Genomic DNA, 1,153,433 nt, shown 5'->3' with positions numbered 1-1,153,433 from the left:
ACACTGGCACTTAATCAGTATTACTGCATATGACTGAAGGAAGGGAGTTATGGAAGTGTCTTGGGTGACAGTCCTCCTCCGACCTACAAAACTCCTGGCAAAGGAACTAATAGGCATCCTATAAACAGGCAGAGTTGAGCTCTTAAAAACCGCATACTATTCATAGGGTTTAAATTTCTCAGCCAACATGGAAAAACTAGGTTGAAAAAGTAGCATCTAATTTATTCTTAAGTATAGTTGGAAGATTTGATTTCATTTTTGCTCCCATGAAAGTTAATTATTGCTGCTTCCATCCTAGTAAATAGAGGTATTTAAGTTTCAAAGAGTGCCCCCCAAACTTTGTTGTACATGTAAACACCTGAGAAGCTTTTATAATACCTGGTACCCAGGCTACACCCAGCACTAATTGAATTGGAATGCCTGGGGATGTCTGTCAGGCATCAGTGATTTTTTTTTTTTTAATGATTTAACAGTCTCTTTATTTATTTATTTTTATTTATTTTACTTTGTTTTACTTTACAATACTGTATTGGTTTTGCCATACATAAACATGAATCCACCATGGGTGTACAAGTGTTCCCAATCCTGAAACCCCCTCACACCTCCCTCCCCATACCATCTCTCTGGGTCATCCCAGTGCACCAGCCCCAAGCATCCTGTATCCTTCATCAAACCTAGACTGGTGATTCGTTTCTTATATGATATTATACATGTTTCAATGCCATTCTCCCAAATCATCCCACCCTCTCCCTCTCCCACAGAATCCAAAAGACTGTTCTATACATCTGTGTCTCTTATGCTGTCTCGCATACAGGGTTATTGTTACCATCTTTCTAAATTCCATATATATGTGTTAGTATACTGTATTGGCAATTGGCACTATATTGATTCTTCCGATCCATGAACATGGTATATTTCTCCATCTATTAGTGTCCTCTTTGATTTCTTTCACCAGTGTTTTATAGTTTTCTATACATAGGTCTTTAGTTTCTTTAGGTAGATATATTCCTAAGTATTTTATTCTTTTCGTTGAGTGGTAAATGGAATTGTTTCCTTAATTTCTTTTTCTCCTTTCTCATTATTAGTGTATAGGAATGCAAGGGATTTCTGTGTGTTGATTTTATATCCTGCAACTTTACTATATTCCTTGATTAGCTCTAGTAAATTTCCGGTGGAGTCTTTAGGGTTTTCTATGTAGATGATCATGTCATCTGCCAACAGTGAGAGTTTTACTTCTTCTTTTCCAATTTGGATTCCTTTTATTTCTTTTTCTGCTCTGATTGCTGTGGCCAAAATTTCCAGAACTATGTTGAATAGTAGTGGTGAAAGTGGGCACCCTTGTCTTGTTCCTGACTTTAGGGGAAATGCTTTCAATTTGTCACCATTGAGGATAATGTTTGCTGTGGGTTTGTCATATATAGCTTTTATTATGTTGAGGTATGTTCCTTCTATTCCTGCTTTCTGGAGAGTTTTTATCATAAATGGAGGCATCAGTGATTTTTAAAGATCCCCAGGGAGAAGGCAATATACAGTAAAGTTTGGGAACCTGAGTTGAAACAGATACACTCCCTACCTGCTCTTCAGCTTTTCTCCCTTGCTTCTTTATCTCAATAGTTCTCAATCTGACTCCTTATTAGAATTAGGAGGCATCTTAAAATATTCCATTCTGATCCATTTGGTCTAGGGCTGTGTGTAAGCATCAGAAATGCTTTCCTGTTCCCCAGCTGACTCTAACGTACAGTCATGGTGAAAAAACCACTGGGCTAGCCATAAGGTGGGTCCTTTAGCCTTTTTCTTGCAGTAAGAACTTTATGCATATTAAAATTCCTATCCACTTGCCTTGTTGAATGAATTTTCTTCTTCAGTTCACCAGGTTCTAAAGTTCCAACCATTTTCCTAAATCCATTGGTAATAGATTACCTGATGAAATACAGAACAGCCAGTTACATTTTATTTCAGCTAATCAATAAATGCTGTCTTCTGAAATGTAAATTTAACTAGTGTCCTATATTGACTACGTCTACCAACACTAACTGGTGGGAGAGCATGGCTCATTCTTAGAAAAATTAGCAGCTGAATTTCAGGAAAGTCCCATCCTTTGAATCTTCAAGGTTTAGCCTTTTAGTTCTTATCCTTTCTAGCTGCAGAAGTGGTAGATGAAAGGCATAAGTGATTTGGGAATTAAAAACTACTTAAGATCTCCCAGTGAGCCAGGAGGACCCACATTTCCCTTTTACTTAGAGTGTCATTGGCTGACCAGCAGGTGAGGAGTATAGGAGAGGCTGGGTGTCATTGTGCAAGAAGATAGAGCATAGAAAGAGGTGAAGACTTGAATATATGCTTTAGTTGCAGGAACCCTGCTTCTGCACTCTCAAAAGGGTTGCCATTTTGAGCTTTTTCTATGACTTTCAAGTACTTCAGACTTGACTTTTTCTTAATTTTATTTCTTTTTAATCTATCTGAATATTAGATATTTGACTGGAGTTGAGATAGTTTCCAGGTGAAACTGTTCTCATAGCATACTGAGTCTGTACTAATGGAAGGTTTAGGAGTCCCTAGCGATCTTGTAAGAACCCTCTAATCTCAAGAGGCTTCCAAAGCAGTCTGGATGCCTTTCAGCTTCATCCTCTGGGACTGTTCACCACTAGCTGATTCATGAAATTTCTTTCCTCCTCACCATCCCCAAATAGGCCTTGAACTGTAAATAAGTTGCAGGTAGGTGCATTTCTTGACCAATAGAAGGCTCTGTACAAAGAGAAAAGGAGTGAGATTTCACAAGAATTCCCAGAAAGCAGGTGTTATAATGACTTTACCAAATTTGAGTCTGACATTTTGATGAACAACTCTTGAGCACCCCTCATAATATCCTCCATGGAAGAGATAGGCCAACAGGTAGTATGTCAAATCCCCCTTTGCTGGTCCAAGTTTACTAATGGAAGGAGGTGAAACAGGTGAAGCACATTAACTTTTAACCTGTTAACAATGGGTTTTTTCACTAAGCATTAGATGTTTAAAAGGGAAATGCACACTGGCAGAAAGGAGGCAAGACAAAGGGTGATAGGAAGGGGCTGAAAGCTGCATCATGGAACATATTTGCATGCCAGCTGGGCCCACTTTGTGCAGATGTTTTTATAGGAACAAGACGGAAGGGCAGGTGTTCTGATGTTAAGCACATCAGCAAAGCAGCCGACTATTTCTCTGCATAAGGCCCCTTTCTCCTGGCTCAAGAGAGGGGAGGGGGTGGGGCTCAGAGGCTTTGGAATAATTTTATTGTTCAAACTGAATTCAAGTATATTGCATATTTTGATGGTAAGTTTTTTTTCCAAGTTCATTTAAAAGGGATTAAAAATCATCTTAGGACTCTGAAAACCAAAGAGCTGTATGTTCATCCACCTGTGAGCAATCCAGTTATCATCTGCTATTTTATTCATAGGTGAGAAAACATGTAGCTGTTTGGAGAAAATGCTTCCAAAATGGATCTCCTTGGTTTATATGTTGAACTTCTTTAAGCTTTAAGGCAGTGTAGATAGGTGAAGCTCTCTCTTCCACAGATGGTTGGCTTGGCCTTCCACTTTTTGCCTGACTGCTTCTGTGCCATGTCTATGCAGTGTACATTCCAGAATATGCAGGGAATCAGATTTTTTATACAGGTTGGAGGTTTGCAAATTGGTGGCCTACAGTTTTACTGTTTGACCTACACAGTGCAGGGGAGAAAACAAAAAGCAAATTTGAGCCATAATTATAAACTTGGGATTTTACACACAGACACATCTGGATTGCCAGCTTCCCTTGAAAAATCAAAAGGTTTGATTATGCTTGCTCACATTCCTCCTGCCAGTAATCTGGTAGATCTTTGTCTTTTTCTGGACACGCTTTTTCCAGTTTGCTACAGCCCCTGTCACTCTGTCATTGGGTTTATTCATTCAGTGAAATGATACAGGTATAAGGAGACATTTATATTACCTGTTTATATGGTTCCTATATGCATTTGAGTTTGTGATCCATGGTATAAGGCAAGACTAGATTATGTTGTTGCTCAAGTGTGTTTCAAGCTTCTTTGGTGGATTTTCTGTTTTGTGCGAATGGAATTCTTAATATTGTTATAGATTATCTGAAACTTTGCTTGAGGAAAGAACTTGACTATACTTCTGCAGTTCTAAAAGTTGTTTCTGCCCTATTTCAGTTTAGTCTTAGAACGCAAATGAATTTGTAACTAAAGAGTAACTCAAGTTGATTTTCTTTTTTTTGGCAGTGTTTTCATTGATGGAGAATTAAAGTGATCATCTGGATGAACTCATCTATAAGTAGAAAACAGAAAGTAGTAATTTGATTATCAGAGGTGGTTGCCTGTACAGGTCAAATCTAGCAAACACATGCTCAACTGTTAATGTTAATCACCTATTAATATCAAAAAACCTTAACACAAGAAAGGACTTTAGGGATTAAAATTTGACCTCTTCATTTCACAGATGAAAAGAACTTCAGAATGGTTAAGCAATCTATTCTTTTTGCTGGGAGGAGGAGCCTGTTTATTGTCCAGAGTCTTGAATCACTGCTTCCCACTCCCCTCTACCTGGTGCATCTGAAACTAACATCTGTCAACATGTGATCCTCAGAGTGTGCGTGAGAACAAAGAGGTACACTTCTTTGTGTCCTGTGTACCTACCTCTTTCTTGCTTTTCCATTTAGCTAAGGCCTTGCCGGCGTTCTTGAGACAAATCTGCTGTGAGCCTTTTTCTCAAAGAGCCCCTTTGGTGCACTGGGTGCTCACCTTCCTATATGTAGGGAAGAAGAGTAAGGTGACCTTTCACATCACCATCACAGAATCTCAGCTGGGCAATTAGAGGAAACATTCAGAATTCCCAAGCAGAGTTGTCACAGGTTTGGCTTAAAGCAACCTATTCTTAATTACACTACAGGTTAGTATCCCAGCTGAGACCTAAACCCATTTCTTTTGACTTTAACCAGGGCCTATGTTATTTATATTATCCTTGGTGGTGTTTTATTCACTAAGTCATGTCCGACTCTTGTGACACCATAAACTGAAGCCTGCCAGGCTCCTCTGTCCATGGGATTCCCCAGGCAAGAATACTGGAGTGGGTTGCCATTTCCTTCTCCAGGGGATCTCCTTGACCCAGGGATCGAACCCAAGTTTCCTGTATTGCAGGCAGCTTCTTTAACGACTGAGCCACCAAGCCCTATATTATCCTTATTGCTTCTAAAATTATATAGATAGTTTCAAGTTTATTTCTCAGCTCTCATTGTTGCTTATTGTTTATTGCGATAGCATTATTTATAGCAAAAATTGTATTAACGTTGCCATAGCTACACATTTATAATTATCAGAATCATGTATAATGAAACTGTAACTCATTTCATAGATACATTTTTTTAAAATGTGAAGATGACCCTTAGTAATGAAAAATTTATAATTCATATTTTAATAAAAAGGCTTCTGAACAACAGGAAATGTTACCAGTAGTTGTCTTTGCATGACTTTAGATGGCTTCTCTCGCTTTTTTCTTTTTCTTGTCTGTGTTCTGAATTTTCCATGAGTCTATATCACTTTTATAATCGCTAGAATTTTTAAACCATTATATATTAAAAAAAGCAAATCCACTGATAAAGACATGAAGCATTTATGTGAAATTAGAATGTTCTCACACCTCATTCATTCCTAAGAATGGAATGTAAAGACCATTTCCTGTGACTCAAATATGCACACAAAGAGAAAGGATTTGACACTTTCCCACAGTGAAAGAAAAATGCCTGGTGGCTGTGATTGTAAGGGACATGCGCAGAGGGCTGAGACCTAGGATGCATTCCGGGCTGAATAACACCAATGTTAAAATTAAAAATCCAGCAGTTGTAGCTTCCTCGGTGATGATCCCCTCACAGTATCTAACTAATCGACTTAGGCCAGTCTTCTGGGGTGAACTTTTGTTTTCTTAGAAATTCTGAAAGCTGAGAAGAATTCAAATTTTGATTTACCTTTGTCTAGTGTTGGGGAGCTTAAAGAAAGGGAAGCAACCGACCCCTCTCCCAAAGGCTACTGCAACAGCTGTGCAGTTACCAGGGGAAGAGTTTACTTGGATGGAGAGAGAAAATACTTCTTTATAAATAATCTGCTTTTACTACTTCTGTTTCTGGGAAACTTGATCCATACAATGCACCTATGAGTGAGGTCAGGTTCCAACTGTTTTTATTAAATATTTGACTGTTTTATGTGTTTGTAATTGAGTTTGATATCCACGTAATTAAGGAGCCTGGTGTCAGGAGCTTGCCTCTCTGTCTCTCTTCTCTGTCCCACTCTCTATTTTGAAAACATTAAGTGTTTAAGTATGGCTTATGCTGCTTTCTCGTGTTCCTTAATCTCAATATTTCAATTTCTTTAGTATTTCTTTCTTTAGAAGCATCACAGAACATTGCATAGCTCAGTGCTGATCAATCCTCAGTCCTTTGACATCCTCTCTGCAAAGCTGGGGTGCAGTACAGGGAATGCAGTGGACAAGCAGATCCATGTTTTGTGTCCGTGAGTCAGGCACTGTTTTGCTTACTTTCCCTCCATTCCCTTTCGGGAGGGACTCTACCCACTCCAGTGTTCTGGCCTGGAGAATTCCATGGACTAGTCCATGGGGTCACAAAGAGTCGGACACGACTGAGCCACCCTCACTCACTCACAAGCCTGTTTACAAAAGGATATTTTAGGACCTCAGAGAAACAAGTTAAATTGAAATCAATAAAATATTTGCATCAACTTTTTGCATCAGCAGTTAACTCTTAGAGGACTGCTCCCTTTTAAAAAGTTTGCTATGTTTCTAGATGAGTCATGACCTCTTTTAACTTCTAATCAGCATGAACACACACACACACACACACACACCCCACCCCCCCACCCTCCCTCTCCTTAATCCCCATCTATAAACATTCCTGTTACAGTTGGGATGTGGTACTCCTGCTGCTGATGGAGCTGGAGGATCCTTTCAGACAAGGGTTAGTGATACTGTTGCAGGAAGAGGGACCCCTTCCAGGGCCCGAAACGGGGCTCTTGTCTGACACTCGGAAATGAATTGTCCAAGGAGACACATGTGCTGACTAAGCAAGAGATTTTATTGGGAAAGGGCACCCAGGTGAAGAGCAGTATGGTAAGGAAACCCAGGAGAACTGCTTTGCTGTGTGGCTTGCAACATCAGGTTTTATGGTGATGGGATTAGTTTCCGGGTGGTCTTTGGCCAGTCATTCTAATTCAAGAGTCTTTCCTGGTGGCGCACGCATCGCTCAGCCAAGATGGATGCTAGCGAGAGGGATTCTGGGAAGTGGACTGACACGTGGTGTGTCCTTTTGACCTTTCCCAAACTCTTCAGGTTGGTGGTGGCTTATTAGTTCCGTATTCCTCATCAGGTTCTCCTGTCATAAAACAACTCATGCAAATGGTTACTATGGTACCTGGCCAGGGTGAGTGGTTTCAGTCAGTGTGCTTCCCCCAACAACACTTCAATACTTCACATGGCCTAGGTATAAAATCCCCCCTGCTGTTTGTCACTAAGTATTTTGGTAAATTATACTTTCTCACTTCCTCTGAGTCAGGAGTAATAAGCCATGCCTTCAGATTGAGTAGCTGAGGCTCTGACTTAAAAAAAGGGGAGTGCTTAGAAGTGACAAAGAGCACCTCTGTTTAGAAGGGAGAGTAATTGAAAACTCCCAAGCAGCTCCCTGTACTTCTTCTCAGGTCATTCCTGGAAACAAACTTTCATAGTCAAAATCCCTCCTCACTCATGAGTCTTTTTGCTCCTCACCCTGAAATAGTGCAGGTGTACACTAAAGGACATTTCCAGTTGAGGAAGTTAGGAAAATTCCAAAGCGGAACTTTATTTTACCACAAGTTTTGGCTTCTTTTGAAAATAACGTTACAAATGGTTGTCGGTTTAAAATGCTAGTTGGTGAATGAGTGAAATTGTCCTTTTTATAGTTTAAAGCACTTAGGGTACATTATATTTCACAGTAGAAGAGACGGAAAACCTAAACTATGCAGCTTAGTCATATCCCTGGTAGAGTGTGGCATATTGTCAATACAATGTATAAATTTGGGAGAAAAAAATTTGGACAGGCAAAGGACTGAAAGATGATGACCAGGGAACCACCCAGCTCCCAGAGTCCCAGGCTGCCACTGTGGTGTGGGTAAGTCCTGCCAGTGGAGAAAGACAAACTTTGGTTCTAATCTCAGCTTTACTTCTTTGTTAGGCAGTGGCCTAAGAGTGGAGTCGTTGGAGCCGCACGCTTTGGGTCTGTATTCTACTTTCTCTGCTTATTCTGTGACCCTGGGCAACCCTCTGGTGTTTCTCATCTCAGAATGGAGATTATAATACCACCTGGTGCATAGTGTTTGATGATTAAGGGGAAATGTGTTATGCAATGTAATTGGAAAGGTGCTGGCACATTGTATGTCTTTAGTAAATATTAGCCATTATTACTAAATGTGTCACCTTAGCAAAGGCCAATGACTGGTCCCTCTCTCAGTGTCCCCATATATGAGTGGAAAAGCAAATTATATGGATTAATTTAGAGCATGGGTTTTGTTAATTTAATTTTAACCTTTTTATTTGAAAAATTGCAAACACACACCAAAGTAGAGACTACTGTGATTTCAGTTTCCAGTTGCAAATGTAAGGCGCTTACAAGTTGTACTCTATCCTAACAGCAAATGACAAGTCTAACAAACTGAAAAATTAACAGCTCATCTTGGATCTGTAACAGAAGGGAGGACACACGACAAACTGTTGCCCTCAAGATTGGAGAGACAGAAGGTGAATACAGAGAGGCATGGCTTCCTAGAGCAGAAACTTTCAGGCAGGTCTATAACTGCTGAATTGCTGGAGGCTCAGTGGGGACAAGTCTCAGAGCTCAAAACTCCAGGGGTACCCTGGCTTGGGAGAGGGGACAATATTGTGAGATTTATCTCCAGGAACTCAAGCAGGTTCCCATAGTAAATACCAAGGAAAAATCTCCTCATGCTTCCATCGGGGGAGGAGGAAGAAACATATTATGAAATGTGCCAGAGCACTTTTCTTCTTTAACAAGCCCTGTTCTCAGGAGAAACTAATTAACCAGAGCCTCACCTGTTGGGGTATTATCAGAGCCTAACTCACCTGGGGCTGGGAAATACTCAACTGCAGCCTACTATGGCCACTTGGTCCCACCTAAGTGGGGAGAAAAACCTGCAGTCAACTTTCCAGTCCAGAGACATAGGCTCACGAAAGACTGAGACCTGATCTTAGGTCTGTCGTGCACTTCCCCTCCTCCCACCACCGTGTGACTGAAGGCCTGTTTACAGTGGTGTCTTTTACCTGGTATATCGTGTCTGGTTATCAGGAAAAATCTACAAGGCATACTAAAAGTAAAACAAAACAAAACACAGACCTCAGAATTTGAAGAGACAGAGCAAGCATCAGAACCAGACATGGTAGAGAGGTTGAAATTATCAGACTGGGAATTTAAAACAACTGGTTAATATGCTAAGGGCTTTCATGGGCAAAGTTAGATGGCATGTAAAAACAGATGGGCAATGTAAGGAGAGAGATGGAAATCCAAAGAAAGAACCGAAAAGAAATTTTAGAGAGACTAGTGTAAATACGATGAGCCCTTGAACAACATGAGTCTGTAAGGGTTCACTGACACATGGAATTTTTAATATAAATACATAGAATAGTGTTATGTCATCTGAGGTTAGTTGAATCCAAGGATGTGGAACCATGGATACAGAAGGCTGACTGTGAATTTTTACAGAGATTTTTAACTGCACTGGGGGTCGGTGCATTAAGAACTGACTATTTCAAGGGTAAACTGTAATCCTGGATGCCCGGCATCAAGTTTTAGTGATGACCATTTTTTTTTTTCCGCCATTTTTGTTTCAACTATTGTCCCATCAGTTTTTTTTTCTGAGACTTTTTGAAATTAAAAAAATGATATTATCTTAACCATAAATTCTTCAGCATGTATGTGCAGTAGATTGTTTGTAAGATGACTGCAATAATTCTGTGTGCAACTTCTTTGTAACATGCCTTTGTGGCTCCTCCCATTAGGAGGTGGTCTTGTAACATGCTGTGACTGATGAATGTGCAAAAGTGATGATGTAGGATTCTAAACCTATGTCTTGTAATTTCTAGATAAAGGAATTGTTCAGCTAAGTCCAGTCCAAGTTGCTGACCTTACGGAATTGTGAATAAACAGCACTGTTAAGTTTGGGGCAGTTTATTATGCAGCAGTAGCTAACCTAACACAATGATGTGTTTTTTAAAGTGCCTAATGTTGGAGAAGACTCTTGAGAGTCCCTTGGACTGCAAGGAGATCCAACCAGTCCATTCTAAAGGAGATCAGTCCTGGGTGTTCATTGGAAGGACTGATACTAAAGCTGAAACTCCAATACTTTGGCCACCTCATGCAAAGTTGACTCATTGGAAAAGACCCTGATGCTGGGAGGGATTAGAGGCAGGAGGAGAAGGGGATGAGATGGCTGGATGGCATCACCGACTCGACGGACATGAGTTTAAGTAAACTCCGGGAGTTGGTGATGGACAGGGAGGCCTGGTGTGTTGCGATTCATGGGGTTGCAAAGAGTCAGACACGACTGAGTGACTGAACTGAACTGTGAACGCAGGTCTTCATACATAACAAACATGTTGCTTTTACCATCCTGACCAGGGGACTGAACTTACAGGGCAGGAGACATTTTAAAACTCTGAAGGAGAGTGTCAGCACGTTAAGGTCAGGGTGGAAATAGTATTCCAAGATATTCATTCAAACTGTGAGCCTTCTATGGCCGAATTGGCTATTCCAACTTAAGGCTCAAGGAATGTTGATACTTGAACAAGCTATATTGGGCCATGGTCTCTTTTGAGTAACTGATAGAACATTTTCATAGGAAAAAAAACGCATGGGTATACAGCCCTCTTGTTACACACACACACACACACACACACAAATAAGAGTTTGTTTACATCATAGGGCTCATGAATCAGTTAATGTGTGGGTGCATGTGTTAGTTGCTCAGTCGTGTCTGACACCAGGCTTCTCTATCCATGAAATTCTCCAGGCAAGAATACTGGAGTGGGTAGCCATACCCTTCCTTCTCCAGGGGATAATGTGTAGATACAGTTAAAGAACTCTGACCTTGAGTGAGCAGACCCCTTACTTGAATCCCAGGGCTGATAATCAGCTCTAAATGCTGAAGAGTCTGTGTATGACAATTTGCCAAGTATCATTTCAATTTCTGTTCTGTTGCAGCTACTGATGAATGAGGAGGAATTGTTGGTATGAGTTTCTGGCTTGATTTCAGGTTTAAAGTATGAAAGCTTCTTAACCAGTGCTTAGTTTAACCAGATTTGTTTCAAAGCCTTTCAAAGCTTTAAGCACATTCTTCCCCCTCCCAGTCCTGATCTTCCTTTAGCCTGAGTTCTGTGCAATGGAATGTTCCAGAACTTGCCAGCTCCTCAGCAGACCCTCAGCAGCTGCACCTTAGCTTGCTACTGGCACTGTCCAATGTGCTGGATGCTTCTACAGGGCTTGGCAGTGCTTTTCTTAAAGATTGTAGTTGATAATTTATTAGGCTTGTGCAGACTATAAATATTTGCCTTGGTTCTTATTTTACCACCACCTGATTATTGTCTTTGCTGTTTATCACACACGAGTTTGCTCATTATCTTATCATAGAAATGGCCAGTCCTTTGGCCATTGAGTCTTTCCCTTACTGATACTCTATAAGGCCCAGCCTTCTCCAGGAATAGGCAAAGATGGAAGAAAGCAAGGAGATGCTGAATGATAGAGAGTCAGCCCCAAACTGAGGAGAACTGAGAAATTGGAAGTCCTCTCAAACTGATATTAAAATAATTTTATTGATTATAAGAGAGATAAATAAAAGGAGTTTATTATTAATAAAAAGAAAGTAGTACCCACTCTATATCACTCATCACCCTCTTTTTTCCTTACTTTGTAATAGCACTTACCACCTTGCCTAATGATACATATTTGTTTATTATTTGCCTGCCTCTGTTTTAATGTAAACTCCATTAGAACATGTAATTTGCTATATCACTAGGCCAGTGGCTGGTACATAGTAGGTGCTCAGTAGCTATTTTAATTATTTCTTAATGAATAGCTGAGCAATTGAATGGAGTAATCTTAATAAACTGACATCTTCTGAAGTTTTTCAAACATTGATATTTTTAAGAATCCCCTCAGAAGACCTTTTAAAAGAGTCAACTATTCAGTCTATATCTTTAGAGACTCTTATCATTAGCATGGAAATTGAACTCCAGAATCAAGTATTTAAGCTTTCCAAGTGATGCCAAGAAAAGGGTTTTGGAAAAAGCTGCCTTGTGTGACCTATATTCCCTCTAAAGATGTACAACAGGAACACTTAGTAAAACAGTGGAGTTCCATCCTTTGTCCCTGACAATTTGGGACAAATCAAAATATAATCAAAATTTTAAAAATAATAAAATAGGTAATTCAATAACTCATTCTCATTTCAAATAATTTCTTCCTGGTTTTTTTCTCATCTTTTCACTGTGTCCCTTCTTATAGGTTCTTCTGAGATATACATCTCAGAAAAGCTGAAAATTTCTCTTGAGCAGATATTTCTTCCAAATTGAGAAAAATTTGGTAGCAGGCATTGAGAATGTAAGAAGAAATGTTTGGAGAATCGGCAGACTCATTTTTGCCACTTGAGTCCTCAATTTCAAGAGCATATAGGGCAATCAATACCTACAAAAAAATCAGTTAAGCCTTGAAGGATGTAATCAAGTAATTCATTAAACAAACAAAAGGAACATAAATGGTTAAAAATATTTTTAAGTTTTAAACTTTTTTTTAACTGATCAAAGAAATGCAAATTTAAGGAGTAATAAGATTTTTCCCTGACCAGTTTGGCAAAAGCTAACATCCAGTGTTAGAGATGGTGTGGAGAAACGAGCACTTTTGTACACAGAAATAAGCACTTCTGCTGGGCCAGGAGCAAGGTTTCTTAAGAGAATCTTGGAAATAAGCATAAACAATTTAAATTTGGATAGCATCAGGCCCAACAATTCTATTTGATAGAATGTATCCTTAGAAAATCACTGGACATGTGTCCAAAGATGTACTTCAAGGATATTAATGGATGGGCCATTTATAAAATAAAATATTTTAAAACAACTTATTCACCAATTCAGAATGATGAAATTAGTTGACACATTTCCATACACTAAAAATAACTGACATTTACTGAGCACTTACTATTACATATTGTATGTAATATAATTATAACATATAAGAATATGTAATAATTATTATACTTACAATTACTATTACTCTACTATTACTATTACTATATTACATATAATAATATATAATAATTATTATACTTACAATTACTATTACTATTACAATTACTATTATACTATACTTACTATTACATGGTAAGTACATTATACATAGCACTTACTATGTAATATTACATATTACATAGCCTGATGCTATGCTAAGTTTATTATAGGGGTTAACTCTTAATTTTCACAATGATCCTCTGTGTAGATAGTACTATTTTGTCTCATTTTAGTCGAGGAAAGTGAGACACAAAAGCATTGAATTAGTTGCATGAGGCTGTGCAGCTGGTAAATAGTAGAGTTGGGAATGACACCCAGGCATTCTGGCCTGAGTCTGTACTCTTAACCCCTATGTGTGGAATGTAACTCAACAACTATGTGGAAAGGGGACAAGATATATTCAGTAGAGAAAAGTAGATTTCAGAAGAAGCTGGCTTAGTTACAGAAAGAACAGAGTGAGGAAAGAAGAATATGTGTAGAATGCTTAGAAAAAACATTTGAAGGGGTGAATACTAAATTTATTATATCAGGGTTACTTTCAGGTGACTTTCATTTTCTCCTTTACAATTCCTTACAATCTAAGATTCTTGTTCAATAAGCTTATATTTCTTTTACAGTCAGAAAAGATATTTTTAAAAAATTGGCCAACTTTAACCATAATTAGTTTTTATACATGTTGAGGCATTCCTGTTTGACTCAAATGGTGTTGGTTTTCTACAAGCCAGTTCCTTCCTAAATTTCATTTATTCAATAGTTTAATATTTGTTTCATATCTATATTTTAGTGGAGCCATTGATAGAACTATCCTGAGAGCTATCATTAAGGAGATGCATAGGGAAATTAAGTTGTTAAATTGTAATAGACATGGGCACTTGGCTGGGCCAAGAGTCATTGAAGAGGTCTCCACCCTGCAGGCTGGAGATGCTGGATCCTCACTTGGCAGTCACTGTTGTACCTAGAGTTGGCCATGTGATCCATGAGACCAAAGGTACTGGATGCAACATGAAATTCTGTCAAATTCTTTAATTTCCTGGTAGAAAGATCCAATCTAACTGGCGATGCTCTCTTCTCACTTAAGCTGTTCAGCCATTTGTGAGGATATGAGTTTTGCAGTTGTAGCAGCTGTTTTGCAAAGTTGAGGATAAAGTGAGGGAAAGATCAAGGAGAGTTTGACCCTGATAGGTGGTGCTGCTGAACCAAATTCAGCTGAAGCCTACCTCCATACTTCTTGTTTTGCTGGAAAGAGAATACCTTATTTGTTCAAGCCACTGTTGACTCTTGTTCTAGTTGCACCAAGTGTATTTCCAGAGGACACAGTGCTCAAAATGCTCAGGTATTCTTTCTTGCATTTAAATATGTTTTCTATCTTGCCTTGCATAGAAGTATTTGTGTCATTTTCGTGGAATCCTAAAAAGACAAATTAGAACTAAAATTAGAATTTATTTAGGATTAGAGTTCATCTGGTTAAATTTTTTTCTTTTTACATACAAAAAGTTAATATTTATGGGAGGTAAATGATTAGCACAAGGTTATGTATGTGTGTGTGCTCAGTTGTGTCCGACTCTTTGAGACCCCATGGGCTGTCCATTGGATTCTCCAGGCAAGAACACTGGAGTGGGTTGCCATTTCCTCCTCCGGGGGATCTTCCTGACCCAGGGATCAAACCTGAGTCTCCTGTGTCTCCTGCATTAGCACGTTAGCAGGTGGATTCTTTTCTACTGAGCCACGTGGGAAGCCCCTTAAGGTTATGTGACTAGTGGTTAACTTTTTAGATCATTTTTAGAAATTTGCATGGTAGCACTTACAGTTGGCTATTTCTGTTGCCTATGTCATAAGTCGTAAGGAATATTAAGTCCTAGATGATAGACTATTAACACCCTACAGCATCTCAGTAGATACACTGCCTGACAAGAACTATGTCTGCTTTTTACCCTGAGCATGAGAACTGCTGGTTGATGAATTTGCAGAAGAAACGAATGGAAGAATGCTTGCCTGGGTGTGTTAGTAGCTGTTCTTCATCATAGACACTTAAAGAGTCATTTGGATGATTTTGGTCACTGATACAGGCTGAGATGTGCAAGCCTATGGCAGCCAGCACAGAGTGAACTCATTGTTTTTGTCTGAAAGGCCAGCGTAGCCTTGGCGGGAACATCTTTTTGGGATTTCTGTGTCACTCACAGCTAATGGGTCTGGACTTGCCACTTATATTTCCAAAGTGGATTCCAGTGGTATAATATCACTTTAGAATGAAGCTTAAAAAGGAAGAAGATGGACATCAAGGTCATAATATAGAACTCTATCCATAAGATGTTTATTCTAATAACTGCATTTGAATGTGTACCAAGGATATCTTTTTCTCCTGGCCAAGTCATAAAATGACCCTAAAAACTGAAGACAGAGCCATATCCTAAACACTTGTAAACCAGCTCTCAGCTCTAAAGTTACCCCAAGGAAACATTCCCTGATCCCTCAACTGAGGCAGACCCACAGCCTCCCTAAGGTATCTCACTCCATTTTAACTTCTTTCAGGCACTTATCAACATCTGACCATTATTTCATTAACTTTTCTCCTTGTTCGATCTCTCTCTCCCTTTTCTATCTAGGATGTTGGATTAGAGGCAGCAGGACCCACTCTCTCTTACTCGCTGTGGCATACTCAGCCAAGATGCCAGGTCCTAGAGTAGGAGTTCAATAAATATTGGTTGAATGAATGATGCTCTGATTATCAATACTTTAGCTACTTAGTCAATTCAATAAATTGTCTTTTAAGGATGAGATGGTAGATAGATTCTTTCTTTTCAGTGTGGTGATGGTGTTGATTTATGTGTTAGCCAAGCGTGTGTGCACCTCAGCCCCAAGAGTTACAATGTAAAGACGTGGAAACAGTGTTGGAGCAGTTAGAACTAGCACATGCATCAGTCACAGTAAAACGCGTATTTGTGTGTGTGTGTGTGTGTGTGTGTGTGTGTGTGCACATATAGGTCAGGCTTGTATAGCTTGGCTTTGCCTAAGTAGCCAATGATCTGGGTTAGCGAGGGAAAGGTAAATGTTTTTTACATTGTGCCAGGATCATACAGATGTTGTCACATTTCATGACCTAGCATGTTATTTTCACAGCCTTCAGTTGATCCTGTGCTCTCGGCATATGTACACGTTGTTCTGAGGCCCCAGTATAAGAAGCACTGAAACCACACCAGCACTACCCTTGCTCAGGAGACCTGCAGGGAGCTAGACTGAAAGGAAACCTAGGCATCTGCAAGCACTACATAACAAGAACAAGAACTGGAAACTGTGTCCAAGAGAGAAGAGCCTGTGGAGTGCCCCGGAGCACCCCACCCACCCTCGGGAGGGAAAGCGTGTGGGATGTGGTGTAGCAGGGGCATTATTCACCTTCTAAGAGCAGCTAAGCTGCCAGCAAACTGAATTTTCAGAGTAAGATAAATGTTAATTACAGATGTCAAGATTAGAGTTTGCTTTTTCTGCAAATTCCATGGGGTCTCTAAGCAACTTGATCTTTGAATTCCCAAGGTACTAAAAATCTGCACAGAAGAGACTATTATCTTAATATTGCAAGAATCCTCACCTTGAGGGCTGCCAAGTAAAAATCTAGCTTAATGACATAGACTACAGGGAATATTCCTGGGTATTTTTTAGAGGGCTGACATTTAAAACACAGTTTAAGCAGATAATTGTAACTATAAACTCTTCCAAAATTCTAGAAGTATATAAGGTGCCATGCCTGAACTTAGAGAAACAACTGTGTGATCACTAAAATTGGATTTTGATTTTAGAAAGCTTTCCCACATGCTCTGTTTAAAAGGTATTTGTCACTTTAAAAGTGTCATTTTAACAGCGAAGCACTTCCCAGACATTTTGCTGACAAAAGGTCTGTATAGTCAAAGCTATGGTTTTTCCAGTAGTCATGTACAGATATGAGAGTTGGACCATAAATAATGCTGAGTACTGAAGAATACATGCTTTAGAACTGTGGTGCTGGAGAAGAACTCTTGAGAGTCCCTGGACTGCAAGGAGATCAAACCAGTCAATCCTAAAGGAAATCAACCCTGACTGATTCATTGGAAGGACTGTTCCTGAAGCTGAAGCTCCAGTACTTTGACTACTTGATGCCAACCCAATTAGCTGGCTTACTGGAAGAGACCCTGATGCTGGGAAAGTTTGAGGGCAGGAGGAGAAGGGGGTGACAGAGGATGAGATGGTTGGATGGCATCACCGACTCAATGGACATGAGTTTGAGCAAACTCTGGGAGATAGTGAAGAACAGAGAAGCCTGACATGCTGCAGTCCATGGGGTCACAAAGAGCTGAACATGACTTAACAGCTGAACAACAACAATGACTTCCCAGATAAGGAATTTGGCGGCTGGAAGGCAAAAAGCTGAGTCCTCATATTTGATATTCATAAACGTGAAGTCACCTTCTCCTCCCTTTTTGCCCCAGTCAATTAATACTGATGGCAAAGGATTCTTGGGAACAGGATCCAGATTAAATTACAACTGTCCAAGGTTTGAAATGTTATGAATATCCAGGCAATATCTGTTTGTTATGTTGCTGTTCTGGTATATAGAATCTCAGGCCACAGAAACACAGGTGTAAAAGAAATGTAACACTTAAAAAAAAAAAAAACACTGATAACTCATCTCAGTGTTACATCCCTATTCTATTTCTGTTGAGCAACATAAAATATAAAATTAGTCATTTGTGGGTAAACTCAGCTTTTCCGAGTTTAAAATCAGTAAGTTGAGTTTCTTTCTCCATCCTTCTTCCTGGAGTAGCAGACCACATCGTGGCATCAGGGAGATGAGCCCACTGCTGGCTGTTTACAAATCCCCCTGAAGTACTGGCAATGACACGGACATAGCTGCTTTGCTCTGCCATGGGTAACGTGATTAGCTTTGTCATATCCTCTTGGCCCTCAACACTCCACACAGCCCTCTTTACCTTATTCCTCCAGGCAAGGCTACTGCCTCCCGTAATCCAGGTGCAAAGAGGGGTACAGATCCCCTGTGTTGCCACATCTGAGTATTATATCTTTTGGCCTTTTGCAACAAACACCCCTTTGGTAAAAACCTTTGATCAGCACCTCACTATTTTGCTCTCCTTTCTGATTCTGTCTCTCTTCTCCTGTTTCAGAAAAGTGTGTTAATTTTGAAAACCTCAACCTTCAGGAAAGTTGTTAAGATTAATGTAATGAATATCTGTCCACGTTTTTATCTAGACACATCAACGGTTACCTTTCTGTCTCACGTTATCTGTCTACACTCACACTCACACACACACATACTTTATCTCTCTGTTTACACACACACACGTACTCCCCCTACCTGAATCAGTGAAGAGTTAGTTGCCTACATCATGCCATTTAACCCTGAAATACCATGTATCTCTCAAGAACAAGGCGTTCAATCTTATCACATTTGGAAATTTAATATTGTCACATACTTTTACTAGTATTTCTATTTTCTGTGTCCAAAAATTTCCAGTCATCCCCTCAATGTCCTGTACAAATGTTTTTCCCTTGCTAATCCAGGGTCCAATTCAGGATCACTAACTGCATTTAGTCATCAAGGATCTTTACTCGCCTTTGATTGAGATTATCAGCTCAGAGAATTGTTACCTTGTTCAAGTACATGGAGAGAGAGGAGGTGAAAGTAGAGAAAAACTCACTTTGCTCTTTAGCTTAGCCCTTGGTTTTTAAAGTTAAAAAGCCAAGAGATCATTTCTTTCATCACTCTTTGCATTTTTGCTTGTAGATACCTATCCTGTGTGCAATGAGTGCCAGCAAAGGAAGGCTGAAGAAAGGATAAACCATACTTGTTAATATTACACTTCACATTATTATCTTGCCTTAGTATTATTACAAACATACGAGTTTCTGTCTTCCATTAAAGTGTATTTTCTCCTTGAGAATTTTTGGCCATTCCTCCAGTGTCATCTTGTTCTTCCTTATGGAACTCAGTCTTAGAGAATGATGTTCTTCCCTTTTGTCTCTCTCTCTCTCTCTCTTGCTCTCCTGATTCCTTTTTCAGTTCAGTTCAGTTGCTCAGTCATGTCTGACTCTTTGCGACCCCATGGACTGCAGCACACCAGGCCTCCCTGTCCATCACCAACTCCCAGAGTTTACTCATGTCAATGTTTACTCATTGAGTTGATGATTCCATCCAATCATCTCAGCCTCTGTCATCCCCTTCTTCTCCCACCATCAGTCTTTCCCAGCATCAGGGTCTTTTCCAGTGAGTCAACTCTTTGCATGAGGTGGCCGAAGTATTGGAGTTTCAGCTTCAGCATCAGTCCTTCCAATGAACACCCCAAACTGATATCCTTTAGGATGGACTGGTTGGATCTCCTTGCAGCCCAAGGTACTCTCAAGACTCTTCTCCAACGCCACAGTTCAAAAGCATCAATTCTTAAGTGCTCAGCTTTCTTTATAGTCCAACTCTCACATCCATACATGACTACTGGAAAAACCATAGCCTTAACTAGATGGACCTTTGTTGGCAAAATAATGTCTCTGCTTTTTAATATGCTGTCTAGGTTGGTCATAACTTTTCTTCCAAGGAGCAATCGTCTTTTAATTTCATGGCAGAAGTCACCATCTGCAATGATTTTGGAGCCCCCCAAAATAAAGACTGTCACTGTTTTCGCTATTTCCCCGTCTATTTGCCATGAAGTGATGGGACCGGATGCCATGAATCAGTTTTCTGAACATTGAGTTTTAAGCCAACATTTTCACTCTCCTGTTTCAGTTTCTGCCATAAGGCTGATGTCATCTGCATATCTCAGGTTATTGATATTTCTCCGGGCAATCTTGATTCCAGCTTGTTCTTCATTCAGCCCAGCATTTCACATGATGTACTCTGCATATAAGTTAAATAGGCAGAGTGACCACATACAGCCTTGATGTACTCCTCTCCCAATCTGGAACCAGTCTGTTGTTCAATGTACAGTTCTAACCATTGCTTCCTGACCTGCATACAGATTTCTCAGGGGGCAGATCTGGTGGTCTGTTATTCCCATGTCTTTAAGAATTTTCCACAGTTTGTTGTGATCCACACAGTCAAAGGCTTTGGCATAGTCAATAAAGCAGAAGTAGATGTTTTTCTGGAACTCTCTTCCTTATTTGATGATCCAACGGATGTTGGCAATTTGATCTCTGGTTCATCTGCCTTTTGTAAATCCAGGTTGAACATCTGGAAGTTCACGGTTCACATACTGTTGAAGCCTGCCTTGGAGAATTTTGAGCATTGCTTTTTACTGTTGTGTTATTGCAATTGATGCCACAGAGAAAATATGTTTAGTTGGTGTCTTGAAGGTACATTTTGGACACTGATTCACTTTAGAAGGACAGTTGGTGGATCAGGTATGAAGTCACTGATGGAGATGAAATTCTGAAGGATGCTGTACCAAAGGAAATTGCTAGCTAAAAGCATCAGGAGCAACCTCAGTTTAGTGTAGCAAGTTAGGACAGCCTTTTCATTCTGATAGTCTGAGGCTGTCTTTTGGAGGATGAGCTCAGTTTATTCATTAGAGCTGATAACTTGTGAACTTTAAATCAGTTGCAGATTTTGAACATGACAACCTTGCTTCTTTTGAGAGGGTGACATCATAAAGCCAAGAATTTTATGACAGTGAACTCAGGGCCTTTTGTGCTGTTCTAGGCAGTATTTTACTTGACATTAGGGAGATGTTGTGTAAATACTTCAGTGATAGAAATGCAGAAGAGTAATTATTCTTGTTCAAATAATAGCATAAACAATTGAGCTCAGATTCTGGGATTTACTCAACTAACCCTCAAAACATGCTTTGCTGTTGCTGGGAAGTGTGTGGAAGTTGCTCAGTCATGTCCAACTCTTTGCAACCCCATAGACTATAGCCTGCCAGGCTCCTTTGTCCATGAAATTCTCCAGGCAGTAATACTGGAGTGAGTAGCTGTTCCCTTCTCCAGGGGATCTTCCCAACCCAGAGATTGAACCCAGGTCTCCTGCATTGCAGGTGAATTCTTTTCCAGCTGAACTACCTGGGAAGCTGGGATGTATAGAAAAAAGAAAAAAAATCTTATTTTTTTTTGAAAGACAAGTCACAGACTGGGAAAAAAATTATTTACTATGCATCTATATGATAAAGAAGTTGTATCAGACTATATAAAGAACTCTAACAGTTCAATAATAAGGCAATAAAGAAGTTATATCAGAATATATAAAGAACTCTAACAGTTCAATAATAAGAAGGCAAACAATCCAATTAAAAATGAGTAAAAGATGCAAGCAGACACTTTGGTTAATGCAGACAAAAGGTACTCAATAACACCAGTCACTAGTGAAATAAAATGAGATACTACTTCAGAACCACTAGAATGAATAAAGTTTAAAAGACTGCCAGCACCAAGTGTGAGCAACCCAAATGTCTATCAACATGGGAATACATTTGTATGTCTGTATATGGAATACTACTTAGAAAAAAAACAGAAAGTAATGAAGCAACAACATAGGTAAATCTCAAAATAACTATACTGAGTGAAAAAGCCAGGCAAAGAAGAATGTACGTATTGTATGATTCCTTTCATATAAAATTTTAGAAATTGCAAAGACAGAAAGCCATAATAGTAGGTGCCTGAAGATGGGACTGTATTGCAGGAGAGTGACATGAAGGAACTTTGAGAGATGATGTATTTGTTCGGTATCTTGATTGTGGTGATGGTTTCACAGGTGTATGCTGCTGCTGCTAAGTCGCTTCAGTCGTGTCCGACTCTGTGCGGCCCCATAGACGGCAGCTCACCCGGCTCCCCCGACCCTGGGATTCTCCAGGCAAGAACACTGGAGTGGGTTGCCATTGCCTTCTCCAATGCATGAGAGTGAAAAGTGAAATCAAAAGTCATCAAATTGTACATATTCAGTATGTGCAGTTTATTGTATGTCAGGTATACCTCAATAAAGCTGTTTTATCAAAAAGAAACATAGATTGGGAGAAAATATTTGCAATATATAAAGCTAAAAATGGATTAATATCCACAGTGTTAAAATAAAAGTTTCCACAGATCAATAGGAAAAAAATTAACTCTATAGGAAAGTGGGCAAATATTGCTAATGGGGTATGTATGTAAAACCACAGTAGCAGGAATGTAAGAAAGCAGGAAGAAAGTAAATCATTTTACCATATTCTGACATCCTTGAGTTTCTTGGGAAGTGGAAAAGTACTCGTTATATTAGATTTAAACTCAGTAAGAATGAATATTTGTAATTTCCAGGAAAATAACTATAGTATTAAAATGTATGAGTGAAAAGAGAAAAGTGAAATGTAATAAATACCTTAAAAAAAATGCTTCCCATCCCAAAGCTCTGAGGTTAAATCTTTCCTGCTCACTGTTCAAAACAAGACCAATTTGTGGGCTGTTCAGGTCTCTTACGGTTCGGTGTTTTTTTGTTTTTTTGTTTTTTCTTTTTGCTAGTTTGTGGTGAGAGTTGTGTGTATATGTAAATATAGCATTTGTTTTTTTATTTTTGCTGCTGATATTTATTACTACTGCTGTTGTTATTACTGTGACGTTATTTTCCCTGTGCTAGAGAGAAAATAGTTTAGGAAAATTTAATTTGCTGCTTACCCAAAACCAATGTAAAATGCTTAGCTGAGGAATTTGAGCTCGTAATTTAAATGTACAGTGCATGTCTCCTGTGCTTTATCTGTGCTGTCATGGTGTCCTTTGCAAGTAGATAACTGAGAGTTTGCTTTTAGATTTTTTACAGGCACAAAGACAGATTCCTATGCCACTTAGATGTCTTAACTGCTTAATGCAGGCTCCTGCCCTCTAGCCTCACGCTCATTAGTCTACCTTGTCCTCTGACTGCGCAGTCGAGCCAAGGGACTGCCAGAGAGCCAGGTGAGAGGCCTACGTTTGCCGGCTTAAATGTGCAGTGTCTCCACAAAGTAAATTATTACTATTCTATCAAGTTAATATTTATTCACATATTTGCTTCTGCTGTTTTTAAATATTACTTCTTGGCTCTCTGGTGCTTCAGTCTGACATCACTTTCCTTCCACTTTTGAGTAACTTACTTTATTTTTTCTTTTATGATGAGTCTGCTGCTGACAAATTCCCTCAGTATTTATTTATAGAAAATGTCTTTATTTTGCCTTCATTTTAAAAGGATATTTTTGTTGGGAATTGAATTATTAGTGATAAATGAACAGTTATTTCCCTTCAGTGTTTTCCAGAGATACTTTCGTTGTCTTCTCACTTCCATCATTTATGTTGCCAGTATCATTTTTGTCTCTTTTGTTACTAATGCATCTTGTTTCTTTGTCTACTTTTCATTTTGAAAAAATTTAAAACAATAGAAAACATGAAAAAATAGTGTAATGAAAACCTATATTTTACCAATAGAGACCAATTTTTAACATTTTCCGCATTTATCTTCTCTCTCTGCCCATATATTTGCAGGGAGAGAAGAAAAAAAACACACATATACACTTATATGTATATGTATGTGTGTTTATATTAGATCTTTAGTAATATATTGCAGATGACGTCATTGTCGAAATTTGGTTTTGTAGGCTGGATTTCCTGGTAAACTGACTCTGAAGACTCTGAGACAGAATTTGTTATGCAGGATGTTTACTATAGGGTTCCTTTGTAATCAAGACCTGTGAAAGAGGAAAAAGAAGTAGGGCTGGAAGAACAGTGCCCTGAAACACACTGTTTTGCCAACACTGGAAAGTGCAAATCAAGCACCTCGAGGCTAGGGATTCTATCATAACCATCAGCAAGGAGTCTTTATTTTCTAAGTGTCCCTTGCCTTACAGAGTTGCTTACGGAAGTAAAAATCAAGTCTTCAATATAATATTCAGTAATGAGAAGACCATATTTATCATCAGTCAAAAATCTGTTCTTAACAGTAGAATCTGTGTATCCTAATCTATCTTACCAACTACTCTGTCCTTTTTTTTTTACCGTTCTGTCAGGTTTTTTGGATTGAGAGATTCTAATGCTAGGCAGGAGTCTTATCAGAGGTCTTTACTCAGGTTCTCCTGAGTTTGAAATTACAGTTTTAGCTGAGACTGTGACCTCATGAGACTTGGAGTCTTCTTTCAAACTTATTTGTTGTTGGCAGGATTCAATGTCTTGTGATTATAGACTATTATCCCCATTTATATAATCCCTATGGTATAGTCCCTTCTTTCATGCTTGTTGTCAGCAGAGACAGCTCTCAGCTCCTAGAGGCTACCCTCAGGAGTTTGTCACATGTCCTGGCCTTAGGCAGTTCACATGTGGCTGCTTGCTTCTTCAAGGCCAGCAGGAGAATCTCACTCCTGTCTGCTGTGATAGAGTCTCATACAATATAGCCTAACTGCAAGAGTGACTATCCCGTCAGAGTTACAGCCCCCATCCACACTCACAAGGAGGGAGTTATATAGCACATGTTCATGAGCAGACAAGAATCTTGGGTGCTGTCTTAGAGTTCTGTCTACCGCAGCAAGATTTAATGACAGTGATGAAAATGATGTTTGAAGAACTGCTTGATTCCCAGATCATATGATTGAGTAAACTACTTAACAAATGAAAAAAACAAAAAAACAGATAAAGATGGTAGTATTTCAGAAGGGAATGATTTAGCTATCAGGGAATTAAGAAATGCCTTTGGAAAAAATTGTTAAATACCCTAGGTATATATATATTTTTAAAGAAGTTCAGGTAATTAGCCTTGAAATAAGTTTCCCCGGTGACTCAAACAGTAACAGATCTGCCTGCAATGCGGGTAACCCAGGTTCATTCCCTGGATCAGGAAGATCCCCTGGAGAAAGAAATGGCTACCCACTCCAGTATTCTTGCCTGGAGAATGCCATGGACAGAGGATCCTGATGGGCTACAGTCCATGGGGTCACAAAGAGTCAGACACGACTGAGTGACTTTTATTTTCCACTTTCCAAAGGATATTATATTATGCTCCCATAAAATTTGTTAAAGAAATTTTGTGTCTCTAAACATAATGAAAAGGCGATTCGTTCTTTATCCTAATAATTAGAAGATAGATATAACTTAAATTTTGTAAGTTATAGAAATGAAAATGGAGGCAAATTCATTTTAAAAATTTAATTTTGTAAAGTAAATCCCCCAATCACATTTAGCCCTCGCTATTTACTATGAAATTTTGGTCACGATTTTTAATTGATTTACTTTATGTGGGGTTTTTCTGAGCTCAATTTCCCTTGGGTAGTGAAGGCCTGCACTTGAAAAAAACATCACGGCTGGGGAGATGATCGGATTTGGTGTGTGACACTCAGAGACTATTGCCATCTAATGGTTAGCTCTCTTTCAAAGATACTGTGCAGTTATGGGACTAAGCTATCATTTTAAATGTCTAGATATTAGCTCAGCTGCTTAGACTGCTCATGAAAGTATTTGTTGAGCCATAGTCTTAGTTTTTCCCAGGGAGATATTCAGAATTATTTACAATCAAGAAGGTATGGGTGCTGAGGATTCAGAATGAATGTTTTCTGTAAACAAATGGTAGAGCCATAGTGGGGCATTTTATGCAGATAAACAAATATCACCATGATTTGGATATTTCATTTCACCCTGGTTCAGTTGTCATACTGCACTTCTAATCTCAGCTTACTGTATACATGACTATGCTAATATCACACTAGCCAAAGGAAGAGGGTAAATTCCCATCAAACTGTTTGAGGGTCGAAAGTTTAGTACTCAAGCATTTAAAAAGACTCATGAAAACTCTTTTCTTCCCCCTCACAAACAGTCTCTCCTTTTGTGTTGTTTTTTGTTTTGTTTTGATCAGGCCAACATTCCCAAAGAGAAGAGTGGCAGCTAGGACAAGAGTGGGACTTCAGTTTGGTCTGCATTCTGGGAGACTGCACCTAGGATGCATTAGACTTAAATTCCAGGTGGAAAAAATCGATGGTTTAAAATCAATTAAGTTATTACTATTTTTTTTCTTTAAAATGGGAATTAAGAGAGAAAAAAGTCTATATTACGTAGTCCGAGAAACTGGCTTTGTATAGTATTGGCTGCTAAGGAGCAGGCCCTGTGATGATGTTTTCAATGTAATGTTAGAACAAGGCCAGGCCTAAGGATTGTGCAAGTCGTAGCCTTGAAAGTGAATACCTCCTTCAGTTTTTTGCACTAGCCACCTACTTGTCTTATCTTCGTCTTGTCCTGTGCTAGATCACTTCCCTTTTCCTTGGAAACTCAGATTGTTAAAACACTGCCAACATTCACTTGTTCAAAGTCGTTTTCACTGTTCTTGTTGCTCCTTTACTTGCCTACTTATTATATTTTCAAAAGTATGTATTTTAAAAGTACATAAGTAACACGTAATTTTGTGTTTGTAAAACAGCTCGTCAGCTGCAGACTATAGAGGAAGAAAGTGAAGATCTCCTTTCAGGTCCTTTTTCCATCCAACCCTGTTCCTTCTCTAGAGATAGTTTTTGTTGTTGTCTGGTCCTTTAATGCCGTCTTCTGTGCGTTTACGTATACCCAGATGTGTGTTTGCCTGTATACACTAAAAATTAAGGATCACCCTTTACATGCTGTTCTACAACTTTTTTTTTCATCTCACAGTTTACTTTGCAGAGTTTTCTAAGGCAGGAATTAAAGCTGTATTCTATTCTTTTTATTTCTTTTTTTTTACTATTATTTTTTATTATATAAATTTCAAGTGTACACCATTATAGCTCAACATACGGAGTAATCAGCACCAGAAGCCTAGTTACCATCCATCACCATATAGGTGACCCCTTTCACGCATTTCACCCACCCCCACGTCCCCCTTCCCTTCTGGTAACCACTAATTTGCTCTCTGTATCTATGTTTGTTTTTATTTTATGAGTTTGTTGTTTGGTTTTGTGGTTGTTGTTGAGGCATTTTTTAGATTCCACATACGAATAAAATTATATGGTATTTGTATTTCTCCTTCTGACTTATTTCACTTAGCATAATACCCTTCACAGGTGGTAGGATTTTATTCATTTTATGGCCGAGTAGTATTCCATTGTGTATGTATACTACATCTTTATCCATTCAAGCACTGATGGACACTTAGGTTTTTTTCCGTATCTTGGCTATTATAAGTAATGCTGTAGTGAACACAGGGGTGCATATATTTTCTTGGCTTGGCATTTTTGTGTTCTATGGGTAAATGCCCAGAAGTGGAATAGCTAGGCCATGTGATAGTGCTAATCTTGATTTTTGAGGAATCTCTATAGTATCGTCCATAATATATACCAGTTTACAGTCCCACTAAGAGTGTTAGGAGGGTTCCCTTTTCTCCATATCCTTCTCAACATTTGTTATTCCTTATTTTTTCTATAATAGTCATTCTAACAGGTATAAGATTATAGCCCATTGAAGTTTTGATTTGCTTTTCCCTAAAGAGCCTCTTGATGAAAGTGAAAGAAGAGAGTGAAAAAGTTGGCTTAAAGCTCAATATTCAGAAAACTAAGATCATGGCATCTGGTCCCATCACATCATGGGAAATAGATGGGGAAACAGTGGAAACAGTGTCAGACTTTATTTTTGGGGACTTCAAAATCACTGCAGATGGTGATTGCAGCCATGAAATTAAAAGACACTTACTCCTTGGAAGGAAAGTTATGATCAACCTAGATAGTGTATTCAAAAGCAGAGACATTTACTTTGCCAACAAAGATCCGTCTGGTCAAGGCTATGGTTTTTCCAGTGGTCATGTATGGATGTGAAAGTTGGACTGTGAAGACGGCTGAGTGCCGAAGAATTGATGCTTTTGAACTGTGGTATTGGAGAAGACTCTTGAGAGTCCCTTGGACTGCAAGGAGATCCAACCAGTCCATTCTAAAGGATATCAGTTTTGGGTGTTCTTTGGAAGGAATGATGCGAAAGCCGAAACTCCAGTACTTTGGCCACCTCATGCGAAGAGCTGACTCATTGGAAAAGACCCTGATGCTGGAATGGATTGGGGGCAGGAGGAGAAGGGGATGACAGAGGATGAAATGGCTGGATGGCATCACCAACTCGATGGACGTGAGTCTGAGTGAACTCCAGGAGTTGGTGATGGACAGGGAGGCTTGGTGTGGTGCGATTCATGGGGTTGCAAAGAGTCGGACACGACTGAGCAACTGAACTGAACTGAAAAGTGATGTTGGATATCTTTTCATATGCCTATTGGCCATCGGTATGTCTTCTTTGGAAAAATTTTTATTCAGATCATCTGCCTATTTTCAAATTGTTTTTTTTTTTCAGTTGTATGTATTTTTTCTGTATTTTAAGTATTAAATGTAGCTCTTTATTGGGTATGTGACATGCAAATACCTCCCTCCCAGTGCCTTTTCATTTTTACTTAGACTATAATTGCTTTGTGATGCTGTGTTGGTTCTTGTTGTGCAGCAGTGTGAATCAGCCGTATGTGCACGTTTCCTCTCTCTTGAGCCTTCCTCCCACGCTCCCCATCTCACCCATCTAGGTCATAGCAGAGCGCCGAACTGAGCTCCCTGTGGTACACAGCAGGTCCCCACTGTCTGTTTACTGGTGAGAGTGTATGAATGTCAATGCTACTGTCTCAATTCGTTCCACCCTCTCCTTCCCCTGTTATCTCCACAAGTCCATTTATTCTGTCTGTGCCTCTATTCCTGTCCTGCAGTTAGGTTCATCTATACCACTTTTCTAGGTTCCATATATATGATATTTGTTTTTCTCTTTAGAAAACCAGGGTATGTGATACTGCCAGCCTTGTTCTTATGGATCCCATTCTTTTTAAATGCTGTATAATCATGTGTTCAAAATAAGAATCAGGCTAACAAGAATTGAATACCTGGTATGTGTCACACAATGTTCTGGCTTTTTGGAGTGGTATCACAGTTAATTCTAACAATAGCTCTACAAAAATGGAAATGTTCATCTTCTTTTTACCATTAGGGGAAACAGTCACTGAGCAGCTAAGAAATTTGACCAAAGTCACATAGCTGGGAAGCAACAGAGCTATGATCCCAAGTAGTCTGGGTTTGGAGATCATGTTCCAATCATTACACTTTGTTCCTAGTATAGGTATATCATACTTTATTATGATTGCTGCTGCTGCTGCTGCTAAGTCGCTTCAGTCGTGTCCGACTCTGTGTGACCCCACAGATGGCAGCCCACCAGGCTCCGCCGTCCCTGGGATTCTCCAGGCAAGAACACTGGAGTGGGTTGCCATTTCCTTCTCCAATGCATGAAAGTGAAAAGTGAAAGTGAAGTCGCTCAGTTGTGTCTGACTCCTAGCCACCCTATGGACTGCAGCCTACCAGGCTCCTCCGTCCATGGGATTTTCCAGGCAAGAGTACTGGAGTGGGGGCCATTGTGCATTGCCCTATTCATGGACATTTAGGTTACTCCAATATTAGATTATTTTACGTGACATTGCAGCAGCATTCAAAAACCCCAGTTTAGGTGTCTTTGTGTGCCTGTGCAAATATGTCTGCAGATAGAGTCCCAAAAAGACATTTAAAGGTATGATAGTTCACATTTTAAAGTGTGATAGTTCAAGTAAGAGGAGACCAATGTATTTGGTTTGTTATTGACCCTGAACATGATCAAATTCAGAGCAAGATATGACCGGTAAATCTTCAAGATTTGACAAATGTCTGAGATCTCAAGCTATTCATCCTTTTATACCATGATCTCATCCTTTGCTTCGTAGGCCCTCCAAAACTCCTCCCCTTATCTGTCTCATGGAGAGGTTGCCTAGTCCACATTGTTACTCTGCCTCAAATTCCAATTTATTTCATTTGCATTTGACTTGTCTCACAATAATGCCGTCAGCATGCAGAGGAAGTCCAGTTGCCTAGGGGACTGTAGTAGGGAGCACACTTCCATGTCATTGGGATCTCCTTGGGTCATTTTTGTTGTTTGGATGCTTAACAGAGCTCTTGGATTATGCTTGTTCTTATGCTCACAAAAATATAAATATCTCTGCCTTTTAAATTATAAAGGTCTCATCTACCTATATTCCTTTTTTCTATAAATTTTCTAGTTCACTTTTTGCTTTTATTCACTAATCTTGTCACCTGTCTCTGCTCCCCTATGACAGATTCACTTTCTGAACAATATTGAACACTCAACAGAAATGTCATTTTTTCAAGGTCCTATGTTTATGTTAAGTGTCTCATTTAGATGGGTGCCCTAGCTGAGTGCAGAGAGGGGAATTTCTAAGTAGTCAGGTATCTTTGCCTTGATTTACAGACCTGGAAATGGAAGCAGGGGGTCACTTCTGAGTGCCCTTGAACACAGAGTAAGCTGAGGATATGATACAGAGAGGACAGGATCATATTTAACATGAAACTTCTTTTTCTGGGAACTGCATGAGAGGTCCACACCAGTATGAGCAGAAGACATTTTTACAAGGACTCTTCTCTGATAATTTTCCGAGAAGCCAGAATTTGAGCTTGTAGGTCGTGTTTATTGGTAGAATTATATTCTGCTTCCTGGACAAATACTCTTTCTGTTTATACCTCAACACAGTCTATGCTCCATTAGGCTTTTAATAAATAGTAAATATTGCATTTTATTCCTTGTACCTCTGGTAAACTAATGGTGCATGCCTGCATGTTAAGTTGCTTCAGTTGTGTCTGACTCTATGCCACCCTATGGACTGTAGTCCACCAGGCTCCTCTGTCCATGAAATTCTCCAGGCAAGAATACTGGAGTGGGTTGCCATGCCTTCCTTCAGGGGATCTTCCTAATCCAGGAATCAAACCTGTGTCTCTTATATCTCCTGCAGTGGATTCTTTACTGTCTGAGCCACCTGGGAAGCCCAAACTGATGGTAGAAAATCTAAGTCAAGTGTTTAAGAGAAATTCAGTTATGAGCCTCCTTTTATTTTTATGTTCACTATACAACTTCCTCAGTCAGATACACACTTTTTTTTTCATTTTATCTCTCCATTAATGGCCTGTTTAAATCATGACCTTTCTCATTCTCCATGAAGACAGACATTGATACAAAAGTCTTATCGCTGAGTTAAAGTCAATTCCTGAAAGATAGCTTTGACCTCTTTCTAGATTCTTGTGAGACTCTCTCTTGAAATACTTCCTCATGCATGTGAGCTGGGGGACCAGGAGGGCAAGTCTCCCCCACTGAAGGGAGAATCTGCTTGTGAGCTGTGTAGTAAAGTAAACTGCAGTCACACGTGAGCCTCCGTAGCGATGGAGCTTATAGAATTGAAGGGTCTCCTGAAAACGATGCCTTCTGTTATCACCAGCTCTGCCAAAGCAGAGTAAGCTGCAGACGCATTCAGTTCCGGAGCATTTCCCAGAGTTACTCCATCTCCTGTGTGTGTGTGTGTGTTTCTTTTGATAAGCGAATGCCCACGGTTAAGTAAACAAAAATGCAAAAGCAGGCTTGCTATGGACAATAAACTAGAGAAGGTAATTGACATTTTTGCATTTATTGATTATTAGATTTGAGACATGCAATGTTTCCTATTAAAATAGCATTCTTTTGAGAAAAAACTAGACAAAACACTAAGATATATGTTTCTATCTTCACTGAAATATCTACCTTCTACTCTTGGCCAATCAGTCATTGTTAGGCCAGATTAATTGAAAAAGGTGAAAGATGTACATCTCCTAGTTTCCTATTAAGTTTCAGACTTGGCCCTTTTCTCTGATAATTAAAACACTATCATTAAGAGGCTGGTCTTGAAATTATTTCCATTTGATTGCTGAGAGCTCCCATTTTTCAAAGGAATGAAAAAGAATCCTGATAAAAGGTAAGATCATCATTATCATCATCCTCTTTGTCATCATGACAGTGCATTTTCACTGAGAAAAAGACCATTTTGAGGTTGTAAGCATCTATGAATTTCTATAGTTCTGCCTTTCAGTTTCCATATATATGTATTTAGAAAGGCATAGGAAGTCTCCATAGGAGAGGCTAACTCTGCTTATCTTTTTGATGTGAGAGGTAAGCTGACTTTGTGGGAACCAATTTCTTTTATACTCCATAATCATAAAAATATCATATCTCCATTTCCCTGTGGGATACGATTATATAGAAGGAAGCCACAGCAAATCTCTTACCATATGTTGATGTTATGAGCTATACTAATCATTTTCACGACTCGCTATTAGTATCCTGCTCCCAAGTCAGGCTGAATCAAAGAAGTGTCTGAATTAATTCTAACTACTGCCACCACCGAGATTTCCTTTGAACTCACTGCTATATATTTATGAGTAAATACATTTTTTTGTTGCCTCTGGAAAATATTTTTTAATAGGGAAGGAGCTTGTCTGAGCCAAATTCCTTCAGGCCTGAGAACATATTCAATCACTGTGAATTCTGAATTGGTAGTATTTTTCAGGCTAAAATCCATCTAAACAGATGAAAAGATTTCTGTTTCTATTTTATTTGAGTGTGAGATTTTATGATGGAGTTATTGGTTTCTTTAACCATTCCATTGAAAGAAATAGAATTTAAAGCATATGTGGAGTTTCTGTTTTGTTTTTGTTTTTAAGATCGTCTATCCTAGAATGAGGTTGACTTCACAAACCACAAATAGAAATCACCTTCAGCTTCCTGCAGCATGTCACTGAGAATGGAGCTCCATTCTGATCTTGAGGAAGTTCAGTTGCTGCCCTGGCATTTTGCTGATCCCAGGCTCCCTAAAGCAACTGCAAGCTGGGACTCCTCCTTAAGTAGGCTGATCCCCTGGGCCCCCAACTGGAGAGCCTGCCCAACTCTGAAATATTGCATCTGCCTGGAGCCCTGTGCAGACAGGCTTTACTACCCTCCTTGATACCTTTACATATTAACCTAGATCTAGGCTGAATTTTCCATACCCTTTGGAGCCCCAAATAATGAACTTCTGGCTTTGGGAGTCAGATCTAGAACTGCTCAATATTTGATAAATCCTGTCCCAGTCTGTTTTGTTCCCAGTTTCCTTCCCGGCCCATCAGCTCATGCCATTAGCAGTTAGCACCAGAATTGTGGCCTGAGGAAAGGAAAATTGCAAACAACCTTAAATATGGAATCTCAACAACTAGATAAGCAAGTCTACTTCTGTAATCTTCAAAGTATTAACAAATGTAATGGTTCATTTTCTGTTTACAGTTTTATGTGTTTTATATATTATGCACCTTTCTGTTTATATTGATAATTGAGAACTGATTAGACTCCCGGATGCATTATAATATGTGATTAAATTATAAGCCACTGGGTGTCACCCTTAAACTGTGCAAATGTGGCTTCAGCAGTGACTTTTCAATAGTGAATTGGAAATGGACAGTTAGAGATATAGCCAGGGATAGAAACCATTTGAACTGTTTGGGTAGGTACATTTGCAATGTCAGTGAACTGTGGCAGAGTTTGCCCTTAGGTTCCTATATATTTTCTCTGACTCATTTTTCAGTGGCAGTTAAACCGGACTAGCTGGAAAAAATCCCTTCAGCATTAAAAAGACAAAAAGGCTTTCATTAATCCATTCAACATATGTATTAATCACACACTACAAGTAGGATATTAGACTAATGAACTCTGAGATTATAAGAAAAAGTTTTGCATCATGCATGAAAGTGAAAGTGGCTCAGTCGTGTCTGACCCCATGGACTGTCCATGGAATTCTCCAGGCCAGAATACTGGAGTGGGTAGCTATTCCCTTCTCCAAGGGATCTTCCCAGCCCAGGGATCGAACTCAGGTCTCCCACATTGCAGTCACATTCTTTACCAGCTGAGCCACGAGGAAAGCCCAAGAGGCCTGGAGAGGGTAGCCTGTTCCTTCTCTAGCAGATCTTCTTGACCCAGGAATCTAACCGGGGTCTTCTGCAATGCAGGCTGATTCTTAACTTACTGGAATGCAACCCAGATAGAAGAAAATTCTTCCTGTTATTCCTCTCAATGAATCTGTGCCTCAGGTTAATTTTCCTACTGCCCATCAACCTTAGGCCCAAGCTTTTACATTCTGCTCTGTGACACTGGATATGGCACTATGCAAGCTACTATGCAAGCTATTCCACAGACTTCTCTGATGGCTGGCTTCTGGTTAGGATCTGCCCACTAGAGGCATTGGCTGGAGGTTATAAGTTGATAAGAAAGCAGAAGGAATATTCTTGTTTTCAGTTGTAGTCAATCTCCCTTCATTTGTTGCATTCATAAAAGGTTCCAGCCTCCACCTAATCTCAGGATTTCTAGCATCAGTTCTACTGTGACTCCTTTAGCACTGCCGTACTTCCTCTTAGAACTCCTATCAGAGGACAGGTAGCAGTCATGTGTTGTCTTCCTCAGACCAGCTGAGTAGTTGTACCTTGGGGGTCTGAGCATCTGCTCTGTGGAAACACTCCCCACAAGCCCCCAGGTTTTGGTAGACCATTTCTGCTCTTTTACACTTCCAGCCCCAAGAGTGGTAGCACTGCTTCCCAAGCTACTAATACCAGGGTTATCTTAGAAACCTTTCCCCCTCTTTCAGCCTTCTAATCCTATGTAACTGTTCCCCTGTATTCAATCATCTCTCTCTGAAACACTTAGCTTGGCTTCTGACAGAGTTCAGACTACAGTGAGCATGAGATGAGACATACAAATGTTCTCTTTCTTCATCCACTGTCAGATCGTGTGTGCTTCTCATGGTTGAGAAATATCTTGTAATACTGAGAGTCTAGTGTTCACTATTAATAATGTGGTTTTCAGTCAATGTGGATCCTCATTACAAGCCAAATGGTCAACCAAAAAAAAGTAGAAAAAAAGGCTTTACACAAATTAAGGATGTAATGACTGTTCCAACACCAGGGGAAACCTGGCCATGTTGGACTTAATGAAAGATGATCTCCAAATTGCCCCTTTCTAGGAGATTTCCCAGGATGACTTGACCATATAATAGTTTTACCTCTCATGTTGACTTTAAAAACGAAACTTCTCATAACACGTCTCCATAGTATATAATCTTGCTAAGTTGAGTAGGACAATTGTTGTTGCCTTAAGGAAGTTACAAACTAGTAGAAGAAACAGGCATGTAAAAACAGAGAAAACCATAATGTGCACTGTAGTGTTCATCGCAGCATTTACAGTAGCCAGGACGTGAAAGCAACCTAAAAGTCCATCAGCAGAAGAATGGCTAAAGAAGTTGTGGTACACATGTACAATGCAGTGCTACTCAGCCATAAAAAATGAATGAAATAATGCAGTTTGCACCAACATGGATGGATCTAGAGATTGTCATACTGAGTGAAGTAGACAGAGAAAGACAAATATCATATGATATTGCCTATATGTGTGGAGAAGGAAGTGGCAACCCACTCCAGTTTTCTTGGCTGAAAAATCCCATGGGTGGAGGAGCCTGGTGGGCTACAGCCCAAGGAGTTGCAAAAGAGTTGGACAGAGCAACTAACTTACATGCAATATCTTTGTTAAAGAGTCCAAATAATCTTATCTGTAAGACAGAAATTGGGTTACAGATGTAGCAAACAAACTGGTGAGGTTAAGGAGGGGTGGATAAATTGGGAGATTGGGATCAACATGTACACACTACTGTATGTCAAGTAGATAGCTAATGAGGACCTACTGTAGGGCACAGGGAACTCTGCTCAGTACTCTGTAATGGCCTACGTGGGAAGAGGACCTATACAAGAGTGAATGCATGTATGGATAGAACTGACTCACCTGAAGCTAGCAACACGGTAGATCAAGTATAGTTCAATACAGTTTTTAAAAACCAGAGAGACAAAACATGGCAGTGTTTGATAGCAGCAGTATATAGAACAAACCCATTTGTCACCTGTTAGTAGTGAGACTTCATGGAGCAGGTTGAAAGGTAGAGGGGAGAACAGGGAACATGATGCACAGATTCTGCTAGAAATTTCATTCACTCCCCTGTTTAGAGCAAGAAATTATTATGATTATTGTTAGTACGATTACTTCCAATAGCTTTAAAGACCTATGGAAGAAGCGTCTTACCCAGTCATGGAGTTTTGCTTAGTATGTAATGTTTTCTTCTCTTCCTGTAATTCAGTGTTATTTTATTTTATTGTTCTCAGTGACAGTGGAGAACATCTGATTCCTTCTTTAAGGCCCCTCAGTAATACCCTCTTTAAAGGAGTAACAGACTAGTGTTAATTCTTTATTTTACGCTGTCAGAGTTTCTTTTTCAGTTTGTTTGATTCGCCCCCACCCCTGGAAAACACGTGATTATATTCCCTGGTTCCAATTTCTATTGGCCCTCATCCTTCATGTCTCACTTCTTGAGCTGATGAAATAATCATTGTCCTTTCAGCACAGAACACAGAGCTTAGTAAGACAGGAAAAGAAATCTCCCAGCTATAGTGCTGGGATCATCAATCCATGGGAGCTTTGAACCCCGGTACGTCTCATCCTCTTACCAGGTCATTTATCTTTGAAGGTGGTGACATACTAGGGTGAGAGATGACCTAATGATGAGGGACATCTTCACAAGTTATTATTTGAAGAAGTGGTTTTTGAAGAATAAGGAGGAGATGTGGGAGGGGGTCTAGCAATGAACTCTTCAACTAGTAAATCTTTTGGGATTCAGCACTGTTTCAAAATATATTTGCCTAAAATTCTTGAGGGATTCATTTAAAGGAGAGGAGCAAGAGGAAAAGAGAGGGGTTTGAAGCTGAGGAGAGAATATTTGTTGCTTTTTTTTTCTCATGATCTGAGCTTATTTGAACAGTATTTTCCCTGCAAGTGACTTAGTTTGAGGGCTCTTCTCCTGGTTTTGAATAGTGATGGGAGTGTAGAACTAATTTTCCCCTGAAAATGCCCCTGGTGTTACTTTGAGCTATATCAAAGCACACTCCATGCATAATTCTTTGCATTTATTTCCTCTTTTTATGGCACCTCATTCCAGATGAATGCGACAACCTGAGCGGTACTAAGACAATGGAAGTAATAAACTTATTTAAAAAGAATTTTTCTTAACCTTATAACAAAATATCTGTGTAACTATAGCTTGCCGAGTAGAATGTAAACCTTTTTACAAATGAAGGCTCTAATGAGATACTGATAGGTTTTGAAAATTGGCCCGGGAGATTGTTGGAAGGACTTGGCAGCCTTACGCCCTTACGGTATAGACAAACTTCCGCATGGAGTAACAGTTCACATACACCTTAATGGGAACCTCCTGGCTCTGACTCATAGCAAGACATGAAGCCAGACACTCTAGTCTGTAGTACTTGTTCAAGTTCCTGGATGTAAATCTGGAGTCATATTTACTTTGTATGTATTTTCTGAAGTGAATGATGTCAGAGTGGCCAGGATTTCAGGTAAGAAACACTAATGGATAGTTAAGAGACAGTTAACTTTCAAAAAAATCAATGTCAAAGATACTCAGAAGGTAAGCCAGAAGAGACTTTATTCTCAAACAAAAAAACAAATAGGTAAGAGCCCACAGAAAGAAAGCCAGTGGAGGAATTTAGCTTTATCTAGAAGTCATCCAAACAGGTGTGTGAAGAGAAATAAAGCTAGGTTCTAGACAAGGAAAAAATAATTAAGGGAGCTAAATCTTAGTCTGTACCTGGATCATAAGGGTATTTTAAAGAATTTCAAAATTGCAGTTAATTAATTAAATAAAAATATCAAACCAACTATTACTGTTATTATAATTTGGGTTAGACAGCTGATTGATTGACTAGTTATTTTGCTATCTTATGAAATGAAATTGAGAATCAGTATAATATTAGTCATATCTGTGTAACATGATTAAATTACTTCAGCACAATCAAATTAATATGTTTTACTATCCCCACAACTGATTGTTTTAAAGGTAATTTGATCCACAGTGATGTGGCAAAATCTACTTTTGAGATGGGCTTCCAAGGCTGGTTCAAGTATGATTATTTTAGTTGTGAAAACAGTCTCAGTCTCCATGACCTAAGCAATACAGGTGGTTGGGGCAATTTTCCAAGTACTCTAATTCAGCGAAAACATTGGCTCTTCTGGAAATTACCTGGGTCATTTGACACGTGTTTTGCTTGAGCTAGTTCAATAATTTTCCCAATTGTCTACTTTGGTTTTGCCGGAGAGAGAGACAATCTTATGATGTCTGGACACAAATATAAGCTGGAGATGGAGAATTTTCTTTGCTATTGGGCTTAAAGGATTTTTCTGAGTTGGCAAGTGCGGTCTCATCTAAAATTAGGGGAAAATTGTGGGCCTAGGTCTGTGCCCTGGAAATGTGTGGAGTGAAATAACAGAGATCTGTAGATGTTCAAGGTTAGGAGCTAGAATGCCACAACACTTAGCTTTACAATCAGACTTACAGATACAGGATTTTCCATACTGGTGTTCCTCAAAATTTTTATTAATCATTCTTTCTGATCATCAGTATTCCACTAACCTAGAAAAAGTCTGTATTCTGAAGAAAGAAGTTTGTAAGATTATAGTAGGAAATTATAAACTTAAAATGCTAGGACCAGACGTCATTTAAATGCCAGAGTGTGAGATGATATGGAATGGTGGAGACTGGCAAGGTGGAACATTCATGCTCCTTCTACAGGTGGCATCCATTACTCAACTTCAGACAATGCATGCAGTGTGCAAACATGGTCCCAGACTTGCCAGGTCTTCCATTTTTCAACCAAAGTCAGAAGCCTAGATCTTTATATTAAATTCCCCAATGTTTATATGTTAGCAACCTCTTGAACTTCGTTGGACCCAGTTAATAGCACCTTTTCTCATCTCCTCTTGATTTCATTACCAATAGAGAAATGACACAGAAATGAGACAGCTGGAGATCAAGATGCCAACATTATTACTGACAAAGTTGATGGAAGAACAAGGCTGAAATGTATTTTCTAATTACCACTCTTCTCAGAAGAAACCTTGGGTATGCAGAAGTGTTTGGTGAAGAGAGAAAGGATGGAAAAAAGAGGAATGACAGGGCTCTCAGAATGTTAATAGAGTAACTCTATCCAATTAAGAAATGAGGACCAATGAATATCAGATCTAAGCTCCTACCCATCAGGATGAGAGATCAGAGAACGAGAATGGAAGTCCCCACTGCTGTCACTGTCACATGCACATTAGAATATAAGGTAGGAAGAAGGCCAGGGAAGGGAGGTCCTACCATCTGCTGTGCTGTGCTTAATTGCTCAGGTGTCCAACTCTTTGCAGCCCCAAGAGCTGCAGCCCACCAGGCTGCTCTGTCCATGGGATTCTCCAGGCAAGAATACGGGAGTGGGTTGCCATGCCCTCCTCCAGGGGATCTTCCCAACCCAGGGAAGTCCACCATAGTAACGAGTCATTCATTTTATAAAATGTTGTGCAAGGCAAACACAACTTTACTCAGCCTGCAGATACCCAGTTTGCAACTTCTGGTTTGCACTTACTCTGTTTTTAAATTTGTCAGTTAGTTATTCCTTTTAGGACTAAAAATTTGCAGTGATATTACTGTAGGCATAAGTATTAAAAATAAAAATTTCTCTACTTTTATAGAAATTCAGCATATCAGTTAGAATACTTTTGATGGTTTTATGCAATAATTTAATAGTCGCATCTTCTTCCATAGATTAGATTTTCCTGCAAATGTGTGTTGGTAAATAAATTTCAGTTGATGTCCATTCCTGCACTCTTTTCTAACTTCCAGGTGGTGCTGGTGGTAAAGAACTAGCCTGCCCATGCAGAAGGCATGAGATGGGGGTTGGATCCCTGGATCTGGAAGATCCCCTGGACGAGGGCATGGCATCCCACTCCAGTGTTCTTGCTTGGAGAATCCCATGGACAGAGGAATCTAGCGGGCTACAGTCTATAGGGTCACAAAGAGTCAGACACAGCCGAAGCACCTTGGCAGGCATGCAGGCACGCCTGTACTCTTTTTATCTATGTGACCCCACAAAGAAAGCCAGTATTTAAGGTTCACAGCCCCAGTTCTGACTTCACATTTCTCTTTCACTTACGCTTTGGTTTCATATCTGCTAACACTGTTACTTACTTTCATTTTCTGTCCTTGCCTCATCCTTCTGTTGATATTTTAACATCTGAGGTTGTTTTCCTGGTGACTGTTTTGACTTCTCTAGGATTCTGGTTCCTCCTCCCCTGCCCATTTCCAGCCATGCTCCCTCAAGTTGCTTTGAGTAAACACTCCTCTAGTTCCAGCACCAGAGATCCCCCACACTGTATGGTTCTCCCATTAGGCTTGCTTAAGACCCTTCAACAGGAAATAGCATTCATAGTTTTTCCATTCTTGGTGGTTCTGGAAATGTTTATTAAATACATTTTGCAGTGAGTGGACCATTGGCTGGGCAATGATATTTGTCATAACAGGATTGGTCTTGTTCTAATGGTTTGGCATTGTAAATGGGTTTCTAATTCAGCAGAGAAAGAAAACAAAGTCATCCTTGATGAAAATATCTTAAGAAAAAATATTTCCTCTCTGGTGTGACTGAATCTCAAGAAGTAGTTTTAAAATATAGCTTCATTTTTGTAAAATTCCCTTCTTAGAATCATAACTGACTAAAAATGTTTTTAATTTCATTGTAGCAATGGTCTGGGTGTTTTGGATATGTAAACCTAATTTACTGCTTACACTTTAGTGTGTTTTTGATTATTCAAGAACTTTTTTTTTTTTTCCTGGCAAATGACATCCACATATCAAAATGATGACCCTTTCCTTGCATAGTATCCTGAGAATTTCCTCCTCTGGAGCTTTCTCCCACCCATGTTCAAGGGAGGTCTGGGGGGGTCAGAGTGCTTTGAAGTGGGTACTAAACAGGATACAGGAATCCATGCCTGGTATTGTCCCTTTCTGTTCTAAGATGACCCTGCTGGATAGATTTACTTTCTATCTGTGAGGGAATGGGGGAAAATCTTAGCTCTGGCTTCTCAACCTGTTCAGCTATGGGCCTTGAACCTCTGCTCCTGCCAGCACAATCCAGTAGGGAAGTTAGTCTGTACCAAGGCAGGCAAAAGGCCAGAAGACTTGGCCCTGCCAGCCATGATCTATGCAGAGTCAGGCTGGAAGCCACAGGTTCTAACTAGGGTGAACCCTAGGCATGCAGCATCCATAAAATCTTGGCCACCCCATGATTTCCATTTATTGAGTGCTTGCAATGGCTTTGTATCTGTACTCTTTTTCATATATTACTTCTTTTCATTTAATCCTTGTAATATCCACGAGATAGGGATCCTCATGGATGAAGCAACTCAGGCTCAGAGTGGTTAAAAACATGCACAAGGTCACATAGCTAGTTAGTGGCAGAGCTACGATTCTGAGCTGGGTATCTGATCCATTGCTCGTCAAACGTGGCCCGTTGGTCTGTCACTACTGTTTTGCTTTTACCTAGGCATTCTGTTCAGCATTCCAGTTCTCCATCTGGCTGGGAACATGGCGTTTCCCCAGCTTTTAATAAACTCTACCCAGGTGGATATAAAGCTGCTATGCAGAGGGTGTTCGAATATATCTTTTACCATGAACTCTCAGAGGCTTAGTTTGCTAGAGTTGTCATAACGAAATACCATAGACTCGGTGACTTGAAAAACAGAAATTTATTTTTCTCATGGTTCTGGAGACTAGAAGTCCAAGATCAAGGTGCTGCAGGTTTGGTTTCTTCTAAGGCCTCTTTCTTGACTTTGCAGATGGCTGTCTTCTTGCTGTGTCCTCTCACTTGGTCCTCTTTCTCTGTGTGTGTCTCCTTGGTGTCTGTTTGTCCTAATCTCTTCTGATTAGGACACTAATCAGATTGGACTCAAGTCCACTCTAACAGCTTTAACTTAACCGTTTTAAAGGTCCTGTCTCCAAATACAGTCCTTTTCTGAAGTACTGGAGGTTAGGGCTTCAATACATAAATTTAGAGGGTGACACAATTTATCCCATAACAGGGATCAAGAGCTATCACCTCTGCCCCTGCCAGAACACACAGCCATAGGAGGCGACCCCTGAGAATTGTCAAGCCAACTGGAAATTGAAACCATAGTTTTTGTACTCCATCGCTCCATATCCTGATTTCTGCCCATTCCTCACTGGTCATTCCACAGAGAGAGACAGAGAAAGACTGACTTCAAAACACCTGTTTCTGTGCCCATGACTGAAAAGACTAGTGTTTAAGGCCATTCTCTTAATATGGAAATTGCTCCTTGGGCTCCAATCTTATTGAAGATTAAATACATGTATATCTTTACTTGAGGGTCTTGCAAGGAGATCCAACCAGTCCATTCTGAAGGAGATCAGCCCTGGGATTTCTTTGGAGGGAATGATGCTGAAGCTGAAACTCCAGTACTTTGGCCACCTCATGTGAAGAGTTGACTCATTGGAAAAGACTCCGATCCTAGGAGGGATTGGGGGCAGGAGGAGAAGGGGATGGGAGAGGATGAGATGGCTGGATGGCATCACTGACTCGATGGATGCGAGTCAGAGTGAACTCTGGGAGTTGGTGATGGACAGAGAGGCCTGGTGTGCTGCAATTCATGGGGTCGCAAAGAGTCGGACACAACTGAGCGACTGAACTGAACTGATATTCATCTTAAGGCCACTTTTTGATTGTTACATCATAAAATGATCCTCATCTCTCAAGTAAACACCTTAATAGGTGATGAGCATTGAAAGTATCTTTTTGGGAGGTCCTAGCAGTAGAACATAGTAGTTATGTATACAAGCTCTGGGTTCTGATTGCCTGGGTTAGTGTTTGAGCTCCATCTTTCCTTCATTGTGTCACATTTTCCATATGTAAAGGGGAAAAATATTAGCATTCACTTATTGGAATTTTTGTTAGAATTAAATGAGTTAAACATAGAATGAAGTTACAATAATGTCTGGGCTACATTAAGTACTCACACATTTTAGATCTAAATTTTATTATTAGTGTGTGAATTTATAGAAGTATCTTTATCCTCTAGTGTTATTTTATCTTGGGTAATGTTTATGAAATGCACATATGTGTATCATTTATGGCATTTTTTAAGTCTACAAAAGATAAAAATTCAACCCAAATTGTCTTACACATGGCAAATAATTTATTGGCTCTTGCAAATCAAGTAATTCAAAGACATACCAGCTTCAGATATGACTTGATCCAAGACTCAAAAGTTGTCTCCAGAACTTACTTTTTCTCTACACATTTCTCAGCTGTGTTGCCTTGGTGTTATCTCCATTCTTGTTGGCTCTCTTTTTCCTGCTTGAATGGTGACTGTTGTTAGCTCTTGGAGCTGCATGCTTCTGTGTTGAAATCAAGCAGAAAAAAAGTGAGCATCTTTATACCAGGATTTCCAAGGAATAGTCAGGGGTCAACTCTGATTGGACTGGGTAAGCCCATGTGCTCATCTTTGATTGGATTACTGATGCCATCAGGATGCAGGACTTTGGCCAGGTCTGGGTCATTCATCCCATTCTTGAGTTAAAGTTAGAGTCAATTTCACTAGAAGCACATAGGTTGAAAGTGGAGGAAATTAGTATATAGCTACTAGAAAAAAGATACAAAGATTATAGACAGCACAATAATGAATGCTTTTAAATGTATTTGGAGGACTTTGAGTATAACTATGAGGACTCTGAGGTTGTTGGTATTTCTCCCAGCAATCTTTATTCCAGTTTGTGATTCAACAAACCTGAGAAATATCAACCTCAGATATGCGGATGATACCACTCTAATGACAGAAAATGAAGAGGAACTAAAGAGCCTCTTGATGAGGGTGAAAGAGGAGAGTGAAAAAGCTGGCTTAAAACTCAACATTCAAGAAATGAAGATCATGGCATATGGTCCCATCACGTCATGGCAAGTAGAAGGGGAAAAACTGGAAACAGTGACAGATTTTATTTTCTTGGGCTCCAAAGTCACTGCAGATGGTGACTACAGCCATGAAATTAACAGACACTTGCTCCTTGGAAGAAAAGTTATGACCAACCTAGACAGCATATTAAAAAGCAGAGACATCACTTTGCCAACAAAGGTCCAATTAGTCAAAGCTATGGCTTTTCCAGTAGTCATGTATAGATGTGAGAGGTGGACCGGAAAGAAGGCTAAGCACCTAAGGATTGATGCTTTTGAACTATGGAGTTAGAGCAGAGTCCCTTGGACAGCAAGGAAAGCAAACCAGTCAATCCGAAAAGAAATTAGTCCTAAATATTCACTGGAAGGACTTATGCTGAAGCTGAAGCTCCAATACTTTGGCCACCTGATGAGAAGACCCAACTCATTGGAAAAGACCCTGATGCTGGGAAAGATTGAGGGCAGGAGGAAAACAGGGTTACAGAGGATGAGATGTGTAGGAAGAGAATGGTGTGACAGAGGATGAGATGGTTGAATGGCATCATTGACTCAATGGACATGAGTTTGGGCAAACTCCAGGAGACAGTGAAATACAGGAAGGCTGGTGTGTGGCAATCCATGGGGTCACAAAGAGTTGGACATGACTTAGCGACTTGACAACATTGAGGACTCTAGTACATACCGAAATTCAGACCAAGCTCATTATGTTGGATGACTAATTATGTCTACTGCTGCTGCTGCTGCTGCTGCTGCTAAGTTGCTTCAGTCGTGTCCGACTCTATGCGATCCCACAGATGGCAGCCCACCAGGCTCCGCCGTCCGTGGGATTCTCCAGGCAAGAACACTGGAGTGGGTTGCCATTTCCTTCTCCAGTGTATGAAAGTGAAAAGTGAAAGTGAAGTCACTCAGTAACCAGGCTCCTCCGTCCATGGGATTTTCCAGGCAAGAGTACTAGCATTATATAAAAGACAACACTAATGCTAGAGGGAATTTCCTATGTGAGTCAAGTCTATATGTCTGTATGTTAAAATACACAATGCTCTGGCATAAAAATTTTTCACATTTTGTTTTCTAAAAATGGAGAAGGGGTTTTTGACTCCTCGTTTTCATTATAGCCACTTCCCTCCACCTGCAAAAAGGGAGCACTTTGGGTGGATCACTACATGATTTAAGAATTCATCTTTTCACCCTTGGGGTGATATTCTGACCTGGTCCCACTACACTGGGGGAAAATCTAGCCATCTCTCTTTTGATGCTGCTTCATCACCAGATCCTAAGAATTCCAGTTCAGGCGTAGGCACTGAAAACTTTGCAGAGAGAAGCACTCAAATTTGCCAGGCTTTGTTGAGACAGAATAGCCTTTCTACTTGCTTCTAGTCCATTCAAACCTGTCTCACTTGGCTTCAGGAGCTCTCTATGGATTTGAGCCCGGCATGCTTGAATTCTGCTTTGGCATTTAGGGTCAAAGCCCCTGTGCTTTGCTTCCTTTGTTTAATATCTCCCTTGAAACATCGTAAAAGAAGTAGTGGTGTCCCAAGGCAAGAGTTCAGGTAGTGCTAGGGCCCCTGACTGAGGTGCCATCAGAGTGTCTTTATGCCAGTACTCAAGTGCACCTAATTGTGCACTGCAAACAAAACTTTTGAGAACATTTAGATGTAATATTATTGTCTGAACTCCAGAACTAAAGTTCCAAAGAATGAATAAAAGAGGAATCAAGGACTCATTATATGGCTCACATGCTCGAAGAATATAGATCAGTAGTCTGAACTGGGCTGTCATAACCCCTCATTAAGAACAAAGGAATCTGGCTCAGAGAACCAAACTTGAGTAAAACATCTTAATGGAACCAACTGTTTACTAATATGATTTCCATGGGAGGAATCTGGCCCTAACTCAAAATTTTTTTTAATACAAATTAATCTACTAAGGGGATTTGTTTTGTTAACCCGAAGCCTGAAAATCATTTTTGTGAAGTACACCACTGTATACAGGGTGACTGTTTGTGCATTCCTCCTTGTTAGGAAAAAGAATGGAAAACATCAAATCTTGTCAAATGAAGCAAAGGAAAAAATTAAACTTTCATTTGTAGGAGAGAAAATAACACTATGGAGACTCAAATGCCTGCTTTGTATTACGAGGCAGTCTCTGAGCCCTCCTTCAAAAATCCAACTTCACAACTTATTTCTTAGAAATTCCCTCTAATTTAAATTGCTCAACAGTTTAGCATCTGAGAATGTCCCCTTCTGAGCTGGAAGGACTAATGATCAAAAAGAAACATGTGAGATATAAAGATACTTAATTTCTCTCAGGCGAGTTCAGTGATTTAGAAGAGATTGATATGCCAGTTTTTCCTTATTTTAATGACCTTTCCCGCATGTGGCTTCCCTGATTCCCGTAATAGCACTTTGTTTATTCAGATAATTTTCTCTCCAGCAGGAGCTCTTACATGCTTTAATAACCTTTTCTCATAAATCAGCTCAGTATACTGTGAAGTTTGATGAGGTACAGAGGCTAGGAAGGGTTCCCTCAAGACTACCAACTGGGCCTCTGATTGCTCCACTGCCCCCTCCTGCACCTCCAAGTGGGCTGATGTTGGGGTAGGGACTTGGAGGTAGGACTTGACTAGGTGGGGAGGTCACCCCATCGTAGCAAAGGAGTGAGTGCAAACTCTGAAAAACAGCAGGGAAGACGTTCCCATGTGAAGGGTTACTAAGAGTCGGACATGATTTAGCGACTGAACAACAGCAGCATGTGAAGAAACAAAAACCTGAATTTTATAAAAGAATTTATTTTTATTGATTGATTGATTTTGGAGAAGGAAATGGCAACCCACTCCAGTATTCTTGCCTGGGAAATGCCATGGATAGAGCAGCCTGGCTGGCTACAGACCATGGGATCTCAAAGAGTCCTGCACAACTGAATACACACACAATTGTTTGTTTCTTCCTGACCTGCATACAGATTTCTCAAGAGGCAGGTAAGGTGGTCTGGTATTCCCATCTCTCTAAGAGTTTTCCAGTTTGTTGTGATGCACACAGTCAAAGGCTTTGGCATAGTCAATGAAGCAGAAATAGATGTTTTTCTGGAACTCTCTTGCTTTTTCTATGATCCAGCGGATGTTGGCACTCTGATCTCTGGTTCGTCTGCCTTTTCTAAATCCAGCTTGAACATCTGGAAGTTCATGGTTCGCGTACTGTTGATGCCTGGCTTGGAGAGCTTTGAGCATTACTTTACTAGCATGTGAGATGAGTGCAATTGTGCAGTTGTTTGAATATTCTATGGCATTGCCTTTCTTTGGGATTGGAATGAAAACTGACCTTTTCCAGTCCTGTGGCCACTGCTGAGTTTTCCAAATTTGCCAGCATATTGAGTGTAGCACTTTACCAGCATCATTTTTTAGATTTGAAATAGCTCAGCTGGAATTCCATCACCTCCACTAGCTTTGTTCCTAGTGATGCTTCCTAAGGCCCACTTGACTTCGAATTCCAGCATGTCTGGTTCTAGGTGTGACCATATCATCGTGATTATCTGGGTCATGAAGATCTTTATTGTATAGTTCTTCTGTGTATTCTTGCCATCTCTTCTTAATATCTTCTGCTTCTGTTAGGTCCATACCATTTCTGTCCTTTATTGTGCCCATCTTTGCATGAAATGTTCCCTTTGTATCTCTAATTTTCTTGAAGAGATCTCTAGTCTTTCCCATTCTGTTGTTTCCCTCTATTTCTTTGCACTGATCACTGAGGGAGGCTTTCTTATCTCTCCTTATTATTCTTTGGAACTCTGCATTCAAATGGGTATATCTTTCCTTTTCTCTTTTGCTTTTTATTTCTCTTCTTTTCTCAGCTATTTTTAAGGCCTCCTCAGACAACCATTTTGCTTTTTTGCATTTCTTTTTCTTGGGGATAGTCTTGATCCCTGTCTCCTGTACAAGGTCCTGTCCTCAGGCACTCTGTCTCTCAGATATAATCCCTTGAATCTATTTTTTACTTCCACTGTATAATCATAAGGGATTTGATTTAGGTCATACCTGAATGGTCTAGTGGTTTTCCCTACTTTCTTCAATTTAAGTCTGAATTTGGCAATAAGGAGTTCGTGATCTGAGCCAGTCAGCTCCTGCTCTTGTTTTTGCTTGCTGTATAGAGCTGAAAGATGAACTCCCCAGGTCAGTAGGTACCCAATATGCTACTGGAGATCAGTAGAGAAATAACTCCAGAAAAATGAAGAGATGGAGCCAAAACAAAAACAACACCCAGTTGTGGATGTGACTGGAGATAGAAGCAAAGTCCAGTGCTGTAAAGAGCAATATTGCATAGGAACCTGGAATGTTAGGTTCATGAATCAAGGCAAATTGGAAGTGTTCAAACAGGAAATGGCAAGAGTAAAGGTCGACATTTTAGGAATCAGCGAACTAAAATGGACTGGAATGGGTGAATTTAACTCTGATGACCATAATATCTACTACTGTGGGCCAGAACCCCTTAGAAGAAATGGAGTAGCCATTGTAGTCAACAAAAGAGTCTGAAACACAGTACTTGGATGCACTCTCAAAAACAGCAGAATGATCTCTGTTCGTTTCCAAGACAAACCATTCAATATCCCAGTAATCCAAGTGTATGCCCCAACCAGTAATGCTGAAGAAGCTGAAGTTGAACGGTTCTATGAAGATCTACAAGACCTTCTAGAACTAACACCAAAAAAAGATGTCCTTTTCATTATAGGGGACTGGAATGCAAAAGTAGGAAGTCAAGAAACACCTGGAGTAACAGGCAAATTTGGCCTTGAAGTACAGACTGAAGCAGGGCAAAGGCTAATAGAGTTTTGCCAAGAGAATGCACTGGTTATAGCAGATGCCCTCTTCCAGCAACACAAAAAGACTCTTCACATGGTTTCTTCTAAGTTTTGACAATTATGAATAAAACTGCTGTAAATGTCTGTGTGTAAGTTTTTACATGGACTTAAGTTTTCACCTCCTTTGGGTAAATACCAAGGAGTGCCAAAAGCATTTTTTTTTTAACACATGGAGATATCCAGAGGCTAGCTTTTCCTGTTGGTTAATTCAGTGGCTCAGGACCATAGTATCATGACTGGCCCACAAGCATTTTCTGCCCACTTGGTGAATTGATAATGTGAGCCATCATGACCATGGAATATCTTTAATGATTCCAGAGGTCACAGGAAGAAATGAGGTTATGCAATGAGGAAAAGTGAGATGATTCCTCCTGCATACCTTTAATTAGGGAGTAAAATCTTCATAGAATCCCAGCAGATCCTGCTTAGGTCTTATGGACCAGAATTAGGGCACACAAAAATGCTCTAGCTGGGAGAGAGGTTGAAAGTGAGCACCTGTTGTTTGTAACCTCTTACAGAAACAGCAGTCATTACCAGCTGTCTTCACCTGACAGACCTTCTCAGTCTGAGCCTGTTTCCTCGTCTGTTTCCTCCCTGTTAAGTAGGGATAGTAGCAAGTATTCTTGCAGAGGTTTTGCAACAGCTAAATGAGATAGGGGATAGAAGATGCCCAGCATGACGTGAGGCACTTACTGCACGTTCTCTGAAAGCAGGCTTGCCTTCCTGTTGTCTGGCTGGCTGTTTAAGGTGACTGCCTCCTTGACGCAACAGGATGCTGCTCTTGGTTCACTGAGATGTATCTGGGACGTCAGAACTCAAAACTCCTGCTCTAGCTCATGGATGATCCATTTACATGGCCCCCTTTTTGGAGCAATATCACTGATGTTATATTATTTAGTCACAAAAACTGTGAGGAAGTCATTTCCACCTTCTTCTGAATGTGGGAATTGAAGCACTGAGAATGAGAGTCGGGACCCCAGTCTTCAAGGCGTTTATCAACATGGGCTGTAAGTCTAGAGCTGTGGGAACCATTGCTTCTTTGAGAATGAATCTACATCCACAGAGATCTTGCCAGGAATAACATAGACACCCATTCTGTGGGAAAAGCTTCCTTGCTCAAGTCTCAACCAGTGAATTTTTCTTGACGGTTCCTGGAAGAAATGTTTCTGCAGACAGTTGCAAATGTACTTCTCTGTAGCCCGAGAACATCATTATTTCCATCTCTGCCTTTTGGTATCCACGCCCAGCCTTTTCCCTCCACTCGAAGGACCAGCTTTGAATCCCTTTTGCTTCTGGTTAATTCACTAGCATGCTGGAAGCACTGAGGAGAAAAGGAGGCAATGCGTAACGCAGGACATGTGCTGAGATACAGCCCAGAGCAGCCCCCAGGACAGGCTCCTCAGCTTATTTTGAGAGCCATCTGTGGGTATGGTGCTACAGCCTGGTGGGGGTATTGAGAGAATTTCTCTTCTGAAGAACTGGGGTAGCAGCCTTCTCTTTCCTTGATTTTGCCCCATGTGTGATGCACACATTCCTCCTGGAATGGGTTGTTAAGTTCACATGCTTCTTTACCCGTAGTGTATCAGAATGCAATGAATATTCACATTGGTTAAGTGAGAGGTAAATTATCAATTTGCCTTGACTTCAAAGCATCACTCTGAATTTTGCAGGAGTTCCCTAAGGTACAGTCTCCTCTTCCTGCCTTTCCCATGATAGTGTAGCTTCGCCTTTTGGGAAATGTTGTCTTTCTCTTTCAACCACAGAAACTGTTGGAATGCAGCGTTTTCTCAAACCTGAGTAAAGGTATTAACATTTTGAAGAACTGTTTAGGTGCAGTCTGTGAGCGTGTGTGTGTGTGTGTGTGTGTGAGAGAGAGAGAGAGAGAGAGAGAGAGAGAGATGAGTTAGAGGGAAGGCAGTAAATATCTTTTCTCTAGGACAATGAGAATTTCTCATTTATTTGCAAAAAGCTGAAGTCTTCAGAGTGAGCAGAAGCATTCTCTTGCCACTTTGTATGAAGCCCCCCAAGTGCCTCTCCACAGTTGGTACTTAGAAGCCTGCTGCACGTCTCTGGCTGTGCTTGGATGGGGACAAAGAGGGCAGGAGGTGGAGGGGCCCAAGTTCGTGAAAAGCTTCCCATGTCCACTCTGTGGAACTTGGAACCTAGCCAGCTGCTTACAGAATCTGCAGGAAGTGCTATCAGGAAGGAAGTTACTGACAGGTGAACATCTAACTGGTATTAAGACTGGTAATTGGCATTCTTGTACAGGCCTGGTGGCATTATTGGGTGAGCTGTTGTGCTCCTCTTTCCATTTGATTAAAATGCGAACAGTATCACCCAAGAAGTCAAATCAAGGAGGGGTCTCAAAGCATTTTTATGAACAGTGGAGACAAAACAACAAATACAAACAAAGCGTTTCCCATTCATAGAACTATATGTGAAAACTTCCAGAAAAGCAGGAAACATCCTGATTAGGTGCAGAGATTTTCCTCAGAACTGGGTTCTTGTCATTACCCTGATGCTCACCCAAAGATCATGAGCAGGTCACTTAACCTCTGACACTTAACAGGGTTAACTCTTCTGGTGGAATTATAGGATTGACCACAGGGACTTCTTGTGCATGCTGGGGCAAGCTGGGATTGAGGAAGGATGGGAGCTAAGTGTTCACTAATGACTGAGCTTTTTATTTTGCTTTGTAAATTGGAAGATCTTTTCGAGTCTGAGTGAACTCCAGGAATTGGTGATGGACAGGGAGGCCTGGCGTGCTGCGATTCATGGGGTCGCAAAGAGTCGGACACGACTGAGAGACTGAACTGAGCTGAACTTTCTACTGTTAACACTTGATACATTTGTACATGTATTTTTCTCTATGTTGCATTTTAACCACAGAGTAGTCACTGAGGAAACAGCTGATTTTGGAATTCTGGGCTTATGTGGCTCATTTTAGAGTCTGAACAGAAAACCTGTGTGTGTGTGGGGGGAAGAGTCTGTAAAGAATTATTCTTCTTTACAAAATAATCATTTCTGGAGGGAAAGGTCAAATCTCAAATTTCTTTTGGTTGTTCTTCCAAGGAAGAAATCCTTCAAAGTTGAACATGATTTCAGTATTTCTATGCTTTTAAATAGGTAATAATTGCCAAAATTTTAATCTAATTGTTTCTCAGACTCAACAAACATGGTTCTCTGCAGAGGAGATAAACTTTGATGCTCAATAGATGGAAGCAGGTGGGGTTGGGTGTGGGCGATGATCAGGGTGATGAAAAGCTGTGCATTTCCCCTCTATCTGCCTCTAGCATCACTTCTCCCACCCCTTCCAACCTATTACAAAAGAATGCAGAGACCTTGCTATGACTTTATGATGACATCAACCCCATTGACTTCTAAGAGTTAGAAATTGGCTTTTTAAAAGTGTTTAGCCTAAATATATGATACAATCACAAAGGCTATACTTTAGCCTAGAACAAATCCAAATTACTTTGCTATTAATGACAGATAAAATTTCATCTCTTTTATACAACAAATAATATGTTGCCTAGTTCAGAATTACAGTGTATGAATAATCCCCAAGATCAAAAATACTTCACCTCGAGTATTTGCTATTAAGAGCATGCTCTATAAACACTTTAGCATTTACCTGTGTCTTCTGGCACGAGTGTGTGATGGGTTGGTGCATGTAGTATGTGCATTTGTTCAGGATTACAAAAGAGCATCCAGTTGTTTTCCAAAGTGTTTATACTGCTACAAACAGTTCAGGTTGCTCCAGATCCTCACGGTTACTTGTATTATCAAACCGATCAGTCTTTGTCAAATAGCTGTTTACATATTGAAGCAATAATGTGGTGAAAAAACTCACCGAAGATAACATCAGGTATACATTTATATAAAGTTCATAAAAAAGGCAAAATGAAGCAACATATTGTTTCGGAACACATACATAAAACATTTTCTATACAGTGAATGATCAGTCTAAAACCCATAATGGATACTTTGGGGAGGCCTGTTCTTCCTACCCTGTAGAGGCAACTAATATCACATTTAGGGGATCATCTTGCTCCTTTATCATCTGACACCTTTATCACACTTGATATGCTATAGACAATATGCAGGTTGTATCCTTTGCTTTTAATCAACATAAATTGCATCATTTGTACATATTTTTCTGAAATTTCCTTTTCACAATTTTATCTTTTAAATCTGTCTATGTTGATGCATGTAGGGATAGATAATGCATTACCATTGTAGCATAACAGGAATTCTACAATGTAAATATTCCATAATACAACTATACAATGTTTTATTTATCCATTTTCCTACCAGTGGATATTTAGATATTTTTAATTTTTCACAAGTATAAACAAGGCTGTAATGAACATCCTCACAAAGGGTATTCTTAGCATGTTCTATATGTAGAGTACTTCTATGGAGAATACATCATGTGACATGCCGAGTTGAATGAAGTACAAGGTGGCATCAGGATTGCCAGGAGAAATATCAATAACCTCAGATATGCAGCTGACACCACCCTTCTGGCAGAAAGCGAAGAGGAACTAAAGAGCCTCTTGATGAAAGAGAAAGAAGAGAGTGAAAAAGCTGGCTTAAAACACAACCTTCAAAAAACAAAGATCACGGCATCCGGTTCCATCACTTCATGGCAAATAAATGGGGAAACAATGGAAACAGTGATAGACTTTACTTTCTTGGGCCCCCAAATCACGGCAGATGGTGACTGCAGCCATGAAATTAAAAGACTCTTGCTCCTTGGAAGAAAAACTATGACCAACCTAGACAGCATATTAAAAAGCAGAGACAACACTTTGCCAACAAAGGTCTGTTTAGTCAAAGCTATGTTTTTTCCAGTAGTCATGTATGGATGTGAGAGCTGGATCATAAAGAAAGCAGAGTGCCAAAGAATTGACGCTTTTGAACTGTGGAGTTGGAGAAGACTCTTGAGAGTCTCTTGGACTGCGAGGAGCTCCAACAAGACAATCTAAACAACCTCGATGTCCATCAGCAGATGAATGGATAAGAAAGCTGTGGTACATATACACAATGGAGTATTACTCAGCTGTTAAAAAGAATACATTTGAATCAGTTCTGGAGATGAGATGGATGAAACTGGAGCCGATTATACAGAGTGAAGTAAGCCAGAAAGAAAACCACCAATACAGTATACTAACACATATATATGGAATTTAGAAAGGTGGCAATGATGACCCTGTATACAAGACAAGAAAAAAGACACAGATGTGTATAGCAGACTTTTGGACTCAGAGGGAGAGGGGGAGGGTGGGATGATTTGGGAGAATGGGATTGAAACATGTATACTATCATTTAAGAATTGAATCACCAGTCTATGTCCGATGCAGGATACAGCATGCTTGGGGCTGGTGCACGGGGATGACCCAGAGGGATGTTGTGGGGAGGGAGGTGGGAGGGGGGTTCATGTTTGCGATCGCATGTCCACCCTTGGTGGATTCATGTCAATGTATGGCAAAACCAATACAGTATTGTAAAGTAAAATAAAGTAAAAATAAAAAATAAAAAATAAAAAAAAATAAAAGGAAATCAGTCCTGAATATTCATCGGAAGGACTGATGCTGAAGCTGAAACTCTGATACTTTGTCCACCTGATGCAAAGAACTGACTCATTGGAAAAGACCCTGAAGTTGGGAAAGATTGAACGTGGGAGAAGGGGACAATAGAGGATGAGATGGTTGGATGACATCACTGGCTCAAAGGATATGAGTTTGAGCAAGCTCTGGGAGTTGGTGATGGACAGGGAAGCCTGGTGTACTGCAGTCCATGGGGTCGCGAAGAGTCCGACATGACTGAGTGACTGAACCGAACTGAACTAGTGTGTTCTGCTGGTTAGACTTGTTACTTTACAGGAGTACATGGGTCATTGTGGCATCAACTTTAACATCATGGGCAACCAGCTACTTCTGTGATCACACTGTAGTGTGCTGGGTCCAGCTTCTTTTATTTTGCAAAAGGAAGTTGTTAAAGTTTCATGAATTTTAAAAAGCAATCCTTATAAAAAGAAAAAATTCCATAAACTTACGATAAAATAAAATTACCTTTTAATATAATAAATTCTCAAAACTCACCCCTCCCTAATTATTTTACTGCACTTTCTGATTCTCAGTGCTACTGAGATAATCTATGTTTATTATTTCTGTGTGGTGGAAATATTGTATGATGGTGCCGGACTGTACGTCTCCTCTCAACTTTGCATTGTACTGTTAGCTTGAGATCAGCCACAGAGGGAATATTTGCACTATAGAAATCAGCAGTGCCACCAAATCAAGGCATAATTTCTCTTGTTGATTATAGAGACCAAGAGTTGGCACACTCTTTCTGTGAAGACACAGATAATAAATATTTCAGGCTTTGTTACTGTTGCTTCTCTTCTTCCTTCTGCCCTTTCTCCCTGTCCTCCGCTTCATAACTTCCTCCTCCTCTTCTCCCTCCTCTTTCTTCTCTTCTCCCTCTTTCTCCTCCTCTGTCTTCCTTACAGTCCTTAAAAAATGGGGTGGGCAGGGGGAGGAAAGAGCTAATGGACCTTATAAAAATAGGAGCCCATGGACTGCAGTTGGCTAATCCCTGCTCTAGTTGTAACAAAATGACAGAGAAAAGTCAGTAATGCAGGGTTAACTTGGGTGTTGCTTATGCGGTCTTCTGCACTGTGAATAGCTGAAGAAAACTGATGAAATGTTCTTCCAGTGCTTGGAAACTATCATCTGATTTAACAAAGAAGTTACGCATCCTTTACAGACAAATGAAGTTTTGACATATGTTCTTATTATTTATTTCAGTTTCATCTTACTCATTAATGTAAGTGAGAATATCAAACAACATTCATCAGAGACTACACCTGGAAATCTCATTGTTAAACATTAGTCAACACCACTGGATCATACTCATTGAATTATGAAGAAAAGAAATACTCATTCATCTAATTCAGATCCCTTATTACACTTAATTTCATCTTCTCTCTTGCTTACACATATACACCCTATTCGTATAGTTGATACACTCTTTTCTTATGTATGGTTTTCCAATTTTCACTTAAACGTATATTTGAATTATCAGTATTATTAGTATTATGAATATTATCATCACCACTTTACATTTTGACTCCCCACCAGTCTGTGAACTACTCTAGGACAGGGACCCTGTTTCACTTATTCTTTCTGTGCTTCAGTGTTCTTGTTTGAGAAATAAGCTTAGTAATAACCACCTCCTAGTGATGCAGTGAGGATTAAATGAGATAATATATGTAAAATGCTTAAAGTGGTGCTTGACCTGTAATAAAAACTTAATAACTCTTAGCTATGATAACTATTGTTCATAGTGGTATTATTAGTTTTATCCTCATTATCCTCAAAATCATGGCAGCTTCGAACCCCAGAATAGTTCCCAGCCTAAAGCTGAAACTCCAGTACTTTGGCCACCTCATGTGAAGAGTTGACTCATTGGAAAAGACTTTGATGCTGAGAGGGATTGGGGGCAGGAGGAGAAGGGGACGACAGAGGATGAGATGGCTGGATGGCATCACAGACTCGATGGACAAGAGTTTGGGTGAACTCCGGGAGTTGGTGATGGACAGGGAGGCCTGGCGTGCTGCAATTCATGGGGTCGCAAAGAGTCGGACATGACTGAGCCACTGAACTGAACTGAACTGATGGCAGGAACACTGCAAATGTAAAATTCATGAATGTGACCTCTTTTTAGAAATCAAAAAATTCAAACTATTAAATTTGTTTCTAATGTATTTAGGACAAGATGCTAGATGCTATGATAATATTAAGATATGTAAGACATAAATGTAATTCCCTTCTTTAAAAAGTTGATAATCTAATTGGGAAGACTGACCACCCTAAACAGTACATGGAAAGTGCCAATAAAATGGAACAGGCTGAGTCCCATGAGGATAAGAGGTCAGGGAATCCACTACTTTCTGCAATAATCAGGCAAGGCTTGAGGGTGAAGTGGGTCATGGACTGAGCTGTTTCAGAGAGGTAGAATTTCCTTTTTTGTGGGCTCCTTAATGCCACAAATTAATGCAAATCCTTTAAAAAAGAATATCCCTGCCTCTGTTTTAAAAATCACTTTCTTCTCTCTGTGAAATATCCTCAGTTTCTCTCTTATGTCTCTAAAGGAGCATTTCACATCTGGAACAATGAAAGCAAACTCTTCCGTACGAACAGCTCTCTGCATCTTTGCAGACACGGATGGTATCCATACCTAAAAGCATTTGTAAATTCCTAACCACCAAAAACAGTATTCCCACATCCCATGAATTGCTGCAGCAAGCCACTGCAGGAACATTTCTCTTTTGTGTTAAAATTCTCAGACTCTGACAGGACATCTGCTGTGAGAGGGCCTGACCTCCATCTTAATGGGGGTCTCATCATATAAAGCCATCCTATGGCGAGCCAGGCTTCCTCTGAAATGACCTCACCCAGCTCCACAGGCCTTTTCTCTCCATGCCTGTTATGTTTCTGATCTACTAGGTGTTGTAGGGCTCTTATTGTAAGCTTAGAAAGAGTCTGAAGAGGAAGCATGATGCCAAGAGTGATCTTGGAACATTTGTTAGCCTGCCAAAAAAGACTGCATGTTCTGCCAGCTAGGATTCTAGTACTGCACAGTCAAACTGGTATCATGCAATATCTTTGTCTTTTCATATTAGGTTTTCTGAGGGGGTAATCAAATTCACTGTTTTCCCCTCTGAGTCATAAGTCTTTCAAGAAATAGATATCCAAGTTATATAGGGCTCAAAATGTCCAAATCATAATTGGTGAAAATGTAGAATGATGTGACCTGACAGTGTCTAGTGAGTGTTCTATTTTTTTACCCCCAAGTCTAGACCTTGGGATGAACTTGAAGAAAGCGGATCTGCCCAGCAGACACTCCACCAGCCAGTCATGTGGATGGACACAGCCATCCTCACATCCTGCTGAGGTCAGGGGACCAAAAGAGAAGCATGGAGAATGAGCCCAAGCAAAGACTTCAAATCAGTACCCTGCACCATAGCAACTGGTAGACACTTGATGCTAGAGTCTGATCATCTCATCAAACGGATAAATGACTCCTCCTCACAGGGGAGAACCAGGAAAGACATAGAGAGGACGGCAAAAGTCTCCCACTCCTCCCCCACAGCCAGTGCTTCTAAGAAGGGGATATTCCTATTTGAGAAGCAAGGTTTGGGAAGAGGAAAAGGTAGCTTCACTATATGACACACAGAGAGGAGAGCCTCACTCACCAAATCAACTGGTGATCAGTCATGTGCAACTACATATTATGGCGAATTGTCAGTGGCTTAGAGCACTCTCTTTGCCCCTCCCTTCCTCTTCCACCTCCACTTTTTCTTTCTTTTCTCTTTCCTCCCCTTGCTTTATCATTTTCCCCCTTGCATTTTTCCTTTCTATTTTTCTTTCAAGAAGTATTTATTGAGTGCTTAGTGTATGGTAGTGATAGAATGATGAATAAGACCAATATAACCCTTACTTTCAAGGAACTTACATTCCTTGAATGTAATCAAGACTGTTAAAATAATAAGTGCTTAAGCAAATAGTAATTATAAGTCATAGTAAATGATATAAAGGAATCAAATAAATATTTGATATAGAATAATGGGAGGCATTTACACATTTATTTAGATCTCTTACTAGGTGTCTATGGAAAGGTGTTCTTGGAGACATGCATTTCAACTGAGTCCTGAAGGGTAAGAAAACGTGGGAGAAAAGGGTGGTGAAGACCTTTTCCTATTACTTTATAGGACTGGCCCTTGTGGAGGCCAGAGAAAGCACCCTGAACCAAAGAGCTGGGCTGTGGTTTTCCTCTCTGTAGTTGACAGTGGCTTCCTGGAGTGTTGTGTTGGCAAGGATTTTAGGATTCTTAAGGGCTCAGGAGTAAGGAGACCCATGGAAAACTGGTTGTGTCTATCAAAGGAGTGGGAGGGGCCCCTGGGCCCCATTTATTCCTATTCTAGGGGATTTTTCTTATGATCTAATGTCTAGGACATGAGCTGGGAAGACTATGGGATGATGTACTTCCCCATCACTTCCCATAAAATCAACTTACTCCACTCCAAGCCTTTCACAGCAGAAGTTTCAATAATTCATTCATAAACCATATAGCCAGTGAGCTGCAGGGTGGAAGGCACCTGACCCCACCTTAATTCATCTTTTCAAAATTATTCCGCAGCGCTCCTATGTGTCACTTGCAGCAGTCAAATTCCTAGAGAGAAGAAAGATGAGGAGTTGACTCTTTGATCCTGTTTTCCCATTTTAGAATTTTCTTGGAATTTTACCATACAGAAAATTAGATGGACTGTTTCTGTGAGGCTGGAAGATACCGAGAATTGATTTGGAGTGGCAGAACTATTGCCTCTTAAATGAGATTTGTGTTATTTAATAAATACCCACAAAACCTCGACTCACATGGAATATATGCAAACCCACTCACAGCCATTTGGATTTGTGTTGCTTCAAGTATGATATGCCTGCCAGTGGTGGTATGTGAGCAAATGTTAAGTGCTATGCATGCATGTGTGCTTAATCACTGAGTTGTGTCCAACTCTGTGACCTCATGGACTGAAGCCACCAGGCAGGGTGGTATGAGGACTTTTTAATCATGATAATAGTTTTAATGTATAGTAGAGAAGCATTGGTTTATTATTTATATAAGAGATCAAGTTACGTTTTACAATAAATCTATTTTGCTAAGCCAGGTTGATTTTTAACTATTAAGGGGTTAATTGTATAGATGGTATATGAATATAGCAAAGGTATGTGATGATACATACACAAATAGTCAAAATTTGGGAAACACTGATTCAGAGTTTGTTATTGGTTCAGTTGTGTTCCCCCTTGAATTTACGCTGAAGTCTTAACCCCTAGTACCTCAGAATGTGACCCTATTTGGAGGTAGGGTCTTTTACTAAGTGTAGCTTCTAATCCAGTATGACTGATGTCCTTATAAAATGGGACCATTTGGACAAAGAGACATGCATGCATGGTGGGAAGATGATGTGAATAGACATTGAAGACAACCATCTACTTATAAGAGGAGAGGCCTGAAACAGATCCTTCCCTCACAGGCCCCAGAAAGAATCAGCCTTACCCAGATAATAGCTGGAACTTCTAGCCTGCAGAACTATGAGATACTAACTTGTACTGGTTAAGCCATACAGTCTGTGATACTTTGTTGCGGTAGCCCTCACTAACTAATACAGAATTTATTTTCATACTGTTGTTGTTCTGTCCCTAATTCATGTTTGACTCTTTCTGACCCCATGGACTGCAGCAGGCCAGGCTCCTCTGTCCTGCACTATCTCTTGGAGTTGGCTCAAATTCATGTCCATTGAGTGGATGATGCTATCTAACCATCTTATCCTCTGTTGTCCCCTTCTCCTTTTGCCTTCAGTCTTTCCCAGCATTATTATTTTCATATGCTTGAAGCTAACTGCCTCCTGGACAGTTGTTGACATTTTAAAAATATGTGCTTCTAAAGGGTAGAAACCTGTAAGTGTCTGTAATGCCCACTGGCAGATGCAGAAGTGGATTATTAAATTCTGTTTTCACAGACTTTGTTAAGTGTGAAGAAAAGGTAAGATATTTATCAATATTCATGTCATTTAGTGGAAACAGCACTGGTCTTAGTGTCCACAGACCGAGGCTCGAGGTTGTATTCAGCCGCAGGCTGAGGGGTTTGAAACAAATTCCTTCACTAGTGGAACCCTACGGTCCTCATTCACTTTCCCATTTCCTCACTTCAAGACTCATGTTTAGAAAGTGTATGTCTCTAAAAGGTCCAAAATGTCAATCATCCCCACAGCTGGAGCCAGGGAGAGTCAGGGCAGGGCTCTTGGGACATGTGAAGAAGTTTGACTAGCTGTCTAGACAGACAACCTCAATGTTTAAACTTGACTGAACATCTGTTAATCATCCAAGATGCTCCTGATGCTACGCCAGCCTGGAGGTGGTCACCTGGGTCCTGGCCACCAAAGTCTTTGTGTGATCATGGCAACTCAGGGACTCTAAGATAGTGAATTAGTGTGAACAGTAAAGAGTTTGTATGTCGCCTACCTAGAATCCAGGTCCTAAATGGTACTGGGAATTTAATCAGGGTACTAGCTCTGTTCTACCACAAATAACACTAAATTTTCCTTCTAATTGGCAGGAGTCCAGAACCAAAACCCCTCATCGCCAACTGTTTAGTCTGGATATAAGAAAGTGGATAAATTTTCTTCTCAAAAAGTAAGTTATCTAAATTGGAAAAAGCATTTCTTCTTTTAGTCTTTATTCCAATAGAGGCCTCTTCTCCAGCCCCTCTCAACCAAGTGAATGCACTTATTCTAATACTAAAGTTTGTCTCCTAGGATGTGGCTGTTCTCTCTCCCTTGCATTTTGGGGAACTTGGAGTTAAAACAAGAAAGGAATTTGAAAATCAATCAAATGGAATACAATTAATCAAATCAAATCATATCAACCAAATAAGGGCAGTGTGTAGTATGCTGCCTTGCTGGCCCCATCTTGGGGAATAAGAGTCAGACCGAGACTTCGGCTGGGTTAGTTTAGGTTAGCTTCCATTTTCCTATACAGTGATGATTCCTGAAGTAGCAGGGGAAATTCATTGCTGTCCCTCTGCTAAGTATTTAGCTTGCTTCAAATGAGGGGAAAAGTGATCTGGGGAGGATGAAGAGGGTACTAATGTTTCTTCCAGTCTCTCCTCCAATACCATAGTGTCAGCACCAACAGTAAATATTCTCTGAGACACTATTAGGCTTTGGGGATCCACCATTTAGCAAATGCAGTTATGGCTCCTGGCCTCTTGGAACCTACCATCTGGTGATAGGAGGGGACCATGATGTTTTCAGAGCACTAGGTGTGCTAGTAATTTACATGGATTATCTCATTAAATGCTCCCAACAACCCTGTTGTTGCTATTATGATAGCTGTTCTGCTCTTTGAAAACCTAAGGGCGTATATGGTTTAGCTTTGTCTACGGTCTGGTGATGGTGGCATTTGATTTCAGGCCCTAGGGTGTATAGGCACCTGTCCATCCTGTTCTCCCACTTCCCAGCACAGCCCCATAAACAAAGTTATGGCTCTTACCCCTAGTCTGTTTACTTGTGTACTGGTGCTCTGGGAACCAGAACACATCCCTGGCTGGTCTTTGGTTTACTGACCCATATCTCGGTCTCTCCTGAGACCCCGAAGTTCAGTTTGGCATTCTTATTTTTAATTTAGCTCTCTTTCTCCCAGAGCTTAATTGCAGAATGTTGCTTCAGTTCCGCCATCCACTTTTCTCCCATCTCTCTTCTGATCCCTTCATTCTCTCATTTTCACACTAACCGTTTGATGAGGAGGTTATGCCTGATCCTGGGCTGGTTTTTCTTCCAGATTTTGGTTCTGTATTTGAGATTTGGGGATGCAAATTAACCTTTTTTTTTTTTTTCAAGCAGTAGCAAACATATACAAGGAACTTGAGGAAGATCAAATTCCAGGATCAGCTTATGAACCCCCAGTTTGGCCCCACTGAAACTGCTGGAATATACAGACTGATCTTGATGTTATAATGGGGCATCATGCTCCTTGCTCTTCCCCACACCCCAGGTTTAAACTCTGGGGTCTGTTTAGCCAGCCCGTTACCTGGAGGGCTGTAGATGATAACTGGCAGACAGAACGTCTGTGTCTCTAGGCTTTCCTTTGGAGGCAGAGCTGCAGCCTGACCTGATATGCTTTCTGCCTGAGAGCAGGAGCACAAGGTGCAGCCCTGCCTACTTGCTGGCAGGTGGGCTACAGTGAGAGTTGGTGGCGCCTGCCTGCCACCTTTATAGCAGAGTATTTCCATGCACTAGACCCAGGATATGGCCTTTCTGGGAACTCGCTAGACAGGGAGGGAGGTGATGATGACAGGAGTCGGTGGAGAGAAGAACAGAATTGTTGGTGGAAGGTCCCCCCTTTTCTGAAAGAGTGAAGGTAAGAGGAATAAGCACTTCCTTCAGATGTCTGACATATGATTTCTCCAGGCAGTGGACTGTGGAACTCTTCTTTCTGGGTAGAAAGAAAGAGCCAGAGAAACAGTGCTGGAAGAGTCAAATCCTTTCACGTTGCATATGATAGAACTGGGCACCTGGGTGACTTGCCCAGGGGTACACATCTGCTCAGGAGCTGTATTAGGGAACCCAGAGTCCTGACTCGCAGCCTAGCATCCTTCTGTTAATTGACTGAGGCTGGAATTTGGAAGCTTCTCCTTGAGAACACCTACATGCTTGCAAACAGTTTTCAGCTTACTCTCAACAGCTTCATATAATAGTTGAGGTCTCTTTGTTCAAGAGCTTTGATCAAGTGGCCTTAGGCAGTACATGGCTTATCCCATTCCCAACTCAATTGGCTTTGTCTGTTGACTGTCACCCTCTTGCCAACAGCAACTGTTCTATACCAGGAACCCTAAGGGCAAGCTTAGAAAATCAAAGAATGATTCTAGTAGGTGCCCTATCTCTCTAGATCAGTTGGGACCAGGGAGAGATGTGTCCTAACCTGTCTTCCTTGTCCTCACAACCATTGGGAATTTTTAATTTGAATTTATACTTATACAAATAATAATATGAGAACTATAAAGAAAGGATGTTCTTTCATCCAGAGAGGAATATGGGTAGAGCACAGGCTTTGGAGTGGAGGAGGCCTGGATACAGATTCTAGCTCTGGCACTATTGGCTTGGCACTAAACTACTTACTTAGTAACTCTTACCCACCATCCCCCAGCTATGTGCTGTGCTCTGCTTAGTCAGTCATTTTTGTCCCACTCTTTGCGACCCCATGGACTGAAGCCCGTCAGGCTCTTCTGTCCCTGGGGATTCTCCAGGCAAGAATACTGGAGTGGGTTGCCATGCCCTCCTCCAGGGGATCTTCCCAACCCTGGGATTGAACACAGGTCTCCCACATTGCAGGTGTATTCTTTACTCACTGAGCCACCAGGGAAGCCCCAAAATACTGGAGTGGGCAGCCTGTCCCTTCTCCAGGGGAACTTCGTGACTCAGGAATTGAACTGGGGAGTTTGATTACAGGAGGATTCTTTACCAGGTGAGCTAGCAGGGAAGCTCTTCCCCATCTATAGATGGGAATAATAAAGGCTTCCTGTGTGTTTGTTAAAATAATAATATAGATAACGTCCTGCATATGTAAGTTTAATAAATTTTAGTTCTCTTCCACTCTCCTTCCTCAGTATAACCATTTTTAATTTGTTGTGTTTCTTTCAAGTTCTTACCCGAATGCAGGTATATTTTCACATACTCTAGATGTAATTTTGTATGTGTGCTTAGTCACTCAGTCATGTCTGACTCTTTGCAACCCTTTGGATTGTAGCCTACCAAGTTCCCCTCTCCATGGGATTTTCCGGGCAAGAATACTGGAGTGGACTGCCATTTCCTCCTCCGGGGATTTTCCCCACCCAGGGATCGAACCTGCATCTCCTGAGTTTCCTGCATTGCGGGCAGATTTCACATCTGCTGAGCCGCCTGGGCTTTATACATTTTTTAGCTGGTATACCGTTATCTGTCCTTCTCTGTTAGTCTTAGCTTGGATCATGTGAAAGTGCTGATATTTAACTATTTTGAGTTGGATAGAGCAATTTCACATATCCCATGTAATACGGAGTTTTCAGAATCATCATTGTGAAAGAATGAAGAATACTCTATTGAGTCAATATGCCGTGATTTACATAAGGATACCCACTGTTGACTCTTTGATTATTTTTCATATTTTCCTATTAAAAACAGTTTTACAAGACTTCCCTGGTGGCACCTTCCAGTGCAGGGGACACAAGTTCGATCACTGATCCAGGCAGATTCCACATGTAACCCATGGGGCAACAAAGCTCATGCACCACTGCTGCTGAGCCAGCATGCTGCAGCTCCCGTGCCCATGTGCTGCAGTTACTGAAGCCCGCTCCACAGTAAGAGCGGCCACCACAGTAAGAAGCCCATGCACCCCAACAAGGAGTAGCCCCTACTCACTGCCGCTAGAGAAGGCCTGCGCAAAGCAACAAAGACCCAGTGCAACCAAAAATAAGTAAATAAATCTTAAAAACAGTTTTATAATGAAAATCTTCATGTGTATAGATGACTTTTCTTTTTTGAAGTATTTTCTTGGGATAAATTTCTGGAGGTAACTCCAATTTTATTTTGAGGCCCAGTGAAATGTATTAATTTTGCCCATAGTCATCACTTCTATAATCTGTTCCTTAGGTCTGGCTAGGATTGAAAACTGTTGGCAGAACCAACTCAGAAAACAATGAGAATTCTTGAAACCAGCACCTGGTATTTGTCAGGACTGAGGGAGAAGGGCAAAGAACAAAGATATAGCAGGAATTCTTCTCTGGAGGCCTGGTCAATCTCAGCAAGAAATTAAAAAAAAAAAGACCTTTCATTCATTTTGAGCTGTCAAGGAAATCAGGGAAAAAAATGCACAAAAAGGAGAACCTTGAAAACTACTTCAGTGTCCATCAGTATAAGGACAAATAAATCAATTGTAACATGATTCTTAGATGAACTATCATAAGCAGTTAAAAATGAACTAAATCTGTATAAAGTGATATGAAAAATTCTCAAAAAGAGTTAATGAAGAAGAGCAAAGTGCAATATAGTATACCATTTATGTCAACGTGAAAATCATGCATGACAGTGTTTTGCACTTTCATGAATACTAACATATGCATTTAAAATTATTAAAAATGAGCTGGAAAGATGCACATTAAAAACCATGATTTTGACTATGGAAAGTAGCAAAAGAGATCATTTTAATTATACCTATAACTTTTTTAAATTTAAAAAAACAGAGAAGAAAATATAGCAAAAAAGTTAACAATAGTGAATTTTGGGATGCAGACACCTAAATGTTTGTTTCATTATTCTTGTTTTTTTTTTTCTGTATTTGTTAAATTTCTCATATCACCATCATTATCATCAATAACAAAAGATGTAAATATGAGAAGTGGCAGTGTCAGGGGTGATGGATTGGAGGAAGGGCCACCCAAGTGAAAACCGTCAGCTCTTCGAGGTGGTCATGGATCAGCAGATTAGTGCAGACTGTCTCCTTGTTTCCCTTTGCTAAGCCAGTTTTTCTCACACAAGTGCTTCCTTGTTGGCTTTGTGATATTTCCAAGTGTTTGGTCAGCTGCTGTTTCTGGGAAGGGCTAAAACTTCAGGCTGTCCTATCAGTTTCAGCTAGAATAGACCCAGTGAAAGCTCATCTAGAGAGGCCCTTCACTTGAGAGTCTAGAAAACATCTGATGGAATAGTTACTTATTAATTCCAAAGCGAATGCTGATGATTTGGACGCTGATTAGTTGCCTGGCCAGTAAATGAACAGTTTGGGATTGTTTCTTTGTGATAAGTGGAAGAAGAAACTGCCAGAAAGAGAGGACTTATTAAGGACTCGATTTTTGATCTACAGATGAACATAGTCAGTCAGGTCAGGCATGTAGGAAATACTAGCCATTGAACAGAATAATCCCAGGCAGAGCTGAGTGGCAGGCACAGAGGTGGAAATGAGAAGGCCAGCACCTCATGCTATCATCTTACCCAACACAGTGGCAAATACTGTGGTAAACCACCAGGCTCTGCCTTTAGGACCAAGCCAAGGAGTGTTGGCTCCTGACAGCTCACAGCTGCATCCCTCCCCAGGAATTGCCAAGAACAGCCTTGCTCAAAGTTATTACCTTCCCTCGGGTCCAGTACACATTCAAAGAGTGGTCTAAGTGGATGTACCAAGACTTGGCCCTTTTGCTTCAGTGGCCATCCCAGTCCAGAGCTCCTCATGAACTTGACCAGAGATCCTCTTACCAGGTACAGCACAGTTCAACCTCTCACTTTTTTCTCTGCCCAGTCATCCTTCACCCTCGTTCCTCATGTCCCAGGGGTGTTGAGCCCAAGAGTAGTAACTTCCTGAGTACAAGTTTCAGAACAAAAGCAACGACAACAATAAAACAAAACACCAGCAATAAAATCCTCGGCATCTCATGGCATATTTTCCAGGGAACCTTATCTATAACCTACCAATCTTGAACTCTTATCTTTTTCCTTATGCTTTTCTTGTCCTCATTTGTGTAGTTTAATAAATTAGTCTTGTAAATTGGCCTTCCAGGTTCTTGTCATCTCTAGTAGTTAATCAACTACTGTGCTTGCAAGAAGAGTTAGATACAAGTTGTGATTTGAAGGAACCTACTACCCAGATTGGAAGCTAAGACCTCAATTTAAAAATTAGCTAACCTCCCTCTGACTGAAATGTTGTTGCTCAGTAAAACTACATTGTGTCCAACTCTTTGGAGCCCCATGGACTGCAGCAAACTGGTTCCAAATCGGGAAAGGAGTATGTCAAGGCTGCATATTGTCACCCTACAAGGCTGTATATTGTCACCTTACTTATTTAACTTATATGCAGAGTACATCATGCACTCTGCATGATGTACCAGACTGGATGAAGCACAAGCTGGAATCAAGATTGCCGGGAGAACCTCAGATATGCAGATGACATCACCCTTATGGCAGAAAGTTAAGAGGAACTAAAGAGCCTCTTGATGAAAGTGAAAGAGGAGAGTGAAAACATTGGCTTAAAAACTCAGCATTCAGAAAACTAAGATCATGGCATCTGGTCCCATCACTTCATGGCAGATAGATGGGAAAATAATGGAAACAGTGAGAAACTTTATTTTTTTGGACTCCAGAATCACTGCAGATGGTGACTGCAGCCATGAAATTAAAAGATGCTTGCTCCTTGGAAGAAAAGTTATGACCAACCTAGACAGTGTTTTAAAAAGCAGAGACATTACTTTGCCAACAAAAGTCCATCTATTCAAAGCTATGGTTTTTCCTGTGGTCATGTATGGATGTGAGAGTTGGACTATAAAGAAAGCTGAGCGCCGAAGAATTGATGCTTTTGAACTGTGGTGTTGGGGGAGACTCCTGAGAGTCCCTTGGACTGCGAGGAGATGCAACCAGTCCATTCTGAAGGAGATCAGTCCTTAATATTCATTGGAAGGACTGATACTGAAGCTGAAACTCCAATATTTTGGCCACCTGATGTAAAGAACTGACTCATTGGAAAAGACCCTGATGCTGGGAAGGATTGAAGGTGGGAGGAGAGGGGGTTGACAGAGGATGAGATGTTTGGATGGCATCACCACATCAATGGACATGAGTTTGAGTAAGTCCCTGGAGTTGGTGATGGACAGGCAAACCTGGTGTGCTGCAGTCCATGGGGTTGCAAAGAGTCAGACACAACTGAGTGACTGACCTGAACTGAACTGGACTGCAGCATGCCAGGCTTCCCTGTCTTTCACTGTCTCCTGGAGTTTGCTCAGACTTATGTCCATTGAGTCCATTGAGTCAGTGATGCTATCTCAGTTGGTAAAGAATCCACTTGCAATGTAGGAGACCACCTGCAGTGCAGGAGACCCGGGTTCGACCCCTGGGTTGGAAAGATCCCTGCATCAGGAAGATCCCCTGGAGAAGGAAATGGCAACCCACTCCAGTATCCTTGCCTGGGAAATCTAATGGACAGAGGAGCCTGGTGGGCTATAGTCCATAGGGTCACAAGAGTTGGACACAACTTAGTGACTAACCCACCAACCCACCAATTTAACCCACCAATGTAAATAATAATATAAAATTCTAGCTGAAAGAATACTGCAAATTTGCTTGCTTGGTAAATGGAACAGATGTGTTCTGTGAGCATGAGAGAGAGAGAAAATGTGGTGGTTAAGGCAGTTAGTGAAGAGATTGGAAAGTCAGCAAAAAATTTAACTGAATTAGAAAATTGGCAAAGATCCAGAAAGTTCACAAATTATGCACAGATATAGTAATTACAAGATGGTTAGGAAGAGAATGGAGGTAAATTCATATCAGAATTTGACAGAAGCGTGAAAGAAAGACTAGATGGAAGAACTGTGAGAAAAAGAAGGGGCAAGGTATATAGCTGGCCCTTGAAAAACTCTAGGCTTAGGGGGAAACAGCCATCTCTGTGTAGTCAGAAATCTGCATATGACTTATAGTTGGCCCTCTATATATGCACTTCCTCTGTATCCATAGTTCTGCATTCTCAGATGCAACCAACCTGAGATTGTGTAGTACTATAGTATTTACTCTTGAAAAAATCCACATATTAAATGGACCTACGGAGTTCACACTATACTGGGAGACGCAACCAAAGGCAATTTAGAGTCAGATTGTAAAGGGCATTGAGTGGACTAAAAAATTTGGTTTTACCCAGAAAAGAGTGGGGATATAGTTGAAATTGAGATGGACACTGATGGTTAGGAAAAGGGTAGAGACAAAGAGGCAGCGGTGTTGAAAGCAGGCTCAGTTGGGGTAGATTGTATAAGATCTACTGGAAAGGAGAAACTCAGAGGCAGCCTGGACCTTGTGCCGAGTTCTGCCTTTAAGCTGTAAGGCAGAGCATGAGGATAATGGCAAGTCGTCTTAGACTGACTGATAGAAAATAATACAGTGCAGCCTGGGTCACGGTGGTGCCCACTTCTCTGGTTTTAATGCTGTTGCCTCAGTAAACTCCTTCTCTATCTGCTCATCCATATCCTGCTTATTCAGCATGGCTCAGGAAAAGCCATGCCTCCTCCATGAAATCCTTTCTGGCCCCTTCAGTCCATAGTGACCTCTCTTTTCTTTGGATTAGTACCATCCTTCAAACCAAACTGTTTCATTATTTGTTCTGTGTTTTACCTAAGTTAGTGCTATCGTGCAAGTTACTGTTGAAGCTTATTATAGTTATATTAATATCTAGACAAGTCCTAGAAATAAACTATGTACCACTGTGTTTTCTTATTTCTTAGATAAAGTAGTTGGTGAATTTCTCTTCTTTGCCGTCATCCTTACAAAATTATTTTCACCTATCTTTTCCTCTTTTGATTAAAGAGTGCTATTTTGCACTTAAAATAGTGATAATTAAAATTCATTACTATATGCTGAATGCTATCCTAAGTGTTTTGCAACTATAACTGTCTAACCCTCACAGCAATCCTGAGAGATAAGACTTGTCAGTATCCCTGTTTTACACATAGGAAAATTGAGGCACAAGAGGCTAAATAACTTGCTCAGATTCACATAGCTAGTGAAAAGTAATGATTCACGGAGTTTTAAACTAGGGTGGATAGTGGAATCGTTATTTGTTCTAAATTTTGTCTAAGTAAAAACTCCACTTAGTTTTTCCTCCACTACCCACTCACTTAACCCCTATCGTATTCAGTAAGACACCCAAGTAAAGGGTTGATGAATGTATGATTGAATGAGGACTGGATTGGACAAATTGTATATTCATGTAACACAGTTAAAGATTCGGTCCTTAGGGAAGGTATTCTCTGAATATTTCCAAGAGAAGAAACTTTTATACTGATCTCAGGAATTCTCACAGTGAATTTAATATATGTGTATAGGATGATCCTGACTTCTGAGGTCATGCCCAGTTCTTAAAGATTAAGAGACTGTAAAACCTTCTTTCACAAAGTATATTTAGACTTTAGGAATTTCTGCAAAGCATCTTTGATGGACTTTGATTGACTTAAATATATTTAAAATTAAGGCACTAAACAAGTCATAAACCCTTTAAAGTATTATTCATTTGTAGCTTCAAATGCTCATAAACCTCTCCAGATACCAGACAGATCTGTAGGGTTTGGGATTCCTCTGAAGTTCAGTTAACTGTAAAAGACCGAGGAAAACGTATGGCCAAGGGTGTTTATCATTAACGCTCATCATTGTTTCCCACTTTCCTCTTTCTTATCAGAAGTCAAAGGCAACAGGGAAGATAATGTGGCTATCAGGGTTATCACTTGTTGCCAAGTGAAAAAGCACAGCTGAGTTGGATTTAGCTTGATGGCCCTCTGTTGAAATTCAGGATCTCTTATCTTTGCTTCCACTTCTCCTGTCTAGACACTTAACAATGATTTGCAGGAAATTAAGGCACTTAGCCCTGCAGAGAAGTCAGGGCTAAAACATTTCTAAATATAAAGTGTGTGTGTGTGTGCGCGTGCAGTGTAAGTTAATGTTAATTCAAAAGGAAAACCTCAATGTTTTTTCTGTCTCTGAAAATGGGATTAGCTGACCCTTAGGGACAGCTATGCGATTTTGCTTATTTTCGTTTTCTAGGCTTCTCCTTGTTATTTAGCCCACAAAACACAAGCCTCTTTTTCTCTGACACAGGGAAATTGGAGTATCTTGTATTCAGCTACATTTTCTTTCTTTTATTTGCTTTCTTTTTATTTTTTTTTATGAGCAAAGACAGGAAAATAATCTTATTATCTCAACAGCTGGTATCAGAACTGCTTATAATGAAACATTGGCTTTTTTGAGAAAATGCACTGATAAATTCACTTTGGAGTCTCAGGGCCTTGGTATTATCATCCGGCATCCAGGTTTTCAGAGGAAGAGAGAAAAGTTTTGCTGCTAAGTAAGGAAGAGGGAATTGGGGATTTGGCTTTTCTGGGGGCATCCAGAGTAGGTGAACCGTCAGCATGAATGGTGTTTAGGGAAGCAAAAGAGAGATGACTTCCAAAACTGTCAATCTTTAGAAAAGATGTGAGGGAGAATAGAAAGGTTAAAAGAAAGTTTTCATATATTCTTTGCAGAATAATTAAACTAGTTTTTACCTCACCTCTCATCTCTCCAGTGAAATCTTCTAATTTCTTTGTGGGAGGAGGAGGTAAGTTTTACGTCCTTGTTGGTGACCAAAATGTTTTCATAGATTCAAGAGTCAGAGTTTAGGAGGAAAGATATTGTCTGGGTCACATACTGTGGAAAGTGAAGTGGCTCAGTCGGGTCCAACTCTTTGCGACCCCATGGACTGTAGCCCACCAGGCTCCTCCATCCATGGGATTCTCCAGGCAAGAATACTGGAGTGGGTTGCCATTTCCTTCTCCAGGGGATCTTCCCGACCCAGGGATCGAACCCAGGTCTCCTGCAGTGCAGGCAGACACTTTAACCTCTGAGCCACCAGGGAAGCCCGGGCTGTTTAAAATACTAGTTTTTGCACAACACTCCCAATTGGCTGCAGAGTTGATCTGATTCAGTTAAAATAGCTAAACCACTCAACTACATTATCTTTCATTCTGCAATATATTTAGGAGGAAAGATGTAAGGAAGAACCAGTCGTTTGTAAAAAGCCAACATTCCATACATGATGTGTTTTGTATAAGCTTATATCTTGTACAAACTGGTAGGTGTGTTAGTTTGCTAGGGCTGCCCTCACAAATATCACAGACTAAATGGCTTAAGCAGTAGAAACTTATTTTCTCACAGTTCTGTAGGCTAGTCTAATCTCAAGATGTTGGCAAGGGTGCTTTCGTTATGAGGTTTCTCTCGTTGGCCTGTGGATGGATGTCTACTCCTGCTTGTTCACAAGGTCTTTCCTCAGTCATAGTTTCTGTGTTCCGTTCTCCTCCTCTTGTAAGAAGTCTGGCCTCATTTTATCCTAATGACCTCTTTAGAGGCCTATCTGTAGATAGAATTGCATTCTGAGGTACGGGGTGTTAGTGTTTGAACATACAAATTTTGAGGGGATACGATTCAGTCAACAGTAAGGCGCCTGCAGTTTTGGGGAAATTTCTACACGCATTTACCCACATACCCGCTATCTCTGAAGATGCACATATTTTTAGCTGCTACACAAAAACATATATACATCTTAGTGCAGATTGAGGGAGTTCTGCCACTGCTGGAGGCATGGTGGCAGAGATAGGCAGTAAACCTACCTAATAGAGCATGATGTCGCCCACCAGGAACGGTTCCTGTTCTGCTGCACTCTTTACAGTCACACTAGGCCTTCTTTCCTCACCTCTGTAAACTCAAATGGTATTACTTCAAGTCATGCTGTACTTGTGAAACTCAGACCTTGACTTGTCTCCTGGAAGAGCTCGTACTTTTTTGTTAAAACTCAGATCCTGGCTTGCTTTATTTATTTTATTATTTATTTATTTATTTTTAAATTTTACTTTACAATACTGTATTGGTTTTGCCATACATTGACATAAATCTGCCACGGGTGTACATGAGTTCCCAATCCTGAACCCCCCGCCCACCTCTCTCCCCATATCATCTCTCTGGGTCATCCCAGTGCACCAGCCCCAAGCATCCTGTATCCTGTATCGAACCTAGACTGGCGATTCGTTCTTTAGAACTTCTACAATTGCTCAAGCAGAATACTTCCAGTGTTTACCAAGGAACAGGACCTCTAAATATATCCAGTGTGCCCATCTTTTACGAGAAACCTGTCAGCTTTGAAGGTGTCTAAGGATGTTTCCTCTCCAGGTGGGGATGAAGAAGATGGTTGTAGCATCTGAGTCCAGCTTTCATTTGGGTGTCACCTCCCTTGGTGGCCATGTGCTTGAAGAAGTGGGGTGCAGGGTGGCCTCCACTCCAGAGGAACTTATGTGAGTTATGATTTGTTCAAGATAATTGTGATAATTTCCATTCCTCTTGCTGGTGATTAGTTTGAGCATGGAACCTCGGAGAAAGTCTGCTCAGTGGCTTCTGGAAAGAAGAGCATATGGGAGACAGCATCCTTCTTTATTCCTGGTTGTCATTTTGTCCACTTTGCTATTTGGCATTGTTGCAGCTATCGTATGTCCATAAAGGGCCTTTATCTATTTCAAAACAGTGGTATCTTATAGGAGTGCTGAGAGAATCAACTGAGTTGAAATGCTTGTATAACATTTAGAACTGTCTAGGACATGATAGGAGTTCAACAAGTATTATTATTATAAATGTGATAAGCATATTATCAACCATGCTGAAGATTGCAGAGCCCCTGCCATGATGATGTTGCTGAGATGCTGAAGTAACTCTAACCCCAACTCTGTAGTTATCTACCATTGGACATCTTATTTTGTGAGGTAGTCCATACCCTCCTTATTATTGAGGATACTTTAAGTTGGGACTTACATTACTTGCAACAAAAATCATCCTTACTGATGTATATCAATAGGCTTTTCTGAGTGGAGACATGGCACACATCACCAGAAATTTCCACTGTTTTCCAGTACTACTAAATGTGCTCGGAAAATTAGTCATTTGTTAAAGGGTTAACTATGCTTTATAGTCAAAGGCAGTATTTTTCGTCTTCCAAGTCAGTCATGCCAGGTACTCAGGTATTTCAAAAACAATAGACCTTGTATTTCTTGGAGGCAGGAATTTTGTAATAAAAAGGGCTTAGACTTTGTAGTTTCAAATAGTTGGACTTGAAAGCACTAATATGTCACTTACTGGTTCTGTGACCCTGGGCAGTTTGCTTAATATGTATGTGTCTGAGTTTATCTGTAAGGTGGAAATAATCTTCATGTTCCATGGTTATAAAAAGGATTGAATAAAATTACACATGCAGTAATAATATTGACGTTTTCCTCTGTGCCACCATGTACTATATTAAAACTAATATGTTTTCTCCCATTCATGAATCTACCTAAAAATGTATTAAACAATTCATCAAAGCAGAGTTGCACTTTTCCCACAGCTGCTTAAACTACCCTGAATGAAGATCTTGACAGTAGGGCCCTTGAGCACTGGAGTGATTCTAGTTATGGATGAGCCTATTCATAGTTATTGCCATTTGTGAAGCATTTGAAAATGGACATTTGATTTTCAATAATGTGCTGAGAGAAATGATGAAAATTTCCTCTGACTTGACACAAAAGCCTTAAAATGTTTTCTGTCATTTCACAGAAAAGCACTTACTTGATTTCAGTGTCCTTGAGAATATTCCCAACCAAAAGGCCATGGATCAGAATGATTTGCATTGAACAGAACCCTAAACAGGCTAAAGGAATGCTTGCCAAACACAACTCACCTGGGGAAAATGTGTGTCAAGGCGGGCTGTCTGTTGGAGGCCCAAGTGACTGGCGTGCTTTGCATTCAGATGAAGTGAGTGAAGATGTTTCCACTATGTTGGTCTTTATTCCTCAAGATACTTATAAAAGGAGTCCTGATTTCATGCTCTTCTTTTTAGGGAGAGAACAGTATGCTTCTTTTATATGGTCATAATGATGTTTACTTTTTATAACTCAACTGCCAGATATCCCAGAGTAAAAATTTTGTGTTTAATAGCAGTAAGTATCTTTAGGCAAGTGTTCTGGTCAAATTATAGTCCCCTTCTCCACCATTACAAGGCTGTTGATCCAGTGTCCTTCTTCAAATGTTCAGCATATACTTTATAGTGAGCCACCTCAAATCTTTTTCTGAAAGTAGATATAGTCTGTTCATTGACTTATTCACACAATGATGTAACAGATATTTATGGGTATTCATTATATACATGACCCTGTGCTGTTTGCAGAGAAACCAGAGGCAAATAAGCCCCTCTACCTCTGTTCTCATGATTCTCATAACCCATTGGGAATGATAGTTATTAAATATCTTTACCAGTGATTTTTTTAAATTACCAAAAAGGAGAAACAAATGGTCTTATGAGAACATGAAATAGAAAGTGCAGGAATAATGATCCTCACATGCATATTCTGTAGAAAGCCTTCCTAACACTCAATGAATCTAAATTGCAGATCTCACAAACTTTTTGGCTGATTTGTATAGACAGACTGAAAGAGATGCTTTAGATTTAAATAACTGGGTCATCATTATTATTTGTCATTTAAAAAATTTTATCCATATTTAGCTCATGATTATCATCAATAAATAATAATCTTCAAAATCACCAAACCATAATATATACTCTAAAAAATTTACTTGGCATACATTTTTTCAACATCTGGGTTCTCTTGTCATTACTGCCTTTCCCTCTATCTCTGCTGATAACAGAGAGTGAATTGTAAGTTCCCAGAGGAAGGTTCTACATTTTTCTATATTGTTTTGCAACATATAATGCAGCCAATATGCATGCCTGTTTTAAATAGACATTTTGATTATTTTATTTTGAGATAATTTTTCTTGACCACTAAATCTTTGGAAACTTTGTGGGCAGAATTCACAGCCAAGTGTGTATGTTGACAGGTTCATATGGGAAATGGTCCAAGAATTTAGAAATGTAAAATATTGGAACTGAAAGGACTGAAGACATTTTCAAGGCCTACTCCTTCATTTGCAGATGGGGAAAATAGTGACCAGATAGCAAAAGGGATATCTCTAAATGCTGTATCCCTCAAGATACTCCTTATATATTTTATTTTTGCTAGGTTCATCATCACTTGTGATAAGTTTTGCTCTAATTGCTGAACCGACAAAGGGGCAGCTACAAGTGGGGAAATGGAATGAGGGGCAAAGGCATTCAACTAATATCAGGCTATCTAAGAAAGCTGCATTTGAATGCAGTATGTAACTTCTTTTCAGAGCAGTTTCTTCCTCTTTATCCATATAGAAACCAGCATGCAATAGATTGAGTACAAGTGTAAAAGACGGAGGTTTGTACCAAGAAATATATATCTAGGGAAAGTCCAGGAAATCACTTTATTCATGTTTTGGCTTCATCTGGATGCACATGGTTAAAGCACAATTTATGTGGAGAAAATAAAAGGTGACATTGTTCGTTTTGAGGAAGGATGTGCCCTCCAAATCCAAGGCAGTGAACTGATTATTCTTTTTCAAACAAAACCTATTTAGTGCAGCTGAGGAACCTGCTGTTTCTCCCTACCCTTTGTAAAATTGCTGTTTAAATGTAACCTAATGGAAAATTGTTTTGTTTTGCATCAAGAACTTCTGCGGCCTTTTCACTAACAGGAAGTCAAGGTCATGAAATGTTTGTATCTTCCAGAAATACTAGAAGATTCTGAAATACTACTCTGAAATAACTTAAACTTTTGAAGCACAGTGGCTCTCAAGATGTCCATCTAGGTAGTTTTGTTATTTTTTAGTTGCAAGGGAAAAAAAAAAATTAGGCCACCATGATATAAAATTTGCTCCAGGAAGTTTGTTTTGATAGATGCCTTAGAGCAATGGTTCTCAGTGCTGGCTGAATATTCGAATAACCAAGGCAGACTTTAAAATAATATAAGTCTACAGACATTCTGATTTTCTTAGTCATAAGTAGGGTTAGGAGGCTCAGATGGTAAAGAATCTGCCTGCGGTGCAGGAGACGTGGGTTTGATCCCCTGGATGGGCATAGCAACCCACTCCAGTATTCTTGCCTGGAGAATTCCGTGGACAGAGGAGCCTGGCAGGCTGTAGTTCATAGGTTGTAATTCTGTGTAGTTCATAGAATTACAGTGGGCAGAAGCTTTTATGTACCATCTTAGTTTTTCTTAATCTCCTTCAACTTTCGAAGGCCCTTGCCCCTCCGACCTTGTTCTACCACTTTTATCTTTGATAGATCCTTGTGGAACACCCCGTCCACACCACCTTCATCTCTTCAACTCCCACCTCCCCTGACCTGGCTGGCACTCAAGATGAAATCCCAAGAGGCAAGAATCTCATGACCCATATGCTGAGTTCCAGCTGTTGCAAGTTTCTTCTCTTTTTATGCAAATTTGGATAAAATGCCAAACCTCAGGGCGTGGGATATGACTTCTTGAAGTAGCCATGGGCTGGATGGTAGTTGTTGTTCAGTCACTCAGTCATGCCGACTCTGCGAACCCATGGACTACAGCATGCCAGTCTTCCTTATTATTCATCACCTCACATAGCTTGCTCAAATTCATATCCATGGAATCAGTGATGCCATCCAGCTATCTCATTGTCTGTCATCCCCTTCTCCTCCTGCCTTCAATCTTTCCCAGCATTAAGGTCTTTTCTAATGAGTTGGCTCTTCGCATCAGGTGGCCAAACTATTGGAGCTTCGGCTTTGGCCATCAGTCCTTCCAGTGAATATTGAGGACTGATTTCTTTTAGGATTGACTGGTTTGATCTCCTTGCAGTCCAAGGCACTCTCAAAAGTCTTCTCCAACACCGGAGTTCAAGAGCATCAATTCTTCAGTGCTAAGCTTTCTTTATGGTCCAACTCTCACATCCATACATGTCTAGTGAAAAAACCATAGCTTTGACTAGATGGACCTTTGTTGGCAAAGTGATGTCTGTTTTTTAATATGCTGTCTGGGCTTGTCATAGCTTTTCTTCCAAGGAGCGAGTGTCTTTTAATTTTGTGGCTGCAGTCACCATCTGCAGTGATTTTGGAGCCCAAGAAAATAAAGTCTGTCACAGTTTCCATTATTTCCCCATCTATTTGCCATGAAGTAATGGGACTGAATGCCATGATCTTCATTTTTTGAATGTTGTTTTAAGCCAGCTTTTTCACTCTCTTCTTTCACCTTCATCAAGACGCTCTTTATTTTTTTTTCACTTTCTGCAATAAGGGTAGTATCATCTGCATATCTGAGTATCTGAGGTTATTGATATATCTCCCAGAAATCTTGGGCTTGATGGTAAGGGGAGGCAGCTAACCATGAGGCAAATCTTGGCTAGTGGAGGGGTCTGGGTTCCCCCTCCTTCTCTCTTCTGTCGACTGTTCTGAGGTGTAGCTGCTTCTTACATATCTGGAGAAGTCCTGTTGAGCAACTGCTCTATATTGTCAGTACTTTTTGTGAAGTGTGAGCATCAAAAAGAAATACTGTATAACATTATTTTGTATCTCTGTGCCCACTTTTCTTACCTCTTCACCGTCACTGTCCTGTGATTGTACTACCTAAGTAAAGTCTCAGCGTTCTACTTCCTACAGAGACTGAGTTGAGACAATTTTTTTTTTTAATTCCTCAAGTAATTCTACCACATAGTCAGACTAGAAAAACACTTCCTCTGAGAAAAATCTGAACTCTCATCACTTCCAGAGATGATGTATATAGACATGGAGTTTTCATTAATGTTCCTTTTTATTAAATTTTAAAGCAACTATAGAATAAAATTTAAAATTCTCTTTGTCCTTTTCTCACTGTTCCCTATTCACTCACTTTCTTGGAGTCGCAGCATTAATATTGTGAATAGTTTGATGTGCTGCCTTGTAGAAGTGTATTTTGTATACAGACATAGAGTTCCAAGGTTCTTTTACTTTTTGCATGAATGTGATCATCTAGCCATATTATCTTGTAATGGTTTTTGTTATTTAACAGCATTTCCCAGAAAATGTCATAATACAGAGAGACTCTTTATTCTTTTGAGTTGTGGTAAAGTATTTCATAATGTGGATATATGGAATAATTTTCCCTTATTCTTACTAATGAGGATTTAGATTATAACTTTTAAATATTAAAAAATTAGGCTGAATTTTTGTATATGGAATTTAGAAAGATGGTAATGATAACACTATATGCAAGACAGCAAAAGAGACACAGATATAAAGAACAGACTTTTGGACTCTGTGGAGAAGGCGAGGGTGGGATGATTTGAGAGAATAGCATTGATACGTTTATATTACTATATGTGAAATAGATGACCAGTCCAAGTTCAATGCATGAAACAGGGCACTCAGAGCCAGTGCACTGGGACAACCCTGAGGGATGGGATGGGGAGGGAGGTGGGGGGGGGGTGTTCAGGATGGGGGATACATGTACACCCATGCCTGATTCATATCATTGTATGGCAAAAACCATACAGTTTTGTAAAGTGATTAGCCTCCAATTAAAATAAATAAATTTTTTTTAAAAAGGAAAAAATTATGCTGAATTGAGCATCCTTGAGTGTGTATCTTTGTATACGTGAGAATGTAATTCTCAAGAACAGATAATTGAAACTGGAGTTGCTGAGTTGAAAAGTAGAGTTACAGTAAATTTTGATAGATACTTCCAAAATGCCCTTTAAAATTTTATACCAAAAGTATAGGAGAATTACTGTTTTTTTTTCATACTTTTGCCAATAACTGGCTATTATCAGTTTAAAAAAATTGTTAATTTAGGCAAGTAATGATATCCCATGTTTGTTTTAGTTTACTAAACATCATTTTTTAATCTTTATTTTAAACCTCTTGGCTTTCCACCTTTAGTTTGGAAATTTTTATTAAACTTTACTAGAACAGAATGTGATTAAGTGTGGTTGCTGAGAATTTGGACTGTTCTTTATAACAATAGTTTTCTAAGGCAGGTCTAATTATTTTACACTCTCTGTAACATTGGGTCTTAGAATTTGGAGGGCTGAGCCATCCCAGCCTCTTCTCTGAGAGGAACCAGACATAGGAACCAGACATGGGCACCAGACAAAATGATTGAAAAGATTGTCTATTCTTTGGATGGCTGGAAGAGGCCCTCACACCTGCCTGGCCTACTCTTCAAATCTCTTGTTAACTTTAACTCCACCCAGCCAGTTTGTACAGAGGCAGAACATGCTGAGAACTTTCCCTAAAGACAGAAAAACATGCCACGAAGTCTGCATCCAGAAAAGCTGTGCCAGGATTTCCCTGGAAAACAAGCTTTAGGCAAGCTGAATTTGTTTTGCCAAAGCCCAGCTTCTCAGTATGATTGGACCATGGCTATAGCATGGATAGGGAATGTGTGAAAATGAGGTTTACAACCAGATGTGGACTTCAGACCCCAAAGTAATCCTGTATCTCTACTTTTTGTTATAGATAAACAATATTTTTATGCATTATCCTTCTCCTAGGGGAAAATAGAGTCATGGTCCTTATTATTGAGATGCATTTATTATGATAAAGAGGCATGGTCCTTGTTCTTAAAGTCTCTCAAAGTTACTGGGGAAATAAGTGTTATTATGTCTAGTTGAAATTTATAATATGATTGGTGAGAAGAAACATCTTCACATAAAGTGACTCAAGAACACTTTAAAAAGCAATGTATAATGAATTTGATATATTCAGCACAGAAGGGAGCAATATGAGTAGTTAACTTGGACACAGTTCTAAGAGGCAATGTTTAGCATTTTGGAGCCTAGGAAGTTGGCTTCCTTCCATTCTTTCCTCTTAATTTTCCATCCTTGCTTATCCCAGTTATCTCCTTCACAGTTAACAGAGATGGAAAGTCAGCCAGCACCCCAGACTGGCTCTGCTTCCCAATCCATTGTTTCAGAGAGAAGGGCCAGACCCTGTTTAGTGTGATAGATTTTAGCTTAGACTATTTGTCTTTACTGCCTTTGACAGATCCCCTTATCTGTGGGATTCAATTTAATTCAGCATATTTATTGAGAAGCTTTTTAGTGTCAAGGAGCTGTATGATGAATGCTACAGGGAGATTTAAATAAGAGTTGATAGGAGTATGTAGGAGGGGGCTATTTATTTTGTATATGTTGAGCTCATGCAACTTATGGGACATCTAGAAAAAGATAACCAGTATGCCATTGGGTAGTTAGATCTAGAAATTAGGAGAATGGACTGAGGTGATTACAGAAAATTTAGGATTCATTAATGTCTATTTACTTGAAACTTTGGGATGAGATTCCCCCAGAGGAAGAAGGATGAGGATACAAATATTCAGTTTTAAAGAGAGAATAAAGCAAAGCTAGTGGAAAACCAAGGAAGTCTTATCAAAATGTTATAATTGGGGACTTCTATGTTTACTTAATGTAGAGTAAAAGGGACCAGATTCACCCTTCTGCCTGAAAATAAATAAATAAATAAAATAGAAAAATATTGTAAAACAACAATTTTCAAGATAATGGACATTAAGCAGAAAACAACAGTGATGCACATAGGATAGGGAAAATTGAGATAAGCCCTAAAATTGCCCCAGCTACGGCCTTGAGGGAGTTTCTAGGCTGCAGCACAGAGCCAGCCCTGCCAGTGCCTGGTGGACTCCATGAGCTGAAGAGATGAATTGGAGAGTAGAGCCCAAGGTAGCTAGTGTTCATAGGACAGAATACTGGAGAGAGAACTGCACAGAAAGAGAACTTAGAAATCTGAAGATGACATCTTCAATAATAGTAGACAAAGATATTAAAACATTATTATGACTGTATTCCATATACTCACAAATTTAGAGGAAAGATTGAACATATGATCAGAGTCATTAAAAAAGAGCCAATTCAAATTTTTAGAAATGAAAAGTGCAGTGTTTGAGATGAAACTACACTGGATGGGATTAATACCAGATTAGATATTGCAAAAGAAAATACTGGTGAAGTTGAATATATAGAAATGCTCCAAAATGAAACACAGCAAAAAAAAAAAAAAAAGAATATCAGTGAGTTATAGGAAAAGTACAATTAACCTAACATACAAGTACTTTAAGTCCTCAAGAGGTGGAGGGAATATTTTTTAAAATAATTAATGTCTGAAAAATTTCCAATTTTGATAAAAACCCACATATCACAAACCTTCATGAACCCCAAGCACAAAAAATATTCAGGAAACTACATTATGGCATACCATAATAAAATTGCTCCAAACTAATGATGAAATATCAAAAGTAGGTAGAGAAAAGCACATTCTGTACAAAGAAACAAAGATATGGATGACAGCAGATTTCTCACTGGAAATAATTTAATCGTAAAGGCAGTGGAACAATCTAAGTACTAAAAGGGAAAAATAAGTAACCTATAAAGCCAGAACTGTATGCGCAGTGAAAATACTTTTGAAACTAAAGATGAGTAAAGACAGTTTCACATGTGAAAAAAAAAAAAAAAACAGCAAGAAAAGAACTCATCACCAGAACACTTGTGCCACAAAAAAGTTAGCTTACTGTTAAAGGAAATTCTTTAGACAGAATGAAAATGCTTCTAAATGGAAATTTCTACACAAAGGCATGAAAAGCACCAGATATGATACTATATGGTTACATGTATAGCTTTTTTCTTATAAAGTAAATGTTTCTAAAAGAAAAATTCTTTAACAATGGTAATATTAATGTGTCCTGGGCTTTATTTCATAGGTGTAGGTAAAAATATATGACAAAAATGGCAAAAGTCCTGAAAGGACAGAAGTGAAGTATAGTATTTCAAGGTCTTACACATAAAGTGTTATAAAAGTTACTTGAAGCTAGAGTTTAATAAATTACAGATGTATATTACAAACCTAAAGCAACCAGTAAAATGAAAAGAGAGCTAATAAGCCAGTAAAAAGATGAAATAATAAAAGTTATTAATTCAAAATAACACAGAAAAAGAGGTAAAAGAGAATGAAGAACAAAGGAGACTAATATGAAACAAGTAGCAAGATGATAGACTTAAGCCTGGCCATGTCAGTAATCACACTAGTTGTAAATGGTCTAAAAACCCCATTTGAAAGTCACAGATTTTCAGGTTCAATTAAAAAAAAACCAACTAGATGTTGTCTACAAAAAAACACAGTTTAAATATATCGATGCATGAGACAGGGTGCTCAGAGGGATGGGATGGGAAGGGAGGGGGGAGGGGGGATTCAAGATGGGGAACACATGTAAACCCAAGGCTGATTCATGTCAATGTATGGCAGAAACCGCTATAATATTGTAAAGTAATTAGCCTCCAATTAAAATAAATAAAAGCTAAAAAAAGACTAAATAAATATAAAGGCAAAAACAGATTACAGGTAAAAAGTTGGGGAAAATATGCTGACTCTAATCAAAAGCTAATCACAGGACTTCTCTGGTGGTTTAGTGGTGAAGAATCTACCTTGCAATGCAGGGGACACAGGTTTGATCCCTGATCAGGGAATGATCAAACCTGATTATTACCAGATCCTACATGCCGTGGAGCAACTAAGCCCATTTGCCACAACTAGAAAGCCTGCATGCTGCAATTATTGAGCCTGTGTGCTCTGGAGACCTTGCGCCAAAACCAGAATCTGCATGCTATAACAAAAGTTCCCACATGATGCAATGAAGATCCCATGTTCTGCAACTAAGACCTGAGACAGCCAAATAAATAAATATTTTTTTTTAAAAAGCTAACTGAGTGACTATATTAACTTCAGGCAAAGAAGCTTTTAGAGAAAATAGCTCTACCAGAGATAAAATGGTCATTTCCTGGTGATAAAGCGTCCACTTTTTATTAAGAGGACATAACAACCCTAGATAAATGAAGCCCCTAATAAGAGGGCTTTATAATACATGAAGAAAAACTGATAGAACTAAGAAGAGAAATAGAAAGAAAAACAATTATACTGAGAGAAATAAGTGAATCTCAATGAGCAGACAGAAAGTCAGCAACGATGTAGTAGACTTGGGCAGTCCTACTAACGAACTTGTCCTGACATTTGTAAAATACTCTACCCACTCCACCACCCCTGCAACAGTAAAATGCACATGCTTCTCAAGTGTCTCCAGCACATTTATCGAGATATACCATATTGTAAGTCTTAAAACAAGTTGCAGTAAATTTAAAAGGATTAAAGTCATGCAAAGTATGTTTTTTAACTACAGTGAAATTAAATTATAAATCCAGCCTGGAAAGATGTGTAGAAAGCCTCCAAATATTTAGAAACTAAATAATACTCTTCTGAATAAAAAGAGAAATTAGAAAGTATTTTGAACAGTGTGAAAATCAAAACACACCATATCAACATTTGTGGAATGATGCTAGAGAGATACTTAGGAGAAATATAGCGAGAGATCACTGTTTTAAAAAAGAAAAAGGTCTCAAATCAATGCATTCACTTTTTCCATAAGAAATGTGAAAAAGAAGAGCAAATTAAAAGCAAACTCAGTATAGAAAGGAAGTAATAAAGACTAAAGCAAAAATCAATGAGATATAAAACCAAAAAATGGAGAAAACCAATGAAATAAGAGCTAGTTCTTTTCGATAATTAAAGTTGATTAAGTATATCCAAACCACTGAGCACAAAAAGCGAGAACACACACATTACCAAAATCAGGAACCATTGAGATAATACCATTACAGATTCTACAGATATTAAAAGAATAATAAGGGAGAGATTATGAACAACTTTATTCCTATAAATTGAACAACTTAAAATTTTCTTGAAAGATACAAACTACCAAAGCTCATTCAAGAAGAAATAGATAAGCTGAATAGCTTGTCTATTTTAGAAATTGAATTTGTAATTAAAAGTTTATCCACAAAGAAGCCATCAAGACCCAGATGGTTTCACTGGTGAATTTCACCTAATATTTGAGGAGAAAATAATGCCAATTCTATATAAACTCTTCTAGAAAAATGAGGAGGAAGTACTTTCCTACTCATTCTTTGGTGCCAACATAACCCTAATTCCAAACCATGACAAAGACATTATAAAAAAAGAAAGCTGCTACTTGATAAATTTGACTTTATCAACGTTAAAAAAACTTCTGTGTTTTGAAATATACTAAGAAAATGAAAACAAGTTACAAACTTGTAGAAAATATTTGCAAAGCATATATTTGATAAGCTATATGTATTCAGAGTATATAAAGAGTTCTAGCTTAGTTATGAGAAAAAAGATTTGAAATTATATTTCATCAAAAAAAGCACTGAAATCATAAGTATATGAAAATTTGTTCAATATTATTAGTAATTAAAGAAATGAAAATTAAATTCATAAGTATTATTAGAATGACTGAAATTAGTAAGAGTAACTTTACCCTTTGCTGGTGAGGATGTGGAGGAATTAGAATTCTCACATGCTCCTGTTGGGTGCATAAAATGGTACTGTCCCTTGAGAAAAGAGATGTGGCATGTTGTTGGTACATTAGATGGTACTTTAGAAAAGCCCTAACATGTTATCCAGTCATTCAATTCTTAGTTTTTACCCAAGAGAGAAGAAAGTATATGCCCATATGAAGTTTTGTAAATGAATGTTCGTAACTGCTTTATTTGTAATAGTCCCAAACTGGAAGTAACCCAAAAGTTCATCAGTAGCTTACTGGATCAACAAATTGTGATGTATGCATATAGTGGAATACTGCTTGGCAATAAATGGGAATAAACAAGTGATGCCAGCAACAATATGGATATAATTCAGAAAAATTATGCCAAGTAAAAGAAGCCAAATCAAAACTGAAGTAGTTTGTATGTTTCCATTTATATAAAATTGCTGAAAATGCAAACTAACCTGTAGTGATAGAAAACAGATCAGTGGCCACTGGGGTTGGGGAGTGGGAGCAGGAGGCAAGAAAGCAGAATGACAGTGGAGCATGAAGAAATATTTGGGGGTAATGGGTATGTGTGTGATAGTCATTCAGTCATGTCCAGTTCTTTGCAGCCCTATGGACTGTAGCCCATCAGACTTCTCTGTCCATGGGATTATCCCGGCAAGAATACTGGAGTGGGTTGCCCTTTCCTCTCCAGGGGATCTTCCCAACCCAGGGATCGAACCAAAGTCTCCTGCACGTCCTGCTTTGGCAGGTGGATTCTTTATCACTGTGATAAGATTCTTTATTACCTTGCGATAAGAGTTTCATGGGTGAAAACTTATCAAATTGTAAGTGTGTAGTTTATTAATTATGTTTATTTAGTTTTTAAATATGGATTTATTTATTTTAATTGGAGGCTAATTACTTTACAATATTGTATTGGTTTTGCCATACTCAACATGAATCCACCACAGGTAAACATGTGTTCCCCATCTTGAACCCCCCACCTCCTCCCTCCCCATACCATCCCTCTGGGTCGTCTCAGTGCACCAGCCCCAAGCATCCAGTATCATGCATTGAACCTGGACTGGCGATTCATTTCCTATATGATATTATACTTGTTTCAATGCCATTCTCCCAAATCATCCTACCCTCTCCCACAGAGTCCAAAGACTGTTGTATAAATCTGTGTCTCTTTTGCTGTCTTGCATACAGGGTTATCATTACCATCTTTCTAAATTCCATATATATGCATTAGTATACTGTATTGAGTTTCTTGTATGTCAGTTAAACCTCAACAAAGCAGTTTTCAAATATCCGGTAATCATTTTCTGTATTATTGTAGATGAAATTCTTGTCCCATGTGTAATGAAGAAACCGTTAAGGGGCATTACAGTTCTACATACCTGTTGTCTCACCATGTTCACAAACCGAATACCCAAGTCATCTTGACTGTAATATCTAAAATATCTTTAAGAGGTAAAAAGCCATTACACCAACTTACATAAGGCTTACAGTATCCAGGGGTAATTTGTGATCTGCATCAGGTCTGATTCATGAAGTGTGCCTCTTTTCTATGTGTGGTAGACGTAACTTGAACACAAAATAGTGAGTAAGGTGGTACACTGCAAAGAGATCTCCATCTTTGCCATTAACTAGCTATGTGACTTTGGAGAAGGCAATGGCAACCTGCTTTAGTACTTTTGCCTGGAAAATCCCATGGACAGAGGAGCCTTGTGGGCTGCAGTCCATGGGGTTGCTAAGAGTCTGACACAACTGAGTGACTTCACTTTCACTTTTCACTTTTATGCAATGGAGAAGGAAATGGCAACCCACTCCAGTATTCTTGCCTGGAGAATCCCAGGGACAGGGGAGCCTGGTGGGCTGCAGTCTATGGGGTTGCACAGAGTCGGACACAACTGAAGCGACTTAGCAGCAGCAGCAGCAGCAGCAGCAGCTATGTGACTTAAGACAAATCACTTGCCCTTTCTGTTCCTTTATTCAGCTTCAAAATAAAGTTGTGCTTACTAGATGGCATCTTGGGCTCTCTCTGGCTCCCTGATTAGGTGTACCTAATCATGCTCTATCATCATACAGATTTTTATTTTTTTATTTTGTCTCTGTCAAGTCTTAGTTGTAACACAGAGGATCTTCATCGAGGCATGCAGGATCTTTCTCTGAGGGATGTGGGCTTCTCTCTAATTGTGGCATGGGGGCTTATTTGCTCCAAGGCATGTGGAATCTTATTTCCTTGATCAGGTATTGAACCCTTTTCTCCTCTTTGCAAGTGGATTTTTAACCACTGGATCACTAGGGAAGTCCCATATGGAAATGTTTTGATGCTGTTTTCCAACACATCCATTGGATTTTATCCAACTAGTTTTATCAGTTATCTTTCACTAACATGATTCAACATTTAGGTGGATTAGCTGCTTATGACAGCCACCGCCTGGAGCATGGTAATGCACACGATAGCACATTGTGCTCATTATAGCATTAAGGGCTGTGGGGTGTCCTGCAGAGGGAAAACAAAAAGAATTTTGTTTTGTTTTTGTCCTGTTTTCCTATGTTTTGACCACTGAGTGATATGTTTCGCTGCACACTTGATAGATGTCTCATGATATGGGGAGTGCTGATGTCACACATTGTCTTCTGGAGCAAGAATTAATGGATGGGGGATGCTCTTAAAGAAGCAGTGTTCTAACCCTCTGAGACGAGGAAATGGAGCAGTTGAAAGTGGTGTGTGTGAGAGTGACCCAGGGTATGGAAAGAGACAGCTGGAGGGTGATGAAAATGAGCAGACGTTTTGCAGTGGGCCGAAGGGGAAGGAGGGGCAAGTGGCTTCCTTTGAGATGTATGTTCTAAGACCCTCAGAGTTGCCTTCATACTCTTCCTACCACCCCCTGCTCCTGTGGAGCCACTGAAAGTTGGTTTCTGCACACCCATCAGTCTGCACATTCTGCTTGGCTTTGGATCACTCTGATTGGGTTATTACAATACCAGATGGGAGTCCTACGATTGCCTTGGCTCAGTATCTCCTATTGTGTACAGAAGAAGGAGGTTTGATAGGGGAGCTTCAATGGTTACAAAGTTCCTCTGAGGCTGGATCTCCCCATCCAGGGCCCAGCTCTGTGGTATTTGAGGGAGTTCAGATCATTTTGACCATTTTCACCAAGGAAACTAGCTTTTTTGCTTTTTTCTGTACACAAATTTACAAATATTTAAATGATAAGACACTACTTAAAATTTGAGGAAAAAAAGAAAGAGAACTGACTTTTACTGCCTGAGATAACTGCTGTCATCTTGATGACCACCTACCATTTGTTGTCTTATATATATATCTATATTTGCATAAATGGAATCATAATTTGTGGTAGGTAGAGCCCTCAAAGATGTCCACATCCTAATCTCCAAAACCTGTGAAGTGTTAGGTTACATGACAAATGGGAATGAAAGAAGCAGATAGAACTAAGGTTATTAATCAGCTGACCTTAAAACAGGAAGATAATTTTAAATTATGCAGGTGGGCCCAGTGTAGTCACCAGCATCCTTCAATGTGTCAGTGAAGGATGAGCAGCGGAAGGGTGAGGACGTGCAGCAGAAGAGTCAGTGTCAAAGTGATCTGATGTGAAAAAGACTCTGCGGAGTCATTGCTGGCTTTGGAGACAGAGAAGGGGGACACTAGCCAAGGAATGTGGGTAGCCCCTAAAAATTGGAAAAGCATATAAGTAAAAGTTATTATGCAAAAACTTTATTATACAAAAAGCAAAAGTTGTTATGAAAGATACTTGCCTCCCTTCTTTGTCTCTACTTCCTCACCCCACATAAACAATTTTAATGATCTGATATGTATTTTTTCATGCACTTTCACGCTTATTCAGTCACACACACACAAATGATTTTTAAATTATTTTCTAAAAATGGAAACACAATTCCCATTTAAGGGCATCACACTTCTCAAATTTTTTTTACAATTAAACGTGGCTTCAGGTGACACAATTGGGACAGGAATAAATACATTATAGACAAAATTGACAGGTGATAGAGGAATCTGAATCCAAAAAAGTAAATCAGAGAGCTTTCAGATTTTCAGAGTCTTTCCCCCTTGAGTTTCTGAGGTTTCTTGCTGAAATAGGAGTGAAATTTAGGACAGTGAGGTACTTATGATGCACTATTAAGAGAGGAAAAACAGATGCAGACAAGTAACATGAATTGCTTGATTTGTCTCATACATTTAACTTTTAACAGAAGTTGAGGCCAGGAACTTATGCTAAAGACCCTTTTGCCCCATGGCATACTCACTGATAGGCTAGTAATCTTCAGAGGCTGCAGGCCCACCTTTGGGCAGAAATGCCCTGCAGGTGCTCATGTTCTTCCTGTTCTACTGGGATGGTGGTTCTGGCTGTTATCTTTTTTGTCCCTTCCTGCTGGACAAGTCTTAGTCCTCCCCTGGCATAAGACTGGATGGCATTTTGAGTCAAACTGTCTCTTGGAAGCTTAAGCTGTTATGAGAGACTGGGGGTGGGTGTGGGAGTGGTTCAGTTGGCATTCAGCTAAGTGGGAAAATGAGGAACAGCTTGCCAGCTGCAAGGAGACTGTTTGCGAAGTATATGAAAGTTAAAAGAAAAATTGTGAAAAAGCGTGTGTGTGTTTGTATAACTATGTCCATATAGCCTTCAGTTTATTTATTTAAAATGTTTTGTTCTTTAATAATCAGACTCTTCTGTCTTCTGAATGTTTCTAAAACCCATGCTCCCTTCCTTGAGATCATCCTCCTACCCAAGCCTAGAGAAGAGACAAGGCCGTGGACCCCCAAACCTTCCACGGATGAGGTGGGACCCTGTGTGTGCTAGGAGGTGGAACAGGTGACCTCTTTCTCTCTGAGGCCTCCATCAGGTAATTTAAAACCTGTCAATGTTTACATTACCTCTGTGCCCATGAAGGATTCCTTGACGTTTTCCCATTTATGCACCTTAGGTGGGTAATTTAAGCTATTGTGTAGGTTGGTCCCAGTGACTTGCTCATTTCACACTCACCTCAACTACCAGTCCTAATGATGAAACAGACACTGTTTATTGAGCTCTTATTATGTCTTAGACTGTGGAATCAGACTCCTTGACTTAAAATACTAGCCCTTCCACCTCCTAACTTGGAGGTGTCCCTTAAGTGCTTTGAGCTTCAGATTTCTCACCTGGAGAATGGGGCTAAAAAGTAGTACCCGATCCCGTAGGGATGTTCAGAGCAGTTGATGGAGATAGTAAATGGAAAGAGCATGAAATAGCACCTAGCATGCAGCAAGCACTCACCACATGTTGGCTATTGCTATTAATCCTCTTAACCTTCTTGGGAAGAGGGTGTATTACCTGCAGTATTTAGAAATGAAGAAACAGTTTCAGGGAATAAGGTAATAACTGGTTCTGGATCACACAGAGCCTGAGAAGTGGAACCAGAATTCATACTCGTCCCTTCTAATGGCAAAGCTGGATCATGTTAAAGGGACACTTCCTTACAAAGTTCATGAGTATTTGGGAAGGCAAATTCTTGCCTGTACGACTGAACAAATGCCTCAGAACCTATTTCCTCATTCATGTGAAGTGGATAGAAGTGGATGATAGTATTCTTGTGTAACAGTTGTTATGGTTAGATAAGATAATGTAGTGGAAGCAGTAAGTGTACATTTTTTTAGCCTCCTCTCTTACGTTTCATTGGAAGCAGAACACAGCATAATGGAAGAGGCAGATTTCCTACCTGAGAGCATGTTCTTAAATGAAAAATTCTTCTTGATTATTTCATGTTGTAGATCATCTGCATTCCCATGATGCTGGAGAATCAGTGGCTGATCATTCAGTATTTTCTTTACCCAAACTATCTCCTTCCTTGTTTGGAAGGACATGAGGTGTGTGTACAGCAGTGGATGGTACAGGGTGGTGATGAGCATTGGAGAAGGATTCAGAACGCTGACACCCTAGCCTGGCTGTGCTGTCACCCACTGTGTGTGTGACTTTGTCAATCACTGAATGTCACAGGGATCCCATTTCCTCATTTTAAAATGTAGGCAGCAATGTGTTATCTGATGTCCTCACATGGTTATCGTTAAGGACACACGAGCAATGAAGGAAAAGTAGAATCAAGCTGAGTAATGTGCTTATAAAAACCCAGAGATTTTTATTGATGTCAGACTCAACTTGATTGCTCTTTTTGGGTACTTCCCTGCTTGTCACTGGAGAAGGCAATGGCACCCCACTCCAGTACTCTTGCTTGGAAAATACCATGGACGGAGGAGCCTGGTGGGCTGCAGTCCATGGGGTCGCTAAGAGTCAGACATGACTGAGCGACTTCACTTTCACTTTTCACTTTCATGCATTTGAGAAGGAAATGGCAACCCACTCCAGTGTTCTTGCCTGGAGAATCCCAGGGATGGGGGAGCCTGGTGGGGTGCCGTCTATGGGGTCGCACCGAGTCGGACATGACTGAAGCGACTTAGCAGCAGCAGCAGCTGCTTGTCACGAAGAAGGCACCATGGAGGGCTGGACTTGGCATCTACACACCACAGTTCAAAACTTAGCTCTAGGACCTTTGCATGTCCCATCAGGTCTCTGGATTTATATCTCCTTTTGTGTGAAACTGGAACCATTACCCCTGTCCTGCCTACTGAAAGATTTGTCATGATGATCAGGTGAGATCATGGATGTGAAAGCATTTTACAAACTGTGGAATATCATGTGAACTGTCCAGCACCCTGAACAGGGAATCATTGTATGCATTTATGTTATTTGAACTAGAAAGCCTCTGGTTTTTCTTCTTGCCCTGAGAACTTTACAGAACCATTTCCATTTCCTGCTCTCTCAGTTTCTTAATGACTTCCATCCCCACCTTCAAGATGGCACACCATTCGTCTGGCTTTGTTTGTCTTGAGCAGATGGCCAAAGGCACGTTGACTGGTGACATCCAAATTGACCAGGTTACTGGTGGTCTCAGACCATTGGATGCTAAGCCAGGAACAGTCAAAGGTGAACAAAGCAAGGAAAACTTAAGATAATAGCAGCCTGATTCCAAGGCTGCAGGATAGGTATTTCCATCCAGAAATGATAGTTAAAATATTTAACAAACTGTAGGCAGGAAGAATCTTCCCTGGTGACTTAGACGGTAAGGAATTCACCTGCAGTGGAGGAGACATGGGTTCTGTCCCTGGGTTGGGAAGATCCCCTGGAGAAGGGATTGCTACCCATTCTAGTATTCTTGCCTGGAGAATTTCATGGACAGAGGAGCTGGTGGGCTAAGTTCATGGGGTCACAAAGAGTCAGACACAACTTTGCGACTAACACTAATAGGCAGGAAGATCGGGCAGTGCCACCTCAGTAATGGAGCAGGTCCCAAGAGCCCTCTGCAGGATCAAGTTTGCCCTTTGGTTGCTAGGTGGTGTGGAGGTCTTCATCATAGGAAGTGGGACGGTGGAGCGCTCAGGAGGCTGGGAGCAATGGATATTAACCAACTGGTTTGTAAGTCTTTCAGTAATTTCAGTGTAATGTGAATATTTCAGCACTGCCTTAACTGAGACTATCAGCTTCTTCCCCAAGTATAACAAACATGAACTTTATATTTAGAATCTCTAAAGAGCTGGGTGATATGTCTGGAACTGCTTCCTTCTTTTCCTCCTCCTTCACTTTTCTCCCTCTCCCCTCCTATTCATCTCCATCTCCTCCTCTACCTTTCTCCTCCCTCCCCTTCTTCATAGCTACTTTTAATATAGTATGAAAGAAAAACCAAAACATATGGAAAAAAGATGAACACATTCCTGCACATTTGGAATCCCAGACAGACTTTAGCCCTCTCCCTTCTAAGTCATTACATTGAATCAATTTAACTCTCCTTAGCCTTAGAAAAAACACCCCAACAAACTGTTTATAATTCAGCCACAGGGTTAAGTAAACAATTGATTCAAACAGGAACAGGACCCCTCCTTTTCTCTCCTGGCTTTCCTCTTAGGGCAGGACTTGAAGGTTTTCTGTCTAGAAAGGGATTGTAGCTGCCACAAAGAATAAGGGGACCCAAAGAGATGATTAATTAGGTCTAGAGTCTAGGCCAGGATGCAATCAAGAACAGTCGTGGAGAAATTCAAACACATTTACATGAAAAAAGTTGCATTTAAAACTACTTTTGTTAACACAAGCTGTCTGTTGTTGTTTTTTTCTAGAGGAAAGTATCTGAGAGTTAAAAGGCCACCTAAAGAAATTCCAGAGGGTGTGGCAGCTGAGCTGGTCTGCTTGGACCCCTGCTCTGCCAGTTAACTAGCTTTGTGAACTTGGCAAATAGCTTAACCCCTGTTTCTCAGTCTTCTCGTGTGTAAAATGCGAAAGAGAAAATAGTTTCTATCTCCAGTTGGGTGTGAAGATTATTTCTGTTTTTTTTTGTTTGTTTGTTTGTTTTGGCTGCACCTCACAGCATGCGGAATCTTAGTTCTCCAACCAGGGATTGAACACAAGTCCCTGTGTTGAAAGTGTGTAGTCTTCACCACTGGACCGCCAGGGAAGTCCCTGGTATGAAGATTAAATGAGATCATTCGTGTTTAGAGCATTGGATTTACATTTAGTAATTGCTCAATATATACTTGTATTAGTAAGATTCTCCAGGTAAATAGAACAGAGAGAATGTGTGCGTGTGCATGTGCGTGTGCACGCGTGTGTGTGTGTGTGTAGTGAGAGAGGGAGAAAGATGATGGAGACTGAGAAGTCCCATAAGCTGCCATCTCAGGCTGGAGACCCAGAAAACCAGAAGCGTAATTCCAATCTGAGCCTGAAGCCCTAAGAACCAGGGGAGCTGCTGGTGTAAATCCCAGTCCAAGGACAAGACAAGGCTAATATCACAGCTCAGTCACATGGTGTCACTTCCATTGCATTATATTCATCAAATTAGCCATAATGTCTTGCTCAACTCAAGGGGAGGGAAAATAGATTCCACTTCTTGATGGGGAGTGGCAAGGTTCTGGAAGAACACGTGGGACCTGAGATTGCTGAGGCCATGTTTGGAACTCATGACCTTCCATGGTTTATAAGCTCTGAAGTTCCTGGGATGGGAGAGACCATCACATACTTAACCACTTCTAGATAAACTACGAATTGAAGAGACTCTGGGGGCTGTTGGGTTGGTGGTTCGAGTGTGGCCCTGTTCTTTTACTGTTTCTCCCAGTTGTTTTTCTCTGGCAAGAAAGTGAAGACCTATAGCAGAGAATCTTTTCTTATGTTCCCTATCTTGCTCCAGGCTACAAACTTTCCACAATAAATTCTGACTTAAAAGTTAAAGGATTCAACTGAGCACATCTGCCTTTCCCAACATTAGGCTCCCAAGGTCCTGCCAAGTTGCTGACATGGAGCAACTTGTTTCCTCAGGACTTCTTACAGGGAAGGAGCTCATACTTGGAACCTAAACTAATATCCCAAGTTCAAAAGCAGTTTACCTTCTTGCAGGAGAGTTGCATATAAGAAATATTCATCTCTACCCATTTATGTGCTCAGGTCTCTATCCAGAGACATTCTATATAAATATTTTAACCTATGACGATGAAGACACATTCTGTTTTTCTTTGCCACAATAATAAAAGATTCTGTCATAGGGGTCAGTTCATGGATGTATTTTACTAACTTTGGTAACTAGATAGATTAGATTGGAAACTAAAAATTATTTTAAGTGTATTTTAATGAGATATTTCAAGCCTCTTGATGAAAGTGAAAGTGGAGAGTGAAAAAGTTGGCCTAAAGCTCAACATTCAGAAAACAAAGATCATGGCCTCCAGTCCCATCACTTCATGGCAAATAGATGGGGAAACAGTGTCAGACTTTATTTTGGGGGGCTCCAAAATCACTGCAGATGGTGATTGCAGCCATGAGATTAAAAGACGCTTACTCCTCGGAAGAAAAGTTATGACCAACCTAGATAGTATATTCAAAAGCAGAGACATTACTTTGCTGACTAAGGTCCATCTAGTCAAGGCTATGGTTTTTCCAGTGGTCATGTATGGATGTGAGAGTTGGACTGTGAAGAAGGCTGAGTGGCGAAGAATTGATGCTTTTGAACTGTGGTGTTGGAGAAGACTCTTGAGAGTCCCTTGGACTGCAAGGAGATCCAGCCAGTCCATTCTGAAGGAGATCAGCCCTGGGATTTCTTTGGAAGGAATGATGCCAAAGCTGAAGCTCCAGTACTTTGGCCACCTCATGCAAAGAGTTGACTCATTGGAAAAGACTCTGATGCTGGGAGGAATTAGGGGCAGGAGGAGAAGGGGACGACCGAGGATGAGATGGCTGGATGGCATCACTGACTCAATGGACGTGAGTCTGAGTGAACTCTGGGAGTTGGTGATGAACAGGGAGGCCTGGTGTGCTGCGATTCATGGGGTCGCAAAGAGTCGGACACGACTGAGTGACTGAACTGAACTGAATGAGATATTTCACTCTTTCTTTCTTGTTCTTTAATTGCTTTCCTCTGGGTTCACTCCGTCTTTAGAGAAGTCAGGAAATGTAATGTAGTCATGGCTGTGGTTGTGGTGGCAGATCATGTTTTGAGTAGGGGTGGAGAGAATGCTTTCCCCTTCTCGGGGTTGTACATCTTGTCTAGAATATTGGACTGTGGCTTCCTGTCTTCAGTCCATTGTTATTGCCACTGATGTGCTCACTGTCCAGGCTGAAGGGGGAAAGCTCTTCCCAAGGCAAGAGCTGGAGTGTAAGAGATTGAGTGGAAACCTAAGAGCCCTCTTAAGGCCTTAGACCAGAGCTTTCACTGTCACTTTCACTAAATTCTTTTATTTAAGCACTTCTCAATGCCAAACTTAGATTCAAGGGCAAAGAGGTGCTCTCTTCCCACAGTAAGGCGTGGCTAGGGTGTGAATGTAAAAAGGGGTGAATAACAGAGGCCAAGAATTCAATAGTCACAGTTTCCCTTCCCTCTTTTTTTCTCTTGCTATAATTTATTTGTTGAAGAAGCCAAATAATTTGTCCTGTGGAATTTCCCACATCCTGGTTTTTTCTGATTGCATGCCCATAGGAGCGTTTGACATGTTTCTCTGTTCTTTGCATTTCCTTAAATTGGTATTTAGTTCTAGAAGTTTGATCTCGTGTGACTTTCTACAAGGATCTTTTACAGGTAGTGATATTTCATTTTATCAGGAGGAATAAACATCCCTTTGTCTCTCTTTTTATTGTTGCATATGTGCATGCCTAGTCGTGTCTTGACTCTTTGCAACCCCAGGAACTCTAGCTTGGCTTCTCTGTCCATGGGATTTTCCAGCCAAGAATACTGGAGTGGGTTGCCACATCCTACTCTAGGGGACCCTCCCAACTCAGGGACTGAACCCACGTCTCTTTTGTCTCCTGCATTGCCAGGAGCCGTTTGTGTCACCGGTGACCACCACTGAGCACTGTCTGGATTCAGTTAGTTAGGGATTTGCAAAAAGGTATTCTTTCTTCTTCATTTACTACTGGGAATCTTTCCATAAAGAAAAACTTTTCTTCATCAACTCTGCTATATGAGGTACAGGTCCTATAGGAAATCCAGCTAACTGCTTGATTCTATTTATTTAGTAGTTTCCAGAGTATATTGTATTTCTCCAGCAAGCTCCAAAGAAGACACTGAGTATTGTTTTTAGTATCTTACAAGCTCATGAAATTTAATACTTTGAAGTGTTTAATTCTTTGGTATAATATTATTCATGTCAAATTGCCTCATTTTAGCCAATAGGGCAATGGCAACCCACTCCAGTACTCATGCCTGGAAAATCCCATGGACCGAGGAGCCTGGTAGGCTGCAGTCCATGGGGTCACGAAGCGTCGGACGTGACTGAAGCGACTTAGCAGCAGCAGCAGTAGCCTCTTTGAGCTGACTCTTGACCTCCTGACTTGACTCTCATAGTCTTTGACAGTGCCCTTGGTTTCAGGCATGATAAGATATTCTAGGGTCGTCTTAAATATTTTATGCCTATATTTTGTAGTTGTTATTCTGTAAGTTCCCAAGTAACTCCACTGCATTTGGGTGCTAAATTGAAGATAGGTCTCAGATTGTTTGGAATAGTGCTTACACTAATCTGCTGAGAGGTAGGCAGAGGGTAATGAGGAAATGGGCGTTTGATGGATAAGATTGTGTTTGTTGACTGGGCTCTCATGAAGAAAGTTGGAGGTCCGTATTGAGAATAGTCTGTGGATTTCAAGCCTCTGAGATTCCTGTTTTCCCCTTTATTGGTCTAATTCCCCACAGATCTATGACCCAGTGTTCCCTGGGAGCCTTTGGTCAGGCCATTAAGTTTGCATTAACAGTAATTAATAAGCATAATGGATTCATCTAGGACAAGGCTTTCTCTGGAAAACAAAACACAGCCTTTCGGACCTGGGGCACAGCTTCATGTTTTAGCTGTCTGCCTGCTTATTCAGATAACTATTTACAGATCAGTCCCTCAGTCTTGGGTTTTGAACAGCTGGTAGCAATTTTCCTGCACTAAATGGCTGCTAATTATCCTATACACCACACTTAATTCATGCCTTGTTGGCTGAGTTGTGAGTTCACCTACTCATTGTAATTACTCCTTACCCTCATCCTTTTTTTTATACCATTCCCTTCTCTCTTCCCTGCATTGCACTTCCAGCACCACAGTACAGAGAGAGAGAGCCTGTTGAATAGAAGTTTCATAATACTACAAGTTTCAGTTGATCAGGTAATGAACTCTGGTTCTCCGCAGCAGGCTACCAAATGTTGAGAAAATGAAAGCTCTCAGGAGGAATTGTCATCCTAGCATTATGTTGAGCTAAAAAGTATCACAACCAGGAGGCTGACACCCTGACATCTAGTAGCGATTCTTTTGCTGTCAGACCATGTGCCTTTGATTATATCATTTAATTTAATGTCTCAGTTTTTTCACCTCTAAAATAGGGATAGTAGTTCTTTCCCTGGCCACATCACAGTCTAAACTGGAGTTTGTGTGTTAGTGGTGGTGGTGGTTTAGTCACTACGTCATGTCCAACTCTTGTGACCCCATGGACTGTGGCCCACCAGGATCCTCTGTCCATGGGATTTCCCAGGTAAGAATACTGGAGTGGATTGCCATTTCCTACTCTAGGGGATCTTCCTGACCCAGGGATCAAACCCATGTCTCCTGCATTGCAGGTTGTCTCCTGCAGTGCAGGTGAGCATACTGGTGATGACCTATGAAGTATTAAAGCTGACAGTTTAAGTTTCATGTAATATTACTGCATCCTCACAGTAAATACTAAGGGGAAGAAACTCTTCCAGGTATGTGAATAATAATTTGTAATTTTAAAGACTTTTCCCATGCATTATCCTACTGAGTCCTCATAACAAATGCTGAGATGGATTAGATGACATGAATTATCCCTGTAATCAGTTGAATTGTGTCCCTGCAGAAGATATGTTGAAGTCCTAACCAGCAGCACCTCAGAGTGTGAACTTCTTTGGAAATAGGATTGTTGCAGATGTAATTAATTAAGATGAGCTCATACCATAGTGGGTGGATCCTTAATCCATGAATGGTGTCCTTACAAAAAGAGGAAAAAGAAAACACAGAGATAATGCCATGTAAAAACAGAGCCAGAGATTGGAGTGATGCAGCTATCAGCCAAGCCAAGAAATAGCCAGATCTGACAGCCACCACCAGAAGCTAGGAAGAGGCAAGGACGAATTCTCCCCTGCAGACTTCAGTGAGAACATGGACATACTGTCATCCTAGTATTGGACTTCTCTCTTCCAGAACTGAGAGAGAATACATTTCTGTCATTGTGAACCACCTAGTTTGTTGTGCTTTGTTATGGAAACCTTGGAAAACTAGTATAGCCCCATATTGCTGATTAGTACTCTGAGATTCAAAAAAAATCTAAACAGCATGTATCTGCCAAGTGCCTACTAAGTACCAGGTAATCTTTTAGGCCCTGGTTGTATAGTTCTAAACAAAACAAAGTTAAAATTATACTGTAGGATGCATAGCTTGTCAAAGGTAAATACTATGATGAGACCCAAGTTTCCAGGCTTCCAGATTGGTGTTTCTCTCTTGGTTTGTTTCAATTATATTCTCCAAAGTAAAGAGTGACTATAATACTGGCAATGCTTATACTGCCCGTGAATGTGCCTGGGCACTTTACTTATTCTCTAGGGACCTTAAGGTTGCCTCTTTACTAGCAAACCTATACTTCCTAAGAACACATCACATGTATTACTGCAATCCTTTCTAGCCCTGAGGCTGGATACTTTTCTTTTTTACTTGGCTCTGAATTTGAAAATAATCTGATGAAAGAATAGCTGCTTATGATTGAGTATTTCTGAAGAGAGGAGGGAAAGGGGAATTCCAGATTACCACAACATTTCTAGTTGTGGAACTGGGTTTTTAAAACTCTGTGAATGGTTGAGAGTCACTGGTTAAAGGACTTGTGAAGAAAAGTTGCTCTGGGGCACCTGAACTCCATATTTACGTATAGGGAGGAACAGAAGGAAACAGATTGGACCTGACTATAGCCCTGCTGCACAGAGAACAAAATCTTCAGCTCCTCAGCTCCCTGGTGATAGGGCTAAGGGACTTGGTGCTTTCATCACTTAAGGGAAAGAAAAGGTAAAATAAGTGTGTATGGGAACCTTACTCTTTAAATAAAACCAACCATGGCAATAGCCTTGAAAGACTCTTTTCAAGACCTTGTTTCCCTCCCACCTTGACATTTTAATGGGGTCGGCAGCTTGAGCTTCATTGTAATGGAAACCAGAAGACAGTCTCCAAAAGTATGAAAGGCTACAGTGGAGGCCCAGCAGCCTTTGTGTCTAAAAGTATCAGCTCCATCCTCAGCAAATGACAATGTTGCCTGACAGGCAATTACTGCTGTTCCTAATTGCTTCCATCAAACCCGGCTGTTCAAAATACCTAGAGCCCCATACCAAGTCATGCCTCAGCCAACACTGTTTTTTTGGCTTTGGTTAATGCTTTATTTTTGGCATGCTGGTTTCTGTTTGGCAATCAAGTTCATTCTGACCTGTTAAACTTTCCAAAGACCCTCTCTGATCAAAGCCAGGAGACAATTAGGTTCTGTCTTAAGTTGAAGGCTGGCAAAGCAAAGTGTCTCCTGTTCAACTTGTCAGTACAAGGGGAAGAAGATGAAAATTCGACTTAGAACTCTGCCCACAGATACACAGTTCATGGTAGACCTGCCTGATGGTGGCATTTTGTTGAACATGTAGAAATCAATATTTGTGTGGGAAACTCTGAGCACCCATGAGAAAGGATGAATAAGTTTACATTTTGAAGTGTGTTAGTTCTGATAGCTTGCTATATAGGAAGCATAATTCTTCTTAACCTAAAAGGTTTCCAACATGATGAAGTTAGAATTCTTGATAGTCCCCTCCACCTAAGAAAGTGTAGTAACTTACTTGGTAAGTAAGTAACATCCCCAGCTAAGTAAAGGCCACAACCACACAGAGAACTCAGCATTCTCTTTTGAGGTTTCCATGTTCCTCATCCCTTTTTACTTTGAGTCTTTTCTCCATCCCATTCCTGAACATTTAGCAGGTGAAAACTCAAATTCAGAAAGATACCGGTACGTGTGTGTTTGTGTGTGTGTGTATGCGCGCGCGTGCACTCAGTTGCTTTAGTCATGTCCGACTCTTTGCAACCCTATAGACTGGAGCCCACCAGGCTCTTCTGTCCATGGGATTCTCCAGGCAAGAATACTGGAGTAGGTTGCCAAGACCTCCTCCAGGGGATATTCCTGACCCAGGGACTGAACCCTTGTCTCCTGCGTCTCCTGCATTGCATGCAGATTCTGTACCACTGAGCCACTGGGGAAGCCTCTCTCTCTCCCTCTCTCTCTCTCTCTCTCTCTATATATATATATATACACACACACACACACACACACACACATACACACACATACACACATATATATGTTTGTCTGAATCACTTTGCTGTACACCTGAAACTAACACAACTTTGTGTATCAACTATACTTCAACAAAAAACAAAGGGAATGGATTTTATTGTATGTGACTATATCACAGTAAACCTGAATGTTTTAAAAATGTCCCCCAAAATATAAGAAATGCTCCAGTCTTAGTGATTATATTTATCTGATGCAGAGTTCTGCTTTCTATGAGCAACTCTATCCCTAGGGAATTTGTCAAAAATGGCAATTGTTTGAAATCACAGCTACGTGTGGTAGCACTATCAGTTGAAGCTAACAGGAGACTGACGGCCAAAAATCTTTAAAGAAAAACTGTGAAGGGAGATGTCAAAGGGGAATTTTAAAATCTATGACTTATTCCTGGGAATCTGGAAGGCCATACATATATATAGAAAAATGTACATGCCCAGGAAAGGCATAAGGAGATCCCAGTAACACCTTTGTCTCACCTTGATGATCTGAACACAATCAGTAAGTGAAGGCTAAGGTAGAGCTGTCAACTGCCTGTTGGAGTGTTAACAGAAAGCCCCCACAAACACACAGAACCTCTGATGAAGGCTGAGAGACATTGTTTTAATGCATTTAAGGAAATCTCTGTCCATTCATTAGTTGAATACTAAGCCAATCAAGCAGAGACTTCAGCAGTCCTGCACAATAAAGAATACAGACTTCACACAATTAGTTGTGAAATGTTACTAAATGAACAGCAACAATACAAACTCAGGGAGGAGAGTAGGATCTGATTTTCAGCGTTATATATTATTTTAAATGTTCAGTTTTCCACAAAGTCATAATATTGCAAAGAAATGGGAAAGTGCAGCTCAAGCACAAGAGAAAAAAGAAGTCAATACAAACTATCCCCAAGAAATCTCAGACATTAGGCTTATTAAATCAGCTCTTGTAAAAAGTTCAAATAAATAAAGGGACTCATGTAAAAAGTATGAAAATGATATTTCCAAAATTATTAGCAATATAAAGGCAGAAATTAATATAAAAATAAAAATTCCAGAATTTAAAAATACAATAATGAAAGGAAAAATTCACTAAAGGAACTCAGTAGCATATTTCAATTAGCAAAAGAAAGAATCAGCAAATTTGAAGGTAGATCGATTAACTATTTTGAGGAACAGAAAGGAAAAAGAATTTAAAAAATGAGCAGAGCCTCAGAAACTTGTAGGAAACATCAAGTCTACCAATATACACATAATGGGAACCCTAACAGGAAAGGAGAAAGAACTAATCATGTTAATTAAAGGGTACAGATTGGCAAATGGATTTTAAAAAACATTGTCCAATTGTATTCTGTGTAAAGAGACACATTTAACTTCAAATACATAAACAGATTGCAAAAATGATATAAAAAGAGATATCATGGAAAGAATAACCGAAGATAACGGGGTGTGGATAGCTATACTAAAATCAGGCAAAATAGACTTTAAAACAAAAAAGTGCCATAGATACAAAGAGATTTTGTAATGACAAAAGTATCAATCCATAAGGAAGAAGACATAAAAATTATAAAGGGATCACTAAATAACAGAGCTGCAAACACATGAAGCAAAAACTGACAGAAGTGGAAGGAGAAATACACAATTAAACAGCAATAATTGGACACTTCAATATCCTACATTCAATAATATAACTACTACATAGAAAATCCAACCAGTCCATCCTAAAGATCAGTCCTGGGTATTCACTGGAAGGACTGATGTTAAAGCTGAAACTCCAACACTTTGGTCACCTGATGCAAAGAGCTGAGGTCTTTTCATTGGAAAAGACCCTGATGCTGGGAAAGATTGAGGGCAGGAGGAGAAGGGGATGACAGAGGATGAGGTGGTTGGATGGCATCACTGACACAATGGACACGGGTTTGGGTAGACTCTGGCAGTTGGTGATGGACAGGGAGGCCTGACGTGCTGTGGTTCATGGGGTCACAAAGAGTCGGACACAACTGAGCAACTGAACTGAACTGAATATAGAAACTCAAAGGAAATAAAACATTTGAATAATACTGAAAACTAATGAGATGTAACAAATATCTCTAGAGCACTCAACAACTGTAAAATAGACATTCTTCTCAAGCACACATGAAGCATCTTCTAGGATAAACCATACTTTAAGCCACAAAACAAGCCACAAAAGGTTAGAAGGATTCAAAACATGCAAAGTATGTTCTCAGACTATGACAGAATAAAGTTAGAAATCATTAACAGAAAGAAATTTGGAGAATTCACAAATATGTGGAAATAACAAATGGGTCAGAGAAGAAATCACAAGAGAAATAAGAAAAGACTTTGAGATTAATGAAAATGAAAACTAAGCATTCTAAAATTTATGGGATAAAGTGAAAGGGCTTAGATAGAAATTTACCTGTAACCTCTTATATTAAAAAAGATTTATTAAATCAGTATCCTAAACTGCCATTCAAAATTCTGCAAGCTAGGCTTCAACAGTACATGAACCAAGAACTTCCAGATGTTCAAGCTGGATTTAGAAAAGATAAGATGACCCAGAGATCAAATTGCCAACATCTATTGGATCATAGAAAAAGCAAGAGAGTTCTTGGAAAACATCTACTTCTGCTTTATTGACTATGCCAAAGCCTTTGACTGTGTAGATCACAACAAACTGTGGAAAATTCTTCAAGAGATGGGAATAGCAGACCATCTTACCTGCCTCCTGAGAAATCTGTATGCAGGTCAAGAAGCAATAGTTAGAACTGGACATGGAACAACAGACTGTTTCCAGATTGGGAAAGGAGCACCTCAAGGCTGTATATTGTCACCCTACTTTTTTAACTTATATTCAGAGTACATCATGAGAAATGCTGGACTGGATGAAGCACAAGCTGGAATCAAGATTGCTGGGAGAAATATCAATAATCTCAGATATGCAGATGACATTGCTTTCTGATGGCAGAAAGTGAAGAGGAACTAGAGAGCCTCTTGATGAAAGTAAAAGAAGAGAATTGAAAAAGCTAGCTTGACACTCAGTATTAAAAAACTGAAGATCTTGGCATCCGATCTGATCACTTCAGGGCAAATAGATGGGGAAACAATGGAAGCAGTGACAGTCTTTATTTTCTTGGGCTCCCAAATCACCGTGGATGGTGACTACAGCCATGGAATTAAAAGACGCTTGCTCCTTGGAAGGAAAGCTATGACAAACCTAGGCAGCATATTAAAAAGCAGAGACATTACTTTGCTGACTGAGGGCTCTCTAGTCAAAGCTATGGTTTTTCTGGTAGTCATGTATGGCTGTGAGAGTTGGGCCATAAAGAAGGCTGAGTGCCAAATAAATTGATGCTTTTGAACTGTGGCATTGGAGAAGACTCTTGAGAGTCCCTTGGACTGCAAGGAGATAAAACCAGTCCATCCAAAAGGAAATCAGTCCTGAATATTCATTGGAAGGACTGATGCTGAAGCTGAAGCTCCAATACTCTGGCCACCTGATGTGAAGAGCCAACTCATTGGAAAAGACCCTGATGCTGGGAAAAATTGAAGGCAGGAGGAGAAGGGAATGACAGAGGATGAGATGGTTAGATGGCATCACTGACTCAATGGACATGAGTTTGAGGAAGCTTCAGGAGATGGTGAAGGGCAAGGAAGCCTGGTGTGTTGCAGTCCATGAGGTTGCAAAGAGTTGGACATGACTAAGAGACTAAACAACAAAAACTGCCACTTCGGGCAACTACAAAAAGAATAGCAAACTAAATCCAAAGTTAGAAGAAGAAAGAAAATAATTCAGATAAATGTGGAAGATAATGAAAAAATTAAAAACAGAGAAAACTTTCTGAAACCAAAAGTTTATTCTCAAAGATCAATAAAATTGACAAACTTTCAGCCAGACCAAACAAGAAAAAAAAAGACTCAAATTACTCAATACAGGAGAAAAAGAAAGGATATCACTACTGAAATTACAGAAATAAAAAAGCATTGTAAGCCAACAGTGTGAACTGCTGTATGCTTAGAAATTAAATAACATAAGAAAAATGGACAAATTCCTTAAAGACACAAGCTACCAAAACTGACTCAAAAAGAAATAGACAATCTGAACAGACCTATAATAAGTAAATAGAATGAATTAGTAATATAAAAACAATCTTGCCACAAAGAGAAGTTCAGGCCCTGATGGCTTCACTGTTGAAACCTACCAGATGTCTAAAAAAGAACAATAATCCTTTGCAAAAACTCTTCTAAGAAAACAGAAGAGGGAACACTGCCTAATATATTCTATGAAACCAGTATTACTCTGATACCAAAATCAAAGGCATCACAAGAAAACCATAGACCAATATCCCTTATGAATATAAATGCAAAGATCCTTAACAAACTGCTAGCACACTGAATGTAGCAACATATTTAAAGGATTATACTCCATGACCAAGTGGGACTTGTCCCAAGAATGCAAAAACAAAGTTGAATCAACATATTAAAGTCAATCAATGTGATACATCATATTAATGGAATAAATGACAAAAACACATATGGTAATACTATTGACTCCAAAAAGCCATTGAGAAAACACTATATCCTTTCATGATAAAAATAACCGACAAAGTAGGAATTGAAGTTAACTCCTTCAGCCTGATAAAGGACGTCTGTAAAACACGTACCTCTAAATCATACCTAATAGTGAGAGACTTAAAACTTTACCCCTAAGGTCATGCACAAGAGAAATAGGTCTGCTCTTTTCACTCCTGTTGAGCACTGTTATAGAGACGCTAACCAAGGCAGTTAGAAGAACAAAAGGGGAGGGCCCACACACATGCTACCAGAACTAATAAATGAGTCCAGTAAGGTTGTAGGTATGAGGTCAATAAATGACAGTCAGTCATGTTTCTGTACGCTGATGAACAATCCAAAATGAAATGTTTAAAGTTCCATTTGCAACAGCATCAAAAAGAACAAAACACAATACTTTAGAATAACCTTAACAAAAGAATTGCAAGATGTGCATACTGAAAAACACAAAACATTGTTGAAAGAAATTAAAGAAGACATAGAAAAATGGGAAAGCATCCTATTTTCTTGGTTTAAAAGACTTATGATGAGACTGTTCCACAAATTAATCTTCAGATTCAACACTATTTCTACTAAAATTCTGGTTGTCTTCTTTTCAGAAATTGAAAAGCTGATCCTAAAATTCTTGTGGAAACATAAGAGAACAAGGATAGCCAAAATTATCTTGGAAAGGAGGAACAAAAGTGGGGGACTCACATTTCTCAATTTCAAAACTTACTGCAAGTCTACAGTAATCTAGACCATGTGGTACTGGCATAAGATTGACATAGGGAAACAATTGAAAATCCATAAATAAACCCTCACATTTATCGTCAACTAATTCTTGACAATGGTGCCAAAACCATTCAATGGGAAAACAATAATCTTTTCAACCAATGGTGTCGACAAGTAGCTATCTATATGCAAAAGATGAGGTGGTGCCCCCTTTCTCACATCACGTACAAAAATTAATTTAAGTGGATCATAAGCCTAAATGTAAGAGCTAGAACAATGAAACTCTTGGAAGAAAATATAGGAGTAAATATTTATGACCTTGGGTTAGACAAAGCCTTAATAGATATAACAGCAAAAGCACAAGGGACAAAAGAAAAATAGGTAAATAGATTTCATCAAAATTTAAAACATTTGTGCTTCAAAGGATACCATCAAGAAAGTGAAAAGGCAGCTTCAATGATGAGGAAAAATACTTGCAAATTATATATCCAGTAAAGGATTTGTATCTACAAAATATAAAGAACCCTTCTAACTCAAAAAAAAAAAAAAAAAAAAAACAGAAACAGAAAACCCAATTACAAATGGGCAAAGTATTTGAATGGACATTTTTCTCAAAGAGGATATAAAAATGGCCAATAAATACATGGAATGATGCTCAAATCATTAGTCATTATGAAATGCAAATCAAAATCACAATGTCCTTTATCCCACTCAAATGGCTAAAAAAAAAAGACAACAATGACAGGTGTTGGCGTGGATGTGGAAGCAAACCATATATTGCTGGTGGGATTGAAAAATTGTTTAGCCATTTTGGAAAAATGCAAAAGATGAAGTGGAATCATAGGCAATTTCTTAAAAAGTTGAACATAGAGTTACCATAGGAGTCAGTAATTCCATTCTTAGTTATATGTTCAAGAGAACAGACAGTTATATCCACACAAAAACTTATATGAAGGTTTACAGTAGCATTTTTCATAATAACAAAAAGGTTAAACAACCCGAATATCCATCAACAGATGAATGGATAAGTAAAAGTAGTATATCCATAGAATGCATTATTATTCAGCCGTAAAAAAAATAACAAAGTCCTGATACTTCCCTGGGTGGTCCAGTGGTTAAGAATATGCCTTCCGATGCAGGGGATGCACTTTTGATCTGTGGTCAGGGAGCTAAGATCCCACATACTGGGGGGCAAATAAGCCACGACTTTCTCTGCAACAAGAGAATCCCACACACTGGAACTAGAGAGAAGCCCTCGTGTTCCGCAACTAAGACTCAGCACAGCCAAATAAATAAAATAAGTCTAAAAAACTTTTCGAAAAGGAATGAAGTACTGATACATGTCATAACCTGAATGAACTCTGAAAACTGTATGCTAAGTGAAAGAAACCAACACAAAAGGCCACATATTGTGTTTTCATTTACATGAAATATACAGAATAAGCAAATCCAGAGACAGTAGATCAGTAGTTGTCAGGGTCTGGGGGTAAGAGAGAATGGGGAGTGGGGTTTCTTTTAGGTAATGAACATGTTCTAAAATCAGATAGTGGTGGTGATTGCACAGCTCTGTGAGCATACTGAAAACTGCTAAACTGTACATTTTAAAAAGAATGAATTTTACAGTATGTGGATTATATCTCAGTAAAGCTATTTTTTTAATGTAAATTATATAATTTCATGTCTATTTTTAAGCTCTTCAGTACCTTCTCATTTTAAGAATAAAGTCCAAAACTTGGCCATAGCCTCCACTCTGCCCATGCTTCTGAACTGCCTTGTTCCTCATGTCCCTTTCAATATGCTCCCCTAACCCTGATCTGCAATCTATTGTTTGAGTACATCTGGCTTGTTTCTATTGCAGAGTCCTGGCATTTGCTCTTTCTTCCACCTGGAATTCCCTTTTCTCTTCTGCTCATGACTTTATCACATTGTTCTCTGTCTAAAAGTAATTGCTTCCCCCCTGTACTCTTTATCATATCATGTTATTTATTTTCTTTATATATTTCTAATTCCAAGTTGAGATTATCGTGTTTTTCTGTGTATTTATTTGTTGATAGTACACAACAAATGTGCTGTTGATTGCTGGGATCTTAGTTCCCCAACCAGGGATCCAGCCCGCAGCCCCTGCAGTGTAAACTCAGAGTCTTAACCTCTGGATCGCCAGAGAAGTCCCTATTTATGTATTTATTTATTGACCCTCCAGGCACATCCCCCTACCATTAGGATATAGCTTTTTCAGAGAAGAACTTTTTTGGCTTGTTCTTCACATATCTCAAATTTTGAGAATAATGTTTGTCAAATGGTTGGTGCTCAGTATGTTTCTTGAACAAATGAGTAAATTCTCAATTATAATGGTAGGCCTGACTCCACGCTTCTTCTCACAAACAGTACATTCGACACAAGGGCCTTCTAATAGGCCAACTTCAGAACAGGTTCCTGAGCAATCAGACCAGCAGTCACACTTTTCTTTTTAATGGAATCAGGGAACTTGGAGGTTCTTGCCTCTTGCTTTTACTTGGTATTTCATCATTGAGCCCCACATTCAGACATTTTTTGGATAGTAGGAATACAAAGGTGTGAAGGTTGCCCTGAGGAGCTTACATTCTACAGAAGGAAAGAGACCCAAACAATTGTAAAATAATGCAGTAAATGCTTCCAGATAGCCACAGAGTACTAGGGAAATACAGAGTTGAAGGTGTTGCTTTTGGGTTATAGGAACATAGCATTATGGGAAGGCTTCACTGAAAAGGTTGAATTTGTATTTGGTCCCACTGAGATAAGGGCTCTAGACCAGAGATTTTAAATCAGGGGTGAGGGTGGGATGGTAGGGAAGGTGATTTTGCCCCGCAGGGCACATTTGGCAGTGTCTTTGTTACCACTGGAGGCAGAAGAGATGCTAGTAGGCAGGGACTGGGGATGCTGCTGTCCATCCTACAATGCACAGGACAGCCCCAACCAAGAATTATCCTGCCTGAAGTGCCGCTAGTGCTGAGGGGAGAAACCTCGATTAGGATAATAGATATCAGTTCAGTTCAGTTCAGTCGCTCAGTCGTGTCCAACTCTGCGACCCCATGAATCGCAGCACGCCAGGCCTCCCTGTCCATCACCATCTCCCGGAGTTCACTCAGACTCACGTCCATTGAGTCCGTGATGCCATCCAGCCATCTCATCCTCGGTCATCCCCTTCTCCTCCTGCCCCCAAACCCTCCCAGCATCAGAGTCTTTTCCAATAAGTCAACTCTTCTCATGAGGTGGCCAAAGTACTGGAGTTTCAGCTTCAGCAGCATTCTCTCCAAAGAAATCCCAGGGCTGATCTCCTTTAGAATGGACTGGTTGGATCTCCTGGCAGTCCAAGGGACTCTCAAGAGCCTTCTCCAACACCACAGTTCAAAAGCATCAATTCTTTGGCGCTCAGCCTTCTTCACAGTCCAACTCTCACATCCATACATGACCGCTGGAAAAACCATAGCCTTGACTAGATGGACCTTTGTTGGCAAAGTAATGTCTCTGCTTTTGAATATGCTATCTAGGTTGGTCATAACTTTTCTTCTAAGGAGTAAGCGTCTTTTAATTTCATGGCTACAGTCACCATCTGCAGTGATTTTGGAGCCCCCCAAACTAAAATCTGACACTGTTTCCACTGTTTCTCCATCTATTTCCCATGAAGTGATGGGACCAGATGCCATGATCTTCGTTTTCTGAATGTTGAGCTTTAAGCCAACTTTTTCACTCTCCGCTTTGACTTTCATCAAGAGGCTCTTTAGTTCCTCTTCACTTTCTGCCATAAGGGTGGTGTCATCTGCATATCTGAGGTTATTGGTATTTCTCCCAGCAATCTTAATTCCAGCTTGTGCTTCTTCCAGTCCAGCGTTTCTTATGATGTACTCTGCATATAAGTTAAATAAGCAGGGTGACAATATACAGTCTTGATGTACTCCTTTTCCTATTTAGAACCAGTCTGTTGTTCCATGTCCAGTTCTAACTGTTGCTTCCTGACCTGCATACAGATTTCTCAAGAGGCAGGTTAGGTAGTCTGGTATTCCCATCTCTTTCAGAATTTTCCACAGTTTATTGTGATCCACACAGTCAAAGGCTTTGGCATAGCTATCAATTGCTGCTAAAACTGTTAGGGGAGGGGCTGATAGGCAGTTTTAGAATGGATGGATCAGGCCAACTATACTGATCAATTTTACCACAAACAACGAGGTAACCAGTCTTTCTCTGTACCTTGTTGTAGTATATGGAATATTCTCACTGAAAGAGCAAATCTGAACTTGACCAACTCTCTAGCACAACATTGACTATGTGCAATTTGTAAGCCACATACATAATTAAATTTTCTCTCATTGGCACATTAATAAGAAGGAACAGGTAGAAATCAATTTTAATAATATATTTTATTCAGGCCTAATATAAACAAATGCTGTGGTTTCAACATATAAACATTATTAATGAAATATTTTACCTTTTCTGTACTGTCTTGAAATCTGGTGCATATTTTACACTTAGAGAACCTCTCCATTCAGACTACTACATTTCAGGTACTCAACAGGCACATGAAGGGTGGCTGCTGTTTCAGACAGAACAGCTGTGGAGTTAAACACCAATTTGTGGAACAATTGGAGGACAGAGAAATATGTTACACACAGTCCAAGGATGCAATCAGAAAAGATCCAGAATGTGAGAAATTCTTTAGGACAATGATCTGGTTTCTTTCACTGGAAAAAAGTTGCAAAAAAAAAAAAAAGGCTAGAGGAAGTAAGGTGGGGGGAAGTGTTATTGATTTTAAATGACTTATGAACTATACCAGTTGGATTGTGTAGATCTTGTTTGGATCCTGATTTGAACAAAACAACTATGCAAAATTATGTTTTCAACACTAGCCGTTTATTTGATATTTAAGTAATTGTTAATTTTGCTGTATAATTACTAATATTGTGATTATAGTCAAAACCGGACTCCTTTTAAAGGCACATACTGAAATATTTTCAAATAAAGTAAAATTTTTTCTTTTAGAAAAGGCAGAGGAACCAGAGATTAAATTGCCATCATATGTGGGATCATAGAAAAAGCAAAGGAATTCCAGGAAAACATCTACTTCTGCTTCGTTGACTATGCTAAAAGCCTTTGACTGTGTGGATCACAACCAACTATGGAATATTCTTAAAGAGATGGGAGTACCAGACCACCTTACTTGCCTCCTAAGAAACCTGTACGCCAGACCAGAAGCAACAGTCAGAAACAGACTTGGAATCTCCACAGTTCTCCATAGTGGCTGTACTGGTTTGCATTCCCACCAACAGTGTAAGAGGGTTCCCTTTTCTCCACAACCTCTTCAGCATTTATTGCTTGTAGACTTGGATCTCAGCCATTCTGACTGGTGTGAAATCGTACCTCACTGTGGTACCTCAATGGTACCTCACTGCTGGGCATACACACGGAGGAAACCAGAATTGAAAGAGACATGTGTACCCCAATGTTCATCGCAGCACTGTTTATAATAGCCAGGACATGGAAACAACCTAGATATCCATCAGCAGATGAATAGATAAGAAAGCTGTGGTACATATACACAATGGAGTATTACTCAGCCATTAAAAAGAATACATTTGAATCAGTTCTAATGAGGTGGATGAAACTGGAGCCGATTATACAGAGTGAAGTAAGCCAGAAAGAAAAGCACCAATACAGTATACTAATGCATATATATGGAATTTAGAAAGATGGTAATGATAACCCTGTATGCGAGACAGCAAAAGAGACACAGATGTAAAGAACAGACTTTTGGACTCTGTGGGAGAGGGAGAGGGTGGGATGATTTGGGAGAATGGCATTGTAACATGTATACTATCATGTAAGAAATGAATTGCCAGTCTGTGTTCGATGCAGGATACAGGATGCTTGGGGCTGGTGCACGGGGATGATCCAGAGAGATGATATGGGGTGGGAGGTGGGAGGGGGGTTCAGGATTGAGAACTCATGTACACCCGTGGCAGATTCATGTCAATGCATGGCAAAACCAATACAGTATTGTAAAGCAAAATTAAGTAAAAATAAATTTAAAAAGAAAAGAAACAGACTTGGAACAACGGACTGGTTCAAAATTAGGAAAGGAGTACATCAAGGCTGTATACTGTCACCCTGCTTATTTTACTGTCACTCTGCTTATTTAACTTATATGCAGAGTACATCATGTGAAACACCAGACTAGATGAATCACAAGCTGGAATCAAGATTGCAGGGAGAAATATCAGCAACCTCAGATATGCAGATGATGCCACTTTAATGGCAGAAAGTGAAGAGAAAATAAAGGACCTCTTGATGAAGGTGAAAGAGGAGAGTGAAAAAGCTGGCTTAAAACTCAGTATTCAAAAAACTAAGATTGTGGGATGTGGTCCTATCACTTCTGGCAAATAGATGGGGAAAATGTGGGAACAGTGTCAAGTTTCATTTTCTTAAGCTCCAAAATCAATGTAGATGGTGACTATGACCATGAAATTAAAAGATGCTTGCTCCTTGGAGGAATAACTATGTCAAACCTAGACAGTGTTTTAAAAAGCAGAGATGTCACTTTGCCAACAAAGGTCTGTCTAGTCAAAGCTACGGTTTTCCTGGTAGTCATGTATGGATGTGAGAGTTGTACCATGAAAAATGGTGAACATGGAAAAATTGATGCTTTTGAACTGTGGTGCTGGAGAAGACTCTTGAAGAATCCCTTGGGCAGCAAGGAGATCAAACCAGTCAATCCTAAAGGAAATCAATCCTGAATATTCGTTGGAAGGACTGATGCTGAAGCTGAAACTCCAATACTTTGGCCACCTGATGTCAACAGCTGACTCATTGGAAAAGACCCTGATAAAGGGGAAAATTGAGGGCGAGAGGAGAAGGGGGTGACAGAAAATGAGATGGTTGGATGGTATCACTGACTCAATGGACATGAATTTGAGCAAACTCTGGGAGATAGTGATGGACAGAGAAGCCTGGTGCACTGCAGTCCATAAAGTCTCAAAGAGTTGGACACAATTTAGCAGCTGAACAACAGAAACAAAAGTAAAACAGTGTCTGTGACTTGCCTCACCATAATTCACTGGAGAGGAAACAATATGAGTATAGGGTGTGAGTAAAGAGGAAACAAGGTTGGCCATGAATTGATTCTTGATGGGTGATGGGTGCAGGAGTGGTCACTATATTATTTTCTTTACTTATGTAAATATTTTTAAAGTAAAGATTTAAGTAAAGAATTTTAAAATGTGCTTGGTTTTGGCAAATATCGCCTGTGGGTGTGTTTTGCTGTCTTGGGTCCATGGCACGCCTGTGCCTCTGCCACTTGAAAGGGGCTTCCTGGAGGGGATTGCTGTCTTCCTCCCGTTCTACTTTCCAAGAGAGTTGAAAAGAGCTGATGGTCGTAGTACTCGTTGTCATCTAGGAATCCCAAGCTTTTCAGAAATAAGACATTCTGGAGATTTTGTGTATTCCACCGCTGAGAACAGGCCAGCAGCTGGAAGCTGGCATAAATGTTCGTGTCAGGAACAAAAATAAAAGATAGAAACAGAAAGGGAATGCTTATATCACTAACCTAAGACTGCATGCCCTTATTGGGTACAGAAAATGGGTGTTTTTTACTAAAACTTTAACCCATAGGGTATGATTTTAGATGGTACAAAAGTCAGAACTTTTAAACTTTAAAAATGAAATTATTTTATGTGTAATAAAATAAAAAACTAGCTAGCATATCAAACTTGTAATTTTATGGATGTTATCAGTTAGAGCAGGAGGAGAAAGTATAGAGTAGTAAGTCAGTTTAAGCAAGATTATTAAATAGAAAATAGTAAAGATGGGACACAGATATAGCATGAGTTCCAAAGATGATTCACAAATTGGCGGATTTTGAGAAATGTAGAAATGGAGATTTTCTTCTCAAAAAAAAAAAAAAAAAGCATGTGAAGAAACACGCACATAAAACAACTCAGGCTGAGAATTCATTTTTACCAAGAGTGATTTTCATTATGAGGATGACTTATTTATTCCTGGATTAATCTCTCTGTCTTGTGCCAAGACACATTTTCCCGTATCTTGTGACTCCTAGAGCACATATCTTGTGGGAAAATATGAGAGAAAGGATGGTGGCTTTTGTTTTAGGGACAGCATGTGTTGGGTAAAGAAGTTCTGAATGGGGTGGGCAGATCTGTACTCTCTGACGGACATGCAGCCGGTCCCTTTACTCCTGGTACTCGTCATCCCTAGAGCCCCACACAGCCTGGTCCCTGCTCCTCTCTGAGCTTCCCTGGTGAGTTCTGTAGCATGGCCAGCTTTCTGTTCTGCAACACACAGAACCTGTTCTCTCCCAGAGACTCTGCTTTTGCACTTTCCTCTGCCTTCCCAAAGACCTTTGCTTGACCAGTTTCTTAACACTTAATCTCAGCTCCGATATTGTCTCCTTTCCAGCTCTGCCTGTTGAAAGGACCACTTCTTTAATCACTCTTTATTGCATTATCCTGTTTTTGTCTTCTTCATAGAAACTAAGACTCCCAGCAATTAGGCTATTTGTTTGCTTGCTCCATGAAAGAGGAGCCTTGTCTGCTTTGTTCACAGTGTTTCCCGATCAAGTTGAATGGTGCTTGGCATGTGGAAGGAGCTTGGCAAATACTTGTTGAATGAATACATGAATTAGATAAGCTGGGATTTGGACTAGATCATCTCTGAGGGTCTCCTTCCAGCTATGAAGTACTATGATTTTCAAAATCCATCACAAAAAGCATTTATCTTTCCAATGGAGAGCTTTTCTCCACAAATCAGCCAAGATGAGATTTCCCAGGGCTTAACTGAAATGGTGGGTAAGCAAGCCGAGTGAAACAGATGCCTTTGGGTGCCGACATGTCTTCCTCTGAGTTTAGTAACAGAGCAAAGAGCAATCATCATAATCAGTGCAGAGGTGGATGAGAGAGTAACCTCGTCCTTTGCCAAATTGCCTTTGTGGATGTCAGAGCCAGCTTCTCTGAAAACAGCCCTTTATTTAGAACATTACTCCAAGCAGAGCTTGCCCCCCACCCCCCCACCCCCTGCCTTTTCTCTTACTCGGGCTCTCCAATTTGTCACATATGTGTTCAATTGCTCTCTTAATATCAGTTTGGGTAACCCTGATGCTAGGGAGATGTGAGAGTCAGCCATTAGGTGTGTGAAGGTCTGATGAAAGTAACTTTAACACATCACCATTTACTTTGGCAGGGGCTCGGGCCAAGAGCAAAAGTCCTCTTGATGTGTCAAATTATAGATAAACACAAGTTTCAAAAACATTTGTGATATAACTGCAAATAAATGCTGGTAACTGGCAGGGTGCTCCGTTTACAAATAGTTCCTGTCAACCAAACAGTAAGAGGATAAACTTGAATACAACTGACTTCCCAAACATTTGAAAGCACTTTAATAGCAAGGCTCTGAGGCTGCAAGTATAAAACAGAATAATAATTAAGGCTTAAAATACCACCCAGCCAACAGCAAAGCTGTGCAGGCTGTGCCTTGGGATCTGGGGTTTATCATGATGACTCAGCATGAGATTCCTTGGGCCCCAACCATCTTTTGAAGACTCTCTGAATTTTCTACACCCCTGCTTTGGGTTTGGGTTGCTCATCCTCTTCAGGTCCCAAATCTGAGAAGCATGACCCTGGCAACTGACTAGAATGGTTGATACTTAAGAAGAAGGGGTGGTGTATTTCTTCCAAAAGTAGGGAGCCTCAGGCCTTGATAAAGTATTAATAGTTGCATCTGGCAGATTCTTTCGAAAGGGGCAAAGTCAGCAGGGCCACTTGCCTGTGTGTGAGGCTGTTTGGTGACGGCAGTAGTGATAGGAGGAGAAATAGTGTGTACCTCCTCCTCGTTGGCCACTATGAGCTTTCATCCATCCATCTGTCCACGACTTAAGATGTATGTATTGAATTCTTCTGAACACATTGGGAAGAACATCAGAACACATTGGGAAGAAAAGCTCTGTGCTGGACTCTGATCTCTGTGATAGAGTAAAACCCTGAAAGGGGAAGCCAGAGGTTCAAATTCAGGTCTGTGTTGAAGCACACTGTTGTTTGTGTGCTCTAGGAGCTACAGATACAGCACTTGATCAGGTAGTAAATGGACAAAGCAGGCGGGGAATTTCATGTCACTCTGGAGATTTCTTGCCCCGTGCACAAGAGTGGTGAGCCCCACCTATGGGTGAAGTGTTGTTCTGCTAAAAGATAGCACAGTTTCCCAGATTTTCAAGACAAGCAGGAAATCCTGCCCTGCCTATAAGTTGCAAAATTTCCTGCTTGTTTTGAAAATCTGAAAAGCTGTGCTGTCTTCCACCAGAACAAGACAAAATCCTAACCTGTAAGATGCAAAATCATTGGAGAAGGGAACAGCAAACCACTTCAGCATTTTTGCCTTGAGAACCCCATGAACAGTGTGAAAAGGCAAAAAGATATGACACTGAAGGATGAACTCACCAGGTCAGTAGGTGCCCAATATGCTACTGGAGAAGAGCAGAGAAATAGATCCAAAAGAAATGAAGAGGCTGAGCCAAAGCAGAAACTCCCAGTTGTGGATATGTCCGGTGGTGAAAGTAAAGTCCAATGCTGTAATGAACAATATTGCATAGAAATCTGTAATGTTAGGTCTGTGAATCAAGGTAAATTGAAATGAACATCAACATTTTAGGAATCAGTGAACTAAAATGGATGGGAATGGGAGAATTTAATTCAGATGACCATTATATCTACTACTGTGGACAAGAGTTCCTTAGAAGAAATGGAGTAGCCCTCCATCATAGTCAACGAAAGAGTCTGAAATGCAGTTCTTGGGTGCAGTCTCAAAAATGACAGAATGATCTCAATTTGTTTACAAGGCAAACCATTCAGTAATCCAAGTCTATGCCCCAACCAATAAGGCTGAAGAAGTTGAAGTTGAACAGTTTTATGAAAACCTACAAGACCTTCTAGAAATAACAACAAAAAAGATGTCCTTTTCATTATAGGGGACTGGGATGCAAAAGTAGGAAGTCAAGAGATGCCTTGCCTGGAGTATCAGGCAAGTATGGCCTTGTAGTACAAAATGAAACGGAGCAAACGCTAACAGAGTTTTGCCAAGAGAACACACTGATCATAGCAAGCACCCTCTCCCAACAACACTAGAGACAACACTACACATGGACATCACCAGATGGTCAGTACTTACCAAAATCAGACTGATTACAGTCTCTGCAGCCAGAATACAGGGGGATTAGATCTGATAGAGTGACTGAAGAACTATGAATGGAGGTGCATAACATTGTGCAGGAAGCGGTGATCAAAACCATCTGCAGGAAAAAGAAATGCAAAAGACAAAATGGCTGTCTGAGGAGGCCTTACAAATAGCTGAGAAAAGAAGAGGACTGAAAGGCAAAGGAGAAAAGGAAAGATATCCATGTGAATGTAGAGTTCCAAAGAATAGTGAGGAGAGATAAGAAAACCTTCCTAAGTGAACAATGCAAAGAAATACAGGAAAACAATAGAAAGGGAAAGACTGGAGATCTCTTCAGGAAATTAGAGATACCAAGGGAACATTTCATGACAAGATGGACACAATAAAGGACAGAAATGATATGGACCTAACAGAAACAGAAGATAGTAAGAAGAGGTGACAAGAATACACAGAAGAACTGTACAAAAAGGTCTTAATGACCTGGATAACCACAGTGTGATCACTCACCTAGAGCCAGACATCCTGGAATGTGAAGTCAAGTGGGCCTTAGGCAGCATCATTACGAACAAAGCTAGTGAAGGTATGAATTCCAGCTGAGCTATTTCAGATCCTAAAAGATAATGCAGTTAAAGTGCTGCACTCAATATGCCAGCAAATTTGGAAAACTCAGCAGTGGCCACAGGACTGGAAAAGGTCAGTTTTCATTCCAATCCCAAAGAAAGACAATGCCAGAGAAGGTTCAAACTACCACACAATTACCCTCATTTCACATGCTAGCAAGGTAATTCTCAAAATCCTTCAAGCTAGGCTTCAATAGTATGTGAACCAAGAGCTTCCAGATGTACAGGCTGGATTTAGAAAAGGCAGATGAACCAGAGATCAAATAGCCAACATCTGTTGGGTCATGGAAAAAGCAAGATAATTCCAGAAAAACATCTACTTCTACTTCATTGAATACACTAACACCTTTAACTGTGTGGATCACAAGAAACTGTGGAAAATTCTTCAAGAAATGGGAATACCAGACCACCTTACCTGCCTCCTGAGAAACCTGTATGCAGGTGAAGAAGCAACAGTTAGAAACAGACATTGAACAGTGGACTGGTTCCAAATTGGGAAAGGAATACATCAAGGCTGTATATTGTTACCCTGCTTTTTTAACTTATATGCAGAGTACATCATGCAAAATGCCAGACTAGATGAAGCACAGCTGGAATGAAGATTGCTGGGAGAAATATCAATAAATTCTGATATGCAGATGATACCACCCTTATGCCCAAAAGCAAAGAGGAACTAAGGAGTCTCTTGATGAAAGTGAAAGAGGAGAGTGAAAACCTGGCTTAAAACTCAACATTCAAAATATGACGATCATGGTATCTGGTCACATAACTTCATGGCAAATAGATGGGGGAAACGATGGAAACAGTGACAGACTTTCTTTTCTTGGGCTCCAAAATCACTGCAGATGGTGACTACAGCCATGAAATTAAAAGACACTTGTTCCTTGGAAGAAAAACTATGATCAACCTAGAAAGTATATTAAAAAGCAGAGACATTACTTTGCTGACAAATGTCTATATTGTCAAAGCTATGATATTTCTGGTAGTCATGTACGGATGTGAGTGTTGGACCATAAGGGTGGCTAAGTGCCGAAGAATTGATGCTTTCGAACTGACGTGTTGGAGAAGACTCTTGAGAGTCTCTTGGACCATAAGGAGATCCAGCCAGTCCATCCTAAAGGAAATCAGTCCTGAATATTTATTGGAAGGACTGATGCTGAAGCTGAAGCTCCATTACTTTGGCCACTTGTTGCGAAGAGCCGACTCACTGGAAAAGACCCTGATGCTGGGAAAGATTGAAGGCTGGAAGAGAAGGGGGTGACAAGAGGATGAGATGGATGGATAGCATCACTGACTAAATGGACATGAATTTGAGGAAACTCTGGGAGATAGTGAAGGACAGGGAAACCTGGTGTGCTGCAGTCCGTGGAGTCACAAGGAGTCAGACATGACTGAGAGGCTGAACAACAACAAATGCAGAGTCCTCCCATTTTATTCATTGTCACTTTTTAAATTTTGTCTGTGCGAGGCCTCCACTGTGCTGCACAGGCTCCTTTTGTTGTTGAGTCTGGCTCTAGAGCACGAGGGCTCTGTAGTTGTGGTAATGCAGGCTCTAGAACTGGGTCTCTAGTTGTGGTGCACAAGCTTAGTTGCCCTGTGGCATGTGGGATCTTTTTCCCCTTATCTGGGGTTGAACCCGTGTCCCTGGCATTGGAAGGTAGAATCTTAAGCCCTGGACCACTAAGGAAGTTCCCAAATCTCTCCATTTTAAATACTGTGACTTGGTTTTAAAAAAAACCTGTCAGGGCAGAATTAATCAGAATCCAGTCCCCAGTCTCTTAGAGTGCAGGGTTCTTCTCAGTTTGTTCATCAGTGAGAGAGAAGTTCTAAGTCTGTGGAGTCTGACGGTTTGTGTGATGACCTCCCGGCTGCTGATGGAGCAAGAGGGAGGCCATCCTGGCAGGGCACTGCCCCTGCCCCCAGCCAGTTTCAGCCCGTGGAGTGCTGTTTCTACTGATAGTCCCAGACGCCATTTGCATGTTCCTTGTCCTCTTAGATCAGGCTAGATTGCCTAAAATCCACCAGTTCCAAAGTACAGAACCCTGCCCAAGCTTTGTTGAATTCCAGGAGGTGGGAATCTTCTGCATCACCCCTTGAAATTACACTGTGCCCAATTATGGAACTTGATTTTTTCTTTGAATTCCATCAGAAGCTAACTCAGTCACCCAAAATATGTGTAGACTTTACAGTAGACACTTTTGGTAGGGGCTGGGATGGGGTTCAGGAAACTGAAAAAGTTTTATTTTGCAGGAAGGAAAATTAACTTCATGTGGAATAGCTGACATGTTTATTTTTAAGATGCCATTTCACCTACTCCCTGCCTGCTCCATATTTACTAGTTATAGCATCTGAGGAAGTTATGTACACTTTCTGTGCCTAGTTTCTCATATTTAAAATGAGGACTATAAGAATATCTACTTACAATATTGATTTGGGGATGAAAAAAGTTAATATAACTAACATGATTAGAACGTGGGCAGATACTATAGATAGATGAAGGAAAGAAAGAAAAAGAAGGAAGGACGGAAAGAAAGAGAAAGAAAGAAACAAAAGAAAATTAGGCTGTTGTTATTTTAATTTCCGCTTCCTCTCATTTCCTTCTCCATTCCTTTTGCTCCTCATAACCTGTCCTCCTCCCATTCAGGAACAAAAACAAAAATTTGCTCATGAGTCCTGTCTGTTCTCACCCAGAATAGTTTGTCTTCTTTTTCCTCTGAGGTCTTGGCTTCTGCTGAAGTCATATCCCAAGTATGTCGTATCATGCTGATGTCACAGCCCAAGTCATTTACCAAGGTATTTTCCAAACAATGATAGTTTCCTCCCTAAGAGATATTAAGATGCCAAATGTCAAGACAATATTTTTTCAGCTTGTTATGTTTATATATATAACACAAAGGGTTCTGTAGCTTAAAAATAAATATTAAAAAGACTTACTTGGTCTTCAACGTGTTTTCAGCCTCTTAAATTCTGTGATTCTGGGGAAATAAATGTTCCTGGCAGTGTGAGATGCCTTAGTCTATGTCTTCCAGTGATAGCTTAGGGGAGAGTACACATTGGAACACCCAGCCTAGCCAGGCCTCCTCCAGGCACATTCCCAGGAGCTTGGAGATACTATTGGCCCTTTTCTAAGTAGCCAAGTGGTGTTGGAGAAGACTCTTGAGAGTCCCTTGGACTACAAGGAGATCCAACCAGTCCATTCTGAAGGAGATCGGCCCTGGGATTTCTTTGGAGGGAATAATGCTGAAGCTGAAACTCCAGTACTTTGGCCACCTCATGTGAAGAGTTGACTCATTGGAAAAGACTTTGATGCTGGGAGGGATTGGGGGCAGGAGGAGAAGGGGATGACAGAGGATGAGATGGCTGGATGGCATCACGGACTCAACGGACGTGAGTCTGAGTGAACTCTGGGAGTTGGTGATGGACAGGGAGGCCTGGCGTGCTGCGATTCATGGGGTCGCAAGGAGTCGGACACGACTGAGCGACTGAACTGAATTGAACTGAACTGAAGGGGGCTGCAGTGCCAGAAGGCTAGAACCTAGCACAATATTCAGATAACATGTTTCTCTCCCCCGCAAAAAAAATTTATTCTGTAACTCTCAGAATATTTCTAGTCTCTTCACCCCACTCCACCTGGGAAAAATTCAGTCACACAGATGATGTAGAAGGAGGAAACCTTTCTTTCTCTCATTGAAGAGAAAGTATTGTTATAGGGCTTCTTAATCTTACTTTAAGAAATACAAAATCCCCCAAATCTATTATCCTTCTCATCCTCCAATAAAGTCAATAATCATATCTATGTATGCATATATATATATGTATATATATGCTTTATACTTTTCACAAACCATATTTCTATTAGAATGTTCATAAAAGATAGCAACACTATAAAGTAAAAGCCTCCAAATTCTATCATGGTTTCAAATCTGCCCAATGAGTCCTTCCTTCCTTGCTACTCTGGCCTAGATAAGAGACTGGGAGTCTGATTTTTAAGCTCTTGGTTGCTGTCCTTGGCATTTGTCAGAGTGAGAGTTTGATTTTGGAAGTGTTATAATAGAAACGGTCTATGGTAGATTTGGGAAATAGATACTGACAAAATTAGAGGAACAGGAAAGGCATGTTCTGCAATCCATTTCACACAGGTATGTCATGGAAAGAACACAGCAGATGTGGCTTTGAGTTTCAACTCTGATACTCACTAGCTTTGTGATCTTGGGCAAATAAAATTAACCTGTCTGAGCCTAGATTCTTCCTTTGTAATATGGAGTGATAATATGGGGACTCTGAGCCACAGATGTGATTATGAATGGCAGCCTGGCCACATTTGTACCCACAGGCTAGTGAGAATATCTGAAATACCAGTTATGGATGTAACTACTTAACCTACAGTAGGTTTCTAAGACATTTGAAATCCCTTCATCTTTTTCCCGTTTGTTTTGGAGCCAGAGACCATATGTCTTACTTAGAGCTAATCATTTTTGCTTTGATGATTGAATTTTATTGAAATTTTCTTAGAATTTAATAGTTGAAAGAGACTTTAAATGATCAGGTGACCTAACTCTTCCAGTGGGATTACAGAAGCTTGCAGTTTCAATCAGTATAAAATAAAACATTTAAGGGAGCAAGAAAACTTGGAATATCAGAGGGACTCAAAAGGAGTTGATGTCTTTAGGCACCTGATCAGGGATAATTATAACAATTGGGTAATACATTTTTGGCAAGAGCTTCCTGGCAGTGAAGGCAAAGTGAAAACATGTTGGGTTGCTTAGTTTTGGTTTTCTGACAATGGAAAACATACACATTTTTCTGTAGAGACAAACTTTTTCCTGGAACCAAGCTTGAGCATTTATCACATGACTCATTGTATAAAGGACACTGTGGGACAGAATGGACAGTGTATCCCTCCATGACTTATAGAATGTGTACTTTTTCATCTGGATGTTCTCATCTTGAAGTAAACATTCTATAGTAACTCAGAACCCTCTTTCCAATACACTGAGAGAATCTGAAATAAACCAAGAAAGGGAATCACTTATGCTGCCCTCCTCACCACTAATCTCTGGAGAAAAACTTTGGAGGCATTTAGATATCTTCTGAAGGCAATCATCATCATCATTGTCATGATTATAACTACTTTTTGTCAAGCACAAGTGCATTTTATAAGTATAAGCAGGTTAACCAAGGCTTAGTATTAATAAGATTAAATAACTCTTCCAAGATCACACAGATCATCCTGGTTTCTAACTACCTTTGGTTGACTGTGGTTCCTCAGCATTGAGCTGAGGAGGACCCTGAGGCCACATTGGATAACAGTAGGCACAAGCCCCATGACCAGCTCGTGATGCTTGTGTATGAGAGAGCAGTGAGACCCTGTGGCCATGCCTTTGACATCTTTGTGTGTTTACATTTTCTTACTATGTGTAAGTACGTGTTAGCCGCTCAGTCATGTCTGACTTTGCAACCCTATGGATTATATAGCCTGCCAGGCTTCTCTGTCCATAAAATTATCCAGGCAAAAATATTGGGGTGGGTTGCCATTTCCTTCTCCAAGAGATCTTCCTGACCCGGGGATTGAACCCCAGTCTTCTGCATTGCAGGAAGATTCTTTGCCATCTCAGTCACCAGGGAAGCCCAAAGCAAATTTCATGATAGTAATTAGCAGATAAAGATGTTGCCTATAATTCCTCCACACTTCTTAGTGGAAATATCCCAGGATGTATAGTAGTTGACTATTTTTTATTATGAGACTATATTTTATTATACCAATTGGAGCTTCAGGAGTCCCAGAAACCTGATATAAGCCAAAGGCCTTAATGCAATGTGAATTGAATGCTTGCATAAGTCAATTTACAAATATAATAACTTTTAAATCTTACTCAGTTGATGACTAGATTTTGCTGTTGCTGAAGAAAAGTTAAAGTCCCTCTGTCACGTCCAACTCTTTGTGACCCCAGGAACTATACAGTGCATGGAATTCTCCAGGCCTGAATACTGGAGCAGGTAGCCATTCCCTTCTCCAGGGGATCTTCCCAACCCAGGGATCAAACCCAGGTCTCCCTCATTGCAAGTAGGCTCTTTACTGTCTGAGCCACAAGGGAAGTTGTTGCATTCAATTAAATAATATAACCCATCAAGAGCTGCAAATTTTGAGTGTCTCTGTGTGACACTGCAAAGCAATTCAACACTTGCAGATGGAATGCCACAGTTGTAATGCAGTGAGTCTGTATCCTGAAGGGCTATGGTCCCTCAATATCGAAACCTTTATTCCAAGGATGTATGATACAGTGAGCAGATAACCTCAGTATGGGCTGCTGCTGCTTTTTCCTCGTGAAAAAAATCATCTCTTCTTCCATCCTGAGAGCACAAGATTCTGGTAGAGCTGACTCCACCTCCTGTGGTAGGTATGTACCCACTCTGGCACCATATTCCCCCAACCAGTGATGGATGCAGAGTTAGATACATGTTACCAGGTCAGACCAATTAAGATCTCCTTAGGACTGGGCAGGACCTCGAAGGTAAATGTACTCGCTGTTGTTGAGTTGCTAGGTTAGTAGAACAAACACCAATTGCTGCTGGTAGACATACTCCCTCAGAATGAATCCAGCTCCCAAGAAAGTAGTGGTGAATGGAGAAAGAGGGATTCGAAATTTGGAGTATGTACACAGACTTGTGCATCCATCACCGTGGTCAATTTTAGAACATTTTTATTACCTAAAAAAGACATTACTTTACCAGCAAAGGTCTGTCTAGTCAAAGCTATGGTTTTTCCTGTGGTCATGTATGGGTGTGAGAGTTGGACTGTGAAGAAAGCTGAGCACCGAAAAAGTGATGCTTCTGAACTGTGGTGTTGGAGAAGACTCTTGAGAGTCCCTTGGACTGCAAGCAGATCCTAAAGGAAATCCACCAGTCCATCCTAAAGGAAATCAGTCCTGAAGGACAGATGCTGAAGCTGAAACTCCAATCTTTGGCCACCTGATGCAAAGAACTGGCTCGTTTGAAAATACCCTGATGCTGGGAAAGATTGAAGGCAGGAGGAGAAGGGGACGACAGAGGATGAGATGGTTGGATGGCATCACCGACTCAATGGACATGAGTTTGAGCAGCCTCCACGAGTTGGTGATGGACAGGGAAGCCTGGTGTGCTGCATTGCATGGGGTCTCAAAGAGTTGGGCACGACTGAGCAAGTGAACTGAACTGAACTGAAAAAAGACATCCCACTCCACTTAAGCATCATGCTGTGCCCCTTCAGGCACCCTCTGTCAAGCCTGGGCAGCCACTAGTGTGCTTTTCCCACCCTCTGTCCAGATTTGCCTGCTTTGGACATTCCATGTATATGGTTCTCAGCTCTTCTTTAATTAACCTTAATAAAGCCCTTTACTCCTGGCAGCCCTTATTAGAATTAAAATTTTTCATATGTGTAATCATGTGTTTAATACCTATCTCTCCATTAGACTGTACATTTCACCAGGACATGGAATTCATGTATTTTTTTCACCATTGTACCCCCAGTGCCTACCGCAATGCCTGTGTACCACAGGACAGACACTTGATGATATTTACTCAGTGAATAAAGGAATGATTGGATGGTTGAGTGAATAAGTTAGATACCCACCCTGCTGTTCCCACCAAAGTAGATTCAGAAATACCAATCCACTTAATATACTGAAAGAAGTTGATCAGGTTAACTTACTTTAATACTGGTTCCCCATGTTGGGCAGAAAGAGAAATAAATATCTATTTAGCGAGATAGACTGCGGTTATATATGCAGATATGTAATATTTGTAAATGAGAAGTGGATTGTTTGTGTATAGGAGTGGAGGAGGGAGAGACTGGATAAGCTGGAGCTAAGTTAAAGTAAACTATTTATTGCACTAACTAAGCCACAATGTGGCCACTGCCAACTGGTCAACTGCTGTTTCTTTTTTTCCTTAAAGGCCTTCCCCTCTAAAAGATACACTCTGAGTAATAGGAAAGAAAGAATCCTAATGCTCAGAACTTGCTCATGGCACCCTTGACTGTTTGGGGCCTTATTCCATGAGTGTTTAGGTCTGGTTGTTTCCTGTCTGTGCCTGTAATGACACAGGGAAGAATGGGTGGGTAGTCAGATGCATGTCTTGTCACTTGAGCGCAAGCAGCTTATGGAGTGGGAAACACACATCCCCACTTGGATGGCTTCTATACTCTGGGGCTTGGCAAAGCTGTTGCTGAAAACATTGAACAAAATAAACTACAGAAGATAGAAGGAATGCAGGAAAAGTCATGCAAAAACAAATTGGTGATTCATAGAGATTACAGTCTAATGGCTACAAGATTTTCCTTGCTTTGATTTGGACTTTTTCAAGAAATCAGTTGCAGTAGAGGCTCCCTTGGTGGTTTAAACATGAGAGGGGATTTTCTAGAAATAATGAGTTTCTGTTTGGAGTGTTTGTTTTATTTTTAATAAAGCAAATATTGTTTTCATTCCCTTACATCTCCACTGAAGAAATAAAATCTTTAAGTAATCCCTGTTTCTGGATGCAGGCGGCATAAAGGATACACACAAACAGAAAGATTATTTCAGAGATGGTTTTTTTTTTTTTGTCATTCATGAGCATTTCAAAAATTATGTTAAGGATTGATAATGCTAAATGTGGCATCAGCTAGTACAGAAATGTGTGTGTGTGTGTGTGTGTGTGTGTGTGTGTGTGTGTGTGTGTGTGTGTATTTCTGACCCCTCTCTTGTGCCCGGAAAGAATGAGTATTTATTATGATCTAACATTATAATTGATTTTTTGAAAAAAGACTCAAGATTCAAATAAAGTGCTAATCAGAGCTGTCTGTGTGTATGTGTGTGTTTAGTCGTTAAGTTTTGTCTGTCTCTTTCGCAACCCCATGTACTACAGCCTGCCAGGCTCCTCTGTCCATGGGATTTCCCAGGCAAGAATACTGGAGTGGTTTGCCATTTCCTTCTCCAGGGAATCTTCCCACCCCAGGGATCGAACCCACATCTCCATATGCAGGTAGGTTCTTTACTACTGAACAACTAGGAAAGCCTCTAAATTTTGACCAGTAGGATATTTAACAATATATTTTTTGGAGTGTGTTGCCCAGCAAAGGAACATACACACACCTATATAGTGTGATAAGTAGAAGGATCCTTGCAGTGTTTCACTTCACCAGCTAGCCCCCAACCAAATATCTCCCACTTATCTAACTTTCACTGTTAAATTCACCATTCATTTCTTGTTTTTTTAGACAATTCAGTACCTTCCAAATTCCTATGATGGTAAAAATAACCTAAGATGCTTGTTAAAATCATAGATTCTAGGTCCCGCCCAAAATGGAACCAACTGAGACAAACTTCTCTTTCTAATAAATGCCCTAAGTGATGCTTATGGCCAGAGAAATTTAGGGAAAATTAGGCTAATGATCATTTTTCGGAATCATTTTTTGATAACACTTTCATGAAACCCCTTCATATGACCTTACCATGAGTCTGTGACAAAAATATTATTATTCTCATTTTACATAAAAGGAAACTGAGCCTCTAAAAGGTAAAGTAGACAGATTAAAGCCACTTGGGGGAAAGACCTTTACTCCACGTCACATAGCTTTTAATCCAGATCCTCACCACTAAGCCCTACTGCCTTCAGGAGCTCGTGGTAATGATAATAAGACTCTAACCAAGACAGTCTTCTCTGAACAAAATATGGACAGTCTGCCTGCAATACGGGAGACCTGGGTTCAATTCCTGGACTGGGAAGATCCCCTGGAGAAGGAAATGGCAACCCACTCCAGTATTCTTGCCTGGAAAATCTGAGGGTGGAAGAACCTGGTGGGCTACAGTCCATGGGATCGCAAAGAAGCAGACATGACTGAGTGACCGTCACTCACTCACTCACTCACTCACTCACTCTGAAAGCACCCAGAGGGCCTTGAGGAAGAGAAGTCCTTTACTAGCTGAGGAGGGGAGAAGAGAGTAGGTGAGTAAAGTAATGGAAATTTATCAGCTGATTAATAAGAAGCTATTGAAAAATGTTAGGAGCCTAAGAGCTTTGTAGAGTCTCCACCATGGAACCCTGGTTCTGTAAGATATTCCATGAAAAGGGGCGTTCTTGACTCAAATTGTAAAATGTGGTGAACTTTACTCCAGTGAACAGATTCCCGAAGGACATCTGCATATTAAAAGGCTCTGAGAAGTTCTGCTGCAAAGAAATTTAATTAAAACTTTAAACTTGCAATAGCCAAACTTATTTGACCATGGAATTCTCCCCTCATTTTTCCATAAACATCTGTCTGAACACACTTTGGGAAATTCTGGCCTAGGACATAGATTTAGATTTGAGAATGTATCCATGGAAGTTTATAATACTGCAGTTACACCAAGTTAAAGAGTCTGTTCTTTTTCTTTTCTTCCTATTGTTTCCTTGCTTATTCTGAAGAGGGAGAAACAGATACTATCCATAAAATAAGCAACCGAGTATTCCTCTCAGTGAAGTTTGTTGATTCTTCCTTGTTACTAACACAAAGCAAGTGTGTGGCAAGAGAACCAAGCAGGAGCTGAGCTAAGCCTTGGGATGTGGAAACCCGGTCTGTCTGGAGTCCCTGGCTCTTTCCAGGCATCTGGACTGGAGGCCAGCTTGTCTTCTTTCCTGCCCTTGCCTATCTGCCTTTCTGGGGATGAGACAGTCTAAGGGTGTTGCCTCACTGGCATGCTTCTTGTTTTTGTGTATTTAGCCAGGTTGATTCAGAAGGACTCTTCATTCCAGGGCTATCTTGGGCCCCATGACTGTCCAAAACAAGGTCCAGGTAGCTTCCAGTCAGAGAGAATAGCAGCAAAAACACAATTAAGCAGGCTTGCATCAGTCTTCACAAGATGAACACCACTCTGGCACGAATGGGAATGCTATCTGCTTATGGTTATGAGTCCTGTTTGTTGGGGCCTAATGGCACCCAGAGATGCCTCCTCAGCTTGAATGGGTAGTTGGGTGGAGATGGGCGTGGTGCACAGTAGTCCAGATGGTTGGATGAAGCTCAAAAAGAGGGTGTGGGGTTAGGGAGGAATGATCTTACTTCTTTGTTCTTTTTAACTTAGCCTTTAAGCAGTGAGATTATTTCAGTTGTTTGCGTTTAGCTGTTTTGGAGAGGATTTTTTTCTTAATAGTGTTAACTTTGCTGTTATTGTTCAAATGGGTTCTGACCTTGATGGGTCCTAGGTCTAATACAGCAAAATGGCAGCTGGAGGAGTGTAGGGTGAAGATGTTTTGTTTGGAAAGACAGTTTTAAAAAGTGAATTTGCATGCATTATCAATGAATGGTTTATCCCCATCTCAGTGTCTCCAGTGGTTTGCTGATGAATGTTTAATGACCAGCTCTCCAAAAATTAATAAGGTGTGCATATATGTGTGTATATGCACACATAAATTTATTCTAAATTGATATAAAGGATGCATAACATAAATTTATAAATAATAAAATATATACAATATTCTTTCTTATCAATTTCATATAGCCGATTAATTCTCGCAGGATTATTTCATCAAACTGTTTTATCTATAGCTAACCTATGGGTTACAGCTAACAAGTTTTTCCCCAACATCAATATTTGTTGATATTTTGTTCTATTTTAACATGTAAGATGAAAGTGAAACAATGAAGATATATGTTTAGAGTTGCCAGATTTAACAAATAGAAACACAGAAGGCTCAGTTAAATTTGAATTTTAGATAAACAAATACACTTTTAGTATAAGTATGTTCTGAACAATATTTACGATTCAGTTCAGTTCAGTTGCTCAGTCATGTCCAACTCTTTGTGACCCCATGAATCGCAGCACGCAAGGCCTCGCTGTTCATCACCATCTCCCGGAGTTCACTCAGACTCACATTTATTGAGTCAGTGATGCCATCCAGCCATCTCATCCTCTGTCGTCCCCTTCTCCTCCTGCCCCCAGTCCTTCCCAGCATCAGAGTCTTTTCGAATGAGTCAACTCTTCACATCAGGTGGCCAGAGTATTGGAGTTTCAGCTTTAGCATCATTCCTTCCAAAGAAATCCCAGGGTTGATCTCCTTCAGAATGGACTGGTTGGATCTCCTTGCAGTCCAAGGGACTCCCAAGAGTCTTCTCCAACACCACAGTTCAAAAGCATCAATTCTTCGGCGCTCAGCCTTCTTCACAGTCCAACTCTCACATCCATACATGACCACTGGAAAAACCATAGCCTTGACTAGATGGACCTTAGTTGGCAAAGTAATGTCTCTACTTTTGAATATGCTATCTAGGTTGGTCATAACTTTTCTTCCAGGGAGTAAGCGTCTTTTAATTTCATGGCTGCAGTCACCATCTGCAGTGATTTTGGGGCCCCAAAAAATAAAGTCTGACACTGTTTCCACTGTTTCCGCATCTATTTCCCATGAAGTGATGGGGCCAGATGCCATGATCTTTGATTACTTAGGCTTTCTGTCGATTTGAAAGTCAAGTTTAACTGGGCATCTTGGTTTTTTTTTTTGTCTAGCACGGAAAAAGCCCACTTGTTCATCAATGACATGAGTGACTGTTTGCTGAATCACATGTAGGTTTTGAATAATAGAAGACTATTTCCTCATTTTTTGTGCTGTTTGATGTGTAACAACAGTAATCATATCACAATTTTAAGTTTTATCATCATGAATGACATTTTTGCCATCATTTTCTTCAGTCTAGAAAATCAACAAAACAATAAAACAAGCCCTGGACTTCCCTAGTGGTCCAGTGGTAAAGAATCTACCTGCCAGTACAAGAGACATGGGCTCAATCCCTGATCTGGGAAGATCCCACAGGCCGCAGAGCAACCATGTCCATGCGCCCCAACGATTGAGCCTGTCCTCTAGGGCCCGGGAGCCACAACTACTGAGCCTACATGCTGCAATTACTGAAGCCCATGCACCCTTGAGCCCGTGCTCTTCAACAAGAGAAGCCACTGCAGTGAGAAGACCGTGCACTGCAACTAAAGAGCAGCTCCTACTTGCTGCAGCTAGAGGAAGCCCACGCTCAGCAGTGAAGACTGAGTACAGCCAAAAATAAACAATAAATAAAATTATTACGAAAAAAAGAATCTGCCTGCCAATGCAGGAGACATGGTTCCCGTTCCTGGTCTGGGAAGATTCCACGTGCTGTGGGGCAAGTAAGCCCACGCACCACAACTACGGAAGCCTGCCCGACTAGAGCCTGTGCTCTGTAACAAGAGCGGCCACTGCATGAGAAGCCCAAGCACCACTACGAAGAATAGCCTCCATTCCCCCCAACTAGAGAAAACCCTCGTGCAGCAACAAAGACCCAGCACAGCCAAAAATAGTTAATTCTAAAAAGAATTAAAAAAAAAAAACCCACAATAAACTGAGTCCTGATTTGTACCGTTTGGTAATTTCTGTACAAATAGCTGTGAAAAGAAGAGAAGCGAAAAGCAAAGGAGAAAAGGAAAGATATAAGCATCTGAATGCAGAGTTCCAAAGAACAGCAAGAAGAGATAAGAAAGCCTTCTTCAGCGATCAATGCAAAGAAACAGAGGAAAACAACAGAATGGAAAAGACTAGAGATCTCTTCAAGAAAATTAGAGATGCCAAGGGAACATTTCATGCAAAGATGGGCTCGATAAAGGACAGAAATGGTATGGACCTAACAGAAGCAGAAGATATTAAGAGGTGGCAAGAATACACAGAAGAATTGTACAAAACAGATCTTCATGACCCAGATAATCACGATGGTGTGATCACTCATCCAGAGCCAGACATCCTGGAATGTGAAGTCAAGTGGGCCTTAGGAAGCATCACTACGAACAAAGCTAGTGGAGGTGATGGAATTCCAGTTGAGCTATTTCAAATCCTGAAAGATGATACAGTGAAAGTGCTGCACTCAATATGCCAGCAAATTTGGAAAACTCAGTAGTGGCCACAGCACTGGAAAAGGTCAGTTTTCATTCCAGTCCCAAAGAAAGGCAATGCCAAAGAATGCTCAAACTACCGCACAATTGCACTCATCTCACATGCTAGTCAAGTAATGCTCAAAATTCTCCAAGCCAGGCTAGAGCAATATGTGAACCGTGAACTTCCTGATGTTCAAGCTGGTTTTAGAAAAGGCAGAGGAACCAGAGATTAAATTGCCAACATCTGCTGGATCATGGGAAAAGCAAGAGAGTTCAAGAAAAAGATCTATTTCTGCTTTATTGACTATGCCAAAGCCTTTGACTGTGGGGGTCAAAATAAACTGTGGAAAATTCTGAAAGAGATGGGAATACCAGACCACCTGACCTGCCTCTCGAGAAACCTTTATGCAGGTCAAGAAGCAACAGTTAGAACTGGACATGGAACAACAGACTGGTTCCAAATAGGAAAGGAGTATGTCAAGGCTGTATATTGTCACCCTGCTTATTTAACTTCTCTGCAGAGTACATCATGAGAAACGCTGGACTGGAGGAAACACAAGCTGGAATCAAGATTGCTGGGAGAAATGTCAATAACCTCAGATATGCAGACGACACCACCCTTATGGCAGAAAGCGAAGAAGAACTAAAAAGCCTCTTGATGAAAGTGAAAGAGGAGAGTGAAAAAGTTGGCTTAAAGCTCAACATTCAGAAAACTAAGATCATGGCATCTGGTCCCATCACTTCATGGGAAATAGATGGGGAAATAGCAGAAACAGTGTCAGACTTTATTTTTTTGGGCTGCCAAATCACTGCAGATGGTGACTGCAGCCATGAATTAAAAGACACTTACTCCTTGGAAGAAAAGTTATGACCAACCTAGATATAATATTGAAAAGCAGAGACATTACTTTGCTGATTAAGGTCCGTCTAGTCAAGGCTATGGTTTTTCCAGTGGTCATGTATGGATGTGAGAGTTGGACTGTGAAGAAGGCTGAGTGCCGAAGAAATTGATGCTTTTGAACTGTGGTGTTGGAGAAGACTCTTGAGAGTCCCTTGGACTGCAAGGAGAGCCAACCAGTCCATTCTGAAGGAGATCAACCCTGGAATTTCTTTGGAGGGAATGATGCAAAGCTGGAACTCCAGTACTTTGGCCACCTCATGTGAAGAGTTGACTCATTGGAAAAGACTGATGCTGGGAGGGATTGAGGGCAGGAGGAGAAGGGGATGACAGAGGATGAGCTGGCTGGATGGCATCACTGACTTGATGGATGTGAGTCTAAGTGAACTCTGGGAGTTGGTGATGTACAGGGAGGCCTGGCATGCTGCGATTCATGGGGTTGCAAAGAGATGGACACGACTGAGCAACTGAACTGAACTGAACTGAACTGTACTGTCTAAACTCCCCCCATAGCCAATTTCAACTTAACATCACTAAACAAGGAATTGGGAAGAGATATGCAAGGACACACAGTGTAACATTTCCACAAACTGTTATCGAGTCCAAGCTTGCTCTGCTTGCTGCATGACAAGCCAATGAATCCGAACGATGATGGGTTGAGGCCAGGAGGAGACTTTTTCAGGCACCTGGCTGACTGAGAAGATGGCAGGCTAGCACCTGAAAATAACCATCTTATTGGGGTCTGATACTAGGTTCTTTCATAGGTCAGAGAGAGGGGTATGTGAGGAAGCAGCCTGGCATGCTGCAGTCCCTGGGGTTGCAGAGTCCGACATGACTGAGTGCCTGAACTGAAGTGAACTGAGGAAGCAAAGTGAAAAGGCCATTAATCTTGCATGCATCTCCTAGAATGGCAAGCCTCAGGCAGGGCTTCCTTTCTTCCTTCCTGCCATCTGCAGGTAGACAGGGTTCTGAGCAAAGGCACTTTAACAGAAAGGCAGAGGGGCAGGATTCTCTGAGGCTGGCCATTCTGTATGATTATAATAACAAAATCTACTAAAAGCAAGTCTAAGAAACAGTTCCAACATGGAGTCAGAATTGGCTTTCTTCTCTGTAACAAAACCACCTCAAGAGCGTAGGTAAAAGCACTTTTTAGTAAAATAATTAGCAAGTGGTGAATTTTGAGTGTGTATTCCCTTTGTTTTTAATGTAATTTAATTGCATGTTTAGTTGATGAAAGCTTTGTTTAACCAGGCTTGCAAAAGTCCTAACAATAAAACAGTTGGCTCTAGCATGTTGGCAATTCCACTCCAGCATGTTATAAAATTTGTCCATATCATCCTACACCCAGCTTATTTTGTTCATTTACAAAATCTGCTTGACTCCTAGAAGACCTTTGTTAGGTTGTTGGGAGAGAGAGAAACAAAAAAGGAAAACAAGTCAAAAATAATACAGTCCTTCTCTCAGGAATGTTAAGCTGCTCAAAGGGAGTGCCTGTGTGCATGCTAAGTTGCTTCAGTCATGTTCGACTGTGCGGCCCTATGGACTGTAGCCCACCAGGCTCCTCGGTCCATGGGAGTCTCCAGGCAAGAATACCAGAGTGGGTTGCCATGCCGTACTCAAAAGGAATAATGAACATTTATTGAGCATCTTCTCTATTTTAGACACTGCTCTTTACCACAGATTTTAAATTACAAATTTATAAGCTCCTATGCTATGTAAAAGCCAGAAAAGTAGAGAGGACAAGCACTCTAAACTTTCTGTAAGGCAGAAAGTTAAGAGATGAAATAAAAATTCCTACCACGCTTGCAATATTGCTGATTATCTATACCCATAATTAAGGATTGGAAGGGATTGTGTATAAATAATTGCTCCTTTAGGGCAGCGATCTTAAGGGGTGATGCATTTCCTTCTATATTGTCTTTTGATGTTTTGGTGAAGATGTTTGGTGAAGATTTTTTGGCAGATAAGCGTTAAAGTCTGCAATTCAGACAACAAATGCATTAAATTCATCAAAGGGGAATTCCTCTGTGCTTGGACAGGTTTTATGGAGCACATGGAGCCTAAGCTAGGCCTTGAAGAATGGGAGGGATTTAGATAAATAGGAAAGTATTCCAGGCAGGGCATAAGTAAAGGGTTAGAGATAGGTATTTTGAAGGAACAATAAATAAGTCTGGCTGGAGAAGATTCAGATTTATATGTGTATGTGAAAGCTGTATAAAACCAGGGTCCCACAAAGTCTGCTCTTGGCATGGAATCAAATTCAAAGAACTAATAGTTGGGGAGATTGAAACTAACTTAAATCTTTGCTACAGCTTCTTAGGAAACACAAAAAAGCTGGAGGACTTCCACCCCTTGTCACCAATTTTTCCCTTCCCTTAGGTTCTCGTCTCTTGTGGAAAATTATTCTCTACTTTTTTCAGCATTTCTCTACTCCACTGATTGCCTCAATCGTCCCATGAAGTCTCAGGACAGGTTTGAATGGCAACCAGAATTTTCCTTAGCAGGTGGGAGAGAGGAATAGGGTGTACACTAATACAAAGGTATTTTTTGTCTGACACGTCTAACAATAATATGGAAATAAACCTAAACATAATAATTGCATCTATAAGTAATTTACTTACACTTCCTCTTCTTTTCAACTGTATAATATTAAATTGTGCTCCTTTCTTGATTTCTGTGTGTTCTCCCTTATGTTAAACCTTTGCGCTTGATTGTTTATCTTCATGTAATATTTATTTCCTCTTTTACCTACCCAGTTTTTGTTCATCCTGAAGGCTTCGGCTTAGAAGTGACTTTACTCAGAAGCCTTCCTCAACCACACAAACTGGACTAGTTGTGTCTCCCCCCAACCATTGTCCTGGTTGCATTGTCTTAAAATGACCTATTTTGCCTGTCTTGTCTGAATTGGACTGGGAAAAATTTGTAGGTCTTATGTAGTGTGTAGTACATATGTTGGAGAAGGCAATGGCACCCCACTCCAGTACTCTTGCCTGGAAAATCCCATGGACAGAGGAGCCTGGTAGGCTGCAGTCCATGGAGTTGCGAAGAGTCGGACACGACTGAGCGACTTCATTTTGACTTTTCACTTTCCTGCATTGGAGAAGGCAATGGCACCCCACTCCAGTACTCTGGCCTGAAAAATCCCATGGATGGAGGAGCCTGGTGGGCTGCCATCTATGGGGTCGCACAGAGTCGGACACGACTGAAGCGACTTAGCAGCAGCAGCAGCAGTACATATGTTTATATATGTGTATTTGTATATACATAGTTACATGTTTATATATGTATTCAAGATGTTTTATATGATATATTTAATATCGATAAACATTTTTATGTGTGTCTATTCAAACATATTTATTCTCTTTTTATATATTTTGGATAAATTAATCCATTTACTGACAACTTCTATGTGACAAGTACTGTTTTAAGCGATTTGCAGATGTCTCTCTTTTCCTGCTCTGACCAACCATATAAAGTAGGAGTTACCTTTAATTCTTGAATAAGAAATCTAGGATTCTAAGAGGTGTACTGGTTACCCAAGGACATACCACTAGGAAATGGTAGTAACCAAATTTGGACCCAACCCTGTGTATGACATAGACCTGTGTGTATGCCAGGCATTAAAAAAAATCCATTAGGGAATCTGCTTTTATTGGGGTGAGGGGAGAAGACATGTCACCAGACAGGAAGGTGGAGACCATTTGGGATTGTCAGCCAGGTCCTTGGTTGGCCATAGGGAGAGGAGTCTCTGCCAGCTAGCTGCTGCTGATGGAAATAAATAATGAGAAGAAGTGAGTGGAGAAGGGATACAGGCCTGTAGTTAAGAGACAGGCTTACTTTTATTTGCTCCCCTCTTTAAAGACATTTGAATATTAACAGCATTTATTTTCAGTAAAGATCTCCTGCCCCACTTTAGAGGACCATGAATGAGCCTGTGTGGTGGTCTTCTTAGGTGACAAGCACATGCTGTCTTCTAAAACTTCGAACAATCGTATAAACTTGTCTGAGTTTCCTATAGCTGCTGTAGCAAAGTACCATAAATGTACTGGGTTACAAAAACACAAATTGATCTTTAAATTTTGTAGATCAAAAGTCCAACAGGATCTCAAGAACTGAAATCAAGGAGTCGATAGGGATGCACTCTTTTCTGGAGGCTCCGGGAGAGAATATTGTTACATAGTCTTTTCCTTTCCAGAGACAGCCTACATTCTTTGGTTTATAGCCCCTTACTCCATTTTCAGAGCCCTCAATAGTAGTTCAGGTCCTCATGCTGTTATCTCTGGAATGCTTCCGTTGCTACACTCTGTCTCAGACAATAGCCAAGAAAATTTCTCTACTTTTAAGGATGCATATGATTAGATTGACCCTCCCCTTCCAATTATTACCCCACCCTCCATAATGATAATTCAGGCTAATCTCTTCCTCTCAAGATTCTTAACCTTAATCACATCTGCAAAGTCCCTTTTGTCATGTAAGGTGACATATCACAGACACTGGGGTCATATTTGGGGATCATTAAAATGCTTACTACAAAGGTGTATACAAGTCAGTCAGTTAGTTCAGTTACTCAGCCCTGTCCGGCTCTGTGATCCCATGGACTGCAGCACGCCAGGCCTCCCTGTCCAACACCAACTCCTGGAGTTTACTCAAACTCATGTCCATTGAGTCAATTATGCCATCCAACCATCTCATCCTCTGTTGTCCCCTTCTCCTCCTGCCTTCAATCTTTCCCAGCATCAGGCTCCTTTCAAATGAGTCAGTTCTTCACGTCAGGTGGCCAAAGTATTGGAGTTTCAGCCTCAGCATCAGTCCTTCCAATGAATATTCAGGACCAATTTCATTTAGGGTGGACTGATTGGATCTCCTTGCTGTCCTTGGGACTTTCAAGAGTCTTCTCCAACACCACAGTTCAAAAGCATCAGTTCTTCGGTGCTCAGCCTTCTTCATAGTCCTGGAAAAACCATAGCTTTGACTAGATGGAACTTTGTTGGCAAAATAATGTCTTTGCTTTTAAATATGCTGTCTAGATTGGTCATAACTTTTCTTCCAAGGAGTAAGTGTCTTTTAATTTCATGGCTGCAGTCACCATCTGCAGTGATTTTGGAGCCCCCCAAAATAAAGTCTGTCACTGTTTCCACTGTTTCCCTATCTATTTGCATGAAGTGATGGGACCAGATGCCATGATCTTCGTTTTCTGAATGTTGAGCTTTAAGCCAACTTTTTCACTCTCTTCTTTCACTTTCATCAAGAGGCTTTTTAGTTCTTCTTCACTTTCTGCCATAAGGGTGGTGTCATCTGCATATCTGAGGTTATTGATATTTCTCCTAGCAATCCTGATTCCAGCTTGTGTTTCTTCCAGTCCAGCATTTCTCATGATGTACTTTGCATAGAAGTTAAATAAGCAGGGTGACAATATACAGCCTTGACGTACTTCTTTTCCTATTTGGAACCAGTCTGTTGTTCCATGTCCAGTTCTAACTGTTGCTTCCTGATCTGCATAAAGGTTTCTCAAGAGGCAGGTCAGGTAGTCTGGTATTCCCATCTCTTGAAGAATTTTCCAGTTTATTGTGATCCCCACAGTCAAAGGCTTTGGCATAGTCAATCAAGCAGAAATAGATGTTTTTCTCGAACTCTCTTGCTTTTCCCATGATCAAGCACATGTTGGTAATTTGATCTCTGTTTCCTCTGGGTTTTCTAAATTCAGCTTGAACCTCTGAAAGTTCAGGGTTCATGTACTGTTGAAGCCTGGCTTGAAGAATTTTGAGCATTACTTGACTAGCATGTGAGATGAGTGCAATTGTGCGGTAGTTTGAGCATTCTTTGGCATTGCCTATCTTTGGGACCTTTTCCAGTGCTGTGGCCACTGCTGAGTTTTCCAAATTTGCTGGCATATTGAGTGCAGCACTTTCACAGCATCATCTTTCAGGATTTGAAATAGCTCAACTGGAATTCCATCACCTCCACTAGCTTTGTTTGTAGTGATGCTTCCTAAGGCCCACTTGACTTTGCATTCCAGGATGTCTGGCTCTAGGTGAGTGATCACACCATCGTGATTATCTGGGTCATGAAGATCTTTTTGATACAGTTCTTCCATGTATTCTTGCTACCTCTTAATATCTTCTGCCTCTGTTAAGTCCATACAAGTAACCCCATTCTAGACATGAGGAAACTAAGACTAAGAGAAATAAAGTGACTTTCCCAAGACCCAGATCTAGTAAGTGACAGGTCTGAGATTTAGACTGGAGTCTGTCTGCCTCCAAAGTGCTCACTGTTTCTCAGACAACAAGAAGCTGCCTTCTCACACATTTTTGTGCTGGTCACAGAACTGGGCCACAGTGTTCAAAAGGTGGCAATTTGTGGAACTCATGAATAGATGGCGTTTCAACTTGGAGCTGGAAAGTATCCTTGAAATACGAGAAAATGGAGATCCCTTAATGATCAACATGATATTCTTGCATTTTTATCCCAGGCGTCTTTTTATACTTTCCCAGCACAATTTACCCTGGATGTAATCACTACCACACGCAGCTGGTGGGTTGTGGCACGTGCATTAGTCTACTCAGGCTGCCATAACAAGATGTCACAGACTGAGGGCATAATCATAAGATTTATTTTCTCATATTTTTGGAGGCTTAATGTTTAAGATCAAGGTGTTGCAAGGATTGTTTTCTGGTGAGGCCTGTCTTCATGGCTTGTAGATGGCTTCCTTCTGGCTGACACTCAAGTGGCCTTTCCTCTGTGTGTGCAGAGAGAAAGAGCATGCTCTGGGGTCTCTTCCTCTTCTTTTAAGAACACCAGTCCTGTCAGATTACGGCTCTACCCTTGTGACCTCGTTTAACCTGATTACCTCCTTAATGGGCCTGTTTGCAAATATAGTCACACTGAAGTTAGAGCATCAACATATAAATTTAGGTGAGGACAACACAATTCAGTCCATAACAGCATGTAACAGGCATTCAGTAAATATTAGCTAAATGAATGATTGAATTAATGAATGCCTGAATCCTTTTTGTTGAACACTTGATATGCCAGATATTTACTAGGACTTAATGTATGCCATTCTTTAGTCCTTATAACAATTCTGTGGTATAAGTATTATTGGTATATTGATAGTAATCCAATATACTCTTAGTTTCCATTCAACTTTAAGAGTTTGTGAAAGTGAAGTTGCTCATTTGTGTCTGACTCTTTGCTACCCCATGGACTGTAGCCTACCAGGCTCCTCAGTCCATGGAATTTTCCAGGCAAGAGTCTGAGCTTATGATCCTATTAATGGGCTGCTGAGGGCTGTTCAAGGCCCTTTTCCTCTGATACCTCGGACCAGCGGTCATTACTGTCAAGGGTCTTGGCTTCTATTAAACAAGCCTTGTAGGTTTTTTCCCTTAATCCTGTGTGTAGAGAAGCCTTCTGTGAGAGGTGTAACAATAGTCCCCAAGTAACCATTTTCACTGGTTTAAAGGTCGGAAGAAGGGCTGGGAACGTTCCTCAGGATCACATTACCCACAGAGGTCATGATGGAGGAGGCCTGTGTGAGCAGAGAAGAGCCCATGTGTGCCCCCACAGAGCACCAGCCCACCCAATGCTTGCTCTTCACTGACTCCATCAGTTTATTCAGCATCTATTACGTGCTGGATGCCAGAGCTATGGAGATTGCCCTTAAGGTGTTTTCAGTCCAGCCAGGTAGACATACATGTACATCGGCAAGTACAATCCAGTATGCCAAATCATATATGTATTTGAGCAAAGGGCAAGGGCTATAGGAGAAAAAAAATTGGGGGGTTGCACCTAAAGGATGGGAGAGCAGGAGGCTTCCTGGGGGAGGTGAGGCTTGGGCTTTGGGCTGAGTATGCAAAGATGAGAAATATTCAGGCAAAGCAAGAAAGTAGTGGAAGGAAGAAACGGTGCTTGAATTATAGCTGTGCCGTTCCTGTGCATGTACTTTCACAGCAAGAAAGAAGGCACTATGTATGAAGGTCTTTAAAAATTAGCATAACTCTTCATCCAACAATTCCACTTCTCGGAATTTATCCTAAGGAAGTTACCAGACATGCACATAAAGATTTATGTATACAGATGCTCATTGTTGCATGATTTCTAATAATAAAAGAATTAGAAACAACCCAAATATTTATAGTGAGTTGAATAAATGAATCCATATGATGGAATATAATGTAGCCATTAAAAGCCATATTTAATGAGGGGAAAGTACTCAAACTGTATTAAGTGGGGGAAAAGAAGTTTAAAATATGATCCTGTATTTTATTTATTTATTGTATATTTTATTGTTAAAATTGCTTATAGAGAGGATAGAATACATTTTAGGTTTATAAGTTCTGCAGGAAGAAAAAGATTAGAATGAAATACATCAAAATGGTCAGTGGATAGTAGAAATATTGATTTAATTTTTTTTTGTTTGTATTCTTCCAGATTTCTATAGAAGCATTCATTATACTTACAATTTTAATGCAAATTTAACCCTTCAAGAGTGCCAAGTGTTGTTTCTGCTGCTCACATTCTTTAGCACCCTGTCAATGCTATATCATCCTTGTACTGGGGCCTGTGTTTCTGTGTCTCTACCTGACTCAGTGTACCCATCTTCAAGAGATATTAGGAGTACAGTTTCAAGATGACATTTGGATTTCGGTGCCTTAAGTTTTCTTTTCCCACCCTCTTCTCTGTCACTTTTCCACAGCAGGGTCGCATTCTGCCTAAGTGCCCCTCCTGATCAAACCTTACTCCTAGGGAGTAAAATAAGTACATTTGTTGAACACTATGTGGCAGGCACTGTTTTGAGCACTTTACAAGGATTGACCTGATATATATATACTCTGTGAGGTAGATATTACTACATAAGTTTCCATTTTACTTATGGGGACACTGAGGCTGTACAAGGGAAGTTCAAGAATAGGCCGAGTTCACGTAAGTAGTAAGTGCTGGAACCTGGATTTGAGTGCAGGAAGTCTCTGTACAGACCACAGACTTCCTGAGAAAAGCTGGTTCCCAACCAGGAGCAGAACCTTTGTGCCATTAGTAGGAGATGTGCATTTTAGTAGGAAACCACCTTCTCAACTGACTTAAGCCAATGAAATGAAACTGGGATGGAGAGGTTAATGTTTAGGGGGTGTTGGGCCTCCTACTCCAGTGAGATTCTCAGGGTATTCAGTAGACCTGTTGACAAGTAAATCTTTATGTTCCTATTTTTTTGAAGTTTACTCTGGGCAAAAAGCCTAGAAACGTGAAGAATTGGGCTCCTGCATGAAGTTGAGGAGGTGTGCCTATAGAAAGGGCAGAGAGAGCTGAGGAGCATGATTCTGCAATTTCATGAGCCTCCTTTTATTGTTTTTACTCATATCAGGAGGGGAAAACAAAATATGTAAATAGTTATATGCCAAAAAAAAAAAAAACAAAACACATTAGCTTGCAAAAGGGCCTCAGTTCAGTTCAGTCGCTCAATCATGTCTGACTCTTCGCGACCCCATGAATCGCAGCACGCAAGGCCTCCCTGTCCATCACCAACTCCCGGAGTTCACTCAAACTCACGTCCATCGAGTCAGTGATGCCATCCAGCCATCTCATCCTCTGTCGTCCCCTTCTCCTCCTGCCCCCAATCCCTCCAAGCATCAGAGTCTTTTCTAGTGAGTCAACTCTTCTCATGAGGTGGCAAAAGTACTGGAGTTTCAGCCTTAGCATCATTCCTTCCAAAGAAATCCCAGGGTTGATCTCCTTCAGAATGGACTGGTTGGATCTCCTTGCAGTCCAAGGGACTCCCAAGAGTCTTCTCCAACACCACAGTTCAAAAGCATCAATTCTTCGGCGTTCAGCTTTCTTCACAGTCTAACTCTCACATCCATACATGACCACTGGAAAAACCATAGCCTTGACTAGAGAGACCTTTGTTGGCAAAGTAATGTCTCTGCTTTTCAAAATGCTATCTAAGTTGGTCATAACTTTCCTTCCAAGGAGTAAGCATCTTTTAATTTCATGGCTGCAGTCACCATCTGCAGTGATTTTGGAGCCCCCAAAAATAAAGTCTGACACTGTTTCCACTGTTTCCCCATCTATTTCCCATGAAGTGATGGGACCAGATGCCATGATCTTCGTTTTCTGAATGTTGAGCTTTAAGCCAACTTTTTCACTCTCCTCTTTCACTTTCATCAAGAGGCTTTTTAGTTCCTCTTCACTTTCTGCCATAAGGGTGGTGTCGTCTGCACATCTGAGGTTATTGATATTTCTCCAAGCAATCTTAATTCCAGCTTGTGCTTCTTCCAGCCCAGCGTTTCTCATGATGTACTCTGCATAGAAGTTAAATAAGCAGGGTGACAATATACAGCCTTGACATACTCCTTTTCCTATTTGGAACCAGTCTGTTGTTCCATGTCCAGTTCTAACTGTTGCTTCTTGACCTGCATAAAGGTTTCTCGAGAGGCAGGTTAGGTGGTCTGGTATTCCCATCTCTTGAAGAATTTTCCACAGTTTATTTTGACCCCCACAGTCAAAGGCTTTGGCATAATCAATCAAGCAGAAATAGATGTTTTTCTCGAACTCTCTTGCTTTTCCCATGATCCAGCAGATGTTGGCAATTTGATCTCTGGTTCCTCTGCCTTTTCTAAAACCAGCTTGAACATCAGAAAGTTCATGGTTCACATATTGCTCTAGCCTGGCTTGAAGAATTTTGAGCATTACTTGACTAGCGTGAGATGAGTGCAATTGTGTGGTAGTTTGAGCATTCTTTGGCATTGCCTTTCTTTGGGATTGGAGTGAAAACTGACCTTTTCCAGTGCTGTGGCCACTGCTGAGTTTTCCAAATTTGCTGGCATATTGAGTGCAGCACTTTCACAGCATCATCTTTCAGGATTTGAAATAGCTCAACTGGAATTCCATCACCTCTACTAGCTTTGTTCATAGTGATGCTTTCTAAGGCCCACTTGACTTCACATTCCAGGATGTCTGACTCTAGATGAGTGATCATACCATCATGATTATCTTGGTTGTGAAGATCTTTTTTGTACAATTCTTCTGTGTATTCTTGCCACCTCTTCTTAATATCTTCTGCTTCTGTTAGGTCCATACCATTTCTGTCCTTTATCGAGCCCATCTTTGCATGAAATGTTCCTTTGGTCTCTCTAATTTTCTTGAAGAGATCTCTAGTCTTTCGCATTCTGTTGTTTTCCTCTATTTCTTTGTATTGATCGCTGAGGAAGGCGATCAAGGCAAAATGGCCTAGCCAGAGCTTTTAGCAGATTGAAAACCATGGATGAACAGGTTCCCATGTGAACGATTCTGAAGGGATCGCTCAGTGAGACAAACCCTTTCAATTCAAATCAGCATGGGCTGCAGAGGCAGAGGCTTGAGCCTGATGGCAAGGTTAACTCTCTGACATGCATAAGCTAAGGTTTCAGGGAGCTCCAGCACATTGGCATTCATCATCTTGGCTCGGTCCATGGTGACCTTTTTGTGTTCGTGGTATTGTGTTCCATCTGGCCTGAAGTGCCTGGTGGTTTATGCAGCCCTTTAAGGAAATTCTTTGGCCTGCCTGAAAAGGAAATCAATTATCAGTGGGCCAGGCTTCTGGCCAGGAGATTTCTTTTAAGTTTTAATATAGGTAGACTAAAGCTGAGATAATAGCTGCAGGAATATTAATAACACCCACTTCACTTTCACGTGCATTCACCCAGAGGCAAAAGAAGACACATTTTAAAGCCTGCATTGACCTGTTGTCTTTGACTCAGGGACACATTGCTTTATCAGTCATCTTGATGTCCTCTCCACGTTTGCTCTGCCCCTGGAACCAACAGGACAGGATGAACATGACCCAGAAGCCCTGTCCCCCTCCACCCTGTTCCTGACAGATGGCATGAGTCATCCACTACAGAACCAAGAAACAGAGGCCACAAACCCATTTCAATAGTTCTCAAAAGGAGAAGCAGAGGGACAACTGCAGTGGATGGTTATGGATTGTTTTCCCACCTGTGACTAGATAAAGGGCAGTTAGGCTGAGGAAAAAGGAATGAGACCCAGCCGTGTGAGACTGATGAGCACGGCAGCTGCGTTCACCAGAGGATGCGAACGATATCTGAGAGCACCCACGTGTCTTTGTCACTGCCAACCCCTGGGGATGACCACCCATTAGCAGATGGGCCCTAAAAATCAAGTAACAGTTGTGTGTTTTTAAGACTTTGTTCAGCCCCCAACCAATCACCCCATGCAGACAGCCCTCATTTAAATTCACATGCATCCTTGAGTGAACTCTGCACTCCTAGAGGCCGTGGATTGGCATGAAAGGGAAGCCCCTGTATCTCAGCAAGGTGGAACTAGCTGGGACCAAACCTAGAACTCTTTTCTTTCTAGTTTTATTGAGAAATAATTGATGCGTATGACTGTATAAGTTTAAGGTATACAATATGATGGTTTGGTTACATGTATTGTGAAATGATTAAAACAATAGGTTTAGTTACCATCCATCATCTTATATAGATATAATAAAAAGAAAAGAAAAAAATTTCTCCTTGTGATGAGAATTCTTAGAATCTACTTGCTTTATACCTTTCCTATGTGTATATATATAACATATAGCAATGTTACCTATAGTCTTCATGTTGTACATTGTATCCCTAGTACTTATTCATCCTAAAACTTGGATTTTCCAACTTTTGACCACCTTCCTCCAATTCCTCCTCCCTCTACTCCCCATGTTTGTTAACCATAAATCTTATTTTTTTCTATAATTTTGGTGTTTTTTTTAATTCCACATGTGAGTGAGATTATACAGTGTTTGTCTTTATCTGTCTGACTTATTTCTTTTAGTATAATGTCCTTAAGATCCATCCATGTTGTTGCAAATGGTAGGATTTCCTCATTTGTTTATGGCTGAATAATATTCTATTGTGTGTATATATATATACATATATATTATATTCAATATTCTCTCTATATACAGTATCTAGTGTGTGTGTGTGTGTGTGTGTGTGTGTGCACGCGTGTGTGTGTGTATCACCACTTCTTTACCCATTTATTTACCCACTGATGTATACTTAGGTTGTTTCCATGTCTGGCTATTGTAAATAATTCTGCCATGAACGTGGAAGTGCAGATATATTTTTGAGTTAGTGTTTTTGTTTTCTTTGGTTATGTTCCCAAAAGTAGAGTTGCTGGATATTATGGTAGTTCTACTGTTAATTTTTTGTGGAACTCCCATACTATTTTCCACAGTAACTGTACCAATTTACAGTTCCACCAACAGTGCACAAATGTTCTCTTTTCTCCACATTCATGCCAAAATTTATCATCTCTCTTCTTTTCAATGAGGCTTCCCAGGTGGCGCTAGTGGTAAAGAACCTGCTTGCCAGTGCAGTAGGTTTTAGAGACATGGGTTCAATCCCTGGGTTGGGAAGATCCGCTGGAGGAGGGCATGACAACCCACTCCAGAATTCTTGCCTGGAGAATGCCATGGACAGTCTGGCAGGCTACAGTCCCTAGGGTCACAAAAAGCTGGACAAAACCGAAGTGACTTACCGTGCACACACATCTGGATGATGGACATTCTAATGGGCATGAAGTGATATCTTGTTGTGGTTCTTAATTTGTATTTCCTTAATGTCTAGGGATGTTGAGCATCTTTTCATGTACCTGTTGACTATTCATATATCTTCTTTAGAAAAGTCTCTTTTCCAAACTTGTGATTCTTACTGAATCTGGGGCAGAAAAGAAACTCACCATCAGGTATGGGTGTGTGTGTGTGTGTGTGCGCACGTGCCTGCGCACATGTGGACATGCACACACCCTCTGTTATCTTTCCTTTCTCAGTGACAAGGAGTAGTTGGAAGAGATCCAAGCAGGGTACAGAGGCCTCAGATTGGGTACTGACTTAGCAGGAGCCAACCTGTGCCTTGAAGTAAGTTTTTCCAGTGCCCTTTCTGCGTGGTAGTTGCTTCAAGTAAAAATATCAGACCAAGTGGTCTGCAGTTGATTTAAATCACCTGCTATTATACTTCCTAACTCTGTGTGACCCCATGGATGGCAGCCCACCAGGCTCCTCTGTCCCTGGGATTCTCCAGGCAAATGCTAGAGTGGGTTGCCATTTCCTTCTTCTTCCTAGCATATGGCCTTGGGCAAACTGTCTTTAAATGTCAGTTCTTCATCTATACAATGCAGATTGAAATACTTAAGAGGATAAAATAAGACATATATGGAACAGTCATTTTAAACCCTGGCTGCATATTGAAATCAGGGAGCTTTGTTGTTGTTCAGTCACTCAGTCCTGTCAGATTCTGTGCGACCCCATGGACTGCAGCATGCCAGCCATCCCTGTCCTTCACTGTCTCCTGGAGGTTACTCAAACTCATGTCCATTGAATTGGTGATGCCATCCAACCGTCTCATCCTCTGCCATCCCCTTGTCTTCATGCTTTCAATCTTTCCCAGCATCAGGGTCTATTCTAATGAAAAGAACAGCTCTTTTCCAGCTCTTCACATCAGGTGGCCAAAGTATTAGAGCTTCAGCTTCCAATGAATGTTCAGGACTGATTTCCTTTAGGAGTGGCTGGTTTTATCTTCTTGCTGACCAAGGGACTCTCAAGAGTCTTCTCCAGCACTACATTTTAAAAGCATCAGTTTCTTGGTGTTCAGCCTTCTTTATGGTCCAGCTCTCACATCTGTTCATGACTATTGGAAAAACCAAAGCTTTGACTATATAAACCTTTCTTGGCAAAGTGATGTCTCTGCTTTTTAATATGCTATCTAGGTTTTTCATAGCTTTTCTTCCAAGGAACAAATGTCTTTTAATTTCATGGCTGCAGTCACCATCTGCTGTGACTTTGGAGCCCAAGAAAATAGTCTCTCACTGTTTCCATTGCTTCCCCATCTATTTGCCATGAAGTGATGAGACTGGATGCCATGATCTTAGTTTCCTGAATGTTGAGCTTTAAGCCAGCTTTTTCACTCTCCTCTTTCAGCTTCATCAAGAAGCTCTGTAGTGCTGCTATGCTTTCTGCCATAACATGGAGTCATCTGCATATTTAAGGTTATTGGTATTTCTCATGGCAATCTTGATTCCAACTTGTGCTTCATCCAGTCTGGCATTTCCCATGATGTACTCTACAGAAAAGTTAAATAGGCAGGGTAACAATATACAGCTTTGACATACTCCTTCCCAATTTGGAAAAAGTCTGTTGTTCTGTGTCTGGTTCTAACTGTTGCTTCTTGACCTGCATACAGATTTCTCAGGAGGCAGGTAAGGTGGTCTGGTATTCTCATCTCTTGAAGAATTTTCCACAGTATGTTGTGATCCACACAGTCAGAGGCTTTAGTGTGGTCCATGACCAAAAATAGATGTTTTTCTGGAACTCTCTTTCTTTTTCGATGATCCAACAGTGTTGGCAATTTGATGTCTGGTTCATCTGCCTTTTCTAAATCCAGCTTATACATCTGGAATTTCTCAGTTCACATACTACTGATGCCTTGCTTAAAGGATTTTGAGCATTACCTTGCTAGCATGTGAAATGAGTGTAATTGTGTGGTAGTTTGAACATTCTTTGGCATTGCCTTTCTTTGGGATTGGATGAAAACTGACATTTTCCAGTCCTGTGGTCACTGCTGATTCTTCCAAATTTGCTGGCATATTGAGTGCAGCACTTTCACTGTATCATCTTTTAGGATTTGAAATAGCTCAACTGGAATTCCATCACCTCCACTAGCTTTGTTCATAGTGATACTTCCTAAGGCCCACTTGACTTCACATTCCAGGATGTCTGGGGCTCTAGATGAGTGATCACACCATCATGGTTATCCAGGTCATTAAGACTTTTTTTGTATAGTTCTGTGTATTCTTGCCACCTCTTCTTAATATCTTCTGCTTCTGTTAGGTCCATACCATTTCTGTCCTTTATTGTGCCCGTCTTTGCTTGAAGCATTCTCTTGGTATCTCTAATTTTCTTAAAGAGATCTCTAGTCTTGCTCATTCTGTTGTTTTCTATTTCTTTGCATTGTTCACTGAAGGAGGTTTTCTTATCTCTCCTTGCTATTCATTGGAACTCTACATTCAAATGGGTATATCTTTCCTTTTCCCCTTTGCCTTTAGCTTCTCTTCTTAACTGTTTATAAGGCCTCCTCAGACAACCAGTTTGCCTTTTTGCATTTCTTTTTCTTGGAGATGGTTTTGATCACCACCTCCTGTGCAGTGTTACAAACCTCCATCCATAGTTCTTCTGGCACTCTATCAGATCTAATCCTTTGAATCTATTTGCCACTGTATAATTATAAAATATTTGATTTAGGTCATATCTGAATTGCCTAGTGGTTTTCTCTACTGTCTTCAATTTAAGTCTGACTTTTGCAATAAAGAATTCATGATTTGAGCCACAGTCAGCTCCTGGTCTTGCTTTTTCTGACTGTATAGAGCTTCTCCATCTTCAGTTGCAAAGAATATAGTCAATCTGATTTCTGTATTGACCATCTAGTGATGTCCATGTGTAGAGTTGTCTCTTGTGTTGTTGGAAGAGGGTTTTTTCTATGTTCAATGAATTCTCTTGGCAAACCTCTGTTAGCCTTTGACCTGCTTTATTTTGTACTCCAAGGCCAAACTCCCTGAGGGGCTTTAAAAAATACTCATACCTCAGTCCCACCTCCAAAAATATAATTTATCTGGTCTGCAGGTTGTGCTAACATGCTGCTACAACTGAGAACACCTAATATAAAAGTACATACTTTTTCCAAACCCCAAATACGTATTCGATAGGTGGGAGTTCTTAGATATACCTCCTCAAGAAGGTTGCTGATGGTAGAGATTTTAGGCTGGCTGAAAAAATTTCTGTTTTTTTAGCAGCTAAGTATCTCAGGGCAAATGTAGCCAAATTTGTCCCTGAAGGAGGGGCTCAGGTATGATTGTATATGCTTGAATCCTTAAAAAGTAAGCAATAATTTTTTTCATTGTAGAAAATTTGGAAACCACAGAAACTTACCAAGAATTCCATCATGGAGGACCAATAGCTGTAAATGATATGTTCTCTCTAGTTGTTTTCCCATCATGCTTAAATTCAATGTTTAATGTAATCAACAGGTATTTATTACTATTTATTACATATCCACTATGCACCAAACACTGTTTGGGGTGCTAAACTAGTTTATGACAGTGATCAAGACAAACTAGAATGTAATGTTGTATTCTTTACCCGTAAGACATTTTGTTTGGAGTGTATTTCCTCATCTTATTAAATATTATTCATTTTTAGAAATGGATATTACCAGTTTTTAGAAACTGGATCATAATCCATGTAGTGTTCACAGCATGCTATATCTGCTGTTGGATATTTATACTATTTCTGTGATTATTCTGTTATTATTATGACTATTCAGATCTTGAATATAAGTTTTGAGACTTTTAAGTGCAGAAATTTAAAACCATTATTCCTGCATCTCAGCGGGCTGTCTGCTTGTCTTCTGCTGAAGCAGAGGTAAAGTCTAGCCACTTCCCTCGGAGCATGCTCTCCCCGGTGTCCACATGGCTCCCTCCCTGCTGCTTTCAGTCTCCACTCAAGCTCCACCCTGGGGATGAGGCCTCCCTCTGGCACTCCCCATTCATATCTCTGCTTTATTTAACTCTCTAGTGCTTGTGTCATACTGAATTTATTTTTTGGATTTTGATTATTATTGGTGCTTGAACACTTGAATGTAAACTCCACAGGAGCAGAAATCATTCTTCAGTTCTGTTTACCTGGACTGGAGATTTGCTACCTAAGCAGCATTTATCAGACAGTTCCCAGCAGAGATGGGGAGGAGGGAACATATGCTGCTGGAGGTACTGGGAGAAGAAGGTCTGTGTGGCAGAAGCCTAGAGAACTGTAGTATCCAATTCCAGAATAAGGTTTAAGAGACATCTAACTGTCCTCTCACCACACTTGTCCTGGGACATAGAATTAGAAAAAGCCATTCTCTAATACCTTGTTCTGGGGAGCTGAAAACTAAATTCTCTACATGAGCACTGGAGACTCTCTTCAGAACGTTTAACCCTGAGATTGTCCACAGTGATTGGTCCAGCTCAGTATCCATGGTTATAAGTAACTCCCAAGAATTGAATAGCCTTGGGCAGATACAAAGTTTTGGGCTCAAGATGTCAGCTGTTTGCAGGAAATGTTCACTATCAGCCATGTAAGGCCTTTGTGTTTCTAGTAGACGGGTCCCTGGGAAGAGTGCCAGATGTCTATAACCCATGTGAAAGGATCACGTGTTCCCTGTGCCTGAGTCAGCCCTCCTTGGGGAGCACTCTGTTATTCATGCTCAGAATGGCAGAAAGATCAATGAAATCCATTCTCAATTCCTAAGCCTTGTTAAGCTGTAGCTGTGGCCCAACCTAGGACTGAGGCATTGAGGGAAATTGTCTAAGGACAGAAAAAAGGCAGGGAAGGTAACAGTAGTTATGATGTGTCTGCAGGAGCCAGGATCTGATTTATTTGTTTATTATTTGTTTGTAAAACAACTCAAGATAAATAATGGACTGACATGGTTTTAAAAAATCGAATAATGTAAAAGACTTAGAGTTGGAAGTTTCCCTTCCGTGGTTATAAATCAGCATTCCAGTCTCCTAGCTTTCCCCACCCAGAGGCAACCACTCTTACCAGTTTTACTGTGCATTCTTTTCAGAAATGTGTATGTGTGTGTGCATATTTATACAACTGCAGTGTACCGTATCTAATATTCTGTACCTTGCTTCTTTTCTCAATGTATATTAGCAAATGTTCCATAACAGATCAAATATATCTTAATTTTTAAGTGTGTCATCATCTATTATTTGACAGAACTGTAACTCATTGAACCAGCTCTCTATTGATGGAGTTTAGATGTTTTCAATTTCTAGTATTGTAGAAATTGTCATGATTATATATGTTAACAATCTTTTTTCCTGATTACTAAAAAATATTTGCATATTTATATAGAGAACTAAAGAAATAAAGAAAAACAAAGAAGACAATGGCATTCACCTAGAGAGAGACAACATTAATACTTCCGTGTGCTTCCTTTGTCTTTCTTCTTTGTACTTTACTTTTATATTAATTTGTAAAGTACAATTTTTTATCATTCACCTAACTTTTACTTAATATGCTCCTATTCTCATGTCATTAAACACTCTTCAAAAGCAAGTTTGAAACATTAGAGCATTAACCGTCATATGGCTGTACTTTGATTTATTTAACTATTACGTGCTGATGGACAATCCACTTGTTTGGGTTTTGTTTGTTTGTATGCACAGTGGGTGCTTTAACATACCCTTGTGTTCATAATCTTTGTTTATTTTTCTACTTCCCAAGAGAAGAGTCCATGAAGGAGAGAATGAACTTCCCTTCAGAACTTTAGCGCACATCTTCACAATTGGCTTTCCAGGAAATCCATGTTGATCTGCACTGCTGCCAGGATGCCTGTGAGTGTCCATCTCACCTAACTCTTGCCAGCGCTGTGTGGTAGTTACTAGGCCTGCTCACAAATAGGTCCATTCTTTTCCTTCCAGGCATAATGTCAGATTTCACTTCCCTACTGCCTTAAAGTCAGAAGGGACTGTGTGACTTGCTTTGGTCATTGACATGCAAGTAGAATTGACGTGTGCCACTTCCAGAGGCACACTTATGAGACAGTGTGAAATCACTGTTTTCCCCCCTGCCTTTGCCATATTCTGGATGGTGGAGGCTCAGCTATCTGTCTGTGTCTCTGAGAGGGGAGATGTGGAGCGAAGCTCCTAGCCAGCCCTCCCAGTGGATAAATCACATGAATGGGAAACAAACCTTTGTTTCTAAAAAGCACTAAAATTTGGTGATTGTTTCTATGGGATTCATCAGGAGAGCCAAGACTAAGTAATCTAAGGAATCTAGTGTATGTGATGAATGAGCTTGTCTCCTAGTACATCTACCTCTTGTCTCTTCAGTGCATCTAAATAGTACTAATTATGTACCTTCCAAGAGAGAGCTGAGAACATTGTCACTCCATCAGAGTAATATCACCCACCCTTGTTGCTATAGAAATTGTTTCTGGCAGCCTATCTGTAAGCCAGTCATCATGTGGTATTTTCATGGACATAAGAATTGATTCAAGAATGGGCAAATGACTTAGTTTGGGCTCTTGAAGTGTGACGTTTGCCAGGTCCATCTGGAAAAGACCACTCTCTTCTGGCTGAGATACCAGAAGTCGATTCTTCTTCCTCCTAAATACCGTCATGTCTGGATGTGAGTCCTGAGACTGCTGTAGTTTTCCCTGCCAGACAATCATGTGAAAGAAGGCAGGACCCAGAACCACAGATCTGCCCAAACCTCACTTGATCACTGCCATACCTCTGGGCTTGTTCGGTTGTACTAGTCAGCTTTCAGTTACTTGCAGTCTAACATGTGCTAAGCGATATTTTTTACAGCATCACTTCGGGTGTTGCTTCTCCCAATCCTCCCTTTTCCTACTTAGCCACCCACTTCCTGCCCAAGGTGGCGGTAAGAGCAAGGTAGACTGCCTTCCCCACCTTCCTCTCCTCACTTATTCCATCCTCTGTTGGCACGTCTATCCCAGTGGCTTGTATAGAAAAGGGGACATGGTTAATGGTTTAGACCAACTGTGAATTTAGCTCTACACACAGCCCATGGGGCAACCCAGTGTAGATGCACTAGCCTTTTCTAGAAAATTGCTTTTTGGGTATTTCTTCTTGGTTTACTTGACAAGTTCAGAGTCGTGAGCATTTTCAGTTAGAGAGAAGAGAGCTCCACTAGAATATTTGCCAGTAAACTGTAGCGATTGAAAAAAATGGGCCAGTACACCTCAGTGGGAAGTAAAGAACAACCGTGTGTTCTTCCAGATCCACTGATTCATGCTCTGCTCTTTTCTACCCTTGCCTGTGCCTGGGGACTGAGCCCTGCAGACTGCACCTTCTTACCTTCTGGCTTAAGGTTGTTTTGGCCAATGAGAGGCAAGGGAATTGAGGAGAGACTATGAGGTGGTTATTCTTCTCTCTGGGTGCTTTATCAGACCTTATGCATTTTTCCCTAAACCATGTCTATGCGTCCATAAATGTAATAATTAAACGCCTTCAGCTGAAACATTTGAACGTGCTTCTGTGTCCTGTCATGACCCTGACAGTTACAGTAATTAACATTTATTGTGCTCTTATATGTACCAGGCATGGGTGCTACACACCTATCATTTATTGCTTAGTGTAACCTTTCCATGGTTTTATTCATATTCTACATATGGTAAAATTGAGACTCAAGGAGTCTAAGTAACCTGACTTTAAAAAGTAACCCTGCAACACCAGCAGTAAATGGTGAGGTCTGGGTCGTTCTGACTCCAAGTTTTAATTAGTCTACTCCACTCCTGAATTTTCACACAGAATCTGACAGATGACTTTAATTTTATTTTTTCCAGGTTTTAAAAATTGGAGAATTTCACAGAAAGCTAGACCTTTGCCTTCTGCTGACAAGGCAGGTCTGGAAGCAGTGGGATTGTGTTGTTGCTTGTAAACAGTTGTCTGAAAGCAGATGCCAGCTTCTTCCTTTAGATAGTGTATGAGACTCTAGTCTCCAGAGTCCCCGGCACTCCCTGTTGTCTTCCAGCTACATCACTCTGCTCATGTCTGTTACCCTTCCAAGCTCTAGAGGAACTGGGTTTGTGAATCCTGGTCTTGAATCTCAATATGGTATTGTGCTTTAGCCAAACAAAGAATGCCTCACTAGAATATAAACTCAAAGGCAGGAATTACTGTCTTTTTTCTTAACTGTTATCTCTAGGATTTAGAACAGTGCCTAGAGATTTCTAGACTTGCAATCGATATTTGTGAATGAATGATGTCTTTGGGTGGCTCAGGTGTTTTGAAGCTGGTGGCTTGTTGAAAATATCTGGTGAGTCTGCAATCCAGTAGGGGGCTCTCAGGAGCAATTACAGCCAGGAAAATTCCTCTGAGTGGTAAATATATGCGGAGTCATCTCATACTGAAGCTCTTTCTTTGTCTAGCTTCATAGAGGTTCCAGCTCTTCCCCTTGCTGAACTTGGGCTAAGGTACAGATGTCCTAAATGTTACTGACTTCTCTTGTCTTCCATTTCCTGCCCACTGGAACATTCTGCCCCATCACCCTGAGGCCCCTGTGAGTTTGAAGCCCATAAGGGGTCTGGATCAGAAACAATTTTCAGTGTCTCTTTAGAGCTCTTTCTTCTTACCCCCAAAGTGAGATTCTACCACCCAGGATACCTGATTTACATTCCAAGCTCCGGATGCTTTATGGTGGGCTCTTGACAAAGAAAGGACATTTGGGCCTAGGTGAAGGGTGTTAGGAATAACTGGGCTTGAAAAGCACTGGGCTGCTGCACTAGTGGGGATAGGATTTGTTGGATCCAGAGAATGGGACAGAGGGCTTGGAGGCTTTGTCCTCCTCTACTTGGATCCGTGTGGAGCCCAGAAAGGTGAATGTCATCTTGCTGGCTCTGCTGTGAATCCACCGTGGGGAAGGGGGAGTCAGATGCATTGGAGCAGTGGATCCTCTTTCGCAGCATGACTTGCACAGAACATTTTCCTTGACTAAAGTGCAGATGCTCATTACTCAGCATCTGCTGGTGGAAGAAAGTTTTGCTATAATATAAATGAAAACTTTCTGTCAATAACACAGAGCCTTGCACGGAAGGAAGGAGTCCCAGTCACTGGAGATTGTCAGAACTGCATAGTGATGAATGGAGTCAGCATTTGCTAAGAAAACAGCAACTCTCCACAAGCACATGCCACCTATCTGTTCTCTGTTTTTATCCTGACTCCTTTATAAAGAAGCTGAGGCTCAGAGAGTTTCAATGACTTCCAAAATCCCTTGCCCTTGGTGACAGGATTTGCTGTAGAGAAGGTGGAAAGGTCCTCTGGGGACAGAAGCTGTGTGCTGAAGACATTGCTCACGACCAAGGCCTGAGAGGACGGAGCACTGAGACAAGTGGGGAGGTTCAGCCGGAGACTGCGCTGTGAATGGCACTGGTGCGCCTGTCATGGGGAGAGGGGACAGCTTTTAATTTTAGACAACTTTTACTGTATTTTTAGAAATATGAGGGAAAAATACATAAGCTGTTCTTGGGTGTTGCAAGGAAAAAAAAAGCTGAAAGATTTTAAGATCTAGACAATGAATAAGGAGCTTGCGTTCACTTAACATTTTCACCACTTAATCCTTAAATCTTCCCTTGCCTGCCCACACTCTGCAGCCAGAGCCAAAGAGGCCTTGGCTCCTCTTAGCCAGAAACTCGAGCCACTTCTGTGGTGAGCCACAGCTCCCCGGAGCCTGGCCCCTGATGAGGGTTAGTGACGTCATCTTCAGCAGGCATTTCAGATGGAGAATTCCCCAAAGACTTCACAATCAATATGGCTTTTGCCCCTGTCTCCTTCCCAGCTAGGAAATATATCCATAAGCTGCTCTATTAGTTCAGCTTGCCACCAAGCTTGATATCCCTTCTTATTTTCATCTACCCGTCCCCTCTACCCTGCCCATTTCATCAAAGCTCAGCTCAAGTATAGTGAACTTCAGATCATTTCAGCAGCAGAAATGCCCAGAATTGAAACAGTCATTTTCCACTTGTCCGCTGTGGAAAGATGGGGGCTCCAGAGTAAACCGCTCGCCCTACTTTTTTTTTAAGAATGGCATATGCTCTTTTGTTTGTTTTAGATTTTGAGCTTCTGCATGTGAATATTTTTGAACTGGGACTGAAAGAATTCAAAACCTACCTCCTTATAGAATGAATACCTCCCCAGAGGTGGTAGTGGTGCTTGGGAAACTGTCTGATTGTACCACATTTTTCAGTCTTCATTTCTCTCCTGTTCTTCCTTTTCTGGGCAAAGCGATATGAGACCCATCTGGCAGGGCAAATGGGAGCCATAATGTGAGCTCATGGAAGGAGCACGAATAATTGTCACTTCTCAACCCCACTTTCATTCCTGAAAGGGTGGGTGGAGGAAAATTATCCTGCATATCATTAAATCAATATTTTATTTCCTCCCTGCCCCCAGCTACCTTCCCAACTTTGATCTCACAAAGCTGGACAGGTGACTTTCACGATGCAAATCAAGATCACCTGGCTGTCTGCCCAAGCTTTGATCTCCTACCTGAGCAGGAGGCTGGTAGGGAATGCCATGGCCCTGATCCCTGCTCACCCTGCTCCTCTGTTACCTCGGGAGAGGTGGAGTCTGTGGAAGGACTTCCCTTTTCTGTGTATAGAAAAGTAACATGACTTGGAGCAATGATCATTAAACTACCTGAATTACAATCTGCTCCATATACAATGTTAGAGGGCTAGGGAGGAAAAGGCATCTTATTGAAAAGATTGTGTCCTTTTTTTTTTTTTTTAACTTAATATCGGTTTAGAAGCTGAGTTAAAGCAAGACCAAGACATTGAGAAACAATAGATTGTCCCACCTATTTTATATTGAGGGCTTCCTTTACTGAATCTGACAGAAGGTGTGCACCCTCCCACATTCCCTAAATGTTTGTACTTCTGATGGCCCCCTCATAGTTCCTGCTGTTGCTCCTTAGTCCTGAGTCTGGGATAGGGAAGAAGGACAGGACGCAGAGGAGGTGGGAGGCCTAGAACCACCTTTCCCTAAGAGGAGTGCAGGTTGATCAAGAAGGGAAGGTAAAGCAATTCCCAGCCTTTTCAGTCCTGGGACTTGTGGGGAAAAACAGACCTTGGGAGGAGAGTGAAATGCAAGATATGGATTTTGCCATCTCTTGATGATAGGAAAAGGAGTACGTCAAGGCTGTATATTGTCACCCTGCTTATTTAACTTATATGCAGAGTACATCATGAGAAACGCTGGGCTGGAAGAAGCTAGAATCAAGATTGCCAGGAGAAATATCAGTAACCTCAGATATGCAGATGACACCACCCTTATGGCAGAAAGTGAAGAGGAACTAAAAAGCCTCCTGATGAAAGTGAAAGAGGAGAGTGAAGAATTTAGCTTAAAGCTCAACATTCAATAAACTAAGATCATGGCATCTGGTCCCATCACTTCATGGGAAATAGATAGGGAAACAGTGGAAACAGTGTCAGACTTTATTTTTTGGGCTCCAAAATCACTGCAGATGGTGACTGCAGCCATGAAATTAAAAGACGCTTACTCCTTGGAAGGAAAGTTATGACCAACCTAGATAGCATATTCAAAAGCAGAGACATTACTTTGCCAACAAAGGTCTGTCTAGTCAAAGCTATGGTTTTTCCAGTGGTCATGTATGGATGTGAGAGTTGAACTGTGAAGAAAGCTGAGTGCCAAAGAATTGATGCTTTTGAACTGTGGTGTTGGAGAAGACTCTTGAGAGTCCTTGGACTGCAAGGAGATCCAACCAGTCCATTCTAAAGGAGATCAGTCCTGGGATTTCTTTGGAAGGACTGATGCTAAAGCTGAAACTCCAGTACTTTGGCCACCTCATGAGAAGCGTTGACTCGCTGGAAGAGACTCTGATGCTGGGAGGGATTGGAGGCAGGAGGAAAAGGGGACGACAGAAGATGAGATGGCTGGATGGCATCACCAACTCGATGGACAAGAGTTTGGGTGAACTCTGGGAGTTGGTGATGGACAGGGAGGCCTGATATGCTGCAATTCATGGGGTCGCAAAGAGTCGGACACGACTGAGCAACTGAACTGAACTGAGCTGAACTGATGATGAAGAATTTGATGATTAATGTTTGGGTGGTGGGGATTTGATTCTATCCTACTTTACATTTCAGATTCTATGAATAGATCTATTTCCCTTTATTAACTTGAATAAATTTAGGTTAGTGAAGAAAAACTACATTGTCTTTATCTTTCTCATTTTATTGTAGGTCTGTGAAAACCTTGTTAGCACAAGTATTTATTCATGAACTAGCTTCTGGAAACCTCTGTTCTAAACTATCACTAGGAATCTATTTTAGTCTTTCCAGTTGGATTTTAAGTTTGTTTGTTGGATTGTATTATGAGGAAAACAGATTTCATGTTGCTTCAGATAAAAGAATGCTATTTTGAAGATAAATGTGGCTCTGCTGAAGATTTGAAGTCTTAGACACTAAGGCAGCTCTGGGAGCCAATACCTCTCTTGGAGACTACTTCCATTTGCCCATCTGTCTCTTCCCTATGGGCCTGCTCTGGTTATCTATTGGTATACAACAAAGCACTCTAAAACTTAGTGGCTCTAAACAACAGTTATCATCATGTGTCATAGTTCTATGAGTTGACCATACTCTACAGTTGTCACCAGAGATGTTTCGTGCAGTCTCAGTCAGATAACACCTGGAGCTAGAGTGACCTAAATGCTCAACTGGGCTGAGTTTCGAAAGTGGCTCACTCACATGGATGGTGCTTGATGCTGGCTGTTGACACTAGCAGTTCAGCTGAGGCTGTTGACTAGAGTAAACTCTGTGTGGCCTCCCCCATGTGCCTTGGATTTCTTCTTGCATGGCATCTGTGTTTCCTAATAGCACCTCAAGAGTCAGCATTCCGAGAGACTCAGGTAGAAGCTGCAAGACTTCAAATGGCCTATTCTTAGAAACCACACTCTGTCGTTTCTGCCATATTTGACTGGTTACAGGGTCAGGCTGTATTCAAGTCAAGTATAAAAATGAATACCAAGATGACTGGTTGACTGAGAGGGCCATATGTGGAGACCAGGTACTCTAGGACCATTCATTAGCTTACCCATAGTGTATGTTTCCTCATAATTTTAGTTTGCTTATGATCTGTCCTGACTGCTGCTTCTGGTGTTTTGAGAGTTTTTTCCATGATGATTTTTAAGTTTCTGTGAATTAATCATCCATTTCACAAATTTCAGATTCTTGATGGAGCACTCTGTTTGGTCTATAGCTCTACTGGACAGTGTGTGAATTGCTTGTTCAGCTCCTGTACTATTAGTTAAGGCAAGATTCAACTGGATCCCAGTGGCACTAAACATAGCAACCCAGGCTTGTCTTCTCTTTAGGGTTATGCCTGTGACTTTAGAAGACATAACTTGTACTTTCCTTGTTTTTGCCTTGCCTTTCCCCATGGGACTTAATAATTAAGTAGCACCACTATAAAAGGACCAAAAGTCTGGAGAGGTCAGTTCCATATCCTTTGTCTTATGTTTCACGTCCAGATTGGAGCTCTTAAATTTGTCACATAGTTCTATTAGGACAGCCTCTGTGAACCTGAGGCATTTAATCTTGGCCTTTGTTGTCTGTGACTCATTGAATACACACCTGTGCCTTAGCACTTAAAAAGAGCATGTGGCTCTCACTAATTCAATGGATTGGTCATTTAGACAAAAACTCAATAAGGAAAGACTGGTCTTAAATGACACATTACTCCAATGGACTTAATATATATGGAGCATTCCATCCAAAAGCAGCAGAATACACATTCTTCTCAAGTGCATATGGAACATTTCTAGGATAGATTATACGCTAAGCCACAAGTCTCAATAAATTGAAGAAGATTGAAATCATGTCAAGCAACGTTTCCAACCACAATGATATGAAGCGAGAAAGAAAACTGGAAAATAACATATATATGGACATTAAACAACATGCTCCTGAACAACCAGTGAGCTAATGAAGAAATCAAAAGAGATTTTAAAATAGGAAGTACAACATACCAAAATCTGTAGGATGCAACAGAAGCAGTTTTAAGAGGGAAATTTATAGATATACAGGCCTACCTCAATAAACCAGAAAAATCTCAAATAAACAATCTAACTTTACACCCAAAGGAACTAGAAAGAAGAGAGCAAATGAGATCCAAAGCTAGTTGAAGGAAGGAAATTATAAAGATCAAAGTGAAAATAAATGAAAAAAAGACAATACAAAGACAATACAAAAGACAATACAAAAGACAATACAAAAGACAAAAGACAATACAAAAGATCAATGAAAATACTAGCTGGTTATTTGAAAAGTTAAAAAAAATGATAACCCTTTAGCTAGATTCACTAAGAATAAAAAAAAATGAAGGGCTCAAATAAAATAAAAAATGAGAAATTACAACTGATAGAAATAAATAAAAAGGATCATAAAAGATTGTTATGAATAATTATATACCAACTAATCAGACAGCCTAGAAGAAATGGATAAATTTCTAGAAATGTGCAATCTTATAAGACGAAATCAGTGAAGAAATAGAAACAAAATAGGTTGATCATTAGTAAGGATATTAAATCCTTAATAAAAGGATTATTAATAATAAAAAAGATTAGTAATAATAATAAAAAGAAACCTCTCAACAAAGAAACGTCCAGACCAGATGACTTTACTAGTAAACAATGTTTTAATACCTTTCCTTCTCAAACCCTTCCAAGTAATTGAAGAGGAGGGAACATTCCCAAACTCATTTTTGTGATCCCAGCATTACCATCATGTCAAAACCAGACAAGGACACCACAAAAAAAGAAAATTACAGACCAATGTCTCTAATAAACACAAATGCAAAAATTCCAACAAAATATTAACAGACTGAATTCAACAGTGCATTAAATGGATCATACGCTGGGATCAAGTAGAATTTATTCCAGAGATGGAAGGATGGTTCAATATCTGCAAATTAATCAACATGATATACCATATTAACAAAATGAAGAATATACATTATATGATCATTTCAATAAATGCAGAAAAAGTTTTTGACAAAATTAACACACTTATGATAAAATTCTTAATAAAATTGGAATAGATGGAAAGTACATTAATATAATAAAGGCCATGTATGACAAGCCTACAGCTAACATCATACTCTGGTGAAAAGCTTACAGCATTTCTCTTAAGATCAGGAACAAAAAAAGAATGCCCAATCTTGCCACTTAAATCAACAAGTACTAGAAGTCCTAGTCAGAACAACTAGTCAGGAAAAGGGAATAAAAAACATCTGAATTGTAAAGGAGTAAATCTGTCACAGTTTGCAGTTGACATGATTTTTGTATGTAGAAAACTCTGAACACCCCACCAAAAAACTGACAGAACTAATAAAAAGGATTCAGTAAAGTTGAAAGATAAAAAAATCAGCATATAAAAATCTGTTGCATTTTTTAACACTAACAATGAACTGTCAGAAAGAAAAAAAGTAAAGATAATATCATTTATAATTTCATTAAAAGAATAAAATCCCTAGGTATAAATTTAATAAAGGACATGAAAAAGCTATATACCAAAAATGATAAGGCATTGATGAAAGAAATTAAAGACACACGTGAATGGAAAGAATGCAATGCCCATTAATTGAAAGAAATAATATTGTAAAAATATCTATACTCAAAACAATCTAGAGATTCATTGCAATCTCTATCAAAATTCCAGTGGCATTTTTCACAGAGATAGAGCAAACAATTCTAGTTTGTGTGGTACAACAAAGAATCTTGAATACCAAAGTAGTATTGAGAAAGAAGAACAAAGTTAGAAGTACTATGTACCCAGATTTAAAACTATATTACAAAGCTAGAATAATCAAAATGGTATGGTACTGGCACAAAAACAGACACATAGATCAATAGAACAGAGTAGAGAGCCCAGAAAAAGCCCACACATGTGTTACTAATTAACTTACAACAAACGAGGCAAGAATATGCAATGGGTAAAGGACAGTCACTTCAGTAAATGGTATTTGGGAAACTAGTCAGCAGCTATGTGCAAAAGAATGAAACTGGACTACTATCTTATACCATACACAAAAATTAACTCAAAATGAATGAAAGGGTTGAATGTAAGATTTGGAACTATAAAACTTCAAGAAGAAACCATGGGCAATAAGCTTGTCTCATTTGACAGTATTTTTTGGATCTGATTCCAAAAGCAGCAATATATAGCACTGTGCTGTGCTCAGTCACTTCAGCCATGTCTGACTCTTTGTGACCCTACGGACTGTAGCTCACCAGGCTCCTCTGTCCGTGAGATTCCCCAGGCAAGAATACTGGAATGGGTTGCCATGCCCTCCTCCAGGGGATCTTTCCCACCCAGGGATTGAACCAGCATCTCCTGTGGCTCTTGCATTGCAGGCAGATTCTTTACCACTGAGCTGCTACATCAAACTAAAAAGATTTTGCACAGCAAAGGAAACCACCAACAAAGTTTAAAAGGATTCTATAGAATGAGAGAAGATATTTCCAAATCATCTATCTGATAAAGGATTAACATACAAAAAATAGAAAGCACACACATAGTTCAATAACAACAACAATGATTTGGGAGAATGGCATTCTATCATGTATACTATCATGTAAGAATTGAATCGCCAGTCTATGTCTGACGCAGGATACAGCATGCTTGGGGCTGGTGCATGGGGATGACCCACAGAGATGTTATGGGGAGGGAGGTGGGAGGGGGGTTCATGTTTGGGAACACATGTAAGAATTAAAGATTTTAAAATAAGAAAAATAATAAAAATAAAAATTAAAAAAAAATAAAATAAAAATGGGCAGGGACCTGAACAGACATTTTTCCAAAGAAAACATACTGATGGCTAACAGGCACAGGCACATGAAAAGACGTTCAGGCTCACTAATCATAAGAAGATGCAAATCAAAACCACAGTGAGATATCACCTCACACCTGTGAGAGTGGCTATTCTCAAAAGGACAAGGAATAACAAATGTTGGCAAGGATTTGGAGAAAAAGGAACCCTTGTGTACTGTTGGTAGGACCGTGAATTGGTACAAACACTATGAAAAACAGTATGGAGATAAAAAATTTTTAAAAAAGAACTACCATGTGATAAAGCAATTCTACTTCTGAATTTATCTGAAGAAATTCTAAATATTTGAAAAAAATGAAAATGATAATTTGAAAAGAAATATGAACCCCTATGTTCACTGCAGCATTATTTACAACATCCAAGATATGGAAACAACCTAAGTGTCCATCAAGAGATAAATGGATAAAGAAAATGTTGTATATGTATATACAATGGAATACTATTCAGCCATAAAAAAGAAATCTTGCCATTTGTAATAACAGGGATAGATTTTGAGTATATAAAGCAAAGTGAGATAAGTCAGAGAAAGACAGATACCATATGATTTCACTTATATACAGAATCTAAAAAATAAATGAACAAGCCAAATAAAACTCATGGATATGGAGAACAGATTGGTGGTTGCTAGAGGGAGAGGGTTTGAGGGGTAGGCAAAATGGGTGAAGAAATTCAAGAGGTACAAATCCATTATAAAATTAATAACTCATTGGGATGTAATATGCAGCCCGGTAACTATAGTGATAGTAGTGAAAGTCACTCAGTCGTGTCTGACTCTTTGCAACCCCATAGACTATACAGTCCATGGAATTCTCCAGGCCAGAATACTGGAGTGGGTAGCCTTTCCCTTCTCCAGGAGATCTTCCCAACCCAGGGATCGAACCCAGGTCTCCCACGGTGCTGGCGAATTCTTTGCCAGCTGAGCCACAGGGAAGCCCAAGAATACTGGAGTGGGTAGCCTATCCTTTCTCCAGCAGATCTTCCCAACTCAGGAATCAAACTGGGGTCTCCTGCATTGCAGGTGGATGCTTTACCAACTGAGTTATCAGGGAAGCCAATAGCTCAACTATGAGCTATCACAGTCAGTAATATTGTAGTTCAAAATTTGCAAGTTGCTCTCATCACATGAAAAAAATTATGTGACTTCATATGGTGACAGATGGTAACTAGACTCATTGTGATGATCACTTTGCAATGTATACAAATTTTAAATCATTATGCTGTGCACCTGAAACTGATGGGATGTTGTATGTCAATCATACTTCAATTTAAAAAAAAGAAACAGAGCATGTGGTCATGAATTCAGAACTTCTCATTTTGGAGATAAGGAAATTAAGACTTCCAAGTTTTGGAAGTTTTCTACTTGTTTTGATTAAAAGCAAGTACATAAAAGCAGAGACAGATGAAACTCACTTCCCAGGATTCCAAATTCAGCATTCGCCACTGCACCATGATGCTTCCCTGGGAGGAAAAGCCAACTCAGAGACCAGCGAAAGTGGACACACAGAACACAAAAGATAACAGGAGGGACCATTTTGACACCACCAAGGGGCTTTGCTGCTGGCTCAGCAGTGAAGAATCCACCTGCAATGCAGAAGATGTGGGTTCTGTCCCTGGGTCGAGAAGATCCCCTGGAGAAGGAAATGCAATCCACTCCAGTATTCTTGCCTAGGAAATCTCACGGACAGAGGAGTCTGGTGGGCTTCAGTGCATAGGGTTGCAAAGAGTTATATAGAACTTAGCAACTAGACAACACCTTGTGCTTTGTTGGTGTTATAGGAGTGAACATAGCTGCCTTCCAAACAGTTCACCCGGGTTTTGTTTCTGGGCCAAAGCAGCAACCCGACCTTTGGGCTTCCCAGGTAGCTCTCAGTTCAGTTCAGTTCAGTCGTTCAGTCATGTCCGACTCTTTGCGACCCCGTGAATTGCAGCATGCCAGGCCTCCCTGTCCATCACCAACTCCCGGAGTTCACTCAGATTCACGTCCGTTGAGTCAGTGATGCCATCCAGCCATCTCATCCTCTGTCATCCTCTTCTCCTCCTGCCCCCAATCCCTCCCAGCATCAGAGTCTTTTCCAATGAGTCAACTCTTCGCATGAGGTGGCCAAAGTATTGGAGTTTCAGCTTCAGCATCATTCCTTCCAAAGAAATCCCAGGACTGATCTTCAGAACGGACTGGTTGGATCTCCTTGCAGTCCAAGGGACTCTCAAGAGTCTTCTCCAACACCACAGTTCAAACGCATCAATTCTTTGGTGCTCAGCCTTCTTCACAGTCCAACTCTCACATCCATACATGACTACTAGAAGAACCATAGCCTTAACTAGACGGACCTTAGTCGGCAAAGTAATGTCTCTGCTTTTGAATATGCTATCTAGGTTGGTCAGAACTTTCCTTCCAAGGAGTAAGCGTCTTTTAATTTCATGGCTACAGTCACCATCTGCAGTGATTTTGGAGCCCCCCAAAATAAAGTCTGACACTGTTTCCGGTAAAGAATCCAACTGCCAGTGCAGGAGATGCAAGAGTCAAGGGTGTGATCCCTGGGTCAGGAAGATCCCCAGGAATAGGAAATGGCAACCCACTCCAGTATTCTTGCCCGAAAAATTCCATGGACAGAGGAGCCTGGAGGGCTTACAGTCCGTGGGATCGCAGAGAGTCAGGTACAACTGAGTAACTGAGCACACACACACACAGGTGGCAGTGCCATTCAGACAAAAAACACTGCTGACCTTCACACAATTCAGCAACTATGTTTCCGTTCCTTGGTTAGCTGCTGGCATTTGCAGGTTCAGCTAACCTTCACTCTAAATTGGGTATGCTGGTTTTGTTCAGTCCAGCTCTCTTCCCATCCCAATGACCAGCTCAAAATCTCCCATTCCCGCCCTTGTTTCTCCAAGGGAAGAGGTCGACATCTTGGCACATCTCTTTAAAGTCATTTTCACACGCTGCTGTGGTGTCTCTGGGGAGCTTGATAATATTCTGGGCTCAGTGACTTCAGCCCATATAAACTCATGAAGTATTTACTTATATGGGATTTTTCAACCCCATTTTCCAGTCTAGGCTGACGAATTAGGCAGAATGCCTTGAGTTTATCCTGGGAGTCATAAAATGGATTCTGCAGATTGGCATTGGTTAAAAACACTTCTCTATATGGAAAGTAGAGAGCTGCTGGAGAGCCACCATCCTTGGAAGTTTTTAAGATAAAACAATTCTTTTGGTTTAAGGATAAATTGGGTGACAGGAGGAACAAGATTTCTCAAGGTTCTTTGGAAGTCTAGCTCTTAGGATATAGGAAGATACCGTATTTCCCAATTTGGGACTTTTTAATGTCCTTGATGTAGAGCTGCGGCATTGAAGTGCTCTGCTTCAGAGTCTACTTAGACAAAATTGTAAATTCAACTAACTCTAATCTACTCCATCATTCCTTTAAGCACATTTTCATTCCCATTAAGGAAACCCTTTTCTCACCCTTTGAGTGGAATACCATCCCTTCACTCTGTTATCAAAACCTACTAAACGTCAGGCATAACCTAATGTGTACTGAGTGATGTTCATTGTCTGAGATGGTAATTAACCTAAGGGAGAGTCTTCTCTGGGATTTCCAGAGTTATTATTATGGGCAGAAAGTCTCCCCCTCCACTTTGTACATTGACCCAGGAATAGTGTTATGGAAATAGGACAGTGTTTGGAGTGAGACAGATCCTGGGTGACCTTGAGCAGTTATCGCTTCTTGAGCCTTGATTTTATTTCATAAAACAGTCGCTATTAAAACTGTGAAATTGTCATTTTCGTATCTCTAATAATATCTCTCAGGGTAGTCATGAGTTTTGAATGAGGTGATGTGTGCAAAGTGTGTGGCACATGGGTGGCCGTGTGTCAGATGCTCCTCCAGTAATTACTTTCTTCCTCTTGCTGATTTTGTCTGTTTCAATGCCACGACAATGGCATTACTCTTTCTAAAAATGAAAAACAGGTCCCACCTATTTACCATGGGAAATCCTTTTATCTTTCACTTCTGTTTGTGGTTATATGTTGAAACATCACTCAGCTAAGTAACAGAGAGCTACTGGGCTGATAGGATTTCCTTGTACCCAGAACTTTCTTATAGAAACTCATAATGATTTCTTCTACTAGCACTGCCCCCCCCACCTTAAATGTATTTTTCCTCCAAAATATGCTCTGCCCCAGAAACAGTCTATTTCCACTACGTATGTTCCAGAAATCCCTTGTAATGAACCATACAAATCTATTTGTCCTGCTGCTACTATAATTGCCTATATCTTATTATAACTTAATATGTAACAGATTTTTTTGGCGAGGCCAGAAGCAACTGAGCATTCACGAAAACGCAGATGCTGAAGGTTGTTGAGGAGCCAGTGAACCCACTAATTGGATAACGGAGTGGGGGTAGTGTGGGAATTTAATTAAACTGGCATTTGCTCTAGCTGCTGAAAATATTAATTAGAAAAAGAATTACACACAAGAAGTAAAAGGCTGGGGGAGAGGGGTGTCCTGAAAACTGTCATCGATGCCATTCTTTCTGGCATTGGTGAGAAAGTGATTCTTTTTTTTTTTTCTACAAGATGTGGGTTATTTGTCCAGTGAGTTCTGCCTACAGCTTATTTGGGCAGAGATCACAAAGAAAGGCACTTGGAAAGCTGTCAGTTGGGAGGAGGAGTGTGAGATTCTTGATTTGGGGACCAGATGCATCTCTTGGCAGTTCTTGATACAAACATAAAGATAAAATATGTGTCTGAAAAAAAGAGAAAGAAGAAAAAAACCCAATTCTCCCCCTTCTCCTAAAGAAACAGTCCCCCCAGTAAGAAAAGGGCTGAACATCTGTATCCCTTCTATCAATAATGGTTAAAGAGTTGTCAAATTTGAGAGAGGTGGGTGAGGGTTTTGAACCAGGCATTTAAATACATTCTGTAACCCAGGAGCCATTGGGAAGGCATTGCCCTCGCCAGGCCCACAAACAGCAGTGCAGGAGGGCAAACGCAGATGGGGGCTCTTGTAGTTGGTTTAAGAACCTCTCTCATAGCTTTATCTAACTGCTTTGAGTGGCCTAGACAGTTGTTCCCCTAGAGACCATTGCCCCATCGCCAGTGGGGACAGCTGTCTTGCAGGAAACTCTGGTTTAATAGACTTAGCTGAAGAGCCTGGAAGGCAGAGAAATCTAAGTCTTTACTTGGAAGGCCAAAGGCCTCGGAGTTCTCCTCAGTCTTGGCCATTTGGGTTTTGGCTTCCAGAAGAGCCTTTCTGGTCAATGGGATGCTTCAGTCCAAGGATAACTTTGCATTAAGAAAACCTGTTACAGGATGATGAGAACACATGAATGGGCAACATTCTTGCTACTTTGTCAAGGTTGTTTTTTAGTATTTTTTATTGGTTGTGAAAACTCTGATGACCAATGTTCATCTGTGACAAAATGTGCTGTCCCCACACAAGCAACTGCTGAATGGGGCATGCTTTCCTACAGCCTGTGATGTTTTGGTCTTTGGTATCCTCCCTTGATCTTTCCTTACACACGTAGAAAGAAAGCAGAGCCCGGAACTGGAGGAGAGGAACTGTAAAGTGGCAGCTTGAAACAATAGAAATTTATTGTCTCACACAGTTCTTGAGACCAAAAGTCCAGAATTAAAGTGTTGACAGGACCATGCTTCCTCTGAAACTTCTGGAGAAACACCCTTGCTTTCCTCTTCCTAGCTTCTGGTGGCTCCTAGCAATCCCTGGCGTCCTTTGACTTGCCTCCATCCTCACATGGCCATCTTCCCTCTGTATTTTTCTCTGTGTCTCTGTGCTGCTCTCCCTTCTCTTATAAAGATACGAATCGCTGGACTAGGGAGCACCCTAATCCAGTATGACCTCATGTTAACTTGATTACATCTGCAAAACTATTTCCAATTAAGTTTATATTCACAGGTACTGGGAGTTGAGATTTCAGCATATCTCCGTGGGGAATACAATTCAACCTTCCACAGTCTTTATTGAAAGGAATGGTATTACTAGGTATATTGTTTCCATTTGGGCCCATATACCTCTGTCAGGGCTTCCCTGGTGGCTCAGTGCTAAAGAATCAATGTAGGAGACACAGGTTCAGTCCCTGAGTTGGGAAGATCCCCTGGAGAAGGAAAGGGCAACACACTCCAGTATTCTTGCCTGGAGAATCCCATGGACAGAGGAGCCTGGCAGGCTATAGTCCCTAGGGTTGCAAAGAGCTGGACACAACTGAGGGACTAACACTTTCTCACTTTCTGTCTTTCTGCCTTTATCAAGCTGGATTTTAGACAACATCTATGATAAAAGCAAAAATTGAATGAGCTCTACTTTGTGTCCCACAGGTGAATATATATCCCTAAGGTATATTCCTAACTTGACCACACCTGTACCAAAATTAATTACATGCAAAATAACATCACAGATTAAAATATATCATATAATTTTTCAGCACTTAAGAGAGTTTAAAATCTATTTAAAAATCAGTGCACTATGGCCAACTGTTTCTTAATTCAGTGTAAGATTATAGCTTTCTTACATTTTGGTGTTCAAAATGTACCTCCTATTATGAAGTAATGATGATTCTATATGATATTTATTTTAAATTTTTAAATAATATCTAACTTGGCACACTACAATGTTGATGATCCTATCAATACCTAAAATATTCTAGACTGTTCCAGAAATATGGGAATCACTATAACAGGAGAGTCCTGTTTTCACCCCTTATGCCTAAAGGTTTCCTTTATGAAAATAATCTCTTAAATGGAGGCCATCACTAGTTCCATGAAATTTGGGGTTTTATTCTTATTGTCCATAAAATTTACTATCCATCTAAGGATGGGGTGGGAATTTGGAGATAAACCCAAGACTGACCACAATAAATCAGAAACTGAGGATTTCTAAAATGTGGTTGACAATACATATGGAAAGTTAATTCTGGTTTGCAAGAATTCTTACATTCCTGACTTTTCAGAGGCCCATCTCCTGTATCAAACACACTATGTCATTTTCAAACAGTGATGCTGATGCCTGAAGGCATGGCAGTGATTCAGTATTTGTCTGCAAAAATCCAATGTTACAAGGGTCCATTGAAGTGACTGGAAGGAACATACTGGTCACGGGTTTGCAAGGCCCAACTTGGTGATAATCTGAGTCATTCAACAAGTTAGCAGGCCACACATAGGATAACAGAGTGAATGATTCATCTAAAATATGGATTTCTAGATATTTTTTTATGTGAGAAACTAGTCCAGACATACACATTTAAGCAGAGACAGCAGCTTCTCTTAATGTGAAGGAGGCAAGCATTCAGTTCAGTTCAGTCTCTCAGTCGTGTCTGACTCTTTGAGACCCCATGAATTGCAGCTTGCCAGGCATCCCTGTCCATCACCAACTCCCAGAGCTTGCTCAAACTCGTGTCTATCAAGTCGGTGATGCCATCCGGCCATCTCAACCTCTGTCATCCCCTTCTCCTCCTGCCTTCAATCTTTTCCAGCATCAAGGTCTTTCACAGTGAGTCAGTTCTTCCCATCAGGTAGCTGAAGTATTGGAGTTTCAGCTTTAGCATCAGCCCTTCCATTTAATATTGAGGACTGATTTCCTTTTGGATTGACTGGTTGGATCTCCTTGCAGTCCAAGGGACTCTCAAGAGTCGTCTCCAATATACAGATCAAAAGCATCAATTCATTGGTGCTCAGCTTTCTTTTTGGTCCAGCTCTCACATCCATACATAACTACTGGAAAAACCATAGCTTTGACAAGACAGACCTTTGTCAACAATGTAAGGTCTCTGATTTTTATATTCTGTCTAGGTTGGTCATAACTTCTCTTCCAGGGAGCAAGCATCTTTTAATTTCATGGCTGTAGTCACTGTCTGCAGTGATTTTGGAGCCCAAGAAAATAAAGACTATCACTGTTTCCATTGTTTCCCCATCTATTTGCCCTGAAGTGATGGGACTGGATGCCATGATCTTCATTTTTTGAATATTGAGTTTTAAGCCAGCTTTTTTACTCTTCTCCTTCACTTTCATCGAGAGGCTTTTCAGTTCCTCTTCACTTTCTGCCATAGGGTAGTGTTGTCTACGTTTCTGAGGTTATTGATATTTCTCCTGGCAATCTTGATTCCAGCTTGTGCTTCATCCAGCCAGGCATTTTGCATGATGTACTCCACATATAAGTTAAATAAGCAGAGTAACAATATACAGCCTTGACATACTCCTTTCCCTATTTGAACTAGTCTGTTTTTCCTTGTCTGATTCTAACTGTTGTTTCTTGACCTGCATGTAGGTTCCTCAGGAGGTGGGTAAGGTGGTCTGGTATTCCCATCTCTTTAAGAATTTTCCACAGTTTGTTGTGATCTACCCAGTCAAAGGCTTTGGCATAATCAATAAAGCAGAAGTAGATGCTTTTCTGGAATTCTCTTGCTTTTTCTATGATCCAGCTGGTGGGCTGCCGTCTATGGGGTTGCACAGAGTTGGACACAACTGAAGCGGCTTAGCAGCAGCAGCAGTACATAGTAAAAGACTTTGGCATAGTCAATAAAGCAGATGTCTTTCAGGAACTCTCTTGCTTTTTGTATGATCCAATGGATGTTGGCAATTTGGTCTCTGGTTCCTCTGCCTTTTCTAAATGCAGCCTGAACATCTGGAAGTTCACAGTTCACATACTGTTGAAGCCTGGCTTGGAGAATTTTGAGCATTACTTTGCTAGCATGTGAGATGAGTGCAATTGTGTGATAGTTTGAACATTCTTTGGCCTTGCCCTTCTTTGGAATTGGAATGAAAAAAATGGAAATGAAAAAAGTCCAGTGAAAAATTGGACTTTTCCAGTCCTGTGGCCACTGCTGATTTTTCCAAATTTGCTGGTATATTGAATGCAGCACTTTCATAGTATCATCTTTTAGGATTAGAAATAGCTCAACTGGAATTCTGTCACCTCCACTAGCTTTGTTCGTAGTGATGATTCCTAAGGCCCACTTGACTTCTCATTCCAGGATGTCTGGCTCTGGGAGTGATCACACCATCGTGGTTATCTGGGTCATGAAGATCTTTTCTATACAGTTCTTCTGTGTGTTCTTGTCACCTCTTCTTAATATCTTCTGCTTCTGTTAGGTCTATACCATTTCTGTCCTTTATTGTGTCCGTCTTTGCATGAAATGTTCCCTTGGTATCTCTAATTTTCTTGAAGAGATCTCTAGTCTTTCCCTTTCTGTTTTTTCCCTCTATTTCTTTGCAAGCATTGGACCTGAAGTTAGACAGAAATGTGTCCGAAATCAAAGGTGGTGAATGACTTAATGAAGTTTGTCCTAGGGCCTGTGGAGAGGGAATGGGTTCCCATTGACACGGGGAACAGCTGGAAGAACTTCCTGTCAGGAGCTTGGGGAAGAAGTTTTCAAGTGAAACTGTGATGTCGTTTCTCCAGAGATCTTTTACATACAGATTAAGTGACGCATGTCTGAGCGGGGTAGGCAGGTTCTCTCCTGAAGTGACAGGGGAGGATATCCAGGCTGTATCCTGTTGTAATGACAGGCTCAGAGTTCCTCTTTCTTTCTTCTTCCCTCATCCCATTTAGTGTTTCTGTGAGTACAAGGAATGAGGACTTGTCTTTCTCTACCAGAATTCTCTCTCTCAGGCTATGTCCATAGACAGAGTATGTACACTTATGTAAATACATCCTTCCTCTCCTATACACAACCCAGTCAGTCACTTTTAACTTTGGTGAATTATTCTTTCTGGAATAGGTCATTCTCAAATAGAGTAGGATTGTTTGGGGCATCCCAGACTGAGGAAAGGCTCTTATATGGGGCAGGAAATTTCACTCCTTTCCTTTCACAATTCTGCTTAAGTCCAGAGGGGAAGAGACTGGATCTCTCTCCCAGTCTCCACATACACACTATATCCTCCCCAAGACAGCGCTGCTAACTCAGTTGGTGGAACAAAGAATATCCACTGGGCCACCTACTAATGAGTGAGTTACCTATATCAGGCCCTTGGTATGGTCTTTCTTCTCTTTCTGCCTCCTTATGCTACTCTCAGAGTACTTTGCTCTTTTCAGGCAAACTGGTCATCCCTGGTCACACAGATTGTGTAATTAATAAGTTCAGGGTCTGCTCTGCAGACCTTGCCATATCCATTGAAGGAGGAAGTAGACTCAGCCACATTTTCTGGCATCATTTACCAGATTTGTCCCAAATCTAAGGAGAGAAAGGGAATGAAAGGAGAGGAGGAGATGACTTGGGAATACTCCCCTATACGCCACCCACAGCTTTGCCCTTAGTTCTTTCCTAAAGAAATCTTCAATGAGTGTGCCCCTGGGGCCCTGACTGATACATTAACGCTTGTATAAAACTCAGCATTAGAAGAAGACTAAATTTTGTACTTTATATTACTGATTACTTTTAGAAGGAGATCTACCTTGAAATTTGACTCTTCTTACATTAGTAGCTCCAGAATTCTTCACCTTTCTCCCCAGGCATCTCCCCTGGATTTTGAATGGTGAACACATTAGTTCCTTGAGTGGGAATGTTGGTGTTTTAGAGAAGCCATTCTTCAGTCTCCCCCCTTGACTTTGGAACCACTTGGGAAGTAGATACAGAGGGCAAAGAACAATCAAGACTCCAACTGTATGGCCTATTGAGAATGGGCTTCCTCCTTTCCACCTAAAACTAGACTTATGTGCCCACCAATATGCAAGGAGGTGAGCATGATCAAGTGAGTCTACCTTTCACAGGACCTCAGGTGGTGCAGAGAACACTCCTTCTCTGTGGGCAGGTCCCAGACAATAAACCCGTCAGGGTCCTAGCCTTACAAGTTCTATTCTGACTTCCAGCTCGTGAATCAAAGCATTCCTTCCTCCTTGGCAAGGGATGGAGAGGGACCTAACAGGGAGGGAAGCTGTTGTCTCAAATATTTTGGAAAGGGAGATGTTTATATTTTACAGAAAAGGGAAAGATTTACAAAGAAGATTTCTTCTATATAGAAACAATCTTCTAGAATCAAAACCTTCATCTAGGTTGACTGTAGATTGGCAGTTGTGACTTTTCTGGCATTTTAAAATGAAAGCTTTCTCCCCAGGCCAGTCCCCACATGGTGGGGGAGAGAAGGAAGATATGTCCTGTCCTGGGTTGCTGTCACATTTCTATTCTTTGTACATTTCTTGAATAAATTTAGTATTGTTAGCTTTCACTAAGAATAAGTGAATGAATGAAGTCCCCTTTAATTCAACAAACTTTATTGAGGCAAACTTTATTAAGCAGCTTATCCAAGGCAACATAGTAAATAACACAGCTAGGACTTGAGCTCAAACAGTTTGACTAATGGCTTGAGCTGCTGATTGATACAAATTTGCTATAATAGAGGTAAGCAGAGGTGAGGCTGATATGCAGAAGAAGAATTCCCAACCAAGGTCACGGAAGTTCAAGAGATTCTTTAAGGAGCTCAGAGGTCATAATCTATTTCTACAATCTTTGGAGTCAGCAAGAGAATGTTGCCACTGAGAGCAGAGCTTCCCATTCATCTCAGTGCAAGGTTCTGGGAAGTTGGAGTCTTCTCTGCGACCCATTTGGCCTTGTCTCCACTCCCTTCACTTCTGGAGATGGGCCCAGGGACAGAACCAGAGGAACCAAGCTCCTCTTCCTTCCAAACATTCCCAGAGGTTAAGTCAGTGTGCCTCAGTTAGGAGTCTACAAAGGGGTTCTCTTTTTGTCAATCTTTGTCACAAAGAATAGTTTCATAAGTAATTCCAGCTGCTCCCTGCCTAATGACAAACTTGTGAGCATCTCCCTACTGTAGTCAAGTATGGGCTTTGTCTGATTAGGTCAGCTCATAGCCTTGTAAGATTCCAGGCATGCAGAGCACTCTAAAGAGTCTCCCATTGTTCCAAGATGCTTTGGAAATGGGTTGGGAATCCTATGAGGAATTTCATTCAAATTCCTCCATGGATTGTGGAGTAAATGCTCTCGGTGCTGACACCCACAAAGCAACAGATGCAGGGCATCTGTGTAAGGTCTCTGTTGGCTCCCAGCTCAGCTTCCTGGAATCCCTGTGGGGCAAGGCTATTGACAAGGACACACTTTCTGTTCTCATGGTTTTCCTTAACACTGAGGTGAAAAGAGTAAGATTCAAAGTCTAGGAGTGTAGAACTTGAGCTCTCTTGTCTCTACTTGCAGTGACTGTGGGAGCTTGTAAAACAACCCATAGGATTGGTGGAAAGGTCAGTTCAGTTCAGTCACTCAGTCATGTCCGACTCTTTGTGACCCTATGGACTGCAGTATGCCAGGTGTCCCTATCCATCACCAACTCCTGGAGCTTGCTCAAGCTCATGTCCATCGAGTCCATGATGCCATCTAATCATCTCATCCTCTGTCGTCCCCTTCTCTTCCTGCCTTCAATCTTTTCCAGTGAGTCAGTTCTTCACATCAGATGGCCAAAGTATTGGAGCTTCAGCTTCAGCATAAGTCCTTCCAATAAATATTCAGGACTGATTTCCTTAGGATTGACTGGTTTGGTCTCCTTACAGTCCAAGGGACTGTCGAGAGTCTCCTCCAGCACCACAGTTCGAAAGCATCAATGAGCCACCTTTGGGCTCCTTGCTGTGGGCCATGGCAACACGCGGCAGTCTTTGGAGTCAGTGTGCAGGGGCTGGGAAAGACCCGACTGGTGGGTCTCTGGCATCCCAGCAGCGTTGGAACACTGAGTGGAGGGTCACAGAGGACCTTGGGTCATCCAGAGGACCCAAGACACGGTGGCTAGTAATCAACTCTTTCAACAGTCCTTCTTCATAAATGTGTACTCCTGCTAGGGCAACGAGCATGACAGCTCCTCTTGAAGTTGATCTAGCAGTTGTCACCATTAGCCCCACCATAGAGCTGCAGAGCAGATGACCCTACAAACTGCAGAACAATTATACCAAAGAAATTCTCACACTGTTAAAAAGTTCTAAGACCTCACACACAGTACCCAACCTGGGGATCTGGCAAAGGGACTGAGAACCCCCTTTGACTTTGGAAGCTAGTGGGATTTGATTAAAGAACTTAAATAGGACTGGGGAAACAGACTCTTGGAGGGCACAAACAAAACCTTGTGCACACCAGGAGCCAGGAGAAAGGAACAGTGTCCCCACAAGAGACTGAGCCAGACTTACCTGTGAGTGTCCAGCAGTCTCCAGAGGAGGTGTGAGTCGACAGTGGCTTGCTGCAGGGTCACAGGCACTGAATACAACAGTGCGTGCACAAGTCCTTTTGAAGGATTATCTACATTACCCCTGTACAACAGGGAGGGAACACAAGCCCGCCCATCAACAGAAAATTGGATTAAAGATTTACTGAACATGGCCCCACCCATCAGAACAAGACCCAGTTTCCCCCAAAGTCAGTCTCTCCCATCAGGAAGCTTCCATAAGCCTCTCATCCTTATCCGTTAGAGGGCAGACAGAATGAAAACCATAATCACCGAAAACTAACCAAACTGATCACGTGGACCACAGCTTTGTCTAACTCAGTGAAACTATGAGCCATGCCATGTAGGGCCACCCAAGGCAGACAGGTCATGGTAGAGAGATCTGACAAAATGTGGTCCACTGGAGAAGGGAATGGCAAACCACTTTAGTATTCTTGCCTTGAGAACCCCATGAACAGTATGAAAAGGCAAAAACATATGACATTGAAAGATGAACTCCAGCCAGGTCAGTAGGTGCCCAATATGCTACTGGAGAAGAGTGGAGAAATAGCTCCAGAAAGAAAGAAGATATGGAAAGGTCAGTCAATGAGCTAAGGCAGGCCTTCCTCGGTATACTGTTGGCTCCCAAAAAGCAATGGGTACTACTGTCACAGCATCATCTTTCAGGATTTGAAACAGCTCAACTGGAATTCCATCACCTCCACTAGCTTTGTTTGTAGTGATGCTTTCCAAGGCTCACTTGACTTCACATTCCAGGATGTCTGGCTCTAGATGAGTGATCACACCATCGTGATTATCTGGGTCGTGAAGATCTTTTTTGTACAGTTCTTCTTGTGTATTCTTGCCACCTCTTCTTAATATCTTCTGCTTCTGTTAGGTCTATACCATTTCTGTCCTTTATTGAGCCCATCTTTGCATGAAATGTTCCCTTGGTATCTCTAATTTTCTTGAAGAGATCTCTATTCTTTCCCATTCTGTTGTTTTCCTCTATTTCTTTGCATTGATAGCTGAAGAAGGCTTTCTTATCTCTTCTTGCTATTCTTTGGAACTCTGCATTCAGATGCTTATATCTTTCCTTTTCTCCTTGGCTTTTCGCTTCTCTTCTTTTCACAGCTATTTGTAAGGCCTCCCCAAACAGCCATTTTGCTTTTTTGCACTTCTTTTCCATGGGGATGGTCTTGATCCCTGTCTCCTGTACAATGTCACAAACCTCATTCCATAGTTCATCAGGCACTCTATCTATCAGATCTAGGCCCTTAAATCTATTTCTCACTTCCACTGTATAATCATAAGGGATTTGATTTAGGTCATACCTGAATGGTCTAGCAGTTTTCCCTACTTTTCTTTCAGTAAATTTGGAAAACTCAACAGTGGCCACAGGACTGGAAAAGGTCAGTTTTCATTCCAGTCCCAAAGAAAGGCAATGCCAAAGAATGCTCAAACTACCACACAATTGCACTCATCTCACACACTAGTAAAGTTATGCTCAAAATTCTCCAAGCCAGGCTTCAGCAATACGTGAACTGTGAACTTCCTGATGTTCAAGCTGGTTTTAGAAAAAGCAGAGGAAGCAGAGATCAAATTGCCAACATCTTCTGGATCATGGAAAAAGCAAGAGAGTTCCAGAAAAACATCTATTTCTGCTTGATTGACTATGCCAAAGCCTTTGACTGTGTGGATCACAATAAACTGGAAAATTCTTCAAGAGATAGGAATACCAGACCACCTGACCTGCCTCCTGAGAAATCTGTATGCAGGTCAGGAAGCAACAGTTAGAACTGGACATGGAACAACAGACTGGTTCCAAATAGGAAAAGGAGTCTGTCAAGGCTGTATATTGTTACCCTGCTTCTTTAACTTATAAGCAGAGTACATCATGAGAAACGCTGGACTGGAAGAAGCACAAGCTGGAATCAGGATTGCTGGGAGAAATATCAATAACCTCAGATATACAGATGACACAACCCTTATGGCAGAAAGTGAAGAGGAACTAAAAAGCCTCTTGATGAAAGTGAAAGTGGAGAGTGAAAAAGTTGGCTTAAGGCTCAACATTCAGAAAACTAAGATCATGGCATCTGGTCCCATCACTTCATGGGAAATAGATGGGGAAACAGTGGAAACAGTGGTTGACTTTATTTATTTATTTATTTATTTTGGCTCCATAATCACTGCAGATGGTGACTGCAGCCATGAAATTAAAAGACGCTTACTCAATACAGCATGCTTGGGGCTGGTGCATGGGGATGACCCACAGAGATGTTATGGGGAGGGAGGTGGGAGGGGGGTTCATGTTTGGGAACGCATGTAAGAATTAAAGATTTTAAAATTAAAAAAAAAAAAAGATGCTTATTCATTGGCAGGGAAGTTATGACCAACCTAGATAGCATATTCAAAAGCAGAGACATTACTTTGCTGACTAAGGTCCATCTAGTCAAGGCTGTGGTTTTTCCAGTAGTCATGTATGGATGTGAGAGTTGGACTGTGAAGAAGACTGAGTGCTGAAGAATTGATGGTGTTGAACTGTGGTGTTGGAGAAGACTCTTGAGAGTCCTTGGACTGCAAGGAGATCCAACCAGTCCATTCTGAAGGAGATCAGCCCTGGGATTTCTTTGGAAGGAATGATGCTAAAGCTGAAACTCCAATACTTTAGCCACCTCATGCGAAGAGTTGACTCATTGGAAAAGACTCTGATGCTGGGAGGGATTGGGGGCAGGAGGAGAAGGGGACAACCGAGGATGAGATGGCTAGATGGGATCACTGACTCGAAGGACGTGAGTCTGAGTGAACTCTGGGAGTTGGTGATGTACAGGGAGGCCTAGCGTGCTGCGATTCATGGGGTCGCAAAGAGTCAGACATGACTGAGCAGTTTAACTGAACTGAACTACTATCACTCTTGCTGTTAATGGCTATTAATAAGAGAATGTGTATAAATACCCTGAATTGATGAGACAGCCTTATTTTATGGAATTCTCTGAAGTATGCCTTACCCACTCTCATTCCTTCATGGCTGTAGAACATGCTTGTATGTTTTATGGGTATCTTTGGAGTTAGCTCTACTAAGTCATTTGGTGTGGCTGCTATTTCTAGGTATATTCAAAAGCTAAAGAAGATTCCTCTCTGCTTTGTAAAGCAATTCAGCTGGTACTGATCTGACCCCTTGAGGTCTAGTTTTCTTGGATTGCATATACCTATCTCTATTCATTTTATTCATGCCCAGCATGATTTTACACACCTGTCTTTGGTTCATTTCTACAAGGAAGAATTGCTTAACAAGCACAGATTTCCATTTAAAGAGCCATTCACACATTTCTATTGTCTCTGGTGTCCCATGAGAAACCGAAAGACTCTACAAGTCAGATTACTTCTATTTTCAGTTAGAATGCCTACCTCCCAAAGAACAGTGTAACCTAATAGCCAGATGTGTGCTTCACTATCCAGGTTTTCTCAAATACCAGCAGTATGAAGTCTCCAACCACAGGCTATTATCTGTGAATGGGAATGATAATAATAATTGATACTTTGTAGGGTTTTATAGGATTTAAATGAAGCAATTACAGTAAAAAGCTTGGTGCAACACCTAAGTCATAGTAATCCTCAATAAATGGAATATCAGTATTAGGCTTAACACTTGGAATTCAGACGAGAATTGGAATGGCTATTAATATTAGTACTCCATGTCTTTGCATGTTCTGTACTTCTGTCTGATTGGCCCTTCCCCCTTTGTAGATACCAAATCATTCTTCAAAATCCAGTTCAAATACCATCTCTTCTAGGATACAGCCCCTGGTCTACTAAGTAGAATTTATCCATCCCCCTAGTATCTTTTAATCTCTCTCCATTGTCATCCTGATCCATCTAAGTGGCCTTCATGTATTAAAGTCACCGTCTCTCCTGCTAGACTGCTTCCCAAGAAGTGGGTGCCAGTTCCGGATCATGTCTGCACCACCTGTCAGGTTTGCAGAACTCGATAGAGCTGACCATTCTTAAATGCTCCATAATTTGACAAGAGGTTCAGAGACTGTTTAAAAGACCAGCAGATCCAGAAGTGCCCAGGGATCTGATGACAAAAGAAATTTGAAATGTGACCCTCCAATCCAGCTGCACTGTGTGACTTCTAGCCAGTGTTTCCTTTCACAGGAGGCAGGCCCAAGTGTACTCAGTTCAGGGCACATTGAGGATGTTTCTTAAAATTGCACCATATCTTTGCCTGCCCAGAAAGACGGAACCCAGTGAGTGACTCTGGCTTGTCTTGCTGTCAGATGCAGTGAAGACACTGCCGCGTGTAACAGGGAGTGTGGAAAGGAGGGATGGCACTTTTAGGTTGTTGGCACTGCTTTACTTATTCACTTCATAGATAGGAGAGTTGAGTGCTTCATGCCATTCCTGCTTTTGTTCCTACCCTTTTATTCATGAAGGGCTCCTTTCTTCTTGGTATTTATTGCTGTGAGTCACTTCTCTGTGCACCAGATGGAAGTTGTTGAAGAAGCTTCTGGCTTCTGTGAAGAAACGTGGTTTAGGATGGAAGATCACACTGAGAATGGGGCAGGGGAAGGAAGCTGGGCTGGGAAAGTGTAGATTTGTTTTCAGATGGAATTAAGCTCCTAGACTCCGGTCCCACAAGGTTTGATCAGTTCTCTAGAGATACTTCTCATGTGTTTTCCCTCTTGCTTTTGAGCCCATCTGCACGTTTGTAGGAGAAATTTAATCTGTACGGGCTCATTCATTAAACTCATTAAGCTGTTGTTTAATGAGAACGATTTTGTAACTGTGAATCCTTTAAAGTTTACTCCTGGCAGCTATGATTTCCTGTTTGTGAACCTGGGCACTTGGGTCTGAGATAGTTCTTCAGGCCTCTTGTTCTAAACTGTGACTTCACTTTATTTCAAAAAGGGTCAAAGAGCCCATGTCTCGTGATCATAGTGCAGCATTGGCACCATGTCTGTCCTTCTAGGTCAGGGTGACCACATCCCTCTAGGCCTGGAGCTTTTAGAACCCTCAAAGCCTTGATCTTTTAGACTTAGTACATGGCTTCCCTTGTAGCTCAGTCAGTACAGAATCTGCCTGCAGTGCAGGGGACCCGGGTTCGATCCCTGGATTGGGAAGATCCCCTGGAGAAGGAAATGGCAACCCACTCCAGTATCCTTGCCTGGAAAATCTCATGGACAGAGGAGCCTGGTGGGCTGCAGTCCTTGGGGTCACAAAGAGTCGCGCATGACTAAGCGACTAACACTTACTTACTTACAGTTTATGTCACTTCCATGAAACTTGTTCTAATAGCTGGACTGGACATATCTTCCTCCATTTGGTTCTCTTTCTCTCTTCTATCACTGTTTATTTCCTTTTTGTATTACAGATATACCTGATGTCCTTTGCTTGATGATGACTAACTTGTAGATGGTGCTTATGAGCCTAAGTTTTGGAATCAGGGACACCAGGGCTGTCTTGAGTTGATGGGCATTCCACCTTGGAAAACTCAAAATCTCTGTGCCTTGATTTCCTGTCTTCATTTAAAACTGAATGTTGTGAAACAGAACATATATAAATCATAAATATACAGTTTAATGAATTCCTATAAAGTGGATGCTCCCAGGTCATACCAATCAGTGCACAATATAGTCTTTAGAAGCCCTCTCTGTGGCCTTTTGTCATCACACTTTGTTCCTCTCCCCTAAATATAACTATAGTCATAGGGTGATGTAGTGATTAATCATATGATGAATTATATGACGATAACTTGGGCCTGGTGTGCTGCAGTTCATGGGGTCACAAACAGTCGGACACGACTGAGCGACTGAACTGAGCTGAACTGAACTGTTTTTACATTTCTTTAGATTTGCCATGTGAATATTGTGGCTTGAGTGTTAAAATGGAAATCTGTAGTCTGTATTATTTTGTGCATGGTTTCTCTTCCTCACTATGACGTTTTTGTGACTCAGTCACCTTGTTGTATGTAGCTGTAATTCACTCATGTTTTTTGTTGCCTAGTATTCCAATATACTACAGTTTAAATAGCCACTCTACTTGTGATGGACATTTGGGATATTCCCAGTTTGGGGCCATGACTGTACCGTTGCTACAAACTTTTTTATCCATGTCTTGTGCAGTGTATGTTTATGAGTTTCAGAATTGCCGGGTCACAGGCATGTATTATCTTTAAATTTTGTAGATAATGCAGAAGTGTTCCCAAGGTGTGTCACTTCACACTTTCCGTCTTTACAAACACTTGATAGTGTCCATCTTTTTATTTTTAGATATTTGGATAGGTAAGTTGTAATATTTCACCTTGGTTTTAACTTGCCTTTTTTTGATGATAGATAGGTTGTATACCTTTCCTTATGTTTATGGATTATTTGAATATTCTCTTTTGCAAAGGACTTGTTACAATCTCCTCTATTTTCCTTTGCTTTCTTTGCCAGTTTTTCTGCTGGATTGCCTGTCTTATTTTTATCCATTTGTTAGAATTCTTTATGTGACCTGGATATGAGTCCTTTGTGAGTTATGTGTTTTGCTAATATGTGTTCACACTCTGTGTGAAAATGCCTTTTTACTTGCTTAATGGTACATTTTGAGGAAATAAAGTTCTTAATATTAATGTGGTCAAAGTTATCATCCTAGTGTTTATTATGTCACATTTAAGAATTTCTGTCTCAAACCAGTCATAAAGATAATATTATGTTATAATATTATAATCTAAAATGTTATTGTTCACTTTTCATATTTAGTCTATAATCCACCTAGAATTATTTTTAATTTTTTGATTGAGTCAAATCTAGTTTTCCCATATGCATACTGAATTATCTCAGCAATATTTATTGAAAAGACCATCCTTCCCCTACTTCTCTGAAATTTGTAGCATAAATCAAATTCCCATTTATTGCGTAGATCTGCTTTTATTATGAGTCATCAGTCTATTTGTCTAACTTGATACAACTAGACATTACTTTAATTATAGTAACTTTATAATAAATCTTAATATCCAATAGAGCAAGTCTTTCCACCTTGTTTTCCTTCTTTAAGTTGTCTTTGCTATTTTTGTACGTTTGCATTTCTATTTATATTTTTAAATCAGATTGAAAACTTCATCAGAAAAGGTTTTGGGATTTACTTTAAAAGGAAAAAATCAAGCTGGAGAATTGAATACTTATGTGATAATGAGTGTTCCAATTAACAATCAATGTATCTCCATTTATTTTGTACTTGAAATCTTTTTTCATTATATTTTGCGTATTCTATGAAAAGGTCTTACAGATTTTGTTAGATTCATTCTTAGGAATTTGAGGTTTTGGATCTAATATAAAATAGATAAAATTTATTTTTCAACTGCCACTTGCATTTGGAAATGCAATTTTTTAAATATATCAATCTTGCTAATTTTAGTTTGCTTAGTCATTTCATTTAGATTATTTCCTGTATATCCTTGGAAGAAAAGTTATGACCAACCTAGATAGCATATTCAAAAGCAGAGACATTACTTTGCCAACACAGATCCATCTAGTCAAGGCTATGGTTTTTCCAGTAGTCATGTATGGATGTGAGAGTTGGACTGTGAAGAGAGCTGAGTGCCGAAGAATTGATGCTTTTGAAGTGTGGTGTTGGAGAAGACTCTTGAGAGTCCCTGGGACTGCAAGGAGATCCAACCAGTCCATTCTGAAGGAGATCAGCCCCGGGATTTCTTTGGAAGAAATGATGCTAAGGCTGAAACTCCAGTACTTTGGCCACCTCATGCGAAGAGTTGACTCATTCGAAAAGACTCTGCTGCTGGGAGCGATTGAGGGCAGGAGGAGAAGGGGACGACCAAGGATGAGATGGCTAGATGGCATCACGGACTCAATGGATGCGAGTCTGAGTGAACTCTGGGAGATGGTGATGGACAGGGAGGCCTGGCGTGCTGCAGTTCATGGGGTCGCAGAGAGTCGGACATGACTGAGTGACTGAACTGAACTGAACTGACTGACCATTTTAATTTTTCTTTGTTTCTTCGCAGACCTCATTTTTCTTCTGTCTGAAGAACATCCTCTACTGTGTTCTTTAGTGCAGGTCCGCTGGCAGCAAAGTCTATTAGTTTTTTCTTGGTGTGAAAATGACTGTATTTAATCTTAAAAAAAAATTTTTTTCCAGTTTGTTAGTTTGAATCAGGATCCCAATAAAGTCAATACATGGTAATTACTTAATAAGATTTTAAATTACTGAAACCTAAAGTTACACTCAGCAGTGGCCACAGGACTGGAAAAGGTTAGTTTTCATTCCAATCCCAAAGAAAAGCAATGCCGAAGAATGTTCAAACTACCACACAATTGTACTCATCTCACACGCTAGCAAAGTAAATCTCAAAATTCTCCAAGCCAGGCTTCAATAGTACATGAACCATGAAATTCCAGATGTTCAAGCTGGATTTAGAAAAGGCAGAGGAACCAGAGATCAAATTGCCAACATCCATTGGATTATAGAAAAAAAAAAAAAAGACAGTTCCAGAAAAACATCTGCTTTATTGACTATGCCAGTCTTTGACTGTGTAGATCACAACAAACTGTGGAAAATTCTTATAGATATGGGAATACCAGAACACCTTACCTGCCTCCTAACAAATCTGTATGCAGGTCAAGAAGCAACAAGTAGAACCGAACATGGAACAACGGACTGGTTCCAAATAGGACAAGGAGTACATCAAGGCTGTATATTGTCACCCTGTTTATTTAGCTTATATGCAGAGTACATCATGCAAAATGCCTGGCTGGATGAAGCACAAGCTGGAATCAAGATTGCTGGGAGAAATATCAATAACCTCAGACATGTAGATGATATCACCCTTATGGCAGAAAGTGAAGAGGAACTGAAGAGCCTCTTGATGAAAGTGAAAGAGGAGAGTGAAAACACTGGCTTAAAGCTCAGCATTCAGAAAACTAAGATCATGGCATCAGTCCTATCACTTCATGGCAGATAGATGGGGAAACAATGGAAACTAAGATCATGGCATCGATCCCATCACTTCATGGCAGATAGATGGGGAAACAATGGAAACAGTGAAAGACTTTAAGGGTTCCAAAATTACTACAGATGTTGACTTCTGCCATGAAATTAAATGACTATTGCTCCTTGGAAGAAAAGCTATAACCAAACTAGACAGCATATTAAAAAGCAGAGACGTTACTTTGCCAACGAAGGTCTGTCTAGTCAAAGCTATGGTTTTTCCAGTAGTCCTGTATGGATGTGAGGGTTGGACCATAAAGAAAGCTAAGTGCTGAAGAATTGATGGTTTTGAACTGTGGTGTTGGAGAATACTCATGACAGTCCCTTGGACTACAAGGAAATCCAACCAGATCCAATTGATTTCCAGTCCTAAAGGAAATTAGTCCTGAATATTCATTAGAAGGACTGATGCTGAAATTGAAGCTCCAATACTTTGGCCACCTTATGTGAAGAACTGACTGATTGGAAAAGACCCTGATGCTGGGAAGGATTGATGGCAGGAAGAGAAGGGGATGACACAGGATGAGATGGTTGGATGCGATCACCGACGCGATGGACATGAATTTGAACAAGCCCCAGGAGTTAGCCTGGTGTACTGCAGTCCATGGGGTTGCAAAAAATCGGACAGATCTGAGAGACTGAACTGAACCTATAGTTACAGGTGCTATGGAGAACCTATAGTTCTGTCCATCTTTCTTTTTCTTACAACTTAACGTTTTGAAAGTGGCATCATTTTTCTGATAGAGTTTCCCCATAAATGTAGTTTTACTGATAGCATCTGTGAAGTTTCACTTAACACATTCCTCCTTCCTTATATTTTTCATGAATTGGTAGTTAAGGGACTTATTTTCTATTGAACTGCAGATTCAGTTATTTGATATTGAGCCCTTACTATTCAGACATGGTATGGAGCCCTTTCATCAAGAGGCACAAAATAACTATTTGCCTCTTTTTTTTCCTGATGACAGAAGTTATTGATCGATTCGAATTGTATTGTCAATAACATATACTACCTCAGACAACTTATTTTGGTTGTGTGAAGCCTCTCATCTAGTACTTTCTGTAAAAAGTACTAAAGAGGATAATATTCTTACATGTTTATGGTTTGTGCTTTTATCTTTGAAGGGTAGTTTGATTAGATAAATAATCAACTCATAGTACCCTCCAGGGAATTTAAAATGTATCACAGAATTGTCTTCTGACATAAAGTATAGCTCTTGCAAAGTCAAATGATATATATATATTTTTTTTTTTCTGTAAATGATTTGGTGATTTTTTTCTAGATAGCCAATGTAGAATTTTTGTACCTTGGTAAAGTTTTATTGTTTTTCTAGAGTATATTTGGTATTGGTTATTCTGGTTTAATTTATCAAGCTAAGCTGTGTGTCCTATCAATATGTACTTTAATCTAATTTTTTTTTAATTTCCACAAAGGTTTCTTGAATTATGGTTAAACATTTTTCTATTGCTTTGATTTACTTTTCTAAATAAGAAATTATACATATACATTCATGGAAATTTGCCTGCAAGTGTGCTCAGTCGCTTCAGTTCAGTTCAGTTCAGTTGCACTGTCGTGTCTGACTTTTGCGACCCCATGAATCACAGCACGCCAGGCCTCCCTGTCCATCACCAACTCCCAGAGTTCACTCAGACTCGCGTCCATCGAGTCAGTGATGCCATCCAGCCATCTCATCCTCTGTCGTCCCCTTCTTCTCCTGCCCCCAATCCCTCCCAGCATCAGAGTCTTTTCGAATGAGTCAACTCTTCGCATGAGGTGGCCAAAGTACTGGAGTTTCAGCCTTAGCATCATTCCTTCCAAAGAAATCCCAGGGCTGATCTCCTTCAGAATGGACTGGTTGGATCTCCTTGCAGTCCAAGGGACTCTCAAGAGTCTTCTCCAACACCACAGTTCAACACCATCAATTTTTTGGTGCTCAGCCTTCTTCACAGTCCAACTCTCACATCCATACATGACTACTGGAAAAACCATAGCCTTGGCTAGATGGACTTTAGTCAGCAAAGTAATGTCTCTGCTTTTGAATATGCTATCTAGGTTGCTCATATCCTTTCTTCCAAGAAGTAAGTGTCTTTTAATTTCATGGCTGCAATCAGCATCTGCAGTGATTATGGAGCCCCCCCCAAAAAAAGTCTGCCACTGTTTCCACTGTTTCCCCATCTATTTCCCATGGAGTGATGGGACCAGATGCCATGATCTTCGTTTTCTGAATGTTGAGCTTTAAGCCATCTTTTTCACTCTCCTTTTTTTACTTTCATCAAGAGGCTTTTTAGTTCCTCCTCACTTTCTGCCAGAAGGGTGATGTCATCTGCATAACTGAGGTTATTGATATTTCTCCCAGCAATCTGAATTCCAGCTTGTGCTTCTTCCAGTCCAGTGTTTCTCATGATGTACTCTGCATATAAGTTAAATAAGCAGGGTGACAATATACAGCCTTGACGTACTGCTTTTCCTATTTGGAACCAGTCTGTTGTTCCATGTCCAGTTCTAACTGTTGCTTCCTGACCTGCGTACAGATTTTTCAAGAGGCAGGTCAGGTGGTCTGGTATTCCCATCTCTTGAAGAACTTTCCACAGTTTATTGTGATCCACACAGTCAAAGGCTTTGGTATAGTCAATAAAGCAGAAATAGATGTTTTTCTGGAACTCTCACTTTTTACATGATCCAGCGGGTGTTGGAAATTTGATCTCTGGTTCCTCTGCCTTTTCTAAAACCAGCTTGAACATCAGGAAGTTCACAGTTCACGTATTGCTGAAGCCTGGCTCGCAGAATTTTGAGCATTACTTTACTAGCGTGTGAGATGAGTGCAATTATGTGGTAGTTTTAGCATTCTTTGACATTGCCTTTCTTTGGGATTGGAATGAAAACCAACCTTTCCAGTCCTGTGGCCACTGCTGAGTTTTCCAAATTTCCTGGCATATTGAGTGCACCACTTTCACAGCATCATCTTTCAGGATTTGAAATAGCTCCACTGGAATCCCATTACCTCCACTAGCTTTGTTCATAGTGATACTTTCTAAGGCCCACTTGACTTCACATTCCAGGATGTCTGGCTCTAGATGAGTGATCACACCATCGTGATTATCCAGCTCGTGAAGATCCTTTTTGTACAGTTCATCTGTGTCTTCTTGTTATCTCTTCTTAATATCTTCTGTTTCTGTTAGGTCCATACTATTTCTGTCCTTTATCGAGCCCATCTTTGCATGAAATGTTCCCTTGGTATCTCTAATTTTCTTGAGATCTCTATTCTTTCCTATTCTGTTGTTTTCCTCTATTTCTTTGCATTGATAGCTGAAGAAGGCTTTCTTATCTTTTCTTGCTATTCTTTAGAACTCCACATTCAGATGCTTATATTTTTCCTTTTCTCCTTGGCTTTGCGCTTCTCTTCTTTTCACAGCTATTTGTAAGGCTTCCCCAGACAGCCATTTTGCTTTTTTGCATTTCTTTTCCATGGGGATGATCTTGATCCCTGTCTCCTGTACAATGTCATGAACCTCATTCCATAGTTCATCAGGCACTCTATCTATCAGATCTAGGCCCTTAAATCTATTTCTCACTTCCACTGTATAATCATAAGGGATTTGATTGAGGTCATACCTGAATGGTCTAGCGATTTTCCCTGTTTTCTTCAATTTCAGTCTGAATTTGGTAATAAGGAGTTCATGATCTGAGCCACAGTCAGCTCCTGGTCTTGTTTTTGTTGACTGTATAGAGCTTCTCCATCTTTGGCTGCAGAGAATATAATCAATCTGATATTGGTGTTGACCATCTGGTGATGTCCATGTGTAGAGTCTTCTCTTGTGTTGTTGGAAGAGGATGTTTGCTATGACCAGTGCATTTTCTTGGCAAAACTCTATTAGTCTTTGCCCTGCTTCATTCTGCATTCCAAGGCCAAATTTGCCTGTTACTCCAGGTGTTTCTTGACTTCCTACTTTTGCATTCTAGTCCCCTATAATGAAAAGGACATCTTTTTTGTGTGTTAGTTCTAAAAGGTCTTGTAGGTCTTCATAGAACCGTTCAAGTACAGCTTCTTCAGTGTTACTGGTTGGGGCATAGACTTGGATTACTGTGATATTGAATGGTTTGCCTTGGAGATGAACAGAGATCATTCTGTCATTTTTGAGATTCCATCCAAGTACTGCATTTCGGACTCTTCTGTTGACCATGATGGCTACTCCATTTCTTCTAAGGGATTCCTGCCCGCAGTAGTAGATATAATCTGAGTTAAATCTTAGTTAAATTCACCCATTCAAGTCCATTTTAGTTCACTGATTCCTAGAATGTCGACGTTCACTCTTGCCATCTCTTGTTTGACCACTTCCAATTTGCCTTGATTCATGGACCTGACATTCCAGGTTCCTATGCAATATTGCTCTTTACAGCATTGGACCTTGATTCTATCACCAGTCACATCCACAGCTCGGTATTGATTTTGCTTTGGCTCCAACCCTTCATTCTTTCTGGAGTTATTTCTCCACTGACCTCCAGTAGCATATTAGGCACCTACTGACCTGGGGAATACCTCTTTCAGATCCTATCATTTTGCCTTTTCATACTGTTCATGAGGTTCTCAAGGCAAGAATACTGAAGTGGTTTGCCATTCCCTTCTCCAGTCGACCACAATCTATCAGACCTCTCCACCATGACCCACGCATCTTGGTTTGCCCCATGGGCATGGCTTAGTTTCATTGAGTTAGACAAGGCTGTGGTCCTAGTGTGATTAGATTGACTAGATTTCTGTGAGTATGGTTTCAGTGTGTCTGCCCTCTGATGCCCTCTTGCAACACCTACCATCTTACTTGAATTTCTCTTACCTTGGGCATGGGGTATCTCTTCAAGGCTGCTCTAGCAAAGCACAGCCACTGCTCCTTACCTTGGATGAGGGGTATCTCCTCCCGCCACCCTTCCTGACCTTCAACGTGTGATGGCTCCTCTAGGCCCTCCTCTCGCCCTCACATCTGAGGCCAGGGGCAGTGCCCAAGAGGAGCCACCCCACACCTGAGGCCAGGGCAGCGACCGGGAGCAGCAACCCCACACCCCAGGCTAGGCGTGGCAGCCGAGAGGGGCAACCCCAGGTCCAAGGAGTGGTGGCAGTGCAGGCGCAGGAGGGCCATTGTTCCATGTTTGGTTCTAATTGTTGCTTCTTGACCTGCATACAGATTTGTCAGGAGGCAGGTAACATGATCTGGTATTCCCACCTCTATAAGAATTTTTCACAGTTTGTTGTGATCTACACAGTCAAAGCAGAGAAGGCAATGGCACCCCACTCCAGTACTCTTGCCTGGAAAATCCCATGGATGGAGGAGCCTGATGGGCTGCAGTCCAGGGGGTTGCTATGAGTCGGACATGACTGAGTGACTTCACTTTCAATTTTCACTTTCATGCATTGGAGGGGGAAATGGCAACCCACTCCAGTATTCTTGCCTGGAGAATCCCAGGGATGGTGGGCTGCCGTCTATGGAGTTGCACAGAGTTGGACACGACTGAAGTGACTTAGCAGCAGGAGCAGCACACAGTAAAAGACTTTGGCATAGTCAATAAAGCAGATGTCTTTCAGGAACTCTCTTGCTTTTTGTGTGATCCAACGGATGTTGGCAATTTGATCTCTGGTTCCTCTGCCTTTTGCAAATCCAGCTTGAACATCTGGAAGTTCATGGTTCATGTACTGTTAAAGCCTGGCTTGGAGGATTTTGAGCATAACTTTGATAGCATGTGAGATGGGTGTAATTGTGCGATTGTTTGAGGATTCTTTGACATTGCCTTTCTTTGGGATTGGAATGAAAACTGACCTTTTCCAGTCCTGTGGCCACTGCTGAGTTTTCCAAAGTTGCTGGCATGTTGAGTGCACCACTTTACCAGCATCATCTCTTAGGATTTTAAATAGCTCAACTGGAATTCTATCACCTCCACTAGCTTTGTTCATAGTAATGCTGTCTAAGGCCCACTTGACTTCGCATTTCAGGGTGTCTGGCTTTAGGTGAGTGACCTGGGTGGTTATTTGGGTCATGAAGGTCTTTTTTGTACACTTCTTCTGTGTATTCTTGCCACCTCCTCTTAATATCTTCTGCTTCTGTTAGGTCCATACCATTTCTGTCCTTTATTGTGCCCATCTTTGCATGAAATTTTCCCTTGGTATCTCTGATTTTCTTGAAGAGATATCTAGTCTTTCCCATTCTATTGTTTTCCTCTATTTCTTTGCACTGATCACTGAGCAATGCTATGTTATCTCTCATTACTATTCTTTGGAACTCTGCACTCAAATGGGTATATCTTTCCTTTTCTTATTGCCTTTAGCTTCTCTTCTTTTCTCAGCTATTTGTAAGGCCTCCTCAGACAACCATTCTGCCTTTTTGCATTTCTTTTTCTTGGGGATGGTCTTGATCACTGCCTCTTATACAATGTGATGAACCTCTGTCCATAGTTCTTCAGGCACTCTCTCTATCAGATCTAATCCCTTGTGTCTATTTGTCACTTCCAGTGTATAATTATAAGGGATTTGAGTTAGGTCATACCTGAATGCTCTAGTGGTTTTCCCTGCTTTCTTCAATTTAAGTCTCAATTTGGCAATAAGGAGTTCATGATCTGAGCCACAGCCAGTCCCAGTCTTGTTTTTGCTGACTGTATAGAGCTTCTCCATCTTTGACTGCAAAAAACATAATAATCTGATTTCGGTATTGACCATCTGATGATGTCCATGTATAGAGTCTTCTCTTGTGTTATTGAAAGAGGGTGTTGTGACCAGTGTGTTCTCTTGACAAAACTGTGTTAGCCTTTGCCCTGCTTCATTTTGTACTCCAAGGCCAAATTTGCTGTTACTCCCAGTATCTCTCGACTTCCTACTTTTGCATTCCAGTCCCTTATAATGAAAAGGACATCTTTTTTGGGTGTTAGTTCTAGAAGGTTTTGTAGGTCTTCATAGAACCATTCAACTTCAGCTTCTTTAGAATTACTGGTTGGGGCATAGATTTGGATTACTGTGAAGTTGTGATGCATATATATATATAGGAATATTACTCAGCCATAAAAAAGAACAAATTTGAGTCAATTCTAGTGAGGTAGATGAACCTAGATCCTATTAAACAGAGTGAAGTAAGAAAGAAAAGCAAATATCATATATTAACCCATATATATGAAATCTAGGGAATCTGCTTCCCTGACAGCTCAGCTATAAAGAATTTTCCTGCCAGTGCAGGAGCACAGGAGACACAAATTCACTCTTTGCATCAGGAAGATCCCCTGGAGAAGGAAATAACAACCAGCTCTAGTATCCTTGCCTGAAAAATTCTGTAACCAGAGGAGCCTGGCAGGCTACAGTCCTTGGGATTGCAAAGAATCAGACACAGCTGAGCATGCACATGGAATTGAGCAAAATGCTACTGGTGAACCTATTTGCAGGGCAGGAATGAAAAACAGAGGTGTAGACCCAGCAGGGGAAGGAAAAGGTTTGACAAATTGAGAGAGTAGCATTGAAACATATACAGTACCATATGTAAAACAGATAGTGAGTGGAAAGTTGCTGTATGACACAAGAAGCTTAACTTGGTGCTCTAGAAGATGACCTAGCAGGGTGTAGGTGATGTGTGGGGTGAAAGGGAGGTTCAAGAGGGAGGGGACATGTGTATACTTATGGCTGATTCATGTTGATATATGGCAGAAACCAACACAACATTGTAAAGCAATTATCCTCTAATTAAAAATTTTAAAAAATAAAGTAAAAAGAAAAGATATGCCCCTGTATTTTATGAGACCTTCTGACTTTCCCCCCATTCCACATTTATACAGCTCTTCTCTGTTTTTATTGCTCTTACTGATTCTATCCTACTCAATTTAAATTTTATTTCCAAGCATTACACTCCATTGTGGTGTTTCATCCTGGAAGGAAACTTGAGATGATTAATTTTGAGAATTTGTAGGGTCCTAACTGCTCCATTCATTCAAGCTTTACCACAGATCCTCATTTATAAATTGTAGTATGAAAAAATCCTCCTGGGATTTCCCTGGTGGTTCAGTGGTTAAGAGTCTGCCCTGCAATGCAGGGGACACTGGCTTGATCCCTGGTCCTAAAAGATCAGACAAGCCATGGATCAACTAAACTCATGCACCACAACTACTGAGCCCACACCCTGGAGCTCATGAGCCACAGCTACTGAAGCCCGCATGCCTAGAGTCCATGCTCCACAACAAGAGAAGAACCACAGTGAGAAGCCCAGAGGGCACATCTGGAGAGCTGCCCCCACTCACCACAACTAGAGAAAGCCTGCATACAGCACCATAGACCTGGCACAGCAAAAGATAAACAATAAATCAATAAAAACTTCCGAAAAGAAGTTTAAAAAATCCCTCCCAATTTCAGCTCCCCAGATTTAAATTGGACTCACACTTCTTAGAGAATAACCATTGAGTATTTTGTGTTTCTCATTTTGGAACAATCAAATGCCCTGTTGCTTCCCTCTGTTCTTTTTCACATACTTGCTGACATCATATGGGCCTAGTAGTTGTTCTTCTGAATCATTTGTATTTGAGTAGATTAGGATATTTTAATCTCTATTTCTTATTGTAGATATGGTTTTTGGTATCTTAGTTGTTCTGTGTTTTTCATGGGGCGATTTAGAGAGATTGAAAAACAACCATTGCCACAACAACAGCTATCTTTTCAGAATTCCTGTCTCACTTTCATTCTTGCAGAATATTCTTGCTTGGTATAATATCTATGATGGTGATTATTTTTATAAAGCAAGTGAAAGGCTGCCATTCCACTCTCTGCTGGCTTCTGTTATCGATACTGAACATTCTCTGTCACTCTTCTTTCTTCTTTGGCTGTGTTGGGTCTTCATTGCTTCTCAGTCTTGTCTAGTTGCAGAGGGTGGTGTCTGCTCTTTAGCTGCAGTGTGTAGACGTCTCACTGCAGTGACTTTTCTTGCTGCAGAGCATAAGCTTGAGGGCACACAGACTTCAGTAGTTGCAGCTTCTGGTCTCGAGAGTATAGGCTCAGTAGTTATGACGCATGAGCTTGGTTGCTTCACAGCATGTGGGATCTTCCCAGATCAGAGATTGAACCCGTGTCTCCTGCATTGGCAGGTAGACTCTTCACTACGAAGCCACCAAGGAAGCCACCATCTGTCTCACTTACTGTTACTCCTTTGAAGGTTATCTGTATTCTCCTTTGGATACTTTATGGAATGTTTCCTTATTAAAAACGTCAGTATGATATTTAGGTATGGATTTATTTTTATATTATGCTTGGGATTCATTAGGTTATCTCAAATCTGTGGATCAATGTTTTCATCAATTTTGGGCCACTCAATTATTATACCTTCTTTCCTGTTTGTTTCTTTTCTCCTTCTAGTGCCTCTGCCTCTTCAGTTACAGATTACACTTCCTTGTTGTATCCTGCTGTCCTACTTACTCTGCTTTGTATGCATTTTCCTCCCCATGAAGCTTCCCAGGTGGTGCTGGTGGTAAAGAATCCACCCGCCAATGCAGGACAGGGTTCGATCCCTGGGTTGGGAAGATCCCCTCGAGAAGGAAATAGCAACCCACTCCAGTATTCTTGCCTGGAAAATCCCATGGACCGAGGAGCCTCGTGGGCTATAGTCCATGGGGTCACATAAAGTCAGACACAACTGAGCAACTAAAACTTCTCCCCATGACATTTTCTGAATAGCTTCTTCTGACCTTTCTTTCAGTTTACCCATCTTCTCTTCAACTCTGTTAATAAACTGTTGAACCCAACCAGATAGTACCTTTTTAAATTCTAGAATTTCTAGTTATTTTCTAAATCTTCTCAGTTAGCTTTAATAATTTCTGGTTCTTTGCTAAAAATATCAAGGTCAATTTTTATATTTATAAAAATAGTAAGCTAATTGTTTTCACAATCTGTGGTCAGAATTTCCATTATTTAGAGCACCTGTGGTCTGTTTAAGTTATTCATGGGCTTCCCTGATTGTTCAGTTGGTAAAGAATCTGCCTGCAATGCAGGAAACCCCAGTTCGATTCCTGGGTTGGGAAGATCCCCTGGAGAAGGGAAAGGCTACCCTCTCCAGTATTCTGGCCTAGAGAATAAGTAGGATAGCAGGACACAACCAGGAAGTCTAATGTACCTGTAACTAAAGAGGGAGAGGTAACTAGAAGGAGAAAAGAAAAAAAAATAGGAAAGAAGGTATAATAATTGAGAATGGCCCCAAATTGATGAAAATATTGATCCACAAAAAGTCGGACATGACTGAGCAACTTTTGCGTTATTTATACTGATTTTCTTTTATGTTGTCATATCTCCTCTTGTCCTAGTTATTGTTGACTGTGTGCTGGCTATTGTATATGAAGATTAATTTCCAAAAATAATATGATGACTATTATACATGCATTCTCAGTTGCTCAATTATCTCCAACTCTTTGCAGCCCCATGGACTATAGCCTGCCAGACTCCTCTGTCCATGGAATTTTTCAGGCAAAATTACTGGAGTTGGTTGTGATTTCCTCCTCTAGGGGATCGTCCTGATCTAAGGATCGAACTCCCATCTCCTGTGTCTCCTGCATTGGTAAGTGGATTCTTTACCACTGTACCATCTGGGAAGTCCAGTGACTATCATACTGTTATCTTTATCCAGAGAGGATTCATATTTCCTTTTCCCAGGTGTCTGGGAGTACTAGCAACATAGGATTATCTGAATCTAATTTTCGGGCTTGCAATTTTTCTGGGCCACACAGATGAATTAAAACTATTCCATGTGAATGTGATTTCATCATGGTTTCTGGAATCTAGTCCTCTCAGGTTACAATCCTTAGTGTAAGATGTTTTCTTAGAAGCCCTAAGTTTAGCAAGCCTGAACTTTTGTCTCCCTAAACCTGTATCATGCTATGAAAAGTGCTGCTTAGATTCTCTTCCACTTCTGTTCCATGAGTAAGTGTCGTCTGGGGGAACCACACACAGACTCACTTTTCTGTATAACTACTTTCTCTCAGATTTTTACCTAGTAATTCCACTCTGACTTGATTATTGTGTGATGTTTTTAGGGGAATATACTTTACATATTTCTAACATTTTGCAGATTGTCCTCAGCAGGAAGATCAGCCTGAACTACCTAATCTACCATTACCCAAGACTTTATTGCTTCACCTACAGGGTCCATAAACAATGATCATGTGTTATGGTTTTGAGACCCAAAGTGAAAGTGAAAGTTGCTCAATTGTGTCTGACTCTTTGTGACCCTGTGGTCTATATAATCCATGGAATACTTTAGGCCAGAACACTGGAGTGGGTAGCTTTTCCCTTCTCCAGGGGATCTTCCCAACTCAGGAATCGAACTGAGGTCTCCTGCATTGCAGGCAGATTCTTTACCAATTGAGCTGTCAGGGAAGCCCCTTTTGAGATCCAGATGATATGTAAATAAACTATCTCGCAAAACATATGGCATGTAATGACCTCTCAATTAAAATAGCTATTATTTGCATTATGTTATTGATAAGGACTATGTCTTATTAATTGTTCCACCTGTGCAGCAGCTATTAAATGCTTCTGGCAGGAAGGAAAAGAATCATGTAACGAGCATGCTGATGAGAACTTCAAAGTATGTAGAGAAAAGGAAAATATTTTTACAGTCAAGACTTACCTCTGTTGTTGCTGCTGCTGCTGCTATGTCACGTCAGTCTTATCCGACTCTGTGTGACCCCATAGATGGAAGCCCAGCAGGCTCCCCTGTCCCTGGGATTCTCCAGGCAAGAACACTGGAGTGGGATGCCATTTCCTTATCCAATGCATGAAAGTGAAGAGTGAAAGTGAAGTCGCTCAGTCGTGCCTGACTTGTAGTGACCCCATGGACTGCAGCCCACCAGGCTCCTCCATCCATGGGATTTCCCGGGCAAGAGTACTGGAGTGGGGTGCCATTGCCTTCTCCGACCTCTCTTACTAATATAATCAGAAAATGGTGGACAGAAACCATTAAAAGAATAATTAAAACCCATTTCTGCTTCTTAAACAGTTCAAGCAATTATCCATTTGTTATGGAAGGAATATTGGTTAGTATTTTTTATCTTGTTTATGGATCAGCTCCCATATCTTACTGGAATATGAACCCCATTGGTCTTTCTAGTCTTTACTTAATGCTCTCTAAGATTATTTGGTCTGTATGAGAGGTAAGCCAGTGTATCAATATCATAAAATACGGAATGGACAAAAGTTCATTGCATCTATGGAGTAATTTAATTTCCTCCTCTGGAAATCTTTTTGCTGGAACTTCTGGATATCTTTTTGCTGAGAATTCCCTATTGGCAGGAGTGACTGTCAAGTTTACTGACATTTGAAATGAGATGATACCAGTTTGGAGATTCAGTTACCTGTTCTCCCATATCCTATGGCTCGAATGGCTTTTATTTTCCTGTTTAAGAGAAATAAAGGGCATCAAGCTCCCTTCACTGCTCACCTTGCCCCGTTCTATGTGAGGCCAAGGCATTTTGAAAGTAGCAGACCTGTATTCCACTTTCACGTCCACTACTGACAGCCGTGCAGTAATGACAGGAATAAGATTGTTGTTACATTCACTGACTTGAATTACTAAGCACTTTAACTCATTAATGATCACCACAAGAACTCTAAGCACTGAATGTTATTACTATGCTCATGAAGAATGGATGCAAGAAGAGTTTAATTAATCACTTATGATCATATATTAAGTTCTTACTAACCTTTCTGACTATGCTTTAAACCTGCAAAATGGTAAATAGTAATTAGCCTTGATGGAATGATTTGATAAGGTAATTATGAAATATGCCTGGTATATGGAAGGCACTCAATATTGTTAGCTGCTTATATAAGCAGACACATTTCCTAGAATTGTAGAATCCATTGAATTGTTTTTTTCCTTGAGTGGGTTATTTTGATCATAATTGTATTAAGTACCTAACACAAAGCCAGGTACAGTATCAGCACCCAGTAAGTATTGTTAAAATGTAAGTGTGTAAATCTCAGAGTAAAAAAGGACTTTAGAAGTCATCTAATTCAGCTGGACTCATTAAAGGAATCCTTTTATTAGGGTACCTCCAAAGAGGGACGACAACTAATTCACCATTTTCACAAGATTATCTACTCTATTGTTGAAAAACTCTCATACTTAGGAATTTTTTCCTTTGTATTAAGGCCAATGATCCATAAATTTAGGGCAGTAACTCTGATTCTGCCTTCTGGAAGTGCATGCAATATGTTTTTGCTTTTCATTTTGTCTTATTTTGCTTGAGCCTTCTTGCAGATGTTGCACTACAGCTCAGAGACCTGCTTGGTACCTCTCATTTCAAGCCAGATATGCCCAGTAACTTCCAATGTTCCTCATATAAACCAGATGTCAATTCAGGACAATCTGTCCTTTGAGATTTAAATAAAATTGGTTAGAGCCTCCCATCCCACATCCTGTGGGAAATCCAAGGCCCAACCCAAGGTTTCTGTAGAATTCCTGGGGATTTATGTTCTTAAGGTGACCTCTGGCTTTGAGCTCTTAATTCCACAGACCTCTGTCTCATTTATGTTCCTTTGCCTTGGATTTCCTCATTTTTCTACCTAACCATGATCTTGGCATGAACTCATCGTCTTGAATCCTTAACCTAACTCACATGTTGCATTTGGGTGCATGACAGAGTTTATCGATGGTGACAAGAGAGGCAATTTTCACTGCTGAACATAAACAATTTGAAAATAAATATTTGACAATCTGTTTCCTCTAATCTCTTACCCATTATGCCGCTGGGAATTTATTATATGCTCCCCCTCTTCCTTGGACTCTGTTTTCTAGTATAGCTCCCTAACTCCCCTCTCTTCCTTACTCTACCCACTTCCTACTCTTTTTCTCTAACGATATTTAAATTCCTGCTCATTACTTATACAGAGCTCTCTCCTTCCAAGTTATGCCCAAAGGGTCTTATCTTCCACACCAAAGCTATTTATCAAAAAGTGTTTCTAAACAACACAATTATCTTCCTAAAAGGGCCCCTGCTACATACTTACAACACATTTTCAACTCTTCTTCTGTCTTCTAGATATCCTCATTAAACAAGCTTTACTTGTTAATGTCTCTCCTGGAATAGCGCTCCCAGACGGAACATGGTGAGGTCTGAGAAAATAACTTTAGTAATGTGAGTACTGTACCTGATAGAATTTCCAAAAGGTGCCTAGATAGGGCCTGCATGTAGTATAAATGCCAGACATGCATAACATGGTGTCTGTTATTTCTTCTCCCTCAAGGTGTTTCAGCCAGCTAGAGATTTAATTTACATATGTATGCACCAGTGACTTCTCTGGTGGCTCAGACGGTAAAGCATCTGCCTACAATGTGGGAGACCCGGCTTTGATCCCTGGGTTGGGAAGATCCTCTGGAGAAGGAAATGGCAACCTATTCCAGAACTCTTGCCTGGAAAATCCCATGGATGAAGGAGCGTGGTAGGCCACAGCCCATGGGGTCACAAAGAGTCTGACATGACAGCGGCTTCACTTTCACTTTTCATGCACCAGTAGAATCTTTAGTTGTTGCTCCAGCAGATATTCTGCACCAGGGATGGGATGCAGACACCCTGGTGTGTGACTTTCGTTTTGAATGATGAACGTGTTTTTTTTAATCTGCATGTACCTGGCGATAGTTCTATTAATGTCTCATGCATACTCTTTAATCTACATTTGATTGCTTATGGATATCAGGATGTGATTTGGACTTTTTAAAGCATAAAAAAGCAATCAGAATCATCCAGAGTGATAATAACAACTTGGGAAAGCCCCAGTTTTGGTCCACCAGTCGTCATTACTGTAGACAGTTTAGGAGTTCCCTAGAATGCTAAATTGAAGTTGCATTTATAATCTATGGCTTGAAGGATCAAGAAAACAAATTCTTTCAGTTATGCTAATGTGTATTTCCTACATACGTACTTTGGGCCAGGTACTGCGCTTTGTATCTATTATCTTTTTTTTTTTTTTTAATCAGTCTTGTTATTTTCTCTTTTTAAAATTTTATTTGTTTATTTATTTTTGGCTACACATGGGCTTCCTCTAGCTGTGGCAAGCCAGGGCTTCTTTCCATGGCAGTGCGTGGGCTTGTCATTGCTGTAGAGCACGGGTTCTAGGGCCCATGGGCTTCAGTAGTTGTGGCCTATGGGCTCAGTAGTGGCAGGTTGTGGGCTCCAGGGCATAGGCTCAGGAGTTGTGGTGCATAGGCTTAGCTGCCCCGTGGCATGTAGGATCTTCCTGGACCAGGGGTTGAGCCTGTGTCCCCTGCATTTGCAGGCTTAACCACTGGACTACCAGATACATATTATCTCATTTCTAACTCTCTAAAACCCTAGACTATAGGTGACTATATTCTCCCTCAGTTTGTTGATGAGGATACCAAGGTGCAGAGAGCTGAAGCAGTGTCCTCAAGGAGACGCAACGAAGGAGCAGGAGAGAGAGCTGCCAACTCAGGTTGGCTGGAAAACCCGTGCACGTCACAACGGCACTCTTCTCCCAGCCCTCTCACACAGAGAAGTAGGGGAAAAGAGACCAGCTGGAACACTTCTCTGTTTAATTTTTGTTTTGTTTTTGCAGGGTGCCTCAGTAGACTCCTTTTGGGTCTTTAACATGCTCTTATTGGCAAATCTAAACCAGGTGTCTGGTCAGTTTTTTTCAAGGGAGCCTAGAAGAGAAACTGGTTCTTTTTCCTTTGTGGGAGCCAGAGATGCACAGGAAGTAATGGGAGCGTTCACTGAATTTTAAAGAGGAGAGAGGCAATGGCTCAGAGGGGGCATGAGGAGGTGACCAGGGAGATGCAGGGGGTGACAGCTCTCAGAGACGAGCTGGCCCCGTCGTGGGCTCTGTGGAAATGTCAGTCCCTTTCAGAGAGGATTATTTTGCATCTTGATTAAAGTGTCTCAGGAGATGAACCTCATTAAATAGAACCAATAGGTTGAAAGCATGTAATTAAACTAAACCATTTTTGTTCTTTTTAATGCCTTAAATACCTGTTTATGTGGAGGCCTGAACATCAAATAACTTCCTCAGGGAAAAACCAGTGGGAGCCATGCAGTTACAGTAGTAAGAATTCTCTGGACGATTAAGAGCCCTCATGTTTCCTCAGGGGCTGAGTTTGCCTTCCAGAACTTTCTACTGCTACTTCATGGAAAACATACACAGATTCTAGAACATCAGAACTGAGGCACTTCTTGGGACATCACCTCTTTCACTAATTCACTGAATGATCAATAGATTCATCCAGCATTCAGTAAGTGCCTACTGTGTGTCACACAGCAGCCAGAGTGGTCTTCTCAAAGTATAAATAGGACTATCCCTCTTCAGCATAAATTAGCATAATGATCACAGTAATTAAAATGTTCTACATGGTTTCTCAGTTGTAGTCACTTCCTACCCCCAACCTCTTCTTAGAAATCTCATCTCCTACAGACCTGGTTTGGCTTAATATTAGGTTGCCATGGGGTAAAATAAGCATGAGGTTCTAAGGTCTTCATATGGCTTCCCTGGTGGTCCAGAGGCTAAGACTGCACTCCCAATGCAGGAAGCCTGGGTTGGATCCCTGGTCAGGGAACCAATCTCTTTCTGGAGATTAAAGATCCCATCTGCTGCAAAAGTCCTTATAATAATAGCTCCCATGTGCCTAGTCCTACACTAAATAGTTTAGTTAGAGAATTTATAATCTCAAAAACACTCCATTGCAAGAGAGGCATTAATATACTCATTTTACAGATGAAGAGATCTAGATGCAAGGTCACATAGCTAATGACTGGAAGAGCTTGGACTCAACCCTAGCTTCTTTGACTTCAAGTTAGATTCTGTGTCTAATTTCTTTCTGTTGTGCTCCTTGCACTCAACAAACATAGTGCCTTAAATTGGACAGTATTAGTAACTATTTGAATCAGAATTTGGACCCAGAACGCCAAAGTCTAGGTTGTTTTCTTTGTACTGGGATGGCACTTCTAGCAGGAAGCCTTCTAATGAGACCAGGGAGCCTAGAGAACAGTCCTGGCTGTGTAGAAGGAAATTGTGAACCCCTATTTCAGCAACAGTCAACCTAGGCATCATGAAAAAAGCACATGGAGTGCTTTCATAAAAGAATGATGTGCAGACCTTCCTCTCTAGCAGTCTGATTGAGTTTGACTGTAGTACAACCTGGGCTCTAGGCATATTTTAAAAGATGCTTCAAGTGATTCTAACTTGCAACCAGGACTGAGAAATTCATAGGTTGGTTGAAAGGAGGCTCACTTGTTTAAGCTGAGATGATCTTCCTGGGCTGTTTCTCCGTTCGTAAGCCCACTGATCAGGCCAGGCAAGGCAACTTCAGTACCGTGTTGACTGGAACCTAACAGGTGGTCCATAGCACTCCCTGGGTGGTGTTTTTGGACAAGAGAATGCTTTGAGAGGCAAACATAATAAAGAGGGTTTCTGGTGGCTGTTTGGTTACAGGGGATCATGTGAACAATACTGTCAGATCTCGTCCAAGAATTCATTTCATGCTAAGCAACCCCTAAGGAAATGTAATCCACATCTCTCTTCTGCAGTCCTGTAGAAGTTTATTTTCAAGTAGGAGATGAATGGTTCCTGAAGCTTGAGGCTCCATCCATCTCGAGGTGCTTCAGTGGCAGCAACTTTGCAAGCCTGCTTAAGTTCTGCAAGGAGTTTGGGGAGGGGTGAAGCATTAAAACTGGGGATTGGGCAGGGGAAGGACATATTCATAAGCTCTCTGGCTTTCGTCTTACTTTCCTGTTTACTGACCCTTGTGCAGACTTCAGACAATCCTTTAGGAGGTTAAACTGGAAGTTAAAACACAATACTTTTCTTAAAAAAAAATTATAGTCATTGTTTACAGTCTGCTAGTCTTAACATGTAGTATAAAGATTACTTTGACAAATGGGCACCTTGCTCCTCCTCATCGTCATTACATCATCATTGAGTTATCAGCATCAAAATAATTTTATCCCAGATTTACTCTCTTAATAATGGCAGAGCTGTATGATTAGGAGGCTGAACTCTGGAGTTTGATACTCTGACTCCTGAGAGTCTGCCCCTTATTGATGAAATAGTTTAGGCAAATTACTTTTCCTCAGTTTCTTTATCTATGAAATGGGTATAATTCATTTGATTCATCTCATTCTAATTTATTGGGATTACAAGAAAAATATGTGTGAATTGCATTAATTCCTGACACTTAATAAATATTTTTATATGTTTTAAAATATAAAATATAGACCACAACCAAGGAGATTAACTGCCAGCCTGTCAAACTCCCAGGAGATGTACAGAATGTTCAGTATGAATTTGGTGGTATTTCCTATCTTATACACATTCTGTTATGAAGCAGAGAGTAGAAAAGACCTCTCTGTGCTATTCTCTCCTTCTTTAGGTTCACTGAGGCCTGCCTGGGGTGCTCGCTATAGAATCCTGGGGTGCTCCATGTAGCATCCCCCATTGTCAGCAGAGATACTTCACGTCCCTTCATGGAAGCTGATCTATCTCTCTGCTCTCAAACATTCTTTATCCTTTCAGATCCTTTGTTTTCTCTGTACTCCACTCCTTAACCCCCTCTAAGGCTCTACCTAATCATTTGCTCAGACCAGCACAATTTATCATTTATACAACCCCTTTGCGTCCAATGCTGCTTAAAGGTAGGTTAGATCTCAAGAATGGTGATAGGAAGGTAGGAAGATGTTCCCATTGTTGTTTGGCCACATAATGAGTCTCTAAATGAGAATCAGACCTTTCATTCTATCAATGTTAAATCCCTGCTTGTAAATTTTATTATTTGGCATTATGATAAAAGTCCTTATCATTTATTTTCTAGGCTTATTATGTGCCAGCTTCCATGGAGGTATCTCTGTCTCACTACAAAATTATAACTAATAGCTGCTATTTGTGGAGCAATAATGATACCATGTGCCATATACTAGCTATATTGACACTGTATATACTAAGACCCCTCAAAAGTAGACAGGTGTTTTCATTACAGTTTAGAGTCAAAGATACTAGGGATGGAGGGACTCCTTTCTCCTTTCTCCAGTGCTTTTCAAAACATTAAAAGGTGAGTCACTTCAAAAACCACAGGCACCAAAATGATTAAAGACTGCTTTAACCAAATGTTTACACTTATTCATTGAAACATCACCATGAAGCATTTATTATCTTTCCTATTTTGCAAATAGGGAAAACAAATTTCAGAGGATTTAAAGGGCATGCCCTCGGTGACACAGCTAGTACAAAACTAGGACCAAAAGCCAAGGTTCCTGACTTGAACACCACATCCTGCCCACGGTACCAGTTGTTGTCATTACTTGGTTGCTTTTCTTAGTACAAAATTGGAGTCAGCCTGCTGTAGGTGGTCATCGTATACTTGAATGACGATGGAAAAGTGAAGGCTGTCTTTTGTCCTTTCTGCCTCTCTTTTCTATGCACCCTCTAGACGCCCACTCTTGCCTGATGCTCAGAAATTTCCTACCCTGAAGCCCCCAGGTAGTTTTCTGTTCCCCAAGTCCATAAAACCTTAGCCATCTTTTATTTCATTATCTCTACGTTATTAAGAATATAGCTTATAAACTCAGCCAACTTGTATTCAGTATACCAGCATTTACTAAGTATATACTATGGCTACCCACTCTAGTATCCTTGGGGCTTCCCTGGTGGCTCAGGAATCTGCCTGCAATGTAGCAAACCTGGGTTTGATCCCTTACTAGCAAAGATCCCCTGGTCGTGAAGGTCCCCTGGACAAGGGAATGGTTACCCTCTCCAGTATTCTTGCCTGGAGAATTCCATGGACAGAGGAACCTGGTGGGCTTATAGTCAATGGGACCGCAAAGAGTCAGACAAAACTGAGTGACTAACACTTTCACTTCACTTCATGCATTAGGTACTTAATTGTCATATTAAACACTTTTAACACACTGAAGGGTTTGGGATTATTATCTCCATTTACAGAAGAGAAGAAACAGGACCTTTTATTGCATGATTTACAGAACTGCAAAGTGTGGGATCTGGTGTTCTTTCCCAGATTTATCTGACTCCTAAAGTTGAAGGTCACACTTGCTGAACTCTACTGCGTCCACACAGTGCTGGCAGTGACTGCCAAGAGTATTTTTTCTACCCATCCCTCCCAGGTGATGGTTGTATTTTAATAAGGTCTTTTGATGCTTCAGCCCAACAAAGTAAAGTACATGGGCCTTTGGGGTCTCTAAGAACCTTTCAGAAGATCCTCAAAGTCAAACTATGTTCATAAATAATACTAAGATATTATCTGCAGTGCAAGTTCACATTTGCACTGATCGTACAAAATCAACTGTGGACATAACTGCTGGCCCTTTAGAACAAATTGGGGCAGTGATGTCCAACTGTCACTGCCTTCTTCCACACCACACACTCACAGGAAAAAAGGCAGTTTCTTAAGAATATTTATGATGAAGCAGTGAGTATTGTTACTTTTATTAAAATCTCAATCCTTGAGTATACACATTCTTAATATTTCCTGCAACAAGATGAGAAGCACAGATAAAACACTTTTGCTGCATACCAAATTCTCAAGGCTAAGCATGCATGGGATTGTTTGAGCTGTGAACTGAACTAGCTACTTTTTCCATGGAAAACCATTTATTCCTGAAAAAAATGATTGACAGATGAACTGGTTATTCAGACTTGAGTATTTGGCAGGCATTTTCTCAAAAAATGAACAAAGTGAGTCTGTCACTTCAAGGGAAACAACTGACAGTATCTGATGTCAATGATAACATTTGACCTTTCAAGTGAAAATTAGAATTTTGAAAAATTTTTATCTGCCATCATGAGCTTCACAAGTTCCCAGTATTTCAAGATTTTTCTGGTAAGATCAGTGGGGATATTAATAGATGTGAGATTTTTAAAATACTGTTGAATGTAATGTATCAGTATTTGGAAGATCTACATAACTCACTGAATCAGTGTTTTTCAAATGATTAATATATGATATTTCCAAACCATGTATGGGTAAAAGAGGTATTCAAAGTGCGTGGATTTTAATGTAACAGAGTATGAAAAGCTCACTGATATGAACTCAGGTTCCACTCTGCAACTGATCTGTTTTGGTGTGGTTTAAAAAAAAAAAAGAATCACTATAGTTATCTAAAAGGGTTATTGAAATACTCCTCTCTTTCCCAAGTACAGACTCTGTGAGGTGGGATTTTCTTTATAACCTTCAACCCAAACAAAATATCACAACAGATTGAAAGCAGAAGCAGATCTTAAAATACAGCTGCTTTCTATTAAGCCAGACATTAAAGAGATTTTAAAAAATATAAAGTAGTGACATTCTTCTCACAAAATAGTTTTAGGCGAAAATTTTTAAGGAAAAAAATTGTATTGCCCTATAATGGTTTATTATTATTTTGAAGGGATTAATGAATTATTATTTTAAAAATTTCTCAGTTAATTTCACTATGATAAGTATTGACAGGTATAAATCACATAAACAAAGCTCTTTGAGACCCTAAATTATTTTTAAGAGTGTAAGTGGGACTTGACACCAAAATGTTTGAGAACCTCTGCTTTAGCCTCAGTTCAATTCAGTTCAGTCGCTCAGTCATGTCTGACTCTTTGTGACCCCATGAATTGCAGCATGCCAGGCCTCCTCCCTGTCCATCACCAATTCCCGGAGTTCACTCAGACTCACGTCCATCGAGTCAGTGATGCCATCCAGCCATCTCATCCTCTGTCGTCCCCTTCTCCTCCTGCCTCCAATCCCTCCCAGAATCAGGGTCTTTTCCAATGAGTCAGCTCTTCGCATGAGGCGGCCAAAGTATTGGAGTTTCAGCTTCAGCATCAGTCCTTCCAATGAACACCCAAGACTGATATCCTTTAGGATAGACTGGTTGGATCTCCCAAGGTACTCTCAAGAGTCTTCTCCAACACCACAGTTCAAAAGCATCAATTCTTCGGCACTCAGCTTTCTTCACAGTCCAACTCTCACATCCATACATGACCACTGGAAAAACCATAGCCTTGAGTAGATGGACCTTTGTTGGCAAAGTAATGTGTCAGCTTTTCAATATGCTATCTAGGTTGGTCATTACTTTTCTTCCAAGGAGTAAGCGTCTTTTAATTTCATGGCTGCAATCACCATCTGCAGTGATTTTGGAGCCCCCAAAAATAAAGTCTGTCACTGTTTCCACTGTTTCCCCATCTATTTCCCATGAAGTGATGGGACCAGGTGCCAGCCATGATATTTGTTTTCTGAGTGTTGAGCTTTAAGCCAACTTTTTCACTCTCCACTTTCACTTTCATCAAGAGGCTTTTTAGTTCCTCTTCACTTTCTGCCATAATGGTGGTGTCATCTGCATATCTGAGGTTATTGATATTTCTCCCGGCAATCTGAATTCCAGCTTGTGCTTCTTCCAGCTCAGCCTTTCTCATGATGTACTCTGCTTATAAGTTTAAATAAGCAGGGTGACAATATACAGCCTTGATGTACTCCTTTCCCTATTTGGAACCAGTCTGTTGTTCCATGTCCAGTTCTAACTGTTGCTTCCTGACCTGCTTATAGGTTTCTTAAGAGGCAGGTCTGGTGGTCTGGTATTCCCGTCTCTTTCAGAATTTTCCACAGTTTATTGTGATCCGCACACTCAAAGGCTTTGACATAGCCAGTAAAGCAGAAATAGATGTTTTTCTGGAACTCTCTTGCTTTTTCCATGATCCAGCAGATGTTGGCAATTTGATCTCTGGTTCCTCTGCCTTTTCTAAAACCAGCTTGTACATCTGGAAGTTCATGGTTCATGTATTGCTGAAGCCTGGCTTGGAGAATTTTAAGCGTTACTTTACTAGCGTGTGAGATAAGTGCAATTGTGCAGTAGTTTTAGCATTCTTTGGCATTGCGTTTCTTTGGGATTGGATTGAAAAGTGACTTTTTCCAATCCTGTGGCCACTGCTGAGTTTTCCAAATTTGCTGGCATATTGAGTTGCAGCACTTTCACAGCATCATCTTTCAGGATTTGAAATAGTTCAACTGGAATTCCATCACCTCCACTAGCTTTGTTTGTAGTGATGCTTTCTAAGGCCCACTTCACATCACATTCCAGGATGTCTAGGGAAGGGTTATTTCTTTTTATTTTTCCAAGTTCACTTTCTTTTTTTCTTTTTTAAAAATTTATTTATTTTACTTGGAAACTAATTACTTTACAATATTGTAGTGGTTTTTGCCATACATTGACATGAATCAGCCATGGGTGTACATGTATTCCCCATCCTGAGCCCTCCTCCCACCTCCCTCCCCATCCTGTCTCTCAGGGTCATCCCAGTGTACCATCCCTGAGCACCCTGTCTTATGCATTGAACCTGGACTGGCAATCTATTTCACATATGATAATATACATGTTTAAATGCCAGTCTCTCAAATCATCCCATCCTCACCTTCTCCCACAGAGTCTGAAAGTCTGTTCTTTACATCTGTGTCTCTTTTGCTGTCTTGCATATAGGGTCATCGTTCAGTTCAGTTCAGTTCAGTTCAGTCGTTCAGTCATGTCTGACTCTTTGAGACCCCATGAATTGCTGCACGCCAGGCCTCCCTGTCCATCATCAACTCCCAGAGTTCACTCAAAGGGTCATCATTACCATCTTTCTAAATTCCATATATATTCATTAATATACTGTATTGGTGTTTATCTTTCTTACTTACTTCACTCTGTATAATAGGCTCCAGTTTCATCCATCTCATTAGAACTGATTCAAATGCATTCTTTTTAATAGCTTGAGTAATATTCCATAGTGTATGTGTACCACAGCTTTCTTATCCATTCATCTACCAATGGACATCTAGGTTGCTTCCATGTCCTGGCTATTGTAAACAGTGCTATGATGAACATTGGGGTACACATGGCTCTTTCAATTCTCGTTTCCTCGGTGTGTATGCCCAGCAGTGGGATTACTGGGTCATATGGCAGATCTATTTCCAATATTTTAAGGAATCTCCACACTGTTCTCCATAGTGGCTGTACTAGTTTGCTTTCCCACCAACAGTGTAAGAGGGTTCCCTTTTCTCCACACCCTCTCCAGCATTTATTGTTAGACTTTTGGATCACAGCCATTCTGACCAGCGTGAGATGGCACCTCCTGGTGGTTTTGATTTGCATTTCTCTGGTAATGAGTGATGTTGAGCATCTTTTCTTTTTTTTTTTATTTTTACTTTATTTTACTTTATAGTACTGTATTGGTTTTGCCATACATTGACATGAATCCACCACGGGTGTACATTCTCTCCCAAACATGAACCCCCCTCCCACATCCCTCCCCATAACATTTCTCCGGGTTATCACCGTGCACCAGCCCCAGGCATGCTGTATCCTGTACTGGACATAGACTGGTGATTCGATTCTTACATGATAGTATACATGTTACAATGCCATTCTCCCAAATCATCCCACCCTTTCCCTCTCCCTCTGAGTCCAAAAGTCTGTTATACACATCTGTGTCTTTTTTGCTGTCTTGCATACAGGGTCGTCATTGCCATCTTTCTAAATTCCATATATATGTGTTAGTATACTGTATTGGTGTTTTTCTTCTGGCTTACTTCACTCTGTATAATCGGCTCCAGTTTCATCCATCTCATCAGAACTGATTCAAATGTATTCTTTTTAATGGCTGAGTCATACTCCATTGTGTATATGTACCACAGCTTTCTTATCCATTCATCTGCTGATGGACATCTAGGTTGTTTCCATGTCCTGGCTATTATAAACAGTGCTGTGATGAACATTGGGGTACATGTGTCTCTTTCAATCTGGTTTCCTCAGTGTGTATGCCCAGCAGTGGGATTGCTGGGTCATAAGGCAGTTCTATTTGCAATTTTTTAAGGAATCTCCACACTGTTCTCCATAGTGGCTGTACTAGTTTGCATTCCCACCAACAGTGTAGGAGGGTTCCCTTTTCTCCACACCCTCTCCAGCATATATTGCTTGCAGATTTTTGGATCGCAGACATTCTGACTGGTGTGAAATGGTACCTCATTGTGGTTTTGATTTGCATTTCTCTAATAATGAGTGATGTTGAGCATCTTTTCATGTGTGTGTTAGTCATCTGTATGTCTTCTTTGGAGAAATGTCTGTTTAGTTCTTTGGCCCATTTTTTGATTGGGTCGTTTATTTTTCTGGAATTGAGCTGCATAAGTTGCTTGTATATTTTTGAGATTAGTTGTTTGTCAGTTGCTTCATTTGCTATTATTTTCTCCCATTCAGAAGGCTGTCTTTTCACCTTGCTTATATTTTCCTTTGTGGTGCAGAAGCTTTTAATTTTAATTAGATCCCATTTGTTTATTTTTGCTTTTATTTCCAGAATTCTGGGAGGTGGATCATAGAGGATCCTGCTGTGATTTATGTCTGAGAGTGTTTTGCCTATGTTCTCCTCTAGGAGTTTAATAGTTCCTGGTCTTACATTTAGATCTTTAATCCATTTTGAGTTTATGTTTGTGTGCGGTGTTAGAAAGTGATCTAGTTTCATTCTTTTACAAGTGGTTGACCAGTTTTCCCAGCACCACTTGTTAAAGAGATTGTCTTTACTCCATTGTATATTCTTGCCTCCTTTGTCAAAGATAAGGTGTCCATATGTGTGTGGATTTATCTCTGGGCTTTCTATTTTGTTCCATTGATCAATATTTCTGTCTTTGTGCCAGTACCATACTGTTTTGATGACTGTGGCTTTGTGGTAGAGCCTGAAGTCAGGCAAATTGATTCCTCCAGTTCCATTCTTCTTTCTCAAGATTGCTTTGGCTATTCGAGGTTTTTTGTATTTCCATACAAATCTTGAAATTATTTGTTCTAGTTCTGTGAAAAATGTGGCTGGTAGCTTGATAGGGATTGCATTGAATTTGTAAATTGCTTTGGGTAGTATACTCATTTTCACTATATTGATTCTTCTGATCCATGAACATGGTATATTTCTCCATCTATTAGTGTCCTGTTTGATTTCTTTCATCAGTGTCTTATAGTTTTCTATATATAGGTCTTTTGTTTCTTTAGGTAGATATATTCCTAAGTATTTTATTCTTTTCGTTGCAATGGTGAATGGAATTGTTTCCTTAATTTCTTTTTCTACTTTCTCATTATTAGTGTATAGGAATGCAAGGGATTTCTGAGTGTTGATTTTATATCCTGCAACTTTACTATATTCATTGATTAGCTCTAGTAATTTTCTGGTGGAGTCTTTAGGGTTTTCCATGTAGAGGATCATGTCATCTGCAAACAGTGAGAGGTTTACTTCTTCTTTTCCAATCTGGATTCCTTTTATTTCTTTTTCTGCTCTGATTGCTGTGGCCAAAACTTTCAGAACTATGTTGAATAGTCGCGGTGAGAGTGGGCACCCTTGTCTTGTTCCTGACTTTAGGGGAAATGCTTTCAATTTCTAACCATTGAGGATAATGTTTGCTGTGGGTTTGTCATATATAGCTTTTATTATGTTGAGGTATGTTCCTTCTGTTCCTGCTTTCTGGAGAGTTTTTATCATAAATGGATGTTGAATTTTGTCAAAGGCCTTCTCTGCATCTATAGAGATAATCATATGGCTTTTATTTTTCAATTTGTTAATGTGGTATATTACATTGATTGATTTGCAGATATTAAAGAATCCTTGCATCCCTGGGATAAAGCCCACTTGGTCATGGTGTATGATCTTTTTAATGTGTTGTTGGATTCTGATTGCTAGAATTTTGTTGAGGATTTTTGCATCTATGTTCATCAGTGATATTGGCCTGTAGTTTTCTTTTTTTGTGACATCTTTGTCAGGTTTTGGTATTAGGATGATGGTGGCCTCATAGAATGAGTTTGGAAGTTTACCTTCCTCTGCAATTTTCTGGAAGAGTTTGAGTAGGATGGGTGTTAGCTCTTCTCGAAATTTTTTGTAGAATTCAGCTGTGAAGCCGTCTGGACCTGGGCTTTTGTTTGCTGAAATATTTCTGATTACAGTTTCAATTTCCGTGCTTGTGATGGGTCTGTTAAGATTTTCTGTTTCTTCCTGGTTCAGTTTTGGAAAATTGTACTTTTCTAAGAATTTGTCCATTTCTTCCACGTTGTCCATTTTATTGGCATATAATTGCTGATAGTAGTCTCTTATGAGCCTTTGTATTTCTGTGTTGTCTGTTGTGATCTCTCCATTTTCATTTCTAATTTTATTGATTTGATTTTTCTTTCTTTGCTTCTTGATGAGTCTTGCTAATGGTTTGTCAATTTTATTTATCCTTTCAAAGAACCAGCTTTTGGCTTTGTTGATTTTTGCTATGGTCTCTTTTGTTTCTTTTGCATTTATTTCTGCCCTAATTTTTAAGATTTCTTTCCTTCTACTAACTCTGGAGTTCTCCAACTCTTCCTTTTCTAGTTGCTTTAGGTGTAGAGTTAGGTTATTTATTTGACTTTTTTCTTGTTTCTTGAGGTATGCCTGTATTGCTATGAACTTTCCTCTTAGCACTGCTTTTATAGTATCCCACAGGTTTTGGGTTGTTGTGTTTTCATTTTCATTAGTTTCTATGCATATTTTGATTTCTTTTTTGATTTCCTCTGTGATTTGTTGGTTATTCAGAAGTGTATTGTTCAACCTCCATATGTTGGAATTTTTAATAGTTTTTCTCTTGTAATTGAGATCTAATCTTAATGCATTATGGTCAGAAAAGATGCATGGAATGATTTTGATTTTTTTTAATTTATCAAGTTTAGATTTATGGCCCAGGATGTGATCTATCCTGGAGAAGGTTCCATGAGCACTTGAGAAAAAGGTGAAATTCATTGTTTTGCAGTGAAATGTCCTATAGAAATCAATTAAGTCTAACTGGTTTAATGTATCATTTAAAGTTTGCGTTTCTTTGTTAATTTTCTGTTTAGTTGATCTGTCCATAGGTGTGAGTGGGGTATTAAAGTCTCCCACTATTATTGTGTTATTGTTGATTTCCCCTTTCATACTTGTTAGCATTTGTCTTACATATTGCGGTACTCCTATATTGGGTGCATATATATTTATAATTATTATATCTTCTTCTTGGATTGATCCTTTGATTATTATGTAGTGGCCTTCTCTGTCTCTTTTCACAGCCTCTGTTTTAAAGTCTATTTTATTGGATATGAGTATTGCCACTCCTGCTTTCTTTTGGTCTCTATTTGCATGGAATATCTTTTTCCAGCCCTTCACTTTCAGTCTGTATGTGTCCCTTGTTTTGAGGTGGGTCTCTTGTAAGCAGCATATAGAGGGGTCTTGTGTTTGTATCCATTCGGCCAGTCTTTGCCTTTTGGTTGGGGCATTCAACCCATTTATGTTTAAGGTAATTATTGATAAGTATGATCCCGTTACAATTTACTTTATTGTTTTGGGTTCGGGTGTATACACCCTTTCTGTGTTTCCTGTCTAGAGAATATCTTTTAGAATTTGTTGGAGAGCTGGGTTGGTGGTGCTGAATTCTCTCAGCTTTTGCTTGTCTGTAAAGCTTTCGACTTCTCCTTCATATTTGAATGAGATCCTTGCTGGGTACAGTAATCTGGGCTGTAGGTTATTGTCTTTCATCACTTTAAGTATGTCTTGCCATTCCCTCCTGGCCTGAAGACTTTCTACTTAAAGATCAGCTGTTATCCTTATGGGAATCCCCTTGTGTGTTATTTGTTGTTTTTCCCTTGCTGCTTTTAATATTTGTTCTTTGTGTTTGATCTTTGTTAATTTGATTAATATGTGTCTTGGGGTGTTTCGCCTTGGGTTTATCCTATTTGGAACTCTCTGTGTTTCTTGGACTTGGGTGATTATTTCCTTCCCCATTTTAGGGAAGTTTTCAACTATTATCTCCTCAAGGATCTTCTCATGGTCTTTCTTTTTGTCTTCTTCTTCTGGGACTCCTATAATTCGAATGTTGGAGCGTTTCATATTGTCGTGAAGGTCTCTGAGATTGTCCTCATTTCTTTTAATTCGTTTTTCTTGTTTCCTCTCTGATTCATTTATTTCTACCATTCTATCTTCTATTTCGCTAATGCTATCTTCTGCCTCCGTTATTCTACTATTTGTTGCCTCCAGAGTGTTCCTGATCTCATTTATTGCATTATTTATTATATATTGACTCTTTTTTATTTCTTCTAGGTCCTTGTTAAACCTTTCTTGCATCTTCTCAATCCTTGTCTCTAGGCTATTTATCTGTGATTGCATTTTTATTTCAAGATTTTGGATCATTTTCACTATCAATATTCAAAATTCTTTCTCAGGTAGATTCCCTATCTCTTCCTCTTTTGTTTGGTTTGGTGGGCAACTCTCCTGTTCCTTTACCTGCTGAGTATTCCTCTGTCTCTTCATCTTGGTTATATTGCTGCGTTTGGGGTGGTCTTTTTATATTCTGGTAATTTGTGGAGTTCTCTTTATTATGGAGCTTCCTCACTGTGGGTGGGGTTTTATCAGTGGCTTGTCAAGGTTTTCTGGTTAGGAAGGCTTGTGTTGGAGTTCTGGTGGGTGGAGCTGGGTTTCTTCTCTCTGGAGTGCAGTGGAGTGACCAGTAATGGGTTATGAGATGTCAAAAGTTTTGGAGTAACTTTGAGCTGCCTGTATATTGAAGCTCAGGGGTGTGTTCCTGTGTTGCTGGAGAATTTGCATGGTATGTCTTGCTCTGGAACTTGTTGGCCCTTGGGTGGAGCTTGGTTTCAGTGTAGGTATGGAGGCGTTTGATGACCTCCTATTGCTTAATGTTCCCTGAATTCAGGAGTTCTCTGATGTTTTCAGGCTTTGGACTTAAGCCTCCTGCTTCTGGTTTTCAGTTTTAATTTTACAGTAGCCTCTAGACTTCTCCATCTATACAGCACTGATGATAAAACATCTAGGTTAAAGATGAAAAGTTTCTCCACATTGAGGGACACCCAGAGAGGTTCACTGAGTTACAAGGAGAAGAGAAGAGGGAGGGGGTAGTTAGAGGTGACTTGAATGAGATGCGATGAAATCAAAAGAGGAGAGAGCAAGCTAGCCAGTAGTCACTTCCTTATGTGTGCTCCGTAGTCTGGAGCACTCAGAGGTATTTACGGAGTTATATAGGGAAGAGGAGAGGGAGGAAGTAGACAGAGGTCGCCAGGAGGATAAGAGAGAGGAATGAAAAGGAGAGAGACAAATCCTACCAGTAACCAGTTCCTTAGGTGTTCTCCACCGTCTGGAACACACAGAGATTCACAGAGTTGGATAGAGAAGAGATGGGGGAGGAAAGAGACAGAGGCCACCTGGTGGAGAAAAAGGAGAGTCCAAAGGAGGAGAGAGTGGTCAAGCCAGTAATGTCGCTCTCAGGTAAAATTGGATAGTGAAGTTTGGGTTTTTTAAATGTACAAAATTGACAACAAAAACCAACAAGCAAAGATTAAAAATCTAGAGTAGAGGTTGGATTTTCAAAAATACAATATTAAAGAAAAGAAGTAGAAGGAAAAAAGAAAAAAGAAAAAGCCACAAGAATTATTAAAAAACACCACCAACAACCACCCAAAGACTATATATGGTGTTTGCCTAAAAAAAAAAAAAAAAAGAGTCTTTTTTTTGAAAAGTAATAGTAGGTTATAGAAATAAAAATTAGAGGAGAAATAGAAGACTTAACAATTTAAAAAAAAGTTAGAGAAAAAAAAGGAATGATTGTAAACATAGTAAAAATATATCTGGCCCTTCTCTGATGTTGTTGGCAGTGTGGGGTCACTTCCAAGGCAGTTCCCTCTGTTTAACTTCTTCTGTTTGCTGTTTTTTTAGGCTCACTAGTTCAGTCGTGCTGTGGGGAGGAGGGGATGCTGCAAACAAATAGCACTGTCGTGTGCACACAGTGTCTCAGCCCCGCTGGACCTGTCCCTTCTTGCGGCGCACAAACCGCTCTGGCTCTACGATGCTCAGCCGGGAACCGTCTGAGGCCGGCCTTAGGCTGCGTGCACCTCCCGGGTCTAAGCCGCTCAGGTTTGTCGCTCAGGTAGCCCTCAGAGGCACAGATTTGGTTGGGACTGCGTTTTGTGGCCGTCCCGGGTCCGAGTAGCTCAGGAGTTTGGCGAGCGTGGTCGCTGCGACTTGTCGCCTTTTCTGTTTCTGCTGCTCAGTTTTCTGGGTGTACCACTGGCGCCCCTTATGAGGCAGATGGTGACTGTCCAGCACCCCTAGAAGTCTTAGCAAAGAACCCTGCTTGCAGTTTGGTAGGTAAAGTCTCTCCAGGGCTCCAATTGCCCCTTTCCAGCCCTTACGATTCTGGCTGCCTGTCCCCGGCGGGGGATGGTCTGCAGCCGGCTTTTTCCGTTCCGTCCTTTGTTCTGTGCGCGGTCCTGGCGGTGTCTTATGTTCGAGCTTTTCGCGTGGTAGCTATCCCACAGTCTGGTTTGCTGTTTTTGAAGACAATGGTCTGCTTTTCTGGTTGCCTGCTGTCCTCTGCCAGCCTTCAAAAGTTGTTTTGTGGAGTTTGCTCAGCGTTGAAATGTTCTTTTGAGGAATTTGTGAGGGAGAAAGTGGTCTTCCTGTCCTATTCCTCCGCTATCTTAGGACCGCCCCCTGAGCATCTTTTATTGTGTTTGTTAGCCATCTGTATATCTTCTTTGGAGAAATGTTTGTGTAGTTCTTTGGCCCATTTTTTGATTGGGTCATTTATTTTTCTGGAATTGAGCTGCAGGAGCTGCTTGTATATTTTTGAGATTAATTCTTTGTCAGTTGCTTCATTTGCTATTACTTTCTCCCATACTGAAGGCTGTCTTTTCACTTTGGTTATAGTTTCCTTCATTGTGCAAAAGCTTTTAAGTTTAATCAGATCCCATTTGTTTATTTTTGCTTTTATTTATATTACTCTGGGAGGTGGGTCATAGAGGATCCTGCTGTGATTTATGTCAGAGAGTGTTTTGCCTATGTTTTCCTCTAGGAGTTTAATAGTTTCTGGTCTTACATTTAGATCTTTAATCCATTTTGAGTTTATTTTTGTGTATGGTGTTAGAAAGTGTTCTAGTTTCATTCTTTTACAAGTGGTTGACCAGTTTTCCCAGCACCACTTGTTAAAGAGATTGTCTTTTCTCCATTGTATATTCTTTCCTCCTTTGTCAAAGATAAGGTGTCCATATGTGTGTGGATTTATCTCTAGGCTTTCTATTTTGTTCTATTGATCTATTTTTCTGTCTTTGTGCCAGTACCATACTGTCTTCATGACTGTAGCTTTGTAGTATAGTCTGAAGTCAAGCAGATTGATTCCTCCAGTTCCATTCTTCTTTCTCAAGATTGCTTTGGGTATTCGAGGCTTTTTGTATTTCCATACAAAATGTGAAATTATTTGTTCTAGTTCTCTGAAAAATACCATTGGTAGCTTGATAGGGATTGCATTGAATCTATTATTTGTTTTGGGTAGTATACTCATTTTCACTATATTGATTCTTCTGATCCATGAACATGGTATATTTCTCCATCTATTTATGTCATCTTTGATTTCTTTCATCAGTGTTTTATAGTTTTCTATATATAGGTCTTTTGTTTCTTTAGATAGATATATTCCTAAGTATTTTATTCTTTTCGTTGCAATGGTGAATGGAATTGTTTCCTTAATTTCTCTTTCTGTACTCTCATTGTTAGTGCATAGGAATGCAAGGGATTTTGGTGTGTTAATTTTATATCCTGCAACTTTACTATATTCATTGATTAGCTCTAGTAATTTTCTGGTGGAGTCTTTAGGGTTTTCTATGTAGAGGATCATGTCATCTGCAAACAGTGAGAGTTTTACTTCTTCTTTTCCAATCTGGATTCCTTTTATTTCTTTTTCTTCTCTGATTGCTGTGGCTAAAATTCCCAACACTATGCTGAATAGTTATGGTGAGAGTGGGCACCCTTGTCTTGTTCCTGACTTTAGGGGAAATGCTTTCAATTTTTCGCCATTAAGGATAATGTTTGCTGTGGGTTTGTCATATGTAGCTTTTATTATGTTGAGGTATGTTCCTTCTATGCCTGCTTTCTGGAGGGTTTTTATCATAAATGGATGTCAAATTTTGTCAAAGGCCTTCTCTGCATCTATTGCAATAATCATATGGTTTTTATCTTTCAATTTGTTAATGTGGTGTGTTACATTGATTGATTTGTGAATGTTGAAGAATTCTTGCATCCCTGGGATAAAGCCCACTTGGTCATGATGTATGATGTTTTTAATATGTTGTTGGATTCCGTTTGCTAGAATTTTGTTAAGGATTTTTACATCTATGTTCATCAGTGATATTGGCCTATAGTTTTCTTTTTTTGTGGCATCTTTGTCAGGTTTTGGTATTAGGATGATGGTGGCCTCATAGAATGAGTTTGGAAGTTTACCTTCCTCTGCAGTTTTCTGGAAGAGTTTGAGTAGGATAGGTGTTAGCTTATCTCTAAATTTTGGGTAGAATTCAGCTGTGAAGCCGTCTGGACCTGGGCTTTTGTTTGTTGGAAGATTTCTAATTACAGTTTCGATTTTCATGCTTGTGATGAGTCTGTTAAGATTTTCTATTTCTTCCTGATTCACTTTTGGAAAGTTATACTTTTCTAAGAATTTGTCCATTTCTTCCACGTTGTCCATTTTATTGGCATATAGTTGCTGATAGTAGTCTCTTATGAGCCTTTGTATTTTTGTGTTGTCTGTTGTGATTTCTCCATTTTCAGTACTAATTTTTTGGATTTGACTCTTCTCCCTTTTTCTCTTGATGAGTCTGGCTAATGGTTTGTCAATTTTATTTATCCTTTCAAAGAACCAGCTTTTAGCTTTGTTGATTTTTGCTATGGTCTCTTTTGTTTATTTGCATTTATTTCTGCCCTAATTTTTATGATTTCTTTCCTTCTACTAACCCTGGGGTTCTTCATTTCTTCTTTTTATAGTTGCTTTAGGTATAGAGTTAGGTTATTTATTTGATTTTTCTGTTGTTTCTTGAGGTAAGCTTGTATTTCTATGAACCTTCCCCTTAACACTGCTTTTACTGAGTCCCATAGGTTTTGGGTTGTTGTGTTTCCATTTTCATTCATTTCTATGCCTATTTTGATTTATTCTATGATTTGTTGGTTATTCCGAAGCATGTTGTTTGACCTCCATATGTTTGTATTTCTAATAGTTTTTTTTTTTTTCCTTCTGTAGTTGACATCTAATTTTACCACATTGTGATCAAAAAAGATGCTTGGAATGATTTCTTTTTTTTTGAATTTACCAAGGCTAGATTTATGGCCCAGGATGTGATCTATCCTTGAGAAAGTTCCGTGTGAACTTGAGAAAAAGGTGAAATTCATTGTTTTGGGGTGAAATGTCTTATAGATATCAATTAGGTCTAACTGGTCCATTGTATCATTTTGAGTTTGTGTTTCCTTGCTAATTTTCTGCTGAGTTGATCTATCCATAGGTGTGAGTGGGGTATTAAAATCTCCTACTATTATTGTGTTACTGTTAATTTCCCCTGTTAGCTTTGCCTTACATATTGCGGTGCTCCTGTGTTGGGTGCATATGTATTTATAAATGTTATATCTTCTTCTTGGATTGATCCTTTGATCATTGTGTGGTGTACCTTCTTTGTCTCTCTTCTTGGCCTTTATTTCAAAGTCTGTTTCATCTGATATGAGTATTGCTACTCCTGCTTTCTTTTGGTCTCCATTTGTGTGGCATATCTTTTTCCAGCCCTTCACTTTCAGTCAGTATATGTCCCTAGGTTCGAGGTGAGTCTCTTGTAGACAGCATAGGAGTCTTGTAGGGGTCTTGTGTTTGTATCCATTCAGCCAGTCTTTGTCTTTTGGTTGGGACATCCAACCCATTTACATTTAAGGTAATTATTGATAAGTATGATCCCATTGCCATTTACTTTATTGTTTTGGGTTCGAGTTTATACACCCTTTCTGTGTTTCCTGTCTAGAGAAGATCCTCTAGCATTTGTTGAAGAGCTGGTTTGGTGGTGCTGAATTCTCTCAGCTCTTGCTTGTCTGTAAAGCTTTTGATTGCTCCTGTCATATGTGAATGAGCTCCTTGCTGGGTACAGTAGTCTGGGTTGTAGATTTTTCTCTTTCATCACTTTAAGTATGTCCTGCCATTCCCTCTGGCCTGAAGAGTTTCTATTGAAAGATCAGCTGGTATCCTTATGGGAATCCCCTTGTGTGTTATTTATGTTTTTCCTTTGCTGCTTTTAATATTTGCTCTTTTTGTCTGATCTTCATTAATTTGATTAATATGTGTCTTGGGGTGTTTTGCCTTGGGTTTATTCTGTTTGGGACTCTCTTGGTTTCTTGGATTTGGGTGACTATTTCCTTCCCCACTTTAGGGCAGTTTTTAACTATTATCTCCTCAAGTATTTTCTCATGGCCTTTCTTTTTTGTCTTCTTCTTCTGGAACTCCTATGATTCGAATGTTGGGCCATTTGACATTGTCCCAGAGGTCTCTGAGGTTGTCTTCATTTCTTTTAATTCTTTTTTCCTCTCTGCTTCATTTATTTCCACCATTCTGTCTTCCACCTCACTTATCCTATCTTCTGCCTTAGTTATCCTACCGTTGGTTCCCTCCAGAGTGTTTTTGTTCTCAGTTATTGCATTATGCATTATTGATTGACTCTTTTTTGTTTCTTCTAGGTCCTTGTTAAACATTTGTTGCATCTTCTCAATCCTTGTCTCCAGACTATTTATCTGTAACCCCATTTTGTTTTCAAGATTTTGGATCATTTTTACTATCATTATTCTGAATTCTTCTTCAGGAAGACTCCCTATCTCCTCCTCTTTTGCTAAGTTTGGTGGGCACTTATCATGTTCCTTTACCTGCTGAATATTTCTCTGCCTTTTCATCTTGTTTAGATTGCTGTGTTTGGGGTGGCCTTTCTGTATGCTGGTAGTTTGTGGTTCCTCTTTATTGTGGAGGTTCCTCCCTGTGGGTAGGGTTGGATGAGTGGCTTGTCAAGGTTTCCTAGTTAGGGAAGCTTGTGCTGGTGTTCTGGTTCGTGGAGCTGGATCTCCTCTCTCTTGAGTGCAGTGAAGTGTCCAGTAGTGAGTTTTGAGGGGTCTATGGGTCTGGTGTGACTTTTGGTCACCTGTATTTTAATGCTCAGGGTTATGTTCCTGCGTTGTTGGAGAATTAGCTTGGTATGTCTTGCTCTGAAAGTTGTTGGCTCTTGGGTGGAGCTTGGTTTCAGTGTAGATATGGAGGCTTTTGGATGAGCTCTTGTTGATTAATGTTCCCTGAAGTCAGGAGTTTTCTGGAGTTCTCAAGTTTTGGATTTAAGCCTCCTGCCTCTGGCTTTCAGTCTTATTCTTACAGTAGTCTCAAGACTTCTCCATCCATACAGCACCAATGATAAAACATCTAGGTTAATAGTGAAAAGATTCTCCACAGTGAGGGACACCCAGAGAGCTTCACAGAGTTATATGGAAAAGAGAAGAGGGAGGAGGGAGATAGAGGTGACCAGAAGGAAAAGAGGGGGAATCAAAAGGGGAGAGAGCAATCTATCCAGTAATTAATTCCCTATGTGCTCTCCATGGTCTGGAACATTCAGACAGGCTCAGGGAGTTACATAGAGAAGAGAAGAGGGAGGAAGGAGATAGAGGTGACCAGGAGGGGAAGAGGAGGAATCAAAAGGAGAGAGACAGATCTATCCAGTAATCAGTTCCCTAAGTGTTCTCCACAGCTCAGAACATGCAAAAAAGATCCATATAGTTGGCTAGAGGAGAGAAGGGGGAGGGAGGAGATAAGAGGTCACCTGGGGAGAAAAAGGAGAGTCAAAAGGGGGAGAGAGCAATCAAGCCAGTAATCATACTCCTAAGTAAAAAAATGGGTACTGAAGATTCGATTCTTAAAGGTACAAAATTGATAACAAAAATCGAAAAGCAAAGATTAAAAATCTAGAGTAGAGGTTAGACTTTCAAAAATACAGTGTTAAAAAAGCAAAACAAAATAAAAAAATTATGAAAAATATATATATGAAATTTGCTTTAAAAATAGAGTCTTTTTTGCAAGGTAGTAGTAGGTTATAAAAATGAAAATTAAAGGAGTAATGAACTGAAAAATAAGAAAAATATTAAAAATGATAATAATGAAATATATCTAGAAATTTCTCTGGAGCTGTTGAGGCCAGTGTCAGATCAGTTCAGTTTCAGATAGTTCCTTGTTCCAGCTTATACTTCTTCTTACAGTCTATAGGCCCCTTCCAATGTAGTCAGTGGTAAGTATAGGGTTTTAATCTGTTGCACCTGTCACGTCCAGAGCAGTTCCCTCTTCTTTGTTTATTTTGGCTTCCTCTGTTTGCAAGTCTCTTCAGTGTCTAATTTCTGCCCTGACACAAGGGGGCGAAGGTGGTCACATATTTAGGCTAACTTGTTCAGTTATGCTCTGAGGTGTGAGGAATACTGCAAACAAATATCACTGGCATGTGTGGGGAGTGCTCACAGTGTCTGAGCCACACTGGGTTTGCCCCTGCTCATAGTGTGTGTGCTTTCCCAGTCTACACTGCTCAAGCTCCAGGTTGCTCTGCAGGGGAACTGTCTAAAGTGGGCCCTGGGTTGTGTACACTTCCCAGGTCTAAGCCACTCAGGTTCAGGTTCTTGGGTACTCCACAAAAACACAAACTTGGTTGGGCCTGTGTTTTGTGCCCTTCCCAGGTCTGAGCAGCTCAGGTGACCAGGTGCTTGGTGAGCTCACTCTCCCAGCTGGGCGGTGTGTCTTATCACCTCCCTGGTCCCAGCCCCTTGGTTTCCTGGGTGCGCCACGAGAGCACCACCTCAGATGTGCCATGTGTCTCCTCTGCAGAGCTAATCTTTGCTACCCTTCTGGTAGATGTCAACTGTCCAGGATCCCAGGAAGACTTGGTTAGTAACTGGGAGCCTGCTCACAGTTTGGTGGAGGATGCCATCTCTGGGGCCGAGATTGCCCCTCGCCTTCTGGCTCTGGCTGTTGCCCACCTGCCTCTCTGGTGGGGGGAGGGGCTGGTCCACAGCCGGCTAGCTCTCCTCTGGTATTCGCTCAATCCTTTGTTCTGTGAGTGGGCCTAGCTATGCCTCAGAGCACGGCTAAGTGTGTAATCTGTGGGGTTTTTTTCCCTCCCGGTTATGTTGCCCTCCAAGATTCCAAAACTCCCCACATACCCGCAGGTGAGAGGGGTTCCTGGTGTTTAGAAGCTTCTCCTCCTTCACGACTCCCTCCCCAGGATGGGTCTTCATCCCTAACTCTTTTGTCTCTCTTCATCTTTTATATTCTGCCCTACCTCCTTTTGAAGAGAGTGGGCTGCCTTTCTGGCTGCCTGGTGTCCTCCGTCAGCATTCAGAAGTTGTTTTGTGGAATTTGCTCCACGTTCAAATGACCTTTCGATGAATTTGTGGGGGAGATAGTGGTCTCGTCCTATTCCTCTGCCATCTTCAGGTTATTTCTAATTAACTAGTGGGGTGGCCATTGAGCAAGAGGACTTTTTATCTTCCATCAAAAGCCAAGCAGGTAACCTGTGTACCTTTTTCTGAGAACATTTGGTCCCAGGGAACCTCCCTCTCCCCAGTCAAAACTTGGGTTACATATTCTCCCTACAATACCATTTTACAGCTCCAGTTAAATCTGTGCTCAGACATATGCTCAGTGCACATGCACTCAGTTCATAATTTTTCACGGATCATGACCTTTATACTATATAAGTGGCAAGAGAAGGGAATTTCTGTGAAGTACCACCAGGAGGGTATCTTTCACTCCCAAAGTGAATCTTAGCCCAAGAATACTTCTTGACTGGATCTGAGTCTGTCTCTAGTTAATCACCTCTTCAGACACTAGAGTGGACAGCCCTTGAGGCAGGAAGGGCGAGGCCTGGGAGGCAGAGCAGAACAATCATCTTAATCCAAATTGAGACTGAGGCCAGCTGTCCAGCCTGTTCTTGTGGCCACAGCTTCAGGGCTGGCGCCCATGGCTGCCCCCACATTATTGCGCTGTCCCCTTGAAGGTGCCTCCTTCCTTCTTCTTCCCATGCAAGCATCCAGTCCAGTGCATGAATTTGTGGGTTGGGCTGTAATTGCTAGCTATGCTTGGAAGCCTGCCTCCCTCTAATTCAGCCTTGACACAAATAGCTAGAGAGTTCACTTGCAAAGCCTCAACTCCCACAGCAAGGCACTAAGGGGTCCCCTTCCTGAGAGTGGACTCTGTTCCATGCAAGTCAACAACTTCTTACCGAGCATCTACTTGGTGTTTAGCACACTCTGTGAAGAATTAATCTCAAAAGCAAGTTTGATAGAGTTATAAAACCTTGGATTACCCAGGCATCTCAGTCTACGGATCTGTCCTCACATAGGGACCATCAGCCTCTACTTGGACCACTTCACTGACTGACTCTTGAAGAATTTTTGTTAGAAAATTCTTCCTGCTTCTCTGAGAGAGGCAGCATAGTGCAGTGGTTAACTCCCATAGACCTGAGTTCTAATCTCATCTCTGTGGCTTATGATCTTGAGCAAGTCACTATATCTATGCCTCCATTTCCTTATCTAATATGGGAATAATGATAACCATTGCAAAAACCATTATTGTATGAAAATTAATTGTGCTTATAAAATATATTGCCCAGGGACTTCCCTGGTAGCTTAGTGGTTAAGAATCCACCTTGCAATGCAGGGAATGTGGGTTTGACCACTGGTCAGGAACTAGAATCCCACATACTGAGGAGCAACTAAGTCCACACATGGCAACTAGAGAGTCTGTGTGTCACATTGCAAAAAAAGATCCTACACGAGGCAACAAAGATCTTGCATGTCACAACTAAGACCCACTGCAGCAAAATTAAAAACAAAACAAAACAAAAACACAAAAACTGTGAAGGCAAACAGCTGCTTTCTAAAAAAAAAAAAATTAAAAGTGTATTGCCCAGTTCCAGCACAAACTAGATGCTTATTAAGCCAGTTCCAGTATGTAGTCACCTTTGGCCTTTAGTAAATTTGGTAACTTCAGGTTCTCTTGTAACTGAAATAATACCTACAGTATAGGGTTATGAAGATATAATCCTGCATAAGAACTTACTAATTTATTTTAGGACCTTGGATGAGTTATTTGAATTTTTCTAAACTTGAATTTTTTAGATCCATACAATAGAAATAGTAGTGCTTGCTATTCAACACTCAAAGGGCTTTCCTGAGAAATAAAGTATATAGGATACATATTAGCTCTATGCTTGGTAAATAGTACACTTCATTATCATTCACTCTCATTCATTTGCCTTAAAAGATGTCTGCTTTTCAAGGTCTTTGGTTCACTTTTTGGATCTACGCAGACTAAGTCAAATCTTTCTTCTTGTATCTTTCATTATAGTGTCTCCCACAGGTTTTCTTTCCACCAGTGTAGACAGTTTCCAGTGTCTCCACAGCATTTCTTGAAATAAGGGATTAAACAACTTTCAACATCCTTGGAATATTTTCCAGCTTGCCTTTAGTTGGTCAAGGTGTTTTTCAAAATATGCTGTGAAAATTTAAATGTGCAACTCCAGGAACAAATTGACCATCCCCAAACACTTTGAGAACATCATCTTCATTATGTGTGATAAGTTTATTTGAAAGCAACAAAAAGATTAAGTGGTAGACTTGCCATATTGTTGATTCATATCAAGCTTCTAACAGCTCAAATCATGAAGTTGTTTTTACATTTGCTGCTGTTAAGCCATGTCTCTCTAATTCCATACTGATGAAGTTTAATTTTTATGATCATGCATATAAGATTTTTCTCTTGGTCTCTGGTGAAATTAGTCTCATTATTTTGACCATTTAAAAAAATTTTTTAAATTAATTATATTTGTAGTGCTTTTTGCCATACATTGACATGAATCAGCTTTGGGTGTACATGTGTGCCCCATACTGAACCCTCCTCCCACCTCTCTCCCCATCCCATCCCTCAGGGTCATCCCAGTGCACCAGCCCTGAGCACCCTGTCTCATGCATCAAACCTGGACTGGCGATCTATTTCACATATGATAATATACATGTTTCAATGTAAATCTCTCAAATCATCCCACCCTCACCTTCTCCCACAGAGTCCAAAAGTTTGTGACCAGTTTTTATGTATTTCCTTTACAATAAATCTCAATTAATATACTTGCATATTAACTATTTATTGCAGTAATTACTGACTTAATCAGAATGCACTTTATTTGCTTAAATTAAATTGTTAAAGAGGATAGGTCAAGCTAGAGCTCTGTGAGGTGAAAGACAGCCCATGTCCATCCAGGTAGATTTTGATCAATATTATGGAGATCTGACTGATCTAACAGCTATAAGCTCTCCATGCTCTAATGCCACCTAACTCTTAGTTTTTTGCCATTTCACATACACTGCGTGCAAAATGAGGAAATTAGAAGGTTATCTCACTGCCCCAAGCCATATAGAAGAAAGAGGATAGCAAAGAACAGGGATCAAATCTTTGTCTTTGACACACTTGTTGGGTGTCTTGTAGGAAATTACTCAAACTTACTTTTGATATTCTCATTTGCAGAAAACAATTCTAGTATATTCCTTGGTGCTTACGGAGAGAATTAAGAATGGTGATAACCAGAATAAATTCTCCATAAAATGCAGATATTGTTGTATTTCAGTACCTGGACTTAGAACATAGATTATCTTTCATTCTTGTGTGTGTGTGTGTGTGTATTTTTTTTAATTCTGTGCTAAGTCACTTCAGTCATGTCTGACTCTTTGCGACCTTATAGAATATAGCCTCCTGCCAGGCTCCTCCATGCATGGGATTCTCCAGGTAAGAATACTGGAGTGGGTTGCCATACTCTACTTCAGGGGATCTTCCTGACCCAGGGATGGAACCCACATCTCCTGTGGCTCCGGCATTACAACTGGATTCTTACTTTCTGGTTGCATTGGGTCTTCATTGCTGCCCATGGGCCTTCTCTAGTTGCAGCGAGCAGGGGCTACTCCTTGTTGCAATGTATGGGCTTCTCATTGAGGTGGCTTCTCTTGTTGCAGAGTGCAGGCTCTAGATGCACAGGCTCCAGTAGTTGCAGCACCTGGGCTCAGTAGTTGTGGTGCATGGGCTTAGTTGCTTCATGGCATGTGGAATCTTTCCAGCCCAGGGATCAAACCCGTGCCCCTTGCACTGGCAGGTGGATTCCCATCCACTGTACCACCAGGGAGGTCCTATTGTATATATTTGAAAGATACTACACAGATGGAGAAAAAACGCTCAGAGAAGCAGCACCAAGATTCAAGCTCATATTTGTTGCGCTAAAAAAATCCATCATCTTTCCTTAATTCTGTGGCACTCCACTGAGATGACATGTGAGAAGTGTTTTGTATTATAAAACTCTGCTTTGAATTGTTATATAATTTTGTTTACCAATTAGAAATTCTACTGGGAAAACAGTAGGTTCATTTGGCATAATTTGTCCTCAGTGAACTCAAGTGGCCTCTAGGTGATTACAGATTCACCTTTTTATGTATACAGTACTCACAAATCACCTTTGAACTTTTCTTTTTGCTAGTTTCTTAAATTTTAGGGGCAATAAGTTCATAAGTTCTAGAATCATCCCTTCTTTCTTAAAGACATCAAGACACATATCCTTTTCCAGGTTTTTGGCACTTCTCCCTCTGAGAAACTTCATGGATGTCCTGTTCTTTTGTGTGTGAGGCTTTTTTATTCTGCCCTAAATGCTACATGAAACTCAAAGCAACTAGGCAATAGGTAACAAATTACACAAAGTGTAGTCAGGTAATTAAAATAAATGACAGAAACAGAGAAATGTCCTAGGTGATCAAAAAGTGATTAGTGTGGGCTACAGGTAATCAGCAAAGGCCTCATTCCTGGTAAAGATGTAACCCTTTAAATTCCAAAATACTGGTATTTGATTTTGGAATTTTTCATAATCAAACAAGGGGACCTTCATTGTGCTACTTGAAGATTCCCAGAGTCTTCTCACTCTCCAGTGCCTGCCTGGTCTCCTTATGCATGCACTGGTACCCAGGAGCAGTGTTGACTCTCAGAGCTCTCTGGCTCATGCCTGCTGAGCTGTGGTCCATGCACTGAGATACACTGAACCAAGAGAATCCATCAGAGGAGGCTGCAGGGACTCCTATGGCAACTAAGGTGCAGGGAAATAGTCATTGCCCAGAATGTCTGAAAAATGAAGCTGCTGTTAAGCTCAGGCACTTTTGCCCAAAGGCTTACCTACAGTTTTTCAATTTAATTATATTACAAATGTGTTTAAATACTTCCTCTATGCTGGGCACTCAGCTAAAGTGCTGCTGATGAAAAGTCTAGCTAAACACGTACCCAAAGATGTTTCTCATGAAAGATGAAAAGTCAACTTCTTAGTTGAGTCTTGAAGAGCCGCTAACTATTAGTTGGATGAAAAGGTGAAAGGACACCAGATAGTGGAAATAGCTGAGGAAAAGCAAGAAGAGAAGCATGAAATAACTTGTCAAATTTGGGAAACTGCAAATACTTCCAGATGACTAGACAGTATTTTTACTGTGAGGGAGTGATGGGGTGGGGGCGGGGGGGGGGGCGGAGCAAAGCTGGAGAAGTAGTCAGAAGCCAGATGCTGACCAATTTTGGTTGCTAAGATAGGGAGTTTGAATTCTTTACCCTGTAAGCTACAGTGGCCTATTGATAGAATTTGATCAGCAAAGTGAAATGATTAAAGCTGTGTTTTAGGAAAATGGATATTATGAGAGTGTGGAAGACAAATGAGGAAAGAGCCACCTGAAAAACAGAGAACCCTGTTAAGAACGAAAGCAATAATCAAGGTTAGAAGCAAGGGATAGTGACTAAAGCAGTGACCATTAGTAAAGAAGACTGAATTAGAGTCCTTGGTGACTAGGTGAATAAGATGGAAAGAAAGGATTATGGGGAAAAGTGTAGCGAGATTCTCACATATTTTTTTACATGATTCACTTCATTGATTATGGTTCCTTTCATGAAGGTAGGGCATAAAGAGGAAGGATCAAGTTTGTGGAGATAAGATGATGAGTTCAGATATGTTAAAATCTGGGATTTCTAAGGGGATATTTTAGTTGGTAAATTTATATTAGAGTCTGAAGTTCATTTGATGGGAGCGGAGAAGGAGATTCGCCAATATATAAAAATGGTGGCTTGAAGTCATGGGTAGACATGAGACCAGGAGATACCAGTGACCAATATTTTTGAATATACATGCATGCACTTCATCTCTAAGAACCATGCTTTTACTGTCCAAATGATCATAGCTGATTGGCCCAGTCTGGACTAATCAGAAGATTTATTGTTGTTCAATCACTGAGTCATGTCCGACTCTGCCACCCCATGGACTGCAGCATGCCTCACATACCAGCCAGGAAATCTGACATTGAAATAATATCTCTGTAAACTGTAGAAATATAGTTAGGAACCATATTTGGTTATGAAAAAGCTAAATAAATTAAGTGAAGAGGAATGGGTCAATCCTGAGGAGAGAGATGAGAGAGAGAAGCTCCATATTGCCTGATAGACTCCAAGACTGTGGTAGTCCTTCATGAAGCCTCGGTTCCTAGAAACACCTCTAGAGTTCCTTCTAATAAATCTCATCATCTTTCAGGATTTGAAATAGCTCAACTGACTTTTCCAATAAAGGTCCGTCTAGTCAAGGTTATGGTTTTTCCAGTGGTCATGTATGGATGTGAGAGTTGGACTGTGAAGAAAGCTGAGCGCCGAAGAATTGATGCTTTTGAACTGTGGTGTTGGAGAAGACTCTTGAGAGTCCCTTGGACTGCAAGGAGATCCAACCAGTCCATTCTGAAGGAGATCAGCCCTGGGATTTCTTTGGAAGGAATGATGCTGAAGCTGAAACTCCAGTACTTTGGCCACCTCATGTGAAGAGTTGACTCGTTGGAAAAGACTCTGATGCTGGGAGGGATTGGGGGCAGGAGGAGAAGGGGACGACCGAGGATGAGATGGCTGGATGGCATCACTGACTCGATGGACGTGAGTCTGAGTGAACTCCGGGAGATGGTGATGGACAGGGAGGCCTGGCGTGCTGCGATTCATGGGGTCGCAAAGCGTCGGACACGACTGAGCGACTGAACTGAACTGAACTGAATAAGTTTCATTCCACCCCATCAAACACCCTTATTTTCTTCCTTAATTTTGAAGGAAATGAAAATGTTACTTAGAATCAGAGGAAGAATTGGAATACTATTTTTAAACTCTTAATGAAATTACAAACTAAATAATAATAACTACTGACATAACAAAAATTGAGGCAATCAGGTTTATGTCTCCTACCTGAAACCCACAGCATTACCTGTGATCTATTACTGCCATAAAATCAAACTTGAGTATGATCAAGTCTCTAAATCTAACTGGAAATTTATGGGAAATAAATACAAGGTACAGAGGAACATGTGAAATTATGCCATGGGTATGAAATTGATGATATCCAGACTGTGGCAGCATTATCAGATAAATTATATAATTTCTTCATGCAAAACATAGATGGGGGGAGATGGAGGGGTGATCCATTAAGTTAAATGAGATTTAAGGGATACATGAATTGATTTAAAAATACAGACTGTTTTTTTGTCATGAGTCTTGAGTATTTTAAAAGATAATGAGATAACTAGAGAGATTTGTTCACTAACTGGATATTTTATGATATTAAAGAACTATTTCTTTTAAATATGATATATTGACTGCCTTTTTTGAAATCTTACACTTTTGAGGTAAATACATTAACAGTAACAGATGAAAAATATAACTGCTGAGATTTCCTTCAAAATTGATAAAATGTGACAAAGTGAAGTAAGGAATAGAGATGAACCAAACTGGCTCTGGAGTTGATAATAAAGTCGAGGACCCAGTATATTATTGTCTCCACTTTTTACATGTTTAAAATTTTTTATGATAACAAGTTTTGTTTTGTTATTTTTTAGTAAGGGCCTCAATATACTCAAGAATGTGAAGCTAGTTTAACCTCTGAATGTCAGTGTAGCACACCATATCACAATAAGTAATAAAACTCACATAGTTATTCCAAAAGATGCAGAAAAATCATTTGACAAAATCCAATACCCCTTCTAAAGCGCTCAACAAAATAGAAAAAGAAAGGGACTTTATCAATTTGATAGATACCATCTGTGAAAAACACGTAGTTAATTTGATATTAATACAACAATGCTTAAGCTATCTCTATTTGCAAATGGTATAGAATTCACTAAAAGCCTATTAGAATAATAAATGAATTCAGTAAGTATGTAGGATGCATGATCAGTATATAAAAATAAATTGTTTTTCTATACACTAGTAATAAACAATCTGAAAATGAAATTAAGAAAACAATCCACTGATACTGTTGTTTTTCAGTCGCTCAGTTATGTCTGACTCTTTGCAACCCCATGGACTGCAGCATGCCAGGCCTCCCTCTCCTTCGCCGTCTCCTAGACCTTGCTCAAACTCATGTCCATTGAGTTACTGATGTCATCCAACCAACTCATCCTCTGTCATCCCCTTCTCCTCCTGCCTTCAATCATTCTCAGCATCAGAGTCTTTTCTATTGAGTTGGCCCTTCTTATCAGGTGGGCAAAATATTGGAGCTTCAGCATCAGTAGTTCCAATAAATATTCAGGGCTGATTTCCTTTTGGATTGACTTGTTTGACCTCCTTGCAGTCCAAAGGGCTCTCAAAAGACTTCTCCAATACTGCTATTCAAAAGCATTAATTCTTGGTCCTCAGCCTTCTTTATGGCTCAACTCTTACATCCATACATGACTATTGGAAAAACCATAGCCTTGACTATATAGACCTTCATTGGCAAAGTAATGTCTCTGCTTTTTAATATACTGTCTAGGTTGGTCATAGCTTTTCTTCCAAGGAGCAAGTGTCTTTTAATTTCATGGCTGCAGTCAACATCTGGAGTGATTTTGGAGTCCAAGAAAATAAAGTTTGCTACTATTTCCATTGTTTCCTCATTTACGTGCCATGAAGTGATGGGACTGATGCCATGATCTTAGTTTTTTGAATGCTGAGTTTTAAGCCAGTTTTTTGACTCCCCTCTTTCTCTTTCATCAAGAGGTTCCTTAGTTCCCCTTCACTTTCTGCCTTAAGGGTGGTGTCATCTACATATCTGAAGTCATTGATATTTTTCCCAGCAATCTTGATTCCAGCTTGTGCTTCATCCAGCCTGGCATTTCACATGATGTACTCTGCATATAAGTTAAATAAGCAGGGTGACAACATACAGTCTTGACGTACTCTTTTCCCAATTTGGGACAAGTCTGTTGTTCCATGCCCCATTCAAACTGTTGATTCTTGACCTGCATACAAATTTGTCGGGACACAGGTCAGGTGGTCTGGTATTCCCATCTCTTGAAGAATTTTCCACAGTCTCTTGTGATTCATATAGTCAAAGGCTTGATGTAGTCAATAAAGCAGAAATAGATGTTTTTCTGGAACTCTCTTGCTTTTTCTGCAACCCTCTTGCTTTTTCTGCAATCCAACAGATGTTGGCAATTTGATCTTTGGTTTGTCTGCCTTTTCTAATCCAGCTTAAACATCTGTAAGTTCTCGGTTCACATACTACTGAAACCTGGCTTAGAGAATTTTGAGCATTACTTTGTTAGTATGTGAGAAGAGTGCAATTGTGTGGTAGTTTGAATATTCTATGGCATTGCCTTTCTTTGGGATTGGAATGAAAACTGACCGTTTCCAGTCATGTAGCCACTGCTGATTTTTCCAAATTTGCTGACATATTGAGTGCAGCACTTTCACAGCATCATCTTTCAATATTTGAAATAGCTCAACTGAAATACCATCACCTCCACTAGCTTTGTTCATAGTGATGCTTCCTAAGGCCCACTTGACTTTGCATTCCAGGATGTCTGGCTCTAGGTGAGTGATCATACCATTGTGATTATCTGGGTCATGAAGATCTTTTTTGTACAGTTCTGTGTATTCTTGCCACCTCTTCTTAATATCTTCTGCTTCTGTTAGTTCCATACCATTTTTGTCCTTTATTGTGCCCATCTTTTCATGAAATGTTCCCTTGGTATTTTCTTGAAGAGAAAATGTTCTCTTCTAATTTTCTTGAAGAGATCAATATAGTCTTTCCCATTCTATTGTTTTCCTCTATTTCCTTGCACTGATCACTTAGGAGTGCTTTCTCATCTCTCCTTGCTATTCTTTGGAACTCTGCGTTCAGATGGTATATCTTTCCTTTTCTCCTTTACCTTTGCATTGTTATTGGCATCAAAAAGAATAAAAAATAAGATACTTAAGAATTAATTTAACCAAAACTGTAAAACCTATAGTCTGAAACTATGAAAGATTGATGGAAGAAATCAAAGAATTAAATGGAAAGAGATACCATGTTCATGAATCAGAAAGTTTACTTAATAATTTTTACAATAGCAATATGCCCCAACTTGACTGATAGATTCAGTGCAATCACTATTAAAATCCCAGTTTGCATCTTTTCAGAAATTGACACGCTTATCTAAAATTCATATGGAAGTGCAAGAGAATAAGAATAGCTAGAACAATCTTGAAAAAGAATCTTAGTGGACTCACATTTTCTAATTAAATACTTAGTACAAAACTAAAAGATATCTTGATCAACAAGATATTGAGGTACCACATAAGGAGAGACATATAACTATGTGGAATAGAATTGAGAGTCACAAAATAAAACTGTCATATTAATGGTTAATTGATTTTCAACAAGGGCTTTGGAATTTCAATCTAAAGAAAAATCTTTACCTCCTGATTGCACTACACAAAACTGAAACAATGGAGCAGCTTCTGATTTTGTATTGCTTTTCTTGGACAAGGAGGATGGTGAAAATATGTAAGATGAAGCTGATGGGGGCCAAGTGGCCCTGTTTAATTTTCATGACTTTAATATAGCCTGTTCTGGAAAAGACCTAAAGTCTTGCCCACATGTAAAATAGTCTGTGAAAATTACAGCATGTCAAAAGAAGGGAAAGAGGAAAGAAGATACTAACTACAACTACAATGATAATAGCAACAGCCAACTTTTATAAAATATTTATTAAATGCCAGGAGTATTTCTAAATTTTTTAAATTTATTAATTCATATAATACTCATAAAAATCACAGTATCATTATTATTCTCTTTAAATAGATGGGAAAACTGAAGTACCAAGAGTTTATATAAACCCACAATCAGTGAGTATTAAGACAGAGGTTCTCAGTTCTGATTGCACTTAAGAATTATCTCAGGGCTTATAAAATATTCAGTGCACAGCCCATCCATAAAACCAATTAAATCAGACTCTGTGGTGGGTTTTTAAATCTCTGCAGGTGATTCCAGTGTTCAGTCAAGGATAAGAACCGTCATGGTGGTGGTGGTTTAGTCACTTAGTCATGTCCAACTCTTTGTGACCACATGGACTGTATCCCACCAGGCTCCTCTGTCCATGGGATTTCCCAGGCAAAACTACTGTAGTGGGTTGCCATTTCCTTTTCCAGAGGCTCTTCCTGACTCAGGGATTGAACCTGCATCTCCTGCATTGAAGAGGGATTCTTTACTGCTGAGCCACCAGGGAAGTCCTAAGAACCATCATATTAGTGTGTAGTTCTTACTCAATGACCACAGTAAGACACCCGCTTACCTAATCAAGCAGCATCTTCTGAGTTTAAAGAAGTGATTTTTCCCCAGAAACATCAAATGAGAAGTTAAAAATGAAAATTCTCAGGCCCGGTTTCAGACCTTGGATCAAACAGAAACCTTTGGATGAGACCCAGCCATCTGTGTTTTAACTACCCTACAAGATAATGCTGATGCGTGCGTGGGTTTGAAAACACTAATACAAGGATTAGGACATGTTTCTCTTCTTCCCTTGTGCCATGGCTTAAGAGTCTGGACATCTGGATTTAGTGCAAAGCTTTGTAAATGTTTATCTGTTGGCAAGTATTTTTGCCCATGAAATCCGCAGATTCTTTATTTGTTAAGTGAGGGAAAGACAAGAAAATCTCTAAGGTGTCTTCAAATGTTAAAACTGCATTTTCATAATTCTATCCTAATTTTCAGAACTAATTCAAGTTCCATGATGGAAGGTTTTCCTAAACCATAAACAAAGGCATTTTCATTTCCAGTCATGAGAAGTCAATATAGCAAAATGATTAAAAACATGGACTCCTGGCTGTATCTAAGTTTGATTCCCACTTCTATCTCTTCCTGTATGATTTTAGAAAAGTTTTTTTTTAATCTATGTGGGCCTCAGTCTTCATTTTAAAATTAGTTTCATGTTCATACCTACTTGATAGGCTTATGTGCATGCATACTAAGTTGTTTCAGTCATGTCCAACTCTGAGACCCCATGAACCATAGCTGGCCAGGCTCCTCTGTTCATGGGATTCTCCAGGCAGAAATATTGGAGTGGGTTGCCATTTTCTTCTCCAGGGGATCTTCCCAACACAGGGATAGGAAGGGTTAAAAAAAAGTGCTTATGAAACAAATCATCAACTCAGGCATACAGTGAGCTCTCAAGAAGTGAAAACTTTAAATAATAATTATTAGTACCACTCTTCTACACTGCTGCTGCTGCTAAGTCGATTCACTCATGTCCGACTCTGTGTGACCCCATAGATGGCAGCCCACCAGGCTCCCCTGTCCCTGGGGTTCTCCAGGCAAGAACACTGGAGTGGGTTGCCATTTCCCTCTCCAATGCATGAAAGTGAAAAGTGAAAGTGAAGTCGCTCAATTGTGTCCAACTCTTAGCGACCCCATGGACTGCAGCCTACCAGGCTCTTCCATCCATGGGATTTTCCAGGCAAGAGTACTGGAGTGGGGTGCCATTGCCTTCTACACTAGATATTGCAATAAATTTGAATTTCAGTCTCGTTCCCATTTCTAGGCACAGTTTAAGGGCAGATATGAAAAGAGAAAGCTTGGGAAAGTTGAGGAGAAAATGGCTGTAAAGGACAAGGGGCTATGAGTGAAGATTACGTAAGAAGAATGAAGTTCTAGCATCACTACATCTTAGAGCTAGTAGGGACAAGGATCTTAACCATCTTCCAGGTCAACCTTCTATCCCTGTAGAGCTGGGGACAGGGGCCAGTTTGGAGCAGAGTCTTGGGGGCAGCCATTTATTAAGCATTAATGGATAGGGTTCTGTAAATGGTTGGGACTGGGGTTGGGTTCAACCTAGAAGGCTTCAACTTACAAAGAGACTATTGATTCCGAATGTAGGAGGGTGGATTTTGAATGGAGGAAATCTGATCATCTCAACCATCAAAACCAAATGTTACATGTCCTCTCAGCTCACCAGAATGGCTCCTGAAAGTAATGTCTTCCACACTGACAGGTATTTTACCTATTAGAAATTTATATGTCAACACCCACAAGATTCATCACCTCTGCTACAAAATCCCTCATCCCTTTCTTGTGCCAAATGCTAAATTTTAAAACACATATGAGATGAAGGCAAATGAGAGAGCAGGCTGTAGAATGGAATTCAGGTTGAGAGAGTAATATTCATAGGGCTTCAGAGGTATTTTTGGCTATGAGAAGGCAGGATGAGGTGTTGGTACCTGAGGGCCGGAGGAGTTGTCTGGTGTGGAAGGCAGAAATGGGAGCATGTTGAGAAGAGTTTGCTCTTTTAAGAATTTCACATGTTGCTGCCCCCTGGTCTGTGATCATCTACCACCCTCTCAGAAGTAGAGGAGGATAGGAAATGAAAGACCCTGCATCACTGCAGTAATACAATCCTATAGTAGTTTTCTAGGGCTGCTGAAACAAAATCTGGGGACCGGAAATAGAAAATCAAGGTGTCAGCAGAGCTGGCACCTTTCGAGGGCTGTTTCGTATCTCCCCTGGCTTCTGGCAGCCTCAGGTGTTCCTTGGCTTGGAGATGATATTCCTCACCTGACTTCATATTGCTTCCCTTTGCACATGTGTGTCTCTATGTCCAAGTATCTCTTTTTTGTAAGGACTCAGTCATATCGGATTAGGGGACCCAGCCTGATAACGTCATCTCAACTCAATCATCTGCACAGACCTTATTTCCAAGTAAGGGCCCATCAGCAGATACTGGAGGTTAGGACTTTATGTTTGGGTGGGTTCAGGGTAATACAATCCAATCCATGACACAATCAATAATTTGCTCCCACCTCTGGTTAACATGAGACCCACAGAAAGTTTCCTTGATCACTGGGCATCTCCAGCCTTCAGGTTTCTGTCTCTAATCAGAGTTCTGTGGCTTCTAGGCACATTCCCTGCCACTTTCCACATCGAGAGGTGTAGGGGATCCTACAGCTCACTGCCAGGCCCTCTTTCAAGCAGAGGAAAGCTCTAAGTCACCTTCCCAGGGCTGTTGACAGGCAGTTGTTGCACAGAGAAGATGTGAGTCTGGGAGGAACCTCAGGGATCACACAGTCATTTTATAGAGGAACGTCGCTCAGTCGTGTCTGACTTTTTGCGAGGAGTGGGCAAAAAATCCTTCTTGTTCAGATACATGGCAGAAACAGTTGCAAACTCAGATTCCTCACTTGAAGTCTAGCACTCGGCCCACTCCACTTATGACAGTCCTGTACGAGGCACTATGAGAGAGTCAAAGGAAGTACAATATTTCGTCAAGTTAAAGATGCACATTTTCTTCCACATTTTCACATCTTTGGAACAGAGATGCTGTTTTTAATTACTGGCATGTTTAGTTGGTCATGTTTTTTCTTTTTTAGTGGAGTGCACTGATAAACATACATCTTGAATGTCTTAAATCCATTAAATATGGTTTAAGAAATGACCCCAACCTTCCGGATATCTCCCTTCTAGCTGGGGAGATGATATTTTATTATTTATGTTACAGAAAGCAGTATAAGGCAGAATATAATTGAGACGTTCACACTAACAGCTTTGGCTACAGAAGATGGGGAGGGAGGAGGGAGTGGGGTTCAGGATGGGGAACACGTGTATACCTGTGGCGGATTCATGTTGATGTATGGCAAAACCAACACACTATTGTAAAGTAATTAACCTCCAATTAAAATAAATAAATTTATATTTAAAAAAAGAAAAAAATGAATTGATTGAAAATTCAAAACTCATCATGTTCCTATCACTCCCTTTCTAAACTCTTCCAATGACTTTCTCCTGTTTTTAGGATAAAGGTAAAACTACTTTCACAGGCCCTAAAATTCAGCATGTCCTGGACCTTCCTAAGTTTCCGTCCTTATCTTGTACCTCACTGCTTCACTGTCCCCACCGTGGCCCTCTTTTGATGGACCATATTGTCATGCCTCTTCCCAGCACAGTGTTTTCCCCATGCTGTTTCCTCTTCTTGGAGTGCCTTCCTTCCATTCTTCAACCAGATAACTCAGTCCCTCTTCGGACCTGCTTAAAGGGTGACTTTGGAGAAACCCTCCTAATTTCCTTATCAGGTCAAATTGTTTCCTTATATACTCTCAAAGCAACAAGTATATTTTCCCTATAGCCTTGCCATAGACATGGAAACATCTCCATTAATTTCAATATTTGAGTAATACCAGTTTTCCCCGTTAAACTTGAAGCTCCTTAAAGATGGATTCCTGTCTGTTTTTCTCATCATTGTGTCCCAGGACCTAGCATAGATCCTGGTACAAAGATGATGCTAATAATTATTTGTTGATGAGCAAATGAATGAACAAATGATGAATCTGTACATGTTTATAGAAGATGTACTTAATAGTGGCTTTATAATTTGACCTTCATCTTGAAAAATGGTGGGCAGTAAGCTTAGAAAATAGCACAGTCTTTGGGTGATACAAACATAAAATCCCAGTTCTACCTTCAACGAAATTATTGGGATCATTAAATGAAATAATATATAAAGTACTTGTACAGTGTCTGGAATGCAGATAACACTTAATAAAGCGTAGTCATTATTGTTGGTTTTGCACGCTCATCTCTGGTGGGGTGCCTGGGGTGAGGGCCATGCCTGATTCGCTATTGTTGTGCACTGTCAGTGCCTTCTGCCTGCCGTGTGTCCGTAACTGTCCATTGACTGAATGCACAGCATTACGGGTAAAGAAATGTTTCCAAGGGCAAGTATCAGTTCAATTCAGTCCAGTCGCTCAGTCGTGTCCGACGCTTTGTGACCCCGTGAATCGCAGCATGCCAGGCCTCCCTGTCCATCACCATCTCCTGGAGTTCACTCAAACTCACGTCCATCGAGTCAGTGATGCCATCCAGCCATCTCATCCTGGGTCGTCCCCTTCTCCTCCTGCCCCCAATCCCTCCCAGCATCAGAGTCTTTTCCAATGAGTCAACTCTTCTCATGAGGTGTCCAAAGTACAGGAGCTTCAGCTTTAGCATCATTCCTTCCAAAGAAATCCCAGGGTTGATCTCCTTCAGAATGGACTGGTTGGATCTCCTTGCAGTCCAAGGGACCTTCAAGAGTCTTCTCCAACACCACAGTTCAAAAGCATCAATTCTTCGGCGCTCAGCCTTCTTCACAGTCCAACTCTCACATCCATTCATGACCACTGGAAAAACCATGGCCTTGACTAGGCGGACCTTAGTCGGCAAAGTAATATCTCTGCTTTTGAATATGCTGTCTAGGTTGGTCATAACTTTACTTCCAAGGAGTAAGTGTCTTTTAATTTCATGGCTGCAGTCACCATCTGCAGTGATTTTGGAGCCCAAAAAAATAAAGTCTGACACTGTTTCTACTGTTTCTCCATCTATTTCCCATGAAGTGATGGGACCAGATGCCATGATCTTCATTTTCTGAATGTTGAGTTTTAAGCCAACTTTTTCACACTCCTCTTTCACTTTCATCAAGAGGCTTTTTAGCTCCTCTTCACTTTCTGCCATAAGGGTGGTATCATCTGCATATCTGAGATTATTGATATTTCTCCCACCAATCTTGATTCCAGCCTGTGCTTCTTCCAGTCCAGCGTTTCTCATGATGTACTCTGCATATACGTTAAATAAGCAGGGTGACAATATACAGCCTTGATGGACTCCTTTTCCTATTTGGAACCAGTCTGTTGTTCCATGTCCATGTCTAAATGCTGCTTCCTGACCTGCATACAGATTTCTCAAGAGGCAGGTTAGGTGGTCTGGTATTCCCATCTCTTTCAGAATTTTCCACAGTTTATTGTGATCCACACAGTCAAAGGCTTTGGCATAGTCAGTAAAGCAGAAATAGATGTTTTTCTGGAACTCTCTTGCTTTTTCCATGATCCAGCAGATGTTGGCAATTTGATCTCTGGTTCCTCTGCCTTTTCTAAAACCAGCTTGAACATCAGGGAGTTCACAGTTCACGTATTGCTGAAGTCTGGCTTGGAGAATTTTGAGCATTACTTTACTAGCGTGTGAGATGAGTGCAATTGTGCAGTAGTTTGAGCATTCTTTGGCAGTGCCTTTCTTTGGAATTGGAACGAAAACTGACCTTTTCCAGTCCTGTGGCCACTGCTGAGTTTTCCAAACTTGCTGGCATATTGAGTGCAGCACTTTCACAGCATCATCTTTCAGGATTTGAAACAGCTCAACTGGAATGCCATCACCTCCACTAACTTTGTTCTTAGTGATGCTTTTTAAGGCCCACTTGCCTTCACATTCCAAGATGTCTGGCTCTAGATTAGTGATCACATCATCATGCTTATCTGGGTCGTGAAGATCTTTTTTGTACAGTTCTTCCATGTATTCTTCCCACCTCTTCTTAATATCTTCTGCTGCTGTTAGGTCCATACCATTTCTGTCCTTTATCGAGCCCATCTTTGCATGAAATGTTCCCTTGGTATCTCTAATTTTCTTGAAGAGATCTCTATTCTTTCCCATTCTGTTGTTTTCCTCTATTTCTTTGCATTGATCACTGAAGAAGGCTTTCTTTCTCTTCTTGCTATTCTTTGGAACTTCACATTCAGATGCTTATATCTTACCTTTCCTCCTTTGCTTTTTGCTTCTCTTCTTTTCACAGCTATTTGTAAGGCCTCCCCAGACAGCCATTTTGATTTTTTGCATTTCTTTTCCATGGGGATGGTTTTGATCCCTGTCTCCTGTACAATGTCACGAACCTCATTCCAAACTTCATCAGGCACTCTATCTATCAGATCTAGGCCCTTAAATCTATTTCTCACTTCCACTATATAATCATACGGGATTTGATTGAGGTCATACCTGAATGGTCTAGCGGTTTTCCCTACTTTCTTCAATTTAAGTCTGAATTTGGTAATAAGGAGTTCATGATCTGAGCCACAGTCAGCTCCCGGTCTTGTTTTTGTTGACTGTATAGAGCTTCTCTATCTTTGGCTGCAAAGAATATAATCAATCTGATTTTGGTGTTGACCATCTGTTGATGTCCATGTGTAGAGTCTTCTCTTGTGTTGTTGGAAGAGGGTGTTTGCTATGACCAGTGCATTTTCTTGGCAAAACTCTGTTAGTCTTTGCCCTGCTTCATTCCACATTCCAAGACCAAATTTGCCTGTTACTCCAGGTGTTTCTTGACTTCCTACTTTTGCATTCCAGTCCCCTATAATGAAAAGGACATCTTTTTTGGGTGTTAGTTCTAAAAGATCTTGTAGGTCTTCATAAAACCGTTCAACTTCAGTTTCTTCAGCGTTACTGGTTGGGGCATAGACTTGGATAACTGTGATATTGAATGGTTTGCCTTGGAGACGAACAGAGATCATTCTGTCATTTTTGAGATTGCATCCAAGGACTGCATTTCGGACTCTTTTGTTGACCATGATAGCTACTCCATTTCTTCTGAGGGATTCCTGCCTGCAGTAGAAGATGTAATGGTCATCTGAATTAAATTCACCCATTCCAGTCCATTTTAGTTCGCTGATTCCTAGAATGTCGACGTTCACCCTTGCCATCTCTTGTTTGACCACTTCCAATTTGCCTTGATTCATGGACCTGACATTCCAGGTTCCTATGCAATATTGTTCTTTACAGCATCGGATCTTGCTTCTATCACCAGTCACATCCACAGCTGGGTATTGTTTTTGCTTTGGCTCCAACCCTTCATTCTTTCTGGAGTTATTTTTCCACTAATCTCCAGTAGCATATTAGGCACCTAATGACCTGGGGAGTTCCTCTTTTGGTATCCTATCATTTTGCCTTTTCATACTGTTCATGGGGTTCTCAAGGCAAGAATACTGAAGTGGCTTGCCATTCCCTTCTCCAGTGGACCACATTCTGTCAGGCCTCTCCACCATGACCCGCCCATCTTGGGTTGCCCTGCAGGCATGGCTTGGTTTCATTGAATTAGACAAGGCTGTGGTCCTAGTGTGATTAGATTGACTAGTTTTCTGTGAGTATGGTTTCAGTGTGTCTGCCCTCTGATGCCCTCTTGCAACACTTACCATCTTACTTGGGTTTCTCTTCCCTTGGCGTGGGGTATCTCTTCACGGCTGCTCCAGCGAAGCGCAGCCGCTGCTCCTTACCTTGGACGAGAGGGCAAGTATAGGGACCATTAAGTCTGATTTGTACCTAGATCTGCATCTAAATAGTAACCGTGAAAGTTGTCCTCTTGTCTTTCAAAAAATTGCTTGTGAATGGTAGGGCGTCATTCAGGATGGTAGGGAATGTTAATCCTCCTCTCAGTGCAGGTGCTCCTCCCAATGCAGGTGCTCCTCCACAGCATGTGTGATTCAGCAATGTTTCCAGGTTAGTCACCAGTCCATGGCTTTCAGGTGCAGTGGAATCCCCAAATAAGTCACCAGGACAGCAGCTCATCAACACCCCTCTCCTGTGAGCTTGCTCTATTGTCCAAGGGCCGTTTACAAGCTCGTGATTCCTAGCTACTTCATCTGGCTTTCATTTTCAGCTGCAATTATAATGTGGGGAGTTTGACACATGTTTAAGAATCAGTCTCCTTTCTTTCATTATGTCTAGATTTTGGTGAGTCTTTTAAATCTGTGAAAATTGACAATTTTTTCAGCATAAAACATTTTAATCTGTTTTTACTTTGATCCTTGCACCTAGTTCTATTTTATAACACTATTTGTCTGTTTATATATTCTCTTGTCTCTAATTCCCCTTTTACGTCTTTATAGCTTTGATCTTTTCTTTGAATTAACTTTTATATTGAGATCATTGTAGGTTCACATGCAATTGTAAGAAATAATACAGAGAGATCTCATGTACTTTTTATTCAGTTTTCTCCCATGATAATATCTTATAAAAATATAATATAACAGTATAAACAGAATATTGACACTTATACAACTCACCAATCTTATTCAGATAGCCCCAATTTTAGTTGTACCCACTTGTGGATGTCTTTGTGTACATGTGGGTGTGGGTGTACTTAATTTTATGTAATCTTATTAAATGTGTTGGTCTATTTTCCACTATCACAGTCAAAAGACAAAATCAGTTCATCACCACAAAGATCCCTCATGTTGCCCTTTCTGTCTCACTTCTTACTTTGGTTTTTTTTTCTCAGCATTAATTTTATGTTTGTCTATTGCATTACTGATTTGATTTCCCTTAATATCAATCCTGCTCTTTACTGCTGCTGGCATAACTGGTAATTCAACATTTATACTTCGTTTCCTCACAATCCACTTTTAAAAATCTTATTCGTATCTCTTGCTTTGTTATACTCTTTTTCTCCTCATAGGGCTTACCATTTTCACCTGAACGTAAAATTGTGTAGGAGCCTAGAGAATCATCTAATCCAGGGAAGCAAATTCTTGGCCATACTGACACACACTTCTCTCCAAAGGCATACATGCGTATGCGACTGCTAAGTCACTTTAGTTGTGTCTGACTCTTCGCAGCCGTATGGACTGTAGCCTTCCAGGCTTCTCTGTCATCGGGATTCTCCAGGCAAGAACACTAGAATGGATTGCCATTTCCTTCTCCAGGGGATCTTCCTGAACCAGGCATTGAACCTGCATCTGTTATGTCTCCTGCATTGGCAGGCAGATGCTTTACCACTAGTGCTATTGCAGGAAGGGGGACCCCTTCCAGGGCCTGCAACTGGGCTCTTGTCTAACACTCGGAAATGAATTGTCCCAGGAGACACATGTGCTGACCAAGCAAGAGACTTTATTGGGAAAGGGCACCCGGGTGGAGAGCAGTAGGGTAAGGGAACCCAGGAGAACAGCTCTGCCACGTGGCTCGCAGTTTCGGGTTTTATGGTGATGGGCTTAGTTTCCGGGTTGTCTTTAGCCAATCATTCTGACTCAGAGTCCTTCCTGGTGGTGCACACCTTGTTCAGCCAAGATAGATGCCAGAAAGAAGGATTCTGGGAGGTGGTCGGACATGTGGTGTCTCCTTTTGAACTTTCCCAAACTCTTCTGGTTGGTGGATGCTTGTTAGTTCCATGTTCTTACCAAGACCTCCTGTCAAAAAACAGCTCTTGCAAATGGTTACTATGGTGCCTGGCCAGGGTGACAGTTTCAATCAGTGTGCTTCCCCTAACAGTGCCACCTGGGAAGCCCCCAAAGGCAGACAGTGCTGGTCAAATACCACTAATGGCTTATAATACTGCAGGGAAGAACAACGAATCAATTGGATATGGCCTACAGAAGCAAATCTGTTTGCCATTTTCCAACCCTTCATTTTACAGATGGAAAAACCAAATCTATCAAGTTGTACAAGTAAGATAGTGATAGAACTCGGAATGGATCCATATCCAAAAACAGTGAAAGGAAAACCAATGCCATTTCCATACTGATAGTTCCAAGTTTTTTCTTGGTCTCAGGGGCAATTTGCATCTATGCTGGCTGTTTGCTTCTTCTAGAAGGCAAAAAGCTTTTAGGGGGATCTACTGATGAGCTATTTTTCAAAAGATTTCTCTACCTGAAGATTTTCTTGCCTAAAGAAAGAAGATAAAGATCCCACCTCTCCAGTTTTGCTAATGTTATTTGAGATTCTTCCATCCACATTTCTCTTCAGCTAGTCAAATCATGATTTGAAAGCTGGTAGGATTCAATCTGGCTGCAAATGACTAAAAATATCTAAATTAAGAGAGACAAAATAAAGTACATCATGAGAAACGCTGGACTGGAAGAAACACAAGCTGGAATCAAGATTGCCGGGAGAAATATCAATAACCTCAGATATGCAGATGACATCACCCTTATGGCAGAAAGTGAAGAGGAGCTAAAAAGCCTCTTGATGAAAGTGAAAGAGGAGAGTGAAAAAGTTGGCTTAAAACTCAACATTCAGAAAACGAAGATCATGGCATCTGGTCCCATCACTTCATGGGAAATAGATGGGGAAATAGCAGAAACAGTGTCAGACTTTATTTTTTTGGGTTCCAAAATCACTGCAGATGGTGACTGCAGCCATGAAATTAAAGGATGCTTACTCCTTGGAAGAAAAGTTATAACCAACCTAGATAGTATATTGAAAAGCAGAGACATTACTTTGCCGACTAAGGTCCATCTAGCCAAGGCTATGGTTTTTCCTGTGGTCATGTATGGATGTGAGAGTTGAACTGTGAAGAAGGCTGAGTGCCGAAGAATTGATGCTTTTGAACTGTGGTGTTGGAGAAGACTCTTGAAGGTCCCTTGGACTGCAAGGAGATCCAACCAGTCCATTCTGAAGGAGATCAGCCCTGGGATTTCTTTGGAAGGAATGATGCTAAAGCTGAAGCTCCAGTACTTTGGCCACCTCATGAGAAGAGTTGACTCATTGGAAAAGACTCTGATGGTGGGAGGGATTGGGGGCAGGAGGAGAAGGGGACTACTCAGGATGAGATGGCTGGATGGCATCACGGACTCGATGAACGTGAGTCTGAGTGAACTCCGGGAGATGGTGATGGACAGGGAGGCCTGGTGTGCTGCGATTCATGGGGTCGCAAAGCGTCGGACAAGACTGAGCGACTGAACTGAACTGAAGAATAGATGATGGAGGACAATTTACAGTCTTGAACACAAAGGACTCTACTGTATATCATAGACCTCACTTCAGAAGGAAGGCAGTGTAACATAGTGGTTAGGGCCGTAGATGCTGGGTTTAGGGCCATGGATTCTGAGATTTGAAGCTTATCTTCAGCACTTGTTAGCCAGGTGACCTTGAGCAAGTTACTTAACCTATTTGTGCTTGAGCTTCTTAATCTGTAAAATGGGGTTTATATGAGTGCCTACTTTATATTAGCAGCAATGTCACTTCAGTTCAGTTCAGCTCAGTCGCTCAGTCGAGTCTGACTCTTTGCGACCCCATGAATTGCAGCACGCCAGGCCTCCCTGTCCATCACCAACCCCTGGAGTTCAAACTCATGTCCATCGAGTCAGTGATGCCATCCAGCCATCTCATCCCCTGTCGTCCCCTTTTCCTCCTGCCCCCATTCCCTCCCAGCATCAGAGTCTTTTCCAATGAGTCAACTCTTCGCATGAGGTGGCCAAAGTACTGGAGTTTCAGCTTCAGCATCATTCCTTCCAAAGAAATCCCAGGGCTGACCTCCTTCAGAATGGACTGGTTGGATCTCCTTGCAGCCCAAGGGACTCTCAAGAGTCTTCTCCAACACCACAGTTCAAAAGCATCAATTCTTTGGCACTCAGCTTTCTTCACAGTCCAACTCTCACATCCATACATGACCACTGGAAAAACCATAGCCTTGACTAGACGGACCTTTGTTGGCAAAATAATGTCTCTGCTTTTCAATATGCTAAAAGGAGTAAGTGTCTTTTAATTTCATGGCTGCAGTCACCATCTGCAGTGATTTTGGAGCCCCCCCAAAATAAATCTGACACTGTTTCTACTGTTTCCCCATCTATTTCCCATGAAGTGATTGGCGTGATGATTAAATAAATCAACATATACAAAGCACTTGGAAAAGTTCCTGGCATATAGTTAGTTTTAGTTACTTAGTTGTGTCCAACTCTTTGTGACCCAGTGGACTGTAGCCCACCAGGCTCCTCTGTCCATGGAATTTTCTAGGCAAAAATACAGGAGTGTGTAACCATTCCCTTCTCCAGAGGATCTTCCCAACTCAGGGATTAAATCCTGGTTTCCTGCATTGCAGGGGAATTCTTTACTGTCTAAGCCACCAGGGAAATCCTTCTGGCATAGAGCAATTGATATATAAGTATGTGCAATTGTTATTTTCACCCTGTCCAGACATAGTGTACATAGTGATCTTAAGAAGTGGATATTCTTTTTTTCCATGAAGGAAACAAAAGCTCGGTTACATAACACAAATAAGTACTGGACTTACCATGTGGTGCAGGGGTAAAGAATTCCCCTGCAGGAGGTAAAAGAGACATGGGTTTGATCCCTGGGTCAGGAAGATCCTCTGTAGAAGGAAACGGCAACTCACTCCAGTATCCTTGCCTGGAAAATTCCATGGACAGAGGTGTCTGGCAGGCTACAGTCTATGGGGTCTCAAAGAGTTGGACACAACTGAGCATGCGCAGCGAAAGTATTGAGCCTGCGCTCTACTGCTTTAAGTTGCAGCCACTGAAGCCTGAGCGCTGAGCTCATGAAGCACACGTGCCCTAGAGCCTGTGCTCCAGAACAGGAGAAGCCATCCAGTGAGAAGCCCTTGCAACGCAACTACACAGTCGCCTCTGCTCACTGCGACTAGAGAAAGGCCCGAGAAGCAGCCAAGACCCAACACAGCCCAAATAAGTAAATAAATGAAAAATTTTAAAATAAGTAAGCACTAATTTTGAATAGAGAGTAGAAAAACTAATGTTCCTTCGGTCATCATGGAATGCTTCTTGAAAGAGCAGGCAGATGAATATGGATGGAAGGAAGGAGAGCATTGAAACATAAATAGATGGGAGAAAGGGCAAAAGATGCCATATCCTGGGTGTCAGGTTTCCTGGGGGAGGATACCAGACACACAAGACCTAGAGCAATAATGCTGTTGGATTCCTTACTTGTCTCTTGGGCACAAGTTAAATACAAACAATGATGTAATTATGTTGAGAAACAATAAGACAATAAAAATACATAATCCCAGCCTCAAATTTGAATACCATGAATCTGCTAGGAGAGAAGTGCAAGGCAGAGATTGGTCATCTTCATGCCCTGTTATTGTATTATTTTCTGAAAATTCCTGAGCCTTGAACAGGTGAAATTTTCCAGTGTTAATATTTTGAGTTCCATTCCTCTGTTACCAAAAATGTCATGAGAGTTTGTCCTCTCGGTGATGGCTTCAGAAGAGGGGTTGCAAACTGAAATGTCCAGAGGGTCTAAAAAGCTTCAGTAAACCAGTTTACTGAAGCATTCTGGGTATGAGCACAGGAGCACCAGAATGTAAACATTAGGGTGAGGACCATGAAACCTGAGGAGCACACAGTCCATATAAAGGGCACCCACCCTTCATGTGCAGTGTGTTACTGTAGGTCTTTCAAAAACCATTGAGAGAATCCAGAAATCTAGAATTTAATGTTCAGTCTCCTTATTTGTAAACATTGCATCAAATATTATAAACAAAATGTAGTATACCAAACAAAACATGTTTGAGTGTCATTTTTTGGCTCTTGGGAAATGGTTGGATCTCAAGGAATGACATGCAGCAGGTACTGTTGTCTTTGCAGCTCTTTGAGAGCACCCAAAGTCCCTGCGTACCCCTGCTCTAGCCCCTCTCTTCCCCTGGCTCCTCACACAAGCTGGACAACATGAACCAAGAGTCTTATTGCCAAGATATTGTTGCTGAGGTTTTCAAGTTTCAAGTCCTTGGTTTGAAGTGAGTCATCTCAAATTCAATTAGTGGAGAGTTCCTCTGGGCTCTGCCACGATTGGCAGAGGGGGAAATGACTCAGACAGCGGAGCATGCAGTGCCTAATGGGTCCAGCATGTGGGAGCTTTTGAGATTGCTGGGTATGGCACTCCTGGTGCCCAAGGGGAGCACGAAGGAGGGCTGGAGGTTGCAACACGTGCTCAGCTAAATTCACTGCTGACTCTTTTGGACTATAATCAATTTGAGATATTTGCATCTGACCTCAAATGTAAAGAAGGGCCAGCACCTTAAAGAGACATATTATTACAAACTCCTGACTCCTTCCCCAGCCTGTTTCCTCTTCCTGCCCAAACTGTGCACCTGGAACTTCAGCATCACCAAACTATTTGCAGTCTCTCCAATTCCCTTTCTTGTTTCTTTACCTTTGTACATGGCATTTTGCCTCCCTGGAATGCCTTTTGCCTTGATGTACCTCAGGCAAAATCCTAGTTGTGCCTTAAAACCCAAATCAGACATCATTTATTTTAAATTCTTACTAATTCTCCTCATATGGAGTTAAACTGTCGCTTTTTCTTTGTATGTCTATAACCTGAACTTACAAGGGCTATGGCACTTTCCATATTGTATGAAAATTACTAGCTTACCTACTTGTCTGTCTGATTAAGGAGAGGCTTTTCAGGTCAGGAACTTATATTCCCTGTTATATTTCACAGTGTCTTGTACATGGACAGGCAGTTAATAAGGGTTTACAGTACTATATTGAATTGAAATACTATACATCTCTGAAGTGACCCCAACATGACCTATCTCAATTCTGTGGCCCAGATCTAAAGCATTATTAACTCAGCCTCTGCCATTTGAGCCCTTCTGAGTTATCTGTGGGCATGAATGGAGAGGTTAGGGCAGGAAGAATAGTAGCACACAGGTAATTGAAAAGTCAGTGATTTCATGCTAGCACTATCATTCACTAAAAGTTCATTGAGTAAATACTCTGTCAAGCACTTGGGATGTAGCAATCAGTAAGAAGAACTTGTTTCCTGCTCTTCTGTAGCTTGTATGTGGTGTGTGCGTTGTGTGTTAGTCGCTCAGTCGTGTCCGACTCTTTGCAACCCCACAGACTGTAGCCCAACAGGCTCCTCTGTCCATGGGATTCTTTAGGAAAGAATACTGAAGTGGCTTGCCATTCCCTCCTTCAGAGGATCTTCCCGACCCAGGGATCGAACCCTGGTCTCCTGCATTGCAGGCAGATTCTTTACTGTTTGAGCTACAGGGGCAGCAAATATAAACAAGAGAATACTGGGTAACATGAAGTACAGAGAAGAAAATCACATAGGATAATGTGATAGAAATGAATGAAGGGTGTGAGATTTCAGAGAGAGTGGCAGGATTGGTCCTTCTAGCAAAAGAGTATTCATGCTCAATGATGAGGAGTCAGCAATGATACGATATAAGGAAGGAACAGTTCTCACAGAGGCAACAATGACGGGAAATGCCTGGAGCTGGAAATGAGCTTGGTGTGTTTCAGAAAGAAAGAAGACCAGAGTGGCTTGAGCAGAAAGGGCAAGAAATGAGGGGCCTTGAAGAATGCAATAAGGAATCAGAATTTTTTAAATTTTGATAGGAAAGTGATAGAGAGTTTTATCTGACTTTTATGCTGGGGATGGATTGTCCTGTGAAAAAAGGGAGAGAAACAATAGAATGGAGTAACTGAGGCTGAGATTGAGCACTGGATGGTCCTTCATTTAAGGACCCAACTTCAGATGGAAAGCCCTTTTAGTAACGTTGAGGTTAAGGCCTTGGTAGTCCACAGGGTCACAGAGTCGGACACAATTGAAGCAACTTAGCACACACACAGTGCTATTAGGATCTTAGAGACTCGATGAAGTGCAGTGTTGTTGAACATATTAAACAACCTCAATGGGAAATGTCCTTTCTGATGAATAAAGGGATCTTTGTGGGACTACATACCTCTTTTGCCTGTAAAATCTCATAGAACATTGCTTCTCAGATTTTAACATGCATTTGGAACACCTCTGAATTACATTAAGGGTTTTGATTTGGTAGATTCAAAATTTCCCATATTTCCAATAATAATTCCAATAATCTCCCAGGTAACACAGAAGCATCATGTATTCAGACCCTATAGCCTAAAGGCTACATTTTGAGAAGCCAGAACTAAAACCCTTTTGGCCAGGATGTAGCTAAATTCCTTCAGCTGTCTTCAGCTCACCTGTTCAGATTCAATCCCCTTGATTCCAGGGCTGGCGTGACCTTGTATAAAGAGAGAGACAAGATGAAAAGGGACAGGAAACAATCTGACCCCTACCTAGGCTCGTGGAACCCTGAAATGAGCGGTGACACCGGATGGACCATGTCAGTCGAAGTTCTATATATGTTAAGCAGTCACTACAGATGCCTCCCTGAGGCCACCAGGGCTAATATTCCAGAATCTCCTGGAAGACAGAAGACATTTTGAAATCAAACCTGAGCCCTGAGTATTTGGGGCTGGCCAGTGGGGCCAGTTGACCCTGAGAGAATGGTACCCCATTTCTGTCTCTTAGACACACCAGCCTGCTCCTTTAAGAAAGGCTCTCTCTTTGCCTTGCTTCAAAGTCTTACACAGGATATTAGCCACTTCCTTCTCTACAATTCATCCTTCCACTTTGCCATCTGGAATATTTCTCTTTTACAAGTGCCTAAGTTGTTGCAGTTTGAGGCAGTTGAATCCTAAATTTGCCATTTGGAGTAATTTATTGTTTTTAATGCTTTCTTCCCAAAATTCAGATTTTGTGGTTTGAAACAGACTCTAACCAGGATTTCTGCTTCCTAGTTGGACATCTAGTAGTTTACCCTTTCGAGGTCTTCTCTGGGTTTATTTTTCAGTCTTCCGTAAGTGACTGTCAGAGACCTTCTTCAGATCACTCTGTCCGCCAGGTTCATTAGTTTTCCTCATCATATCACTGACCTGAATGCCTTGGTAGGACCTCTCATGACAGGACTAAGATGGAGTAAGTGGAGACCAGTAGGCTGTAACCTCTGCAACACAAAGTTTTGCTGTTCCTAAAACATCTTCCTACTAATACCTCAAATCCTACCTTTGGGTTGCTGGTCACATCGGCACTAGAGGTGGAAGTAAGCGCAGGTGAACAGTGGAACCGAGGGGGAAGGGACTTCACAATTGTTTGTCTAGCCTGTGCTTGTGCTCCGTCGCTCAGTTCTGTCCAATTCTTTATGACCCCATGGACTGTAGCCATCAGGCTCCTCCATCCATGGGATTTCTCAGGTAAGAATATTGGAGTGGGTTGCCATTTCCTCCTCCAGGGGATCTTCCCAGCCAGGGATCGAATCTGCGCCTCTTGTATTGGCAGGCGGATTCTTTACCACTGAGCCATCAGGGAAGTGAAAAGTGAAAGTGAAGTCGCTCAGTCGTGTCTGACTCTTTGCGACCCCATGGATTATGGCCCGCCAGACTCCTCTGTCCATGGGATTCTCCAGGCAAGAATACTGGAGTGCGTTGCCATTTCCTTCTCCACGGGATCTTCCCAACCCAGGGATTGAACCCAGGTCTCCTGCATTGCAGGCAGATGCTTTACCTCTGAGCCATCAGGGAAGTACTATGTGTCAAACCCTAAACTGAGAAAGTAGGTGATGTCCTCCCTACTCTATAGATGAGGAGATGAAGAAATCAAGACTCAGGATATCTTTCTCAAGGTATCCTGAAAAACAGTGTGGTGGGGTCAAGACTTGAATAAGATCTGACTCTCAGTCCCTGAGCTTGTCACTGTTTGATCCTGGTGGACGGGGAGCAGGACACCAGATGGAGGATGAAAACCAGCTTCTGGGGGTTTTCATGGGAGGGATAATTGATCACAATGAAGCCAGGGAGCACAGAATTTCCAGAACAGGGCACCAGCTACTAGATAGAAGCTCCATATTAAACTAACCTTGGCATTAATGCAAGATTTTATGAGCTTATTTATGGCAAGAGCCCACTTCCCATTTGGCAAGCTTGAAGTTTGCAAGTAAAACTGAGTGGCAGTGACCTACTTTATGAAATCTTTGAGTAGGAATGAAGCAAGATTAGTTCATCCCTGGAATCTCTTCCATGATTCTCTTTGAAGAAGTGTTTCTAGGTAACAATACCCTGGTGGTTTTCAACCTGTGGGAGCTTTGGAGTAGTCAGTCTACCTGGGCCCTGTCCAAGACCAACTGAGTTGGGTTTCTAGCTGTGGGGCCCTGACATCTATGCTCCCCAAAGCTATCCAGGGTTGATGAGCAGCCAGGGTTGAAACCACAGCCCCAGGATACATGAGCTTACTATTTTTCCATGCCCTGAGAAGGAGAACAGAATTAAAACCCTGCACAGTCCCAGAGGGCAGAGGAAAATGGGAAAAGGTTTCTGGTGCTAAGTTTGGAAAACTGAATTTTTCTCATTTGTAAGGAGAAAAAGACAAGTTTTAATCACTTCACAGTTTGCCAGAGGGCCAATGACCCAGAGGTTCCCTTTAGCCCATGCTCTAGTGAATCTAACTTCCAGTGTCTAACCTTCATGGAGTCAAGGTCAGGATTAACTTTTGTAGTATCTGACACCCGCCTTAAAAACTCAGTTTTAAAACTCACTGCATTGCAGGGTCTGCTTTTGTCTAAAGTACTGGCATTCAGGGAAAACAGTGCTTTGTTGATTTTAGACTAGAGAATCAAAGAGATAGGGTGGTTATTTGTCCTTCCCAAGGTTGCTTTCTAAGTCATTAGGGGGTCAGAGCTGTCTTCTTTAACTGGAGCAGCATTTAAGGTGCTTCTGGAATGTTATGGGAAACATAGTCATCCCTATGAAATTAACATCAGGGTTGGTCAAGGCTATGGTTTTTCCAGTGGTCATGTATGGATGTGAGAGTTGGACTGTGAAGAAAGCTGAGCTCCAAAGAATTGATGCTTTTGAACTGTGGTGTTGGAGAAGACTCTTGAGAGTCCCTTGGACTGCAAGGAGATCCAACCAGTCCATTCTGAAGGAGATCAGCCCTGGGATTGCTTTGGAAGGAATGATGCTAAAGCTGAAACTCCAATACTTTGGCCACCTCACGCAAAGAGTTGACTCATTGGAAAAGACTCTGATGCTGGGAGGGATTGGGGGCAGGAGGAGAAGGGGATGACAGAGGATGAGATGGCTGGATGGCATCACTGACTCGATGGACATAAGTTTGAGTGAACTCTGGGAGTTGGTGATGGACAGGGAGGCCTGGCATGCTGCGATTCATGGGGTCGCAAAGAGTTGGACACGATTGAGTGACTGAACTGAACTGAACTGAACTGAACTGTATGTTGAAGGGGGACAGTGTGTGCACAGCTCAATCCAGCCTCATACTGGCTGCCAGAGGATCCATAGGGCATCATGGTTACCATTCCAACTTTTTAATAAGTATCTCTCTGTCTGGAATTGCTGCATGACATACAAGCTCTTTGTCTAAGAGAAGGTATAGCCATGAGAGAAAACTTAAAAGCCTCCTAGAGTTGAGCCAGGCTTTAAGAAAGAGTTTGGGCAGGAAATGAAAATATCTTTCCCATCTAACCTGAGTATATCTGATTGGTAGGATGTAATCCTAAAGTAGAACCTGAGCTGCAAGGAAGTCTGGGAAGTATAGTTATTGTTCCCAGTCTTTCTTAAGAGAAAGATAGTGGAAAGAAGATTTAGAGAACCAAAGCATTGACCACAACCAGAATTTTTCAATGTGTATACCATAGAATAGCAAGATGTAGCTAAACGTTGCTTTTTTAAAGATTTTGTTCTCAAATGAATTGAAGTCATGCTTGGTAAAACAAAGTTAAACATGATTCTTTTAAGAAATATTTATTTATTTGGCTGCATGGGGTCTTAACTGTGGCACGTTAAGATGTACAGGGTCTTTCTTTGCAGAGTGCAGAATCTCTGGTTGTGACATGCAGACCCCCAGTTGCAGTGTGCAGACTTGGTTGCTCTATGTCTTCTGCATTGCAAGGCAGACTCTTAACCACTGGACCATCAGGAAAGTCCCCTAAATATGATTCTTCGTTGCAATATATTTCAGTGTTGTTAACATCCAAACATGTACCCTAGTTCTTCATATTTGGAGAAACATGAGCTGGGTAAACACTTATCTAAGCTCATTTTGCAGAAGAAGAAACTGGGGTCCAGAGGGATTAAATAAGATGCCTGATGTTAAATAGCCAGTTATTAACAAAGTATGAAACCAAAATCCATGCTTCTTGGGTAGTCAGGCGTGTTCTTACACTTAGAGGGAATGAAAAGTGGATAGTGGAGGCAGGCAGGCAAAAAAGTGGAAAGATGAGACTGACAGGCAGGTGAGAAAGGTTGGAACTCTAGAGGAAGGCTAGGCATCAATGTCTCCCCCAGTTATTGAGAGTGGAACGTTCAAAAACACTCTGCACATGTCCTGACCCGGAGCCAGAATGAGTTCATTAAAGAGGTCAAAACCCTGAACCCATATCTCAATCCCTTTCCACATGTGTCTGGAATATGTTGGTTCTTTGGCCTCGATTAGTCACAGGGAAAACTGGTTCTGTGGAACATGTCATCTTATAAATAGAACCAGAATCCAGTGGTTTCTAAACAGTCAGGAGACAGTCTGTCTTCTGGTGTCAGCTATTTATTTGTATTTCTGTTTCATGAAACACATCTTCTCCAGTTCTAGGCTTTGCCTCATTATGTGTCTGCCCCAGACGTGTTGCACAGATTTCTTGACCTCTTGACTCAAACCCCAGGGAGTGGGGGCAGTGGGCACTTTCTCCTCTGGTTCCTGCCAAGGTTGGCGCTGTGGTAAGGATGTTTGTGTTTGTTAAGGAGCTAGAAGGACTTTAGACTTTGATAATAATCCCTCTCTTAGATGGTGCATGTAGGGACAAGAGGAAAAAGAGAAATACCTTTCTCAGCTGCCATGTCTCAGTGGCTACATCATTTTCTCTGAACCCACCTGCACACTTGTTAATTCTTTTTAACAAAATTTTTGATGTGTCTGTTCTCTCTTATTTAGGTCAGTCTTGTCACTCACCAAAAATGGAGAAAATAAATAGTCATCAAGTGATCCTTTCAGTTAAACATATCAAGCCTTTATGAAAAGCCTGCTGAGCAATCTGATTGATAGTATGGTGCAGATTCTCGGTGTCCACTCCTGCGTTTCTTTTGTTTGCACGCATTCTCTGCTTCAGGGAACAGACACAAATTTCAATCAGCAAGACTAAATGTGGCTTAGGGGTCACTAATAATAAAGCATTTCCTGTTCTGATAGACTTACCTTGATTTTCTTCATGAACCATTTTGGAAATGAGGAACTCAACCCTTTTTGAAGCAACTCATACTATGGATGTTGTTTGTCTCTGTTAGTCAAGGCACATTTGGTTGCAAGTTATAAGCCTAGAGAAGGGTGAATGGAATAAATATGTGTACTTCTTGAGTCTTGAAACAATGAAAAAAAAAAAGAAAAGACAACTCAAACTGGTTTAAACCGGCCTCACCTCCTCTCAGAAACGTTAGTTTAGTGATTACCCAAAGATCAGAAAAGGATAGACCCACTTACTGTATTTCTGGACCCAGGAGGTAAAACAATGTCATCAGGATTCAATTTCTCAGTCCTTCTTCCTCTATGCAACTTCATTCTCCAGGATATTTCTCTCAACCAAGATGCCCCAGAGTCCCCAGACTGACATTCTTACAGGTCAGCAGAGAGATTCTGTCCTCCCACTGCTCAACCGAGTCTTACGATGAGGCTCTCAGGACCAAGTTCAATTGTGTCCACACTCCTGAACCATTCACTGGCCAGAACCTGTTCATTAATTGCCAAGGCCTGGGCCATGGATCCCTTTCTGGAGTGAGGAGTGAGATGATGCTACCAGAATGAAGGGCAGTAGATGCTGATCAGGACAAAGTGTTCTCAGTTACATTCTGTTTATGCATCTTCATTTATTCATTCATTCATTTTGCATAGAGGAACTGTTGTGTGCTGGCAACAAGGGATAAAATCCTGGACAAGTTATCCTTGTCTTCCATTCTGTGATGAATTCCTTCACCCCCATTGCCTCAGCAGAGTTGGATATTCCCTCCTGATGCTTCTGCTCTTCTCAGTAAATACCTCAACAACAGCATACACCATTCAAGGCTGTATTGATGTCTCCTCATCTTTTCCCTAATTTTCTTTGAGCTCCTGGAGGACACATATCGTGTCTTACTTATCTTGGCCTCCCCAGATACCAGCAGCAGGTGCAGACAAGGTACTCAGAAAGCCTTTGTTGAATAAATATGTGAGTGATGAGTGATGAATAAACATATGAGTGATTAAAATTTTTTTAATTAGTGAATTAACACACACGTTCCCAGTCCTTGGGGATTTTGTAAACTACCGGGGGGAAATAAATCCATAAATAACTCATTGGAATACAACATGATTCATGGGACAACAGCCATGTGAGCAAAAGATTGGGAAACACAGCAGAATGTGATATGTAGCAGAATTATTGCAAATGTTTTAGATATTTAGATATTTAAATATATTTAGATATTTCAAATCTAAATCTAACTCCCTGTGGTTTATACCTGCATATTTGTAGTTCTTCATTCTTGAACAGCTCCAAATATGTCTACTTAATTGTTCTAACCTCTGGAACAATTTCTAGCAACACATAGGTACTCAATTAGTATTTTTTTCTTTTTTAAATGTTTTCAGGGAGGAAACCAGGCAGGGAGGAGACTTTCCTTTTTTTTTTTATATTTATATCTTTGTTGTCATCTCTTAGTTGTGTCATGTACACAACAGCATGGTCTTAGTTGTGGCATGCGGCATGCAGGTTCCAGAGTGCACAGTGGTGCATGGGTTTGGCTGCCTAATGGCAGATGGAATCTTAGCTCCTGGATCAGGCATCAAACCCACGGCTCCTGTATTGGAGCTAGATTCGTAACTGTTGGACCACCAGGGAAGTCCCTCAATCAGTAATGCTGAAAAAAAATTAATTGCATTGTCTCAGCTATATCACAGTATCAGTTGTAGAAGGGTAGGAATCCTTTCCAGCTCTTAGATTTCCCTGCTGATGGTTACATCATCATCAGTTCAGTTCAGTTCAGTCGCTCAGTCATGTCCAACTCTTTGAGACCCCATGGACTGCAGCACACCAGGCTTCCTTGTCAAACACCAACTCCAGTGGTTTACCCAAACTCATATCCATTGAGTCAGTGATACCATCCAACCATCTCATCCTCTGTCATCTCCTTCTTCTTCTGCCTTCAATCTTTCCCAACATTAGGGTCTTTTCAAATGAGTCAGCTCTTTGCATCAGGTGGCCAAAGTATTGGAATTTCAACTTCAACATCAATCCTTCCAATGATTACTCAGGACTGATCTCCTTTAGGATAGACTGGTTGGATCTCCTTTCAGTCCAAGGGACTCTCAAGAGTCTTCACCAACACCACAGTTCTAAAGCATCAATTCTTCTGTGCTCAGCTTTCTTTATAGACCAACTCTCATATCCATACATGACTACTGGAAAAACCATAGCCTTGACGAGACGGACCTTTTTTGGCAAGGTAGTGTCTCTGCTTTTTAATATGCTGCCTAGGTTGGTCATAACTTTCCTTCCAAGGAGTAAGCATCTTTTAATTTCATGGCTGCAGTCATCATCTGCAGTGATTTTAGAGGTGAAGAAAATAAAGTCAGCCACTGTTTCCACTGTTTCTCCATCTATTTCCCATGAAGTAATGGGACCGAATGTCATGATCTTAATTTTCTGAATGTTGAGGTTTAAGCCAACTTTTTCACACTCCTCTTTCACTTTCATCAAGATACTCTAGTTCTTCTTCACTTTCTGCCATAAGGGTGGTGTCATCTGCATATCTGAGGTTATTGATATTTCTCCCAGCAATCTTGATGACACCACCCTCACATGACTGGGTAACTGAACTGAACTGGATTGAATCTTGATTCCAGCTTGTGCTTCATAATGAGGTACTCTGCATATAAGTTAAATAAGCAGGGTGACAATATACAGCCTTGAGGTACTCCTTTTCCTATTTTGAACCAGTCTGTTGTTCCATGTCCATTTCTAACTGTGGCTTCCTGACCTGCATACAGATTTCTCAAGAGGCAGGTCAGGTGGTCTGGTATTCCCATCTTTTTCAGAATTTTCCACAGTTTATTGTGATCCACACAGTCAAAGGCGTTGGCATAGTCAATAAAGCAGAAATAGATGTTTTCTGGAACTCTCGTGTTTTTTGATAATCCAGCAGATGTTAGCAATTTGATCTCTGGTTCCTCTGCCTTTTCCAAAATCAGCTCGAATATCTAGAAGTTCATGGTTCATGTATTGCTGAAGCCTGGCTTGAAGAATTTTGAGCATTACTCTAGTAGCATGTGAGATGAGTGCAATTATGTGGTAGTTTGAGCATTCTTTGGCATTGCCCTTCTTTGGGATTGGAATGAAAACTTTCCTGTGGCCGCTGCTGAGTTTTCCAAATTTGCTGACATATTGAGTGCAGCACTTTCACAGTATCATCTTTTAGGATTTGAAACAGCTCAACTGGAATACCATCACCTCCACTAGCCTTGTTCATAGTGATGCTTCCTAAGGCCCACTTGACTTCACATTCCAGAATGTCTGGCTCTAGGTGAATGATCACACCATCATGATTATCTGAGTCATGAAGATCTTTTTTGTACAGTTCTTCTGTGTATTTTTGCCACCTCTTCTTAATATCTTCTGCTTCTGTTAGGTCCATACCATTTCTGTCCTTTATTGTGCCCATCTTTGCATGAAATGTTCCCTTTGTATCTCTAATTTTCTTGAAGAGATCTCTAGTCCTTCCCATTCTATTGTTTTCCTCTATTTCTTTGCACTGATCACTGAGGGAGGCTTTCTTTTCTCTCCTAGCTATTCTTTGGAATATACTCATTCAAATGAGTATATCTTTCCTTTTCTCCTTTGCTTTTTTTTTTTTTTCCTTTGCTTTTTGTTTCTCTTCGTTTCTTAGCTATTTGTAAGGCCTCCTCAGGCAGCCATTTTGCTTTTTTGCATTTCTTTTTCTTGGGGATGGTCTTGAAAACTGTCCCCTGTACAGTGTCATGAACCTCTGTCCATAGTTCATCAGGCACTCTGTCTATCAGATCTAGTCCCTTAAATCTATTTCTCATTTCCACTGTATAACTGTAAGGGATTTGATTTAGCTCATACCTGAATGGTCTAGTGGTTTTCCCTACTTTCTTCAATTTCAGTCTGAATTTGGCAATAAGGAGGTCATGATCTGAGCCACAGTCAGCTCCCCTTCTTGTTTTTGCTGACTGTATAGAGCTTCTCCATCTTTGGTTGCAAAGAATATAATCAATCTGATTTCAGTGTTGGCCATCTGGTGATGTCCATGTGTAAAGTCTTCTCTTGTATTGTTGGAAGAGGATGTTTGTTATGACCAGTGTGTTCTCTTGGCAAAACTATGTTAGCCTTTGCCATGCTTCATTCTGTACTCCAAGGCCAAATTTGCCTGTTACTCCAGGTGTTTCTTGACTTCCTACTTTTGCATTCCAGTCCCCTGTGAGGAAAAGGACATCCTTTTTTGGTATTACTTCTAAAAAGTCTTGTAGGTCTTCAGAGAACCATTCAGCTTCATCTTCTTCAGCATTACTGGTTGGGGCATAGACTTGGATTACCGTGATATTGAATGGTTTGCCCTGGAAATGAACAGAGATCATTCTGTTGTTTCTGAGATTGCATCCAAGTACTGCATTTCAGACTCTTTTGTTGACTATGATGGCTACTCCATTTCTTCTAAAGGATTCTTGCCCAGAGTAGTAGATATAAAGATCATCTGAGTTAAATTCATTCATTCCAGTTCATTTTAGTTCGTTGATTCCTAGAATGTCGATGTTCACTCTTGCCATCTCCTTTTTGACCACTTTCAATTTGCCTTGATTCACAGACCTAACATTCCATGTTCCTATGCAGTATTGCTCTTTACAGCATCAGGCCTTGCTTCTATCACCAGTCACATCCACAGCTGGGTGTTGTTTTTGCTTTGGCTCCATCTCTTCATTCTTTCTGGTGTTATTTCTCCACTGATCCCCAGTAGCCTATTGGGCACCTACTGACCTGGGGAGTTCATCTGTCAGCGCTGGAGTGGCAAGTGGCCAAGAGGAGATAGCCCATGTCCGAGGTTAGTAGTGGCAGCCATGAGGTGATACACCACATCCAAGGTCAGAGAAACCCCAGTAAAATGGTAGGCGCTGAGACAGGGCATCAGAGGGCAGACAGACTGAAACCACAATCACCGAAAACTAACCAGTCTGATCACATGACCACAGCCTTGTATGACTCAGTGAAACTACGAGCCATGCCGTGCAGGGCCAATGAAGAGGGCAGGTCATGGTGGAGAGTTCTGACAAAACGTGGTCCACTGGAGAAGGCAGTCGCAGCCACTTCCAAATTCGTGCCTTGAGATCCCCGTGAACGGTATGAAAAGGCCAAAGGATAGGACACTGAAAGATGAACTCCCCAGGTCAGTAGGTGCCCAATATGCTACATCATCATAGGAGAGAAAATGCTTTCTTGTTGACAATCCCCTGCGTTGTCATGCCTGGATCTCTGAACTCTAATTGAAAGGTGGTTGTTTGGAACCTGAATGGTGCTTGCTTTCAAGTCTAGCATGCTCTAGCTGACCTGATGGGCATTGTGCTGGCCTGGGACTCAGAAGCTCAGAAGCCTGGAAATAGCCCCAGTGCTCATTTGAGGTATGAGTTGGGCACTGGGTAGAACTGGGTTCAATTGGGCGTTGGTCTCTCTTCCTTGCTAATATCCCTCTTCCTTCCTCTCTCTTTTCTTCTCTAAGCTTCTACTTAACTGAGCTTCCATGGCTGCAGTGGCCTTGAAAATGCACCATTCAGAACTTGTGCTTTGCCACAGGGACCATAAATGATAGACAGACCCAGATACTATGTTCCAAATCCACCATGTCATCTACTGAGGCTTTGCTTCCCTTGAGCTGATCTCAGTCACTGATTGAACACAAGCGTAATGCTAAAGCAGGACCATTCCTGCAAGATATTGGATAAGTTGACTCTTGCACTCCCATCAGCCTGGCTGAAATTATCCCAGCAGTGTGCTGCAGTCTGAGACTCTGCCCACCCAGCTCCCTCCCTTCCCTCTGTCCTTCCCCGGATCAGACCTGTGCTGGGCTCTGATGGCTCCCCTTACCTCCTAGGATTCCTCCTCTGTTCCTCCTGCAGACATTTCCCCAGCAAGTCTTTTACACGTCTAATCCCATCCTGGCCTCTACTTCTTACAGGACCAGGAGTAACACATGCGACTGCGCACAGGCCACCAGCAGCAAGGAGTCTTCTCCAACCCAACAACTGGTGAGTGCTTTCTTGCTTCAGGTGCAGAAGAGGGTAGCTGACCAGTGAATCCAGGAAGAGTCAGTTGGAGCAGGAGGAGATGGACCTACCTGATGGAGCTAAAAAGACTAGCACTTAGTCCTTCTCAAAACCTCAGGGTCAAATAGAAGATGATTGGTTCCTCCTCATTTCCTGACTTATATTTCAGAGGGTTTCTTGTTTTGTTTTTACTTTATTTTCAAATCAAAGTAATTTTGAGGATTTATATAGATCTGATTTTACATGGAAATAAATGGGAGTACCATTATTGTCAAAAATTTTCCAGCATAATTTCTCAGGGTTTCTGCTTCTTCACCTTCCATCCACACACTGGTTAGACAGAGACATGAACACGCCAGGTGAGTAATTTGGGAGCCTTTTAACGCTACCTGTTTTTACATGTCTGTTCAACATTTAGTAGGAATGAAAAAATAAAAATAAATGCTTTTTATGTTGAAAATAAAGATTTATATTCCATGTACATATTGCATGGGATTTTCTGAACTAGACAGTTTCTTGAGAGGCATATTGAACTTTTAAAATGAAGTTATTCTCAGCCATTAAAAAGAATACATTTGAATCAATTCTAATGAGGTGGATGAAACTGGAGCCTATTATACAGAGTGAAGTAAGCCAGAAAGAAAAACACCAATACAGTATATTAACACGTATATATGGAATTTAGAAAGATGGTAACGATAACCCTGTATGCGAGACATCAAAAGAGACACAGATGTAAAGAACAGGCTTTTGGACTCTGAGGGAGAGGGAGAGGGTGGGATGATTTGGGAGAATGACATTGAAACATGTATACTATCATGTAAGAAACGAATCACTAGTCTAGGTTCGATACAGGATACAGGATGCTTGGGGCTGGTGCACTGGGATGACCCAGAGAGATGATATGGGAAGGGTGGTGGGAGGAGGGTTCAGGGTTGGGAACTCATGTACACCTGTGGTGGATTCATGTCAATGTATGGCAAAACCAATACAGTATTGTAAAGTAAAAAAAAAATAAAATTAAAAAAAATTAAAAGAAGATGATCTAAAATAAAATAAAATGAAGTTATTCTGGTTTGCATTCCCACCAACAGTGTAGGAGGGTTCCCTTTTCTCCACACCCTCTCCAGCATTTATTGCTTGTAGACTTTTGGATAGTAGCCATTCTGACTGGCGTGAAATGGGACCTCACTGTGGTTTTGATTTGCATTTCTCTGATAATGAGTGATGTTGAGCATCTTTTCATGTGTTTGTTAGCCATCTGTATGTCTTTTTTGGAGAAATGTCTGTTTAGTTCTTTGGCCCACTTTTTGACTGGGTCGTTTATTTTTCTGGAAGTGAGCTGCAGGAGTTGCTTGTATATTTTTGAAATTAATTCTTTGTCAGTTGCTTCATTTGCTATTATTTTCTCCCATTCTGAAGGCTGTCTTTTCACCTTGCTTATACTTTCCTTTGTTGTGCAGAAGCTTTTAATTTTAATTAGGTCCCATTTGTTTATTTTTGCTTTTATTTCCAGTATTCTGGAAGGTGGGTCATAGAGGATCCTGCTGTGATTTATGTCAGAGAGTGTTTTGCCTATGTTCTCCTCTAAGAGTTTAATAGTTTCTGGTCTTACGTTTAGATCTTTAATCCATTTTGAGTTTATTTTTGTGTGCGGTGTTAGAAAGTGTTCTAGTTTCATTCCTTTACAAGTGGTTGACCAGTTTTCCCAGCACCACGTGTTAAAGAGATTGTCTTTTCTCTTTTGTATATTCTTGCCTCCTTTGTCGAAGATAAGGTGTCCATAGGTGCGTGGATTTATCTCTGGGCTTTCTATTTTGTTCCATTGATCTATTTTTCTGTCTTTGTGCCAATACAGCCACTATGGAGAACAGTGTGGAGATTCCTTAAAAAACTGGAGATAGAACTGCCATATGACCCAGCAATCCCACTGCTGGGCATACACACTGAGGAAACCAGAACTGAAAGAGACACGTGTACCCCATGTTCATTGCCACACTGTTTATAATAGCCAGGACATGGAAGCAACCTAGATGTCCATCAGCAGATGAATGGATAAGAAAGCTGTGGTACATATACACTATGGAGTATTATTCAGCCATTAAAAAGAATACATTTGAATCAGTTCTAATAAGGTGGATGAAACTGGAGCCTATTATACAGAGTGAAGTAAGCCAGAAAGAAAAACACCAATACAGTATACTAACGCATATATATGGAATTTAGAAAGATAGTAGTGATAACCCTGTATGCAAGACAGCAAAAGAGACACAGATGTATAGAACAGTCTTTTGGACTCTGTGGGAGAGGGCGAGGGTGGGATGATTTGGGAGAATGGCATTGAAACATATATACTATCATATGTGAAACGAATCACCAGTCCAGGTTTGATACATGAGACAGGGTGCTCAGGGCTGGTACACTGGGATGGCCCAGAGGGCTGGTACAGGGAGAGAGGTGGGAGGGGGGGTTCAGGATGGGGAACATGTGTGCACCCATGGCGGATTCATGTCAATGTATCACAAAACCAAAACAATATTGTAAAGTAATTAGCCTCCAATTAAAATAAATAAATTTATATTAAAAAATACAAAAAAATGAAGTTATTCTAATAAATCATCTCCAGGAAACAGTACATGCAGTATCGTGAATTTTTTGGTTTCAGAATTTCAGTAGCCTGGATTGTTAAAGGGAACTTTCGGGGGGCCATTCTCAAAGTTAGTGGTGAGGCCTTGTCCATGTAAATTGCGTGTACTTGCCACAAAAATATCAGCAGAGATAGACTAGCAACAGTACCCAGTGTTTAATTGCAACCAGACTAATTTAGGTCTCACCAGTTTTGTCAGCTGGAGAAGGAAATGGCAGTCCACTCCAGTGTTCTTGCCTGGAGAATCCCAGGGACGGGGGAGCCTGGTGGGCAGCCGTCTATGGGGTCGCAGAGACTCGGACACGACTGAAGTGACTTAGCAGTAGCAGTTTTGTCAGCAGTCATGTGTGGAGAGCTGAGTTAACCAGCTCCCTTCTGTAGTTTTATCCCAGTGACATTTCAGTATCCCCTATTAACTGGTGCACTGGACAGCTGCCTCGTGGCTTAGGGTTGTATCCTTAGCCTGGAGTATGGGATGGACTCAGCCTGCAGTACCACAGCATGTCTATAAGATGCCCGCCATAGAGCTTGAGGGCCATGTGGCCGGGGTAGGGGGGAAGACCAGGGAGTGGGGAGCCTGGGGGAGACAGATGAGGGGGCGCTGCAATGATCAGGCACCTGGCAGGGTGAAGGACAGCTGTGGCTGTCATGGGGTTTTCTCAGATCCAAGAGGAAAAACTCATCAGAGAAGGAAGGGAGGAGCAGTGGTTTTCAATCAGGAACAGTTTTGCCATTTCCCACCACTCCTACCCGCAAGACATGTGGCAATGTCTAGAGACATTTTTGGTTGTCACAACTTCGGGGAGGGGTCGAATAGTACCAGCATCTGGTTGGTAGAGGCCAGTGTGCATACCTGCTAAGTTGTTTCAGTTGTGTCTGATTCTTTGCAACCCTATGGACTGCAGCCCACCAGGCTCCTCTGTCTGTGAAATTCTCCAGGCAAGAATACTGGAGTGGGTTGCCATGTCCTCCTCCAGGGGATCTTCCCAGTCCAGGAATCGAACCTGCATTTCTATGTCTCCTGCATTGGTGTTCTTTATCACTGCCACCACCTGGGAAGCCCATGGAGGTCAGAGATGCTGTTAAACATCCTAGAATGCACATAACAGCTCCCACAACAAAGAATTACCTAGTTCAAAATGTCAGTAACGCTGAAACTGAGAAAACTTGCTAGAACCTGACTTAAATCTAGTCCTGGGTAAAAATAATTTACGGATTTTTTTTTTTCTTTTCTAGGATGAAGACTTTCCTGCAAGGCCCCCCCTGTCTTCCACTTCACCTGTGGTTTACCTCCTTCTCGTCTGAGTCCTGTGGCTCCTAGCATCTGTTCCACCTCCACACTTCATTCATATTGGTGGAGAATCTGTATGGCCATAAGCTGGGAGGGAGTGGAAGACAGAGGACTGTGAGCCAAGACACACCCCATATTGCCCTGCTGGGTCTCTTACTGCACACCGAGGCATTCCCAGGCAGGGAAACCCCTGCAGACTAAGAGGGAGGCTGGGCTCAAGAACCAGAGGGTCCAAATTTTGGCAGAGAAGGGAAAGCTTCCAGGAAAGAGGTGGGGGGTGCTCCTCATTAACAGCTCCGTGGGAGAGGGAATGCGTGTGGTATGCTTATGTTCCATTTGTCTAAATATTATTTTCATGAGGTCAGAGACCTTACCCTTTGTTCTAACTATCCATGAATACATAATAAACCACCCCTAAATTAAGTGGCTTCATGCACTTTATTAATATAGTGCATGAGTTTTATCTCATAGTTCTTGAGCATACCTGGGTGGTAGTTTTTGCTTGGATTTCTCATGGGTGGATATAGTAAGATGGTGTGTCAGGCTACAGTCATCTGAAGACTCAGCTGGTCTTGATATCTAAGCACACTCACCTGGGTTGCATTTATTTTTGGCTTTCTGCTTAGAGCTCAGCTGAGGCTGCACCTGAAGTGTCTACATGTGGCCTCTCCATGTGGCTTGGACTTCTTAAAGCATGGCAACAGGCTCCTAAGAGGGAGCATCTGAAGAGAAAACTGGAAGACTGTGATATGGCCACAGAAACTCCAGATTTCAGCTGGTTAAAACAAGTGCACTGAGCCCAGCCCAAATTCAAGGTGAGGGAAATTGGATGACTCCTCTTGATGTGAAGAATAGCATGTACACACAGGATTGAGGGCTGCCGTATGACTGTTTCCCAGTTCCTGCTCTTTGATGCCTTGAAATCTATCTATCAACCCCAATACCATAAACAAGAGAGCCTAGTAGAGAAGTGTGCCAGGTAGGTGAGAGGTAAATTCTTAAGACCCTAGATGCCTAGAGGCAGGGAGACCTGGCTTTGAATCTGGGTTTTTTCCAGCTACCAGCTGTGGATCTTGGGTAAGTTGTTTAATCTGTGTGAGCCTCAGTTGGCTCATTTGTAAGAGAATGATAATATATACATCTCCATGTATGGTTGTGGGATTTAAATGTTGCCCAGCATAGAGTAAGCATTCAGTAATTGTTTGCTGTTAGAAATAAAGGTGAAAAAAAGCTGTGCTTTGCTTCTCTAGCACCCCTTGTTTACTCTGATCCAGCATCAAGGTGAACTCAGCTCTACAGCAGCACTAATGTTCAGGTCTCCCCAACAAGGAGAACATGGAGTTGAGAAACTGCAGTCAGGTAGGTAAAGTCAAGGTTCTCAGAATGGATATTGCCACAGTGACCCTCAGGGGCCCTAAAGAGGATGGAATTTGTCCTGGAGATTAAAAGTGAAGGATCGGGGTCTGATCCAAGCAGGGTATGTTGATGGGGCAGGGTGGTGGAGGGGATGGGAAGACTCTGCCTCTGGCTCATGTTCCTGCTACTAATATTTTTAGAGCCTCAGCTCTCTTACTACAATGGACGGGTGTGATCTGAGGGCTGCAGAAGTTCCTTCTAGTCATGGCCAAGCTCTTCCAGGTTAGGAATCTCCAAATGTGCCCACTCCTACCCATCTGTTTGGTCAGCACTCTGGCTTGGGTCACTGTTGTTGTTATTCTCTTAATTACTGCTGATGCCTCTTTATGGGTCCTCTTGCTCTTAATCTGTGCCCATTGGTCCTTTGCAGGGCAATCAGAATAATCTATTTTGTAACACAAATCTAATTATGTACTCACAGGCTAAAAGCCTTCAGGGCTTGTTATTCTCCACTTTCCCCTCTCTCTGCCTTTCTTTGTACCTAGTTTCAGAGGGTTGCTAATCTCAATGGATTTCTTTGACTTTCTGTATCCTACTGGGGTTCAGCCAGTGAAGGACCCAGCAGGGGACTGGAGAGCAAGAGCTGGGGGCATTTGAAGTGTGCATTCCCCCGGAGTGCCGCAGTTCCTGCTGTTTCCTGTGACTTTCCACGTCGTCCTGCATGGTCACTCTCCTTCCTGGCTCTGCCTCTCATGACTTCCCTCCCCTACCTCCTCGGACCTGGAGGTGATCGTGGCTTCTCTATGTTGCTTTGCTTGAGTACCTCAACACCCTTCCTTGGTTCCTTTAACTCCACCAAACCCATTAAAGTATTTCTTCTGTAATTACACCATGCAAAATACCAGGCTGGATGAGTCACAAGGTGGAATTAAGATTGCTGGGAAAAATATAAACAACCTCAGATATGCAGATGATACCACTCTAATGGAAGAAAGTAAAGATGAACCAAAGAGCCTCTTGATGAGAGTGAAAAAGAAGAGTAAAAATCTTGCTTAAAACTCAACATTCAGAAAACTAATATCAAGGCATCAAGTCCCATCACTTCATGGCAAATAGATGAGGGAAAAGTGGAAACAGTGACAGATTTTATTTTCTTGGTCTCCAAAATTACTGCAGCCACAAAATTAAAAGACTCTTGCTCCTTGGAAAAAAACTGTGACAAACCTAGACAGCATATTAAAATGCAGAGACTTTTCTTTGCTAACAAAGGTCCGTAAAGTCAAAGCTATGGTTTTTCCAGCAGTCATGTACAGATGTGAGAGTTGGACCATAAAGAAGGCTGAGTGCCAAAGAATTGATGTTTCTAATTGTGGTGCTAGAAAAGACTCTTGAGAGTCTCTTGGACAGCAAGGAGATCAAACCAAACAATCTTAAAGGAAGTCAAGCCTGAATATTTATTGGAAGGGCTGGTGCTGGAGCTAAAGCTCCAGTACTTTACACCTGATGCAAAGAGATGATTCATTAGAAATGACCCTGATACTGGGAAAGTTTGAGGGCAGGAGGAGAATGGAGGAAGAGGCTGAGATGATTGGTTGGCATCACTGATTCAATGGACATGAAAGTGAAAGTGAAAGCCGCTCAGTTGTGTCTGACTCTGCGACCTCATGGACTGTATAGTCCAAGGAATTCTCCCGGCCAGAATACTGAAGTGGGTAAGTCAGTCTCTTCTCCAGGGGATCTTTCCAACCCAGGGATTGAACCCAGGTCTCCCTCATTGCAGGCAGATTCTTTACCTGCTGAGCCACAAGGGAAGCCCAAGAATACTGGCGTGGGTAACCCATCCATTTCCCAGGAGATCTATCATTTCCCAGGGTATCTTCCTGACCCAGGAATCGAACAAGGGTCTTCTGCATTGCAGACAGATTCTTTATCAATTGAGCTATCAGGGAAGCCCCAATTTGAGCTGATGGTAAACTGGGGTCAACTCTGCTAGGGAAGGGAGGGAATGAGGATGAGATTTCCAGGAAGACATAAAGACACATTAAAGTGAGGAGGTAGGATGAGCATTAAAAGAACTGAATTAAGGCCTGGGCACCTGATACAGAGAGGGAGACAAACAGCCCAGTGTGACTGAGAGGGGGCAGGGGTCAAGTCCAGCAAGACTGTGAGGGCCTTGTGAAGAGGAGCTTGGGCTCCATCCTGAGACCAGTAGGAAGCCATTGGAAGCTACAGCTATTAGGGCCTCAGGAGGAAACTGCTGGTTCCTGTGAACCATACTTAAGCAAAGTATTGATGATAACTTTGTTCAGTCACTAAGTTTGCAAACTCTGGGAGACAGTGAAGGACAGGAAAGGCTGGCATGCTGCAGTCTGTGGGGCTGAAAAGAGTCAGAAACAACTTAGTGATTACAGCTGTAATTTCCAATGGCTTCCTACTGGTCTCAGATGGATCCCAAGCTCCTCTTCACAAGGCCCTCACAGTCTTGCTGGACTTGAGCCCTGCCCCCTCTCAGTCGCACTGGGCTGTTTGCCTCCCTCTCTGTATCGGGTGCCCAGGCCTTAATTTAGTTCTTTCAGTGTTCATCCTACCTCCTTGCCTTTCCTGTGCCTTTATATTTTCCTGTCTTAAAGCTCAACATTCAGAAAACTAAGATCATGGCCTCCGGTCCCATCACTTCATGGGAAATAGATGGAGAAACAGTGGAAACAGTGGCTGACTTTATTTTTGTGGGCTCTAAAATCACTGCAGATGGTGACTGCAGCCATGAAATAAAAAGACACTCCTTGGAAGAAAAGTTATGACCAACCTAGACAGCATATTAAAAAGCAGAGACATTACTTTGCCAACAAAGGTCCATCTAGTCAAGGTTATGGTTTTTCCAGTGGTCATGTATGGATGTGAGAGTTGGACTGTGAAGAAAGCTGAGCACTGAAGAATTGATGCTTTTGAACTGTGGTGTTGGAGAAGACTCTTGAGAGTCCCTTGGACTGCACAGAGATCCAACCAGTCCATCCTAAAGGAAATTAGTCCTGAATATTCACTGGAAGGACTGATGCTGAAGCTGAAACTCCAATACTTTGGCCACCGCATGCGAAGAGCTGACTCATTTGTAAAGACCCTGAGGCTGGGAACGATTGAAGGCAGGAGGAGAGGGGACGACAGAGGATGAGATGGTTGGATGGCATCACCGACTCAATGGACATGAATGTGAGTAAACTCCGGGAGTTGGTGATGGTCAGGGAGGCTGGCGTGCTGCAGTCCATGGGGTTGCAGAGTCGGACACGACTGAGCGACTGAGCTGAGCTGAGCTAATGTCTTCTGGAAATCTCATCCTCATTCCCTCCCTTCCCTGGCAGAGTTGGCTCTACTTTACCATCAACTCAAGCACTGCTTTCTTAGAAGAATTGCCATGAATCACTAGATTCAGCATTTTTCTAGTTCTTTAAATTTCCTTCATAACTCGGATCACAATTCATACAGTAATTTGATAGTCTCTCTCCCCTACTAGGCTATAAGAGGAATGGGATTGACCTAGAAAGTTGAAAGTGGTTTTCAGAAGGTGGTGGAGGAAACTGAGTTGGTAAAAGGGTACAAACTTTTAGCTATAAGATGAATAAAGTCTGAAGAGCTAACGCATCACATGGTGACTCTAGTTGATAACACCGTTTGATATAGTGGAAATTTGCTAAGGGAGTAGAACTGAACGTTCTCATCCCCTTCAAAAGGGTGGGGGATAAATATGTGAGGTGATGGATGTGTTAATTAACGTGATGGGGGAAACCCTTTCACAAGGTATATGTATTGGGTTGGCCCAAAAATTCCTTCAGTTTTTAAGTAAAAATAAAAGACCTGCTTTTCATTTTCACCAAGAACTTTATTGAATAACGTATTCACCATTTTGTTCCACTACCTTCTGCCATTTTTCAGGCAACTTCATAATTCCACCTTCCCAAAACTTTTTATCTTTTTGAGCAAAAACTGTTCCAGGTGCTTTCCAGGGAACTGGAATTTTTTCCATTAAGAGAATTTTGCTAAGACTGAAGTAAATAGACATCTGATTGTGCAATGTCTGGTGAAGATGGCGGGTGAATCAGAACTTCCAAGCGAAGCTGTAACAGTTTTTGCCTGGTCATCAAAGAAACATGCAGTCCTGTCATCCTGATGGAAGATTAAGCATTTTCTGTTGCCTAATTCTGGATGCTTTTCATAGAGTGCTGCTTTAAGTTGGTCTAATTGGGAGCAGTACTTGTTGGAATGAATTGTTTGGTTTTCCGGAAGGCTCATAATAGAGGACTCCCTTCCAATCCCACCATCTATACAGCATCACCCTCTTTGGATGAAGAGACTTTGGTGTGGTTGGTGGTTGTTCATTTCATTTACCCCACTATCTCTTCCATTCCACATTATTGTACAGTATCCCCTTTTCAATGCCCATCACAGTTTGTTTTAAAAGTAGAACATTTTCATTACATTTAAGTAGAGAATCGCATGCAGAAATATCGTCAAGAAGGTTTCTTTCACTTAACTTATGTGGAACCCAAACATCAAAGTGATTAAAATAACCAAGCTGGTACAAATGATTTTCAGCACTTCATTTGGATATTTTGAGTATGTCAGCTATCTCCCATTTGGTATAACATTGAGCTTTCTCAATTAATGTCTTGATTTGATCGCCATCAACTTCAGCTGGTCTCCCTGACCATGGAACATCATCCAGCATGATAGTTTGCACCACTCTGGACACGTTCAGTGTGTCACAGCACCTTCTCCATGCATTGCACAAATTCTTTTTGCATTTCAGTTATGTTTTTACCTTTCTTGAAATAATAAAGCATAATATGCTAAAAATGCTTTTTTTCTTCCATTTTCAGTATTAAAATGGTTACACAAAAATTCACCAATTTTGATGTGTTTTGTTTTTAGATGCATAGTGGTATGACAGCTGTCACAGTACAATCTAACAAAATTATTTAGAGCCATCTTATGGAAAAAACAAAACTTTTGGCCAACCCAATATAGCGAATCACCACATTATAGTCTTTAAATTTCTTACTTTATTCGTTCACTGTACCTCAGTAAAGCTAGGGGCAGAGGAAGAGGCAGGGGATCAGGCACCATGCCAACTTTGGTTCACAGTTGTATCTTCAATATCTAGCATGATGCCCTGGTACATTGCAGACCCTCCACAAAGAATCTTTGAATCAATAGGTATAATCTAAAACCCCAAATCTTATTGCTGGAGGTTAGGAAAAATGGGTTGGTGCTTCCAAGATCATTTTAAGAAATTAGAGGCTGTAATAAGGGTTTGAGTCATCAGATTTCGTACAACTTAAATTGCCCCTCTGCACCTTCAATTCCTTACGGATATTTTTAGAAACTCTGTGCCCAAACAGAGCTCTGCAAGGAAAATTCATGCCCACCCCCAATACTACCACATGTGTGGTATGCCACAGAGCAGAAAAACAATCAGAAATGCACTTGGTGAAGAGAAAACAGCCGAACATGAGTCCCTGGGCAGAGCATCTTGGAGAGGCCAGCCCAGCAGCTGTTTGCATTAAAAATGATTGCCTTGTATTTATGGCAGAAGGGCAACAATAAGCAGTTTATAGCCTATAATCTAACACAAATGACTTGGGGAAATATTCTTAATAGATAGTTCATCTGAGTGTCCCAGGGTGTAAGGAAACCCAGCAGGGAACACTCAGAATTGGCCTTCACTGATCTGACAAACCCTCGCTGACTGGTTGCATGTTAAAGCATTTCTCTGCACAATTTTACATTCTTTGACTTAAGGAGATTCTGTGAAAGACTGACCAGACTCTGAGGGCACAGACTCCACCAGATGCTCAGCCTCCAGAGTTCACACTGGCTTCATAGAAATGAAGCTGCACCCAGCCAGGGAAAATGAAGCGTGACCTTGTAAAATATCAGTTTCTGGCTTTCCCCCCACTAATTGTGGGGATGTTATCATGAAGGAAGAAAAATATCGCTTTCCACACTCTATTCTGGAAAACGATATCCATCTGTGGGAATGCTGAGCAGGCATGATTGCTGTGGCCAGGCGTGGTATGAGACTGACAGGCTGGGCGAGAGTTTGGTTTCTGTGAGGGGTCAACTAGAAGAAAGGAAATAGGTTCTCTGGGAATTTATGTTCTCAGTGCTCTTTCCTCTGCCCTCCTCCCAATGCCTAGGGCCTTCTTGCCACTCAGCAATGCCCATTTGAGCCTGAAACATCATCCTATATTGTTAGATTTATTTTTTTCTTCACGTGTCCCTAACTGGACCGCATGCTTCTCAAGATCAAGTCTGAGCCTCAGACCTCTCTGTCTCTCCTGGACTTCATTAGGACAATTCTAGCAGAAATCACCTACTTTCTGCTCGAAAGTACTAGTTTCTTCTACTAGAAAGCACACTGCCTCCCACTCCTGAACCCAGGTGATGTCTTGTATCGCTACTTTCACCAATCACCCCAAACCATGTTAAACTGTTCTGACCTTTGTTTCCATTCTTTCTCCCCTTAATAGTCAAGAACTTAAAGTTCACCATCAGGGAGTTCATAGGGATGCTTCCTAAAAGCACAAGCTGGAATCAAGATTTCTAAGAGAAACAACAACTTCAGATACGCAGATGACACCACCCTTATGGCAGAAAGTGAAGGACTAAAGAGCCTCTTGCTGAAAATGAAAGAGGAGAATGAAAAAGTTGGCTTAAAACTCAACATTCAGAAAACTAAGTTCATGGCATCTGGTCCCATCACTTCTTGGCAAATAGATGGGGAAACAATGGAAACAATGGGAGACTTTAATTTTGGGGGCTCCAAAATCACTGCAGATGGTGACTGTAGCCATGAAATTAAGACACTTGCTCCTTGGAAGGAAAGCTATGATCAACCTAGACAGCATATTAAAAAGCAGAGACATTACTTTGTCAACAAAGATCCATCTAGTCAAAGCTACGGTTTTTGCATTAGTCATGTATGGATGTGAGAGTTGGACTATAAAGAAAGCTGAGCACAGAAGAATTGATGTTTTTGAACTGTGGTGTTGGAGAAGACTCTTGAGAGTCCCTTGGACTGCAAGGAGATCCAACCAGTCCATCCTAAAGGAAATCAGTCCTGAATATTCATTGGAAGGACTGATGCTGAAACTCCAATACTTTGGCCACCTGATGTGAAGAACTGACTCACTGGAAAAGACCCTGATGCTGGGAAAGATTGAAGGCAGCAGAGATGACAGAGGGTGAGATGGTTGGATGGCATCACCAACTCAATAGACATGAGTTTGAGCAAGCTCTGGGGTTTGGTGACAGACAGGGAAGCCTGGTGTGATGCAGTCCATGGGGTTGCAAACAGTAGGTCACTACTGAGCAACTGAACTGAACTGAACTGATCAAGGAGTTAGGGACCAGCATTCTAGCTCTCTCGAGCGATGTGAAATTTGGCGAGTTATTTAACCTCTACAAGCCTCAGTTTTCCTATATACAGAATGTGGGTATCAGTGATACCTATCAGTACTTCAGAGCAGTATGGTAAAGATTGAGTGTATAGTGTTTGTGTTTGCCTGGTGCATATAGTCAGCCCTCACTGTTAGCTTCTTGGAGTGTTGGCATCCCCTCAAGATTCTGCTGAAGTCCTGGTGCCCAATGTGTAGTATTAGTAGGTGGGGCCTTTCGGAGGACCTTATCATGGCTGGGATTAATGCTGCTATCACGGGGTTTTCGCAGAGTTTCCTTGCCCTGTTCATCCTGTGAGGACATGGCGAGAAAGGGACAGCTATCAACCAGGAAGAGGGCCTTGACCAGAGCGTAACCATGCTGATGCCTTGAACATAGACATCTTAGCCTCCAGAACTGTGAGAAAAAAAAAGCCTTCTGTTTGTGTGTGTGTTTGTATGTTACCCAGTCTGTGGTACTTTGTTCCAGCAGGAGAATGGACTGAGACCTATTCCTCCTCCCCTCTGCCTCCTTTTTCTTATTTTTATGAGGATGATTTCATCTTTGTCTACAAACATTCACAGAATGTAAAATCTTAGATGCTTTCTACTAGAAAATGTAGTTCTAATGAGGTCTAAGAGAGATGGAGAGTTCTGAGACATAGACTGACCTTGAGGAAAGTGCAGTCCAGTTAGGGTAAATGTGTTCAATTGAGGAACCAACAGTAAAAGACGGTGAGCTCTGAGGTCAAGTTCCATGGGCTTGAGAAACCTTATCCAAGAGTCAGAGCCTTCTAGTTCTCAGAAAAATTAGCAGAAGGAGGATAAAGTATGCTAAATTGCAAAGTGACTTGACATAAGTAAAGATCTTTAGGCAAGAAATAGAATGGCAAGTTCAAAGCACAACAAAGAGACCATGTGACTGAAGTCTTCTGTTATGTGTTTGAAGAGTAGTAGAACATATGGCTAGAAGGAACCTTTGCTGCAGGAAGCACAAGCTGCATGGGTGTTTTTACAAATGAACTAGGTGCTATTCAATGTCACAACATAAACATCTCTTCCTAGAGCTTCAACTTACTTGAAAATTAAATTTCAAATGCATCATTTTGTTTATTAAAATAAATTCACATATAACATGAAGTATACTGAAAAAAAATCACATGGAAAATTATGATAAGGAATGAGAATTTGCATTTTAGGTGGCTATTTGGAGCTGTGATGCAGACATTGTGGAAACCTTTCCATTATAGCACTGAGTGGCCAAAGTTTGAGATTCACAGCTAAACCAGAGGAGTATTCCTGGTGATAGAAATTGCATGGGACCAAGCTAGTCAGAAGAAAATGATAAAATGTTAGATACCAAATCCCTTTTTCTAATTATGTCTATAGAGACAATGAGTCTTCGAGAGAAGGTAACACTTGCCTGGGGTTACACAGCTAAGCCTCTCCAGCATTCTTTTTTTCCTTCACTTTTAAAAAACTATGTGTTTGTTTATTTATTTATTTATGATTGGCTGTGCTGGATCTTTGTTGCTGCGAGCAGGCTTTCTCCAGTCGCGGCAGGTGGGGGCTGCTCTTTGTGGTGCGCAGTCCTCTCACTGCAGCGGCTTCCTGGTTGCACAGCTCGGATTCTAGGCCTGTGGGCTCAGCAGTCGCAGCTCACTGGCTCTAGAGCTCAGGCTCAGTAGTTGTGGTGCAGGGGCTTAGTTGTTCCTCAGCATGTGAGATCTTCCCAGACCAGGGATCAAACCCATGTCCCCTGCACTGGCAGGCAATTCTTAACCACTGGGCCACCAGGGAAGTCCCTCCAGTGTTCTTTAAATAACAAACAAGAGATAGCTGGTCGGGAAGATCTTCCGGAGTAGGAGATGGCAACCTGCTCCAGTATTCTTGCCTGGAAAATTCCACGGACAAGAGGAGCCTAGTGGGCTAGAGTCCATGGGGTCACAAAGAGTTGGACATGATTGAGTGACTGAGCTTACACACACAAGAGATAGCTCACATGTGGGGTAGCTGTAACACAAATTGTTCCCCTGCTTCTGTGACACTCTCTCTAAGTTAAACATTACAAGCTGTAGCAGAAACCTTGTGCCATGGTTCTGATAGCTTATACGATTTTCAGGTCAGATTAAAAGCTTCCTCTTCAGTGATCCTGACTGTCAGCATCACTTCTTGTCTATTGAAGGCTTATAGGAAGTCTTTTCCTGACTGCTAGCAAATCATTGCCCAGATTATGATTTCTTTAGGTCACTAGTCTTTTAAGCTCTCACTCTGGTGGCATCAGGTGAAATGGCTCCAGGAGTTTACAGTGACCAGTCTAGGGTGACCTGAGTCCTACTGGCAGCCAAGAGTCCCACAAACACAAGGCGATGAGAAAAAATCAATTCAGCTCAAGAGCAGTGTCTACTGTCCAAGGAACATGGAAATATCACCTACTCATATGGTGTCCATGACACACTGCAGTAAGGTGAGAAAGCATGAATAAGACATTTGAACATACAGACTCCAGACATCTCAACTGAGTAAAGTTTTCTTAGGACTCTAAGGAAGATTTCCAAGCCACAGACTGGAAGAAAACAGAGCTTAAAATTCACAGAGCTGACAAAGGATTACATCCAGAAAATATAAAACTTCCTTATAAATCAACAGAGGACAGATTAAATCATAGTAGAAAATGGAATACTTCACACAAGAAACCTGAAAAGCTGGTAATTATGAAATAAAGGTCAACCACATGATAATCTTCTAACAGCAAATTAAAACTGCAATGAGATAACATTTTCTATCTGTCATATGGAAAAAAGTAAAAGATCTAACAAAATCAAATTTTGACTTAAATACTGAAAAGCCAACATCATATTTTCTATCAAAATGCTTATGACTTTAAATTGGCGTAACCATTTAGGAGAGCAATTTATTAGTACTTAATAAAGATAGCCAGATCCTATGACCCAATAATTCCATATCAAATATGTAGCCCAGGTACACGTCCATGAAAATGAACAAAGAATATTCATGCAACAATAATTGAATTGGAAACAACCTTAATTTTTTTCATTAATAGAACAATGGAAAAGTGTTGAATTTTTGAAATTTTATTTAAAGTAGATTACTATACAGCAATTAAAACAAAAAACTTGATCTTTATCAGCAACTTTAAAATCTTTCAATTTAATTTTTAATTTTATTTGTCTATTTATTTTTGGCAGTCTCAGGTCTTCATTGCTGGGTGGGCTTTTCTCTGGTATGGCAACAGGGGTCTAGTCTAGTTGCATACAGGCTTCTCATTGCAGTGGCTCCTCTTGTTGCGGAGCACAGACTCGAGGGCACACGGGCTTCAGTAGCGGTGCCTCCCAGACTCTAGATCACAGGCTCAGTAGTTGTGGTGCATGGGCTTAGTTGCTTTGCAGCATGTGGGATCCTCCCAGACCAGAGATCAAACCTGTCTTCTGCATTGGTGGAGGTCTCCCCAACTGAGCCACCAGCGAAGCCCTTATCAGCATATTTAAATCTTGAAAATATGTTTACTGAGAGAAAAAGAAGTTGCAGTGAATAACTACAATATGATGCCATTATTATAAATTTTAAACTACAGATCAATACTATTGACTATTTTTAGACACACAGTAAAAGTATAAATGGCTCCCCTGATGTCTCAGTGGTAAAGTATCTGCCTGCCATTGCAGGAGACACAGGTTCTATCCCTGGGTCAGGAAGATCTGCTGAAGAAGAAAATGGCAACCCACTGCAGTATTCTTGGCTGGGAAATCTGAGGAACAGAGGAGCCTGGTGGACTACAATCCACAGGGTTGCAAAAGAGTTGGGCATAACTTAGTGATTAAACAACAAGAACAAAAGTATAAATACATGAATGAGAAGGATACAAACCATTTTCAGAATACCAGTTACCTCTGAGGAAGAGAGTTGGGAAATAATCTTGGGAAGGGGACAAGAAAGGCTTCAACTAAATGCTTTGTAGTTCAGAGCAGTCAGAAATTTTTCATGAAAAATCCCCAGACCTGTGCTTGGGTGAGCATGAGTCTAAGTTTATACTAATTTCATGATAAAACTCCAACTGAGAAAGTTTTTAAAAAAGCAGTCCTGGACTGAGTAATCCCCTGAGGCACTTGGCAGAAACACTTTCATAACTTGGGGTACACATGACTGACTGCCACACTCATAAATCCCTACTGCTGATCAGTTCACAGACAAAAATTACAAAGCACAGTAGAAAGTAGTCCATCCTGACAGAGAGTCAGCAGACACCATTAACTAGAAACTGAGGCTTCCAAGAACTGGATACTACAGAACATTCCTAAGGATACAAAACAATAAGTTCCCGTTCTCACTGAAGTGGACCCTCACAACACTTACACGTGCCATTTCAGACCATTGGCTGCTGAACCCCTCCCCACCCCTTCCTGAATGAAGGCATTCACTTATCCTGCTGCTGTTCTACCATTGTTAGAAAAGGAGAGGATATTATCTCTTTGGTTCACAGACCTCAAGACAAAGAGGAACCATGTCTGCATCTGACGGGGTTTGAACTGGATGAAATGACTGAATGGGCCTTTCGAGTTGTTACCCTTGGTTATTTAAAAGCAGAGGCTTTTATTGCTCACCAGCTATTTGTGTGCTCCCTTATAATTTGCAGGCCACTTGCAGTTAGTTAGGACCAACGGATTATTTCTAGGCAGTTCCACTAAGTGGAAGTGACACAGGTCACCTCTGAACTGAAAGATGGACGAGAAGGCATAAGGTCTCTTGCTCTTCATCTTTGTTTCTTGGTGACAGTGGCAGCTGCATCTTGAGATAGTTTCGCCACTAGATGGAAACAGCTGGATTGCTGGATCACACTGCTTGGAAGGCAGCTGCAGAGTTTGCGTGAGAAGAAAAATAAGCTTTTATGTGTTAAGCCAAAACTCATGTTGTGTGTCTCTTATATACAAATACAGACATAGACAGCTCATTGAAAAGAAGTTCTCATACAAAAATTAAAACTACACAGGGAGGTAGCCCACTGTGAGGGAAACAGCAGAAATAACTCAAGAATTAATGGTCCTAAAGTCAGAAATAATGGAACTATATGTTAGAGAGAATATTAAAAGTGCATTTTGAATATTTAAAGTATCATTTATAGAAATAAAGGGTCAGTTCAGTTCAGTTCAGTCGCTCAGTCGTGTCTGACTCTTTGCGACCCCATGAATCACAGCACACCAGGCCTCCCTGTCCATCACCAACTCCCAGAGTTCAATCAGACTCACGTCCATCGAGTCAGTGATGCCATCCAGCCATCTCATCCTCTGTCGTCCCCTTTTCCTCCTGCCTCCAATCCCTCCCAGCATCAGAGTCTTTTCCAATAAGCCAACTCTTCACATGAGGTGGCCAAAGTATTGGAGTTTCAGCTTCAGCATCATTCCTTCCAAAGAAATCCCAGGGCTGATCTCCTTCAGAACAGACTGGTTGGATCTCCTTCCAGTCCAAGGGATTCTCAAGACTCTTCTCCCAACACCACAGTTCAAAAGCGCCAATTCTTTGGCACTCAGCTTTCTTCACAGTCCAACTCTCACATCCATACATGACCACTGGAAAAACCATAGCCTTGACTAGACAGACCTTTGTTGGCAAAGTAATGTCTCTGCTTTTCAATATGCTATCTAGGTTGGTCATAACTTTTCTTCCAAGGAGTAAGTGTCTTTTAATTTCATGGCTGCAGTCACCATCTGCAGTGATTTTGGAGCCCCCAAAAATAAAGTCTGACACTGTTTCCACTGTTTCCCCATCTATTTCCCATGAAGTGATGGGACCGGATGCCATGATCTTCGTTTTCTGAATGTTGAGCTTTAAGCCATCTTTTTCACTCTCCTCTTTCACTTTCATCAAGAGGCTCTTTAGTTCCTCTTCACTTTCTGCCATAAGGGTGGTGTCATCTCATATCTGAGGTTATTGATATTTCTCCTGGCAATCTTGATTCCAGCTTGTGCTTCCTCCAACCCAGCGTTTCTCATGATGTACTCTGCATATAAGTTAAATAAGCAGGGTGACAATATACAGCCTTGACGTACTCCTTTTCCTATTTGGAACCAGTCTGTTGTTCCATGTCCAGTTCTAACTGTTGCTTCCTGACCTGCATAAAGGTTTCTCAAGAGGCAGGTCAGGTGGTCTGGTATTCCCATCTTTTTCAGAATTTTCCACAGTTTATTGTGATCCACACAGTCAAAGGCGTTGGCATAGTCAATCAAGCAGAAATAGATGTTTTTCCGTAATTCTCTTGCTTTCTCGATCATCCAGCAGATGTTGGCAGTTTGATCTGTGGTTCCTCTGCCTTTTCTAAAACCAATAGAAATAGGTTTAAGGGATTAGATCTGATAGATAGAGTGCCTGATGAACTATGGACAGAGGTTTTTGTCATTGTATAGGAGACAGAAATCAAGACCATCCCCATGGAAAAGAAATGCAAAAAAGCAAAATGGCTGTCTGAGGAGTCCTGACAAATAGCTGTGAGAAGAAGAGAAGTGAAAAGCAAAGGAGAAAAGGAAAGATATAAGCATCTGAATGCAGAGTTCCAAAGAATAGCAAGAAGAGATAAGAAATAAAGGGTACCACTGGGAAATTTTTTTTTAACTTTTTGAAAAATATATGAGCAAATCTTCTTAAAATGAGAATTGCATTTCAAATTGAAAAATCAGTAAAAGACACACAGACCTCACATATATTTACTCATTTTTTGACAAAGGTGAAACTGAATTGCAATAGGAAGTGAAATCTTTTTAATAAATTAATTTTTATCAATTGGATATCCATATGAGAAAATTGAAATTTTATTTATACCTCACATTATAGAAAAATTCCAGATATAAATAAGTATGAAAATAAAGTTTATAAATAAGAACACTGAAGAATATTTTCAAGCCAAATTTCTTATATGGAATAACCATAAAATAATAACAATATAAATTGTTGGACTATGTTAGAATTAGGAAGTTCTGTTTGTCAAAAGATACCACTATGAAAGTGATAAGACAAGCCATAGAATGAGAAATAGAATAGAATAGACAAGCCATAGAATGAGAAAAGTTATTTATAGTATATATAGCTGACAAAGGATTGCCAGTATTCTTGCTGGGAGAATCACATGGACAGAGGAGCCTGGCAGTCTGTAATCTATGGGATCACAAAGAGTCGGATACAACTGAGCATCTGAGTACATAGCACATCCATAATACCAAAACATCCATAATACCTAAGGAAGTCTATTGCTAGAACTTTATTCATAGACAGATTAGCAATAAAGATGTAATCCCAATAAAAATATGAGCAAAAGACTCAAATACGAACTTCAGAAAAGAAGCTTTCCAAAGGCCAGTTACCACTGAAAAAGATGCTCAACATCTTAAGCCATTGGGGAAATACAAATTAAAACTTAAGTGTGATACCAGTACAATGAATATTCACCAAAATGAATAAAATAAAAAATAATGTGTTTGCAAATATATCAAACAACTAGAACTTTCCTCCACTGCTGTGGGAGTGTAAGTTAATAGCTTCTTTAAAAAATGTATTACATAGTAAAATAAAACTGAACATATGCATACCCTATGTGGCAGGCAAAATATGGCTCCCCAAAAATGTCCATGTCTTACTCTCAAGGACCTGTGAATATGTTAGGTTATATGGCAAAGAGAAATTAAGTTTGTAGACAGAATTAAGGTTACAAATCACCCGACCTTAAAATAGGGAGACTATCTGGGCGTTCCCAATGTAATCACAAGGTTACTTAAAAGTGGAAGAGGAAATCATGAGAGAGAACCAAATGAAAGAGTGAGAAGGATTTGAATCAAAGTTACTGTTGGAGGCACGTGAGCCAAAGAGAGCAGGTGGTCTCTAGAAGTTGGGAAAGACAAGGAAATGGATTATTTCCCAGAGCCTCCAGAAAGAGAGACAGCCCTGCTAATCCATTGCCTTCTAAAGTTAAACCTTCATCTTAGCTCAGTGAGATTCATGTTAGCTTTCTGATATAAACTGTACGTTATTAAATTTGTTGTCTTAAGCCATTGTTTGTGGCAATTTGTCACAGCATCAAGAGGAGACTTATCTATGCTATGACAGTAATTCTACTCCTACATGTATACTCAACAGAAAGGCAGAAATACGTACAAGAATGTACATACAGTCTTATTCATAACTGACTCAACTAGGAAACTACCCACATGTACATAAATAGATTACATGTAATGTCTTAGGACAACTGATACTAAACCACAGTGAGAAATGAATGCTACACACAACAATATGATGACCCTCACAAACATAATGTTGAATAAAAGAAGCCAAGAGATTTCAGATTGAAAATTCCATTTATAATTAAGTTAAAGATGAGTAAAACTAATCTATGGTATTAAAATTGTGGTAGCCTTGGCTGAGGATCTGGTGGCTGAGAAGCAATGTGAAGGGGTCTTTGGGGTGCTAGCAATACTTGATTTCTTGTTCTGGGAGGTGGTTTCACAGCGGTTTGTGAAAATTATTTGAGTTGACATTTATGATTTATGCATAATTGTGTGTGTATGTTATATTACAATAAACTTTATTAAAATTTTTTAAATTTATTTATTTATTTTACTTTACAATATTGTATTGGTTTTGCCATATATTGACATGAATCCACCACGGGTGTACATGTGTTCCCCATCCTGAACCCCCCTTCCACCTCCCTCCCCATCCCATCCCTCTGGGTCATCCCGGTGCACCAGTCGCAAGCACCCTATATCATGCATCAAACCTGGACTGGTGATTCATTTCACATATGATATTTTACATGTTTCAATGCCGTTCTCCCTTATCATTCTGCCCTCGCCCTCTCCCACAGAGTCCAAAAGACTGTTCTATACATCTGTGTCTCTTTTGCTGTCTCGCATACAGGGTTATTGTTCCCTTCTTTCTAAATTCCATATATATGTGTTAGTATACTGTATTGGTGTTTTCTTTCTGGCTTACTTCACTCTGTATAATAGGCTCCAGTTTCATCCACCTCATTAGAACTGATTCAGATGTATTCTTTTTAATGGCTGAGTAATACTCCATTGTGTGTATGTACCACAGCTTTCTTCTCCATTCATCTGCTGATGGACATCTAGGTTGCTTCCATGTCCTGGCTATTATAAACAGTGCTGTGATGAACATTGTGGTACACGTGTCTCTTTCAATTCTGGTTTCCTCGGTGTGTATGCCCAGCAGTGGAATTGCTGGGTCATATGGCAGTTCTATTTGCAATTTTTAAAGGAATCTCCACACTGTTCTCCATAGTGGCTGTACTAGTTTGCATTCCCACCAACAAGTGTAAGAGGGTTCCCTTTTCTCCACACCCTCTCCAGCATTTATTGCTTGTAGACTTTTGGATAGCAGCCATTCTGACTGGCATGAAATGGGACCTCATTGTGGTTTTGGTTTGCATTTCTCTGATAATGAGTGATGTTGAGCATCTTTTCATGTGTTTGTTAGCCATCCGTATGTCTTTTTTGGAGAAATGTCTGTTTAGTTTTTGGCCCACTTTTTGACTGGGTCGTTTATTTTTCTGGAAGTGAGCTGCAGGAGCTGCTTGTATATTTTTGAGATTAATTCTTTGTCAGTTGCTTTGTTTGCTATTATTTTCTCCCATTCTGAAGGCTGTCTTTTCACCTTGCTTATACTTTCCTTTGTTGTGCAGAAGCTTTTAATTTTAATTAGGTCCCATTTGTTTATTTTTGCTTTTATTTCCAGTATTCTGGGAGGTGGGTCATAGAGGATCCTGCTGTGGTTTATGTCGGAGAGGGTTTGCCTTTGTTTTCCTCTAGGAGTTTAATAGTTTCTGGTCTTACGTTTAGATCTTTAATCCATTTTGAGTTTATTTTTGTGTATGGTGTTAGAAAGCGTTCTAGTTTCATTCTTTTTCAAGTAGTTGACCAGTTTTCCCAGCACCACCTGTTAAAGAGATCTTTTCTCTTTTGTATATTCTTGCCTCCTTTGTCAAAGATAAGGTGACCATAGGTGCGTGGATTTATCTCTGGGCTTTCTATTTTGTTCCATTGATCTATATTTCTGTCTTTGTGCCAGTACCATACTGTCTTGATGACTGTGGCTTTGTAGTAGAGCCTGAAGTCAAGCAGGTTGATTCCTCCAGTTCCATTCTTCTTTCTCAAGATTGGTTTGGCTATTCAAGGTTTTTTGTATTTCCATACAAACTGTGAAATTATTTGTTCTAGTTCTCTGAAAAATACTGTTGGTAGCTTGATAGGGATTGCATTGAATCTATAGATTGCTTTGGGTAGTATATTCATTTTCACTATAGATTTTTCCGATCCATGAATACAGTATATTTCTCCATCTATTTGTGTCCTCTTTGATTTCTTTCACCAGCATTTTATAGTTTTCTATATATAGGTCTTTTGTTTCTTTAGGTAGATATATTCCTAAGTATTTTATTCTTTTTGTTGCAATGCTGATGGAATTGTTTCCTTAATTTCTCTTTCTGTTTTCTCATTGTTAGGGTATAGGAATCCAAGGGATTTCTTTGTGTTAATTTTATATCCTGCAACTTTACTATATTCACTGATTAGCTCTAGTAATTTTCTGGTGGAGTCTTTAGGGTTTTCTATGTAGAGGATCCTGTCATCTGCAAACAGTGAGAGTTTTACTTCTCTTTTCCAATCTGGATTTCTTTTATTTCTTTTTCTGCTCTGATTGCTGTGGCCCAAACTTCCAAAACTATGTTGAATAGTAGTGATGAGAGTGGGCACCCGTGTCTTGTTCCTAAGAAGGCAATGGATTGGTTACAAAAATTGCAGATCAGACAAAACTGAGATGAGAATTGAAAGTTGAGAAATAAATCTGAAGAACTTCTCCAGAATGCCATTGGAGGATAATAAGATGAAAAAATATTAATAAAAAAGAATGTAAGAATTAAAAGGGTCAAATTTATCTATAATAGATACTACATAAAGAGAGAGTATAGAGCATAGGAGATAAAACATTCAAAGAGATAATACTTAAAAATTTCCAGACTTAATAAAAGATGTAACTTCTCAGATTTAGAAAGCAATGGGTAAACAGAAATGAAAATAAACACATCTCTTGATATATTGTAGTTAAGCCAAAAGATACTATTTATCATAACAACAACAAAGGATGAAAGGCAGTTAAATCATAATTTCAACGTGCTGAAGAAAGAACAACAGTCAATCTAGATTTTTCCTTTTTTAGTCAGGTATATTAAGTATAGTTTACACTGAGCAAAATTCTTTACGGTTCTATGAGATTTGACAGGTGTATACAGTCAAACAATCTCTACTACAGTCAAAATATAGAATGATTCCGACACAAAAAAATTCCCTCATTCCCCTTCGTGGTTAACCCTGCTTCCACCCCAGTCTATGGAAACCACTAATATGTCTTCCATCTCTGTATTTTTTATTTTCCAGAATATTATATAAATGGAATTATACAGAATATAGCTTTTTCTAACTTTTCTCAATATAAAATGTATTTTGAGATTCATCTAAGCTGTTGTATGTAAGTATAGTTCATTTATTTTTGCTGAGTAGTATTCCATTGAATAAATGCAATACTTCTTATTTTCCTAACTACCGGTTGAAAGGCGTTTGGGTTGTTTTCAGTGTTTGGCATTTATGAACAAAGTTGTTATAAACATCTGCATACAAAGTTTTGTATCAATACATGCTTTCATTTCTTTAGGGTAATGGGACTGCTGGATCATATATGGTGAGTGTATATTTAACTATATGAGTTAATGGACGGTTTTCTAAAGTGGTTGTACAATTTTGCATTAATATTAGCAATGTGTGAGAGTTCTAGTTGCTCCACACCCTCAGCAGCACTTCGTACTATCCCCCATTTCCCTTCTAATCTGTGTGTAATGCTATTTTGTTATCATTTTAATTTGTATCCATTGGTATAGGTTCTGTTCTTAGCACTGGGACATATCACTAAGCAAAATAAAGGGACCATTCTTTAAGACACTCACATTCTGGCACAGGAGATAGTCAATAAATAATAAACAAGAAAAGCAAATGACTTATATGATACAAAAATAGATAAATGCTCAGCAAAAGGGGGAAAATAAAGCAGGGTAAGGAGGAGCTAGTGTTGGGGATGGAGGTGGAGACTGCTATATTCAGTAACATGGTCACTGATTAGTCATATGTAAGAAAGACTTGAAGGAGATGAGAGTGTGACACAAGTAGATACCTAAGGGGAGTTTGCCCCAGGTTGAGGGAAAATCTGGAGAAAGTCAAGGCAGAAGCGTGCCTAGCATATTCAATGAACAGAACAGAAGTCAGTAGGGCTGGAGTGGAATAAGTGAAGGAGACAATAATAAGGAAGGAGGTCTGGATGTCATGGGGTGCCTGCAGACCACGTAAAGCTTAAGCCATTGTAAGGACTTTGGCTTTGAGTGGAATAGGGTGTCACTGGAATGGTGTAGGAAGGAACAATAGGAACAGCCCAGTTAAGGGATGCTTGCAGGAGTCAAAGACAAGTATCTTCATGACTTGGAGAAAGGTTGTGGAGTGGTGAGACGTGGCCAAAACCTGAAGGTATTCTGAAAACATAACTAACAGGATTTCCTGACGTACTGAATGTGGGGGGTAGAAAGGAAAGGGGCCGGGGATGATTCCAAAGTTTGGGGGCTGAGAGACTTCGAGAATGCAGTTTCCATCTGCTGAGATGAGCAAAGCAGCAAACAGAAAGTTTTAGGGGAAAGACAAGGAATTCAGTTTTGAATGTGTTAAGTTTGAGATTTCCATTAAACAGCCAAGTGGAAATGTAGGATAGGCAATCATATGTACAAATCTCGAGTCTGGCATAAAGATATAAATTTAAGAGCCATCAGTATGCAGATGGTGTTTAAAGTCTTGAAACCAGATAAGATCACTGAAAAATTAGTAAAAATAAAGAAGGGAAGAGCTCCAAATACGGAGTTCTGAAACATTTAAACATAAAGAGACTGGGGAGAATAGGAATAAGGAAAGAACACTGAAGCAGTTTATTCGTCTAGGAAGGAAGAAAAGCAACAGAGTGTAGTGGAAGACAGTATTAAAAGAGAGTGAGCAGCTGTGTGAAACAGATCAAGACAAGGACTTAGAATTGACCACTGATTCAGCAACACATCGATGTCATTGTCAACCTTGGTCAGGGTATTTTAGTGGAGTGGTGGATGGGGAGCGCTGGTGACTGCCTATAGAGAAAACTTCTGTTCAAAGTGGAGCAAGATTGGTGATGGATGCGGAAGTGAGATCAAGAAGAATGTTCTCTTTTTAATGGGAGAGAATACAGCACATGTTTATGATGGAAAGAAAGCCCAGTAGAGAAATTTATTTACATAGAAGAGAGAGGAGGGGTTGCTAGAATGATCATGGAAGAGGGGAGTGAGATCTGGTGCACTGATGGAAGAGTTTTGCTTTAGATGGGAACATGGATGGTTCACACAAGTGAGAAGGCAAAGAGAAGTCTATGGATGAAAATGGTAGCAGGTGGCTAGCTGTGGTGATAGCGTCTAGGGAAGGAGAAGAGTTCTTGTGATTGCTTCAGTTTTCTCAGTGATCTGGGAGCCCAGTTCAGAGACAGACTCGGGGAGAAGGGGAGGAGGAGAAGGAGCAGGAAGAAAGGGAGTGGGAGAGAGAGAAGGAGAGAGTCTCTTTTTGTGGTTTGAGGAGAAAGAGGATGTGAAAGTCACATATATCTTTGAGCCTCAGTTATATTGGAGACAAGAATTGATGAATTGCACAGATTTTAAAAGGGTTGGCCATATTGAATCAAAAGCCAATGTTCAAAAGCTCGTAGTTGCCATCATCAGATCTACACATCAGCGTGTGTATCTACTTCTAAGATTCTGACAATAGGAATCATGTGGTGCCTTTTTCTTTGTAATCTACCTAAGAAAGTGTGAACTCACTTTGATATCTTAACTTTTTTAATCATAAGAAATTAGGAAAAAGTTGCAAATAGAGAAGGGAAGTAAATCACTCATCATTCTACCATTCTCCTCGTTTTGCTTTTTACGCTGACTTTTGCTCCAGTCTCCTCATAATTAGATATCACATATACAACCAGTATTACATTCTGTTTTTTTTTCATTTAACATTATATATTAAGTATTTTCCATAAGGTTAATCTTCAAAAACCATTATTTCAGTGGGTGAATATTTTTTCATGTGCCCACTCATGTAAATTAAACTATTATATTTTACACAACAGTTTTAATTGGATATTTTAATTGCTTCAACTGTGTTATTAAAATTTATTATTTTGAATGTCTTTGAGTGTATTTGAACATAATTGATGAGCTTATAAATCTATCATTTAATGACTGATTACTAAGTACCAGTTATAAAGCTCCATGCTAATGATTTTTCATACATTTCATTGGGTGATCTTAAGAGCAGAAAGAATAATTTTATTATTTTTAAATTAATTTTTATTGGAGTATAGTTAATTTACAATATTGTGTTAGTTTCTGCTGAACAGCAAAGTGAATAAGTTATACATATACATATCACTTTTAGATTCCTTTCCCATATAGGTCCTTACAGAGTATTGAACAGAGTTCCCTTGCTACGCTAGGTTCTTATTAGTTATCTGTTTTATACATAGGAGTATGTATATGTCAATCTCAATCTTCCAGTTTATCCCTCGTCCCTTGTCCCCTGGTAACTGTAAGTGTGTTTTCTGTATCTGTGACTCTATTTCTGTCTTGTAAGTAGGCGCATTTGTACCATTTTTTAAAGGTTCTACGTATGAACAATATCATATATTTGTCTTTCTCTGTCCGACTTACTTGGTCTCACTATCTCCAGGTCCATCCATGCCACTTCAGATGGCATTACTGTTCATTCATGGCTGAGTAATATTTCATTTCTTATATGTATCACATCTTCTTTATTCTTTCCTCCATTGATGGACACGTAGGTTGCTTCCATGTCCTGTTTTTTGTAGACAGTGCTGCGATGAACACTGGAATACATGCATCTTTTCAAATTATGATTTTCTCTGAATATATGCCCAGGAGTGGGATTGCTGGATCATGCATGCATGGGTACTCAGCTGCTTCAGTCATGTGTGGCTCTACGGGCTGTAAGCCTCCAGTCTCCTCTGTCCATGAGATTCTCAAGGCAAGAATACTGGAGTGAGCTGCTGTGCCCTCCTCCGGGGAATCATCCTGCCCCAGGTACCGAACCCCCATCTCTTATGTCTCTTGCATTGGCAGATGGGTTCTTTACCATTGGCACCACCTGGAAAGCCCTGATGGGTCATATGGTAGCTCTAATTTTAGTTTTTTTAAGAAACCTCTGTACTGTTCTCCATAGTGACTCTACCAATTTACATTCCTACAAACAGCGTAGGATAGTTCCCTTTTCTCCACTTCCTCTCCAATATTTATTGTAGATTTTTTGATGATGGCCATTTCTGACTGGTGTGTGGTAATACCTCATTGTAGTTTTGATTTGCATTTCTCTAATAATTAGTGATGTTGAGCATCTTTTCATGTGCCTCTTGGCCATCTGTATGTTTTCTTTGGAGAAATGTCTATTTAGGTCTTAATTTTTATATTTACATACTTAGGCATACATAAAAGTTTAAAAATGATACAAAGCACTCTGTTAAAATTAATTTTATTTGGAATGTAGTTGCTTTACAAAGTTGTTTACAAAACACTCTTGAACTGACTCTTCACCTTTGCTAGTTCTTAATATTTAGCCATATTTGTTTTAAAACTGTGTTTGGGAACACATGTAAGAATTAAAGATTTTAAAATTAAAAAAAAAATAAAAAATAAAATAAAATATTAAAAAAAAAAAAAAGAAATAATATATTACAGATAGAGTTGAAGTGCCTTATCCCATTGCCCTCTCTTATTCTCCATAGGTGACTACTATCCAGAATTTAGTGTTTACATAAATATTGATTTTCTAATTAATTTTTCACATGAATATATCCATAAGAAACATGTGACATTTGAGCTGCAGTATTGAATTTGCTTGTTTCAAGTTTTATACAAATGATATAATACTTCATGTGTTTTGTACTTCATTTTCCACTTGTGTTTTAGTAGGGTATTTTTGTTGATACATACACAATGCTTTCATTGACTTAGTTGCATCTTTTGCACTGTATGTATAATCACAATTTATTATCAATTATTTTGGTAGGCCTTTAGGTTTGCCCAATAATTTGCACTTTTAAGCAATGCTCTAATTGGTATCTTTTCCCATGTATGCTCTTAGATCTGGAACCGCTCAGTTCTTTAGCATATGTGTCTAGATGTGAAATTAATTAATCTAAAATAGTGTTTGGGAATCTGTATCATTTAAAAGCTCCCTGGGGCTTTTTGGTGTGTAGTTGGGGCTAAGAACCACTGCTCTAGATTTTATCCTTTTCAGGGATGATTAAATTATTGCCCACTTCTTCACCTTATAAATGTTGAACCAGATATATAAAAATCCTGATTGCTGAGGTTGCTGCCTCGGTGTTCTAGGGCTGACGGATCTTAAGAGCAGCTGTAGGTATCTATGAATATGACCTCTCAGGAGGGATACTTAAAGGCAGACTTGTTGCTAGATGATATCTTTGCAATTCATCTGTCACCGTATATGTGTTTTTACTGGTGGAAGGGAAGAATCAACACACATGCTGAACAAGCTCAGCCAGGACTGGGAAGGCAAATGATTCTTAACTTACCTATCACTGGTAATCAGTTGCTAGAATCCTTTTCATTGCTCTCAGCAGAACAATGAGAAGGATTGTGAAGACACCTAAGGCCTCTGTGGTGGAGATTGCTATGACTGATCAGTGATGTATGCCATGCGTCAGATATAAGTAAGCGGTCAGATAGGTGAGGTGCGTAATCACCAACCTGCCACCAGGATTTGCCTATCAGCAGTCATCCAAAAAAAGCAGATGTTTGGTGAGTGGCCCTGTTGTAATTAAAGAGAATATCTAAATGTTGCCAGTGGCCTGATTAAGAGGAAAATTTTGACGAACATTTTTTGGAAAACTTATTTCTTTCACTCTTTCCAAAAACTTGACCTACAATTATTTTCTGTGCCAATATGTCCTGGCTGATAGGCAAGGTGAGCTCTTGGGGCTTCTTAACTGGGGGAGAAAATGTAGGTTTTGGAGTCAAACCTGTGCTGGAGTTCAGATCTGCCATTCATAGGCTTTAGTTCAGTTCAGTTCAGTTGCTCAGTTGTGTCTGACTCTTTGCGACCCCATGAATCGCAGCACGTCAGGCCTCCCTGTCCATCACCAACTCCCGGAGTTCACTCAGACGCATGTCCATCGAGTCAGTGGTGCCATCCACCCATCTCATCCTCTGTCGTCCTCTTCTCCTCCTGCCCCCAATCCCTCCCAGCATCAGAGTCTTTTCCAATGAGTCAACTCTTCCCATGAGGTGGCCAAAGTACTGGAGGTTCAGCTTTAGCATCATTCCTTCCAAAGAAATCCCAGGGCTGATCTCCTTCAGAATGGACTCGTTGGATCTCCTTGCAGTCCAAGGGACTCTCAAGAATCTTCTCCAGCACCACAGTTCAAAAGCATCAATTCTTCTGCGCTCAGCCTTCTTCACAGTCCAACTCTCACATCCATACATGACCACTGGAAAAACCACAGCCTTGACTAAACGGACCTTAGTCGGCAAAGTAATGTCTCTGCTTTTGAATATGCTATCTAGGTTGGTCATAACTTTTCTTCCAAGGAGTAAGCATCTTTTAATTTCATGGCTGCAGTCACCATCTGCAGTGATTTTGGAGCCGCAAAAAATAAAGTCTGATACTTTCCACTGTTTGCCCATCTATTTCCCATGAAGTGATGGGACCGGATGCCATGATCTTCGTTTTCTGAATGTTGAGCTTTAAGCCACTTTTTTCACCCTCCTCTTTCACTTTCATCAAGAGGCTTTTTAGTTCCTCTTCACTTTCTGCCATAAGGGTGGTAAGCCACTGAGAGGCTTGGGTCCTAATTCTTCACTGTAAAATGATGGCCAAGCCTGTGTTACTGAAAGTCGTGAGGATTGTTTTAAGTATTTAGCACTGTCTTAGGCCCAATTGCCAATTAATGGTAATGTTGCTACATTATCATCATTATTATTACTGTCATGATTATTATTAAAAAGCAGAATAATGATAACAGTGCTACAGTTTACAGATGGGTCTGGTTTAGAAAATTCAGCTCTAGGTAGGTTTAGAGAATATATCTCCAGTTGAAATAACAGACTAGCAACTGATCCATCAGGACAATTGAAGATGTCTGTGAAGGCAGTAGACACTAAGGGTAAGCAACAAGAATCCCTGTTAGAGTTGTAACAGGAGGTAAACTGCAGGCTGAGTTCTGAGGCCAAGTGAAGGAGTAACCCCACTTCCATGGAAAACAAAAGGGAAGAAACACAAAATGGATGCAGTTACTCGGGGTGTAATTATGGCAGCTATGAAAATACAAGTCCCACTGCTTTATGTCAGAACCCTGGTACCTCCTGTGTGTGTGTGTGTGCGCGCGTGCATGCACGTGCACGTGCACACAGCCTCAGTCATGTCCGACTCTGCAATCTCATGGACTGTAGCCTGCCAGCGTCTGCAAAATGCTTCTGTGTGTCTTTTTGTAGTTAATCAACTCCTCCCACAGCCAGTCCCTAGCAACCAATGATCAATCTGTTTTTAGATATGTTTTTTTGCCTTTTTATGTCATATAAATGTAATTATAGAGTATGTATGTTTTATACTTTCTTTCACTAATGCTTCTAAAATTCATCTTTGTTGCTTATATTGATGCTTTATTTTTATACTAAGTTGTATTCCATTACATTTGTTATTGTTCAGTCACTCAGTCATGTCTGACTCTTTGTGACCCCATGGACTGCAGCGCATCAATCTTCCCTGTCCTTCACCATCTCCCAGAGCTTGCTCAAACACATGTCCATGGATTCAGTGATGCCATCCAACCGTCTTGTCCTCTGTCATCCACTTTCCTCCTGCCTTCAATCTTTCCCGGCTTTGGTTATCCATTCAGCAGTTGCTTTTATTATATGATTATTATAAATAAAACTTTTACAAACATCTGTAAACAGGCTTTTTGTGGACATGGGTTAACAATTTTCTTGGTTAAAATAACTAGAAGTGGGGGTTCTGGGTCACATAGTAAGTGAATTGATAACATTACTGCTGTTGCTTCTGCTAAGTCGCTTCAGTTGTGTCCAACTCTGTGCGACCCCTTAGACGGCAGCCCACCAGGCTCCCCCGTCCCTGGGATTCTCCAGGCAAGAACACTGGAGTGGGTTGCCATTTCCTTCTCCAATGCATGAAAGTGAAAAGTGAAAGTGAAGTCGCTCAGTCGTGTCTGACTCTTAGCGACCCCATGGACTGCAGCCCACCAGGCTCCTCGATCCATGGGATTTTCCAGGCAAGAGTACTGGAGTGGGGTGCCATTGCCTTCTCCAGATAACATTACTAGAAACTGCCAAAGACTTTAACCTTTCACATCCCCATCACTAATGTGTCTGAGTCCTCCAGGTGCCCTACATTGTCAATGGCACTTTTTAATTTTAGTCAGTGAGTATGTAGTGGTTTCTCATTATGATTTTAATTGCAGTTTCTCTGATGACTAGTGATGTTTAGTTTCTTTTCAAATGTTTATTTACCATCTATATGTCTTCTTTGGTAAAGGGTCTGTTCAAGCTTTTACCAATTTTTTATTAGTTTCCTTGTCTTACTGAATTTTGAGAGGTTTCTTAATATTCTGAACACAAGCCATTATCAGATATATGTCACTTATCTTTAATTTTCTTAATATCTTTCAAAGAAGAGATGACTTTTCACATAGTTCCGTTATCAATTCTCTTTTGTTATGGTTTGTGCTCTCTGTAGCTTATTTAAGAAATCTTTGCCTAACTCAAAATCAAAAAGATTTTCTCCTACATCTTCTAGAAGTTTTTATATGTGTAACGCTGACATTTAGATACAGACCATTTCAAGTTAATTTTACACATGGTGCAAAAAAAGGTCGAGGTTATTTACTTATCTAGCATATAAATGGCCAATGGTTCCAGCACCCATTGTTGAAAAGATTATCTTTTACATATTGACTTACTCTGGCACTTTGGTTGAAAATCAATAACCATATATATGCATGGTCTATTTCTGAACTCTTGATTTTATTCCCTTGATCTATGTCTCTCTTTTAGTCAATACTACACCATCTTGATTACTCTATCTTTAGAGTAAGTCTTCAAGTGGGTAATGTGACTACTTCAACTATATTCTTCTTATTCAGAATTACCTGTTTCAATGATTTTAGTTCCTTTGCTTTTCGATAGAAATTTTAGAAATTCCCTGTCAATTTCTACACACAAAAATTGTGCTAGGATATTGATTGGGATTGCATTGAATGTGTAAATCAATTTGAGATAAATTGATATCTAAAATTTCCAACCCATGAACACAGTTGTATCTGTCCATTTATAAGATTTCTCTCACCAACATTTTGTCATCGTGAGCATTTCAGTCTAATGCTATTACACTAAAGAGTCTGAAATGCAGTTCAGTTCAGTGCACTCGCTCAGTCATGTCCGACTTTTTGCGACCCCATGAATCGCAGCACGCCAGGCCTCCCTGTCCATCACCAACTTCCGGAGTTCACCCAAACTCATGTGCATCAAGTCAGTGATGCCATCCAGCCATATCATCCTCTGTCATCCCCTTTTCCTCCTGCCCCCAATCCCTCCCAGAATCAGGGTCTTTTCCAATGAGTCAACTCTTCAGATGAGGTGGCCAAAGTATTGGAGTTTCAGCTTCAGCATCAGTCCTTCCAATGAACACCCAGGACTGATCTCATTTAGGATGGACTGGTTGGATCTCCTTGTAGTCCAAGGGACTCTCAAGAGTCTTCTCCAACACCACAGTTCAAAAGCATCAATTCTTTGGTGCTCAGCTTTCTTCACAGTTCAACTCTCACATCCATACATGACCACTGGAAAAACCATAGCCTTGACTAGACAGAACTTAGTTGGCAAAGTAATGTCTCTGTTTTTCAATATGCTATCTAGGTTGGTCATAACTTCCTTCCAAGGAGTAAGCATCTTTTAATTTCATGGCTGCAGTCACCATCTGCAGTGATTTTGGAGCCCCAAAAAATAAAGTCTGACACTGTTTCCACTGTTTCCCCAATTTCCCATGAAGTGATGGGACCAGATGCCATGATCTTTGTTTTCTGAATGTTGAGCTTTAAGCCAACTTTTTCACTCTCCTCTTTCACTTTCATCAAGAGGCTCTTTAGTTCCTCTTCACTTTCTGCCATAAGGGTGGTGTCATCTCATATCTGAGGTTATTGAGATTCCTCCTGGCTATCTTGATTCTAGCTTGTGCTTCTTCCAGCCCAGCATTTCTCATGATGTACTCTGCATATAAGTTAAATAAGCAGGGTGACAATAGACAGCCTTGATGCACTCCTTTTCCTATTTGGAACCAGTCTGTTGTTCCATGTCCAGTTCTAACTGTTGCTTCCTGACCTGCATAAAGGTTTCTCAAGAGGCAGGTCAGGTGGTCTGGAACTGCCATCTCTGTCAAAATTTTCCACAGTTTATTGTGATCCACACAGTGAAAGGCTTTGGCATAGTCAATAAAGCAGAAATAGATGTTTTTCTGGAACTCTCTTGCCTTTTTGATGATCCAGCAGATGTTGGCAATTTGATCTCTGGCTCCTCTGCCTTTTCTAAAACCAGCTTGAACATCTGGAAGTTCATGGTTCATGTATTGCTGAAGCAGTACTTGGGTACAATCTCAAAAGTGATAGAATGATCTCAATTCATTTCCAGGGCAAACCACTGAACATCACAGTAATCCAAGTCTATGCCCCAACCACTGATGGCAAAGAAGCTAAAGTTTACTGGTTCTGTGAAGACCTACAGCACCATCTAGAACTAACATCAAAAAAAGATGTCCTTTTCATCATAGGGGATTAGAATGCAAAAGTAGGAAGTCAAGAGATACCTAGAATAACAGGCAAGTTTGGCCCTGGAGTACAGAATGAAGCAGGACAAAGGCTAACAGTTTTGTCTAGAGAACTCACTGGTCATGGACAACACCCATTTCCAACAACCCAAGAGATGACTTTATACATGGTATAAATATAGATGATATATATAGAAATCATATTGATTATATTCTTTGCAGCCAAAGATGGAGAAGTATATAGTCAGCAAAAACAAGACCTGGAGCTGACTGTTGCTCAGATCATGAGCTCCTTATTGCAAAATTCAGGCTTAAATTGAAGAAAGTAGGAAAAATCACTCAGCCATTCAGGTTTGACCTAAATCAAATCCCTTATGTGTTTTTGAGTTTCATATGTATGATTGCATATATCAGGAATTTGTTTTAATTTATTTTAATCAGTGAGTAGCATTCCATTGTATGAATATATTATTTTTAGTTTTTTTATCCAGTCATCAACAGGTAGATATACACATAGTTTCAATTTTTGGCTGTTATGAATGATATCACTACACAGGTTTTCTTATAGATATATCTTTTTCTTGGGCAAGCACTTAGAAGTAAAATTACTGAGTCCTATATATGATAAGTATATGTTTAGTTTTAAAAAAACTGCCAAACTGTTTTCCAAAGCATATATACCATTTTTATCCCTACTAGCAATGAACAGGGGTCCAGTTTGTCTAAATCCTCATCAAACCTTAGTAATTTCATACTTTTTGGTTTGGGCCATTCTAGTGGCTGTATAGTGGTAGCTTTAGATTTAAACTGGCATTTATTTATGACTAATGCAAGGAGATCCAACCAATCTATTCTGAAGGAGATCAGTCCTGGGATTTCTTTGGAAGGAATGATGCTAAAGCTGAAACTCTAGTACTTTGGCCACCTCATGTGAAGAGTTGACTCATTGGAAAAGACTCTGATGCTGGGAGGGATTGGGGGCAGGAGGAAAACGACAGAGGATGAGATGGCTGGATGGCATCACTGACTCGATGGACGTGAGTCTGAGTGAACTCCAGGAGTTGGTGATGGACAGGGAGGCCTGGCGTGCTGCGATTCATGGGGTTGCAAAGAGTCGGACACGACTGAGTGACTGAATTGAACTGAATGATTTTTTGCATCTTTCCATGTGTCTGCTTATTATTTGTATCTCTTTCTATATCTTCTTTGATGAAGTATCTCTTAAGGTCTTTTGCTTATCTTTAATTTGGCTGTTAGTCTTTTAATTGTGAAGTGGTACAATTAAAAAAAAAATCCTGGATACAAGTTCTTTTTCTGGATTTTACCTGTTGTTAATCCCTCCAATGCCTTTCATTTTAGATATTGTATTTTCTAGCCCTAGAAGTTCCATTTGATTCTCTCTGTATCTTCATTTTTTTCTACCTCTTTTAAATTTCAAATATGTTTATAATAGCTATTTTAACATCATTGTCTGTTAATTTTATCATCTCTACCATTTCTGGGTCTGTTTCTATTGATTTTACTTTTTTCTATTTTATAAATCATATTTTCAGGCTTTTTTGTGTTCCTGATGACTTTTTATTAGATGACAATCATTCTGAAGGGGTTCCTAGGTGGCACAGTGGTAAAAAAAAAAAAAAAAAATCTGCCTGCAATGCGGGAGACTCAAGTTCAATTCCTGGGTCAGGAAGATCCCCTGGAAGAGAAAATGGCAATCCACTCTAGTATTCTTACCTGGACAATCCCACAGATAGAGGAGCCTGGTGGGCTACGGTCCATGGGGCCACGAAGAGTCAGACACAACAGAGCACGCACACACAATGCCAGTCTTGTGAAACTGACACTGTCGAGTGCTCAGGTTGTAGATTTTTCTTCAAGAGTATGAACTTTGTCCTATCTCACAGTTAAGGTACATGAACTCAGTTGAATTCTTTTGAGATTTGTTTCAAGCTTTGCTTAGGTACACCCTCTTTGTAGTGTTGTTAGCTCTATTGTAAAACCAACGCTCTTCTGAGGTTTTTACCCAGTGGCCTGTGTATTGTGAGGGACTTTCACCATGGCCAGTGGAAACACTGAACTCCAGTGTGAACTCTAGGAATTAGGGCTATTCTACTGCTCTCTGGTGGTTCTTCCCTCAGCCTCCTATAGTCCTCTCTTACAAACTCTCAGCCAGAAACTCAGAGGAGCCTCTCTGTAGATTCTTAGAATCAGAAACTCTCTTCTTTCAGCAGCTACTTGTCAAGTGTACAGTCTCACAACTTGAGACTCACTGGCCTCTCTAATCTTCGTCTCTTCAGCTTAGAGAGAATGCTTAGTTCTCCTCCCTGTTCTTCAGCTTGGAAAATGTCTCTAGGCAGTAAGAGCAAACTTGTACAGCTCATCTCATTTGTTTCTCATTTCAGGGAGCACAGTCACGCACTTCCAGTTTTCCAGGGTTTAAAATCCATCTTTTTCATACATTGTGCCCAGTTTTCTATGTGTTTAAGAAGGGAGAGATCTTTGCTAGAAGCTTTGGATGAGAAGAGGGATATGATCTTACACGTATTTTAACATTATGAGACTGATGGGTTAGAAGTTGTTTATAGAAAGCAGAGAATGATGGAAGCTAGGATGTAGGAGGCTATTACTATAATCCAGGCCAGACGTGACAGTCACTTGTGGGAACAGTAGACATGAAGCAAAATGGTAGAATTCTGGACTTGAAGAAACAATAAACAGGATTTGCTGATTGTTTGGATGTTGAGCATAAAAAGGAAGAGAGCAGTGAAGAATAATTTAGGCTTAAGTAACTAGAAGAATGGGGTGGTCAGTTTCAGTAGAATGTTGGGAAGAAATTCTGAAAGAGATGGATTGAAGAAAGAATGGTAAAGAGGATTCAGACACACCACTGAGGATACATAACTCTCTCGGAGTTTAGTCAGTCACGTTCCATCTCTCAAGGAACTCACAGTCTAACTGGGGATGAAGGGAGAAGTGTAAAGAGAAAATTACATTAGAGTAAGGTGTACAGTAATAGAAATTTCTATAGCCAGAGATCAAATGAAGAAGTCTCTAATATTTGCTATTGTTGTTCAGTCACTAAATCATGTCCGACTCTTTGTGACTGCATGGATTGCAGCACACCAGGCTTCCTTGTCGTTCACTATCTCCCAGAGTTTGTTCTAACTCATGTCCATTGAGTCGGTGATGCCATCCAACCATCTCATCCTCTGCAGCCCCCTTCTCCTCCTGCCAGTATACAATATTTCACAGAGGTGGTGAGGCTTGAGTTGCATGAAGAAGGACCAGTAAAATTTCACCAGAGGGAAGAGGTGGGCAAGGGCATTGCAGAAAGAAGGAAGAGCATGAGATAAGATGACAAATGGCAAACACTTCAGTGCATTCAGGGGACATTAATTTTCTGTGCCTCAGCCTAAGGTGGGAATGGGGATTTGTGAAGGAAGGCAATGCCAAAGAATGTTCAGACTACAGCACAATTGCACTCATCTCACAGGCTAGCAAAGTAATGCTCAAAATTCTCCAAGCAAGGCTTCAACAGTACATGAACTGTGAACTCCCAGATGTTCAAGCTAGATTTGGAAAAGGCAGACAAACCAGAGATCAAATTGCCAATATCCGTTGGATCATAGAAAAAGCAAGAGAGTTCCAGAAAAACATCTACTTCTGCTTTATTGACTATGCCAAAGCCTTTGACTGTGTGGATCACAATAAACTATGGAAAATTCTTCAAGAGATAGGAATACCAGACCACCTTACCTGCCTCCTGAGAAATCTATACGCAGGTCACGAAGCAACAGTTAGAACTGGACATGGAACAACAGACTGGTTCCAGATTGGGAAAGGAGTACATCAAGGCTGTATATTGTCACCCTGCTTATTTAATTTATATGCAGAGTACATCATGAGAAATGCCGGGCTGGATGAAACACAAGCTGGAATCAAGATTGCAGGGAGAAATATCAATAACCTCAGATATGCAGATGACACCACGCTTATGGCAGAAAGTGAAGAAGAACTAAAGAACCTCTTGATGAAAGGGAAAGAGGAAAGTGAAAAAGTTAGCTTAAAATTCAACATGCAGAAAACTTAAGTTCATGGCATCCAGTCTCATCACTTCATGGCAAATTGATGGAGAAACAATGGAAACAGTGAGAGGCTTTATTTTCTTGGGCTCCCAAATCACTGCAAATGGTGACTGCAGCCATGAAATTAAAAGACGATTGCTCCTTGGAAGAAAAGCTATGACCAAACTAGACAGCATATTAAAAAGCAGAGACATTACTTTGCCAGCAAAGGTCTAGTCAAAGCTGTGGTTTCTCCAGTAATCATGTATGGATGTGAGAGTTGGACTATAAAGAAAGCTGAGCACAGAAGAACTGATGCTTTTGAACTGTGTTGGAGAAGACTCTTGAGAGTCCCTTGGGCTGCAAGGAGATCCAACCAGTCCATCCTAAAGGAAATCCATCCTGAATATTCATTGTAAGGACTGATGCTGAAACTCCAATATTTTGGCCAGGTGATGCAAAGAACTGACTAATTGGAAAAGACCCTGATGCTGGGAAAGATTGAAGGCAGGAGGAGAAGGGGACGACAGAGGATGAGATGGCTGGATGGCATCACCGACTCGATGGGCATGAGTTTGAGCAAGCTCTGGGGGTTGGTGATGGACAGGGAAAAGCCTGGCATGCTGCAGTCCATCGGGTCACAAAGAGTCAGTCATGACTGTGTGACTGAACTGAAGCAAGATAAAAAGGCAGTGAAAAGGTTTGTTGATAAAGACCCTTCTTTACCATGTATATACCTTAGACTTTAGTCTCTAAGTAATGGAAATGCCTCTAAGCTCTGCGATGTGACTGGAGGAATTGAATAGGAGAGCTGGTTAAAGGGCCTGAGTAAGAAACCACTGAGGCTTGAACGAAGCCAAGGAGATAGTGTTGGGGGTAGGACCTCACCAAGACTTTAGTTGAGGAATTGAGAGGTTTGGGTGAGCTGATGGATGGAGTGAATTAAGAGGGAAAGAGGAAGGAGTTGAAGATGACATTTAGGGTTTTGGCCTCGCCATTTAAGGAGATGACGGTGCTACTAGCTAAACTTGGGAAAACAGATATTTGTACAATAGAATATTTTACATGCCTTCCCCAGGAGTGAGAATTCAGTCAATGATTAGAAGGGCTTTAATCTCCTGCGCTGGTGGTCTTCATCATGTCTCCTCCCTGCCTACCAGCAGCATCAAAAAACCTAAAGGCTGTGGGAAAATATGATGTTGCCTGTACAGATAGCTTTAATACAGTTCCCTTAACTAGTTTGCCTTTTATCAGCCCCTGGGGCTTCCCTGGTGGTTCAGACAGTAAAAAAATATGCCTGCAATGCAGACCAGGGTTCAATCCCTGGATGAGGAAGATCCCCTGGAGAAGGAAATGGCAACCTACTCCAGTATTCTTGCCTGGAGAATTCCATGGACAGAGGAGCCTGGTGGGCTACAGTCTATGGGGTCGCAAAGAGTCAGACAGAACTGAGTGACTAACAGTTGTATATAAGCACCCCTGGAACTGCAATAGATTCTGTATCGGATCAGGTTAATCTAAGAGCTTACGTTTCTCATCATACACACAAGTGACAGAGGTAGGATCACTCATTGTTGTACTTTGCATAGACTGGTGTCAACGCAACAGTGAGGGAGAAGTAACTCTGATCTTCCCAGAACAGGTCTCCCCTGTGCTCTAGGATCTAACCATAGTGCCCTTTTTGTTCCTCCAACCAGTCATGCCATACTGCAGGGCCTTTAGGTGTTCTATTTTGTCTCTTGGGATAGTGACCTGCCCTGCTCCATAACTTACTATATCATAGCAAGACTCTTCTTGTCTTTTGAGTCTCTTTCCCTAACCACTTTTTGGAACATCTGTTAACTTCAATTGGTCTTTATCATGTCACATTATTACTTTTCTTCCTAACATCTTATAATCTGTAGTTATCTACTTTCTTGTTTAATTGATTATTTTACATCTGTTGCCCATACAAGACTTTATATTTACTTTGTCTTCACTATAAGATGATTAATATTACCTGTACCTTGAGCGTAGTCAGTAAAGATGTTATATGAATAAGAAGGAAAATGCAGATAATGAGGGTGCTTATTAAAAAGCATTTTATCTATGAGCTAACAGAAGAAAATATGATTTCAGGATGGGAGGAATTCCCTGTTGTTTTTGAAACTGTAGCACACACAGGTAATAGCTTTCCCTAAGATTGGTCCTGTGTGATTGTGCAAACAAAGTTGCCAAGATTACACTGGTGTTTCAGCCTGGTTAATTAATGCTAACGGATGAAATAAACAACCCCAAGATCTCAGTAAGAGTGTAGGTTTTTCTCATGTTACAGAGTGTTTGATCACTGTTTTCTATGTGGTAATTTAGTGTCTCCAGCGTCTTCTTTTTTGTGGCTCTACTACTCTTTCAGTGATACTTTGGCATCCTTCATTGAATCCCCTCTATTATACCCAGCTAACAGCCAGAAGGAAGTCTTACATGGTTATATAAGAGATTCCAAAGACCAGCTGTGCAAGTGGTATGCATCACTTTTGCACACATTCTATTTGGTCAGAATGAGGCACATGGCCCCCATGTGACTGCAAAGGAAACTGGGAAATGTAGTCTTCCTGTGTGTCCAGGAAAAAGAAACTGGATCTGTGAGCATGGAGCCAGCCTCTGCTACAGCAGGGGACTTCAGCTGGTTACCATGAAGATTATATAGTTAATAGATGCAAAATACTCAGAATAGTACCCAGTGCATTAGGGACATCCATGATTCCAGGTAAGTTGCAAGAAGAGTTTCTCTGTTTGTACTAATTACTGTTTGCTAAACAAAGCTAGTATTCTCAAAGTTTCTGCAAACCCAACAGCTGGCTAGAGAATTTCGTGAGCCCCAGTGCCCAAGGAGGCCAGCCAGAGATGCAGATGTCACCGCCAAGTCCGTGCGGCACATCCTCGTGCTTTGTTTAATTTGGTTCCCTGGGTGGGATAAGTTTTACGAGCAGGTGTTCTGGTTAATTAGGTGATTAATACTCCTCAAATTGGAGAGCCATTTCCCCAGTGACAGTTCTTGCTCTGCTCAAATATGAGATAAATCTTCATTGATAGTTTGAAGAGGAAACTGACTGAGCTCACCAACCTGCTAGGCCTCTCAGGGCATCTCCCTGGCCGACCCCAACAGCTGGCTGAGTCACCATCTAAATGCACCAATTCAGGGAGACGAAAGCGCCCTGGATCATCTGGCCTCCTCTCAGACCAGGGCAAAGTGGGCCTGGAGCCACAGTAAAGGTTCCCTTCTGGGGATTCCAGTCTGTATCATCGCTCAAAGTCAGAGTCATTGTCTCTACACAGAGTCCTCCAACTTCTCTGGCAAGGTTACCAAGCCCCTCCAAAGGCAAATCAGGCATCCAAGTTCTTTCTCTCAAATTTTGTCTCAGATCAATAGAAATATGACTCCAAATCCTCATACACCACGTTCCCAGAGCCCTCTCACCGACCCCACACACCATTCTATTTCTGCCTTCTTGTCTTTGCTTCCCTCAGTGCAAAGACTCTTTTCCCTCTCATTGATTTCATCAAATGTATGCACCCCTCAAAAGCCAAATGGTATCCCTCAGCCCTCCTGATTCAGCTTGCAGTGCTTTTTTCCTCTTTAGAATTTTCATAGCAATTACTATATGACCATGCCAATTAGCATTTAATTATATGCCCTATCTTTTCTTTCACATATCTTAATTTTGTCTTCCTAATTGGATTGTTGGCAGCTGTGGTCTATGTCTTCTCTTAGGCATGTAGGAAGGTCCCAATAATTGGTTGTTTGATTGCGTAAATTAAGCTAGATGCCATTCGCCCTTCTAGAAAATGGTTCCGATCCATTCCGTTATACCAGCTTGAGCCACACGGCTGAAAGCATGAGCACTTACTCATGTTCATCATGTGTTCCAGCTTTGTAATCACAGAGGGACTAGGTCTCTTTCTCCAGTTCTAGTTACAAAAATCCTAGGAAACACTCTGATTTGCTCATTTCAGTCATTTGCTGAACCCCTAAAAAAATCTGTCTTGAGGGAAATAAGATTATGTAAGAACAAGAAAGTTCTGAGCCACAGGCACAATAGTTGGAGTAAGAGTAACAGTTGTCCACTATAGGTATACCTGGACTTTGGAAGATTCTGTTTATCTTCTTCTCCAAAATATATTATTTTAAAATTAGGTATTCATCATTAAGTATTTATCTTATCAGAATGGATCCTGCTTCTTGGGGAGACAATAGATTAACTGTCAATAAGCCCTTACTGTTCGTGCTTTCTCAGAGAAGAGAGAAAGACGACTTTGCATTGAAAGAAAAGGTAACAGAATTGGGTGGCAGTGGGCAGAGAATGATGCCGACAATCCATTAGACAGTGGCCAGCATAATGTTAAGTTTTAATGGAGTAGGAGAAAATGTATCAGAATGAGAGAGAATATATATAGTTAGCAAAGAAACCTCCCAGGAATTCTAGAAGAATGTAACCTCTTCCTCCCCCAAAGATCAAGCAGTGTTCATTAAAATAAGTAAAACTATGACAGGAGAATAGGAAGATTGGAAAGATCATTCATTCATGGATCCATTCATTTATTCATTCATCAGTCATCAAAGATTTATTTGTATCTCTAGGCATCAAGCATGCAAAAATGGATTAGCCGTCTCTGAATGTTTGAAAATTTTTATAATAAAATGTTGGAACAAATGGATTATATATGGTGACTGCCCTAGAGAATCTAATAGTCTGGCTCAGCAAGATCTCCTAGAGAAATCAACAGTTAAACCGACTCTGGGAGACTCAGCTAGGGAAGAGCAGGGTAGGATGTTCCAGGAGGGGTGTCGGGAGGGTGTGGGGGAGTGGTGAGAGGTGAGGTGGCAAAGACAGAAGTCTGTTTCCAAGTCCAAGACTGCACTGTCAGATTTGCTAGAAAGGTCCCTTGATCGTCAGAGCAAAAGACGGATTGGGAGTGGGAGGGACAAGCAAAATTAGAGAGCTGATGTGGGGGCCAGTGTGAGCAATTGAAAGCTGGTTTCCATAACCGGGAACAATGACAGGAGCACCGAAGATGAAGAGGGGACAGATTCAGAAAATAATCATGGGGAGAATCAACAGGGCTCAGGAACTGAATGGCTGTGGTGTGAGGCAGAGACAAGCTGCTTTGGTTCTGTTTTGCCTTCCCCTACATGTTTAGCCGACAGCTCCCTGAGTCTCCTTCGGCTGCACCACTTCCACCTGCCTAGCTGAGTGTAGTTTGCAAAGAACCTTCACGCATGGGCTCTTGTCTTCTTTGACCAAGGGGGTGATCATGTGAAGTCAGTAGGCCAACCAATCTCTTCCTCCTGGCTGACTGGAAATCTTAGGTGCTTGGCACCTAGTTCTTGCCCTGGTTCTTGTCTTTTTTGAAACCCCCCCCTCTTTAATTTGTTCCTTGTATTTTTACATTACCCCAAAACCTTAAAAATTCATTTCTTTACTTCAGTTAGTTATTGCTGCAAGCAGAAGACCTGCTGTGATTAAAATGGCCTTACACTGAGACAGAAAACGGATTAGAAGAGAAAGGCTGAGGTGGGTTTCCTGGGGGAATGGGTGGGTAGTTTGCTTTTGAGAAGGCGATGGAAAAAGTAAAGGGAACATTTTTTTGATTTGAAAGAAGATCCAAAAATCCCCAGAGACTTGTGTAGCAGTCTGAAAATCATTCCACAGAGTATAAAAGTCAGCTCTGGAACTTAGACATAAAGTCCTACCCAATAGCCTGACCTCATAAGGACTGAGACTTCTTTACACAGAGTAATTCTTCCATGGGGAGGCTGACACATTCTGCAGATTCCTTGGAATCAGTGGAGCAGGGGAGTGGGTGGAGCCCCATACTGGGCATGGGGAGCGTGGGATCTGGCTCTGGCTGGCTTATTGATGTACTGCGTGACCTTGTACTGGTGCCTTTCCCTCTCTGAGACTTAATTTCCATGTTATTAGATATAAGGGTTGAATTTTATTGGGGGTTCTCCAAAAATTTCAAAAGAATATCAAGTTTACACACAAAAAGGCCAGTGATACTGGGAAACTGAATTTAACACTACTTAAACAATATCTATTTATATTTATTTGGCTGTGCCAGGCCTGAGTTGCATCACGTGGGCTCGTTTTCACTGTGGCATGCAGACTGTTAGTTGTGGCATGCAGGATCTATTTCCCTGACCAGGGATTGAACCTGTGCCCCTGTTTTCGGAGGACAGAGTCTTAGCCGCTGAATCATTAGAGAAGCCCCTTGAATTGAATAAGCTTTAAACCATTTTATTTTAGGACTCTTAAATACTCTTTAACACACCTATCTGTGATGCCATCACCAGGAGAGGTGAAAGTGAGCAGCATTCCTTCCTTTATTTTTGCCCAAGGAAACTTCCACCCATGAAAAAACATGTGGAAGCAGCAATCATCAGAACACCCTGCAGAGATGGTGGATTAGGTGATGTCTAAGGTTGTTCCAGCCTGCACACCCCGTGGTTCTGGGTAGCCATTGTCCTGTGCACCTCCTGTTTCTCCCACTTCCCCTTTCTTGGGTTTGACTGACTCTGGGCTCTGTTCTAAGGTGGCTCTCCCAGGGAAGAGCAAACTTGAATGCCTATAAAGTCACTTAAAGATCTAGTCAGGCTCATGAACTCCCCTCCCAGCAGCTTCAATGGAAAACACCCCACCCACCCCAACACACACACACACACACACTCACACACACATACACTGTGCTTAGAGCCCAGCCTGAAGGGATTGCAAAACATGCTCTAGTATGCATTTGAGAAAACAAAGAAAACCCTACTCCTTTCTGTTCCAGACAGTCTGAGACACTTGTGTGCCCTTGGGCCTTTGCCCAGTTCTCTCATCTGCCTCAGTCCTGGTACTAAATTGGTTCAAGGTTTGGGAGGAAAGCTTCAGAGGAAAGGATGTTTAGAGTTCTTAAATGCTGAAGTCACCCGTCGACCCTCTATGGCCACCAGAGGGCGATGACAACAGCATCTGTGCTGAAAGCTGCTCCCAAGAATAACAGCAGTAAATTGCACCTAATGTGTTTATGAATGATGGAGGGGCTGAAGTGTGTGCGTGAGTGCATGTGTGTGTACATGTACATACAATTGGGTGCCTGGGGCTAAAACTTTGAAAACCTGCTAAATACAATAAAATAAAATCTGCACCTCTCCTATATATTCACAGGATATAGTCCAAGCAGTTGAAAGTTCCCTTGAAGGAAAGCGCAGTAGAAGGAGTCAGAGTAGCGTTTATGTGAAAGAAAATGGAAGAACTGTCAGGAGCGTAGTTGTTGTTGTTGGCACAGTGTGTGTAGGAACATGCATGCACACGTGTTATATGACTGAGTGTGAATGTGTATGAGAGTATGTGGAAGCATGTTTGTATACAAGTGGGTGTGTGTGATGATATGTGTGATGGTGCGTGTAGGCATTGGTTTATCTGTAGGTATGGGTGTGTGTGGGTGTGTATGAATGTGTATATATGCAAAGGCTCATTCAGATGTTTTCACTGTGAGCAGACCTCAAGTTTGGGCAATACTTCCTCCAGTTCCTGCCCTCTCCCTCCAAACAAACAAACAAAATCATTCCTACAAGTATTTATGGAGCCCCTAACACATGCCCTCCCCAGGGCATCTGGAAAAGCTCAGGCCTGGCCAATTTAGAGCGGGCACTGGGAGAGGAAGGCACTAGAGGCCGAAGGGATGCCTTGCATGTCATGAGTGTTCTGAAAACCACACTTGTCCTTCTTTGATGCTCCAGACAACCCAGGGAGGCGGGCCCAGACAGTGATGTGGCCTCCTTGCTTTGAGGAAACCAAGGTTCAGGTGACACGACTGACCCAAAGTCACCTGGTCAGGAAGCAGCTCAAGGCCTAGAAACCCAGCACTGTCAACCCAGGGGTCCACGGCCCAGCCATCACTACTCTCAGCAGCACAGCCAGTGTTGGGGCTGGGCAAAGAAGCAATGGTTCCAAGTAGGGCTTACCGACAGTGACCTGAACAACTCAGGTGGCCGTTGTCTGACACTTGTGATCGTGGAGGGCAGCCGTGTCCGTGCAACAGGTCCTTCAGGAAGAAGTGGATCTTGGCCAAGATCAGGCAGGACCTTTGAGGATCTTTGTAGATGAGGCAGGGCCGCAGCTTTGATGGACTGTGAAGTAAAACATGGTGAAAGAGAGGGCCGCGGTTTGGGGTCCCCCGGGGCTGGGTGACTTCAGGTAAGTCACTTCACTTCTCTGAGCTCTGAGTTTTTAATCTGTAGAATAGGGGTCCACAAATGCCCCCTTGCGGGACGATGTTGGGACAGAAGGTGGAACTGTAAGCAGCATGCCTAGCTCAGTGCCGGAATAAAGAAAATGTATCACCAGCCTGGTCAGTCCTTGGCTCCCTAGAGTGAAAAAGCCTCAATTCTGGGGCCCTGCTGGTCGAGCGAGTCCCTCTTCCCGCCCGTTCCTTCTCCCTCCTCTGTGGCCTCCTCCCTTCGTGCTCCCGGGTCGCTCCAGCAAAGTTCCCAACTTAGTCGACATGACGCGCGGCGCAGCCAATGGGAGGCGGAGCTGGCGTTTTTGGGGGGGCGGGAGGGGTGGGCCCCGAGTCTCCGGTGTCTGCCCAGCTCAGTGAATGGAGAGAGCGAGCGCCGGCCAGCTCACCCAGCCGCCCCGTGCCCCGGCCGCCGCCGCCGCCGCGCTCCTGAGCCCGGCCCCAAGCCGGACCGCTCCGGACGCCGCGCCCCACTGCGCTCTCCCCAGGCTTCCTACCCGGCCCGCGCCCCGGGCCGCGGTCCGGTGGGGCCAGGGGGCGCTCGGCACCTGGGCACTCCGAGCGATGCGCAGCGGGGCAGCGCCGGCCCCGCCGATGGAGCTGCTGCCGCCGCCGCCGCCCGGCGCGCCCCGCTCCGCCCGCGCCCCGTGCGCCTGAGCGCCGAGCTCGCTCCTCCTCCGCGCTAACTCCGCTGCCCGCTCCCCAGGCCGTCCGTGCTCTTCGCTCATCTCCGCGGGCTCCACGCGTCTTGCCCTGCCGAGGCAGCCTCCTCCGGCCGCGGGCCCTTGCACACTATGGCCCCCGGGCGGACGGGGGCCGGCGCCGCCGTGCGCGCCCGCCTGATGCTGGCCTTGGCGTTGGCGAGTGTTCTGAGCGGGCCCCCCGCTGCCGCCTGCCCCACCAAGTGTACCTGCTCCGCCGCCAGCGTGGACTGCCATGGGCTGGGCCTCCGTGCAGTTCCCCGGGGCATCCCCCGCAACGCCGAGCGCCTGTAAGTACCCCCGCCCCGCCCTGCCCCACCCGGGCCACCCACCTGGATCCCGCAGAAGGGCCCCCCAGGCGCGCCAGACCCTTCCTTTCCCCTTGGTCGCCTTGGTGGCAGTCTGCCTTCCCCATCTCCTGGATCGGATCCTCCACCCTCTGAGTTGGGGGTCCGTGGCTTTGGACAGGTCTAGGGAGAGAGGGCTTGAGGCCCCCTGTGATGAGCGAAGAGCGGTGCCTCTTCAGGGGCGAAGGGTTCCAGACGCAGGGCCAGCTGACAGTTTCCAAGGAGAGTGCTGGCGCAAGGCGAGGGAGGAGATGACACTGCAGCCGGGGAGGTCTTACGGGGAGGTCTTAGGGTGAGAGGAAGGGGCCCGCGCTATTAGAAGAGCGAGGGAAGAAGAAAGCGGACGGGTGATGGGGCTGCAAGGGCACGGGGACGAGGAGGGCGGGCTCCAGAGACTGTGACCAGCTCGGAGATCAGCATGGGCCAGCCGCTCTCCGGCTGCCCTTGCGAGGAAAGTTGAGAGTGTGTCTGAAGGTCTAACTTCTTAGGAACCAAACCATTTCAGAGTGGGTGCTTGCAAAACCCGCCCTGCCTGGAGCGCAGCCTCCGAGAAGCCAAGTTGCAGCCTGGGTGAATTTTTTATGGCTCGGTTATAAATGCCTCTCCGAAAGGGGCCGGGGAATGGAAATGCTGACAGCCCTTTAAATGAGAGCGAGCGCTATAATCTTACAAACCGCACTCAACCTCGGATCCTGGGCTTGGCAGCAAGAGGAGAGGCGCTTGGAGAGTGGGGTGGATTGACCCTCGTTTTAACCCCAATTGTGCAACCAAATATTTACTTTTCATATGTCAACGTTTTGGAAACATTTATCATTTTGATCCTCGGACCAATTTCAAAACTTGGACTGAGGTGGGCTCTTTCTAGCCTGCAGTCGGGAGTGAAGAAGGAGGGAGAAATGGTGGAGGGGGGTTGGAAGGGACTGGGAACACAGCCCAGAAGTGGGTGAGGGTTTGCTCTGGCTGGGAGCTTCCTGCGGGCCTTGGTTCTCCCGCTGCCCCTTCCTCACACGTCTTAGAGTAGGCGCAGGGGTCTCTGAGATTCTGCCTTCGCGCGCTGTAGTCTGGAGGAGAGTGGCAAGGGACTAAGATGGATTGTCTTAGAGTGTGTTATTCCTGTTAATCACCTCCTGCCACTTCATTCTCTGCTGCCTACTCTTCCTATGTCCCCGAGCTCAGTAGAATTGCCTTCCTTTTTCCTGCTCTCCTTTGGCTCAAAGCATTTTTTTATCCAAGTGCAGTGATTATTCTGTGGGGGGTGAACCATATAGTTCTAGAGGAGGGTAGAGCCGAACCTTCATGCATGCAGGTGGAAAATGTAGCTTGGAAATGTGAAATGACTCACCTAAGGCCACACAGCATGTTGGTGGCAGTAAAAGGGCCAGAATCCAGGCTTCCACAACTGAATTCAGATATTATATTCTACCATGCCAGTGAAAAACTTGTTTTAGTGGTGTTTTTGGAAACCTATAACTGAGACACTTAAATTCCCCTCCCTCTTCACACCAGGGCCAACCACATGAGTGAGTGAAATAATAACTGTAGCTAATGTTTAATGAATGCTTTGTGTGCTTCAGTTTGTTTACATGTGTTATCTTACTGAATCTCTACAACCGTCTTATTAGTTACTAAGGTAATGCTTATTATTCCACTTAACTGTTAAGCCTTTTTGTCATTGGCTCAAGGTCATGTAGTATCTAGTTAAGTGATTGAGTATATCTGGCTCCCAAGTGTACACCCTTTACTCCTCTGCTGGACATCCTTGGAACAAGGGTCGACTTGGACCAAGATCTGTAAATAGATGGTCCTGGGAGGGCTCTCCTTGGGCCGGGGTCTTAGAATAGGCAACTGTTACTGCTGCTTCAGGTGCACTCTGCAAACATTCACTTGCCTTGACATTAGCGCTCCTGTTTGGGGTCTCTTTGATATTTAAAATCATGTGGCATGTTTGAGGCTACAAGGAGAGTAGGCCCCTCTACTTCTGGCATGTAGGAAGTCCTCAAAAGCTGCAGGCACAGCTCTGCAGCCAGCATGGCACTGCACTGCCTCCCCCAGGAGACCCAGGCAACTGGGGGCTGCCCATCTGCTCTGTAATTGAAGAAACTGGGTAGAAACTGGAGTCCTGGGCATTCCCATGGGCCTCTGCCATCATGGCCACCAGCAGGCATTGGCAGAGTAGGAGGTGCTTTGGAATGTGTGAATCTCATCTCTGTTGGTTCTGGCCATTGATGTCTTGTTTGCTGGGCTTGCATTAGGGTGAGGTGGTTGCCAAGGCTGGCTTTTCATCTAGTCTCTTTCCTCCTCGGGGTGGGGGTTGGGGGCAGGTTTTACAAGCAGGCTGGGTCAGAGTTACTGCAAGGATTAGGCACAGCCTCCCAACAGTTCCAATAGTCCTTCATCATCCCACACCCTCTCTGTCAGCTCACATGTAACATTTCAATTCTGCATAGTCTTGGGGGGAGGAGGTGGAATTTCTGAGTTATGCTAAGGATTTCTTTAGGGAGGAATTTTTCATTCATTCTTCCCTTCATTCATTCAACAAACGTAACTTGAGCGTCCACGGCATTCCAGTAACTGTATATAAAATCATGGCATATACAGAGGAAAACCAGTAATCCAACTTCAAGAATGTAATCAAAGGATGGAAGAAGGAACTTTCCTTTAGTGAGCGCTTTCAACTTCTCAAGGCTCATTTTTTCATGTGGCTAAGTTTTATCAGCGGGGCTCCTCAGTGGCTCAGTGGTAAAAAATATGACTGGGATTTGATTCCTGAGTCCGGAAGATCCCCTGGAGAAGGAGATGGCAATCCACTCCAACATTCTTGCCTGGAAAATCCCATGGACAGAGGAGCCTGATGGGCTGCAGTCCACAGGATCGCGAAGAGTCAAACACGACAGAACGACTTAACAGGAACAACAGCAACTTTTGTCGGCGCTGCCTTTAGGTGCTCGGGACCTTCCTAAAAGCCATTTTCTGATCTCAAATGTTTACGTTGCATTTTATAACAAAGAGGAAGCATTTTCTCCCTTCTGCATTCCTGCTATTCTGTCTCCCAAAGAGCCTTTTATGAAGGGGTGTGTGTGTGTGTGTGTGTGTGTGTGTGTGTGTGTGTGGTTGTTGCTCTGGTGGTGTTGTGACCGTGTCCACCCATGGCATGCCTTTAAGGGAAACGTACATGAGGGTAATATAGTCACCAATTGGACTTTGCTTCAGGCCTGGAATGGGGCCTGTTAAATTGTTCATAATTAAGCTGGTGTCTGTGAGCCTAGGGGTCTGTGTTCTAGCATATTCTCCATAATGCCAGCACATCACACGGAGAAACTCTCTGCCGTTTATAAACTACTGACAAAATTTTTTTTTCCCTTCAGTGGGGAGGTGACACTCACAAGAAAGCAAAATAAACGCAGAGGAGAATTCAGTGTAATTTATTATCCACGGAGCAGAGATAGAGAACAAGGGGAGAGGAAGCGAATGGGGGCGCCTGAAAGAAAACATTCACCATGGAGCACAGAGTAAACAGATGCTGCACTGACCCTTCTGAGTACAAAAGGAGCCCACAGATGTAATTCTTCTCCAGCCACAACCTCGGCCCAGAAAGGAGGAGACAGATGAGCGCGAGCTCTCATGCAGGGCCCCTGCGCCCCGTCCTGCCTAGGCAGGCGGAGGCCTGCTCCTCACCCACGGTGAGGTGGTGGCCTGGACAGTGGAGTGGGGCAAGAGTGGACATCTTTGGTTTTTCACTTGGCTCTGGAACATGCTGGAGACTGCTGTATTTAAATAAACATTTCCTGTTTGCGAAAGAATACGGGCTAAAGGCTGAAACGTGAGAATGTGGTAACTTAATTTTCTCCATCACTCCAGATGACGGCAAGCTTCGCCGGTGGTTGGGTCCAATAAAAACCGACACCGTGTCATAGGCTTTCCCTTACTTGACCACAGAGGTCCTGAGGTCAAGTGGGAGACCTTCCAAGATACTCAACAGCCAGGCCCTGCATCCTGGTACTCCCAGCCCTCCAGGCCAGCTCAGAGGACCAAGAGGCAAACTGGTGGATCCTGGGGCCTCTCTGGACCATCATGGGAATGTGGCCTCTTCAGGGGAGCAGGGTTTTCCTGCTGAGTCTATTGGGTGGGACATAAGCAGCTGAAAATATCCTGTAGGGTGCTGTGCAACTTAGAATGGATTGCTTTTCTTCTCTGGGCCTCATTTTCCTAAAAGCAGGTTTCTAGTCCAGCCCATGTTTTTCGTGTATAGCCTATAGCTCACTGGTGAACTGTCAAGGGCCTCTTTCCCACAGCATAGAACAGAGTCTGGCACATAGTAAGTTTTCAGCAAGTATGTATTAAATAAATTAATGATGAATCTCAGAAGTACACGTCTTTCTTTGGTTCATACAAGTGAAGGCTGAGTGGTTATAGATGTGCATTTTTATGTATGGCTGCAGGCTACTTACTAGTAACCTATTATATGAGTTATTAGGATTTCTAAAATTTAGATTTCATGAGCTAAAATTATTGCTTTACTAGAGTTACCAAGGAGTGATCCATTCTGGAGTCTGGTTGCCAGGCGTTGCTAAGCAATCTTGCAAAACTCCTACTGTGCACATGCCCATGAAAAGAGCTAGAAATCCCGATCACTTAAACGGTAGGACTTTTTAATCAGAAGCTCATCAGCATTATCGTCCACTCTGTGGTTTTTGATTGCTACTCTGCTTGTATTAATCCATGTGTTTGTAGGTTCGCTGTGAAGTTTTGCTTTTGCACAGGAGCTGGGCCTTGTTGACTTCTGCATATTTGCTACTTTGTTTCTCTGCAGTTGGCTTTGCTGTCACTGAGCTGTTTCTCCCCTGGAAAGCGAGAGCAACAGGTCTGAGAGCTGGGGGGCCTTTGGTACCAAGTGGGTGATGCAAGCTGACTTCAGAGCCCCATGCCTCCTGGCTCAGGCCTGGTCTCTGGAGACAGACAGCTCTGTTCTGGCTCTGCTCCATCTTTGCTGTTGCACTTGGGTCAGGTCACCCTAGTCCTCTGGGCTGCCATCTGTTTCATCCCTTTGTACCATATTTCCACACCTGTATACAGGGATGGCACTCACACTGGCCCCTGTTGGAATGCTATGCATGTGGCCCAAGGCATCCATGTGAAGCACTCAGCACAGTGCCCAGCATGTTGCTTTTCCAGTTACCATTGCTTATCTGTACAGGGCATCGAGTCAGTGTTCCTTTGGGGGACAATTAAATGAAATAATGTACCGGAAGTGCTTAACACAGTACCTGGCACATAGGCCTCTACAAACTCTTAATGATTGTGACCACAGCGGTTATTTCCATTTCTCCATCTCGGGCCTCATCCAGCTGGAAGTTTTGAGATGCCCACTCGAAGTGTGCCCGTCGGGGCAAGCTCCCTGCCTGCACGTAGGCCGTGCCCAATCCCTCCGTGCCCAATCCCTCCGTGCCCAGTTCCCTCCCTCTCCTCCCCAGCTAAGCCCAGGTTGGCCTCTGTTTCATAAAAATGAGATTATGGTTGAAGTGGTTCATATCTTTTCCATGGGCGTGCTGCCCTGTGAAATATTTAAATAAGGAATGCATTTTATTTATTTATTTTGAGGGGGTTGGATTTACATGTGGAATTTTTGGCCCTGACTTTATTTTTTCAATGCTTATTCCTTCTGTCTTTGCCTAAATGCCTACTTTTACTGACTTCCCTTGTCTGCCTCTGTTACCGCTTTTACTTGAAACAGCTGTATTTACTAGCATGCTCCACCCTTGTTATGTAAGGTGGTCTTAACCCTTTTTATAACTGCTGGAAAAACAACAAACAAACAAAAACAAGGCATGTTTTTTTTTTTCCTGAGAGATTTTCTGAAGCACTGCTAATTCTGGATAGAGTAGATCCGAGGGTGCCCTGCTGTGGTTTGTGGTGTTGAGTTTTTCGAGGCTCCCGATTATTCATTATTCTCCAGACTTAAATTTAAACCTGTCTTACTCAGATGGGGAGAACTCTGCTGGGAGACCTAGACTGTATTTTGAAACTATTGCTTGCTCCGGTCTGCCGAAGGCTCCGCTTTCCTTCCCACCCTTTGTGGTCTTCGTGGCTGTTACTGGCCCCCGTGCGTGGTCCAGCCATTCCCCCAGAAACAGTGTCTAGTGTGTGTGATGAAAGATCCTCAACACTGAGCAGATTGGGAGTGGGAAAGGAATACTTTTGTGAGCAGAGATGTGGATTTCAGAGCCAGATGGGGCTCCAGTCCTGGTTCACTGTTTAACTAGCTGGGTCACCTCAGTGTCTTCGTTATAAAATGAGAATCATCCCCTTAAATGGGACGCTGTGTCAGGTGTATAGATTGCATGGATCCCAGTGCATCCTCCATAAATACACCTATTATCATGCTTATCACAATTCTTATGGACGGTGGTCTTCATTCTGGAGCACACTCAAGATAAAGCCTGTTTGGAAAAATATAGATTGTCGCGGTCGAAAGAGGGCCTCTTGCCCGAGTTTCGCCCATTGCAGATTGCTCTTCCACCAGTGTAATTGGGGGGAAAGTGGTCATTCTGCTTTGTTTGATTACATTTAGTGGTGAGGCCCTCAGTTCTTCCTAAGGCGATTTATTCCATTTTAAAAAGCAGTTCTAAGAAAACATTTTTCTCTGTTTGGGGGTTGGACTTATCTCCCATTACTTGTTATTACACAGAGCAAGCAGGATCCTTTTCCCAAATGATAGGATTTCAGACATCTTACTGCTGTTATGTTTCTCACCACCCGCTTACCCAAGCCTTCTCTTTTCTTCCATAAACTTTTATAATTACCTCAGCTATTCTGTGCGTGTCAGCCTTTGAGACAAGCACTCTCTCCTTTCATAGTTTTCTTCCTTGAACTAGACCCCAGTCCTCTTTGCCTTGCGTTGGTTTGAATGAGGCCTTCCAGTCCCTCGCTGTCTCGCCTCCTGGCAGGGCCTGCTGCAGGGCCTCTTCACTTGGCTCAGCCCCGCCCCTGGGTCGGCTCGTTCGGACCCTGCTGGTCACTGTCTCCCCAGGGCCTCCCCGGTCCTCCGTGCTGTTCACCTCACTTTCTCCCATCCTCGATTTGTGCCCTTGACTTTTGGCATCTAAGTGCAACACTTTGCACTTATCCTAATTAAATTTTGGCGAATAGTTTCACTTCATCAGCCTTTCAGGAACGTTTCTCTGTTGAATTTCCTTCCGGCACATTAGCCACTCCTCTCCTCATCCCCTCTGCAGTTTTAGTGAGTTTGCGCTATAGATCTTTATCCAGGTTGTCAATACACTCAGCAGCGTTCTCTTGTTTTTTCCCACATCTTTCTATGGTCTGGGCTGTAGATTACACAAGTCCATTGTCCTGTTCTTCCTGGCTGGGGTAGGTACAAACCTTGAGGTCTTACTGGCCTGTAGCACCTTCTTTCCCTGGAGTTCCATTGTTCGTATTTTCTAGGGAATGATTTCCTATCAGTGTTTAATTTCCCCCGTGTGTTGAATTTTCTCTGTACTCTTGGTTTCTTGTAGCCTTTTCCTTCATGACTTTTGCTTCATCCTTTTTCTGTCAAGTTTGGTGCCAGAAGCCCCATCAGCCTACGATGTGGGGTGTGTGCATGTGTGTGTAGGTGTGTTATTCTCTCCTGTGAAATATTCTAGCCTGAGAAATCAGGCCCTTCTTTTCAGCCGCATGGCCCATCTGAGAACCTCCGTTTCTCAAAGTGATTTCTCTGACTGTCTGGTGCCCCCTGGTACGGAGCCCATTTGCTTGGAGAGTGAACGAACGTGGTGCAGGACGCGGCGCAGAGGACTGCAGTGTCCAGGTGCTCCTGAGGCCTCTGTAGACACCGATGGCAGTGGCGGTGGTGCTCTCCCCCTCCGCCACCGTGCCTGTTCATGGGGCCCTTGTTTGGGCCTGGTGCTGGTCTCCCTCTTGACATGCATAGACTCAGTCTTCAAACCGTCATGCCAAACAGGAAATCCTTGTGTCCCTGTTTTACAGATAAGGAAACAGAGTCAGAGAGGTCCCTTCCCCAGGTGGTAGGTGTGGAGCCAGGGTTTGTCCAGGCAGGCTGGTCTCCAGTCTGCGTTCTCACCACTGGTCACTTATCCCTTCCCCAAGTTAAGTTAGCACACCCTTGTCCATTCTTCCAAACCTGGTTCTCAAAGAATGACCAGAAGGGAGACAAGCAAGATCCTATTGAATCAGTGAGAGCCTATTGATGCAGGGTATCCTGAGAGGGGTTCTGATGTTATGTTTTGGCCACCTGGCCAAAGAGCTAGCCTGTCCAGCTTGGGGACGTATTAATAGGTGACATTTGAATTGGAGAAGTGAGTTCCCATGGCTAGAAACAGGAATGTAGTTTAGGTTTACAGAGTTCACAATTATAAGAAACCTAAGAGGGCCTGAGCCCCATTTAACATGATAGGGGCTGCTCTTAAGAAAGTTTTATCTAATGGGGGCATTTAGGGTGTTTAGGACTAAACCCAGTCTTAGGGAAAATATCACCATGGTTATGTGGCTAATTACTATGATTTTTTATTTTAGATTTGAGGGGAATAACCCTCCAAGAACATTCTAATGTGGCTTCATTTTTTTTTTTTTAATGTGGGTCATTTTTTTTAAAAAGTCTTTATTGAATTTCTTACAATATTGCTTCTGCTTTTTTTATTTGTTTGTCTTGTTTCAGATTTTTGGCTGCAAGGCATGTGAGCTATTAGCTCTCTGACCAGGGTCTGAACCTGTACCCCCGCAGTGGAAGGCGAAGTCTTAACTAACTGCTGGACCACCAGGGGAGGCCCCGATGAGCCTTCTTGGCGGGCGTTTTCCCCCATGAGTATCTGCCTAGCTCTTGCCAGGGATTGTCTTTCCTTCTAGCTGGTGGTACCACTCGCCTTCTTTCAGCCGTGACCTCTGGACTTCTGCCACCCTGAGGTTGGGTCCTGCTGGTACAGGATGTGTATAAGGTGCAGGCTCGCTGGAATGAACGCGACTTCACTTTTCATGGTTTTATCACTGCTTGTGTGGGCTCAGGTTCCTCTTCTCTTGTCCGAAATGCCAGTCTGAGTTCCTGACCCCTGATTCATTCTGCACTTTGGCAACAGCGTGGAGTGTGGTTCCTGAAAGTCTGCCAGCACATTGAACCACCCACCTTGACTCCCTCTTGCATTTCTCAGCCTCCCTAGTTTCCGTCTGCTCCCGGCGTCCCCCCTCCTTGCTCCCCTGCCCTCAGTTAGTAGATACCGTGGCTCAGGTCCGTCTGCATAGTGTGTCTGTGGTCTCTTCTAATCTGAGGTTTGTGGGCTTGACCATGGGTGTGTGCATCTTGTGTGTCTCTCCTGGCCCCCACCTTGACCCTTCCAAGCTTGGCTTCTTACCCAGTCTTGCCCTCCAGGTAGCTCTCCATTGCCTAGTACCGAATTTGGACTTTGACCGTCTAAACCTCAGTTCCTGAGATTGTCTTTCAGGAGGATCTTTGTGGCTGGGACCTTAGTTGGAGACTGGAGACTGCCAGTCTGTGGCTGTGTCCTGAAGACAGCCTGAGACTTTGTCTTCAGGGCCACCCGGAGTCTTCCATAATGCCCAGGGTGGTGGGGGGAGGTCCTCTTGGGCTGACCCCTGTGAATGATGACCACAACATGCTCCTAAACTCCATGCAACCCAAGCAGAGAATAGAGTGGCTTCTTCTGTGCTGGAAAACTCAGCAGTGATGATTTCATTGGCGAGCTGTCCTGCTCAGAAATGTGTTATGAAAGTTTCTGGATCATCTAGTGCTTTCTGGTATTCTGCTGCTCCCCTGCACCTCTGCCAAGCTCTGTAATGTAGGTAGAAAGTGTTTTATATATGAGGTTGCGAAGAGGTGTTAATGTGAAACCAATGGAGAGTACAGTTTGATATAACCTTTAATGAGGAAAAAGACCTAGGGAGAAACCTGGTTTCCATCCATTTTTTAACTGCAGACACTTACAGGAGTATCTTTTGGAGTCTTAATTGTCTCATCTGTAACCTTTAGAATGGTGGGAGCAACACTTCTCTCGTGGCACTGATGCAGAGTTTGAATGAGATCAAATGTCTGCAAATGTCTGCTAAATCTAGTGCCGTGGCAATGACTTACTGACGCCGCCCACAGGAGCTTTATCAGCTAAATCCTGCATCTAAAAGATGATCAGGGTTCGTCTTAGCATCTTATATTTATAGGTGAGGAAACAGCAAATTCAAAGGACTTGCTCAGGGTCACCCATGTTTTTGAATTTTGACTGGGCTTTTCCTGTTCGTTTATCAAGATGCATCTTTTACGAATGCAAATAGAGCCTCATACCAATACCAGTAACCCAGCCAGGTGGAGTTGAGAGAACTTTTCATCTGAGTAATTACTAACCAGCAGTCTCAAGAAAGTAGAACCACGTAAGGGGCTCCTTGAAAGATGGAGTCATTTAAGGGAGCTATTTATTGAGTGCTGATGCTGGGAAAGATTGAAGGTGGGAGGAGAAGGGGATGACAGAGGTTGAGATGGTTGGATGGCATCACCAACTCAATGGACATGAGTTTGAGTCAACTCCAGGAGTTGGTGCTGGACAGGGAGGCCTGGTGTGCTGCAGTCCATGGGGTCGCAAAGAGTCAGACATGACTGAGTGACTGAACTGAACTGAATAATGATGACTGGGGCTTCCCAGGTGGTAAGATGGTAAAAGAATCTGCCTGCGATGCTGGAGATGCAAGAGGTGTGGGTTCGATCCCTGCGTTGGAAAGATCCTCTGGAGAAGGAAATGGCAACCCATTCCAGTACTCTTGCCTGGAGAATCCCATGGAGCCTGGCAGGCTGCAGTCCAGGGGGTCACGAAGAGTTGGGCATGGCAGAGCACAACACAGCTCAGCAGCACAGAATGACGGCTAAAGCAAGTGAAACATCCTCATAACCGGAACAGCTCAAAGTAATATGGAACTCAGTCTGGGCTGAACTTTCCCACCAGATGACTGACAAGGTGAAAGCCACGATGCTAGGTTCAGAGAAGAAATTTATGGGGTGATGGGGAAAATGAAGGATGAGACATCGAGCCTTCAGGAACCACTGGTGAAAGCAACCGCACTCATCCCTGTTAGTGGCTACAATATGTAGGAAAACTCACACATCATAAAAAAAAAATGTACAAGTAGAATTTGAAAAAAAAAAAACACGCATGGGGAAAATATTAATATGAGAACAATTGTATCCGAGAAAGAATTCAAGTATGCCTCCACAGCTAGCTGGCAAACAGCACAACTTCTGCATTTTATTAGAGTCCTGACTCTGCGTGGAACACTGACCTTATTTGAGAAGCATTTCATAAACACTGACACACAGCACAGCAGCGTTTGAGGCCATGAGGAGACACAGGGCCTCCTTTCGGAGACCAGCTTCCTCTCCTGGGGCGCCCCGGCTGTAACTAGACCACTGGACGTGGCCTCCCTGGTGCTGATTCCCCCAGTCTTCTCTCTGAGGCGTGACAAAGCAGGCAGGAGCTTCCCCAGGGGAGAGTGAGGACGCGGGCTTTGGACCACAGGTTGATCTTTGGACAGTTTTGCCTGGGAGTCGGGTAGTTGATGGGGAAGACAGCTTTGAGGGGAAGGGTCTGAGAACTTCCATTTGGGCCAGTTTCTCTTTTGGAGAACTCAGTTTGTGCCTGTACTTGTGGCTGACTGTGGTTCCTGGGCGCCGCTGAGCTGATCCTTTGGAAGGGAAGACGTGGGGCTTGCAGTAGCCCTGAGAAATGTATGCAGTACATCTCCTGCTAGAAACTGGCACTTTCCTCTCTGTCTGCTGCCAGCTTACAAGTCCTGAATTTCTGCCATGGAACTGGGTTCTGTCCCTCCCCCTCATTCCCTTCTCTAGCCAGGAGATTTTCAAGCTTTGCAAGTAGCTCTGGAGATCATCTGGTCTACCCGCTTGCCACTGATCTCAACCCAGCCGGACAGATACGTGTCTCAGAACTGTCATCAGAGGGGACCCAAGCTTTGCGGTGTGAGCTGCCCTCATGAGAAGCCTGTCCTGCTTTCATTTCAGCCTCAGTCACAGCATTTGGTCCTCAATAATGATCACTCAGAGCTGTAGGAAGCCTCTGCCAATCTGGGAAACCAGGGGGACAGAAGAAGGGACCAAATCTAGTCATAAACAAGTAAATATGGAATATTGTGGAACCCAAGGGATGAGGCACCAAAGGAGCTTGATGAAGGTATAGAAAGGGAAGATCCCAGGCAAACAAACAAACAGCTGGGAACCAGGACTAGAGAAAAAATCCAAAATGGGAAGGCCAGTTACTTCATGGGCGGATTTAATGTCTAAGGCTCCCCCCGCCCCCTTCTAATTACTTCATGCCACGAGATGGTAACCAGTCGGCTTTGTTTACTCTGTTCAGGCGCACATTTTAACACCGAGACACTTTCCTTACGCTTCTTTCTGCCATGTGCCTTCCTTATATGTTCTAGAAATTTTGCAAAGACCGGAATCTCCTCTAGGTTTTTTCCCTAACTGGAGCTGCATGCTGATTCGAGCCATATTCAGCCAGGAAGCCCTCTTCCCGTCTTTAAAACAAGAGCCATCTCCTCTGAGAAGACTGCGCTACAGTTCCTTTGTCTGTGTTGCTAACGAACAAGGAGGCCCCATTGCAAAACGGCGTTTCATGAGCAGAGTGGGGCTGATAGCACCCCTTGCCAAATGTGACTGTGTGTAGTTGTGTGGGGGTGTGGGGGGAAACAGCTTTGTCAAGCGGAGGGCTGAGGGAGGCGGCTCTGGGGAATTTTTAGCAACTGCAGCATGGTGTGGTGGAAAGAATGTTTGCCTGGGAATTTGGAGACCTGGCTGTACCTCTGACATACTGTGTGACCTTGGACAAGTCACTTGACCTCTCTGGGCCTCAGTTTCCTCATCTTTTAAGGGGACCAAAGGAGGAGGCTGGCAGATCTCCAAGGATCATTTCAACCCTATACATCTTCACTTCTCCGGCTGGGATTTGGAGTTTAGACCTGAGCCAGCAAGTAACCAACCCCAGGGACTTTCTAGAGGCAATCGAGAGGCCAGAACAGCTGCTTCAGGGAGTGGCTGGTCCTTGATTAAGGCTCAAATAATTAGCTCAGTTCCCCAGTAAGCCTTCTGAAATTAAGAAAGAAAAAGATGTTTAGTGTCAAAAAAAGCAGTTGGTGTTTCTGAAAACTGATTGGCTCTGGGCTCTGTAGACTCTCTGCACAGGCAGAATGTCCCTCCGTCTGTAGCAGAGCAGGTCACAACACTGACGCTGGAGTTAGTGTGGCCGGGGCTTGAACTAGCTAAGCAGTCTTGGGCATGTTCTGCAACAGTCACCTGTGTCCTTGGGCTGCGGGAGGATCAAATACGGTGTTACGTGTCAAGCTTAGAGGACATGCCTGGTCTTAAATAACCACTTTAAAAGCCATTATTCAGATTACTTATGGCTGATTCGAACTTCCCTGGAGGCTCGGAAGGTAAAGAATCTGCCTGCTCTGCAGGAGGCTGAGGTTTGATCACTGGGTCGGGAAGATCCCCTGTAGAAGGGAATGGCAACCCACTCCAGTATTCCTGCCTGGAGAATCTCACAGACAGAGGAGCCTGGTGGGCCTCAGTGCACGGGGTCCCAGAGTCGGACACGACTGAGCAACTAAGCATGCATGCATGGTTGATTTACAACCCACTGTCAAAACTTAGTGTTGTAAAACCATGGCCAGTTTATTATGGTCCATGATTCTTTGGGTCAGGGTGTGGGACCTGGTTCTGTACGATGGCTCGTCTCTGCTTCCAGATGTGTGACATGTCATGGAGAGAAGGGAATCACTATGGGAGACTTGAATGGGTGGATACTAAAATCATCTTCAGGCTGTTCACCCACATGTCTGGCACCCAGATGGTTTAACTTGAAGACGGCTCTGTGGGGATTGTTGACCAAAGTGCCGGTGTGTAACCCCCTCGATGTGGCTTGAGCTTCCCTGAAGCATGAGGGCCTTAGAGTGATCTAACTTCTTACATGGAGGCTCAGAACGCTAAGAACCCTTGGGTCAGTAAATAACCCAGGAGCTACATGACTTTCTATAAACTAGCCTTAGAAGTAACATAGTATCCCTTTGGTATATTCTATTGCTGTAAACAACTGCATACTAGCCCAGGTTAAAGAGGAGGAACCTTCCTTCTGGAAGGAAGAAGTCCCAAAGAACTTGTGGCCATGTTTAATAGTCATATAGTTATCATGGTTATTTTCCATACCTTGTAAATAATATCCTGACAAGATTAAAAGCTTCTTGAGGGCAGGGGCTGTGTTTCTCTATGGGTTAAGTACAATGCTCGTGAAAATAAAACCAAGTCAATGCATTTTAAAAAATCAAATTGAATTAAATAGGCAGGAGGTTTGGTTGAAAGTCCCTCAGCTTTTAAAGCCAAAGAGATTTGGATTTTAAAAAAACCTGGGCTAAAAATGTGCCCTTTGTCAAATTATCAATAATGGTCTTTCTAGACTCAGTTTTCTTATCAAAAAAGACAATAATACCTATTTCAAGGACTGTTAAAAAAATTAGCTAAATGCCCAACATGTAGTTGATGCTAATGGGCATTGTGAAGCATCCTGGCACTGTGGCAAGCACACAGATGCTCAAGCTGGCAGCTCTGGCTCCAAGCCTGCTGCTTATTGTCCTGCAGCAATAGACAAGTCCTTCTATTATGTGGAGTCCTAAGAGCCTCATCTGTAAAATGGGTATAATGGTAAATACCTTTTAGGGTTATTGTGAGGATGAGAAATTCATCAGCTAAAGCTTTTAGCTCAGTCCCTGACACTTAGTAGAGACTTAATACATAGTACCTATAAATTGGGCAGCTGCAGCTAACAATTGCAGTTCTCTTGTTTGTATATTGAATCATCCACGAATTTACGCATTGAACAGTTATATATTTAATTACACAATAGCCTCGTTTTCCAAGTCCCTGCATTCTAGGATCTTTTGATGTCTAGATCTGGGGGGATACGCTTATGGGATAGAAAGCTGGTTCTGTTTTGGTAAGGAGCCAGCTAGGGACAGTGCCAGCCAGGAGGAGGAGAAGGAGATGACAGAGGATGAGATGGTTGGATGGCATCACTGACGTGATGGACATGACTTTAAGTAGGCTCTGGGAGTTGGTGATGGACAGGGAAGCCTGGCGTACTGCAGTCCATGGGGTCGTGAAGAGTTGGACACAACTGAGCAGCTGAACTGAACTGAACTGAGGGACAGTGCTCTGTTTGAATACTTCTGCAACTGACCTTTTCCTTTTGACCCCAGAGTGCCCCCTAGCTTCCTCCAATGATAACCATTTTTCTGGAATAACCATATAGTTCTTTCTCCTTTTGGATCTATAGTCTTTCTTACAGTTGTGTAGAATAGTAGTGTCAGTCACTCAGTCATGTCTGACTCCTGAGACCCCATGGACTCCAGGACCAGGCTCCTCTGTCCATGGAATTCTCCAGGAAAGAATACTGGAATGGATGGCCATTTCCTTCTCTGGGGATCTTTCCAACCCAAGGATCAAACCCAGGTCTCCCACATTGCAGGTAGATTCTTTACTGTCTGAGCACCAGGGAAGCCCACTGGTGTGTAACTATGGGCAAACATGCTGGCTCTTACCTGTGTCTGTCTTTGTTGTTGCATTTTTTAAAAAGCACTGTTTTCCTGGCTCAAGATTGGTGGATTCTGCCAGCCCTTTCTTGGGTGGTGCCAAGCAAGGACATCAGGCTTAATTTTTCCAGGTAGTTTCTGGGATCTGAGCTCAGTTAGGAGTTTCTCCTTTTCTTCCCTAAGGTCTCCTAAAAGCCTTTTAAAAATAATTCTAGATAATCTAATCAAATAAATTGACCTTGTTCTTAGAAAAATGCACAGACTCACAATATTTTGCAAATGATTTTGAAGCCATTCACAGTCATTTTTCTGGGTGGCAATTTTATTCTGAATGACCCTATCTGTTTCAACGATTACATGGACTTCTGGGTTTTTGCTGCGTTCTAGTTGAGGTTCATGGACTTTGCAGGTGGCTCAGTGGTAAAGAATCTGCCTGCCAATGCAGCAGGCGTGGATTGGATCCCTGGGTCAGGAAGATCCCCTGGAGGAGGAAATGGTAAACCATTCCAATATTCTCGCCTGGAGAATCCCATGGACAGAGGAGCCTGGCAGGCTATAGTCCATGGGGTCACAAAGAGTCAGACTCGACTGGGTGACTGAGCATGCCCACACGCATGCTCTTAAGGTTCGTAGTGTACCTGTGAGATGGTCTTCTGTCTTCATACTTTTGTAAGTCCCTCCATCCGCTCAATCAGAGACTTGTGTGTTGTGGCTGCCGAGGATTCAGCCTCGCTTCCTAGAAGAATATTGTCTTTTGCCCCCATGGGATACAGTCTGGTGGATTCGTAATCAGAGACCTTCCCTTCTCCAAGTCAAGGGATCGGCTCATAGCCCAGGTCAGGTCTGTCTGGGACTTCCTCCTGGAATTGGAATCTGAACCAGAGGGACGAAGAAGTTGGACCAGATGTCTTGCCAAATCATCTAAGTACTTGTGCAGGGACCAAACATCCCTGCTTTCCCTTCCCCAGACCTGATTTTAAGATTCCCATTGGCTCCAGAAGACCCTTATGCCTTCCAGTGAATTCCCCTCTGCTGAAGATTACAAACTTACAACCAAATAACTCTAACTGAGAACGCCACAGGCAGCAAACTTCAGGGAGAAAGTGGCATAATGAGAAAGATTATGCCTGGCATTTGGAGAAAGGCAGACTCTGGTTTGAATCACAGTATTACCATTCACCAGCTGGGTGCCCTTAGGCAAGTTCACTTTGCTCTTAGGATGTCAGCATCATTGTAAAATAACGGTAATGAGTCTTGAAATTCAGATTCTCAAACTTGGTTGTGTGTTGGAATCACCTGGGGAGATTTAAAAATTACCGATCCTTGGATTCCATCTCTAGTGATTCTGTTTTAATGATTTTGAGGTGCTTCCTGGATGTTGTGATTTTTGTAAAGTTCCCAGGTAGTTCTGATGTACAGCAGTGTTTCGGAAAACTGACCTAAAGAAAAGTTCCCAATTATAGAGAATACTAAATGAGATAAGTTATGTAAAACAGCTAGCATTATGTTCCTGTTATTCAGTCGCTAAGTTTGTGTCTGACTGTTTGCAACCTCATGGACTGCGGCGTGCCAGTCTCCCCTGTCCTTCACTATCTCCCCAAGTTAGGTAGCTTTATCTAGGGACTGATAAAAGTCACTCTCCTTTCCTTTTCCTTCTTAAGGTGAGCTCAAATCACTTGCTTTTGCTTCTAGCACAGTTTTCTTTGTTTGGAGTCGTCATAGCAATGCCTGACAACCACGGTGCAATATAACCCTGATTATTTATACCACTTGAGGTGAAGGCCAATTGTCAGTGTAGCCAGAATTATAGAATATACAAAAATGTGATTACTTTCACATCCATGGAATAACTAGGGCGAGTTCAACAATGCTTTCTGAGAACATTCTATGGACTAACTGCTTTAATGGATAGATGAAATTGATTTATAATTACTATGGCAACAGCAGAATGGAATGATGTCTTCCCAAGGGACCTGGATTAAGACCCATGAGGATTCTTTCCCAGGTCTGCCCTGCAACCTGCAGCGTGACTTGCCTCAAGCAGTTTAGCTCTCAAGTTCTCGGTTTCCCTGGATCCTATTATCTAGCTGGTGCAGCTTCAACAGTATCTTTTAAGGAAATATGTCGATGTGACTTATTCAGACAAGGATGAGAAGAATCTGTAGGAAGCCGAGTGAAAGCAGGGCCTTGAAACTCTTAGAGGAGATACTGTCTATGTATCTGTGTGCTGTTTCTCCCATCTGCTACCCGCTTAGCTCCTACCCCACAGCCCCTCCCACATCTTGCCTTCTAGAAACTTACCCAAACCTCTGTCTTTATAAGGGGCTTCTCTGGTGACTCAGATGATAGAAGAATCTGCTTGCAATGCAGGAGACCCAGGTTTGATCCCTGGGTCAGGAAGATCCCCTGGAGAAGGGAATGGCTACTCACTCCAGTATTCTTGCCTGGAGAATTCCACAGACAGAGAAGCCTGGCAGGCAACAACAGTCCAGGGGGGCGCAAAGAGTGGGACATGACTGAGCGATTAGCACTTTTGCTACATTTATGAAGTCTTTTCTGCAAAGAAGATGCAAAGGGAAAACGTCCATCTACCCAGGGCTTTTCTACCTCAGTGCTGTGGACATTTTGAATGGGATATCTTCTTGTCATTGTGGACTGTCCTGTTCATTTTATAGTATTGAGTATCATCCCTGACCTCTAGTGCTGGACTGCAGAAGCACCCCTCCCTAGTCTGACAACCAAAAAGTGTCTCCAGACATTGCCGGATGTCGCCTGGGGGACTGGATCCCCTGGTGGAGAGCCACTGGCCTTCCCATCTCAGTGACGTGTGTCTCCGCTCAGGAAGCATTGGTGTGTGTGCACGGTGGTCCACCTCCGCAGCCTGCTCGGGGATGTGCTCAGACGGCCGAGGGCCTTGAGTGTCCCTGTCAGGAGCGGGGTCTGAGTTGCAGAGAAGTCAGTGTAACAGTAACAGCGCCCAGGCCTGCCCTTTACTGAGGGTGTGTTCTGTGTCATGTGCACAGCTAAGCGCTTGACGTGTTACATTGTCTCCTTAAAGCTTCACATTGACAGGATTCGCAAGCCAATGGCCAGTGGACCAGAACCCGCCCTCCAGAGTGCCGCGCTGGGTTCACGTGACATGGCTCATATATTGGTGTTCTTTGGTGTCGGTCTGTTTTCTTTTTTTAAGATTTGTTTATTTATCAGGCCTCTTGCTCCAGTGGCTCCCTTGTTGCAGAGCACGGGATCTAGGCACGTGGGCTCAGTAGCTGCGGTACATGGGCTTAGTTGCTCCATGACGTGCTTGCTCTTCCTGGACCAGGGATTGAACCCATGTCTCCTGCACTGGCAGGCTAATTCTTTTCCCCTGAGCCCCACCAATTGACACTGCTGCTGCTGCTGAGTCGCGTCAAGTCGTGTCCGACTCTGTGTGACCCCGTAGACGGCACCCACCAGGCTCCCCCGTGCCTGGGATTCTCCAGGCAAGAACACTGGAGTGGGTTGCCATTTCCTTCTCCAATGCATGAAAGTGAAAAGTGAAAGTGAAGTCGCTCAGTCGTGTCCGACTCTTAGCGATCCCATGGACTGCAGCCCACCAGGCTCCTCCATGGGATTTTCCAGGCAAGAGTCCTGGAGTGGGGTGCCATTGCCTTCTCCACCAACTGACACTAGAGAAGCCCTAATGTCAATTGCTTACCAACATTTCAAGATTGAGTGAATTCATATAAAAATCTATTTCTGTCTTTCTTTAAAAAAATTGGAAATGTTTGTCGCACGGGGTCAGCTTGGCTCTAGGGCAGTGGTTGACTAGCATTTAGATGAGGCATGTCTGGCTTTCACCACAGTCTCACCACTCCCTATTGTGACCCCAGTGCTGAGACTGTGTCAGCTGTCATTTGGCATCATTACTTTTCTCTTGCTCAGCCCAGCTTCCTTCATTGGTGTCATCTGCCAGGCTCCTCTAGGCTGTCATATCTGTGGGTCCTTCCTTACACTACACAGAGTTGGCATATATCACTGTTTTCATTTTAAAGATGGGAAAGCTAAGGCACACCCAAAGGAAAGCTCCTGGCCAGATGCACACAACAGATAAGCAGCAAAGCTGGGAGTGGAGCCTCAGCCTTCCTCCTCGCCAGCATCGCCCTGCCTGGCACCACTAAGCAGCCGCCGGCAGTCTCCCTGCATCCCGGGATGCTCCAGCCGGGTCTTCTGCACCTCGGGGTTTCCTTGGAGGACCACATCTCAGTGTCTGTTGGCTCACCAGGAAACCCGCGTGCCCCTGACATGGGAAGAGTGTCCTCTGAGTGTAGCTTCCAAGCTGCATCTTTCCTGTGTGTGTGCCACTCTTTGGGCGGTGTCCAGAAGCTGCTCGCACACTCCCACGTAGCTGTGGGGCCAGCTGGTGTGTGTGCTTCTGCCTGAGACGAGGCCGCTTGCCTGCGGGGAGGATGTGATTGCTTTAGGAAATTAAGTGGGAGTGATTAATTAGGAAATGTACTGAGGACTAAGGAAAGAAATAGAAAAAACGGGGAAAAAATGGAACCCTAAATAGAGAAAGCTTCTGGCCACATGGCTAAGGATACTGATTTTGGTGGAATTGAAAGTATATGATCCTGGAGTTTTTTTTTTTTTCCCTGCTGTTACTTTGATATATAAGGATGCTGGAAAAAAATCATAAAATCAGCTGATCTAACCTCTCCTTTCACCAAATGAAGGCTCAGAGAGACTACCAGGAGAAGCTGGCAGCTTTACAAGAATAGCAGGGCTTGGGACTCAGAAGAAAGACCTGAGTTTGAATTGTAGGTACATTCTTACAGGATGTGTAATCCCAGAAGTGTCTGAGTCTTGGTTTTCTCCGTGTGAAATCAAGGTGGCATTGCCTGTTGTCAAAGGCTGTAGAAAGGCATTAGCGAACAGAAGCAGGCGCAATGACTGCTAGAGAGTAGTGAGTGCCAGGCACCGTTCTAGCGCTGACTCGTGTTTTCTTACTTTTCACAACAGTCCTATCGTTAGCTCAGTTTGTAGGTGAAGAACAAAGGCACTGAGAGGATGCATTGTTTAGTCTAGGTCCCTAAGCTAGCATGTGGTGGAGGCGGGTTTCCCATGAAGCCTGAGCCAACAGTCCAGGTACTCAGCCACTAAGCACTCTGTCTTATGCATCTGATGTAATGTGTAGATGACATTATATAATCAGTAAATAAAAGAGGACATTCATGTATGATATGATTAATATACAAATTGTATATAATATAATAATTAGACATATATACATATAATGGAATGCAAGGAGCTCAAACCAGTCAGTCCTAAAGGAAATCAGTCCTAAACATTCATTGGAAGGACTGATGCTGAAGCAAAAGCTCCAATACTCTGGATACCTGATGCAAAGAGCTACTGATTAGAAAAGACCGTGATGCTGGGAAAGATTGAAGGCAGGAGGAGAAGGGGGCAACAGAGGGTGAGATGGTCGGATGGCATCACAGACTCAATGGACGTGAATTTGAGCAAGCTCTGGGTGATGGAGAAGGACAGGGAAGCCTGGTGTGCTGCAGTTCATGGGGCTGCAAAGAGTTGGGCACAACTGAGCTACTGAACAACAAGAACATAAATATATTCTAGGTCAAACCCTATGGAGCTGGTATTTTTGTTCTAGGGAAGGTTGAATAGTAGTAATTTTATAGAATCATCCTAATATATGCTACACCAGTCACAGAAATTTCCCCTTCTCTCAGCTTCCTCAGGAAGTTCCTAGCTGTGAACCACAAAATGGACGGAGGAGGAAAGGGTGCCCTTCCCTCCTCACGGCGGTGCTGCCGCAGCCAGTGCCCACCACGCACCCGTATGGAAAGCATCCAGCAGTGCTCAGCGAGTCATATCCATTTATTGCCTGGTGACGGACCTGCCAGCCCTCCTGTCTCACTCCTTCCACCCCACCCCCAGGGGACTTGGCTTTTGACTTGAGAGTGTTCATACACAATAAAACTTTTAGGATACAGGTGAGGTTTTGGACCCAGGAGCTATATTTTATTCCATGGGACTTTGATATTTTCAGTATGCTTCAGTGTAGTGCAGAGCCTGCTGTCAAGCCAGGCTGAGTGCCGGGGCCTTTCAGACACGTGAGCGTTATGGGGTTGCCGGCATGCATACCACCGCGCCCAGCCTCGTAGTTTTTTCTCTCTGTTTGCTCTTGGGTCCTCATGGAACAACCCCCTTGCTGTTCTTACTGAATTTCGGCTTGTCAGTCAGCCTTGTCTTTGGAAACTCTGCCCAACTCCAGTCCTAACTGTGGGTTTTAATGCAAGGAGTGTGCTTTCTGACCTCTTGAGCTGTGGGTTCTAGGTCTCTGCAGGAGCGCTGTGCTCATGGCCCTGCTCTCTCGCCAAAGGAGCTCAGGGGAGTCGGTGGCCCGAGCAGAGAAGACGCAGGCGGAACCCCTCGTCTCCATTCCTGGCAGTGCCTCTGGGTGGGAGCTGGCTGTCCTTCCAGGCTGGGTCCCTGGGCCGGGAAAACCCCCTGGAAAAGGGAACGGCAGCCCAGTGCAGCATTCTTGCCTGACTCTGTGGAGTCAGACACGACCGAGCAACTAACACTTTCACTTTTCAGGCAGCCTGGAGAATCCTGAGGAGACTAAGTTGGCCCTCATCCTGGGGAAGCCCTTCTGTCTCCCCAGAGATCCTGGGGATCGGAGGAAGTGCCAGAAGGGGGTGGGGTTTTGGGGGGGTCTGTGCACTGATACTGGGCTTCACAGTGACGATAAAAGCTGACCTTTGTTGAGACCTCATGTGCGTCAGGCCCTGTGCACAGTGTTTCTTTTCTTTTTAAAAAATTGATTATTTTAATTGGAGGCTAATTACTTTACAGTATTGTGGTGGTGTTTGCCATACATTGACATGAATCAGCCATGGGTGTACATGTGTCCTCCCCGTCCCGAAAGCCCCTCCCACCTCCCTCCCCATCACATCCCTCTGGGTTGTCCCAGTGCACCAGCTTTGAGTCCCGTTTCATACATCGATTTCTTATTCACTTAATCCTTACAAGACTAGGATTAGGTCCGCGCTGAGGCACAGAGGGTAAATAGTTTGCCATGTTAACGTGTGTAAATGGTAGAGCTGTAATTCAGGCCAGTCAGTTTGACTCATAGTTTTGATTTCTTAGCCACCCTTCTCTACAGCCTATAGACGTCTTACTTTTGAGTTTCCACTTAGTAGGTTTCCCCGATTCTAAAGCGGCAGGTTTTACTGATTCCTAGATGTGAAAAGAAATTGCAGAAAGATGGTTCAGGTGGTCCCTGAATGAAAGCCCTGAGATAGTTGTGGTCTCGGTTGTTGCTTGGATCTCCTTTGTGAAGCTGTACTTCTTTGTGCTGGTCCCAAATTCCATCACTGGGAGAGTTGTCCCGGACATTAGGTCCGAGGGAATGAGATGGTGCTATCACCAGGAGAGCCTGTCATTCATTCATCCAGCTCAGCTACACTGCGTGTACCCGTGTGCCCCTGTGCACCCTGCTGAACAAACCATTGCTTATCTCACCAGCCTTCTCTTACCAAAAAGTGACCCACTATAGTGGCTGTAGTCAAACTGAACAAAAACCAAGAACTCAGAAAATCACAAGTACTGGCAAGGATGTGAAGAAACGAGAATACAATGCACAATGATACGCCTTCTGTGTAAAGCAATATGGCAGTTCCTCAGAAAGTGAAACACAGATTTGCCATGTGATCTGGCCTACTTTGAGTAGTTTACACAAAAGAGGGCGTCCCTGGTGACTCAGCAGTAAAGAATCCGCTTGCAATGCAGGAGACCCCAGTTTGATTCCTGGGTCAAGAAGTTTCCCCTGGAGAAGGGATAGGCTATCCATTCCAGTGTTCTTGGCCTTCCCTTGTGGCTCAGGGGTAAAGAATCCACCTGCGGTGCAGAAGCGGCAGGAGATGTGGGTTTGATCCTTGGGTCAGGAAGATCCTCTGGAGGAGGGCATGGCAGCCCACTTCAGTATTCTAGCCTGGAGAATCCCATGGACAGAGCAGTCCGCTAGACTACAGTCCACAGGGTTACAAAGAGGCAGACATGACTGAAGAGTTGGCATGCGTGCATGCATGCTCAGAAGAAATGAAAGCAGGGACTGAGACAGGCTCTTGTATGTCAGTATTGCAGCGTTAGTCACAGTATCCAAAAGGTGGAACTAACTTGTGTTCATCCACAGAGGAGATACATACATACAATGACCCACAGAGATGTTATGGGGAGGGAGGTGGGAGGGGGGTTCATGTTTGGGAACACATGTAAGAATTAAAGATTTTAAAATTAAAGAAAAAAAAAAAAGAAAGTTATTCATCCTTAAAAAGGAATGGAGTTCTGATACATGCTACGACCAGGATGAACCTTGAAAACATGTTAAGCAAAATTAATCAGACACAAAAAGACAAATATCATGTGATTCCACTTATATGAAATGTCCAGAATAGGCAAATTTATAGACAGCAAGTAGATTAGAGGTTATTAGAGGCTCATGGGAGTGGAGAATAGAAATTAGCGCTTAATGTGTACAGAGCGTCTGTTTGGGTTGATGAAAAATTGTTGGAAATAGTGGTGATAAGGTAGTTGTATGGCATTGTTAAGTGTACTCATGCTACTGAATGGTTAAAGTGGGAAGTTTTATATATTCTTTACTGCAGTGTAGTGAAAATGGTCTCATCACAAGAGAAAGAAAAAGTCTGCTTTGTAAAGGAACGACATCTTCCAGAAACCCCTTTCTCATTCCCCTCAGCACCCAGGCCTTTTGCCTAGCACAGGGCCTGGCACATAGTAGATGCAGGTTTCTTTCTCTTTCTCTTTTCTAAACCAAACTGGGAACAGACTAATTCCGTTTGCAGTCGGAAATGGCGCGGCGGCTGCTGAGTGTCTGTTTCACTGCCATGGCAACTGTGGAACACGGAGACGATACAGATGAAAATACAGCGGTACTTTGGGCAGGTGAGGTCAGCTGCAGGTAACGTGGCCCATGGCAGGTAAACAGGAGGTCTGAGGGAGCGTGAATTATTTGTTACAAAAGCTCAGAATCCTCACCAGCCTGTGCCCTGTTTGTTCTGGTTGAGAGCATCCAGGGTGCTCTTTGGACCAGTTGAACCACAAGGAGTGAGAGGATGAAGCTGGTATTGAACTCGAGGAATCTCGGCTAGATGCTCTCACGGGAAGACAAGAGGCCATCCACACTCCCCTCCATTCACTCATGACACAGTTCGCATCCTCAGGAAGGGCGGTTGTGAGTCTAAGGATCTCCTTGACAGCTGGTATCTGGGAGAAAGAAGAAAGAAGATCACAGTTTGGCATTTAAAGAAATAGACCTGGGAGGAGATAAAAGAGATTCGTCTGGCTGTGTTGTTTCGTGGGCCAAAATGCTTCTTTTAAAAGAGAATGATTTCTAAACGCTGACATGAATTGTGCACTGCATCAGTTGTTCCCCCTCTGTTTTCAGGCTTAGGTAACCCTTTCTGGACGGGGAAGGAAAGTCTCCTGCCTCCCCTCCCCTCTGACAGCTCTCCCCCCACCAATACACAAGTAGACACAGACGTGCAATGCACCCGCTGAATCATTAGTAAGTGAGGAGCGGTCTGGGAATCCAGAAGCCTGATCTCCCGCAGGGAGATCCTCCTGTGGCGAGCCTGTCTCCAGCCCACCTGTGACTTCCCTCTTGCAGACTCAGAGATCTCAGCCCCATCCCCGCTGATATGCAGTGTGACACAGTGGTGCCGTGAAGGAGCCTGGTGCACTTCCTCTGCCACTGCCACTGGCAGAACCCCATTTGGAAGGGTCTTCCCCCACAGGCTGCCTCTGGAGGAAATCTGGGGGTTATTTCTCGGTAACATGATGACCAGGCGATTGGAATTAGGGCTAAATTTGAACCCAGGCTTTGACACTCGATAGTTGTTTCACTTTGGTGAGTCACTCAACATCAGTCCCCCAATCTGCAGAATGGGCACAGTGATTGACACCTCTGCCCCAGGGTTCCCGCGTCGGGCACCTATACATGAGGAGCATTTGCACACATCCTGCAGGTAGGCAGCTGCCCACTCCGTGGCAGCTCTTGCCCTGATGAAGAGACCAGCAGCCACTTTGTGTCATGTGGGTCTGGTGCTGGAGCGTGCCGCTGCTGGTCTGCTTGACCAGTCCCCGACAGCCTTAATTTATCAGGGGTCACGGCAGCACCCAGCTCCGTGCCGTGATACGGAGAGCTAATGTGTAGAGATCAGTTGCTGTATTTAGGCACCAAGCTGCTTTACAAGTATGATCATGTTCAAGTCTCATCCCAACTCTGATGTTGACATTATACCCATTTTTAGAAGAGAAAACTGAGACTTGTGTGCATGTGTGTGCTCAGCCGTGTCCTTCAGTATCATCTGTCCATGGGAATCTCCAGGCAAGAATATTGGAGTGGGTTGCCATTTCCTCCTCCAGGGAGTCTTCCTGACCCAGGAATCGAACCTGGGTCTCTTTCGCCTCCTTCATTAGCAGGTGGATTCTTTACCATGTGCCACATATATGCAAACTGAGGCTTGTGTGTGTGTGTGCCCAGTTGTGTCTGACTCTTTGCATTCCCCTTGGACTGCAGCCAGCCAGGCTTCTCTGTCCATGGAGTTTTCCAGGCAAGAATACTGAAGTGGGTTGCCACTTCCTTCTCCAGGGGATCTTCCCCACCCAGGGATCAAACCCATGTCTCTTGCATCTCCTAGGGGTGAATTCTTTACCACTGCACTGCCTGGGAAGCCCAAACTGAGGCTTACTGATGTTAAATGACACACCCAGGACCACTCACCTAGTAAGTACTGGAACCCAGACATCTGATGCCAGAGCTCACATGCTGTTGTAAAACACCCCTTCCTTGGGGTCATGTTGGAGGCTGAGCCAGGGGATGGCTGTCTCAAGATCTGCCATGTGTTCTGCCCACTCAGTCTCAGAAGCCGTTGTCCTGTCTTGGACGTCCCTGCATTTGCCCAGTGAGTGGAGTCCCCACGCTGTTGCTTTTCTAGGTTTGCCAGGCTCATTCCCCATCAGTCATTCTGTAATTTGTTCATCCTTCCATTCGTTCCATCCACATTCATTTTGCTGACCAGCTGCTTTGTATCATGACTACTAGGGCTGGAGATCATTTATTGAGTAGTTATTAGGCCCCAGGCACGTCCTGGTGACATTTACACATTGTCCAGTGTCCTCTTCATACAGCTCTGTATGGTAGACCTCATTACCACTTGCTTATTACTGCTTCACAGTTGATGAAACAAAGGCCCTAAGGAGGTTAAAGCTGTTGCTTAAGGTGTCCAGATTATGCCAGACCCTGGATTCAAATCCTTCAAGCACTTCACCAATTCTAGACCCAAGAAGATGTCTTTCCTTTTCCAACTCATATAACATTAATTAGTCTTCTAGGTGAATATGCATCAGAATCACCTAGAAGCCTTGTTAAAACACAGGTTAATTGGCCTCACCTCAAAGTTGGTGATTCAGTAGGTTGGGATGAAGCCCAAGATCATGCATTTCTAACAAATACCCAGGTGAGGCTGATGCTCCCAACTGGGGGACCCCATTTTGGGAACCACTGCTCTAGGCCAAGTCCTTTCGGGACAGGGATTCTGTCTTTGTTGACAGAACAAATTGTCCTCTATAATTACACAGTGCCTGACACAAAGTCATTGCTAGGTGTGTATTTGTTATATTAAATTGTTCAATCGCACAGTCATTTTTCCTTTGTATACCTTGTTCTGTTTTTATTTCTAAATGTACAAATTATTAGGCTTTGCCATTTAGGGTTTAAACTCACAGGGATTAGGAATCTCACCTTATACTTCTTAGCACCTTTTGCAGAACCTTGCATACATGGGGTGTAAGGTAAATATTAGCTGGTTGGTTAGTGATTCAGAGACCAACATTATAAGACTCAAACTCCAAGACAGTTGATCTGGGAGTATAACTCTTGAAACAATCTCTAGATCCCAAGAGGAGGGACTGGTATATAGTTGATGCTGACTAGTGTTTGTTGAATGAATATCGCTAGTCTCTATGGCTTTATGGCCAACAGCCTGAGGGTCTGCCTGATATCTTGGGCCCAGTTCCATTGTGGAAGCTCAGCCTCAAAGCATAGCTTGGTGGACTGAATTTTCCAGAGCTTTCAGTACACCAGCAGCAATGATTCTCAATCCTGGCTGCAGAATGGAATCAGTGGGGGTGCTCTAAGATGATGTGTATGCCTGATACCTATCCCTGGAGATTCTGATTTCATTGCTCTGAAGCATGGCCTGGGCGGCAGGACTTGTAACGCTCCCCAGGTGATTCTAATGTTCTGCCGAGCCGTTGGCTGTGCGCTTTTCTCTGGGGCCATTCAGAGCGCCGTGCACCCTCCTCACCTGTGTGCTTCTGGGCTCATACTTCTGCGGTGAAGGGCAGGGCTAGGCAGGCCTCAGTGAGTGGCACCGGGTGTGCATCTCTGACTCCAGGGTTGGAAGTCAAGCCTCGGGTGAAAGCTTGGCCATGCCAGGGGGCCCGTGAGAGCCCCTAGCAGCGGGCCTGCCCCCCTTTCCGGGCCACCTTCGGTCGACTGCTGGTCGCCGTGCTCCGTGGCGAGGGGGCTCTGTTTCAAGGCTGAGTGCAGGTGGTGTGGCTGTTGCAAGGCCCTTTTGTTCCCCTAGGTGTAGAAGGGGCCATCCACCCAGGGCCTAGGTGTGCGGCTTAGCGTTTGGCATCGTGCACCCCAGCGCTGAGTTTGTTCTTGGGTTTCCTGACTGAGGTGCGCACAGCGGCCTGAGCCCTAGGCACTGGCCGAGAGCAACGGGAAAGACTGTGCCTGAGCCCCACCCCGCAGGCTGCTTGACTCGCACACCCCTGGTGTAATCAGGCATGACAGGAAGGGAGAGGGGAAAGGGCTGGGGCTTACTGGTGTGCACTCAGCCTGGGCCCCTGGGGACCAGGGGATTCAGAAATGCCAGCTGGTCTCAATTTTACTGGAGCCAAGGCTTGGCTCACCTACAGACATTTGCATCGATTTGTCCCTGTGCGCTTCAGCAGACCAGCAGGATCCTGTCTCCCAGAGAGATGGTTGGGTGAGTGATTCTCATTCCCTTCCTTTTTCTCTTCTCATGTGGCCTCAGAAACTGTGTGTTGGAGACGCCATCACGTCCCTGCGTTCGGCTCACCCGCTGTTGTTTGAGAGGTAGCGCTGGGTGGTACCCTGTGCTGGACACCAGAGCAAGGCCAGGGACGCTGGGCTTGGGAGCTTTTACATCAGGGAGGAAAGCATTTAGTCATTCTGGAGTCTGGAATCAAATCCAGTGTACTGCTTGGGCCAGGGAGGTCCTGGAAATGGGTGAGTTGGGCTGCCTGTAAAGCCGTGGGGAGTGAAGCGGGCTGATAGGGGCCTCATACCCAGCCAAAGGCGCTTTTAAAACACTTTGCCAAGCAAAGGGAGCAGGGTCTGTGCGATGGGACTCCGCTGGGCAGCCAATGTCACAGCCTCCTTCAGCCCCTGGAGGCGGCGAGCACTTAGCTGAGGGGCCACGGGCTGTGTGAGGGGTCTGGAAGCCCAGAGCCCAGGACAGGCTCATGGTTCTGGGGAGGCCCTCTTGAGGAGCAGCTTCCCCTGCACATGCTGCACGAAGAGGCCACGTGCACGGAGCGTCTGGAGGACCTGCAGAGTGCAACCGACAGAACTGGGGCTTGACCCGGACCGGCGGGGTGGTGTGGGGGCGTCTGACGAGGCTGTCGGTGGGACCAGGGATGCGGCGCTGCGGCTCTGCCCTCCGGGTGTGGCTGGAAGGCGCCTCTGTCCCTGTAGGAACAGGAGGGGCAGGGAGCAGAGTCCGGGTCCCGATCGCTCTCGTCTCTGCTTCCTCCATCTTAGATAATGCTGACTTGGACAGCTTGGTGGGCTTCTGTCCTGCCCCCGCCCAATCTCCTGCAGGTCGCCCTCTGTCCTCACCTGCCCGCTTTCTCCAGCACTGTGCTCCTCTGCACACACCGCTAGACTGGGACCCAGGCCCACTGGGGCCGGCTGGGGTGGCCCTGGCGGCTTCGCCTGTGCTCCCAGCCTCCCCAGCTGTGCCCCCTGTGGCACTGAGTCTGTTAAGGTGTCTAGACTGAGAGGCCTGTATCAGGCTCAGGGGTCTTTCCTACAAGAGGTGACGAGGAAACACACAGACTTGAGCTCGTGGTTTTAGAGCGGCAGATCCCCTTCTCCGGGATCCGAAGGCCTACCTAGCTTCCAAGGCTTCACTTCTTCTTATGGAGTGCTGTTTTTAGCGTCCTTACACAGTTTGATAGGACTCCTTCATTGTTGTTTTTCTTTGTCCATTCATGTGCCCGTGTTTTCCATGGAGACTGCATTGCACTGAGTGGTTCTCGTGAAGTCCCTTGCCTCCTTCCTAGAACAATTTACCCCCTTGCAGTGCCTCCACGGCCCCAAGCCACGTCAGGGAACAAACCACAGACTGGAATTGCAGCCGTTCAGGAGAGAGGAGTCTTTAATTTGGGCTTAAAATAGCCCACAGCCTGAGAGCTTGAGGGACTGGGAGCAAGGTGTAGGCGCAGGAGTGGACACTGGGGATCTGCCCCAGGATGACGGAGCAGGGACTGTGGGCTGGGAGAGAGACAAGCCCAGAGCTCGGGGCTCCGGGCTGGAGGCCCCACTGCTTACTCAACTTTACCTTCTTGGGTCTCTTTCAAGATGGAAGAGTGAATGATGTGCCAGCCTGCCCACTCCATCCGGAATGGAGTGTCTGCTCCCCTCCCTTCCTCAAAACTCTGTTCAGGCGTCATTGCAGTATTGGCTATAATCAGGGCCATCCTGTTGCTGAACTCGGGTCATTATATGTCTCGGGGGTGCATTTCTCACTGTATACTCCAGGACAGTGCCCCCTGCTGTGTGAGTCACGGAACTGGTCATAGTGAGAGCGAGGAGATGTTGAGCACTTCCGGACATGGTTCTGTCTTCTTGATGTGAATAAACTTGCTTAATTCCCAACCCAATCCAAGAAGGAGGACACAGATTATCCCCATTTTACAGACAGGAAAGTGGAGGCACAGACGGTTGAAGTAAATTCTCCAGAGTTATATTGCTAGGTCAGTGTACCAAGTACAGAGTAAGCGTCAATACAGCCCCAGTGCCCACACTTAACCATTATGCATCACCTTCCATGTTAATGTTGTATGGTTTCTGTTCTTCTTGTTATTGTGATTACTGTCTGTTAGGTCAGGCTGCTGTAGCAAAACACCAGACTGGGTGGTTTAAACAGCATTTCTTTCTCATAGTTGTAGAGGCTAGAAACCCAAGATGCTGGTGACGGCGTGGTTGCATTATGGCGAGGGCTCTCTCCCCGGGCTGCAGCTGGCCACCTTCTCTCTGTGTCCTGCCGTGGTGGACAGCGTGCTCTGCTGTCTCTTTGTCTTCTTCTAAGGGCACATGTCCCATCATGGGGGCTCCACCCACGTGACCTCTTCTAAGCCAAGTTGCCCTCCAAATGCCCCACCTCCAAGTACCATCACATAAGGGTTGGGCTTCAGCATATGAATTTTTTTGAAGGGCACAAACATTCTGTCGTAACACTCCATTTCCTTGTTTTCAACCCTTTCTTTGTTGTTGTTGTTTAGTTGCTAAGCTGTGTCTGACTCTTTGCAACCGCATGGACAGTGCCCACCAGGCTCCTCTGTCCATGGGATTTCCCTGGCAAGAATACTGGAGTGGGCTGCCGTTTCCTTCTCCAGGGGATCTGCCCGACCCAGGGACCAACCCCGCCCCCAGGGAAGCCCTTTTCTGCAGAGGACCACCTAGTGAGCATCTAGGCTCTGGGGACGGTATAGTCCTGCTTGCAACTGTTAACTGCCCTTATGGCGTGGGAGCTGCCATGACCACCTATAAATAGATGAGCGTGGCTCTGTTCCAAGAAAACTGTCTTTATGGGTTCTGAAATTTGAATTTCATGTATATTTTTATGTGTCGTGAAATATTACTCTTCTTTTGAATTTTTCCAACTATTTAAAAACGTAAAAGCCATTCTTAGCTCATGAGCCATACAAAAATAAGTTGAGGGTTCGCTGAGTCCTGTGGGATGTGCGTCCTAGAGGGCAGGGCTGTGGGGAGTTACAGACTGACTTTTAATCTGTGCCCCTTCAGGGTCACTGTCAGTCCTAGCTCTGTCTCCATCCACGAATGCTAATTGAGTGACGCCAAGGTAAGCTCTCCCAGGTACGATGGATGACTCAGGGACACTGCTGGTTTTCAGAGCAAGAGTAAAATGTTTCCTTTTCTGAAAGCAGGGGATGGAAATGTAGTCATTGTCACAAGGGCTCCCTTCCCAAACGTCTGTAGGAGAGTGAAGAGAGAATTTTTTTTTTTGACATAAAGTGGAGGGATTTATTCTTCGCAAATAGACCTACAGAACGTGATTTGTAATAGGAAACAGATTTCCCCCGAAGATAAATGGAATGTCCCCACCTCCCTAACAGAGAAGAGAATTGTTTCCTCTTTACAAAGGAAACAAATTGGATTCTCAAAGGAATAATCAGAGAAGTTTTAAAAATTGTCATAATAAGCAAGATATGGTTTCATGAATGATGAAAGGGAGGTTTGCCTCCCTTGGGTCTGGATGTGCAGGGCCCTTCTCTCTCCCTCTTGGCACTTTATCAGCACCAGATGGGGGAGAGTGGCTCCTGCCCGAACAAGATTGCGGGGCCGATCCTGGGCCCAGTGTCTCACTATGAAGACACCCTCTTCCTTCCAGCTCCTCTTCCATGTGCGCTTCCCAGCCCAGCTTCCAGCAGCCGTGGTTCATTCTGGCCCGTGGGAGAGAGGATTATGGATGGGAGGCCTCCCTGAGCAAAGGCACGGTGCTAGGAATGTGCCTGGTGGGCACGGGGGAGCACCATGGGTGAACTGGCTGTTGGGGCTACAGTTCCAGGCAGCCAGCAGTAAGGCTGAGGCCCCTCATCTTGGTGGAGGTGGAGAACCTCGATGGACTGAGGGACGTGTGCCACATGTCTGGATGAAAACTCAGCTGTGTGTTTGGCCATATGCTGCTGGGTATGGGCGCTGGGAGTTGGTGTCTACACAAAATTGGGCTTCCCAGGTGGTGCTGGTGGTGAAGAATTTGCTTGCCTGCCAAAGCAGGCAGCAAAGATGTAAGAGGTGCAGGTTCGAAACCTGGGTCAGGAAGATCCCCTGGAGGAGGAAATGGCAACCGATTCCAGTATTCTTACCTGGAGAATCCCCTGGACAAAAGAGCCTGGTGGTCTATAGTCCATAGGGTCGCAAAAAGTCAGACATGACCGAAGTGACTTGGCACAGGATTCGCTGGGAGAGGGAGAGATTGCATCATTTGATTGAAAAGCCTTAACTCCCTAGTTCTTTGCTGGATTCTGGAGACGTGGATGGGACTGCCACCCAGCCTTTGCCCTTTTGCTTATAATAAAGTAAACAGATTCAGTCCCTCCAGTTTTTCACGAGATTCGGAAACAAGGAGCATGGAGCCTCAACAATCCACTCCATCCTCCAGTTTTCTTGCCCTGTAGATAATGCTTGTGTCTGTGTGTACCCAGTCTCTCAGTCCTGTCTGACTCTTTGCAACTCCATGGACTGTAGACTGCCAGGCTCCTCTGTCCATGGAATTCTCCAGGCAAAAATACTAGAGTGGTTGCATTTCCTTCTTCAGGGGATCTTCCCTGCCCAGGGAAGATGTGGATTGAACCCACGTCTCCTGCATTGGTAGGCAGGTTATTAACCACTGCGCCACCTGGAGATCCAGTAGCTAGTATTTAGGAGATGTGAATGGGGGCAAGTTACTCAGCCTCTCAGGACCTCAGTTCCCTGTAAAATGCGGATGATGAAAGTGTCTACCTCATTGCTGTGAGGACTTAGAGGAGATGGACAGTGCCTGATACATCATGAGAACTCAATGAATGACAGACCTGCATTTATTATTATTGTTATTATTTCCCAGCAATAATTTCCTACATTAGTACAACTTTTAAATTTACAAAGCCCTTTCTCTTACAATGGGCTTCCCAAGTGGCTCAGTGGTAAAGAATCCATCTGTCAATGCAGGAGATGTGGGTTTGATCCCTGGGTCAGGAAGATGCCCTGGATCAGGGGAATGGGAACCCACTCCAGTATTCTTGCTGGAGAATCGCATGGACAGCGGAGACTGGTGGGCTTCAGTCCATAGGGTTGCAAGAAGAGTTGGATGACTGAGGGACTGAAACCAACATGTCTCTCTTACAATACATCATTTAATCATCTTGAAAGCCTCTGAGGTTGAGCAAGTGCTATTAACCCATTTAGCAGATGAGAAGAGTGTCTTGCCCAGACTGTACCATCAGTCATTATGCAACCAGGTTATGAGCCCCAGGGCTGCAGCTCCGGGCCTGGTTGTTATCAATGACTATTCTGTCTTCACACAGGGGTGCTGTCAGCCCTGTGGGTGGTGCCCAGATGTGGAGCAAGTGTTCTGTGCTCTTAAGGAACTGAGAGTCTAGTTGAAATTTGAAGAGCCTTGTCTTGGCGATGGGGAGTCCACAGGCAAGTGGGAAGTCACTTGTCTCCAGCAAGAAAGGGTAGGCCAGAAATCCATGAGCTAGGCATCTGATATGGTCTTATATGGCACAATTCTCTTGTGCTGACCCTGCAAAGGCCTGTCTCTGATTTCCTGTGTGTCACTCAGCAGATTCCCTCCATGTGTGAAGTGAGCAATGGGGCCAGCTCTCTGGTGGATGGCGTTAGCTCCAGGTTGCATCACAGTCCCTCCCACTCCTCCTTCGCAACAGACCTTAACATTATTCTATGATTACTTCGCATCATCCTTCCCAAATGTGCATCAAATTAAAGAGTTATTAGGGCATGGCAGGACATGTTTATGGGGAAGAATTTCCTTTAAAGTCACAGCTCAGCCTGAACTCACTTTATTAGTGTTTATACAAAGTATGTCGTCTGTTCCAGGGCAATCCGTGTTTATATTCGTGGAGCAATCATCGCATGCCTTGGGTTGACCCTTCCTGTTTTCTTAAAGCGATTATTGCACCTCTTTTAGAAGTGAATCGTGTGTGTATTCTGTGGCTGATCAGGCTTGGAGAGGTGGATCGTTCAGAGAATGACACTTAACTGCATCTTGCCAATGGCATAGATTCTGAAGGGTGTGGTGGCCCACGTGGACGGGAAGTGGGCTCCTTTAGAGCAGAAACACGTGGGCAGCCAGGCCCCCTTATGAGCACTTCCTTGTCTTTCACTTCTGTCATGGGCAGTTTTTGGCTCTAGCAAGTACAAGTGCTGTGTTGATTGCTCAGGATTGTCCCACCTCTTTTTCATGTTTTATTGATATTAATGGCATCCCCATTGACTCACAGAAGGACTCAAGTTTGGGTGATAAACTACGTGGTCATTCTAACTCATGTCTGCATTCACTGCTATAAATGAAATATGGACATCCACTTTCAATCTCAAGCCGTTGTCAACGAAGGGCAAATGCAGCTCAATTAAAACTGCCGATAAAGAGCTTAAGTTCTGATCATTCAGTCATTCAGCAGATGTCTATCTGTGCCTTTTATCTGCCAGACATTGTACTGAACCCTGGGGATTCAGACACAAGTAAAATATGACCCTGATTCTCATGGAGTTGGAGTTTATTGGTTTAGTTAAAATGAAGGGTTTCATTATGAAAATTCTCTGACAAGATCGTTTTGTCTTCTGCTCTGCAGGACACACAGAATTTGTTTATTGTAAACAGATTGCTAACTTCTCAGACACTGACACCTGACTACCTGTATGTAAATATCCATTTGGTGTTTGGTATTTATCAGCTTGTGACCATAGATGAGGGTTTCAGTATTCCTGTCCCTCCATTTGTCCATCCATAAGATGGGACTAATAATGACATTGATTTTGTAGGCTGGTTATGAGGATTACAAAAGGCACTGAATATGAAGGCTTGGCATGTGCTGAACATCCAATACATGCTGGCTCTTGCGTAATAATTACTCAAGCTTCAGATATTTATTTAGACTCTAATAGGGGCTGGCTACAGCTTTTGTACTTCTGTTGCCTGGAACTTAGGCCACCTTTTTTAAAAAGAAAAAAATAAGAAAAGCGTATTTAAGGTAATATGTGTTAATGAAGTTCAAAGCCTGTGAAAATTATCCTGGGGGCTAATTCAGGGTCTGTGAGAGTCTGACCCTGGGGAGATCAACCAGTTTATTTACCCCCTTTTAAAACTTAAAACTCAAGATTCAAAAAACTAAGATCATGGCATCCATTGCTTCATGGCAGATAGATGGGGAAACAATGGAAACAGAGACAGAGTTTATTTTCTTGGATTCCAAAGTCACTGCAGACAGTGACTGCAGCCATAAAATTAAAAGGTGATTGCTCCTTGGAATAAAAGCTATGACCAACCTAGACAGCGTATTAAAAAGCAGAGACATTACTTTGCGGACAAAGGTCTGTATAATCAAAGCTGTGATTTTTCCAGTAGTCATGTATAGATGTGAGAGTTGGACCATAAAGAAGGCTGAGCACGGAAGAATTGATGCTTTCAAACTGTGGTGTTGGAGAAGACTCTTGAGAGTCCCTTAGACTGCAAGGAGATCCAACCAGTCAATCCTAAAGGAAATCAATGAATATTCATTGGAAGGACTGACGCCGAAGCTCTAATACTTTGGCCACCTGATGTGAAAAGCCAACTCATTAGAAAAGACTGTGATGCTGGGAAACATTGAGGGCAGAAGGAGAAGGGGACAACAGAGGATCAGATGGTTAGATGGCGGCATCAACTCAATGGACAGGAGTTTGAACAAAATTCAGGAGACAGTGTAGGATGGGGAAGCCTGGTATGCTGCAGTCCATAGCATTACAAAGAGTTGGACAGGACTGAGTGGCTGAACAACAAAAACATAATTGGAGGAAGTAGCTTTTCTTTACTCAGAGTTAGAAACAGAGCATGGAAGCAGGTCTTAGATGCTTAGCTTCTAGACATCCCTTCCCGCTCTACCATATCACCATTTCAGCCCGCACAGACAAGGCTGTGCTGCAGGAACAAAGAGTCCAGATATATCAGTGGTAAAACGTAAGAAAATGCATCACTTCTTCATATCTGGGGAGTGGCTGGGTGGCCTGTATTCCAGTCACTTAGGAGCCTGGGCTCCTTCCGTCTTGGAACACCAGCATTTTGACATGTGGCTTACACATGTCAGGAAGACATGAGTGTGATGTTGTGCAGAATGTTTTACAGACTTGCCCACAGTTGGCGTCTGTCACGTCCATCCACATTCCTTTAATCAGAAATCAGTCACGTGGTCCCCACATAATACAGAGGGTGCTGGGAAATTTCATCCTGTGTTTCCCTAGGAAGAAAATGAAATTATTTCATTAACACATAACACTGTCCCTGACATCCTATGTACCCACCATTTTCTGCCACATTTTCCAAGGCTGACCTCGGTCTCTTCTGAGATGTCTGTTTCTCCCAGGGAGTTGCAGAGTCATTTTTTTTTTTCATATGCTCTGCTATACAGTGTGGGAAAGGGTTTTGAGAACAGATCTTCTGGGAAGAGTTTGAGAATTCTGGGCATGATAAAGTGGGACATATGTAACCCTTTGGGTTGATAGTCAACTCCTGGAGGTTACTGCTCAGATCAAGTTGCCTTAAGTCATCACGGGAATAACTCAGGAAGGATTTACTTTTTGAGAGTGAGGTTTGGAGTGTCTGGGTGTGTGTTGTGGATGGAGAGATATTTCTGTGGATGCTTTGTGGAAGGGTGATGTGTCTAGGTGGACTAGGAAAGCCAGGGGAAGGGGTATGGATTAGATCAAGTGCCTCTTTGAGGTTAATTAAGCCGCAGGTCCCACCCCCTTCCCTTTCAGCATCTTACTTGTGCTCACATTTTACATGAGTAATAACCATCAAGTTGACGGTGATGGTTACTTATTGAGTGCTTACTATTTGACAAATCCTATGCTAGCATCACTTTATCATCTCATTAAATCCTTACAATGTCCTTGGAGCTGGGTACTGTTGTTATACCCACTTTAGAGACGAGGCAGCAGCAGCTGAGGAGTGGGTTCAGTAGCTTGCCTGAAATCACATTGCTCTCTGGTAAGATGTAAGCCCAGACTGATGCCAGGGCCTGCTTTCTTAAGCAATAGCCTGTGGAGCACGGATCTCAAACTCACGTGCCGGTAGGGACCAGGCAGGTGACATAGACAAGGGAAGCAGATGAACGGGACTGAAGAGTATCGGAGCACTTGTCCTTGTCCAGAACGGGCAGTTAGTTGTCTTTTAGCTCCGGTTTCCAGGGGCCACGGAAGCCCAGGCTGTCACATCATCTGAGTTGGGGGAGACAAGCCAGAATTCCAGATCTGTGTATGAAATGACCTCCAGTTGGTGTTTCAGTGACAAATGTTAAGTCCTATTGAGAACCAGACTAAACATGTCTATGGGCCAGTTAGGCCCGTGGGCTACCTGTTGGCAGCTTCTACTTGACTACCTCCAACAAAGAGCTGGCGATGCCCCAGGTATGCCTCTTCCTGCTGGAGGTGAAGCTGAGCAGAGCAAACAGGGGTGGCAGGGAGCCCTCCTGCTGCAGGGAGAGGACAGTGGAGCCCCTGTGCTCCCTCCCTCTCCCCACAGACCGTCACCACCACTGCAGCTGCCACCGTGTCCTCCACCACATCTGAGCATCCAGGCTGCCCCTCTGTCTGGCCCGCTCTCCTCCCTGCAGGTAGCTGTCTGCACGGCGCTGGCTGCAAACTTCTGCAGGTGTAAAATTATATATGCGAGAGTGTTGCCAAGCCAGACATTTAGCCCAGGGAGGCTTAGTTCCCAAACAACTGAGGTAGCATGAAGCCAGTTTTCTAAATGAGATTCAGCCATTTCTCTCCTGAATGTGTGTATGTGTTTTTAAACTTGTATGTGGTTATAGCTGATCTGAATGTAGTGCAAAAAGTCGGAGAATAATTGAATGATGCCTCCTGTTGTGGGAGTCGGGAGAGGTAAGGCAGGAGGTAGGAGCTCTGTGATGAGTGTTCTGGGGGGGAACACGGCTGTCTGTGGCCTGGTGGGATGGTAATTTGACAGTTCTGGAACACATGCTGTTTTTTCTCTTCCATTGTTGAAGATGGATGGATGGCATTAGGTCCTTTAGACTGGGAGAGAAAGCAAAGAAAGAGAGACACTCATTAAGGCAGGGCAGTCTGAGCAGCTCCCAAGAGCTGCCCTTGGGGTTTTCAAGGAACGTTTGCCTTTGGCCAGTTTTCCAGAGTCTCGAACAGCTGTAGCTTTACTGAGGGTCTGCCGGCGATGCAGGAGACCCAGGTTCCATTCCTGGTTCAAAAAAAATCCCCTAGAGAAGAGGACGGCTACCCACTCCAGTACTCTTGCCTGGAGAATTCCATGGACAGAGGAGCCTGGCGGGCTACAATCCACGGGCTTGCAAAGAGTCAGACACAACTGAGCAACTAACATGAACTGGTCTCTTTAGCTATGGGGAGAGTCTTATTTCAACTGGGTCAATGCAATTTTTTTTTGAGGGAAGAGAGGGTATATTAGTAATACATATTTACTGTGGAAAACATTGACAATACTAATGAGCAAAGTGTGAAATGTTTAAAAAACTCTTCACCCCAGGATCCAAGGAAAACTAGCGTACATTTCTCTGAACGTTTCCCAGAGGCCTCACTTCACTCGAGGGGTCTGGGAAGAAGGTGGTGGGAGGGTAGAGTCTGTGGTCTTGGCTCCCACAGAACTTCACACTCCTTTGGGAGAAGAGGCAAACACACAGGAATCAGCCAGCAGCACACGAGGTGGGAGGGAGTGTGATGAAAGCCCAAAATGAGCAGGGGCTGAGTGATGCAGAAGCCCAGAGCAAGGACAGGTCAGCATGGGATGGAGGGGCTGGGAGCCCTGCAGGGAGCAGGGTTGGGAGGCTTCGCCAAGCCTGCAGTGAGGGTGTTTGGGGCTCCTGGAGCTGCTGTAACTGAATGCCACAGACTGGGTGGCTTCACAGAGCAGAAGTACACACTGTCGTGGTCGCGCGGGCCAGCCTGAAATCGCGGGGCCGGGAGGGCTGTGCTTGCTCTGCAGTCTGTAGGGAGAGTCCTTTGTCGCCCTCGTGTCTGTGCAGGGTCCTCCCTTGCCCCTCCCGGCTCTAGGGGTGGCTGGCGCTCCTTGGTGGTCCTTGCCTTGCAGCTGCGCTACTCCAGCCTCTGCCTCTGTCATCACACGTCCTCCCTGTGGGTCTCTGTCTCGTCCTCTTATAAGGACTCCAGTCGTACTGGGTGAGGTCCCACCCTCACGGCCTCTTATTACATCAACCAAAACCCGATTTCCAAATAAAACCACGTTCACGAGTGCCGGGAGATAGGACTTCAGTGCATCTCATGGGGACCACAGTTCAACCCGTAACTGAAGAATAGGGTCTGGACAGGGAGCGGGCTTTCGAGGCCAGCAAATGACACGACGTAGGTGTCGATGGAGCCGCTGGCGTGGCTCCTGATCTGGTGGGAGCTCGATCGGCGTCTGTGGGCTGGAAGAAGGAACAGACCTACAGTCACCAGGTGGACATGGGAGGTAAGGGGAGGGGTAAACGGGGAGACTGGGATCGACACCGCACATCATTATATATATCAATAAAATGGAGATGGAAATGGCACCCTACTCCAGTGTTTCTTGCCTGGGAAATTCGATGGACAGGGGGGCCTGGTGGGCTACGTTCCATGGCGTCACCATGGAGTCAGACACGACCTAGCGACTAAACCACCACCACATGCATAAAATAGATAGTTAACAAGGACCTACTTATAGCACAGGGAACTCTTCCAAATACTCCTCATTGCAGAGGGGGACTTCCCTGTGGCCCAGTGGCTAAGACTCCATACTCCCAATACAGAGGGGCCTGGGTTCGATATCTCGTCAGGGAAGTAGATCCCACATGCTGCAGCTGAGACTTTGAGTGCTGCAGCTGAGACCGCCACAGTCAAATAAATAAATTAAAAAAGAGAATTCTCTGTAATGGCTGATATGGGAAAAGAATCTAAAAGAGAGTGGGTAAGGGTACATGTGTAACCGATTCACTTCGCTGTGTAGCAGAAACTAACACAACATTGTAGATCAACTACACTCCAATAAAATGTTTAAAAGAGAAAAAGAATTAAGTGAGGTAGGCTGAAAGGGTGATGAGACCCACCTGGCTGCCACGCTCTTGCTTCAGGAAAGAAGCTGGAATCTGGCGGAGACTAACTGGCTGCAGGAGCAGGTTTGGTGTCAGGGAGAGGATGCGCGCTGTTACGTCAGATCATTTCCCTGCCTGACCCCCTGTGGTTCTGACTGCCGAGGGCCTGAAGCCTGCCCCGGGGATGTTCCGCTGTCTAGATGACCCCACCTCGATATCCCACTGGGGCCTCCTGCTCCGGTTACCTGCACCTCCTTCGCCACCTAGACTCTTCAGATGCTTTCTGCAGTCACAGTGTGCTGTGCGTCTGTCCCTCCTCGGAAATCTTGCCTTTAGCCTGTGCCGTCATCTGGCTGCTGCTTTTTGCTTTTCTTGGACCAAATCTCTCCACGTAAGAGAGACCCCTCCTGGTCACCTTAGCGGGTGGCCCTGCTTCCTCGCACCTCCCTTCTCTCCACCTTACCCTGGCGTGATTTCCTGGTTATTTCCCCATAGCCTCGAGTTCTGTTGTTTATTTGTGGTTGCCTGTGTTGCACTGTGTTAGTTTTCTAATACTGCACAAATTTGCAGCTTTAACAGCTCCCATTTATTACCTTGCATTAGCTGGGGGTCTCTGCTTCAGGGTCTCACAAAGCTGCAATTCAGCTGTTGGTTGGGGTTGTCGTCTCATCTGAAGGCTCAGCTGGGGACAGACCCACTTCCAGACTCTTGATGCTGTTGGCGAACTCAGTCCCCTGCATCCTGTTAGGCTCTCCGAGCTCTTGCTGGCTGTTCTCAGGTCCTCACTGGATGCTGTAGGGGCTGCCTCTGTCCCTCACCTGATTGACTGCCGTAACATGCTGCCTGCTTCATCACAGGCGCTGAGAGAATGGGTCCCCTAGCAACGCAGGCACTACAGCATACGTAAGGTCATCGCAGTGGTGACCTCCTGTCGCTTTTGCAGTGCTCTATTGGTGAGAAGCAAGCCATCAGGTCCTGTCCATGCTCACCAAGAGGGGATTACACAAAGTTGCTAACGCCAAGGGGCACTGACCGAGGAGGTGCCCTGGAAGCTGTCTGCCACCCTCTCCAAGAGGAGAAGAATGACAGCAGGAGTCAGGCAGGAATTGAAACAGGAGGAGGGAGCAGGGCACAGACTTTCAGAAGAACGACGTAGCCCAGGGACGCAGCATAGACTGTTGTTGTTGTTAGTCCCTCGATCGCACCTGACTCTTTGTGACTCCACACACCATAGCCTGCCAGGCTCCTCTGTCTGTGGGATTTCCCAGGCAAGAGTGTTGGAGTAGGTTGCCGTTTCCTTCTCCAGGGGGATCTTCCCAACCCAGGGGTCAGACCCGCATCTCCTGCATGGGCAAGTGGATTCTTTACCACTGAGCCATGGGGGAAGCCCATGTGACATAAACGGATTAAAACCAAGCAGGTCCAAGATGGTAGACAGGATGGTCCGTCGGCGTCCACCAGACCTTGAGCCTCAGTGTATGTTCATCGTAGTACACCAGCCCACTAAATGATACACCCACCAGCACCAGCACCGTTCCAAGGCGAACCAGTAAAGACCAAAAAGTGGGCAATTCCTAACAGTCCCCACCCTGTTCCCCTAAACAGTTGCCATAATCCTCGCACTCATTAGCCTATGAAATTACCCAGTCCACAAAAATTAACCATCCCCTATCTTGGCACTGCTGTCTCTGAAGGGGGTGGCACAGAATGAGGTGGCTGGATGGCATCACTGAATCAATGGACATGAGTCTGAGCAAACTCCGAGAGATAGTGAAGGACAGGGAAGCCCGGTGTGCTGCAGTCCATGCAGTCGCAGAGTCGGACACGATTTAGCGACTAAACAATGGTAATAATGACAATACTCTGAAGATTGTGTTTCTCTCTAAATAAATTCACTTCTTACCTATCTATCTCCCACTGAATTATTTCTGGGGTGAGAATCAAAAACCTGAGCTTCACTGCATCCTGAGACCAGGTGTGTGATCCCAGTTGGAAGGCTGTGGGTTTTGGCTGGGTTCTCATCTTGTCCATGTGGGTTCAAGTCCCAGTCTGAGACACAGTTTCCGAATCACAGAGCTCCTGAAAGGAACTTCTTTGTTGTTGTTCAATGCTCTATGCCTAGCCACAAGCACAGAGCCAGGTTCAGAGTAGGTGTTTAATAAAGGCATACTGGAGGGAGAAGGGAAGGAGAAGGAGAAAGACAGAGGGAGGAAGCAAGTAACGAAGGAATGAGGGAAAAGGAGGAATGTCTGCTTCCCCTGCAACATGCCAAAAGTAACAGCTAAGCAGATCTGCTTGCGGTTATCCTGAGGCCGTGCCTTGGGGTTTTTATATGCTGTTTCTTTTATTGGAGTCCTCTTTTCTCCCTCTGACATATTCCTATCCCAACCAAACTGGCCATGACCAAGTCATTCTTGAGGTCTCAATTAAAATGTTACTTTTTCATGGAAACCTCTCTTGACCCTGAAAACCTGATTACTCAGTTCTCCTTCCTCTATGCTCTCCCATGAGCCTTTACTTACACCTCTGGCACCGTCTGGAGCAGGAGTCTGTACACTGCAACCTCTAGGCCAAATCCAGACTTCACCCTGTTTTCTAAATAAAGTTTTATTGGAGCACAGCCACACCCGTTAGTTTGTGTATTTTACAGCGCTTTCATGTTAGGAAACAAAGTTGAATTGTTGCCATAAAAAATATGGCCAGCAGAATCACATTGATTTATTATCTCACCTTTTAAAGAAAATGTTTGTGAATCCCTTGGGCTTTCCTGGTGGCTCAGATGGTAAAGAATCCGCCTGCAATGCGGGAGACCTGGGTTCAGTCCCTGGGTTGGGAAGATCCCCTGGAGAAGGGAATGGCTACCCACTCCAGTGATCTAGCCTGGAGAATTCCATGGACCCAGTCTATGGAGTTGCAAAGAGTCGGACTTTCACTTTCACTTTTCAGTGTAGAATGCTTACCACAGCCTGTGGTATTTGACCCTATATTTGTCTCTTCCCCGTTAACCCCTAACTGCTTAAGGATGGGGATCATGCCAGTTTAACCATTTCCCAGCATTTAGTCCAGGATCTGAAACTTAATGGTCAGGACATGTTTGTTGAATGAATGAGTGAAGTGTCTGTCAGAAACAGGAAACTGGCGGAAACACTCAAAATTAGGATTGCCTGAGGAGGGCTGATTTGCTGTTGTTATTCAGCCGCTGAGTCATTTCCAGCTCTTTGTGACCCCATGGACTGTATGTAGCACGCCAGGCTCCCCTGTCCTCCACTGTCTCCTGCAGTTTGCTCAGCTTCCTGTCCACGGAGTTGGTGATGCCATCTAATCATCTCACATCGGCTGCCCCCTCTCCATTTGCCTCTCCCAGCATCAGGGTCTTTTTGAGTGAGCCAGCTCTTCGCATCAGGAAGCCAAAGTATTGAGGCTTCAGCTTCAACATCAGTCCTTCTAATGAATATTCAGGACTGATTTCCTTTAGGATTGACTGGTTTGATCTCTTTATAGTCCAAATTATTCTCAAGAGTCTTCTCCAGAACCACAGTTCGAAAGCATCACAAGCGACTGTTTCAGAGGGGTGGCTGTGGCTCAGGGAAGCAAGACTAGAGGTGATGGAGCCTCTCAGAGAAGAGGAGAGAAGGCAGCATGTTCTGGGGCAGGAAGTGGTCAGTCAGGAGGAGGAGCTGTGACCTTTGGTGGTGATGCTAGCTAACCTGCATGACCTCTCAGGGTGCCCACCAGGAGGATGAATGCCCTCCTTCCCTCTGCTCTCTTTCTCTCAGCTCCTACTTAACTTAACTCAAAGAGAGGCAAGAGCCCAGGGGCCAGCCCTGCAGTGTGCTCCATTCAGGTCAGCCTCCCGGTGCAGAGAGAGGCGAATCACAAAGTGAAGCCAAAGCTCCCTTGCCAGCTTCTTCTGGCTTTCTTAGGCCCTCTTCTTTGCTGGTTGTAAACAGGGGTTCAGACTAGGTAAGGGACATCTAAGTCTAGCTCCTCGTACCCTGTCCTGAGCAGGAGTCCCCCGATCGGGCTATGGGATCTTTTTCTTTTTAATTTTGGCTGACCTGGGTCTTCGCTGTTACACACAGGCTTTCTCTGGTTGCAGTGTGCGGCCTTCTCACTGCGGGGACTTCTCTTGTTGCAGAGCATGTGCTCTAGAGCCAGTGGGCCTCAGTAGTTGTGGCACCTGGCATAGCTGTGCCACGGCGTGTGGGGTTTTCCTGGACCAGGGGTGGAACCCGTACCCCTAGCATCGGCAGGCACATTTCGCTGGCATAGCTGTGCCACGGCATGTGGGGTTTTCCTGGACCAGGGGTGGAACCCGTGTCCCTAGCATTGGCAAGTGGATTTCGCTGGCATAGCTGTGCCACGGCGTGTGGGGTTTTCTGGACCAGGGGTGGAACCCGTGTCCCTACCATCGGCAGGCGCATTTTGCTGGCATAGCTGTGCCATGGCATGTGGGGTTTTCCTGAACCAGGGGTGGAACCTGTGCCCCTAGCATCGGCAGGCGCATTTCGCTGGCATAGCTGTGCCATGGCGTGTGGGGTTTTCCTGGACCAGGGTTGGAACCCGTGCCCTTAGCATCGGCAGGTAGCTTTCACTGGCATAGCTGTGCCATGGCATGTGGGGTTTTCCTGGACCAGGGGTGGAACCCGTGTCCCTACCATCGGCAGGCACATTTTGCTGGCATAGCTGTGCCACGGCGTGTGGGACTTTCCTGGACCAGGGGTGGAACCCGTGTCCCTAGCATCAGCAGGTGCGTTTCACTGGCATAGCTGTGCCATGGCATGTGGGGTTTTCCTGGACCAGGGGTGGAACCCGTGCCCTTAGCATCGGCAGGCGCATCTCGCTGGCATAGCTGTGCCACGGCGTGTGGGGTTTTCCTGGACCAGGGGTGGAGCCTGTGTCCCTAGCATCGGCAGGTGGCTTTCGCTGGCATAGCTGTGCCACGGTGTGTGGGTCTTTCCTGGACCAGGGGTGGAACCCGTGTCCCTAGCATCGGCAGGCGCATTTCGCTGGCATAGCTGTGTCACGGCGTGTGGGGTTTTCCTGGACCAGGGGTGGAACCCGTGTCCCTAGCATCAGCAGGTGGCTTTCACTGGCATAGCTGTGCCATGGCATGTGGGGTTTTCCTGGACCGGGGTGGAACCCGTGTCCCTAGCATCGGCAGGCGCATTTCGCTGGCATAGCTGTGCCACGGCGTGTGGGGTTTTCCTGGACCAGGGGTGGAGCCTGTGTCCCTAGCATCGGCAGGTGGCTTTCACTGGCATAGCTGTGCCATGGCATGTGGGGTTTTCCTGGACCGGGGTGGAACCCGTGTCCCTAGCATCGGCAGGCGCATTTCGCTGGCATAGCTGTGCCACGGCGTGTGGGGTTTTCCTGGACCGGGGTGGAACCCGTGTCCCTAGCATCGGCAGGCACATTTCGCTGGCATAGCTGTGCCACAGCGTTTGGGACTTTCCTGGGCCAGGGGTGGAACCCCTGTCCCTAGCATCTGCAGGTGGCTTTTCAGCCACTGGAGCACCAGGGAAGTCTGGGCTTGATGTGAGTGCATCACCCATCTGAAGGCCTGTGAGCCTGCGGGCCCTCTCCGGCCTCAGACCTTCCGCTTCTCTGTGGCCCCTGTCACGGCCCTGCTGTGACCACGAGCCCCCACCCCCAACACACTGGGTCCCCGTCTGCTCCAGGGGCCTTCTCTCTGAGTTCCTGCTCTAACAGTTCCCTCAGGTCTCTGACTGCCCACTCCCCACAGAACCTATCACTAGATTACATCTCTTACCATTTAGTTTTTCACACTCCTACATCATTCTCTGTGTATCTAGTAAGTCTTAGTCCATCTCCTAAGCTAGACTGCAAGCTCTCTAATGACAAGGACCAAGGCATAACTTCTAAGCCCACTTGGTTCTGGACCCCCAAATAGAATTATAGGTCTCCAAGTTGTCAGGGCATTCTAGATCTTGAGTCTTGCTTCCTACCCATCCCAGATGCCCTCTAGGCATCATGTCCAACACGAGTCAACAACCAGTCTCCGCTTGTGTGCCCCTGTAATAAGGAGCCACTCTGTTGTAGGGTGGTGCTTACATGTTTGCCCTGTGTTGAGACCTTCTCTCCTGACACGGAGAAGGCGGCACTGTGTGTGTCCTGATCACATGGGCGGCGTGCTCACGTGTGTGTGTGCTCTGTCCCTCAGCTGCGTCTAGCTCTTTGTGACCCCATGAACTGTCGCCTGCCAAGCTTCTCTGTCCACGGGATGTCCTGGGCAAGAATCCTGGGTGGGTTGCCATTTTTTCCTCCAGGGGATCTTTCCAACCCAGGGAAGGAGCCACATCTCTGGCATCGTCAGGCAAGTTCGTTACCGCTGAGCCACCTGGGAAGCCCGCACGGAGGGCTGTTGGTCTCAGAGTCTGATCTGAACGGATGGCGCATTCTCTGGCTCTGTATGTTTCCCCATCACAGATGAACGTCTTTGGTGGAGCCGGTCCTGACCTACGGCTCTGCATCCTCCCCCGCCCCGTCGATGGTGTGGATGAAAACAGCCATTCCAAATGCCGCACAGAAAGCACTTCCTCACACACTTCATCTCCTGAATCTCATAGTAATCCTGTCGAGCTGGCACTTTTTGGCTCAGACTTTATAAAAGTCTCAACAACAGTACCAACAACTGAGGCCCAGTAAAGTTAAGTGACTTTCTCAAAGTCACATAGCCCAGAAGTGAGAAGGCGAGGACTCAAACGCTCATCTCCCGAATTTACAGCTGAAGCCCTGTTTCTCCACCCCTGTGCTGGGTTGGGTTTTGCTCCTTTCTTCATCCCCCGAATGACAAAAAGAAAATGTTGCAAGAATGCCACAGAGGTAATCAAAAGAAGGATGAATATACACGTGCCAAGATAAGGACAGTGGTCTGCCCTAGAACGTTTCTGCTTCATTTTTTCCAGTGTTGTTCCGAGTTACACTTCCTCTCCACCCCACCCAAGGTGTCGAACAGATGTGAGAAAAGCACAGAGCTCCAAGTCACAGCCCTGCTTCATGAGTCACTGACGGGGATGGGGAACAGCAGTGCAGGGTTACCGTGGTGATGCCTAATCGTGGAAGCACATGGCGGGTGATGAGGAATGTGGTAGAAACCAGATGGGCAAGAACAGCAAGAGCGCATTTCCCCCTGTAGTTTGCAAGGGGGCTCAGCACTCCCACCGGCTCAGGTCTCGTGGGAAGATGGGATAAAAACTGTGCACCGTCTTGGCTGGAGTGGGGAGCAGCAAAGCCACCAGGATTATCCCTCCACTTTCCTCAAGACATATGATGATAAATTCTGCTCTCTTCTGTTTATTTAGTCATTAGTTTTCCTTGGTGGTGCAATTGGTAAAGAATCCACCTGCCAACGCAGCAGATGCAAGAGACGCAGGTTCAATCTCTGGGTCAGGAAGATCCCCTGGAGAAGGAAATGGCAGCCCACTCCAGTATTCTTGCTGAGAGAATCCCATGGACAGAGGAGCCTGGAGGACTACAGTCCATAGGGTTTCAAAGAGTTGGATGCGACTGAACACACACACACCCTGATGAAGTAGAAAATGTTTAGATCCTAGTTGGGGTTGAGCAGCATGATGTGATGGTTAAAAACATGATCTCTGCGTTCAAGGAGCCTGGGTTCAAATCCCAGCCTTGCCACTTACTGCTTGTTTGACCTTGTGGCAAGTTGATTTATGGATAAAATCTTCTAAGCTAGGGTGCTTTATCATGTGAAAAGTGGGATAATAAATGTACCTACTACATATGATTGCTGACTGGATTTAAGTGAAGTGAAGTCGCTGAGTTGTGTCCGACTTTTTGTGACCCCATGGACTGTAGTCTACAAAGCTTCTCAGTCCATGGGATTTTCCAGGCAAGAGTACTGGAGTGGGTTGCCATTTCCTTCTCCAGGGGATCTTCCCGAGCCAGGGATTGAACCTGGGTCTCCCGCATTGTAGGCAGACGCTTTACCCTCTGAGGCACCAGGGAAGCTTGGTGCATTGTTTGGCTCAACAAATATCGGCTCTTTTTAAAGCTAATCTTTAGTATTTTATCTACTGAAGGAAGGTAGTAGTTCATGCCTTCCAGGACTGTTGCAGAGAAAAGGAAACAGAAAGAATACAGAGCTCCTGACTCTAAGATACTGCATTCTTCAGTGTCGAGTGCTGTATCAAACAGTCCCCAAGTTTCAGGCACTTAAGAGTTATTTCTTGAACATGTCTGAATCTAATGTGGGTAAACGGCGGGATGGGAGAAAAGTCTGTGTTCCGCAGTTTTTCAGGGTCTTGGGCTTTTTCCTTCTGCCATACTTGCAGTTCTCCACTGGAACAATTGAATCTAGTCCAAGATGAGGAAAAATAAAGAATGTGGAGGTGGGAAGTTTTATGGATCAGGCCTAAAAGTGGCATGTATTACTTCTGTTCATGTGAAGTAGAGAATTCCTACTTGCCTGGAGAATTCCATGGACTGGAGCCTGGTGGGCTATAGTCCATGGGGTCACAAAGAGTCAGACACAACTGAGCAATTAACACTTCCACTCATGTAATGGTGATGAAATTGCAGTCACGTGGTTACACCTACCCGCACAGGAAGCTGGGAAATGAGGCCTGTCTGTACGCATCAGTAGGAAAATGGATTGCTAATATAATACCATGATGATTCCCATGGCATCCAAAGCCCCACTTAGAGAGATGGGCAACCCTAATCATGCAGCCTTTACTTCTCAGAGCCTGAGAGAAGGGCCAGTTCTTACCTTATCCCTAGAATGACACATGCCTTTGGCCCTTCTAAGCCATCACTGGCCACGATGGCAGGACCAAGGGTCTCAAGAATGCAGGCAAGTCTCCAAAAGGACATGCTGTTGACAGTCATGTAAATAGAGTTCCATTTTTTATGGTCAATTAAATATTCATACATTAAATATTTCTCTTCCGTCTCTCTATTGTTGCAAAATGAGTCACTCTAAAACTTAATGGCTTAAGATACACACTTGCTTTAGTATTGTCTCTGATGGTTTCTCTGACTAGGAGATTAGGAATGGTTCAGCTGGGTGATCTGAGTTTCTCATAAGTTACAGTTAGGTGGTAGCTGGGCTAGAATCTCAGAGGTGTCTGCCCTTAACACATCTGACCTTTAGGCAGGAAAGACTCAAAACAGCCAGGGCTGGACCACCCAGGGCTCCACAGAGGTCTCTCTGTCTCTCTGGCCCCCTCACGTGATCTCACCAGTGGGGACTCCAGGTCTTCTGATCTTCTCGCACGGCATCTCAGGCTCTAAGGCAAGTGCCCAAAGAAGGAGCCAGTCGGTCACTTACTGCCTCTTCTGATCTAGCTCAGAAGTTCTGCAGCATCGCTCCTGCCATAGTCCTGTTTGCCTACACAGTCACAAAGTCCTGCTCAGGTTCAAGGGAAGGGGGCATAGACTTCACCTCTTGAAGGCAAGTGTATCAAAGAAACTCTTTGTAGACATGTTTTGAGAAGGCCCCACTTTTCCGTCTCCCATCTAGACACTGAAATGGCGTCTCTGTCTAGCATCATCCCAGGTGGGATCATTCATCCTGCACATGGTCCAGAACTCATACTGGGCTAAAGTAGACTGATTTCCTCAAAGAACAAAGCTGAAGGCTGAGACATATGGCTGAAGATCCACAGGAGCCCGGCCTGGGATGACGAGGCCGAGGATAGAACGTGGGATGACCAGGCCGAGGATGGAGCAAGCATGTGAGGCGGGGCAGCCTTTTCTCAGCATCACTTTCCTTCATTCCATTTTCAGCCAAGAAGCTGGTAGTCCAGGCTCTGTCCTCCTCACAGTTTCGAGATCTTCAGGTAGGAGCATGCTTGTGTGCTAAGTTGCTTTAGTCGTGTCCAGCTCTTTGTGAGCCCACAGACTGTAGCCCTCTCAGGCTCCACTGTCTGTGGGTTTCTCCAGGCAAGAATACTGGAGTGAGTTGCCATGCCCTCCTCCAAGGGATCTTCCCTACCCAGGGATTGAATCCGTGTCTCCTGAGGCTCCTGTGTTACAGGTGGATTCTATACCACTGAGCCCCTGGGGAAGTTGCAGGTAGGAGAGGGTTGCATAAAGCGTGGAGGCTCAGAGAGTTTAAGTAAGGTACTCAAACTCATACAGCTCGGGGCGGGGAGTGGTAGAGAGACTCGAACCCTGACCTGTGCCTCCTTAAGCCTGTGTGCTGTCTGACCTGTGGAAGTGGGTAGAGCGTTGGGGGCAGATGAACAACTCAGCTCTATCCCTACCCTCTGTCTGCAGCCAGATACCAGAGAATTAGATGTCATAGACAGGCTGCAAGGGAGCGGCAGCTGGAGGGGACCACTCTGGGTGCTGTCATTCTATTAATATTTATTAGCCACAAAAATGCACCCCACTTTTCTCCTATAGGAAAAGAGCATACCGGCAGAGTCCCTTGGGCAATCCCAGGATTCATCTCTAAAGCACATAATTTGGGCTGGGACGGTCCTCTGCTCTTGGTATGCTGAAATTTCAGAGTGGAAGTTTGTCGGGGGAGGCTGAGAGGATGGGAGGGTTGGGGGATGTAATTCAACTAATTATAGTACCAATAGGTTTCAGGATTGAGTATTTAACCAGTGCCTCATAAGCACTGTGTATGCATCATCTCATTTAACCCTCATGAAAACTCTTGAGGTTGAGACTGTCCCCCTCATTTTGTTGATGGAGAAACTGAGCCTTGGAGATGACATGAACTGCCTATAAGTCACTTAGTACATGGCACTACAGGCGTTGAAACTCGTGGTTGCTTCCCTCCGAAGCTCAGCCTCCCAGACACTGACTCTGTGCCTGAGCCAACCCCACAATCCCCACCTGAACTCTTGCCCCCAAGTCCTCGGTGTTTCAGCCACACGCTCTGTGCCCCTTCATAAATAAATGTTGATTGGAAATACCAGTGCCGAGCCAGTAACGCAGGCTGCTGAGGTGCCGTGCTGTGTCCTGGTGATTACAGCCTTGGTTGTATTGTCACATTCACAGTGGTCACGGTCCCCAGGCACCCATTCCAGTCGAGACGGGAGGGAAGAAGCCACTCGGGGTGAGGATGTGCCTGTGTATGTGCAAGTGTCCAGTCCCTTGCAGGAACAACTATTCTGTATTTCCCTGTGAAACTCTTGCTCTTCCTTGACGAGCCTCAGCTTAGTCTGAAAAGTCTAAATACAGCCTTTCTCCATCACAAGCTATTTAAGAACAAACTTTGTTACTTTACTTTTCTCAGAGGAGGGGCTGGAATTAACATAGACACATTACTGTGTTTAAAATTTGTTGTCGTTCAGTCGTGTCTGACTCATGGCGACCCCATGAACTGCAGCACACCAGGCTTTCCTGTCCTTCACTATCCCCCAGAGTTTGCTCAAACTTCTGTCCATTGAGTTGGTGATGCCACCCAACCATCTCATCCTCTGCCATCCCCTTCTCCTCCCTCCTTCAGTCATTCCCAGCATCAGGGTCTTTCCCAGTGAGTCTGCTCTTCGCCTCAGGTGGCCAAAGTATCGGTACTTCAGCTTCAGCGTCAGTCCTTCCAAGGAATATTCAGGATATTTAAACCAGTCAGTCATAAAGTAAATCAATCCTGACTGTTCCTTGGAAGGACTGATCCTGAAGCTGAAGCTCCAATACTTTGGCTACCTGATGCAAAGAACTGACTCATGGAAAAGACCCTGATGCTGGAAACGATTGAAGGCAGGAGAAGGGGATTGCAGAGGAGGAGATGGTTGGATGGCATCACCGACTCAATGGACATGGGTTTGAGCAGGCTCCGGGAGTTGGTGATGGACAGGGAGGCCTGGCATGCTGCAGTCCTTGGAGTTGCAAAGAGTCGGACACGACTGAGTGACTGAACTGAACTGAAAATAGATAACCATAAAAAAGTAAAGTCAAATAGATAACCAGCAAAGACCTTCTGTATAGCACAGGGAACTCCACTCAGTATCCTGTAATAGCCTAAATGATTGTTACTTTAGGTAGAGGAAAGCTGGATGAGGGAGGGAGGTGGTTCCCCAGGGAGGTGGCTCAGGGACTCGTTTCATTTTTATTTCAGTGGACTTCCGTGGTGGCTCAGATGGTAAAGAATCTGCAGTGTGGGAGACCTGGGTTCGATCCCTGGGTTGGGAAGATCCCCTGGAGGAGGGCATGGCAACCCACTCCAGTATTCTTGCCTGGAGAATCCCATGGACAGAGGAGCCTGGCGGGCTCCAGTCACAAAGAATCGGACATGACTGAGTGACTAAGCATAGCGCAGCGCATGATTCTTTAGATTAGAAGAGTAGTCCCTCCTCTAACTTGGTTTCTCCTTATACAAAGTGCTAGAATATGAAAATTGTTTCCCTTGTCACTTTATGCAACTTGAGAACTCACTGGTCTTTCTGAGGCATAATAGCAAGATTTAGAACCTGGCTGGGAGAACGAAAGGATTCGTGAATGTATGGGTGGGATCTGTCACTGGGAAAATGGCTTCTCAGTACCTGAATGTTCTGGAGGGACGCAAAGCCAATTTATAGATACCTTGTTGAGATTCCAACTTGGCCAAAACCCTGAAAAGTTTCTCATCAGTAAGGCATGGTAAATAAGAATTAATTGCTCAGGCTTCATTATTAAGAACTATAACATATTATCCATGGTCTTTAAAAAAAATCCTGTCTTCTTAGATAATTTTAGTGGACATGGTATTTATACGATTGTTAACAGGTTCATTCTTGACTTTGATTTTTCCCTAATCCTGGTTTTCTACCACCTGAGGGGCCTCCTTCTCCCTGACACCAATACTGCCATAATGCTTGGAGCTCTTCCATGGCATATTCCTCTCTTTGGGACCTTTCTCAGGAGCTTCAGCCTACAAGCTGGGGCCAGAATAGTCCACGTAGCTGTCTTTACCTGTTGCATGAGATTACTTTTGCCAGGCATATGTTCTGCTGTGTTGGGTTATGGAGTTAAATGAGATATGGTCTTTGCCCTCAGAGAGTCTGCAGATTAGCTGGCAAATCGGCAAGTACCTGGATGGGTACCAAGGTAGTCAAGATTCTTTTGGTTTCAGGTGATAGAAAATTCAACTCAAACTGATTTAGAACAAAATATAAGGGAGAAAGGATAGATTGGCTCACAGAATCTCAAAATACAGAGGAATCTGGTGTCAGGCATGGGTGGATCCAGCTACTCACAGGATAAGCATCAGGAACCAGGCTTATCTGCATCTGGAAAGTTCTCTCTTCATGGCATAGCTCGATGGCTTCTGGCAGCTACAGTGGAGAGAAAGCTATGGGGAATTTGAGTCACTCACGTACTCCTGAAACAGTGACTGTGGTCACAGGGAGTTAATATGCTTATAAGCCTGGCCTGGATCAAGTGCCCATCCTTAGAGCTGGAAAGAGGGATCAGCCCCACTTGTATTATATCAGGGGAGGGAAGCTTCCAGAGAAAAATTTGTTATCTGAAGAAGGGGCAACAGAAGCCAGGCAGCTAAACATACCAGGCTCTACTACGTACACAATGGCTAGCTTACTCCATACAGTGTCCTTCAGCCTGGTTGGGCATGCTCTAGGTAATGTCATTAATCATTGAAAGCCTTCTCCTGTAACAAGCAGCATCCCTCCAGCCTGAGCCAGTCTGGGTTAAATAGACCATAATTGTAACCTGCAAAAATCTGACCCAAATTTGTTCTCTATTGCAGTGACCTGGACAGAAATAATATCACTAGGATCACCAAGACGGATTTTGCTGGACTTAAGAACCTCCGCGTCTTGTAAGTAGCATGAGGCTCTCCAATGCATTTTCACCCTCAGCTCTTCAGCCTCGTGGAAATGTCCCACTGCCCTGACATCACACCTTCCAGTGCTGGGCGACTAGAATTCACCCTTCTGCAGCAGAAAGCCCTGCGTTGTACACCCAGGTTTCCTTCCTCAGCTGTCTCGTTCTGTGTCTCTGTGCTGTGGGCTGGACTAGACTGATGGAAGAAGTCTGTTCTAGTGACAGGGAAAACAGAAGGCGATCCATGAATAAATCATTGTGCCCAGCTTTTAGGGTGGCAGCAGGATCATGTTGGCTCACCATGCTTCCCTTCCGTAGAGGTTATGATGTCTTCTCCAGCCTGTGCATTAAAAGAGCAAACCATTGTCTATGTTCTGAAGTTGAGAGGACTAAGTTGAACAACAAATACCTCTTTAGCACAACCCCTAGAAAAAGGGAAGTACTAAAAAGAAACATAAGCTCTTCCCGAAAAAAGAAAAAAAAAATTAACGGGTGCATAGAGAATGGAAAAAGTAAGAATTCATTGAATTTTAAGTAGATTTAAGGAAATTGTGAGTAAATTAGAATTAATCAACAACTATTATTATTTTGATATTTTTAGAATAATTAATACAACATAACCAGAATGTTGTTGATCCAAAAATAGCTTTAATGTAGCCATAAAACTTCAACTTACTACATGAATTTTAGCAACTGAAAATATCTGCACATAGAAGAATAGACTCTCAAAACTTATTCTAGGATTTCTGTTTCATTGAATACATTGTCAAGTGATAAACAACCTCCTCATTTCATGTCTTTTATCATCATCTTATTAAAAGGACATTTTTTGCTGTTCTGTTACTTGAAACAAGACCAATTATTACTTTATGTAAGAGTAATATACTAATTTTAAATTGGACATTTTGTTAGGACAATGCAACAAAGCTTCCTGTTTTATTAAATGCTTTCTACACTTTCTTGCAATGAATTTGTAAATTTTTCATGCTAAAAAAAAAAAAAGATCAGTCTGGACAAAAGTTATTTATCTTGTTGCTTAATGGAGAGAAGGGGAAGAAGGAGGGGAGAGTCAGACAGGGTCAGGACACTTACTGAACACCTGCAGCTGCACAGACAGGTAGGAAAACTTGAGATGGGCATTGGTGCAGGGGGGGAGCAAGAAATGTTAGGTTTCATTGCTAAATGGCGAACACTTTCACCCACCCCTAAATATGAATGAAGCCACCTAAATGCATGTCCACTGATGGATCTCAGATGTTCAGAAGTACCAGAGAAGAGCCACTGGACCTCTTTCCTTCCTGACTCAGAAGGTGATTTTGACCTGTAAGTGAGGTTCCAGACTGAGAGTGCAGCCTGATGTTTGTTATGTCCTGGAACTTCACTGGCAGATTTTTACTAAACGTCGCAGCTAAAGTCTTGATATCTAAAGCCACCTCCTTCTTTTTACTACCAGCCCTTTATAATACAATGCATTTTATTCTACAGGCCAGAAAGAGTAGGTTCTGGTCCTGACTTGGAATTTACTACCCACGTGACCTCGAGCAGACCACTGTACGCTTCTGGGCCTCAGCTTTCTTATCTGTAAACCAGGGAGTGAATAGTGTATTAGTTTTTGAGCGCTGCTGTTACAAAGTCTGTCAGTCATGCCCAACTCTTCGCAGCCCCATAGACTGTAGCCCTCCAGTCTCCTCTGTCCGTGGGATTCTCCAGGCAAGAGTACTGGAGTGGGTCGCCCTGCCCTCCTCCAGGGGATCTTCCCGACTCGGGGATCGGATCCACGTCTCCTGCATTGCAGGCGGATTCTTTACTGTCTGAGCCACCAGGGAAGCACCATACACTAGGTGACTTAAGCAACAGAAGTTCATGGTCTCACATTTCTGGAGATGAGAAGTCCAGCGTCAAGGTGCTGACAGAGTTAGCTTCTGGCGTGGACTGTGCGGGAAGGGTCTAGTGTGGCCTGTCTTCTAAGGTCTGGTGGCCTCAGGAGTTTTCTGGCTTTGAGACAGTTGTCTCCAGGTCTCTCCACATTGTCTTCCCTTTATGTGTGTCTATCTCTGTGGCCAAATTTCTCCTTTGTATAAGGATACTTGTCAGATTGGATTAGGGTTCATCCTAATGGCCTAACTTTTTGTTTTTAATTTGGCCACGCCATGCCCCCTGCCTTGGAAGCATGGAATCCTAACCACTGGACTGCCAGGGAAATCATGTAATGACCTCGTTTGACTGGACTGCTCAGTAAAGATCCTGTATCCAAATAAGGCCACATTCTGATTTATTGGAAATTAAGTCTTCAACATATGAATTTGGGGGACATACAATTTGACTCATAAAAAGTAGTTAGAAGTCCTTCTAACCCTCATAATGCCTTATGGTTTCGATGTATTCGTAAACAGTCTGTTTGTTCCCACTGAAGCCTGTGGAACATCACTTGCATCGTGTTGTTTCCCTGATTGAGAAGTAAATATGATGATGATAATGACCGATGCATCTATGATGCCTTCCACAGACTAAGCTCCTTTGCATAGTTACTAATGCTTATCTGCCCAGAGGAAACAGAGGCACAGATAGCGTAAGTTCCGCAGAGCAGGGAGCGGGAGGAGGACTCCAAAGCCAGAGTGTGTGCTTCCTAACCTCCGTGCAGTGCCTCTGTTCGTTCACGTTTCAGAAAGTTTGGGAAGCCAGGAAGGTAATGGCCTAGCCATTGATAAATGCAGCACTGACGTGCAGGTGACTGAGCCGAGCTCCCCCGAGCCCCGGGGGGCGCGGTGCTGGGACCCGAGCCCTGGGCCTCCAGCTAGCAGGTGCTGTTGCCTCCACACGTCCTCTGGTCTTGGGCCAGTGCCCTGTCCTCCCACCACCCCCGGGGGGAAGGCCCTATCTTCTGCCAAGTCTTCCTTTTGCCCCAAGCAGTCCCGTGTCTGTCAAGTGACTGGCAGCTCTGACAGGTGTGTGGATCAGAATCGAGATTGGGATAAAGGCGGGGGAGTTTGGTGGTTCAGTGTTAAGGTGATTTTTATTAAGGAGATATAGGCAGATCATTTACCAGCTGAAAGAAGAGACATTCCTCTATTTTCTCCGTTTCTTTCTCTTGCTTCTATGGGAGATTTCCTTTCATACAAGTCAGAAATTGCAGCTAATGCTTCATTTTTCTAACAAAGTCAAAAATAATGCTTTGATTTTCATACCATTACATCAGAAAGATGTAATAAAAATTCCAATTTCCATATCTGCTGTCTGCAAATAGAAAGTTTAAAATAATCACAAAAGATCATATTAATATCCTCTGGATGGTCTACAACTTTCCTCTGACTACAGTTTATCTTTGCAGTTAATTGGTACATTCTTCTTATTTTGATAAAGCTGTGCCAAAACCCTCCCCCTCCCCGCACCTCCTAGACTCTGTTAATATACTGTGTTTCATTATCTTCCTTAGCAGCTCAAAGACAATCCATTCAAGTGGCCCTTTATTAGTGTGAAAGAATCTGCTGCATGGAATAGCTGAAATGTTTTCTAACTCACACCAATAAAATATCCTGACGTTTAAACCATATTTCCTCTCAACCTATTCTTTTTAGCTGAGTAACCTAGACAACTATCTTTTTTGAAAAACTTGCATCACACCTTGGCATATTCCCTGTATCTGTTTCTTATTTACAGTTTATTGTGAGCCAGAAAAGACTCGATCGTCTTGAATAATTTGAGCTTGCCATCCATTTCCATGCAGAACTGTTAATACAGTGCAGGTGAATGGATGGAAGCAGATAAAATGGAGACTGGAGAACTTTGGCTTCATCCAGAGGGAATTTTCCCCAAATAAAGTATATTCAAGGAGAAGATACAAGAATTGCCTATAACAGTTTTTTCCTCCAAGGGGTGGGAATAGGCAAAGGTGTCTCTTCTGGTGTTATCAATTATATTCTCTTTCTTAGTAGTCTGTTGCAAGAGTTCTGCTATGCCCACAGTATGGGAACCAGCTTTATCCCAAATGGGGTTAATAAAATAGTTAAACTCCACTCCAGCCATTATCATGTGGGGGCAATTTCTGATTCTGATCCAATGTTAAAAAAATAACAATGCTGAAAGAGCCGAAGATGAACACAACCCATGTCCCTCTTATTCAGAGCAGATTCAAGCCGCAGTCAGCCCTTCTGGGAGTCCAGCCTTTCCTGGATCCCCTGACCCCTGTAGCTGGTCAGGGAAACGAGAGTGGTAGCGACGGTTAGTGCACTCTCCTCGGCTGCCTGGAAGGCTAGACAGGAGGTTCACAGCGCACCCCTTCAGTGATTCATCTATTCATCACACGTTGGTTATTTATTGAGCCTTTAAAAACCAGGTACTAGGCTGGATCCTGAAAGGTCTAGGAATAAGGTCCAGAAGAGGCCCAAACTACCTTACCACTCGGGGTCCCAGGAGGACACGTGAGGAGAGATCAGTAAAGATTTGTTTGCAAAACTATGGGTGAGGTTAAGAGAAGCCAGGATGAGTTGGTGCAGCTCCCTGGGGCTAGCAGCCGTCACTAGCATCCTTTGAGCCTCAAGGAGCAGTGGGAGGAAGTGGTTATCTGAGGCCCGCAAAGGAAGGACTGCCAGTTAGCACCTGGGCTCTTGGGTAGAGAAACACAGCCAACTTGGAGCGGTCTGGCTGAGGGGCAGTTGGAATCGGTTTCCCTGCCTCACTCATTCTTCTAGCCACTCATCTCCTCCCTCTGGCTGAACCCCATAGGCAAACCAGAGTCAAGGACGCTTCTCTATGAAGACAGTATAGTAAGTTGTCTGCTGCTGCTGCTGCTGCTAAGTCGCTTCAGTCGTGTCCGACTCTGTGCGACCCCATAGACGGCAGCCCACCAGGCTCCCCCGTCCCTGGGATTCTCCAGGCAAGAACACTGGAGTGGGTTGCCATTTCCTTCTCCGAGTAAGTTGTCTACTCCCCTACATAGGAACAAAGTCTGTTCTGAGAGCTCGTTTGTAAGCCCTGTCTGTGCTTCCCAGGTGGTGCTGGTGATAAAGAGCCTGCTTGCTGGGACTTGCCTGGTGGTCCAGTGGCTGAGACTCTGCACTCCCAGGGCTGGGAGCCTGGGTTCGAGCCCTGGTCAGGGAACTAGATCCCACATACCACATGCCGTAACTGAGACCCAGCACAGCCACGGAAATGAAACGATAAAACCCGCCTGCCAGTGCAGGAGACGTAGAGACTCAGCTTCACTCTGTGGACTGGGAAGATGCCCTGGAGGAGGGCATGGCAGCCCACTCCAGCGTTCTTGCCTGGAGAATCCCATGGATGGGGGAGCCTGGCGGGCTATCGTCCATAGGGTGGCAGAGTCAGACACGACTGAAGTGACCTAGCACACACCAGCAAAGTTGGTCTAGGTTCCCAACTAACAGAATCAGCTATATAGTAATGTATTGTAATAGGTTTATAATAGTTTTCACACAAATAATACATGACAAACAAACAGAAAAAAAATAAAGAAAACACGTTTACTCTTACAGTATACCCCTTGGAAGTACAGTACACAGTGCAGCGTCTGGCATACAGCGACTGGCGTCAGGGGAACGAACAAGAAGAGTGACTGACGGGAGGAGGGAGAGGAGGGGCATGGTAGAGCTGGAGGACCGTCGGCAGCGGGAGGTGGAGGGCACGCTGCCGTTTCACTCCCGCCTCATGTGACTGGACATGCGAACACACGTCCGCACGTTTGAAAGTTCACAGCTTGAAGGTTTGTGTGCAGAGAACTTACTATAGAACTGAGCCTGCTAGGGCTTGACCAGGGAGGAGAAGGGGTAGGTATCCAACCATCTCTTCTAGTTCCCTTTCTGAAATAAACTGATAGTGTTAGACTGATTAGGACAGAACTAAGAGATTCATCATGGGAGGTTAGAGTTAGCTTCCTTTAGAAACCCTGAGGGAATGTGACACTCAGCCACCTTAGTGCTGCTCCTTGTAACAGCTGAGAAGTACTGACAACAAACTCTGTGATGGATTGACTGACAGTAAAAACCCAGCTGAACAAACCCTAGGTAACTCATATTGCACTGGTCCCCTGTTTAGCAAGAGGCGCTAGTGTGAGTCTATTGGTATCCCAAGGCCCTCCTTGCCATATGGCAGGATGGAACAGAAAGAGAAGGGAAGGAAAAGGACATTTGTTAAGCCTCTGATTGTACTGTAGATCCTGGCAAGATCATTTATACACTTTATTCCACTTTTAATCTCACAAGCACTTAGTTTGTGTGTGTGTGTGATTTTACAAATGAGGAAGCTGAGTCTCTGAGAGGTTGACTAGACAGTCCACTATCATACCATCAGTTGTTAGTGAGAAAGCTGGAAAGGGATTCTCAACCAAATTTGATAAGCACACCAGACTGGGAGTGAGAGCATACCATGTGGCATTATATGCATAATTTCTCCTTGGACAAGTCTAAGCTTAGCCTTTCTACTCCTTGGAGCCCATACATTTTAAACGAGGAGCCTATATGGGGCTCGCCTACAGGGTCAGGAGTAACATCAGTGTGTGAGCCACAGTGGGTGAGGATTCTGGCCGGCTGTTCATGTGCTGTGCTGTGCTTAGTCACTCAGTTGTGTCCAGCTGTTTGTGACCTCATGGACTGTAGCCTGCCAGGCTCCTCTGTCCTTGGAGATTCTTCATGCAAGAATAGTGGAGTGGGTAGCCTTTCCCTTTTCCAGGGGATCTTCCCAATCCAGGGATCGAACCCAGGTCTCCTGCATTGCAGGCAGATTCTTTACAGTCTGAACCACCAGGGAGGCCCAGGGATATTGGAGTGTGTAGCTGATCCCTTCTCCAGGGGATCTTCCCCAACCCAGGAATCAAACCGGGGTCTCCTGCATTGCAGGTGGATTCTTTACCAGCTGAGCTACAAGGGAAGCCCTTGTTCAAATTTGAAAATGTAAGCTGATTTTCCTAAAAGGGTTTCTTTTGTAGGGTATGTATATGTGTGTATACTATCCTGAATTTTAATTGTTCTCAACAATTTCACAAACATGTAAAATATCAAAATACCTCCATCACTCTGGTAGTCGGAAACTTCATGTGTCCTGGACTAGCCTTCTCTTTGATGTAAAATCAGTGTGTGCCCAAGGTCCCCTTGAGTGTTTTACTCGTACGCTAAGTCCGTGAAATAGCTGTGGTGCTGGGAACCTGTGTTAGGGCTGGGACTGTGAAGATGAACAGCAGACCTTGTTTGTTCTCAGGAGTTGTGAGGCATAGGGACTTGGAAATAAAACACGAAGCCCTGAGTGTTAAGCCTGAGAAGGGCAGGGGGTTCTGAAATATCTCAGAGGTGGAGGGCTGGCATGCACGGAGTCATTTTCGAAGTGAAAACCAAGCTTCTCCAAGGCTGCTCTTCCTTCTGCTTTTCCTTCAGGTGCCTCAGGGCGCCTCTCCTTCTGCCTCATCCAGAGGAACGTAGAGCCCTTTGAAAACTCCACCTTCCGAGGAAACATCTTCAGTCACAGCTGCATCCTCGCTAAGTCCCATTCGACCACCAGGGGCAGCCCTGGATGGAAACCAGGCAGCCTCATCTCTTCTCTTCCCTCCTGTTAAGCTAATTCATTTTAAGCTGCCTTTTATTTTTTTTTCTTTAAGTTTAGGGGAACAAATGTTCCATTGTACATTCAGTTCTCAGGATATGCCACATGCATGAATCAAACTTTTAATCATCTGCCTGAAGGACTTTGGAGATGGGTAGATTTCATGACTGGGGAGACCTAGCTTTTGTGACCATCACCTTCACGTTGGGAGCAGACAGGCCCAGGGCACGTGGGCTTCCTGGCACAGGCAGGCACACCCAACAGTAGCTTCAGCCTTTCTTCGAGGTGACCCAGAGACGGAGTGAGCAGAGAAAGCCCTTTCAATGAAGTATTTTTGAATCTTCGGAGGAGGGAGCTCCAAGGGAAGAGATGCCGAATATATGTGTGGTTTTATTTTTTTATAAGAAGCAGCTTTTACCTCTTCTTTTTCTGTGCGACATCCTGCAGTGCTTAGAGGGGGGAGGACATTTGCTGAGAACATTCTTAAAATAGAGGCATGGAAACCAATCTGTCAGGTAGAAGTGTGCAGGCGGCGAAACCCTGGTTACCGTGGCACCAAGCTGGGATGTGCAGGATCTTGTCCCACCAGACTGATCCTGGCTGTGGGGGAGGGGTGGGCCTCAGAGGGTCACGGGAGGGGCTGAGTGACCAAGCCCGCATGGCCCTAAGCCGAATACGCGACCCCGTGAGCCTTGTTCTTCCTTGACCATTGCTACCTCTTTGGTTCCAGGCATCTGGAAGACAACCAGGTCAGCGTCATCGAGAGAGGTGCCTTCCAGGATCTGAAGCAGCTGGAGCGATTGTAAGTACACACAGCCCCCTTTCTTGAAAAGCTTTATTTGTTTGTAAATTGGCTTCATTGTGGCCTCTCTAAGGAAAAAAAAAAAAAAAAAAAGAAGCTCCAATGTTTAATAAAATGTTTGCTATTATATTTAGAGCATATTGGATGCCTGTTAAAGAGACACTGAGATCCACTTATTCTTTTTTTTCTTTAAAAGATGCTAGAATTGGCATCTGGAGCTTGTTTTTCTGCCTCCCGGCCTTGAGCTGTCTCTGGGTAGCTGTGCGTGGGGCTGGTTCTTGCCCAAGCCTCAGCCTTCCCCCTTGTGGGTGAAGAAGTTCGTTGAATGTATGTGTGGGATAACCACACTTGGTTATCCCTGCCGTGGAAACCAGCATCAGATGCTCCCTATTCCTGTGCAGGGAGGGCAGGCTTCCTCTTCAGGCCCCTCTGTCCCACTGTCCTGGGAGAAGACGGACAGGCAGGGGGGCCTGCGTCTCCTCTGAGGGAGCATCAGCCCATGTCAGGAAGCCCCCATACTTCCAGGAGAGATTGTGTTGCCAGTGGTTTAAAAATAGCTCACCGTTCTGACTCTGGCAGAGGGAGAGAATAGAAGGGAGTGGAGACGGGAGATGGATGGAGCCCCCATTTGTTCTGTTAATGCTTTTGCAGAAAACTCTTGGGTCACCATGATGAGGAGTCTCCTCAGATAGCTGAGTGGGCAGCGTCACCTTTCCTCAGTTAATCACATCTGGCAGCTCATAGCATCTGGATATTTGCTTTGTGCCGTTGGAGAGGGGATTGTCCCCAAGAGCACTTAGTCACGCTGGTGGGCGGCTCTTTCCATGCTTCCTTCTGTATCCCGGTTGACCTGGTATTTCAGCCTCCTTCTTCATTCAGGGGGTGAGGCTGTAGCAGCGCACTGGTCCTCCAACTGACCTGGAAGGATCTTCCCAGATTTACCTGTCTTATCTATAGCGGTGGGCCTGCCAACGACTGGTTGCTGCTGCTAAGTCGCTTCAGTCGTGTCCGACTCTGTGCGACCCCATAGACGGCAGCCCACCAGGCTCTGCCGTCCCTGGGATTCTCCAGCTTTGTCATTTGCCTTCTTTTCTCTTGGAGTCATTCTATCTGGGGTGACCTGAGAAAGGGAAGTGATATTACCCAGCAAAATCCTTACTCCCAACTCTGTGGTATGAACTGTCTCATTCATTGTTTTCGTTCCAGGTCAAAGGTCAACATAGGTTCCACTGTTGTTCGTTTGAAAATAGGACATTAATTTCTTACAAGGGAAAATAGACTAAAAAAAAAAAAAAGAATGTTGCCACTGTTTATACCTTTGACAGTGACAGCGTTAGTCGCTAAGTTGTGTCCAACTCTTTGTGACCCCACAGACTGTAGCTCACCACCTCTTCTGTCCATAGAATTCTCCTGGCAAGAATAGTGGCGTGAGTTGCCATTCCCTTCTCCAGGGCATCTTCCTGACCCAGGGATCAAACGCAGGTCTCCCGCATTTCAGACAAATTCTCTACTGTCTTAGCCACCAGGGCTTCATTTCTTAAAATTTTAACTCTTCTCCTTATTTAGACCAAGGAAAAAAATAAAATATCTGTTGAACTTGCTTCCTTTGTATGAAATACTCCACATTTACGTGGATGAATAAATGCAAAATCCTCTGTCATGAGGCCACTTCTTGCTTATTCTTCTAATTAGAAGTGTAAGTAAATTCCCAGTTCATTAATATCATGGTTGCTGGGAAGGAACTAACTGAGCACTTTGGACATGCTGGGAATTGGGCCAGTATATTACATACTATCTGTCATTTTATCCCCACCAAATTCCTGTGAGGTGTGGTTACCCTCATTTTGTAGATGAAGAAACAGAGGCTGAGGGAGATGAAGCCAGAGGATTGCGAGGGGGAGCCAGGTTTGAAGCCACATCTGTCTGACATCAAAGCCCACGTCCTTTCCTATTTCTGTGCTGCGGACATGAGATGAAGTGTGATCTTTAGCAGTGGCCCTGCAAACAGCCTCTCACACACCCACTGAACTCTGGGGAATATCAGTGGAATAGTCTAGAGAAAGGCACTTTTCTTTGGCTTGGTGAGTATGGCTGAAATATCTTGCATGTCTGGGGGACTGAGAGGATTACAGTTGTAGGGTAAACCTGGCTGTTTCTCTCCTCTGGTGTATTAGGAAGGTCATCTAGCTGTTGAACTAGATAAACACTCAAATTTTATGGCTTTACAGGGTGGAAGTTTACTTCTTATTCATAGAAAACCCAGTGTGGGCATTCCTGGTTGCTGGGCTTTTCTCCTCCAAGGGGAGACTTCGAGACAAGGACTCCTTCTGCTTCTCCACTCTGCCATCTCTAAATCTTGGCTTCTGAGGTACCGTTATTTGTCTGCATCAAGCCACTGGACAGGAAAACGGTAGGAAGGACTGCGAGTGGGAGGTTTACATGGGAAAGAACTGGAAGGACTACATATTACTTCTGCTGTTAGATGCCTTGCGTTGAAACTCAGCCATATGGCCACAGGGGAGGCTGAGAAAACTGTTGAGCTATATGTGCTGTGAGTAGAGGAAACAGGCTCAGCGAACAGCCAGATCATCTCTGACTTCTGTTGCAAGTGAGTGGAAAAACGCTTGGTCAGGGAGAAGGGTGGAAGTAGAGGCAGCCGGACTCGTGTGCACAGCCGGACAGCGCCCTCATTGAAAGCCTTTCAGCATCGGGGTGTGTGTGTGTGTGAGAGAGAGAGATGGCTAGTGTGTCTTGACTAGTGGTTATCGGGTGTGGGATGTCCAGTCTGCCCCCAGGGTATTTGCTGATGATAACAGAAGAGGAGGATGGCTGCTTGTGCCTTTGCACCCCTAGGCTGTGAAAGAAAGTGCAAGTGAAGTGTTCGTTGCTCAGGCGTGTCCAGCTGTTTGTGAGCTAATGGGCTGTAGCCCACCAGGCTCCTCTGGTGTCCAGGGATTTTCCCACAAGAATACTTGGAATCCGCTGAAGTGGATTTCCATCCCCTTCTCCAGGGGATCTTCCCAACTGCTGGCTTAATTTACCTCTGTCTCTGTGTTTCTTAGTAGAATAATCTTTATCGATCATACTCTAAAAAGGAGGCTGAAAACTGTAACATTGTTGTAATGTTTATTTTCATTTGAGATGGTCATTATTGGTGTAATCTCTTTCAGAGATTACGGGGAAAAGGGAGAGAATTCTATCCTTCAGGTCTCTGCTGAGAGCAATTCTCTCTTTCTCCATGAAAGGACCCTTGCCCCAGATTGAGTGAGGTGCTCCTTCCCTCATGACTACACAGGTTGGTCCGTATCATAGCCTTTATGCCGTATTTTAATTTCTCATTTGCCTGATTGTCTATCCCCAGAACTATGAGTATGTTGAATGAGGAACTGCATTCCATCTAACTGTTACTCTCAAAGCCTTGTGCAAAGCATGATACTAATAGTAAGCACTTGTAGTGCTGACTTAGCAAATACAGTGGTTTTGAACTGGGACCAGTTTTTCCCACCAGAGGACCCTTGGCGATATCTGGAGACGTCTTTCCTTATTACAGCTGCAGGATGCTGATGACATATAATGAGTAGAAGTCAGGAGTTCTGCTGAACATCCTCCAACAGCTCCCAGAACAAAGAATTACCCAGCCCAAAATGTTGTTAGTGCCGAGGTGGAGAATCTCTCCTTTCACTATTGTGCCTCAGATGCCATCTTAGTAATGATATAGGCCATCTCATTCAATCCATGTAACATTATGAGGCTAGAACGGCCACATTCCTGATGTGTCAAAATATAAACTTCCAAGCATTGACTAAATATGCTTACTGTGAATCTAACAGCTAGAGCTTGCTTCTGATTGTGAGGAAGTATGCAGGATAGGGGAGCAGGTTTTCAAATAAACCCAGGAGAAAACAAGTAAATCCTGTGAACATTCTACAAGATAACTGCCCTGATCTGTTCAAAAAGTCAGTGTTATGAAGGAGATGGGATTTGACTGTTCTACGTTAGAAGAAGCTTAGGGTAGAAAAAGTAGTACAAAAATTGGGAAGGTCAATGGAGTTTAAGTGTTTGAAGATCTGTGAATTATGCAGAAAGTGATAGTGGTGCTGATGTTTATTGCTTTATTAAATGAACGATGCATATTATAATCTGTAAGATAGCTATTAAAAAGGATAATAAAAAATATAACTTAGGGGGAGAGATGATATCAAAAAATGTGGCTAATTCAAATAAGAGATAAAGGGAAAGAAAAAGGAACACAGAATAAAGTGAGACAAAGAAAACAAATACTAAGATGATGTATTTAAATACAAATATATCATGGTTATTTTGTATGACAATGATTAATACTTTAAAAGACACCGATTGTCAGGGTGGATTAAAAGAAAACAATAATTATATGATTCTTATAAAAGAGGAATGTTAGGCGGAAAGAGAGAGAAGAGGATAGACGGTGACGCTCTGAAGACACTAACCAGTAGAAGGTTGATGTAGCAAAGTTAACACAGATAAAATGAACTTCAAAACAAGAAACATTAGTGGAGGTAAAGAGGGATGTTTCCTAACGATGAAGGAGAAAATCAATCGGGAAGCTACAGCGAGTCTGCACTGGACATACTGTTCTGTGTAGTGCGCATACATGCATCAGCTGTTGTCAGTCTCTAAGTTGTGTTCAGCTTCTTTGTGACCCCATGAACTATAGCAAGCCGGACTTCCCTGCCCTTCACTATCTCCTGGAATTTGCTCACACTCGCGCCCAGTGAGTCAGTGAGGCCATCCAACCACCTCATCATCTGTCACCTTGTCCTCCTCTTGCTGTCAATCTTTCCCAGCATTGGGGTCTTTTCCAATCAGTCGGCTCTTTGCATCAGGTGGCCAAAGTGTTGCAGCTCCAGCATCAGTCGTTCCAATGAATATTCAGGACTGATTTCCTTTAGGATGGACTGGTTTGATCTTGCTGTCCAAGAGACTCTTAAGAGTCTTCTCCAGCACCACAGTTCAAAAGCATCCATTCTTTGGTGCTCAGCCTTCTTTGTGGTCCAACTCTCACATCCATACCTGACTACTAGAAACGCTGTAGCTTTGATTTATATAGACCTTGGTAGGCAAAGTGATGTCTCTGCTTTTTAATATGCTGTCTAGGTTGGTCTGGAGAAGGCAATGGCAGCCCACTCCAGTACTCTTGCCTGGAAAATCCCATGGATGGAGGAGCCTGGTAGGCTGCAGTCCATGGGGTCGTGAAGAGTCAGACACGACTGAGCGACTTCACTTTCATGCATTGGAGAAGGAAATGGCAACCCACTCCAGTGTTCTTGCCTGGAGAATCCCAGGGATGGCAGAGCCTGGTGGGCTGCCGTCAATGGGGTCGCACAGAGTCAGACATGACTGACGCGACTTAGCAGCAGCAGCAGCAGGTTGGTCATAACTTTGCTTTCAAGGAGCAAGCGTTTTTTAATTTTGTGACTGCAGTCACCATCCACAGTGATTTTGGAGTCCAGGACAATAACATCTGTCACTGTTTCCACTTTTCCCCCATCTATTTGCCATGAAGTGATGGGACTGGATGCCATGATCTTAGTTGTATGAATGTTGAGTTTTAAGCCAGCTTTTTCACTCTCCTCTTATACCTTCATCAAGAGGCTCTTTAGTTCCTCATTGCTTTCTGCCTTGTCTGAAATTGTTGATATTTCTCCTGGCAATCTTGATTCCAGCTGTGCTTCCTCCAGCCCGGCGTTTCGCATAATGTACTCTGCATATAAGTTAAGTAAGCAGGGTGACAGTATATAGCCTTGATGTACTCCTTTCCTAATTTTGAACCAGTCTGTTATTCTATATATAGTGTATATTAAAACCATATTCTGAACATACAGAAAACAAATATTGACAAAACTAAATGGATAAAGAGACAAGTTTCTAATCATTTAAGATAGGGTCCTTTAATTGATGAACAGGCAGAGAAAATTATTAGTAACAGTACAGAATATTTTAATGACAAGGTTTACAAACCTGACCTACTTGAAACAAAGAGAACAATCCAACCAGGAAGTGTAGAATAGCCATTTATTCAGATTTGTGTAGAACTTTTATGAAATACTTGTCTGGAAAGCAGGTCTCAATAATTATCAAAATATTAAAATCATAAGGAGCATTTTCTCTGATTTCTGAGATTCAGAAATCAACAACAACAATAAAAAAAACAATAAGTAGAAAATTTCAAAATATTTAGAAACTGAATGATACTCCTGTAAATAATCTGTGAGTCAAAAAACATTTCACGATGGAAATTGGATATATTTTTTAGAATGTTAATAAACATCCAGCATATCACAAAGTATGGATTGCAGCTAAAGTCATGCCTAGAGGAAAATTATAGCCTTTAAGCATATTATTTGATTTACGTATAGTACCTATTTTAAAGGAAGTAAAATTAAAATCTTTATTAAAATATCTTTATTAAGACGTAAGGAGCATCTCCCTTTCACTGTGATAAAGAATCTGCCTGCCAGTGCGGGAAATGCAGAGAGACACAGGTTTGATCCCTAGGTTGGGAAGATGCCCTGGAATAGGAAATGGCAAACCACTCCAGTATTCTTGCCTAGAAAATTCCATGGACGGAGAAGCCTGGTGGGCTACAGTCTATGGGGTCACAAAGAGTTGGATACGACTGAATGACTGTGAACACACACAGGAACTAGAGAAAGCAGAAGGAAGAAAACGAGGAATAGCAGAAGTATGTGAAATAGAAACCTGTAAAAAATCAACCTTTCATTCTTGAAAAAATCATAAAAACCAGCAAGGCTTATTAGAAAGCAAAAAACAAGGAAGATTAAATTACTGATATGCAGGATAAAATGAGGGACATAAGTATGGATTTTCAAAGATTAAAATGATAGCAGGAGCAAATTTTGAAGAACTTTATTTCAAGGATTTTAAAGATTCAGTTTAGTTCAGTCGCTAAGTTGTGTCTGACTCTCTGCAACCCCATGAATCACAGCACGCCAGGCCTCCCTGTCCATCACCAACTCCCAGAGTTAACTCATGTCCATCACGTCCGTGATGCCATCCAGCCATCTCATCCTCTGTCATCCCCTCCTCCTCCTGCCCCCAACCCCTCCCAGCATCAGAGTCTTTTCCAATGAGTCAACTCTTTACATTAGGTGGCCAAAGTACTGGAGTTTCAGCTTTAGCATCATTCCTTTCAAAGAACACCCAGGACTGATCTCCTTCAGAATGGACTGGTTGGATCTCCTTATAGTCCAAGGGACTCTCAAGAGTCTTCTCCAAAACCACAGTTCAAAAGCATCAATTCTTCGGCACTCAGCTTTCTTCACAGTCCAACTCTCGCATCCATACATGACCACTGGAAAAACCATAGCCTTGACTAGATGGATCTTTGTTGGCAAAGTAATGTCTCTGCCTTTGAATATGCTATCTAGGTTGGTCATAACTTTTCTTTCAAGGAGTAAGCATCTTTTAATTTCATGGCTGCAGTCACCATCTGCAGTGATTTTGCAGCCCCAAAAAAAAATAAATAAATAAAGTCTGACACTGTTTCCACCGTTTCCCCATCTATTTCCCATGAAGTGATGGGACCGGATACCATGATCTTCGTTTTCTGAATGTTGAGCTTTAAGCCAACTTTTTCACTCTCCACTTTCACTTTCATCAAGAGGCTTTTTAGTTCCTCTTCACTTTCTGCCATAAGGGTGGTATCATCTGCATATCTGAGATTATTGATATTTCTCCTGGCAATCTTGATTCCAGCTTGTGTTTCTTCCAGCCCAGCGTTTCTCATGATGTACTCTGCATAGAAGTTAAATAAACAGGGTGACAATATACAGCCTTGACGTGCTCCTTTTCCTATTTGGAACCAGTCTGTTGTTCCATGTCCAGTTCTAACTGTTGCTTCTTCCTGCCCTGCATACAGATTTCTCAAGAGGCAGGTCAGGTGAAATTAAAAACTACAACAAGAAGTAGAAAATATATATAATCCTAAATCTAATTAAACCTTTATTTTAAATTAAATGAAATATACTGTACTGGTGTTTTTCTTTCTGGCTTACTTCACTCTGTATAATAGGCTCCAGTTTCATCCACCTCTAATGCATATATTTGGAATTTAGAAAGATGGTAACAATAACCCTGTGAGACAGCAAAGGAGACACAGATGTATAGAACATTCTTTTGGACTCTGGGAGAGGGAGAAGGTGGGATGATTTGGGGGAATGGCACTGAAACATGTATAATATCATATAAGAAATGAATCCCCAGTCCAGGTTTGATACAGGATGCTTGGGGCTGGTGCACTGGGATGACCCGGAGGGATGGTACAGGAAGGGAGGTGGGAGAGGGGTTCAGGATGGGGAACACGTGTACGCCTGTGGTGGATTCATGTTGCTGTGTGGCAAAACCAATACAATATTGTAAAGTAATTAGCCTCCCAGCATTTAATTAAATGAAATAAGCCTTTAATTTAATCTAAATATTTCCCTAAGAACTGTCTAAGCTCAGATGGCTTCATCAGTAAATTGTACCAAAGTTTTAAGAAATAAATAGTATCAATTTAACATAAACCTATTCTATAAAAAAAATCAACTTTAGTCATTTAGAGAGCATAACCTTTATAGCAAAACCCAACAAAGCATTTCAAGAGAAAATAAAAGTATGAATTGCATACAGCATATTTCATGAGTATCTATTTGAATTTCCTAACAAAATATTAGCAAAATGAATTTGGCAATACCCAAAAAGGCTATATCATAGCCAAGGTTGGCTTATTCAAGGAAGGCAAGGTTAGTTAAACATTTGAACATTCCTCCCTTCAAAACATGCTGAACAACTAGGATAGCAAAAGCAAAGACACACAGACAACATCTACAATAAAACTTGTTGACAAAATATCCCAGTAAACACCCACTTCCCTAGGGAAAGTTGGGCGGTAGTGGCACAGTTGATGGTTATAATACTGTTGTGTTGTCTCATCTGTGTGGGAGAAAGTAGAAAGAACTTGAGAACAGGAGTTTCCTAAAATTACCAATACATACTCACTGGAAAACACAGTGATCAGACTAAGTTCAATTCAGTTCAGTTGCTCTGTCGTGTCTGATTCTTTGTGACCCCATGGACTGCAGCACACCAGGCCTCCCTGTCCATCACCAACTCTTGGAGTTTACTCAAACTCATGTCCATTGAGTTGGTGATGCCATCCAACCATCTCATCCTCTGTCATCCCCTTCTCTCACCTACAATCTTTCCCAGCATCAGGGTCTTTTCAAATGTCAGCTCTTAGCATCAGGTGGCCAAAGTATTGGAGCTTCCAGCTTCAACATCAGTCCTTCCAATGAACAGTCAGGACCGATTTCCGTTAAGATGGACTGGTTGGATCTCCTTGCAGTCCAAAGGACTCTCAAGAGTTTTCTCCAACACCACAGTTCAAAAGCATCAATTCTTTGGTGCTCAGCTTTCTTTATAGTCCAACTCTCACATCCATACATGACTATTGGAAAAACCATAGCCTTGACTAGATGGACCTTTGTTGGCAAAGCAATGTCTCTGCTTTTTAATATGCTGTCTGGGTTGGTCATAACTTTTCTTCCAAGGAATAAGTATCTATTAATTTCATGGCTGCAGTCACCATCTAGTGATTTAGAGCCCCCCCAAATAAAGTCTGCCACTGTTTCCCCATCTATTTGCCATGAAATGATGGGACTGGATGCCATGATCTTTGTTTTCTAAATGTTGAGCTTTAAGCCAACTTTTTCACTCTCTTCTTTCACTTTCATCAAGAAGCTCTTTAGTTCTTCTTCACTTTCTGCCATAAGGGTAGTGTCATCTGCATATCTGAGGTTATTGATACTTCTCCCAGCAATCTTGATTCCAGTTTATGCTTCCTCCAGCCCAGCATTTCTCATGATGTACCCTGCATATAAGTTAAATAAGCAGGGTGACAATATACAGCCTTGATGTACTCCTTTTCCTATTTGGAACCAGTCTGTTGTTCCATGTCCAGTTCTAACTGTTGCTTCCTGACCTGCATACAGGTTTCTAAAGGGGCAGGCCAGGTAGTCTTACCAGACCCATCTCTATAAGAATTTTCCACAGTGTGTTGTGATCCACACAGTCAAAGGCTTTGGCATAGTGAATAAAGCAGAAATAGATGTCTTTCTGGAACTCTCTTGCTTTTTCGATGATCCAGCAGATGTTGGCAATTTGATCTCTGGTTCCTCTGCCTTTTCTTTAACCAGCTTGAACATCTGGAAGTTCACAGTTCATGTATTGTTGAAGCCTGGCTTGGAGAATTTTGAGCATTACTTTACTAGCGTGTGAGATGAGTGCAATTGTGTGGTAGTTTGAACATTCTTTGGCATTGCGTTTCTTAGGGATTGGAATGAAAACTGACCTTTTCCAGATCAAACTGAGAAAAGTTGCCAATTTAGAAGGAAGTTTGATTAAATCCAATTTGTGATAAGTACAAAGGAATCATGATGTGATAGTACTTGGAGTATTCTGAGTCCTAAAAACTCTTCAAACTAATAAAAACAAGGCTGTTTTCCAAAGAAGGGCCTAACGTTGATAAGAAACTTTTGGGAGTAGTCAGTCAGAACAGGAGCAAAAGCAGAAATGAAAAGAGACCTTTGTGATGAAAGTGTTAGAAATCACCAGAAGAGGCAGATCTTAGAAAATACAAGCCCATGTTTTTCATTAGTTTAACAAAACAAAAACAAACAAAAACCAAAAACACAGACACACAAACAAACAGCAACCAAAAAACCCGAAAATGAGCTCTCTAGACTCTTAAAGCTAAAAAGCTATCACTTCCCACCTATCCTTCATAAAACTACAGGGAATTTCTTTCATGTAAGAAGTAAGCAACCAAGAGGATTATGATTGAAGCTCATACAAAAATTTTTATAAGAAACTGAAGAATAAGAAACATAATAATCTCTTTAGAAACAGTGAAAACATGCGAGAAAGTGGTACCCACCAAACAGATGAAAACTGTAATAAGAAATAGTTCAAAACTAGCTACACAAATTTAAGATCTTATAAACTGTAAAAGAGCAACATAAATCTGAATTGTTAAAACTTAGATGATTAGAGTAGGATTTGAAAGGAAGGGCAATGAACTCAAGAAACGATTTAGAAATAAAATTAGTCATTTCAAAGTAAATACTGCCAGTACTGAAGAAGAACAAACTTGGAAGAATTACACTATCCAATTTCAAGACTTACTATAAAGCTTCACTAATCAAGACAGCATGGTACTTGTGAAATATTAGATGTATAAATTAATGGAACAGAATACATAGCCCAGAAATAGACCCATTCAAAAATAGATGATTTTTGACAAAGGTGCAAAGACAGAGGAGAAAAAAATATCTTTTCAACAAATGGTGCTGGGACAATTCGATGTTTATATGCGGAAAATGGAACATAGACAGAAACCTTATATCTTATGCAACATTAATTCACAGTGGATCATAGACCTAAATGTAAAATCATAGAACTTCTAGAAGAAGACAGGAGAGAAAACATCTACGTGACTTGGGTTTGAGGGTGAATTTTTCAATATAATACATGTAAGAAAAAGATTGATCAGTTGAACATTTTTAAAATTAAAAACTCCTGCTCTGAGAAAGGAATGATTACAAAAATGAGATGAATCACAGACTGGGAGAAAATTTTTGCAAAGCGTGTATCTTAATAAGGGACTTGTGTACAGACTATAAAGAGCTTCCCTGGTGGCCAAGTGGTAGACATTCTGCCTGCCAATGCAAGAGCTGCAGGAGATGCAGGTTTGATCCTGGGTCAGGAAGATCCTCTGGAGGAGGACATGGCAACCCACTCCAATATTATTGCCTGGAGAATTCCATGGACAGAGGAGCCTGGTGGGCTACAGTCCACTGGGTCCCAAAGAGTTGGATATAACTTAGCAATTAAACAACAACAACAACATACGGAATATACAAAGAACTTTCAAAACTCAGCAGTAAGAAAACACATTCCTACCCACCAAAAAGAAAGATTGACCAAAAGATTTGAAGAGCCATTATACCAAAGATATACAGATGGAAAATAAGCAGTTAAAACATCCTGAACATTCGTTTTTCATTCAGTTCAGTCAGTTCAGTCGCTCAATCGTGTCCAACTCTTTTTGACATCATGAATCTCAGCACGCCAGGCCTCCCTGGCCATCACCAACTCCCAGAGTTCACCCAGACTCGCGTCCATTGAGTCAGTGATGCCATCCAGCCATCTCATCCTCTGTCGTCCCCTTCTCCTCCTGCCCCCAATCCGTCCCAGCATCCGAGTCTTTTCCAATGAGTCGGCTCTGCGCATGGGGTGGCCAAAGTATGTTAGACAGTGAGGCGCCACTGCACGCCTGCTCGAATGGCCACAGTGCTGGGAATGACACTACTAATCACTGCACGAGAGACTCTTGGGTATTACTGGTGGTAAAGCAGAATGGTACAGTCACTTTGGAGGACAGTTTAACAGTTTCTTAAAAAGTTAAACACGACTGTATCTTGCAATCCATATCAGTGGTTGCTAGGGGCTTAAGGAGAGGGTGGAGGGTTGAATAGGTGAAGCATGGGAGGGTGGGGACTGCGGATGGGGAACCTATGCTGTGTGACCCTGAGACGGTGGATGCATGACATAGGCATTGATCAAAACCCATAGCATGTGAGAGCACAGAGAGTGAACCGTGGGACTTCCCTGATGGTCCAGTGGCTAAGACTTCTTTACCTAACGCAGGGGGCCTAGGTTCAATCCCTGGTCAGGGAACTAGATTCCACATGTTGCAACTAAGAGTTCACATGCTGTAATTAAAGATCTTACATGCTGCAATGAAGATGGAAAATCCCACATACCATGTCACAACTAAGACCCAGCAGAGCCAAATAAATTTAAACAAATGAGTGAACCTTAATGCATGCAAATTAAAAATATCGTTTAGGAAATTGGAGGATCCCACAATAGGGCACACACTGTGATGAATGTGTGAGTCAGCCTCAGTGAACGTGATGGGGGGAAAGGTGCTGACACAAATACATTTTCCTCAGTTTGTTGTGATCTACACAGAGGCTTTCGCATAGTCAATGAAGCAGAAGTAGACTTTTTTTTTAAAATTCCCTTACTTTTTCTATGATCCAACAGGTGTTGACTGTTTGATCTGTGGTTCCTCTGCCTTTTCTAAGGACCAGTCAATCCTAAAGGAAATAAATCCTGAATATTCACTGGAAGGACTATTGCTGAAACTCCAATATTTTGGCCACCTGATGGGAAGAGCTGACTCACTGGAAAATACTCTGATGCTGGGAAAGATTGAGGGCAGGAAGAGGGGGCAACAGAAGGTGAGATGGTTGAATGGCCTCACTGACTCAATGGACATGAGTTTGAACAAACTCTGGAAGACAGAAAAGGACAGGGAAGCCTGGTGCGCTGCAGTTCATGGGCTCACAAACAGTTGGACATGGCTTAGCACTGAACAACAACAAGCAGATTTGAAATGAGTGGACTCTGTGAGACTACAGTAAAAAGAGAAAAAAAAGCACACAAGAACTGTACCCTAGTCAACAGAGTTATTTCCCACAGGAGTATGGGTGAACAATTCTGGAATCATTACAAAAAATGTGTTGACTTTAAAAATGCATAATGTGGGAGTCATGAGCTAAGCTTTCTTTGGGACAATGTGAGGACTGCAGCGTGGGGGACAGCACCTCAGATGGCTCTGAGAAATTACTCCCGAGAGATGGGGGAAGGACAGTATAGGTGTGATTTTGGTAAAGGGGGAATACACGCCATCAAGCACATTCATCTTTTAGAAGGTTTCCCCCGGTCTCATGAAGCTTCTGCTAGTCATGAGAAACGGTCATCACCGTGAAGGACTTTAGTGCCTTTCTAGATATGAGGAGACACAAGAATTGAGCTCATATGATCATCTCCTGAGAATACCTAACTATTTGAAGACCTGTTCTGCCAGTTTTTCCCTGAGCACAGAGTGCCTCGTTTCTGCTCTCCACCTTGAACTCCTTATTGGGCTGCTGAAGGGCAGCAGCTGCAGCAGCACATAATTTAATCCTTGTAGAGGGAGATGGCAAGCACCAGGGCAAGTGCCGATTTGTGGTTGAGACGTGGTATTGGAATTAAACAATGGACGTTGCGGCAGGTTCCTCACTGTTGAAATGAGTGTTTATAGACAAGCAGTGGGGAAAGCTGTAATGATCCATGTAGGAATGGATTCGAATTGGAGACATCAGTGTGAACGAATGTTCAACCTAATATGTTGACAGATACTTTCAGTTGATACAGATGGACAGGAACTATGGGTAATTTGACCAATAAAACAAATTAGCATTAGATTATAACCAAAGTATAAAATAAATATCCATGAGTTCATACTAATATAGATAAATGATTGGATAAATAAACATATGAGGAGAGGTTGCCCACACAAAAGAATTCTAAGCAATTTATGTAGATTTTCTGCCCTCAAGAAGGTGGAGTGTAACTCTTCACTTCTGAAGTGTGGGCTTGCCACAGTGACTTCCTTCAAAAAAGTATGAGAAGAGAGGGGTGGGGAATAGTAATTTTACAGTGAGAAATATGACATACTCCCTTAGCAAGGTGATTGAGGTCCATATCAAAAGTGATGCCATGTTGATAGTATGTGTCTTTGATATGATATAATAAAAATAGCAGTTTACATCTGTGATTTTCATCTCAGAAACCCATCACTCCAGTCTAATGAGAAAAACATCAGACAAATCTCACTTGAGGGCTATTCTAAAACACATGTGAATACAATGTTGTCAAGGTCATCAAAAAGAAGTCAGAAACTTTCACAGCCGAAGGCACTTATGAGTACACGGCAACTAAATGTAATGGGGGCTACCTGGATGGCACCCTAAACAAGAAAAACGACAGAAGTAAAAACTAAGGGACTCCTAATAAAGTATTGACTTTAGTTAATAATAATGTATTGGTATAAGTTTATTTTGTCCAGTGTACAATATGAATGTAAGATGTCAATAACAGAGGAAACTAGAAATGAGGTATATGAAATTGCTCTGTATTACCTTCTAAACTTTGGAAAAAAGTGAAGATGTTAGTCACTCAGTTGTGTCTGACCCCATGACTGTAGCCCACCAGGCTCCTCTGATCATAGAGTTATCCAGGCAAGAACACTGGAGTGGGTAGCCATTCCTTTCTCCAGGGGATCTTCCTGACCCAGGGATTAAACCCATTTCTCTTGCACTGGAGGCAGATTTTTTACTGTCTGGGCCACCAGGTAAACCTAAATCTGTTCTAATATAAAACATTTATTATTTTTTTTTCAAGTTGACTATGCCAAACCCTGCTTGAATTACAGATTCATGAGCAAAATAAATCTTACTGTTTTACACTAAAAATCCATTCATGCAGATGTTGAAGGTCAGAGAAGCCTGGCATGCTGCAGTCCATGGGGTCACAAAGAGTTGGACACAACTGAGCGACTGGACAACAATACTTACATACGTGGAATTCAAGAGAAGACACATGTAATGGATAACACTTTAAGAGAAAAGGAAAATGTAAAGAAGTATTTTTTAAAATCAATAAGAAACAAATAGGGAAGTAAAAAGAATTTAAGGAACAGTGATAGATACAGAAGTCAGTCAAAGAAGTTCTAATACACTTACAATATGAACCTCTGAGGAAGAAAGCTAGAGCAATGCAGCAAAACAAAACTAAGCTAATAGTAATGAACATCTTTTTGAAATAAAAGATGATTTGAAGGTACATACTGAAAGGAAACCAAATGCCTGGGAAATAGTCCCTGCAGGTTTAAAACTAAATATCCTTTAAATATAAACTAAGTATAGTTTAAAAGTAAGAAAACTATTTTGTATTCTGCATTCATTATATTTTATTTTTTTTTTAAATATATTTTTGGTTGGAAGATAATCACTTTACAATGTTGTGTTGGTTTCTGCCGTACAGCACCTAGAATCAACCATCAGTTCAGTTCAGTCCAGTTCAGTTGTTCAGTCGTGTCCGACTCCTTACGACCGCATGAATCGCAGCACGCCAGGCCTCCCTGTCCATCACCAACTCCTGGAGTTCACTCAGACTCACGTCCATCGAGTCAGTGATGCCATCCAGACATCTCATCCTCGGTCGTCCCCTTCTCCTCCTGCCCTCAATCCCTCCCAGCATCAGAGTCTTTTCCAATGAGTCAACTCTTCGCATGAGGTGGCCAAAGTACTGGAGCTTCAGCTTCAGCATCATTCCTTCCGAATCAACCATAAGCATACATATATCCCCTCCCTTCCGAGACTCCCTCCCACCTCCACCCCCGCCCATCCCTCTGGGTGGTCCCTGGGCTGAGCCCACTGTGTTACACAGTGGGCTTTCACTAGCTGTCTGTCTCACACGTGGTAGTGTGCATGTGTCAGTACCCCTCTCTCAATGCACCCCGCCCTCTCCTTCCACCACTCTGCCTATAAGTCTGTTCTCTATGCCTGTGTCTCTATTCCTGCCCTGTAAATGGATTTTTTTCTAGACTCCATATATGTGTGTTAATATATGATACTTGTTTTTCTCTTTCTGACTCATTTCACTCTCTATAACAGGCTCTAGGTTCATCCACCTCACTTCAACTGACTCAAATTTGTTCCTTTTTATGGGTGAGTAATATTCCATTGCATGTATATGCCACGTCTTTTTTACCCATTCATCTGTCAGTGGACATCTAGGTTGCTTCCGTGTCCCAGCTATTGTAAGTAGTGCTGCAATGAACGCTGGGGTATGTGTGTCTTTCTGAATCATAGTTATCTCAGGGTATAAAGGAAAAAAATATTTGAGCATTCAGTTGATTAGACACTTATAATGAAAACAAAAATCAGATTGCTAGTATATTTTTGACACCAAAGCCAGAATACAGTTGAATAATTTTTAAGGAAATAAACTGTGAAGCAGAAATTTTGTAAAATGTGAACCCTAGCCCTACATATATTCAAAAGTAATGACTATAGGAACACTGTTATGAGCATTTCGGAACTCAGGCATTGTGTTTTTCATGGAGCCCTTCTTAAGAAATCTCCCAGAGAGCAGGTTTCATACAACCGAAAGACTGGTGAGGTGTTGGCATAAGGACAGATATATCTATACTTCCCAAACTCCTGGAAGGTGAGTGGAGACTTGTCCCTGAAGCTTGGAATTCCATGGAATCAGAGTGGAAGTGCTCTGCTCTCCGTGACCCTCCGTCCTGGCCCTCTTCCTCTATTCTGGCTAAATTGACAGGACTCCACGAACTTGAAGGAGGCAGAGACACAAAGTGAAAGAATTCCGAGTCCCTGCTGACATGCATGCGGCTGTAACACGAACAAGAAGTAAATTTCTATTAGTTCAGAAACAGCAATGTATTTTATCCTGTTAACAGAGTAGATGAAAAAAGTCATTTGATCTCCATAGATGCAGAAAGAAGTATTTAATGAAATTCAACACCAATTCATGATTTTAAAGTATTTAGAATAATAAGAATAAAATGTAACTTCTTTTTAAAAAATCCTAAATCAAGCATCATAGTTAATTGTGAAATATTTAAAGCATTCCTTCTGAGAGACGTCTTTTGTTATGGCTCCCATTTAACATTGTATTGGAAATCCTGGTCCTGGCCATGACTTTAAAAAAAAGAAGGAGGAAAGGTGGAAGAAAAGAGAAAGAATAGGTATAAGGATTAGAATAGAAAAATATAAATGACATGATTAAATACATAGAAAATGCAAAATATCTACAGATAAACTATCAGGATTCCTAAGTGAATTCCTCAGGTCACTAGACACAATATCAGTATACCAAAAATCAGTGTAACTTCTATATACCAATAACAAATAATGGGGAAATTTTTAAAATAATGTGTATAGCAGCATCAAAAAATATCAACTGCCCAGGAATAAATCTAATGATAGATGTGTGAGGCCTTAACACTGAAAATAGCAAACATTACTGGAAAAAATGAAAGATGACTCAAATTTATAGAGCAATACATTATGTTCATAGATTGGAAAACTCAATATCTCAGGGCTGACAGTTCTCTCCCAGTTGATATATAGATTTAGGGCAGTTCCAGTGCTAACATGTTGTGGAAATTGTGAAAATGATTCTAAAGTTTATATGAAAATGCAGTTGGCCAAGAAGAGCCAAGAAAGACAGACAACCCGGGTAACAGAAGGCACTTGATTTGTAACAAAGACGGAACTGTGGAGCAGCTTGGAATGGATGATCTAACAAATTGTGATAGATTAATCGGATATGGAAAGCAAATTGTCTTGCCCTCTGGCTCATAACATTCACAAAAATCAGTTGTACATGAAAGGTAAAATAATAACACTTGTAGAGCATCACGTAGGCTGTCTTCGTGGCTTTGGTACTTCTTAAGCAGGACACAGAATGCACTAAATTTACAGGAAAAAGGTAGGTAACTTGGACTACGTTACAATACATAACTTTTATTCATCAAAACACCTCACCAACTGAGTGAAAAAGACATGTCAGAGTGGTTAAAGATATTGACAGTGCATGTAACTGACAAAACTTACATTGAGAATATATAAAGAATTTCTGCAAACCGGTAAGAAAAGGAAAAATGACTGTAGAAAAGTGGTTAAGAGTTTCAAACAGGTACTTGAAAAAAGAAAGATGATGTCTGAATGGCCAACAGTCATGAAAAAATGCTCAGTGTGTCATCAGTCTTGAGAGAAATGGAAGATAAACCACAGTGGCGTACATCACACACTCATCAGAACGGTTAGGAACACTTAGAATGATGTGAGACAAACTCCATCCATCATATACTGCTGTGGGACTCGATACAATTACTCCAGAAAACTCTTTGGCAGCTCCGGCAGGAGATACACATGACCCATGACCCAGTAATCCCACTCCTGGATTTACATCCCACAAAAACGCATACATAGGGATATTCATAGCAGCACTATTTGTAGTAGCCCCAGACCGGAAACAAACCAAATGCTCACCCACGTGAGAAAAAGAAAGTCAACTGAGATACAGTCATACCATCAGATAGACTGATGGAGAAGGGAAACAACACAGAAAAACCACTGCTACGTGGGGCAACGTGAAGAATCTCAGAAACGGAATGAGTGACAAAAGCAGAACACGCTAGATATTACTTGATTCCATTTATGTAATCTTCAAGACAGGCAAAAGCAAGCTATGGTATTAAAAACTGGGGTAGTGTTTCTCCTTGAAGGGTTGTAAATGGAAGGAGACTTTAGGGGGTTTCTGAGGTATATCATCCTCTGTTTCTAGATCTGAGTAGAGGTTTTATGGATCTCTTCACATGGTGAAAATGCTTCAGGCCACACAGTTTTGATTTGTGCACTTCCCTATAAATATGTTACACTTCAAAAATTATTTTAAAAAGAGAATTTGGAGACAGGTGTGTAAGATCGAACTTTAAATACATGGCTCTTACTTGAAATCTGGCTTAGGGAAAAGAATGTATAAACTAAAATTTGGGGACAAATGGAGAAATCTGAGACTGGACTGGGTGTCAGTTAATGTTAGGGAATTATTCATTTTACTGAGAGGATCTCCTTAATTTGGAGGGGCGGGATGCATGCTGAAGTATATAGGGATCCAGTGCCCTGATGTTGATAATTTGAAATGGTTTGGTAAAGAAGACAGACAGAATCAAATATAGCAAATTGAAAACAACTGTTGAATTTAAGTGAATTTAAGTATGAATGCTCAAAACACATTTCTCCTTTTCTGTATTTTTAACATTTTCTTGATAAGGAAAAGTTTTAATGTATTTTTTTTTTTAATAATCATGCCCTTTTCACGAAGAAAAAATATCTGAAGCTCAGAAAGTTAAAGTAACTTGCCATACTTGAGATTTGAATCCAGGACTATTCTGAATTCAGGAGCTAGGGAAAAAAAAAAAAATCACAGCTACAAACTGGGAGGAGATTGAGATATTGTATTATTCAGTTTTGTCGTTTTGCAGACAAGGAAACAGACCAGAGGACAATTTGACTTCCATGAAATGTTAATTCAGCATGCAGCGTTTGAGGGCTTGAGTTGCCTTGGTATTAGTTCGGTTTTTCCAAAGAGCAAAACAGAAATGGTGCCCTTAGCTCTAACCTAGAGTTCACATTTAATCAGATATGAATTAAATAATTAGATTACATTTTTAAATGCATAGATGTAGAAAAAAATATATAGAAATTTCTGCAAGAACTATTTTGCTCCTTGTAGATAGACCTCTGCTTTTCCTACCGTCACTAAAACGTTATGTCCCTTGAGCTTCTCATTTGTAGGCTAGACCCTCAAACCGCCCGTGAATATGGCTTTTTCTTCATTTGGCCTCATTTGTATCACCATCAAAGCCTGAGCATTGTTATTAACTCAGAATTATGGACAGAGTTTTCTTTGTGAAATGTATCGCCTGCGGTGTCAACACTTAAATCACTCTAAGTCCTTAAAGAGAAAACAAAAAACAAAAAAACCCCAGTGTCTGTGTGGGTATAAGCTGCCAACAGCAGAAAGACCACTGTTGACAGATTTTTGATTGGTTTATGTTATTATTCCTTATTAAACCCAAAACTTCCATCTCGGAATATTTTCTCGATTGTCTCCTTAAGAATTACAAGACAGACTGGGGGAAAGCTATAAGACTAAGGACGTAGGGGGAAAGAAAAGACCTAGTGAAGATTTTCAGAGCTGTTAGAAGGCCCAGGCAAGACTCTTGGCCTGCCTTTGTCACCCAACCCAGCTTGAGTCCCTCCACCAAGCTCCCTTTTCTCTAGTTGCGTTAAAAGGTCAGGTGGTTCTGTGTTAAGGAATCTACTTGCTGATGCAGGAATCATGGGTTCAATCCTTGGGTCAGGAAGATCCCCTGGAGGAGGAAATGGCAGCCTACTCCAATATTCTTGCCTGGGAAATCCTATGGACAGAGGAGCCTGGCAGGCTATAGTCCGTGGGGTGGCAAAGAGTCGGACATGAGTGAGTAACTGAGTATGCATTGAAAGGTCTAAGGCAGAAGAGGAGAAGGCTGTTGGAAGACCCAGACTTAAACCTTTCAGACTGTCACATCGTGAGAGATGGGGCTGGATCCATGGAGAACAGACTTAGGAGTATAAAGCTAGTGATGGCAGGCGTCTCAGTAGCTACATGGAAAGAAAGGATAGCCAAGCGGGAAGGGAGCTGAGCGCTCACCTGCTGGCTCGCATGTGCACAGTGTCTGACCTTGGAGAAACGGATGAACCTCTTTGAGCCTCAGGTGCCTCATTTATAAAACGTCTGTATATGTGCCTCATAGGGCTGTTGCAGAAAACTAAATAGCATTCATGCAAAGAATTCAGGATCATATCTGGCTTGTCACAAGTGCTCAGAAGCGTTTCACTTCAGTCTTTAAACAGGACTGAAACAAAGAAAAAGACTGCTTATGTGGTCCTGGGCAATCTCCAAGACAAAGATTTTCCTGCTTCCTTTCAGCAACTTCCTCTACCACCTACCCCACTGCAGCCACCCACTTCCAGAGGGAGCCTGCAGGTGTATTTTTCACCTTGTTATTAGACAGTTTCATGTAACAAGCATTTCCTGAGCTTCTTTGATGCGTGAGTTTGTTAATACGAGAGTTTTTGAGAAGAATACAAGGAAATCTTTGTCCTCAAGGAGCTTACGGTCTGCTAGGAAGGCAAATGTGTACACTTGTGTCTTTGAACATGGCAAATATTGAAGGTTCAAGAGTATAAAGGAAGTGACCAATTACTGGAGCGGTCAGGAAAAGCTTTACCAAGGAGGCGTCACTTGAACCAAGACTTAAAGATCACATAGGCGTATACAACACGCCGGGCCTCCCTGGCGGCTTAGTGGTAAAGAATTTGCCTACCAATGCGGGAGACACAGGTTTGATCCCTGGGTCAGGAAGATCTCCTGAAGAAGGAAATGGCAACCTACTGCAGCATTCTTGCCTGGGATATCCCATGGATGGAGGAACCTGGCAGGCTATGGTCCATGGGGTCACAAGAAGTCAAACATGACTTGGTGATTAAACAGCAACAATAATACATCATGACCACCAGTTTGGCAAAGAGTGATGCATCTGGGGTCAGTCAGGGTGAGTTATCTGCTCTCTGGAAGTTTACACAGGCCCTTCATCTGCTAATTTAGTTAGAGTGAATGTGTGGTAGACACTTAGCCTAATGATCATGAGCTGAAAAGTATGGACTCTAGAGTTAGGATAGATCTGGATTTGAACCTGGGTCAGTCTTTTCATTTCACTTACCAGCTATGGGCCTTGAGAATGTTTTTTAATAGCTCAATACCATCTGTGAATTGGAGATCATCATTGTTGATTAGAGTTGCCTTCTAAACAAGAGCTTAAGTTGGTGTGAAAGATCAAAATGGAAAATATGCAGAAGTATTGATGGTTCTCTCGCTCAAAAACAAGACACTTAGGGACCATTTTGTATTGAGAAATATGATGGACTTCTAGAACCCTCATCACCAAAAATGGGCTGACTGTGAGCATGCCATGAGGACTGAGAGGTGGTTCACATCCCTCATTCAGGGTCATTTGGTAGCACAGGTTCATTGAGAAGAATGGCTGGTAGGACCTTCAGTTCAGTTCAGTCGCTCAGTCGTGTCCGACACTTTGCACCCCCATAAATCGCAGCACGCCAGGCCTCCCTGTCCATCACCAACTCCCGGAGTTCACTCAGACTCACATCCATCGAGTCAGTGATGCCATCCAGCCATCTCATCCTCTGTCATCCCCTTCTCCTCCTGCTCCCAATCCCTCCCAGCATCAGAGTCTTTTCCAACGAGTCAACTCTTCGCATAAGGTGGCCAAAGTACCGGAGTTTCAGCTTTAGCATCATTCCTTCCAAAGAAATCCCAGGACTAATCTCCTTCAGAATGGACTGGTTGGATCTTCTTGCAGTCCAAGGGACTCTCAAGAGTCTTCTCCAACACCACAGTTCAAAAGCATCAGTTCTTCGGTGCTCAGCTTTCTTCACAGTCCAACTCTCACATCCATACACGACCACTGGAAAAACCATAGCCTTGACTAGACGGACCTTAGTCAACAAAGTAATGTCTCTGCTTTTCAATATGCTATCTAGGTTGGTCATAACTTTTCTTCCAAGGAATAAGCGTCTTTTAATTTCATGGCTGCAATCACCATCTGCAGTGATTTTGGAGCCCAAAAAAATAAAGTCTGACACTGTTTCCACTGTTTCCCCATCTATTTGCCATGAAGTGATGGGACTGGATGCCATGATCTTCGTTTTCTGACTGTTGAGCTTTAAGCCAACTTTTTCACTCTCCACTTTCACTTTCACTTGCATCAAGAGGCTTTTTAGTTCCTCTTCACTTTCTGCCATAAGGGTGATGTCATCTGCATATCTGAGCTTATTGAGATTTCTCCTGGCAGTCTTGATTCCAGCTTGTATTTCTTCCAGTCCAGTGTTTCTCATGATGTACTCTGCATATAAGTTAAATAATCAGGGTGACAATATACAGCCTTGACATACTCCTTTTCCAATTTGGAACCAGTCTGTTGTTCCATGTCCAGTTCTAACTGTTGCTTCCTGACCTTCTGCACCTAATATTTTTCACCTTCTTCTTTAATTTTTGCTGAGTGGCTGCACTTTGTTTGGGCTTCCCTGGTGGCTCAGCTGGTAAAGAATCCACCTGCAATGCAGGAGACCTGGGTTTGATCCCTGGTTTGGAAGATCCCTGGAGAAGTGAACTGCTACTCACTCCAGTATTTGGCCTGGAGAATTCCATGACCTGTATAGTCCCTGGGGTTGCAAAGAGTCAGACACAACTGAGCGACTTCCACTTTACACTTTGGTTCACTCACAGGTTAAATTCATAAGTCACGTGACTCCTTAATCCAAGTCACCAGGGTCTTGTGACATCATCTAGCTGAAATGTTTCACATGCTGTTTGGCCATCTCCAGTCATCCTCCTGGACCTTCCTTCTCTTTCTTCTGTCCATCATCCTCAGAGGCCAAGAGTTGTGAATTAAGAAAGAGAACCATTTGACCAAGTGAACCAAATGGCTGCAATTTCACTCATTGGCTTTTTGACACCCTGAGGTCATATACCCCAAGCCAAAAACACCACTTCTCCTTCCTGTCTTTGGTCTATCCTCAAAAGTTGTCAAAGCGTGTTTTTATTTTTTTTTTTCATCTAAAAAGTGAGTTGAATAGTATTTTCGGCCTGATAGGAGTGAGGGCATTGTCAAGCACTCTAAACAGGCAGACAGACAGAACAATGGCAGTTACTACCCTTGTTTCCTCTCACGCTGTTCTCGTAGGGGCACAGCCACATCACAGTTTAACGCTGTGCCCACCTCTTCCCCTGAATGCTTTGAGAATCTAAGAACCAATACTTCAGTTTCATTTGTTGTGTTCTCCTTCTTGACATCATACTGTTTGACTAGAATTTTGAAAACACATCTGAAGGATCAATTTTCTCATTTCAAAGTGTAGCAGGGAGAAGTGCTCTAAGTCTGGAAATATGTTAAGCCAAGTTTTGAATCTCAAAATGCTTATGTCTTCCTGTCTTTGTGTGTGTATGTGGCTTCTCCAAGATGTGGAGGTTCAGAATAAAAATGGTAATTGACCTTTAACGAGAAAGCTGAGAGAACGGCTTCTGTACATTATACGGCTGTGAGCTGGGTTTTAAATGTTTGATTAAGTTATTAGAGTGTTTTTGCTTTGGCATAATGTAGTATAAATTTACGATTGCTGGCCAAAGCAGTTAGTCAGAGGAGAAGAATAAATTGTTTTGAGAGGTGCTTCAAAACCTGAATTTTATTCTCTTGGAAAGACAGGGTTATATAAATCATGTAATACAAATGAGAATTTCTATAATTAAGGTTCTAACTAGGAAGTTCCCTAGGAGCTTTTGAATGGTAATACAAAGAATGGCATTCTAGGATGTTTTCCTTTTTTAAACAAAGTTATACTTTGAGTGTTCTAGTTTATTTTTCGTGGCCCAAAGACCAAACAGCACGGAACGGGCACACATTAAATATACGTAGTTAAAGAGTGTATCTTCGAGATGTGAGTACTGGAAGGAGATTGAGAGGCTAAACAAGTGTATTAAAAAACCAAAAAGGAATAGTCCCAGGATACCTTTGCTTTATGGTGTTTCAAGTCGTTAGAAGTCTCTGCAGCTACCCCGTGTCTTTACTTGGAGAGTTTCTGTTTGGCCGTCGTTACTCCCCGTGACCGAGTAACTTCCCTCCCTGACAGCTTCTGAACTTCCAGAGCACGTCCTCCTGCTCCTGTCAGTGAGGGAATCTCTCTGAAGGGGCCACTCCCTGCCTTGGGGGCTCTCCTCTGGCCCTTAGCTTCAGACCTTCTCCCCAAGGTTCTCCCAGCTGTTTCCTCGAAGCCCCTCAAATACTGCTGTATTTATTTGATCTATGTACGCACTGGAGAACTTTCTAACGTGCAGTGTACAAATATACCATTTGTAATTGATTAAGTAGGGCAGTTGTGGTCATTTCTGGGAGAAGTGTACCATCAGCTTCCTCATTGGGAATCTGTGACATGGTTTCTATGGGATCAAATGAGATAAATTTGAGACTGCAGCCCTCTGTAGAACTGCAGAGTGCTACCCAGGTTGGATTGCAAAAAAGCCCTTTTTCATTGGAGATTGGTTTAGCAATTAGGAGCACAGGCTGTATCCTTGGGCTACTTGCTGGGAATTTCAGGTTCTCCACTGGCCAGCTGTGTAGCCTGAGGCAAGTGCCTGAATCTCTCATCTGGAAAAGAGGGTAATAGAATTACCTGCCTAAGTTACTGAGAGGATTAAATGAAATAATGGCAGCCTTGTGTCTAACAAAGCATCTGACTCCAAACAAAGGAAGTGCTTACTCTCCCTGAACTGCTAATTACATCATCATCATTATGATCAGATTTAAGTGACAAAATTTAGTTATAGAGTCTTTTAAGAATGAAAACGAGTGGATGGAAACTTACGTGGATGTTCAGGATGGATGGGTCAGCTCTCCCCTCCCTCATGAGTGCTCAAGTCTGGGTCCCATGCATGCTGGCACCCCCCCCCCCCCATCACCTGTGTGGATACTTCATCTCCCCAGTGGCCTCTGTGTCTCTCAGTCACCTGTGTTCTCATAGACTTGCTACTGCTTGCCCGGGCCCCACCCTTTCCCAAGCTGGTCCCTGCTTTCTACAGGGTGGACGCTGTAGCGTCAGGACTAACAATGCAAAGCCTGGGGACATGAGTTCAGATAAAGTCCCTGCCGCTCCTCCAGTCCCAGTATCCATCTCATGTTAAAATGCCCCTTCCAGCCTCCACTTTGTGTGATACCAGAGAGAATTTAGGTTTGGATCTTAGCAAAAACTGAAGATGAATCTTGCTCGAAGCTTTGAGTATCTTGAGACACACCATTACCACCTCAATAGGTGGGGACAAAGTGAAAAAAGGGACTGAGGAGAATGACTGGCATTTTTGATTTTCGGCCTTAACCTCACCCTCAGAATAATGAATAGCAATAACATTTATTAAACACCTACTCAGCAGATCCAGCACTTGGTGCTTTACAGATATTGTCTGACTGTATCCTCCAAGCTAGCCTGCAGGGCAAGGGTTATTATCAGTATTTTACAGATGAGAACAGGGAGTTCCAGGAAGGTGGATCACTTGCTTTCTGTCCCACAGAGCAGGGACTGGTGCCTGAACCAAAGCTCTAACCGAAGCAAGTGTTCCAGGTCTCCGTGGGTTTTGGGTTTGGTACTGCGGGCTGAATAGGTGAGCAGGGGTGATAAGGCCACTTCCTTTTCCATGCCATGGTGGATGGGGAGGGGTGGGAGAGGGCAGGAAGAAGACGGAGGCTAAAGAGGAGTCTGCCCTGCCTCCCAACGGCGTTTCTGGCGGGAGGCTGTCTCCCATCGAGCCCACCCTGTGGGAACTTGGGGGCTGACCCAGCTGCGTACCTCTGGAGCACCCCCAGCCCGGCTGTGAGTGGTCAGCAGGTGGGTGTGGGGCTCCCACGTGCACCCCTCTGCACCGGGGGTGACAGGGCCTGGAGGGGCACACAGCACAGCGAGGGGCGCGGGGGCGGGGGGAGCTGCCTCTGCCCGAGGCCTCTTGCTCCCCGCCTCGTCCCACCCGCACTGTCCCAGGGCTCAGCTTTTACTTGGAGGGCCGCAGCCCTGCAGTCTTTCCCGTCTGTGTCCACTCAGGCGCCAGGGGGAGTGTTCACACTAGGGCAAGCCAGCGTGAGCTTCTGAGCTACAGACCATGCTGAAGGTCCTTCCTCAGCTCCCTTTGGCTCTTAGAGGCAACCTGGGCCCCTCGTCGTGGTCGTCAGGACCATAAGGTGTGGCCCACCCTGCCTCCCTGGCCGCGCTTCCTCTCTCTCCTTACCAAGCGGCCACCATTCGCTCTTCAGCTCCAGCGATAAGGTCACTTCCCCAGGACGCCTTCCGTGTGCTCCCTTCTCCCCAGGCTGTTACATTTTTCTCCCACACGTTCTTCCAGGACTCTGACCCTTTCTCCCCGTCTGTCTGTGTGTGTCCCTTTGTTAGTGATGCTGTGTTGACATTGCCCTCCTCACTAGACTCTCCACCCCTGAGATGGGAAGCTCAGGGCTGCGCTCCACTGGGAATCACTGGCACCTGCCTTCGTGCCTGGGCAGAGTCTGCGCTGGCTGGGAACCTTGGTCGTGTGAGTGAGTCACCTGTGAGTCACTGGTGATGTCTGTGCTTTGAAACCCAGGTAGGATGCTATAGAGGCGTGGCCAGACTGAGGCTGCTCAGGTTGCCTCAGCCACTTCCATTCCCCCTCCAGCTGGATAGGTTCTGCTGTGCTCCCTTCTGCCCCACCACCAATGGGAGAGCCATACCTCTAGAGCTTCCTTGATTTCCTTGTCACAGTCTTTGTCTTTTGAGGCCATTCGCTTGTCCCAGTGAGGAGCCCATTTATGAAACGCCTGCAGAGTCTGGAACTGCCTCCGCCTCTCCTTGGCAGGGATGGAAAGCCTCGCATGTAGTAGGGATTCTGGGAACATGTGTTGGATGCTCAGCAGCATGCTTCATTGAATACCCATTCTTCTTAGCAGCGATTTTTAAAATTGAGATTCAAGTTATAAAAAATAAAACATACATTTTGAATGATATAATACTTGTTAGAATGATGGCACCTTCCACTTAAAAAAATTGAAGCTAGGTGAAGTAGTAATAATTGTAATACATTGGTAAGCTGGGTAATTTTCAATCATAGCAATTTTTTATATACTATTTAATTTCTGTAGTGATATCCTCTTATGTGTCGTCGTCGTCTTCTTTTATTTTTGGCCTTACTGTATGGCATGCAGAATCCTAGTTCCCTGGCCAGGGATTGAACCCATGCCTCTGCAGTGACAGCAGGGAGTCCTAACCACTGGCCTGCCAGGCAATTCCCATGCATCGCCTTATTTAATGTTTACTGTAACCCTACAAGGTAATACTGTCCTCCCATTTTACCAGCAAAGAAACAGGGGTCCAGAGAGGTTAAGTGATTTGACCGAAGTCTCAGTACATGAGAAGTGGAGGCAGGATTAGAAAGCAGCTCCCGTGGCCTCCAAAGCAAATATCACCTGATCTTGTGCATCTTCTTAAAATCCTAAGTAGTAAAGATGTAGTTACAAAGTCCAAAGCCCACTTGTTCTTTGAACCTGGTAAACTGGGCTCTTAATCTCCTAGCTTCCGCTGTTCTCTGCAGCCGCCCCCTTTCCTCCTGGATATCCCTGCCTGGGAGATGCATACACAGGCATTGCCACAGAAATGGATCTCTGAGTCAGCCCTGGAAAAAAAGAAATCTCTCTGCTGGTTTTATTTTTCTTGGTTGATTTATTTGACAAGGACCCGCTCTGTACATCATTTTGGAATTTCAAAATCTTTTTTTATCTCCAAAGGTCTCTCTTGAAAAGCCGAAGAAGAAATAAAAGAGAAACTGTGCATGCCGCCCCCTGTGCGGCGCTTTCTAAACGCTGAGCTCTGCCTTTTTGCTTGATTTTCTGACCCTGAGATCACACAGGTTGCAGAATAGGGCTGAGCAGAGCTAAATCCCTGAGCCTCTTCTGCAGGTAAGAGTCCGATTTGCACTAATCCCCAAAGACACGTCTCTATCACTGTTGTTTGACTTGGCAGGACACCTACGTTGCTAAACCCCACAGAGGAAGAGCGCAGGAATTATTCACTCTCCAGTGGGGCTTCTCTGTTGAGATTAGGTGTGACGACCAGCCAGTGAAAGGAAATGTTCCCAGTTCCAGCTGGCTGCAGATTCAATTACTGTTGGGTTCTTTACCTGGCGGTCCAAGAGGCCCCACTCCGCGGCTTTCAGCAGGGATTCCAGGCCAGGGTTCCTGGGGCCACCACATCAGCAGCAAGACCATTTACAGAGCATCCTTCATCCTGGCACATCTCACGTCAGATAGACTCAGAGCAGGCACCAGGCCTCCCTGGGAACTTTCTCCACTTTCACATGTGTTTCAGCTGTGGGAAAAGCACAGGGGGTGGGGTGGGGAACCTCAGGCTCAATTTACAGTTGCCTTTAATAACCCATGCAACTAAATTTATTAGGTCACCATGCCCCTTTGAACTATGGTCTGGAATTTTCCATGCACAACTCTCTTTCTCTGGTGAGAAGCAGCCCTTCCCAGGCAGGTTTGTTGCATGAATACCCATGCCTTGGCCATTTTGGTTAAGAACCAGCTTTGATCAAGTGTGGGCTGGGGGCTTCACTGTGGCCCGTCATGCTTATGGATGAGAATGACTGAAGCGCTGACGTCCACCCATGTGGATTGCCATGCATATACCAACTCTACATGCTGTTACTGTTGTTCAGTCGCTAAGTATCTATGAACTGCAGCGTGCCAGGCTTCCTTATCCTTCCTTCTCTCCTGGAGTTTGCTCAAATTTTCATGTCCGTTAAGTGGGTAATGCCATCCAACTATCTCATCCTCTGCCACCCCCTTCTCTTTGGGGGCCTGGATCTGCAGACATCCTTATTCTTTCTCCTAAAGACACTTAAAGCAAAGTTCTGCATCATTTTTTTTGCAAGCACCACTTCCCTGAGTGCTTTCTTGTTTTGCTAAGAATAAGTTATGGCATAAACTTGTCAGTTTCCCTAGACCCTTCTAATTGAACCAAGAAGTTCAGGGCTAAAGTGTTTTTGTTTTCTGTTTTTTCTTTCTTTTCTAGTCTCAAGGCCTAGAAATCAGGGAAATAATTTGCTGAGCTTCTGGAATACACACACACACACACACACACACGCACACACACACACACATATATTTTTCACAATCTTGACAAGTCTGGTTAAGTGGCATCTGAGATCAATTCCAATAAGAAAATCACTATGAGCACTTACTGTGTGCTGGAGTCTTTGCCACATGGTGGGAAATAGAGTTCAAGACACAGTGGAGTCTTTTGATTTCTGAGGATTATTTTCCTTCCATGAGTGCCAAGGTGTGACAGACGTAACATTTTCATTTTCATTTTCGTGGATTTTCTTGTGATGAGTGTTAGATAAATACCTCTTCAAATCCATGGCCTTATGGGTAGTTTTGCTTAGAAGGATAAAGAAGCAGGCAGTTAAGTAAAATTGAAAAGGTAAGTTGAATTATAGAAATATTGATATATTAATTAAATAATAATGGAAATGAGACCTAGAAATGATAACTAGGTGGTCCATGAGTGATTAGAATCTCAAAAGCTGATGTTCTGCTAAGTCACTTCAGTCGTGTCCGACTCTGTGCGACCCCATAGACGGCAGCCCACCAGACTCTGTGGTCTCTGGGATTCTCCAGGCAAGAACACTGGAGTGGGTTGCCATTTCCTTCTCCAATGCATGAAAGTGAAAAGTGAAAGTGAAGTCGCTCAGTCGTGTCCGACTCTTTGCGACCCCGTGGACTGCAGCCCACCATGCTCCTCTGTCCATGAGATTTTCCCAGGCAAGAGTACTGGAGTGGGTTGCCATTGCCTTCTCCAAGCTGATGTCCTAGATGAATTTAAATATACATCTCCAAGGAAGCAAGTCAGTTTACTATTCAAGGGGGTAAGCCAAGGGGTTTTGAGTGTTTGACAATATCTGGTCATTAGCTTGCACGGCTCACTGTGTGGCCAAGCCATGATGGGCTTTTAATGAAGCTGCTCTCATGCATGTCTTCATGCCCTGCCCACTGTCCAGGCAAGAGTCACACTGACATGGAGACCACCTCCCGGCAACCTTGACAGTCAGGATGCAGAGGCCCTCCGGTGGGAAGAAACAAGCTGCCTGTTAGATTCTGCACGTCCAGATCACTCTGCCGTGGTGTTGAGAGGGGATGCTGGGGGCGCATCAGAAGGCAGGCGCACCACCACGGCTTTCTGGCCAGACGTCAGAGGAGGGAGGGACAGAGGGAGAAGGATGTCTTGAGGCTCGGGGCCACTGCTGTGATGGGCCAGTGACAGCCCAGGCCCTGCCACTGCCCCCGCCCCCGCCACATGCCCCTCTGAGGAGCTTTAAACAAACTCATGCAGATGTGTAAGGCTGTTGAGTACAGCGGCTAGACTAACATTGTCTCGGCATCTCTGCGATGACTGATTTGTGGGCTCCTTGATTTTTTCCGAGCTAAGTGGTCTTCCTGCTGTAGCTCTGGCAGCCCTGAGCAGCGATACCCTGTGTCCGCGATCCCTCCTGTTGGCGCGCACGCAGTGATGGCCTGGTAAGCAGGGAGAAGCAGCCGAGCTGGAGGGGAGTGCTCGTGTTCTGAGCCCCGTGTGCTCTGAGTCGGTCATGCAGCTCTCTCTGGTCGCTGAGAGCTAGGGTGGTGAACCCTGACAGGACACGGGCTCACTTCTGCACTTGTGGGCACAGGGCGTTCATGTTTGGTTGCACAAGGAAGTGTGGGCCCAGCACTGAGGCATCTTTGTCTGACAGATAAAGTGAGTTCTCGTGTCCTGACCTCACTAGGGTGGGTCCCCTTGGGTTTGGGATCTCAGGAGTCAGCATAAGGGCAAAGCCTGAGGGCGTATCGTGGGCAAAGTCCTTTGTCCCAAGAAACCAGTTGTTGTTGTTCAGTTGCTAAGTCCTGTCCGACTCTTTGTGACCCCATGGACTGCAGCACGCCAGGCTCCTCTGTCCTTCACTGTCTCCTGGAGTTTGCTCAAGTTCATGTCTATCGAGTTGGAGATGCTATATAACCATCTTCGTCTTTCCCCTTTTCCTTTGGCCTTCAGTCTTTTCAAGTGAGTCAGATCTGTCAATCAATACACAGATTGGGAGCAGGAAGTGGAGGCCTGGTGCCAAGGAGACAGGTTGTAGGTGGCGGGTTGAGGGGGAGCAGTGGGTTGGCTGCAGGGCCCTGGCTGTTCCCCACTGTTGACACTGCTTTGCGTGCAGTGTGATTTGGAAGAAGGGTTTGGTCTGAAGAGGCAGTTTAGAGAGTGGGCACATGACATGACCGTATTTCTCTCCCCAGCCCATGTGTTTTACTGCTGTTACTGACTGTTGTTGGAATTGAGAGTATCAGATACTGGCGTAGGTGTGGTATAAGATTCTTAAGGATGAGAATTCAGTAAAGCCCAAGTGTCACTGCTTTTCCTGGTTGCTGATGCCCCTTCCCAAAGGTAGCCATTGTGTTGTTTCTTTATATGCTTCCAGGCATTATTCTTATACAAACTTATAAAAGTGTGTGTGTGTGTGTGTGTGTGTGTGTGTGTGTGTGTATAAAAGAGAGAGAGAGAGATCCCCTGAACCAGTCAGAGCTTTATCTGTAGATGGAGAAGATAATCATTTATTTGGTGTGGTTGAAAGAAGCCAGAAGTTCCCATAGCCAAAAGAATTATCACCCCCAGGCCTGCCACACATCCAAGATCTTTTCTTAACCATTTGAAAATCATTCTTTAGATTTAAAACAATAAGTAAGACTATTTTTAGAGTAGTTCTAGAATCACAGCAAAATTGAGGAGAGGGTCCAGAGATTTCCATCTGCTCTCTGCCCCTGCACGTGTCTAGCCTCCCCCTCTGTCAGCATCCCCATGGAGCAGCATGGGGCTCCAAGGACAGGGCCAGAGCCGAAGGAGAGAGCTGGGAAGCAGCAGGCTCTGCAGTGTAAACGGTGCCAGTTCTGAGGAGGGGAGCCGGGAGATGGCGGGAGCCCCGGGGGTTGGGACAGGAGCCCAGGCGTGTCCTGATTGGCCGTCTGCTGCGTGAGCTGTGAGCCAGCAGACTGTGGTCAAAGCGGCGGGCCTGGCACGGAGTCCACAGCCCCCGTGTTTGCCTCGGCGTTTGTCTGCACACAGAGATAGCGAGTCTCCGCCACCAGAGACTTCTGACAACTTGAGGCCTCGAAAGACTCAGAGAACAACAGACGAAGAGCCGCTTGATGACTGCTCACCTGTAGTCACATGGTTGCTCTGTCTCTGTGCTGCTTCTGTGATTCCGTGTTTGAATCCCCATACTGCAGCAAATGTGTCCCAGAAAGTGGCACCACTTGCCTGTAGCTGAGGCTATGCTGAGAAGCTCTCCCCTAGGCAGGTCTAGAATCCATCCCACCCCAGCAGGGTAGCCCCTTGGTGCGTATCTCAGCCAGCCCACCCTCCTCTGGGCAGTGCAGCCCACTCCTGGCCATACAGGATGAACAGAGGGCAGGAGAACAAAGGATGGCCAGTTAGGTCACAGCTGAGGTCAGAGGTGCATTCTGCACCCCGACCAGATTCCCAATCCTGCCATATACTAGTGGTGTAATAAGTTATATAACAAGTAATTGAAGTCCTCTAAGCCTCAGTTGTTTTTTAATATTTAAAAATTTTTAATTTTTATTGAAGTTCAGCTGATGTGCAATGTTTTGCCAGTCTCTTTGTTGTTCATTTGCTGAGTTGTGTCTGACTCTTTTTGACCCCATGGACTGTAGCCCGTCAGGCTTCCTTGTCCCCCACCATCTCCCGGAGTTTGCTCAAACTCATGTCCATTGAGTCGGTGATGCCATCCAACCATCTCATCCTCTGTCGCCCTCTTCTCCTGCCCTCAGTCTCTCCCAGCATCAGGGTCTTTTCCAATGAGTCAGCTCTTTGCATCAGGTGGCCAAAGTATTGGAGCGTCAGCTTCAGCATCAGTCCTTCCAATAAATATTCAGAGTTGATTTCCTTGAGTGACTGGCTTGACCTCCTTGCTGTCCAAGGGACTCTCAAGAGTCTTCTCCAGCACTGCAGCTGGAAAGCATCTATTCTTCAGCATTCAGCCTTCTTTATGATCCAACTCTCACATCCATATGACTACTGGAAAAAAACATAGCTTGAACTATACAGACCTTTGTTGGCAAATCTCTGCTGTATAGCAAAGTGACTCAACTATACACATATAGACATTTTTAAAAAATATTCTTTTCCATTATGGTTTATTCCAGGAGATTGGATATAGTTTCCTGCGCTATACAGTAGGACCTTATTATTTATCCATTCTACATGAAATAATTTATATCTACCAGCCTGATCCTCAGTTTTGTCATCTGTAAAATGAGATTAATAATGGTCTGTACCTAACAGTGTTATCCAGAGGATCTGATCAGTTAAAACCTATAAAGCTTTTACTGCACTGCTGGAAACACTCCAGAAAGGTCAGGTAATGTTGCTGTGTTCTTCTGAAACCTTATTCTGCCTCTGTTGTCAGCCTGTGGTCAGGGCTGAAGTGGGTAAGGCCAACCCCTGTGGTCTTTCTGTTCCTCTGCCCATAAACCTCTGCTGGGCAGGGCCTGAGGTTGACCTGATTCCTATCTGCCTGTGTCCCTGGGGAATGTGTCCTCTAGTGGCCCTAGTGTGTTGGCTGATCTAATCAGGAGAGGGATTCAGGGCCCATTCCAATATTTATGTTGGCTCGGGGCCTAATCTTGTCTGTCTTGAACTGTAAGTCCAAGAAGATGGGCCTGGTCTAGCTCAAGTGCTCTGTAGGGTGAGTGATAAATAAATGCATCTGGGGAGGGTGGCTGGGTTGTGGGTAAGTTCATCTTAGCTTTCCCAATTCATTCCTCGGAGAACATCTTGTTACTTAAAAAGTGGCCAATTGGATCGTCATTCTGCCTTCTGTCTTGGGCGCTGGGTTTTTAGTAACCTGGCATTAATTGGGCACTAACCAGTTACAAGTTAGCATATCCGTATTCTTGGTTCAGCCTCAGAACCACTTGATGAGTCAGCTTGATTGTTTTCCCCTTTGCCTAGATGAGGACATGGAGGCCTGGGGATAGTAAATCACTCTCCTTAAGGTCTCAGATCTAGTGAGTGCAAAACCAGAACATAGGCATCAGTCTGCAGAGCTCTAAGCCCTCAGACCTTAATGTTCTCCCGAGATCCTGGGAGTGTGGCTGGCAGGCCGGGGTGGGCTGGGGTGGGGTCTGCAGGTCTGGGGCCTGGGGTGGGGTCTGCAGGTCTGGGGCCTGGGGGTGGGGTGGGGTGGGGTCTGCAGGTCTGGGGCCTGGGGGTGGGGTGGGGTGGGGTCTGCAGGTCTGGGGCCTGGGGGTGGGGTGGGGTGGGATCTGCAGGTCTGGGGCCTGGGGGTGGGGTAGGGTGGGGTCTGCAGGTCTGGGGCCTGGGGGTGGGGTCTGCAGGTCTGGGGCCTGGGGTGGGGTCTGCAGGTCTGGGGCCTGGGGGTGGGGTGGGGTGGGGTCTGCAGGTCTGGGGCCTGGGGGTGGGGTCTGCAGGTCTGGGGCCTGAGACGCTGCATTTTCACAAGTTCCTAGGTGATACTGATGCTTGCTGGTGCTTTGAGTGCCGTGCTTAGTCACGTAGTCGTGTCTGACTCTTTGCGACCCCATGGACTGTAGCCGGCCCAGCTCCTCTGTCCGTGGGGATTCTCCAGGCAAGAATACTGGAGCGGGTTGCCATACCCTTCTCCAGGGGATCGTCCTAACCCAGGGATCGAACCCAGGTCTCTTGCATTGCAGGCAGATTCTTTACCATCTGAGCCACCAGGGAAGCCGAAGAATACTGAAGTGGGTAGCCTATCCCTTCTCTAGGGGAACTTTCCGACCCAGAAGTCGAACCAGGGTCTCCTGCCTTGCAGGCGGATTCTTCCCTAGCTGGGCTACCTTGGGAAGCCGTGCTTTGAGTGACAAGGCCTCAGCTTGGGTGTTGTCTGTCTTGTTTCGCTGGGCCTAAGGGTTGACCTATTACATGGTTGCCTGGCAGCAATCAGCTCACCACTCATGGCAAAGGTGGGGTTATGTATTGGTCTCAGCAGGTGAGGCATTAAGTCCTGCGAGGCTTTAGGGCAGAGGTCTCCCACTTCCAGGATCTAATGCCTGATGATCTGAGGTGGAGCTGATGTAATAATAATAGAAATAAAGTGCACAATAAATGTAATGCACTTGACCCATCCTGAAACCAGCCCTTCTGTTTTAAATCCATACTACTCACCTAAGAGAGAGGGCCCCTCTGCACCCCTGGAGGTGTCTGTCTTCCTAGTTTCTGCTGGTTTCCTGGGTTTCGGGTCAAAGAGATGCCACCTGACCTTTATTTTGAACCTGAGCCTCTTTCTCTTCTCGTGCTTCCCATCTCTGATCGTGGTTTCATTGAGCCTTTCATTCTTCCCAGGATAAATCCTTTCAGGCATCTTTGACTTCTTCCTTAGCCCCAGCTTTCCTTTGGTTGTTAAGTCCAAAATTGATTCAACCTGTGTAATACTGCTGACATCCGTGCCCTCCAAAACTGAAGGGAAATGGACAAAGTCACCTCTTCATAACATAGGCCATTATTTATTTGATAGCTGATATATGAAGCATCTACTTCATTAAGCTCTCACCACTGTCCACTGAACGAGTTTTATTATTGCCTTTAGTCTGATGGTTGTCACAGAGACTCACTCCAGGTCACCCAGAGAGTAAGTTTTGGCTCCAGGACTGAACCCAGAGAACCTAAACTAACAATGTCACTCCTAAGCCCTCTGTGATACTGCAGTATTGCAATGCTCTCCTTTCTCTCAGCCTCCACTACAGTTAGAGGCATTGCCATCAAACAGGTCTGATCATTGATTTGTTGAAAAGCTACCTATTACTGTCTAGTGTGTCCTGGCACCGTGCTGTGTGCAGTCCTGTCTGACTCTCTGTGACCCCGCGGGCAGCAGCCCACCAGGCTCCTCCGTCGTGGGGTTTCCCAGGCGAGAATACTGGAATGGGCTGCCGTCTCCTGCTCCAGGGAGCCCCTGACCCGATGTAGGGATCGAACCCTCATCTCTTGTGTCTCCTGCACTGCAGGTGGACTCGTTACCAGCTGAGCCAGCCAGCACAGTGCTACGTGCTGGGAACACAGCAGAGAGTGAGACAGCCATACTCCCTCCGAGTATGGGACATCATTGCAGTAGTGACACGGTTGCCACATGTTAGCCTCGCGACCTTTAGCAGGTTATTTAAACCGTATGACCCATATGGCCCTTAGTTTTTTCATCTGTGAACAAGGATCATTATTGTACCTACCCCACGAGGATGTTGCAAATATCAAACAGCTCATGTATGTAGCACTAGGCCCTGGCACATAAAAGGTGGAAAATAAGCTTACCTGAAATTGCATGAGGATTAAATCCAGGTTCCTAAGCATCCAAAACCTTGAATGAAGGTTATCCAACACTTTCATTCCAAACAGCCATGGATCATTGCTTTTCCCAGGCGTGACATGCTTTTTCTGATTCCACGATCCTACGTGAGTGGTGTTTACTTGTGCTGTTCATAACAGCCTGCTTCTTCTCCAGAGCCTCTTCTACCCACTCTTCAAAGCCCAACACACATGTTGCCTCTCCTGCTAAGTTTTCACCTGTAAGAACAGCTGGTCCACAATACCCTTGTCTTCTGGGCTCCCATGTAGCCCTGAATCATGCTGCCTGCTGTTTTTGTTTACAAGTCTACCTCCTTTGCTCAGTTGTACGGTTCATCACTCATCTGGCAACCCTTCACGGCACTCATTATGTGGTAGGCACTGTGCTCCCCGTGGTGGCATCTGAGCGAGGTAGTAACTGTCTTCACACAGTGTACAGTCTAGCGCAGCAGTGCCCAGTACAGCATCCTGCGGTCATGGAGGTCTTCTCTTTACTGTCCAGTGTGATAGCCATTAGCCACTATTCAGTTCAGTTCAGTCGCTCAGACGTGTCTGATGTTTTGCGACCCCATGAATAGCAGCACACCAGGCCTCCCTGTCCATCACCAACTCCCAGAGTTCACTCAAACTCACGTCCATTGAGTCAGTGATGCCATCCAGCCATCCCATCTTCTGTCGCCCCCTTCTCCTCCTGCCCCCAATCCCTCCCAGCATCAGAGTCTTTTCCAATGAGTCATCTCTTTGCAGGAAGTGGCCAAAGTATTGGAGTTTCAGCTTTAACATCAGTCCTTCCAAAGAACACCCAGGACTGATATCCTTTAGAATGGACTGGTTGAATCTCCTTGCAGTCCAAGGGACTCTCTCAAGAGTCTTCTTCAACACCACAGTATGTCAGCGCTTTTGAGCACTTAAAATGTCACTAATGTAGCTGAGTGACTGAACTTTTTTGTTAAAATATAGTTTATTTACAGCATGTTGTATTAGTTTTAGGTGTACAGCACAGTGATTTATATATATATATATGTATGTGTATATATATGTGTGTATGTATGTATATATATGTATATATATATACACATGTTCTTTTTCAGGTTCTTTTCCCTTATAAGTTATTACAAAATATTGAGTATAGTTCCCTGTGCTAAACAGTAGGTCCTTGTTGGTTATCTGTTTTATATATAGTAGTGTATATATGTTAATACCAAACTCCTAATCTGTCCCTCCACCCCTTTCCCTTTGGTAACCATAAGTTTGGTTTCAAAGTCTGTGAGTCTATTTCTGTTTTTAAATAACTTCATTTGTATCATTTGTTCAGATTACATATATAAGTGCTATCATATGGTGTTTATCTTTCTCTGTCTGACTTATTGCACTCTGTGTGACAGGCTCTAGGTTTATCCACATCACTACAAATGCCCCAGTTCCATTCCTTTCTATGGCTGAGTAATATTCCATTGTATGTATGTACCACATCGTCTTTATCTTTTCATCTGTTGATGGACATTTAGGTTGTTCCCATGTCTTACTTACTGTAAATAGCATTGCTCTGAACATAGGGGTTCATCTATCTTTTTGAATTATAGTTTTTTCTGGGTATACACTTGTTTTCTCTGTCCGTGGGTCTATTTCTATTTTGTAAATAAGTTCATTTGTATCTTTTTTTTAGATTCCTGAATTTTAAATTTTGTTTCATTAGTGTAAAAAGCCACATGGGGCTAGTGGACCCTGTATTGGACAGTGCAGGGAGTAGGAGATAGCTGTTAATGAAAATCACCAAAAAATCCGTGGGAAACTATAGCTACAGTAAGTACTAGGCCTGGTTGCGTAAAGGCATAGTGGGGGGATCTGACCTAGTCTTGTGGGTCTGGTGATCAAGGAGTGCTTTCCAGATGTAGTCACCGTTGAGTGAAATCTGGAGCTACTTGAAAGAATATGGGAGGCATGAAGGGCACATTTGCAGATATACAAGCTGCGTGTGCAAATGGTCTGTAGTAGAAAAGAGCATGGGCCTATGAGAGTCCAGGGGCAAACACTATCATTTCGTCTTCTTTGAAGTCTCCAAAGCACCTAGCACCATGTTCTGCACGTGGTGGGTGCTACACCGAACTTCAACTTTGGATATGTCATGCCAGTGACTCACTTCCTCTGCGGTCTCACCCATTTCTTCCTCAGAAATGACCCAGCTGGAGAGCCACAAAGCAGGAGCTACCATTCCGTCTCTGCTCTGGAGGTTACAGTCATTAAGGGCCTTATCTTGTCTCCAGGAAGTTTCTTCACCATATCTATGGCTGGCCACCTCCCGTCTCTCAGGAGGAAACACTTGTAGTTTGAAAGAGGCGTGGCCATAGGAAGGAGCTGGCATCACGACAGGGCCTGTGTATGGCGTCATTCGCTCTTTCGTTCCACAAACACTTGTAAGTAGCTGCTTCAAGAAGGCGCTCTGCTAGGTGTCGAGGATGCAGTTAAAAACGAGAGGTCATGTCCTGACCTCATGGAACTTTCATTGTGGTGGGGACCCCCAGGTCCCACAGGCTGTAGCAGCCAGGGCCACCAGTTCTTCACAGGACCCACAGAGTGTTTGAGGCTGTGTGTCACATTCTCCGGGGTCCCTGCACAACCCAAACAGGGTTTGCGGTTGTCCCCAAACCCAGTCGTGCTCCACTGGGGTCCCAAATGCCTTGACCCTGGAGTCAAGCCCTAAAGCTGCCAGGTACTTTCTCTGTGGGCTGGGACTTTGGCTGGGACTTTAGCTGGACTTTCATGTAATTGCGCTATATTCTCCTCAGGAACTCTACCCTGCACCCAAGTGGGGAGTGTGTGAAATCCTCAGCGTCATCGTCTTTTCAGAGGAAGAAACAAATAGCCCCTTGTTTACACCCAGCTCTCAGCCCCCACACCGATTCTTTACTCACACCCGTGGCTCACGAAAGAGCTTAAACAAAGTTTAGCTCTTCAAGGCTGGGGGAGGGGTGGAAAGTCTAAATTTTTTTTTTAACCTACTCAAGGTCTTGTCCAAATGAGTTGTCACCAAAAAATGAAAGCCAGATGTTATTTTAGTGAGAAATAAATATGTGGCCAAGCTGTGGACTGAACCTGAGGTCTCCCTGGATGGTTTCCACGTGTGTCGGTAGCTGGACTCCCAGGTATCGGCAGCTCACAGTCTTTCTCTTGTCCTGCCCCAGGCTCAGCGCACATAGATGGCTAATGATCAATTAACATCCAAGCTGCGCATACCACCACGGTGCTACCCATCGGCTCATAATTCAGATTCAGACCAGCTCTGTGGGCTGCCGAGTGCAGGGTGAGAGGCAGAGACCCATGTCCAGAAAAGGGAAGAAAAGACAAATTCAGACTCAAAGGACTTCTTCCTTCTGCTTCTCAACCTGGGATCTGCTTTTGTTGGGAGCCCTTAAATCCTCACGGGGAACATACTTCAGATAACCATTGAAGGATTACAGATGAGATCAGGGCCTTGGAACGAGGAGCGACCCTCTGGGGTTTAACGTTACAGTATGTTCTTCCTGAGTCTGATTCAGTGATGAGCTTTTCAGCCGAGGGAAGCATTTTCGGTAATTGGCCACATCTCGGTAGGAGGACCGTTGAGCTTGCTACTGCTTCTATCAGAGCATTTGTCATCGCTTGGGTTTTTCTCACACTTTTCAAGTTCTAGATACAATCAGTTGTGCACTGGCCTTTGAAGCATGTTGTGCTAGTGTTAGAACATCCTTGGAGAGCAGAAAAAAGGTGAGAGAGGGGACAAAATGATAGAATGGAGCTCAACGGGTCAGTGGGGCCCAGAGCAGAGAGAAGCCCTCGGGAAAGAGGGAAGAGGTGTCAGCCTAGAGATTGTGGCAAGGGAAGAAGAGGGTCAGGCAGGCAGGTGATCAGAATTAGGGATGTCCAACCCCTGGAGAAGGGAATGGCAACCCACTCCAGTGTTCTTGCCTGGAGACCCACGGACAGAGGAGCTTGGTGGGCTACAGTCCATGGGATTGCAAGAGTCAGACACAACTGAGCGGCTAAACCAGCACCAACCTCAGGCTGAGTGCATGGCAGAACAAGCAAAAGAGAGATATGGACTCAGGCAAACCACAAAGACTTGGGGAAGAAGCCCAACCAAGGGGCTAGGTTATAGGCATCAGGGAGGATCTTTAGGGAAGGAGGCGTCTGCCAAAGGCAGAACAGGGCCCCATCTTAGAGGAAACCTCAGAGAGGTTTCCTCTTATATAAGCTGAAGATAATAGTTCACAGTTCCTAGGGTTATTCTGAGGATAAAATAAATCGATTAACTGTGAAGTGTTTGAATGAGTGGTCCTCCATAAATTTGGTTATAATTTTCCAGGCAAAGGTTTAGCTATGAAGGAACAAGAGAATTCAGTTCCTAACACATGAGTTGATTACAGCAAAGAAGTTTTTTTAAGTTCAATTAGTTTGTCCCTTGAAATGCACTATTTATTTATTTGCATTCCGTCAATCATTCCTTCTTTAGTCAAGAAATTTTTCTTGAGCCCCTCTGATGTGTGAGGCTTCCCTGGTGGCTCAGATGGTAGAGAGTCTGCCTGCCGTGTGGGGGACCAGGGTTTGATCCCTGGGTCATGAAGATCCGCTGAAGAAGGGAACGGCCACCCACTCCAGTATTCTTGTCTGGAGAATTCCATGGGAAGAGGAGCCTGGTGGGCTGCAGTCCGTGGAGTGGCAAAGAGCCAGACACGACTGAGCAACTCACACTTTCAGCTTCACTTTTCTGATGTGTGAGGCACTGTTCGAGGCCCCCAAATACAGTGAGGATCTAGAGTAGAAATGGCAAACTGGGACCCCCTGGGACAAATCTGGCTCAGTGCTTGTTTGTGTAAATAAAGTTTTATCAGAACACAGCCATGCTCATTCATTTATGTGTTGTGTATGGCTGCGTTCATGCTAAACTGGTAAACCTGTGGAGCTGTGACAGACAGCAGAGTCTGCAAAGCCTAAAGTGAGTATCATCCAGCTCTTTATAGAAAACATTTGCTGAACCTAGTTTGGAGAGACCTTTCAGTGTGGCTCTCACTTTCTATTGAAAGAGGCAAGTCAGTAGGAAATTGTAATATAGTAAAATAATCAGAGGATTATATGCATTAGAAAATAGCACTGGACAGGCTTCTCAGAAGAGATGCCCACTCTGCTGAGACCTGGAGGCTGAAGAGGAGTTGATGGAATAGAGGAGAAGGGAAAAGTGTTCTGGGTTGAGGGAACAACATTAGCAAAGGCTCAGAGGTAAGAGAGAGCAGGGTATGTTCAGGAACTGAATAAAATTCATCGCAACTGGAGGGACAGAGGGCAGGTGACATGGAGCTTCACAGATAGGAAGAAATTTGGATGGCTTTCTGAGGGCATTTGGGCTTCCCAGGTGGCACTAGCAGTGAAGAACCTGCAACTGTAGAAGGCATAAGAGATGCTGATTCGATCCCTGGGCCAGGAAGATCGCCTGGAGAAGGGCGGGGCAGCCTACTCCACGATCCTTGCGCGGACAATCCCATGGACAGAGGAGCCTGGCAGTCCTTAGGGTCACAAAGAATTGGACACCACTGAAGACTTAGCACAAACACACAGCGTTATTAAAGAATTTTCAGCAGGGGAACAACATAGTTAGCCTCGTATTATAAGGAGATCAGTCCCCCTGGGATAAGCAGGCTGAATGCAAGGGCTGCGTGGGAGTAGGGATCAAGACTGGAGGCAGGAAGGCCAGTGGGGAGCCCGTTTCAGCAATGCAGGCGGCAAGGATAGGGGCCTGAGCTACAGATAGCAGTGGAATCAGGAGACGAGAATGCTTTCTTTAAGAGGCAGCGCTCAAAGCACACAGCTGTTGACTGTGCATGGTGAGTGTCAGGTGAAAAGGAGGAAAGTGTGAAGAGGGTCACGGCCTGAGATGGGGTCCACACGGGCAGGAGCAAGTTTGGGGTGCAGGAATATGACTGTACCCATGTTGGACATGCCCATGGGATGCCCATGGGGAGATAAGCTTCACAGTCCAGTTTCCACTGTTCCCATTTTGGCCCCAGATTGATTTTATAGCAGACTCTATTCATCTCCATCTGTACGTGCCTGATGGTCACTGTGCCCTGGGGCTTTCCATCCACACCCCTGTGCCCACCTCTCCTTCTCCAAGGGACATGTTTCTGATGCCTTGGTGCCAGGAAATTAACACTCCCCAGCAGCGACCCTCAACCACCAACTGAGCTGGTCTGTGGACATCTGAGTCCCTTGCTCTCTTCCAGGGATGACTCTGCGGTTGTGTTTTGCACTGACCTGCACCACTGCCCCCGAGAGACTGAGCTCCAGATGCCCTTGGACATAGGTTTCTAAATAAACCTCTCACAGTGCAACCTTTATTTCAGAGTCTACTTCCAGCGGAAGCCAACGAAGACAACTATGAGATGTTTATTTAACCGACCGTTTTTGGATACCTGTTGTACGCCAGGCACTGTGATGAACCAGAGGTCCTGGATCTTGCCTTCTCTCTCTCTTCTATTCCTCACCATGGAAACCTTTAGTGGTTTCTCCCCCATTGTATCCTACACATCAATTTTAGAGTCACTGTCAGAACACAATTCTCATTATAGCCCTTATCAGTTTAAAAACCCACAGGCTTTTCTCATGACCGAAGAGCAGGCTTCACGCTCCCTAAATGGCCCTTGCAGGGCCCGTGACCAAGCCTGAGTGGCGTTGCTAGCGTATTTGGCTGTGCTTCATCCTCTTCCCTGTGTATCCTGGGGCCTGGCCATCCCAGTGCACTGGGCACGCAGCCAAGGTGAAGAGCATGTGCTTTGGAGCCAGAAGTCTGGCTCTGCTACCTGGTGTCAGTAACAGCGTGACCTTGTGTGTGCTTGAGTCATTCAGTCACGGCCGACTCTCTGTGACCCTATGGACTGTAGCCCGCCAGGCTCCTTAGTCTATGGGATACTCGAGGCAAGAATCCTGGAGTGGGTAGCCACCGTGCCCTTCTCCAGGGGATCTTCCCACCCCAGGGATCTAACCCAAATCTCCTGTGTCTCCTGCATTGCAGGCGGATTCTTTCCCAGTGAGCCTCGGGGAAGTCCAGTGTGACCTTGGGCCGGCTGTTTCACCTCCCTGTGTGTTGGTCCCCGCATCTGTGAATGAAACAGCGGGGCTTTCTCTACGGAGGCACTGTGAGGGTTAGGTGGGACAATGCGTAGAAAGCACGTGGAGCGCTGCTGGGTGTGCCGGGCGTGCTAGAGTGCTCGGGAGCTGTGGAGGGTCCACGGTGGGTGCCTGAGTCCTGCTCTGCCTGCACGGCATCCCCGTTTGGTCCTTTAAAGAAACCCCTTCAAGACCCCACTCAGGTCTTAACTTCTCAGTGCAGTTTTCCCTCACTGGCAACTCACACCCACCCGAAGGAGTAATTCCTCTCAACTTTGCAGTTCCTTGGTACTTTACACGTGTTTTTTGTACTAATGCTGTATTATGGTTAATTGAGCGTGTATGTGTGTGTGTTGAGTCTTTTCAGAGAGATTCATATCATTCATTCCACTGCTTTAAGACAAGAGTTGAAGACGTTAGCCACTTGTATGTCTGAAGGAAGTGTTTTCTAGGAAGAGGAAAGCAGGAAAAGCCTCCAGGGAGGGTGCACCATGAGGAGTCCCAGGAGCAGCAAGGGAGAGCAAGGGAGGCCTTGTGGCTGGAGCAGAGGCAGCGAGTAAGAGATGGAAGGGGGTCAAGACTGAGGGGGGAAGGGAGAGGGGTGTGGACAGAGCAGGTATGGGCAGTGACCCATCCCAAGGGTGTTGACCTTCACTCTGAGTGAGTTGGGAGCCATTGAAGGGCTTGAGCAAAGGACTGCCTTGGTTAGTGAGGACTGTGAAAGGATCACGGGGGCTGCTGGTGGAGAGCAGGCTGTCGGGAACCAGGGTAGAACCAGGAGTCCAGGCGGGAGACTGCTGCAAATCTGAGTGCGTCTCCTCCCCTCTGTATTTGTCAGTTTTCCCTTCTGTCCTAACCACCCCAGAATCTCAGTGGTCACCAAAAATAAACATTTTCCTCACTAACAGGTCATGGTTTGGCTGGGTTTGGCTGATTGCAGCTGATCTCAGCAGGGCTTGGATTCAGGCTGTAGCTTGGGTTCAGAGTCTTTCCTGTGATTTCTCGTTCTTCTTGGCTTTGTGGCTCCCAGAGACATATTTCTCTCATGGCAGAAGGAAGAAGAGATGAGGTCCAGCCAAGTCACAGAAGCACATTTTAAGCCTCTGCTCACACCACACCCACCAGCCTTCTATTGGCCAAATCGAGGTACCTGGCCAAGCCCGACATCAGGGGATTGAGGAAATACACACTGCCCACTTGAATGGGGGATCCTGCAGAGACACTCAGCCAAAGTCTGGGGTGGAGGATTCTAGAATGGAGGAGGGACAATAGACAGTAAACCAACTTACCGCGTCCTCTCTATTCCAGTACCGTCCTCCGGTGTCATCAAGTTTTGCTTGCCATCTTTCTGTTTCTCTCATCCGCTCCTAACTCAGGTCCCCTTCGCCTCTCATACCGCCTCACACAATCGTCTCCTTCGTGGTTTTCCACGACTCTTATTTCTCTCCACACCACATTCTGCGTGTGCCTGCCTGCGTGTCCTTCCTGCAAGGTCTCTTTACACCCATCCTGCTCAAAGCACGGCAGTGCCCAGTCATTGAGCACCGGGATTCCTCACATGCCAGGAATTTCTGTACCTTCTTCGTGGTTTTGGCCGATCTGTATAACGCCTGAACTATTATTATTATTTAATATTTCTTTCACTTCACTTTCAGGCAACTTACTTTTTTTTTCCCCTAGCCTCACCTTAAATTGCAGTGACCATGAGAAAATTGTACATTTTTCTGAAAACACGAAAATATATGCCGATTAATATAAACATGCTTGTGTGTTTACCCTCTAAAGTCACTAGAGATATGATGACTGCTCCCAGGGAGCCACTGGCCTCTCATAGCCCCTGCTGCTTCATCCCGCCTGCCTGACCTTCATCTCATCTCGACGTATTTCCATTGCAGGGACTGTGATAGTCTCCTCTCTGTGCCCTCAAGGCAGAGCATTTGCCCTAGCCTTGCTTAGACCGCCCTCGGAGCCTAGAGGACGCTACCCCTTTCTCTCTGCCTGTGTATCCATCAAGGCCTGTGCCCCCTCCATGAATCCCCTTTCTCCTAGTTAGCTGGCTCTCACTTGCTGCTTCACTTACAGCCCATCGCCCAGAGTCCCCGCTCACGCTTTTCTCATTTCACAGGTACTGGTCTCACCAGCTTGGCTCACCAGTGCCCCCAGAGCTCACACGGCTTGCTCCTGCCTGGTCTCCCCATCATTCACCCTGCACGGGTTCTTCATCCCTCACTGTGCATGTTAAAACAAGTGCTGTTTCCATGGTGTTCCACTGCAGTGTCTTTGACTAGGTTTGTTCTCTGCCCTTTCTCTCTCTTTCATCCCCGGTCCATTTCTTCTCTCTTTTCAAGATGCTAATCAAATATTGCCTCCTTTATGAGGCTGTGAAGACTCCTCCCACAGTTTGCTGTGTGCCCTTCTTTCTCGGCACATGTCACATGCCCGTGGTCATCAGTGTACTTATCTCCCGTGCCCACTGGACTGACTGTAAGCTCCTTAAGAAGTGGATCTTGCTGGATTTTGTTTCTCAGAGCATGATATAGAATAGGCACTTAGTAAACATTAAATTTCTCAATCAATTTTTGAATTAAAGTAGTTTGGAACTTTGCTATTTTAGCAGGACTATATGTTCTTTGAGGGTAGAGATCTGGACTTCTCTCTTTTCCCTTCCCCATAATTGCTTGCTTCAGGTAGATAAACAGTAGGTGCTTCTTAAGTTTGAAGTTAGATGAGTTGCCGATGAGATATAGTAGGTGGTTATGGTTGACAATGAAAATTGGTGACAATTGTGATAGCTTAGCAATTCTAAGCTGTTTTAGGCCTGAGCTGATTTTGAACAGCAAATGCATCATGACTTTGATAACTGAAGGCAACTGGGGCTATGTAGGAGACCTTAACCTGTGTTCATAAACGAAAGGAAAGACGCGGTGCATGTCAGGTACCTAATCCTGTCCACTCGACATCAGCTCTGCATCTGGTGATGGTGTCAAATTCTTTTCAGGATGGAACTGGTATTGTGTGTGTGTGTGTGTGTGTGTGTGTGTGTGTGTGTGTGTAGAAGAGAAAAAGAGAGATAGCAATCCAGATGCCAACACACCTGGAGTCTATTTGTGAGGATCACTGGTTCAGTCCACAGCTTGGACCATTCATTTATTTCTCGCTAAGTGAACATCTGGGATTCAGTTTGAGACGCCAGCAACTTTGGATAGGATCTCAAAGCCGTGGTTGGGAAGGGGGACTGCTCGCCCGAGGTGGGAGTGAGAGAGGTGATCAGGGGCTCTTAAACTATTCTGCAGATTTCAGTTCAAATGCAATAGCCAGAGGGTTGAAAAACCCTTCCCAGGCTGAAAAAGCATTTTAAAAAAGGAGGGAGGAAGATAATCAAAGGAGATTCAATCCGATCAAAGCAATAATGCAATCTGCAAAGGACCCCCTTTCCCCTTTCACCCTGTTCCCTTTCTACCCCATAGTTTTTAAATGTCCAGGTTTCTACCTTTTCTAGGAAAAAAAAAAAAGAAGAAGAAGAAAGGAAAAGGAAAAAAAAATCTTGGACTTTAACCAGAAAGGAAATGCTATGAGAAAGTAAAATTCTAATTAGTTATAGATGAGAATTGGTCACAGATAATTACTCAACATTCCTTGGCTCATGCCTGGGAGGGCTTAAAAGATCTTTTTTTTTTGTTGCTAGATATGTAAACATATATCTAGATACATAGATAAACACACAGAGAAACTCACCGTCATTAACAGATCTTGCCAAGTGCAAGTGTTTAGAACAGAAATGAAAGGGAAATTTGTCATTCACAAGCTAGGAATGTTTGCATCATTTGCTGTCAGGCCCCTTTTTTCTTTTTCTTTCTTTCCTTTTTTTTTTTTTTTTTACTTTGAACTTTTCCAAAATAAAAGAAAAGGTCAGCGGGTTCAAACAGGATCATTTTAAACAGTGCCCTTCTAGAAAATTTGTGCTGAGTTGTACCTGCCCTCGGTGACATCTACCAGCTTGAGTATTTCTCCTTCAATTTGCATCTGTCACTTTCCTACCTGTGGGCTGAAGGGGTTGGGAACCCAGGTGAAGGGCCTAGAATAATCCAGAGAGAACGTGGAAAATCTGTGGTGAGTGGTGCTCCTGCTATCCTATTTAGAATGAACTTTGCTACATTGTTTTGGGGATTTTTAGTGTGGGAGGGAGTCCCATAGCTGCCTAAAGTATTTTCCTCTCAATTCCTAGTAGAAATGGCTCAACATTAACTACCAGCTGCTCAAGGCATGCTGAAAGTCTTTGTGGAGCGTGTTTTTACAGAACAGCACTCACTTCTAAGAGATTCTCAGTCTTCTTGCCTGCCATCACAGCTCTCTCATGTTCATTCCCAGGCAGTGCAGACAAGAGAGAGTGGTCTTTGAGGACCTTCTGCCCTCTTTGTTGTTGTTTTCTGGCACCCTTGTTTTATTGCTGTAGAAACCCCTCTCTGGTGCCCTGTGTGGTATGCGGACCCTCACCTTCACTCGGTTCTGAAACTGCCCGTGCAGGCTTCTCACCCGCCGTGCAGTGCAGAGGGACTGGGCCTCCGCTCCGTCCTCTCAGGACGCCCTCTCTCTCTTTCTTTCTGTAACATTTATCTCAGTTGTTTATCTGGCCGCCCCAGGTCTTAGCTGCGGCATGCGGGACCATCTTCCGTCTTCGCTGAGGCACGTGGGATGGTTAGTGTGGTGTATGGACTCTTAGCTGTGGCATGCAGGATCTGGTTCCCTGGCCAGGAGTTGCAACCATGCCCCCTCCATTGGGAGTACAGAATCTTAGCCACTGGACCATGGGGCAGTTTCCCGACCCTCTTTCGAGCACTGTAGCAAAAGTGTTTCATTTGTGCTATTGCAGTTCCACCCCTCCAGTTACCTGGTCTCAACAAAACAGACCAAGACCCTCTTCTTGGGGGCATTTCATCTTCAAATGGGTGTTCTAATCAAGACCATTAATCCCATTTTCACAGGAAGAAACCAAGAAAAAGAGAGAGGTTCAATTCCAAAGGAACTCAGCTTATTGAGAGCTGGATTTAGAATCCAAGTATCCTCAACAAGCTCTCAGAATAAGGAGAATAGAATGAGGATCTTAGGAATCATCTCCTCCAACCCAAAACTGTGTTGATATAGAATTGCAGCCTCAGAGCAGGGCTGTGGTTCACACAGTCACACAGCTCATGGGACAGAGCTCAGCAGAGCCCGTCTTCCCTAGGTCCCAGTTCCTGGGGCCCTGTCCATGAGTGCCTGATACTGGTGGCCTAAAATTCACTGGATCCCGCATCCTCTCACTGTCCCACTGTCCTAGTCTGTTCAGACAGCTATAATAAAATATCAGAGACTGGGAGCTTCTTAGCCACAGCTTTCTTTCTCACAGTTCTGGAAATCCGAGATCATGCATGCCCACTGCGGTGGGAAGCATCTTTAGCTGTGGCCTGTGAACTCTTATTTGCAGCATATGGGACCTAGTTCCCTGACCAGGGATCGAATCCAGGGCCCCCGCAGTGGGAGCATGGACTCTTAGCCACTGGACACCAGGGAATTCCCTGGAACCTCTTTGATAAATGCACTGATCCCCTTCATGAAGCCTCTACTCTCATATCCCTGTCAGATTTCCAATCTAATGCTGTCATCTTGGGGGTTAGGATCTCAGCGTACAAATCTGGGTGAGGAGGGGACACAAACCCTCAGGCTGTAGTGACCTCCCTTACTTCCTTAACCTCTAGAGATTTCATGGCCCATTTTCCTAATACTGTAAGCACATCTCAGCTGCCTTCCCAGCCTCATCTTCCACAGACGCTTAGCACCAGACCTGCCCTCCTCGGTCCTCTAACCTCCACCTTATCTGTTCTTGCCCCAGATGTCAGGTCTTTGCCTCTGCCATTGCCATCACATGTGCACTGCAATCTTCTCTGTTGTCTATTCAGAGCCTCACACTAAAAATTTAGTGATGAGGCTCTAATTTAGCTATTCAGAGCCTATCCCTCGCATCTTTAAGTTATCAAATCATTCTCCTCAGCATAGGAGTATATTGCAGTTTGTCCCATCTTAAAAAATAAGAAAGAAACCTTTCTTGACTTCCTTTCCCCTCAACCCGTTTTCTGTTCCCTGGGTAGCAAATTATTGTTCTCCCTTGATTTTTCCTCCTCCCACTCTCTCTTGAACCACTGCAGTTTATAGTTCACGCCTAAGTCTATACCAGACTGCCTTTTCAAGCCACCGTCTTGCTGGGTCCATGCATCCTCCCCTGCTTCTGCCTCTTGGCTGCGTTTGACAGACCAGCCCCCCTTCCCCCCGCCCCCCCCCCCCGCCCTCCTTGGAAGGCTGGTTCATGTGGCTTCTGCAGTTCCGCCTTCTCCTCCTACCACACTGCACTGTTTCTTCCTCCCTCCGTCTCTAATGGATGGTGCGGCCCAGGACTCTGTCCTCGATCCTCTTCCCTTCTTCTTTCCATCTTTCATGGTGGCCTTGGTTCCTGTACTTCAGTTCAGTTCAGTTCAGTTCAGTCGCTCAGTCGTGTCCGACTCTTTGCGACCCCATGAATCACAGCACGCCAGGCCTCCCTGTCCATCACCAACTCCCGGAGTTCACTCAGACTCATGTCCATCGAGTCGCTGATGCCATCCAGCCATCTCATCCTCTGTCGTCCCCTTCTCCTCCTGCCCCCAATCCCTCCCAGCATCAGAGTCTTTTCCAATGAGTCAACTCTTCGCATGAGGTGGCCAAAGTACTGGAGCTTCAGCTTTAGCATCATTCCTTCCAAAGAACACCCAGGACTGATCTCCTTCAGAATGGACTGGTTGGATCTCCTTGCAGTCCAAGGGACTCTCAAGAGTCTTCTCCAACACCACAGTTCAAAAGCATCAATTCTTTGCCGCTCAGCCTTCTTCACAGTCCAACTCTCACATCCATACATGACCAGTGGAAAAACCACAGCCTTGACTAGACGGACTTTTGTTGGCAGAGTAATGTCTCTGCTTTTAAATATGCTATCTAGGTTGGTCGTAACTTTTCTTCCTGTACTTAAATACAGTCTATTAATACATCTCCATTTTGGTATTGTCCCCGAAGCCCAGATTTGCATATCCAGTTGTCCATTGGGTTTCTCCACATGGATATTTATATGCATATCAAACTTAACATGTCCAAATCTGGCCCCTCTTCACACCTGCCCTACCCACAGTCTTTCTCTCTCTTGGGTAACAACAGATCAAATCTGCAGATGCACAGGCCAAAACCTCGGCATCATCCTTCATTCTTCTCTCCCAAGCTTCACCTCCAATCCATCAGCAAAGCCTGTCAGTTCCACCTTCAGATATTTTCATCTTAACACCTGTGCAGCCACCCTCTTCATAGAAGGGTGAAGAGGGGTCCCAGAGAAGGGAGGAGCATGTGCAGGAACCCCGCGGCAGGGGAAGACGCAAGACTGGGGTTTCTCAGAATTCTAGTGTCTGGGGAGCTGCCTGCCCTGTGGGCCCCATTATAAAGTGGGGCTGAAGAGATCGCTAAGGGGATCTGAGCTCTGGCCACTGCCGAGGGGTCTGGCTGTCTGGAATGGATTTGGCCAGCTCTGAGGGATGTGCATGACTTGGTGCATTGCGTGTGCGTTACGCCTGCAGTGTGTGTGTGTGTGTGTGTGTGTGTGCACGCGCGCATGTGTGAGTGCTCATATGCACGCATGAGTGCTCATATGCACACGTAAGTATGCATTTTCTCTCACTCTTGACATCTTCTCCTAGTGTCTGAGCCCTCCGTTTTACTGATGTGGTTCCATGTCCAGTCTGCTGCTGGCAGATCCCCAGAAACCTCTGCTCATGACTTTAACCCTAGATGAAGCAGCCTTTTTGTTCACAGACCCTTGGAGTTCCCTGCATTGTTCTAGGCAGATATGACTTAAGCCTTGTGGGCTGTCACCCTGGAATAAGATAACCCCCTGAGCCCTTGGCCGCTTCTCTGCAGAGCCAGGAGTATCCACTGCTGCAGATCCAGACTCCTGCCCTTCCATCCCACTCCCACCTCCCGTCCCCACCCCCGTCTCCCCCGCCCCTACCTTCCCCATTTTCTCCTGAAATCAGGGTCTCTGGAGACAGGGGTATTTGGGCACATGGCAGCAGCTGGGACAGGGGTCAAAGGCAAGTCAGACTCAGGCCACTGATGTGTTCTGCTTTGTCCTTAACAACCGTGTTATTGGAGGAAAATTGGTCCAATGTGAAGTGCCGGAAAGTTCAAAAAGGGTTGTTTTAGGGTCTTTGTGCCTGTTTTCTTTTCACACTGGAGTGTGGAATCATGGGCAAGCCCCAGGGCTGTCTAGAACTGGAGAGATGTCTCAGGACAGAGTCACCTACAAGGACAGACAGGGGGCTGAGAATGCCCTTGGGGGATTTCTGAAAGGACAGACCCCTTTAGATCTGAAATGGAAATAAGCATATATGGACAAAGCTAGTGGAGGTGATGGAATTCCAGTTGAGCTATTTCAAATCCTGAAAGATGATGCTGTGAAAGTGCTGCACTCAATATGCCAGCAAATTTGGAAAACTCAGCAGTGGCCACAGGACTGGAAAAGGTCAGTTTTCATTCCAATCCCGAAGAAAGGCAATGCCAAAGAATGCTCATACTACTGCACAATTGCACTCATCTCGCACGCTAGTAATGGAGAAGGCAATGGCACCCCACTCCAGTACTCTTGCCTGGAAAATCCCATGGACGAAGGAGCCTGGAAGGCTGCAGTCCATGGGGTTGCTGAGTCGGACACGACTGAGTGACTTCACTTTCACCTTTCACTTTCATGCATTGGAGAAGGAAATGGCAACCCATTCCAGTGTTCTTGCCTGGAGAATCCCAGGGACAAGGGAGCCTGGTGGGCTGCCGTCTCTGGGATCACACAGAGTCGGACACGACTGAAGCAATGCAGCAGCAGCAGCAGCATATGCTAGTAAAGTAATGCTCAAAATTCTCCAAGCCAGGCTTCAGCAAGACGTGAACCATGAACTTCCTGATCAAGCTGGTTTTAGAAAAAGCAGAGGAACCAGAGATCAAATTGCCAACATCCACTGGATCATTGAAAAAGCAATAGAGTTCCAGAAAAACATCTATTTCTGCTTTATTGACTATGCCACAGCCTTTGACTGTGTGGATCACAATAAACTGTGGAAAATTCTTCAAGAGATGGGAATACCAGACCACCTGACCTGCCTCTTCAGAAACCTATATGCAGGCCAGGAAGCAACAGTTAGAACTGGACATGGAATAACAGACTGGTTCCAAATAGGAAAAGGAGTACGTCAAGGCTTGTCACCCTGCTTATTTAACTTAAATGCAGAGTACATCATGAGAAATGCTGGGCTGGAAGAATCACAAGCTGGAATCAAGATTGCCAGGAGAAATATCAATAACCTCAGATATGCAGATGACACCACCCTTATGGCAGAAGGTGAAGAGGAACTAAAAAGCCTCTTGATGAAAGTGAAAGAGGAGAGTGAAAACATTGGCTTAAAGCTCAACATTCAGAAAACGAAGATCATGGCATCCAGTCCCATCACTTCATGGGAAATAGATGGGGAAACAGTGGAAACAGTGTCAGACTTTATTTTGGGGGGCTCCAAAATCACTGCAGATGGTGATTGCAGCCATGAAATTAAAAGACGCTTACTCCTTGGAAGGAAAGTTATGACCAACGTAGATAGCATATTCAAAAGCAGAGACATTACTTTTCCAACAAAGGTCCGTCTAGTCAAGGCTATGGTGTTTCCAGTGGTCATGTATGGATGTGAGAATTGGACTGTGAAGAAAGCTGAGTGCCAAAGAATTGATGCTTTTGAACTGTGGTGTTGGAGAAGACTCTTGAGAGTCCCTTGGACTGCAAGAAGATCCAACCAGTCCATCCTAAAGGAGATCAGTCCTGAGTGTTCAGTGGAGGGACTGATGCTAAAGCTGAAACTCCAATACTTTGGCCACCTCACCCGAAGAGTTGACTCATTGGAACAGCCCCTGATGCTGGGAGGGATTGGGGGCAGGACGAGAAGGGGACGACAGAGGATGAGATGGCTGGATGGCATCACCGACTCGATGGACCTGAGTTTGAGTGAACTCCGGGAGTTGGTGATGGACAGGGAGGCCTGGCGTGCTGCGATTCATGGGGTCGCAAAGAGTCGGACACGACTGAGCGACTGAACTAACTGACTGGGACAGCTCAGGATGCTCCTCCCTCCCTGGCCTGGGCTCAGTGATTTGCTGGGACCCTCAGAGCCTTCTTCTGAAACCAGAGACCTTGGACAATAAGGCCAAGGGCCACAGGGTTAGTTTCCTAGTCTGCTCTGATTCAGCTTCTCGTGCAAATGCAGAATGAGTGGATAGTCTGTGTATTCTCTTGAAGGACTGATGCTGAAGCTGAAGCTCCAATATTTTGGCTACCTAATGTGAATAGCCAACTCATTGGAAAAGACTCTGATACGGGGAAGGATTTAGGACAGGAGGAAAAGGGGACTACAGAGGATGAGATAGTTGGATGGCATCATCAATTCAATGGACATGAGTTTGAACAAACTCTAGGAGATAGCGGAGGACAGGGGAACCAGGCGTGCCGCAGGCCATGAAGTATCAAAGAGTTGGACCTGACCTAGTGACTGAGCAACAACAACTCCTTGTTCCTGGCTCCTTCCTAGGATTGTTGGGAGGCCTTCTGGTCAACCAGGCACTTTTGAGTTAAGGAAGCAGAATGGTGAAGGGATTCTGACACAGGTTTTCCTGTCAGAGAGACTTCTGTCCAAACCTTATCAGCTGTGTGACTTTAAACAAGCTCCATAACCTCTCTGCCCCTCAGTTTCCTTGTGTAAGATACTGACAGTAAAAGTGTCGCTTTAAGGATGAAGTAAGATAATGCATTTGAGCACCTCCCACTGTAGTCAGCACACTGTAAGGGCCTGGCATTGATAGGAAAAAAGGAAAGAAGGGAGAACACCAAGATCAAAGAGGTCATTATTGTTGCTTTGAATTCAGTATGAGTTGGTTATTGTGATAGTTCTCACCAAATACCCAAGTGTCCCTGTAGATTTCCTGTCTTTTGTGGTTAGGTTTGGCCATGTGACTAGTTCTGGCCAATAGACTGAGAGAAGTGATATCAGTTACTATGAGGTTAAGGAACTGAAGACCTGTTGTAACTCCTCCCTCCCACTCTTCCCCAACATACTGTGTTATTTTCAAGACGAAGCAAGTTTTTATGTGAGTGTGGAATCCATGTCTGTTGTGTTAATGCAATGAGATTGTGGAGTTCATTTGTTACTGTTAATAGCCTTGTTGACCAATACAGTCATCTATGAAGGAGAAATAAATCTCCCCTATTTCTGACCTCCTGGGGTATCTAGGAATGATGATAATGAAAACAACAGGGGCCATAAGAGCTACCATTTAGCAAGCCTTTGCGGTACACTGCAAAGCCCATCACAGATGCCTTCTTGGGTATCTCACAAGGTTCAAGTTTTACTATTACATAATAATTGTGTTCCTAAAATAAATTTGAAGCTATTTAAAAAAAAAAAAGGTTTCTCAAACAACTCAGTGGGGAAAAAACTGCTTAGGGCAAGAGTTTTAGACTAGGATGACAAAGTTGTTTCTTTTACAGAAATGTCAAAAGTAAAGGTTTTTAATTGCTATTAGGACATTTTGAAGTTACCAACTAAAAATAACAGATTTTCAAAACTGACAGAAGTCAACCTAAATGTCATTGAGCAAATGCTGAATTCCATGGAAGACAAGATTCAGGTCAACTGGCTTCCAAACCATGAAATTAAATTGTGGCTTGGTCCAGGAATGCTATTAAAAAGGAAGCCCTATTAGAGCTCAATACAGCTGCTACCCACCTGCCCCCCCCCCAGTCCCCCACCACAAACTGTCTTTTTAGAAAAAGACATTATTAAAAAAGAGGAAAGTCCTAGTGGCAGAGAACAGTCAGTCACTAACCAGAGTGGCTCCTGGGTGTTGAAACTGGCGACCAGCAGGCTTTCCTCTTAAGTGTGCAGGGACCCTCTGATCCGGACAGTTCTGTAAGTCAGCAGTTAGCGCAGATCATGTTTCTTGCTGAACTGATCAGGTTATATCCAATTTGCATTATGAAATTTGCATAGCAAGAAAAAACCTGAATTTGATGTGGTGGGCAGGGGAGGAAACCAAGAAAATATGAGGCCATCAGTGGCTACAGTGAATCTCTGTGGAAACAAGCCCTATTCAGGCTTCTCTGCTGTTGACTCTGCTCTGCTGAGGAGTTCCCCTGATACATAGAGTGGCATCTGTCCATCCTCATGGATGAGAGTGCCACCTCCAAGGTGGGGTTTGAAGCCTCTGAATTTGGTTCTGCCCTTCTCGTGGGTTCTGCCCTTCTTGTAGGTTCTGCCAGGATGTCTCCCCCTCCCCTGGGGGAGGGCTGGAGCTTCTGCTCCAAATAGCAATGCCGCTTTGGCTCTTGTTGGTGTTTCTGAAAATACCAGAAGACCTGGAAGCCATCCAGCCTGCCTAGGAAAGTGCCTGGAGAAGGGGATTCAATTGATTTCATTACTAAAGCCAAGAGTCTCATGACCTTTGGGAATTAGCACACTGACTTCCTTCCTCCCTCCGGCCTTAGCTGAGCAGCTGAACATTCCACACCTCCAGAAGAAAGGGGAGGCATCCTGTGGGTGCTGGGGCCTGCTGCTGCTGAGCCTGCTCCTTCTGGCCTGGAGGCCTCTCATCTATCCTGCACCCACTAAGAGGCTGCCCTGGCCCCATCCTCTCCTGCCTTTCTGCACAGTAGGTCAGTAGTGAGGCAGCTGACTCTGGAAGCTGCGTCTCCAAGAAGGTTCTGGAAGCAGACAGACTCAAGCAATTAGATCTTCCGGGAGTCTTGTTCACCTGTAAACAGGATCCCTTCACCCAGCCCAGAAAAGCTATTGATTTTTCAGGTTCCCTGAATTGACCATTCCCAGTTTATGGCTTATTCCTGAAATTCAAGAGGCCCTTGCTAAAAGCTCCCTTGTATCCCTGGGGTTGTGTGGCTCACAGTGGTTCACTGAGCAGATATTAGACATATTTCCCATGTAAGGACCTTTAGAACTTAGTGGGAAGATGAGACCCACACACGAGGAAATAAGTCATGACAGTCTATAATGAGGGCTAAATTAAATACCATCATTATCCATGGTAGTTAGGAGCACAGGTTTGGCATTAGGTAAATGTGGGTTTAATCCCTGGCTCAGGACGATCCCCTGGAGAAGAAAATGGCAACCCACTCCGGTATTCTTGTCTGGAAAATCCCCTGGACATAGGAGCCTGGCGGGCTACAGTCCAAAGGATCAAAAAGAGTCGGACACGACTGAGAGACCAAGTACACACATCTGTGTTCAAGTCCATCACCATCATTTTGACTGAGTTTGGCTCTGGGCAGGTGGCTTAACCTTCTTAGGCCTTTGTTTCATTATTATGGGGTGATTGCTAGTACTGCTCTTGAAGTTATTCTGTGGGGAGTTAAATGAACTGGACATGGGAAGCCCCTTGTACAATGCCTGACTCATGGTCTTAGTGTTATTACCAGCTCCTGCCACTAGCTGTCAAAATTATTTGACGGATCCCAGTAGTTTAGAAATACTGAATCTGAACATAGTCCCTTCTGTGTGATGGTCCTCTCATCTCTATTGTTTTTAGCACTAATTGGTCATTTTGATTAATCGGTTACCCAAGTGGGAGCCCCTGGGGCCACTTTTAGCCCCTTCACTCCTGTACCCCTCATATGCATTCACTCACAAAGCCCTGTGGCTGAAACCTCCGATCTCGCTCCTCCACTCCAGTGTGGCTCCTCCCCTCCCCAGGGCCTCACACAGCCACAGCGATGACTCAGGAGCCCTCTTTAATTGTTCACCTTGCTTCTGATTCCACCCTTTTCAAACCAGGCTTACTGCTACTCAAGCTGCTGCTGCGAAGTCATTTCAGTCGTGTCCGACTCTGTGCGACCCTAGAGACAGCAGCCCCCCAGGCTCCCCCGTCCCTGGGATTCTCCAGGCAAGAACACTGGAGTGGGTTGCCATTTCCTTCTCCAATGCATGAAAGTGACAAGTGAAAGTGAAGTCGCTCAGTCGTTTCTGACTCTTAGCGACCCCATGGACTATAGCCTTCCAGGCTCCTCCGTCCATGGGATTTTCCAGGCAAGAGTACTGGAGTGGGGTGCCATTGCCTTCTCCGTACTGCTACTCAAGATAACTTGTTAAAATCTAAAACAGATGGCCATTCCCTTGCTCAGACTCCATCTGTGGCTCCCCCTGACTCTCAGGACACAGCCAAGCCCAAGTCCTTTCTCATGGCCTGCAAGGACCCTCGTTAATATGGCCTCTGCTGAGCCCTGGAGCGTCAGCCCTTGTGTTTCTCGGGCCATCTAGTCTCTGCGTGCAGCCCTGTTTCCCAAAAGCTGCTCCTCGGTCTCCTGGCCCTCCATGCACATACTGCTCTCAAAGCCTAGAACCTGCTGTCCCTGTCTCCTGAAGAGTCAAAATTATGCTTCAAACAAGCAAACAAAAACTCCAAACCAGTTTCTTCAGGAAGCCTTCCTGTCCCAGGTCTGGGTCAGCTGCTCCTCCTCTTGTGCCCTCACGATAGCTTTGCTCACAAGATCGTGCTACAGACTTTTGTTTCCATGTCAGTCTTCTTCACTAGCATCTGGCATCCTTATTCATCTACATCTTATTCGTGCAGATACAGGAAGGGACCGTGTCTTGATCATCTTTGTGTGTTCATATTGAAAAATGACTGGGAAGATGGATGGATGGATAGATGGATGGACGGATGGACAGACATAGGGGTAGAGGCTGGTTTTATGAATGGATAAATTAGTGATTGGATGGGTTTAATGGACAGACAAATGAAAGAATTCAATAAGGTGGAAAAAAATCTCTAATCAGATCTTACACCCAGGTTCTTCCAAGAAGGCCATCAGTGGTACCACAAAGCCAAGACTATTTCTTGGGGCTTCACAGTTCAGGCTGAAAAACAGAATGACCTTGCATCTGGCAGCCCGTGGACTTCTTGACCCTGATGCTCCCATTGTTCCAGCAGGAAAGCTGAAAAGGAATGTTGATCTTAGAGGAAAAGAAGACATCAGGTGGACTTGACTTATCACTGGCCGGGCCCATGTCTTGTCTGCTGACCTCCTCAGGCCTGCCCTCATGTGGGTCCCATCCAGTCCTTCGCGCCATCCAGGCATCACAGGTTTATTTCCAATTTGAGTTGTGGCAGATTTCTACCTCTGGCCCCAGGTGACAGAGCAGCAGATGGCGTGAGTGATGGAGGGCACAGAGGCCAGTAGCCGCTGTCTGCAGCCCAGCGCTTATCTGTCCCTCTGGCAGGAGAAAGACCTGTTTCCCTCTGTTCATTTTCCTGTCAGGAGCTGCTCTTAAAGCAGCCACATGAGAAGTGCACCTTACGCAGCCTGGAGGCTTCATCAGCTCTTTGAGTAAGACCTTTCAGACCAACTCGGGTCTCTAAATAAGAATGAATAAATCCCAGGATGGGATGAAGTAGAACTGTATCGAGCTCTCCTTGATAACAGAGAACAAGCGTGTGGCCTGCCCAAGCCAAAGCAGAAAGACCCTGAGGCTTTTAAAGGAAGGAGAGCCCAGCCCAGCCGCCCTGGAATCCTCATTCAGGGTTTACGAAGCAGCAGGCAGCGCACAATTGGCTAAATTTGGTTGTGTTTTTATTTTTGTCCAGCCGCAAATACCGGCAAAGAACTGAAAACGATTCCTTCCCTTCCTGGAGCCTCAGAGCCAAGCCGGTTTTATTTTTAGCTTCAACTCTGGTTTTGAGCTTTGAGCACACTCAATACCCTCCTCACTGCAGGCTGCGGTGGGCCAGATTTCAAGACTTTGGCCTGGATGGGTGCATGGGCTGTCTGGGTGTAACTCTCAGCAGGCTTTGTGCAGCTGTGGATGTAGAGGAGGGCTCCAGACAGACCTACCTGGAGGCCCACTGCTGGCCTCGGGGACCTGGGAGAATCCTTCTCAGAGAGGGGAGTGTCCTCAGGGCGGATGGTGGTCTGGGCAGGGGCGGAGGAGGTGGCCACCCTGGATGAAAGGAAGCAGAGCCAAAAAGACAAGAAGGGGATAAAAGGGTGGGATGGGGGAAAGGGAGTTGTGACTGATAGAGAGGCTTCCAGTAACCCCAGTGATTTAGAACCAGGCGCTGGAGGCAGACCGCTAGGGTCAGTCAACATCCTGCCTCCACCATTTCCTATCACAGTGGTCTTGCAGAATGGGCTTCACCTCTGCATGTGTTGACATCCTTTATCTATCTGTCTGGCTTCCCTGGTAGCTCAGCTGGTAAATAATCCGCCTGCAATGCAGGAGTCCTCACGTCGATTGCTGGGTTGGGAAGATTCACCGGAGAAGGGATAAGCTACTCACTCCAGTATTCCTGGGCTTCCCTGATGGCTCAGCTGGTAAAGAATCCGCCTGCAATGTGGGAGACCTGGGTTTGAACCCTGGATTGGGAAGATCCCCTGGAGAAGGGGAGGGCTATCCACTCCAATCTTCTGGCCTGGAGAACTCTGCGGAATCTGTCTGTCTGTTTTTTTGTTGCTGACTGCGTGCAGGCTTACTCCAGGAGCTTAAAGTCGGGGCTGCTCTCAAGTTGCAGCGTGTGGGCTTTTCATTGCAGCGGCTTTTCTTTCTGCAGCTCATGGGCTTAGGCGTCTTGTACCATGTGGAGTCTTCCTAGAGCAGGGATCAAACCTGTGTTCTGTGCATTGGCAGGCGGATTCTTAACCATGGGGCCACCAGGGAAGTTCCTTGATATCCTTTATCCGTAAGATGCTGGTAGTAATGGCCCCAGTTTCTGAGCTGCACTACCCGAGATCCTACCCTTCTAGCATGTAGCGCGGCGTCTGACACAGAGTTATAAAGCAGCTCATTTCGATTATGCCATGCTCTCACTGCAGAGCTACATGCTTTTACATGCACTGTGTCAGGATTTACTGTAACCCACTGAGTAGAGTCCTTTTGCAGGTGGAAAACTGAGGCTTAAGTAGCGAGGTAACTACCCCAAGGTCCTATGGCGAGAAGATGATAGAGCCAGACCTGAACCTAGTCTGGCCGATCCCAGAGTCAAAGCACCACACCTTCTCTGGGAGCAGTGCTTTTCCATGTTCAGTTCAGTTCAGTGGCTCAGTCATGTCTGACTCTTTCCAGCGCCATGGACTGTGGCACACCAGGCTTCGCTGTCCATCACCATCTCCTGGAGCTTGTTCAGACTCATGTCTGTCGAGTTGATGATGCCATCCAACCATCTCATCCTCTGTTGTCCCCTTCTCCTCCAGCCTTCAACCTTTCCCAGCATCAGGGTCTTTTCCAGTGAGTCAGTTCTTCGCATCAGGTGGCCAAATTATTGGAGTTTCAAGCTTCAGCATCAGTCCTTCCAGTGGATATTCAGGACTAATTTCCTTTAGGATGGACTGGTGTTGGATCTTCTTGCAGTCTAAGAGACTCTCAAGAGTCTTCTCCAACACCACAGTTCAGAAGCATCAGTTTTTCTTCACTCAGCTTTCTTTATAGTCCAGCTTTCACATCCATACGTGACTACTGGAAAAAACAGAGCTTTGATTAGATGGACATTTGTTAGCAAAGTAGTGTCTTTGCTTTTTAATATGCTGTCTAGTTTGGTCATAGCTTTTTTCCAAAGGAGCAAGTGTCTTTTAACTTCATGGCTGCAGTGATTTTGGAGCCCCCCAAAATAAAGTCTGTCACTGTTTCCATTGTTTCCCATCTATTTGCCATGAAGTGATGGGACCATATGCCATGATGTTAGTTTTTTGAATGTTGAATTTAAGCCAACTTTTTCACTCTCCTCTTTCCCTTTCATCAATAGGCTCTTTAGTTCTTCTTCACTTTCTGCCATAAGGGTTGTGTCATCTGTATAGCTGAGGTTATTGAGATTTCTCCCAGCAATCTTGATTCCAGCTTGTGTTTCATCCAGGCTGGTGTTTCATAGGATGTACTCTGCATATAAATTAAATAAGCAGAGTGACAATATACAGCCTTGACGTACTCCTTTTCCTATTTGGAACCAATCTGTTGTTCCATGTCCAGTACTAACTGTTGCTTCTTGACCTGCATACAGATTTCTCAGGAAGCAGGTCAGGTGGTCTGGTATTCCCGTGTCTTGAAGAATTTTCCACAGTGTGTTGCGATCCACATAGTCAAAAGCTTTGGCATAGTCAGTAAAGCAGAAATAGATGTTTTTCTGGAACTCTCTTGCTTTTTCAATGATCCAGCAGATATTGGCAATTTGATCTCTGGTCTCTCTACCTTGTCTAAATCCAGCTTGCACATCTGAATGTTCATGGTTCACGTACTGTTGAAGCCTGGCTTGGAGAATATTGAGCATTACTTTGCTAGCATGTGAGATGAGTGCAATTGTGTGGTAGTTTGAACATTCTTTGGCATTGCCTTTCTTTGGGATTGGAATGAAAACAGACCTTTTCCAGTCCTGTGGCCACAGTTTTCCAAATGTGGTGGCATATTGAGTGCAGCACTTTCACAGCATCATCTTTCAGGATTTGAAATAGCTCAACTGGAATTCCATCACCTCCACTAGCTTTGTTCATAATGATGCTTCCTAAGGCCCACTTGACTTCGCATTCCAGGATATCTGTCTCTAGGTGAGTGATCACATCATCGTGATTATCTGGGTCGTGAAGACATTTTTTGTACAGTTCTTCCGTGTATTCTTTCCACCTCTTCTTAATATCTTCTGCTTCTGTTAGGTCCATCCCATTTCTGTCCTTTATTGTACCCATCTTTGCATGAAATGTTCCCTTGGTATCTCTGTTTTTCTTGAAGATATTTCTAGTTTTTCCCATTCTAATGTTTTCCTCTATTTCTTTGCACTGATCACTGAGGAAGGCTTTCTTATCTCTCCTTGCTATTCTTTGGAACTGTGTATTCAAATGGGTATAGCTTTCCTTTTCTCCTTTGCCTTTAGCTTCTCTTCTTCTCTCAGCTATTTGTAAGGCCTCCTCAGACAACTATTTTGCCTTTTTGCATTTCTTTTTCTTGGGGATGGTCTTGATCACTGCCTCCAGTACAATATCATAAACCTGTGTTTATAGTGCTTCAGGCACTCTCTCTATCAGATCTAATCCCTTGAATCTGTTTGTCACTTCCACTGTATAATTGTAAGGAATTTGATTTAGGTCACAGCTGAATGGTCTAATGGTTTTCCCTATGTTCTTCAATTTCAGTCTGAATTTGGCAGTAAGAAGTTCATGATCTGAGCCGCAGTCAGCTCCTGTTCTTGTTTTTGCTGCCTGTATAGCGGTTCTCCATATTTGGCAGCAAAGAATATAATCAATCTGATTTCGGTGTTGACCATCTGGTGATGTCCGTGATGTTGTTGGAAGAGGGTGTTTGCTCTGACCAGTGCGTTCTCTGGGCAAAACTCTGTTAGCCTTCTCCCTGCTTCATTTTGTATTCCAAGGCCAAATTTGCCTGTACTCCAGGTATCTCCTGACTCCCTGCTTTTGCATTCCAGTCCCCTCTAATGAAAAGGACATCTTTTTTGGGTGTTACTTCTACAAGGTCTTGTAGGTCTTCGTAGAACCGTTCAACTTCAGCTCCTTCAACAGTTTGGTTGGGGCATAGACTTGGATTACTGTGGTATTGAATGGTTTGTCTTGGAAACGAACAGAGATCGTTCAGTCATTTTTGAGATTGCATCCAAGTACCACGTTTCAGACTCTTTTGCTGACTGTGAGGGCTACTCCGTTTCTTCTAAGGGATTCTTCCCCATAAGAATCCATATAAGAAGGTGGGTTATCACAGACAGAGGGGTCTGACAGGCCGCAGTCCTTGCGGTCACAGAGCATACACGCACCCGCTCAGTTATCACTGGCTGTCCGGGAACTGCCGTAAACTAGGGGTAGACTCCCTCTCACCTTCCTGTGCTCTGGGGTACGCCCGATCTCCCCACTTTAGTGACGGGAACACATAGAGCGGGTACTGGGGGTGATGAGAAGAGCACTGGTCAAACCCACAGAGGCAGCAAGTACAGCAGAATGGGGCCGCCAGGGACACGCTGAGGGGCGGTGTGGCGCTGTCGTTCCACGCACACAGGCTTCGACTTTGCACGACGGTGAAGCTCTGGGGATCTGCTGCACGGCGATGTGAGCATGCTCCACTTAAAAGTGGCTGAGATCGTCAGTTCTGTGTTGAGGCTTAAATGGAAAAGAGCACAGGGGGTTAGGTGGGGCAGGGAACCTGAGCTTACGTGCCCCGCTTGCCAGCCTTCCCTCTGGCTCCCTTCCAGTCAGGAGTGTCTCCAGCAGAGTGTGCACCCCTTCAGGCCTGAGCCACGCGCTTCTCACCAGGACCTCACGCCCTGACGTCGTAAATGCTTCTCTCCCACATGCTTTGCCCTTGTAAACTCCCTTCTGGTGTCCTGTCCCTCGCAAGTTTTTATCTGTGACCTGGAATAAAAAAGGGCAAATAACAGTATCCTGACCCCACCCCCAGCAATCATAGCCGCTTGGAGCACTGTGAGTGTGGGCTTTGGGGCCAGAAGCTGGGAAGAAGTTCACCTTTTCTTCTCTTCAGTTCACTTAGCTCTAAGATGGAATAACATGGTTATTCCACATAGCCAAACATGCATAGTTTGAGCAGAGAAGTTCAGCCATCTGTAAACTGGTCTTTGCACTGGGAGCCTCTGGGGAGTACAAATCTGAGGATTCTGAGGAGATTTGGGGACACTGGTTCGGGCTTCATTGATTAGGCTACATAATGACATTTGCTGACAAAGGTCCATCTAGTCAAAGCTATGGTTTTTCCAGTAGTCATATATGGATGTGAGAGTTGGACTAGAAAGAAAGTTGAGTGAAGAAGAATTGATGCTTTTGAACTGTGGTGTTGGAGAAGACTCTAGAGAGTCCCTTGGACTGCAAGGAGATCCAACCAGTCAATCCTAAAGGAAATCAATCCTGAATATCCACTGGAAGGACTGATGCTGAAGCTGAAACTCCAATACTTTGGCCGCCTGATGTGAAAAACTGACTCATTTGAAAAGAACCTGATGCTGGGAAAGATTGAAGGCAGGAGGAGAAGGGGATGATAGAGGATGAGATTGTTGGATGGCATCACCAACTTATGGACATGAGTTTGAGTAAACATTGGGAGTTGGTGATGGACAGGGAAGCCTGGCCTGCTACAGTCCATAGGGTCACAAAGAGTCAGACATGCATGAGCGACTGAACTGAACTGAATGAAATTTGGATAGAGAGGCCTGGGGGTGAGCATGGAGTGTGCCTGCATGCCAAGTCACTTCAGTCGTGTCCTCCTCTTTGTGACTCCATGGACTATAAGCTGCCAGGCTCCTCTGTCTGTGAGATTCTCCAGGCAACAATACTGGAGTGGGTTGCCGTGCCCTCCTCCAGAGGATCTTCCCGACTCAGGGATTGAACCCAAGTCTCTTACGTCTCCTGCACTAGTGCCATCTGGGAAGCCCCGAGCATGGGGCAGGCTTTCCCTTCTGGCCTCACACTCCCGGGAAAGCAACCCTCATGGGGGCCGCAGCAGTGGCTCACCATCCCTTGGCAGCTCAGGTGGCCTTTTTTACTGTGGGTATTACCGTGGACCGTTCTCAGGACAGCCTGGCTCTGCTGCTGCCACCCAACATGGGCTGTTCCTCCTGGCCTGGCCTTCAGCCGCACTGCACACCAGACAGTGGCCGGCTTCCCTGTTAGGCACAGTGGGGACAGCACCCAGGGCCAACATCGCTTTTAAGGGACCCATGAAGACGATTTAATTTCTTTGAAAATTAAAAGAAAAAAAGTGAGTGTTTAGGTCAAGTAACTGTTAAATAATCTTAATGTATTTGTTTTTATACCAGCATAGTTATACATTGGGCTTCCCTGATAGGTCAGTTGGTAAACAATCCGCCTGCAATGTAGGAGACCCTGGTTTGATTCCTGGGTTGGGAAGATCCCCTGGAGAGGGAATGGGTGCATGTTCCAGTATTCTGGCCTGGAGAATTCCATGGACTGTATAGTCCACGGGGTAGCAAAGAGTCGGACACAGCTGAGTGACTTTCACTTTCATAGTTATACAATACAACTTTTAATTTTTTAAACAGAGGAAGGTGCCCACAAAGGCGGAAGTACCGAGGGCCCATTTTGGCCCTTGAACCCACGGTGATGCGCCCGCTCTCCTCTCTGCGCCTATAATGGCTGCTGTCTGTCCTCCCCGCCCCACCACCCACTTAGAGTCTGGAGGATGCTCTCTGGCATTTTATTTATTTTTAGGGACCCATTTCACATGCCCATCCCATCAGTTGGCAGTAGCTACTTAGAGCAAGCAATTGGCGAGACGAGTTCAAAAGCCTGTCTGTGGTTCCTGGGAAAGAATGTGGTTGTCGTCACTGAGTGTCGTCTCTCTGAGGCTCGGGATGGGAGAGACAGCAAGCATGTTGTGTTCCCGCTTTCCACCTCCCTTTGCCTTTTATCTCCCACCTGACTCCACATTTTGCAAGACAGATATGCCTTCCACGTGCTGAGCGTCCCATGATGAAAGATCTAGACGCCTGTAAGGCCTGCTGATGGATTGGTTGAGGGAGTCTGTGAGTGCCCTTGGTCCAGTGTCATGTCCTTTGACATTTCTTCATGTTCTTTTTCTTTTCCCCTTTCAGGCGCCTGAACAAGAATAAGCTCCAGGTCCTCCCAGAGCTGCTTTTCCAGAGCAACCTGAAGCTCACCAGACTGTGAGTAGAGTGAACTTGCATTCTCTGCCTTGTGTCTTGCTTGCATTTTCTGATGCGGAGGATGTGGTTGCCTTAGCGCGGGGAGCTCTGACCACGTGGAGCTTGGCAGTGAGTCCGCACGTGTGGGCGTCTGGAGCCCGGCTGCAGCGTGTGGGTCCCTGTGCTCCCCTCCGGCCCACCTCTTCTGCTCCCTTCCTTCAGAGAGTCACTGAAGTGGCCGGTGAGAGCTGTGGAGTTAGGCTAGTGCGTCTCTCCTTTATGTGGAGGGAGGAAATCCATCCTTTCACCTGGGTCTGAATGCACCTCAGGGAAATGCCCTGAGGCGGGGCTTGGAGGTGAGTTGGTTCACACAAGACAGTCTTGGAGGGTAGTGGTTTGGATTAAACCTGTCAACCTCACCTCCTTGCTGGCTAGACGGGTTCCTGCCCTGTGCCTGCTTCCTCCCACTGCCAGTCCGGGAACTCTGGATCTGGAGGTCTGTGATTTGTGTGGGAAAGGAAGAAACACCTTGAACTTTGCTGTCTCTTTGGGATGGTCCAGGATATAATGAAGCGGTGAGACTTGGAGATGTCTTTGTGTATTTATTCAGCATGAGAGTTTGGATACTCAAGAACTGGAGAAACACATCCGGATGGAGAGTATGATTCACGAACTGGGGGTGTTGGGCAAGTGCTGATTGCCGACAGTGAACAGCTTCATGACTGTATCTGAGTATCTGAAAGTCCTTCTGGTGGTGACTAGTGTATGTTATGGGGTGAATTGCTTGCCCAAGGCTTAACTTTCTGGTTGGAGCAACAAGTGTCTGGCTTCTTAGCAATCAAGCAGCGAGATTTACAACGTGGCTGGGAGGACTGTGACGTTACTGGAGAGGCTTCTGCATGGTGGCCGCCATTCCCAGTCCAACGGCCATGTTTAATACCTACGCATGCGGTCCACTGGTGCATGTAGGCTCCAGGATAAATTGGAAAATATGAAACACATGCTCGCATGTGCACTTAAGAATGAGTTCTGAATTAGGAAATTGTATCTCTGTACACACAGCGAGAGACTATAGTCAGTCTCTCGGTGCTGCGGCAGTCTTGCTTGCCTTCTCTTGGGTGCACCTGGACTTCCTCACAATCTTCCCTGGCTGGTACTCCCTTTCTCTTGCTCAGCCCACCCGACTGACTGTGCTAAATGTGGGAAAGAGTACGCCTCCCTTTCCACTCTCCCTCTCTTCATCCGCCTTGCTGGGTGTGAGGGTGGATGATGTGCAGTGTGTATCTGGCAGAGCTGAATAAGCAGTACCAAATGGGCAGATGGGGAAACCATTCTGGTTTTCCCCTCCTCTTCCCTGGAGAGTTCTTTCCTGAAACACTCACTTAATAGCCATCTCTCCCCTCAGCACTACCTTGTGCCTTTCAGCCTGCTTTTAACTAAACCATGCAAACTGTATGCCATTCACCTGGACTCTCAGCATCACTTTCCAGCAAACAGAAGGTGCCTGTGGGGCTGGGCTGCCAGGCAGCTTTGAGCAGGTGGGGTCTGAGGGTCCCGCTGCTGCAGGAGGCTGGGGGAGGGGTCTGGTTCCTGCTTCACGCAGACATCAGCGGATGCCCATTTTAGGCGGAGCCGATCTTGATCTGGGCAGAGGAGGCGTTTCAGGCTGTGGTAACAGGTCTCTGAGATGCAGGGTGCAGGCCCAGGCAGGCAGCACAGGGGCGTGGGGAGTCCGGTGTGGCGGCCTCATGGCCGCTTTCTGACTGAGAGAGGTCAGGAGAGCCACTTTGTCGTCTGTGCCTAAGTGTCCTCATCAGCAAATGATGAGAGGCCCCTTCTTCCATTCACGCACCTCCCCAAGGAGCTGTCTGCACCCGAAGAGATTACTCTGTGCCTGCATTTTCTGGAGTTTAAAGTGCTCTGCACACATAATCAGCATAGATAACTACTGTTACTCCTGCAGTTCCCATCTTCACAATTTGTTTCTAATCTCCTTTTATGGGAGACTTGAAGAGACGAGGAGCTGCCATGAGAACTGTGATCTGTTACATGGAGCTTTTGCTTCAAGCCAGAGAGCAGCGGTTGGAAAGGTCCATTCCTCTCCAGGCTCCTGGCCAGGCCCAGTGTGACATACAGAGGCACTCAAGAGTGGGTGGATAGATGATAGAGGGCTCAGGTTATGAGCAGTGCACTCAGGGAACTTTGAATCTTTTATCCATCATTCATTCAGGAAGCTTCTCCCAGGTGCCTGGGCTCTGTGCTGGGTGTTGAGCTACAGACATGAAGGATGACCTGTACCCATCCCGTCAGGACACACTCTGAATAGCTGCCAAAGAGCTGAGAGCTAAATGTATATATTTTTCATTGAAGCAGCTTTATTAACCTGGGTTTTGGCTATAATCAGCAATCCCTTTTTCTCTCTGGGCTTGGTCTTTGATTTTTCTTAATGGGCCTCTTGTGTCTTTGTCTTATTTTGTCAGCCACTCCAGGGCCTTTTTGGAAATAAGCAGGGTACAAATCAGAAATCAATAAATGTGCAATCATGAGTGTGTATACGTATGCCACTGGCTCTGTTTTAAAAGAGCACTGAATCTCAGTAGATGCAGCGAGCTGTTTTCCAAGGAATGCTAAATGGGGCTGCTGGGTGGCTGTCTCCTCCACAGCCTGCCATGAGGTTTAAGCAGCAATTCTAACACACCTTCTCTTACTAGATCTGTAGACAAAAACTGCTTCATATTCAATGATTATCTGAAAAACACCTTTTGGAAAAGCTGTGGTCATATTTTAAGACATGTAGTGATGGGAAAGGGAAATGATATTCATTGGGAACTGATGTTATTATAATATTGCTACTAACTAGTGACAGAAGCAGAGAAGGCGATGGCACCCCACTCTAGTACTCTTGCCTGCAAAATCCCATGGACGGAGGAGCCTGGTAGGCTGCAGTCCCTGGGGTCGCTGAGTCAGACATGACTGAGCGACTTCACTTTCACTTTTCACTTTCATGCACTGGAGAAGGAAATGGCAACCGACTCCAGTATTCTTGCCTGGAGAATCCCAGGGATGGGGGAGCCTGGTGGGCTGCCGTCTATGGGGTCGCACAGAGTGGGACACGACTGAGGCGACTTAGCAGCAGCAGCGGTGACAGAAGTGTGACTAAGATCAGCCTAACCCCCAGGGGAGTGCACCAGTTCACGTGTGTGAGAAGGCCAGTGGTTGCTGTGGTTGGCTTTATTTATTACTTTTATTTTCTTGAGTAATTCTATTTGCTTATTTTTGGTTGTGCTGGGTCTTCATTGCTGGCCAGGCTTTTCTTTAGTTGCGGCGAGTAGGCGCTGCTTTCTTGTTGCAGCGTGCAGGCTCCTCACTGCAGTGGATTGTTTTTTGTGGTGCACAGGCTCTAGGGCATGCGGGTCTCGGTCATCTTGGCTTGCAGTCTCTAGAGCGCAGGCTCAATAGTTGTGGCACACAGGCTTAGTTGCTCTGGGTCATGTGGGATCTTCCCAGTCAGGGTGCAAACCCGTGTCTTCTGCACTGGCAGGCAGACTTTTTACCACTGAGCTACCAGGGAAGCTGCTGTGCCTGGGTTTAGAAACCGCTGGATCCAGGGGCGTGGTGGTGTCATCAGGACTTCGTCTCACGCTCTCCAGCCATTGGAAGCATGCACGGGATGGAGACAGCAGCAGGAGACTCGGAGGGGAGTGACCTAGCAACCAGGGTGGAGAGGGTGTCACTGACGACAGACATGCAAAAAAGGACTGAGAGTCAGTTGCTTACCTTGGTCACACCTCTGCCTCTGAGCAGGTGACTGTGGCTGGTGACACGGTGTCCTCCGATTAACCAGTTTTTTGGCGATGATGGTGTGTGGGTCCTGGGAATGGATTTCCCAAAGGAAAGAATAATTCTGTTATGAGAAGACGGAGCGAGAGACCCCCGAACTTAAACACAGCCGATGTCTACAAGTTTATTGAGCATCTAGTCTGTGCAGTTCCATGTGCTTCCATTGAATGGCTTGGATCTTCACAAGAACACTTCACGGTGATGACAGTAGCAAGCACTGCGTCCCAGGTGCTCTTCTGAGTGCTTTACATCTAACTCGTTTGATGCGCCTCATGACAGCGGGGGGTAGGGACCATGACTACTTTTCCACAGACATGAAACTGGGGCTTAGAGGGGTCCAAGAACTTGCCCAGCATCATGCAGTTGCTCAGTGACTGAGCCAGGAACCAAATGTGGGTAATCTGACTCCTAAGACTGTGCCTTCATTCTCCTACAATTAGCTCTCTGCCTCAATACACCCATTTTATAGATGAGGAAACTGAGGCTCGGATTTTAAACTACTTGTCTGTATAGCTTATATTTCTAAGCAGCAGCAGCTCTTTTGATTCCGCCTCAGTGTTCAGATTTCAGCCTTCACAGCAATTCTGCAAAGAGAATCATTATTAAATCTACTTCTAAAGCTCAGAAGAATTATCTGATCTACCTAAGTATTCTCTGTTTAGTAGTACAACCAGGATACACTGGACTGGGGAACAGAGTGCATGTATGTTGCTGTAGAGTATTTCTGTCATGCTACACTGCTGTGCTAACTATTGTGGGGAGCTGAAGGCATGCTAAAAATGAGAGTTTTCATCAGACCTTGGCTGGTCACCCACACCCCTCAGATGCAGCACCGTCGGATTCCTTGGGGCATGTGTGCAGTAGCGCCGTGTCTACGCTCTTACTCTGCCCTTCAGTACACGGAGCACGAGCCACAGCATCCTGGAGCGCAGAAGAGCCCTGAGGCTTAGGTCATACCACTGTGGTCTGTAGAACACCCAGCAAGGTCTCTGTCCTACCTTGGGCACTCAGTTAATATTAGCTCAGTCTAATCCTGAGGTTTTCAGTCTGTCTGCCCTCTGATGGAGGAGGATAAGAGGCTTATGGAAACTTCCTGATGAGAGAGACTGACTGAGGGGGAAACTGCAGCTTAAGAGTCCCTTGGACTGCAAGGAGATCCAGCCAGTCCATTCTAAAGGAAATCAGTCCTGAATATTCATTGGAAGGACTGATGTTGAAGCTGAAACTCCAATACTTTGGCCACCTGATGCAAAGAACTGACTCTTTGGAAAAGACCCTGATGCTGGGAAAGATTGAGGGCAGGAGGAGAAGGGGACAACAGAGGATGAGATGGTTGGATGGCATCACCAACTCAATGGGCATGAGTTTGAGTGAACTCTGGGAGTTGGTGATGGACAGGGAGGCCCAGTATGCTGCAGTCCATGGGGTCACAAAGAGTCGGTCACGACTGAGCGACTGAACTGACTGAATCCTGAGGGAGATTATAAGATTTTCAGGTGTCAGAGCTGTATTTCTGCTCTTTCTTTTCTCTCACTCCTGACCCAGAGCTGATCTTAAGAGATGGCAGTGAAGGAAAAGTGTTAAAGAGCTGCCAATTACTTGTTATGAGACTGTGGGCAGATTATTAATACTCAATCTCTCTGGTCCCATGTTGCTGATCAGTAAAATAGACTATAATAGAACCTCCTTCTCCAGGGGTTTGTAATATACTTGGAAACAGCCCAGGGACAACCTTTAGCATTGAGTATAGTACACAGAAAGTGCTCAGTGAAAATGGCCATGGTTAGCTTTTGCCAGCTAGCTGATAGGAATGGTGATATGCTGGGGCTTCGGCATCTCTAATGTCAACATTTGAGAACCTGGCAAAGTGTTTAGGCTCTGAAATAGAGGAGGGTTGAGGGAGGTACCAGGAGTGGGACGATCCCGACCTTCGCACTGGCTCTGCCACCCGCAAGCTGTGTGACCTTAGGCATGTTACTTCACCTCTCTGGGCCTGATTCAGAGAGGCTGGGATGGAGCACAGCCTGTTATATGGTCTGTAGGTTACTGATTTCTCCTTTCGTGCCCCTCCTTCCAGCTTTCTCTTTTGCCTATACACTGGGGGAAAGAGTGAAAAGTTTCTGGTTATTTGGAAATTAAGTGGTTAATGTTGCCAGAAATTCCTTCAAAGAAGCAAAAGACAAGATGAAAACAGTAATTAAAAGCTGTCTGCCTTTCCCCAGATTAGGGAGCTTTGAAGAGGATGAGAGGGACACGGAGTTTCGCAACTGCTTTTTAAGAGTTTGACTTTGCCAGCTGAGGCTGAGCAGACCCCTGGGGTCCTTCTGGCCCAGGTCTCGGTGGATTCATGGCAGAAGAGTTTGTTACATAGTTGACAGTGGTTTAAAGCCTGACTGAAGAAGCAGCTTTACTAGCAGCAGGACAGAGGCCCCCAGTTATTCTCCAAACAGTCCTGCAAGGTATTTGGCGGATTAAAAAAAAATGCCGCTGGGGTTAAACTGCTGTCGCTTACTTGGGTCAGTGGAGTTCCAAGAGACTCGGGAAGTTGATTGCCAGGCAGCTGAAAACAATCTGAAACGTGGACAGCCAACTTAGCCCCAGGTCGCTGGGCTGCTGCCCCCCTCCCAGAGTTGTGAGACCTCAGTTTTCAAGGAACTTACTTGCAGTGAGCGAGCCATCCCCTCAACTGTCATTTTCTGCTTGCTGGTACCTCTCTTTCATATTATCATTTTCTGCCCCAATCACACAGCCATGAGCATCCATGCTGTGTGCATGCCCAGTCATGTCCAGCTCTTTGTGACCCCATGGACTGCAGTCCACCAGGCTCCTCTGACCGTGGGGTTCTCCAGGCAAGAATACTGGACTGGTTTGCCAAGCTCTCCTCTAGGGGATCTTCTCTACCCAGGGACTGAACCCGCTTCTCTTGCGTCTCCTGCATTGGCAGGTGGGTTCCACCGTACCAGCTTGGAAGCTCCATGCCCCGTATCCCCAAACAAACCAGAAGCTGCATTTCTACATCTGTGCTTTGCTAAGTGATCTAATGTCTTTTTTTGTATTTTCTTTAAATATTTATTTATTTGACTGCTTGGAGTCTTAGCTGTGGCGTGTGGGATTTCTTTGAAGCAGTCCAATAGTGGAGGAAAAAGTCAGGGAACTGCCCAGACCTGGGTTTGGATCCCACCCTCTGCTGACTGACCCTGGGCAAGTGACCTCAACTTTCTCAGTCTCTGGCTGATTAGCTAGACAACAGGGATACTAGTCAGAGCTCCTGTCTTAGTTTGCTGGGGCTGTGACGATGAAGTACCTCAGACCAGATGGCTTAAATAACAGGAATCTGTTTCCTCACAGCTTACAGCCTGGCAGTTTCAGATCTGAGTGCTGGCAGGGCTGGTTTCCGGAGGCCTCGCTCCTTGCCTTGCAGCCGATGGTCTTCTTCTTGTCCTTCTGCTGCGGTTGTCCTGTTCACGCTCGCCCATGATGTCCCGCCCTTTTGTCGCAAGGACACTCGTCATGTTGTGTTAGGGCCACCCGATGGCCGCACTTAACTTAGTGAGCTCATTAAAGACCCAGTCTCCAAATAGCACTACGTTTTGAAGCACTGGGGGCAGGAACTCGAACAAATGACTGAACACATGAGCACATAGTAGATCCCAAGTGTTTTCTGCGTATTTCCTGTGAATCAGACACTCTGCATCAGGTAGCTTCTCTTCCTGGTGGCTCAGTTGGTAAAGAATCTGGTTCCAATGCAAGATTCAGTCCTTCCAATCTGGAAGATCTCCTGGAGAAGGCGATGGCAACCCTCTCTAGTACTCTTGCCTGGAGAATGGACAGAGGAGCCTGGCGGGGTACAGTCCGTGCTGTCTCAAGAGTCAGACACTGCTGCTGCTGCTGCTAAGTCACTTCAGTCGTGTCCAACTCTGCGACCCCATAGACGGCAGCCCACCAGGCTCTGCCATCCCTGGGATTCTCCAGGCCAGAACACTGGAGTGGGTTGCCATTTCCTCCTCCAGTGCAGGAAGGTGAAAAGTGAAAGTGAGGTCGCTCAGTCATGTCCGAGGGTCAGACACAACTTAGCGATTAAAGCACCACCGTTCTCAGGTTTAGGAGGTTAGATACTCCGTTATCCCCATTTAGATATAAACAGTCCTAGAGATTCAGACAGCTTGCTCACGGTCACTGGCAAAGCTAAAATTCAAACTCAGGCTTGCCCGAGCCCAGAGCGCATGTCCGCACCACAGTCCCCATCCTAGAGTTGTAGGAAGTTAGTAACTGAAGTGCCAGCCCCGCCTTATAGAAGCTCAGCTAGTGCTGCGGTTCTTTCATATCTCTGAAGCCCTATGTGAGCCCAGCCTTGTTGGATGACTGGAATCCTGTACCTCTGCCTTCTGCTTCTCGGAGATCCTTTCGCAGCCACCTGAGTCTTCCAATTCTGCGCTAACCTTTAAAACATAAGTACATGCAATGTGTGTCTCCATAAAACTCTGCAGTCATGTGAAACAGTGCTATAAAAGTGAAAAACCAGTGGAGAAAACAAAAACCATACTACTCAGCTTTCCAGCAGAGTTGTTATCTGATGTGGTCAAATGGTAATAGGATGAGGGGAAAGCCAATCCATCGGGGGAGGGGGGAGGGGGGCTTCAGAGACTGCCTGCCTGGAGCTGGATCCAGGAGCGCTGTCCCGCTTCTGGGCTGGCCCAGCCTTCAGAGACCAGGGGCAGCCAGTGAGACCAGCCTCACCACTGCAGACGTGGGGTCACTTTTTCCAGGGGCACGGCTACCTCAGCCTTAGGGAAAGAAGCCTCGTCCATTGGAACTCTGCTTCCTCCTCCAACATGCCCCCAACCCCCAAGCGCTACGGCAAGACCAGCCTTCCCTCGCTTTATGACAGGCTTCACCACGTGCTTGAAGACGGGTTCAGCTTTAGTCTGCGTGTGGACAGATAATGGATTGCAGGGGGCACCCTGGCACTCTTGGGGTTTCTGTTTTGTGTGAGTCGCGTTCACTGGAGTGCCTGAAGCTGGAGCCAGGGAAAGAAGTCAGGCAAGGTTTCTATTCTCCCTTCACTGAGACTTTATCCAACTGAGCACAGAAGCCTTTGGCCTTGTTCATACAGTTGATTGTACTTTGAATAATACTTTGAATTGCCTTATAGACTCATCCTATCGAATAAAAGGGCTAGAAGTAAAAGTTATCTGGACCAGCATTTTTCAACCTTGACTGCACATCTGAATACCTGGGAATCTGGTTAAAATGTGGACTCTGGTTCTGCAGCTCTGGGGTGAGAACAAGGGCTCTGCATTTCTACTTGACCACACTTTGCAGAGCAAGGATCCAGACTGCAGTGGTTCTTAGATTGGCCTATAGAGAAAAAATCCTTTGAGGTCCTAGTTAAAATGCTGATTCCCGGGCCATGTCCCCAAGGACTCTTGTTCATTGGATCTGGAATGAACCTAAGGATTTGACTCTGTAAGTAGATGATTTTGGTGTAGGTCACCCACCCATGGGGCATATTTTGGGAAACACTGATCTAGTACAACCCTGTTATTTTGTAGGTTGGGGAGTAGAAAAGACACCAAACATTTCATGAGCACCTACTGTGCGCTACACACCTTATGCATTTGCCATCCTTGGCCCTCCTTCAAGGCAGGTGTGTTTGTGCCCACTGCACAGATGATGAAACTGACCAGGAATAAACCCAGGTTGTTCTGACCCCCAGTTCTATGTATTTTTCTGTTTTTGTGCTGCTGGTGCTGAAATGCATCTTGAAAAAGACAATAGGTGGATGGTAGGGGGAGGGGAGAATAAGAGAGCAGTCATGGAACTCTGAAGCTTTCAAGACTCAGGGTTTGTTCTTTTATGCTCATATGAACATATATGAACCCATGCTCGTATCTGAGATCTAGGATATTAAGACTTGAAACATTAAAAGAGAAGAATTTATAGACTTAAATGCATGTTTGCAAGTACCTTTCTAAGTTCCCTGCAATTTATCAGAGATAGAGTGAGGTTTTATGTTTTCCAGTTCTTTAGCCCTTTGGGCCAGCAGGAGAATCTTCTAAGGTGATCAGGCAATACTTGCATTTGAGTACATTCTGCCAGCTTGGAAAGTTTTTACATTTCTTTTTCTTAAGAAAGAAAACCAAGCTGTGACTTTACAATGCTTTGGAATTACAGAATATGCTTGTAATTTTTACAATTCTGCACAGACTTCTTTGCCACATCTGGTTGATATTACTGGCAGGAATATATGGGGGAATAAGCATGGGCTGGAATGTGAAACATCCCACAAAATGAGTTTCTTATAGGTTGCTGTATAAAACATTTTGAGTTTCCCTCTCTTTGGAAGCGTGGCTTAAGTGACTTCATGGATTTAGTATTTTCTTTGGTTCGAACGCAAAGGTTTTTGCTGGCCTACTTAGTGGGGGTTCCAAGATGCTTTTCCGAGGATGTATGGAAAGGGTTAAGATTTGAGAGTGAGGCCATGGGTCAGGATGGGAAAAGCCACCCTTGGAGGAAGTCAGACCAACCTGTGATGAAAAGCGCTGGACCCTGGTGATGGTTGGAACCCTGGGGGCCAACTGAATTGCTACAGGAAGAGGGAGAATGAAGGGAGAGAGGGTTACATGGGTAAGGACTTGGGAGACCTCATGAATCTTCGCTCAGCTGGTGAGCTGGTGAGCATAAAACCGCTGATGGCAAGAAGAGGTTGAGTTCTGGCAAAGCCAAAAGCCTTGGCCCATCTGTGGGAAAATAGAAAAATCAAACCAACTCCCCATGCTGATCCTGGCACATGGTCAGTTCCCTATTGGGGACATTCTTGCTCAGTTCCCAGGCGGACAAAAGACTGTTTTACCAGGGACAGTTCAAGCATCCGCGGAGTACCCACTGCATGTGTCACCACCGCGTGCTGGTTGTTGGGATGCTGAGTCCAGAATGCAGACGTGTCTCATCTCTGCCTGGAGGGTATGAGCACGGGCCCTTTGCCACCTGGCTCCTCGCAGGCTTCCTTGGCCGGGACCCACCTGCAGAGTTGGAAACTTTCTGCAGAAGAACATGTGCTGTTCTCAGCACCCCGCGGCATGCGGTGGAGTTGGCCAGGTTTGGCCAGGCTGTGTGGACAAAGCCAAGGGTGCTCGTAGAGACCGTGATGTCTGGTGGCAATATAGCCTTTCCTGAAGATGACAATCAGAGGCCAACCTTCACCCATACCGCTGGACCTGCTCCTCCTTATCTAGGGCTAGAAACTCTCAGGGGACTTGAACACGTCAGGGAAATATCACACTGCGTATAGAAATGTATCAGCCTTGTTGACATGAGAAGACCCCAGGCACACATTCTCCAGTTGCCTAGATGATGGTACTGTACCCCTATCTCATAATCTTGACCTGTTTGTTCTTGAATCACTGAAACCTTTCTCATTTTCAAACACCACTTGGGAATCCCTCCAGGGGACAAATAGCATTTTAATTTGATGTCCCAAATTCTAGCCTAATTGTGACTTATACACATACACAGAAGTCTATAATGGTGGCTTTCTTCTGGCTGTCCTAGGGATCCTGGATTTGAGCATCAGTTTCCATTTGTAACGTTTGCAGTCCGTTTACAAATCCTGGAGCCTAAAGCTTGTAATGAAAGTGTTGACACAGTATTAACAACAGCAAAACTATGATAACACAGTACTGTCCAAACCAAACAGAAATGGAGAAGTTTAAGTAAATTTCACGCTCCTTGCCTGAATGTGGTGTGCTGGGCCTGAGTTTTTGATTCATAGTTTAGAATAATATTTTAATGTTTTATTCATGATGTTCCTTTCTTTGCATCATTCCTTCTCTAATTCTCCTCACCCTGCTTGTGGTGATGTAGCCTGCTTGGAAGTCTGGATTTGTCTTGATCGGCGCTGCCTGTTGTGTAGCCCAAAGTCCTCCCCATTGGTGGTGAAGTGGAGGGTTCAGCTACGGAGCCGATAGTTTGGCCTGTCATTGGCATGTCTAGGGCTCTGGACCAGCTTTTGATTAAAATATACATGCCAACATTTCTCTCAGTGGGGAGGAAGCATCTTGACTTTGAGAGGTCAGGATGCTCTAAGGGAGAAAACTGCGTTTCTAAGAGGGTAAAAGGGTAAGGGTAGCCAAGGATTGATCCCCTCCATCTCAATTTCATTGAATTTGGAATTTAGGAAACTCTGAGCCATATGCAAATGACATCACCCTTATGGCTGAAAATGAAGAGGAACTAAAAAGCCTCTTGATGAAAGTGAAAGAGGAGAGTGAGAAAGTTGGCTTAAAGCTCAACATTCAGAAAACGAAGATCATGGCATCTGGTCCCATCACTTCATGGGAAATAGATGGGGAAACAGTGGAAACAGTGTCAGACTTTATTTTGGGGGGGCTCCAAAATCACTGCAGGTGGTGACTGCAGCCATGAAATTAAAAGATGCTTACTCCTTGGAAGGAAAGTTATGACCAACCTAGATAGCATATTCAAAAGCAGAGACATTACTTTACCAACAAAGGTCTGTCTCGTCAAGGCTATGGTGTTTCCAGTGGTCATGTATGGATGTGAGAGTTGGACTGTGAAGAAAGCTGAGTGCCGAAGAATTGATGCTTTTGAACTGTGGTGTTGGAGAAGACTCTTGAGAGTCCCTTGGACTGCAAGGAGATCCAACCAGTCCATCCTAAAGGAGATCAGTCCTGGGTGTTGTTTGGAAGGAATGATGCTAAAGCTGAAACTCCTGTACTTTGGCCACCTCATGCGAAGAGTTGACTCATTGGAAAAGACTCTGATGCTGGGAGGGATTGGGGGCAGGAGGAGAAGGGGACGACAGAGGACGAGATGGCTGGATGGCATCACTGACTCGATGGCCGTGAGTCTGAGTGAACTCCGGGAGTTGGTGATGGACAGGGAGGCCTGGTGTGCTGCGATTCATGGGGTCGCAGAGAGTCGGACACGACTGAGCGACTGAACTGAACTAAGCCATAGATCAGAAAGACCTAACTTTAATAATTTTTAAAAAGTGGAAATCAATGGTAGCAATAGAGAAAGAAAGGCTGGGTCATCGATGTGATTAGTGTCACGGCCAATCATCTCCTTCCTGTGTCTTTATATCTCCTGCACTCCCCCTGTTATTTCAAAAGCAGATGCACATACCCGTCAGCAGCACACACAGACACGGTGACACCTGCTCTTTGCATGAGAATCTCAGACAGATAAATGAAGATCCCTACAGACTGCGGAATCAGAGCACAGATATAATTCCACTTTAGTGCACGATACTGACTTTTAAATGAGCTCACATTATTGAGCAACGCTCTGAGGAGATACCAGAGGTCAGGACAGCAGCCGCGGTGGTGGGACAGGAGACACTTTGTCTCCTTGGCTCACGTAATTGGTGTTTTTGGTGCACAGAGATGGTAGCAGCAGATCTGTGTCAGAGACAGTAAATTATTAGTGTAAGTGTTTCCTGGCCTCCAGAGAGAGCTCCTCTGTTCCCTGGAAGAGATGTGCCTGGGCCAGGCTTCTTCCCAAGACCTGCAGCGATGGTCACCCCACGTTACAACACGAAGCACAGCTTTGTCGCCCATCGTTCCCGAGGGCTCAGCCACTGGACAGAATTATCTTGGGAAATAGTTGTTATGGCTTCCGCTGCCAACGGTGCTGTCTGCAGATCCTCTTGCCCCGTGCATGGCACTTCCTGTGTGTAAGTGAGAGTGAAGGATGGGCCGTCATCAGGCCTAATGAGGTCGGACAAGCAGCAGCAGTGAGCCTTGTTGCCCAGGACGTGCGGCACTTGCCCGTTTTTCCCTGAGTGGGGAGTCCCTGATAGGAGTGGCGGGACAAGCGGGTAGAGCTTGTCACCCTGCATCGTCTACTGATATACGTGTCACCATCCTTTCAACACGAGACGACTGCAAGGACCTCCCCACTAAATCGACCTGCTTCTACTCATGTTTCCTCTTTATCCATCATCCATTCAACAGTTACCGTGATTGTTTTCCATCAAATCAGATTTCATTCCCCCAATAAAACTGTCCATGAATTCATATCATCCTAAGAATAACCCCAAGCTCTCACATCACAGCTCGGCCCCCTATTCTTCTTCGTGCCATCCTAGGACACGCTTCCCACTTCCACCACACTGCAGCCTCCAGGCCTTCTTCCTAATGCTCCCACACTCCCATCCCTTTCTCAGAGCGTGGCCTTGGCCTGTGCACTCCCTTAGAGACCCTTTCCTGACCACCCTACCCACAGTAGCATCCCTTCCTTACTAGCCGCCACTGTCTAGAACATGACCTGGTTTTATTTTCTTTGTAACACTTATCACTACCCAAAGCTTTTTTGTTCATTTATTTGTTTACTTTCTGCTTGTGCAACCCCCAGGAGACTGGAAGCTTCCTGAGGGCTGGGATTTTGTCTGTCTTGTTGACTCTGCAATTGGCTACCACTGCCCCTAACGTGGAGCGGGCACTGCGTAAGTGTGCTGTAAGGGAGTGAATGAGAGAAGGAACTTGGACTTCTCACAGTCTGCTTTTTGCTCTCAGCACATGATCAAAGGCACCTTCTGCTCCAGACCAGCACGGTCTGCTCATTGCTCTGAAAAAGTCCCAAATAATATTTAATAGCATATGTGTACATATATGGTTTCCCTGGTAGCTTTACAGTAAAGAATCCGCCTGCAAAGGAGGAGACCTGGGTTCGATCCCTGGGTCAGGAAGATCCCCTGGAGAAGGGCATGGCAACCCTCTCCAGTATTCCTGCCTGGAGGATCTCATGGACAAAGGAGCCTGGTGAGCTACAGTCTACAAGGTTGCAAAGAGCTGGACACGACTGAGTTACATATGTGCACTCATGGACACAGACACACGCTTGGTAACGTTGCACACACACAGGAGTGAGGATAAGACTAACACACTGGCCTTCTTCCCCTAGTTTCTAGACTGTTTGTTTTACGCTTTGCAAGACAAATTACTTGGGTTTAAAAAGTAGAAGGACCCTATCCTGGGGTCCTGAGAGGGCCGTCCTGGGATGAGCCCATCCACACACAATTATGCCTTGCAGCACAGGTGTGAGCTGACTTCAAGGGCCACTAGGGTGGGATTTCAGACTTCCACCAAAGAGAGAGAAAGAGCTCACGCTGGGCTCCTCTGCTGGCAGATGTGAGCCAATGTCCGGGACTGAGAGCTGGGGAGGGAATGTTATTTTTTGATGCTTCTTTCAAAGACCTGGGAATAATATTCTGTGACACAATGAAATGAAAAGATAAATTGTGTTTGCTTCATCTTCAGGCCTCACTGATTTTTTTTTTTTTTTAACTTCTAATGGGCATTGAAAGGAATCATCTAGCTATTGGAAGCCTCAGCTCAGTGAAGGCTTTCCAGAAAGCTTTTGAGACCTGTGGGGACTCAAAACAAACCCCAATCTTAGTATGAAAAAAGAATAGATCACACTCATTTACTGAGCATTGACCTAAACCTCCAATTATTTTTTTGAGATCTAAACCAGAGGTTGTTTGAAAGACATCTGGTGAATTAGTCCAAACCTGAAGTCAACCATGTCTTCTGAAATAATTGAACCAGAACCACACTGGAACATCAAAATATTAATGTTTTCCAAATGGACTCTCTCTGGGTCTCTGACTGGCGTAGCTGCAGCACCAGCCTACTGTTCGTTCCCCTTTTCCCTTACCCAGGCCTCTGCCCCCACCTGTCACTTCCCCTTTCTGCAAACCTGGCATCAATTAGCAGTGGGCATTTACCAGTGCTGCCCTGGGAAGGCAGGCCTTCCAGACTCACTGTACTGTTGCCTTGATGAGAAGAGAGACCCACTTACTACCCTCCATTCCATGTTATGGGGAAAAGAGGAGGTGTCTTTTCCTTAGACGGATGGGGGGATGGAATCATAGGATGGAGAGGAAGGAAGAACCCCAGGAATGAGAAAGAGAGGGAGGGAGGAAAAAGAACAACATCACCAAATCGTAAATATGGAACAGAGGTGGTAAAGATAAAGACTCAGTGAAGGGGCGAGGAAAAGAAGGAGCGGAAGTAGGAGTCTTTGGGGGAAAACTGATCTCTGGTTTGTTTTTGTCTTTTTCTGGTTGCTCCCCAAGGCAGCTGGAAGAATTTCTGATCACACACGTGCCGCTCCATTCTGTTCCAAGCTCTGTGTCAACCCTTGTCTCTACAGCAACCCCTCAGGAGGCAAGAGCATCATCTTCCCAGAACCCCAGGTCTGGATGGCTTTTCTAGACTTTCTAGAAATAGGCCTTTGTTTTTGCAGCTGGGGAAACTGCGGCACCGTGCAGTAGGGAACTCACAAACCCAGCCCTGGGATCCCTAGACCGGGGCTGTGGGCACAGCCCAAGCAAGACACATTCTTACCTTTGTCATGATTTATCAGTAAGTGGCAGAAAAGAGAAATCGTGGAAGAAGGATCATTGATTTACTAGAAATTAAGAACTGGGGTTTCCAGGGGTCAGCCTGCCTGGGTAGCAGTTTCTCTTTTAAGAGCAAAGATGTTCACTTGCGAGAGGTGATCTTGGTGATAGATTTGCTCATCCAAGTAAGGATGAGCAGTTCTTACCTGTGAAAGGGTTGTTGCAGGTATGTGGTTATTGTCATGACATACTTGAGGAAGGGAATCCAAAGAATCAACCTCACTTGAGAGTCATTGCAAGAAATGAATCAACAAAATAGGCAAACAGGAGGAAGATGTAGAGGCTGATCCCCTAAGGTTTCCATCCTGGCGTTGAAAGGGTACCATCAAAAGGAAGTGAAGAGGAAGTCCTCTTAGAGGGTGGGGGGTGATGGGTGAGGGCTGCTTCTCAGACCTTGCAGCCCTCCCAGGGGCAACCAGCATGGTGCATCTGAATCTCCATCTCCTTTTAAGAATTTCAGAAGTTAAAAACCCAGAGTCAGCTTGGTATCTGCTGCAGCATCACTTTTTCCCCATTCCAGCTAGTTACCTCTGAGGACACATCCTGTATAAGGAGGCTGGTCATTTAAGGAAAAAGACCCCAGCCTGTTATTTATAAGCCAACAGCTGCTGAGGAACTGGCCAGGTTTTCTTGGTGGGCATGAACACTGCACCCTGCTTACCTGTCATCTATAAGCGTTTACCTGCAGTTAATTAGCCAGAGTTCAGTGTGGAATCCCCAGTTGCTGTGCTAATGATGGCAACCCTCCCCTCCCAAGGAGTGCTGATTTCCCATCTCAGCATGAGGGGCTTCAATAATATCTCTTTTCAGTGGTATAATTTGATTTCTCTCTAGGAGGCTGCTCTGGTCCTAGCTCACTTAGCACTAAATCTCTCACTAGATACTCTCCTTACTTAATCTTTTCAGGCCCCAGACCAGCCCAGCCCTCTTATTTATTTATCTGGGGCCCTGTTTACTTCCCTGTTGTAAATTACTTCTGGCTCCTGGCCGTCTGATCACTGCAGTGATAGACTAATAGCTCAGAGCTGCTGCATTTGCCTTGTGTGATGAGGCAAATAATATGCTTAACTTATGGGAGAGAAGTACACCCTCCATTTATTTCAGTGGGGGAAATATTACTCAGGGGAAAGGGCCAAATCATTTACCTAATGGCTGCTCGTGTAATTATGGACAGAATTATGTGAAACAAATTGCCATGCTCATAAATCTACACCTCCAGTGTCTCAGAGGCAGAGAGGGAATTCTGGTGGCTGGCATGGTCGCTGACTCTCTGGACGCATTCCGGTTTGCTTGGCAAGGCAGATGCTCTTCCCCAGCTCCCAATTTTAAACAGCTATGGCCGAGGTGGGCAAACTACAGTCTGCAGCCCCCTCCAGCCCGCTGCCACCTGCTATTGTAAATAAAATTTTATTGGCACACAGCCACAGCCACTCACTTTCATACTGTCTGTGGCCCTCTCTCTGCTCCAGTGGCAGAGGGCCTTAGTTCTTGGCAGGAAACTGTATGGCCCTCAAAGCCAAAAATATTTATAATGTGGCCCTTCACAGGAAAAGGTTGCTGATCCTTGCTTTGCCAAAAGAAGAACCTTCTGACACATATGTTATATGGAGATGGAGAGATTGATTTAGCTCACTCCCCATAGCTTTCTTTTTTCAGATAGTTCAGCTCCATGGTAAGGAAAGGTGATGGCAACAGTGTGCTTATCACTTGCTCCGTAGTACTTCCACATCTATTCATGCGGCTTCTCTCAACAGCTGTGTGGCTTAGTAGGGATTATGAACTCATTTGGCTGAAGAAAACACTGAGACTCTGAAAGGTGAAGTGTTTTGCCCAAGGTCATTCGGTAAGGCAGTTGCAGGGCCGGGGTTCACACCTTGCCTGTCTGGCTCCAAATTCCATCTTTTTTCACCTTAGCCTCTCAGCAAAAAAGAACCATGAAGGCGCTGGCACTGGGAGAGGGTTTTTCTCGGCTTTGCCTCTCTCTGCAGAAGGCTGTTGAAAGGGAACGTGTGAGCACCCAAGTCACAAGAAATGTGGAAAGCTCAAGAAATGAGGGGGGCCTTGTTTTCTCACATCCTCACTTGTTGTGGGGAGGCTGATGGAGTGGACCCAGGAGGGCTTGTTGTGTTGGGAAACCTAACAGTTGCTTGTCAGACAGCAAGAGAAAACCTAAGAGAAAAAGGCCTGGGTGATAAAGAGCTTATTTCATGGTCTGCGTTGCCTGTGCAGTGCTCATCGCCAGAGGGAAAACAGGGTCCATATGGCATCCTCACGGGGGAGGTGGACGCCACCAACTCGGCAGCAGGCAGGGTGGAAGGGGAGCCTTAGCTCTTGCACTCTCTGGGAGCAGTTCTCTTGGCTTTGGGGCCGCCTCAAGCCAGATCCAGACACCCTGAACTTCTACCGTGAATGTGGGCAAAGTGAGGGGTCCACAGATATCACCAGTGTAGCTGTAGAAATCTCAGGTTGAAAACAGACGCAAAAGCACCTCTTCCAAAACAGTGTTTACTCTCTGAACCGAAAGAGACAAGAAGGTATAGTGGAATAATGGTAAACAGCACAGGATGTCGCAGCAGCTGCCATTTGTGTGGTGTTTAGAAAGTTGCAGGCATCGCCCTGGACCCTGTTACCTCTATTGTTGTTTCATTCAGTTTCCAAGTCGTGTCTGACTCTTTTCAACCCTGTAGACCGCAGCACACCAGGCTTCCCTGTCCTTCCCTGTCTCCCAGGGTTTGCTCAAACTCAAGTCCATTGAGTCAGTGATGCCAGCCAACCATCCTATCCTCTGTCACCCCTTCTCCTCCTGCCCCCAATCTTTCCCAGCATCAGGCTCTTTTCCAGTGAGCGGGCTCTTCACGGCAGGGGGCCGGAAAAGACTATCTTTATGATCTCATCTGATCTTCAGCATCATCTTGTGAGATGGGCATTTACTGAAGAGGGAAGAAACTCAGTGATGATAAATACTTTGCTCAAGCTAATGTGTCAGCGGTGGAGCTGAGAACTCCATCTGCCTGACCCCTTAATCAGTCCATGTACTAGAGGTGGGAAGTGAGGCAGCCACACACCTGGTCAAAGTGTCATAGAGCAACCGTGCCGTGTGCATACATAATTGTTCTTTTCTGGCCTTCAGTGTCCAGTATTTGAAAGGATATAACAGCCAGGGTTGTAGAAACAGTCGAGGGTGATGATATGTTTCCAGCATGAACCTATTTTCTGACTCAAGGTAAGAGCTGTGTGTTCCTTTCCATTCTCTTAATTCTTCCCATAGCTGATGAGACACAAACTCGAGCTTTGCTGTTACTGCCATCCTTGTCTCTGATGCACTGCTGAGCTCTGCAGGGAGTGGAATACCAGACCCAACCTCTCCCTTGGGGGCATTTTCCATCTAAGCTGGATGTACATTTATCCGTGTATCAGTGGCTGTACCGTTATGAACCCAACCAGGGAGAAGGACCATCAACAGATTTAGGAGAGCGAAAGGTATTAGCGTCACATGCACGACAGGGAAAGTTACATTTTAGAAGAAGTCTTTTTTTTTTCAATTCATTTTTCTTTGCTGAGGCAATAGAAAGCAGACAGAGATGTGGAAATAGGCAGGTAGGACAGGTGAGGGCCAGCTGTCGCTGCTTTTTTGCTCGGGCTGTGAAGGCTCTTGGTTCTGGCTCCTCCTCTCCTGGAGCTGGCATGGACTGTGATGTGCTGATGAGCTGGGCTTCCATAGCAGAATTAGAAACACAAGAGAATTAACAGGGACTTCCCTCGTGGTCCAGTGGTTAAGACTCTGCACTCTACTGCAGGGGATGTAGTTTCCAACCCTGGAAACTGAGATCCAGGGAACTGAGACCCCACATGCTACGCAAGGCACAACCAAAGCAAAAATAAACAAGCACACTGAGGACTGCAAAACAGCCCAAACGGAGAGAGAGGCAGTGACTGAACGTAAGAGACAGGAAGGTGATTTTAAAGAAAGAGAGCGAGAAAGAAAGGAAAGGAAAAGAAAATCCACGTTGTTGGTGGTGTTCTCTGCTGCACTCTGTGCTTGGCAGGGTCTTTCTCCAGCATCTTTATGTCTTCCTCCCAACCCTGTGAGGCGGGTGTTGGTCATCTGCATTTGCACTGAAGGAAAGGATTTAAAGAACTGAAGGTCTCAGAGTTAGGAAGAGATGGACACGAGATCAGAGCCCTCTTCTTTCCAATTCAGGAGCTTATTTATTATACGCTCCACCCCAGAGGATCTGTCATCACACTGTGAACAAGAGATACTGTCTTCACTTCTTTCTGATGACATCCCAACTGTCTCCAAAGAATTCTAGAAATCACGCCAGGGGCTGTGTGTGGCTTCTTGGGATCTGACCACTTCCTCCCTCGAGGAACCTGGCTTCCGGGGACTCTCAAGGTTAGCACAAACAGAAACGTGAAGCAAAGTGGAGTAAGCAAGAACCAAGCAAGCATCAGTGATGAGAACACAAAGCCACGGTCTCGGGCTGGTGTGAGGGCACCAGGACTGGAGCCCGCTGGCTGGCTGGCACTCTCTGAATGCCATCTCACATCTCTCCGCCTCGTACGTTCCTCCCTCATGTCACCTTCTGACGGAGCTCTGGCAGACTGGCACAATGTCCTTACAGCTTTGCGGTCAGGGAACCAAGAGTCTTCCCTGTTGCTCGTTCCAGAAGATTCTCAGGGCAGGACTCCTGTTGGGTCTGGCTAGCGCCATGTGCCCTTCTTTGGACTGGTCGTTGTGGCCAGATTCTAGGAGCTCTGATTAACCCAGTGTGCGTCACATCCTGGAAAAAAGCAGAGTGGATTCTAGGCATCCAGAGACTAGAGCCAGCATGCCTCCGCCAGGAGGAGCTCTGATTAGGATGCATGCTGAAGATCGCAGCCAGCCTAATGTTCCAGATACTAGCTAGGCTGCTTCAAGACAGCAGTCATGCCTAGAACGCCTTGCAATTTCATTCCCAGGTCCTCCCTAAAACAGGGAAAAGTCATCTGCAGCTATCGCCAGGAATGACCCAAGGGAGCTTAAAAAAAAAAAAAGCCAGATTGAGGTGACATCAAGGCTGATGAAGGGTGAAGATTAGAATTCATAGGCTGGGAAAATAATGGGGAGAAGGGACGCAAACTTAGAATGGCCATGCCTTTGTTTCCAGATCCTAGAAACTTGTCAGGATATTAGGAGAACAGAGAGGACTTGATGGGATTCCTGACTTCACCTCTGACTCCTTCCCCAGCTCTGACTCTGGCCCACGTCTTTGCTCACTCTTGCTGTAGCTGGCCTTTGGCAGTTCAGAGATTCACCATGATTTGTTTTCTCTGCATCTTTGTGCCTTCTCAGTCGTACCTGGAAGGCTTTTCTCACATCCTGCTATCTGAAAGTCAGCTCTTGTTTATCTTCCTCCGGGAAGCCTTCCCTGCTGATGCTAGTTTTATTTATTAGAAAGACTGCTTCTGGGCCCCTGCCATTTGAGCACTAACCATGCCAACTCCAAAGCTGATGTTTTGTCTGCCTTTCCCACCAGACTGTGAGCTGCTTGTGAGTTAGGAATTGTGTTTTTATTTTTTATTAGCAGGGTTTAGTGCAGGGCTAAAATATTTTTTAATGGAAAAACTGAATAAATGGTGTCTTAATGGAAGCTGCTGTAACCAAACCCTATACATTGGTGGCTTAAATAACAAACATTTATTTTTTACAGTTCTGGAGACTGGTAAGTATGAGATCAGGGTGCCAGCACCATTGGGTTCTGGTGAGAACTCTTGCTGGCTTGCAGAAGGCCATCTCCATGAGGTGTCCTTGCATGAGGATGAGAGATGGAGGGAGAATAGGAGAGAGGGACGGAGGGAGAGAGAGCGGGGGAGAGAGGGAGAAAGAGGGGGAGAGAGAAATAGAGGGAGAATAGGAGAGAGAGAGAGAGAAATGGAGGGAGGGTAGGAGAGAGAGAGAGGGAGGGAGAGAGAGGGAGGGAGGGAGAGAGCGAGAGCTCTGTTCTTTTCTAATAAGCGCACTAATCCCAACTTGACGACCACCCACCCTCACCTTATTTAAACCTAATTACCTCCCAAAGGTCCCACCTCCACATACATTGAAGATTAGGACTTCAACTCATGAACTTTGAGGGAAACACAAACATTAAACCCATAACAAATGGGAAGTAGTGCTAGAGAGCTGCTGTTGGTTTTATGGAATTCATTATCTTTGAAGTATTTGAGGTGGAAGATTTGAACATCCACTTCACATCTAGAGGTGCATTTCCCAAATATGTTCCATCTTAATAGATGTTCCGAAAGAAGTACCCTGATCAAACATGTCCGGGAAATACTGTGCTAAAGGCAGTATGGGATGGTTTTTGACTATAGGACTTCTCAGAGCCTTTATCATGTTAATATCCATTGGAAATTTCCAAGAGGTGAAAATTTGTACACAGGTAGTGCCCCAGATATTTTTATCTGTGGAATCAGGTTTCATGGCACTTTGGGTGGGACCTGGGTTTTATAGGACTGGTGTTGAGAAAATGTGAGGTTAGAACGTTTAAAAAATTAGGTTAATGTGTGCATAAAAAGACCCTGCAAGAATTATCTGAGGTCAGTTTAGTATTTCCAGCGGGAACCCCTTGATCAAAATGGACCAAATGTTGGTCAGTCCAGGTTGGTGATTCTGAAGCCCCATTTAATTATAATCTCAACTTGGCCCTTGAGAGCCTTCTTCTTACTGGTTCTGATACAGTGGCAGGGTCCCTCTCTGAACACTTCCTCTTACTGAGGTCAAGAAGCATTGCAGCGACAGCCTTCTGAACATCGTAGCTGCAGCTTGAAGCTTTGCCTAAAGGAAAGGTAGCTTTTCACCCCCATCCTGCCCTGCCTACACTCCCCGCTCCTCTCCCCCCTCTCCCGACCCAGCACCTTTTACGCTCCCTCTGTGACTGTGTCTTTGGGGGATTCCTGTGGCTCCAAGAGCAGAGAATAGCTGTAGGCCACTTAGGCATTCTGGGTGGATCTTTGGAATCCAGATCTGTGCCTGAATCCAACTTCCCCACCCTACCCCCACCACTTCCCCTCCAGGGGTGGGGTGAATTCTTCCCAGTGGAGTCCAAGGAGCTGAATGCCTACAAATACTCAGCAGCTTCACCCAAAATGATGAATATTCATGCCTTCTCTTGGTGGGCTGCATTCCAGCCTGGGGACAGGGACCTTTCAGCATTCTGCCTCTCCGGTTCCTCAGGACTGTGGTCTGACCCTTGTGGATTCCTTCCCTCAGCTAAACTCTCTTTCCTGAAGCTTCAGATCAAGGGTGCTGCACAAGCGTCAGGGCTGTGGCCACCCCAGCATCGAGGCGTCAGACACCTGCAGAAGCTCAGGGACACGAGGAAACCTGCATGTCACACGCAGGCTCTCCTCTCCCCTCTGGCTCGCGGGCTTGTTTGACCCGTTACTACCTTCCTGCTGTTGCTCAGGCCCATTCTTCCTGCCTGGGACGCCCTGCCTTCTCTTCCAAGGCCTTTCCAAAGCTAAAGGCAGTGCTTTCAGAGTGAGTTTTAAGTTGGAATTGTGAACATTAAATGAAGCAATCCTTTATAAAGCATTTAGCACATGGCCTGATGCTCAGTAGATGTCCATGGCTTTCTTTTATCTAATCCCTAAGCCTCAATTCCTCCCCATTCAGTGAAGAGTCTATGGCAGCCTCAGCCCACATTGATCCCCCCAGTTCCTTAGCCTGAGCATCAGGACCACGTGGAGGACACGTTTAGTGATATCGTTGGCATGCTTCCATGGACAGCTCTTCCTCTCTGCTGTTATTAAACAGGACACTCTCTCTGTTTCTGCCTTTTTCTCTCAACCACGTCGTGAGGATCATGTTGTTTGCTGGGGTCAGTGGCACAGAGTAGTTGGTTAATTTACTTGTTTGTTTAATTGAACCAGCTGATTGGCCAAAAAAAAAAAAAGTAAAGAACATGGAAATATCATGCTTACTCTTGTGCTGGCAACCACCCTTTCATTTAAAGAGATTGAAACGTGGCCCTGGGGGTGGGGGGGGTGGGGGGGGTGGGGGAATCCTGCCCGCAGGTGTATGGTGTTTGGTCTGCATTGTTTGAAAACTATGAGTTGATTATATTTGAAAATTCAAAGATTTCATATAAGAATACAGATTAATTGTCCTCCCTTCCAAAGCAGCTGCAGCCCTGGGCCCCGATTTCCATATAGTAATAGTCCTTGGAGCTGAGTCTTGGGTGCTCTTTTCAAGGAGTGCATTTCCCCCAATTTGCTAACATTCCCATCACCCTCACTGCCCTGCATAGACCCTGCTCATTTATTTTCATAACCTTCATCACCTTAAATTTGGGGGCCAGACCATCTTCATTCCCGGCAGCAGTGCACAGAAGAGGTGACTGAGGCCCCCAAGGCCAGGGGACAGATTGGTCAGTGATGATGGGGGCCGGCTGGCAGAGCCCTGCTTCACAACCCTGGATGCAGAACGGCGCCCCCAGCAGGGCTCCTTTTTCCTGTGTTGGCTTTGCAAATTGTCATAGACTCTACTGGACCTTTGGTGGTTTGCACAGTCCTTTCACCCCTGAGAAGTGGGCAGAGCAGACGTCCTGATCTCTACCCATAGAATAGGTTGCCTAGCAACCATCTGGCGGTCCTCAGACGCTCCTGTTGGGACCCTGCAGGCCAGGGCAGGGAGGCAGCAGGGACCTTCCCAATGCGGGTGTCCGTGCAGTCTGTGGGCTCTGCAGCATGTCTGCCACCTCTGGTCCCCAAGACCACATCCTGTCGCCTGGGTGTAATAGGGAGAGCAGAGAGCCCAGCTGAGCATCCTTCAGGGATGCGCATTCCCTCTCTGAGGAAGGGCCGCCTGTCCCTCATCCCAGGCTTCCTTCCACCCGGGAGGAGAGCTAGACTTGGTCTCCGTGCCTAGTCCACGCGGCCTCTGGCATCACATACTGAAGACCAGGCCTTGAAGCTCCTCTGCCTCATGGGGCTTTGCAAATAGGGGCTTTAGAGAAATGAGGAGGTCTGGTTTTAACTGAAGCAGTTACTTCATTTCATCCCAGCGTCCCTCAGTCATGGCCCTGTTTTTGCGCGGACACGGCTTCTCTCTCAAGTTTAGGCGACTCTGTGTCCAGGTCTTGGTGATGCTGTTGCTGTCATGTGATTTGGGGAGTGCTAATTACCTCCTGAACCGGGCAGCAGCTCTCTGATAGGGAACAATTTGTGGTCAGGAGGCTTCTCTTGCCAGGGATCCCCTCTCTAATTTTCTGCACCATGAAAATGTCTTCCATTCTCTATCATTTGACATCTCTAGGTTCCCCGGGCTCAGGACCTTCTCATGAAGAAGTCAGCCAATTTATTTTCATGAGTTACGTCATTGAAAACTGACTCCATTATTTCTTCAAGAAAAATGTGTGCTTTTATGCACTCCGTGTTTAGACATACCATAAAATGATATATTAATCTGGAAGGGCCCTTTGAGATCCCCTAGTTTAGGCATAGCAAATTGATTACATCTTGAATGCCAGCTGTGATTAGATAAATGGTGCCCAGGGTAATATGTTGAAAAGCATTGAGGCCCGTCCAAACTCAGAAAGACACCCTGGGATATGCTGTGCTGGACCCAGGATGGTGACCAACAGGACATTCCCTACATACAGCTGTCCCAAGGGAGTTCATGTTCCCCATGTTATAGATGAGGAAACAGCCCAGAAACCAGAGGCAACTGTAGGTTTCTATTAGTCCTTACAATAATCCTGAGTTGAAAAAGGAGCCCCCTCTGCGTTGGCAGTGCTCCAGGGTCATGAGATTTGGGATGAATCTTGAATGATTAGTGAGAGGGTCCCCCAGTGCTCTGATTGGGCAAGGGGAGGTGTACAGCTGAGTGACTCTCTGTCCCCGCAGGTCTCTGACCAGAGGCTACATCCCAGGTCCAAGGAGCTTCTGTACAACTTGCCTTCCATTTCCATTCCCTGTTGTTCCTCTGAGGATGAAGGCAGGTCAGACTCGGGCCGTCGGCTGTTAAAAGCATGCTTGTAGCTGAGAGCTGGAAGGCAGGGCGTCTGCATAACCTGAGTGACTGGAGATTAAAAGCCAGACAGACCTGTGTTTGAATCCTCACTTTGCCACTTTGAGTTCCATGGCCAAGTTCCTTCCTTTCCCAGAGGTTCAGTTTTGTTTTCTTTTGTTTGAAAGTAGTGATACTAACACCTCCTTGGTAGAGTTGTGTAAAAATTAACTGAGATGATGTCTTTAAAGCTTCTAGCACAGTGCACAGCATTTAATTAACACTGTCTCAGTAAATGCTTGCTATTCTTATCATCTGCCTCCGTGGAGCACATTTTCCTCCTGTCAAAAGGCTCTAAGGCAGAGAATTTACCAGGGCTCTGAGACTCTGTAATCTTAGAACAATAGGAAACAAGATGGTTGCCTATTTATTCTTTTCTAAGAAGTTATTTTTTTTTCCTAACTAAGAACAATTTGTGTGAAGAATTTTGGAAATAAATCCTAAGTCATAGTTTTGAAGACATACAGCCTACTCTCTGGAAACTGTTTTCAGTGCTGTGAGGTTGTAGGAAGGGGCTGACCTGGCTCAGAATGAGTGTCCCAGGAGGATGTGAGGGATCTGGGCTGTGTTGACCTATGGGATAGGAGAGATGCTTAAAAAGATGAAAAGGGGCTCCCACGGGAAATTCCCTCGTTGCTGCCTATCTGCATTGCCAGAAACCTCAGCGGAACATTGAAGCTCAGATCCCCACTGTGGAGAGGTTAGGAAATTCTCAGGTAGTGTTCCAAAGGAGCTGTGGGCTCCCCTCCTCCTAGGCCAGAGCGCTTTCCAGAGTTCCGCCAACCCTGCCCCTCCTCCCCCTTCACTCTCTCCTTAGCGTTGCCCTGGGGTTAGCGAGGTCCAGAATGATGGGAGTGGGGGGCGGGTGCAGTGCAGGGGGCCAGTGCCAGAAGCCAGCCTGCCTGGGTTTGAATCCTCTGCTACTTACCTCAGGCAGATTATTTAACCTCTTAGGGTCTCTCAACTTTGTCACCTGTGAAGTGGGCATGGGTGCTGGGTTCACAGGATTGCTGTGGATGTGAAATGAGTTCATGCACGTGAGCATGCAGAACAGAACCCAGAACCAAGCAGCATTCCAGCATCATTGTTCTCAGCACAGGGGTTGGGGAAGGGAGGTAGGAAAGTCACTTTGGAGAATATCCCTGGTTGTCTAAGGCAGGGGTCCCCAAGCCCTGGGCCGCAAGCAGGTGCCAGTCCGTGGCCTGTTGGGAAATGGGCCACACAGCAGAGGAGTGCTGGGTGAGTGAACGCGTCTTCATCTGTGTTTACAGCAGCTCCCATCACCCGAGTACCCCCTGAGCTCCACCTCCTGTCAGACCAGCAGCAGCATAAATGTAACGCAGCTGAGTCATCCCGAAATCACCCCTGCCCCCCAGTCCACCGAAAAATTGCCTTCCATGAGGCTGGTTCCTGGTGCCAAAAAGCGTGGGGACCTCTGCTCTAAGGGCTGTGGAGACATACGCAGACGTTTCTGGATAGGAAGCATCATTTTCCTCATTTCTACCACTCCCGAGTTTCTCTCACATGTACTTTCGGTGCTGATCCTGAAGAAAGCAGGCCCTGGAAAAGATGGGCAGGTAGCATCAGGAGAGGCGGCGATGGAGTGGGGGCCAGAGGAGGGCACAGAAGTGACGTTTGTGGTGAGGTGCCTACCGTGCTCAGCCCTTGGGTAAGTGTTCACTGCCAGGAGGAGTGAACTGGCTTGACCAAGATCCCACAGCTACGTTGTAATCAGGTCTAGGGTTCAGACTGAGCGCTGTGTGGATTGGGATCCAGGCTAGGTCCACCACTTTATCTCCCAGCCCTGTTGCTCAGAAAGATCTCCATGGTCCTGCAGCAATAATGCCATGATCGTTTACCTCGATGTGTGCCCTGCTAAATGAAGCATCTGAGCATGAATACACCGAGTGAATCATTTACCAGGCAGCAGTTTTCTCATTAAGAACATGTGTCAGCAAATGAGTCTGTATCTCAGCGTGAAGCAGTCCTTTGGGGGCGTCACTGGTCTCCATGGAAAAGGAAGCTAAATACAAAATCAGTGACCCTGGAAGAGGAGGAGAGGGAGGAGGAAGAGGATGAAAAATAGTCGAGTTAGGGCAGGCGCAAACCTTAGATGGAAAGGTCAAAGAATAGAGTGTGTGGTTTCTGGTATTGAAACCTGGCTTTGATCTTTGATGTGTGAACTTGGGCAAATTGCTTAACCTCCCTGTGCCTCAGTTTCTTTATCTGTGAAAGAGCTTTGTGTGTGTGCTCAATCCTGCCTGAGTCTATGCGATCCCATAGACTGAAGCCCGCCAGGCTCCTCAGTCCATGGAATTTTCCAGACAAGAAAACTGGAATGGGATACAAATGTCTGTTGCGTGTACGCTCTGAGCTGGACACTCAGACTCTGCTCTGTTCCAGGTTACAGGGACATAGCTGGGAGTGAAACAGAAAAGTATGAGACCCGAGGGAGCCCTTATTAGTGGAGGATGCACGAGATAAACAAGCTGAACAAATAAAACAGCTGGTCTGCTGGATAGTGATACCGGCTAAAGAGAGTAACCGCACAGGAAAGATGTTTCCCGGCGGCGAGGTGAATATTAGTATGGTAGCCAGAGGAACCCTGCTTGGTGCTCTGTGGTGACCTAAATGAGAAGGAAATCCAAAAAAGAGGAGATATATGCATATGAATTGATACTCCACTTTGCTTGATAGCAGAAATTAACACAACACTGTAAAGCATCTGTACTCTGCTGCTGCTGCTGCTGCTGCTGCTGCTGCTGCTGCTGCTGCTGCTGCTGCTGCTGCTGCTGCTGCTGCTAAGTCACTTCAGCCGTGTCCGACTCTGTGTGACCCTATAGACGGCAGCCCACCAGGGTCCCCCGTTCCTGGGATTCCCCAGGCAAGAACACTAGAGTGGGTTGCCATTTCCTTCTCCAGTGCATCAAAGTGAAAAGAGAAAGTGAAGTCGCTCAGTCGTGTCCGACTTTGAGACCCCATGGACTGCAGCCTACCAGGCTCCTCCATCCATGGGATTCTCCAGGCAAGAGTACTGGAGTGGGTTGCCGTTGCCTTCTCCTGTACTCTAGTGAAAACTAATTTTAAAGGTAGCCAGAGAAGCGCTTGCTGAGAAAGTGACTTTTGAATGACACCTGGAGAAAGGTGAGAGAGAGATGTGTGATGTCTGGGGAAGAGCACTAGTGACTGAGCGAATGAGTGAGTGAGTGGATGAGGTTGTGTGGATGAAATGCAATCATAACGTGTAAAGCACTTAGAAGAGTCCCTCACACATAGTACATGCTCAATGAATGTTAGGTGTTTTTATATTCAGCAGGCAAAGCAACAAAGTTGCTACCACACCCATATTTCTGACTTCTGGAAATGTTTTCAAGATGTGCAGAAAGGGAGGCCCCAGGACTCCCTCTGACCTACTGACAGACACTGTACAATGGGACCTCTCTGGGCTCAAGCTAAGACTGATCACATATACGTGGATCATGATAATGTTTCCTTAGACCTATAGCCTCTGGAGATTTTCCATATATTTGCATATTTTGCATGACTTATTCCTTCCAGCAGCCCTGTGCTGTGGGGTAGGTAAGGCAGGTGCGCCCAGCTGCCCATCTAGTTTAGAAAGGGTAAAGGGATCTCCCGTTTCCCCAGAAGTTACTGCCAGGCATTCTGCAACTGCTTTGCATCTGTGTGTTGCCTTCCTTAATCCTCCCCCAGGCCCAGGAGGACACAGGTTACCATTGCTGTCACTGCTGGTTGAGATGTGGGAAACCAAGGCGCAGCTGGGGCTGTGACTGGCCCTGAGAGGCAGGACTGAGAGTCCCTCAGGGGCTGGTACTTCAGTCCCCTGTGAGACAGCATCGTCGTGCTTTTCTTGACCCCCACCTTTGTCCATGTGTGAGGCCTTGGGGGTGCCAGGTTGGAGTGGCGGGCCACGCATGGGAAACCAGAGGACGGGGCCTGGAGTCGGTCGGCTTGCAGTTAAGTGAAGTAGAAAGCAACCCAGTGAGACAGGCCCAGATCCGATAATCCCGATCGCAGGAATGCCAGGGATAAAAGCAGCCCTGGGCCCAGAGAACAATGCCTTTGCGCAGCAGCAGGGAAGGGCACGGTCATTGCCCCCAACCCAGACAGCTGCTCCTGATCCAGCAGAGCCAGGGCCCAGAGGGTTTGGCTGGTGCGGCCCCAGAGAAGGCTGACTCACAGACGAGAGCACAGCCCAGGAAGGAAGGGAAAATGCAGAAGCCACATTTGCCCCTGGTGGCATCCACTTTGGGGCTGAGTAATGCGGCAGACAGCCAGTCCCTTTAACATCCCACCCAGAGTGGAAGCACACCCTGAAGCCACAGAGACCGTCTGTACTGAAACAGTCGAGCAGAAGGGAACCTCAGACTCTGCCGCTTCTTTGGGAAAAGGTTTTGCGGTCCTGACTCCCCCGCCCCCCACCTTCCAGAGTGGGACCTTGGGAAGTGAAGCAGTCTCCAAGGGAAATAAATTTGAGGAAATATTTCAGATCACATTTTCCCTCCCATTGACTCGTATTTACTGGTCTTGGTGGGGAGTCTGAGGGTGGTACTTAGAGGACCTTCAAGGGAAATTCTAAAACAATAGACTACGCTTTCAAAAATGTGGTCATGTTGAGATGTCTTGGGTTGCTTTACCCTGGCTTTGAAAAGGAGCAGCCAAAACATCTTGATTTGCTCAAATCCTCCCAGAGCATAAATCACTGGGGTGAGGGTTGCGGGGAGCTGGGTGCTGTCCGAGCTCATGCTGAGATGGGCCCAGTGCCCATCTCCCACGATCTTCTGGTTCAGTCTGCTCTCTGCCCCTGAGCTGTCCTCAGCTAGGCCCACAAGCACCACTTCTGCCCAGGCCCCACAGGAACTAACAGGGCCTAGGTCTGAGGAGTTGGCCACAGTGAATTTGAAAGGAAAACTAGCCTACAAGTCACAGGATTGGAAGAGGATGGGAGTGAGTGTGGTCCAGGAGACGGTTCCTGAACATCTTTGGTATGTCCATGTATGCCTGAGGCCAAGGTAAAATGAAGTTTCCAGACTCTTTTGCCCTTTGGCACAAGTGGTAAAGAATCCTCCTGCCTGTGGAGGAGATGCAAGAGATATGAGTTCGATCTCTGGGTCAGGAAGATCCTCTGGAGTAGGAAATGGCAACCTGGTCCAGTATTTCTTGCCTGGGAAGTCCCATGTACAGAGGAGCCTGGTGGGTTACAGTCCATGGGGTCACAAAAAGTCGGTCACGACTAAGCACGCACACACCACTGAGCTAATAGCCCATGCTGTCTGTTTAATCACTTTGATGAAGGTTTAGGCCTCTAGAACAGGAAGAAAATGTGGGAAATCAGAATTTCTTTTTTTTTTCAGTTACTTTTCTCCGTATGTAAGTTATTTCAGATGTTCCAGAAGAAATATCCAGATTAAAAGGAACAGCCATAGAAATATCTACAACTCCATTCCTAACTCTTGGTGATTAAATTGGGCCTACTCAGAAAACGTGTATCTGAGGCCATGGTTCTCTGGGGTTTTGAGTGCAGCTCTGGTTCCCTGTGTTTGAGTCTGCACACTCAAGGTGAAAGCTGTGCAAATGAGTGATCTGGCCTACTGACTGTCAGCCTGGGATGCCTCTCAGTCTCCTTTTTCAGGAATCATTGGCACGGTTTTCTTCTTTTCCCTGTACTCATCTGTGAGATGTTCCTCTCGCTTGAACTCAAGTTCTCTGGCCCCCCGGTCCCTGTCTGTCTTCCTCCCTCAGTGCTGTCTCCCCACACCCCCCCGCCCCGCCCCCCGCCTTACCTTTCTGTCGGGGTTTGGCGGTGAAGCCCATATCGTCTGGTGAGAGGTCTTAGCAGCGACTCCAGCCACTTGGTGACTGATCCCTGGACTACGCGCCATGCACCGCATAAGACGGCTGCCTTAATCTCATTCTGAGAACAGCCGCATGAGGAGGGTCAAGAAGTTGGGCCCAGCAAAGTCATGTGACTTCACAGAGGTTCCAGCTGATGAGAATGGAAGCCAGGATTTGCACTTAGCTCTGTTTGACCCCCTGCAACCTTGGAATGAGATGATTTTGACTCCTTTTATCATCTAAGTTGTTGGCTAACTTTGTGCACATCCTCATTTGAACTTGATAATTAATGAATTATTTGCAGGCACATGATTATTTTTTATTTAGGCAAGGCATTCACATTTCTTTGTGTCCTCCTGGTGTCTAGCACAACACCTTACACAGAGGAGACCTGTGTTTCTGTGTGTTGTTTGAGAGGTGAGTGTGCAGCTGGTGCTCACTTTGTGTCAATTACCAGGAGGTAGAAAAGATGGGAGACCCTGCTTATGTTCTGCGGGAAGGTGGTGACAGTTCATCCCAACCTTTTGGTATCACGTCCTCCCAGTTGTTGTTCAATCGCTAAGTTGTGTCCCACTCTTTGCGACTCTGTGGACTGCAGCATACCAGGCTTCCCTGTCCTTCACTATCTCCCAGAGTTGGCTTAAACTCATGTCCATTGAGTCAGTGATGCCATCCAACCGTCTCATCCTCTATTGCCCCTGTTTCTCTTGTCCTTTATCTTTCCCAGCATCAGGGTCTTTTCCAGTGAGTCGGCTCTTCGCATCAGATGGCCAAAGTATTGGAGACTGAACTTGAGCTTCAGCATCAGTCCTTCCAAGGACTGGTTAAAACATCTTTGGACCCACCCCTAGAGGTCTTGAGTCAGGAGGTCTGGGTGGGACTGGGTAATTTGCATTTCTACTAAACTCCTAGGTGGTCTGGGACTCACTCTGAGAAACACTCATAACAGGAAACACAACCCAAGTTCAAGTCTCAGCTCAACCACTTACTGTCTGACCACAGGCAAGTTTCTACAACTCTGTCATATCCAGTAGAGTTTTCTTTAAACAGAATGATAACCTCATCAAGCTGTTGTGAAAACAAACAGAATATCACAGAAACATCGAATTTCTTTACTAAAGCAGATATGGCTCTTCCTGTCCTGTAAAACAAATATGGATTCATTTAGTACCCGTGACAAGCCTGGGAAGTGGCTCTTTTATTTTCTTCATTGTCCAGAGAGGTGACTGCGGCCCAGAGAGGTTCTGTGACTTGCCTGCAAGCCCCTCCCTAACTCCGAGGAGCCAGGCTCCACCCGGGGAAGTCTGGCTGGAGAATCCCTGGCCCTCTGTCTCCACAGTGTACAGTACTGTGTTGTGGTTGACAAGCATTCCTTCTTGCTCTTAGGCTAAGAATGAGCCCTCCCAAAGGGCAGAGAGGCTGATGTTCTAGTTTGTAGGCATATTAACCAGAAATGACAAAGTAAAGACAACTGTTTTATGACCACAGCTTGAAAATCACACACCTGACCTCCTTTCTTGATATCAGTTTGGCTGTATCTTTAAACTTCTCTGGCACTGGGGTTTATCATTGCTCAAAAGGAGGGTGCTTGAAAGAAGCCTTGTGGGCTGAAGGAGTGTAGGAGGTGGGTTGTGGGTCAGTAATAAAAGGGGAGGGAGGTTTGCAGCTTCCCCACTGAGAGCCTCAGGAGTCTGAGCAGCGGGCGGGTGCAGAGGCAGCCTAAGGAAGGGGCAGTGATGGACAGGGTGGGAGGGGAGCAAACAGTTTCAGCCTGGCCGGGTAACTGAAGCCGAGGGGGCAGGCAGTGCGAGAATTCCAGCTATGTCATGGGAAACGGCTATGGCCGGGACTCTGATTAGCAGCCGACCACAAATCCCCTGGGACCCAGCCAGGGGTCAGGAGACTGGGGCACCACTGGGATGCCAAATGTTTGCTGTATTTTATTGTCAAAGAAGAAGGAGGCGATTTTGACTGTTATCCCTGGATGTGAGTGCTGGCACTGCCAGGAGCCGAGAGCTGGGTGGAGACGTGGGAGTGAGAAGGAGCTAGAAAAATCCACTTTTCATTCCGGGGAACATAGAGAAAAGACCAAGCCATGCTGCTGGGGCTTGGCATGATCTCAGGCTTTTGTGGCCACCCTTTCTGAAGCGTTTCTGCCCTTTCTTCTCCTTTCTGCAAGGTGAGACATCAAAGTCTCCATTGCCATGAAAGGGAAGAATTGACCTGAATTCTCAAAAGTGTAGATGGAATGGAACAGCAGGACTTCTGGGAGAAGTGACTTCACCCATGAATCCCTATAGCCTCCTCGTTTGATATCTTAGGCTTGGAGCTAAGCAATGAGATGTGGAAACATCTAACTTTCAGAGTAAATGAATTCAGTGCCATAATGGGGACCCCTGGGGGCACAGGTTTGTGTCACTTGATTCATTCTCCTGGCTTATCTCAGGGCCTGGCACCATTCAGTCCTTATAAATGTTTGTTGAATGAAATAAGGGTTGATTGATTAATAGATTGATTATGTCCAAGGGGATAATGGATTCAAAGAGAATCTCAGCCAGCTTTTTCGAAATGCCTGATGGATAAAAGCTTTCTCTGAGTTCATCATGGTTTTGTGTGGCTATGGGGGGAAATCTTTCAGCCAAGCCTCTTTTTGGGAGGATTTCACTGGGTTTCAAAGCACACTTTTGAGATCAGCAGTCCCGGCCCTAGAGTTACACTAAACAGGTTTGCACTGGGCAGATGTAATGTGTTAACTTGACCACCTTCCTCCTCAAATCATTAGAATGATCTTTGTGAAGGGCTTGGCACAAGCTCTCAGTAAGTACAGCTCTTTGGTGTTATTGAGGATTATGTTTAACTGCAATGAATATAAAACCACATGGTAACAGAGTTTGAACAAGTAGAGATTCATTTGTGAACTAAGAATTCATGGAGAGGAAGTCCAGAGTTGGTGTCGCATCTCTGCCCAAACATGAACTCAGAGAGCCAGGCTGCTCTATCTTTTTCTTCCATTATTCCTATGCCATGACCTTACCCCAGGAGTCTAGGTTTGTGTGGCAGCGTCATGTACATTTTCCAACAGGCCAAATGGAAGAAAACCCAAGAAAGGAAAAGGACATGTACCAGCTGCCTTTTAAGGAAAGTAGTTACATAAAACTTTTGCTCATATCGTATTAGCTTATAGTGGATTGTGCTTTCAAAAAAAAAAAAAAAATCCAGAGATCTCTGTCTTCTAATGAGTATTTTTAGGCCATTTACATTTAATGCAAGTACTGGTATGTTGAGTCTGCTGTTTTATATTCTGGTTTCTGTGTGACCTGGGTTTTGTCTCTCAGTTTTCTTTTTTCCTCCTGTCTTCTTGTAGATTATATGATCATTTTTAGAGAATTCCATTTTGATTCATTTATAGTGTTTTTGAATGTCTCTTTTTGTATTTTTTTTTAGTAGTTTCTCTAGATATTATGTTATATATATTATACTTAACACATTATTATCACTGGTTTTGGCAATTTACCAGTTTGAGTGAAGTGTAGAAAACTTACCTCCATTTACGTCCCTTTACCCTCCACAATTTAAAATGTAACTGTCTTAAATATTTCCTTTCTGTACAGGAAGAACCACACCAGGCAGTGATATAATTTTTGCTTCAGCCACAAACAAAATTTAGAAACCTTAACAGGATAAGGGAAATAAATTTACTCATATTTTTGCCCTCCCCATTGTTCTTTGTCTTTTCTGATGTTCATTTCTTTTCTATTTAGAAAATTTCTTTTAGCCATTTTTAAAGATAAATCTACTGTGACAGATTCTCCTAGTCTCTCATCTGAGAATGTCTTGATTTTCCTTTCATTCTGAAGGATGCTTTTGCTGTATAGAATTTAGGATAAACAGTTATTCTTTGTTTTTTTTTTCAGCTCTTGAAAAAATTTTTGTCATTACCTTCTGAACATCATGGTTTCTGATTTGAAATCTGCTGTTATTTGAATTGTTTTTCCCCAAATGGCAACCCACTCCAGGGTTCTTGCCTGGAGAATCCCAGGGACGGGGGAGCCTGGTGGGCTGCCGTCTATGGGGTCACACAGAGTCAGACACAACTGAAGTGACTTAGCAGCAGCAGCGTAGATAAGGTGGTATATCTTGCTCACTGCTTTGTTTGTTTGTTTTATTTTTAGTTTTCAAACCTTTGGCTATAATGCACAGATTTATTTGGGCTTATCCTGTTTGAGTGCTCACCTTCTTGCACTTGGAATCTTCTCTTCCAAATCTGGGACATTTTCAGCTGTTATTTCCTCAAGTACAGCTCTATTGTCCTTTTTCTCCGGGTCTCCCAGTGACGACAGACGTTGGATCTCTGAGGCACTGCCCACTGCTTTTCAGTCTGTTTTCTCTCTCTTGTTCAGATTAGGTCATTTCTGTTGTCCTGTCCTCAAGCTTACTTAGTCTTTCTTCTTTTCATTCCATTCTGCTGTGAGCCCACCCACTGAGTTTTTAAATTTTGATTATTGTATTTGTCAGTTGTGAAACTTCCATTTAATTCTTCTTTCACCTTCAGTCTCTGTACTGAGACTTTCTAGGTTTGTTATTTGTGCCAAGCATATTCTTTATTGCTCATGGAAGCATTTTTATGATGGCTGCTTTAAAAACTCACATCAGCATTGGCACCTTTTGACTGTCTTTTAAAGTTTAACTTGTGGCTTTCCTTGTTCATGGTACAATGGGTGGTTTTTCTATTGAAATTGAATGCTTTAGGTATTGTGTAATGGAACTCTATTTAACTCTTCTGTTTTATCTGGCTCCTGACGCTCCTCTGACAGTGGAAGGGAGTGGCACTGCCGTGTTATTGCCAGAGGTGAAATTTCTAATTCCCCATTGATTGCTGGGAGAGAGATCTCCATGTTATGGCTGGATGACAGTGAGAATTCTACTCTCTCTAGCCTTCTGTTGATACCGCCTGGCTGATGGGCAGGAGTGACTTATTACTGCTCCCCATGTGGCTTCCCCAGCACCACAGAGGGGCAGAGGTGCCCTCATTATCTCTGGGCAGTGGTGAAAATACTGAGCTTCCCCAAGACTGCCCTGATACCACCCTAGTGGTTAGACTGTTAGGAAGAGACACCTTGCTACCTGTCAACAGCTGTATCTAGAAGATCAGGCACTCCACATGATCTCCACTGACACTGTGGTGAGGGATTTCATTACCACTCAGGGATAACTTGATCTTCACAGATACTGCCTCAGCAAGGGTTTGGGATGCCTTGTCAGGCTGATTAGGGCAGAAGCTTTCCCATTCAGCCAGTGCTCATAGAGATGAAGCCACAGATTTGGCTGGAGTAGAGCAGTTATTGTCTACAAGTTTTCTGCTTACCAGGCTGCCTCTTCTCTGCTCCTTTGACTAAGGCAACAGGCTTTTTTGTTCTGTCCCCATTGATCTACTGGGGCTGCTGCTCTGGGATAGGGGAGGCAAAAAGAAAACCCAAGGAACTCACCATCATGTCATTCTTTGGGTTCCAGATCCTGAGCCAGGCTGCCTTCTTCTCCATGTCCATTAGAGTCTTCTGATACTTGTTTCATATCATGTTGAGGGCTTTAAATGAAAGTCAGTGGAAGAAATAAGGAAAACTGTCTATTCTACCTTCCTAGAAGCAGAAGTCCTCTATGATGGCTTTCTAAGCATCATCAGGGACCTTTATGTTTCTGACAAGGCAGACGTGAGCTAGTTGACCTGAGCTATGCTTTATTCATTTATAAACCCTTTCTAAATCCCCTGGTGATTATTCTTAAAGATTGTACCTGATGCCCATTAGAAAAGAGATGGAAGATGCTTTCCACTGAACTCTTGATGAAAGCTGCCCTCAAGAGGAGGAAACAGCCCAGGGCTGGGCAGAGAAGGGGGTACAGTTGGGCCTTTCCATCTCCACAGCTTGGGAATGCCCTTCCTCATGCTGATCCCAGGACCAGGCTGCTGGGGCAGGAAGACTGTTGATGTACTGAGCAAGACACTTGTCAGAGTAGCCTTTGGGGATGGGAGTCAATCAGGGTGTCCTCAGTTCAAGTCTTAAGGATCATGAAATGACATGCAGTCTGGCCTTGAGTGTGTGTATGTATGTACACGTGCGCTTTGTGGCTGTCTGCAGGATAGCCGTCTTAGAGGAAACCACGTTTTCAAAGTCTTTCCTTTACCAGCACATCTATTTCTCACTCCTTGTCAGGAGGGAATGAGCAGGAATGAGAGTCATTGTTTTTCTCTTTAGCAGTGAGAAGAGTGAACTGGGCGGCTTATAATAATAAGTCTGCCATTTCTCAGACTATTTCCTGAAGCTTCTAGAGGCTAGTAAATTAAAAAGTGCTGTAGCCAAAAACAGTGGAGAAATTCTAGGTTAGAATAAGGTAAGTGCACTTCTTTACTGTGGGACTTCTAAGAACCTTAATGTGCTGACGTGTGTTGTAAAATCTGCATTGTTTGCCACGTTCACCCAGTCATGGATCCATTTTATTTTTTATTTATTTATTTTTTTCAGTAAATATCCATTTATTATTCCATTTGTATAGAGCGCAGAAACCAGTAAAACAAATCTTTACTGTTGGACCTTGGAAGTGTTTCCCCTTTGGTTCAGTTCAGTTCAGTCGCTCAGTCGTGTCCGACTCTTTGCGACCCTGTGAATCGCAGCACGCCAGGCCTCCCTGTCCATCACCAGCTCCCGGAGTTTACTCAGACTCAGTCCATCGAGTCGGTGATGCCATCCAGCCATCTCATCCTCTGTCGTCCCCTTTCCTCCTGCCCCCAGTCCCTCCCAGCATCAGCTGTTTCCCCTGAGGTAGGTGCAGTCACTGGAAGGGACCACACAGAGGGACTTGGGGGTCCTGGGCGTGTTTTGTTTCTTGACATTGGTGCTGGTTACATGTGTGTGTTTAGTTTGTGAAAATTCATTGAGCTCAAAGCATATTTTGCTTCAACAGAAAGTATATAAAATCTCATTTTATATAAAAACATTATGACTGGGATTAATGAAAGTAACTTAGCATAGGTCCTGGCACATAGTAACTATTTTAAAAAGGCTTCTACTTGTTTCTTCTTCCAATTTATTTTATATTTTAACTTTTATTTTATACTGGAGTATAGCTGATTAACAATGTGATAGTTTCAGGTGGACAGCAAAGGGACTCAGCCTTACAGATACATGTAATGGATCCATTTTATGACGGAACATTGCTGGAGACTAGTGTCCTGGGGAGACATCTTGTAGGAAGGACTGCCTGAGACAAGATTCAGCATTTCGTAACTTTGTAGAGAAAATGTTCCTCTAGCCAAAGTGCACAAGCAAACTTTCTCCCTATCTGTGCCCAGCTCTGTGTTTTCAGAAAAGGCAGCCACAACTTGCCTCTGTCACTTAAGAAGCTGGGGAACGTTATCTTGGATCCATGTCCCCTGTAAACCCTTAAAGGAAAAGGAGAATCCCAGAACTCTGCCTTAGGTTTCTTCTGAAGAGTCAAGGCCCCCATGTTACATGGGGATGCAGGCTCAGTCCACTGATGTGCGGACCAAGGTGTATATCCGCTTCTCACCTCTCTCAGCTGCAGCCCTGGATCCACATTAGAATTGAGATCCTTGCTCACTGAGGGGCCGTTTGCTCCCGTGACTTGATTTTTCCAAGGACAGAAAGAAGGTTTGCACTTTTAGCAGCTTATGGGGCATTGGAGTTTTCAGTACATTAATTTCAGTTCCAAATTGTTCGTGGTGTTGCATCATGTAAACGTGACTTGAGCCAGGAGAAACGACTCTGATGCTATCAGTTGCAGACACCGAGGTGTTGACAGTGCTTGGAACAGTCTCACTTTGTCTGAGCAGGAATGTCGAAAGCTGACTGTGTTGATAGGGAAGATTTGAGCACATTGTCCTTTTGTCGGGGCAAATATGTGGATACGCTCTGTAAACTGGTCATTATCTGACTCACAGACACAGGGCTGATCAGCTCAAACTCCAGCCACGGACGCTAGGCTACCAAAACCTGCAGCTGCTGTTGGTGCGGCTTTAACCAAGTCTTGCTGAAGCTTGGAGGTCAAATGTCTGCAGGATTCATTGTTAGCTTTCTCTTCCTATTGGATTCTCAGAACTGATTTTTAGATGACTTCCTCTGTTAATGTTCCTAAGTAAGTAAACCATTCTCTTTGCCAAAAGATACGGTCAAAAGATGGCTTGCTATGGGCTTGTTTTGAAGGTTATTTGGAAAAGCCTTGGTGAGCTTACATGTCCAAAAAGAACATTCCCACAAATCATGCTCATTTTCCTAATCCTCATTCTCAGTTTGTTCCAGATTTCAAGATAAATTTTAGAATACCTGAATGTCGACAGACTACTTGATTAATACAATAGCTGATATTTATTGTGTTCTTGAAAGTTACCAGGCACCTTGCTATCGTTTATAATCAGATTATATCAGATTTAACTCCCTCAAAACTCCATGGGGCTATCTTGACTTTATAGTGAAGGAACTGAGGCACGGAGTGACTGAGGAGCAGGTTCACAGTTGCTCAGCCAACGATGCTCTGGGGCTGGGATTTGAAGCCAACAGTCTAACCCTGGAGCCTGTGCGTCCTCTGTCACCTGCACAGGGCCCCGTTCCCAGAAATCATGTGAGATGGGCAGGCAGGGGCTGGACCTAGAAGCCTAGGACTAGGCAGAAGGGGCCAAGTCAGGCTCATCTGGATGTCTGGCAGGCAGCAGACCCCAGGACATGGAGACTATGGCTGTGTAGGTAACGTAGGCGATGCCAAAGAGCTGTCAGCCTAGGGTGGTGGATTAGACGTGGCGGGAGCAGAACTCAGGGATGGAGAGTCAGGAGTCTGTGTTCCCCAGGGACTTGGAAAGGCTGGCAGCCTCGAGGGGCCTTGTCAAGATTTCAGCTGGGTGGGTAGGTTTCAGAGGCAGCGCCTGCAAGTGAAGGCACGCGGGTGTCATGTTGCTCACCTCAGTAGGTTTAGGGCAAAGGAAAACACCTGAAACCAATAACCGGAACTGGAGGCCAAGGTGGAGACCGAAGGCAAAAGTTGAGCTAATATATCAGGTTTAGAGCCAGAGGCGAGAGGCAGAGGTCCCAAGATGGTCTCTGCCCGAGTGATAATTAACTAGTATTGATTTGGGACAAGCCCCCAGGGAGAATGCAAGCAGGCTGTGCCTGACACACAGCCTGTCCTGGAGCCAAAGAGAAAACCCAGGCCTGGGCGTTTCAAAACAAACAAAATGCCAACTATCTTGATGTTGTCCGACAGTCTGTTGGTGGAGACAGGGAGACTGCAGGGGTGCTGCGATACCACCTAGCCACTCACTCAAATGAAACCCTGTCTCAGCCACAGTTTACAGGGCATCTTACCTGTTGAGAGGCTGGAGGTTCTACAAAGGGACCTGTGAATTGCCCGATATAATACCCATTGCTTTGTAAAGTCTGGAAGCTAGAAACCCAGTTTTTGGACTTCAGAGATTGTTCAGGGAGAGAAAAATCATTGTTTGTCCATTTGCCAAAGACTGGAGACTTGCCCTGAGTCTAAGCGGTGTCTTGGGGGTCCTCCTGCCCTCTTCTGGGCCCAGGTGGAGTGAGGGGTTGGCTATGTAACTTGAATTGAAGCAACTTACCCGTCCTTAGCTGTGTGTTCAGAAACCTGGCCTACATGAGCAAAAGTGATGTCTTATCCACACACATGCAATAGGAGATATAAACTGGATTAAAACCAGAGCAGGGAAGGCTGTGGGACCTCAGAGCCTTCTGAAGGTATTTTTAGAATGCTTTTAACCTGAAAAAGGGAAAATGCCACCTTTCTGGAGACCAGGAGCTGCAAATGGCTCGTAGCTAAACGAGGCTAATAACTAACTTGGGGAGGCCCCCTAGCTGCTCCCTGGGGTTGGGGTGGGAGTTCTATTGTTATGCTGTGAGAATATGACCTGCAGGGGATGGTGGAATCCTAGCCACCCACCCCCACCTCCACCTCCCACTCCCTGGGACTGGGACGCTGAAAGGGGCAGGGAAGAAAATAACTATCCCTATGTTTGTGAATGTGGTTTGCAAAACTTGTGGACAGAGTTCATGTCATTATCAGCACTGGACCCACTGGTCGGCCCCAGACTCGCCACCACGTCTTCTGATGAGGATCTTGAGGTGCTTGACCTGTGTCCTTGCAGCTCAGCAGGAGACTGTCAGCTCATACACTCAGCAAGAAAATAGTCTCATAAAAATGACCCTGAAAAATAACACAAATCACTCCCAACCCCAAGAGCTGTGTCCACCCAGTTTGCTCTCCAGAGTTGGAAGCAATCAGTTTCTTCAGTGGAGTGCCAGCTGAAGTAGTTGACTTTCATTTTGAGGGCATGTTTTATGAAGAAATAAAAAGGAGAGTTTCTCAGGTCCCAGCCTGCTGAGATGCACATACATGAGGAGCGTGGAGGAGTTGAGACACCAGGAGAGTGACAGGCTTACATCTCCCCTTCCACACTCCTGCTCCCAGGGTGTCTGCCTTCTGAGTGAGCAGGGGGGCAGGTAGCAATTTCAGTGGCTGACTTTCTTTGTAACAAATGCACATACTTGAATTTGCCCAATTTACATGAGCGTGCGCTGGAAATGTGCTGTGAGTTCCAGAGCAGGCATTCTAGCCAATGCCTCCGCCTGCAAACCTGGGCCTCTTTATACCCCCGCCACATGGCCTCCCCCAGCCTGCTGTTGCCTGACCAAGGGGACCACTGTCTGCTGACTTTTCAGTAATAATGATGGTGGTGATGGTGCTCATCATCATGGTAGTGACAGCTCTGAGATGTAATCCTGCACTGAGTGTCGTACATGTTTTTATCTTCTTTGCTCTTCCAACAACAGCCTGGGAGAGGCTCTGATTATACCCATTTGATAGAATGGAAAACTAAGGCACAGAAGGACAGAACAAGGTCATTAAGCTTGTAAATGCCGGAGACAGGATTTGAACCCAGATCTGGGCGGCTCCCAAGTCCATTCCATACCCTGACCACCTTGCTGTTCTGCCTCTTTCTCATTTTTCCCCTTACCACAGAGCCGTGTGCTCGCATGCCCTGTGAGGACAGCCAGCCCTTTGAAGGGAGAAGGAGCAGACAGGAGTATCCTACCCTGGGCTCTCTAGCTGCTCTTCATTCTTTAGTTTTGGATGTGCTGGGTCTTTGTTGCTGCCTGTGGGCTTTCTCTAGCTGCGGTGAGTGGGTGCTGCTCTCAGATGCAGGCCTCGCGCGTCGTGGAGCGCGGGCTCTAGACACATGGGCTTCAGAAGCTGTGGTGCCCCGTGGGCTGAGTTTCTCTGCTGCACATGTTGTCCTCCAGGACCAGGGATGGAATCGATATCCCCTGCGCTGGCAGTTGGATTCTTAACCACTGAACCCCCAGGGAAGTCCCTGGCTTGCTTTTAATGGGGACCCGGAAGAAATTAGTTCCGAATGACTTGGTCATCCAGATAAATAAATTTCCCCAGAAGTATGCCCCTGATGCCAAGTGAGCTCCTGGCCAGCCCCACTTCTGCCTGTGCTGACAGAGTTCCTCAGACACTGCATGCTCTGTGCCCTGCAGAGGAAGCTCGGCGGGTCCTGACAGGAGAGTTGTCCCAGCACCCGTTTTCCTCCCACCAAAGCTGTTACTCCAAGCTTTGGAGTGAGTGTCACACCTTCAGTGCGATTGGCCCATTAGAACCCAGGCCCCATGGTGCAGTGGACAGAGCTCAGGAAAGTCTCAGAAAGAAGGCAGGAGGCTTGAGCCCAGTAAAAAGGGGAAGCAGGACCATGCACCGTGCAGGGGATGCACTCCCAGGCAGGCCTGGGTGTAAATGGTGCGTTTAATGAGCTGTGCTAAGGGGGATGGCCCAGGTCAGGCCGGGAGCCACTGGCTCGATGGGAAGCAGGAGGGGACTGCTGCTTCCTTTGAAAGCACTGATCCCAGTGTCTTTTATCCTTCGCTTTCCTCTTTCACTCCCTGCCCTAGTTCCTGGCCTGCCACCTGCCTTCCAAGTCCCCAGGTGTGGTCCACTGCCACGCCCATCACATCTAGAAGTCCAGCTGCAAAATGCTTCAGGCTTGTCTCTCTTAGGGGAGATAAAGGTTTGAGTTTTGCTTCCTCCAAGCTGTGCGGGCCTCAGTTTCAGTAGATGTTCCCAGCACCTCTGGATCAAATTGCCGATCCCCAAAGCCACATGCTATGGGAGTCTTTTAAGAATGACAGGTTATTTACAGAGTGGTATCTGGAAGTTGCTCTACATCTCCAGGTCCTCTGGAGATGGGTAGATAGGACGTCTCTTGTTCAGATGGAAACTCCTGTTCAAGGTCGCAATGCTTTAGTAATGCCCAAGAATGGAAGCCGGGTTACCTGTTTCCCAGGTCAGTCCTCTCACCTTCTACCTCTCTCTCGTTGTTCATGTCTGACTCTTTGTGACCCCAGGGACTGCGGCAGACCAGGCTTCCCTGCCCTTCAGTGTCTCCTGGAGTTTGCTCAAATTCATATCCATAGAGTCAGGGATGCCATCCAGTCCTCTCATCCTCTGCCTCCTTCTCCTCCTGCCCTCAGTCTTTCCCAGCATCAGAGTCTTTTCCAATGAATTGGCTCTTCGCATAAGATGGTCAAAGAATTGGAGCTTCAGCTTCAGCATCAGTCCTTCCAACAAATATTCAGGGTTGATATCCTTTAGGATCAGCAGGTTTGATCTCCTTGCTGTCCAGGGGACTCTCAGGAGTCTTCTCCAGCACCACAGTTCGAAAGCATCGGTTCCTCAGTGCTCAGCCTTCTTTATAGTCCAACCCTCACACCCATACATGACTATTGGAAAAACCATAGCTTTGACTTTACAGACCTTTGTCAGTAAAGTGATGTCTCTGCTTTTTAATATGCTGTATCTTGTATCTATATCTCGGTACCTCCTGACAAAGAGGTAACAGTGACTACTCCACCTCAAATCCTTATATCCCTATATGATGTGTGTGAGAAAAAAAGTGTGTGTGTGTGAGATAAAGAGGTGTGTGTGTGTGTGTGTGTGTGTGTGTGTGTGTACATGTACGCACATTTGTGAAGCAGTATGAGAAATTGTTCCCTGATCTCAGCCTGGAACAGAGACCATTTCTCTTTCCTTATTTAGACTACTGTTTAGACCCAGGTGTCTTCTGCTTGTCCCTGAGAAACCTGCACAGTCTCACAGCTTTATCTTACTTTATATTTAACCTCATTAGCCATTTGCAGGCTTGCCTGGACCAGATCATAAGGGCAGACACACAAGGCAAGGGGCCCTGATGTTTATCTCTGCTGAGGAGTGTCTGGTGTAGTAATTAACTTCCAGATCCTCGATACAACAGGATATGAGGGGAAAAATCAGAAAAGCCCTTGCTAATTTGCAGAAAAATTTGTAAAGGAAACCAATTATTTGTTTATTTTGTTGCTTGCATAAGGAATATTTGCAATATCTAATTGCAAATCAAAATGTAATAGAGAAGAGCCTGGTTTGGTGTCTAATTTCCAGGGTTAGAATCCCACTCACTGGCTGCGTGATTCTGGGTGAGTTCCTTTCTCTCTCAGAGCCTCAATTTCATCATCCGTAAAACAGGAATGTAAAACAAGGACGAAACAAGATACTCAGTTAAAGTACTTGGCACTGTCCCTGGCATACAGAGAGCTTGACTACAGTAGGGAGTCCTGTCCAGCATCTGTGGCCGTCCAGTGCCGGGTGGCACTCATTGTGCCTACAGCTCAGATTCCTATTGAAGTGGGATCATCTGACATCGATCATTCCTGACTCAGGAGGGAAGAATCTGTTTAATTGTTAAGGGAGTACCTTAAGACCTTCCTAGTTTGGGACACAATTGCATTACCAGATTTTAAAGATCATTTTACATTATTTATGCCCCTGATCTTTCAAGTCGTGCAACATCTTGCCCCACTTTGCTTTTATGGGCACAAGCAAAAGCAGTGAAAACAGTGGCCCCTCTTAGGTCCCTGGCTTCTTGGACTCCCTGGACTTGAGCTGACAGCCATTGGAGGCTGCACCAGGGGTCTCCGGAGTCTGGGTCTCTACTGATTGACTAACAATGAGAAGTCAATCATTGCAGAACTCTTCAAGAGGGAAAAGCCAGACTGCTCTGCAGATGACAGGAACAGCATTTTGGAGCTGGAGTTAATAAAGGAATCTTACCACATGATGAAAAAAAGCCCGTATCGTGTTCCTTTGTGAGGTTAAGCTATATCTTTTCCTAATGAGACCATTTACAATGATTTTATCCCCAAACCATCACTGAGTACAAAATGCCCTTCTCTGAGCAATCAAATAAGATCTGTTAGTGTCACTTCCTTTTAATTTGTCATGCAATTAGTGTGTGATTGGAATTTCCAAAGCTATGCTTCTTCTGTTTTAGGGATTAGACGGCTTGTGGTCGTGAACGACAGAGTCAGAGAGATCTAGCTTCAAATACCAGCATCTTCCACCTACTGACTGTTTAGCTTTTGGCAGATCATGCAACCTTTCTGACCTCAGTTTTCTCCTCTCTAAAATGGGAATCTGATATTCCTCTAAACGTCCTCTGAATAGTAGATGCGGACTGACATCTGGCACTGTAGTAACTTTTCAATGAATGGCAGATATTAGGAGTATTTTGATTGTTTTAAAATGACACTGTTAGTCACAAACATCATTGATCTGCCTTGGAGAGCAACTTAGGACTTCCAGGATATAATTAAATGTGTCAGTTCCTCTCCATCGTGGTTTAAGCTTGAGCCATCCTATTTCCTTGTTAAGCATTTATTAGACTATGTAAGAAATAAGTATTTTATATAGGGTGCCAATGCCAAATCACAATTAGTGACAATTTTTTAACGATGCATAACAGAGGTCGGGAACTATTTATGTACGACGACAACAGCCACTGAACAATGTGCAAAGTAAATATTATGCTGTCTTGGCCATTCCTAACATTTCAAATAAAGGTGTTGCATTTAATTACTCTCTCGAAGGTTTAATCTCAGACTTATTAAGAGCATTATTTTGTGAAGGCAAACAAACAGCTCTGCTAGCGGCACCAAACATGTTTATTCCAAATAGTTAATTAAATTGTGTCAGTTCCTGCCCTGGAGCTTTCAAGCTATTCTTTTTTTCTACACCGTGTGGACATTTTGTCATCATTCATTTTTATTTCATCTCCGGCCTTTTAAAGAGAGAAGCCGAGCAGCAGCCCAAGCATGTGTGTAGCTGGAGCGGTTTGCAGAGTTAAGTTGGTTAAACTCAGGCCCACCGCTGGCTGCTGGGGCCACCTCCATTTTTCAAAACCTGTTCGGGTTTTTCCGCCACCATCAAAACTTACCTGAGCAATCCTGATCTTGAACATGAGCAGGAATAGTGGACCAAGGCTTGGAAGGCTCTGGAAGTGCCTGGAGCTTGGAGCCACATGGAAGGAGCAGCAGAGACTGGACTCTGGGTGCAAAGAGATCTGATGGCTGGCTCCCAAAGCTGCCGGCCCATATCTCTTCTTGTTTCACTCTGACCTGCAAAAATAGATAGGGATGCATCAGCTTAGCATCTTTCTCCAGGAAGTACACAGGCTTCCTTCTGGCTTTAGAAATACAGGGCACTAGCCCTGTTATGGAGAAGGCAATGGCATCCCACTCCAGTACTCTTGCCTGGAAAATCCCATGGATGGAGGAGCCTGGTAGGCTGCAGTCCATGGGATCGCGAAGAGTCAGACATGACTGAGCGACTTCCTTTTGACTTTTCACTTTCATGCATTTGAGAAGGAAATGGCAACCCACTCCAGTATTCTTGCCTAGAGAATTCCAGGGATGGGGGAGCCTGGTGGGCTGCCGTCCCTGGGGTTGCACAGAGTCGGACGCAACTGAAGTGACTTAGCAGCAGCAGCAGCAGCAGCCCTGTTATGGGGGAAGGGACAGGGAGGACATGGAGGAAGAGGGAAAGGCACCCAGCTCTGCTTGCCCATGCTGCAGAAACTGGTGAGTCAGCATCAGGAAGACTCCAGTGTTTAGAGGTCCAAAGCCTGAGGATACTGGATGTGGGGCAGACTGGACCAGACATTATCCACAAAGAAGCAGGAGGTTCTGTGTCTCTCCACACGCCCACCCTGACACCTCCAAAAGTACCAGGTTAGAAAGTGCAAAGAGTAGAAAGACAGGTGCGGAGGGCAGGCTCTCTCGAGCTTAGGCCACACAGATCCATGCTTGCAGGGCACACTCGTAAATGAGCATCCCTCACGCCTCCATCCTCAAGGAGGTGTAATGGCAGAAGATGCGCACGGCCAAGAAGTACTGAGCACGGAGTCTGAGCAGACGCTGGGCTAAGTGGTTCCCCTCCGTTGACTTCAAACAACTCTTTGAGGTAGGCACAGTCATTAGTTCCATTTTACAGACCAGGAAACTAAGGCACAAAGAATTAAGTAACTTGCCCAAGGTCACCTAGCTAGTAGGTGGTGGCCCAGGGATTCTACTGCACGAAAAAGATAATGTGCTGGAATCATGTGTTAAGAACTGCGTAAACAGGGACTTCCCTGGGGTCCAGTAGTTAAGACTTCGCCTTCTAGTGCAAAGGGTGCAGGTTTGGTCTCTATTTGGGGTGCTGAAATCACACACACCCTGTGGCTGAAAACCCAAGACATAAAACAGAAGCAATAGTGTAACAAAGTCAATGAAAACTTTAAAAAATGGTCATCCAAAAAAATCTTTAAAAAAAGAATAAAAAGTATGTAAATAAAATACACACACACACACACACACACACACAATACATGTGTGCATGCTACGTCACTTCAGTCATGTCCAACTCTTCGCGACCCCATGGACTGTAGCTCTCCAGGCTCCTCTGTCCGTGGGATTCTTCAGATAAGAATTCTGCAATGGGTTGCCATTTCCTTTTACAACACACATTCATACAAATATGCATATCTGCATACCAGCTTGGCAAATTTATGTGAAATTTGAAAAAACTCAGGACTGTAGCTGTTTCAAGGAGGAAGGAGTCTCTGTGAGCTGGGTTTTGGCAAAGATGTCATGAGACACGGGAGGGCACCACTTGGGTTTGGAAGAACTCACAAATGTGGGGACAGACAGGAAGAGCATCACGCAGGAGGGGCTGGGGTGATCTGAGGCGAGTGGAAGAGGAGTTATAAGGCGGGCAGGAGGATGGCTGGGGCCAGCTGGCTTGTGAGGGGCCTTGAACGCCAAGCCATTGTCACCGCACCAGAGCCAGGGGAAATGAAGTGCTGAAAGCCCTGCAGCTGCCTGGCAGATACCAGGCTCCTTGCGGCCCTAGATCCCCTTGTCCTAAAGGTAGAAACTGCCCTTAGTCAGCAGGATCATGGGCCATACGCTGCATCACTGCTAACTTTCAATGCCACCACCAGCCTGTGCTCGCGAAGAAATAGGTTTTTCATGTTTTCTTTTTTTCTTCTTAGCCATTCATTTTCCAAGAAGGCGTATGTTTGCAGTCCTGACTGGAAGTGTGTATTCTGGCTTTGCCTCCAGCGGTGTGCCTTTGGAAGAGTGCCCCAGTTGCTCTGGGCCTGAGCGTCTCTGCGCTGTAAAGCTGAGGGACAGTGCATTGCTGGCACAGCTGGTCCTCGGTGTGTGCGAGGTGATTCTGTGGTTATCATTGTCATCTTCAACTTTGAGACATGAGCATTATTCCAGAGCCTAGAGGATGCCAGAGACGGACCATCTCAGAGCATGCAGGTTTAAACCTCTCTCTCAGCTTCTCAACTGTCTAATCTAAGGGCATTAGCTCTTCTAAAGGGTGACAGGAAGCACAACCAACGTGGCCTGGCCGCTTGGCTATGAAGAGTTTCTTTGCGGCTGCCTGAGTCACCAGGCTGAGAAGGCACGTGTGCTTCCTTTTATGTGGAGAAACTCAGGTCAGCCCGCGCTGTGGGCCCTACATCTGCACATCCCTGCCTTAGGAGCCGTGTGACGGGCCAGAGGGAAGGCCACTTATCCTCAGCGGACCTCAGGGGGCATCTAGAGGTAATAAATTGTATTTCCTCTGGAGTACAGGAGACAGGAAGCTCCAAATTGGGCTCTAATTAACTCTGAAGGAACAATGGGTTTCTCCAGAGCCTGGCAGTTCCAATCGGGTCTAAGGAGGTGTCACGCAGCCTTGGAAAATAATTACAGCCGTAATGACGATGCCTCCGAAGTCGGGCTCCTGACGATACACCTCGAACAAATGTGTTTCTCCTTCCTCATAAGGTTCGCTGCCTTTAATTGCTACCCTGCTTCATTAAGGGGCAATTAATGTTGCCACTGGGTTTAAAAAGGCAGTAATTATAAGGCGAGGACAAAAGCCCGTGGTTAAACAAAATCAGCTGGATGTAAAAGGTGCTCCCTGGCCGATCCAGAAGGAGGGAGGGAGAGAGGCTTGTGTTCAGGCAGGCAGCGTTTTCCTTCTTGGGTGTTTCTTGCCCCCGTTCACGACTGCCTCTGCTCTCACAGGGTTGGGTGTGTGATGAGCTTCCTGTATCTGCCCAGGTTGCAAGACTTGGTATCTCACAGGTCTTTGTTTTTGATGTCTAAGTCGGTGGATCTTCTCCTGCCATAGAGGTTGACCAGAAGGCTTGGGCCAGGTTCAGTACGTGGCTTTCCAGAGAGACCAGACCACCCTCTGCGACTTTAGGATTCTACAGGTTAGGGGCACTTTTGAAAAATTATCGTTATTTACTTATTCTTGGTGGCACTGGGTCTTCATTGCTGCACGTGAGCGTTTACCTCGTTGCAGCAGCCGGGCTACTCTGAGTTGTGGCGCTCGGGTTTCTCAGCGTGGAGGCTTCTCTTCCCACAGAGCGCGGGCTCCAGGGCACCGCGGCTCAGGAGTTGTGGTGCGTGGGTTTCTCAGTCAGTGCAGAGGCTTCTTTTCCTGCAGAGCGCGGGCTCCAGGGCACCGCGGCTCAGGGGTTGTGGTGCGTGGGTTCAGTCGCTCCGCAGCATGTGGAATCTTCCCAGAGCAGGGTTGAAACTGTGTCCCCTGCATTGGCAGGCGTATTCTTGATCCTGGACCACCAGGGAAGTCCCGGGGGCACCTGTAATTCCTGTGTCGTCCTGGACACACATTCATTCTCTCATCTTCCATCAAATGTTTATTAAGAACATTCTAGACACTTCGCTAGACTCTTGGGATGAAATGGTGAACATAGGCACGTTCCATATCTTCAGAGGTTTATAGTCAGATGGGCCAGCTGGATGTTAGTGAAATAATAACCCAACTACAGAATGAGAATCATTGAAACATGCTGCACCAGAAAAGGGGATCATAAACCTGGGGCATCAATGTGGTCAAGGAAGAGGACCCCAAGAAAGGGACTCTGAGCTGAGATCGGGAGAGGAACTCAGGTTAGCCCATGTGGGAGGGGGGGATTGTTCTGGTCCCAGGGCTCTGTGACAAGGGCAAGGGAGACACTTTCAAAGAGCAGAAAATTGGGTCTTCCCTGGCAGTCCAACAGTCAGCACTTTGTGCTTCCCCTGCTGAGGGCCTGGGTTCAATCCCTAGTTGGAGAACTAAGAACCAAGATTTTATAAACTGCGTGGTGCAGCCAAAAAAATAAAAACAAAACGGAAAATACCGTCAGTCGACTGGAGCACAGAGGTGAAGGAGGTGAGCGCTGCACATATCAGGCAGAGGCTGGCAGCCAGATGGACCTTAGTTCCCCATCCGTGAAACGAAGGCGGCGTTGCCTTCTCCTGTCTGTACCACAGCAGCGCTGTGAGCATAAAGTGAGAGAGGAGCTGTGTGACTGTGCAGCCAAGTTCACTGAGATCCTGCCAGGCGCTCAGGGTTTTCCTTATACTGGAGAGTCCAGGCTGGACCACAGTCCTCAACGTCACGACACTGTTTAATGCTGGCAGTGGGAGAGGTCAGGCCTTCTGCTTTGATATTCCTATGCTCTCTCCCCAGTTTTTCCATGTGCCCTGGCGATCCTGCCTGTGGTCAGTTCTCTCTCTCTCTCATGCCCTCTCCCTTCCCCCTCCCCTCCCTGTCCCTTCACTGCTCATACCACCCCCATCACACATGGGAGTGCATACATACATGTATTGTTCCAGCAAGCAAAACTGGAATCACACTGCAACACCACAGGGTGGGGGTTAAGGCATGCGCTTCGGCGTCAGATTGAGTTTATATCTTGACTGTGTTAATCACTGACCACACAGCCTTGAGGAAGGTACTTAACCTCTCTAAGCTTCAGTTTCTACATCCGCAAAATGAAGGTGAGCGCATCAACCTCACTGGTAGTGTTTGGATTAGACAAGACAGTCCGAAAAACTGCGCTTAGCAAGCTGTGAACACGCAGTAGCAATGGCAGCAGTCAGTACTGAGTGCTCAGTACAGCGTCTGACACCTAGCAGGTGCAGCCGCTGAGAAGAGTATCAGTAAGGACGCTTTAGGATAAAGTGGCAGAAGCACCGCTCATACAAAAATTGAGGGCTTACGCGCCGTTAGGGCTCATCTTTCTTCCTGCAACTCAGCTATGTTCTCTCTGGGACAAACTGGCTCTCCTTTCATCTTTTTCTTTTCTTTCTCCCAAGACTTTATTGTCTTCAGAGCAGTTTTAGGTTTCCAGCAGAGTTGAAAGGAAGCCACAAAGCTTGCCCATGTGCCCTCCTTCTGCACGTGTGTGGCCCTACCACGGCCAGCATTCCCCACCGAGCAGGGCGTTTGTACCCTCGATGAAGCTGCACTGATTCATCATAATTACTCAAAGCCTGCAGTTTAGATTAAGCCTCTCTCAGTGGTGCACAGCCTATGGGTTTGGACAAACGTACAATGACAGGCATCCATCACTGGAGTGTTGTACAGGGTATTTTCGCTGTGGGTGGGCTTTCTCCATGGAGCAGAAAGATGGTCTCTAGAAACGCCGGCGACCTGTTCTTCCACCCCGTGACCAACCTGGGAAGGGATGTCCTCTTCGCAGGGTGGAAGCACAGTTCCCAGGGTGGGTGCTCATTGGCTCTGCGTGCACACGTGCCCATCACAGGGCCTAAGGGTAGACCCTGGGATCTGATCTGGGATGATGGACGGTCCCCGCTGTGTGGTTGAGGGCTGGGAGTGCGGGTGCGGGTTCTCCCCGAGAGGGAGGGTGTTGTAGCAGGGACGCCCCCCGATGAAGGCCCACGTCGAGTATAGTGCAGGCTCAACCCCTGGGTGCTTGTGATCAGACTCCTCAGTGGCTTTGAGGATCAGCGCTGTGTCGTTTGACTGAGGACCTAGACGTTTTACGAGTCCCAGTTTACACTTAGTCTCGGAGCTAATGAACTGCTTTGCCGTTTCTCTCTGTAGCTGGGCTGAATCCAGTGGGCAGTGACCCAACGCCCCAGTGATTTGTGGGCCTGAAGGAGGAGGGGAGAGACTGATTATGGAGTCAGCAATTACTCTGCCCAAGCCCATGCCTGGCAGGGCCTTATCTTTATTTATAGCTGGCTGAGCCTCCCAGAGCACAGTTTTTGCCCTTGAGTGACTAGTACACAGCAGTTTTAGTTCATAAAACACTGTTTGTTTATAATCCTTAACGGATTCTGTTTTATTAAAAGAGAAGTCTCCATCCAGAGTATAAATAAAGTTAACTGGTTAAGTTTAGTTTACGTTCACAGGGAATATGCAATGGATGGGCACACACCACAGAATCATGCACACTCATGACCTGACTTTATTAAAAAATGTTTAAAGGCCTCTGCGGTCTGGACAAAACCTTTTCCAAGGGAAGGAGGGTGGGGTGGAGGCATTTAAGATTTTTAAATCAGCTTTGTGGCAATGGATTTTTTTTTTTTTTTTTAGTTTTTTAAATTTTTGTTTATTTGACAATATAGCAGGCATATTTTTGGGTACGGTTCTGTGATTGGGGAGATGGAATTAGGATATACTTAAGCCTGTTTTCTATTGGAGTGTGTGTGTGTGTGTGTGTGTGTGTGTGTGTGACACATAAGGAGAGAAAGAGACAGACAGCATGCAACTCAAGGGAGTAGTGAAGGCTTCTTGGAGTATGTGGCATTGAGGTGCGTCTTTAAGAATGGGTCCAATTCTGAGCATTTCAAGAGCAAACAGAAAGGAAAAAAAAATGAGTCAAATTCATAGCAAAGGGAAAAAAATTGAGATTGCATAGGATATTGTGAAAGGGCCAGTTTGCAGAGGGCATTAAGAAGACACAAAGAAGAGCAGGTAGATTCACAAAGAAGAGCAGGTAGATTCAGGGAGGATGTTGTCTGATGTAGCAGGTTTCCTGCTTGGCTTAGAAGGCAGTGGGGAACCACTGAGTTTTAGAGTTGAGCATAGCTCAGCTTACTTTTTCCATGATTCTTCCAGTTGGCCCCATCCTCAGAAGTGATCCCGCCTGTGGTAAGCAGTACCTTCCCAGAACCCTGGGGGAACAGCCCCATCTCTCTCCCCATTGCCCTCACCTCCTTGCTTCTGGTCTTTGTGGTTGCTGAAGCTCCAGGTGGCGGTGGCCTCTGGGTGCAGGTTCACTCTCAGAAGGAAGGAAGAGGGAACGCCAAGGTCTCTGTGGCTGAACAGGCTCTAAATTTCTTACCAAAGAGCTACTAGTGCTTCAGGAGTTTCTAAGTAAAGTGTGGTCCCCATTGGATGGAACAGTTCTTTGGGGTCTCCCCATAGCAGCCTTGCCAAAGAGAAGAGAAGTCCAGGAATCAAAGTGGAATACTTAAAGGTGGGAAAACTCCAGGAGCAGCCAGGGATATTGTGTCTCCAGTCTTCCCTCCTTCCCTTTTTTCTAGTGAATGTATTTATTAAGCTTCTCTTATGTACTTGGCATTTTTCATAGAGTGGCCCATTGGAGGGACCAGAAGGGTTTCTTGGGAAAGAAAGATCACAGCCTCAAGCATCATCACTATGTGTGTGTGTTACTCACTCAGTCATATCTGACTCTTTGCAACCCCGTGGACCCTAGCCTGCCAGGCTTCTCTGTCATGAAGTTCAACAGGCTGGAATACTGGAGTGGGTAGCCATTCCCTTCTCCAGGAAATCTTCCCTACCCAGGTATCGAACCCAGGTCACCTTCATTGCAGACAGATTCTATACTGTCTGAGCCACCAGGGAAACCCCATCATCACTGCTTATACATAAAGGAAGGGTTGGCAAATGACTGGCGTATTTTTGAGACTGTCGCCTCTGCCCACAGCCAACATCACAAACAGATCACAAAACATTCTCACAGAGCCTGGAAGATGCCTCAGGACCATTCTTGACACAGTGCTCCTGGAAGCAACTTCCACCTAGTAAGTGTGGGCTCCCAGGATTGTTCCTGCATGTCTGACATCCTTACTAAATACCAGCTGGGCACGCCCAGGCTTCCTTCACACAGGATTGTCTGGCATGCCTAGAGGTGCCCACACACTCCACCCACTGGCTTCCCCCGACCCCAGCTCTCCACACCGCACCCCCCAGCCCTTCTTGTGCTCACTCACAGCTGAGAAGACACACTGGCCACCGTTGAAAACTGGCAGTGATATTTGAGGGTGGGGATGGTAGGGGAGAGGCCAGGGTTATATGTAGGGGTTAATGTCGCCTGAGTCAGAAGCCTGGGTCGTATTCCAGGCGTCCTCTGCTAGCTGGGACCTTGGGCAGACCCACCTGCCTGGATTTTGGTCTTTTCATCATTGAAACAAGAGTTTGGATAAAGTGGTGGGATCCCTTCTGGCTCTGGCATTTTCAGATCCAACTCACTAAATATTTCCCTTTTAAATCAAAGAAACGAAGTTCCAGTCTGACCTTTCAGCGGTGGAGGAAATAACAAGGGAAGGAGGTAAGACGGGTTTCTGGTTTCGTCACTGTGTGTGCATCAGTATAAATGAGCGCTCTGTGATCCCTGACTGAGCAGAACTCAGTGCGGGCTCTCCACGTACACCGTCGCCTCGTCATCACAGCTCTCAAGCTCCTTGTTTCCTGATGCCTGCTCCCAGCCGAATCTGCACAACCCTGAAGGCTGCAGGAGGGTCTGGTAGTAGTCCCCAGAGGGAGGCCTTTCTGAAAAGACCCCGTCTCCACCTCTGGACCGCCAGTGCCACCTTCCTATCACTGGCGGGAAGTGAGGGTCTCTTGCCCTCCAACCAGCCCTGCTCACGGGCCCTGCGGACTCCGCAGGACAGGGCTGCGGGAGGTGGCAGCGACCCGGCTGCCACTCCCCTGTGGAGGCGTGCTTGCTGTACTCACAGTGTTTGTGGCTAATACATCAGGATTTCCTTGGGAGGGTACCTGGCGCAGAGCACATCTCCAGAACGCCAGCAGATAGATGGCCTTCTCTCGCATGGTTCTTCCTTGTTTTGGCAGGGTTGAAGGGGTGACTAGCCGCTGACAAGAGCCAGGGAGAAGGAGCCCCGCTTTTCCCAGGAGCTTTCAGTCTCACAGCTTGGCCCTGTATGACGTTGTCAGGGCTTCACATTGTTCCCGTCACTCCCTGTTTTCTGGCATATTTCACTCCCCCCTTCACCCAGCCCGGCCCTGCCGGAATCCTGGTCCTGGCGCCCACATTTGTTTTCACCGCTGGTTGGAAGCCCCTCGGGGCAGGCTGCTCTGGGAGGAGTAGGGCTTCGAGGCCGCGAGTGTGGGCCAGATTCAGGCTGCCTGGGTGGCATGCTGTGCTCGCTGGGGAGACACACACCCTGGGTGAGCTCTGCACTTCTCATTCAGATGCCCTTCTGGGAAGTGAGGAGGAGGAGGACGGAAGAGCCGCGAGGGTTAGCAAAACAGGTAACAGCACCTTGTGCATAGCGAGTGCTCAGAAATGTCGGCTCTTGTTCATTTTTGTTTTTCTCTTTGAATGAATGTCTGGTGATTCTTGGGTCCTTCTTCCTGCGCTGAGTGTCTTGAGGATAAGGACTGAACCATCTACATCTTCTGTGGTTTTCTCTGTCTCTCTCCTGACAGGGTACTGCTGGATACACAGGAAACATGCTACATCCAGCTTTGGGATTTTAATCGAAGTGCCCTACATCAAAGGCAGGCGCGCCAGGGAGAAAACTTGTACCTGGACAGGGCTATCCAGTGAAAAATGAGAGGGGGCCCTTCTGTTAGAGATCTCTCTGGGAGGCAGATTTAAAGATGATTTAGACCTGATGCTGGGTTTCCCTGGTGGCCTAGTCGGTAAATAATCTGCAAAGGGGAGATCAGGTTAGACCCCTGGTCAAGAAGATTCCCTGGAGAAGGAAATCACAACCCACTCCAGTATTCTTGCCTGGAGAATTCCATGGACAGAGGAGCCTGCCAAGCTGCAGTCCATGGGGTTGCAAAGAGTCGGACACGACTGAGCATCTAAACCAACCCAAACCAATGGGGCTGCTCCTGGGGCGGGGCTTCCCCTAGGAAGGGCTGGGACAGTGGGGGCCGAGGCGGGACACAGCAGTTCTCAACCGTGTCAGCGGATCATTGAAAAGCTACCTACTTGCCATACCACTGAGGCTTTCAAATGGTTACTTTGAAAATTAGAACAATCCCCCCAACCCCCACACTATGTTACTTCAGGCCATTTCCATCTGGAAACACATTCTGGAGTTGAAGTCAGGGACTGGGTAACAGCTTGGGCCCCTGGCACTTGGCTTACCCCAGGTGTGTCCAGGCAGTGTGTCACGCACAGGGCACGAGATAGCAACTGCAGTGCACAGCGAGGAGAAGAGGCCCGACCTGCTGCTCCAGCGGACAGGACAGCGCAGCTGCAACTGGGACCTTACTAGGTGCCTTGCTCTGGCCGCAGCATTTTATGTACATGGTCACATTTAATCATTGCAGCGATTTAGTAAGGCAGGTGTCTTGGGTCATGCCCCAGAGAAGCAGAGCCCGAGCTCAGGATTCTTTTACAAGTGATTGGATGCGGAAGCGCTCGAGGAGAGAACTTTAAGAGAAGGAAGCAGGCTAGAATAGGGGAGGAAGCCGAGAACAGTCCTGGCTGCAGGAAACATCTCCCCTCAGCCTGACCCCCTGGCGGTGTTGGCTTTCGAAGGGAACTCCAGGTTTGCTCTCACTGGAGGCAAGGGGGCTGTCCTCTTGTGTCTGTCACAAGCTGGAACTCACACCTCCTGCAGAGCGTGAGGCATACTTTCCCCCGCATTTCTGGGAGAGCCAGTCCCATATTCCCATATTAGCAGCCAAGTCTTACAGCCACTGGGGGACAGGAACGGGAAAGTGGGGGGGTGCCCAATAGCATTTGCTACTGTAGGTGTAATCAATAGGCCCATTTTCCAGATGAGGAAGCTGAGGCCTAGAGTATTTTGTGTAATTGGCCCCCAGCTGTGTGGAGGCAGGAGTCAAACCCAGGCATCTCTCTCTAGAACCTTTGGACTTGCTTGACTTACACTCCCTCCCTTGATAACTCATGTGGCTGGGGAGGAACCAGTAAACCAGAGAAGAGTGAGCAATGAGCTCAGGAGACCTGGAAAGAAGGTGAGAGGAGCCCAAGGGGCAAGCCCAGAATTAGGCCTTGCAGTGTGAGCGGCTCATGGTGCTTCTTCATCCTCTCCTCCATGTTTGGACACTGCAAGTCTCATGCCCCGGGAGACCCCTCAGTCCTGGGCACATCAGGACAGCTGGTCTGCATGGGCTTCTGGATGGGAGCGCGTCGTGGTGCTGCACGGCACCGTGAGGCAGTAAAAGTGAGCAGAGCTGTCATCCCCGGGGCTGCTGGGGCCGGAGCTGCCTCAGCTAGGGGCTGATTAGGATACGGGGCTGAGGGGGAGCAAGTCAGGAAAAGGAGGGTATCCTGGCCAGGAGCTGAGCAGAGAGGGTGGTCTAGATCCAGGGTGGGCTCATGAGAGGAGAGTCTTGGGTAGACTGGAGAAGGGGAGGGGGAGTAAGTTACCAGTCCCTGAGGCCTCCTCGGGGAGCTCGCCAGAAATAGATACCCTGCTTCTGCCTCCCACTTTCAAGCAGGCTGTTTTGCTGTGTGTGTGTGTGTGTGTGTGTGTGTGTGTGTGTGTGTGTGTGAAAGAGAGAGAGAGAGAGTGCAAGGAAGAGAGAAGACAGGAGGATGCGCATTGGAATCAATCCTATGAGTAAGTGTTGTCCTGTTGAGTTCCTGTCCATCTGTAGGGCTGGGCGAGGTGAAATTTGCTCCTGTGCTCTTGAAAGGCCCCATCACCTAAAGCTGGGTAACCTGCAGACCTCACAAGGAGAAGCTCTCAGGAAGCCAGGAGCCACAAGACATGAATAATCATAGCCTTGGGTGAAGAATTCAGATCTGAGGTGCAAAAGCCTAAAAGAAAAAGGGAGTCTTGGGTCCCCAGCACTGAGTCTCAGGCTGTAATGGCTCAATTCTCATACATCATGTATATAATCCTTGTAATGTGTTAGTCGCTCAGTGTGTCTGCCTCTTTGCGACGCCATGGACTGTAGCCCACCAGGCTCCTCTGTCCATGGGATTTTCTCAGCAAGAATATTGGAGTGGGTTGCTGTTTTGTCCTCCAAAGGATCTTCCCAATCCAGGGATGATCCCAGGTGTCCTGCATTGCAGGCAGATTCTTTACCATCTGAGTCGCCAGGGAAGCCCCGTGTACTGTAGACATATAAATGCACATGTAGGTATGTATATATGCACACATATATTCATGTGTGTATAAATACAGATACATGTGTGCATGGGTATACACACATGCACGCGCACACACACACATGCCTCCTTCTAACCAGAAAAATACTGTGGCCTGTTCTCCAGATGGGGAACTTCAGCCGAGATCCAGGCTCAGGGGTTAGGCAGATTTTTAGGAGCTGAAGTGAGGAGCCAAGGATCACCAAGTTTAACCTCCAAAATGGTCAGATGAGCAACCCTCCCCGCCCCCACAGCACTGTTGACACATGGTCCAGTTGGACTCAGGGTTGGACTGCCACTTCCTGCCACCTCAGGGGCAAAGGTGGTCACGTGATCATCTGGCGACATGGGGCAGAGCCAAGTTCCAGCCAAGACCCCTCCACTCTGGCAGGAGCAGAGGGTGGATGGGGCTTGGTGCTGTGCATTCAAGAAGGGATGCTGGGAAGATTTGTTTAGAAGTGTTTCGGTTTGCCACTGCTATTTCCAGCTCCTATTTCGTGCTGTTTTCTCTAATTATCCCTAATCAGTGTAAACTCCTGAGAAGTCTGCTTTGTTGGGGAAGTGCTCTGGGAACAGGATCCTCTTACCCAGGGACTGGGTTCTGACTGTTATGTCCAGGCAAGGATGTGAACTCCTTGCCAAGGGGTAGGAAAAAAAGGAGAGTTAACTTGATTTCTGATTCTCCCTGTGTGGCATCCTGGCCCATGTCCTTTTGATTAGGAGACTGTGCCTGGAGGAGGAGGGCTGAGAAGGACATTTGTCTTTCCCTGTTGGGGACATGGAATACGGCACTGGTGACGAAGTAAAGGCAGGGCTGACTGAGCCATGCCTTCCCAGGGACCGCGGTCATTGCCTCAAGCCTCTTCTCAGTCACTGGGAGCAAAGAGATCTTCTGTCCCATTTAGAAAGACCCTCCCAGCCCAAGCGAAGTGGTCAAGGGGGAGCGGAAAGAGGGATCCAAGAAGGCCAAGGATGAGAGTCAGCTGGGGAATCTCAGTTCAGTTCAGTTCAGTTCAGTCGCTCAGTCATGTCCGACTCTTTGCGACCCTGTGAACCGCAGCACGCCAGGCCTCCCTGTCCGTCACCAACTCCTGGAGTTCACTCAAACTCATGTCCATTGAGTCAGTGATGCCATCCAGCCATCTCATCCTCTGTCGTCCCCTTTTCCTCCTGCCCCCAATCCCTCCCATCATCAGAGTTTTTTCCAATGAGTCAAATCTTCGCATGAGGTGGCCAAAGTACTGGAGTTTCAGCTTTAGCATCAGTCTTTCCAAAGAAATCCCAGGGTTGATCTCCTTCAGAATGGACTGGTTGGATCTCCTTGCAGCCCAAGGGACTCTCAAGAGTCTTCTCCAACACCACAGTTCAAAAGCATCAATTCTTCGGCACTCAGCTTTCTTCACAGTCCAACTCTCACATCCATACATGACCACTGGGAAAACCATAGCCTTGACTAGATGGACCTTTGTTGGCAAAGTAATGTCTCTGCTTTTGAATATCCTATCTAGGTTGGTTATAACTTTTCTTCCAAGGAGTAAGCATCTTTTAATTTCATGGCTGCAATCACCATCTGCAGTGATTTTGGAGCCCCCCCAAAATAAAGTATGCCACTGTTTCCACTGATGCCCCATCTATTTCCCATAAAGTGATGGGACCAGATGCCATGATCTTCGTTTTCTAAATGTTGAGCTCTAAGTCAACTTTTTCACTCTCCTCTGGGGAATCTCAGAGCTTGTTTAATCCAGCTCTTTTCCAACTTCCAGGTTTTGAAGACATGTTGATGTTTCTTGCCTGTGCCCCATGGAAATGGCTATGTTAACTATTTTTACACTTTATCTCATGGCTCAGTTAACAAATACATATCAATACAGAAAGAGTGCCGTGAAAGAATACTTACCTTCCTGAAATCACTGGTGGTGAGGGCAAGTATTGTTTCTATGTTTCTGGTGGTTTCTATGCTGCTTCCTGTTCTGATAGTCTTAACAACAATTGACAAGGAATAGACAGGCGCCCAGAGGCTGAAGGAACACTGAGGCAGCCCACACCCGCATTTTGCAGAGGAGAAGGCAGAGGCACAGGGGAAGGAAAGCGGCTTACCCAGGATCACACTACATCTGGTTAAATGCATTGAACAGCTCTTACCTGCGAGGAACTGCCTTAGGCATTTGTAGTGTCCTGGAGAGCAAAACAGGTGTGGTCTCTCTGCCGTCCAGATGCTTAGAACCTTGTGGGAGAGGTGGACATTAAACAAAAACACAGACTGATTTATCAGTATAAAATTATAGTATTAAATGGGATTAATGCTATGGAGAAAGCCCACTGAGAGTTCTAGAGGAGGCTGGTGGGAGGGGCAGAGAGGGCCAGGACCTGCTTTTTGTAGGGTGGTCAGGAGAAGTCTCCCTGAAGATGCAACATTTGAGAGAATTAGGCAGCTCTGGAGGGATGGGAGACGGCGAGAGCAGGAGATGGCAGAGTGCAGGCCAATGAGTTTTGAGCAACAGGACTGGAAGTCGCTTTCCTTCCACTGCGCCTCTGCCTTCTCCTCTGCAAAATGCGGGTGTGGGCTGCCTCAGTGCTCCTTCAGCCTCTGGGCGCCTGTCTATTCCTTGTCAATTGTGGTTAAGACTAACAGAACAGAAAATGGCGTAGAAACCACCAGAAACATAGAAACAATACTAGCCCTTTGACCTTGGGTCAAAGAAGAATTGAAAGAAAACGAGTGTAGCTGGAGCACAGTGGCAGAAAGAGAGAGGCCTGCAATGGTCAGGAAGCTCCCTGCAGAAGGCCTCTGGCCTTTATTCCAAGTGGGAGCCACTGAAAGGTCTTTAAGCAGGCATGTGAAATGATCTGATTTATGGCTTTCAAATGTCCTCTGGGCTACTGTGTGGATAAAAGATTGGAGGGGGCACGTGTGGAAGAGGAGGATACGTGGATTTTCGTCTGCAGGGCCTCCACAGGGAGACCGAAGGCTCTGTCTTGCAGTAGCCCCGAGCCTTGCGCACGCAGAAGGACCGCATCATTAATGAAGCATTTGCATCTGAGGAAATGATAAAACAGGCTGCCACATGTAAAAATTAAGTAACTCAATTTGTTTTAACAGCTTGTGCTCTAGTACGGCAATGTGTTTGGCATATACAGGGGACTCCATCTGAACGGTAATTATGCCATGCTAATTATTTTACTGCATTGTATACAGCTGACATTTAATTAAGGGGAGAGTGTGTGAGGGTGGATTTTCGTCCTCCCTCTGCCTGTGTGACAGGTAGTTTTGTTTCCCCATACCTCTTTTCCACCTACATTGTCTTTATGCCAACTCGTCGTCTGCAACGAAATTGTGTTTCCATGACAGCTTATCTCAGCCATGTTGCCTGCAACTTACAGACAGTCACCAAAATAAACAGTTGACACAGATGTCACCTCACCCTCCCATTCTGCCTCTCCCTCCCCCTCCATCTAGCTCCTACTATAAAGATTGTATGGGTTTTTTTTTTTTTCCCCCGCCCACTTTGAGAAAGGAAAGTGATCCCTGTCATCCCTGAGCATCTTTGATATGTTGGCACATCTCTCAGTGGCTTCTCTGGTGATCTCTGCCCCTCTCCATGGAGACGGCTGGCAAGCTGACTCCCATGGCCCATGTATGTAGGTGACACGGCTCGGCAGCTGTGGGCAGTAGACAAACAGGCTCCGACTCGACATCCACAGGAAGGTGGCAGAGGTGGGCTCCCCACTCAAGGTTCCGAGGCCGCAGTGTGCTCTTTGGTGGGTACGTCGTGACAAGGTCATCAAGCCCTGTCTGACCAAGTGCCTGACCATAGCTGCAGATACGGGCCTGAGGGCTGGGGACTGGGGAAGGCAGAAACGCACGATCTCTTCCCGGAATGAGGGGCTGGAAAGGAAAATGAGACACACAGCAGCACCTCCTGCTGGCCTGTCATCTTGACTTGTGTGCCCGTAATGGCCTCTCCCTGAACAGGAGAGGGCTGTGTGTGTGTCTCTGCTGGAGGGAGGTAGTTGGAAAAGAGAAGAGGCATTGTGAGACATTGACACAAGGAAGAAAGGAATGGTTTGAAAGCACCCAGAATACCAAAAGGAATTTTTTTTAATGTGCCTTGCTTCAAGACTCTATATCTCAACATGCAGCAAAGATGCATTGAAACACACCCATGCAACCCTGCTCTGGGTATAAAATGAATGTCCGGTGGGGGTTAGAGATCAGGAGAGCTCTCCAACGGCTAGAGCAGGAGCCATTTCTCTCTCTGCATTCATTATATTTTCCTATATTTTACCTGGGGTCAGCCAAGAAATTTGGTGCACCTTAGGGAAATAAAGATTAGACCTAAAGACCTTCCACTTGGTAAGAATGTGCTCTTGGAGACGAACTGGTGCCTGCCCCGTTCAAGCAGCCTTTGATTTGAATCTTACCACCTTACCTTGTGCAGTTTCAGACCGGAAGCTGCAAACCCTCTGGCCAGGAATTTGCATAAGTCAGAGCTCCCTGTGAGCACCAGGCAGGCCTCCCCTGGTTCATGAGATGATTGTTGGTGGCACATGGACCAATATATATTTTTTACTATAATAGTCATGTATTCATTTTAATGTGCATTAAAATATGTATAAGCAGCACATCAAACCATGTTTTAATGGCTATAATAAAGTTTCTTGTGTAAATACAGGTTTGGCATGCCTTCCTTTTTCCTCTCTTCCAGGCCTTTTTGCTCACTTTACACGTGTACTTCAAACTTTCTCCTTTCAGGCACCCGATCGTCTCTTTATTTTTATTATCCTCAATGAGCCCATCCTCTCTTTAATTTTTACGTTAATTAAGGTATTCTTCGTTTTCTGAATGTTGAGCTTTAAGCCAACTTTTTCACTCTCCTCTTTCACTTTCATCAAGAGGCTTTTTAGCTCCTCTTCGCTTTCTGCCATAAGGGTGGTGTCATCTGCATATCTGAGGTTATTGAGATTTCTCCTGGCAATCTTGATTCCAGTTTGTGTTTCTTCCAGTCCAGTGTTTCTCATGATGTACTCTGCATATAAGTTAAATAAGCAGGGTGATGATATACAGCCTTGACGTACTCCTTTTCCTATTTGGAACCAGTCTGTTGTTCCATGTCCAGTTCTAACTATTGCTTCCTGACCTGCATACAGATTTCTCAAGAGGCAGGTTAGGTGGTCTGGTATTCCCATCTCTTTCAGAATTTTCCACAGTTTACTGTGATCCACACAGTCAAAGGCTTTGGCATAGTCAATAAAGCAGAAATAGATGATTTTCTGGAACTTTCTTGTTTCTTCGATGATCCAGCAGATGTTGGCAATTTGATCTCTGGTTCCTCTGCCTTTTCTAAAACCAGCTTGAACATCAGGGAGTTCACAGTTCACGTATTGCTGAAGCCTGGCTTGGAGAATTTTGAACATTACTTTACTAGCATGTGAGATGAGTGCAATTGTGCGGTAGTTTGAGCATTCTTTGGCATTGCCTTTCTTTGGGACTGGAATGAAAACTGACCTTTTCCAGTCCTGTGGGCACTGCTGAGTTTTCCAAATTTGCTGGCATATTGGGTGCAGCACTTTCACAGCATCATCTTTCAGGATTTGAAACAGCTCTACTGGAATTCCATCACCTCCACTAGCTTTGTTCGTAGTGATGCTTTCTAAGGACCACTTGACTTCACATTCCAGGATGTCTGGCTCTACGTGAGTGATCACATCATCATGATTATCTGGGTCATGACGATCTCTTTTGTACAGTTCTTCCATGCATTGTTGCCACCTCTTCTTAATATCTTCTGCTTCTGTTAGGTCCATACCATTTCTGTCCTTTATCGAGCCCATCTTTGCATGAAATGTTCGCTTGGCATCTCTAATTTTCTTGAAGAGATCTCTAGTCTTTCTGATTCTGTTGTTTTCCTCTATTTCTTTGCATTGATCGCTGAAGAAGACTTTCTTATCTATTCTTGCTATTCTTGGGAACTCTGCATTCAGATGCTTATATCTTTCCTTTTCTCCTTTGCTTTTCGCTTCTCTTCTTTTCACAGCTATTTGTAAGGCCTCCCCAGACAGCCATTTTGCTTTTTTGCATTTCTTTTCCATGGGGATGGTCTTGATCCCTGTCTCCAGTCCCATCACTTCATGGGAAATAGATGGGGAAACAGTGGAAACAGTGTCAGACTTTATTTTGGGGGACTCCAAAATCACTGCAGATGGTGAGTGCAGCCATGAAATTAAAAGACGCTTATTCCTTGGAAGAAAAGTTATGACCAACCTAGATAGCATATTGAAAAGCAGAGACATTACTTTGCCGACTAAGGTCCATCTAGTCAAGGCTATTGTTTTTCCTGCGGTCATGTATGGATGTGAGAGTTGGACTGTGAAGAAGGCTGAGCACTGAAGAATTGATGCTTTTGAACTGTGGTGTTGGAGAAGAGTCTTGAGAATCCCTTGGGCTGCAAGGAGATCCAACCAGTCCATTCTGAAGGAGATAAGTCCTGGGATTTCTTTGGAAGGAATGATGCTGAAGTTGAAGCTCCAGTACTTTGGCCACCTCATGCGAAGATTTGACTCATTGGAAAAGACTCTGATGCTGGGAGGGATTGGGGGCAGGAGGAGAAGGGGACGACCGAGGATGAGATGGCTGGATGGCATCACTGACCCAATGGACGTGAGTCTGAGTGAACTCCGGGAGATGGTGATGGACAGGGAGGCCTGGCGTGCTGCGATTCGTGGGGTCGCAAAGAGTTGGACACGACTGAGCGACTGGACTGGACTGAGCTGACTGAAGGCGTTCTTTTTATTTATTTGTTTGTTGAGTAAATGTAATAATGTGTGTTTATTCCATTTGCTCAATTTCGGCCGCTCTGGGTCTTTGCTGCGTGCTGGCTTTCTCTGATTGTGGCGATCGGGCTCCTCTTCGCTGCGGGCTTCTCGCTGCAGTGACTTTTGCTGACGCGTGCACAGGCCCTAGGTGCGTGGGCTGCAGTGATTGCGGTATGTGGGCTCCGTAGCTGAGGTCTGTGGGCTCTGGAGCCCCTGGTTTAGTTCCTCTGCAGCACGTGGAATTTTCCCAGACCAGGGATCAAACCTGTGTCCCCTGCATTGGCAGGCAAATTCGTATCCACTGGCCCACCAGGGAAGCCCCCGTCCTCTCTTTAACCCTCTCTGTTGCACCTCTGTTTTTCTTCCTCTTCCCCTGCCCCTCTCCCTTCTCCCTGTTATCACCACCGGGACACCGAACATCTAAGGCGTTCCTTAGAGCCAGACACATGGGGGACATCAATCAGAAACAAGTCACACACACAGTGATAGAAAGGTCCTGCTGTGGTTTAAACAATGGGGGCGTTTGAGTCCTGAAGGAGATAGAGCAGAGCTGAAGCAGCTGTCCTGGGTGATCTCAAAACCCCAGGTTCCTTCTCTCATCCTGGGCCACCTCCATCCTTCCATCTCCACAGAGGTGATGCCCGTAAAGGACCTCCTTCCCCTGGACCATGCTCTGCATTTAGGAAGCGACACTCTTGTACTCATATTGCATTGGCCAGAACTGTTCCCTGTGGGTGTACCTCGCTGCGAGGAAAGTGGAGAGAGAGAGTGTTTCATTTAGCCTTACAGTCTCAGTCGTAGAAGAAGGCAAGGGGGGAGTGGAGTATGGATGGTTTGGGGGTAGCTAAGCCAGAACCGGCTGAGCGGGAGGACAGTAAGAAACGTAGACAGTAATTCTCTGTTACCACATTCTCCAAGGTAAGAAAGAGAGTAGTTATTAAAAGTTAACCTTATAATTTTATGTAAGTTGGTGTATTGTTGTAAGAGCTTCCCAGGTGGCGCTAGTAGTAAAGAACCCACCTGTCTCCACAGGAGACATTACAGACGCAGGTGTGATCCTTGGGTGAAGAAGATCCCCTGGATGAGGGCGTGGCATCCCATTCCAGAGTTCTTGACTGGAGAATCCCACGGACAGAAGAGCTTGGCAGGCTACAGTCCATAAGGTTGCAAAGAGTCAGACTTGACTAAATCGACTTAGCACGCATGCATGTATAAGCTTTTAGAATTGGGAAAGAATTTAGAGATCATTTGTATCTAATCCATATTTTAAGAGATAAAGAAGCTAAGTCTGAGATAAAGGGACTTTTAATCAAGGCTAGGCCACACAAGAACCCTTCTTGGCAGACCCTACTAGTCCAGGGGTTCTCCCTTTGAGTGGGCATCAGAATCGCCTGCAGGGCTCCCTGCTGCTGCTGCTGCTAAGTCGCCTCAGTGGTGTCCGACTCTGTGCGACCCCATAGACAGCAGCCCACCTGGCTCCGCTGTCCCTGGGATTCTCCAGGCAAGAACACTGGAGTGGATTGCCATTTCCTTCTCCAATGCATGCATGCATGCTAAGTCGCCTCAGTCCTGTCCGACTCTGTGCGACCCTATGGACAGCAGCCCACCAAGCTCCTCCATGTACAGGATTCTCCAGGCAAGAGTACTGGAGTAGAATACCTGTTTCGGGGCCCCCACCCCCAGGAGTCGGAACTCGGTAGCTTTGAGAGGGAATCTGAGAATTTGCATTTTGTTCCCAGGCTATGTGGATGCTGCTGGTTTAGGAAACACTTTGAGAAACACTCTGCCAACCAATTGCAAGCATGCAGTTTACAACCAGTCATCCTATGACGGACTTTCCTAAATTATGCTGTTTTAATCTGTCTGTCTTTGTGTGTTATTTAGCAACTGAATAACACAGTAACAGCCAGTGTGGCTGACAGGCCAGCTAACCTCAACCTTGGAATTGTCGGTGGTCACACTGTTTGGGAGGCAGGTCTTCACTGCTGTGGCCTGGCTGTACCTCATTAAGGGGTGAGTGGTGACCTGTCCTCAGCCGCTCTGCCCTTTCCCTGAGATGACCACTGCCACACACTTAGTCAACCTTTCTGGTCTGTGTTTCTCCATTTTTTTCACCGGGTAAATCAGTACCTATGAACTGAACATGGCAACTCTTGGTATATCTTCGAATGTTTTACTTAAGTAGTATCATACCAGGTATATTGTTCTGCAGCTTACATTTTTTGTTCAACAGTATGTTGAACTCCAGTCCTGGTGATTCATCTCAATCTAGTTTATTTATTTTAACTGCTTCATAGTGTTCAGTTTTCATATAATGCATTTGTCTTTCCCGTATGTTTCAAGTTATTTTCAAGAGGATGAGTAAGGTTTTGATCTTGCTATGAATGCCAGTAGTGTATTGAAATGTGATGCCATTTTGAACTCTCTGCATGCATTCACTCATGTAATATGTGTTAGTCAGGTAGCTGCTTTCTGTCAGGGACTGTTTCAGGCAAAAGGGATTTAGCAGGGGCTGAGCCAGCTCCCTCCCTCCCTCATGATGCTTGCTTCCAATGGTACTTGCTACACATCTATCCAACAGGTGTTGGTATTCACATTTTACAGATGAAATTGAGATTTCTCTGAATTTAAGTGACTTATCTTGGCTCCCACTGAAAAGAACAGGAGGTTTTGAATCAAATCGCCTCATTCCAATTCCAAACTCTACTTTCACTGGATTTCTGGTGAATTTAGCATCAGTGAGACAATAGTTACCATTCGTCTTCTTAATCTTCTTTGGAGGCCTTGATTCTTTAAAAAATTTATTTTTATTTTGTAATAATTTTAGATTTACAAAAAAGTTTCTAAGATAGTACAATGAATATACACCCCCATCCAGTTATTATTAACATATTACCATTACCCATTATTAACATATTACTATGGTATTCTTGTCAAAACTAAGAAACTGACATCTGTCTGTAACTGTTAATCAAACTCCACACTATTTGGATGTCGCCAGTGTTCCCATTCACGTCCTTCGTGTTCTAAGAGTCTGTCCAGGGCACCACATTGCCGTAAATCATCATCTCAGATTCCTCTGATATGACAACTTCTCACTCTTTCCTTGGAGAAGGCAATGGCACCCCACTCCAGTACTCTTGCCTGGAGAATCCCATGGACGGAGGAGCCTGGTGGGCTGCAGTCCATGCGGTCGCTAGGAGTCCGACACGACTGAGCGACTTCACTTTCACTTTTCACTTTCCTGCATTGGAGAAGGAAATGGCAACCCACTCCAGTGTTCTTGCCTGGAGAATCCCAGGGATGGGGGAGCCTGGTGGGCTGCCGTCTCTGGGGTTGCACAGAGTTGGACACGACTGAAGTGACTTAGCAGCAGCTGCAGTCTTTCCTTGTTTTTCATGACCTTTACAATCAGTGTACTGAGGCCTTGATTTCATGTAGTTTATCACAAATGTCCGAATGAGGCAGTGTCAAGAATTTAGAGAGCCATAAGCAACTCACCCGAGAGTATAGTTTGGTGCATCCTGGCAGTGGAGAAAAGTTGCCGCTTCAGCACATCAGAAGGGACATCTTTCGGCACTGCTGCCTGATGCAGGGGCACAGGGAGCCGGGAGTGACACGTTGTCTTGAGACGGGAAGGGCCGGGCGCTTGCCGAGTGTGGCAGCTGGTAGGTCTTGGAAGCCAGGCAGGTTATGCAGGAATTACACCCTCCTGCCTACCAGTGTTCAGTGCCAGTTCCAGCGTCTTGCAGTCGCAGTGCGACGCTGCCCCATTTCCCTCAACGCTGCCTTTCCTGTGAACACCCGTGTCTCTCCAGCGTCAGTCCTTACTCTGATGGCGTCAAAGAGAAACCCTTCTTCAGTGACAAAGGTATAAGAGTGAGTGTCCTTTGTCTGGGTTCTGTGACACAGTCACAAAAGAGAATTCAGTCATTACATTTGCTAGTCCCACTGTCCATGTTGGCTAGCAATGTGGAGGTGTCAGGGAACTCTTTGAAGTGATATCCAAATTACTGGTTTTAAGATTTGTTAAGCTATAGGATGGAAGAGCACAGACAGGGTCAAATCTTGGAGCCGGATACTTTCTTAGAAGTTCAATGTTTACGGCACTATGTTTTAAATTTATATTTTCTTTTATATTTATAGTTAACATTTCTTTTATTTTTAAATATATTTAAAATTTATAGACAAAATATATACTATCTTTCATCCCCATTATTAAAAAGATGATATAAGCATATATCATTCAGCATATAAGTTAAATAAGTAAATTTTTTGGAATTTTTCAGAAAGCAGCACCTAATGTAATTTGTTCATCCTTCACCTCCCAAAGAGGATTATTGTTTATCTTTTACTTATTTCCTTCTACATATTTATGCTTTCTTTCTCAGAATACATTATATTTGTTTTAATATTTTTATATAATACCATCATAAACATTTTACTGATTCTTTTAAGTAACTGACAAATACATAATAATTTCTTATTTAAATAATCTTTATTTCACTGAATCATTCTATAATATATATGGTTACTTTTCATGCTGAGAAAAACCTTTTTTAAAATAGAGCTCTCCTTCCCTTATATATTAGGTTATTTCTATAAAATAGGATCCTAGAAGTGGGGTAATTAAGTTATTATCAGCATTTCTAACATTTTTTATACATTTTGGGATGGGGGAGCTCATCTTATTAGAGCTCAATAGAAGCCAGGTAATAATGCTATATTAGTTTCAGTTCAGTTCAGTTCAGTTCAGTCACTCAGTCATGTCTGACTCTTTGTGACCCCATGGACTGCAGCATGCCAGGCCTCCCTGTCTGTCACCAACTCCCAGAGTTTACTCAAACTCATGTCCATTGAGTTGGTGATGCCATCCAACCATCTCATCCTCTCATCCCCTTCTCTTCCCACCTTCAATCTTTCCCAGCATCAGGATCTTTTCAAATGAGTCAGCTCTTTGCATGAGGTGGCCAAGTATTGGAGTTTCATCTTCAACATCAGTCCTTCCAATGAACACCCAGGACTGATCTCCTTTAGGATAGACTGGTTGGGTCTCCTTGCAGTCCAAGGGACTCCCAAGAGTCTTCGCCAACACCACAGTTCAAAAGCATCAGTTCTTTGGCACTCAGCTTTCTTTATAGTCCAACTCTCACATCCATACATGACCACTGGAAAAACCATAGCCTTGACTAGATGGACCTTTGTTGACAAAGTAATGTCTCTGCTTTTCAATATGCTATCTAGGTTGGTCATAACTTTCCTTCCAAGGAGTAAGGATCTTTTAATTTCATGGCTACAGTCACCATCTGCAGTGATTTTGGAGCCCCCCCAAATTGTCTGCTGCTGTTTCCCCATCTATTATCCATGAAATGATGGGACTGGATACCATGATCTTAGTTTTCTGAATGTTGAGCTTTAAGTCAACTTTTTCACTTTTCTCTTTTGCTTTCATCAAGAGTCTCTTTAGTTCTTCTTCACTTTCTGCCATAAGGACGGTGTCATCTGCATATCTGAGGTTATTGACATTTCTGCCGGCAATCTTGATTCCAGCTTGATGAAGATCCACCTTGGCATTTTGCATGATGTATTCAGCATTTAAGTTAAATAAGCAGGGTGACAATATACAGCTTTGACGTACTCCTTTTCCTATTTGGAACCAGTCTGTTGTTCCATGTCCAGTTCTAACTGTTGCTTCCTGACCTGCATACAGATTTCTTAAGAGGTAGGTCAGGAGATCTGGTATTCCCATCTCTTTCAGAATTTTCCACAGTTTACTGTGATCCACACAGTCAAAGGCTTTGGCATAGTCAACAAAGCCGAAATAGATGTTTTTCTGGAACTCTCTTGTTTCTTCCATGATCCAGCAGATGTTGGCAATTTGATCTCTGGTTCCTCTGCCTTTTCTAAAACCACCTTGAACATCTGGAAGTTCATGGTTCAAGTATTGTTGAAGTCTGGCTTGGAGAATTTTGAACATTACTTTACTAGCATGTGAGATGAGTGCAATTGTGTGGTAAAAAATGTTTGAGCATTCTTTGGCATTGCCTTTCTTTGGAATTGGAATGAAAACTGACCTTTTCCAGTCCTGTGGGCACTGCTGAGTTTTCCAAATTTGCTGGCATATTGGGTGCAGCACTTTCACAGCACCATCTTTCAGGATTTGAAATAGCTCAACTGGAATTCCATCACCTCCACTAGCTTTGTTTGTAGTGATGTTTCCTAAGGCAGACTTGACTTCCCATTCCAGGATGTCTGGCTCTACGTGAGTGATCACACCATCGTGATTATCTGGGTCATGAAGATCTTTTTTTGTACAGTTCTTCCATGTATCCTTTCCACCTCTTCTTAATATCTTCTGCTTCTGTTAGGTCCATACCATTTCTGTCCTTTATTGTGCCCATCTTTGCATGAAATGTTCCCTTGGTATCTCTAATTTTCTTGAAGAGATCTCTAGTCTTTCCCATTCTGTTGTTTTCCTCTATGTCTTTGCACTGATCACTGATTAAGACTTTCTTATGTCTCCTTGCTATTCTTTGGAACTCTGCATTCAAATGGGGTATATCTTTCCTTTTCTCCTTTGCTTTACACTTCTCTTCTTTTCACAGCTCTTTGTAAGTTCTCCTCAGACAGCCATTTTGCTTTTTTGCATTCCTTTTTCTTGGGGATGGTCTAGACCCCTTTCTCCTGTACAGTGTCATGAACCTCCGTCCATAGTTATTCAGGCACTCTGTCTATCAGGTCTAGTCCCTTAAATCTATTTCTCACTTCTACTGTATAATTGTAAGGGATTTCATCTAGGTCATACCTGAATGGTCTAGTGGTTTTCCCTACTTTGTTCAATTTAAGTCTGAATTTCACAATAAGGAGTTCATGATCTGAGCCACAGTCAGCTCCCCTTCTTGTTTTTGCTGACTGTATAGAGCTTCTCCATCTTTGGCTGCATAGAATATTATCCATCTGATTTCAGTGTTGGGCATTTGGTGATGTCCATGTGTAGAGACTTCTCTTGTGTTGTTGGAAGAGGGTGTTTGCTATGACCAGCACATTCTCTTGGCAAAACTCTATTAGCATTTGCCCTGCTTCATTCTGTACTCCAAGGCCAAATTTGCCTGTTACTCCAGGTGTTCCTTGACTTCCTGTGTTTGCATTCCAGTCCCCGTAATGAAAAGGACATCTTTTTGGGGTGTTAGTTCTAAAAGGTCGTATAGGTCTTATTTGCCTTGGAAATGAACAGAGATCATTCTGTCTTTTCTGAGCTTGCATCCAAGTACTGCAGTTCGTGGACCATGATGGCTACTCCATTTCTTCTGAGGGATTCCTGCCCGCAGTAGTAGATATAATGGTCATCTGAGTCAAATTCACCCATTCTACTCCATTTTAGTTCGCTGATTCCTGATATGTTCACTCTTGCCATCAGTTGTTTGTCCACTTCCAATTTGCCTTGATTCATGGACCTGATATTCCAGGTTCCTATGCAGTATTGCTCTTTACAGCATTAGACCTTGCTTCAGTCAACAGACATCTACAACTGGGTGTTGTTTTTGCTTTGACTCTGTCTCCTCATTCTTTCTGGAGTTATTTCTCCACTGATCTCCAGTAGCATATTGGGCACCTAATGACCTGGGGAGCTCATCTTTCAGTGCCTTGTCTTTTTGTCTTTTCATACTGTTCGTGGGGTTCTCAAGGCAAGAATAGTGAAGTGGTTTGCCATTCCCTTCTCCAGTGGACCACATTTTGTCAGAATTCTCCACCATGACTATATTAGTTTAACTTTGTTGTATATCACTGGTTGCTCTCTGGACTTAAACATACTGACTTAGGTAATTCCGTGGTTGTCCAGTGGTTAGGACCCTAGGCTTTCATTGCCGAGCGCCAAGGTTCAATCCCTGGTTGTGGAACTAAGGTCCCACAAGCCACACGGTGCAACCAAAACAACAAAAAACAAACAGAAAAAAAAAACAAAACAACCAACTATGTTTGCCAGAATAGCTCAAGGCCTTATTCATTCATTCATTCATCATTCATGTATACATTCACTCACTGACATAAGTCCAGATGTCAGACACTCTACCAGATGCTGAGGATAAGATGCTGAGCAAGGCTCAAGGTCCTGCTCTTATGTCCAGAACAGCATTTGATTCAGGAAGACCCTGATTTGATTGAGAAAAGAGTTAGATAGACCCCCTTTGAAAGCATCTCTTTCAGCAGAGGCTTGATGGTTTATGACTCTTTACTTCCGGTTTTGTTTTTCTTACTAAGCTCTTCTGATTCTAGAGGAGGGTGGTCACTGCACATCAGGTTTGAGAGACATTTGATTTGAGCCCAGTAGGCAAACTACAGCCTTCTCTGTGCATCAGCAAACCGTTTTGGTTAGAAGGCTGATGTTCATAGGCCTTGCTGCTACTGTCTCCTTTTAATAACTAAAATGCACTTGGATTTCTGACCCCAGTGGAAAGTGCCATCTGGAGGACTCCTCCAATGATTATAGGATGATGCCTGTTGTATTATTTTCTGCATTGAAAAGTAAAGCCTCAATTTTATGACTCACCCCTTCCGATACTTGTCATTGGTCATCTTAACTTCATACACGGGGTTTTCATTTGGCTGTTTCCTTTTCTGTGATGCTGTCTGGGTGTAAGAAGTACCGTGTTAAAATGGCTTCCTGATATGATTGGAGGAACAAATGTCCATGTCTTAGCAGCCTATGACTGAGGCCAGCGGGAGTGACTCACAGCTAGAACTGATGATGAAGCCATGGTCCGTTGTCTGGGAAATGTTTTGTGCAGATCATTCGAATCATTGAAGCCAGTGCAGACTTTTCATTGTAATTATGTGGATCATGAAGTCCTGATGGCTCCCAGTGGATCTTGATAAAGGGCCACTAATGGATCATAGGCTCATGGGCTAAGTTGAGGAGAAAAATCTGGGCAACCAAGGGCAAGGCTTGAGGTAGTCCCCATCTGTGACTGACTTCTGGCAAACTGTGGCTCAGCTGGTAAAGAATCTGCCTGCAATGTGGGAGACCGGAGTTTGATCCCTGGGTTGGAAGATCCCCTGAAGAAGTGAAAGTCCACCCGCTCCAGTATTCTGGCCTGGAGAAGTGCATGGACTGTACAGTCCATGGGATCACAAAGAGTAGAAGACGACTGAGCGACTTTCACTTCCACTCCCATGTCACCTAAAGACTCCACTCTGACTCAAGGCCTGCCTCCCCAGCCTCATCAGAGGAAAGCTCTAGACACACTGGCAGGTTCATACATCTCCAGCTTTGGCCCTTGCCCCCTGCTGCCTCGAGTGCTTGATACCGCCATGTCAAGAGAGCAAAGCCTGTATCTCTGAGCAGAGCTGCCGTGGAGAGATTGTGCTCCGTGTAAACCATGATGTCATCTCTGACGGTCAGCCCGGCTCAGGCTCTGCTCCTTATGATGTCACCACTAAAGGCCCTTGGTTGTGAGCCTGTCATTTCTCTTGTGTTACCATTTTTGTTAATAGGTAATAAGAGAGGAAAGAGGTCCTGAAGATTATTGAATATTTCATCTATTTTTTAAATTAATATTTATTGGATTATAGTTGCCTTACAGAGAAGGCAATGGCATCCCACTCCAGTACTCTTGCCTGGAAAATCCCATGGACAGAGGAGCCTGGTGGGCTGCAGTCCATGGGGTTGCTAAGAGTCAGACACGACTGAGCGACTTCACTTTCGCTTTTCACTTTCATGCGTTGGAGAAGGAAATGGCAACCCACTCCAGTGTTCTTGCCTGGAGAATCTATGGGGTCGCGCAGAGTCGGACACGACTGAAGTGACTTAGCAGCAGCAGCAGCAGTTGCTTTACAATGCTGTGTTAGTTTCTATTGTACAGCAAAGTGAATCAGCCATACATAGGCATATATCCCCTCTCTTTTGAATTTCCCTCCCATTTAGGTCACAACAAAATTAAGCAGAGTTCCCTGAGTTGTACTGTTGGTTCTTATTAGTTACCTATTTTATACGTAGTATCAACAGTGTACATGCGTCAATCCCAATATCCTAATTAACCATCCCCCACCCCGCTTTTGTCCCTTGGTGTCCATATGTTTGTTCTGTATGTCTGTGTCTCTATTTCTGTTTTGCGAATAATATCATCTGTACCATTTTCCACGTCTAGATTCCACATATATGTGTTAATATGCAATGTTTTTCTCTCTTTTACTTTACTCTGTGTGACCTTCAGCAACGTGATGGTGTTCCCTGGATGAGGTCTTGTATCTTGCAATCTCTCTCTCTCCCCCTCTGCCCTCACCTTCCTCTTCTTGTCTCCATCCCCCACGATCCTCTCCCTCTCTCTCTTATGTATATACATTTGCTTTTAAATTTTTCCAAGCACCTGTCACTTCAGAACTTAAATAGGATGTCCAAAGTGGATGATTTTTTACAATTTTATTATTATTATTATTATTATTTTTACTTTACAATATTGTATTGGTTTTTCCATACATCAACACGAATCCACCACGGGTGTACACGTGTTCCCAATCCTGAACCCCCCTCACACCTCCCTCCCCATACCATCCCTCTGGGTCATCCCAGTGCACCAGCCCCAAGCATCCTGTATCCTGCATCAAACCTAGACTGGCAATTCGTTTCTTATATGACATTATACATGTTTCAATGCCATTCTCCCAAATCATCCCACCCTCTCCCTTTCCCACAGAATCCAAAAGTCTATTCTATACATCTGTGTCTCTTTTGCTGTCTCGCATACAGGGTTATCGTTACCATCTTTCTAAATTCCATATATATGTGTTAGTATACTGTATTGGTGTTTTTCTTTCTGGCTTACTTCACTCTGTATAATCGGCTCCAGTTTCATCCACCTCATTAGAACTGATTCAAATGTATTCTTTTTAATGGCTGAGTAATACTCCATTGTGTATATGGACCACAGCTTTCTTATCCATTCATCTGCTGATGGACGTCTAGGTTGCTTCCATGTCCTGGCTATTATAAACAGTGCTGCGACGAACATTGGGGTACACGTGTCTCTTTCAATTCTGGTTTTTAAAATAAAAATTGACCACAGGATTTTGCATACTCCTATAAGATGTTTTGGGTCAGCTAGTGTGCACTGGCAAGCTGGAATCTGGCGTGGCCTCTGGCACCAGTCTTCCCTGGTGAATGGAGCGTTTCCCATTGAATTTCTCTCTGTGGGTCCCCATGCAAACCTGTGGTCATGAGTTGAGCTCAGAAGCAAGCTCACCAACATGGAAGTCCGTGAGGAGTGTGAAATCTGGGCCCCCAGCTGATGTGCTCTTCCAGCAGATTGGCTAGAGGCCTATTTCATCTCTTAGCAACCTGGTTTCATCTCTGCCTAAGGAAAGATAAAGAACTTTGCTCAGGAAATGTGAGCCTCTGTTCTCAGGCCTTGTTCCTCTCAAGCTGATGGACAGGTATGGGAGGAATGCATCTGTTGGCAGGAATATGATGGTGCCCAGGAACAAATGGAAGTCACATTCTTATCCATCCTCTCTCCACTTTGGGGGAGAAAAACAAGGTGGAAGGGGCCGTACTGCAGGAAGAGGGCGCAGAACAAGCTGTCTGAGTCCCAGCCAGCTGCTGCTTGTCAATGAATTCTGACAGTGGCATCTGACTCAGTGAGCCTGGGAGCCAGGAATGTGTCTATGGTGGAGGCGAAGTGACTGGTGGGAGGTGAGGGAAACCTTCACTACAAGTCAGAAATGAGCTGTGAGGACCTAGCTTGCCCTGGGTATATTCTCCCAAAGAAGGGTGCTTCCCAGCCCTCGCTGTTAGCCAGACACAGCTCTATCCTAACTGTGATGCTTGGTGGTTTCTTTGCTTCTATTTCCAGCCGGAAGGCTTTTCATGGCAAGCAGGTGGCTAAGACAGGAATTAAGGATAAACAGCAAGGTCCTACCATATAGCATAGGGAATTATATTCAATATCATGTGATAAACCATAATGGAAAATCATAATTTTTCAAGAGAATGTGAAAAAAAAAGAGAGAACTAGTTAATCTGCAGTTCCAAGCACAGGTCCAACAAATGCATTACAGTTCAAGAGAATGCTGCATTGCTGTTACAAGTGACCTGTTGCTGTTCAGTTGCTCAGTCATGTCCGACTCTTTGCAACTGTGACCCCACGGACTGCAGTACGCCAGGCTTCCCTGCCCTTCACCATCTCCCCTTGCTTGCTCAGACTCATGTCCATTGAGTCAGTGATGCCATCCAACCATCTTGTCCTCTGTCGTCCCCTTCTCCTCCTGTCCTGAATCCTTCCCATCAGGGTCTTTTCTAATGAGTCGGCTCCTTGCATCAGGTGGCCAGAGTATTGGAGCTTTAGCATTAGTCCTTCCAATGAATATTCAGAGTTGATTTCATTTAGGGTTGACTGGTTTGATCTACTTACAAATGCTACCAGGGTTATATCTTAGCTCACATGCAAAGACAGGCAGGATATAGTAGGCAAAAAGCAAAGGCCTTAAACAGTACTCACAGAACATTTCCATGTTGGTGTTCTTTAGATATATGCATTTGAAAAGGGAAAGTGGAAAGAAGTACATCAAAGATTTAAATAGTCATCATTTCTCAAGGTAATGTTACTAGTGATTATTTTTCTTTTGTGGTTTTTCTGTTTTCTAAACTTTTCCCTTTCCTCTAATAACTCACAATCACTCTAGTTCTAGCAATTTCTACCTATGTTCATATTCCATATCCTTGACTATACTTTTCTCTAGGGTTGATCTGTACAGTGGGGCAGATTGTGCACTGCACCAGTGCTGGTTTAGAAAGGGCAAGTGGGGTTGGAAATCTGTCTCTTGATCTACTTGCAAAACCATCCCTGGGCTGTGCCTTCCCACAGGAAAAGGAGCCTTTTTCTAATTGATCTGCCTAGAAGGGTGCCTTTTGTGAATTCACACAGTGACAGTGGATTTTCTTGCAGCAGCTCTGCTCTGTGTGTTTGCCCACTGTTATCATTTTAGCCATCTCATATAATTACTGTGGGCTTCCCAGGTGGCGCTAGTGGTAAAGAGCCTGCCTGCCAATGCAGGAGACTTACGAGATGCAGGTTCAATCCTTGGGTTGGGAAGAACCCCTGGAGGAAGGCATGGCAACCCACTCTAGTATTCTTGCCAGGAGAATCCCATGGACAGAGGAACCTGATGGGCTATGGTCTATAGGGTCACAAGGAGTTGGACACAACTGAAGTGACTTAGCGTGCATACATGCACATAATCACCATATTGTATGATAAAAGGGAATTATTTCCCAATCTAAGTGTAGCAGGATTCTTATACTTAGGTTCAGAGTTTAGAAATGGCTTTCTGTAGGGGTAGGCAAAGTTCAAAGGTTCTCCTAAAGGACTGCTTTCTTTTGGCCTTGCAACTATCCTTTTATGTGCTTAAAATCTCATTTCCTGGGGATGAGAATGGATTGGGGGAGGTGAAAGAATATTTGACTTTGGAATGTCCGTAATGGACACTGAACAATGAAAGACCCAAGTTAGCACCCAGATGCCAATAGGTTACAGGCAACTTTCATTATTCCAGGAGGTGGTGATTGTGTCACCAGTAGCCTAAACAACTGTGATCCTGTGGCTGCTCTGGAGCGGAAGACGGTCACATTCCTTCAGCCTCCTGCCCATCTGCCTCTCTGTAAGGTCTCTCCTTCATTATAGGCATTTGCAAAGATACTGAGATACCTTACCAGAGAGAGCATGTAGTCACATGAGATTCCCAATAGGCATGAAATATTGGAACTAAATAGCTCCCAGAGTTCTTTCCTCAAGTTAGAGAAAAGCTGGGATGAGCCAGGAAGAGGCTGGGTGCTAGAGCTCAAGGCTTTGATGATCCACATGCAAAAGGCAGGCATGTTCCAGAAATAGCTTCCCTGATCCCAGAGACTGGGGCAGCCTCATTTTAATTTCAAGGTTGGAATAATGACAGTTTTATGAACTCAATAGTCATTCTGGGTTTCTCCTCTTGAAAGCGTGGTCTGAGACCTTGGCTTGTGTAGTTTATGTGTGTAATAATATCTAATTGCACTCCCACTGACCCTGTGACAGCCTTACTTTGAGTTCTATTTCAGAACAGCCTCCTATCTGGAAGCACCTAAACATAGTCCCTGCTGCTATGAGGCAGAAATTAGAAGCAGCATTATCTGCCAGGCAGTCTGGGGCCATGCTGGTCAGCTCCCCACTCTCAGCTCAAAGAAAGCAATAAGAAGTCACCCACGCATTTCGAGGATGTTTAAAGGAGCTGGCATATAGTAAGCAGAGGGCGCGTCCCAGGCTGATGAGCAGCCCTTGAATTCTCTGAGAAGCCAGTAGGATCGGAGTATCAGGTGGTGACTAGGAGCCCAGGGGAGAAGGAAAAGCACTGAGCCAGGAGTCTGAGTGACTCAGGGGTAACCTGAGGCACAGTGTCGTCCTTGGTGTTGCCAGTCTGTTTCTAGAGAAACTTCCTGCTATAAAACCCATGGACTGTGAACAGAACCAGTAGCTGAGCCTGCCCGAAAGGAAATCACTGACAAGGAAAAGCCTTCCAACCCGGAAGAAGTGTTGATTGTTTTCCCCTTTCTATTTGCAGAGTAAATGTCTCTAATATGTACAGACAGTTAGATTTTAAAAAATGTTCGTGATGAGACTGGGTTCACCTCACAGAATAAAAATGTTCATGATGAGATTGTGTTCACCTCATAGAATAGCCTCCGAACGTAAACACAGAGCAGAAAGGAATATAGACATGAATGACCCCCTGAACTGTGAGAGCCAAGCCCTTTCAGTTCTGAAGGCCAAACAGGGACAGACTAGGGCAGCCTTAGTGTCAGTCAGCATTTGGGGTAGCTACACCATCGAAGGTCACAGGAGAGTCTCTCTGTTGAGAGAGTCAGATGTTTGAGGCACAGACATTAGACACAAGTCTGCAAGGAAGGGGGTTGGAGGGGTTTTCTTTGCATTTCTGTGGTCGATGAGTCTAAAGTTATACAATGTATGTCACTGTAGAACTTGGATTTAATCTTGCTGTCTCTTGAATGAAATCAAGTAGAGATTAAGTCAGTTTCAACTGTTATCAGAAAGGTGTAGATTTTAGAATTCCTAAAGATATTCCGAGCCGTTGGGGTTAAGAAATGTGGTTCTGTGCCACATTTCTCCTGGGATCACCCACAGAAGGGGTTCAGAAGCACGACTGCCCTGAAGAGTCTTGGAGAGCACACCTTTGGATTTGGACAGGTCTGGATTACAGTCTGGCTCTACCACTTAGTAGCTGTAAATTTGGGCAAGTTAACACCTCTATAACTTTAGCTTCCTTATTGCAGTATGGAGAGAAATATAGTATGTTTCATGTAGTGAGAAATTATAAGAAGTAAGAGATCTCATGTTAGACTCCCAGGAAATGAAAGCTAGAATTATGAGAGAAGATCCTGTATCAATCCTAAAATCAAAAGATTAGGATCCAACTCAAACCACAATACTAAAACAGGAAGAAGGGGACAAGCTGGATGTTGGGCTGTGGGTGGTGGGTTAGAGGCAGGTAAACCAAGACGATGGTAGAAAAAGACCAGTGGGAAGCTAAGCACAGCGAGATGCCACTATGGGCCTGGGCACAGAACATGTATGCGTGCAATGTAGGAAAAGTCTTGGAGCACATGTATAAATTTATTGCTGCTGCTTTAACACATTACTATAAATGTAGCAGCATGAAGCAACACAAATTTATCATCCTACAGTTCTGGAGGTCAGTAGTCTGAAATGGATTTCATTGGGCTGAAATCAAGATATTGTAGGACCACACTCCTTCTGGAGGCCCAAAGGAGAAAGCCACTTCCTAGGTTCTAGAGGCTGCCTGCATCCCTTGGCTCATGGCCCCTTTTTCCATCTTCAAAGCAGCACTATTGTATTTAAATCTCACTGCTTGTCGGATTGCCTTCTCTCTGTTACTGGGCCAGGGGTAGAAATCTGTTAGGTGGCACTAGGTTGAAGTTGCTTCTCCCGCATAGGATTTCTGCAAAGCATGTGTTCCCAGACTACCTATATGAGGAAGATGGGCAAGACTAGAAAAGCAGGTCCCTGTTGCTTCTCCATTTTATGTCTTACACCATTATCCCCAAGCTGAGCACTCTGATTTTATGTCTGTGATCAGTTATGTTTCTTGAAAGAGCAAATTAAGTCTCTTTTAAAAGGGAGGAAAGGTGACACTCTCTCTACATTCCTACTTGAGAAGATATCTTTCTTGGTTCTGTTATGTTCCCCACATAGAGTAGGGTTTCAGATAGGCAGATCCAACTCTGCTTTTGGAACTGACAAGTGGTGCACATATGAAGAGCTTTATGATGACAAAGGATTGTATTGCCCCCCCTCCATCAGTTACCTAATTTTTTTTCTTTCTTTAAATAGTGTGGCCAACAAATATTCTGATAAAGTTGTCTTTAGTGTGGTTTTGTGAATTGACATAATTAAGAGCTATTTTCACTTGGCAGTGCTACAAGAAAACCATCCAAGTCAGATGAACAAGGAAATTACTTAATGCTAATTATTTAATTAGCAACTCAGGTGAACCACTCTTGAGAAAGTGGATGTTAATATTGGAAGAAAGGGAGGAGAGTCACAGAGGCAGCACACCATGGGTGTCAGCCAAAGACAGATCCTTCCATCCCTTTCCTGCTTTGCCTGCATAAGTGTTCTCTGACCTGAAATATGATATGAATGGGCTCTGACTGCTGCTGCTGCTGCCCACCTGTTAGAATATCAGTGTCAGGAAGAGTGATTATGCCTTTAGTTAGTTAGTTCAGTTGCTCGGTCATGTCCGACTCTTTGCGACGCCACGAATCGCAGCACACCAGGCCTCCCTGTCCATCACCAACTCCCGGAGTTCACTCAGACTCATGTCCATCGAGTCCGTGATGCCATCCACCCATCTCATCCTCTGTCATCCCCTTCTCTTCCTGCCCCCAATCCCTCCCAGCATCAGAGTCCTTCCCAATGAGTCAACTCGTCGCATGAGGTGGCCAAAGTACTGGAGTTTCAGCCTTAGCATCATTCCTTCCAAAGAAATACCAGGGCTGATCTCCTTCAGAATGGACTGGTTGGATCTCCTTGCAGTCCAAGGGACTCTCAAGAGTCTTCTCCAACACCACAGTTCAAAAGCATCAATTCTTCGGCGCTCAGCTTTCTTCACAGTTCAACTCTCACATCCATACATGACCACTGGAAAAACTATAGCCTTGACTAGACGGACCTTAGTTGCCAAAGTAATCTCTCTGCTTTTGAATATACTATCTAGGTTGGTCATAACTTTTCTCCCAAAAGTAAGCGTCTTTTAATTTCATGGCTGCAGGCACCATCTGCAGTGATTTTAGAGCCCCCCAAAATAAAGTCTGACACTTTTTCCACTGTTTCCCCATCTATTTCCCATGAAGTGATGGGACCGGATGCCTTGATCTTCGTTTTCTGAATGTTGAGCTTTAAGCCAACTTTTTCACTCTCCTCTTTCACTTTCATCAAGAGGCTTTTTAGTTCCTCTTCACTTTCTGCCATAAGGGTGGTGTCATCTGCATATCTGAGGTTATTGAGATTTCTCCCGGCAATCTGGATTCCAGCTTGTGCTTCTTGCAGCCCAGCATTTCTCATGATGTACTCTGCATTTAAGTTAAATAAGCAGGGTGACAATATACAGCCTTGACGTACTCCTTTTCCTATTTGGAACCAGTCTGTTGTTCCATGTCCAGTTCTAACTGTTGCTTCCTGACCTGCATACAGATTTCTCAAGAGGCAGGTCAGGTGGTCTGGTATTCCCATCTCTTTCAGAATTTTCCGCAGTTTATTGTGATCCACACAGTCAAAGGCTTTGGCATAGTCAATAAAGTAGAAATAGATGTTGTTCTGGAACTCTGTTGCTTTTTTGATGATCCAGCGGATGTTGGCGATTTGATCTCGGGCTCCTCTGCCTTTTCTAAACCAGCTTGAACATCTGGGAGTTCACGGTTCACGCATGCCTTTAGTTCCCTCCAATTTCCGTGAAATAAACATCACTTGGCAATTCCTTCAAAACTGATGAGGCACTGTTTCATTCCCCTGGGTCCTTCCTGCCCAGTTAATCATTGTTCTAAACAATGGAAGCATTAATCAGCATGATAACAGTGTCAAGTCATTAACAGCATAGCTGGGTTTTATGCCAGTTGTGCAGGTCCTTTTATCAAACCTTCATGAAGATTGGAAAATCGTTTTATGGTGGATACAGTTTCCTAAGGGAGTCATATGTGGTCATAGGGGAAATGTTCCTGGGTGAGGTTTATTTTATTTTATTTTTTTTTATTTTATTTTTTTTTAATTTTAAAATCTTTAATTCTTACATGTGTTCCCAAACATGAAACCCCCTCCCACCTCCCTCCCCATAACATCTCTGTGGGTCATCCCCATGCACCAGCCCCAAGCATGCTGTATCCTGCGTCAGACATAGACTGGCGATTCAATTCTTACATGATAGTATACATGATAGAATGCCATTCTCCCAAATCATCCCACCCTCTCCCTCTCTCTCTGAGTCCAAAAGTCCATTATACACCGCTGTGTCTTTTTTCCTGTCTTGCATACAGGGTCGTCTTTGCCATCTTTCTAAATTCCATATATATGTGTTAGTATACTGTATTGGTGTTTTTCTTTCTGGCTTACTTCACTCTGTATAATCGGCTCCAGTTTCATCCATCTCATCAGAACTGATTCAAATGAATTCTTTTTAACGGCTGAGTAATACTCCATTGTGTACATGTACCACAGCTTTCTTATCCATTCATCTGCTGATGGACATCTAGGTTGTTTCCATGTCCTGGCTATTATAAACAGTGCTGCGATGAACATTGGGGTACATGTGTCTCTTTCAATTCTGGTTTCCTCGGTGTGTATACCCAGCAGTGAGATTGCTGGGTCATAAGGTAGTTCTATTTGCAATTTTTTAAGGAATCTCCACACTGTTCTCCATAGTGGCTGTACTAGTTTGCATTCCCACCAACAGTGTAGGAGGGTTCCCTTTTCTCCACACCCTCTCCAGCATTTAGTTTGGGTAGTTTCTGAGGGTCATCTGCAAGATACCTAGGCAAGGGTAAAGAAGGCTGTCCTGGTGGAATTCAGAATCTTTCCTCTGAGTCCACCAGAGTCTCAACATCCATGTGAACTGGCTTTGATGTTTTTAATAGCTGCACAGGCAGTCCAAGTATCATGATTTTGGATCTGGACAGACTTGGGTTCAGATATGAGGTTCAATACTAACTGGTCGTGGAAGCTAGGGAGAATTTTAACAGTGGGAAAAATATAATCACCTCTGTAGGATAGTTTAGCATGGTGCCTGGTACATAGTAAGTGCTCATAAATGGTCATTTTAAAACTGAGACCACTGAAATTGTTTTTAAAGATTCGTAAAGCCCCTCATGCGAAGAGTTGACTCATTGGAAAAGACTGATGCTGGGAGGGATTGGGAGCAGGAGGAGAAGGGGATGACAGAGGATGAGATGGCTGGATGGCATCACTGACTCGATGGACATCAGTCTGAGTAAATTCCAGGAGTTGGTGATGGACAGGGAGGCCTGGCGTGCTGTGATTCATGGGGTCGCAAAGAGTCGGACATGACTGAGCGACTGAACTGAACTGAAAGCTTGTAAAACAGAAGAATTAAAATTTGTATGTTTCATTTCACTTAAATTTTGTGGATGTATATATCCATATATATGAGATGGCTGGATGGCATCACCGACTCGATGGACGTGAGTTTGGGTGAACTCCGGGAGTTGGTGATGGACAGTGAGGCCTGGTGTGCTGCAATTCATGGGGCCGCAAAGAGTTGGACACGACTGAGCGACTGAACTGAAGTGAACTGAAAGCCCCAGTCTGTTTCTGGGACTTTAGCACTGTGGAGTGTATTCTGAGACAGAAACAAACCAAAGAATGTCATAAATGCCTTTCAGGCAAAAAAAAAAAAAAAAAAGGTGGCTAGTGTTCCCTGTTCTCAGAGTGGGTCACTATCAGAGTGGCAGGTTGGCACATAAAGAGTTTCCTTCAGGTGCCAAATAACACACCTACTCCTTGTAGCAACTGTTAAGTTTCATCTCCTAGTGATGGCCAAAGTCCTAAGCACCCTGGACCTATATAGCATCCACATCCCTGGGTCACCTCTTCTCTAGAGATTCATAGGAAACCACCTGGGAGGCCATATCTTACACCTTTAACTTAAAGCATAGATGGAGCCCCCCCCCCCCCACCGCCATCTCCTGGGTTGACAGCCTGGTGTGGCCTGATCCTGCCTAGGAGTTCAAGAAGAGCAGGACAAAATTGCTAATTGCAGATTTTCTTCCCACTTTTTGATTTCACCTGATCTTTGAAAGGCTATTTCAAGGGTTCCGGGAATCCTCAAGGACTGAGGGGAGCACTGAAGCCAGCGGCCCCTTCAGGCGTTGTCGTAGGAGTGGGAAACTCAAAGTTTGATCCTTGCTCTTAGTGCCATCTGCCAAACGCTCCTCCCCAGCACACAAATGTCTTTATTTAAGACTTCATTAATTGTATCACACAACCTGTCTAATATGAATTATTGGGGAAAGGAAGGCTCTATTATACATATATATTGGAAAGGAACACATTTAAAAATATTGAAGTGGAAAGCATACACTGTAGAATCAAAGACCGACAACACTATTTTGGGCCCGTATCAAAGCCATATCTTTTCCTTGTTATGTCAGCTTGTGCTTGGAAAACAACCTGGAAGATTCTCAAATGCCATTTAAAAGCCCAAGAAAGAGAACTGTGCTTCCAAACTCCAGAAACCCAGAGTTTCCAAATCTATTAGATCTATTTCTGAAGTCACTGGCAATGTTTAGAGACCACCTTGCATAGGAGAACAAGAGCTTTCTCCTCTTGAGAACAGAGACCTTTGAGTGCCCTGGAATACCATTTGTAAGCCACCAGGGAATGCGAACCCTTACCTTGGCTGTGGCTTGGGTGACAGCTTTTAAACGAACAGAATTCTGGTGCACACCACCCATGAGTGGCTAGAAACCCTCCGTCCCTCCTTCCCACGTCAAATTTGAGGTGAAGTTCCGGTTGGCAGCAACTTGGCTCTGCCATCGTGTCTAAATTCTACTAGTTCTGGCCCAAATTTGCTTTTCCTGGCAGACTTGAGCCAAGTCCCCATGAAACATATCCCTAACTTTCAAAATTATGGGCAAAGTAGGGCTGGCAAAGGTATGGGGGCAGAGGAAGGCGGGGTGCGGTGTGCTGGAGAGGGTAATTGCTGTGAATGGCCGGGTGATGGGGATCTATATCCAGGAAGTAATTTCGCAAGATCTCTGCTCTCCCACTTCCGGTTTGGCTCTCCCAGCACGGCGGGCACAGAGCTGCGTTTTTATAGACTGGAAGTCCATTGTGAAGTTATGTATGCCTGCGGTTGGTGAAGTAGTGTTTTATCTTTATTGGTACCCCAGGACCACGCAGGGACATACATGTATGTGCCTTTCCCTTCCACGCTGTTGCTGCTTCAGCCAGCAAGACGGTCCCTCCCAGCCTTTCATGGAAGACCTTGCTGCCCCCGGGCCCAAGGCGGCTCCTGGTTGGCTGAGGGTCCGGCCCATCCTGCATGTTGTGGGCATGAAGGAGCCTGGAGGACGCAGCCCTCCCTGAAGGGTTATGTGCATCGAAAAGGCTGCATGGACTTTGAGGCCAGACCAGGGAAACCTCAACAAATCAGCGACCCCTTGCTTTTTAGTAGATTCCTTATAAACAACTAGGCCGTGATTGCATGGGAATTGGAGAGCAGGAGGCTGTTTCATGCTTGAGGACTTTTCTCTAGCGCTGGTGCCAAGCAGTTGGAGACTCTTCTCGTAATGTGGGGTTGATTAGCCTGGCTCTCGCTCCGACCTCAATCTTTTGTTAAAGGGGAAGAAATATGTGTGGCCAAAAGAAGTGTAATTAACAGAAAGGCTGTGTACATGAACTGTCCTCTTATCAGTGATGATAATACCTCCAGTTGCCTATGTTTTTCCAGTCAGCCACCATGTTCTGTCAGAATGGCCTTGATAATTCCTTCTCCGTTCCATTATTGTGTATTCAGGCTTCTAGTCTTTCCCTCCTCAGATCCACTCTGAACACTGTAACAGGGTTGTTCATCTTGGGTAGAAATCTTGGCTCCTCACCCCCAAACACTCAATAAGTCCCTATTTCCCCAGAGTAAGGTCCTAACTTTGTATCTGACATCCAGATCCTTACACAGCCTGGTCTCAAGTCTCAACTCATCTTTATGGCCTCACGTCCCACACTGCTTCTGCAGAAAGCAGCCCAGAGCGCTCCTGGCCCCTCAGGCCCCTGCCTCATCTCATCCTTGTGCAGAAGACCTCCCTTGGCTGTGCCGCCCTGCAGCGGTGCTCCATGCACATCGTCGTGTGTCACAGAGCATCCCTGACAGCCCCAACACCCTGTCTGTCTGTCTGTCTGTCTGTCTGTGTTTTTGTTCCTTTAGCACTTGCAGACTGGGAGTTTATTTCTCATCACAGTACAGGATACCTGTCCTAAATGTGGAGACTACTCTCTGCCTCTCTGCAGGGCCCACTGTGCCTGCTGTGCTGGGAGGGCCTTTTCCAAAGTGGAGGTGGGCTGACACTGGAGGTCAGGGGCACTGGACCGAGTCAGCAGGGTTAGAGCTTGAGTCCCACCGTAGTGTGCAACCCTGGGAAAGTTCCTTCTTCTCTCCGGTCCAGTTTCCTCATTTGCAAAGTGGGGAGTGATGACTCATGTCACAGAAATAGCTGTCATGATTAAATCTGATATTCGGGGGTAGGCACTTGGCATGATGCTGAATGCACTATTGTCATTGTTATCCTTTAATCATGGAATAGGCACGTACTGATGAATAGGTTTCTGGTGATGAAACCTAGAGCCTTTCTGTGGGGTTGAACATTTGGCTCAGTCTGCGTGTGGAACCCCAGGTCTGCTTCTGTAAATTGAGTAAATCCCCGTTTCCTCCAGGGTAAATAGGGGAAATCGGGAGTGCCCACCTCCCAGGGTTGTAAGAATTAAAATGTGATCATGGAAGTAAAATGCCTGCACTTCAGGAAGGCTCAGTAAATGAGAGCACCTTGGGATTCAGAGGATCACAGTGGGGAAATGATCAGGAGTTCTGCCCTTGTCGTGCCTCAGTTTCCCCCACCCCTACCTTAAGCCTCACTGGGGTGTTGCAGAGAGGCCTCCCTCTGCTCTAACTTTATGTCAGCCCACTCTTCTGTGCCCTCTTGGCCCACTCAGTCCAGGCCAGAGCTGGGAGAGTGTTGGGGTTTGGGGGACTGTTTTGTGCTCCTAACTCAAGAAAGTGGGGCCCTTCCCGTGGCAGAGGCAGACAGGCATCTCATCAGACTGCAAATGCCTCCCCACGAACACCCCTGGAAATGCATGCTCTGGGCCATGCGATCCAACACACACAGCACCCTTCCTCCCAAGCCCTGCCTCCTCCATGTCATCAGCTTGATCCTAGGGTGGATAATATTTCTCTAAGTGCCTAATTGGGAGAGTTTAGCTGGAAAATTGCCATCATGTTCTCTTTTAAAGGATGCCAGCAGCCAGAGGCTGCCAGCTGTAATGTCAGCGGGTAATCCTGACTTTGCTGCCGTGGATCTTGGGAACACCCTTCTTTCTTCAGCCTACTTACTGAGTGGTTAGAGCAAACCTTGGGCTTTCAGAGCAAAGAACACCAGAGAACAGGACAGAGGTGTCAAGGGCACTGCAAGTGCTGATGTGTCTCCCTTTGGCCCTGCATGCCCCATTGGAATGAACGACAATACACTGGAATGTCCCACGATCACCTCGGCCTTGTTGCACAGTGGTGAGCTCCATGGATTTCCACCTTGGCAAGCCTGGGTTTAGACTGGGTCTGCAGGTTGTCTGGGAAGAGGAAAATGTAATTGCCAAGCCTTATTCCTAAGTTTGAAACAGAGAGCGTGCAGAGGAGGCTTTAGGAGTGTGGGCCCTGGGCCAAGGTCCCACTCTAGGTTAGATTCTGCTACTTGCTGGGAATGTTACCAAATCTCCTGATTTTTCATCTATAAATCATGGATGATAATTGAATTCTAGCACCTACCTTGGCTCCAGGCATGGAGGGACCCAGACTGGTGGCAGCGCTGCCATCTTAAACACATGGCATCCAGGATCGTCCCGCAGGTGGGTGTCTGCCTCACAGAAAGGGGGGTGTGTGAAGGGTTGGCTGGGGCGTTTTTGATGGGCCAGGCTTAGGAGGGGGTGCCGCCCTCCAGTCACAGCCCATGCTCTGGGAGGCGGGTTCGTGGCCCCAGCCTAAGTAGGCGGGGGAAGGTAGTTTGCTGGCACTCAAAATGAAGAGGTGCTGCCACCCAGCCTCTGCCACATGGAGAAACCTCCTTAGCCGCAGCAGCAGGTATTCACTGTGTGCATGCCAGGTGTCAGGCACTGACCTGAGCACTTTGCCTGTATTAACTTAATGACTCAAAATGACATGATGACCCCAAGTGTATATTATGTGTCACTGAGTGTCTTAGGAAGAATCCAGTGGCACCCTCAGAGGGACAGTTAAACAGGGTGTAAGGATATCTGCACCTCCATATTCATAGTAGCATTTTCCACAGTAGCCAAAATGTAGAGGCCACCCACGTGTTCATCAACAGATGAGTGGGTAAGCAAAATATGGTATATAACACAATGGAACAGTGTGCGTGCATGCTCAGTCACTTCAGTAGTGTCTGGCTGTTTGCAGCCCCGTGGACTGTAGCCTTCCAGGCATCTCTTGTCCATGGGATTCTCCAGGCAAGAATACTGGAGTGGGTTGCCATGCCCTCCTCCAGGCAATAGAACAGTATTCATCTTTAAAAAGGAAGGAGATGCTGACGCACATGCTACAACATAGATAACCTTAAGGATAATTACACTAAGTGAAAGAAGCCAGTCACAGAAAGACAAATACTGCATGCTTCCACTTACATGAGGTACCTTGAATAGAAAACTTAGAGACAGAAAGGAGAAGGATGGCTGCAAGGACTGGCAGGCTGGGGAAGTGCTTGATGAATGGGTGTGCAGCTTTTCAGTTTGGCAAGGTGGAAAGAGTTCTAGAGATGGGTGGTGGTGATGGTTGTACAACAGTGTGAGTATATTTAATGCCACTAATTTGTACTCTTAAAAATGGTTAAAATGGTAAATTTTATGTCGTGTATTTTACCATAGTTAAAAATAAGTTTTAAAGAGGGCTTAAGGAAGAGGATATTTACAAAGACACAGGTGGGTTATAGGATGAGGTTCAGCACAGAGTTAGCAGCAACCACAGGAAGTTCATCCACCCAGAGGCCTGAGGGCTGAGCAGGAGTAGTGGTTACCAGGACGAGGTGAGAACACATGGGAGAAGGGTCATCCAGCAGGAGCTGTAGCTGTAGGTAGAGGAACTCAGCACCGCCAAGCCACAGCCCACACACAGGAGCCAGAGGATAAGTGCCCTGACCTCCGTCCCGCTGCCCCTGATACCCCTGGCCACACCAAGGTGGAACCAGAGGGCAAGGGAAGCTGACGATGTCTTCCATGGAACCAGCCTCCCCAGAGCTCAAACAGCAGACGGTGGGGTGGGGCGACCAGAGAAGACTGGGCTCAGCTACCATTGTTCCCACTGTACAGACGAGAACACTGAGGTAGTCACTCACACAAGACGTGAATGCGATGCAGGCTTTGAACCTCAGAGCCCTCCTAAGAGAGGAACAGACCCTAAAGAGCAATGAAGTTCTAGGATGTGCCCAGCACCGTGCTTTCTCCTCCCAAATGGATGAAAATAGAGAGACCCAGAGAGTTCAGTTCAGTATCTGGCCCAAGGTCAGGCAGCTAACAAGGAGCAAAGCCAGGATTTCAGACTCCAAAGCTGAGCTGTTTCCACCAAATGCAAGGACCTTCAGCCAGGCTGTCACTCACTGTCACCACCATTACTGCAGCATCAGGACGCGGTCACTGAGCAAGGGCCGCATTGTGTCTTGTGTCTGGACTAAAGGAGCTACTGTGCGCAGACCCCATGCCTCTCCAACCCACGCTGGCCTTCGGGCAGGGAAACTTACTTTGTAACAAGCCACACTAGGCACAGACAGAAAGCTCCATCCATCCATTCACCCCTGGTACCAGACACCAGGATGCTGGAGCCGAAAGCATCTATTGACCCCCAGTCCCCACCCTTCCACCCTGCCTGGACCAGAGAGACCCACTAGCACAGTGGGAGTTCAACTCAACACTTCAGCATTTGCCCAGCACCTCGCTGGTGTCCAGTCTGAACTAGACATGGGGGAGACTCTCGACACAGCCCTGGTATGTCCCACCATATCCTCTTCTTTCCATCTGCACCACCATCACCTAGACCCAGAGTCCAGAACTGTGCTCCAGCCTGCTGCCTATTTTAGGAAATCACAGGGTCGTGCCCATGTGTTTACCAACTGCCTACAGGCTGCTTCCACGTTATTTCGGCTCAGCTGAGTCATTTCTGCAGGGACAGTGTGACCCCTAAAGCCAAAACCTATACTCCCTGGATCTTTACAGAAAAAGTTTGCTGGCTCCTCACCTAAACCAAGGGTCTTAGTTTGCTGGAGCTGCCCCAAACAAAGTCCCTCAAATTGGGTGACATAAAGTAATAGAAATTTATTGTCTCGCAGCTGGAGGCTAGAAATCCAAGATGGCAGTGTCCCGGGGCTGTCCCTCCCAGCGCTGGGAGGGAAAACCATGCCTGGCCTCTCCCCTGGCTTCTGTTAGCCTCAGGCACCCCTTGGCATCTAGACTGTGTGTCTCTTTGTGTCTTCACATCATTTTCTCTCTGTGCATGTCTATCTCTAGGTTCACATTCTCTTTGTGGGGCAGTTGGGTTGGATTTGGGTCCATCCTCATGACCTCATCTTAACTTGATTGTCTGCAAAGATCCTACATTCGCAGCTCCTGGGGAGTGAGGACCCCCAGTCGTGGGGGATATAGTTCAGCCCCTAAAACAAAACCCCGTGATCACTCTCCTGAACTATTGCAACTGGTTTCCCCACAGTCATTCTTGCAAAGCACCCTGTCCCCATCCTCAAACCCTTATCCTGTGCTGACTGTCCGCATCTCAGATGAGTTCTTGCAGTTTACATCAACACACAGGTGGCGCAGTGGTAAAGAATCCACCTGCGGTGTAGGAGACACAGGGTTCGATCCCTGGGTTGGGACGATTCCCCTGGAGGAGAAAATGGCAACCCACTCCAGTATTCTTGCCTGAGAAATCCCATGGACAAAGGAGCCTGGTGGGCTACAGTCCATGGGGTTGCAGAGTCAGGTATGACTGAGCGACCGAGCACACAGGCATTACATCAGATCACGTCACTCTCGTGTTTGAAATCCTCCAGTGCACACCCAGTGGGTCAAGGCTAAACTCTAACATGGTCTGTGGTGTTCTGTGGGGTCTGCTCTGGGGACCAATCCACTTCCTCGTACCCCAGCTGCCCTCACCTTCTCTCTGGGGCAGCCTTCTGGTCTTCCTTGAGTTGTTCAAACTTGCTGAGCATCTTTCCTCTACAAGACCTTTATGTAAAGTGTTCCTCTGCCTAAGCCATTCCTTGCCATGCCTTACAGCCATGCCTTTGCCTGTTCAATTCCTTTATGTAAAGTGTTCCTCTGCCTAAGCCATGCCTTACAGCCATGCCTTACAGCCATGCCTTTGCCTGTTCAATTCCTGTTTGTCCTTCATACAGCCTCCTAAGCATCCCTTTCTCAGGAATCCTTCCCTGAACTTGCTCACTAGGTCACATCAACCATTATTGCCTTTTTAGCACCACCCTGGTGCTTAGCCACAACCTTAAGTGTGTGATTCTGGTATTGATGTGTTTCTTTGTTATTAGATCAGATACTCCATGAGACACAATCTCTAGGCTGCCAATGTTTTTCGTCTCTGCATCCTGGCAGGTAGCTCACTGCCTGGCCCCCTGTGAGCTCTGCCAAAGGTAAGGAAAAGAGAGGAAAGGAAACGTAAAGACGGACAGAGCCTCTCCCCTTGAGGAGCTCAGTGACTGCAAATCTAAAAATCTAGAGTCTGGGATTTGTAGGAGCGCAGATGACAGACTCCCAGGGTGAGAGGAGAGTGAGAATCCTGGAGGAAGTGGCACCTAAATCTGGTCTCATGAGAGTCTCTTGGTCCCACCTTTCCAGATAGACGAACAGTGTAATTCAAGTCCTGGTGGCTGTGTTACTTTTCTGTGTTTGTGTAGCAAATTACTTTAGACTTGCTGATTCAAAACAGCACTTGCTGTCTCACAGTCTGGGGTTGGGGTCTGGGGACAGCTTGGCTGGGACCTCTGCTCAGAGTCTCATAGCGCTACAGTCAAGCTGTTGGCTGGACTGCATTTTCATCTGGCCTGATCGGGGAAGAATCCCCCTCTCAGCTCCTGCAGGTTGTTGGCGGAATTCACTTCTCTGTGGTTGGAGGACTGAAGGGCCTGCTCTTTGCTGGCTGTTGGCCAGAGGCTGCCACCCTGTCCTCGGGACTTCCCACAGTTCTGCCCATGGGGCCTCCTCAACATGCCTGGCCCCATCACGCCAGCAAGGAGCACCTCTTTCCTGTCCACTGAGATGGAGTCTTGTGTAACTGAATGTAATCACAGGCAAGCAATTTGCCACTCTTTGCTCTCCCCCAAAAGGCTATTCCATTCCCCCAGGGAGAAGGCAATGGCAACCCACTCCAGTACTCTTGCCTGGAAAATCCCATGGATGGAGGAGCCTGGTAGGCTGCAGTCCATGGGGTTGCTAAGAGTCAGACATGACTGAGCGACTTCACTTTCACTTTTCACTTTCATGCATTGGAGAAAGAAGTGGCAACCCACTCCAGTGTTCTTGCCTGGAGAATCCCAGGGATGGGGGAGCCTGGTGGGCTGCCATCTATGGGGTCGCACAGAGTCGGACACGACTGAAGCGCCTTAGCAGCAGCAGCACCAGCAGCAGCATTCGCCCAGAGTGTTAGGCAGGGCCCTTGGCCAACTGTGGGTTTAGCCAGCACCCCAGGTGTCAAGGCAGGGGTCGCAATGCCCAGGCATCCCTAGGTGTTGAAGCCACCATGTCTCATTCTCATGGTGACTGAGCCAGACCCTCTGGGACCTGGTGCCCTTTTTCTGCCTCTGCCACTTCTCCACCCAGCTCCTCCCCTAGCCTTGAGGGACATCGCTCTGAAAAATCCCTCCTGACTCCAGACCAGTGGTGGGAGGCCTTTGTTTGGTCTTCCCGCCAGGGAAGCCTGATCCTGGGAAAGAGTGAGGGCAGAAGGAGAAGGGGCGACGGACGATGAGATGGTTGGACGGCACCACTGTCTCAGTGGACGTGAGTTTGAGTGAGCTTCAAGAGTTGGTGATGGACAGGGAGGCCTGGCGTGCTGCAGTCCATGGGGTCACAAAGAGTCAGACCCGACTCAGCAACTAAACAGCAACAGAAACAGACAACACAGGTAGCAGTGCTCGTATCCAGCTGTCGGGGCAGGACTGAGCACACATGACCTGACCCTGCAGGCCCTTCTCTTCCAGAGCACCTTGCTGTCTGGGTGGGGAGCCCCCTTCCTCGCCTTCCATCTGGAGAATTTTTTTTTATTAATTAGTTTTTTTTAATTATTTTTAAATTTATTTATTTTTAATTGAAGGATAATTGCTTCACAGTGTTGTGTTTGTTTCTACGAAACATCAGCATGAATCAGCCATGGGCTTGCCCATTTCCCCTCCCACTTGAACATCTCTTCCACCTCCCTCCCCATCCCACCCCTCTAAGTTGTTACCGAACCCTAGATTGAGTTCCCTGAGTCATACAGCACATTCCCATCTGGCTGTCTATTTTACATATGGTAATGTGTGTTTTCATTCACTTATTCTGCGAGTGTTCGTTGGGTGCCTACTGGGTGCCCTGGGGTGGAAACAGCCTTGGCGAGCTTACAGTCTAGTGCAGGAGACAGGTGTGAACTGCACACACGTAAGTGGAGGTAACATGCGGCTCCATCTGTAAGAAATGTTAAGAGCGAGCAGAGCGTGCTGGTGACAGAGCCCTTGGGGGCAGCATCTGAGCAGGTGGGCGAGGCCAGGGAGGGTACTCCTGCTTCAGAGGCTCTGAAGCTGAAACTAAGAGGGGGAAGAAAAGTGAGTCAAGCCCAGGACACGAGAAGAGGCAGTTAGAACAGTAACCCAGGCAGAGGGCAAAGGCCCCGGAGTGGGAGAGAGCGTGGGGAGCTCCCACGGCCAGCCGGGTTGGAGAACAGAGAGCCGGGTGGTGGTTTGTGCTGAGTCTGAAGACAGGCAGCCAGACGCCAGCAGAGAGGGTGCAGGGCCGCGCTCCCTGTTCCCAGGCTCCTTGTGACCCCACGTGCCAGGGCCTTGCATAGCATTCTGAAGAGCCCCTGCCTTGCCTCCCCTCTGGGGCTCTCACCCATTGGGAGAGGTTAGTGCCATGCAGAAATCCACCAGTCATCTTACCACGTGTCAGGCAGACAGCTTAGAATAATAACATTTTTTCCCTGAGTGTTCAGAAATGTCAAAGTCCCATCTACTTGGAACGAGAGGCCAGTGTTTCAGCTCTGAGAACCCGGGGAGTGTGCAGGCCACAGCGCTTAGGAAAGTCAGTAAATTCAGCAAGTGCACTTGGGTTTCTAAAGGGGGAGAGGAAGCCGGATTTTCTCTTCTGCACATCCTCCTCACACCTTGGCTTTGGGAATGAAAGCCTGAGCTGGGGGAAGGTAGCTGTAGAGTTGATCTATGAAGAAAGAGGAACAGGGACAGGCTCTGTCACCTCCCCCACTAGCCACGAGGCGCATATGGGCCAGTGAGGAGGCAGAGGCGGTGTGCCCTGCTCAGTGCTAATGAGGAGCGAACGGAGGCCTGGCTGAAGTGGCTGTGAGCACGCCCAGCAGGGACCACTTCCTGCACAGAGCAGGCAGCCCTGATTGAGGGGGTGGACAGGTGCTGCCTCCTCGGATACTCTTGGCAGAGTCTCACCTGATCCTGCGGCTCATCTTGAGATGTGCCTGACCTTGGAAGGCCCGGGGAAGCCGGGTTTAGCTAAAGGTTCTGGAGACTGCTTTCTGCCCAGGACTGGCATCTCCCCAGCTCTGTCTTTGGAGGGTTTATCTGCAAAGGCTGAAGGACTTCTGCTTCTTTTGAAGTTCTGCACAGTGGTGGGGAATATTTTGGCCTGGTACTTTTGACCCAGAGTCATCTGGACATGTCCTGGAAATCAGGCCAGTAAATTGTCTGCTTGTGTGATGCTGTCTCAGCTGCTGCAGAAAAGTGAGGAGCGGGCATGGGCATGTGCAGGAGCCTCGGGGTTGGGGAAAGCTCAGGACTGAGACAGAGAATGGAGAGCCAGAGAGAGTAAAGGATCGGGGATAAGATGATGGTGGCACTCCATCCTGGCAATTTGTTTGTGAAACAGCATTTTGCACACTGATACAATTGTGACATTGCAGTGACTGTGCCAAGATGGTCGTGTCAGAAGGACCCACTTTGCGCTGGTGCTGCTGAGGAAGAGCCCACTGGATGGGAATCTTCATGGAGTGCAGCATCTCTCCTCCCCTGCCACACCCTTGGCCTTGACCCTCAGCATCCGTTACTCAGAATATCGCGGCAGCCCCAGTACTGGTCATTCTGTGGTCTGCCCTCCACGTTGCAGATGGAGGGATTTTTTTTTTTGAAACAGTATGTTTTAAAGAGGATCCTTGGTTACAGAGGGCGGCTTCCCTGGTGGCTCAAACAGTAAAGAATTTGCCTGCAATGCAGGAGACCCAGGTTTGATCCCTGTTTCGAGATGATCCCCTGAAGGAAATGGCAGCCCACTCCAGTATTCTTGTCTGGAGAATTCCATGGGCAGAAGAGCCTGGCAAGCTACAGCCCATGGGGTCACAGAGAGTCAGACACAACTAAGCAGCTAACACTTTCACTTTCACAGCAGGCGGCAGAGGATGACATGGTTGGATGGCATTTCCAACTCAATGAACATGAATTTGAGCAAACTCCAGGAGATAGTGAAGGCCAGGGAAGCCTGGTGTGCCGCAGTCCATGGGGTCACGAAGAGCTGGACATGACTGAGCAACTGAACAACAACAAACCCAAAGCCACTCATTTCTGAATCCTGTTCTTTGTCCTTCCCTCTGCTCTAGAGCATGCTGGCTGATCTAAGGAATAGCCTTTGAGGGCGTTATTTGATAGGTGAGTTTTATCTTCAGAGGCTTGAGCCCCCCAAGATTGCCTTCCCACTCTGGAAGGCAGTCCCTAAACCTCAGTAACACTCAGCGTGCCTTCGTAGGGGCAGGGGAAGACTTTTGCAACACAGTTGAGTATAGCCCTCCTGCATTCCTTTGCCTGAAAATTGCTTTTCCATGAGGACCAAGATGGGGCAAGAAGTTGTTCTATGGATTTTCCTTGGTTTAAAAGGGAAAAGGAACGCCTTCTCAATCTGTGTGAGCATGTACATATATGTGCATTAGAATCGTTAATGTATCTTTGGAGAGAGGTAAAATTTATGTGTGGTTTAACCAAATGATGTGCCTCCAGTGGGGAGAAAACAACCCCCACCCCCATTAAATAGTATTTGTGATACATGGAAAAAGAAAAGAAAGCTTGAGCTTCATGAGCGTGAGAAAACAAAGGGGAAATCGAAATTGCAGATCTGCCAGAAACCTGCCACTCACAGAGCCCACAAATCACAGGGAAACAAAGAGAAATGGAAAGATTTGGTATTAAAAACCCATTCTTCGCTGGACCTGTGCCAGCATCTATAAAACAATTACATGTGGTCGTACTTGAGGCTTTTCTGAGATACTAATTCTTCTCTTGACATTAAAGTCCTGTGCATGCTGCTTTCAGAATGTTGCACCCGGTCAAGAGGTGCACACATCAGAAGGCCAGACACAGAGTCCTGGCCTGTGAGTGTCTTCCTTTTCTCTCCTTGGAGTGCTCCTTGGAGCACTGATTTTTCACCACCACCCAAGGTGGGCTGTCCGTGGTTGGCTCCCAGATGTCTCCCTGGTTGCCAGGAGAACCGGGCGAAGAAGATGGCTGGGTTCATGAAGTCCACCCACCAGAATAGGAGGAAAACTCACTGGAGCTCCTGACCAGGACAAGGTGATAAGTGTCTGAGCGTGGCCTCGGAGTGGAATGAATGTGCGCACTCAGAGACGGCAGAGAAGGTGGCCCACAGGTCCACGTGTTCATGTGAAGTTCCTCGTTGCATTCAATGGGCCTTTGATTTAAGATTAAATAGGGCCCCTGTGTGAAATCTGCTGTTAGTTTTAAAAGCCTTTCCATTTGACAGGTGAAAACCTCATCAGAATTACCCTATGCAGAGATGTCAGGAAAAATCTACAAGAGGAAATTGGACCACGTGATTGAGCTGAGCATGTAACGCCTCTTCCCTGGCGTTTCTGTGTGGGCTTATTTATTCTTCATGCATCTACTCTTTGGGCATTTCCCCTCTTTGAGGCTTAGCTGTACAGTGCACAAGAGGCAGATGATTTCATGGTTTCTGGCTTCTTCTCGGCAAAGGGACTCACCTTGGGATCAAATGTGGGGGTATTTCCAAACGGAGCTGCAAGGGGCAGAGCCCAGAGGATAGGCAAGAAGAAAAATAGGTGAATTAAGTGAAAAACATGTTGTGGGCCAATTTAATCAGGGCTAATATATCAGGCCTCATATTGTTTTTGGAACTGGATTCAGGAGAAATAGGATCCCTGACAAGTTGTAGCCAGCCCTGCTAACGAGTGACTGCGGGGTTCACAGACCCGTCTGAAGGAAACCCCAACTCCGAGCACCAGGCGGCAGGTCCACCCTGGTGGCAGGGGCGGAACACACGCCGACCCACTTGCTCCTTGGTCTTGCTGCCCTGCCCGCTGTCAGAGACAGAGGGTGGGAGCTGAGGCTTCTGGGCAGTGTGGGCAGCCCCAGACCTGTGTAGGCCTGCACTGCCCAGAGGGGCGGGTGCCAGGCCATGCTTGCAGAAAGCTCCTGCCGTGCAGGCTGGAAGCCCTTCTGTTCGGGCCTAGAAAAAGGGCTGACCCTCCCGCTCTGTCATAGCACAGGGGCCCTGGGACAGGGGCTTTGAGGTATGTAATTTAATCCCTGCATTTTTCAAATGGAAGTGGAATGGCCCAGAGTGGGAAAGAGGGTCTCACCCTCCACATATGTTCCTGGCCCTGGCCCAGGGGACAACTCAGGATACTGGCAGCCACTTGCTTTCAGAGCTCACCAGGTGGAGTTGACCTTCCTTGTACTGGGGACCATAGTGTCACATATGATCAGGTTGGTGTTCATCACAGTCTCTGCAGATCACCGGAGCCAGGGCTACAACTCCAGAGCCATTGCTGGAAGGAAGGGGCTACACCTCCACCTCCAATAGAACAGGCTTAGTTTGTTTTACATAACTTGCTGGGAAGAAATTCTACTCCTTAAGTTCAAATGCCACCTTCTCTGTTTAGGAGTTATGTGACTTTAATTATATTATCTAACTTTCTCTTTGCTCCTTACTTTCCACCTCTGTGAAAGGGCAAGAAGAATAGTACCTATTTTACACTATTGCTATGGAGATTCAATGAATAATGTATACAAAGCATTATGAATAGAGGTTGGGTGTTCAGTTCAGTTCAGTCACTCAGTCTTGTCCGACTCTTTGCAACCCCATGAACTGCAGCACGGCAGGCCTCCCTGTCTATCACCAACTCCCGGAGTTCACCCAAACCCATGTCCATTGAGTCAGTGATGCCATCCAACCATCTCATCCTCTGTTGTCCCTTCTCCTCCTGCCTCCAATCCCTCCCAGCATCAGTCTTTTCCAATGAGTCAACTCTTCGCATGAGGTGGCCAAAGTACTGGAGTTTCAGCTTCAACATCAGTCCTTCCAATGAACACCCAGGGCTGATCTCCTTTAGGATGGACTGGTTGGATCTCCTTGCAGTCCAAGGGACTCTCAAGAGTCTTCTCCAACACCACAGTTCAAAAGCATCAATTCTTCTGCGCTCAGCTTTCCTTATAGTCCAACTCTCGCATCCATACATGACCACAGGAAAAACCATAGGCTTGACTAGACGGACCTCTGTTGGCAAAGTAATGTCTCTGCTTTTGAATATGCTGTCTAGGTTGGTCATAACTTTCCTTCCAAGGAGTGAGCATCTCTTAATTCCATGGCTGCAGTCACCATCTGGGTGTAATAATCACATAAAAATGCCACTGCTACTATTCATCAGTGTTTGCCATGTTCACTATCATGTAAGAGTGGTGGGGAGATTCAATCTGAAGAAGAAAAGGATTTTTCTAAGGGATAAAGCATGTTTGGAATTTACCGATTTGCAGTGGAAGTGTCCTTTTATGGTTAGTTTTATTTATCAACTTGACCGGGCTATGAGGTGCTCAGATTTTGGTCAAACATTACTCTGGGTGTTTCTGTCAGGGTGTTTTAGGATGAGAATAACATTTAAATCAGTAGACTGAGTAAAGCATTTTGCCCTCAGTGTGGTGAGACTCATCCAATCAGTTGAAGGCTTGAATAGGAAAAAAGGGCTGAACTCCTGAGAATTCTCTTGCCCAGTGACCTTCTAACTGGGACATTGGTTCTTCCTGGGTCTGCAGTGGCCTACTGATCTTTACGTGAGACATCAGCTCTGTACATTTCAGACTTGCCAGACTCCATATCATAAAGCTCTCTCTCTCTCTCTATATTTGTATATTATACACATATAATATATGTTATATACATTTTATTTACACACTCACAATTGGTTCCATTTCTCTGGAGAACCTAGTGCATGACATAAGGGCCAAATCTGGCTGTCAGTGGTGTGTTTATCTGTGAAGGCACACGCGTGTGTGTGTATGATTGTCTGCATGTTTCCATGTTAAAAAAAAAAAACTACCCAAATATCCAGGATCTTTGAAAAATAAGCAATAGTTAAAAATTGGTTGGAGGTGATTTCAGTTGTCCCCTTCAGATTGACAGGGCATGTGATCTTCTGTTCTTACTCCCATCCTGACACACATTCTCACTTTTATACGCAGCTCCGCATAGTCCATGGAGAAATGTTTTGAGGCTACTGGGAAAGTTGGCTGCCTTTCAGAATGTAGGATCCATCCATATGTCAAAATCACTGGTAGGAGGCAGGGTTGAGGTGAGTGTGACATGGGTCGCTTCACGTAAAGAGCGCACCGTCTGTTGGAGAAGGAAGACGTGTATGTGGAAAGCTGCCATGCTGAATGGACAGAGGTGTGACCAGGTTCTCTGGAGCTATCTGGTCTGTAGTAGAGAGGATGCTGAGGGAGGCCGCTGATAAGCGGGGAGTCTTGGAGCTGAGTCTTGAAGGTTGAGTAGAAGGTTAGACAGGTGGGAAGGAAATGAAAGACACTGTCAACGGGGCGGGGGGGGGGGGAGGGGAGGGGAATAGCATATCAAAGGCCCTGTGGTAACGGAAGCAGAGTGGATTTAGAGAGCAGTCTGCCATCGCTGGAGCGCAGGATGACACTCAGGTTGAGACCATAGATAGAGGTAAGGAGAGGCAAGATCATCAGGATCAATTTTTTTGAAAATGATTCAAGACCATTGAGGGTTTTTAGCAAAGAATTTCCATTTTAGAAGAATCACTCCAGCTGTATTGTGGAGACGGTGGAGACAAGGTGACCAGGTAGTCTCCATGGCAGATTCCTGGAGATCTAAGACTTCCATTCTATTAGTTAAAGTTTAGATTCCCACCTCACTGGGTATGTATGGGATAAGAATTTAATCTCTCATCACATTTTAATGTGAATGAGTTCGGGAACCTTCCCCAAGAGCAAGTTTTCTTGATAAGAGGTGTAGAAGGTACTAGGACATTGAAAACAAAGTTTACTTGCCTCCTGATTTTGCCCAAGTCCTATCCTGTGAAGAGGGACCATTCAAGAGCTCAGTAATGATGTTGGGTGGGACATTTGTGGGCTCTTTTTCCTGGACTGAACTTTGTACAGTGGATCAAAGGTCTCATTGCCCCCCCGATGTTCATGTTCATAGCTTTCCTCTTGGAAGGTGACAACCAGTTTTTCTTTGCTCTTGAAGACCATCAAAGTGAAAACAGTAATTTAAGACATCCGTGAGACTTGGGATGAGACTGAACGCTGGATACTCACTTCTCCTTTGTCAAAACGGACAGAAATCAAAACTGGTTAACTGATGAGACCCTGGGAGAAGGGCTTCCACTGTCAACTTTCACTCTGGCTCCCACGCTGGGCTGTTTGTTTTGAAAACAGGAGGACATTTGGGGACGCAGCAACCAGCATCTTCTTGCCTGCAGGCTTCGTTGATAAATGGGATTTCTGTGTATCAGCTAGTCATCTGTCAATAACCGTGGAGAGCGCTGATAAGTTGGCCTGATCCTCAACCTGGAGGCACCCCTGACCGCTGGTGAGGGCGGGGGCATGTGGAATTAGCCACAGAACTGGGAGAAGGGGTGGCTGAGCATCTCCTCAAGCCTTTCCCTCTACCATGGGTTTCGGGGTGGCAGCTCTGAGTCAGATGGTCATAATGCAGGTTATGGGATCATGGTTTTGGTGTCTTCGTTTCCCTCTTCTCCCCACCCTCGGGGGAGAGGGACCAAGCCAGGATCAAAACAGACCTCACACATCATTTGCTGAGCTACTGTTACTGCCCTCTGCTCGCAAGGGAGCACTTCCCTGACTCCCTTACGTCATTGTGGAGCGTCTTACGTGCTTATCATGGTCTTGTTTTGGCTTTACTGTGTGGCATGTGGGATCTTCCTTCTCTGACCAGGGATCGAAGCCTCATGCCTTGCATTGGAGCACAGGGTCTAATCCCTGGGCTGCCAGGAAGTCCTACAAAGCACTTTCCCGCTACTCTTTCCTTTGTCCCTGCAACAGCCCTGTGAAGTGGAATCATCTCAAGCAGAGGCAGAGGCTTTGTGAAACCTTCGCCAGGCTGTGGAGAGCCGGCCGAGCTTTGGTGCTGCTTGGACGGGCAGACACCCGAGCTGTGACCTCAGTCCCGGGCTCTGGCCTTCTCCTGCCTACCCAGGTGTGTGAAACTCCCACTCCCTGGAATGTGGCCATGCTGGAGATGTAATCAGCCGAATTCCTCTGACTTCTCAAGAAATGCCCCTTTGGGAGGGAAAAATACAAACAAGTTGGGAAAATGTGACTCCTGCTTCTTGGGCCTGAACAATTGCCCCATTGTAGTGAGCTCGTGCAGCCAAGTAGAAGGCTAGGGTTTCCAATGACATCTTTGTTAGAAGCAATCCACACATAACTCGCATATCGTAGGGTGCATTCGTAGGTGGTACGTCAGCTTCACCCACTTTCACTGCTGTGTTCATTTGCTGAGCTATTTCATGTCTTCATAATTTGTATGTGACGTCTCCCTTTCTGGAATGATCAGAGCTCTCAATATCTAGAACTAGAGTCATATGCCGTGTGGAATAATAGGTGGTGAATCCACTGATGGACAGAATCCTCCCTGCCTACCAGCATTTATTCAGATTCTGATTTACTGTCATAGAAATAGTCTCTGTGGAGTCTCTAGGCTTAGAGGGAACAAAAGCTTCTGTCTCTGCTATGAATGGACTCACAGTCAAGCCAAAAATGTGCCTAAGAGTGTGTGTGCTTATTGACCGCCTTTGTAGGGTGTATGTGCCTGCCTATTGGACACATGGGCACGGTTTGGGCAGGGGCTGCCTGAGTTAAAATAAAAAGATGAGGTTCTTTTTGTAGAAGGAAGGATACTTGGTCACTTACTTTCTTGGAAGGGGAAGTTCTTTCTGGAGTAGCTTGTGACTGAGTAATGAACCCCAAGCTGTGAAATACCCAGGGTGAGAAAAAAGCAGCTTTCCAAAAGAAATAAAACCAAGTGGGGTCCAGTGATAACCATCGTGAAGGTATACGGGCAGCTGGCCCAGACTCAAAGTTTTCCTTTGCTCTGGGCATCCCTCTGGCAGGTTTTCCCCAAACTGAGAGTAAGCACTTGTCAAGTATGCTACCTTTTTTGAAAAGGAAGAAAACATTTTGAGTGACTCCTGGTTCGGGCCCCTGGGAGTTCCCTACTTACATTTTTAGCGGCTAGCTCCTTGGCAGGGCTTGACTTCCCCACTAACATGAACAGGAGTGGAAGACACACTTGATCCTCCCGGTTGTGCCTATGGATCCGGGCTTGGAGCTAGCAACAGTCAGATGAAATAAGAAGGAACAGCGCTGGAGAAACTTTAGGGGCCTGAGAGCAAGCTGTGAAACCCCAGGGGCAGCTGGCAGCAGGCCCGCTACTGCCACCTGCCCTGACTACTGCCCCGCAGAAGCCCTGAAGGCCAGCCTGCCCCCGACCGCTAAGATCACATTCTCCCAAAGTTGCTCTTCGTGCAGAATAAGCATCTCCCTGGTCGTCTGCCCCGATAGTCTCGTTCCCTGAAGTGTCCCTAAGAGATGAACGCATATTGGGTAAATACAATGTTAAGCGGACATGTGCACTGAACAAGGCAATTAATTTTCCCCTTCTCTCATCCTTGCTTCCTTCTTTACTTGCTCCTTCCTTCCCGTCTGTTTTCTCCCTTCTCCCCTCCCTTCATTCCCTCCCCTCCATCCTGCTACCCACCTATCTATTTGTGCATCCAGCCCCCTTTCATCTACAGTGAGGGAAACACAAATCAGCCTTATTGCCATTTCTCAAACTTACTGGACCAAATAGGAAAAATAAGTGAGGACCTCCATTCAAAGGGCTTCCCTAGTGACTCAGAGGGTAAAGAGTCTGCCTGCAGTGCAGAAGACTGAGGTTCGATCCCTGGGTCGGAAAGATCCCCCGGAGAAAGGACTGGCTACCCACTCCAGTACTCTTGCCTGGAGAATTCCATGGACAGAGGAGCCTGGCAGTCTACAGTCCATGGGGTTGCAAAGAGCTGGACATGAAGGAGCGACTAACACTTTCACTTTCCACTGAAAGAAAAGAGTTGAGAGCCCCAGTGCCTCTACCCTGTGAGCAGGGCATGATGCCCACTGTCGGGAGAGCGCGGAACACGTACCTAGCCACTCTGTCCTAGAACAAGGGATCTGAATCTGGGGCACGTGGGTGGCAGTCAGGAGCTCGCTGAAAGGACCTGAGATTTTAGATAAAAAGAATGCGCATATTCCTTGGGAAGTGGTCGCCCCAAACCATCAGATTCTTAAGTTATCAGAACCATCTGGGACTGAAATTACTGATGAGCTGTTTTGGCCTGTCCCCCAGCTACATCTTTTCCCTTTAAGAGAAGGAAGAGAAACACAAGCTGTGGAGTCACGCCGCTCGAATAGGAAGCCCAGCTCTATCAGTTACCGGCTTTGTGACTTTATAAAGAGTTAGTAGTTAAGATCCCTGAGCTTGGGTTAATGAGATAAGCCAGACAAAGCATGTGTAACGGGCATCATGCATCTGAGGGACTCCATAAATGTGAGTAACCGTTGGCGTGTTGATGTGCTAGCATAAAAATACCCTTAAAACACCACTGATGTTATGTACTCTAAAACAAAGGACAGCCAGCTATGCCTGTGAGCCAAATCTGCCCACTGGCTGTTTTTGTAAGTAAAGTTTTATTAGGTCAGGCCCACAGCGGTTCATTTATGTATTGTCTGTGGCCAGTTTCAAACCACAAGGCAGAGTTGAGTATTATGACAAGGACCTTATGGCTTGCAAAGCCTGAAATATTTACTTCCTGGCCCTTTACAAAACGGCGTTTGCTGCCCACTGCTCTAAGCAATTAGGAAACAGTAAATAATATATAATCCACACTGGAGAAACACACAAGTACTTCAGGAGGCATAGACAGAGATGTTTATAAGATCATCATTTTGCTCTCAAATAGTTGGAAACGCTGGAAATGTCAATCAGAAGAGCAATCCTGTACTTACACTATGGCAGATAAAAAGAATGCATTCTGTCACTTTTGAGTCATGTGGAAAAATCTCCAGTAGGGACTATCCAGTGAAAGAAAGCAGAGATGTTACCATTTGTATAAAACATGCAAAACATAATTGTGTATTCTCTACTGGTTCGTATGTAAGTATACACATGCATAGGAATGACGCTGGAAGAATCAGAAACACACAGAGAGCAGTCCTTGCTTTCTCGGAGGAAGAGAGCTTGCTGTCTTTTGTCAGTAGATGTCAGGCCTATTTGTAACAGTTCTACGTTATGACGAGGAGAATTCATTCCTGTATTTCTGGTGTACTTAAGATTGATCGGGAAAGCATTGTCTATAAAATGTAAGACACGTGGGCAGAACATTGAGGGATGGGTGTGACTCCAATATGTGGAATGATGGGGAGGAACATGATGCCAGGCAGAGGGACCACAGGAGCAAAAGAGTGGGGGCTGGAAGGCACCACTGTCCCTGGGCAGGGACGACAATGACGGATGTGGCCCTGTGAAAGTCAGGAGAAGGAGAGGGCTGCGGAAGGGAGACAGACAGTTAGCACCAGGGGACGCCATTCCTCACAGTAGAGGTCATAAAGGGGATTGGAGTGTTACATCTGATGCTATAGCAGGTGGGAAGAGGCCAGACAGAGCCCTGGAGGCCCTCTGACCTGTCAGACGAGGGCGTGGTATTTGCTCTTATCAATCCCTCCCCGATTGTTTATTCACTTATTTGGCTGCAGTGGGTCTTAGCTGCAGCCCTTGGGATCTTCAAACTTCAATGCAACATGAGGAATCTTTAGTTGCATGTGGGGTCTAGTTCCCTGACCAGGGTTTGAGCCTGGAGTTCCTTGCACTGGGAATGTGGAGTCTTACCCAATGGACCACCAGAGAAGTGCCCATATCCCCCTTTTAATGCTGTAGTTTCTTCAGATTATGTTCTAGCAGGAGGGACCCAGAAAATGTATTGTTTCTTGGAGCTTCATGAAACTGAATGGGCAATTGGATTTGGTTTTTAACGTTAGGATTAAAAAAAAAAAAACAAAACCCATTTCTGAGATGGTAGCAAAAAATAATGTACAAGTGCCAGTCAGATGTGGTTTGGGGCCAGATGGCTCTGCAGTCATAGTTTTACCATTAGGAAAACCACCCAGTTGGAGAAGGATTTCAGTGAGCTTCTTGGGATGAGCAGTAGTTATGCAACAGACAAGAAGAAACTGAGTAGGTGGCCAGATCTGGGGCTCTTGTATAAGACAAGGGTGTGCCCTGGCAAGGAGCGCAGGGCAGAAACAGAAAGTGCGGCGGGCGAATACGTTTCAAAGCTGCAGAGACGATTCTCAGACTTCGTCTCTGGGGTTGGAGCTGTCACTCCTTGCTGCTCGCCTCCACCCTGTGGTGGCCTGTGTGGTGTCTGATGGAACCAGTATGTCATGAGCCATCCTGGGTCTTCCTGGGGCAGCAAGATTGCTTTTGTAAAGAGTCAGATAACAGATATTTTAGAATTTTAGGGTTTGTGGTCTCTCTCCCAGTTCTGCTGTGTGACCACAAAGCAGTCTAGATGGTACCTAGATGAATGGGGATGGTTGTATTCCAATAAAGCTTTATTCATAAAGACAGCGTCAAGCCAGGTTTGGCTCCCAGCTTGTTAGCCTCTATTCTAAAACAATGATTCTATACTGTGGGCTGTGAACATGTTGTTCTTTCCCCTGTTTGACAGTGTGCTGGGAGCTGGTTGAGGACAGTGGCTTTGAATTCTGGCCCTAAGCTAGAACTAGCTCCGTGACGTCAAAGCATCAGTTGCTGGTCGTGTCCGACTCTTTGTGACCCCGTGGACTGTATGTAGCCTGCCCAGCTCCTCTGTCCATGGAGCTCTCCAGGCAAGAATCCTGGAGTGGGCAGCCATTCCCTCCTCCAGGGGATCTCCCCACCCAGGGACCAAATCCAGGTCTCCCACACTGCAGGCAGATTCTTCACCATCTGAGCCACCAGGGTACCCAACTGCTGTTGCCTCCTGAGGCTTAGTGTCGTCATTTGTAAGAATGGTAATAATGCCCACCTCACTGGGCTCTTTTGAATATTGTTAGATTAATGAATGGAGGGTTTAGCATAGCAGTAAGAATGTAGAGGGCTTCTCAGGTGGCACTAGTGGTGAAGAACCTGCCTGCCAATGCAGGAGATGTAAGAGACAGGTGTTTGATCCCTGGGTCAGGAAGATCCCCTGGAGGAGGGCCTGGCAACCCACTCCAGTATTCTTGCCTAGAGAATCCGATTAACAGAGGAGTCTCTCAGGCTACAGTCCATAGGGTCGCAAAGAGTCAGACATGACTAAAGCAACTTAGCATGCACACCTAAGCTTAGGGATGGGTATGTTTACATTTGGGCTTCCCTGGTAGCTCAGCTGGTAAAGAATCCGCCTGTAATGCAGGAGACCTGGGTTTGGTTCCTGTGTTGAGAAGATCCGCTGGAGAAGGGACAGGCTACCTACTCCAGAGCTGTGGCCTGGAGAATCCCATGGACTGTGTTGTCCATGGGGTCGCAAAGGGTTGGACACGACTGAGTGACTTTCAAGAATACAGAATACAGATTTACTGGTCTCCAGTCACGGCTCCAGCATTTATTAGCTGTGTAATCTTGGGCCAGGTCCTTTATGTCTCTATTCTTCAGTTTCATCATCTGTAAAATAGGATTCATAAGGATGCCTACTTCACAGTATATTCGGACTATGATGTGAGTTGACAGGAAGAGCTTAGAATTATTCTGGGAAAAGAGATGTTTATAAACATTGGCTACTGGTTGTATGTGGTAGTTATTGCTTCTGTTATTAGCTGCTGCTGCTGCTAAGTCGCTTCAGTCGTGTCCAACCCTGTGCGACCCCATAGACGGCAGCCCACCAGGCTCCCCCGTCCCTGGGGTTCTCCAGGCAAGAGCACTGGAATGGGTAGCCATTTCCTTCTCCAATGCATGAAAGTGAAAAGTGAAAGTGAAGTTGCTCAGTCGTGTCTGACCCTTAGGGATCCCATGAACTGCAGCTGACCAGGCTCCTCCATCCATGGAATTTTTCAGGCAAGAGTACTGGAGTGGGGTGCCATTGCCTTCTCCACTATTATTAGCACTTTGTTTTAAATAATACTAGATTTTCACCTACCTTCAAAATTAATAAATGAAAGCTAACTTAAGCTATCCTTAGGATAAGGTCTGGAGAGGGAAATGGCAACCCACTCCAGTATTCTTGCCTGGAAAATTCCTTGGATAGAGGAGCCTGGCAGGTACAGTCTGTGGGGTTGCAGAGTTGGACACGACTGGGCACACACACACTTAGAATAAGGTCACCCTTATTCACTTGCACTGCAGTACACACACACACACACACACACACACAGACACACACACACACACACACACACAGAGTATAGCACATGGAACTCTGCTCGGTGTTAAGTGACACCCTGAATGGGAGAGGAGTTGAGGGAGGATGCATGTATATACATACATGTATGACCGAGTCCGTTCGCTGTTCACCTGAAGCTATCACAACATTGTTAATTGGCTATATTTCAATACAAAATACAGAGTTTAAAATAAAATGAACAGTCTCTCCTCTGTTTGGCACAGTTTCTAGGGAAGCAACTCAATTCTATTGCCGCTGCTGCTACTAAGTTGCTTCAGTCATGTGACCCCACAGACGGCAGCCCATGGGCTCCCCCTGGGATTCTTCAGGCAAGAACACTGGAGTGGGTTGCCATTTCCTTCTCCAGTGCATGAAAGTAAAAAGTGAAAATGAAGTCGCTCAGTCGTGTAGCAACTCCTAGCAACTCCATGGACCATAGCCTACCAAGCTCCTTCATCCATGGGATTTTCCAGGCAAGAGTACTGGAGTGGGGTGCCATTGCCAAATTCTACTAATAATACATTAATTATAGGTGACTAAAATTTTTAAACTGTGAGTTACTCTGTTGTAAAGCTTTGCGTCTCATAGGCTAAGGAAGTAGATGGGAGGCAAGCGTCTCCAGTGGACCCCATTGCATAGTCTAGCCCAGGCCAGTCTGCCTCTGCCCCTCACCATGCCCAACCTGAGCCATAGGTTCAAATGGACGGATGACCCAAGTTTGCCCGGGATTGTGCTGAACTTTTTAGGAAAATAGTCTTTATTTTTTTCTACTGGCACTGTTAAGATGGTAGGATGTAAGCCTGGAGGAGCCAGAGTCCATTCCACAAGCAGAACCTGCCTAAGAATGGAGGAAGGAGAAGAGGAAAGCAGGAGAGAGACATCCTTGACACTGCTTCCCTCTGTGCCTGGGTCCTCTTGCTCCCATCCTTCACACCTATCAGCAAACCCCTTATGCTTAAACCAACCTCTGTCACTTGCACCTCAAAGAGGCCTGATAAATATATCCAACCCCTTATGCTGTGACAGAAAAAAAGAATGAAAATCAGAACTCTCTTCTGGAAAAAAAAAACAGGGGAAACTTTTCTCACTTTCTCCAACCACTTAGAAAAAAAGCATTAGACACTCTGAGTGAGGCTGGGTGAATATTTCAAAGAAACAGAAGTCCACGCCAGCTAAACAGCAAATTTATTGAGAAAATAAACCAAGTGAGTCGCAGTATAGCTCAAGATCTGAAGATATCCAGGGCTGAGGACAAATCTGGGAGCAAGGGCAGTCATGCCGCAGCACCACAGAGGGCTGGATGCAAGGGAGGCTAGCGCAGCCCCGGGTGCTGTCCCAGACACAGTCTTGTCCCGGCGCTGCTTCCCCAGAAGTATCCTCTGCGATGTCCCCTGCGAGAATTCTGTGTGCTGACTGACACTGCTTCTTCATTAGAAAGTTCAGACTCAAAATGCCCAGGCAGGGGTGTCCAACTGGCCCAGCCTGCTTTGTGTGTCCGGTGGCTCCAGCGTCCTCCTCTCGCGGGCTGCTCAGCAGCTCGCTGTGCCTCTGGGCCTTGTGCCAGCGTTGCCTGTCTACATCCTGCTGCAGAGGAGGCTGGGAAGTGATCTGCCCATCTTGGCTTCTAGGTAGAAGGCAGACTACACCTCCCCCTGAGCCTTTGGGCAGCAAAACAATAGTGGAATGGAATGCAGTGGAATGAAGTAGGGTGAAATGGAGTAGAAGAAAAGAACTTAAAATGGCACAGGTCCACTGTGGTCCATCTTCCTCTTCCTTGGCCCTTAGCAACCGCCACACCTCACCTCCTCTCCCTTGTAGGTTAGCCAGAACCCATGACGTGATCAGCCCTGCCCACCTCTGAGTCCCTCCGTGGGTCACCTCAGTGATTTCCCTGGAACACCTCACCTCCTTGGGCTGTCAGCCTCAGGCAGTGTGATTTCCAGAAAGCCCTTCACCTGTCTCAGGCCGTCGTTGAGCGGACTCTGAAGCCGTCCACAGCACTGAGTGATGACTAATTATCATATAATTAATCATATAATTATCGGCGCAAGGCTCTGCACAGTCCGCTCTGCACTGTAGGCAGGCAGAGAGCTGGGCGGGAGCAGCGCCAAGGAAGCTAGGGCCCCATCCAGCCTCCCCACTTGTCGTTTCCCTATTGTCTCCCTGGAAACTAATCCCATCCCTCTTGACAAATGCACAGCAAGGCTGTTTGCTCCAGTGATTGTCAAGGCAGCTTATCCCCTCGTTAATTAACTACTCAGAAAAAGCTATACCACACTGTGCTGTTTGGCTTCCAGCTTGTTAACACAGGGGATCTCCAAAGAAACTTTTGACCTGGCCCAAGGCTGTGAGTTGAATGACTCAAGAGAAAAGCTGGATGCTGCTGCTGCTGCTGCTGCTAAGTCGCTTCAGTCGTGTCCAACTCTGTGCGACCCCATAGACAGCAGCCCACCAGGCTCCCCTATCCCTGGGATTCTCCAGGCAAGAACACTGGAGTGGGTTGCCATTTCCTTCTCCAATGCACGAAAGTGAAAAGTGAAAGTGAAGTCGCTCAGTCAAGTCCAACTCTTAGTGACCCCATGGACTGTAGCCCACCAGGCTCCTCCACCCATGGCATTTTCCAGGCAAGAGTGCTGGAGTGGGTTGCCATTGCCGTCTCTGAAAAAGCTGGATAAAAGAGCATTTTCCCCCCAATGGCTCACCATCACTTTCGTGGACGTTGGCTTGGATAGGTAGGCAGAGTGGGACCACAGCTGCCATTGGAAGACTGCTTCCTGCCACCTGAAGCAGAGGATATCCCTTGCCAGGCCCTGGGAGGTAGGGGCTGGATTATGCGGCCTGAAATTTAGAGTCTGACAGGTTTGCTGGAAATGTTAGAATGTGTTAACCTCGTCATTTGGGCAATATTCTCCTAAATAAGAGATCAGAGATCAGATGTGGCTTAAACCTGAATTTAATTCAATAATATGTACTTAGCTTCCATCGTATGCCAGTCATTATGCAGAGACCAGGGCTTCCCAGGTGGGGCTGGTGGAAAAGAACCCGCCCAGCAGTGCAGGAGACGTAAGGGATGCTGAATCCCAGGTGGGGAAGATCGCCTGGAGAAGGGCATGACAACCCACTCCAGTATTTTTGCCTGGAGAATCCCGTGGACAGAGGAGCCTTGCGGACTATAGTCCATAGGGACTCAAAGAGTCGGACACAACTGAGCGACTGAACTGAACTGAGCTGAAGTGACTTAGCACGTGCAGGGAACTGAAGAAATAACCACCCATGACGCAGACCTCCCTCAAAGAGGTCAGTCTAGTTGGACAGTTAAAACAATGGAATGGGCTGCTTTAGTGCAAAGGGACAGTGAGCTCCTGGGGAAAACAAGGGGTGTTGTTGTGGGAACACAGCTGAGGGGAACTGTATTAGTTTCCTGTAGCTGCTGTAGCAAATACAGTGTAGCTTAAAACAGCAGAAGTGCATTCTGTCATAGTTCTGGAGGCCAGAAGCTGACATCGGGGTGTTGGCAGGACTGCACTCCCTCTAGAGGCTCCAGGAGAGAATCGGTCCTGTCTCCCGGCTGCTGGTGGCCGCCTGCATGCCTGGGTTAGTGGCTCCATCGTTTCCGCCTCTGTCTGCATCTTGTCTTCACATCACCTTGTCTTCTATGTATGTATCTGTCCTCTCTCTTATGAGGATGACGGCTTTTAGGGTCTATCCAGAACATCCAAGATAAGCTCCTCCTCTTAGGATCTTTAACTTAATCACATTTTTTATGCACAGGTAAGTTTACCATATAAGGCAACATTCAGAGGCTCCAGCGATTTCAGTTCAGTAGCTCAGTCATGTCCAAGTCTTTGCAACCCCATGCAACCCACAGCATGCCAGGCCTCCCTGTGCACTGCCAACTCCCGGAGTTTACTCAAACTCATGTCCACCGAGTCGGTGATGCCATCCAACCATCTCATCCTCTGTTGTCCCCTTCTCCTTCTGCCCTCAATCTTTCCCAGCATCAGGGTCTTTTCCAATGAGTCAACTCTTAACATCAGATGGTCAAAGTATTGGAGTTGCAGCTTCAATCAGTCCTTCCAGTGAACACCCAGGACTGATCTCCTTTAGGGTGGACTGGTTGGACCTCCTTGCAATCCAAGGGACTCTCAAGAGTCTTCTCCAACACCACAGTTCAAAAGCATCAACTCTTCAGCACTCAGCCTTCTTTATGGTCCAACTCTCACATCCATACATGACCACTGGAAAAACCATAGCCTTGACTAGACAGACCTTTTTTGCAAAGTAATGTCTCTGCTTTTTAATATGCTATCTAGGTTGGTCATAACTTTCCTTCCAAGGAGTAAGTGTCTTTTAATTTCATGGCTGCAGTCACCATCTGCAGTGATTTTGGAGCCCCCCAAAATAAAGTCTGACACTGTTTCCACTGTTTCCCCATCTATTTCCCAGGAAGTGATGGGACCAGATGCCATGATCTTCGTTTTCTGAATGTTGAGCTTTAAGCCAACTTTCTCACTCTCCTCTTTCACTTTCATCAAGAGGCTTTTGAGTTCCTCTTCACTTTCTGCCATAAGGGTGATGTCATCTGCATATCTGAGGTTATTGATATTTCTCCCAGCAATCTTGATTCTAGCGTGTGCTTCCTCCAGCTCAGCGTTTCTCATGATGTACTCTGCATAGAAGTGAAATAAGCAGGGTGACAATATACAGCCTTGACGTACTCCTTTTCCTATTTGGAACCAGTCTGTTGTTCTATGTCCAGTTCTAACTGTTGCTTCCTGACCTGCATACAGGTTTCTCAAGAGGAAGGTCAGGTGGTCTGGTGTTCCCATCTCTTTCAGAATTTTCCGCAGTTTATTGTGATCCACACAGTCAAAGGCTTTGGCATAGCCAATGAAGCAGAAATTGGAACTCTCTTGCTTTTTCAATGATCCAGCAGATGTTGGCAATTTGATCTCTGGGTTCCTCTGCCTTTTCTAAAACCAGCTTGAACATCTGGAAGTTCACGGTTCATGTATTGCTGAAGCCTGGCTTGGAGAATTTTGAGCATCACTTTACTAGCGTGTGAGATGAGTGCAATTGTGCGGTAGTTTGAGCATTCTTTTACATTGCCTTTCTTTGGGATTGGAATGAAAACTGACCTTTTCCAGTCCTGTGGCCAGGGATTAGGGGTTAGGAAATAAATATATTTTCAGAGAGGGAATTTTTTGGCCTACCAAACTTCCTAGTCCAGCCTAGAATGGGGGCAAGAGAGGGTTCCTAGAAGAATTAGGGACCTCTGGTCTTAGGGCCCCTTTGCCCTCAGACCCAGTTCCCTTCCTGATCCACTCTGTGTCATGGGGTGGAGGACAGCCCCTGAAGGCTGTGGTTCCTGTGTCAACTGGCTCCCATCTGGATTCTCTCAAGGAGCCATTAGTTGGAGTCATTGTTGGAGATGTTGGGGGAGCAGAATGGGAGGGAGGGAGAAGCTTTTTTCCTAATAGCCTCTTTGGTAGTGTCTGCGTATCCTTGGCCATGAATTTCCTACCAGATGGGTCCCTGGGCTCTGGTAACATAACCTGCTCCCTCTGGGCCTCCAGCCTAAACTTGGGAACAGCTTCCACTGTTGCTGTGAAATAGCTCAGTGTCATCTGTTGGGCTCTCAGCCCCTCTCTCACCTGCACAGCCATTTCCCCTGCATGAAATCCCCTCTGTAGGAAGCACTTGAGGTGGTTTCAGTTTTCCTGGTAGCCCCCGACCAATGCCGAGTCCAAGCCGGGAGCTGAAGGATGGAACAGTCTAGGAGTGTTGTGCCAAGAGCTACAGGGGTGAACCATCCAGGCAGATCCGGCCTCTTTGGAACCCTTAGTTGAATGGAAAAGGTAGACCCTAATTAACTAACCATCCAGTTAAATGCGCGATGACAAACAGTAGTCAGTGTATGAAATGGAAGTAAGAGAGCTTTAGAAAAATACAATGGTGGGATATCCAGCCCAGGATGGAGGGTCGTGAGGGCTCCTGGTAGAGAGTGGAGTCAGGAGGTGTCCCAACCGAGATGCTCCAGAGGGAGACCGAGGCATGAGCACGAGCCCTGATGTGGGCAGGAGCTGTCTGGGGTCTGAAAGAAGATGTGACTGGAACCCCAGCATCTCAAGGAAAGGGCTTCCCCGGGAGGGCAGAAAGGAAAGCTGGAAGTGGTCATGCAGGGTCTCGTGGGATTTGGGTGAGGGAGGAGGAGTCAGTGACACTGTGTCCTTAGAAGGGAGAAGAATGTAATCCAGGCTGGAAGTTCCCTAAGGCAGGGCTCGGCTGAGCCACAGAAGGTCAGGGACAGATACCACTTCACTCCCCCAGCCCTGCTGTAAGCTTTGAGCCATGAGTTTTCTTCTCAAGTAATGAGGTAGCACATACTGGGCGTAGAGGCCGCGTGAGAGAACCTTGGGATCCAGACACCAGGAAGAAGTTTCTAGCTACAGAGGGGCCTGCCACCTCCCAAGAAACCCTTGAACTCAGTGATGGATAGCCAGAGTGAAGGAAGGAGAAGGGATCCTAAGGTGCCTTAGCACTTGTGTTCAGGCCCGGAGACTGGGGCTGGCCACCAGAGAATTCTAGACACTTTTGCTCAAAAGATAGTTTCTCTGGCCCCATCTCTGAGGGCCCAGTTTCAGTATTTCTCAGAAGGGGCCTGGCATCTGTAGTCTCCACAGCTCCCTGGAGAGTTTTATGCATAAGCAGGTTTAGCAGCCGGTGCTCACCATCTGGCCTTGGGGAGACCCCTGCCTCATGCCTTGTTTGTGGTTTGATTATCACTTCCTCTGTTCTCCTCACTTCTGTGCTTGCAGGTGCATAACTTATTCAACAATGCTAGGTTCGCACTGTGATTATCTTCAGCTCAGCCCTTCCAATCCCCGTTGTTGTTGTTGTTGTAATTATTGCTGTGGTGGTGGAGGCAAAGAACAACTATTTTAAGAAAAAAAAAATTGACGGGAAACCAGGTTGGCAGTGGCAGAGAATCTGCCTGCGAATACAGGAGACACGGCTTCAGTCCCTGGGTCGAGAAGTTCTCCTGGAGAAAGAAATGGCAACTCACTTCAGTGTTCTTGCCTGGAGAATCCCATGGACAGAGGAGCCTGGTGGGCTACAGTCTATGGGGTCGCAGCGAGTCGGACACGACTGAGTGACTGAGCGCACACATACACACACGCAGGGCAATGTGGATCTCAGCATTTGCAAACTCCTTACTGGACCCTTTGTAACATGCGGTGTCTTCCAAAGCTTCTGAAGCACCATACAGCTCCCGGCTGAGATGAGAACAACTTGGGAGGAAGGACAGACTTCTCTCACCAGTACCAGACACCTCCAACCCACCACGCACGCACGCACGCACGCACACACACACACACACACACACGCCCGCCTTATCTAAAACCTTTGTTAGAGAATCCAGGGAGTGTCTGCCTTGAGAACAGCAGTGGGACCATCTAATGCAGAGAGGCATGGATGTTGGCATCTAGGGCACTTCTGCCCTCCTGCCTTTGTTTCCCCACCTTTTTAGATTCCAGGGATGCCCCACCCCCTGTAAGTGACCTGGAAAAACAAGATAGATGGTAGGAGATTAAAGAGAATGGGAAGGGACTGGGGAGATGCCAACCTAATTTTAGAACTTGAATAGTGATTCTGGATGCTTGGATTCTGATCCTAGCTGTATGCCCTCCTGCTAGTCACTTCTGTTCTGTTTTGTGTAAAATGGGGCAGCTGGCCTGTGTAACCTCTAAGCTCTTGGATAAAAGGTGTTTGTGCTCCTTGGCCTTGGCCATTCTCTCAGGAGAATAAAAATCGATTATATAGGATGCTCATGCTTTTTGAAGGCCACCCCGCGACTGAGAGTGGAAACACTGTTGGCTCTCAGGCGGGAGGGTTGGCGTTTTTGCCGAGGATGCTGACTACCTCAAATCAAGGCCTCTGGGAAATGAGGAGCACCCAGGGTTTGGTGCTGATGCTGACTCCCTGGGCTGGGGGTTGTGGGCTGGCACTCTGTGGCTGAGTCAGATGAGGATCAAAGATGCCAACACTGGACCAGCTTTGAAACAAGAAGGGGAAGGTGGTGCTGCTTGTCATTGCCCATGTCATTTCTGCTTGTGGCTTGAACACACTTCATCCAACTGAGAAAATCACAGAAGGAATTTTCATGACCTCATCGACCTTTCATTATTCCGGAAACCAGGGAGGGGATGGATCAGCATTAGGATGGGGTAGGCAGTGCATCCCACTGGCTGGTCTCTTTAAGACTGTGATCCCTCTTGCTGAGCTGGGTAGGCAGTGTTTGGTTTGGGTATTGACACCAGGCAGTGGTAATTCACAGCAGTAACCGCCTTCTTGTTTCCGTTTCATTGATTTTCATTAAGGCTTAAACAGCCATGCATGTGGCCTGGATTTGGGGGATTGGGGTGGATCTGGACAATTAAAAGTCCTTTAAGTTTTGTAGGTTATATCTGAGCAGAAAAAGACAAGAGAGAAAAACTTCTCCCCTCTCCTTGCCCCCTACTCTTTTACTGCTGTGTTAGTTGAAGAGATTTCAGTGGGATTAATTGACTGTCGAAATGATTTGCATTTTACTGCCCAGGTCTGCTCACTGGGTCAGAAGATGTCATAAAAGCAGAGGCCCAAGGTTGTTGACAACCTCAGAGACAACAGGCTGTTCCACAAAGAAACTGGACCAGCCAGCCTTACTCTTTATAACTCGGTGGTATAATAAGCCGCATATGTTTCCAGCTGGCCTGCTCTGGCTCCAAGGGTCAGGTTTTGTGTTTTTCTAGCACCCAGGAAAGCAGGGAAGCTGGAGCAGAAGGAGGGGTGCTGAATCAGAGAAAGCCAGCAACATGGGGTCTAGAAAAGATTGGACTTGGATAGCGACCCAGAAAGAATTTTCTCCTAAAGCCTGGGTAGAAATCTAATGTATGGGTCGGTGCTGTGAACGTGTATAAAGTTTAGAGCTGTAAGTCCTTGTGGTCTCTAATGGGGAGTAGACACTCCTGCTGGGAAAAGAAAGTAACCGGAGTGGGTGAAGTTGGTCAGCGGCTAGTGGAGGGGACTGGGTTTCCTCTAGCCCACAGGAATCCTTTGAGTAAATTAGGAAAAGGGGCACCTTCTTCCCCATGGAAGCCAACTGGGCCAACTTTGATTTCAGAGACACAATCCCCTCCCACCACCACCAACCAAATGCCCTGGGCTGCCTTCTGAAAGGGGCTCCCTCAAGGCAGTGTTTGTCATGCAAAAAGGTGTGGGCCCAGCTTGCTATCACCTTCTGGTTTTTTGTTTTTAAAGGAAACTGGAAACTGAATTTTTGTATGTGAAATAGCATGCTTTAAAAATGTAAGCCACCTTTTTTGTTTCCCCTTGGTAGTGTTAGAGCCCAGGAAAATCTGTCACCTCAAGGACATCAAACCAGTCAATCCTAAAGGAAATCAACCCTGATGCTGAAGGACTGATGCTGAAGTTGAAGTTCCAATACTTCGGGCACTTGGTGCGAAGAGTAGACTCATTGGAAAAGACCCTGATGCTGGGAAAGATTGAGGGCAGGAGGAGAAGGGGACGACAGAGGATGAGACGGTTGGATGGCATCACCGACTCAATGGGCATGGGTTTGAGAAGACTCCATGAGATAGTGAAGGACAGGGGAGCCTGGTGTGCTGCAGTCCACAGTGTCACAGTGAGTCGGGCAGAACTAAGTGAACACCAACAAAGTGTGAGAGTGAACCAGCAAGGTGTGGGTGAGGGGAGATTGCGCTGTAGTTTTGTAGACTCCGATATTATATTGTGAAAGAGTTACTCATATACACCTCTGCTCCTACACACACACACACACACACACACACACACACGCTTACGCTTCAGTTCAGTTGCTCAGCTGTGTCCAGCTCTTTGCGACCCCATGGACTGCAGCATGCCAGGCTTCCCTGTCCATCATCAGCTCCAGAGCTCACTCAACTCATGTCCATTGAGTCGCTGATGCCATCCAACCATCTCATCCTCTGTCGTCCCCTTCTCCTCCTGCCTTCAATCTTTCCCAGCATCAGGGTCTTTTTAAATGAGTCAGTTCTTCGCATAAGGTGGCCAAAGATTTGGAGTTTCAGCTTCAGCATCAGTCCTTCCAATGTATATTCAGGATTGGTTTCGTTTAGGATTGACTGGTTGGATCTCCTTGCAGTCCAAGGGACTCTCAAGAGTCTTCTCCAACACCACAGTTCAAAAGCATCAATTCTTTGGCTCTCAGCTTTCTTTATAGGCCAACTCTCACATCCATACATGACCACTGGAAAAACCATAGCTTTGACTAGATGTATCTTTGTTGGCAAAGTAATGTCTCTGCTTTTTAATATGCTGTCTAGGTTTGTCATAACTTTTCTTCCAAGGAGCAAGCTCTTTTACACAACACACACACACAGAATTGAAACAAAAGATTTGAGGATCTGAATTCTTTTGATTCTTATACCAAAATGGATACACTTTTGAAAAGAACAAATGCCAGGTCCGAACATGTTGACACTGGTAAGAGCTGAGTGTTCTCTCAGAGAAAAGAGTAAAATCCCAGGGAGATGCAGAACCTTGAGAGGGCTGCTGCTGCTGCTGCTGCTGCTGCTGCTGCTAAGTCTCTTCAGTTGTGTCCGATTCTGTGCAACCCCATAGACCTCAGCCCACCAGGCTCCACCGTCCCCAGGATTCTCCAGGCAAGAACACTGGAGTGGGTTGCCATTTCCTTCTCCAATGCATGAAAGTGAAAAGGGAAAGTGAAGTCACTCAGTTGTGTCCGACTCTTAGCGACCCCAAGGACTGCAGCCTACCAGGCTCCTCCATCCATGGGATTTTCCAGGCAAGAGTACTGAGAGGGTTGGGGGATGGTTATTCAGTGAGTCAAGCAGAGTTAACAGGATGGACAGTTCTGCTCCAGGTGGGTATTTTCTGTACCTCTAATGAGTTCCCTCTCTTTAATTGCCCGGCAGACTAGAAGAATTCCAGGTCTCCCCTGGGGCCCCTAAACATTGGGAAGGAGAAGGAGGAATTCCTGGAGGTGCTGGCATGCTAGGCCCCTGGTGGACAGAGCTCTGAGCAGGGCCCTATGCTTCGCAGAGGCTGACTCCAGCCCTGAAGGTGTTTGGACCTCCCTGCTGAGCCCAGATTGAGTACAGAGAGATGGCTAATTAAACTCTGAACTGGCAAACACCCTGGACAGGCTCTCCTTTGAAGAGCAGGTCACAGGGACAGTTTCCTGTTTGCCAGTGTGCAGCCCCAGATCTCATCAGTGTGGGATTGTGTTAAGTTTAACTAAGGCATGTTGATGGCGTTCAACACTGCAGCTGGAGAGTGCTAATCGTGGATTGGTGGGTCTCTTTTCAGCCCAGTGTTTCATCTTCAGATGCCTGTGCTTTGGAGGGAGGGTGTTGTTAGATATGTCAAGCTTTCAGGGCCCAGTTAACCCATAGATTCTTTACGTTAAGAATCTGTTCTCTTCAGTTCAGTTCAGTTCAGTCTCTCAGTCGTGTCTGACCCTTTGCAACCCCATGAATCGCAGCATGCCAGGCCTCCCTGTCCATCACCATCTCCCGGAGTTCACTCAGACTCACGTCCATTGAGTCCGTGATGCCATCCAGCCATCTCATCCTCGGTCGTCCCCTTCTCCTCCTGCCCCCAATCCCTCCCAGCATCAGAGTCTCTTCCAATGAGTCAACTCTTTGCATGAGGTGTCCAAGTACTGGAGCTTCAGCTTTAGCATCATTCCCTCCAAAGAAATCCCAGGGTTTATCTCCTTCAGAATGGACTGGTTGGGTCTCCTTGCAGTCCAAGGGACTCTCAAGAGTCCTCCAACACCACAGTTCAAAAGCATCAATTCTTTGGTGCTCAGCCTTCTTCACAGTCCAACTCTCACATCCATACATGACCACAGGAAAAACCATAGCCTTGACTAGACGGACCTTAGTCGTCAAAGTAATGTCTCTGCTTTTGAATATGCTATCTAGGTTGGTCATAACTTTTCTTCCAAAGAGTAAGCGTCTTTTAATTTCATGGCTGCAATCACCATCTGCAGTGATTTTGGAGCCCCCCAAAATAAAGTCTGACACTGTCTCCACTGTTTCCCCATCTATTTCCCATGAAGTGATGGGACTGGATGCCATGATCTTCGTTTTCTGAGTGTTGAGCTTTAAACCAACTTTTTCACTCTCCTCTTTCACTTTCATCAAGAGGCTTTTTAGCTCCTCTTCACTTCCTGCCATAAGGGTGGTGTCATCTGCACATCTGAGGTGTGTCCTTCTGCCCGTCAATGGATGTTCACGTGTATCCAGATAACCATATGTATTTGAAACCAAATGCACATGATATATGGGGAAGTAGAATCAGCAATGAAGTTAGTTTCGTTTGGGGCCTTTGTGTGTCCCATTCCCCCTCTGAGGTAACTAATTGATTCCCAGATAGACATGCGTGCAGAGGAATAAAATTCTGATTTTGGAAACATTATGTCACATATGGTAGTCATTCACAAAGATCAGATTGTCTGATTCTGCGATCACTTCATTTTCTTTGGAGCTGGAAGAAAAAATGGATGAGTTCAGTTGAACTGGTGGGAGCACATTTATCAATGACCTGTGAATGATGTTACTGAAACAGAGAGGGAGCAGGGATAAACTTAGCCAAAAGGAGTAGGAAGCTATGTACAACTGCTGATGAAGGTACCAATCTGAGGTGAAAAAGAACCTGTGGTTCTTACAGGGGGACAAAATGTTAACTAACTTCATTTCTGTCATTTCTTCACTTTCTTCCAGGGTTGCTAGGATGTTCTGAACTGATTAAATGGCAAACTGTGGTAACTCTTAGCCCTGGTACAGTCATTTCTCCCATTCTTCACATAATTTTGTCACACACACACACACACACACACACACACACACACTTTTTCAAAGCCCTGGGCCTTGGGGTCAAAAGGGCAGAATACAGCGCTTCAAGAGACAGACATCCAACCTTGAGCTCACAGTGTGGCAGAGGAGGCTTGTGTGTTATTTTTTTACATAGGTTTTCTCATTCTCTTTTGGAAATAGGTGAAGCATGCTGCTGCTGCTAAGTCGCTTCAGTCGTGTCTGACTCTGTGCGACCCCATAGGCGGCAGCCCACCAGGCTCTGCTGTCCCTGGGATTCTCCAGGCAAGAACACTGGAGTGGGTTGCCATTGCCTTCTCCGTAGGTGAAGCATATTGTATTCTAAAAAATCCATTTCATCATTATCTTAACTTAATTGTTGGCCAAAAACTCAAACTGTAGGTTCTGTAGATTGAAAAACAAATCTGAGCATAGTATACAAGCCCTGTATCGTCAGTGTCTGTGAGCTTCCTTGAGAGTGTAGGATAAAATGGAAAAAAAAAAGCTCGAAAAGATTGAGAACTTTAAACTAAACCCTGCAAATCAGTAGTTAGTTTAGGGTAGGTTTGCATTCATGGACCGGTTTGCTGGGAAGGCCACAGGCTGCAGAGTTCTGGCGAAGGACGCTTCCTTCATTAGTTTCTGCAAATCCTGATGCCTGTCTGAGCTCTGTCTTCCACATCTGCAAAATGTGTTAATTGTGAGGACCTTGAAGGGAGCTGTTTATGTTAAAAGAGAAGTTGACCCTGTTTTACCTCATGCAGTACCCACTCAGTTTTGTGGTGTGGGGACTGGAGTCAGACTGGCGTGGGCTCTGACGCTGGCTCTGCACTCTCCAGCTGTGCGGCCTCGGGCAGATCACTCAGCCCCTCTGAGCTTCAGTTTCTTCAGCTGAAAACCTATGATGTGTACATGTATTCTTATGAGCAGTGACACCATGTCTGTAAAAAGAGCACAGTGCAGCAGGTGGTCTTGAATGAATTTCTGGTAAGTCTGAAGTGTTCTGAGCTTCTGTGAGTATAAGTCCTTCTATCCAGCCTGCTACACCCACCACCGCTACCTCGACTAGCTCTCGGCTGAGCAGGGCATGTGCTATTGAGTGGAGGAGCTTCTCTTGGCTTCTGGGACCTTCCCAGAGCAGGCCTGTCAGCCCCAAATCCCCCATTCCTCAGAGGCACTGATGAGAGAAAGTTCTGAAGCCTCCAGTTGTTCCAAACTGTGCCATAAAAACCCCAGGAGGAAAAAGCCTGTTAGCACCTGCACATTTGGGGACAAGTGTCAGCAAAATGGCTGGGAGCTTCCTGCCGAAACCCGAGGGCATGGCAGGTTTACTGAGGCCCTTCATTAAGATGAGTTATGAACCCGCGGGTCTCTCTGGCTCCATTTGGCCCAGGCTGGGAGGTGGAGGCCCAGCCAGCCCCCTGCCTGTACCAGCGTGAAACCCTCTTCCTCTCCTCCCCTCCCAGACTCCTTTCTACCCTGCGGTGCGCCCCCTGCCCTTGTTTAATGAAAGAGAAAGGCATCTACCCATACAGGGGTTGCTCAGCGCTAGAGCAGAGTTCAGCCTGAGAAAATTGTTTTCTTGTAAGTGGCAGGCACCTGGCCGACAAGCTTGGCCCGCGTCCTCGGTGACTTGTGCGGAGGCTTCGTGTCTCTCCAGTCCCCCCCCCCCACCTCCCCAGGCCATTTCCAAGTCCGCACAGTTTGCGGGGGAGGGAGCAAGGGGGCTGTGTGCAGCCGCAGAGCTGGCTGTTCAGTCATTCCCGTCCTAAGCCGTAGGTCAGAGGCTATCCTGTCAGCTCCTGCAGGGTGCCTGGCTTTTTATGTTTTTGTTTTCTTTCTTTCTTTCAAGCTCTGAAATATGATAAATGGTTGTTCAGAGAAGCCAAGCACAAATGCCGTCTAGAGCAGTGGTTCTTAAATGTTCACGGGCTTGCGAATCACCCGGGAATCTGGCCATAGCAGAAATCATAGCAGGGAATGCCAGCAGCACCGAGGTGCCCTTTGGGGGCGGCCAGCTGAGGACTGAGGGCTCACCAGCAGCACAAGGGATGCAGGATAGACCCTGCAAAGGTCTCCTTTCCTGATCGCAGCGTTGGCTGTATGGTAAAGTATAGAGTGGCTGATGGGTTGGCTGGCGAGGTTTATGAGAAAGTCTCCCCAGAGGTGTTTTACCGTAATAAAGAGGAAACTAACATTGACTGAGTGTCTGCCATGGGCTCTGTAGCTTTCAGTGGGGAGTAACAACAGATGTGTCTGTGCAGGTCTGGGAACCAGAGAGCCTGGGATCAAGGCCTGGTTCCGTCACCTACCCACGGGGGAATCTTAGGCGTGTTATGTCTCCCAGCACAGGCTCCTTGCCTTTACCGTGGGCATGTGATAGTATCTACCTCACAGAATCATTTCATGTGAGTTAAATAAGATCCTATATATAAAAGCTTCCTTGGTGGCTCAGGTGTTAAAGAACCTGCCTGCAGTGCAGGAGACCCGGGTTTAGTGTCTGGGTCAGGAAGATCCCCTGGAGGAGGAAATGGCAACCCACTCCAGTATCCTTGCCTGGGAAATCCCGTGGACAGAGGAGCCTGGTGGGCTTCAGTCCATCAGATCGCAAAGTCAGACACAGCTGAGCAACGAACTCTTTGACTGTTTGTAGAAGCACCTAGCGTAGTGTTTGGCATATAGACGCTCAACAAATGCTCAGCGCTCTCATCGTCTTTATCCTCATGGGGTCCCAAAGCTGGGGATCCTGTCCCTGACCCTGCTTTCTCTGCCCGGTCAGTGGGAATCTTCCTTTCCACTGAAAGAATTGAAATTCTCTCTGCCAGAGACCCCGGGTGAGAAGTAGGTAAAGCTTCTTTGTTTAGCAAGAGGCTGTGAAATCGGAAAACAAAACAGCTGAAGGAGGCAGGTACATAATGGCACGCCTCACTCTTTCTTTCTCTGGTTTACACAACCACCTGGGCAAACCCTGGCCTGAAAACCTTGGGCCCCTGGAAGTATGTTCGCTCCCAGATGGAAAAAAAGGAATTCGTCAGTGAGCCATTGCCTTGGGATACAGAGGGCTGAGGGCCAAGCATCTGCTTTTCTGTCTTTCCTCCCACCTCTGTCTCTCTCGCTCTCTGTTTTGTCTTTTTTTTTTTTTCTGTTTGAAAAGTTAAAGATGAAGGTTGATTCTGGGAGGCCATGATTTTTTCATATGCCCTAGAATTCTGTAGGCTTCCCAGATGGCGCCAATGGTAAAGAACCTGCCTACCAGTGCAGGAGACGTAAGGGACATGAGTTCCATCCCTGGGAAGTTCCCCTGGAGGAGGGCATGGCAACCCACTCCCGTATTCTTGCCTGGAGAATCCCATGGACAGAGGAGCCTTTCTGGTGCCAATAGCAAGCTTGAAATCTGGGGTCAAAAAGGAGGATTCTGGGTTTGAACTAAGCCACTGAGAAGACAAATTAATTTTCCCAAGACTCAGTTTCTTTATCTTTTGAATGCAAGTGATAATGGGAGTATCTACTGAACTGTAAGTGACTTGAGGGCAGGGCTTGTATCCTTTTTAACTTATTTCATGCTGAGTGCCATATTTGTGATATTTTTGCACTGTTAGTATTCAGTGAGTATTTGAATGAAAGCATACTACTTGTCCTACTGAGTTATTGAATTTATTGAGACACAATGTGTGAAAGCCAAGCTCAGTTTATTTCCATTGTATGTTTATTTTTTTCTTTTCTCACCTTAGATATGCTCCTTAAAAAGAGGAGGGATAAAGAAAGGAAAGTGATGAGAAGGGGATGCTGGAGAAAAAGTAGAGAAGAAAACGGAGAGGTGGGGAAAGGAGGACCCCCGGGTTTGGAGGAGGCCAGCCTTTTCTCACCCCCTAGGTCTGTGATTTCCCCTTGACCGTATGTCCTGAGTCTAGATTCCTCGTCTGCAGGATGGGAGTGAAAACGTTCATTTACTCGTACTGTCTCCAGAGAGACACTGCGTTGGCTAAAAAGTTAGTTCGGATTTGTCTATACCCTCTTATGGAAAAACCTGGACCAACTTTTTGGCCAACCCGATACATTTGTGACCACAGTGTCCAGACTTCCTGGCATGCCTTCGATACAAAATGCCATGAGATCTGAAGGCAGAGAGGATAGAGAAGCAGAGAAACCAGAAAGAGGCAGAGCATGAAGCAGGGAAAGCAAAAGCAGAGAAGAGGAGATTGGAGTTTTTATTTCAAAATCCAACCTGTTCTCACTGCTTTAGGCCAGTTAGAACTGGCTAGACCCGGGCCTGAGAAGTCATTGCCCTTGGACATCACCTTATCGCTCAACCTTCTTTGTGACTTGATGTGACTCAGGTGAAGCAGTAAGTGGTTGGGGTTCAGAGAGGTGATATATGTCTGGGATACACTCCCCAGGGGTCAGGGGGTGCACAGCGAACGTGGGGCCCCAGACCATGTCCTGCAAAGTTAAATGATGTTTCCCAGATTCTGCACTTTACACACAGCCGGCTGTCATGATCCTGTGTGGGTTGGAGTTGAAGGCTGCCTTTGTCAATTGGCCCAGGTGGCAAACTGGCTGTGTGTCCAAAGAGACACAGTGTGAAAAAAGTATACCTGGAAAGTGTTGCTATTTTTAAAAATAATATTTAGTATTTTATAATGACATTTTCTTTTTTAAAAATTAAGGAAGTTGTGGGCATTTGTTTTGAAAATTTTGGAAAAGGTAGAAAAGAACACCTATAAGGGCATCAGGAGATAATCCACTCTTGACTTTTTGATATATTTGCCTGCACATGCCTTTCTCTTTGATGAGGGTAGTGTAAAATTGGGGTATATTTTTATTGTTTTCTAAGTACTTAGTTTTCCCAAAATCCATCAGTTCAGTTTATTTCATTGACTGTCTGTCACGTCCTGTACTGAGTGAAGTGAACTAGATTCTATTTCTGATTAGCTTTTCTCAAGTCCCCAAAATTAAAAAGAATTTTCTTGGGAAATGTTAATTGCAATATTCTCCAACCTATTCTTGAATGCCCAAAGACTGGAGTTTCCACGGATTGAGTTCTCTGCTTCTCATAGGCTTGCAAGACAAATTTATTCTGCCCTCTCTCCCCTCTTTGACTAAGTATGAGAGCAGGAGAAAACTAAGCTTTGACTGTTTCTTTCCTACATATATTGTATGAAAGAGGTTTTAGCAAGCTGGGGAGAGAAGCGGGGAGAGGGATAAATGAGAAAGGAAGGGGAGGCAGGGAAGAGAGAGAGAGCAAAGGTGGCGTCAGTGGAGGTGGGAGGGCAGAAAAGCGGGAGGGCATCTGGCGGTGCTTCCCTGCAGGGCGGGGCCTGCAGTATTGTCCATCTAGCTAATATTCATTGAATGCCCCCCAAAGGCCAGTGCTGGGTAGTCATCATAGCTCCCTGAACAAACCCTGGCCCTAATAAAGGGTCTCTCTGATCTCCCTTCAGTCTAAAAAGGACCCTTGACTCCTTTGGCCTTTGAATAGCACTCTTCGTAAACCATTACTGCTGCTAAGTCGCTTCAGTCGTGTCTGACTCTGTGCGACCCCATAGATGGCAGACCACCCGGCTTCCCCGTCCCTGGGATTCTCTAGGCAAGAACACTGGAGTGGGTTCGTAAACCACTGGAGAAACTCAATTTATCTTCTTTCCCGTAATCCGTTTGCAACTCGCTGCCTGCAGCCAGGGTCAGACCCACTGAGCACCAAAGCCAGCACGGGGCCTGCTCTGTCCTGAATGAAACCTCCTCTGCGGGCCCTGCCCTTGTTGGTGAATCTCCTGCAAGGCCCTTTCTCCCAGGGTAAAATGGGGCTCAGCTTTGGTAAGGAGCCTTCCTAAGGTACCTCTCTCCACACTGCAGGTTCACAAAGAGGGGATGGAGCTATCACCTCGGCCCAAGATCCTGATGCCCTTCCCTTCACTTCTCTGGTGGGATTTGTTGACTTAAAACCCCCAGAGACAGACTAGATAGGTAGATCAATTGATCCATCCATAGAGAGGGAGGGCTGGGAGGGTGCATCTTGTAGTCACAGTTAATGGATTGATTGACTTATCCATTCATTCTAGAATTGTTTATTGAAGAATAGATAAGTGTGTGAGTGATGGATGCATTAATTAACTAGATGAGGGAAACTTTTTACAATGTATACGTGTATCAAATCATGATGATTATACCTTATATCTGACGATTTTGTCTATACCTCTATAAAGTTGAAAAGGATAAAGTAATTCATTTAGGAAAAAAAAAAAGTTATTGAATACCTACTTCAGTCATGCATCAGGCATTGATCTTGGCTCGGAGAACACTCAGATGAACCAAACAAACAATTTCTTGGTCCCACCGAGGCTTCAGAGACTACAACCATAAAGACAGACTGAAAGTAAAACGGACATGTCAAGTTTTATTAAGTTCTATGCCGAGAACAAACTTTGGAGGAGGAGGTTAGGAGTGGGAGGAACCCTGCTTAGGAGGCTGTGATGGTCAGAGAAGGCATCCAGGGTGACAGGAAGGTGGTGACCTTCAAGCTGAGTTCTGGTTCAGCACTCTCACGCTTTGACTTGGAGGGAATCCCCTGGGAAATCTTGTTAAAAATGCAGATTCTGATTCAAAGGGCTGAATGGGGCTAAGACTTTGCATTTCTGACAACTTCCAGGAATGCTGACATGCTTTGTTGTGGGCGAGACCAAACTTTGAGGAGCAAGGTTCTACATGCCAGAGAAGGAAGAGCCAGCCCCACCTGGGAGGGTGATCACACCTTCTTGTGAGATGAGAGCTGTCCAGGCAGGAGATCGAGGATGGAAAAGCAAGGGAGCACTAGTTTGGCCTGTTAGGAACATGAAAAGCAAAGGAGCGTGGCTGGAGAAAGTGCTGAATGAGATCAGAGAGAAGCAGAAAAGAGCCAGATCAGGCAGGGCTTTGCATGAAAGGCAGTGGGGGCTCTGAAAAGAATCCTGTCATTAATCGCTTTCCTCCTGATCTTTCTGTCTGTCCGTAGGAACCTGTCTCCTGTGCTTCTCTCTAGAGTGTTTCTGGGCATGAACCAAGCTCAGTCAACCAATCACAGATTTGTGTGGGAGGGCCTGCAAAGAAAGCCTTTAAATAGCCCACTCTAGCATAGCTAGAATTTAGGCAAACACTTACACTTTGGAGTTTTAGAAGGAAAATCTCTTAACAAAATGCCTTCTATCCCGCAGATTTGAGGAAATGGCTTTTATTATGTGCCAGGATTTAGACACATGTAAACCAGCAGCACCAAGAACAGACCAACAGAGAAAGCTCCAGGTCCTCACCAACCCCCCGGCCCCCGCCCCCCGCCCCCATGCAGGAGACTTTATTCCCCAAGTATGCTCTTATTGTAGCTGGTTCAAGAAAAATAAATATAAAAATCTGGCACCAGCAGATCCCCTCCACCCTCCCTTTCCCACTGGACTCATGATTACTTTAAACTTCCTCATGGAAAGAGAGAAGACGACTGAAATGTCAAACCCAGCCATCATCCTCGGAGTGACTGGTCCAAAATTAGAACAGAGAAAAAACCATCAGTCACTCCCAGGTGACGACTCATGACCCAGCCATTAGCGGAGCCTCACCATGATATACTGTGTTTATATCTGACTCTCCGGCTCAACAGGTGGCCTTTAGTGGTGGGTTTCCTGCATTATAAACCTCCTCCATATGTGAGAACAGCTCGGTGTGCAGAGCTCTTCGCCTAATTAATACAACCATGGGGTGCTGATTGAGGTCAGCAGTGATGTGTCCAGAGAACACCCTCTGTCTCCTCCAGCAGCCAGCTCCCTGCAGGGCTCCAGACCCCTCAGGTGGTTCTGTATTCAAGCCGCTCTGGGGGCTTGACCCACTTTGGACCCTGGCTCCACTGTTTGTAGCAAGACCGACCAAGGGAAAGGGCCACCATTTGGTCCATCTGGGAGAAATTTCAGCCTCCCTGCAGAGAACACTTGAAGATGTAAAGGTGTGTATGTGTGCGCGCTCAGTCATGTCTGACTCTTTGTGATCACATGGACTGTAGCCCGCCAGGCTCCTCTGTCCATGGAATTCTCCGGGCGAGAGTACTGGAGTGGGTTGCCGTTTCCTTCTTCAGGAGATCTTCCTGACCCAGGGACTGAATTCGCGTCTCCTGCATTGGCAGGCAGATTCTTTACCACTAGCACCACCTGGGAAGCCTAGGATGGTGTAAACTCTTCCCCTTAAAGAAGGCTCCCTCGCAGGCCCAAACACACAGGAGCCAGAGTTAGGACCTCCAAGCATGTGGACTTGAATTCTGGCTTGCATTCTTAAGCCTGCTCCTTAGGAGATGGTCACAGGAAGGGGTGACACTTGAGACCTATGTTACCCACCTCTCCAGCTGCTTCTTCCACCGTAAGACAGGGCTGCTCACAGCACTTACTTCGTAGACTGTTTTAGGCATAAATGAGCTATTATAGGAAAAACTTTGGGACGGTATCTGGAATGTGAAAATACAAATTTTATGGGAATATTATTACTAGCATTATTTGTGTCATTCCTGGCTTCAAGCTACAAAATCATATCTAGTTCATTTGAGCAGGAGAGAAATGCATTAGAAACGGTATTAGCTAGGAACTTGCCTGGTGGCCCAGTGGCTAGGACTTTGCCCTCCAATGCAGGGGTGCAGGTTCGCTCCCTGGTCAGAGAGCTAAGATCCCACATGCCTGTGGCCAGAAAACCAAGCATAAAAAGCGGAAGCAGTATTGCAACAAGTTCAATAAAGACTTAAAAAAATGATACTGGACGGCCTACAGACTTGCTCAGAGAGAGACGGAAAATGTGACCTGGAGACCACCTACTCAGGAATAACACCCCAGGTTACCCTGGATAGTTGCCCTCGAGGAAAATGCTGCTACCTTCACTGAGCTCCGGAGATTTATGGCGCACACCACTGCCCTCCCCGGCTGCCAGCGCCCCAGAACCCCCTCTTGCCCAACCTCTGGAAAGGATTCCTCCAAATTCCCTTTCTTTGAGGAACCCACTCTGCCTTTGCCTGTGGGTCTGCTCTGCTTGGTAGTCTCAATGGTCTGGCTCTGTTATGCCTCCCGGGGCACCTAGGAAGCAAGTGTCTGGCACTGTCTGATTTCGCTATAGAAACAGGCTTTGCATCCCAAGACTCAGGATTCAGAGAATTCCCCACATATTGGAAGGAAGGGGTGTGTTAAGCTTCTGCATGGTGGTGACTGGTGTGTAGACAAGCCTCACCCCCTTTTAGTGTGTTGGTGCTTCTGGAAGGACCAGACAACTAAGGAATTGAGTTCCCCCCCCACCCCCCGCCCAGCCCCTCCCCCCCCAGCCCCAAGGAGAAACCAAGTGATGGGGGAGGGAAGGGAACAGTGTAGGGAAAGGAGCATAAAGATAAAAGCCTCACGATGGGATGCGAAGCATCTAGTCTGAAGGATAAATTTCCCGTGCTCTCCCTGCTTCCTGCAAGGCAGGAGCATTTACCCATAAATGTTTAATGAATGTGCTGTAATTGCTGGATGAGCCCTATGGCCTCCTGAAGCCACCAGTGTGTTCCAGGTAGGCTGGTGTCTGCCGTGGAAGCTGCTGGCATTTCAGCGAGTGGCTGGTGCCCTTTACTGGACCATTTGGGCCTGCTGGGAACACGGGCCTGCTAAGCAAGGGGGAGGGTGCTGGAGGCTGAGCATGGCCAGAGGCAGCAGAAAGAACCTCCCGATGCTCAGACCAGGGCTGGGCGTGAGGTTGCTTGAGGGATTCTTATGGCCACTGGCCAGCTGTGTGGATGATCCGGTGTGAGTTCTGTCTTCCCTGGCTAGTACCCCTTGGCTCTGGACTGACCCCTGAAGTCTAGACACAGCCCTAACTCTCTCCCTGGGTGGCTGTGTCAGGATGATAAAGCCTCTCTAGACAAGCTAGACCCAGCACAGCGGCTCTGTTTGATCCATCAGAGACTCTTTAGCCTTCAATAAGTCACGTCATCGTTTGTGCTCGCCTTCCATCACAGCCCCTTTGGAGCTGGAGAGACCTGATATGAATAATGGAAGAGACGATTTTATACACAGACCTACCTGTCTTAAGTCATTGCTCCTCTCAAGGGCCAACAGATATTTACCAAGCTTGTTTGCTAGATGAGGGAGGCGAGTGGGGTTCCAAAAGCTTCCGTGACCTCCCCAAGGTCACACAGCAACAGAAGAGGGCTGATCTCAGGCTTCCTGTCCCCTGATGCAGAGCCTGGGTGATCGTCTCTCTCCTTGTCTGGAGATAGCTCTGTGTTGGAGGGCGAGCACAGTGCTTGACAGCCCCAGGGCTGGATGTAGCCTGCCCAGGATGCTGTCAGGATGAAAGAGGATGATGCCCGTGAAACACTTAGCACAGGGTCAGATGGCAGCTCTCGGTCGTGTTCTTATTTTTCATGTTTATCGTTATCCTCTGGCTCATGTCTGGACCTACCGCCACACTGCTAGCACCACCAAATGTCCCCTCTGTCTGGGTATAGTACGTTCACAAGGGGGCCATCTTCCTCTCCCCTCCCCTGGTTTCTGGAATCTGGGGGTAACGATTCTCATACCTGTTAATAAAGAACTCTTTGGAAATCAAAACTGAGCTATTGTTCTAGTCCCAACTCAAGCCAACTTAGACCCAAGAAACATCAAAGAGATAGCTTCTGTTCCCTTCCCAAGACATTCTGAGAGCCTTGCACCTGCACCTCACCTTCCTTTCCTAGCCGTCACGACCCCATGCCTCTCCTCCACCTGCCCCATCCCACCCACCCTCCCGACCATTCACACAGGGACCGAGAAGGCAGGGTAGCTGTTCCCTGAATGAGAGGCCGAGCCAGTCGTGGTGGTAACTCAAGAACACGAGGCCTTCATGCTGGAAAGAGACGAGGTGGGCAGTTTCAGCTGCAGTCGCAATCCTGGATCCTCAGCTCAGCCCCTGCACTGAGTCGCCATCAAAGGGCAGGGAAGGCCCTAAAGGGATGCAGCTTCACGAGGGAGCCTTAAGCTCGAGAAAACTTCCGAGTGGGCCAAACCCTCTTCACATGCCCTTCCCTGGCACAGTCCTGTCACTCTGTGTGCCCCCCACAACAGCAATCAGTGTTTTATGAACTTCCTTTTCCTTGAAGTCTCTTTCTCCTCTCTCGTGTTACGCAAAATAAGAGAATTGAATTAAACTCTGGATTTCTCCTGCTGCCACTTCTTCGATTGTGCAGAAATGATTTTATCTGTTGCTTCTGCTTATAAAAAAGAAGGAAGACAAGCACATCCCCTGGTTTTGTGTCAGCTACATGGGCCCCTATCAGGGACTGAACCTAACCCAGCGCCTTCTATGCCATTCAGTAACAAAGACTTGATTCAGTAACAAAGACTTTTGGATCATAATGACCGCATGTATCAAGAACTCCCCATTTGCCACCACCAGGGATAAGCATAGTCTCAAGACACATCTCATATTAGCCTCCCTGTAAGCCGATGTCCCTTCCAAGCTGCATTTTACACATGGGGCAACTGAGGCTTAAGGTGGTGAAGTAGCTTGCCCAAGGAATCCTGAAGGCAAGATCCAAACCCAGCAGGCTGGCTCCTGATCCCAAGAACCTAACTGCTCTGCATGCTTCTTTTTACAGAAGGGGTTGATGATGCTGAAGGGGCCTCAGCAGTATGGGATTCCAGAAAGTTTGTACGGTCAGTTCGAAAGCAAGGGCATTAGGCTTCTCTTGGAGGAAGAAGTAGAAAGCAAGTCTGGACGCGTGTTGGGAGACCTAGCATGATGGCATTCAGGCGATGGGTGTGGGAACTCAAGTGATGAATCTGGCCTTTGCATCTTTAAATACCTTAGAAGGTCAGATTAGCACAGAAACCCTGATGCTGAACCGAACACTTGGTCCTCCCAGTTGGCAAACATTAGCTGGTTGAAATACTTCCTGATGGAAATGCCGATAACATGCCGACAAAAGTTCAGGCTTCTTTCTAAAGGGCATCTCAACCAATGGAGCAATTAGTTCAGGCTTACCTTTTGCTTTAGCCGAAACTTCAAATTTTCATCCTCTTTGCAACATGTGGTCAGGGACAGGAGGCAACCTGAGACTACACTTGATGCAGAATGTGCAGTGATCAAAACTTTCTTTTCATGTGGGCCAGGGCAGGCTTCGAGGTTCGTAAGGGTGCTGAGTGACGGGGAGCAGGCTCTCCAACTGCAGCCTCTTCAGCCCATCACATGCATTACTGCCCTGGGCACTTGCCTCCCAGATGCGCCATCTGAATGAATGCATCACGAGCCCCCGAGCATTACCCTGCTGAAACTCCTAAAGCCCCCTCTCTCTGCTGTGTTGGCTTCAGCCAGCTCCCTAGGAACCCGCTGCATCTTGCCTCTTACCCAGCATCTGGCAGGATCGTCGGCCTCCCTACACTCTCTTTTCCTTGCCTTGCCTTTTCTGTCCCAACTGCTGCTGCCCTCATGCACATCCCATGCGCTTCCACCTGACCTGTCTACATCCCGCCTTCCTATGCCTCCTCTGTGCCCAGGTGGAGTGACCCTTCTAGAACCTGCGTTTGACCTTGACTTAGTCTTCCTCGAAATCTGTCGGAATTCCCCACTGCTCTCAGAATATAGCCCGCTCTTCCCTGGACTAGACTGGCCCCTGCTTGCTTTTCTGTCCTCGCACGTTACGCGCCCTCCATGCTCCCCTCCCCTTCTTTTCACTTCACGCTGCCTCTCCGTGTGTCTGCCCTGCACCCTTTCCCTGCTCCTCCCCTCACCCCCTTCTCCTATTGCCAAACCCCAAAGAGGCCCCCATTTTTCATGCTATGTTGCCTCTGCCTGTAACAATCTTAGCACATGTAGCATATGCTCGGCCTCCAACACTACTTAGATCTCTTCCCCTCCAGGCTTCCCAGCCCTCTGGGGTCTCAGGAACTGTGAGCACAGGCTGTTTCCCTGGTGAACTGCAGGGGATCTGGTACATGGGAAACGCTAAAAGCAGCCAGTGGAGCCAGTGGGGCCTGATTGAGCCTTCACTGTCACCGCTCACCCTCTGACTGTGGTCCTGAGGTGACTCTGAGCACACACCTCCTGCCTGTGCCCTCTGGGCCCTCCGTGGCCAGGCCTCTTCTCACCCACCCCCTGTGGGCTGCTGGCCACTCCTCTGCCCCTCGTTCTTGTAGGGGCATCTGGAAGACAGTCCCCGCCATGATGGGTGGTCTCTGGAGCTGGGGCTCCATTCACCTTCCGTCTCTGACTCCAAGGAGCTATATGCCTCTTTTGGGAAAAAAAAAAAAAAAAATTGGAGTATAGTCATTTAGAATGTTGCGTTAGTTTCAGGTGTACAGCAAAGTGGCTCAGCTGTGTTTAGCTGGATCAGGTTCTTTTCCCACATAGGCCATTAGAGAGCATTGGGTAGAGCTCCCTGCGCCTACAGTAGGCCCCTGTTGTTCACACCTCTTGATATGCACCTCTTCTGTCCATGGGGGATAGAAATTGTCATTCCCTGTAAGGCGATGGTGAGGATTCATTGAGGCAGTTTTCATGAAGCGTATAGTCCGTATCTCACCCGTCAGCAAAGGGTAACTGCCGCACCTGGTATTTCTCATCCATGCCTTCTACTCCGTGGCAGCAGAATTTCTGCATGCATGCATGCTAAGTCGCTTCAGTCATGTCTCGACTCTTTGCAAGTCAATGGACTGTAGCCTGCCAGGGTCCTCTGTCCATGGGATTCTCTAGGCAAGAATACTGGAGCGGGTTGCCATGCCCTCCTCCAGGGGATCTTCTTGACTCACGGATTGAACCTGCGTCTCCTGCATTGGCAGGCATGTTCTTTACCAGTAGCACCACTTGAAAGAGTTTCTGCCTATCCTCTTATGCACTTCTCCTGTATGTTATGAAACAAACTCTGTAAGCTTACTAATCGAAATTGAACTGTCCCTGAGCCGCTGCTATTTCAGAAGGTAATCTTTTCCTTTGAGATTGTAAGAAAAGGATTCTGCACTATTCTTTTGAGGCTTTTCCGGTTTAGAGGTTTAATAGGCATTTCCCCATAATAAACAGAGTAAAAGCACTATGGTGAGCCTTCTCCAGCCTGGCGGGCTGTGTGTATGTTGTGCACGCGTGCACGTGCCCAGGTACGCTCCGCCATCCAGGGTCCTCACTCGCCTGTCTCACTGAACGTCCAAGTATTTGGGCCTTGTTGCTTTAGACATCTGAAGAGTGACTGCTGCTTAACAACGGATGTAAGATACCAGGAGCTTCCTGTGGGCACGACCTGTGAAACTTGCCAGGATATTGCCTCTCTGAGGGTATTGTTGGGAGCACTGTGTTTTGGAAACTCACCAAAGAAATTCCATTCAGCCCTTGGTGGCCCAGAAGTACTCTATAGAATCTCTCTTTGAGTTGGCTGCTACGAAGCTCAGAGTATAACTTACAAGTCACTTAAACAAGTCTCTCGGATGACCAATATCTGACTACCTCAGGTTTCATCTCAGTGGCCTACCTTATTTTCCTTCTACTTAAGACTCTTTACCTCAGCACCAGCCCAATGCCTGGCCCGCAGTAAAGAATTATTAACCCCAGTCTAATTTCCAAAGACCATTACCCCCTTTTTGAGAAGATGGCGAAATATAAATGAAGAAACATTATTAACATTTCTTTCTGTTTCCCTCTCTTTTTCCCTCCTTTATTGTTCCTTGTCTTAAAGCATAGTGAGGGTTCCCTTAAAGCAGAATTTATTGTACTTTTATGGCTGAATAGGGAATAGTCCTTACCAGCTCTGCTGGTGGAAAATTTCCAAGCTGCACAGTCCACTAGTTTATATTACCTAATAGAGAGATAAATAAGCCATGATTCTTCTTAAGGACTGGCTTTTAATTAGATTTTTAATGGATCCTCTTTGACTTTCCCAGGCATAAGTACTGCTGTGTTAGTTCATTACTGTGATTAAAAGCAGCTAATAATGATCATAGCTAAATAATTTCCCTCAAGTGTGTGTTAGCAGTGCCGTAGCTGGCTTCAGCCTGCTGTCTTGTTTGGAGGCTGGGGCGCCTGTGGACACGGGAAAGCGCTGCGGACAGACGGCACTATCTCTCAGAGCTCATAGCTTTGGATTTTACGGAGTGCTGCCCATAGCACCTCCACAGCTTTCTTCTTGATGAAAGAGGCTTCTGGAAGCTAACCCAATTAACCCAGTTGGAATATCTCCCTGGGCATACTTTGATCTCTGGTTGGGATGTAAGTTGGGAAGCCCAGCCAACGGGAGGTATGTGGATTTGCAAATGGCAGACTCAAAGGCTCGTCCGTATCGGCCACTGGGCTGAGGATTGAAACGTGCAGCATCCTCCCTGCACGTGCGGCTCTTCCTCCTTAGATGTGCGGAGGAGAATGAGTTGTCCCTGCCTAATATGTGGGGAACCTCTTTGCCTATGTAGGGTCATGAGTCTTCATTCTTTGTTCCTATTGTTCAGTCTCTGAGTCATGTCCAACTCTTTGCGACCCTATGAACTGCAGCACACCAGGCTCCTCTGTCCTTCACTGTCTCCTGGAGTTTGCTCAAACTCATATCCATTGAGTCAGTGATGCTATGTAACATAGCACCTCCTTTTGCCTTCAGTCTTTTCCAGCATCAGGGTCTTTTCCACTGAGTCAGCTCTTCACATCAGGTGGCCAAGTATTGGAGCTTCAGTAACAGTCCTTCCAATGAATACTCAGGGTTGATTTCCTCTAGGATTAACTAGTTTGATCTCCTTGCAGTCCAAAGGACTCTCAAGAGTCTTCTCCAGTACCACAATTTGAAAGCCATCAATTCTTTGGCACTCAGCCTTCTTTATGTCCAATTCTTGCATCCATACATGCCTAACTGGGAAAACCATAGCTCTGACTATATGAATCTTTGTTGGCAAAGTGATGTCTCTGCTTTATAATATGTTATCTAGGTTTGTCATAGCTTTCCTTCCAAGGAGCCAGTGTCTTTTCATTTCATGACTGCAGTCACTGTTTAGTCTTTACCTTTCTAAAAATATGTGTATTTGAAAAATAAAGGTGTGGTCACTGTGGAAATTTTTGAAAATGCCTTGAAGGAACAAAATAACAGCCATCATTTGTTTCACTATTAATACTGCGTGTTTGTTCTCCTTGTATTTTTATAGGGGTATATTTATCTCTGCCTTCTTTTTCTTTTTTTTCTTCTGAAACGGCTTCATGTTGTTGCCTTAGCAATATATCATGAACATTTTCCCATGTCACTAAACCATCTTCTACCAAATCACTTTTCAAGGGCTGCAAAGTATGTCATTAAATAGATGTGCCATAAATTATTAATCTCTGCCAATTGTTGGATGTTTGAATTACTTTTAAGCTTATATTATTATAAGTAACACTGCAATTAATATCCTTTTTGAAATATACTTGATTACTTCCTTGAACAAAAATTTTAGATGTCGGTCAAAAGGAATGGAGAATTGTAATGTTTGTATTAATGTTCTCTACACTGAGAATTATCATGTTTATGATTAATATCCTTTTCTAGGTTTCAAGGCCCAGAGAACAGTAGTTGATTTAATTTGAGCTTGCTTTCTTTCCATACAATTCAGGTTGAAAGTTCGACTGTTTCTTCATGCATGTTTTGGTCATTTGCATTTATTTTGTGAGTTGTCTCCTTGTCCTTTCTGCATTTTGTGTTGTGATGTTAACACTGATGTGGTCATCTTTTGAAGGGTTCAGAGTATCCTACTTTACCAGAAGTAAAAAGGAACCAAATGGCCATGTTGCTACGTGACAAAGGGGGGATAGCGTGAGCTCTGGGTTTGGTGTCAGGGAAAGTATAACGGTGCCACTGCATGCAAGTCGAGCAAAGTGTGCACAGCACCTTCCAGACTACCCAAAAATATTCAAGAATTTGTTGCCAATTCTGGGGTCATGTGTGTCGTTAAAGTTAGACCACGTTTCAGTCCTGACTCTGCCATTTACTAGCTTTGTGAACTTAGGCCACGTTGCCTCACCTCTCTGAGCTTTAGTTTTCTCATCTGTCAAGTGGGATAATGACCTCTATCTCACAAAGTGTTGACTAGTAGCCAGTGCGATAAAGCTTATAAAACATAGCGCTTAGCACAAAGATGGTACCTTTATCATTATCATCACTTAAAGGACTGCAATGTCAGGTTTTCTGCTGCAACATGTCATTTTCAAGTAGCCTTGATGTAACCCTTGGGACCTCCCTCAATCTCTCTCTGTCACTCTGCTGACGGCATGAGCAGAGATGGCTACATGCTATGTTAGAAGGTCTTCTAGCTCCCATGGGCTGGGCCCTCTTGGGAATTTGCAGATAGCCCACCTCCCTCCTGACCCACAGTGCTATGGGAATAGAAGTGCTCCCAGGACTGAAGGGCACCTTGGGGAGCACGACTTGGCCTCCACATGCCCTAGCAATAAGTGGGATGTCTGATGTGGTCAGGTCAAAGGTCAAGACAAATGTCAAGTCAGAAAGAGAATCGCTGTGGTGGTCAGGCTCCTCTAATTCATTCCCAAGGGACATGGGCTTAGAACCTCTGGGGACACCGGGACATTGGCTCAACTCTGCAGGCACTTCAGAGGGGCCACCCAAGTGGAGGGAGGGACTGAAGACCCCGCCATGAACCTTGGACCCTGCTCTGTGCATCAGCTTCTGCATTATCCATTTGGGACAGAGGAGGGAGCATTTCTTCTGTTGTTCTTGATTCCAGCATCCTGTGTGACACACTGTGAAGAGCAGCTGCTCTAAAGGCTGGTACTGAAGGTCGTCGGGTCATCCTAGAGATGCCATGACTGCGTTTGGAGCTAGCTCAAGAGAGACATTCATCTTACTTCTCTGGAATACCTGGGACTCTCTGAGGATCCTCTTGGGGCACTTGGGATGCAGTCTGCAGGTGGGCTTCCCTGATAGCTCAGCTGGTAAAGAATCCGCCTGCAGTGTGGGAGACCCCGGTTTGATTCCTGGGTCAGGAAGATCCCCTGGAAAAGGGAAAGGCTACCCACCCAGTATTCTTGGGCTTCCCTTGTGGCTCAGCTGGTAAAGAATCCACCTGCAGTGTGGGAGACCTGGGTTTGATCCCTGGGTTGGGAAGAGCCCCTGGAGAAGGGAAAGGCTACCCACTCCAGTATTCTGGCCTAGAGAGTTCTATGGACTGTATAGTCCATGGGGCCACGAAGAGTCAGACATGGCTGAGAGCCTTTCTTTCACTGCAGGTCCGCCTCTGACCCTTTCTGTCAGTATTACATACGACAGTCTAACCATATGACCTTGGCTCTTCTGGGCGCCCCTTTCTTCAAGAACAGTAGTAGTAATTCCCACTCCTGCCTCAAAGGGAAACTTTCAAGTATAGAGCTAAATAGTAGAAGTGAAAGCTCAAAGCTCATACGGTCAAGGTGAGCCATGTAGGCCAGGTTTTAGTTTCAACACTGCCAGGGAAAAGCCCTCTGGAACCTTTACTTCTCCATCTTTAAAATCAAGAGATTGAAATGAGCCCCCTAGAGCTGTAACACTCTGGGAGTGTATGTGCAGTGTCCAGAAGGATTCAGCAGCAGCACATCCCTAGAATATTGCTATTGAAAGAAACGCAGCTTCACAGGACAGACGATGTGCAGCGAGGGGAGAGCCTGCCTCTCCTCTAGTTGCAGCCGTGCAGTCCACAGCGACACTCAGCAAACAGGCAGTATGGCGTTAGAAGTACGTGGAGTTTGGGGGCAGAGGACCTGCATGCAGATCTTGATCAGGTTCCTTTCTAGCTCTGTAACTGAAAATGAGCTGTCTCACCTCTCTGGCCTCAGGTTCCATCTATATTTTCTTTTTTTAAAAAAAAGAAAGATAATGTATCTGCTGGTCTTATGAGTAGCAAATCAGAGCTCATGTGTCTAAAAATGCTTGCATATTAGAGGGCCTCACACATAGTGGGCAGTTACTAATGTGACCACCATTGCTATTATTGGACTAAAACAGAGAAGGCAAATTCCTATTTCAGCCACCTGAAGCATCAAGGGGCAAGAGCCAAGAAATGTTGGAGCAGGCAAAGATTCTGTTCTGTGTCCCTATCTCCCCTTCCCACTTCAGTTAGGGTCCTTCTAGGAAGTCACAGGTGAATCATAAAAGTTGTCTGATTTTTCATACCCAAGAATGTGCATATATGTATCTGTTTAAAGAAGAACAAGAGAATCGACTTTCCTGGCACCAAGCAGAATGGAAAGGTGTTCATTTGTAATGGACTGGTTTCGTGCTTGAACCTTTCCCTTATGAAAATAATTTACCCTGCTAATTACATCACATTAAGCAACGACTCCCGGTATAGATTAAAGGAAGGCTTTTTCAAATCATTCCATAAATTAAAAGCAGTCCTCCCTGATACATGATTTCATGGATAAATACTGCATTTGTGTTGTCAGGATTTATACTGAGAGGAAATGGAGGAAATGTATCCTTAAAGAAATATTTTGCAGTAGTTGTTAACACCTTTCTCTCTCTCTGCTTGCTGCTTCTAGTACCATAATATAAATGTGCAAGCTGTTAGCGTGAGATGAACATTCTTCAGGCAGGGGCCACCTGCCTGCGTGACTGGCTTGTTATTTAAATTGCCTTTGCATTTCACAGATTTAAATACTGCCAGGGCCCTGATTTATGGTGTCTACATCACACACATAAAACTTCCACTCGGATCACTCTCTTTCTCACGCATGGGAGGAAGTCACTTGTGACCACAGGTGGAGTGCACTGGGGAACTCGTCATCACCAGCAGGGTGTGAAAACCAGGACAGAGCACCCAGAAGCCAGTGGCACGTGGAGGTGTTTGGGAGCCTTGGTTCTGACAAGTCTGTCGCTACTCCTTCCATCAGCAACTAAAGAATTAAGAGAACGTGGGAGGACGGAAGGAACAGAAGCATTTAGGGGAAGAAATACTGAGGGGCATCATCTTTTCCTGGAGGGAAGCAATCTGCAACCCCCTCCTTCCAGAGACGGAGCTCATTCAGAGGAGCAGTCCTCTAAGAGGAGACGGGACGAGATGACCTTGGAGGACACAGAGCTGACTGGCAGGGCCCTAATCTGGCCCCGTGGCAGCTCACGGTCCTCTGTATACAGCTGTGCTGGGGCACAGTTGGCGTTTAGGGTTCCAAACTTCCCTCCTCTGGGTGTCTGCAGCTGCCAACGTGCTAATTTGTCCAAGCATCACATTTAAGCTTGGCAGACAGTCCAACAGGTGCATTTTAAACAGTTCAGACAAGGTTTCCATTTCAAAATGTAAGGAACATCTTAGCCAATGCTTGATTTTGAAGAGGTTCACACTCAGAGCCTCTCTCTTTCTCTCTCCTCTTAAAGACCTTTCTCTTCCCTGGCTATGTTGAGAAACTCTCCGCATGGTTAAGGCAGGGAGGGAACATTACTGGGAAGATGAGGGTAGTAAGAACTCTGTTATGCCTGACTGTGTGCCTGGAGACAAGGGTGACAAACCCTCGCTGATATGGTCTCTGTTCGCAGGGAATTTACTTTGTCTTGGGGAGGGACAGACCATAAGAACCAAAGACAAGAGTAAATGAAATGTTTTCAAAACATACTAAATAATGATTAAAAGGCACAGCAGGATGACTGGTGACAGGGGCGGGAAGGGGCTTGTCACGTTCAAGGGGCAGAGAGGAGGAAAGTGTGAGCAGAGCACAGTGGTGGGGAGGGGATGGAGGCAGAGGAGATCAGACACAGGCGCAGGTCAGATGGTTCAGGGCCAAGGTGCGGACGTGAAGTGGTTGCCTTCACCATGAAAGGAAGAGGATTAAACCAGATACCGAAGTCTATTCCTAAAGAAGTGAAGTCTCTCAGTCGTGTCCGACTCTTTGCGAGCCCATGGACTGCAGCCCACCAAGCTCCTCTGTCCATGGGGTTTTCCAGGCAAGAGTGCTGGAGTGGGTGCCGCTGCCTGCTCCGAAGTCTATTCCTAGGTATCCGTGTAAGCTCGATGAGTGATCATGGGGTTGCTGAAGCATTGCTGCGGTTGTTGTTTAGTCACTAAGTCGTGTCCAGCTCTTTGCGACTCTGAGACCCTATAGACTGTCCCTGCCAGGCTCCTCTGTCCATGGGATTTCCCAGGCAAGAATACTGGGGTAGGTTGCCATTTCCTTCTACGGGGGATCTTCGCGACCCAGGGATCAAACTGGGGTCTCCTGCAGGTGGATTCTCTATCTCTGAGCCGCCAGGGAAGCCCTAAAGCATCCCTGAGCACTGAGTAAAAGGGTGTGTGTGTCGATGGTGGAGGTTCTTCCAGCAGTGAAGACCCTAACTGGAAGGGTGACTGGTGAGGGTCTGTGAAATGAACTGCCTGGAGCTCTTTCCAGAGTAACCTAGGTTCTGACTTCTCCATCTTCCCCATTGTACAGGGATAGACTCAGCCTCACCAGGCACCTTTCTGGCCCCAAAGAGTGGAGGGATTGGGGTGAGGGACCATTCTGTCATGCTGACACTGGTCTCTAGCTGAAGTAGAAGGGGACTGTTTCTTAGAGCCCAAATCATGACCTTAGATGAATGATGTTCCAGTATTTTCCCAGGAAGGGCTGGTCGCATCTTGATGCTTTTTTAAAAGTCTTTCTATTCTGAGTGCTCGGGGTTTCGTGTATACTGTTAAAGGCCTGTACCTTCCTAGCTCCTGGCTAAGGTTCAGGGAGCTCTGTGACACATTCAAATGAAGACGGAACAGGGCATCTAATGCTACACAGGATCATCTGTCCATCACCCTCAGCTTGTATGGTTCACAGGATGCTCTCTACAGTCAGGACTACAGGGCACACAGTGGGGAGTCAAGTGCAGGGATGTAGGCTTCTAGGGGGAATGGCATTTATAGTTAGGGGTGAGAATTATGCGGAACAAATACACAACTGAGGGTCAAGCAGACTCAGGTTCTAGTCCAGTGAGTGTCCTCCATCAATGTCCGGTCCTGTGCACAGCAGATGGGAAACAGCACTTCAGAGCTTTGCTCTCCCCACCCCACGCTGGATCAGAATTCTGAGAGAACTCCCCCAAACACTGCTGAGGGCACACACGGCATCCACACCCTTGTAAAGGGGCCTTCTCCTCCCTGGGCTGAGTTGAAAATCCTTCTAAGGTATCCAGGAAGGAAACACGAATGGGAAAATGGTAAGAGTGGCTTCTATTTATTTAATGTTTATTCCACATCCCATGCCAACGAATTACTTCACTGGATACTTACAGCCTCCCAGCGAAGTGGCCTCTGTTACCACCACTAGTTTGCAGGTAAGGAGGTGGGGGTGTAGAGAGGTGAAGGGTTGCATAATACACACCCGAGGAAGAAGTGGCCAGGCAGGACTTGAGCCCACAGTCCCTGACTGTGTCCTGGGGGCACCTCTGCAGCTCCTCTTCAGGACGGATGGGTATTTCCTCATCAGTGCGCAGGGGAGGGGCTGTGATATTTCCAGCAGCACTTAGACAGCCTTGGGCTGGCTGGCTTCCTTCCTTCCTTCCTTCCTTCCTCTCAGTCTTTCTTTCCTTCCTTGTCTCTTTCTTTCTATTTTTGTTTAAAAATGTGGGCCATTTTTTAGTCTTTATTGAATTTGTTACAGTATTACTTCTGTTTTTTATGTTTTGGTTTTAGGGGCATGAGGCATGTGGGATCTCAGCCCCCTGACCAGGATTGAGCCCCCACCCCCTGGCCTGGAAGGCAAGGTCTTAACCACTAGACCTCCAGGGAAGTCCCAGCCTTGAGTTTTCTAATCCAGGCCTCACGTGGGTCAGACCCAGGTTGGGGTCGCTGCCTCACAAAGCCCGATGAGCACTATCTCATCCTGTGGCCCGAGGCTACTCCCTGCCTGTGGCTGTGCTTCTGGACAGCCTCAGGCTGGAGTCTGGCTGAGGAGCAGAAGAGGAGGCTGCCTCATCGGGTACAGTGGAGAGCGGGAGACCAGAGTACAGAGGCCGTGGAGTCCCGATCCAGAGCCTGGCAGGCGGTGCCCATGCTGCAGTTGTACCCGAGGTGGTGGTGACATAAAGCGACACGCAGAGGGCAAGAGAAGCCACGCGCCTGTGGGGCTGCGCAGGTCACCCAGTGGCCAGCAGTCGCCTGTGAGTCTGTCTTCTGTCAAAGGGAAGTCAACTGCTCCTCAATCCCTGCCTGCTGGGCCCATGGCCGTGTGGGGCCTGGATACTCGGTCTTTTAATTTTTGTAAGTCAAGACTAGAGATCTCTTCAAGAAAACTAGAGATGCCAAGGGAACATTTCATGCAAAGATAGGCTCAATAAAGGGCAGAAATGGTATGGACCTAACAGAAGCAGAAGATATTAAGAAGAGGTGACAACAATACACAGAAGAACTATGTAAAAAAAAAGGTCTTCACGACCCAGATAACCACAATGGTGTGATCACTCACCTAGAGCCAGACATCCTCGAATGTGAAGTCAGGTGGGCCTTAGGAAGCATCTCTATGAACAATGCTAGTGGAGGTGATGGAATCCCAGTTGAGCTGTTTCAAATCCTGAAAGATGATGCTGTGAAAGAGGTGCACTCAATATGCCAGCAAATTTGGAAAACTCAGCAGCGGCCACAGGACTGGAAAAGGTCAGTTTTCATTCCAGTCCCAAAGAAAGGCAATGCCAAAGAATGCTCAAACTACCACACAATTGCACTCATCTCACACGCTAGCAAAGTAGTGCTCAAAATTCTCCAAGCCAACAATACGTGAACTGTGAACTTCTAAATGTTCAAGCTGGTTTTAGAAAAGGCAGAGGAACCAGAAGTCAAATTGCCAACATCTGATGGATCATTGAAAAAGCAAGAGAGTTCCAGAAAACATCTACTTCTGCTTTATTGACTACACCAAAGCCTTTGACTGTGTGGATCACAACAAACTGTGGAAAATTCTGAAAGAGATGGGAATACCAGACCACCTAACCTGCCTCCTGACAAATCTGTATGCAGGTCAAGAAGCAACAATTAGAACTGGACATGGAACAGCAGACTGGTTCCAAATCAGGAAAGGAGTACATCAAGGCTGTATTTTGTCACCCTGCTTATTTAACTTACATGCAGAGTGAGTGAGTGAGTGAGTGAGTGAAGTCGCTCAGCCATGTCCGACTTTTTGCGACCCCATGGACTGTAGCCCACCAGGCTCTGCCTTCCATGGGATTCTCCAAGCAAGAGTGCTGGAGCGGGTTGCCATTTCCTTCTCCAGGGGATCTTCCTGACCCAGAGATCAAACCTGTATCTCCTGCATTCCAGGCAGATGCTTTAACTTCTGAGCCACCAGGGAAGTTGGTTAAAGTATGCAGAGTACGTCATGTGAAATGCAGGGCTGGATGAAGCACAAGCTGGAATCAAGATTACTGGGAGAAATATCAATAACTTCAGATATGCATACCACCCTTATGGCAAAAAGCGAAGAACTAAAGAGCCTCTTGATGAAAATGAAAGAGAAGAGTAAGAAAATTGGCTTAAAACTCAAGATTCAGAAAACTAAGATCATGGCATCTGGTCCCATTACTTCATGGCAAATAAACGGGGAAACGGTGGAAACAGTAAGAGACTTATTTTCTTGAGCTCAAAAATCACTGCAGATGGTGACTGCAGCCATGAAATTAAAAGACACTTGCTCCTTGGAAGAAAAGCTATGACCAACCTAGACAGCATATTATAAAGCAGAGACATTATTTTGCCAACAAAGATACGTCTAGTCAAAGCTATGGTTTTTCCAGTAGTCATGTTTGGATGTGAGAGTTTGACTATAAAGAAAGCTGAGCACAGAAGAATTGATGCTTTTGAACTGTGGTGTTGGAGAAGACTCTTGAGAGTCCCTTGGACTGCAAGGAGATCCAACCAGTCAATCCTAAAGGAAATCAGTTCTGAATATTCATTGGAAGGACTGATACTGAAGCTGAAACTCCCAATACTTTGGCCACCTCATGTGAAGAACTGACTCACTGAAAAAGACCATGATGCTTTGAAGGCAGGAGGGGAAGGGGACGACAGAGGATGAGATGGTTGGGTGGCATCACCAACTCTATGGACATGAGTTTGAGCAAGCTTCGGGAGTTAGTGATCGACAGGGAAGCCTTGAGGTCGCAAAGAGTCAGACACAACTGAGCAACTGAACTGAACTGAAGGCAGAAATTTAAAGAAAAAAAAATCTATTTGAGTAAGCTGATTTTCAATAAAATTAAAAAAAAATTAAATTTCTGCCTTTGGGTATTATTGGAGTATAGTTTATTTTCAAGGGCTTCCCATGTAGCTCAGTCAGTAAAGCATCTGCCTGCAATACAGGAGACTTGGGTTCAGTTCCTGGGTTGGGAAGTTCTTCTGGAGAAGGAAATAGCAACCCACTCCATTATTCTTGCCTGGTGAATCCCATGGACAGAGGAGCCTCGCAGGCTACAATTCATGGGATCACAAGAATTGGACAGGACTTAACACTGTCTTTCTTTATTTTTAATGTTTTGTTAGTTTCTGCTGTGAAACTATATGCATATGTGTGTGTGTGTGTGTGTGTGTGTGTGTGTATGTGAAGCATATACATGTATCCACTCTTTTTTAGGTTTATTTCCCCATAGGTCATTACAGAGTACTGAGAAGTTTCCTGTACTTTACAGTAGGTCCTTATTAATTATCTATTTTGTATAGAATAGTGTATATATGTTAATCCCAGTGTCCCAGTTTATCCCTCTCCACCCTGCTCTGCTTTCTCCCCTGGTACCCATAGAAATATAGGACTTTAAAGGTAAAATCTCCCATCTTTACAGTGCTGGAGACTGACTTTTAAAAAGTGTTGTGTTTTAATTTTTTTTACTTTAAATGTTTTATTCAGTACAGTTGCTTTATAATGTTGGGTGAGTTTCTGCTGTACAGTGAATTGAATCAGCTATATGTATACATAGACCCTCTCCCTCTTGAGCCTACCTCCTACCCAACCCCCATCCCACCCTTGGAGGTCATCACAGAGCACCAAGCTGAGCTCCCTGTATTATATACAGCAAGTTCCCACTGGCCATTCGTTCCACACATGATAGTATATTTATGTCAAACCTAGTATCCCACCCTCCCTGTGCACCCCCCACGTCCACATGTCTGTCAATGTCTGTCATCTATGTCTGAGGCTCTGTTCCTGCCCTGCAACTAGGTTCATCTGTACGTTTTTCTAGATTCTTCATATGTATGTTAATATCCAACGTCTGTTCCCCTCTTTCTGACTTACTGTGCTCTGTACGGCAGACTCCGTGTCCACCCACACCTGCACCAGTGACTCAGGTCCATGCCTCTTCCTGGCTGCGTAATCTCCCGCTGCACCTGTGCACCACATCTTCTTCATCCGGTCCTCTGTCGGTGGACGCTTAGGCTGTCTCTACGTCCTGTCTATTGTGAATAGTGCGGCAATGGTTTTAATGGTGTGCTGGGCATGCTGCGTACATCTGTGGGCTAAAGGCAGCTTATGGGCCGCCTGTTCTGAGACTCCTGCAGTGCAGCGGAGGGTTAGAGCAAGGGATCTGGGACAGTCAGCACTGGGTTCAAACTCCTGCTTTTCTGTTTCCTGATGGTGCAGTTTGCTGAATGGCCTGACATCCTGGTAAAGTGAGGGTCCTAATACCACGTTGCAGGCTTGCTGTAGTGTTAAGTGCACTATGTAATACTTTTGAAATACCTAGTACAGGGCCTGGCAGGTAGAAAGCACTTTAAAAAGCTTGCTATTATCCTTGTGTCATGTAGGTGTGAAGGGTGGGCTGCCTGACTTTGCTCCTAAGAAGAGACGGTGCTTTAGGCGTCCTTCATAGGATCTCTGTGGATATGAAGATCCTATGGAGCCCCTTCACGGGATCTCTAGAGCTGAAGACCTTGCAGCTTTCTCTCTGAAAGGAGGGTTCTGGACAGGGCCTCCCTTACCTGGAAGGTCAAAGGATGCCAGGAGTTGCAGATCTGCTCCTTCACCACCCCTCCAGGCCAGAAGGAAGTGTTCTGGAGGTCATGCTTCAAAATAAACCCTCTTCTTCAGGCTTTATCCTTAGTTCTCTAGGCAAATTCTTCAGCCCCTCTGTTCCACACTGTGGACATTGCAACATCCTCGCTACGTTTGATCTTGTGCAAAGGGGCCTGAGATAGTGCCTTCCTGGTAGGGACTGTTCTAGAAGCTCTTCTTGGCCACCTTCTAGAGCAGCAGAGAATCCTTTCCCTGAGGAGATGCACTTTCCAAACCTGAGGTGATCTTACTCTCCCCTCTGGTCTCAGCCTACTGTCTGAATCTCAGAAAAGGAGAGAGCGTGGAGGGTTCCCCTTGCTCAGGGAAGGTGAGTAAGTGTTAGTCACTCAGTTGTGTCCGACTCTGTGACCCCATAGACTATATAGGCCGCCAGCCTCCTCTGTTCATGGGATTCTGCAGGCAAGAATACTGAAATGGGTAGCCATTGCTTCCTCCAGGGGATCTTCTCAACCCTGGAATCTAACCCGGGTGTCCTGCATTGCAGGCGGATTCTTTACCATCTGAATCGCCACTAATGCAATCCAGAGAGAGCCAAATTGCCCCCCACAGTCTGTCCTGGCACTGTGAAGCATTCAGATAGAACCACAGACCAGCCCCCCAAAAGAAGGCCCCATGATCTTGAAGCAGTTTCTCAAAAACTACAGTACAGGATTCCTTTCATAACACATAACAGAAGTTCTCTGACTTCTCTCCGAACCCCACCCTGGTCAGACAGCCGCCCCCACCCCGCCTGCCCTCAGTGATCCCTCCGTGTGTAGCTGAGCTGCCCCTGCCTGCTTGACCTGTGCTGTCTTGCCTCTCAGATCTAGTTGCTTCCTAACTCTGGCTTTTCATGCAAATCAGGCTCACCTTCCCAGCTGCTCTGGTTTGTGCTTCTCCGCAGAATTCAGGCCACAAGGACACTGTACTGGAATGCCAGTGGAAAGGCGATGAATACCTAGTGTAAGAATAGCGTGTGCAGATTGTTTAACACTTGTGCCACCTGGGAAGGTATGAATCCATAAGCATCTGTATTTTGCCCCATCACCTGAATGTAGTGGGTGGCACAGGGTCTGGAGAAGCCACCCGAGAGGGGAGGTCTTTGGACAGGCAGAATGTTTGAGAAGCAGGCTGATGAGTAGACCTCGCATGTGAGAACAGGGGAGTGCTACGTCAGCCACAGCGCTCGTTTGGCCCTAGGGGAAATTCTGCTCTTTGCACCTTACGGAATAGGGCTGACCTTAGGCTTCCCTGGTGGCTCAGACAGTAAAGAATCTGCCTGTAACGCAGGAGACCCAGGTTCCATTCTTGGGTTGAGAGTATCCCCTGGAGAACAGAACGGCTACCCACTCCAGTATTCTTGCCTGGAGAATTACATGGACAGAGGAGCCTGGCGGGCTACAGTCCACGGGGTCACAAAGAGTCACCTTCATTCAGTACACAGTAGGGCAATAGACAGGCGACATTATTTTCTATAGCCAGTCTCCTCTTGAATTCAAGCCCCTATTCTGACAAAAGGGGATGATCCCTAACTTTTCTAACAGAAAGGAAAACCATCCCTTTTGGGCACAGAGGGAAGCTTACATACCTCTCACAGCGCGGGTGGAGGTAAGACCCTTATATCCGTGAGCTGGCACCATCTCCCTGGGTCTCCTGACGCCCATCGCTGACACCCACGGCAGATGAAACCTGTGGCGTCTTCTCTCAGCACAGTGGGGCATCCTGATGACTCCACCCCGCTCTCTGAACCGGGGATCCACCCACCTTCTGTAGCTTCTCTGTGTCTCCAGCAAGTTCTCCCTGCAGCCCCTGCCTTAGTCCTCCCTCTGCTTCTGCTAAGGGATCCTATCACATCCACATAATGACCTCCCGATGGAACCGCCAGCTTCCTACACTTCGCTGCCTTTCTCAGCCCCCGCCCCGAAGTCAAGTGCAATTTTCAGACTCTGCTTTTCCCCTCTCGGGGCTCGATTTCTTGGTTCTCTTTGCCTAAGCCCACAATACCACTGGAGCTGCTCCAAGCTGGTGCCAGAGCACTCGGCAAGGCAGTCTCCTCCTGGAAAAGGGAAGAAAAAGGAAATGAACCCCTGTACTCAGCCCTCCACTGTCTGTCTGGGGTTATACTCCTTGACACATCCTTCTAGACCTCAGCTTAGGGGTACAGGGTGACAACATCTTCCCGGCAATCCCACCCTCAAGTCTTCTCCTCTGAATCTCTCCTGTGGTGTCCGGAAGAGCGTTCTTTTCATTTCCTGATAGAGGAGAACTCACCCCGCTGCCTTAGCTTCCTTCCCACCCTCCCCAGGTTACAGGCGGTGGCTGCCCATTTTGTTCCTGGAATACCAAACATCAATGTGGCTTTCAGGGCGTGTTATCATAGGATGCAGTGATAGAATCTTACCAAAAAGAGGAAAATGTATTTTTTTAGATATTAATACCATTTCACTTGGCTTCCCAGATGGCTCAGTGGTAAAGAATCCACCTGTCACTGCAGGAGATACAGGAAACACAGGTTCGATCCCTGGGTCAGGAAGATCCCCTGGAGGAGGAAATGGCAACCCACTCCAGTGTTCTTGCCTGGAAAATTCCACGGACAGAGGAGCCTGGTGGGCTTCAGTCCATGGGGGATGCAAAGAGTCGGACAGGACTAAGCAACTGAGCACACACACACTGTTTCACTTACAGCATTCTTACCACTATGGGGACAGCTGAGAAAACCGAGGCTCAGAGAGGCTAAGAGACCCATCCAGGCCACACTGCTTGTGGGCGGCACAGCTGAGAAGAGCATGTGGGTATATTTACTCTTGGTTGAGCCCTCCTTCTGGGCACCATCCCTCCTCCCCTGCTAGGGTACCCTTCCCTGTGAAGTCAGTCACAGGGTACCCTCAGCTCTGCCAATCTGCTCCTCTGTCCCTTAGAGTGATTATAAAGTAGAAACCATGAAATCAGCAGCTGCCAGAACGGCAGGAATTCTGCCTCAAATAGACACAGATCCTGGAAGCCAGGTTAATGGCTAATGGCAATGGTTAATGGCAGTTAATGCTGAAGTCACTGTGAGCTTCATTTTTTTTAAAAAAACTGCCTGCTCTGACTATCTGGGAGGTGGCCAGTGATACATATTAAGCAGTAAATAATTTGTAAGTCAGACCTCTCTATTGATGGCAATGTGATAGCAAGCTCACTCAACAGCCTGCACTGAAAAGACAGGGCAGTCACCCCTGGGCCTCTCTGAAGGCTGGGAAGGCAACACATGCGTATGTGAGTATATAAACATGTGCATTTAATGGAATGCAGAAAGGACAAAAGCTGGCTTCATAATCAAGGAATCTTTTGACCTCTACCCCGCTCTCTCTTTGCTGGAAAGCCTGCTCAGCCCAGAATCCACAAGGCCTCAGAATGCAGTAGGAGCCTTCTCTTCATCTACTGGCCCCAGGAGAAAGCTAGGCTCCCGCCGCCATAGCAAAGGCCTCACGACCTCCTCAGACCCCTTTCTGTGCAATAGCCTCACCTGAGGAGAAAAGATGGGACACCCCCACTCCAGGCCCCCTTCAGCTCCCACCTGGATGACCTCGAAAGCTGCCTGAGCAGCCTCTTTCACTCCACTCTGCCCTCTACTGTCTATATCCAGGGAGAAGCCAGAGCAGTCTCCCGAGAACCTAGGTCGGATCATGCCTTGTGTCTGCTGAAGCCCAGCTCCACTCGTGACCCACTGTGTCTGTGGAGAACCCCGAGTTCACACCATTGTGGATGAAGCCCTACAGCTCTGGCCGCTGCCTCTTTCTCCGGCTTCGTTCTGCACTCTGCCTAGTGCACTCCCTAGGCTGCAGCCCCTTCTCACCCTCTTGCTCTTAACTTGAACAGGTCAAGCTCTCCCTGCCTTTGTGCCTTCGCTCAACTTCTGTCCAGCATTTCACTTAGCACATTATTCAAGTCTAATCTCAAATGTCACCTCCAAAATAGATGCCATTACTTGGTTCTATTTCTTAGTGATTACCCTGTTTTACTTCTCTTAGATGTATCTCTACCTAAAATATACTCATTTACTCAACTGTTACCCATCCCCCTGCAATGAAGGGGTCTGGGAAACAAGGACTCTGTTTTCTCACGGTGCATCCCCGTGCTTAGCGCTGCTTGGCTCACGGTGAGCCTCTTCATGAGTGTGATGGCAGGACCGATGCCTCCTCCCCACCACCAACCCGACAGTGTCCTTTACCAGTTGAGAAATGACCATATTGAAATGTATCAGAGAGTCAATCTTTCATTTTTAAAAATTTATTTGTTCGACAGATACGTAGTCATTCCCTACTACAGAGATCCCTAACCCCTAGGCCACGGGCTGGTACCAGCCCATGACCTGTTAGAAGTCAAACCACATGGCAGAAGGAGAGTGGTGGGCAAAACCAAAACCATTCCCTACCCCCAGTCTATAGAGAAAGTGTCTTCCGTGAAACCAGTCCCTGGTGCCAGAAAGGTTGGGGAGTGCTGTCCGACTCTGCTAGCCTATATGCCAGGTCCTGGGGCCACCAGGCAGGTGCTGACTTCAAAGAATTCACGATCTAGAGAACTCCGTGATATTTGTTCAACATGCTAAGAAATATAACAAAGGTATGTGTCACGAACACAGAAAATGGACCTCTAGGTCAGGGGTTTCAAAGAAGGGATTTCAAAAGGAGATAAACCTTGAACTGTAACTGAGAGGACATGTAGGAATTAGGCAAACAAGAGGTTCCGGTATTCTTAGCAGAAAAAAGCGAATAGCAAGACATCCAAGAGAAGGACTTTCCCCGTGGTCCAGTGGTGGAGTCTGCCTTGCAACGCAGGGGACGTGAGTTCTATCTCTGGTCGGGAAGCGTAGATCCCACATGCCACGGGACAACTTAGCCTGCATGCTAAAACTACTAAAACTTGCAGCCAAATAAATAAGTATTTTTTAAAAAAAGATCGATGAGACCCTGGCAGACATCCTCCTATGTGGCTAGAGTAAAGGATCCCCATGAAAGAGAAGGAGGAGCTAAAGTGGTGAGAAGGGCAAGATTATGAAAGACCTTTAAAATATAAAAGTCTGGGCTTTATCTTGAAAGAACTATGCACTTTTAGCATAATAGCTTTGGCCCCAGTGGAGAGGATGTGTCAGAGGAAGAAAATACTGGTCTTAAAAGACCCTTTGGGCTGGGCTAGGGAAGTGGCACAGTTTCTTAAGGCTGATGTAACAAATTATGACCAAATGGGCGGCTTAAAACAGAAACTGACCCTCTCATAGTTGTGGAGGACAGAATCCCAAAGCCGAGGTGTGGCTAAGGCCAGGTTCCCGTGGAGGCTCTGGCAAAGCACCCTCCCTTGACTCCTCCAAGTGTGCTGCTTGGCTTGGGCCGTGTGACTTCAGTCTCTGCCTCCGTCTTTACACTGTCATCTTCTCCTGTTTCTCCCCATCTTATGTCATGTCGGACTAAGGCCCGTGTTAATGACTTCATGTTGATTTGATCTTCAAAGACCCCACTTTGAAATATGTACACATTCATAGTCCCTGGGTTATCTTAGTAACAAAATAGCATAAATTCTTAGTGGCGTATAAACAATAGGAATTTATTGCTCACAAGTCAGAAGGCCGCGAGGTCCAGATTTAGTGTCTGGTGAGAGCCCTCTTCCAAGTTGCACACTGCTGACCTTTCCTTGCATCCTCACGGGGCAGGAAGAGGACTGGAGGACTCTGTGGGCTCCCTGTACAGTGTTAATCCCACTCATGAGGGCACTATCCTGTCAGCTTACACACTTCCCCAACTAATACCATTACACTGAGCGTTATTGTTGTTACATTGCTAAGTTGGGTCCGACTATTTGTAACTCCAGGGACCGCAGCACACCAGGCTCTGTCCTCCACTATCTCTTGGAGTTTGCTCAAATTCATGCTTATTGAGTCGGTGATGCTATCTAACCATTTCATCCTCTGCTACCCCTTCTCCCTTTGGCTTCAGTCTTCCCCAGCATCAGGGTCTTTTCCAGTGAGTTGGCTCTTCACATCAGGTGGCCAAAGTCCTGGAGCTTCAGATTTACCAACAGTCCTTCCAATGAATATTCAGGACTGATCTCCTTTAGGATTGACTGGTTTGATCTCCTTGCTGTCCAAGGGACTCTCAAGAATCTTCTCCAGCACCACAATTCAAAAGCATCAGTTCTTTGGTGCTCAGCCTTTATGGTCCATCTCTCACATCCGCACACGACTATTGGAAAAACCATAGATTTGACTATATAGACCTTTGTCAGCTGGAGAAGGAAATGGCAACCCACTCCACTATTCTTGCCTGGAGAATCCCATGGACGGAAGAGCTTGGTGGGCTAGAGTCCATGGGTCACAAAGAGTCGGACATGACCGAGAGACTTCACTTTCACCTTTGTCAGCAAAGTGATGTCTCTGCACTGGACATTAGGTTCCAACATGTGAATGTTGTTGTTGCTGTTCACTCACAGTTGTAGTCAACGCTTTGCAGCCTCATGGACTGCAGCACACCAGGCCTCCCTGTCCTTCACTATCTCTCAGAGTTTATTCAAACTCATGTCCGTTGAATCAGTGATGTCATCAAACCATCTCATCCTCTGTCATTCGCTTCTCCTCCCGCCTTCAATCTTTCCCAGCATCAGGGTCTTTTCAAATGAGTCAGTTCTTTGCATCGGTGGCCAAAGTATTGGAGTTTCATCTTCAGCATCAGTCCTTCCAGTGGATATTCAGGACTGATTTCCTTTAGGATGGACTGGTTTGATCTCCTTGCAATCCAAGGGACACTCAAGAGTCTTCTCCAATACCACAGTTGAAAAGCATCAATTCTTCTTCGTTCAGCTTTCTTTATGGCCCAACTCTCACATCCATACATGACTAGTGGAAAAGCCATAGCTTTGACTAGATGGACCTTTGTCAGCAAAGTAATGTCTCGGCTTTTTAACACGCTGTCTAGGTTTATCACGGCTTTTCTTCCAAGCAGCAAGCGTCTTTTAATTTCATGGCTACAGTCACCATCTGCAGTGATTTTGGAGCGCCCCAAAATAAAGTCTTCCACTCTTTCCACTGTTTCCCCATCTATTTGCCATGAAGTGATGGGACCAGATGTAGTAGAGGGTGAAGCCATTCATTAAAATATAGAATATATTATACACAATTTCTTTCTTCATCTTCAAATACTTACCCTGTCATCCAAAGCCATCTCAGTAGCCTAAAGAATTCCCCTAGGAAGAAGGAAGTGACCAAGAAGCAGTTGAATGAGTGAAACAAGAGGGGACATTACCTTTTTCAAAATTTAGACTAGAAGCTGAAATGGAAATCAAGTTACTGAATTCAAGTGATTTCTTAAAAATTAGAGCCACAGACACAACTTCAGTTTTCCTTGTGGAGGAAGGGAAACTTGTTTTCCCAGCCGAATCTATTGACCGAATCTATTCATTCGGGAGCCAGGTTGAAATCAATAGTGTCTTGTTTGGTTGGAAAAACCTTAGAAAAGGGAGGCCGACTCTAGCCACAGAGTTTATTTCAGAAGAGCATTCACACGCATTGGAAACAGCACCCTCCACGTTGGCACCAAGAACCCAGGGCCTTGTTTGCACGTGGTCCATCCGGTGCCCGTTGCTGAGCCTCTTTGATGTGCAGACCAAATAAGACCCACTCTCGCATAGACGTCAGTGCCCTTCAGCACGTTTACCTGGAGGCCGTGGTTCTCTGCAGCGTCCACCTGTGCTTTGAAACAGACAGGGGCGGAGGTGGGAGGGGGATCCCCATGAAAAGGCTGATTGAATTTGCAGTCACCAGAGGCAATGATACAGTATTTCAGCAGTGATCTGGGAGGAAGCTTGGGTTGGTTTGTGCAGAAAGAAATCTACCTTCCTTCTTCTTCGTACCCGATTCAACCTTGAAAGACCTCAACCACGCGACGGCTTATTGGGGCTGAGACATTGCCAGGTCAAAGCCAAAAAGAGTGTGAGCCACCCACATTTTGCAGATCGTTGACAGTTGGACTTAATGGCCCTCACACTCTGTATCCTTTTGGATGTTTTCCCTCCCTTGGTTCTTCTGACAGTTGGAAAGTCTGATATAGCTTCACTGGCTTCGACATGCTTTTGCCTAAGGCGGGGAAGGCACCTCTGCTCTTAATCTGACCCAGAAAATTGGCCCCGAGGGAGGCAAGTGTGTAGCAGGAAGAGCCATCTTTGGCTCTTGCCTCGCAGGGCTCCTACGTATAGGAGACGCAAAGGGTGACCACAGCCTTCTTACAAATCTGCTATGGCCTCTTGACCTCTGAGCAATAATAAATAGTACGCTCTCAGGCTGTCCTGAAGATATGAAGACGTTTTTGTGAGAACATCTGGCATTCATTGACTCAGGAAAAGGAAGGGAAAAAAAAAAAAAAAAACAACTCACAAGCCCTGGGACAGAATTTCATTTTCTTTTCATGTTGCCATGTGGGTGAAGGAGCCCTTCTTTGTCTTTAAGCAAATGGGTGGTGTGTGTGTGTGCAGGAGGAGGGAGGGGTGCTGGTGGTGGGATGTCAATTCCCTTTCAAGTTTTAAAGGAGGCATAAAAATGCACATGCATTTCTGCGAAGACGGTGTCTGGCAGGGAGGCATCTTTTTGAAGAGGGCTGGGGATGTCCGGTTAGTGTAAGGTGCTGTCAGGGTGTCCTCGTCCCTTCTGCTCCTGTGAAGTTTTCTTTGAGCCACCCTCTGGGAAGACCCGGGTCACAGATGGTGGATTCTGTAGGTTGCTTAGGGGACAACAGCTTGAAAAGGACAAGAGCCCAGAGGACTAGTGTCTAAGCTCACTCTCTCTTTCTCTCTCTCTCCCTCCTGGCCCCCCCACCCCAGCTCTATAGAACAGCCTGGCTCATAAGCTCAAAAGCCACACATGGAGATCTCCCCTTGGTGTGCCGTGGAAGTTCACTGCCAAACAGTGGATTTTCCTCCTTCCCACAGGATGAGCATATGCCCTTCTTCCCTCTGCACAAAAGTTGGCCTCTCTTTGATCAGTAAGTTTAAATCAGAATAGGTCTAGGTAGCCAGAGTGGCTTAAAATGTTAGCAAACAATGGGATCCCTTTGAATTTTTAGAGGGAACTCTAATTCTACCCTTTATGACTTGCTTAATTATCCTGGGCACCCCCCCAACAGCTGTCTATTGATTCCAATTAACATGATTGACATCTCTGGAAGGTAAAAGCTAATCAGCTACAGGATCCCCCACTGAGAATTCATTTCCTTCTTGGAGTCACTCCTGGGCAGGAGGAAACTTAAATAGAGATTGAGACCTGGCAACCACAGCTCTGATTTACTCTTCTATATATGACTTAGCACTGCACACATACAGCCCCACAGTGTCTTGTAGAGGGGGGAAAACAGGCTAGAGATTTTTTTTTTAATGGTGATTTATTTTTGCATCAAACTAACGTTAATTCTGTTGGCTTTCATTTTTATTCCTTTTCTATTTTTTCATGAATCTAAATTGACCCCATGAATGTTTGGTTTCCCTTTCCTTTCCTGTTCGAAAGGACCCACAAAGTCTACTCTTGATTAGTTCTGACAAGTTCAAAAGTTGACATGAACTTTCTGGTATAGCCAGATTTCAGTTTTCCATATTTTTTCCCAATGATTTGAATGCAGATCTTGATGGCTTTCTTGTGGTCTTTTCAGATTTTTTTTTTTAAAGCAAGTAAGAGAGAGGTTATGTCAGATAACAAACCAGGCTTCATAAAGATAGTAGAGGGCTGGAACGATGCTGACTCTAAAATGAAACATAAAAGAAATAAAACCAACAAATTCATTCAACGTATATTTCTGTCTATTATGTGGCAGGTACATGAAAGCTTCTAGAAGCGGTGGGGGTGATCTGACTGTGACGCCAGCGGCATCCCCTTCACTCTGTGTATTCTTCGCAGTTAGAGAGAAATCTAAGCACTACAGTTGGCATCAGACTCAATATGAACACTGTTATGTAGCTGAAAAAAAGTGCTATTATTATTATAGGCTGCACAGTTTCCAGTTCAAAGAGGTCAGTGGTTAGGCAAATCCTAACATTAACTGGCATTTTCAGTTCAGTTCAGTTCAGTCGCTCAGTCGTGTCCGACTTTTTGAAACCGCATGAATCGCACCACGCCAGGCCTCCCTGTCCATCACCATCTCCCAGAGTTCACTCAGACTCACGTCCATCAAGTCAGTGATCCCATCCAGCCATCTCATCCTCGGTCATCCCCTTCTCCTCCTGCCCCCAAACCCTCTCAGCATCAGAGTCTTTTCCAATGAGTCAACTCTTCGTATGAGGTGGCCAAAGTATTGGAGTTTCAGCTTTAGCATCAGTCCTTTCAAAGAACACCCAGGACTGATCTCCTTTAGAATGGACTGGTTGGATCTCCTTGCAGTCCAAGGGACTCTCAAGAGTCTTCTCCAACACCACAGTTCAAAAGCATCAATTCTTTGGTGCTCAGCTTTCTTCACAGTCCAACTCTCACATCCATAGATGACCACTGGAAAAACAATAGCCTTGACTAGACGGACCTTTGTTGGAAAAGTAATGTCTCTGCTTTTCAATATGCTATCTAGGTTGGTCATAACTTTCCTTCCAGGGAGTAAGCGTCTTTTAATTTCATGGCTGCAATCACCATCTGCAGTGATTTTGGAGCCCCCCAAAATAAAGTCTGATGCTGTTTCCACTGTTTCCCCATTTATTTCCCATGAAGTGATGGGACCGGATGCCATAATCTTTGTTTTCTGAATGTTGAGCTTAAAGCCAATGTTTTCACTCTCCTCTTTCACTTTCATCAAGAGGCTTTTGAGTTCCTCTTCACTTTCTGCCATAAGGGTGGTGTCATCTGCATATCTGAGGTTATTGAGATTTCTCCCGGCAATCTTGATTCCAGCTTGTGCTTCTTCCAGCCCAGTGTTTCTCAAGATGTACTCTGCATATAAGTTAAATAAGCAGGGTGACAATATACAGCCTTGACGTGCTCCTTTTCCTATTTGGAACCAGTCTGTTGTTCCATGTCCAGTTCTAACTATTGCTTCCTGACCTGCATACAGATTTCTCAAGAGGCAGTTCAGGGATCTCTTTCAGAATTTTCCACAGTTTATTGTGATCCACACAAAGACTTTCGCATAGTCAATAAAGCAGAAATAGATGTTTTTCTGGAATTCTCTTGCTTTTTCGATGATCCAGCGGATGTTGGCAATTTGATCTCTGGTTCCTCTACCTTTTCTAAAACCAGGTTGAACATATGGAAGTTCACGGTTCATGTATTGCTGAAGCCTGGCTTGGAGAATTTTGAGCATTACTTTACTAGCATGTGAGATGAGTGCAATTGTGCGGTAGTTTGAGCATTCTTTGGCATTGCCTTTCTTTGGGATTGGAATGAAAACTGACCTTTTCCAATCCTGTGGCCACTGCTGAGTTTTCCAAATTTGCTGGCATATTGAGTGCAGCACTTTCATAGCATCATCTTTCAGGATTTGAAATAGCTCACCTGGAATTCCATCACCTCCACTAGCTTTGTTCCTAGAGATGCTTTCTAAGGCCCACTTGACTTAACATTCTGAAATGTCTGGCTCTAGGTGAGTGATCACACCATTGTGATTATCTTGGTTGTGAAGATCTTTTTTGTACAGTTCTTCCATGTATTCTTGCCACCTCTTCTTAATATCTTCTGCTTCTGTTAGGTCCATACCGTTTCTGTCCTTTATCGAGCCCATCTTTGCATGAAATGTTCCCTTGGTATCTCTAACTTTCTTGAAGAGATCTCTAGTCTTTCCCATTCTGTTGTTTTCCTCTATTTCTTTGCATTGATCGCTGAGGAAGGCTTTCTTATCTCTCCTTGCTATTCTTTGGAACTCTGCATTCAGATGCTTATATCTTTCCTTTTCTCCTTTGCTTTTTGCATCTCTTCTTTTCACAGCTATTTGTAAGGCCTCCCCAGATAGCCATTTTGCTTTTTTGCATTTCTTTTCTATGGGGATCGTCTTGATCCCTGTCTCCTGTATAGTGTCACGAACCTCATTCCATAGTTCATCAGGCACTCTATCTATCAGATTTAGCCCCTTAAATCTATTTTATTTGACTGTAAATTTTATTAAGACAGACACAGTGGCAGTCTGGCTGATCACATTCTGATAGCCGACCAGAGGCCTTGGTATTTCACAGATACCGAACAGATATCTGTTGAATGAATGAACTATCTTGGCACAGACCCAATGATTTCAAAGAAACTTGGGCCAACTTTGTGCTTGGAAAGCACAAACAATAATTATTGGAAAGATGGGTGGATGGATAGATGAATGGATGAATGGATTGACAGATGGATGGATGAGTGGATGGATGGAAAGAATCAAAGGTGATAAGAAGAAATGCAATGAGATTTTTGTTTTGGACAAACCCAGAATAATGGATAATGGGCAAATAAGGCTCTTTCAAGAAAGAGCTTTGGGGGTGTGTATGTAACTAAGTGTCGAATAGCTCTCCTTTATTTAGGTTTGGGCCATAAGTGAGAAGAGTGGTGAAGGCCCCCTGGACCTTAAGCACTGTGGTCCAGCAAATCCGAGGTCTGCCGATGTCTTTAGTCCACTGAAGGCAGCAAAAGGCCGCCTGGAGAAAATGCTTTTCTACTCACACACCTCTTCTTTTATCTTTCCTGGAGCCATGTCATTTACATAAGGGAAGAATGGGGAGAAAAGGAAATAGCCAAGAAGGAATGCAGGGCTCGATGATGCTAGGAAACCAGCGTCCACTCCTGACGTGGCAAGGCTGCCGCGCATGCTCCTGGCAGCATTTCTTGACCACGTGGCGCCGAAGACAGCAAATAAAAGCACACCACAAACCCACCCTGAGACCCACTGAAACACTGCCGTTTTGTTTCTCTTGCACCCACTTCTGAACTTAGGGTTCCATCTGACAGATTGAAGCGTGCTGCCTGTCTGTTGACCCCGAGTGTCAGCTTCTGTTTCCCAGTGGCACTCCTCACCACTGCGGGAAACCTGGGCAGGAAGGAACTTCCCCACTTTCCTGCGGAGAGTCTGGCTCCCTGGACTGGACTTCCTGGGGGCTGACAAGTGCTTCTAAGATGTCCTTTCCTGATCATTTGAAAGATTACAGTCTCGCCACACTTTGGATTATCCTCTTCACTTCTCCATTTCTGTTGTGTGTTGGTTTTTCTTGCTTATATAGCTTTTTTGAGGGCCAGAGGAGGTGTTAATTACATAGGAAACCAAAGGTCAAACAGAGCAATACCTTTGTAAACACAGTAATACAGTAAATATGTATATTGATCCCTGCTGACCTGCATCGGAGGGCCTGAGGAACCCTAAGAGCTCTGATGTTTGGAGGAGTCCCACACTCCCATCATAGAAAACAGAGTAAATTATAAGTATATCACACATTAAATAGCATAAATTTGCAGAACAATTAGAGCACTTTTTTAGTATTCTTTATTCTAAACAATGAGATAACAGTGTCTAAGTGTGCATTTGAAGGATAATTGAAACGTACTTATAATAATCAAAAACATCACTTACCTATTTAGGAATAGCTTTTTTGTTGTTGGTTTTACATTAATTTAAGGTCATCATATGCCAGGGTCATCTAATCTTGTCATACAGTTCACGTATTAAATCCTTAACAGGAAAAGACAAAATTTGGAATGCATGTTATGCTTTTGTAATTTTGCTTATATATTGGGGCTTATATATTTTCCAGCTCTGAACATTTTCATCTATCCTGAGAAAGCTCATGTGACGTAGGTATTGACCAACATAGGAATGTCTCCTCTTTCCATGGCAATTTCAGTGGCCCTCTTACAGGCTGTTGGCTTTCGTAAGAATGTCATCTGACTGTCCTCTGTGTTCAGACAAGCTGGATTTTCATTATCCACTCATCTGTTGATGGACTCTTAGGTATATATACATGTTCAATGGAATACTATTCAGCCATTAAAAAGTGAAATATTGCTGTTTGCAGCGATATGGATGGTCGTCAAGGTTATTATGCTAAGTGAAATAAGTCAGACAGAGAAAGGCAAATCCCGTATTATATCAACTTATATGTGGAGTCTAAAAAATACAACAAACTAGTGAATATAACAAAACAGAAGCAGACTTACGGATAAAGAGAACACGCTGGTGGTTACTGGTGGTGAGGGGAGGGCAATACAGCGGCGGGTAAGGAAGATGTACAGACCACTAGGTCTGAAATCAGCTCACAAGGAGCATTGTAGAACAGGGAATACAGCCACAATTTTATAGTGAGTGTGAATGGAGAAGAATCTTTAAAATTTTAAATCACTATATTGTGCACCTGTAACTTATAAAAGATTGTACAGCAGCTGTACTTCAGTTTTAGAAAGCTGGATTTTCAGCCAGCCACGAAAGGCTCAGCACTCCCCTGGTCAGGGCATTGCTCAGCTTCCAAGGGCTCCAAGCTCTGGCCTCTTCTTGGCTCAGTCAAATCTGATGCTCCAGATTTCAAAAATAGTATATCAAGTAAGTGGAATATTTTTCCAAGCAGCCATAACACTGGGGCAAGGGAGCTGGGTTCCCTTTTCCAGACTGTGATTCCTTCCAGAAGAATTTCAGGCCACCTGCAGAGACAGGATAAAAGTGATAACTATAACCACTTAATATGATTGCTATCTGAACAAAAATACTATGGAATTTCATGTATAGTACTCTATTAGAACTCAGATCTGACCTCACTTTTTATATTCAAAGCTAAAAAATACAAGCAGTGTTGAATCCTTGGCAGCAACAGTAGGAGAAGCCTGTAGGCAAACTAAATAAGTATTGCTGTGAATGGTCTTATCTATGGTGATGCTTAAGTTACAAGAAGTCTGGTTTAAGAAAACCTCTCATCTTTAACCTACACTCCTGCCCCTCCCCGCCCCCCTCCCCCACCAACACACACACTACCAGTTCACCAGGGCAGAGACTCTTATAGTTTGGGGAGCTGTATTGAGTAAAAATCCGTAAGGACAGACAGTATAAGCAATAATCATTAAAACTCAATAATTGAGTGCTTACCAAATCCCTGGTTCTGTTATCAGAATGCCTTATACCTTATCCCACAGTCAAATGTTTAGACAAGAGTTTGTAGAGAGCTAATGATTCCCTGCTTAAGAAGGAGGAACCTGAGGCTTTGAGAGGTTAAGTCCAAGGCCACTATGGACAGAGTGTGAATAGTCACACCTTTGTCTGCTGTAAATTCTGTGCTTTGAGGGACATTCAAAGAAACTAAATGAGTTTGAGGGATAGTATGTGGATCTTGAAAGCCACAATGGAGCAGAAGTCGGCCTTTTCTTTTCTTTTTAATTAATTTATTCAATCTTGGCTATGCTGGGTCTGCCCTGCTGAGCGCAGGCTCCCTCTAGCTGTGGCAAGCTGGGGCTGCTCTTCATTGAGGTGCATGGGCCTCTCACTGTGGGGGCTTCTCTTGTTGCAGAGCAGGGCCTCTAAGCGTCCCCGGGCTTCAGTCGTCGTGACTCGTGGGCTCCATAGTTGTGGCTGGTGGTCTTAAGAGCTGTGGCACACGGGCTGAGCTGCCATGCGGTGTGTAGCCTGAACTCATGTCCCCTGCATCAACAGGCAGAGTCTTAACCACTGGACCGTCGGAGCTGGCTCCCTCATCTCTCCTCCTTCCCTTGCTTCCTGCCTGCTGCTTTCTTCCTCCTCAAACACTTGGTAGATACTCTGCTAAGTTGCTGTAACCCGATCCTGTTCTCAAGTCACTCACACCCCAGGAAGGGGTGTGACCACGCAGTGCATCCTTGCGGCAGCACGGGCCAAGGACCGCCTCAGAGCCATGTGCTGGACTGCCGTAGCACAGGGGCCAGAGCAACCAGGGGAGTGAGCACAGCAAGGCTCCCGACACAGAAAGAAACAGCCTTGTGTGTGACGACCCAAAAACAGGAACACACACATCGTATTCAAGGGGTGACGGCGTAATTTGGTCGGACCAATTGGATTGACGGAATCATCATGGAAAATGGATATGAGGCTAAGTGGAAAGATGATTAGATTCATGCTGGGAAGACCTTATGAGGCTGTTTAAGGCAAAGACTCCCATATAGACAGGGCCTTATGTTAAGCCAGACGGTAACAGAGATGGAGGAAGGGCTGCATTGAAGAGACGTTTCAAGTGAAAAATCCACAGGACTTGGAGACAGATTTAAAAAGGGAGAGAGCAGGAATGGGGTATTGTTTACCAGCAAAAGGACAAAGAGGTGGCTTGAGGAGGTGGTCTGGAGTCAGTTTGGGACGCATTGAGTCTGAGATGCCCACAGGACATCCAGGTGGAAAGGTATATTTTTTAAGCTATGCATTGTTGTGGTTCCCTGCCTCCCACCCCAATCTACAAATAGAACTTGAATCCTCCTTAAAGAAGTGAAGTGCCAGTAAAAATAATGTTGGAATTAGTGTGTCTTGACTCTGGCCAGAGTAGAACCCCTGTGGCAAAGCCCAGAATATCGAAAGCAAATGGTGTTTTTGGCAGTATAGAACAGGCACCCAGTTGCTAAGTAGGGATTTTGGCCTGGGGAGGGGGCAGGGAAAAAAGAAGGTGGGGGAGGGTGGAGAAAAGAGGGGCAGGAGAATTATCTCTAAGAAGAAATCACTTTTGTTTTTAATTTTACACACATGGGGCTCATAATAATGTAATTCTTGCAAGAACAGGGTTTAGCGATGGAGAGAGATGGAGGGGACGCATGAGCCCCCCTTCATGATGGGGTACTGTTGCTTGCTGGTAAGCAGATTCCGGTGCTCACAAGAATGTATTTGGGGCGAAAGGCAAGGAGAAAGGGATTCCCAAGCCTTCCATGACTTTCTTTATGCTTTCCTCATTGTGCCGTCCGCCTCTCAACTCTGCTCGGCCCAGAGCATACCTGTGAGGTTGTGGGTCTGCCGTAGTTCCAAATAGGCTGTACACTGTTGCTCTCTCTGTGTCTTGCTTTTACCCACTTACCTGCTTACTCTGAAAGCAGCATCGAAGTGAGCCAGTACCCTCTGCAGTCTATCTGATTCTGAGAGCCTCACCTCTCTCCTTGTATTAATTTAGGAATGTTTCATTTCTGCAGAAGTGATGCTGTGATCTTTGCTTTTCTATGCATGCCTTTCATCTGACACTCGCAATGTGCTGTACAGATGTTCCCCTGCCAAACCCTGGTGCCCCCTAATTTGCCTTGAGATCCCTGGCAAGTTACAGTCCCTTTCAGCAATACTACGACTTTACCTGCAGCGAAATACACAAACAAGATACCTTGGGGGCAAGGTTTCCCTCTCTACACTGCCTTCCACTTCTCTGACCATCAGAGCCAGATCACATTCTGCCTTCTCTGTTCAATCTATATAAATCCAACTCATCAATTCATTCCCGTTTGTTAAGTCAGTATGTCTATATGGAGTGATGTATTGAGGACTGTATCACCAGGGACATAGCAATGAGCAAAGCACATTTAGTCCCTGCCTCTCAGATCTCAGATATAGTCAGGGATGACGGAAAAGAGAGCAGGACCTTGCAATGTGCTACATAGACACCAAAATGGAGGTGAGCGCTGGGTGCCGTGGGAACGCAGAGTAGGGCCGCTCGCTCACTCTGGTGAGGCAGCGTGCTTCCTGTGAGCTTGCTGCGATTTGGACCCTGAATCAGCTGTTCACCAGCTGTGTGACTTTGGGTGAGTTACTTAACACCTCTTTGCCTTCAACACATGATACTGAGTTAGGAACCTAGTGAAGTAGCTAGTACGTTTCTGTTGTTCAGTCACTAATCCCTGTTTGACTCTGTTGTGACCCAATGGATCTTAGTTTGCCCGGCTCCTCTGTCCATGGGATTTCCCATACGAGAATATTGAAGGGGGTTGCCACTTAATCTTTCTGACCCAGGAACCAAACCCGTATCTCCTGAGCTGTCATATGGACTCTTCACCACTGAGCCCCCTGGGAAGCCCAGCTAGCGCGTGGAAACGCTGCGAAGGCGCATATTCATGCACTCACCCATTCGTTCCTTTATTCACTCTGTGACGCAGGACATCCCCATCGAGCTCCACCCCGTGTCAGGCAGCGTTCCTGGAGGTGTGTACAGGAGTGCCCCGGTCCTAGAACATCAGCACTTCTACAAAGTTCATCACTTTATATCAGTCCTTTTTCTTCTGCCTGGACTATATAGGGGAAAATCTTGGACGTGATATTAATAATTCTCTTTTGTGGCTTGTTGAAGCAGCAACCAAACGAACTTTCCTGGAGGTGAGGGAAAGCCCAGGCAGTGAGGAAGTCGTCTCGTAAGCTGCACTGCTTATTGAAGCAGCAACCAAGTGAACTTTCCTGGAGGTGAGGAAAAGCGCGGGCAGTGAGGGAGTGGTTAAGCTGCACCCAGCTCACACTTTGGAGATGATCATCTCCCCCACAGCTCCAGGCTGCCAGCCATTGGTCCCGGTCCCCAGGAGTCGCCCTCTCTCACCATCACCTCCCTTATGCCTGCTCAGCATGATGAGATACATACGAATGCACTCTCATCCTCTGTTGCTGTCAGAAATAGTCTAAAAACCAAGTCAGGTGCCTTGGAAATTTTACAAGTGCCCACTGCTGCTGAATGGTTGAAATTCTTAGAAATAAAATGCACAGCTCCCAGAAGCTTTTCCTCAGGGAGAACTTGGCCTTCTCATGCATGTGTCCAGCCACAGCTGTTTCACGTGGAGTGAGGGGACTCTATGAACTGCTGACCCAGCTGAAACCTTAGTGAGACCCAGCGACTCAATTCCACACCGTGGAGGAGTCCTTCCCTTGCTGTGATGGACAGGGACTGCCTCTCAGGAAAAGATAAGCTTGGGCAGTAGGGAGCTAAGGAAGTGATGCTTACTGGCTGTGGTCGATGATCCCAAAGTGTTGCAGAAACTAGCCTCCTTCCAGAACACACAGCTGGACTCTTCAGTACATCGAACTGAACTGCGGCACCAGGGCCTTGAACTATTCTCTTCCTGGTAGATGGCTTTCCTTTCTTTCAGATTCAAATAGCATAGAATTCTGTATCATAAAGTACAGAATTCAGTTTTAGGACTGTTCACCGTGTTGTGCAGCCGTCACAAGGATCTCATTCCAGAGCACACCCATCACATCGAAGAGAAACCCACCACCCATTAGCAGTCACTTCCCCTGTTCCTCTCTCCAGAGCCCTGGTAACCACTCACTTACTTCTTATCCCCGTGGATTTTCCTTGGGAGGGCATTTTATATACATGGAATCGTGTAGTGATTGACTACATGGAATTGTGTAGTAGTCTGACTTCTGTTACCTAGCATGTTTCCAAGACTGATTTATGCTGTAGCCTATGACTACTACATTCCTTTTTTTATGGGTAAATAATATTCCACTGTCTGTCTACCGTATTTTGTTCTTCCATTCATCATTTAATGGGAATTTGGTTGTTTCTAGCTTTTGGCTACTAATAATGAACATTTTTATTTAAGGTTTTGTGTGGATGTCTGTTTTCCCTTGTCATTGGTTTATATCTGTGTGTGAGGTTACTAGGTCATACGGTAATTCTGTATTTAATGTTTTGAGGACCTGCCAGAGTATTTTCCACAGTAGCTGTGCCATTGATACCCATGCCAACAATGCTTGAGGGTTCTAGTCTCTCCATATCCTTGCCAACATTTATTATGGAGATGTATGTATATATACATAAATGGGCTTCTCTGGTGGCTCAGGTGGTAAAGAATTCACCTGCAGTGCAGGAGACCTGGGTTAGATCCCTGGCTTGGGAAGATCCCCTGGAGGAGGACATGGCAATCCACTCCAGCATTCTTGCCTGGAAAATCCCATGGACAGAGGAGCCTGGCAGGCTACAGTCCATGGGTTCAAAAAGAGTCAGACATGGCTGAAAGCACAGCACTGCTTACAGATACACCTATATTTCCATTAGAGTGCCTACTTGGTGTGAAATGGTGCTGTTTCTTATGTGTATTAACTTGGTCACTCTAGGGTTTTTCTACTTCTCTCTATAGTCACTCCTATCACCATAGTTCCCTCCCAAGTAGGATCCAGAATTTTTCCTAAAATTCTGAAAGATAATGGACAATTTTTAGTATCTTGTATGTCTCATAGTTGTATCATTCTTTCTGTTAACCTGGCCTGAGTTTGCCTCATCCCAATCTTGAGCTCCCAGTTCACATGTCCTCCAAAGATCCAGAACTCTTTGTCTCCCATTCTTTGCTCAATTTAAGGCCTGAATTTCATAAGACAGAGATAGCTACTCCCTGTTAAACCAGCCACCCTTCCTGCCTGGGCAGTGGAGAGAGAAGAGCAGGAGCTCATGGTTTTCATTTGCAACCTCTTGCTTCTCTTTATTTCTAAACCAAGAGACTGATGATTTGTTCACAAACCTTGGCTTGGCAGAATTTAAATGTAAAGCATAGTCACATTTGGACTTGGTATTCAAGAATTTGTGGCCTCTTGGAAATAGCTGGTGTAAAGTGTCTTCAAAAGAGATTAATATGCATGTTATCAAGTTAGACTAAACCAAAGTAAGGCAACAAAGTACTTCCATCTATTTTAGTGATGTGCTGGAATTATGACTCACAAATAGTCCTTCTTACTAGAGCAAGTCCTGAAGGAACTCCAGCAAAGATTGAAGTCGCCGGTTCCCGGGGTATACTCGTGGACTATCTGTGTGGACTTTGCAATTCAAACTTTTCCAGCAAATTTAAGCTGTCATGTGTCTCAGCCAGCCCATGTTAATGCGGCTTTAGAGCATGACCGGAGCGCCTGACTCCGAAGAAGATCAGAACAGTGGGGTGCGAAGCAAAGCAGACTTTGGTTTGAATCCCAGCTCAGCTCTAGCTGTACGACCTCTGGCAAGAATTCATTTCTCCCTAGAAGAAAATGAAGTTCTGCTATGTCGGTTACAGGGCTGTTTTGAGAAGTAGATGAGACTACTTATGTCAAGTGTCAAGGACAGTCACGTAAATAGTAGACATTCAATAAAGGGAATCCATTGGTCGTAGTAGTATAATAGATGCATCTTTAGACACTTAGGAGTCCCAGAAATGGTGCAAATAAACACCTTTTTTAGTTTTGTTTTGTGGACAATGAGCCGTGATGTTTAAGGAACCTCGTGGTGAGTCCTCCTTTGTAAATGGGATGAATCACTTCTAGTTTTATCTGGCTTTGTATACATTTTATTTTTGGATAGCAGGATTTCTGAAAATGGGACACACTTGTCCAGAACCTTAAGCCTCTGTCTCCTGCCTCTGAAAAATGTCACAATTTCTAAGGTTGGCAAATGCTGGTGTGGCAGACAAACAACACCTTCCCTCGATGTGACTGGACTGGGTGTGCAATTTTAGGGTCTCTGGATTAAAGGAGGTACTGGTTCCTGGGAGAAAAAGACTGATCTCACTAATCTTATTCTCCATCGTGCTTTTAAAGGGAAATCTCACAAAAGCCTTTATGTTAAAATGAAAACAGAAGTGCTCCAATCATAACAAGGATCTCAGTTCTAACCTGGGAGAGCTGACAGGCACTGAATTTGAGAGAGGGAACCTTTTTAGCACATCTGTCTTTGATAACTTCTAATGCCGAGAGTGGGGCCTTTGAAATTAGTTCGTCACTCCAGTGGTTTTCGTAATGCCACTGAGAACTTTTCGTTATGTAGAAAAGTCCTTACTGGTGCTGACTTTGAGGACTGAATTAGTTTTTCACGAGTTTGTAGTGCTTCAGGCTGCCACTCCAGCCTCCCCTCGTTTCTGAGGATTTTCCATGTGTAGAGTGATTTGCTCTAACCGTCTCTGCGTGAAGGTATTTGAGGAGCTCTATTTCCTCTTGGTCGTCACGTGGGAGGGTGATTCTAGAGAGACTGAAAATTCTCCAAGAGGCCCTATGGGCTAGCCTGTCCCACTTTGCTACCGCTATTCCTCCTTCAGCTTCCTTTTTCCTTGTGTACCCCCTCTCCCTGCTGTGTACCAGCAACATACACACAGACACTCAACCAAGAAGGCAAAGAGGAGAAGCAAGCTTCCCTCTTGGGAGAGAAGTGCCTTCTTTAGCGCTGCAAGATTTGAATGAGGAATCCGATCTATACCTTATTTTTTTCCCCTCTTTCTCCTGGACAGGGGTCTTGGAATTCTCTGTGGGCCCATTTGGGTTCCTAAGAGGATCTACCTTCTATTCTGCTTGCTGGAAATGCAGATTTTGCCTAATGGAAGGAGGAAGTACTGACTCCACTGTTAGCATGTCTTAGAAAGCAAGCTCAGCCCCGTTTCTTTTTTTTTCCTGTAATCTTGAATCTCTGTGTTATATATCACATGAAAAAAATTTTTTAATTGGAGTATAATTGCTTTACAATGTTGTGTTAATTCCCCGTCTTCTTAAGCATCTCCTGAATCCTCTAATCCACATAGCTTACTTCATTCTCTGAACTGCTATGGGAACCATACAATTTGTGAGACGTTGGGTATAGCATTTAATCATCTAAAGTCACTTATATACATGGCAAGAAAAAAAAAGAAAAAGAAAACACCTTTCAGCCTGCTCTTCTTTCCCATTTCGTGAAATTGTTAGATTGTAAGTGCAAGAATTGAAAAGTGTCTGACCTTTACTTTTATAGAAAGCGATGGAAAGAGGGAGTGAGGGAGAAAGGAAAGGAAAAAGGGCAGATGCTGTCCTCTGGTGTTGAAGGCTTTGTCTAAGAGTTGAGGCCACTGCAGGTGGAAGGGAGAAGAAAGAAAGCTCTGAAAACCCTTCTCTGCTGTCCTCCTGAGTCTAAGGTAGATGCCACCGCTGTGCGTCCCTACAGAATCTCGTCCTTGGCTTCCTCCAGCGCTGTTTTCACCTGGTTGTGACCATCTGTGTGCATGCCTGTCACCCCCACTCCCCTGCGTTCCCTGAGAATAGGGAGCTTGCTCTGTATCTATGTCTTGCTTACAGACCTATGCCCAGTGATTTGCACACAGTCTATACATGGCTCAGCAAATGTTGAATGAAGAAATGAATGAAGGAGCCATGTAAATAAATTGGGGCTTCTTCTCAAAGGAAATGATACTGAAAAATAATACATACATTCCCACGATATTCAGAACTGATTCAGAGAGTGATACCATACTTCTGTAATTCAGTTTGGGCATAACGCTACCAGGAATCGTGGAAAGAGTGAGGAATATGAAATAATGGTTCAGGAAAGAAATTCTGGGCAACTGAAGGTTTTGCAACCCTCTTTGTGTCATATTGACAGTACACCTATTAATCACCACTGCCATCAGTTTATCAGCCTCACATTAAGGCATCGATCATCATTTGCAAAGGTGGGAAGTCAGAGAAAAGAGCTTTCCTGTAAGACACATTCTCATTCTTTGAGGGTGGCTAGTCTGCAAGTGATGCCTATTGGTGGGATTCTTCAGGTCACGGTGTATGCACAAGACCTCCTTTTTCTCTTTATTAAGGGATAATTGATTGAGGTCAGAAGTTTTGGGGAGTCCTGGGAGATTTTTAATCCAGTGCCATCATGCAAAGCTTACTACATCAATAAGACAGTTCCATGGGGGACGGAGGAGTAATTGAGATGCCTCACCAGCTGGAATCCAGATGAAGATACATTTGGAAGCTTAATCACAATCATGTTCTACACTAAATATTCATCCGTCCGTCTCCCAAAGAAGACAGGAAATTAAGTTGTCAAGGGCAGGGGGGATGAGGTTCAGCTGAAAGAAGAAAGCCTCACCTCAGCCTTAATCTCTAAATATGCAAGACTGTCTTAGGTAGTTGAAGCAAAGGCCTCTGCTTTCCAGTTTTATTTCCTGAGAAATATTTGAGCTGTTTATTCACAATTTATTAGCTCTGCAGTTACCAAAATGGACTGCTCAGAGAGCTCAGCCTCCTCACTGTGGAATAAATACAGATGAGCAATGCCATCTCAATAGAAAAATGCTTTATTGAGCCAATATAGAAAAGCATTAAAGTTGTGTAAACACGCAGGAAAGAGCAGGAGAATTCCTAAACGGAGCTGAAGGGCTATGATTGTATATGCCTTGATGCACTGTGTCCTGAAAGTTAAACGAAACCCTGGATGTAGTCAGTAAGCATTATGTTACATGTTGTGGGTTTTCTTTTATTTCTTTTTTCTGTTTTTTTTTTTTTTTAATTATTATTCCCAAGTTAAACTTTTTATGATGCCTTCAAGGCAACTACATTTCATTTCAAAGGGTGGTTTGAAAAATGTATGTTGCTGCCATAAATTAGATGATGGTTTCTTTTCAAATTCTGGCCCAACAGTGCGAAGCAAACATTGGCTTTTTTAAACAAGGGACAGTGGGAAGCTCAGTGTCCTATTGTTGTGTTAAGAGGCTGCATGAGACAGGGAGAAATCCCCACTGGAATCCGTTTTATAAGGGAGTGTACTAATAAGTAGCTCACGTGTCGAGTCTTTGGTGGGAGACAACCCGGAGGCAGACGGCTTCCCCGGTGACTCAGCAGTAACGCAGGAGTCACAGGAGATGTGGGTTTGACCCCTGGGTCCGCAAGACCCCATGGAGGAGGACATGGCAAGCTACTCCAGTATTCTTGGACAGAGGAGCCTGGTGGGCTGCAGTCCATGGGCTCCCAAAGTGTCGGGCTGAGCGGCTTGGCATGCACGCGTGCACCCCAGATGCAGGAGGGTGTCATGCCTCTCTGGCTGTCTTGCTGCTCTGCCCTACTCAGAGCATTGGCCCTTAATTGGGTCTTAGGTGGCTGTAACACGTCTTAGTCGTCATATCTTTTTATTGGAGTATAGCTGACTAACAGTGTTGTGATCCTTTCAGTGGACAGAAAAGGGACTCAGCCTTACATATACGTGTATTCATTCTTCCCCAAACTCCCCTCCCGTCCAGGCTGCCACCTAACATTGAGCAGGGTTCCCTGTCCTGTACAGTAAGACCTTGATGGTTGTCCATTTTACACATGGCAGTGTGTACACACGGATCCCAAACTCCCTAACTCTCTCTTCCCCCAGTTCTTCCCCCCTGTCAAGCGTAAGTTCGTGCTCTCAGTCTGTGAGTCTCTTATTTTGTAAATAAGTTCATTTGTATCATTTCTTTTTAGATTCTACGTATAAGGGATGTCATATGATATTTCTTCTTCTCTGACTTACTTCACTCAGTGTGACAGTCTCTAGGTCCGTCCATATTCAGCCATCATATCTTGATGCTTCAGTCTCTAGAGGAAGAAGGGGTCTAGGTCTTTCTCTTGGGAAGAAGTAAGTGTCCTGGAAGCCCAACAGTAGACTCACTCTCACTTGAAACCTGCCTAGGCCAGCCCATCAGTGATTATTTTAAAGCCCCCTTTGCTTGGAGGTGATGGTGGGAAAACATCCATCCTCTTGGTACCCTCTGTGATATAACCCATGACATCACCACGGAAAGAACACAGACGGTGGAGACAGACAGTCGTGCATTTGAATCCAATTCCCATCCCTAAAGAGCTGACCGTGGTGAATCACTTATCTTCCATGGGCATCACTGCCCTTGAGTGCGATGTGAAGACACGTCATCCACAGGGGACTTGGGAGAGGGGAGAGTAGAGCGAGCGCAGGGCAGACACTGCTTGGCCGTAGTTCCCCTTTCAAACGCTCCTTTCCGTCCAGTGGATCTTCCACGTCGGCTTTCTGCTTCTGAGGTACGGCTCTCCATTTTGTAGTCCTGTCTTTAGTATGTACAGGGTGTAAAGGATAATTGAATTGACTGTATTTGCATATGGCTGTATTCGAATGATTGTATCATATATGTATAGAGATCATATATTTATAGATGTGACATACATACATCCACATTCAGTCGACAGTTACATACTTAGGAGACATATCGGATGTACCGGCTTGTTCCAAGCAGTCCAGTCTTTCCTGGTTTAGTGCTACTTGAAGTCTGGTCCCCAGTGTGTACCAGTTGGCAAACTGGGTTACTAGTCGGGAATTGGATGCGTACAGAAATGAAGCCGAAGCATTTAGACATACTTACAACAATTTGGCACTGCTGAGCCCTCTGTGCCCATGTTTATTTTTCTAATACTTCATTTCTATTGTAGTCTGGAAAAGTTTGGGTGTGTGATAGATTGCAATAACCAAACCAAAACAAAACACATGGTTCCCCTTCACAGAAGCGTTGGAGAAACTTGCTAGGACAGACACGTATTGAGCTCCTTTTTGCCTTCCAGGTGCTAAGGTTTATTTGGAGTAAGCAGAGACGATTACACAAAGTTGTTTAACAAGAGTGCAAACACGATAGTGAAGAACAGTGTCATGAGGCCATCATAAATGACCCAGTGCCATATCAGCGACTGGGAGAGCACTTGCCCCCAAAGCCCGCAGGAGGATGAGGCCTGGGTGCTGCAGCGGTCTGAAAACTCTTCTTCCCTGAGCAGGCGGATCTGCTGTGACTTCCTCTGCATCCCGGGCCTCCGGTCAGGGTCTGCTGTGTCCCTCTCACCCGGCGGCTTGATGGCTTAATTTCCCAGTGAGCGAGGGCCTGTGAATGAAGCCAGACAGAGTTATGTGTCAGCCTGCAGCGCAAATGCACAGACTGTCCCGCTCTGCTATCCCTGATGGGGCTTTGATGTGCACGTAGAACATGTCGGATTACACGGGACCTCATGTCGTGCATCACATCAGTGCTGGGGCTGCATCCTGACAGTTTAGTGAGCACGGCAGAGGTAAAAGGTGTATTATTTTTCTATTTTAAGGCCAAGACACTAACCACTGAGAACTGTTTGGTTATGCCCAAGCCTGAATGTGGTCTTCTCTCCTACAAACACAGCTGGTACCCCCTGGGATGACGGCCGTAATGTCAGCTCATGAAAAGAGCCATGGCCAGGAGGTATAAAGCTCACTAGATTCTTGTTCACCGGGAACAACTTGTATGAGTGAGCTGCGCCCCCCAGGCAACCTCATTTTCAGCAACATAAATGCTCATCACTTACTGACTTTGCAGGTTTCATATTCCTAAAAGGTGACTGCGTGTGCATGCTCAGTCGTGTCCAGCTCTTTGCGATGTCATGGACTGTAACCCGCCAGGCTCCTCTATCCATGGGATTTCCCAGGCAAGAATACTGGAGTAGGTTACCACTTCCTTCTCCACAGGATCTTCCCGACCCAGGGATCAAATCCGCACCTCCTCCATCTCCTACATTGCAGGCATGTTATTTACCACTGGGCCACTGGGGAAGCCTACTGACGCTCTTATGCATCTCACAGGAGCATTAGTTGTTGAAATGAAGTCATGTCCATGGCCCTGTTCAGACGCCATGGCTGCTACGAAAAGGGGAGACAGGCTAAGAGGGCGAGGGGGCCTGAGGAGATGCCGCTATACACTTTGGCTATTAGGGACCCTCAGCCAATTAGCAGCATCATAGAGCACAGCTGGAAACCACTGAGAGTTCCTTGCTTTGCTTGTAACCACCAAAAGCAGGTGTGGCTGTCAGGGTGTAAGGGTATATTCCACCCAGAAAAGCACCTAGGCATGACCTCAGCCTTTCACCATTTGTGAACGTGGCCCTGAGTAATGAGAAACCACATTTTTCTCTCTGCTCCTGGATGAAGGTCGCCCAACTCAATACTGAGTGAAACCTCTGCCTGTCAATAAGCCACATTCATTTTGACATCTAGACTCTTGTGTAATTAAGACCTCAGGTCTGGCGCTTGGTATATCAGCGTATGTCAATTCTCATTTACATAAGACTTTGGTTTTTCCTACATCTCTACACAAATGCCACCAAAAAAAAAGACAAAATGCTATTAACAATGAAAGGGCTGAGGATAGAGTTACATAGCCCAGCGTGTCTTTAATCCCCACTTAACATTTGCCTTAAAAAGAACACTGCCAAATTTGGAAATTAAATGCTGTATGTTTCGATGTCCTTTATGGAGGGAGAGGGTTAAGTAGGCTTTCTGCTGCTGTGTCTTGAGCCTGAAAAACATCCGATTTCACATCACTTTTTCATCTGTGAAGTGAACTCTGTTGCTACGGAAGGGAGGGGTCTTCATCTCTCAGAAAACAGTAGGCTCGTCTCACCTGCCTGTGGCCGGACTTTCAAAACCAAGCTAGACTCAAAGATCCAGTGGGTGTGCTGATACAGTCAAGTTCATTCAGACCTAAGGCTGTTGGGTGTAACTGGATCCTACAAAGGAGCAAAGTGACTTCTGGGGCTGCTGGAAGCCATCTTTCCTCTCCCACCCCGACTCCTAGGAGGAGCTTCCTCCAGGGCAAGGAGCCGTGGGGATCCAACGCTTGGCATGCCTCATCTTCTTCCAGCATTAATGGCTACAAGGCAGAAGCATTTATTTCTGCAACTCACATGAGAAAAGCCATGTCCAAGAGAAGTTACGGGACGTTCACAAGGCTACACCTGTAGTTGGGGACCTTCCCTGGTGGCTCAGACAGTAAAGCGTCTGTCTACAATGCAGGAGACCTGGGTTCGATCCCTGGGTCGGGAAGATCCCCTAGAGAAGGAAATGGCAATCCACTCTAGTACTACTGCCTGGAAAATCCCATGGACAGAGGAGCCTGGTAGGCTACAGTCCATGGGGTCGCAAAGAGTCGGACACGACTGAGAGACTTCACTTTTCACTTTCACAGTTCTTTATTTTCACATCGATAAATTGTACTCTTCTGTAAAGTTAGGGGAAAGAAGTCTAATAAAATGGCACAGAGAAAAGAGATCCTGGCGTTTATATAATAGGATTCCAGGCACTAAGGTACGTGTTTTAATAGGAAGCCAAAAAAGGATGGAAAATTGAGGCGTGCCTTCAAGGAACATTCCATTCCAGCTCTACCACATACCTACTGTGTGATCTTGGACAAGTTACTACACGTCCCTGGACCTTGGGTGCCTCGTCTTGGAAGTAGATCATTATGGTGCTGCCTTTGCAGTGTTGCGATGAGGATTAAAAGAACTAATTCTTATAAAGTACTTAGAAGAGTAATTGACATAGCTTTCTTTGTTGTTGTTCAGTCCTTAAGTCATGTCTGCCTCTTTGTGACCCCGTGGACTGCAGCACGCCAGGCTCCTCTGTCCTCGACTGTCTCCCGGAGTTTGCTCAAATTCATGTCCATTGAGTCGTTGATGTTATATAACCTCTGCTGCCACCTTCTCTTTTTGCCTTCAGTCTCTCCCAGCATCAGGGTCTTTTCCTATGAGCCTGCTTTCTCACATCAGGTAGTCAAAGTATTGGAGCATCAGCCTTCAGTTAATGTTACCTCTGTATTATTAGTAACTACACCACTGCTATTACTGTCTATCCAGATGGCTTTCCCCTTGTTAATGGGATCGATTCCACTATTGCCAGGTTCTCCCTGTCTGTCCTCAGTGTCTGTCCAGGAGTCCTAGGCAGTCCTGGAAAGTATCCAAGAATCTGGGTCCATGGTTCTCAACCTGGGTTCATGTAGCGATCATCCTGGGGACCTTTGAACAATACCAAGGCTTGAATCCCATGCCTGGAGATGTTGATTTAGCTGATCTGCAGCCCAGCTGGATATCAAGAAGTTCTAAAGCTCTCCGGGTGATGTTAATGTTAAGAACCACCAGGCCGGTGGCTGCTACTGCTGCTGCTAAGTCGCTTCAGTCGTGTCGGACTCCGTGCAACCCCATAGACGGCAGCCCACCAGGCTCCTCCATCCATGGGATTTTCCAGGCAAGAACACTGGAGTGGGTTGCCATTTCCTTCTCCAATGCATGAAAGTGAAAAGTCAAAGTGAAGTCACTCAGTCGTGTCCGACTCTTAGTGACCCCATGGACCGCAGCCCACCAGGCTCCTCCGTCCATGGACTTTCCAGGCAAGAGTGCTCGAGTGGGGTGCCATTGCCTTCTCCAGGTCAATGGAAGGCCTCATTAATTTTGACATTGAAAAATGTTCCTGGGATATGAATGGTATAAGCTATTGTTTCCTAAGATAGCATATACAGGGGCAGGGGTAAGCAGGGAGGGTGTTATGTGAGATCTTATCAGATAGTTTAGATTATTGGTATGTTAACAGTTCTACAACTTTCTTTTTTTTAATTTTCTCTTTTTGGCCACACCACATGACATGTTGGATCTTAGTTCCCCAACCAGGGATCGAACCTGCACCCCCTACATTGGAATTGCTGAGTCTTAACCACTGGACACCCAGGGAAGTCCTGTCCTGCAAATATTTTAGTGCAAATTAGGAAAAAAGTATAACTAGCATTATCAACTCTGTGATTTCATAGGTAGTATTCTTTAGGCTAAAATTTATTTCAGAAACAGAGAGGAATATATATCAGTTCACATTCAGTGAAATATCAAGTTAATATTTACACACTGATGGTAAAAAATGTGACTTTGATATGTAAATGACTAAAGCATGGGGAATGTATGAAACAAATGTGATTATAATTATAATTCTGAGTCAATTTGATACTTTGAAAGAATAAAATTATTTTACTCAGTAATTGTACAAATTTCTTCCCTGGTGGCTCAAACAGTAATGTGTCTGCCTACAATGAGGGACACCCAGGTTCAATTCCTGGGTCGGGAAGATCCCCTGGAGAAGGAAATGGCAACCTGCTCCAGTACTCTTGCCTGGAAAATCCCATGGACGGAGGAGCCTGGTGGGCTACAGTCCACAAGGTCACAAAGAGTTGGACACGAGTGACTTCACTTTCACTTTCAGCGTTTGAAAAAATAAAGTAGATTAATGAAATACAGTGACACATGACTAAGAACACAAAGTTCTTAATTTCTAGTAATTTACTTTCAGGGCACAATCCAGGATAAAAATGCTATTCCATATTTACTCAGAACTGTAATTATAATTACTTGTATATACTGACATGGTTAATGGTAATGACACCCTGTGTTTGAATAATGCTTTGCTGTTTACAGAGCACTTGCACTTATATTACTAATTGGGCTCCTAATAACGTGCTGAGGCTGGGGTTTCGTCCCTCGTCACAGATGGGAAAAATGAGGCCTCAGGCGGGGGTGATGCGGTTATATCGCCGGTCCCGCGTTCCATGGCTAAGTCGTGCTGGTGTGGAACTGGAATCTTGTCGTCTCCACCCGGGGTAGAACGCTCACTGTTTTCACCACTATTGCTCTTCTATAGCTCCTGTTGTCTGCTCTCTCTTCCACCTTAAATTATAAAGTCCCTCAAGGGCACCCTTGATGCTGTGATGGTGAATTTCCTTTCTGATAACTTGTGCTGAACTCAAGAACATTATATGCTACATAGTCAGAAATTGGGCTGGTTAGGTCACAAATAAAGGGAAACCACCTTATAGTTACCTCCTCCCAGGTGTCTTCACTTCTGCTCTTGACCAACCCCAGTTTTGGTTCTCCGGGCAGTGGCCAAATCATCTTTGAAAAGGTGTCCATTCACCGTGACACTCCACACATAAATCCCTGCAGTGACTGCCGCTCTGCGTCGGTTCCAAGCCCCACTCTTGCTGACCCAGTCTCCCTACTTCTGCCAATCTGGTCCTGCTCGTGGGGTCAGCCAGCCTCATCTCTTTGCGAGTCCCCAAACAAGCCAGCACACTTGTCGGTTCGTATTGTCTAGACAACCCTGTTCATGTGCCAGCCATGTCCTCCCTCTCCACCCTGCTGAAAACCAAGCTTCAGTGCTACCTCCAAGGAGTGGCATTCCTTACCTCCTAGTGGGATGAGACCCCTCCTTGTCCCCCTCTCCTACAGCAGACAGATCTTTCCTGTGTGGCTCTTCTTGTGACTCAGAACTGCCTATTGATATGTTGCTCCATGAAGGCACAGGTGGAGTCATCCCCTATTTTTCTTAGAATGTCTCAGCATAGAAGTAAGTGCATGGTGGCTGCTCAACAAATATTGCTGAGTTAACTAACTGAGTGTGAAAAGGCACAGAGGTGGCTTACCCTCTCTGAGGACAGGGTAAGTTTTCACTGCCTACATGGAGAGCAAGCTAGGACGAAGTGCCTGCAGGATTTTGGGACTGACCAAGGCCGCCTGCCACTGTATTATCCTGACACTGCTGTCTACACCTGACAGCTACTATACTGGATGCTCTAGGCAGGAAAGGAGAAACTGCCAGTGGTTTCCCAGCTGCTTTTTAAGGGAAGGAGTATTCTAAGTTAACCCCCAAGTGCAATGCCCGATGAGAGTTGCCTGGTGGCTCAGATGGTAAAGAATATGCCAGCAACACAGGATCCCTGGGTTCGATACCTGAGTTGGGAAGATCCCCTGGAGAACGGAATGGCTACCCACTCCCATATTCTTGCCCAGAGAATTGCATGGACAGAGGAGCCCGGAGGGCTGCAGTCCATTGGGTCGCAAAGAGTTGGACGCAATTGAATGACCAACACTTTCACAGTTTTTACTTTGCACAATACCCAAAGCCCTGCTTCTCTGTGACTTCCCCAGAAGTTCCTGAGGCAGCAGATAGGAACCCTAGGGCTCTCAGGAACACAAATTCAAAACCATACATCCAGTAGATAAATACAGCCCCAGAAATTGAAAATCAGCATTCTCTTCCCAACAATGCTACTTTCAACTTCTGAGTCAGTAAGTTGCTTTTATTGACCAAGTTTTGTTTTTCTTACCATTAAAATAGGTGTAATATTACTCATCCTACTTAATTCATTGGGCGATTTTGTAGACAGGATAAAATTAATGCAAACATTTTGAATAGGTGGAAGCATTTTACATTATTATTTGAGCCCCAGCTACACGTATATGACATCTTCTCCTTAAGGGCTTTCAAATGAAGGAAGATGCTCTCATTTTCATAGATACAAAGACATAAGCAGAGTAGAAGAATGACTGTATTATTCATTAGCTTTATGGATTTAGGTGGGTGGTCAGAAAGACACGGTGTTCTATAGCAGGAAGATCTTCGTCTGCAGATCAGGAGACCTGGGTTTGAACCTACCTTTTCATCCAGTTACTAACTGTGGGAGTTTGATGGGTCATGTAACCCTTGGAAACCTCAGTGGCCCCCATCTGTAAACTGCAGGGAGGGTGTGGGTGGGGAAGGGAGAATGGTAATGACATTATGGTGGTTTGCAGGATCAAATGAAACAGCCACAGGGAAAGGCCTTTGGAAACAGCCAAATGCCTTAGCGAAGGCATTTATATGATCCAGGCACTTGTCTGGTTTAACCGAAGGGCAGTCAAGGAGTTCTCAGGGAGGGCTGCCCAAAACAGCAAGACTGACTTGAATAATGGCAGAACGGGGTAGGTTTAGCCAGAGCATGTGTGCTCCAGGCAAAGGTGCATCCTGGGACAGGCTCACTTCTAAGGGGCTGGCAGGACCCTGCCACAACAGTGGTTGTTCTGTCCTTTCCAGGAGCTGAAGTGGCTTCAAAAAGCTCTGAGGACACCATCCAGGTGTGCAGAAAGTGTTAAAAGGATCCCAAGTACACTCAAAGATGTTTGTTTTTGATTAGAAGATAAGGATTAACTGGATTAATGGAGGCTCATGGATGGAGAATGTGCAGATGCTAATTACCCCTAAATTACAGTGGATTCCATTGGAATTGTGTATTTTCCTCCAAAAGCCTAACCGCTGCCCCTTCTCTCCTCCCTCCCTCCCCACCCAGTGCTAAAATGAACATGTCATTGTAACTGAGATGAAAGGCCTTGAAATTTATTTTCTACTTCCCTCCAAGATCTCTTGTTTGCAAAACACAAGGGAAACTAGGTTACTAAGCTAGTTCCAATTTATTTCATACCAAAGGAGAAGTATTCCAGGGACTCAGGTTTCTGAAGGCTTTTGCAAACCCCCTTTCCTTGCTAGGTTTCTCTATCATACCGGCGACTAAAATTAGCAGTTCTCAAAGTTGGATGTGCTTAAGAATCCCCTGGCGACCCCGTGCAAACACATCGCTGGGTCCAACCCTGAGTCTGATTCGCCTGGCCTAAGGGGGTCCCCCAAGCTTGCATTTCTGGCACGTTTCCCAGTAACACTGGTGGCGGGGCTTCTGAGACATGCTCTGAATGTCACAGAACTATGGAAATATCAAAGTATTTTCAAGCAGTGGTCCCCAGCCTTTTTAGTGCTTGAGGGACCAGTTTCGTGGGAGGCAGTTTTCACACTGAGTGGCAGGGGGGCGGCTTCAGGATGAGTCATGCCTGCTACGCTTATTGTGCTCGTGGTATTCTGTATTTGCAGCTGCCCCCCAGCACTAGCGTCACCGCCTCAGCTCCACCTCAGATCATCAGGTGTTAGATTCTCCTAAGGAGATTGCAACCCAGGTCCGTCGCACGCACAGTTCACAGTAGGGTTCACGGTCCTATGGGAATCAGACGCTGACACTGAAAGAGGTGGAGCTCAGCTGGCAACGTGAGTGATGGGGAGAAGCGGTCAACACAGACGAAGGTTCGCTTGCTCGCCCCCACACAGCTGTGCTGCCTGGTTCCTAACAGGCCACGAACCGGTACCAGTCTATGGCCTGGGAGTTGGGGATCCCTGTTTTAATCTGGTCAAAGAAAAGAGAATACACATCTCAGAGTGCTGGGGCTGGGTCTCCTTGGGAGTGGAGATACAATCACTGACATTTCCGACATCAAATAGGCATGCATTGAATTTTATAAAGCTTATGGGTGGATGGGTGTCTGCTTGCCTGTGGCACAGGCAACGTGGAAGGACCAGGGCACTGGGGCAGGCTCTTCCTGGTGGCCGCCACCCAGCTTTTGTCTGCTGTGCACTCACTCTGCTTCTGGTGATTACTCGTGTGTGTTCTGGCAACTCCACAGACATCACACTTCGAGACCCCTGACCATTCCCCCTCTGCCTCAAGGCCACCAGTGTGTGTTCCAATCCGATTCCACATTTATCTACAGATTACATCTGTGCAAGGCAGAGGTAGACCTGGACTACTTTGGTAATGTTTCCAGAACTTTGCCAAGCACTGGACAGTGAGTCCACAGTTTGGGGGTTTTAGCTGTGGCCTTGCATCTGGCTTACCACATGATGTGGAAAAATCACTTTAAACCCCGAGGCAGGATTTTACTCGTGCATTAAAAAAAGGGATGAGTCTAGTGAGATTAGTGGTTCTTCCTCTTTAGGGAAAAGAATGAAAGTGGAATGTACGGACCTCTTGCCAGGGAAATGCACACGTGCACATGGGAAATGCTGTTTACAAATTATAGTTTGCCTAAATAATGATAATGTAGAAATAACAAGTAATAATCATTTATAGGGTGCTAACTATGTGCCAGGCTCTGTGCAAAGAAAGCACTTACATGTATTACTATATTTAATCTTTGCAACACTCTGGGAGGTTATAATGTCCAATTTCTAGGGGAGGGATGCATGACAGAGACAGGATAGGATTCAACCTGGGTCACCCCAGTCATAAGTCATAGTATGAGGATTTGAGGGCCCGTACACTGGGCTTCCCTGTGGCTCAGCTGGGAAAGAACCCACCTGCCAATACAAGAGATGCCAGAGATGAGGGTTCAATCACTGGGCTGGGAACCCTGGAGAAGGACAGGGCAACCCACTCCAGTACTCTTGCCTAGAGGATTCCATGGACAGAGGAGCCTGGTGGGCTACTCAGACAGAGTGAGAGTGCACTCAAGGAAAGGACAATGTCCTAAAGCTGACAAATGGTCCCCCAGCATATATGGCCCCGAGTTAAGAATGGATCCTATTCTGGGTGATATTTCAAGTCCCATGAGCTCTGAAGTTCCAGAATTCTACAGTGTTTTTTCCTAAGAACCAAATGTTGGGGAAATGAGCCATGGTATTTTCAAGGCTTTTAGGCATCCGAGGTGGTTCCCAAACTTAGAATTTAAAGGAGGTTTGGGGTCCAAGCTCAGGAGAGCAAGCCACTTCTGTCCTTTGTGTCTGTCTGAAAAATGAACACTTTATCGGCATTTCTAACCAGAGGCAGCCTCCGTTCAAGGGGAAGTAGCCCATCTTGGCCTGGGCAGGTCAGTAATGTGACGAGATAAAGGGCAGTTTCTTAATGAAAACCACTCTGCCTCCTGCCAGCAAAGGAGTTTTCTTAGTGCATTTCAAGTCCGCTAACACCTTTTCCCAGATCAATGGCTTTTCATAAATGCACCAGGAGATCTTTGAACCACTAATGCTTCAGGGGCTGTTTAGGTTTGGAGTCAAACTGTTTAATATAACTCTCCTCCAAGTCTGCCTCTATGGAAAGGTCTCAGGAAACAAGGCAGAGGGATGTATAAAAAGCAGAACCGCCATGGCCAACTGACGTCCCCCGCCTCGCCCTCTTGTTTATACAACCAAATTGGACCAGGCTGATTACTTTCAGGAGAGGAAAGGAGGAATGAAATGACATGCGGGTCGTAGGGGAGAGCTGAGTGAGAAGGAGTCAGATTAAGGGTGCCTTTTGATTGTAGTGGCGCAAATCATTTGCTTAGGAGGGGAGCACACCATTGACCGACTTCATCAACAGATGAAGGGACCAGCAGATTAAGCAGCACAAGGAAAACTGCATCCCGCTGGGGCGTGGGGGCCAGGCTTCCCATGTGGGAAAATGAGTGCCATTTAATTGAAAAGCTTCTTTAAACACTTAAGCTAAAGAAAGGATGTTTCTCAGAAGGCAGATGCCTGGGCCCATCCAAGAGATGCTATACGACAGGGTGGTATTTCTTCTACCCAAAGCTGCTCCCATACTCACTTTCCCATTGAGCCCTTGGTAAAAATGATAATCAAGTCCTAATGGGAGTCGGCAGTTCCTGAATGTCCCTCCTGCGGGTACCTCATGTCTTTGCCTCGTCTAAACTTCACAGTCACCCTCTAACGTAGAGTCTTTTCTACTTTCTTAAAAAAATAAAGAAAAAATGTTTCCTTTGTGCTGTAATATAGCCGGTTAACAGTGTTGTGATGGCTTCAGGTGCACAGAAAAGGGACTCAGTCATACATATACGTATGTCCATTCTCCCCCAAACTCCCTCCTATCCAGGCTGCCACATAACATTCACCTTGTTGGTTATCCATTTTAAATACAGCAGTATGTACATGTCCATCCCAAACTCCCTAACTAGCCTTTCCCCTGGCAGCCATAAGTGTGTTCTCTAAGTCTGTGAGCCTCCTTCTGTTTTGTAAGTTCATGCGTATCATTTCTTTTTAGACTCCAGCTATAAGGGATGCCATATGATGTTGCTCCTTCTCTGTCTGGCTGCCTTCACTCAGGATGACACTCTCTAGGTCCATCCAGGTCGCTGCAAATGGCGCCTCTTCTGGTGTTAACCCCACTCTCACGTGGGGTAACTGGACCTCAAGGCAGATCAGCAGCTCGATATGTGTCTCATCCACTCAGATATGGACCTCAGTGGTATCTTCCTTCTCACTGCCAAACTATGCCTGTCTCCTTCCTGAATATGACCCAACATCACCATCTTCGTGAGTTTGATCCAAGCTCATCTCCTAAAGCTTTGTGCCTTCGTAGTTATTTCTCATTCCCCCCTCATTTAGACTTCAAGCCTCTTGAAGGCAAGGACCCCATGCTCCTTTAATTTTGCCTCCCACCACAGTGCCTGGTACAATAGAGACCTGCTCCTTGCCCTTTATTCTGGAAAAGCTGATCTAAAAAGAGCTTGAGGATTCTGTGGGTTTGTTGTTTTGTTTTTTTTTTTTCCCTGATTATAACATTAATACAAGTTCATTGCATAAAGCATTGGTATAGGCAGTGAAATTATATAAAGATTTTAAAAAGAAACAGCCAGAGACTAACAGCCGTGAGCACTTTGTTATGCGTAGCCCTCTTCTTGTGTGCATAGACACACAAATTATACTTTCAATAGCATGGCACTTATTTGGAACCTGGCGTTCTGCTGACAGCATGTCCTCGTCATTTTCCTACACCAATAGCCGTAGATCACTGGCAGTTGGTATATCACAGTCTTGCACGGCGTTCTGTTGTGTGGCTGTGTCAGGATTCACCCATCCACAGAAGTGGACCCAGGTAGCTCCTGATACTTGCTTGACTCTACAAAGATGCAGCAAACGTTCATGCACTCACAGCTTGGTGCTTCTGTCTTGCAGTCCCCTTCTTGGCCTTGCTTCTTGAAAACTTCACACTTGCTTGGATTGCAGTTCTCCTAGAAATGGCAGAGCATATATATTATCTGTTTCAGGGTTCCTTTAAGACGTAGCACAATTCAGTTTTTAAGATGAAAATAAGGCTGCTCGTTCCCCTTAGAAAAGAGGGAAATCACGAATGCCCATTCCTGGGTCAGTCCACCAGGATATTCTAGACTCCTCCCCTGTGAGCACTCTCCCCCTGGAGTCACCACATCATGGGTCTTGGAGCCATTTCTGTCCATGTCCTGTCTGTGAAGCTACTTTGGACAACCAGTAAACCCAGAGTCAAAGGCTAATGAATGCTAGCAAGAGCACAGGGGAAGGAGGCCAGCTGAGGGTGTGGGGATTCAGGGCGTGAACCACTCCCCTTGGAGTAAATGGGCTCAAGCACATCCTGGGGAGGCCCAGGTGGCAGTAGCTGTGCTGGAAACCAGGCAGGTATGAAGGTGGAGCCGGGGGGGACGTAAGGGGCGATACTGAATTAATACAGATTGCAGGCCCCGGGAGCCCTATTTATTATTAAAGCAGCCAAATTAAGGCAGCTTTTAGATTTAGATTTTTTTTTCTTTTTGATGAGCTGTCACCATAGTGATGGTATTGGAAATTCTATTTCTGACAGCATTCCTATTAAACCATTTGTTGAATTACTTGCATCCCTTGACTCTGGGAGGCCCCGAGAGCTGTGTGCTTCCCTCACTATGAAGAAGAGAGTTGATATCACCATCTCTTGGATTCTTTACCACAAAGACGTAGATCCAGAATTCCTGTATGCCTGGTCTCTACCCAATATGGGATGAGTCTCTGGGTTCTCCACAATCCCTCCCGCAAAAGGAACTTATGAGAAAAGAAAGACCAAAAAACGGAAGAGAAGAGAGAAGAATGTACTGTCTGTGCCAAGGACATGCTTTTGAGTCTCTCTGCTTCCTGTTTTGACCACTTGGATTGGTCTCTAGCCCATCAAATCTACAAAAGCCACCCAGGGCAGAGATGTTGGAGGACCTTCCATAATGAGCCAGGAACTCAGGGGTCCAAGTTGCTGCTTCCATTACTAGGTTGGAACCATTTCTGAATTCACCCTTTTTTCTTCCTTGAGTGATCATTTAAGATTCCAGGTGGATTCAAGGAAAAATTTTTTTTCAAACTTTAAAATTTTTATTTTCTATTGGGGTATAACCAGTTAGGGCTTCCCTGGTAGCTCAACTGGTAAAGAATCTGCCTGCAACGCAGAAGACATCCCCTCTCCCCCGATTCGATTCCTAGGTCAAGAAGATCCCCTGGAGGAGGGCATGGCAACCCATTCCAGTATTCTTGCCTGGAGAATCCCCACTGACAGAGGAGTCTGGCGGGCTACAGTCCATGGGTTGCAAAGAGTCAGACATGACAAGCCACTGAGCACATAGCCGATTAACGATGTTGTGATGGTTTCAGGTGAACAGTGAAGGGACTCAGCCACACATACGCATGCGTTCATTCTCTCTGAACACCTTCCCCCCCGCCACTCCCGACTGAAGTTGCCACGTGACACTGAATCGAGTTCCGTGTGTTATACAGGAGGTCCCTGTTGGCCTTCCATTTTGAACATAGCAGTGTGTACATGACTTTCCCAAATTCCTTCAATATCCCTTCGCCCCAGCAACGTAAGTTCATTTTCTAAGTCCATGAGTCTCTGTTTTGTAAGTAAGTTTTTTGTACCTTTTTCTTTTTACATTCCACCTGTAAGGGATGTCATATGATATTTCTTCAAGGAAATTTTTTTTAATTCCCTCTGTTAACTCTCCACCTGACTCCAGAATCGTTTCCAAACCTCCTTCTCTGATCTTGGTCCAGCACTGTTTAGAAAGTTGATTTGGCTGGGTCGGGCCTTATTTGCCGCATGTGAGATCTTTTGTTGCAGGGGCACGTTCCCTTAGTTCCCTGACCAGGGATCAAACCCACATCCTCTGCATCAGAAGGCTGATTCTTAGCCACCAGACCACCAGGGAAGTCCTAAGACTGGATAGCATTCTGAAACTTTCAACACTTTGCTCTGACTCACACTTCCCTTCACACCTGTACTTTAAAAAAAAGTGCCAGCCTCAATAATGAAGAATAATGAAGCATCCTGATGAGAAGCAATTAAAATTTCACAAATTGCCTTCTACTTTGGTGAGATTTGGCAGAGTCTGGAGACATCAGGAGTCCCAGCGTGGTCCTCCAGCCCTGTGGCCGGGGCTGAGGATGCTTAGACAGGAGTTGCTGGATGCTGAAACCTAGGCCTTGATGTCTCTTTTTGTCTTTGTGCTGTCTCTTTTCCTCCATTACTCTGCCCCTCTTGAAAGATGAGCGGGGCTGGCTGACTCCGGGCTGCTCGCGGTTTGCTCCTGGAGGCTGCGGTACACTGTGACAGCCTGGGCAAGGCGCGGACCCCAGGCTGCTCGCGTCACATTCCGATCCCTCCGACAAACACTGCTGCTCGCTTCCCTGTCCAAATCTGATAACTCTTATGTTCCCCCAAGTGTGTGCTGTTGCTCTGGAAACAGAAGCAGCAACAGGACCCGGAGCAGGATCGTGGTCTTCCCAACCTGATAACTCTCACACTGTCGGACAACTCCTGGCAGGAAAAGTACACCCACCTCCCCCGGGAGGGGTTTTGGACTTTTGGTCCCCAGTAGAAGTTTGCCTCTTGACGTTAGAGCATGTGTGTCTGCTCGTGTTGGGGGCAGTGCAGTTAATCAGAAAAGCACTCCAACTCAAATTTCAACCGAATCTCAGCCCAGCTGACATGAGACAAGGCACACAGACAGTGCTCAAGAAATGCGAGCTTTCATCATATCCCCCTCAAATGCTCCTCCACCTCCTCCGGGTGCACTGGCCATCCCAGCATCTCCCGGGGACACAGTCACACCCAGCACCTAGCTGAGAGCTTACCAGCCAGGGGACTGCTCATATACTTCCCTTTCTGGTCCTCCTGTTGGTTATTTATAAAAAAGAGAATTACTGTGCCTACCCCAAAGTTGGGGTTGAAGATGAATAAAATACTATGCATTAGGTCCACAGTTGGGGCTGTGACTGTGGGCAGAATCAAATTCTCCAACTTCAGGATATAAATGTTTCCATGGGGAGAGAAACAGTTCTTTTCTCTTCCTTGGATGGGGTCCTTCATCCCTTACTGAATATGCACCTGCCCTGTGAGACCTGCTCCCATCTATCTGGAGAGATGGGTAAAGCATAGGAAGAGACCCCAACTTCTGAGCCATCATTTCATATACTTGAACACCCACCCAAACATTATAGCTCTGCCTGCATCTTGCAGGCAAGGCCTTCAGTGTGATGGGGGAGCCTAAGGGTTTAGGGCAGAGAAGAAGGGCAGGTGAGGATTATAGATAATAGTGTTCTTGGAGAAGACTCTTGAGAGTCCCCTGGACTGCAAGGAGATCAAACCAGTCAATCCTAAAGGAAATCAACCCTGAATATTCAATGATAGGACTGATGCTGAAGCTGAAGCTCCAATACTTTGGCCACCTAATGTGAAGAGCCGACTCACTGGAAAAGACTCTGTTGGCTGGCAAAGATTGAAAGCAAAAGGAGAAGGGGGCAGCAGAAGATGAGGTGGTTAGACAGCCTCACTGACTCAATGGGCATGAGTTTGAGCAAACCCTGGGAGACAGTGAAGGACCAGAAGCTTGGCGTGTAGCAGTCCATGGAGTCAAAAAGTCGGACATGACTTAGCAACTGAACCACAGTGTGAGCAGGGAGATAGGCAAAGCAGGGAGAACAGAGAACTGGGGGTAAAAATAGGAAAGGAATGAGAAGGGAGTGGAGAGAGAGAGAAAGCAAGAGGGACTGATAATCTCCCTATGAGCTTAGACTCGATTCATAGAAGCCTTTGGGGGAGGCTTATCGGAGCCTCTTCTCGGTGCTAACTGCCTGCAGCTCAGAGGTCTAGAACTGTCTCTAAAGCAGATGATAAGGGCCTTTGAGAATCTTTAGTCTTATAATCTTCTTTAAGTGAAAATTCCATGAGCCCTATTTTTTAAAATATGCTCCTAAAAGAACACTACTGGTTATTTTTAAATGAAGAACAAACTACTTTTCACAGTGGTGGAGTAAACACGGCCTCAGGCATATCTGTGGGGGCTGCTCACTGTTGGGGTACCAGCACAAGGGCCTCACAGGAGAGTCACTCCCGCCCCTCCCGAGGCCTCCTCTGGCTTGTTTGCATGGTGCATAGTTCTCTGCATCTGGGCGTTCGTGCAACTCCTCACTAAAAGATGGGCATCCGGCATGGAAGAAATGTGGCAACAGATAACTTGATGAAGAAATTACTCCGGGGACTTCCTTGGTGATCCAGTGGTGCCCAGGATCAGTCTCTGGTGAGGGCACTTGAGCCCACGTGCTGCAACAGAAGATTCCATGTGCCACAACTAAAACCTGCAGCCAAACAGATACATTTCTTTAAAGAAATCATTCAGGAGCACTCAGAGGGAGAGCATGCTTGGATAACAGCAGTTAGAGCTTCCAGTTCCGTGGGCATCTTCTTGCATGCAGAGAGCGTGGTTATAGAATGGGCGTCACTCGAAGTGTAGATGATACCGAGCTTTTATCGAGAAGGTGACGCTGCCTGTTCACTGCTTGCTTGTCCTCTTGCAGAACGTAGCCGGACTTCAAGCTGGACTGTGTGTCGTCTCAGTGCGTCTCTGTGTTTACACCTAGAGCATACGCTCTGTTGTTTACTTGGACCGTGACTGACCATCCCCTGCGGAGGGGTGTCAAGACCCAAACTGGAGAATTCTGTCCCCTCCACACACCCACCGTTTCATCTAAAACAGTCAGGGGCCTGAAACCACTTTCTGCATCTGCCTGTTACCTCAAACCCCACTGTATCCAATAGGATGCTTTCAGGTACAAGAAACAGATCACTGACTTAACTGATTTCTCAACCTTTCATTGTTTTCTGGGGCACAGAAGGCATACATAAGAAATGCATAGTAGATGTAAACTCAGCCTGCGAACATCGGCATATGTGGCAGTTTCTCACTCATGATTAGTGCCTACTTTCCACAAAATTTAAGTTTCAGGGGCTCTGGGTCCCTCTGCCCCATTGCCCAGGGCTGCATCCAAGCTCCAGGGTGTTCAAATGGTGCCCAGCACCAAGGAGGAAGTGAAGTTTGTTTCTACTGAAGTCCCTCCACCTTGCATTCAGCCAGAGAACCCTTTTCCACACAACTTGCGTCTTCCCTGTAATTCTCCAGGACACAAGAAGTTATTCTATATCCCTGCTCTTCAGAGGCTCTGGGAAACTCACAAAGGCTGTCTTTCAGGCAAGGCTGCTTATGCTACCATGAATCCATTACTCATCTAGCGCTCCTACACAAAATAGAGCCTAGGAAATTCTTTTCTTTTAACACATCTGAAAATAAAACCTTTTATTTTGAGATAAATGTAGACTCTTATGCAGTTGTAAGAGGTAATACAGAGAGATCTCATTCACCTTTTACCCTCCTTGCAGAATGGTGACCTCCCGCAACACTACCTTACAGCATTCCAGCCAGAATATTGACAGTGATACAGGCAAGATACAGAGCAGTTCAGTCACAAGACTCGCTCTTGTTACCCTTTGAAAGTCACTCCTCCACACCCATCTCTTCTCTAACCTCAACTACTAGTCTGTTCTTTATTTTTAGAATTTTATAATTTCAAAAATTCTGTGTATCGTATTGGGGCCTCCCTGTATGCTCAGCAGTAAAGAATACACCTGCAATGCAGGATACCCAGGTTCAAGTCCCTGGAGAAGGACGTGACAGCCCACTGCAGCGTTCTTGCCTGGGAAATCCCACGGACAGAGAAGCCTGGCAGGCTACAGTCCACGGGGCCGCAGAGTCAGACGCAGCTTAGCGATTAAACACCAACAGTGTAATATACCATGTAGGTTGCCTGTCATACATAGGTAACCTTTGAGCTGAAGGAATTCTGAGAGGCCTTGCCTCGTGCCCCGCCCATCCCGGGTCTCCTCGGTGGAAGCTGCTCAGACCTCAGCTTCTGCCATCCCCTTCCTGGCGCCCACTTGTAGTCCTGGTGCTTAGCAGCTAGAGGGACCGCATGCAGCAACACAGACTCGGCACACCCAAAATAAACAAACACAACTTAACAAATTAAATATTCAGTTCATTGGATACATCAGTCACATGGAGCTGTGGTTACCACAGATCCGAGAGCCAAGTTTTGAATAAGCCACACCTTATTCGAAACTCTTTCTCCTGTATCTTTCTGTAGGGTTCTGACCCCAAAGCCAGACTGTTCCAGCTCCCCTGGAAATAATTATTTCCTGGAAAGAGGGGCATGTCTCCTCCATCACTGTCTATGGTGGGGTGTCTACCTGTCATCAGCGGGGAGGACCAGCTCATTATGCTGCTGGCATTGGAGGGCAGCAGGCACTTCGGACAAAACTGATTTCCATAACCACTCCCTTCCCTGCCTCTCCATCCACCCTTCTCTTTCTTTTCATCCACTCTTCTCTTTCTCTTGTACACAGAAGCAGTCCTTACTTCCCATCCATGCTTCTGGAGACGCTAAGGGCATTCTGGATAAGGAAACACCTTACTGTTTAACTTTCTGCAGCTGGCAGCCTAATGAAGGCACCTCTGAGTTTAAGTTAAATTGGGCTGTTGCAACAAATAAATGTACTATCCTGCATAATGACTCAAACTGAGGTTCATTTCTCTCTCATATACAATTCAAAGTGGCTTTTCCTATGAGCGAGTGGCTGGCCTCCAAGTCTTGAGGAAAAGACCCAAACTCCATCAGGAGGCTCTGCCACCTTTAGCAGGAAGTATCATCCTAGGTTCAAGGTTAGGCTTATCTGCAGCCTGGAGGGTCAGTTCCAGGAGATTTTTGAAGGCCAGTCCAGACTCAGAGTTTCCTCTCACATCGCCTTACTAGAACTCAGTCACATGACCATGCCTAACAGCAAAGGAGGCTGGGAAATGTCATCTAGCTATGTCCCCAGGAAGACGGGGAAATGAGTTTGTTGAACAGCTGCCACTCTTGTAAACCAGCATTTGGCAAACTATTTTTTATGAAAGTAAGTATTTTAGCCTTTACAGGCCATTTTGTCTCTGCTGCAGATATGCACCTCTGCCGTTGCAGCGTAAACGTGGCCATAAACGCTGTGTAACAAAATAGCATGACTGTGTTCCAACAAAACTTTATTACAAAAGCAAGCAGTGGGCCAGCCAACCCCTGTCCTAGACCAGGGAAAACACTCGTTCCCAAGCAAAACACAGAATGGAACATTTTAAGCTATCTGCAAAGAATTGGAAAAAAGTATGTCTGTTTTCTCAGAGTCCTGGAGATACCAAAAGAAAATGGATTTAGAAGAGAGAAAAGGAGTTGGATGACTTATTTAATCTTTTCATAAAAGAGAAGCGTTTTCAGCTATGCTTTGACCAACAGGAGTGAGAACCATGAAGAGAAAGTTTCTTAAAAATGTCCATTTCAGTATTCCACCCTTAGTATCTTTGGGGTGGATCCATGGAATCTGCATTTGCAACATGCTTCCTCAGCTGGTTTTAACCAAAAGGTTGGTGATCACAGTTTGCTGAATACCACTAAAGCATTTGTTTTTCTGACTCTTGTGGATATAACCAGCTACGAGCCTACAGAGTACATGGAAAGTGCAGAGCAGAGCAGGCGCAAACCCACTGATCTCGCTAAGCCCGAGTTTTCTTTTCCTTCAAGAAAGCTATCAGAATGCACGATAATGGGGGTGATCTGATAGGTCTTTCTAATTTTTTTTTTTTACATGTGTAACTTGGGACTCTTTTTAGTAACGAATTGTGTTTGGCATGGGACTTTACTGGTGACTCAGTGGTATAGAATCCCCCTGCCCATTACAGGAGATGTGGGTTCGATCCCTGGGTCAGGAAGATCCCCTGGAGGAGCAAATGGCAACCTGCCCCAGTATTCTTGCCTGGCAGATCCCATGGACAGAGGAGCCTGGTGGACTGCAGTCCATGGGGTCACAAGAGTCGGACGTGGCCTGGTGACTGAGCAGCAGCAGTGCTCGGCGTGACCCACAGCGGGCTGAAGAGCAGGGGCTGAGAGCCAAGCCGCCAAGCAGAGCGCAACTGGCAGGCGGTCTGGCTTCTTCTGGCTTCCCATCACTTGCTCCCTGCTCTCAGAAATGGCAGCCCCCAGACCTGACAGGGGACAGTGTCTGTGCTGGTGAGGAGATCTGTGGCTGTGGGGAAGGAGGTGGTGCAGCTGGTGTTGCTGGCGCGTGGCGCCCTGTCACCGCTCCCCTCCCCACAGTGCAGCTCAGAGCTGGGCGCATGGCGCCGTCACTGCTCCCCTCCCCACAGTGCAGCTCAGAGCTGGCGCATGGCGCATGGCGCATGGCGCCCTGTCACCGCTCCCCTCTCCACAGTGCAGCTCAGAGCTGGGCGCATGGCACCCTGTCACCGCTCCCCTCCCCACAGTGCAGCTCAGAGCTGGGCGCAAGGCGCCCTGTTACCTCTCTCCTCCCCACAGTGCAGCTCAGAGCTGGGCGCATGGCGCCGTCACTGCTCCCCTCCCCACAGTGCAGCTCAGAGCTGGCGCATGGCGCCCTGTCACCGCTCCCCTCCCCACAGTGCAGCTCAGAGCTGGGCGCATGGCACCCTGTCACCGCTCCCCTCCCCACAGTGCAGCTCAGAGCTGGCGCATGGCGCCCTGCCACCTCTCCCCTCTCCACAGTGCAGCTCAGAGCTGGGTGCACCCACTGTCTCTGGCTACCAGCTTCCCTCCCCACCCCTGTTCCCCAGCAGCTCAGAGTGTGCAGAGGCGGAGTAGCCTGGGAGAGGCAAGCATGGCCAAGTGTCAAAACTGCATGGTACTGGGCACCCCGGAGCGGAAGCGGGAAAAACGCGCCTGTAGAAAGTCACCTTGGGAGTACCTGGAGAAGGGAGTCCCATATGCCAGCCCACAGGTTCATCTTCCAAAGTGGAAATAGAAGGGAAAAGAAAGCTGCCTTCCACCCCCTGCTCTCCCCTAGAATTAGCCTATTGCCTAATCATCAGAATGGGTGGGGATGTTTCCGATTTCTTTAGCGAGAGGACTGCAAAGCATTCAAGAGTGAAGAGCAAATCAATAGTGTTTCGGCAGTTCGCCACTCAACTCAGAGATAAGAGGGGGAAAAGATAAATGGCTCTAAGATTTCTTTCTCTCGGAGAGGATGACAGTCCTATACTCATATCTGACATCTAGGAATTGCGATTTGCCCTGAAATTTCTTCTGATCCCTCATAGGTAAATCCCGGCAGCCCCCGTTCAGCTGTCTGTCTGCAGACACAGGTGGCCAAAGCCTGTGCTTCTGCTCAGTAGCTTGGGCTCAAGATGGTGTTCTAGAAAAAGAGCAACCCATTACCTCAGAGAAGGCAACTTTCGTTTTATTTCAGTGCTCTTTCCAGCAACTCTCTGATGAGTTTGGTAAGATATATACATTCAGAAAATTCAAGGTCAAGGGCACCTTGCAGTGGCCCATGCCTCTAATGCAAGTAGGGGACTTTCAACAACAACATTGTAGGTAGCAATCACCTTGAGAGATTGTGGGTCATGAGGCATCCCATTCTGACTCAGGAGACTGGGGTGAGGCCTGAGAACTTGCATTTACATAAGCTTTCCAAGTGATCTGATAGTTAGTATAAATGATACAGATACAGCTGGGACAAGAGGTATAATTAGGAAACACACAGGATTCCGGGGAGTTGGGGTTGGTTTTTTTTTGAGGTGGGGGGGTTGAAAGATTTATGAGTAGAACCATAACCTCAGCAGTGAAAACTAGCCATCTTATCAGCCTTACTTTCAAAACACACTTTGTTTTGCCCAACTCGAATTTTCCTCTGACTTAAGTCCATTTTCCCTTTCCTTTGATCCTCAGTGGCCCCAGATTACTTCCTCTGGCTTCCCCTCACAGGAGCAAGGAAACCAAAATGAAACCTTGGAGCTGCCTGAAGTCACTAAGCCATTCCTCAGACTTTGCTTTTCTTTCCTTTTTGTTAGAGACGAAATTCCTTTAGGACTTCCTCATAGGTTCAGTTATCCATACTGATATGCCACCCTTCCTAGAGTTCCCACTGCAGTGGACACCTTTGAGGTCATCTGCTTCTACAGGAATTTGGCCCCGTTGCTCGGCAGTCTCTTGGGAAGCATTCAGCTGACTTGGAGGAGCTTGCTGCAGAAGGCGCACAGCTTGGCCTGTCCTTCCAGCCCTGCTGCAAACGAGGGCTGGTGTGAGTGTTACATACGTCCCCCAACCTGTCAAGGTGGCTGTTTTGCTTTCCTTAAAAGCTTACAACATCCCCAGCTCTCTGCCTTTCCAGCCTGACTCCATGCCACTGATCTTGGCTCTCCCGACTTTTCTGTGTTGGGGACTTCCGGTGCCTGATGTGCGGACTCCCACTGCCTGGATCGTTAGGAGAGAGCAAAAGAGAATGTTCCAGAAGAGTTCAGAATTGGGGCTGGGTGAGGAGGAATCAGAGTCCTTTCCAATGAGTCAACTCTTCGCATGAGGTGGCCAAACTACTGGAGTTTCAGCTTTAGCATCATTCCTTCCAAAGAAATCCCAGGGCTGATCTCCTTCAGAATGGACTGTTTGGACCTCCTTGCAGTCCAAGGGACTCTCAAGAGTCTTCTCCAACACCACAGTTCAAAAGCGTCAATTCTTCGGCACTCAGCCTTCTTCACAGTCCAACTCTCACATCCATACATGACCACGGGAAAAACCATAGCCTTGACTAGACAGACCTTAGTCGGCAAAGTAATGTCCCTGCTTTTCAATATGCTATCTAAGTTGGTCATAACTTTTCTTCCAAGGAGTAAGCGTCTTTTAATTTCATGGCTGCAGTCACCATTTGCAGTGATTTTGGAGCCCCCCAAAATAAAAAGTCTGCCACTGTTTCCACTGTTTCCCCATCTATTTCCCATGAAGTGATGGGACCAGATGCCATGATCTTCATTTTCTGAATGTTGAGCTTTAAGCCAACTTTTTCACTCTCCTCTTTCACTTTCATCAAGAGGCTTTTTAGTTCCTCTTCACTTTCTGCCATAAAGGTGGTGTCATCTGCATATCTGAGGTTATTGATCTTTCTTCTGGCAATCTTGATTCCAGTTTGTATTTCTTCCAGCCCACCGTTTCTCATGATGTATTCTGCATAGAAGTTAAATAAGCAGGGTGACAATACACAGCCTTGACGTACTCCTTTTCCTATTTGGAACCAGTCTGTTGTTCCATGTCCAGTTCTAACTGTTGCTTCCTGGCCTGCATACAGATTCCTCAAGAGGCAGGTCAGGTGGTCTGATATTCCCATCTCTTTCAGAATTTTCCACAGTTTATTATGATCCACACAGTCAAAGGCTTTGGCATAGTCAATAAAGCAGAAATAGATGTTTTTCTGGAACTCTCTTGCTTTTTCCATGATCCAGTGGATGTTGGCAATTTTGATCTCTGGTTCCTCTGCCTTTTCTAAAACCAGCTTGAACATCAGGAAGTTCACGGTTCACGTATTGCTGAAGCCTGGCTTGGAGAATTTTAAGCATCTCTAACTCTTATTAAGGCCTGACCATTTATGCCACGAGTATGCACGACCTTCCCCCGGTGCATGTGAGAATAGTGACGTTTAAGGGAGATTGCAGGACAGGTCACACAGAGTGTGCCAAGTTCACTGGAACACTGGGGCAGTTGCCATGGAGCGAACTTGAGTTTGGCAGTTGACATCCCGAGAGACAACAGAGTATGGTGCCATACTCAGAGCTAGTTCAGCCTCAGACACGTCACTTTCGCTCTCAAGTTATATTTGGGAAAAGGATGTTAAGTGTTAGTCGCTCATCATGTCCGTCTCTTTGCAACCCCCTGGACTGAGCCCACCAGGCTCCTCTGTCCATGCAATTCTCCAGGCAAGAATACTGGAGAGGGCTGCCATTCCCTTCCCCAGGGGATCTTGTCAACCCAGGGATCAAACTGAGGTCTCTTGCACTGCAGGCAGATTCTTTACCATCTGAGACATCAGGGTTATCAGTAAATACTATTTATGGGACATTTGCCACGTTCCTAACATTGCGGTAAGGGCTTTATGAAACTTTTAATTAAAAAATCACACCAACGCTCTGAGGTGTATCCTATTATTTGTCTCATTTCACAGATGAAAAAATTGAGGCACAGAGAAAGATAGAATCTGCCTATTCAGTTCAATTCAGTTCAGTCGCTCAGTCATGTCCAACTCTTTGTGACCCCATGAACTGCAGCACGCCAGGCCTCCCTGTCCATCACCAACTCCCGGAGTTCACTCAGACTCACGTCCATCGAGTCAGTGATGCCATCCAGCCATCTTATCCTCTGTCGTCCCCTTTTTCTCCTGCCCCCAATACCTCCCAGCATCAGAGTCTTTTCCAATGAGTCAACTCTTCGCATGAGGTGGCCAAAGTACTGAGCTTCAGCTTTAGCATCATTCCTTCCAAAGAAATCCCAGGGTTTATTGGATCTCCTTGCAGTCCAAGGGACTCTCAAGAGTCTTCTGCAACACCACAGTTCCAAAGCATCAATTCTTTGGCGCTCAGCCTTCTTCACAGTCCAACTCTCACATCCATACATGACCTGCTCTTAATATGTGCTGATATCCATCTCCTATTTTATGTGGGTTGAATGATAAGTGTATGAGGAGCTTATTAGCACAGTTCATAGCAGGCAGTGCTCAGTAAATGATAATCATGTGTATTATATATATATATTTAAATGGATGGGCTCATCCTGAATGAAGTAATTTTTCAATATATAGAAATAGATGCACTTAATGAAGAATAGCATTAATTGTGGTTTGCTAAACTTCCACACTGGACTCCCTGTTGGCTCAGTTGGTAAAGAGTCTGCCTGCTGTGCAGAACCCACTGAAACCTGGGTTCAATCCCTGGATCAGGGAGATCCCCTGGAGAGTAAATGGCAACCCACTCCAGTGTTCCTGCCTGGGAAATCCCGTGGACAGAAGAGCCTGGTGAGCTATAGTCCATGGGGCAGTAAGAGTTGGACATGACTTAGTGACTATACCACCACCAAAACTCCCACATTACTGTACCTTCTCCTTGGAAAGCCTTCTGGGTGCATAAAATTCACTCCTGTAATCAGTATGATATCTTGTATGCTCAGTAGCTCTCGTGTCCGACTCTTTGCCACCGCATGGAATGCAGCATGCCAGGCTTCCCTGTCCTTCACTATCTCCTGGAGCTTGCTCAAGCTCATGTCCATTGAGTCAGTGATGCCATCCAACCATTTCATCCTCTGTTGCCTCCTCCTCCTCCTGCCTTCAATCTTTCCCAGCATCAGGGTCTTTTCTAATGAGTTGGCTCTTCGCATCAGGTGGCCAAAATATTAGAGCTTCAGCATCAGTGCTGCTAATGAATATTCAGAGTTGACTTCCTTTAGGATTGACTGGTTTGATCTCCTTGCAGTCCAAGGGACTCTCAAGAGTCTTCTCCAACACCATAGCTCAGAAGCATCAGTTCTTCAGTGTTCAGCCTTCTTTATGGTCTAACTCTCACATCCGTACATGACTACTGCTATCTCGATTCCTGCAGTGAAAATATTGTTTTTCTGTGTGCACGTTTCTGTATTAGACCACACTTTGTGGTGCGGTAGCTGTATTTATTGTGTGCACTCCCAGGACTCAATCAGGAGACCTTTGCTTGCTGACTGGCTGGTTTTTTCTTACTCATGCTCAACAGGAGACTTAGGGATTTTGTTTTAGAGCCTCAGAACTCAATAGTTGAATCATAGTCTTGGAATATCAGCTCCTCCAAACCCTATGAATACAATTGCTAATTTGCTGGCTGTTTGGTGGTTCCTGGCCCTTGTTAGGCAGATGAAAGGGACTTGGCCAAGATGGAAGAAAGAAGAAATGCAGAAGGAGGGACAGAAAAAAGCAAGGGAGAGAGAAAGATAAAGCATTGAGTAATATTTATTATATAAGTATAGGATTTTTTAAAATTTTATATTGGAGTGTAGTTGATTAACGATGTCATGTCAGTTTCAGGTGGAAAGCAAAATGACTCAGTTATAGATATACATGTTTCTGTTCTTTTTCCGGTTCTTTTCCCATTTAGGTTATACAGAATACTGAGCAGAGTCCCATGTGCTATACAGTAGGCCCTTGTTCGTTGTCTAGAAGTGTGAAATTTTTAAACTCAAAGATTCTTAGATTCATCAGTGTCTTAATGTCATCAAAAACATTAGGAAGTTCCAGAGAGGTTTTTGTAACAAAGTTACACAGCTAGAGATTATGTACCATTTTTGGAGAGTTAGCGGGGGTGCGGGGGTCACTTTGCTTCTGCCCGTCTATGCATGGGGCATGTGTGCATGTTACCAAACTCTGGCTTTTGGAACCCCGCTGCTAACTGGTTTCTAGAACTAAGAAATCCAGAGTTCCTTCACAGAGGTCCACAGAGTATCTCACACACACCTGCAGGAGCTCTTCAGCTGATTCAGGGTCACCAGAAACACACCCTGAACCTGCCCTGGAAGGAGGGTTCCGTCCTGAGTATAAGAACAGCTGCCTTGGACTGGGCAGACGGCGGCAGTTCTCGTGACGGGGGTGCAGTGGCGATGGGCAGAGCCGCTCCTGTCTCGTTCTTTCCTCACACGGAGGAAGTTGACACCGGGTCAAACATGACAGCTTGTGGAGGCTGCTGCTTTGTTTTTGTTCAGTTACGGATTTTGCAGTTCATTTCTGAATGGATGTGTAGCCCTCATCACACACCCATTGCTTTTGGCCTTCCTGTAAGTTTTATTCTGGAGCCTGAGCTACCGAAGACTTCTGAGGTTGCTTGTTAATCCTCCTGCAGACGTGGCTGCCACTTCTCTGCCGAGCTTCTCTTCTTTCTCTGCATCCCTGGGTATGGAAATCCCTGTGTATGGAGACCACTGTCGCCCAGCTCAGAGAAGCAAAGACCAGAAGGCGTTTCTGTGAGAGGGAAGCAAGCTAGACTGGAGTCTCGGCCTGTCTGTCCTATTTCATTTATTTGCCTTAGGCTTCAGCTAAAGGGCAGCGCTGACTATTCCTGTTATTTTTCCTCTCCCCTATCTCACCATCCTCTCTCCTCCACCCACACTTAGGCTTCTTGGCTAACATCAAATTTGTATTGACTTTCCACTCCATGTACTTAGGCATCCGCACTATCATCCATTTTGGTTCAGAAATTTTACTAGACACAGCAAGCGAGTAACTAAGTATGACGAATAGCGGCAGGCAATACTTCAGATCAAATGATCTTGAATTGCTCAGCCCTTGTGTATGATGTTATAAAGAATGTGGTCGGTGTATGAGTGTGTCATAAAGCTTGGGGACATCAAGAGGGAAAAAACGTGTCTGTCTTTCCTTCCTTCACAGAACATTCTCTGTACTCCAAGCCCCATTACAGGTAGACCTCTTGGTTTTTGTACGACATGTAATTTCTTTTTAATTTTTTAAATGTATTTTTGGCTGCACTGGGTCTTTGCTGCTCTACATGGGCCTTTCTCTCACTGCGATGAGCAGGGCCCGCTTGCTGGTTGCGGCACGTGGGCTCTTCATAGCGGTGGTTTCTTTTGTGGTACGCCAGCTTAATTACTTCACAGCATATGGAGTTTTCCCCAAGCAGGGGTGGAACCCATGTTCCCTGCATTGGCAGGAAGATTCTTAACCACTGGACCAACAGGGAAGTCCTTTGTGTGGCATTTGATCAATCTTTTACTCTTTATCTACTCAATGCAAAAACCAACACACACTGGGCTTATAGCGTGAATAAGGCAAGCAGAGCTTCTCTTCCATTGGAGCTGATGGTCTAAGGGGAGCAAGCAAAGGCAAACGTGTAAATCAAAAAATGAGATGCTCTGAGGCAAGCGGCGTGAGAACATAGGACAGGAAAATGCAGAAGAGATGAGAGGTATGTGACTCTGGCTGGAGCTTTGGAAGGACCTTTGGGCAGAGACCCAAATAAGCAGGAGCCCACCTTCCTCAGAAATTATTGGTCTACCAAGGAGCTACCTTTAGCCCTGGCTGCCGAGGGCTACCTGTGCAGCTCGGGCTTGATTTCAGGTGAGTCTTCACCTTGGCACCGGTGGTGGGGAGAGGTCAAGCAGCTGCTGAAAGTGAAGTAACCCAATCTTGGGGGCAAGTGGCCCCTTAATAAGCATCCAGGTAGTGCTTTGAAAGATGAAGCCTGTGGCCAGGTCTCCCTGAGCAGGGGGATCGAGTTTCAGTTTTAATTACGAAAACAAAGAGATATGCCTGCCTGTATCCCATCTTGCTCAATTTCAGCTTCTCCAGGAAGGGGTTTCCTGTCTCAGTTCCTGGGGGCCCCGGTGTGCTTACCTCCTGAAGATACTGGCTGCCCTTATGATGCTGAACAAGGACCCTGAGTTGGACAGGCTCATGAAATGGTGGGATGGAAGCAGAGGCCCCAGGTGTTATGTGCAAGAGGGTGATGAAACGTGTGTGGGTGGTGGCGACTGGTTGTGGGGGTTGTCAGACTTCAGATCTGTGGGCTGCAGCTCCGGTTATGACATCACAGAAGGATGGGACAACTTTTGACTCCAGGAGTGTGAACACATTTTTCCCTCTCCTTAGCTCTCTGTGCACCTGGCAAAACTTCTCTTAAACACAAGCTGCACCCGTGTGACAAGAAAGACAGGCGGTGCCCTTGGAAGACCCCTGTTCATGGCTCACACTTCCGGCACTTGCTGAGTGCTAGACACTGGGTTAAGCGGCTGACACGCATTGTTTGGTCTAACCTCTTAACGTGCTATCCAACACATCATAGTACTCTTCCCATCTTGTGGATGCAGAGAGTGAGACTCAAGAGAGGTTAAGAAGCAAGCCCAAGGTCATCCAGAAAGTAAGGCAGTGGCCAGGATGTATCCTCGTCTGATTTGAAAGACTGTATTCTTCACGGTTTTGTTTCACTGCCTCTCTGTGTAGGTCCCCAGATCTGCCAGAGTAAGACAGATGGGAAGAGGTGACCTGCCTTCCTAAAGGCATTTTCTGAAATGATTTCTAAAGACATTTGATATGGGCATCTTTCCAGAATTAGCTCAATTGCTGGCCGTCTAATGGGTGAATAAGTGGGATTGAGGCTTGGGGTGGGAAGCGGGGAGAGGGAGAGACACGGCCGAAGAATAATTTCCAAGGCTGGGTCTTTTCTTTATTTAACTCTAGTAAATTTTAACGGGACCCTTAATGAAATCCCAGTGCTTAGCAGAGCCTCCACGTTTAAAAGTCACCAGCCCCAAGCGGAGGAAGGGAACTTGAGACCCTGGGCTGAGTTCAGTCCTGAGCCGGGCTGATGAGAAGGAGCTCTGAGGAGGACTCGCCTGCCCAGATACGGCACCTGGGTCCTGACATTGACGCAGCATGGGCTCCGGCTCCTTAGACGATGTGTCCCAGGCCATGGGCTGCCGTCAATGAGACCTTTGAAAGAGATGCTCAAATGCAGTTATCAGGTGCAGAGCCCCACTTCATTTTGTGTTGGAAACTTAGCAGAGCAGACATCTGTAAGGAGTGTTTTGGTGATCATCAAAGTCCTTTTCTCATGTCCCAATCTAGAAGGTGCCCTTTTCTCACACTCCCAAATGGCTTCCACCCATAGTGAAGAGTTACTGTTGTTTGTATTTAGTGGATAAATAATGCATATAACATACCAAAGTGCAAAGAACAATTTGCAGGGCAGTAATAGAAATGCAGACATAGGGGATGGACTTGCGGACACGGGGAGGAGACAATCGGATGAATTGAGAGGGTAGCGTTGAATCATATACATCACCGTATGCGAAACAGCCAGCCAGCAGGGATTTGCTGTAAAGCCCAGGGAGCTTAGCTCGGTCCCCTGTGATGACCAGAGGGACGGGATGGGGGAGTGAGAGGGAGGAAGGCTTAAAGTGGGGGGAATATGTGTATACATGGGCTCCCCAGGTAGGCTAGTGGTAAAGAACCTGCCTGCCAATGCAGGAGGCAAAAGAAACACAAATCCCATGGACAGAGGAGCCTGGCAAGCTACAGTCTGTAGGGTCACAAAGAGTCAGAAGCAACTGAAGTAATTTGGCAATGCACACTTGTGTATACATATTGCTGATTTACGTTGTTATACAGCAGAAACTAACACAACATTGTAAAGCGACTATACTCCAATTAAAAAAAAATTTTTTTAACATTAGTACAATAAAAAATGAGAGTAAAATTGGTTCCTATATTCCAACACTTCAAAAAAAATGAAAAGAAAATTCCCTGCCCTTAAAGTCTCTTATGTAGAGTGAAAAATGAAATTTTTATCAAAGTGGGTGGTGGTAGGGGGCTTCCTCAGAATCCTATTCTTTATTTCCTACAACATACTTTTTAAAAAAGCAGGAGCACCAGCTTTTGAAATGGCAAAAACAGCTGTAGTCCATTTGCTGACAGCAGCACCAGGCAACTTTTCAAGTCTGGTTGCATTTTTTCCCTTCCCTCTGACCTGCTGTCCATAAGTAGAGCTTTTAGGATGTGTAAAAACCAGAGCTCTGACAGAGGCCTCCCCCCACCACCGGCAGTGGCTGTCTTAAGTTTGCTGGACAATCGTGCCTCAACCTTGTCCCCTCTGGGGTCTGCACTGTGTATGTGCGTGCTTAGTCATGTCCGACTCTGTGTGACCCCACGGACTGGAGCCTGCCAGGCTTCCTTGTCCCTGGGATACTCTAGGCCAAAAAACTGGAGTGAGTTGCCATTTCCTCCCCAGGGGATCCTCCCAACCTAGGGACTGAACCCAGGTCTCCTGCCTTGGAGGCGGATTCTTTACCACTAACACCACCTGGGAAGCCCCAAGTCTGGCTCCCTTCTTTGCAAAGCTCTCTTCTCCCCAAATCACCTTCCACAGCATCCTCGCTGAGTTGCAGCGGAGTCAGGCTATCTTTTTAGTGACTGGGTGTCCCCTGGTCTGAGAGATAGTGACCCAGAGGGTTAGCAGCCAGGCCTATCGTAAGTCTCATCATCTTGAGACCCACAGGCAATGGAGACTTGACTGTGGTCACCTCACCAAATCATTTCCTAGTTCTGGCCCCTGTGCCAGAGAGAGGTCATCTGGAACTAGGCACCCCTAAAACTTAATGCGTCATGGAAGTTTAAGAGAGCATTTGGAGACTGAATTCACTGGAATCATCTCTGCGGTGCAGAACCAGGGCCAGGCTGAGACCCTGTGTGGAGTCCGGAGCGGAGCAGCCTGGGAGCGGAGGCAGGATTTGCTTAGAGCCTTGGCCCACGTGGACTTGGCATCCTCAATGGGAAGCTTATGGGCTGAGCTTCCATAAGCCCCATGTCTTTTTCTGGAAATAATTAGACTTGCATTTCTCATCTCACTAGGTTATGGGGAATCAAATGATACAGTAAATGTGAAGGACCTTCATAAACTGTGTTCTGTGTGTGCTCAGTGACTTGGTTGTGTCCAGCTCTTTGTGTTCTCATGGACTGTAGCCCACAAGGCTCCTCTGTCCATGGAATTTTCCAGGCAAGATTACTGGAGTGGGGTGCCATTTCCTGCTCCAGCGGATCTTCTGGACCAGGGATCGAACCTGAGTCTTTTGCATTGGCAGACGGATTCTTTACCACTGGAGCCCCCTGGGGATAAAACTTAAAGCACGGTAAAAAAAAAATAAAGGTATTGTGTTCAAACAGGTGTGTCTCTCAATCCACATATTCGGTTCTGCAAACTCTGGTATAAATTTTCATCCACGTTGTTTTTATCACCTTAATTTCAATGTCAATCCCAATCTCGGGTTTCCTCATTTAGCAAATAAAATATAGGACCCGCAATGCAAGGCATCCTGTATAGTGTCTGGCAACCTTAGCACCATCCCTTTAGGCCACCCGGAGACTGGTAGGAGTTGCTTGGGCCGCAGCTCAGTCTGGGCCACAGCTCTAGGGACTTGTGCAGCATCAAAGTAAGGCAGAAACCAAGCAAGTGACCTTTGGGGTGCATCTTTTTGCTCCTGTAGGGCTGGCAGCTCTCTATAGTCACGTGGGCAACGAGAAAATTGTTTTCACAGAATCACTTTTGGTCCTGCGCTAACCTAGGGATGCGATACGGCCATTGCTCACTGAGGCCTCGCCAGGCAGGAGCAGAGAGGCTGAGCCCTCTCTGCCTGAGCGCTCGGTGGTCCTAGCCTCGGTTCAGTGTCTCTCTTCTCTCCGTCTCCCTCTCTCCGCCTCTCTCGCCCCTCTTCCCTCTCCTCCTCGCCCTACCTCCCCACCAACCCAGGGGCGTTTCTTTGTATTCTGGGTGGAAGCTGCTCTCAACCTTGGCTTTCTCTAGTTCACTTTGCCGCTTCCTTCCAATCCTCTAATACCTCCTCCTCCATGAATCCTCCCGAACCAACTCTGAGCCTCAGGTTTTGGAATATTGACGTGAGATAGCCTTGTAGGCGGCTTCTCCCCTACCATTTATAAGGGAATGAAGACAAAGCTGGTTAGCTACTTGCTTGAGAAAGGACCAGAGGAAAGGAGAAAATTGATGAGAAATAAATACAAATGAATCGTTCAAAGTATGTTCCAGCCACAGTTAAAATGGTGCTCATTTAGTATGTATTTAATGACACCTTATAACATGGCGCTTCTTTGCTGGTCTTTTCCTGCCCTACATTTAACATTTGGCCTGGGGGCGATAGGTGCCCTGTTTTATCATGTCTGCTATCCGACCTGAAATAGGGCTCACTGAGTGTTTGTTGAACGTGTCTTGGTGGCTTCAAGCTTAGTGCAGTGTGGGGTCCGGCAGGGCTGTCCCGCTCTGGATCCTCAGGAAAGTGGGCTGCCCTTTGTGACGGCAGCAGGGCGACGGTGCTGCTCTGAGGGTTCCTGTTGACTGTTCTTCGTGGCGCGGGCTGGGCGGGCTGGAGCAGCCAGCGCAGAGAGGCGTGGGAAGCAGCCAGTGGGCACAGAACGCGGCTCTTCGGCAAGGGGAGAGGACGGTGTCTGCAGGCAGACTCCCTGTGTGACCCTCGGCACTATTTCCAACTAATGACATCTTCCCGAGAGCTCGCAGACTTTGTCAGCTGACTCACCCAAGTTATGATCACCCAGAGACACAGCTACACGGGGTCTGGAAAGTGAATTAACAGGCTGAGGGGCTCCGAAGGTAACGGGGGGCACACGATGTGGAATGCAGGTTTCAAGGGGAGGAGGACAGTGTTCTGTTTTGACGCCTTTGGAGGATCTTTCACTTTCGCTTTGTGTTCCAAGGCAATCGCGCTCTCTCTCTCTCCCCTCATTTACCTTTCCTGCTTTCTTCTAAAAAGAGCAGTAAAGTGTGTTCGTATTGAAATGTTACCAGGGATGCAGAAAGGCCATCTGCCTTTGCTCACATCCTGACTCGACCACTTACCAGTATTGTCACCTGAGACAAGTTAGCTCGTCTCTGAATGTCAGCATCCTTGTTAGTGAAAGGCAAGTGGTTAGCTCACATATTAAGCTCGCCGTGTCTTGGCTTGAGAATCTCGTGAAACATGCTTGCACAGCCCCTGGCGTATGCTAAGGGTGCGGTGAAAGTCTGCCATTACTGCTTCTGGAAACACCCATCTGTGAGGCAAAGGAAGGGCAGGAAGATTTCCAAATTTAAAGGGGGACACTGAGACTTAGGGTGCTGCCCAGGTGACACTAGGGATAAAGAACCAGCCTGCCAGTGCAGTGTAAGGGAGCCCGTGGAGCCGCAAAGGGCTAGACATGACTGGGCGTCTCACACAGACCGCAGAGCTCCCCAGGCAGCGCTGGTGGTAAAGAACCCACCTGCTAGTTCAAGAGACATAGAGATGCGGGTCGATCCCTAGTTGGGAAGCCCCCTGGAGAAGGGTATGGCGACACACTCCCGTATTCTTGCGTGGAGAACTCCTTGGACAGAGGAGCTTGACGGGCTACAATCCTTGGGGTCTTAAAGAGTCGGACGCGACTGAAGCACTTACTACGTGCACAGTGACACCTAAACAGACCAGGTAGCTGGGTGGGTGTCAGCAGCTGAGCTGGGAGGCCTTCTTCCTTAGTGAAGTGGTAGACCTGGCCAGAACCACTTGTTCAGTGAATTTCTCGGGCCTCTTCCCAAGTCTCCATGTTCCCCTGTGTGGCCAGAGAACCCAGCCCCCTTGACTAGGAGCGTCTGCTCTCCCTTCTCTTGGCTGCTTCCAGCCTCACAGCTCCACAGCACAGATTACACCCTGACCCTGAGATGAGTCACCCCATTTGCCTTGTTTTATAGGAGTCTCAAGATCCCTTTTTCCATGGGGCCCAGAGTTTTCTCTAACTCACATGCTGCCAGAGATGATTTCTTTCCATCACCAAGAATGGATGTTGTTTTTGCCTTTCAATCTCAATCTGTCCTTATATGGGCTTTAGCCAGGAGAAAGACGAAGTTTCCATCACTTCGCCACGAACCGTCTAGAGCTGGGAGTGTACACCCAGCATCATGACAGGATGACTGCTTGCCACCCACTAGCCCCCAGGAAAGTGGCCAGTTCCCCCAGGATGGGACCCCATGAAGCCCAGCACCAGAGCCGCAGGCCAACTGCCTGCAAGGAGGTCACTGTTTGGGACCCTCTAAGGCAAGAGGGGAAATGGGAGATGAGGGAAATTTTATGTCCAAATTAATACCAAAGGGTGACTTCCCTAGCTCTGAGAATTCTAGCAAGAGATGCCACGAGGAACCCGAGACCTCTGAAAGTAAAACGTGTGTGTGCGTGTGAGACCTTCTCTACCTGATCTTACTTTAAAAGTCCATTGCTTTGAGAAGCGCAGACCATGTAGAATGAGGTTGGGGCTAGAGGCGTAACCTAATGCCCTTCCCCTTCCTCCTGGATGGTCAGGAAGGGTCCCCTGATACTGCCAATGCCATGTGATGATAGACGAGGAGGCCAGGTAGATGTGCAGACAGACACTGGGGAGTGGGGTGGGCAGAGCAGGGTGACAGCGAGGCCTGGCCCGCCGGGCGCTTCGGCCACTTCTGGGGCACCACGGGCGCCTGCTCACGCTCTGCCGGACAGCTGAGAGGGCCAGGGAGATGGGCTGCACCCTCCATCCACAGGCTGCTTTGAGGGTGGACATTCAGGGTTCCTGGTAGAGCAATCTCTCATTCAGGAAAAGTTTGAGCAGGAAAAAGACAAGTGGAGGTGAAGAGCCAGGATTTCTCTCAGTGGGTTTTCAAATCCTGTTTCTAATAGTAAACACCAGGCTATCTTCAGCTCTTTGTGCTCAGAGGGGTGGAAGTGTGTGTGTGTATGTGTGTGTGTGTGTGTGTGTGAGAGAGAGAGAGAGAGGTTGGGGGGAGGAGAGAGAGTCTTTAAATTTTAATTGGTCTGCAATGAAAGATTTAACTGTTTAAAAAACAAAACCCTCTTAGTCCCAGACCACAGCTTATGTGCTAGTGTGGGAGGTTTGGGGCTGGTGAGAAAGAGCGGGGGGTGGATTCCTAATGGATCCCGCGGGGGCTGTGCTGTGAGGAGCAGGGGGGCAGCCAGATGGACAGCAGGGTCCAGGGCAGACGCCCCAACACACTAACTGCTAGCCTGCCTCTTTGGTGGGGAAAGTAATCTTTGCTGTCCTTATTTTTTATTAGATTTTTAAAAACTTTTTATACAATTTTAAGAGTTACTTTCCGTTTACAGTTATTGCAAAATACTGGCTATGTTTTCCGCGTGCGTAACACATCCTTGAGCCGATCATACGCCAGGTAGCTTATACCTCTTACTCCCTTGCTCCTGCCACCACTGGTAACCACTAATTTCTTCTCTGTGTCTGTGAGTCTTTTGGTTTCTTCACTTTTGTGATTAAACTCTAAATGGAATAGGTGATCAGAGCATGCAGAGTTGGTTTAAAGTTAAGTATGTGCCCCACTGCAGAAGATGACCTGCCTGGTGGGTGCAGTGCTACGTGCCTTTGAGATTCAGTGTCACAGCAGCTGCCTTGCGGACCAGGCGTTGCCGCTGGTAGCCCGGCTGCCTTCTCCCTCCGCTTAGACAACGGCCCTCGCCTCATGATCTGGGCCTGGGCCTGCTTTGTCCAACAAGGTGCTCCTGGGACTAACGCGGTACCTGGTATTGAGATGTCAGCAAAAATATCTGTTGAATTTCCTATGGGCATTTTGGGTAGAGTTGCTATGGCCCTGGACACGTCTGTGTCCTGCCATTTGGTGGTGAAACTAACCTTGATTGGTAAGGGCTGCCTTTGCGGCTTCCTGCACTGTGTTTGCTGAGGCTGTGTTACAGCTGAGAGGCGGAGGGACTATGTTCCTCAGGACAAGACTTATGTCTGTCCAGCATATAGCTGTACCTACCACCTAGGAAAGTGTCTAGAACATAGTAGGTACCATATTTGTTGAGCAAGTGAGTAAATGAATGAAAGAACATGCCAGCCGTGTCGTTTCCCATATCCTGCTTATCCAGCTCAGGAGCGAAACTAGGGATTGTACATACTGGTACCATCATGAATGCCATTTGTAAATCCATTCTACATGACACTGAGTTGAGTTGAACCCCACGTCTTTGTTCTCTTTCAACCCCGGCCCAGATCGTCAGGGAAGATACTGGTGATGTTGATGGTGGTGGTGATTCTTACTATTAGTTGAGAGGTACCATGTACCAAGAACCCGCCGATCTATTTCACATGCATCGTTTCATGCGAGCCTCATAGCCGTTCTGTAATGTGGTTACTCGATTTCTTGAGCTTTCACAGAAACTGAAGCCCAGAGGGATTAATCCACATGCCCAAAGCCACACGGTTAGGAAGGCATGGAGGCATATTTTAATTCAGGTCCGTTGTTAGACCCCAAAGCTCCTTCTTTTACCTCCGTGTCATGCTGAGTAGTATCAGACCCATCTTTGGAGGAAGGTCCAGAGGGGTCAGTAAAAGCAGCCAAAGAAAAACAAATTGTTGGGTGTCTATTATGGTTGATCTTAAAAGCCTTGTATGATCATGTATGTTCTCCAGGGTATATTCAGAAAGCTAGTGATTTACCATGGTTCCCTGGCTAGGGAAGATCTCCAGGCAGCCATTTCCCCAGACCTGTGCCTCAGGGGTCCAAACCGAACCCAGCAGGGACCCCAAAGCAACCAGCCCCATCCTCTTTGGCTTCTCTTAGACCCACAGAAGATCAGCCCCTACGATTTTATGTTTTTGTTCCAGGAGGGTCATGGGCTTCTAGCCAAAAATCCTTTCAATTAGTGAATTAGGAGCAGCACCCATGAAGAAAATTAGAACCAGATAAGAAGAGAAGGGCCCTGGTGCTCAGCGCCGAGGAAGGGGATGATTCTTGGATTATGCTGATGATTTACCAATGTTTTCCTAATGTGAGAATCGGTCAGCAGGGGCCTGGGTTTTTTATGAGGGAGGAACCTCTTCCAGACAGCTCTCTCCCCAACGGTCCCGATAAATCCCCACACCCCCACTTCCAGGGAGAGCGTTGCGCTCTGCAGAGTCATAGTGTCAAAGCCTGTTTAGCTGTTCTTTACTTATCAGCCACAACCCCAACATTAGTTCATGCCTGGAATATGAAGCCATTTCATATTTAGTCTTGTTTTATCTGGCAAAGAGCCTTCCAGGAAAAAAAATGGAGTCTCCTGCTGGTGCTGTTCGGCTCTTATATCTTTATAGTCTCTCGAATTGATTTGACAGAGCAATCACAGGCCATGGGTGAGACCGAATGCTTCTCTCAGCAACAGGCTGGGGAACCAAATGGAACGGCTCAGCCCACCTCCCTGGGGCCAGCCCAGCCGTGTCCAGGTTAACCCTGGGGTGGGGGGTGGTGCAGGCCCATGAAGATCAGAGTCTCCTTGTGGCAGTTGTCTGCTGGGAGCCTCAGAAGAGAGCAAGGGTGTGTGAGGAGCCATTAGCAGTGGCTTTGGCCTTAGAACGTTCTAGAAACTGAGAGGGTCTGACACCCCCAAGAAGATATTGCAAGCTCTTGGAAGGACTCCAAAGGCACAGTGAGCTCTGGGAAGATTTGCCAAGTAACCTGGCCTGCTGGGAAGCTAAGGTTCATATTCTGCCAGCCCTGGATTAGTCATGAGGGTTTTAACCCAAGGGACAGTGACAGTCAGAAATGATATACAAAATTGTGTGTGTGCAGGCAGACACTCAGTTTTCTGGGAAGGGATCTGTGGGTTTTAGTAGGTAACCAAAGAGGTCTATGACCTCAGTAAGCTTAAGAACCCATGAACTAAGGCAACTTTCTTCAAAGCATATCTGCCCCATAGTGGTTTGAGGGGGCCTGAAGTGCAGCACAGACCAACTTCATACTTTACTAACCATGGGCTTGTTTTCACGTGCGTTAGAAAAACGTATGCATACAACTCATATGTCAAGTTTATGGTTTCACAGATTTTACAGATCAAGGTGAGGCTAACACAGATTATGTAAGTAAACCTAGGCATCAAGTGGATAAGGATAAAAGGAGTAAATCTATGGTGGCCTAAGTTGTATGCATCTGTGGCAGAAGTCACTAGTTCTGAATAGGGAAATACTTGAATCAAGGGAAGAAAACCTAGGAGAACCCAGCCTTCTTTTTAAACATGTCTATTTGCGTAGTTACTTCTGGCTGGTTGAGTCTGTCTCTGCGCTCGGCGCTTCTCTAGTGAGCAGGGGCTGCTCTCTGCTGCGGTGCAGGCTTCTCATTGTGGTGGTTTTTCTTGCTGTGGAGCTCAACCTCTAGGGTTCAGGGGCGTCAGCAGTTGTGGCCCACAGGCTTAGTTGCCCTGTGGCATGTGGAATCTTCCAGGATCAGGGATCAAACCCAGGTCCCCTGCATTGGCCGGTGGATTCCTAGCCACTGGACCACGAGGAGAGTTTGAACACAGCCCTCTTCACTTCCTGCCCCAATTCCTGAAATGTTCCTAAATTAGATGCCCTGACCCTCTTCCATCAGCTGCCCGCACACCATTGTCCTCCTGGTGCCCACTCAGATCGTGAGACTCTCCTGCCCTAGAACACACGACGGCTCCCTGTGGCACCGCATCACCCCCAAACTCCTTTAACTGGGCTTTCAAGCCCAGCCTCCTACCTGATGTTGCCCCTGCTGTTCCCCACTTTGGAAGCTCGTCTCTCCTGCCAGACCGCGGTTTCACGGTCCTCCCCAGCTCCACACATTCCATGCTCCTTTCTGCCTCGTCGCTTTTGCTGGTGCAGTCGCCTCTGCATCCTGTCTTGCTCATTCCTCTCCAGAGCCCTCAGCCCCTACACGTCTGCTGTTGGCAGTTCCCGCTGGGGTCTCCCCTCCCCGGGCTGTTGCTGCCTTGCAAGTCTGCATGTCAGGAAAGGGGGCTTTGGGTTAATTACCACTTCGTTTGGCACCAGTAAGCCTGGACACAGAGAGGAGCTGGAGCCAGGGGTCTAAAACTTCCCTTTGGGCTCGTTGAAGTTGTTGACGAAATAGGATAAGTTTGGGATTAATCACTGAAAAACAAGTGAGATAAACTCCTGGGTTCCACAGATAGGAGCTCCTTGGTCCTCCTCCCAGCTTAGGTTATCAAAACCAAGAATTGTTCATTTTTCACAGTTTATGAGGTTTATCTTTGGCCTGTCAGGAGATGCTGACAGAAAAATGAAATTGGTCTGTTTCTAGTCTATTTCACTTTCCCATTCCCACTCATAACAAGTTGAAATGCCCTATTGTAAACACTTGAAGAGGAAAAAAAAAGTGTAAGCAGCAAATATGCAGTACCTCTTACAGTGATTTTGCGTTTTTATCTTACTCTTTTATTATTAAGGCCAAATTTGAAAGAGTTGAGGGGAGACTATCCCTTTATTTCAAAGAGAATGTGAATTTTTAATGATTTAGTAGGGGTGGGTGATTGAAAATTAGTCAAGAGGGCTAGTTTGAGAGCTTTTTATTTTCTCAGGATCATATAGAGAAGATGCAGGTTCGAAAAATTAGTGAGAGAGCGGCTCCAGGTGTGAGGAACTTGTGACATGTTGGCTGAGACTTTCTCATTTGATTCCCCTCAGTTAAAAACTAGCAAAGCGTTTATAGTAAAATTAGTCAGAGAATGGCAAGTACTACATGATATCACTTATATGTGGAACCTAAAAAATAATATAAATGAATCTGATACCGAACAGACTCAGAGACAGAAAGGAAACATGGTTACCAAAGGTGGGGGGAGGTATAAACTAGGAGTATGAGATTAACAGGTACAGTCTACTGCACCTAAAATAGATAAGCAAAAGGGATTTACTGTGTAATACAGGAAGCATATTCAATATCTTGGCATAACCTATATTGGAATATAATCTTCAAAAAAACCTGAATCACTATGCTGTATACATGAAAATAACACAATATTGTAAATCAACTACACATCAATGAAAAAAATTGCAAAGCATTTAGAAAAAGGTGAGTGGCTTGAAATGTGAAAAATACAATGTACTTGCAGAAAAGCATCTTTTTCAATTGAATGGTGTTATTTGTATGCCTCTGACACATAGATTTCTTAGGGGGCCCTTGTGCAGTCAGCGCAGAATTCACTGAAAAGGGTTAAACAAACGACAGATTCGTCAGGAAAGTTATTCGAGAGAGGCTTTAGAACTGGGACTGAAGTGGTTCCTCAGGATTGTTACTGAGCAGCCGGTTGGTGAGTGTTTGTCAAAGGCTTAGAGTAGGCACGGGGTTGTCATAACTGGCAGGTGTGTATCTTTCTTTCCATGACTGTGTCTGTATTAAGATAAGGTCTGGCCTTTCGTTAGTGCAGCTGGCCCCCACCAGGCCTTTAATGTTTGACTCATCATCTGAATCATCTCATGCTCTGACTCCTGACACCATCACGTTTCTGTTATTAGTTCTTACCGAAAGGTTTTTGTTGTTGTTCTTGTTTTTTGGTTGTTGAATATTGTCTGTATTCTCTATTGTTTTTCTCTTGGTATAATTCTGAATTGTAGACTTCAGAATTAATGCACAGGTCTTATTAATAACTTCTATAGCTTTTGTGTTCTTAACTAATCTTTTTAAAGCAAGTCACACACATGTTTCAGAGCACACCCAGCCTTTCCCTAGCTGTTTACAGCATCATAATGAGAGGCAGGGGCCCTGCAGGCAGAGTCCCTAAACTTGACTTTGGGGTCCCCTGCTACAGTCCATAGGGTCGCAGAGTTGGACACGACTGAAGCAACCAACACACACACACACTCATTTGTCACTTTTGGTAACTGCTTCAGCATCTTGTGCCTCAGTTACCTCCAATGTAAAACTGATGTGAAAAATATATACACACCGTAGCAGAGTTGTATGAGTTAATGGATTAATACATTGGTGAATGCAGTAATCAATTGTATTCATAATAATCAATGGGTCAATACATGCCTGGCCCAAACTTGGCTTTCCCTGTGTGTTGGCTGTTGCTGTTCACCTGCTAGAAAGCATTCCATGTTACCATTTTTTTTCTTGTAGCAATATGGAAATATTGTGTCACTTCTTAATAATGATCACAGCATTTATTGAGCACGGACTTTTGCAAATGATGAGGAATGCTTTACTCTCTCCACCCTCAACTCCTATTTCCACAGAGGTTCCATAGAGGGGCTGGAGCATCCGGGCCTTGACAGGAAGCATCAGGAAGCCTGCAGGCTGTCTGCACACCCCTTCACTCACTTCTCCAGGCCCCAGGCTACAAGGTCTCTGAGGGCAAGAGCAGCAGTGAGCCCCGGAAGTCCGCTTCTGTGTGAGTCTTCCAGCTCACAAGCGGGCATCCGCGCTGCGCCTGCCCCGGGGTCTGTGCAGCCTGTCCTTTGTTGCATGCTCTGTCCAGGCCTCCAGGTGTGACAGCATGAGGCAGTGGCTCCAGTTACCCTACACCCACCCACGCCCCACCCAGAGGCATTTTCCAGGAGTTCTGGGAAGCGGCACTTGGAAGGTCTAGCGGTTGAGGTGGCCATGCGCCTGAGTCACGCCCTTTATTTAAAGGAGCTGTGTCAGTCATCAAGCCAAGGGTCTGATCTCCATTTGCTTGATGACGCTGGTCTGGAACATGGAAGGGATGGGGTTGTGATGAGTTTCCAGGCAGCACCCCTAAAATACCCACACCAGGCTCTGGATAGCTGTGCTGTTTGCCCTGATTTGACAATCTAGGAGATGGGAATTATTATTCCTGCTTATTAGGTCAGAAAATCAGGCTAAGAGCGATGAAGCCAGCGACATGAGATGAACAGCCTGGTGACTAAAGATGTGGGATTCAAAGCCAGGTCTGCTGGACTCCAGAAGCAGGGGTCCTGAGTCCCTCACCAGAGGTTCTCAGGCTGGAAAGTTTGCTCAGCATCCCCCAGGCAACTCACAGAAACCCGTGTGGCTGGGCCACTGCCTCCCAGAGTTTCTGATTCCGTGGCTCTCAGCTGGGAGTCCAAGAATTTGCGTTTCCATTAATAACAAGTTCCCAGGGGACACTGAGGCCCCTGGTCCCGGGACCTCACTGTGAGAACGCTGCTCTGCACTCAGCCTCTTACTGTCCACTGGCTTTGCTCAGTTACAAGCTGCAGCGTTCACTAGAACACAAGGTGGTATAAAATTCTGATGCAACACATTAGAAGTAGGAAAGAAAGCGGATTTAATTATTAACTAAGATGTCTGTGATCTTGCATAGAAGACAGAGGCTTATGAAAGTCTTTGGAGGTGGTTGTACTTTCTAAAGCTAAGGAAAGGATGAAGGGATGTGCCGCTTTAAACCATGACACAGCATTTTATTCTTAAAATACATTTTCTGCTGACATTTTATTCCAGAGACAATCTGGATGACTTTCCTTCTTGGAACTCTGTGAAACTGGAACGTCCTATGTCCCAAGTGATTCCAAGAATTTATTACTGACAGCTTCCACCTGGTTTTGAATACGAACAGGAGGTGGGGAGGGGAGGGAGAGAGAATGAATGAATATGAAGAAACTGGTCCCAAATTCAGGGGAAGGTGATTAGATGAAGGCGAGAGCCCCTGGTCTTTTATAGATACCAAAGATAAGGGGCCACAGGTGGGTGGGAAATGCCCTGGAATATTCAGGTGTAGAGGAAGTACCGTTCCCATAAACCTGGTTTTGATCCTGAGTGCCCATCTTACCATGCTGATTGGAAATGCCATGTCAATCATTCTGTGGGCCCTTTCTCCCAACACCCTCCCAGCACCCTCCCAAGCACCCTCCCAGCACCCTCCCAAGCACCCTCCCAGCAGAGTCAGGGGTGTGCAAGCTGCCCAGAAGCAGCGCTAAGCCCAACCTCCTGCCCTGACCAGCTGCGGCCCCTTGGGATACAGCAGCTCGGCTCTCCCTGAGTTTTGATGGAAAAGGGAAATTTTGGCAAGGCTTCTGGACAAGCCACACAGCTGTGCCTCCTGGGACCCCCTCCCTGAGACACGGTAAGGGGCAAGGTCCCTCCCAGACCTTGGACCCCAGGCACAGCTCCCTCCTTGAACCGTGTCTGATCAAGAGGTGCCCAGCACAGCTTTTCCCAGATTATAAGGTGCACTCTCGGGCCAGGCTCCCAGGCCTGTGTCCTAGAGACTGCAGGTGTCACTCTGAGGGAAGGAGCCGAGAGGTGTCAGATCCCTGGGGTATGAGGCAGAAGGTTGAGCTCCACTGGGACAGAAGCAGGCAGTGCCAGGAGATAGAGGGATCTTAGTCCTTATACTTGGAAAGATCTTGGTCCCTTCCTCCCTCTCTAACCTTGCCTCTACCTGTGAGGATGACCGGCTTGTCCAGTCACAGGCTGGTCCTGAAATAGCCAGAAGGATCCTAAACTTGACCAGCTGTGTGTGCCGTACTTAGTCACTCAGTCGTGTCTGACTCTTTGTGACCCCGTGGACTGTAGCCCATCAGGCTCCTCTGTCCATGGGGATTCTCCAGACAAGAATACTGGAGTGGGTTGCCATACCCTCCTCCAGGGGATCTTCCCAACCCAGGGATCAAACCCAGGTCTCCCGCATTGCAGACAGATTCTTTACTGTCCGAGCCACCAGGGAAGCCCACACTTGATCAGACCACAAGCTAACTCATCCTCTACATCAGTTCACCCCTGCTCAGCCCGCTCACCTCAGGAGGCAGGTGCGAGTCTCCTTGGCTTGTTTCCCAGCAGAGGCCATAAAAACACTAAGTGCCTTCATGTACATTAATGATGTTGACAGCCACCAGTTGAGTGTGGTGGGGGCAGGGTAGTGAGGGGACTTATGGTTGGTTAAGAGGAGCCTAGAAAGATATCCATTGCTGGAGAAATTGGGCTTAATAGCACTCTTTCTCCTGATAATGAACACTAGTTCACCAGCTTTGCATGAGAACTGAGGCCCAGATGTCATTGTGTTCTGACCCTTGTTATCTGGGAGCCGGTCTGTGTGCAGAGTTGGCAGGTGCCAGCTTGATACTGGCTTGCCAGGTAAGCAATTATGCCATAAAGAAGGGCAGAAGGTAGTGAGGTGCAAAGGAGGCCACCACTGGAGACCACAGGTTCCCAATCCATTGGAACTGTTTCCATCTGACAAATGAGAATCATTTATTTTGCAAATATTGTCAACTGGGTCCCCTCAGGGGAAGAGCCTTCTTGACATTGATAATTCTCAATTTTCTGACAGTAGATTAGCCAGGTTTTTCTCCCTCCTTATTCCCTTAATACAATTCAAATCGTTGATTTTTATCACTTAATCATTGAGTTCCCAGAGAAGACAAACTTAGTATTAGCTGTGCAAACCATTATGCGTATCACAGTTAGGAACAGGAAACGTGATCAGTTTGATAGGAGAGCAAGTGCCTTTCAGAGTCTCCATTCTGTTGGATGATCCAAGTGGTCAGTTTTCCCCGCCCTGTCCACACTGCCTCCCCGTCCCCAGCCCTGAAGAGTTCCTTTGGGATCATTTTCCTGCTGTGTGTGTGCTGGGAAACTGTGTGTGTTACCGTGTCAGTTTGCTTGGTTGCACTATGAGAATCCTAAGATGCAGTGTGCATGCTGCGTTTGAGGGGTGTGCCTAAAAGACGGGACTGTTAGGAAAGATTCGTTTGGATCTTGCCTCTATCTCTCCCCTACCAACTTTGTGGTCTTGAGCAGAACACCGGTTCCTCTGGGCCTCCATTCCCTCGTGTAAAAATGGGGTGAATAATAGCTCCTAACTTCCTATGATTGGTATAAGCATTAAGACATGTACAAAGTAGCCTGACGCATGATGAGGCATTTAATAATGTTAAATGTTATTATATCTGTTCATCACCATTTTGACCAGAGGATGGAGGGGCTGTTAATCTTAGAGGCAAGGAGGGGATTGTGTGGGTGTGTAAATAAATAATCTTGTTGGGAGTGACAGGAGATGGAGATGGACAGATCACTGAATCCTGGGATGGTGCTTTGTGACCTTATAGGGTGCAAGCAAGTTCTAGGTACAATAGTATGGAAATGAAGGTGGAGCGTGATTTAAAGGTTAGGGCTCTTTTTCTGCCGTAATCTGGAAGATGCCTTTTAATTTGTTACGCGTCCTAGAAAGTCCTGATGAGCAGTGGTCCCCAGCCTTTTTGGCACCATGGACCATTTCTGTGGAAGATAATTTTTCCATGAACAGGGGAGGGAGGATGTTTCAGGAAGATTCACGTGCATTACACTTATTGTGCACTTTATTTCTCTTATTGGGACACCAGCTCCACCTCAGACCATCAGGCATAGGTCCCAGAGGTCAGGGACCCCTGCTGAACCAGCGTCATCACACCCCTCCCAGCACCCAGGATCCCGCTGGCCTGCAGTGTTCCTCAGGGTCATGGAATTTCCCGTTTGTAGAGCTGTGGAGCCTTCCCACTCCAGCATCTCTGGGACCAGGTTGTCTGCAGACAGCCAGTCAAAGTGCTTTCTTTCTCCTTTGTCTCTTCCCAAAGCTGCCCAGGAGCCGGTGAGGTGGGAACGCGAGCCCCCGCCTCTGCTTTCTCTTCCGCATCCCTCGGTGCGATCCCAGGCACCCTTCAGTCCCGGCTGACTCTAGAAACCCTGCATCAGTGGCCGCTAGAAACTTACGTCCCATAAATTTGGTTTTGTTTTTGGTTTATTTATATTAAACCATGACGTCAAGAGGAGTCCAAGGGCTTTGTCAGAATGGAAGACCCGGGACCACTTGATCCTGTTCTTACGTGGCTCTGAAATCAGCGCCCCACGGGAGACAGGCGCAGCCCAGGAGCGGGCGATGGCTTTCCATGTCACACAGCACTTTTTCTGGTTTACATTTTCCGACTTTCATCATTTAGTCAGGGTTTTCTCCCCCCGGTTACTTAGAAAGTATGTCAGAAAATGAAAACCCTTTGCCATCCATCTGAGTGAAAAGCGTGTCGTCACCAGAAACGGAAGTACCAGCATTTCTATGACGACAGCACGTTCAGAGCAGGTCATAAGGGCGCTGTGAGCTGGAGGAGAGGGAGCGCCCACCGGGGATTTTGTTCCCTGACCTTTCACCTCAGACTGCCTCCTTCCCACCTGCACGCTGGGTTCCTATCTGCTCTGCCTGCTTCAGAAGCATTGCAGGAAGGCGTCTCTGCTTTTCCAGCTTTTGCAAGGATAGGACCCTCGCTGGTGGGCGCCCCGTGTGGGCCAGCGCATCCAGCTCTTTCTCGACCCCAAAAGCCTGGACCGGAGCACAGAGCCTGAGGACTTGGCCATTCTGCACTTGGCAGACATCTCAGGTTTCCTCCTTCCCGTAGGAGGAGAGGAAATGTGTATTTTCACTTGGAGGAGGAAGATAAATCTCGAAATGTCAGAGATGAAGCTAAGTGAGCCCAGAAGGACTGTTCTCCTCTGGGGCCTGGCAGACCCACGTTGGTTTCCCGGCGTCCAAACACCCCCTACTGAAGCCCCAGGGGCTGACCCGCTGTGATAGGCTCAGGGGCAAGTCCCACATCCTCGCGCCCTTGGCAATCCAGAGAACCCTCTGAGGCTCACGCTGCGCTTTGGTGGTCATTGTTCTGCTGGTTGAGCACTTCATCTAATACCCACTGGGATGTGCTAGTACCAGGCGGACACTGTCTCAGCCCCTGTGAGATGGAAATGCTAGTGGCACGCGGTTCTGAAGCTGCAGCCCTTCTGTGTTCAGTAATCCCGGGAGGCAGCCAGCCGCTACAAAATACACTCCGGGGAGTCTTTGTGCGTGGAGAGCAGTGTTTCTCAAACTGCACCCCTCGGAACCCTGAGGTTCCCTGGACTGCATCAAGAAGTGAGGCAGGGGTCAGGGGTCCAGAGGAAAAGGGCAGAGAAACGGGAAGCCCCGTGGCCAAGGCTGCAGGCCTTCCACCTCCACTCTGGAACTTTTGTTTTCATCTGTTCTTTATGTTGTGGTTCTGCATACCGCTTCATTGATAGAAGATTCCGCTGCTTAAAAAAAAAAGTTTGAAGACCTCTGACTGATTTAGAGGTTCTATCCACAGGATTCAAGCTATAATTATATCCACAGGAAAAAATAAATAAAACCCCATTTACCAACCCGGCTTAATTAGGCCTTGCAAAAAAGTGAAAGCAAACCTCAGCAGAATTCTTCAGGATTCCAAGTCATCATAATTCTTTCTTCCCTTTTGGATGAAGCTGGGGGTCCTTGCCTCTGCAGTGGAGCCCCCTGCTCCTAATTCATAAGGTCACCTCGCGCTGTGTGGGAGTACCTTCCATGGACTCTGGCCGGAAAGGGAGCAAAGTCAAAAGATCTGTGGCCGTCCCTCTGAAGGAAATGCCGGGGGTCATTCTCTTTTTTGCAGGGGGCAGCTTCTCAACCGCTGAATGGTGGCCCCAAGAGGGGTGGGGGAGGGGGCAGTCCAGAGGCAAAAGCCATGGCTTTGGGCCAAAAGGTAAAATGCACGTTTTCAGGAAAATTAGAGAAATTTGCCTGAGGCGGGTCCTGCTTGCACACTGAGTTCTTATATGGGCCCTTTTATATTGCTGTTTGCTTTGCTTTCAAATAAAAGATGAGTGTCTGCCAGCCAAGGGCCTCCCAGGCCCCGAAAGGGTCTGCAGAGCAGCGCCGCCCCACCCCCGCTCCCCTGGGTCGGAACCCCGAGAAGGGTAAAGTCTCGTTGAGAGGGGACCTGCGGGGTGGGGGCCGCGGGAGCAGGCTGGGTTAGTCAGGGAGGCCTGGGCGGGGCAGCCCTCTGAGAAAGGGGCTTTCTCCTCTCGGGTTTCCAGGACAGGGAGGCGCTTATAAACATCTGCCTACTCCAAAGATTGAAGAGGACCTCCACAGAGTCCCAGGCAAAACCAGAGAAGGAGGGGCTGGCTTTTTTCCTGATTCTCTGGAGAGACCACCGTGGCTCTGTGTTTCCCCGAACCCGGCTGCAGGTTTGCTGCTGGAACCAGAAGGCAAGGTGGCCGGGATGGTTCACAGTGCCGAGGACTCAGTGCCCACCTGGAGCCGGGGCTGTGGTCCTCGGCTCCTTTCCCTGCCAGGTGGGTGGGGGGCTCAGAGCCAGATTCCTGCAGTTGTTCAAATCCTGGCCCTACCGCTTCTTCCTTTTGAACGCTCTGAACCTCTGTTTTTTCAGCTCTGGAATGGAAACCTGAATAGCACCTGTTCTATAAAAGTCCTTTGGCGGTATGGGAGAAGACTCAGCTCAGTCCTTGGCACATAGTAACCACTCACATAAATATCCACCATCATTAGTTCACTCAGAGATTCTTTTGGAAAGCACTTGCATAGAGTGTTTAGTAATGACACGTGTTTTGCTGGAAAAAAGGTCTGGGTTCCAGTCTCAGCTGTCCGAGTTGCTGGCTGTGTGATTTTTCATGAATTCCTTGACCTCTCTGAGCTTCACTGCCCCCATTTGCAGAATAAAGCTGATAGTGCCCATCTCACAAGGTAGCAGTGGCAAATGAAAGATCATGCATGTGCGCGCTTATTTAGCACAAGCCATTTATTAGCAAATAGTCAGGAAACGAGAGACGCCCTTATCAGTGCTCGCTCCCACATTAGCATTCTCCAAGCAGAACTGAAGGGTCTGTTTTCCTGAAGACGCCTCAGAGTGTGTTAGCTGACAGAAGCAGTGACCCGCCGGAGAGGGAGCTGTCCCGAGGTCCCCTGACTCTTCTTTTGGAGCCATGCCATTCAGGCTCTTGGCTGGGACAGGGACATCAGTGTTTTAAAGTTGATGATTGTCGTCAAATGTAATAAAGATAATGTTCTTGAGGCTGCCAGGCCATGGCAGATGGGATGAAGAGAGATGAAGACTAGCTGGAAAAGTGAAGGAAAAAAGACAGGATTCCACAGGATTTGAATTAAGAGAAAACAGAACAAAAGCATCCAATATGAAATGAAGGCTTCCCTTGGCCGTTTCGGAGCCGGGGCTGGTGCTTCTTGCCCTGTTCCATCTCCTGGTCCCCGATGGCCCCACAGATGCACTTTTCTGTTTGCTGGGACTGTGGTCAGTTCTCTGGGCCAGCCCATCTCCTCCACATCTTTAGGGGAAGGTGCTTAGGATCCAGGGCTTGCTGGGCAAACAGTAACTCAGCACCGGGTTCTGAACCTGCATGCAGAGCGGGAGAGGCGGCCGTGGGACTTTTAGGATGTGGGTCTGGTCTTTCTTGTCTCTTCAGTTTGACCTCCTGACTGTTGTGTGCCAGCTACATATTTATCCACTTAACTGTTAGAGACAAAGGGATTTCAGAGGGCCTTGACCCTGACCTCATCTCTTCCAGGAAATCAAAAATCAAGCAGGTGAGGGACTTCCTCATAGTCCAGTGGTTAAGACTCCACACTTCGAATGCAGAGGCCATGGGTTCAGGGAACTGAGATTCCACATACTGTGCCTTGTGGCCAAAAAGAATATCAGACAGGCAAATAACTGGCCTGGGAAATCCCATGGACAGAGGAGCCTGCAAGCTACAAGGGGGTCACAGAAGTTGGTACGTGGCTTAGTGACTAAACCACCGCCACCAGGTCTGGCATCCCTGGCGTGAAGCTACTGATCGCCCAGCTGAAGACCTGCTCTTTCTCCGCTTCTCTCCAATCCTCTCATTTTAGCAGAGCCCTGCGGGCATCGAGGATCCCTTCCTTTTCCAGGCCTTTTGCCTAATGACTTTGCATTAGTTCGTATCTGCCTCTTCCAGTTTTGCTGGGGTTGGTTACAACTCAGACTTCCCTAGCGATTTTAGGGTTCAGCTAGCTCACCATAGAACTCTCAGAATTATACTCGAAGCTGAGAAGTTAGCTGTGACTTGTCCCCACAGCCTTCCCCTGGTTGAGCACTCTTTTTCAGCTACCCTGGGGAGAGAGAGAAGTGTGGCAAATCATACAGATTTGCTGAAAGTCTCTCTGCTGTGTTCTTAGCAGATTCCTTTCAAGTAGGAATTAAACCTGAGTTTGAAGCTCCTCTTCTGAGTTGTAGAAGAGTTGCTTGGGTGTGTTCCTTCCTTGGGGCTTTCCAGGTGGTAAAGAATCTGCTTGACAATTCAGGAGACACAAGTTCAATCCCTGAGTCAGGAAGATACCCTGGGGAAGGAAATGACAACCCCCTCTAGTATTCTTGCCTGGAGAATTCCATGCATAGAGGAGACTGGTGGGATACAGTCCATGGGGTCGCAAAGAATCAGACACGACTGGGCAACTGAGCACACACGTTCTTTCCTCGTGTAGATGCTTTCATTCCCTGCAACCTTTGTTTTGGAAAAGTAACTTCTGAAAGGTTTTGTCACTAATAAGAATTTCATTTCGTGAGTTTTTTTTCACCAAAACAACCATGAAAGATCATGTCTTAAAGATGTATGCTTACCATCTTCAGTCATGAATGGATTTGCCTGATCTTTGTGGCTCTGCAAAAGAGGCATTCTTTCTATCCTGTTTTGCAAAGCTTTCCTGCATTCAGCTTAGCTTTCTAATAAAAAAAAAGTTGAATTCAGCGTGTGTCTCTGAGGCAAATCAATTTAGTGCCAGAGCTGAGACGGTGGAGATGTAAACGTGTGATAACGTGGAGAGCAGGAGTTTGCTTCAGCGGGATTTGTTAATGAAAATAAATCCAGAAAATTTGGCTTTCTGAAGTGAACAAGGAGGGCAAATGGCTGGCACGGCTGTGATGGAGTGTGCCAAATAGATTCCAGGAGAAGGTTAGTGCATTCTTTTCTCTGGATGCACAATCCAGGAAGCTTTCAAGGCTCGATTCTTGCCCTGCTGGCCTCCGAGGGGAATCTCCTAGTTAATCCTCCTCCAGCCAACCAAAGCAAGGTCTGTGAGGGCTTCGTACAAGTTACCTTGCAGCTCCTCCCCTCCCCCACGTAGAGGACTTGGGCCTGTTGAGGAACATGTGAATTATACACTTAAGCCTCTGGGGTGAAGTTTGCTGTAAGTTTACATCTTCCAGTCTCCCTGGGTGCGTCCCACCCCGGATTGCTATTTTCCAGAAGCTATTCTGAGAGAGCGGCCAGGAAGCTAGACACCCCTCCTTCTGTATCCCGTGGCTCCAAGAGGACGGCAAGCCCGTGGAAGGAGCTGTGGATGAGATCCGAGTTTCCGAGTCACTCCTTGCCAGCCCAGTCGGGGGCCTGGGCAGGCCCGCTCCACCCTCCCTGTCCTCCCCATCGTCAGGAAACCAAGTGTTGTCAGTGATCCCTTCCAAGTGTACAATTATAGAATTCTAAGGCTTTGGCAAATTGTATGCCTAGGTCATTGAGGGGAAAAAGAGGAAAACTGGGTCCTGGAGTTAGAGGAGCGATGTGGCAGAGAGGGGCCCTGGAGAGACCCCCTGACCCCATTTGCTGGACGGGGCACCCCGAGGACACGGAACTTTTTGTTTAAAAGCCAGGAAAGTTGTGGACCAAACTGTGACTCTAAGTGCACTTACTGTGCCCTCTGTCACACTTTAAAATAGCTGTCGATGGGAAGGTCCAGCCTAAAGGGGGTTTCTGAGTCCATCGGGCCCTGATGGAGCCTGTGGCGGCAATGAGGGGGTAGGTGCCGCCAACCTCATTCCTCAAAAGATATACTCCTTCAAGTTTGGTGGATACCTTTATTCACTGTTGCTGCTTTGGGCTGTTGTGAATCATATAAGCTCACAGAGAATTTAAGCAGGAGCTTGTGAGGATTTTCAGTCCAGCCCTGTCCCCTCCATCACCAGGAAAAAAAAAAAAAAGTCATCTCTGTATCCCTGAATAGAGAGTTTCATACCTCGCTGCGCTGAGGCTAGAAACTTGCTCTCTAAATGGATATGCTGCCACCGTGTGGCAATAAGGGGAAATGTGGGCACACGTGGGTAACCACAGAGAAGGAAATGCCTTTGGGTTAAAATCAATTCAGCTCCTACCTGGTAAGAGGTAGCAAACTAAGAGCTGCGAGGCTAAGACTGCAATTAGATGAGCACCAGGAGAGCATGCTGTGTGCACGTGACAAAGATGCTTAGCACTTTGCAGGCAGCATCTCCTAAACTGTTCCCAGAAACCCTGAGAGGTAGGGATTGTTATTAGTATCACCATTTTTAACAGAAGCAGAAGATATTGAGATGAGGTGGCAACAATACCCAGAAGAACTATACAAAAAAGATCATGTGATCCCCCAACTAGAGATAGACATCCTGGAATGCAAAGTCAAGTGGGCCTTAGGAAGCATCGCTACGAACAAAGCTACTGGAGGTGATGGAATTCCAGTTGAGTTATTTCAAATCCTAAAAGAGGATGCTGTGAAAGAGGTGCATTCAATATGCCAGCAAATCTGGAAAACTCAGCAGTGGCCACAGGACTGGAAAAGGTCAGTTTTCATTCCAATCCCACAGAAGGGCGATGCCAAAAAACATTCAAACTACTGCACAATTGCACTCATCTCACACGCTAGCAAAGTAATGCTCAAAATTCTAACACCTAACATTCAAGCCAGGCTTCAACAGTAAATGAACCGTGAACTTCCAGATGTTCAAACTGGATTTAGAAAAAGCAGAGGAACCAGAGATCAAATTGCCAACATCCATTGAAAATGAAAGTCTCTCTGTTGTGTCCAACTCTTTGTGACCTCATGGACTTCTTCAGGCTAGAATATTGGAGTGAGTAGCCTTTCCCTTCTCCAGGGGATCTTCCCAACCCAGGGATTGAACCCAGGTCTCTGGCATTGCAGTTGGATTCTTTACCAACTGAGCCACAAGCAAAGCCCAAACATTTTATGCCAAAGCCTTTGACAAAGCCTTTCACAACAAACTGTGGAAAATTCTGAAAGAGATGGGAATACCAGACCACCCGAACTGCCTCTTGAGAAATCTGTATGCAGGTCAAGAAGCAACAGTTAGACCTGGACATGGAACAACAGACTGGTTCCAAATCAGGAAAGGATACGTCAAGGCTGTATATTGTCACCTGCTTATTTAACTTATATGCAGAGTACATTGTGCAAAATGCCAGGCTGGATGAAGCACAAGCTGGAATCAAGATTTCCAGGAGAAATATCAATAACCTCAGATACACAGGTGACATGACCCTTATGGCAGAAAGTGAAAAAGAACTAAGGAGCCTCTTGATGAAAGAGGAGAGTGAAAAAGTTGGCTTAACACTCAACATTCAGAAAACTAAGATCATGGCATTGGATCCCATCACTTCATGGCAAATAGATGGGGAAACAATGGAAAGAGTGAGAGATTTTATTTTGGGGGGATGCCAAAATCACTGTGGATGGTGACTGCGGCCATGAAATTAAAGACGCTTGCTCCTTGGAAGAAAAGCTATGACCATCCTAGACAGCATATTAAAAGGCAGAGACATTACTATGGTCCATTCTAGTCAAAGCTATGGTTTTCCCAGTAGTCATGTATGGATGTGAGAGTTGGACTATAAAGAAAGCTGAGTGCCGAAGAACTGATGCATCTGAACTGTGGTGTTAAAGAAGACTCGTGAGAGTCCCTTAGACTCTCCTGCAAGGAGATCAAACTAGTCAATCCTAAAGGAAATCAGTCCTGACTATTCATTGGAATGACTGATGTTGAAGCTGAAACTCCAAATCTTTGGCCACCTGATGCAAAGAGCTGACTCACTGGAAAAGACCCTGATGCTGGAAAAGATTGAAGGCAAGAGGAGAAGGGAATGGCAGAGGATGAGATGGTTGGATGGCATCACCGACTCAATGGACATGAGTTTGAGCAGGCGGCAGGAGTTGGTGATGGACAGGGAAGCCTGCTGTGCTGCAGTCCCTGGGGTCACAAAGAGTCAGACACGACTGAGCAACTGAACTGACTGATCACTGTTTTACAGGTGATTCCTGTAAATCACCTCATTTACAGATGAGGACACTGAGACTGAGAGGCTGTCACTTTTTTAACGTGACAAAACCGAAAGCTACAGTTTGAAACCAGGATGGCTTGGCGCTAAGACCCATGGCCTTGACCAGTTGGTTATACTAGAGGTGAGATGAGCATAAGAGTGGTCATCCTGAATATGTGGGAGAAGCTCACGTACAGAGAAAAGGAAGCCATCAAATGGCTCTGATGTCAAATGCAGTGGGATCCAGGGTAGAAGGGAAGAGAGAACTACACTGTCAGGATGAAAGGCTGAGGAGCAAGGCATGACAGGACGCAGCCTTTGAGAAGACAGGCGTCAGACCAACAGAGCGAGCTACAGCTTAGTGATCATGAAGTGATGTGCTGGCAGTGTCCATGCTCAATGAATATTAGCTGCTAGTAACGATGTTTGGGCTTCCCAGGTGGCGCTAGTGGTAAAGAACCTCCTTGTGAGTGCAGGATACGGAGAGATGCAAGTTCCATACCTCGGTTGGGAAGATCGCCTGGAGGAGGGCATGTTTACTGTTGCTCATTAGACTTGTGCTGATGAACTTATATATATCACTATTTTGCAAAAAACCTGTGAGGTCTGTATTATTATGACTCCCGCTTTTTCGGTGAGGAAACGGAGCCTTAGAGAGATTGTTACTTATCCAGGGTCGTATGGATAAGTGAGAGCCCCAAGTGGAACCCGGGTCCTTCTGACTCAGAGCCTGTGCTAAACATCGACATATTTGCTGGTGGAGGAAAACAGAACTGGCGTGGATGTGGAGGGCCTGAGCCACAGTCACAAAAGTGATACAGGAGAGTTTGTGCAGGGGAGGGGCAGGCCAGGGCACTGGGCACTGAGACGGTGACCTGAGCTGTTGCGGAGAAGCCAATTCTGACTCCACGTTGGAACTGTTTCTTTGACTTGCCTTTTGTTGTCTGTTATTACCATCATAACACAGAATGGCAGAATGCCCCACCGCCTGGCTGTTAAACTAAGGTGCCTTTGTTCAGAACCCTGTCCACCTGTAGATGGCAGGAAGAAAGAAATTAACACATGCCCTGCCTGAGGCTGGCCATTCTAGGAGATGTTTGCAAGATTAATGGCCTTTTTACTTTGCTTCCTCACCTCCCCCATCCCTGATCTGTAAAACCACCTGACTTCCAGACCCCAAGAAGATGGTTATTTTGAGGCACTAGCCTGGCATCTTTTGGTCAACTGGCTCCTCTTCCTTGCCCCAACCCCTTGTCTCGGATTCATTGGCTTGTCACACAGCAAACAGAGCTTGGACTCAGTAACAGAATAAGAATGTTATGGCTGATGAATCTGCTGAAAGCCTCTCCCTCCAACTATCAGTGTGAGCAGAGAGCTGCCTTTGTACTCCCAGGGGGAGAGGAGGACCATGCACCCAGAGAGGGAAGGAGACCACCATCCGATCGCTGACAGCCCCTTCTCGTACCCCCAGGAAAGGCTGAGGGTGGACCCCTTCACAGACCCATTGCCCTCAGGCAGGTTCCTTCACCTCTCTTGGCCTCAGCTGCCTCATCTGCTGTACGGACATCACCGCTGTTGCTGTAATCATGGTAACCTAAATAGCATCTAGCCTTGTAGGAAGGAAATGGTGAGGATAAAATGTAAGAGGAGACGTGAATGAACTGAGCTGGAGAGAGCAGTATTCTCATTTCCTAAACTGACTATATTAATAGATGCTTTATAGGGACGGCTTGTGTGACAGCATCTTGTACAAAGAATGTGAAAAGTGTTTTCTTTGTGAGATTGGTCAGCTCATTGTAAAAAGCTTCATTATATTGGTTAGGTGTCTTGCAGTTACAAAGGTTTAGGAAAAGTCAGCCACAGTTTATTTTTTAAAAAGATGATTGCCTCATGGATCTGAAAAGTCCCGAAGTAGAACACCCTCCACGGGCCTCCCTGGTGGTTCAGACGGTAAAGGGTCCGCCTGCAGGGCAGGAGACTCGGGTTTGATTCCCGGGTCATGAAGATCCCCTGGAGAAGGAAATGGCAGCCCACTCCAGCATCCTTGCCTGGAGAATCCCATGGACAGAGGAGCCTGATGGGCTACAGTCCACAGGGTCGCAAAAAGTCAGACACTGCTGAGCGACTTAGCACACACACAGGACACTTACAGGGTGATTTAATGAGGGTTCAGACTCAACTGCCACACTCGGTGTCTCTCTCTCTCCTGGTTTCCCTCTGCCCTGATTTTCTTGGCATTGACTCCATCTGTAGACAGCCCCTTACTATGGAAGAATGGCCACCACAGCTCCAGAGCCCACATCCCTCAGGTTCCAGGTGAGCAGAAAAGAATATCAGTACGTGCCTTTGCCTTTTCTTCCAGCATTCTGGCAAATACACCCCTCCCACTGGCCCAGCTGGGTCAGGGGTCTGGAGAAGCAAGAAGCTCCAGCTGGCTCAACCCAGGGCCTTGCTCTGCCCACCCATACACACGAACTAAAAGGTGGGGAAGACGACTCTGCCAACCAAAAGGGGGGCTGTTGCAATCAAATAAACAGGGAAAGGGATGTGGGGAAGCTAAGCCGTCCGTCAGCAGAGACCGCCACCCTGGTCTTGCTCTTCAGTTTAGGAAGACTGCTGACCACAAAGCAGAGAAGGGGTAAAGTTTAATCTCTTTCTCCTTCCTAAGACCTTGTGGAATCCAGGGGAAGAAATGAGCAGAGGAACCTTGGAGACCAGCGTGGCCTCTCCCTGGCCCAGCCCAGATGGCAGCTCTCGAGGGAACTGGGTCGTGACTCCTGAGCTGGTGGCTGAGAGTGCAAGTGAATTCAGGCTGCAGTTCCCTGCCCAGGAATTGAACTCCTCCTGTGGGGTGTGGGGCCCCAGGGGCTGAAAACCCCTGGCCTTAGGGAAGTCGCAGCCAGTAGGGAAGGCACTGGAAGGTCAAGTCAATTCTGTGAAAAGATCTGAAAGCTTTAGATGCCTCCGTCAGGCTTTCTTATTGCTTTCCTCTTGGCATTTCTCTCCTATGTGTGATGTTTCTGGATCATTATTTCTTAGTGTTTTTTATTAAAATTATCCAGGCACTTGAAAGTGCAGAACTGGTCCTATTGTGACCTCGTGGTTCAGAACAGAGGGTGGGGTTGGGGGGTGGAGACAGCAGGCTTCCTGTTTGACAAGCCCTCTCCCTAGGTTGCTAAGTCTACGGAGGTTTGAGATGTTCTTTTGTTCCATACAATATTTCCCCTGTAACGCAGGCGTCCCCAGCTCCCAGGATCCAATGCCTGGTGATCTGAAGTGGAGCTGAGATAATAAAAATATAAGTAAAGTGCATAGCAAATTCAATGCACTTGAAGCCTGAAACCATCCCCCCACCCCAAACCCCAGTTCATGAAAAACTGTCTTCCACAAAAGCAGCCCCTGGTGCCGAAAAGATCAGGGACCACCGTCGTATGACTCACATCTTACCAGCACAGAACTGAAAATCACCCTCATCTTCCAGTTACTGTCCTTGGGATTCTAGAAGTAATCCATGATGGGATAGAAAACCTTATCAATGGGATCCCTCCCCCTGGAAAAGCAAGGCAGGCAAGAGGTTTGCAGAATTAGCCTGACGTTTTCCCAGCAAGGGGTCGCAAGGCCCCGTGAAGGACTCCTGGCTCTCTCCTGGAGCCTCTAAGAGCGCTCTCCTGTTGCTGGCCTTCTGCAGACTTCCGGGCCGCCCTCTCTCCATGATGATCAGAGGCCATCTTGGTTAAAAGACAAAGAGAGAACTGACAGGAAGCATGCCAGGTGACTTAATTGAATTTGGGCAATTCAGATGGAGTTCTCATTTAAGAAATTCAGATTGAGTAACCAGTTTCCTTGTTAAAGAAGGAGATGCAATTTGAGACATTCTTCATCAGACCCTGACAACCCAGCCAATCTCAACGCTGGGTTTTTGCTCTGCTTGTGGTGGCTCAGATGGTAAAGTGTCTGCCTACAGTGCGGGAGACCCAGGTTCAATCCCTGGGTTGGGAAGATCTCCTGGAGAAGGGAATGGCAACTCACTCCAGCACTCTTGCCTGGAAAATCCCATGGACGGAGGAGCCTGGTAGGCTACAGGCCATGGGGTCGCAAAGAGCCGGACACGACTGAGCGACTTCACTTTCACTTTCCTATGTTCACCTGCATTTTCGAGTCACTTGGTATTTGTCTGTTTCCCTCCTCCCCTTGAGATTGTTTCAAGTTCCACTATTATTATTGTTAAATTTTTTGGTGCATGCCTGCTAAGTCGCTTCAGTCGTGTCCGACTCTTTTGCAACCCTATAGGCTGTAACCCACCGGGCTCCTCTGCCCATGGCGATTCTCCAGACAAGAAAGAACACTGGAGTGCCTCCCATTTCCTCCTCCAGGGATCTTCCCTACCCAGGGTTTGAACCCTCATCTCTTATGTCTCCTGAATTGGCAGGCAGGTTCTTTACCAGCAGTGCCACCTGGATTCAAAGTCGAGAGATATACTGATTTGACCCAAGGACATTTTCTAATGGTCTGCTCTCCTTTGATCCGTTGTCTTTCCTAGCGAATTCTCCGTTTCTTTCCTTCTTGCTCGATCTCCTTTGACTGTGGGAGAAAGCTTTCAGCGCGGTTTCTTTGTCTCTGTATTCTCTAGTCCCAGCAAGCGGGGCTACTCTCGAGCTGCAGTGCACAGGCCCCTAGCTGTGGGGGCTTCCCTCGTTGCAGAGCTCTGGCTCCAGGGTGCTCGGGCTCAGGAGCTGTGGCTTGCGGGTTTAGTTGCCCCAAGGCACGTGGAATCGTCCCAGCCCAGGGATCGAACACATGTCCCCTACATCGGCAGGAGGCCTCGTAACCAGTGGGCCACCAGGAAGTCTGCTTCTAATATAGTTTTGATTCGAGACTCAAATGTGGGGATTTGCGGTCTTTGGAGAAAGGAAAAATCGTCTTTCCTGTCCATATGATGCACATTATAATGTCTTTTGGAAGTGGCTTTGTTGCCATTCAGTTGCTAAGTCGTGTCAGACTCTTTGTGACCCCATGGACTGCAGCACACCAGGCTCCTCTGTCCTTCACTATTGCTGGGAGTTTGCTCAAATTCATGTCCATTGAATCAGTGATGCTATCTAACCACCCTATCCTCTGTCACCCCCCTCTCCTCCTGCCTTCAATCTTTCCCAGCATCAAGGTCTTTTCCAGTGACTCAGCTCCCCACATCAGGTGGCCCAAGTATTAGAGCTTCAGTTTCAGCAACAGTCCTTCCAATGAATATTCCAGGTCGATTGACTGGTTTGATCTCCTTGCAGGCCAAGGGACTCCCAGGAGTCTTTTCCAGCACCACATTTCGTAAGCAGGAAGTAGCTTAGACCCTGTTAAGTAATCCAATGGCTATCGCAGCTAATATCCACTGTGTGCTAGGTACTGCACTAAGGTACTTTGCTAGTTTTTACAGTAACTTTAGGAGTCATGTTCTCCATTTCACGATGAGGAGACTGAGGCATAGAGAAGTTACGGGATTTCCCTCAGGGCCCACAACTGAAAGGCCATGGGGAAGGGCTCTCAGGCCTCTGCCTTTCCCCACCATCCTGTGCCACCTCCCCAGAGAATGTTAGCCTCACAGAAACAGGGCACCATCAAAGCCCCGCTCAGCATCTGCAAAATTTCTGATGAAGAAGATATTTGCTCCCGTCCTAGGGGAAAGGATTGCAGGACTTAGGTAGAGAAAACCTGAGCTCTAGCCTGCTATTGATTTATGTGAAAAGATAAATTGGCACCAGACAGGGAAATCCCTGGCTTTAGGTAATCTTGGGGAATTTACCTGGGGGATAAGGCTTGAAAGATCCCTACAAAGCAAGGGGCATTTTATTGTTTTGATCGCTGAGTTTTCTGGGGCCAGTAGATATCAGGAAGTCTGACTTAGCCTTTTGACATTCAAATCCATCTCAAATGCAGATGGAAATGTCACATGAGACAGGATCATCAATTCACCAGGTCTCCAGGACAGCAGTATGTCCACTTCTTGACTTGCACTGTGGCCTATTCCCTGGTTTTGATAGTATGGCTAAAAATACATGATTGTTCTTTCTCAAAAGAAACTGAGCAAGGAATTTGAAGCTACGAACAATATTTTATCCTTCCCTCCCATTTTTATATAAATTTTCTTGTAGCAGAGGTTATTTTAAATAAAAACTTTAATGTTGCTGGGCACAATTATGCAAACCAGAAAGTTTGAATGAAATTGCAAGAAGGCAGAGTGCAGTGGGGATAATTACTGTGTTTGAAAAAAGGATATTAATAACCAGAAGTTCCTCAGCACAAAATTAGGAGATTACACTCCAGAATTCTCTTGGTCCGTTGACCTTCCCAGCAGCCTTGTCCAAAGAGATTCTGAGAAGATGCTGATGATCCTTCAAATTGCCACCCAGCTGCAATTCTACTCAAAGATGAAGCTCTCCCCACAAAAGCCAGCTCTGTTCAGCTCTTGATTGTATCCATTAATCAAAAAAGCTAAGAGGACTGAACCCATACCTCCCTAGTGCTTCTCAAGCTATCTGTGGAGCTGGCCTTTTTCTTTTAAAAGGAAAACCTCCAACCTATCTACTAATACATTTGTAAAATATAATAAAAATGACTTACTGGAAAAATGAAGGAGACATAGAAAACAGAGGCCCAAATATGTAATTATGAAGCAGGCATAGAATGACATTTGAAAAAAAATATAATCCAAATAAACATAATTAGAAAAGGGGGAAAGAGTTGCAACACTGTGCATATTGGTTATGGGAAGGGTATGTGAAGGTGGTTAATGTCCTGTCCTAGAATGTGGCAATGTCAAATTGTTGCAAAAGTTTCTGAGTCACTTATTCTCAGCATCTGTGTCTGTATCTTCAGAGGCCAGTAATCAACTCTTCGTGGACTGGCTGTGACCACCCGAAAGCTGGGGCTCCAGTCTTGGCTCCAACCCTCAGTGCCCTTAAATACCCAGGGCCCTAGAAGCTTCTTGGGAAACTGGATGCCTTTGATACAGTAATCTAGGGCTCTAGGAATAACGTGTCTGACATTGATTTAAACCATTTTTCAGAGGAAAGTGAGAGCAGATGATATATCTTTAGAATTCAGGCATGGAGTTATTGATCAAAGAAGAAATTAAGACTTCTGGTTATTACAGTAGAGGGCGGGAGGGGGAGGGGCGGGGAGGGGCGGGGCTCCCGGTAGCCTGTTCATCTCAGTCTGCAATGGTTACGGTCAGGGAGTGTGTTGGGAGCCGGGCCAGACGGTGAGGCCTGCTCTCTGCTTTTGGCCCTGCCACCTGAGGCTTTACTTACTCTGTTCTGTTCCGATGGGCTTGAGGGAGGATCTGTGCCTGGAGTATCTGCTGTAAGCACTGGCACGTCTGCTCTTGAGAGTGGAGTAAGCCTCCTCTGAACCTCCTCTGAAACCTCTGCCTTTCCACAGCTTTTGTCTCCTCCTACCCTGTCTCCCTCCTGATTTGATCCCTACCTCCCTCAGATCTTCCCACTCCCCAAGGTCTGACCTGTTGCGAAGTCAAATCTCTGTGAGCAAGACCCCAGTACATTCCACAGTGGACCCAGTACATTCCACAGTAAGCCTAGTACATTCTACAGAGAGCTCAGTACACACTGAGGAATCAGCCCACGTACGATTCAGACTGCAAGCATACTGACAGACAAAAGTCGCCTTGCTCGTACATAATATCTTAGTCACACACTGAACAAAATCATGTATCGAGTCAGTTTCTAAAAAGAGTGCCTTACACATGACTATTGAAAATAGTCTTTAGTGGTTTATTCTTATTTAAAAAATAGTGTGTTTGGAGGTAAAGTGCAAATTAGCAGAAAGAAGAAATTCTTAAAGTCAGTGTTTGTCTGGAACTCAGTCATTCTTTTCCATAGCACTGAAGTATGCCCTTGTGTGTGTGGGTGTTAGTTGCTCAGCTGTGTCTGACTTTTTGCAACCCCATGGACTATAGCCCGCCAGGCTCCTCTGACCATGGGAATCTCCAAGCAAGCATACTGGAATGGGTTGCCATGCCCTTCTCCAGGGGATATTTCTGACCCAGGGATCGAAACCAGGTCTCCCAAATTGCAGGCAGATTCTTTACCATACCATCTAAGCCACCAGGGAATCCCATTGTATGGCAATATAATTCCATTGTATGACTGTATCAAAATGGATCTATCCATTACTTTATTGATGGACATGTGATTACACTATCTGTTTTTTTCACTTGACATTATAGTCATTCCCATGTCATTAAATACTCTAGCCTAATGATTTAATGACTATGCCATATTCTACTGTGTAGATAAATAATAAATTCTCTCATATGGATAAATAAAGTAATAAATAAAGTATTGAGTTGGCCAAAATGTTTGGGTTTTCCATAAAATGGTACAGAAAAACCAAAATAAACTTTTTGGCCAACCTAATACTTTATTTAATCAATACCATATTTCCCCCTGGGCTTTCCTGGTGGCTCAGCTGGTAAAGAATCTGCCTGCAATTCAGGAGACCTGGGTTCAATCCCTGGATCGGGAAGATCCCCTGGAGGAGGGCATGGCAACTCACTCCAGTGTTCTTGCCTGGAGAATCCCATGGACAGAGGAGCCTGGCGGGTTACAGTCCATGGGGTCGCAAAGAGTCAGACACAGCTGAGCGACTGAGCACAGCACACAGCATATTTCCCCACACCCCAGCTGCTCCTGAAGTAGTGTTACTGAACATCCTTGCAAATACATTTTCTCTGCCTTCATGATTATCTTAAGTGAAGTCTGTAGCCTTGTAAGCACTGGATCAAAGGTCATGGAAAATTCTGGGGCCTTCCTGAAGCCTTGTCGTATTGGACAAGTCAATATGGAGAGACAAGACCTTGGACTGTAGAGAAAGACTGGGCTTGGTCATAACCCTCACTCTGCTGGGTGACCTATGTTCGGGACTTGCACTCTCTGAGCTTCAGTTGCCTCCATACAACAAAAAGAAAGAAAAACAAAGTGTTAGTTACTCAATCGTGTCCGACTTTTTGCGACCCCATAGACTGTAGCCCACCAGGTTCCTCTGTCCATGGGATTTTCCAGGCAAGAATCCTGGAGTGGGTTGCCATTTCCTACTCCAGGAGATCTTCCCAACCCATGTATCAAACCCATGTCTCTTGCATCTCCTGCATTGGAAGGCGATTCTTTACTACTAGAGCTACCTGGGGAGCCAAATAACAGGGAGGGAAGTAAAAGTGTTAACTCCACAGGACTGTCTTGAAGCTCAGCTAAAATCACGTGTTTCAAAGCCCTGAGCACAGTTCCTAGGAAGCGGCCCTGCCCTTGGACAGACGATATCTGAGTGAGCACAGGTTCTTAGCTCTGTCTGCCGTCTCCATCAGCTGCCACACAGCCTCATACCTGGGGCACTGCTCAGGAGTACAGCTTATGCCGGGGAGAGAGGCATGCAGGCCTGGCCTTAGCTCTTCTACAATGGGAAAAGAATCTAACGTGAACAGACAGTTCCTAGATGGAACAAGCCTGGGTTCTCTTGAGGGTTGTGTCCCATTCTCGAGAAGTTCAGGGGCTCAGAGTTGGGAGTTTCTGCCTCGTTGATGGACAAGGTGACAGTGTCAGGCTCTGAGACCCAGGAACTGAGGGGCACCTGCCAGGTCTGCCCCATCCGGGGTTCTGTGTGAGGCGAGCTGAGGGCTGAGGAGAGAGAGGGATGATGCTTGCTGATCCCTAGCTGAAGGATGGGCACCTCCCTTTGATCTGTTTTCGTTGAAACCTACAAAGGTTAGAATTGACAAGGCTCCCGGGGGAGGTGAGCGGTATGTGGTTAGCTTTGTTTGGGAGCCTGTGTCCCCCGTCTGCCCTTGCCTTGCAGCAGACACATTTGTATGTTTGGATTTTCCAGAAAGGATAAATCACACAAACAGAGCGCCTCCTCGGGAGTCCTCCCAGGAGTCCAGCGCCACCCCTCCCCCTCCTGTTAACACATGCCCCATTCTCCGCGGCACACACTGGCCTAGTCTGAAGAGCCTTCTCTGGAAAACTCATTCTTGGAGAGAACTTTCTTTGTGCGATAGTTCAGCCTTTTAGACTAAACAGACGATGAGAAAATAGTGAAGCCCAGAGACAAAAAAAGAAAAAAAAAAAAAAAAAGAGTTCCTTTTGGTAAACGGAGGAGGGAAGGCATTGCATTGGGCCTGAGGCCCTGTGCCTTTCTGCACTGACCGCGGCAGCGAAGCCAAGAGAGGTTTTGGGAAACGGAGCCTAGTTCTCACTGCATCGCGTTTTCTCTTTGTTTCCTCGCCACTCGGATGGTGCAGGGGACCGTCCGGCCTCCCAGCGCACATCGTGTGCTCTCGGCCCAGCACAGGCCTGCGGTATTTGGCCCTCAAAGCAGCTTTCATTTAAAATCAAGGCTTTGAAGGTTGATCTGGTTTGAGAACAGTTCCGGGAGCGTGGGATTCCTTGGCATGCGGTCCCCTCTGGGCTGCATGGAAAGAGGGGAGTCTCATTTTCCCGAGATGAGCCCAACAGTAATGTAGAAGAATAGTCTCCTGGTTGATGAGCCTGGCTCAGAAACCAAAGGCAGGGCAGTGTCGGGGCCCTCCATCCCAGTCCTTCGTCTGGCTGGGCTGGTCTGTGGAGCACGCATCCTGTTTTTATTAGGAGGTGTGTTTTGCTTCTAACCCCTTCCTCCTCTCCCCCCAGAGAGGAGCCCCAGTTCCATCGGCATGCTGATGGAGCTCAGGGCAGCTGACTGCACCACCCCAGGTTGAGCTTCCAACCAGGAGGAGGGAGGGAGCCTTGGCCCAGCAATTTCGGGAGACAGTTAAAAGATTAGATAGTAAATTTACTTAACAGAGACTAATCGCCTGGGACTGGGTTTCATATCCTGTTTTGAAATAATGTATTTTCTCTCGTGCTCTGGTCTGAATCTGTCATCCCTCCTCTAATAATGAGAGGCAGCGGGTTTTTAATCTTTGACCCTCTTCCATATAATCTAATCACGGTGGTTTTCTGATCCTCTTCTCCTTATTTGGTGAAGTTCAGGAAAGAGAAAGAACTCGTATCTCTGGCCTTGCCAGCCGTGCTCTAGTTCTTGCAAGGCGCTGGGCTGACTGGCAGAACCAGACGCTACCTGCTACAGGTTCTGTGCACTTCACATGGGAGAGGGAACTGGGGGAAGAACCGGAGAGGAAGGCCAGAGGGGTGACAACTGGCAGCTGCAGCGAAACAGTCAGGACATCTGTTTGCATACCAAGGCCGCCTAGAGCGCTATGTGTCGCAGACTGGGAGCTCTTGGCATCACTCCTTAGTCTCTGGGTTTGACCCCAGGCATCCCACACTGAGGTCTTCCCTTTAGGCGGGGTTGCCAGGTGGGGGGTCTCTCCAGCCCTTCTGACTTTGGGGGTCACTCCAGCAGGAATCCTGGAGGCTGGAAGGTTGGGTTCAGCTTGAGTGAAAAAGTGAACAGGGGAATGTTTTCACTTCCCGCCTGCCTGTCCATTCTTACAAAATTGTTGCTTGATCATGTGAGGCAGACTTGTCTCCAGCATCTTCCTTTTCCCATCTGTCAGGATCAGTGACTCTGCAGATAGAGCCAAGTCCTTTGACTGTTTAGCCAGCAACGAAACAAATCTAGTTAATCTAAAGAGGATGTTTGAAAAGCATATAGGGTGGACATTTCAAAGACATGGTTGAAAAACAGGGTTTACAAAGACTGACACTGATCAGCTTCAGAGGGTCTTGAGAGCAGCCATCTTTCAGTGGTTGTACCTAGACATCAGTGATCGTGGATTGATGTCAACTGCCTTCAGCTTTTTGGCCCCTTTGCCTATATAGAAGTTAAAGGCCGTGGAGGGAGAAACTCAGTGGCCCAGCTTGGCCAGGGATCAGTAGCACATCTTGATTCATTGACCTACCAGACTGTAGGCAGGGAAGAGCAATTCCTCAGCATGTAATAGGTCAATGTGCTGTTATCCAAAAAAGAGGAAGGTGCTGGTAAGCAGCCGAAAATCAGCAAAGTTCAGCCAAACATTCGTGATTCTCTCTTGCACTGGGGTCTAACCTTGGCCCCGTAGGTCTTGCTATGACAGTGCACAGGCTTTGCAAGAGATGAGTGATGTTCTCTTCTGCCTCCATCCCATCAGGGTTCCACCGTCATCACACCCACACCCGTCCTCCTGTCAGTCGGGACAGACTCCTAAACCTTGACCTTTGGAGCTGAAATTATTTTGATTCCTTGCAATCTCCAAGGTTCCATTCTTCACTTGTCTTCATTAACTTCCTTCCTGCTCCTCTTTGTGCCCCATTCAGACCCCTGCCACTACACAAAATCCCTGTTCCACAGTCTACCCTGCCCCCCAAGTTCGCAGCTGAGATAAATAATTCACAGGCAAAATAAATACCCAGTCCCATCACCCGCTCTCTGTAATTACCTCCCTGGTGTGCATTGGTTTCGCCCTTCTGGGAAATGTGAGAAAGGAAACAGGTCCTTTTAGCCTGTGAATGGTGCTTTATTATTTTGATGCATGAATGCAGAAGGAATGAGAGACAAAATAAAGTTAATAATACATTGTGGTGTAGATAATTCATCACTTAAATCAATAGGAACTGCAGGTCACTGAACTGGAACTGGTGTTACTGTGATCTAAACATGGAATTAATAATTGAAACTACCCTGATCTGTCTTCCTGGAATGGGAAGACAGACAACCCCAGGGATAGATACACACAGCACAGGAGGAACGAGGCGATGGAGATAGACAGATGATTCATGTAATTCCTCCAGCTGTCACATACAGTAAATATGAAAATCTGCTTTCTATCTGGAATCAGCCTCATTTGGGCGCGAGGTTAGCTGAATTATATCCTCAGCTGTGTGTTTATTTTTTCATTTATTGCAGGAATTTCAGATGATTGGTTAGCATGGAATGCTGCATTTTCTGAGGTTGAAAAGGCTCTGTAGCAATGATGAGGCAGTGAAATGCACAGCCTATGGGGCCCCTTTCATTACTTTCTCTGCACCCCTGGGAATTCAGTCCTCAGTTCCCCAGGAAGTTTGGTTCAGCAGTCATGAAGGGGACAGTAGAAGCAGTGACCTGCATTACAGAGCATCACGGAAGACTCAAGAAGATGAGTCCTGAGGACTGTCCTTAGCTCTGCAACCTTAAGCAAGTTACGAATTCTCTCTGATCCTGTTTCCCTCCCTGTAAAAGGAGGTAAGGGCTTCCCAGGTGACTCAGTGGTAAAGAACCCACCTGCCAGTGCAGGAGACATGGGTTCAATCCCTTGGTTGAAAAGATCCCCTGGAGAAGGAAATAGCAACCCACTGCAGTGTTTCTTACCTGGGAAGTTCCATGGACAGAGGCGGCTGGTGGGCTACAGTACATGGCATCTCAAAAGAGTCAGACCTGCCTTAGAGTGTAAGCAACAAGAAAAGGAGATAATGATAGTGCCTGCTTTGTAAGGCACTGAGGACTGAATGGGATAATGAGTGAAGGGCCCCTAGAATCATGGCTGCCACCTGATGCCCACAGTGGTTCACATTGCTCTGGGCCATGAGGTCATGAAGTTGCTAGGCCAGGGTAAGGCTGAAGTTGGTGGTTTACAGAGAGAGATTTATCGCTGTTAAAATGAAAATCAACCCTAGATGCTTTGGCTTTTAAAGAAGCGGAATCCATTGTAGAAGTTCACCGACGTCCTGCTGCCTTCTGCTTGTGGAAGGGAGAATGAATGGGAGTCCCACCGATAGGTCTGGGCCCACTGCAAGAGTAGGACTGCCCCTTGGAGTGGGGATTTGGCCGAGTTAAGTCGTCCTGACCAATGAAATGGGAGCAAGTGGGGAAGAACGGGCTTCTCAGGTGGCGCTAAGCGGTAGAGAACCTACCTGTCAATGCAGGAGACGCAAGAGAGGAGGGTTTGATCCCTGGGTCGGGAAGATCCCCTGGAGGAGGGCATAGCAATCCACTCCAGTATTCTTGCCTGAAGAATCCCATGGACAGAGAAGCCTGGCGGGCTACAGTCCATATGGTTGCAAAGAATGGGACATGACTGAAGTGACTTAGCACAGCACAGCACAGCACAGCACAGGGGAAGCACAGCTTTCTGGAGGACTCTTTCAAGAGAGGGAAACAAAGGGGAGACTCCAGGGGAGAACAGGAAGTGGAGCCTTGCAGAGAACTGTGGCTGAATGTTTTTAAGAACACAGACGCTTAAAATTCATTTTTCAGCCTTCCTCCACCTCCATAGCCTTCCCATCGGGCTGTGTTTGTGTGTCTGTGTGTGTCTAGTCTGTGCGTGCCCTTGTGTGTCTGTGTGCCTGGGTGAGTGGGTGTGATGCTCGCAAGTGCAGGAGGAGAGGCTGGGCTTCCTGGCTGGGCTGGCGTGGTGCATGCCAGGAGTGGCTCATTGTCACATCAGCCAGATGACCCATAAGCTGGTCCGTTTCAGCAGAAGTAGGACTTCAGAACCAGAGCTGACTGCGCAGAGCCTGGTCTTGGTTCCTCCCCAGGCCTGGAGAGCCTGGGCCTGCGCAGGGCTTCCCTGGCCAGCGAGGTGCGTCTTACACCCACTGCCTTTGCGCCTCATCTATATGTGTAGGCTGAAGAGGAGCGGGCTGGACCTCATCTACCAGGCACTCAGAAACCCTTTGCCCAGGAGGTCCCATCCTCCGTGTGCCAGCATTTCTGCTTGGTGTGGTCTGTTTGTCCCTTATGGTGACTTTTCTACCTGACCAGAGCACCAGCCTAAGGACACCCTGGGGATGGGTGGCCAACCCGGGAAAGAGAATGGTCCTCCACCCTCAAGACCAGCCCCCTGAGGCCAAGAGGGAGGACTCAGAAATGGAGCAGGATTCCTCAAGGAACACTGCCACTTTCCCCCCATCCTCATAGGAAAAGGCTAAGGGTGTGTTAGTGGGTGACAGCCCCTCCCTACAGATAGAGATGACCACATTTTCAGCTGCTGTTTTTAAAGAGCTAACTCTCCTCTGTTCTCCAGTGATTCCAGAGTCCAGCAGGACCTTTAAGTGGAACTATTAATATTGGGGCGGGAAATACAATGCAGCCCACTGAATGTAAACATTTGATTCTAAAGTCAACAGTGTAATCATACAAACCCTTGAAAATCCCTTAAAACACTCGTAAATTTCCAGAATGTGCTCCCTTCAAAACTCAAAAGCCAAAAAAGGGATATTACCTTTTTGTGTTTATTTTTAAATTTTTATGTTTTTTATGTTTATTTTTTTGCTATTCTGTGCAGCGTGGAGGATCTTAGTTCCCCAAACAGGGCTCAAGCCCGCACCCCCTGCGCCGAGAGCATGGAGCATTAACCACTCGACCACCAGGAAAGTCCCAGAGACTTACCTTTCTAAATTCTGTCTTCATTTGAGATCCAGCCTTCCCTGGAGTACTCAAGGCCAAGATCTAGCCTGATCTAGAACGGTGATGGGATTTTCTCTTTTTGCTGAGCAATGGAGTTCTGTTTTGTAAGTCCAATGTGCTTACAGATGTGACTTCAGTAAAAAAAAAAAAAAAAAATAGAATCTAGAAGGCAGTGAACCAAACATCAGGAGACCTCAAATTGGGTCTAGCTCCACTACAAACTAGCTGTGTGACCTTGAACAAGACACTTGACCCCTTTGGACAGTAATTTTCCAAACTTTAGAGCAAACTCAGTGAAAATATTTAGATGAGTAAGTAGGTGAATAAATAGCTAGATTCCATCCTTTTTCAAATGTATGATTTAAGGTATCCCAAGGTAGAGAAGAATGAGATACTTTTATAGTTATTACTTTGTAATTATCTGTATTTTCCATGAAAGCCCTGTAAACTAGAAATACAACACTTTCCCCCTTGATATTGTTGAAATAGATTACAGATGGCCAGAATTTATTTGTAAGTGTTGAAATTTTCAAATTCTCTACCTGTTAGGATATTACCCCACAATTATACACCGCTTAACCCCCTACATAAACCTAACAATAAGCCAAAAATCAGCATCCTCCCTCCTAGATCTAATCTGACTAGAAACTATTTTACCAAAGACCATTTCACTAACCCAAATAAAAATATCTACTGTAATCACGAGCCAAAAAGGCCTGATCAAATTATATTTCCTCTCCTTCCTAGTCACAATCCTCGTCAGCACAATCTTATTTAATTTCCACGGGTAATCTCCATGATTACTACAACACCAATCAACAAAGACCAACCAGTCACAATAACCAATCAAGTACCATAGCTTCATTTTCCTTTTTACAGTTGGAGGCCTAACTGGAATTGTTCTAGCCAACTCCCCCCTTGATATTGTCCTCCACGACACATATTATGTAGTCGCACATTTCCACTACATACTATCAATAGGAGCTGTATTCGCCATCATAGGAGGGTTTGTACATTGATTCCCACTATTTTCAGGCTACACTCTTAACACTACATGAGCCAAAATCCACTTCGCAATTATATTTGTAGGTGTTAACATAACTTTCTTCCCACAACACTTTCAACCCTATTTTAGGGTTGAAATCAGCTAATATTTTTGATGTCCTCCTTGTGAACCAAGAAAAATCCTTCCTTATGATTTTCCAGATGCCATGTGTGTTGGCGATACCGAAGGTGAATTAGAGGCAAGTCTTAGTTGACTCTTTGGTACCCAGACAGACCAAAGATGGGGCAGGGTGGTACTGTCTTACAAAACTTGAAGGCCTTACTATTTAGGACTTTGAAAATGTATACTTTTAGGGAATTACCTCTTGGAGACTGAGTTTACTCAAACAGACCATGTGGCTATTGGGCTAAATTCATGATCTTCACACACGCTGGCCAGGTTCTCTGCACATGCCCCTGGGACCCTTTCAGGAGCTGAAAAAGGAGAAGGTAAATGAGGAAATTCCTAGCTGTCAAGACTCCAGGTTCCCCTGAGTCCCTGCTTGCAAGCATATAGCTCTACTTTGATCTGATTTATATATTAAGGGTTTCATGTCAGATTGCATTTAAATAAAGGGTCCATGGTAAGACAAAAAAGAGACAGATGATCTTTAAAGCCTGAGGTCTCCCACATCTAAATTTTTGTGATGTTTTAGAGAAACAGACAAAGATCTGAGTTTACCAGTTCTGGGCAGATGAGTCCTAAGCAGAATACTCAGCTCTCTGCTAGTTTCCAAGATTAAGTGTAGATTCTTTTTCATGATCCAACTCACCCCAGGGCCATGAAACAATATATACAGTCAATTCGTATTATTCACGATAGTTATAGACTATAAAGTCACCTCGAACATGAATTAGTGAATACTGAATCATTGCCCCTAGGGAAAAATACGTACACACACACACAAATACACACAACTCCCGTAAATCATCATCTTAATTCCTAGAAGCAGATCATCCTGGTAGATTTTGTTTCCTCTATTTTATGAAAGGAAAAACAAGGTTCAGAAGTAGTAAGTGGATTGCTTGAGGCCACTCTACTAAACCGATGCCAAATTGGCCTGAGAGCCAATCTTGCGTCTTGTACTGCCCAGCCCTGCCCCAAGACTCCCCACCTCCAACCATCTCCATGAGGCCTGAGATGAGAAGTGGACTATAGCCTTGTCTGACCTGACCAGGGAACCTGCTCACTGGGCAACTCAGGATTTTCACCTGTCTGCACATGGCCATAAATGAACTCGAAAGCATGGTGAGGATTGATGTTTGGGGATGTTTGATGATGTTTACAGATAAATCTTCACAAGTAGGAGAATTTTATAAAGATGGGATCTGCAAATAATGAAAATCAGCTTTCCATGTAATGTCAGTCATTTGCATTCTAGTCAAAACTAGGTAAATTATTCATTTTAATAATCTGCTGATCGTGTTCACAGTTGCCTTTCATGATAATCTATTAGTCGTGTGATATGGGTGGGACCCTTTAAGCAAGTCAGAAGTTTCCCATTTTTGCTAATGAAAAAATAAAGTGGAGAATGGATGCACTGTGAAAGAAATGTAATTATATGTACCCACTCTCTCCTTCTCTGCCCCCTTAGCTTGATTCTGCTCCCCCATTCCCTGCTGCCTCTCCGGAATCCTGTTCTCCAAAGGAAGGCCCATTTGGACCAACCTAGTTGCTATATTCCTTATGATGTAAATCTGGAGAACAAGTAGAGAGACAGGATCTGAAAGGCAACCCTAACACGGCAAGATTGACTGAGGCATGGGGTATGTTAGCAAAGAGTGTGCAGGCCTCCATGAGGAATACGCGTGACACATAGAGATCATGAGAAAGAGTGCCTGAAAAGCCTTCCTTTTAGAGATTCGAGTAAATATTAGAATTCTCTCCGAACCACCTGTGATTGTGCAACTGCTTCTTTACGTATAACTCTGCAGAGACTGGGCCACCAAGACCGAAGGGTCATGGGATGAACATAAAGTCTGTATGTATTGATGCATATATTTGTTTTTGTAGTCGTTGTAGCAACATTTTCCTCTATAGTAGAGTTATTAGAGAATGGGCAGGTGGCTTTGGATGCAAACTATAAAGGCAAATATATTTCTTTTTTGGAAGAATGAATATAAAATTGTGGGAGATTGTATCTTAGTGTCACAGATATCTTATGACCCTTTGGAAGAAAAAAATTTCAGAATCACTCTATGTCTTTCATGTTTGTTTCCTAAGAAGAGAAACATATCTCTTTTGGTTCATATCTAGGAGTTTCTCTTTCCTCTTAACAGTATTCGGATTCTGTAAGCCTCAGGTTCCTCATCTGTAAACCAGGGATAAAACTGTACCTATCCCAAGCCAGTGGTATGGAGATTTGATGAGATATACTTAGCATAGTTCCTAACACCAACTAACCTGATATATATCCTTTGTTATGGTAATGGTAATTAACATCCTCACAGTGTGAAAATTTGTTCAAAGATAAGTTTTTAAAAGTTATTTCTAAAGAGAAATGAAATCACATGTCCACACAAAATCTGGTACTCAGATACTTATAGCAGCATTATTTGTAATGGCCAAAAAGTGAAAACACTCCAAGTAGCCGTAAAGGACAAATAGATAAGCAAAACATGGTATATCCATTTGATGGAATATTATTCAGCCATAAAATGTAATGAAATACTGATACATGCTAACACATGGATGATTCTTGAAAACATGCTAAATGAGAGAAGCCAGTCACTAAGTGTATGTGTTTCATGATTCAATTCACATGAAAATCCAGAATTGGGAAATCTACAGAGAAAAAATAGTGGATTATTGACTATTTAGTGACGGAGATGGGGGGATGGGGTATGAGGTTTCTTTTTGAGGCAATGAAAACTATAAATTGATTATAGTGATAGTTGTACTTATTTGTGAATACATTAAAAACTATTGAATTGTATGCTTTACCTGGGTGAATTTTAAGGCATATGAATTATGTCTCAATAATACTGTTTAAAATTTTTCAATGAACAGAGGGAAAAAAGTTATTCTAGATGCTTTTGCTTCTGACAGTGAATCAGAAGCCAACAATTAGAAAACTGTAGTCATGTTCTTGACAGGCACGGAAACAGGACAGAAGGAAGTAGTTTGTGTCCGTTCATTCCTTTGGGCTCTGCAGGGACAAGACCCAAAATCTATGTTCCGCTGGAGCTTAGCCTCCTTAAGTTGGAAAGAATTTCAGAGGTCATCTAAGGAAAATATGCCCATCACTGCCAGTGTCTCAGCTCAGCCAAACACGTCTTAATCTCTGCTTTTACCAGGAAATTGCACCTCGAGAGGAGAAGGGAACTTAAAAATACACGTGGGGGACATTTGTGGCACAGCTTGGAGAGGAAGGAAGGACCTGGGAAAGAATGCATCTGACCCCGTAGATGGGAGGAGAGGACAGAGTGACAACAGCTGCCCTGAAGTGTGAGTGAGGAGTTGCACGCTGCTCACGCCCAGCACACAAGCAAACCCGGAGCCAGAGCAGGCAGACCCAGCCGAGGGGAGAGGCAGGAACCGACCTCAGGGAAAGCCCTTGTCATAAGTACGTTGGGTGCCGGGTGCTTCACAAAGCACCCTGTGGCTCAGCCCCTACAGCATTCCTAAGGTAGGTGCTGTTACACCGCTTTCACGAGGAAGGAAACTGGCCGCCAGAGGCGATGGTCCTTCTCAGAAGGGCACTCAGTTAGCAAGGAGGGAAACTGAGACGCAAGCATAAGACCTAGGGCATCTTCACCCACGCTCGCACCCAGTTGTGTCTGACTCTTGTGACCCCATGACCTGTAGCCCGCCAGGCTCCTCTGTCCATGGGATTTCCCGGGCAAGAATACGAGAGTGGGTTGCCATTTCCTCCTCCAGGGGATCTTTCTGACCAGGGATTGAACTGCACCTCCTGCATTGGCTGGCAGGTCCTTTATCACTGAGCCCTCAGGGAAGCCTGGGGCATCTTCACCAGCATTGCCCTACAGCAGACCTAGAGAAAGGGTCTGCTATAATCTACCTAGCTGCTCCAGGCAAAAACCTAAGAGGCATTCTTCTGGAAATGCTCTGATTTCTGCCCCCACCAGTCCATCCAGCAAGGCAGGTCAGGTCGAAGTCCTCACCTGGCCCCTCAGGTCATGTGTGCCCTGCCTCCTCCTTCCCTGCACAGACGCAGCCGAGACCATTCTCGGCTTCTTGCTCACTCCTCTCCTGCTCCACTGGGAGAACAGCTGTGCTCTCCTCTGTCAGAAATGCCCTTTTAGGTCTTCTTGCCACTGGATCCTTTCTCCTACTTCAGGTCTCAGCTCAAGGGTCACCAACTCTTCAGGGAAACTTCCTGGAAGCCCACCCAATATGGCCAGCTCTACAGACTTTCTCCCCCATTGTCAGGATTGCTTCCTATAGAACACCCATCTTGGTGTGTGTGTGAAAGTCACTCAGTCGTGTCCAACTCTTTGTGACCCCATGGACTATACAGTCCATGGAATTCTCCAGGCCAGAATACTGGAGTGGGTAGCCTTTCCCTTCTCCAGGGGATCTTCCAAACCCAGGGATCGAACCCAGGTCTCCTGCATTGCAGGCGGATTCTTCACCAGCTGAGCCACCCGGGAAGCCCCACACCTATCTTAATCTGCAGTTACTCTTTTCAGTCTCTTTATCTGTCGTCGTATTTGTTCACTGTGTCCCTAACTGTAAGTCCAGGAAGTCAGGGATTCAATTCTCTTATTCCTTGAGATGTCCTGGAACCTTGGACAGTGTGTTACCCTTGGAAGATTCTCAGGAGAGGGAACGCGGAAGGGAACGTGGAAGGGGGCTCTCTGGAGGTACTCCGCAGGGAAAAGAAGAGCTTCATAGCAGAGGTGTCTAGGGACAGAGGACTCTGGGATGCCCTGGTTTTCTGCTCACTTTCTGTGAGCATTTGAACACTTTTCTCTTCCCTTCATTTCCGTAGGTATTTATTGAACACTTTTATTTTTATTAAAAATAAAATCCACTTCTCAGCAATGGCGAACAGATATCCTAGGCAGCAGGAAAATGGATGCTGAAGTTGAAATTTGGCCTTGAGATGCAGTTATAAAGTCTGTGGTCCTAGGTTAGGGATGGGGAGGGGTAGGATTGTCAAGGACAGGAGAAACTCCAGTCCATTTTAACTTGCATTAATTACAACCACATAGGGGGGCATGGAAGAAATGGCTCTCCGGTCCCTGCAGCTACCAACCAGTTCATCTTCACAGGCTGAACTTTCCCAGCCTCACAGGTGTCCAAGGCAGATGCAGAGCGTGAGAGCCCTGTGTCCAAATTAACTGCTCTGTGATCAAAAGTGGTTCACATGTGGCAGTAGTGAGCATGCTGGTGATCAGAGCAAGGGTCACCAGGAAACTGAGGGTCACTATACGACTAAGGTCATGGCATCCAGTCCCATCGCTTCATTTTTGCCCTTTAGATAGAAGAGGGAAAAGTGAAAGCAGTTACAGGCTCTATTTTCTTGGACTCCAAAGTCACTGTGGATGGTGATTCAGCCATGAAATTAAAAGACGCTTGCTCCTTGGAAGGAAAGCTATGACCAACCTAGACAGCATATTAAAAAGCACAGACACCCCTTTGCTGGCCAATGTCCATCTAGTGAAAGCTATGGTTTTGCCAGTAGTTGTATATGGATGTGAGAGTTGGACCATAAAGAAGGCTGAACAGCAAAGAATTGATGCTTTTGAAGAATGGTTTTGGAGAAAACCCTTGAGAGTCCCTTGGATAGCAAGGAGATCAAACCTGTCAATTCTAAAGGAAATCAACCCTGAATATTCGTTGGAAGGACTGATGCTGAAGCTGAACCTCCAATACTTTGGCCACCTGATGCAAAGAACGTACTCATTGGAAAACACCCTGATGCTGGGAAAGATTGAAGGCAGAAGGAGAAGAGGGCAACAGAGGATGAGATGATTAGATAGCATCATTGACTCAATGAACATGAATTTAAGCAAACTCCAGGAGATGGTGGAGGACAGAGGAGCCTGGCATGCTGCAGTTTATGGGATCACAAAGCATCAGACACGACTTAGCAACTGAACAACAACAATACCATACGGTGCATGTTTACAACAGGCCGGCACTGACGGAGCACCTTTCCTGGCTTTATCTCAGGCAGTCCTCACAGGATTTCTGCACATACATAAGCTTCATGAGAGCAGGAACCTCGCCTTTTTAATCGCTGACTCACCAGAATCTAGAGTAGTGTCTGGCTTGTGGAAGATGTTTAGTGATTGTTGGCTGAATCAGTAAAGGAGGAGGGCCCTGTAATTATCCATCAGCATACGAGCTCTTTTAATGCAAGGGGCTTGTTTGACTGTGGTTCATAATTCATGAACACACATGTGATGCCTAAGAAATGCCTAACACAAAAGAAGTATTCAATAGATAGTTGCTGAGCAATCAACTCCGCATTTTGCAGATGAGGAAACTGAGGCCTGGAGAGGTAATGTAACCTTCCTAAAGTCACATAGCCAAGAAGTGGTTAAGTGGTGACAGTTGGCTTTTTTAAAAAATATTTTACTTTTTATTGGAATGTAGCCAATTAACACTGTTGCAACAATTTCAGGTGAACAGAAACCTACATATACATTTTATCCATTCTCCCCCAAACTCCCTTCCCATCTCAACTTTCAATTATTTTTTTTAAAGAAGAGTACTTCTGGTTTAGGAGTTGGGGTAAAAAACTGCATAGAAAATAACGGATGAGGGTGCAAGAGTGAGTTTGAGATAACCTGCAAAAAATGCTATAACTTGCTGGGCCATCTGTAAGCAATGTAATTTGTAGACCGAAGTCACATTAGCACTGGACTCTGTAAAGGTTCTGTTTCTGGGTTTTCTTACACAGCTCCATTCAGAAGAATTTTTTGTTGTTGTTTTGGGGTGTTTTTTTGAGGAGGTCTTGTTTTTCAAGGGAGGGATGGCAAGGAAAAAAAAAAGAGTGTTAACTAATCTTCCATCACAATGAGAAATGTTGTTTTGGGGACCCCAAAGAGAACCTGAACTAAACACTCCTTTCCTCATCCCCAGGAGCTAGGGCAGTTTTGGGGAAGAAAAGCAAGGTTCATGGAAACTGCACCTGTCACAGACACATTTAGGGAGACTCCTTTCCATTAATCAAGCTGTCAGCACCTAACGTGTCAGAAAACCATCTAGACGTGTCTGAGTCAATCAGCTAAATGGAGCAGGGCAGCCCCATCGGCTGCTTTTCTTGAGGTTGGCTGGCTGGCTCTGCTCAGGGCGACCTGGGAGAAGGAGAGGCTGTCTCCTGCCGGTGTTGCCCTGAACAGGAGGGAAGCAAAACAGACCGACCAGGCGCGCTGCTGGGGGCGATGTGGAAGCCAACAGCACAGCCGCCTGCCGCCTGCCCCCGCAGGCTGCCTGGGTTAGCTGTGTCTATTTTTGTCCAGTTAAACACTGGCGCCTGGGCGGTCAGTGGCTCAAGGTATAACACATCAACCGAGGAGAAAATAAAAGCCAAAACCCTCTGTATAATTTATTCATCACAACCCCAAAACTGACTCCCTGCTTGTCTGTATTCAGGCTGAGCTCATTTAACTGCTTCCGCTGTGTCTGTTTAAAGAGAAAACAGAAGAGTCCGCTCAGGGGAGTAAGATAAACCAAAACACAAAACTGCAGCAGCAGTTCTCTCATTTATTCCCTGACTGGCTCTGTTTTCTCCACTGGCGGGATGAAAGCGAGTGCATCCTAGTGATTAATGATTATTATTATTATTATTATTTCAAGTGTAAAGTTTCCTGAAAAGAAAATATGCTCTGGGTTATTTTCTCAAAGTTCTCTAGACCAGGAAAGCAAAGCCCCAGTCACAGATTCTGACTAGGTTATCTTCGGCCTCTAAACACATCAGCACACAGTACATGGTGTTATCATTTTATAGATGAAGATCAGAGAGAGAGAGTGATTTGCCCAAGGTCAAACAGCTAGAAGGAGTCAGTGCTGAGACAAATCTCAGGGTGGCTGAGTAGAAGCCTGTACATTTCCTGAGTTTCACACAGGAGAGCATGGTCAGTAGGGCGAAGATCTGCAGAGGTATATAGCCCAGACACTGTGAGAGCCGGGACAGATGTGGTAAGCTTGGAAGTTACCCTAGCCTTAGGAAAGGAGTCTGGGTTAACGGGAGGTTGGAGCTGCATCGCTACAGATGACTGAGCTCAGGTTTATGTCCTATCTCCCCTATGAGACTTTATGCTCCTTGAAGACAAGTACTTCAAAAGAGTCTACAATTAGGTCTGCAGAAAATTTTCCTTTGTAGTGCACCCAGCAGAGCCAAGTACAAAGATACCTTTGGAAGTTTCCAGGGATGCTATTGACAATGCTGGCAGTGAAGGCTGGTGTCTGCCAGGGTGACGACAGGAATGAGAGCCTGCTGCCCGCCAAGTGCAGAGTCTGGAGCTCCCAGACCAGCCGTATTTGGAAAGAGACGAGTTTGAAATTCCAGATTAACAGGGAGAGGCAAGGAAGAAGATTTACAGATTGTGTTGGGAGACACAAGAAGAGTAACGGCAGACGGCAGAGTGAGGGCATGGGGGGAAGCAAAGAGTGAGAAAGCTTACTGATAACGATGGTGATGAGACATAGCCCCGGCCCCTCTGACCTGGGCAAGGAGAGGAGGAGATAGGCTGTGAGAGAATGAATGCCATGTTCAGTGGGTGGGGAGAGATGAATAATTCTTTATGTTTAGGGAGGAGGGTAGCGAGAAATCTTCAAAAACCACTCTCTTTTCCAAGGCTTGGGGAATGTGGTGAGGAAGGAATTTGAAAACCTGCCAGAGCAGGTGAGCAGAGTTTGGGAAGAGAATCCCGTGCCAGCACAGAGACACTAGCAGGAGGTGTGAGAGGGTCTAAGAGTGCAGACCTCATCTTTTCCATGGGAGGAACGGGAAACGAATGCATTATCCTTCCTGCAGAGGAAAGCTGACCACATCAAACATCTCAGTAGTAGAGCTATGAGAGAGAAGACAGGTGCAAGAAGGTCATGAAAAAGGCCTCAAAGATTTGAGATGGGGGTGCCAAAGGAATGAGGATTTTTGTTGTTGCTGTTTTTCAGTTACTACCCAAGTGTTATATATTCACTGCAGAAAAATTGCAGAGAAGCCAAACTATGAAAGTAATTGACACATAATGCTGTGAGCATTTTGGTACACTTTTCCTCCAGTCCTTCTTCTCCCTTACTCACACGCCATACGCACATTTATATTTTATATTTATAGCATGAAGTTGCACTGTGCATACTCTTTGGAAACCCCCTTTTCACTTAAAAATACGTGCAGAATATCTGTCTGAGTACGTGCTAAGTCACTTCAGTTGTGTCTGACTCTTTGCGACCCTATGGACAGTAGCCTGTCAAGCTTCTCTGTCCATGGGATTTTCCAGGCAAGAATACTGAAGTGGGCTGCCATACTCACCTCCAGGGGATCTTTCCGACCCAGGGATTGAACCCGCATCTCTTAGGTCTCCTTCATAGGCAGGTGGGTTCTTTACCACTAGCGCCACCTGGGAAGTCCCAAGCCTTTGTCCACATTTTTGAATAACATCCTTTTATATGGCCGTTGGCCTTCCATTGTAGTAGTGGGCCATGACATCCAGCTCCTACAGTTGGGAAGTGTAGGTGGTTTCCCGTTTTCTTCCGTCATCAAATGAGCTCCAATGAATAGCCTTTACATATAATTTTTTGTGCCTTTTTCAGACAATTTGCTTACACGTAGACTTGCTAAATAAAAGGTTAGGCACACAGGAAGAGCCTTGGAGATATATTGCCAAATTGCCCAACTGAAAGGCATTACCCGTTTATATTCCTTCCAGAAGTGAGTGCAAGCATCTGTCTCTCCCCATGCTCTCTTTCACAGAGTATCATCATTAAAAAAAAAAAAAAAGTAGTTGATATTATTAAATTTAAGAGTCTTGAAAGAATACCATGACCTAACTCTCCCTAGAAGCCCCGCCCCCCCCCCACTCCACCCTAGCTCTCTTCAGGCAGAACACGTTTAGTTATCTGGGACATTTGGGTTCCCTGGAGGTGGATTTGGAGAAATCAGAGGACATGTAAAGAAATGTCTTTAACGTCTGGGCCGTGGTGGTGACTGGGAGGTTCTCTCCTTGTCAGGTTTCATATGTAGAATCAAACACCAGCTTTCTGCATCAGAACTGACACTTTCAAGAAGATGCCCACAGGCAGCGGGCACCTTGTGGCATGCGGAAAGGGACTGCTGCCACTGCCTGCCTCTGCCCTCTCTGGCCTCCTACTTCCTGGTGATTCCAAGCAAGGTCCCGAGTGTCGCCTTCCTCTTCGAAAAATCCCCCTTGCTTTACAACAAAGAAATGTGCCCAGCACCTCAGTCTCTTCCAGAAAGAGACTGAACTTCATCTGGGTCCCATTTGAGGAGAGCAGGCATATGAAAGTCTGACATCAATGGCGCAGAGAAAATGGAGAGCTCACCTGGGGAGACTTACAAGTGTTCCGCATTCAAAGCACATGTCTCTAATGCTAATCAGATAACCGTAGCGTTTAGTTCTTACATCTGGCACAAAACTCTTGCTTTTATGTTTCCTTGCTTTTATTTGTTCCCAGAAGGTAATAAAATTCACAATTGTATCTCATAATCAATATAGCATCTCTCCAGGCGTTCCTGCACATGACGAGTACCTAGACTCAGGCCTGCCTCTGGTGAAGGAAACACATGCTCCTGCGTGCTTGTCCTTGTTGAGATCCCCGGTGCTGAGACCTCACCAGTGGGTGACTGAGAAGGCTGGTCTTGCCTCCCTCAGCGCAGCAGTGAGAGCAGAGTTAGAGGGAGGGAGGTGAGGGAGTTGGGGAGCTCACCGTGGGGAAGGCAGATGCATCGCAGGACATTCTCTTCCTTTACGAGCTTTTCAAAATAAATGTTTCATATTTACTTATTTTTTTTGGCTGCGCCAGGTCTTAGTTGCAGCATGCAGGATCCTTAGTTTCAGCATTTGAACCTTCAGTTGCAGCATGTGAGATCTGGTTCCCTGATCAGGGATTGAACCTGGTCCCCTGCATTGGGAGAGTGGAGTCTTAGCCACTGGACCACCAGGAAAGTCCCCAGGACATTCTAGTTGGGATGGCTGAGCTGTTTATCTTGAAGCCAGAACCACCAAGCCAGAATCAAGTGGAAAGTTTGACCTCAAGAAGACAATGAACTGTTAGGTGGCAGGGCTGGTGAGTGACAGGGAAGCATCCGGCCTGTGCTCAGAGTGGCCGTGTCTTATCAGTTTGCAACACTGCTCTGTCAGAGTGCTCTTGGCACAATGCTTGTTTGGGGTCACCAACAAGGGACCCACAGGGACCACGCTCCAACAGGCATCATCTTTTCCTGACCTAACTTAACATTGGTCAAAAGGCAATGCAAGTCCCAGCTAGATATTTGGGGACTGGCTAGAATGGGCAAAGTATCAATAATTCAGTATTTCATAGCTATATTAAGTTCATGTTCAAGAGTCAAAAGAACACCACCCTATCAGTGCTGGCTGCTTAGCTATTATGGTCTCAAACGTCATCTTCCTGCTTTAGGTTTACTTCAAGGGACTTTCCTTGTTAGAGTGACCGTACTTTCATCCCTAATTAATGTGTTACTTATCTCCTGAATGTTGGGAGAATGAGCTTATGTCTTAATTTTGTTCTTACCATATTATCTTTAATAGATATTTAGCATTTTAAGATTTTTTTTCCCTTTCACAACACTCTGAATGAAGGAAATCGCCGTTTCTCTTCCTGTGAGAGCGATCCATCTGGGCTCAGTTGTTCTGAGACCACAAGGTGAGGAGCCTGGAGTCGGGTAGGGCAAGCACGATGCCCACTGCTCACCATCTCAGGAGCGGGTCTGCCACCCGCTCTGGGGGACGAGTAGGTGTAGGCTCGGCACCTGGGAGGAGCCACCTCCTTGAATAGTGTGCTGGCCCCTCCACTGTCCTCACCCTGGTCCTGGCTGCAGGCCCAGTTGATCCCCAGGCTTGTTTGGGACTCATCACTGATACCTAGCTTTTATAGCCTTCTTCACTAGAGATGTATTAAGGGACATGTGCTTTGCGGCGCGTGGGTGATGGAGAGCAGACGTGCCTTACGGGACAGAGGTCCCTCTTTGCTGATCTCCAGGTGGCTCAGCTCCTGACAACACAGATTGGATGCTATTTCTTCCATGTCCATCCTAGTTTGTGTGACGTCTCTGCCACCATTCCATTTGGACCGCAAGATTTGAAATGAGTACCACTAGGTGACCAGAAGTCTCAAAAGGGTGACTGTGTTGAACTGATTTTACAGTTTTTCAGCATTTGCTTTATTTGTAGATAATCAAGTTCACTCAGTTCACCTGACTTAATACTTTTTGTTCAGCTTGAAAAATGAAGTGAGTTAGTTTGGAGCATTATGCAGGCAGCAGCCTCCTAACATTCTCTCATACGTCTTATTGGCCAGCTGCTGGTACGTGAAACTATGCCCCAGGCTTTTGGGAAGTGCATGTAAATATCTGCCTCTCTCTTATCTCTCACTGTAGTGATTTATCAAGGAAATTTATTTCCAACAGGCTAGGTATTAAACGCTTCCTTATATAAACCCACATTGGGTGTCTCTGATCAAATTGTAGTTCTCAAAGTATTCCATCACTGAGTCTAGTGAAATTGTTCCTAATATTTTCCCATACCAGGGACTTTGAAAATATTGGTTGTGCTTACAAAGTATTTTCCCAAATGCTTTATCAAATTAAGATTTGCACAAACACTCTCTTTTTATCAGTAGGAAGTCTTTGCCCACTTGGAGAAAAACCAAGTTAATGAATTTCCACTGCTACCCCTACCCCCACCCCCACCCCTGCTTTTTTTCAGCCGCTTGTATTTCTCTCCTTTCAAGCTGCCTTCCTCGAGTTTGCTATTGTAATGAGGGACAACTGTTGGTGGTCTCATAAATCAGAATTGTTAATATTTATGTCTCTGTTGGTCTTTTAAAATTGAGTTTGAGGTTTTTTTTTTTCCTCTCTCTCTCTTAAAACTTTACCTTTTTGTCTTTTCTAAGGATACTATGTTATGAGACAAAAGTTATCTTCTCCAGGTTTTCAACTCCAAACTAAGTACAAGGCAAGCCTTATACTTTCTGCCGCAACAGCAACAAGATTCTGAGGTTTAAAAATGCAGGTCACCTCTTGCTCAGCCTAACATTTGCAAGGGTCTTTTAACAAATACTTTTCAAGTGCCAACTGTGGGCCAAACACTGATTTTTAAAAAGACAAGCTTTTTAAGTCTCTGCCTTCATGAAGTTTGCTTTCTTTAATACAAAGGTCACTAAACATTTACTGTAATGGGCCAGAGAGTAAATATTTTAGACTTAAGAAAGCCATATGGTCTTCTTTTTCTTTTGTTGCTTTACAATGTTGTGTTAATTTCAGGTGTACAGCAAAGTGATTCAGTTATACATAGAAATGTGTCTATTCTTTTCCGATTCTTTTCCCATATAGGTTATTACAGGCTATTGAGTAGAGTTTCCTGTGCTATAGAGTATCATTTTATGTATAGTAGTATGTGTATGTATCAATCTCCTAATTTATCGCTCCCCACTTTTCTTTTTTGATAACCATAAATTTGTTTTCCAAGCCTGTGAATCTGTTTCTGTTTTGTAGATAAGTTCATTTGCTGTGCCGGATGGTTTTTGGCACAGCAACTCCACTCTGCCCTCTGCCATGTGTGGTGAAAGCTGCCCGGGACAGTCTGTGAAGTGAACATAAGTGATTGTGTCCCAATATAATTTTATTTACAGAAACAGGCAGTGGATTGGATACAACAGTTTGCCTATCACTGGCCAAATGAAAGAGAGATGTGAAAACAAGTAAGAGCTAACTCTGATAATGTCCATAGGTGGTCATTGCCCTAGAAGAAACAGGGCGCTGAGACAGAAGTGATGGGGCCTCCTCTGGACGCAGTAGTCTTCGAGGGAAGGCAGCTCGGCAGAGGTGTCACCTAGGCTGAGTCCTGAGAGAGGTGAGGGGTCAGCGATGTGACGTGGGGGTGTCAGTCAGTGAGAGCTGCAGTTCAGAGGAGGGAAGGTGCTTGATGAGTCTGAGGATCTGAAAGGCCATTGGGGCACACCTCACCCCTCCCAGCGCCCTTCATGCCTGAAGTGGGGTGCTCCTATGGAATGCAGAGGGCGTCTGTTGGCATATTGTGGCATCTGGCCTTGGAAACAGTGGCTCAGGCTGCCCCGGGGCTGCCCTGGGACTCCCAGTGTGTGCCTAACAGGCCTCTCCTCTAGCCACCCGGGGAGATGGGGGCAGAGGGACTCGCTTTTTCTTTTTCTTTTTTTCCTTCTACTTCTTAAGAGAGGACCTTTCACCAGTACATGGAAAACAGAAGGTTTGCTTGGAATGTGTCAGGCTAAGCAAAAACACATGGTCTGGATTTATTCTCCTAAAACAGAGCAAGAGAAAGGCGGGAAATGGAGCAGCCTCCCATAAATCATCATTTGTCCAAGGAACAGGTTTCTGACAGATTTGCAGGGAACCGTTGTACGTGTGTGTGTGTGTGTGTGTGTGTGTGTGTGTGCGCGCGCGCGTGCGCGCACACGTGCACTTTTTGATTTCAAAGGCAGAATTTCATCATCTGGTCCTATCTGAAGAGCAGAATGCATGTACTTCCTGCATCCGGAAGCTGTCTCCATCATAACTAGCCCCTGAAGAGATGCCCTGAACCCTGAAGGGTACTGAAATTCCCCATGGAATTTGAAACTGGCCAGAGGTCCCTGGTCGGGGCAGAAGTTGAGCAGGTGGACAGCTAGAGATTCTAGAGCGGCGGAATCCGTAGTTCCACCCAGTAAAACAGCCATGAGAGCGCAGTCCTGGGCCCTGGAGGTCTCAGCACACTCACTGGCTATTAGGGCCTCATCACACTTCCCTGACCCCATCCCCACCCAGAGCCGCCTTCTCCCCCTCGCTCTGGCATACAAGCTCAGATACAGATGAAGCATCGTTGCTATTTGTTGATTTTGTCACTGAGTCATGTCCGACTCTGTGACCCCGTGGACGGTAGCCCGCCAGGCTCCTCTGTCCATGGGATTTTCCAGGCAAGAATACTGGAGTGGGTCCCCTCCAGAGGATCTTCCTGACCCAGGGATTGAACCCGCAGCTTCTGCATTGGCAGGCGGATTCTTTACCACTGAACCACCTGGGAAGCCTTGTATACACATAGGAACGCCTACCTTAAATAGTACCGTATGGCTCTTAAGATAAAGGCAAACTTTCCCAACATAGTACAAAATACCCGTATAGTTAGGCCTTTGACTTTTTTTTTTCCCAAGAATCGTCTTGCGTTTTTCTCCAACATCCCTGAACTTGTTATCAGTTCTACTAGCCCATCCTGCCTCCTCTGCTATAAACATTAGTCCACACTGTTCTCTGCACGAAAACGAAACTGTTCCCTAATTACCTCGTCACTTTGTTTTCAGCTCAAATACACAGCCTCCTAAGTAAGTCCACTTTCTCTCCTCTAAATCCCTAAACACCCTTTGTTTCTCTTTTAAAGCACTTATTACTATTATAGTTAAATATTTCCTTGTATTACTTGATTAATCTTTGGTTAATACTGGTTTTCATTCTCCACCCCTCCCCCCCCCTCATCTGTCCTGGGGCAAGAAACGGGGCTGGGTCTATGTTTCTGTATTGATTCCATTTTTTTTTTTTTTTGTTCTGTTTGTTTATCTTTGCCCAGCAGTGGAGTCTAGTACATGTTGAAACTAAACACAGTAACTTTATAATGAATGAGTGACTTTGGGGGTGGGGAGCTAATTCCTCTTGCCATGGAAACCCGAGTAATTACAATAATTAGCCTGGTACCTGCAGGTTTCCCTTCTGCCACGGCTTTTATCCAATCAAAGAGGCATTGGTCCCTAACTGGGTATTTTAAATGGTGAAAGGGGATGGGGTGGGGAGTGATGACAATTCTTTTTGGAATGAGGCGTTTTTGAAGGAAAGAAGATACAATAAGATTATCCACTGACTCCTCATGGTACAGGTGAGAAACTAAAGGTTTTCAAGGTCAAAGGTTCATTAGATTACCATACATCTTTACAGCCCAAATTGTTCATTCTTAGGACGGATTCTTACCGTAATCTGTACTGCCTGCCCCCGTCTCAGGGCAACGTCTTTCCTGAGTGCCAGTGCCCTTAAAAAAAAAAAAAAGCAAACTAAACTAACCTCAGGAAACTAACTGAGCTGCAGGACCTCTTCCCCTTCCCTCTTGGGCTCTTCCTCTCCAATCTCATTGTTCACCCCAACCAGCTCCAGTGCCCCTTTCCACTCCATGCATGCCCAGCATCTTCAAGAGGGTGAGGTCCCTTTGCCCACCTTTCTTGACCTAATATCATCCTAGAAGCTTACCTGTCCTATGTCCATGATACATTGATTTGTAATTTTGCTGACCCCACAGTCAAACCATGGAGTGGCATTCACGGGTTTCCATGCAGTTCAGCTCAGTAAACACCCACATTCAAACCAAGACCTCCCAGGACTGCTTAGAGGTGGGAACCTGGATGCTATTACAAACCAGTTCAGGAGCTTTTTACCCAGCTTGTGTTAGTTCAGCCTTGTCCTCAGCAGAAAAAAAGTGCCAGATGTCACCTCAAAAACAGAAATTTCCCACAGCCCTGTATATGTTAAAGGCTGCCTCTGCTCATCACAACTAAACTGCTCGGTATCTCCATCACCTTCCATCTATACGTGGACTGAAAGTTAGCTGTCGAGGGGGCCTGATTCTGTCCTTCTGCATCAAGCTTGCCACCACGTGGACAGAATGCAGTTCACTGGGCTCTCTCCTTGGCTCAGCCGTGCTGTGTGGAACTAACTCCCCAGGTACAGCCTGCAACTGTGGAGCATGTCCCAGGTTCTTGAGCCTTGATTTCCCACTTGTAAAATGATGCCAACTCAACACTCACCTTGTGTGTGCTTCTAAGCATATACATCTTCTCTCATTTAATTGAGGGGAGGAGGGCACGAATTAAACTCATTGTCCAGTACCCGGAAAGCATGGCTAAAATGAGTCAGGTGTCAGACACTGGAGAGTGGAGGGGAGCATGGTGAGCTGGAGGGCAGATACCCAGTGAGGAGGCATCAGCATCCGGGGACAACGAGCCTGTCTTTCCAACATCAATCCTGCCCTTCCCCGCGCTGGGCAACAGCTGGCACTGAGGGTGGGACCCCCACCCCCGCCCCAGCCACACACTGTGCCCTTGGCTGGTAGAAACTAATCGGAAGAATCCTATACACCTTGCTGTTGCTGTTTCAGTATTTCAACTGTTTCAGGTCGTCCAGGTTTACGCCAGCCCACAGATGGTACTCCCAAAACCACAGGAAGTGGTTCAAAGTGGCCCAGTCAGTCGAAAGCTCAGGGGTCTTTGCTGGAAAATCTGAGACACACGAAGGCTGGTTCCCTCTCAGTTCTACCGAATGCAATAATGTCTAGAACCATAACCACCATTTTGCCCCCAGAAGGAAAGCCAGCCTTAAGAGGAAGCTAATATCTTAGAAAAAAGAATGGAGAAGCAGAAAGAAACAGGGTCATTGATGACTCTTTTAAGCTCTAAATCTAACCAACCTTGCCTTCTAATCTCCCTCTGGCTTTTCAGGTATTTGGCTTGGGTTTTCCTGTACTTCTATTATAACAAGATTCTTACTGAATTCAGCTCTATCCAGTATTTACCAGGTGAGAATGCAGGCCCGCACTTTTCAGATTTTCCTTTTTTTTCCCTAAGAAAATCTGGATATTTGGTGTTTTATTATTTTGTTATACTTTATTATACCATTTTATTATTAAAGTACCGTTTGGGCCAAATAAAACATCTCTTTGAGCTCCTAGTTCCTATCTCCTGGTGCCCTAAGGCTCTGACTTTATTAATATTTTCTGGTTCTATGACTACTGCAAATCCTTGTGAGACGCTTGGGTATTTTCCTTCCAACAGTTATAACCTGGCTTTGTATCATCGACTCTCTCTTAAAATCTTAGCATTATCTGGGATGCTGAGGAAGCAGCCACCACTTCCTGACATGGGGCTAGTAACTGTCTCAAGGACTTTGAAGGCTTGCAAGGTTCAGGCAGGAAGGCAAAGTAGAAAAAAAAAAAAAAAAATATATATATATATATATATATATATAAAGGTAACATACCTACCTTCTCATTGCTTTCCTCTTCATCACCACCTCCAGCAGACCAGAGAGAAATCACCTCCTCCCAAATCCCCAAGATTAGTGGTCTTTTGGCAGCAGAGACCAGTTTCATGGGAGACAATTCTTCCACCAGCCAGGGTCAGGGGATGGTTCCAGGATGGTTCAAGCGCATTGCATTCGCTGTACACTTTATTTCTATTATTATTATTACATCAACTCCACCGCAGATAATCAGGCATCAGATCCTGCAGGTTGGGGACCCCTCCCTAAAATGACCGCTGCGTCTCCTGGCTCTCTCCTGGGCTCTGTTTCTTCCACTCAGTCATAAACCATTGAAATGGAGAGATTATTTACTGATCCTTTGCTCAAGACTCCTCATTTACAGATGGTCCCAGACAGGGGAGAAAGTTCCTAATTTAGCAAAGATGCCAAGCTTGAAATCCACAGCTTCTGATACTCACTCACTTTTCTGTTATTTACACTGCACTAGATGGTGATTCTTTATTTTCTCTCAAACCAAATCATCCAAGCCTAAGAAGATATCTTTAACCAGGACTGGTTTAAGTTTGGACTCACAGTCATGGATTGTTCTGGAGTCAAACAGTCCTGAGTTTGAATCCAAGATCTAGCATTTAAACCTACATCATTTGGGGCAGTTTATTTAAGCTCCCTGGGCCTGAATTTCCCCCATATGTAAGGAATAATGAAGCTGTCCCTCCCTTGGTTGTTATGACCTTTAAAGAAATCAATCATGTAAAGCATTCCACACAGTATCTAGCAAATAAGTGGGCATTTAAACAATATGCGTTTGTCTGTCTGTGTCGAGTCCTAGTCGTGCCATGCAGAGCCTTTGGGTGCAGCATGTGGGCTCCTAGTTGCAGCCCGTGGGGTCTAGTTCCCTGACCAGGGATTGGACCTGGGGCCCCTGCACTGGGAGCATGGAGTCTTAGCGACTATTCCACCAGGAACGTCCCAATAAGTGGACATTTAACAGCTTCCCTGGTGTCTCAGATGGTAAAGAATCTGCCTGCAATGCTGGAGACATAGGCTTCCCGGGTCGGGAAGATCCCCTGGAGGAGGGAATGGCTCATGACTCCAGTTTTTCCCTGGAGGAGTCTGTAAACAGAGCAGCCTGGTGGGCTAGACTCCATGGAGTCAAAACGAATCAGACACGACTGAGCGACGAACACGTTCCCTCCTTTTTGTTTCTGTCAAGCTTAAAATTCTAGAGAGGAAGCATCGCTCCTTATGTCTCACCTGCTGGATTTTATTTACGCGTCTGCAAACCAGAGACTCACTGAGCATTACTGCGTGCCCCGTGCTTGCAGGGCACCGCAGGCACAGTGGTGAATAAGTAAGACATGCCCCTGCTCTCCTAGAGTGTCTAATCCAGCAGGGAAGACACTTCCTTTTTAGTGAAGTGTAGTTGATTCACAATGTTGTGTTACTTGCGGGTGTACAGCACAGTGATTCAGTTGTGTGTGTATGTTTGTGTTTGTGTGCGTTTTCTTTTGCAGATTCTTTTCCCTTATAGGTTCTTACAAAATACTGAACAGAGTTCTCTGTGCTATACCAGCCTTGTTGGTTATTTATCTATAGTAGTGTGTGTATGCTAACCCCAACCTCCTAGTTTATCCCTCGCCCCTTTCCCCTTTTGGAGACGGAAATGGCAGCCCTCTCCAATATTCTTGCCTGGAGAATCCCATGGACAGAGGGGCCTGGTGGGCTACAGTCCGTGGGGTCACAGAGTTGGACACGACTGAGCGCCACCACCGCCCTTCCTCTTTGATAACCATAAGTTTGTTTGCTATGACTGTGGGTCCAGTTCTGTTTTGTGAAGTTTATCTGAATTTTTTCTTTTTTCAGATCCCACACATAAGCGATGTCATAGGCTATTTCTCTGGGAAGACACTCATTAGGAGAGTGTAGAGAGTGTGCAGCGGAGTCCCGAGTCTCTCTAGAGCCACAGGCCCCGTGGGGGAACAGTATTCAGTGTGGCCAGAGTGAAGGGTCTGGGAGCTGACTGCCTGGGACTGAGGAAGGCTCTGCCTTCTGCCCGAGTGATCCCGTAGCCAAGTCCCATCACCTCTCTGTGCCTTGGCTCCCTTATCCCTAGAATCAGAGTGAGACTAGTCCCCACCTCATCAGACTGTTGTTATGGTTCAAGCGTCTGTCATGGTGCCAGGCACAGACAGAGCACTCGATACATGTGCCCTGCTGTTAGTACCTGGATGGATGGGCTTCTCACTAAGGCCAGACATCTTCATTTGTGCTGGGAGGGCACAGCCGGGGTCCTTCATGTCTCAGCTGAACGGAGGAGAAGCAGCTCGAGTCCAGCTCCCAGGTCGCGGGCAGCTGAGGCCTGGGGACTGCAGGAGCACGAAGCAGCCATGTCCTCTAGGCTCCAGCTCCCTCTGCCCGCATCATTAGGACAGGTTCCTGGTTCCCACACCTCAGGTTCCATTCCAGAGAGATCACCTACTCTGTACAGCCAAGGGTGGGGCTTCTGTTTTACATTGTTAAAGCAAACATAACTGTTTACTTCCTTTTCCACTTACTGACACTTTATCCCACACAGTTGCAAGCAATGTAGAGTACTGACCTGTCCAGGGTGGTTTCCACCTGTAGGGGTACTTTCTTACATGGGTTTGGCCTCCAGTCATATTAACTAACACAGAGCCTTTGCTGTGTCAGAGCTGGGAAGCTATTCTTTTTTTTTTTTCTTAATTGGAGGCTAATCACTTGACAATGCTATTGGTAAGAGAGACTGTAGCTTCTCCAAGATGTAGGTCAGTTCCTTCATTTATGGATGGGTAAACTGAGGTCTGGGCTTCCCAGGTGACTCAGTGGTCAAGAATCCACCTGCCAGTGCAGAAGATGCAAGAGATTCGGGTTCAGTCCCTGGGTTGAGAGGATCCGCTAGAGGAGGAAATGGCAACCCACTCCAGGACTCTTGCCTGGGAAATCCCCTAAACAGAGGAACCTGGCGGGCTACAGTCCATGGGGTCGCAGAGTTGGACACGACTTAGCAACTACGCACACACGCAGGCTGAAGTGCGGGGTCAGACATAACCTGTGTGAGGTCACAGGCTAGCTGATGGAAGAGGCAGATTAGAACTCAGGCCTCCAGATCCCCAGACAAGTGCTATTTCAACTCTGCCATCTGGCTGGTGAGGCTTGGTGCCCACCTGCGTGGTGGCGCTGCCTCCAGAAAGTGTGCTGTCCCAGAGCACCTCCCCAGCCCTGCTGTTCTGCTGGTGTGGAAATAAGCCAGATGTTCACGGGCTGGTTTCTGTTGCTTCTTGAGCAAATTAAAAGCAGATTCAGCAGGAGTCACATACGCAAACCTGACATCTTAGCCACACCTGGAGACATTCCCACAGGATTTATTGGAAGGGATAAAGGGGCAGGAAAGAAGCTTCCATTGCAGGTCACAAAACAAAATTTAAACAGACTGATCATTAGTCGTTTCTTCCTTGCTGGTGTCCTTCCTTGCTTCGGTCTGGTCTCATCTCGCTCCTTCACCTGGAGCCTCTATAATCCCGACTCCTACCCTGTGCTCTTCAGCAGCGGCCCAAAGCTTGGTGTCCTTTCTGGACCCCACAGAGGTTGAGGGGTCGGTCCAGTGGTGAGTTTCCCCAAGCTTGTCCCTTGCATGCCCCAGCTTATCTGGCCCCATGGTCAGTCTACCGGTACAGTCAGGCCACAGGTTCTGAGCTCATGTTCAAATGCATCTCTCAGGGGCTAGAACAGCTTGACACCCAGAAGGGGCTGAATAAACTCCTTCACCCTGAACTAGTAAACACGCTTGAGGCTGGAGGGGTGGGGGGTGGGGGGAATGTGTGTGGAGGAAGCAGTTCAGTCCTGACTGTTAGTTTTCGTGACTTAGAGAAAGCCGCCACCCAGACTCCCTCTGGAAGAAGTCTCCAGGGAGCAGTGCTGTCTAACCTGCAAAAACAGAAAAATAATTTTCTTTTCAGAAATGCCACACTGCCCAATTGATTTGATAATGGGTTCTGGCAGCCTTTGTATTAGTCTGAGAAGCTGTTCAGACCACCACTGACAATGTCAAACTTATAAATTGCTCTTGTTAAAACCTGCACATCAAAAGTAAATAGGAAACACCTGGTGAGCTGGACCCACTGTGGGGGAGGCCAGGAGAGCCACTGGTGTTTGGAGGAGCATGGCTGGAGAACAGGGTTTCCTCAAAAACTCCTAGAGACATTCTGAAGTCCCTGGAGATGGAGATGGGTGTGGGGGCAGGGACCGGGAGGACCTCAGGACATCTGGCAAATGTGTGTTTTTTTTTTAAGTTATTGTCATTAGAAATCCAGATTTGCTTGGAAGTCAGAAGACCTAGCCACGGTGGTCCACATTCTTCATGTTAATATTTAGAAGAGCTGCCCCTGTAAGCAAGCCCTGACTCTCCATTTTACCAAATGATGGCTTTCTCTGTGACTACTTCGCTCTTCTGTCTGACCTACCTGAGCCCTGCTAATGAGTGGCTTTTGAACTCCTTGAGTTCTTAGACTTAGGAGACAGAGGACCTTGGCTCCAAATGACCTTGGAAAGGTCATATCCTGTCTGCAAACCTTGCTTTTTTCATCTGTGGAATGGAGGTGACATGTCCTGGTTGTTGTTGTCATTTAGTTGCTCAGCCATGTCTGACTCTTTGCGACCCCATAGACTGGAGCCTGCCAGGCTCCTCTGTCCATGGGATTCTCCAGGCAAGAATACTGGAGTGCGTTGCCATTCCCTTCTCCAGGGGATCCTCTCAACCCAGGGATCGAACCCACGTCTCTTGCTTTGGCAGGCGGAACTGCAGCATGCCAGGCCTCCCTGTCCATCAAAACTTCCAGAGTCCACCCAAACCCATGTCCATTGAGTCGGTGATGCCATCCAGCCATCTCATCCTCTGTTGTCCCCTTCTCCTCCTGCCTTCAATCTTCCCCAGCATCAGGGTCTTTTCAAATGATTAAGTTCTTCGCATTAGGTGGCCAAAGTATTGGAGTTTTAGCTTCAACGTCAGTCCTTCCAGTGAACACCCAGGACTGGTCTCCTTTAGGATGGACTGGTTGGACCTCCTTGCAGTCCAAGGGACTCCCAGAGTCTCCTCCAACAGCCAACATTTATGGAGAGCCGTACGTGCCAGATTCGGGCCTCTTACTTCCTGTCCATTATCTGTCCCGCTTTCAGTCCAGCAAAGTAATGGGGCTCTCCTTCCTAGTTTACGGATGAGCAGTTGGAGCCCGGGGGTCGGATATTCTGCCCGAGGTGAACTCCTCTGGAGAAGCAGTGGCCAAGGCCTTCTCCCACCCTCGCCAAATCCCTCCTTCGTTTGTTTGCTCCTGGAGGATCAAACCATTTTCAGTGACTTGTTGGACTCTGGAGTGACACCTGTTTCCCTGGAGCAGAAATGACACCTTTGAAGTGAAATTTTCTCAGCTCCCAGCTCCACAGGAAAAACCTATTTGGGGCCTGTTATGGCTGCATTGTAGAAACCGTCAACTCGGGTGCTTAAAGAGAGCATTTCTTTGGTTCTCAGCTGGCAGCAGCAGGGAAAATATTTTTGAAGGGCAAATAAATATTTATGCAGGATGGCTCTTTGTGCACAGTGGACGTTTGATTCTGTTACCCCAATTCCCCAAGCTGAGAGCCAGTTAGGGGGCCCAGAAGAGAGTGTGGGAGTGAACGAACATGCAGTGCTTACATCCCGTGAGTGGGGTGATGCTGAGCACCTACTCCGGGCAGGCACTGGGCCTGAAGTCAGTGATAACAGGTTATACTTATGTATGTGGGACCTGCTTAGAAGTTTGCACTAAGTATCTCATTTAACTACTGCAACTCTTCATTTTACAGATGAAAACAGGCTGAGTTTGTTTCCGATTCTGACCAGGCATGCTTATACACGGGCCAAGAAAAAAGATAACATTCTCACTTCTTGTTCCCCCTTTCCACACTAAACTGCAGGGTCCTTGAGGAGTAGCTGGGAAAATAACAGTTGCTGAGAGGCCATTGGGCCCTTCCTAGGGGCCAGCCCCTCTGCTAAGCTCTTGCCGTTTCTTTGGACCCTCACCATGACCCTCATGACCTGGCTATAAATTGTCCCTCGGAAATGCAAGCTGCGTGCATGAATGAAAGCTGTGCCCGTCTGCTCACAGCCATGGCCGTGGGAAGAGAAGCGTCCTTTGGGGTTGTGCCTAAATTCCATGCAGATGTCAGAGCAAAGAAATCCTCCAACTGAATCAGGTTCTTAGGAAAGAAATAGTGTTTTCTGTGGGATCTGCCTCCCCATTCACTTTGCTCCATCTCACTTTTTTCTTTTAATTTTTAAAATGTGTTTATTTTGGGCTGGGCGGGGTCTCTGTTGCTGCTTGAGGCTTTCTCTGGTTGTGGCGAGCGGGGGCTACTCTCCAGCTGTGGGCCGTGGGCTTCTCATTGCAGTGGTTTCTCTTGCTGCAGAGCAGCGGCCCTAGAGCACACAGGCTCAAGAGCTGGTGGTGGTGCATGGAAAAAATACCAGTGATTGTGTGTGTGTGTGTTAGTGGCTCAGTCGTGTCTGACTCTTTGTGACACAATGGACTGACTGTAGCCTGCCAGGCTCCTCTGTCCATGGAATTCTCCAGGCAAGTATACTGGAGTGGATTGCCATTTCCTTCTCCAGGGACATTCCTGAACCAGGGATCGGACCCAAATTTCCTGCTTGGCAGGCAGATTCTTTACCGCTGCGCCACATGGGAAGCCCTTACTCTAAGTTATCTATAGAATAAACCTTTAGGACTGGAATGGCTGGGCAGAGAGAGTGAGCATTTTCTCTCTGGTTAGGTATTGCCAGGGGCTCCTAGGGAGGGTGTTTGAATTTCTGTTTTAAGGAGGATGTTGATGTGTCTCAGAGTATTCATTTCCTTATGCTTACAGCTGCTCCGGGTCTTTGTTGCTGCTCACAGGGCAGACTTTCTCTAGTTACAGTGAGCGGGGGCTGCTCTTCCCCACGGCACGTGGGTTCCTCATTGTGGCGATGGCTCCTGCTGTGGAGCGCGCGCTCTGGGACTCAGTAGTTGTGACACTGAGTAGTTCCCCTTCGCTGGCCTGTGGCATGTGGGATCTTCCCGGACCAGGGATCAAGCAGGTGGCCCCTGCATTGGCAGGTGGGTTCTTAACCACTGGACCCCCTGAGAAGTCCTGCTTTTTTTTTTTTTTCTCTCATTATTCTTTTTCTCATCTTTCCTTTTTCTTGTAACATTCCCTTTGTGCTTTTGGTCTCACTTTTTCTTCCTCCCTAACCTCCCTCCCTTGCTTCTCTTTCTTCCATTGCTTCTCTTCCCTCCCCTTTCTCTCTGTCTTCCTCTTCCTCCTTCTCTTCCTCCTGCTCCCCACACTGTCGGCCTGCAGGCCTTCGAGATTGTAGGAGAAACGTTTGTAGGAAGTTCTGAGGGCGACGGAGCCGGGGCGGGGGGCGGAAGGCAGCCACTTGGGGGTAGTAAGACCAGGTGTGACGCTGGTGCCCACAGTCGGCCTGAGATGTGCACGGAGCTCCAGTAATAAAGCTCACACAGCTGGAGGGCTGGGAATGCCGGAGGAGCAGGAAGCGAGGCCTTGCCTCTTAACCAGAGGTGATCAGAATCTGCTCTTTGCATATATTATGCCTCCAACATCCCTTTTTTGCTTTTTCAGAAAGGTTATCCATCTTCCCCCATGTTTATTAGAGGCGGTTTTCCAACACCACTGATAAAATATTACAGGCAGTCCCATGATTCATGGGCACATTTATAACCCATAGCACTTGGGAACTTTGGGGGACTATTTCTCATTAAATCTATTTCCCAACTCTTTGGAGCTCCTTCCGACTGCTCTGAGAAACACCAGGAAATTCAAGACAGGTTTGAGCGGCGGGGCAGGGTGGGTCTCCTGGAGTTGAGCCTGGACACCGGGCGGCTGGGAGCGGTGGCAAGCGGCGGTGGGGCCTTGCAGCCAGGTGCGTCAGGGCTCTGCCGCGCCTCCCTATCCGGAAGAGCCCTGTGCGCCTACGAACTTAAGTCGGGGGTCTCTTCGCTCTTGGCTCTGCATCTCTCTTTGGTAGAGGTCTCTCTTCGCGAGATGGTTTTGTAGGGGCAGACAGAGCGACACACCAGGCCAGACTAGGGGTCAGACCGCTGCTCAGCAGGACCCACTCATCACAGGGAGGGCACCCTTCTCTCAGGAGTGAGCCAAGGGCTTATTGCTTGGATTTTCCTTCCTAATGCCTGAAATGACATTTTTCTTAATAAGTATTGTTCACAGCTGGGAATCACCTCTTCCTTTAACCAGTGTTGACATTAAGTCACCCTGCCTTAAATATTAATACTATGCCAAGTATGTGTAAGCCTTTCGCAAGAACTTTTGCACTTTGACCTTTACAAACAGAGTGGAGCTATTCTCTTGCCAAAGATTGGCAGTGAGAAGACCTTGACTCCCCTCTTCCAAACGAACAGCTGCCCTCCCCAGGGGCTGGCTTTCCTCCCAGTAACTTCCATCTTTCTAGATAAGGGGGCAGAACCTGACTTCTCATAGTTCCCCTCGCTGCCACCCGTGATTTAGATGTACCCTAGTCTAACCCTCTGGGATGCAATATAACTCATTGAAATTAGAAAAAAACAATAATAAAAAGGCATGGTGTTTTTGCATTTCTATATTAAGTTATGAAGAGTAAAAATCAACTTATGAAATCAACTCTGTGTGCTAAGCAGTGAGAGGCAAATACATCACTTAATATGGGGTGATTTCACCTGCCATTCCGGTCAGTGTGTTCCCCAGTGAGCCTAAGATGGAAAACACGAATCCACTCCTCTCCCCAACCCCACAACGTTGTACAATAGTTTTGGGACAGGTAGTTTTTTGTAAAATAGGTCCTTTTCTTTTTTTTTTTTATGTTGTATACCAGAGGATGACAAACTGGCCTGGAAAATTGACCCAAGGGCCAAGTCTGGCCCACTGCCTGTTTTTGTTAATAAAGTTTCATCCCAACACAGCCATGTTTATTTATCTGTGTGACTCTGGCTGCTTTCTTAACTACAACAGGAGAATCAGGCAGTTGTGACAGAGTTTGTGTGATCCACAAAGCCTGAAATATTGACCATCTGGCCCTTTCAGAAAAAGTTTTCCTGCCCTGCTTTACATATTCATATGTGCATATTCCTAAACAGAGCTGTATACACAGAGCTACCCAATGCAGTGTTTTATGGGTGATTTAAGGAATTTTCAAGGGCAGTTTTAAATAGCTGTGAATTTGCCTTACACACTTATCTGCCTAACTTTAACAAAGATTCTCCTCCACTTCAGCACTTTGCCTTACACACGTATCTACCTAAATTTATCAAAGATTCTCCTCCACTTCAGCACTTTGCTTTTGAATTTTTTCATCCAGTGTGGTCAGCTATATTTTGCCTCATGTGTGTGCAGTCATGGCACATGACTTTGGAGGATTCTCGAAGGGAGTATGCCCCAGAGAATGTGCTGCTGTAATAAGCGCAAGAACACCCCTGAGATGTGCTCCCGGGGCCGGCGTTTCCCGGGGCCGCGCGTGGGCGGCACACTGCAGGTCCCAGCCTTGCTCGCCGCCCCCGTTGCTTTACATTTCCCACTGCGCGGCTCCCCTCGCAATGTCCGTGGAGGTGCTGAGCAGCTCCTGTGACTGCCTGGACCACCTGAGGCCTCTGCTCTGTGGATATGTTTTTGGGAGGGAAGCATTGCTGACCCAAACCCAGTCAGGTTTGTTCCAGTTTAAAGGCACGAATGCAGAGCCTCAAGTCTGGGCAAGTGGGGAGAACCTGAGAGGTCAGCTTGTCCAGGGGCTCCCAGTCCGGATCATCAGAGTCCCCAAGCACGTTTGTGAGACGCACATGTGCTTCTCTGCTGCCCGGGACGTTCTGATCCCAGAGACGTGGGATGTAAGGCATCTGAGGGACGGTCAGGGAGCTGCAGGCCCAGTCCAAACCCCTCCCTTGAGAGTCAGGAAGATGGAAGTGAAACTGACCCAGTGGACCACTGGTTAGGACCAGACTCTGTGGGCCCTGACGATCCATCCTCGCCAGGTTTCCAGACCTAGGCTAGCAGAGCCCTGAGGTCTTCACACCAAGCCTTTGAGGAGAGAAGGACAACCAGGGCATGGCCCAAGTAGCCAAGCTCTGACCCTGTCCGTGCTCAGCCAGATTCGTTCCTTTTATATGTTGTCTGTGTCAGGCTCAGGTTAGGTTTTGTCTCTAGAACAAGAACAAGCAAGAAGAAAATGTCTTCTAATGGAAAAAGGAAACTCTCATCACCACATCTTACAGCAAATCAATCCACCGAACCTTTTCTGCCAGAGTCTTCTTTTCTCAAAACTCTCCAGAGCGGGGGGCTCCACCACCTAAACCTGCAAACCCAGTCCTCACGGTCAGGGCTCTCAGGGACTGAGAGAAAGCTGCTACCATAGCCACGCATACTCCCACAGTCTCCACGGGTCTGGCTCTGAACTCTGCTGCTGCTACTGCTGCTAAGTCACTTCAGTCGTGTCCGACTCTGTGCGCTCTGAACCCTATTTGCATCTAAACCCTGCATGCTCCAGGATATCCTGGTGGCTTAGTCAGTAAAGAATCCACCTGCCAGTGCAGGAGACTCTGGGTCGGGAAGATGCCCTGGAGAAGGAACTGGCAACTCACTCCAGTATTCTTGCCTGGAGAATCCCATGGACAGAGGAGCCTGGTGGGCTATAGTTCATGGGGTCGCACAGAGTCGGACACCGCTGAGCGACTAAACCACAACCTGCTCCAAACTGAGCTCCTCCCCTCTCTGATTCTCCCCTCAGCAGCCCCAGCGCCCCGTGTCGTCACAACTATGAGTCTCGCGGTGGTCGGGCACTGTGCCCGGCACTGGGTGAGGCCCTGGACAGGGCAGGCGTGCTGCTTAGATGGGCCGTCCGGCTGGTGGAGAAGAGAAAGGGAGGCGGCTGAGCGGGCCCTCACCGCCCTCCCACGAGCAGCAGTCCCCGTCTTCTTTCCCTCCTGCCTTCCTCCCAGGATGAGGCAAATCTACCTTCCAGGCTCCTTCCCTGTTGCCCAGACACGGGGACTTCACCCTGCTCCTACCCCTGGACACAGGGCAGATATTCGAAGAAGGATTTCACCAAACCTGACAAAGTACAAGAGTAGCAGCGATGGGGCTGAGGCTTCACTCGGCCTGGACGGGCGGTGACCCTACTCCTTCCCGGGGCAGGGATAGGCGCACAAAGGACCAGGGCTGAGCGTCTGTCTGGGTTCTCTTTTTTGCTGCCTCTTTGGGCCTCAGTCTTGGGCAGCATCTCCGCCCTGCCACCTCCTGGCCAAAGCAGGTAGCGAGCGGGGGCCTGTGGGAGAGAAGTCCCAAAGCCCAGGCAGCAAGCAGCAGCTCTCCCCGTAGTGCCTGTGGGCTTCCGGGAGCATCCCGAGCGCGCTCCGCAGAGACGACACCCATGGGCCGTGGGCTGTGATGGGCAGACACCAGCCCAAATGCTCCTCAGAAAGTGGCCCCAGTAGAGGCAAGGGTCTGTGTTCTCTCACTGCATTTCTCTTTCAACTCTTCTGTTGATATTGCCCCTGGTGTCCCTTTAGATGGCTCAATGCTTGCATGCTTCTCTCTCCCCCTCTCTCCCCCCTCTCTCCCCCCTCTCTCTCCTTCTCTCTCTCTCCCTCTCCCCTCTCTCTCCTTCTCTCTCCCCCTCTCTCCCCCCTCTCTCTCCTTCTCTCTCCCTCTCTCTCCCCCCTCTCTCTCCTTCTCTCTCTCTCCCTCTCTCTCTCTCTCTCTCTCCCCTCTCTCCCCCCTCTCTCTCCCCCCTCTCCCCCCCTCTCTCCTTCTCTCTCCTTCTCTCTCCCCCCTCTCTCTCCTTCTCTCTCTCCCTCTCCCCTCTCTCTCCTTCTCTCTCCCCCTCTCTCCCCCCTCTCTCTCCTTCTCTCTCCCCCTCTCTCCCCCCTCTCTCTCCTTCTCTCTCTCTCCCTCTCTCTCTCCCTCTCTCTCTCTCCCCTCTCTCCCCCCTCTCTCTCCCCCCTCTCCCCCCTCTCTCTCCTTCTCTCTCTCTCCCTCTCTCTCTCCCTCTCTCTCTCTCCCCTCTCTCCCCCCTCTCTCTCCCCCCTCTCCCCCCTCTCTCTCCTTCTCTCTCTCTCCCTCTCTCTCTCCCTCTCTCTCTCTCCCCTCTCTCCCCCCTCTCTCTCCCCCCTCTCCCCCCTCTCTCTCCTTCTCTCTCCTTCTCTCTCCCCCCCTCTCTCCTTCTCTCTCTCTCCCTCTCCCCTCTCTCTCCTTCTCTCTCCCCCTCTCTCCCCCCTCTCTCTCCTTCTCTCTCTCTCCCTCTCTCTCCTTCTCTCTCCCTCCCTCTCTCTTCCCCCTCTCTCCCTCTCTCTCTCTCCTTCTCTCTCTCTCTCCCCCTCACTCTCCCTCGGTGTCTCCCTCTCTCTCTCTCTGTCCCTCTCTTGCTCTCTCTCTGTCTCTCTCTCTCTCTCTCTCTCTCTCTCTCTCTCGGTGTGTGTATGTGTGTGTGCGCTGTGTGTGTGTATGTGTGTGCTGTGTATACAACCACGCATGTGTGTTGTGTTTAGGGTCTCATTCTCTATGTGCGGTGACTGTTTCTTGTTTCCATAGACAACCTTTACTCTTTATAGTGCAGATCAAGCCATAGGGAGCAACGCATTGAATATGAATGATACGATAGAGACATAATAGTCGTCATTATATTTGCCTTTCGCTTGTGAAAATGTTTCTTACAGGAAAGGACTGAGCTCATTCTCTGTCATCAGATGGTGCTGATAAAAAACTTCATGAATGGAGGTGTGTTTGCGGGGTGGGGGGAGCTGCTACGTGTCCGACTTAGTCAAGTTAAAGACACCTTCCCTGAGCTCTGGAGTCACTGTGCAAAGGCTGGAGATGAGGCAGAGTGAGAGGGTGCGGGAGGCACGTAGTCTGTGTAGAAGGACCCTGGGCCAAGCCGCAGGGGAGTGCTGACCCCCAGACCCCGAGACACCCAGCTCTGATGAGTCAAGGTCTGTGTGCTTGTAAGTCAGTCTGAAACCTACAGAAAAAGCTGGGGCCAGGTGGTGCTTGCCATCACCCAGCCTTTCCCCTGGATGTCACTGTTGTGCTATGTGAACAGCGCCGGGGAGCACTTCCAGGACCATGAGGAACCCTCTGGGAAGCAGCTGCTCCTGGTGGGGAGGCCCCGTAGGAAAAGGGAGGACCAGACCTATGAGCAGGCGTTTGGGAAGAGGGGCATCCAGAGTCCCAGCCGACCTTGCTGCCCCACGATAGCGCCTGCGGTGACACCAAGGCCCTCTCGTCCCATCAGGCCTGCGGCAGGACTGGCCCTCTAGTGCAGAGAGAGCTGGGCTAAGCCGAGCCCCCGCCCCCCTTCCTCGAGGCTCTCAGGCCCAGGGGCAGAGCTCGCCAAGTCAGAAGCCAAGGGAGAGGCTTACAGGCCAGCGTGTGCACTGGTCAAACCCAAACTCCAGCCTCCCTCTAAACAGCCAGGCGCGTTTGGCCGAACTGTCTCACATCTCCAAGCTTCTGGTTCATCACCTGCCTTGAATGGGACTCCTCTCAGCTCTGTAAGAATTAAATGGGCCTAGTGTACATAAAGCTTAATACATATAGTACAACTATCATTATAACAAGAAGTTTAGAATAGGCAAAGAATCTCCCAAGGCCTTAGCCTGGGAGGAAAATCTCTCCAATCCAATCGAATACTAGTGCAGAGATTAGAGGGGCTTCCCTGGTGGCTCAGCAGGTAAAGAATCTGCCTGCTATTGCAGGAGACACACATTTGATCCCTGGGTCAAGAAGATCCCCTGGAGAAGGAAATGGCAACCCACTCCAGTGTTCTTGCGTGGAGAATCCCCATGGACAGAGGAGCCTGATAGGCTACAGTCCATGGTGTCACAAGAGTTGGACACGACAGAGCGGCTAACACACACACACACACACACACACACACACACACACACACGCTCATTAGTTTTTTTTATTTTTTCCATGCACCACCACGAGCTCTTGAGCCTGTGTGCTCTAGGGCCGCTGCTCTGCAGCAAGAGAAACCACTGCAATGAGAAGCCCACGGCCCACAGCTGGAGAGTAGCCCCCGCTCGCCACAACCAGAGAAAGCCTGAAGAAGCAACAGAGACCCCGCCCAGCCCAAAATAAACACATTTTAAAAATTAAAAGAAAAAAGTGAGATGGAGCAAAGTGAATGGGGAGGCAGATCCCACAGAAAACACTATTTCTTTCCTAAGAACCTGATTCAGTTGGAGGATTTCTTTGCTCTGACATCTGCATGGAGATATAGGCACAACCGCAAAGGACGCTTCTCTTCCCACGGCCATGGCTGTGAGCAGACGGGCACAGCTTTCATTCATGCACGCAGCTTGCATTTCCGAGGGGCAATTTATAGCCAGGTCATGAGGGTCATGGTGAGGGTCCAAAGAAACGGCAAGAGCTTAGCAGAGGGGCTGGCCCCTAGGAAGGGCCCAATGGCCTCTCAGCAACTGTTATTTTCCCAGCTACTCCTCAAGGAGCCTGCAGTTTAGTGTGGAAAAGGGGGAACAAGACGTGAGAATGTTATCTTTTCTCTTGGATAATACTGTGCACACAACACACACAGCAGAGATTAGAACAAAGTGAACGGTGACCTGGCCCAGGCCTAACGGAACCAATGCCCTCTTTTTTTCTTCACTTGGTTTGAGTTTTTTAAGTCACCAGCTGCTTCTTTACCAAAACACATACCAAACGTGTGTTTTGATCCACGTGTTGGGAGGAAGCACCCGAGTTAAGCTCTAAAGCAGTCAGGGGATTTTTTTTCCTACCTCAGTGTTGATAGATTCGAAGTAACTGGAGGCGGACCGAGAACATTTGAAAAGGAAAGCATACGGACCCGGCTCCGCGGCGGGGCCCCGGCCCTGCTGGGAGAGCAGAGGCATGGGCCCTCAGAGCGAGGCCAGAGCCTCTCAGCCTTTCTCCTGCCCTGATGGTGGCTGCCACTCAGGAAGCCTTAGATCTCCTTTTGGTCTCCTTCCCGAGAATGAGACTGCATGACTGTGAGTTATTAAGATGACTCCCTGATACCAGCCAATATGGTGTGACTCTGGATCGTGTGGCTAGCTTCACCACAGTCTCATTCCCTTTTCAGGAGTTGCCAGGTTTACCGGGGTCCCATTCACTTTGCACAAATTAAACACCAGCGTTGCAAATCTGCTGAGCTGGAGAGAAGTACCAGGTGTGGGTGGGGGGGCCGGTATTGTGGGGGGCTCTTCTTCCCTCCAGCATCACAGATCTTTCCCAGTGAGGGGTCTGATGCTCGTCTCTCCTTCATCAGCACCCTTTAGACGACTTTAGTTAGCGACCCTCTGAAGTATTGAAATAGGCTTATTACAGTTAAGCCGACACTCTCAGCTCAGGGGAAGTTAGGGATACACATAAGAGTCCCATTTGATGTTAAAGAATCATCAAGACCCCCCTTCAAAATGGCTTGGGGAAGTCCAGAATTGCTCATAATTTTGACCCACAGACATTCAAGGAACAAAACTGGAAAGTTACGCTTTTAGAGTGATTGTGCATTACTATGGCGTCATCACTCCATAATCACAACTCAGCCCGTACTTCCTCTTTCAGAGTGCTCTGGGACTGGTGCCCCCAAAGAGGCTCTGTGTCTTTGTATCTCAGGGCACTGGGGAGAGCAGAGGTGAGCATGGTGTGCTTCGGCAGGGGAAAGGTAAATCAGGTAAATGGGAAAATGAGGAGGGACACAGTGCCCAAGCAGCTGCAAGATTGTTCGAAACCATTTTCTCAACTGCGTTCATTGTTCTTCCCTGTGGTGCAGAGACACCTACGCCTTTTGAAGTCTGCGTTTCTTTATTGCAAGGAGCAGCCTATTAAGAGAGACAGATTGTCTACCCAGAGCAGCTGACTCTCCACTGCTCTCTCCCCATTTCCTCCTGCAAAAACCCTGGCCCTCCAGGACAGAGCTCATCTGACGGTCTCCCCCCTCAGCGTGAGCTTTATTGCTGGGAACGGTTGTCAGTGCTCGGAGGAGGGGATGGGCAGACTCAATCCAGCTCTGCTTGAAGAGTAGGAATAATTACAAAATCTCAGACTGTTATCCAATTACGTTGACATGTGGCCATTCTAGGGAGTTCTAACTGGATTAGGTTCATTATAAAAAGATTAGTCCAAGGATGGGGACTGTGCATAACAGAGTGAACCTTCAGAATGTGCGCTGCTGGGCCACCAAGGGCTTTGGGGGTAAAACTGAGTGAATGGCTTCGTTTATTGAATTACTGCTTAGGGATTCGCCAAGGAGTTTTGTTCGGATAGAGCTGATGGCTTAAAGCCACTGTTAACAATTTCCTGTTTGCTTTCCTTTCTTCAACACTCTTCTTCAGTGCCAGTGTAGTCATTGTCAAAGCACTAATCCTAGACGTTTGTCCCTAATGTTCTGTGTGAGCATGGAGGTGAGATTATTGATCAGGGTGGGTCTGAAACTCACAGAGCTCATATGTTATTCATCAGTTTTGTGTACATGTGTCCATATAAAGAGTGTGTGCCCATATAATGCCTTGCATTTGCATAATGTTTCATAGCTTTACAAAGCACTTCCACATTCCTCGTTTAACCTACACGGCAGCACTTTGGGATCAATTGGCGTTCGTATAATGATTTTTCAGGTAATGAAACTGAGACTCAAGAGAGGTTAACCCATGGTCACCCAGCTAGATGGTCCCAGAACTTAGGTTACCACTCACAGTTGCTATCCCTAGCCTAGCATTCTACAAACACATGTGAACTCAGTTTGCTCCTGCTGCTAAGCCACTTCAGTCATGTCCGACCCTGTGCGACGCCATAGACGGCAGCCCACCAGGCTCTGCCGTCCCTGGGATTCTGCAGGCAAGAACACTGGAGTGGGTTGCCATTTCCTTCTCCAATGCATGAAAGTGAAAAGTGAAAGAAATCGCTCAGTCGTGTCCGACTCTTTGCAACCCCATGGGCTGCAGCCTACCAGGCTCCTCTGTCCATGGGATTTTCCAGGCAAGAGTGCTGGAGTGGGGTGCCATTGCCTTCTCCGAACTCAGTTTATGTATGTATTTTAAACGCAAAGTCTGTATATGTTCAGCTCATGGCAGTCGAATATTTGAATTAACCCAGTTGGTTTTTCTTTTCTTTCTCTGTGTGCCATGGATGAAGTGTCAGTTTTGAACAGCTGATTTAGCTGCTAAGTACTTTCTTCTTCTTTCCAAGCTCAGAAAGGTTTTGCACGAGGAACACAAGATGGAGCTGTTCTTTGGGTGTTACCCCACACCTCTCTTCTGGCATATTCATAGAGTCTGTCCTCCTTTAAGAATCACTTCATTTTCCCAGAGTAAATGCCCAGGTTCCTTCTGAAGATCCTGGGTTTAGAGACGTGGATATTAGAATCAGTGGAACGATGTAAATTACCAGTCTCTTATAATTTCACTTAATGACAGTTTTTTGGGGCCCCAAACTCCTCTGGTAAACTGGTAAAAATTAAAGCTCTAAGTAGGTAAATCTGAGCTCCTGATGTCTGTCAGGGCCATCAGTGGCTTCTCTTCCCCTTCTTAAGCCCATTGCAGACTTGGTCTGGGTTAGGACTTCCAACACATCTCAACACTGACCACCAGCCAGCCACCACTGAGAGTCAAGAATTGACTAGCAAGATGACATCTCTCTAGCCTTAGACTCTGGTGACCCTACAAAACTCCAGAGACCAGAGGCCAGAGGCCTTTGAGAGCCCCAGCAAGATCAACCAGTCTGATAACATCTTATGGCCTCAATTGGTGATCAAGAATTCAAGACACCCACAGAAGGTCAAGGAGAATGTGGAATGATCAAAAAAAGCTTTAGATTTAGGAAATTGATATATTCAGAGGACAATTACAGCAAAGATTAAGGCAGAAGTCTACTTTCCAGGAAAGCAAGGTATGTCCGTGAGTAGAAATCTAGATTGCTGCAGACCAATGAGTCTGTATACCCTTCCTTCCACAAAAGAAATATACATAGCTACAATATGCTCTACAAATGTTCACCCCTATTTCACATCTAGTGTACAGACCAAGGTTTTAAAACAACAAACAAAACAAGTATAGACTGTTGAAGTATCGTCAGGATTCTCATTTGTAAGCCATCGAACCCATATTTTAAATGACTTATGAAAGAATGAAAAGGAAAGTTCTTGACTTCTAAACTAAAAATTCAAGGGCTTTAGGCAAGGCTGGATCTAGTAGTTCAAGAATGTCAGTGTAACTTTTTCCTACAGTAGATCCCAGCAGTTCTACATTTATCACTTTAGCATGGAGTTTAGCAGAAAAAAAAAAAAAAGAATATTTTTCTCCCCAGGGTTTCTATTAAAGTTCTAAAACTTACTCTGATGGGGTCTGTCTTGGTCAGGTGCCCATCCCTGAACCAATAACTGCGGCTGGGGGATGCACTTATGCAGATTGGCCACCCTGGGTCATGTGGTCTCCCTTGAACTAGCCCTTTCCCCTCTCCCCTCTCCACACACCAACTACTTACTCTGAAAAATGATACAGCTATTCTGGATTGGAGGGAAAGTTGACCACCTCTCAAATAACTGCTTGCTCTATATACCAGGCCCAGTGCTAGATGCTGAAAGAAGACGTTACAAACAGGTCAAAAACTTAACAACCTGCAGACTCTTTCTAAATAAATAACCCTATTGGACTCTGACAAACATCACAAGGTAAATGTTTTTATTCCTTCCATTGTATAGATGAGGAAAGTTATGTTTCAGAGGAGCTCTGAAACCCACTTGAGTAGACCTGGAACTTACCCTTCAATTTAGCCAACTCCAAATTCTATGCCCTTTTATGATCCCTGTGTTGGGACGGGAAAGAATATACATGTGAAAAATTGAAACTCTTTACTCATTTACTTGAAAGAGGCAAGTCAGAGAGTGGATTTCCATTTCTCCCTCAGGAATAAGCCTTCAAAGTTTCAATAAGGAGAACTGTGTCCCCTGTTGGGCATCAGTACGTAGGTACAAGGTAGAAACAGTACCTGCTATAGTTTCCTGAGCACTTACTAGTGCCAAGCAGTCATGTGAACACTTTACGAAGAATATCCCGTTTGGGAGAATGGATCCACCTATACGCATGGCTGACTCCCCTTGCTGTCCACCTGAAACTATCACAACATTGTTAATCAGCTATACGCCAATATAAAATAAAACGGGTTTTAAAAATAAAGAAAAAAAAAGAGAATATCCCACTTAATGCTAGAAACAACCAGATGTAGCAGGACTTCTCACTCCTGATAGCTGAGGAAATCAAGTCTCAGAAGGATGAAACCACCTAACGTAGGAGCCAGAGGTTGAACCCAGCTCTCACTTTGCCTGCTGTTCTTCCTACAGAGAGTTGAGTGTGCCTAATGTCTTCAGTTTCAGTCACTGATTGATTAGAATTCATTAGAAAACTAGGTAGAGAGGAGGAATGAGAAAAGCACCCGTCTCCAACTTTGTGAGTGTCCCGAAAAAGTGGAAGAAAATTAGATTGTAGACAAATTCCTGGTGATTCAAAAGGCTTCCAGTCAAAATAACAAGAAGCAAACAAGCAGACAAAATACAGGCTAAAACAAAAATATCATCTTTCACAGATTTCCAAAAGTTAAAGTCCACTAGCTTTTAGCTGTCCAGCCCTGTGGGCTAGTTTGCTCTCGTGGGAGAGTCTTGTGTTTCACTTGCTGCTGGCACTTGGGAGTGACAGCAGTCCTCAGGGGCCCCTGGGTGGTTCTGTATGGAGACATGGGCAGACCGACTGGAGCGTCACTGCAACACAGCGCCCAGTCCTGCTCCCAGCCCTGGCTTTTGCCGAGTCTGCTGCAAACTCGCATTTTCACATCATCTATACTTTTCAAGGTACATGTCTCATGACAACACTTGGCAGCTTTCAATTTATTAGGCTTATTAGCAAATAAAACTGTCCTGAAAAGCCCAGATTTGATAGCTGGAAGATTCATTTCAGGATTGATTTAACGCAACCTGCCTAGTAGTTTATTTCCAATCTCCAGGTTGGGACTAAATCATCCTTGTATTGTTGATACCCTTAATAGGATGGTTGGTGTTTGCAAAATAGGCCAAGCTGTAAAAGAATCTGAATACTCTAGTTGCTTCCATTTTTTTTTTTAAACAGAGATGATAAAAATACTTTATAACTTTATATGTCTAGGAGATCCTGGTTTTTTTTTTCTTTTTTCCCCCTTCTTTGCTATCAGTTATGTCCTTTGAATTTAAATGGCAGTAAATACATCCAAGAATGTCGTTCTTCTTAACCATTGATTTGTGGCAGTGGGAAATCACCTACGTTCTCAGGAATCACCACTCTGCATGAAAGACTGGTGACATCTGGCATTCAATATGACAAACCTGTGGAAGCACCAGCCAGAAGCATTCCATCATTTAAGTGTTCTTTTTCTTTTAAGCCCTGAGCAGCCATCATACTTTTTCACGGTGAAGACTTGAACAGAACAAACCTATTATTACCAAACCAGCCCGTGGCACTCACCGGGAGTTATTAGCCTTTGTTAGCATTTATTACCTGCCTCTCATTTGACACTTGTCCTTTATGGCCTGACAGTCTCATTTAGCTTGTGTCTCATCCTCTTCCACTGTGCTTCCATCTCCTGAGAATACAGCTCCAGAGTTAATCCAACTCAGTGATAAATCCCATCTCATGGTTACTACTTGGGTAGTAACCATGGCTATTTAACTTAACCCCTAACTTCTATTTTCTCATTTGCAAAATAGGGATTAAAAATAGGATACTACAGTTAAATTAAGTAATATTTAAAACATCTTTAACACAAAAAGAGTGCCAAGTGCAAGGAACATGTTTCATAAATGGCCGGTGATATTATTATGGCTAATAATGGTAAAAATGCTAATGGCAGAAAACGTGGTCTTAAACGTTGCTCTTGATTCTGTACACCAAAGTGCCTGGCATAAGTGCAGATACTGGCCTACCCCATTTTATTGCACTTCAAAGATTCTGCAAATGGGGAGGTTTATGTAACCCTGAATTTGAGCTGTTGGCACCGTTTCCAACAGCATTTGCTCACTCCATGCCTCCTTGTCCCATTTTGGTTAACTCTTGAAGTGTTTCAAACCCTTCACCAGCAAAACGTTTATGACACCCTAAGAACTCAGAGGAGGGTTGTCGCTTTTCAGTAATGAAGTCTTTTTAATTAAGGGATGTACGTTGTTGTTTTAGACGTAATGCTGTTACGTACTTAGTAGACTGTAGTGTGGCCTTCCCCAGGGGCACAGCTGTAAAGAATCCGCCTGCAGTGCAAGAACCACAGGAGATGCGGGTTCGGTCCCTGGGTCAGGGAGATCCCCTGGAGGAGGGCATGGCAACCCACTCCAGGATTCTTGCCTGGAGAATCCCATGTACAGAGGAGTCTGGCGGGCTGCAGTCTTTGGGGTCAGAAAGAGTTGGACACGACTGAAGCGACTTAGCATGTATGCACACAGGCAGCAGTATAGTTTAAACATAACTTTTATGTGCACTGGGAAACCAAAAACTTTGTGTGACTTGCTTTATTGCGATGTTCACTTGATTGCAGAGGTCTGGAACTGAACCCACAGTTTCTCTGAGGTATGCCTGTAATGTGCATCCATGAAAACTCTTGATTATAGAACATTTATTTTAAAAGATCAATTTCACCACATTTAGCAATTATATATATCCTAGAGCAAAATAGTGACCAATAGAGATGCTTGAGACAACTTGCTTTACAGAAGAAAAGTGCTTAAATCTGTCCAATTATGCTTTGTGTGTTTTTTTTTTTTAAACATTTATTTTATCTGTTTTGCTGTCTTGGGTCTTAGTTGTGGCATGCGAGGTCTTTAGTTGCAGCATGTAGGGTCCAGCTCCCTAACCACGGATTGAACCCGGGCCCCCTGCACTGGGCGCATAGAGTATTAGCCACTAGGCCACAAGGGAAGTCCCTGTCTGATGTGCTTTGAATGGCTTGGTTTTTCCGTGACTTGGTCTCTATTAGTTCTGCAGCAGTAAATTGTTTCACCAAGTCTTTCTTCATAGAATAAACTCAGATCATCTTAAGCCCTTCTGAATTAGCAAAAATTCCAAATTTCTGAAGTGCAAGAATCCACAAGTTTTCCTGTATTCCTGGGATGCTCACCAGACAGCAGTTCTAGCTGAAATTCCTAAACCAGGTACACATCAGTGCTCTTCCCTGCTTTCTGTTTTAATGAACAATTTGGGGCCCATGGGGAAATGTCCCAGGCCCAGCGTGACACCTGACGACCCCTCTAGCCACCGCACCTGCAGCCAGCTGAGGCTTCTGGCCCAGCTGCCTCTACTTGGCCTGCTGCTGATTTGTCTGCCTTGGGTCCCTTGCCTCCCTCCCCACCAGGTTCCCGCTTCCTGTGTATCTGCAGCGCTTTTTACACCCAGTGAAGAAGGACCTTTTTTTTTCACATCATTATCCCACAGTGGATCTGGAGGCGTAGCACATCTTCCATTTTGAACAAGTCTCTTCGTCTTCCACATTGGGGTAGATTGTTGTCTGCTCCAATTATTATACAGAGAAAGGGACAGAGCAGAATAAAGATAGGAGATTAAAAATCAAATCATAGTGTCCAAATGCCCTGAAAAGGGGTTCTTGTGAATTACAGTACTCAGATATCGAGGTTTGTGACAAAACGCAAAAATATCAGATTAGCAGCCATACAGTCATGCCGCCATGCAGTTGTCAGTTAAGAGGGACCAGGCAATGTGCTGAACACTTTAGATGCCTCTCTCACCATTTCCTGTTAAATGCCCCTTTCTCTCACACACTAATGTCTTATATTAGAATCCAACATTCCCTATAAAAGTTAGGTGCTACAATCCATCCTTACTGACGGTTAAATGCCAACAAAAATGTCCGATGCTTTTCTGCCTAGTGTTTGACCAGAATATACCGCATGTGCTGTGATCATGGACAGAACCACAGCAAATTGTGTGAACGAGAAAAATTTATCCTTCCTCCAGGTAGTTTACTCCAGCACGTCAGAAAATTGCTGTAATGTTTTGGTTTATTAGAACAAGGGCTTTATTGCTGTACTCTGAGGAGGAAACTGTGATAAATACACAGACCTACAGTGTCTCTGATGTGACTGGAATCCCCTGGGATTATGTCCACATGGTATACTTGCATTCTATAAGTCAGAATTGCCATCTAAGTTATTTGTGATCAGGCAGTTGATGGAAATCTGATGGTTTGCTTCCGGAAAAAATACTCATGATCATAATTGCTATCATTTGTTAGACTCTTTTATATATTTGCCGTTGTGTTGGACACCAAAGTTTATTATTTTTTAAAAATGTATTATGTTGGCGCATAGTTGATAACAGTGTTGTGTTAGCTTCTGCTGTGCAGTGAAGGGACTCAGTTGTCCACATATGTATATTACTTTTCATATTCTTTCCTGTTATGGTTTCTTACAGGACACTGAATATAGTTTCCTGTGCTCTACAGCAAGACCTTATTGCTTATCTGCACTATATGTAACAGCTTGCATCTGTTGATCCCAATCCTTCCCTCCCCCTCCCCCTTGACGACCACGGGTCTGTTCTCTGTGTCTGTGAGTCGGTTTCTGTTTTGTAAATATGTTTCACTTGTCACATTTTAGGTTCCACATGTAAGCGGTATCATGATATTTGATATCATATGTTTGTCTTTCTCTGACTTACTTCGCTTGGTGTGATACTCTCTAGGTCCATCTAGGTTGCTGCAAATGACATCATTTCAGTCTTTTCTGTGGCTGAGTAGTAGCCGTGAGTGTGTGTGTGTGTGTGTGTGTGCGTGTGTGTGTGACATCTTTATCCATTCATCTGTGAATGGACACTTAGTTTGTTTCCATGTCTTGGTTATTGTGAATAGTGCTGCTATGAACATAGGACTGCATGTATTTTTTTTGAATTATAGTTTTAACCAGATATATTCTCAGTGGACGTCAATGTTTGTTCTAATCCTTTTTTAAAAGAAGAGCTGTTAGTATTTTTCAAAAAAGAAAACATGGGGTGCCTGACTCACGCAAGGTCATACAGCTAGTGAGTTGTCCTTCAGCTGTCACCTGGATCCTCACCCTTGTCTGTGATATTCCTCCCCAGTCCAGTCACCTCTGGTGTCCCAGGCTCAAGGAGTGCCAGAGCCTCCCATCCAGCTGCACGTGATGCATTCTGGATACTGCCTGCCTTCCCCCACCCCCATATCTCAGTGGTCTAGTCCATTCTGAATACCGCCTCCCTTTCCCACCCCCATATCTCAGTGGTCTAGTCCATTCTGGATACCAACTCCCTTCCCCACCCCCATATCACAGTGGTCTAGTCCATTCTGGAAACCGCCTCCCTTCCCCACCCCCATATCTCGGTGGTCTAGTCCATTCTGGATCCCGCCTCCCTTCCCCCACCCCTGTATCTCAGTGGTCTAGTCCATTCTGGATACCGCCTGCCTTCCCCCACCCCCATATCTCAGTGGTCTAGCCCATTCTGGATACCGCCTCCCTTCCCCACCCCCATATCTCGGGGGTCTAGCCCATTCTGGATACCGCCTCCCTTCCCCACCCCCATATCTCGGGGGTCTAGCCCATTCTGGATACCGCCTCCCTTCCCCACCCCCATATCTCGGGGGTCTAGCCCATTCTGGATACCGCCTCCCTTCCCCACCCCCATATCTCGGTGGTCTAGTCCATTCTGGAAACCGCCTCTCTTCCCCACCCCCATATCTCGGGGGTCTAGTCCATTCTGGAGCCCGCCTCCCTTCCCCCACCCCCATATCTCGGGGGTCTAGTCCATTCTGGATCCCGCCTCCCTTCCCCACCCCCATATCTCGGTGGTCTAGTCCATTCTGGAAACCGCCTCCCTTCCCCACCCCCATATCTCGGGGGTCTAGTCCATTCTGGATCCCGCCTCCCTTCCCCACCCCCGTATCTCGGGGGTCTAGTCCATTCTGGAAACCGCCTCCCTTCCCCACCCCCATATCTCGGGGGTCTAGTTCATTCTGGATACCGCCTCCCTTTCCCCACCCCCATATCTCAGTGGTCTGGTCCATTCTGGATCCCGCCTCCCTTCCCCACCCCCATATCTCAGTGGTCTAGCCCATTCTGGATACCACCTCCCTTCCCCTACCCCCATATCTCGGTGGTCTAGTCCATTCTGGATACGGCCTCCCTTCCCCCACCCCCGTATCTCGGTGGTCTAGCCCATTCTGGATCCCGCCTCCCTTCCCCACCCCCATATCTCGGTGGTCTGGTCCATTCTGGATCCCGCCTCCCTTCCCCCACCCCCGTATCTCGGTGGTCTAGCCCATTCTGGATCCTGCCTCCCTTCCCCACCCCCGTATCTCGGGGGTCTAGTTGGACTGCTGCCTCCCAGATAGCTCCTCCTGCAGTCTTGTCCTTGTCTAGCTCATCCTCCATGGAACTGGCATCTCTCTTCCAAACTGTACCTCTGATCCCCTCACTCTCCTGCTTTAAGCACTGTAGTGGTTTCCTCCCTTCTCTTAGGGTAGATGAAAGTCCTCCCATGTGGCCTCCAAGGCCCAGCATCATCACCACGCTCACCCCACAGCCCCTGCACTTCAGACACACCAGCCTTCTCCCTGTCCGTCCAGCGTGTGGACTCCTTCCTACAGCGTAGCACCATAGGATCTTCTTCCCTTACTCCACTGACTGGTTGAGTCCTGCTCATTTTTCAAACCCCAACTTGAATGTCTCTTCCTCCAAGAAGGCTTCTGTGACTGCGGCTTCACTCCCATATACACCTCTGTGTGTGATAAACTCACTTACAGCACTAAGCTCAGTTTTCATTAAAGAGCTACCTGTATAGGTGTTTCATCTCCAGGTACCTTCACCAAACTGGAAGCTCCAAGAGAGCAGGATGACACTGAAATCTTCACCACTGTAGCCGCAGTTCCCATAATGGGACAAGAACCTAGTAGGTGCTCAATAAATGTGTGTTGATTGACTAAGTGACAATGATTTCAAAGCCTGCTCCCTTTACTAAGCACCACGCTGGATCCACTGAGGATCTGAGCCTTGGAGCCAGCCATTATAGGTAGTCGTGGGGCTAGGAAAGCTATGTCTTTGTTATTCCAATATAAACTAAACTGCTCATAAAGTTAATTTCTTCTGTCCTGGGGAATATTGATTCTTTCTGGGTGGATGCTGTGGCTTGGGAGGTCTTTGCAATGACCACTTGTTTTGAGTGGAAGGCTGTGGTTCAGAAGGGGACTTTGAATAAGCTGCCCCATCTTTGGTCTTGGCCTGATGGCTGTTGATTTCCCAACTATAAGTAATGGAATCCAGTATGTTGGTGCCAGAGGATTGCTTATTTTAGACTCTCCTTTTTCCAGTTTACTAATTTCCCATCCATGTAGTCCTCCCTAGGCTAAGTATCCCTAATTGTGTAGGGGAAACTAATTGTAACTATGGGATTCCAGAGCCTTTATTTGCTAGGCCAGATTTATTCCATTTGTTTGAAATTGCTTTTAGTCTGATGTGTTTTTTTAGCTGCCAGACAAATACAAACAGATTTGCTTTTTTAATGTTTGCCATCTTGGAAAGAATATTCTTTAAACAAAAATCAGACACAAATACAAAGGATGCTTCTCAAAGAAACCACACCACAGGGTCTGTGAGTGCTGTGATGGGATTTCTCTGACTTTCTCCAGGGCCCCAGGAGCTCAGAACAGAATGTCATGATTTGTGCTGAAGCTCTCTTTCCTTACTCTTCATCATAACCTGATATCCCTGTGTATTTATGAAAACACCATGAAAGCTGAAACACACTCAGACTTCCTTTCAGCCAGGGGTTAGAGGCATGGGTAGGCCCACCAGGTTTTTCCATTTTAAAAGATCATTTCATCAGTATGACCCTGAGACAAAAGAATGGTTAGTCGACAAACACATCTTCAGGCGCTGTGAGAGAATTAAAACCATAGAGTGAACAAACAAACCAAAGCAAGAGTGGAGGCTGCAACCCTGTCTTTGGAGAAGGGCTCTCTCAGGGTGGAGATAAGAGGGAATCCAGAGCTAAGAGGGAATCCAGAGCTAAGCAGGATCAGTCAGTTCAGTTCAGGTCAGTCGCTCAGCCGTGTCCGACTCTTTGCGACCCCATGAATCGCAGCACGCCAGGCCTCGCTGTCCATCACCAACTCCCGGAGTTCACTCAAACTCACGTCCATCGAGTCGGTGATGCCATCCAGCCATCTCATCCTCTGTCGTCCCCTTCTCCTCCTGCCCATTGGAGAAGACTCTTGAGAGTCCCTTGGACGGCAAGGAGATCCAACCAGTCCATCCTAAAGGAGATCAGTCCTGGGTATTATTTGCAAGGAATGATGCTAAAGCTAACCAGGATAGGAGCAGATAATCCCTGCAGGCTGATGAAGTCAGGGAAGGCTTCCTGGTAGGGGTGTGACCAGCGAGGCCCTGAAGGCACAGCGTGGTCCTTCCATTTCTGGACCCAGAGGGAGATAACCTGCATCTGAATACCAACTTCACCACATTAAAAATTTTTATTTTATATTGGAATATAGCCAATTGACACTGCTGTGACAGTTTCAGGTGGACAGCAGAGGAACTCAGCCATACATATACGTGTATCCATTCTCTTCCAAACTACCCTCCTGTCCAGGCTGCTACATAACATTGAGCAGAGTTCCCTGTGTGGTATTGGTTATCCATTTTAAATACAGCAATGTGTGTGTGTCCATCCCAAACTCCCTAACTATCCTTTCCCTCATCCTTCCTGCCCTGGCAATCATAACCAACTTCACCATATTGTAACTGGTCACCTCGGGCAAGTTAGCTACCCTCTTTGAGTCTTAACGTCACATCTGCAAAATGGGGGCACAATTGATCTTTACAAACTTATTATTCTTTTCTGTTGTTTGCCACTTAAAGATTTATGAGATAATTGTGTAACGTATTTGGCATAGCACATGACCCACAGTAAGAGCTTAAGAATTATTTCCTGTGGGTGTGCTCAGTCATGTCCAACTCTGTGACCCCGTGGCCTGTAGCCGGCCAGGCTCCTCTGTCCGTGGCATTTCCCAGGCCAGAATACTGGAGTAGGCTGCCATTTCCTCCTCCAGGAGATCTTGCTGATCCAGGAATCAAGCCTGCATCTCCTGTGTCGGCAGGTGGAGTCCTCCCCGCTGGGGAGCCTAAGAATAATTAGCCGTTATTTACTGTTGTTTTTTAGTTCCTCAAACGGGCTCTCTTGCCTCCAGTTCTCTGCACGGGCTCTCTGCCCTCCTAAGTATGTTGGCCTGGTTTCGGAGGCTGACTTTGCTCTCCTCTCAAGACTGAACTTGAACGTCAGTGCTAGCAGGAAGCCTCCCCCTCATCCTGGGTGCTCCTGTAGCCTCCTGTTTTCCTGTTATTGCGTGGGATCAGCCCTTCTCTCCCACCAGCCTGACATCTCCTGAACGCAGACACCGTTGCACAACTCTGCTTCTTTGTTTCTCAGAGAACCTCTGTTTCTCCCCACAGTAGGCTCAGTAATGATTAGCTGAATGAAAGACTGCATGAATGAACTAGTTCTCTCCTGTAGTTTCACTCTGTGCAGAGAAAATGGGAACTGGAAGTAGATCTTTGAAAAGCACACCATTTAAGCTGAATCCCAACCCTCAGGAAGGGGGAGCAGGCTTGAGGGGGCCGTCTGCTCTGCTCTCCTCTCTCCGCTCAAGCGGGAGGTTCCAATAGGTTAATTATTCCTCCTGGAAGCTTTCGAAGGTGATGAGCGCTACACCATCTGCCGGAAGGCCTTGCCCACATTGGCAAGTGGGTCACTTTAGTGGTTAACAGAGCTGAAGTCCCCGTGTGCTTCTGGGAGGCAAACTGAGCCCCTCCCTCGATCAAGAATACTGTTCTGGACTGGTCAGTACTCCCGATCCCCTGCTGCCTGGAATAGTGGAGTCAGAAAGGGAGGGAATCAAGCAGGCCTCGGAGCTCAGCACCATGCTCAGTAAACATCCGGTGCAGTCGTGGCCGACTCTCTGTGACCCCATGGTCTGTAGCCCCCCAGGCTCCTCTGTCCATGGGATTCTCCTGGCAAAAATGCTGGAGTGGGTTGCCATGCCCTCCTCCAGGGGATCTTCCCAACCCAGGGATCGAACCTGAGTCTCCTAAGTCTCCTGCATTGGCAGGCAGGTTCTTTACCACTAGCGCCACCTGGGAAGCCCAGAATAATAAATGAAGGACAGATTGCTCCTTGCCTCTCTCCCTACTGCACACACCATTCATTCCATCCTGGTCCAGTGCATCCGCTAGAAACACCTCTCTCATGTCATTCTTCTGCTGAAAAACCTTTCTTCCCTCTCACTGCATATTCAACCTAATCCCAGCTGTCCCACTGGGCCTTTGCTGACGTTCAGGGCCTGGCCCCAGATTATCTTGTCATTTTCTCTCTGACACTTTACCCACATGGCTGCGTTTGAGCCACAGGCCCTGGACCCAGGTCCTGGCTCCCGAACTCTAATTATGTTCTCTAGGGGAAGGGACGCAGCTCTTCAAAGCCTCAATTTTATCATCCCTAAAAAGGCAATCACACTTCTTGCCTCCTTTAATAATTACAAGAATTAGCAGGGATGCTGGTCAGAAACACTTAACAGACTGGGAAGTCCTTTGTAATGTGCTGCTGCTGCTGCTGCTCCTGCTGCTGCTGCTGCTAAGTCACTTCAGTCGTATCCGACTCTTCGCAACCCCATAGACCACAGCCCACCAGGCTCCCCCATCCCTGGGATTCTCCAGGCAAGAGCACTGGAGTGGGGTGCCATGTGCTGCTGCTGCTGCTAAGTCACTTCAGTCGTATCTGACTCTTCGCAACCTCGTAGACTGCAGCCCACCAGGCTCCCCCGTCCCTGGGACTCTCCAGGCAAGAGCACTGGAGTGGGTGCCATGTGCTAGTGGTGATTAAATACTCTCCACTCCAGCACAGTGGCTGTTTCACACCCCTGCCCGTCTATGCCTTGAATCTTTGCTGATGCTGCTTTTTCTCTTGTCTGTGAGGCTCTCTTTATCCATGGACAGTAAATGTTGTCATCTCTGGAAGCTGGCAGTTCTCCCACTTTGCCTGGTAAGCTTGGTGCTATTATTCATATGGAAGGCCAGCTTCTGAAGACAAGGATCAGCTCTTATTACAACGGTTCCTAGTCTGTGCGTTCTTGGTGAGGACTAGACTCCCATGTAACTGTATGCCTGTTGCACTCTAGGGGGTGATACCCAGCTGGTGGTCTAGGCTGCTGAATGAAGTGTTCACACATGTGGGACTGCTTTAACCATGCAGGACCTCATGAATTCTCACAGCACCCCTAGGAGACAGGCTTCCCCATCTTACAGATATGGTGAGAGGGTGAGAACTGGTCCAAGTCACACAGCTAGATGCGTGTGAAGGAGCTGGGCTATGACCCCAGTGCTGTTGCTCTCCAAGTTCGTGGATGGCTCACCATGCCACCCCACAGAGTGTCCCCGGGCGGGTCCATACCCACGTCATGCTTGTTGACTGTCTGACACGTGAATACGCTAAGGCTTTGCTATCTGCAAGAAATTTTGCCAACCAAGATAAGAAAAAAAGGCAGGAACTGCTATTCTTTCTGCCTCCTTGTGTGAGGGACCCAGGAAGAGATGCACAAAGAAGAACCCCATGCATATGTGTCTTTCTCTCCTCATCCCCTTTCTCTCCTTCTCATCTGGTCCAGAAGAATAACTTGTAAATTGATGATGCGTGTACGTGCATACCAGGGTGTACAGTTGTGTCCGACTCTTTGCTGCCGTGTGGCCTATAGCCCGCCAGGCTCCTCTGTCCATAGAATTCTCCAGGCAAGAATACTGGAGTACTGGAGAGCCCCTTCTTCCAGGGGCTTTACCCAACCCAGGGATCAAACTCACATCTTTTACACCTCTACATTGGCAGGCTGCTGCTGCTAAGTTGCTTCAGTCGTGTCCGACTATGTCTGACCCTAGAGATGGCAGCCCACCAGGCTTCCCCGTCCCTGGGATTCTCCAGGCAAGAACACTGGAGTGGGTTGCCATTTCCTTCTCCAATGCATGAAAGTGAAAAGTGAAAGTGAAGTCGCTCAGTCATGTCCGACTCCTAGCGACCCCATGGACTTCAGCCCTCCAGGCTCCTCCATCCATGGGATCTTCCAGGCAAGAGTACTGGAGTGGGGTGCCATCGCCCAAATTGGTGATATTCTACCAAAAACAAAAGTGTCAGGAATGGGGCAGAGAGATGTGATTGGGGGGTCAGATTGGGAGAAATGGTCCCAACAGGTCCTGCCCACCTGCTGAACTCCTACCATATGGCAACCATGCTCCCCTGCAGGGGGCAGCCTCCCCTCTCTTCACCCGTCTATGGTCCTCGGTGATAACGTCTGGTCCTGACTCTGCCATATTTGAAAGCAGCACCATCCTACCAGAATCACTTTGATGGCTACAGGCCTGGCAGACAGGAAGGGTTCCCTCCCCTGCAGGTCAGTGGCTCAGAGTAGAAGTGTCAAGAAACATTTTTAAGTCTGGTTCCAATGCTTGAGTACATGGTGACAACCTCTCCAGGAAGCTATTAAAGCACATGTTGGGAGGGGAACCTCCAGGAGTCATCTCAGGCCAGCATGCCCTGGGCAATTCTCCCTGTACAGAAGTGTGTGCTAACAGGCTCCCGTGCCCTGAACTTGCCGCCCACACGTCTTCATTCTGCTCTATTTACGTGCGTCCACTCAGTGCACTGTCAGGACTGAGCTGCTGAAGGCAGGAGGCTGGGCCTGCGGTCATGAGATCATAAGATCCTAATCGTGAGATCCCTAACCATCCAGTGCCCCCCTACCCAGCCCCTAGTTACATGCTCGCAGACACACCATGCCTTTCCTTCTCAGAGAGAACGTCTATCAGAATGCTGAACAAGTGACCTGAGATTTTTGTGGAGGGGCAGATCAATCTTAGGCTTCAGTTGAATTTTCCACTTTCATCTTAAGCTCAGTCATGCCAGGGACCATGTATTTATTCTGCTCATTCCTGTATCCTCAGATCCTAACACAATGTCTGGCACATAATAGATGTACAATAATATCGGCAGGATGGATGCATGGATGAATGATGGGTGGATGAATCAGCTAGTCAATCAAGTAATCATTTGTTATTTCAAATCCTCCACCTATTTTTTTTCCAGAAAAGGAAATTATCAAATAAGACACAGTCTAAACTCCATATACTATATAAGCAAAGGCACAATGAAAAAGGAAATTATCAAATAAGACACAGTCTAAACTCCATACACAATATAAGCAAAGGCAAAATGAAATTAAGTGTGGTCTTTCTCTTTCAGGGGACACCTTTTCAGCTGCTGCTCTGACTTGCTCTGGGGAATTTAATTGATGCCTGTGTTTCTTCCTGGCAAATCATGGGCAACACCAGTGACACAATTAGTGAGGGTTTTCCAGGCTGTCCCTGCCATGGGCATGGAGGGCAGCAGGCCCGGACTGGCTGTCAGCAGTCCGGGCAAGAGATGGTATTTGCAGCGGGGGAGGCAGAGCCGTGCTCAGCCTGGGAGATTCCAGGAGGCTTTGCAGGCTCCCTGTGGATTTCACCGTTTATCCTCTGACAGAAGAGGTTACATCTTTCCTGGACCCAAAAGCCCACAAGTTATTGACCAGGAGGCACATCGCTCACGGCACGTGGCACCAGGAATCAGGACCAGGGATTGTGCTGGGTGGGTCAGGTCTCTAGGGGACTCCTGGTTTGAGAATTTCCAGATCTGGAGCTCAGCTCCTCATGTGAACTGAGCTGCAGTTGTCAGCTGCTGATGCTACCCAGGGCTCTTTTTCTAAACCTGAGGAGAGGAGGGCAGTGCCGCAGACTTCCTCATCAACCACGACAACAGCAGTTACAGCCCCGAGGGTTGTGCCCATTGAGTGTGTACTGTGTGCCAGGCTAAGCTCAGCTCTCTAGTGCTCTGCCTCTTTATAGCCCCCCACCAACTCTAAGACAGCAGGGCCAGTTTACTCCACTGTGGCCAAGTGGCACTAGTGGTAAAGAGCCCGCCTGCCAACGCAGGTAGACTTAGAGACACAGGTTCGGTCCCTGGGTCAGGAAGATCCCCTGGAGGATGGCATGGCGATCCATTCCGGTATTCTAGCCTGGAGGATCTCACGGGCGGAGAAGCCTGGCGGCTGCAGTCCATGGCATCGCACAGTCAGACGCAACTGAAGCGACTTAGCATGCACGCGCACACTCAGATAAGGAAACTGAGGCTGTGAGAGGTTTGAGCAACTGGCTCAAAGTCACATGGCTAGAGGTGACAGAGGGCCCAGTGGAAATCAGCTTGCCTGACCTCAGAGCCCCAAGCAACAGTGCATTTGACCTCCAGAGGTGTTTGGCATTTTGCTGTTTGCTGAAATGTGCCTCTTTCTCTGGCTCAGTCATGTCTGACTCTTTGTGACCCCATGAACTACCAGGCTCCTCTGTCCATTGAATTTTTCAAGCAAGAATGCTGGAGCAGGTTGCCAGTCCCTTCTCCAGGAGATCTTCCCAACCTAGGGGTCAAAGCCTGCATTTCCTGCATTTGCAGGTGAGCCATCTAGGAAGCCTGGCAGGACAGTATAGAAGAAATTTTTTTTTTAAGAGGAAATTTTAGAGGTTTTCATCTTCTCCACACGGATAGCCCTTCATGCAGTGGATGGTTCTCACCACGTTTCAGCCACCTTTTCTTTAGGCAAAGATGCAGCCATGGGTTTTCAAAGCTGAGAGTCCTTGCTCCTGCAGGTTCTGGTTCATCTGAGGGGCGCCCAGAAATTTCTATGTCACTTCTTTCTCCCAGTGACTCCTGGGGGCCACTTGCCCCACCTGTGTGACCCTGACCGGGACCTCACTTCTGTCCTGTGGGTAACTGGTGCTGCTGGTCGCTGGGCTCACCGTGCCTCCTCCGCACCCACCTGCCTGCAGTGTAGACACTGGTGGGTGTGGTCTCCAGGGAAGAACAACGCCTGGGGGAGGAGGCAGCCTCTTCCTTGTCACGGAGGCCAGCCTCAGCCGCTCCCCAGTGGTCCATATTCTATTATGCCGGTTAGGGTCAGTGGTAGTTGCTCAGCTGTGTCTGACTCTCTGTGAGCCCGTGGACTGTAGCCCGTCAGGCTGCTCTGCCCATGGAATTCTCCAGGCAAGAAAGCTGGAGTGGATAGCCGTCCCCTTCTCCAGGGGATCTTCCTGACCCTGTGATCGAACCTGGGTCTCCTGCATTGCAGGTGGATTCTTTACCATCTGAGCCGCTAGGGAAGCCTCCATATTTTACTGACTTGGCCAAAATGTTCATTCCGGTTTTTAGTCACATAGTGTGGAAAAACCCGAATGAAGCTTTTGGCCAACCCAGTAGAGCAGCTTCCTTCCATGACAGCCCAAGGGCTCTGTGAACTTTCGGACAGTCTCCCCAGCTCCCCACAGGAGCCAGGCTTCGTCTGTTCATGCACAGAAGACTTCTTAGGTAGACTTCAGATAAATAACCTTCCAGGTAGTAGAGCCAGCTCTTGCTCCAGGGGGACTGGGGGAAGTTTTCATCCCAGGAAGCTTCATCTCCAGTCATGCAGAATCTTCCCTCTCTGCTCCTCTCTGACCCTTATTCATCCAGAGCACGCCTGGCTCTGACCTTGCCTCTGCCACTGCTCAACACAGCTTTGGGTAGGTCAGTTAACCACTCTGAGATTGTTTCCTCATGAGTAGGTCGTGGTAGCACCTACTTATAGGATTATCATGATGATTAAATGATTTCAGTCATGTAAAATGTTTAACACAGCATTTGGCTCAAGGTAAGCCCTCCATAAATGGGAACTATTGTCATGATAACAACAGTCACAATGGTAACAGTGGTTGATATTATTATTACAGGACATCAGGTGGGGTGGGGAAGCACGTGCTATTGTAACTTTGAGTGGGTGACCTAATCTCTATTAGCCTTCATTTCCACATCTGTAAAGTGGGGACAATAAGAGGACCTAGGGGAAGGATGAGGGGGAGGGACAGCTAGGGAATTTGGAATCAACATATATACACTGTTGTATTTGAACTGGATAATCAACAAGGACCTAACGTACAGCATAAGGAACGCTGCTCAGTGTTATGTGGTAGCCTGGGCTGGGGGAGGTGGATTTGGGGGAGCACGGACACATGTATGGCTGAGTCCTTCTGCTCTTCACCTGAAACTGTTACAACATGGTTCATTGGCTATACCCCTGTATAAAATGAAAAATTTAGAAAACAAGAGTACCTAACTCACAGGGTCTTTGTTAGCTTTGAATAAGTTATTAGAACAGTGCCTTGTGAAAATAAACACTCACCAAGCATTAGCTATTATATTATCATTATTACTACTTAGTATTTTGATAAATAAGTTATTATTATTTACTGCTGGATCCAGGCCAATGACATCTAATGTACCGGGAACATTAGTCTTATGCAGAGGTAAAGGAGCGCACCATTGACCAGCCCAGAGACTTTGGGAAGGGACACCCCGATGACCTCAGCCTGGATCCCTCTCTCTGTCCATAAAATATCGCCCATTTCCCACTTCCTTCCTGAGAAGTTATGAAGAGAAAATGGGGAGGTAGGTGCGATAGTGCTTTGGCTCTTCAAGTTCTATTTTAAGTAAAGTAGTACCTAAAATATTAATTAGATGCCGTCCTTACTGTTTAAATGTTAAAAAAAAAAAAGAGGAAGAAATCCTCCAAAGGAGAATTCAGAATGTCAAATGCAAGAGATTTTCAAATTATGTTTGGCATTTCCTCCTCCAGAAAGACTTGAGCATGCACATGGGGGCAAGAAGCGGCCCGTGGCCAGGTGTCTGAGCAGAGGAAAGAAAGGTGGACAGACACGATGGACACAGCAGCCTCTGATGCCTGCTTTCCTGGGCTCGGCCCAAATCCAGTCTTTTCTGGAAACCCTGGAGGGACTGCAGAGTGGCACGGAATCAAAGTGCTCATCCTTTAAACCAGTGTTTTCCCAAGAATGATAGTCAACGTTATTGAGATGTACATTAAAAAAAATTCATTATTATTAACTTAGTGTATAATAAAGAAAAATACATGAGCACGGGAAACCCTTGATTTTACTGGTATGACTGTTTTTCCTCTTTAAATAATTTTTAAAATATGAGCTAATTTAAAGGGAAATGTTAAGTAAATATGACAGAAATCTTGAAGGTGAAAAAAATGATGAAAGCTTGGAAAATACCACATGAAACAAACCTTTTACTGAACACCTATTTGCCAACCACTCTGCTGGATTCTGAGAACATCACTGTTATAATTTATGACCCTTGGCTTGCCGTCCATCCGGTGTGAGAAGTAGCCACATCCACGCTGCCGGTAACGCGATATGATAGGTGATGAGTTAGCTGCTGAGGAAAGTGCAAACGAAACCAGGTAAAGCAGGGATTCGTTCTGGCAGGGTCACTGGACAGGCATCCAAGAGGAGTGACGTTGGAGCCAGACCTGATGGTGATATCTCAGGTGATATCTTGGTAGTAGATGCTTAGTGCTGCAGGGAACAGTGTGCCTAAGGTCAGGGAGCTTACATTTTTGTAGGCAAATTCCTGATGGTCAAGGAAGCATGTGATGCCAGTGGAAGTTTTGACAAGAGCCGTGAAGGAAAAAAGCTGCAGGACGGTGCGGGGGGAGGGTGAGGGGTGCCTCTGTGTGAACTAGTCAGAGCAGGTGTCTCTGGAGAGTGAAGCTGAGACCTGCTGATGAGAAAACGCTGGCCACAGGAAAGGCCACACAGGGTGTCCTGACCACAGGGAAGCGGGCGGGACTAAGACTGTGAGGTGAGAAGGAACTTGGGTGTATTAGGAACTGGAAGAAGGGCTGTGTGAGCGTAGAACAGGGTGCAAGAGGGCACTTGGTTCACAGGCACAACAGCAAAGGGTCTTGTGGGCCACAGTCAAGACTGGCTGTGAGTCTAAACTCTGGGAGAAGTCAGGAGAGGGAGTAGGTGGCTGTCTGGCAAACATGTGGACACTCCAGGTCCAGGGGACAGTGTGAGCAAAGGCCCGGAGATGTGGAGGAGCGTGGCGAACCTCAGGAGTGGCCAGTAGAGTTCACTGCAAGAAGAAGCTGGGGGTGAAGCTACAACCACAGGCTGGAGTCCTTTGGTTTAAGGCACTGAATGCCCACCAAGTGACTTGCACTTCATATATTTTCTTAATTGTTGTACAAGACACATAAGAGAAAGCTGAACATCTTAACTATTTTGAAGTGTATCATTCAATAGGGTTGAGTATATCCTCAGAACTCTTTATCGTATAAACTGAAGCTTTATACTCGTTCAATAACCATTTTCTCAATCCTGCCACCATCCCCAAACCCTGGCAACCACCACTTTGCTTTACGTCTCTGAACTTGACTACCCAAACGCCTCACACCTGTGGAATCACACAGCGCTTGTCTTTGTGTGTCTGGCTTAGATGGTAAAGAATCCACCTGCAGGGCAGGAGACCTGGGGGCCTAGTAGGCTAGAGTCCATGGAGCCGCGAAGAGTCGGACACAACTGAGCAACTAACACATTCACTTTTCTTCATGTTCCCTCCTAGAGAAATGGGTTTCTTCTCAGGATCTCATACTCATCCTTATCTTCCAGTTTGGTGGATGGACTTAGACTTTCGGCTCTTTGGGAACTATGGCTTGTAGTTTTATGATGATCTTGAGTTCTGAATCATGCTCCTGGAGAAAAATATTGTTGCCATGGAGCACACTGGGGGATGAACAATTTCCTGTGCATATCATTTACTGAATGGTTAATTGCTGAAAAACTGGTAGAGATTCCAGATCCTACCCATCTGGGTTCAAGGGCTGACCTTTGTCAGCTGCCTGTGTATCAGTTTCTTAGACACTAGCTGAGCTCTGAAATGTATCGTTTTGGCCAGTAAGAAGCCTAAGACCTCATTTGGCTACTGCCTTTGAGTTTAACAAATGACATTTTCTTTTCCTGTATTAGAAAAGTGATGGCACTTAGAGCTGGCACACCTGGGCTTGACTTTGAGACTACACACATCACTCTTGGACCCTTGGAAACAACCTCCCCCTTTTTTTCCTTACTGTAGATAGAGACTTTAATCTGCCTCACTCAACATCCACCCCAACAACTTCCTTGTGTACTTTCCTGTCCTGCAGAGATGGAAAGAACGAAAAGTGACCATTCCCAGACTCTCCTGTAGCTGGGGCTCTAGGGCTGATTTAATATCTGCTATCTAATGCGTGTGTACAAAACTGGAATCTAGAACCCAGTTACATAGAAAGAAACGAGGCCTGCCCAGGATCCGCCTTGTCACTGTGGGCCCGTGCAGTCAGGGCATGGCTGTGGAGCCAGTGGCTCTGTATGTAGTTTCCAAATCCCCACACGGCAGCCAAGAGGGTCTGATTCTGGAAGCAACAGTAGGGTCAGCTGCGTCCTGCTTCTGCGTAGAGGTAGCTCCCCTGGCTGATCAGTTCTGCACGCGACTCCCGAGGCACATCCTGGAGCCTTCTCCTCAAGCACACGGAACAAGTTTGTAAGCATCTGATCCCATTTGCTACAAAAGTGATAAATGCTTACAGAACTGTTGGTCTTCTGCTTAAGCTCTCTAGAAGTGGCTCCTACTACCTGCAACCAGTCCCAAACTAATTCACAGATTTAGGAGGACAACACATAGTCACAAGCAAATGTTCCTACCACCATTCCTGACTCCTAGAAGATGCTCAGTAAAAACTGGCCTACCCGAAATCTGAAAGTGAGGCTGACCTTCACCTTGGTGGAGGAGGCTTTGCTCTATGATGGGGTCTGAGGGATGCAAGGAAGGGATTTTTCTACCTTTTTTCCTCCCTCTGCTGAGTCCTCCCACATGCTCATTGATCTCTGGAAGGTTTCGAAAAAGGGAAAAGACTTTCTCGTTTAGAAGCAAGGCTCAGAACGAAAATGTCCCTGCCTTCATCATACCAGCTTGAGTTGAAATGAGGCGCTGCAGTTGATTTGGGCTTCTTTGCTTAACGGAGGGTTTAAAGAGGAAGCACGGGAGAGAAGGAGGGCGGTGGACCCAAGTTCACAGGGAGAAGAGAAGCAGCGCAGGGGACAAGGAAGCCGGTGAAGACTAGAGCTGGGAGTGCCCTTGGTCCGAAAGGCCTGTTCCCCCGAAGCACGCGGAGGCGGGATGCTCTGTGGGCCGTGCCAGGGCGTGACCGCGTAGCCCCATTGCTGCGGCCTTGTTAGCTTTTGGAAGTTGGACAGAATGACTGAACTACCAAGAGCAAGGGGGCCACTGGTACAAAGAGAGAGTGGAGAAGCAGGGGATGTGCGTCTGACCGTGCTGGGCCTGCTGGACCATGTTAAGGACTCTGATCTATTCCAGTCATGGGCAAACTTTTTCCCTAAAGGGCCAGACGATCTCCGTTATAACTCCTCCACTCTGATATCGTGGCCAAAGAGGCAGCCGCAGACAGTGCATGAGTGAATGAGCGTCATTGTGCTCCAATAACTTTTATTTAGGCAGCAGGCTAGATTCAGCCCGCAGGCCAGAGTTTGCTGATGCAGGACCTAGTCTAAGGCCACAGAGAAGCCTTAAAAGATACTAAGGGGGTTGCCTAATCATATCTATGTTTCTAAATAAGCCCTTTGATTTCAGGGTCGAGAGTTGATTGGAGGGAGCAGAGGGATCTAAGCAGCCCAGAAAGAGGTGTGAGTGGCTTAGGTGAGGATGCTGCTGGTGGACAGAGAGATGGATGGCACACATATTTGGAAGAACTTGGTGATTAGATGGATACATATATGATATTATTTACAGAACAGAAACAGACTCATATACATAGAAAGCAAACTTACCAAAGGGGTAAACCAAAGGGGAAAAATGAGGAGAGGGATGGATAAACTAGAGTTTGGGATTATTGGATACACACTGCTGCTGCTGCTGCTGCGGCTGCTGCTGCTAAGCTGTTTCAGTTGTGTCCAACTCTGTGCGACCCCATAGACGGCAGCCCACGAAGCTCCCCCATCCCTGGGATTCTCCAGGCAAGAACACTGGAGTGGGTTGACATGTCCTTCTCCAATGCACGAAAGTGAAAAGTGAAAGTGAAATCGCTTAGTCGTGTCCGACCCTCAGTGACCCCATGGACTGCAGCCTTCCAGGCTCCTCCTACCAAATCCCTCCATGGGATTTTCCAGGCAAGAGTACTGGAGTGGGGTGCCATTGCCTTCTCTCAGATACACACTACTGTATAGCAAATGTGTAAACAACAAGGACCTCCTATATAGCACAGGAAACTATATTCAATGTCTTGTAATAACCCATAATAGAAGAGAATCTGAAAAAGAATAGATGTGTGTGTGTGTGCACAGTCGCTCAGTCATGTCTGACTCTTTGCACCCCCGTGGACTATAGCCCACCAGGCTCCTCTGTCCATGCAATTTTTCAGGCAAGCACACTGAAGCAAGTTGCCATTTCCTCCTCCAGGGGATCTTCCCAACTCAAGGATCGAACCGAGTCTCTTGCATTTCCTGCCTTGGCAGGTGGGTTCTTTACCACTGCACCACCTGGAAATAAATGTATCTGTATAACTGAATCATTTTGCTGTATTCCTGAAACTAACACATCATTATAATCAACTATACTTCATTTTTTGTAAAAAAAGGAGATGGAAACATCAAGACTGATACCCAGGGCTCTGACTTATAGAATGCTCTGGGGGTCATTTTGCTCACCCTTCGTTTTCTCTTCCATTTAATGATGTGCTAAAGCAAACCACTTCTTCAAAACATTCTCAGTCCCGGCCTCTTTCTTCCGTTTGTGGATTCACTCTCACTGTCCCAGCTGTGAAGACTCCAGACTGGAATCATCCTTGATTCCTTTTTCCCTACAAGTTCTGCTCTTATCTCATTAACTACCTGATCTGTCAGTTCAGCAACTCAACGCTTCTGAAATGCAAATATCCTCACTTTCCACATCTGCTGCATTCCTAGTTCTAATAACGAGATTTCTGATACAACATGTTCCAGTGGTAAGGGTATCACACGATATTTGTCTGAATCAGCTCAGCTCCTGAATTAGGACAGAAAAAGCCTCCTTATCAAGCAGCACCCACAGTTTCTTATTAATTCTCAGTGGCCCCTCCAGTCGAGCCCAGACTCCCTACCAGCATCCCCTGTAATCAGTTTATACCTCACTTGCTGATCAACTGTCATAAAGTGCTTTTTTTAGTGAGGCTGCCTGCAGACCCATGATGGGTGCCCACTGCCTCCAGGCTGAAGCTCACAGCCTTAACCCAGTCTTCCAACATCTGCAGTTACAGCCCAGCCGCTCTTTGGGACCATTGTCTCTCTGTCTTTCCTTTCAGGACGAGTTGGCCTTGGTTAATCCCCTCACCCTCCTCAAATGTACCGTGCACGCTCCTACATCTGCAGACTTAAAAAAAAAAATTTATTGACATACATTTGACTTATAATATTGTGTTAATTTCTGCTGCACAGCAAAGAGATTCGATTATACATATATATTCCTTTTCATATTTTTTCTTTATGGTTTATCACAGGATATTGAATGTAGTTCACTGTGCTAGACAGGAGGAACTTGCTATTTATCCACCCCGAATATAGTAGTTTGCAACAGCTAATCCCACACTTCCAGTCCTTTCCTCCCCGCCCCCTCCCCCTGGGCAGCCGCAAGCCTGTTCCCCGTGTCTGAGTCTGCCTCTGTTCCGTAGACACGTCCCTCCGTGTCATTGTTTCAGATGCCACAGTGACAGTCGACAGTACTTGTTTTCCTCTGTCTGACTTATGATAATCTCTGGGTCCATCCACGCTAGTAAAGTAATGCTCAAAATTCTCCAAGCCAGGCTTCAGCAACACATGAACTGTGAACTTCCAGATGTTCAAGCTGATTTTAGAAAAGGCGGAGGATCCAGAGATCAAAATTGCCAACATCCGCTGGATCATGGAAAAAGCAAGAGAGTTCCAGAAAAACAATCTATTTCTGTTTTATTGACTATGCCAAAGCCTTTGACTGTGTGGATCATAATAAACTGTGGAAAATTCTGAAAGAGATGGGGATACCAGACCACCTGACCTGCCTCTTGAGAAATCTGTATGCAGGTCAGGAAGCAACAGTTAGAAATCGACATGGAACCACAGACTGGTTCCAAATAGGAAAAGGAGTACGTCAAGGCTGTATATTGTCACCCTGCTTATTTAACTTCTATGCAGAGTACATCATGAGAAACGCTGGGCTGGAAGAAGCACAAGCTGAGTCAAGATTGCCGGGAGAAATATCAAGAACCTCAGATATGCAGATGACACCACCCTTATGGCAGAAAGTGAAGAGGAACTAAAAAGCCTCTTGATGAAAGTGAAAGAGGAGAGTGAAAAAGTTGGCTTAAAGCTCAACATTCAGAAAACGAAGATCATGGCATCTGGTCCCATCACTTCCTGGGAAATAGATGGGGAAACAGTGGAAACTGTGTCAGACTTTATTTTTTGGGGCTCCAAAATCACTGCAAATGGTGACTGCAGCCATGAAATTAAAAGACGCTTACTCCTTGGAAGTAAAGTTATGAGCAACCTAGATAGCATATTAAAAAGCAGAGATATTACTTTGCCGACTAAGGTTCGTCTAGTCAAGGCTATGGTTTTTCCAGTAGTCATGTATGGATGTGAGAGTTGGACTGTGAAGAAAGCTGAGTGCCGAAGAATTGATGCTTTTGAACTGTGGTGTTGGAGAAGACTCTCGAGAGTCCCTTGGACTGCAAGAAGATCCAGCCAGTCCATTCTAAAGGATATTGGTCCTGGGTGTTCTTTGGAAGGAATGATGCTAAAGCTGAAACTCCAGTGCTTTGGCCACCTCACGCAAAGAGTTGACTCATTGGAAAAGTCTCTGGTGCTGGGAGAGATTGGGGGCAGGAGGAGAAGGGGACGATGGAGGATGAGATGGCTGGATGGCCTCACTGACTTGATGGACGTGAGTCTGAGTGAACTCCAGGAGTTGGTGATAGACAGGGAGGCCTGGCGTGTTGTGATTCGTGGGGTCGCAAAGAGTCGGACACGACTGAGCGACTGAATTGAACTGAACTGAGGTCCGGCCATGCTGTGTTAAATGGCATTTTCCAGTCTTTTGTATGGCTGAGTAGTATTCCATTGTGTCTATGAATCACATCTTCTTTATCCATTCATCTGTCTATGAGCATTTGGGTTTCCTTGTCTGGACTATTATGAATAGTGCTGCTAGGAACATTGGGGTACATGTATCTTTTCAAATTATATTTTTGTCTTGGTATATCCCAAGAGTGGGATTGCTCAATCATATGGCAACTCTGTTTTTAGGTTTTTGAGGAACTTCTATACTGTACTCCATAGTGGCTGCACCTATTTACATTCCTACCAAGACTGTAGGTGGGTTCCCTTTTCTCCACACCCTCTCCAGCATTTGTTATTTGTAGGCCTTTAAATGATGGCCATTTCAACTAGTTTGAGGTGGTACCTCACTGTAGTTTTGATTTGCATTTCTCTAGCAATTGTCGATGATGAGTGTCTTTTCGTGTGCCTATGGGCATCTTTTATGTAGATTCTCTGTAGATTTTTATTCATGTTGGTTCCCACCCTCCTCCTACTGTGTTCTGTATTGGGCTGATCTTGTTTGCAAAGAGGAAGGCCTCAGTTTGAAATCTGGCACTTGACTTAGTAACACTGCAGCATGGGGCAAGTTACTCAGCTTCTCAAAGTCTCAGTTTTCTCATCTGTGAAATGGAGTTCATTTCATTAATTTTGCAGGGTCAGTATGAGCATGTACAGAGAAAACTCACATCATGCATTTAGGAAGTGGCAAGTGTGCAGTAAATATGGCCTTCTTTTCCCCAGTAACCCCTATTGTTAAAAGTGTTAGCTGCTTAGTTGTGTCTGACTCTTTGCAACCCCATGGACTGTAGTCCACCAGGCTCCTCTGTCCATGGGATTGTTCAGGCAAGAATACTGGAGTGGGTTGCCATTCCCTTCTCCAGGGGATCTTCCTGACCCAGGGATTAAACCCAGGTCTCCTACACTGCCAGGAGACTCTGTACCATCTGAGCCACCAGGGAAGTCCCTCTACAGACCCTAAGAGTGGTCTAAATAACTAAACAAGCATTTATGAATAAAGCTTGAAATAGTGTCCAGCACATAGTAGGTGCTCACAAAGACTAAGTTTTTTCTTATTTAATTGAAGGAAGTATTAGGCAGAATTTTTAAAAAAATAATTTTCCTTCTGCTTGTCATTCAGTTATGATAATCAGATTTGGGAGCTAAAGATCAAGAAAGCCACTGGAGTGGGGTGGGTAGGCAGTTTAGAGCTGGACAGGACCCGAGGAGATGCAGCCAGAGGCAGGAGGGCACTAATGGGTGCATTTCCCAAAACCAACTTCACATAATTTTTAATTTTGCTAATGGCTAGTCTTTATTTGAGATGTCATGCTGAAATAACTCTTTTAATAAAGGAGAACTAATGTACTCATTTTTTTCCCTTCTCTTCCTCTACATCAGCAAGGACTTGGTGCAATGATGTATATCACCCTTTTATTTTAATTAAACATATAGCTGTGAGAGGCTTGTAAAAATGTTGCCAACAGAGAAATGCTTTAATGATGTGAACTTGAGGTTGGCTCATCCCATATATCTTTACTACATAAAATCACCCTCTTCATCTCGCACGTGAGCTGAATGGATGAGCCCCTGTGTGTGCGTCTCTGAGCGGAAGCATTAAGGGAAGTTTGGAACATGAAGAGTGTGGGACTGTGAGAGTTTTCCAGAAGATTACAGCGTGAAGAACAAGAAAAAGAAAAGCTGTTTTTCTGAGCATGAACAGGTTCAGGGCAAATATCCTCTTAGACTGAGGTTCCCTGTCATTTTTCCTTCTAAGAGTCAGGTGATAGATGGTGTCAAAATACACAGATTTTGAGGGGAAAAAAAAAAAAACCCAACCAATTAGGATTTTAAATAAGAGACCTGGGATTCAGACTCTAGTGATCTGACCCCTGAACCTCTGCATTCAGCCATTCTGCTATATTACTCTCCATTGATGGAGTGTAACGCTGTGTCACAATGGTGGGATTGCAGTTATTTCAAAGGCTATAAATGAATGAATGAGTGATGTGCATGGGTTTTTACTTGGATAGCTTTTATCTAATGTGTCAGTGAGTGCAGCATGGAAAACTGAGTGGGTGGTGTTTGTGATTCCTATCTTTTTCCAGTGGTCAGGGGAGACTCAATTTAAATGAGCCAAAAACGGAAAGAGTCAGGGGCAGAAACGGAGAAATGGACTTAAACAAAAGAGGATTTTAGAAGAAGGGACTTCACCCAAGCTCAGAGACATAAGCTTGAACTGGAAGATGGAGCAGGAAGGCAGCAGTTTTGGAATCAATGCGGAAGCTCCCTGAATGCCAATACCTACACTCGATTCACAAGGGTTAGAAAGATGTATTTAAACTGAGTAAGGGCCTTGGTGAGATGCAGCCCCACAGCAGGCCTCTGTGTCCCCTCCGTGCAGCCCTGATCGTCTCACTGGTGAATAATTCGTCCTGAGATTATCCTCCCCGTCTCTAGTTAAGTTGTTGCTCTTGCTCTCTGAAGATTTGGTCCGGGCATGTGAAGCTGTTGTGATTCTGTAAGACTGAGGAGTTCTGGAGAGAAGTTAGCCACCGGTGAGGGTCGCAGATGCAGCATCTCCACAGCCCCCAGGTGTGGGAGTCGGGGTGGAGGACTGCGGTGAAGGCGCTGGAGGCTCCAGCTGGCTGAAGTGTTTGATTGCCAAATAAACACCAAAGTCATCAAATAAGTACGTATACATTCCCTGCAGGCAAGGCTGACACCCTTCCTTTGTAGGGTTTATTGTCCTCTTCTAGAATTCTGCCTGAAAGGGACCTGCTGCTGCTAAGTCGCTTCAGTCGTGTCTGACTCTGTGCGACCCCATAGACGGCAGCCCACGAGGCTCCCCCATCCCTGGGATTCTCCAGGCAAGAACACTGGAGTGGGTCGCCATTTCCTTCTCCAATGCGTGAAAGTGAAAAGTCAAAGTGAAGTCGCTCAGTCGTGTCCGACTCTTAGCGACCCCATGGACTGTGGCCCACCAGGCTCGTCCGTCCATGGGATTTTCCAGGCAAGAGTACTGGAGTGGGGTGCCATCGCCTTCTCCATGAAAGGGACCAGATCACCAAAAGTTTCCTTATCTTCCAGAATCAAGGTCAGTGTTACAGAGAGTTTGCTGTTGGGAGAACTCAAAGTGCAAGACATCCTTCCTGGAAAAAACTGACAGTCGCTTCCATGTAGTAGCAGCCGAAACTGCACTTGATTGTGACCACTCGGAACCACGCACTGCGTGCTGATCATTGACACTGACTGTCCTCAAAGCAAGGCCTTCAGTAGAAGCAAGCATATTACATCATATTGAATTGAGTGTAAGTCAGCCCTTGTGGCTCAGGTTGTGAAGAGTCCACTTGCAATGCAGGAGACCTGGGTTCAATGCCTGGGTTGGAAAGATCCCCCGGAGGAGGAAAAGACGACCCACTCCACTATTCTTGCCTGGAGAATCCCATGGACAGAGGAGCCTGGTGGGCTTCAGTCTATAGGGTTACAAAGAGTCGGCCACGACTGAGTGAGGAACACGCACACACTTCTGCTTGTGCGTTCCCACTTTTTATCAATGAGGAAGTAACCTTAAACAATAAATATGCAGAATCTAACATATCTGTTATTATTATTATTACTGTTGTTAGGGCTGACAAATTAAAGCACATGGCTGTATTTAACCTGGAAAAGAAAAGTCTAAAGTGTGGTTTGATCTATCTTTATTAAATAAGGGGCTTTTTTGTTTGTTTTTAATTATAAAAATAATGTTCTTTGTTTTTTTAAAAAAATGCATTTTTTTTAAAAGCAGAAGGTCAGGTTTTTAAATTGAAACTTTATTTATTTTATTTGTTTGGCTGCACCACACAGCATATGGGATTTTAGTTCCCCAACCAGGAAGTAATGTTAAACAACAAATGTGTAAAATCCAAAATATAACATTACTATTATTAGGATTGAAAAATTAAAGCACTTGGTTGTATTTAATCTGGAAAAGTCTAAACTGTGATTCAATTTATCTTTACTTAGATAAGGGGCTTTTTTGTTTGTTTTTAATTATAAAAACAATGTTCTTTGTTTTTTAAAAAAAATCATATTTTTTTTAAAGCAGAGGGTGTTTTTTGTTAAATTGTAGTTTGATTTATTAATTTTTTATCTGACAACACAAACAGCAGGTGGGATGTTAGGTTGCCAACCAGGGATAGAACCCATGCCCCTGCAGTGGCAGCTCAGATTCCCAACCACTGGACCGCCAAGGAAGTCCAAAATCACATACTACTTAATCTTAGAACACAGACGTCCCTATCCTCTCCTGACTTCCTCTCTACAGAGGTAACCATTATTAGAAGCTTGGGTCTCGGTTTCCAGAATGTTCCTATGCATGATCAAATGGAATCAGTCTGTATACGGTTTTGAAGTTTGCTGTGTGATCTAACAATATATCTCAGCTATGTTTCCATGTCAGAACACAGCTCATTGTTTATAAATTGCTTGGCATTCTGTTGTCTGGCTGCGCTAGAATTTAGTTTTAACAGTCACTAGGGAAGCACTGACAGAGATCTGAATTAGTTCTGTATATTGATGCAGCAGCGCTGCAGTAACCATCCCTGTGTATGTATCTCTGCACGTTATTTTAAGTTGTTGTTTGTCGCTCAGTCCTGTCCAGCTCTTGCAACCCATGGTCTGCAGCCTGGTAGGCTCCTCTGTCCATTGGATTCTCCAGGCAAGAATACTGGAGTGGATTGCCATTTCCTTGTCCAGGGGATCTTTCCAACCCAGAGGTTGAAGTCGAGTCTCTTGCTTGGCAGGTGGATTCTTTACCACTGTGCCACCTGGAAAGCCCTTACTCTAAGTTATCTATAGAATGAACCTCGAGGACTGGAATGGCTGGGCCAAGAGTATAAGCATTTTCTATTTATTACCAAGTGGTTCTAGGCAGGTGTTTTGATTTCTGTTTTGAGAAGGATGTTGATGTATCTGCAGAATATTTATTTATTTACTCATGACTGCGCTGGCTTTTTGTTGCTGCAAGCAGGCTATCTCCAGTTGCTGTGAAGGGGGCTACTCTCTAGTTGTCGTGCATGGGCTCCCCACCCCAGTGGCTTCTCTTGTTGAGGAGCATGGGCTCAAGAGCACAGGCTCGGTAGTTGTGGTGCCTGGGCTTAGTTGCCCTGGGGCATCTTCCCGGACCAGGGACAGAAGCCGTGTCCCTCTCTGTAGAATATGTTTAAGACAAAAAGTGAAATGGGCACAAATTAAAGCCAGAGTTCTTTGAGCTGGACAAGAAGTCGAGCTTTGTCTTCCGTGTGTAACCTTGAGTGAACCATGGAGGTAGTGATGTCTCCTAATCTACAGATTAGGAAGAACCACCCCTGGTTCAGGCCTGGATGTGCACGGCCGTGCTGATGCTTTGCGAGGCTGTGGCCACACATCCGTCCCCAGATTCAAACCTTGAGAGCTGGATTCTTCCACCCGATCATAATTAATGACAAGTGCAAGTAAGTGGCTGGAAACATAAATCGAGTTTGCAAACCTTTTATAAAATATCTTCTTAAAAACCCTCACCTTAGTCCAGCCATTGACAACATGGCTGAGGCCTTCAGTGACAACTGATATACGAGCTTCCTCCAGGGACCCTTTAAATTTCTTTTTCTTTTGCTCAAGTCAGGACATTGGGCAGAAATGCATATAAATGTAAGATGAATGCAATGCGCAGGTGAGCTTTCTCCTGCTATGAGCCTTTTCACACCTTGAATTTTGGACCAAGTCGTTTTTAAATGCAGTTTCTTTTTTCTCCCCTGTCATTACCTGATTTCATCTGAAAAATCCCAGCATGTAGTTCTCTTGTCCTTTAATTCATTAGATTTGGCGTTGCTGTTTATTATATCAATCTGACATCTGTCTAATATAACATCTTTGAGGTACCAGGATGTTTTAAAAAAGAGAGGGTGGGAGGATTTAACTCTTCAGGACTAACTGGAGACTGTTTAAATTTATAGAGGTGTCTCTAGCCCTTTGTAATCTTCCTCTAGATTGAAATACACTTGTAACCAAAACGATAATCCATATTCCCTCATTCCTCTGCTGAGATGAATGGAAAGAGACTTGGAGGAAAGCTCAGCTATTTATTCACAGATTGTTTAAAGTCAGAGTTTGTCTTGGGAGACAAGATTGTATTAGCTTGATAAAACTAACTCTTTCAGCCTGGGAAATAAAAGAATTACACAATAGTGCTGCAAAGGTTTCCTTGGCTTCTCCAAAGAGGAATTAGATTTGAATACACCAAAACCTTCCATATCAGAGTGTGTGCTTCTAGAGGCAACGTGGACATAAAAGCAATGCCGAGTTTTTCTCTTTTGATGGGAAACAGGAGACCTTACAACAGACTTCTGGATTTGGAGAGAAGGCTGGCAGGGAGCCGTGAGTGCACGGAGGAAGGGCTGTGGCCATCTTTCTTCAATAAAGACAGAATTTTGTAAAAAAAAAAAAAAAAAAATCATCATTCCTGTTTGCAGCAAGATGTGCCTTGTTTGGAGTTCTGGTTGGGATTCTTCAACATGGAACATCTATACAAAACAGATATAGGACTTTGACTGATTTATGTCAGACCAGTTCTTTCCTCTCTGGTAGTGCCACACACACACACACACACACACACGCAGAAGTAGGCGGGGAAGAGAGCTGATGTATACTGCCAAGACACAGCATCCCACAGAGCTGAGTGGGAGGGACGGGGAACTGCTAGAGCCTGGCTTGAAAGCCTCGTGGTGGGATGACACTAGGACTTAGCTAGGCATTACTGGTGACTCTGGCCCCGGAACCTAATCTCACTGTACAACTGACCTTAGGTAAGGTATTGATGTCAGATTCTTTGAGAGTCTCTCAAGCTCTCAACTTGACTATTATGCGATGACGTTTGTGGTTGTCTGCTCGAAGTTACTCATCCTCCCACCAGAGAGATAGAACTCCTATTTAGTGATCCCTTCATCTATTTCCATCTCCTTGGTACCGCTGAAGCTGAGCATATTAGTCATGAGGCATGACAAGGATTGCGGGGATATTCCCAGCTGTTCAGAAGGAGAAAGGGGAGAGATGACAGGCAGAGAAGCCACTATCAATAATATAAAACACCATTGGCGACATGGGCGGCATTTTGGTGGTGTCAGCCACCAAATGGACCAAAGTCCATCTCCTGCAAGAGGCTTCCCTAGGGAGCCGAGACAAAAGTTGCCTAGAAAAAGAGAGTGGCGGGGGCGGGGCATGGGTGGGAGAGGGAAAGGAAAAAAACTTCCTGAGACTGAGAAATGCATTATTTCTAAAACTGGCAGTCCTTTTTGATGAGTTAAGTGGAAGCGAGTTATGATCTAAATCAATAGAATTGATAACGTTTTCATCTTGAAAGGTTAACTGTATTTTTGACACTCCCCTATCTCCCAAGCAACTTAGTTTTTAAGAAAAAAGAAAAAAAAATCCTCTGGGCAAGGAGCCTCAGATACACTTAATTTACGGCTGGTATTTATGATCGGCCGTTGACCTTGAAATTCCATTAGCGCTAATGAAGGGCAGTGTAGATGCCTCCTGCCTGGAGTCCGGTAAGTGACACGCTGGGTGCCTGGAGGGCCCCTCCTCTCTGGCTCCAGCTCAGCTGGGACCTGACTTTCCAGGTCCTGCTCCCTCCACTCAGCTCTGGGGAGCAGGCTCGGCAGACAGCCTCCTCCAGCTGTAGGTAGGTTCTCCTAGGTTTTCCCTGAAGAGGAGAGGAGAAAAACCCTGTTCAAGTGAGAGTTCCTTGCTTGCTGTATATAATTTTTGCCCGGTGCAATGAAATTCAAAGGCAGAGATGTAACTGGCATCCTAAATTTCCCATCTAGAAAAGATCGTAAAGATCACTGCAGTTGTTTCTGTTGTTTAGTGGCCCAGTGTGTCCATGCACTGCAGCTCACCAGGCTCTTCTGTCCTTGGGATTTCCCAGTCAAGAATGCTGGAGTGGGTTGTTATTTCCTCCTCTAGGGGATCTTCCTGACCCACTGAAATTCCCCCATATACCTATCACCTAGATTTAACATTTGTGAATATTTTGCTCTCTGTGGGTGGTTACTATTTTCTCGCCCATGTATTTTAAAGTAAATTATAGACGCTGTGACAGTTTACTGAGATATTTCGGTACACCTAAAGTAAAAATATATTCTTACATAATTACAGCACTGTTATCATACCTAAGAAAGTGAATAATAATTCTTTAATATCATTTGATGTCTAGTCCATATTACAAGTCTTCCAATTATCCTCAAAATATTTTTCAACAATTGGCTTGTTCAAACTGCAGACCACACACACTTCATGCATCACATTTCCTTGTTATGCCTCTTTCAGTCTAGACAGAACTGTGCCGTTCCCTACAGCAGCCTCTGGCCACAGATGGTCAATGAGAATTTGAAACATGGCTGGTTCAAATTCAGATGTGCTGTAAGTGTGAAATATACATGGGATTTTGATGATGGTACTGGAAAAAGAATGTAAAAATATGAACAATTTTATGTTGACTCTATGTTGAAGTTGTAGTATTTTGTTTATGTTTGGTATAATGAAATTTATTATTAAATACGCTTAAAATGTGTTTCTTTTTATTTTTTAATGCAACTACTAGAAAGTGTAAAATTACATTTGTGGCTGGCATTAGGGCTCATATATTTACATCAGATGGTGCTGGTTTAAAACATCACTCTCTGTTTTGTTTGTTTTTTTCTGTTTTTAATCTGGAAGAGTCTCCACTTTTTTCTTTTTTTCTTTTCTCATGCCAGTGACTTGAAGAAGTCAAGTCCTGATGCATGCCCCACTTTCTGGACTTTTTTTTTTTTTTATGGCTTCTCCATGCTGTAGTTTAGCCTGTTTCTCTAGGCCCGGTGTTTCTAGCCCCCAGTTAATTAGACTTGGTTAGATTCAGGTTTAAATTTTTGACAAGAATACTCTGAGTGACTCTGTATCTCAGGACACACCTAACATGGTTTAACCGTTCTCATGCTAAGGTCTGATCAGATAGTTACAATCTGATCTCTCTTTTGTAAAGTTGTTTTCCTACCCATACTAATAGTAATTTGGCACCCTAAGTCAAGTTATAACTTAATGATTTTAGCAGTCATTGATGACTGTTGCCCGGATCAGTTATTTTATTGGAGGTTGCAAAATAACTTTTGTCTACCATTCTGTCTACATCTATTGGTAAAGCATACGTAAGGAAAAACTCAGAACCTGGGCCGTTTGGTTACCCTGAAATGCATTTCCTAGAGAAAAGACTAGATAAATGTTTCATTCTTTATCTTTAAATTCCAGTTTTCAGAATAGAGTTGTTCAATGGTGACAAACTTTCTTTTCTTATTTTTCTTTTTTTAAATTTTTTCTTATTGAGTATAATTGTGAACTCATGGATTTTTTAACATTAAATATCAAATAGAATTTTTAAGATTTTAAATCTGTTTCTAGCCTTTAAAAATCTAGAAAAAGAAATCTGGAAATGTTGCATACATTTTTTATTTTGGAATTCCCATGAGACGCTGGGGAATCTAGCAACCATGAGTCATAAGTTCGTCCCCAGGGCTCTTTGGCATGGAATCTGGCTCAGTCCTTAGGCAGGCGTGTGCTCCCGGAGGGGTCCCCATCCCCACCAGCTACTGAGTTAGTTTCTATGCTTCATCCCTGTTATTTGAGTTTGTGATCCTGAATCTATCTTACATTATAAGCAAGGAAATTAAAGTACAGAGAGGAGCAGAAACTGGCCAAGGGTGAAAAGGCAAAGTGAGGGGGGGAGTTGACACTTGAAGCCACCTTTCCTCCCCCGCAGGAGGACCGCTGTGCTCACCCTCAGCTGCCAAGAGGCTGCTCCCAGCAAGTCTAAGGAGCAGGGCAGCGGCTAGTGGAAGGCACCCTTTCAACCTGTGCTCTGCATTTTCTTCATGCGATGCCAATTTAGTACTGCTGCCACTGGATCTCTGACTTAATTCTTCCCAAACCCCGGGCAGATTCTGATGCTTCCCAGGTCAGCAGGAAGGGCCCTCCTTGGGGACAGTGACCTACAGAGTCAGTGTGAACTGCTCAAAATAAATAGAATTAGTGCAGCCTCTTTGGAGACCCCCTTGGGCAATATTTATCAAAATTTTCAGTGCATTGACCCTTTTAGACCCGGCAGCTGTGCTGCTAGGAATTTTTCTAACAGATATATTCACAAAATATTCCAAGAAATTTGGGTCTTAAAGTTCACTGTCCCCACAGAACATTGGAACCAATCTTCAATAGGGGACCAGTTATTAGTTTATGGCACATCCATCTGTTAAGGAATTAGTATGTGGTCATTTAAAAGAGTTAGCTAAAGCTGCATGTGCAGATACGGGAAAAGTAAGTGTAAAAGGCACTGTTAAGTTAAAAAAGAAAAATGTAGAACAGTATGTATTTGTGCCTGTTTATTTGTTTGAAATTTCTGCCTGTTTATTTGTTTTAAATTTGTGCCTATTTTAAATAATGCCAAGAACAACACACAAGAGAATATTAAGATTTTTAGAGGAAGAGAGCAGAGGTCAGAGTGATGGGGGAAAGATACTGATTTTACTTTTTATTTTATATCATTATTTTTTAACACCATGGACATATATTAACTTGTTAAATATTAAGTTTATAGGCAAATTTGAGCATTCAAATTTAGTATAGGGGAACACTAAGGATGCAGTTTTAAAAGTCCGGTCTTTTGGTTGCTGAATAAACGGACAGCGATGCTTCTCGGCCCAGCAGCCACCAGCTGCATTACTGTGCATGTGCGCTGGGCTCCGAGGTGCCTGCTAGGCACTGAGCAGGATGCAGTGGGTGAAAGAGAAAGTGTCAGTCTCTCAGTCACGTCTGACTCTTTGCAACCCCATGGACTGTAGCCCAGCAGACTCCTGTTTGTGGAATTCTCCAGGCAATAATACTAGAGTGGGTAGCCATTCCCTTCTCCAGGGGATCTTCCCAACCCAGGGATCGAACCTGGGTTTCCTGCACTGCAGGCGGATTCTTTACTGTCTGAGCCGCCAGGGAAGCCCCTCCAGTTGGGGAGGAGCAGGCGATGATAAGCAGCTTGCTACTCTTAGGGAGAAAAGACCAATGGACCTCAGATGACTCCGAAAGTAGCAGCCAGTCTGCAATTAAATGCTGATCTTGGGTGCCTCAGAACACGGAAGAGAATCTCCTATCTGGAGATGGGCAGGGAGGCCTGGAATCCCTAAGCCACATCAACGATAATAGCTGCATCCAGGCTGGACGGGCACAAGGAGAAGGGAGAGGGTGGGCAGGACCAGAGCGTTGGAACTGAAAGTGAGTGAGTACCGGGGAGCCATGTAGAAGTTTCAAAGGCTTTTGTTTGGTGGGCCATGGGTTTACATCCAAGTTGGCTACTTGTTGAGGACACATAGGCAAATATATGTGACCTAGCGCCTTCATCTGTGAAATGTGTAGAATAGATTGTAGAGGCATTATAAGGGTTAAAGATTATAATGTACATTCTGTGGTCAGTTTGTGCATAATACATACCGAGACTTTCCTAGCTCTGGATATGTATGGGGAGAGAGAGAAATCAAAGAGATAAAGGGCAGGGATCTCCCTGGTGATCCAGGGGTTAAGAATCCACCTTGCAGTCAGGTTCAATCCCTGGTCGGGGAACTAAGAGAGCGGAGAGGCAGAGGCAGCGTGTAGCAAAGGGGGCTGACTTCAGAGCCAGACGACCTGGCTTCAGTGCTGGCTCTCCTGCTTCTTAGCTGTGTGACACAAGGCCTCCTTGACCCCTTGGATCCTTGGTCTTCGTGTCAGTTAAATGGGAAGAAGGCGAAGAAACGTGTGCAAGTGCTTGATAAATGGTAATGGTTGTTGCATGAATGAAGGTCAATTCGAAAAGCAGACCCACTGCAGCCTAGACTGCGCACCCCAGGTACCAGGCAGTTTAAACATTATTAGAATAGAATCCTCTCTGAGACAAGAGAGTTAAGACCCAGAAACAGAAAAGGTTTTGCTAAAAAGGGATGGAGCTCAGACTTGAACCTGAATCTAAATGACTGTGCTGTGCTCTAAATGACTGGCTTTTCCCACTATCATCCTCATGTTAAATATGCCACCTAATGTAAACCTCCTTCATTCTGAAATCAGGGCTGGAATTATTTAGAATGGTAGCCAGAAGATGCTTATTTAGTAGCCCCTACTTATTGCTAGGGTGTGTGTATTTTCACAATTCTAACAAACTTACATGTAGTGAGACTGTTTTACAAAAAAAAAGTTTGTAGGCCATTAATTTAATTTAGATTTTGCAAAATCCTATTTTTATTCAGAGACTCTTCATTAAAAGCATACTTACTCATTGGGAAGTAATGAGAAGAGAGAGAAAATAAGTTTAAATCCACAATGCAGCTGTTCTCCCATGTGCATGAGTTATACCAGCAATTGGAGATTGTAAAGAAAAGGGTGAAACTTAATCGGAGAGCTACTACAGTTCAGATACCCAGTAAATTATTCAAACGTAGGCACTGCAGTCTAACATACATATATCTGTTACATACACAATTAATTATTCTTCACAAATGTTTTCAATAATTATTTGGTATTTAATTAACGTGCATTATCTGTCTTGCAAAATCAGGCTGATTTGAGAGACAGGACCAGAGAAAAGAGGCAGGCTTTCATCAAAACAATAGAGAAGCTGCTGCTGCTGCTGCTGCTGCTGCTAAGTCGCTTCAGTCATGTCCGACTCTGTGCGACCCCATAGACGGCAGCCCCAATAGGTTCCGCCATCCCCGGGATTCTCCAGGCAAGAACACTAAAGTGGGTTGCCAATTCCTTCTCCAATGCATGAAAGTGAAAAGTGAAAGTGAAGTCACTCAGTCGCGTCCAACTCATAGTGACCCCTTGGGCTGCAGCCCACCAGGCTCCTCCATCCATGGGATTCTCCAGGCAAGAGTACTGGCGTGGGGTGCCATTGCCCTCTCCCAATAGATAAGCTACTTGGTTTTAAACACAAGCTTTTTCTGCTTTTGCTGTTTTTCCTGGTGCAGAAATATCAGGGTGCACTCTCCATTTCCCAGAGTCTAGGAGTTTTGTTAGTGTTTTCTTTCCAAAAGAGGGATGCGGGCTGTGTCTTCCCCCAGTCTCGTTGGTAGGGCTCCAGATGTGCTTCTGAAGAATACAGAACATAAGCTGTTTCAAAAGAGGTTCTGTTTACAGAGGTCACTTTGATTAAGTGTAAAGATCCACTTGTTATGACCGTCTAACTTTGCAAGGTTCATGTGATGGTTTAATCCATCTGTGATGCGTGGCCGAATATGTATGTATGTGTGTAAATGTGTCAACGTGTGAACGTGCAAAAGTGACTATATAAATGTGAGTGTATGTGTGTCTGTGGATAAAATATTCCTTTAAACAACTGGCGTAAGCTGATGTAATGTGGAACTTCTGCTCATTTCGATGTTTCAGTGTGGAGGGTGATTTCTCTGTGATGATTGGGCATAGCGACAGCAAACCTTTAGTTTCATTACCGTATAAATAAACAGGCTTCATCTGCGTAGCTAGGCTGAACCAGCCAAAGAGCTAAGAACTATAATGTGACCCACCATCAAGGACAGAAAACAATTATTTTGAGAAGCTTGTTTTCAGCCCAGATGGTTTGGTTCTGCACAAAATCATTTGATTATGTGCTTCTCTCAGCTTTGAAATCATGCACCTATCTGTCCATGTTTATAACAAGAAAGGGAATGCTGCACATTTGTAACAAATTAAGTTAATGGATTTAGAGCAGATTGTGCAAAGGGGAAGGCTAGGCTTCTTTGGGGAAAGGCTGGAAAGTACAACCAAGTAAAGGTAGACAGGTCTGGAGTCTTGCCTCACGAACTTCAGTCCCTTAGAATGTGCCCAAAGCCAGACCAGAAACCCGGTTTTAATGCCAGGAATTAGAAGAATTGTCACAGTGGGGGTGGGGGAGTGGCATGGAGCAGAAAGCATGGTTTTATTCTGTGTTTCTCATTGTTTATAGCTCCTGAATAAATCTTGAGGTCATATTCTCAAAACTCTAGACCAGGGGTTACAACACAAATACCTTCAAGTAAAGTATGGGATAATTGAGTGAAATGGGCAGGCATAATAAAATTATTTCTCCAAGATCAGAGAAACAATGTAAGCCCAATAACGAATGGCATTGGACACAGGGGCCTCAAGGTTAGGAGGCAATGGGGACTTCCATGGATGATGCTGAGCTTGAGATAAAAAATGGTCTGCCCCTTCCTTGAAGAGCAGCTGCTGATGGGCTCTGTGCACTGGACAGTGGGTCTAGATGATGGCTTTGGAGTTTTCACGAGTAGCCCTAAATCCAGATGTTTATTTATACAAATTTCCCAGTTTTAAAATATTGGCTGAGTTTTTTTTTTTTTTTCATGGATGCATAAGCCAAATGAAACGTTAGTTTGCAACAGCTGCTGTAGGCAAAGGGAGAATCCCCAAGAAATAAAACTGTGCCCTAAGTATTGGTCTTCTGTGCAAGGACACTCTGGGAGGGACCCTTGCTGTCTTAGGTGCTCTCCATCCATGGACAGGGCAGCCTGGCGGGCTATGGCCCATGGGGTCACAAAGAATCAGACATGACTGAGTGCACACACACATTCACATATGCACGTGTGGCACACACTAGGACAGATTCTCTTGGGCATGATACAAGTTTGCGTAGGAAAGCCCACGGGTATATTGGGAGAAAAGGCACGGCGACAGGGTGAGTAGCCTGATGCGGTTTCCACGTCACCATTGTATCTGATCTGTAAGGGAGGTTGAACATCAATGTAGGGGATAGATCTGTTGTTCAGTTGCTAGGTTGTGAATGACTCTTTGCAACCCCATGGACTGTAACCTGCCAGGCTTTCCTGTCCATGGGGTTTTCCCGGCAGAAATACTGGAGTAGATTGCCGTTTCCCGACCCAGGGATCAAACCCGCATCTCTCCTGCATCTCTGCTTGTCAGAGAGATTCTTTACCACTGAGCCACCTGAGAAGCAGGGGACAGGTAGGTGATACTTGTCTTCCTGGGGAGCTTTCTTACACAGAAATGACTGTTCCTCCATAGGTCTTACATCGGAAGCATTTTTATTTGAAATAGAGCTTGAAAGCATTTATCATTCTTAATATGTGCTAGAGAATAATCATGGTTAGAAAAATGGCAGTGAACTTTATCCGGCCTGATTTTTTATACTATTTCAGGATAAGGCTTTGTAAAAATAAGCCATGTTTGCCAGTCTTCAGAATTTCTCCTTTTTAGTGCACATCCTTGCCGTATTTCCTTGCACAGTTTGTTACCCTGACTATAGGTGTTCTAAAATCCCTTGTCGAAAGAGGAAGAAGTCCCCTGGAGCCAGCTAAAGAGCATCCCAGCACTCCGCCCCCTCTCGCTTCAGCAGTACAGTCATGAGAGGTCTGGGAATTGGAGACACTATTCATTCAGGCTCTTTGGTGTTTCTCTGCTGCTCCTCTCATCCTTCTTGACATCAGGCTTCGTCTCCACAGAGTGACATCAGCTCTGCTGGAAACCTGCCCTCCATCTCCGCCAACCGAGCTCTGGACCAGACGCTTCTCGCGCAGATTTGAGGAGAGCTCAGGCACGGGTGTGAGAAGGTCAGGAGGACCAAGGGGTGACTGATGGGTGACTGCCGTGGTCACAGTCCCTTCCAGAATGTTTGCAAAGAGGGTAATTCGGTCACTTAAAAGGATGAGTACATGAAATGCAGCAGCATGGGAAAATGCTTAATAAAATATGGAATTATAGTAATTATAGTCTCTTTTAAGATAGACAGTACATTTAAATGGTTCAAAATTCAAATGATAAAAAGGGTGTATGATGAGAAGCCTCTCTCTGTCTACCACTCCGTGTGTACATAGCCCTCTCAGGTTGCAATGTGATGTTAAGTGAAAAAAGAAGAGTATAAGCCTTTCTAAGACAAGCCTTTCTCTTTCTCTTCCATCTCTTTCTCCCGATATGCATGTTTGTTTATATATTCACTCACGTATATAGGTATATAAGCACAAGCAGAGGATCCGTAGATGGCAGACCAGAAAAAATAAGTGGAGTGATTTCAGTGGCTGACTCAAGTAGAAGGATTATAGGTAATTGCTTCGACCTTCCTGTATTTTCTAAAATGTCTTTATTCTATATATTTCGCTCTTTAAAATTAATGCGTACATTTCTTTAGTGTAAGTATAATACCTCATTAAAATTATGGCGCAAAAGTGACCGTGATGACTCCTCAAAGAGAAGAACAGTTTCTCATTTTCTCCCCGCCCTCAGCTCACTACTGATGCCGCTTCGTCTGCTCTCATGCTGCCTTCCTGGCCTGTTCTTCACGTCTACGTGATCACACTTTGATATGGTTCAACAACTTGCCTTCTGATTAATGAAATATTCAAGACGTCTTTTCCTATTCCCTATATAATTGAAAAAGAACTTTCAAAAGAGAAATGTTGCATCTTTGTGCATCAGGTGCTGAGGAAATAAGAAAGAAAGGTTTTCCAACTGGGAGGCTGTAGATAAATTTACATCCTGAGAAACCAGTCACACGAATGAGGAGAAAGGACAGCAGGTGTTCATGTTTCCATAAGCTGCCTTTTAGTGTAAGGTCCTAGAGCCGAGGTCACCTCACTGAGCTGACCCACAGCTCTGCTTCTGCATGGACACAGCACTTGGTGGAGCTGACGTCAGCCACTTGGAGCACAGAAGCTAAACTACTCGGTGAGAAAGTATAAAAAAAATCACTTACCTTCCTTCCAAAGGCAGTAAAAAGGAGCTCTCGAAAGTGAAATCACTCCCTTTAAATTGAACTTTCAAGTACACACAAGCAACTTGTGAATACTTTGTTACAAAAATCACTTAAATATGAAAACATCATTTAAAATATAGAAATATCAAGTTATAAAGTGTACTTTTTTTTGCCATACTATTCCTCTGTTTTTATTGGTAAGAAACGTAGACAATTCCCCTTTACCCTCGTCCCAATTCCATTCCTCATTCTAGAGATAATCCCTGTTACAGTTTGAGATCCAGACGAAATTTTCCTGATGCACTTTTATCCAGATCCATCACCGTGCACAAACACATAATGAGTGTGTGTTTTTAAATATTAATTAAACTTAAACTCTCAGGTTTCATTTATCCCCTGGGCTCTAAATCTCACTTATCTGAAGTTCTTCACCAGAATGATAACGTTTCCCATATATAAATCACCAAATGCTAAATGTGCTCTTCTTGGCGAATGCAGTTCATTTGAGAATAACTCCCAATAAATTGCCTGTGATGTTTCTTTATTGCTGGAGACAATGGGCAGTGCCAAGGAAACGTGGGGTTTTACCAAACTGGTCATTAGTTTTAATGTACTCCGGCCGTTTTTATCCTTTCTGTACTTCTAAGTGTATCAACATTGTGTGGTATGTTAAGAACTGTTTTCGATTCTTCTTTCCTTTCTTGAACATCAAAACATAGGGGTAAAGTAGGGTGGGGAATGTGATCCTTTCCTTATGAGAAAACACATGGCTAACCCAATTTCTACAGACTCTGAGGGACGTGAGGCAGAAATTAGGACTTGCTGATAATTAGAGTTCTGGACTTGCTGTTTCTAGCCCTCTAGCTGAGTTCTTATAAGGCCCTTGTATTTCTGGGTTTTTTTTTTTTTTTTTTTGGCTGCACTGCTAGACTTGTGGAATCTTAGTTTCTGGACTAGGGATTGAACCCAGGCCAGAGAAGTGAAAGAACCAAGTCCTAACCACTGGACCACCAGCGAATTGCCCAGGGCCCTCATATTTCTTTAGCTCTCTCCCCATCTTAGTGCTTTCCTGTCTAACACTCAGCACCTCAACCAAGAACTTACCCAGAAACCAACCTCTAGGCCCAAATTTATGCCACATGACATGGATGGCTTATTAGCCAAAATCTTCTCAAAAGAGACTGTCCTTTCAACTTCTTTTATCCCCGGAACTTCATTAAAGCCAAAGCTAAAAGTCTAGACATGATCTCTGTGTTCATGGGCACCTGAGTGTATCCTTCTTTCCAACTGGCTGATGTCGGGGGAGAGGTGGGGCTGGGCAGGATGGGTGGTGAACCCTGCTCCTCCAGGAAGTGCTATGGTCTAGCGAGGTCAGAACAAAGTTCTGAAGTCAGGACAGATGTGTACAATTTCAGCTCCTCTTTGCTGCGTGCCCTTGAGCAAGCTGCCTAGTGTTTGAACTGTGATCTTGTGTATAAAATCCCCTGTGTCATCATCGTTTTCAGAACTGAAGTGAGCACATAGTAGGTGTTCATCAAATGTTCATTTCTCTGAATGAGTGCAGATCTAAGCCACAACTCCTGGTATTTCCTGATGCCTGATAGATGCATTCCTGTCAATGGGCAGGATCTGGAAATCTCTCTTTTTTTCAAAGAAGCTTATCAGAGTTTAACCCTGAGGAAATTCAAAATTATCGAGAACTTCTGTGCCAGCCCAGGGCACCCCTGTGATGCTAAAATGGTGCCGCAGAAGAACTGCCCTTTCTTTACCGGTGGCATGATCCCTTTTGTTATGTATCCCTCTGATTATGCACACGTGTCTGTCACAATGTATTATCTCCATGGCAATTCACCCTCCTGCCATTATGCCTGCCCCAAAACTGGAATTAGCATTTTGCAGTGATGTCTGGGCGTTGTTTTCTGTGTTCTGATAGGAAAGAGAAATTGAAGCGTATGCAGAAATACTAAGAAGACTACAGTAACGTGGCCAATGCTAGTTAAGTGTGCATGAGGGATTATTATCAGTTATTATTATTTCTAAAGTAAAGTTTTCTGGATTAACCCCCTCGGAGGAGATAAGAGTCAGGTTTAAAATCCCATCACTTTCTCTCTGAGGGAAGTTCTGCTTCGCAGCCGTAAATGCACAGACACGGATGATCAGGAATGGAGAATTAGGCCCTTGGGATTGTTTTCTCTGTTCATCTTCTCACTAGTCTTCTACCCCATGCACACTGAGCAGGAAAGGTCAGGAGAAAAATAAAATAGTAGTTTTTCTTTTTCAAGAATGTGTGGTTCTCACCTAGAACTAGTTAGTTACTAGTAAGCAAGTCCAGCGGCTTCCCAGGTGGTGCTAGTGGTAAAAAATCCACCTGCCTATGCAGGAGACTCAAGAGACCCAAGTTCGATCCCTGGATCAGGAAGATCCCCTGGAGAGGCAATGGCACCCACTCCAGTCTTCTTGCCTGGGAAACCCCATGGATAGAGGAGCCTGGTGGGCTGGACCAGGGGTGGTCCCTGGTCTCCAGGGAGTCACAGAAGACTCGGACACGACTGAGCAACTGAGCACACACACAAGCGCGGGCAACACCGAGTCTTCACGGGCAGTAGTTTCCCGGGCTCCAGACAGTCCTAAGTTTCTGGAAATGGAGTGAGAGACGGCAGAACACAAAAGGTAGGTGTGTTGAGGTTCCCTCTGCCGAGTGTCCCAGACAGACACTGACTCTGGTGACACTGCCTCTTCCGAAGTAAACTGAAGGGGATGGCAGTATTCAAAATGTGTCAAAGTGCCCTGAGGCCATGGGTGTTTGTCCCTTCAGGATCCCCTGTCACCCACCACTTCAGAGAAGCTCCAGTGAGACCTATTTGTACATCAGCCACTAGGCAAACATCTACTCGGCAGAACAATCTGCATTTGAAGACTCATTTAAAACCCGCTGAACTAGATGCTGGGCGAAGCACCATGACTGCTGTCTGCGGAGAGTAGCAAGGGGCAGCTAGTGTAGAGTTGGGGTCAGGAGTGAGGACAGGGAGGTGGGCAAGGTTGCGGCGGAACCGTGAAGGGCCAGTAGGAAGGCAGTGTGCTCCAGTCACACATGCACAGCAGTGGGGCCAGGCCCGAAGGCCCTTTAACCCTTAAGTCGTTCATTCTATGTTCCCCTCCCCCCGCAACACATGCACTCTTTTCTCCTGGGCAGCTAGAATAAAGAGCAAGGAATCCTGGGGTCCTGCCCTGGTTTTCTGTGACACTGGATTATGGAGTAAAGCCTTTGCCCTCTGGTCTGGAGAATAGGACTCTGCTCCCTCTTCTGATGAAAAGCTAGTTCAGTTCCATTCAGTCGCTCAGTCGTGTCCAACTCTTTGTGACCCCGTGGACTGCAGCATGCCAGGCTTCCCTTCCATCACCAACTCCCAGAGCTTGCTCAGACTCATGTCCATCGAGTCAGTCTGTCGTCCCCTTCTCCTCCTGCCTTCAATCTTTCCCGGCATCAGGGTCTTTTCTAAGGAGTCAGTTGGGTGCAGATAAGTCTGTAACTCTTCTGAAAATGCTGAAACAAGTAAAGCCCTCACTGGGAAAGCATAATGAAGCAAACACTCGGGATTTCCAGAGGCGGGTAGTCCCCACTCCCAGGAACCCGGCTGCTTCTGAGATCTTTGTTCTTCTCCTGCCCCACTTGGTGCCTGTGGAGACTCGGGGCTTGTTCGTCACTGTGGAGAATGGAATGGAGAAGCCGCATATGGTGAGAGAGTGACAGCCTGCAGCTTTTTAAATGGAGATTTACATGTTAATGTGAATTCGTTAAAATATCAGTTATTTTTTAATTGGCTTTCCAAATCAGCAGAAGGAAGGCCTATTCCTGTTGCTCTGCTGGTTTTGTTTGAGAGTTCTCATCAACATTCAGTGAACTTTCCTCTCCCCTGATTAAAACCCTGCAGTGGCTTTCCTTGTGCTCGGATCATGTCCACACCTGATCCCATCTGCCATCCCCTCCTATTTTCCCAACCAGTCCCCTCTCAGCCACTACTGTCTAGCTGCCCCAATGTAGCCACACTTGCCTTTCTCTGCTTCTCAAATCACACATGCCTCATGCTTATCCAGCTCAGCATCCTCACCGCACGTTCTCTTTCCCAGCATGCTCTTTATCAGTGGGTCTCAGATTCCCATGGGCATTAGCATCGTCCAGAGGACTTGTTTAAAACACAGGTGGCTCAAATGCAATGCTTGTGCTTTGTTTAAACCTTGACTGCAAGCAGTTGTTGTTGTTCAGTTGCCCAGTCGTGTTAGACTCTTTGCAGCCCCATGGACTTCAGCATGCCAGCCAAACAATAAGGCCTGTTAATTTTGTTAGGTGAAATAATTGCTAGATAGCTGCAGTAAAAGTCCTTACTGGCTAGAATTGTATACTGAAATATATTTATACGTAAACAAAATGACATGATGTCTAAGATGCTTTTAAAATACTCCAGAGAGGGAATTCCCTGGTGGTATAGTGGGTAAGACTCACTGCTGTCACTGCCATGGGTCTGGGTTTGATCCCTGGTCAGGGAACTAAGATCCAATTAACAAAATATTGATCATTGGTAAAGGCGATGTTTATTATACTACTGTCTCTACTTTCATGTATGTTTTTAAATTTACACTAAAATAAAAAAGTATTTCCCTGAGGGGGAGACAAACCCATAGGTAGCTATTCCCCTCCAAGATTCTAATTTAGAACATCTGGGATTGCATCCAAGAATTTGCATTTCTAACAGGTTCCCAGATGATATTGGTGCTGCGGGTCCAGAGACCAGACTCTGAGAACCACTGCACCAGCCCACGCCCGTGAGTACTCTTCCCCTGCGTCCTTGTGTCTCCACTCAAGCGTCACTTCCTCTAGCTATCTTCTCTGGGTTGAGCTCTCTTATTGTACATGTTCCTATCATGCAAGCATCTTGTGTTTCTTCATAGGGTTTAAATCGTAAATGCTCCTCTGGACTATTATTTGCTCATGTTTGTCTTCCCTGAAAGTCTGTAAGCTACAGGAACAGAAAACTGGTTCACCTTCTCTTCCCCTGTGCCTGGCACCCTCTCTAGCATACAGTAAATGCTCCATAAGTGTTGGTTGGATGGACGGATGGATCTGGAAAGACTACCCATTTTAAATGCAGGCAGAGCATTAGGAAAGGTCTGTTGCAGAGAGAGCAGAGGAGGGAGGGCTCCTGCCAGGTAGCTAGATGAGCCAGGATGCTCCCCAGCAACCAGACAGATGACAACTGCTGGACCCAGCCCTCCCTCCTGTCCTGTCCTGTGGATAGTGAGCAGAAACAACCCACGAGAAGGCCAGGGGGCCTGTCCTCAGAGTCGGAGTCCTGTGTACTTGCCTCAAACAGTGTAACTTTGGGCAAATCCTTTCTCTTTGGGGTCCTCAGTTTTGCCATCTGTAAACCAAGAAGATTATATGTCTTGGCTCCAAAATTTTCACGGGTTCTGAGCAAAGATGCTTTATTCTGAATAGTATCCAATAATGGTTGCTGTTTTTGGTCTTTTCTGCAAATCTCGGCCAGATCTTATCAGTGAAGGGAATCAGAATGGGAGGACCTACCTGGTTCTTGCTTGCCTCTGGAGCCCCTGTTTGGTACCATTCTTCCCCAGGAATTGACTGTGAAAGGCTGAGAGGCCACAGACATGGTCCTCAAAGGCCAGAACCTCAGGGGGGATCATCCAGCGCAAAGCCCAAGGGACCCCTGCCTCCGGTCAGCCTGCTCTAGGGCAGTGTTCAACCCGTGGCCTGGCTGAGATCTCAGGACTGGAGGACTGAACCACGACTTGAAATGCACTTGTGCATTTCAGACATGCACGCGTGCTCAGTCCTTCAGTCATGTCCGACTCTTTGTGACCCCACGAACTGTAGCCCACTCTGCCTATGGCATTTCAGACAAGTGCCCCCAAATTGTGGATATTGTTTTTCTTTCGTTTTCTTGTTTACAATCATGGTTTTTGATACTAACCTTGAACCTACATGGCAATACTCATAACTTTGCTCATTCTGCCTATGACTTACTGGGAGGAATCCGAACAGGAAGCAAACTTCCCCAATCATTTCATCTTCCTTTAGTGTGTGTGTCCCAGTCTAGAAGGTCTTCCCCTGGTTTTCTGTCCTTAAGGAAGTAAGTCATGGTTATATACAAAAGTAAATGAAGAAATGATTTAGAAAAGCTTAGAGAGAAAAAGAATCTAAGGAGAAAGGAGGGAGAACCTTGACTTTCTTTGCCTTGTAAGTTAAAGAAAATATGATTTTTCATAAGAGATGAAGAATACTTTTTATCCAGATGTTCTGATGTTTTGGTAATAACCTTCTCACATCATAAGGCCTTTTAACCTTGTACCCTGTTTTGTTTGGGGTTTTGTTCATCAGGGCAGAGAGTTTTTTTTTTTTTTTTCTGTGTGTATAGATGGGGTGCTTCAGTTCTAGATTATTAAAAAGCAAGCTCCAGAGGGCCAGAAAAAAGTGAGGGGCATTCACAGTTTCAGTGATCTGAGGCTTAGAAAAGTTGATAAGATGGATTAGAATTGAAGGATAAAAAAGACTTTTAAAAAGCCAATCCATTATAAGGTCCATTACTTTATATATATTCTCCAAAATTACATGAATAAAGGGGAAAGAAGGGAGGGGGAAAAAAAAACTGGCTTTGGTTCAGAATGTCAATTATGTCTTTTTAAAAACCCCCTTTTCACAATTTATTTGACATTTTGAACAGTGGCCAAAAAAGCTATTATAACTATAAAACATACTCATTGGTATAAATCTCATTAAGCTAAGCGATTTAATTAAAGTATTGACATGCTTAATTGATACATGTAAGCCAAGACCATTTTCATATCTCATTTCCATATGCTTTCTACTTTAAGAGAAGTGAGGAGCTGGATCTTAAAAAAAAAAGTCTCCTTCCATAAAAATGCGGTAGATTCATCTGCGACTGACATCCCAGGGGACCACTTCCTGCCACTCTCCTTGATTCAGAGCCAGCTAGCCCTCTAAGTGGCGTTGCTGGGAGGGGAGGTGATGTATACCCAGCGTGAGTGCCTGTCAAGCCCTCTTATGATCAATAGGAGAATATTTATATTAATAAAGCACCAAGTTAATTAAATAAAACGGTCCTCTGGGTAAACTTAAGATACTAGAGGATGAGCAGGGATCGATATATTCTGCCATTTGAACATTAAGTGTGTGCCTTGAAATTTTATGGGGCTTTTAAAAACTCGCTTTGTCATGTAAAAAGTTTGAAACCCCTGCAAGTTTCCCCCACCAGAACCTCCAGTCTGGCTTACGGACCTGAGGGAGACAGGAAGCCCTGGGCCTACCAGAGCTGAGAGCTTCAGGGAAAGCCAGCAGCCGCTCACCCTGGCCTGGGGCGCTCCTTTCCTGGGGTGAAGAGGAGGGTTTGTCTGGAGGGCCAAAACCTGAGCTCAGGGCAGGGTCCAGACAAGGAGGAGAACACTCCTCGTCTGGGAGCAACCTCGCAGTCCACCGTGGGGAGCCCTCACCCCTCCGCCATTCTGGGCCCCCAGGTTGTGGGAAAGCCCAAACCCTTGGTCCTTTGGAGAGGAGGCTCACGTTCAGCCTCACGAAGCTTTGCTGGCCTCCACTGACCCTCTGCCCTCGTTCTGCCGTCTCTTGCTCCCCCAGCCCGTCTTTCTGTGCCTCTGTGTGTGTGTGTGTGGACCTGTCTGCGCCCTGCGTCTCTTTGCCTCACACCCACGCAGCTCTCTTTCCCTGTGCGTCTCTGCCTCTCAGGGTCCCTTCTGTGCGATGACTGTCTCTGTGTTCATGTGTTTCTCTCTGGCTTTCTTTTCCTTCTGTTTTCTCTAGTTTTACTCTGTCTCAGTGTGTCACTCTCTTCCCCTGTCCCTCTTGGTTTTCGTCTCTCTGCCTGCCAGTCTTTCTCTCTTCCTCTCTGTCCTGTGTCTCTGGCTCACACTTTATCCATCCACCCACACGCACATACATACATCTTTCTCTGTCTCGCTATGCTTGGGTTCTCCTGCCCAGCCTTTGACTCTAAAGGTGGTCTTTCATTCACTGAGGTAGAGTCGCCAACAGTCTCCACACCAGCATAACAGAGGCTGCCTCTCTGGTTCCACCCCTCAATCCTCAAGCAGCCTCCTTCAGTTTGGGATGGGAAAGCAGTCTTGCTTCTAGCAGCCGGCTCTGTCTCCTCAGGGGACCATCCTTTCCTCAGAGGTGGCATCACACTTGCTGTCCCATGGCGTCTTCTCCCAGGGACCATGTCTCCCCATTCACTTAGCTCTGATCTGCAGCACCTGATCCCCTGGGAACATCGTGGTCATCCTATTCATGGTGACCCTTCATTGAAATGTAAGCCCCAGGATGGCGAGGAGTCTGTTCTCCGGAGACTAACCACAGCCAGAAATTTGCTTTAGTAGCAAAGTCAGCTGGACTCCCCACATTGCCCCATCCCAGGCTTTCCTCTGAGGGCCATGTCCCACATGGTTCTGGACCCCTTGGAAGCTCACGCAAGCCCCCAGCTTCCTCGGGAAGACGGAGAACTACTTTGGCTTGCTCCGAGTCCGTGCACATGTGGCTGGATCAGCAGTCTGCTCTCAGCCCAGAACGGTGTCATGTTGAGGCTGCTCCCCAGTCTGAGCGCGGCCGGGGCTGTGAGCTCCCTGCTTCTCCCTGCTGGAGCGCCAGCTGCCTTCTGGCTGCCCTTCTTCTCCTTCTTGAGAGAAGGCCCCTGCCGCCTTCTCCCCAGCACAGCAGTGACTGCAGCCCGTGTCCAGCCAGCTTCCGCAGCGGCTAGAGAGTTGCGCAACTTTAACTTATGTGTCTCTCTCTGTACCCGACCCGCCCTCTCCATCCTCAGGGGAGCCTGGGAGATTCCAAGAGGTCAAGTCTCCCTGCAGGACCTGCGGAAGCTTTGAGACACAGCAGGCTGAGTGGAACCCAATTTTGCTTCCTCTGATATTAAACTTGACCTTGAGTTGCTGTTTTACAATTTTAGAGTTTCTATGTGATATTTTCTGGGACAGAGAGGCAGGGATTTTCTTGTCTTCTACTCAGAGTGTTTGATTGAAGACTTGAACAGATGTAGGCAGCACTCATAATGATGAATATTTCTTAAGTGCTTATGATGAGCCACATAACATGAAAAATGCTCTGAACTCATTAGCCATATTGTAATAATCCCCTGACGCAAGTGTTTTCATCATCCCCATTTTATAGATGAGGAAACTGAGGCTCAGACAAGGTAATTACTTATACAAAGTCACAGCAAAGCTGGTATTCAGCCAGAGGCAAAGCTGGTATTCACTCCAAGGTCTTCCAGGCTCCTGAGCCATGCATTTGATACAGTACTTCACTGTCTCCTGGGGCCGTAACTGTATGCAGGACTTCTGGGCTCAGAATGCAAGGAATGAAGTTGATATTCCGGAAAAGTATGACTCAGGCTGCAATCAACGCACAGTCTCAGAGGGGCCAGGGAGGTGTGTCCCCTCTTTCCCTTCTCCCTTCCCCACCTCTTGCCATGGAGGTCCTGTCCTCTCTGCCTGGGGCAGGGGAGGTCACTGCATCTGCACGAGACTAGTGGCAGCAGTCTCACGTTCGTCACTAACTAATTTCATCTCTGCGGTTCACCTCGCGCACATCCCTCGTCTGGTGCCTTTCAAGCTAACTAGCCAGAAGCAGGTCTGGGATTAAATATTAGTGTTAACTTCAAACTTGGTATAAATCTATTGAACTGCATCCATGTTTACATAAATAAGCCAGAAAACAGCATCTGTTCTGCTTTCGTCAATACCGGGACGCCCACAGGTGTGAGTTATTAGCAATAACTGTAATTGCTTTGAGTGGAACAATAAATAGCACAGGGATCATGATGAGAAATGTCCTTGTATAGTATTAGCATAGGGGAATGCCTTAAACTGCTGTAGACTTCATCCGACACTGGTTTCCAGAGCTGGCTTCGCAACCCAGAGTGCTGAGCTTTTCCTGCTTCTGCAGGAGATAATTTTGAGCCTTTCTGAAACCACATTGATTTTATCAGCAGATGGCCCCCAGGATAGCATCTCACCTTCACTGTTGAGATTTCACTTGTTTGATGGGGTTCTGAAAAGTTACAAGCAAGAACAGGCACATACAAGCCATGTATCCTTGAGCTGCAGTGCTGAATTCCAAATTCCAGCCTCTGGGCAGCTGCAGCTTAAGGCAGAGCTGGCTGCAGCCCCTGCCACCTCCTAGGTCTTTAAGAAGACAGGATGGGGCTTCCCTGGTGGTTCAGTGGTAAAGAATCTGCCTGCTGATCCAGGAGACATGGGTTCAGTCCCTAATACAGGAAAACATGCATGCCACGGAGCACCTGAGCCCGTGCACGCCAGCTAGACCCCATGCTCTACACAGGAAAGCCCACCACAGTGAGAAGCCCATGCACCACAGCTGGGGCCTGGCCCCCAGTCGCCACAGCCAGAGAAAACGCCTGCAGCAACGAAGACCCAGCACAGGCAAAAATGAATGAAATTGTAAAAGGAAAAAGAAGACAAGACGGGTCACGGGGTAACCCCCGTGCTTCTCCCCTTAAGGGGGAGATTGTTCAGCCACAAAATGTTCCTCTTAGGGTGCAGCGCACACAGAGCCTGCAGTGCGCTGTGCTTAGTTGCTCAGTCGTGTCGACTCTTTCTGACCCCGTGGATTGTAGCCCGCCAGGCTCCTCAGTCCATGGGGATTCTCCAGGCAAGAAGACTGGAGTGGGTTGCTGTGCCCTCCTCCAGGGGATCTTCTCAACCCAGGGATCAAACCCAGGTCTCTCTCATTGCAGACGGCTTTTTTACCATCTGAGTCATCAGGGAAGCCCCCAGAGCATGCAGAGGAGAGTGTGTTCAAAGACTCCTTCCTCATCATCAAGTGAACATTTAAGGTTACAAGGGATAGACATGGGAAAGGGGCTTCAACTACTTCCCGAACAGAGTCATGTCTCGCTCCAGGTTGCCCCTCTCCTTCCCACCTCCACTTCCTCTGCTCTTGGCTTCTGCTAATCTTCAGCCTCCGTGAGGATTTCCAGATCTTTCAGACAATTTGGTGTTGAGGAGATTGATCACAGAGCAGATTATCACAAAGATAATCAACACTTCCTCACTGCCAGTCATCCCCTTCTGACATCTCCTGCCACTTGATGCTCAAAGTGTCTCCCTCTCTAGCTGGAGTTTCATTGTCTTATATCATCCTAGCCTTCACGAGTGCCAGAAATAAGAAATGAGGAGATGAAAATTGTCAGGTGCACAGCCCCTTTCCAGATCAAATCCATTTTCCAAAACTGTTGTACTTGCTCAGGCCAGGTTTAAACTCTGTCCCCCAAAGGCTAATTATTCATCTGCATAGCCTACCTTTCCATGTAACTGCTCATTCCCACTCTTCAGCGCAGCTCACTAAACCCTTCTGAACTGGACACTTTATCTGTGGCTCCATAGGATACAAGCCTATTTTAACTGTATCAGTTCACACACATGATACTCCATCAGGAAAGGAGAGGCGGAAGGGTCAAGGAAGAGTCCAGAGCTCTTTCTAATTTAAATGGACAACCTGGACTTGGAAAAAAAAAAATTCCTCATAGCTGGAGGTTTATTCTCAATCATCCTTAGACCAGGTAATGCCATGAAATCTTTTTAGCTTTTTCTTTTATCCTTTTGACAGGTATTTTTTAAGCTATGCATCAGGCCTCATGCTCAGCAGAAGTCCCGGACCGCATGAAGCCGATAACTTAGTGAGGGGTCAATAGCAGAGACCAGGTGACCTGTCCAGCTCCACCTCTCGGTCAGCACATGGGTTAGCAGTCATGAGCAATCTTTCCAGATCCATGCTCACTTAACCTGTGTGCAGGCTGCTCATTTGTCGTTAGCTTTTTGGTATAGGCAAGTTAAACACTGCCCTGCGTGTGTGTCCACCCTTAGTTGCTTCAGTCACGTCTGACTCTTCCAACCCTATGGACTGTAGCCCCAGGCTCCTCTGTCCATGGGATTCTCCAGGTAAGAATACTGGAGTGGGTAGCCGTGCTCTCCTCCAGGAGATCTTCCTGACCCAGGGATCGAACCCACATCTCTTGCATCTCCTGCTTTGGCAGGCCACCTAGGAAGCCCCAGACAGTGCTCTGGGACAGAGTTAAAAGGATCACACTGGAGGATGAGGTAACATCTTGCTGGGGATTTCTTTTTCCAGAAAAGTTTAGAAGGTGTGAAAGAGGGATTGGATCAATCACAGACTCACTCCCTCCTTCTTGACGCCAACAGAAATGGATCTGAGCAGTAGCTGAACAGATATATTTGGGGTCCACAAGAAACACACAGGTAGAAGCCACACTAGCCACCCGCTTCATTCTTGCTAATCGTTGCACAAGCAGATCTTCTCCTATGGGGTGTTAAGCCTCAGAACTTAGGCTGTCAGGCCACCGACTGGGAGGCAAACGAGGGGACTCAGGCCAGCAGCTAACCACGAAGCAGTCCTAGTGCACACAGGGCACCTCAGAACAATCCCATAAACGTTCCCCCCACCGCTGCCACCTCCCCCTCTCTCCCAAGGTCTCAGCTCCTAATTGCAAAGGCTTTTTGGCGTGGGAATGTCTTTGTGAAGAAGAGCAGACTCAATTTGTGCCGTCGCTCTAAAGAAGACTCAGGAACAAGGACGCTTCTCCAATTAATCAGCAAATGCTTGGCTCCAGCATTCGGCCAAAGGATCGATTTACATAAAGCTACTTCGCAAGATGAATTTGCCTCCCCCTCGACTCCTCCTGCATTCCCCTTGTCCAGCCAGCATTAGACATGCTACTGGATTTCAGATTGACAGTGTCAGCTACAACAATCAAATTAGGGATGAAAGCCTCGGAGGGCTGCCAAGAGAGAGGGGCGGAGGGGAAGGAGGGGGTGGGAACAGCATGTCTCATGGAGAGGAGGATGGATTGCACAGAAATGGGCTCCCTTTCCCAAACTCCACTGGGCAGATGCACAGCTTCAAACAAAGGAAAATTAGAAAACACCAGTCTCCATCTTTTTGAACCAAGTGGACCACTCTTCCCACCCTGGTCAAGATTAACAAATCAAACCAAAACATTTCACTGAATGGAAAAAAGTTGGCAGGGGGCTATCTCAGGTACAGTAGCTCAGACGATAAAGAATCCGCCTGCAGTGCAGGAGACCCAGGTTCAATCCCTGGATGGGGAAGATCCCCTGGAGAAGGGAATGGCTACCCACTCCAGTATTCCTGCCTGGAGAATTCCATGGAGGGAGGAGCCTAGCAGGGGTTGCAAGCAGTCAGATAAACTAAACGACTAACATCATTAGATCCTTACAGTCAGATTATTTTCAGTGCCAGGTTTTTGCACATGATATAAGAATACCTGAATCATGGTTTTACCCCCTGAAGGGTTCGTTGGCGATGAATGCACAAACTCAAGTCAGATGCCAGTAATTGGAATCCTGGTAATATTTCCTTGATCATTAGTGACACAAAGCCGACCAGAACAGAAGGCTTAATTTGGCTGACAATAAGAGCTCCCCAATCACACCGAAGTAACTGTTTTGTCGGTAAATTGTGATAATCCCAGGGATTAGTAAACTGTTGAGAAGCTAAGCCTCTGCACCACTAGCTGGAGATGAGCAATCAGTTATAATGCTATATCATGAACACAAAGAGCCTTCGCTGGAGTTACATATGACAGTTCAATGAAGAAAGCTTCTATTTGGACTGGAAGTGTTAGTTTTATCCTTTCAGCCCTAGAAGGGTGGTGGTTTGGAAAGGCAAATTAAACCCCACGACTGGAAGGAGGTTCTCTGCTCCTAGAAGGGATGACTGAATGACTGGACTATTTCAACTCATGACTTGCTTCCCTGAATCCAGAGGTTTCTGTCTTGACTGGCTCCTTCCCACATTTCCCACTGATAACTCAACCTCCCCTCACCACCCAGCAACCCTCCACTGGGCTCCTTCTTGGCAATGAATGGACACATCACTCTAGCATCCAGCTCCTAGCTTTGCCCTAGAACAGACTGATACAACAGGCATCAGCCACATGCGGCCGTCAGGCACTTATGGGATGGCTGGCTCGAACTGACATGGATTTAAAATACACACACAGATTCCAAAGACCTGGTATGAAAAATGAATGTGAAGTATCTCACTAATTTATTTTCATATTGAAATGATTATGTCTTAGATATGTCAGGTTAAGTGAAATACTTTATTAATATTCATCTCAACTGATTGCTTTTGATGCAGCTAAGAGAAATATTTTTTAAGGTTTTTTTAAAAATGTGAGCCATTTTTAGAGTCTTTGTTGAGTTATTACAATGTTGTTTCTCTTTTATGTTTTGGTTTTTGTGGCCTTGAAGCGTACGGGATCTTAGTTCCCTGACCAGGGATCAAACCTGCACCCCTGCCCTGGAAGGTGATGTTTTACCCACTGCATCACCAGAAAAGTCCCTGAGAAAATGTAATGGCACTAGTGGCTCATATGATGCTTGGATAAGACAGAACTGCTCTAGAATTAACAGGTCTTCTCTGAAGGGGCAGGCTTCCCTGGTGGCTCAGACAATAAAAAATTCACCTGCAATGCAGGAGACCTGAGTTTGATCCCTGGGTCAGAAAGATGCCCTGGAGAAGAGCCACTTCTGAAGACCCACTCCAGAATTCTTGCCTGGAGAATTCCATGGACAGAGGATTACAGTCCATAGGGTCACAAAGAGCCGGACACAGCTGAGCTAATACGTTCACTTTCACTTTCTTTGGAAGGATACTGGCCTCCGCACCCTTCAGTCCTGGGAGTGTTCTGTTGGCAAGCACAGAGAATAATTTGGTTTTGACTTGGGGGCAATTAGTTTAAATGGGCCCTGCATTCCCCCAGCCTACGTCCTCCCTGTTATGATTGTCCATGACAATCTTTTGCTTTACTCATTTGCTTTAACCTGGGAAACCTGAATACATTAGTCTGTGGTCTCTAGAACATCAGCCCAGAAAGAGAAAGGGTGCCTCTACTACTCAGAGCAACCAAGAACCCCAATCCCATTTGCAGGCTTTTGTAGCAGCTTATAGCCCTCAGCCCCTCAGAGGGTCACTGAGTTCCGCTGTGCTCGAACACCAGGCCAGCATCGGCCATCGCGGCTCTAGACCTGCCTCTCAGCCTGGCCGTGCCCTTCTGCTCACTTCCTGCCCTCCAGTGACTCCTCTCTTAGATTGCAGCTCTCTGAGAAATCTGTGGGAAATTCCTCACCTGTGAGCCTCCACCAGGAATGTCCCCGTCTCACTCAGGCAGAGCCTCACCTGAAGGTTTGGGAGGGACAAAGTACTTGGTTTGCCTCTGCCGGATCTCTGGGATTCCAGGGAGAGGTGGAGTCACCCAGAGACTCTTAGTCCTTTCTGGGTCAGCCTCCAAACTGGGCCCCTCAGTGGATTTCTAAAATACAGGTTAGACGTTGTCACTCTGCCTGCCATGGCCTCCTCCTGTGAGGAGACCCTCTCCCTCCATCAATCCATCTATCTGTCTATTACCTATCCATTTACCTACTCATCCATTCAATCCTCCTTTCATCTACTTACCTACCTATCTATCCATCTGTCTTTCTACCATCTATCTACCGATCTACCATCCTACCTACCCATCCATCCATCCATCCATCCATCTACCTACCTACCCATCCACCCATCTATCTATTGATCAATCTAGCTACCTACCTACCCGTGTACCTACCTATCCCATGATCATTTTGCCCAACACCAGCAAGCCTACACCTGAGACACCAAACTCCTTTGCATCTTGGACCCAAGATGTTCCCTAAGCAGACTAGACATGTAAAGAAGTAGGATGCTGTATTTGTTAACTTCATGCTGATAAAATAAAGATAGTGGTTTGCATTTATATCCTGCTTAGAATATAGGAAGCACTTGCTTGTTCATTATCTATGATGCTTATCCTAATTTCAAAGAAGTACAAATTGAAGTTTAAAGAATTGAATTAATACTCTTAAAGACACAGAGCTAGAATATGAACTTGCCACCTAGATACACTAATTATCCTACCCATGTTCACAAACTTGTTCAAAGTGTCCAGAAATCATCCTCAAGGCTTCTGATTCAGTAGGTCTGGGATGGGTCCCAGGAATGAGTCTTAAATTTTTTTTTTTTTACTATGGAAAGTTTCACCCTTGTGTAAAAGTCAAGCATGGATTATAAACAAACCCCCTCAATACCCATCACTGAGCTCTAATAAGTATTAACTCATGGTCAATCTTGTTTCATCAATATCTCTACCCAAGTCTTCCTCTCCTATGTTGTTTTGAAGTAAAACTCAGACATTATCATTTCATCCTTAATTATTTCAGTATGTATCTCTCAGTGAAAGATGATGCTGTGAAAGTGCTGCACTCAATATGCCAGCAAATTTGGAAAACTCAGCAGTGGCCACAGGACTGGAAAAGGTCAGTTGTCATTCCAATCCCAAAGAAAAGCAATGCCAAAGAATGCTCAAACTACCACACAATTGCACTCATCTCACATGCTAGTAAAGTAATGCTCAAAATTCTCCAAGCCAGACTTCAGCAATACGTGAACTGTGAACTCACTGATGTTCAAGCTGGTTTTAGAAAAGGCAGAGGAACAAGAGATCAAATTTCCAACATCCGCTGGATCATGGAAAAAGCAAGAGAGTTTCAGAAAAACATCTATTTCTGCTTTATTGACTATGCCAAAGCCTTTGACTGTGTGGATCACAATAAACTGTGGAAAATTCTGAAAGAGATGGGAATACCAGACCACCTAACCTGCCTCTTGAGAAATCTGTATGCAGGTCAGGAAGCAACAGTTAGAACTGGACATGGAACCACAGACTGGTTCCAAATAGGAAAAGGAGCACGTCAAGGCTGTATATTGTCACCCTGCTTATTTAACTTCTATGCAGAGTACATCATGAGAAACACTGGACTGGAAGAAACACAAGCTGGAATCAAGATTGCCGGAAGAAAGATCAATAACCTCATATATGCAGATGACAATACCCTTATGGCAGAAAGTGAAGAGGAGCTAAAAAGCCTCTTGATGAAAGTAAAAGACAAGAGTGAAAAAGTTGGCTTAAAGCTCAACATTCAGAAAACGAAGATCATGGCATCTGGTCCCATCACTTCATGTGAAATAGATGGGGAAACAGTAGAAAGAGTGTCAGACTTTATTTTTGGGGGCTCCAAAATCACTGCAGATGGTCACTGCAGCCATGAAATTAAAAGATGCTTACTCCTTGGAAGAAAAGTTATGACCAACCTAGATAGCATATTGAAAAGCAGAGACATTACTTTGCCGACTAAGGTCCGTCTAGTCAAGGCTATGGTTTTTCCAGTGGTCATGTATGGATGTGAGACTTGGACTGTGAAGAAGGCTGTGTGCCGAAGAATTGATGCTTTTGAACTCTGGTGTTGGAGAAGACTCTTGAGAGTCCCTTGGACTGCAGGGAGATCCAACCAGTCCATTCTGAAGGAGATCAACCCTGGGATTTCTTTGGAAGGAATGATGCTAAAGCTGAAGCTCCAGTACTTTGGCCACCTCACGCGACGAGTTGACTCATTGGAAAAGACTCTGATGCTGGGAGGGATTGGGGCAGGAGGAGAAGGGGACAACAGAGGATGAGATGGCTGGATGGCATCACTGACTCGATGGACATAAGTCTGAGTGAACTCTGGGAGTTGGTGATGGACAGGGAGGCCTGGCGTGCTGCGATTCATGGGGTCGCAAAGAGTCGGACACGACTGAGCGACTGAACTGATGTATCTCTCAAAGATAAAGACTTAAGTGAAAGAAAAAATAACGCATACAAAACATTGAAAACATAATGATGTTATCATATCTACATTATTTTTAAAAACAGAGAGCTATATATTTTTTTCAAGGCCTCATCAGTAAATTCTGATCAGGTAGGCAGTGAGCCCCACTGTGGGGACAGCTGCCCTGTTAATAACATTTTCAAACTATCCTGATTTTTATCCAACTTTCCACTTTAAAAGACAAATCCAAAGTACTTGATTAAACAGATCTGCATCTCTGCAAGTCTTAGTAATTCAGATTAGCATCTCTCCCTTCCCCACCCCACCCAAAACATAAAAAGATTTTGAACTTTGAGGAAAACAAAACTGTGAATTATTTTCCTTGGTGGTTAGGAACAATCTTACAGTGTGAATTTAGATACAGGCTTTCTACTTGTTGAAAAGGAAAAAAAAGAAAACAGTGAAATTGCAGCTCTTATGTTTTGAAGTGTCTAGTTTTTATATTCATATATGTGAAAGAGTCTGTTTATTTGTATCTGTGATCAATGAGATGCACGTTCCAGGAGAAGAGAAGCCTGGTTCTGTTCACTTCTGGGTCCCAGTAGTGCAGCGCACAGTAGGTGCTCAACTCACTTTCTGTTGCGTGGAGTGAAAATCTGAACAGTCATTTAATCCCCCCCAGTCTTCAGTATCTGAATGCTGTGGCTAGAACTTTTCTAATGAGCTTGTCCAGAGAAGGCGAAAAGGAAGGAACTTTTATTGAAGTGCTTCATTCTGTGACTTTTTAACATCAAGGGGGCAGGCAATGTCAACCCTGCTGCAGTGAAATATTAGAAACCCAGCTGGAGCCATCGGAAATCATTGTTGTTGGGGAGGCGGAGATGGTCCCCCATTGATACTTTGAGTCTCTGGATCTCTGAGATAGGTGGCGTTTCCTTCAGGAAATGATTCAGGTATTCTACTGGAATCTCCCTCAGACAAAGAATGCTATTGACCAGACACTCAGCTGGATATATCAGGACTTCATCAGTTCAGTTCAATCGCTCAGTGGTGTCCAACTCTCTGCGACCCCAGGGACTGCAGCACACCAGGCCTCCCTGTCCATCACCAACTCCCGGAGTTTACTTAAACTCAAGTCCATTGAGTCAGTGATGCCATCCAACCATCTCGTCCTCTGTTGTCCCCTTCTCCCGCCTTCAGTCTTTCCCAGCATCAGGGTCGTTTCAAATGAGTCAGTTCTTTGCATCAGGTAGCCAAAGTATTAGAGTTTCAGCATCAGTCCTTCCAGTGAATATTCAGGACTGATTTCCTTTAGGATGGACTGCTTGGATCTCCTTGCAGTCCAGGGGACTCTCAAGAGTCTTCTCCAATACCACAGTTCAAAAGCATCAATTCTTCAATGCTCAGCTTTCTTTATAGTCCAACTCTCCATCCATACAAGACTACTGGAAAAATCATAACTTTGACTAGATGGACCTTTGTTGGCAAAGTAATATCTCTGCTTTTTAATATGCTCACTAGGCTGATCATAACTTTTCTTCCAAGGGACAAGCGTCTTTTAATTTCATGGCAGCAGTCACCATCTGCAGTGATTTTGGAGCTCCCCAAAATAAAGTCTGTCACTGTTTCCACTGTTTCTCCATCTTAGCTGGGACCTATGTTTGGGGCTCATTTGGTTTTGACAGTGACCCGACTGCAAACATATAATCTTGCTTATTAAGATAAATTCCTGCATAAGAGATTTACCTTTTAAGATAAATCCCCCCTGAAACCCACATTGTAAAAATCCTCAGGGAATAATTTTTCCTGCATATTTGTCCCTCCTGCTGTATAAAATGAGGTAAGCAAAGCAGAACCTCTCTCTTTGGTTCCTAGAGCAGAGTGACGCATCACATTTGCCATATTTTAGGAGCTGAGGGTAGGGGAGCAAGGTTCAGCTTTGTACAGGATGGTAACATTGAGAGTCCAAGAAATTTTAGATTCATGGATTATCTGTCAGAAATGAAATGGGTTTGGGTTGATACCTACTACACCAATGGACTATTTCTTTCTGCTAGGCAGTGTGAGTGATTAGGAAAGTAATTTTAGTACAGTCTTGGGCCAAAGAGAATCCTGATCCCCAGTCCAATGAAGGTTCTAAATATAAATGCTTTTAGATCATACCCTCTTTTAGTTTGGCTAATCAAGAGTTTATATATATATATATATACATATATATATATATATTTTTTAATGTTACTAAAAAGGCCCTTGATTAGTCTCAGTGCAAAGGGTTTGGGGAAATAGACAAAGAAGGTGCCATATTGGGTTGCTGCTTTTTTTTTTTTCTCAATTAGCTTCCCCTCATGGCCTCTTGGCCCTTGATCCTGGATATGTCATCTTTCAGGGGTGATTTTTTTTAATCTTCTGAGAACTTCCTGATTTAGGAAAACCAACCTTGAAGCCTTCATATGAAGCGCTTTGGTTTGAATCCCTTGGGTTCCCTTTACCAATATCAGCTCCCATCTCCTGCTTCTTTGGACTTTGCTGCTAAACCTCATGGCTGGGAACTTCTTCAGCAAGCTGTCCTTGAGCTGCTGGAGTCCCTTCATCCAGACTTACGGAGAGCAGGCAAACCAGGGAATTCATATTTCTCCTGGGTGGTCGAACAAGGACTGTCTAATGCTGGGCTACAAAGACCCAGCGCCCTTGGTTAGAGACTGGAGCTCCCAGGGCGTTGGGACAAGGCCAGCACTTTACCTGACTGCCCTTTATTTCCTTCTCCATCCCTTATTTGTCTCTCCCGGGAGTGCTTTGTAAATCCATCACTGGAGCAAGCATCTGCTTCTGAAAGAGCCCCCCTAAGACACTCCTTTCATCCTGAATCAAACGCTCCTGTTTTATCTAAAAGAATCTAGAGTCAAATATGGATACTGCTATCTAGATGATAGAGGAGAGGAAGTTTTTACATTATTTATTTGTTTATTTTTACCCTTGGCTGTGCTGCGTTTTCATTGCTACACATGCGCTTTCTCTAGTTGCGGTGATCCAGGGCTACCTTCCAGCTCAGCGCGCAGGCGTCTCCCTGCGGCGCCTTCCCTTGCTGCGGACCACAGGCCAGGGGCGCACGGGCTTCCTTAGTTGCAGTGCTCAGGGTTGTCTGCCTTGCAGCGCGTGGGATCTTCACGGACTGGAGATCGAACCCGTGTCCCCTGCATTGGCAGGCCGATTCTTAACCACTGGATCACCAGGAAAGCCCGAGAGGAAGTTTGATCTCCCTCAGATTTTATGAAAAGAATAGTAACGATGTTTATGTGTTCTGTTCTTTGCAGAGTTGTAGGCCTGTGTCCTGAGGTTGGTGAAAGGGGACATTTTCAGCACTGTAAATCCAGGACAAAATGGGGAAAGTTCAAGAAATAAATGCAGCCTTTCACTGAATGCCTCCAGGGCTCCAGGCACCGTGCAAAGTATACACATACCAACTCATTTCATACTCAGTGTTAATCTGCAGATCAGTAAGGGGAAACTAAGGCATGGAGCATTTCAGTAGTTTTCGTGATCATACAGCTAATAAGTGGCTCTATCACTTCAGACACAAGAATTTCCCAAGGTTGGGGAGCTTCCAAACCATGTCCTGAAACTTGGGAGTGATTGGAGATGGACCTCCAAGAGCGAATCTCCCCCACCCCCGTAAGCTGCCATTTAACACAGACAGGACCTCCTCGTAGCTTGAAGGTGATCAGGACAAACACTTTGTCCCCACCGGAGCAGAGAGGAGAGCATTTTCCTGCGTCTTGCCTTGCCTGGTAAACATGGGGAGGCAGGGGTGGGCTGAAGGTGGGGACTGTCATTCACTGCTGCTCGGAGAACAAAGCATGCCTGACATTGCAGGGAGAGCCCCGGGAAGCATTTCAAAAGTGCCACTGAAACTAGACAACCTTTCAATCCATTTATCAAAGTGTCTGCATTTCCCGTTTCAAGGTAGATGAAACGATAATAAATTTGCGAAGAAAGTTAATCTGTGTCCAAAGCATTTTAGTAAATTAAAAAGGTGCGGGGGGGTGGGGGGCAGTGCTGGCTGGAAGGGGGATCTGTTGGTTCTTGCCAACTCCTGTTTGACTTACTGTCTCCTTAATAAGTTCTCTTTGGTTTGGTGTTTTGGGATGGAATAATCAGTTGGTTAATCATTTTCCGGAAGCAGGAAAATGCACTTTAGCTAATGCAGTTCTCCTTTCTGAGTCCTAATTATTTAAAAAGGCATTCCAATCTGTAGCCCCACTTTTCAACCAAGAAAGCCTTTCCTACCAGTCTTCTTTTATTTCCCCAGAAAACCCCAGCTCAACTCTCTCAGCCTAATCCAACCTCATTCCTTCCCCCCAGGGTTGTTTCCCTGGCCACTTTTGAGCATCTCCCCAGGAAGAGGGAAGCACTAACCCCCGACAAGCAACTGGCCAAGACTACGCTCTGGGCACCCCGGATAGACTTTGTTATTTTTATCTAAGTGTCAGGCAAAAATGGTGACTCTTGTCTCTCTCAAAGATAGTACTTAACAATAGCTCCATGCTCTGGCATCACGCTGAGATAAACACACTATTAGGAACCCTCACAAAGGCCCCAAGATAATTGTGAAGGGACAGTTACCGAAAATGAAGCACCCAGACCTGAAGCCTCCTCCACACCCCATCAGTAACACCATTAAAGCTGTCAGTTTGTCAGCCCACTAGAGGTATTTATAAAATCAATATACAGTCCCGCAGATAAATGGCAGTGGTACCGTTAGCCAGAGAAAAGAGGCTCCATGGAAAATAAAATTAATAAAATTTACAAGCAGATTGTCATGGGGAACAGATGAATTCCCTACCATCTAGTTTTGCTCAAATTGTGGCAAGAGGAAGGCATGGCAAGGAGGTGGCAAGAGCAGTGCTTTAAATGGGGCTTCTGGAATTAGGGGCAAGACTGGGTGTGTTTACAGCAAGAGAACAGTGAATGGAGACCCACGTGGGCGTCCCATCCCAGTGCAGGATTTTGTCTGTGTGACCACTTTCGTGGGAGATTGCCTGGCACCTCCACCAGATTTTTCTGCTTAAATAAGACTGTCCTCTCTTCATCCCACTGTACTGCAGACCAGAATACGCATACAATTGCTATCGGTTCAATATACTGGGGTACCTTAAACTCAAAGGGTGAAGGCATTATTGGACTATGGACCACTTCATCTGGCTTTCAAGTGTGCTTAGAGCTGACCATTCTAAACCTCTCTCCTGTTTCCTCCACCTGCCCCTGATTTTGAGCATTAGCTGTTTGCCAAAAATGTGGCCTGAGCAGTTTCCCGGAGTGGCCAAAGCCAGCAGCCAAGCCTGAGAGAGAAGCAGGCAGGGGCTCACTGTCCTGGAGACCAGCCTTCCCTTGGCAGAAAAGACTGGGCCCTTTGTGGCTGCCGGAGCCTCGGGTTCAGCCCAGATGCCTGGTGGAAATTGCCTGAGTCGGATGACAGGACCTGGGCCCCCTTCTCTTGAAGGCTGATGGAGAGCAGGGAAGTGGCCTTGGTGACACTGCCTGACCTCTGCTGTTGTCGTGGGCTTTGTTCAGCGCCCAGACTGCAGGCTGGAGCCCTGCTCATTGAATCAGGCCCAGCCTGGGGAGCCTGCAGCGGGGCGCACTCTGCATCTGAATTTACTGACATCAGTTGCAGGCAGAGGAAACTGGATTCGAGACTGGGAGCGCCCTGTCACTCAGCCCCAAGACTTCCCTCTGCGTTTGTCTCTGCACCTGACCCCAACACCAGACCCGGCCTCGGGGCCTCACAGTGGCCCCCGTCTCCATGGGTCTTGAGTTTGGCCCACTGCTCAGAGAGAGTATGGCCACTCAGCTCAGTAGATGAGAGCAGAAAAATGGACACCCCCCTTCTGCTTCCCAGGTTTCCTCTTGCTCCCTGGCAAAATGGTTAATTTAGAGGGCCCAGGTTTTAGTGGAGGATGGTGGTCTGACTTCTCTTTCCAAATATATTTGGAATCGTCTGTAGCTTTGGATTAGGTGCCCATGGACAATCAGCATGAGCATGTCCGTCTGCCTCTAGGGCAGCATGGCAATTTAAGACATGTTCCCTGGGACCCAGTACATCTCTTCAGACGACTTTATATCAAGGACGCAGCCCAACAAGCGTCCTCAAAGTGTGTGGGCGCTGGGAAAATTCAGCCCAGGGCTGCCTTAAATGGCAGATAAATAAATACCTGACAGCATGGATCACAGCCATCTACAGAATCAGACGATGTACGGCCATTAAAAAATGTTGGCATTGGCATACAGTTAATGACAGAAACAGATGTTCTCAATATAGTGGGGAGAAAAGGGTTATAGCAGACGATATACCATGCGATCATATTGGTGAAATACATATACATATCGCTCCTAATTGGTAACAGTGGTTGTATCTGGGTAGGACATTGTTTACCTTCATATCTGAAAGTTATTGTGTTCTTTTCAAAATAAGGAAGATACATATTTGTATATATAGACGTGATTGATACACAAATATATGCTTGATTACTCACTAAGACCCCAAGCAAGCTTGGGGTGTGAATGAAAACAGGTGCATATATTTGGTCCAGCAAAAAAGAAAACTGAAAGGCCGTGAGAAGCAAAACAAACGCATGGGTCTCAGGAAAAGAAATTGAGGCTTTGGGGAACTCCGGGAGTTGGTGATGGACAGGGAGGCCTGGCATGCTGCGATTCATGGGGTCGCAAAGAGTCGGACACGACTGAGCAACTGAACTGAACTGAACTGAACTGAACTGAAAGAGGACACTGATACAGACTTGTTTCTGAGCAGCTTTGAGACCCAAACTTTGTCCCTTTCCCCTCCCTGCTCAAAACAGCATGGTACGCTGTTAAATACTACAGGAAGTACAGTAGAGCCCCTATTTTGGGTGGGTTTGTGGAAATGCAATTTGAATCCATCGTACCTATCCCTAAGACAATCCCCAGGAGGCCCCCGCCACCCCGAGTCTCTCCGGAGCCCCAGAAAAGCAGAGATGGTATCTCCCCCCACGTCAGAAAATCCGGATGGCCAGGCTGCATTCCCATCTCAGATGACAAAGGCAGAGTCCCTGAGAAGATGGGGGAGGGAGGTGTTGACCCTGCCCTGGGGAGGGGCGCCATGGGGGAGGGGAGGAAGGGGTCATCTCTGGGAGGTGGCAAAACAGAATTGGGTGCAGTGTGCAACAAATAACCCACGCTTGGCTCGTGGCCTGGAGGTGCGAGACCACCCACAGAGCCCGCCCTGGAGGCAGCCGGCTGCCTGCGAGCCATTTCAGCAAGGCCGTCACCAGAAGAACAATGTGAGGGCTGCTACCAGCCTGGGGCCTGAAACTAAACAGTCCCCCAAACACTCCTGACCGCAGACGCAGCCACCAGAGGGGTTTTGTTATCATAATGAGATGCAGATAAAGCCTGGCTGGGTCCTTAACGCCTGTGCCTCTTCTCTTCTTGTTTAGAGATCTGAGCGAAAACCAGATCCTGGGAATCCCGAGGAAGGCGTTCCGCGGCATCGCCGACGTGAAGAACCTGTAAGTGATGTTTCTGTTGTTTTGCTGCAGACGGGCTCTCTGGGCAAAGGCGGGGTGAGCGACCCTGGACAGGCAGGCAGCATCCCGCGCCTGGAGCTGCCTCCGGCCGGCTGCCTTTGGGACAGATTGAGGGGTGTGCTGAAGTGGTTTCCAGAATGCCGAGGCAGCTCTTCTTTGATCATTCATCCCCAAGCATCAATATAGAGTCCCAGACCCCAGTCACACTCCTGTTCCACAGCAGCCCTGTGGCCTGAGGCTTGACTCAGCTTCTCCCAAGCTCATTACCTTCTATAAAACGGGGGTGATAGCCTGGTGGGGTATTGGTGCAAAAGAGAAAATGCTTTTCATGCTGAGTGCCTCAGCGTAGTAAGTGTTCAGCAAGTGGGAGCCTTGGTGATGCTGAAGATCGTGATGGTGAAGATCGCACTGTTATTAAATGGGTTCTTATGAGGGAGCATCAGGCCTTATGTGCCAGGATCCTGGGGTAACATAGCCAGACCTACTGCACTAGGCGCTTGGGGCTTTTCTTCATTTTTTATTTTGAAATAAGTATTGATTCATAGGAAGTTTCAAAAGTAGTAGAGCAGTCTGTATACCCTTTCTGCACTCCTATGTGTCTGTGTCCACACATGTGCGCGTGGGCAGGTCTATGTCATTTTAGGATTCCCTTGCCCGTTACTGCAACTGATGCAGAACTGTTCCATCACCCTGCTTTTGAACTTGCCAAATGACTTTTGTCGCTTCTTGCCTGGCCCCCACTGTTTGCCGCTAATCATGGCTCCTGGGCCCTTCCTTCACCAGGAGTGTGCCTTTGGAATTTTCTGCCTGCCCTCCTGAGCCCATGTGCTCAGAACCTGAGTTTGGGGAGGGGCACAAACGGGGCGTTTCTGCCCACTGGCCTCCTGCACAGGCTTGTCTCCAACTTGAAAAGTCTTGAAGGAGATTTTTTTAAAAAAAACTACTGTAGCTCTGACATTTCCCTATAAGGACTGCAGGGACTTTGGTGTGCCAGGAAGGTGATGATGGCTTCCAAATACAGGCTGTCTGCCTCCGCTTTGCTGAGAACTGAGCAGAAAGCTTTAGGTGTTTACCATGCAAAGCACACCAGAGGGCACAGGCATCTGGGGTGAAGGGGGCAAGGGCCAGAGAGGACTGTGCAAGGGGCTCCGGGTAGGAGGCTGCCAACTGCTTCATCTGCCCAGCAGCAGAGAAGGGCCGGGAAGAGCAGACAAAGACTGTGGAGACTGTGACTCAAGACGGAGCACAAAAGAGTTGATGTTGAACAGTGTCCCAGAAAAGCAGGAAAGGGTCAGCTCCCGAAATTTCCCAGGTCAGTGAGAAAACTGAGGACCAGAGAACAGTGACTAACTCAAAGTCAACCATCCTCCTGATTGTTGAGCCCCCAGTTATCATCTTACATACAGAAAGGGATAGATCTATCCTGTTACATGGCTGTACTTTAAAATGAGCCAGTTAATACAAAGTGAATCATGGTGATGGATAAGCAGGACTGTGTAATTACTAACTACATTTGTGAGTCTCAGGCAAGTGGTTCATTCTTAGAGTCATCCTCAATAGTTGCTGGGGTTTGAGGGGTTTTTGTTGCTGTTTTCCTGTACTGTCTCTAGTTTCACAAATCAAGAACTATGGACAGGGCCTCCTTCTCCACCTGGATGTGTATCCTGAACAGCAAGGACCTAGGGGGACAGGGGAGGCAAATCAACTCACTGCTTAAAGGATGAATTAATCAACAAAGCACAAGAGGTTGATTACTTTAATGCTCCTGATCAGTCAGCATGCTTCTGGGGACCAGGACCTCTAAGGCCCAGAAGCATTAGTCATGGTCTCAGGTGAGTTATGGTGTAACTGAGGACAAGAAGTGTGCATCTGAGAGGAAGTCAAGAGTTTTAACAGCCCACAGGAAAATGAGCTGACCAGTGGCCGTGCGTTATGAAGGACTGTCAGAGCTCGAAGAAGAACACTAGCTTTAGGCAGTGTCACCTAAAAGAGAGAGCCGTGACTCTGGTTATCTGCTAGACATGTGCCTGATCCCCAGCTGTTCCCCGTACTGACTCTGTGACCCCAGGGTACAGCACCTGACACTCTGAGCCTGGATTTCTGCGCTGTGAGAGGAGGATGAGAATTGTACTTCATCTCCAGGGCTTTTGTGAAGGTCAATGGAATAACACGTTTGAATAATACAGTACTATGCTTGACACTCGGAAGGTGCTTAGAAAGTTGTAGCTAATGTTACCGCTGTCTTCCGCTGTTGTTGTCATTGTGAAGATTTTCACTGAGCCCAGACAGCGTGATGATGGAATTCACAGAGCCAACAGGCAAATGGTGTGTGCAGAGTGGGGAGGCCAGCCTATACAGGTTGCGTGTCAAGGGACACAAGCTGAGCCATCTCCTGAGAGTGGGGGGATCGTGAGCCAGAGTCACAGGTGATCAGGTCAGAAAGAGCTCTGAGGCGAGGTTGTAATCGTAAAGACTTGCGCTGAGCCTGGAATCCTAATTGGAATGCACAGAGGGAACGGGCAAATATTGTGTGCAGAGTAGGGAGATGATGCGCCGGAATACTAGGTGAGCAGGCCAGAAAGAGAGGTGGGCGCCAGGTGGTGGTGAGCCTTGCCTGCAAGGAGCATGCACTTGAGCTAGGTACCGAGAAGGTGGATAGCTTCCGACCTGAAAGAGGTCATGATGGAAACATTCACTCTGGGAGAGGAACCTAGGACAGGAGAAGGTGGAAGAAGGAAAGGGGATGTGGAGATGAGGCTGTGGTCCAACGGGGGGATCAGGGCTCACAGGCAGGAGTGAAAGGAGTCCCACAGTAAGATGCCAGGGAGAACCAGGGCAGCAGAGCTGGCAATCGGTGAGTTATTAGACTGAGGAAAAGAAGAGGAAAAGGATACATTCCTTATTTAGATGACACAGAGAATAATGGCAAGTTCTCATTGTCACTCATCCATGCAGCCTCAGATGTTTTCTGAGCTCCTACTAAATGCCAGTTCTAGGGGAAAACGCAGGAAGTAAGATATGTACCTGTGAGCTCTGCCTTCTTGGAGCTCCCATTCCACAGAGATTGAAAGATCAGGAGGAAGATCGAGGCTGGAAGATGCTGAGTTGAGTGTAAAGTAATGTCAAATCTTCCACAGGGTGGGTGGAGCATCTTTTGTGCATTAGGAAATTGGCGAAGTTGACCTCCCTGTTCCTGCTGGTTCTCTGACTTTGGTCTGTGGTCACAGCTGCATCTCTGGTTTAACTCAGAGGGTGTAAAACTCAATCATCTTCTAGCCTTAAGAGAAAATGAAGTGTAGGTAATTAGAGGCATGGGGCTTCCCAGGTGGCACGGTGGTAAAGAACCCGCCTGCCGGTGCAGGAGACATGGCTTCGATCTCTGAGTCGGGAGGATCCCCTGGAGAAATAGCAACCCACTCCAGTATTCTTGCCTGGGAAATCCCATGGACAGAGAAGCCTGGCAGGCTACAGTTCACGGGGTCACAAAGAGTTGGACATGACTGAACACTCACACATGCAGGCATGCAATTGAAGATATAGGACCCAAGCTGTGGAGGAAGGCCAAGAAGGAAGCATCTGAATAAAGGTTGGTGGCTGTAGCTGTACATTTAAATATGCGTCACTACATGTGAAATAGGAGTCAGTTTGTAAAAACTGTTTGTATAAAACCTGTGAAGGGAACACCCTACTCCAGCCACACCTCAGTCACCCAGTTGTAGATGGTCTGTCTCGTGAGTGACAAAGAGCGAATTTTAACCCTCAGGAACGTATACCCCTGCCATCGCTCTGAGAACCACCTGCCAGGGAACGGAACAGTCTTCTACTATTACTTAAGCAAAATAGGAGATGATAAATTATTGCAGTATCAGGCTGCCGATTCTTATACTATTAAGAGGAGAAAATCAAGGATTGGCTCTTTGTGGTTTATGATTTTGTAGTCTTGTGTGGATTTTTTTCACTTGTCCTGACATTCCCTTTCAAGAAGGAAGAGACTGTGTTACCCCCATTTTCCAGATGACAAAACTGAGTTTCAATTAGTGTGTTGCGTTTAATTTCGTAAGTCAGCAGACCCCATTGGGCCTAGGCCTCTGCACTTAGTACTCACCCACCCATCTTCTGGACTTAGTCCATGGACATTTCTGTCTAGCAGCTTGCTCCCCACTCAGCCCCACCAGCAGAAGGAAGATGGAAAGTAACCCATGGGGCTGCTGGCAAGCAGAGGCCTGATTCATTGTCAGAGCTGAAAGGACCATGGGAATGTTTGAACCTGTTGGGGTGAGGAGGCCCCGGCGTCATGCTGGTGCTGGGGGGATTTAGTGCCCTGCCCCCACCCAGGCAGCAGAAGGAAGCCTGGATTTGCTTCCTGCTTCTCTGGAGAAAAGAAAGAATGTGATTAGCTGGGGATATGCCTCTATGCAATTACTCAAAGCTGGTTTTATGGGCTGATCCTGCTACAGTGCCTGCCTGGGAGAGGACAGGTTCTCTATTTAAAGAGAGACAATGGTTCTCATTAGCTGTCTATTTTATACATAGTATCAATAGTGTATCTATGTCAATCTCAACTTCCCAGTTCCTCCCATCCTCCCCTTCCCCCTTGGTATCCATGGGTTTGTTCTCTATGCCTGTGTCTCTATTTCTGCCTTGTAAATAAGATCATCAGGGGCTTCCCTGGTGACTTAGACAGTAAAGAATCTGCCTGCAATGCGAGAGACCTGGGTTCAATCCCTGGGATGGAAAGATCCCCTGGAGGAAGGAACAGCTACCCACTCCAGTATTCTGGCCTGGAGAATTCCATGGACAGAGGAGCCTGGCAGGCTCCAGTCCATGGAGTTGCAAACAGTCAGACATGACAGAGCAGCTGACACTTTCAGTTTGATACCAAGATAACCAGTGAGAACCTGCCGTATAGCATGGGGGACGCTACTCGGTGCTCTGATGACTTAAGTGTGGAGGAGATTGAAATAGAGGGGGTATATGTATACGTATAGCTGATTCGCCTTGCTGCACAGTAGAAACTAACGCAATACCATTATAAAACAACTGTGTGCATGCGCTCAGTCGCTTCAAAAGCTCCAATAAAAAGTTTTTAAAAATAATAATAAAAAATTAAAAGTAGAATCTTCATCTTTAACACCCAAAAATAAATAAATAAAGAGAGACAGTAAGATGGCTAGACTGCTCTGGCAAAAGAGGCATTCAGGCATACCGACCTGTAGATAGACCAATATTTGACATGCCAATGTTCCCTGCCTTCAGTATGCAAATACCATGCTAGGGATCAGTGAAGACCCAGAGAGGAAAAAGAGGGGAGAAAGCGAGAAGAGAGAGAGAGAATCGTAAGACATAGAAATAAGGGGGGAAATGAATTGGAACAAAAAGAGAGACGACAAGCCACAATCCAACAAAGCGTAATAAGAAAAAGACAAAACCAGTACAGATTGTTTTTAAAAATGTCCCCTGGCTCTATCTTTCTCAGCAGTTATGTTTTCCTCTGTTTTTCAGTTTCTATTTGCGAGGACTCTGTAGGACATGCATTCCAGAAGGGAAAATCAATAACCCCTGTCTCTGCCAGCTAGCAGAATTTGGAATTGACGCTTTCAAAACAAAGCTGGGCAGGCGGCCTTTGTGTTTCCTAGTTAGTCTGAGTTGCTGCACTGCCCGAGTCTGCCCTCCCGCTTCCTGAGATTAATGAGGGCTGTCTCGGCCCCATGAGCAGGCAGTAATCTTCCTGTGAGGGTGAGGGAGGGGCCGGGGCCGCCCATTGGTTGGTGGCATCTCTGCCTGCTCATCTCAGCTCAGTTCACTCATCGCTGCACCTGGCACAGAGTTCATGCTGTTGGCCGTGCCCTGGAAGACTACATTGTCTGGGCCCTCTCTCGCTCATCTGGTGCTTCTCACGCACACCCTGAGCTTCTTTCTGCACTGGGCCTTTGCACTTGCCGCTCCCTTTTTGTGGGAGGCTAAACCCTCAGAATTCCACATAGTCGCCTCCTTCAGATGGTTTAAGTCGAAGCTCAGACCTCACACCTCCTAGAGCGGCCTTACTTTACCCATCTGGAGCAGCTCTCCAGCCCCCACTGCCCTTCCTCTCCAGCCTACTACCCAGTTATATTTAGTAAGAGCATGCATTGCCCTCTGAAATGATCCTGTTCATCTATTTGTCACCCTGTCTCTGATGTCAGACACAATGAACATGTGCACACAGGAACCTGCCCATCTCAGTTACTGTGGAATCCCCAGTGTCTAAACAGCTCATAGCAGAGAAAAAGATTGACTAAAAATATATCAAATGAATGTATTTGTTCCTTTACTTTTCAAGTATTTGCGGTTGGCCTACTACACATAAGAAATCATGCACAATTGTTGAAATACTTAATATGAAAATAATATGATAGAAAGAGAACTCACAGTGTGATGAGGAGGCAAACTAGCAAATCAGTGGGTTCAGGACAGGGGCCAGCACTCTGTTGGAGGGAAGAACAAAGAAGTGGGAAGCAAACCTGATTCTGGCTTCACTCAGGAAGTGACATGGGTTGGGTCTTGAAGGATGAGTAGGAGTTTACCCAGGGGAAGGGGATTCCAGGCCGAAGGAACAGCATATGAAAAATTACCCACCTGTGCAAAGGGACAGAAGTGCATGAAAGAGTTGAGTTTTGTCAGAGACTCGTGGCTGATGCACAGTGAGCAAGAGGAACAGTGAAGAGAGAAGAGGAGAGCAGGGTGGGGAGGTGGGATATGGAGGAGTGGGGGCCAGGGAGGACCTTGAGTGCCCGATCAATACGGCAACAGCAAAGGGGAGCCACCGAAAAGGGTTTAGTAGATGAGCGGCATAAGCAGATTTTCATTTCAAAAAGACAGCTCTGGTGTCGGTGGGGAGGGTGAATCACTGAGAAGCGGAGACTGAAGTCAGGCTGGCCAGTGAGGAGACTTGTTGAAAGCTTCTGGTCCTGAATTAAGCAGGCAAAGTGGACCTAAAGAGGCAGCAGCAAACTGCAGAGAGCAGTGGGAGAAAGTTGGCAGGCCCAGGGGGCGGCCTGGACAGTGAACCAAGTGCCTGTCACCAGGGCTTAGTGGGTGGAGACAGAGGACAGGACTAGTGCCCGCCTCTCCCGATGAAAGCCTGTTGCCTCTTGGAAGGGAGAACTGGGAAAATCTGCTCACAGGTGGAGGGCAGATGCCGATGCACCACCTTCCCCAGGTGTAGCAGGTTTTCTAGCCTCTCCTTCTTTGCATTCCTGGCTGTGTATGTCAGGTTCAGAGGTGCTGCTGGAGGAAGCTGGGCTACACCCCAGGATGCTCAGTGCTACCCAAATAAGCTGTCTAAAGGAAAGAATCCCAGCAGCCCGCCTGCCTGCCTCCTCCCTCTCTCTCCTCCTCCCTACCCTTCCTTACTCCTTCGTCCCCTCCTTCCTTCTTTCTTACAGCTCTTCCTTTCTTCCCTTCCTCCTTCCACAAGCCATCATGGAGCCCTTACCCTCACCAGGTCCAAAGCAAGTCCTGGAAAGAAAAACATGAGTAAGCCCAGCCCCTGGTTTTGAGACGCATCATCACAGGAGACCGACAGGCGCACAAAGAGCGACTACAATATGATACATTCTCCCCGAGAGCACTGTGCCCCCTCTGCTCCCAGGCCCGACAATGCACGTGCTCAATACATACCAGGTGATTTACTAAAGTAAATCCTCTGAACCGAGGCCAATAGTAACATAAACTGGCAAATTAGAGTCCTTTAGTCTGGAGAAGATATGATACAGTTATCCAAAGTGTATCATATCTTCTCCAGACTGCTGCTGCTGCTAAGTCACTTCAGTCGTGTCCGACTCTGTGTGACCCCATAGATGGCAGCCCACCAGGCTCCCCCATCCCTGGGGTTCTCCAGGCTAAAGGAGTCTAATTTGCCAGTTTATTTAAGATATGATACAGTGTTATCCAAAGGCGGGCTTCCCTGATACCTCAGTTGTTTAAGAATCCTCCTGCAATGCTGGAGACCTCGTTTCGATTCCTGGGTCAGGAAGAGCCACTAGAGAAGGGATAGGCTACCCACTCCAGTGTTCTTGGGCTTCCCTTGTGGCTCAGCAGGTAAATCATCCGCCTGTAATGCGGGAGACCTGGGTTCAATCCCTGGGTTGAGAAGATCCCCTGGAGAAGAGAAAGGCTACCCACTCCAGTGTTCTGGCCTGGAGAATTCCATGGACTATAGAGTCCATGGGGTTGCAAAGAGTTGGATGCAACTGAGCGACTTTCAGTTTCACTTTATACAAAAGCAAAGTGGTGGTAAGTGCCACTTCCCAGCAGTTGTGTCTAGAACTGGAAGTTGTACAGGTAACACACAGAATCCCTTCTAGGCCAAGATTACACCATTTTATAGATTGTGTTAGAGGTCGTCCGTTGGGCATTAGATATTTCACATAACCCCCCACCCTAAGTTCTGACTCCCTTCTGAGTCGTCTTTCTGCTCCAACAGCCTGCAAGCTATGCAGAGGTTGAAGCAGAATCTGTCTTACCCACTGTTTTATTTGCGTTAGTTTCATGCCTGGTTCATAGTAGATACTCAATAAACAATGAGTAAGTGGGTGACTTTCGGAACAAAGAGATGTCAACACTTAGAGGACTGCTAAAACCCTGAGTGAAAGAGCATGACTGTATCTTGGAACAAAGAAAGATAAAAGCAAAGCTGCAAGAATCAGCCCAGAGAAGCCTTCTTCTTTTTTTTTTTTTTTTTAGGATAATAGAGACTCTTATTCTGGATCCAGCACTAAAATTTCTCATCTGGGACATTTTTATTTGTAGGCAAAATTCTTTTAAAAAAATCATCACAGATATTTAACTTCTCTGAGCACTAAATGCACAGCAAACAGGGGGTTTACAACAAGCATGTGAACCAGAGTCACATCTTTTCCTGCAGGCTGGCAAGAAAGCGCAGGGATTCTGAGCCCCTCTGAGCAGGGCTGAGCAGTCCTATGAGGCATTCACTGTTGGACTAAGCTTTTGCCTGGAGACTTATAGATCCAAAGGGAAACGGAAGGGTCTAAAGAAGAGGGAAGAAGATTATTACAGTGGCGACCACACTTTGAGACTCTAGTACCTATTGCTGTTCTGACCCTTTACCTCATTTGGAGTCCGTGTAGTGGAGTGAGTAAAAGTGTGAGTTGCGTAGCACAGGGAACCCTGTCAGTGTTGTGTGGCAGCCTGGATGGGAGGGGAGTTTGGGGGAGAACGGATACGTGTATTGGTATGACCGATTCCCTTCGCCTGAAACTATCACAACATTGTTCTCAACTATATCCCAATACAAAATAAAAAGTCAAAAAAAAAAAAGGATGAGTTATGGAGTCAGACTTGATATTTGTGTTTAATTCTCCATTTGCTGCTCTGACTTATGTGACTTTAAACAGGTAACTTATGTTTCTGAGCCTCAGTCTCACAATCTAAAATGGGGAAAATACCAGTGAGGTGTAAACCAGGGAAACTCTGTGTCGTAAATATGTGAACACTACTACTTTGTGGTTTGCCCAAAGCCTTCGTTGGTATTTTCTTGTTTAATTAATGCAACAGCCCGACCAGATCATTAGGAAAAGTTTTATTAGCTTCTAGATACAGGTGGGGAAATTGAGGCTCAAAGAAACTCAGAAACTCTCTCAAGGCAGCCAGGCTAGTCTGTGGCAAATCTAGGACAGGTCTGAAGTGTTTTTGAGGGGTTGGCTAGGAAAAGCTCTGAGATTTGACAAGCGCAGGGTGATGGCTTATAGGAAGCAGCAGGCACAGTTCAGTGGGGAGCCTTGGAGGAGCATTTGTGGTCTCCATCACCAGCCAAGACCTCAGGCAGGAGCAAGCTGTGATGGTCACCACTGGGAAAATATTTCTGAGAAGACTGTTGAGACTGTCTAAAAGTATGAGTTCTTTTTATTTTTTTAATTAGTAGAAAAAAATTTATTTTTGAAGAGCAGTTTTAGGTTCATGGAAGAAGTGAGTGGGAAATAGAGTTCCCACGTGCCCCCTGCCTGCCCCTCACAGAGTCTCTCCTGTTAATAACACCTTGCATCAGTGTGTGGTACATTTGCCACAGTTGCTGAACCAATACTGAACATTCCACTAAGAGCCGTATTTCACCTTAGGGCTCACTTAGTGGGTTTGAGCAAATGTGTAATGACTGGTGTCCACCGTGGTAGCGACACACAGAGGAGTTTCACTGCCCTGGAGATTCCCTCCCGCTTCTGTTCTGCCAAGCAGAGAAGGGTGAGCTGTGAAATGTACAGGTAAATCCCTTCACTTTTTATAGCCCTTCACAATAGCTTATGTTTATTCAGTTTTTCAGAGTCAACAACATGAATCATGTCTTTCTCTTCTTGGAGAGGAGGTAGGGACACCTTGCAAGTTTAAGTGCCATAGAGCAAACCAGCAGGAAAAGTCTCATAGCCTAACGCAGGAAGCTGACAGTTTCTTCTCCTTCAGAGAAGATCTGTGATTCAAAGAACCTGCCCATGCCTGAGTCTCAGGATAAACCACAGCAACTCTGAGAATGTTTAGATGGTCAAGTGCTCAGGTTCCTGAATTAGACTGCCTGGAATCAAACAAACTCGAACTTTTATCACCTATGTGATCTTAAGCAAATTATCTCTTTCTTAGCCTCAGTTTCCCCATACGTTAAGTGGAAATAATATTGCTCTCATCATGGTATTGCTGTGAAGATTAATAGTACTTCTGCCCTTATTCCATCTCTGAGAGTTAATTTGGCTGCGATTATCACATCTAAGAGACTAAATCTTCCCTTCCTAGATAATTACATTGGACTTCCCTGGTGGCTCAGATGATCAAGAATCTGCCTGCAATGCAGGAGACTTGGGTTCAATTCTTGGGTCTGGAAGATCTCCTGGAAAAGGGAGTGGCAACCCACTCCAGTGTTCTTGCCTGGAGAATTCCATGGACAGAGGAGCCTACATACCCAGAAACAAAGCTCAGATTTATGATATTCTGCTCCCAAAGTAACCCTAACTCTTAAAATTTTAACTTCCTCACACCTTCTCTTCTTTCTTTCAGTGGGGCTGCCCTGTTCTGGTTTCTGGCTTGTGATGGACCAGGAACAAGACAGTTCACATAAAAAGGTGTACCTTGCTCACCCCATCCCCTCCCCCAGTCCCCATCAAGAGCCCAGGAGTCTGGGGTTGGCCACAGCTCTGCTGTTAATTGCTGCCTATTAGGCTGAATAATGACCCCCCACACACACACACACAAATGTGCACATCCTATTCCGTTAACTATGTGACCATGTACCCTATCAGCAAAAGGGACTTTGCAGATGTGATGAAATCAAGGATGTTGAGGTAGGCAGATGACCCCGGATCAGTTCAGTTTGTGGTTTAGTCACTAGGCTGTGTCCAGCTCCTTGTGGCCCCATGGGCTGCAGCACACCAGGCTTCTCTGTCCTCCACTATCCCCCTGAGCTTGCTCAAATTCATGTCCATTGAGTCGGTCATTGCCATCTAACCATCTCATCCTCAGCAGCCCCCTTCTCCTTTTGGCTTCAGTCTTTCCCAGCATCAGGTCTTTCCCACTGAGTCAGCTCTTCAGTAGGCCTGGTGTAATCAGAAGGTTCTTTAAAAGAAGGAAGACCTGAGCAGGAAGCAGAGGGAGAAGAGACCATGTGGGGAAAGGAATGTGAAGTGAAAGCCGCTCAGTCATGTCTGACTCCTTGCCACCCCATGGACTCTACAGTCCATGGAATTCTCCAGGCCAGAACACTGGACGGGTAGCCTTTCCCTTCTCCAGGGGATCTTCCCAACCCAGGGATCGAACCCAGGTCTACCGCGTTGCAGGCGCATTCTTTACCAACTGAGCTAGAAGGGAAACCCACGTAATCCCACAAGCCCCGCAAGGAATGTGGACCCACCTAGTAATCCTGGAGGGTGCAAGGAAACAGACTGTCCCCTAAAGCCTCCAGGAGGAATATAGCCTTGCTTACGCCTTGACACGTGCCCAGTGAAACTGATCTAGAACGTCTGACCTCCAGAATGCTAAGAAAATACGTTTGTTTTGTTTGTTGTAAACCGCTAAATTTGGGGTAATTTGTTCTGGCAGCAATAGGAAACCAATACTAACACTGCCCTCAGGGCGCCACTTAACCTCTTGGTCTCAGTTTTCACATTTGTTAAAATAAGTCACTGACACGTTATGATCAGTGGATTTCAGTGTCTGTACTGAGAAACTCTAGTGCTCCAAGAGCCCACAAATAAAAAGTAGTTTTCCAATAATGATAATGTTTAAAATTGTCTCTTTTAGACAGTAAGTTTCATAAGGAGACTTTGGTGGAATGAAGAGTCCTATTTTTTTTTTTTTTATTAAAAAAGGGTTAAAAAATCACTGAGGCTAGACAGTCTTTTTGGTCAGACTGTTTAGTGTGATGATTCTTTCAGACCACCTTCTATCAGAGAGGAGCAACGCTTTATTGTTATCAAGACAGAACTCAGGAGCAGAGTCACCTGAGTGAAGCCAGGCTTTGGTGAGGGACAGCAGAAAAGAGGTGTCAGATTGACAGCGGGTCTTGATGCCCAGAATTTGGATATTAAGGTTGAGGTCTGGGCTGGGCTCACCTTCAGAGAAAAGGAAAAGAGGAAGTTAGATGTTGACTGAGAGGTATTTTCTGGAATGAGGCTGAGGAGCTCTAGAATCTTTCCAACATCCTTAGGGCTGGCTAGTGATCTCTGCAGCAGGTCTGAGTTCAACCAACTTTCCTGCACTGTCTGGCGTGCTGCTCGCTGCACCAGATGGTGCTTTGTGTCTCAAGGAAATGGCTGGTTCAGGAAAGGGAGCTCTTACTGACTCACTGGAGAAGACTGGTCAGCCACAGTGCTCAAAAATTGTTGGGTAGATAAGGAGGTTGTTTGTGCAGGGTGTGGGCCCTGGTATTCAGAGCCTGAGATACCTGGACACTGCGTGCAGTTCAAGCGCTCTTCTATAGGAGCTGATGTTTCAGAGTGCCTTGTCCTGAAGCTGACAAATCCATCTGCACAGCGCCTGCCGTGCCTTAGTAAAGCACTTGGTTGCCTGCCACTGGCGTTCTGCTCTGTAAATGGACAGTGTGTTACAATGTGTCCATTTAAAACGACAGCTATTATTTACCATTGTAACACCCTCCTTTAAATCTCTCTATAACCAGTCTCCAGGCACATTGCGCAAACCTAAATTCTTCTAAATGCCGATGACTGGCTCTTAAGTAGTAAGTCTGCCAGGAAAACTACCTTAGCCAGACAAGGAAGTTCCAGTGAGTAAGTCTGGGTTTCCACGGTGCATGGTCCAGGAGCAGTTCTGGAATTTTATAGCTAATTAGCATTTTATTATGGAAGTTTGAACTTTTTTTTTCTGCTCTTAGAGGCAATAGCATTTCTTAGGGACAGTCATGGAGTATTTGTTCTGAAATCCCTCTAAAGCCCAGACTACCCAAAATGCTCCTACGTACCCCTGAACCTCCGTCCCCACACCCAGAATAAACAGAGCCTTTCTCAAGAAAGAAGGGGTAATTCTGCACAGATGCACATTCTTCTTAGTGGGTAAGTTCTTATAGAGCCCTGACCATGTACCAGACACCATCATGCTGGAGAGGTCTGACAAAACATTGTCCACTGGAGAAAGGAACGGCAAACCACTTCAGTATTCTTGCCTTGAGAGCCCCATGAACAGTATAGAAAGGCAAAAAGATAGGACGCTGAAAGATGAACTCCCCAGGTTGGTAGGTGCCCAATATGCTACTGGAGATCAGTGGAGAAATAATTCCAGAAAGAATGAAGAATAATTCCAGAAAGAATAATTCCAGAAAGATGGGGCCAAAGGAAAAACAATCCAATCCAATTGTGGATGTGACTGGTGATGGAAGCAAGGTCTGGTGCTGTAAAGAGCAATATTGCATAGGAACCTGGAATGTTATGTCCATGAATCAAGGCAAATTGGAAGTGGTCAAACAGGAGATGACACAAGTGAATGTCGATATTTTAGGAATCAGCAAACTCAGATGGACTGGAATGGGTGAATTTAACTCAGATGACAATTATATCTACTACTGTGGGCAAGAATCCATTAGAAGAAATGGAGTAGCAATCATAATCAACAAAAGGGTCCCGAAATGTAGTACTTGGCTGCAGTCTCAAAAACGACAGAATGATCTCTGTTCATTTGCAAAGCAAACCATTCAATATCACAGTTATCCAAGTCTATGCCCCTACCAGTAATGCCAAAGAAGCTAAAGTTGACCAGTTCTATGAAGACCTACAAGAACTTCTAGAAATAACACCCCAAAAAGATGTCCTTTTCATTATAGGAGACTGGAATGCAAAAGAAGGAAGTCAAGAAACACCTGAAGTAACAGGCAAATTTGGCCTTGGAGTACGGAATGAAGCAGGGCAAAGGCTAATAGAGTTTTGCCAAGAGAACACACTGGTCATAGCAAACACCCTCTTCCAACAACACAAGAGACGACTCTACACATGGACATCACCAGATGGTCAACACTGAAATCAGACTGATTATATTCTTTGCAGCCAAAGATGGAGAAGCTCTATACAGTCAGCAAAAACAAGACCAGGAGCTGATTGTGGCTCAGATCATGAACTCCTTATTGCCAAATTCAGACTTAAATTGAAGAAAGTAGGGAAAACCACTAGACCATTCAGAGGTGAAGATGAAGTCGCTCAGTTGTGTCCAACTCTTTGTGACCCCGTGGACTGTAACCTACTAGGCTTCTCTGCCCATGGGATTCTCCAGGCAAGAATACTGGAGTGGATTGCCATTTCCTTCTCCAGGGGATCTTCCCAACCCAGGGATCGAACCTGGGTCTCCCACATTGAAGGCTAGACCATTCAGGTATGACCTAAATCAAATCCCTTCTGATTATACAGTGGAAGTGAGAAATAGATTTAAGGGACTAGATCTGATACACAGAGTGCCTGATGAACTTTGGACGGAGGTTCGTGACATTGTATAGGAGACAGGAATCAAGACCATCCCCAAGAAAAAGAAATGCAAAAAAGCAAAATGACTGTCTGAGGAGGCCTTACAAATAGCTGTGAAAAGAAGAGAAGTGAAAAGCAAAGGAGAAAAGGAAAAATATACCCATTTGAATGCAGAGTTAGCAAGGAGAGATAAGAAAGCTTTCCTCAGTGATCAGTGCAAAGAAATAGAGAGAAACAATAGAATGGGAAAGACTAGAGATCTCTTCAAGGAAATTAGAGATACCAAGGGAACATTTCATGCAAAGATGGACTCAATAAAGGACAGAAATGGTATGGACCTAACAGAAGCAGAAGATATTAAGAAGAGGTGGCAAGAATACACATAAGAACTGTACAAAAAAAGATCTTCATGACCAAGATAATCACAATGGTGTGATCACTCACCTAGAGCCAGACATCCTAGAATGTGAAGTCAAGTGGGCCTTAGAATGCATCACTACAAGCAAAGCTAGTGGAGATGATGGCATTCCAGTTGAGCTATTTCAAATCCTGAAAGATGATGCTGTGAAAGTGCTGCACTCAATATGCCAGCAAATTTGGAAAACTGAGCAGTGGCCACAGGACTGGAAAAGGTCAGTTTTCATTCCAGTCCCAAAGAAAGGCAATGCCAAAGAATGCTCCAACTACCGCACAATTGCACTCATCTCACAAGCTAGTAAATAATACTCAAAATTCCCCAAGCCAGGCTTGAACAATATGTGAATTGTGAACTTCCAGATGTTCAAGCTGGTTTTAGAAAAGGCAGAGGAACCAGAGATCAGATTGCCAACATCTGCTGGACCATCGGAAAAGCAAGAGAGTTCCAGAAACACATTTCTGCTTTACTGACTATACCAAAGCCTTTGACTGTGTGGATCACAGCAATCTGTGGAAAATTCTTCAAGAGATGGGAATACCAGACCACCTGACCTTGCTCTTGAGAAACCTATATGCAGGTCAGGAAGCAACAGTTAGCACTGGACATGGAACAACAGACTGGTTCCAAATAGGAAAAGGAGTGCATCAAGGCTGTATATTGTCACCCTGCTTATTTAACTTAAAAGCAGAGTGCATCATGAGAAACACTGGGCTGGATGAAGCACAAGCTGGAATCAAGATTGCCGGGAGAAATATCAATAACCTCAGATATGCAGATGATACCACCCTTATGGCAGAAAGTGAAGAACTAAAGAACCTCTTGATGAAAGTGAAAGAGGAGAGTGATAAAGTTGGCTTAAAGCTCAACATTCAGAAAATGAAGATCATGGCATCTGGTCCCATCACGTCATGGGAAATAGATGGGGAAACAGTGGAAACAGTGTCAGACTTTATTTTCTTGGGCTCCAAAATCACTGCAGATGGTGACTGCAGCCATGAAATTAAAAGACACTTACTGCTTAGAAGAAAAGCTATGACCAACCTAGACAGCATATTAAAAAGCAGAGACATTACTTTGCCAACAAAGGTCTGTCTAGTCAAAGCTATGGTTTTTCCAGCAGTCATGTATGGATGTGTGAGTTGGACTCTAAGAAAGCTGAGTGCCGAAGAATTGATGCTTTTGAACTGTGGTGTTGGAGAAGACTCTTGAGAGTCCCTTGGACTGCAAGGAGACCACACCAGTCAATCCTAAAGGAGATCAGTCCTGGGTGTTCTTTGGAAGGACTGATGCTGAAACTGAAGCTGAAACTCCAATACTTTGGCCACCTGATTTGAAGAACTGACTCATTTGAAAAGACCCTGATTCTGGGAAAGATTGAAGGTGGGGGGAGAAGGGGACAACAGAGGATGAGATGGTTGGATGGCATCACCAACCTAATGGAGATGAGTTTGAATAGACTCTGGGAGTTGGGAGTTGGTGATGGACAGGGAGGCCTGGCGTGCTGCAGTCCATGGGGTTGCAGAGTCGGACACGACTGAGCGACTGAACTGAACTGATCTGATCTCGTTTAAGCCTTATGACAATATGATTACCGTCACCAGTTCACAGATGATAAACCTGAAGCACAGGGAAGGGCTTTAGCCACAGTCACGTGCTGACAGTAAGTGGCTGAGCTGGGATTTGAACCCAGAGAGTTTAAATCTAGATCCTATAACCACTATGCAATACTGACTAAAAGCTTAGAGTAGCATTTCATGAAGATCAAAAGCTGTGGCCCAAATCCCTTATCCAGATAGATAACATTTCCTCTTTGTGTGCATTTTTTTTTGAAAAATCTGTATTTCCAGCTCCTCTGGAAAAATCGTGTAATACTCAGCGCTGTCTGACAGCAATAGACGAGCTGAATGGCAGCTCCGCTCTTCCCTTGCCATGCACCCTCCTGTCCCAGCAGGCCCGCTTCACTAGTCCTAATTACTCGCTTCCAGAGGATCCCACTGCTGTGTAGAGCCATCTTAGAGTAAGAGTTAGCAACCCACCTCTTACCCTGCAAAGATCCCAGTCTCTGGTACAGTAGCTGGGGTTTCTTCTCTGTGCTTTGCTGGTTGGGCACTGCTGCTGCTCCCTGCGCCTCCATCCCCTTCTCAGTCAAATGAAGATGATTAACCCCTAACCAAGCCATACATTTTAAAAATATTTATTTATTTGCTTGTGGCAAATCTTAGTTGTGGCATGCAGGATCTTCGATCTTTGTTGTAGTATCCACGGTCTTTAGCCGTAGCATGTGGAATCTAGTTTCCTGACTGCAGATCAAACCACGGACCCTTGCCTTGGGAGCACAGAGTCTTAGCCACTAGTCCACCAGGCACACACTTTCTTGTAAAAGTTGAATGAGATTATGAGGGGAAAGGATTTAAGGTAGAGCGTGGCAGAAAGCAGATGCTTAGTGCATATTAATATTCTGAACCCTAACCCCCACACATCTTTCCACTTTCATGGATGCAGAGAGATTATTTCACAGTTGTGCTATTGGCCTGCAGGGTTGGAAGGGAAGGGAGGGGTTGGAGGGTGTGATTTGGTGGGCTTGGGGATTTTCTATGATCCAGTATATTGAAGATAAAACCCTTCAATAAGGGATTATAAACTTAGACCCCATGAGTTGACAAAGGACAGTTGAATGCAGAGTGAGTTCTGTGTAAGGAGCAGCAGGAGGTGGGGGAACCTGCTCCCTGGAGAACGTGGGCTTCGTCTAAGCTGGTTCTCTCCAGTGGACGCACAGAGGCCCGGAATTAACAATTGTTTTTCATATTTCTGAAAGAAGCAAGAAATTTAGATTTCTGTGTGAAATCATCTGATTCTGGAATGTTGGCATCTAAACACAAAATCTTCTCTAAACACTGAGTGTCCACACTGAGCAGGGCAGAGCACACCACCCGTGGGTCAGACTCAACCGCAGGCTAAAGTCCGGCCCCCCCACCGGTGAACTGGCCACAGGACTGGAATCAAGCAGAAGGTTTTGGTGGTTTGACCTGAAGCCCCGTGTTTTAATAATCTAATCCTTGCTAATGTGCTGGCAGGTTATGGGGCCGTAATTTCTCAAACCAGTTAAAATCCCCCTGTCTTCAAGGGCCCTGAAAGGACTCTGGCAGTGACAATTAAGATGGCTAAAGAGGGACAAATGTGGGAGCATAAACTGCTGACACCATATCGCATGGGCTGTTGCTCATTGCGCTAAGCAGAGCCCTGACTCTGAACTTGAATTTCCCCTTCAGCCACTTCCCATCATGTTTTGAGGCCAAACCCTGTACTCTGCTAGGAAGTGAGTTTGCTGCATCAGGGCATCTCCCTGGCCCGTTCCTGAAGTGAATGCCTTTGCTCTGCTTCTTTCAAAGTCACACCCCAGCAGTCATCTTCACTGAAGCATCCCAAAGCCTCCAAACCTCCTGGGCCAGCGCATTCTTTAGCTTGAGTCATGGTTATTTATTTAGATAGACTGTTTACTCAGTTCACGCACATCTGGCTGTATGCCCCTTCCATCTCCCGTGCCATCTTGACCCTGTCATTGATCCTGGGTGCTCTGAGAAATGACCAGAGCTCACAGATCCTGTAGTCCCTTTCGTTTCTCTAGTGCTGACCCACCCTGGAATGTCTCTCCTTTTGTTTTTAAGTGAGCATTTTAAGGTAATACTCATGTTGTTTCAATATAGCCATGTGCAACGTTTCCAAGTGTGGTTTGAAAGCCACCTGCTTCTAAATCTCCTGACCTTATTAAGAAAGCAGATTCTGAGCCCTATTAATGGCCGAGTGAGTCAGTTTGCAGTCAAGGCCCAAGAATCTAAATTTTTAATTCACTCTTCAACTAATTCAGTATGTATGAGAGCCACTGACATGCTGAATAAAGTTCTGCACTGAAGTAAAAGAAATTTGGGTTTGAGTCCCAGCTCTCCCTGCTGTCCTGAGCAAGTGGCTGACTTCTCCAGCTTGTTTCATTTTTCATGGAGACTACAGGTAGTACTGGAATTAGGCAATGTCTGTAAAGTAGTGGGGGCTTCCTTGGTGGCTCAGATAGTAAAGAATCTGCCTGCAATGTGGGAGACCCAGGTTCGATCCCTGAGTCAGGAAGATCCCCTGGAGAAGGGAATGGCAATCCATTCCAGTATTCTTGCCTGGAAAATTCCATGGACAGAAGACCCTGGCAGCTACAGTCCATCGGGTTGCAAAGAATCACATATGACTGACTGAGTGAACACTTTTGCACTTGTAAAGTAGTGAGCGCACAGAGCAAGCACTTTAAGTGTTAATTATTATTATCTTATTGAATTATAACAACCCAATGAGATTCATGAGGATATCCTTCTTTTAAAGATGAACAAATGTACACTCAGCAAGGGTGGGTAGGTAGTTTACCAAGATCACACAGCATTGCTGAAATTTGAACCTATGCTGCTGCTGCTGCTGCTGCTGCTAAGTCACTTCAGTCGTGTCCGACTCTGTGCAACCCCATAGATGGCAGCCCACCAGGCTCCCCCGTCCCTGGGATTCTCCAGGCAAGAACACTGGAGTGGGTTGCCATTTCCTTCTCCAATGCATGAAAGTGAAAAGTGAAAGTGAAGTCGCTCAGTCGTGTCTGACTCTTAGAGACCCCATGGACTGCAGCCTACCAGGCTCCTCAGTCCATGGGATTTTCCAGGCAAGAGTACTGGAATGGGGTGCCATTGCCTTCTCCAATGTGACTCAAACTGTTAACTATTCTTGAAACAGCTGTGGGAAATCCATCCAAATTAAATTGACGGTTAGAAGCCTATGGAGGATTAACAGAAGGGGGGGACCTACCCACACATGAGGCTAGGCACGCCTCTGTTGTGATGTTGGACTTTCTCTTTGTGCCTTGAGGATGAGAGAGGCCAGGATTGTGACTTGTATTGACTCCCTTTGTGTCCAATGCCTCGGCCTTTGTTGTCCTTAATTTGCCAACCCATTGGAAGGCTGTGGTTAGAGTTTCCCTATCCTGAGGGCGCATTGGAGTGTTCACTGGAGGACCTGGGAGAGCCTCCTCTGGAGCAAAGCCAGAGAACAAAGCCTCCGTTTCCGTTCCTTTGAGGCATTTGTTTCCCCAGATAGTGGAGGGTGCAGGGTCTCTGGTTTTCTCTGAAGCCTTTTTCAGTTTCTTGCTATGAACCTCCTACCAGCTGTGGAGAAGTCTGGCCCAGCTTTTGGTTTCTGCTGACTGTGCTGCACCGTGAAACCTGACCCCGGTGGGCAGTGTGAGGGCTGCCGGCTGCCTGAGGCCAGTTTAGCCCACACATCTTGTAGGGAGAAGGAGAAGGGCATCTCAAACAGGAGATGTGGAAATTTGTCGTGCTTCCTCAAGCTTGGTTACTCTGCCAGGATGATTTTTCACCTGATGCTGGGCTGGGTGGGAAGGTGAAATTGACTACTTATTTCTGTTTGAGATGAGGAATTAAACTAGTAAAGAATCCATCCAATATATCATAAAGTTTTTTTTAATCAATTACCAAGACATATATGTCCCCATTTAATTAAAAAATAAAATAGAAGGCACATTTTTCAAAGTGTGATTATGGTTCTATATATGTACATGTTTGCATGGGAAGTAAAGTCAGAAGGACATAAACCAAGAGGCTATTTCATCTAAGCATAATCTGCCTACCATAGAACGCACCCATTTTAGACTATCGTCAAAAAGAACACACATAACAAATGCTGGTGGGGATGTGGAGAAAAAGGAACCCCTCCTAAACTGTTGGTGGGAATGTAAATTCATGCAGCCAGCGTGGAAAACAGTATGGAAGTTTCTCAAAAAGTTAAAAACGGAGCTACCATATGACCCAGCAGTTCCGCTCCTGGGTATATATCCCCAAAACAAAGATGCTGATTTGAAAAGATACATGCACCCTCAGCGTTCATAGCAGCATTGTTTACAATTGCCAGGATATGGAGGAAACCTAAGTGTCCCTCAACAGATGAATGGGTCAAGATGTGGACTGTGTGTGTGTGTACATGTAGACTGCCCAGGTGGCACTAGTGGTAAAGAGCCCCCTCCAGGTAGTCGGGAGACGCAAGAGAGGTGCATTCAATTCCTGGGTCGGGAAGGTCCCTGCAGGAGGGCGTGGCAGCCCACTCCAGTGTTCTTGCCCTCCAGTATTCATACACTATGTATGTATGTGTATATATATATACAATGTGTGTTTGTATACATACACAATGGAATACTATTCAGCCATAAAAAGAATGGAAATCTTCCATTTGCATGGATGGACGTGCTAGGCATTATGCTGAGTGAAGTGACTCAGAAAAGGATAAGTATTGTATGATATCACTTGTATAGGAATCTGAAAGGTACAACAGACTAGGGAATGTGACAAAACAGAAGCAGACTGGCAGAGAACAAACCTGTGGTTTCCAACGGGGAGACGGGGCCGGGGGGCAACGTAGGGGCGGAAGAGTGAAAAGTGTAAACTTTTGGGTGTAAGATAGGCTCAAGGATATGTCGTACAACAAGGGGAATATAGCAAATATATTGTAATAACTGCAAATGAAAAGTAACCTTTAAAAGTTTACAAAAATGTTTTAATACAATCAACTATGCATCCATTAAAAAAAAATACTAACAAAAGATACACCCATTTAAGCTCTACAGCTCAGCGCGTTCCTGTAAGTACACTGTGGTGTGATCAGCACTCAAAGTGTGCTTTGTGTCTGTAGCCCCAACTCCCTCCCCCGCCTCAGACTTAGCAACCGCTGGTTTGTTTCCTATCTTTCTGTGTAGTTTCATCATATAAATGGACTCACACAGTGTGCTGTGTATCCAGCTTCTTTCACTCGGCGTAATCCTTTGAAATTCATCTCGTGTTGACTATCAGTTTTGATTACTAAGTAACACTCCGCGGTGTGGATACATGACGGTACATTTCTCCATTCCCCTGTTGTTGGGCACTTGGATTGTTTCCAAGTTTCGGTTATTGTGAACCAAGATGCATGGACATTCACTTACATTTTCATTTCTCTTGACTATATGCTGAATGGTTTTATTTTTTTTAGCTTTGTCTGCTTTTTAATATTTCTACAATGAACATTACTTAAAAGTCACAGCAACAAAGACCATAGTAGAGAAAACCTGCCCTGCTTGCCTTGTTTTAGGAAGTTCACATAAAGTGGTAGAGAAAGCCTTAATCAATGTATTTTAGCCATGACCGTTTAATGCCAGGCCTGTGCATCCAACTTCTTCCCAGGAAATTTAGATATGATTAGAGAGATTCCATGAGTGCTTGGTAAGAGTTCATAGGACACTGAACTGGCAAAGGTGTGGGGTAGTATTTTACACTGATGATGAGAGTGTCACTTGGTATAATCCCTCCAACAAGCAATCTGACAGCAGCGATCAAAATTGAAAATACACATACTCCTCAATCCATCTGTTTGAATTTCATGAATTTATTTTAAAGGTAAACTTATGCAAGTCCCCAAAAGATTTATAGGTCAATATCATTTGTATAGGAAATGTCTCAGGAGCCACCTAAAAACCTTTTAGTAGGACTCTGGTTAAATAAATCATGATGTGTCATTCACTGGACTATTGAAGGGTAGTTAAGAGCAATGAGACTGATTTTTTAATTTATGTAATCATTCCCTTATTAATTGACCAAAACTTTTAGTGCTTCCCAAAGGGCCAGACATATGATAAACCATGATGAAAAGAATATTTTAAAAAACAATATATATATATATATATGTGTGTGTATGTATGTATATGTATAAAACTGAATCACTTTGCTATATAGCAGTCATTAACATAACACTGTAAATCAACTATATTTTCATTTTAAAAAATTTAATTAATAAAGAGCCAAACAGAATGATGGGAGCTGTCATATGAGAGAGTTACAGTTTTATTTGGTACACGAAATGTCTTAATTTTTAATATTTAAACAGCTTAATTGTCTAGCCATCTAGGATGCTTCCAGCTAGAAGGAGCTGAACACTAAGTTCTCCTCGGCTCAGACCACAGTGGCGTTCGTCGGCTCGCATATCTGGAGTCCAGAGGCGTGGCAGGCTTCAGCGCTGGTTTAATCTAATGTGCTGTTTCTTGTGATCCTCTAGACCTATCCTATCCAACGGAATGTTCTGTAATAACAGAAATGTTTTATATCAGCACAGAATAATGGTAGCTGCTAGCCATGTATAGCTATTAAACACTTAAAAAGTGCTACTGTAATTTAGGAAATGAGCTTTTAATTTTTTGTCAAGTATAGTTGATTTATGGTTCAGGTATACAACAATGTGATTCAATTATATGTATATATATATATGTGTGTATCGGAGAAGGCAATGGCACCCCACTCCAGTACTCTTGCCTGGAAAATCCCATGGACAAAGGAGCCTGGTAGGCTGTAGTCCATGGGGTGGCTACTAGTTGGACCCGATTGAGCGACTTCACTTTCACTTTTCACTTTCATGCATTGGAGAAGGAAACGGCAACCCACTCCAGTGTTCTTGCCTGGAGAATCCCAGGGACGGGGGGAGCCTGGTGGGCTGCCATCTGTGGGGTCACACAGAGTCGGACACGACTGAAGCGACTTAGCAGCATATATGTGTATATATAAGAATATACATATTCTTTTTCCGATTCTTTTCCAAGTTTTTGATTTTTTGTCAAGTATAGTTGATTTACAGTGGTTCAGGTATACAACAAAGTGATTCAATTACATGCATATGTATATATAAGAATATATATATTCTTTTTCAGATTCTTTTCCGTTATAGATTATAACAAGATACTGAATATAGTTCCCAGTGCTACCCAGTAGGTCCATGTTGTTTATCTCCTTTGTATAGTAGTGCGTATCTGTTAATCCCAGATTCCTAATTTCTCCCTCCCCCCACCCCCTTTCCCCTTTGGTAACCATAAATTTGTTTTCAATGTCTGTAAGGAGTCTGGAGGGCTACAGTCCATAGGGTCGCAAAAGAGTCAGACACAACTGAAGCAATTTAGCATGCACGCACGCAAGTCTATTTCTGTTGTGTAAATAAGTTCATCGTGTCATCTGTCATTTGTGCTTTGGATTCCCCATATAAGTGACACCGTGATGTCTGTCTCTGTCTTTGCCTGGCTTGCTTCGCTTAGTGTGATCATCTCTAGGTCCATCCATAGTGCTACAAATGGCGTTACTCCATTCTTTTTTGTGACTAAGTCGTATTCCATTGTATAAATATGTATACATATACCATATCTTCTTTTTTCATTCATCTGTTGAAGACTGGTCTTTCCATATGATACAGGACAGCATCCAACGCTGATTCATGAGAACACAAGATGCAGGAAGATCGGTGCAGTTTTTTGCCATGTGTGCTTTTTACAACAGTATACTTCAATTTTGGAGAAGGAAATAGCAACCCACTCCAGTATTCTTGCCTGAGGAATCCCATGGATAGAGGAGCCTGGTAGGCTACAGTCCATGAGCTCTCAAGTGTTGAGCACGACTTAACGACTAAATCGCCACAACCACCATGCTTCTGTTTGTTTTCACAGACTTGTAGATATGTGAAATCTCTGTGGACAAACTTATAGAACACTCTGAAAGTAATTAATACAAAGTACAGAACTGGAGGGGAGGGGGCAGGAGAGGGTGTTGCTTTTTTCTCTGGACTCTTTGAGACTCTCAGGACTTTCCTTCTCTTGTGCATATATTTACATATCAAAAATATTTCTGTGCCTTAACAAAATCCATCTGATTTCAGCCCAAAGAATGGGAGTACTTCCATTTCTTTCAGTTCTCTGGGACAAGATACTAGAGTGTATTTTCCTGAACAAGGACTCACAAGGACTCAGCTGGTCATGCCGCAGGCTGCCTGTCTCTGTCACCGCTGACCCTCGGTAACTGGAAACTGTGATCATTACTATTTGCATAAGTACAACCACATTGACCCATGGTCCTGGCTGCCAGTTTTGAATGAGAGGAATTATTTGTATTCCACTGGCATCTCTGATTGTGGCCTTGACCAGCCCTGAGATATCTTTCAACAACGAATCACCAGCAGCCAACCCCATGACCTTTGGAAAATGAATTTGCCTGCCGTTGGTCCAGCCTCAGTTTTCTTGCCCAAGTAAAATGTCAATTAGATCACTGGCTGAATATCGTTTTTGTCTACTTAAGCACATTCAGCTCACAAACCTGAAGATGTTGGCTTGAGTCCTTCTCAAATAAGACTCCACACCCAAATTCACAGTGTGCTCTGTAGGGTCACTGAAATCAACCAGTGCATTGGTTCATCGGGAAGATACAGATATTGAGTTGTTATTCAGTTGTCAGGCGAAACAGACTTTGTGCTGCTCTGAAGAGCCTGCATTTAATTCGGGTCTGTGAATGCTCTGGGGCTCGTAACATGGGTGCTTCCTGTGCGGCACTTTTTTCCTTCGTTCCCGGCACACACTGTTGCCCAAGCCAGACAATGAAGAAGATAGAAGCCTGCTTTCTGTTAGATGATCTTTAGGAGTTATAGACAAGAGAGAAATGAATGGGAAGGAGCGCGTGGCTAGGTGTTGGCGATTCAACCCAGCATAATAGAGTCAGACAACCCTGCCAGACAATAAAACCCCAGTTAACGATCATCAATTCCTGGAGTTTTTTGTACTCAAAATTTAAGACATTTCACAGGGTTCCAAGCAAAAGGGGTTTTCCAAAAATTCCCTCAAGCAGGCATTCCCTGCCCCCATTTCCTTTAATCTGCCTTTACTGCGCATGCCTTACTGCAGATATCCCAAGAGATCCCTTTGGCTCTGCGTCAGCCTTGCCCAGCTAGAGAGAACACAAAGGACACAAGGCCAAGATTCGAAACTTTGGCTCTACTTTAGAAACGGTCTTGCTTTATTCTCTCTCAGAAGAGCAGGCCCGTCTCTCCTAGTTTCATCTGCTGAAGCCCACTGAGTGATCCTCTCACTACAGCTCCTGATGCTACTGTTAAAAAACAAAGGCCCATCTTTGCCCTAAACATAAAAACCCCAACGTTCCCAAGCAAGGAGTTACTGCTTTAAATTTTGAGGGATTTTCTTAGTGCATGTCCCAGAGGTTGAATGGTTTGAATCAAACTTTCCTGGGACTTCTTTACACTTCTCTTGTCATTTAAAAGTGAAGGCTGGCGTTCAGCTTTCTTTTGGGTCCATTGTGAAGAAGCTTTCCCAAATCCGCACCTTTCTGGCAGTTAAGATGGCCCTTGTGCAGTTTGGACCTGCTGTCAACCAGCATAATCGAGTTGTGGATGTGCGCCTCTCTGCTGGATTATCCGTTACAGGGGACGAGGCATCAGAGTAGACTATCAATCCAAGACTATTTGCTAGAATCAGCTCCTTAATGCAATTAGAGTTCCTAAAATGAATTCCTTTCTTTGCCTATTCTACTGAGACAAGCGTGAGCTGTACTTTTATACTAAGTGATTTGGCTAGCTTTGCCTCGCTACCTGTTGAACAAAGGACTTGGAATCCAGGTGGGTCTACTTAGAGTCAGAAGCGAGAAACAACTTGAAGAAAATACAGTCCATACTTCTCCTTTTAAAAATACAGTGATTATACTATGTATAAAGGTAGATAACCAACAGAGACCCACTGTATAGCACAGGGACGTCTACTCAGTATTCTGTGATAACCTACATGAGAAAAGAACCTAAAACAGGATGAATATATGTGTATGTGTATAACTGGATCCTTTTGCAGTACACCTGAAACTACGCAACACTGTAAATCAACTGTACTCCAGTAAAACTGTTTCTTTAATGTGATTAAACTTGTGTAGGATCATTTAGAGAATGCACCTGAGTTGTGGCCCAAACCTGGGTCCCTTAAGCCTATGTCTGGGTGACTGAGTGATAACACAGGGAGGTCAGTGCCTTGAAAGAAACATTCATTGCTCCGCAGAGCTCTCCTGGAAATGCGAGGCACGCCATGCCACACAGGGCCACACCAGGAGGCACCAGAGCGGGAGGCGGAAGTGAGAGGGAAGGACCACAGGCTGTGCTGAGGATTCCTGGGGAAGCCAAGCAGGACTCTGTAAACAGCTTGGGATCAGCCAGTCTGCATAGTCTCAGGCCTTGGAGCAGAGGGGCTATCTTGTTAGCCTAGCACCAAGTCCTGGGGTGATTTAGGTAGGGGAAATATTGTTTGATCCCTAGGTCAGGAAGATGCCCTGCAGAAGGGAGTGGCAACCCACTCCGGTATTCTTGCCTGGAGAATCCCATGGACAGAGGAGCCTGATGGGCTACGGTCCATGAGGTCACAAGGAGTCCAACATGACTGAGTGACTAACACACTGATACTGGCTCAGTGTGTGAGAATTAGGTAAAGAAAATGGACTCAGGACTATTTGGTTTGTATGTGAAAGATGGGCTCACTGATCAATTGTTTATTATCTGAAGGAATTAACTAGCTCTGGGAGGGGCAGCCTCTCCCTAAAGTCTCAAGACCCCTTAAGATGTCAAGTCATCACAAAATACAGAAAAAAACAAAGAACATGAATATACCCCTCAATCACTAGGATTCCTCAGTTCCTACTTACTGTCTCCCCCAGCCACCTCCTTACCACACTTGAAGCCCCAGATAGATTGAAAGAATCAAGCATGTCTGAATTCTAGTGGCACTTCAGACTTGACAATGCAATTTAATCATTTTCTGTCTTAGGTTTTCACTGACTTAGCATATGTCCCTCCTTCCACTACAAATAGTGTGACCTGAGGGATTCTTGATCAGGTCCGGAGTACACTGCCTAATGCTATCCTACGATTTTAAGTGACCCTTTCTCTCTCTAATCCTCACTTTCCTCTTCTGTTAAAAATGACAGACTTGGACCTGACGATCTCTGAGATTGCTCCCAACACTGATATTCAGTGACTCTACAGTTATAATCACCCAGAGGGCTAGAATCTCCTTCGGCAGGGTTGAAGGCCATAGTAGGGTGTATTGTCCATGACCTAAAAGCAAACAGTGATGCTCGGAAGTTAGGTGAATGGATAGGTAGGTAGGTGGATGTTTCCCAAGAAACCTCAGTGTTACAGTTTATAATCAGGACTCAAAAGAAACTCCAAGGAAGGTAGCTCATTAGTACCAAAAGACTGGACATCCCATCCTGTGCCTCCCCCACTTCGTCCCACTCCACTCCTGAATGAAACAAGAAGGTCATCTCCTCCTACACACACCCCGACACCTTAGATTCTCTTCTGAAATATGTGGGATGCATAAAATAGCAAATGCTGTCAGATCTCAAGTTGTACAAATACAGAGACAGCATTTTCAGTCTCACTGAAAAGTAGTTGTCAGAAATATGCCATTCATTCAGAGTCTCTAAGTGCTCTGTCAAGCTTTAACTTGATTAAAATTGAAAACCACATCGCTTGAAAACCAAATGCAAAATCGAAATCTCTTTACTCAGTGCTCTTACATTCGGAAGCCTGGGCTTATGGATTATCCTCCGTTAATTTATGCCATCTTTGTGCCATACATTAATTTTGAATATATTTGTTGAAAATTTCCTGTAGCTTGCATTTATGGTTGTCAAAGGGGCTTTTATCTTGAAAAAAAAAATGGTGCTGGTTTTAATTACAATTCTGAATAGCTTCATAACCATCGTGAACCCTGGATTTACATCATCTTTATGACAGCCGCACAATTCCCGCTTTATTGATTTTGTCATTTGCTCCATTACAGTTAATGCAAACCTTTTGTACAGACCCAATTCTAGTCCTGCACTCTTCCTGGAGGGGTCCGTAGCACATCATGACCGAAATAGACCCCATCCCTCCACCCCGTTTCCCCCGCGACACTGACCGAAGGAAAACTCAGGACAGGAAATAGCTCTAAAGTGGCGATCCATCACAGACAAACGAAGTGTTAGCTCTGAGTAACCCTACCCAGCCCTTCCGCTGATCGGATGGGTTCCGACGCTTCAGTTTTCAGGTCCTGAGAGTTGGCGTCCTTCATCGTGGCAGGACTGCTGGGCGCATCCCACCTCCAGTTCCACTTGCCCGCTGTCTAGAGGAGACTCGTCTGTGGCAGGGGTCACCCCCGTTCTACAGTTCACACGTGAATCTCGAACCCCTGAAGCCAGTCTGGCCGAGGGTCACGGAGCCAGAGGACTGGGGTGAAAATGCGCTGTGTCCTCTGCCGGGGGTGTGGGTGCCTGGGGCAGGATGTTCAGAACCCAGGATGGGAAGCTGGAACCTGGGATGGTGAATCTGAAAACGAATTTCTTCAGGGGAAAACAAAAAGAATGGAAGAACTTAGGCGACACAGGCAGACGCAGGCTGCTGCGTTTGTGCCGGGCTCGGGCTCCGAGGACAGCGGCAGACGCGGGAGCTCGGCGCTCCGGGCGCCCGATGCGTGACGGGCTGCTTCCCGGGACTTCGTGCACAGAGACAGCAGGCTCCGCCCGGGGAGTGTGAGAGGCTGCAAAAATAGTACTCTGACCTGGAAGTGAGCATTTTACCCCTCAGGTCCAAATTTCAAGGGCTGTGAGGGAACTAACATTTAGCTAGGATATAAAAACAGAGTGAACTTGCCGGAAAGAGCAGTGCCAGTCCCAAGTTTGTTTCTGGGGGTAAGGATTCCCGTTGTTAATGTACTTTACTGACAAATCCTGGGAAAACCCTAGAAGGCTGGTTCTCTGCCCTGGTTCCTCCCAGCAGCTTCTTGATAAATCTACTCAACTTGAGGGTATCACCCCGGGGTGGTTTTCTCCCTTCTGCACTCAGAAGCTGTGTTCCACATTGTGTCAGACCCCTGTGAGAAGTGGGTGACTTAGCCTTCGTTTTCTGATGCCACTGAAAAATTATTCAGTGCTTTTCAAAAGTCATTTCTGGGACTTCCTGGTGATCGAGAAGTTAAGACTTGACCTTCCAATGCAGGGGGTGCAGCGGGTTCAGTCCTTGGTTGGGGACCTAAGATCCCACCTGTCTTGCAGCCAAAAAAATGAAAACATAAAACAGAAGTAATATTGTAACAAAATTGAATAAAGACCTTAAAAATGGTCTACATTTAAAAAAAAGTTTTAGCAACAAAAACAAAAATCACCTCTGTGACTAATGGGAAGAAATACTGTTTCTAAAAGGGTACACTTTAAGGAGATGAAGCAAAAGGAGCCTAACCCCTTATTGCTAACCCCAGAAGCAACCAGAAGCCTGAGAGAGCTGGACTTGTCTTATCTGCAATGTGCTCCACAAATCTCATAGGCACTGTGAGGGCGTCTGAGCTTGGTGGGGTCCCATGAGCAGTTTGGAAGAAGTTGATAGCACGTTTCATTCATATTTGTATTTTTTTCCCCAACCTACTGTTCAGATCTCCAGTGCTTTGAAAGTTTCCTGTCTTAACTGTTCCAGACAGGAAGAAATTCATATTTGCATTCTCAACTTACTGCATTAAAATCAAATCTCATTCCTTGGATAGTATAACAACAAAATAAGGAAGTCTTCTTGTGAGGATCCAGAGGCTGGAATAATATTCTGCAGCCCTGAATGTCTGCTCACGAGGGGCGCATAGCAATCATCTATTTTATGTCTTTGACTGACAGGGAAATTTTAGCCTAGAGAAGTTAGACCACGACTCAGCAAGGTCAGAGATCCTTGTCATCTGCTTCCCAAGTGAATTGTTTTTATTTTCCCCACTAACCCACAGTGTCTTAGATAAAACTGTACCACTGGCAAATGAGAAAAAGAGAATCAGCGTGCCCCCCCCCCCCCGCCCCAGTACAGTGTTTCTTATCCTGAGTTCTGAAGTGGGAGCCATGTCCTTATTTCTTTTTTCTGGAATCAGGAAAGGAATTAGAAACCTCTTTGAGGCTGTGTGTGTATGTGTGTGTGTTCAGTCACTCAGTCGTGTCCAACTCTGCAACCCCGTGGACTGTAAACCACCAGGCTCCTCTGTCTATGGGATTTCCAGGCAAGAATACTGGAGAGGGTTGCCATTTCCTACTCCAAGGGATCTTCCTGACCCAGGGATCGAACCTGCATCTCCCGTGTCTCCTGCGTTGCAGGCGGATTCTTTACCTGCTGAGCCATCAGGCTGGGTATGGCCAGCTAAATGAAACCAGCCACGACAGAAAGTCAGAAACAGTGGCTCCAGACATGGATGCTTGTTGGATAACCTGGCTCTCACCCAGGTACCCAGGTGGGAACCGTCTCACAAGGACCCCTCTGGCTTCCGGCTCTTTCTCTTTGGTTTTTCTGGCCTCTTCTTTCTAATCCAAGTTTTTTGGGTTTATTCAGCTCAGTGAGACGAGAGTCCTGTGGGAATTTGGAGCCCAGCAGGCAGGAAGATGACTCACCTTTGTCACCTGGCCTCCATCCTTACTCTGCCCACAAACCTCGCCTGGGGGCTCCCACAGCCCACACAGACCAGACGCCCAACCAGGGAGGTTTTCTACTCTCTCTGCCTCAAAGGAAAGCCAAGGCCTCTTTTCCAGCCTTCTCAGAGAGGGAACCCAGAGAACCAGTCCCAAGAAGGGTGAACACAAAGTGAGGAACTCGGCTTCTGAAATGCAAGCACAATCTACCGAGTTATCTATGCTGGCTACCCACGGAGAGGAGAGAGCAGTGGTGTGGAAAATACAAAATAGTGGCTAATCCCCCACCATTTTATATTTGCCTTGTGAATAGAGAAGGTGATTTTGGCCCTTTCCATCAAGTTTAGGATCCTCATTCTCTTGCTTAAACCGATTTTATTTTTTCCTAAGTGTAGAGTGACTGGTAGTGTGCCCAAAGCCAGCCAGGAGAGAGTTTTAAAATTTGCTGCAAATAATTCCCCAACCACCCACCCCCGCCCCTTGTTTCTTTCCATCTTTCTCATTGCTCTACAAATGCCAAGATGCTTGTTAGCTATATCAAGCCGAATTGGGTTTCCTGCCTGATCATGCCTAATGTAAGACCTGGTCCTGTTTTCCCTGCCTTTCTCTGTGATATTGTCACAAGAGAATTGCCCTCACAATGGGATGCCCTCATAAAGCTCCTCTTTTTAATTTTTTTGAATGTGAAATTCATATGACCTAGAAGTCACCATATTAGAGTATGCGGTTCAGTGGCATTTAGTACACCCACAATGTTGCACAGCCATCATTTTGATATACAGCATTCTTCTTATCCCCCTAAAAGGACACCCTGTGCCCATTAAGCAGCCTCTCCCATTCCTCCCTCACCCCCAGTCTCCAGCAGCTGTTAATCTGTTTGCTGTTTCTATAGATTACAGGTTCTGGATATTTCACATAAATGGAATCATGCAACATGGGTCCTTTTTTGTCTGACCTTTTGTTTTCAAGGTTCATCATGTTCTAGTGTGTATCAGGATCCATTCCTTTTTAATGACTGAATCATATTCCATTGTATGGATATACCACAGTTTGTTTCTTCATTCATCCATTGGGTGTGTTTGAATTGTTTCTGCCTTTGGGCTATTATGAATAATCCTATGAACATTTGTGTACAAATTTTTGTTTGAACACTGTTTTCTGTTCTTTTAAGTATATCCCTCAGAGTAGAGTTGCTGGATCCTTGGGTAATTCTATGTTCAAACTTTTGAGAAACCATCACTGTCTTTCAGAGTGGCTGTACCATTTTACGTTCCCTCCAGCCACGTAGGAAGGTCCCCATTTCTCCACATCCTTGTCAGCACTTGCTTTCCATCTTTTTTGAGTCTAGTTATCCTAGTGGGTGTAAAGCAGTGTCTCATTGTGACCCCCTAGGGTTTTGCACCAGGTCCTTCCTATGTGCCAGGTGCTGTGAAGAAGGTACAGTTGTGAGCAAGACAGATCTTGCCCCTGCTGTCCTGTTGCCAGTGAATCCAGGCATCCATTATTCATTACAAGTCCTAGTTTAGAAAAAGAAGCTGGCCTTTTCCTAGAGTATTTCAGTTCTGTGCATTTACTGAATTGAACGTAGTTATCAGCACTGCCCATGTTGCTGAGTTTTGATGCCCCTTTTTTCAACAGTTAATTACACAGACCTTGATATCCCCTTACACGGAGCTTACAAGACACATTTTAATTGGCTTCTGCTGCCACAAAGTTACCTTTGAGTGATGCCTCGCTAATGGCCACTGACCCCGTACATCTGAGTACACGACCTGCTGAGGGCTACCTAGTTGTTTCAGGACCTGTGGCTTGTATACCTTTAGAAGACAGGCCTCACACTGGGGAAGGTCAGGCCCAGGAAAGACTGATTAAAATCTGTGTAATTGGCCACTTGCCTGGAGCAAGGAGAGCCATTTCTCTGGATATGCCTTGCCCCTGCTCAAGAAGCTCTATACTGTGCCAGCCTGGTCAGGAAGCTGCCCATCCGTCTCAGTAGGTGACCTGGAATGGCAGCAGTCTCCTTAGGGTGGAGGTCCCTCCCCATTATTCCCAGAAACTGGAGCTAAAATCAGCCTGCTTTCCCCAATGCTGCTAAAAGTCAATTGCCCTGGGACTCCCAGATAATCTAACTCAGACACACACAGGGGAGGTGAGGGGACTATACTGCCCTCACCTTCCACCTTCTGGGTCAGAATGCTTGCAAACCAGTGAAAGCAACTGGGACCCAGTGACATGCTAAGACCGACCTTGACATTTCTCACCAGCCTCTTTCTATGCAAAGATGAGTGAGTTAAGTCATAACAGGCTCCCTGTCCCTCCACACTAAAAGTCAGAGAGAGGTAGCATGTCATGTAGGGTGAACCCTAAGGCTCCCAGGCAGGAAGACAGGTATCAACCTGACTCTTTAATGCATTAGCTGAGTGGCTTTGAAAATGCTACATAACCTCTCTGAACCTTGGTTTCCTTCTGTGTTTACAGCTAGTCCTACTGATGTGAAATAAGTGATTTAATGGAGGTTTTGGAGAGAGTGGTTCATTTTGGCTGAGTTTGCACAGGAAGGTTTCATAGAGGATGTGAGCTTTGAGGAGGGCCTTGATGGAGGGGAAGGGATTTCCCGAACAGAGGAGAGGGAAAGAACCAGCATGAGTGAGTGCGTGGCACTCTTCCCTGGTGCATAGATGAGGTGGGCAGTGCCATGCTAAGAAGTTTGGGCCGTGTACAGAGAAGCAGCTTTGCCTGCAGTCATTGTGGGCGATCGACTGATCTGGATTCAAAGCCAAGCTGAGAGACGGAACTCTTCCTTAGTTGCCTTTTCTGTAAAATTGGAATACTAATGTTGTAAGACCCAACTTAATGAACGTATTGAAGATGCTCAGCCCAATACTTAATGCCTAATAAATGTGAATATGTACTCTGTGCAACAATTATTGTGGTTGGATTGTTGTTGTAACAGTTTACAGCATAGGCTATAGGGAGTTGTTTAATATTTGTGTAGAAATTAAGGAATATTAAAATGAAGAAATCATACCCCATATATGATGGTATGGATTTCACTAGTTTAGGTGCTCCAGACGTCAGTTGATTGTTTATTAACTGTGAATGGCCACAAAAAAAAAAAAAAATAGGGTTAAATTTTGTAATTGCCCTCCTTAGTGGTTCATGCCTATGGGAGTTGTACATATGGATATCATTGTCCTGGTGAGAGAAAATTTTGTGTTGTCTTCCATGCAGGGTTTTGATGGCTTCTTGTATTTCAGTCTCATATCAGCCGGAGAAGTACAAAGAGCATATGTCTGAACTGCTGCCCTCAGTCCAGAAAGAATATATTGAATATCTTAATAATAGATTCTTTGGTCTGGGATGGAAGAAGGGATAAAGAGATAAGCTCAAATCACAGCAGGATCTGAGTAAGATGAGCAGGAACTTTTTCTTTAAAAATCTCATAAGAAATTGACCTCAGGCTGCACATCTTCAGAGCTGAAAGAGCCTTTAGAGATTATGTGAGTCAAATTCTTATATTTAATATTTATTTCAAAGCAAAGAAAATTCAGCAAGGCCACATTTTCAGAGTGCATACATTTCATCACTTTCATACTGGAAATTTCCTTTCAGGTTAAATGTTATCTCCATTTCACAGAAGAGGAAGTCAAGACTTGGGTGCATGGATGGTGCATAGTCTGTTCAGGCTTCTGTAACAAAAATGTCCTAGACTGGGTGGCTTATAAATAGCAGAAGTGTGTTTCTCACAGTTCTACAGGCTGGTAAGTCCCAAATCAAGGTGCCAGCAGATTCTGTGCGAGCTGGGGGCCTGCTTCCTAAATAGCTGTCTTTTTGGTATAAGGTCACACAATGGAAGGGGCAAGGAAGCTTTCTAGGGCTTCTTTTATAAAGACATTTATCCCATCCATGAGGGTTCTGCCTTCATGTCCTAATTACCTCTCAAAGATCCCTCCTCCTAGTCTCTTTGGGGGATAAGCCTCAACGTATGAATTTGGTGGAAGGACATAGGTAGTCTATAGTATTCTGCCCCTGATCCCCCTAAATTCACATCCTTCTTACATGCTAAATACATTCATTCCATCCCAGTAGATTCACACTCCGTCCAGCCTCAACTTAAAAGTCTGAAGTCCAGTGAAAGTGAACGTCATTCAGTTGTGTCCAGCTCGTTGTGACCCCATGGATGATACAGTCCATGGAATTCTCCAGGCCAGAATACTGGAGTGGGTAGCCTTGCCCTTCTCCAGGGGATCTTCCCAACCCAGGGACTGAACCCAGGTTTACCCTCATTGCAGGCGGATTCTTTCCCACCTGAGCCACCAGGGCAGCCCAAGAATACTGGAGTGGGAAGCCTGTCCCTTCTCCAGTGGATCTTCCCAACCCAGGAATCAAACTGGGGTCTAGAGTCTCCTCTAAATATCACCTAGATCAGATATGGGTGGGACCCGAGCTATTGGGTCACTCTGAGGCAACAGCTGTGACCCTGTGAAATCACGTATATATCTGCTTCCAAAACACAGTGGTGGGACAGGTAGAGGACAGAGGGTCCCATTCCAAGAGGGAGAAACAGGAGAGAAGAAAGGAGTGGCAAGTCCCAAGCAAATCCAAAACCTTGAGACTCAAGGCCCCCTGGGGCCGGTGTGACTCTTGGTATTCACATGCCAGAAATTTACAAGAGCCCTAGTCTTCCATTTTATGAAAAAGACACATAGCAAATATTGAGAGTTCCCAGAAGTTAGTAGTTAATATGGGTTGGAATGGTGAATAAATTCAAGAAAGTTTTTTAAATTTCTACATGAGAGATCCATGTGATTTTTTTTTAAGGGAAACTAAGATCTTTTTGAAGTCTTAGGAAGCCACCCCTGCCCTCCTGTGACGGGGGCCAAGAGATCCTCAACTTCAGCCCAGAGGAGTGCTGCTTAGGACTCCCGTATTTGAATGAAAACCAGCATCCAGTCTGGGCTCCAATACCTGCAGCCGCTTCGGGCTAAGAAGAAATTCTCTGCTCTGGCTGCACTTACCGGTTGTATTCTCGCGGCTGAAATAAGTTTCTCTCTAGAGTCCAAAGGGAAAATTTCCAAAACCCCCACAAGGATGAAGAAAATTTAAAAACTCACTACAGTTTGTACTGGTTGATTTAAAAAAAAGTCAAGCACAGAGATGTGGGAGATAGCTCTCAGGCCTGTTAACAGAAGCACATTTCATCTTTCCAGGTTCTAACTCCCTTTCCCCTCTGCCAGGGAGGAACCCCGGATGGTTATCACTCAAGAGTGTAACTAAGGAAACCGCAAACCTGCCCCCATCGCTATGGAGACAGCCTTTTATTTGTTTGGCCTCTGAGTATTCATGACATCAGCAAGGATGCTTCTTACAGAGAAATTTTATCAATAATTCCTGATGGGCAAAGTTAAGCACCGCATTAGGTGCACCACTTTGAGGGCCCCCATTAGCCTGGTTGCAGGAGTGTTTAAAGGAGCAGCCCATTTTACAGTAGCTGCAGTAAGGAGCCTTTTAGAGTTGATGTAACTGAAAGCTGAGTTTGTGAAACAACAGACATTATAAGATTTAAGTAAACTGGTGCTGAGAATAAATGTTCCAACAGAATCAGCATCAGAGGTTTAATACAGTGCCTGGGACAGAAGAGTTTCCTAGAGCAGTCTCAGAAGTCTCCATACTTAAAACAGGGAAGTTCCGGGCAAACGTTGTTAAGTCGCACATCGTAGCTCTAAAGTTCTTTAGTCTTCATATCAGATGGACAGAAGAAAGGCTGGATTTGAAGCATGCCTCAAAACAAGAGAGCTCATTTTACAAACAATAGCCAAACTTCCTCTGTCCCTTGGTCTGAAAGTTGCTTAGAAAGAAAAGAAATTCTCTCATTGTGAATAGGGGGTATCTTCCTTTGATTTGCCCTTTGTCTGTTTGGTTTTTGTTATTGTTTTATTTATCTAGAAAAGCCAGAAATTTGTTTCTGAAACGTGTTCAAAATAAACGAGAGCTCAGCATCTTCCCGACAACCATCCTTCCTGCTAAATTAATTTGCAGGGATTTCTAACCACCCACCCCCACCCCTTACATTTTTCTGCACAAATTCATTTGCCAAATCCCCAACAAACTGGAAACTGTGTAAACACAGAAGTGGAGTTATTGATATTTCCCAGCGATGTGTAAAACACGCCTTTATTCTCCAAGGTCTGGCATGCTGCTTTGGTGCTAATCCATCATCTGGGTTTGCATTATTGCAGAGCTTGAGTTCGGGAGCATCTACTGGAGTGGATGCAGTTATTTTCCTGCTGAGAAGTTGCATATATCAAACAGCAATATGATATATACTAAATAAAAGGTATTATGCTAGCCATGTGGCAAAGTATGCATAACGATACTTGGCAAAACAGATTTATGCTTCAGTTTTTAACTACATTCTAGGCAGAATGTTCTGATCAGAGAGCTTAATTAACCTAAGACTGTGTCCTTTGCAAAGTGGGTTTGGTTGATTGAGGTTTGGGAATGCTGACAATCACCTAATTATCTAAATTACTCTGTAAATATGACTGATGCAGGCACATTGAATTTCAGAGGTCAATACCACTTACTTTACCTGTTTTATAATATACTTTTGCATTTATATGTATACAATAGGGAGACAGTACATGTAATTATTATGTAGGAAAAATAGGCATAAAGTTGTCAGTTCTATATATAGGAATCTCTGTGGATACATAAATAATTCATAGATCAGTAAACAAATCTATATGCATGTATTCTTGGGTCTGGTGGACAAGTGTACAAAATGTGCAAAATAATAGATAAACCTCCTTTTGCTCATTTGAGATGTTGTTTTAATGCAGAATTACAGTAGCTCCTTAATGATGAGAGGCAGTGACAATTCATTAGCAGACTGTGGCTCAGATCAAGTGTTCGATTTGCCTACAGAGTGTGACCAGTGTTCAATTATATGAAGTGTCTGCATTTCTTTTGAACGCGTTTTTTTTTCCTTTTGCCAGTTAAAATAACCTTGAGCTTTATTTTTTTTCTTTTGAAGACCCTAGCCAGCAGAAGACAAATACTTCTATAATATGTTTTTCAATAATGATTTTTTTAGAATGTTAAACTGTCATATAAAACAACCTTCAGAAATGCCACTAGATTTCTTGTTTTCTTCTTAAAGGACAGTTGAATCCTGGGGAGAAAAAGAATAGCCAGTCAAAGCTACTTCATGTTTTGTCTTCTGGATTGTTTTTAGAAAACAGGGGTTTCCCAGGGTTTTTCTTTTCTTTTCTTTTTCATAGTTGCAAAATTCTATTTCTCCTTGGTGTAGAAAAAGAAATACACTTTGCATACGTATATATTGGACCATATCTATTTCATCAAAAAAAAAATGTAAGTTAGTTTAGTTTTTAGAATTCTCTTATACATTTTAAGATAGTTGAAATGTAGGCACCACAGGTAACCTTCCAGATACTTTCAAAGGGTATCTCACACTTCATTCTCTATCCCAGTCCCTAATACAGTGTGAACATCTAATAATACTCAGTTGCTCTAATAGGATCTTTAACTATAAGTTCATTAGCTGGATTCCGAGACCACAGACTTGCTTTGAATTTCTTATGAGGCTTCCCTTGCGAATTTCGTGCAGAAGTCCTTCCATTTCTTTATTTCACACATTTCATGTAGGTAGTTTTGCTTGGAAATTACCAAACTGTTTAACTGCAGAGGGTGCTAAACTTCAGCTACTTTTCCCATTTAGCATCAGAAGGACTGCAGCAACTCTAGCTGCAGTCCTAGAGCAAGGCACTGCAGCTGGATTTGAGGCCCAGACCGGCAGTGCCCTGAGGCTAAGTTTAACCATCCCCGGGCTGAGATGCTGGGTCCCGAGAACATCTGGATGAGAGGTGAACATCTGGGTAGGTGTACTCTGGTGTATAGAGTGTAGACACTGCATCTAGATAACTAGTTGGGAATTCTTTTCTTCCAGCTCTCCAAAAACCTGTTTCTGGAGATTTCTACGTTCAAGGTATTCCTCACAGAGTCTCAAATGTATCATTGAAATCATGAAGTTTTCTTTCTTCTCTTGTCGTGTGATGGTGGTGGTTGAGAGATAGGTAGATGGTTCAAAATTGTAATCAGTTTTTTAAAAACCCTTTAAAAACCCTTTTAAAAGGATTTGGATATGCTTCTTTTCATTTTTGAGCCACAAAAATATTTTCCATCCTGCTTCAATTATGAAATTTGAAATTGCAATCGAAAGAGATGAATTGTGATAATACTATGCTTACAAATGGGAATTCTTACAAAAGCCCACTCTCCCTGTCTGCTGTTTGTGGAGATTAAGTCCTCACTCATGCTGACTTTCCTTTCTGACTTGTTTATATTCTCAGAGTATAAAAATACAGTAGTCAGAAAGCTCCTCTTGGGGTGTCCGCCTTTAGTTCTTGTCTGAGGATTCCTTTCTAAATGGACTTTGGTATCATGTTAGCAACTCGCATTTTGCCGAAATCGGAGCTGCCAAGGGAAATTAGAGCAGTTAATTTAATGTCATGAATGTTTGGGGGCTTCTTGCCTGATTCACAGGTGGGAGAGTGTAAATCACATCGAGTATTCTGTATAAAGCAGAGGACAGTAAGAGCCACCTCCATCAGCTGCCTTCCTGCCCCTCATCCTCACTCTGCACCTGTGGAAATCTCCCTTTACCCCAAGCAGACTCCCCAGAAGCTCGCTAGTGGAGATGTGTGAGGCAGAAAGGCCGCCTCTCACCATGGCTCCTGAAGGACCTCTCCATCGTCATTACTAGTGATGGGGCCACAGGGCTGCAGCCAGAACCGTGCGGCTTGTGGCTTTGAGCTCAGCCCTGCCACAGTGGCACTGAAAGGACTCTTCTACAACGATAGGTGACAGCTGTGAAGCCCCTGGCACTAGGCTGGGCACTGGGGTCGGTTATTTTGTGTGGCAGGCAGTCAGGGTCCTTAGCAGAGCCTGACTCACCTCCCACTGCCGAGGCAGAAGAGAAAGAGAGCACCAGGTGCTTTCAGATGGCCAGGTTCTCAGTGCTCCCATTCCCGGGCTTTCTTTTGCACCTGATTCTTGAGTAAACGGTGTGTAGAGGGGATGCTTGGCTTTCTGATTTGTCCTTAAGAGAATCTTTGAATGAGTCTTCAAAGGCACAATATGGACCTTTGACCAGAAAGCTTAGAACACATGTCGGCAGCCTCTGTCCACCCCTGAAAGCAAACTGCTAAGTCAGACGTTTTGCCTTTAGCTCTGTGTGCCTAATTTCACTTCTCTCCCAATACCCACAGAAAGATGCTACATTTGCGTTTATTTCACCTCGCTTCTGTGCTTCAGGACTAAGTTGTGTGTGTCTGAGACGTAGTTTAGAAGGAAAATGACAGCTTGTCGGGACCAAGCATGTATTTACTTTGTTTTAGGGATCTAGCTTATTTGCAGGAAATATACGAATTGATTGCAGATAATTAATGAGCATATCATGAACACTCTGAGGCTCAGTGCGATGCAGATGTGATTGTTGGGAAGTGCATAACTCGGGTTTACATTTGCCTGAAAAGACCCTCGCAGGCATTTACCCCGTAGACTTTCAAAATGAACAATACATCTTGGGAAGAACTCTTTACTACCAAGGCAGGGATACTGTTTATCTGTGACTAGAACGAAAGGAGACCATCTAGATGATAATAAATGTCTTCTAGAAAAGCACATTTCAGCATAAATATTTTAAATTTTGATACATTTCATGGGTTCCAAGACACTCCATAAAATATACCCACAGAGATGCTTATATTAAAGTTCAGTTTTCCCCATTACTAATACACAACAAGGTGTCAACTTTGTGCCACCCACTGAAAACTATTTAAACAGCATGTAATCGATAGTGTACTACACATCTCTGCTTTTAGCCTTAGAATGAGCAGGGCCCTCTCAGCAACTCTTGGCCGCCACTGCTCTATATCCTGAGTGGCAAAACCCTGCTGGGAGACTGAATAGTGGATTTTTAAAATCTTTTGCACATATCCTTTCCTTTCCCTCTACTCTTTCTCATTTCATTCAACCACTGCTCTTTTTTTTCTCCTTTCCAAGAGTTTTTTCCTCCCCTGAACGTTACATTCTTTCCATGTAAAATCCTGTACATTTAGAGTATTCTGGTTGGTTTCTGGCACTCTCGTAAAGAAAAGGAATAGAAAACGCTTCCAAAATCCAGCAAATAAACAATATTCTAATAGCCAGGACCTCTCTAACATGTCTATACAAAAGCAGGTGCGCCACAAACTGCCATCTCTCTGCACTGTCCCAGACTTCCCAATTTGATGATTTAGAGACTTTTCTACTTAGGTGGATGGTCCCGTTTTTGCCGAATTCAGCACGTTCATTAAACAGTTTCTTGGAGCCAAATGCCAACTCCACTGCATTTCTGCTTGGTAAGGTTTGGTGGCCTTGTAGCAGGGCAGGAGTTGTTGATTCATCGACCCTTAAACAGATGATAAATCTGGAAGTTGGGCAGTAGTACTAGACTGCCTTAATAGAACTTCTGCGGGGAATCAGTGGCTCCAACACTTACGGGAAATCTACAAAAAGGCCACTCTCTAAACTCTCGTTGAGAAAGGCCCGGGAAGAACCTGGGGAAGCAGGAGCTACTCAGAGACGACGCATGAGTCGGCGTCAGCAAGGACTTTGAACGCTAGATGTGGAATTCATCAACTTACGGAGGGGTTCTGCTCCTTGAGACCCCCATTTCTTGCTGCTTCTTTCATTCTAAATGCCTAGTGTCTTGTATCGTGAGCATCTTTTGAGATGATTCAGTTCCTCATGGGACCGCAGCAGAGCCCATCTGCTCTGATGAACTCCGTCACTTTGATTGTACATATTTCATTCATGTGCATTTATGTAATCCTACATCTATGTATTTTTTCAATGATAACAGGATTATAATTGTAATTCCACCTTCCTTCAGCAGAGTATAAAATACTCCAAGAGGGCCACCAAAGGCAGCTCTGACATGTCTTCTGCAGAGAGTTGTCTTGGCGCAAGACAAGCTCAAGTTTCACGTGTAAATTCCAGCAGCCGGAGAACCCTCCACCTGAGAGGACTGATGCTGTCTGAGACAAAAGAGAGAAATAGGAATCTAGACAAGAGTTTGTCACTACAGCCGTACTTCTTTCTACTGCTCCTCCTCCAAAGACCGTGGTGTGTTCCACACACAAAATTTAAGACAGTATGGTGATAATCACTATTTTCTGTATAAAACAGTTTTTAATTAAATGAGGTTTTTAATATATATAATAGATGATATTTAAGTTGTGGTGTGGTCGTGATCAATCTCCTGACTTACACATCAGGCATATTTTGATTTGAGATAGCGGTATCTATTTGTTATCGCTCAACTAGAATAACCTTAGTCCCCAACTGGAATGTATATTAGTCAAGGCGTCTTTTTAAAAGACAGGATTTTCATGCTCAAAAGATGGAAAGGGAAGTGAGAAAAAAAAGTCCAAAAATAGGTGCATTTAATTCTCCCCAATTTAAATTTAAGTGGTACATCTTTAAAGCGATAACGATAGTCCTTTTTCTCCCCCCGTCAGGAACGCTTCCATCAATGAGTTTCTTTAATGTCGATGATGCTTGATGCAGTTTGAGGGAATCTGTATTTAGTCAGAGGCTGCTTCAATAGAATGACCTACCAGATGGGCCCCATAACAAAGCACAGAGGCATCAAACCACCACAGACATTTGGTGCTTAGAATAATAAAAAGACTATAAAATTAGATTAGTTGAGTCTAATTTGGAATTGGTATATTCCCCATGCACCCTCACTGCTCTTGGGCAGATAAAGCCTAAAGATTTAGCACTGTGTCAGAGCGGAAGACTGCAACTTCCAGTAAAAGGGAGACAGGGAGAGGGAGCGAGGGGGAAGAAAGCATTCTGGGAGGTCACCGAGGGCAGAGCAGTGACCTCCAATGATTTACAGGCCTTTAGCTTAATGAAATTGTTTCAGTGACATGACGGTAAGAGCTCGTAATGGATTGGATGCCCTAATGTAATGAAATTACTCCCTTCTGCCTAAAAAAAAAAATGCGCAATTAATATTTACTGAGACCTGACAGCCTCTGGTGCGCTCGACTGTGTAGTTCCCTCAGACAGTCAGAGAGGAGAGACAGCAGCGTGGCAGACAGGCTGGCTCTGCACGAGCTCCTGGCGGGCGAGCAGAGCCGCGAGGGTGGAGGGGCCGGCGCTCGGGGACCGGGGGCGCCCGGCCGGCTCACGCGCGGCCCCCGCTCAGCCCTTCATGCTCTCCCTTGCTTTTCCACAGGCAACTGGACAACAACCACATCAGCTGCATTGAAGATGGAGCCTTCCGAGCGCTGCGTGACTTGGAGATCCTGTGAGTTGATTCTGCGATCGCTGCCTGGTGTGCGTGTGTGTGTGTCTGTGTGTGTGTGTGTGTGTGTGGCTGTCCGGGTGAGGAGGAGACAGGGGGAGTGTGTGGGCCCGGGGGTCTGTGCGGATGCGTTTCTGTGTCTTTTGCTGCAGTGCTATTAAAATTGGGAACTGGGAGATCCCTCCGGCTCACCTTGGTCAAAGTGTTTGCGGGCAGCAAAGTGTGATTTCTCACCTCCCACGAACTGGGGTTCCTGTTAATTAAGTCTCAGTTGAGTCCTTTCTCCCCCGATGCTCCCAGGATATTTGCTGCTGGGTGAAACAGATGGGCTAGAGTGGACCCCCAGTGCCTGCCGGAGCCTTCAGGGAGCGTCCGAGTGTGGGCTTAGAGAGCAGGTGGCAGGTCTGGGAGACGAGGAAGAGCCAGTGCTGCGGGGTCGAGGCTGGAATCACCCAGCATCAGAAAGGGACCTTGGCACAGAACCGGGTGGAATGCCAGACAGCTAGTAAAGTCCAGTCATGGCCCTGGCTCCTGGGATCCCATCTCAGGTTTAAATCCAAACTTTGAGCAGTAACCTTAAAGTGACAGGGGCTGGGAGGTGAGGAGGAAGATGAGAGGAGATGGACCCCTCCCCGGAAGACCACCGTATACCCTGTCTAGGAAAAACGTGTAGCTGTCTTCACGTGTTCTGGATTTTCAAATGGGTCTAGCTAAGGAAACCTGATTTCCGGGGGGAGAGTCAGCTAGGAGTCATCCCCGGGTCATTCCGACTAAAATTGGATTGTGTGAGAAACCTTTTGATCGTTCTCCCCCACCCCAAACTACACCTCCAGCTGTCTCTGATTCGGGGGAACCTGAAGAGGACGGTGGCCAAGCCTAGCAGAACTTGCGCTGGGAGACGTGTGATTCAGCCCCAGCGTGGCCCCTCGATTAGCTGTGTGACCTTGGGCAAGTGCCGTCTGTGTTCGGAGCCTCAGTTTTGTCATTTGGAAAATGAAGGGGGTGGTTGCTGTATCGTGGAAGGGCTTCCCCTTTCCAATTTCTGTAATTGCTTGCTTCTAAAAATAATTTTGATGGTACAGTTCTATCCAGAATGACAAGGGCAGGGTACACTCCCCTGGAAATCAAAAAAAAGAAAAAATTACATGGCCACCAGGTTACATATCTCTGACTTCCAGAAGAATGAATAGATGTCAAACAAATGAATGAATGAGTACATTAGAATGTCCCTTTGTCCACAAGGGGAGGCCCACCTTCCTTTTCACCTGGCTCCACAGGTAGCAACAGTGGGTTGCAGACACCCTCTCCACACTGTGTGAAAGGAAGGTGATTCCAAGAGGAATCACCGGAAATCAAGGGGATGCTGATGCTGCAAGCTGCTGGAAATCGGATGAAAGCCGAGAATCCCCGGTACAGAAAAGGCAGGACCCACAGCCAGGAGGTTGGTCAGGTTGTCATTCCTAAGATGGATGGTCTCTCCTCACCCAAACTCTGACCCCAGAAGCAGCACCAATTGCGTGTCTGCTTGGGAAAGGATGCCAGCCCAAATTTAGTAACCCAGGACTCCTCTTATGAAGAGGCTGGAGCTGAGAAGGGTAGGCGCGATTTTCCCTGACTGCAAAAAAAGCCTCTGTAGAAAGGGCTGCTGGGAGCATATCATCTTCTTCTTGAGAAGGATGAGAAAATTCCCCGGGAAGGGACCAAGAAATGGAAGTTGCTAGCTGCCACAAAGCAGATGTGATGACCTGACGGTCCACACGTTAGTGCTCTCGGCTTGGCGGGGTGTCACCTGGCCTCACCAGGAGTGCCGCTGCGGGGAGTGAGAAGCTATAGTCAGACACCCTGGGTGTGGAGTCCTGGGTGTGGCGGCCCCTTGGCTAAGTTATTCTACCGCTCTGTTTTCTTAACTTTAAGAGATGCCCTCTATACTACATAGGATTTCTAGTAGTCACTCAGTCGTGTCTGACTCTTTGCGACCCCACGGACTGTAGCCCACCAGGCTCCTCTGTCCATGGAATTCTCCAGGCAAGAATATTGGAGTGGGTAGCCGTTCCCTTCTCCAGGAGATCTTCCCAACCCAGGGGTCAAACCCAGGTCTCCTGAATTGCAGGCAGATCCTTTAGCATCTGAGTCACTGGGGTCCTCTCCACTTCCCTAACTTTCTCCCCACCATGCCCTCATCTTCATCAAACCCCTGTCCAGGACAGAACTGAACTGTCCTCTCTACTCTGATTTTATATATATATATATATAAAATTATATATATATATATATATATAATAGATTCATGTATATAATGCATATATTTTTTTTATCCAGATACACCACAACTTGAAGCTTAAAAACTCACTATGAAAAAAAAAAAGTTCTCTCTCCCCATCATTGTAAAGAGCTCACAGGATCTGATTAGTTTATCTTCTCAATTCTAAACAAAGCTAGATCAATAGCTCTGTTTTAAAGACACTCTCATTTGGCTTCGCATGGCTAAGTACTTAAAATTAATCATAATCAGGTATTCCATGGGTTTTTAATTTCCAGCAGAGGCACGCAGCTTTGGAACCATCCATCTTCATGGTGAGCATACTGAAATTGGCTGGAGCTGACGTCTCCATTTAAAGACCCTCCCTGCCCCACCCCCAGACCTTCCAAATCTCATCTTCACATTGACATTTCGTAATATTTCTCTGTAATCACAACTTAGGCACTATAAAGAAACTTGACAATAAAGTATTAATAGTAAATAGGAGCTAAGTGGGGGCATCGTATATTAACTTAATAAATCCTTCAGAGAGAGACCGAGACTTCGGGGGGGGGGAATGCAAAACACACTCTCCCCACAAAGGTCATCTCTAAGTATCTAAAGCTTTTAAAGTCTGCAAATCAAGAAGACAAAGTATAGAGACTTCCCTGGCAGTCTAGTGGTTAAGACTCTGCACTCCCACTGGATGGGGCATGGGTTCAATCCCTGGCTGGGGAGAGAAGCTTCCACATGCCACATGGTGTGGGAAAAAAAGGAGACAAGATATAGTATTTCGTGTGGGTTTTCTCTCTGACATGAGGCAGAATAAAGTATAAAATAAGGAAAGTCCCCATTACCTCAAAGAAATCTCTCTTAAAATCAACTCAAGTTTAGGGACAAAAACTAGTATTGAAAATATTTCACACAGGATCACCCTGTTATTCCATCCTTTCTATGGATGGAAATGCCATAAAACTTCTTTCCATCCAGGCTGAGGTTGGTTGCACTGAACATGAAGGGTGAGTCTAGGCAGGAACCCCTAGCAGTGAGGAGTAAGGGACTGTACAAGCTTTTGGAAAGACTGAAATCTGTCCACCTCAACCTCATTTTTGACTCGTGCCCAATGGGGGATGTCCAGCGCAGAGTACGGTACACAAAGAGAGCCACCACCTGCTCTTTTTCAGGCAGCCAGAAAAGGGAGTGAGAAGGAACGCCCAGTATGGGCAAAACTCCAGAGAAGCAACCCTAAGGCGAGTGATGATAGCTGGCGTTCAGTGTGCAGTTACTGGTGGTTGTGGTTTAGTTGCTCAGTTGTGTCCGACTCTGTGCGACCCATGGACTGTAGCCCGCCAGGCTCCTCTGTCCATGGGATTCTCCAGGCAAGAGTACCAGAGTGGGTCACCGTTTCCTTCTCCAGAGGATCTTCCTGGCCCAGAGATCGAACCCACGACTCCTGCATTGGGTTCTTTGCTGCTGAGCCACCTGGGACCAACACTGGAAGCGGTGCTTTTATACCCATTCTCTCTCTGCATTCTCACCACCCTTCCGTGAAACTTACTGGCGCCTTCTTTTTCACAGAGGATGCCTATTTCAGAGAAGCCAAGTAACTGCCTAGCTAGCAAGCAGCGGAATGTGTACTAAGGCTCCCGGGTGTGGGCCCCGCTGAGGCAGGGCCAGCGTGTGCCTCAGGGTGGTCTGAACTGGCCCCGAGAGCTGGTCTCGGGGAGCTCCCAGGGCCTCAGGGTCCTGCTGAGAACTCGGGAGCCTCCCACAGCTTCTGAGATTGTCATTCCCTTTACCCAGGGATGGGTCCCCATAAAGCTGAAGGTAACTCAACTTCACAGGGGAAAGAAATCATCCTGCTTTTTCACTGACTTACATTTGAGTCCCAGAGACAACCCCTCGCTGCTGGGTGTCACCGATCGACTTTGGCACTTGCCGCTGCTCTGCTTCTTAGTTGAGGGGCCTCACTTTCTGTTACCTCACTTTCAGACGCCCTTCTGTCACCCAAATCATAGACTGTTAATTTCTGCGGGTTTGTACACTTGGCGGTTCACGTCCTCGGTTTTCGGTTTTCTCTGGGTAAGGTGTGTGTAAACCACGGTCAAGTATGCCAAGACTGCACTTCCCTGGCTGGCCAGGAATCATTACTGGAGGGACTCTGAGCCTGGGTTTCTAGACCCCGCCAGCTAGGTTGAGGACAGCTAGGCATGTCACCAGTTTTACCAGGCTCCTCTCAGCCCTACATGCCATCTTATGAAAAAAAAAAAAAAAAAAAAAAAAAAACAGGAAAAATATTGAATGGAGAAAAAAAATGAGTAGGGGAAAATGAAACAAAAAACAACCTAGCTAATCAAATATTTACATTTTTTTTCAATAGTATTGTGGGGAGAAAAGATTCTCAGACGTTGTCTCTTAGCCAGAAGACAAACGTAGCCGATCAGAAGTTTGGTAGATATGCTGCCAAAATGCTAGGAACGCATCCCCAAGACACTTTCAGTGAGTGGTCTGCCCTTGATAAAGCACTTGTACTGGCCAAATCTCACGTCGATCTGACAGGTTTTTCGATAACCAGTGTGTGCTGTCTTGAAAGCCTCGCTCGCCTTTCTGTCACTTACCAATTTTGGAAGTTCAGTGATATCATCATAGGCTGGCTCTGCAAAGACCTTCGCTGTCTCCAGGATGACCTCTTACTGTTGAGATAAGGCACAGGGAGGCCGAGAGCAGGGTCAGGACTAGAGTGAGGCCCATGCCTTCTAACATTTTTACCCTGGGCACCCCACTTCCCTCCCCCTAGTCCTAGCCCTCACCTTGGCTTGTCCAGGGCAACAGCAAGTTAGCAGTAGCAGAGGACTCTAACCTGGGTCTCCAGACCCCTGATTCCATGTTCTTTGCCCCCAGTGGACACCCCCAGGCAATTCAGCTATACAGAAGAAATCCTCTGGTAAGTCTGGGGATCCTAAGCACAGCTGTCTTTTCAAAACCTATTGTTAAATGTTTTATGTTATGTAGCAGGTTGAAGTGAAAAGTAAAAGTGTTAGTCACTCAGTCGTATCTGACTCTTTGTGACCACATGGACTATAGTCTCGTCTGTCCATGGAAGTCTCCAGGCAAGAATGCTTGAGTGGGTTGCCATTTCATTCTCCAGGGGAATCTTCCTAACCCAGAGATTGACCCTGGGTCTCCTGCATTGCAGGCAGATTCTTTACCATCTGAGCCACAGGGAAGCCCCATTTAGCAGAGCTGAAAGCAGAATCATTCTCTGAGTTTATCATGGACTGAAGTTTGCCTTCCCACAATCTGCTAATCAACTCTCTTGAAACCAAAGGTTGCAAACTAGATGACACTACATTTTGGTCACAAATGAGGTTTTCTTTTTCATCCTAAGAGTGTTTTTACCATTTTAAATTAGCATTTCATATTGAAAATTGATGAAATTTTTTGTAAAAGTCCAGAATTCCAGCTTTGGACTTCAGTGAAGCAGAAGCATTGGCAACTCTGGCCTGGACATGTGCCTCGTGACAATCAGTTGAGACTGAAAAGCACATACCCTCCTTAGATGGGGTGTGTATAGCCTCCACTTTCCTGTCGACCTCCCCCCATTTCAGTTACCTCCCAGCCCAGGCAGCCCCTGCTTTAATCCATCCAAAAAGCAAGGATATGTGCCAGCATTGTGCCAGATGCCAAGGACAGTAAAGCTTTAAATGAGCAGGAGCTTTGGTGGATCAAACTCTAAAGGTGAGAGCTTATCAGAATTGTTGATCAGACAAGCACAGACAGAGCTAAGTGATGGGGAGTCCAGGACTCCCAGACTGACCAAGGGCACCTCGGAAGCCATCTGGGATGCCTCATGCCTCATCTGCTGGGAAGTCCTTCTCAGGAGTTGAACTTGCTTCCAGATTCCTTTTGATTGTAAACCAGTTGTAATTGGGTTTATACATGCTTCTCAGGTGCCACTAGTGGTAAACTACCTGCCTGCCCATGCAGGAGGCATAAGAGATATGAGTTCAATCCCTGGGTCAAGAATATCCCCGAATTAACACACAGCCATCCACTCCAGTATTCTTGCCTGGAGAATCCCATGGACAGGAGAGCCTGGTTTGCTATAGTCCACAGGGTCGCAAAGAGTTGGACACGACTGAAGAAGCAACCTCGCATGCGCATGCGCACATAGGATGAGAAGCAAGAGAGGACAACCTCCCACTCTATTTCTTGCTCCCTAGAGCCCAGCGTCAGCCCAGGTAATGAGCTCCCGTTAGAGAAAAGAGAGTCTTTTAGCCTGGGTAATGAGCTCCCTTAAAAAAACAGAGTTAACACAATGATGGGAATTAAGTAGACTTTTAGTGTAGTTCTAATTCAGCCACCTCTGGGCAAACATGACGTGGCCTGACCCTGAGCCCTACTTGTAGACACAGAAAGAAAGTCCTTTTTTGATAGAAGAAGACAGTAAAAGAAATGGACAGTAGTCCTGATACTGAGATCAGGATGTGCTCACTCTCCTAGCAGAGGGTGGTGGTCCTGGCTGAGGGGTGCTGGGCACTGGGTGTTGGGACATTTATGGACATGGTTGGTCCAATTCAGAAAACCCAGAGCTTAATGCAAGTGGTGGTGTGTCCTCCACTTCCAATGAGCTTCCTCTGGGTGTGGAACCAGATGCTCTGATTAACGAATAATAATAATCTGCTGATACATTGTATAATGAAAGGCTATCATAGGAATTATTAGGCATTATAGCTGCTATAATTACCATGATAGTCTCCATGTTCTAACACCTGCTACCTTCCAGGCACTGTGATAAAACATTATAATGCAGCATCTTACATAACCCCTCTCTACAGCCTTCCAAGGTAGATCTTGGTAATCTCCTCATTTTACCAGTGAGGAAACTGAGGCTTAGAGAAGTTGAACAACTTGACCCAGGGTGATGTGAACAAGTACAAGAAGGGAATTATTCTTCCAGTATCAAATCCCCTGCACTTAACTGTTCTACTACACACAAGAAATTAGAATTAAAAAATACATCCCAGAGCACACATACAAGAGAAACAGTTACGTGCATTCGTGAGGTTATTCTCTGTAGCCCAGAATAATTCAGGAACTGCAGACTTTCTTTTTGAGAAGTTGACTTCTAGGGTGCTCAGATCCAAACCTATGACATCAGTTTATTCAGCACCACATCGCATTACATGAGACTGCCCAGACAAGGAGGCGGGAGGAAAAGGCTGCTCTTCTGGGGTAGGGGGTGGGAGGCATTACAGTCCTCCCACAGGACTGGTTGCCAAATCAGCACCACCAAGTCAACTTGAGTGGTTTGGGGTTCATTTCCTTTCAAAAGAGAAACATTAATACCAATCCTTAGGCTAGGGATTAAAGGAGATAACCTCAGGTGTGTGTCTAACATATACCCCATCAGGACACTCATAAAAATGATAGTTGGAGAATATTCCTATACTGTTCACTGCCTTGCACAAGCCTGGCACATAGTAGGTGGTCAGTTAAAGTTCATGGAATCAAATTGAGTTGAAATCACAGTCGGCTGTCTGTATCCCCTGGTGCCTTATCCTGCAGATCCCAGATCCCCTCGGATCAGTTCGCTGCTGGTTAAATCCAAAATGCATCACCCACGGATGCAGAGGGCCACTTGTAATTAACTGAATTTGAAGCTTACCCCACCCTAGTCTCTAGAGTCTCTGTTCTGCTTGTGCCCTGAACGGAACTAAGATTGTGGTTGTCCCAGAATTATTTTAGATGTTGAACAGTGTGTTCAATAGTATTTTTTTCTGAAACAGCACACATTTCTCACATTACCTTTGGTTTTCTATTCCTTTAGCTAAGTGTTTCCCCCACCCCCCCCTTTTTTTTTTTCTTTTTACTAATGAACAAAATTAGAGCCACAGAGAAAACTGGTGCTTTCTAACAGAGACAAGATTCATTTTCATTTATTTGCAAACTATTTCACCTGGGTTTCTCTGGGAGATGCAGACATTTGTTTCAACAGCCTTAGGAATCAGGGTGTTTAGTCATGACATAGCTTTGAATACAGAACTGTCACCATTTAATGAAAATCTGAAAATATCTCCAGAATATGATTTTTTGGTATTGTGCTGCAAATTGTGATTTGTGGAGACAATCAGGATTAAAATTGTACCTTGTTGAAAACATCGGTAACTTCCATTCAACCCCCAGCGTACTAGGAAGGGAACTGAGTTTCCCGTAAATGCACTTCACCCAACCTGGGACCTGGATCTTAGTCAAGTTCTTAAAATGACAAGCTTGGTTTTGAGAACATAAGCCTAAGGAAAAAGTGACCCTTTCTTTGAAATGTGAAGATAATCTTTTCCATTTAAATAAACAGCACTTTAACAGTCCAAGTAACTAGAATCTGGGGAGTTCTTGTGGTTTCCACTTTACTTCATTTCCCTATTCACTGAAGGCTAGTCTAGTGTCTGAATTTAAAATGTCATGGTGTTCGTTCCTGAGTTAAGAGTATAGTGAAGCTCATTGAGCCGTTCTTTACCCCCGGAGGTTCTGAGTCAGCAGGACTCCCACTGTCTGCGTCTCCTGCGAGCAGCGCGTCGGTGGAATCTGGTAATGGACGTCTTGCTGTCCTTGGGGAGTGAGGACAGTCTCTATGTCCCTGTATAATGCAGCCGCCAGGTCTTGGAGTTGAAATTCTGGTCTGACAAACCAGGTTTGAGAGCAGGCTTTTGGTTTGCTTTGTCCCATCTAAAACAAAATGGGAAAATGTCTTTGCATTTTTGAAAAAAGATTCCAGAGGGTTTTCTCGCAGTAGCAAGTGGCTGGTGGGGGAATGCCTCAGAGCTGCCAAATACACTTAGGAGTCAGTTCTCTCCCCAAACAGAGCTTTGCCTCTGTCTTGAAAAGGTGCTCCCGTGCGGATGCTCAGACTCTGAGCTTCCTCCATGCCCCAGCTGCCAACAGTGGCTTTGGTAGCCAGTGTTTGAGCATCTTTAGTATCTCTCCGCTTATCAGCTTTTGAGTCCCCTGGTAGAGCTGAACTTGCCTATGACTGATGCTGCCACTTCCACCCAGGGTGTGAAATATTGGATGGCTTGGCTTCCCCATGGCTGAGGGTCCATTACTCTACAGAACTGGCTTCTAAGAGCCAAGCAGAAAATTGATCCCTCCTGTCAGTTTATGGAAGGGACGAGGGCACGGAGAGGACAAGGACACAGAGTAGTGGAGAATCAGAGCTCTCTCTGTTTTAACCTTGTCCTGAGCTTTCGTTTCCTATTTTTGAAGGCACTTATGAGCAAGGGATGGTGAGGAGCGGGGATGGAGGGAATAATGGTCCTGTTTCTCTAAGACCAGATTTGGATTCACTGTAGAAAAGCTCTGGAGCACCCATTCTTTTAAGGATCCCACCTATCAGCTCTATGTTATTCATTGGTTGAATCAGACCTGCTAATGTGAGCTTTCTTCTTGTTTTTTCATTTTTTTGGTTTTTCCAATGTTTAAAGAAAAACAGAATTAGTTCCCAACAGTTAAATCTTGGGTAATTTTATGGAAACAATTTCAATTTCCCTTGAATATTTAGAAGCTGTATCCACCCTGGGTGGACATGTGGCTGTGATGGTCTGAAGCAGCGCTGTCCCCTAAAGGACCCTCGGTGGTGAAAGAATTGCTCCATATCTGAGCTGTCCAGTAGATAGCCACTAGCCACATGCGACTCTTGAGCACTTGCAATGTGGCTAGTGCAACTAAGCTAAGTGTTTAGCTTCACTTGATTTTACTTGATTTCAATTTAAATTGCCAAATTTAGCTTGTGGCTACCTTATCAAAGAGTGCAGGTTTGGAGCTGAGTGGCAAGGGCTGCATCTGACAGGGCATGCCCTCTGCAGATCTCCATGGTTCCCACCATGCATGCTTTCCTGCCTGCCTGACTCCAAAGCCCTGGAGCCATTTCACATCCATTAATAAGCAGAATGGTTAAACGGTGTATTTTCTGAAGCTGCTGCTGCTGCTAAGTCACTTCAGTTGTGTCCAACTCTGTGCGACCCCATAGACGGCAGCCCCCCAGGCTCCCCCGTCCCTGAGATTCTCCAGGCAAGAACACTGGAGTGGGTTGCCGTTTCCTTCTCCAATGCATGAAAGTGAAAAGTGAAAGTGAAGCCCCTCAGTCGTGTCTGACTCTTAGCGACCCCATGGACTGCAGCCCACCAGGCTCCAATGTCCGTGGGGTTTTCCAGGCAAGAGTACTGGAGTGGGGGTGCCATCGCCTTTTCCTTTCTGAAGCTACATACCTTGAAATATCTACCACTTCCCTCTTCTCCCACCTCCGCACTCTGCCCTTGCTGGTTCTTAATTTAAACATCTGGATCTTATACCCCCAAAAGACCCATTTTCACTGAAACCCAGGAGTATGGTTATGAAAACTGACTCCCACCAAAGCAAAACTCTCTCTGCGTGAATTAGTTCCTGGATCCCAATTATTCTCTTCTCTCCACTCTGCAAGTGACTTCCGCCAAGTCAACTGGATAGGAAAATCACTCCAGACCCATCCCTGATGCATACATAAGTGGAGATGTGACAGGCAAGCCTGTTAACCCCGCAGAAGTTGAGCCTGGTATCTGCAAAGAGAGAGAAAGAAAAGGAACCGACACCTCTGCCCTGACCCATGCAACTATATGTTTTCAAATGCTGCACAGTGGGGGCTGGTTGTGACTTTCGGTGTTTGGCCAGATGTCCTGTCTTTAGGCAGATCTGGACAGTTCTGGTTATCCACTGTCCTTCCACTGCCTTCTAGAAATCTATTCCCATTCCAGAAATACCATTGTAGACCCAGAATCAGCCGAAGTAAATTGGAGAGTGGAACTGTAGGCTGCAAAGACCCTGGAGGTCAGCTGATCCTACCACTTCATTTGAAGAGGGAAAAAAAAAAAAAAAAAACCAACTCAGAATAGTTAAGCAGCTTGCCCACAGCCATGAGAAAGTTTCACAGAAGAACCAGGCCAGAAAATGGGTCTGTTGACTCTTATCTCATGCAGCATGTTGCCATCTATCCAAGAAGCCCTTTCTCTATATTAGCAGACAGGAAACAGAAATTAGTGGAGCCAGCCAGTATGTCCTATAGATCCCATCATCCCTTAATCCCAAGCATTTTGCCAGAGGGAACATTTTACCTTCAACATGGGGACCACACCCTCCCTTTCTAGAGTCTTCCAGTCCTACAGCCACTGCTTGGGAGATGACCACCCTGGTCAGAGGGCAGCCTGGGGAGACATCGAATTCTGCATCATTGATTCCAGCTAGCAGGCGTGCCCGGGGCCCTGTGAGTCAGCACCAACGACCCCTACCCATCTATGAGCCCAAATAGCTCACAGTGTAAATTATCCTCAGTGAGGATAGCGGTGGGTGGAGGGGGGAGCATTGAATAAGTTTCAACCATTTAAAGATAGTTGGTTTCAATAGAAGGTTCCTGGAGCGTGTCTTAGCTAGTGACTGCCCTCCAGGAAGTGCAGCATAGGAAGAAGGCTTTAACCGCACAGCACCATGATGACGTTAGAATACACTGAGAGACTGATTGATTTATATAGCCCATATGTGATCTTTAGGTGTTAAATATATATGTTTGATTCAAATTGTTGAAGTAATCTGTTTGGTTCAGAGACTGAAAACTGGCCCCTGCAAGCCAAACCCAGCCCCCAGGTATGTTTCATTTGCGACTTTTGTTCCTTAAGGAGAGTTAGTCATCAATATGGACCAAGGAATAAGGAGATTTCATATAAAAATTCTAGATGTCTGGCTTTCTCTTTAACAAAAGGAAAAGAACTGGCATCACTGCACCCGCTTTCCAGCATGGCAGCAGTCCTTGGAAATGAGAAATGATGGCCCTGGGTGGAAAAGCTGTGTTTGCCTCAGTCCGATGCAGCCCCTTCCTCCGATGTCAAGCCTTGCTCCTGTAGGCAATTGACTTTGTACTCTGGGATCAGCCCAGAAGGCTGTTTAGAGTGGAGTTTTTTTTTTTTTTTAATCGAAAGATGCCAAAAGCATGATCCTTCACATTTGGAAACTCATCCATCCATTCCTTCAGTAAATACTTGAGTCCTTTTTTGTGCCAAACACAGAGCGAGGTCCTGCCTACATAACGCCGGGGGTGGGGGTGGGGAGCAGGCGGGAGGGGTAAACCAGATGCGTCCTCTGCTTTCTCTGCGTGTACCTGTCTCTTATGTACACATTCATAGGTACTGAAGACTTTGCCCCTTCTTCCTCTCCCTGCTCAGATGCAGCCGAGGTGGAATCGTCTGCTTCCCTCCTTCTCAGCGACAAACTCACCTGTCCAGTTACGTAAGTGGGAGGTCATTTCTTCACCCCCACAGATATCTTGCACACTGGAAACTGTGGCGTTTCTAAATAATGTAGTAGACAAGATTAATGGTCCAGGTTCCCAGTTTACAGATGATGAAATAGAATTAGGGGACTAAGGCCGCCTCATTTACAGTGTCGTTTAAGGTACATTTTACAATTCAGTAGGTCACTGGGAGGCAGTTGAATCATTCTGTGTCACCACTAGGCAGGGTCCATGGTGATCTCAATAGATGAGTAAGGAGTTCTTCAGAATTCAGGGACCAGAAACACTGGAGCATCCTGATCACTTCCACCACCAGCATCTGATTGAGCAGTGGTGGAATTCGAAGATTCATCTTTCTCTTTTGCTCCTCCACTTTTTCTATTTATTTTACTGGCATCTTTTTCTTCCTTTTAACACCGAGGCTCCGCTGGGTAGAAGGAGATGAGTTTCTGCTGTCATAACATGCATATATAATGAAGCCAGAACCAAAGACAAGCCCTTTTGTTAAGGAACCCCTATCATCAAAAGCCCTAATTGGAAGCTGATTGTTTTTATTTATTTTTGTAGGTTTTACATGACACCTGGAGACCATTTAAAATGTTACTTGGCGGTGAGAGCTCTGTGTTTAAAAATAACGCTCACCCGGTGCCAAATCACTTTAGAGTCGGGTACAAATATTGAGACAAAAACCCCAGCTGTTATTGCTTTGGCTGCTAATTTGAGGTGTCAAATGAGAGCCCGACTGCTATACGTCAGTGAATAAGGCCCCTTGTGAGGTCATTATGTTTTCTAACAGTTGAGAGTAATGGACTAATCAGTGCAGCATCAGTTGTTTTCATTATATGCCCACACAATGGTTATGAGCTTTAATTTAAACGGTCCGCAGGGAGATGAAGGAAGTCGGTAATAGGCAGCACCCAGGATAGTCCAGGAGAACAGGTACCATAAGCAAGATAGCTTCTTACCCTCATCCCTCTTCTCTCTCCCTCCATCTCTCATTCCTCCTGCCCCATCTGCCCTCAGAGACTCCTTGTCCTCTCCTAGTAGACCAAGGGTGAGCTTTGCTCAAGGAGCAAGACTGGACCCTTAGTTCTTCAGGGTGCTCTGAAAAATCTCTATTAGCCAATCCAACAGTCAGGGCAACTTTTGGCAACACTTGGACTTGTCAGCCAAGCCTGAGCCTTGGAAGGTGTTGAGCCATGATTCTCCTCTCTTCTCTGTAGCCTCTGGGCTTCCCAAGTGGCGCTAGTGGTAAAGAACATGCCTACCAATGCAGGAGACGCAGGTTTGATCCCTGGGTCGGGAAGATCCCCCGGAGAAGAAAATGGCAACCCACTCCAGTGTTCTTGCCTGGAGAATCCCAGGGACAGAGGAACCTGGCAAGGTATGGTCCATAAGATTGCAAAGAGTCAGACACGACTGAAGCAACTTAGCATGCATGCAGACACATGCTCTGAAGCCCCTACTACCGTCTTCCTTGGACCAGAGAAGAGTTAGGCAATGCTGTTGCTATGAGCAGCCTTGAGAGCAAGTCAAACACCAGGGTCCCTGCCACACTGAAGCCAGGAAGGACCGAGTTTACCACTAACACGTGTGATTCCTCTCCTCCTCGGGACAGCAGGGGAAATTGGATGGCTGGTATCTGTCGAAGACAATCCTGTAAGAGGCAGTTTTGTGTAATGATGAAAAATACAGTCCGGTCTGGTGTGACACTTTCCTGGATTTGAATATTGGCTCCACAACTCCATACTTACATGATCAGGCAGAGTTCATTGATCTTTTTAGGATCCGAAATGGAAATGGCAAGAGTATCTCAGATTGTTGGGAGAATTAAATGAGATAATGTGTGCACATAGCAAAAACATGATTAATAAACATCAATATTGTTGTTATTATGGGCATCTTTATTGAAAGATCTTTGGAAGCTCACCTCAAAGCAATATCCTTTGCTAGTCCAGATCATTGGAGGAAAGCAGAATGTTCATGGGAGATTCTGTAACATCAATTTAGATTTTTCAAATGATGTGTTATTTTATAATATTCTTCTTGATTTCTGGAATTTCCCAGAGCCTCCAGCCAAATCAGAGCAGTGGGTAGCTGGGGGAGAAAGGCGAATTCAGCCTTGATAGGAGGAAAACAGTTAAGGAGCTTCATTCAAAAATGACTGAGCCTGGGACTTTCCTGGTGGCCCAGTGGTGAAGACTCTGCTTCCAATGCAGCGGACTTGGGTTCAATCCCTAGTCATGGAACAAAGATCACACATGCCATGTGACACAGCCAAAAAACAAATAAAAAACAAACCAAAAACAAAGAAACAAACAAAGTGATTGAGTCAGTGCAATTGGAGAGGGACCCTAGGCTGGGGGGCGAGGCTTGGGAATGCCTCTGTCAACTTCTGTAGACCCAGTGTGTGCTCCCCCAGGGCCAAGTTCATAGAGTGCCTCCTGCACACATGCTAATGGGCTGAGTTAGCCAGCACTTCTCACACCCAGGATCTAGGAGCCTGTGGCAGGGCCTCGTCATCAGCAGTAGGTACTATGATTCATTCCTGATGCCGTGATGACTATCAGTCAACACCCACCAAGCCAGACCAGGACAAGCCAGTCCTGCTTTGACAAATGAACCAAAGAGGAAAGCAGACATGTAGAGGATCTAAAGCAGCCTCCGTTTCATCCCTCTCTCCTTGCCTGAGCCAGAAAGAGGAAAGGTGGGAGCCCCCCAGACCCTCCTTTTGTGGCCCACGTGCTACTGCAACCCCTCTGTGCTCTTCATGCCCCATGCCAGCTGTTCAGATATTTCTGCACAGGGCCTGGCCACAATGTTTGCACTCAGCTGCTCTTTAGGAAATGATTCTGCCTACCTTGGTTGTGCCTGTCCCTGTGAGTCCAACGTAGGCCCTGTGAGAAGTATTTACATCTTCCGGGCTTAGAGTGCTGGCTGCTGGGCTCCCACGTTGGTAAGTACAAGTCAGGGAATTGCAAGGGTCACTTAAAAAAGATGTCCTGTGGCCATAGCTATGGCTGCTGCTGACCCACCAAAATTCTTCTTCCTAGGGATCCTTCAGGAGTACGTGCGTAGATACTAAGTCGCTTCAGTTGTCTGACTGTTTACGATCCTGTGGACTGTAGCCCACCAGTTTCCTCTGTCCCTAGATTCTCCAACAAGAATACTGGAGTTGGTTGCCATGCCCTCCTCCAGGGGAATCTTCCAAACCAAGGGGTCGACCCTGAGTCTCCTGCAGCTCCTGCACTGGACGTGGATTCTTTGCTGCTGAGCCACCGAGAAGCCCTTCTTTAAGGAGGGAGCCACCTTATTTATCCAGACTTAAGAAGTCAACCTGCCCCGAGACAGGAGATGAATGGACAAAGCGGGTCTGTCTGACTCTAGGATTCTGGATCACCTGTGCAGAGGGGAAGAGGAGGGTTTCCAGGAGCACCCCAGAAAGCTTGGGGCTTACTGTGGATGCCTGATCCTGAAATTATGTGGTACATGCTTGCAGTTAATATTGCTGCATTAGAGCCAATTACATAGTATTATGGACACACAACACGCAGATTACACCCAGAGCCAGGAAAGCACAGCTTGATAAAGCAATGGCCTGATCGGAGGAGACAGAGGGAAATGTCAGCCTTATTAAGAAATTGCCAGGGTGGTGTGGCTGCAGCTGGACTGAGCTCCTCCAGAACAAAGATTGCTGTCTTGCGTGACGCTGGGAGAACCACACTTTAGCACCCAGCAGAGATCAGTGGGGAATGGGGGGGAGAAATCAAGTTGGACCTCTCTAAGAGTGATCACAGCCACCTCCATTGAGGGCTGCATACTATTTCAGAACTTGGACTTCCTCCTAAACAGAAAGAGGCCCAGCTCCCTCATGCTGTCCACACGTGAGGCCTTTGGGCCCAGGGCAGCCACAGCCTGCCCTCCACACTCAGGTCAAGGCCCTTTCCTTAGCCTTTCCCCTAGTTCACTGGTTCTACAACGGAATCCTCTTGGTCATTGAAACGCACAAAGCTGGGCCTTCCCCAGAGTTTCTGATTCAGGAGGCTGGGGCAGGGCCTGAACATATGCATCTCTAACAAGTTCCTGGAGAAGGCAATGGCACCCCACTCCAGTACTCTTGCCTGGAGAATCCCATGGACGGAGGAGCCCGGTGGGCTACAGTCCATGGGGTCACTAAGAGTCGGGCACGACTGAGCGACTTCACTTTCACTTTTCACTTTCATGCACTGGAGAAGGAAATGGCAACCCACTCCAGTATTCTTGCCTGGAGAATCCCAGGGATGGGGGAGCCTGGTGGGCTGCCATCTATGGGGTCACACAGAGTGGGACACGACTGCAGCGACTTAGCAGCAGCAGCAGCAGCAACAAGTTCCCGGGTGACGCTGCAAGTCCAGGGGCCACACTTGGAGAACAACTGTCCAGGTTCATTGCACGCCCACCCAGAGGTGGATCTCCCCACCCTGTCTCTTGTAAAAGGTCTTCTGGGCTCTGATTCCAGCACAGCATTGCAGGCTCTGGGAGCATTGCAACTCAGCTTCCAGGTAGGATTGTGGGGCAGAAGGGAGAAGCGTAGATCTAGGGTGAGGCTGCCTGCTTATGTTTGCTTTTGTTTCTGCCTGAAGAGATGCAGCCCCAGAAACCAACTCCGCTGGAGCCTTTCCTTTAACAGCTGCACCAGGCCTTAGTTGCAGCAGTCAGAGTCTTTGGTCTCCATCGTGGTGTACAGGACCTTTAGTTGCCCTGCAGACTCTTAGTTGCACGTGTGGTATCTCGTTCCCCTACCAGGGATTGAACTCAGGCCCCCTGCATTGGGAGCAAGGGAGTCTTAGCCACTGAACCACCTCGACTCCCTGCTTTTGAATCCCAGCCCTACCATTTGCCACTGGGACTTTCCTACCGCTGTTTTATAGTTTTTGTTTTTAAGACCTGAAAGGCATTGACCTCACCCCCTCTTCCCACCAAGCAGTTACGTGACATCCTACTTATCACAGCTAGTCTTTGGCGAAGGCAGGACCAGAACTGCCCAGTTCTCAAGCAGCCAGAGGGCAGCAAACATGGTTTATAAAAAGCCAATTAGTAAATATTTTAGGCTTTTAGGCCATATGGTCTCTCGAAACTAAGCTGCTGTAATGTGGAAGCAGCCATAGATGTGAATAAACAGATGGGTAGAACTGTATTCATACACGCAGGTTGCACTAGATGGGCCTTTAGATAGCAATTCACCAACCCCTGGAACAGACCAACGTGTGTGCCCCCACTTCATACATACAACATGACTCGGAGCCCCTGGGTTGCTGCCGTGTCCCGGTATCTAGCTGAGGAACCCAGGGACATGCTAACTTTGTGAGGGTGTGTTGTGTTAGTTGCTGTCATACCCTACGCTTTGCAACCCTATGGACTGTAGCCCACCGGGCTCCTCTGTCCATGGAATTCTCTAGACAAGAATACTGGAGTGGATTGCTGATGCCCTCCTCCAGGGGATCCCCGTCCCCACCCGGGGATCAAACCTGAGTCTCTTACGTCTCCTGCATTGTCAGGTGGGTTCTTTACCACTAGCCAACCTGTACTGTAGGGCTTCCCTGGAGGCTCAGTGGTAAAGAATCCACCTGCCAGTGCAGGAGACCCAAGTTCGATCCCTGGGTCAGGAATTCTCCTGGAGAAGAGAATGGTGCCCACTTGAGTATTCCTGCTTGGAAAATCCCAAGGACAGAGGAGCCTGGCAGGGTACAATCCGTGGGGTAGCATAGAGTCAGACACGACTTGGTGGCTAACCAACAATAAAAGAAGCAATAGTAAGTGTGCAAATCTCCTAGTGACCTGGGAAAAAAGTTTTGTCTTTTTTAATCTTTATTGAATTTGTTACCATATTGCTAGTATTTTATGTTTTGAGTTTTTGGCCATGAGGCATGTGGGATGTTAACTCCCTGAGCAGGGCTCGGACCCACACTCCCTGCCTTGGAAGGCGAAGTCTTAACTACTGGGTTGCCAGGGAAGTCCCCAGAAAAAATGTCTAATGCTCCCTTTCTAGTTCTCACAAGCAAGAGAGATCCATTGGTAGAAGGAGCATTGTCCAAACAGGTGACTTTAGTGTGGCCTAGGTGCTCCAACTGTGACAGAACAGAAGAGAGGCTGGAGAGAACACAGCTAAATCTCAATAGAAATACTGTGTATATAGGGCTTGGTAAGTAAGAGCTTTATAAGAGAGGAATGGGAGTTGGATGGACCAGCTGTCTTTTAAATCCAGTGGAGGGAAATTGCCTTATTTCTGGTTCGTACTATAAGGCCCACTCAGTAGTTTGCCAGGATGCAAAAAGGGGAGACTGGGACAGTCCTGAAGTTTCATAGAATTGATGTGACCCTGCACTTGAGCTTGAAACCTGACACAAAATGAATTGACAGCATTTACCTGGAGATGGGAATGTCTACCCACCTCTGTATTCTTGCCTAGAGAATCCCATGGACAGAGGAGCCTGGCAGGCTATAGCCCATGGGGTCACAAGAGTCAGACATGACTGAGCAACTAACACACACAGGAGAAAAATTTCCAACTGGGGCAACTTAGGGTAAAGCATATTTTCTCAATAAGAACAGAGCAGTGAGGTTAAAGCTACATTCTAGAACTAGCAATACTCTTCCAGGAGATGGAAGTAAATAAGATGAGGCTGATGAGGTCACCATAGGTTAAGTTTGGGCATTCATATAATGGGGGTGCAGGTGGGTCCTTGTCAGATCAAACAATATATTTTTTCTGTGGTTAATTTTCAAGAAGGTTTCTGGAATAGGAGGCGATAGTAGACTTGTGCAGTGAATTCTAGCTTTGGGTCCCTAAGGGGAGGTGGCAGGGAGTATCTTTGCTGGAGACGCAAACTAGCCCTGAAAACAGAAGGCAGTGGGAAAGTTGGGAGAAATTGTGGTGTAAAGAAGAAACAGTCAGTCCTGAGTCCTCTTGGAGCTTGTTGCTGTGCTGGGCAAGCCTTTTATCTCTTATAGCCTCAAACTGCTCCTTGGTAAGATGGGAAAGATCATCTGAACTGCAGAGTGCTTCAAGTACCAAATAAGATGAATGTGAAAATACATAGTAAGTCGTAAAAGACCAAACAAACACAGGTCACCAAAAACGTGAAAGTCGCTCAGCTGTGCCTGACTTCTGGTCCATGGAATTCTCCAGGCCAGAATACTGGAGTGGGTAGCCTTTCCCTTCTCCAGGGGGTCTTCCCAACCCAGGGATTGAACCCAGGTCTCCCACATTGCAATTCATTACCAACTGAGCCACCAGGGAAGCCCAAGAATACTGGAATGGGTAGCCTATCCCTTCTCCAACAGATCTTCCCGACCCAGGAATCAAACCGGCGTCTCCTGCACTGTAGGTGGATTCTTTACCAACTGAATTATCAGGGAATCCCAGGCTACAAAAATAATAGCTAATAGTTACCGATTATTGCCTACAAGCTAGTGTGCTAACAAGTATGCTTTCCATGCCCAGTTTCAAGGTCATGATAGCTAGCTGGATAATGTCCCCTCAAAAGTGTCCCGTGTTCTCATCCCAGGAACTTAGGTGCCAAAAGGAACTTGGAAAATATGGCCAAGAATCCTGAGATGGATTATCCTGTCAGGCTCTAAATGTCATCAGACAGGTCCTCTTAAGAGGGAGGCAGGACATTGCAGTGAACAGTAGGAGATGTGACAGCAGAAGCAAGAGGGTGGAGTGACACAAGGAAGGAGCCATGAGCCAAGGAATAAGAATCCACCTGCAATGCGGGAGATCCTGGTTCGATTCTTGGGTCGGGAAGATACCCTGGAGAAGGGATAGGTTACCCGCTCCAGTATTCTTGGGTTTTCCTTGTGGCTCAGCTGGTAAAGAATCCGCCTGCAATGAGAGAGACCTGGGTTCGATAACCTGGGTTGGGAAGATCCCCTGGAGAAGGGAAAGGATACCCACTCCAGTATTCTGGCCTGGAGGATTCCAGGGACTGTATAGTCCTTGGGGTCGCAAAGAGCTAGACATGACTGAGCAACTTTCACTTTCATAGGCTGCAGAAGGCAAGGAAATGAATTCTCCTCAAAGCCCTCCAGAAGGAACACAGTCCCGTGAACCCATTTCAGACTTCTGATCTCTAGACTGTATGAAATAGGTCTGTGTTGCTTTAAACCATAGAAAGTGTGGTCATCTGTTACAGCAGCAATAGACAGTGAAGACGGGCATCATTTCTAGAGTCAAGTTCTGATACACCACTTGCTTCATCCTTGACGTGGAGATGATAGAAAGTGCCTGCCTCATCGGGTGGTTGTAGGAATTAAGTGAGATGGTACAAGTAGAACCCACAACCCAATACCTGCCTGGCCTACAATAAGCTCTCAGTTAATGTTGGCAATTATTACAGCCATCTCCTTGAACCACCAACAAAGCTCTGTGAGATCAATGCTGCTAGTTTCTGCTTGTTAAACCGGAGGAAACCTAGTAAGATTAAGAAAATTTATTCATGGTTGCACAGCTTGTAAGTCAGAATCTTAACAAAGGCTTTGCCTTTGAGGCCGTGCTCACCCGCTCCTGGGCTCCCCAGGTGGCGCAGTGGTAAAGAATCCATCCACCTGCCAATGCAGGAGACATGAGTTCGATCCCTGGGTCAGGAAGATCCCCTGGAGGAGGAAACAGTAACCCATTCCAGTATTCTTGTCTGAGAAATCCCAAGAACAGAGGAACCTGGTGGGCTACAGTCCATGGAGTCTCAGAGTTGGACAGGACCGAGCGACTGAGCATGCACACCCCCACTCTGCTCCTCTGCACCAGGGTTGTGATAATGCCACCTTCATCAAATGCCAGCTGCTGGACCTAAGCACGAGGACCAGATAGTGCTGCCTGCATGGGCAAAAGCCACCAAGATTAGAAATCAGATAAATCTGGGCTTATTAGGGAAAAAGAAACTGTAGCTTCCATGGAGAACAGCGTCCAAGAGGTTACCAACCCTCTGAGGTCCCTGGGCCAGCAAATCATGGAAGTCTGAATACTGTGTTTAGTCATTTTGGTTCTGGAATAATTGCTATTATCATAAATGTTTTATTGGCCTCATTATGGCTCACATTTAAATATCAGTGTAGTAATACATTAATAAGTCATCACTGCCGGACGCCTGCCGGATGCAGTTACAATCCAAGTCCTGTGTATAACTGCACTGTATATTCAGCTAAATTAGGGCTGGCTGTGAACTCAGTCTGATGTCGAGTGGGCATATTTGGAAGGCAGCCTCTTCTCTGCAAAGGCTTCTTGAGCTCTTTGCTTTTGTGAGATAAGGGGGACACAGATTTTTGTCTGATTAGTGAGTCAAAGATTCTAATTAGGTCTCCCCCAGGTGTGGAGCCTAGAACTCTGGGATGGATAGAAGAGAGATGAAGGCATTGCTTCCACCCCAGAGGCATTCCTAATCTGCTGGAGAGGGGGTCCGGTAGGGAGCATGACCCTCGCTCCTGGGAAGCTCCCTGTCAAGGCAGGATGGCATGGTCTGATGGGAGTGACAAGTTCTTGCACCCTATCTGATGACATATTCTGAACACCTCCTGGGTGGATGAAGATAGGATGGATTCACAGTCCCCCAGCACACACGTCTATAGAAAAGATAAGCCGCAGGCAATAGAATAGGTTCAAGATCATAAAATGCCAAGTGTCAGAATTGATGCATTAAGGAATTCCTTGAGTGGGCAGAAGCTAGCAATGTAAATTTGGTTGATTCCACTTTATCATAATACCATACGCCTAAAAGAATGCCAGAAGAATGCCACTAGGTGCAGAAGAAATATGGGGGGAGGGAGGAAAAAGTATTAGATTCTGTACTTTTGTGTAAATAGATTTCCTCCCGGTCTTCTTGGCCAAAGGCCTTGAGAAATAGCCTGGGTCAAAGGGGATGTGGTCCCTGGAATCCTGCTGTGGACTAGGGTCCCCAGGGGAGAAGGTGTCTGTGCAGACCCCTTAGGTGGGGTGGGTACAGGGGCCTCTGCAGGATAAAGCTCTGTGTATATTCCCTTGGAGTCTGGGGTTGGGTGAGGGGAACAGGAATGACCAGGACAGGGCTAGGTTCTCTCCACCAAAATCAGTTAAATGGTGGCCTCCACCTAGCAAGCACATACTGTCTGCTAAGCCCTGTGAGGTAGGTACCATTGCCCCCTTCTACCAGTGAAGAATCTATGGCTAAGTGATGGTGATAATCTGCCCGAGACCACACAACTAGGGTATATGTGACTCAGTTTGAACCTTGTATGGACAAGAGCTTTGACTGTGGTAATACACAAGATGGAAAATGTTAGAGAGATTCTAAGAGTAAGATAACATATTCATCAAGAGCCAAGGGCAAAAGAAGTCCATTTAACCAGTGAAGCCTTTCCAGGGAAGGCTGCTTCCTGGGCTGGTGGGGTTCCATGAGAGCGTAAGAGGAATGGAGCTGATGAGAGGGGGTATCTGATGTGGCCTTGGAGGAGCCCAGGAGCAAGTGCCCATCACCAAGGAGTGTACCGTGGGCTGGATCCGATGCCTGCTCTTTGGGATCCAGAGTGAGTTAGGTGTGGGTCAGAGGGCTGAGACCCAGGTCCAGTCTTGCCACAGGTGGTGGCTTCTGTCTGCATGGCCACTGAACTCACCGACCCAGAAAGGCCTCCCACTCCATCACCTTTCCACCTCCAGCCAAGTGATGGCTTCCTTGGCTGCCTTGCTTCCCTGTGATGGTGGTGGTTTAGTTGTTAAGTTGTGTCTGACTTTTTGCAACCCCATGGACTACAGCTCAACAGACTTCTCTGTCCATGAGATTTCCAGGCAAGAATACTGGGATGGGTTGCCATTTCCTTTGCCATGCTTCCCTGGGCTCCCGTAGCAAGTCCTTCTAGAAGGGTAGGCCTTGGACTATAGTTACCTATAGCCTGATTTCATTCTATTTCATCTTGTTCCATTGATGGAGCTCACATCCCTCTCTTCCCTTTCCCCCCATGCACCAAGATACCAGAGGAGTTCCCATCCATGGTCATGGGGTGTCGCAAGAGAGAGACTTAATCCCTGTCCCCACAGAGCTCACAGACTCACTTAGGATGTGCTTGAAGAGGCAGAAGATGCCTGGAAACTACTCATAAAATAACCTCCCCACATAGCATCCTGTGAGGCAGTGTGTGTGATGGGCAGAGCAAGGAGTTTGGAGCAAGATAGCGCAGGGCTCACTCGTGCACTGTTGGTGGGAATGTAAATTGATACAGCCACTATGAAAGCAGTATGGAGATGCCTTTAAAAACTGGGACTAAAACTACCATTAACCCAACAAGCCCACTCTGGGCATATACCCTGAGAAAACCGTAATCGAAAAAAACACATGTACTCGCAATGGTTCATTGCAGCACCGTTTACAACAGCTAGGGTGTGGAAGTAACCTAGGCGACCATTGACAGATGAACGGATAAAGAAGCTGTGGTACATATATACAGTGGGATATCACTCAGCCATAAAAATAAACACATTTAAGTCAGTTTTAATGAGGTGGATGAACCTAGAGCCTATTATACGGAGTGAAATAAGTCAGAAAGAAAAATAAATATCGTGTACTAACACGTATGTATGGAATCTAGAAAGATGGTATTGATGAGCCTATTTGCAGAGCAGCAGTGGAGACACAGACATAGAGAAGAGACTCTTGGACATCGTGGGGCAAGGAGAAGGTGGAGTGAATTTAGAGATTAGCGTGGAAACATCTACATTACCAGATGTGAAATAGACAGCCAGTGGGAATTTGCTGTGTGAGGCAGAGAGCTCAAATCCAGTGCTCCGTGTCAGCCTAGAGGGGTGGGATGGAGTAGGAGGTGGGAGGAAGGCTCAAGAGGGTGGAGACTATGTCCACCTGTGGCTGATTCACGTTGATGTATGGTAGAGGCCAACACAACATTGTAAAGCAATTATCCTCCAATTAAAAATAAAATTTTTTTTAAAAAACGTGCTGGGTTCAGATCCATTATCTACAGCTTAACAGCTGTGTATCCTTGGAAGCATAATTTTACTTCTCTGAAGCTCAGCACCCCCATCTATAATGCAAGGATAAAGGCTGCCCTGTAGGATTATGTGTAACTGAGCAAGGTGTTGGGAATCTGTTTCCTTCTCTCTGAAATGAGGACAATATTTAATTGGGATTGCATTATAGTTGTGGGAATTAGTGACATTGTAATGAAACCCTCACAATAGGATTTCACAAGGGCAGGCTTATTGCTCCAGGTAGTAAGTACCAAGAGGGCAGCAGAAGGGAGGAGGGATCCACCTGTAAAAAGGAATCAGATTCTTTTCTCATTTGGAGCCCCATCCACTGGTCTCCAGCTGCTTGGTACCTGGCTGCTGAGGGGTGGTCCCTCTTGCAGTCATATCCATCCTTCCCCACCGTCCACAAGCATCCTGGCGCCTCCCACGACGCTCCTTTGCTGACATGTCTCTCCGCTCTGTCTGCAGCACCCTCAACAACAACAACATCAGCCGCATCCTGGTCACCAGCTTCAACCACATGCCGAAGATCCGAACCTTGTGAGTAAAGGGCCCTGCTTCCTCCCCAACCTGCTCCCGCCCTTAGGAGGCCCATGGGGCAGCACTCTCAGCTGCTTGTGAAACTTCACCCTTGCTTCCTGCCTCCAAATGCCTCCTCCCTCTGCTGTTGACTAAGTGGTGTGTTAGTGTTGGGGGAGGGGCACGGATCGTGCATGGTTCACCTTCTTGCTCCGGGCTGGCTCATTTCTCTTCACCCTGGGAGTCTTCCTCGACTGGGGAAACCTTTGTGTCTTCTCACTGGTTGGAAAAGTTTGTTAGTGTTCCGTTGTCATTAGAACAGGGGTGTGGTGGTTTGTCATGTGTTTAGCTCATGCCCTGTACTGTTGGCAGTTCTATTGTATTGTCAAGGGTTACGACTGTTTTCCCCTCTGGGACCGGTGGGGGCTTCCCAGATGGCTCAGTGGCAAAAAACCTGCCTACCAATGCAGGAGACACAGGAGGCATGGATTCCATTCCTGAGTCAGGAAGATCCCCTGGAGGAGGAAATGGCAAGCCACTCCAGTGTTCTTGCCTGGAGAATCCCGTGGACAGAGAGCTACAGTTTTGGGATCGCAGAGAGTTGGACACGACTTAGCAATCGAGCACACACATGCAAGCTGGTCAGTGGAGGAGAGGGAGTCTTATCTCCTTCACCCCATCCTCCTAGTCCCCACCCACCACGCTTTCCTGCTCCCTGGATGATATTCTGGTATCAGAATGCAGTTTCTCAGTTCTTTATCTGTAATGAGTTGGGTGGGCTCAAGCCCTCCAAAGTATGTACTCAAGAAGCAAATCTCCGCTTAACAGCCCATACCAAGAACATGTCTACTGCCTTTATTACCTGGGAAGGTCCCCTCACTGAGCCAGAAACTCTTTTGTAAGTTTCTCTGCAAATGGACTCTGCTGATCTGTCTAAAAGATTGGTACTTGATGCCTTTCTTGTGTTGATGGAGCCTCAGCAGAATTTACATCACCGTAGTAGGGGAGAGTCAGCCCCAAGAGTAAAGTGTCTGGCACGTAGTGAACAACAGGAATTTATAGTTAAATTATTAGTGTTATGATCATCGTCATAATATTTATCTAGAAATTTGGATTAAAAATACCAAGCATCCAGCTTATCTATGGCCCCTGAGCAGCACTGGATCCAGGGAGATGTGAAAATCCATAAAGCAGTGGTTTTCAAAGTGGCAGTCCCTAGCCCAGTAATGTCAGCATCACCTGGAACTTGTTGAAAAGCAAGATCTCAGGTCCCACCTCAGACCCATGAAGTCAGGATCTCCGGGCAGAGCACAGTGTCTGTTTTTAACAAACTCTCCAGGAGATCATGATACTGATAAGGTTGGAGAACCCCCACATTAGTGAGAAAGCGACCTTGTCTCAGGTAAGAATGAAGCAAAGATCAATGAAGCAATTGATGAGGAGATGATACAAGAACACCCTCAGAAGGACACAGAGTTGCAAGTTAGGCAGTGCACACGTGCGTGCTGAGTCGCTTCAGTCACGTCTGACTATTTGCGACCCCATGGACTGTAGCCCGCCGGGCTCCTCTGTCCATGGCATTCTATAGGCAAGAATACTGGAGTGGGTTGCCATGCCCTCCTCCAGGGGATCTTCCTGACCTAGGTATCAAATCAGGGTCTCTTGATCTTCTGCGTTCCTTGAAACTAGTGCCACCTGGGAACCCCGGGAGTCAGGCAGACCTGAGGTCAATGCGAGCTCTGACACTGTCTGTCACTGGGCAAGTTGCTTTGTCTCTGTGTTCCTCACAGACAGTGAATTGATAAGTGCTTGCTTCAAAGTTGATGTGAGAATGAAATGTACTAACAGGTAAAGTTGCCTGGTCATGGTGTCCAGACAACAAATACTAGCTAGTATTCAGTTCAGCTGCTCAGTCATGTCCTACTCTTTGCAACCCCATGAACTGCAGCATGCCAGGCCTCCCTGTCCATCACCAACTCCTGGAGTTTACCCAAACTCATGTCCATCGAGTCAGTGATGTCATCCAACCATCTCATCCTCTGTCATCCCCTTCTCCTCCTGCCCTCAATCTTGCCCAGCATCAGGGTCTTTTCCAATGAGTCAGCTCTTTGCATCAGGTGGCCAAAGTATTGGAGTTTCAGCTTCAACATAAGTCCTTCCAATGAACACTCAGGACTGATCTCCTTTAGGATGGACTAGTTGGATCTCCTTGTAGTCCAAGGGACTCCCAAGAGTCTTCTCCAACACCACAGTTGTTCAAAAGCATCAATTCTTCAGCACTCAGCTTTCTTTATAGTCCAACTCTCACATCCATACATGACTACTGGAAAAACCATAGCCTTGACTAGACGGACCTTTGTTGACAAAGTAATGTCTCTGCTTTTTAATATGCTATCTAGCTTGGTCATAACTTTCCTTCCAAGGAGTAAGTGGCTTTTAATTTCATGGCTGCAGTCACTATCTGCAGTGATTTTGGAGCCCCCAAAAATAAAGTCAGCCACTGTTTCCACTGTTTCCCCATCTATTTTCCATAAAGTGATGGGACCAGATGCCATGATCTTTGTTTTCTGAATGTTGAGGTCTAAGCCAACTTTTTCACTCTCCTCTTTCATTTTCTTCAAGAGGCTCTTTAGTTCTTCTTCACTTTCTGCCATAAGGGTGGTGTTATCTGCATATCTGCAGTTATTGATATTTCTGCTGGCAATCTTGATTCCAGCTGTGCTTCCTCCAGCCTAGCATTTCTCATGATGTACTCTGCATAGAAGTTAAATAAGCAGGGTGACAATATACAGCCTTGACATACTCCTTTTCCTATTTGGAACCAGTGCACTGTTCCATGTCCAATTCTAACTGTTGCTTCCTGAAACTGTATACAGATTTCTCAAGAGGCAGGTCAGATGGTCTGGTATTCCCATCTCTTGAAGAATTTTCCACAGTTTATTGTAATCCACACAGTCAAAGGCTTTGGCATAGTCGATAAAGCAGAAATAGGTGTGTTTCTGCTCTCTTGCTTTTTCCATGATCCAGCGGATGTTGGCAATCTGATCTCTGGTTCCTCTGCCTTTTCTAAAACCAGCTTGAACATCTGGAAGTTCATGGTTCATGTATTGCTGAAGCCTGGCTTGGAGAATTTCGAGCATTACTTTACTAAGCATGTGAGATGAGTGCAATTGTGCGGTAGTTTGAGCATTCTTTGGCATTGCCTTTCTTTGGGATTGGAATGAACACTGACCTTGTAGTATTGGGTTAGCCAAAAAGTTCATTCAAGTTTTTCTATACCGTCTTACGAAAACTCCACATGAACGTTCTGGCCACCCAATATGAAGGGGACTCCGAGCTCAGGTTCCATCACGGTGCCCTGCTTCTTCCTTTGATCCCTCTTGGGATGGCAGAATTCACTCAAGAAAATCTATCCTCTTCCTCCCCTTTTAAAAGGGAATGATGCCAGAGAAACCATGGGGTCTTCAAAGACCTCTTCGGAGTCTATAGCAAACCACGAGTGGGCCACAGATGGAGCGTGGCCCGGGGCTTCTGGCCGGGAAGCGGAAGTGTGCCTTGGAGAGCATCTCCCCAGACAGTGGGTTGAGTAGAAGAAATACAGCTTTCACCTGCAGAAACCAGCAGCCCAGCTCCTGTGGGCTGGTTCTCTGAGATGTCCACGCCCTCTCCTGTTACTTTCGGTGGGAAAGTATCAGTCGGAGCTGCGAGGGGCCCTGGGAGGCAGGGAAGATGGCCAGGTCTGGATCTTGGGCTCTCTGTATGGGTGTTGTAGGTGCTAGGGAGGAGGGCGGGAGAGTTTCTTCTGCTTGTTTCTGTTGTCATACTTTCCTGTGGTCCTGAACACTCATCTGATGAGCTCAGATCAATCAATCAGTCTCGTCTGTTCTCTTTGCTCCGTGCTGGTGCCATTTTCTCTTTAGTTTAATTTCAGAGATGGCTCTGTAGAGAACTCCCCAGAGACCTGAGCTGACTAATCCCCCTTCACTGTAATTAAAGTGTGGTGGGGATGGGGAGGGGGGTGTGCTGGTGGTGAAGAAGGAGGGAAGAGGGGAGAGGAAGGAAGTCATAAATGGGATTTCTAAAGGAAAGCTTTTATATTGAATTCAGAAAGCCACATTTTATAGAAAATGAACACTGACCCTCTCTAAAAGGATTTGCTGGAAATTTAATTTAGCGTCTGTGGCTAAAAGGCACCTTCTACAAATTGGCATTTGTATTCATTCACCTTATCTCCTGTAAAGGTGGTTTTGCCAACATGCAATATGGTGTTTCCATCAGGAAAAGACCACAGAGCAACTGGCAGGAAACATCTAGCTGCCTTGATGCTCTGGTGGTTAAGAGGTGATAACCTTGAACAGGCAGGACCTTGGGTTGAGAAGAGCCTGAAGTCTGGAGCTAGTCTCTGTGCAGTAAGAATAATAATAGCAAATATGTCTTCAGGAGTTTACGGTATCCCAAACTGAGCGCTAAGCACTTTTGTTTTTTAATCTTTTGGCCACACTGCATGGCATGCAGGATCTTAGTTGCCTGATCAGGAATCAAACCCACAATCCCTGCATTAGCAGCGTGGAGTCTTAACCACTGGACCACCGGGAAGTCCCTAAGCACTTTTCACGGGTCATTTTGACCCTCACGACAGCTCTAGGAAGAAGGCGCCATTAATATTCCCATTTTATAGATGACAACACTGAGCACACATGCTTGCATGCTCAGTCACTTCAGTTATTTCTGACTCTCTGTGACCCTATGGACTGTAGCCCACCAAGCTTCTCTGTGCATGGGATTCTCCAGGCAGAAATACTGGAGTGCATTGCCACGCCCTCCTCCAGGAGATCTTCCCAACCGAGGAATCAAACCTGTGTCTCTTACATCTCTTGCGTTGGCAGGCGGATTCTTTACCACTAGCATCATGTGGGAAACCTAGTAACACTGAGAACCAGGGTTAAATCACTGCCCACAGTCAAAGTCAAAAAAGCACAGAGCCCATGTCAGATTCCGACACTTTGACCTCAGAAGCTGAGCTCTTCTCAGAAGCTGACAGACTAGAGCTAAGCTCTAGGAACAAAAGCAGAAGGGCATCAGGTGAGCTGAGAAAGGGGAGACCTGAGCTTCCATGTGGCCAAAGGGTCACAGGAGGCCACTCTCCCCTATATCATCACCATCACAAAAGTTACTGAAAGTAATCAAAATCATTTCTTTTCTCGCTCAAGAAAATTAGAAATACTTCTGGCCGTGTCTGGGCTCAAGTTTCAAGATCATCATGATTATTTTTTTCTTTTAATATTAGTGTTTGGGATGATATTGCTCAATTTGATCTCCCAAATGTGACATAAAAGGCAACTTGAAAGATTCAGCTCAGCTCAGCTCTCCAGGCAGGTAAAATTCCAAGAGGGGAGGCCTGAGCCAGTCCATGGCCCTGGGCTTTTGACAAGGGCCTTCATATGGCTTCAAAGACAGTCTGGGTCTCCTCTTTTCCATGCTCCTACTTGGGAGAGGAGAAATTCCTACAGAAACAGACAAAGGGGTAAGGGCCATTTATAGCTGGCTTAAGAAGACGAGTAGCTTAGGACTGGCCAGTGGGGATTCAGGAAGAAACAGCCTAATATAATCTTCCAAAAGGAAAACCTCTGACATTTTGATTATCCCAGAAATTTATCAGCTCAATAAGGATCTGACTTACCTAAATCTCATTTGTGTTGTTCCATTGATCTCTCCCTTCTCATTGGAACTGATGGGAATTTGTTTGCATTGATCCACCTTCTTTCCTTACCTTCCATACCTCAGTGCCAAAGAGGGCAACTGCCTTTCCCAGTAAAAGCCAAACTCGTTAAAAGGCACACACACACAAACCTCTGGTGCCCCAGCCTGTGTGTGCCACTGTAGCCCACCTCTGCTCCACCTTGTCACCAAGAGCTGACCCACCATCGCCATTTTCCTAGGCAGCTGTTAGAGCTGGTGGTGTATTCCTGGCCATTCCTCTCGCTCTCAACAGCTCACTGGTGGGTCAGGAGACAGATCATTTTCCCTCATGCTACAGTTTCCCAGCAGGTCCCAAGGCAGAAAAGGGATGCCCTTCTCCCCTTCATGCTCTTTAGGAAAGAATAACCAACTCCAGGTCTTCCACTGGGCTCCGCTCTGTCCTTGGCACAAAGTGGAGTCATCTTTGTCTAACACACACGTCTTGCTTTCCTTCTTAGCGCTGAGGTCCTTCCCCGCAGCTTAGGGTTGTTCCTCCCCTCCCCCTTTCCTCCTGTTGTCCCTCTCTCCTGGAGTGCCAGCCTGAGAAGAAGCCAGGCTCACTTCCACGGCATCAGGACCTGAATTTTGATGCTCTGGGCCCATTATAGGCACAGTCTCTTTGTCCTCACAACTGAGTTTGACCTTAAAGTATTGGCTCTGAAGTACGAAAAGAAAATTATAACATCAGAATTCATCACTTTTAAACAAAATCATAAAAAAATTTTTTCAAATATTTTTCAGCAGAAAAAAAATTATATTCTGGGTGGGATATGGGTTCGTTTAGTCAGTTGGATACAGTGGGATCTGGGGCCCCCGCACCGAGGCTCCTGAGTTCCCCAGGGGCCCTGGCTTGCCTGAGGTTTGCACCCATGCAGTGGCAGGGAGTCTCTGCCTGCAGGCAGCACAGACCAGCTGCACTCAGCCGATGTTTAGCAGTGTTGACCTTGCACTGAGTGGAGTGTGGTCAAGAGCCCTTCAGCTCTCTCCACATCAGGCACAGATGTAGCCCGAGCCAACTGCTTTGGGCTGCCACGCAGTATTAACTGGCATGACACAGAGTACTCGAAAGTCCCGAGATACGGCTGGCTGATTAGCATGTGCGGGATGGGGCATTGAAATTGACATCAGAAAGCCAAGTATATGATGAACTGTTGTGACTAGAACTCACCCGTGGGCTACTTGTAATGACCGAGGTTGGTAGGGAGTGTGGACACTGGAAACCCCTGATACAGAACCTTGGGAAGAACCTTTAGAAGCCCTGGCTATCCTTAGGTTGCCCTCTAGTCAGTGGAAATGAAATTTCACTTAACCAGTTGGGGTTCCCCTCAGATGTGGAATCTGTAGATCCCTCTCAGGAATCTTAGTCCAGAATGAGAAATCGACCTCGAATTATAGCTACTAGAGGGAGAAAGCCCAAGAGTCGTGAAGACAAATGTAACGCCTTTTCAGAATCCCGGAAGCCGTTAGAAGAGCAAATACACCGGGTGGAATTGAACTCGGGAAGGCGATAAAGGGCACTCCAGAGAGATTGCTCTGATTTGCAGGAGTCTGTATGGATAATACCTTATTTACTAGGAGGATGAAGAGAAGATGCTTTCTTCAGAAAGCCCCCTTCTCTTTGTGACCTGCTAGGCCTGGCTAGTGCACACAGTGGTATTTTAGGCTCACCAGTGTGACACGAAAAGTGAAAGTTACTCAGGCGTGTCCGACTCTTTGAGACACCATGGACTATACAGTCCTTGGAATTCTCCAGGCCAGAATACTGAAGTGGGCAGCCTTTCCCTTCTCCAGGGGAGCTTCCCAACCCAGGGATCAAACCAGGGTCTCCTGTATTACAGGCGGATTCTTTACCAGCTGAGCTACCAGGGAAGCCCAGGGTGACATTCTGAAGGGGGTGTATTAAAGAGATCTAGAGTGGAAATGAAGGAGGGAGAGAAAAGATTGTGACAAATCCTGGCCACAATTCACTACAGACTGGGGCATGGTGATGAGGAAGCTGTTGCAAGCCGTCTGGAACTCAAGTCAGCTAAAGGACTGACATTCGCACCTGAGTCACCCTTTCGGAATTTGGACCTGAATCAGGGTTGTCAGTGTGGCAGCGCCGCCCTCCCTCTCCTGTATGCTGAGGCTTTCCCCGGTGGAAATGGGAAGGGCGGAATTACTATGAAGAAATGGGAATTGCCCAGAACCCTGAAGGTCACCATGGGATGTGGCTGGCACGGAAGATGACTGTCATTTGTGGGTTAGCAATAGGAGGGTTGAGGATCCTGTGGCAGTTCACAGTGCAGAGGGCAGCTCCCCCCTGGGACCCCGAGGATGGTCATGCTGGGCAAAGGAGCATGGAGGCGGCACTGCGTTCTGCCAGTGGCAGCCTCCCCACTTCCTGCGGTGACAGCCTCTCCCCTCTCCCCCACTCCCAGGCGCCTGCACTCCAACCACCTGTACTGTGACTGCCACCTGGCCTGGCTCTCGGACTGGCTGCGGCAGCGGCGGACCGTCGGCCAGTTCACTCTCTGCATGGCCCCTGTGCACCTGAGGGGCTTCAGCGTGGCAGACGTGCAGAAGAAGGAGTACGTGTGCCCAGGTGAGATGGCATGGCTCCCCTCCCCTCCTGTCCCGCCGCTTGCCCACCTGTGAGCTCACCTTAGCCGTGAACGCGTGCCCAGCCCAGAGCTTGGTGTGGAACACTCTAGTGTGCCTCCAGGTGTGCCAGAAAAGAAACTCTTACTGAAGGAACTCATGGATCCCTTTCTGTTAAGCCTCAGAGTCCATCGATCCTAAGAAGCTAACATTCGCTAGGTCCTTTAACATTGGCCAAACGCATTCCTAAGCCCATTTGCTCCTAGAAATTGAGAGCCAGGCTAATGGAGGCTATTTCCAAATCTGCTTGCTTGGAAATCTCAGCTCTGTCCCTTAGTGGTGTGTGACTTTGGTAAGTTGCTGCATGTCTGCCAAATGGAAATAATCGTCGTCTATAACTCAAGGGACGGGTGGGAGGGTCCAATGAAATAATGCATATGAAGCACTTAGATGCGCAGCACTTGGTAAGAGCTAATGAGTGGAGCTTAATTATTAGAGTTCAGTGGGCCCACAGAATGTGCCGAGCAAACACGAGAGTTTGATCTGTGGCTCATTGAAGTGTTATAGGACAGAAAACAGAGCTGTGCTAGGACGTAACTGAAGGCAGCCTAGGCCCCCAGGATGCGAGGCAACTGAGTGACCTGGGAAGCGCTTCTCAGAGGAGGTTACCTTTGCCCTGGGTCCTAAACGTTATTTGCTTGTTTGTTTTTACTTTCATTGACATTCTCTGATCCCATCAAGTCTTCCCTTTTCCAGTGGCAAGGGTAGAGCTAATTTCTTGATTGCTTCAAAAACAAGAGAATTCAGTTGGAGAGATCCCCAAAGAGGCATTCCTGAAATTCAGGAGCTCAGTCCTGCAATTGGGTCCAGTGGCTTCTAAAGGCTTATCTTGGAGTGCTGATGTGTAGAAAAAGGAACTTTTTTAAAATTTTTAATTTTTTTAACACCAAAAACATTTTGTATTGGGGTATAGCCAATTAGCAATGTTGTGATAGTTTCAGGTGAATGGTGAAGGGACTCAGTCATACATATTCCTATTTCCATTCTCCCCTAGTCCCCTGCCTCCATCCAGGCTGCCACGTAACATTGAGCAGAAATAAGGAAAAAGGAGCTTTCTCAGTACAGAAGCCGACTACATGTCAGGGGACCGCGTGTGGCCAGGAGTACAGACTGGTCCTCCTCAGCTCTTAGGCTGCATTTGCCATAGGTGGGAATTTTCCTTGAATTTAACTTCACACTCTGCTGCTTTCCCCTGGCATGTAACAGCTTCATCAAATTCTTTATTATCCAAAAACATTTTAACATGTCTCTGAGCAGTACCTCAACAATTTCCTATAGACACCCACTTAGAAATCACTTTCCATCAAACACATAATAAAACCGTTTATCACACAGGCACCAAACTCAAAGATAGTGACTGTAATTACAGTAATTATTAGGCAAAGGGTACAATATCGGCATAAGTGCCAGTGAAAGAAATAATTATAGAGTGCAGGAGTAATCCAAGAGCTAGTGAGAAAAACTAATTAGGGAAAACGGTAAAACACATCATTATAGGTAGGTGCCAAGTTTAAAGCTGCACACCAAGACGAATACACTTCATCACAAAAGCACCTTCCCATCAGAGAAGTGCCGAGACACTGCTTACCCAGCAGCAGTCAGGACCCAAAACCCAGGGTGGGAAGGCTGATCCTCCTGGGTCCTGAGGGTGCTGCTTCCCCAAGTCTCCCTCCTCTGAAAAGGCTGGATCTCAGTTCAGTCCAGTCGCTCAGTCGTGTCCAACTCTTTGCGACCCATGGACTGCAGGACACCAAGCTTCCCTGTCCATCACCAACTCCAGCAGCTTGCTCAAACTCATGTCGATCGAGTCGGAGATGCCATCCAACCCTCTCCTCCTCTGTCGTCCCCTTCTCCTCCTGCCTTCAATATTTCCCAGCATCAGGATTTTTTCCAAGGAGTCAGTTCTTCACATCAGGTATCTAAAGTTTTGGAGCTTCAGCTTCAGCATCAGTCCTTCCAATGAATATTCAGGACTGATCTCCTTTAGGATGGACTCACAGGTGGGTTAATAGTTACATAGGTGACTGTTACCTTTATCATATCCCCTGTTTATAGCAATCTTGTTTATTGCTGTGATGGTCCCTGTAGCTTCTTGATACAAAGCCAAATGTCTTTCAAGGACATGAAAATTTAATCCACAAACTCCAGACATGACTATGCTATTGTACTCTACCTTCTCACTCATAGTATAAATTTAGGGGCGTGACACATTGGAGCCCCTGTGCATGGGGGATTTTTTAGATGTTTATCCCAGGTTCTGAAGAATTAAAAACAGGATGTTGTGCTGGGTTACTTTCTGAAAAGTCAGTTATATACAATGGCAAGGAGAACTGGTGAGTTGAACATCATGATTGAATGAAGCATCTCATTAGTGGGGCTCAGGAGGAGCAGCCCTCTGAAAAGTATTATATCTTTAATAATGATTCAAGGTAGTTGGTGAGACTGTAAAAAAAAAAGGGGGGTGCTGGGGGAAGTGGTGTGGAGCAAGGCTCAGCCTATGTACATGCAGGAGGTCAAAAAGATGGGCTGTTCTCCTGTACCTGCACCGTAACTCGAGCCCCATGAAGTGAAGCTCACCTCTGAGGGGGCAGGCCTGCCCCATGGCAGAGCCCAGCAAGGTATCTGAGGGAGGCAGTCTGGGACGACCTGATGGCAGCTGTTTAAAGCTGCAAAACCACCAGGGTTCTGCCTCACCCAAGCTGTTCCTCCCATAACCTGCAAGAGACGGGCTTCAGTCAAGAAAGGAGGGGCGTGACCATTTCTTTAAAAGAAAGAAGTCATCCTCTCTGGAGAGAGACGGCCTAGGGCAGCAATTAGGCTGTCCCTTTGAGTATTCATCACCAGTGGTCCCTCCCCAGGCAGCCTAAGAGAACCCTCCCTGCGCCCCTATGTGGCATCAAAAACCTCCCCTGACACAGGACTCCAGAGATGGAAATGAGCTTTCTCTCTTTCAGCCTGCGAGGGCCCTGCCTGCCCGAGTCCCTGATAGCTCCCTCTGAATTAAACCTGGCTGTCTGGAGCCCAGCCTCTTCTCCCCGGAAGCCCTGGCCACAGGCTTCTTATGATGCCAGTTAACCCAGAAATTTGCTAGCTGCACACTTGATAAAATTCATCTCCTCTGTCAATGGTCCCCTTCAATCAAAGGCATTTAGTTTCCTCCCCTGGGGAGACAAATGGGACTTTTTCACAAGGGTGGGAGACTATTTTATTTATTACTAATGATTTTCTATGATAGACAATGGGACTGCGTGGTCTCCTTTCTCTCTTAATGAAAGGATTTCTCTGTTAATTTCCCTTGTTTTTAGAGAGAGCTTAGGGCCATAAGACTAGACGAGCTCCTGACTGGATTTTATGAGTTCACACGACAGATTGGAGAAAAGGTTCTGCTTTGGCCATGCTTAGGCTCATGTGAGTTGGAAGTTGCTGAATTTTGTTTCCCATCCTTATGTAAAGGGCTTATTTTGGAGTTTAAACTCTAGGTTTTCTCTTCCTTGTGTCAATTTCCTGGTGCCTTAATATGATCAAGGGTATTAGCTAAATATCTGACCTCTTGAATTAATTATCTCTTTCCTCTGAACATCTTTTTTAAACTTTTTATTTTATATTGGAGTATGACCAGTTAACAACGTGACAGCTTCAGGTGCACAGCCGAGCAAGTCGGCGGGACATACACGTGTCCATTCTCTCCCAAAGTCCCCTCCCATCCAGGCTTCCGCTTAACACTGAGCAGAGTCCGCTGTGCTATACAGTAGCTCCGTGCTGGTTATCCATTTTGAATATAATAGTGTGCGTATGTGGACCCAAAACTCCCTAGCTAACCCTTCCCACCATCCTCTGAGCATCTTTGGACCTGTTTCTGTGTCTTTGAATGTGAGATATCTCTTCATGAAGATTGAGCCTGTCTCTAGTAATAAGGGGCCATGTCTTAAACATTTTCCAGGTGCCCCATCACCTCGAGCACTGCTGGTTCCTAAGAGCCTCTCAACAAACTCTTCCTCAGTTATTATTAAAATGAAATAGGTGTGTCTCCTTGGAAACAAGAAACTTTCTCCTTCTACTTCCTTTTTTTAAAAAATTTGAGACTAGTTACTAAGTATAAAGATAATTAAGGAAAGCCATGACTAGCTGCCCATCTCCTTAGGAGGTTTTAATTAAAACACCATAATTGGACATTGCAGGAATGAGATTATTAGGTTTATTTAGTCATTCCCCAAATGATCATGCCTCTGGTATTTAAATCACATTCATTTATATTCTCATCATAATTGCTTGAGTCCCATTGTCATTCAGTCTGTTGTTGGCTTTTGAAAGGCCAGAGGGCAACAGGGATGCTTAATTTGAATACTGGAATTAATTTATTTCTACACACTCACCAGGCCTTTGGATTTTCCAACTATATTCATTCTACTGGGTGAAGTTCTTTTTAAAGACAGAAAGAAACCCGACTCTAACACAAGCATGTCGAGCAGTCTCCAGTGTGGCTGACCCAGTCGGAGTCTTGCCCCTGAGCCTCCTCTTCTGCCGCCCAAGATTTCAAGACTTTGACGTTTTCTGTTTCAGGGCAATAGAAAAGCATGGTGAGTGTCTTCTTGGCAGAGGAGATGGAAGAAGAGCCCTTCTATTATGGGAATAAACATAATGGATCTATGTCAGGGTATTTTTTGTTTTTAGATTAATTTTTTTAATCTTTTGGCCACACTGTGCAGCATGTGGAATCTTAGTTCCCTGACCGAGGATAGAACCCAAGTCCCCTGCACTGGCAGCGTGGACTCTTAACCACCGGACCACCACTAAAGTCCCTGCATCAGGGGTTTTATGAGGATCACGTGAGACGACACAAACAAAGCACTTAATGCATAGGTAACACCCTGCCGACATTAGCTACTCTCTTGAGAACGTCGCAGCTGTGTCCACGGGCAAGCATGCTCCTCTCTCCAGACTTCTGTTTTCCCCCGTCTCCATGGCCCTCTCTGGATCTGAAGTTCAGTGACTTCAGCCCCACTCATCTGGGCTTTTAGGATGATGATCACCTTCATTTGCCAACAAGGAGAACTGAGATGAGGTGAGCACTGAGCAGGAGTCAGTGCTGCTCACTGCCCTGGTCGCGTCTCCATTTTTCTTCTCTTGTAGAACTGGAGGGCAGCTTGCAGTCAGTAGAGGGAGGAGAATCTGTGCAGTGTCCATGCGGGCACCCACAGGCTCTCACCCTGTGAGAATTCTAGCCGGGAACGCATTCCTGCCCTCTGTCTCGCTGAGGGCTCCCAGGGCTGGGAAGTAGCTCCCTTGATGACCAGTAAGACCAGGAAGGGCCAGCGTGTCTGTTCCCCCCGAGCCCTGCCCTGCCCTCCCCTCCCTCCAGACACTGAACCACAGGCCAGGAGTCTTAGGAAATCTCTGAAGGCTGGACATCTCAGCTCCCTCCTTGGGGGTACCTCAAAGGTAGCTCTGACTCCTTATTGAAATTCTCGAGCTTTGGTAGTGATTGAGGAAAGGTGAGACGGTACCCCAGAGACAGGCACCTGGGCCGCATGCCCGTCTCCCTGCTCTGATGAGCACATCCTTCCACCCCAGGGCAGTAGCGTGTTCACACTGGGCCTGAAAGAGGTCCAAGAGCAGAGGAGCCCGGGCTCTCACTTTCAAATGAAGGAAGGAAGAGCAAGTCCACGTGCGCTGCTAAGTTTATGAGAGGATGTCTTAGGGAGTAGGTGGCAGAAGGTCTACCCGCTCATCCATCGCTATGCTCTGATTTAAGGCCTTTGCTGTGCCAGGGAGGGAAGTGGGTGGTACCCATCAGCAGGCTCGCTCGAGGACCGTGAGGACTCACGGGTCCCCAGAGAACACATCATGCGATGGGAACACGTGTGCATGGAGCAGGCGCATACCTAGAGAGACCCTCCCACTGAGGATCTGTACACACTCCTTCTATCCCAGTGTTAAAACTCTGTTCCCATTCTGCTCTGCTTCCTAGCCGGTAGTCCTAGAATTCGCTGGGTAGAAAGGTAGGTGCTTCCGCGCTTCGTGCCCCTTGGAAATTGACCATCCCCTGCACCACCCTCTTCGGCCTCCATGTGTGTGGACAGGAAAGGCTGGGAGGGGTGGCTTTGCAGACAGAGTTGGTGCAGGGCCTGGATGTCCCTGCTGATCCGCGCGTGGGGGCTCGGCCCAGATGGGGCCGCAGGAGATCAGACCAGCGGCCTTCACTGTGGTTAAAACGACCTGCGCGTCAGCCTGAGAGTCCTGTTTTCCCAGAGCCGCTTGTCTCCCCACTCTGGGACTGATCCTATGGACAAGAGCCCAGGGCACTTAGAACTCAGGGAGCCTGCCCCTAGGGTCCTTCCAGAGCTTGATGACATTCAGGCTCCACCTCTCTAAGGCTTCTGGGCCAATTCCATTCATGGATTCATCCTCTCCCTCACCTAAGGTGTGTTTACTGACTTGCACTGGGCCCTGTCCTGGGCACTGAAGATGTAATAGTGAAGAAGGTGGAAAAGGTTGCTTCCCTTGTAGAGTTTCACATCAGTCTGTCCAGGGACGCAAGGCATAAGGCAGGGACTCCTGCCAGCACAGGATTCAGAGGTCCAAAGGGAAGTGGGCTTGGTCCCCTCCAGCACTGACTCAGGGGAAGTGTTTCCAGGGAAAGTGAACTCATCTCTCAAGCCTGGCTTAGACCATGTTTTGTTACAAGAGGGGAGCACCCTCACCACGTGTAAATACCTGGCTGGGGAGCTGCCAGCCCGGGATGCTGACAGAGGCTATAATTACCAGTGTTTCCCTCTGTGTAATTAAGGGTGTTGTTACTGACCTGGTTAAGGAATCTTTTCAAAGGCTTTTTTGCCTTGACAACATCCCTTTCAATGCAGCACACCCTTTCTTCCGAATCAGAGCCACTCCATGAAACACCCAGCTTGTTTTCAGAGGGACTCAAGGCTGCAGTCTGGATCTGGCTTAAACAGAATTCATTTCAGCCTAAAAGTCAGAAGGGGTCCCTTTGAAGAAACTCCATTTCAGAACCTCCTGTTGCCCATAGGAGTACCAGAACGTGATGTCCTTCTTCCATTCTTTTCTGACACAGCCCGTCTATGTCACAGTTTGACAGATCAAAAGAGGCACGGCCGTCGGAGACCCTGTGCCTCAGTGGATGGAAAGGCAACTGCTCAGGCTCAGGGCGCTCCACGCAGCCCTTGACACTTGCCCTCCAGGAAGGGGCAGGGTGTGGCACGACGTCTCCCTGGCTGGCCAGGCGCCCGAGCCCCTTGATGTGGAGAGCCGGGCATGGCAGCTTTCTCTGCTGGGCAGCCCTGACATCCGAAGCCTTCCCGCTCTGAGCCTCCCTGGGAGGATGTGGATGAGGGGGCGAGAGCCCTACCTATGATAGCTCTTCTTCACCACCTGTGAAGGGAGGGAGCGGAGGAGAGGGGCTGTCAGGCTCTTCGTCCTCCTGCTTCCATTTGTCTGAAGAATGGTGGTTGACCTTTAGACTCAGAAGGGTGTCAGTGGTGCAGTCGAAGCTTCTTGTTCACTGAGATGGCAGCAGAAAAGTTCAGGGTGGGTACTATGACTTGCCCAACATCCTGCAGACAATTTGTGGCCGAGCCAGACCCATTGTTAATAACAATAACAAGTAACACGACTGAGCCCTAACTGTGCTCCACGAACTCTGCTAAATGCCTCACGTGCATTAACCTTCACAGCAAAGCCATGCTATGAAGTAAGGTTTGTTGTTTTCCCCCATTTTAAAGATGGGGAAAACTGAGACAGGAGGACTTAAGGATAATAGTATAGAATCAAGGTTCAAACTGAGCCCGTGGGACTCCAGAGCCCACACTTTTGGCCACAATAATCTCATTCCTGACCTGAGTTTCTTACAGGCCAGCCCTCTGGGTTTGTCATTTTCTCAGAAGTGTAAAGACTTTACCAGTTTGGAACAAAGCCAGCACCACCTCACTCTCTAAGAGAATGCTTCACTTGGGGATTTTAATGTAAATTGTCACCTCACTGGCATTTTCCATGGTCTCCGTTAGATCCACTAGTGTGATGCTGGAGAGTTTGAAGTCCTTGTGCCCTACACAAGAATATTTTCTTGAATGTTCCATCTAAGAGGATGTTTTGAAATTGTGTGTGTGTGTGTGTGTGTGTGTGTGTGTGTGTGTGTGTGAAAGTGAAGCAAAGGGAAGTTAGAAGTTTTGGTCACTGAGTTAGCCCTTTCTAGCAAACCAACTGTTCCTAAGTAAGCCACAGGCATCGATTTGAGTCTTAAAGAAGGACCACCCCCAGGTATAGGGACTGTTGAATGCAGCAGGGGGCCTTCCACTTTAAGGCTCACTCAGTGTCCAAGCAAGGACTGGCCCCGGGCCCGGTCAGTCCTCTGATTCAACCTCTGTAGCTAGACTTGCTCTGGCTTCCCAGCCTCAGCTTCTGCAGTGAACAGGGGCCAAACCACAGTCATCTTTCTCTACAGGCATTTTCCATGTTTCACGTTTTATCTTTGGCCAAGAGCCCCTGACCAGACGGTCCGTGTCTGAAGAGTGAGGATATTTGCAGAGTTGGTCTGAATCTGCTCGCAGCCAATGACCCTTTGCTCTGAGAGGGGGACCTCGAAAGACAATGAAATTGTTCCTGTTGGGTGGACCCTGGGTGTGGTTTAAGGTCCTGAGGAGGCCATTGGGTTGAGTTTACCTTTTGGACCATCCTGTCCACATTTGAAAAACTAACCACAGGTTTGAGAGTCTTACTTCACTTTGAAGAAACAATCATAATATGAAAACATATACCATCTTTTAAATTGGAATTTACTTCTGTTAGTGATTTGATGTGACCACCAGAGAAACTGATTAAGATTCTTATGACTCTCTGAATCTTGAGTTAGTTTACCAGTGTGTATGTTATTTTCACTTGGCTTTCTTTCTTTCTTTTTTTTTGAAATTTTTTGGCCACACCTCACCGCATGTGGGATCTTAGTTCCCCGGTCTTGCATTGGAAGCACAGAGTCTTAACCACTGGATCACCAGGGAACTCCGCATCAGCTTTCTATTAAAACATAAGCACCTTCCATACCACTTTCTTTTCTTTTTTTTTTTAACCACTTTGCATTACATTCACATGGGTTCTTACCTCGAGCAAAATGAAGGCCCCAAAATGTGTAGTAACTTGTTCACCTTTTTCTCTCATGAGATAAGTTTTATTTGCATGATCTCTGGACAGAAAAGCTATTTGAACAGGCCTTGAATGTTGCTGTTGATGGCTGTATTGACATTCAGTCATTAGTGCCCCCAAATGGGGAAATTCTGTCGCCTTTTCTCCTCCCACTTGGGTTTGAGAGTGCCTTTCAACTACTTGAGAAAGGAATGAAGGTGTATCTAAACTCAGTAGCCAAGCCCCAGATAAAAGATTGAAACCTCGGGGTGTCGTTCAGACTTTGGACCCCTGGAAAAGCAGTCCCAGGGTGTGTCCTTTGCATGCCAGTGGTGTATTTCCATGTGCAGTTGACTCTGAGAGCAGCTCTGCGACTGAAAAGCTGGCATGATCAGGTGACAGAGCAGGTGGAAGAATCCAGAAATAGGTCAAGGTCAGGCTCTCTCCTCCTGGCTGAATATTTAGCCAGTAGCTCCTGTGACTCCCAGATGAGGGGTGATGTCAGCTGGCGATCATTTTTCAGGTAGTTGATGAGGTAGCTGCCTTCTTGGGAAGCTGGTTAAGGATCACAGAAGCCCAGGGAGCTCCTCACACTGACATGAGTTGACCACTGTGTTCTGACCCCACAGGCCCCCACTCGGAGCCTCCAACCTGCAATGCCAACTCCATCTCCTGCCCTTCAGCCTGCACTTGCAGTAATAACATCGTGGACTGTCGAGGGAAGGGCCTGACAGAGATTCCCGCCAACTTGCCAGAGGGCATCGTTGAAATGTAAGTGCCTGCTTGCCACCATCTGTCCCTGGTGAGTTCACCTCATGGTCTCGGCCAATCCCCGCAGACTGGCGGCATGTTGGGCTGCTAGAGCTGACTATTGAAAATGCTCAGCCATCTCTTTACCCTCCTTCCATGCTTTCCCAGGTATTACAGCTCAGGGGTCAAGAGTGTAGACTCTCAACACAGTCAGCACATGACAACGTGTAGACAAAATATGTCCACCACCTATTTTTGTAAATAAAGTTTTATTGGAACACAGCCACACCCATTCATTTACATATTACCTATGGCTGTTCTTGTTGGGCACTACTGAGTAGCAATGACAAAGGAACTTATGCCTACGAAGCCTAATGTATCTTCCATCTGGCCCTTTTCAGTAAAGGTTTACCCGTCCCTACCCTAGAGTCACTCTGTGATCACATCCTAGTTCTGCCATGCACTAGCTGTATAATTGTGGGCGAAATAATTGCTCTTTTTCATCTCTAGTTTCTTATAGTAATGTGATAATTATAGTATTACTCAACAGGTCATGAAAAGTAAATGAAATACAACATGGAAAGCACTTACTACAGCCCTTGACACAGGGCAAATCTTCTGTAAAATGGTGGTGGTACAAAGTATATGAATAACGAACTAATTTTATAGCTACTTTTAGAGCAAGAGACTGAGATTTTCATCATTCTGAATCAGATTATCATCATCCAGATTAGGCCTTTAGGTAACAAGACAAGGTTTGTGTGTCTGTGTGTGCACTAATGTCCAAAATTCCAAGAAAATTCATTTGTCCAAGTAGCTCAATCTCCTCGACTCTTCTCTCATATGTTAAAAAGTGGCCAGTGTCTCACTCTGGGTTAGAAGGTCAGTGAATACTGACCTCAAGATCACTCCTTACATGACAATAGCTGATAACATTTTCTGCCTTTACTAAAGGTGGCTTTATTAAACATTGGTTAGATGGAACCCCTCTCACTGAAAACATCATTAGAAAAAATCCCTCCAAATAAAAGATATCGTAAACATTTCCCTCACCTCTCTGCTACACCTCACCTCTCCCTACTCCCCCTCCTTCCCGCTCCTTCTCCTCCTTTCCCCTCTTCCGCCACCTGTTTGTCCTCTTATGCATGCCCTTCTATCGCCAATGCATTCCAGTGGATGACCAAATTGGCCCTTTCATTCGTTCACGGATTCATTCAACAAACGTCTTTTGTGAGCCCACTGGGGTCCAGTGGTAATTTTGTGATTAGGGAGCAGCAGTGAACAAAATAGACCAAATTTCTGCCCTTGTGGTGCTTGCCTTGCAGTGGAGAGACGAGTGCAATGAACAGTAAACAAACCAAAGTAAGTTAGCTGATACGGTACAAGATGGGAGCTTCTGTGGGGAAAAAAAAGGAAGCGAGAAAAAGCAAGTGGCTATCTGGAGAAGAGTGTTGCATGTAGAGAGGACAGTGTGTGCAGAGGCCCTGAGGTAGGGCTGTGCCGGGTATACCAGAAGGCCAATGTGGCTGGCGTGGAGTAAACACGAGGGAGAGTGTTCGTGGTGGAGGTCAGAGGGGTCCTGAGGGACCAGATCACGGGGGCATTTTAGGGACTTTGGTTTCACCCACTGAGATGAGAAGAAACATCGAGCTTACAACACAGGGGCCTTAGTTTCTTCTTTCTTCACCTGCTTTGCTAACTTTTCTCTGATTCCCTTTGAAACATTCTCGCCCAGCCCCAGTGGACACAATCTGTGCCTCCATACCCTTCCTGAAGGCAGGAACGCATTCGCCAAGGGTGGTTTGGGCCTGACACCCATGCCTCCTGTGCCTTCCCGACCTTGGCTCAGTCTCCTTTCAGCAAGAACAACAGTGAATTCCCTTTGTGCTTCACTGGGATGTGCCTTCACTCCTCATGGTCCATTGCCCGAGCCTTGGAGAACCCTTCCTTCCACGGACCTCGCTTAGACCTCACCACCTGTCCCTCCCGGCCCCTCCCAGCCTGTGTGCCTCTCTTGATCCATTCCCCTGCCTTCTTCTATCCTTTTCCGCACCCGTGATCTTTCCACTTCCCTTGTCAGCCAGGTCTGCTTCTCCGCCCGGTTCCCCCTGTGCTCCTCGTCACAGGAGCCCGCCCCTCTTCTTCCATCCAGGCCAGAGTAGGACTCTGATCCTCCAAAGGCAGGTGTCAAGACAGAATTCCTGCCAAGGCATGCCTCAGTTCAGAATCGCATTGAACATTCCTGTCTCTGCACCGCCTCACTTCTTTCCCCTTCCATCTGCCGGGTTTTATCTTTTCTCTCTGGCAGCCACAGAGCTTCCCTTGGCCAGGTCTCAAACCATAGCATGATGGGAAAGGCCAGTCTAATAACCACGCTGAAACCATTGACCCCCACACCAGCCCTGGTTCAGGAGCTCAGGCCTGCTCACCCTCCTTTCCAGCTCCATGTGCCTACACTTACAGATCAGGCATCTGAGGGAGAGAAATCACAGACATCCACATTGGAGGGGAAGCCCATGGAGGCCAGACGATACCTAGGCCATTGGGCTTACACCCAAACATTGAATTTTAAAAGGAACATGGACAGGCTAGACTAGTTATTTCTGAAAGCCTGTCTGATTATTACTGAGTTTTTCCTTAAATGAGGTAAAGTAAAAATAACAAGAACAATGTGATATTTTTCCATTGAGCAAAAAGATTCCATTTAAAGAAGCATCTTTTATTTTAACATTCTAGACTTCCTTATTCTATTACCATTATTGTCAAAAATATTCTTCATTTTATAAAATGATGGGCACTCATGGAAGAATATGTGTGTGTAGTAGAAATGTGTTTAATTATATGTGATTATTATATAATTATAAATATATGTCTGTATATAAATAGTATGTATAACAGACACACAGAAATTGCCTTAATTGATTAAATAAGAGGTCTAAACCATCGCAGTTCAGTTCAGTCACTAAGTCATGTCCAACTCTTCGTGACCCCATGGACTGCAGCACACCAGGCTTTCCCGTCCTTCACCATCTCCCGGAGCTTGTTCAAACTCATGTCCACTGACGGTGATGCCATCCAACCATCTCATCCTCTATCATCTCCTCCCACCTTCAGTCCTTCCCAGCATCAGAATCTTTTCTAATGAGTCAGTTCTTCACATCACATGGCCAAAGTGTTGGGGCTTCAGCTTCAGCATCAGTCCTTCCAATGAATATTCAGAGCTGATATCATTTAGGATTGACTTGTTTGATCTCCTTGCTGTCCAAGAGACTCTCAACAGTCTTCTCCAACACCATAGTTCAAAAGCATCAGTTCTTTGGCACTCACTTTTTTTATGGTCCAACTCTCAGATCCATACATGACTACTGGAAAAACCATAGCTTTGACTAGATGGACCTTTATTGGCAAAGTATTGGCTTTACTTTTTAATATGCTGTCTAGGTTGGTCATAGCTTTTCTTCCAAGGAGCAAGTGTCTTTTAATTTCATGGCTGCAGTCACCATCTGCGATGATTTTGGGGCCCAAGAAAATAAAGTCTATCAGTGTTTCTGTTGTTTCTCCATCTACTTGCCATGAAATGATGGAACCAGATGCCGTGATCTTCATTTTTTGAATGTTGAGTTTTAAGCCAGCTTTTTCACTCTCCTCTTTCACTTTCATTAAGAGACTCTTTAGTTCCTCTTTGCTTTTTGCCATTAGGGTGGTGTCATCCGCATATCTGAAGTTACTGATATTTCTCTTGGAAATCTTGATTCCAGCTTGGGCTTCATCCAACCCAGCATTTCTCATGATGTACTCTGCATATAACTTAAATAAGCAGGGTGATAGTATACAGCCTTGATGTACTCCTTTCCCAATTTGGAACCAGTCTATTGTTCCATGACCAGTTCTAACTGTTGCTTCTTGACCTCCGTACAGATTTCTCAAGGTTGTCTAGTTTTCCATCTCTTTAAGAATTTTCCACAGTTTGTTGTGATCCACACAGACAAAGGCTTTAGCGTAGTTAATGAAGCAGAAATAGATGTTTTTTTCTGGAACTCTCTTGCTTTTTCTATGAGCCAACGAATTTTGGCAATTTGATCTCTGGTTCCTCTGCCTTTTCTAAATCCACCTTGAACATCTGGAAGTTCTCAGTTCATGTACTGTTGAAGGCTAGGTTGGAGAATTTTGAGCATTACTTTGCTAGCATGAGAGATGAGTGCAATTGTGCGGTAGTTTGAGCATTCTTTGGCATTGCCTTTCTTTGGGATTGGAATGAAAACTGACCTTTTCCAGTCCTGTGGCCACTGCTGAGTTTTCCAAATTTGCTGGCATATTGAGTGCAGCACTTTCACAGCATCATCTGTTAGGATTTGAAATAGCTCAACTGGAATTCCATCACCTCCACTAGCTTTGTTCATAATGATGCTTCCTAAGGCCCACTTGACTTTGCACTGCAGGATATCTGGTTCTAGGTTAGTGATCACACCATTGTAGTTATCTGGGTCATTAAGATCTATTTTGTACAGTTCTTCTATGTTCTTGCCACCTCTTCTTAATATCTTCTGCTTCTGTTAGGTCCATACCATTTCTGTCCTTTATAAGCCCATCTTTGCACGAAATGTTCCTTTGGTATCTCTAATTTTCTTGAAGAGATCTCTAGTCCTTCCGATTCTATTGTTTTCCTCTGTTTCTTTGCATTGATCACTTAGGAAGGGTTTCTTATCTCTCCTTGCTATTCTTTGGAACTTTGCATTCAGATGGATACATTTTTCCTTTTCTCCTTTGCCTTTAGCTTCTCTTTTTAACTGTTTGTAAGGCCTCCTCAGACAGCCATTTTGTTTTTTTGCATTTTTTTTCCTTGGGGATGGTTTTAATTACCACCTCTTATACAATGTTATGAACCTCCATCCATAATTCTTTTGGCACTCTATCAGATCTAATCCCTTGAATCTACCTTTACTTCCACTGTATAATCATAAGGGATTTGATTTAGATCATACCTGAATGGCCTAGTGGTTCTCCCCACTTTCTTCAATTTAAGTCTGAATTTGGCAATAAGGAGTTCATGATCTGAGCCACAGTCAGCTCCTGGTCTTGTTTTTGCTGACCGTATAGAGCTTCTCCATCTTCGGCTGGCTGAAAAGGATATAGTCAACCTGATTTTGGTATTGACCATCTGGTGATGTCCATGTGTAGAATCATCTCATGTGTGGTTGGAAGATCATGTTTGCTATGACTGGTGTGTTCTTTTGGCAAAACTCGGTTAGCCTTTGCCTTGCTTGATTTTGTACTCTGAGGCCAAACTTGTCTGGTGCTCCATGTATCTCTTGACTTCCTACTTTGCATTCCAGTCCCCTATGATGAAAAGGACATCTTATTTTGGTGTTAGTTCTAGAAGGTTTTGTAGGTCATCATAGAATCATTCAACTTCAGCGTCTTCAACATTAGTGGTTGGGGCATAGGCTTGGATTACTGTGATATTGAATGGTTTGCCTTGGGAACGAACAGAGATCGTTTTGACATTTTTGAGATTACACACAAGTACTGCATGTTGGGTTGTTGATTGAGGGCTACTCCATTTCTTCTAAGGGATTCTTGCCCACAGTAGTAGATGTAATGGTCATCTGGATCAAATTCGCCTGTTCGTAGGCTAAACCAGCTAGCCCATTGAATCTAGAAACCTGGGAATGGCCAGCTTAGCTAGAGTACCTCTAAAAATAAGCAGCCACAAACAAGCATGGTCTTCAGACTGTAGACTGTGGATTCAGACAGACCCACATTTTAGCTCTTCCCTGCCTTTTAACCATTGACAAATAACATTCCTGCACCTTGGTTTACTCAACTGAAAATGTAGAGGCTAGTGGTAACTTCTTAATGGTTCATGTGAAAGTTAGATGAATATATGCTGTCGCATGCTTAGCACTGGGTCTGGCACACGAGATACACCGTATTAGCAGTGACTGGTATGATTTTGCTATGACTGCAGCTACTCCTCCCACCACGTTTATCTTAGGCCTGGTAAGAGAGGTTGGGAACCACATCACAGGAGCTGGAATTACCTGCGTTATATCCCTCCCTAAAGCTCGTTCAGTTCTTTGAAGATTATGGTAGAGAGAATAGGTTAAAAAACTAGGCTAGCCACTTGCATTATGAATTGAGGCTGGCAGTAGCTCATTTTCATGCAAATATATGCAGACATGGAAATAAGGCTGCCCCTGCTAACCCGGCACCCATGGCCCACCAGACAGATTGCCTGGGACTTCTCTTGCTATGCTTCCCTCATTCTCCTCATGATAAAATGAAGCCGAGATATCAAAGCAGTTGAGGCAAGGCTCTCTGATTGGATACTGAGAGAACTTTGCAGAGGAAACCTGTTTGTTCCTTGAGGCAACAAAGCCTATTGCTGGAGATCTATGTGTTGACCTGTCTTTAGAGCAGTTAAAATTCATATTCTTAATCAATGAGAGACCAGAAGATGGAAGAGGTCGAAAGGTGGGAAAGAAGGAGCAGAGCGTAGACATCATAACATGCATCCCAAGATGCACAGGAAGTGTCTGATTTATCATCCCAAGGCATCTGAATGTGACTTCTCTTGTTACCATCAAGAATTTCCCTTCAGAACTTCCCTGGTGGTTCAGTGGCTAAGACTCTGTGCTCCCAAAGTAGGCAGCCTGGGTTCAATCCCTGGTCAGGGAACTAGATCCCACATGCTGCAACTGAGACCTTGGCATAGCCAAATAAATGTTTAAAAAAATTCCATCTTATGTCCTTGGCCACTGGTATAACCCAGATATCTCCTTCTCCTTAGGGATAATTTGCACTACATCCAGTTCTCTGTTCCCTATCTGCCTGGTCTTGAGCTGGTCAGGATGCTCTTAAGCCTTGAGAGGGATCTGCACTCCCCAACATTTGGGGGACGGAAGGGCTGTCTCTCATGCAGAGCAACCTGGCAGACTCTTTCAGGTTGTTTTTCAAAGCCAGAGCAGTTCACAGAGTGCGCTGGTCTCCCCACACAGCAAAGCCAATTCCTCTAAAAATAGCTTTCTTTCAGAGAACCCACAGTGAGACAGTTCACTGCAGATTTTCCTCGAAACTGAGCTCCCACCAGCAGCACAGTTCTTGCTGCTCCCTGTCGTTTCTCTGAACCCGCTCCAGCCTCCAGCAGGGATGATTCTGGGAAGAGCGAGAGGCCCACACTGTCTTCTGGTCTGTGGTCCTCATTCCACCCTCCCAGGTCCTCAAGGCTTGAGAGGGACTGTCCGTACCTAGAGCTCCTTCTTCGTCTCTGTCCCATCTCCTTCCATTTTCACTCTTTTACCCCACTTAGTGTCATCCCTGTCTCATGTCCTCAGTTCTAACAAATAAATTTAGCTTCTCAAGAAAGGTTATTGTTGTTTAGTTGCTAAGTCACATCCAATTCTTTGCAACCCCACGGACTGTAGCCTGCCAGGCTCCTCTGTCCATGGGATTTTCCAGGCAAGAATGCTAGAGTGGTTGCCATTTCCTTCTCTGGGAGATCTTTCCAACCCAGGGGTCAAACCCATTTCTCCTGCATTTGCAGGCAGATTATTTTACCACCAAGCCCAGAGAAAGGTTGTGGATGGACTTAGATGCCAACTCATAAATCAGAGCATCTAGGGAGAAAGGTAGCCCCATTTTCCACCTGGCCTCACCTCAGCCCTATTGTCTATCTGCAGTGGAGAGATAAACAATGGTTTATCTGCTTAACAAAGCAAGTGTGCGCCTATGACACTGGTCACCAGGGAGTTTTTTAGAGAAATTAAAAAAAAAAAAAAAAGCACCCAGCAGAACAAAAGGGTTGGAGGACTCTGGGTATCACCAACATCTGGGATTCTTACAACGTTCTGAGGACACTGGGTTTCTGGGGGACTGTCATGTGGAAGGAGGGGGATGGGGTGGGTGGGGACAGGCGGAGTAAAGGGGAAGCCCGTCAGACAGCAGAATAATTAAGAACTGAGCCTTGAGATCAATAGCCCCGGGGTGTTTTTTATTTTAGACGCGAGTCTGAGTGAACTCCGGGAGTTGGTGATGGACAGGGAGGCCTGGCGTGCTGCGATTCATGGGGTCTCAGAGTCGGTCACGACTGAGCGACTGAACTGAACTGACTTACTTATTTATATTTGGATGTGCTGGGTCTTCGTTGCTTTTCAAGGACTTTCTCTAGTTGCAGCAAGCAGGTGCTAACTCTCTAGTTGTGGTGTGCAGGCTTTTCATTGTGGCGGCTTCTCTTGTTGCAGAGCATGGGCTTCAAGGAACATGGGCTTCAGTAGTTGTAGCACATGGGCTTAGTAGCTGTGGCTAGAGGGCTCTAGAGTGAGGGGTCAATGTTTTCAGCACACAGGCTTAGTTGCTTCTTTGCATGTGGAAGCTTCCCAGACCGGGGATTGAGCCTGGATCCCCTGCATTGGCAGGCAGATTCTCAACCACTGGACCATGAATGAAGTCCAGTCCTGGGGTTTGAATCTTGCTTCTGGCTCTTTGGGTACCTGTCTTAACAGCTTAGGGCTTCTCAGGTGGCTCAGTGGTAAAGAATCCACCTGCCAAAGCAAGAAGATGCAGGAGATGCGGGTTTAATTCCTGGGTTGGGAAGATCCCTGGGGGAGAAAATGGCAACCGGTACTCTTGCCTGGGAAATCCCGTGGACAGAGGAGCCTGCAGGGCTACAGTCCATGGGGTCACAGAAAGTCAGACACAACTATGCGACTTAGCACACACGCACACTTAACAGCTCATGTTTCACTCAGTTCCCATCTTTGCAAAGTGGGGCTCATCATCCCTACTAGGGATTCCCCATGAGGGTTAAATAGCATACTTGTGTGGAAAATCAGCACAATGTTTGAAAACTACTAAATGGAATCTGAAAGGGAAAAGCTGATTCTCGTGTCACGTGTGTGACATGATAGAACGCTTTAGTTTCAAGTTCTCATTTTTTTTCAGAGTTGATGACAAAGGTTTCTCTGTTAGCGGCATCTGAGAATACGCATCTTATCATAAGAGCAAACCTGACCCTGTGTAGGCACCTCTGTTTTCTGAAGGCAAAGCCGCGAACTCTGCAGAGCTGGTTAGGAATGACTCATGCCACATATGCCCACATGCTTCATCTTTGTTGTTATTTTTTAATATCTATTTAATTTATTTCTTTGGCTTCACTGGACCTTGGTTGTGACATGCAAGGTCTTTCATTATGACACATGGGCTCACTGGTTGGGGCGTGCAGGCTTGGTTGCTCTGGGGCACGTGGGATCTTAGTTCCCCAACTGGGGGTAAAACCCGCATCCCCCGGCATTACAAGGCAGATTCTTAACCACTGGACCACCAGGGAAGTCCCATGCTGTTTCCGTTTTAGTAACACTACTTGCTTTATAGTACTGTTGCAGGAATCAAACGAGCCAGTGTGCAGAGGACAGTGTCTGGTGTACAGCAGGCCCTCAGTAGATGGTAGATGTCCATCATCATTGCAGCCAATGTTCTAACCCACTTCCAACACCTCTTTATCAGGTGACTTGCTGCCATGGTCCTGCTCTGGCTGTGTCCCTGCCAATCCCTCTGGCATCACGTTGACTTCTGTGTTGCTAGAAATGTATTGTGCTCAGCTGAGTGTTTGCAAATGACAGATCATTAAGGAAGCACCGAGGAACTAGGGCAAATCAATACAGCGCACAAATGGCTGAAATCCCCATCAGATGTTCCCATTGTTTCTGGTGCCGGAAGATGCTCAGATGTTTGATTTGTATGTTTGTTTTTATGCTAGTTCTATTAAATCAGTTTGCAGCCTGAAGAATGTTTGCCAAAGAAAGACACACATGCCAGTTAAGAGAGACTGAAGACAGCTGCTGGCTTCAGATGCATCCCAAATGTGACAGTTTTTGCTGATGTCCATGCTTCTTTTTGTCCTTCACACTGAATTTTTGTCACAGAAGCATGGATCTTTGCATGCTTGCTCCAAGCTGTGTAAAACCCACCAGAGGGCACCTACCATGTAGAGCCTGTGGCCGTGGGGCACATGCACACCCCAGACTTCCACCCGTGACCGAGGGGCCATTTTCCTGAGGATGAGCAGGCAGTACTAAAGGAATGGCGATGCCTCGGCTGCAAATGGTGTTCAGCAAAGCTTGGTGACTGAGAGTGCGGGCTTGCCAACTGGATGAACGTGAGTCTCAGTCCCAGCTATAGCTTTTCCTGGCTTTGTGAACTTGCACTAGTGACTTAAACTCTCTGAGCCTCGATGTTCTCATGTTTAAAGTGGGAACAGTGATAAGGAATAGGACCTGCCTCCAGGAGGTGTAAGTATTTAGACAAACCTGTGCAAAGCTCTTAGCCCAATTCCCGACTTAACAAGTACAGGCTGATACATATTAGCTCTTGTTGTTGTTATCATTCTCACCCTGGCTTTAACTTCACATTTGAAGTATACTGACCAACTCTGCAGTCCGCTGAGGCAAGGCTAACCCACATCATGTCCTGGCCTTGGCACTCTATAAGGGGTTGGATGTCCAGCTGGTACCCACAGCAGCGTAACAGGCAGAGAGACTGCAGAGATAAAAGCCCAGAGTGTACAAGGGCTAAGAGTACAAGATACACAGCAACGTCCCAGCCAGGGTTAACTTGACAGCCTAAGATCAGAATTCTTTGTTCTTTGTTCAAAGTCACACCTTTGCCCTCTGCATACATTTTATAAATACACACACACACATACATATACATATATATATATATCTACATACATATATACTTTTCCCAACCCAAGGATCCAACTCAGGTCTCCTACATTACAGGTGGATTCTTTACCATTTGAGCCACCAGGGAAACCCCAAACACACACACACACACACACACACATCTATATTCCACCTTCTCTCAACTTCTGCAGCCTTTTTTACAAAATACCTACTTCAGAGGGTACATGATGTCTCTGAATGAGAACTGGAATCCTCATCCCTTAAACTTTTCTGGGACTTTGGGAAAGCTACCTTAGTCCCTGGGCCTCAGTTTCTCCATGTTTTCAGAGAAGGCAGAGCATCCACTGGGTAGAAAAAGAAAGATGCCATCTCTGCCACTTAAAGCTGCTTTGGATAGGCTATTGGGTCCCTGTAGGCTTTATTTTCCTCATCCACAAAATAGGACCAACACAGCTTGCCTCCACAGTGTAAGGACTCAGAGAGAGAAACAGACATAAATCAACTGGATTCCATAAAGGACAGCTCTTCTTGTTACATTAGCAATAAAATCTGGTTCTGTGATGGGCCATCTTGGGCTCGTCTCTGTCACCACATGATTAAACTCCTGGGGATGGATGTCACTATCACCTCCTACTCCCTGACTCACCCCTCCCTTAGCTCTGGCACCCCTCACTAAGGTGGATGTTATTTCTTACGCTCTGCGCGGGCAGCTGGCTGACCTGACTTGCATGTGCTCCTGGCCTGAGCCAGGAGCAGTGGGTCTTCTTGCAGGAGTGGAAGGGGTTGCCATCGTTACAGCAAGTGGTTCTCTCCAGAGGCCTCCTCCAGCCCTCAGCCCCCTGCCAGAGTGGCAGGTGAATCCCAGGATTCCTGGAGAGCATTTGCTACCCGACTGGCCACCCTAATGGTCCACAGAGCTGCTGCCTTGGCTGAGAAATTCCTAAACTCTGCTCAGCTGGAAAATGAGAATGTCCTTGGACCCTCTCAGTCAAGGCAGCCTGCCCAGATCTGCTGCCTCTGTGGGGGGCTGTATCCCATAGCTCTCAGCCTCTGCAACCTCGTGGCATGCTTTTTGGCTCACCGTGAGCCAACCAGGCCCCTGTCCAGCCATCCTGTGCCCACGCGCCCAGCAGAGCACACCCCCGCCCGCTCCAGCCCCACAAAGGCTCACTTAATAGACTGTGGCAGTCTCATTTGTAGACTCGATTCATCTGGCAGCCAGGAATGATCTGTCCTGATGTTCCTCTCTCCTCTCACCCACCCTTCCTCATTCTCCCCCCCACCCCTCACCCCATTCCTTCCGCCTAGAGAGTGATTTGTCTGTGTTATGGGTAGGCCTGACAAACCATTCCACATTAGCAGCTAAGATGTTGTTTGAAATGGGAAAATTGCTGGCAAACTGCTCCATTAGTGGTTCCAGTAACAAATACTCTCTTTCCCTCAATGAAGACGAGATTGCAGGGGCACAAATTAATATGCCTGTCTCCCCTTTTCTGCAGTGGGGATTACTCTTCAAGATGAATGGCTTCATCCCAGCCAGAAATGTGCCTCCTCTGGATATCGCCTCCAAGGGAGCCAGCTCCTCCTGTCTCTTCCTTCTGCTTCCCCCAGCCCTCCCCTCCACACACACACATCTTTTTGTGTGTCTTCCCAGCAAAGGGTATGGGGCTCATCCATGCCAAATGAGGAGGTGATGAAAAGATCCGCACCTCGGAGAGACGGGAGATGGATGAGGAGGAGATGCTGAGCCCTCATCCTGGGCCAGGCCCTCATTCATCACCTCTAATAGAGGGCCCTGCCTCCCACTCATGCCCGTTTCCCACCACACCTGTTCTTGGTGACGGGAAGTCATTTGAGAGATGAAAGAGTAAAGAACGGAGAAGCGTGCTCACACCCCACGCTCCTTCTCTTCTGAGGAAGCTGTGGGCCCTGAGCCTGCAGCTTCTCTTGTTCTTTCTGGAGTAATAGAGGAGGAAGCATTTCAGCAAATCTGTAAGACACTAAAGCCACAGACTGCAGCGGCAGCCCCAGGGGAGTGGTCCATTCTGGGCCCCTGGGGCCCTCCAGATGTCAAGGAGCCATTTTGATGAATGTCAGGCTGGAAGCTTCAAGACTTGTAGACTCCATCATGTGAGAACAGCCAGTTAAAAACCCATAAACAAATACTGGATCATTAGGTTGTACACCTGAAATTAATATTAAGTTCTATGTCAATTATACCTCCATTAAGAAAAGAAAAGCCCGGAAATGAAGTCAGCTTTGGTCATGTCTGCCTGTGCAGCACGCCAGCAGCAGGGTACTTGAGGTTTTGACTGAATGGTGACTTGCTTCCAGGATAGACAGGCAATGCTATCTGTCCATCTCTCTTTGCTCATCCTTCTCTTTATCGCTTTGGCTTTTTCAGCCCTCTGGTTGCTTCCTACAACATTTCCTGAAGATGACAACTGCTTCCCAAAGACAACTTGTCATCAGCAAGAACCAAATATGCTCAAGAAGTCATCTCTTCTAGCTTTCTCCCAGGGGAGTTAGACACTGGGCTGGGCACCCCCAGACACCAGAACATGAATCTCTGGCTTTTGGACAGTGTTTACCGAGTCTCTCTTGTCCAAGAATGTGTGCTGTTGATGGGGGAAACCATCCTGTCCTCAAGGCCCCGGCAACCACTTGTTGATTAATAAATGGTTAATTGACTCTTCTCTGCTCTGTTTCTCAGACGCCTGGAACAGAATTCCATCAAATCCATTCCTGCTGGAGCCTTCACCCAGTACAAGAAACTGAAGCGCATGTGAGTCTCCCCAGCAAGAAAGGAGGCCAGATCTTTTCAGGTTGGGGGGTCATAGGTATAGTGGGCAATCTCCCCAGATAAGGAGCTGCATGACCATGCTTGGGAGATCTCAATGTTAGACCTGGAATGTCTCCCGACTGGGAGTTACGGCCTGAGTGTTGCCTTCAGATGGGGAGGTGTGTGGGTTCAGGAATCTCAGAGCTTAGGTGTCTCCAGCAAAAATGTGGTAAAATTATCTGGGTAGGAGGTGGGACTGAGTTGGCCTAAACAAGGCCCCATCTCACTGCTTCACTGCCCTCTGGCTTTGGGGGCGTGGACCTCAAGTAGGCGCTTCAGGAGAGATGTGACAGTGAGTCCGTATCACCCCGCAGCAGCATCACCAGCACCCATCCCACCATGCACACATCCCACCATGCACACATCCCACCATGCACACATCCAGCTGACAGATGCTTAGCAGGTGTCCACTGGGTGTAGAGAGCTGTGCTGGCATCTATGCGTAGAAGACGAACTAAAATGAAGTCCGCTCTGATGGTGCTTACATATTCAAGTGGGAGGGCAAATATCAGAAATTGTTCAGTACTAGAAAGTATTGGGTTGGCCAAAAAGTTCGTTTGGGATTTTCTGTACCATCTTATGGAATAAAATAAAAGAAGGGAAGAGAGTCATGGAGAGGCCGTCTCCAGGAGGGTTGGCCCATGAAACCCTCTGTGTGTGGGTGACCTGAATGAAGGAAGGGAGGGAGTCTCGATGAACTCTCAGGATGGTTTGCAGAATAGTGAGGCAGAATGGAGTGAATGAAAAGGAAAGTGGCAGAGACTGTGCAGGAAAGGTAGGTAAGGGCCAGGTCCTATGGACCCTTGGTCAGGACTTCCTAATCTTTCTAAGTGAGATAAGAAAATTCGATCATCACCCTCAGCCGTGATGATCCCCATCCTTGCCGTCACCACCATATCCAGTATTACGCCATCCCTACATCCTGTCAGTACCCGGTGACACCAACAGGACTCACAGCATCTGAGCCTCGTTGCCCTCATTCCCGCCATCGTGGCAACATCATTAGCACCGCCCCTCCCCTTCACGTGACTGCTGTGAGCACTTCTCTGTGAGTCAGAGTGGGGTACTCTGAAGGGAGGCTAGTAGGATTCAGATACTCCCCCAACCATTGCCATCATAGATATGAAGAACCTGGGAGGGAGGCTCTCATCCCTTTTCCAACCTAAAAAATCATTTATGATAGCCCAGTAATTGCGATGCCGTCTTCATTGCGTTTGCTTCCCTTCTCTGCCCTGACAAAGGAAGGAGAGAGTCATGGTTCTGTTCCCTTCCTCTGCAGGCTGACTTGTCAGCCTCCCTTGAGTAGCAGGGCCTACATTAAAGAGGCTAAGTGTCTGCTGGCTCCTTTTATGTTAAAAAGAAACACCCCTGAGAAACAGTGGCATTGGTAGGCTTTACCCTCAGATACCAGGAAACCAACTTCCCATCTCCCTGGAAATCCAAACCAAACAAAATTTTCTCCTGGTACAGTTCCAGAAGTAGAAACCAACATAATGTGCCAGCCTTGAGCACATTCTCCTTCCCCCCACTAGGCAGCGTTCCTGTTGGAGGGGCTGTATAAATATAGGCCTTAATATTTAAAACCTTGGGCCATTCATCTCCCGGTCTCCCTGCTTTCCCAGCTCATTTTCCATCCCCCGCCCCAATTCATTTTTAAAGCCCAGCTTGATTATGCAGCCAGATAGTAATTTCAGTGAAAAATGACAAATTCAGTCACTGCCCCAACCTCTATCTCTTGCATGATTTAAGTGACTACTCTCATTTTTTGTGAAGTCCAGGTAATTTAGAACATGGCTATGTTTTACTGTCCTTTCTCCATCCGCTTAGAATTGCCACGATCTGTGCATTCAAAATTCATAAGACCTTCTCAGTCATGATCTGGGGAGTCAATTTCATTTTTGATCATTTTGATGCTATTGATATTTACTATGATGCTCTTTTTTTCCTTCCCAAGAGGATGGTGGTAGGAAAGAGAGAGTGCTTAAAATTTTTTCTGACTAACAGAACATCAGAAATCAAGACTGAAGTGTAAGGGCTTGGGAGACATAGGGTCCCTGGTGAAAACAGATTTTAAAACACAAAGGGTGAATTCCTCCCTGGTGTAGGTGACCATTTATCTCTACTATCTCACAGAAAGATGTTTTCCTTCAATAATGAATGAACCACATCCTCTTCTTATCTCCATTCCAATGACAAAAAAAAGTTTTCCTGATTGAATGGCTTTGTCCCTGAATAGAATGAATTTCAAGTGGTCAGCTTAGTGTACAAAAAGTATTTCCAGGTAAAATCTAATATAAAGGTTGTACTGTGGTTCACTCACTCAGTCGTATCTAACTCTTTGCGACCCCACGGACTGCAGCATGCCAGGCTTCCCTGTCCTTCACTATCTCCCAGAGTTTGTTCAAACTCACATCTGTTGAGTCAGTGATGCCATCAACCATCTCATCCTCTATTGCTCCCTTCTCCTCCTGCTCTTGTCAGGAGGAAAAGACCCCAGTATCTAGGTTTTTTCCAATGAGTCAGCTCTCGCATCGCGTGGCCAAAGTATTGGAAGTTCAACTTCAGCATCAGTCTGTCCAATGAATATTCAGGGTTGATTTCCTTTAGGATTGGCTGGTTGGATCTCCTTGCTGTCACCGGGACTCTCAAGAGTCTTCTCCAGCACCACAGTTTGAAAGCATCAGTTCTCTGGTGGTCTGCCTTTTCTATGGTCCAACCCTCAATTCATACATGACTACTGGGAAAAACCATAGTTTTGACTATACAGACCTTTGTTGGCAAAATGATGTCTCGATCTTTTAATATGCTGTCTGGGTTTGTCATAGCATTTCTTCCAAGGAGCATGCGTCTTTTAATTTCATGGCTGCGTTCACCATCCACAGTGATTTTGGAGCCCAAGAAAATAAAGAGGAGGAGGGAGAGTAGGAGGCATTAGGGAGGATGCCCCAGTCTTACAGGGCTGGTTAAGCGGGAGCACTGACACTTGAAGGCCACACCTTCAAGATGTTGAGTTCTTTCCCTCCCACGCTCTTAGGCAGAGCAATATTCCACAAGTTCCACCAACTTCTAGTGTTTTAAGCTCATATTCCCCACTTGACCCTCATCAGCATTGGAAGTTACCACCTCTGTTCTGCACAGCCTGCAAAGGCCACTTCTTCTCCATCATCCAGTGGACTGGGGTAGGTTTGAGACTAACCATTATTCTGAAATACTGATCTCAAGTATAACTCAGGGACCACCTGCCTTGGAATCACCTGGAGATTTGCTATGCATGCAGGTTTCTAACCCCAATTCCCCAGCTGGCCAAATCAGACTTTCTATGGGTGTGTTTAATTTTTTTTTTTTTTAATCTTTCAGCCTCGCTTCATGGCATGTGGGATCTTAGTGCCCCAACCAGGGATCAGACCTGTGCTCCCTGCATTGCAAGCATCAGGGGAACCCCTGAGGGTGCATTTTAATAAACTTCTAATGGGGTTCGAGAACCACTAGTCAGGGATGACCCAGACACCAGGAATCAGCTCTGGGGCCACCTGATGTGGACTGGGAGGGGTCAGGCATGGAGCTGGGTGGGCACTCAACCTTCCTAGGCTGCCTTCCTGTCCAGGGCCACCAGCTTCTACTTCTGATGAAGTAGAAAGGAGGCTGGAGACACCAGTTCTGTGCCCAGATCGCTGTGTGATCGCTTGTCACTCTTGGTCCTTTACCCTCCATGGCTGCTATTTTCTTCCTACAGAATTAAGGACCACAGTCAGTTCCCAGCTAAACCATCACTTCTCCAATGTCTGCGTGCATGCGTGCCTGGGCACTCAGTCGTCTCTGACTCTTTGCGACCCTACAGACTGTAGCCCACCAGGCTCCTCTGTCCATGGAATTTTCCAGGCAAGAACACTGGAATGGGTTGCCATGCCCTCCTCCAGGGAATCTTCTGACCCAGGGATCAAACCAAAATTGCTTGTGTCTCCTGCATTAGCCAGCAAGTTCTTTAGCAGCTGATCCACTGGGGGTGGGGAGGGCAATCCCAGGTCTACTCCCCAGCATCTTCAAATCATGAGACATCTCACCTTGTCCTTAGAGAAAAATGCTTCTGGAAGTTTAGTTGTGAACTGAAAACTAATTTGCACTGACAAGGCTAAAGCAGAGGGCTTCGCCACTGGTCACAGAATTTTCTCTCACATGGTAGAGGGCTCAGGACCTTGAAGGGACATCCCACTAGGGATGTCACCAAAAAAAAAAAAAATCACCGAACAAAACAGACTTTCTCATGATCTAAGTACAGACGGTGCACTTGCCTGAAGTGCCTTGCTAGGCAGCCATGCTGAGGCCCAGCAAGATTAGGGTAATCTGGGGCATTTGCTTGTTAAGACCCTTACACAAAAAAAGAGCTCTGAAGAAAAGCCTGGTGTAAGCTGATGAGTTTGCGAGCACAATCTGTGGATTTGGTAGAGGCGCTCTCGCCTGCTCAAGGGATAAGCCCACCAGCTGTGCCTAAGAAACCTTAACCTGAGAAGTAGCTTTCAACTCACAAGCCATGGAAACAGGGAGGGAAGGGAGCAGAGACCTAAGCACAAGTTGTCGGGCAGCCCTTCTGAAGGCTAGTTTCCCAGGTGGCGCTAGTGGTAAAGATCCCGCCTGCCAGTGCAGGAGACATAAGAGACAGGGGTTTAATCCCTGGGTCAGGAAGATCCCCTGGAGGAGGTAACAGGCAAACCGCTCCAGTATTCTTTGCCTGGAGAATCCCATGGACAGAGGAGCTAGCAGGCTGCAGTCCATAGGGTTGCAAAGAGTCGGACACGACCGAAGTGTCTTAGCACACACGTGCAGAAGGAGTAGAGAAACAGACTCAAGGAATGCACTTCAGAGGCTAGGGGAGCTGGGCGTCTGACCTCACTGGAAGCAGTTGCTTAGATGTGCTTTCTTCTCAATATTCCCCTGTCTCCTCCTTGTTGACCCTCCAAGGCCCCCAACTTCCCCTCTTCTTCACAAAAGCAAAGACCCGTTGATTTATTTTGTTAAAGAAGAGGCACCAGAGTTCATTGTAGCTGGAAACTGGAGCATCTCCACATCCAGGGACAGGAGCCCAGAGGCTGTCTCTGAGCTAATGACTTCTAAGAGACATCTCTGCACTCAGGGAAATGTCGTTTGTGAGAACTAGATGTGGGTGTTCAGAAGTCACTGGGGTGCTGCAGAGTGAGCAACCTCCCGATCAGGGAGATTCCAGTGCCCCAAGGCTGGGTTAGCTGCCTTCTAACACACAGCATCCTTCTCACTCACATTGTTTCTGGTCTTCACCACCCTGGGCTTGCTTCCATCCAAGAAGTATTGCCAGTGGCAATCCCATGTCTCAAAGTCACCATGAGACTCTCATGATGTCTTTACACCACACGGCCTGAAGATGTACTGAACCAGAGACTGCAGTCACTGCTCAAAACCACCATTCAGGTCAGGGAGAAGTCGCTGGGGAGGCAAAATGACTCAGGACTTTGGGGGAGAAAAATAAGCATTTGCCAAGACATTACACAAGAAGGGGAGGCTTACAGGAACCCCGGGCTATGTTTGGGCAAAGCTGGCTTTTGCTTCATTTATGCTATAATTGCCTGGTTCTGCAACCTACGATAAGGCCCTCATCTAACTGGGTGCCATTTCCCACCTGCAAAGTGAAGGCTGCTGTGTGCATGGCCGTATGTCAAAGTCAAGGTGCCACGAGTAAGCGTGCTTTGAAATCCAAGAAGAGTGATACACATAGATAGTGCATTTTATCATGAGGCATTTGAATTGAATGATCTTTAAGCCGCTGCTCTCGCACTATAGATAAATAAATAAATTGACTGATGAATTCATCCTCATCATTTTGTATACCTGCGATGCTTGGTCCACCCCTCAGATATGGCCATTGTGTTCTCAGACTTTCCTGTTAATTTTTCAGAGACATCAGCAAGAATCAGATCTCGGACATTGCTCCAGATGCCTTCCAGGGTCTGAAGTCGCTCACGTCACTGTAAGTGGGGAGCAGAGGCATGTGGGGTGGGGGTGGGAGAAGGATGCATCCATATTTTCCAGGAGGTGTTTATCAAGCTTTTATGTTCCCTTACACACTTGTGGCAACCTGGTAAAAGAAACAAATATTTCTTCGGGGGAAATTGATCTTGGGGAATATTTCTACAACCCAAATGCATTATTTTTATTGATTAAGTGCCCAGCAGCCTTCCTAGTTATTGGCTTCTAATTCGAATGCATCTTGTCCTCCAACCACATCCTCCCGCCTCAGCAGCCCTGTCCAGGGAGATGGAGAGAGAGGATTGTAATGTATGATTAGTACCACGTGCCCATTTTTTCCATGCATGTGGCCTTGTCTAGGGAGGATCTCATTTTCTTCCTCTGATTTTAAGGCTTTTTCTCCAAACCAAACTCGTGGCTATTGTTCTGAGAATGTATCAACCCCATCCTGTAAGCCTTTGTTGGATTTTGAAACCTGAAAGCAGGCTATTGGATGGAACCAAAGCTGTGCCTACCAGGGGCTCGGAGACCCTCTGGCGCAGGAAAGCATAGAGCTTTGTTCTGACCCTGCCAGTGACTTGCCCTGTGGCACAAGGACCATTGTGCATCTTGTGTGCATGTTCCCTTACTGGCAAAATGGCACAGTGACACCTCTCCTGCCTGAAATGCGTTCATGACTGCAGTCACAACAATCCCTGGCAGTACTTACTGAGCACTTACTGTGTACCTGGTACTCTTCTAGAAGGCTTGCAAACTTCATCCTCACAAGGACCTAAAATATGAAACCTGTCCTCATCTGTCTTTGATGGTTCATCTAAAAACTGGGTCATCTAAACTCCACACAAACAGAGGGTTTTGTCTCTTTCGATCCTGGGTGAATCTCTGGTACCTCAAACAGTACCTGGCACATAGTGATTGTGCAAAAAAAAAAAAAAAGGCACGTTGAATAAACAAATTTAACTTTGGATATCCAGAGTCCACAGTAACAAGTGAGAAAGGCAGGATTTAGACCCAAGCAGTCTGACTCCAGAACCATGCTCTCGATCCCCATCTATACCGCATCCTGAGATAACATGAAAAGTATAAGATACAGCTAAGGTATCATCAGCTGATATTTGTATTATTTGGTGACCTGCCCTACCTGACAAGGGTAAGGCTGCTCAGAGGCGAGCTGTCTGTGCTTTGTTTCTCTGTGCAACCTATTTGTTTAATTGATGAGTGGGCAGGTAACAAGATACACATTTTCCCCCACCTGGCCTTATCCCGCTGGGAAGGGGCTGGAGACAGGGAGGTCTCTTGATTCAGCTGTTGCCTGCTGCTGGCGGAGTAAATTAGTTTCATTTATCAGGTAGAACATCTGGTTGGGATATCAAAGACAGGATTGTGTGTAAGATTAGTGTCTGCTTATTGTGCTGAAGATCACAGAGGAGGCGGGAGAGAGGCCGTCTGCCCCCGGGTTCCTCTCCCTGCTCCCGCCTCCCTGTCCCCGTCTGTCTGCTCCCCCTTTGCTGGGGTCTGGGAGCCTGCTGAGGACAGTGAGACGCTTCCTGTCCTACAGGAAAAGAAACTCAGAATCTGGTTGCCAAATGGGAAATTGGCATGCCGCTAGCTAATTCTGAACTCTATCAGGGCATTGTTTAAATGAAGTCCTTCTCATTCCCAGTATATGCATTCATCCATTCAACAGACACTTACTATGTACTGAGCAGCCTTTCAGGCACTGAGAATGTGGCCGTGAACTGGACAGACAACAGACAAGTCTTGGCCTCAGGGAGCTTTGAACAACAACGCACCCTGCCCAGAGTGAGGAATGGCCAAAGCAAAGGGCAAGAAAGCCTTACCCCATACCTGTTCATTATTCTCTCAAACAGGCGTTTACTATGTTAGATCCCGTTCAGTTTTCAGCTCTAGGGAGCCATCCATGAACAGTCCGCATGATGTCATCACACACATGGGATCTATTAATCTGTTAAAGGGGGCTGCAGAGGACACACAGAAAATGTTTAAAATAAATAAATGTATAATAATATAACATGACATAATGAAAAGGGATGAGGTAATAAAAAATAGGTGATAGAAAATGACTAATTTAATGTATGTAAATTGTTACTTAATTTAAAAAAATCAAATGCAGAAAGAAAGAAAATGTTAACTGAGATATTCAAGAGAACCTTCCAAGGATGAGTGTTTAAGCCCAGATCTGAAAGGAGGGAAGGGAAGTCCAGGAAAAGAGCTGAAGATACAGGCAGACAGGTCTATGCCCAGAAGCCCCCACATAGACTACAGCCCACATTAGCCATCAGAGAGTGGCTTCGACCCACTGAGACTTAGGCACACCCCACGTGGACCTGTGATTCAAGGACCCCCTTTCCCCACCCTGCCCGTCGTTCCCCCAGCCCCTGCTGCACTGGAGGGTCTGCCATCCGCCAAGCCGAGCACACAGTGATGCTACCGCGTTTGGCACAGTGAGCAGTGAGACAGTCATATGAATTACAAATGGGAGCCTGGGCCATCGTGCTGACTTTTATTTAGTCATTAACTTGTTGAAACATTAATGAAACACACCCGCAGGCTGAGCGGGACACTTACTCTCTCCCGGTGGAGTCTGGAAAATGGGGGGTGGGTTTATCTCTTCCATTTACCATTTCCTCATCCTAATATTTTGCCTCCTCAAAGACACGCCACAGCCTGGATTTGCAGTCTGAGCGGGAATCAAATCTTGGGTTAATTCAGTGTGCTCCAGGCCTCGAGAGGGAAACATTTTTTTAAAAGATCTTTCTTAGCTAAGTTCCCTCCATCTCAGAGGAGGCTGGACCCAAGAGATCATCAACGTCTGTGCCATGGATGAGAGCAGAGAGAAGCCAGCAGTGTCTACGGAAGAGCCAGACTCAGGAGACTTCTTCCCCACGCTTCTGGTGCGTTAGAAGTCACCAGAGACCAGCCCTTGAATAGGAGACCCCGTGTGAGGGACTCCGTAGGCTGGAAGACAGAAGGGTAAAAAGAATTCCTTTTTTCCTGGAGCTCAGAGAATAGAAAAAAGAGGCTGGAATGTAGAAGCTGCTATTACTGCAATTAAAGTTCCTTACTCCCTAGTTTTTCCAAAGAGCCAGTCCTTGACTCAGCAGTCCTTGAGCCATCTGGGTAGGACCTCAGATATCCAAAGCCCTGTCTAGATGGATGATTAAAGGACTCAGTTCAGGAATTTCTTAGGATGGAACAGGATATTAAAAGGAAACATTCTGTAGGCTGGGCTCAGCCTGATCGATACCCACTGAAGACAAGAAAACACAGGGCTGGCTGGCTTCCCACACGTCTTGTTTATTGCCAGGGTGTGAGTCATATTAGCAGCTCTGGGAGACACCACAAAGGGACTGTGTCTTCCTATTGTGGGTTCCTTATTGAGTGGGGCTGCCCAGGAGGAGATGAGGACGGAGTCCCTTCCTCCTCGCCTCTCAGACGGCCTGCCCCTCCAGCCTCAGAGGCGCGAGCCTGCTGTCTCACTGGTGAGGAGGAGGGAAGAGGCGGGCTGGGGAAGGCGATGCTGAGATGCCACCGGAGTGGGCTGAGGTGGTGACCTCCTGCGTGAAGGGGTGACAGCGGCCTCTCACCCGCGGTGACCACTGTCCCCTCTGCTCTTTCCCAGGGTGCTCTACGGGAACAAGATCACGGAGATTGCCAAGGGACTGTTTGATGGGCTGGTGTCCCTACAGCTGCTGTGAGTAGGAACTTTGTCACTAATACTGTCTCTAGAACTGTTTACAGGCTCTTTTCTGCAAACTTTGAGCTGTGCTCTGTAGTGTTCTTCTTTTGACTTTGTGCTCATTAAAAGGAAAAAAGAAATTGTCTTGAGCTATCCACCCCTCACCTCCACCGCCTCATATTGGTGGAAAGAGAGCCAAGGAGTTGGCAGGGGAAGGCTGAAGTCAGTGGACACAAGCGAGGTGATGCAGCTTGGGAGCCTGACCCACACAAGAATCACTACCCTCAGGCTTGGGGGGCTAGAAATTAAGCCAGAGTCGAATCCACAATATTGCTCAGAATTTAGGGAACTAAAATATTCATGCACTGTATTCCGATACTAAGGCTGAAACAGAGCTGATGGTAGACATGTGACCTTGAAGGAGGTAGGGGTGGGGCAGTGAAATAATTAGGAGCATAGTCAGTCACTGTTGTGACTCTATCTGGGAAAGGTATGGCTGAGGGAGGAAGTGTTTATTTAATTTAAAGGAGGATTTCTTGCCTCAAATTTTAAGCCCTGGGATTATTTATTTGCGTTTATTTCATTCTGGTCATTTGAGCTTAAATGTTTGAAGACAGTAAGTGAACTCGGATGTGGAGAGACAAGGAAAGGAATTTAGCTCATCTTGTATTTGAAGATTTTATAATCAGGCTAGAATTATCTCTGGTTTGTGATCAGGTAGCCATAGCATCTACACGCATGTACTGTGGGTGTGGGAAGTGTGTGTGTGTGTGTGTACATGTGTGTATACACATCCATGTCTGCACATCATAATTCCTATTGGTATTAGGAAATGATCTTGAGTATCCTGTGAGCAATGGACCGTACCAAGTTTCAGAGAGGTAAATGACTTGCCCTCAATCACACAGAAACTGGGTGTGGAAGCTGGAGAAGAGCTTACATGGTCCTGTGGCTCAGAAGGCCCCCACACCTCTGAATAGCACAAGATGTGTGTTATCAGAGGCATGCATCTGAGTACAGATGAGTGTGTTTGTGTGTGTGTGTGCGCACGTGTGTGTGCGTGCGCGCGCGCGCACTTATACGTGCTCCCTTGTAAAATCACCTCCAAGTCGCAGGCCCCTTACAGAAGGGGCCTGGGCCCTTCCTGCCTCCTGTGTGCCATTAAGTGAAGCACCATCACGAGCTTGCTGACAACGTAGTCAAGTTCTATCTCCGGATGGGTGGGCAGTCAGGAGCAAGGGTGGATAGAAGAAAGTCCACGGTGCATCTCACACGGGGACGCCCAAGACTCTTCAAGAAAAAGGAAGTGAGGCTTTTCCTTTAGCCTTTTCTTCCCACATTTCTGCTCTCTACCCTTTCTGTGCCCTGGACAGAGTCTCCTCACACAGTATCGGCACATGAATCACGCCTGGATGAGGTGGCCAGCTAGTTTTCAGACAGTGCATCCATCACAGCACTGGGCAGGCTTGTTTCCGTGAAGAGGAAAGCCAGAGAAAGCAAATTCTGTGTCCTTTTCCCTGCTTCCTCTTTGTCCAGCCCTGCACCCCTCTGTCTCCGTGTCTGTCTCCCTCTGTGTGGCTCTGTGTACCTATCAGTGTTCAAGGCTCGCAGCCCTAGGTGGGCCTTTGTGGCTATTTGTTAGAAAGACACGCCAGGGCTCTGCAGGGAGCTGGGGGGTTTCACAGATGGTATTCTTTGCTTGGAGCAAAGAAAATCTAAGTTATAACTGCCACCAGAAGGCCAGTTGACTGTACCTATTAATCCCCTGCCAGAAGATAACAATAGGATGGCCTAGAGGGAGATTTGGAGGTACTGTGTTTCACTGGGCTGGGGTAAATATCCTTTTACAGTCATGTTTTGATTGTTGAAAGCTATATGCCCTTGTAGGCATTAAGGAGAAACATAGCATGCATCAAAGTGCCTAGCACGGTGCAGGGCCTATAGCAGAAGTATTAGGCATGCGTGTTCGGGGGCTGTGTTTCCCGCCGCTGTTCTGTTCCTGCATCTGCTGTTTCATCTGGCTGTGGCAGCTCTCAGGTGCAGCGCTAAGGAGCTTCGTTGTGGTATGTGTGCTTCTTTCCAGTCGTGGCATCTGAGCTTGGTTGCCCCGCAGCATGTGGGGTGTTAGTTCCCTGATCACAGATCAAACCCCCGTCCCCTGCCTTGGAACGCAGATTCTTAACCACTGGACCATCAAGGAAGTCCTGAATGCATGTTTTTTAAAAAAGGAACTGGATCCAGCTCCCAGCTGGCAGCAGTCATAAGATGACTAGAGCTTTGCATGGGCCAGGAAGAAACTCTGGTTGCATCTCGTTACTTTGAGCTGATGGAGTTGAATATCTGGGAGTGAAGACAAAGCTTCCCCCTGCTCTCAAGACCGAGAGTTGACACAACTCAAGTTCCTCACTTTCCAGAAGGAACCAGCAACTGTAGCCGTCACTGGGCTCTGACCTGGTGTTGAGCAATTCTGATTAAATCTAATGTAGCGTTCTGCCCTCGGTAGATTGGATTTCTCCTTGTTAGACTGGAGACATTCCGATAAGAAGGCGCTGATTAGAATACCCTGCTAGTCTGGGAAATTTCCTTTCCTTTGACTTGAGAGTTTTCTGCCAGGGTTTTGTGTTTTTTCTTCTCTCTCCATCTCTCAAACTATGGTTGCATCACAAAGCAACTTTATTCGTTGGAAGAACTGATGCTGAAGCTGAAGCTCCATTACTTTGGCCATCTGATGTGAAGAGCCAACTCATTGGAAAAGACCCTGATGCTGGGAATGGTTGAGGGCAGGAGGAGAAAGGGAAAACAGAGGATGAGATGGTTGGATAGCATCATCAACTCAGCGGACATGAGTTTGAGCAAGCTCCAGGAGATAGTGAAAGACAGGGAAGCCTGGCAGTTGCAGACCATGGGATAACAAAGGGTCAAACACAACTTAGTGACTGGAAAACAACAGCAAAAAGCCAAGCTGTGTCTGTCATCCAAAATGATCTTGGATGTTTCCTTTCTGGCCATTTCAAAAAAAAAAAACTTTTTATTTTATATTGGGGTATAGCTGATTAACAATGTTGTGATAGCTTCAGCGGGACAAGGGAACTCAGCCATATGAATAGATGCATCTGTTCTCCCCCAGACTCCCTTTCAAACCAGGCTGCCCCCTAACAATGAGCAGAGTTCTCTGTGCTATATAGTACAACCTTGTCGGTTAACCATTTTAAAGATAGCTGGCACTTCTTTATAAATCCCCATGTGCCCGTACTTTCCATGTCGTACACATCAAATTAGAGTAAAAAGATGACTGTAAACAAGAGACAGCCGCTCTAGTTCACGGCCAGCACACTGTAGTACAATAAGCAGGGTTCATGCTCAACCCATAATAGGCAGGTGTGTTGTAGCTGGTTGTCCTGCCTGCCCATCCCCTCTTTGCCTGTGTCTCCAAACTTTTCGGCCATCCTACTACCCTAGGCCAGCCTGTTAGGTACCCATCCCTCCTGGGTCATCTTCATGCCCTGTTGCTTCGGGCAGACGGCCAACACTAATGGGAAACTGAGTCTTCAGAGTTTCTCAGAGGCTGCAGCCAACAGGTCTCCGTGAACAAGCTTCAATAGCCCTGGGAAGGGACCACAAGTCCAATACCCTGTCTTCTGGGCGTCAGCCTCGCAGGAGTCACCTCCTTTAGCTGGAGTTCCAAAATCTTCAGTGCTTCCCAGACAGCTTCTCCCCCAGCTGGTGTAGAATCCTGTCCCGCACACGCTGGCCCAAACCCTGCTGCTCTTGTGCTGATGGTTTCCGTGGTGAATTCTCTTGGCGAACTGAAAAGGTCGGGAAGCGCTTTCTCTTTTTTTAACTTTGCATTTTATATTGAAGTATAACTGATGAACAATGTTGTGATAGTTTCAGGTGGACAGCAAAGGGACTCCAGCTATTTCTTATACTAAACTTCAGTCATGGCTTCTGCAAAACTCAGAAAAGGCTATTCTCATATTCTTCACGTTTGAAAATAGTATGTCTCCCCGTAATTAATCCTACAGTTCCTGCAGACTTCCATCTGCATAAATACTGACTACGGACTTTAAAGTACAGACTTACCTCTGTATAAACACACATTTGTTGTTTAGTTCGAACAACCCGTATGATCTTTGAGGGTGTGAATGAATCTGCCAGCTTTCTTCCTTGAAACAGGCTGCTAGGGTGCAAGTCAGGGGCCCAGCTGGGCAAGAAGTGTGCTGAGAGATTCCACTGTAAGCTGCGGAGAACTGAAACTCCCCACATGGAGACATCTCAGAATCACGGTTAGGACAGGACACGCCCCTGGGTGTGTACTCCCAGCTCTGACCGCCTGAGACGTGAGCTGTCCTCTTCTCCCAGGCTTCATCTGCCCTCTTTACCACTGGAAGCCTGGTGTGAAGGCTTACATCTTCACCGCTCCCCTGCCCACCCTGGCTCCTGGAGACTGTGGTCCTGAGTGTATGTCTGGCCAAAATGCCCCCGGATTTGTGACTTTGCAGCTCAGGACTTGGCCCTCTCTAACGCAGGGAAGCAAGCAGCGAGCATGTCTCCAGAGCTGTCACTTCTTCCTTGGATGGGCGGTATCAGGCTGCAGTGTTACAGCTCCCGAGGGGTCAGCTCATTCAGTTAGTGCTCACTGATTACAGGGCACACATGGGAGAGACACTCAGGTGGGGTGGGCAGTCGTTTGAGGTGGAAGCTTTCACATAAATCCTGGCTCCAGTCGATGTTAAACCTGCTCCAGGAGGTCTTAATCCAAGCCAGACTGTCTTGGGGCTGGGAGAAGTTAAGACAACCCAGGCACCTGTTTGATTTTCTTGGAAGGCAGGCAAGACCATTGAAGGGTCTTGGAGTTTTCCAAGCAACCTGCCAATTACAGGGCAGTGAGCAGAACTTAACTCCCTATAGGTCACTTTCCCTTACCAGCTATTTCACTAGTACAGCTACTACTGCTAATAACAGCTAACATTTATTGAAGACTTAATACGCTCCAGAACCTGTGCTAAGCAATTTCATATACATCACCTCATCTAACCTTTACAACCATGCCAAGAGGAAGGTATTGTTGAGAGGCTCATTTTACAGATGTAGAAACTCAGCAACTGATGATGTAGGTAGCTTGGCCATTGTCTCTCAGTGTGTAAGTGATGGAGCATTGGAACCCGAACACTCTGACCGCGGAGTCCCTGCCAGACTTCTGCGTCTGACTCAGTCGTGGGTCAATCTGCACAGCTAGTTTGGTGATACACAAAACAAGAATTCCTCACTGGCTCAAGCCAAAGAGGAAGTACCATGGAACTCAGCTCCTGTTGTTAGCCTCAGTCTAAATCATGGGCCCACTGTCTCCTGGGGCACTTTCCTCGAGTTCACTGTCCTCAGACCACTAAAGTTTGCCCTGAACTCAGTGAGAGGGCAATCAAGAAGCTGCTTGTTTTAAAAGACTGGGCTGAGGTGAGATGATGAGAATTCTCTCCAGAAGTAGAAGCAGACTTGCTTTGTAATGCGCTCCTTTTATTATTATTATTATTTTAAATTTATTTGTCTGCACAGGTCTTAGTTGCAGTGAGATCTTTTTTGCCGCGTGCAGAACCTCACTGAGGCACGTGGGATCTTTAGTTGGGCCATTCGAACTCTTAGTAGCCTAGTTCCCTGTTATTGTTGATCAGCTGCTAAGCTCTGTCCCACTCTTTGTGACCCCATGGACTGCAGCACGCCAGGCTTCCCTGTCCTTCACCATCTCCCAGAGTTTGCTCAAACTCATGTCCATTGAGTCAGTGATGCCATCAACCATCTTGCCCTCTGTCGCCCCGTTCTCCTCCAGCCTTCAACCTTTCCCAGGATCAGGGTCTTTTCTAATGAGTTGGCTGTTTGCAATAGGTGGCCAAAGTATTGGAGCTTCAGCTTCAGCGTCAGTCCTTCCAGTGAATATTCAGGACTGATTTCCTTTAGGAATGACTCGTTTGATCTCCTTGCTGTCGAAGGGACTCTCAGGAGTCTTCTCCAGCATGACCAGGGATCAAACCCAGGCCTCCTTCACTGGGAGTGTGGCGTCTTGGCCAGGAAAGTCCCTGCCACGCACTGGTTTTGGCTGCTCCGGGCCTTCCTTGCTGCACGCAGGCTTTCCCCAGCTGTGGTACACAGGGCTCTCTCTGCGGTGGCTTCTTTGTTGCAGAACACGGGCTGTAGGGTACACGGGCCTCAGTAGTTGCGGCGCATGGACTTGGTTGCTCCAAAGCACATGGAATCTTCTCGGATCAGGGATTGAACCCATGACTTCTGCATTGGCAGGCGCATTCTTTACCACGGAGTCACTAGGGAAGCCTTGTCCTGCATTCTTGAGGGAGGAATTTGTCCCTCTCTTGTGTAACTGGAGCTTCCTAAGGGAAGCTGGATGGAGAAGGCAATGGCAATCCACTCCAGTACTCTTGCCAGGAAGTTCCCATGGATGGAGGAGCCTGGTGGGCTGCAGTCCACGGGATTGCTAGGAGTCGGACATGACTTCACTTTCACTTTCATGCATTCGAGAAGGAAATGGCAACCCACTCCAGTATTCTTGCCTGGAGAATCCCAGGGATGGGGAGCCTGGTGGGCTGCCATCTATGGGGTCTCACAGAGTGGGACATGACTGAAGCGACTTGGCAGCAGTAGCAGCAGCAGCAAGGGAAGCTGAGTCTCTTAGGGAGACTTAAATTCTGGAATCATTCTATGCTTTGGTCACTGAGTGAATGGTTTATCCTTCTTAAAGGGTACATCCCTCTTAAAGGACTGATTCAGAACCATGTAGCAATCAGATAGGCAAGTGTGACCCTAGTAGCTGTTGGGGAAGAAAGGAGCAAACCAGATCACACAAGCCTTCCACCTCCTGAGAGCAGGTGCTGGCTCCCTTGTCTGATTTGTCAGTATCTCAGCTTCCCTCTGGTTGCCTTGCTCAGTCGTGTGTGACTCTTTGGGACTCCGTGGACTGTAATCCACCAGGCTTCTTTGTCCATGGGATTTCCCAGGAAAGACTCCTAGAGTGGGTTGCCATTTCCTCCTCCAGAGGATCTTCCCAACCTAGGGACTGAACCCATATCTCCAGTGTCTCTTGCGTTGCAGGCATGTTCTTTACCCACTGAGCCACCTGGGAAGCCTCAGGAGGTTACCAAAGGTCAAAATAAATCCCTCATATTTCATATGGGAGGGATGAGAGCATGTTTATTCTAAGATAAGAGAGTGGCCCTTATTACACTTAGTAGATAAAGAGTTTGGGGATGGCAGAGGGTTAATTCTAAAGAAAAATTTTAGAAGATACAAGGGGGTCAACTCTAAACACTGCAGCTTAATCAGGGGTCCAGAATGGCTCCCCTAATTGGCATCCTCACTAATAGCTTATGCCAGTGCTTAATAGTGGGAAATACTCACAGGGACACACAGTGGATTTTTGTTTTCATAGCACAGCCTTTGCAACCCATTCCTTTTTTTATTGGAATAAAATTGCTTTACAATGTTGTGTTAGTTTCTGCTGTACAATGAAGTGAATCAACTGTATGTGTACATATGTCCCCTCCCTCTTGAACCTCACTCCCACCCACCCCATCACACCCCTCCAGGTTATCCCATCCCACAGGGGCTGGGCTCTCTGTGCTCTTTAGCAGCGTCCCACTAGCTGCCTATTGTGGTAGTGCAGTGTATACATGTCCGGGGCTTCCCAGGTGGCTCAGTGGTATGGAACCCACCTGCCAATGCAGGAGATGCGGGTTTAATTCCTGAGTTGCAAAGATCCCCTGGGGCAGGGTATGACAACCTCCTCCAGGATTCACGCCTGGAGAATCCCATGGACAGAGAAGCCTGGCGGGCTGCAGTTCATAAGGTGGCAAAGAGTCGGGCACGACTAAAGTGACTTAGCACGCGTACACGTAGACATGTCAGTTCTAATCTCCCAGCTCTTCCCGCCCTCTTTCACCCCCACTGTGCCCACATAGCCACTCTCTATGCCTGCATCTCTTTTCCTGCCCTGGAAATAGGTTCATCTGCACCATTTTTTCTAGATTCCATTTATATGCATTAAGACGCGGTATTTGTTTTTCTCTTTCTGACTTACTTCATTCTGTATGACAGACTCTAGGTCCATCCACATCTCTGTATGATCCAGCAATCTCACCACTGGGCATGAACCCTGTGACCTATTCTTGAAAAATGATTCCCCTACTGGAGGAGACAGAGAAAGGGTTACGCCCTGAGGTCGTCGGTACCATCTTTCCCCTCCATAGCATGATAAATACCTGAGTGTTTATGAAACAGAAACTGACCTCGCCCTCCCCTCCCCCGCCAGCCTCACTTTGAGAAAAGGAGGTTCCATGAAGCACCCAGGTTCCTGGCCGGAAGCTGGGCTCATCCTCCTGTCCCATGGTCTGTCCCGGGAGGGCTTCACTTATTCTCCAGGACGTGGCCGCTACCCTCTTTCTTGACACCAGTTTCCTAAGAACACCTTGTGCATCAGGGTTTGCATTATGCTTTTGGCATTTGCAGACAAACACAGTATAAGTAGGGGGAATAGCCTTAAACTGCTGTCTTCCGCAGACCTGTGGGCAGATGTGGAGAATATAAATATCATTCAAATGAGAGCTCAGGCCACTGAATCAATGTGTGAACCACTGGCGTTGCCAAGGTGATTTTGATGCAATTTATCATTAAATCTGACTCCAGAGGTTGGTGTTTTCTCAACCTCATGGCAAAGGCTGTAAGCTCAGGGGAATCTTAAAGGAGGAGAGGATGTGGGCAAGAGTGGTAGCTAGAAAGGGGGCCTCAGTGGTCCTCTGTCCCATTACTGCCCCTGTAGCCAGAGACGGGAGCAGAGCCAGTCATGAGAAAAAGCAGCTGCTGCCAAGTGAACCCCAAACTTGTGGCCTCTTTCAGGAGACTGAGGGTGGGGGTCAGGGTGAACCTCACTTCCCTTCTGTGGCCCATCTCCTCCCATTACCTGGACCCTGAGTGGAGGAGGCTACAAGCTGCTGTGAGTGATGGAAGCCCCTGGGATTCTTCCGGTCCAGCCAGGCCTGATCCCGCTTCAGGCCTGGAGGCAGGGGCCCTTCCTCAGCCCAGACCCAGGACTCTGGATATTTTATTCCCATCTCTCTCCCCCTGCCACACTCCAGCTCTGACACTCTCCATGGATTCTGTTGCCCACCTTGCTTTTTCTGAAGGCAACAACTTCTGGAAAGGATAATCTCTCAGCAGCATTGTTAGGTTGGTTAGTCAATGGGCTGAGTGCTAATACCCCTTGGCATGGAACATATGTGGAAGCTGAAAATGCTCGGTGAAGAGGGGGTAGCAGAGTGCCTCACAGAGCTAATGGTCAGACGTAAATGTAGAAGGGGATGTGTGCATGCTCCACTCTCCTTGATCTCCTCTGAGGGGAGCATGGCTCTCTGCTTTCATTTCATTATAGAATCATCACTAAGTCAATGGGAGGGGCCACAAAAACCCTACTTCCAGCTCCTCCCATAAGCCGCAGGCGCTTCCCACAGCCGGAATAGGAGCAAAGTCTTTGAACTAAAATACCATGGGTCCAGATCTCGACCTACTGCTTGCTAGCTGTGCCACTGCAGTCAAAGGTACTTAAACTTGGCGTGTGCCAGAGGTATCATCTGTCGGACGGAGGGGGCACTTACCTCTTGAGGCTGTTGGGAGATTCTGCAAGTTGATATTTGTAAAGGGCTGGGAGAGCTCCTGATCACACGTAGTGTTTATTACCTGTTAGGTCATGTGGCCCCAGGTTCACCTGACTGGATCATCTCAACCCCTCCTCCCCACCAACCTCCATCTCTTTTCTGTTTATATGGCCTCTGGGTTTCCTTTGCAAGGTGGGTCTAGGAGCAGATGGCCCCGATAGATGGTTGGATCTGCTTCTGGGGAAATATTAATGAACAGAATATACCTCCAAGCCCTTCCCCTCACTGGATCCACCAGGCCGTCAAGCTGAGACCTAGCTGGGGATCAAAGCTTGGACCCTGAGTACTGTCTCTTGTGCGAGGTGAACCGGAGCATCCCGTCTTGCATAAGGGAAGCTGTTGTCTCTGCTTCCTCACTCTCCCCTGGTCTGCCTCGTGTGAGACTCCAGGTGAGGGGAGTACAGGGCCAAGCGTACCAGCTCCCCAGTCAGCATTTAGTCAGTGGGCTCTGAAGGCTGAGACCCTGCTTGGCACAGGTGCAGGCCACTCAGGGAAGAGCCTGCCATTGTGCCCATGGAGGTTTAGTGGGCATTTCAGAGGGCATCCCATCCCACCCACCTGGTCCGGGCACTCCCTAAGAGCCCGTGGGACTCCTGACGCCTCTTCACAGCCAAGAGGCAAACAGTCTTCCAGACCCAGCCAGACCTCCATCAACTTGAAGTGTGCCCAGCTGCATTCCCAAGCTAGCAAAAATAGCTTCCCTAGGGACAGGGAATACCTTCCACCAAGTACAGGGGCAGAATATGGATTTTTCTCTCCATATGGTGGATGAGAGATGAACTTTGCACTCAGACTGGAGCTTCACTATCACCTTGGTTAAATCCACCGCCGTTCTGACCCTCAATTTCTTCATCCTTGAAAATGAGGATAATCGTAGTGCTACTGTGAGGGTGAAAGGAAACACTACGTGAAAAGTGCTTCGGAAGACCTTTCACACAGGGCTGCTCACAAAGCTGCAGTCTCTCGAGACAATGCTACGTTATTATTAATTCGCCCAGCAGTTATACCACTGCTCCTCAAAGGGGGATGAATGGGGACAGATGGAGCAGCCTTGATGAGACAGAATCAATCCCTCCATTGAAAGAGGGAGGAGGCTTGTGTTCCTAACTTCTTACAGAACTGCTGAACCCCATTTCAAATAGTTACTGTCTCTTTGCTCCATCATAGGGTGGGGTTTTTTTATTTAGTATTTTTAGGCTGTTTGTTGTTTTTTTTTTAATTCCCCTGCAGCTCTTGTCCTCATTCCAGATAGCTCAGAGATCCTTTTATGGAAGCCAGACTGAGCTGAGTAGCTGCCAACCTTCCTCCCAGAGGAAGATGGGACAGAAGGACAGGCTGTTAGGTGCTGCTGGGGATCAGTGAGGCGGTCCTGGGCATCTAAATCTGGATAAGCAGCTTAATTTTATCTCTCCCTGCACCTCTGTGTCTCGCCTTAGGGAGCCAAGCGTTCCTGGAGAGTAAGTGACCCCGAGGCACTGCCCTTTTGTGTTTCTTTCTGCTCCTGCTGCACGCGCTAGCTTTGCCTCTTAATTGTGCCAGCCTGTGTTGTTTTGATGCCTTCCATCTTTACAATAGCATTTTCTAGGCTGAGAGGTCTAGGAGAAATGGGGAACAAAAAAGCTTCTGGATCAAAACAAGAAGGCTTGATAGTCCTGATGGGTGAGGAGCATTGCCAGAGTGGCCTGCAATCTGGATGCCCTTTCAAGGCGAATCGGAACGCCACTCCACTCTCCCCGCGGCCACCCTCCTTATCTGGTGTCTAGCATTCCCCAGAACCAAGTTCTGCAGTTTGGCTTTGTGAATCTGCCCTCGGGTCTCAAATTTCAGTTCCTACTCAGACAAGGTAGGGAGAATAAGCTTGAGTTGTTGTTACTGTTGTTCAGCTGCTAAGTCACGTCCCACTCTTTGAGACCCCATGGACTGCAGCACGCCCGACTCCTCTGTCCTCCACTATCTCCCAGAGTTTGCTCAAATTCATGTCCATTGAGTCCATGATGCTATATAACCATCTCATCCTCTGCCTGCCTCTTTTTCTGCCTCAGTCTTTCCCAGCATCAGGGTCTTTTCCAACGAGTCGGCTCTTCACATCACGTGGCCAGAGTCTCAGAGCTTCAGCTTCAGCATCAGTCCACTTGAGAGGGGCAAGCACTAGGGAACAGTGAGGATGGTGGCCCACGGGGCACATGTCTTATCTAAAGAGGGCAGCTGCTCCGTGACTGCCTCCAGGAGACCCAGTGTGACTAGGACGTCTGTTTTGGGTTTTTTCCTGGAGAAAATAAAAATCTTTTATGTTCTGTGTGTGTGTGTGTGTGTATGTGTGTGTGTGTGTGTGTGTGTGTGTGTGTGTGATAGAGAGGGACAGAAATATCCAGGGTTTTTAAATTAAAATATAGTTAGTTTACAGTGTTGTATGTTTCTGTTGTTCAGCAGAGCGATTCAGTCACACGTGTGTGTGCATATGTAAGTGTGTGTGTGCATATGGTCTTTTTCACATTCTTTTCCATTATAATTTGTTACAAGATATTGAATATAGTTCCCTGTGCTATGTAGTAGGACCTTGCTGTCTATCTGCTTTATACACAGTAGCTGGTATCTGATAATCCCAAACTCTTAATTTATCAGTCCGCACCACGCTTTCTCTTTTTATAACCATGAGTTTGCTCTGTCTGTGAGTCTGTTTCTGTCTTGCAAATAAGTTCATTTGTATATATTTTAGATGCCACATATAAGTAATATCATAGTTTTATCTTTCTCTGTCCAACTAACTTCACTTAGTTTGATATCTGTAGGTCCGTCTGTATTGCTACAAATGGCATTATTTCACTCTTTTTATGACTGAGTAATATCTCACTGTGTAGATATGTGTATACTGCACATCTTCTCTATCCCTTCACTGCTGATGCACGTTTAGGTTGTCTCCATGTGTTGGCTGTTGTGAATAATGCCTCCTGAACATTGCGGGGCGTGTATCTTTTCCAGTTTTGTCTGGATACATGTCCAGGGGTGGGATTGCTGGATCATATAGTAGTTCTATTTTTAGATTTTTGAGGAACCTACATGCTGTTCCCCATAGTTGCTGCACCAATTTACGCTCCCACCAACAGTGTAGGAAGGTGCCCTCTTCTCCACACTCTCTCCAGCATTTGCTATTCATAGACTTTTTAATGATGGCCATTCTGACTGGTATGAGGTGACACCTCAGGGTAGCTTTGTCCCCACCTTCAGCACACTGGGAGGGCTGGATGAAAAGAGTTGCATGCGGCATGTTGCAGGATGCTGCAGAGAGTATCTCTCCTTAGGTCATGAGATGAGCACCTCTGACCTAATCTCTTTACCTCATTCAGTATTTCCCTCAAAAGGCCCTGAATGTCAAGCTTTGGAACAAATCATTTACCACCTACGTTATTTTTCTTTAGGGGTTTAGCCCTGTTGGATTCTCTCTCTTTTCTCCCTGTTTCTCTGTTCCATAGCATCTTCCACCACCACCGCCTTCCCCCCGGCCTCCTGCCAACAAATGGAGTGACTTTGAGTAAAATTTAATATACAAAGCATAGGAAATTCTTGGGGGGAAATTGCTACAAAGGGATAGACAGATGGACAGGGTAGATAAAGCACTCATAAAGAAGAAAGAAATCCTCCAGAGGCCTCAGTTCCCATAACTGCTTTCAGCATACTCCTTGGAAATGCATGGCCTTGCACAACCCCCCTCTCTCTCTCCCAACTCTCAGCCTCAGTTTCCTCACCTGTAACATGTGAGGCTGGCTCTGCCCCTCTGCCTAGGTGACTGTGAGAATAAGAGGATGTCAGGAAAGCACGTTGGAAAACACAGAAAGTCTTCTAGTAACGTGAGCTTTTTGTTCTACTGCGAGGCAGGAGGCCACCTGTGAGAACCCTTGGGACCCCTGCCCATCATTAGCCAAATTAAACAGGCGGTGCTTCCTCTTGTCACCACCGCAGCTGCCTGCCTCGCACAGGATGCTCAGGGGCCCCTGCGAGGATGGAGCTGCAGCTGTGGAGAGGTGGCATGGTTGGCTGAGCTCCCACGGCAGCCCCTCCATTACCAACTCCAATCTTTTGGACCTTGGCACCAGGAACTCTGGAGGCAAGCCAGCCATGATGTATCTCTCAGGTCCTTCCCCAGGAGGGAAGCTCTGGGCCAATGTTAAAAAGACAAAATTTTACAATTCAAGATTTTTGCTGGCTAGTTTAGTAGCCCCTCACTTTCATTCAAGAGCGAGTGAGAAATAGTTTCACATGAGTTTGAAGGGCACAGCTCATCAGTCTAGGATCATAAAGGGTTTTTAGGACCCAAAGTGCTTGCCTTGGCAGCCACGTCCTGAAAAACACTCCTGCAATCCTCAAGGCTTCACTCTTCCTGGGCCAGCCTTTCACCAGAAAGCTTTCTTTTACAGCTTTGTTTGTTTTTGGTGGGGACAGGGTTCTGAAGAATTAAAGCCACAGCCGAAGAGGGGTCCCTCGTGGATAGGAAGGCTGACTCTGGGGGATCGGTGTCACCTTAGATGAGTGTGGCCCCCTGGAGTCAGAGCTGGAGCCAGGTGTATTTTTTAATAAGTGCTTGGGCTAAGTACTAGGAATAAAGGGAAGAATAAAATATATATCATTTGTGTACTATCTTGAGTAGGAGGCAAATGATAAACAACAAATATCCTTTGATCACAAGTTGAGAGAATGGCTATGAAGGGAGTAAACGGGGTTATGACGGGCAGTCGTGGGGTCACACTGGAAATGAGGTGGTCAGGGTAGGCGGGTCTAAGGGGGTGGCATCTGAGCTGAGATACAGAGGAGGAGAAGGAGTCTCCAGATGAAAGGGGTAGAGAGTATGCTCAGAAGGCCTGGACCAAAGCACGTGGCGTATTTGCAGAATCACGAGGGATCCTTCCGTGTTTGTGTGTGAGAGAGATTGAGACTGCGTATGTGTGTGCACTCATGCCTACCCATGGCTGAATTTTTTCTGGGAGGATGACCTACAGCTTTCAGCAGATTCCCAATGGAATCAGTGATCCAAAAGAATTCTGAGGAATTTTCTGAATAAAAATTACCTGTTAGTCAGTCAGCTAAAGCTTCCAAGCAATTGTGCCAAAGATTTCTTTCTTTCTTTCTTTTTGAGACCTGGAGGCTCTGCCTTCTACAGTAGAAAGTGGGGCACGCAGGGTGCGATTTCCAGTCTTCCTCCAGGGGCGTGGGTGCAGGGGAAGGCTCAAGGGGTTGGTGTGCCACACAGCATCCGTGCTGCGCGGCTGCCGGTGCCTGGGTGTGGTAGGAGATCCCGTGGCCGGAGGCCTGCAGGTCCCCTTTCTCTGGTTGGGGCGGGGGGGAGGCTGGCTGTCAGGAGGATGCTCTGAGGCCGGCAGCCCCGCCCCTGCTCCGCAGGCCTCACTGGGATGAGGGAGTCAGCGGCCTCTCTTCTGTCTGCAGCCTCCTCAATGCCAACAAGATCAACTGCCTGCGGGTGAACACGTTCCAGGACCTGCAGAGCCTCAGCCTGCTCTCTCTGTACGACAACAAGCTGCAGACCATCAGCAAGGGGCTCTTTGCCCCTCTGCAGGCCATCCAGACACTGTGAGTATGTCAGGAGTGCCAGCACAGGCCCAGGCCGCCACCAGCATCCCAGAGTGCACTCACAAGCCACGCAGAGCAGGCACGTCCCAGAGGAGCCCCAGAGCCCGAGTAAAGCATTAGCGACAGCACTGCAGGCCTGTCCTGAGCGCTCACGCCATGCTCACTGCCCCTGTGGGATGGCTTCCCTGTATCCAGACCACTAAGCCTCGCAACCACCCCAGGAGGCAGGTGCTACTGTGATGCCCCATTTCTGTGTTAGGAAACCAAGGCACAGATAGGTGAGGTAACTTATTCAAGGTTGCACAGCTACTAAGCAGTAGGATTTGAATCCAGGCCAAGTGGCTGGCTCACCTGCTGTCTTAACCACTCTGGGTGCTGTATTCTCTCTGAGCAGGCTCCGTCTCTGCTGAAAACTCCTTCCTGCCCACTAATGCCTGTCCCTCTCCACACCACAAAGCCAAGTCTCTGGGACAGGCACCTTGTGCCAGAGTTCAGGGGTATTTCACCTCCCTCTTTTGAGAGGAGTTCCTCACTTCCAAGCATGGCATACGTGCGTGCTAGCTTGCTTTAGTCATGTCTGACTGTTTGCGACCCTATGGACCATAGCCCACCAGACTCCTCCACCCATGGAATTCTCCAGGCAAGAACGGCAGATGTTCATCAACAGTTCCATTAGACAGATGACACCTGAGTACAGATCTCAGCCTGTGTTTCTGATGGCTCCAGCCCTCAGCTTAGACCCTCACCCCAGAGCCAGGCCCGACCACGATCCCGGGGGTTTCTGGAGGCCTTTTGAGTCATCTAGCCCTCACTGCCCCTGGAGCTGGAGACAGGAGCCACAGAGAATAAGGACAGCTGCCACACACTGAAGCCCGACCGCGTGCTGAGCATTGCGCAGCGCTGTGGAGAATTTTCTCAGTGAGCCCATGGTGCTGACGCCCCTGTGATGCTGAGGATAATAACAGCAAAACCTGCTACTATAAATGGAACACCCGTCCTGTGCCCAATGCCACACCAGCTGCTTTATGCACCGGGTGTTTCTGAGCTTGGAAAATAAAATTCAGTCTACTCTCCGCATAAACCCTAAGCCCGCAGCTTACTATGCCTGTCAGCAGTGTCATGGGTGAGGTTAGAGACCTAGGTGCCCCCCTGGGTGGGGAGGGTTAGGAAGGCTGATGTCCCAGACTGGGTGCTAGCTGCACCTTGACTGGCTTTTGCCAACAGCTGGCCTCAGGGCCCCATCCAGGTCTTGTCTAGAGGTCTTGTCTTAGCAGCTCTGGCACCCCCCCCCCCCGAGGCCTCCTGGGGCACTGAGGGAGGGAGCCTGGAGCTGTATTATCAGCACTCATATCAGGGGGGCAGTGGCAGAACAGAGTCCCGAGGGCCCCCCTAATGAACTCCTGTCCCTCTCGCAGCCACTTGGCCCAAAACCCATTCGTGTGCGACTGCCACTTGAGGTGGCTGGCTGACTACCTGCAGGAAAACCCCATTGAGACCAGCGGGGCCCGCTGCAGCAGCCCACGCCGGCTGGCCAACAAGCGCATCAGCCAGATCAAGAGCAAGAAGTTCCGCTGCTCAGGTAATCAGGTTATGGGGCTGGGCCCCACCTTCCGACTCAGCTCAGCAGCCCCGGAGAGGCCGGTAATCCAATCTGGAGGACATTGCAAGCTGTAATGGCTCCTGGGGAGCATCTCTGCAAATTAAATTGGGGAAATTCAGTTAGCCCTGCAGAAAACCAATTAGCTTATGGATTTAAAATAAAACACACACACACAATACAAGCACTGCGAGGAGGAGGGGTGCAGTTTTGGAGAGACAGAACCCAGGCAGCCACGGATCTCCAGAGCCAGGTGGATGCGAGGCCATGAGGCAGCATGGACACATGTGCTGTCAGAGGATATGATTGATTTCCTGAGCTTTTAGTTTCCTAACCATGCTCCCCAAGTGGCACATAGAGAAATAAATCTACCCCAGGCCAGGCTGCGGGAAGCATGCAGTCCTGGGGGCTTCCTCTTGCCCTCAAAAGCCACCTTTGGAACATCCCTTAACCCAGAGTGTAAGTTTCACAGACATGTCTGCTTCTGCCCTCCACCCTAGACGGGTGCTTACTGATCCCGGAGAGAACCATAGAGAGTGTTGCTCAGGAAGAAAGCACAGCCTTGCTCTCTAGTTTTCAAGCTCTCTCTAGAAACCTTCATCCCTGCTGTACCCGGATATGAAGCAGGGGGTGAGTGGCAGGCCAATTCTCAGCTCATCTTGGAGACAGAACTTGTTCTTGACCCACGAGCTGGATGAACAGGCAGTTAGAAATGGCTGTCATTTCTGTTGTTTGCTACTGCAGACAAAAAAAAAAAAAATCACCAAGCTGCTCTGTGCTCCCAATGGTGAGATGTTGATAGTATGTTGGGAGGTCTGTGCTCCCGCGGTGAGGAGGGGAGAAGCCAACCCTCGCCATCTGTGTGTCATCAGGAACCGGTCTTCTTCCCCTCCCTGAGCGTCCTGTGTAGGTGGGTTTTCCTGGGGAGAAAGCCGGCATGGATCCTAGTCGCGGGAGGAGAGCAGCGGGCCAGCCTCCGCCTCTTCTTGTTGTTCTGATCCTCTGAGTCAGATTCTTCAGTCTGTGTCTCCAGAATGATAAACTTGGGCTGTCTTACTTTTTTCAGCAGAAGCCAATACCTCGAGAGGGCTTGGAGGGACCCCAAGGACTCTGTGGCAGTCTGAGACACTGATCTCAGTTTGTCTTCCCCAGAATAACAGTGTTGATTACAGAGCAGTCTCTCACCCCTGAGCACTGTGCTCAGGCCTCCTAGTTGGCCTTGCTTCTTCCAGGAGTCACGTGAGATTGTTCTCGGAGGGACAGGGGTCTTGAAGCAGGATTTTATTTCCCTGTCCAGGGATTGAACCTACCTGCCAGTCCACCAGGGGCTAGAGTCCAGAAGCCAAGTTCCCTGATTCTTATCCCAGTTTGAAAGCAAAACTGTTTCAAGGAGGTAAAAACTGCAAAACAGGTACAGAGTTTATTATTAGAGACAGCACAACATATGGGAGAACACGCAGAGAAGCAGTTTATTTATTTAAGTTGGAAGCAAGACAGAAATGCATACCCAGAAAGGAGTGCAGCTGTCCTGAGTGAGCGGTGAAGTAAAGAAAGGATTTAAATCACTTATATCGGACAGTCTTTCCAAGTCTTTGTTTACCTTTGACTCATTATCTTGTTTCTTTCTCTACACTGGACTCGTTCTTGGACCAAGATGTGTGCGCAAATTTTTGCCTAGACGGATCCCTCCACAGAGGTCTATGGATGGATATCCACACTAATTATGGCGTGGTGCCCCCTCCATTTTTGACCCCAAAGGAACCTTCCTGGGCATGTGCAGACAGGGGAGTCTTCCTTGACCTCAGGACCGGGCACTTTATCTCTTTCTTCAGCAGAGCTCAGCTTCTGCCACTAGCTTTGTCCTTGGTGTGTCTAGGTGAGAATAAAGCTTCGATTTTACTCCGCTTGACAAACGTCAGGTGTCCAGCCCAGGGGCCCATCCGTCTCCTCCCTCAAAAGCAGCAGGAGCGGTCCCCTTGCTGCAGCATCAGGAGCTGAGTGCTCAGAGGTGAAGGGAAAAGCCATGGTCACAGCAAGCAAACTGTAGGGGCAGGCTCGAACCCAGGGCCGGCCTGCCCCGCCACACCGTGGAGCACGTGGCAGGGCAGGGCCTTTGGGAAGGAGGCCCCGCTGCTACGGTGACTACCTCCCCCAGCCTGTGGCCCCAGTCGCAGGCCCTGCACTGCTTCCTTAGGTCCCTCCTTGGGGCCCACAGCGTGTCGGGGGGCATGTGCTCTCTGTCTCTGTGCCCTGAGGCACACCCATCTTTTCCCCAGGCCCCTTCCTCATGACTTACGCCCCTCATCCCTCCCGCCCCCTCTGTTCCTACCCATGTCTAGCCAGGGCTGAGCTAATTAGCTCAGACAAGCAGTTGTGCCCAAGAAGAGGGGTGATAAGATGCCAAGGAGGCAGGATGCTGTCTACCCACCCCAGTCCCTCAGTCTCACGGGGGTCTGGTCCTGATCTCAACATCCTGATTGATGCCAAGACCCTGGGGCATAGAGCAGGGTGGAACCAGCCCATGGGTCAGCCATTGGCTCAGAATGACTGTAGGCTGGGACTGGGGATGAGGTACAGACAGAACTAATTAGGAGAAAGAGGAACCAGCCAGCAGACCTAGAAACAGTAGAGCTTGGTTCCAGCTCTGGCTCTGCCACCAGCTACCTACATTCGCACTGGACACAGGGGTCCCCAGCTTCCAGGTCGCAGACCTGTACCTCCTGCCAGACCAGCAGCAGCGTTACATTAGAAATAAAGTGCACAATACATGTGATCCCCTTTATCATCCTGGACTCATCCACCCTGTCCCAGTCAGTGGGAAAACTGTCTTCCACGAAACCAGGCCTCAGTGCCGAAAAGGTTGGGGCCTGCTGTGAGGAACCCTGTCTTCTTTTCCTATGTGAGGTAGGAATGATCGGGAATTTTAAAGAGGAACAATTAGGGAGGGCTTCCCTGGTGGCTCAGTGGTAAGAATCTGCTTGCCGATGTGGGAGACATGGGTTCTATCCCTGATCCAGGAAGATCCCATGTATCTCGGAGAAGCTGAGCCTGGGAGCCACAACTGCTGAACCTGCGCTCTAAAGCCCAAGAGCCGCAACTACTGAAAAAAATAGTTTTAATTTAAAAAAAAGAAAGAAATAGGAGAAAGGGACAGGGTTTTTTGACTCACCTTGTCTAAAATATTTTTATTCATCAGTACTAAGCGGAAAGGTGATTCCTATAAAGGTAGAGAAAGAGCAGTGGTAATCCTGACTACAGACAAGAGAGGTTGAGAAAGCTAGGTCCTGGTGAACTCTGAAGGCCTTGGCTTGGAGAGACACTGGGACCCAGACCTGCTCAGCCTTGAGGGATGCAGAAGCCGTGGCTCTGAAGCTGTGTGTTGCCAGGAAGCTCAAGAAGAAAGAAGGGAGGGGCAGGTGATATGTACTGAATTTGACAGATAACAAGTCTGCATTTTACTTTCCCCTAAAAGCACCCCTATTGCAAAAACAGCTGATGTAATTAGGAGCCAATTTAAGGGCTGGTACTGCAATGCATAAAGCCCCTCCTTAGGCTGGGCTGTCTGGCTTCCCAGCTGCTCTGTGTCTGCCTCCATCAGCCACATCCGATGCCCTAGGCAGCAAGATCGGGTTAGAGGTGAGTGCTGCGGTAATCTGACCATCAGATTAAGTCTTCAGAAGGCACCATCTGGCTGCCTGAGACCCCACGCCCATCCTCAGGGGAGCACTTGGAGGTTGGAAAATGCTGTCTGTCTTCTGACCTGCCTCCTCCACTTTGTGTGTGGAGATTCAGTGGGCAAGAAACTCATGCTGAAAAGTACAGAGTGCCATCCTCTCTGTCCTCGTCTGCGCAAAAATGGCACAGAGCAGGACACTTCTCAGGGCATCACAGAGCTTTAGAGCCCCTGGGGGTCACTCAGGCCATGCTAGAGAGCCAAGGCCAGCAGCAGGAAGTCTTATCTGAGATTATAGAGTAGGACTCTCAGGAAAGCGCAGCGGCAGAGAATCTGCCTGCCAGTGTAGAGACGCGAGTTCGATCCCTGGGTCAGGAAGATCCCCTGGAGGAGGAAATGGCAACCCATCCCAGTATTCTTGCCTCAGAAATCCCCTGGACAGAGGAACCTGGCGAGCTATAGTGCATCAGGTCGCAAAGGGTCAGACACGACTGAGCAACTAAAAATAACAAACAACATTCTCAGGACAAGATCTGTTACCCAGGCCTTCTAATGTTGAGAAGATTCCTGATCATTTTTCTCCCCGGTCCCTCCATTTCCTTCTGTTGAGGGAAACCAAAGAGAATCAAACCAAACCAATCTGAGGGCTGCTGTTGCAAAGCACAGAGGCCCTCCTTAGGCTGGGTGTCTGGCTTCCCAGCTGTGTCCGAGAGGAGAAGGAGAAGGAGATTTTAAGGCTTGGGGACAGGGGCATGAACGGATGGGTTTTCCCTTCTCTGGCACTGAGGGCCTGATCAAACTTGAGTATGAAATTCTCAGACCAGAGTGTTGGCAGAGCTCTACCTGACTGGCGGAGGGGAGAGGGAGGGACAAAAGCAGAGTTGAGTCTAAATGACAGTGGCCAACTCCCGCCAGCCAGAGAGGGCTTAGCAAGAGGCGGGACCAGGTGCGGAGCTGTAGAGTGATTTGGGCTAACCAGTCAGTCAAAGCAGATAACCCCTATGCTGTCAAGATATTGCCGCCATCTTTCCTACAATCATACCGTAGAGGAACGGTGACCCTGTCCCTCCTGTCAGAGGGCAGGACACGGAGGGTCCCAGTCACCTAGCCCTGACTCTGGTCTCTTCAGGATGCCCGCCTCTCCTCCCCGTGGCTTGGGCGGGAGTTCATGCACACCACCCAGGATCTAGTGCAGACGAGGGTATAGAGGCTGAGCGCCCGCCTCTGGGCCATGGCAAACAAAACGATTGGTTGTTGGTCTCTCCAGCCCACTTCCTGATTCACAGTCAAGGAGGAAATCAGGAAGGACCCTCGAGTCTGGTACCTCTCACTTCCTTTCCTTCTCTCCGTCTGAGAGAGGCACCCCGCCATAATGGTTGGGCTGCGGGTTTCTCAGCCCCAGACCCAAGGCCCTAGAGCGGCCCTGACTCCCCCTGCTGGGAACACACACCATGTCTCCGTGCCACATCCGAGTGATCTGGAGTGAAGGTCGTACTCCAGACAGCTTCTGGGGCCTTGAAGGATCCTGAGGAGACGGCAGAGGCACTTGTACCAAAGAGCACTGCAGCTCTGCCGGACCCCTGGGAGCGCAGCCTGTGTCTTTACTGAAGGCGCCAGGGGAACAGGGTTACAGAGGGGCGGGCCCGCGGCAGCAGAGAACAGAGAAGATGATCGAGTGGGGTGCAGAGTCTCAGTTCAGGCCTGTGGCGTGGTGACAGATGTTTGCGGTCTTAGTTCCCTTGGGAAGGATGTGTCCTGGCCGGAAACTCCGGAGTTAGGTGCGTCCCGTGGCCTCCCGTCGGTTCTCCTCCCTTCCTCCTGTCTCCCCTGCGGGCGGGGCGAGAGGGCAGCGAGCTCCCGTCTCTGGACGTGTCCTGTGGAATCCCGCCCCCCCGGTACTAATCACCCTCGGTGGGGGCCTGCTCTGGCTTCCGCTGCTCTACGCTGCTTCCTCTGAGCGCTCCTGTCCTCTCTCTGACGCTGCTTCCTGACCTTGACTCTGACCAGTCGCCGCGGGGCTTTCCTTTGTGCTTGATCTAACCATGTGGTGGAACGATGGAAACGGAACATGGTTCTGTCAAGCACCGCGGAAAGCACCGCGCTCTCCTGCAGCATGGCCCGCCACGCCGGACACCTCTTCTCTGCTCTGGAGCACCGCACCCGCCTCCGCCAGACCCACCTCTCCCGGGCCAGCCTCACCACGGGCGGGGGTCCAGGGGCGGGGAGCAGTCGCGAAGGACTCACAGAGTGCCCCCCCTCCAGCTAGCAGATCCAGGCTGAAAGGGGGGCTGCAGAAGCCCACCGGGGCGGGGCGGGCCCAGAGCTGCCTCCACGTCTCTGTCGGAAGGGAGTCGCCCTTCCCCAAGTCTAGTCCGAGCGCCAGCCAAGAGGAAGGTCTTCAGGTCTGAGACCACTGCTTTTCTTCTTCCATTTGAAGGGAACACGTATACCCAAGGCATATGCCATTGGCTTCATCGAAGAGTCCCAGCCCAAGGTCATCTTCTCAGCTGGTTTAACCCGAATGTCATGCTGGTGGTAACCCACCCCCCTCACCCACCATCTTTACCAGGAGCATTAGGAATTACTCTTGAGCACGAGAGTGGTGGGACACCCGTGAGTCTGAGACACTGGGTGTAGCCTGAGGCTTCTCCTGGAACTGACCCCGCTCCTCGTGAGGACTTTGACCCTGCTCCCCTCACAGCCTAAGGCCCAGACTGTTGCCTTGAGCTGTCAAGCACAGTTAACATGAGACCAAAGTGCTGGGCTGCTCAGTGGTTCTAGTTGACTACCATGTGGCCCTTCCTGCCTCTGATAATAAAGAGAGGGGTCTTGGGGCCTCCCGTTCTGTTTATTTCTTGATAGACCCTGCGTAACCCGAAGCTGGTGGTGTCGGTTCATACCCTGCAGTCTGTATCCTGACCCACATGAGGGACGGCTCTGGCTTGAGCCAGGAGCTGAGCTCTGGGCTCCCGTGGCGATGTGCGGCTCTTACTGTCTTCTCTCTGTCAAGTTACCCCCCAGAGCCAGGGCCCAGCATTGCCGAGGCATGGAGAATCCTGTTTAACTCTGGATTCCTTTACCATGCGTTGAGTATTTACTCTAGACCCAGTGCTGAGCTATTTTACATCAACAGCTTGTTCAGTCTTCACAACAACCCTATCAATCCCATTTTGCAGATAAGTATCCCCTAGAGAAAGGAATGGCTACCCACTCCAGTATTCTTGCCTGGAGAATCTCATGGACAGAGGAGCCTGGCGGGCTACAGAGGTCGCATGAGTTGGACACAACTGAGTGACTAACAATTTTTTTTTTTATATTGAAGCACAGAGAGGTCAACTTACTTGCCAGGGTCATCAGATTCCAACATGAATGCTATTTACAGCTGTAATCCTCAGCCTTCCCAGCTATGGACAAGGCCCTTTGCCTTGAATTACAAAATCAAAAAGACATTGACTTGACTTGATAGGATATTGAAAAAATCTTTTAACACCCCCTTTCAAACTTCTTTCTGTTAACCACAAATGGCTTGAGCAAGAAAGAGAGCAAACACCCCTGTTTACACGGCTCCTCCCCACCAGCATGAATACCATACCAAGACCCATTTGGAACAGAACAAGTCCTCGGGCCCAGAGAAACCCCCTTTCCCTCTGAACAGAGGGGGCATGTCGAGTTTTCCTGGCCCTCCTCAGCTGGCTATGACCAGGAAGTACCCAGCTGCAGGCTGTGGCCATTTGCCTCTGCCGCCAGGCAGATGGCTGACTCATGTCTGACTCTGAGGGGCCAAGCTCACTAGGACAGCTGTCTGCCCAACCAGTCTCCAAGTTCCTGGTGAACAGTTGCTGTTTTCCAGCCAACTGATAGCTGGTCCCCCAGCCTTTGCCCATGAGTGGATAACTGTATGCTTAGCACTGTTCTCTTGATTCCATTCATTACCTCTGACCTCTGCTTGTCCTTTCAAGTCGAAGAGCCCCAGCAAGCCTCCTGCTCCCCCTGGTTCCTCTTTCTGCTCCTTTCCGTCTTCTTTCATCCCACCCACCTTAGGGAGCTAGAAGAGGATAGTTCTGTGCGTTGGCCTTTTCTTGGTCCTCTGATAATGGTGCATCCGTGACTTCTCCAACAAACTCATTGCCCAGAGGATGGTTCAGAATGCAGACTGCTCGTGACAGCAGCTACCCTGGGCCCAGCGCCAGCCTCAGAGCCGAGTCCGTCCAAAGAGTGGGAGCTCTGGCTCCTCACCTGCCCCAGGCCACAACCATGCCAGTGTGGCACACATTCTTTCCTGGGAAGTGGCGGCAGCGCAAGGATTCATAATAAAGTCACATTGCTGTGCATTCCACTCCCCTGGTCTCTTAAAGTTTCTCTGTACTCATGTTCCAAGTGTCGTCATTCTGAACTGCCTGCCAAGGGGGAGGAGGGCTCCGGGGGCAGAAGCTGGTGAAATGCCAGTTGACATCAGTTCCCCCAAGAGCCCGTTTCAACCAGGGTCTAGTTTTATGGCCCTTCTTCAAATCCTGTGAGATCTCTCCTCTCTGAACTCTCCCAAAGAGAAGAAATGACAGCCTGTTTAAGTTATTCCTCTCCTACTAAGTATTTCTGTCAGTGACGAATATGCATGGAGATTGAAATTGACTTTTAAAGCTCTAGAAAAGTTAAAAATACTTTTGGGTAGTTATGAGCATTAGGCATAACAAATGGCTCTGAGAAACCCTGGGTAATTTGGGTAATGAAATATGAAGTGATGGAGGTAGTGTTTCAGGCTGGCCCTGGCTGGGGCTTGCACCCTTTCTGTCTCGTGTGTACACCATTATTAACATTTCTGGCTCCCGCTCATAAAAAATATCACACTCCAACCCCCTCATTATTACAATCCAGGGCAATAACAAAAACAGCAGGGGAAAAAATGTTGGGAAGAACATATTAGTCCATCGAATCTAATTGCAAAATCATTGCATTAAAATGGGTCGGAGCTCCATTGCAGAGGTCGGCCAGTTGTGGTCTAAGCATAGTACAGGGAGGGAGAGACTCCCGCTAACCACACATGCTCTCACCTTGATTAAAATGAAAACGCGTTTAATCAGCGGCTGTCCCTGGCCACGGCCCAGGCGTGCACATCTTCAGGCTCATCGTGTTGGCGAGCAAACTGTCCTCCCTCCTGTCTTTCTGGCTTGGGTCACTCAGGGCTCCTCCATTTGCAAGGATCCCACTGTAGACACCCTCTCAGGGAGAAATACGTGCATGCAGGAAAAGCTTCTCGACGACCGTGGGGAACCCCCATCAAGGAATAAGAGAACGCTGTCATTCGGCAGGGTCTGCACGATGCGATTTACCCAAGATTCAGCACACTGATGTGTCTGGGAGAAAATGGCCCAGGTCAGAGTTATTCAGTGGGATGGCTGCTGGCAAGCCAAGGGCAAGAGATTTACATAATACAAATTGGACCAGGAAGCCATCCAAATAACCGGGGACACCTGTGTGGATTTTGCTTATACAAGCCTGGGATGAAATGGGGTGAAGGAGGTGGATGGGGAAGGAGAAGAGAGGAAAAGGAGACAGGTCCAAGCCTTGACCTTCTGTTTTAGGTAGATGATGTCCCTTCAGAATCAGAGACCCCCAAGTCTCTCCCCAATCAGGCATTACTGTGGGCAGAAAATGTGCGGAGTGAAAAAGCAGTCAGTGGAGACATTTCCTCCCTTCCTGTCTCCCCAAAGCCCACTAGCAGAAGATACCGTTCAGTTCACCTCCACCTGACCGTATCATCATTCGCAGGACTGAGGTTAAGGTTTTGTCCAAAAGCAGGTCTGCAGTAAGCATGGTATTGGTCACACGGCCCCTGGCGGCAGTCTGCCTCGGTTTGTCTCTCTGCCGCGGCCTGAATGACCTGCAGGCCTCGGTGTCCTCATTTGTAACATGGAGTCGTAATAGTCCCAGAGTGTGGGACGGATTTAATGGAGTCATCTGTTTGAAGTGCCCAGAATAGTGCCTGGCTCGTAATTCATGCTCCATACGTGTCCACTATTATCACTTGCTATGCTGATTGGGCTTCCCTGGTGGTTCAGAGGTTAAAGCGTCTGCCTCCAATGCGGGAGACCCGGGTTCAATCCCTGGGTCGGGAAGATCCCCTGGAGAAGGAAATGGTAACCCACTCCAGTATTCTTACCTGGAGAATCCCATGGACAGAGGAGCCTGGCGGGCTACAGTCCATGGGGTCGTAAAGAGTCGGACACGACAGAGCGACTTCACTTCACATGCCGATGGTAATGGCCTCTGACATATCACACGTTCCACTACTTCCTAGGGGAAAAAAGAAGCAAAACAGAATCACAAATATCTGTAGAGCTCTTGACCCTTTGACCCTTTCCCAGAAGCTCTCCACCATCTTGATCATCCTTGAATCTTCATGGCAACCCCTGTGAGATAGGGGCAACTATGTAATTCCCATTTTACAGGCAGAGAGACTGAGGTTTAAATAGAGAAGTCTGGGCAAACCTATGCCCTCCACTGCCCAAATCTCTGTACTGCAGGTGCCCCATTCTGCTTCTAATATACTAAGATGGCCAAGGCCCGCCTCAGCTAGTCAGGCAAACAAGTGACATTCACATTCCCTGAAGCACTGTGGACAGTTTATGTGCTGACACCCCATTTATGCACTGGACAAATGTTAGCCAAGCTCTTGTGCCTGTCATTGTGCTGATGATATGTTGAAGGTGAAAATAAAAGAGACTCAACCCCAATCAGCTGGCTCGTGTCTGATAGGAGAATCAGATCTTCCATTTTATCTCAGGCAAGATTTGTGGTCTTACAGAGGTTCGCCCAGGTGCCAGGGGATCATTTCTGATCATTAAAGCAGCTCCTGAGGGCATCTCTCAAGACAGTGCATCACTGGCCCTGTTACCATCGCTGTGCAACCTCAAGAAAAATTCAGTTCCAAATATTAATCTTAGCTCCAACTACTTATAGCTTACTGTAAGTGGCTTTTGACTGTAGTTAAACAGAGCTTCCTTTCAAAGGCAGCAGGCACATTTAACCCTTGCAAGAGTTGTGCTTGATTTCACAGTGTTTTAAGTATGAATTCATTACCAGTATTTTTTTTAAAGAATTGTCAGGCAACCCTGAGCCAAATTCCCAAGCATTAGGGCAACAGGCATCAATTCCCCAGTACGCCAACTCTCATGATTACTTCCCAATGATAAAATTCCGTGTCAGTGGTTTTGATTGCCGTGTGCTGGGCCCCTTTATCGTTTCAGTCCCTGTGTTGTCCCTGAAGACAGCTGAGTCTGTTACCCACTTCCCTGACCTCATTCCCACCCTTGGTATAGCTTTCATCAAAACCCCTTCAAAATGTCTTCAAAATGTATTTAGAGGGTCCATAGATGGTGGGCATCATGGGCTGAGACACCCCTAAATTGTACACCAAATTCCCAATGTGGAAAAAGGTCTGTGTGACCCATGGAAGCTTAAAAACTCATAGAGCTTGTGCTGTTAGACCTGAAAGTGTTGAATGATAAAGACCAAAGGGAAGCAAGCAGCCTGGAGGCTGAGGGGCAGAGGCACGGCAGGGCGGCCGCAACCTGAGGGCAGTGCTGCCCCTGGCTCTGGACACCCCCCTCCCCAATCCATGTCCCCGTCCCCACCGCCCACAGCCCTGCCCCGGCCCGGGCCAGTGATGCTGATGCCCCTCTTTGGCCCCCCAGGCTCGGAGGATTACCGCAGCAGGTTCAGCAGCGAGTGCTTCATGGACCTCGTGTGCCCGGACAGGTGCCGCTGCGAGGGCACCATCGTGGACTGCTCCAACCAGAAGCTGGCCCGCGTCCCCAGCCACCTCCCCGAATACGTCACCGACCTGTGAGTGCCACAGGGGCAGGACCCCTGCACACCCCCATGCCCATCTCCCTGAGCCAGCTAGGGCACCGGTGGGCTTCTAGAGGTGACCCTCCCAGCTCAGTCACCCGGGTGCTCCTTGCTGTCTGCTACTTTCCAGCTGAGTACAGACCCTCACGCCTCCACTGGGGACTGTTTACTTGCAAATAAAGACAGTTCATTCATTCTGCAAAGATTCTCTGAACACTCACTGGGAGTCAGGCACTGCCAGGCCCACCCATTTCCTCATGAATAAGGCAGACCACTTTTCCTGGCCCTTGGGAAGCTTACGACATAACCAGAAAGATGGATACGACCTAAAGTGAGAAAACAGCGAGAACCATCAGATGTATCTGAGCCTCCGGCTATCTCTGCTAATAAAGGGGCGTTTACCCAGAAGTGAGAGAGCTCAGAATTCCAGCGTGGGGTGATGAGGGTGCAGCGGGTGGGGGCTGACACACCTGGGCCTGACTCCTGCCTTTTCCAGTTCTCCTGAGATTGGGCAAGTTGCTTCTTAGATCTGAGCATCAGATCCTGAGCTGTAAAGTGGAGGTGATGATACCTCCCTCCCACAGGGGAGAGAAAGGAGGTAAGAGGCGGCAAGCACAGGCTTCATCTTGAATCTGTGCATGGAGTAAGCCCCGTATAAATGGTTGTTGTTATCATTCTCTTTGGCTTTACAAATCACAATAGGGCCTTTCTTTGCCTCCTGCTCTCCCTGGGTTTGTATGAACATTGAGTGTGGAGTCCCTGAGCTGCCCTTAGCAGAGGGACGTGGTCAGGAAAGTGCTGAGTGGCTTGCAGAGTTGGAAGAATCTGGGGAGCCCTCCCAGGAAGTTTAAGTAGTGATTGGTACCCCTACAAAATGAAGGCAAATCTCTGGCCCTTGGTTGTTCAAGTGCTGAGTGTTCAGCAAGTTGTATAGGCCCTTATCACAGGGGCTCCTCCACGCAGAGAGGCCTGGCCTCCCTTCCTGCCCTTCGCACACCCCTCCTCTCAAGGGGCGCCCTGTGCTGAAGAGTCATACGGGCAGTTTCTGCAGTGCTGTGGACCCAGGCTGAGTGAAGCCCGGGCGTCAGCTTAGCTGAAGGCCTGGGAGCACGGGGCCCAGTGGTGGAGGTGTCCCTTCCACAGCTCAGCCACCCCCTCATCCGCTTGCTTTCCACACAGGCGACTAAACGACAATGAGATATCTGTTCTTGAGGCCACTGGCATCTTCAAGAAGTTGCCCAACCTGCGGAAAATGTAAGTCAGCCCCAGGACCTTGGTAGACTCTCCGTCTGCTCTGGCCCATCTCAGTCTCCCCCGTCAGGCCCCAGGAAGCAGGACACTGAGACAGGGCCACGCAGAGCCGGAGCATGCGTTCTGCACAACCCCTGAGCCTCAGCCCCTCTCCCCTCTGCCCATCCCTGCCCCCTACTCTGTACTCATCATCTACCCCCAAGGGGTGGTGGGAAGGCCTCCATTGAGCACCAGCAGTGAGCTAAGGGGACCCAGGGTGCATGTGTTACCACGGTCATGTCTGACTCTCGGCAACCCCATGGGCTCTAGTAATTTTTGTGAGACGACAGTTGGAAGGTCTGCTTTTAGACAGACTCTAAAGGCCTCCATGTGGGTGTGACCCATTGGAGCAGAAACACCAGCTGCCTCACCTCCTTCATCTGTAATCCCACTGGTACACAGCTGGACACACTCCCCCTGCCTTCCCTTCCCCAGGTGCCCCAGTAGACGTGCCAGCATGGACAAGGGCCCCTTCACCGTCTAACTCCCTTCTCCTTGACCCTGCTCCCCGCCTGCACCACGCGCACCACATCTCCCAGCCCGAGTTTGTCTGCCTCTGGAACAAAGGAAATATGGCCGTAGCCTCATTATTCACAGGCCCTGTATTTGCTAACATTTATTTGTAATCTCAAAATCCATACTCATGTGTTTTCATGGTCATTCCTAAACATAGAGCAGCAAAAAATCTGAGTCACCCTACACGCAGGCCCTCAGCTGAAACAGAACAAAGCCACGCTCTGAGTTCTTATTTCAGCTCCCAGACTGTAAACAAGTGTCCAATCCGCAGTGTATTTAGTGCCACATATTTTTGCATATTTGTGCTTTTGTAGGTGATTTCACTGTTTAAAATGGACCTAAAGCATAGTCCAGAAGGGCTGTGTGCTTTACGGAGAAAATCCTTGTTACATAAGCTTTGTTCAGGCAAGACTTCTAGTACTATTGGTTGTGAATACAGTGTAAACAAATCAACAATATATATCCAACAAGATGTCTTTAAACAGAAACATGCATGAAACAAAGTTATGTATTGATCGGCTAACAAAAATATCGTGACCAGGGGCTCACAGGGACCTAACCCTCAATTTCCCCTAGAAGCGATGGTTTCGCATTCACGAATTCATCTTGCCTAGTGACTGTGTAGAACTGAAGCATGATGAATAATGAGAATTGTAACCCTTATTCTATGTTGCTCTCCACCCATCACATCAGTCCCCTTGAGGCAAGAAGGAAAGAGACTTTCCCTGCCCTGTGCAGCATCTGAATCCCATCAGAGCTAGTCGGGCTTTGTCCCTCCCTCCCTGCCTGCAGTTGCCACTGTGGCCGTGGCTTCGGGACTGCTCTCTGACTGGGAGCAGTGGTGAGCGCAGGGACTGAAGGAGCAGAGGAGGGAGGGCTCACGTGGGTCCCGGGGAGGACCACCTCTAGCCTCAGGAACGCAGCACAGACATCACCCATCACTTGCCAGGACATGTCCTTTCACATTCAACCCCAAACTTGTGGCTAAGACTTGTCTTGTGGCTAAGACTGCGTGCTCCCAATGCTGGGGACCCAGGTTCAATCCCTGCTTGGGGAACTAGATCCCACATGCTGCAAGAAAGCGTTCACGTGCCACAAGTAAGACACGGCACAGCCTCAGTGTCCAAGCAGCAAAAGGGAGGGGTGGGGATTGTGGCTTCCTGTGAGCTGAGCTCTCATCAGCGGAGACAGGTGGCACAGAGCGCATCCTGGCATTTACCATGCTAGGAGGAGGGTGGGCGCTGCCAAGCATTCTCTTCCTGAGAGCAGCCAGAAATGCGGGTGTAGGGGAAGAGCAGGCAGACCTGCATTTGTTCTGAGTTCAGCTCCGCCCCTCCCCTGCTATGTCACTCCAGGAATGCCCTTAGCCTTTCCGTACTTTAATGTATTTATTTGCATAATAGAAATAAATCCAGTTTCCTTGTAAGTTATGATGAGGATCAGAAGTGTAAGGCTACTATGTATAAAATAGTTAACTAATGAGAACCAACTGTATAGCACAAAGAACTCTTCTCAGTATTCCGTGGTGACCTAAATGCAAAAAAAGAGGGGATACATGTACACGTTGAGCTGATTCACTTTGCTGTACAGCAGAAATGAACATAACATTGTTAAGCAACTATCAGTTCAGTCAGTCGTGCCAACTCTGCGACCCCATGAATCGCACCATGCTAGGACTCCCTGTCCATCACCAACTCCCGGAGTTCACTCAAACTCACGTCCATCGAGTCAGTGATTCCATCCAGCCATCTCATCCTTGGTCATCCCCTTCTCCTCCTGCTCCCAATCCCTCCCGTTTGAGTCTTTTCCAACGAGTCAACTCTTCACATGAGGTGGCCAAAGTACTGGAGTTTCAGCTTTAGCATCAGTCCTTCCAAAGAACACCCAGGACTGATCTCCTTCAGAATGGACTGGTTGGATCTCCTTGCAGTCCAAGGGACTCTCAAGAATCTTCTCCAACACCAATTCTTTGGCACTCAGCTTTCTTCACAGTCCAACTCTCACATCCATACATGACCACTGGAAAAACCATAGCCTTGACTAGATGGACCTTTGTTGGCAAAGTAATGTCTCTGCTTTTTAATATGCTATCTAGGTTGGTCATAACTTTCTTTCCAAGGAGTAAGCATCTTTTAATTTCATGGCTGCAGTCACCATCTGTAGTGATTTTGGAGCCCCCCAAAATAAAGTCTGACACTGTTTCCACTGTTTCCCCATCTATTTCCCATGAAGTGATAGGACCAGATGCCATGATCTTCATTTTCTGAATGTTGAGCTTTAAGCCAACTTTTTCACTCTCCTCTTTCACTTTCGCATTACCTTGTGGCTCAGAGGTTAAAGCATCTGACTGGAATGCTGGAGACCTGGGTTCGATCCCTGGGTCAGGAAGATCCCCTGGAGAAGGAAATGGCAACCCACTCCAGTACTCTTGCCTGGAGAATCCCATGGAAGGAGGAGCCTGGTAGGCTACAGTCCATGGGGTCGCAAAGAGTCGGACATGACTGAGCGACTTCACGCTCAGACACACTTTGACTTTCATCAAGAGGCTTTTTAGTTCCTCCTCACATTCTGCCATAAGGGTGGTGTCATCTGCATATCTGAGGCTATTGATATTTCTCCCAGCAATCTTGATTCCAGCTTGTGCTTCTTCCAGCCCAGTGTTTCTCATGATGTACTCTGCATATAAGTTAAGTAAGCAGGGTGACAATATACAGCCTTGACGTCCTCCTTTTCCTATTTGGAACCAGTCTGTTGTTCCATGTCCAGGTCTAACTGTTGCTTCCTGACCTGCATATAGATTTCTCAAGAAGCAGGTCAGGTGGTCTGATATTCCCATCTCTTTCAGAATTTTCCGCAGTTTATTGTGATCCACACAGTCAAAGGCTTTGGCATAGTTCATTTCTGTACAGCAGAGATGAACGTAACATTGTAAAGCAACTATACTCCAATAAAAACTAATTTTAAAAAAAAGAAGTGTAAAAGATAAGGAGAAAGACATGTCCTTTGTCCATGGGACTGTGGTGAGAAGATGCTGGGAGACAGAAAGAGGACATCTGGGTTGAGTGACCTGGAGCAGATGGTTAAAACAGGAGTTGCAAACTCGAATACTTAAGACCCCCTGTGGAAAGGCGGTAGGTGCAAGGCAACAATGATAATAATGGCCAATCACAGTTACTAATCACTGTAGTCTGTGCCAAACTGTACTGATATTCATGCATTTACCTCTCATGGGAAAAACACAACAGCTTTAAGATTGCTTCAGTTCCCGAACGAGGAAGCTGAAACACCTGAAACTTGTCCAAGTTTAAAAATCAAGCCGGGAGCCAAGAGTGGTGACAGTGCAGGTTAGCCGGGATTGCGAGCACTGGCTCAAGGCAGCGAATGCCCGTGTGTGCATGCGTGTGCCTAAATCCATGCGTGTGTAAGTGCCAGCCAGCCAAGCAAATGTCCCAGTAGGGCAGATCTGGCCCCAAAGACTGCCAGCGGCAACCGCTTATTTAAAATAACTTGATGGTGACCCTTATTTTATTTATTTATTGCACTCACAACCAAAAGCATTAGAAGTCTTGCCTGAACAAAGCTTATGTGATGGGTATTTTATTTTATTTTCTTTGGATCTTAGTTGTGGTACATGGGACCTTTTAGTTGAGGCATGTAGGATCTTTAGTTGAGGCCTGAGAACTCCTAGTGGCAGCATATAGGATCTAGTTCCCTGATGAGGAATCACACCCAGGCCCCCTGCATTGAGAGTGTGGAGTCTTAGCCACTGGACCACCAGGCAAGTGCTGATGGCAACTCTTTTTAAGTAAACAGACCTCATTTGCTGGGACCCATCACCACCCCTAGACCCCAATGAGGCGATGGGCCAGCTGGGATTCTGCCCATCAGAGTGGCTGCAGCCAGCTGTGTCTGTGACTCAGCCTGCTTGGCTTCCCCAAGGTCTGTGGGACCAGTGCCCTCAGGTTACGGTCTGGACGGGAGCATCCTGACAGGGCACGAGGGCAAAGGAGGGTTGACACAGAGCCAGGACTTTGGACTCTGCTGTGCCTTTTGAAACTATTCTGAACCTCTGTGTCCTTTCCTATCTTGTGGGGAAAATGAGATTTCATAAGGATCACTTGTGCTAAGGGATGCAAAGAAAAGCTGTGAGCTGTTCCCCACAAGGGTTATCCGGACTGTGGAAACTCAAAGAAGCTTTTCAAGTGAACCCCTCTTCCAAGCAGGGTCACGGCTTCTCTCAGGTCTTACACTGAAGGGACATCTCAAGCAGAGACTGAAACCCAGCACCCCTCTAGCCAAAATCAGTTACCCCTGGGTGGACTTGGTGGTGCTGATTGTGTTTTTAATAAGTAATTGCCAGGCTTCCCAGGTGCTGCTAGTGGTAAAAATCATGCCTGACAGTGCAGGAGATGCTAGAGATGCGGGTTCAATCCCTGGGTTGGGAAGATCCCCTGGAGGACGGCGTGGCTACCTACTCCAGTATTCTTGCCTGGAGAATCACATGGATGGAGGAGCCTGGCAGGCTACTGTCCATAAGGTCGCAAAGAGTTGGACACAACTGAAGTGACTTAGCATACACGCACACCCTCTTTTAAAAATCAACAGTTTCCACAGAAAAATAAATGTGGATTTCTAGCATCCTTTGGAGAAGGCAATGGCACCCCACTCCAGTACTCTTGCCTGGAAAATCCCATGGACGGAGGAGCCTGGTGGGCTGCAGGCCATGGGGTCGCGAAGAGTCTGACACGACTGAGTGACTTCACTTTCACTTTTCACTTTCATGCATTGGAAAAGGAAATGGCAACCCACTCCAGTGTTCTTGCCTGGAGAATCCCAGGGACAGGGGAGCCCGGTGGGCTGCTATCTATGGGGTCACACAGAGTCGGACATGACTGAAGCAACTTAGCAGCAGCAGCAGCAGCAGCATCCTTTGGGAAACCAGAAAATCTGGCAAAACAGCCCATGTTCCCAAATGGCTCCAGTTGAGCTGAGTTGAGGAGCGGCTGCCCCCTTAGCTGGGACACATGCTTTCTTGATCATTGCTGTCCCCACAGGGCTTGTTTCTGACTTTAGGTCACTTGCCTGGACCCTGGGACATTTGAACTTGTAACCCCAGCTTGAAGTAGAATTTCCACCTCATGGGAAGGGAGACGTCCCTAAGGAGGTGGACAGGACCTCACCAGCCCAGCACAGTGCCAGTGTACTGCTCAATCATGACCTGGCATACTCGGCTTCCAGAAAAATCCACATAGCGCTCTCGCTACTGCTTTTCCATGGAGGCCTGGACTTTACAATAGAATTGCAGATGCTTTCTGGAAAAGGGAATGGCAACCCACTCCAGGATTCTTGCCTGGAGAATTCCATAGACAGAGGAGACTGGTGGGCTACAGTCCAAACAGTCAGACACGGCTGAGCAACCAGCACACTCCATGTTACCATGGTTTATAAGATGTCCTACAGACCTGAAGAGACAGGGTCCTAGAAGAAGCCTGAGCTTTCCTTCCCAGACGCGGGCTTTCCGGAGTGAATCCCCCAGCCTAGAATGGCCTCAGTGTCTCCAGGATTAAAAGTGCACCCATCAGCTCGCAGAGGCAGTATGGCCAAGCACTCACTGTGTCCTGAACCCACCCTGGCCTGGGGCAGGGATTTCTGGGGCTGGGTCCTTTCAGGTGTGAGACCCCCATCCCCGGTGCAGTCAAAGCCGTGATGAAGCAGTCATCCTTCAGGTGGTCTGCAGAGATGAAATGGGGAGAGGCTTCTGCAGTGGCCCGAGTTTTGCATTTGGGGGTTTGCTGGGATTGGGGGCGTCTTCAGGAAGATACTCCTCTGAGAATAAGATGATGTGTGTGTGTGTGTGTGTGAATTGCTCAGTCGTGTCCAACTCTTTACGACCCCATGGACTGTAACTTGCCAGGCTCCTCTGTCCATGGTATTTCCCAGACAAGAATGTTGTAGTGGGTATCCATTTCCTTCTCCAGGGGACCTCCCTGACCCAGGGATCGGATCCTGGTCTCCCACCTTGAGGGCAGACTCTTTACTGTCTGGGCCACCAGGGAAGATGGAGCTCTTACAAAGCCCTGAGCCGCTGGCTGACTGCGGCACTTGTCCCGAGTTGCTCTGTCTCTGTCCCTCAGCCTGAGCTGCCTGGATGGAGAGAGGGCAGCACCCAGGTCTTTTGGAAAATTCTATCTTCCTTTTTTGCCCTCCTTATGTTTTCCATTCTCCCAGCCTGAGGAAATCCAATTTGCAAACCTTACAGTAGTGTGATGTTAATTCTGCTCACTTAGAGAAGCAAGTGTCGGGAAGTGGGAACCTCCCGCTTGCTAGCTGCCCAAACTCACCTCCACTGCCCGCCCTGTGTGCTTCAGTTCCCCGAGAAACTGAACTCCCGAGCTGGTGGAGAGGCGCCAGCATTTGGATGAGTTGTAGCTGCTGGGAGAGCCTTTCTGTCTCCTCCCATGTGAAATTTGGGGGTAATTTGAAGTCTCCCCTGTGTGTGACTTTCACCTCCAGGTTCTTGTGGACCAAGACTACCAGGATTTACAAGGAAACCAGCTGAGTTTTGGAAGAGTCGGGCAGGGAGCACAAATCTAGTCTGAGAATCTCCCAGCTCACTCAGATCTTGGGGGAGGGGTTGGAGGAGCATTGGAACCTGTTTTCTCAGCAGGACGGAATAGGGGAAGTGAGGAAAGCCTGGACTGGGAGCACGGAGGAAGCAGGCACTGCGACGGTGGGAATTGTTTCCTCGACACCTGCGCACGGCTATGGGCACTGCCACCCCTGGCAGACCTCGTGCCTGCATGCGAAGGGGGCAAGCAGCCTGTGCTGAGCCCCAGGGTGCCCAGTTGAATTTCAGTTGCCCTGAACCATCCCCATGGGGCTTCCCAGGTGGTGCCAGTGGTAAAGAGCCCGCCTGCCAGTGCAGGGGACAAAAGATATGCGGGTTCAACCCCTGGGTCGGGAAGATTCCCTGGAGGTGGCATGGCTACCCACTCCAGTATTCTTGTCTGGAGAATCCCGTGGGCAGAGGAGCCTGGCGGGCCACGGTCCATAGTGTCGCAAAGAGTCGGACACAACAGAGCGACTTAGCTTGCACTCACACATCCCTCTAGGGTGGGGGGCCGTGAGTCCGCCCCAGGCTCCGCGAGGAGGGCTCTTGAGAGACGCAGTAGTACCAGGGACCCATCCTTCGGTGCTCTGGGCCCAAGAGCAGTGCCCTCCCCGCCCCGGGCCTCAGTGCATCCAGCAAGACAGTGTGGGCCAGCTGTCCTTCTCATGAGCCCTCGATTCTAATAAGCTCAAGGCACTCAGCCAGTCAGCAACTCCGTGTCCACCTACGAGTCTCCCAGTCATAGAATAAGGTCCCCCAAGCTGTTTGCTGAGGAGACTGGATTCTTCATTCAGCTCCTGTAAACCCATCCCTTTCCATTACAGCCAGCCAGCCAGGGCTGCCATTCAGGCCTAAGCATTTGAGTAGTCTGTGGAGACCCCCTGCCCCTCACAGCACCTACAGCTCAATGGAACCTGCCTGCCACTCAGGTCTCCCATACAGCCTGCCACGTGGTGTTGGCCCTAGCAGGGAAGAGCCTGTTGTCTGAGCTCCAGAGCAGAATCGGAAGTGGTTTAATAGGACTGAGCCCGCTGAGGAAAATGCGGTGTCCCAAACCCTGATCCTTCAGAGCCCTGATAGAAGGGGTGGACATCCACATTGCCAAAGGAATACCCAGTTAGGAAAAGCAGTTCGCTGGAGGCTTTTCTACGTGCTTAAAAGCCTGGCTTCAGTCCCAGTGCTCTTAGCTGTGTGGCTGTGGGCAAGGTACCTAACCTCTCTGAATCTCAGTCAGCTCATCCGTAAAATAAGACAACGATAAAAATAATATCCATCTGATGGCGGTGGTTTTGAGGGTTTGACGGGATTCTGTTGGCCAAACCCCTCACACGGTGCCTAGTACATAGTAAGTGCACAAGAAGCAGTAAATAGAAAGGGTCCGTTTATATCGGGAATCTCACATGATGAAGAGCGGAAGGTTCTACAAATGCCTCACCCCCGCTGAGAGTAGGCACGTTTGATATTTTTCTCCTGCTCTCCTCTTGAGCATCACTACTTAGTGAGAGGATCTTTTAAAGAGAGAAAATAAGTTTGAGAACCATTTTAAATCCGTCAGTCCCCAGGGCACAGAAAAGAGAATTGTCCCGAAAGACTTCAAACACTACACAGTCTAGTCCGCGAAGGTAACCTCCCCACCCACCCCACGTGGGTCTGGGCTCCCTGCTTCCTGGGGCACCAGTGCTGAAGACCGAAGGTCAGGAAGCCCAAGATGGAGCCTCCGCCAGGCAGTCCTCAGTCCTGGGGGCACCCCAGAGTCACCACGTGGCTGCAGAGCTGGCCGTTCCCCCACTGAGTCCTGACCTGTCCTGTCCCTCCCTCCAGAAACTTGAGTAACAACAAAATCAAGGAAGTGAGAGAGGGCGCGTTTGACGGCGCGGCCAGCGTGCAGGAGCTGATGCTGACGGGGAACCAGCTGGAAGCGGTGCACGGGCGTGTGTTCCGCGGCCTCAGCGGCCTCAAGACCTTGTGAGTCCGCGGGGCCTGGGCCACGGCTGCAGGGAGGGGCTGGGAGGCGGAGAGGGGTCTGGGCCACGGCCACAGGGTGGGGCTGGGGAGGCGGAGAGGGGTCTGGGCCACGGCTGCAGGGAGGGGCTGGGAGGCGGAGAGGGGTCTGGGCCACGGCCGCAGGGAGGGGCTGGGAAGGCGGAGAGGGGTCTGGGCCACGGCCGCAGGGAGGGGCTGGGGAGGCGGAGAGGGGTCTGGGCCACGGCCGCAGGGTGGGGCTGGGGAGGCGGAGAGGGGTCTGGGCCACGGCCACAGGGTGGGGCTGGGGAGGGGGGCAGGGGGGCTGGGGAGGCAGTGCGGGCCAGTAAGGGCAGGCGGGAACAGGTGGGGCCCGGCGCCTTCCTGGGCAGCAGAATCCTTTCCTTCCTTTCGCCAGGGAGATATCAGGCATTTCCCAGCCCTGAATGGGAAAGAACTTAGCATGCACCCCCAACACACACACACACACACACACACACACACTTTTCCTCACATATACACTGATGCAGAGTCATACCCGAAACAGGCACACATCTACACAAACATAGGCGTGACACACGTACATAAAATGGCATAGAGACATACACGCAACACGCAGATAAACACATACACAAACAGGCATGTGTGTATCAGCACACAAACACACACAAACTGATGTCCAGAGCCACGTGTTGATTCTCCCCTCCTCCCCCAAATATCCATACATACAGTAACCACCACACAATATGCATGTGTATACGTATACACACGACACCTGCTTCTACTATAAATAAGCATCCACGGCCAAGAATGTGCGCACACATGTACATGCAGCCCCAGGCCCAGCTATCACATGGCAGACCTCAGCATCGTGAGGGGTCTGAGCATGGAGTTGGCAAAAAGAGCATCCTACACTCACACACACCCCCGTGGGGCAGGAAGAAGGAGCACCCTGTGCTCACAGACACACACACACGGAAAGGATGGGAGGGAAAGACGACACGTGTGCTTGCTCCCTGCACCCCTCTCCCTGCAGGATGCTAAGAAGTAACCTGATCAGCTGTGTGAGCAATGACACCTTTGCTGGCCTGAGCTCAGTGAGGCTGCTCTCTCTCTACGACAATCGGATCACCACCATCACCCCCGGAGCGTTCACCACCCTGGTCTCCCTGTCCACCATGTAAGTCCCCCTGGAGCCACTGCACACTCACTCTGGGTACCTCTCCTGCACCCCGCTCCTCTCTCAGCGCCTGACTGTCTTTGACCCAAAGTCATCTCTCCATCTGTCAACTTAAACACGTGTCAGGCTCCCTCCATGTGCCGGGCACCATCAAATGCTAAGGAGGCCCAGACGTGGGCCCTGCTTCCTGGAGCTCAGAGCATAGCGAGCTGCCACAGAACAGAGGCCCGCAGTGATATGAAAAGCTAACATGGGCCTTGTCAAGGAACACTGGAGCTATGTTCTGGAAGGTGAGTGCGAATTAGCTTGTTCAAGAAAGTGGAAAGTGCATTCCTTCACTGGGAAGAGCCTGTGCAAAGGCCCTGGGTTAAAGCAGGGCAGAGATGCAGGACGAGCAATGCCTAACGTGGTCATATACAGAGCGGGCAAGGCTGGAGGGGAGGCCAGGGCCAGGCTGCAGGACAGCCGTGAGCCGTTTGGTTTCTAACCGGAGCATGTTAGGAATCCAGCAAAGGTTTTAAGCAGGCCAGTGACATGATCTGACAGGGATTTTTTAAAGCAGTGTCACTGACTGCTTAAATGTGTGTCAGAACCAGTTAGAATCTAGCTTTCTGGACAAGTGTTCCTGCCCACAAAATTCACTGCATTGCTAAGGGAGGCTGTCTTGAATAATGGTGAAAACTTTGGGCTCTAGAGCCAAATTTTCTGGCTTCGAGTACTAGCCCTACCTCATGTAAGCTATGTGACCTTGGGGAAGTTACTTCACCTCTCTGTGCTTTTGTTGTCATTTATAATCCTCATGGGATTGTTTCGAGGACTGAATCTGCTAATATTTGCAAAATGCACAGCAGGGGCCTGAGACAGGGAGAGTGCTCAGCGTGTGTCAGTTTTTATGGCTGTCCATCATATTTCCAGGTGGCTCTGTTACCCTTAGTTGCTCGCTCTTTTTTTCCCCTCTTCTTTTCTCCAAAGACCCTTTGGTAGGCAGAAGAGAAAGCTATTCCTGCACCTCCCGTAGCTGCCCATGTTCATGATCCCAGACACTGACCTCGCTGGGAATCAAAGCCGAAGTTCCAGGATGTGCCAAAGGCCCCACTCCATCGAGCCCCTCAGTCCCCTCAGCCTTCCTTTGTTCTGAGCATGCCCCAGGCCCACTCCCACCTGAGAGCTTCGCACTGCTGCGCCCACTGCCTGCGAAGCCCTTCTCCCGGCTCCCTCCCCTCCTCCTGTCGTTGGCTCCAGTGTCAGTTGCCTCGGCCCCATCCCGCCTCTGCCATCACCCCCAGTTCTTCCAGCCCTGCTTTTCTGATTGTTTTCCATAGCACTGACCATTCCCTAGCATGCTACACTTTTTGTTGTTGGGCTTCCTGGTGGCTCTGATGGTAAAGAATATCTGCAATGCAGGAGACACGGGTTCAATCCCTGGGTCAGGAAGATCCCTTGGAAAAGGTGATGGCTTCCCACTCCAGGATTCTTGATTAGAAACTATCTGCCTCCTATCCGCTGGAATATAAGTTCCAGAAGGAAGAAGACCAGGGATATATGACTGTTTTGTTCACTGCTCTATCCTCACTGTGTACATCTGAGCCTGGCACTCAGTGAAAGAAAGTGAAAGTGAAGTCGCTCAGTCGTGTCCGACTCTTTGCGACCCCATGAACTGGGGCCTACCAGGCTCTTCCATCTATGGGATTTTCCAGGCAAGAGTATAGGAGTAGGTTGCCATTGCCTTCTCCAGGGTATCTTCCCGACCCAGGGATTGAACCCGGGTCTCTGGCCTTGTAGGCAGATGCTTTGCCTTCTGAGCCACCAGGGAAGTCCTGCCTTGATATAATTGTTGAACACGTGGATGAGTTGAATGAATGAGTGGCATCAACGTGAAGGACAATGGGTAAGGAGCTAGTAGGGTGGGTGGGCCAGTTTATCTCAGCCCACTTCTTACCTCTCCCGGATGCCTCCACCCTGGGAATCCAAAACCCAGAGGGCCAGAGTCACAGAGCGTGTCAGGAACCGACTCCGTCAGGAGGAGGAACTTACCACCTTCTCACAGCTGCTGACTCTCGGAGCCAGAGTCGACCCCAGGCAGGACCGACTCCCAAGCCCTCAACTGCCATGTCAAACCGCAGGCCCTCGTGGGCCCTCTGGCCCTGTTCTTCAGCCTTCCTATGCTCTGTGTCCCTCATTTGTGAAGTGAGAATCATGCCACGTCCTTCCTAGGGTTGCTACGACAAGTCTGAATAAGAGAATGGGTTTATAAAGCACTCAGCCCCATCCCAGCCCTCTAGGAAACTCCCGTATCCGTCCATCATCGCATCTGACGGGTATGTGCCAAGTGCCTGTGCTGACGCCCTGCTGGTTCCTGAGGCTCAGAGCAGGAGGACAGGCCTGGTCCCTCCTTGCAGCCAGTCCAAGGAGGGAGGCGTTAGCAGCTCCGATGTGTGCTGTGGAGGAAATGCTGGCGACTGAAACGAGAACGGAACAGGGCAGAACTTCCCATTTCCCTTGAGATGCTCAGTGCTTCAGTCGTGTCTGACTCTGTGCGACCCATGGACTGCAGCCCACCAGGCTCCTCCGTCCATGGGATTTCCCAGGCAAGAGTACTAGAGTGGGTTGCCGTGCTCTCCTCCAGAGGATCTTCCAAACCCAGGGATCAAACCCACGTCTCCTGCATTGTAGACGGATTCTTTATCACGCCCACCACCTGGGAAGCCCAGGGTGGCTTTGGGGAGGGGTCATTTAAGCTGAGGGGCCTGCCAGGCACATGGTAAAGAACTTCATACTGGAGGAGCAGCTTCGAGTGAAGGCTCTGAGTGTGAGAAATTGAGTCGGCTCACACAGGTAGAGCCCATTGAACAAGGGAGGGCGTGGCAGGGACGGGGTCCAGTCTGTCGGCAGAGGTCCTTGCAAAGACTGCCCCCGGGATGGAGAAGAGAGTCTGGCTTCCTTTTCCAGACTTTCTTCCTCTTTCCTCATTCCCCTGCACTGGAAGCAGACCTTCCTGGAGAGCCAGGTTCTAGGCGTGCAGACCTGGATCTCAGGACCAATCCCCCTGGGACCAGGAGAGATGCTGAGCACTCAGAGGGGGCCCTTTTCTCCTCCCAGAAACCTGCTCTCCAACCCCTTCAACTGCAACTGCCACCTGGCCTGGCTCGGGAAGTGGCTGAGGAAGAGACGGATAGTCAGTGGGAACCCCCGGTGCCAGAAGCCCTTCTTCCTCAAAGAGATTCCCATCCAGGACGTGGCCATCCAGGACTTCACCTGTGACGGTGAGGAGGCTGGGGGCAGGGTCAGGCCAGGCAAGGAAGTGAGGAGAGAAGGGAGGCACGGGCAGGGGTAACTGCAGGTCAGGACCCCTGAAACCAGAGTCCCCTCTGCCCTCGGCGGGCAGCCAGAGCTCCAAAGGACTCTGCAGGCCTGCTTGCTGGCCCACACAGCTCCATCATGCAAATTAAAAAGTTGCCTCTTTCTAAAGACCTTAAGACTTCCATCAGTTAGAAATCTGTTGTAAGATACTGCTTTTGTTAAAGCAAGATAGTTTGTGGCCATCTCTGAAGACACTCTTGAACCAGATATCCTTATTTGCTGTATCCACAGCGAGTTTGGTGCTCGTTGGGTGATGGGGCACCCTTGAGCAGTATGCTGCCTACACAACTGTACATGGGAGCCCTGGCCTGCAGTTTGCCTGCCTGCATCGTCATGAGGCTCAGAGCAGGTGCTCATGAGAAACAGACTTCAAGATGAGCTTCTGGGAAATTCCTGTCCTGGGCTAGGAAGATCCACACCTGAAGATCCAAGGCTTTGAGCGTTAGGATTAGAGACACGTGTTTCTTTGCATAAATTCAGGCCAGCATGGTTTTCACTGGATCAGCTTTAGGTAACTAGAGATGGACAACCTGGTTTGTAAATTAACTGAGGTTCAGGTGTAACAGGGGCTGGGGACACAGTCACCACCCAGCGGTGTTGTGTGGTGGCAGATGTGGAGAACAGGAGGAGGAGGAGGGGAGTGGCCAGGCCCGCCCCACCAGGACCACCCCTTCGGTCAGCTTGCTTTACTTCTTTGGTCACCCTACCAGAGGTCTGACCTGTGGTAGAAGCACGGAGTCTTAACCTCGGACCTGCCAGGGAAGTCCCCATTTGGCTTACTCCTGAGCTGGTTAACCGTGACCTCTTCCCTTTCTAGTATCTGGTTAATCAACTTTTTAGCATCTTTGTTTTATGATAAACGTGGGAGAAGATAGCCCTATTTCCCGACCCAGGAGCCTCTCCTTTCCCTTCAACCATGGAGGAGACCAGCAAGCTCCTTATCCCCAGTTCTGGCTCGAAGCTGAGGGCTCCCCTGTCACGTTAGCAGCGGGGTCAGGGAGCGGGCTGAGCTCACCCGGGCAGGCAGGGCCCTCCCTCTCCTGCCTCGCTCACTGCCAGCTCTCCGCAGGCAACGATGAGAGCAGCTGCCAGCTGGGCCCGCGCTGCCCCGAGCAGTGCACCTGTGTGGAGACGGTGGTACGCTGCAGCAACCGGGGGCTCCGTGCCCTTCCCAAAGGCATCCCCAAGGACGTGACGGAGCTGTGAGTACCCCGCTGCCACCACATCCTTCACACTCCACCCCTGCAGCACGACGACCTGGAGATGCCCTCCCTGAAGGCGTCCCCACAAAGCGGGAGCCTTGGCCAGGGTCAGGCGGCGTCCGGCACGTGGCGCAGGAAGCTCTCCTGCCCAAACCTCTGCCTGGCGGTGACGACCCTCTAGAATACAAGTGAGAGGGCTATTGTCTCGAGTTCTCTGACACCCCCTGCTCTGCTCTCTGTAGCTGTTCAGTCACGAAGTCATGCCCGACTCTTCTCAACCCCATGGACTGCAGCACACCAGGCCTCCATCTCTCAGAGTTTGCCCAAATTCATGTCCACAGAATCGTTGATGGCTTTCAACCGTCTCATCCTCTGTCGTCCCCTTCTCCTCCTGCCTTCTATCTTTTCCAGCATCGGGGTCTTTTCCAATGAGTCAGCTCTTCACATCCTCATGATGGCCAAAGTATTGGAGCTTTAGCTTCATCATCAGTCCTTCCAGTGATTATTCAGGGTTGATTTCCTTCAGGATTGACTGGTTTGATCTCCTTGTTGTCCAAGGGACTTTCACAAGCTTCTCTGGCACCACAGGTTGAAAGCATCAGCTCTTCGGTGCTCATTCTTCTTTTTGGTCACAACCCCCACAATCTCTCAGTCTCACCCCAGAAATAGGACATAATGGTCAAAACACAGCCCAGCAGGCATTATGGCTTAGCAAGCACGTCTTCGAATATGGTCCTATTTTAACTTAAAACCACCCATTTTACAGAGGAAATCTTAGTTCTGAGTTCCGCTCAGTCTCCACCCAGGAGCCTTCTTATTCTACACCCCACCTCCTGACATTAAGTCTCTGGGGGTTGCTCCTTCGTCAGAAGCTCCCAGTTAGATGAAAGAGAGGCCGTTCCCTTCATTAAGGGTGTTACTATTGTGGGAAAAAGCCTTATGTCTGCCCCCTGGGGAGCTGAGAGAGTCTCACAGGCAGGAAGGCCTCGCGGGCACGGCCGCGTCGCAGCGCAGGCATGGCTGGGCGGGCAGCCCCTGCGGGATGGACAGGGCAGCCTCGTGCCATTTCCCATCCCTTCGTCATTCTCTCCACGTGCATTTGCTGGGTACCTCGTGTGTCAGGAACTCTGCTCACACCAAGGAGGTGACGGTGCACGACACATGTGCAACCCCTACCCGCGTGGGTCCTGGCTTCACGGGGAAGGCTGACATTTGCTCAGTCATCTCAGACACACATGTGATGGGACAACCATGAAAAGTGCTGCAAAGAAGAGGAACCAGATTGCTATGACATCCAAAAGTGGGAGATTTGGTGTGAAGATTGGAGAAAGCTCCTCTGGGGGTGGGAGGTAAGGGAAGGGCTGGAGCTGGACTCTAAAGGGCAAGGGGCCGATAAAGAGAAGGGGGGCTGCCTGAGCTGAGGCTGTCGTGGCGGGTAGGCAGAGCTGGAAGAGGGGCTGGTGGAAGCCCAGTGGGCCCTCTGGGGCCACTGTACCACCCACAGGTCAGGCTGGCTGTCCCTGCCCGGGGCCCCAGGCACACCCCGTCCTGAGGCTGAGCTTAGCAAATGCCCTTGCGGGGGGTGTTTCTCTGCTGGGTTCTGCCAGCACCTCACGGGGTGGAGCCTGAGTCTGCCCTACTCTAGAGCCGCTGAGCAGTCCCTGTGTGCTGGTGCTCCCGGCATGTCCTGAGCCTCACTGAGACTGTCCCTGTCCTGCGAGCCCAACGGAGGAAGGTTGGGAGAGTCACGAAAAGCCTGTGTCAGTCCTGGGTTTGGACAGGGGATGTGCCTGTGGAGATGTGTGTGCGTGTGTTCAGTCACTCAGTTGTGTCAGACTCTTAGACCGTCGCCCGCCAGGCTCCTCTGTCCACAGGATTTCCCGTGCCAGAATACTGCAGTGGGTTGCCGTTTTCTACTCCAGGGGATCTTCCCAACCCAGGGATCAAATATGAGTCTCTTGCATCTCCTGCATCGGCCAGCCGGTTCTTTACCACTGTGCCACCTGGGAAGCACCTTTGGAGATGCACATGAGCAATGGGGAGAGCTCCATGCTTTCCTGGCTGGGCTACTTGGGGGGGCGGGCACGATGGGGGCTGCAGAAAATGACCCAGGTTTACGCCTCCTCCCTGAGCTAATTAAGTGCCAAGTAGCACATGTCAAAGAGAAGAAAATGCCATGAAAACAGGCTCTCAAATGTTTTTCCCCAAAAGCTCACGAAACAGAGATTGAAATAACAAAGATAATTGGTCGTAATTATAAACTTCAGAGCTTTGGGAGGAGACCTGATTTCCTGCTTTGGAAATGATGGCACTGCTGTCTGCCAGACGTGGGTTCCAAAGCTCGCCAGCGAGGGCAGCCCTCACCTCTGTCACCAGCCATCTCCTGGAGGGGAAAGAGTGTCTGGGGAGGAGAGGGAGGGGAGGCAGGGGAACAGCCTCCAGGGAAGGGGAAAGCTGGCAGGCCCAGAACACCGGGGCTCGGAGGGCTCTTGTCGGGGACATTGGCTGAGTCCAGAGTCAGTGTTTCCAAGGTTGGCTTTTCAGCTCCCTCGGCATCTTTAGTTCTATTGGGCAGAGCTGCCAACTTACAAAACAAAATTAAGCTTAATTCACTGAGAAGGAGGAAAAAACAGGTTACACAGTGTTTCTCCGAAGGTCACAGTGTAGGCGTCTGCAACCAGCACGAGAGAGCAAGGCAGGGCCATCCAAATGGGAAGTGAGTTTTCCTCTGAGCAGCCCTTTGCAGGCACCCCATGGCCCTGCTCTCTGCGGGTCTCCTCTGTCCTCTCCTTCTGGGTGAGTCGGGCTAAGCAGAGGCCTCTCTGCTCCACCTGCACCTGTTCATTCAGTCCCCCCAGGTTGTCATTGAAATAGGCCATTTGCAACAGTGTGGATGCACATGAAGGGTGTTATGCTTAGTGAAACGAGTTAGAGAAAATAGTGTATGAGCTCACTTGTATGCAGAATCTAAAAGTCAAAACAAATGAATGTATATGTATATAACAAAGCAGAAACAGACTCACACATACAGAGAAAAAACTAGAGGTTACCACTGGGGAGAGAAAAGCAGGGGAAGGGGCCAGGCTGGGGAAGGGGCTGAAGAGGTACAAACTACTATGTGCAAAATAAAGAAGTTACAAGCATGTATTGTACAGCACAGGGAATATAGCCGATAGTTTATAATAACTTTAAATGAAGTGTAAGCTATGGCATCACCGACTCAATGGATGTGAGTTTGAGTAAACTCCAGGAGTTGGTGATGGACAGGGAGACGCCTGGCGTGCTGCAGTCCATAGGGTAGCAAAGAGTCAGACACGACTGAGTGACTGAACTGAACTGAAGCTATAATGTTGAATCACTATGTTGTACACCTGAAACAAATGCAGTATTGTACATCAACTCTACTTTAATTAAAAGAAATAGGGGACACTGTCACTTGTCCCATTTTAGTGATAGGGAACTTTCAGAGAAGTAAAAACCACTCTCTAAGTCTAGTAAGCAGCCTAGTTAGGATTAAAAAGCAGTTTAGCCTTATCCCAAATCCTATGTTCTTGTCCATTATCCCAGAAATTCTTAAACTTTGGGGGTCTTAAGACCCCTTTTTTGTTGTTATGGTTGTTATTTCATCCCTAAGTCACGTCTGACTTTTTGTGACCCCACAGACGATAGATCACCAGGCTCCTCTGTCCACCCCACGAACTATAGACCACCAAGCTCTTCTGTCCGTGGGATTTCCCAGGCAAGAGTACTGGAGTGGGTGGCCTTTTCCTCCTCCAAGGGATCTTCCCAACCCAGGGACCAAATCTGCATCTCCTGCCTTGGCAGGCAGATTCTTCACCACCACCAAGACCCCTTCCCATTTTTCAGAAGCCTCCAGGACTCTAAGAACTTGTGTCTATGTGGGTTTTATCTGTTGATATGTACTGTATTGGAAACTGCAACTGAGTAGTTGTAGTTTAAATTATATTTTTAAACATTTATTTTAATTTCATTTAAGAATGACAACAATGTACCATCACATTTTCTATAAAAAGCATACTTTTGTGAAAACAAACTAAAAGAAATTTCATTGTGAAGAATGACATTATGTTTTAAAAATGTCATAGAAGAAACTGGATTATTATATCTGCTTCAGCATTCACTCTGTTGGGATATGTTCTGAGTGAACTATAAGAAGAAAATCTGACTTCACACAGATGTGTAGTTAGAAAAAGAATTTTGGTAGCTTTTTCAAATAATTGTGAACATTCTTCTCTGATAATATACTGAAACAGCATAGTAGTCATTTCTTTTTTTTTTAATTTCATTGACGCATAGTTGATTTACAATGTTGTGTTAATTTCTACTCTACATCAAAGTGATTCAGTTATATATATATATTATTTTTCATATTCTTTTCCATTATGGTTTATAACAAGATATTGAGTATAGTTTCCTATGCTACATAGTAGGACCTTGTTGCTTATCCAGTCCATTTATACTAGTTTGCAGCTGCTAATCCCAACCTCATATTCCTTCTCTTCCCCACCGTCCACCTTGGCACCCACGAATCTGTTCTGTGTGTCTATGAGTCTGTTTCATAGCCATGTTCTTCCGCGTGCTATTTTAGGTCCCATGTGTGAGTGGCATCACATGGTATTTGTCTTTCTCTTGTGACTGACTTCACTTGGTGTGGGAACCTCTAGGCTCCTCCATGCTGCTGCAGGTGGCGAGATTCCACTCCTTTGCGTGACCGAATAGTAACCCACTGCATATGTGCGCCACATCTCTATCCGTTCATCGGTCAGTGGACACTTAGGCTGTCTCCATGCCTTGGCTATTGTAAATGGCGCTGCTGTGAACATAGGTACACGTATCTTTTCGAATTGTAGTTTTGTCTGGGTATACGCCCAGGAGTGGGATTGCTGGTAATTCTATTTTTAGTTGCCTGAGGAAACTCCATATTGTTTTTCGTAGTGGCTGCACCAATTTACATTCCCACAACAGTATAGGAGGGCTCCCTTTTCTCCACACCCTCTCTAGCATTCATCATTTGTAGACTTTTTACTGATGGCCATTCTGACTTGTGTGAGGTGGTAACTGATTGTAGTTTTGATTTGTATTGGGGCCACAGGACTGGAAAAGGTCAGTTTTCACTCCAGTCCCAAAGAAAAGCAATGCCAAAGAATGCTCAAACTACCGCACAATTGCACTCATCTCACATGCTAGTAAAGTAATGCTCGAAATTCTCCAAGCCAGGCTTCAGCAATATGTGAACCATGAACTTCCTGATGTTCAAGCTGGTTTTAGAAAAGGCAGAGGAACCAAAGATCAAATTGCCAACATCCGCTGGATCATGGAAAAACCAAGAGAGTTCCAGAAAAACATCTATTTCTGCTTTATTGACTATGCCAAAGCCTTTGACTGTGTGGATCACAATAAACTGTGGAAAATTCTGAGAGAGATGGGAATACCAGACCACCTAACCTGCCTCTTGAGAAATCTGTATGCAGGTCAGGAAGCAACAGTTAGAACTAGACATGGAACAACAGACTGGTTCCAAATAGGAAAAGGAGCACATCAAGGCTGTATATTGTCACCCTGCTTATTTAACTTATATTCAGAGTACATCATGAGAAAGGCTGGGCTGGAAGAAACACAAGCTGGAATCAAGATTGCCAGGAGAGATATCAATAACCTCAGATATGCAGATGACACCACCCTTATGGCAGAAAGTGAAGAGGAACTAAAAAGCCTCTTGATGAAAGTGAAAGAGGAGGGTGAAAAAGTTGGCTTAAAGCTTAACATTCAGAAAATGAAGATCATGGCATCCGGTCCCATCACTTCATGGGAAATAGATGGGGAAACAGTGGAAACAGTGGCAGACTTTATCTTTTGGAGCGCCAAAATCACTGCAGATGGTGACTGCAGCCATGAAATTAAAAGACTCTTACTCCTTGGAAGAAAAGTTATGACCAACCTAGATAGCATATTAAAAAGCAGAGACATTACTTTGTCAGCAAAGGTCCATCTAGTCAAGGCTATGGTTTTTCCAGTGGTCATGTATGGATGTGAGAGTTGGACTGTGAAGAAGGCTGAGTGCCAAAGAATTGATGCTTTTGAACTGTGGTGTTGTAGAAGACTCTTGAGAATCCTTTGGACTGCAAGGAGATCCAACCAGTCCATTCTGAAGGAGATCAGCCCTGGGATTTCTTTGGAAGGAATGATGCTAAAGCTGAAACTCCAATACTTTGGCCACTTCATGCGAAGAGTTGACTCACTGGAAAAGACTCTGATGCTGGGAGGGATTGGGGGCAGGAGGAGAAGGAGACGACAGAGGATGAGATGGCTGGATGGCATCACTGACTCGATGGATGTGAGTTTGAGTGAACTCCAGGTGTTGGTGATGGACAGGGAGGCCTGGAGTGCTGTGATTCATGGGGTCGCAAAGAGTCGAACACGACTGAGTGACTGAACTGAACTGAATAATTAGAGATGATGGACATCTTTACATGTGTCTCTTGGCCATCTGTGTGTCCTCTTTGGAGAAATGTCTATTTAGGTCTTCTGTCCGTATTTCAATTGAGTCGTTTGGGTTTTTGCTATTGAATTATAGGAACTGTTGTACATTTTGGAAATTAAGTCCTTGTCAGTCACATCATTTGCAAATATCTTCTCCCTGTTATTTTCTCCCAGTCTCAGCTTGTCTTTTCGCTCTGTTTGTGGTTTCCTTTGCTGTGCAAAAGTTTATAAATTTGATTAGATCCTGTTTATTTATTTTTGTTCTTATTTCTATTGCCTTGGGAGACAGAGCTGAGAAAACATTGGTACAATTTATTTCAGGGAATGTTTTGCCTATGATCTCTTTTAGGAGTTTGGCAGTGTCTTGTCTTATATGTAAGCCTTTAAGCCATTCTGAGTTTATTTTTGTGTACGGTGTGAGGGTGTGTTCTAACTTCATTGGTTTACATGTACCCAGTACATAGTGGTTATTTCTTAAAGGCTAGTTGTAGCGTGAAACTCGAAATCATATCAATGGGCTCTTTATATTCTTACTTTAAAATCCGCTGATCTGTCTTGCATTTTGAATGTGACTTTCCCCCTGATTCATGTTCTTATATGCACTGGTCATTTGGAAAATATTGCTTTGCTCAGCTTTGCAGATTTTTCTCAATGTCGACACATGGCATTATACAATATTAAAAAAATGTGATAGCCATTAATGGTCACCACTGATCTCATCAGGAAGGTCTTGAATTAAGGGGACCCTCTCAAGTCCTGGGTGGCAGTTACGAGGTTTCCAAATCTTTAATGTTCATGTGGAACCTCAGATTTTCTCGTCTTCCACAAAATCTGTCAGTTGTTGTACCTGAAGTGCCAGGCTCACTCTCTTCATTGTCAAGAAATTGTCTACTAAATACCCAACTCTGAATCATCTGTTTGCTAGTCATTCTTTTAAGTTAAAATGATGTTTTATGAAAGAAGAAGAAAAAAAAAAAAACAGTTCTGCTTGTAACTGAGTTGCCCAGGTGCTTTTCCTCAAGACAGCTAATGTCCTTCCTATAGCACAGAGAGGCCTTAGGCACACTTCCCATTTGGTCACAAAGAACACTGAAAACTTGTGTGCTCAAGAGTCAAGGTTTAATACGATTAATAACTTTTTACTGCTTCCAAAAGGGCGTTCTGAAGTGAAACCGGCTTGTCTTTTAACCTTCAAACGCGTGGAGGTGTACAGTAGTGGCTACTAATATCGCTTGATGCCGCTGCCTTAGTTCGTCTGGAGGTGCCAACACTTTTACTCACACAACATAAAGGGAAAACAGTGTTTTAATCTTATCGCAAAAATTGTTTTAGCCTCATAGACCCCTGAGGCAGGATCCGCATAGGCATCTAGGGACTACACTTTGAGAACCACTCAGTTTGTTACATACTATCAGGCAAAGAATACAGACAGCCACCCATTAGAAGTCAGCATCGAGTTCCTGATTTAAAAGCAAGCCTGAGAAGTCTTATTAAAAGTAGAGCAAGGGAAATTTCCTGGCAGGCCAGTGGTTAGGACTTAGCGCTTTCACTGCCAGAGCCTAGGTTCAATCCCTGATTTGAGAACTAAAATCCCACAAGCCACGCGGTGCTGCCGAAAACAAAAACGCAGAGCAGAATCAAGCGCGGGACATCTGAGCTGCAAGGCCACCGGCAGAAATCCTATCTGCAAAGGTGGAGCCTCATTGGCTTCAGAAAGTTTTTTACTCCATCTATGAACTTTTTAGACTCAGACTTACCACTCTGAGAAAACTTATACCTAAAATCGGCTTGCTTCCACTTAAGGGAATGTTACTGACAGCAGGCCTTCTTGGTTCTGTAAACAAACTTTGCAAGCCTACATCTTCCTAAGGGCTAGAGAGGAGGATGAGAATCTAGTGCCGGTAGAGGGAGCCCGTGCATGTCCGCTCCTTGTCAGTATCAAGGAAGTGTTGTTAATAATTTTGGTAGAAGGACCTGATTTTTTTCTTGGTGTCCTACCGCTGACCTCCCACAGAGAGAGGAAGGGAGGGATGACCTACCTCCCCCATCTCAACTGTGGAAAGAAAGGATTTCTATAGGGAGATGGGATCTGAGGGATCATGGGCAGCAGGACAGCAGTGCAGAAGCACACACATGCACACACATGCACACGCACACACACGCACACTGAAAAACTTAAAGAGCCAGGGCTTGGCCAGGAGGGCACAGGGCTGAGACACAGCTCTTTGGGAGTGAGTGAAGCAGGAGGTGATGACAAGAATGCACTGATGGAAGGACCTCGCCCAGCACTGGTCAACTCCGAGGGGCTAGAGGAGGGGGGTCTGGGGTACAGCAAGTAGCTCGGATGAAACTTTCTCCTCATCTCCAACCTAATTAGGTAATGGATATGCATGCAAAACCAGGAGAAAAGGGGCTTCCGTGGCATGGTGGTCCAGTGGCTCAGAATCTACCTTCCACTGCAGGGGCGCAGTTTCAATCCCTGGTCAGGGAACTAAGATCCCCTGTGCTGCATGGTCCAGCCAAAACCAAAAAAAAAAAAAAAAAGGAGGAGGAGGAGCCAAGTGATGAGCACAGATGAGTAGCGTGGACAGATGTGCTTTGGACCAGGGAGGAAACCAGGAGGTTTTGCCCACTGAAACCATTAGGAAAGCAAGGAAAAATGCCCTGACTGTGTAAAATCCACCAGGGCTATCATTTAGAGAGCTTTACTTGTGCCAGATCTTCTCAGCTGTGATTTCATTTAATCCTCCCCCTAGTCTGACAAGGCAGCATGTGGGACTTATTTCCATTTTGCAGATGAGGTAACTGAGACACAGGAAGGCTGGATAACTTCTTGCTCTTTCTTTCTCTCTAATTTGGCTGTGCTGAATCTTAGTTGCAGGATGCAGGAACTTCATTGCCACATGTGGACTCCTAGTGGCAGCATGCGGGATCTAGTTCCCCAACCAGGGATGGAACCCAGGCCCCCTGCATTAGGAGCACAACATCTTAGCCATTGGACCACTAGGGAAGTCCCTGAGTAATTTCTTAAAATGATGCTGCCAAGAAGCAGCAGAACATAAACACAAGTCCAGGTCAGTCTGATCCACAGGCCCATCCTTGAGCCACTACACTCCTCCCTCTGTTTGGCAGAAGCACAGGTCCCTGTGTGCCCAGCCCAGTGGCCCAGCTTATTGGGCATTTGCAGAAGATAGCCACAGTCTCCTGGGGACCTGCCACCTGCATTCAGGCAGGGAGAGGGCAGGCACACTCTCCCGCTGTGAAGCAGTAGGGACCTGTCAGTGATTCCAGCTGGGTCTGTCCTGACAGCTGGACCTGCGCTAGCAACGCCAGCTGCTGCCCAAGAAGAGGCTGCTGCTTTCTGTGACCCCCTGTCCTGGGCAGGTTCCTCCGAGCACTTTCTAAAGCAGCTGCTCAGCTCTGACTGCGTCCTTGCCTTTATTTGGCCCAGCAAGAAGGGCAGAAATTGCCTACAGCCAGCTGGAGGGAGCTGACCGCACCTTTGAGAGCAGACTGGCTGTGGGCACAGTGGCACTCAGGAGTCCTGGCACAAACCCTGGCTGGGAGGAGACCTCAGCAGATGACTGCAGAAGACACTTCTCGGCTGGCAGGCAGGCATGGCCATCTGAGAGGGGGACTGAGGGAGGCCTGAGCAAGCCCCCTTTGCTCAGTCACGTGTTCATGGAGTTTCTCACGCCAGATCCCATTGCAGAAGCTGGGAACACAGCAGCTTCCATGACGGATAAGACCCCTGATGTCAGAAACTTAGCAGTGGGGAGACAAACAGTGCAGAAGCCCCCCAGTGGATCAGGCTTTCAGGTATTGGGGTAGCATTTCCCAGGAAAGCAAAGCACAGGAAGGAGTGGGAAGAAAGTGTTCTAGGAAGACCCCCAAGGGGGAAAGATCTTAAAGGCAAGAAACTGAGAAGACCAAGAGACGCAGCAGACAGAATGGTTCAGGGGTCGGTGTGTCCTGGAAACTGGGGGAGGGCCGTGTGCGTGCTTGTAGGCTGTGTGGAGGGCTGCCTCTTTATCCCGGGAGAAATGTGAGCGCCAAGGAGGAATTTTTAAACAGGAAAGTGACAGGATATGATTCTCATTTTAGAAATATTACTCTGGAAGCAGACTCTGGAGAATAGGCAGCCAGGGGATCATTATCTATCTTTCAGTAATCAAATTTATTGTCGGATGGGGAGACAGATGTGTGTATATATATGTATGTATCTGCATGTGTAAACAGATGAAATGCAAGCTCAGAGAGGTGAGGTATATACATATGTAATCAGATGGTAAAGAATCTGCTTGCAATGTGGGAGACCTGGCTTCAGTCCCTGGGTCAGGAGGATCCCCTGGAGAAGGACATGGCTACCCACTCAGTATTCTAGCCTGGAGAATTCCATGGACAAAGGAGCCTGGCAGGTTACAGTCCCTGGGGTTGCAAAGAGTTGGACACAACTGAGCAACTAACACTTCTATCTTCTTCTCTATATGTTCAAAATGTACTGAACAATTCAAAGGTATTGGAGCCAGGCACTGCTCCAAGGCTTTCCACAAAAACTCTCATCTAATCATCATAATCATTTCAAGGTGAAATAATTATCAACTCCATTTTACAGATGAGGCAACACAAACTCAGAGAGGGTAAGTAAATTGTCCCAGGTCACACAGCTATTAGCTAGTGGAGCCAGGATAAGAGCCTCAGCTTCCTGACTACTGAGTTGCCTATGCTCACTCAGAGGTCCCCCTATGGACTCCTGGTCTGGAGTTGGGGTTCCTGGAAGGTGGCCACCCTCCTCATCCTCCACCATTCAGTAGGTCTGAGAGTCCTCTGAGGGGCCCTTATCAGCACCACAAAGCTCAGAGTGGAGTTGCGGAACCATCCATTTGACACAGCTCCGTGTGGATTTTCATGCGAGGCAGATGTGTGCTCTCGCTAGTGCTGAGGCTGAAACAGAGCATTTAAATGCAGATCAATGCAGAGGTTGACCCGCTGGAAATGCTCTGGTAGTTCTAAGGCTGGCAGGGCAAGAGTGCAGTCTTCTAAAGGGTCCCTCGGGCCCAGGCTGCAGGCTACAGGCAAGTTTGGAGTTCAGAGTGTTCGTGAAGGGCTTCCTACAAAGAATGCTTTCCCACACAACTGCATCTGCATTTCTGAAGGGAAACCTTTTGATTCTGCATCTTCTGAGCCTCAGTGCCAGATCACCAGGGATATTCTGTACTTAAAACAGCTCCCTCACTGCTCCCACTCAGCTCCACAGTGCCAACTGCAGTGACGCCTTGGGAGTTCTGGGGTCTTCATCACACAGACGACGTTTCCTGAGCATCTACTGCCGGCATGCGGGACGCTGCAGTGAGCGAAAGAGACTGCGTTCTGCCCCCATCTTCACAGTCACCCAAAGGACAACGCCAGTCAGCGTGGGGGTGGTGTCGGGGAAGCAGTGCTTGAGCCACGGTCTTGGCGGCAGTGTGACTTCACCAGACGGGGGGAGAAGAGGGACCAGCAGGTGCAAAGACCTGACTGCCCCACCAAACAGAGCAGGGGGCGTTCCAGGAGGGGTAAGGTCAGCGGAGGTCGAACCAGAGGTCAGGGGAGAGTTTGCCGTAAGGTGAACCAGAGAGGCAGGCAGGGGGGAATTTCCTGTGTTAATTTGGCCAGGCTGTGGTGCCTAGTTGTTTGGGCAAACATGAGCTAGACGGTGCTAGGAAGACAGTCTGTAGACATAAGCAACATCTACAATCAGTGTACTTTGTAAGTAAAGGAGGTTATTTTTCTAATGTGGAGGTGGGCCTCACAAAATCAGGTGAAGGCCTTAAGAAAGAAAAACTGAGGTTTTCTGGAAAGGAGGGAATCCTGCCTCAAGATTATAGCGTAAAAATGCTGCTTTAAGTCTGCTTGCCTGGCCTTCCTTAAAATAACTTCTCTCATCGCCCTCTCCCTCCACGTATGTGTATGTGTGCATATAATATGGTCATGTTTCCCTATTGGTCACTTTCTCTGGAGAATCCTGGCTGACACAGGACAGACCATAGAAGGCTGTGCAGGATTTGCGCAAAGGTGGGCAGCTCTTCTCCAGCAAGCTATAGGAGACGGAGGACTTTAAGCAGGAGGGAGGCTGAAACAATCAACACAGCCCTACCCACAGCCAGGTTGGCACCCAGGGGCCAGGTGTGGTGGGCTCCAGGGGCCCCAGCATCAGCTGTGTCATGCTGCCCATCCTGCAGGGTCCTGAACCTCTTTCAAACAGGTGAGGATGCTGTCGGCACCCTCGAATCCCAGTGGCCGTTCATGCGTTTCTTCAGCTGTTTGGCAGATGCGTGCGTTTATGGAGCATGGCCTGCCCTACCCATCGAAATGGGCTGGACTAGGTGTTCCTTGACTATGGTCCTACAACAGCCTTTCTCTAAATTCATTCATTCAACAAATATTTGAGGCTCTACCATGAGCTGAACAGTACACTATGGCTCCTCCATCCATGGGATTTTCCAGGCAAGAGTACTGGAGTGGGTTGCCGTTTCCTTCTCCAACTATGGGATATAGCAGGAAACAAAACTGGCAAACCCGCTGCTTCGTGCAGCAGCGCTGGTGACAGAGCCGACCAGTGTTATCAGGCCGAGCATAGCCTGTTGGGCTGAGGTGGCCAAAACTGAAAGTAAGAGGACAGAGTGGAGAGGTCGAGTAGCACAGCGCAACTTCTCAGGGCCCAGAGTCCAGCAGATCCTGGTTTCTGTACTTCCTGCTCACCTCTCTGAACCTTAGTGTTCTCACCAACAAAATGGATGAAAGTACCCAGCAAAACACACGTTCACACCCCCAGCTTCGGAGGACAAATGAGATGATAGACCAGAGTCTCTGCCCCAGAGCACTGTGGTAAACATCTCAGCAAATGTCGGTAAGATTGGTTTCGGCTGTGTTAGTCTTCTTGTCACTGTGTTACTTGTGACGAGATAACACAGGTTAAGTAATTTTCCCAGAGCCACACAGCAAACCCAAGCCACAGGCCCAGCCTCAGATGTGCCAGCCCCAGGGCCTATGGTGAAGATCGCAGCAAGGAGGCTTGGAGTATTCGGGGGTCTTAGTCTGGGTTTCATCTTAGATGCCTCAAGTTTGCCAAGTAATTGTAGCAAAACAACTGAAGAGAGTGAGAGAATGAGCTGAAAAAGAGGGTGGGAGATTACTGCCCCGCGAGGCCAGACTCCCCCCAGCCTCGCCCTCCCTGGGGGCTCATTAGTCTCCCTCCAGCAGAGACGGCTTCTGGCCCAGTGCCTCAACCAGCCTTGCTCACTCACCCAGCTCCTGCCTCCCAGCTTCCCTCTGTGCCACACTGTCCACAAAACACTTCCTGCAGGTAAGCGGGCAGCGGCCCAGTGCAGCCTGTCTCCCCTCCTTCAGCCTGAGCAGGCCCCGGAATCCCACCAACCCACAGCCTCCCTGCCCAGCAGAGAGAGCTGGAAGCCTCATCTCACTTGCCTGCCTCTCCGCTGCCATCACCTGATGAGGGGCAGGGTCAGTGTCCACAGAGTACAGGTGTCCTGCAGGTGATGCTGGGGAAGAGGCATTCGGGAAGTTTCCCCAAACACCAGCCCCTGCGCCTGTCTGCAATCATGGTCTCTCCTTGCCCTTTGGATTTTCACTGTCTTCAGTCAGTCAGTTCAGTCGCTCAGGTGTGTCCTACTCTTTGCAACCCCATGGACTGCAGCACGCCAGGCTTCCCTGTCCATCAACAACTCCCGGAGCCCACCCAAACCCATGTCCATTGAGTCAGTGATACCATCCAACCATCTCATCCTCTGTCATCCCCTTCTCCTCCTGCCCTCAATCTTTCCCAGAATCAGGATCTTCTCAGATGAGTCAGCTCTTTGCATCAGGTGGCCAAAGTTTTGGAGTTTCAGCTTCAGCATCAGTCTTTCCAAAGACTATTCAGGACTGATTTCCTTTCAGATGATTGACTGGACTCTCATGCGTCTCTCTTCAGCTGTCTCGAGGCTCCTGTTTGGGGTGGAGGGTGGCTTTATGTTTTGTTTCGTAGCTGCACTGGGTCTTCACTGCAGCACAAAGTATCTTCACTGTGGCATGTGGGATCTAGATCCCTGCCCAGGGATCAAGCCTGAGCCCTCTGTTTGATCTGAGCGTGGAGTTTCTCTTTCTGTAAACTTTTTATTTTGCATTAGGGTATAGCCGACTAACAATATGGTGATAGTTTCAGGTGAACAGCAAAGGCACTCAGTCATACAGGGACACGTATCCATTCTTCCCCAAAGGGAATGTGGAGTCTTACCCACTGAACCATCAGGGAAGTTCCAGGTTTGGATTTTAACTGAGTGATAATTAGCATTCTGTATTAGTTTCAGGTGTATACCATAGTGATTCAGTATTTTTATACATTATGAAATGATCACCCCAGTAAGGCCAGTTACCGTCCACCCTCATATACAATATTATTCACTATGTTCTTTATGCTGTGCGTCTCCTTCCCGTGACTTTTTTTTTTAATAGTCAAAAATGTGTGTCCCCTAATCCCCTTCACTTATTTCATCTAGCCTCCCTCCCCTCTGGCAGCCACCAGTGCTCTGCATCTCTAAGTCTGTTTCCGTTTTGCTTGTTTTGGTTTTTAGATTCCACATTTAAGTGAAATCATAGTTTTTGGCCTTCTCTGTCTGACTTCTTTTAATTACATAATATCTATTGGGCCCATCCATGCTGCTCAAATGGCAGAATCTCACCCTTTTAAGGCTGAGTAGTTATCCCTTGTATATGCGCACCCCATCTTCTTCATCCATCACCAGTCAGTGGACACCTGGTTTGCTTCCGTGTCTTTGCTGTGGTAAAGAAGGCAGCTGTGCCCATCGGGTACCCATATCTTTTCAGATCAGTGTTTCTCTTTTCTTTATATAACTACTCAGGAGTGGAGTTGCTAGATGTATGGTGGTTCTATTTTTAATTTGGGTCAATGGTAAAGTACCTGCCTGATAATGCAGGAGATTTAGGTTTGATCCCTGGGTCGGGAAGATCCTTCTGAGAAGGAAACGGCAACTCACTCCAGTATTCTTGAGTGGAAAATTCCATGGAAAAATCCATAAACAGAGAAACCTGGCATGCTACCGTCCATGGAATGGCAGAGCTGAATACAACTGAGCAACTGGACACACACGAGTGACCCCTTTTCTCCACATCCTTTCTGACCCTTGTTGTTTCTTGACTTTTTTTTTTTTTTACAATTTTGAATTAATTAGTTTTTGACTGCTCCGGGTCTTTGTTGCTGCGTATAGGTCTTCTCTAGCTGCGGCAGCCGGGGCTGTTCTCTCGCAGCGGCGCACAGACTTACTGCCGTGGCTGCTCTTGTTTCAGAGCACAGGTGAGAGCTTCCGGTCGTGGCAGTGCTTCCACTCAGCAGCCGTGGCACACGGGCTTCGTTGCCCTGTGGTGTGTGAAATCTTCCAGCGCCAGAGATTGAACCCACGTCCCCTGCATGGGCAGAAGGATTCTTAACCACTAGACCACCAGGGAAGTCCCTTGCCTGTTTGGTAGCGGCCGTTCTGACAGGTGGATGAACCGCCTGCCTTGTGATCTGCCCCAGACTGGCCTCCCCCGCCTTCTTCCCTTCAACTTCACGGCCCTCCCCGGGCTCCACGCTCCTGTGGGCACTGCATCCTTGGTTGCATCTTTCTGCAGTAAGCCGGCGGCATTCTCTATCGTAGCATCTTGCTCCTTTCCTTCAGAACACACGTTGCAGTTTAGAATCTTCATTACTTTGTGTGTGTGTGTGTGTCTTTCTCTCTGTCCTTCTCCCCCTTCACCTCTTCCATGACCCCATACAGACGTTAAATTTTTAAATGCCAGAAAATAGGGACCACCTCAGCCTTATTCACCAGTATATACAGTACCTGGTACATTTCAGTTTCCCAGTAAATATTTCTGCCTGAATAAATGACAACATCAGTGAATATGTTTGTCTTAGCTCCTCTGCCTGAGGGCATAATCTAAATGTGTGTGTGCATGTGCACACGTGTGTGTGTATGTGTGTGTGTGCATGTGGCTGAATTGTACACAGATGGTCAAGCTCCCAGAAGGCAGAAATGGGGTCTGGTCATGTTTGTATCTCCCCCAGCATCTAGCAGAGTTCTCAGCACAGAATAGATACACAGCAGAACCTGAGGATCAAAGGGACATTAACTCAACATGCCGAGGCAACCAGAGGCCACGTGGGGCCCTCCCTAGCGTTCTGTGCCATGAGGATCCCTTGGGGCCAGTCACGGGGATAAAGTCACTTGGCCTTAAATTATGCTACTACCCATTTCAACTTGTCCTTAGAGCTAAGCCCCGTTTGGTCATTGACAAACTGGCATGTGCATGCTGCTTGGTCAGTCGCGTCCAACTCTTTGCGACCCCATGCACCATAGCCCACCAGGCTCTTCTGTCCATGGGGTTCTCCAGGCAAGAATACTGGAGTGGGTTGCCATGCCCTCCCTGCAGGGGATCTTCCTGACCCAGGGATTGAACCTGCGTCCCCTGCATCTCCAGCATAGCAGGTGGACTCTTTACCCACTGAGCCACCTGGGAAGCATTGACAAACTTACCCGTATCCTATTTTAACCTATTTTGTCCCATTCATTCATTTTGTGATGGGTCTACTGGAAGCCTGACAGTGTGCTGCTGCTGCTGCTGCTGCTGCTGCTAAGTCGCTGCAGTCGTGTCCGACTCTGTGCAACCCCAGAGACGGCAGCCCACCAGGCTCCCCCGTCCCTGGGATTCTCCAGGCAAGAACACTGGAGTGAGTTGCCATTTCCTTCTCCAATGCATGAAAGTGAAAAGTGAAAGTGAAGTCGCTCAGTTGTGTCTGACCCTCAGCGACCCCGTGGACTGCAGCCTTCCAGACTCCTCTGTCCATGGGATTTTCCAGGCGAGAGTACTGGAGTGGGGTGCCACTGCCTTCTCCGCACCTCATTACTCAAGATGTGGTCTGTAGACCAGGAGCTCCGCCATCTCCCAGGAGCCTATCAGAAGCGCAGACTCTCCAACCTGAAGGCAGACTTACTAGATCAGAATCTGCCTTTTAGGAAGATGCCAGGTGATTGACGTGTACACTGCAGGTTGAGAAGTCCTGCTCTAGAAAAAGATAGACGCAGTGTTTGCCTTCATGGAGCCCAAGGCGGGCAGAGCATCAGTGAAGAGCAGCAGCTGGAGGTTGACTCTTAATGAGAGAAGAAAAAACTCTGAGAGCTTTATATCAAGGGAAACTCACCCAGGAGGTCAGAGCAGGCATTAAAAACCACCTGAAAGTTTTGCTATTTTGTCCTTAAAGCAGCAGGAATCTCAGGGAAAAGGGTTTACAGCAAGGGTGGGAATGAATGAATTGGCCCACGTCCCCTCTCAAGGGTAGCAATTACCTTTGTGATTCATCCTCAGACAAGACTGGCTTCTCTGTCTTCAGCCACATGCATGTGTCTGATGAGTAGGGCGGCACAGGACCCCAAAGTCCAGGCAGGTCTAGGCTCAGCCTCTGTCTGTCCAGGAGGAGTCTCCTGTTGATGCACCCTTATTCTGAACCCTGGCCCTTCCTGTATGGTCATCCTGCTGCGGACCATGCCCAGGGTTTCAGGTACATGCCTGTTTCCTCCGTTTTGAGATGTACATCAGAGATGCTCAACATGGAATTAGGGTTCTGAAGGTGAATCCCGACTAAGCTCTCCACACCCTCCAGTAGCTAAGCAGAGGCCATAGGGAACTGTGGTAAAGACTGGAGTCAGAGAGACCTGGGTTCAAGTCCTAACTCAGCCATTGCTCACGTTGTGACCTTGGGCAAGTGTTTTAACCTCTCTGAACTTCTGTCAGAATCTGTGAATCCCTGCCATGTTAAGGATATTGTGAGGGCCAGGTACAAAGTGCATGCTTTATTCAACAAATAATTTCTTGAACACCTACTGTGTGCCACTCTGTATACTGTCTGGGGCCTTCATTTCAGTTCAGTCGCTCAGTCGTATCCAACTCTTTGCAACCCCATGAACTGCAGCATGCCAGGCCTCCCTGTCCATTGCCAACTCCCAGAGTTTACTCAAACTCATGTCCACTGAGTCCGTGATGCCATCCAACCATCTCATCCCCTTCTCCTCCTGCCCCCAATCCCTCCCAGCATCAGGGTCTTTTCCAGTGAGTCAACTCTTTGCATCAGGTAGCCAAAGTATTGGAGTTTCAGCTTCAGTATCAGTCCTTCCAATGAATATTCAGGACTGATCTCCTTTAGGATGGACTGGTTGGATCTCCTTGCAGTCCAAGGGACTCTCAAGAGTCTTCTCCAGCACCACACTTCAAAAGCATCAATTCTTTGGCACTCAGCTTTCTTTTGGTTCAACTCTCACATCCACACATGACTACTGGAAAAACCGTAGCTTTGTCTAGACAGACCTTTGTTGATAAAGTAGTGTCTCTGCTTTTGAATATGCTATCTAGGTTGGTCATAACTTTTCTTTCAAGGAGTAAGCGTCTTTTAATTTCATGGCTGCAGTCATCATCTGCAGTGATTTTGGAGCCCAAGAAAATAAAGTCACTGTTTCCCCATCTATTTGCTGTGAAGTGATGGGACCAAATGCCATGATCTCAGTTTTCTGAATATTGAGCTTTAAGCCAACTTTTCACTCTCCTCTTTCACTTTCATCAAGAGGCTCTTTAGTTCTTCTTCACTTTCTGCCATAAGGGTGGTGTCATCTGCATATCTGAGGTTACTGATATTGCTCCTGGCAATCTTGATTCCAGCTTGTGCTTCTTCCAGCCCAGCATTTCTCATGATGTACTCTGCATATAAGTTAAATAAGCAGGGTGACAATATACAGCCTTGACGTACTCCTTTCCCTACTTGGAACCAGTCTGTTGTTCCATGTCCAGTTCTAACTGTTGCTTCCTGACCTGCATACAGATTTCTCAAGAGGCAGGTCAGGTGGTCTGGTATTCCCATCTATTTCAGAATTTTCCAGAGTTTGTTGTGATCCACACAATCAAATGCTTTGGCATAGTCAATAAAGCAGAAATAGATATTTTTCTGGAACTCTCTTGCTTTTTCGATGATCCAGCAGATGCTGGCAATTTGATTTCTGGTTTGTCTGCCTTTTCTAAATCCAGTTGAAGTTCACGATTCACATACTGTTGATGTGTGGCTTGGAGAATTTTGAGCATTACTTTGCTAGCATGTGAGATCCATGCAATTGTGTGGTAGCTTGAGCATTCTTTGGCATTGTCTTTCTTTGGGATTGGAATGACAACTGACCTTTTCCAGTCCTGTGGTCACTGCTGAGTTTTCCAAATTTACTGGCATATTGAGTGCAGCACTTTCACAGCATCATCTTTTAGGATTTAAAATAGCTCAACTGGAATTCCATCACGTCCACTAGCTTTGTTCATAGTGATGCTTCCTAAGGCCCACTTGACTTCGCATTCCAAAATGTCTGGCTCTAGGTTGGTGATCATATCATCGTGATTATCTCGGTCGTGAAGATCTTTTTTGTACATTTGTACATCTCTGTGTATTCTTGCCACCTCTTCCTAACATCTTCTGGTTCTGTTAGATCCATACTATTTCTGTCCTTTATTGTGCCCTTCTTTGCATGAAATGTTCCCTTGTTATCTCTAATTTTCTTGAAGAGATCTAGACAAGAGCCCTGCCATCATGGAGGTTAGCAGCCCAGTGGAAAAGCATCCTTAGTTGAACAATCATGCAAATAAATATTAGATGACAAATGTAGTTTGTGCTTTGAAGTGGCGGGGGGTGGGGAATAACTATAAGAGAGCAAAACAGAGACCCAGGCCAGCCTGGGAAATCACAGGAGGCATCTCTTTGCCCAGCATGACTCTGTACCTCTCTTTCAGGTACCTGGAAGGAAACCACTTAACAGCCGTGCCCAGGGAGCTATCCAGCCTCCGACATCTGACACTCATGTAAGGAGCCCAGCATCAATGGGACATCAGTGGGATGTTTAGTTTTCTCTCCTAGGGGAGCTTAAGAAACGGGTGCAGAGGAAGGGGAGGATGGCACTGCAGCCGTTGGGGCGTTCCTGCCCTTCTCCCTCTGGGTGGAGCAGCAGGAGACAGCTAGGAAGAACAGGCCAACCACATACGCTGGGCCTCACCCAGTGAGGACTGCACACAGAAGCACCCAGAGCCCAGCCTCCATAGCCACCTGCGTCACCTCCCTCCTTGCCTTTGGAGCCTCTGACCTTCCGGGCTCCCAATTAAATTCCTGAGATCCCTTAGTCTTCAGTTTCTTGCAAGCAGTGGCTGCACTCAGGATGGCCAAAAGCACAAATTTGCCTTTTCTTCTTCCTGTTTCCTTAGTTACTCAGTAAAGGTTCTAAGTTGTATGTTGTATAGTTGCTAAATCATGTCTATCTCTTTTGCAACTTCATGGACTGTAGCCCTTCAGGCTTCTCTGTCCATGGGATTTTCCAGGCAAGAATACTGGAGCGGGTTGCCATTGCCTTCTCCAGGGCATCTTTCCGACCCAGGGAGATAGTTCAAATTGAGACTCCTTCAGGTGGGAGCTGCCACTGTCTCCAAGTCTGCCAAAACCCAGGAAAACCCCTGAAGGAGGAGTAGGGCTGCTAGGCATGAGTGGGGCTCAGGAAGCTGGCTGGTCCATGAGCTTTGTCTCTCAACAGCCTCACTGCCTCGCCAAGACGGCAAGCAGGATCCTTGGGCAACTGGTAGTTGAAAGATGCCCCTGGTGCTAAGGGGCAGGGAGCCCTAGAGCAATGGCCCTGGACCTCAGCTGATGATAGGAATCATCACAATACTTTAGGTTTTGTTTTAAACACTGATGCTCAAGCCCACACTGGACTAGTTAAATCAGAATATCTGGCCATGAAACATAGGTCTCGGAGGACATAAAGCCCCCCAGCTGATGCTAATGTACAGCTGATGCTGAAAACCACTGCTCTGGATATGTATCCCTGGTGAGAAGCTGGAGCTTGCAGTTGGCCGAGGATCACACTCCCACCAACCTCATTCCCTCTAAGAAAGAATGTGACAAGATGGGAGAAAATGAATGCTGGGAGAGAGGGAAGGTGGAGGGACTGTGAAAGCAAGAATTGATCAAGGGGAATAAGAAGCTCTAGAACAAGAAGAAACTGCTATCTTGTGCATTATGTTTTGCTGGTAGAATAAATTTGATGAGTAGACAGCTGTATATGGATGAATGGATTAATGGCAGTTACTTAAATGACTGATTGAATAAATCTTCAATTAAAAATGAACATTTGTACTAATGAGTGGATAGGTGAATAAATGGATGGGTGGATAGATGGATGGATGGGCAGATGGGCAGTGAGGTGAACAGGTAGATGGACAGACGAATGGGCTGATGGACAGATGGGAGGATGCATAGATGGGTGGATGGATGGGTTGGGTAGATGGATGGATAGGCAGACAGAAGGTTGGACTGATGGACAGCTCGGTGAATGAGCAGATGGGTGGACAGACAGATGGGCAGATGGGTGGATGAATGGGCAGATGGACACATGGATGGATGAGCTGATGGACAGATGGACGGATGGACATATAGGAAGATGGAGGAATGGATGGATGGCTGGATACATGGATGGATTGGAAGATAAGTGGATAGACAGATGGACAGCTAGATGGATGGATGGGTGGATAAACATGGGATGAGATGGGAAGATGGGTGGATGGACATATGGACCAGTGGGTGGATGGATAGATGGGTGAGTGGGTGAATGAGTGAATGGATGGCTGCTTGGGAGGCACATGTGCATGTGTGGAGGTTGGGAAGACCCCCTTCGCATGGAACTAACAATACAATGTGACCCTTCCGTTTTCTTTTCCTAGTGACCTGAGCAACAACAGCATTGGCATGCTGACCAACTACACCTTCAGCAACATGTCTCACCTCTCCACCCTGTGAGTACAGAGAGCTACTGCGTTTAACATGGGCTTGGCACAAAGTACATCCTTCCGCTGTCCCTCAGGCTTACGTGCTCTGCTCTAGTGATCCTCAGGACGGTGGCTGACCCAGCACAGGGCAGACCTTCATCATCAGAAGGGAGGCAAAATAGGTCATAACTCTGGGCAGGTAGAAAGGGGTTGGCACCTAATTGCTTCTGAAGTTCATGTCTGGAATACCTTCTGTGATTTGTGAATTTTCCCTACTCAGTTATATCTTGCTCAGACCCATTTGGACTTCCCTCATGGCTCAGACAGTAAAGTGTCTGCCTACAAATGGGGGAGACCTGGGTTCAATCCCTGGGTCGGGAAGATCCCCTGGAGAAGGAAATGGCAACCCACTCCAGTATTCTTGCCTGGAAAATCCCATGGACGGCAGAGCCTGGTGGGCTACAGTCCACAGGGTCGCAAAGAGTCAAGACACGACTGAGCGGCTTCGCTTTCAGACCCATTTATTGCCATTAGCTCTGTGCTCTGTGAGCACTCACCATCTGACAATAGAAGGAGATGACGGCAAAGCTGGTCAGGGCAGCCTGCTAGGAGCCCAGGAGGAAACGGGGAGAGGGAACCGTGAGCTTCCGGAGTGGCAGGGGATGCTTCTCTTCCCTTTATCCTCAGGGGGCTTTCTGCCAGTTTATTAAATTGGTGAAGGTAAAGAAACCATTTGCTTTGGCTGGTGCGCAGTGTGGACTCATGCATGCGGCAATAGCTGAGACTAGGAGGGGCCAACAGAGCCTGTGTGTCCTTTTCCACAGGATCCTGAGCTACAACCGGCTGCGGTGCATCCCCGTCCACTCCTTCAACGGGCTGCGGTCCCTCCGAGTGCTGTGAGTACCCCAGTGAGCCGCCTTTGACTTAGACTTCGCTGGTAACGGCAAACAGGACTGAGCACTCTGTTCCCTGCTTGCCGTTACTCAAAGCCCATGTCCCTCCCCACCAAACACTCGTAATTTGCCCCATGGGGCAGAGAGAACTCATGCTTAGGAGTCAGTCGTTCCTGGTTCCAGCCCATGTCCTCTTGAGCAACCTGGTGCACATCACTACCCCCTCTTGAGTTCCTATTCTTATGTGCAAAACGGGATCCATAGCACCTGCCTTGCGAGGATTAGGATCTGTAGTTACATGTGATGATACTCCGCCTCCCAGCAGAGCCCAGTAGGCAGCACTTGGCCTCTCTTCTGATGGTCATTATTTCACAGCCAGCCCCCTTGGCTTCAGAAGGGCCATGTTAACAATGCAAACCTCTGCAAGGAAACTGAGCTCCTGCCGCAGAGAGCCCAAGCTGGGAGCCAGCGGCCAGGGCCCACGCACACACAGCTTTCTGTTTGGAAGGAGTCGATTCACAGAGCTCTTCAAAGTTTTAATAAGTTGTTAACATTGAAATATCAGGAGGTTTTTTCCTATCAATCCTGACTTCTATATACGCTCTTGGAAAATGGAGAGACCTGGCCCTCCCAGGTTCCCCTCTGCGTTCCTGCAGGGCCGAGCAGTCTCTGTGCAGTCAGCAGCCTCCACACCAACACACCGCCCCCCCCCCCCAACTTAGCTCCGTGGCCTGGCTGGGCTACGCATGGGTAGGCGACAGCCAGCTGAGGTAGGTGACTGAGCAGAGGCGAGATGGCCGTGGGGTCCCTTGCTTTCCAGGCATGGCTCTGCCCCTCCCCAGATGTGTGTCTTTTCACCCATGAAATCAGATAGTGAGGGCAAGTGCCTCACAGAGTCTTATGAGGATTAAATGAGATACTGTGTGTAAAGCACTCAGCACGGCTCCGTCCATGAGAAACACTTTATATGCGTTTGTTATGGCTGTTTTCACATCAACACTTGCCACGGCAGGAGTGGCACCTCACTGCCACCCCTCACCCTGGGCCCTTTGTCACCTGATTTTTGTGCTTTGCCATATTGCACCTGTTTTCTTGGCAAGGGAGGATCCTTTGAATGATATTCCTGTGAGAAGAGAGATGCCAAACACTCTGCTGCCAAGCCTATCAACTTCTTACCCTTTTGGACTATTATGACTATAATAGTCATAGCCATATTTTACAGGGCTTTTTGTGGTCATTGCCTCATGGAATCTTCTGCAAACAATGTTGTGAGAGTGAGAGAATTATACCCATTTTAAAGATAGGAAAACTGAGGCCCAGATTGGTACCATCACTGGACCAAAATTCAGCGGTCAGGAGGTTGCAGAATCAAGCTTTCTGACTCGGAGCCCCAGGATCCTTCCCAGGACCCAGTGATGGTCAGCAGACAGCACCCAACAAGTGGGTCCGTTCATGAGCCTCCAAGCTGATGTGATTTATTGAGGCCCATAAAATACCAGTGTCAGCGACAACTCCCACCACATGTCCTCTGTGCTGTTATTAAAGATCAATTCTCTAGGCGCAAAAAAGTGCCCGTGCTGACAGTGTGCAATCAGTTATTGTCACTTATTTATTATCCAGCTTCTCAGGGGAGCTGGAGAATACAAACATCAGCAGAACCATTTCCCTGTTTCGACCTGAAGACAATGGGGCTTGTCTTACTGGCCGGGACTACGGCTGCACCTGCTGCCCCACCACCCCTCAATCCCAGCTTCTTGACCCCCCACAAGTCTTCTAGTTCTGGGCATAGATGGGCTGCCATGGGTGGGACCCACCATCTCAGTGGGGTCTGTGTCCATGTGTTCATAATTAGAGCCATTCTGGTTGGGGCAGCTCAATGTGTGGAAGGGGGAAAGAGGTTTGCCTGTCCATCTGTCTGTCGACCAGGATGGTGGGGTGCGCAGAACCCCCTGCCCAGGATTTCCTGCTTCCTCAGCACCTCGTTGGTGTCATTCCAGGACCAGAGCTGTCATTAGTTCACCAGGAGTCCACAGACACGTCCAACACACTTATGTTTGTCTCTTGACTTCAGAACGGGTAGGCTTTTCGCAGCATCATTTTAGAATGATGGGCTCTCGAACAGAAAAGGGGATCTTAGAGGCTCTCATCCAAACTGTCTGCCTCAGTGGGGAGCAACCATTCTCTGCATAAGGGCCAAAGCAGGAAAAATTAAAATGTTTATGGGCTACATTTCTTTTATAATATTTGTATCCTTTCTTGCAGTAATTGCACACCTAGGAATTTTTTACGAAAAAATAATCCAAAAAGAGAGAAAGGTTCTCTGCATTAAGACCTTAGTTGCACTGTTATTTTTAACCTAAATTTTAAATATTACTCAGAAGGGCCATAGTGGGAATATATAAGGAAAGCATGGTGCAACCGGTCGATGAAGTACAATTATTAAAAGAGGTAAAGAGGAAAACTAGAGAGCAGAGTGGGAGCCTGTTTACTACACAGCATTATGTGAAAAAGTAAACCTAATTTGTGTATATGTTACAGTTACAACTGGTAAACGTTGATAACCACAAAGGACTATAACAGAGCATGGGTAAATGGAAAGAACTATTGAAGGCTAACTTGGTAACATCAAGTCATTTCTGTAATAAATGAAGACAGAGGTAAAGATGAATGAAAGTAGTAACATTTATAATGGGGTGGGAAACAAAGTAGGCTTTTTTTTAAGGTTTTTTTGGGCACTGGGTCTTCAGAGCTGGACACCTCTGTTGTGGCGAGCGGGGGCTCCTCTTGGTTGCAGTGTGGTGGCTTCTCCTTGCTCTAGGCGCGCGGACTTCAGCGGTCGCAGCCGCGGGCTCTAGGCGGCACAGGCTCCAGTAGTAGCAGCACCCGGGCTCAGTAGTTGCAGCTCACAGACTCTAGAGTGCGGGCTCAGAAGTTGAGGTGCACAGGCTTAGTTGCTCCATGTGGAACCTTCCCAGACCACATATCAAATCGGTGTCCCCTGCATCAGCAGATGGATTCTTCTCTACTGCACCACCAGGGAAGTCCCAGATAGGGCTTTTAAAATAAGTAATTGTAGTATCAGTAGCTGCATGTGGACATTTGTATATTCCTTTCTCATATCTAAAGGATTCCATTAATTTGATTAAAACTTCAGAAATGATCCAAGACCCAGGGATACGGGCAGTTTGGGATGAAGGAGGATGAGCAGCAAGGTCTAGCTATAGAAAAAGGCCAAAAAATGTTCTGGAAAGCAGGAAGAAAGACCTGACATTTATGAGAGAGGTGGAGAGAGAGAGAGAGGCGAAATGAGAGGAGAGAGATGGAGTTTGTGTGTGTGTTGGCAGGTGGATATGAATATATTTCAGATAGTACATTGGTCGAGAAGCTTTGGAGTACAAAATATTGTGTGAAAATATGCTTTTCCTACCTGACTCCTAATCTAAAAATAGCTGGAAGAGAACTTTCCCCCAGACATTCTAGACCTTGGGGGATCCGCCTGTTCCCTGATCTTTGCCCCACCCCGAGCCACACGCGCTAAGTGCGTGTGGTCCCAGCTGTCATTGCCCAGTCACAAGAGGGCCAGCTGGAATCAGCGCCGGGAGGACTGTGTCAGTGTGGGCTTGTGAGGGAGCAAGTGGGCTATTGTCATTCATCATCCTCTGTATTTTTAGCTCCTAGTCCCTGAAGTAAGTCCCTGTGCTTGCTGTGTATGCACCCAGGGCTGTTCTTCACTGCTTAGCTGACTGTATGGACCCTTCCTGCAACATCTCTGTGAAGGGCCCCATTTGCCCTCTGCTTGATTACCCTCAGAGACCAAGAACTCACTCCCTTCCAGACAACCATATTCCTGGTTTTTGGCTGTATGACATGAGGGATCTTAGTTCCCTTTGCCCCCTGCAGCAGAAGTATGCAGTCTTAACCACTGGACGACCAGGGACGTTCCCGGCTGGGGACCAGATGTTGAACATCAGACAGTCCTGGAGAGCCAAAAGGTGACTCCTTGTGACCTTCAAACCATGGCCCTAGTTTGGCCCTTTTTGGTGCCACAAAAAAAAAAAAAAAAAGTTTAATTATGAGTTTTAGAAATCAGGAGTGAATCTCAGAAATCATCCTGTCCAAACCATTCATTTAAAGACAAGGAGACAGATTCAGAAAGGTTGAATGCCTTGCTCAAGTTCATTCATTTATTCATTCTTTCCTGAATGCCCACTGTGAGTTAATGCTATGCTCAACACTGGGAGGAAGAGGGTGGCAATAGCGAAGGTAGCAGTTTATGCTTTCCGAGAGCACATGGTCTAAGGGGACACAGAGCAACTGCCCGTACTGGGTGATGCCTGTAAGAGAGCCACAGGAATACAAGAGAGGCACTCACGCCAGTGCTGGTCATCAGCAAGACTTTCTGATTTAAAAACAGTTCTCACTGCTGACATTTATTAAACGCTGACTGTGCACTGCACACTGGGCTCGACACTTCTGTTGCATTGTCATATTCACTCTTCCATCAACTCTAGGAAGAATATACCACTATTATCCCCATTTTCCAGATGAGGAAACACAGGCTTGGCAAGATTGAGTAGCTTTTCCAAAGTGACACACCAGGAGAATCAAGTTGGGATTTGAACCCAAGACTGTTTGCTGTCTGAATTACTGCTGTTAACTTCTGTTCTGAAGGCTGAGTCTGAAATGTCAGAGGGAGACACCTAAATTGGGATGGAGTAAAGAACATTCTGCTGCTGCTGCTGCTAAGTCACTTCAGTCGTGTCCGACTCTGTGCGACCCCATAGACGGCAGCCCACTAGGCTTCCCTGTCCCTGGGATTCTCCAGGCAAGAACACTGGAGTGGGTTGCCATTTCCTTCTCCAATGCATGAAAGTGAAGTCGCTCAGTCGTGTCCGACTCTTAGCGACCCCATGGACTGCAGCCTACCAGGCTCCTCCGTCCATGGGAGGCAGGAGAAATATACATTCTCTGGACAAGCCTGGAAGTCGGGAAGGACGTGTGTGTGAGGAGTGTATACAGGAAACTCCATGAGCAGCTGGAAGGTGGCTTCTGGGGGTGGGGGCAGGGTGGAGACTGCTGACGAGTTACGAGGTGGGAGCAGGACCAAGGCTGGAACCCGTGTCTCTTGGCTTCCAGCCTATCGCTCTGTTTACCGCCTTCCATCCTGCTCCATTGTGGGTTACCATCTGTTTATTTATTTGGCCACACGGGGCCTTAGTTGTGGTGTGTGGAATCTCTAGTCGCAGCATGTGGGATCTAGTTCCCTGACCAGGGATCAAGCCCGGGCCCCCTACACTGGGAGCTTGGCATCGTAGCCACTGGACCACCAGAGAAGTCCTGGTTATCATCGATTTTTATTGCCTCTCAATTCAGACTTTTCTTGAAGACTAGGGGTGGGGGAGGGTATGTGGTCTCTTTAAAAATAGATTTTTATTTCCTACCCAGAGAGGGCTGGGATAAGAATTAAAGAGTGGGGTGGCATGAAAGATATGGGCAGAAAGGTAAGGCACACAGGGCGGCTCTGCCAGAAGTCACCATGTCTGCTGGAACCCCTCACGGGGCCCCTTGGGAACAATAGGCTGCAAGGCAAGGCTTCAGGCTTCCACCTTGGGTGAGTAATGCCTTGAGAGGAGTGAAGCAGTAAATGAGATCCCTTCCCGAATGAACGCAAAGACAACCAGTTCAAACTACCTTTGACAGAAATAGAGACTGTATCAATGCAGGGAACTGAAAAATGCAATAGTAGGTATTAGGTTCTAGGGCCGGATGCCAGTACCCTGGGGGTACTGTCAGAAATGCGCCTCTTTCTGCCTCACAGAGTGAAACTGCCTCTGTCGTCATAATTCCAAGGAAAACCCCAGAAATGTCTCTCATTGACTTGCTTAGGTCACATGCTCAACCTCAGAGCAATCACCATGCCTCCGATTGGGCAGACCTGGCCCATAGCTCTGCCCACAAGGCCAAACCGCTTGGACTCAGAGGTGGGGAGGGGTGAGTCCCCATGGAAGAGGGAGGAGCTGTTAACAGAAAAGAGGTGTTTGATGTTGATCAACCCATATCCCTAAAAATATCTACTACAAATTGTTTAGTTGCTAAGTCATGTCCAACTCTTTTGTGATGCTATAGACTGTAGCCCGCTAGGCTCCTCTGTCCATGGGATTCTCCAGGCAAGAATACTGGAATGGGTTGCCGTTTCCTCCTCCAGGGTATCTTCCCAGCCCAGGGATCAGTCCCGTGTCTCCTGTGTCACAGGCAGATTCTTTATCACTGAGCCACCAGGGAAGTAGATATTAAGAACGCCTCCATTTTAGAGATGAGAAAACTGAGGCACAGAAAGAATACGTCAGTTGTCTTAGTTACACAGGCATTGATTATCCGAATAAGGATTTGAACCCATGTTTTCTGGCTCTAGACAGCTCCCAGGTCACCTGGGAGTTGCCTAGTTTGCTCAGAAGAGAATTCACCCACCCCATCCCACATTTAGGACAAGGGCAGTTCATGTCATCTGTTATACAGGCCGTGAGCATCATCTAATTATGCAGATCCAGGTTCAGGCGATGAAGAACTGGCAGGGAATGGTTACGCCCTCCTGCCGCCTTCCTGATGTTCTCACATGCATCCTGGAGTTCCCCAGGCTGCTTGAACACCACCTGAGAGTCAGGTGGAAAAAAGGAGTACCAGGCACTTGAAGATGAGTCATGTCCAGTTCAGAGTTGCTTGCCAGCACCCACCCCGCATCACCTTCTCCCTGCCCTCCCCACCTCCATGAGGTATAAGGGAGAACGACAGAGAAAAGTGCTTCCCAGGAGGGCGCATTGGTCCCACTCCCCTGGCATCCTTTAAGAGGGTGACTGGACATGCGAGAGTCCTTCTTTGGGGGCCAAACCAGAAGCCAGAACCTGCAGCGTAGGCAGATTTCTGTAGCATCATCCCAGTAAATTACAGCCCCATTACTTGGCAGTTTATAGAGATCTCAGCGGCTCAGCTCATAACAAATGGGAGTGTGACTTGCAGGAGTCACAGGACCAAAGCTGCCTTTGGGTCATTTGGTGTTTTTAAATTAGAGCTTTGTGCCTCTCCAGGGGCCTGAGCCACATTCGGAAGCGATTAACAATGGGGTTGGGTGCATTTGCTTGCAAACAGCAAGCAGTCCTGAAGACATCCAAGTTAATAGCAGTCCGGAGCCACTCTGATTCATAAGTGACCACATGGATTAGAGACTAAATGATACTGATGGATGTGTGAGGAAGTGCTTCAGCCCCTTCTTATCCGGGAAGGTGAGAAGCTACACGAACACTGTTTAGAGGACTGGGCACTTTCATCCTGTTGTCCTGGCTGCCTAGGCATTGAGGACCACTACTCAAGGAGATGAGGGATGGAGGGGAAGGAGCTTATGGTAATGAGGAGAGCAACGCGGGACAACCAGCTGTGGTCTGGAGGACCAGGGCAGCAGCATCACCTGGGAGCGTGTTAGAAATGCAGAGTCCACTGAATCAGAATTTCTGGGAATGGGGTTCAGAAACGTGTGTGTGTATTAGCCGCAGCGCTCGGTCAGCTCAAGATGCTTTACTTGTTATTAAGTGTAATTAAGCTCACATCTATATTCCAGCTGAAGACCCAGGGCAGGCTAACATCAGCTAACAGGAAAACCAAAGAGCAGGTTCTTAAGTTATTATCCTGTTTACACTTCCACAGTCAATGTTAATCACCCCTCATTCAACTAGGGCTCCCTTCGCAGCCCAGGGGATGGTGCCCAGCAATCACCGAGGAAACCTTTGAGTTTCTGTGGATATCCTCCACCTTGCATTTCCCAGGCCAGACCCAAACTGAGTCATCAGCATGGGGATTTTTTTTCTTTGCAGTGGATGACGCATCCCTCCCTCCATGGGGAGATAGCCCACGAATTGGGGATTCACTCGTGTTGTTACTTGAGCAGCAAAACCATGTTCCTTCAGCTTTTTCACAGACCTGTTCTCCAGGCATTTATTGAAAGCTCAGTGTGTCCCCACCCTGCAAGTGAGAATAGCCCCCAGTTACTGCACCACAGAGTGGAGAGAGGTGTGATTAATGCCAAGCAGCTTGCCTGGCCCCTCAGACATACTGCCAGATAATGCACATAAGAGTGAGACCCACGTATGTGTGTGGTTGATGCCAAACCCTTTCCCATAAAGATGAATGTCCAGCTCCAGGGAATCTCTCCAGGGGCCGAGTGCCCCCTTCCCTCTGTCTCCTTAGCTGGGGTTGACAGCAGTTCTCAGTTCAGTTCACTCGCTCAGTGGTGTCTGACTCTTTGTGACCCCATTGATGCAGCATGCCAGGCATCCTTGTCCATCACCAACTCCCAGAGCTTGCTCAAACTCATGTCCATCATGTTGGTGATGCCATTCAGCCATCTCATCCTCTGTTGTCCCCTTGTCCTCCCACCTTCAACCTTTCCCAGCATCGGGTCTTTTCCAGTGAGTCAGTTCTTCGCATCAGGTAGCCAAAGATTTGGAGTTTCAACTTCACCATCAGTCTTTCCAATGTATATTCAGGACTGATTTCCTTTGGGATTGACTGGTTTGATCTCCTTGCAGTCCAAGGGACTCTTAAGGGTCTTCTCCAACACCACAGTTCAATTCTTAAGTGCTCAGCTTTCTTTAAGTCCAACTCTCACATCCTTATATGACTAATGGAAAAACCATAGCTTTGACTAGATGGACCTTTGTTGAAAAAGTAATGTCTCTAATTTTTAATATGCTGTCTAGGTTGATCCTAGCTTTTCTTCCAAGGAGTAAGTGTCTTCTAATTTCATGGCTGCAGTCACCATCTGCAGTGATTTTGGAGCCCCCCAAAATAAAGTCATGGCATCCAGTCCCATCACTTCATGGGAAATAGGTGGGGAAACAGTGTCAAACTTTATTTTTTTGGGCTCCAAAATCACTGCAGATGGTGACTGCAGCCATGAAATTAAAAGACGCTAACTCCTTGGAAGAAAAGTTATGACCAACCTAGATAGCATATTAAAAAGCAGAGACATTACTTTGCCAACAAAGGTCCATCTAGTCAAGGCTATGGTTTTTCCAGTGGTCATGTATGGATGTGAGAGTTGGACTGTGAAGAAGGCTGAGCACCAAAGAATTGATGCTTTTGAACTGTGGTGTTGGAGAAGACTCTTGAGAGTCCCTTGGACTGCAAGGAGATCCAGCCAGTCCATTCTGAAGGAGATCAGCCCTGGGATTTCTTTGGAAGGAATGATGCTTAAGCTGAAACTCCAGTACTTTGGCCACCTCGTGCGAAGAGTCGACTCATTGGCAAAGACTCTGATGCTGGGAGGGATTGTGAGCAGGAGGAGAAGGAGACGACAGAGGATGAGATGGCTGGATGGCATCACTGACTCAATGGACAGGAATCTGAGTGAACTCCGGGAGTTGGGGATGGACAGGGAGGCCTGGTGTGCTGCAATTCATGGGGCCGCGAAGAGACTGAGCGACTGAACTGAACTGAACTGAAAATAGTCTGTCACTCTTTCGACTGTTTCCCCATCTATTTGCCATGAAATGATGGGACCAGATGCCATGATTTTGTTTTTTCGAATGCTGAGTTTTAAGCCAACTTTTTCACTCTCCTCTTTCACTTTCATCAAGAGGCTCGTTAGTTCTTCTTTGCATTCTGCCATAAGGGTGGTGTCATCTGCGTATCTGAGGTTATTGATATTTCTCTGGGCAGTTTTGATTCCAGCTTGTGCTTCACCCAGCCCAGCATTTCTTATGATGTACTCAGCATATAAGTTAAATAAGTTAAATATACAGCCCTTCTTTCTGTCTCCTTAGCTGGGATTGATAGCATTTCTCAATCCCCCTTAAATCTCTCTAGGTAAATATGAAGGGAACCAGTTTCATGATCTGTACCAGACATTGCTCAAGACCTTTTACGAGTATTAATAATGGTTAACCGTTTAGTACTTAGAAAATGCCAGGCTCCACATGGACTAATGCACCCACAGCTACCTGCTATGGCAAATCTCCTTACTTTCTTTCATTCCCATTTTACAGTAGGAAACCACGGCAGAGAGAGGGTGAGTAACTTTGCCCATAGTCATACCGCTGGTAGGTGGCAGAGTCAGAGTTTGAATACAAGCAGCTCAGCTCCAGAACGCCCCATCTCAACCACAGTTCTCCCCATTATCTCTGAAACCCCAGTGTCTTCTTTAGATCGCTCTCTCTCCATTTTTCAGGTGTAAAAATGGAGGCCCCGGAAAAGAAAATAACTTACCCAGTGTTCCACAGCTGAAAGGGACTGATTTCTGATTCCATCCCACGTCTAATCCATCTTGGTCTTTCCCAAACCCTCTACCCACTGCATTCCTGCTTCTGAGCTGAGTGTGGAAGCGTCCATGCTCGTGACTTAAAGGAGGTGGCCCCTCCCACTGCCGGCAGCGGGGCTCTGTGGGCTCAGAGGCGTGACTAGCCAGCCTGGGACGCCAAGAGAGGGTAGTGAGTTCACAGCACTTACTGAAGGTTGACCTTCTGCTCTGTGCTTCTGCTTCAGCACCCTCCACGGCAACGACATCTCCAGTGTTCCCGAAGGCTCCTTCAATGACCTGACATCTCTTTCCCATCTGTAAGTAGCCCTGTTTCTCCCCTTCATGCATCTACTCAAAACAGGAAAGCCTGTAATGCCAGGAGTAATAGTGTCACCATTACCACCTCAGTGTGATTCTTTCCGTATGTATGGAACATGTTTTATTGACAGAAACACACCCAGACTGAGTACCTTGTGTGTTCCCAGCTTCAGATGCCTTCATGAGCAGCAGCATCAATTATGTAAACAATATAAATGTTTAATAAGAATGAACATAAAACTCTTACTATGTGCTCAACACTTTAAATGAATAATCTCATGTATTTCTTATAGCAAATCAGGCATTTTTATCCCATTGGGAGACATGGTGAAACTGAAATTTAAAAAGCTGAAGACTTGATCCAGGGGTTGCACAGCTAGTAGGTGGCAAAGACCTGGTTCAAATCCAGGTTTGCCTTGATGCCAACACACAGATGCTCTCCAAATTCAGAATTAGGTAGCCCCTCCCACTTCACACAGGGGATACTGGGGCCCCTAAATATTAGGTCCTGCATATCTCTCCCAGTGAACATGTTTGAGTCTGTATATCAACTCTCTGTATATTTAATTATTTTCATATTGTACATATATACTACAATACTGATATATTATACATGCATATTATAAAATAGTCAAAAGCTAGAAAATTAAAAGTGAAAGTCACTCAGTCGTATCTGACTATATAGTCCATGGAATTCTCCAGGCCCAAATACTGGAGTGGGTAGCCTTTCCCTTCTCCATGGGAACTTCCCAACCCAGGGCTCAAACCCAGGTCTCCCACATTACAGGTGGATTCTTTACCAGCTGAGCCACAAGGGAAGCCCATGAATCCTGGAGTGGGTAGCCTGTCCCGTCTCCAGCAGATCTTCCCAACCCAGGAATCAAACCAGGGTCTCTGCATTACAGGCAGATTTTTTACCAACTGAGCTCTCAGGAAGGCCCGGAAAAGGCTCTCATTAAAACTCAGTGGAAGTTTTCACGTTTTCTTCCCAGACAGCACTTTGGAGGTATCTGCACTGGACGTGTCTTTCTTTGTAGGCTTCCCTCCCCTACATTTTAAAGCTGAGTGCTATAGGGGAGGAAAACTTTCCTTATACCCTCTTTGGTTCTATGGCCAGCCTGACATAAGACACATTAACAGGAGAAAAGCATATAAATCATTTAATATTTTTATGTGTACATGGGAGTCTTCAAAAGGAAATTGAAAATCCAAAGATACCAAGGTTGATAGACATTATCTGTTTGTTTGTTTGTTTTTTCTTGTCCGTGCTGTGTGGTTTGTGGGATTTTTAGTTTTATAGTTCCCCAGCTAGGGACTGACCCTGGGCCCACAGCATTGAGAACGCAGACCCCAAACCAGTGGACCACAAAGGAATTCCTGTATATGTTTTTACAGAAAGAATGATACAGTGTGGGGCTATAATAAGACAAAGGGCTTCCCTGGTGGCTCAGTGGTAAAGAATCCACCTGCCAGTGCAGGAGATGCAGGAGACGGGATTCGATCCCTGGGTTGGGAAGATCCCCTGGAGGAGGGCCTGCCAACCCACCCAGTATTCTTGCCTGGAAATTCCCATGGACAGAGGAGCCTGATGGGCTATAGTCCAAGGCTTCACAAAGAGTTAGACACAAATAAGTTACTATGCACCCATGTAACAAGACAGAGGGGCTTGGGTGAGAGGCAGTAAGTCATGGAACAGTGACTAGGAAATATTTTAGTAGGTTTATTTGTACAGATCCATTCTGGTGTCAACTCCTAGTCTCTGATGATAAGAATGTTCTTTTCTTTCTAGCGCAGGGAGGGTACCTTTCTCATAGGAAATGTGACCTGCTTTTAGGCAGAAACAGCATCTCGTGTTTCTTAAGTGCCTTCAACTCAAAACAGTCACTAGCCAATGCAGCGTATTTGAACTGGCATCCTCGGAGCCCCTTTTGGTGGTCTGAAGCTGCCTCCTAGGTTGCTGGGTATCAAAACCTTCTCTCTGAGTTTTTCCTCCAGTGCACCCTTTAGTGGGGCAAGAGAGCCAGGTAATCAATGGCAGAAGGCCCCAGAAGCCTCCCAGAGGGGCTGGAATCGGGGATGAGTTGAGCATGGGATCTCACCAGGGTAGGTGAGACCATACCTCAGAGAGGGAAGGAGCTTGTGTGGGGTTGGAACATCTTCCGGGATTGGAGATACAGTCTGGAGTCATTGACCTCACCCCAGTAGGAATAATGTCTTTGCTGGTCCTCCTGTTGGACACCCCCAGTCTAGGCAAAGTCTAAATCGTCTACTTTTTCAAGGGACTTGGGAGCCTATGGGCTGGTCTGGGCAGGGGACCCTGATTTCCTGCTCTGCCTCCTAGGGCACTGGGAACCAACCCGCTCCATTGTGACTGCAGCCTCCGCTGGCTGTCAGAGTGGGTGAAAGCTGGGTACAAGGAGCCCGGCATCGCCCGCTGCAGCAGCCCTGAGCCCATGGCTGACCGACTCCTGCTCACCACGCCCACCCACCGCTTCCAGTGCAAAGGTAGGTGCTGACCCCCCCCACCCCCGCACACATCTCTGCACGCCTCCCCCCACCCCCGCCCCGCAGGGTCTGCTCTGTCTCCAACAGCCTGGCAGAGCTAGGCGTCTCAACAAGTGTGACTTCCAAAACCACTGTCCCGTTTCTTCCATCGGCCACACAAAGACTCAGATGCTGAAACCAACGTAGACCTGCATCTAAGCGTCCATTTGCCCTTTGTTCCCCTAAGCCCCTTGCTGCTGTTTCTATGTATTCCTCATTGACTTCTTACCCTACCTATTTTTGCATAGCTGGGAAAATCTTTAACCTGAATTTTTTCACCCAACATTCTTAGAGCATAAGCACTTTCCCATTTTACTGCAGCATACTTTGATCTCATGAAATTTTGATTGACTGCATGGTTATCATGATAACAAACTACTACCAGGTTCTTATTCTATAGCAGGCATTCTGTTAGGCATTTTTTAATGTATTGTTCATTTAATTCTCACTTTCCACGGAGTCCTTTAATTCCCCAAAATGAGAAACCTGAGGCTTACTGAGGTTAGTTGACGTCTCAAGATTACACAGTGAAGAGAATCCCAGGTCCCTCCGATCCCACAGCATGGTCTTGATCACCAAGCTGCACCACTCCACTCTAACTCCCCAGGAACTTTAACCAGGTCCTGAGTTTGAACTTTTAGAGTATTTCCCATTTTTTTCCTTACCATGGCTGTCTCTATTTAAAATTACATTCTTAGATAAGATTCAGAGAACAAAAATTACTGAGCCAAAGTATATGATCATTGCAAAGGTTTTCACATTTATTGCCAAATTGATTTCCAGAAAGGGTTGTAACCAATTTTCGCTCCTAGTAGCATCGTTGGGGTACATTTTTCATCAGACCCTTGCATTATTTTATCTTATTTTGTAATCATTGCTAATTCAACAGGTAAAATATTATATACCTTTATATTTTGCCTTTGGTTATTGGGGGAACTTTTTTTTTTTCAAAAAACTTACTTTCCATTTGTACTATACAGATTTGTTTGTTAAAGTCCTTTGCTTATATCCTAAAGTCGCAGTATTTATTTAGATTTACAGATATACTTTACCTCTAAAACTTCGTTATGTCCCTGGAACACACTGTCTCTCTAGAACGGACAATGTCCCTGTTCTTCAGTGATGCCAAGGTTGAGCCAACTGGCACCGGTTCTCTCTCAGGCCATTCTGTTCACTCTGCCCACAAATGGCCAGACTCACCCTGGGGTCAATCTCAGTCCAGTCTCCAAACTGACGACTGTTACCCCAGGATAACTGAAAGTCCTGACGTGAAACACGGCGTGACTGTCCAGGGTTCTGTCGACGCTGGCAGCAGCGGCAGCACAGGCCCGCTCAAAAGCTCTGTGCAGGGACCTGGCCTCCCTGCCTCCAGCCCTGATGGCCAAGGAGAACAGGGCATGTTTGAAACTGTCATGGATGCAAAAACTGAGCCCAGCTGGCCATCATCAGCACCATTGCTGTGTCTGCTGGGGCCATTTCTTACCTCTTCCTGCCGACTCAAAGGCTCTGAAAGGAGGACTTCCTATGTGTGCCTTTGGCCCAGGGTCTGTGCCCTCTTTATCCTGGCACAGACTATTCAGTGGGGAGAGGTGTTTGGGGAAGGAGGAATGGGAGGTCCCAGTGGAGCCTGGGCCTGGAGCTTCCCGAATATAAAAAGATACACAAGGGGTTTCTAATTATGGTGCATTGTTTGCAGATTAGCACCAAAATCGAATCAGGCTAATTACAGTAATTGATTTGACTGAGAAGTGCTTCTGAATGATGTCCCGCTGTGACTGTTTTCCTCTCTGGACAATGACTGGATGCGCTGGCTGGAGAGGGCCAGCTGCCGTCTGGACAGAGATGAGGAGAGCCTGTGGCTGACCGAGGAAGGAGCCAGGGCAGAGGAGAAGGGAGGGGTGGCGGTGAGCCTCCTGGGGGCCCGCCCGCCAACTCCCTGTGCTTTGCCGTCAGGGCCAGTGGACATCAACATCGTGGCCAAGTGCGATCCCTGCCTCTCCAGTCCGTGCAAGAACAACGGCTCGTGCAGCCAGGACCCAGTGGAGCGGCACCGCTGCGCCTGCCCCCGCGGCTACCAGGTACGCGGGCCACCCCCACCTTCCCGCTGCTGGGGGCGCTACGCCCTGCTGACCACCCCCCTCCAAGGACAGTGGATAAGGCCCTGCTGACCACCCCCCTCCAAGGACAGTGGATAAGGCCCTGCTGACCACCCTCCTCCAAGGACAGTGGATAAGGCCACTTTACAGCTCACCCCAAGCAGTATTTGTCAGCAAACCCCAGAACTGGTGGGGCCTTCCCAGTGGTATCACAGCCATGCCAATCACAGAGGACCCCACATAGTCTTTTTCTTTCTTCAGTTTTTTGGGATTTTTTTTCTCCGAAGTTTAAACTTTTTATTTTGTATTGGGGTATAGCCAGTTAACAATGTGATAATTTCAGGTGAACAGGAAAGGGACTCACCCATACATATACGTGTATCCATTCTCCCCCAAACCCCCTCCCATCCAGGCCGGTACATAGTAGTGAGCAGAGACCCCTGTGCTGTACAGTAGAGGACCCCTACAGTCTTGATAGTGATGCAGGGGGAATTTAATACTTGTATTTTCTTGCTTGAACGTGGGCAGATTAAGTCTCAAGAGCTAATTTGCCTCCAGTGAGAGACATCCCTTGAACCCACAACCATCCTGACTTCCTTACAGGAGGATTCCTGAGTCTCCCCCACCCCTGACCCCTCTCTGCTCTCAGAACAACCAGTCCTGAAAGCTCTGGTTCCAGCTTGAGGAGGTTCAGGGATGGGGATTAACAGGCCTGCAGGCTGCCGAGCCAGCCTTCCCGGTTGACAGGCTCAGCTCAGCCAAGCCGAGGATGGACATTCCAGCTCTCCTGTCCTCCCTGGAGACCCAGGCTAATTCCAGAATAACCCTTGCCTCCTTCCTCCTCTCCCTGCCGTATCTAGAGCACATTATCCTCTGGAGAAAATGGAAGAGGTCCTGCGCACTCCGCTTGGCACTTTATTCATCTTTTCCTCTGTGAGGAAGGATTTATGAACTCTCATCTTACAGACATGGAAACTGAGCCTCAGACTTGTTGAAAGGACTTGTCCCAAGCTTGTAAGCAGTCGAGTTGTAACCCAGGGCTACATGATTCCTGAGCCCGCCCCCTTTCCCCTGGAGAGTTTCCTGGATAACTGAGCCCTTCAGTGTGCCTTACAGGGGCCAGCAAAGCCATGACTGGGTCCTCTTGCCCACAACCCTCCCAGCTTCCCAGATTCCAGCATCCCAGGGCCACCATCGGAAGGCTCTAGGCGAGCCAAGAGTCTGTAGACGGTGCCCAGCCCATCTGATGCACACACCTGGTCCAAGCTGAGTGGGAGGGAGCTGGCAGCCCTGGTCTTCTGTCCCCAGGGGGGTCTGTGGGTACAGTGACAAGCTTGACAGGCAGACTGGCTCTGGGCAACAGGCCTCCGGGGTGACTTTCTCTACTGTAGCCGTGCCGCCAGTAGACAGTGTCAGAGTGCCATCTATGGGCCTGGGACAAGACAGCCAAAGTATTTCTTTGCAGCTGGGCGGACGGCCCTCCCTGCCCAGGCAGCCAGCCCCAGACACAGACACACATACACACACATGTATAAGGTGGTCCCAGACACACACACACATAAGGTGGTCCCAGACACACATACACACACACATAAGGTGGTCCCACACACACACACACACACACACATAAAAGGTGGTCCCAGACACACACACACACACACACATAAGGTGGTCCCAGACACACACACACACACACATAAGGTGGTCCCAGACACACACACACACACACATAAGGTGGTCCCAGACACACACACACACACACACAAGGTGGTCCCAGACACACACACACACACACACACACACACACAAGGTGGTCCCAGACACACACACACACACACACACACACACATAAGGTGGTCCCAGACACACACACACACACACAAGGTGGTCCCAGACACACACACACACACGTAAGTTGGTCCCAGACACACATATACACATAAGGTGGTCACACACACACACACACACATAAGGTGGTCACACACACACACACACACACATAAGGTGGTCCCCCCCCCCACACACACACACATAAGGTGGTCCTAGACACACACACACACACATAAGGTGGTCCCAGACACACACACACACACATAAGGTGGTCCTAGACACACACACACACACATAAGGTGGTCCCAGACACACACACACACACATAAGGTGGTCCCAGACACACACACACACACATAAGGTGGTCCCAGACACACACACACACACATAAGGTGGTCCCAGACACACACACACACACACATAAGGTGGTCCCAGACACACACACACACACACATAAGGTGGTCCTAGACACACACACACACATATAAGGTGGTCCCAGACACGCACAACACACACACATAAGGTGGTCCCAGACACACACACACACACATAAGGTGGTCCCAGACACACACACACACACACATAAGGTGGTCCTAGACACACACACACACATATAAGGTGGTCCCAGACACGCACAACACACACACATAAGGTGGTCCCAGACACACACACACACCCATAAGGTGGTCCCAGACACACACACACACACATAAGGTGGTCCCCCACACACACACACATAAGGTGGTCCCAGACATACACACACACACACACGCATAAGGTGGTCCCAGACACACACACACACACACACACACACACACACACACATAAGGTGGTCCCAGACACACACACACACACATAAGGTGGTCTCACACACACACACACACATAAGGTGGTCCCACACACACACACACACACATACTTACATACATGTGCTCAGTTGCTCAGTTGTGTAGCCAACTCCAGTTCCTCAAACTCAGGGTGGTCCCAGACTCATGCCCTGCCCCCCCACACGCATATGCATACTTACATACATGTGCTCAGTCACTCAGTCATGTCCAGCTCTTTGTGACCCCATAGACTGTAGCCTGCCAGGCCCCTCTGTCCATTGACTTTTCCAGGCAAGAGGACTGGGGTGGGTTACCATGCTCTCCTCCAGGGGACCTTCCCAACCCAGGGATCAAACCCCTGTGTCTCATGTCTCCTTCATCGGCAGGCAGGTTCTTTGCCACTGCGCCACATATGTACACACACTGTCGGGGAGACTAGAAGTTAAGCAGGCATGGATCCTCAAATTCCCGTATGCTCGATGGAGAAAATGCAGGCTATGCATTTACACTGCTCAGCAGGTGTGGATCCCGGCTTTGTCGTTTCCTAGTTGTGTGGTGATAACCCTAGGCTTCCCATCTGCACACTAGGATAGGACTTGTCCCAAAGTCTTGCTGTGAGAATCAGATGTACAATAACACACGCAGTGTACCTAGAACAGTACCCAGCATTCAGTAAGTACTCAAAAGCTGCTAGATGGCTGCCTTTCACCTTCACCCTACATGCCGGCCCCTAATGCCAGGGTGGTGGCTATCGGGAACAGGTGGTTTCACCAGGGATTCTCCGTCTGTGACCCTGAACCCCCAAGGAGTATCTGCTGCTTTCCTAGACTGTGACATGTATGTCTATGCATCCCCAGTTCCACACATGCACAGTCATCTTTTTAAGCATTCATCTTTTTAAGCATCGACTATGCACCAGGCACCCGGACCTCATGCATTTTTTCCTTCCTCTGCTATTTATAATCACCTTGTGAAGAGGGTGGTGTCATCCCTGTGTTAAAGATAACTACTTCACACTCTTGAATCTCACTTCCCTCACTTTAAAGTTGGCCTGAGTCTGACAGTACTGGAGCCAGATTCAAAGTCCCAGGCTTCTTCCCATCACACTTGAGGACAATGTGAAACTCGCCTGGCCCTTGGTGTCAGAGCAAAGAGTGTACCCCTGGGGTTCCTGCAGGATACTGCTATGTGTTTGGGTTTTGCTTATAAGATCCTGACCATCTTGTCGATTTTGGAAGAATTTGAACAGAGACTTTGATGTTTAGGAAGTCGAAGGGCCCAGGCAGGTATGCTGCTACTGCTCATGGTGTAGGATGCCGGTGCCGGTGATTCTGGTGATAGCATGATGATGGTGGTGGTGTTCATGACAGTACTGTTAGCAGCTCACATTTATTGAGTGCTTCCTGACTGCTGGCAGTGTCCTGAACAAGCCACATGCAGTGTCCTGCATAGTCCCCGTCAAAGCCTTAGGGGACCAGTCCTAAAGTGGCCCTCCTTTTACAGTTGAGGACATAATAGGTGAGCAAGCCAGGATTCAAAGCTCAAAGTCAACTGATTCCAGAATCCATGCTCTCGGCCAGTGCATTCACCGTCCGTGGGCAAGCACCACGACAGCAGGGGCTGCAGGTGAGGGTCCTTGGCCATTTACAGCCTGCCTAAATCTCCAGGACAGGGAGATACACAGGGTGGTGGCGAAAAGACCGCCGGGGCCCTCTGGAGCCTGCCTCTACCCGACATGACCTTGGACAGCTCTGGCTCTCCTCCCCACCCGTTTCAGGCTCCTCAGCAGTAAAGTGCAGCAGACTGAACCAGAGGGGTCCCTTAATCGCATATTGATCGCACTCTTTTTGGTTACGCCCGTCCTTTCTGCCCAGCAGAGTGATTGGCGTAGTAGTTCTGGGTGAATTGCTAAGATGACAACAGTCACCAGACAGCTGCAAAACGCAGCTCAAAGTCCAAGCATTTATCTAGCTGTTGCCAGAGATCTCCATGTTTCCAGCGACTAGTGAGTGACCTTGAGAAGCCACAGTATTATAGAAATAACATGGCAGCCACTGGTGAATGTTTAGTAGCAGCTACTGTACATCAGGTGGCTCAGAGGTTAAAGCGTCTGCCTACAATGAAGGAGACCTAGGTTCAATCCCTGGGTCGGGAAGATCCCCTGGAGAAGGAAATGGCAACCCACTCCAGTATTCTTGCCCGGAGAATCCCATGGACGGAGGAGCCTGGTGGGCTACACAGTCCACAGGGTCACAAAGAGTCGGACACGACTGAACGACTTCACTTTCACTTTCACTGTACATCTGTTCTAATGCCAGGTCCCTGAGAAGCAATTTAAATGCATTATCTCACTTAATATTCCTCCAAAAGAAGGACAATCTCTTTTGATAGATGAGGAAACTGTGGGTTCAGAAAAATTGAAAAACATACCCAAGCTCACACACCTGGGGAGCACATTCACTAAACCCAGAACCCAGCTCTCTCTTGCTGCAGAGACTATACTAAGCCCTCCACTAGCAACTGACTCTCTGTAGCCCCACTTTTATCATCTGTAAATGGGAATAACCATACTGACTGCAGAGCTGTTGTAAGGATTAAAAGGGGTCATGTGTGTCTTGGCCTGCCTCAGTGCCAGCATTCAGTAGACACTTAACAAAGCGTAACTCTTACCATGATTCTAAGATTTGAGAACATAAAATAGAAATTTTGGCTGATTTTTTTGCAGCCATTTAGCTTCATGCATATATGTGCAGTGTCTCAGAACAGTGCTTCCCACACTTTAAGGTGTACAGGAGCTGCCTGAAGACCTTGTTAAGGTGCAGGCTCTGATTCATTAGATCTGAGATCGGGTCTGAGATTGTGCATGTCTAACAAGCTTCTAGGGGACACAAGGCTGGTAGGCCAAGGACCACACTTTGAGTAGCAAGGTCTTAGAGCCACCCTGCTGGCCCCATCTCAGAAATAGGATTCCAGTGGGTTCGTTGTTTCCAAGGTCCTGTAAAGGAACCTAGGAGGCCTGGCCGAGTCCCAGTCCTCCCTCTACCACACACACACACTGTAAGGAGGGGGTCACAGGAGGCAACCAAGGAGCATTACAGGTCTAGTGGTTTGAGCAAAATGAGGCTCAAGAGCGTGGAACTAAGCTAACTGGCCAGGTGCTAACAATGGTGATTGTTTCTGAAGAACCTGTGAATGATAGAAACCCCCACCTCTGGGCCCAGGCACCACATTACCAAATGCAGGCTCCGCTTCCTGGATTCCAGTGCCCTATGGCATCAGGAGCTAGAGGAGACACCACCTCCACCCCTGCTCCCACCCCAGGGGAGGAATTCCCCGGGGAGCCCAGAGCAAAGACCCTGGCCCAGGCAGGGGTCAGGGAGGCCATGCCTTGACCTGCTCAGGGTTCTCCTGTCCTGCAGTCCAGGCCCATTTATCTACCACACACACACACACACACACACACACACACACACACTCCTGTCCTGCAGTCCAGGCCCATTTATCTACCACACACACACACACACACACGAAAACAAGTCTCAGAACTGGTCATTTCCTCAATTTAGCAGCAGCAGCCAGACCAGCACGTGCACTCAGAACTGCGTGCCTGCAGAACCTGTGCTTTGAGAGAGGCAGAGCAAGCGCCCAGCGAGCAGTTCCCAGAATCGCCTTTGGACGGGGTGTCTGGGCTCAGCTGTGCTGGTTCCGCATACTGCTGTGCGGTGGTGGACATATCGCCTCACTTTCCAGGTCCATCTTCCCTCTCAGTAAGAATGAGGGTAATGACAACCGCATGCATATGGTAGGGATGTTATGAACACTATACACCATTGTGAATGTGAAACTCAGTATGGGTCCTGGAACAGAAACCATACTCCGAATATGGGAGTGAGGATGAGCAGTGCTGTTTCCATCGACACACAGCTTGTCAAAAGGGATCTCATGTTGCTCTGGTTTAGGATAAGCCCAGATCCCACCCCAGATCTCCTCCCCTCCGAGAAACCTCTGACGGGCCCTTTAATGTGCCAGGGTCGACAAGCAGCAGACTGACGCAGCCCTGCCTTCCGGCTGCTGGAGGGGGGACCTGCAGCTGCAGCGCTGAGGCGGTGGGAGAAGGCAGAGCACAGCAGGGTCCAGCCAGGAGCCCAGTGTCTCTCGCTGCATGCACGGCAGCAGTGGCAGAGCGGGAAGGAGGGTTTTCTCGGGCAGATGGCGAGCAGGTGGTGTGGCAGTGGGAGGGCACCCGTGATGGCCCCCGCCTGGCCCCGTGCCTACACTGAGTCCATAGCCCAGGAGCAAACGCAGCAGACATCCCCCCCAGGATTGCGCAGGTTGTCCAGGGAACCAGCTGCCAAAACCTGGGTGCAGTGCTGGTCCGTCGGTGCCACGGGAGAAGCTGGTGGCAGAGGACCAAGACTGGGGCGACTCCCTGGGACGGAGGCCTGTCTCTGCAGTTCCTCCTCCCTGGCATGCTCTTCCCCACATGCACACTGTTGGCACCTTCTTAGCTCACACATCCCCTTCAGGGTGCCTGGTACAGAGGAATCCCACTCTGCCCAAAATTTCTCTCACAGGGGGTCTCGGGGTAGCCTACCATCAGGATCACCCACAGAACTTAAGAGCAAATAGCAACACCCATGCTTATGTCTGGACCAATCAGAGACAAGCTTGTCACTTTAGGGGGCCAAGGACTGTTGGCCACACTTCAGCCATAGTCTACCCTCCAAGTTGTAGATTACAGTTATGCCTCAGTGAGGTTAGTGGTAATATCATCTACTGGCATTTACAGAGTACCTTTATAGTACATTTATAGATGTGTTATGTAATATTTTAAGCACTTCCTTATTGAAAGATCTGGTTCAACTCTGGTAACAGCTCTATGAGGTAGGCGTGTAGAAGTTAAAAAGCTAATACAAAGTAAAGGTCAGCCAACCAGGAAGAGGTGAAGCTGGGAGGGGAACCAGCTCTTCCTGGCCCCAGAGCCCCTGCTCTCGGCCCACGGGTTAGGGCGGTGGGGAGGGGCTGAAGTCTGGGCAGTAGTTAGGCTGGGGGCCGCGGTCCTGAGCCGGGTGCTCCACTCCACGCCACGCACATGGAGCGACCCAAGGCAGGGGCTCCCTTGGGCTTTCCCCGAGTCACACAGCCAGCTCCCTGGTCCCAGAGCCCTGGGCGACTTCCCCCGCCCTCATCCCAGAGGGAGCTGGGAGCCCACGGGGCCGCCTCTTCACGGCGGCCGAGGAGAGCCTCCCTTACCATGTGCTTCTCTCTCTCTCCTCAGGGCAGAGACTGCACCGTGCCCATCAACACCTGCATTCAGAACCCCTGTCTGCACGGAGGCACCTGCCACCTGAGCGAGACCCACAAGGGCGGGTTCAGGTAACAGCTCGCCCTGGGCCTCCCTCCTCAGTCTGCCCCGCAACTCTGCGGCAGGCAGAGGAAACCCAGCTCTGCGCCTCCTGCGGGCCCGCACTCCGCCCAGCCCTGGATGTGAAGGACTTTAAGGCTCTGCCTTCCCTATAAGGCAGCTACTGCTATCCCTCTTGCACAGATAAGGAAGTTAGGGCATCAAAGGGATAAATTGTTCGTCTGCAGTTACACAGAAAGTGTTCAGACTGGCATCTGAATTCAGGGAGTCTTGTCTCCAGAGCCAGGGGGTCTCCAAGGGAACCTACAGTTGCTGGCTGAAGTCAGAGCAGGATAGGATAATCAATAGCTCAAAAAACCTCCTGGCCTGGAAATTCCACTATTCTTTCCTGTGTTGATTACATGCTCATATGTGCCAGGCACTTAACTCTAAATCTCATTTAAATCTTCCCGAGGACCATATCCAGTACAGGTAGTTCCTGTCCCCGTTTAACAGATGGGGAAACTGAGGCACGGAGATTGATTTGCTCTGGGTCACATATCCTGACACTCACTCCTGAGTCTTCCAACCCTGCCTGTTTCCTCCCTAGCATTAAGAGCTCAGGAAGAAAAGAGGTAGAAGCCACTTAGATTTTGTTCTCATCCCTGTCTTTGGAGCTGGCCCTCTGGGCCTCTGCCAAACCTCTGGCCCCTTCCTGCTTCCCACCCACCCCTTGCTGCCTGCTGATGCCCAGTTTCCTGGGCCCTACCCTGGTAAGAGCAGATCAGGGGAGCGGGCCCATGGGGCACCCCTGAAGAGCCAGGGGGCCAGGCAGCAAAGGAAGGGGCCACTGGGTGCTGAGCTGTGTGAGGAGGCCGGAGCACTCAGGTGACAAACAGTGAACGGCCACAGGCCCTCTGGCCGGGTTCCTATACGGTCTGGGCTCCGGGTTCTCCCTGGGGAAGACAGCCGCCCACATATCTAGCTGCCAAGTTAGCCCCATCAAACTCAACTCTGGAAAAGCGAAATTCAAGGCAGAGCTCATTTTCCTGCCTGCAGCAGGCCAATCTCTCTCCCACTGATAGTGGACCTGAGGAGAAGCCACCCAGAGCTCACGCAGCAGTGGCCACGTGGCCTCTGTCAGGAAGCACTCCTCCAGGCCTGGGGAGCCTGGCCGCGTCCCGACCCCCAGCCCTGGGACCCACGTTGTTGTCCGCAAGCAGCAGGGGCGCCCCTGCCAGTGTCACTGCCCTCTCTGTGGGGATGCAGAAGTGTCTGTCTGCACTCTCCATCACTGAGGAAATCCAAATGAACTGGATTGTTTAGGACTTAATTTTCAAGGAAAACAGCCCAGACCTACAGGATTTGGAAAATGGGATGCAGGGCTCAAGCAATGAGGCCCTCATCCTGGGATGGCATAGCTTGTGTGGGACCCCCCACCTCACCCCACCGCCCAGGGCAGCACCTGGTAGGCTGGCACAGGGAGGGCCCCTGTTGGGTGGCTTTGCTCCTGTGTCCCTCAATTCAGTGACCTAGCGTTGCCGTAACAGAGGACCACAGGCTCGAGGGCCTGGAACCAAAGAATGGCTTCTCACACGGCTCAGGAAGTAGGGGCCCACTCCCTCTGAACCCGGGCAGGGGCCCCTTTCTCTCCTTCTAGCTGCTGATGGTTGCTGGCAGTTTCTGGCACTTCTTGACCTGCAGCTGCATCCCTCTAGTCTCTGCCTTCAGCTGCACACACAGCCTTCTCCCTGGATCTGGGTCCACATGACCGGCCTCTTACAAGGACACCAGTCATGTGAGATTAGGGGCCCACGCCACTCCGGTGCCACCTCATCTTCAGTTAGCTCACGACAGCTGCAATGACTCTGTTTTCCAATGAGGTCACATTCCGAGGCTCGGGGGAGGGCGTTAAGATGTCAGCGTATCTTTTTGAGGGGACACAATTCAGTCCACGACACCTCTGACTAGTCAGAATTCTGGAAGCATCACCTACCTCTTAATCTAGATGCTTCTCCAGTCTTGACGCATTGACTGTCTGCTCATAAAACAGGCAAAGGCTGGCAGGGCTGGCTGGACAGGAGATGTGACTTGCTGTCTGTCCACACAGCTAACACATTGCTCTTGAGATATCTTTGACATCCCCTCCTCCTTCCTCCCCCCACCTCCCACCAGGTTTCCAGTGAGGACAGAGGAGACTTTAACTTCTCTTCCACCCTTGGTCCAGTCCAGGAGCAGCCTCTGCTCCCTTGACCAGCCCCTTCTTACCCCACTTTCACTCAGTCCTAAGAGTCCTAAGTCCTCTCCGGGGAGAGTCAGAGGAAAATAACTCATATCAAGAAAATAGACAACGCTATGGTTTAAGATCTTCAGAAACCCACCCCCCTGTGGCTCTGAAGAAATGACCTTCTTCATGAATGCCCAGGGTCCCTAAGAGAAAAAAGAAGAAGAAAAAAAAGAAAGGTGTTAAAGTCATTTATTTTGCTCCATGAAGAGTTGAAGAGCTCAGACCCAAGAATCCTTCTGCCTGCCTTTTGTAGAAAATGTGACCCACTTTTCAGGTCATAGAAAAAAGGATGTTAATTTGGATTCTAAGGGAATTCCCTGGTGGTCCAGTGATTAAGACTTGGGCTTTCACTGCCTTGGACCTGGGTTCGATCCCTGGTCAGGGAACTAAGAGCCCACAAGCCACATGGTGCAGGGAAAAAAAAAAACAAAAACAAAAACAATAAGACCACAAAAATCCCACTTTCTATTAGTTTAGTTTCAAGTGGAGAGAGGCCTGGGATTCTTGGTCTGAGCTGGAACACAGTACCCTGGTCCTTGATGAGGGGGGTGGCCCACAGGAAGAGTGAGATTCCTGCATCATTCATTTAATTTCATTTACTCAGACTCTCATCTTCCACCTGCACCCTCTCAACTCGCCTCGCCCCTTGTCATCTGCCCAGCCTTCATCAATACTGATTTTTTTTCTGACTTATTATCGGGCAATGCAGCCTGACCCCGGGGCTGTGTCCAAGGCCAGGCAGAGGAGAGGGAATGAGGTGTATCCAAGAGGTTTAACACTGCAGGGACAAGTTAAGGAATTGTGTCATGCTGGTCTATAGTGTTTTTAACCAGAAAGTGTTGGCAGGAAAGGTGGCCTCCCACCCGACCCCCTCATCTTCCAGGAGCAGGAGGGGGCTCAGAAGTAGCAGGGACACATGAGAAGGAGAAATGGCATCCCTGAGGGAAGGTTAAGGAGGTGTGTGGTTTTGTCTAGAACAAAATCTAGCTGACATGCTTTCTGTGCTGTGTATCACTCTAAGTGTTTTCCTTATATAATCTCATTTAATGCCTACAGCCACCCTGGAGGTAGATAGTACCACCAGTCAACAGATGATGAAACAGATATGGAATTTAACCCAGGAAACCTGGTTGCAAAACCTGATCTTGGCCACTAAGTCGTGCTTCTGCTCCAGATTAAAAAGCTGCCCTTGAGTCACAAAAAAAAGTACAGAGTTTGTTGCGCTGTTTCTCTCTTTGTCTACAAAAGAGACTACGCATAGAACATAGCTGAAGCGTCGCTTAGGAGACTGGGAGGAATTAAAGCTCCACCACTTCCAGCTGAAGGAGGCATTGCCAGTAGGAATTGCCCCCAGGCAAGCAGCCACCCAGGGTCAGGAGAGACTGGAGGCAGAGGGCTATCAGAAATGCCCCTAAGGCTCTCAAAGGTCTTCCTGCTCAGAACGCCCAGCCTTGCGTGCCCCAAGAACGGCCTCAGACTCCCATCCAGAGGAGAAATCTGACTGACTGTATTTCCCACCCCCACCTTCCCCCTGCCGCTCCAACCCACCCCCACTCCCTGACCCTTGACCCCACCCACGCATCCCCAAAGCTGCTCCTGCCCCCTGGGCTTCGAGGGACAGCGGTGTGAGGTCAACCCAGACGACTGCGAGGACAACGACTGCGAGAACAACGCCACCTGTGTGGACGGGGTCAACAACTATGCGTGCGTGTGCCTGCCGAACTACACGGGTGAGTCCCCGATGCCCAGGAGTGGGCTGCTGTGCGGGGCCCTGGGTGGGCTTGCCGTGCATTGGAGGAGACCGCTGTGTGCTCGGCCAAGTCTCACTCTGCAGACTCCAGACTGTAGCCTGCCAGCTGCTGTCCGGGGACTCCCCAGGCGAGAATACTGGAGTGGGTGGCCGTTTCCTCCTCCAGGGATCCGCCCCACCCAAGGATCAAACCGGCGTCTCCTGCGTTGGCCAGCAGGTTCTCTACCACTGCACCCCCTGGGAAGCCCACCACTCTCTAGGCTTCTTCCAAACACTCCACCTCTTTTCCCCCTCTGGACGAAGACTTGAATCCAAAGAAACCCCCATAATATGGCCTGAGAGGCTTCCCAAAGACCCTCTCTCTCCGTTTGTCCACCCCTCCCTCACCCACCCCCACCAATCGCTCACTCCTCCCCACTTTGAGCAGGTCCCCAGCTTTCAGCTCTCTGTTCATTTAGTTCGTGTTCATCCCCTCCTTTGGGAGCCCTGGGCTCCCCAGTGGTGTCTGAGGCCAACTGAGAGGCACTTGCCTTGCGCTCATGCTTCATTCAGGTCTGAACTGATGGTGGGAGAATGGACGGGGTGGGGTTGCCAAGCAAACACTTACCAAGGCAGTTTCCTGCCTGCCTCTTCCACTGACCGGGATGCAGTTCTGACTCACTGTACTTTGTTCCTGAGAATGGGACATCGAGGTTTTGTCTGTGCCAGAAAATGTCAGAAGTGTCCCACAGAGAATACACCGCTCAGTGTCACTGGTGGAGAAGAAGCAGAAGAGGCTTAGAAGGCACACAGGCACCCTCTGTGAAGGCAGGGTGGGGTCTGTGTGCCCCCACCACAGCAGAGAGCCAACTCTGGGGCTGTGTCTGCCATGCTTTTCCGCCTAGCCACCCTCGAACCGTCCTTCACCCTGCCCCAGGCACACCTGCCCCACGCCTCTCTGGCTGGAAGCTTGTTTCTCTCCATCACTCTCCACGTGGCCTGACTGGGTCGAATGCAAGGAAGTTATCAGTGGTGTGTCTTCCAGGAACCTGACCCCCTGCAGACCTGTCTGACCTCCCATGTTCTGCTTTCTGGTGGTGTGAGTTTTCCAGGGCTTATCGCCAGGCCTTATATCTTTGGGTATTTATGACCTGTTAGGCGTTTTTCTGGCCCTGTGAATTTCAAAGGGGATGTAGCCAGAGACCAGAACTTCAAATTCTTTCCATATTTTCTTTTCTGAGAAAACCCACGGGCCTTCCTTATCTGTAACAGGTGGGCTGCACTGCTAAGCCCTGGCTGCCCCTCCAGGAAACCCCTGAGTTTCCACCAAGTTTTCCCACTATCGCGCTGACAGCTGTGTGTTATAATTGCCTGGTTATTTGTAGATCCGCCCCCCCAACTCAACACACACACACCATGGGAGAGGTTGGGACTGGATCACTGTGGTGTCCCTAGCCCCTGGCAGAGTGCTACCACACAGGAGGTGCTCCATAAATGAGTGTGGAATGAAAGGCAAATAAGCACAGCCCAAAGTCCGGGGTGGGCTTCCCGGGTGGCTCAGGCAGCAAAGAATCTGCCTGCAGTGCGGGAGACCCGGGTTCAGCCCCTGAGTTGGGAAGATCCCCTGGAGAAGGGAACAGCTACCCACTCCAGTATTTTGGCCTGGAGAATTCCATGGGCTGTATAGTCCATGGGGTCGCAAAGAGTCAGACACAACTGAGCGACTTTCACCAAGTCGGGGGTGATTTCAGCTGTTGCAGCCCCTGGATAATCAAGTGAAACAGCCAAATGGTAAAGCTCTAACAGCGCCCAAGAGAGGTCCTGGGTTCTCCTTGTGGTCACTGCCAGGGAAATTGAGACAGAGGTGCAGAAGAAAGGAGATGGCTAGAGAAAAAATGGCAGGCTCCTGATACCGTGGCCTCCTGGGTGAAGGGACTGGATGAACCTGAGCTTCTAGCCGGGGCATCCCCCTGTATCCTCCCTGACGCCTGGGCTCTCTACCTGCCCCACCAGGTGAGCTGTGCGACGAGGTGATTGACCACTGTGTGCCGGAGATGAACCTCTGTCAGCATGAGGCCAAGTGCGTCCCTCTGGACAGAGGATTCAGGTGAGGCTCATTCATGCCTGGCACCAGGTCCCAAGGATTTGGCTCCAGTAGCCTGGGTTTGAGGCAGAAGCTCTGGGGTTCTTTCCATATTTTTTTTTTCACTCTCTCTGTTTCTATTACCTATTTGCTAGCATGTGCTTTTCTGTACCTCTGACTAGTCCCGGTCTAATTCTCTCTTTGCCAGTGTCTTTCTTTATGAGTCTCTGTGTCTGCCCTCCCTGTTCTCTCCTCTCTTGAGAGAGAGAGCGAGCCCCTTTCTCTGACCCCTCCCTAGTCTTCCCACTCTTCTCTCCCTCCCTCTCTCTCAGTACACGTTTTCTTTGTCTTTTTCCTGTTAGAACACTTGAGTTTTATGTATCTATTTATTTTAACACCAAAAGTGGCTAGTTAACAATGTTGTGATAGTTCCGGGTGAACAGTGAAGGGACTCAGTCATACCTGCACACGTATCCATCCTCCCCCGAATTCCCCTCCCATCTAGGCTGACACAGAGCCGTGAGCAGAGTTCCATGAGATTTACAACAGGCCCTTGTTGGTTATCCTTTGTAAATACAGCCTATATATTCCCAAAGTCCTTAACTGTCCCTTCCCCGTGACAACCATGAGTTCGTTTTCTAAGTCTGTGAGTCTCTGTTTTATAAGTTCATTTGCATCATTTCTTTTTAGATTCCACATATAACAGATGGCATATGATATTTATCCTTCTCTGTCTGACTGACTTCACTCAGTCTGACACTCTCTAGGTCTATCTGTATTGCAGCAAATAGCCTTACGTCTCTGTTTTTAACGGCTGAGTAATAGTCCCTGGTATTTGTAACACGTCGTCTTTATCCATTCCTCTGCCGGTGGACTTGTAGCTTGTTTCCATGTCTTGGCTGTTGTAAACAGTGCTGCGGTCAGCACTGGGCTGCATGCTTCTTTTAGGGCCAGTTCTCTGGATGTAGGCCCAGGAGTGGGATTTCAGGTTCATACGGTAGCTCTATTTTTAATTTTTTACGGACCCTTCATACTGTTCTCCATAGGGGCTATACCAGTCTGCATTCCAGCTAGCATTGCAAGAGGGTTCCCTTCTCTTCATATCACCTCCAGCATTTATTGTTTGTGGATTTTTTTATGTTAGCCAGTCTGACTGGTGTGAGGTGATATATTACAGTTTTCATTTGCATTCCTCTAATAATTAGTGATGTTGAACATCTTTTCATGTGCCTATGGACACGTATGTCCTCTTTAGAGAAATGTCTTTTCAGGTCTTTTGCCCAGTTTTTGAGTGGGTTGTTTTGTTTTGATGCTATTAAGTTTCATAAGCTGTTTGTAAATTTTAGAGACCCGTCCCTTCTCAGTCACATCACTTGCAAGTATCTTCTCCCAATCTGTGTGTTGTCTTTTTGTTTTGCTTATTGTTTCCTTTTCTGTACAAAAGCTTTTGAGGCTCAGTCGGTCCCGTTTATTCTTGCTTTTATTTCCATTATTCTGGGAAATGACAGCGACGTGGCTGTCACCACATCTTCTCTGCCAGAGCTAGTGCAGTGGAGCCACCCCACAGGGGAAGCAGAGGCCGCAGGGCATCTGGTGCCACTCCCCAGATGCAGCCCGCCCTGCCCTCTGGCTCCAGCAGGTCCGCCGGCTCCTGTGCCTGCGCGTGGTGGGGGCAGGGCGGGGAGGAGGCGGGCTGTGGGCCCGGAGACGTGGCCGCTGGGGCGGTGTCTCCGGGGGAGCAGGGGCACGCTCAGGCTGTCCTAAGGGTACACAAGAGGCAGCCTCAGGAGGAGCCTGCGGACCAAAGGCGCCCTGGGGCCTCACTCCTGGGCACTGTCCCCAGCTCCTCCCTCCACTCTCCTCCGCGAGAGTGTGCCGGTGCCTGTCCTGCAGAAGGTCCTCCGTGAGAGTGTGCCGGCGCCTCTCCTGCAGGAGGTCCTCCGTGAGAGTGTGCCGGCGCCTCTCCTGCAGGAGGTCCTCCGTGAGAGTGTGCCGGTGCCTGTCCTGGAGGAGGTCCTCCGTGAGTGTGCCGGCGCCTCTCCTGCAGAAGGTCCTCCGTGAGAGTGTGCCGGCGCCTCTCCTGGAGGAGGTCCTCCGTGAGAGTGTGCCGGCGCCTCTCCTGCAGGAGGTCCTCCGTGAGAGTGTGCCGGCGCCTCTCCTGGAGGAGGTCCTCCGTGAGAGTGTGCCGGTGCCTGTCCTGGAGGAGGTCCTCCGTGAGAGTGTGCCGGCGCCTCTCCTGGAGGAGGTCCTCCGTGAGAGTGTGCCGGCGCCTCTCCTGGAGGAGGTCCTCCGTGAGAGTGTGCCGGCGCCTCTCCTGGAGGAGGTCCTCCGTGAGAGTGTGCCGGCGCCTCTCCTTCAGAAGGTCCTCCGTGAGAGTGTGCCGGCGCCTCTCCTGGAGGAGGTCCTCCGTGAGTGTGCCGGCGCCTCTCCTGGAGAAGGTCCTCCGTGAGAGTGTGCCGGCGCCTCTCCTTCAGAAGGTCCTCCGTGAGAGTGTGCCGGCGCCTCTCCTGGAGGAGGTCCTCCGTGAGTGTGCCGGCGCCTCTCCTGCAGGAGGTCCTCCGTGAGTGTGCCGGCGCCTCTCCTGGAGAAGGTCCTCCGTGAGAGTGTGCCGGCGCCTCTCCTGGAGAAGGTCCTCCGTGAGAGTGTGCCGGCGCCTCTCCTGGAGGAGGTCCTCCGTGAGAGTGTGCCGGCGCCTCTCCTGCAGGAGGTCCTCCGCGAGAGTGTGCCGGTGCCTGTCCTGGAGGAGGTCCTCCGTGAGAGTGTGCCGGCGCCTCTCCTGCAGGAGGTCCTCCGCGAGAGTGTGCCGGTGCCTGTCCTGGAGGAGGTCCTCCGTGAGAGTGTGCCGGCGCCTCTCCTTCAGAAGGTCCTCCGTGAGAGTGTGCCGGTGCCTGTCCTGGAGAAGATCCCGGGACCTTCAGGTCTTGGGATTTTCCAATACTGGGAGGGATGTCTCAGAACCCTTTGGTCAAGAGCACTCTCCTCTCCCTGAAAGCTCCTTTCCACACACCTGCCTCCTCTCCTTCCCAGTAGGCTCTGTCTGCAGTGAGTGGGGAAAGTGGGGTCCTCTAACACCAAGGAATCAGGGTCGGGGGATCTGACAGACACCATAGCAGCTGTGGGGGAACCCCAGACCAGCCCTCAGCAAAGACACCTCACAGCCACCTGCAGAGATAAGGGATGTGGGTCTGGAGCTCGATGCCTGTGCTTACGAGCCTTGAAGGAGAATTCTGACCAGCCTGTCATCCAGTGGCATCTCCAGCCGCTTCAGGACACAAGCTCAGACTGCGGTCTAGATGTCCCCAGGAGCTGCCATCACTCAGAGTCTGTTCAGCTCTCAACCACGTGGCAGAGAGTTCTCAGACCTGGGGGTGTTGAGACTTGGATTCTGTACTGCAAGCTCAGGACTTCATGCAAACCCATGATCTTAGAAAGCCCCCGACATCATGAGATCACAGGGTTTTAGAACTGTGGACTCTTAGATTCACAGATTCTCCAAAACTTGAACTTGTAAACTCTTAGAATCCTAGAATGTAAGAAGGATGGGTTCCAGTTGCTGTCCCCCCGCCAACCCACTGCAGTCCCCCAATCCTCACTGTGGTGAGGGTTGGTGGGTAGTATAGGAGGTTTCTTATTTCCTCCACCCAAGGCTCTTGCCATGGACCTGGGGAGGGAAATTTGACACCACACAGAGGTTTAGAAAAGAAGGAATTCCTGGGGCCCTAGATTCAGGCCCTGGGTGCTGCTGGCGTTCTGAGGAGCGGGGAAGAACCTCCTGGAGTAGAGAGGGAAGCCCTCTACTCTAGGAGGTGAGAATTGAGGTGACCACCAAAGGATGGGTGGCAGTGGGATGGGCTGAGAGGAGCAGGCCCTGCAGGCGGAGCAGCGTCTATGGTAAGTAAGGGTGGCCGAGGGCCATGAGCAGGTGTGCTGGTGTTTCCTTTTCTGTCTGCACATATGCAGCCTAGAGCCCGGGGCCAGGAGAAATGTTAAGAGGAGTGCAGGGCTCTGGCCTCAGAGGGAACAGAGCAAGCTGAGGTCCTTCAGGTCCGCCTTGCCGACTCTATCCCCTCGGAGACGTGCCAGGTAGGCTCTCAGGTAACCAGTTACCTAAGCGTGAGAAAGAGCAAGAGATGCCTCTGCTGCCTGCCCCTGCTTCTCCCACTCCAGGATCGGACTTCAGACCAGGGCTGCTCTTTAACTGAGGGGCGAACAAAGGGCTGGGAGGAGAGGCTTAAAGCATAGACTTGAACCCAAAGCTGCGGCGGCTGGACTGACAGGCAGAGTGCTTTGGGTATGCCTAGGAAGGGGTAGTGGTGGTCACTGAGCTAGGAAGACTGGGTAGAATATCCATGGACAGAAGGAGATGAGTGGTGTTCCCGGCCAAGTGGACAACAGGCTCAGAGGAGGCTGGCTTCGATGGGCACAGCGAGCGTGGAGACTGGTCAGAAGTGGTCCAGGGTGCTGGGCTGGGGTTGGGGTGCTAGGGAGTTAGGACCACAGATCTTGATTCTCTGCTCCCTGTCCCTGGAAACTCTCTCTCCTGTAACCAAGACCTCCTTGAGTTCAAGGACAAAATAGGATAGAAAGAAACCAGTCTAGCTTTCAAAATCTTGAGATAATATATTTATGCACATTGTCTCTTAGAATCTTGATGAAGTCTACAGGCCAACTCAATAATGTTGATTTTTTTTTTAAATTAAATGTGTTTAAATCAAAAGCCCCTTCTCCCAGTGCACCATTTTTCACTTTATCCCACAACGCTCCCCCCTACTCCCACCATCACTGCAATGACTCACATCCCCGGCGGGCCACAGGGACATTAACAAGAGAGACATGCAGTCCCTGCAGCCTTTGCCCAAGTGTGAAGGTGTTTGTCCTTGGGGATGTCCTTATATGCTATTCTAATGAGGCCTCAACTCAACAAAGCAGACCAGACTATATCAGTATCTGTGACATGAACACTGAAATGATAACATGCTGAAGGCCTGAAAGTAACTGCCAGTACACACTGAAACGACAGAACCGGAAGCAGAGGGCTGTGGGCAGCACTCCCTCTCTATCAGGCGCTGTGTATTACCACGTTTCACACTCAGCACCCTTAGGGTGTAGAAACTGTTACCACTTCCTGTGTGGGCTGAAGCACAGTGAGGTGGAGCAAGCGGCCGACATGTGTGCGTGGAAGGGGATGAGAGCTGACCCAGGTCTGACTGATTCCTCAGCTCAGTCCGGAGATTCCTGATGTCCTGAAACCAAGGATGTCACTTGGTTACTCCTCTTTGTCCAGAATCAGTAAGTTAAATGCATATCAAAATGGCATAAACCTTAAGCTTTAGAAAAAAGATAAAGGCAAAACATTTGAAAACAGGGAATGCGGGCTATACCACCAGTTGCTGGTCTTTAGCCAATAAAGAAATGTTGTAGGGATCCTCGTCATTAGAGATGAGGTCCATGAACCAGCAGCATCAGCATCCCATGGGAGCTTATTGGGAATGCTCATTCCCAGGCCCCCACCCAGACTCCCTGAATCAGAAGCTGTACTTTTACAAGACTCCTGGGGGTTTTGTTTAGGAAGCACATGTGTAGAGAGGGCTGTAGCATTGGAAAGAAAAGAAGGCCATAAACACATCTCCCTCCAGACCTCTACTGCTTCACCTGCAAGGGAGCATGGCTTCCCTCATTCCTCCTGAAGACGTCAGCAGCCTGGAACTCCGTGCTTACTAGCCTGGGTTCGCCCCTGCGAGTAGTGAGTAGCTGTTGTTGCCTCGGGGGAAGCGCATACAGCTTGAGTTGCTCTGCAGGTACTTAGGAGTCAGGAGACACAGGCACATGTACCTACCGGGCCAGGTTGAACCCCCCAGAGGCCTGGCCTGCAGCGTATGCAGCATGTACTCCCACAGAGTCATCCCCAGGGTGTCGCTTTCAAAGACTGGGATGAGGTGGGGGCAAAGTGGTGAAAGTTTGCACTTGCTGGTGCAGCAGTAGGTCATGCGCTTCAAATCTATCCGTCATGTGAGTAAAGGCGAATGGTCAGATCTTAGAGGTATCACAGCTTTGGGGTACAGGCCCAGTAGATCCTCAAATTCTAGAACTTGCCAGCCTCCAGGGACACCCAGGCCCCCTGAGTATCGTGCCTTACCACGAACCCACAGCACGCAGCAACCCGAGCAGGATCTACTTGCGATTCCAGCCCACTTCTCTCCATCCTAGAGGGGGCGGAGCACGGGCAGTGGGGAGGGAGGCCCGTCCCTCGTCCTGATGCTTCCCCAGTTGGCACCTTCCTCATGTAAGTGTTCCAAGATCTCACTTCCTGCCTCCCCACCTATTGCACACCTTCCCCTGTGCCAGCTTCCTCCTCTGACGTACACAGCCTGTTTATTTTTCATAGTCTGCCCAGTAACATTCAGCCAGTGGCCCCAGAGAGGTGTGCAGGCTCAAGGCCCTGCAGGAGGGAGAGGAGCTAGGAAGGATCTGTGTTCATAAGTGCCTGTGTGTGTGTTTGAGCCCCTGTGAGTAAGGTGGTACCTGTGGTCTCTTTCTTGCTGGGACTTTGACACATTGTCACCTCAGACAGAGGAGCCCAGAGATGCATGCTTCTGGCCCACGTTCAGGGAGGCTGGCCATAGCAGTCGCCTCTGGCCAGGTTGAAGCCTGGGCCTGCAGGGACACAATGGAACTGCCGACACGGCGCTCCTCTGGGAGAAGCGGGGCAGGCCCGCAAGGCCCGGGTTGAACCACAGCTCGCTACTCTCCCCTGGAGACCAGAGGCATCTATCGAAGGCAAAGGGATTCACCCTTCTCTCTTTTTTTTCCCCAGCTTAGTGTTGTTTTTTCTTTCCTTCCTTTCTTTTCTTTTTTGAGTATAATTGCCTTACAATGTTGTGTTAGTTTCTGCTTTCACTTTCCTCCCTCCCACCCCTCTCAATCCCACCCCTCTGAGTCATCACAGAGTAGCAAGCTGAGCTCCCGTGCCACCAGCAGCTCCCCGCCAGCGTCGGCCTCACACACGGCAGCGCACGCATGTCAGTGCTCCTCTCCGAGTCCACCCTACCCCGCCGTGTCCACACGTCTGCGCCTTCATTCTGGCCCTTTTTCTAGATTCAGGAAGTTCATCTTCACCCTTTTTCTAGATTCTACATACACACATTATACTATTTTTCTCCTTCTACTTCACTCTTTATGACAGAGTCTAGGTCCATTCCCATCTCCCCAGATGACCCAATTTCATTCCTCTTTACGGCTGAGTAACATTGCATTGTATATATGTACCACGTCTTCTTTATCCCAGTTCTTATACCAGCCTGAATCTCTGGGGGAGACAATGAGTAAACAATAGGGAAGAATCAAAGGAAGTGCCATAGCCTCATTTCTTCACCCCGCTTACCAGCTCCTTCTGCGTATCACACTTAATTCAGCGTGGATCTAGTGCCCTGCGCAGAGAGGACCGCTTAGCTTCTTAAGCCACCGTAAGAGGTGAAGGCACTGATCGTCAGCCACAGTTAAGGATGGAGATGCTGAAACAGGCACCGAGTAGCAGACACGTGGAGAACAGCATCTGACACACGCGCGTGTAAACAAAACAGCCTTACGCCGGGGGGCCTCAGGGAAGTCCAGTCCGCCCTCCCAGAGCCCAGGTCTCCTCCTGATCCTGGAGTGAACAGACCCTCCCTCACTGGGTGCTGAGAGACCTCAGCAAGGTGCTCTGTGGGAGGTGCGCGGAGGAGGGCTAAGCTGAATACCAGTTCTATGTAGACAGTGGTAGATCCGAGCCAAAACCTGTCTGACCACAACGTGCGCCCCTCAGCCAGCTCCTGACAAGGTTTTGACTGGGATCTACCACTGTCTTCATAAAACTAGTTTCTACGGTGCCCCATGTAAACCAGGCAGACACCGACTTGCAGGCTGTGGGCCGGGCTCTGGGGAGCTCGCGGGGGCTGAGGGGCCTCGAGGACAAATGGAGATTGAGGAGAGGCTGCCTGGAAGCTGGCCGGGCCTGAAGCAGCCACGCTCTGACGTGTTGCAGGTGCGAATGTCTCCCTGGCTACAGCGGGAAGCTCTGCGAGGTGGACGATGACGACTGCGCCGCCCACCGGTGCCGCCACGGGGCCCAGTGTGTGGACGCGGTCAATGGCTACACGTGCGTCTGCCCCCAGGGCTTCAGGTAGGGCTGAGGGGCTGCCGGGCAGGCGGCAGAGGGTGGGGGGCTGGGGGGCCCAGGCGACCCTAGCTCTGCATCTCCATGGTGTCTTTATTTCCCAAACCTTCCTCATGCCCTCCGAATCCCAGAGCAGACATTGTTAACCCCGTGTTGTAGATGGAAAAAGGAGGTACCCAGGGCAACCCCATGGCGGCTGGACTTAGGGTCAAATTTGGGCATGATTCCATGTAATGAAAGATGATACCATTTTGGAGCCCAGCTTGCAGGGTGGAGGTAGCCACATGGCCACGCTGGCAGGATCTTCTTTCTAGGCTGGAGAATAAACCATTATGGATTCCCTAGTGGCAGGAAAATGGAGGTGGATGGGAGGATTTGGGGCAGTCACTGAAGCCGGGTGAGAAAAGGGAGACGGGAGGCGCTGGCCAGGTGGTCAGATGTCTGTGGGGTATATGGGCAGAGTGTATGGGTGTCAGCTCCAGCTCCCACACTGACCAGAAGGGAAGGGCACAGGGGGTCCCGGAGGGGAGGCCAGGGACCGCAGTCAAGGGGACCAGCCTAGGGGGGCGTGTTCTGTATACATGTCAGGTCTCACGGAAGCAGAGAACCAACTCTGCAGACGAGCCCTGGTCACGGACTGGGAACATGAGCCTGGAAGGAGCCGTGAGTTCTCAAGGCGGTTGGTTCCAAAGGCTGACTGAGGCCCTTTGCCAGCAAGGCTTATGAAAATATAAGTTTCAGGGCCCCACCTCAGGGCTATGAAATTAGAATCAGGGGTGGGGAAAAGGAGCTGGAAACCCACACTTTAAAAAAAAATGTTTTTAATTGTGGCAAAATGCACATAACACAAAATTTACCATCTTGACCATTTTTAAATGTACAGGAAGTACACTCATATTGTTGGGCAACCATCACAGCCACCCGTCTCCAGAAATCTTTTTATTTCACCAGCTGAAACTGTCCCTCTCAATCCCCCTTCTCTAGCCCCTGCAGTCACCTCTCCACGTTCTGTTCCATGAGCTTGGCCACCCTGAGTGCCTCGCATGAGTGGAATCAGGCGTGTTTGTCTGCTGTAACTGCTGCTTTGGCTCAGTGCCATCTCAAGGTCCATCCGGACTGCCGCGTGTTGTCAGCACGCCCTTCCTTTCCAAGGCTGAATAGTGTCCATAGTGTGTTCATGCCATGCGGCTTATCACTCATTCGTGGCTGGAAGAGCATCTGCACCTGTACATGTGTATCGCAGGTGATTCTGATGACACAGAAACGGAGGACCTGCACTCTAGCCCAACTGCATTATTTTAAAAGTGGGAAATCTGTGGCTTAGAGAGGAGCTGGCCTGCCCCCGTCACTGGCAGGGCTGGAACCAGTCCCCTTCCCTTTCATGCCACCCTCTCCCCAGGCAGCTCTTTGGCCTAAATGACCTGGTGTCTCCTCTCACCTTCCCCTGTCCTCTCTCCCCGCCGTCCCCTCTGCCCTCCCAGTGGGCTCCACTGTGAGCACCCCCCGCCCATGGTCCTGCTGCAGACCAGCCCCTGTGACCAGTACGAGTGCCAGAATGGGGCCCAGTGCATTGTGGTGCAGCAGGAGCCCACCTGCCGCTGCCCCCCGGGCTTCGTCGGCCCAAGGTGCGAGAAGCTCATCACCGTCAACTTCGTGGGCAAGGACTCCTACGTGGAACTGGCCTCAGCCAAGGTCCGGCCCCAGGCCAACATCTCTCTGCAGGTGCGCCCCCACCCCAACTGAGCCCTTGGAAGGACCCTGACGTGCTGCTGAGCTCTGACTGTTCTGCAAACAGCTGGGGTGGGGGGTCCTGGCCAACTCCATGCCGAGGCTTCTATAGACAGCTCCTGACTCCTCTAGGGAACAGTCATTCAACTACTACATGCCAAGAAGGCAGTGGGGATTCAGTGGGGGTAAGACAGCCAAACCCCTTGCCCAGGCCAGGAGAACAAGAAAATGGTCAATGGTAACCCTTAGTGATGTGGGAGCATGCAGGTGGGGCTGTGATCCCAGCCTGCCCAGAAGAATCAGGGAAGGCTTCCCAGAGGCAGTGATAACTAAGCTGAGGTCTGAAGGATGAGTAGAAGTTGGCGTGGAGAAGGGTGGAAGGGCTGATAGTGCAGGGTGAAGAGGGGGTGCATTCGAGCCTGGGAGATCAGCGTGTGCAAAGGCCCAGAGGCAGGAGGGAGCAGGGCATCTTTCAGGGAGCAGGAAACTGTTTAGTGTGAACCAGATTCTTTTCCAACTAACTTCCGTCAGGCTGCTTAACCTGTGGATCTGAGTAGTTCTTCCAAACCACATTTCCGGAAGCTCTCAGTGCTGTTGGGGGCAGAGGGGAAGGCAAGGGATACGATATAGAGAGACCCAGATGGCACTCGTGGTAAAGAATTCACCTGCCAGTGCAGGAAATGTAAGAGACATGGGCCTGATCCCTCGGTTGGGAAGATCCCCTGAGGAGAGAGGGCATGATAACCCACTCCAGCATTCTTGCCTGGAGAATCCAGTGGACGGAGGAGCCTGGCAGGCTACCGTCCACAGGGTCACAAAGAGTGAGATACGACTGACTGACCATGCACACATGTGACAGAGCAGGACCCTGCCTATAGAGCAGGCTTGGTGAGCAGTGGGTAACCCAGAGGCACAGCTAGAGGGGGCAGGCCAGTCAGCAGCCCTGCCATGTGGCATCCACTGAGGCCCCTTCTTCCTTCTGGCTATGGCTACACTAGCCTGGGGTTAAGCTTATGGAGAAAAACATTCATTCAACAAAGATTCACTGGCCATCTATACCTGCCAGGTACCATTCTAGAGACTGGGGCTGCAGAGACTCACAGATGTTCCCATGGCCTCACCTCGTGGAGCCTCCAGTCCATAAGCAGGCCTCTGAGATGGGGCTGGACCACTGGCACAAACAGGAAAGAAGCTCTGGTTGCCATCATTCCTTGTCCTGGGTCACTTCATTGCCCTCCTGCCTTCCTCCCTTAGTCTTACTCATCCAGAGACCCAAGTGTTACATCCCAACTAACCGGGCCCCGGGCCCCAGACACCCCAGTGTTCTATCCAACCAGCTGCCCCACACCCCCTCTCTCCACTGCCCCTGTGCCCGGCAGTGGGTGCTGACAGGCTGTCCGAGAGCCCAGCCCTGAGCCCAGTGCCTGGCGAACATGCCCTCTGAGCAGCGGCTTCTGAAACCAGTGCTTCTCAGCCTTGGCAACACATTAGACTCTCCCGGGGCACCTTATCTTTGCCTGGGTCTCACCTCTAGAGATTTGTATGTAATTGATTTGGGGTGAAGCCCAGACACTGGTGTTTTAAAAAATTCCTGAGTCCATAGTCAACACTGAATTAAATAGTACTGGTTAGTCTTTTGTTTATGATTATTACTATATACAATGAGATGAAGGCCCCGAGAGGCAAGGTCAGAGCTCATGGTTCCTGGCGTTTTTATATATGTGTTCACTTACACACACACACAACATAAAAACATAGCCACACATATTGAATACCCCATAAGTATTTGGAATTGCTCGATCAGCATTTGCTTGAGTATTAAGCATAGGCCTTTCTTATGGAAATATATAGACTAGCCGGAAGAGGAAGCAAGGCCATGAATTCAGACCCAGGGTTCGTTCAGGAAATGCCACCTGGAAGCGGGCTGTGGGGGTTGGGGGGGGGCCCTCAGGGCAGCGCTGACTCTCGTGCCTCCCTCCAGGTGGCCACGGACAAGGACAACGGCATCCTCCTCTACAAGGGGGACAATGACCCCCTGGCGCTGGAGCTGTACCAGGGCCACGTGAGGCTCGTCTACGACAGCCTGAGCTCCCCGCCGACCACAGTGTACAGGTGAGGACCATGGTCCCGCCCCCGCTGCACAAGCGCCCCCCACCCCAGCACCTTCCCGCCTGCATCCAGCGCTGCGAGAAGCTGCCGGCAGCTCTGGTTCTGCTTCTCCCCCCTCCCCACCCCCAACACACACACACACACAGTCACAGTCACAGAGTGGCGGGTGGGAGCAAGAGAGGCGGTCTTGGAGGAAGGCAGACCCACGGGGAGATGACACCTCATTACCATAAGATAAATGGCCAGCTGGCTCCTGGGCAGGAGCCTCTGCTCCAATGGAGACGAGGCTGCTTAATGAGATGCCCTTTTAAAAATGTCATCCCAATCTTTGATTAGTTTAAGAAAGAAAACAGGGGGAGATGAGCTTGGAACTCAAGGGGAAGAAATTCCAGAGCATGGAGAGAGCAGGACTTTTCCTTAAGTGACTTTCAAACTGTTCTAAAGGACAGTATTTCCTAAACTTCAGTCTTTCCAACCATCACCCTGATTTTTACATTATCTGTATGTTAGCTGGGCTATTACTTGATGCCCTCCCTTACATCAGCTTTAAATCTGCTCGCTTCATCCTGAGTTAATAACATCTGTGAAATTACAGCTCTGTTAGTTTGCCATGCTATAATTTTTTTCCTCAGTCAAATGAATTCTCAACTAGGAACATTTAAAAATTATTTTAGTTATAAATACTTTTATAATACTATAAAGGGAACTACTCAAACAAGACATGTTTGTCTGTGTTACACTTAAAATCACGTAAAACCTCCCCGTGGAAGGAGAGCCGTTCCTTGGGGAAAGCGCAGGATGTGAGAGCAAACCCCCATCCAGAGGCCAGGCCTTCCCCTCTGGAAGCAAGAGCACGTCTGGTCGCGATGACTGAAGGGCAACGTTTTTCCCAGTAACTAAATCCTTTCTTCAATCAAAACTTCACGTGGAATTCAATCATGCTAAACACACAGGAGCACAGCCACCCTGCAGAGCTGGAGGGGGCAGTCTCCTCCTTCACACACACCCTCACGGAGGCCCCCAGCACGCCTCCCACTAATCCCAGTTGAAAACCATTGGCACAAACCAGTAGTTCTTTTTAAAAACTTATGTGTGTGCCTGGCTGCGTAGGTCTCAGTTGTGGCGTGTGGGGTCTTCGCTGTGCCAGGTGGGATATTTCGTTCCGGCACCTGTGCTCAGTAGCTGCAGAGCTGGGGCTTCGTTGCCCCACGACATGTGGGATCATAGTCCCCCAACCAGGGATCGAACCTATGTCCCTTGCATTGCAAGGCGGATTTTTTTTCTAAGATGTATTTATTTGCTTTTATTTTTGGTTACGCTGCATCCTTGTTGCTACGCACAGGCTTTCCCTGTGGCAGAGAGCGGGGACTTCCCTTGTGGAGCACAGCCTCTAGGCCTGTGGGCTTCAGTAATCGGGGCCTGTGGGCTCCACAGTGCAGGCTCAGGGGCCATGGTGCGCTGGAGCAGTTGTTCTGCGGCATGTGGGATCTTCCTGGACCCAGGATTGAACCCACGTCCCTGCACTGGTAAGGCAGATTCTTAACCACTGGACCACCACCAGGGAAGTCCCAAAGCAGTCGTTCTTGAGGTAAAGTCCCAGAGCAGCTGCAGAGCTGGAAGCTTGTTAGAAACGCACGTTTTCAGACCCCACCCTGGACCTGCCGACCCAAGCCTGAAGCTCTCTGGGGTCCGACCCAGCCACCAGCTTTAAGGAACCTGTAGGAGATTCTGAGAAGTGCCTGCTTACCCGCGAAGGGGAAAGCGCAGGATGTAAGAGCAAACCCCCATCCAGAGGCCCGCCTGGAGGAGGAGCCATTTGCAGTGGGTCCTGAAGGATATGTGCGAGCAGGGAAAGCAGTGGGCCAGAAGGCTGGGAGAACAGCAGCCACCAGCCTGAGGGACCATGAAAAGGCAGTGGCCATGAAGAGTCACAGCAGAGAGGGTGGCTGCAGAGAAGACCAGGCAGGTTTGGCCAGCAGATTCAGTGAGTGTCCCAGTGGCCTCGGAGTTCCCTGGAGCCAGGGCCTGCTACCCTCTGTGTTCCTGGGGCCAGTGACCAAGCCTGAAGCGTCAGACACGCCCAGGTTCGGCTGAGCTCTCCCGTGTCTCGCGCAGTATTCTCCCATGGGCTGTGGATGGCAGCACTGTGTCCCTCCAGGTGTGTTTCTGGGGGCCTGTACCTGGACAGGGCAAGGACAGAAGGTGACAGTCAGACTGTGGGGCGGCTGGGCTGGGCCAAAGCTTAGGGACTCCCCTGCCCTTCCCACACTGAGGTCAGCTGCTGGTTTGGTCAAGGGGTGTGCTGTTGATACAAATGTTGGAATACTCTGCCGGTGTCTTAGTCAGGGCAGCAGGAATGAATCAGGAACCCATAGAATGGCTACTCCCTTGTCAGGGAGTCAGGTGAGAGTTGGCAGGTGGCCCTTGGGAGACCCCAGGGCCCTTTTCTTACCTCTGGGAGGAACCAAGTAAAGGATGTCCCCACCAGGATCCTCATGCCAATTCTGATGACATATTTTGTGCCCTTCAACCCCCAATCCTAAAGGCCCAAGTCTCTAAGAATCTCGTATTAAAAAATAGTTTTGCTGGAACTTCCCCGGCAGTCCAGTGGTTAAGACTCCATGCTTCCCATGCAAGGGACATAGGTTTGATCCCTGGTCGGGGATCTAAGATCCCATACCCCATGAGGTGTGGCCAGAGCACAAGTGGTTTTGCTTCCAGATACTTTCCTCCAGGTAGCCCTGGTTTTGCCCCAGTGGTGCGTGCTTTTATTCACTCAGGAACATCTCTCACTGTTACTGAATCAGGCCTGACTGATTCAACTCAAGAGAAAGGCAAATGTTGATAGAAACAGAAGCTGCTTTTAATCAGAATGCTGGCAATCTGGGGAGATGGTGGACTCAGTGTCCCCCAGAACCACCTCCGAAGATTCTGTACTGCCATGAAAGCTTTTAAAGAGGAAAGAGAAGAAGTCTGAGTTAATCACTGAGACAGGGAGTCAGAGTCGTCACCTCTCCCACTCTGTGCAGACCTGTCAAGTTCTTGTGACTCTTCTCTAGACGCTATCTTGCTCACAGAGTTTGTCTGTGAGATGACTGAAGGGGAAGCTGGGGAAGAGATCTGGTCATCTGTTAATTACCTACTCATTTGTTCTACTTTGATCTATGGAAAGAACTAACAGATGAGGCAAAGTATTGTGTAATCCAGAGATCTGAGTAGAGATGTGTAGAGCGTGGGGGTGCCTGATGTAAGGTTAGTGAAATGACATAAGAGCCTCCTGCAGGGAGCTCTTTCCTGCCCAAAGCTGCTTACAGTACTTCGCCTTGGACCTGTGCTAGGGGTTGGAGCTAGTGTTCAGAAGAACACAGTCCAGGGAGGAAGGCAAATGTGTAAATAAGCAAGTGTTGCAGGAGCAGGATAGAAGAGGTCTCACAGGGGATTCCAGTGCCTGCTGTAGGGACAATGAAGAAGGAACAGACAGTTGATTCTGCTTAGAGAACCAGGGAAGGCTCCCTGGAGGAGGGGGTGATGTCTGAGCTGAGACATGAGCTATGGCTGATGGGTGTTGCCACAGGCTGAGAAACGAGGAGACTCTGGGGAAGGAGACCCCATCCATATGCATGAAAGCCAGGCTGGGAGGAGCTGAACAGCAGCTGATGGAACCGGGAAGCCATATCAGCCTCAGAAAGATCTCCTCCCCCAAGTCACAGCAGTAAACTCTGACCTGCTCAGCCTCAGAGCCAGGGCCCAAGTTGCTTGAATTGCGTCCCGACTCTTTGCAACCCCACGGGCTGCAGCCCACCAGACAAACCACAGGTGATCTGACCGGGGAGGGCCAGCTGCCCACCACATTAGGGAAGTACAGGCCCGGAGCAGCTGTATTCTGTGCAGGTCCCCAGCTGAAGTTGCAAGTAGCGAGATTCTGTTCCAGGCCCAGATATATAATTCCCAATCCAGAAAAACCCACCCAAGTCCTCCCTGCCCCAGAATGGAGGCAGACTGCGCTATTCCTCTGTTTGAAGACTTGTCTGAGGAGCAAACTCACCTGCATACAAGGTCCACGGGACCTAGTCAGGTGACAGACTTGGGGGAAGCGGGTCCCAGCAGGGAGTGTTGGAGACCCTGGTAGCTGGGAGGGCACAGTGCCGACAGAGACAGCTGTGTGGGCAGGCAGAGTCTCAGAGTGAGTTAGTGAAGTCGCTCAGTCATATCTTTGCGACCCCATAGACTGCACCAGGCTCCTCCATCCATGGGATTCTCCAGGCAAGAATACTGGAGTGGGTTGCCATTTCCTTCTCCAGGGGATCTTCCCGACCCAGGGATCGAACCCAGCTCTCCCACATTGCAGGCAGACGCTTTAACCTCTCAGCCACCAGGGAAGCCCCTGAGTCTCAAAAGAAGCTAGCAATTCAGGGTTTCCACGGAATTCAAAGTTTAAAACAGCACCTGAGATCCCTCTTTGGTGACCAGTGCACGCTCCCTCCAGTCTTAATTGCCGCAGACCCATCCACTGCTAAGTCTTTGTCACATCCAGTCCTCACTGCAGGCCCCAGGCGAGCGTCATCACCCCTGTTTTAGAGCTAAGAACTTTGATGCTCAGATGACACCTTGGCCCAGAGGCCAGTAAGTGGCAGAGCTGGGACTCGAAGCCAAACCAGCCTCCTATCAGAACCCCCTCTCCAACATGCTAGGGAGAAAGGTGGGCCAAGAGACAGCATGTGGTCACGGTCTGATGGTCTGGGAGCCTAGGGTTGCTACAGCGCAGGCTGAGGTCTCAGGCTGCTGCCCAGCTGGAGTCCCAGGAACTCTTTGTGAGGCTCTGTCGCCACCTAGTGGCCATGCCTCAGCATCCAGGTGCATGCTTCCAGCACAGAAGAGGGATGACCGTTCACCCACTGTGGTGTACGGTCCTGTGCCTTGGGAACTTGGATTTGAGTCCTGCTTCCACCACCCACACTTTAAGATTTCAGTCTGGACACCTTCGATCTCTGAGCCCTAGGTCTCACTTCTAAAGTGGAGAAACATTGTACATCCCATGTACAACTGTTAGGATTAAATGAGACAATGCAAGTGCTTTAGCATAGTTAACCACTCAACACAAGCTTTCTCCTCGTCCACCCCTCTCCCCTGCAACAGCTGTTACTAAAAGGAGAGAGCACTACGGGCCACTCTTTGCCAACACAAGTTCCCATGCTAGTCCCAGACAGGAACCCCCCAGCCTGGCTCTGATGCGGCCCGGGCTCCCCACCTCCTACTCCGTTCTGTTTCACTGGGCTTGCTGGATAATGAGGAAGACTGTCAGACCCCCTTTCTCCTCTGAAATTCCTGAATATATGACCAGGAAACTACTCACTGGGCCTTGGAACCATAGTAGGATTATCTCTTTTAGAGTTCACAGCAAGTTGTTTGGGGTTTGGCTTTGTTTTTCTCCAGTTTTTTTTTTTTTTTTTCCTCATCTTTTGTAGCAGCAGAGCCATTTTTCCCATCTGTGTTTTACTTCAAAGTCCATGATTTTTTTTTAAAAAAGTAGAAATGGGACCATTGTGATTCACAGTTCAATTCAGTCGCTCAGTCGTGTTCGACTCTTTGTGACCCCATGAATCACAGCATGCCAGGCCTCCCTGTCCATCACCAACTCCCGGAGTTCACTCAGACTCACGTCCATCGAGTCAGTGATGCCATCCAGCCATCTCATCCTCTGTCGTCCCCTTCTCCTCCTGCCCCCAATCTCTCCCAGCATCAGAGTCTTTTCCAATAAGTCAACTCTTCGCATCAGGTGGCCAAAGTACTGGAGTTTCACAAGGTGGTGCCAAAAAATCAGAACCTGTGGCACTGCCAATCCCAAACCTTCAGGGACCCACTGTTTGAAAACCACCAGCTTCAGGCATTATTTCCAGGAGACCGTGGTTAGGATGTGCAGGAAGAAGGTTGCGTATTAACCGATGAGTACCTACTGGCACAGGCAAGGTTGTGGGAGGTTTTGATTTGGAGTGAATCCTTACTTTTTTTTTAATTGAGATACTAACATCACATATATGTTATATAGAACATATAACATATTGTTTCAGGTGTACAACATAGTGATTTGATATTTGTATATATTGTCAAATGATCACCACAATATGTCTAGTTAAGATTCATCACCATACCTAGTTATAATTCTTTTAACTTTATGATGAGAAATTTTAAGGCTTACTCTCTTAGCAACTTCCAAAAATAGAATATTATTAACCATAGTCACCATGCTGTACATAGCACCCCCAGGACTTACTTAGCTTATAGCTGGAAGTTTGTACCTCCTGACCCACTTCCACTGTCACCCACCCGTCCCCCACCCCTGGTGACAACCAGACTTCTCTCTGGATCTGCAAGCTCCGTGTTTTTTTTTTTTTTCCATTTTACTTTGTTTTAGATTCCACATATAAGTTAGGTCGTATTGTATGACCTTCTTTTTTTAACTTCTTATTTTGTATATTGGGAAGTGAAAGTGAAAGTCGCTCAGCTGTGTCCGACTCATTGCGACCCCATAGACTATACAGTCCCTGGAATTCTCCACGCCAGAATGCTGGAGTGGGTAGCCTTTCCCTTCTCCAGGGATCTTCCCAACCCAGGGATTGAACCCAGGTCTCCCGCATTGCAGGCAGATTCTTCACCAGCTGAGCCACAAGGGAAGCCCTTTGTGTTGGGGATATAGACAATTAACAATGTTGTGATAATTTCAGATGAATAGCGAAGGAGCTCAGCCATACATATACATGTAGCCACTTTCCCCCAAACTCCCCTCCCATCCAGGCTGCCAATAACACTGGGCAGAGTTCCATGTGCTGTACAGTTAAGTGTGTGACCTTCTTTCTCACGGCCGAATAATATTACACTGTACATATATACACCACATTTACCCATTCATCCATTGATAGACATTTAGGTTGCTTCCATGTCTTGGCTACTGTAAATAACGTTGCAGTGGATCTCAGAGCATAGATAGTTCACAAGAATTTTTGTTTCTTTCAGATAAATATCTCAAAGTGGACCTGCTGGATCATATGGTAGTTGTAACTATTTGAAGAACCTTTATACTGTTTTCCATTGTGACTGCACCAATTTATATTCTAATGATGCACAAGAGTTCCTTTTACTCCACATAAACCCTTGTTATCTGTCTTCTTTATACTAGCCATTCCAACAAGTGTGAGGCGACATATTGTTGTGGTTGTTATTTATATTTCCCCAACAATTAGTGATGCTGAACACCTTTTCATGTACATGTTGGACATCTGTATGAATTCTTTGGGAGACTGTTCATTCAAATTTCCTGCCCATTTTAAAATCAGATTGTTTGGGTTTTTGCTATTGAGATGTATGCATTCTTTATATATTTTAGATATTAACCCCTTATCATTTGTATGATTTACAAATATTTTCTCCCATTTCAGTAGGTTGCCTTTTCATTGTGTTGATGATTTCCTTTGCTGCCCAGAAGCTTTTCAGCTACATGTAGTCTCGTTTATTTTTTGTTTCTTGTGCTCTTGGTGTCAAATCCAGAGAATCATCACCGAGATGATGTCAAGGAGATCCCCACCTTTGTGCCCTTCTAGGGGTTTTACGTTTCAGGTTCTATGTTCAAGCCTTTAATCCATTTTGAGTTAATCTTTGGTGTAAGAGAGTGGTGCAGTTTCATATCTTTGTATGTGACTGCCCACTTTTCTTAGCACCACTTGTCAAAGAGACTGTCCTTTCCCCATTTTATATTGGTGGTTCCTCTTTTGGAAATTCATTGACCACGTGTGCACGAGTTTATTTCTGGACTTTCCGTTTAGTTCTGAAAGATTGTTGCCGAACCACAAAAAGACGCTGGGATTCTTGGCCTCCAGAGAAGAATTCAACCTGGGACCAGAGATGAGGCTTGATCACTCAGAGCTTTTGTGTAATAAAGTTTTATTAAAGTACAAAGGAGATAGAGAAAGCTTCTGACATAGACATCAGAAGGGGGCAGAAAGAATACCCAGCTGCTAGTTTTTAGCTGGATGTTGTATAGTTACTAGCAGTCTGTTAATGAAAGAAAGGAATGTCTTAAAACTCAGAGAATGGCACCAGGCCCCTCACCCATAAGATGTATTTTGGGATAATCTTGGCACCAGAGGAGTCATCCCAGGCCATAAAATTATTGACTTGAATCTTGTAGAAAGGCAGATTACCATACAAATAGTTTCATTTACATAGATTAGGGGAACAGTGTTTGAGTATAACAAACTGGTTTGTCAAGTCGGTTCTGAGCCATTAGGCGGAACTGACTTGAAGACAGAGACTGGGGTAAATGCGTAGTACATTAGCATAGCTTAAGACAAACATTTCCATATGAAAAATGCATTGGTTAAATCAAGATTTGAGAAAAGTTAAGTGCAGGTGGAACCAGGTGTCATTATGACAACACAGTATTTTAAGAGTCACCAGGGAAGCCCCCTAAATTTGTATAGAGAAGGGAAAAAAAAAATCCCTAGTTTGTTGCCTCCTGCCGCTTAAGAGAGAGAAAAAGACGTCTGACACTTGCAGCCTGTTTCCTCCGTTTGGAGACCGCTGGCCTTCCTGCCTGTTACCCTCTCAGTTCCATTTATTGATGTGTCTGTTTTTATGCCAGTATTGTACTATTTTGATTACTGTGGTTTTGTAATACAGTTTCAAATCAGGAAGAGTGATGGCTCCAGCCTTTTCTTTCTCAAGATTGCTTTGGCTATTCACAGTCCTTTATGGTATCACATCAATTCAATGACTGTGTGGAAAATGCCATTGGAATTTTGGTAGAGATTGCATTGTATCTGTAGATTACTGTGGGTAGTGTGGACATTTTAACAGTGTTCTTCCAGTCCCTGAGCACTGAACATCTTTCTATTTATTTTTGTCTTCTTCAGTTTCTTTCATCAGTGTCTTACAGTTTTGAGTGTACAGGTGTTTCACCTCCTAAATCATTTTTTCCTAGGTATTGTATTCTTTTTGATGCAATATAAATGGGATTGTTTTCTTATTTCTCTTTCTTTTTTAAATTAATTTTTATTGGCATATAGTTGACTTACAATGTTATGTTAGTTTCTGCTTTACAACAGCCTGAGTCAGTTATAGTTATAGCCACTCTTTTTTGGATTCTGTTCCCATATAGGTCATTACCGAGTACTGTGTAGAATTCTCCATGTACAGTAGATTCTTATCAGTTATCTAGTTCATGTATAGCAGTGTTTATATATCAGTCCCAATCTCTCATCTTATTCCTCCCCTTCTTAATTTCTCTGATAAAAATTATTAGTGTATAGAAATGAAACTGATTTTGTTTTGCTTTTTTATTGAAGTATAGTTTAATATAGTTTACACTGCTATGTTAGTTTCCAATGTACAGAAAAGTATTTACATATATATTCTTTTTCAGATTCTTGTCCCATGTAGGTTATTACAAAAGATGGAGTATAGCTCCCTATGGTATCCAGTAGGTCCTTGTCGTTTACCTGTTTTATATACAGTAATGTGTTTATGTTAATCTCAAACTCCTGATTTATTCCGCCCTCCACTTTTCCCCTTGGGTAACAGTAAGTTTGCTTCCCATGTCCGTGACTCTATTTCTGTTTTGTAAGTAAGTTCACTTGTATTATTTTGTTGCTCCTACATATGAATGGTATCATGTGATATTTGGCTTTCTCTGATTTACTTCGTTTTGTGTGATACTCTCTAGGTCCATCAATGTTGCTGCAGATACCATTATTTCACTTTTTTTACGGCTGAGTAGTATTGTACTGTAGTATATGCGTACCGCACCCCCTTTCTCTACTCATCTACTGATGGACATTTAGGTTGTTCCATGTCTTGGCTATTGTGAAGAGTGCTGCAGTGAACACTGGGGTGCAGATATCTTTTCGAAGTATGGTTTTCTCTGGATATATGCCCAGGAGTAGGATTGCAATATCATATGGTAACTCTATTTCTAGTTTTTTATGGAACTACCATACTGTTCTCCATAATAGCTATACCAATTTACATTCCCACTGGCAGTGTATGAGGGTTCCCTTTTCTCCAAACTCTCTCCAGCATTTATTATTTGTAGACTTTTTGATGATGGCCGTTCTGACCAGTGTGACATGATACCTCATTGTAGTTTTGATCTGCACTTCTCTAATAATTAGTAATGTTGGGCATCTTTTCATGTGCCTGTTGGCCATTTGTATATCTTTTATGAAGAAATATCTGTTTAGATCTTTTTTTTGGAGTGCAGTTGCTTTACAATGTTGTGTTAGTTTCTGCTGTACGATGAAGTGAATCATCTATACATATATATATCCCCTCCCTCTTAAGCCTCTCTCCCGCCCACCCCCACCCACCCCACTAAGTCATCACAGATCCCCGAGCTGAGCTCCTTGTGCGGTACCGTAACTTCCCACTAGCTACCTGTTTTACATGTTGTAGTGTATACATGTCAGCTACTCTCCCAGTTCATCCCACCCTCCTCTCGTCCCCACATCCACCTATCTGTTTTCTACATCTGCATCTCTATTCCAGCCCTGCATATGGGTTCATCTGTACCATTCGGCTAGATTCTATATGTATGCATCAATATATGATATTTTTCTCTCTGGCTTATTCACTCTGTATGGCAGACTCTGGGTCCATCCACATCACTACAGATGGCCTGATCTTGTTGCTCTGTATGGCTGAGTGACACTTCATTGTATCTATGCACCACGTATTCTTTACCCCTTCATCTGTCAGTGGGCATCCAGGTTGCTCCATGTCCTGGCTACTGTGAACAGTGCTGCGATGGATATTGGGGTACATGCATTAATCTCAAACTCGTTGTTTATCCCCACCCCCTTTCCCCTTTGGTAACCATAAGTTTGTTTCCTGTGTCTGCAGATCTATTATATATACATATATTTGTTTCATATATATGTTTTGTAATCATCATTCAAAAAGACACATTCAGTTTGTTTTTCTTTTCTGATTGCTGTGACTGGGACTTCCAGAACTATGTTGAATGAAAGTGGTGAGGGTGGACCTCCCTTATCTTGTTCTGATCTTAGAGGGAATGCTTTCAGCTTTTCGCTGTTGAATATGATAGCAGCTGTGGGTTTGTGACACGTGCCTTTATAATACTGAGGTTGGTTCCCTCTCTGCCCACTTTCTAGAAAGCTTTTATCATAAATGGATACTGAATTTTGTCAGAAGCTTCCAATCTATTGGGATGACCATATGGTTTTTCCCCCTCAATTTGTTAATATAGTGTATCAACTGACTTCTAGATATTAAAAAATCCTTGCATCCCTGGAATAAATCCCACTTGATCATAGTATATGATCCTTTTAAGATATTGTTGGATTTGGTTTGCTAATATTTTCTTAAGAATTTTTTGTGTCTGTGCCCATCAGTGATCTGGTCTGCTCTCTTCTCTTTTGTGATATCTTTGTCTGCTTTTGGTATTGGGGTGATAGTGGCTTCACAAAATGAGCTTGCGAGTGCTCCTTCCTGGGCAAGTTTTTAGAATAGTTTCAGAAGGACAGGTGTTAGCGCTTCTCTAAATGTTTGATGGAATTCTCCTATGAAGCCATCTGGTCCTGGACTTTTGTTTGTTGGGAGTTTTTTTTGAAAAGCCTTGTTTTTCGCTGCACGGTTTTCTCTGGTTGTAGAGAGTGGGGGCTACTCTTCTTTGCAATGTGCAAGCTTCTCATTGCAGTGGCTTCTCTTGTTGCTGAGCACAGGTTCTAGAAATGTGGGCTTCAGTAGTTGTGGTGCATGGGTTTAGTCAGCAGAATGTGGGATCTTAGCTCCCTGATCAGGTATCAAACCGATGTTACCTGCATTGGGAAGCAGATTCTTAACCATTGGACCACCAGGAAAGTCCCTATTGGGAGTCTTTTAATCACAGATGCAAGTCAAGCATTTATAACTGGTATGCTCACATCTTCTATCTCTTCCTTGTTCAGTCTTGGAAGGTTGTCCTCTCTAAGCTTCTATCCGTCTCTTCTAGGCTGTCCGTTTATTGGTACACAGGTGCCTTAGTGGTCTCTTATGGTGTTTTGTATTTCTGCAGTGTTGGTTTTAAGTTCTTCTTTTTCATTTCTGATTTTACTGATTTAGGCCCTCTCCCTTTTTTTCTTGATGAGTTTTCCTCAGTTCAGTCGCTCAGTCGTGTCCGACTCTTTGTGACCCCATGAATCGCAGCACACCAGGCCTCCCTGTCCATCACCATCTCCCGGAGTTCACTCAGACTCACGTCCATCGAGTCCGTGATGCCATCCAGCCATCTCATCCTTGGTCGTCCCCTTCACCTCCTGCCCCCAATTCCTCCCAGCATCAGAGTCTTTTCCAATGAGTCAGCTCTTCGCATGAGGTGTCCAAAGTACTGGAGCTTCAGCTTTAGCATCATTCCTTCCAAAGAAATCCCAGGGCCGATCTCCTTCAGAATGGACTGGTTGGATCTCCTTGCAGTCCAAGGGACTCTCAAGAGTCTTCTCCAACACCACAGTTCAAAAGCATCAATTCTTTGGCACTCAGCCTTCTTCACAGTCCAACTCTCTCATCCATACATGACCACAGGAAAAACCATACCCTTCACTAGACGGACCTTAGTCGGCAAAGTAATGTCTCTGCTTTTGAATATACTATCTAGGTTGGTCAGAACTTTTCTTCCAAGGAGTAAGCGTCTTTTAATTTCATGGCTGCAGTCACCATCTGCAGTGATTTGGGAGCCCAGAAAAATAAAGTCTGACACTGTTTCCACTGTTTCCCCATCTATTTCCCATGAAGTGATGGGACCAGATGCCATGATCTTCGTTTTCTGAATGTTGGGCTTTAAGCCAACTTATTCACTCTCCTCTTTCACTTTCATGAAGAGGCTTTTTAGCTTCTCTTCACTTTCTGCCATAAGGGTGGTGTCATCTGCATATCTGAGGTTATTGATATCTCTCCTGGCAATCTTGATTCCAGCTTGTGTTTCTTCCAGTCCAGCATTTCTCATGATGTACTCTGCATATAAGTTAAATAAGCAGGGTGACAATATACAGCTTTGACGTATTCTTTTTCCTATTTGGAACCAGTCTGTTCCAGTTCTAACTGTTGCTTCCTGACCTGCATACAGATTTCTCAAGAGGCAGGTTAGGTGGTCTGGTATTCCCATCTCTTTCAGAATTTTCCACAGTTTATTGTGATCCACACAGTCACAGGCTTTCGCATAGTCAGTGAAGCATAAATAGATGCTTTTCTGGAACTCTCTTGCTTTCTCCATGACCCAGCAGATGTTGGCAATTTGATCTCTGGTTCCTCTGCCTTTTCTAAAACCAGCTTGAACATCAGGGAGTTCACGGTTCAGGCATTGCTGAAGCCTGTCTTGGAGAATTTTGAGCATGACTTTACAAGGTTTATCAATTTTGTTTATCTTTTCAAAGACTAGCTTTTAGCGTCATTGATCTTTTGCATTTTATTTTCTTTCCTTTTTTTTTTTTTTTTGTTCTGCTGATTTTTTTCCATTAAGCCTGGGATTTGTTTGTTCTTCTTTCTCTAGTTGCTTTAGGTATAAAGTTAGGTTGTTTGCGATTTTTCTTCTTTCCTGAGGTAGGCTTGTATTGCTGTAAACATCCCTATAAAAGCAAAATTGCTTTTGCTGCATCTCAGAGAGGTTTTGGATAGTCATGCTTTCATCTTCGTTTGTCTTTAAGCATTTTTTACTTCCTCTCTGATTTCTTCAGTGATCCATTGGTTGTTTAGTAGCATATTGTTTAGCCTTCACGTATTTGTGGGGTTTTTTGCAGTTTCTCCTTACAGTTGATTTGTAATCTCACTGTGTTGTAGTCAGAAAAGATGCTTGATACGATTTCAGTTTTCTTAAATTTACCAAAGCTTGGTTTGTGGCCCAGCATGTGATCTATCCTGGAGAATGTTCCCTGTGCTCTTGAGAAGAATGTGTATTGTTCTGCTTTTGGATGGAACTCTCTATAGGTATGAATTAGGTCTGTCTAGTCTAAGTGTGTCATTTAAGGCCTGTGTGTCCCTATTTTCTGTCTGGATGATCTGTCCATTGATGTAAGTGGAGTAATGCAATTGATGTTTATAATTCTATGTCTAGCAACTTCACTTAATTTGTTAGTTCTGACAGTTTTTCAGTGGAAACTTTAGATTTTTCTGCATATATCATCTCATCTGCAAGTAGTGACAGTTTTACTTCTTACTTTGTGATATGTATACCTTTTGGGACTTCCCTAGTGGCTCAGTTGGTAAAGAATCTCCTGCAATGCAGGAGACCTGGGTTCGATCCCTGGGTCAGGAAGATCCCCTGGAGAAGGAAATGGCAAACTACCCCAGGACTCTTGCCTTGCCTGGAGAATCCCATGGACAGAGGAGCTGGGCAGGCTACAGTCCATGGGATCACCAAGAGTTGGACAGACTATGTGACTTTGACTTTCACTTTTTTTCATACCTTTTTTATTTCTCTCTTAGTTGCTCAGGCTGGGACTTCCAATACCATGTTGAATATAAGTGGTGAGAGTGGACATTCTTGTTTTGTTTCCAATTTTAAAGGAAAAGCTTTCCACTTTTCACTACTGAGCATAATGTTAGTTGTGGGTTTGCCATATGTGGCCTTTGTTGAGAAATGTTCCCTCTACACCCACTTTGTTGAGGGTTTTTATCATAAATAGATGGTTGAATTTTGTCAAATTCTTTTCCTGCATTTATTGAGCTGATTATATGATTTTGATCCTTTGTTAATGTGGTATATATCACACTGATTGATCCACTTGATCATGGTGTCTGATCCTTTTGACGTACTGTTGAATTAGGTTTGCTAATATTTTATTAAGAATGTTTGCATCTGTTTTCATCAGGGATATTGGCCCGTAAGTTTCATTTTTTAATGGTATTCCTGTTTTTCAGTATCAGGGTGATGCGGGCCTTGTAAAAAGAGCTTGGAAGGATTTGTTCCTATTCTACTCTTGGAAGAGTTTGAGAAGGATTTTTATTAAGTCTTCTTTAAATGTTTGATAGAAAAAAAGTAAATGAATTTGTTTGGTAGAATTCACTTATGAAGCCATCTAGTCCTAGACTTCTGTTTGCTGGGGAGTTTTTGATGACTGATTCAGTACCCTGAAAGCACCCCTCATTTTGTTGCACTTTGCTCTATTGTGGTTCACGGATATTACATTGTTTGCAAAGTGAAGGTTTGTGGCAGCCCTGTGTTGAGCGAGTCTATTGGTGCCATTTTTCCAGCAGTTGCTCACTTCATGGCTGTGTCATATTTTGGTGATCCTAACAATATTCAGACTTTTTCACTTTTATATTTGTTATGGTGATCAGTGATGTTTGATGTTATTACTGAAAAAATTGACTCCCTGAAGGCTTGAGTGACAGCATTATTTTGGCAATAAAGTATTTTTAGGGTACGTACAATGCTTTTTAGACAAAATGCTATTGACACTTAATAGAGTATTTAATAAACATAACTTTTATATGCGCTGGGAAACTAGAAAAGTGACTCACTTTACCAAGGTGGTCTGAAACTGAACCTGCGTTATCTCTGAGCTATATCTATGTAAATAGATAAGACAGATGAAATGAATAACTGGAGAAGCTATAGGTATAACAGGTAATAAGAATTCTATGTACTGTTTTTATTTTTGTGATTTATGTTGTTTGGAATTACTCCCATATAAAACGCAAGGAATCCCAGTCAAGTTCACACATGGTACAGGCTGTGGAAGGCATTCAGCAAACCTTCTGTCTCTCCCCTTTCTCTCCTGCCCAGCGTGGAGACTGTGAATGATGGGCAGTTTCACAGCGTGGAGCTAGTGATGCTAAACCAGACCCTGAACCTGGTGGTGGACAAAGGAGCCCCCAAAAGCCTGGGAAAGCTCCAGAAGCAGCCAGCAGTGAGCATCAACAGCCCCCTCTACCTTGGAGGTAAACCCCATCTCCTCCCATCTGTCCCTTGTACTCTGGTACCCACACCCAGGCCCACGGGTGGGGCTCACAGCCAAAGCCAATCAAGGGAGTCTTCCTGCAGGAAGTGATGGCCAAGCTGCTTCCTAAAGGGTGAACAGTTAGCCAGGTCATGGGGAAGAGAAGAGAAAAGGAGAGAGGGCAGGGCTCCTTCTGAGAAACTACAAGCTGTTCCGGGGCTGGGAGAAGGTGAAGATGAAATGGGGAGGGAGGAGATGCAGACAGGGTGCAGACCCTCCAGTATGCAGGCTCGCCTCGGCTCTGCCACCTCCTCTGATGCTTTGCGGCTCAGCTGATGTGTATGGAGGAGCAGGTTTAAAATTAAGGGCATTCAAAGGCCAAAGAGAGAAGGAGCGACCAGCGTGGCAGAGCCTGGGCCTGAAGCACAGCCTTGCGCTCGTAGTTCTCAAAGGGTTATGTACAAAAAAAAAAAAAAAAAAAAAAAGGACCAGAGTAGGCTGTTTAACACTGAGATTCCCAAGGCTTCTCCCCAAAAGTCCACCTCCAAGGGCTGGGATGTGGGCGAGCAGGGTGGGCAGAGGCGGGTCTTCAGGTTGCGGTCTGGTGCCCCTCCCGCAGGCATCCCCACCTCCACTGGCCTCTCAGCCTTACGCCAGGGCACAGACCGGCCACTGGGCGGCTTCCACGGCTGCATCCACGAGGTGCGCATCAACAACGAGCTCCAGGACTTCAAGGCCCTCCCCCCACAGGCCCTGGGTGTCTCGCCAGGCTGCAAGTCCTGCAGCGTGTGCAGGCACGGCCTGTGCCGAGCCCTGGAGAAGGACAGCGTGGTGTGTGAGTGCCACCCGGGCTGGGCCGGCCCGCTGTGCGACCAGGAGGCCCGCGACCCCTGCCTTGGCCACAGGTCTGTGTTCCACGCCCTCCCCGCCCCCCATCACCCCTGCCCCAGCAGGAAGTGAGCACAGATAGAAGCTGGAAGGACTGAAGTCAGACCATAGGCAGGACCCGTGGGGGCGCTGCTCAGAAGGTCAGGCACTTACACAAACAGCAGCTCTTGCTCAGAAGGAACGTCAGTGTGCAAGGGTCTGGCTGAAAAGTGCTTGTCAAGTGACCATCAGAGCCTGCCTAGAGTTGCAGCAGCCCCCACGTGCCTCCGAGCCAAGTGGAATGGGGCACTAGCACACACGTGCCATGGCAGGTGGGTGCATTTCTGCCCCAACTCGGCTCCCCACTCAGCAGTGGCCCCCCATGCAGGCACGAGGGGTGTATAGCCACATACAGATGAACCATGGCATAGCTCTGGCATTCATTATGCATTCAAATACTGAGGGCCTACAATGTGTCGGACCTTGTACTAAACATAAGACGCCCAGCATCCTCAGTGTTCAGAGATCTGAATCAACCAAAAACAACACTGGAGCCATGCCTGGTAACTGGTGTGGCTGAGCAAGCTGGGACATGATATTGTGAATTGGAAGCAAAGGACAGCTGGAAGGGGGCAGAGGCCCCTGGGTTGCTCTGAAGTGTGTGTGTATGTTTGACTGTACGGTGAAAATGTCCACAATGAACCCTGGCTCTGAATGTCATCCCAGTAGGGAGAATGCTGCTGCATGAGTAAGAATCCAGGCTGTGGCATCACTTTGTCCTCTGAGATGTAGATAAGACTGTCTACTGCGCAGGTCTGCAGAGGAGAGGCGATGGTAGAAAATAAGACTGATGTTGGGCATAAAGTACGTGCTCTAATGCCTGACACAGAGCAGGCGGTAGCTGGTGGTAGTGGTAGTGATAGTCACGCTAACAATCAAGATGGCAGAACAGTTAAACTGGCTGGAGACTGCTTAGGTTTCTCTGAGCAGTGACTTGCCACTAAGATTGGTGGGCTCTGATGTCTGGGTATAAAACAGCCAATAAGCCAGCCTTGTTGCACTCACAGCTGACAGTGGTCTTTGGGCGATACTCACGAGCCTCCAGCTGATTGATACTGGGCCACTGGGCTGACAGAGGGCGGACCATATGATGGAGCAGGCCTAGGATCCCACAGCTCCAAGTCCCCTGGTTCGAGCCTGGGAGTGGCTGGGGTGGACAGAGGAAGCCTGCAGCTGCTCTGCCTGCCTGGTTCCCCACTCATCCTTACCTCTGCCCCCAGCTGCGTCCAGGGGAAGTGTGTGGCGTCTGGAACCTCCTACGTGTGCAGGTGCACCGAAGGCTATGGAGGGGCCTTGTGCGACCAAAAGAATGACTCCAACAGCGCCTGCTCAACCTTCAAATGTCACCAGGGACAGTGCCACATCTCAGATCGAGGGGAGCCCTACTGCCTGTGCCAGCCTGGCTTTAGTGGGGAGCACTGTGAACAAGGTGGGTCCACTGTGCGCACGGGAGGGGGCCCTCAAAAGGATGCAGGGGGTCAGAGTCAGACTCCACATGCGTCCCATGGCCTGAGTTCCAGGTCCAGCTGTGCCATTAGAGGCTATGCAACCCTCATTGAGTCACCTGCTGCTGCTAAGTCGCTTCAGTCTTGTCCGACTCTGTGCGACCCCATAGACGGCAGCCCACCAGGCTCCTCCATCCCTGGGATTCTCCAGGCAAGAACACTGGAGCGGGTTGCCATTTCCTTCTCCAATGCATGAAAGTAAAAAGTGAAAGTGAAGTCGCTCAGTCGTTTCCGACTCTTCGCAACCCCATGGTCTGCAACCTTCCAGGCTCCTCGGTCCATGGGATTCTCCAGGCAAGAGTACTGGAGTGGGGTGCCATTGCCTTCTCCTGCTGAGCCTCAAATTCCTTCACTTTGAATATGGGAGCAACACTATACCTTCCTGTATGAGCTATCCATTGCTGCATAATAAATTAGCACCAAAACGTAGCAGTTCAGAACTGCACTAAACGTGCTCTATCCCACATGGTTCCTGTAGGTCAAAGATTCAGAAACAGCTTAGCAACCTTGAGAGAAACAAACCGAAACTGTCTAGCGAACAGCCAGGACTAGGTGAGCTGTCTGGTCATCCTTTCTCCCCTCTCCCGTCCCTTTATCCTGTTCTAGTTGCCAGCCCTTGAGCTGCCAGTGTGGCCCTCTAAGCAGCACCACTGGCTCACCGGGGAACTTATTAGCAATGCAGACGCCCAGGTCCTGCCCAGACCTTTCAAATCAGAACCTGCATTTTAACAAGAGCCCGTGGTGACTCTTACGCACACTGACATTTCAGCTGTTGCTCTGCAGTCTCATTCCAATCCTTCTGCCATTATTGGATCAACAGAAGACAGCTCCTTGGTCTGATCCCATTTTGAAAACATCAAATTACTTACCTCCCTTAGTGGCCCCTTTAGTGCATTAATCAAAAAAGGAAAGTTGAAATTATGTTACAGTTGAAATGGTTCTGTCTCATCTTGGAGGTTTTTCTCTGGCACGGAACCTGAGCCTTTGTTTCCCTCCCTGTCACCAGAATCCCAGGCAGGTCACCCCCCATCACCAGAGGACTCTTTCACATTTTATACCTTGTTAAAATACCATTCTTAACTAACTTTCAAAATAATGTATTTTGACATAATTTCAGATCTACCAGAAAAGTTGCCAAGACAATACAAACAGCACTCCTGTTCCCTTCAACTCAACGGCCCAGTGTGCGGAGTTTGCGTTCTACCCCTCCCCACATCACACACACCTGTGATCATGAGTCTCTTTTCTATCCTTTTAACAATCTCATAATTTTGAAAAACTACATCAAGCTTAACAAAATTCACATTACATCACGTTAACCACCTAAAGCTTTAAAATGCATTCACAATCCCTCTGATGCTCATAAGAGCCCATGAAGAAGCGGGAAGGACCAGGAAATGTGTCACTATTTTCCAGACAAGGAAACTGAGGGTCAGGGACGGCAAGGGACTGGTCCAAGGCTGAGAGGCCAAAGGTCCCGTGTGGCCAAGGTCCATTACTCTCTTTTCACTGCCTTGCTCCACATGCCTTCCCAGCGGACTGAGGACAGTAGCAGAGTCAAGGTGAGAAGCTGGGTCAGGAACCAGAGGATTAAGCAGATCCAGGGGGTTCCCTCCTCTCATTTCTACAACTTGTGCAAAAGCTCACATGCATACCCTTTGGCTCACTGACTCCTATTCCTCTTTCACACCTCAACTCCAGCATCACTTCCCAGAGAGACAATATCTGGCCCCTAGGCTAGTCAGGCTCCTTTACTATGTATTTTGTGTAAACCTGTCCTGTTCTTCACCTCAGTTTATCATTACAGGTATATGTATTTAAATGACTATATAATTAGTGTCTAGACTCTACCCCAATGGAGACAGGCTATCATGAATAGTGAGGACTGGGGCACACTGGATGTCTCCTGTCCTGTCTAAAGCTCTCAGCTTCAGCCCATCACTGCCATGCAGGGATGCAGGCTTGGCTTCCCAGACCCCTTGGTTTTCAAAGAAACCAGATATCCCAACGTTTAGATGAAACATTCAGGGCTTTTTTTATGTTGGCATTTAATTTGATTGTTAAGCACCTGTGGCGCAATCAACATATGTGTGGGGTGGGGTGTGGGATGGGATTTAGCCCTCAGTCCACCAACTTGCCACATCTACTTTGGTCTTTAAGTTCCCTGAAGGAAGGGACCAAGCCTGATCTTGTCACTTTTATATCCTCAGGGCTTAGTTTTACATTGGGCGCTAGTGGTAAAGAATCTGCCTGCCATTGCAGGAAGTGCTTGATCCCTGGGTCAGAAAGATCCCCTGGAGGAGGGTAGGGCAACCCTCTCCATATTCCTGCCTGGAGAATCCTATGGACAGAGGAGCCTGGAAGACTACAGTCCACGGGGTCACAAAGAGTTGGACACGACTGAAGCAACGGTGCATGCACGCACACACACAGCCTGGCACAGAAAAGGCACTAAGCTTGCATGAGATAGATGGGTTAATGGAGAGGTTCCTAACCCCTGCGCCATGGACAGGGTGGTTTGTGGCGTGTTAGGAACCAGGCACAGCAGGAGGTGAGCAGCGGGCAAAACTAAAACCATCTCCTGACCTACTCCATCCATAGAAAAATTGTCCTCCATGAAACTGGTCCCTAGTGCCAAAAAGGTTGGGGACCTCTGGGATAATGGATGGAAGGATGAGAGAATGTATAAGTACATATGGTCCTCAGACCACAAGTGTTTTGGAGCAGCCTACCCTGGACCACCAGCTGCACCACCAATGCCCTGTCCTTGCCTCTTGTGCCCTCTGCAGAAATGCCTTGCCTCGGAGAGGTGGTCCGAGAGGTGATCCGCCGCCAGAAGGGTTATGCATCATGTGCCACGGCCTCCAAGATACCTGTCATGGAGTGTCGTGGGGGCTGTGGGCCTCAGTGCTGCCAGCCCACCCGCAGCAAGCGGCGGAAGTACGTATTTCAGTGCACAGACGGCTCCTCGTTCGTGGAAGAGCTGGAGAGACACTTAGAGTGTGGCTGCCGCCCATGTTCCTAAGGCCCCTGCACCCACTCTGCCTCCTGGGCTCCAGCCGGGTCGGATGGAGACGGCCGTTGGTCTCCTGCCTGCGAGGCCTGGAGTGAAGAAGTGGGAACCGGAGAGGAAGCAAAAGAAGAAAAGAATATTAAGTATATTGTAAAATAGACAAAAAAATAGAACTTATTTTATTATGGAAAGTGACTATTTTCATCTTTTATTATATAAATATATCACACCGTCTGAGTATATGTACCATATAGTGAGTTATTTTTACCAGATTTTTTGTTCCATGTTGTGTAATTGTCATGTTTTTATAAACAGCTGTTAAAAGTTTTAAGGGAAAAAAAGAACTAATAAAAATGTTTTAAAACAAAAGGATGAACATGAAGAAGTGAGAGCCTGACTGAGGCAGAAGGAGGAGGCTTATACGTTTAGGTAACACTATTGTGTTGGCAGAAAGGAAGACCTGCTTATGGAGCTCAGGAAAAGGAATGAGAAGAGGAAGAAAGTAAAGGAAAAGATTTTCCTTTGTTTCTTCTGATCTTTACTGACTTTTCTTCCTTCCCTGAAAGCACCCAGCTTTTCAGCCCTGGTGGTTGAGGCCCAGGGTGTCCACTTCTTCCAGGAAAAGTCGCTGAGCCCTGGGTCCTGCAGGGTCAGAGCTCACAGCCCCCGCCCCTTCCTGGCTGCCCTTGACTCCATTCTGGGACTGTCTGAATCTGCCACAGGCTTAGTCTGAGCCTGTTTGGCCAAATCTGAAAATAGTGCCCCTTCTGCCTATCTCCAGGAAGGCAGGCCCCCTGTGTCTCCCCCCAGGGGCACGGTGCTCACCTGTCTCCTCGGGCCCTAGCCCCAGCCCTTCCTCTGGAAGTTCTGAGCCCCTCTCCTCCCTCGGTCCGCCTCGTATTGGAAGGTGAGATCAGGAGAACAGGGAGCTAGGGCTCCTGGGAATAAGGAGGGTCAGGGGCCAAGCCTGCCCACAGCTCTGGAACGTTCTGGAAGGCTCCTGCCATGGGACAGATAGGCCTCTGAGACCTCATCCTCCAGATCCTCATCTTTATGACAAAGACGCCATGCCCATCTGCAACACTTCGACACATAGCCATAATGCACCCTACTCTGTCCACATAGCCCCTGCCCCTGAGAACATATTCCTGTTTCACAGATGAGGAAACTCGAGGCCTCTTTTACCCCAGTAACTCACTTTATGCCTCATCTATGATAACTGGAAGACCAAAGCCTGGGGCCCAAACTCTGAACTCTGGGTTCTGTCTCCAGAGTAGCATAAATGCAGGAGATTCAGGCAGCTAAAGTCCATCAGAAAAGCCCTGCCAGGAAGGGAAAGGCAGTCAGTTTTTTCTGGTATTTTTCCTGTTCTCGGTTTGCTTCCTTAATATCCAGAAAGACTCTAGACTGAGAGACTTAGGTATCAGGGAACGTGAGCAAGGCCAGCCCACTCAGCCCAGACTCCTGAGGGAGACTTGCCCCTGCCCCATCCCTGTCCACTCCCATCAGGCCAGGTCAGACAGCCCAGGGGGCCAGCCACTCACAGCAACCTTTGGGCCCACAACCATCGCTCCCTCCCCTGGGAGCCTCCCCCTGCAGAAGCATCAAGGAAGAGAGAGCGGGGTGCAGTGGACCATCCACCACTGAGCATCCCCAGAAGAGCCTCGAGGTTCTTACAAGCCAAAGGCTCAAAGAGTCAAGGTGGGAGACAAAAAAGAAAGGAAGACGGAAGAAAAAAATGAGGGAGGAGGAGTAGGAAGGAAGGAGAAAGGGAAGGAAGGGGCACCGAGGGAGAAAAAGAACAAAGAAGGGATGATGAAGAGGAGAGAGGGATAAGACAGGGGCATTTTCTTTAAAATATGTATATATAATATACATCATGTTCCAGGTACTTACTGTATCTTATGACGGCTGTTTTACATATTAATGGCTAGATTGGCTTAGTGCTTCCTACATTATACATCAGGTACCACTCTAATTTATATATACTAATATATGATACACAGTCATTTAATTCTCTAAACAACTCTGTAGTACAGACACTGCTAACCCATTTTACAGTTCAATAAACTGAAGCATGGAAAAGTTAAAGAACTTGCACACGAACAGATGCCTAGTAAATTAACAGAGCTAGGATTTAGGCCCAGCCCGACTCCAGGACTTTCTCTTCATGGGAAGAAGACAGGTCCTGCTTCTAAGGGTTCTGCAGTTTGAGGCAGAAACAATCATGGAAATAGCTAATTGCTTTATTATATGGAAGTAGCTGTCCAGAGTAAAGAATACCCAAATCTTGAGTCTTCAAGAATGAATAGGAGTTTGCCAGGACACAGGGAAGGGAGTTGAAATTTCCATGATTCTCTATTAAAAAGCAGGGAAATGTGAAAAGACCTGGCATGTTTGGGGGGCAGTCAGAGGTCTGGAGTGGCAGGAATGTGGCTGCATACTGGGAAGCAGGGATAAATGGGGAAGATATGAAGGCAGGAGTTTGACAACAAAAAGCCATGTGTAGCAGGCTAGACCACAGGGCTCCAGCAGGTTTTTGAGCAGGGGAAGTAGAACAAGCTCTGTTTTAGGAAAAGAGCTGGTGGCAAAGTAGAGAAAGGTCTGGGAGAAGAAGACAGGGCTTTGCCACCCAAAATGGCCTTGGGGTTCCCCCTAGTTGTTGACTTTGGTTTATTGAGGCTAGACAACACTCATTTCCAAATGGGTCACAAAGTCCTTGTGGTGGTTCAGAAGCTCTGCCCTGGAAGGGTCTCCCCATTACCCCTCCCACTCCCCACACACTCCCAGCCCTCCTCACGCAGGCAGGTGGTCGTGAGCCTTATTCTGCCATGGACATTCCTACCCAGCTCTCCCCACCCAGCACAAAACCCACCCAGCCCGCCATCTTGAGAGCCCCACCAAGGATCCCTGACTTTCTCAGAGGACTCGCCAAGCTCACAGCTTTCCCTCCATCTGCCCCAAGGCCTTTCTCTGCCAGCCACCCCCTGGGACCAACCCCTAATCAGTCACAGTCAGCCAAGACAGCCAAAAAGACAAGATTCTTTCAGGGTGGCTGCTGGGGTGGGGGCCAATTTTGAGCCTTCTCCTCTCAGTTTTGGAAGCCCTGACTTTATGAAATGCCAAACTCAGTACCATTAAGAAAATTCTCCCCAAATGAAGCTTCTCTAACAAATGGAGGTTAAAACTCTCTTACTGGAGCAGACAAATTCTAGAAAGTCCCATGGGGAAGAAACAGTTCAGTCAGTTAACCTGCACGTTCAATGGTTCAGTGCTTGTGTGTGAGGATGTACACATGTGCAGAAGCAGCCCAGGCTATGTTTCCCCCCTGAGCAGGGCTTGGGGAGTGGAAGGAAACGTCCCTTTTTAACTCAACCAAGGGACCCTAATGAGAGAATGTACTTAAAAGTTCTTTGTAAAGTATAAACTAAAAACTTTAAATGTAAGATGCTACTGTTATTATTACTGTTGTTGTTGCTATTAATGACATGCCAAAAGGCCCTTTACGCAAGATGGCTTTGCCTTTTCAATTTCACTGAAAAGAAACTGAGTCTGAAACTTCAGAAAGATGACAGAGAGGAGGAAATGTGGGAAAGAGGCAAGGAAAGGGAGGGAGACCCCCGAGGGCCAGGGAAAGAGGCGAAAATCCCCAGGACAATCCTCAGGAACATAGAGGTGGCCAGAATGGGAACTGAGCCAAACTTGCCCTTCACCAGATACAAAGCTATTAACAGACTGAACCCCTAGGCTGAACAGCCAGCCACTGCCTTTGCTAGGAGCAGAAGTCCCTACCATAAATGGACCTGCCCCCAAAGACAAAGGATCCCAGATATCACAGTGGGAGGAACCCATAGGGGCCCTTGGTGGCTAGAACACTGATAATCAGAGAAAGGGCACTTCTAGACCAGGGACCAAGGTCATCCAGGAAATCAACACCAGGAGCAGGTACAGACTACCCAGGCTAAAGTTATTCCTGCTACTCCCCAGGGGCATCCAGGCAGTGCAAAGTCTGAAACAGACTTTCCAACTGGCCAGGAAGGTATCTGCACTTTCCCTCACAGCCATCTCCCGGTGTCCTCAGGTGGTCTGCAAGCTGGGATGTGGTCTGGTTTGGTAATGCTTAACCACACTTCCCAGTCTGGGTTAGACAGTGCCATAGGAAACACTTGGGGAAAGTTGACAAGAGATGCCAGCTAGCAGGGCCAGGAAAGACAGAATGCGGCATTTGGCAAAGCTTACTTCTCTAACTCAATAAGTTTCTAAAAAGAAAAATTTTAAGATTTTTTTTTAAAAAACAATGTAATAGTGCCACTTCACCAGTACGGGATAAATAATGTGTGTGTGTGTGTTTTTTTTCTCAACAGATTGTCATATGCTGATATCATTAAAATAAATGGATAAGAGAGCCATCAGATGCTCTTGTGAATACCAGAAGCTTAGCCCTCCTCTGTGATGTGTGTTTTATTTTACTCCTGACCTTCTCACTCCCTGGGGCAAAGATTACTGCATTCATGGTTGGGGCAAGTTTGGTGTGGAATAAGTGGAAAAAATTGGCTTCTTGCACCATGACATGGGAAAAACGGATCCAGAGTTCCCCAGAGATATGGAAGAGAAGACCGAACATGTGGCATAGGGTCTGCAGGGCGTGTGCTCACATACTGGGGGCCAAGGGTCACAGAAGAGGAAGCCACTCCAGCACAGAGAACATGAGATGAAGGAAGCTTTCCTCCCGGGCACTCCAGAGCTTGATTAAATCCCCTCCTTTCATCATTTCTTCCATAAGCATGTACTGAAGATCTGCTTTGTGCCAGGTTCTGATCTAGGCAGTAAGGATTACAAAGATGACCGAGACAAATTCCTTCCTCTCCTGGAGCTTAAGTTTTAACTGTCAATCAGCAATCAAAAAGGGACTTCCCTGGTGGTCCAGTGGCTAAGACACTGAGCTCCCAATGCATGGAGCCCAGGTTCAATCCCTGGTCAGGGAACTAGATCCCACATGCCACAACTAGAAGTGTGCATGCCACAACTAAGACTCAGTGCAAACAAACAAGTAAATAAATAAATATATAAAGCAAGCAATCAACCAAAGAAAACATCAGATAGTATTTAAAAAGTAGAGATGACCTGGCACGTTAGCTGGCGGGTACTTTACACAGTGAATTTGAGGAAGGCCTCTCTGAAGAATGTGGACCCAGGGTGGGGTAAAGAAGCAATGGAAGAAGACTGGCCCTGCAGCCCCCCCATCTGTCTGCCCTCACGCAGGTCTCATTTGAGGGAGGAGGATAGCCCAAGATCCTCAGGAGGCCAGAGCTGAAGCCGTGAGCAAGAGAGCACAAGGAGAGGACTAGCGAGTGAGGGCAGGGGGCAGACCCCACCCTCAGCTTCCAGCCAAGAGGCTTCCTTGGGGGCCCAGGGCCTCTCTGAGTGAGAAATGCCAAGGGTCTGGAGGCCACCACTGGCTGGATGCAGGTCACCTTCACTTCCCTGGAAGATGGCTTTTATCTCCCCTGTGAAGAACTCCACTGGGAAAAAGACTCTGGTGGGCAGCAGATTCACCAAGCGTCAGCAAATAACCCAGGCACTCCTTTGCCTGCTATTTCCTGGGCAAGAGAGAGTTGCACAGGCCAGGTGCCCTGAGCCCCCATCAACACGCCTTTGACATGAGCGTCCCACCTTTCAGCACAAAAGAATGAAACTGGGGGTGGGGGTGGGGCAGTGGGGGAGGAGGTAGGTTTTGTGTGGCACACACTGTCACACAGCCCAAAACACACAAATCATGTCACATAGCCTGACACACACAGCCTGGCACACACATACTGTGTCACACAGCCTGATACACACACACACCGTGTCACAGCCTGACACACACAGACAGACTGTGTCACACAGCCTCACACACACACACACACACACACACACACACTGTTTCACACATCCTGGGTATCCCTGCCAGGAGGAGCTGCTGGCCAGGAGCCCACAGCCTCCATTTTCCATGCTTAAAACAAAGAACCCCTCCTTCCAGGTTTGGAACTGATAGATCTATTCCCTCTCAAGTTCCCGTTTGTGTCCGTCCATTGCAGATCTTCTTAGCTGGGAAAGACTTTGCCCTCCCCACGAGACATTTGGAGATGTCTAGACACATTTAGATGTCTAGACACCAGGGCAGGGGGTGCCAGTGGCACAGAGCAGGTGGAGGTCAGAAATGCTGTTCAACATCCTAAAATGCACAGCACAACCTCCACAACTGAGAATTATCCTGCCCAACATATCAGTAGTCCTAAGACTGAGAAACCCTGGCTTGGACTAATTTGATCCTTCACTGAACAGTTGGCTGGAATCATGGAGAAAGGAAGAAAGATGTAGGAGTGTGGCCTCTTCAGGGGAGGATGGTCTCTGTTGGAACACATAGCAGGCTGATGGTCATACTTGCATTTAGAACACCATTATTGATGGGGAATGGGGAATTCCAGCTGAGCTATTTCAAATCCTGAAAGACGATGCTGTCAAAGTGCTGCACTCAATATGCCAACAAATTTGGAAAACTCAGCAGTAGCCAAAGGACTGGAAAAGTTCAGTTTCATTCCAACCCCAAAGAAGGGCAATGCCAAAGAATGTTCAATCTACCACACAATTGCTCTCATCTCACATGCTAACAAAGTAATGCTCAAAATTCTCCAAGCTAGGGTTCAACAGTACGTGAACCAAGAACTTCCAGATGTTCAAGCTGGATTCAGACAAGGTAGATTCTTTACCAACTGAGCTATGAGGGAAGCCCTTTGTGTGGCTCACAACAAACTATGGAAAATGAAAATTCTTAAAGAGATGGGAATACCAGATCACCTGACCTGCCTCCTGTGAAACCTGTATGCAGGTCAAGAAGCAACAGTTAAAACTGGACATGCGACAAGAAACTGGTTAAAAATTGGGAAAGGAGTACATCAAGGCTGTATATTGTCACCCTGCTTATTTAACTTATATGTAGAATACACCATGCAAAACGCTGAGCTGGATGAAGTACAAGCTGGAATTAAGATTGCAGGAAGAAATATCAACAAACTCAGACATGCAGATGACACCACCTTAATGGCAGAAGGCAAAGAGGAACTAGAGAGCCTCTAGATGAAAAAGGAGGGGTGAACAAGCTGGCTTAAGACGCAGCATTCAAAGGTGGAAGAAGATGGTGGAGGAGTAAGACAGGGAGCTCGTCAGCCTCCCCACAAATACATCAAAAACTCATCAAGATACAGAACCACTCCTTCAAAGCAACCTCTAGGCGACAGCAGAAGACCCTAGGCCTCCAGGAGGGCAGGCTAAGCTCCCTGGAATGAGGTTGGAGAGGGGAGGGAGACACAAAAAGGGAAGAGACTGAGAACTTCAGGACGGAGCCTGTGCCCCCAGCGGGTGGGGAGCTGCGCAGAAGGAAGAGGCCCAGTGCCCGAGGAAGCTCCCTCACAGGTGGGACTAAGTGGGGAGATGCAGAATCTTAGCTGTTGTGGCAGAGCAGGGACCTAGAGGGCAGAAGACAGAGAAAGCTGCACTTCTCAACCCATAAGCAGCTCACAGACCATGGCCCCAACCAGATGGCAGGCGTGGCGAACCCAGAAAAACACACAGGAGCCCCACGGTGTGGAGAGAAGAGCGCACAAGCCCCACAACACAGAGGACGAGCTCAGGGTGCTGAGGGAGACCCACACAAGTCTCCACGACACAGAGGGCAGGGCTGGGGAGCTGAGAAAAGATCAACACAAAGCCCCTACCTAGCAAGCTTCAGCCTGCAGTGCAGGGCGGGACCAGGGGACAGAGCACCAGCAAAGATCCCAGGGACAGGGGGGCAGGCTGCAGGGAGGGTCCCAGGGACAGGGGGGCAGGCTGCAGTGAGGGTATCTTGAGAGGGCCGCCCTGACATGGCTGCAGAAACAGACGCGCCCACCACTGCGGGGCCAGGAGGACTGCCCACAGACATGCCGAACCCACAGACAGCCCAAACCTACTACTGGACACTGCTGCCCTTCAGAGAGATGAGAGCCACTCCACCAATCAGAACACAGGCACAAGCCCCCCCAACCAGGAAAACACCACAGGACACTAATCCAAACCCATCCCCAGGGCAGACTCCGCAACCAAGAACTACGATCTTGAGAACTTTCTTTTTTTCTTCTCTTTTAAATCACAGTGTTTATACCCTCTATATATTTCTACCTTTCCATTAACCTTTTGCAGTGCTGTGGCATTTTCCTTTTTTTAAGAATTTTTTTTCCCTTTGTAATTTCTTTTATTTTGTTTTTGTTATGTTTGACTGCTTTTATAGTTCTTTGCTGGCTGTAGCTATTCCTGCTGCTGCTGCTGCTGTTGCTGCTAAGTCGCTTCAGTCGTGTCCGACTCTGTGCAACCCCATAGATGGCAGCCCACTAGGCTCCCCTGTCCCTGGGATTCTCCAGGCAAGAACACTGGAGTGGGTTACCATTTCCTTCTCCAATGCATGAAAGTGAAAAGTCAAAGAGAAGTCTCTTAGTCATGTCCAACTCTTCACGACCCCATGGACTGCAGCCTACCAGGCTCCTCCATCCATGGGATCTCCTAGGCAAGAGTACTGGAGTGGGGTGCCATCGCCTTCTCTGGTAGCTATTCCTGAATATATATAAATCTTTTTTACATACATCGATTTATTTTTGCTTTTCTATTTTTTTCTTTTCTCTCTCTGTTTTTTTTACCTTCTCTTCCACCTCTTCCTTTTCTTTCCCTTCTCTTTTTTTCTTTTTTTCCTTCATTCTTTTTTCACCATGTAAGTTAAATTGTGGTGCTCTCTTTGCTATATTCTCCAGTTGGCACTCTGCTCAGTCTCTGTTTTCCATATTGAGCATTAGTTAGCTCTGCTTTTAATTGGTTGACGTCACTTTTGGTTTCCTTTGCTCATCAAGTCAATCTCCTGTACTCTGCTCTTTAGAATGCTTTGGTTATGTCTATGTGTGTGGAAGTGTGTGTATATGTCCCATTATTTCTATGATTACCTGTCTGATCTTGTATTTACCATCTATCTGGGTTCATCTTTTATTTCATGTCATGTTTTGCTTTTTGTCTTGGTGTGTTTGCTTTAACCCCCTTTAATGCCAAAACAAATGATTTCTGGAGCCCCGATCTCCTGATCAAGGATCACACCTGAACCATTGAGGTGGAACATTAAGTCCAAGATCCCCGACTGCCAAATAACTCCTAACACCAGGGGATATTGATTATTGAGGACTTTGACACGACTGAGCGACTGAACTGACTGAACTTGACACTTGTACACAAAGCCTAGTATATCCCAGCTGTTGATAGCATCCACTCCAGGACACTTTACCCAAACAACAAGCTAGACAAAAACACAAAAACAATCATCAACAGATGGGAGTTCCAAGGGCTCCAAAATATACAACCTCACACAGCCCTGCGCATCAGACGGGGAAAAAAAAAAAAACCCTCATCTCCTCCTACTAGAATGCAGGCACAGCTCACCCCTTAACAAGAAGTCAACACAAACCAATGAACCAACTTTCCCTCCAAGGGCAAAAAACCAAAAGGAAGGAGGAATACAACCCTAAAGCCTGGGAAAAGGAGACCTCAAATGGAGTAAGTTTGGGGGAAAAAGAAAAGACAGAGAAATATAGAACAAATGAAAGAACAAGGTAGAAACCAAGACCAAATAAACAAAGAGGAAATAAGCAATCTACCCGAAAAAGAATTCAGAATAATGATAGTAAAGATGTTCAGAAGCCTTGAAAATAGAATGGAGAAAATGCAAGAAACACACTTACCAAGGACATAGAAGAAATAAAGACAAAGCAAACAGAGATGAGAGATGAATAACACAAATACTGAAATTAAAAATACTCTGTGCTGTGCTAAGTTTTTCAGTCATATATGGCTCCTCTATGGGGATTCTCCAGGCAAGAATATTGGAGTGGGTTGCCATGCCCTCCTCCAGGGGATCTTCCCAACCCAGGGATCGAACTCAAGTCTCCCACATTGCAGGCAGATTCTTTACCGTCTGAGCCACCAGGGAAGCTTTTTCTAGGCAGGCCTTTTTAACAAGTTAGATGTTTTTAATTGCTTATGCAAAAAGAGCCAGTTTTGCAGTTTCAAAGGAAAAACAAATTTCATTTAACCAGTTTTCTGTGGAGTCTAAAGAATATCATGGCCATCCTATGTCAAAAAAGTCATCTTACATGTAATCTTGCCATAAACCCCACACCCCATGTGGTGATCCACAATCAGGAGGGAACTTACAACCCTGAGCTCCTCCATCAAAAGCCAAGGGCTTGAAGCCTACATCTGGCCCTCCAGCTTTTAAGATCTGCACCTGACATACAAGACCCCAAAACATCTAGCTTTGAAAAGCCAATGAGGTTTGTGTGCTCAAGACCAACGAGGCTGTGGCAAAATGAGAAAATCCGTGGTACAAAGGTGGCAGAGTACAAAGGGCTATCTTTCTGTGAAAGAGGCCTGTTTGTTTATTTTTAAAAGTTGGGGATTTCCCTCGTAGTGCAATGAATAATAGTCCACCTGCCAGTGCAGTGGACGTGTGTTTGATCCCTGGTCTGGGAAGATTCCACATGCCATGGGCAATGAAAGTCCAAGTGCCGCAACCACTGGGCCCACATGCTGTAACCACTGAAGCCCGTGAGTCCAGAGCCCGCGCCCTGAAACAAAGGAAGCCACCACAGTGAGAGGTCCATGCACCACAGCAAAGCATAGTTCCCACGCACCCCAACCAGAGGAAGCCCACACACAGCAACGAAGACCCAGCACAGCCAAAAATAAAAAATGAATTTAAAAAAGAATTCAAATTACAAACATAAAATTAAAAAGCTGCAGCTTGAGGGGAAGGCATCGAATTTAACATACATCTAGGGACCTACTAGAATAATCTCCAAAAACAAAGCCATATTTGGGTTTTCCCTCTGCCTCACTCCAGGTTGCTGGCATCTCCTGGAAAGGAGCTTGTGCACTCAGCTGGCAGCCCGATTTTGCTGCTGCCACCCAGGGAACACCCCTTGAAGAGCTGGCTCTGGAGGCCAGCAGGGCTTGTGTTTGTGAGTCCCACAGGACTGAAACAGAAACAGAGAGTTCTTCACCAGCTACACCTGAGACCAAAGCACAAGGCAAGAGACTGAAGTGCCCAGTCACTCTGGGAGAAGCTCCTATGGGTTTATCTTTATAGCTCGGACTGAGGGGCAGGTTTCTGATTGAACACACATCTAAGGACCAACCACAATCCTATATAGAAGCCGCAGAGGAACAGGTGCTATCTTTGTGTTCTTCCTCTGTCATCCTCCCAGCATCTCCCAGAAAGGAGTTTGTCCATACATCTGGTGTCCCAGTTCTAGGAGCTGCTGCCCAAGGGACATCCCTTAGTTTCTAGATTAGAGTAAGTCCCCTACATATGAACCAGTTCCATTCCAAGACTGTATTTGTAAGTTCAATTTGTTCATAAGTCCAACAAAGTTAGTCTAAGTACCCAACTAACACAATCAGCTATACAGCATTGTACTGTAACAGGTTTATAGTACTTTTCACATAGATAATGCATGACAAACACAAAAAGAAACATTTTTAATCTTATAGTACAATACTTTGAAAAGTACAGTAAGTAGTACAGCGTAACAGCTGGCCTACAGGGGCTGGCATTGAGTGAACAGGCAAGAAGAGTTACTGACTGGAAGAGGGAGAGGTGGGAGATGGTAGAGCTGAAGGACCATCAGAAATAGGAGATGCAAAATGAAATTTCACTTAGACCTGACCAAAGAATGGATGTTTGCATCAAGCTGATAACTTGAAGGTTTGTATACAGGGGACTTACTCTACCTAGGTCTGGTGGCCAGCGGGGCTCACATTCATGGGTCCTATGGGATTATCACAAAAATGACAACAGTTCTTTTCTGGCTACTCTGACCCCAGCACACCATGCAGAGACAGCAAACTGAAACATAACTCCAGCACTTCTTTGGAAGAGGCCTATTAGCTGATATTTGTAGTCATAAACTGGGGGGGGGGGCGGGGGGGAAGGGGAGGGAAGTGGGGGAAGGCTTGTCTTTAAACAAGCATCAAGGACCTGACTACAACCCTTTCCAAAGACCCAGGAGACCTGGCAGGTGCCATCTCCATATTCTCCCTATGCTCCACCCCAGATCATTGGTGACTCCAAGAAAAAAGTTAGCACATGCCCAGTACCCTGGATTTTGGGGCTGCCACCAAGAGAAAATGCCCCTTGACAGCCCAACTCTGCTGACAAATGGTGCTTGTGTGCATGGGTTAAACATAACGGTAGCAAAGTAAGAAGCAGTTCTCAACTGGCCATCACAGCACGGCTCAGTGCACAGGGATTGGACAGAAATGTCAATCTTCCAGTCTTCCCTGAGAAAGGTATATGAGCACACTTTAAAAGCTGTTGCCTGAAGATGCGGCTTCCAACCACCCTGAATCCAGGTGCTAACTACAATCGTCCCCTTTGTGACACTGACGCTCTGAACTACTGGAAGCCACAAAAATATATAGTCCTGTCTTGCACAGTTGTTGTAGGGAATAGATGAGATAATGTAAGCGAAGCACCTTTCATAAACTAGCACTAAATGATAGTAGTCTATTGTATGTTAGGTGTATAGCTAACACCACCTTCAGTTTTATTTATGGTTTAACTGATCCTCAGTGTGAAAAAGAATCACCACATGTCTTAGCAGCAGCTTATACACTGTGAATCAACTGGGTCAATCAGATCTTCACAGCAATGAATCTTAGAACTGGAAAATCAGAAATCCACAGACTGAGAATGGTCTATAGACATGCTTTGTTTGGTTCGTCTAATTTTTTTTCTTAATTGAAACAACATTTAAAATTTGAAGAAACCAGACTTTCCTGGTGGTGCAGTAGATAAGAATCGGCCTGCTGATGCAAGGGACACAGGTTCAATTCCACATGCTGAGGAGCAACTAAGCCCACGGGCCACAACTATTGACGCTGTTCACCTAGAGCCTGTGTTCCACAAGAGAACCCAATGCAGTGAGAAGCCCATGGACCACAACAAAGAGTAGCCTTCACTAACTGAAACTAGAGAAAGCCCACCCACAGCAAAGAAGACCCAGAACAACCAAAAATAAATAAGATAAATTATTTTTAAAAAAGAATGCCTAAAGGGTGCCCACTCTCAACACTATAATTCAACATAGTTTTGGAAGTCCTAGCTATAGCAATCAGAGAAGAAAAAGAAATAAAAGAAATGCAGGTTGGAAAAGAAGTAAAACTCTCACTGTTTGCAGATGACATGATACTACACATAGAAAACCCTAAAGATACTATCTGAAAACAACTAGAGCTCATCAATAAATTTAGTAAAGTCGCAGAATACAAAATCCATACATAGAAATCATTTGCATTCCTATACACTAACAACAAAGAATTAGAAAGAGACATTAAGGAATCAATGACATTTACCATTGCAACAAAAAGAACAAAATACTTAGGAATGAACGAACCTACCTAAGGAGACAACAGAGGTATATGCAGAAAGCTATAAGACAATGATGAAAGAAATCAAAGACAACAAAACAGATACAGAGATATTTCATGTTCTTGGGTTAGATGAATCAATACTGTGAAAATGACTATACTGCCAAATGCAATCTACAGATTCAGTGCTATCCCTATCAAATTACCAATGGCATTTTTCACAGAACTAGAATAACAAAAAAAATTCACACTTAGTATGAAAACACAAAAGACCCCAAAGAGCCAAAGCAAACTTGAGAAAGAAGAATGGAGCTGAAGGAATCAACCTTCTTGACTTCAGTTCAGTTCAGTTCAGTCGCTCAGTCGTGTCCGACTCTTTGCAACCCCATGAATCATGGCACGCCAGGCCTCCCTGTCCATCACCATCTCCTGGAGTTGACTCAGACTCACGTCCATCAAGTCAGTGATGCCATCCAGCCATCTCATCCTCAGTCGTCCCCTTCTTCTCCTGCCCCCAATCCCTCCCAGCATCAGAGTCTTTTCCAATGAGTCAACTCTTCACACGAGGTGGCCAAAGTACTGGAGTTTCAGCTTTAGCATCATTCCTTCCAAAGAAATCCCAGGGTTGATCTCCTTCAGAATGGACTGGTTGGATCTCCTTGCAGTCCAAGGGACTCTCAAGAGTCTTCTCCAACACCACAGTTCAAAAGCATCAATTCTTCGGCACTCAGCCTTCTTCACAGTCCAACTCTCACATCCATACATGACCACTGGAAAAACCATAGCCTTGACTAGATGGACCTTAGTCGGAAAAGTAATATCTCTGCTTTTGAATATGCTATCTAGGTTGGTCATAACTTTTCTTCCAAGGAGTAAGCGTCTTTTAATTTCATGGGTGCAATCACCATCTGCAGTAATTTTGGAGCCCAAAAAAATAAATTCTGACACTGTTTCCACTCTTTCCCCATCTATTTCCCATGGAGTGATGGGACCGAATACCATGATTTTCGTTTCCTGAATATTGAGCTTTAAGCCAACTTTTTCACTCTCCTCTTTCACTTTCATCAAGAGGCTCTTTAGTTCCTCTTCACTTTCTGCCATAAGGGTGGTGTCATCTGCATATCTGAGGTTACTGATATTTCTCCCGGTAATCTTGATTCCACCTTGTGTTTCTTCCAGTCCAGCGTTTCTCATGATGTACTCTGCATAGAAGTTAAATAAGCAGGGTGACAATATACAGCCTTGACGTACTCCTTTTCCTATTTGGAACCAGTCTATTGTTCCATGTCCAGTTCTAATTGTTGCTTCCTGGCCTGCATACAGATTTCTCAAGAGGCAGGTTAGGTGGTCTGGTATTCCCATCTCTTGAAGAATTTTCCACAGTTTACTGTGATCCACACAGTCAAAGGCTTTGGCATAGTCAATAAAGCAGAAATAGACGTTTTTCTGGAACTCTCTTGCTTTTTCCATGATCCAGCGGATGTTGGCAATTTGATCTCTGGTTCCTCTGCCTTTTCTAAAACCAGCTTGAACATTAGGAAGTTCATGGTTCATGTATTGCTGAAGTCTGGCTTGGAGAATTTTGAGCATTACTTTACTAGCATGTGAGATGAGTGCAATTGTGCAGTAGTTTCAGCATTCTTTGGCATTGCTTTTCTTTGGGATTGGAATGAAAACTGACCTTTTCCAGTCCTGTGGCCACTGCTGAGTTTTCCAAATTTGCTGACATATTGAGTGCAGCACGTTCACAGCATCATCTTTCAAGATTTGAAATAGCTCTACTGGAAGTCTATCACCTCCACTAGCTTTGTTCATAATAATGCTTTCTAAGGCCCATTTGACTTCATATTCCAAGATGTCTGGACTATACTACAAAGCTACAGTCATCAAGATAGTATAGTATTGGCACAAAAAAAAAGAAATATAAGCCAATGAAGCAAGATAGAGAGCCCAGAGATTAACGCACAAACCTATGGGTACCTTATCTTTGACAAAAGAGGCAAGTATATACATGGGACAAAGATAGTCTCTTCAGTAAGTGATGCTGGGAAAACTGGGCAGCTACATATAAAAGAATGAATTAGAATGCTTCCTAAAACCATACACAAAGATAAACTCAAAATGGATTAAAGGCCTAAATGTAAGACCAGAAACCATAAACTCTTAGAGGAAAACATAGGCAGAACACTCTCTGACATAAATCACAGAAAGATCTATGATCCACCTCCAAGAGTAATGGAAATAAAAACAAAAATAAACAAGTTGGACCTAATTAAACTGAAATGCATTTGCATAGCAAAGGAAACTATAAACAAGGTAAAAAGACAACTCTCAGAATGGAAGACAATAATAGCAAATCAAACAATTGACAAAGGATTAATTTCCAAAATATACAAGCAGCTTTTGTAACTCAAAGCCAGAAAAACAAACAACCTAATCAAAAAGTGGGCAAAGGACTTAAACATTTCACCAAAGAAGACGGCTAATACAGATGGCTAATAAACACAAGAAAAAGTGCTCAATATCACTCGTTATTAGAGAAATGCAAATAAAAACTACAATGAGATCATCACCTCACCATGGTCAGAACGGCCATCATCAAAAATATATATAAACAATAAATGCTGGAGAGGGTGTGGAGAAAAAGGAACCCTCTTATACTGTTGGTGGGAATGTAAGCTAATACAGCCACTAGAGAAGACAGTATGGAGAGTCCTTAAAAAACTAGGAATAAAATTACCATATGGCCCAACAATCCCACCACTGGGCATATATCCTGAGAAAACAAAAACTGAAAAAGTCGCATGTACTCCAGTGTTCATTGCAGCACTATTTACAATAGCTAGGACATGGAAGTAACCTAGATGTTCATCAACAGATGAATGGATAAGGAAGCTGTAGTATATATATATACAATGAAATATTACTCAGCCATAGAAAGGAACACACTTGAGTCAGTGCTAATGAGAAAGATGAACCTAGAGCCTATTATACAGAGTGAAGTAGGTCAGAAAGACAAATATCATACATTAACACATATGTATGGAATCTAGAAAGATGGTATTGATGAGCTAATCTGCAGGGCAGCAATGCAGATGCAGACATAGAGAACAGAATCATGGACACAGGGAGGGCAGTAAGAAGGAGAGGGTGGGACTAATGGAGAGAGTAGCACGGAAACACATACACTAATATAAATAAAATAGATAGCCAATGGGACTGAATGACCCAGTGCTCTGTGACCACCTGGAGGGATGCGCGATGGGGTGGGAGGGAGGCACTCGAGGGAGGGGACTTATGTATACCTATGACTGATCCACGTTAATGTATGGCAGAAAGCAACACAATTTTTAATTATCCTTCCATTAAAAATAAAGAAAAATATTTTAAAAGAATGTCTAATTATGAGCTTATTAAAATAACATGGTTATAAAAAATTATATATAAAAAAGAATGTCTGTTTAAAAAGAAAATTGGAGAAACCACTTTTTGAAAACGTAGTCAGAGATCAGTTAAGATGACAGAATATGAAGACCCTGAATGAGCTTGCTTCCTCTCATGAGCACACCAAAATCACAAGTATTTGCAGAACCTACCAAAAAAGAACTTCTACAACTAAAGACATAAAGAGGGAACCACAACGAGACAGGTAGGAGGGAGGGGCTCACAATATAATCAAGTCCCATACCCCCTGGTGGGTGACCCAAAAACTGGAGAATAATTACATTAGACAGGTTCCCCCACAGCAGTGAATTCTGAGACCCATGTCAGGCTCTAGAGCCTGGGGGCCTTGTGCCAGGAAGACAAGCCAACAGAGCAATTGACTTTGATGGACAGCAAAGCTTTGGGAGTCCCAAAAGGACAGCAGGAAATAGGCTTCACTCTTAAAGGATGCACAAAAATCTCACACACACAAGACCTAGGGCAAAAGCAATAATTTGATAGGAGACAGCCAGACCTATCTGCTGGTCTTGTAGAGTCCCCCAGAGAGGCAGCGAGTGGCTGTGGCTCGCCCTGGGGACAAACACTGGTGGCAGCCATACTTTGGAGCTCCTTCTATCTCATGGACACTGGTATGTGTGGGCAACATTGTGGAATCCTCACTCTAGCTCTTTAGTGCCAAGACCTAGCCCCACACAACAGTGTGCAGGTGCCAGTGCTGGGATATCTCAGGCCAAATAACTAATTATTTATATCCCCACCCATCAGCAACAGGATGCCTATAGACTTTCTGAACCCACAGCCCTATTCACTAGAGGGCCAAGACCCAACTCAACTCACCAATGGGCAGGCTTCAGCCTGCATTAGCCTCTAGACCAGCCTCACCCACCAGGGGAGACACCAGGTGCAAGGAAAGCACAACCTTGCAGCCTGGAGACCAGGTTACCATAGCAGGCCAGACCCTTCCCTTGGACCAGCTGGGCCTCATCTCTTCCCACTGGCAGGTCAACATATGCTTCAGAACATTGTAGACACCCCAAAACCACCTATATCAGAACACCAACACCAGCAATCTGACACTGGGTCCTGGGATCCCTGGGCCCTAAAGTCAGACTCCAGGACACAGTTCTGCCTGTCAACAGTCTAGCACTAACCCTAGGACTGGGTGGGCAACAGCCCTCGAGCCTTCTGGACATTGACTCCACCCACCAGGGAGCCAGCACTAGCCCCTGGGCCCTGCAGTCAACTGTCAGGTGATCAGGTACCACTAACCAGCAGCCTCTGCAGAAGGCAGGGCCTGGCGTCCAAACAGGCTAGGGGCCAGCAAAGCCTGTCACATCACCCACATAGTCAGCCTGACACTAGAGAAGGACCCATGCAGACCTCATGGGGGAACATCTGTAGCATACAGCTTTGGTGATAAGGGGGCAGTGCAATGCTGGGATGCACAGAATGTCTCCTATAGAAGGCCGTTTTTACAAGGTTGGAAAATGTAACTAACCTACTAGATACATAAAAATACAGATAGCAACTTAGACAAAATGAGGTGGCAGAGGTTCCAGATGAAGGAACGATGTAAAACCGCAGAAGAGGAACAAAATGAAGTAATCTAAGACAGTTCAGTTCAGTTCAGTTCAGTTCAGTTCAGTTGCTCAGTCATGTCCGACTCTTTGCGACCCCATGAATCACAGCGCACCAGGCCTCCCTGTCCATCACCAACTCCTGGAGTTCACTCATACTCACGTCCATCAAGTCCGTGATGCCATCCAGCCATCTCATCCTCTGTCGTCCCCTTCTCCTCCTGCCCCCAATCCCTCCCAGCATCAGAGTCTTTTCCAATGAGTCAACTCTTCGCATCAGGTGGCCAAAGTACTGGAGTTTCAGCTTTAGCATCATTCCTTCCAAAGAAATCCCAGGGTTGATCTCCTTCAGAATGGACTGGTTGGATCTCCTTGCAGTCCAGGGGACTCTCAAGAGTCTTCTCCAACACCACAGTTCAAAAGCATCAGTTCTTCGGCGCTCAGCCTTCTTCACAGTCCAACTCTCACATCCATACGTGACCACTGGAAAAACCATAGCCTTGACTACACGGACCTTACAAGTAATCTTACTTAAATAAGTAACAAAAATAAGTAATCTACCCTAGAAAGAGTTCAGCTAATGATTGTAAAATGATCAAAGAACTTAGGAGAAGAATGGGTACACATAACAAGAAGCTAGAAGTTTTTTAACAAAGATTTAGAAAACATAAAGAACAACCAAAAATAGACGAAGACTACAATAACTGAAATGGAAGATTAATAGAAGGAATCAACAGTAGGTTAAATGATACAGAGGTACAGATCAGTGAGATGGAAGACAACGTAGTTGAAATCATTGACAACGAACAGAAAAAAAAAGAAAAAGGATGAAAAGAAATGAGGACAGTTCAAGAGACCTCTGGGACAACACCAAGCACACTAATACATACATTAGAGGGGCCCCAGAAGGAAAAAAGAAACAGGCAGAAAACATACTTGATGACATAATGGTTGAAAAATTCCCTAACCTGGGAAAGGAAACAGTCACCTAAGACCAAGAAGCTCAGAGTTCCATACAGAATTAAAACAAAGAGGAACATAAAGACACACTGTAATTAAAATAACAAAAATTAAAACGAAAGAGAATACTAAAGCAGTAAGGGGAAAAAAATACACAAGAGAACTCCCATAAGGGTATCAGCTGATTTTCTTCTCTGCAGGCCAAAAAGGAATGGCACAATATATTTAAAGTGATGAAAGGAAAAACCTACAATCAAGAATACTCTACCCAGCAAGACTCTCATTCAAATTTGACAGAGAGCTCAACAGCTTCACAGACAAGAAAAACCTAAAAGAGTTCAGCACCATCAATCCAGTTTTACAGTAAATGCTTTATCTCTTTTTGGCTGTACCTCTCGGTTTGTGGGACCTTAGTTCCTTGACCAGGGATTGAACCGAAGCCCTTAGCAGTGAGAGTGAAGAGGCCTAACCATTAGAATGCCAGGGAATTCCCCACAAAAAATGTTAAAGAAACTTCCCTAGATGAAAAAGAAGAAGCCACAAGGAGAAACAAGAAAATTATGAAATGAAAAAACTCACCAGTAAAGGCAAACATATGGTAAAGTCTGGAACATACAGTCTTCACATACAAAGTTAGCAGAAAACTTAAAAGACAGAAGTAGCAAAATCATCTATATCTACAAGAAACAGTTAAGGGATACACAGAAATACAAAATATGATACCAAAACCAAATATCAAAATTGCAAAAGAGAGAAGAGTAGAAACACAGAATTTTTAAAATGCATTTGAAATTAAGAGATCAGCAACTTAAAATAATTACATATATGTACCGACTGCTATATAAAAACTTCATGGTAACCACAAACCAAAACTCTGTAATAGATATACATATACAAAGGAATCCAAACACTAAAGATAGTCATCAGATCACAAGACAGCAAAAAGAAGGGGAAAAAAATACCTACAAAAACCACCCTCAAAGAATTCACAAAATGAAAGAACATACATATCAATAATTACCTTAAATATAAATGGATTAAATGCTTCAATCAAAAGACACACTGACCTAATGGATACAAAAACCAGATCCATATATATGCTTCCTGCAAGAGGCTCACCTAAGATCTAAAGACACACCGGATTGAAAGTGAAGGGGGTGGAAAAGGTATCCCACGCAAATGGAAATCAAACTCAGAGCAGCCGCACTCATATCAGACAAAATAGGCTTTACAATAAAGATGGTTGCAAGAGACAAAGACACTTCATAATGATCAAGGGTTTAGTCCAATATATAATTGTAAATATATATGCACCTAACACAGCAGCATCTAAATACAGAAGGCAATACTAACAGACCTAAAAGGAGAAACTGACAGTAATAAAATAATATTAGGGGACTTCAACATCACATTTACATCAATAGACAGATAATCCAGACAGAAAATCAATAAGAAAACACTGAACTTAAAAGATACATTAAAAGAGCATTTCATCTGGAAGCAGAATACGGTCTTTTCAAATGCACATAGAACGTTCTTCAGGATACACAACATGCAAGGCCACAAAAGAAGCCTCAGTAAATCTAAGAAAACTGAAATCATATCAAGCATCCTTTCTGACCATAATACTATGGAGTAGAAATCAACTATAAGAAGAAAACTGAAAAACATAAACATATGGAGGTTAGACACTATGCTACTACATAACCAAGGAATCCCCGAAGAAATTAAAGAGGAAAAGTTTATAACTTAGAAACAAATGAAAATAAAAAACAGGATGGTCCAAAACCTAGGTAATGCAACAAAAGCAGTTCTAAGTGGGAAGTTTATAGCGATAGAAGCTTACTGCAGGAGACAAGAAAAATCTCAAATAAAACCCCTAAACTTACACTTAAGGTAACTAGAAAAAGAAAACACTAAAAGCCAAAGAAAGAAATCATAAATATCAGAACAGAAACAAATGAAGAGAGACTAAAGGGCAATAGAAAAGATCAATGAAACTAAAAGATGGTTCTTTGAAAAGACAAAGCTGTTAAATCTTTAGCCAGGCTCATCAAGAAAAAACAGGAGAGAGCCCAAATCAATAAAATCAGAAATGAAAAAAGAGAAGTTACAACCAACACCACAGGAATACAGAGGATCATTTGACAACTATGAACAATTACATGCCAATAAAATGGCCAACCTTGAAGAAATAGAGAAATTCTAGGAGAAGCTCTTAGAAAAGTATAATCTCCCAAAACTGAACCAGGAAGAAATAGAAAATATGATCAGGCCAATTATCAGCAATAAAACTGAATCAGTAATTTTAAAATTTCAAACAAACAGAAGTCCAGGGCCAGATGGCTTCACATGAGAATTCTACCAAATACTTATAAAAAAATTAACACCTATAGTTTTCAAACTATTTCCAAAAACTGCAAAGGAATAAATACATCCAAACTCATTCCATGAGGCCAGCATCATTCTGATACCAAAACCAGACAAAGGTATCATCAAAAAAACGAAATTATAGACCAATATCACTTATAACACAGATGCAAAAATCCTCAACAAAATACCAGCAAATGAAATTGCAATACAGTAAAAAGATCATACACCATGATCAAGTGGGATTCATCTCAGGGATGCAAAGATTTTTCAATATCTACAAAATCAATGTGAAATACCACATTACCAAATTGAAAGATTAAAAAATGATTGGGACTTTCCTGGTGGTACAATGGATAGGAATAAGCCTGCCAATGCAGGAGACACGAGCTAAATCTCTGGTTCAGGCAGATTCCACACGCTGCAGAGCAACAAAGCTTATGTACCCAAACTTATTGAGCTCATGAGCCCCAACCACTGAGCCGGCATGTTGCAACTACTGTAGCCCTTGCACCATAGAATCCGTGGATCACAACTAGAGAAAGTCCATGCACAGCAACAAAGACCCAGAGCTAACAAAAATAATAAAAAATAGATTAAAAAATATATATATGATCATTCCAATCGATGCAGAAAAACCTTTTGATAAAATTCAACATCCATTTATGGTAAAAAAAAAAAAAAACAACTCCAGAAGTGGGTAGAGAGGGAACCTAAGTCAGCATAATGATGGCCATATGTGACAAAACCACAACAAACATAAGACTCAATGGTGAAAACCTCAGCACTTTCTTGGTGGTTCAGTGGTTAAGAATCTACCTTCCAATGCAAGGAAAGTGAGTTCAGCCCCTGGTCAGGAAACTAAGATCCCACATGCCACAGGGCAACTAAGCCTGCATGCCACAACTAAGACCCACCACAGCCAAATAAATTTTTAAAAAATAAAAGTAGCATTGTTTGTAGATCAGTGAGAGTTAACTTAAGCAGGTTAATAAAGCGTCCAAGCCTAAGGCCCCTTTAAGGAGGAGGTGAACATTCTTTCTTTTGCCTTAGACAGGTAGGCCTCATGGCAGCAGAATCTCTTGTTCAAGGACATGCTTTTTGAGCTCAAAATGTATGTTATGGGAGAAGGTCTGGGTAAAACTTCCACAGCCTTGAGTTCTGGGTTAGCTCATTCCTTCCTCTGGCTAATCTCATGCTGATGTCATCCCAGGATGTATGTTACAGGAAAGGGTCTGGGCAAAATTTTCACAGCCTTGAAGCATTCTACTCTCAGTAGCTAGCAGAAAAGTATAGAATGCCCTAAACTAGCAAGATGGGTAATCTTTCTACTCCCTTCTGATGTCTATGTCAAGCTTTTTCTCAGTTATTATCACTTTAATAAAATTTCTACTACACAAAGCTCTGAATGACTGAGACTGTCTTTGGTCCTGGAGTTAAATCTTCTCCTTTGGAGACCACAAATCTGGCAGAACACTGATAGCTTTCATTTATCCTCTTGTGGGCTCATCTGGGATCCCAAGACAAGGTATAAAACTTTCCTCTTGGGGGCTGGTCTGGGATCCCAAGATAAGATATCACTTTCATCATGAAAAATTAATTTTTTTTTTTAATGGTGAAAAGCTCAAATCATTTTCTTTAAGATCAGGAACAAGCCAAGTTCAGTCGAGTTCAGTCACTCAGTCATGTCCGACTCTTTGCGAACCCATGAATTGCAGCATGCCAGGTGTCCATTCTCACCACTTTTACTTAACACAGTATTCAAAGTCCTAGCCACAGCAGTCAGACAAATAGAAATAAAAAGGAATCCAAATTTGAAAGAAGTAAAATGGCTAAATGACATGATACTATACATCAAAAATCCTAAAGACACCACCAGAAAAATACTAGAGCTCATCAATGAAGTCAGTAAGCTGCAGAATACAAAATTAATAAATAAATCAATTGCATTTCTATATACTAACAATGAACTATCAGAAGGAGAATTTAAGGATATGATCCCATTTACCATTGCATCAAAAAAGGAAAACAATTACCTAGGAATAAACATACGTGAAATTAAAAGACACTTACTCCTTGGAAGAAAAGTTATGACCAACCTAGATAACATATTGAAAAGCAGAGACATTACTTTGCCAACAAAGGTCCGTCTAGTCAAGGCTATGGTTCTTCCAGTGGTCATGTATGGATGTGAGAGTTGGACTGTGAAGAAAGTTGAGTGCAGAAGAATTGATGCTTTTGAACTGTGGTGTTGAAGAAGACTCTTGAGAGTCCTTTGGACTGCAAGGAGATCCAACCAGTCCATTCTGAAGATCAGCCCGGGGATTTCTTTGGAGGGAATGATGCTGAAGCTGAAACTCCAGTACTTTGGCCACCTCATGTGAAGAGTTGACTCATTGGAAAAGACTCTGATGCTGGGAGGGATTGGGGGCAGGAGGAGAAGGGGACGACAGAGGAAGAGATGGCTGGATGGCATCACGGACTCGATGGATGTGAGTCTGAATGAACTCTGGAAGTTGGTGATGGACAGGGAGACCTGGCATACTGCGATTCATGGGTTCGCAAAGAGTCGAACATGACTGAGCGACTGAACTGAACTGAGCTGAAGGAGGTAAAACATCTGTACTCAGAAAACTATAAAGACAATGATGAAAGTAATTGAAGACAACATAAACAGGTAGAAAAATACATCACATTCTTGGATTGGAAAAATATTGTTAAAATGAGCATACCACCCAAGGGAATCTACAGAGTCAGTGTAATCCCTGTCAAAATACTATGACGTTTTCACAGAGCTATAACCAAAAATCTTAAAATTTGTATGAAAGCACAGATGACCTCAAATAGCCACCACAATCTTGAGAAAAAAAAAGAACAGAGCTGGAATAACCACAGTCCCTGACTTCAGACTATACTACAACAAACCGTCAACAAAACAGTAATGGTAAGGGTACAAAAACAAACAAAAACAATGCAACGGAATAGGGCACCCAGAAATAAATCCATGCACTTACGGTCAATTAATCTTGGACAAAGGAGGCAAGAATATGCAACGGAGAAAAGACAGTCTCTTTAGTAAAACAGTGCTGGGAAAACTGGACAGCAACTGTAAAAGAATAAAATTCAAACATTCTTTAATGTCATATACAGAAGTAAACTCAAAATGAATTAAAGACCTAATGTAAGAATGGATACTATAAAAATCCTGGAGGAAAACACAGGCAGAACACCAGTTGACATAAATCATAGCAATATATTTTTGGATTTGTCTCCTAAAGCAAAGGAAATAAAAGCAAAAACAAATGGGATCTAATTAAACTTAAAAACTTTCCATAGCAAAGGGAACCATTATTAAAATGAAAAGAAAACCTACTGAATGGGAGAAAATATTTCCAAATAAATGTGAACAATAAGTATATGACACATGTAAACAGCTCATATAATTCAGCAATTAAAAAACAAACACTGATTAAAAAAAACAGGCAGAAGAACTAAATAGACACAGAAATGCAAATGGCCAATAGGCGTAAGATGCTCAACATCACTAATTATCAGGAAAATGCAAATCAAACCCACAATGAGATATTACCTCACACCTGTCAGAATGGCTATCAACAACAGTGTCATCTGCTGGTGGGACTGCAAATTGGTATAGGCACTATGGAGGTTTCTGAAGAAAACTAAAAATAAAACTACCAAATGAGCCAGCAACTCCACTCCTGGGTATATATCTAAAACAAAACACTAATTCAAAAAGTTATACATACCCACCAATGTTCAGAACAGCATCATGTACAATTGCCAAGATATGGAATTAACCTAAGTGTCCATTAACAGATGAATGAATAAAGATGTAGTATATACACAACTATACACACATATACACACACAGACACACCCCCCAACACACACAGAATAGAATGCTATTCAGTCATAAAAATTAAGGAAATGTTGCCATTTGCAAAAACACAGATGAATTTGAAAGGTATTATGCTAAGTGAAATACATCAGAGAAAGACAAATACTGTATGATATTACTTATGTGGACTCTAAAAAAACACAACAAACTAATTAGTATTACAAAAAAAAAAAAAAAAAAACCCAGACTCACAGATACAGAAAACAAAGGAGTGGTTACCAGTGGTGAGAGGGAAGTGGGGAGAGGCAATTCAAGGGTAGGGAATTAAGGGTACAAACTTAAATATAAAATAGACCGCCAGGATATACTGTACAGCATGGGGAGGATCAGTGAGCTCAAACACAAAGCAGTGAAACCAAAAAACCAGAGCAGCAAAAAGAAACTAGGAAAAAAAGAGCGAAGACAGCTAAAAAGAATCATGAGACAATGTCAAGTGGACAAACATTCACTTTATAGGGGTTCCAGAAAGAGAAAGGAGCAGAAAACTTACCTGTAGAAATAATGGCTGAAAACTTCTCCAACCTGGGGATGGAAACAGAAATTCAGATCCAGAAAGCCCACAGAATTCCAAGAAAAGAACACAAAGACATCTACACCAAGACACAGTATAATTAAAGTTCAAAAAGCTAAAGAAGAGGAGAAAGTCTTCAAAGAAGAAACAGAAAGACAACTTGTTACATACAAGGGTACCCCTCAAAGACTATCAGATTTTTCACTAGAAATCTTGCATGCCAGAAGAAAGTGGCACAATATATTAAAAGTGCTGAAAGAAGTAAACTCCCAACAAAGAATATTCCACCTCGCAAAGCTGTACTTTAGAACTGAAGGAGATATCAAGTCTTCCAGACAAGCAAAAGTTAAAGGAGTCCACCACTAGATCAGCTTCACAAGAAATGTTAAAGGAACTTCTTTAAGTGGAAACTTATGGATGCTAATTAGTAACAGGAAAACATGTGAAGGTCTAAATCTCACTGGTAAATATATAGTAAAATCCAGAATAACCAAGTGATATAAAGGTTTTGAGTTAGTCACATATAAAGCTAATGTGAAAGTTAAAAACAAAATAATAAAAATGCTGTGGAAAGTGAACGTATTAGTTGCTCAGTTACGTCCAACTCTTTGCAACCCCATGGACTACAGCCCACTAGGCTTCTCTATCCATGGAATTCTCCAGGCAAGAACACTGGGTAGCCATTCCCTTCTCCAGGGGATCTTCCAGACCCAAGGATCAAACCTGCATCTCTCGCATTGCAGACAGATTCTTGACTATCTGAGCCACCAGATAACTACAGTGACTACACCAAGATAACTACAGTGACTACACCAAGATAACTACAGGGACTTGTTAATGGACATGCCAAGATAAAAAGATACAAACTGTGACATCAAGAATAAAATGTTAGGGGAGAGTCAAAATATACAGCTTCAGAATATATTTGAACTTATGCAAGTGCACGCTCAGTCGTGTCTGACTCTGTGACCTCTTGGACTGCAGCCCAGCAGGCTCCTCTGTTCATCAAATGTTCCAGGAAAGAATATTGAAGTAGGTTACCATTTCTTTCGCCAGGGGATCTTCCCGACCCAGGGATTGAACCCATATCTCTTGTGTCTCCTGCACTGGCAGATAGATTCTTTACCACTGTGCCACTTGGGCTTAAGTCGTTACCAACTTTAAGAGGTTTGTTATAAGTTGTTTTATGTAAGCCTCAGGTTAATTACAAAGCAAGAACCTATGGAAGACACACAAAACATAAAAATTAGGCATAACACTACAGAAAATCTTCAGTTTACAAAGGAAGAAAGCGAGAAGAATGGAACAAATGAATTACAAAAGAACCAGAAAACAATTAGCAAAATAGGAATGTCAACATATAGATCAATAATTACTTTAAATGTAAGTGGGTTCAATTTTCTGATCAAATATAGTGGCTGAATGGATTTAAAAAAAAAATAAATACAAACCTATATGTTGCATAAAGGAAACTCACTTCAGATGTGTAAGGACTCACAAAACCTAAGAATGCAGGAGTGAAACAATATATTCCAAGCAAATGAAAACCAAAAGAAACCTAGGGATGCTGCACGTATGTCATACAAACTAGACTTTTAGACAAAGACAGTATTAAGATCCAAAGAAGGTCATTATATAATGATAAGGGGGTAAATCCAATGAGAAAGTAACATCTGTAAATATTTTTGCACCCCAAACCAATACAATATTGTAAAGTAATTAACCTCCAATTAAAATAAATAAATTTATAAAAAAATATTTTTGCATCCAACATAGGAGAATCTAAATATATAAAGTCAGTATTAACAGAAGGCAGAGGAACCAGAGATCAAATTGCCAACATCCTCTGGATCATGGAAAAAGGAACAGAGTTCCAGAAAAACATCTATTTCTGCTTTATTGACTATGCCAAAGCCTTTGACTGTGTGGATCAAAATAAACTGTGGAAAATTCTTCAAGAGATGGGAATACCAGACCACCTGACCTGCCTCTTGAGAAACTTATATGCAGGTCAGAAAGCAACAGTTAGAACTGGACATGGAACAACAGACTGGTTCCAAATAGGAAAAGGAGCATGTCAAGGCTATATATTGTCACCCTGCTTATTTAACTCATATGCAGAGCACATCATGAGAAATGCTGGGCTAGAAGAAGCACAAGCTGGAATCAAGACTGCCGGGAGAAATATCAATCACCTCAGATATGCAGATGACACCACCCTTATGACAGAAAGTGAAGAGGAACTAAAAAGCCTCTTGAAGAAAGTGAAAGTGGAGAGTGAAAAAGTTGGCTTAAAGCTCAATATTCAAAAAACGAAGATCATGGCACCTGGTCCCATCATTTCATGGGAAATAGATGGGGAAAGAGTGGAAACAGTGTCAGACTTTATTTTTGGGGGCTCCAAAATCACTGCAGATGGTGATTGCAGCCATGAAATTAAAAGACACTTACTCCTTGGAGGACAAGTTATGACCAACCTAGATAGCATATTGAAAAGCAGAGACATTATTTTGCCAACAAAGGTCCATCTAGTCAAGGCTATGGTTTTTCCAGTGGTCCTGTATGGATGTGAGAGTTGGACTGTGAAGAAAGCTGAGCACCGAAGAATTGATGCTTTTGAACTGTGGTGTTGGAGAAGACTCTTGAGAGTCCCTTGGACTGCAAGGAGATTCAACCAGTCCATTTTGAACGAGATCAGTCCTGGGTGTTCTTTGGAAGGAATGATGCTAAAGGTGAAACTCCAATACATTGGCCACCTCATGTGAAGAGTTGACTCATTGGAAAAGACTCTGATGCTGGGAGGGATTGGGGGCAGGAGGAGAAGGGGACGACAGAGGATGAGATGGATGGATGGCATCACGGACTCGATGGACATGAGTCTGAGTGAACTCCGGGAGTTGGTGATGGACAGGGAGGCCTGGCGTGCTGCAATTCATGGGTTTGCAGAGTTGGACACGACTGAGCGACGGAACTGAACTGAACTGAACTGAAGTGTACATGAAAGATTCTCCAGGATAGATGATGGGTTAGGCCACAAAACAACTTTTAATAAATTTAAGAAGACTAAAATCCTGTCAAACAATATTTCCAACAACAATGGTATGAAACTAGAGATAAACTACAAGAAGAAAACTGGAAAATTCACAAATATGTGGAGATTAACCAACATGCTACTAAACAACCAAGGAGGGAAATAAGAAATCAAAAGAGAAAGCAAAAAATATCTTGAGGACTTCCCTGGTGGTACTGTAGTTAATAATCCACCTGCCAATTCAGGAGACATAGGTTCAATTCCTGGCCCAGAAAGATCCCTCATGCCATGGTACAACTAAGCCCAAGTCCCACAACTACCGAAGCCTGCCTGCCCTAGAGTCTGTGCTTCATAACAAGAGAAGCCTGTGAGATGGGATGCCTGTGCATGGCAATTACAGAGCAGCATGGCTTGCTGCAAGTAGAGAAGGCCCGTGCACAACAATGGAGACCTAGTGCAGCCAAAAAATAAACAAATAAAACTTTAAAGAATAAATTAAAAAATTTAAAAATACCTTGAAACAAATAAAATTGAAAATACAACATACGAGAACTTAGGGAATGCAGCAAAAGCAGTTCTAAGAGAGCCATTCAGAGCAATAAATGCCTACATTAAAAAACAAGAAACATCTCAAATAATCTAACTTTACATCTCAGGTACCTAGAAAAATAATAAATTAAGCCTGAAGTTATTGGAAGGAAGGAAATAAAGATTAGAGTGGAAGCAAATTAAATAGAGGCTAAAAAGACAGTAGAAAAGATGAAACGATGGTGATTGCAGCCATGAAATTAGAAGACACTTACTCCTTGGAAGGAAAGTTATGGCCAACCTAGATAGCATATTCAAAAGCAGAGACATTACTTTGCCAACAAAGGTCCATCTAGTCAAGGCTATGGTTTTTCCAGCGGTCATGTATGGATGTGAGAGTTGGACTGTGAAGAAAGCTGAGAGCTGAAGAATTGATGCTTTTGAACTGTAGTGTTGGAGAAGACTCTTGAGAGTCCCTTGGACTGCAAGGAGATCCAACCAGTCCTTTCTAAAGGAGATCAGTCCTGGGTGTTCTTTGGAAGGAATGATGCTAAAGCTGAAACTCCAGTACTTTGGCCACCTCATGCGAAGAGCTGACTCATTGGAAAAGACTCTGATGCTGGGAGGGTTTGGGGGCAGGAGGAGAAGGGGACGACAGAGGATGAGATGGCTGGATGGCATCACTGACTCGATGGATGTGAGTTTGAGTGAACTCCAGAAGTTGGTGATGGACAGGGAGGCCTGGCGTGCTGTGATTCATGGGGTCGCAAAGAGTTGGACAAGACTGAGCAACTGAACTGAACTGAACTGAAGAGCTGGTTTACAAAAAAAAAAAAAAAAACTAAACTAAAAACAGACAAACCTTTAGTTAAATTAACCAAGAAAAGAAAACTCAAAATCAGAAATGAGCAAGGATATGTTACACCTGATATCACAGAAATGCAAAGGATAATAAGAAATGTCTATGAACAATAACTGAAGTAGGAAATGGCAACCCATTCTGGTATTCTTGCCTGGGAAATTCCATGGACAGAGGAGCCTGGTAGGCTATAGCCCATGGGGGCACAAAGAGTCAGACACGACTGAACACATAAACCACACACAGAGGAACAACTGTACACTAACAAATGGGACAACCTAGAAGAAATGGATAAATTCCTAGACACATACAACCTATGAAGACTACATCATGAGGAAATATAAAATCTGAACAGACCAACTAATAGTGAGGAGATTGAATCAGTAATCAATAACCTTCCAATCTCCACCAGATGGTCTCACTGGTGAATTCTACTAAAAGTTTAGAAATTAATGCCAATTCTTCTCAAACTCTTTCAAAAAACAGAAGACAATGGGAGACTTCCAAACTCATTTTATGAGGCCAGCATTACCCTGATTGCCAAAAACAGTCAAGAACATTACAATAAAAGACCAATATATCTGATGAACATGGATGCAAAAAGCCTCAACAAAATATTAGCAAACCAAACTCAACAGTACATTAAAAGGATCATATAGAAGAATGTCACCACCAAGATGATGACCTAAGTTGTATCTCTGACTTTGTTCCCCATAGCATGAAGAACAACTAACAACTATTCATAGACAAGACACCACTGAGAAAATCCTAAAACTTGGAGGTGAGGCTGAAGCATTCCTCTACACCACAGAAGCCAAGACAGACTTCTTCAGAGGAGTAACAGAAGCAGGACTCCCCTGATGCTCCAGTGGTTAAGAATCTGCTACCAACGCAGGGGACATGAGTTAGGTCCCTGATCCTGGAAGATCCCACATGCTGCAGAACAACTAACCTTGTGGGCCACAACTACTAAGTCCAGGCTCTAAAGCCCATGCACCACAAGAGAAGCCACCCAATGAGAAGCCCACACATCGAACTAGAGAAAGCCTGAATACAGCAACACACACCCAGTACAGCCAAAAATAAATAAATCTTAAAAAAAAAAAAGTAAAGTAACAGAAGCAATACTGACCACAATGCCTGCCCCCAACAACCCCTACCCCAAGGGTACAAATGATCCACACTGAGAGATCTCCCCTGAGCCTACAATTCCCAGTGGGAAAAGGGAACCAAAGGTGGAAATTCAGCTTTTCTAGCATTGCAGGCTACTTCTTGGGAGCCTCACTTGGATCTCACACCATGGAAACTGCAGGGAAGTTTGCAGAGCTTGACCACTGGGAATCTGCATGTGATGGAGAGGAGGGAATTTCAACAATTAATACTCAGATCTTGCCAGACCCAGTTCTTACCTACAATGCCCAAACAGTCCTAACCAGCACCTTTGCTATCTGCAGAACCAAGACAGTGGTACAGAGGGACTGGGGAATTAGGGCATACAGTTCTGCCTGATTTGGGACCTCAAATGAAGAACCTTGCCTGTACTTAAACTTTGTACACCAATGCCCCAGCCCCCACAGGCAGAGGAGCTGAGTCATAGCCCCATTCACTACTGAGTATAGCTCTCAACATTTCCAACCAAAAAGCTTTGCCAGAACACCTGGAAGCTGTGTAGCCCAGCAAGGCTAAAGGCAGAAGCGACTGTCCACAGAGCAAAGCCAGTAGCATTGTTAAGCTAGGGAACTCAGGGTGTATGTCAGCCTGAATCAAGGAAACAAAGTCTTGCTGGGCTTGGAACCAGCTGCCCTGCTGGGACCACATAAGGAGGTAATTCATAGCCCCATCCACTGCTTGGTACAGCTCCCGGCCCCTCCCAAGCACAAAGCCTGACAATGGACCCATAAGCTGAATTGTTGTTTAGTCGCTAAATCGTGTTTGATTCTTTGCAACCCTATGGACTGCAGCATGCCAGGCTTCTCTGTCCTTCACTATCTCCCAGAGTTTGCTCAAACTCATGTCCTTTAGCCCTATTAGAGTACAGCAATCAGAGCTGATCTCCAGCCGAGCCAATGGCAAAGTGAAGGATTCTCTGCTCCACCCAGGTAGGAGAGTTAATTCACAGCCCCACCCACTGATCAGTGTAGTTCTGACCCCTCTGTCCACAAAGCCTGATCTGGAAACCCTGGGAGGGTGCTTGGTGATGGCTCTCCAGTCCTACCCATGTGGGAGAACCAACTAATAGCTGTGTCCACAGCTGAATGAAGCTTCCAGTCTAACCTGACACAGAAAGCCTGGTCAGAACATCTGGAAAGCTGTGCAGTCCATCAACACTCAAGAATAGAGTCCAAAAAAAAAAAAAGAATAGAGTCCAAGAGGCAGAACTAATAGTTTTCAGAGAAAAGGCAAGGTCCTTTTCGTCCAGAGAATGGGGGGTAGGGGAGGGGTGGGGTGGTGGGGGGCACTGATCAACATGAGTCAAGATCACAAACAGCCTTCAAGACTTGGGGCTGATTCTCCCATAGCACCTGGGCAGGAAAACTAATTTTAACCCCTCTTTTGCTTTCTCAGGCTTCAGCCCACCCAAACAGGGAAACTAACAAAAGCATATAGGAAGCTGCATAGCAGATCCTTTGAACAGAGAACCTATACTTTTCCCCATCTAGAGAGGAAAAGGAGTAACATTGTCTGTCCAAAGAATTCAGTGCACAGTCTTGGTTGGTTCAGGTCCCCACACAATAAGCTATGCACCCCCTCCTACTTTTCCTGTTAGGGAAAAAAAGCTAACTCATAGCATTACCTTGTTGTTGTTGTTCAGTCGCCCAGTCATGTCCAACTCTTTGCAACCCCATGGACTGTGGCCTGCCAGGCTCCTCTGTCCATTGGATTTCTCAGGCAAGAATACTGGAGTGGGTTGCCATTTCCTTCTCCTGGGGATCTTCCCTACCCAGGGATCGAAGCTACATCTCCTGCATTGACAGGCAATGAAATTGGCAGGCACAGGAAGTGAAAGATCTATACATTGAAAACTATAAGACATTGATGAAAGAAACTGAAAACAGAAATGACTGGAAAGATATTCAGTTCTTATGGATTGTAAAAGCCAATAATGCTAAAATATCCATAATAACCAAAGCAATGTACTGATTCAAAGCAGTCTCTATCAAAATTCGAATGGCATTTTTCACAGAAATAGAAGAAAAAACAATCCTAAAATTTGTATGGAATGACAAAAAGAAATCCAAATAGCTAAAGCAATCTTGTGTGTGTGTGCGCATGCACATGTACGCATGTACATGCATGCTCAGTCACTAAGTTGTGTCCAGTTATTTGTGACCCTGTGGACTGTAGCCAGTCAGGCTCTTCAGTCCATGGGATTCTCCAGGCAAGAATACTGGAATGTGTTGCCATTTCCTCTTCCAGGGGATCTTCCCAACCCAGGTATCAAACCCTGAATCTCCTGCATTGGCAGGTGAATTCTTTACCAGTGAGCCACCAGGGAAGCCCAAAGAAATCTTAAAAAAGAACAAAGCTGGATGCATCATGTTTTCTAGTTTCAAACTGCATTACAAATTTATAGAAATCAAAACTATGGTATCGGCATAAAAACAGATACATACATTAATGGAACAGAAATGAGAACACAGAGATATCAGATATATCAAGTAATTGACAAAGGTGTCAAGGATATACAATAGGCAAAGGACAGTCTCTTCAATAAGTGAGTTGGAAAAAACTAGACAGCCACATGCAGAATAAAACTGGATCACTATCTTACATCACACACACAAATTAACTCAAAGTGAATTAAAGACTTGAACATTAAGACCTGAAACCAGAGGCTTCCTGGTTCAGCTGTAAATAATTTGCCTGCTGAGGCAGGAGATACAGGTTCAACCCCTGGTCCAGTAAGATTTCACATACCACGGAGCAATTAAGCCTATTGGCCACAGCTATTGGGCCTGTGCTCCAAAGTCCAGGAACCACAGCTACTGAACCCAGGCAGCGCAACTACTGAAGTCCAAGTGGCCCTAAAGCCCATGTTCTGCAACAAGAGGAGCCACCGCAGTGAGAAGCCCACATGCTGCAATGAAGAGTAGACCTCGCTTGCTGCAACTAGCGAAAACCCCTGCAGCAACAAAGACCCAGCACAGTCAAAAAATAAATAAATAAAATTATATTTAAAAAAAGATCTGAAACCATAAAACTCCCAGAAGATAACACAGGGGGTAAGCTCCTTGACGTCAATCTTGGTGATGATTTTTTTTGGATATGACACCAAAAGCAAAGGCAACAAAAGCAAAAATAAACAAGTGAGACTACGTCAAATTAAAAAGCTTCTTCAGGAGGTCCTAAGATGGCGGAGGAATAGGATAGGGAAACCACTTTCTCCCCCACAAATTCATCGAAAGAACATTTGAACGCTGAGCAAATTCCACAAAACAACTTTTGAATGCTGGCAGAAGACATCAGGCACCCAGAAAGGCAGCCCATTGTCTTCAAAAGGAGGTGTCCCTCACTGTGGAGAAACTTTACATCATTAACCTAGATGTTTTATCATCGGTGCTGTATAGATGGAGAAGACTTGAGGCTACTGTAAGAATACAACCGAAAACCAGAGGCAGGAGGCTTAAGTCCAAATCCTGAGAACATTAGAGAACTCCTGACTCCAGGGAACATTAATCGATAGGAGCTCATCAAATGCCTCCATACCTACACTGAAACCAAGCACTACCCAAGGGCCAACAAGTTCCAGAGAAAGACATACCATGCAAATTCTTCAGCAACACAGGAACCTAGCTCTGAGTTTCAATATACAGGCTGCCCAAAGTCACACCAAACCCACTGACATCTCAAAACTCATTACTGGACACTTCAGTGCACTCCAGAGAGAAGAAATCCAGCTCCACCAACCAGAACACTGACACAAGCTTCCCTAACAAGGAAACCTTCACAAGCCACACGTCCAACCCAACCCACAGCGAGGAACCTCCACAGTAAAGAGGAACCACAAACTGCCAGAATATGGAAAGGCCACCCCAAACACAGCAATATAAACAAGATGAAAAGGCAGAGAAATACATAGCAGGTAAAGGAACAGGATAATGCCCACCAAACCAAACAAAAGAGGAAGAGATAGGGAATCTACCTGATAAAGAATTCTGAATAATGATAGTGAAAATGATCCAAAATCTTGAAAACAAAATGGAGTTACAGATAAATAGCCTGGAGTCAAAGATTGAGAAGATGCAAGAAAGGTTTAACAAGGACCTAGAAGAAATGAAAAAGAGTCAATATATAATGAATAATGCAATAAATGAGATCAAAAACACTCTGGAGGGAACCAACAGTAGAATCACAGAGGCAGAAAATAGGCTTAGTGAGGTAGAAGACAAAATGGTAGAAATAAATGAAACGGAGAGGAAATGTTAGGTAGGTAGAATAGGGAAAAGGAGTCCAAAATGGCGGTGGCGAAAAAACAAGGAAGGTCAAAGGAAGGTCTGAGGACCAGAGTGAAGACTTCAGGTAGAACAAACAGCACTCCTGGCTAAGCCCAATTTGCATCGGGCAGGCCCAGGTGGAGGAAAAAACATATAAAAGGAGGAGCCAAAGCGCTCTCTCGCTCTCTCTTTCTCTCCCACGTGCATGCGCTCTTTCTCTCTCTCCCTCTCTCTCTCTCCCTCCCCCACGCGCTCCTCCACTCTCTTCTCTTCAAGTCTTTGGGTTGGCATGCCCTAACGCTCCAAGGATGGATTCTCCTGATATCTTCTAAATAAAATAGGGCTATAACACTGATTTGCCTAAGACCTATAACACAGCTTGTCCAAGACCCAAGAGCTGTGACGCCGCCGAGGGCTTTAATGTCCATCGCTCCAAATCTTTGTTGTGATGAGACAAAGAACTGAGGAACATACACTCGCGTGACATCTATGGTACTGTGATTCAGATTTAACCAGGCTGAAACAACCTCAAGCCAAGCAAAGCAGGAGCCCAACTCAGTGAAGCTCCCACACTAGAAGCAGAAGGTGAAGAAACCCAGCACAGGGGAAGGCCCATCGCGCTGGAAACCGGGACAGCGAAAAACAAACTCAACGGAAAGGTCATGCAGCCCAGTCTCAGATTCCAGAAAAATTCTGGTTAAGGTAAGAGGTCCTTGCTCCTATGGCTGGAGGGACAACAGATGTCACGCGAGTGTATGTTCCTCGGTTCTTTGTCTCGTCACAACAAAGATTTGGAGTGATGGACATTAAAGCCCTTGGCACATCACAGCTCTCAGGTCTTGGACAAACCGTGTTACAGCTCTTAGGCAAATCAGCGTTACAGCTCTATTTTATTTAGAAGATAGCAGGAGAATCCATCCTCAAAGCGTGAGGGCATGCCAACCCAAAGACTTGAAGAGAAGAGAGTGGAGGAGAGCGTGGGGGAGGGAGAGAGAGTGCTTTGGCTCCTCCTTTTATATGTTTTTTCCTCCACCTGGGCCTGCCCGTTGCAAATTGGGCTTAGCCAGGAGTGCTGTTTGTTCTGCCTGAAGTCTTCACTCTGTCCTCAGACCTTCCTTTGACCTTCCTTGTTTTTTAGCCACTGCCATTTCCCTATTCTACCTACCTAACAGGAAAAAGAAAAAAGAATTAAAAGAAATGAGGACAACCTCAGAGACCTCTGGGACAATGTTAAATGCCCCAACATTAGAATCATAGGAGTCCCAGGAGAAGAAGACAAAAAGAAAGGCCATGAGAAAATACTTGAGGAGATAATAGGGAAGGAAATAGTCACCCAAGTCCAAGAAACCCAGAGTCCCAAACAAGACAAACCCAAGGTGAAACACCCCAAGACACATATTAATCAAATTAACAAAGATCAAACACAAAGAACAAATATTAAAAGCAGCAAGGGAAAAACAACAAATAACACACAAGGGGATTCCCATAAGGATAACAGCTGATCTTTCAATAGAAACTCTTCAGGCCAGAAGGGAATGACATACTTAAAGTGATGAAAGAAAATAACCTACAGCCCAGATTACTGTATCCAGCAAGGATCTCATTCAAATATGAAGGAGAAATCAAAAACTTTACAGACAAGCAAAAGCTGAGAGAATTCAGCACCACCTAACCAGCTCTCCAACAAATGCTAAAGGATCTTCTCTAGACAGGAAACACAGAAAGGGTGTATAAACTCGAACCCAAAACAATAAAGTAAATGGCAATGGGATCATACTTATCAATAATTACCTTAAATGTAAATGGGTTGAATGCCCCAACCAAAAGACAAAGACTGGCTGAATGGATACAAAACCAAGATCCCTATATATGTTGTCTACAAGAGACCCACCTCAAAACAAGGGACACATACAGACTGAAAGTGAAGGGCTGGAAAAAGATATTCCATGCAAATAGAGACCAAAAGAAAGCAGGAGTAGCAGTACTCATATCAGATAAAATGGATTTTAGAACAAAGGCTATGAAAAGAGACAAAGAAGGACACTACATATGATTAAAGGATCAATCCAAGAAGAAGATATAACAATTATAAATATATACACACCCAACATAGGAGCACTGCAATATGTAAGAAAGTGCTAACAAATATAAAAGGGGAAATTAATAATAATAAAATAATAGTGGGAGACTTTAATACCCCACTCACACCTATGGATAGATCAACTAAACAGAAAATTAACAAGGAAACACAAACTTTAAATGATACAATAGACCAGTTAGACCTAATTGATATCTATAGGACATTTCGTCCCAAAACAATGAATTTCACCTTTTTCTCAAGTGCACATGGAACCTTCTCCAGGATAGATCACAAATCTAGCCTTGGTAAATTCAAAAACATTGAAACCATTCCAAGCATCTTTTCTGACCACAATGCAGTAAGATTAGAGGTCAATTACAGAAGAAAAGCTATTAAAAATTCCAACATATGAAGGCTGAACAACACACTGCTGAATAACCAACAAATCACAGAAGAAATCAAAAAATAAATCAAAATATGCATAGAAATGAATGAAAATGAAAACACAACAACCCAAAACCTATGGGACACTGTAAAAGCAGTGCTAAGGGGAAGGTTCATAGCAATACAGGCTTACCTCAAGAGACAAGAAAAAAGTCAAATAAATAACCTAACTCTACACCTAAAGCAACTAGAAAAGGAAGACATGAAGAGCCCCAGGATTAGTATAAGGAAAGAAATCTTAAAAATTAGGGCAGAAATAAATGCAAAAGAAACAAGAGACTATAGCAAAAATCAACAAAGCCAAAAGCTGGTTCTTTGAGAAGTTAAATAAAATTGACAAACCTTTAGCCAGACTCATCAAGAAACAAAGGAGAAAAATCAAATCAACAAAATTAGAAATGAAAATGGAGAGATCACAACAGACAACACAGAAATACAAAGGATCATAAGAGTATTATCAGCAACTACATGCCAATAAAATGGACAACTTGGAAGAAATGGACAAATTCTTAGAAAAGTACAACTTTCCAAAACTGAACCAGGAATAAATGGAAAATCTTAACAGACCCATCACAAGCACAGAATTTGAAACTGTAATCAGAAATCTTCCAGCAAACAAAAGCCCAGGTCCAGACAGCTTCACAGCTGAATTCTACCAAAAATTTCGAGAAGAGCTAACACCTATCCTACTCAAATTCTTCAGAAAATTGCAGAGGAAGGTAAACTTCCAAACTCATTCTAAGAGGCCACCATCACCCTAATACCAAAACCTGACAAAGTTGCCACAAAAAAAGAAAACTACAGGCTAATATCACTGATGAACATAGATGCAAAAATCCTTAATAAAATTATAGCAAACAAAATCCAACAACATATTAAAAAGATCATATGTCATGACCAAGTGGGCTTTATCCTAGGGATGCAAGGATTCTTCAATATCTGCAAATCAATCAATGTACTACACCACATTAACAAACTGAAACATAAAAACCATATGATTATCTCAATAGATGCAGAGAAAGCCTGTGACAAAATTCAACATCCATTTATGATAAAAGTCCTCCAGAAAGCAGGAACAGAAGGAACATACCTCAACATAATAAAACCTATACATGACAAACCCACAGCAAACATTATCTTCAATGGTGAAAAATTGAAAGCATTTCCCCTAAAGTCAGGAACAAGACAAGGGTGCCCACTCTCACCACTGCTATTCAACATAGTTTTGGAAGTTTTGGCCACAGCAATCAGAGCAGAAAAAAATAAAAGGAATCCAAATTGGAAAAGGACTTCCCTGGTGGCTCAGACAGTAAAGCGTCTGTCTACAATGCAGGAGACCCGGGTTCGATCCCTGAGTTGGGAAGATCCCCTAGAGAAGGAAATGGCAATCCACTCTAGTATTACTGCCTGGAAAATCCCATGGACAGAAGAGCCTGGAAGGCTACAGTCCATGGGATCGCAAAGAGTCGGACACAACTGAGCGACTTCACTTTCACTTTCTTTCAAATTGGAAAAGAAGAAGTAAAACTCTCACTGTTTGCAGATGACATGATCCTCTAAATAGAAAACCCTAAAGACTCCACCAGAAAAAATATTTTTTCCCACCAGAAAATTACTAGAGCTAATTAATGAATATAGTAAAGATGCAGGATATACAATCAACACACAGAAATCCCTTGCATTTCTATACACTAACAATAAGAAAACAGAAAGAGAAATTAAGGAAACAATTCTATTCACCATTGCAATGAAAAGAATAAAGTACTTAGGAATGTATCTACCTAAAGAAACAAAAGACCTATATATAGAAAACTATAAAACACTGGTCAAAGAAATCAAAGTGGACACAAATAGATGGAGAAAAATACCGTGTTCATGGATCGGAAGAATCAATATAGTGAAAATGCATATACTACGCAAAGCAATCTATAGATTCAATGTAATCTCTATCAGGCTACCAACGGTATTTTTCACAGAACTAGATCAAATAATTTCACAATTTGTATGGAAATACAAAAAACCTCGAATAGCCAAAGCAGTCTTGAGAAAGAAGAATGGAACTGGAGGAATCAACCTGCCTGACTTCAGGCTCTACTACAAAGCCACAGTCATCAAGACAGTATGGTACTGGCACAAAGACAGAAATATAGATCAATGGAACAAAACAGAAAGCCCAGAGATAAATCCACACACCTATGGTCACCTTATCTTTGACAAAGGAGGCAAGAATATACAATGGGGAAAAGATAATCTCTTTAACAAGTGGTGCTGGGAAAATTGGTCAACGACTTGTAAAAGAATGAAACTAGAACACTTTCTAACACCATACACAAAAATAAACTCAAAATGGATTAAAGATCTAAATGTAAGGCCAGAAACTATAAAACTCCTAGAGGAAGACATAGGTAAAACATTCTCTGACATAAATCACAGCAGGATCCTCTATGACCCACCTCCCAGAATATTGGAAATAAAAGCAAAAATAAACAAATGGGACCTGATTAAAAGTTTTGCACAACAAAGGAAACTATAAGCAAGGTGAAAAGACAGCCTTCAGAATGGGAGAAAATAATAGCAAACGAAGCAACTGACAAAGAATTAATCTAAAAAATATACAAGCAACTCCTGCAGCTCAATTCCAGAAAAAGAAATGACCCAATCAAAAAATGGGCCAAAGAACTAAATAGACATTTCTCCAAAGAAAACATACAGATGGCTAGCAAACACATGAAAAGATGCTCAACATCACTCATTATTAGAGAAATGCAAATTAAAACCACAATGAGGTACCATTTCATGCCAGTCAGAATGACTGCGATCCAAAAGTCTACAAGGAATAAATGCTGGAGAGGATGTGGATAAAAGGGAATCCTCTTACACTGTTGGTGGGAATGCAAACTAGTACAGCCACTATGGAGAACAGGATGGAGATTCCCTAAAAAACTGGAAATAGAACTGCCGTATGACCCAGCAATCCCACTGCTGGGCATACACACCAAAGAAACCAGAATTGAAAGAGACACATGTACCCCAATGTTCATCGCAGCACTGTTTATAATAACCAGGACATGGAAGCAACCTAGATGTCCATCAGCAGACAAATGGATAAGAAAGCTGTGGTATATATACGCAATGGAATATTACTCAGCCATTAAAAAGCGTACATTTGAATCATTCTAATGAGGTGGATGAAACTGGAGCCTATTATACAGAGTGAAGTAAGCCAGAAAGAAAAACACCAATACAGTATACTAACGCATATATATGGAATTTAGAAAGATGGTAACAATAACCCTGTCTGCAAGACAGCAAAAGAGACACAGATGTATAGAACAGTCTTTTGGACTCTGTGGGAGAGGGCGATATGGGAGAATGGTATTGAAACATGTATATTATCATATGTGAAATGGATTGCCAGTCCAGGTTTGATGCATGAGACAGGGTGCTTGGGGCTGGTGCACTGGGATGACAAAGAGGGATGGGATGGGGAGGGTGGTGGGAGGGGGGTTCAGGATGGGGAACACATGTACACCCGTGGCAGATTCATGTCAATGTATGGCAAAACCAATACAATATTGTAAAGTAATTAGCCTCCCCCCAAAATTAATTAATGAATAAAAAAATAAAAAGCTTCTTCACAGTAAAGGCAAGCATCAGCAAAATAAAAAGGCAATCTACCAAATGTGAAAACATATTTCCAGGTAATTTACTAATATGGGATTAATATCTAAAATATATAAAGAACTCATAAAATTCAATAGCAAAAAAAATAAAATAAAACATTGATTAAAAAAAGAGGCAGAACTCTATAGAGAATGGCATGTAAGTGTTAGTCACTCAGTCATGTCCAATTCTTTATGACCCCATGGACTATATAGCCCACCAGGCTCCTCTGTCCATGGGATTCTCCAGACAAGAATACTGGAGTGAGTAGCCGTTCCCTTCTCCAAGGAATCTTCCAAACCCATGGATTGAACTCAGGGCTCCCACACTCCAGGCAGATTCTTTACCAGCTGAGCCACTGGGGAAGCTGAGAGAATGGTTTAGAGGTTCCTTAAAAACCTAAAAATAGAGTTACCATATGATCCAGCAATACCACTTTTGCATATATATCCAGAAAATATAAAAACTTTAATTCGACAAAGATACATGTACCCCCAATGTTCACTGCACCACTATTTACAACAGCCAAGACATGGAAGCAACCTGTCTATCAATAGATGAATGAATAAAGATGTGGTGTATATACACAATGGAATACTACTCATCCATAAAAAAGAATGAAATAATGCCATTTGTAGCAACACGGATGGGTCTAGAGATCATATTAAGTGGAGCAAATCAGATAAAGACAAACATCATATGATATCACTTACATGTAGAATCTAAAAAAATGATATAACTGAACTTATTTACAAAAAGAAATAGACTCTTGACGTAGAAAACAATCTTACAGTTACCAAAAGGGAAAGGGGCAGAGGGATAAATTAAGAGTTTGAGATTAACATAAACACATTATATGAAATAGATCAACATGGACCTACTGTATAGCAAGGGGCTTCCCTGATGGCTCAGCAGTGAAGAATCAGCCTGCCAATGCAAGAGACACAGGTTCAATCACTGGGTCGAAAAGATCCCCTGGAGAAGGAAACAACAACCCACTCCAGTATTCTTGCTTGGGAAATCCCATGCAGAGAGGAGCCTGGTGGGCTACAGTCTGTGGGGTCACAAAAGAGTCAGACATGACTTAGGGACCAAATGACAACAACAACGAGGAGGGACTGCGACAGGTGTTGTAAAGATAGGAGGAGGGGTGACTCATGGAAGCTGAAGTCTGAGTCTCATAGGCAGACCTTAGGAAGGATAGCACAGGAATAGCTGAAGACGCTGGCCCTTCTCCAAGTGGCCTTCAACCCATGCCTATGAGGGTCATTTTCCATCATACATATCCTTGTGGATTCAGAACTTTTTAGCTGATGGGAGTCATTGCAATGTTATCACCAACATCCTCTATTCACTCCTGCACTAGAGAGAAAAGCACACGAACTAGGGTCCTAGGGTTGCCCCTGATTTGGTAGGTCACATGGGTAAATATTCATCTCTCTGAGCATCTGCACACACACACACAAGCAAAGGGATGGGGTACTTGCCTGGTGGTCCACATGCTAGGACTTGGGTTTTCACTGATGTGGGCCCAGTTTCAGTCCCTGGTGAAATTAGGGGAAACAGAATGACCGAAACTGCCCACACTGGCCAAGCACCATAGTAACAATTTGCATGAGTTATTTTACAACAGGAGGTCCTGGTAAGGAGCACGTAACTAAAAAGCCACCACCAGCCGCAAGAGTTTGGGAAAGGTCAAAGGAGATGCTACGTGTTCTACCACCTCCCAGAATCCTCCTCGCTGGCATTCATCTTGACTGAGCAATGCATGCACCACCAGGAAGGACCCTGAGTCAGAATGATTGGCCAGAGACAACCTGGAAACTAATCCCATTGCTATAAAACCTGAGACTATGAGCCATGTGGCAGAGGAGTCCACTGAGTTCCCTCACCTTCCTGCTCTCTGCCCAGGTGCCTCTTCCCAATAAAGTCTCTTGCTCTTTCAGCACATGTGTCTCCTTGACAATTCATTTCTGAGTGTCAGACAAGAGCCCCCTTCCTGCAACATGAAGGAACTAATTTTCCAGAAGCTGTACAGTGCCACCAAGAGAAAAAAAAAAACTTCAAGGGACTTCGTTGGTAGTTAAGAATCTGCCTGCCAACGCAGCGGTCATGGGCTTGATCTCTGGTTTGCAACTAAGCCTGTGTGCCACAACTGCTGAAGCCCAAGTACTCTAGCTCTTATGCTCCACAACAAGAAGAGCAACAAGAAGAGTCACGGCAATAGGAAGCCCATGCACCACGATAAAGCCTGTATGCAGTAACAGACTCAGTACAGACCAAAATAGATAAAATTTTTAAAAAAAGAAAGAAACAGGCTGATAAAATTCACTTGCAGCCCAGAAAAGTTAGCTGGTTAAGACAGCCTGCATTAACCTAATTTCCAGTGAAGGGGAGGGGGGAGGGGTGTGCTTCTCCATATACTATGAAGCAAGTCTCAGACACCAGCTGGGTGACCTAGAATCTAACTCAGTTCTGACACTACCCAGAGATAGCATCAAATTTCACAGGATAAAGGTTCAGTCCTTCAGGACGGCTCCCCCACCAACTTAAGAAGCCAACTGCAAGCCCAAGTTGTTGTGCGTTCTTCTGATTGACAAGCTGTAGATTGTAGGTTCTGATGACCCCTCCTCCTTGGATTCAAATGACTTGCCAGAGTTGCTCACAGAACTCAGAGATACATTTTACTTGCTAGAGTATCAGTTTATTACAAAAAGATAAAACTCATAAATAGCCAGAAAGAAAAGACAGGTAGGGCAAGTTATGGGAACAGGAGGTGGAGCTTCCGAGCTCTTGGAGCTCAACAACCAGGAAGCTCTCTGAATCCAGTCTTATTGGTAAGTGAGCTCAATCTCCAGCCCCTCTCCCCTCCCCATGCCAGCGGGTAGGACTGAAAGTTCCCACCTTCTAATCACGAGTTTGGCAACCAGCCCCCATCCGTAGGTGCTTTCCAGAAATCACCTCACTGACACAATAAACTACATCTTTATGGCACTTATCACAGGAAACTTCAAGGTTTTTAGGAGCTCTGTGCCAGGAAAAGAGAGAAAGACCAAATATATATTTTATCGCAAATCACTGTATCACATTTGGCAATAATTTACCATAAGAAATAAACTATGTGAGTACATTTTGTTAAAACTATAAACATTATGAAAATATCAATGAATCCCAGAAACAGTATCTAATCTGTATTAGGTTCCTGGAGTCACTGTAACAAAGTACCATAAACTGGCTTAAATAAGAGAAATCTATTCTCTCTCAGTTCAGGAGGCCAGAAGTACAAAATCAATGTGTCAGCAAAACTGATTCTTACTGGAGGCTATGGGAGAGAAGCTTCCTCCCCTCTGGCTTCTGGTATTTGCTGTCAATCCTTGGTATTCCCCAACTCAGATTCATCACTTCAATTTCTGCCCATCTCATCCTCACGTGACCTTCCCTGTGTGTCTATTTGTCCTGAATTTCTGTTTAGCCTCCATCCTGCTGTGGAGCAGAAACTTCATTTCGCTCAGTTCGGCCTCTGCCACTTCCTTTCTCCAGGACTGTAACATAAATTCCATGTGAATGTGAGCTCTGTGTGGAGATGTCTGCCCCTTGCTGTCCTTGTGTATTCCTGCAAGTTGCCGAATGTCCTGATGCTTGCTGGATCTCTGGACATCTGTCTTGGCTACTTGTGCCTCATATATCCAGCAGGCCTTCTCAAGGTCTGCAGGTTCTCTATTACACTTCTCTGTTCTTCCAGATGTCTGGGAGCCCTTAGTGGCCCCTAGGCCATGCTGAGACCATCAGAAATGGGGGGTGGGGGTGGGCATAGAAAAGCTTCTGGATACATATATATAAATATGTATAGAAAACTTCTGAATTTTTGCCTAACTAAAAAAATTGACATTTTAATTCCACTTGTTTGACCTGCTTTGAATAGAATGTTAGATTTGTTTTCTTTTGTTTTTTTTTTAATTTTTTTTTTGTTTTTGGAATGCTAGGTTTTTAATTAAAAAAACAGATATGCAACAAGCATCAAAGGTTTACTGTATAGCACAGGGAGCTATGGGCTTCCCTGGTGGCTCAGCTGGTAAAGAATCCACCTACAATGCAGGAGACCTGGGTACAATCCCTGGGTTGGGAAGATCCCCTGGAGAAGGAAAAGGCTACCCACTCCAGTATTTTTGCCTGGAGAATTCCATGAAGTATATAGTCCATGGGGTGGCAAAGAGTCGGACATGACTAGGTGACTTTCACTTTCACAGGGAACTATAGTCAATATCTTGTAATAACCTGTAATGGAAAATAATTTCAAAAATAATATATGTGTATGTGTATAACTGAATCACCTTGCTGTGCACCTGAAACACTGTAAGTCAACTATACCTCAATAAAATATATATATTGAGAAAAAATTTTTTTAAAAAATTGAGGGGGAGGGCTACCCTGGCAATCCAGTGGTTAAGACACCACACTTCCAGTGCAGGGGGTGCAGGTGCAATCCCTAGTAGGGAGCTAAAACCCCACATGCCTGCCAGCAAAAACAGAAATGAGGGGAGCTCAGTCTGTCCTTCCACTTGCTTCCCACCCTTAGGCCACAGAAAGTCATCTTGCACTACCACCACACAGAACTGACACAGGCCCAGTGCACAGCAGCAGTTTCTACTGTGCTCCTCTCATGCCACGTTATGGCTCAGGTTATCTCTGGGCATGTGCCCTTTCCCCAGTTCTGCTGACAAAATGGACACAGGTCTCCTCTATTCTGGTATTCCCTGAGTCTTTAAAGTGGGATTCAAAGCCACATCTGATGTTAAAACACAAGAACTTTTTCCTAAACAGCATTGCTTCATTGCATTTAAGTGGGCACCTCAGAAAGACGTCAGCCTTTTGACTGTGGTTCCAGATGAGAGGATTTTCAGCTAGGAAAACAGAGATGGTCCTACAGGAGAGCATTGTTAACAGGGTGCAGAAACAGAGCTACAGATGGAAGGATGTCGCATGCCCCACACACTCTGCACCCCACCCCTCATTCCTTCCTTCTTCAAGATTCCCTGTTCCCCATAGGAAACCCCCGAGGTGAAATTAACTCGGAAAAATCTAAAAAACACAGAAATTTACACAAAAATTAGTATCTAAAAATTCCAGGCAATGGACAAACCGCGAAAGCATATGCTAAGTGAAAAGAATCCCAACCCCAAAAACCATCTATTGTATGATTCTGTTGAAATAAATTGTACACACTAGGTGAATCTAAAAAGTAGATGGTAGTTGGCATGGGCTAGGAGCAGCTACTTAATGGGTATGGGGTTTCCACTGGGGGTGATGAAAGTGTTCTAGAATTAGATACCAATGATGGTTGTACAACATCATGAATGTACTAGAATTCACTTAATTATACACTTTAAAATGACTAAAATGGGAATTTTCTGTTATATGAACTTTACCTACAAAAAAAAAATTTCCAGAAATGCTCGAGTTTGTTAAGAAAGACCACTTTATGTCAAGTTGGAGAGCTCAGGGAAGGGATCTGCATTGGAGCAGGGGTCGGGGGAAGATGTCATCTCCTAGCCTTTGCCCTTGATATCCACTTCCAGACAGCTTCTTGCTGAACTCCATCGCCTTTGTCCCTTTATTCTAAAATTCCTGCTGGATCTGGTTCAGATCCTCTAGCTCTTGATAAACCTTTCCTGGAACAATAAGACAACCCTGAAATTTGGGATTTTGCTTATTTCCAAACAACTGTGAATGTCACTGTTGTAGACAGACTTCTGGTCCCAATAGTCCCACCAGAAGGCACTCACCTATTCCCTGGAAGAGTGTTTTCTTGCTCTGTCTTCTCCTGAAAGCCCGCAGTGAAAGGACACATCATTCTCAAATTAATGGTAGTAACCACCTTTGCTTATAGTCTTATTGTGTAGCATCCCTGGTCCTAAGCACTTCATTTAACCCTTACTCCCCCCCACTTAAAAAAAAGTATGAAAATGTATTACCAGGGACTTTCCTGGTGGCCCAATGGTTAAGAATTCAACTTTCAGGGACTTCCCTCGGTGGTCCAGTGGCTGAGGCTGCATACTTCCAATGCTACGGCCAAGGTTCAACCCCTGGTCAGGGAACTAGACCCCACATGCCACAACTAAGACCCAGTGCAGCCAAAATATTAAAAAAAGAAGAAGAAGAATCTGACTTACAATGCAGGGGACACAGGTTCAATCCCTGATCAGGGAACTAAGAGCCCACATGCCATGGGGCAACTAAGCCCACATACCACAACTACTGAGCCTTCGAGCGCTAGAGCCTGTGCTCCTCAGGAAGAGAAGCCTGCATGCCCCAACTAGAGAAAGCCCAAGCATCAAAATGACGATCCAGAGCAGTAAAAAAAAAAAGTATTTCCAAACCCATTTTGTAGACAGGAATACAGGATCCCAACTGATTCAGCATCTTGCATAAGCTCATAAGCTGCATAAGCTCATGTACTTACTCCTCTGGTAAGTGGCAGAGTTAATATTCAAAACCAACCCAAGGCTGCCTCCCCAGTCTATAGAGTTAGCCATTCCACTATACTGTCTCTTTCTTATTAGCCCTTATAAATCTCTCTTGGAGCATTTTGTCATTGCTTCCTTGATGTCTTAGTTCTCTCATAGTCATGGTGTTGAGATGACAGGGGGAAAAAGTGAGGAAGATGTTCTGGTTCTGGTAATAGCTGAATGCATGCTTGCTGTGCTAAATTGTTTGTCATGTCCAAGTCTTTGCAATGCTATGGACTGTAGCCTGACAGGCTCCTCTGTCCATGGGATTCTCCAGGCAAGAACACTGGAGTGGGTTGCCATGCCCTCCTACAGGGGATCTTCCTGACCCAGGGATCAAACCTGTGTCTCTTACATTTCCTGCATTGGCAGGTGTGTTCTTTACCACCAGTGCCACTTGGGATGCCCAATAGCAGAATAGCTCATATCAAACTAATCCTCCCACATGCAACAATTCTATATTCTGGAAAAACAGCTGCCTTAAGGCACAGGGCAGCAACCAAAGCAGGGAAGGATGGAGGGGCTTTGACTCTTGAGAGAAAGGAAGCATGCTGGGTGAGAGATCTCCCACTAAAGGCTCATCCCTCTTTACACTATGCACAAGGGATGGAGTGACTGGAAGCTGAAGGGAGAAGTCCTGTAAGTGAAGGAAGCACAGAAAGGCACCTTGAAATTCATGTACAACACTCCTCAAACCCTAGGCTGACTGCTAAACAGGGTGCCACTCTGTGTTTCCTGGAAAGCAACTTCAGGGAGACTAAAGAGTTGAGCAGAGTTTGAAGTTCAAGTTCTGCCATGTCAGAGAGGTTTAGTAAACACTATGGTCTTTCCACTGACGCTCTTCCAGGACTACACACTAGGAGTAAAGATCACATTCCAGATCTATCCCTTAGGAATAAGACAGAACTAAAAGAAACCAACTCCCCAAAAGCTAAAATTAAGCTTCTACAGATTACAGTGATCTGTCAGCAATTGAACCATCTACTAAGACAAAGTAGTTTCCAAAGAAAGATAATAGAATCAAGACACACTAGAGTAAATTACATATAACAAACATACAATAATAAATTACTTGGCATACAAAGAATCCCAAAAATGTGACAATCAGGAGAACAAGTCGTCAACAGTAACAAATCTAAAGATGAAACCTATATTGGATTAGAAGATAATAATCTTGAAATAATAAACATATTTAAAATATTTTATATTAAAAAACTAGTGTAACATTGAGGACTTGGTGAAATTTAAGATAAATAAGAAAAGTCTAAAAATTAAGCTAAATATAAACCCTAAAACTGAAAAATACAATATTTGAAATTAAAAATTCACTAGGTAAGAAAACAGCATACTTGATATTCTGAAAGTGAGGGCAGGTCAAACTGAACCACAGAGGAAATAAATTTTTTTTACATGAACAGAATATTGATTGAAATATTAAGTAGTCTGACATTTGTGTTATTGGAGTCTAAGAAGAAGGGAGAGAAAAGTGGACAGAAAGCAAATATCTGCAGAAATAATGTCTGAAATTTTTGCAAATTCAATAAGAAAAAATTTCAATCTGTTAGGTAGTTAGAATAGGAAAAAACAGTCCAAAATAGTGGTGGCTAAAAGACTAGGGAAGGGAAAAGCCTGCAAAAATGGAACAAAGGAAGGTTCGAGGACTGGAGTGAGGACCTCAGGTAGAACAAACGGTACTCCTGGCTAGCCCAGTTTACATACGGCAGGCCCAAGGGGAGGGAAAAAAACATATAAAAAGAGGAGCCAAAAGGCCGGAGGGTCTCTTCTGTGCACACTTGTACGCACTTGCTCTCTCTCTCTCCTCTTCGCATCTTTTGGGTTGGCATGCCCTCACTCCTCGAGGATGTATTTTCCTTTATTTTCTAAATAAAATTGAGCTGTAACACTATCCAAGAGTCCAAGAGCTGTGACGCACTGAGGGCTTTAATGTCTGTCGCTTCAAATTTTTGTTGTGACCAGACAGAACTGAGGAAATTACACACTCCCCTGACAAATCCACAATTCAAGAAGTTCAAAAAACTCCAAACATGATAAATACAAAGAAAACCATGCCTAGGCACATCATAATAAAATTACTGATGAGTAAGGATAAGGAGAAAATCTGTAAAATACTGAGAAAATAAAAGACACAACACATACTATTGTTGTTGTTGAGTCAGTCCCTAAATCGTATCTGACTCTTTGTGACGCCATGGACTGTAGCCCGCCAGGCACCTCTGTCCCTGGGATTATCTAGGCAAGAATACTACAGCAGATTGCCATTTCCTCCTCCAGGGGATCTTCCTGATCTAGGGATCGAACCCATGTCTCCTGCATTGGCAGGTGGATTCTTTACCACTGAGCCACCAGGGAAGCCCTATACATCCTGTGCAGAAAAGCAAATATAATCATAGCTCACTATGCATCAGAAACCATGGAGGCCAGAAGACAACAGAATAGCATCTTTAAAATGTTTCAAGAAAAGTAAAGGAGCCACTCATGCAACACCTGTGAAAAGCCTGCTCATTCATTTCTTTAAGCACCTAATCTCAACAGAGGAAAAGTTCAATGATTTATCGTTGATACAAAGGCAGCTCTGAGCTTTGAGCCTAAGTTTTCTTGGTCTGCCAGCTTTCTGAAAAATATAAAGCAGATCATAACTTGCTTTATTCCTTGTCTCAACCACTTGTCTGTAGATGTACTGGTTTGTTATGCAGTGAGCCGAGTGAGCTTGGACTCGGTAACAATAGGGCTGCTAGGAAAACTAAATGAAGCTGTAAATGTACAGCACTTGGCACAGTTCAGTTCAGTCGCTCAGTCGTGTCCGACTCTTTGAGACCCCATGAATCGCAGCACGCCAGGCCTCCCTAACCATCACCAACTCCCGGCCCAGTGCCTAGTAAATAATGGGCTAATGACTACAGGGTGTGCAGGGAATGGAGAAGACATAGACAGCATGGTCCATGATCCCCTAGAGCTCTTTCCAACCAGCTAGGCAACCAAGTGCTATGGCAAAGACAGGATGTGCAGAGGGACCAAGACCAGGATTCCAAGCATATCTTTGATACCAGGGGAATGGGACCACTTCTGACCTGCCTGAACAGAGAGTGCAGAAAAGGTATCTCCCTGGATTAAAACTAGAGGCTGTTAGGAAAAGAAGGGGTAGTGGAGAAAGGGGGGCAAAGAACAAATGTTCACCATAGATTCTAATGGTGGATCACAGTTTCTCCCTGAAGGGTCTTATGTATAATGAAATAGTTTGGTAGGAGGTAAAATACAAGGCAGTAAGCACTATGATAGGAGAATGGACAGGTTCTAAAGGAGCAAAAAAGGAGAGAAGAAAGGGGTGAACAGAAGAGATTTCCTAGAAGAAAATTAATTTGAAGTGAATATTCAGGGACAAGTAGGAGTCTACAAACAAAAAAAGAGGAGAAAGATCTTTCAGGCAAGTGAAGAGCCGGAAGAGTGGGTGGGAGACAGGCAGGAAACATTTTTAAAAAGGAGACGTAAGTGTGCTAAGGAATATGACTTTTTCCTCTAATGAGTACTTTTCAATGTGTTTCTCTTACTAAGAAGAATGATAATAAAATCATTTCACATGGCAACCTGGACCATATGTACATACATATATATGCCATATACATAGATGTAGAATGTAGATATGAATCTCAAATGTAATTACTTTAGAAAACCATTTGGCCATTTCAGTAATCATACATCTACCCTGTGATCCAAAAATTTTACTTCTGGTAATATGCCCACAAAAAGACATGCACAAAAATATTCCAGGAGCTTTGTTCCTAATAGCCAGAAACTGGAAACAGCCTAAAAGTCCATCAATAGGAGAACTGGATAATTAAACTGCAGTATATTCATATAATGGAATACAATAATGGATACAATATAGCTATATGTGACTTCATGAATGTATCTCAGACATAATATTGAGCTAATGAAGCCAAGCCCCAAAACAGTACATATTCTTTGATTACATTTAGTTAAAGAACAGGCAGAAATAAATTGAAGATTATAGCAGTAAGAATGGTGATTACCTTGCAGGAAAGAGGGGTCCAGGAAGGAGAGTAGTTTTGACAGAGAATGGGCATGAGGGAGCTTTCTGAGGTGCTCGATATGCTCTGTCTCTTGATCTGAGTGGTGACTAAATGAGAGTATGCATACATAAAAATCCATCAAGATGCACACTTAAGACCCTGAATTTTACTCAAATATATGTTACACCTCAGTGCAAAGTTGTTAAAAATTATTCCACACTATCATAACTACATGTAAAATATGTGGGACTCAAATTCCCATTAAAATAAGTGCTCACATTTATAATAGCCTGAAATAATACTGAAATAGGAGGGTGGGAATGAACTGGGAATGTATAAAACAGATAACTAATGAGAACATGCTGTTATAGCACAGGGAACTCTGCTCAGTCCTCTGTGATGCCCTAAATGGGACGGAAATCCAAAAAGGGGATATGTTTGTATATATGACTGATACACTTTGCTGTACAGCAGAACCTGACACAGCAGTGTAAAGCAACTGTACTCCAATTTTCTCTTCTTTTTTTTTTAGTTTTTTATTTTTTTAATATTAAAATCTTTAATTCTTACATGCGTTCCCAAACATGAACCCCCCTCCCACCTCCCTCCAATTTTCTTAAAAAGTGAAAAAAACAGACTGTGAAAAAAGAATACTTCCTTCTGAAGAATAACTATCCAAAGAATGTTAGTTCATTTTGTAATATACAGAAAGTGCTGTTTCAACCTAATTAAATCCAGGGCATTTTTATAGCAATTAACAATATGTGGTTAATTATTATAGAGCAATTGCTATACAGCATCAATTTTGATGGACTCAGTTGGCTTTTTAAAAAATAGGAAATGTGCTGTTTTGAGAAATAAAATGCTTTCAATGTTTTATTAAGTTAAACTTTAATAAACTTTAGAATTGTAAAGATATGCTAAAATAAACAATCACTTCAGGAAACAATATATGCAATTGAGGCTGACATTTAGTCTATTTATTTTTTTTTAATGCTGATTATATCTCATTACATTGATTTCGTGACCCACTAAAGGTCATAATCCATTATTTGAAAATCACAGTTCTAAACAATAGGGATCCACTGAGGGTTTGAAGAGGAGGAGTGACATGAACAGACTAGGGTTTCAGAAAGCTCCCTCTGGGGCAGCATGGAAGATGGGTTCAAGGTGTAGACTGGAAGTAAAGGATCAGGTGGGGAGGCCACTACAGTTGGGAACAGGCCCTGGAGGAAGGCCATGAGTCAGGTGTTTCTTTCCGATTGTGCATTTCTGTGCACTCTGCACTGACCCCACCCTGCATCACGGCTGGCTGCTTGTGCCCCACGTGGATCCATCGCATGCATGCTACAGGTGGATGGCATTCCCCATCGGGAGTGGCTGGCTGAGAGAAAACATGCCCATCCTTCCCACCAGCACAGCAGCGTTACAAGGACGGGGGCAGAAACCTTCTCTCCCTCTGTCTTCCCAATAAGCAGTGGCTGCCCCATCAATATGATTAGAGACGGGGTCGAGGTCAAAGCTGACAAGGAAAGAAAGCAATTTGTGTGTCCCTACTCTTTCCCATGTGTTATCTCAGTTCATTCGTACAACAACCCTTTAGAATAGGCATGATCATCTCCAAGCATGAAGAAAAGTGAGGAGGCTCGGCGTAGGGAAGAGACATAGTCATCTGAAGTCCTGAAGCTGGTAAAGTGATAAAACCAGGCTTGGAATCCAAATCTGCTGATAGAAGGTCCAGGCTCTTTCTGAACAAAAGGCCTAATAATGTGAGTGCATCCCACCTTGACTTGAGATGCTGCCTAGAGAAGGCGGGCCTGGGGACTTTCTTGGTGGTCCAGTAGTTAAGAATCTGCCTTCTAATGCAGGGGACACGGGTTTGATTCTGGGACAGGGAAACTAAGATCTCACCTGCTGCATTGCAACTAGAGAATCCTCATACTCTAGAGTCCATGCTCCACAGAAAGAGAAGCCTGTGCACCTCAGCGGAGACTCGGAGCAACAAGAAGAGAGAGAGAAGAGGGGCCGTGCTGTGAGCGGGCACCTGTTGGATCTGTGAGGGCAGAGATATATTCAATGAGTGGCCTCCTCTCTGGGTGGCACTGGGATTTCATGCTCTCTGGGGTAACTTATGACTTTTCTTGCCTCTTTAACTCTGGCTCCAGCTCAGCCAGGGGTTCTGACTGTAGCAGACTTCACAGCTCCAGGACCCAGCACTGGGCAACTTTGGCAATTGCTCTATCTCTCTGGCCAAGGGTAACAAGCTATGAAACTGGTGATGGACTGCAAGAATTCTGGAGGTTCCAGGAGAGTGCAGGTCAGGAAGGCCCAGGTCCCTGGATGCTAGGCTCAGGGTGATGCAACAACCACCCCCATAGTTCTACATGAGTGTTGCAACATGAGGAAAAGCTGCTGAAATGTCCTGGCTCTGAGACACCATGTTTCCTTTAAGTCACTGGGGCCTCCCTGGTGTCTCAGTCAGTAAAGAATCTGCCTACAATGTGGGAGATCTGGGTTTGATTCCTGGGTCGGAACGATGCATTGGAGAAGGGGATGGCTACCCACTAGTATTCCTGCCTGGAGAATTCCATGAACAGAGGAGCCTGGCAGGCTACAGTTCATGGGTCAAAGAGTCAGAGATGACTGAGCAACTACCACTTACTTACTTAGAGGCTTCTAGGAGCAGAAGAGGATCCTAGTGGGAAGTCTGAAGGTGATTCCAAACTGGAGCTCTTCAAAGGAGAAACTGAGACGGATGAGGCACCAAAAGATCTCACTGTGGTGCCTGCTCAGGATGAATTTCCAGATCACACACAAGAAAGCGAGTGCACTGGCGTACACACACACGCACATGTCAGCCAACCCAATCCCTGCTGTCTGCTCTGTGCCCAGCAAGGCCAATCTGGTGTGGCCATCTAGTGTGGGTTCCCTGGCCAGCTGGTGTGGCGAGCTCCCATGATAGCCTTGCCTCTTCATGTGGGTTCTAGCCAATCTCTTGCCTCTAGTTTTAGGAAGGAAGAGGCATCTGCTCCAGACTGACCCCTGAACTCTGGGAGACACTTGTGACACTCACAGTGGTTCTCAGGGAGCCCCTTCCCTTCATTCAACGTGAGGATGGGCAGGGAGAGAAAATATACAGCACTTCCCAAAGAAAGTCCAAGTCTTGGTCACTCTTCCTTCGCCATTTACTGCCCCTTTGGTTCATTTCATTTCTGTTTTTGCTTTCTTGCTTATCTTTTGGCCACACCCTGTGGCATATGGGATCTTAGTTCCCCAACCAGGGATTGAACCCACATTCCCTGCATTCACAGAAGGGGTCTTAACCACTGGACCACAAGGGAAGTCTCCACTTGCCTCTTTTATACTCTCATGGAAGCGAAGGGGCCACGTTTTCTGATCCCCATTTATATGTTCTGCAAGTTGGTCTAGCACCTCCCTCAGCTGTTGAGGGCTCTGTGGGGCTGCACCCCATAGGCCTGCAAGCCCTACACTTGCTCAGCTTCCAGAGCAAGGAAACAGCCTGGAGTCAACAACAGAGACATCAGTAATTTCATGGATGGGGGAGCTTCCACATCTGAAGCAAGTCCATGGGCAGCAGATGGCGGGCGGGATGTGGCAGCATCTTCACTCCTAGAAGGAAGAAGGGGAGAGAACCAGTTATTGGGGAACTGGTCTCAGGTGGGCTCTTTAGTTTCCAGGGAAACCAGCAGAGGGGAACTCCGCTCACCACCCTCAGATGAGAACAATCACCAGCTATGGCCTGGGGCATGCACACAGAAAGGCCAGTCGGGTGCGCATGGTACGAGCGAAGCCGGCACTGGCCAGGCAGAGGATGGGCAGAGACAAGAGAGCAACCAGGGTCAGTGGCCTGAACATACAGGCCCTTAACCTTTCATTGTCAGCTCTATGGGCATTTCTGAACAAGACAACCAGAATATTAGAAAATCAAGGGTGCCTGGGGGTGGGGCAGGGGCAAGAGAGGGGTAAGAGATTAAGAGATACAAACTACTGTGACAAAAATAAATAAGCTACAAAAATATATTGTATAGCACAGTGAATACAACCAACATTTTGCAACAACTTTAAAAAGAGTATAACCTATAACAATTTTGAGTCACTATGTGGTACACCTGAAATTAATATTAATATTATAGATAACTATACCTCAGTAAAAGTAAAGAATACATATAAAAACAAATTAACTTTTTAAAATGCTATACACTTTCTTGCTTCTTCTTTCCTTCCTTCCTCTCTTTTGCACACCTGCATATAATGAGTAAATTCTAACCCTACTTGTATGTGTACATGCATGCACATACACACACACCCCTCACACACACACACAAATACAAGTAGCTGAAAACAGAGTCTCAACAGTCAAAAAACTAAGATCATGGCATTCAGTCCCATCAGTTCAGTTCAGTTGCTCAGTCATGTCCGACTCTTTGCAACCCCATGAATCGCAGCACGCCAGGCCTCCCTGTCCATCACCAACTCCCGGAGTTCACTCAGACTCACGTCCGTCGAGTCAGTGATACCATCCCGCCATCTCATCCTCGGTCGTCCCTTTCTCCTCCTGCCCCCAATCCCTCCCAGCATCAGAGTCTTTTCCAATGAGTCAACTCTTTGCATGAGGTGGACAAAATACTGGAGTTTCAGCTTTAGCATCATTCCCTCCAAAGAAATCCCAGGGCTGATCTCCTTCAGAATGGACTAGTTGGATCTCCTTGCAGTCCAAGGGACTCTCAAGAGTCTTCTCCAACACCACACTTCAAAAGCATCAATTCTTCGGTACTCAGCTTTCTTCACAGTCCAATTCTCACATCCATACATGACTACTGGAAGAACCATAGCCTGAACTAGATGGACCTTTGTTGGCAAAGTAATTCTGCTTTTGAATATGCTATCTAGGTTGGTCATAACTTTTCTTCTAAGGAGTAAGTGTCTTTTAATTTCATGGCTGCAATCACCATCTGCAGTGATTTTGGAGCCCCCAAAAATAAAGTCTGACGCAGTTTCCACTGTTTCCCCATCTATTTCCCATGAAGTGATGGGATCAGATGCCATAATCTTAGTTTTCTGAATGGTGAGCTTTTTCACTCTCCTCTTTCAGTTTCATCAAGAGGCTTTTTAGTTCCTCTTCACTTTCTGCCATGAGGGTGGTGTCATCTGCATATCTGAGGTTATTGATATTTCTCCTGGCAATCTTGATTCCAGCTTGTGCTTCTTCCAGCCCAGCATTTCTCATAATGTACTCTGCGTATAAGTTAAATAAGCAGGGTGACAATATACAGCCTTGAGGTACTCCTTTACCAATTTGGAACCAGTCTGTTGTTCCATGTCCAGTTCTAACTGTTGCTTCCTGACCTGCATATAAGTTTCTCAAGAGGCAGGTCAGGTGGTCTGGTATTCCCATCTCTTTCAGAATTTTCCAGTTTATTGTGATCCATACAGTCAAAGTCCCTCAGTTCCTGGCAAATAGAGGGATAAACAATGGAAACAGTGACAGACTTTATTTTCTTGGGCTCCAAAGTCACTGCAGATGGTGATTGCAGCCATGAAATTGGAAGAAAAGCTATGACAAACCTAGACAGCATATTAAAAAGTAGAGGCACGGCTTTGCTGACAAAGGTCCATATAGTCAAAGCTATGGTTTCCCTGATAGCTCAGTTGGTAAAGAATCTGCTTGCAATGCAGGAGACTCCGGTTCAGTTCCTGGGTTGGGAAGATCCATTGGAGAAGGGATCGGCTACCCACTCCAGTATTCTTGGGCTTCCCTTGTAGCTCAGCTGGTAAAGAATCTGCCTGCAATGAGGGAGGCCTGGATTCAATCCCTGGGTTGGGAAGATCCCCTGGAGAAGGGAAAAGCTACACACTCCAGTATTCTGGCCTGGAAAATTCCATGGACTATATAGTCCATGGGGTCACAAAGAATTGGACACAACTGAGCGACCTTCACATTGTTTTTCCAGTAGTCATGTATGGATGTGAGAGTTGGACCATAAAGAAAGCTGAGCACCGAAGAATTGATGCTTTTGAAATGGAGTGTTGAAGACTCTTGAGAGCCCCTTGGACTGCAAGGAGATCCAACCACTCAATCCTCAGGGAAATCAGTCCTGAATATTCATTGGAAAGACTGATGCTGAAGCTGAAGCTCCAAGACTTTGGCCACCTGTTGTGAAGAACTGACTCACTGGAAAAGACCCTGATGCTGGGAAAGACTGAAGGCAGGAGGAGAAGGGGACAACAGAGGATGAGATGGTTGGATAGTATCACCGACTCGATGGACATGAGTTTGAGCAAGCTCTGGGAGTTGGTGATGGACAGGGAAGCCTGGCATGCTGCAGTCCATGAAGTTGCAAAGAGTTGGACACAACTGAGTGACTGGACGGAACTGAACTGAACTGAAAACAGGGTCTGAGACCTATGTGATAGAGGTATTATCCCCACAAGCATCATCTAGGCCCCAAACAGCTAGTCACACGTCACTCTGTTAAGTCATTTGGTTCACCTGAGAAGTTTTGCAGCCCTAGGGTCCATTCAGCGCCCTCCAGTTGCATTTCTATGTGTTCATTTTGAAATAGGAGGGAAGGAGACAGGGCACAAACTTTAAAAGAATGACATAGCCCCAAGGACATGACAAAAACTGATTAGAGTCCCTTAATAAAAGATGGTAGACCAATCAACTTCCACTAGACATTGAGCCTCAGTATATGCTGACTGTAACACATCAGCAGGACTTCCCAGGTGGTCAGACCTTAAAGAATCTGCCTGCAGTGCAGGAGACTCAGGTTCAATCCCTGGGTTGGGTAAATCCCCTAGAGAACGGAATGGCAACCTACTCTAGTAGCCCAGTGGGCTACAGTCTTCAGAGCTGCAAAGAGTCAGACAAGACTGAGAGACTAACAGCTTCACTTTCAACACATGAGCAAGCTAAATGCCATACCCAGGCTCTGCGACAGTTCTGAGACCAACCTCAAATGTGGGCAGTGGCCCGGTCTCTACTCCCTCCCCAAACAGTTGGAATAATCCTCCCCCTCACTAACCTATGAAATTACCCAGCCCATAAAAACTAACCACGCCATATTTTGAGGCCACTCTCACCTTCTGAGATAGCCCATGCTCTGTCTGTGGAGTGTGCTTCTCTCTAAATAAATCCACTTCTTCTCTATTACTTTGCTGTGCTGAAACATAAAGAACCTGAGCTTCTTTATGTCCTGAGACCAGATGTAGGTGCAAATTCCAATCTGAGTTGTAAGGTTTCAGCTCTAAATAAACCATAGTAAATTCAGTAGAAGAAATCCTGATTACTTTCCTTCTCCCTCTCCATCTTCTGCCATTGCAAACTTAACTACATTGATACCTCTCTCCCCATCTGGGCTCTGGATCCCATCCTACCGCCTTCTCAGGAGAAATCCCATGGACATTACTCCATCCCTCCCAAGTAACTGCAATCTCTCCCTCTCTCTCTCTTTTGGACTTTCCAGTCTAAGATTCATTTCTAGCATGGTAGAAATTTAGGCTTATAGAAGAAAATTAGAAAGAGGGAAGAGGGAAAGGATCAGGAGAAGAGAAGAAGAAGGAAGAGGAGAAAGATATGATTAAGGGAACTGGCTATTTGCCATCAAGAAACAAACACACTAGCAAGTCTTCTGATATAACATTTCCACCTGCTGTTGCCTTATCACGCTCCTCCTCACAGCCAAACATTTCAGGGTGAAAGGTCTGTATCTGTGTCTACTTCATCACCTCCTGTTTATTTTCCAACTGGCTGCAATGTGGCTTCCCTATGCTCCACTAAAACTGATTTAAATTCACCAGGGAGAATCTAAGTACAAAATCAACAGACTAAAAAAGTTTCTCCTGAACATGTGGTCTTGAGGATGACATTTCCCAACAAACTATGCACCTCAGGTGGTACTTGAACCCACGAACCAGGACTCAACCCGAACCAGAAACCACAGGCTTTTAACTGAGATCATATACCTAGTCACAGGATTTAATGAAGCTCAGTTTCTTTATGTCTCATCACAGAAATAATTCAACGAGAACAAAGTGATATGTAAGAAGTGGATTTATTTCGAGAGATACAGATTCCAGGGACAGAATGAGGTGTGAGAATGGCCTTGAGAGAAACATACTCCACAGACAGAGCGTGGGGCATCACAGAAGGCGAGAATCACTGAAATATTGGGTGGTTAGTTTTTGTGGGCTGGGTAATTTCTAGGCTAATGAGTGGGAGGATTATTCCAATGGTTTTGAGAAAGGAGCAGGGATTTCCAGGAATTCAGTCACTGCCCACTTTTGGGGCTTCCCTGGGACTCAGACAGTAAAGAATCCACCTGCAATGTGGGAGACCTGGGTTTGATCCCTGGGTTGGGATCCCTTGGAGGGGGCATGGCAACCTGTAGGGAATATGCTATGCCCAGGTCTGTACTATAGTTAACAGGGCTTCTTTGAAAAATGACTTTCTCATCACCTTCAGGAGAAGGGCTGGGAGCAGTGAAAAGTACATCGTGGAAAGACATCTTGAAAACAAGATGTTGAAATACTGACGTGACTGATGGAAAACCATTAGTGGCTGTTTCGTGACCAGAGCCTTGTGGGAGTTGCTGAGAAAGGACATCACTAACTGAAGGGCTAAACAAAGTCATGAAAGGCCTGAAGGTTTGACACTGAGTACTGTGCATGGTATATCTTTATCCCTGATCTGAGATTGTAAAGAACAGATATCTCTAGAGCATGAACAATGAAGTAGATGCTAACAATAAAAGGCAAGCAAGGCTTAGGATCTGGGCTTTTGCCTTTGAATGGCATCAGCCCCCTGATCCCCACCTTATTTCTGAGTCTTATTTTTCTTTATTCTCCTGCAGCACCACTCTTTCTGTTTGTTTCCAAGGCAAACCATTCAATATCACAGTAATGCAAGTCTATGCCCTGATCAATACCTCCGAAGAAGCTGAAGTTGAACAGTTCTATGAAGACCTACAAGACCTTTTATAACCAACACCCAAAAAAGATGTCCTTTTCATTATAGGGGACTGGAATGCAAACGTAGGAAATCAAGAAACACCTGGAGTAACAGGCAAATTTGGCCTTGGAGTACAGAATGAAGCAGGGCAAAGGCTTCTGCCAAGAGAACACACTGGTCATAGCAAACACCCTCTTCCAACAACACAAGAAAAGACTCTACACATGGACATCACCAGATGGTCGACACTGAAATCAGATTGATTATATTCTTTGCAGCTAAAAATGGAGAAGCTCTATACAGTCAGCAAAAACAAGAACAGGAGCTGACTGTGGCTCAGACCATTAACTCCTTATTGCAAAATTCAGACTGAAATTGAAGAAAGTGGAGAAAATCACTAGACCATTCAGGTATGACCTAAATCAAATCCCTTATGATTATACAGAGGAAGTGAGAAATAGATTTAAGGGGACTAGATCTTCTACACAGAGTGCCTGATGAACTATGGATGGAGGTTTGTGACATTGTACAGAAGACAGGAATCAAGATCATCCTCAAGAAAAAGAAATGCAAAGAAGCAAAATGGCTGTCTGAGGAGGCCTTACAAATAGCTGTGAAAAGAAGGGAAGGGAAAAGCAAAGGAGAAAAGGAAAGATACCCATATGAATGCAGAGTTCCAAAGAATAGCAAGGAGTGATAAGAAAGCCTTAATCAGTGATCAATGCAAAGAAACAGAGAAAAACAATAGAATGGGAAAGACTAGAAATTTCTTCAAGAAAATTAGAGATACCAAGGGAACATTTCATGCAAAGATGGGCTCGATAAAGGACAAAAATGGTAGGGACCTAACAGAAGCAGAAGATATTAAGAAGTGGCAAGAATACACAGAAGAACTGTACAAAAATGATGTTCATGACCAAGATAATCATGACGGTGTGATCACTCACCTAGAGCCAGACATCCTGGAATGTGAAGTCACGTGGGCCTTAGGAAGCATCACTACAAACAAAGCTAGTGGAGGTGATGGAATTCCAGTTGAGCTATTACAAATCCTGAAAGATGATGCTGTGAAAGTGCTGCACTCAATATGCCAGCAAATTTGGAAAACTCAGCAGTGGCCACAGGACTAGAAACGGTCAGTTTTCATTCCAATCCCAAAGAAAGGCAATGCCAAAGAATGCTCAAACTACCGTACAATTGCACTCATCTCATAAGCTAGTAAAGTAATGCTCAAAATTCTCCAAGCCAGGCTTCAACAGCATGTGAACCGTGAACTTCCATATGTTCAAGCTGGATTTAGAAAAAGGAACATGAACCAGAGATCAAATTTCCAACATCCAATGGATCATTGAAAAAGCAAGAGAGTTTCAGAAAAACATCTATTTCTGCTTTATTGACTATGCCAAAGCCTTTGAGTGTGTGGATCACAATAAACTGGAAAATTTTTCAAGAGATGGGAATACCAGAGCACCTGACCTGCCTCTTGAGAAACTTGTATGCAGGTCAGGAAGCAACAATTAGAACTGGACATGGAACAACAGACTGGTTCCAAATAGGAAAAGGAGTATCTCAAGGCTGTATATTGTCACCCTGCTTATTTAACTTATACGCAATGTACATCATGAGAAACGCTGGGCTGGAAGAAGCACAAGCTGGAATCAAGACTGCCAGGAGAAATATCAATAACCTCAGATATGCAGATGACACCACCCTTATGGCAGAAAGTGAAGAAGAACTCAAAAGCCTCTTGATGAAAGTGAAAGAGAAGAGTGAAAAAGTTGGCTTAAAGCTCAACATTCAGAAAACTAAGATCATGGCATCTAGTCCCATCACTTCATGGGAAATGATGGGGAAACAGTGGAAACAGTCAGACTTTATTTTTGGGGGCTCCAAAATCACTGCAGATGGTGATTGCAGCCATGAAATTAGAAGACGCTTACTCCTTGGAAGAAAAGTTATGACCAACCTAGATAGCATATTCAAAAGGAGATATTACTTTGCCGACTAAGGTCCGTCTAGTCAAGGCTATAGTTTTTCCAATGGTCATGTATGGATGTGAGAGTTGGACTGTGAAGAAAGCTGAGTGCCGAAGAATTAATGCTTTTGAACTGTGGTGTTGGAGAAGACTCTTGAGAGTCCCTTGGACTGCAAGGAGATCGAACTGGTCCATCCTAAAGGAGACCAGTCCTGGGTGTTCATTGGAAGGACTGATGCTGAGGCTGAAACTCCAGTACTTTGACCACCTCATGAGAAGAGTTGACTCATTGGAAAAGACCCTGATGCTGGATGGATTGGGGGCAGGAGGAGAAGGGGACGACAGATGATGAGATGGCTGGATGGCATCACTGACTCGATGCAAATGAGTTTGGGTGAACTCCAAGAGTTGGCGATGGACAGGGAGGCCTGGCGTGCTGCAATTCATGTGGTTGCAAAAAGTCAGACACGACTGATGGCATGAAGTGAACTGAACTGACTGAATGTATTACAATGAGCATATAATAAGGCTTAACGTATACTGAAAATTTAATCTTCCACCACTGAACTGAACTGAACTGAACTGAACTGATCTTGGAACTAGTTGGTTCTAACCAGTTTGTGTCCTCAAGGACTCTGTCTCTATGTCATTCTTTTAAATTCTGTGCCTTGCCTCTTCCTTCCTGTTTCACTCCCATGTTGCTTGAGGCTCTGCTCTCTCCTAGCCTCTGAGACCCTACTTTTTCCTGTCATGCGCCCTCCATCTCCATTTCCTTTTCTTTTTATCCCCATTCACCCTTAAATGCCAGGGCTGCTTCTGAAGCCTCCCTCATCCCTTTTTTACTCACTCCCACAGGGACATGCCATTCAAATCCTCAAGTCCAACCGCCAGTATCAGCTCCCATGGATGACTACCTGAACCATGTCATAATAACAATAATAAATATTTTCTAACAGATAGCATGCACCAGTGCTGTGCCAACCCACAAATAATTACCTGCTGGAGCAAGTATCCTTATCAGTCAGAGTTCACAGATAAGCAAACTGAAGTAACTAGGCTGAGGTCACATGGTTTTTAAGAGGGTGCTTTTCAAGTCCACTCATTACTATTTCTGGTTTCCGGCAAGATGAGGAATCAGCAGAGGCTGCTGGCTCCCTCTCCCCAATTCGACCCTGGAGAAAGCATGAGATGAAGGTGAAAGGGAGGTTGGTGAATGAATCTGACAGTAACCTAGGAAATAAGAGGACAGCCGAGTGACAACCAGATAATAGGTTCTGAAGGGCATCTTAGAGCCACTTTATTCTTTTTCCTGGGGACTGGAGTGGAACTGCCTGCCAGCCAGTGCTTTGGGGCAGAACAGCAGCGGCTTGGCTCTGGCTGGGCTAGGAACAGAGAACAGCAGGTGCACACAGAGGTCTGGCTCCAGGCACTCCTCCTTGCCCCACAGCCTGAGGACAAGGGAAGTACAGCCAAAGAAAATAATTCTTGGAAAGAACAGTGCCCAAGGGTGAGGAACAGCCAGGTTCCTCCAGGACAGGGCAAGGAAAGCAGTGGTTATGCAATTGAGCAGGAACCTGGGGGGCCCTAATGGGCAGACCCTTCCCCCATATCCTTTGCGTTAGCTCCCATTTCAGAATCTAGATAATAGTGTCTGATGCATACTCCTTGAATTGGTTTACAGATGTGAAAACCCCACCAAGGTTACCAAGGGAAAGGAAGAGTGGGAGAGAGTTGGACTGGGAATTTGGGATTAGCAGATACAAACTGGTATATAGAGAATGGATACACAAGGTCCTACTGTACAGCCCAGAGAACTACATTCAATATCCTGTGGTAAGCCATAATTGAAAAAGAATATGAAAAAGAATGTGTGTGTGTGTACATATATAAAATCAAGTCACTTTGCTGTACAGCAGTAATTAACACAACATTCTAACTCAACAATACTTCAATTAAAAAAATAATAAATTAAGGGACTTCCCTAGTAGTCTAGTGGGTAAGACTCTGCGTTTCCAAGGCACGGGCCTGGGTTCAATCCCTAGTCAAGGCACCAGATCCCACAGACCGTGACTAAAGTTCACAGGCCACAACTAAAGATCTTACATGCTACAACTAAGGTCTGGTGCAGTGAGAAACATAAATAAATAATTTCTAAAGTAATAAATTAAAAAAAAAATTTATGACCATGAACACAGAGCCCCCAGGCCTTCTGGAGCCTAAGGATTGATAATTAAACCCATGACACTTCCCTGTTACCTTAATATTAACCCATCAGTGAATTGTACACCAGTTGATCACATCTGAAACCCCCTTCCCTCATCCAGACTTTAAAAATGCTTTGCTGAGATTAGTTGTTTGTCAGTTGCTTCATTTGCTATTATTTTTTCCCATTCTGAAGGCTGTCTTTTCACCTTGCTTATAGTTTCCTTTGTTGTGCAGAAGCTTTTAATTTTAATTAGGTCCCATTTGTTTATTTTTGCTTTTATTTCCAATATTCTGGGAGGTGGGTCATAGAGGATCCTGCTGTGATTTATGTCACAGAGTGTTTTGCCTATGTTCTCCTCTAGGAGTTTTATAGTTTCTGGTCTTATGTTTAGATCTTTAATCCATTTTGAGTTTATTTTTGTGTATGGTGTTAGTATGTATGGTGTATGTTTTGTGTATGGTGTATGGTATTCAGTTCAGTCGCTCAGTTGTGTTTGACTCTTTGTGACCCCATGAATCACAGCACGCTAGGACTCCCTGTCCATCACCAACTCCCAGAGTTCACTCAAACTCATGTCCATCGGGTCCGTGATGCCATCCAGCCATCTCATCCTCTGTCATCCCCTTCTCCTCCTGCCCCCAATCCCTCCCAGCATCAGAGTCTTTTCCAATGAGTCAACTCTTCGCATGAGGTGGCCAAAGTACTGGAGTTTCAGCTTTAGCATCATTCCTTCCAAAGAAATCCCAGGGTTGATCTCCTTCAGAATGGACTGGTTGGATCTCCTTGCAGTCCAAGGGACTCTCAAGAGTCTTCTCCAACATCACAGTTCAAAAGCATCAATTCTTCAGCACTCAGCTTTCTTCACAGTCCAACTCTCATATCCATACATGACTACTGGAAAAACCATAGCCTTGACTAGACAGACCTTAGTCGGCAGAGTAGTGTCTCTGCTTTTGAATATGCTATCTAGGTTGGTCATAACTTTTCTTTCAAGGAGTAAGTGTCTTTTAATTTCATGGCTGCAGTCACCATCTGTAGTGATTTTGGAGCCCCCCAAAATAAAGTCTGACACTGTTTCCACTGTTTCCCCATCTATTTCCCAGGAAGTGATGGGACCGGATGCCATGATCTTCATTTTCTGAATGTTGAGCTTTAAGCCACCTTTTTCACTCTCCTCTTTCACTTTACTCAGCCATTAAAAAGAATACATTTGAATCAGTTCTAATGAGGTGGGTGAAACTGGAGCCGATTATACAGAGTGAAGTAAGCCAGAAAGAAAAACACCAATACAGTATACTAACGCATATATATGGAATTTAGAAAGATGGTAACAATAATCCTGTATGCAAGACAGCAAAAGAGACACAGATGTATAGAACAGTCTTTTGGACTCTGTGGGAGAGGAAGAGGGTGGGATGATTTGGGAGAATGGCATTGAAACATGTATAATATCATATATGAAATGAATCACCAGTCCAGGTTCGATGCAGGATACTGGATGCTTCGGGCTGGTGCACTGAGATGACCCAGAGGGATGGTACGGGGAAGGAGGAGGGAGGGGGGTTCAGGATGGGGAACACGTGTACACCTGTGGTGGATTCATGTTGATGTATGGCAAAACCAATACAATATTGTAACATAATTAACCTCCAATTAAAATAAATAAATTTATATTTTTAAAAAATGCTTTGCTGAAACCCTTCATGGAGTTCAGGGCCTTTTGGGTATAAGCCACTGTCTCCTTGACTGGCCCTGCAATAAACTTTTCTCTGCTCCAAAGTCCAACCTTTTCGTACTGTTTGGCCTCACTGTGCGTTAGGCAAATGAACTTGTATTTGATAACAATTTGTTCCAGGTTGTCATTCCAAAGCACACATCCTGAAGTGTACACCTCCACACACATACTTACATTTCTAACACTTGGCAGAACACAGCCATTGCCAGGCCTTTCAGCCCTCCCTCTGGACATACACTACCTGCGAGGTCAAAGAGCCCCCCAAGGGGTTAGTGTGTGTGAACTCACACAGTAAAATAACTAGTGGGGCAACACCATAAAAGAAAGTCAAAGGGTATTCCATGGATACCAGACAAAGAACAGCAAACAATATAGACAATTCAAATATGTATAACAACATCCTTAAAAGCACAGAAGAGGATCAGAGTTCATAAAACCATTCAAAAACAAACACTTGTATTGAAATGCCATAAAAACAAGGACTCGTGGCAGTTCACTGGCTGAGACTCTGTGTTCTCCATGCAGGGGGCTCAGGTTAGGTCCCTGGTCAGGGAACTAGACCCTTTATGTTGCAACTAAGAGTTCACATGCCACAAGTAAAAGTGCCACAGCGAAGACTTGACACAACCAAACAGAGAAATAAATATTTCTGAAAAGGAGTGAAAACCATAAAACAATAAGGGACACTGAGTTTTACAATATTATGGTAAAAAAAAAAGAACTTTAACAGACTGGTTGAAGAGCAGAATGAATAGAGCTGAAAAAAGAATTAGTAAGATTAGAAATTCTAGTCCAGATAATTACCCACAGAATAACTGGGAAGAGATCAAAGAAGTATAAAATTTTAAAATTAAAAAAAAAAGAAGAAGTTAGGGCATATGCATGAAAGAAGTAGATCTGTCAGTAAATCCCAGTAGGGGAAAAAAATAAACAAGTAAGAAAATATCTGAAGAAACTATAACAAAAATTTTTCCCTATGATTAGAAAGAAACGAAATACTTTAGATTAAAAGATCTAATAGAGTGACCAACAGCTAGGTATGACTAAATGCACTTATGGGGGCATTAAAATGATAGCTCAGAACATCAAAAGCAAAGAGAAAATGTAAATGCTCCCAAGGAGGAAGAACAGATCATATCTTAAAATGAGACAATGAAACTTTGAAAAATATTTACTCAAATAATATATATTAATCAAATATATGTAAAATAATTATTATTAAAAGCATATATATATAGCATACCAATCATAACACACAGTTAGCTTTTTACAATGTGAACATATCTGTGTAACTGACCCATGTATCAAAAAAGAGGATGTTACCCACCACCAAGCAAGTCTTCTTGGCCCTTACCAATCATCACTTGCCACCTAAAGACAACCCTATCCTGACAGCCAGCATCATATCATATTTTTGAATTTTATATAAACAGATGCACACTGTATATACTCATTTATCAAGCTTCTTTTGTTCAACATTGTTTGTAGGAGTTACCATGCGGTTGCACCCATGTAGCAGTCATTCATTTATTCTCACTGATGAAAGCAGAGTTTCTTAACCTCAGCACTATTGACCTGTATGGGCCAGATAACTCTTTGTTATGGGGAGGCTGTCCTATGCATTATAGGATGTTTAGCAACATCCACAGTCTCTACCCACTAGATAACCAGTAACAATCTTCTCTTCCTGCCCCAACAAGTTGTGATAACAAAAAGAATATTTCCAGACATAGCCAAATGTCTCCAGGGAGGCAACCTCATCTTCTTTTAGCTCTGCTGTATAGTACTACATGTATGAGCATGTCAAAGTTTATTTATCTACTCTACTGCTGATGGTTCCCAATTTGGGACCTCAAGGAATAATACTATCATAAAGAGAAACAACATTTTTAAATGCTTAAAGGAAAAGAACATAAAACCCATAATTTTTATCTATATAAAAAGTCTCAGTTTATCTCTCAAGGATCATCTTTGAAACTACTTTGCAAGTAATATTCCAGAAAAAAGAGAAATAAATCCACAGGAAAGCTTCATGCCATATGTGAAATAAACGTGAGTAAACAGCCCAGCAAAGATTCTGTCATCTAAAATGGACAGGACTTTCCTGGCAATGCAGGGAACATGGCTTTGATCCCTAGTCTGGGGAGATTCCTCATGCTGTGGAGCAACTAAGCCCACACACCGCAACTACTGAGCCTGTGCTCTAGAGCCCATTAGCCACAACTACTGAGCCTGTGCACCACAGCTACTGAAGCCCATGCACCTAGAGCTTGTGCTTGACGAAAAGAAAGCTACTGCAATGAGAAGTCTATGCACCTAAATGAAGAATAACTCCTTGCCGCAACTAGAGAAGGCCCATGCAAAGCAAAGAAGACCTAGTGCAACCAGAAATAAGCAAATTTTTAAAATTCAAAGCTTTAAGAAAAAAATAAGATAGGACAAACAACTTCTACTTCTGGGTAGGATGGAGGTTGAAACAGGCCAACACTGTCACTAACAGCAGCTATTAAAATCTAGACAGGACTTCCCTGGTGGTCCACTGGTTAAAAATTTGCCTGTCAATGCAGGGACAACGGTTCCATCCCTTGTCTGGGAGGATTCCACATGCTTCAGGGCAACTAAGCCCATATGCTACAACTACAAGCTCATGTACCACAACTACTGAGCACAAGCACCCTAAAGCCCACGAGCTGCAAATACTGAGTCCAACTGCTGCAACTACTGAAGGCCAAGCCTCAGTGAGATGCCCACATGCAACAACTAGAGAAAGCCAGCGCACAACAGCAAAGACTTAGCCCAGCCCAAAACAGATAAAAACACCAAAACTAGACAAATTACCAATACACAAAATCACATTTTAAAGACGTCAAAGGGCTGCGGCAGTAATGAAGACTGGATGGACCAAAAAAATCTCAGAGAGGACAGACTACTTCAGAAGAGACCTGTCAGACTGGCAGCTGATATATTCCCCTGGGGACATTTGCCAAATCCAGCCATGGGTTGAGAGGATCAGGACTTGGCCCAGGCAGGTAAACACTAGGCAGGGAAAGGGCAACCATCAAAGCTTTCTACTGCTCCTTAGAGCTGGAACGACAAAATCAGAATAAGGAGCTCAAACACATCTGATTTTCCTGACTATGCTGCACTGACTCCAAAGGTTAGGAGTACAGGAAGATAAAAGAGCTAGGCTAAAAGCTTTTGAAAGTCAAATAAAATCTGATGCATATGTTAGGTCAAAAAACAAGTCTTAATAAAGGTAACAGGGCTGAAATGATATTAAGTTTTCCAACTGCAATGGCATTAAATTAGAAATCAGAAATATGGGACTTCCCTGGTGGTCCAGCGGCTAAGATGCCATGCTCCCAGAGCAGGGGGCCTAGGTTCAATCTCTAGTCAGGAAACTAGACCACACAAGCCATAACTAAAGTACCCACATGTTGCAACTAAGACTAAAAATAAATTTTAAAAAAATCAGAAAGAAAAAATCAGAAGGAAATCTGAAAATTCCTCAAATATCTTAAAATTAAACAATATATCTCCAAATAACCCATGGGTCAAAGAAGAAATCACAAGAGAATTAGAAAACATCTTAAACTGACATAAAAGGTCAAAATTCCTGGGATGTAGCTAAAAAAAATATTGCTTTGAGAGAAATGTACACCTTTAAATACCTATATCAGAAAAGAAGAAAGACCTCAATCAATAGCCTAACTTTCTACCTTAATAAACTAGAAAGAGACCAACAATGCAATAGAAAGAGATATCAAAGATCACTTTGAAAAAGACCATGCAAATGTCTGATAAAGATATGGAAGACCCTCAGCTTTCCCAGTCATTCAGTTCAGTTCAGTTCAGTTCAGTTCAGTTCAGTCACTCAGTCGCGTCCCCATGAATCGCAGCATGCCAGACCTCCCTGTCCATCACCAGCTCCCGGAGTTCACTCAGACACATGTCCATCGAGTCCGTGATGCCATCCAGCCATCTCATCCTCTGGTGTCCCCTTCTCCTCCTGCCCCCAATCCCTCCCAGCATCAGAGTCTTTTCCAATGAGTCAACTCTTCGCATGAGGTGGCCAGAGTACTGGAGTTTCAGCTTCAGCATCATTCCTTCCAAAGAAATCCCAGGGCTGATCTCCTTCAGAATGGACTGGTTGGATCTCCTTGCAGTCCAAGGGACTCTCAAGAGTCTTCTCCAACACCACAGTTCAAAAACATCAATTCTTTGGCACTCAGCTTTCTTCACAGTCCAACTCTGACTCCCAGTCATTATGAAAATGCAAATGAAATCCACAATGTGACACAAACCCAGAACGGCTAAAATTAAAAAAATGGAAAACTATCCCATACAGGTGATAATGCAGAACAACTAGAATGCTCACACATTGGTGATGGGGTGTCAACTGGAATGCCTACTTTGAAGATCTGTTTAGTCATACTGACTAAAGCTGAAATACATATACCTGATGAATCAGCAATTCCACCTCTAGTGACATGTAAACAGGAATGCCTACTATGCTCACCAAAAGCCATACACTAGAACACTTCGAAATAGAGAGCAGAACAAGAAACTGAAAATTTAGCCAAATGCTCATCAACATTAAAATCAATAAATAAAATGCAGTATGTCATATCATGAAATACTATTCAAGATACTACATGGCAATGAACAAACTACAACAACACACAACCACACAGATGAATGTTGCCTCCAAAAGGTTGAGCATAAGAAGATAGAGACAACAACAAAAATACATACTCTATGACTGTTTGCATATAAAATACAACAACTGACAAGATAAATTCATTCTTTTAGCAGTCAGAATTTTGGTTTCTGTTAGTGAGGGTATAGATTGTGACTGGAAACAGGAATAAGGGAATTTTCTCTTTTTAGTTATGTATTTAATTTTGGGTCTTCGTTGCTGCCAGGGGAGGGTTCTCTCTTCAATAGTTGGGGCTCACAGGCTAACTGCCCCAAGGCAGGTGGAATCTTCCTGGACCAGGGATCGAACCCATGTCCCCTGCACTAACAGACTGATTTTTTTGTTTTTCTCTCTCTCTTTCTTATTTTTATATATTTATTTATTTGGCTGCATTAGGTGTTAGTTGCGGGTTGGGTCTTAGTTTTGGTATGTGTGCATGCCCTGTGGCATGTGGGATCTTAGTTCACTGATCAGAGATCGAACACACTTCCCCTCCATTGCAAAATGGATTCTTAACCACTGGACCACAAGGGAAGTCTGGGAAGTTTCTTGAGTGTTAATAATGTTCTGATTTTATTGTGCTCATTACACTAGTATATCTATTTTATGAAAATCCATTGAGCTATATCCTTAATATACGTTTGTATTTCTATATGCATATAATACAATCCATTAAAGTTTTCAAAAGATTGTGCAGTAAATGAATGATAGGATTAATATCCAGCAGGTCAGACTGAAGAAACTGAATCCTAAGTCTTAAATTTAGAGTCGGGTTACATAGCATATCGAAAAGCAGAGACATTACTTTGCCAACAAAGGTCCGTCTAGTCAAGGCTATGGTTTTTCCTGTGGTCATGTATGGATGTGAGAGTTGGACTGTGAAGAAGGCTGAGTGCCAAAGAATTGATGCTTTTGAACTGTGGTGTTGGAGAAGACTCTTGAGAGTCCCTTGGACCACAAGGAGATTCAACCAGTCCATTCTGAAGATCAGCCCTGGGATTTCTTTGGAAGGAATCATGCTAAAGCTGAAACTCCAGTACTTTGACCACCTCATGCGAAGAGTTGACTCATTGGAAAAGACTCTGATGCTGGGAGGGATTGGGGGCAGGAGGAGAAGGGGACGACAGAGGATGAGATAGCTGGATGGCATCACTGACTCAATGGACCTGAGTCTGAGTGAACTCCGGGAGTTGGTGATGGACAGGGAGGCCTGGCGTGCTGCGATTCATGGGGTCGCAAAGAGTCAGACATGACTGAGTGACTGAAATGAACTGAACTGAACTGAACACCATTCTGTAGAGTAGTTGAGGGGGAATAAATTAAGTATATCCCTACACTAGTCAGGGTTCTCCAGAGAAACAACATTAGGATGTATGTGTATATATACATATATACATAGAGAGGTTTTTTATTTTTTTTGTTCAGAAATCATCTCATGCAGTTCTGAGGGCTGGCTAGCTGGAACTCTGCAGGGTAGGCCTGCAGATTGCACACTCAGGGAGGAGCTGAGTTGAGTCTGAAATCTGAAGTCCATCTGGAGGCAGAATTCCATCTTCCTCAAGGGACCTCTGTCTTTTTTCTCTGAAAGGTTTCAACTCACTGCATGCTGTCCACCCACATTACACGGTGCAGTCTGCTTTAGTCAAAGCCAACTGATTTAAATGATGATTTCATCTTTTTTAAAAAGTCTTCACAGAAACCTTTATATTGGCTTTTGACCAAATATCTGAGTACTGTGGTCTGGCCAAGTTGATGCATAAAATTAACCATAACAATCCCTGACAATTCAAAACCATCTAGACAATATCACTATAAGAGGGGTTGGGGAGGGAAGAGTGTGGACAAGAGAAAAAATAAGGGAAGGAGAGCCTGCTAACACATTTGTTTTGTTCAGGAGGAAGATGGAGATAATAAGTTTAAGAAATTATTAGGGAAGATACCTACCAATATTTGTCTTAGTAAAAACAGAACGCATGTATTTCAAGCCAACAGAACAAAATTCAATTTAATGCAAGACAGGAAAGGAAAAAAATAAAGTTTATTAAACATTAAATAAAATAGAAATAAATCTATATTTAATAGTAATTTTAGTTTCAATGATGGTAAAACTCACTGCTCAAAAGACAGACTATAAGATATGATTTTTTAAATATCAAATATATTTTCTGTAAGTGGCTGATAGAACTTTTATCTATAAATATCTATAAAATTTTGAAAAAGAAGAGCAAAGAAGAGGTATTCAAGAAGAAATCATTAAGCCATATATTTAAAGACAATACTAAATCCAGTATGTTGGTATTAAGGAACCAGTGAAATGGAATTGAGAGCTTAGAAACAGACCCATATACACATGGGAATTTGTTAGTTAATAGTAAATGGAAATGGATGGATTTTCTTGGAGATTATGTTGGGAAAATCCAGTTTAGTGTAAAATGAAAATTAAGGTTGGAGCTGTACATTAGACCATATGCAATGGTGAATTATGGAAAAATTAAAGCATAAATATGAAAGGTAAAACCACAAAGTTAATAGAAAATAGTACCTGTGTGATCTGTAGGGAAGGTCCAGTTAAAATTCTAAAAGCAGATATCACGAGGGAAAAGTATTTCATTTGACTCTACAAAAATCATAGATTTTATAGACAAGATATACAGATGACAAATTGAAAAGACACCCAACAGTAACTAAAGCTGGTAAGAAATTAATATCTAAAACACTCAAAAACTGCTTCAAAATGAAGAACAGGAAACCCAAAAGAGAACTGAACAAATGATATACTCAGAAACTTACAGAAGAGGAAACTTGAGTGGCTAATATGCAAACAAGGGCGGGGGGACTAAATTTACTAGTAAACAACAAAATGCAAACTATAACTAGTTATCTCATCAGATTAGCAAAATTTAGAAAGTGAAAAAATACAAAGTGTTGACAAGGCTATAAGAAAACCACCACCAAACAGTCTTGCACTGCTGATGGGAGAGAAAGCCAGAACAGCAAAAGTGGAGAGTGATCTGGCTGAACTTCCATCCTTCATCAATTCTAATAAAATAAAATAAAATATATATTTTTATGTGTGCAATCCTGAGAGGTTGTTGCTGAACAAAAAGACGCTGGGATTCTTGGCCTCTGGAAAAGAATTTAATCCGGGGCCAGAGACTAGGCTTGATTGCTCAGAGCTTTCGTGTAATAAAGTTTTGCTGCTGCTAAGTCGCTTCAGTCGTGTCTGACTCTGTGTGACCCCATAGACGGCAGCCCACTAGGCTCCCCAGTCCCTGGGAATCTCCAGGCAAGAACACTGGAGTGGGTTGCCATTTCCTTCTCCAATGCATGAAAGTGAAAAGTGAAAGTGAAGTTGCTCAGTCGTGTCTGACTCTTAGCAACCCCATGGACTGCAGCCCACCAGGCTCCTCCGTCCATGGGATTTTCCAGGCAAGAAGACTGGAGTGGGGTGCCATTGCCTTCTCCAGGAACTTGTTAGAGGTACATATCTTCAGGCCCTGCCCCAGCCTCCTGAATCAGAAACTCTGGGGAAGGCCCAGCTTTGTGTGTGGAGAATGCATCCCCTCTGTACAAAAACACTAAATGCAAACTACTCTAAAGTGACAGAAAGCCAATCGTTGGTTACAAAGGCTGGGAGGGTAAGACGGTGGGATTGCTAAGGGGCATGAAGAAACTGTGGGGGGCTGATAGACATGCTCTCTATGCTATGACGATGGCTTCACGCACAAACCATACAGTAAAATTTTTCTAACTGTACACTTAAAAAAAGAGAAGATTAAAAGTAATATGATGTGTCAAGAGGAATTCCCTGCCTTTTCAGTGCCTGGGATTCTGAGCTTTCACTGCCAGGGCCCAGGTTTGACCCCTGTGGCTCCCCACTCCAGCAGTCTTGCCTGGAGAATTCCATGGACAGAGAAGCCTGGCAGGCTACAGTCCATGAGGTCACAAAGAGTCAGACATGACTGAATGACTAAGATTTTCACTACTTTTTTTACAGTTGGGGAACTAAGATCCCACTGGCCATGAGGTAGGGCCAAAAAAACAAAAAAGCTATTGTGAACTTAATAGAAATAGTCTACCACTTAGCTCTATACTCTAGGAAACTGTAAGGGCTCCATGAATACCAATCACCATCACCATCCTCCTTTTCATCATCATGGTAAGGGTTAAGAGAAGCAGACACTCCTAAAGACTGGATGCATCTTCTGCTGTTAAAATGGCATCTCAGAGCTTGCTGTCTTGGCTTGTTTGATCCTGCATATTTCTGTTCCAATTAATCCTTAACTATACTTTTTGAAATGCAGGGCTATTTTGCTTTTCAAAGTATTTTTAAAATATATTTATTTATTTATCTGGCTGTGCCATGTCTTAGTTGCAACACGAGGGATTTTCAGTCTTCATCGCAGCACATGGGATCTTTAGTTGCAGCATGCTGCTACTGCTAAGTTGCTCCAGTCGTGTCCGACTCTGTGCAACCCCAGAGACGGCAGCCCACCAGGCTCCCCCGTCTGCATGCAAATGCTTAATTGTGGCATGTGGGATCTAGTTCCCTGACCAGGGATCAAACCTGGGCCCCTGTATTGGGAGTAGAATCTCAGCCACTGGACCACCAGAGAAGTCACCAAAGGGAGCATTTAATTAATGTTTTCACAGGTTCTGCTTCCTACCCATCTAATCCTTGAGAAACTTTAAAAATCTAATCACCAACTGTGGCCTCAAGTCACATGTGAGAAAACAATGGTGTGAGCTAAATACTATACTATAAAATGGTTACCAGAAGCTTGGCCTCTCTGTACACTGGTGCCAAATCAAATCTCTGAGACAGAGTTTGGGGTGAAGTAGAAAAGGATAGTATTATTGCTTTGCCAAGCAAAGGGGACACAGTGGGCTTCTGCTTGAAAAGCTGTGTGTCTCAACCCAGGATGATTTGATAAGGGGTTTTATAACAATGATACAAAGGTAGGTCCTGGCAAAATTAGGGTGTGAATAGGGCTTGCACTCCCTTAATCTCAGGTAGTCTCAGGTCTCCTAGTCTTGATGAACTTCTCATCCCTTTACTCTTGCCTCAGATGGTTTCTTGGCTGTTCCTCCCTTAAATAGCAACTGTTGGAATCTTCTGTCTAGAAATCAGGGAAGGTCCTGAAGGCTGGAATCTTGCCTACAAGAAATGGGGAGAGAAAGAACTCAGAACCAGGGAGCCCCACAGGGCCCTGCTCTATTTCAAGAGAAGAAAGCGAACTGGATTAGCTGAGTACCAACTGTGAGCCACAATTGGGGCTAGATGCTTTTTTCACCAAAATTCTGCAGTGTAGGTACATTTCGCCTTGCTGGCAGATGAGGTAAACTTGGCTCAAAGAGAAGAAAGTTGTCCACAGTCACACAGCCAGGAAGTGACAAAGTGAGAAACGGAAGTGAATTCTCTCAGATTTCAAAGCCCTGGATTTTTCTGTTCTATCATGCTGCTTCCGGGACACCCATTGCCCAGAAAAGCTTGGATGATAGTATTTACTGAGCACTCACTAGATGGACTTCCCTGGGGGCTCAGACGGTAAAGCGTCTGTCTACAATGCGGGAGACCTGGGTTCCATCCCTGGGTCGGGAAGATTCGCTGGAGAAGGAAATGGCAATCCACTCCAATACTATTGCCTGGAAAATCCCATGGACAGAGGAGCCTGGTAGGCTACAGTCCATGGGGTTGCAAAGAGTTGGACATGACTGAGTGACTTCACTTTCCTTTCCTTTCACTGGATGCCCAGTGCTAAAACTATTCCCTGAAAAAAAATAAAAATAAAAAAATAAATCTATTCCCTGCATTATCTCATTTAATTTTCATATCAACCCTGTGAAGTGGATAAGGGTGTCATTCCCATTTAACAGAAGAGGAAACTGAGGCTCAGAGAAGCCAAGGCCCCTGCTCAAGGTTGCACTGCTGTGAAGTGTCATGTTTGTGAAACAAGAAAAGGGGCAGTGTACAACCTTTAAAAGAAAGACATAGTCACAAGACACGATAAAAACTGGTTAGAACTAAATAGATCCAAGATGGCAGAAGATTTGGCTTCCAATGGACGTTGAGCCTCATTCAGTTCAGTTCATTCTCAGTCGTGTCCGACTCCTTGCGACCCCATGAATCATAGCACACTAGGCCTCCCTGTCCATCACCAATGCTCAGAGTTCACTCAAACTCATGTCCATCGGGTTAGTGATGCCATCTAACCATCTCATCCTCTGTCGTCCCCTTCTCCTCCTGACCCCAATCCCTCCCAGCACCAGAGTCTTTTCCAATGAGTCAACTCTTTGCATCAGGTGGCCAAAGTATTGGAGTTTCAGCTTCAGCATTAGTCCTTCCAATGAACACCCAGGACTGATCTCCTTTAGGATGGACTGGTTGGATCTCCTTGCAGTCCAAGGGACTCTCAAGAGTCTTCTCCAACATCACAGTTCAAAAGCATCAATTCTTCAGTGCTCAGTTTTCTTCACAGTCCAACTCTCACATCCATACATGACTACTGGAAAAACCATAGCCTTTGCCAACACGGACCTTTGTTGGCAAAGTAATGTCTCTGCTTTTGAACATGCTATCTAGGTTGGTCATAACTTTCCTTCCAAGGAGTAAGAGTCTTTTAATTTCATGGCTGCAATCACCATCTGCAGTGATTTTGCAGACCCACAAAATAAAGTCTGACACTGTTTCCACTGTTTCCCCATCTATTTCCCAGGAAGTGATGGGACCAGATGCCATGATCTTCGTTTTCTGAATGTTGAGCTTTAAACCAATTTTTTCACTCTCCTCTTTCACTTTCATCAAGAGGCTTTTGAGTTCCTCTTCACTTTCTGCCATAAGGGTGGTGTCATCTGCATATCTGAGGTGATTGATATTTCTCCTGGCAATCTTGATTCCAGCTTGTGCTTCTTTCAGCCCAGCGTTTCTCATTATGTACTCTGCATATGAGTTAAATAAGCAGGGTGACAATATACAGCCTTGACATACTCCTTTTCCTATTTGGAACCAGTCTGTTGTTCCATGTCCAGTTCTAACTGTTGCTTCCTGACCTGCATACAGGTTTCTCAAGAGGCAGGTCAGGTGGTCAGGTATCCCCATCTCTTTCAGAATTTTCCAGTTTATTGTGATCCACACAGTCAAAGGCTTTGGCATAGTCAATAAAGCAGAAATAGATGTTTTTCTGGAACTGTCTTGCTTTTTCCATGATCCAGCAGATGTTGGCAATTTGGTCTCTGATTCCTCTGCCTTTTCTAAAACCAGCTTGAACATCTGGAAGTTCACGGTTCATGTATTGCTGAAGCCTGGCTTGGAGAATTTTAAGCATTACTTTACTAGCATGTGAGATGAGTGCAATTGTGTGGTAGTTTGATCATTCTTTGGCATTGCCTTTCTTTGGGATTGGAATGAAAACTGACCATTTCTAGTCCTGTGGCCACTGTTGAGTTTTCCAAATTTGCTGGCATATTGAGTGCAGCAGTTTCACAGCATCTTCTTTCAGGATTTGAAATAGCTCAACTGGAATTCCACCACATCCACTAGCTTTGTTCATCATGATGCTTTCTAAGGCCCACTTGACTTCACATTCCAGAATGTCTGGCTCTAGATGAGTGATCACAGCATTGTGATTATCTTGGTTGTGAAGCTCTTTTTTGTACAGTTCTTCTGTGTGTTCTTGCCACCTCTTCTTAATATCTTCTGCTTCTGTTAGGTCCATACCATTTCTGTCCTTTATCGAGCCCATCTTTGCATGAAATGTTTGCTTGGCATCTCTAATGTTCTTGAAGAGATCTCTAGTCTTTCCCATTCTGTTGTTTTCCTCTATTTCTTTGCACTGATCGCTGAGGAAGGCCTCATTATGCACTCATAATACATTAACCTAAAGTAAGTGACACACCCACTGGCACCATGACAGTTCTGAGGCTGACCATCAAAGGTCAAAAAGTAGGTGGTGGCCCAATTCCTGGAAATCCCCATCCCATTTCCAAATAGTTAAAATAATCCTCCTCCTCATTAGCCTTTGAAGTTACCCAGCCCATAAAAACAAACCACCCATATTTCAGTGCCTCTCACCTTCTGAGATGGCCCTCATTGTCTCTGTGGAGTGTGTTTCTCTCTAAAGAAATTCACTTCTTACCTATCACTTTGTTTCTCACTGAAGTCTTTCTACAATGAGACATCAAGAACCTGAGCTTCATTAAGTCATGAGATCAGATGTGTGAGCTCAGTTGCAAGACTGTGTGTTCAAGCCCCAATCTGAGCTGCACGTTTGCAGTTGGGATTCTAACCCAGGCCTGCTGGATACCAAACAGCAAGCACAGAACCACTTCATGCCATCTGCTTGTCAACCCTATCTCTCACATTTCACTGGAAACATCTGGTTGAAAAAAAGAAAATAGATTCTTATATCCCAAATGATTCAGATTTCATATTGATTCCTTTGCTCAGTCCATAGTTAGTGAATTTGTAGTGAACACTCTAGGAATCAAGGGGAGACAAAGATGAAGGCCTTTGCAATACAAACACTGTGGTGACCATCATTATCCAACTATAGAATCCCAGAAGCCAAACCTGGCTGCACAGCCACACTTTCTAGGCTTCCTCATTGCCCCCATGCCAACAGCCATCCCAGCAGAGACGGTATCAGTGACTTGCATTACAATGAATTAAAATGTCTTCAAGCCTGAAATCGTTTTCCGGAAATATTGGGCAAAAGGCTAAATCTTTTCTCCAAGCTTCTCTCCCCTAAGCTTAGGATCTGCTTTCAACTCTGAGACGGGTTTCTGAGAAGCAGGACAGAATAGCACCATCTGTGCCCCTAGCTAGGAGAGGAGGTCAATGACTGGCTGGTCAGGGACATAACAGGCAGGTTGCCTTGCCCTAAGGCAGGGACAGCTCTGTGATCCCATGTGTGCTGCAGAGAACCAGGGAAGGTAAAGCTAAAGGAGATGCCCACTGAGACCACATTCTGACTCGGCTTTTTGCCAGCTTGGTCTGGCTTTCTCATTCACGTTTTTTCTTTTGTTGTTGTTGTTCCCTCAAAAAATGGCTTAATCAATGAATACCATCTCAGGTTTGGCTTCTGGTGAAACCAACCTGAACGGTTGGTGCCAGAAGTGGGCCTAGGAAACAAGCTGTATGTTGCTTTCCTGCGATTGCAGATTTTCACTTTCAGTGAACACGATGCAGTAAAAGTTGGAGGGGGTGCATGCACTGAAATAGTATCTGCAACATCTGAGGTCTGGGGGAAACCGTCACCAAATAGACAGAATCAGGAAGCTCTTGCTCAGCACTGCTGATTTGTTAAAGAGAGAAAATGCGAGATTCACTGATCAACAAATTCAGAGGGTGTGTGTGTTTAGCCGCTCAGTCGTGTCTGACTCTTTGTGACCTTGTGGATTATAGCACAGAAGGCTCCCCTGTCTAAGGAATTTTCCATGTAAGAATAATGGAGTGGGTTGCCATTTCCTACTCCAGGGGATCTTCCCGACCCAGGGATCGGACCCGAGTCTCCTGCATTGGCAGAAGGATGCTTTACCTCTGTGACAGGTAGGAAGCTCCAGGGTCTGCTTGGCAGGGAGGGCACACAGCGTAGGCAAGGGACTGAGTTCTAAGAGTGCAAGAACTTCAAAGAAGGCCAGTTCTTGGCTAGGTGCATCCTCTTATACTAAAGACAAGAGCCCCAGAAAAGAAGGTGAGGATCCTGTTCCTTGGGCTACCTGAAGAGATCAGTGCAAACAAATAGAGGAAAACAATAGATTGGGAAAGACTAGAGATCTCTTCAAAAAAATTAGAGATGCCAAGCAAACATTTCATGCAAAGATGGGCACAATAAAGGACATAAACGGCATAGACCTAAGAGAAGGAGAAGATATTAAGAAGAGGTAGCAAGAATACACAGAACTATATAAAAAAGATCTTAATGACCCAGATAACCATGATGGTGAAGTCATCATGGAATGTGAAGTCAAGCAGGAAGCATCACTATGAACAAAGCTATGGGAGGTGATGCAATTCCAGTGGAGCTGTTTCAAATCCTAAAAGATGATGCTGTGAAAGTGCTGCACTCAATATGCCAGCAAATTTGGAAAACTCAGCAGTGGCCAAAAGACTGGAAAAGGTCAGTTTTCATTCCAATCCCAAAGAAAGGCAATGCCAAAGAATGTTCAAATTACCACACATTTGCACTCATCTCACACTCTAGTAAAGTAATGCTCAAAATTCTCCAAGCCAGGCTTCAACAATATGTGAACCGTGAGCTTACAGATGTTCAGGCTGGATTTAGAAAAGGCAGAGGAACCAGAGACCAAATCGCCAACATCTGCTGGATCATCAGAAAAGCAAGAGAGCTCCAGAAAAACATCTACTTCTCCTTTATTAACTATGCCAAAGCCTATGCTGTGAGGATCACAACAAACTGTGGAAAATTCTTAAAGAGATGAAAATACCAGACCACCTGACCTGCCTCTTGAGAAATCTGTATGCAGGCCAGGAAGCAACAGTTAGAACTGGACATGGAACAACAGACTGGCTCCAAATAGGAAAAGGAGTGCATCAAGGCTGCATGTTGTCACTCTGCTTATTTAACTTACACGCAGAGTACATCATGAGAAATGCTGGGCTGGATGAGGCACAAGCTGGAATCAAGATTGCTAGGAGAAATATCAATAATCTCAGATATGCAGATAACACCACCCTTAAGGCAGAAAGCAAAGAGGAACTAAGGAGCCTCCTGACGAAAGTGAAAGAGAAGAATGAAAAAGCTGGCTTAAAACTCAACATTCAAAAAGTGAAGATCATGGCATCCAGAGGCAAATAGAGGACAAAACAGTGTAAACAGTGTCAGACTTTATTCTCTTGGGCTCCAAAATCACTGCAGGGCTTTCCTCATAGCCCAGTTGGTTAAAAAATCCACCTACAATGCAGGAGACCCTGGTTCAATTCCTGGGTCAGGAGATCCACTGGAGAAGGGATCAGCTATCCACTCCAGTATTCTGGCCTGGAGAATTCCATGGACTGTATAGTCCATGGGGTTGCAAAGAGTCAGACATGATTGAGCAACTTTCACTTTACTTCAAAATCACTGCTGATGGTGACTGCAGCCATGAAATTAAAACATGCTTGGTTCTTGTGAAAAAAAGCTATGACAAACCTAGACAGCAAATTGAAAAGCAAAGACATTACTTTGCCAACAAAGGTCCATCTAGTTACAGCTATGGTTTTTCTAGTAGTCACATATGGATGTGAGAGTTGGACCATAAAGAAGGCTGAGCCCTGAAGAAGTGATGCTTTTGAACTGTGGTGCTGGAGAAGACTCTTGACAGTGCCTTGGACTGCAAGAAGATCAAACTAGCCAATTCTAAAGGAAATCAGTCCTGAATATTCATTGGAAGGTCTGAAGCTGAAGTTCCAATACTTTGGCCATCTGATGCAAAGAACTGATTATTTGGAAAAGATCCTGGTGCTGGGAAAGATTGAAGGCAAGAGGGGACGGGGATGACAGAGGATGAGATGGTTGGATGGCATCACCGACATGATGGACAGAGTTTGAGCAAGCTCTGGGAGTTGGTGATGGACAGGGAAGTCTGGCATGCTGCAGTGACTGAACTGAACTGAACCTGAAGAGATACACCCAGATACTCCTGAACCCTCCAGGCCTGCAGACAACTCCCTGTTCCCTTGGTGGAAGACAGAGCCACTCTCCACCCTATTTTGCTTGAAAACTAAATTTGGGAAAAAATTCAGGAAAGATCGAAAGGAGAATCCAGTCCATGTGTCCTACCAACCTCCCAGAATCCTCCCCGATGGATTCCATCTTGGCTGAGCAAAACAAGCACCACCAGGAAGGATCTTGAGTCAGAGTGATTGGCCAGAGACAATCTGGAAACTAACCCCACCACCATAAAACCTGAGGCTGTAAGCCACATGGTAGAGCAGTCCTCCTGGGTTCCCTTACCCTGCTGCTCTCTGCCCAGGCACCCCTCCCAATAAAGTCTCTTGCTTTGTCAGCATGTGTCTCCTTGGACAATTCATTTCCAGAGTGTTAGACAAGAGCCCATTCTCAGGCCCTGGAATCAGTCTCCCTTCCTGTGACAAAATGAGGCAGGTGCTTGACAAAGCAATACTGCCCTCCTAGTGCTTTGCCCCACCTCCTTTCCCAGCCAGCAGCCTGATAACCAGAGTAAAGCCTTAGCAAGGACCAACTCAGGAAATGCTAGGCCTGCTGAGAAAAGAAAGGGATTATATACCAGACCTGGCCAATATACATAAGCCCAAACTGTCTGTGGAAGATTCCAAGAATGATGGATCAAGGTGGGGGCTGAGATATAAACTGGATAAGTAGTTTGCTGATGTGAAAGAGTTCCCCCAGTGATACAGGATTTAACACCCTAGCACGGGCCCCTGCTTCCCTGGTGGTAAATATCTGCCTGGAATGCAGAGACCCATGTTTGATCCCTGGGTTGGGAAGATCCCCTAGAGAAGGGAATGGCAACCCACTCCATTATTCTTGTCTGGAGAATCACATAGACAGGGAAGCCTGGCGGGCTACAGTCTAGGGGGTCGCAAAGAGTCAGACACCACTGAGTGACTAAAATAGCATATAAAGGGCCCCAGAGGATGGTTCCAATATGTTGATGGGACAGCACTGGAAAGATTGGGAAAAGCAGTGATACAAACTGAACAATGCAGAGAGACCAGGCCACTGCAAACTGGAGGGAAGAACAGAAAGGCTCAGAGGAGTGAGCATGCTAGAACATGCCTACTGCGTAAGACAGGAAAACCCACCAGTTGTCCATGCTCCTTAGGAAGGCCTGGAGGACTCTCCACTCATCAGAGAGATAAGAACTGGGTTAGTGAGGAGGCAAGATTATCATGAGAAGACTAATAGTGGCTGTTACAGAAATGCAGAATGTGGAGAATAAAATTCTAGAGTAGCAAAGACCAATGGAAGCACTCAACTCTAAGAAACAAGATGGTGCCATTACCATAATGGTCAGCAAGGTCAGAAGAGCAGCCAGGAGGCTTGCCCTGCCAGGTCCCCCCAGCAGGGACCCAGGCAAGTGACTCCTCAAACATGGTGATCTTGGGGACAAATTAGGACTCCAACTAGGTTCTGCTTAATATATCCAATCAAAAGACATTAAGAATGGAACTTTCCTCATGATCCAGTAAAGAATCTGCCTGTTGATGCAGGAGACACAGGTTCAATCCCTGGTCTGGGAAGATTCCACATAATATGAGGCAACTAAGTCTGTGCGCTCCAACTAGTAAAGCCAATGAGCTCTAGAGCCCACACGCTGCAACTACTGAGACCAAGTGCTGCAACTACTGAAGTCCATGTGCCTAAAACCTGTGCTCCACGCAAGAGAAGCCTCCGCAGTAAGAAGCCCAGGCACCAGGAAGGGTAACCCCCACTCACCGCAGTAAGAGAAAGCCCGCATGCAACAACAAAGACCCCGTGCAACCAAAAACAAATAAATAAAAATTTTAAAGAAAAAAAATAGAGAAATTAGGTTTATTGGTTTAAGTACTTAAAAATCCAAACCTGACATGGGAGGAGCTCAAATGACATAATGAGCACAGGGGTCTCCAGTCACGCTAGCTCCACTCTGTAGTAAATTCTCTCTAGAGGGTTGAGGCAGAAGCAGGTTTATATCACCGGAGCTTACCATCCCTGGGGAAAAAAAGGCAAATGAAAGCACCAACATAGAGACTGCGGCCCAGCATTGATCGTATTGTCATTCTGACCAGAGGGATGGAAATGCTGATTGCCAGGCCTGACTACACACCGGGCTGGACCTGAACCAGAGACTTGAGAGCGGGTTTGTTTCTTAAAGGAAAAAAGGTCTTATTGGGCAGAACCCAGAGATGTCTTCCAAATACTCACAGCCAAAAGCGTGCTACCATGTGATACCATGGTACAAAGACAAGCCCAATGATCAGATTCCTTTTGTCCTGCCCAAGGCAGGAGCAAGGTTTCTGCAGCTCCAGTGAGAAGTAGGTATGACTTGGGTTCAAGTTCAACATTGTCCTTTTTCCTTCTTCTTACTTCTTCCTTCCCCAACCTACTAACACTGACCCAGACTATATTCTGTTGAAACAAGAGGCAAACAGAAGGGAAACACAAGGTATCCTATGGGACACGATTCCTTCAGCCTCCCAGGACTTGAAGAACTGCCAGTACCAAAGATCCTCTTTTTAGGGGGAAAGGAATTGGGGACTAAGATGATTATTTTGAGGTACTTAGGGAAACTGATGGAGAAGGAGCCATTTCCAAGCAATGTTTTGTACCACTCACTTTATGTAATACAGGTGTTTCTTACTAAAAGATTAGGTTAGTAATCTTTTAAAAAATCATCATAGGGACTTCCCCGGTGGCCCAGTGGCTAACACTTCATGCTCCCCATACAGGAGGCCTGGGTTTGATCCCTGGTCAGGGAACTAGATCTAACTAAGAGTTTGCATGCTGCCAGTAAAATCTGTCACGCCACAGTGAGGATCAAAGATCCTGGGTGCTGCAAATGAGGTCCAGCACAACGAAATAAATATTTGTTAAATCAAGGTAGAATTTAAATGCACTGTGAAAAAGATACTATAATAAACACTAGCTACCATTTGGGGTTTCCCAGGTGGCTCAGATGGTAAAAGAATCTGCCTCCAATGCAGGAAACTCAGGTTCGATCCCTGGGTCAGGAAGATGCCCTGGAGAAGGGAATGGTAACCCACCCCAGTATTCTTGTCTGGAGAACCCATGAACAGAAGAGCCTGGTGGGCTACAGTCTATGGAATCACAAAGAGTTGGATACAACTGAGCATACACACACCATTTATTCAGATCAGTTTAGTTCGGTCACTCATTCGTGTTCGACTCTTTGCGACCCCATGAACCGCAGCACCCCAGGCCTCTCTGTCCATCACCAACTCCCGGAGTTCACCCAAACTCATGTGAATTGAGTCGGTGATGCCATCCAGTCATCTCATCCTCTGTCATCCCCTTCTCCTCCTGCCCCAAATCTCTCCAGCATCAGGGTCTTTTCCAATGAGTCAACTCTTTGCATCAGGTGGCCAAAGTATTGGAGTTTCAGCCTCAACATCAGTCCTTCCAATGAACACCTAGGACTGGTCTCCTTTAGGAGGGACTGGTTGGATCTCCTTGCAGTCCAAGGGACTCTCAAGAGTCTTCTCCAACACCACAGTTCAAAAGCATCAATTCTTTGGCACTCAGCTTTCTTTATAGTCCAACTCTCACATCCATACATGACTACTGGAAAAACCATAGCCTTGACTAGGTGGACCTTTGTTGGCAAAGTAATATCTCTGCTTTTTAATATGTTATTTAGGTTGGTCATAACTTTCCTTCCAAGGAGTAAGCGTCTTTTAATTTCATGGCTGCAAGCACCATCTACAGTGATTTTGGCGCCCCCAAAAATAAAGTCTGACACTGTTTCCACTGTTTCCCATCTATTTCCCATGAAGTGATGGGACCAGATGCTGTGATCTTCATTTTCTGAATGTTGAGCTTTAAGCCAACTTTTTCACTCCTCTTTCACTTTCATCAAGAGGCTTTTGAGTTCCTCTTCACTTTCTGCCATAAGGGTGGTGTCATCTGCATATCTGAGGTTATTGATATTTCTCCTGGCGATCTTGATTCCAGCTTGTGTTTCTTCCAGTCCAGCGTTTCTCATGATGTACTCTGCATATAAGTTAAATAAGCAGGGTGACAATATACACCCTTGACGTACTCCTTTTCCTATTTGGAACCAGTCTGTTGTTCCATTTATTAAATATCCTCTATTCCCAGGAAAATTTTAAAATTCTATGAGGTACATATTATTATCCTCATTTTACAGATAAGAAAACTGAGTCTCAGAACCTACCCAAGGTTCCAATGTCAGTAAGTAACAGATAAGAATTTGAACTAAGGTCTGTTTCCAAAGCCATCATAGTATTTTGTATCACACAGTCTAAAAGAAAAGAATCCCATGGCAATGATTTTTATACTATTATTGATAATGTCTCAGAATATTAATCTTATACATGAAGTTTTTATATCTAAATTTGTTTACAATGAAATGTGTCTGTGGGTTATTCTGATAGTTACTGGGAATAATCAGTATTAAATTCTTTCAACACTGAGATTACAGCCAAACATGAGTTTGTTCATCCCCTTGAATGTGTTCTGTGCCACTGAGCCTTCCATGTAGTTTGGCATAGTGGTCAAGAGCACTGGCTATGGTGTCAGACTGCGAGACCCAGCTCTAATGAGCTGAATGACCCTAAAATGTAGCTTATTCAGTTAGGGCCTTAGTTTTCCCTTCCATAAAATCAGTGCAATAAGAGGACACATGTCATGAGATTTTTATGATAATCAAACAAAGTCTTCTAAGTAGAACTCTCACCACCATATCGGTTACATGAAAAGTATTCCATAAGCACTCCTACCAGACTGTAAGCAACTTGAAGGCAGGGAGCGTGTGTGATTTTCTTGACCATTGCAACCCTAGAACCTAGTTCAGGATTGTGCACCTGAACGGTTATAGGCACTCAATAAACATTTGTTGAGTAAATGTTTCATTTAAGTCAGTTCACTTTAACCCTGAAGAAATCTATGAAGTAAGGACAGACAATTGACACAATTCTTTTAAATGTAAAATCCATTTAGGTAGTGCTAAGTTCTAGGAAGAAAAACAAAGACAAGCACAGAAAGTAACAGGAAAAAGAGGGTAAAATATGTTGTAGAGAGCCAAGAGCTAAATCAAGGGAGGGACAAAGCCAATGGGGGAGTTTTGGGGACAAACTGTTTGTATTCCCCCCAAAATCCACAGATTGAACCCTTACCCCTTCAATGCTGTATTTGGAGATAAGGCCACTAGGGAAGCAATTAAGGTGAAATGAGGTCATAAGGATGGGGCTCTGATGCAATAGGGTTAGAGTCCTTGTAAGAAGAAACACAAGAGAGGAGGAAAGGCCACATCAGCACACAGTGAGATGGAGGCCACCTACAAGCCCGGAGAAGAGGCCTCAGAATGAAACTTACCTCGTCAGCAGCTTAATCTTGCACTTCTCAGCCTCCAGACTTGTGAGACATAAGTTTCTAAGTTACCCAGACTGTGGTGTTCTACTATGACTGTTCAAGCTAAAATAGAGCATGTTCTAGGAAAAGGGAACATTAAGTGCAAAGGCCCTAAAGAAAACAGTAAGCTCCTACTGTATAGCACAGGGAATTATATTCAATATCTTGAGATGAAACATAATGGAAAAGAATATTAAAACAGAGACTTCCCTGGTGATCCAGGAGTGAAGAATTCCCCTTGCAGTGCAAGGGACAAGAGCTTGATCCCTGGTCAGGGAAACCACATGCACCAGGGTAACAAAAATCCTACTTGCTGCAAGTAAGACCTGATACAGCCAAATCAATAAATTTTTAAAGAATATAGAAAAGAAAAAAAAAAGAATATAGAAAAGAATGTATATATAATGGAGGCACTTTGCTATACAGCAGAAATTAACACATTATAAATCAACTATGCTTCAATTAAAAATAAATTTAAAAATAAATAAATAAAATAGATAATTAACAAGAACTACCGTATAGCACAAGGAACTATACTCAATATTTTGTAATAACCTATATGGGGGAAAAGTCATATATGTGTATATGAATATATGTATGAATCACTTTGCTCTATACCTGAAACTAACACAATACAGTAAATCAACTATATTCTGTATGATAGCTTACAGGTTAATGGTGTTGGATTCGTCATCTCTGAAGAAATTTAGCTTTGGGACCAGGGACCAGGCTTGATCACGCAAGAGCTTTCGTGTGGCAGAGTTTTATTAAAGTATGAAAAAGGGACAGAGAAAGCTTCTGACACAGACATCAGAAGGGGGACGGAGAGTGCCCCGCCCCTCGATAAGTCTTAGCAGGGGATCTACATACTTTTTCCAGACCCACTCCCACAACATACATCTTAAATTAACAAGGTTAGAACTAATACTAAAATAATAATTGAAAGATCTTACCAGACCAACTCCCACAACATAAATCTTAAGATAATAAGATTAATCAGAAGGTTCTTGTTAAGAAAAAACATGTCCTCGAGCAAGATACACTGTTATATTTCTATACTGATGAAACAATGTACAAAAAAAAAAAAAGTTTGCCCTTTTCTCCTCTTTGAGAGCCCCTTTCTCCTTCTCAAGGGCTCCAGACCATTTTCTCCTCCTCAAGGGCCCCAAACTCCTTATCAATCTACCTAAGAATTAACTCTCTCATATATTTCAATTAAAAAAAAAAAAAGAAAAAAGGTCCTGTAGGAGATTGGAGACCAAGGAACAGCAGAAGTCAGATAAATGAGCAAGAGAGAAAGTAATAAGGTCAGGGAGCCAGGCCAGTCCTGCCACAAAGGTTCTAACAGCAGAGCCCAGAAGAAAGCCACTACCCCAGAAAAAATGATTATCATCACCATCATATTCAAAGAATAACTCACTTTTTCCTCAAGCTTACATAAAGTATAAACAAAAGTCTTTTTGGAAAACTAAGATATTTGTATAGTTCTCTGTATAAATCATACTCTTGCCATGTAAATTTAGTTTCTATACAAAGCAGACTGCTATGCGCCTGACCCTTCTATTGTGAAATTCTGGTATAACAGCTGGAAATAGAATCCCTTCCTCTCCCTCAGGCAATGGCAGTGCCAAATGTGTTCCAGCTCTGAGCCACGAGAGCCTTGACCCTCTGTTCCCAGCTGGGGCCCACGTGAAGGGTACTAGGGAAAGGATCTGATTTCCCTGCACTATCAGATCTGGCCAAGACTGCTGTTTTTCATGCCAGGATGGATCTGCAGACCTGGTGAATGCTACAATCACTGGAGATAATTAAACTGGCAGGACTGCACTTGGCCTCAAAGAATGAAGGAAGTAGCTATGCAGGATTTCCTTTCTTCAATGCCAGTATTATAAAATTGGCAATGAGGGACTTTCTGGTGGTCCAGTGGCTAAGACTCCATGCTCCCAATGCAGGGGGCCTGGGTTCCATTCCTGGTCAGGAAACTAAAACCCCAAATCCAATGGATCAACTAAGCCCACATGCCACAATGAAGACCCAGCAAGGCCAATTTTTTTTAATTAAATGAAACAATAAATAAATAAATGAAGTTGGCATTGGTATCTACTTCCTCCTGATGCCATTTAGTTTTGCAGGCAAAAATGCAGCAGGGGAAGGGAGTCAAGTGGATTGGAAAGTCAGATGCAGAGGTCAAAGTTGGGGAACACAGTTTTATGCATAAATGTCTGCCTTTTTTCTAAAGCAGTGATTGGCAGGGTGTCAACTACAAATTTTTAAAGAGTTGGGAATACCAGACCACCAGACCTGCCTCCTCAGAAATTCATATGCAGGTCAAGAAGTAACAGTTTGAACTGGACATGGAACAACAGACTGGTTCCAAACAGGAAAAGGAGTATGTCAAGACTGTATATTGTCACCCTGCTTATTTAAATTATATGGAGAGTACATCATGAGAAATGCTGGACAGGATGAAGCACAAGCTGGAATGAAGATTGCCGGGAGAAATATCAATCACCTCAGATATGCAGATGACACCACTCTTATGGCAGAAATCGGAGAACTAAAGAGCCTCTTGATGAAAGTGAAAGAGGAGAGGGAAAAGTTGGCTTAAAACTCAACATTCAGAAAACTAAGATTATGGCATCTAGTCCCATCACTTCATGGCAAATAGAGGGGGAAACAGTGGAAACAGTGTCAGACTTTATTTTGGGGGGCTCCAAAATCACTGCACATGGTGACTGCAGTCATGAATTTAAAAGACACTTGCTCGTTGGAAGAAAAAGTTATGACCAACCTAGACAGCATATTCAAAAGCAGGGACATTACTTTGCTAACAAAGGTCCATCTAGTCAAAGCTATGGTTTTTCCAGTAGTCATGTATGAATGTGAGAGTTGGACTATAAAGAAAGCTGAGCACCAAAGAATTGATGCTTTTGAACTGTGGTGTTGAAGAAGACTCTTGAGAGTCCCTTGGACAACAAGGAGATCCAACCAGTCCATCCTAAAAGAGACCAGTCCTGAATATTCATTGGAAGGACTGATGTTGAAGGTAAAACTTCAATACTTTGGCCACCTGATGCGAAGAACTGACTCACTGGAAAAGACCCTGATGCTGGGAAAAATTGAAGGCAGGAGAAGAAGGGACGACTGAGGATGAGATGATTGGATGGCATCACCGATGTGATGGACATGAGTTTGAGTAGGCTCCGGGAGTTGGTGATGGACAGAGAGGCCTGACATGCTACAGTCCACAAAGAGTCACAAAGAGTTAGACACAACTGAGCGATTGAACTGAACTGAACTAAACTACAAATCAGCACTTTCCAAGAGCATTCCTAATGACTAAACAACAAGGGCATTTGCCATATCTCTCTGAGGAGACTTAACCCCTGCTGATAAGGGAGTGCAGGGTGGAGTGAGGCATTCTGTGCTCCAGGCAATCTGGTAGGACAAATCTTTAGATAGTTGGGTATTTTCAGGAACAGATTTTATGATCCCAATCCTTGCATCTCCTCATATCCAGAAAACCACTAAATCCCTTCATGATGACACCAGATACTGGTGACCAGCAGAAAACCTCTTGTAATGTAGGCCCTTGATTTCATTGAACTTGCACTTTACTATATCTTATATATTGACCTTCCCTGCCTGTCTCATTGGAGCAGTCCCTCAGAGCGGTCTGAGGGGCTGCTTCCCCAGCTGCAGTCCTCATTTTGTCCCAAATAAAACTTAACTCGCAGTTCTCAAGTTGTGCATCTTTTTAGGCAACAAGGGCTGCCCTGGTAATTCACTGATTAAAAATCCACTTTGCAATGCAGGGGACATGAGTTCGCTCCCTGGTCTGGGAATATCCCACATCCCATGGGGCAACAGAGCCCACGCACAACTACCGAAGCACATGAGCCCTAGGGCCTGTGCTCCACAGTAAGAAAAGCCACAGATGTCAAGCACGGCTGTGGCACTCGAGGACATGGAGGTGTTTCTGTCCCCCATTACTTGTAGGCAGGACTCCTGCCTCCATGACCTTCTCTGAGTTTGAAAGGGCAGTATCATTTTAGTGCAGTCGCTCACTCATGTCTGACTCTTTGCGACCCCATGGACTGTAGCACGTCAGGCCTCTCCGTCCATCACCAGCTCCTGGAGCTTCCTCAAACTCATGTCCATCACGTTGGTGATGCCATCCAACCATCTCATCCTCTGTCATCCCCTTCTCCTCCTGCCTTCATTTCCCAGCATCAGGATCTTTTCCAGTGAGTCAGTTCTTCGCATCAGGTGGCCAAAGTATTGGAGTTTCAGTTCAGTATCAGTCCTTCCAAAGAGTATTCAGGACTAATTTCCTTCAGGATAGACTGTTTGGATCCCTCACAGTCCAAGGGACTCTCAAGAGTCTTCTGCAAAACCACAGTTCAAAAGTATCAGTTCTTTGGTGCTCAGCTTTCTTTATAGTTCAACTCTCACATCCAGACATGACTACTGGAAAAACCGAAGCTTTGCCTAGATGGACCTTTGTTGGCAAAGTAATGTCTCTGCTTTTTAACATGCTGTCTAGTTTGGTCATAGCTTTTCTTCCAAGGAGCAAGCGTCTTTTAATTTCATGGCTGTAGTCACCATCTGCTGTAATTTGGGAGCCACTCAAAATAAAGTTCATCACTGTTTCCATTGCTTCCCCATCTATTTCCCATGAAATGATGGGACCAGATGCCATGATCTTAGCTTTCTGAATGTTAAGCTTTAAGCCAACTTTTTTACTCTCCTCTTTGACTTTCATCAAGAGGCTCTTTAGTTCTTCTTCACTTTCTGCCATAAGGGTGGTGTCATCTGCATATCTGAGGTTATTGATATTTCTCCCAGCAATCTTGATTCCAGCTTGTGTTTCTTCCAGCTCAGCACTTCTCATGATGTACTCTGAATATAAGTTAAATAAGCAGGGTGACAATATACAGCCTTGACATACTCTTTTCCCTACTTGGAAATAAAAGAGTTATTTCTCTGCTGATTTCCAAGTTCATCAGTCAGTGTCCTATCTTTTTGGCTTTTTATAGTGTTTATGGTGTTCTCAAGGCAAGAATATTGAAGTGGTTTGCCATTCCCTTCTCCAGTGGAGCACATTCTGTCAGGCCTCTCCACCATGACCTGTCTATCTTGAGTGCCCCACACAGCGTGGCTTAGTTTCATTGAGTTAGACAGGGCTGTGGTCCATGTGATCAGATTGGCTAGTTTTCTGTGATTGTGGTTTCAGCCCGTCTGCCCTCTGATGCCCTCTCAGCACTTACCATCTTACTTGGGTTTCTCTTACCTTGGACGTGGCATATTTCTTCATGGCTGCTCCAGCAAAGCCTGGCCGCTGCTCCTTACCTTGGATGTGGGGTATCTCCTCTCAGCCGCTGCTCTTGACCTTGGATGTGGGGTATCTCCTCTCAGCTGCTCCTATGCTGTGCAGCCACCACTCCTTCTCATTGGTGATATTACCAGAATCTTGACTCTCTGTGCACAATGCCAAACAGAGATAAGCAGACAGAATAATGGTGGAGAAAAAAAGTGTGGCTTCATTATTTTGCCAGCAAAGGGGGAACACAGTAAGCACCAACTAGTGCCCTCCCTCAACCCCCACTGTGAGTAGGGAAACTTATATGGTCAGGCAGGAGTATGTGATAAGGATAAAAGCAGCAAGTCTTCTGCAGTTTTAAAAGGGTGGGGTTGCTGACAAGATTATGGTGTATGAAGGATTTTAGGTGCTGGTCTCCTAACCTTGATGAACCTTGCCTCAGGTGGTTTCCTTGCTGCCTCTACTTTGATTGTATTGACTATAAGAGTAGAAGGACTTGGGCTCATCTTCTCCTGTGAGAACTCCAAAATTACAACTCGCTGTTGAACAACCATCGACACTGTGGTGACCCAAGGACAAAAGAACGGAAAAACCAGACCCTTATTAACCTTCCCTCCCATCCCCAGTGTTGTAACTATTAATGAATTTCAGGTCCTCCTGACCAGTATAACCTGTCTCCTGTCCTACCCCATAGAGAAAAGGCATTTACCTTACTCTTCCCCCCACCTGGTATACAAGCCTCATCCAATCAGAAAATGACCAGCAAGACCCCTATCCCACTCCTTGTACCTGTCTATAAAAGTGGACTAAGGACTCCTGTTCAGTGTTGGTTCTCCCTTGAGCTGGCCTGCTGTTCTAACACCATCTCCCAGTCTAATAAAATGCATTTCCCTCTCATTCTGTCTCACGTCTGGAAATTCTTTTCCAACCCATGCACAGACCATGACAGACAGGAGACTGTTAGATCTCACCAAAGAAAGATGCCCCATGTCCAAGGGCAAAGGAGAAGCCTCAGCAAGATGGCAGGAGGCAAAATCATGTTTAGAATCAAACCCCATACCTGCCAGAGATGCTTGGAGGGCTCAAACAAAGCTTGTGTGCACCAGGACCCAGAGACCCCACAGAGACTAGGCCAGGACTGTGTTTGTCTCCCGTGGAGGTACTGGTCAGCAGCACCCTGCCACAGGGGCAGGGGCTCTGGGTACAGACCTGGGAATGGCATAAGCCCTCTTGAAGGAGGTCACCATTAATCCCACCACAGAGCTGACAGAACTTACACAGGACTGGAGAAACAGACTCTTGGAGGGTACAAACAAAACCTTGTGTGCACCAGGGCTCAGAAGAAAGGAGCAGTGATCCCACCAGAGATTGACCCAGACTTGCCCAGGAGTGGGTGTCCCGGAGTCTCTGGCAGAGGCATGGATTGGCAGTGGCTGGCTGCAGGTTCAGGGGCACTGAGTGCAGCAGTGTGTGCACAGGGACTTTTCCAAGGAGGTCACCATTATCTTCATTACCTCCACCATAGCTTAGCCTCAGGTCAAACAACAAGGAGGGAACACAGCCCCATCCAACTACAGAAAACTGGATTAAAGATTTACTGATCATGGCCTCACCCATCAGAAAAAGACCCAGTTCTGCCTCAGTCAGTCTGTCCTTTCCAGAAGCTTCCATAAGCCTCTTATCCTTATCCATCAGAGGGCAGACAGAATGAAACCACAATCACAGAAAACTAACCAAACTGATCACATAGACAACAGGTCTAACTCAATGAAACTATGAGCCATACCATGTAGGGCCACCCAAGATGGACGGGTTACAGTGGAGAGTTCTGACAAAACGCGGTCCACTGGAGAAGGGTATGGGAAACCACTTTACTATTCTTGCCTTGAAAATGCCATGAACAGTATGAAAAGGCAAAAAAACAAGACACTGAAAGAGGAACTCCCCAGGTCGGTAGGTACCCAATATGCTACTGGAGATCAGTGGAGAAATAACTCTAGAAAGAATGAAGGGATGGAGCCAAAGCAAAAACAACACCCAATTGTGGATATGACTGGTGACAGAAGCAAGGTCTGATGCTGTAAACAGCAATATTGCATAGGAACCTGGAATGTCACGTCCAGGAATCAAGGCAAATTGGAAGTGGTCAAACAAGAGACGGCAAGAGTGGACGTCAACATTCTAGGAATCGGTGAACTAAAATGGACTGGAATGGGTGAATTTAATTCAGATGACCCTTATATCTACCATTGTGGGAAAGAATCCCATAGAAGAAATGGAGTCGCCATCATAGTCAACAAAAGAGTCTGAAATGCAGTACTTGGATGCAATCTCAAAAACGACAGAATGATCTCTGTTCGTTTCCAAGGCAAACCATTCAGTATCATGGTAATCCAAGTCTATGCCCCAACCAGTAACACTGAAGAAGCTGAAGTTGAACGATTCTATGAAGACCTACAAGACCTTTTAGAACTAACACCCAAAAAAGATGTCCTTTTCATTATAGGGGACTGGAATGCAAAAGTAGGAAGTCAAGAAACACCTGGAGTAACAGGCAAATTTGGCCTTGGAATGCGGAATGAAGCAGGGCAAATGCTAATATAGTTATGCCAAGAGAACACACTGGTCACAGCAAACACCCTCATCCAACAGCTCAAGAGCAGACTCTACACATGGACATCACTAGACAGTCAATACCAAAATCAGATTGATTATATTCTTTGCAGCCAAAGATGGAGAAGCTCTATACAGTCAACAAAAAAAGACCGGGAGCTGACTGTGGCTCAGATCATGACCTCCTTATTGCCAAATTCAGACTTAAATTGAAGAAAGTAGGGAAAACCACTAGACCATTCAGGTACGATCTAAATCAAATCCCTTAGGATTAAACAATGGAAGTGACAAATAGATTCAAGGGATTAGATCTGATAGACAGTTGTGCCTGGAGAAATATGGAAAGAGGTTGGGGACATTGTATGGGAGGCAGTGATCAAGACCATCCCCCAAAAAAAGAAAAGCAGAAAGGCCAAATGGTTCTCTGAGGAGGCCTTGCAAATGGCTGAGAAAAGAAGAGAATCTAAAGGCAGAGGAGAAAAGGAAAAATATACACATTTGAATGCAGGGTTCCAAAGAATAGCAAGGAGAGATAAGAAAGTCTTCCTCAGTGATCAATGCAAAGAAATAGAGGAAAACAATAGAATAGGAAAAGCTAGAGATCTCTTCAAGAAAGTTAGAGATACCAAGGGAACATTTCATGCAAAGGTGGGCTCAATAAAAGACAGAAATGGTATAGACCTAATAGAAGCAGAAGATATTAACAAGAGGTGGCAAGAATGCACAGAACTGTCCAAAAAAAGATCTTCATGACCCAGATAATCACGATGGTGTGATCACTCACCTAGAGCCAGACATCCTGGAATGTGAAGTCAAGTGGGCCTTATAAAGCATCACTACAAACAAAGCTAGTGGAGGTGATGGAATTCCAGTTGAGCTATTTCAAATCCTGAAAGATGATGTTGTGAAAGTGCTGCACTCAATATGCCAGCAAATTTGGAAAACTCAGCAGTGGCCAAGAACTGGAAAAGGTCAGTTTTCATTCCAAACCCAAAGAAAGGAAATGCCAAAAAATGCTCAAACTACCGCACAACTGCGGCACAACTCATCTCACAGGCTAGTAAAGAAACGTTCAAAATTCTCCAAGCCAGACTTCAGCAATACATGAACCACGAACTTCCACATGTTCAAGCTGGATTTAGAAAAGGCAGAGGAACCAGAGATCAAATTGCCAACATCCACTGGATCATCAAAAAAGCAAGCGAGTTCCAGAAAAACATCTATTTCTGCTTTATTGACTATGCCAAAGCCTTTGACTGTGTGGATCACAACAAACGGTGGAAAATTCTGAAAGAGAAGGGAATACCAGATCATCTGACCTGCCTACAGAGAAATCTGTATGCAGTTCAGGAAGCAACAGTTAGAACTGGACATGGAACAACAGACTGGTTCCAAATAGGAAAAGGAGTACGTCAAGATTGTATATTGTCACCCTGCTTATTTAACTTGTTGCAGAGTACATCATGAGAAACGCTGGGCTGGAAGAAGCACAAGCTGGGATCAAGATTGCTGGGAGACATATTAATAACCTCATATGCAGATGACACCACCCTTATGGCAGAAAGTGAGGAAGAACTCAAAAGCCTCTTGATGAAAGTGAAAGAGGAGAGTGAAAAAGTTGTCTTAAAGCTCAACATTCAGAAGATGAAGATTATGGCATCTAGTCCCATCCCTTCATGGGAAATGATGGGGAAACAGTGGAAACAGTGTCAGACTTTATTTTGTGGGTCTCCAAAATCACTGCAGATGGTGATTGCAGCCATGAAATTAGAAGACGCTTACTCCTTGGAAGGAAAGTTATGACCAACCTAGATAGCATATTCAAAAGGAGATATTTAAAAAAAATAAAAATAAAAAGGAGATATTACTTTGCCAACAAAGGTCCATCTAGTCAAAGCTACAGTTTTTCCAGTAGTCATGTATGGATATGACAGTTGGACTGTGAATAAAGCTGAGTGCTGAAGAATTGATGCTTTTGAACTGTGGTGTTGGAGAAGACTGTTGAGAGTCCCTTGGACTGCAAAGAGATCCAACTAGTCCATCCTAAAGGAGATCAGTCCTGGCTGTTCATTTGAAAGACTGATATTGAATGGCTCCCAGACAGCCATTTGGCTTTTATGCATTTCTTTTCCATCGGGATGGTCTTGATCCCTGTCTCTTGTACAATGTCACGAACCTCATTCAATAGTTCATCAGGCACTCTATCTATCAGATCTAGGCCTTAAATCTATTTCTCACTTCCACTGTATAATCATAAGGGATTTGATTTAGGTCATACCTGAATGGTCTAGCGGTTTTCCCTACTTTCTTCAATTTAAGTCTGAATTTGGTTATAAGGAGTTCATGATCTGAGCCACAGTCAGCTCCTGGTCTTCTTTTTGTTGACTGTATAGAGCTTCTCCATCTTTGGCTGCAAAGAATATAATCAATCGTATTTCGGTGTTGACCATCTGGTGATGTCCATGTGTAGAGTCTTCTCTTGTGTTGTTGGAAGAGGGTGTTTGCTATGGCCAGTACATTTTCTTGGCAAAACTCTTTGCCCTGCTTCATTCTGTATTCCAAGGCCAAATTTACCTATTACTCCAGGTGTTTCTTCACTTCCTACTTTCGCATTCCAGCTCCTTATAATGAAAAAGGCATCTTTTTTGGGTGTTAGTTCTAAAAGGTCTTGTAGGTCTTCATAGAACCGTTCAACTTCAGCTTCTTCAGCGTTATTGGTTGGGGCATAGACTTGGATTACCATGATATTGAATGGTTTGCCTTGAAGACGAACAGAGATCATTCTGTCGTTTTTGAGATTGCATCCAAGTGCTGCATTTCAGACTCTTTTGTTGACTATGATGGCTACTCCATTTCTTCTGAGGGATTCCTGCCCACAGTAGTTGATATAATGGCCCTCTGAGTTAAATTCATCCATTTCAGTCCATTTTAGTTCACTGATTCCTAGAATGTCGACGTTCACTCTTGCCATCTCTTGTTTGACCACTTCCAATTTGCCTTGATTCATGGACGTGACATTCCAGGTTCCTATGCAATATTGCTGTTTACAGCATCAGACCTTGCTTCTATCACCAGTCACATCCACAACTGGGTATTGTTTTTGCTTTGGCTCCATCCCTTCATTCTTTCTAGAGTTATTTCTCCACTGATCTCCAGTAGCATACTGGGCACCTACTGACTTGGGGAGTTCCTCTTTCAGTATCCTATTATTTTGCCTTTTCATACTGTTCATGGGGATCTCAAGGCAAGAATACTGAAGTGGTTTGCCATTCCCTTCTCCAGTGGACCACATTGTGACAGACCTCTCCACCATGACCTGCCTGTCTTCTCGCGGGCATGGCTTAGTTTCATTGAGTTAGACAAGACTGTGGTCCTAGAGTGATTAGATTGACTAGTTTTCTGTGAGTATGGTTTCAGTGTGTCTGCCCTCTGATGCCCTCTTGCAACACCTACCATCTTACTTGGGTTTCTCTTACCAAGCTGGTTTTAGAAAAGGCAGAGGAACCAGAGATCAAATTGCCAACATCCGCTGGATCATGGAAAAAGCAAGAGAGTTCCAGAAAAACATCTATTTCTGCTTTATTGACTATGCCAAAGCCTTTGACTGTGTGGATCAAAATAAACTGTGGAAAATTCTGAAAGAGATGGGAATACCAGACCACCTGACCTGCCTCTTGAGAAATCTGTATGCAGGTCGGGAAGCAACAGTTAGAACTGGACATGGAACAACAGACTGATTCCAAATAGGAAAAGGAGTACGTCAAGGCTGTATATTGTCACCCTGCTTATTTAACTTCTATGCAGAGTACATCATGAGAAATGCTGGGCTGGAAGAAGCACAAGCTGGAATCAAGATTGCCAGGAGAAATATCAATCACCTCAGATATGCAGATGACACCACCCTTCAGGCAGAAAGTGAAGAGGAACTCAAAAGCCTCTTGATGAAAGTGAAAGAGGAGAGTGAAAAAGTTGGCTTAAAGCTCAACATTCAGAAAACTAAGATCATGGCATCTGGTCCCATCACTTCCTGGGAAATAGATGGGGAAACAGTGGAAACAGTGTCAGATTTTATTTTTGGGGGCTCCAAAATCACTGCAGATGGTGATTGCAGCCATGAAATTAAAAGACTCTTACTGCTTGGAAGGAAAGTTATGACCAACCTAGAAAGCATATTGAAAAGCAGAGACATTACTTTGCCAACACTGGTCCATCTAGTCAAGGCTGTGGTTTTTCCAGTAATCATGTATGAATGTGAGAGTTAGACTGTGAATAAGGCTGAGCGCCAAAGAATTGATGCTTTTGAACTGTGGTGTTGGAGAAGACTCTTGAGAGTCCCTTGGATTGCAAGGAGATCCAACCAGTCCATTCTAAAGGAGATCAGTCCTGGGATATCTTTGGAAGGAATGATGCTAAAGCTGAAACTCCAGTACTTTGGCCACCTGATGCGAAGAGTTGAGTCATTGGAAAAGACTCTGATGCTGGGAGGGATTGGGGGCAGGAGGAGAAGGGGACGACAGAGGAAGAGATGGCTGGATGGCATCACTGACTCGATGGACGTGAATCTGAGTGAACTCCAGAAGTTGGTGATGGACAGGGAGGCCTGGCGTGCTGTGATTCATGGGGTCACAATGAGTCGGAGACGACTGAGTGACTGCACTGAACTGAACTACCATATTTTAAGTAGAAATCAGGGATACTGCTAGGTTGAAATCAGGAAGGCATTCTACAATCCCTTCCACAAAGAATCATCCAGCCCAAAATGTCAACTCTGAGTTCCTTGGAAGGACTGATGTTGAATTGAAGCTCCAATACTTTGGCCACCTGATGTGAACAGCTGACTCACTGGAAAAGACCCTGATGCTGGGAAAGACTGAGGGCAGAAGGAGAAGGGGACGACAGAGGATGAGGTGGTTGGATGGCATCACCGACTCAATGGACATGTGTTTGGGTGGACTTCAGGAGTTGGTAATGGACAGGGAGGCCTGGCGTGCTGCAGTTCAAGGGGTCACCAAGAATTATTGACTGAACTGAACTGAAAGGATTTCTTTACCATCTGAGACACCAGTGAAATCCCATGGACAGAGGAGCCAAGTCCAGGGGGTCGCTAAGGGCTGTACATGACTGAGCTCAAATGAACCTTGGAGTTAAGGGCCTAGAAGCACACACTGGATACTTCCCACTGCTCCTAGAGTGACAATAAAGAAACTCACCATATCCCTCCAGGCTACCTGTTAGGGCAGTATGTCACCTGTTGGAAACAGAAATATCCCCAGGCTAAATCAAGTCAAAATGGAAGCTTATGATGAGATTGCAAAGGTACTATGGAAAGTGTAATGGGGAAGGGCAAAACCTGACTCCAGGTTGGCTCTACCTCTTACACTTTAACCTTTGTCTTTCCTTGCTTTTGTTATTATAATCACTAAACAGATGCTATCCATAGCTGGAAGCATGCATAATAGCCTGCCTCAGGGAACCTGCCTTTCTGCCTGAATGTTAAAGTGCCTTTGTCCAACTCACAGGGAGACTTTATGACCCTGCCCACCTGTGAATGGCTGCAGAAAAGAAGAAATTAACACACCCCCTCCTCAATAGTGGCCAAGCCAAGAGGTATTTTGTAAGACTTAAGGCCTCCTGATACAAAGAGCCAACTTACTGAAAAAGACCCTGATGCTGGGAAAGATTGAGGGCAGGAGGAGAAGGAGTGACAGAGGATGAGATAGTTGGATGGCATCAGCAACTCAATGGACATGAGTTTTAGTGAAGGACAGGGAAGCCTGACATAGTTCAGTCCATGGGGGAGCAAAGAGTCAGACACAACTGACCAACTGAACAACAATGGCCTTTTTACTTTACTTCCTCACCTCCTCCCCCACTCAATAAATGAAGCTAGCATCCAGACCCTGACAGGATGGTACTTGGTACTCTAGGGTACTAGCCCTCCATCTTCTCCAAGCCCCAGCTTTTCAGATGAAAGTTGCTATTCCTTGCTTCAACACCTCTTCTCTTGATTATTGGCCTGTTGTGAGGCAAGCAGGAGAAGGGAATGGCAACCCACTGCAGTATTCTTGCCTGGAGAATCCCGTGGTCAGAGGAGCCTGGTGGGCTGCTGTCCATAGCGTCACACAGAGTCGAACATGACTGAAGCGACTGAGCATGCATGCATGCATTGGAGAAGGAATGGCAACCCACTCCAGTGTTCTTGCCTGGAGAATCCAAGGGAGAGAGAAGCCTATTGGCCATCTCTACATCCCAGTTTTCTCTCCCAACAAATGACTTTCTTTATAACTATCTTGTGTTTGGTCCAATATACTAGTCTCAGCTCCACTTTGACTCTAACACTCCCCAAGGCCTCTCAGCTTGACTGCCCTTAGTTAATTGGCTTCATCTGACAACAACCCAGTGATTCCCAGAGGGATTAGATTCGTGTAGCCTGGGCCAGTATTCAAGCTGACTTTGGCTACAGCCAGACAACTGCAATTGACTGAGAGAACAGGATTGAGAACTGGCTAAATGAGATCAAGCCTGAGATCCATGAGGAATAAAAAATAATTATTGCTCTTTTAAGCTATTACGTTTGGGTAACTTATTACACAGCAATAACTGGAACATATTTTGGTATCGGAAGAAAGTTGCTGCTATAACAAAAACCTAAACATCATTACAATTCTGCTCCCAATATCTAAAGACCAAACACAGATTTCTTATTATAAATCACAGTATCACAATCGTCGTTGGGTTTGATCAGCAGGCAGAAGCTGGAGGGGCCACAAAGAGCATGTCAGTGATCATCTAAAGTGGCTTTAGAGAGGAAAATGCTAGTGGGAGCTAGAGAAAAGGGGACCCTTACAGGGGTGGAAAGTTTGGAGACACTACTGTCTGTTGTAATTTAGAAAAGTAGGAAACATATTTCATAAACACGATTGTTACCAAGTCCAAGTTTGCTCTGCTCGCCGCAAGACAGGTCAATAACGGAGAGGCGAGGTGGTGAGGCAAGGAACATGACCGTTTGGAAAGCCCAGCAGACTGCGAAAATGGCAGACTAGTGTCTCCAAAAAAAATAAAAAATTTTATTGGGTCTGGATGCTGGTTTATTTTATACAATCTGAGGGGGAGAGGTGGTGAGAAAATAAGGTAAAAAGGTCATTGATCTTGGAAAGTATCTCCTTAATTGGCCAGCATCAGGGAAGGGATGTGTTCATTTCTTTTCTACAGCCATTCACAGGTGCAAAGGTTCCCTGTGGCAGGCCATTTTGTATGCTCACAGCTATAGACAGAGATTATAATAATAAAAGCAAAGGTTAAAGTTAAAAAAACAGATCCAACATGGAGTCAGAATTTGCTATTCCCTCTTACATGATGATCTGACCAACCTGCCTATTGTTATTGTTCAGTTGCTAAGTCATGTCTGACTCTGTGTGACCCCAATACAAAGAAGAGAGAGCAGCTAAAAAAGGAACATTTTTGGCTTTCAGTTAAAATGTAGAGGGCATGTAAAAGAGCCAGAGTTTTCTGGGTTTGAAAATAAAAGTACTTCTCAGTCCTAGCTTCTCCATAGGGCAAAATATTCTCAAATTAAAATGGCTTTCCAGCAAAGGATGAGCATAGTGTCTTTCATTAAGAGCTCAGAAATGTCTAAGAATGCACCTAGTTAACTGTTCCAAACAGATAAAATGCTTCTAAAGAGCCCTTATGCTGTATCTCTCTATCTCTCTTCATAAACAGTAAGAAAAAAAGATTGCTTTATTTTGCTATTACTTAGAAAAATCTCTTAGAAAAAACATGTCTAAGATTCTTAAGGGCAGCCTGAAAAGGCATTCATGGTAGGAAAGAACTTACAGGGGCCGAAGAGTTCTGTGGTCATGGCTTTTTTCCCCATGTAAGGAACTCTGGGAAATCATTTAAAAATCCTATGTTTTAGAATCAGTTTGAAGGGGAAAAAAAGGAGATAACATAACAATATATGTAACAATATATCTTTGAGTTCTGTAGGAATTAAGGTAGCCGCTCAGGTGGAGGATGGTAACCAGATGCTAAGATCCCAGACTGGTCAGAACCTAAGGAATATTGACTTTCCCTGACTCTTGTGACTTCAATCAACCAAAACTTGAGCTCTGTCAACCTCTGCCCCAATTCTCTGCTCAAGCCCCTTCAAGAATATGCATGTACTCTAAGCTTAAAACTTCCCCAGTTTTGCTTTGGGGAAGATCCCTGGTGTTCTCCTTGCTGCTGCAAGTAATAAATCTTTCTTTCTTCCGCTCTTTGATTTGGGCATGTCATTGGGCTTCCACACTCATATGAAGTAAACCCAGATTTCAGATAACAGGCAGAGCTGCAAAGAAACATTGAATAGCAATGGCACCCCACTCCAGTACTCTTGCCTGAAAAATCCCATGGATGGAGGAGCCTGGTACGCTGCAGTCCATGGGGTTGCTAAGAGTCGGACACAACTGAGTGAATTCACTTTCACTTTTCACTTTCATGCATTGGAGAAGGAAGTGGCAACCCACTCCAGTGTTCTTGCCTGGAGAATCCCAGGGACGGCAGAGCCTGGTGGGCTGCTGTCTATGGGGTCACACAGAGTCGGACACGACTGAAGTGACTTAGCAGCAGCAGCAGACCCTGATCAAGGAAGGAACCCACAATACATTTACTGCAGTGTTCAGATGCCTAGCCCACAGTTGGATATTGGATATGGAAGACAGGTGGATTATCTTTTTAATCCACAGATACTCAGATCGAGAAGACTCATTCTTTAAGAAGACTCATTCTTAAATAGCTCTAACTAAGAAAGCATAGTCAATGCATCTCAGTCATACCTGGAACTAAGGCCAAAGATAAAATCCTGGACTTCAAGCCTGAACCTGAATAGCATGAAATATTTGTGAGAATCTCGGGATGGAATGACCACATGGTCAGAAGCAGATTGTGGCAGTTTTAAATATGACTTTCAAACCTTTGACATTCCTGGAATTCCCTCCTCCTCCTCAGTTTTGGCTTGATCAATTGAAAATAGCAGAAGTGGCCCTGGGTCAGTTTTCAGCCCAGATCTTAAGAAATGAACAGCTTCTACTTGTTTCTGTTTCCTTTTAGATCTCACACATTAGATTTTGAGGAAGCCCCAGGCCAAAGGGAGAAGTCAAGTGTATCTTCCAGCAGGTAACCCACGTAAGATCTCAGTCAGCATCAAGGGCTAGACAGGAGAGTAAGAAGGCTTGAAGATGATTCCAGCCCAGCTGATATCCAATCATAACAAGATGACAGAAAATGAGAGAGACACAAGTAGCTAAGCCCAGTTAGGACCCCAAAATACATGAGGTACAAACTGAATGAGTGTTTTTAAGCCACTAAGCTTGGAGTGATTTGTTACACAGCAAAGATATCAAACAAGTCAATCCTAAAGGAAATCAACCCTAAATATCCATTGGAAGGACTGATGCTGAAGCTGAAGCTCTAATACTTTGGCCACCTGATGCAAATAGGTGATTCACTGGAAAAGACCCTGATGCTGGGAAAGATCGAGGGAAGGAGGAAAAGGGGGCAACAGAGGATGAGATGGTTGGATGGCATCACTGCCTCAATGGACATGAGTTTGAGTACACTCCAGGAGATAGTGAAGGACAGGGGAGTCTGGTGTGCTGCAGTTCACGGAGTCACAAAGAGTCAGACACAACTTAGCAAGTTAACAACAGTAACAATCTATAACCAGAACAAATAATTTCAGTAGTTTATATAATATCAAATTGCTTGAATGTGTGACAATGAGCATAAATAACTTTAAAAATAATAAGAAGTCACTAAAAACTAAATTAAAATTTACTAAAATGATACAACACTTTGGAATCAGAAAGAATTAGGTTCAAATCTTGGTTGGCAGGCTTCCCTGGTGGCTTGTTGGTAAAGAATTTGCCAGCCAATGCAGGAGACACAGGCTTGATCCCCGATCCGAGATCCCACATGCCGTGGAGCAACTAAGCCCATGCGCCTCAATTACTGAGCCTATGCTCAGAGCCCAGGAGCTGCAACTGATGAGCCCAGCTGCTTCAACTAGGGCAGCCTGTGTGCCTTACAGCCACACGCCGCAGAGCCCATGCTCCACAACGAGAGACTAGGGCAAGAGGTAGATGGGCCCCCCAGGGTAAAGTGATTAGAGATTCATTCCCTGTGGATGAAACTCCAAGGGGAGAACAGCAGGACAATTAACGAGAGGAGGCTGGGCCATGCCCGGACCACATATTTTTCATTCCTGAAGTCAGGAACACCTCACTGACCACACGTGCGCAGAAAAGCACCCTGGATGCCAAAAGGGAGCTATTATGTTCTACCTAGACTCCTTTTCAGTAAAATCCATCTTGGCTAAGAGATGCATGCACACACATCGGAGGATCCTGAGATACACCAAATACGGACTGTGAACTAGGCAAATCAAAATGATTGGCCAAAGGAAAACCGGAAGAAATACCCCATAAAAGTAATTGAGACTGCCATGAGGGTGTGACTCAGTGACTCCCTCTTTCTCTCCCTGAGTCTGCCCATGTGTCTATCTACACTTACTGTACCTTTTTCCTCTTAATAAATACTTACTTCACTACTTTTCGTCTTTGTGGAAATTCTTTTCTGCAAAGGCGAGGGCCAGGGCCCTTCTCACTGACCACTGGTCTAGTGGCTAGGATCTGGTGCTTTCACCACCGTGACCCAGCCCAATCTCTGTCTGGGAACCCGAGCCCCGCTCCCAGCTGTTGCAGGCTGGAGCCATCTGCGATCAAAACCACCACAATGAGAAGCACCCACAACACAGCAAGTAGAGAACAGTTCACACAGCAACTAAGACCCAGCACAGCCAAAAATAAATCAGTAAATAAAATTACTTCAAAAAAAATCTTAGTTGACATCCTGTTAGATGTATAACATTAGATAAGTTACTTAGCCTCTATGATTTCCAGTTTCTTTCTCATTAAAATAGTTTAAAACAAGAACACCTATTGTCTAAGGTTGTTGTGAAGTTTAAAATCAGAGAATAAAGGTAAATCCCTTAGCCCAGTATCTGGTACATAGTTGCTCAATACACAGCTATTTACAGTAGGCAGGTAGCTAGGTATGAACAGAGAAATGGGGGCAGAGGCCAGGCTGCAGGAAAGCACATATCTTGTAAGTGGGAGGGGGAGGTCCTTAAGCAAACAAAGGAAAGCAGAAACTTTTAAACTGACAGGAAACCATACATTTTGTGTGATAAGGCAAGAGAAGGGGATGACAGAGGATGAGATGGTTGGATGGCATCACTGACTCAATGGACATGAGTTTGAGCAAACTCTGGAAGATAGTGAAGGACAGGGAAGCCTGGAGTGCTGCAGTCCATGGGGTTGCAGAGATGATGGACAGGACTGGGGGACTGAACAACAACAACAAAGGGTGTTAAGAGTAGCAGAGAGAGAAAGGTAGGGGAAGGTGGGGATGTCCTGCATCCAAACGCAACCTTTTGCTCACTGTGCCCTTACTACCATAAGATTATCCTTACAGGCTAACAATGAAAACAGTAACAGACTTTATTTTCTCGGGCTCCAAAATCACTGCAGATGGTGACTGCAGCCATGAAATTAAAAGACGCTTACTCCTTGGAAGAAAAGCTATGACCAACCTAGATAGCATATTATAAAGAAGAGACATTATTTTGCCAACAAAGGTCCATCTAGTCAAAGGTATGGTGTTTCCAGTAGTCATGTATGGATGTGAGAGGTGGACTATAAAGAAAGCTGAGCCCCGAAGAATTGATGCTTTTGAATTGTGGTGTTGGAGAAGACTCTTAAGAGTCCCTTGGACTGCAAAGGAGATCAAACCAGTCAATCCTAAAGGAAATCAGTCCTGAGTATTCATTGGAAGGACTGATGCTGAAGCTGAAACTCCAATACTTTGGCCACCTGATGCAAATAACTGACTCATTAGAAAAGACCCAGATGCTGGGAAAGATTGAAGGTGGGAGGAGAAGCGGACAACAGAGGATGAGATAGTTGGATGACATCACTGACTCGACTGACATGAGTTTGTGCAAGCTCTGGGAGATGGTGAAGGACGGGGAGGCCTGGCGTGCAGCAGACCATGGGGTTGCAGAGAGTAGAACACGACTGGGAAACTAAACAACAACAAGCCTTACAGGTAAGAAATGCCCATCATGCACCAAGGCCACGGCACGTCTGATTTAAGCTAAATAAGGACAAAAGTCCCTCTTCCCCTTAGACAAATGGAGCTGGGATGAAAATCAAGGATGATGACCCTCAAACTCCTCCTTCCCCAGGAATATTCTGCCTCTTCATTTGTATGCCCCTCATAACCAGTTTGCAAAAGAAACAGGATGGCAGCTCCTCACATGCCTGCCCACTCTACCTCTGAGAGTGTTTCCTTTGCTTAAATAAGCTCTCACTTTACTTTCTCTTTTTTTTTTTTCCACTTTACTTTCTTAACCTCTCTGCACCGTCTCTGAATTCCTCTCCACAAAGAAAGAATCTTACATTCACTGGGAATATCACCATTGTTACCAACACGATGGATAGATAGGCCTCTGGTAATTGTCAACTACAAACTGGCACTTGCCAAGAGCATTGCCAATGGCTGGACAACAAGGGATTTGCCATTTGCCTCTGTGGAGACTGAACCCTGTGCTTCTGCAGCTGTTGACCTTCAGCACCCCTGAGGGAGTTCAGGGTGGAGTGAGACACTCTGTGACCCAGGGAATATGGTGGGACAGGTCTTAGATAGCTGGATATTTTTAGGGAAAAGATTTTATGATCCCAATCCCTGCATCTCCTCATATCTAGAAAAGCACTAAGGGATGAAGGGATTCTTCATGGTGACATCAGATCCTCATGACTAGGAGAAAACCTCTTGTAACATAGATGCTTGATTGCATTGACATTCCCCTTCACCAAAACCTTATATATTGACTTCCCCCCACTACCTTTTCAGAGCAGTCCCTCAGAACTTTCTCAGGTGCTGCCTCCTGGGCTGCAGCCCTCATTTTGCCCCAAATAAAACTTAACAATTCTCAAGTTGTGCATCTTTTTTAGTTGACATAATGAACAGACTTTCTCTCATATAAGAGCTCTAAGAATTCTTTCAAGTGGGCTGGCCAAGTGCCAATTTGCCTTGTGCAACACTGGTTGGAAGACTCTGGAAATACACAGTCCAAACAGGGCTTAGGCATTTGTTTGAGTCCAGATGGAACTCATTCCTGAACAGTTACTACTGGAAATAGACATACTTTCTGTACTTGAGCATTGGTGGGTATGAAAGTAAACAGGTGAAAAGCGAGCAAGGTAAAGGAGACAGACTTCCATACCACAGACAAGATCAACACTGTACAAATGGGGTCAGTTTCTGAAGAGCAGATGGAGGATCTAGTGTGATTTTACATTAGCTACTCAGTTCAGCTGTTACTGAGTCCAACCTCACTCTGCTTGCTTCACGACAGGCCAATAAATCAGAAACGAGGTGCTGAGGAGATGAATCCAGCTAACCAAGAAGATGGTAGACTAATGTCTCAAAGTAACCATCTTATGGGGTCTGGATGCCAGGTTCTTTTATTGATCAGAGATGCAGGGAGGTAAGGAAATAAAGTGAAAAGCCATTAATCTTGCAAATATCTCAGAATGGCAGGCCTCAGGCAGCGTATAGTGCTAGTCACTCAGTTGTACTCGACTCTCTGAGACCCCATGGACTGCAGCATGCCAGGCTCCTCTGTCCATGCAATTTTCCAGAAAAGAATACTGGAGTGGGTTGCCACTCCCTTCTCCAGGAGATCTTGCTGACCCAGGGATCAAAACCAGGTCTCCCACATTGCAGGCAGATTCTTTACCATCTGAGCCACCAGGGGAGCTTCAGGCAGGGGGTGTGTTAATTTCTCCTTTCCTGCTGTCTACAGTGGACAGAGTTCTGAACAAAGGCACTTTAGCTTAACAGTCAGGCAAAGGGCCTGGATCCTCTGAGGTGTACCATTATGTATGATTAAATTAGAAAAGCAAGTCAAAGAAACAGTTCCAGCAGGGAGTCATAATTGGCTCTTTCCTGAAACAAGCTAGTAGAACTTCAATTAAATATTGAATTTTCACAAAGTCCTAAAGTTTATGTCACAGAACATCCAAAGCAAGAGGCAGTGGGGCTCATAACATAAGGAAGCTTACGATCCAGTTAGATGTTAATTTAGTCAATCTTAACATTTCTTCTCTCATTTCACTTCCAGAATGTGTTCCCTTGCTGTTTCCTTTGTCTCAAGTCCCACCTAAGCTGTTACCTTTACCTCTGCCCAAGTAGAGTTTATAAAATATGATTCTAATCCTGACACTCCCAAGCTTTTAAATCTCTGGTGGGTGCCCATTTTTTGAACAAAGTCCAAACTCTTTAACATGGTCGGAAAAAAACTTTACAGTCTGGTCTTCAAACCCTCCAATGGTATCACATTGCTTTGAGTATGTGTTTGTGTGTTCAGTTGCTAAGTAGAGTCAGACTCTTTTTGGCCCCATGGACTGTAGCCTGCCAGGCTCCTCTGTCCATAGGATTTCCAAGGCAAGAATACTGGAGTGAGTTGTCATGCCCCTCTTCAGGTGAACTTTCCAACCCAGATATCAAACTCACATCTTCTGTGTCTCCTGTACTGCGGGTGGATTCTTTACTGCTGAGCCACTGGGGAAGCCCTTGCTTCTACAATGGAATCCAAATTCTTTCCTGCATCCTGCTAAGCTGCTAAGTCACTTCAGTCGGGTCCAACTCTCTGCGACCCCAGAGACGGCAGCCCACCAGGCTTCCCTGTCCCTGCGATTCTCCAGGCAAGAACACTGGAGTGGGTTGCCATTTCCTTCTCCAATGCATGAAAGTGAAAAGTGAAAGTGAAGTCACTCAGTCGTGTCCGACTTTTAGTGACCCCATGGACTGCAGCCCACCAGGCTCCTCCGCCCATGGGATTTTCCAGGCAAGAGTACTAGAGTGGATTGCCATTGCTTTCTCCATCCCTGCATCCTACCAGGTCCCAAATGAACTGGATCCTCTCTGACCTCACCTTTCCCCATTCTTTCTCCCCTCCCTCATTCAATTCTAGACATACTGACCATCTTCTTTCCCTAACATGCCTCAGAGCCTTTGCACTGGCTCTCATCTCTGCTTAGAGAACTTTTTCTTGAGTTCTTGCATAGCTGATTCCTTCTTAAACCTTCCGAACCATGCAATCTGTTATACACACATCAAAGAGTCAGCTGACTTTCTTAACTGTGTTGCACAGGAGACATTTCTGACTCTACTCCAGAGAAGACAATTCTGACTCCATGCTGGAAACTGTTTCTTGAACTTGCTTTTTATCGCTTTTGTTACTATAATCCTACATAATGGCTTGCCTCAAAGGACCTTGCCTCTTTGCCTGACTGTAAACTGAAGTGCTTTGTGCACGTCATAGAGAGACAATCTGACCCTACCCACCTGTGTGCAGCTACAACAAAAAGAAGAGATTAACACATCCCTTCCAATAGCTAGACTTCCCTGGTGGCTCAGACGGTAAGTCTGCCTACAACGTGGGAGACCTGGGTTTGATCCCTAGGTCATGAAGATCCTCTGGAGAAGGAAATGGCAACCCACTCCAGTATTCTTACCTGGAAAATCCCATGGACAGAGAAGCCTGGTAGACTACAGTCCATGGGGTTGCAAAGACTGAGCGACTAAACTTTCTTAAACTTTTTCAAATAGCTAACCCTTCTTAGAGATGTTTTGCAAGACTAAAGACCCTTTTTACTTTACTTCTTCACTGTCTCTCCCTCTCTATTCTGCCTTGTCACTTTGGTTCCGCATTGCTTTTCTCTCTCAGACTCTGTAACAGAAACTAGCATCCAGACCCCAACAAGATGGTTACTCTGAGATATTAGTCTGCCATCTTCTTGGTCAGCAGGCTTTCTGAATAAAGTCATATTCTTTGTCTCAATAGATCACCTCTCAGATTCACTGGCTTGTGGTGCAGCGAGCAGAGGGAAATTGGACTCAGTAACAACAGCACTTACTATAAGCTGTAATTATCTCACTTCTTTATCTGCAGGCCCCATTAATGCAGGAATCCTATCAGCCAGGGTCACTGCATTATCCTCAACTCAGGGAATAGTGCTTAGCATAGAGTATGTGCTCAAAAATTTTGCTGGGCATGAATGAATTTACATTTTCCAGACTTGGAATTCAGACAGCTTAGGAGATTCACTTAAGCAGCAGTGAGCCAGGTCTGATTTTGAAATCCAGGATCTAGACCAGTGCTGCTCAAAGCAGCAGGTCAACAAACAACTTGTTACTGGTATAAGCCTAAGGCAGTGACAGATTGTGCGCAAATGGGGAACAATACAATGCTACCTTCATCAAGCATGTGCGTGATTGTTTAGTCGCTCAGTCATGTCTGACTTTTTGCAACTCCATGCACTGTAGCCTGCCAGGCTCCTCTGTCCATGGGATTCTTCAGGCAAGAATACCGGAGCGGTTTGCCATTTCCTCCTCCAGAGGATCTTCTCGACCTAGGGATGGAACCCACATCTCCTGCGTCTCCTGCATTGCAGGCAGATTCTTTGCCATGGAGTCATCAGGGAAGCATGTCGAGCATGTCTTGCTATGAAAAAAATATCCACTGAACCAGAAACAGTGTGCCTAGCAGTGTAGCTGATGTATATTCTGCAGTAAGCTCCTATCACATTGGGAGTTCATCACAGACAGGTGGGACTGGCACCCACTTGTGCCCCACACTTAGATCAGCATTAGTCTTGTGACCGCCATTAGTCTGAACTCCTTACTCCTCATGTCTTAGCCAATAACTTCCTATTAAGCACCTGGTTTATTCCTTGCTCCCGCTTCCTCTCATCTGTGGGCTTGTGCATAGGAAGTGCCTGATATTTGCATTGCTGATGAAAAGAATATTGAGAAGTTTTTTTCTTTCTTTCTTTTTTAAATCCTGCTTTTCAAAGATAGCAAATAAACCTTTTTTTTTTATTTTAATAATTCCCCAGTTTGGGAATTTTCACAAGGCTCCAGTCTTCAGAAAGCTATTCTTGCTGGCTAGCTGGCTAAGTTCTCAGTCAGAGCTCTGATTTCTGAAGCAGAACTGTGCAAACTATTCTTATTATACACACTGGCCTCACAGCCTAAGGCAGTGACAGCTTTAAAAATTTTGTGATGCTGGGGCGTGTCCTCAAGTGCTCTTAATCTCTCATTATACTGGTGCAGAGCTCCCTAACCAGAGCCTGCCCCTCCTCTAGATCACCATGGACTTTCTACCCATGCTTTCTCTTCTAAAACACACACACACAGACACACACACACACACTCCATGCCAAGGTAGCTTGCCAGTAAGAAAGATTTGCTCATTCAAATATTCAGTGAGAGCTTCCTCTGTGTGAGGAACCATCTTGAGTTAAGGATTAAAAGATACAGTTCTTGCCCTCTGGGATCTTTCTGAGCTGAGTGAGGAAGTCAGATGAAATATGATGCAATGCTATGAACAAAAGTCCTAAAGTTTTCTAAGATAGCCAAACAGGCACCCTAGTCTAGTCTGCTTGTGTTCACCAGTAAGAGCAATGTCACTGCTAAGCCACTTCAGTCGTTTCCAACTCTTGGCCACCCTACAGACTATAGCTTACCAGGCTCCCCTATCCATGAGATTCTCCAGGCTTGAATACCAGAGTGGGTTGCCATGCCCTCCTCCAGGGGATCTTCCTGACCCAGGGATCAAACCCGAGTCTCTTATGTCTTTTGCTTTAGTGGGCAGATTCTTTACCACTAGACCACCTGGGAAGCCAGAAGAGACATTTAAACAAAGACTTAACTATCAGCATGAATGCTCTGTCCTTCTAATAGTCACCAACAAAGCTCTCATGTGTCAAACACTTTAGATGTAAGAAGTCACTTCATTTTCACAAAGGCTGAAGAACCATTTATTTTGGGGCTTTCCTTCCAGCTTGCAGGATCTTAGTTCCCTGACCAGGGATTGAACCTGCACCTTTGACAGTAAAAGGGCAGCAAAGTCCTAACCCAGAGATTTGAGAGTCATTTTTATTCTCATTTTACAGATAAGGAAACCAAGACATAGAGAGGAAAAATTGCCACTCCAAAGTTTCACAACCAATTAGAGATCAGGACCTAGCCCTGTTGGATTGTGATACCTAGATTTTAACCATTGGACTCTGCTCTAATTTTGAAAAAGCTTTGATGAATACCTCTGTGTAGGTGTCCCAGGCCTGGAAGACACCCATCTGTAATTAGAGTTGGCCCTGATTAAACATGGTGTTAGGAAATACATGATGGCTCCCAGGCCATATGCTCTTCTCCCTCATAAAGTACAATGATTCACTCCTACTAAATTGCCTTTGTTGCCAATAATTCTTGGTTCCTGGAAGTTTCTAGAAGAATGAGAGTTCCTAGGTTGCATCTGAAGGACTTAAACCCAAACTCATCTAGTCTAATTATTTGTGAGCCAACTTTCTGGATCAGACTGCATGCTAGGCTTGTGGACACTAAGCAGAATAAGCTACAACCCAAGCCCTTGAAGAGTTCATCAGGTATTAAATAGACAGGAGAGTAAATGGATCACTATATTATTATGCAATGAGTAGTGAAGACTGAAGCCTGTACAGGGACTGCAAGTAGCAAAGAGGAAGTCTTTCCAAAGGAGGGGGTTTCTGGGTTGGGTTTTAAAGTATAAATAGGTAGTCAATAGGAACTCAAGAAGAGAGGCTATACATGCAGAGCGTGGGGCAGCAGCATGTCCTTGGTTTGCTACAAGCAGTTTTGTCTTATCAGAGTATATAGTGAGGGTTGCCCAGATGAAAGAGATACAGCTAAAGAGGTTCCCAGTATCACGATGTGTCTTATGTCCTAGAATGGGATTTTATCCAGAGGAATGCACCGTGGGACAGGCAGGGTTCTAAGCCCCGAAAATAAAACTGTCTGGTGTGCTTTGAAGAAAACTCATTCTGGCAGAGGGTTGCGCAGATGAAAGAGATACACCTAAAGAGGTTCCCAGCATCACGATGTGTCTTATGTCCTAGAATGGGATTTTATCCAGAGGAATGCACCATGGGACAGGCAGGGTTCTAAGCCCCAAAAATAAAACTGTCTGGTGTGCTTCGGAGAAAACTCATTCTGGCATCTCTAAGGAGGGTAGATGGGATAAAGCCAGCCAAGAGGCAGGAAGGACCTTTAAGGGTATAAATGTGAGATGAAGAGGCTGGTGCTCAGGTGAGAGCAGTGAGGTTAGACAGCAAGGAACAGATACGAGGACAACAGCAGAAGGATGGGGTGACTGGCTGACGCGGACTTGCAGGGGAGAGAGGAGTCCAGGATGACTCCCAACTCTCTGTGTTGGGCGAGTGGGTGGAAGCTGGCACCACCGACTGAGGCAGGGCCTTTAGGAAAGGGAGCAGGCAAGAAAGGAGGTCGTAGGAGGATGAAGAGCTCCTATCTGAACTTGTTGAGGTTAATGAGCCAGGGGGTGGGGATCAGCAGGCTGAGCAGAGCTCCAGAGAAAGGCACTTCCCTGTTCCCACAAGGAAACACCCAGGAGGACCTGTCCCTGGGCAGGGCAGGAGTATGTGACACCCTAGCTGGGGAAGCCTCTAAAATGCAACCAATCAACTACTGAAACAAGTTGACACCTATGACAAAGCCTGCATTACATCTCCCATCTGAGAAGAGGATGATCCTGGAGGATCAATAAGGCCAAGGCAGAACTCCTAATTTTTCATCCAATTACTCCTCATGACCCCTTTCTTTGCAAGTGACACTACCATACACTCCAGAGCTCAAGCCCAAACCCTAAAACTTACCCTTCAAGCCTCCCTTTTCCTTCTCCCCATCCACTTCATCTAATTTATCCTCAGCTACCACTCTGTCTCAAACAGCCCATCATTCTCGATCCCTCACGCTGCATTAGCATCTTCATAGCGTCTACACTATCTAAAGTGAAAGTCACTCAGTCACGTCCAGCTCTACACAGTCCACGGATTTCTCCAGGCCAGAATCCTGGAGTGGGTAGCCATCTCTTTCTCCAAGGTATCTTCCCAAACCAGGGGTCGAATCCAGGTCTCCCACATTCCAGGCGGATTCTTTACCATCTGAGCCACCAGAGAAGCCCAAGAGTACTGGAGTGGGTTGGCTTATCCCTTCTTCAGCAGATTTTCCTGACCCAGGGATCAAACCAGAGTCTCCTACATTGCAGGTGGATTCTTTACAAGCTGAGTTAGCAGGGAAGATCCATACTATTTAAATATACTTTCAAAGTTACATTCTCGAACTTACTACTATATAGCAGCCTCCTTGTTTACTGTCTATGTCCCCCAGTAGAGCATAAGCTCCAGGACAGTGGGGGCTTTGTCCTGATCTTCACTGTATCCCTCACCGCTAGAACTGTGCCTGGCATATTGTAGGAGCTCCATAAGCAATGGTTAAATGAAGTTCTTGATTGGAGCACTTCTCTCCCTCGTTGCTGCCGCCACACTGATTCAAGCTCATCCGCCCCCACAGCTCCCAGAGCGCTCTGGGAGCTCCCCACTCCACTACAGACTTGGTAACTGATTCCATGTAGGGCCAGGGGATGTAGTGGAGAAACTTGAGGTGATCAGTCTTTACAAGTCATGGCACGTCTCCAATCCACCCATTTTTCACAAAGCAGCCAGAGTAGCCTTCTATAATCATAGGTCATGTCACTCCCCTGCTTAAAATCCTCCAGTGGTCCTCAAGGTCCAGCAGACCCACGTCTCCAACTCCACTTCTGATCACTTTACTTTTTGCTCTCTACTCCCCACATTCTGCTTCTGTCTCTCCAACCAAAACTACCTTCAGTAGCATCCACAACTCTGTCCTCCCGAGCAATTTACAGGAATCTCAGCTCATATGCCATCTCCTCAGAGAAGCCTTCTCTGACCATCCAAAGTATTCTCCTGCAACCCCAGGCACCCTCCAGCACATCATCCTGGTTATTTCCTTCACATCACTTATCACAGCATATTCCTGTTTACTGATTTAACTTATTGTTTCTCTCTCTCTTACCACCCCCTCAGCCAGCATGTACTGCAGTATTCAGAACATAGTCAAAACTCAACTAATATTTGTTGGACAGAACTGTTTCCACTATCATGATGGTGATTATGGTGATGCCGATGACGCTCACACAAATGACGCTCCGCATGGTGAGACGCTGGTTTGATTCTGTAGATTCAAGGACTGACTGGAGCTTGTTCTTAACCATCTAATTAGAGACAGAATCCATTGTTACAAGCTTGGACTGGGCTTTGAAGCTAGAATGTGTGTGCATTTGTGTGTGTGTGTGTGTTTTCTTCATACCAGGAGACCCCATAATCATCACTAGTACCACCTACCACCTGTCTCCATGGAGACACACTCATTAAAGCAGGATGAGGGTGTGTCAGGTCTCCTCTATCACGCTGCATCATGGGGTGGATTGTTTTCGGGAGACAATACATATTGAGACAGGAAGTGCTCAGGTCAAGAACTTCTCTTGGGGGCTTCCCTGGTGGTCCAGTGGTTAAGAATCCGCCTTGTAATGTAGCAGACACCGGTTCAATCCCTGGTCTGGGAATATCCTACGTGCTGCAGGGCAACTGAGCCCTTGTCCCACAGTTACTGAGCCCAGGCTCTGGAGCCCAGGAGCCACAACTACTGAAACCCATGAGCGCTACAGCGTGTGCTCTGCAACAGGAGAAGCCACCACAAGGAGAAGCCTGTGAAACACAGGTAGAGAGTAGCCCCTGCTCGCCACAACTACAGAGAGCCCGCGCACAGCAACAAAGACCCAGCACAGCCAAATTAAATAAACAAATATTAAAAAAAAAAAAAAAAGAACTTCTCTTGGACCCTTTAGATTTTCCTCACAGCTCCTGCACTTACTCTGCCAGGATGGGTGCTGAGGACATGCTAGGGAAAAGAGAAAATGCAGGGAACCCAACAGCCGGAGGGGGGGATTGGGGCCGACAGCCGAAGTGGCTGCAGAAGACTCTGGCCAGAAATTGAAGCGACATGACCCGTCAGTTTCATTAACACTGGAGAAAACCTAAAAGAAAAACGTAGTGGAACTCATCTCCTATAACTCCTAAAAAAAGGGCATATGTTAATGAACTTTAATTCAGAGATGGAAGAAATCTCAAACAATTGTTTCATTTTACTGATGAGTAACTTGAACCCAGAGAGGAGAAAGGACTTTCCCAGGGTCATACAGAAATTCCAAGGCTGATCTAAGACTAGAATTCTACTCATATTTGAAAGTCAGTGTTTTTCTCACACGTGACATCACAAATATAAGTCTAATGTTAAAGCTAAATTAAACTAAGCCATCCATGTATGGCCACAGAAACTAGCAAAAGCCTGTATCCAAATTCCTATGACTCTTATTTCCAGCTCGCTTTCCTTCTGGTCCATCGGCAGCCTATCACAAGGCAAAGACTTCCAAGCTGATGCCGCCAAATAAGGCACAAACCAAGGAAAGATGTCTGTTGGTAGACAACAGAGTATGCACACTAGACTTAAGCAGACAGTGAATCATATTAGATAGTGAACACTCCTTGGAACCATGTCAAACCAGAAATCACAGCTCTCACTTAAAAAAAAAAAATGGGAAAACAGGACTACTCAAGCATAAGAGAATTCTGTATAGAATGGGGTAACCTCAGGGGTGTGTGTATGTGATAGGGGGTGGGGGAGGTTAAAGTCTACTACTCAAGGTTCTAAGTTACCAGGTTACATATCTGAGAGCTCAGAAAATGTATCTACTAAAAATACACATAAAAATAAATTTCTAAATAATAAACGTGGAAACAGGGATCAAAATAACAAAAAATAAGGAAGTGCAAAGCACCAATCAGACCTGGAATCCAATTCTAAGTAATCGCCTTGGACAAAGAGTCTAGATATTTAACCTTTCTCCTTTATCTTTACAATAAGCATAATGATGGCAATAAAAACACAGTCATCCTTTGCTGATCACTTCCTATTGGACAGATAATGAGGAAAGCATTTTAATGCGTTCTTCCATCTCAGTCCTCATTATTCCCAATGAGAATCGAAGAGATGAAGTAATTTGCCCAAATTTATAATCAATTTGTAGAACCAAGAAGTGAACAAGTTTGAACGTGGCACCCCACTCCAGTACTCTTGCCTGGAAAATCCCATGGACGGAGGAGCCTGGTGGGCTGCCGTCCATGGGGTCGCTAAGAGTCGGACACGGCTGAGCGACTTCAATTTCACTTTTCACTTTCA

The 1,153,433-nt window shown here is 45.3% G+C and overlaps 1 protein-coding gene across 2 annotated transcripts; it reads left to right on the top strand.

The window, feature by feature from the left end:
• The first annotated feature begins 310,281 nt into the window (after nucleotides 1–310,281).
• Nucleotides 310,282–1,032,959, top strand: SLIT3 (slit guidance ligand 3). Of its 2 annotated transcripts, XM_068990417.1 has the most exons (37): nucleotides 310,282–310,478; nucleotides 365,020–365,091; nucleotides 373,372–373,443; nucleotides 440,862–440,933; nucleotides 791,512–791,583; nucleotides 835,609–835,680; nucleotides 860,689–860,760; nucleotides 868,899–869,062; nucleotides 878,880–879,021; nucleotides 892,396–892,467; nucleotides 898,448–898,519; nucleotides 902,162–902,233; nucleotides 917,368–917,511; nucleotides 918,927–919,090; nucleotides 930,473–930,623; nucleotides 931,809–931,883; nucleotides 940,867–941,010; nucleotides 942,044–942,187; nucleotides 945,287–945,450; nucleotides 946,617–946,749; nucleotides 967,105–967,173; nucleotides 969,079–969,150; nucleotides 969,948–970,019; nucleotides 980,547–980,618; nucleotides 982,961–983,130; nucleotides 984,456–984,467; nucleotides 985,114–985,241; nucleotides 993,195–993,292; nucleotides 997,138–997,277; nucleotides 999,290–999,383; nucleotides 1,007,380–1,007,517; nucleotides 1,008,993–1,009,233; nucleotides 1,011,221–1,011,351; nucleotides 1,027,118–1,027,272; nucleotides 1,027,891–1,028,176; nucleotides 1,029,419–1,029,627; nucleotides 1,032,493–1,032,959. In XM_068990417.1, exons 1-37 carry the CDS (start codon nucleotides 310,282–310,284, stop codon nucleotides 1,032,726–1,032,728), a joined length of 4,593 nt encoding a protein of 1,530 aa, XP_068846518.1. In that variant the 3' UTR covers nucleotides 1,032,729–1,032,959. The 2 variants fall into 2 exon arrangements, with proteins under 2 accessions (XP_068846518.1, XP_068846517.1); XM_068990416.1 differs by lacking the exon at nucleotides 984,456–984,467 and having other exon boundaries at nucleotides 982,961–983,124; nucleotides 985,117–985,241.
• Nucleotides 1,032,960–1,153,433: the final 120,474 nt, after the last annotated feature.

This window comes from Capricornis sumatraensis, chromosome 18 (genome assembly GCF_032405125.1).
Source record: "Capricornis sumatraensis isolate serow.1 chromosome 18, serow.2, whole genome shotgun sequence".
NCBI classification, from domain to species: domain Eukaryota; kingdom Metazoa; phylum Chordata; class Mammalia; order Artiodactyla; family Bovidae; genus Capricornis; species Capricornis sumatraensis.
Note: the sequence above shows the minus strand (reverse complement) of the source record. Positions and strands in the feature narration are given on the sequence as shown.

What these genes read in the sequence shown, in the direction of transcription:
- SLIT3 (XM_068990417.1), top strand. Translation starts at nt 310,282, where the DNA reads ATGGCCCCCGGGCGGACGGGGGCCGGCGCCGCCGTGCGCGCCCGCCTG. An exon ending in CCCCGCAACGCCGAGCGCCT is followed by an intron (nt 310,479 to 365,019) that starts GTAAGTACCCCC and finishes TCTCTATTGCAG; the next exon opens with TGACCTGGACAGAAATAATA. An exon ending in CAGCCCCCTCTACCTTGGAG is followed by an intron (nt 1,027,273 to 1,027,890) that starts GTAAACCCCATC and finishes CCCCTCCCGCAG; the next exon opens with GCATCCCCACCTCCACTGGC.